Source organism: Pleurodeles waltl, chromosome 3_1 (genome assembly GCF_031143425.1).
Source record: "Pleurodeles waltl isolate 20211129_DDA chromosome 3_1, aPleWal1.hap1.20221129, whole genome shotgun sequence".
Classification (NCBI taxonomy): Eukaryota; Metazoa; Chordata; class Amphibia; order Caudata; family Salamandridae; genus Pleurodeles; species Pleurodeles waltl.
Genome location: NC_090440.1, coordinates 1,950,945,785 through 1,951,926,835, shown reverse-complemented (window position 1 = coordinate 1,951,926,835; position 981,051 = coordinate 1,950,945,785). Strand labels below are relative to the sequence as shown.

Here is a 981,051-nt window from a genome sequence, read left to right as displayed (position 1 = left end):
TGCCATGACCCACACTTTTTGTCCAGGCTGAAACTCAACCAGAGTGGCATTCTGGTCGTACCACCGTTTCATGTCCTCCTGGCTTGCTTCCAGGTTCTCCTGAGCGAGACTCCTGAAGCGGGCAGTCTGGTTTCTTAGTGCCAGCATGTAGCTAAATACATCCTGGGGTGGTTTACTAGGAGCTTTCTCCAAAGCCTCCTTCACCAGACTGAGCGGTCCCCTCACAGGGTGGCCATAGATGAGCTCAAAGGGGCTAAAGCCAAGTCCCTTTTGAGGCACCTCCCTGTAAGCGAACAGAAGGCATGGCAAGAGGACGTCCCACTTACGCCTCAAGGGCTCTGACAGGCCCTGAATCATGCCTTTCAAGGTGCGGTTGAATCTCTCAACCAGACCATTACTTTGGGGGTGGTAAGGGGTGGTGAACTTGTAGGTTACCCTACACACCTTCCACAGAGACTTCATATAAGTGGATATGAAGTTTGTACCCCTATCAGATACTACCTCCTTGGGGAACCCCATGCGGGTAAAAACCCCCATCAAGGCACGTCCCACCACGGGGGCGGTGACCGTCCTTAGAGGAATAGCTTCTGGGTACCGTGTGGCATGGTCCACCAAGACCAGGATGAACCTGTTGCCCATGGCTGTCTTGGGATCCAGAGGCCCCACAATGTCAATTCCTACCCTTTCAAAGGGAGTACTGACTACCGGTAAAGGTTGGAGGGGAGCTTTGCATTTCCCCCCACTCTTGCCACTTGCCTGACAAGTCTGACAAGATCTACAATAAGCAGCTGACTGCTTGTTCATCAAGGGCCAGTAAAAGTGGGAGACAAGCCTCTTATAGGTCTTGTCCTGCCCTAGATGTCCTGCCAAAGGCACATCATGAGCCAAACCCAGTAGGAAGGTCCTGAAGCCCTGGGGTACCACCAGCATACGAGCTGACCCCGGCTCAGGAACCTTAGGCTCACTATACAGGAGGCCATCCTCCCAATAAATCAGGTGAGTACCTGGCGCCCCGCCAGCCGCCTGGGCTGCAGCCTGCTGCCGCAGTCCCTCAAGAGTAGGGCACTCCTTCTGCGCTGTGCAGAATACTTCCCTGGTGGGTCCCCCTTCCTGCTGCCACTGCGACAGCTCAGGGACCTCCCCCAGTTCAGCCACCTGTTCCCCTGTAGGTTCCGGGGCATCACCCTCAGGCTCTGCCTCCTCCCGGACCGTGGGAACTTCTGGGGCGGGTTTCCCGCGCCTCCTGCCTTTCCTCTTCTTGGCGGTCCCCTGGGCCACTGTTTCAGGCTCCAGGGGCTCTTGACTACCCTGATTGGCTGCCATAGACCGGGTGGATACGCATACCCACCCAGGCAGACCCAACATCTCCAAGTGAGACCTGTGTTCCACCTCCTTCCAAGGGGAATCTTCCAGGTCGTTGCCTAGCAAACAATCAACAGGCATGGTTGGACTCACAGCTACTTTCCAGGAACCTGAGACCCCCCCCCATTCAAAGGGAACCTGCGCCACTCTGCAGAGGCGCTCAGAGTTATCTACTGCAACTACTTGGTGAAGTACCCGGGGATCAATCTGCTCTTCAGACACCAGGTGACTCCTCACTGTAGTCACACTGGCTCCTGTGTCTCTTAGAGCCTCCACCCTCTGTCCATTGATGGTCACCCATTGCCTGTACTTCTTAGTGTTATCAGGCACTAGGTTTCTCTGGACCATCTCACTGTCCCCTAGTGAGACAAGGGTCATTTCGGCTGGTTCCCACCCACCTGAAACCAACTCCTCCCCAAGCGCTACACTGGCCAAACCCTGGGACGGTGCACCAGTGGGTGCCGGTGTACTTTTGGGGCATTTGGGGTCCCCCCTCACATGACCCACCTGGTCACATGAATAGCACTTACGTAGGGGACCACCTGCCATTGGCTTCCCTTTGGAGAACCATGGCTTCTTTTCACTGGGGGGTTGGGAATCCTTACCCTGGGAATCAGTTTGGGGCCCTTTAGAGAACTCATCCTGTTTGCCCTTACCCCCCCCTTTCTTCTGAGAGGGACCCTGCCCACCCTTGGCGTGGTCTCCCCCATACCTCTTTTGGACCCTGGTGCTCTCCCAGCGGTCCGCTTCCTGTGCAAGCTTCCTGGGGTCAGTCAGCTTGCTGTCAATGAGGTGCTGGCGCAGCTCTGGAAAACATAAACTGTACAAGTGCTCCCAAGCAATTAAATTGTAAAGCCCCTCATACGTGTTTACCTTACTGCCCTTCACCCAACCATCCAGTGACCTGCAACAAGAATCAACACATTCCAACCATGTTTGGGATTCCTTTCTCTTGTAGGATCTAAACTTCTCCTTGTACTGCTCAGGGGTGAGACCATACCTGGTAAGTAAGGCCTCCTTCATGGCAGGGTAGGTGAGACTCTGAGCATCCCCTAAGGCCGTCAGTGTGTCCCTCCCCTCTGCCTCAAAATGCTTCCACAGGGCTGCCCCCCAATGAGCTTCAGGGACCAGGTTCATGTGGAGAGCTGACTCATAACCCTTGAACCACAAGTAGATATCATCCTCCCTCTTATAATCCCTCACAAGGTCTTTTGGGATGTGTACCCTTCTCTCAGGCTGCACTGTAGAATTGCTGCCACCATCCCTACTGGACTGACTCCTCTGATCAATCTCTTTTAAACTGAGCTCATGAGCCATGTTTATCTTCCTTTCCTCAAGGGCCAGCTTTCTCTGTTCCACCTCAAGGGTCAGCTTTCTCTGTTCCCCCTCAAGGGTCAGTTTTCTCTGTTCCACCTCTAGACTGAGCCTTTTCAACTCCAACTGGTACTCCCTCTCTGCCTGTCTGTCCTGTAACTCTCCAGGTGTCAGACTCTTGGAGGACACACTGCTACCTGCCCTGGAGATTCTCCCCTGAGACATAGCAGGCCCACCCACTACATCAGTGTGAGTGACTTGCAACTCCTCTTCCCCCTCTGGCTCCTCATCTGTGTGCCCCTCAGCTGCTTTGGCTGTCACCCAGGCCCTCAGCGCCTTTTGCAGCTCATCCTTCTTGGATGAGCTCTTAATGGGACAGCCAACATTACTACAAAACTGCTTCAACTGAGCCACTTTGTAGCTCTCCAATTTCTCCAAGTCAAAAGCAGCTTCAGCTAGGGCATCTCCAGACTGAGACATGATGAGAGGTTAAAAAAAATATGCACAGTTCCAAAAACAGAAAAGCAAGTTCTCAAATGAAGTTTCAGAAAAGTCAATCACGGGATCAGCGAAAAAAAAGAAACTGAATGCAGAGAAAAACAGTCCAAGTAAAAAACAAAAATCACAAGACTAGTAGTATGTGGTCACGTAGTGGTCTGAGATCACAACAGTAGTGTACACTTAATTACTGTATGTCAAGTACAAATACAAGTCCAAATCCCGACCGCTGGTCACCAATGTTAGAAATGGGGTCTTTGGTTGACAGTCAGGTTACCCCCTGTTCAAGCAAGGACCCTCACTCTAGTTAGGATAAAAGAGAATCACCCTCAGCTAACCCCTGCTTACCCCCTTGGTAGCTTGGCAGAGCAGTAGGCTTAACCTCAGAGTGCTGGGCGTAAAGTATTTGTACCAACACACACAGTAACTTAATGAAAACACTACAAAATGACACAACACCAGTTTAGAAAAATAGGAAATATTTATCTAGACAAAACAAGACCAAAACGACAAAAATCCAACATACACAAGTCAAGTTATGATTTTTTTAAAGGTTTAAAATAAAAAGAGTCTTTAGGTAGTTGTAACAACACACTAGCGCTGCTAGCGTGTAAATGTACCTGGTTTGCGTCAAAAATAACCCCGCACGGGCGATGTGCGTCGAAAGTAACCCTGCACGGTTATATGCGTCGAAAACAGCTCGGCACGGCGAGGCGCGTCGAAAAAGCCAGCCACGCGACGGTCCGAAAGTCCCGCGGCGCTGGTTGCGATCTCTCAGCCTTCGTCAGCGATGCTGCGCGTCGTTTCTCCTGCTCCGGGCGTCGATTCTCCGGTCGCGTTTCCTGCGGCGTCGTTTCTCAGCTGCGGAGCCGGCGTCGCGTCGTTTTCTCAGCCGCGATCGGATTCGCGTCGATCTTTTCTCCGCACGGCACTCGGTGCGTGTATTTTTGTCCTTAGGCTGCCAGCCTCTCCTTTCAGGGTCCCAGGAACTGGAAGGGCACCACAGAGCAGAGTAGGGGTCTCTCCAGAGACTCCAGGTGCTGGCAGGAAGAAGTCTTTGCTATCCCTGAGACTTCAACAACAGGAGGCAAGCTCTACATCAAGCCCTTGGAGATTTCTTCTTCAAGATGGAAGGCACACAAAGTCCAGTCTTTGCCCTCTTACTCAGGCAGAAGCAGCACTGCAGGAAAGCTCCACAAAGCACAGTCACAGGCAGGGCAGCACTTGTTCCTCAGCGATCAGCTCTTCTCCAGGCAGAGGTTCCTCTTGATTCCAGAAGTGTTTCTAAAGTTTGTAAGTTTGGGTGCCCTTCTTATACCCATTTTAGTCTTTGAAGTCACCTTTCTTCAAAGGGGACTCACACCTTCTTGTGAAATCCTGCCTTGCCCAGGCAAGGCCTCAGACACACACCAGGGGGCTGGAGACAGCATTGTCAGAGGCAAGCACAGTCCTTTCAGATGAGAGTGACCACTCCACCCCTCCCTCCTAGCAGAGATGGCTAATCAGGAAATGCAGATCACACCCCAGCTCCCTTTGTGTCACTGTCTGGTGTGAGGTGAAAAACAACCCAACTGTCAAACTGACCCAGACAGGGAATCCACAAACAAGGCAGAGTCACAGAATGGTTTAAGCAAGAAAATGCTCACTTTCTAAAAGTGGCATTTCCAAACTCACAATCTCAAAATCAACTTTCCTAAAAGATGTATTTTTAAATTGTGAGTTCAGGGATCCCAAACTCCACATGTCCATCTACTCTCTAGGGGAATCTACACTTTAATCATATTTAAAGGTAGCCCCCATATTATCCTATGAGAGAGAGACAGACCTTGCAACAGTGAAAACGAAATTGGCAGTATTTCACTGTCAGGACATATAAACCACATTACTATATGTCCTACCTTATCCATACACTGCACCCTGCCCTTGGGGCTACCTAGGGCCTACCTTAGGGGTGCCTTACATGTAAGGAAAGGGAAGGTTTAGGCCTGTCAAGTGGGTACACTTGCCAAGTCGAATTTACAGTGTAAAAATACACATACAGACACTGCAGGGGCAGGTCTGAGACATGATTACAGAGCTACTTATGTGGGGGGCACAACCAGTGCTGCAGGCCCACTAGTAGCATTTGATTTACAGGCCCTGGCACCTCTAGTGCACATTACTAGGGACTTACTAGTAATTCAAATATGCCAATCATGGATGAACCACTTACATACAATTTCAACAGGAGCACTTGCACTTTAGCACTGGTTAGCAGTGGTAAAGTGCCCAGAGTAACAAAAACAGCAAAATCAGAGTCCAGCACACATCAACAACCTGGGGAACAGAGGCAAAAAGTTAAGGGAGACCACGCCAAGGATGAAAAGTCTAACAGTGCTGCATAGTCAGTAAAGTGTTTATCCCAATCTAAAGGTTGGAGGAGGCCATTGTGGTTGAATTGAAGTTTGGAGTCCAGTATGTGTTCTAATATTTTGACTTAGAGGGATGGCTGGAAAGCCAATATTGCCAAACTTTACCTCCAAATATGATCTGAACACTCAAACCACCATCCTGGACCTAATGTCCAGAAGTCATTCTGTAATCTTGAGGGGTATCCTCTCTTGAGTGTGGAGTGAAGTGATCAGTTGCTACCAACTTAGTTTACAGTTTAGAGTCAAACAATTGTGGTTTACATTTAGAAGTAATTAAAGTATTTATATTTTTAAAATATGTTGATGATTAAGGCACATATGTGCATGTAAATAGAAATGTGGCCACAGAGTGATGTTTTTGTGTAATATTGTTGTGACTTATACTGTTTAAATATATGACTGAAATGACAAATTGATGGATTTCTTCTTTGTGACGACTAATGTAAAAATATTGAGTAGACAGATAAAAGATTAGATTCTAAACGTTGCTAGGAATACAGGGTACTATGGAGACTCCCTTAGAATACATGCAAAAGTATTGTAAGGAATGGTATAAGGCCACTCAGAATCATGCGTATCCCTGGTCAAAAGAAGGGAAATTTAGTGATAAACTATGAGAAAACATTATTACACATCTCAAGAGTAAATATGCAGGAGTTAAATTTCAGAAGCGAGAAGCCATCTTAGCCTTATGATGAGTCTTTTTTTGAAAAGTCTAAGGACTCCTTAAATGCTGACACATCTAGCACCCGGTCTGCTCTCTCACCTCCTTATGACTCTACAAATATTTCCCCCAAGGTACTGGGTATTTATCCAGTGGCGCAGCTACAGGATGACACAGTGGGATTTGAGAATCCTGAGGTTGAGACCCCTTCACAATCCGTAAAGGGATCCCCTACGGTTGCCACGCAGATGTCAAAACCAAAATGCACGAGTACTCCCAGACAACAAGTAAGGGTGAGTGACTCTAAGTTTTCAGGACAATTAGAACCACAGTTTGCACTAGATTTAGCCCCAGCCTCTCCCCAAGAGAATAGAGGTGAAGAACAGGGTCCAGGAGACAGTAAGGATCAGTTGCTTATTTCATCAGCAACATTGCATTTGTTACAGAAAAGAGATGTAACAGGAATGGTAATTAAGGAATGGATGTCTGCTCCACAATGGAGAGATGTAGATGTTAGATGGAATGACTATGTAGACAGGACTGTTAGTATAGCTCGACAGCCAATATCCCAAGAAAGAGGTGAGGAGTTTAGAAGGACAGAGGATAATCTACCACCCTGGCAGAAGGCCAGAGTTATAGTTTTACCAGAGGGCACTCAGGAATGGTTTTCACAAAGTGAGGATAGAAGAAATGCGAGGGGAGCAAGGAGAGAAGGATATTGTGATAATTTGTCAGGACAGACAATGGTGAAATACTCCGATTTCCAGAGACTGGGCACCCTATTTATGACATTAGCACTCGAGAAAGACCCCTTATTAATCTTGACAATACAAAGGTAATGATGGGATTGTCTAATCGCACCAACATGAGAGAAGGAGAGCAGGATGTGTTCTCTAAAACTAGGAAACCCGACCAACAGCACTTTAGTGGTTGCAATTTCAGGGAACACATGGTCAACCAGTTCCCAGTATGGGATCTTATGAAGCTAGGAGGATTGACACTACATGATAAACCAATGCAGCAGATCAGTGTTCAATCAGTTCTATGCAGCACTGATCTCACCCCTAGTGAGGTAGTTGCCAAAGGGGAAAATAGTTGGTACAGTGTTGTATCCTGTGTGGATAATTTATTAGAGTGGACTGAAGGTTTAGCCTGCAGATGGGTCCATGGCCATGGGGCAGGTCTGTTGATCCATGTGACATGGCAAATGCTGAGGGTTGCATACTTTATGGTGAGGGAGATCCAGATTGTGATTATCCCTATATGCAGAAATGTTTGCTTGTGTGGAAAAAGTATGCTAGGCAGCACATCCCCTAACATGCTGTTACTCCTGTATAACAGATATTCCTGATGCTTAAAGACCTGGGGTACCTCATTATCTTCCCTGGCCATAAATGGACAAGAAGAATCTTAAAAAGTCGTTACAGCCATTTTCAGAGAGAGCAGGGAAATGGATTAGATCCTTTGAGAAACAAACTGCAGGTATCACCCTGGCAGTAGGGGACGTAAAGAGTCTACTTAGCTCTCTTATAGAGGATGAGACAGACATTGTTTTCCATAAGGCTGGAGTGAGAAATATTACCCCCATTGAGACTAGGTATGATGGTTCCCCATTCAATTTAGTTCAGGCAGCAGACTGGGATCAGCTGAGGAAGATGTATCCTGATAGCCAGACATCGGGTCCTGCATGGCTCAATCACTGGAGCGGAATGAGGACCCCACTTAGTTTCTCATTATGATGAAAGAAAAATGGGTTCATGAAGTAGGTTAGGGTTGAGAAGTAACAGGGGGAAATGTTGTATTGTTTTATAATGTGGTGAAGAAGGGGGTACCCTCTGATGTGTAGGATAATCTTGATAATATAGTGGCACTGGAAGCCAAATCTGGACAGAGATACAGGCACATATAATACCTTTCTGTAAGAAGAAATAAGAACAAGAGAGAAATAAGCAAGAGGTGACAGTGAAGGCAGCAAAAGTTGGCAAATAAGGGAGCAATAGAAGGGGCTGTAGTATCAGCCACCATCCAGATGTCTCCAGTGTCTTTGGGAACACTGCCAGGGACTCCCCAACAAGAGTACCCACAATAGCAGGATAGTGTAAAGACACAAGGAAGTAGAAGAGCAGGAGGAGGCAGAATAGGTCCCCAGAGGATGGATCAAGCATGTCATTATTGTCATATATATGGACATTTTATTAAAAATTGCAGGACTAAGGGATGGGGTGAACAAAGTGGAAGGAAAGGGGTTTACAGTCAGCCACGGAATACAGTAGTGCAGCCGCTGTCAAACCTGCAAATAATATATGTACTTCAAACTCCACCACAAAATGTGCAGCTAGTAGTATTGCCTTAAGTACAACAAATGGCGCCACAGCAAAATTGCCAAGTACTCCCAATGTCAGGTCCACCTCAAAGTGGACAGGGAGGTGTGATTGTAACAGGAGAAAAACCCTTCCAAACAAATTACATGGGAGGATATGCGCAATGAAGGTGCCCACCGAGTAGTCCCATGTGTCCATTATTGTCAGTGACACACAGGCCAGATGGGGAACCCATTGTGACAGTAAATTAAACATGACAATTCGTTTTGAGCCTGATGGTACTATGATTTGTTCTTATCCTAGAAGTCCTCCTTCCAGGATCATGGCTGTAACAGTAGATTCTTCTAGGGGTGATCAAATTAGAGTTCAACTCACTGATGTAGAAGCATTTCCACAGCAGTACACACAACAATAGCAGAAATGCCAGAGTTATTGGGAATGGAGGCTCGGATACCCTAAAGAGTTCCTTTTCCGATGTCAAAGGCAAGATTCTTGGATATTTGACAATGAGTTGATATTGCAAATAGAGACCTTAGAGATAATGCTAACCTTTGGTGCTCTGGTAGCCTGTGCTCACAACCATGTCTTATGGGCATGTATTATATACATTGATCCAGGTAAAATGGTTAGGGAAATACTGGATGACCAACTGTTTGATGATGACTCTAAGAAAATGGCTATTGTCTTTCAGGATGACATACCATTAAGGACAATATTGGGAGTAAGGACTCCCACACCTTTGATTCTGGTAGGGGTGCAGATTTTTCCCAAGTACCAGACACCTTATGGACTAAGGGTCCCCATGATGTAGGCCTTATTCATACTACTACTCCATTCAGAATTACATTAAAGGAAGGTGCTATCCTAACTAGGGTGACACAGAAACCCACTTCTAAAGAAGCAGATGAAGGCAATGCCCCTACGATACAGGTCTTGTTAGAGCAAGGAGTAATTTACCCTGGAGTATCTCCTTGTAATACCCCGATTTATCTGGTCAAGTAATCTAAGGTTAGTACTTGGTGTATGGTTCAAGACCTGTGCCCCCTGAACAATGTAGTAGTACCAGAATATCCAAATGTTCCCAATTCTTCGATTATTTTGACAAATATTCCTCAGGATGCTAACTTTTTCTGTGTCATAGATCTCAAGAATGCTTTCTTTAGCATCCCTCTCCATCCAGACAGTCATTATTTGACAGCGATCTTCTATCGTGGGACTCAGTATTTGTATTCTTGTTTGCCACAAGGGTATTGTGACTCCCCTAGCATTTTCAACAGGGTGGTGAAAAATGATCTGTCGACCTTTCAATGTGACAGTACATTTTTGCAGTATGTTGATTACATTTTCATTTGCACTCCTACAGTGCAACAGTGTAGGAAAGATACTACATCTCTTTTGGTTACTCTTGCATAGAGAGGGTACAAGGCAGACAAAGAAAAAGTTCAGTATTGCCAGAAGGAGGTCAATTATGTAGGACAGTTATTGTCAGCTTCTGGTCGACAAGTAACTCCTGAGAGAGCAGCCTCTTAATGTCAAATGACTGCGCCAGAAACTGTTAAGGGAATGAAGACGTTTCTCAGCCTCTGTGTTTATGTGAGACAATGGGTCTTTGATTACAGCCTTTTAATAGCACCCTTGCTGACTTCTACTAAACAGGCAAAAGACAGAAATGATAAGATAACATGGACACCAGAAATGAGGGAGACTTTTGAAAAATTTAAAACTGAGATAACAAATGCCACAGTTTTGGGGACTCCTGATGACACTAAGGAGTTTTATCTCTTTTGGTATTGCAATGGTCAAGTGATGACAGCTGTTCTTACGCAAAAATATCTCCTAGGACATAGACCCATTGCATACTTTAGCAGACAGTTGGATTCAGTGATGAGAGGTCATTATCCCCGTGAGCAAGCTCTCGCCACTGCAGCGTTTGCAGTACAGAAGAGTATCCCAATTGTCATGGGGGCACCTTTGACGCTTTATGCTGAACATGCAGTGTTTGCTATTATTCAGAAGGCTGAGGCTACTTATACTACACAGAGATTATCACGATAAGGAGTGATACTGTCACAACGATCTTTGAAGGTTGTGAGGTGTCATACAGTGAATCATGCAACATTTTTGCTCATCCTATATTAGATTATGATGAAGATGCACATGACTGTAAACGCATCTTCCTAATTAATCTAGTCACGCAACAGAGGACCCTATTCCCAGTAGTAATGTCTAAATTGTGGATGGTTTCTCTACTATTGATCAGGATCCAGGAGTCAGTCACACAGGCACAGCAGTAGACAGGGCACAACGTCATGATTTTTCAGACACACTACATATAGTAGAGCAGTTAACACCACAAGCACATTATTTTGCACAAGCAGCAGAACTGATAGCTTTGATAGCATCTCCCAAGCAAGGAATGGGAAAAGTAATTACAATCTATTCAGATTTGGCTTATGTAACCACCACTGTACATTCCAGCATTATGAGATGGCGTAGGAGAGGCTTCCTGAAGTTAGATGGGAGTCTTGTTATACATAGGAATCTCTTAGAGGCTTTAATAGATCACTCCCTCTGCTCTCAAGGTTAATTGCCGGAAACCTTGGATCTGTCTTATCAGATGTTCGGATGAACCCTGCATCATGCCAAGCATTGCTAGACGGGAGTCTTGTTTTACAGGAGAGTCTTGTTATACATAGGAATCTCTTAGAGGCTTTAATAGAGGAAGTTGCATTACCAATGGCAATGGCAGTTGATAAATGTACGGCATATACAAATGGACAGCATTTTATGTCACACGGAAATACGTTAGGAGATTGGGCAACTAAAGATGCAGCTAGGCGCTCACCCCTGTCTGTGCCATCAGGTTTACAACATGTCTCTGTTTAAGTGGCCATGACTGCCTCGCCGTTCGAGTCTTAATCAAACGCTATAACAGATAATGTTCCACCTCACTATGCTGAGACAGTATGTTTAAATCTTCGAGAGTTATCCATCGCACGAGAAATAGTTATGGGAGACTAGAGGATGCTCTCAGTCAGGGGACGATCTAACCTATAGGCAAATATCTGCAGGTAAACCAGTGATGCCTCAGGCTTTAATTATGATAGCTCTTGATCAATTGTAATTACCAGCTCGTATCTCAAGAGATTATTTGTCAATGCAAATACAGCAAGGTAGGTTAGTTCCCATCTTGTATGATATGCTTACCATGTCCATTCATAACGTTCAACAATTCTCTCCAAATCCCAGATTAAAGGTGATAAATTCACCCATAACACGACCACAAGGTCCTTTTAAGGCTCTCCATCTTGGCTTTGTGGACATGATAGACAGTTGCAACAACTAAGAGTCTTATAGTTGTGGTTTGTCCTTTTTCTCAGTATATTGAAGGAGGACCATGTGTTCACTGTGATGTTAAATCAGCTGCTACGTTTCTGATTCGTGAAGTGATCCCCTGCTGGGGAATTCCAGAAGGTATTAGATCTGATAACGTACGCACTTTGTTATTGCAATTTTCACACATCTCAAAGCTATGTTAGGGGTAAAGCATAAACATCTTCTGTTTATCATCCCCAGAGCAATGGCATAGTTTAGTGCCTAAACAGCTTACTGAAGAATAAGATCAGCAAGCTTTGTGCCACATTGCATCAAAAATGGCTGTATTGCCTACAATTAGCACTATTCTCCTTTAGAAACACACCTAGTTCTGATCATCACCTGACACTCCATCAGATAGTAACAGGGAGACGTACAAGTACACAAATACCTGCCACTAGAGGTAAGATACAGGGAGAAAGTACAGCTGAAATTTTGGATAATGAAATGCATATTAATCTCACCGAGCTAATGAAAGCTGTAAAGTTAATTTCTTAACAGGTAACCAAAGGAAAGAAAAAGCGCACCACCGCTGAGGTCGTCCTCCCAATTGTACACATATGCAACAGAAATGGAAAGATCTGGAATTCAACTGTCCTTTTACAGTAACGATGATCACTCCCTCTGCTCTCAAGGTTAATTGCCGGAAACCTTGGATCTGTCTTATCAGATGTTCGGATGAACCCTGCATCATGCCAAGCATTGCTAGCAATGTAAATGGAACATGGGGGGAAGTTGTGACTGTAAAAACACCCCCCTCTACCTCTGCCTATGGACAATTTTTTAAACCAGCAAAACAAAAGTTATTTATTTTGTTTTCTTTTTTTTATTTTTCCTTCTTTTGTCTTTTGACTCTATCATTTCTACTAATGCTTCCTTATAGTAATGAATATGTTATTTCTAATACCACACACCTGCAAAGAGAACTGTCTAATGTGTCTCACAGAGTACGTACTAGGGTGTTAGATAACATGGTATGAACACATGTCAGAAATTGGATTAGAAAGTACCAATGAATCGTGTTTTGTGTGCTCATTAATTCCTTTTGTCACAGGATCAGATAGGTCACACTTAACTAATGAAGTACCCTCAGACACAGCTTTATGCCTTTTACATCTCTACCTGCGTGGCATTAAGGGCCAAATGTAGCCAACACATGTTAGGGTAGTAAAACTTCTAATTAATGCCACAAAATATGACTCCTTAGCAAAAATGTTATATATCCTTATAGACATGCAAGACATTAAGGATGAAATAGAACGAATGAAGAAAACAAGTCGTCTTAACACTGCAGAATGGATACAAATTGTTTTAGGTTTAGTTTTTAGGAGTAACACGCTCGCCCACTGAGTGTAGTAGTTATTTAGCAAATCCTTTACCCCTAGATTGTCTTCATAGGTCAGGATTTAGATTTACTGAATCAGTTTATGCCCATGACATTCTGATATAGAATTTTCCTGTAGGTTTATGTTTTTGTAAAGTGGTACTGATATTAGTCAGGATGCAGTAAAAAAAAAAGTGTGCATGCACATGGGATGTTTATGTTGTACGATACACTTGGATGGATAGTACAGTAAGTCCTCAGGCAGTCAAGAGATTAACGTCTGTTTCCTTATGTTTCACAGCAAATGACACCGCTAATGTAGGACAGAATATCAACTGCAGTGCCACAATAGATAATGCTGAAATGCAGGGGAGCACCTCCAGCCTCATGAACTATGAATGTCAGTGCGGAGAACTACTGTAAACTCAGTTACTGCCGAACTGAAGAGGCCTCTGTTGACTAGTGACTTAGCACACCCTTGTCTTGGTAATTTCGGGAGTCAGCCTTTTAATGCTACATGAACACCCCATGAACCTTCCAACGATTTTGTTACCTCATCACCGATGGAGAAGAATTGCAGAATCTACCACTTGGGAGGACTACCTCTTGGGAGGATGTTTCCTCAAGAGTACAGATTGTTTAATGATGCTCAGTTATTTTTTAAAGTATTTTGCCATTTGTTCAAGCAAAATCAAGTGCTCAGTGGTTACAAATAACTAGATGAGAACTTCTGAAGACAATCAGTACTACAAAAGATGGATTTAATACTATAAACAAAGAGCTGCGTGCCATGAGCATGATGGTTATGCAGTATTGTTATGTAATTCATGTTATGGTGGCCATGGAAGGAGGGGTATGTGCCAAGATAGGAACTGCTTGTTGTACCCCTGCCCCAGCAAATGACACAGACAATGGAACTTTGTCAGTGACTATATAAACTTTGCATAATGGACAGAAGAAAATGGTAGATCAAGGGGGTGCCCCAGATCATTGGTTCAGCAGGTGATTTGCTTTACTACCATCCTGGATGTTAGGCCTGTTAAAAGCTTTATTACCAGCCTTTGGGACACTGTTGCTGATATGTTGTGGTATTCAATGAATTATAGTAGGTTGTAGAAGGATCAGTACAAAGGTGGAATGTATGTTTACAGTTAGGACACCTACACAAGTAGTAGATGCTCCAGGGGGTGCAGGATATAGATATTTTTTTAATATATGTGGGGAGCGACCCCTTAGGCTTCTGCCCCACGCCCCCCCACCAGTAGACACCAGCGATTTGTTTTTTATGCTTACGCATAAGGGGAGCAGCTCCTTGGGCAAGGGCCACTCCCCAGGGGGGACAAAATATTTTTAGGCCTTTTCTGACCCCCCCCAAGGCAGATCGCCCCCCCAGGGGGGTAGAAACCTCTAGACACCAGGGATATATAGTTGTTTTTAATTTACTTTATGTTTTTATGTATGGGGAGCAACCCCTTAGGCAAGGGTTGCTCCCCTGGGGGGCAAATTGCATTTAAGCCATTTCTGCCCCCCCTGGGGGAAGATCGGCCTATTTTTGTTAGGCCAATCTGCCCCCAAGGGGGCAGAAACCACTAGACACCAGGGATTGGTGTTTGTGTGTATGTGTGTGTTTTGTTTTGGGGGGGGAGGGAGCAGCCCATTGGGCAAGGGTCGCTCCCCATGGGGGCACATTACTGTTGGCCATATCTGCCCCCCTTGGGGGCAGATCAGCCTATTTTTGGAAGGCCCATCTGCCCCCAAGGGGGGCAGAAAGCCCACCAGAGACCAGGGAAGATTTTTTTTCAAAATAAGAGGGTGGGGGTATGGCCATACCCACACCCCAAATAAATGGGGCCAAAGTTGTTCTGCCCACCAGTGGGCAGATTGGGTAATTACCCCCAATCCACACCCCGGGGGGGCAGAAAGTCTACTAGATGCCAGGGAATGAAAAAAACACAAAAATTGTGGGGTGGTGGCTACCAACCAGTATGGGCCTGTTTATGCCCCCACCCCAACTGAAGGGGGTAATAGTCTTTTAGCTCTTCCCCGCACACCAAAACATCTTATCCCATGGCAAGCTAGAGGACATTTGATTATTTGGGGTTTTGGTTTTACATCTGGGCCACGAGAGCTTGGTAACTCTCAAAATCGTCCCACTTGGAATGGTGAGGGCTTCACTTTTTTTACTTTGGGACGCTGCCATGGAGAAAAATCCACAAGACCTAGACACATCTGAAAACTAAACATCTGGTTGATTCCAGGGTGGTGTGCTTCACATGCACCCGCACCATTTTCTTACCTACAATGCCCTGCAAACCTTCAACTTTGCTGGAAATCACACATTTTTCCCACATTTTTGTGATGGAACCTTCCAGAATCTGCAGGAATCCACAAAATTCCTACCACCCAACATTGTCTCATCTATACCGATAAAAATTCTGCTGCACTTGTCAGCCTAAAAATGTTTTTTTTTTTCAAACTGCCATTTTGTACCTGCTTTGGTTCCCCATCAATTTTGACATGTTTTTGTCTCTTCCCTGTCACAGGCACTTGGCCCACCTACACAAGTGAGGTATCATTTTTACCGGGAGACTGAGGGGAACGTTGGGTGGTAGGAAATGTGTCCCGGTGTGGGGATCCCACACAGAAAAGTGGAAAAAATTTAATTTATTTAGCTAAATTTGAGTTTTGCTCAGGATTCCAAGTAAGAAAACATTGGGGGATCTACTCAAGTCACACCTCCCTGGACTCCCTTGGGTGTCTAGTTTTCAGAAATGTCTGGGTTTGTTAGGTTTCCCTAGATGGCTGCTGAGCCCAGGACCAAAAACGCAGGTGCCCCTACCCCCCCTCCGCCCCTCAAAAACAAGTAGTTTTGTATTTGATCATTTTGATGTGTCCAGATAGTGTTTTGGGACATTTCCTGTCACGAGCAATAGGCCTACCCACACAAGTGAGGTACCATTTTTATCTGGAAACTTGGGGGAACGCTGGGTGGAAGGAAATTTGTGGCTCCTGTCAGATTCCAGAACTTTCTGTCACCGAAATGTGAGGAAAAAGTGTTTTTTTTTGCGCAAATGTTGAGGTTTGCAAAAGCTCCTGGGTAACAGAACCTGGTGAGAGCCCCACAAGTCACCCCATCTTGGATTCCCCCAGATGTCTAGTGTTCAAAAATGCACAGGTTTTCTACGTTTCCCTAGGTGCCGGCTGAGCTAGAGGCCAAAATCCACAGCTAGGCACTTTGCAAAAAAACAGGTCTGTTTTCTTTGGGAAAATGTGTCCACGTTGTGTTTTGGGGCATTTCCTGTCATGGGCGATAGGCCTACCCACACAAGTGAGGCACCATTTTTACTGGGAGACTTGGGGGAATGCTGGGTGGAAGGAAATTTGTGGCTCCTCTCAGATTCCAGAACTTTCTGTCACCGAAATGTGAGGGAAAAGTGTTTTTGTGGCCAAATTTTGAGGTTTGCAAAGGATTCTGGGTAACAGAACCTGGTGAGAGCCCCACAAGTCACCCCATCTTGGATTCCCCTAGGTGTCTAGTTCTCAAAAATGCGCAGGTTTGCTAGGTTTCCCTAGGTGCCGGTTGAGCTAGAGGCCAAAATCCACAGCTAGGCACTTTGCATAAAACAGCTCTGTTTTTTCTGGGAAAATGTGATGTGTCCATGTTGTGTTTTGGGGCATTTCCTGTTGCAGGTGCTAGGCCTACCCACACAAGTGAGGTACCATTTTTATCGGGAGACTTGGGGGAAAGCTGGGTAAAAGGAAATTTGTGGCTCCTCTCAGATTCCAGAACTTTCTGTCACCTAAATGTGAGGAAAAAGTGTTTTTTGGCCAAGGTTTGAGGTTTGCAAAGGATTCTGGGTAACAGAACCTGGTGAGAGCCCCACAAGTCACCCCATCTTGGATTCCCCTAGGTGTCTAGTTTTAAAAAATGTGCAGGTTTGGTAGGTTTGCCTAGGTGCCAGCTGAACTAGAGGCAAAAATCTACAGCTAGGCACTTTGCAAAAAACACAATAGATTTCAATGTAAAAATGTGATGTGTCCATGTTGCATTTCCTGTCGCGAGCATTAGGCCTACCCACGCAAGTGAGGTACCATTTTTATCGGGAGTCTTGGGGGAACACAGAATAGCAAAACAAGTGTTATTGCCCCTTGTCTTTCTCTACATTTTTTCCTTCCAAATGTAAGACAGTGTGTAAAAAAGACGTCTATTTGAGAAAGGCCCTGTAATTCACATGCTAGTATGGGCACCCCGGAATTCAGAGATGTGCAAATAACCATTGCTTCTCAACACCTTATTGGAAATACAACGGTTTTCTTGATACCTATTTTTCACTCCTTATATTTCAGCAAATGAATTGCTGTATACCCGGTATAGAATGAAAACCCATTGCAAGGTGAAGCTCATTTATTGGCCCTGGGTACCTAGGGTTCTTGATGAACCTACAAGCCTTATATGTCCCCGCAGCCAGAAGAGGCCAGTAGACGTAACGGTATATTGCTTTCAAAAATCTGACATTGCATGAAAAAGTTACAGAGTAAAACGTGGAGAAAAATGGCTGTTTTTTTTTTTACCTCAATTTCAGTATTTTTTTTATTTCAGCTATTCTTTTCTGTAGGAAACCCTTGTAGGATCTACACAAATTATCCCTTGCCGAATTCATAATTTTGTCTACTTTTCAGAAATGTTTAGCTTTCTGGCATCCACCATTGGTTTCACATCCATTTCTGTCACTAACTGGTAGGAGGCTGAGCACAAAAAATTGTAAAAATGGGGAATGTCCCGGTAAAATGCCAAAATTGTGTTGAAAAATTGGGTTTTCTGATTCAAGTCTGCCTGTTCCTGAAAGCTGGAAAGATGGTGATTTTAGCAGCGCAAACCCTTTGTTAATGCCATTTTCAGGGGAAAAAACAGAAGCCTTCTTCTGCAGCCCTTTTTCCCCATTTGTTTTTTAAAAAAACAAAATTTCGCTGTATTTTGGCTAATTTCTTGGTCTCCTTCAGGGGAACCCACAAAGTCTGGGTACCTCTAGAATCCCTTGGATATTGGAAAAAAAGGACACAAATGTGGCGTGGGTAACATATGTGGACAAAAAGTTATGAGGGCCTAAGCGCAAACTGCCCCAAATAGCCAAAAAAAGGCCTGCCACCTGAGGGGGAACAGGTTTGGCAACGAAGGGGTTAATAGTCAACAAGCCCTGCATTTGTTTGGACCACTGTAGGCCACAGCACAGTGTTGGCTCCTGTAAGTACATCCTAGTAGCAGTGGATTAATGTTCTTGATTCCTGTAAGCTGATGCTCAAACTGTTTTAAAAGACTTGGAAGTCTTCATCGGGACATATGCAGTAGCTGCTTCCATTCAGAGCAGGGCCCAGTGTTTACTTCCAAGGCTTACCGGGATATCATGATTACCCGGGGTGTGGCTGTGCACTACTCCTCCCATATCATCCTGAGGGAAATTCGATAGTGGAAAGGAAAAACCATGACTTAAACCAGTCTTTAAACGCTAAAGTAATAGGTTCAGGTTGTAGTAAGGTCCACCACCTATATAGGGTCCAGAGACCTTTAAATAATCTGCCACGAATATCCTTGGGTTGTCGGGCTCCCTATGAGGTTCTGTTTGAGGTCCTGAAGTCTGTTCCCAACCCAGACAATTCTAGTCCACTGGTGGCAGAAAAACCTTTTGATATCAATGAAAGTTTGGATGTCTTAAAGGAAATGAAAACCTTCTGGGACGATCAAACCAACAAGCTTGAGAAACGTTGCACCACTTCTGAAGTGAAGGTACAACCACAAACTTTTGGAAGGATTCTGAAAATCAGGGCTCAGGTCTGAGAGAAGGTAGTGGACAAGAAGAAATTTGGCCATTCTTATAGAACACCAGTACCTGTCCTAGAAGTTGATGGCCAGAACTGTACTTTACCGTCCCTTGCTGGTTGCAAAAACAAAAGATTTGCGCCAATTAACCTGATCAAACCACTCCATGTGGTCAGTCCTACACAGTAGTTACCTGCCTCCTCTCACTACCCTACAGGAAATACCCTTACAAGCGTCAAGCCACACTGAGATTAATTTCCCCGGCTAGGGATATCGGACACTGAAGTTTTGCTACTTGCAGTTACATCTACAAATACCATACAAACACTTAGGGCCAGATTTAAGAAAAGTGGCGCTACATTGCACCATATTTAAACTACGGCGCACCAAGGTGCAGGGTAGGGGGCAATAGCGTCAGAATTTCTGACACTATTTATGTACTGTTCAGGGTTAGCGCCAATATTTTACAGCTTCTTGACATAATTGCCCAACGTTCTCTTCAGTATTCAAATTTTATGATTTTTGGAGACTTTAATTTGTTGGTCACCTTCCCAACGCACAAAGCAGGCCATATTAAGACTTGATTTTTTCTAAACTTCCTGATTTACAGGTACGTCCACCTCACACACTTATGTGATCGGAACACTCTCTAGTGACTTTAATTTTTAGCTGTGGGATGTGTCAGACGAAAGAGGGCAAACTGGCAACTCTTTCTAGAGCTTGGCATAAGATCTCTGAGCTATCTTTTTGTCATAACTTGCATTCTTCTATTCCTCTGCTAAATGGCATCTTAGATACTGATGTTTTGAATTTCAATGAGTGACTTACAGATGCCCTCAATCCTATGACAACTTAAAGAGTCATGCCACCAAAAGATCTCAATCAACTGCCCCTTGGTTCTTTTCCTCCCTAAGGGAATAAAAGAAACATTGTAAAGTTTTAGAATGTCAGTGGTGTATGTCTTTTAATCCTGAGGCAAAAGCTAAATAAAATTAGTATTAAAACAGTTTTGTTGGGGGGGGGGATCTGCCGGTCTGGCAACCCATGGAGATAAGGACACAAACGAGACTCAAGGGGCAGTAATGGAACTATCGGCGGGGGTAAGGGAGGTTTCCCCCCAGGCCTGGGGGACCCCTCCAGTGACTCTGATCTGTCCCGGAGCCCAAAGCTTTGAATGACCAGGAGGAACGGGGAAGGGCGAGCCAAGATCAACGCTTGTTTATTTTTTGTTATGTAACTGTTTACTGAATTTGATCAATACATCCGGCTTAATGGAGCCGTCAGCACAACTGCTTTTCTCTTACTTCTGACACACAGGGTTTTAGACCTACACCTGGTTGCTGGGACACCCTGTTGGACATGGAGACGACAGTCCCACTTGCCCACTTCACAAAACGTGTGGTATGGCCCGACTGTAATGTTACATTGACTTATGCACACATAAATGGTAGGACCAATACAGGTTCTCTCTTGGAACGTCAACGGACTTTTGGATAAGATTAGGCACACAACCGTCCTCACATATACCCACCGCCACCAACCTGATTTGCTCCTGCTTCAGGAGACCCACCTACTCGGGGATCACTGTTCTTTTCTAGCGTAGAGGCTTTGACAGGGTTTACCATGCCGGGTTTGTTTGTGGGTCAAGAGGGGTGGTAGTAATGCTGGGCCATTCCTTTCCCATGATGGTCACAAAAATAAAGCGGGATCCCCAAGGGCAATTCCTGGTCCTGTCTGGGTGCACCAAGGGGCTCACACTTAACGTTATATGCGTATACTCCCCACCGGTGTCCCTGTGCATTGCTTTAAACAACCTTACCAAAATACTCCTGGACCTGCCTCCGGGGACCACCCTGATAGGTGGAGACTTTAATGCGGTCCCGGACCCCTTGCAGGACGTTTTGGGACCTCCACTACACCACAGGCAGGCGGCGGCCTCCAGCCTGACGAACTGGATGGCATCCTTGGGGCTATGTGATGCATGAATAATCTGGCATCCACGACAAGCTCGGTTTACACACACCTTGGCAGCACACCGAAAGCAATCTAGAATAGACCTCATTCTATTGCCGGCTACAGACTACAGCCAACTCACGCACATTGAGATCCTTTCTCGGGGTATTTCCAATTATGCTTTGCTGCAACTCGTGCTAGGGTCGGCTTCCGCGGTTCACCGCCAGATGTGGCAGCTGAACGCATGGTATTTGCAACACAAACCTTTTGCTCAACAATTGCAGGCAGTTATTCACGAATACTTTTCCCTAAACACAAACTCATTCCCCTCGGCGGGTACCCTGTGGGGAGCGTGTAAAGTCGTGGTAAGGGGCTGTGAAAGGACTGGTCCGCACCCGGGAACGAGCCTAGGGGCTTCACATCTCTAGTTTGGAAGCCTGAGCCCTCCGTCTGGAAGCTAAACAATCCACACAGTCCACTGAGGAAGTGAATCGACTTCTCATGCTCATACAGGAGGAGATACGCAACCTCTCTCTGGAAGCAGCAAGACACTTATGCCGTGCTTCCACCACCTGTGTATATGGGTGGGGAGGCAAAAATGGGAAACAGCTTTATTGGTTGGTATCACACCATCACTCATCTAGAATTATCCCCGAAATCAGCAACACGGGGGGAGGTGATCACCAAGCTACAAGAAGTAGCAGACACTTTCGCCTCTTATTACAGCAAAATTTTACAAAGCTTTCTCGACAATTATCCCAGAACATGCCTGACAATTCCTGAACGATGTCCCCCTCCCGGAGTTGTCACAAACAGTCATAGACATCCTTGATGAGTCTATAACTGGGGAGGAAATAAGGCAAATATGGCACTGGGGGCAGGGAAAACTCCTGGATTCGATGGGTTTCCACTGGAATTCTACAAAATGTTTAAAGAAGGGTTAACGCCGCAACTTCAGGCCCTCTATGACGAAATGGCCCAGGTTGGTTCCTTTGCGGATGGAATGGACCCAGCCCCCATAGTGGTGCTCCCCAAGACACAACTGCTGACCAGGTCTTGCACATAATACAGACCAATTTTACTTATTAATAACGAAATAAAAATCTATGCCAAATTTCTCGCAACTCACCTCAAGAGGGTCCTGCCACTTCTGATTCACCCTCACCAATGCGGCTTTGTGACCAACCGGGTACGCGTCATTGTATACGTTGTCTCCATGTAGCATTGGCTCGACGTCACCGCCTTCCCTCTGATTTAACACTCCTTTTTATTTATTTTGAAAAAGCCTTTGACATGGCTCTATACATCAGTCCAGTAGCCCGGGTTCGGGTGAACAACACGCTATCCTTCGCCTTTTCCAGTTGACGAGGGACGCGTCAGGGCTCTCCATTATCGCCACTGCTATTTGCTCTGGCAGTCGAGCCCTTAGCTCGCCTGGTTAAGATGGACCCAATATACCGCGTGTGGAGTTGGGATCACTCTTACGAGGATCGCGTGGCATTGTACGCCAATGACGTTCTATTATACATGGCAAACCCTAGTGAAACTGGCCCGAGGAGACTTCGGGGGTCATTCTGACTCCCGCCGGCCGTGGTAACCGCAGGGCCGGCAGGAGCCGCCAGAATACCGCTGCGCGGTCAGAAGACCGCAGCGGTTATTCTGAGTTTCCCGCTGGGCGGGCGGGCGACCGCCAGAAGGCCGCCCGCCCACCCAGCGGGAAACCCCCTTCCACGAGGATGCCGGCTCCGAATGGAGCCGGCGGAGTGGAAAGGGTGCGACGGGTGCAGTTGCACCTGTCGCGATTTTCAGTGTCTGCATGGCAGACACTGAAAATCTTGGTGGGGCCCTGTTACGGGGGCCCCTGCAGTGCCCATGCCATTGGCATGGGCACTGCAGGGGCCCCACAACACCCCTTACCGCCATCCTGTTCCTGGCGGCCAAAACCGCCAGGAACAGGATGGCGGTAAGGGGGTCGGAATCCCCATGGCGGCGCAGCAAGCTGCGCCACCGTGGAGGATTCCCCAGGGCAGCGGGAAACCAGCGGTACACCGCCGGTTTCCCGTTTCTGACCGCGGCTGTACCGCCACGGTCAGAATGCCCAGGGATGCACCGCCAGCCTGTTGGCGGTGCATCCGCGGTCCCCGGCCCTGTCGGATTTTACCGCCAGGGTCGGAATGACCCCCTTCATTTGTTGCGTTGCTTTGAGGAGGCATCAGGCTTGCGAATGAACCCGGCTAAGTTGGTGCTGGTGCCACTGGCCCCCTTTGTGACTGCCATGATTGGCAAGAATAGGTTCCTATCCATTGACTGAGCTTTAAATATTTGGGTGTCTGGGTGACTCTCCTTCCTTATCTGACATGGGCCCTGAACATGACCCCACTGGCATCTCGGGTGAAAGCAGACTTGACGAGGTGGCAATCCCTGCCATTAAATGCTTTGGGTTATGTGGCCTCATATAAAATGATGATTTTGCCACGGTTCTTGTATGCGCTTCAGAACTTTCCACTTCCAATCCCTTCCTCATTGTTCTGGGCCCTAGTCTGAGCGGAAGCCTCCTTTCTTTGGCGTGGCACGAGACACTGCATTGCGCTACAGTACTGTCAGAAGGGTACTTACGAAGGTGAGATGGGCATGGCCAACCTACAACTGTACTACTTGGCAACACAATTGCTGGTCATTCACGACTGGTTTAATGGGGGCTGGGCAGACCCGGCTTATCAGCTTGAACTGACGGCTCTGAGCTTTCCTCAGATATTAGCTCTTCTTTACGGATCTCCACTCCCTCGCGACCTAGAACCAGTGACCAGGGTGGTCTTTCTTGCCTGGCGGGCAACTTTGCGGCATACACATTGGGAGAATGTAGTTACCTAGCAGACCCCCCTATGGCATGGTACCTGGCTGAAGGAATCAATGGCTTTGCACAGGTTTGGGAGGTGGAATCTGCTGGGCCTATCGCTGCTGGGGTATGTGTGGAGGGGGGAACCATGCGATCCTTTTCAGGCTACCCATCAACTTGCCCACACACAGTTTTATAAATACCTCCAGCCCTGACATGCCCTTCACATACACTTACAGCGCATCGACACGATACCAGAACATAGCTCACTAGAGGCCAAGGTGCTGATGGGATCTCTAGGGAAAGGGGGTGTTTTCCTGCTCTATAGAATCCTAATTAATAATACTCCGGGTAACTTGGACCATCTTCGGGCCCGCTGGGAGGGTTGGCTGGGTCCCATGGAGGAAGCCGACTGGCAGAATGCATTGATGGCACCCAGGTTCATAACCATATCGTCCAGATTGAGATTGATACAACTGTACTTCCTGTATGAGGCATACCTCTCTCCGGCGCGACTGCATCGGGCTAGGCTCCGATCTTCCCCCCACTGCCTCCGGTGCATGGGGGGACCTGCAGACTTTTTTCACATGGTATGGGGGTGCCCCCAAATTGTGTTATATTGGCAAAAGCTTTTTTGAAAACTGCATAGAATGGTGGGATGGGGGCAGCAGCTGTCTTCGGCACTGGTTTTGTTGGGTGTGATAGGGGGAGTGGGGGGCTCGAGGGCGGAGAGAACTTTTGTGGGTACTGTGCTGATGGTAGCAAAACTAGACATTGTAGTTAATTGGAACTCCCCCACTGCACCATCCCTTCTGAAGTGGAGGCACGGGGTTGACTGGTGCGCTAGCCAAGAAAGGTCAGTTTATGAGGCAAAAGGATGTCCACACAAACATATAAAGGTGTGGCGGAAATGGCTGGGTCTCCTACCATGAAATTCCAGGGACATAAGAGACTTGGGGTTGGCGGGTGTGGACGGATTCTGTTTTGTTGGGTTATTTCTCAAGTTGTACGACTATCTGCATGCAACGAATCTTATTATCTTTGTCGATCCATGTCTCCTACCCTGTGGTGTCCTTTTCTATATCTTCAAAAATCAATAAAATTGTTTATAAAAAAAAAAACAGTTTTGTAAGTCATTTCGTAAAGATCAGAGAGATCATTAATCTCAACGGATGCTAACACTCTTCGTACTTTGTCAAACATTGTCCAATCATTCCCATCTCCTGAGGACACCAAATGAAGAAATTCTCCTTCTCAAGAACTCCGCAATGATCTATCTCAATGTTTCCATGAGAAAATTAAAAGCTCAGTAACCCCCAGTGAATCCCAAGTTGAGTATGGGCCCAGTGAAGGCCCTTTGTTATCAAAATTCAATGTCATTTCACAGGCAAACTCTCTTAAAGAACTTGACAAATGTAAATCGGTTCACCTTGGGATCCATGTCCTCCTCATATTCTCCGACTGGCCTCTTCAACCATTAACCCTGTGTTAAATAACATTTTGAACAATTCACTTGAATTAGGTTCCTTTCCTTCAGTCTTCAAACAAGCTTTTCTTTTGCTGCTATTGAAGAAACCTAAAGCAGATTCATATATATTAGATAATTTCAGACCTATCTCTCTTTTGCTGGGTCCTGCCAAGATTTTAGAAAAATGGGTCAGTAGACAATTAATTTTCTATCTGAAATCTAATAATCTGCTGCATGATTCATCATCCAGCTTTCATCTGCCGTTCAGTACTGAATCCTCCTGCTGTAGGTCACTGAATTTGTTAAAGACACTTTGGACTGGGGATGTTCTGCCATGGTAGCACTGCTTGACCTTTCAGCTGCTTTTGATATGGTCTTGCACTCTACTTTGCTAAATAGAATCAAATTGACAGGCATAGAGGATCAGGCTTTTGTATGGTTAAAATTGTTCCTGGAGGACAGGTTGTAGAAAAGTACCCTCTTTTTGGCATGGTTATCCACACTTTGTGCCTGCTATCAGTGTGGTTAGACTGTCTCACTGGGATCCTGCTTACCAGGACTCCAGTGATTGTTCTCTGGTGTCCCCTTATAAGTCCTTAGTATATGGTACTTGGGTACCAGGGCATTGGGACACCAGGAGTCAGTCATGGGCTGCAGCATGTATTGTGCCACCCGTGGGAACCCCTGTAAAATGTGTCTGCAGGCCTGGCCATTGCAGCCTGCCTGAAAAGGTGCATGCCCTCCTTCACCACAGGTCACTGCACCAGCTCACTGTAAGTCACCCCTAAAGTAGGCCCTCCTGGCCCAGAGGGCAGGGTGCAGGTCTCTGTGTGTGAGGGGACCCCTGCATGAGCAGAGGTGCCCTTATGAACTCCAGTTCCATTGCACTGGACTTCGTAAGTGCAGGGAAGCCATTTTACCCATGTACTGGACACGACGACCTGTGTCCAGCTACATAATGGTAACTCCGAACCTGGTCATGTTTGGTATCAAACATGTCTGAATCATACTCCAATACTAATGCCAGTATTGGTGGCATGATTCCATGCACCCTGGGGACTCTATAGAGGACGCCCCAGTATTGCTCCTACAGTCTTCTAGGGCTTTCCAGGCAGCCTGCGCTGCTGCCACCCCTCAGACAGGTTCCTGCCCTCCTGCTGCTTGACCAGCTCAAGCAGAGGAAGGCAGAATAAAGGATTTCCTGTGGAAGAGGGAGGCAACACCCTCTCCCTTGGAATAGGTGTTACAAGACTTGGAAGGGTAACCTCCCACCTTTGCTTTGAAGGGCACATTTGGGGCCCTCCTTGCATAAATTGGTTTGCACCAGTCCAGGGACCCTCGGTCCATCCTCTGGCGTGAAACTGAACAAAGGAAAGGGGAGTGACCATTCCCCTGTCCATCACCACCCCAGGGATGGGCCCAGGGCTCCTTCAGGTGGCCACTTGATTCTGCTATCTTGAAACAAAGATGTGCAGAGGCCCCTGGGAGCATCTGGGTGGCCAGGTCAGGCAGGTGACATCAGAGACCCCTCCTGATAGGTGGAAATGAAAAGAACCGGGTGCAATATGAGGAGATGTGGCGCTCAGGGTGCCCAATCTACCCAGGTATATAACGGGGAACCCCACTAGGGAAACACCCAACCCTTAGAGGTCAAACAACCTCACGACTCAGAAAAAACACACCGAGGTGCCCCTAAAGTATACAGAAAACAACAAGGTACAGAATTCACACATATATTGTTGCAAAAATCAGTCCATAATGCCACCAGTAGGTCTTGGGCTAAATCAGTACAGAAAAGAAATCAGTCCAGAGTTTATTGAGAATATGTTTTCATATTGAACAGTCAGCAATCCAAAGCAATATGTACTTCCAGCTTTCTAGCCAACACGTGTTTCGTCTTTGGGAATAATTATCATCCCTTACGACTTCTTCAGGGCTAGAAATCATAAACAACACACACACGAGTTAAGACCAATATGCTCAACCGTCAAATTCATAACAGATATGTATCAAAACCCAAAGGGAGGTGAAATTGAAAGTTAAAATACACCCGAATTTGGTGAAAAGAAAGTTGATCACACATTCAGGAAACCTCAAGGACCATTACATAAATACCCACAATCACTGAACAAGCAAAAGCAAACTGTATACTATGCATAAGTGAAAAATCCTTAAGAAACTCAGTAACAACCCAATTCATGCCACCCATAGTGCTATAAAACCACCAAAATAAAAATATTCTTAAAAACAATACCTTCAAAATCCAATAACAACATTAGCAATAGTCAATGATGTCAGATGATCCGAAATTGAAATGTTGCAATATGAATATTCAACGAATATAAGTTCAAATAAACTGTCAATAGAAGAACAGATAAATCTCAGAAAAATGTGGTTCACACACATGTACCCACCACTTAGCAACCCATGGTAGTAACTGTCCTATAGAGAACAATAGCAAACCATCAAAAATCGGTGTCTGGTAATGTAGCTGCGACAATATTCATGATTCTACAATCACTTAAAATATTTATAATAGTATCACCAACAACAATCATTAGAGAAAGGTTAATTATAGGACAAAGTTATAGACCTAACCGACCCGATCAAGCCGGCCAATCCACTTACCCCAATATTCCCGAGTTAATATCTCCAATACATGAGTGCCGGCGCCACCGTGTCAGGACGCCCAGCGAGTGCGCTGGCTCCGCGCACACGAACTCGGAAGTTTAAATATACTTCCGGGTTCTTCCCTATTCCTTCATGGAGGCAGGGAAATGAAGAACGGACTACAGATCAGCCCCTTAAACACATCTAGTACGTCAATCCTCACGGTGAAATAATACCTCATACAATACAATAAACGCTGACTATGCCACTCGCCGGCGGCAGTATCGACAGAAACACGCGTGCTATACTGCATCCAGTGACTTAACCAGAAAACCACCGAAATAAAATACTTACAACTAAAATTCACATGTTCTCCATATCTCAGTATATTGGGGAGAAAAACTACAACTCAAACTGTCAACTTATTTATTAAGTGAACCCGATTATGCCACTTGTCAATACATTCATAACTTGATTACGCTGGAGTCACACCCCCTACAGCCAAGCTATCAGTCACCACATGGAAAGAGATAAGAGACAATATAGGAATGGAAAGTCAATTTGAAAAGACACCCCCAAATTACTTGAATTTATGACGTATTTGAGAATCTTGGTACAAAACTCATAAATACAGAAAAGTCATATGGTAATTACATAGTGATGCCTCCACACTCAACATTTAAACACATGTGCAAGATTAACACAATCAACATGATTAATAAAAACATACTAACAACCATTACATCTGAAATTAATCACCCAGGAAAAATTCCAATTCCCTATCGGAATTCAGACCTGATTCCACAGCTCTTAATCTCATAATCCATAGGGCTTCTTGTCTACGTAAGCGTAATTCTCTGTTACCACCCCTGGGGTCACGAGGGATGTGTTCAAGTCCCAAGAATTCAAAACTTTTCTGATTTGGTTGTGCATTACAGGACATTATGGGCCTGATTCTAACTTTGGAGGACGGTGTTAAACCGTCCCAAAAGTGGCGGATATACCACCTACCGTATTACGAGTTCCTTAGGATATAATGGACTCGTAATACGGTAGGTGGTATATCCGCCTCTTTTGGGACGGTTTAACACCGTCCTCCAAAGTTAGAATCAGGCCCTATATGTGCCACCAAGGGGTATCTCACATCCACATTCTTAAGTGCCCTCATATGTTCACCTATTCTAATTTTAAGTGGTTGTATAGTACTTCCAACATAAATTCTAGAGCATTTGCAGCGTATTATATATATAACAAAATTGGAATTACAGTCCATAGTCGAACAGATTGCATATGATGTACCTTCATGAGAGATTTCCTTTATCTTATGACAAGCCCACCGACACACTCCACAAGAACCACATTTAGAAAAGCCAACACCTCTTTGAGATAGCCAGGTTTTATTTGGGGAGATTGTGGTAAAGCTAGGACTTAATAAAGTTTTGAGGGTTTTACCTCTACGAAATGATGTAACTACTGTTCCAGACACCACATCCTTGAGTGATACATCCTGCAATAGTATATTCCAATGTTTAATGATAAAGTTTTTCAAAATCAAGGATGCATCATTATGATCAGTTATGAGCCTTACCAAATTGGATTCCACCTTAGTCTCCTTCCTTTCTTTGAGTTTCAAAGTTACATTTCTATCCAAATACCTTGCTCTGTGTCGAGCTTTCTTTAGAATCTTTTTTGAGTAACCACGGGTTGTAAATCTCCTCTCCATGTCATCCATTTGGGCAGCAAATTCATCATCTATACTGCAATTACGTCGTGCCCTCAAGAACTCACCAAAAGGAATTGCTGCCATCTGATATCTGGGATGAGCACTTTTGGCATGTAAAATAGAATTACATGCAGTTGTTTTCCGAAAAAGTCTGTTATGAATTTTGTCATCAATGGGAAAAAGTTCAACATCTAAAAATTCAATCTTAACGGCACTAAATTGATATGTAAATCTCACATTCATATGGTTAGAGTTTAAGAAATTACAAAATTCAACACGTTTTTCTTCACCACCTGTCCAAATCATTAAGCAATCGTCTATGTAGCGACCCCAGAATAAAATATATGTTTGCCAGGCAACAGTACCAGGGCCCCAAACCCATATGTGCTCAAACCACCCCATGAATAAGTTAGCATAGGATGGAGAGAACTTGGAGCCCATAGCTACACCTTGTTTTTGTCGAAACCCCATATTGTTGAACAGAAAGAAATTATTCTTAGTAATCATGTTGATCATATCTAATATCATTTTAGTATGATCCCACAAGTTTGCTGATCTTTTGTTTAAGAAATATTTTAAGGCTTCTAAGCCTAGATCATGTTCAATACAAGTGTAGAGTGACACAACGTCTAGAGTCACTAATAACATATTACTGTCCCAATCAATATCACTTAAAATACTCAGAATGTGTGTGGTATCTCGAATAAAAGAAGGAAGGTTATGCACCAGTGGTTGCAGGAAACAGTCTACAAATTCTGAAAGTCTTTCCGTGGGACTGATAGGTGGTCACAGTGCAAGGTGACCAAACGCCCTCTTAGAGCTATTTAGGGACTCCCTTGCGGGTGGGTCCCCAGATTCGACATGCAAGACTCCACCAGGACTTCTCTGCATTACTTACTTCTGCTCCTGGCCACTGCAACTGTTCAGGGTTAGCGCCAATATTTTACAGCTTCTTGACATAATTGCCCAACGTTCTCTTCAGTATTAAAATTTTATGATTTTTGGAGACTTTAATTTGTTGGTCACCTTCCCAACGCACAAAGCAGGCCATATTAAGACTTGATTTTTTCTAAACTTCCTGATTTACAGGTACTTCCACCTCACACACTTATGTGATCGGAACACTCTCTAGTGACTTTAATTTTTAGCTGTGGGATGTGTCAGACGAAAGAGGGCAAACTGGCAACTCTTTCTAGAGCTTGGCATAAGATCTCTGAGCTATCTTTTTGTCATAACTTGCATTCTTCTATTCCTCTGCTAAATGGCATCTTAGATACTGATGTTTTGAATTTCAATGAGTGACTTACAGATGCCCTCAATCCTATGACAACTTAAAGAGTCATGCCCCCAAAAGATCTCAACCAACTGCCCCTTGGTTCTTTTCCTCCCTAAGGGAATAAAAGAAACATTGTAAAGTTTTAGAATGTCAGTGGTGTATGTCTTTTAATCCTGAGGCAAAAGCTAAATAAAATTAGTATTAAAACAGCTTTGTTGGGGGGGGGGGATCTGCCGGTCTGGCAACCCATGGAGATAAGGACACAAACGAGACTCAAGGGGCAGTAATGGAACTATCGGCGGGGGAAGGGAGGTTGCCCCCAGGCCTGGGGGACCCCTCCAGTGACTCTGATCTGTCCCGGAGTCCAAAGCTTTGAATGACCGGGAGGAACGGGGAAGGGCGAGCCAAGATCAACACTTGTTTATTTTTTGTTATGTAACTGTTTACTGAATTTGATCAATACATCCGGCTTAATGGAGCCGTCAGCACAACTGCTTTTCTCTTACTTCTGACACACAGGGTTTTAGACCTACACCTTGGTTGCTGGGACACCCTGTTGGACATGGAGACGACAGTCCCACTTGCCCACTTCACAAAACGTGTGGTATGGCCCGACTGTAATGTTACATTGACTTATGCACACATAAATGGTAGGACCAATACAGGTTCTCTCTTGGAACGTCAACGGACTTTTGGATAAGATTAGGCACACAACCGTCCTCACATATACCCACCGCCACCAACCTGATTTGCTCCTGCTTCAGGAGACCCACCTACTCGGGGATCACTGTTCTTTTCTAGCGTAGAGGCTTTGACAGGGTTTACCATGCCGGGTTTGTTTGTGGGTCAAGAGGGGTGGCAGTAATGCTGGGCCATTCCTTTCCCATGATGGTCACAAAAGTAAAGCGGGATCCCCAAGGGCAATTCCTGGTCCTGTCTGGGTGCATCAAGGGGCTCACACTTAACGTTATCTGCGTATACTCCCCACCGGTGTCCCTGTGCATTGCTTTAAACAACCTTACCAAAATACTCCTGGACCTGCCTCCGGGGACCACCCTGATAGGTGGAGACTTTAACGCGGTCCCGGACCCCTTGCAGGACGTTTTGGGACCTCCACTACACCACAGGCAGGCGGCGGCCTCCAGCCTGACGAACTGGATGGCATCCTTGGGGCTATGTGATGCATGAATAATCTGGCATCCACGACAAGCTCGGTTTACACACACCTTGGCAGCACACCGAAAGCAATCTAGAATAGACCTCATTCTATTGCCGGCTACAGACTACAGCCAACTCACGCACATTGAGATCCTTTCTCGGGGTATTTCCAATTATGCTTTGCTGCAACTCGTGCTAGGGTCGGCTTCCGCGGCACCGCCAGAAGTGGCAGCTGAACGCATGGTATTTGCAACACAAACCTTTTGCTCAACAATTGCAGGCAGTTATTCACGAATACTTTTCCCTAAACACAAACTCATTCCCCTCGGCGGGTACCCTGTGGGGAGCGTGTAAAGTCGTGGTAAGGGGCTGTGAAAGGACTGGTCCGCACCCGGGAACGAGCCTAGGGGCTTCACATCTCTAGTTTGGAAGCCTGAGCCCTCCGTCTGGAAGCTAAACAATCCACACAGTCCACTGAGGAAGTGAATCGACTTCTCATGCTCATACAGGAGGAGATACGCAACCTCTCTCTGGAAGCAGCAAGACACTTATGCCGTGCTTCCACCACCTGTGTATATGGGTGGGGAGGCAAAAATGGGAAACAGCTTTATTGGTTGGTATCACACCATCACTCATCTAGAATTATCCCCGAAATCAGCAACACGGGGGGAGGTGATCACCAAGCTACAAGAAGTAGCAGACACTTTCGCCTCTTATTACAGCAAAATTTTACAAAGCTTTCTCGACAATTATCCCAGAACATGCCTGACAATTCCTGAACGATGTCCCCCTCCCGGAGTTGTCACAAACAGTCATAGACATCCTTGATGAGTCTATAACTGGGGAGGAAATAAGGCAAATATGGCACTGGGGGCAGGGAAAACTCCTGGATCCGATGGGTTTCCACTGGAATTCTACAAAATGTTTAAAGAAGGGTTAACGCCGCAACTTCAGGCCCTCTATGACGAAATGGCCCAGGTTGGTTCCTTTGCGGATGGAATGGACCCAGCCACCATAGTGGTGCTCCCCAAGACACAACTGCTGACCAGGTCTTGCACATAATACAGACCAATTTCACTTATTAATAACGAAATAAAAATCTATGCCAAATTTCTCGCAACTCACCTCAAGAGGGTCGTGCCACTTCTGATTCACCCTGACCAATGCGGCTTTGTGACCAACCGGGTACGCGTCATTGTATACGTTGTCTCCATGTAGCATTGGCTCGACGTCACCGCCTTCCCTCTGATTTAACACTCCTTTTTATTTATTTTGAAAAAGCCTTTGACATGGCTCTATACATCAGTCCAGTAGCCCGGGTTCGGGTGAACAACACGCTATCCTTCGCCTTTTCCAGTTGACGAGGGACGCGTCAGGGCTCTCCATTATCGCCACTGCTATTTGCTCTGGCAGTCGAGCCCTTAGCTCGCCTGGTTAAGATGGACCCAATATACCGCGTGTGGAGTTGGGATCACTCTTACGAGGATCGCGTGGCATTGTACGCCAATGACGTTCTATTATACATGGCAAACCCTAGTGAAACTGGCCCGAGGAGACTTCGGGGGTCATTCTGACTCCCGCCGGACGCGGTAACCGCAGGGCCGGCGGAAGCCGCCAGAATACCGCTGCGCGGTCAGAAGACCGCAGCGGTTATTCTGAGTTTCCCGCTGGGCGGGCGGGCGACCGCCAGAAGAAAGTGGGAAACCCCCTTCAACGAGGATGCCGGCTCCGAATGGAGCCGGCGGAGTGGAAAGGGTGCGACGGGTGCAGTTGCACCCGTCGCGATTTTCAGTGTCTGCATGGCAGACACTGAAAATCTTGGTGGGGCCCTGTTACGGGGGCCCCTGCAGTGCCCATGCCATTGGCATGGGCACTGCAGGGGCCCCCAGGGTCCCCACAACACCCCTTACCGCCATCCTGTTCCTGGCGGCCAAAACCGCCAGGAACAGGATGGCGGTAAGGGGGTCGGAATCCCCATGGCGGCGCAGCAAGCTGCGCCGCCGTGGAGGATTCCCCAGGGCAGCGGGAAACCGGCGGTACACCGCCGGTTTCCCGTTTCTGACCGTGGCTGTACCGCCGCGGTCAGAATGCCCAGGGATGCACCGCCAGCCTGTTGGCGGTGCATCCGCGGTCCCCGGCCCTGGCGGATTTTACCGCCAGGGTCGGAATGACCCCCTTCATTTGTTGCATTGCTTTGAGGAGGCATCAGGCTTGCGAATGAACCCGGCTAAGTTGGTGCTGGTGCCACTGGCCCCCTTTGTGACTGCCATGATTGGCAAGAATAGGTTCCTATCCATTGACTGAGCTTTAAATATTTGGGTGTCTGGGTGACTCTCCTTCCTTATCTGACATGGGCCCTGAACATGACCCCACTGGCATCTCGGGTGAAAGCAGACTTGACGAGGTGGCAATCCCTGCCATTAAATGCTTTGGGTTATGTGGCCTCATATAAAATGATGATTTTGCCACGGTTCTTGTATGCGCTTCAGAACTTTCCACTTCCAATCCCTTCCTCATTGTTCTGGGCCCTAGACTGAGCGGAAGCCTCCTTTCTTTGGCGTGGCACGAGACACTGCATTGCGCTACAGTACTGTCAGAAGGGTACTTACGAAGGTGAGATGGGCATGGCCAACCTACAACTGTACTACTTGGCAACACAATTGCTGGTCATTCACGACTGGTTTAATGGGGGCTGGGCAGACCCGGCTTATCAGCTTGAACTGACGGCTCTGAGCTTTCCTCAGATATTAGCTCTTCTTTACGGATCTCCACTCCCTCGCGACCTAGAACCAGTGAACAGGGTGGTCTTTCTTGCCTGGCGGGCAACTTTGCGGCATACACATTGGGAGAATGTAGTTACCTAGCAGACCCCCTTATGGCATGGTACCTGGCTGAAGGAATCAATGGCTTTGCACAGGTTTGGGAGGTGGAATCTGCTGGGCCTATCGCTGCTGGGGTATGTGTGGAGGGGGGAACCATGCGATCCTTTTCAGGCTACCCATCAACTTGCCCACACACAGTTTTATAAATACCTCCAGCCCTGACATGCCCTTCACATACACTTACAGCGCATCGACACGATACCAGAACATAGCCCACTAGAGGCCAAGGTGCTGATGTGATCTCTAGGGAAAGGGGGTGTTTTCCTGCTCTATAGAATCCTAATTAATAATACTCCGGGTAACTTGGACCATCTTCGGGGCCGCTGGGAGGGTTGGCTGGGTCCCCTGGAGGAAGCCGACTGGCAGAATGCATTGATGGCACCCAGGTTCATAACCATATCGTCCAGATTGAGATTGATACAACTGTACTTCCTGTATGAGGCATACCTCTCTCCAGCGCGACTGCATCGGGCTAGGCTCCGATCTTCCCCCCACTGTCTCCGGTGCATGGGGGGACCTGCAGACTTTTTTCACATGGTATGGGGGTGCCCCCAAATTGTGTTATATTGGCAAAAGCTTTTTTGAAAACTGCATAGAATGGTGGGATGGGGGCAGCAGCTGTCTTCGGCACTGGTTTTGTTGGGTGTGATAGGGGGAGTGGGGGGCTCGAGGGCGGAGAGAACTTTTGTGGGTACTGTGCTGATGGTAGCAAAACTAGACATTGTAGTTAATTGGAACTCCCCCACTGCACCATCCCTTCTGAAGTGGAGGCACGGGGTTGACTGGTGCGCTAGCCAAGAAAGGTCAGTTTATGAGGCAAAAGGATGTCCACACAAACATATAAAGGTGTGGCGGAAATGGCTGGGTCTCCTACCATGAAATTCCAGGGACATAAGAGACTTGGGGTTGGCGGGTGTGGACGGATTCTGTTTTGTTGGGTTATTTCTCAAGTTGTACGACTATCTGCATGCAACGAATCTTATTATCTTTGTCGATCCATGTCTCCTACCCTGTGGTGTCCTTTTCTATATCTTCAAAAATCAATAAAATTGTTTATAAAAAAAAAAACAGTTTTGTAAGTCATTTCGTAAAGATCAGAGAGATCATTAATCTCAACGGATGCTAACACTCTTCGTACTTTGTCAAACATTGTCCAATCATTCCCATCTCCTGAGGACACCAAATGAAGAAATTCTCCTTCTCAAGAACTCCGCAATGATCTATCTCAATGTTTCCATGAGAAAATTAAAAGCTCAGTAACTCCCAGTGAATCCCAAGTTGAGTATGGGCCCAGTGAAGGCCCTTCGTTATCAAAATTCAATGTCATTTCACAGGCAAACTCTCTTAAAGAACTTGACAAATGTAAATCGGTTCACCTTGGGATCCATGTCCTCCTCATATTCTCCGACTGGCCTCTTCAACCATTAACCCTGTGTTAAATAACATTTTGAACAATTCACTTGAATCCTTTCCCTCAGTCTTCAAACAAGCTTTTCTTTTGCTGCTATTGAAGAAACCTAAAGCAGATTCATATATGTTAGATAATTTCAGACCTATCTCTCTTTTGCTGGTTCCTGCCAAGATTTTAGAAAAATGGGTCAGTAGACAATTAATTTTCTATCTGAAATCTAATAATCTGCTGCATGATTCATCATCCAGCTTTCATCTGCCGTTCAGTACTGAATCCTCCTGCTGTAGGTCACTGAATTTGTTAAAGACACTTTGGACTGGGGATGTTCTGCCATGGTAGTACTGCTTGACCTTTCAGCTGCTTTTGATATGGTCTTGCACTCTACTTTGCTAAATAGAATCAAATTGACAGGCATAGAGGATCAGGCTTTTGTATGGTTAAAATTGTTCCTGGAGGACAGGTTGTAGAAAAGTACCCTCTTTTTGGCATGGTTATCCCCACTTTGTGCCTGCTATCAGTGTGGTTAGACTGTCTCACTGGGATCCTGCTTACCAGGACTCCAGTGATTGTTCTCTGGTGTCCCCTTATAAGTCCTTAGTATATGGTACTTGGGTACCAGGGCATTGGGACACCAGGAGTCAGTCATGGGCTGCAGCATGTATTGTGCCACCCATGGGAACCCCTGTAAAATGTGTCTGCAGGCCTGGCCATTGCAGCCTGCCTGAAAAGGTGCATGCCCTCCTTCACCACAGGTCACTGCACCAGCTCACTGTAAGTCACCCCTAAAGAAGGCCCTCCTGGCCCAGAGGGCAGGGTGCAGGTCTCTGTGTGTGAGGGGACCCCTGCATGAGCAGAGGTGCCCTTATGAACTCCAGTTCCATTGCACTGGACTTCGTAAGTGCAGGGAAGCCATTTTACCCGTGTACTGGACACGACGACCTGTGTCCAGCTACATAATGGTAACTCCGAACCTGGTCATGTTTGGTATCAAACATGTCGGAATCATACTCCAATACTAATGCCAGTATTGGTGGCATGATTCCATGCACCCTGGGGACTCTATAGAGGACGCCCCAGTATTGCTCCTACAAGTCTTCTAGGGCTTTCCAGGCAGCCTGCGCTGCTGCCACCCCTCAGACAGGTTCCTGCCCTCCTGCTGCTTAACCAGCTCAAGCAGAGGAAGGCAGAATAAAGGATTTCCTGTGGAAGAGGGAGGCAACACCCTCTCCCTTGGAATAGGTGTTACAAGACTTGGAAGGGTAACCTCCCACCTTTGCTTTGAAGGGCACATTTGGGGCCCTCCTTGCATAAATTGGTTTGCACCAGTCCAGGGACCCTCGGTCCATCCTCTGGCATGAAACTGAACAAAGGAAAGGGGAGTGACCATTCCCCTGTCCATCACCACCCCAGGGATGGGCCCAGGGCTCCTTCAGGTGGCCACTTGATTCTGCTATCTTGAAACAAAGATGTGCAGAGGCCCCTGGGAGCATCTGGGTGGCCAGGTCAGGCAGGTGACATCAGAGACCCCTCCTGATAGGTGGAAATGAAAAGAACCGGGTGCAATATGAGGAGATGTGGCGCTCAGGGTGCCCAATCTACCCAAGTATATAACGGGGAACCCCACTAGGGAAACACCCAACCCTTAGAGGTCAAACAACCTCACGACTCAGAAAATACACACCGAGGTGCCCCTAAAGTATACAGAAAACAACAAGGTACAGAATTCACACATATATTGTTGCAAAAATCAGTCCATAATGCCACCAGTAGGTCTTGGGGTAAATCAGTACAGAAAAGAAATCAGTCCAGAGTTTATTGAGAATATGTTTTCATATTGAACAGTCAGCAATCCAAAGCAATATGTACTTCCAGCTTTCCAGCCAACACGTGTTTCGTCTTTGGGAATAATTATCATCCCTTACGACTTCTTCAGGGCTAGAAATCATAAACAACACACACACGAGTTAAGACCAATATGCTCAACCGTCAAATTCATAACAGATATGTATCAAAACCCAAAGGGAGGTGAAATTGAAAGTTAAAATACACCCGAATTTGGTGAAAAGATAGTTGATCACACATTCAAGAAACCTCAAGGACCATTACATAAATACCCACAATCACTGAACAAGTAGAAGCAAACTGTATACTATGCATAAGTGAAAAATCCTTAAGAAACTCAGTAACAACCCAATTCATGCCACCCATAGTGCTATAAAACCACCAAAATAAAAATATTCTTAAAAACAATACCTTCAAAATCCAATAACAACATTAGCAATAGTCAATGATGTCAGATGATCCGAAATTGAAATGTTGCAATATGAATATTCAACGAATATAAGTTCAAATAAACTGTCAATAGAAGAACAGATAAATCTCAGAAAACTGTGGTTTACACACATGTACCCACCACTTAGCAACCCATGGTAGTAACTGTCCTATAGAGAACAATAGCAAACCATCAAAAATCGGTGTCTGGTAATGTAGCTGCGACAATATTCATGATTCTACAATCACTTAAAATATTTATAATAGTATCACCAACAACAATCATTAGAGAAAGGTTAATTATAGGACAAAGTTATAGACCTAACCGACCCGATCAAGCCGGCCAATCCACTTACCCCAATATTCCCGAGTTAATATCTCCAATACATGAGTGCCGGCGCCACCGTGTCAGGACGCCCAGCGAGTGCGCTGGCTCCGCGCACACGAACTCGGAAGTTTAAATATGCTTCCGGGTTCTTCCCTATTCCTTCATGGAGGCAGGGAAATGAAGAACGGACTACAGATCAGCCCCTTAAACACATCTAGTACGTCAATCCTCACGGTGAAATAATACCTCATACAATACAATAAACGCTGACTATGCCACTCGCCGGCGGCAGTATCGACAGAAACACGCGTGCTATACTGCATCCAGTGAGTTAACCAGAAAACCACCGAAATAAAATACTTACAACTAAAATTCACATGTTCTCCATATCTCAGTACATTGGGGAGAAAAACTACAACTCAAACTGTCAACTTATTTATTAAGTGAACCCGATTATGCCACTTGTCAATACATTCATAACTTGATTACGCTGGAGTCACACCCCCTACAGCCAAGCTATCAGTCACCACATGGAAAGAGATAAGAGACAATATAGGAATGGAAAGTCAATTTGAAAAGAGACCCCCAAATTACTTGAATTTATGACGTATTTGAGAATCTTGGTACAAAACTCATAAATACAGAAAAGTCATATGGTAATTACATAGTGATGCCTCCACACTCAACATTTAAACACATGTGCAAGATTAACACAATCAATATGATTAATAAAAACATACTAACAACCATTACATCTGAAATTAATCACCCAGGAAAAATTCCAATTCCCTATCGGAATTCAGACCTGATTCCACAGCTCTTAATCTCATAATCCATAGGGCTTCTTGTCTACGTAAGCGTAATTCTCTGTTACCACCCCTGGGGTCACGAGGGATGTGTTCAAGTCCCAAGAATTCAAAACTTTTCTGATTTGGTTGTGCATTACAGGACATTATATGTGCCACCAAGGGGTATCTCACATCCACATTCTTAAGTGCCCTCATATGTTCACCTATTCTAATTTTAAGTGGTCGTATAGTACTTCCATCATAAATTCTAGAGCATTTGCAGCGTATTATATATATAACAAAATTGGAATTACAGTCCATAGTCGAACAGATTGCATATGATGTACCTTCATGAGAGATTTCCTTTATCTTATGACAAGCCCACCGACACACTCCACAAGAACCACATTTAGAAAAACCAACACCTCTTTGAGATAGCCAGGTTTTATTTGGGGAGATTGTGGTAAAGCTAGGACTTAATAAAGTTTTGAGGGTTTTACCTCTACAAAATGATGTAACTACTGTTCCAGACACCACATCCTTGAGTGATACATCCTGCAATAGTATATTCCAATGTTTAATGATAAAGTTTTTCAAAATCAAGGATGCATCATTATGATCAGTTATGAGCCTTACCAAATTGGATTCCACCTTAGTCTCCTTCCTTTCTTTGAGTTTCAAAGTTACATTTCTATCCAAATACCTTGCTCTGTGTCGAGCTTTCTTTAGAATCTTTTTTGAGTAACCACAGGTTGTAAATCTCCTCTCCATGTCATCCATTTGGGCAGCAAATTCATCATCTATACTGCAATTACGTCGTGCCCTCAAGAACTCACCAAAAGGAATCGCTGCCATCTGATATCTGGGATGAGCACTTTTGGCATGTAAAATAGAATTACATGCAGTTGTTTTCCGAAAAAGTCTGCTATGAATTTTGTCATCAATGGGAAAAAGTTCAACATCTAAAAATTCAATCTTAACGGCACTAAATTGATATGTAAATCTCACATTCATATGGTTAGAGTTTAAGAAATTACAAAATTCAACACGTTTTTCTTCACCACCTGTCCAAATCATTAAGCAATCGTCTATGTAGCGACCCCAGAATAAAATATATGTTTGCCAGGCAACAGTACCAGGGCCCCAAACCCATATGTGCTCAAACCACCCCATGAATAAGTTAGCATAGGACGGAGAGAACTTGGAGCCCATAGCTACACCTTGTTTTTGTCGAAACCACATATTGTTGAACAGAAAGAAATTATTCTTAGTAATCATGTTGATCATATCTAATATCATTTTAGTATGATCCCACAAGTTTGCTGATCTTTTGTTTAAGAAATATTTTAAGGCTTCTAAGCCTAGATCATGTTCAATACAAGTGTAGAGTGACACAACGTCTAGAGTCACTAATAACATATTACTGTCCCAATCAATATCACTCAAAATACTCAGAATGTGTGTGGTATCTCGAATAAAAGAAGGAAGGTTATGCACCAGTGGTTGCAGGAAACAGTCTACAAATTCTGAAAGTCTTTCCGTGGGACTGATAGGTGGTCACAGTGCAAGGTGACCAAACCCCCTCTTAGAGCTATTTAGGGACTCCCTTGCGGGTGGGTCCCCAGATTCGACATGCAAGACTCCACCAGGACTTCTCTGCATTACTTACTTCTGCTCCTGGCCACTGCAACTGCAACTGAAGTCTTCAGGAACCAACAAGACTGCAACTCCAGAGATTACCTCGCCTTGCAACATTGTTTCTCCGGCTCCTTCCAGCAACTGCAACATTTCCCTGGCTATGCATCCTCTGGGGTTTGCAAGACTTCAGCTGCACTAAGAAACCAGAAGGAATCTCCCTTGGAGTGAAGAAGTCACTCCCCTGCATCTGCAGGCACCTACAGCAATGACGTCCAGCTGCGTGGGTCTGCTCTGCTTTGGAACTGCATGGATCCTGCATCACAGGTAGTGGTCTGGAGTGGTCCCCTTGGTCCTCTCTGCCCGTTGACCAACTTGGGAGACGGTGAGCCCTTGCCTGTCTTTGCAGGACAGTACCCCTGTGCACCGCGACTCTTGCAGCATCCAAGGCTTGTTGACTCCTGCTCCAAGGGATCTTCAGGCTCCAAGTAGCTCCAGCCTCCAGCACTTCATCCCTCCAAGGACAGTATCTTCTCTGCTGCTCCAGCGACGTGGGACTCCTCTCTAGGTGTGCTGTTGGGCCTCACTGCAACTTACTGTGCCTGCTGCCAGTGTGTTGCCTATGGGGGCTGTGATTGCTTCTGCTGACACTCTCAACTGCTGAGAGTCAGCCCGTACTCCCCTCCAAGGGTCAAGTCCCCTTGGCCTTGCTGGTCCTCTTCAGCCTTGCAACTCCTCCTTTGCTCCTCTTGTATTTGCCAAGGCATGTTGGTGGTTCTTCCAAGCCACTGACCATCTGCGACCCGACGACCAAAGTGGGACACCATCTGCACTGCTCCAAGGACACTTCTGCAGCTCTTGGACTCCACAGCTGGTCTTCTTCTTCCCCCGTCGACCCGGATCTTCAGGGTGGGTAGTGGCTCCTGCCCTGACTAGACACTCCATCGTGGACTGGACTCTGTCCCCTTCTTTTGTAGGTTTGCTTCTTCCAGAATCCAACTTTGTTTTCCTCTGGTCTGGTTCTGTTCTTGCACAATCCGTTTTCTAAGTCCTCTTTTTAGTCCTTGGCAAAACCAGGTAATTACCTCTGCTCTCCTGGTCACTGGGAGTCACTAAGGTACTCAGCTCTTGGGGTCCCAAATTATCCCAGCTCCCCTATTACTACCCCATAGCTTTGGGTGGGGGACTTCACTTCACATTCCACTATTTTAGTATATGGTTTGGTCCTCCCCTAGGGCCCTAACAATTTTTCACTAATTCTTGCCAAAGTTTGATGTTTCTTATGCCAAATCCTAATTATTACTGTGTATATATATATATATATATATAGTGTGTTCGTACCTCCAGTTGGGGGACTGCCTATAGGTAATCTAGTGTGGTGTTGCTGTAATAAAGTACCTTTATTTTTGTAACACTGTGTGGTTCCTTTCATGTGTGATAAGTTACTGTGTGACTTGTGTGGTATTGCATACGCTTTGCAAGCCTCATAGATAAGTCTTAGCTCATCCACAGCTATCTCTAGAGAGCCCTGGCTTCCTAGACACTGCCTACATTCACTAATATGGGTCACCTAGACATGGCATAAGGTGCCAACACCATAGGTGTCCACCACACACCAGGCTAGCTTCCTGCACAGATCACAGATTGTACACCTTCCTCCTTTTACATCCTCACCCAGGCTGCTAGAGTATGGAGTTCCCCACAGCTCATCCATGAGTCCCACTCTTTTTAATCTATATTTAGAACCACAGGCTAAGTTGATTGAGGTGTGCAGGTGGTGTCTTACAGTGATGATACCCAACTTCTTCTGTCTTTTCAGGAACAGAATGATAATGCCCTCACTACTTTTAAACAGTGTTTGCAAGGAAGGGTAAGGTGGATGAATGTTAACATTCTCAAATTTAATTCTGATAAAAACAAAATATTTTTCTTTTGGTGCTAAGTGCCCACCTGATTCTTGTAAATGGTGGCCCAAGGAACTCAATCCTTCTCCCACCCCTGATTCCGCTTACAGAAATTTAGTACTCTTATAAAATTCATAGTTGTCCTTTTCTTTGCAAATCCAACAGGAGTCTGCAGTCTGTTTTGCAAAACTTAAATCCTGGTTCTAGAGAATACTCGGAAAACAATTGTTCAGATGGTGGTAACATCGACTGGATTATACAAACAGTCCTTATTTGGGTCGCCTTGCTTATCTTACCCACATACTCCAGATGGTCCAAAATGCAGCACCAAGACGGATTTTAAGAATTCCATATTGTCAGTTTATCTCTCCTAATTTGAAATGCCTACACTGGTTGTCGATTGTCAAGTGTGTTAACTTTAAAGCATCTACCTTGGCTTTTAGAGGAGTATCAGGATTTGGTCCATTTTATTTAGGAAAAAGACCATGTTCTTACCAACAAGTTACAACATTAAGATCAAACAGCCTTAGACTGTTGCAGGTCCCTAAAATGTCTAAGGCTACAAAAGGAGGCAGATCTTTTGCTTTTGTGACTGTCAAACTCTGGAATGCACTGCTTTCTAGTCTTCGGCTGTCTCCCTCTAAATCCATGTTTTAAAAGGAAGCTTAAAACTCTTCTTTTTAATGAGGCTTAAATTATCCCATGTTTCCTTAACAGCAGGCTCGTGTCTCTTGCTATTTAGGACCGGCATGCTTCTTCTAAAGCAACCGTGCACTGTACAAGTACAATTTGATTGATTGATTGAGGGAAGGGAGGGAGTAAGGAGGATAAAAGAGACTGATGCAGCTGAATTAGGCGTGGGAAACACTGTAAAGTTGCATAAGCAATGAATCAGTCCAATCAGGAAGGTCTCAGCAGGAGAATAAGGAACCAAGGTGAGAGTAGGACCAGGCAAGGCAGTGACTGTAATAAAACTTATTTTGGGGCGGAAAAGTCTTCTACATGGTAATGGATGTGCACCCCTGCCCTGAGTGCTGCAACTTTTCGAATGTCTGGATCTGGATCCCTATTGCTTATCTTGTAGTCAGAGGTAAACATGTATCATGCTTGTGGGCTATGACCAATCATAGAATGTGGCCTTGTTGAACCAGGAGGTGCCCAAAGCGCTACCCTCATAGTGGTGGAAGACTAGTGGCTTCACCAGACGTTACAGTGACACTTCAATGGGGGTAACCCTGTATTCCTCAGTATCTGGGTATCAAATAGCACATACACTGGTTCTGTAGGATAAAACAATCGTCATAATTTATCAAAAAGTTTGGTTACAGCTATGCTCAAAAAGGTATTCTATCTTGTGAAAAACACGTCACAAAACATCTAGGCCCAAACAACACGGTTATTGAATGAATGACATATATTTACTACTTATTGAGTAACAATACATTATGAGATCAAACACAGGGTCGGCCCTAAATCATATTGACCAGGACAGCGCCCTGGGTGGGAAGAAAATATGTTTTTTGTTGTGGGATGGGAGGGTCGCTGTGGGATGACGGCAGGAGGTGTGAGGAAGATGGGAAGTGGGCAAGGGGTTGACAGGGCGCTAACAATTAACCTGAGGTACATTAAAGGCTGATAACAAATTCTTTAACGGGACCCTATTGAGACCAAGTAGGATGGGCGAGCTGCCGTTTGCATGACATTAAGTCAGGCAGCTCCCAGCTGTGCCCCTCAGAATATTGGCGCCCCGGGCCTGGGCCCAGCTCGCCCATGCCCAAGGCTGGCCCTGATCAAACAATAAAGTGCTGCATATGTGATAAGTGAAGAAGTGCTTGTGCAGTGTGTCAAATCAGAAGTGACTGTACACATAAAAACAAAACAATCCAGATTCTTCAATGGGCCTGCCCACTATATCGAAATTCTCAGTCTCTCTCAGATGGGCTAATAAAGTATTAGCTTACCACATTATCACTTATCACATATAGAGCACCTTATTGTTTGATCATAATATGTATTGTTACTCAATGACAAGGAAATATATGTAATTCATCAAATAACTGTGTTGTTTTTGCCTTCATGTTTTGTGATGTCTTTTTTACACGTAATAGATTAACTTCATGAGCATTACTGCAACCAACAATTTTGATAATTGGTGATGATTTTTATCCCACAGAACCATCTTCGTCTATGTACTTCACCAATAGTTAAGCAGCACAAGCGCAGTGGTGACAGAATATAGTTTAGTGATCAGTAGGAGTGAGCAGGTCCTCTTTAAATTGTGTCACTGGAGCGAGGCCTACAGGTTCACACATTCAAAGTTCTGCTGCAGTTTACTTAAGTCACCCTTTGGCCTACATCAGGTTGTTGTGAAGTGCTGAGCAGCGCATGAGTGGTGTACCTGCGCTGGGTGTATGTGTATCTGGGAAAGGTACAATACAGGTATAAGGCAGTACTGGGCTGCAGATACATGGTAACTATACATGTTGGATGTATATGTGCCTGTGAATGGTACAGTACATTAATTATGTAGTGCTGTGCAGTGCATGCATGTTGAATGCATGTATTGCATGTATGTGTGCCTGAGAGTGATACAATACATGAAGGATGTAGCACTGTGCAGTGCATGCATGGTAAATGTATGTGATGAGTATATGTATGCCTGTGTGTGATACAGTACATGAAGGATACAGTGCTGTGCAGAGTGTGCATGTCAAATGCATGTGCTGGGTGTACGTGTGCCTGTAAATGGTACAATAACATAACAGACTCTGGGTTTCATTTTGGGGGACCCTGGGCTGCATGGTGAAACATGGAGAAGAGGTAGAGGAATCCCTCCTCATAGGTTTGTGTACTACCGCATTCCTGTTAGCTGGGTTGGCCCAAACTGAACTTTCTCTTGACAATTTCATCCAAGACTTATTTTATTAACCTGTTAGACCTTCAATCTTTTGACATGCTTCCCCTGTCTTTTTGCCTTCTGACCTCCTGTTTTTATGGTATGCTGGACTCTGTTTTTGCTGGTTAATTGTCTCTGCACACTTTACCACTGCTGATCAGTGCTAAAGTGTAAGTGCTCCCTATGGAAATTGTATTGGTGATTGGTTTATCCATGATTGGCATATTTGATTTACTAATACGTCCCAGGGCCTGTAGATCAAATGCTACTAGTGGGCCTGCAGCACTGATTGTGCCACCCACATGAGTAGCCCTGTAAACATCTCAGACCTGCCACTGCAGTGCCTGTGTGTGCAGTCTTGTACCCAGTTGCCAGGCCCAAACCTTCCCTTTTACTACATGTAAGGCACCCCTAAGGTACGCCCTAGGAAGCCCCATGGCCAGAGTGCACTGTATGTTAAAGGTAGGACATGTATTGATGTGTTTTACATGCCCTAACAGTGAAATACTGCCAAATTAGTTTTTCACTGTTGCAAGGCCTATCTCCCTCACAGGTTAACATGGGGAGTACTGTTAAATATCTGCATTTCCCCATTGGGAGCAGATGGAGATATGGAGTTTGTGGTCTCTGAACTCACAATTTAAAAATACATCTTTTGGTAAAGTTGGTTTTTGGGTTGTTAATTTAAAAATGCCACTGTTAGAAAGTGGGCATTTTCTTGCTTAACCATTCTGTGCCTCTGCCTGCTGGTGTATTCCACGTCTGCGTCAGACTGACAGTTGGACTGCTGTGAATTCCCTCTAGACAGTGACACAAAGGGAGCTGAGATGTAGCCTGCATATCCTGACGAGTCTCCTGGGCTAGAGTGGGGAGGGAGGAGCTGACACTTATAACTGAAAGGGCTGTGCCTGTCCTCACACAATGCAGACTCCGGCCCCCTTGAGTGTATCTGAGGCCAGGCAAGAGCAAGGCAGGATCTTGCCAACAACAGAGAGTTTCCTTTGACGTTTGCCTAGTTCAGAGGCAGAAAGGGGTATAAGTAGTGGACCCAAAACCCCAGACTTGCAGAACACCTCTGGATCAAGAAGAACCTCTGCCAAGGAGAAGAGCTAAAGAGCTGGAGGAGGATTACTGCCCCTTTGCTGTGTGTAGTTTGCTGGGTTGGCCTGCAGTTGCTGCTTCTGCCTTAAAGAGGACAAAGACTGGACCTTGCTGTGTATCCTGCTTATGATGTTTCTCCAAGGGCTTGAAGTAGGGCTTGCCTCCTGTTGGAAGTCTCAGGGATATCAAAGACTTCAATTTCATCTGCCTGCAGCACTGGGAACTGAGTGTTTTGTGCAGCAACAGAAGAAAATCCACCACAACGCCACTGCCTTCACCGTGACCAAACGCTGCTGCATGGAGCCATGCCCCATGTCGCACAGCAACCCTGGTCTCACGATGCCACCACCTGACGCCGTCACCGCTCCGTTGCTTGCACCGTGACCTGTGGGCCCGCACTCCGCATTGCCTTGCTCACACTGCAGCCTTGGTATCCTTGATGACGACACTCTACATTCGCACCGACGTCGCTGCCTGCTCCGTGGCCTGTGGACACAGCTCGTGAGGTACACGAAGCACCGTACTGTCCCACACCGCAGCCCCGGTCCACCGACACCAGTGCCATCGACTCCAGTGTCACCAACAGACGCCTCTGTCTGCACCGGGATCCGTGAATGCCACACTGAGTCCCCCCCGCATCACACTGCCGCCTTGTGCCTACCGATGACAGCACTTCAGCAACAACGACGCTGTTGCCTGCACCATGACCTGGAGACACCGCACATCTCACCGCCCGCTTCACACCGCAGCCCTGGTCTCACCACAGGACTCTGTCACCAAGCCGCTGCATGCACTGTGACCTGTGGGCACCGCACATTGCATCGTCCTGCTTTGCACTGCAGCTCAGACGCCATCCACAACAGCGCTCCTGTCTTTGTCATCAGCCCAGAGTTCGATCTGCAACGTGTGTGGCTTCAAGGACCCGACAACCCCCGCACCAACCTCTGGAACCGACGTCTGCGACGCCACACTGTGGATCTCATCGCAAGGAACACAACACCCTGCATTTTCAAGGTACTGTTTATGCGGCTCTTCCCAACACCGTAGCTGGCCTGCGACCGGCCTGAACTGTTGGATTTGTTGTTCATGGCGCCGTGATAGCCCCAGAGGGAGCTATCGACTTCCAGGAACCGTAGTGTTAAGTAATCCTTGGTAAATTCATATCTTTATTATTGTTTGTTGGATTTTTCTCGTTTTGGTCTGGTTTTACACATATAAATATTGGCTATTTTTCTAAAACTGGGGTAGTGTCCTTTTGTAGTGCTTTCACTGTATTGCTGTGTGTTATGTGCAAAGGCTTTACACATTGCTTCTGAGATAAGCCTGACTGCTAGTGCCAAGCTACCAAGGGGGCAAGCAAGGGTTATCTGAGCTTATCTCCCTTATCCTGACTAGAGTGAGGTCCATACTTGGACAGGGTGCAAACCAACTGCCAACTAGTGACCCCATTTCTAACATAACCCAACTGAATGCTACTTGTTTATCAATCATGTAAGATGAAAGGCTGAGCTAGCCTGTAGGATTTGAACCTATTACCTGCAATAAAATACAATGCAGGCCACAGAAATATTTTTGCATTACCTGCGTTGGCCTTCTTAGTTATTCATTTGGATATAAACATGTAGGTCACACAAGGTCACTCGTGGTTTCCTTATCACTAAAAGAAACTGGCAGTGAGTTTGCAGCGGTGCACCACCCCTTCTTGCAGAGCTTTTACCTTCCCTCTGGCTACTTAGAAAACTAGTCAAGGGCTGGTGGCGCTGCTGACTGCACACATTATTACTGACTTAAAACAATGCTTGGATGCCGTGCTTTACGATGTAGTTACAAATGAGGATGCACTGTGGGCTGTCTGGGAAGTGCTGTGACTGCATAAAGCTGCACAATGAGCAAGTTTATCACTCTAACCCCCACTCCTACTTTTTTGTCCCTCTCACAGGGGCAGCTCGAAGAAAAGCAAAGGCTTCTGCAAAGTCACTAAAGAAGAAAGTCAGAAAGGAAAATATCTTGAGCTATACTTCCATAGTGCGAGTGTGATACAGGGTTAATCACACCATGACACTGAACATCAGTCACAACTAGCCAACCGAAGCATAGTGGAATCTCACTGGCACCATGCATACCTCCCAAATATACTGCACTTCAAGACCAAAACTTCATTTGGTTACGACTTTGAGGGCCTCATTTAAAAGCCCCCTTGCGCCACTACAGCGTCATTTTTTTTTTAAAGCAGCAGTGGCACTAGCAGTGCACTATACTGCTCCATATTGAGCCCAATGCGTAAGTTTATAAAGCCCTGCGTCACATTATACATGCACCAGGTATAATGTATGCAGGGTAAGTGTTCCCACGGAAAAAGTCATATAGAACAGATGCAGAGAAATGTACAACAATTGACTGCATCACCCTACAACTGCGTCAAAATGTTACCGCCTGCTCAGAACAGGCGTAAAATTGATGCAGGGCCTTTTCCAATGGGACTCTCTTCGCATTGCTGGAGTTGCGTCAGTTTAAAGATGCAACTCCAGTAATGCGTCACTTTAGCACCAACATATGCAACGCATCCATGCGTCGTTAGTGGATGTGTGGCAGGTGCAAGAAATCTGGCGCATCAATAACAATGCGTCAGTTTCTTGTAAATGAGGCCCTAGTGCCTTGTCCTACTCTAAAATCATCTAGCAGATTTGGACTGAGAGTTAAGACCTTACTAACTAATGAGGCCATCACTTTTTACAAAAACAAAACATGAAAGAGTACAAGGTAGAACAACTAGCAAAATAAGTCCATTGAAAAGTATACCTTCTTTCTGCTGACTCATTCTTCTTCTCACTAGTCAGGCTGCTCTCTGTGAAAGTCTGGGAGGGCGGTTGCTGAGTCAAAGTCCGACGTGCAGCTCTGTTGTTCACCCAGCCATACCAGACTCAGAAATGAAATGTCCTGGAAATCTACAGACTTTCCTTGTGGCCAGTCTACTCTAACACTGAATTCTTTCATCTGGTCTCATATTTTTATTGTTTTTTTTCTGCTGCATCCTTCACCTGCTCTCATCTCAACCAAAAAGAAAAAAAATTAACACAACTCCATAAAGTATAAAATTATGCACCTTTTTTAATGAAGTCTCTTTCCGCGCAGCTGAACACTGTTGATGTTGCAGTGGGAATGCACCCCATCAGCACAGTGCTGTGACGTAGTCCTTCTATTTGCCCCCCTTTATTCAATACTATGTGCCTTAAAATGGCACCGCCGTCAGCAGACGTCTACGAATAGATAGTACTTCGCACTTTTCTTTACACAGGGTCATTTATCAGCATGTTCCTTGCTGTCATACACTATATTATCCCATCTCTGCAGCGTCAGGCGTGCTCCATCCATCCTGAAATTGATTAAAGTAGGGACTAGAACTCAAAACAAGCAAACATTGGCAAAGCCAATAGGTCTCGCCTATACAGGACCTATTGGCAATGTGTTTTGCCATGTTGTACACCAGTGTGGCTGCTGTTCAGCATGGCTAAAAGTTAATGGCATGGAGTGTCAGAGTAGAGTGGGGGAGTAGAATGTCGTAGACTGAATTTGTTGGATTGTCATAGAGTGGAGTAGGGGGAGTAGAGCTGAGTAGAGGGGAGTAGAGTTGAAAGGTTCAGTAGCAGAGAGTGTCAGATAGTGGAGAGGGGTGAAATAGGGTGAAGTGGGTTGGAGTGGACTGAGGTAGTGGGGTGGACTGGATTTGAGTAGAGTGGGGTGGATTGGATTGGGGTAGAGTGGGGTGGATTGGTGTGTTGTTGAATGGATTCGAGTGGGGTAGATGGAAATGGGGTGGATTTGAGTGAGGTTGATTGGATTGGGGTGGGTGGTTTGGATTGGAGTGATAGGGGTAGGGTGGATTAGATTTGGGTGGAGTGGATTGGAGTGGGGTGGATTTGACTGGACTGGAGTGGGGTGGATTGGATGGAAGTGAGGACGATTAGATTCACTGGATTAGAGTGGGGTGGATTGGATTGGGGTGGGGTGGATTGGATTGGAGTGGGATGTAGTGGATTGGAGTGGATTGGATTGGAGTGGGGTTAAGTGGAGTGAAGTGGGGTAGATTGAAGTATGATGGGCTGGGTGGATTGGAGTGGGATGGACTGAACTGGGATGGGGTGGATTGAATTGTAATAGAGTGGGGTGGATTGAAGTAGAGTGTGGTAGACTGCAGTGAATGGGGTGGATTGGAATGGTGTAGGGTAGAGGAGTGGATTGGATTGGATTGGATGGATTGAAATTGGGTGGGGTGGGATCGATTTGATTCAGGTTTGTTGTGGTGGGCTGCAGTGGGATGCATTGGATTGGAGTGGAGTGGGTGGATTGGATTGGATTGAGGTGGTTTGGGTAGCAGTGTACTTAATTGGAGTGGGTGGATTGGGTTAGACTGGATTGGAGTGGGGTGGGTTCGATTGGACTAGGAATGGTTGAATTGGAGTGGGATGGGGTTGGGTGGTTTGGAGTGGTGTGGAATGAAATGGTGTGAGGTGAACAAGATTGAGGTGTGGTGGGTGGGGTGGGGTGGGATGGATTGGATTGGAGTGGGGTGGATTGGAGTGGGTGGATTTGGTTATACTGTATTGGAGTGGGGTGGGTTGGTTTGGCCACGGGTGGGATGAATTGGAGTGGGGTGGGATGGATTGGAGTGGGTTGGATTGGAGTGGGGTGGATTGGAGTGGGGTGGGTGGATTGGAGTGGGGTAGGCTGGATGGATTGGGGTAGGGTAGGGTGGATTGGAGTGGGTTAGGACTGGAAAGGGTGGATTGGGTTGGAGTTGGGTGGGATGGGTGGGTTGAAATGGGGTGGGGTGGAATGGAGTAATGTGGATTGTGTTGAGGTGAGGTGGATTGGATTGATGTGGGGTGAATTAAATTGGGGTGGTGAATTTGATTGCCATGGGGTGAATTGGACTGGCGGGTGAACTGGATTGGAGTGGGGTAGACAGGAGTGGAGTGGGCTAGCGTGGGGTGGACTGGATTAGAGTGGGGTGGACTGGAGTAGAGTGGGGTGAACTGGAGTGGGGTGGACCGGAGTAGGGTGGATTGGATTCATTGGAGTGGATTAGGGTGGGGTGGATTGACTGAATGTGGGGGATTGGCTTGGGGTGGGGTGCACTGAAGTGGGGTGGGATGGACTGGAGTGGGGTGGGGTGGGGTGGATAGGAGTGGGTGGTTGGATTGGAGTAGGTGGTTGGATTGGAGTAGGTCTGATTGAAGTGGGGTGGATTCGAAGGGGGTGGATTGGAGCTGGGTGGATTGGAGTAGGGTGTATTGTATTGGGGCGGACTGGAGTGGGTGGGGTGGATGGATTGGATTGGAGTGGGGTGGACTGAACTGGGATGGGGTGGATCTGATTGGGGCGGGGTGGATTGGAGTGGATTGGATTGTCCTGGGGTGGGGTGGATTCGATTGGAGCGGGGTAGGCTGGATGTATTGGACTGGAGTATGGTGGACTGAACTGGGATGGGTAGAGTGGGGTGGATTTAATGCTATCTATCTGTATTTGACCACTGACTCCATTTTGACCACTGACTCCATTTTGTGCTTAGCTTCAGGTGTCATCACATCGGTGGAGCAGGGTTTTTCCACACTGAGCTTGTTTTCCACATAGAGTGTGTGTAGAACATGGGGGATGTGGGAGATAGGCGTGATAAGAGAGTCTCAGCCTGGGAAGGTTTTCTTCAAGAAAAAGTACTACTCCTCTGTCTCTGAAATGCGCATTGAGGCAGGGCCCGTTCTTTTGCGGGTTTTCGATACAGACCAAGTACAGCCAGCACTTGAATTTCACAATCGAAGGGAGGGGGAGATTACCGGAATCTTCCTCTTGAGTTTTTTTAAGGTATATAAGGTGTAGAAACTTAGCACTGAGGTAGAAGGAGCTCACCTGAATGTGGACACACAGTTCAGGGTCCCATGTTGGGAAGTCCTCCTGCCTCAGACGTCCAGGGTTCCTCGGCTTGATGTTGGCAAGGATGAAGAATTCAACCTCCATGGTGATACATTTTAATTCCTACTTATCTAGCTTGGCTGTGCACAGACATATATACATATAAAAATTAGATTACCTCCATTGAAGCAGATGCACAATGTCACTTTTAATAAGGAAAGGAAAACAAATATATTTCACATATATCAAACTACTGAGGTAGGTATATTACTTACATAGTTCACTGATAAAAAATAATTGGATGTGATCTATTATATTTTATTTATACTAGTGAGGTATATTGATATGTATTATCATCCATATTGCAATATAAACATGAGATCATCTTCGTTAAATGAAAGGCACAAGGTCACTTTAAATCCATACTATACATATTAAAACATTGAGATCGATATATCACCTGAGGACAGAATGCCATAGGTTATGCAATTGATTGGTTAGTACATCTTCAATTCTCAGGCTAAGACTATGCACTCGTCACTTTATCTTGATTATTTATGGTATTTAAATATACATGTAAAATGGAGATTTAACATTTATGCATGTATTTTAATTAATAGATTAAAGATTAAAGAGACTGCAAATGCAATTTGTAATACAAAAATATCTATTTATATATTTAGGCATTTATTTATTTTACATCATGATTTATTTGATAATAGTAATGTGTATGATATAGTTGATATATTTATTATAATGTGACCATTGGGAAGTAGGAGTAAATATGACATAGGAAGACTATCAATAAGACGACATATATGTTATAAAATGGCTGCCCCAGTGGTCTGCACCCTGTAGCAGTAAAACTAGACGAGGGACTATCATGATATTTGAGGGGGTTTTGTCTGTGGTGGGAGTGTCCAGTAGAAGGCGTCAGCCGAAATGCGTTGACATTCCAGTTTTGTTTGGAAGCAGCACTGTATTCGCACCTTATTTGGAATAAATAGATGAGCATCAACAAATGGGAAGATTGTTCTTTCTATGTGGTGGCAGCTGCAAAATTACTTTATGGTGCAGACGTATGATGAGCGAAATCTCACCTTTTGGAAAGATATATATATATATTTATATATATATATATATATATATATATATATATATATATATATATACCATCACCTATTATTCAAACGCTGGCACTCCAAGCAGTTACTGTTCTTTATTCACATTCAGGAATCCATTTCATATCAAAGAATTCATCATGACACAAAAACAAGAATGGGGCGACACACTTCATCCATCACGGTCTTCTTCCTTGGCCCACAAAGAATAAAACAAAAGTGCAGAAATCATGTGGCCCCTCCTATTTCCAATATAACAGCTTCCCCACATCATGGACATAGAAGAAATATTTTTTTTTTTTATATATTGTATTTTATTTATATTATGTCTCTTAACTTCTCTTTTCCACTGCCTTGATTACTACTTATTATCTTCTCTTATTCCGTACTTCTAATCTCATATATCCCATATACATAATACCAACATGCCCACAACATTGCTTACTTAGCTGATTGGATGGCCACATGCACTGTAGTATCAAATAAGACTGGAATACAAATTAATCTAAAACTCTACACAAATCAACTCTCTCATACCTCCAAAACCTGACTAGCCAATATGAACAGAAAGTTCCTCATCCTTGTTCAATCCCCAATGTATTCCGATTCCAGCTTTCTTAGTTTAGGGTTTTAGATTAATTTGTATTCCAATCTTATTTGATAGTACAGTCCATGTGGCCATCCAATCCAATATGGGAAAAGAGAAGTTAAGAGACATAATATAAATAAAATACAATGTATAAAAAAAACAAAAACATTTCTTCTATGTCCACCCTCCTCTGTTACTACGGCGATCCATGTGGCCCACAGCTCTAGACCCTTCCAGCCACTCCCAGGCCTACTCCGGCACGATGAAGTGCCATGTTTTGCCCTCTGCGATTACCCTCGGTCGCGCCGGGAAAAGTATCATATACTTGAGTTCAAGGTCCTATAGAGCTTTCTTGACCTCTTGAAAGCTTTGTCGCTGTCACATGACCTTCAATGTAAAATCTGGAAAAAAGCAGAGGGTAGCTTTTTCGTATTGGAGGTCTTCCTGGGATCTAGCGTTCCGTAGGATCGCGTCTCTGTCCTGAAAATTAAATATGCGTGTGATCATTGTCCTTGGAGGGGCTCCCAGTCGAGGAGAGGGGACCAGAGCCCTGTGTGAGCGGGACCCCGGTCCTTCTCCTCCTCCCAGGGGGCCATGCCATTCTCCAAATAATAGTCACTTCTGTAGAGGCTCTATTGATGGATGTGGGGGGGGCCTGGGCAAAGTCCAAAGCTGGCGGCAGAACCAGGCCCCAAGGCTGCGTCTCACTCCCTGTCTGTCTAGTTCCCAGCCCTGCGGTCCTCCAGACCAGGCCGTGGGCAGGACGCTGGCCAATGCCCATCCGCCCGCTGCTTGACTCATCTCACCACACTCTGCTGCTCACCTCCGTCTTTGGGGCCACACAATTCCAGTCATCAAACCGGGGTGAGGGAGAAGCCCCCCAGCTCCCAAGCCCAGCCCCGTCTGCTGCAGTGGTTCCCGGTCCCCGACCCAGCCCGTCTCTCTCGGGTCCCCCGACCGGGCACCCCGCCTCACCCATCACCTCCGATCTGTAACTTGGCACATTGAGGGAAGGTGGAAAAGATGACATTTTTTGGCATTGATAGGGTGCTGAGTACCCCGATGGGTGGTGACAGAGAAAGGCAACTAAGAAAGTTGGAATCGGAATACATCATTCGATTAAACAGTCGACATCCTTGGGGATTGAACAAGGATGAGGAACTTTCTGTTCATATTGACTAGTCAGGTTTTGGAGGTATGAGAGAGTTGATTTGTGTAGAGTTTTAGATTAATTTGTATTCTAATCTTATTTGATAGTACAGTGCATGTGGCCATCCAATCAGCTAAGTAAGCAATGTTGTGGGCATGTTGGTATTATGTATATGGGATAGATGAGATTAGAAGTACGGAATAAGAGAAGATAATAAGTAGTAATCAAGGCAGTGGAAAAGAGAAGTTAAGAGACATAATATAAATGAAATACAATATATATTTAAAAAAAAAGAAATTTCTACTATGTCCATGATGTGGGGAAGCTGTTATATTGGATATAGGAGGGGCCACATGGTTTGTGTACTTTTGTTTCATTCTTTGTGGGCCAAGGAAGAAGACCGTGATGGTTGAAACGCGTCGCCCCATTTTTGTTTTTGTGTCATGATGAATTCTTTGATATGAAATGGATTCCTGGATGTGAATAAAGAACAGTATCTGCTTGGAGTGCCAGCGTTTGAATAATATGTGATGGTTTATATCAAATGGGTCCTGCGCCCATTTTTTGAGCACCAACCTCGATAGGCGAGCGCAGGAAGAACAGCAGGACTTCTTCTCAGTGATATATATATTTTTTCACTGTACATATTCATTGTTGATGTATTCCACTTTTCTGTCTGTCATTGCTTAACTGCTGTGAGTATTTTGGCATCCACACATGTTTTACTGCATTCAAGTTAAATGCTCATGTTCATATTTGTGTGTGCTTTTATTTGATATCTGGGAAGTGCCTTAATACATTCATTACTTGAACTAGAAGTGCTGCATTCTTCGGCATCATTTCTTCTTGGGTCAAGGCAGAGCAACACAGTGCAGTGGAGTGGAGTGGACTGTTATGGGGTGGATTGGACTTGAGTGGGGTGGATTGTGGTGGGTGGGTTGGATTGGATGGGATGGGATGGACTGGAATGGGATGGATTGCATTGAGGTGAGGTGGATTGGACTGGTAGAGGGTGAATTGGATTGGCGTGGGGTGAGTTGGACTGGCGGGGTGAATTGGATTGGAGTGGGGTGGACTGGAGTGGGGTGGGGTGGAGTGGGGTGGAGTGGCATTCACTGGATTGAGGTGGATCGGATTGGAGTGGGGTGGATTGGATTGAGTTGGGTGGATTGGATTGAGTGGGGAGGATTGGATTGTTTGGAGTGGATTAGGGTGAGGTGGATTGGACTGAATGTAGTGGATTGGATTGGGATGGGATACACTTTAGTATGGTGGAATGGAATGGAATGGAGTGGGATGGGTGGTGTGGATTGGGGTGGACTGGAGTGGAGTGGATTGGATTGGAGTGGGGTAGATTGAATTGGTGTGGGGTGGGGTGGGGTAGACTGGATTTTAGAGCAGTTGATTGTGGTGGATTAGAGTGGGGTGAATTGTGATGGAGTGGGGCGGATTGGATTGTGGTGAGGTGGATTGAATTGAAGTGGGTCAGATTGTTTTGGATTGGAGTGGGGCAGGGTGGGGCAGTTTAATTTGGATTAAAGTGGGGCAGATTGGAGTGGGGCAGATTGGCGTGGGACAGATTGTTTTGGATTCAAGTGGGCCAGATTGGGGTGGGCTGGAATGGAGTGAGGTGGATCGGAGTGTGGGAGATTGTTCTGGATTGGAATGGGGAAGCTTGTTTTGGATTGGAGTGGGGTAGCTTGTGTTGGGTTGGAGTGGGGCAAATTGTTGTGGATTGGAATAAGGCAGACTGGAGTGGGGCAGATTGATTTGGATTAGGGTGGGGCAGATTGAAGCAGGGTAGATTAGAGTTGGGCAGATTGACTTGGATTAGAGTGGGGCAGATTGTTTTGGATTGAAGCAGATTAGAGCGGGGTAGATGGGAGTTGTGCATATTATTTTGGATTAGAGTGGGGCATATTGTTTTGGATTGGAGTGGGGCAGATTGGGGTGGGGCAGATTGTTTTGCATTGGAGTAGGGCAGATGATGCAAATTGTTTTGGATTGGAGTGGGGAAAGCTGGAGTGGAGCAGATTGGATTGGGGTTGGTTTTGAGGATTGGAGTGGGGTGAGTGGTTTGGATTGGAGTGTGGTGCATTGGTGTGGGGTGAGGTGGGGCGGATTGGTGTGAGGTGGATTGGACTGGGGTGTACTGCACAATTATGTGTTAAAGCATCATTTCAGTAATTACACATAATAAACAAACAATGTTGGGAGGGCGTGGCTAAGCGCCAGACAAGATGACCTCCATTTAGAAGTACTCATCATGGTCCCTCAACCCCAACGTGTGGAACGACTCCTGGTGGCCACCCACCCTCGGAAACCCACCCACCCCCACCAGCCACGCCCGCAACCTCGGAATCATCTTGGACTCCAACCTCAGCATGAACCAGCAAATCAACTCAGTCACCTCTATCTGCTTCCGCACCCCCCGCAAGTCCTTCAAATGGATACCCCTCAAATATAGAAAGACTGTCACACACGCCCTAATCACTAGCAGACTGGACTACGGCAATGCACTGTATGCCAGAATCAACAAGAAACTCACCCGCAAGCTACAAAACATCCAGAATGCCACCGCCAGACTGATCCTTGGTCTACCACGACACTGCCACATCTCGCAACACCTGCGTACACTGCACTGGCTTCCCATAGAAAAAAGAAGAACCTTCAAGATCCTCACCCACAACCTGCCTAAACCAGCGACTCAACCGTCACATACCCAACAGGGCCCTATGCTCAGCCCAGCTCTCTCTCTCTCGCAGAAGTAACCCGCATCAGGAAAACCAGAACAGGAGGACGCTCCTTTTCCTACATCGCAGCCACTGCCTGGAACACCCTTCCTCTCCACATCAGGCAAACCACCTCCCTCCTCAGCTTCACGAATTCACAAAGGAACTGAAGACATGGCTTTTCTTATAACCACCTCGCCAGTATACGCTACTCCCTGCCCCCCCACTACCTTGAGACCCTAACGGGTGAGTAGTTGCACTTTACAAGCACTGATTGATTAATTGATTGATTTAGCGGAGCTCCGCAACTAGCTTTTTAATCCCCCAAATATCAGACTAATCATGCATGTCGCCCGCCGAGAGCAGTGGTCTGGGTGCATTCAGAGCAGTGGGGCGAATGTGTTGAGGGGCTGCTGGTAGCCGTGACTGGTGCTCCCCGTGAGCAGCGCATGAGCGACCTCCGGCTGGGTAACGGCGGCGTGGTCGCGAGGAGTCTGATGCCCGGACATGGAGCACTGGGCCGGCGGGGCTAGATCGCTGACTGGTGATGGAGATCGGAGGTGATGGGTGAGGCGGGGTGCCCGGTCGGGGGACACGTGAGAGCCGGGCTGGGTCGAGGACCGGGAACCACTGCAGCAGATGGGGCTGTGGCCTGGGAGCTGGGGGGCCTCTCCCTCCCCCCGTCTTGATGACTGGAATCGTGTGGCCCCGAAGACGGAGGTGAGCAGCAGAGTGTGGTGAGATGAGTCAAGCAGCGGGCGGACGGGTAGTGGCCAGCGTCTTGCCCACGGCCTGGTCTGGAGGACCGCAGGGCTGGGAACGAAACAGACAGGGAGTGAGACGCAGCCTTGGGGCCTGGATCTGCCGCCCGCTTTGGACTTTGCCCAGGCCCCCCCCACATCCATCAATAGAGCCTCTACAGAAGTGACTATTATTCGGAGAATGGCATTGGCCCCCTGAGAGGAGGAGAAGGACCGGGGTCCCGCTCACACAGGGCTCTGGTCCCCCCTCCTCGACTGGGAGCCCCTCCAAGAACAATGATCGCACGCATATTTAATTTTCAGGACAGAGACGCCATCCTACAGGACGCTAGATCCCAGGGGGACCTCCAATACGAAAAAGCTACCCTCTGCTTTTTTCCCGATTTTACATTGAAGGTCCTGTGACAGCGACAAAGCTTTCAAGAGGTCAAGAAAGCTCTATAGGACCTTGAACTCAAGTATATGATGCTTTTCCCGGCGCGACCGAGGGTAATCGCAGAGGGCAAAACATGGCACTTCGTCACGCCGGAGGAGGCCTGGGAGTGGCTGGAAGGGTCTAGAGCTGTGGGCCACATGGATCGCCGTAGTAACAGAGGAGGGTGGCTCTGCCAACACAGCGACAGGAGCAAGGACCGGGGCCAGCAAGATCTCTGGCACCATAGTTGGTCGAATTTGTCATGATCTACCGCGTAGACTACAGAGTCTGAACACTGACGGGTCCTGGCACCAGCTGGGGGTGGGCTGGGTGGCATGCAGCCCCCCCCCTTTTTTCCCATCTGGGTCAAGATGAGACTTTGACTGGGATTGCCTGCTGGGTCCAGGCAGTGGCCCTTGACGATTCAGACTGGGGTACTGGTAGCAAGTTCAGTGCCTAATTAGAACTAGCGGGCGATATAAGGCACAGAAATGTACATTGGGGGATTGAGTTGAATTAACATTTTGTATAGCAAATGGTGAAGGTCAGAAATGGTGGCGCTAGCCCACCCACACAAGAGTTTGAGATGTTATAGGTGACAGGTGCTCCGCTGATTGGGGGTGGTGGGCAGTTGAAAGCCTGCTTTGCGGGGTTGCAGGCTGGGGGGTGTTCCTAGTCGCGGATTGCTGATTAACAGTTTATGGTTATACTTTGTTGATACACTATTGCACAGCCATACAACGCCATGTGTCCTCACTCAGGGTGGGAAGACCTGTGTGGGACTACAGGACTGGGGGACTGGTGCAGAAACCCGGTTGGGTGGAAAATAAATTTCTAATGGCAGAACCGATAGCTCGCACCCTTAGGGTTATGACATGGAATGTGAATGGTCTGGGCAGTCACATCAAACGGACCATAGTCCTTCAGTACCTGCGCAGACATGGCCCTGATCTTGTCTTGTTGCAGGAAATGCACCTAAAGGGGAACTACTACAAGGCCCTGGACAGGTTTGGGTACCAATTGGTTGCGTATTTTTCTTAAAAAATCAATACCATTCATTCTGACAGGCACTTGGTGGGACACACTGGGACGATATGTGACAGTCTTGGGGATCTTGGAGGGGCACACTCTCAACATGTGTTCAGTTTATGCTCCGCTGCGACTACAGGGGTCTGCCATGGCGGACCTGGGCGCCCTGCTGCCGGATCTCCCAATGGGTCTCCTGGTTCTGGGAGGTGAAATGAATTTCACATGCAAGGGCACCAGACGCTTCTATGACACTGAGATCCTTCTTGGACTCTTTTGGCCTGGCGAACCTATGGAGGGAGCAGAATCCGGGTAAGAGGCAGTATACCTATTCCTCAGCCCCCCCATGGTAGCTAGTCGAGGCTAGACTATCTATTCACGACCTGGACTCATGTGGGTAGGTTCCTTGAGGCTGCCGAGTATCAGAGAGAGATCCCAGGCCATTCCCCTGTAGGAGTCACTGTGCTGGGTCCCTCACAGTTCTACTCTCTGCTCTCGATTAGACCCCTGGCATTTGAGGGATAAATACTTTGTTGATAAAATAAGGGAGAGGGCGACTCAATACTTTGAGGACAATCTGGGATCAGTAGATTCCGCATGTATCCTGTGAGAAGCCTTTAAAACTGTAATTAGGGGCCATGCTCAAGACATAATCAGGGGCAAGAGAAAGGAACAAAATCTGCAGGAAGCGGAACTTGGGCTAGAACTTGTAGTCTTTGAGGCCCGCGGTCAAGCAGAGGGAGGGGTGGAGGAAGGTCTGCGCATCAAGCGGTATGAGCTACGTGCTCTGGCTGAACAACATGCTCGGGCTTCTGTGATGGCATCTCAGCGTCAACTGTATGATGTGGGTGACAAAGCCAATAAATGAATGGCCTGGTTGGACAAGGGAGACCGGGAGCGCTCATGGGTCAGGGAGGTACAGAATAAGGAGGGGGCTGTATGCCAGTCCATACGAGTCCATAGCGCAAGCCTTTGCCACATACTACGAGGAGGTCTATACCTCAGTGACTCGACTGACTGAAGAGGACTGTACGGACCTCCTGCGAGATATCCCGCTGCCAGGGCTCTCGGAGGTGGAGAGAGGAGAATTAGATGCTGAACTGATGGAAGAGGAAGTTGCCTCTGTGTTGTGGGGGCTCCAGTCGGGCAAAGCAGCGGGAGCGAATGGACTCCCGGCGGAGTTATTTAAATGTCTGAGGACTAAGGTGGCTTAACACATATTGGCTGTGTTTCAGGAGGTGAGGAAGGTGGGACTGTTGCCGCTGGATCAGAGAACCACAGCTATCGTGCTGATCCTGAAGAAAGATAGACCCCCAGAGAGATGCGCAGCTTATAGGCCCATCTCCCTTCCTAATACGGAGGTCAAGGTCCTGGCGAAGGTCCTGGCGACCAGACTGCGAGCGATTGTTACTAAGCTGGTCCACTCGGATCAATCTGGCTTCATGCCGTCCAGATCCACACGTCTGAACTTGCAGAGACTTTACGGGTTCTTTCACATGACGGAAGACCAGAATAAGGGACAGGCGGCGCTCCTATCTCTCGATGGCAGGATGGCCTTCGATAGTGTAGAATGGCCATATATTTTTGCGGCTCTCAAGAGGTTCGGTGTAGGTCTGCAATTCCTGGCCTGGGTTAGACTGTTATACCAGGAACCAGTAGCCCGGCTGTGGGTCACTGCTACGCTGTCACAGTCCTTTACTCTATACAGGGGTACCCGACAGGGGTGCCCGCTTTCCCCCAACTTGTTCGTGTTGGCACTCGAGCCCTTGGCAGAATGGATCTGACAAGACCTCCTGATTTGGGGTATAGACTCGGGTGCAACATGGGAGGAACATATCTCCCTGTGCACAGATGATGTTCTGCTGTATGTCACTCAGCCCCGATAGTCCATCGAAATATTCGGGGATCATTCTGGTTACCAAATTAACTGGGACAAGTTGCTGGTCTTTCCCCTGGTTTGGGCCCTACCGACCCTGCCCCCAGGCTGTGATGTACCGATCTCTATGGACGGTTTTAAATATTTGGGGATCTATGTAACTAGGAACCAGTAGTGCTTCCTACAGAAAAACCTCCAGCCTCAGCTTGATAGATTCCACAGGGATGTGGCCCACTGGAGGACGTTACCTCTTTCTCTCACGGGTAGAGCAGCCCTTTACAAGAGGACACCGGTCCGTCTTCTATATGTCTTTCAGAATACTCCCTACAGGATACCGGCAGATGTGTTCTGACGCTTGGACTGGGACATCCGACTGCTGCTGTGGGGCAGTGGCTGTTCCCGTGTAGTGTTGCGGAAATTGAAGCTTGGGGTGTATAAGGATGGACTGGCTATCCCGAACCCCCTTTGCTACTACTGGGCGACACAATTGGTTACCATTAATGACTGGACCTTTGCTGACCAGGAGGACCCGGTGTTCTGGGTGGACAGACAGATATTGGCCAGGTGGGATATGAGTCCGCCTTTTATCCCCGTACGAATTTGCAATCGCTGCTGATGCACACTGCAACCATGGTGAAGGCGTGGCATGACGCCATCCGTTTTCTGGACTGGGGATCAACTTTGACAACCCAGACCCCACAGTGGTGTAGTGACTTATTGGAGGACTGTAAGACCCTGGGCCGGTTCCGCAAGTGGTCTCTTCTGGGGATCAAACACCTGGGGGATGTCTGGAGAGGTCAGGCACTTGTGACATTCGAAGTCCTTCAACCAGAGTATGCTATGGCGGGAATGGAACAGTTCAGGTACCTACAGCTGCGGCATGCATTGAGTCTGTACATTCCGAAGCACAAGCTACCAGAGGCAGCCCCTTTGGAGGACTGCCTTTTGACGGAACCTCTGGAGAGGAAGGCCATATCTCTAATATACAAGAAATTGCTGAATAGCTCCCCAGATCCGATGACAACCTTACATGCCAAATAGGAGGTGGACCTGGGTGCATTGAATGACCCATGGGTGACAGTACAACCGTGAACACCACCAAGGTAGAATCTACCACTACACACCTCCCCCTTTCAATACATATAAAACACTTTCCACCTTATATATATACATAACTATATTTCTTGAATTACTATATAAACTTGTCTGAAGAAAAAACCTCTAAATAACTATCTTAAATAAGAACATGAAGCACACATTACCATTTCTAATCTCACATAGGCCACATTCCTTATTTACTATGGCATGAAGATGGCACTAGGGAAGTGCAGTAAAGATTGTACTAAATTAACTACTCACAAATGTAAACCTGCAACCCTAGTTGTTTTATCACTCATAGTAGTTCTCTCATCCTGTGAGACTCTACCCCTACTCAGGGAATCTCCCAAATCCTCTCATCCTCACCAGTACACAGATTTGACTGGTTATCATCATTATCAGGCAACTTTTGCCTCAGGGGTCTGGGGGCTTCTCTTTATACATCAGACTGTTGGTGCAAACCATTGTCATCACCCCTTTCCTTACACAAAGAAAAATAAGAAAAATGCCACACTTTGCCATCATTGAACAATGATGAATTGCAAAAAACAATTTCCACAATATAGGGTCGTGAAAAACGATTCTGGCCCTTACCCAACATTCTACCTTTTTTTCATTCTCACTCACTTTTACGTGCACAGGCTTAGTCTTGTGCTTCTTGTAAACAACCTGCATTTGTGGCAATCTCTCTCTTACTATTTCTATTAAGCAGTTTACCCTTTTTGCTGCTTCCATCCAGCCCACAGTATCCTTTGGCATGGGTGTTATTCCTCTCATCAGTTCAAATGGACTGGACCCAGTACTCTCATTAGGAGTGATTCTACATGTCCACACTGCCCTAAGTAATTCTCTTCTCCACTCCAGATTGTTATTGCTAACCCACTGAAAAATCCCTTTTTATCACTCGGTTGAATCTTTCCACAGCACCATTCCCTACGAGATGATACACAAAAGTGATTTTATGTTCAATTCCATTTCTAAAAAAATAAGTACCAAAACATTCTGAAGTAAATTGGGGTCCATTGTCACTTAGGATACACTTAGGCAAACCCTCTTTCATAAACACCTTATTCAAGAATTCGACTACATTGGTAGCATCAACGTTTGGTATCACTTCTATCTCAGGCCACTTAGTAAAATAGTTGATCATCACAATCACGTACACTTGTTCCCCATGTTCTCATGGGTCCAGTGACATCTATTACCACCCTTTACCACGGGCATCTTTTGTAGGAAAATAAGTACCTTCTTTCTTGCCATTGTTACCCCTATTTTCTGCCTGATGTCATTGTGTTTGACTGTGTTCACTGGGATCCTGCTAACCAGGACCACAGTGATTATGCTCTCTCTCCCAAAAGTCTCTATTTCACTCACAATTGGCATACTGGTGCCCCTTGTAAGTCCCTAGTATATGGTACCTAGGGCACTGGGGTTCCAGAGGATCTCTATGGGCTGCAGCATATATTTTGCCACCCATAGGGAGCCCATGCAAAGGCTTCTACAGGACTGCCATTGCAGCCTGAGTGAAAAGGTGCAAACACCCTTTCGCTGCCATTTACACTGCACCAGGTCACTTATAAGTCACCCCTATAGCAGGCCCTCCAGCCCTGAGGGCAGGGTGCAAAGTACTTGTGTGTGTGGGCACCTCTGAACTAGCAGAGGTGCCCCCTTGACCTCCAGGACCATTTTCCCGGACTTTGTGAGTGCAGGGACACCATTTCACACATATACTGGACATAGGTCACTACCTATGTCCAGCTACATAATGGTAACTCCGAACATAGGCATGTTTGGTATCAAACATGTTGAAATCATACCACAAAGCATTTGCAAGCATTGGTTGTATGATTCCATGCACTCTGGGGGGGCTCCTTAGAGGACCCCTTGCATTGCCATTTCAGCCATCTGACGTTTGCCAGGCAGCCCCAGCTGCTGCCACCTCACAGAAAGGTTTCTGCCCTCCTGTTGCTTGAAAAGCTTGAGCCCAGGAAGGAAGAACGAAGAGTTTCCTTTGGGAGAGGGGTTACACCCTCTTCTTTTGGAAATATGTGTTACAGGCTTGGGAGGGGTAGTCTCTCCAAGCCACTGGAATGCTGTGAAGGGCACATTTGGTGCCCTCCTTGCATAAACCAGTCTACATCGGTACAGGGATCCACCAGTCCCTGCTCTGTCACAAAACTGGACAAAGGAAAGAGGAGTGACAACTCCCCTGTCTATCACCACCCCTGGGGTGGTGCTCAGAGCTCATCCAGAGGGTCCCTGGGTTTTGCCATCTTGGATTCAAGGTTGGCAGGGAACTCTGGGAGCATCTGCGTGGCCAGTGCCAGCAGGTGAAACAGAGCCCTCCCTGATAGGTGCTTACCTGGTTAGGTGAACAATCCCCCTTTTAGGGCTATTTAGGGTCTTTCCTTTGGGTGGTTCCTCAGATTCCGATTGCAAGACTCCAGCAGGAATCCTCTGCATCCTCCACTTCAACTTCTCACTGAAGAAACTGCATCTGGACCCTCCAGGAACTCTACATGGTGCAACAAAGAAGCAAGATGCCTTCTGCAACATTGTATCTCCGGCTCCTGCCTGCAACTGCAACTGTTTCCCTGTCGTGCATCCCCTGAAGACAGCCCGTCTTCAGCCTGCATCAGAAAAGTGAAGGAATCTCCCTCAGGGTGAAGGAGTCACTCTCCTCCTTCTGCAGGCTCCAACTGCAACAACAACCGGCTGCGTGGATCCCCTCTCCTGCTGAGCTGCATGGATCCTGCATCCGGGGTGGTGGATGAAGTGGTCCCGACGGTCCTTTCTATCAACTGTCCAACTTTGGTGGAGGTAAGAGCTTGCCTCCCATGTAAGACAGTACCCCCTTGCACTGCATGTTTTGCAGCTGCCAAGGCTTATGGGCATCCTTCCTCCAACTCCTTCATGCATCTTGTAGCTCCCGGCCCCAGCTCTCTATTCTGCGACGCACAGCTTCCTGACTGGTTTTCCGGCGATGTGGGAGCCTTTGTCGTAGTGCTGCATGGGTCCCTTCTGCAACTGTTGTGTCCCCGTGCTGTGGAACTCCTGTGTGCGCTGCCTGGTCTTCTGTGAGCTCTCTGAGTTGCTGAGGGCCCCCTCTGACTCCCTCTCCTGTGTAGTGTCCACCTGGTCCTTCCTGGTCCCGGACAGCGCCATTTTCTGGTAACCGCGAGCTTTGCGTGTGCCAAGGCTTGTTGGCGTACTTCGACGATGCAAACCCAACTGCAATCCTCCATCCAGCGTGGGAAATCACTTGCATCCTCCAGGAACCTAGCTTCATCTTCTTGGTTGCAGTGCTGACTTTTCTTTTTCACCTGTGGTTCTCCTTTTGCACCTTCATCTGGGTTAGCAGGGGCTCCTGGTCTTCCTGGACTCTTCTGTTCTTCTTGGACTTGGTCCCCTTCTTCCACAGGTCTTCTTGTCCAGGAATCCACTATTGGTGTCTTACAGTCTCTTCTTGGTTTTGTGTAATTCTTCTCCTCGTTTCTGTGTGTGTTCTGGGAAAGATACTGTGATTTACTCCTGCTTTCCTGGTCACTGGGGTGGGTTCTAGTACTTGCCATTGGAGTTTTCTGGTACTCCTAGCTCCCCTCTACACACTACACTTGCCTAGGTGGGAGATCGACTTACGCATTCCACTTTATTAGCATATGGTTTGTGCTCTCCCTAGGCCCATTTCTAACTATTGTGATTTTCACTAATTGCACTGTTTTCTATCTGTTTTTATGCCTATTTCTGCATACTAGTGTATATAATTTGTTTATTACTTACCTCCTAAGGGAGTATAGTCTCTATGGTATTTTTGGTATTTGTGTAACCTTTATTTTTGTAACACTGAGTAGTTTCTTTCGCATGTGAGTACTGTGTGACTACAGTGATATTTCATGAGCTTTGCATGTCTGCTAGATATGCCTTGGCTGCTCATCCACAGCTAGCTCTAGAGAGCCTGGCTTCTAGACACTGCCTACATTTCACTAATAAGGGATAACTGGACCTGGTATAAGGTGTAAGTACCACAGGTACCCACTACAAACCAGGCCAGCCTCTACATCTTTAGGCTGGAAATTAGATGTAAAGAAGGTCTAAGAGTTGTATGGATCTTGTCCCAGTTCTCACATTGTACACAATTTCTTATTTTCCTTTCAATTTCAAAATTGAATCCTGGCCACCAATACCAATTTTTTTACTCTGCTCTTAGTCTTACCAATGCTTAGATGTCCTTCATGACAGATCTCTAAAAGTTTTATTCTCAGAATTCCTGGAGGAATAATCCTACCATTTCTCATCACCAATTCTCCTTCCAATGACAATTCATGTCTCACCTCCCAGTAAGTTAAAACTTTCGCAACTCTTTTCTTTTCTGGCAAGCCTTCTCTAATCATTTTACATGCCTCCATTAGATCTTTGTCTTGTTCCTGTGCACTCACCCATTCTTCGTTAGATAGACCAGGGAATTCCTTATGAATATTCGCAACATCAAACTTTCCTACCTCATCCTCACTAATGTCCTTCACAGGTAATGGCATACAACTCAGAAAGTCTGCTACCACATTTTTCGCACCAGAGACATATTGTATACCACAGTTGAAGTCAAGCAGTCTGATAGACATATGAACATGCGAGCTAGTCGCGGTGAGGCATTATATTAACCCTTGGTCGTTAATACCTTCGTGAGGGGTTTATGCTCACAACATAATGTGATTCTTTTACCACAAACATACTGGTGGAAATGGTCAAGCCCCGACAAGCAGGCCAACACTTCCTGCTCAATAACCGAGGGTTTCTCCTCTGTGGGACTTAAAGAACAAGAAGCAAATGCAATAGTATCTTCTTTTCATTATACTTTCCTTTATGTGAGAATGGCCCCAATTCTTGTACCACTGGCATCTGTGGTAATTGTACTATGCAAAGTAGGATCAAATCCTTGCAGTGGTCGAGCATTACAAATGCCCTATTTTAAGGAGACAAATGCACTGTGGCACTGACTGGACCATTCAAACTTGTTCTTTACCTCAAGTAACTGCATGATTTCATATGTTTGTGATGAGAAATCCTTCATAAATTTCGAATAGAAGTCCACTAAACCTAGAAATGCCCTCACCTCATCTTTACTTTTGGGTATGGGTGCCTCACAAATGCTTCCGGTAATCAATCTTCGGTTTTGGAGCCATCTGCTGTGACTTCATTACCCAGGTAGTAACCTGCCTCTTAGCAAATTTACATTTACTATATTCTGCTGTTAATCCCTTCTGCTCTAGAATGCTCAGTACTTGTACTAATTTCTTGTTATACTTTTCCCTGTTTTTTCCCATCACAAGTATGTCATCTTGAAAAACCAACAAATTACTCACTTCCTTAAAAAACACATGTATAAGCCTTTGGAACATGGTGGCAGCAGAAGCCAAACCAAACAGTACTCTTTTAAATCTATAACATATAAATGGAGTCACAAAGGTGGTGAGGCCTCTACTGTCAGAGTATAATGTAACCCGGTGGTAAACAGCAGTTAGGTCAGTTGTGGTATACCATTCTACATCCTTGGTAAGAGCTGACCTTTCATTTATCCTTGGTAGAGGAAACTAATATACAAGGATATTCTTGTTAATATCATGGATGTGTATGCATAGTCTCAATTTACCATTAGCTTTTTTAGCCACTACCAAGGGTGCTACCCATTCCGATGACTCCACTTGCTCAATAATCCCTGCTCTCTGTAATTTCTCTAATTCTTTATGTACATCATCCTTCAATGAAAATGCTATGTTCCTGACCTTATGTAAGCATGGTTCAGCTCCTTGTTTTAATTGTATCTTATGTTGGAAACCCTTGAGCTTTCCCATGCCTCTCGTGAAGACACTGAGACATTTTTTCAAAATGTACTGACCAAATCCCTCCTCTGGCTGGACTAGTAGTACAGGTTCAGGACTATTAGGATTCAATGTTATTCCTTATTTGCCTTGATCAATCCAACCCAGCACCGACGGCCTCTTCACAGAAATATACAATTTACCAACAGCTTCCCTGTCCTTGAATTTAAATAGTAATTTCCCTTACCCCGCCATGTCAATCGGTTCCCCTGTAAATGTTCTGACTGAAATATCTGGTTTTACCAACCCTTCCCCCAGAGCAGGCACACATTTTTCATGCCACAACTCCTTATTCACTATGGTGAATGGCAAACTTGAATCCGCCATAATTAATATGCCCACTCCACCAATGGACATTTCACACATTGGTTTCTTTCTTCCATTCACCCCCTCATCTACATTCAGTCCACAGATATCAAGCAGATTCACCACACTCATGTTCAACTCCGCATCCTCTGATGAGCTTGACAAATTCTCATTCCCTTGGTCAATCACCTTCATCATTTCTCCAGTTTTTTTCTGGCATACTTTGTAAAAAAAACCACATTGAGAGCATTCCTGCTTGCATGCAGGGCACTTCTTATCATTCACAATATGCTTGTCACTCCCACACTTAAAGCATCTTTTGACCATAAATGTTTTGAGGGGCTTCTTCACAGGTACCATGTTATCCATATATTTTTACAAAGGACCCTTGAGATTGTGGTTTGGATTTACTTATTTTGACCACTACAAAATTGTCTTTCTGACACCTTTCTGACAGCACCGCCTTGGAGCTACGTCCTGTCAGTTCCACTCTTGTGACAATGTCAATCACTTCCTGAAGAGGTGATTCGCCCTTTGCACACAAGTTATCTTGAATGCTAGGATTTGCCACAATCATCACAATTTGGTCCCTGATAAGTTCATTAGGTAGTCCTCCAAAATAGCATGTAAGGGCCAAATGTTTTTAAGCTGACACATAATCCTCTATGTGTTACTCTTTACCTTGTTTCCTATGTAAATACTTGTAGCGATCCACTGCCACACATACTGTTGGTTTGAAATAATTGTCCAAATCCTCCAATGCATTGAAAAATACATCACTGTGCCTCTTTTTTATTGATGCAACTTTTTTACCTTCAGGCCTACTGGGCCCAAACAATGCAATAATATATTATTTTTATTCGCAGTAAATTGGACATCATCTTCAAACTTGGAGATGTAATCCACATTCCACCCATTTCAATGTGGGCTCCCCAGAAGCAGGCAAGAACGAATGTGGTGGGGTTAAATTCAAATATTCCCTGTTGCCATTATGTTGCCGAAACTCCAGACAAAATGTACCGAAGAAATGCAACTTTCAATGTACCCCCAAGAAACCAAAATAATCTCCAACTCAAAAAAGTTAAGTCAAAAAATATGTGCATATGCGTAGGAACATGTTGAAATAATTCAGCTCTTACACATAAAATGCAACGTAGAAAAATGCAGCTGAAGGAATAGGAGCTTAGGCAAACGTCCGTCTAAAAATTTAGGCCCATATTTATACTTTTTGACGCTAAACTGCGCTAACGCAGTTTAGCGTCAAAAAATTTAGCGCCGTCTAACGCCATTCTGAAGCGCCATGCGGGCGCCGTATTTATGGAATGGCGTTAGCCGGCGCAAGCAGACCGGCGCTGCCTGGTGTGCGTGGAAAAAAACCACGTAGACCAGGCAGCGCCGGCGTAGGGGGAAAATGGCGTTAGGGCGTCTTAAAATGGGGCAAGTCAGGTTGAGGCAAAAAAATCGCCTCAACCCGATTTGCGCCATTATTTTCGACGCCCAGACGCCATTTAAATGACTCCTGTCTTAGTAAAGACAGGAGTCATGCCCCCTTGCCCAATGGCCATGCCCAGGGTACTTATGTCCCCTGGGCATGGTCATTGGGCATAGTGGCAGGTAGGGGGGCACAAATAAGGCCCCCCTATGCCACCCAAAAAAAATTAAAAAATATAAAAAATTATACTTACCTGAACTTACCTGAATGTCCCTGGGGTGGGTCCCTCCATCCTTGGGTGTCCTCCTGGGGTGGGCAGGGGTGGCAGGGGGGGTCCCTGGGGGCAGGGGAGGGCACCTGTGGGCTCATTTTGAGCCCACAGGCCCCTTAACGCCTACCCTGACCCAGGCGTTAAATAGTGGCGCAAATGCGGGGTTTTTTGACCCGCCACCTACCGGGCGTGATTTTTGCCCGGGAGTATAAATACGACGCATTTGCGTCGCCGTCATTTTTTTAGACGGGAACGCCTTCCTTGCATCTCATTAACGCAAGGAAGGCGTTCACGCAAAAAAATGACGCTCTTTACTCATACTTTGGCGCTAGACGCGTCTAACGCCAAAGTATAAATATGGCGTTAGTTTTGCGCCGAATTTGCGTCGAAAAAAACGACGCTAATTCGGCGCAAACGGAGTATAAATATGCCCCTTAGCTCTCACAAATGAAAGCTGCAGATAGAACCAGAAGCTTAGATTTGAAAGTTCGGCGCAAACTCTTCGTTTCCCTCACTACACGTGCACACTGCACATGCCGATACGCAGTACCTCTTCAATCTTCCGGTTAATGCTACACAAACCAGCACACCGATGAGCAGCTCCTCTTCAATCTGCCGGTTAATGCTACACAAACCAGCACACCGATGAGCAGCTCCGCTTCAATCTGCCGGTTAATGGGGCGCAGTGCAGCAATCATAAGGGTTTGTAACATCCTGTACATATGGCGTTGCATATGTGCCAAGCTCAGGGTTAGGTGACCTTAAGGTGCTCACCAGAGACACGGGAGATGCATTGTATACACCGCACTACCTTGCGCTCCAGTGACGCTGAAAAGTGCCGTTGGAAGAAGACAGTTTAGAACGTTGCTCTTCCGTGACTAATCTACTGCCGAATTTACTATTATTAGTCACCGAAGTTGAAAAAACCATCAAGTACTTGCCGTTGTACTCCACCTCTTTGGTGGTTGTATTTCACGTAGAATGTGAGGTAATTTCCACAGCGATCTTCAAGGCCGGCGGTGAACAGTTGCACACATGAGGTTGTGTGTGCCGTCGCCACCTCTGTAAAGAAGTTCCACACGTGATTTATGCGAGTCTTCTTTATTTACCTAAGAACAGGTCTCCCAACACTCTGGAGGGGAAATGCAAATACAAACGACCTCCTCGTACTCCAGCTCTCCTTCACCCCCCACATTCTGGAATCCCCTGCTCGCCTAACACACACTCACACGCTCAACCCATTGCAGTGTCCCAAGAGTAACAATACAAGCGTGAACACCACCCAGGTAGAATCCGCCACTACAGATCTCTATATAGCAAGGATAGGGCAGAAAGAACCCCTAGTGGGGCTGTTGGTGAACTACGCTTCTGATGCCCAGGCAACGTTCTGCTGGACAGAGGCTGGGTACCAGGGATGCTGCAGGGTGGTCTAAACAGTCACAAGATAAAACTTGTTGCCACATCTGGGGTAGCTTTCCTACATTTAGGATGTTATTGTTATGCCTGCCCCTTGTCTCTTGGTGAGCTTTGTGGTTTTGGTCTTCTCTGAATAGCTTTGGGTATTCTTGGCTGGCTTCCTCTGATTTCCTTGAGCTGGTTGGAGAAAGGTTGCCTCCATATACTTAAAATGTCCCATTACAGGCAGGAGACTAGATAGTACAGCAGGCCCTTCAGCAGAGTTCAGGAATGGTCCTAAGGTTGGAGGACTGGGCAGTGCGCAGTTCCAAATGTCCGGGATGCACCAGCGGTCCACATAGCAGTTCAGTGGCTTTTCCAAAGGCGAAAGGAAGCGTCAGTTTATATTCTCAGGTAATGGCTATCTAGTCCTTCAACAGAAGTCCCTCTGGCCTGGAACAGAAATAATTTAACAAGTGAACAACAAAACCCTATACTGCAAATAAAGTGATTATCAGAGTGCACACATCGATCTAGCACAGTTGAGTCAAGATGCAACAAATCTAAGCTGAGCAGTGCTGAAATTACAACACAGCCTGTTGCCCCCGGTGTAAATAGAATAGGTGTAGCACACACCTAGAATCTCCACACAAATAATAACCTGAAGCTACTTCTACACCTAAGATATTATAAGGTCCTGCTATCAAAGAAGGGTCCAATACACATATGTAATTGCCTTTTGATCGCAATGACATAATTCATTATTAATGCCAACACATCTCACGCCCTTAGATTTGACAAGCACTTTGAAGGTTTGGTGAAAAATAGAAATAACATATAGTCATTGATAAGGGAGCATATATCAACCACTGGAGCACTGTAAAACCATAACCCAAAGTTCCATGTATAGGGATGGGTAGTCGCAAGGGCCTTGCACATGTCTCAAGCCTTCACCTGTTTTTCATCCAAAAACCTGTATTGGCAGATAGGTCTCCTGGTAGTAGCTGACGAAGTAGTGAGGTGTACCTTATTCATGTGATATAAGGAATTAGAATGCCATTGCATGCTTAATGGTGTCATGATCAAAAGGTCAATATGTGTGAGTATGGGGCACTTTATTGATTGGAGGACAGTATAATACTTTGCACTTTAGAGTCGTGAAGCCCCCTCTCTAGTAGCAAAAGCTGAGGTCTGAGCTTCCCTTAATACCATGACAGATCTTTTAAAAGAAAGGATACTTGAGTAAATTGATGGATAGATGGATGAGTGACAGGATGGATGGAAGAGTGAAAAGATTAATTGGACAGGTGAAAGGATGGATGGAAGAGGCGACAGCTGGAAGGAAGGTTAAAAGGATAACTGGGTGAACAGATGGAAGGTGGGATGAAGGATGGAAGAGTCAAAGGATGGATTAATTAATAGATGTGAACAGGTTGACGGACAAGTGGATGAATAAAGGAAAGATGTAAATGTGGGGTGGGTGGTTGAAATGATGATAGGATGGACGCGTGGATGGATGGATAGAAAGATGAAAGTATGAATAGACTGGTGGTGGATAGAATGGCGAAAATAGATTGAAGGAAGGTTGTAGAGAAGGATGAAGTAGTGAAGGAAAGGGGATGAATGTGTGGATTGCTCGAAGTTGGATGGATATATGGATGGGGATGAATGGAAAGAAGGGTAGTTAGGAAGATGGAACAGTAAAAGGAACTTTTCTAGGGAGTGTTGGGCGTTGCTCATGTGGCTCCATTAGCAGTATGGTTCAAAATGTGGGGTATTTTAATATGATGGTTACTCTCTTATTGTATTGTATTGCAACTGCATTCATATAGCGCTTACTACTCCCTAACGAGTGACTGAAGAGCTTTGTGGCAAGTAGCATGCTACTCCAAAACCCAAGATTAGTGGCTAGTCCACTGGTTATTGGTGTTTTTTCTTGTGCGCTCAAATACATTATTCAATGGATTTGCTCCAGTTTTCTGTGGTAAATTAAATTGAAAAGAATTGTGTGATCATTACTGGGGCACATGTGAGTTCATGCAGATGGTTCGTAGGGCAGAGCGATAGGTTAGAGGTTGCAAAAGTATGGTTTCAAAGGAGACATTGCCATATAAGAAATGAAGTTTGGGCAATTTGCAGAAATACAAAAATAGAGTAAATCATATATAATGCAACAAAGCAGGCTATTCTTAGTGAGTGAAGTCGTGCAAAGGATGTAAGGAGCATTGCAGCTGTGACCCCTTGTTGGCTCTTTGCTACACCTAGCACTGCGTTTGAGACCCCTGGCCTCAGAGGTGGCAAATTCAGGTGCCAGAAGCACTATGGACACTATCTTTGTTTTCTATCATTTTTTATTACACTATTAGTGAATAATAACATTATTCACTATTAGTTCAATAAAAATGGAGTACAATTAGCTGGAAAATGCCATGGTAGCTGAGGTAAGTAACAACTGCATTTAAATGTTTGTTGTGTGCGTGCTTGTGGTTGAGATTGTGTTTATGTGAAAGAGTGTATGTAAGTGTGAATATGGGCGTTATGTGTAAGTATGTGTGAGTGAAAGTGGAGGTCGAAAGGGCGCGTGATGTCACTTCTGCTACCCCTGGCATTTCAGTTTTATTGACGTGGATGGTAAAGAGAGGGCCGTTCGATAGAAGGGCAATTTTTCATGCAGGGTTTTATGATTAAAATGGGAGGAGGCATTTTCAGATAGAATGGAATTTGAGGATGTCAAATTGTAGAATCAAATTTCAGTCTTTGCCTGTGAGATAGTGCATGTTATTGTAACTTTTGTATAGCGCTTATTACTAGTATGTGGGGCACTGAAGCGCCTATTCGTAAGGGGGGAGCTTTTAGCGTCAGATTATGATTAAACATGGGTTTGCGCTTATCAATATCAGAATTGTAAAGTAACGTGCCTGCAGTCAGCTGTGAACAATTTGTCATTAATGTCAACAAGCCTTCATCACTTGACTTCACTTAACTGGTTACTCCACTGGTAGCTTGCAACCCAGTTATGGGGAAATATTCTTTACAAATATGGAGCAATGCCTGAAATGTTCGCAAAGGTTCACCCAGCAGTGTGTCACTTGTGAGTACTCAAGCCCCTTAAACCATCTGCTGGCCTGAAGAGCACCAGGATAGCCAAGAGGAGCGCAGCCTGCAGTATGAAAGTCTAGCATCCAATTTTATGGCCCAGTGTACTTTCCACAAACACAATATTGTAATTTCTGTGGTTGCTGCAAAATCTGTGACTACAGTGTGTTTCTGCCAATTAGGAAGAAAATCCATTGGCTGCCTATGACATTCCTGGATAGAATTTTCAGCCAATGACCAGTCATTTTATTACAAGACCGAAGGCTCATATTAAGGTTTCTTAACTTCCTGTTTTTAGTATGCAAACCACAATTCACAAACAAAACACTTCTCAGCAAACCCCGGGGAATGAACTACAGGTTGAGGGAAAGGGAAATCATCAATCAGTCATGAGTTTAGTCTTTATAAGGTAGCCATCAGGAAATAACAGCCTGTTTCCTTGCTGCTCAGACACAAGTTAAGTGCCCCACTCCTTTCTGCATGCTATTGTTAGAAATTCATTTTACATGCGTTTGTTTTTCTACAACTGATAGTGTGTTGGGCTTAATTGCCTGTGTTTCACACAGATGTGCTTCTCATTTGCTTTGCTTTTTGGATATTGTTTTCCCTTTTCTGCAACTTGTGCTCCCACTACAGTTATGCTATATTTCATGCACTGACATTTTGTTTAAATATATGCCATGGCCACTACAGTAACCAGCATGAATTGAGATTGGAGGATAGAGTCAGCACTAGAACAGCTTAGTAATAATAGGCTCCATGACTGACCATATGCAATTATGATTTGCAAAGAGGAGACTTGTGAGACTTGTGAGACTTGTTCATGTCTTTCTGAGTAAGCATTCGTAAATACATTTGATTGGGGAATGGCTGATGTTATTGTGCATATAAAAGTAATTTATTTCGTGCATTGCATAAACAGTGAAAATGAGAGCTTGCATGAGTGTGGCCGTTCTGATATCTAAACCTTGGATTTCAATATATACATTGGAGTACATACTCTTAAAGTTAGGTTTCATGTAAATTGGAAATTATGATAACAATAATTATGAAGAGTCTGGTAGTTTTTCATATGAATTTTAATTCAAAGAGGAAGAATTGATAAAACATAACTGATATTATTCCCTGATATTTCTACTTTAAAGTTCATGGCTTAAGATATAGGCTCCTGGGCTTGTGCAATGTGAAAACCTGAGTCTCTCTTGCTGTTAGTAGCAGAGTGTGCTCATTCATATCTGAAGCTGCACACTTTTTTTGTTTAGCCTGTCTCTGTAGCAGGAGAAATTCAGACTTCAATCAAAATAGGTAAATGTTCTTTAAATCTAATCACGAGTATTTGCATAAGATTACGGACCCTTTTATACAAGGGATTTCCAACACTTTTAATTTTGTAGTTAGCAGTTGTAAACCCAACAAAGATATTGACACTCAGGCAATCCTTTGACTCTCACGTCTGGATGATGCAAGAAGAAGAAATGACCTCATGTTATTTTGGAGAATGCAAGAAGGATGATAAATATGATACCACTGATTCAGAGACTGATACCTGGGATGATTTCAATACTTTCGGTATTCTGATTAGCTGGTCGTAACCCCACATAGATAACAACACAGTCAATCCTTTGACCATCATATCTGGAGGTAGAATGCAAGACAGAGAAATAAGCTAGTGTTATTCTGAAGAATGCACAAACGGATGATTATGATAATAAATAAACCATTGATGCAAATATTGACAATGCATAATTCCATTACTTTTTGTTTTGATCCTGACCCATCAAAAAGACAAAAGATATCAATTGCCCCTCTCCCCAAAGACAGCAGTCTGAAGGTTAAGGGTTTGAGTCCCAGCATCCCCATTGTCACTTGCCTATTTGATTACAAAGAGCTTACAGGATCAATTGAACGAGTAAATTGTGACTTGTTTGTGTGAGCCAAATAATGGGATTGAGGGGCCTAGGTCTCCTGGCAGGACAAGCTTTTTTTTAAAAAAAACTTTATCATTTTATAATAAACATTCCAAAAAAAACAGATTATCATCATGACCGCCTGTGATACCACAGGAAACTATCATTGCCTACCTCAATGAGCGTCTCCAACTTCCACGTCCCGACACGCCAGCTCCGCTTCACCAACCTCGCCACCGTCCCCTCCATCCACCTTACCATGACCAGCGGCAGATCCTTCTCCCACCTCGCCTCCAAGACCTGGAACTCCCTTCCCGTCAACCTACATCTGACCCAGGACCTTCTGACCTTGAGAAAGCGTCTCAAGACCTAGCTTTTTGAGCAGTAGCACCCCTCCTCACCTCCCCACACCCCGCCTTGAGACCATACCGGGTGAGTAGTGTGCTTAACAAATGATTGATTGATTGATTGATCAGATCAGCGCACCCATGACAATCAATAATCAAGTATATGGAGTGGTATAATAGCATTGAGGGTAAGAAGCAATAAGTATTGTATTGCGAATCAGAGGCATCCGAGGTTAGATACTTAGCAATGTATTGCAAACATTCTGGTTTGAAAAGAACCAGGTGAATGTATAGGCATGGCTGTGAAGTTAGGTACTGACCTAGTCATCATCGGAGCTATCCTGTAGTGTCAAGTAATTTCTAAGAGGTTGCCATATGTCTCGTGGCCTAGAAGTGGGAGGTAAAAGTGACGCGTAAACCTCACTGGTTGTGTCGCAGTATATAAAACTGCTTATCCAGTCGGTCGTGGATGGGCAGCATTTGCTACCCCAGTACCTGGCAATCTCCCTCTTAGCCAGTAGTGGGAATACCACAAAATGGCAGCCTTCCTGTGGTATCTCAGCTACATTGCCCAGTAGGGCCATTAAAAGAGTCCGTACTATTGTGATGTCGACCATCGTGGACAATTGCATGAACACCACCCTCCAATATGTGCCAATATGTACACAATTCCATGTCATATGTTAAAAATAGGTATCTGGGGCTCTACATTTCAGGCAGTGAGAGGAGCCGGAAGGATCCCATTTGGCTAAAGTGCTGGGCGAGAGGTAAGTGTGTCTCAGGAATTTGTAATGTATCAATTTGTGCTTATGACTAGGGGAGATCAGCTTGATTTGAGTCCAGCAAAAGTTCCATATGTTATCAGACAGCTGGAGTCCTGAATCTCGCTCTTAGCCTGGAGTCGCGAGTTGGCAACAGCCCTATTGAAATACGATATAATGTAGATAATAGCCTTCTTACCTCATGATTATCGATTTATAAAGTCAAAGGAGAAAAATCACCTGGGGCGAGGGGATATGTGGGGACCTGGGCGCGCAAAGTGATCAAGCAATGTAGCATTAGCAAATCTGATGTCATCGACATGAGACAGGGCATGACCCTCTGGAAATAATTCACCAAATGTATGTAGGTCATGATGCAAGAGTGTTTATTGTACTAACTTATCCTGAGGGGGGTAGCCACTGATTGTTCACCAGAGGAATTGATGCAGAGTAGAGGAGTTCTCCTCTAAGTAAACGGAGTAGTCGCCCAGCAGTTAGTGGAAAGGGGTTGTATAATCCACAGGGTCCATCGGGACACCCTTCAGGAGTATGGAAGCTAATGGCACAGGGTACACCTGATCCTGCTCAGGGATGGCGTAGGGTAGGCGAGTGTCTCGGTGGAACCAGTTATATGAATAATGGCACTGAGTAGCAAAACAATAAAGCTGAAAATGAGGGACCCCTAATCCACCCCAGTCATAAGGCAGCACCAATGTCTCCTAACGCACCCTAGGTCCACGGCTCGCCCATATCAAATGGAGCACTAAAGTTTTAATGGTCACATAAAACGCATTAGTAAGAGGAAACAGGATATTCTGAAATAGGTACAAAAAATGTGGGAGCACTACCATTTTAATAATTGTGATGTGTCCCGCCATAGAGAGTGGGAGACAACACCATCTCTCAATCTTAAGAGATCAATCTCAAGGCCATAGCCTAATCAGACTATTTGTTCCTTGCTCTTATGTATCCAAATACTCAAATAGCAAATGGGACCAGCGTTCCACTGCAGTGGATAAGGGGATGGGAATGGATGTGTTAAATCGGTGAGGGTAAACAACTCGGTCTTCCCCCAATTATTACAAAGTCCAGAGAATACACCAAATCTGGTGGCCTCCTGTATGAGAGGGGTCATATCTTCTGCAGGATGTCAGACAAAGAGTAAAATATCGTCTGCGGAGAAGGGGACCAGTGCGGAACTGCAGTCCACATTGGAGATGTTTTTCACTGAGGTGGCAGACCAAAGGATCTATGGCCAAGATAAAAAGAATAGGTGATGGGTCACCCCGTCTCATCCCTCTTGTAATATCAAATGGGGCGGTAATAGAGCCATTGGCTCGAATGCGAGCCTGCTGCCATGTATACAATAGTTGTATCATAGATACAACACTGCGAGGGACACCCAACTTATGCAGGAATGACAACTGGAGGGAATCAAACGCATTCTCGGCATCAAGAAGGGTGACCACTGCAGGCACCTCAGGTGATACTCTGTGGAGTACTGCGAAAAGGGTACTCAGGTTGTGAGAGGTGGAACGCCCTGGTACAAAACCGGACTGCAATGGAGATATAATCGTATCAAACAGTAGGGACAAGCATGTGGCCAATATTTTTGCTAATATTTTTTAATCAAGATTGATCAGAGAAAGCGGGTGGTAAGGTGTGCATTGTATGGGGACTTTACCGGTCTTCAGGAGCAACATTATTACTGCTTTGCATAAGGGTGGGGGAGAAGGCCAGCCTCTAAAAATTCTGCGTACATCTCCAGGAGTTGAGGAGCAATTAATTGTTTATTCCCTTTTTTTTATAAAAATTGCCCATAAGACTGTCCAGACCAGGGGCCTTGGAGGCTGCCAGGGCATCAATCGCTTGGATGATTTCTTCACAAGCGATGGGTTCGCTAAGTAATTGTTCTTGAGGGTGAGATAGCCAGACCATTGCAATCTCAGAGAGAGATTCAGCTGGAGCCGATTCCTCACATGCTCTCTCCGTATTCTATAGTGCAGTATAGAAACAAAGCAGTTCTTGTAAAATCTCGATATTGTCGGTAAGCCTAGTACCAGTACCGTCTATCAAATCTAGGATGTAAGGACTTCATTGGTGGGTACGGAGGAGTCTGGCCAGGGTGCGACCATATCTTTATCCCTCACCATATTGCAGTGCCTTGGCGTATTTTCCCAGGAACAGCAATTTGTGCTCCGCAGTTTTCCTGAACTCCTCGAGTAGCAGTTGTTTTTTGGCTAACTGAGGGCTGTTATGAGAAATGAATGCAGAGTCATCGATAGCTTGGAGATCATTTACAATCCGGGTAAGCGAATTAGGTTTAGATTTTACAATGCCCCTTATGTAAACTTCAAAGGCTTTCCAGAGGACTGCTTGTGTCAACGCTGAGCCCTTGTTCAGGTCAAAGAATTCTGTGATGAAGGCATGGAGCTCATCGCAAAAAGTCTCATCTGTCAAGGCTGAGCAAGGAAAATGCCAGTAGCGCTCCGACCCCTGCTGTAAGGGATCAGGACCACCAAGCGCACCAGGGAATGGTCAGACAGTGTACGTGGTAGGTTGCTGATCTCTCCTAACCAGGGCGCAGCAGTGGTGGATAGTATTCAATGATTGATCCGTGACCAAGTATCGTGGGGCACTGAGTAAAAAGTGTATCCAGGGCAGGCACCTCGCAGAAGGCGCCAGGCATCTCAAAGGGCATGCACCTCAAGCAGGGAATGAAATGCCTACCTTGATTGTGGTTTAGAGTTGGGGGCCTGAGATGTGGAATCAACACGAGGATCAATAAGTAAATTAAGATCACCACCCATAATGATGTGTGAAGTGTCTACACGATCTAGCAGAGCCCCCTACAGAATGAAAAAAACCTGGATTGTCCATGTTAGGGGCATATATGTTCAGGAATAGTATTTTTTGACACGTCAGTGAGCCCAAAACCACAACATACTTCCCATTGATATCAGTGTATTGTGCAGTGAGGTGAAATGGTATATATTTGTGGCTTAATATACATACATACACCCCTGGAATATGTGCTGTACTTTGAGAAACATCTGTGCGGGCCCCAGTGAGAGGCCAAATTTTGAGGTCCACTGGGGGCAGATGTGTCTCCTGAAGGAAAGTGACGTTGATACCCTGCCTAGTGAGATATTGGAGAACCAGCTTGTCCTTATGCGGGTTGTTGATGCCTCTTATATTCCAGATCAGAAATTTAAGTTCCAGCATGGCGTTGTGGTTCTTGTGTGACTGCATGTATAATAGTCAGAAAGTGTGCGTGCCATGTGAACCCCGATGTGTTACTGAGTCTTTATAGACCAGATCTCTGAATCTGCGATGACCATACACAACAAACAATACATAAACATATAACACACACCCAACCATCCACACCTGACCCAAGTGTGCCCAGTGAATCCCAAAAATAACAACAAACAACATGCATATAAACAAAGGCATAACAACACAATAAGGAAAGCAGCGTAGGGGCGATACACTCCTGGGGGAATGGCAACACTTTAGCCCCATCGCCCTATGTACAGACTGTGAGAGAACAGGGCTGATTGCAGAGGCCCTCTAACGTTTTGCCCCTATTTTCCAATTTTTGCTGGTGTTTTCCTGACTCTGATGGTGCCCTGGGTACTGCTAACCCATCCCAGGGCCTGTGCTCTGTGTAAACTCAGTATGCAAATTAGACTAATTATAATTGGCTAAGTCAACATACCTATACGTCCCTAGTATATGGTAGGGCATGTAGGTTTAGGGACCCCAGCATAGGTAGTGCACCCATAGGTGCACTGCTGAGGTGCCCAGTGTCATTTTAAAGGCAGGCCTGCCTTGCTGGCTGCTTTTAAATTAAAGTTATATGCAAATTCGACTTTCAAATTAAAAGTAGTTCCAAAGTCTTAAGCTACCTTATTTTTACATATAAATCACCCCTAAGGTGTGCCCTATGTGCCCCTAGGGCTGGGTGCCATGGAACTATAAGCAGGGACTTTATACAAATAGTTTTATAAGCCCTGGTGAGGTAAAACAGGCAAATTCGTTTTTCCCTCATTGTAGTGAATGGCCTCCGTAGGCTAGAATCTGGAGACTTTATTTTAATTTTTAAAGTCCCCTTAAGTAACAGATACCAGAAGTTTGGTATCAAATTAATTATTATAAGAAATCCCACAACTTCCAGTTGTTGGATTTAATATAACTTGTTCAGGTAAAGAGTTTTAAGCTTTACCTGAAAATTTGCCAACTTCAGCCTTGCAGTGTTTTTGCTGCTGTGCTCTGATTGGCCAGCCTCTGGCAGCCTGGCTAGGCAGCCTTGATGAGGTGTGAAGTGGCCTGGCTCCACACAAAGAGATGTGCCTGAGGGAGGAGGTCTCCCCTCAGCAGATGGTGAAGCAGGAAGGGGGAGGGCTGCCAAACTGGTCTTCAAAGGCAGAGAAGGACATTTGGAGCAACCCAGCAACACCCTCACATCCTGCAAACCCAGACAATTAGGTGCCCCCTTGATTAGATTAGGAGAGGGGAGGAGACAGGTGTGTTTAGGATTTTTAGCCACACCAGTGGGTGGGCTCAGTCAGATGTAACCTCCAAATATCACTTTTAGCAAGATGGATTTTTGAGGAATGTTGCTCCCTGGGATTGATTTTTGCCACACTTCCCAGGAAGTGGTCATCACAGGGGGAAGGACCCTGCCCCTGATTGGAGAACCTGGACCCCCCTGTGTTTCACCCAGGAGCAGGGATAAAACTGGCAGACCTGCACCCACACCTCAGATCTCTATCAGATTCCAACAAGGAAGAACTACAGGAGAAGAAGGACTGCCCTGCTGGACCCCTGACCTGCACCTGGATACTGCACTCTGGAGGACTGCACCAGCTGCACACTTGGGCTTCACCACTAAAAGGACTTTACCTGTTTTCTACTGCTTCAAGAAGGGACTCCCTGTTTGCTACAGGTATAAAGGAGCTGCCCAGAGTCCCCTTCATCAAGTCCTGCAAGCAGAGCCCAGCTGACCAGCGTCCAGGGGCCATTTGAGGATTCTGACCAGGTGCATTCTGGGAATTGTAGTCCCAACTCCCAAGGAGCAACTCAGAGCTTCTGGAACCTTGGATCAAGTTGTGGACACTTAAAGGACACAAAAAGGACCTCTGGAAGAAGATCAATAAGTTTGGAGACATTTGGAGCAACTCCATAAGTTGAAGAGGTGCATTGTGGGAGTTGTAGTCCCAGACCCCAAGAGGCACACCAGAGCCTCTGAACCCTTCACTGGTGCTGTGGACCACTTTCCTGAATCAAACACTTCTAATTGTGACAGTGTTACCTCGTGGGTGGCCTGAACTCTGGACTTCGTTCCTTTCCAGTGTGACCTTTTGTAACCTTTTGAGCGCTACTTGCTTCTATGCGTTAGAAAGCATTAATACTTTAAAAATGCATATCTCCGGTTCCCCTTATCCGATTTTATTTGTTCTGGTGTCATTTTAAAGATGAAAATATAATCTATTTTTATAAATTGATTTTGGATTTTTAAACTGTTTCCTGTGTTTTATTTGATTACTGTTTTGTGATATTTGAATGCTTTACACTCTGTCTCCTAAGTTAAGCCTTGTCGCTCGTTGCCAAGCTACCAAGGGTTGAGCTGGGTTTAATTTACTGAGACCTGACTGGACCTAAGTGGAGGTTAGTGGCCTATTGCTAAGTGTAGGTACTTACCTGCCCTTACCAATAACCCATTTTCCAACACAGACCAATCTGAAGTATTTGTGGTGTTGCGTAACTCCAGCATGGAGGTAGTTAGTCGAAGTTCTTGCAATTTAGAATACTTTGCAGCAATACCAGGGCTGACCCACTGGATAAATGGCACTGTCACTGCCAGTAGAATCCGTACGACGTAACCTGGTCAGACTCCTGGGACAGCTATTGTGGCATGTTAGGGGACATCAGAGCCCTGTCACAGAAACTTATTATTCCTTTATTGTTTACAGAATGCCATCACGTCCTCCGAGTTTTCGAAAAATCAAGCTTTGCCATCGACCTGCACTCACAGTCGAGCCCGATATAACATAGCAAACGTAAGTCCCAGTTTGTGGAGTGCGGCCTTGGCATAGTTGAGTTTGCGATGGGCATCTTGTACGGCCATGGAATAATTGGGGAAGGACGAAATATGCTGTTCCAGCCTCACACGCAAACCTCAGGGCAGTGCTACGAGCACGATAATTAAGCAAACATGCTATGACAGGCTGTGGTGGGGTGCCTGGAGGTGGCCGATAAAGGGATCCATGCGTCCAGTGTCCGTGGTCTCCACCAGGCCAATAATGGGTAGATTGTTCCGTCGAGATCATGCCTCAGGATCTTCGTTTTTATTGCCACTATTTTTAAGATCTGTTCCACTTTTTCTAGCCGTTTCCATACGCCACCATGTAGTGTCTTGTTGTTCTGTGCACACGTTGTTCTGTGCGCGTTTTGTTTCTCTTGGAATGAGGTTGCATCAGGAAATCTTTCTCTGATGCAATCTCGTTCCAATTCCTTTTGGAATGTGTGCTTTTGATTTACCGGGTGAGAGGCAGTTATCCTGAACCTCTCACCTGGACAGGTGACTGGCCGTGGCTCTCCGTGTTTTACGCTTCTTTTTTTTTTTTTAATAAACCAAACTTTATTTTTGAAAACAACTCCGAGGACTCTGCTTCTTCTTACCCCACCACTACATTTTGGTACCAGGAGTGAGGTAACTTTTGTTTTGGCTCCGAGGCTCCTATAGGAAGACAACGCTACTGCTGAGGGTCACTGGCTCAGCCCCTTTTCCTCGTCATGTCAACGGTCAGCAGAAGTGCTACTTTCTGCTGCGATTGCGCTCCTGTTGCTGCCCTCTGCTGGTTCCACCGCCGCTGCTGCTGTCAGGTTCGTGCTCGAGCTGCCTCTCGCGCCTCGTCACTTTCACGTGCTACTCACCGCACGCATATCAGGCTCTCAAGACGTTCTTTTCTACAAGCCCTATTTCCTTCAGAAAACGGGCAAACCGTTCACGTCGTTTCACGCAGGGGCAGCCATTTTGGAGGTTTGGGATGTTTTGACCTCCTTTAATCCGAATGCGACTTTGACTCTTCCAGGATTTCGTGTAAAAGGAAATTTGAAACAGAAATAACTTACAGAGAACTGAGGATTCTTCTACTTACATTTTTATATGGCGGGGTTACATAATCCACCACCATTTTTGCCAAATCCTGGTAAACCTGAGGTTCCATGGAAACATTGGGTACGCATTTTTGAAAATTATTTGGCAGCCATAGATGGTCTTTTATATGACCTGCCCAGGAAGTTTGCATTGTTATTCAATCATTTAGGCGTGGCAGGTCAAAATGTTTTTGATAATCTTCCTCAAGTACTCGCTCCCAGTGGGGATTATGTCGATACTGAAGACATTGGTAGACTCAAAAAACATTTTGCTGAGGAGTCTAGTGTTTTGTTAGAAAGACACAGTTTCTTCAAGCGTAAACAGTCCAGTGATAAGTCTGTGGAGGAGTGTATGGCTGCTTTGCGTATGTTGGCAGCTTCATGCGAGTTTGAGAATTCTGTTGACACATATATCAGGGATCAATTTGTCTTCAACTGTTTCTCAAAAAAGATGCAAGAAAGGCTACTTACCTGCAGGAATCCTTCTCTTATTGAGGTTATGGACATTGCAAAAAGTATTGAAAGGTCCATTATTTCCACGTAAGCTGTTAACAATCGAGTTGGTTCTTCATCGATTTCCTACATTTCAAATGATCATGCAGGCGCCAATATTAGAGGTGTCAAAGAGAGGAAGAAAACTGTTTGCTATAGATGCGGTTCACGTAACTATTTGGGGAATTTTTCTTCATGTCCGGCAATAGGCAAGAAATGCATGAAGTGCAGGAAGATTGGACACTTTCAGGCAGTTTGTAGGTTTATACCTGCAAATACAAATGTTGGGATAAATAACATTGATGTTAGCGCTCCTCAAAGCACCATGGATAATTTAACTGTTCATGTTCATGATTGTTCAGACAGATTGGCTAATGTTGTGCTCACTGTTGATAGTGATCTACCTCCTTGCGGTATTAAGGGGCCTACGTGTGCAGCCCTCATTGACGGCAAACGTCTGTCAGTCATGGCTGACTCTGGTGCCCCATTACCATTTTGGCTGACAGTACTTTTCACTCTCTTTGGCCAACCACCTTTCAGTTAGAAAGCCCAGACATTAGTCCTAAGGCTTTCGCTGACAAAGAGATTGAATTGTTTGGTTATTTTCATGCACATTCACAAATTCTTGGTAGAAGCATCTGGACTAAAATCTATGTTGCAGTCAAGGGAAGAAATATTGTGGGTTGGTTGGACTTGGACAGGTTGGGTATTCATCTGAAGCCTGGTCAGGTTGATCCAATTGTTCTGGGTGATTTACCAGTGTTATCCATTGAAGCTAACTCTGATGTTTTATCCTCAATGGTCTCCAAATTTCCAGGTGTTTTCAAGTCTGAAATTGGAACTGTTTTGGGTTTCCAACACAAAATCAAACCGAAGCCAAATGCTGGGCCAATTTCTCACAAGGTGAGACCAGTACCCATTAGTGTTCGTGAAGATTTAAAGAAGCTACTGGTAAATTTAGAACGAGAAGGTGTCATAACTCCTACCGAATCATCTGAATGGGTCTCTCCCATTGTTCTAGCTAAAAAAAAATCTGGAGAGCTCTGTTTATGTGTGGACCTTAGATCACTTAACAACAGTATTGTTGTGAATTGTCATCCTTTGCCTCGCATACATGAAATGTTGACCAATATAGGGAACTCTAAATACTTTTCTGTGATTGATCTACATGCTGCCTACCATCAGATAACCTTGAGCACTGAATCGTAAGATCTCACCACATTTATTACACCTTTTGGAGCATACAGTATAAGTACCTAAGGTTACCTTTTGGGCATGCATCGGCAGCTAGTGTTTTTCAGAGACTAATGGACATGTTGTTCAGGGATTTGCGTAATGTGCAGGCATTTCAAGATGACATCTTGATTTTCACGGAAACCAAAGATGAGCATCTCATTGTTCTGGAGAAAGTACTTAAAATATTGAATGATAGGGGTATTACCATCAGACCTGAAAAATGCAAATTTTTGACATAACATATTGATTATCTGGGCCATTCTATTTCCCCGGAGGGCATCAAGCTAAAATTCTGAAATGTGGAGGCCATACTTAAAGCCCCTGCTCCCACTGACAAAGACGCTCTTAAATCCTTTTTAGGCTTGTGTGAGTACTACGCTCGTTTTGTTCCCAGTTATGCTTCCATTGTTCAGCCTTTGAGAGATTTACTCAAAAAGGGTGCTAAATTTACTTGGTCAACTGATGTGGATCATACCTTCACCAACGCCAAGAATTTAGTTCTCAAGGCTCCCGCCTTGAGTCCTTTCCTTCATGGCAAAAAGTGTTACATCAATGTTGACGCCAGTTTAAAAGGTCTAGGAGCTGTTTTCGGTCAAGTGGCGAATGGCAAACAAACCACCACTGCCTTTGCCACAAGAAGTCTTTCGTGCTCTGAAAGGAACTACAGTACGATTGAACGGGAGGCACTGGCCTGTGTCTGGGATGTCCAGAAGTTCAAGACCTACTTATGGGGTAATTCCTTTGAGCTGTATACTGATCACAAACCCCTAGTCTATTTACTTCAAGGAGACGGATTGGGCAAAGTATCTGCTCGTCTTGTACGCTTGCTTTCTAAGCTGCAGGAGTACAACTTTTCTATTCATTACATTCAAGGTGGGAAGAACTTCAGTGCTGATTGTTTGTCCCGTTTGTCACTTCCGATTGTTGGTGAAACATGTGAAGATAATGAGTGCGTTGTGGCAACGATCGATGCTGTATCTATGTCTCATGGTGCCATATCTGAAAGAGAGTGGTAGGAAGCTACTTCACAGGATGACATATTACTGAAAGTTTTAGCATTCACTAAGAAGGGGTGGCCACCCATTCGTAATCTTGCAGTTGCTTTAAAACCCTTTGTCCAAATCTCCTCTGAACTATCGTGTGAAAATGGCATTTGCACTAGGGATGGATGCTTCATTCCTCCTACTGGATTGAGAAAGAAACTTATTGCTTTGGCGCATGAAGGCCATTTGGGAATCACTGCCACCTGCAGGAAAATAAGGGAGCACTATTGGTGGCCTGGTATCATTTCCCAGGTCGCCTCTTTTGTCAATTTGTGCCCCCAATGCATTGTCTCTGACAAACATTGGAGGACAGTTGAAAAGCCTCTTCATCCTGTTCCATTCCCTGATCGACCATGGGAGAAACTAGCTTTGGACTTCATGGGTCCTTTCACTATGCTTACTCCGAGCAACAAGTTCTTGATAGTTCTTGTTGACTACTTCTCCAAGTGGGTTTATTACTCTTTTGTGAGTTCAGCTAATACCAAGTCTGTCATTTTGTTACTTGAGAATGATTTTCCATCAAAGGGATTCCTAAGAAAATTGTGACAGATAACAGCACACATTTTGTTTCCAACTAAATGAATCAGTTCCTCACTCAGTATGACATAGAACACCTGCAAGTAGCTCTGTATAGTCCTTCGGCTAATGATTTGGTGGAGAGAGTGAATCGTTTTCTTAAGGAAAAAATCGGGTGCAGATGTGTCCAATTTCTTGAGACACAAACTTAATGTCTATCACTCCACCCCTCATTCTACAACTGGGGTTTCCCCCTTTGAATTGTTAAGGGGAAGGAGATGTGCGTCAAAAGTGCTTCCTAATTGGTTGGAATACAAACGCAAAAACTCTGACTTTGTCCTACCGTATGTTCAGGAAAGGGTGAGGTATAAACAGGCTCAACAAAAACAATATTTCGATTCTCATAATCGTGTCACTGAGAAAGAGTTTGAGGTGGGGCAATGGGTCCTTATCAAAAAAAAAACACAAGGTTTCCAAAGGATTGTCTCAGTACTCGTCCCCATTGAGGATTGAACGCGTCTCTAACAGTGCTATTCTTTTAACAGGTAAAGGCTGGTGGAATAAAAACAGGGTGGTACACATCACTGAGGCACAAAAAAACATTTATTATGATATGCGTGTTTTGCCAAGTGAGGATTCCATAATGTTCGAAGAAGAGAGGCAAGGGAGTTTGGCTCAAAGTATGTTTTCCATTGCTGATAGTTCTTCCGGCGAAGTGGGTCCAGATACATATACCGGTCCTAAAACAAGTTCTAGCACTACTGAAGGGTGTCCTGACAACTCTTCGGTGTTAGCTTCACAGGATTGTGTTGCCAACAAGAGAGTTTCTAAATTACCGAAGAAGTTGTTGGACTATGACCTTAGTCAATTTTGTGAAAAGAGGGAGATGATGTAGTGTGCATGTTGTTCTGTGCGCGCGTTCTGTGCGCGTTTTGTTCCTCTTTGAATGAGGTTGCATCAAGAGATCTTTCTCTGATGCAATCTCGTTCCAATTCCTTTTGGAATGTGTGCTTTTGATTTACCGGGTGAGAGGCAGTTATCCTGAACCTCTCACCTGGACAGGCGACTGGCCGTGGCTCTCCACGTTTTACGCTTCTTTTCTTTTTTGAATAAACCAACCTTTATTTTTTAAAACAACTCCGAGGACTCTGCCTCTTCTGTTACCCCACCACTACACACCAGCATCGTCCTTCAGGGTCAAGATGCTGTCTTCATCCCTGTCTAGCCACTGCTTTTGTCGATCTACTCTTTCCCCCATGCAATCTATGTGAGTTGTTAGGGTCTCTAGGTGAGCATCAACGGCCCTAAAGCCAGCACGCAACCCGATTACGATGGTGGTCGTGTCCATAGGGGGCCCACCACCAAGTGACTCAGCAGCACCTCCTCCCGCACACTCATTGCTGTCCTTGCGTTCTGAATCTCGGGTGCGCTCAAACGTCAGCTTTTGCTGCTTTGGCTCCCCAACCCATGATGAGCCATCGAGGCTGACCAAGTGCGGTACCAGGCGGGGCACTGCTAGCGCCTCAGGAGGCAAAAATTGCTGCAACACTTAAAATGGTATGAAATCCTGTACTTGAAGGTCAGAGCCGACTGCAAGAAACAAGCAATATGGGCGCTTTCATGCCCCGGGGGGATTGCCCTGGGTGGGACGGATCTGTGCTCACTCCACTTTAGAGGGATAAGCGGGGTTAGGCCGATAGTTAACAAACTGCAGGGGAAAGCCACTGGAGTTCAACACAAAGCAATTGTTTATGCTTGTGATCGGTGAGATTGTGCAGGATGGATATTCCAGACCACCCACCTGCCCGCCCACCGTCAGGGGGCACTTCTACGTCTCAATGTGGGCCCAAACAACGACCCAATGGCCACCTCAAGAATGTGTTTATGCGCCCCCAGCCGAGCACCCTCCAGCCAAGCGTTTTGTGTCAAATCCGCACCAAGCCTCAACAATCCCTCTCCGCCCTTGAAGCAGCAGAGGGTGTTGCCATCTCCACCAATATCTTTGGGTGCACTCTTTTCCCCACAGCCTCACTATCAACCTTGATGGATGTCGTTCCGCAGGTCCCTGTCACTCAGCAACACTGGCCGCATCCCTGGAATAGTGGGGGCCCACAAGGGCGGCTGCCCTGACAGCGCTGAACCAGCGCATGGCCTCCCCCAGCCAGGACGCGCGCTCCGCTCAGTGGCTCACCGCCGCCTCCATGGCATCACCCTCTCCTCTGGGCCCATCCGGATGGAACTTGTGGTCCACGGGTCCCGGCAGCCTGGCAGGAGGCTCGGTAGGCTCATGGCCTCAGACTCACCCGCGGTGCCTGTCACCCCTGTGTCTCTGAGGCAGGCCGGGCAAGAGGCCACGCACAATCGTGGTGGGACACAACCGCCAGCTGCCACGCCGTCAAGCTCACCCAGCGGCGACCCAGGAACCAGGGGCTCATTGTGCCAAGAATTAAACTGGCAATGCCGCGCTGTGGTTGGGTTTGCAGCAGCAATTTAGGACGATCAGTGGTGGAGTTTCACAGCCACGTGGCCATCTTGGTCGCCGACGTGGTCACACCACGGACAAGCTTTTATATGTGGATGATCCACTTACTAAGATTTTAGAACTCGAAGAACAAGCCAAGGAGATTAGGGATTCAGGAGACTGCCTTGTCTAACTTTGCTCAGTGAGCTTTGTTAACTGCTGATAATGCCAATGTAGCTATTTTGAAAATGGGGATATAGATTAAGGCTTTTCCTCACTGTATAAAGTACAGTACTCTCTGAATAGGGTGTTTGTGAAAGTTGTTCACAAAGCCGGTAGATCTGGGAACTGTTATGCCAACCATTTCCACTTCTGTAACTGGTTGCAACAATACCCATGTGGTGGCTAGTTTCAGCAATACCAATGATCCTCCTTCTTTCTCCAAAGAAGAATAGGCTGATATTTCCCCTTTAAAAGGGGACATGGAGAGCTTTTTCTCAATGTCAGCATACCATTTTCTCACCCTTTCTTAATTAGTTACCAAACATGTGTTTCTTTAAATTTAGAAGGCAATTTCAGAGAATCAATAGGTTCTTCTAACCATACAGGGTTTTTTAAATACAGTCTTCCTCTCATTTGTTCCAAGGTTTTCTCTAAGGCCAATTAATTTATGTGTAGAAAAATCAAAGCTCATATAGAATATAGCAAAGGCTCTTTTTAAGGAAGCCATACAAAAGCGTCACTCCATCCTAAGGTTTATTGCGACCACATGACCAAAAAATGTAAACAAAACAAAATGAACAAAACCAGTTACTTCAAAATGGATGCCCTTGTCAATCTCAGGAATGTTTTTTACAGGATTGGATGGTGAGGCTAGACAGTCAGGATTTTACATCTCTGTTCCAAAATGTCTTGAACACAGATGATTCCTTGAATTACATTGGCACACCAGAGTTAACCAATTTATATCTTATTTCTTTGACTGTTTCTTCTGCAACATATTTCTCCAAGTTTCAAAGTTTCTCAGTAGAATACAAATAAGAAATTTACAACTTCCAGAGTCCAAGACAACTCTCATCAAAAATATAACTACAAAGTCACACTCTTTCTTGCAAGTTTCTCAGGCAACTGGTCAGAACTGTAAGGTTTATGACATTGTCTATTTAGGCCATATTTCCATAACCCCTTCATCACCAAGCATGCTGATATCGCAAGATCAAAAGTTTATTGGTCTCCATATGAATCCTTTGATGAAGAGACTCGAGAACAGATGATAAGATGGCAAGACTATTTAGTTGCTTGGAATGGTCATACTATCTTTGCCAGATAAACAGATCTAATCGTAATCACATGCCAGTCTGTGGAGATGAGGTCTTTGGAAGGTTCCGTACTGAACCGGGGGGACATGCTATGTGAAGGAATTGTGGTAAATTAGTGTCAATTGTTCAGATTTTTTGCCATTCAATTTCCCCAAAGACAAGACACATTTCATCATACTTTTGCAGATGCACAACATCTCCACGGTCCAATGCATAAACGGTGTGGGACGTGCCAAGTCCTGGTTATGGCTTTTCTTCACTCTACATCACTTCAACAGCTTTTACCTAGCCACGCTACTGCATCTTTTGCTTATCACAATTAACACTTCAGCACTCCGTAAGATAACACTAATTTTGCTTATTAATTTATTTGCTTATTTTGCTGATATCTGTAGTCCACACCAGGCGTGTTGGGCAACAGAATTTTACATATCAAGGTACAAAGGGTTCAATTGTGGTGGAGGAACGTATAAAACTATATGATTTAGTTATCCACAGTGGAATATACAACATCAATACCTAATAGGATAAGAAGGTAGTTAGCAGAAGTCAAACAAAGAAATATTTGCAGAGAACCCATTGTATCAACAGAAAGCTTAGCTCAAGAAACACTGTAAAGACTAGGGAAGAACCTCTAAACATCCAGACACATAGTGCAAGTAGTAATAGGTGAGAGTTGGTCATGCAGTTTGTTTTTACAAAAACTCAACACAAATGTATCTGTTGTAGCTGTTGAAGCTTAAGTCCTCCCCACTTGATGAGCTACATGGCTTCAACGTCTCTGTCACGTTTACTTTAATACTCATCGCCTGGTTTGTCCGCTCTGTTTGTCAATGCTTTAGCTGACACCATTCTACATTGCTTGTAATCGTCTTTGCATTTTCTGCTTCATGAAGAATAGCTGGGTGGATTAGCCCGTGCGTCCCGGTCATAATTTCTCCTGGATTCCTGTGAAGCCTTCAGGTTCACACAGATTGCAAAGGGTGCACCCATGTAGCTGGCCACATTCTTTACCTATCTTACTTTTACTAACTGCAATTATGCCACTACGTCCGACCCACTCCCCTTAATCTGGTCTGAGCATTCCTGTCTCTCTTTACCAGTAAAAACAGTTTCCTCTTCTGTCCTCCCCCCACCCCCGCTGATATTCAGAAGTAGTCATGGAGCAAACCCCCTTAAAATACTTTCTCTCAAGCACTGGCGGGTTCCACTCCTATTCTAATTCTCTGTACGATGCTAACTCTGAAATTAATTCTTAGCTCTCTTACAACCTAAATTTATTGGTAGCATTAACTACATTATTTGGCCCTCGGTATGCCCAGCAGTTGAAACCACAAACTAATTTATAAAAAAAGGGAGAATCACACCCTATTCCCAGGCCTTCTGAACCCTGTCAAACATCTCTTCACACTCCCAAAAGTACGAGCTGAAACACTCAGACCATTTCTCAAAAACAAAAAAACAAATCCTCAAACTCTGCCAAGAAAAGTTTCAAAGTGTTAATTCCCTGGCTAACCGTGACTGTTTCTTCAATTCTACAACACCCTCACAATATTTATACAATTCAATACATGCGCATTTTTAATTCAAAAAAAGTTGCCGAAATCCTAGGTTTCCTGACCCACCTCTACTGACTCAGTAGGGTGCTTCTGGTCCTGCCTATGCCCCGTTTCAATGGGCTTTTCCACCTGACTCTTGCCCTTTTTATCTCCTCTTACAAAGGACAACACATTAAGGCCCATATTCATACTTTTTGACGCAAAACTGCGCCAACGCAGTTTTGCGTCAAAAAAATTAGCGCCGGCTAACGCCATTCTGAAGCGCCATGCGGGCGCCGTATTTATTGAATGACATTAGCCGGCGTTAGCCGCCGGCGCTGTCTGGTGTGCGTTAAAAAAAACGACGTACACCAGGCAGCGCCGGCGTAGGGGGAAAATGGCGTATGGGCGTCCAGAAATGGTGCAAGTCAGGCTGAGGCAAAAAATTCGCCACAACCCGATTTGCGCCATTTTTTAACGACGCACATCCCCCATTGAAATGACTCCTGTCTTAGCAAAGACAGGAGTCATGCCCCCTTGCCCAATGGCCATGCCCAGGGGACTTCTGTCCCCTGGGCATGGTCATTGGGCATAGTGGCATGTAGGGGGGCACAAATCAGGCCCCCCTATGCCACAAACAAAAAAAAAAATAATACTTACCTGGACTTACCTTAATGTCCCTGGGGTGGGTCCCTCCGTCCTTGGGTGTCCTCCTGGGGTGGGCAAGGGTGGCAGGGGGTGTCCCTGGGGGCTTGGGAGGGCACCTCTGGGCTCATTCTGAGCCCACAGGTCCCTTAACGCCTGCCCTGAACCAGGCGCTAAAATCCGGCGCAAATGCGGGTTTTTTAGTCCCGCCCACTCCCGGGCGTCATTTTTGCCCGGGAGTATAAATACGACGCATATGCATCGGAGTCATTTTTTAAGACGGGAACGCCTACCTTGCATATCATTAACGCAAGGAACGTGTTCACGCAAAAAAATGACGCTAACTCCATGAACTTTGGCGCTAGACGCGTCTAACGCCAAAGTATAAATATGGAGTTAGTTTTGCGTCGAATTTGCGTCGAAAAAAACGATGCAAATTCGGTGCAAACGGAGTATAAATATGCCCCTAAACCTCTCACATCTATTAAGTCCAGCTCTCTGTTAGATCCTTGTGGAGCCCATATTATGCACCAGGCCCCTTTGGCTCTAGTTACCCTCCTGAAGGTTGTCTGCAAACCTTCTCTCAATTAACGCCTTGTTCTCTCTTGCTCGAAACACGCGGGTGACAGACCCTCTCTTAAAAAAGGTGCCAGTCGATCCAGATGTGTTCTGTAACTATTATCGATTCTCTCTACTTCCTCTCTCTGTTAAAAGTTTGGAAAAAGAAGTTGACTTTCAACTGCCCCACTGTTTGGATTCTCAAATCACGTTTGAACCGTGTTCTTTGCACAGCAGAGTCAGCCCTTCTATTCATTTTTGACAGCCTTTGACTGTGGGCAGATCAGGAGGAGTCTACCTCCCTGGCGCTCTTTGATCTGCCAGCAGCACTTAACACAATCTCTCATTTCATTCCCATGGATCCTTTTTACGAAATCGCATGTGAGGCACCACTCTCATTTGGATTTCAGGCGATTTGAAAGGACGATCTCAAGCACTTTCGTTCCTCCTTTCGCCTCTGATTTCCTCCACGTACCATCAGGTGTCCCACAAGGGTCTTCTCTCAGTCCCACCCTTTTAAGGGTCTGTTTCCCCTTTAGCCCCACTAACTCATTAGTTTGGCCTCACATTCATCTCCTATGTGAATAACACACTGATCTCCCACATTGACAACTTCTCCAGTTACAGTATCTCCAGTTCCTGTTACTGTCTCATTGCAGTGGTCACATGAATGACCCATAACTCACTTAACATTAATACAGATTAGACTGATCTTGATCTTTGGTAAATATGCCTCTACAAAACCTGCCACCTGTTGATCAAAACAATTTTATCTGCCTCCTAAACCTGTTTTAAGATGTATGCAACATAGGTTTCCGGTAGGAGAAATCATTCTCAATGTCCTCCTAAATCAACAATATTTCTTCCTCTTGCCTTTTCATCTTTGTGCATGTTATTTTTAGCGCTGTACAATACAGAACAGTACACCAACTTTCATTACTTATTCCTCCATTAGGAATATGATGCCATTCCCTGACACAGGGGGCTAAAACAAACAGAAAATTATACAATCTCGCCCTCTGTTTTTCCCGCACAAGAAGGATGTGAAGTCTGTAGCTTCCCACAGAACTGTATATCAGCCCAAAGCTGCAGGCACGCCATCCAGTAGGCATCACTTGAGCAACCGAGACTCCTTCTCATTAGTATCCCCTCTTCAGGCCAGCTCGCTGCCCCTCCTGGCCAGCCAGTCCCATCAGTCCCGCTTACACCTCCCACCCGACACCAAGAGCAAATAGTTCTTCAGGGGATCCCGCATGTCCTTTGGGCGGGCTGTTGGTATTTTGAGTTTAGCATAAAGTTCTATTTGTTTGTTGCAATACAACAAGACATCAATTGTTTATATTTCAGAGAGCGTTCTCTGCCCCAGCAACAGGCGGCCTGTCGCTTCGTCAGCAGCAGCGACAAGGCTGTGTAGCACCTGTAGGCATGCAGAATCTCCTGCATCCATCCAAAAAGGGTCACTCGCAGGTCGAAGGGCAGCTTGTGGCCGGTCATCCCCTATGGGGCCCTAAGGATTTCTCACCAGTAAATCTGTATATTGTTGCATACCCATGTCAAGTGTAGGAAGACGGCATTCTCCTATGCGGATCTGTCACAAACGGAGTTCTCCCATATGCCATATTTATGTAGAGTCCTCAGTGTGTAATGTACTCTATGTAGGCATTTACAATGGATAATTCGTAGAAGACTACTGGGAGATATCATGCCCATTTGTTTGCACCAAAAGTTCCACGTCGTAGATGATAGTGGTGCCCAGTTCTTTCCAACCAGAACGTGGCAGTGTGTGCCATGTATGTGCACTTCTGAAGCGCAGTCATATGTAGTATGGAGATTAACTGTTTAGTGGAGCTTGACATGAGGAGCTTATCCAGGGAAAGAGTCTCTGGCTCACGTGGAAGTCAGGAGCAGCCAATCCCACCTCCACCTCAGTTGGTAATACAGAAATAAATCCAAGGGCGTTTGTGAGGTACTGCCCGTGAATGTAGTGAGGGAGAGAAACAGCGCATTGTCATAGACATTCCCCCAGGTGGTGAGGTCTTGAGCAGTCAGCTGGGAAACCGCCTTAGGGCAAACATTACAGGGATGAGCGGATGGTCGGATAGGGACAGTAAGGGCGGGTATAGGACTCCCCTACCCACTTGTTTACTGATTACACTTTAGGCTCTAGTGGTACATGCCACCATTTATATTCCTAGTGAGAAAGGAGGCTCCGTGGCCCCAACTAGTGACTTGAGTGGGGCTGGGGAGGACGCATCTGTCTCCACAGCCAGGTGCGGCAGGTATTGAACCTGATGAAACCAGTAATAGGCAAAGTGCGCCTGGGCGCAAAGGTAATATAGGTCTGGGGCCTCAACTCCTCCTCTATGAAAGAGCAGTATGAGGATATCCCATTCCTTTTTCAACTTTGGGTTCTCTGAAAAATCATTACATTTTTGAGAATGCCTTTGCGACAGCTGGTCATTCAGTCAGTCATTTTATTTTGCTTAGATTACTGCAACTCCGTCACTGTCAGCCTCCCTTATGACTCCCTTCAGCAGTTGCTGTGTATCCAGTATGCAGCTGTCAAACTTATCTTCAACCACTCAAAAAGGCCCACATCTCTCCACTCTTCACTGGATGCCAACCCATGCCTGAATTTTATATAAATCTCTATGCTTCATGCGCCATGCCTCTCACAAGTTAGGCTCCCTTTTTCTTCAAAATAAATTTAATTGTTATCTTCTCCATTGTAACCTATGATCAGTATCACTCAAATTACTCACCTTGCCCAAAATCTCCGGTACTGGTGACTGCTCTTTTTCTTACCTGGCAGCTAAACACTTTCCTTACTCCTCAATGATGATAATTTTTAATCAATTAATCATTCAGGATTTATAGAGTGCTGCAAATCACCTTGGAGGGTCTCAAGGAGCTGGTGTTGCTTGCTGCTTCATGGTGCTCTGTTCGTTCGGAACGCCAGGTCTTGAGTCCTTTCCTGAAATCCCGGAGTGAGAAGGTAGTCCTGAGGTGCAGGGTAAGGTAGTTTCAAGCTTTGGCTGCCAGGTGTGAGAATGAGTGTCCTCCCCTGTTGCCTTGGCGAATCCAGCGGGTGTCTGCGAGGAAGAGGAAGGTGTAACAGAGGTGTTTGGTTGGTTGTGGAAAGTCATGCATTTGTTAATGTATGCTGGTCCTTCGTTGTGCATGGCTTTGTATGCGTGGGTCAACATCTTGGACTGGCAGCACCTTTGGATCAGGAGCCAGTGTAGCTTCTTGAGATGGAATGTGATGTGGGTTCATCTGGGGAGTTCGAGGATGAGTTTAGCTCTCCACATACATTCTTTTCCTTTGTGTACTAGTGATGCTTCTCTTTTTGGCTCCCACAGTTTTTTCCTGAAGCGCTAGGATACCCTTCTGGGTAACAGTTGTGCTATACAAATATTCCACCATCATCAACAGAGTAAAAGTCGCAGTAAGCAGTTTAGGGGGTTAAAGACGAGAAATTATGGATAAAAAGATTGTTTTTCAGTTCACCTTTAAACCTAGAGAGAAAGGAGATTGTTTGGATAGAGGGAGGAATCGAGTTTCAAATTCTGTTAACACAACCAGACAAAGATTTGTTGAGAAAGCAATCTTCTGTTAAAGAGAGATTTATAACAGAAGCCTACCTGTGCTGTGAAGGCTGCGGCATTCTCCAAAAATGTTGATTTCCAACCCTGATAGTGCAGTGTTTATGAGTGGAAACCTTTGTGGGCTATACAAGCCATTTTGTAAATGCCTCATCCCTCTATGGGAAGCTGTTACAGAGCACCGAACACCGGTATGAGATAGCCAAATCTGCTTCCTGAAATGAAGCAGGCAGTGGCAGTGGGAGTGTTTTTCAAGGGAGGTAACTGCTCTCTGGGGATCCCTGAAAAAAGTTAATTATTTTAGTCAAGCTTGAAGAGGACCATAGATTCTACCACTTTTTTGCAGCCATGTTCAGATAAAACATGTTTAATCCCTTTGATAGGTGTGAGTTGATATTGTGCATGTCGTGTTTGTGTGTATTTAAAGTTGATCAGAGGCAAGACATCTGCCAAAAAGTAGCAGATATCCCGTCCGACATATTAGGACATTACGGGGGTCATTAAGATCCTGGCGGTAAAAACCGCCTACTGCCGCGGCAATGGCCACCAAAAGACCGTTGCTGTGGCTACCAGCCATCCCCCGGATTATGACCACAGCCGGATTTCCACCAGAAGGATGGCAGAAATCCGGCTGTGGCCATGCCGGTGGATGGCGGTAATGTGGCGCTGCTGCAATGAGAATAATACGGCCTAGCGGTGTTCTGCTGGTGGACCGTCCTGTCTTCTGCCGGAGGGCCCCCTGGACACAGGTAAGTGGGTGCTCCAACAGGGGAGGTGTGTGGGAGGTGTTGTGTGTGTGGGAGTGTGTGTGTATGTCTGTGCGTGCATGTATGCGGGTGTGTGTTGTGTGTGTGTGTGCATGTGTGGATGTGTGAGTGCGTGTATGTTGAGTTGTGTGAATGCGTGTGTGCATGAATGTATGTAAGTGTGTGTGGTTGTGTGTGAATGGATGTATGCATGCGTGGATGAATGTTGGAATGGTTGTGTGTATGCGTGTGTGAAATGAGGGGCGTGTATGGGGGGTCTGGAGAGGAAGAGGGTGGGTGAGGGGAAACCTGGGGAGGGGCTGGGGTGCAGGGAATATCCCTATCAGTGACACGGAAGGGATTCCCTATCACTGATAGTGCCTACCGCAATGGTTTTCGTGGCGGTAAGAATGCCACCAAAACCATGGCGGTAGGCGTGGTCATAATCCCGCAGTCAGGCAAGTGACGGCCGCTAGGCTGGAGAGTGAAGTCTCCAGCCCGGCGGTCGTTACCGCCGTGGCGGTCAGTGTGATACATTGGCGGTTTGGCCTTAGCCAAACCGCCAATATCATGATATGGAGAAAAATACCGCCAGCATGTTGGCAGTACTTTCCTCCATATTAACACCAACCGCCGGGGTTATAATGATCCACTATGACATTCCTGTCAATGGCACTCTAAATTTGGCAGATGGGACATCTGATTCTGACATTTCCATCAGATATCTTGCGCCATCAAATTCTAATTATCGCCCATTGTCTTCAAAACATAAATCTTTCAAGATTTTCAGTAGCATTTTGTGTATGATGGTGTGATAAGGTACTGAAAGACCAAGCATTTATGTTATGTTTATTTGTAAAGCCCACTATCACCCGCGAGGCAGTGTAATGAGGTAGGACTCATCCTTATTAAGGAAGCATGTGTTATCACTGATTTGCAAAACTGCAGTTCCAGTAATATATCCTGCTTTAAAAACAGTTAAAATCATCAAGACGTTTATGAGCAGTTTGATTTGATTATTGATACAGCTCTTGATTACCTTTTTCTAGGAAGCAGGAATCTCTTACCAGTCCATACATGTTGGGCTCATACATATGTGACATTAGTTTGTTAAGGGATAGAGCATATTAGGTCATCATTGAGGCTGTCAGCAAAGATTCCTTGTGCAAGAGAGGGATATATTAGACCAATAGCAAGCAAGGCAGTTGTGCAGTTATTTGGCTTAGGAGGCTGAGATGGAATCAGAGAAATGACTAAAATGTGTGATGTTGTCAATCGTGTTTATAAGTTGTTTGGAAATAAATTCAATTGAATTGTGACCACTGATTTTGGTCCACTATTCATTTGTACTGCATGCATGGTCGCACACCCGGATTGACACTTACAGACTTCTGCTGTGCCTCAAAGCGAAAGGTGTGATGATTACAGTCAGCAGAGTGTTGAATAATAACTGTTATGCAAGGTGCATAACCCCTTGCTTAGTAGAGGGGACAAGACAACACAGTATCCTGCACACGTGGGGAGGAGTGCTCTGCTAATCCAAAAAGAGTATGACGTTCCTATCAATAGCATATGAAGTGCTCTGTGAATAGGTGAATTTACAGCTCCTCTATGAAACACAGTCGAAGTGGTGTGCCTAAGCTGTGATTGCATTTGGTTCCCATGCCCTGGTCGCTAAAGTGCTAGGACGTGTTTCCTGCTCTTTCCATGTTCGCACTTCTTGTTACTGAGCCTTGCAATGTCAGGTCTTTGTGTATTGTGTTGGTGTGCTGAGATAATGGGGGTCATTCTGACCCTGGCGGCCGGTGGCCGCCAGGGCCACCGACCACGGGAGCACCGCCAACAGGCTGGCGGTGCTCCCACGAGCATTCTGACCGCGGCGGTTCAGCCGCGGTCAGAAGCGGCAAGTCGGCGGGCTCCCGCCGACTTACCGCTGCTCGGGGGAATCCTTCATGGCGGCGGAGCGCGCTCCGCCGCCATGAGGATTCTGACCCCCCCTACCGCCATCCTGTTCATGGCGGGAAAGCCGCCATGAACAGGATGGCGGTAGGGGGGGTCGCGGGGCCCCTGGGGGCCCCTGCCGTGCCCATGCCAATGGCATGGGCACGGCAGGGGCCCCCGTAAGAGGGCCCCGCAAAGTATTTCAGTGTCTGCCTTGCAGACACTGAAATACGCGACGGGTGCCACTGCACCCGTCGCACCTTCCCACTCCGCCGGCTCGATTACGAGCCGGCATCCTCGTGGGAAGGGAGTTTTTCCCTGGGCTGGCGGGCGGTCTTTTGGTATAATGGGGGCGGAATTCTGGCGGGCGGCCTCCGCCGCCCGCCAGAATCAGAATCACCCCCAATGAGTCTTTCATCCCGGTGCTAAGGAGCGTTGATTGTTATAACACTGTAGACTATGCAGCAGGTTGTGATAATGATGCACGCTTCTACTGCTAGCCAGTGAATTCCCTTGATTGTGGTACTAATGTGGTTGCATTTCTTTCTACCTTTATGTAGCGCGGAAGCATCATACAGGCACTCATCATTGTAGGTGTATCTATCGGATGCCAGACAGTATGGTAGTCCCACATGGAGGAAGTTCTGGGTTTGGATGGTGGGTCTGAACTCGGCCTAGAGTAGGCATGGATTGATTTATGGCTGGAGTGAGATTTGGTAGAAGGTAGTTGATGACAATCCAACTTCATCGGAGAGAGATAGTCCTTTGTGTGAGTTGGTTCGAAGCTGTTAGTTATGAGAATTAATTCAGACTTGGAATGGGTGGCTCAATGTTTGGTAGACACTGGATAGTCAGAAGTGTATTAGTGTGAAACAAGACCTGAGATAGTGGATGACTTCCCTTACTTGTATACAAAGTAGAGCATTGTCGGTATTCTAATGGACCTTAATTCCATGGTTGGTCTCAAGTGACCCAAGGGGTTCCATGTACAGTTTGAAGATGACTGGTTCGAGAGTTGATTCTCGGGCGTTCTGCAGGCCACTTGTCTTTTCTCAGATCTTGACTGTTCTTTCTGAATCCATTTATTCTGATCAGAGAGGAACAAAAAGAGCCGCTGAAATATGGAAACTGAGAATCTCATTCATGTGGACAAGATGTTCAGTGGGATCATAAGGCTGATGGTAACACAAGTTACAGAGAGGTCAATTAGAGCCTAGGGGAGGGGCCACCATTAGTTGTCGTTAGAATGGTTCTTTCAACAACTTGCAAGTTCCTGTCTTGGTGCTGCAGTTTAGTCAGAAGCCTGACTCGTGGGCGTGGAGGGTGGAGCAGTCATTGGTTTGTTTTTGTGCCCTCTTCTTAGTGCCCTCTTTGAGGAAGGAGAGGTTGTTAGGACTATCAGCCAGTATTTAGTGAGGTCGAGTTTGGCTTTTTCCAGCAGGTGGAAGAGTTATCCAGTTTGGAGTAAATCCTTTGCCAGAGAGGTATTGTTTGTTTCATGATTGTATTGCTTAAAGCAAGGGGTCATTTCACAAAAGAAAAGAGAACTCATAGTTACCAGATCAGTGAGCACAAAATCCTCTGGGAGCATGCAACGCCCGGGACAGAACTTTAAAAGCACATAGGCGGTGATTCTAACCGCGGCGGGCGGCAGTCGCCGCCCGCCATGCGGTTACCACCAAATGACCGCACCGCGGTCACAAGACCGCAGCGGCCATTCTGGCTTTCCCGCTGTGCTGGCGGGCGACTGCCAAAAGGCCGCCCGCCAGCACAGCGGGAAAGACCCAGCAACGATGAAGCCGGCTCCGAATGGAGCCGGCGGAGTTGCTGGAGTGCGACGGGTGCAGTAGCACCCGTCGCGAATTTCAGTGTCTGCTAGGCAGACACTGAAATTCTTTTTGGGGCCCTCTTACGGGGGCCCCTGCAGTGTCCATGCCATTGGCATGGGCACTGCAGGGGCCCCCAGGGGCCCCGCGGCACCCCCTACCGCCATCCTGTTCCTGGCGGGAGACCCGCCAGGAACAGGATGGCGGTAGGGGGTGTGAGAATCCCCATGGCGGCGGAGCGCGCTCCGCCGCCATGGAGGATTCTCACGGGCAGCGGAAAGTCGCGGTACACCGCCGACTTTCCGTTTCTGGCCACGGCTGAACCGCCGCGGTCAGAATGCCCAGCGGTGCACCGCCAGCCTGTTGGCGGTGCTACCGCGGTCATTCGCCCTGGCGGTTTTTACCGCCAGGGTTAGAATGACCCCCATAGTTACAGCAAACATAACCATGACACAACAGCGACAAATACTTGCACATACAATCAGGGAAAGAGTCTTTCAAGACCCACTTTTTCACTTTCAAGGGACTGTGGAAGTTGACATGTATAAATGGCCCCGAATAGTAGCATCTAATATCGACAAGAGCAATGGCGTTGCGAGGGCTCCATGGGCAGCAAAGGGGAGCTGTGGGGGGTGAAAAGGCATATAATCCTTTCGAAGGGTGTGTGCTGGCACTTCTGCCACCCTGGCATGGTGGCGAATCGACTTTTATGCTGTCCCGACCGGAGAGCACAGGAAAGCCGCAGTCGTCTCCAAGCATAGGATTTCCGGAAGCACTCTAAACCAGGCCTCCAAACTGTCCTCTTTCTAGCTCAACATTTCGATTTGCACTTTCAGAAAAAAAGTTGACTTTGACTTTCCACAGTAAGATAATCGATGATGCCCCACAGAAAATCAAACATCCGTTGTATAGTGATGAGACGTCACAAACAGAACTGTGTACCGGATTTTTTCCGCTGCATGGCCACAAAATCCGAAAGTGATTAATTGTGCGCAACAAGGGGAATTAATGGCTTTCAAGGCACTGGTCAATGGCTCCAATTTATAATTTCTCAAATAATGAATTCTCATCAGGGCATTGATTAGCCGTGTGGAAAAAGGCATTTCTTATGCGGGACGGCCAGGCGACTTGTAAGGAATTTAACAGGGAGTAATGGCACAGATTTCTTGCGTAGTACCACAGGTCGTGTGAGATATTAAATATGTGACATTAGTTCTCATTAGCCCGTAATCTGTGGTGATAAACAGATTTACTCTGAAAATGGTGGCAAAGAGCAAATACTTAACTGCCAGCACAGCGGTATGTGCTCAATCCCGAGGTGCTTCTCCCACCGGCCTTAATTTGTCAACCCTGGTTCTGGAATATTCGTCTGATGAAACAGTCTTTCTTTCTTCTTGTAAGGTACGTGCTGTGGTGTGTTTAGGACAATACTTTACCCAGGGGCGTAGCTTGGTCAGTTAGATTGAGGGGTTGTGAGTTTCAAATTTCCCAACAATCATGCTGGCATATCATGGTAAAATACATTATTTGGGAGGCAGAGCGTGACGGGGCTTAAGAGACAGAGGGAAGGGGTAGCAGTGTGAATGTTAGGGTTACTTAAAAGACAATGGGGGTCATTATGATCTTGGCGGGTTACCCTGCCGACAGCAGTGTTTCCGCCCGCTGGCCCAGCGGGAAACAGGGCCTTTACATTGACGCCGGCTCCCAAAGGAGCCGGCACCAATGTGGCAGTGTGGCGGGTGCAGCAGCAGCAGCACCCGTTGCGCATTTCACTGCCCATAATTCGGCCAGTGAAATGCACGACGGGGCTGTGCATGGGGGCCCCGGCACTGCCCATGCCGAAGTGTAAACCGGCAGGAAAAGGCTTGTGGAATGGGACTCATAATCCACAGGGCAACGCTGCGTGCAGTGCTGCCCTGTCGGATCTGAAACACCGCCACCGCCAGGCTGCCTGGTGGTGGCAGCCTGGCGGTGGCAGTGTTTCCACTATGGTGTTTCCTCCACGGTCATAATAGGGTGGGTTGACCGCCACTACAGCAGTGGTCCGCCCGCCACCATGAGTCTGGCGGTCCATGGACCGCCATGTTCATAATGAGGGCCTATACGTTGTAAATTAATCAATAGTTTTGAGAAGTTCAAAACAGAGGTAAGAAAGAGTGTGTATATATGTTTTGTCTGTGTGTGCATGTAGAACTCCTAGGTGAAATCTGACAGCCACCTTACCATTTCCAACTGAAAGCACCTGTATCTAACTATTTACTAGATAATACATTTATTAGAGGGCGTAACACCCCAAATGCCCCCCCATGAAGCTACGTCCCTGACTTTTCTCTACCGCAAAGCCACACAAAACCGTGTAAAGTGTTGATAAGGTATTTACTTGCTTTGCGCTGGAAAGTAGCCCTGAATGTACTGCAAGTAGCACTTTGCGTCCAGGTGGCATCCCATGAGTGATACAATGCTCATCACATAGATCAAATTCTAATAATGTACACAAATAGGGAATTTTTCCTGTCCATGTGTTACAACATCCTTAGTAATGAAAGCTGTACCGGCTGGTGGCCAGGAGTGGGGGACAGAGGGATGGGGTCGTGATTGGACTCCCTTTCTTCTCTTATGTCTCTTCTCTCTTACTTTCTGGATTTCTCCTCCACTCCCCCATGCCACTGACTGTGTGGTTTTCTTCTATTTTGGTTTAGGGCCATGGTGGATGTGCAATAACAGAATTATCAGTGAACAACAGTAGTAACCATATCAAGGTGCTCACATGGAATGTGAGAGGTCTCAATTCCCCAAGTAAGAAGTACAATGTACAGGCCTATACTAAAGGATTGAGCTCAGATCACATTTCTCCAGGAAAAACAACTCACAAAGGCAATGAGTCAAGCAATGTTGAAAAGCTGGCGGGGTACAGTGCATTGTACAATATACTTAGCGTTTGGTTCGTGACATGCTGATCTAGATCCACCCAGGCATGTCCTTTCAACTTAAGTTAGTAATTATATATGCTGAAGGAAGATACATAATAGTGGGGGTACACTAGAGGGGAAAGATAATGCTCTTATAGAAGTGTATGCCCCAAGGCGGATCAACAGGCTTTCTTGGACAGCACAGTCCCACACATTACAACAATATTACACTACTCGGATGTGGTTGGTGGAGATTTCAGTTGTACAGAGAATGTAACTATGGGTAGGTCACACCCTCATAGAACAGCTAAGGGTTTTTGAAGCTGGATGATACAATGGGGTGTAGTTGACTCCTGGAGAACGTGGAATCCAAGCAGCAGTGAATATTCCTATTATTTTGGGTTGCATGACCTATATGTCAGATTAGATACAATTCTGTGCAGGAGTCCAGTGCCTGTAAGGCTCACACAAGCTGCATATTTTCCTAAAACACATTCATACCATAACCCATTATTATTGTCTTTCAACTGGGATAACCCCCACCCCCGAATTGGAAACTTAATACAGAGGAGCTTGAGGACCCTGTTTTCAACATTACATTTGCAGATCACCCTTTACGTTTGCAGATTAACTAGCTGCGCACATTCACATTTCTTTCAGGAAGGTTTGTTTAGCTGTCTGCCCAGTTTCGGTTTCACATCATAGGAGACTCACTGAATGACCGTCCAGCTAAAGCACTTAAACTGTCAACCGTCCCAAGACGGTTGTCTTTTTACAAAAAGTAGGGGAGTGGTTTTTCATAAATCAAAAAAGTGTGGGCACATCGTGCCCCTCCAAACCCACCCACTTTGATCTCTGAGATATCCTATCCCTACCAGTTATGAAGCAGTCCTATTCTCTTTCCAGCATCATAACAGGGTGGGGAATTGAGGGAATGGAGGGGGTAGTTGAGCGTATAAAAGAAGGGAAGGAAAGACTACCAAGAGAAGTTTCCTGTGACTAAAAAGAATGTTGGGGAAGGCAAAAGCGGGCTGAACCCAGGATGTGGTAGAACAGCTCATCCTCAGTTGGGGCGACTAGTATCTGACAATTATCAATGTTTTCTTAATGGGATGCCCTTTCTCTGGACCTATCAGATGTAGCAAGGAATGGGGACTGTGATGGTGTTTACATTGTTGTGTTTCTTCATTTATTATTGTAATGGAACTGTTTATAGGTGATCTGATGGCCCAAACTTGTGCACCTGTACATTTTAATGCATGCTGTAGAATTGATGTGCTTTGATTTACGGCCCGTATTTGCTCACCCACTCTAACTTGTGGATGGAAGCTACAGGATGTGGAGGCAATCCCAGTCACTCCTGCTTTTTACAATAAACTAATCTTCAAAAAGAAAACTTACTTATTTGGAGAATTCTGTTCTCTTTACTGGGATCAAACACATGTGTAAGAAGGTCTTTGAGGCGACATGAACTTTGTAGATAACTTTCTCAGAAGACACTACCTTGTACAGCTTAGTAAGCCACTCTTCGTGGTTGGGTGTCTGCGAGATCGCCAATGCTTCAAGGTACAGATCTTGGCTATGGTCATTATTAGCAAGCGTCTTTCATGCTTTCATGGTTCAAGAGTGTAAGGGTATCAGTCGTGTCATGGAGCAGTGTCAGTCTCTTGGCCACTATCATTACATGCAATATGGCACTCAGATTGTTTCCGATTTTGGATCAGGAATGAGTTAGGAACAGTCAGTCAAATAGGATATGGGGAGTGTCCCATCCCGGGCTACCACACCTCCAGCAATTCAAAGGGAGTACAAAACCCAACTGTGAACGGCGGCCCAGATCCGGTATTACCTGTTTTTGCCTAGAAGACAATATTTCCTTTAAGTATATTGATGTCCATGTTTAGAAGAGATATTGAACGGTAGCTCTCACACAGCAACAAGTCTTTCCCGGGTTTTGGGAGAACAGCAATTAAAGCTTTATTAGAGAGCACCGCTAAACTGCCAGCACCCTAAAGATTTCCTAAAGGGTGTCTACAGTATGGTCTTTAGTCCATTCATAAAATTGTAAAGGGTAACCATCCTCCCCAGAGACCTTGCTGTAGAGAAGATTCAAGATGGCAAGCGCTATTTATTTTTTGTTATTCACCCTTCCAGTAGAAGACGGCCATCATCATTAAAACAGGGTCATTTTATGGTGTCTATGAATCTGTTCTCTCGGGCCTCATCTCTTGTTGTTTCTACATAATTCAGCTCACTATAGTAGGTGGTAAAGATTTGTGCAATGTCCTGAGGGGCCCTGACTAAGTGCCCATTTTGCTGTCTTTGATGGCAGGAATTAATTTTGCTTTTTGTTGCCTCGATTGTGCTGTCAATAGACCAATAGGTGTCCTGCTTTTTCACCTTGCTCGTAATTTGAGGTATAAAGGTCATTAAGTTTCATTTTTGCTCTCTCAAGGGTGGTCTGTTGCTCCTCTCTCTTCCTGTTGGCTATTGCAGAGTCCTGCATAACTTGGCCTTTTATGATGGCTTTCGCGGCTGCCCACAGTATGTGAGCCGACACAATGGACCATGCATTTTCCTTAAGTTAGGTGGACAAATGGGATTTCAAGAGTATTTTTCCTTGGGCATCTCATAAGAGGAAACATTAAACCACCATGGTTGTTGGGTTGGTGTGCGCAGATGCCAATCAATACGCATGCAGACTGGCGCATGTCTGAGATGGACCCCCTAAAATATCACTATCCAGTGTTAGCAGTACTTTTGGGTGTGAGGAAAATAAATCACCCAGTCTGGACTGTGAACATTGTGCTGCTGAGCCGTGTATAATCTTTGTCAAATGGGGTGTAGGAGTCTTCATGTGTGTAATAAACCATGTTCCTTTAAAATGCCACCAAGGATTACTCTGTCTTCATTGCTAGACCTGTATAAGGGGACTGTCATATCTAGGACCGCATCTAGTGAAAGGTTCTAGTCACCTCCCTTGACCACGTGGGTCGTATCTACTTCATTCAGTATTCTGTTGAGGCAAATGAAGGATTGTTTTTCACATTTGGCTGCATATATTGAGCCAATAAAAAGCACCCTGGGGCCAATCCTCAGTTTGGTCAGGACTCGCTCCCATCCTCATCTGTCCACGTCTTCAGTACTGTACAGGGGAGTGATTTCCTCACTAGGATTGTCACTCCTCATTTGTTTGGGTTGGTCTCAGGGTTAATGTGGCCTGAGGGAGGGCACCAGCAACTGTATATAACTTTCACCACCTAATCTCTTTTCAGCTTTTCAGTCTCAGGTCTGGTGAGGTATGTTTCCTGAAGTAACACAATGTCAGTATGTTTTTAGGCTAAGTATGAGAGAGCCTTTTTCCTTTTACTATAGTGAGTTATACTATTGACATTCTATGAGATTATAGATTGGTTGGGTCACCATTTTTTTCCATGGGTGAGGTAACGACAGACAGCGTCTGCTAGTGGTGTCGGTTATAGATAAGGGGGAATCTCCCTAAAAAATAAGAAATTTGATGGTGAAGCCCTGGGAGGCTGTATAGGGATTGAGGGGATGGTGTGAAATGTAATTCAGAAGACTCCAGGTACTGTTGTATGTATGGGTAGGGGTCAGTAACAGGACCTTTTCAAGGTGATGTATAGGGCTGTATCTTTTCAAACTACGAAACCTTCCTACAGCAGAACTTTTCTTTCGGTCTCTGCCCATGGCTCTAATGGAACAATACATCTGTCCAGAAAAGAGAAAACACATCCTGGTGTTCCCTAATTCAGAGGAATCATGCAGACCCTCCCTCAAATTTAAGGCATGTATCGATAGATGAGTAGTAGTAGTAACAGACCTGTTGTCTTCTTCTACATGTTCCAAGTGGTCTATCGCCCACCCGAGCAATAGAGACAGACATCAACAAAAACAACAACAAGAGCTGCCACGGAGAAGGAGGAAGAAACAGGTAGGTACAACAAGGGATGGGGAAGGTAGGGAGTAAAGCAGCACCTGCTGGTTGTCACACTAAGAAAATTAAGACATGTAAATAGAACTCATCTGGCCTTCAAGCTATTGTTCATCTGTGATTGTCCGTCCCTGTCAGATGATGGTGGTGGTTTCTGAGGGGACCTAGATTTGTCCCTCTCCATATCGTTTGTAAGCTCCTCCACTGTTCGTAGTACTGTGATGATTACTGTGAAGATGTAATACATTCTGGTGCTTGCTGTGAGTAGTAACATTCTTAGGATGTTGATATTGGTAGTGTTGGACAGTTATTGTATGAACTGAAGATGCTCTGGATGTTCGCTGGCTGTGCTGCTTCATAACCATGTAGCTTCTACTAATAAACCAGTACTTATCTTCATCCCATGGACAGAGTACTTACTACAATCACCTTGTCCCTTTCTTGCTGTTTCTTGAAAGAGAGCTTGAGTCGTTGACCATAACAGTTAATTTGTTTGTCCGGCGGGCAGTGCAACCTAGCATCAGATGAGAATGGCAGCACAGTGCCCATATAGGTGTCCCCCAGGCTCACCAGAAATTGTGCTAGCTACTACGGATTCGTACATCCTCTAGATTTGCATTCCATCGCTAGCCGCATTGTCACTGAGTCAAAGAGCCTATATTTAATGTTTATTTTAAGGAGCTAAGTAGAAGGGAAAGAAATGTCTTCCTCTCAGTGTTAGTATCTGTGGAGTAATTGCCGTTACATGAATGAACTGGCCATCTAGGTCATATGTGCCATGTTTGCAGGCCGCCATCAAAATTTGTCGTACCTGATCATGGAGGAAGAGGAGGCATGAGACAAAGGGGCATAGTCTGCCAGTGTCTTCAGGGGCTAGCTTCCTATTCATGATCCAGTGTGCCCTCTGCCACTCTGCCATGGAGTAAAGGTTTTACCTGTGAGTCGAGGTAAGAGGCCTACTAGAAATCCTTTTTAATGTTGTGCCGTCTAGCGCAGTCTTCAAGATCTGTCACTTTTCATTGCAAATACCAGAGATCTGGCCCCCACTGTGCAGTCTGTTCCATACGTTATGCGAACAGTTCAATTCTTCCCTCCAGCCATTGAATGAGGCTGTTGAAGGCTCCCAGATCCATTTGCATTGCTTATTTCTGTTGTTAGGACGGACATAGATGTTTCCACGGAGCTTAAGCTGAACCTCACCATGGAGCTTCCAATGAGACCTCAGGGTGTGGGGGTGTAACCAATGTTTTACAGTCTCTGTGAAAAGAAATTTATGGAAGGTCTTGGTTGATCATTACACATGGAGAAAGGAAGAGGGAGGAGGGGGGATAAATATGGAGGAACACTTCGTACTTAGCTCCCTATAATTCAAAATACACACGAAAGTACGGGGTTCTCTAAAAGAGGACGTCACGGATATTAGCGTAGCCCTGGGTTGTATGTATTCCTATTTGGAAGGGTAAAGTCAGTGGAATGTCAGTTGGAAATTGCCGAGTGCATATTCGGAGAGGAACAACGGGGGTGGGAAAAAAGGGGATTTCCTTTTACGGACTAGGTGGTCTCACACACTATATAGTGCCATGCTTCATCATTTGACCACCTAGACCCACCCAGGTAGGACAGTGCCACCTGGGCGGACTCAACCTCACTGTTAAAGGAACAGGAGGGAGTGCGTAAATAAACTTGTTTCTGGAAAGATCGGGATCCAGCTAATCTACTGAAAAGACTAAAAACACCTAAGCAGACACCTATGAAGAGCAACAAATTTAATGGTGGTGTCTGACTGGTGTAGTTAAAAAGGGGGGTTGGGACACCTCTGTGAGGACAAGGACTCACAGGGTCACCTAACTAATTACTAGCCAACATGTTTCTGCCCTCAGGAGTGAGCCAATGAAGGTCTCGGGGCATTCGTCAGGGCCTAGGATCCCTACGTCTCACGTTGGAGGAAAATACTCTATGGGGAAATCAAAGAGTGAAAAAATGGAAAATGAATGATCTACCTTACCCAAGGAGTTACCTTGAGGCGGCCTATGGGGGAAAAAACCCAATAATTAGCACACTGGTGGCACACAGCACTGCAAAACCAACCAATTTCACACGTGTCAAGGGGATGCATTCATGCACGAAACACATATGTTCAAAAAGGTAAAATACATGCGTGGAGTGACTGAGTGGGTATATCTACACAAGTGGACAGTCCTATCACTGCAGGGAATTATAGTTCTTACCCTTTTCTTAGAGGCTGTTAGCCTCTGGTATCCAGGAGGGGGAGTGTCCCCTTATAGTCACACACTAAGGGAAAGAGATGAACATACAGACGAAGTGAGGAGAGGAACAGAAGTAGGCAGAATAGATACAGAGGGAGCATTAGGGGGGGAGCAAGTTCCCACTATTGCTGGTAGGAAAATTACTGGTTAAGAGAAACCGAAGTGGCTATAGACAATAAACATGAAAAGTAAGGTTAAAAGCAATAAGGGCTTATCTGTGCTGCCTGTGATCCGGTATGCCACTCACTACATCAAAGGGGACGCTCGCCGTGCGCCTATTTCGTCCTCTCCTTGGACCGCTTGAGACAAGTGGCTGAGGGAGAACGGTCTATTTATGGCTGTAAGATATTCCAGGTGCGCCCTGTTAGCGCGTTAATTGGAGTTCAATTGAAGTTAATCACCGCCGCGGGCCACGTTGCGTTGCTAGCCTCGATATGATTGCCGTAATGGCGGGCGCACCGGCAAAGCCGGGGCGCCGGCATGAATGTGATCGAGTGCTGGGGCGGGCCTCTTAACGTTGATGGCCTCGATGTGCTTAACCGCACCCGCGGGCGCCCCAGCTAAGCCGGGGCGCCGGCATGAATGCGAGCGAGTGCAAGGGTGGAGCCCGAGCCGGAAGATTCCTGCCCGAGCGCCACCAGCGGAAGCCTCGCGTTTCCAGTGGTCGCTGGGAAATGTAGTTCCCAGCGGTCCCGTGGCCAAAAGGGCCACGAAAGAAAAAAAGAAAAAAGAAGAAGGAAAGAATGAAGAAAAGGAAGGAGGGGGGGGGGAAAGGAAAAAAAGGGGGGGACGGAAGAAAGGGAGGAGGGAGAAGAGGAAACAAAACGGACAGGGGGGGGGGAAAGGTAGTGAGGGGGATAGAAACAAAGTAGGGGGTAAGAGAATAGAGTGGTCCCGGGGCAAAGTCCCGTAAAGAATCAGGGTAGGGGGTGGGGACAGTACAAAGGGGAGGGGGGGGGAAAAGAAAAAGATAGAGCAGAAGCGGACGGAAGGGAGGACTCATAAATTAGTAAGAGAAATCATTTATTGAGTGTGAACCAGGGGATCTCATCATTAAGACCATTGGTGTCCGTGTGTAATCTCCAGACCCAACGCTGTTCGGTCTGGAGCAATCTCTGTGTCATATTGGAGGACGATAGAGGTAGTTGCTCAATTACCGTCCAGTTTAAGTCATCTGCCGAATGTTTTCCCAGAAGGAAGTGGTTAGTCAATTTAGTAGCCTCTCGTTTACAACGGATCGTACTCCTATGTTCGCAGATTCTTGTGGCGACCTTTCTAGATGTCATTCCCACGTATTTAAGGTTACAGGGGCATCTAATCAAATATATCACGTTTTTGCTGTTACAGTTGGTTAGGGATCTTTGAGCCCATGGAGTCTTAAGGTCTAGGTCTATTGTGGTTGATTTTTTAGTGAAACAGCAGACACTGCAGTTACCACATGGGTAGTGTCCTCTTGGTGGTGGGAGGCCCCATAGTGTGGTTTGTGTCGTTAGGGAATTTATTTTTTCTTTGGGTCTTGTGTGGACAACCATGTCCCGTATGTTTGTGGCTCTTTTAAACGCATGTAGTGGCTGCTGAAAAGGTAAACCCCCAGATATAAGGATTTTCCACTCATCTTTGATGATTTTCTGAATCTTATTGGATAGTGGGTTAAAGGTAGTCACACACACAATTTGTTCAGTGTCAGACGTCCTAGTGCATGGTTGTAGTAGTTGATCCCTATTATTATTCCCCGCTCTTTTGTATGCTCTCTTCACAAGATGTGTGGGATAATCCTTGGTTTGCAACTTACTAACCAATTTCTCAGCGTGTTTGCGGTAGTCTGTGAGGGTGGAACAATTCCGTTGCAGACGTAAAAATTGACCAACAGGGAGATTCTCCCTCAGGGACCTTGGGTGGAAGCTTTGGAATTGGAGCAGGTTATTTCGATCTGTGGGTTTATAATACACCTCTGTGGCTAGAGCCCCATTGCTTTCATAGATTGATAGATCAAGAAATGCTAGTTGATTTTCACCTATGGTCATGGTGAAGTTCAGGAAAGGGTTAGCTGTATTTAACCAATTTACAAAATTCATCGCCTCATCTCTAGTTCCTGTCCAGACCAATAGAATGTCATCTATATATCGTTTCCAGAGTTTTATCTGCTGGAAAAACGGGTTGTCATCGTGGTTGACTACCTGTCTCTCAAAGTGATCAACATAGAGACATGCCAAGCTAGGTGCGAAAGTGCTGCCCATAGATGTACCCTGTATTTGCAAGAAAAAGTTATCCTCAAACTTGAAATAGTTCCTTGTGAGAGCCAAATGTGCCAAGTCAAGTATGAAGTCAGGGGGTGTACGTGACTCTCCTCTATTGGCTTCCAAAAGGTCGCTAATGACCTGCAGAGTGGCCTCCTGGGGAATGTTGGTGTACAGGGATTCTACATCCAGGGTGATCAACAGTTCTCTAGTTGTGTCAAAAGCCACAGAGTCTAATAAGACTAACACATCCGTCGTGTCTTTTAGGTACGTAGGAATTCTTCTGACCAATGGCTGAAGGAAGAAATCCACAAATTGAGACAGGGGTTCTAGAACCGATCCGATCCCGGATACAATAGGTCTCCCTGGTGGGGGAATTTTCCCTTTATGCATTTTTGGGAGAATATAAAAATAGGGAATCCTAGGGTTAGCCTGTATCAGGAAGTCTGCCTCATGTCGAGTAATCCAGTCGTTCTCCATGCCTTTCATCACGAAAAAGGAAATTTCGTCTTGAATATCAGGTGTGGGGTCTCGAGATAAGCGTTTATAATGGTGGGTATTACCCAACAGACGTTCGCACTCATCTCTATACATTTTAAGTGGAGAAATTACCGTTGCTCCCCCTTTGTCTGCTGGTTTAATGATTATCATAGGGTCAGATGTTAGGCCTTTCAGAGCTGAAAGCTCGGCCGAACTCATATTATGGTATGTTTTTGTGGTGGTCCCAGTAAGTGCGTTGACCTTTAGGGATACTGATTTCTCAAAAGCCAGGACCTCGGGGGGCATCTGTCCCGTGGTTGGGCAGAAAGTGGACTTGGGGCGTAGGCCAGTGTCTTTTTCTGAAGCCTCGTAATGTTTACCCAAAAAGAACGTTTTCAAGCGTATTTTTCGGAACAAACCCGCTAGTTCTGTTCGGGTTTTAAATAAGTCAATTTTGGGCGTGGGCACAAAGTTTAAGCCCTTGTTTAGTGCCTTAGTTTCAATTTCACTCAGAACCCGGTTACTCAGATTGATAATATTATCTGTTTGATTATCCGTCAGGCTCGTTATAGTGTTTTGCTTGTCCCTGGGAGGGGTTCCCTTTGTGCAATATTCTCTGGGGTGTCCTCTCTTGGCCTCCAATGTACCTCTTTCCTTTTTCCTTTTCCCCTCCCGTTGCCTCTGTCTAAAAAAGGCTGCGGTGGCTCAGGAAAAGACCATTGTGCAGGGTGTTGGAAAAAGGGCGCCTGGTATTGAGGTGGGAGTCCATATTGGGAAGGCCAACCCCATTGTTGATTATGGTATGGTGGGCAGGGGGGTAACATAGGTGGGTGATTCCACCTTCCCCGGCGTTGCCCACGTCGTCCACGACGTTGCCGCATATTATCTGATGATGAACTATCATTATCTGAACTGGTGTTACCACCAGATGAAGTGTCGGATATGTTGTTAGTTTTCGCTACATAATCCGATTTGGTGTAAGGGTATATCTTCTCGTGGGAGAACCGATCGAGATCTTTTTGGAATTTAGAAATCTTTCGCTGAGTGAGATATTCCTTATGCTCGTTCATATTTTTGTTTACCTCCTCTAGTTTCTTTTTAAAGGAGAGAATGCTCATCCCTGATTTTAGGTTATTCTCACTCGTTTTTATCTGAATTAGAAGTGCCTCGGATAACCTTGTCGCTGTTTTTATGATCAGGATGAGCCAATCTCTGGTACACTTCCATGCTATCAAAGCCCAATCCTTTCTGAATTCTAGATCTTCAAGGAATATACGTGGGGCATTGGTGACCAACAATCCGTTTGGTGCTGTATTGCTCCGGAGGTATTCAGTCAGAACGGCCCCGTGGAGAATAGTTTTGACATGAGATCGTTTTAGTTCTACTAGTGTGTCCCAGTCGCCCAACTGGGATAGCCTCTTGGAGAGGGTAGTATCACCAAGAAGTGAGGGGGCCGACAGAATGGCTGTCAGATCCTCATCACTGAAGGAGAGTCCTTCTGCCATACTGGGGAAGAAAGAACACCAGTATGAGGCAGTAGGGAGAGAGGGGAAAAAAAGCGAAGAAAACAAACAAACAACCTTAGTGTTGGTGTGTGGTCCTGGACAAAGGAGCAATAATTACTCACTAGAGGGGGGACTCTCGCAGCTAGCCGCTGCTCAACTATCATTACACATGGAGAGAGGAAGAGGGAGGAGGGGGGATAAATATGGAGGAACACTTCGTACTTAGCTCCCTATAATTCAAAATACACACGAAAGTACGGGGTTCTCTAAAAGAGGACGTCACGGATATTAGCGTAGCCCTGGGTTGTATGTATTCCTATTTGGAAGGGTAAAGTCAGTGGAATGTCAGTTGGAAATTGCCGAGTGCATATTCGGAGAGGAACAACGGGGGGTGGGAAAAAAGGGGATTTCCTTTTACGGACTAGGTGGTCTCACACACTATATAGTGTCATGCTTCATCATTTGACCACCTAGACCCACCCAGGTAGGACAGTGCCACCTGGGCGGACTCAACCTCACTGTTAAAGGAACAGGAGGGAGTGCGTAAATAAACTTGTTTCTGGAAAGATCGGGATCCAGCTAATCTACTGAAAAGACTAAAAACACCTAAGCAGACACCTATGAAGAGCAACAAATTTAATGGTGGTGTCTGACTGGTGTAGTTAAAAAGGGGGGTTGGGACACCTCTGTGAGGACAAGGACTCACAGGGTCACCTAACTAATTACTAGCCAACATGTTTCTGCCCTCAGGAGTGAGCCAATGAAGGTCTCGGGGCATTCGTCAGGGCCTAGGATCCCTACGTCTCACGTTGGAGGAAAATACTCTATGGGGAAATCAAAGAGTGAAAAAATGGAAAATGAATGATCTACCTTACCCAAGGAGTTACCTTGAGGCGGCCTATGGGGGAAAAAACCCAATAATTAGCACACTGGTGGCACACAGCACTGCAAAACCAACCAATTTCACACGTGTCAAGGGGATGCATTCATGCACGAAACACATATGTTCAAAAAGGTAAAATACATGCGTGGAGTGACTGAGTGGGTATATCTACACAAGTGGACAGTCCTATCACTGCAGGGAATTATAGTTCTTACCCTTTTCTTAGAGGCTGTTAGCCTCTGGTATCCAGGAGGGGGAGTGTCCCCTTATAGTCACACACTAAGGGAAAGAGATGAACATACAGACGAAGTGAGGAGAGGAACAGAAGTAGGCAGAATAGATACAGAGGGAGCATTAGGGGGGGAGCAAGTTCCCACTATTGCTGGTAGGAAAATTACTGGTTAAGAGAAACCGAAGTGGCTATAGACAATAAACATGAAAAGTAAGGTTAAAAGCAATAAGGGCTTATCTGTGCTGCCTGTGATCCGGTATGCCACTCACTACATCAAAGGGGACGCTCGCCGTGCGCCTATTTCGTCCTCTCCTTGGACCGCTTGAGACAAGTGGCTGAGGGAGAACGGTTTATTTATGGCTGTAAGATATTCCAGGTGCGCCCTGTTAGCGCGTTAATTGGAGTTCAATTGAAGTTAATCACCGCCGCGGGCCACGTTGCGTTGCTAGCCTCGATATGATTGCCGTAATGGCGGGCGCACCGGCAAAGCCGGGGCGCCGGCATGAATGTGATCGAGTGCTGGGGCGGGCCTCTTAACGTTGATGGCCTCGATGTGCTTAACCGCACCCGCGGGCGCCCCAGCTAAGCCGGGGCGCCGGCATGAATGCGAGCGAGTGCAAGGGTGGAGCCCGAGCCGGAAGATTCCTGCCCGAGCGCCACCAGCGGAAGCCTCGCGTTTCCAGTGGTCGCTGGGAAATGTAGTTCCCAGCGGTCCCGTGGCCAAAAGGGCCACGAAAGAAAAAAAGAAAAAAGAAGAAGGAAAGAATTAAGAAAAGGAAGGAGGGGGGGGGGGAAAGGAAAAAAAGGGGGGGACGGAAGAAAGGGAGGAGGGAGAAGAGGAAACAAAACGGACAGGGGGGGGGGAAAGGTAGTGAGGGGGATAGAAACAAAGTAGGGGGTAAGAGAATAGAGTGGTCCCGGGGCAAAGTCCCGTAAAGAATCAGGGTAGGGGGTGGGGACAGTACAAAGGGGAGGGGGGGGAAAAGAAAAAGATAGAGCAGAAGCGGACGGAAGGGAGGACTCATAAATTAGTAAGAGAAATCATTTATTGAGTGTGAACCAGGGGATCTCATCATTAAGACCATTGGTGTCCGTGTGTAATCTCCAGACCCAACACTGTTCGGTCTGGAGCAATCTCTGTGTCATATTGGAGGACGATGGAGGTAGTTGCTCAATTACCGTCCAGTTTAAGTCATCTGCCGAATGTTTTCCCAGAAGGAAGTGGTTAGTCAATTTAGTAGCCTCTCGTTTACAACGGATCGTACTCCTATGTTCGCAGATTCTTGTGGCGACCTTTCTAGATGTCATTCCCACGTATTTAAGGTTACTGGGGCATCTAATCAAATATATCACGTTTTTGCTGTTACAGTTGGTTAGGGATCTTTGAGCCCATGGAGTCTTAAGGTCTAGGTCTATTGTGGTTGATTTTTTAGTGAAACAGCAGACACTGCAGTTACCACATGGGTAGTGTCCTCTTGGTGGTGGGAGGCCCCATAGTGTGGTTTGTGTCGTTAGGGAATTGTTTTTTTCTTTGAGTCTTGTGTGGACAACCATGTCCCGTATGTTTGTGGCTCTTTTAAACGCATGTAGTGGCTGCTGAAAAGGTAAACCCCCAGATATAAGGATTTTCCACTCATCTTTGATGATTTTCTGAATCTTATTGGATAGTGGGTTAAAGGTAGTCACACACACAATTTGTTCAGTGTCAGACGTCCTAGTGCGTGGTTGTAGTAGTTGATCCCTATTATTATTCCCCGCTCTTTTGTATGCTCTCTTCACAAGATGTGTGGGATAATCCTTGGTTTGCAACTTACTAACCAATTTCTCAGCGTGTTTGCGGTAGTCTGTGAGGGTGGAACAATTCCGTCGCAGACGTAAAAATTGACCAACAGGGAGATTCTCCCTCAGGGACCTTGGGTGGAAGCTTTGGAATTGGAGCAGGTTATTTCGATCTGTGGGTTTATAATAGACCTCTGTGGCTAGAGCCCCATTGCTTTCATAGATTGATAGATCAAGAAATGCTAGTTGATTTTCACCTATGGTCATGGTGAAGTTCAGGAAAGGGTTAGCTGTATTTAACCAATTTACAAAATTCATCGCCTCATCTCTAGTTCCTGTCCAGACCAATAGAATGTCATCTATATATCGTTTCCAGAGTTTTATCTGCTGGAAAAACGGGTTGTCATCGTGGTTGACTACCTGTCTCTCAAAGTGATCAACATAGAGACATGCCAAGCTAGGTGCGAAAGTGCTGCCCATAGATGTACCCTGTATTTGCAAGAAAAAGTTATCCTCAAACTTGAAATAGTTCCTTGTGAGAGCCAAATGTGCCAAGTCAAGTATGAAGTCAGGGGGTGTACGTGACTCTCCTCTATTGGCTTCCAAAAGGTCGCTAATGACCTGCAGAGTGGCCTCCTGGGGAATGTTGGTGTACAGGGATTCTACATCCAGGGTGATCAACAGTTCTCTAGTTGTGTCAAAAGCCACAGAGTCTAATAAGACTAACACATCCGTCGTGTCTTTTAGGTATGTAGAAATTCTTCTGACCAATGGCTGAAGGAAGAAATCCACAAATTGAGACAGGGGTTCTAGAACCGATCCGATCCCGGATACAATAGGTCTCCCTGGTGGGGGAATTTTCCCTTTATGCATTTTTGGGAGAATATAAAAATAGGGAATCCTAGGGTTAGCCTGTATCAGGAAGTCTGCCTCATGTCGAGTAATCCAGTCGTTCTCCATGCCTTTCATCACGAAAAAGGAAATTTCGTCTTGAATATCAGGTGTGGGGTCTCGAGATAAGCGTTTATAATGGTGGGTATTACCCAACAGACGTTCGCACTCATCTCTATACATTTTAAGTGGAGAAATTACCATTGCTCCCCCTTTGTCTGCTGGTTTAATGATTATCATAGGGTCAGATGTTAGGCCTTTCAGAGCTGAAAGCTCGGCCGTACTCATATTATGGTATGTTTTTGTGGTGGTCCCAGTAAGTGCGTTGACCTTTAGGGATACTGATTTCTCAAAAGCCAGGACCTCGGGGGGCATCTGTCCCGTGGTTGGGCAGAAAGTGGACTTGGGGCGTAGGCCAGTGTTTTTTTCTGAAGCCTCGTAATGTTTACCCAAAAAGAACGTTTTTAAGCGTATTTTTCGGAACAAACCCGCTAGTTCTGTTCGGGTTTTAAATAAGTCAATTTTGGGCGTGGGCACAAAGTTTAAGCCCTTGTTTAGTGCCTTAGTTTCAATTTCACTAAGAACCCGGTTACTCAGATTGATAATATTATCTGTTTGATTATCCGTCAGGCTCGTTATAGTGTTTTGCTTGTCCCTGGGAGGGGTTCCCTTTGTGCAATATTCTCTGGGGTGTCCTCTCTTGGCCTCCAATGTACCTCTTTCCTTTTTCCTTTTCCCCTCCCGTTGCCTCTGTCTAAAAAAGGCTGCGGTGGCTCAGGAAAAGACCATTGTGCAGGGTGTTGGAAAAAGGGCGCCTGGTATTGAGGTGGGAGTCCATATTGGGAAGGCCAACCCCATTGTTGATTATGGTATGGTGGGCAGGGGGGTAACATAGGTGGGTGATTCCACCTTCCCCGGCGTTGCCCACGTCGTCCACGACGTTGCCGCATATTATCTGATGATGAACTATCATTATCTGAACTGGTGTTACCACCAGATGAAGTGTCGGATATGTTGTTAGTTTTCGCTACATAATCCGATTTGGTGTAAGGGTATATCTTCTCGTGGGAGAACCGATCGAGATCTTTTTGGAATTTAGAAATCTTTCGCTGAGTGAGATATTCCTTATGCTCGTTCATATTTTTGTTTACCTCCTCTAGTTTCTTTTTAAAGGAGAGAATGCTCATCCCTGATTTTAGGTTATTCTCACTCGTTTTTATCTGAATTAGAAGTGCCTCGGATAACCTTGTCGCTGTTTTTATGATCAGGATGAGCCAATCTCTGGTACACTTCCATGCTATCAAAGCCCAATCCTTTCTGAATTCTAGATCTTCAAGGAATATACGTGGGGCATTGGTGACCAACAATCCGTTTGGTGCTGTATTGCTCCGGAGGTATTCAGTCAGAACGGCCCCGTGGAGAATAGTTTTGACATGAGATCGTTTTAGTTCTACTAGTGTGTCCCAGTCGCCCAACTGGGATAGACTCTTGGAGAGGGTAGTATCACCAAGAAGTGAGGGGGCCGACAGAATGGCTGTCAGATCCTCATCACTGAAGGAGAGTCCTTCTGCCATACTGGGGAAGAAAGAACACCAGTATGAGGCAGTAGGGAGAGAGGGGAAAAAAAGGGAAGAAAACAAACAAACAACCTTAGTGTTGGTGTGTGGTCCTGGACAAAGGAGCAATAATTACTCACTAGAGGGGGGACTCTCGCAGCTAGCCGCTGCTCAACTATCATTACACATGGAGAGAGGAAGAGGGAGGAGGGGGGATAAATATGGAGGAACACTTCGTACTTAGCTCCCTATAATTCAAAATACACACGAAAGTACGGGGTTCTCTAAAAGAGGACGTCATGGATATTAGCGTAGCCCTGGGTTGTATGTATTCCTATTTGGAAGGGTAAAGTCAGTGGAATGTCAGTTGGAAATTGCCGAGTGCATATTCGGAGAGGAACAACGGGGGGTGGGAAAAAAGGGGATTTCCTTTTACGGACTAGGTGGTCTCACACACTATATAGTGTCATGCTTCATCATTTGACCACCTAGACCCACCCAGGTAGGACAGTGCCACCTGGGCGGACTCAACCTCACTGTTAAAGGAACAGGAGGGAGTGCGTAAATAAGCTTGTTTCTGGAAAGATCGGGATCCAGCTAATCTACTGAAAAGACTAAAAACACCTAAGCAGACACCTATGAAGAGCAACAAATTTAATGGTGGTGTCTGACTGGTGTAGTTAAAAAGGGGGGTTGGGACACCTCTGTGAGGACAAGGACTCACAGGGTCACCTAACTAATTACTAGCCAACATGTTTCTGCCCTCAGGAGTGAGCCAATGAAGGTCTCGGGGCATTCGTCAGGGCCTAGGATCCCTACGTCTCACGTTGGAGGAAAATACTCTATGGGGAAATCAAAGAGTGAAAAAATGGAAAATGAATGATCTACCTTACCCAAGGAGTTACCTTGAGGCGGCCTATGGGGGAAAAAAAACAATAATTAGCACACTGGTGGCACACAGCACTGCAAAACCAACCAATTTCACACGTGTCAAGGGGATGCATTCATGCACGAAACACATATGTTCAAAAAGGTAAAATACATGCGTGGAGTGACTGAGTGGGTATATCTACACAAGTGGACAGTCCTATCACTGCAGGGAATTATAGTTCTTACCCTTTTCTTAGAGGCTGTTAGCCTCTGGTATCCAGGAGGGGGAGTGTCCCCTTATAGTCACACACTAAGGGAAAGAGATGAACATACAGACGAAGTGAGGAGAGGAACAGAAGTAGGCAGAATAGATACAGAGGGAGCATTAGGGGGGGAGCAAGTTCCCACTATTGCTGGTAGGAAAATTACTGGTTAAGAGAAAACGAAGTGGCTATAGACAATAAACATGAAAAATAAGGTTAAAAGCAATAAGGGCTTATCTGTGCTGCCTGTGATCCGGTATGCCACTCACTACATCAAAGGGGACGCTCGCCGTGCGCCTATTTCGTCCTCTCCTTGGACCGCTTGAGACAAGTGGCTGAGGGAGAACGGTCTATTTATGGCTGTAAGATATTCCAGGTGCGCCCTGTTAGCGCGTTAATTGGAGTTCAATTGAAGTTAATCACCGCCGCGGGCCACGTTGCGTTGCTAGCCTCGATATGATTGCCGTAATGGCGGGCGCACCGGCATGAATGTGATCGAGTGCTGGGGCGGGCCTCTTAACGTTGATGGCCTCGATGTGCTTAACCGCACCCGCGGGCGCCCCAGCTAAGCCGGGGCGCCGGCATGAATGCGAGCGAGTGCAAGGGTGGAGCCCGAGCCGGAAGATTCCTGCCCGAGCGCCACCAGCGGAAGCCTCGCGTTTCCAGTGGTCGCTGGGAAATGTAGTTCCCAGCGGTCCCGTGGCCAAAAGGGCCACGAAAGAAAAAAAGAAAAAAGAAGAAGGAAAGAATGAAGAAAAGGAAGGAGGGGGGAGGAAAGGAAAAAAAGGGGGGGACGGAAGAAAGGGAGGAGGGAGAAGAGGAAACAAAACGGACAGGGGGGGGGGAAAGGTAGTGAGGGGGATAGAAACAAAGTAGGGGGTAAGAGAATAGAGTGGTCCCGGGGCAAAGTCCCGTAAAGAATCAGGGTAGGGGGTGGGGACAGTACAAAGGGGAGGGGGGGGGAAAGAAAAAGATAGAGCAGAAGCGGACGGAAGGGAGGACTCATAAATTAGTAAGAGAAATCATTTATTGAGTGTGAACCAGGGGATCTCATCATTAAGACCATTGGTGTCCGTGTGTAATCTCCAGACCCAACGCTGTTCGGTCTGGAGCAATCTCTGTGTCATATTGGAGGACGATGGAGGTAGTTGCTCAATTACCGTCCAGTTTAAGTCATCTGCCGAATGTTTTCCCAGAAGGAAGTGGTTAGTCAATTTAGTAGCCTCTCGTTTACAACGGATCGTACTCCTATGTTCGCAGATTCTTGTGGCGACCTTTCTAGATGTCATTCCCACGTATTTAAGGTTACAGGGGCATCTAATCAAATATATCACGTTTTTGCTGTTACAGTTGGTTAGGGATCTTTGAGCCCATGGAGTCTTAAGGTCTAGGTCTATTGTGGTTGATTTTTTTGTGAAACAGCAGACACTGCAGTTACCACATGGGTAGTGTCCTCTTGGTGGTGGGAGGCCCCATAGTGTGGTTTGTGTCGTTAGGGAATTGTTTTTTTCTTTGGGTCTTGTGTGGACAACCATGTCCCGTATGTTTGTGGCTCTTTTAAACGCATGTAGTGGCTGCTGAAAAGGTAAACCCCCAGATATAAGGATTTTCCACTCATCTTTGATGATTTTCTGAATCTTATTGGATAGTGGGTTAAAGGTAGTCACACACACAATTTGTTCAGTGTCAGACGTCCTAGTGCGTGGTTGTAGTAGTTGATCCCTATTATTATTCCCCGCTCTTTTGTATGCTCTCTTCACAAGATGTGTGGGATAATCCTTGGTTTGCAACTTACTAACCAATTTCTCAGCGTGTTTGCGGTAGTCTGTGAGGGTGGAACAATTCCGTCGCAGACGTAAAAATTGACCAACAGGGAGATTCTCCCTCAGGGACCTTGGGTGGAAGCTTTGGAATTGGAGCAGGTTATTTCGATCTGTGGGTTTATAATAGACCTCTGTGGCTAGAGCCCCATTGCTTTCATAGATTGATAGATCAAGAAATGCTAGTTGATTTTCACCTATGGTCATGGTGAAGTTCAGGAAAGGGTTAGCTGTATTTAACCAATTTACAAAATTCATCGCCTCATCTCTAGTTCCTGTCCAGACCAATAGAATGTCATCTATATATCGTTTCCAGAGTTTTATCTGCTGGAAAAACGGGTTGTCATCGTGGTTGACTACATGTCTCTCAAAGTGATCAACATAGAGACATGCCAAGCTAGGTGCGAAAGTGCTGCCCATAGATGTACCCTGTATTTGCAAGAAAAAGTTATCCTCAAACTTGAAATAGTTCCTTGTGAGAGCCAAATGTGCCAAGTCAAGTATGAAGTCAGGGGGTGTACGTGACTCTCCTCTATTGGCTTCCAAAAGGTCGCTAATGACCTGCAGAGTGGCCTCCTGGGGAATGTTGGTGTACAGGGATTCTACATCCAGGGTGATCAACAGTTCTCTAGTTGTGTCAAAAGCCACAGAGTCTAATAAGACTAACACATCCGTCGTGTCTTTTAGGTACGTAGGAATTCTTCTGACCAATGGCTGAAGGAAGAAATCCACAAATTGAGACAGGGGTTCTAGAACCGATCCGATCCCGGATACAATAGGTCTCCCTGGTGGGGGAATTTTCCCTTTATGCATTTTTGGGAGAATATAAAAATAGGGAATCCTAGGGTTAGCCTGTATCAGGAAGTCTGCCTCATGTCGAGTAATCCAGTCGTTCTCCATGCCTTTCATCACGAAAAAGGAAATTTCGTCTTGAATATCAGGTGTGGGGTCTCGAGATAAGCGTTTATAATGGTGGGTATTACCCAACAGACGTTCGCACTCATCTCTATACATTTTAAGTGGAGAAATTACCGTTGCTCCCCCTTTGTCTGCTGGTTTAATGATTATCATAGGGTCAGATGTTAGGCCTTTCAGAGCTGAAAGCTCGGCCGTACTCATATTATGGTATGTTTTTGTGGTGGTCCCAGTAAGTGCGTTGACCTTTAGGGATACTGATTTCTCAAAAGCCAGGACCTCGGGGGGCATCTGTCCCGTGGTTGGGCAGAAAGTGGACTTGGGGCGTAGGCCAGTGTTTTTTTCTGAAGCCTCGTAATGTTTACCCAAAAAGAACGTTTTCAAGCGTATTTTTCGGAACAAACCCGCTAGTTCTGTTCGGGTTTTAAATAAGTCAATTTTGGGCGTGGGCACAAAGTTTAAGCCCTTGTTTAGTGCCTAGTTTCAATTTCACTCAGAACCCGGTTACTCAGATTGATAATATTATCTGTTTGATTATCCGTCAGGCTCGTTATAGTGTTTTGCTTGTCCCTGGGAGGGGTTCCCTTTGTGCAATATTCTCTGGGGTGTCCTCTCTTGGCCTCCAATGTACCTCTTTCCTTTTTCCTTTTCCCCTCCCGTTGCCTCTGTCTAAAAAAGGCTGCGGTGGCTCAGGAAAAGACCATTGTGCAGGGTGTTGGAAAAAGGGCGCCTGGTATTGAGGTGGGAGTCCATATTGGGAAGGCCAACCCCATTGTTGATTATGGTATGGTGGGCAGGGGGGTAACATAGGTGGGTGATTCCACCTTCCCCGGCATTGCCCACGTCGTCCACGACGTTGCCGCATATTATCTGATGATGAACTATCATTATCTGAACTGGTGTTACCACCAGATGAAGTGTCGGATATGTTGTTAGTTTTCGCTACATAATCCGATTTGGTGTAAGGGTATATCTTCTCGTGGGAGAACCGATCGAGATCTTTTTGGAATTTAGAAATCTTTCGCTGAGTGAGATATTCCTTATGCTCGTTCATATTTTTGTTTACCTCCTCTAGTTTCTTTTTAAAGGAGAGAATGCTCATCCCTGATTTTAGGTTATTCTCACTCGTTTTTATCTGAATTAGAAGTGCCTCGGATAACCTTGTCGCTGTTTTTATGATCAGGATGAGCCAATCTCTGGTACACTTCCATGCTATCAAAGCCCAATCCTTTCTGAATTCTAGATCTTCAAGGAATATACGTGGGGCATTGGTGACCAACAATCCGTTTGGTGCTGTATTGCTCCGGAGGTATTCAGTCAGAACGGCCCCGTGGAGAATAGTTTTGACATGAGATCGTTTTAGTTCTACTAGTGTGTCCCAGTCGCCCAACTGGGATAGCCTCTTGGAGAGGGTAGTATCACCAAGAAGTGAGGGGGCCGACAGAATGGCTGTCAGATCCTCATCACTGAAGGAGAGTCCTTCTGCCATACTGGGGAAGAAAGAACACCAGTATGAGGCAGTAGGGAGAGAGGGGAAAAAAAGCGAAGAAAACAAACAAACAACCTTAGTGTTGGTGTGTGGTCCTGGACAAAGGAGCAATAATTACTCACTAGAGGGGGGACTCTCGCAGCTAGCCGCTGCTCAACTATCATTACACATGGAGAGAGGAAGAGGGAGGAGGGGGGATAAATATGGAGGAACACTTCGTACTTAGCTCCCTATAATTCAAAATACACACGAAAGTACGGGGTTCTCTAAAAGAGGACGTCACGGATATTAGCGTAGCCCTGGGTTGTATGTATTCCTATTTGGAAGGGTAAAGTCAGTGGAATGTCAGTTGGAAATTGCCGAGTGCATATTCGGAGAGGAACAACGGGGGGTGGGAAAAAAGGGGATTTCCTTTTACGGACTAGGTGGTCTCACACACTATATAGTGTCATGCTTCATCATTTGACCACCTAGACCCACCCAGGTAGGACAGTGCCACCTGGGCGGACTCAACCTCACTGTTAAAGGAACAGGAGGGAGTGCGTAAATAAACTTGTTTCTGGAAAGATCGGGATCCAGCTAATCTACTGAAAAGACTAAAAACACCTAAGCAGACACCTATGAAGAGCAACAAATTTAATGGTGGTGTCTGACTGGTGTAGTTAAAAAGGGGGGTTGGGACACCTCTGTGAGGACAAGGACTCACAGGGTCACCTAACTAATTACTAGCCAACATGTTTCTGCCCTCAGGAGTGAGCCAATGAAGGTCTCGGGGCATTCGTCAGGGCCTAGGATCCCTACGTCTCACGTTGGAGGAAAATACTCTATGGGGAAATCAAAGAGTGAAAAAATGGAAAATGAATGATCTACCTTACCCAAGGAGTTACCTTGAGGCGGCCTATGGGGGAAAAAACCCAATAATTAGCACACTGGTGGCACACAGCACTGCAAAACCAACCAATTTCACACGTGTCAAGGGGATGCATTCATGCACGAAACACATATGTTCAAAAAGGTAAAATACATGCGTGGAGTGACTGAGTGGGTATATCTACACAAGTGGACAGTCCTATCACTGCAGGGAATTATAGTTCTTACCCTTTTCTTAGAGGCTGTTAGCCTCTGGTATCCAGGAGGGGGAGTGTCCCCTTATAGTCACACACTAAGGGAAAGAGATGAACATACAGACGAAGTGAGGAGAGGAACAGAAGTAGGCAGAATAGATACAGAGGGAGCATTAGGGGGGGAGCAAGTTCCCACTATTGCTGGTAGGAAAATTACTGGTTAAGAGAAACCGAAGTGGCTATAGACAATAAACATGAAAAGTAAGGTTAAAAGCAATAAGGGCTTATCTGTGCTGCCTGTGATCCGGTATGCCACTCACTACATCAAAGGGGACGCTCGCCGTGCGCCTATTTCGTCCTCTCCTTGGACCGCTTGAGACAAGTGGCTGAGGGAGAACGGTCTATTTATGGCTGTAAGATATTCCAGGTGCGCCCTGTTAGCGCGTTAATTGGAGTTCAATTGAAGTTAATCACCGCCGCGGGCCACGTTGCGTTGCTAGCCTCGATATGATTGCCGTAATGGCGGGCGCACCGGCAAAGCCGGGGCGCCGGCATGAATGTGATCGAGTGCTGGGGCGGGCCTCTTAACGTTGATGGCCTCGATGTGCTTAACCGCACCCGCGGGCGCCCCAGCTAAGCCGGGGCGCCGGCATGAATGCGAGCGAGTGCAAGGGTGGAGCCCGAGCCGGAAGATTCCTGCACTAGCGCCACCAGCGGAAGCCTCGCGTTTCCAGTGGTCGCTGGGAAATGTAGTTCCCAGCGGTCCCGTGGCCAAAAGGGCCACGAAAGAAAAAAAGAAAAAAGAAGAAGGAAAGAATTAAGAAAAGGAAGGAGGGGGGGGGGGAAAGGAAAAAAAGGGGGGGACGGAAGAAAGGGAGGAGGGAGAAGAGGAAACAAAACGGACAGGGGGGGGGAAAGGTAGTGAGGGGGATAGAAACAAAGTAGGGGGTAAGAGAATAGAGTGGTCCCGGGGCAAAGTCCCGTAAAGAATCAGGGTAGGGGGTGGGGACAGTACAAAGGGGAGGGGGGGGAAAAGAAAAAGATAGAGCAGAAGCGGACGGAAGGGAGGACTCATAAATTAGTAAGAGAAATCATTTATTGAGTGTGAACCAGGGGATCTCATCATTAAGACCATTGGTGTCCGTGTGTAATCTCCAGACCCAACGCTGTTCGGTCTGGAGCAATCTCTGTGTCATATTGGAGGACGATGGAGGTAGTTGCTCAATTACCGTCCAGTTTAAGTCATCTGCCGAATGTTTTCCCAGAAGGAAGTGGTTAGTCAATTTAGTAGCCTCTCGTTTACAACGGATCGTACTCCTATGTTCGCAGATTCTTGTGGCGACCTTTCTAGATGTCATTCCCACGTATTTAAGGTTACAGGGGCATCTAATCAAATATATCACGTTTTTGCTGTTACAGTTGGTTAGGGATCTTTGAGCCCATGGAGTCTTAAGGTCTAGGTCTATTGTGGTTGATTTTTTAGTGAAACAGCAGACACTGCAGTTACCACATGGGTAGTGTCCTCTTGGTGGTGGGAGGCCCCATAGTGTGGTTTGTGTCGTTAGGGAATTGTTTTTTTCTTTGGGTCTTGTGTGGACAACCATGTCCCGTATGTTTGTGGCTCTTTTAAACGCATGTAGTGGCTGCTGAAAAGGTAAACCCCCAGATATAAGGATTTTCCACTCATCTTTGATGATTTTCTGAATCTTATTGGATAGTGGGTTAAAGGTAGTCACACACACAATTTGTTCAGTGTCAGACGTCCTAGTGCGTGGTTGTAGTAGTTGATCCCTATTATTATTCCCCGCTCTTTTGTATGCTCTCTTCACAAGATGTGTGGGATAATCCTTGGTTTGCAACTTACTAACCAATTTCTCAGCGTGTTTGCGGTAGTCTGTGAGGGTGGAACAATTCCGTCGCAGACGTAAAAATTGACCAACAGGGAGATTCTCCCTCAGGGACCTTGGGTGGAAGCTTTGGAATTGGAGCAGGTTATTTCGATCTGTGGGTTTATAATAGACCTCTGTGGCTAGAGCCCCATTGCTTTCATAGATTGATAGATCAAGAAATGCTAGTTGATTTTCACCTATGGTCATGGTGAAGTTCAGGAAAGGGTTAGCTGTATTTAACCAATTTACAAAATTCATCGCCTCATCTCTAGTTCCTGTCCAGACCAATAGAATGTCATCTATATATCGTTTCCAGAGTTTTATCTGCTGGAAAAACGGGTTGTCATCGTGGTTGACTACCTGTCTCTCAAAGTGATCAACATAGAGACATGCCAAGCTAGGTGCGAAAGTGCTGCCCATAGATGTACCCTGTATTTGCAAGAAAAAGTTATCCTCAAACTTGAAATAGTTCCTTGTGAGAGCCAAATGTGCCAAGTCAAGTATGAAGTCAGGGGGTGTACGTGACTCTCCTCTATTGGCTTCCAAAAGGTCGCTAATGACCTGCAGAGTGGCCTCCTGGGGAATGTTGGTGTACAGGGATTCTACATCCAGGGTGATCAACAGTTCTCTAGTTGTGTCAAAAGCCACAGAGTCTAATAAGACTAACACATCCGTCGTGTCTTTTAGGTATGTAGAAATTCTTCTGACCAATGGCTGAAGGAAGAAATCCACAAATTGAGACAGGGGTTCTAGAACCGATCCGATCCCGGATACAATAGGTCTCCCTGGTGGGGGAATTTTCCCTTTATGCATTTTTGGGAGAATATAAAAATAGGGAATCCTAGGGTTAGCCTGTATCAGGAAGTCTGCCTCATGTCGAGTAATCCAGTCGTTCTCCATGCCTTTCATCACGAAAAAGGAAATTTCGTCTTGAATATCAGGTGTGGGGTCTCGAGATAAGCGTTTATAATGGTGGGTATTACCCAACAGACGTTCGCACTCATCTCTATACATTTTAAGTGGAGAAATTACCGTTGCTCCCCCTTTGTCTGCTGGTTTAATGATTATCATAGGGTCAGATGTTAGGCCTTTCAGAGCTGAAAGCTCGGCCGTACTCATATTATGGTATGTTTTTGTGGTGGTCCCAGTAAGTGCGTTGACCTTTAGGGATACTGATTTCTCAAAAGCCAGGACCTCGGGGGGCATCTGTCCCGTGGTTGGGCAGAAAGTGGACTTGGGGCGTCGGCCAGTGTTTTTTTCTGAAGCCTCGTAATGTTTACCCAAAAAGAACGTTTTTAAGCGTATTTTTCGGAACAAACCCGCTAGTTCTGTTCGGGTTTTAAATAAGTCAATTTTGGGCGTGGGCACAAAGTTTAAGCCCTTGTTTAGTGCCTTAGTTTCAATTTCACTCAGAACCCGGTTACTCAGATTGATAATATTATCTGTTTGATTATCCGTCAGGCTCGTTATAGTGTTTTGCTTGTCCCTGGGAGGGGTTCCCTTTGTGCAATATTCTCTGGGGTGTCCTCTCTTGGCCTCCAATGTACCTCTTTCCTTTTTCCTTTTCCCCTCCCGTTGCCTCTGTCTAAAAAAGGCTGCGGTGGCTCAGGAAAAGACCATTGTGCAGGGTGTTGGAAAAAGGGCGCCTGGTATTGAGGTGGGAGTCCATATTGGGAAGGCCAACCCCATTGTTGATTATGGTATGGTGGGCAGGGGGGTAACATAGGTGGGTGATTCCACCTTCTCCGGCGTTGCCCACGTCGTCCACGACGTTGCCGCATATTATCTGATGATGAACTATCATTATCTGAACTGGTGTTACCACCAGATGAAGTGTCGGATATGTTGTTAGTTTTCGCTACATAATCCGATTTGGTGTAAGGGTATATCTTCTCGTGGGAGAACCGATCGAGATCTTTTTGGAATTTAGAAATCTTTCGCTGAGTGAGATATTCCTTATGCTCGTTCATATTTTTGTTTACCTCCTCTAGTTTCTTTTTAAAGGAGAGAATGCTCATCCCTGATTTTAGGTTATTCTCACTCGTTTTTATCTGAATTAGAAGTGCCTCGGATAACCTTGTCGCTGTTTTTATGATCAGGATGAGCCAATCTCTGGTACACTTCCATGCTATCAAAGCCCAATCCTTTCTGAATTCTAGATCTTCAAGGAATATACGTGGGGCATTGGTGACCAACAATCCGTTTGGTGCTGTATTGCTCCGGAGGTATTCAGTCAGAACGGCCCCGTGGAGAATAGTTTTGACATGAGATCGTTTTAGTTCTACTAGTGTGTCCCAGTCGCCCAACTGGGATAGACTCTTGGAGAGGGTAGTATCACCAAGAAGTGAGGGGGCCGACAGAATGGCTGTCAGATCCTCATCACTGAAGGAGAGTCCTTCTGCCATACTGGGGAAGAAAGAACACCAGTATGAGGCAGTAGGGAGAGAGGGGAAAAAAAGCGAAGAAAACAAACAAACAACCTTAGTGTTGGTGTGTGGTCCTGGACAAAGGAGCAATAATTACTCACTAGAGGGGGGACTCTCGAAGCTAGCCGCTGCTCAACTATCATTACACATGGAGAGAGGAAGAGGGAGGAGGGGGGATAAATATGGAGGAACACTTTGTACTTAGCTCCCTATAATTCAAAATACACACGAAAGTACGGGGTTCTCTAAAAGAGGACGTCATGGATATTAGCGTAGCCCTGGGTTGTATGTATTCCTATTTGGAAGGGTAAAGTCAGTGGAATGTCAGTTGGAAATTGCCGAGTGCATATTCGGAGAGGAACAACGGGGGGTGGGAAAAAAGGGGATTTCCTTTTACGGACTAGGTGGTCTCACACACTATATAGTGTCATGCTTCATCATTTGACCACCTAGACCCACCCAGGTAGGACAGTGCCACCTGGGCGGACTCAACCTCACTATTAAAGGAACAGGAGGGAGTGCGTAAATAAACTTGTTTCTGGAAAGATCGGGATCCAGCTAATCTACTGAAAAGACTAAAAACACCTAAGCAGACACCTATGAAGAGCAACAAATTTAATGGTGGTGTCTGACTGGTGTAGTTAAAAAGGGGGGTTGGGACACCTCTGTGAGGACAAGGACTCACAGGGTCACCTAACTAATTACTAGCCAACATGTTTCTGCCCTCAGGAGTGAGCCAATGAAGGTCTCGGGGCATTCGTCAGGGCCTAGGATCCCTACGTCTCACGTTGGAGGAAAATACTCTATGGGGAAATCAAAGAGTGAAAAAATGGAAAATGAATGATCTACCTTACCCAAGGAGTTACCTTGAGGCGGCCTATGGGGGAAAAAAAACAATAATTAGCACACTGGTGGCACACAGCACTGCAAAACCAACCAATTTCACACGTGTCAAGGGGATGCATTCATGCACGAAACACATATGTTCAAAAAGGTAAAATACATGCGTGGAGTGACTGAGTGGGTATATCTACACAAGTGGACAGTCCTATCACTGCAGGGAATTATAGTTCTTACCCTTTTCTTAGAGGCTGTTAGCCTCTGGTATCCAGGAGGGGGAGTGTCCCCTTATAGTCACACACTAAGGGAAAGAGATGAACATACAGACGAAGTGAGGAGAGGAACAGAAGTAGGCAGAATAGATACAGAGGGAGCATTAGGGGGGGAGCAAGTTCCCACTATTGCTGGTAGGAAAATTACTGGTTAAGAGAAACCGAAGTGGCTATAGACAATAAACATGAAAAATAAGGTTAAAAGCAATAAGGGCTTATCTGTGCTGCCTGTGATCCGGTATGCCACTCACTACATCAAAGGGGACGCTCGCCGTGCGCCTATTTCGTCCTCTCCTTGGACCGCTTGAGACAAGTGGCTGAGGGAGAACGGTCTATTTATGGCTGTAAGATATTCCAGGTGCGCCCTGTTAGCGCGTTAATTGGAGTTCAATTGAAGTTAATCACCGCCGCGGGCCACGTTGCGTTGCTAGCCTCGATATGATTGCCGTAATGGCGGGCGCACCGGCATGAATGTGATCGAGTGCTGGGGCGGGCCTCTTAACGTTGATGGCCTCGATGTGCTTAACCGCACCCGCGGGCGCCCCAGCTAAGCCGGGGCGCCGGCATGAATGCGAGCGAGTGCAAGGGTGGAGCCCGAGCCGGAAGATTCCTGCCCGAGCGCCACCAGCGGAAGCCTCGCGTTTCCAGTGGTCGCTGGGAAATGTAGTTCCCAGCGGTCCCGTGGCCAAAAGGGCCACGAAAGAAAAAAAGAAAAAAGAAGAAGGAAAGAATGAAGAAAAGGAAGGAGGGGGGAGGAAAGGAAAAAAAGGGGGGGACGGAAGAAAGGGAGGAGGGAGAAGAGGAAACAAAACGGACAGGGGGGGGGAAAGGTAGTGAGGGGGATAGAAACAAAGTAGGGGGTAAGAGAATAGAGTGGTCCCGGGGCAAAGTCCCGTAAAGAATCAGGGTAGGGGGTGGGGACAGTACAAAGGGGAGGGGGGGGGAAAGAAAAAGATAGAGCAGAAGCGGACGGAAGGGAGGACTCATAAATTAGTAAGAGAAATCATTTATTGAGTGTGAACCAGGGGATCTCATCATTAAGACCATTGGTGTCCGTGTGTAATCTCCAGACCCAACGCTGTTCGGTCTGGAGCAATCTCTGTGTCATATTGGAGGACGATGGAGGTAGTTGCTCAATTACCGTCCAGTTTAAGTCATCTGCCGAATGTTTTCCCAGAAGGAAGTGGTTAGTCAATTTAGTAGCCTCTCGTTTACAACGGATCGTACTCCTATGTTCGCAGATTCTTGTGGCGACCTTTCTAGATGTCATTCCCACGTATTTAAGGTTACAGGGGCATCTAATCAAATATATCACGTTTTTGCTGTTACAGTTGGTTAGGGATCTTTGAGCCCATGGAGTCTTAAGGTCTAGGTCTATTGTGGTTGATTTTTTAGTGAAACAGCAGACACTGCAGTTACCACATGGGTAGTGTCCTCTTGGTGGTGGGAGGCCCCATAGTGTGGTTTGTGTCGTTAGGGAATTGTTTTTTTCTTTGGGTCTTGTGTGGACAACCATGTCCCGTATGTTTGTGGCTCTTTTAAACGCATGTAGTGGCTGCTGAAAAGGTAAACCCCCAGATATAAGGATTTTCCACTCATCTTTGATGATTTTCTGAATCTTATTGGATAGTGGGTTAAAGGTAGTCACACACACAATTTGTTCAGTGTCAGACGTCCTAGTGCGTGGTTGTAGTAGTTGATCCCTATTATTATTCCCCGCTCTTTTGTATGCTCTCTTCACAAGATGTGTGGGATAATCCTTGGTTTGCAACTTACTAACCAATTTCTCAGCGTGTTTGCGGTAGTCTGTGAGGGTGGAACAATTCCGTCGCAGACGTAAAAATTGACCAACAGGGAGATTCTCCCTCAGGGACCTTGGGTGGAAGCTTTGGAATTGGAGCAGGTTATTTCGATCTGTGGGTTTATAATAGACCTCTGTGGCTAGAGCCCCATTGCTTTCATAGATTGATAGATCAAGAAATGCTAGTTGATTTTCACCTATGGTCATGGTGAAGTTCAGGAAAGGGTTAGCTGTATTTAACCAATTTACAAAATTCATCGCCTCATCTCTAGTTCCTGTCCAGACCAATAGAATGTCATCTATATATCGTTTCCAGAGTTTTATCTGCTGGAAAAACGGGTTGTCATCGTGGTTGACTACATGTCTCTCAAAGTGATCAACATAGAGACATGCCAAGCTAGGTGCGAAAGTGCTGCCCATAGATGTACCCTGTATTTGCAAGAAAAAGTTATCCTCAAACTTGAAATAGTTCCTTGTGAGAGCCAAATGTGCCAAGTCAAGTATGAAGTCAGGGGGTGTACGTGACTCTCCTCTATTGGCTTCCAAAAGGTCGCTAATGACCTGCAGAGTGGCCTCCTGGGGAATGTTGGTGTACAGGGATTCTACATCCAGGGTGATCAACAGTTCTCTAGTTGTGTCAAAAGCCACAGAGTCTAATAAGACTAACACATCCGTCGTGTCTTTTAGGTACGTAGGAATTCTTCTGACCAATGGCTGAAGGAAGAAATCCACAAATTGAGACAGGGGTTCTAGAACCGATCCGATCCCGGATACAATAGGTCTCCCTGGTGGGGGAATTTTCCCTTTATGCATTTTTGGGAGAATATAAAAATAGGGAATCCTAGGGTTAGCCTGTATCAGGAAGTCTGCCTCATGTCGAGTAATCCAGTCGTTCTCCATGCCTTTCATCACGAAAAAGGAAATTTCGTCTTGAATATCAGGTGTGGGGTCTCGAGATAAGCGTTTATAATGGTGGGTATTACCCAACAGACGTTCGCACTCATCTCTATACATTTTAAGTGGAGAAATTACCGTTGCTCCCCCTTTGTCTGCTGGTTTAATGATTATCATAGGGTCAGATGTTAGGCCTTTCAGAGCTGAAAGCTCGGCCGTACTCATATTATGGTATGTTTTTGTGGTGGTCCCAGTAAGTGCGTTGACCTTTAGGGATACTGATTTCTCAAAAGCCAGGACCTCGGGGGGCATCTGTCCCGTGGTTGGGCAGAAAGTGGACTTGGGGCGTAGGCCAGTGTTTTTTTCTGAAGCCTCGTAATGTTTACCCAAAAAGAACGTTTTCAAGCGTATTTTTCGGAACAAACCCGCTAGTTCTGTTCGGGTTTTAAATAAGTCAATTTTGGGCGTGGGCACAAAGTTTAAGCCCTTGTTTAGTGCCTTAGTTTCAATTTCACTCAGAACCCGGTTACTCAGATTGATAATATTATCTGTTTGATTATCCGTCAGGCTCGTTATAGTGTTTTGCTTGTCCCTGGGAAGGGTTCCCTTTGTGCAATATTCTCTGGGGTGTCCTCTCTTGGCCTCCAATGTACCTCTTTCCTTTTTCCTTTTCCCCTCCCGTTGCCTCTGTCTAAAAAAGGCTGCGGTGGCTCAGGAAAAGACCATTGTGCAGGGTGTTGGAAAAAGGGCGCCTGGTATTGAGGTGGGAGTCCATATTGGGAAGGCCAACCCCATTGTTGATTATGGTATGGTGGGCAGGGGGGTAACATAGGTGGGTGATTCCACCTTCCCCGGCGTTGCCCACGTCGTCCACGACGTTGCCGCATATTATCTGATGATGAACTATCATTATCTGAACTGGTGTTACCACCAGATGAAGTGTCGGATATGTTGTTAGTTTTCGCTACATAATCCGATTTGGTGTAAGGGTATATCTTCTCGTGGGAGAACCGATCGAGATCTTTTTGGAATTTAGAAATCTTTCGCTGAGTGAGATATTCCTTATGCTCGTTCATATTTTTGTTTACCTCCTCTAGTTTCTTTTTAAAGGAGAGAATGCTCATCCCTGATTTTAGGTTATTCTCACTCGTTTTTATCTGAATTAGAAGTGCCTCGGATAACCTTGTCGCTGTTTTTATGATCAGGATGAGCCAATCTCTGGTACACTTCCATGCTATCAAAGCCCAATCCTTTCTGAATTCTAGATCTTCAAGGAATATACGTGGGGCATTGGTGACCAACAATCCGTTTGGTGCTGTATTGCTCCGGAGGTATTCAGTCAGAACGGCCCCGTGGAGAATAGTTTTGACATGAGATCGTTTTAGTTCTACTAGTGTGTCCCAGTCGCCCAACTGGGATAGCCTCTTGGAGAGGGTAGTATCACCAAGAAGTGAGGGGGCCGACAGAATGGCTGTCAGATCCTCATCACTGAAGGAGAGTCCTTCTGCCATACTGGGGAAGAAAGAACACCAGTATGAGGCAGTAGGGAGAGAGGGGAAAAAAAGCGAAGAAAACAAACAAACAACCTTAGTGTTGGTGTGTGGTCCTGGACAAAGGAGCAATAATTACTCACTAGAGGGGGGACTCTCGCAGCTAGCCGCTGCTCAACTATCATTACACATGGAGAGAGGAAGAGGGAGGAGGGGGGATAAATATGGAGGAACACTTCGTACTTAGCTCCCTATAATTCAAAATACACACGAAAGTACGGGGTTCTCTAAAAGAGGACGTCACGGATATTAGCGTAGCCCTGGGTTGTATGTATTCCTATTTGGAAGGGTAAAGTCAGTGGAATGTCAGTTGGAAATTGCCGAGTGCATATTCGGAGAGGAACAACGGGGGGTGGGAAAAAAGGGGATTTCCTTTTACGGACTAGGTGGTCTCACACACTATATAGTGTCATGCTTCATCATTTGACCACCTAGACCCACCCAGGTAGGACAGTGCCACCTGGGCGGACTCAACCTCACTGTTAAAGGAACAGGAGGGAGTGCGTAAATAAACTTGTTTCTGGAAAGATCGGGATCCAGCTAATCTACTGAAAAGACTAAAAACACCTAAGCAGACACCTATGAAGAGCAACAAATTTAATGGTGGTGTCTGACTGGTGTAGTTAAAAAGGGGGGTTGGGACACCTCTGTGAGGACAAGGACTCACAGGGTCACCTAACTAATTACTAGCCAACATGTTTCTGCCCTCAGGAGTGAGCCAATGAAGGTCTCGGGGCATTCGTCAGGGCCTAGGATCCCTACGTCTCACGTTGGAGGAAAATACTCTATGGGGAAATCAAAGAGTGAAAAAATGGAAAATGAATGATCTACCTTACCCAAGGAGTTACCTTGAGGCGGCCTATGGGGGAAAAAACCCAATAATTAGCACACTGGTGGCACACAGCACTGCAAAACCAACCAATTTCACACGTGTCAAGGGGATGCATTCATGCACGAAACACATATGTTCAAAAAGGTAAAATACATGCGTGGAGTGACTGAGTGGGTATATCTACACAAGTGGACAGTCCTATCACTGCAGGGAATTATAGTTCTTACCCTTTTCTTAGAGGCTGTTAGCCTCTGGTATCCAGGAGGGGGAGTGTCCCCTTATAGTCACACACTAAGGGAAAGAGATGAACATACAGACGAAGTGAGGAGAGGAACAGAAGTAGGCAGAATAGATACAGAGGGAGCATTAGGGGGGGAGCAAGTTCCCACTATTGCTGGTAGGAAAATTACTGGTTAAGAGAAACCGAAGTGGCTATAGACAATAAACATGAAAAGTAAGGTTAAAAGCAATAAGGGCTTATCTGTGCTGCCTGTGATCCGGTATGCCACTCACTACATCAAAGGGGACGCTCGCCGTGCGCCTATTTCGTCCTCTCCTTGGACCGCTTGAGACAAGTGGCTGAGGGAGAACGGTCTATTTATGGCTGTAAGATATTCCAGGTGCGCCCTGTTAGCGCGTTAATTGGAGTTCAATTGAAGTTAATCACCGCCGCGGGCCACGTTGCGTTGCTAGCCTCGATATGATTGCCGTAATGGCGGGCGCACCGGCAAAGCCGGGGCGCCGGCATGAATGTGATCGAGTGCTGGGGCGGGCCTCTTAACGTTGATGGCCTCGATGTGCTTAACCGCACCCGCGGGCGCCCCAGCTAAGCCGGGGCGCCGGCATGAATGCGAGCGAGTGCAAGGGTGGAGCCCGAGCCGGAAGATTCCTGCACTAGCGCCACCAGCGGAAGCCTCGCGTTTCCAGTGGTCGCTGGGAAATGTAGTTCCCAGCGGTCCCGTGGCCAAAAGGGCCACGAAAGAAAAAAAGAAAAAAGAAGAAGGAAAGAATTAAGAAAAGGAAGGAGGGGGGGGGGGGAAAGGAAAAAAAGGGGGGGACGGAAGAAAGGGAGGAGGGAGAAGAGGAAACAAAACGGACAGGGGGGGGGGAAAGGTAGTGAGGGGGATAGAAACAAAGTAGGGGGTAAGAGAATAGAGTGGTCCCGGGGCAAAGTCCCGTAAAGAATCAGGGTAGGGGGTGGGGACAGTACAAAGGGGAGGGGGGGGAAAAGAAAAAGATAGAGCAGAAGCGGACGGAAGGGAGGACTCATAAATTAGTAAGAGAAATCATTTATTGAGTGTGAACCAGGGGATCTCATCATTAAGACCATTGGTGTCCGTGTGTAATCTCCAGACCCAACGCTGTTCGGTCTGGAGCAATCTCTGTGTCATATTGGAGGACGATGGAGGTAGTTGCTCAATTACCGTCCAGTTTAAGTCATCTGCCGAATGTTTTCCCAGAAGGAAGTGGTTAGTCAATTTAGTAGCCTCTCGTTTACAACGGATCGTACTCCTATGTTCGCAGATTCTTGTGGCGACCTTTCTAGATGTCATTCCCACGTATTTAAGGTTACAGGGGCATCTAATCAAATATATCACGTTTTTGCTGTTACAGTTGGTTAGGGATCTTTGAGCCCATGGAGTCTTAAGGTCTAGGTCTATTGTGGTTGATTTTTTAGTGAAACAGCAGACACTGCAGTTACCACATGGGTAGTGTCCTCTTGGTGGTGGGAGGCCCCATAGTGTGGTTTGTGTCGTTAGGGAATTGTTTTTTTCTTTGGGTCTTGTGTGGACAACCATGTCCCGTATGTTTGTGGCTCTTTTAAACGCATGTAGTGGCTGCTGAAAAGGTAAACCCCCAGATATAAGGATTTTCCACTCATCTTTGATGATTTTCTGAATCTTATTGGATAGTGGGTTAAAGGTAGTCACACACACAATTTGTTCAGTGTCAGACGTCCTAGTGCGTGGTTGTAGTAGTTGATCCCTATTATTATTCCCCGCTCTTTTGTATGCTCTCTTCACAAGATGTGTGGGATAATCCTTGGTTTGCAACTTACTAACCAATTTCTCAGCGTGTTTGCGGTAGTCTGTGAGGGTGGAACAATTCCGTCGCAGACGTAAAAATTGACCAACAGGGAGATTCTCCCTCAGGGACCTTGGGTGGAAGCTTTGGAATTGGAGCAGGTTATTTCGATCTGTGGGTTTATAATAGACCTCTGTGGCTAGAGCCCCATTGCTTTCATAGATTGATAGATCAAGAAATGCTAGTTGATTTTCACCTATGGTCATGGTGAAGTTCAGGAAAGGGTTAGCTGTATTTAACCAATTTACAAAATTCATCGCCTCATCTCTAGTTCCTGTCCAGACCAATAGAATGTCATCTATATATCGTTTCCAGAGTTTTATCTGCTGGAAAAACGGGTTGTCATCGTGGTTGACTACCTGTCTCTCAAAGTGATCAACATAGAGACATGCCAAGCTAGGTGCGAAAGTGCTGCCCATAGATGTACCCTGTATTTGCAAGAAAAAGTTATCCTCAAACTTGAAATAGTTCCTTGTGAGAGCCAAATGTGCCAAGTCAAGTATGAAGTCAGGGGGTGTACGTGACTCTCCTCTATTGGCTTCCAAAAGGTCGCTAATGACCTGCAGAGTGGCCTCCTGGGGAATGTTGGTGTACAGGGATTCTACATCCAGGGTGATCAACAGTTCTCTAGTTGTGTCAAAAGCCACAGAGTCTAATAAGACTAACACATCCGTCGTGTCTTTTAGGTATGTAGAAATTCTTCTGACCAATGGCTGAAGGAAGAAATCCACAAATTGAGACAGGGGTTCTAGAACCGATCCGATCCCGGATACAATAGGTCTCCCTGGTGGGGGAATTTTCCCTTTATGCATTTTTGGGAGAATATAAAAATAGGGAATCCTAGGGTTAGCCTGTATCAGGAAGTCTGCCTCATGTCGAGTAATCCAGTCGTTCTCCATGCCTTTCATCACGAAAAAGGAAATTTCGTCTTGAATATCAGGTGTGGGGTCTCGAGATAAGCGTTTATAATGGTGGGTATTACCCAACAGACGTTCGCACTCATCTCTATACATTTTAAGTGGAGAAATTACCGTTGCTCCCCCTTTGTCTGCTGGTTTAATGATTATCATAGGGTCAGATGTTAGGCCTTTCAGAGCTGAAAGCTCGGCCGTACTCATATTATGGTATGTTTTTGTGGTGGTCCCAGTAAGTGCGTTGACCTTTAGGGATACTGATTTCTCAAAAGCCAGGACCTCGGGGGGCATCTGTCCCGTGGTTGGGCAGAAAGTGGACTTGGGGCGTAGGCCAGTGTTTTTTTCTGAAGCCTCGTAATGTTTACCCAAAAAGAACGTTTTTAAGCGTATTTTTCGGAACAAACCCGCTAGTTCTGTTCGGGTTTTAAATAAGTCAATTTTGGGCGTGGGCACAAAGTTTAAGCCCTTGTTTAGTGCCTTAGTTTCAATTTCACTCAGAACCCGGTTACTCAGATTGATAATATTATCTGTTTGATTATCCGTCAGGCTCGTTATAGTGTTTTGCTTGTCCCTGGGAGGGGTTCCCTTTGTGCAATATTCTCTGGGGTGTCCTCTCTTGGCCTCCAATGTACCTCTTTCCTTTTTCCTTTTCCCCTCCCGTTGCCTCTGTCTAAAAAAGGCTGCGGTGGCTCAGGAAAAGACCATTGTGCAGGGTGTTGGAAAAAGGGCGCCTGGTATTGAGGTGGGAGTCCATATTGGGAAGGCCAACCCCATTGTTGATTATGGTATGGTGGGCAGGGGGGTAACATAGGTGGGTGATTCCACCTTCCCCGGCGTTGCCCACGTCGTCCACGACGTTGCCGCATATTATCTGATGATGAACTATCATTATCTGAACTGGTGTTACCACCAGATGAAGTGTCGGATATGTTGTTAGTTTTCGCTACATAATCCGATTTGGTGTAAGGGTATATCTTCTCGTGGGAGAACCGATCGAGATCTTTTTGGAATTTAGAAATCTTTCGCTGAGTGAGATATTCCTTATGCTCGTTCATATTTTTGTTTACCTCCTCTAGTTTCTTTTTAAAGGAGAGAATGCTCATCCCTGATTTTAGGTTATTCTCACTCGTTTTTATCTGAATTAGAAGTGCCTCGGATAACCTTGTCGCTGTTTTTATGATCAGGATGAGCCAATCTCTGGTACACTTCCATGCTATCAAAGCCCAATCCTTTCTGAATTCTAGATCTTCAAGGAATATACGTGGGGCATTGGTGACCAACAATCCGTTTGGTGCTGTATTGCTCCGGAGGTATTCAGTCAGAACGGCCCCGTGGAGAATAGTTTTGACATGAGATCGTTTTAGTTCTACTAGTGTGTCCCAGTCGCCCAACTGGGATAGACTCTTGGAGAGGGTAGTATCACCAAGAAGTGAGGGGGCCGACAGAATGGCTGTCAGATCCTCATCACTGAAGGAGAGTCCTTCTGCCATACTGGGGAAGAAAGAACACCAGTATGAGGCAGTAGGGAGAGAGGGGAAAAAAAGGGAAGAAAACAAACAAACAACCTTAGTGTTGGTGTGTGGTCCTGGACAAAGGAGCAATAATTACTCACTAGAGGGGGGACTCTCGCAGCTAGCCGCTGCTCAACTATCATTACACATGGAGAGAGGAAGAGGGAGGAGGGGGGATAAATATGGAGGAACACTTCGTACTTAGCTCCCTATAATTCAAAATACACACGAAAGTACGGGGTTCTCTAAAAGAGGACGTCATGGATATTAGCGTAGCCCTGGGTTGTATGTATTCCTATTTGGAAGGGTAAAGTCAGTGGAATGTCAGTTGGAAATTGCCGAGTGCATATTCGGAGAGGAACAACGGGGGGTGGGAAAAAAGGGGATTTCCTTTTACGGACTAGGTGGTCTCACACACTATATAGTGTCATGCTTCATCATTTGACCACCTAGACCCACCCAGGTAGGACAGTGCCACCTGGGCGGACTCAACCTCACTGTTAAAGGAACAGGAGGGAGTGCGTAAATAAACTTGTTTCTGGAAAGATCGGGATCCAGCTAATCTACTGAAAAGACTAAAAACACCTAAGCAGACACCTATGAAGAGCAACAAATTTAATGGTGGTGTCTGACTGGTGTAGTTAAAAAGGGGGGTTGGGACACCTCTGTGAGGACAAGGACTCACAGGGTCACCTAACTAATTACTAGCCAACATGTTTCTGCCCTCAGGAGTGAGCCAATGAAGGTCTCGGGGCATTCGTCAGGGCCTAGGATCCCTACGTCTCACGTTGGAGGAAAATACTCTATGGGGAAATCAAAGAGTGAAAAAATGGAAAATGAATGATCTACCTTACCCAAGGAGTTACCTTGAGGCGGCCTATGGGGGAAAAAAAACAATAATTAGCACACTGGTGGCACACAGCACTGCAAAACCAACCAATTTCACACGTGTCAAGGGGATGCATTCATGCACGAAACACATATGTTCAAAAAGGTAAAATACATGCGTGGAGTGACTGAGTGGGTATATCTACACAAGTGGACAGTCCTATCACTGCAGGGAATTATAGTTCTTACCCTTTTCTTAGAGGCTGTTAGCCTCTGGTATCCAGGAGGGGGAGTGTCCCCTTATAGTCAAACACTAAGGGAAAGAGATGAACATACAGACGAAGTGAGGAGAGGAACAGAAGTAGGCAGAATAGATACAGAGGGAGCATTAGGGGGGGAGCAAGTTCCCACTATTGCTGGTAGGAAAATTACTGGTTAAGAGAAAACGAAGTGGCTATAGACAATAAACATGAAAAATAAGGTTAAAAGCAATAAGGGCTTATCTGTGCTGCCTGTGATCCGGTATGCCACTCACTACATCAAAGGGGACGCTCGCCGTGCGCCTATTTCGTCCTCTCCTTGGACCGCTTGAGACAAGTGGCTGAGGGAGAACGGTCTATTTATGGCTGTAAGATATTCCAGGTGCGCCCTGTTAGCGCGTTAATTTGAGTTCAATTGAAGTTAATCACCGCCGCGGGCCACGTTGCGTTGCTAGCCTCGATATGATTGCCGTAATGGCGGGCGCACCGGCATGAATGTGATCGAGTGCTGGGGCGGGCCTCTTAACGTTGATGGCCTCGATGTGCTTAACCGCACCCGCGGGCGCCCCAGCTAAGCCGGGGCGCCGGCATGAATGCGAGCGAGTGCAAGGGTGGAGCCCGAGCCGGAAGATTCCTGCCCGAGCGCCACCAGCGGAAGCCTCGCGTTTCCAGTGGTCGCTGGGAAATGTAGTTCCCAGCGGTCCCGTGGCCAAAAGGGCCACGAAAGAAAAAAAAGAAAAAAGAAGAAGGAAAGAATGAAGAAAAGGAAGGAGGGGGGGGGGGGAAAGGAAAAAAAGGGGGGGACGGAAGAAAGGGAGGAGGGAGAAGAGGAAACAAAACGGACAGGGGGGGGGGAAAGGTAGTGAGGGGGATAGAAACAAAGTAGGGGGTAAGAGAATAGAGTGGTCCCGGGGCAAAGTCCCGTAAAGAATCAGGGTAGGGGGTGGGGACAGTACAAAGGGGAGGGGGGGGGAAAGAAAAAGATAGAGCAGAAGCGGACGGAAGGGAGGACTCATAAATTAGTAAGAGAAATCATTTATTGAGTGTGAACCAGGGGATCTCATCATTAAGACCATTGGTGTCCGTGTGTAATCTCCAGACCCAACGCTGTTCGGTCTGGAGCAATCTCTGTGTCATATTGGAGGACGATGGAGGTAGTTGCTCAATTACCGTCCAGTTTAAGTCATCTGCCGAATGTTTTCCCAGAAGGAAGTGGTTAGTCAATTTAGTAGCCTCTCGTTTACAACGGATCGTACTCCTATGTTCGCAGATTCTTGTGGCGACCTTTCTAGATGTCATTCCCACGTATTTAAGGTTACAGGGGCATCTAATCAAATATATCACGTTTTTGCTGTTACAGTTGGTTAGGGATCTTTGAGCCCATGGAGTCTTAAGGTCTAGGTCTATTGTGGTTGATTTTTTTGTGAAACAGCAGACACTGCAGTTACCACATGGGTAGTGTCCTCTTGGTGGTGGGAGGCCCCATAGTGTGGTTTGTGTCGTTAGGGAATTGTTTTTTTCTTTGGGTCTTGTGTGGACAACCATGTCCCGTATGTTTGTGGCTCTTTTAAACGCATGTAGTGGCTGCTGAAAAGGTAAACCCCCAGATATAAGGATTTTCCACTCATCTTTGATGATTTTCTGAATCTTATTGGATAGTGGGTTAAAGGTAGTCACACACACAATTTGTTCAGTGTCAGACGTCCTAGTGCGTGGTTGTAGTAGTTGATCCCTATTATTATTCCCCGCTCTTTTGTATGCTCTCTTCACAAGATGTGTGGGATAATCCTTGGTTTGCAACTTACTAACCAATTTCTCAGCGTGTTTGCGGTAGTCTGTGAGGGTGGAACAATTCCGTCGCAGACGTAAAAATTGACCAACAGGGAGATTCTCCCTCAGGGACCTTGGGTGGAAGCTTTGGAATTGGAGCAGGTTATTTCGATCTGTGGGTTTATAATAGACCTCTGTGGCTAGAGCCCCATTGCTTTCATAGATTGATAGATCAAGAAATGCTAGTTGATTTTCACCTATGGTCATGGTGAAGTTCAGGAAAGGGTTAGCTGTATTTAACCAATTTACAAAATTCATCGCCTCATCTCTAGTTCCTGTCCAGACCAATAGAATGTCATCTATATATCGTTTCCAGAGTTTTATCTGCTGGAAAAACGGGTTGTCATCGTGGTTGACTACATGTCTCTCAAAGTGATCAACATAGAGACATGCCAAGCTAGGTGCGAAAGTGCTGCCCATAGATGTACCCTGTATTTGCAAGAAAAAGTTATCCTCAAACTTGAAATAGTTCCTTGTGAGAGCCAAATGTGCCAAGTCAAGTATGAAGTCAGGGGGTGTACGTGACTCTCCTCTATTGGCTTCCAAAAGGTCGCTAATGACCTGCAGAGTGGCCTCCTGGGGAATGTTGGTGTACAGGGATTCTACATCCAGGGTGATCAACAGTTCTCTAGTTGTGTCAAAAGCCACAGAGTCTAATAAGACTAACACATCCGTCGTGTCTTTTAGGTACGTAGGAATTCTTCTGACCAATGGCTGAAGGAAGAAATCCACAAATTGAGACAGGGGTTCTAGAACCGATCCGATCCCGGATACAATAGGTCTCCCTGGTGGGGGAATTTTCCCTTTATGCATTTTTGGGAGAATATAAAAATAGGGAATCCTAGGGTTAGCCTGTATCAGGAAGTCTGCCTCATGTCGAGTAATCCAGTCGTTCTCCATGCCTTTCATCACGAAAAAGGAAATTTCGTCTTGAATATCAGGTGTGGGGTCTCGAGATAAGCGTTTATAATGGTGGGTATTACCCAACAGACGTTCGCACTCATCTCTATACATTTTAAGTGGAGAAATTACCGTTGCTCCCCCTTTGTCTGCTGGTTTAATGATTATCATAGGGTCAGATGTTAGGCCTTTCAGAGCTGAAAGCTCGGCCGTACTCATATTATGGTATGTTTTTGTGGTGGTCCCAGTAAGTGCGTTGACCTTTAGGGATACTGATTTCTCAAAAGCCAGGACCTCGGGGGGCATCTGTCCCGTGGTTGGGCAGAAAGTGGACTTGGGGCGTAGGCCAGTGTTTTTTTCTGAAGCCTCGTAATGTTTACCCAAAAAGAACGTTTTCAAGCGTATTTTTCGGAACAAACCCGCTAGTTCTGTTCGGGTTTTAAATAAGTCAATTTTGGGCGTGGGCACAAAGTTTAAGCCCTTGTTTAGTGCCTTAGTTTCAATTTCACTCAGAACCCGGTTACTCAGATTGATAATATTATCTGTTTGATTATCCGTCAGGCTCGTTATAGTGTTTTGCTTGTCCCTGGGAGGGGTTCCCTTTGTGCAATATTCTCTGGGGTGTCCTCTCTTGGCCTCCAATGTACCTCTTTCCTTTTTCCTTTTCCCCTCCCGTTGCCTCTGTCTAAAAAAGGCTGCGGTGGCTCAGGAAAAGACCATTGTGCAGGGTGTTGGAAAAAGGGCGCCTGGTATTGAGGTGGGAGTCCATATTGGGAAGGCCAACCCCATTGTTGATTATGGTATGGTGGGCAGGGGGGTAACATAGGTGGGTGATTCCACCTTCCCCGGCGTTGCCCACGTCGTCCACGACGTTGCCGCATATTATCTGATGATGAACTATCATTATCCGAACTGGTGTTACCACCAGATGAAGTGTCGGATATGTTGTTAGTTTTCGCTACATAATCCGATTTGGTGTAAGGGTATATCTTCTCGTGGGAGAACCGATCGAGATCTTTTTGGAATTTAGAAATCTTTCGCTGAGTGAGATATTCCTTATGCTCGTTCATATTTTTGTTTACCTCCTCTAGTTTCTTTTTAAAGGAGAGAATGCTCATCCCTGATTTTAGGTTATTCTCACTCGTTTTTATCTGAATTAGAAGTGCCTCGGATAACCTTGTCGCTGTTTTTATGATCAGGATGAGCCAATCTCTGGTACACTTCCATGCTATCAAAGCCCAATCCTTTCTGAATTCTAGATCTTCAAGGAATATACGTGGGGCATTGGTGACCAACAATCCGTTTGGTGCTGTATTGCTCAGGAGGTATTCAGTCAGAACGGCCCCGTGGAGAATAGTTTTGACATGAGATCGTTTTAGTTCTACTAGTGTGTCCCAGTCGCCCAACTGGGATAGACTCTTGGAGAGGGTAGTATCACCAAGAAGTGAGGGGGCCGACAGAATGGCTGTCAGATCCTCATCACTGAAGGAGAGTCCTTCTGCCATACTGGGGAAGAAAGAACACCAGTATGAGGCAGTAGGGAGAGAGGGGAAAAAAAGGGAAGAAAACAAACAAACAACCTTAGTGTTGGTGTGTGGTCCTGGACAAAGGAGCAATAATTACTCACTAGAGGGGGGACTCTCGCAGCTAGCCGCTGCTCAACTATCATTACACATGGAGAGAGGAAGAGGGAGGAGGGGGGATAAATATGGAGGAACACTTCGTACTTAGCTCCCTATAATTCAAAATGATGCCAATACCCTGGGTGCCAAAAATGTTAGCGTAGGAAAAAGAGAAGAAACACCAGCGACTGAAACCTGATGTTGTCACTCTATCATTACATAAGTGTGTCTCACTCTCAGCTTGTGCTTTGATACTGAAGCCTATGGGTCCAATACAAGACTAGTTAGTTAGCGAGTTAGGCCCTCCATTCCACACAGGCCCAGCATCAGCCGCTCTATGTCCTTGGGCGTTGGGTGGGTGTGCATGTGCAGCCTGGGGAGGATAAATCAATTGGGGTCAGTAAAAGGAAGGACAGCAAACCTCACCACAAGATCCCATGGCGGTATGAGCATATAGGGCGGTTTCAGGTCTCATGCTACGGCCCCATCAAAGAGGAGAGCAGCTGTGTGTTACTACACTGCACTCGTTAATCCACCAGAACCCGGTATGTGTGAGGAACAATATCAATGGTAGCAACAATGGAAAAGGTTCCCCGTTTGGGAGGGATTCTAGTACTCCGTAGCCGGGCAGGGGCTCCCTTACCTTGACTGATATGGTGGGCATTGGTGCTGCTATGTCTGTGGTACAGCACCTCCTTGTGCGAGGGCAGAGGGCTGTGCCCATGGTCTCCCATCCAGGTGGGCTCAGGAATATTTTAGTGGACACAGGGTGCGGCATGTGGTCAACTTTGTCCCAGGGTGGGCTGGCCTCATTTACTTTAGGAGTGGTGCTGATCGTCAGAATCACAGGGCCCTCGGGAGAGTGACGCAGATCAATCTCACTGATATGACATCATCTGTGGTGCCTCATGGACCATTGCAGTTGGGGAAGTCGAATCGGGACACAGAGGTAGCAGTGGCGGCTGCCACTGAACAGGGTTGGAGGGGAGATTAAAATAAATAAATAAATAATACACTTACCTCCTGGAGACACGTTTGTCTCTCCAACGCCCCTTGTTCTCTTCCGAGAAGCACACTGGCTCCTAGCCAATCACGAGGCTGCTCTCACCAGCATGACAATAGTGTCGTGATTGGTATGAGTGGCCTGCTTCACCACTCACAGAGGGAGTAAAGGCCTGTGCACTTTCTCCTCCTGGCTGTGCAGTACAGCCAGGTTGAGAAATGCAAAGTGCGCATGTCTGTTTGGCTGGCGCAACATGGCCGGCCAAACAGACATGCGCACTTACTGTGCACATAAAACTCCCCTTCCAGCCCTCCTATGGTCCCCTCCTGCCTAGCTCTGCCCCACCCAGGAAAAATAAAATTATAATAACATAGGATTATTATAATTTTATTTGTCCTTTTGCTGCATGCAGTGGGGCATTGCTCCTCCGCCTTAGCGGAGGAGCCACTGCTGAGCGGTAGTGTGGCTGGATTATTGGCTGCACAGAGTCAGTGTGGTAGGGTTGGACTGTCCATCAACCTCCATTGTCTCCAAGGGCTTTACTGCTTATCGATGCTGGACGGAGGGGAGGCACTCCCAGATCTTGGTCCCACTCACCTGCAGAACATGGACAGTGTTCCTGAAAGGTTCCGGGAAGCCAGGGTGGGCACCCTCACTTATCAAATGGCAATTTCAGGGATGACTGTCTTCGTTGACAGGTCAGGCTGCGTCCTTCCCAGCAATGTGCCATGTGCCGGAGCTCGACACAGAGGCAGCCATCTTGCTCCGTGGTTTGATTCAACCCTAGGATTTGAATATTAATCCGTGCCCTTTCAGCAGCTATGCATTGTAGTAAATTTATGTGAAAATTATATTTTAAAGTGCACTATTTCAACCCATTCTTTTCATATTTTTTTTCATAGGAAGAAACCCACTAGAATGGATCTAGCTTACTCACTTCACTCGCGTAATACCATTCTGAGCAAGTATAATGCCCCAAACATTCAAACATGAAGTCAGCAACATAAAAGGGTGGTATCTAAAATAGACATTTGTCTTATGTTGTTATACTAATGAGGCAGTTTTCATGAAACTTCAGTTATATCAATTGTTGTGGTGTTGGGGTCATGGCATGTGGCATGCCTTCCTGGAAAAACAATCAGGGTCACATTTCATATGATGTCACTCCATGTGGTATCATTAAGGTCAAGGGGTATGTGATGTCACTTCTGCTACCCCTGGCATTTTGATGAATCGATGGCCATGATTCTAAGGTGCTGAGGGTTTGGGCTTGGAGAATCCCCATTAGGCACCTGCTACCCATATCAAAAGTACATCACTGTGGAGGTGGGAGACACATATTCAAAACAAATGACATTTAAACTGCATGAAGCTTGCACCCTTTATCAGCAATTGCATGTTAAGTTCCTTCATACAATTTAGCTTGCAGGGACGGTGCCTAGGAATTAAATATATTTCAGCCTAAAGGGGTCTTTCAAGATCTGCATGCTGCCAAAGAGATCTTTTGGGTGAATTAACATTCTTTGCAGAGCAATTTATCTTTTAGCCCTCTGACAAAACATATATATGGAGTGTACAGTATGGTGTTTAGGACTCACAATCAGTACTTTCCTTCTTTTTGACTGAAGCCTACCTACCACTGGGTCCATATGTAAAATTCGACCAGGAACTGGGGTAATCAGAATAACAAGAAACAGTAGTTCCTGGATGGTTTAACTCTCACAATGTCATAATGCACTAAATGCACCCACATGCTTAACACAAAGAAAATCCTCGGTTATGTGCGGTAAGATGTTCAAAATAATAAGAGGCCAGTACCAAAGAAATTAGGTCCAGAGGGGTGCTGCAACCTCTTATATCTTATATCAAACCATTTGCACCAGTTTGTTCTGCCTCCATGGTCAGGTGAGTAAAGAGGGTTATGTACATACCAGGTATTAATAGTGAACGATTTGGTGCACATTCAGTGAGAGGTACAATAGCAACGAAGCGGTGCATAGTAGGTGCGCACTCAGAAGACATTGTGCTTTCTACTGACTGCTCAAATGATTGTACTTTTAAACAGTTGTACTTCAAACCCATTTCAGGCATGGCACCTTAGGTATTAATCAAGCTTTGAACTAGCATAATTCTTGCACCTGTTCCTGCCACAGAATACATTCTCTAAATGTTGTCTCTGACATAGGGGTGAACATTCATCCCAACAAAGTACCCAAGCTCATATTGCCAACAATGTAATATTCATGTTTATTAGTAATTGTGTTTTATTATGCATTATTCGACCAAAGATATGTCTGTGGTTTATAATTTAAGGTACCAACCAATAAACAAGAGGAAAGAAAGACGATGGATACGGGAGGGAATATTTCTGGCAAAGAAAGAGGATAAGATGGCCGTGTTGTGGACTCTTATGAATGTGAGTTTGACTTGATTGCATTATGTCACATGCATGTAATTATAACACTGTGACTGTTGGGATTTGCAATATTTTACCTGTTACCTTTAAGCTGCTGTTTTGAAAGTAAAGAAAGACTGAGCATAATACTCGCCCCCTATCCTGCCATAGAAATTATTTTTTTTTGTTTTTAAATGCCCTATGTAAAATCAAAGATTATAAGTGAAGTACGTTTTGAATGATAGTTTGTTACAGGCATAAAATCTTCAAAAGAAAGCTCATGAGATGCATCACATTTTTGATTTGGTGAAGTACAGTCTTCCTAGGTTTCATTTGGCTGTTCCGCACCATTCACAGGTCATGCTCAAATAGTATAGCGTCCTTACGATGATAAGTGATGTTCTTGCGTTATGTACTATGGCATCGTCAGTTGGCAAAGCTACGCTAAGCTGGCTTCACCTATTGTTTTACATTGCAGTCTGTAAGGTAAAACAGAATAGTGCACAAAAATGCAGAGTGTTAGCAGCACGTTGTGTCCTTTGTTGGAAGGACTGATGGTGGTGTCAGTCAGCACTACTTACCGACCCCCCTTGCTCTCGCCACAAACGTTTTCACTTTAGAATGTTGTGAGCTTTATGCTCTTAGTACAGCTCGGTAAACATACAAATAGTATGGTCATTCTAAACGTAAGAGCAAATACTAGTGAGAAATACAAAGAAAACATAGCGTGGTTGTATTTCCTGCCGTGCACAGTCTGTCATTCATTATTGTGTGTCTGATTACCAGTTTGTGGCCAGAGCAGTGCTGCAGTCATATTATAGGTACTGTGCCCTCCACATTGTGAAGTAAACCTCATGAGCAGAGACCTCTCCAGTGGTGTATCGTGAGGCGAGGAGTGGCTGCTATGTTCAGTGAGGACGTTTATTCAAAAGGACCTTTTCCAAGTCTGTGAAGTGCCTGTGTAAGTAAAAAAGAATCATGCACATTTGCAAGTAAATTAGGGAATCGTATTTAAAACACCCTTGTCCTTCTCTGCAAAAGCAAGTGACATTAGTCATAAAGGACAAATTAAATTGTGTCAATCCTATATAGTCAGTTAGGTGAGATTCTGCCTTGAGGGATAGCCAAAGTAAATTCAGTTACTTGAGTGTAGGTTCCTTACTGCATACAATTTACAATTGTAAATCCATGTCAAAAGATGTAGGACATGTGGTACATTGGCACTAAAAAAAAGGAAGAAAAGGCTTTGGATATAATTTTATAAGTACATAATTGCCATCCAATAGATATCTACTCACAATAGAGTATACATTCGTCACAATATGTTTTGTTTATCACACATTACACCACTTTATGCAAGACGTCCAAATTCAAATAGTTACAAATGCTGATGCATTAATATTTGTACCAGTGAGTTCGTATTACACAAGTAGGCGAAAAGGTAAAGAAGGAACACGTAATTCTGGACCCTTATTCAACACATATTCTATTGTTTCAAGGTCCAGGATGTTTCACATTTGCAAGCTGTCATGAGCATTACTGAGCTGTCACACTTGTTCAATTGCGTAAACTTTTGAAGGTGCAAATTTTATGTCATGCAATTACTGGTGTTCTGTTCATGGTTGCTTTGCATCACAGTTCTCAATTGCTCTTTGGTATTTCAGTATCCATATTTTTAGTAGCCTTGTTGCTTTGATGCTTTATCCTCCTGTCCTAAAATGATGCTGAACAGAACTTGAGTCTTTAATGGTTGTAGTTTTTCTGAAAGTTAGAAGGGCATTTTTCAGTGGAAGCTGATTGAGTCCAGTGCCTGACTTGAGAATGTGCCAGTTTATACTGAGAATTCAACAAAATGTAGGTGTGCCCCTGAGAACGTCATCATGAATCGTACGGTATTTTGCTTGGTGTTTTTTTATCTTTTTGTTGCAACAATGTTGCTCTAGCTGCAATGTAACTACTATCCAGGGCATTTGTTTTACAATACTTCTCAAGCTAGTCTCTTTTTTCTACACCTATAGATTGCTTTGTGAGCTTTAGTCTTGATAAACTGAACCTCAAAACAGTTACTCCAGATGCTTAATAATTCACCTTCTAGAGTACAGTACATATGCTTTTTGGAATGTTACTTTGTGCTTGGAGGCTAGAATTGTTTATAATAGAATTTGTATTGTAAGATGCGTTCATTGTTTTAAAGGGCACGTGTTATATTTTAGTGCTCATAGGAGATGACCCTTTCTCTCAGACTAACTAAAGACGCTGTTCTGCACCTCTGGCACAATATGATAATTATGATTATTATTTAAACAGCATCCACACTGAATTCAGTGAGAGGCACTTAAGTTATTATGGAAAGTGCTGTCAGTTGTGACTAAGATGCATCCCTGCTGGCCCCAACCTTCATCCTGAGAAGGAGGCTAGTCATGCAAGAGAAGTGTGCAGGCTTGCACATTTAGACAGGTGCATTTCTTAATGCACTGAGGCCAGCTTCCTGACACCTACTGCCAAGGTATGGGGGTTAGATCTTTCCAACAGGTACTCCTGCTATATTTTCTCTAATGTAGAATTACTGGTGGCAGATAGGAGTAACATTAGGAGCAATTAACATGATTGAATTGTGTTTTTCACCGTTCTAACAATGCTTATTCTAATGATGTGTCTCATCTGCTTAATAATTGTGCCTCATGTTTTATTTACAAGGACAAGATCTTTCAATAAATATTTGAAAATGTATTTTCATATATTTTCTTTGTGACACCTTGGGCATGCAAAAGTGATGAACAAAAGGGTTAGATCTGTTGCCACAAATTCTTTGGGAATCAGAGTGGTCATGTTCAAGGTTAATGATAACATCTATAACTCTGAAAGGCTAGAGGTTTAGATGTCATACTTTGAGCTGGCCAAAAATACCATTTACTGATAATATAAGTGGACTCAGGGTCTATGCCGCCTGCCAAACTCTTTGGGCTGGAAGACCACCACTCTGGTTTTCCATTCGCTGGCCCAGTGGGAAACTCACCACAACATTGACGCCGGCTCGTAATCGAGCCAGCAGCAATGTTGCAGTGTGTCGAGAGCGATAGTACCCGTCACGCCTTTCACTGCCTGTAATTCAGGCAGTGGAAAGCGTGACAGGGCTGTCCATGGGTGGCCCTTGCACTGCCCATGCCAATTGCATGGGCAGTGCAGGGGCCCCTTAGGGCCCCTGGCAACCTGTCTCCACCAGCCTTTGCATGGCGGTATAACCGCCATGCAAAATCTGAAGGACACAGGGGTTGTAATCCCCAGGGCATCGCTGCTAGCAGCGCTGCCCTGGCAGATTAAGACCACCGGCACCGCCAGGCTGTCAGCTGCCCTAAAAGTGGTGATGCCAGCGGTCCAACCATGGCGCTTTCACCTCGGTCGTAATGTAGTGGTCGAACCGCCACTTTGGGAGCGGCCCGACTGCCACACTCGTAATGAGGGCCTCAGTCTCTATATTGTGAGGTTTTGTTGACCTATTACACAGTCCTACTAAATTTGTAGGCACCAGATAACATGCCAGATTAATATAATTTCACCAGTGTTCTGTCAGTAAAAATATATGCAGAGGTGCAGATAACTCTTTATCCCAGTGCCTTGATTGCTCTACATAATGCCTTAGGTTTGCCTACATAGTTTGAATGTGGCTAAAAACAAACAAGTTATTGTAAAGACATATGTTTGCCATTTCTATAATCATTTGGTTAGATGTAATGCAAGGTGCAGAACCGTTTTAATACAGTACATCAGGTTTATGTTTGATAGAGGTATACATGTATACTACCAAACAAAGCCAAAACAAAGTTATCTTTCCAAAAAAGATGAATCTTTGATATAAGACTGGAGTACATGTACAAATGACTGTGCTTATTTACGTACTTACAGATCAGGGAAGTTGCAGAATCAGTACCTAATTTTATCAGTCTCCCTGGGGCAAATGTCAGGTTGTACCTACTCTGACGATCAGGCTAAATTAGATGTCACAAGATGTGTGACTGAGATGTGATGTATCTTCTTCTTTCAATAGTCCATTGTCTTCTTTTTGTGTATTAATGTTGTGGGTGATAGCTGTGCAGCAATTATGATTTTTCAGCTGGCAATATGCTTCTGTGAGATCTCTATTAAGAGTGACAAATGTCAAACAACTAATAATTGTGATCAAGATATCAAAATGTAATTTTTTAACTTACGAGCGTAGTGTATTTTCTTGAATAACCAATGTAAATGTAGATATGCATTAATAACGTATTGCAACACATTGCCTATTATCATCGCTCCCTGAAAAATGATCGCTGTTGACTTAGGTGAATGCACAGTTTTGGCCTCTATCTAGCAAATCATTTTCAGGCTTGACTAAAGCATTTTTTGTTATTAAACCCCCCCCCCCCCAAAAAAAAAGTCACCAGGGCCATTTTTTTCCTTATAATGGCATGGGTTTGCTACTTTATTCAGTGCTTATGACTATCGATGAGGAACCCTTGGAAGAGAAGGGAAAGTTACTTACCTGCAATCCTACTGAATCCTCATCAAAGCCATGAGCAACCCTTCCACCCCAACGACAAGAAAGAGTATATTGATTCATCCATACACTTCAGATCCTCTTGAGTCCATAAAATAATTAACTGACCTAACTGTCACCTCTGGGGCATGATGGTGCATGCGATGAAGGCCCATATTTATACTTATTGACGCAAAACTGCGCTAACGCAGTTTTGCATCAAAAAAATTTGCGCCGGCTAACGCCATTCTGAAGCGCCATGCGGGCGCCGTATTTATTGAATGACGTTAGCCGGCGTTAGCCGCCGGCGCCGTCTGGTGTGCGTTAAAAAAAACGACGTACACCAGGCAGCGCCGGCATAGGGGGATATGGGGCTTGGGCGTCAAGAAATGGGGCAAGTCAGGTTGAGGCAATTTTTTCGCCTCAACCCGATTTGCGCCATTTTTTTTCACTCCCAACCCCCATAGAAATGACTCCTGTCTTAGCAAAGACAGGAGTCATGCCCCCTTGCCCAATGGCCATGCCCAGGGGACTTCTGTCCCCTGGGCATGGTCATTGGGCATAGTGGCATGTAGGGAGGCACAAATCAAGCCCCCCTATGCCACAATTTATTTTTACAAAAAACACTTACCTGAACTTACCTTAATGTCCCTGGGATGGGTCCCTCCAGCCTTGGGTGTCCTCCTGGGGTGGGCAAGGGTGGCAGGGGGTGTCCCTGGGGGCATGGGAGGGCACCTCTGGGCTCCTTCAGAGCCCACAGGTCCCTTAACGCCTGCCTTTTGCAGGCGCTAAAAAACAGCGCAAAAGCGGCCGTACGTCATTTTTTTTGACCCGCCCACTCCCGGGCGTGAATTTTTGCCCGGGAGAATAAATCCGACGCACATGCCTCGGAGTCGATTTTTTAGACGGGAACGCCTACCTTGCATATAATTAACGCAAAGTAGGTGTCCAAGCTAAAAAATGGCGCTAACTCCATGGATTTTGGCGCTAGACGCGTCTAACGCCAAAGTATAAATATGGAGTTAGTTTTGCGTCGAAATTGCGCAAACGGAGTATAAATATGCCCCGAAGTGCGAAGCCCTTAAAGGATTGCTTATTTCTGCTTCCATACATAGTGCAGCCTATCTGCTAACATTGCCCTTCATTCCTTTTATTTCCCTTTTAAAAAGATTTCTGATATTTTCTAGTCACTTATGATAATGTAGTTTAATTGGATACTTTTTTCTAAAATAACACATTTATTGTGGTCACTTTTAGCCTTTAATAGGCGGCAAAGTAAAGCTTCTGGCACACCTCACTTTTCTACTAAAAAGCCTTGCACAGGTGTACATATGTACATTTTAGTGTACATTTTTAGGAAGATGCTTTGGAAACCGCACATGGGTGTTCCGATTTGTTGCTTATGACTATTAATGAGGATTCCCTGGAAGAAAAAGGATAGATACTTTGTAATACCACCTTACACCTGTGAAATACTGTATCCGAGGATTCCTGTATGCAGAAGTGCTAGCTGTCAGAAATGTTTTTTTTTCCAGCAACAGTGCTACAGTGTGGGTTTGTACATGGGTCGAATGTTGTATCCATGAGCTTTGGTAATGCAGTATTCAGACCTCAAGTGGAATCCGTTCTTCTGATTGGGGTGAGGGAGAACAGAATCCTACTTCACCTTTACCCTACAGAGAATTCAAATAGTATAAAAAAAATACAGTTCTCCTAACAACCAACAGATTCTGTGACAGAGTCTCAAAGGAAAGAAAAGCTTCAGTTCCACCAACAGCCAACAGATGTCCTCACAGAGAATACAGAAAGATGAAAATCTGCACCACCATTGACCCCCAACAGATGCACTAACAGACTATGTGGGATAGAGATACGTAAGTAGAACGTTTAGAAAGGGATAGAATGTGAAATGCAGAATGATGTGACCATGTTCTAGGAAGATCGGTTAAGCTGGACTGTTGGAGCGGTTGATGAAATTGATGCCACACGCTAGCACCGCTCCTTGTGTGTCTTATTATAAATTAAGACTGATTACATCTGCACCTGTGTCGAAGACTCCTTTTCCAATAGACTACATGGGGAAAATAAATTGTGCTTCCACAACGGTTTGCAGTTCCAGCGACAATTTGCACATGTCCTATGTCGAATCAAAAGTTGGCCAGTCCACGGACTACAAATCAGTGCCTGGAGAAGCAACATGCTGTGAGTAAGAAACCAGTAAACTACATTTTAAGATTAAGGCTAGTTTAGTGCACGAGAAATGTTCCAATGAGTAATTTAAAACTTAGCGTCTGCCACCTGAATGTACTGTACACCATTGTTATTAAAATATTTTACATTCCACTACTTTTTAGATAATATAGTTGTATGTTGTCGTTTCGAACGTCACTGTTTAGTAGATTCCTTATCAATGTTAATACTCTATGCACGCTTCGGGTATTAAATAGAAAGGCATTCAAATTTTATACCATTGCTATCACGCCATATCCCAGATTTCAGTTCACTTACTAATACTGCCCTTTTTAACATCACTACATCACCATACAGCATCAGTCTTCTCTCTCAGAACCCAGCTGCCCTTCCAATGTCTCATATGTTACCCTGTCCCGCTCTCAACTGCCTTTTGGCTAGATCGTGTGTACTCACAAACATTTTCTCAGGGGCCCAAAAGTACAGTAAGGGGTGTGCCGAGGTCCACACGTGTTGGTGAAAGGCCAGGAAGGTCGGGGTTTGTGGGGACAGAAAGGAAACATGCACTGTTTCAAAAGACTTGTAGAAAACTTTTTCTTTGAAGTCTTTTTGCACATTTTACCGCAACCTATCTCATAATATGTGTATCAAATACTTTTGTATTATTAAAGAAATTACTTGTATATTCACAGTACTTACTATTATAGGATGGGACCCAATGACACTGAAATACACAATTGATTTTCCCAAGTACATCAACCACGATTCAAGTCAATGACACTCCATTTACACTGAACTCTAGGGATCAAACTGCCCTTCCCTACCAAAACAATGGGGCATATTTATACTCCGTCTGCGCCGAATGTGCGTCAAAATTTTTGACGCACATTAGGCGCAAACCGTGCACCATATTTAAACTTTGACGCCCGAGCCCGCTAACGACAAAATCCCCTGTGTGCGTAATTTTCTGGATGCGGGAAACCGCCTTGCGTTAATGATATGCAAGGTAGGCGTTCCTGTCCAAAAAATGACACAAACACCCGTGCGGCTTATTTATGCTACTGCGCAAAAATGACGCACGGCCGGGAGGCAGAGTTGGAAAATGACGCACAGCCCGATTTGCGTCAAAAATTAATGCCTGGGTCAGGGCAGGTGTTAAAATGGGGCAAACACACCTGTATTTAATCAGAACACACAGAAGCAACAGCAGAGCTCCAAAAGGAAGACATGGAGGTGCTTTTCATCCAGCGTGCTCGCAGACGCAGAGCACAGGACCAGCAACAGCAGCATCCACAACACCAGCAGGGACCGCAAAGGCAACGCAGAAAGCAGGCGAGGATATTCCGCATCAGGACAACCCTTCATGCCTCAGGGAACATGACCTCATCCAGAGGTATCGGTTGAACTGGCAAGCCATTCAGCAGCTGCGCAACATTGAGCCGCAGTGGGCACCCAGCTTGCAGACACCCCGCACCATCCCACCAGAAACCAAGCTGCTAGCTGTACTACATATGTTGGCAAGTGGCTCCTTTCAAACCACTGGCGCCCTGGTTGCTGGGATCTCACAGCCATCATTCTTCGCCTTCCTGCCCAAGGTACTGGATGCCATCATCACACTCACACCCCGCCACATCTGCTTCCCCAAAACACAGCAGAAGCAGCAGGAGACCAAACAGGGGTTTTACCTCATTAATGGATTTCCACACATCCTTGGTGCCATTGACTGCACACATGTACGCCTTGTACCACCTGCTGCAACTGAACATCTATACCGCAACAGGAAGCACACACACTCCATCAATGTGCAGGCCATTGTCGATCACCAGGGATTGATCACCAACATCGTGGCAAAGTATCCTGGGAGTGTTCATGATTCATTCATCTTCCGTCACTGAACCATCAATCAACACTTCCAGGATGGACGATATGGAAATGGACTACTTGTTGGTAAGTACAGAAACCTACTTATATACACACTGCACAGCAACCCTCTAGGACAAACAACACACACACCACGACAGTGACATGTGGACAGGAACACACTGAGGTTGTGACACTGCTAGGCATGTTTCATATCCTCACCCAACGGGAGACACACCTAGGGACAAATGACCATTCAAAATAACAACTGATGCCACTCCACAGACACAAGGGGAAAATGTAAAACAACACAATGACAAACACATGGTGTCAACTGGCATTACATCTGCAAAGATAAAACTCCAATAACACATCCATAACACCCAATCAAACACCCTTCCAGCCAATACGTACTGTGTAAGGGGTGTGGAATGTAATTTGTTGCAGGTCAAACACCGTGACTCACATAGCATGATGATGACTACAATCAAGGTCACATGCAATCATTGAGGCCATTCCAATATCTCACATCACTCCTGCTCTCACATTGCCCACTACCAAGAGGCAAGTGGACTGTGCGAAGAACACATCTTGATGAGACAATATGGAAATTGCACATTCCTACACATACGCATACTGACAAATTAACACACACACTGCAGATGTACTGCCATACGGACCTTCTGAAACTCAAAATGACAACTTCACAACCAAGGTAGCCAGCTGAACTAGACCATGTGCTTTAGTCTAGGTAGACGTTACAACCTGTGTCAGCTTGCCAAGGGCAGAAAAATAGGTCTGCAGTGAACTTGTCACACATGTGAAATTAGTGTACAGTCAAATGTTAAGACGTCAATGATCATAACGTACGGATAAGTTTGGCTAATTGTCACCTTGCAAAATGTAAGCGTCTCACTGATGGTTAACTTAATCTATTGCATATGTCAAAATATATGGGATGTTCAGGGTACATAGATGCAAACGTATTACCACCACTGTTGATTTGATTCTGTGTATGGAACTATCATCTCACCCCCAGTGAAGACACAGGGACACCTGCATCACAAGTCACAATGCAAGGGAGTACACACTGTACGGCAACTCTCAAAATATACTGCTGACAACCGGTCAGCAGCCAAACACTCGTTCAGCCAAGGAAACAACCCAATGCTGATGGTACATCCTAGAAGCCTAGGAATCGACACAATAACACAAACACAAATGAGTCACAGACAACACAAGAGAAGTACTGCCATGCAAGGTGATATTAATATGGCAAGTAACATCAACATGATCTCAAACATTTTCTCTTTCAGCTGATCAGGGGTATGGGATCCAGCCATGGATTATGACCCCATTTGGCAACCCATGCACTGCAGCAAAGCGTGCCTACAATGAGGCACATAGGAGGACACGCACCATAGTCGAGCGGACCTTTGGCATCCTGAAGTCGAGATTCAGGTGCCTCGACATCACTGGAGGAAGCCTCCTATACTCACCAGAAATGGTCAGCAAGATGATTTTAACCTGTGCCATCCTGCACAACATTTGTGTAAGGAGGAACATTCCCCTATTAGAACCAGAGCCACAAATGCCGGAAGAGGAGGATGCTGTCCATCAACATGAGGGGGACCATCCAAACACAGCTGCAGGATTGCGTAGGCGCCAACATATTGTCATCAATTTTTTTTTAATCAACTCACCATCACCACTGTATTAACATATGTAAATAAACACCTATAATAATCACCATATCATGGTCTGGGTAATCATTTTTGCTCACCTTTATCACTAACTATCAGAATAAGAGTGTAGCCTCATGGAGCATTGCTGATATACCGATCAGGACACAGAAATCTCCAAAGCAATTGTGATGCATAATAATCAACAGTCACATTCACACACACACTGTAAATGACATATATCCTGTACATTTCACATTTGAAGGGCAATAGCAGAGGACCACACCTATTTCACACATACATGTTGGCAACATGATTCTTTGCAGCATATGGCACACAACTAAGACACCATCAGTCAATAATGGAACAAAAAGCATCATACATGAGGCAGTGGATGTGCTATTGCATTAGTAACATTAATGTATGGCCACACCCTTGACAGCAGTAACTGTTACATCACCTATCTTTGCAAGGACAATGTGTGACTACAATTCCATATAAGCAGAACCTAGATAGCACAAGTGCCACACCTTTGACAAGCATTGCGCACATGAAATTCCATATACATGTCAGCCCATGTCAGTTCATGTTCCCGGTCTCACTCCACCCGTCTTAAGAGGTCCCTGGAATGGTAATTTGTGTACCTAGATATTCCCTCCTCTACACACACACAGACTAACAATTTTAATCCAGTGTGCTTCACCCTTTAGTATGGTATGCCATAGTCATTGTACATCTGTCTTCATGGACGTCAGGTTAAATAATGCACTGGCTTGTAGTCTCTAAGCCCTGTTATCACCTGTAGATTGCTTCCCATGTGAAAGGTACTGTTGGCCATGAACTAGAACCTCACCTACAGGACTTGTGAGAGACTGGTGCAGCACACATCTGTGAGCACCTCCATGCAGACCAGCCATTTGAACATGCACTGCCCTTGCAGATGCTTGGAACAGCATAGAAGCTGCCATTAAATCGATTACACTGTTATGCATTGCCATAAAAATCAGCTGTGTAACACAGCCCTTGAGTTAATGTATCACCTTCCAAAACACAGGACAAATACAGTTTTCCATGCCAACTGTCTTGTTCCTCCTCCGACCAGTCTCAGTCAGACCACTGAGTATGTACCTTGTGAAATTGCTGGATCTTGACTGACCCTGCATCCTGTTAGCCTGACTGGCACCTAAAGGTTCCTTGTGGCTAAATATGTATCACAGCTGCTTTCCCAACCCTCACATACCTCCTGGGGTATTTTGACAGGTGGTTCTTCAATACATACTCAAATACATTGTATAGCATAATCTGCCTATTTACCGTACCATTGTTGGGAACTTGTCTCCAAATACCCAAATCATGGCCTATCCCTTGTCTGGGTCTCATGTATGCATGAGCGAGAAATTGTGATAGTGTACCATGGCCGTATGCAGGGATTGGGTATGGTGCCTCCAGCAGAACTAGCAACGTCAGATAATGTGCCAGAAAAGTCCACACATGTTAGGACCCTGACAGTTCACACGCTGATTCACATTGCTCACAACATATTGCTGGGCCATGTGTGGTGAATAGCTGTGAGAATAAGCAGCACAGAGGCTCTGATGTTCCCAGATGCAGTGGGAATTTCAGAGGCCAACCTGTGTACAAATGTTGTAATGACACCTGTCGGTAGAAGAATCCTGAGATATGATCTTACTCAGCAAACCAAGGTTGCCCTGTTGACAGTCTCATAACATGTCTGCAGTGACAGGGTAGGACCATCCCCATGTGGGTTCTCAAATCCTCATTGGATTTACTTCCATTGATCGCCGAAGGATACTCAGTAGATACAGGAATAGCCGCCACAGACTCATGACTAGACCTGGTCATAACTGTGACAACATAGACCCCTAAAAATATACAGGATTAACATTGGCCCACACACATATGAACCAGACACCTCTGTGCAATTGATCACTGGAAATATGTGGGCAGGTGCTGCTTGGTCTGCTGGCCCTCCACTGCCACAGAAGAGTTGTGGCTCTCTCATATGACCTCAACTGTGGCGTGACATTACAAATGTGGTTTATCTTTGGCTCTCCGTGTCAAAAACACGGTACCCGCTTAGTATGTACATGTGCCTGACTCATGGTGGGTTCACCAACAAGTGCCTAGGAAGCAGTATCCAAAATTCCAGGACATGTGATGGCCAAGTTTTGGACTATTGACATGAACAACCGTCTGCTATCTATCCGGTGCATGCTTTGTCATTTGTGGTGTTTATGTTACCCAAAAACTAGAAAGTGCACACAGCAATTGTTGCTACATGTATGACTAACACATGTCCTCCCTCATTTCCACACTGACTTGCATCTGAGGGTTGGACACATTGACTACACATGCATACAAGCATATTTGCTATAATGCATCTTGTGATGGTCACACAGTGGGTCAACAACAATATTAGTAGCCAATGCACACACATTGAGCCATAGGCATTGAGGTATTGTACTTATGTGCGTCACCTTGCTATCCTCTCCTGACGCAAAACATGCCCAATTTGTGCAATACATATATGTAGGCCACACATTTGGCCAGCTATTGCGTCGGTCAAGAGTGAAAGTCCTGTACATGAAGTAGCGGATAATGGTCCGCAGTAGTATGATGTGTCACATGTGCCCATACACCGTCATGCCCAAAGTGGGTGCAATCAGCCTATCTCAGTATTGTCACAACTGTAATTTTACATTCAAATGGTAAAATAACCCAAACCCAGTTAATGGCTGAAATTTTGCCGCATACGCATCAAAAAATGACGCACATGCATCTAAAAATGACGCTCATGGCTGAAAACAATGCATAATGCCCTGAAAGAACCATTGGCCCTGAGCGGTGTCTTCTACACTGTACCTCCAAAAATTGGTTAAGTTAAAACTATTTAGAAACATATGGATGCGGGCTCAATCTACTCCTGTGCGTCAATAAAAATGTTTTGACGCATGACAATAAAAACGCCCGCCATTTTGGGCAGGAAGCGATGTAATAGGATATCCTGTTTACAGAATAGTTACAGTGGGTGTACTTTCACTTTGCAGTCTGTGATATTTCCTGACTGTGTCTCAATTTGTCTCTGTGTATTTAGTGAATTTGTCTCCTCTGTGTTCTTTTTATTGTCTTTTTGTGATTAAAAATTAGTATCCTGTCTGAGTGTTTTTGTGGTCATTTGTGTTGTAAACTATTGTCTTTGTTTGGTTGGGAGTCTGTTGTGGGTAGTGTTAGTTTGGGTATAGTTGGGCTGTGTTAGTAGTTTATTTGAATTTTTCCTGTCCTACTTTCCCCCTATTCTCTTTTGTTCCCCTTTATCCTCTATTTCTTTTTTGTACAAATATGTTGGGTAGGCCTCATCTTGGCAGGATGGGAGGAGGAGCTGGGTGGGTTAATTTGGCTGGTGTGCCATTTCCTACCCCTAATGATTGAGGAAGGTGGGCGTGTGATACAGGGGTATCACACTGAGGCACAGAGGCTCCGGTGGGCAAAAGTGTTGCATCATCTGCAAAGGATTTATAAGACACCCAGAAACGAGCACCAGCTGAAGCACCACTGGGCTGACCTTGTCTCCAGGGAGCAAGATCTGCTGGACCACCTAGGGTTTGTGATTGGTGGCCCTGTTGGTGAGTACAAATCCTGTTAATGTGCACGTTTAAATGCTCTGTAGTGACATCAGCTGATTTTTACAATATCTGCCGGCAATGTTGTTGAGTGTGTGAAATGCTACTGAAACATACAGGGTCATATTTCTACTTTCTTAAGGACCACAATTGCTAGCTGTTAGGAAGCAAGAGCTCCGCAAACTTACTGAATACATTTGCATTATGTAAGTTAGTGCCGCCTTCGTGTCAAACAGCAACAGAAATCAGGAGCCAATTATGTATAGATATAGGCCACAGTTGCCTGTGAGGTATAGAATTTTCCAACTTATTACCGTCATTTGTTGACGCAACAGCTAGACTGACTTTCTAAACACAACATGAGGCTGTAAATTAGTGCAGGCTTCACGTCAATTGATGATAGCAATGTGGCGCTAACATATGTCTCATGTGTGTTTGGTGAGTGTGTAAGGAAACCGATCATGGAAATTCCAAAAATGTTAGGGATTATTGTGCCCCTCCTTCATTTCAGATACAAATCTGATCTGGATTTGGACACATAGGTAACAAGTTCTAGTTGCGCTCAGCTAACATCTTAGACTGGTATTTGGAGTTTGTAGTTCCACATTTCGATTAGGGATGGCTGGCCAAAGGTATGCACATGGGTTCATAGCTCAATGGTTGGTGCAACTCATCATAGTTGTGCCACATCAAATTAAGAAACTGTAACAAAATGAGGGCTATCAACTGTCCCTGGCCCTCTGTACATTGTACCTGTGTGTCATAAATTTGTCATAGTCACAATGGCTTGTTGACTGGTAATGCAGTCCTCACGGAAAGTGGCTTTGGATGTCTCTCATGGATACACATTATGAGACGAATACACTCCCTGATTATGTCTGCTCACTAATGAATGAGCATGTTTGCCACCACATGATAGTTAGGGCCACTGCATGTGTGCAGATATGTGTGTATCACTCACTGGAGACCCTGGGTCTGTAAATGTTAGCCGTGCTATGTAGGATGCAGTATCATCATGTCTGAGAGGCTTTACTTTCTGATGTAATCTTATACATAGTATTTGTCTTTGGAATTGTTGTACAGTGCACAGACATTGAGCACATTTCTCCCTTTCATGCCTTACAGGTGGACCGGCACCCTACACTGTTGGCGAGGTTGCTCGATTCAAGGACCCAGACAACTCCAGTAAGTGTTGATATGTCTGTAATGTGTTGTGTTTGCTGGTGATGTGTGATGGACTCTTGTGTGTTGGACACATAGCAAGGCGTGATGCGCTGGCCAATCATTTTTTTTGTTCCATGAGTGGAATATCATTTTATCACCATCTTTGAGCTGGCCAATCCTTATTGTATTGTCATATTTTGGTATTCTAGGTCAGTCCTGTAGGCACGGCAATGTGAATAGGGATGAGTCATGTGGATAAAACTTGATTCAGAAAAAGTCGCACTGGACCATAATAGTGAATTAGTCAGCCAGTCAGACCCGAATTCTCCCAGAATAGGGATGCCAAATGCTTACCCACAGACTTCTGCTTCCCTATTCACCAATGTACTTATTGAACTGTAGGTTAAACTTCCTAGCAGCATGTAGCTCCACATGTAGTGCTACGAGTATGTGGCACTTGAGTGCAATGGCCTAGGTGTACATGCAACTCATGGCCAGAGGTGTTCTTGCATTTCTGTGTTTGTTGTAAGTCATGGCTTACTAGTAGTAAATGATGTGGACAAGGGTCTGCATTTCCAAACATGAGTGTCGATGGGATTGGCCAAGGGGTAGCTGTCTCCTATTTGGCGATCCTCCTTACCTGTGGTGTGTGTGTGCTGGGCCAAACACATGTCCAGCTTTCCTAAGCTTCCTGGGTGTCCTTGTTGTTAGAAATTATTCGTTGATAGTCCACCCCCCCTCAGCCCCCTCAGACACAGGCATAGGGTTGTGAAAAGTGTACCTAGGATTGATGATACAAGTTTGGTACACAGACATGTAAATCAGTGAATCACTTGTCTGATCCTAGTATACACACTCATGTTTAGCACATGCTTACTATACTGGCAAGTCCATTTACAACTCGCAGATCATGTGGCCCTAGATTTTCATCACGTACAATGACATTTGTAGCCCTGGCAGTGGTGGAGGATGTGCAGCATGATTGTTAGCTGAGAAAACTATGATGCCAAAATCATGCCAGTTGTTACCCATCTTGTAGGGTTTGGATGTGCTGTGTGAGATAGGACCTTTGTTGGCTGGCTTGCCATGTACTTCCTCAGGGACAATCAATGATCTGTATGATGATATGAGCTGTTACAAGTACAATAGATGTATTGTCTGATTTACTTCTTCGTGCCATTTCACACAACGAAGTACCTAATGATAGATTTTCTATTTGTCTTAACAGCTGCAAATATGACTCCCATCCAGGTCAGGGAGTTTCAACGGCGGGCAATGAGATACCGCCACATCCTTGATGTCGAGTCTGGTTACCGAAAAATGGCCCGCAGATATCGCCATGAACGAGCCTCAGGAGCCTGGAGGGCATTTGCACAAGGCGGCCCTTCTTTGCCTACCCCTACCACCACCAGCACTACCACCCAGGTGGCACCACCAGCAGCTGGGACCGTTGCCGGACCATCCACAGCAACTGCTCCTTGACCAAGCACAGCACCACCTGCAGGGCAGCCTACAGCCATTGACACACCACGGGCCCATACTTCCTCTGCTGGCACCCAGACCACCCCTGCTACAGCCATTGACCCTGTTGCTTTTGCACAAATGCAACGGAAATTGGACTGTGTCCTTAGAAAGATGAGCAGGCTGCAGCAGGAGGTGCGACAGGTCAACCGGCGGGTGCGTTCCATCAAGACGACCCCTCAGGAGGGCCAACCTGTAGACAATGAGACGGACATGATTCCCTCCCTCATTTTTCCTGGTTCTAATACTTTGTGGGTTTAGGGGGCTTAGTGTTAGGTTAGTATAGGCTGTTAGTTTAGTTAGTGTTAGTGGGTGGGGGTTCCTGAACATTTTTACTGTTTATTTTTGGGTGTGTAGGGCAATGTTGGGGTTCTTGTGTTTTTACAAAAAAACAAAAAAAAATGAAAATTAAAAAAAAACTTTTAAAAAAACACAAAAATATATTTGTTTTTAGGATAGTATGTGTTTAGGTTAGTATCTGTTGTCCTCCATGTGTCCTGTCTCATAAGGGGGTGTGGGGGGTTGATGTTTTGAACGTTTCGTTAAATGTGATAAGTAAGTTTAGCTTAGGTTAGTTAGGGACAGTTGAGGGTAATGAGTAGTTAGAGTAGATTAAGGTAGGTAAGGTCTTTCCCCGAGTTTTCACTTCTGTTTTTACTGTTTAATAAATATGTAGGTAACCCTTTACAGCAGTGGTCCCCAATCTTTTTCGAGCCGTGGCTCCCTTGACCTATTGGCAGTTGGCTGCGGCTCACCACTGTGTTATTTTTCTTTTGGCGAGAGGGGCGGGGGGCTTGTAAGCCCGGCCTCTGGAGTTCTTCTATTTTGTTCCCTCAAAAATACTTGGTAGGAACTATGAAGGTATTATAATCATAGATGTAGCAAAATAAAATAAAAATATAACAGTTGTTTAATAAATAAATAAAAAAAACTTTCATTGATTAAGACAGAAACAATGCTCTTCAGCATAGTGGTCTGCATAATGATTTTCTTTAAAACTATGTTTTGTTCCTTAATAATTGCCTCCAGCACAGGGAGCTCTCTTTCAAGTCATTCTAGTTGTCAAGGAGCTACTTTTGATATAAAAGAATGCAGCTCCACTAATCAGCCCTACTATATTTCACTTTCAAGTACTCTACTAAAGTACTTTACTAAATGTTCCAGCAGCCACCATTATCTTAACTCTGCTTCTGTCTCTTCTAGCTTCCGATGGAGTCATTGCACTCTCCTGTCTCAGACCTCAGTATTTGTCTGCAGTCTCTGATTCCTTCTCACTATAGTCATGTATCACAGTTTGTGTCAATTCAGTTTTTATTATGGTACAAAAATCCGATGGAGGTCCACATAACACCATATCAAAAAAGTAAAAACACATTTATGCTTTAAACATGTTGCATACTATCATAGTTATAAGAACTTATTCATACACTACAAGAGATGTTAAAACGCCTTCCCACCAACTAACATTAACAAGACTAAAAACAGTGCCCTTCAGGATTAAATAAAATATATTATTAAAACAATACCATAATTTCCTTAAAAGTGACATCGTACATACTAAAGTCCAAAACGTGCCTCTGTTTTTATTTCTGCATTGCTCGAAATTTGTGTTAACTGTTCTGACAGATAGGAGCAATTCCTGTGCTATTTTACATGTCGCACTGCCATCTAGTGGTACCAGAGGGAGTTTCATCTTAGCAAAACATGTTTGAAAGCGAGCTTGAAAAACGAAATAAATTGCACTCGGAATATTGAGGATTCACGTTGTGGCGCCGCTGGGTAGTTTTGGAGGCGCACCAGGGTGCCACGGCGCACAGATTGGGAACCTCTGCTTTACAGTATGTGTCACATGCTTGTAGATCAGGGCCTTGGCATGAGTGTACAGTGTCTCTTTTGTATTACATTTTGTGTCCTATGCTGCAAACAAATCCCAACAGAGCTGTAACATTGGCAGCTACCCCAAAGCTACTTAGCTAAGATTTGGCCATTCATTGCAACCAACAATCACAGTTACTATGGATCCCAAAGTGTTTTTTTTTTCATGATGTATGTTTTCAATGTCACAAACTGTGCTTCTAGATTTAGTATTGGGGACACTGTGTTATGTCTGACTGCAGTCTGATGTCCAAGGAAATCCTTATAAGGTGAGTGGTAGTAAGCTCCCTTGTAGTATAGTGTACATAACTCACATAGATCATTTGTTACACTGTTCAGCATGATTACTTATTTGGATGTAAACTCATACACCTCCATTCATGCAGTTTGGTGTGTGTTAGCTTATATTTGTGGGCAATGTTACATACGTTAGTTTTGCTTTGAACCAACATTTTGAAGGCACTATTTTCTGGTTTTGACATCCCTTGAGGAAGCGTTAATCTGTCCAACACAGCATTATGGTGTATAGTTTCTCTTTTCCTCAGGAAGGGCAGAGTATGGTAGAATCCAGGCCACTGTGCATAGTTATGAGCCCACATTATTTCAGGACAGTTGTATTGACAATCTATGATAATTGACAGGAGGCCAAATTCACTGATCTACTGCACGGTTGATGTATCACATTATACAGAGACAAAGTGCTGGTGTAAGTGCTATTTATTTAAAAGTGCTGTAGTGATATATGTACATTGTCCATGATTGTGAGTCCATTATAGTGACATCTTCCATTGTGATCCTACACAAGTGCAAAAGGACATGTCATTGGACATGCTGGGGTGAAGTGTCAGACAGCGCAGAGGGACAGGACTTGCCAATGAGTTAGTGAGAGACAATCACTTGGCAGGCTGACAAGATAAACAGGGGTTTGCAGAACAGTGCTTGAGTAAAGTTGTTGCAAGACTGGCATGTTACAAAGCGCAGGACCTTGGTAATAGGTGGCCATGTGGCAGGGACTAGTGCTACCGGGTACTTTTACGTGTGAAGGTGATCTGTTCATGGTCTTCATCTTCTGATGTGTGTGTTGCCTCCTCTGCCCTTGTTGATGGTGGTTGTGAAGAGGCAACACACACCTCATTGTGTGTAGATGTGGAGTCAGACATCCCGGTAGCTGCTACCTGTGGGGGTCGTAAGGGCAGTACTGCTGCAAGGAGGATCTGCTGGTTCTTCAGAATAGCAGCCACATCACAATGGTAGGCAGCCAGGTCGGCCCTGAGGGGTTCAATGTTGCATTCGTGCACGCGTTGACAGGTTTGCTGTTGTAGGTATTGGGTCAACGGCATTACAGCTGTGCTGATTTCCTTCAGCCTTTTTTCTACTTCCTGCAAGATAGATGTTCGCCCTTGCATAGCTGCTGCCTGTTCTTCAGTTGACATCATGAACGAACGCACCCCCTCTAGGCTGGCTGCCATAGTTTGCATCCCCACCCGCAACTCCTTGGCCAGCTCCCGCTGTACCCAGACTACAGTTCTCTCAAAGCTGGTGCCAGTGTCGTCAGAGTCCTCAGTTGTATTGGAGCTGGCAGGTCGTACAATTGGGGTGGTAGGTGGGTCCTCTGCGATGGCTGCTGTATCTGTGCTCCTCCTTGTGACTGAAGGTGGGGTCTGGAGGGTTCCAAGGACCTCTTGGAGGGTCTGGTGGCTGATGTTTGTCAGCTCGTCATCCATGTCATCAGGGTAGTCCGGGACAGGAACATCCGCAGGAGATCCATCGTCCTCTGCAATGAAATACGGTACAATTAGTGTGTCAGTGTTGTGGGCTTGGTAATGTGACATGCCTGCCTTGTGAATATTTTCACATTGTGATCTTGGTTCCTGTTCATTGCTCCAGTCTTTCAGATGGGCATTCTCCCAGGCCTATGCCCCACCTGCATGTCACATGCATTGTGGTCAGTTTGTGGACTTGTCAGCATCATCTCCTCTAGGTGTTGTTTCTGGCCAAATAGTGATTTGCCACCATCTTGTCCTACTCAACCCTCCGTCTACTTCCATTCTCATGGTGAGGCCTTTCACTGGCTGTGGGTGCTCTGATGGCACTAGCACCACACTTAACAATCTGGACCTGTCCCAGTCTCTGAGCTTTCACATCCACCTATATGTAGTTGAAATGTAGCGTATACTATGTATAGCATTGCTATGGCACAATATGGATGTCAACATTGGTAATGTGTACTGCTGATGTTGGGGAATGTGTGGTACATTGGATTGCCCTGATAGTCGTAGCAGTGTCCTATTTCCTCCTCTGACAGTGCAGGTGTATTTCTGTGACCAGTTACATGTGTCCTCCCCCTCACAATGCTGTTGTCTGAGCAGTATGACATTTGGGATGTTGCATTGTAACCCAGGCACAGGATGGGCCCTGACATATGCAGCATGGGTGTGACATTACTGCTGTGTACCTCCTAATGTGGATGACATTGGCTGATGTTTGCGGCAACTATGGACATTCACATTTGACAGAACTGGAACATTTGTCTTGTTTCAGGGGATTGTTACCGTTGGCATCCTAAACCCTCTAATTTGGGTGTGTATGATCCATGGGGACGTTACTGCCATTGGCTACTTGACCAGCACACAGAGCGGAGGTGGTAGTGGCAACTGTTGTCAATGTTACATTCCAGTTGTCGGTATGGCTAGAGGTTGTTAATTGGGCCCTAGTTAATGTAGGGAGTATAGTGGCTGACGTGTGACGGGATGCCAGTTTGATGTTGTGCCCTTCCCTCCTGGCGTGGCTTTACCTTTGCAACATCGTTGGCATGGCAGCATACCCCCATGGAAAGGTTGTTGGTGTTGTGTAGTGGTGTGCCCCAGGTTTCCTCTGAACGGGCCATGCCCCTTTACCCATGCCACTCCATGTATATGACGACTTACATGCATTGTGTAGTAGGTATTCCCCCCACCCTTGCTGGCAGTTAACATTAGTGCATTTTAATTCCCCATGCGACTTACCCTGCATGTGTGTTGTCTCCTGGTAGTCTGCGCTGTCCTGTCCTTGAATCCCTGTGACGATGTCCTCAGGGATGACAGCTGCGACCATCTCCTCCATGTGGTCAAGGGGCACCTGGTGTGCTGGACTCCCACCTCCAGTCTGCAGTGCTGCCTTCCTGTTCCTGGCCATCTTTTCCTTGGTCCTGCGCTTGCAGTCATGCCAGCATTTCTTGCACTCGATGACTGTTTTGCGTACTTCTGCCACACTGTTAATCTTGTCAACAATTTGTTGCCATATGGCCTCTCTCCTACTGATTGGCAACTTTGAGGTGACAAACAGTTGGTGCTGGTGTTCCGTCACCTCTTTCACCAGAATTTCCTGCTCCTCTGCACTGAAGCGACACTTTCTTTTCTTCTTCTCCCTGTTCTGGGTCTTGTGTGGGTCCTCCTGGCTGGTTCCTGGTCTGTTGTCATCTTCCCGAGGTCTGTACAGGCATCCGGGATCTATTTTGGCTCTCCTCTGCACAAATGGCTGTGTTTGCTACCCGCTGGCCACCTCCTCACACTCACTAACCCTGCCCTATTCTAATCATGTTTGTAGTTTCCATACCTTTCCTATGCACTTCAAGTCTGCTCAGCTAAGCTATCACATATGAGCAGGGTTGCCCTGCTGACAGTACAAGCTGAACTAGGTGTAGAAACAAAGCCCATATCCTGAAGATCCCAACAATTTACCCTTGTTACATTGCTTTGTTTGGTTTCTGATTATAGGCTTTGTTTCTTTAGTCATTTCAGCTTGTTCTATGAGCAGGGAAGCCCAGCTGATGAAAGTAAACTAAATATGTTTAAAAAAAGCCCAGAATCACAAAACGATGGTGCTTGATTAGCAGCAAGAGAGTAAAAATTGAATTTGAGCGGATTTATTTCTCTGCTGCAGTTTACCATGTTCCCAGAGGAAGGTCTGCAGGCCACAAAGAAAGGTCTGCCAGGCCGCCAGCAGCCCTCAGGCCATAATTTGAGTACCACTGTGCTAGATCTTTGTTATATAAATACCACATATATATCAGTCCTTTAAAAACAATTGTTTACTGGGACTGTAAAGAAGGGTGGGTTGCTATCAATATTAATAAGGAAAGAAGAGTATACTTACCTTCAAACTCTCAGGTGGTGAGAGAAGACTGAGGTTTTTGGCAGAGTTAGGCCCTGTCCAGTTTGTAATACTAGACAAGAGAAATACTTTAATGCCACAAATGGCATATGGAAAGCCAAACTGATACTATGGCCCATATTTATACTTTTTTTAGCGCCGCATTTGTGTCATTTTCTGACACAAAAGTGGCACAAACTGACAAAATACAATGATATTTTGTAAGTTTGCGCCGCTTTTGCGTCAAAAAATTACGCAAATGCGGCGCTAAAAAAGTATAAATATGGGCCTATATGCCTTAGGAACGGCAACTGCCCTGGGGGATGTAGCACAGGAATGGGTGCACTCTACAATACCAGCATCCCCAAAAAGATTGAGAAAATATGATTGTTTGGCTACTGTAAGCCAAGCATAGGAGAGATTTAGAGATCAGGATTGTCACTAAAGACTTACTCATGAAAGATAAAATGTTGCTGCTATTTTCAGTTATCACTGAATGTCTAGTAGGTTGACCTTTAATGCTTGCCATTGTACTGTAGCAGGACCCACATGCCAAATGTTCCTACATGATTTGCAATTGGCTATAAGGGAACCTTAAATAAAACTATTTCTTTGAAAATTAAGTCTAAGAAAACCCTTTCCTGAATGCAGGAATAGCTGCAAAAGAACTTTTATGGATGAGAGTTGTAGGCTATACTTTTTTTGATCATAGGAAATAAGTGCCTCGTATTGGTACATCATTGAGTAATTTACTCTTGCCAGGTACTAGAAGCATAAAAGTGATAAAACAACATGGTCTTCATATGCAATTTCAAAGTTTTAAGTTAAAATGGTGCTTAAACCTACAAAGTGCCAACCGTGGTTATCTGGTTGCATCAGACCAGTACAAAGCCACAAGTTCAGGCTGACAGCGGGCCGGACACAGGGACCAATTTAGGGCCACGGAGCAAAGTACAACTCAAATCTGATTTGCAGAGCATTTCGAGGTCCTACATGGCGAATGTGTTGCACAGTGGAAGGTCGGAGGAAGCTGTGGAGCTGTGATTGTCAAGGATGCCATCAACAAGGGGCTTATGATGAGAAGTCCTGCGTCAAAGATATATGTTGTGCACTGGTGGTTCCGAAGAAGATGCGAAGTCCTGTGTCGTCATCAAGGATGCCGTTGACGTGGGGCTTGCAGTGTGAAGGCCTGTGTTGAGGATGTGTCACGCAGCAGTAGTTCTGGGGAGCCTGCATACTGTTATGCAAGGTCCAGCATCGGGGTTGTGTTGCACTGCAGCAGTTCTGAAGTAGAGATGAGTCCTGCTGCATTGCTTCTGGCCCCAAAACCACAGCAAGACTGCTAGAGTTCCTTCAGTACTCCTTCCAAGGGTCAAGGACTGGGGTGGCATCACCTGGGGGTAGGACTCACGTCCAAGTGCTGGGTTCAAGGGAGTTTGAGGTTTTTCTGTGCCTGAGGCTTTGATTAGAAGGCCAGCCAACTAGCACTTAGAGTCACTCTGGTGGTCCTGGGTTCAAGATGCATGTCTAGTCCTTCTCACTCAGATAGCAGGGCAACAGAGTAGCAGTCTTTCTTGCAGAGCAGCACAGCAGTCCTTCTGAGTTTTGCAAAAGTCCAGAGTGTACTGAAGAGTAGGGTCTGAGGGTCTATTATTTTTACCTTTTGCCCACTTTGAAGTAGGAGAAGTTTCTAGAGACTTCCACCCCCAGAGGTGCTTGGAATTTCCTGTCTCCTTGCCCTGGCCCCAGCTTGTCTGGTTTGGGGGGGGAGCGGGTGTTTCATAAAAGGCTAGTTTCAAACCTTTTGTGAGTGTGCCCAGGTAGCCTTTGTGATGTGCCAGTATGGTAGGTGATATCGCTTCCCCCTCTTCAAGTCAGAGATGGCCAACACCTATTCTCCTCTGGCTCTCTATCTCTGAGCAATACAGAAAGACCAGCTGCCAGCTACACCTAGCCATGTAACCCAGGATACAGGCTGCAGGCACCAAATGGTTAGGACAAGAAAATACCTACCTTCTAAAAGTCGCATTTTCAGAATTGTGACTTAACATCTGACTTTACCATTATAGAGAGCTTTAAATTACTATTACTATTGGTGTCTAGAAAAATTACTATTCTCCAGACACCAAACTCAACATTCCCACTTGCTCCCAACTGAAAGTTAGCACTTATTAAACATACAGTAACCCTGGTGTTATCCTATGGGAGAGGTAGACCTTGCAGCAGTGAAAAACAAATTTTAGAACTTTTCACATAAATGATAAACATACATATTTACCTTTTTAAATACAATGCACCCTGCCTTATGGCCGTTCAGGGCCTACCCTAGGGGTTACTTAAACATATTTAAAAGGAGGTTTAGGGGTGGCAAAAGGTTTATTCTATTATGTCGCAATGGCTCTTTAAACTGCACACTCTGGCTGCAATGGCGGGCTGGGAACATGTTCAACGGGCTACTTAAGTAGGTGGTACATAACACCAAAATACCTATTAGGTGAAGAATATGTTTTAATAAATGCTTGTTACTTACTCAGTGCTGCAGGCCCACTAGTAGTATTTAATTTACAGAACCTTGGGTACCTGTGGTACCACTTTACTAGGGACTTATAAGTAAATTAAATGTGCCATTTGGGTGTGAGCCTTTAGCACTGGTTAGTAGTGGTAAAGTGTGCAGAGTCCTAAAGCCAGCAAAAACGAAGTCAGCAAAAACAGGAGGATGGAAGGCAAAAAGCTGGGGGGGAAACCATGCCAAGGATTTCAGGTCTGTAACTCTGCTGATTGTTAATTTGCCTTCCCAGTTTCTTGGGCATTGACTCCACTGGTCCTCTAAACACTCCTCCAGAGTTTTTATGTGTAGTTATGAGCTAATATGAGGATCATGGAAGCAGATTCACATCCTATACCACATATACACTTAGGCATATAGGGATTATTTAGAGTACGGCAAATGCAGGTCATCCACCAAAAACTGGCCACACACTCTAAGTGTGTAAACTATTTCTGCTGTCCCAAAGCAGCCAAACTTCAAATAATCCCCAGGGACATGCACGATGTGTATCATCATATGTACCAGCATTGACAGGGGGCAAATTGGCAATTATGGCAAACTTGTAGTTGGCAACTGCATTGGTCATTCAGACCTGGAAGATTCAAATGTGCATAGGGAAATCTGCTGTAGTACTTCCAGGGAACCTTGAAAACATACAGGAGGTACACAACAGAAGCAATAGAATAGGCATATATTGCTCGGTAGTGCATTGCCTGGAAATAAGTTTGAGTTGCTTCAGCTATGCCCTTTCATATCACCCTGTACTATGGTTGTCCTCTAGCCGGTTTTCTACCAGCACCACAGGTACTTTATTGTCCCTACTAGTACAAAAATAAGCAAAATCATTTAGAGGCAGTATTTTTTAGCTCTTATCTGTGCATACTTTTAAATATGTTCTAGAGCTCAGTTAGCGATCCCTGGCTCATAAAAAAAAAGAAAAAAACAAAGGCAAAAAAAGTAATGTTCCAAATGAATACATTAGATTTTGTTTGCCTTTGCAGACTCTTAAGACAACAAATAGCCAGTATTTTTCTCTTGGAAAAGTGTCAACCCTACTCTGCACCTGGCACACCACCCTGTCACCTTTCTTCTCTCTATGTTCCCTCTGGATTCCATTTAGCCAGGGGTAGTTTCTCCGTTAGGACTCTGAGGCTTCACACCACAGAAATTTTTATGCATTTACCTAGGCTAGGCTGTTTGTCCCAGGCTGACTGCCCTGCCTTGCTCTGAAGCAGGAGACGGAAGCCAGGCAGTAAATTAACTTTCTGCACTGTGATGCAGGACGCAGGGCTTACTTTTGTCATTACAGTCTATGGTGATATCCATTGGAGGCCAGTGATGCTATCAGGTCACGGTTTCAGACGTCGAAGTCTTAATTCCTGTGTGAGGCCCAACGACCTTTATTCACAGGTACAGATCCCACCCTTTCTCATTCGTCACATGGTAGGACTGGATGCAATTATTATTTGGAACCTTATACTCTGTGATGGTAGTGTTATGCTAATTTTGTGTATTGTATATTGTGCTGAGATTCCGGATCATGCCAACCTCCTCCACTGTGACATCCCAGACCGTGGCTGCAGATCGCTGGCCCCTTTATAAGTGGAGCTACAGTATTTGTTCTCCATGAAATTGATCCAAAAGACTAGCAGGGTTTTTGTTCCCTTGAGAAGTTAATCAGAGGCATGTGCAAATGGAGAAATCTTTGCTTATAATGAAGACCGGTACATGCGGTATGGTGTTAAAACGGACCCTATCTTCATGCCCTTAACATTAATACCTAAAATGTGGATTGATTTACGAACAATGAATGTTAAAAATGTGAAGGTAATGTATGTCAGCAATTTAGTTCCTCTTTTGTTTCACGTTTTACTTAATCTAGTATCCCCCCAAAAACTGTTTGCTATTTCATAATTTTGTGCTTCTGTATTTTTTGTGCATCTTATTACTATTGTATAGTGCTACTTTGAGTCCTGCCAGTTGTTTATGAGGGGCTTTGATTGAGAGCTCTGTCACTGAGGCTGAAGCCAGCAAAGCAATGTGCCTGTCAGTGGGCTGGCCACTCTGTAGAGCACACAGAAGAATGGTCATATATTCCAGTTTAAATGGAAATTCTGTGTAAATGTGTGTGTGAAGGGGGTACACAGATTTCACAATATTCACAAGGCAAAATTAAAAGAAAATAAAGCGCCTAAATGTGAGTAAGTGTATGTTTTGGTGTGATGAAGTGAGGGAGGTGCAAGGAAGTGCTTTTGGGGGAGAGTGAAAAAGAGGGTGCTGAAAGGGGAAAATATGGTGTTGAAGATGTGCAGATAGACGAGAAGCCTCAATAATTTTTCATTCACATTGTTTTCAATGTTAATTATTAATAACAAATCACTGCTGTTTCTCATTTATCTTAAACAGCTAACAGCCATTGACAAAACCAATAGTACTGGCAGGCTTTAAGTGTATGTCAGGTGTGTTATGTATCTGGATGCAATAACATCTGAGAGAGAAACCAAAATTCCAGTCGGTGGCACATTATGGGGAAAAAGCCCCCACTTTTTTTCATCCCATTTAAAGACCTGTCTGCACAAATTTCTATATGACTAATTTGTGCCAGCAGCCGTGGCTGCTTCCCTGAAACCTGGTTAGAGCATTTTCTTTCAAAGTTGATGCCGCTAACAGTGCAAAACAGAGAGGCCAAGCACACACCTTAAACGGCCTGAAATTGGCGCTGTACAATTTGCACCTTACAGAAACCATTGAACATATTAATGTAGTAAGATATGGGACAGTTTTTAAAGTGTTTAACATTTCAAGAGTATACGATCCCACTGCTTTATTAACCTTGCTTTCTCAGTAAATTAATTTGCTTTAAGACGCACCATTTGCCAATCTTTTTTTCTGGAGAAGACCAAATCCTCGCCCCTCCACCACCCCCCACATTCGTCTATTAATCTTGCTCTCTTTGCTTGCTACATAAAAATCATACCTAACATTTACGCCCCACCATTTTCAAATGTCACCAGCTGCCACTGCGTTTCGCACTAGCTTTTCATATATCACATGCTCCTTGATCTCTGAGCTCAGGGTTGCTATCCATGTTTTCCCCGGAGTGCTGGTAACAAAGGAAGCAGGTGAAATTTGGATGACCTTTTTATGTTCACTCTTCTCAATTTATGTTAAAACTGTTATACTGTACCTGGGCAACTAGAAGAGAAATGCAAAGCCTTCGCTTGAGACTGTGAAACTGAATAAGTGGAGACCACACTGCAGAGTCCAGTGTCTCCATCCACCTTTCTATATCTTGCTGAGACTTGGAGTCTGAGTGTCATTTTTACGACCAGTCAGGAGGTGGAAACCAAAAGCAGCCCTGGCACTATTGTTCACACCAGACCCATTCTGTAAAAGGATGGTACTAGAACGAGGCCAGGAGCATTGTTTGGGCCATGGCAGCCCATCCCGCTCTGAAACAGTCCCCCTACCAGGGAAATGCCAGCGAGAAGGTATGTCCTCTCTCGCTCTATGGTGATATCCATTGGAGGCCAGTGACGCTATCAGCATCACGGTTTCAGACCTCTGAGTCTTATTCCTATGTGAGGCCCAAAGGCCTTCATTCACAGGTACAGATTCTGCAGTTAGGTGTGAAAGGAAAGCAGAGGCTCAGGTCTGGTCCCTAGCCCCAGAGCACCCACAAGTCTGTGACAGTAGAATGGCACTGAGGGACTATTAAGGGGTAAGAAACAATTGTACTTTGGAGAGATGAGATCTGCCAATCTTATGATGGACAAACATTGCCTTTTTAAATAAATAAAAAAATTGCATTTCTTCTGAATGATAAAGTCTCCCTCCAGAGAATACACTTTTGTTAAGTTAGAAAAATTGCATGATGTTTTGAGTCTCTTGCTTGGTTTGTGTCTGGGCGGCTTTCTCAAGTACTGGTCTTTTTTGTGCTGGGTAGGTTGTTGCATTGCTATTGCTGCTGGCTGAAAATGACGACGTACTATCTGTTGCGAATTGTCATTGAAGAGGTAATAGTCCAGTTAAGAGCAAAAAATAACAATTGGAGAAGACCATTAATGTGGATTTCAGACGGTATTGTAGACCTGTGAAATGGATGTGCTCCTTCTGCACAGTAAATCTTATGAATGTAGGGGCCTTTTCACAAACTGCATCTGGTAGTTTGTGAAGTAGTACTATTGGTGCACTAACTCACATACAAGAGAATGCTACATTTTCTGCTGAAGCTAGCACATGCTACCTTCAGTGGCCCACATACCAACTTTGGAACATTCTACAAAACTATTCCCTTATCTATGGGTAGTGACCTCCACCTTCCCTATCTTTTCTATGTAGAAATTTCCGCACATATACAACTATATTTTAGTAGTAAATGCTAACAGAAAGGGTGGTGGGGTAGAGAATACTACTCACTTAAAATGGGAGGTTTAGGGAAATCTAAGGAGGGATTTAAAGAGACAGGCTTCTACAAACCTGCACCCATGAAAGAGTAAGCCCATTGTTACTCACAAGCTATACTCGTATGTTTACCATAGTCTTGAAACCTTAGTAAATATACTTCAAAACAGTCAGTAAGTTGCACCAGATATGGCCACATGTACTGCAACACTCATCCATTGCATATAATGGAGACAGGGACTTAAAATACCATTCCATATCTGAGAGATCCTGGACCACTTTGCCCAAAGGAAGTGCAAAGTTACTGACTTTGTGGCGATGTTTACTGATTACTACTAATCCCTTTACTCTCAACAACCAGATTTCCTGAGAGCAGACTAGGTCAGTCCTTACTGATATTCTCCTTCCATTGCTCATCTTTTCCCAAATGAAAGAGGGGAGAAGGACTATGCTGCACTAGTTGGGGTTATCTAGTGTTGAGTATGGCACTTGTCATTGAACGAGTGCACGGTAGTTGACTAATGTGCAGTACAGTGACCCTTGTGTGCGTGCAGGGAGGGGCAGTGTAGTAGCTTCTAGGTTAGTACAGTGGCCCCAGCCATGCAGAACAGTTGCTAGAAAGTGCTGCGGTTGCGCCATGTGAGGCGAGGCAGCAATCTGGAGCAGACCATGTCTTCAGGCACTAAGAAACCTGGGGGAGGAGGCCAAGGCTTGTTTGAAAGTGTTGGCGTTGTTTGGTGACACCCATAAACACAACAGTTATGGAAATGATGGTGGGGGTGGTGAGTGGTCTCTGCAGGAGGGGCGTGCCTGACAGCTGCCATGGTGCAAGGGTTACTGAAATAAATACATGTACATCATGGATCATTAATTCCTGCTCCCACAAGGTTTGACAAATGCCATTAGGAAAAGTAGAACGTCGAGGCTCAAAAACAGAAAAGAGAAATGAAGACGTGTCAGTCATTAAGTGCTCTGCATGTCTTCAGTCATGGCCTCAGAAAACACACAATGGGAACTGTCAAAGTCCTTATGGTGGGAAAAACAAAATATCCTGAATATTCTCCTCGCCCTCACAGACTAGCAGTCACTCTACCAGAGGTACGCCCACATAAGTACCAATCACACACTGTCAGAAGCATCCTTAACACCCCTCACATAATAGCAGGCACAAACTACCAACAGCACGTGCCACTCAGACTAGTAGTCACTCGAACATAATACAGGAGCATTCTCAGAGCCCTCAGATTCACACCAGAGTGCACTCTCACACCTGTCTTAGATTGCAATTCCAAAATACGAAAAGCACTTTCACACCTCTCACAAACTAACAGCAAATAGGTGAAAGCCTATTCACGCATTGGTGAGTTTGTGTGTGGTATTACAGATAACACAGAAGGGCAAGCCCAACAAGGTAGGACGTGGAGTAGAGGCACACGCGTGAGAGGAGAGTGGTGGAGGAGCTCACAGAAGCATACAAGAGACAACTGCAAAACGTGTGCTCTCATGGAGTGCTTAACCAAAGCGACAAGAGGAGTACCTGAAACGTAAGCAGTTATATGACAAAAGTGATGAGGCCATGCTCAACGGGAGGGACAAACACACGAAGAGGAAGCAACGCCCATGCAAAGCGTCTTTGAAGCAGGATTTACTACGTTTGTAGGTTGCTTTATTAAAAATATGCAACATAAGGCGATGAACACTACGTTTTCATACTCCCACTCCAAAGCAATTAAAATGTGTAAAGCAATCAAATATGAAGTTTATGCAAATATGAATCTGCCCTGTGAGCACTTGCCGTAGGCTTTACTGCAACATCAAGCGTTCCTTCTCAACGTTCACATATTGAGTTCCATAAATACGGCCAAAAGGTCGATAGATTGCTTTAGACAACAGATAAATGTTTCTTAATCTACGATATGATTTAACTTTACAGTATACCTATATGCATAGTTTCAGGTGAGAACAAGGAACTTAAGAGTAAAGAAACTCAAACGTAGGCCACAACTTTCCTTAAAAACCGTAATCATGTAATGAATTGAAAATGGTTGCTAAAAATCATGAGCTTCTAAAGGAATTGAGAGCCATCTTTAGTGAAAGGCTGGTGGTGGGTAGGGAGGTTACAGAGGTGGTGAAGGTGGTGATGGTTGTGAGGGTGGTCGTAGTAGTGAGAGTGGTAGAGAGGATAGTGAGGGTGAGTGGCAGTGAGTGGTGGTGAGAGTTATGGTCAGGGTAGCGGTAGTTAGGCCAATGTTGGTTAGGGTAAGCTTGTGGTTAGGGTTGGGTGTTGGTTACGACAGGGTGGTGATTAGGGTATAGTGGTGGGGGTGGTTAGGAGAGGGTGGTGGTGGTTACAGCGAGGTGGTGGTGATTAGAGTGGTGGTGGTGGTAGGGGAAGGGTGGTTGGTTACAGTGGCTGTGATTAGGTTCAATACATGGAAGTCGGAGTGGGGTGGTGAAGCTGGGGTGGTTAGGATGGTGGGGAGTAGTGGTGGTTATGGTATTTGTACTTAAGGTGATGGTTAGGTTTGGGTGGTTAGGGTAGTGGTGGATAGGGTATTGAGTGATGGTAGAGTGAGGGTGAAGGTGGTTTGGATGGTAGTTAAGGTAGGGTAATGATGCTTGGGGTAGGATGGTGAGTAGAGCAGTTGTGGGATAGTGGTGGTATGGTGATATATGCTGGTGGTGTTAGGGATAGGATGGTGGTGGGCTGAACGTGGTTAGGTTGGTAGTTAAGGTGGCGGTGGTGGTTAGAGGGAGGTGGTGGTCGCTGTGGGCAGGGTGATGTAGTTAGGATGGTGATGTTTGGAGCGGTGGTGGGAAGGGTGATAGTAGAGAGGTGGTGGTGGTAGAGTGATGGATATAGTGACGGTAGTAGCAGGGTGGTGGTGGTGGTTAGGGTACAGTGGTGGGGGTAGGGTGATGGTCGTTATGTTAGGTATGTATTGTATTGTAATAGTATTTATATAGCGCTTACTACCCCTGAAGAGGCGTCGAAGCGCTTTTCGGTGAGTAGCACGCTACTCTGGAACCCAACAAGAATTAGTGATGGATTATATATATATATATATATATATATATATATATATATATATATATGTGGTGGGGATTAGGGTGGTAGCATTGTGGTGTTGCAGGATGGTGGTTGGGGGTAGGGTTGATGTAGGGTGAGGGCAGTGAAGGTGGTGTCGGTTAGCGTAAGGTGTTGGTCAGGGTAAGGTGGTGGTGGTTAGTGTGGTATTTTCTATAGTGCCTAGACAATGAAAAATTGTGGTATGAAGCGTTATGGAAAGCAAGAGCAAGCAGAGATCAAAGTGTTCGCTTCCTCACCCAGAGATGGCTGCCTCTGTCTCAGACAGTGATGCCTAAAGGGCTTTCATCCTTTAGAAACTGCAACCACACGTGTTTTGTTATTTAATAGTTGTATTTCCTACCCAGCTGAGAAGCCAGGACCTCTGCTTTGTGGTAATCTAATCAACTGTGTTCTGGGGAGATCAGGTTACTGTTTGATGCAGGCCTCTGAAGGCTGATGCCCACAATCAGCTGACTAGAAGCAACATGGTGGATTTAAAGAATCAGTGCATGCACCAAGTTGTACTTTTGTTGCAGGCTGACAAAAGCTGCCATGTGAGGCAGGGAGTCACAGCTGGCAGCTTACTGATTAGGATCATTCTGTTTGCCTATGAAACAGCTGATTAACTCCAAAGGCTCCATGGGTAAGGATAGCCCAGCTTTACTGTTCGCAACAATAAACACAGAAGCAGCAAAGAAGCACATGGTAAACGGGAGACCAGTATGAGTGCTGGTGGTAGGTGAGGGGGAACAAAGGCACATGGGCGAGACAGTAATGTGCTCGCGAGTTTGCACAGAAGCACACAGAGCTCAAGAGGAAAGAAGCATACAATGGAGACAACTGCAATACACATGAATTCTAATGGAGTGCTTTACAAAAATAATTTTAAAAAAGGTTCCTGAAAAGCGAGCACTTGTGGAAGAATAGAATGATCCAATCAGAGACATAGTAAAAAGGCTATGCTTTATGGAAAAAACAAAGACATGCTCAGGTGGCTAAAATAAATGAAGCCATGCAACAGAGAAAACTGCAATACACATACACTCTCATGGCGTCCTTTACAAAAATAAAAAGAAGTTACAGAAAAGAGAGCAAATGTGGAAGAATAGAAGGAGCCACTCAGATGTAGTAAAAAGGCTGTGCTCTATAGGAAAACTAAAGACATGCTCAAGGGCTAATATAAAAAATCCAGGGAATAGAAAGGAAACAAATATTAGTAACAAAAGACAAAGCCAAGTGTAAGTAATGGGCAGAATGTATTCCTAGATCAGTTTTCATCTTGCCCCTAATGTAGGAAAGTATCCTCTTTTTGGCATGGTTACTACCACTTTTTTGCCTGCTGTCAGTGTTTTGACTGTTCACTGGGATCCTGCTAACCAGGACCCCAGGGACTGTGCTCTCTCCCTCTGGATTTGGTTGTCCCTACCTTTTTACACCCCACAATTGGCATACTGGTGCCCCCATATAAGTCTCTGAGGTGCTCCCACAAACTCCAGCTCCATTTTCTTGGCCTTTGAGAGTGCAGGGAAGCCATTTTATCCATGTACTGGACTTAGGACACTGCCTATGCCCAGATACATAATGGTAACTCCGAACCTAGGCATGTTTGGTATCAAACATGTTGGAATCATACCCCAATACCGCTGCCAGTATTGATTGTATGATTCCATGCACTCTGGGGGCTCCTTAGAGGACCCCTAGCTTTGCTCCTACCAGTTTGTAGGGTTTTCCCAGGCAGCCTGAGCTGCTGCTATTCTACAGATGGGTTTCTGCCCTCGTGCTACTTGAACAGCCCATGCACAGGAAGGCAGAACAAAGGATTTCCTTTGGGAGAGGTAGGTAACACCCTTCTCCCTTTGGAAATGGGTGCTACATGGCTTGGGAGGGTAGCCTTCCCAAGCCACTTACGTAAACCAGTCTGCACTGGTTCAGGGACCTCCAGTCTCTGCTCTGGCACAAAAACTAGACAATGGAAAAAGGAGTAACCACTCCCCTATCCATCACCACCCCACGGGTGGTGCCCAGAGCTCCTAAAGGTAACCAATTAATTCTGTCATCTTGAATCCAAGGTGGACAGAGGCCTCTGGGAGCATCTGAGTGGCCAGGCCAGACAGGTGATGTCACAGGTACCCTACTGATAGGTGGTAATCCTGCTAAGTGACCAATCCCCCTTTTAGGGCCATATAGGGTCTCGCTCTTGGGTGGGTCCTTTGAATCGATGTGCAAGATTCCAGAAGGACTCGTCTGCAATGTTTACTTCAACTAATGGCCACTGGAACCGCAACTGGACTTCACAGGAACCTACAATTTGCAGCTTCAGTGACAACTTTGCTCTGCAACATTGTTTCTCTGGCTCCTTCCAACAACTGCAATGTTTCCCCGGCTGTACATCCTCTAAGGGCAGCAAGTCTTCAGTCTGCACCAAGAAGCAAGAAGGAATCTCCCTTGGAGTGAAGGAGGCACTCCGCTGCATCTGCAGGAACCAACTGCAACAACGACCGGCTCAGTGGGTCCTCTCTTGTACAACTCTGCATGGATCCTGCAACACAGGTAGTGGCTTGAGTGGTCCCCTCTGTCCCCTCTACCAGCTGTCCAACGTTGGATGTGGCGAGTCTGCCTCTTCTCGCAGGATGGTACCTCTGTGCACTGCAACTCTTGCAGCTACCAAGGCTTGTTGGTTTGTCTTCCAAGGGATCTTCAGGCTCCGTGTAGCCCCAGCCTCCGTGCACTCTTCCCTGCAAAGCGTGGTCTCCTGCCTGCTGCTCCAGCGACGTGGGACTCCTCTCCAGGTGTGCTGAGTGGGCCTCACTGCGAATCCTGTGACTGATGCCTGTGAGTTGCCTGTGGGGGCTGCATTAACAGACTTCTTGCTCTCCTGACTGCTGGGGTCGCCTGGGACTCCCCTCCTTGGGTTGAGTCCCCTTGGACCTTCCTGGTCCCCAGCAGTTCTACAACTTCTCTTCTGCAACTCTTGCTTTTGCCAAGGCTTTTTGTTTGTTTTTCCATCCACAGACTGACTGCAACTCTTCTTTCAATGTAGGACATCAACTGCATTCTGGAACTCTTCCTCTGCTCCTGTGCTGCATTGCCGACTCCTGGGGTTCACCATCGAACTGGTCCTTCATCTCCAGAAGGGTGGGTAGTGGGTCTTGTCCCAACCAGGCACTCCAACTAGAACTGGACTTGGTCCCATTCATTTGCAGGCCCTCTTCTGTCTGGATCCTTCTGATTCTTGCAATCTTGCTTGGTTCTTGCACAGTCCTTTCACAAAGTTTCCCTCAGGATTTGGGAAAAAACAGGCACATACCTCTTCCCTCCTGGTTGCTTGGGGGCACTCTGGTACTTACCTTTTGGGGTCCCTAGTTCCTCCAGCTACCCTCTACAGATTCCACTTACCTGGGTGGGGATCTGACTTTCACATTCTATTTCTTAAGTATATGGTTTGGTCTCCCCTTAGAGTCTCTATTGTTTACTGTTATTTCACTGTTTTCTATTGCTTTCTATGCCCATTCCTGATTTCTAAAGCGTATTTAATAGTGAGTTTACTCACCTGCTAGTAGAGTATTGCCTATATAGTCTGTCACTAAAATAAAGTACCTTTATTTTTTAACACTGTGTGGTTCTTTCATGTGTGTAAGTGCTGTGTGACTAAAGTGGAATTGCATGAGCTTTGCATGTCTCCTAGATAAGCCTTGGCTGCTCATCCACAGCTACCTCTAGAGAGCCTGGTTTCAGCTTCCTACACCCAATATGTCTATGCAACCGTACAGCTATGATGCTTGGTAGGCTTTGACCTAAAAAAACGTGGGGAACGAGACCCTGGAAAATGGTGTGGCTACCTTTGACCCTCCTCCCCTCTCACCCTCGCACGAACAGACACAATCCACATTCCAGCTCCCCAAAGAAGCAGATCGAGAAGCTACTTCCTCTTCTTGATCTGCCACATTTACGAGGAAGGAAACGCCCCCTAAAAGCTTTGATGAAAGTTACCTCAACCTACAAAAATGCAAAACACATGCCAATCACATAAGGATTTATAGAGCACAATTACTCACCTAATAGTCTCAAGGTGCTTCAGTTGAAGAGCCAGGTTTTAAGGACCTTCCTGAATTGAGGCAACAATGGTGACTGCCTAATGTGCTGGGGCAGGGTGTTCCAGCTCTTTACCGCAAGGTAGGTGAAGGATCTTCCTCCAGCTGAGGTCTTCCATATGCAAGGTATGGTAACTAGTGCCTGTTGAGCAGAGCGGAGAGGTCTGGTGGGGGAGTGGAAGGTGATGCGGTAGGTGGGTCCTAGGACGTGGAGGGTCTTGTATGCGTGGACGAGGAGTTGGAAGTTGATTCTTTTCTTGACAGGAAGCCCTTCTAAGAAAGTCCAAACCACCACTATCCCATCATCCTTCGTGACTAGCTATTTTTTCAGCGCATTTTTCACATTCCAAATACTCATGCATCAGATGCATCTGCAGAAGTACATTAGACACTAACTAGATGCAAGAAAATCATGGTCAGGAGCTACACCTACATTCTTAGTGTTCCAGATTGTGAAATCTGTAAAACTGAAATTTGTCTTTGAAATGTCTGTATTCTTTCCCTTGTTGGGAAAGCTTGCACCAGCACAGTAATGTATGAAGCAGTTGCAGGCATGAATTCTTGACATTGATGGTGAACCCTTGCTGGTGAAATAGGGAAGCAGTCTTGTATGCGGGATGGGCACTGACAAACGATGTTCCCCATTACCAGTCAATTGCCTGCATAAAGGTAAACATGTACTCCTTGAAAGCAGAGGTGAGCTGCTACAACATACTTAATGGACGCTTTGGAATATAGAAAGAGACGTGTTCCATGTTGAATGTTGCAAGAAAGAAATCTTCCTGTAGAAGTGTAATCATCTTTTGCAGTCTCATCATGCCAATATAGATTGTCTTCAGAAAAGTATTTTAGGAGCCACATCTCCAATATTGGATGCAGTGATCTGATCTTGCAGGATACATGGACTAGACTTCTTGACCTCTCTGATGTAGTGGTACTTCCTCTGGTGCTTGGGGTGGGTCCTGTTCCTTATGTTGCAGCATGTACCTTGAGGACATAAAGGAGCATGAAGCAAAGCTCTTTATGTCCTGAGCCAGAGAGAACAGACCAAGTAGTAAGCGTTCCAGGCATTGCTGCAGGTCACGATCTCCTTCATCTGGATGCAAAAGGAAGAAGCATAAGACCACCAAGAAAAGTTCCAGGGGTAAGCCACCCTGCTGCTTTCCCACAGGACATTCTTCCTCTGAGCTGGAGTTGATCACCTTGCCACCGGTAGCTCCCTCTCAGAGCAGCCCTACTCCAGTATCCCCACTGGATCCAGCCTTGGATCGGCCTCACACTCCCGGAGATCCCTTGGCCCTCGACTGGCACCACAACCAGCACCACTCGACCCAATGCCAATGTCAGCTTTCCCAGAAATTTACCATGCCAGGGTCAGATCTGGTGACATTCTTAAATACCATGTACTCTCTTTTTATAATGTCATCTATGCCATCAAGCGTTCCTATGCGCCCATCAGCTACATAAGGACATCAAATGTTCCTCCTTATGGTCCTGACATGGACTGGTGTCGCATCATCATCCTTAATGCCGGCTCTGCATTGCTTTGATTGGATCCTCTGATACATGACGCCTTTGATAGTGCCACTGCCTCTGGCACCAGATACAGTGCCACCAGTGCTGCTAGACAATGCTATTCTGCAGAGAAACTCAACCCCTCATTGAGGAAGAGGAATATCAAAACAGACTTTGTGACCCTCTAGATCTCTGCCCTGTTAGGAACACTGGTGAGGGTCTTCCAAGTAGACTTCCAGGGTCTATACTACGTTAGTGGACTGGACCCTTCCAGGAACTGGCCATGGAATTCCCCTCTGTCCCCACCCCATTTCTGAATTGGTCTTCCTGCATGAAACTATGCTGGAAGCACTGCAGGGGTGTAGGACCTACAGCTTCCAACCACAGACACCACAACAAATGTTCTTATTGGAGTCATTTTGCATTAGGCTCCAACATGGGAGCCCTTGGTCCTTTTTAATGAGTGCATCCTAGAACCAGTCATGGCAGCGCAGGAGAGGCCATCTTTGGTCCAAGGAGTCAACAGACTAGTGGCCTGTCGTTACTGTCCTGTCCCAGGTGAGCCACCATTTCTCTCTGTCCATCCTGCACCAAAGAGTCTGGCCATACAAGCTTCCTATTCTGGTCAATCAGGAGATGCCTCCCAACAACTCTTTCTGACAGGGAATCAAAGCTGATGGAGGCCTGGGGTGAAAAAAGCTTTTTACGTGGGCAGAGTGTCCCTGAAATCTACTAATACAAACAGCCTGATAGCACATTTCAACCATGCTTTTTTGGGATATGGCCCCCAATGGTGGTCCCTCATGCACCGGAAGACATGTGGCAGCATTTCAATGTGGTTAAACAAGATGGTCAAAATGACTCTTGGCCTGTCATAATCTGGGTGGATACAGCCACCTCGGCGGCCTCTGCCATGGGCACCTCCATCACGGTCTGCAGATATGCCTAGCCCAGGACACCCAACTTTTCACCGTACGTCCAGGCACACCTAATAAACCTGCCATCCAATAGAGGACGTTTGTTTACTGATAGGGCTGATACATCACTGGAGCATTTTAAGACCAGCAAGGCCACTGCTCACTCCCTGGGCCTACAATTGCCTCCTTAATCGAAAGGCTATTGCCAGTTTCAACATTTTTGAGGTTTCTATAAAGGTTTTTCTTTTTGCCAACGCCAGCCATACCACCCACAAACTCAACAGCAGCCAAAATTGGTGGTCACACAGTACAGAGGCAAAGCCAGAGGAAGGGGTCATGGATCCACACAGCTGGCCTCCTCCTTCTCCTACACCACCAGGAATGCAGATTGTTTGCTCCCCCAAAAACGACTTGGAGTCTCGGAAGGGCAGGCCATTACTTTGGACCAGTGGGTGCCCCAAATTGTGGGAAGGGGTTACTTTCGAACTTACTTAGAGCTCCACACATAACCCCCTTGGCCCTCTTTCCCACCTCCCCGGAACACCTTACCATACTGCCATAGGAAATGGCAGCACTCCTACAGAAAGGAGCAGTGGGGTTAGTGTCAGAATGGGAAAATGGCCAAGAATGTTAGGCTTATTACTTCTGGTGCCCGAGAAAGACGGCAAATTGCATCCGTTTCTGGACCACGGCGAACTGATTTTTTTTTCCTCGAAAAGGAAAAGTTCAAGATGTTAACCCTAACTCCAGTACTTCTGGCGCTGGAATTTGGAGACATGATGGTGTCACTTGATCTGCACAAGGGGTACTTTCACATCTCTATCATGAGGTCACAATGGAAGTACTTGGAATTTGTGGTGGGTTCTACTCAATAACAATGTGAGGTATTACCCCTTGACTTATTATTGACACATCAAGTCTTCACAAAGGTAAGAGCTCAGGCATCTCAATATTCCTATATCTGGAGAACCGGCTGATCAAAGCTGGTTTGCCAGAGGTGATGCTGCACCTTCTGCAGTCAACAGCATCCCTGCTATTCAATATGGGCTTTTCAATCAACAAGCCCAAATCTCACCTGCGGCACTCCCAACGACTCCAGTTCAAAGAGTTGGTACTGGACATGACCCTTCTCCACACCTTTTCTTCACCACAAAGGATCAGAGACATCCAGGAAATGGTCCCATCTTCCAGCAAAACTTGAGAGCTCCAGTCCTGAAAGTCATAAGTTTCCTAGGTCTACTGGCTTCCTGCATTATCCTGGTCACACATGCATACTGGCACATGACAGTTGTACTGTTGTGCCTTCAAAGATCGTGATTGAAGGACGGGGAAGACCAGTCTGACGCCAGCAATCATCTCCCCCCAGGGCTGCAGCAGAAGTGTTTTGGTGGGGAGCATGACAATCTGTGGTATGGACTTTACACCTCCAGCCGTGACTATGATAGTGACAGATGCCTCCACCTTAGGACGAGAAGTCCATCTGGGGGATTTGGCGACTAGAGGCCTCAGATTTCTGGAAAACAGTTTCTTCACATCAACCTGTTGGAACTGAACACGATTCTGCTGGTGCTCAAGACCTTCCTCCCATCCATCCAAGGTTATTCTGTCCAGACCTTTACAGACAACACAACAGCAATGTGGTACATCAACAAGCAAGAGAGGGGATAGGGTATCACCTCTTTGCCTGAAAGCATGAAGACTGTGGTCTTGGGCACAACACCAAGGGAGGTGGTCCAGGACATCTTCACCCAGGAGGGCACAACTCTGGTGGACTTAGTTGTCACTTCAGAAAATGCTCAGTGCCAGCAGTTCTGTGCCATTTGATATCTGTTGAGGGAAGGCTCTGGGGACATATATTTCAGCGGAGGTGGAACTTTCAGCTGCATTACGTTTTTCGACCCATACCCCCTGATTGCTCAAGTGCTCAGGAAGATTCACCAAGGCCAAACCCCAGTTATTCTCATTGCCTCGGATTGGTATGCAGACCTCCTGCGCTTCTCTATATGTCCCCGATTAAGACTTCAATTCAGGCCAAACCTTCCCTCCCAGTCGGGGGTTAGTGGAATGGTTCTTCCACCACAATCTATGAGGCCTCAACATTCATACTTGGAGTTTAAGCTGGAACAGAGTTCCTTTTATTTGCCACTGAAGGTGACAGTTGTGATCTTGTCAGTGCATTGCCCCTCCACCAAATCGGTTTGTTGGGGCAGATGGAGCAACTTTGTTACATGGTGTGTGGACTAAAATGTTAACCTCTTGCAGGCCAGGTTGTCTCAGGTCCTCTAATATGCTCTTTTTCTTACTCAGAGGGGTTGTGTAATAGACATGGTTAAGGGGTATTTAGCTGCTTTGTCTACATTCCTTATATGTCATCTCTTTTCAAGTCCCCCATTGTTATGAGTTTTTAATTTTAAAGGGTTTGGCAAATATGTATTCACTAACCCCCTTTGTTGTACCCCACTAGGATTTAATTTAGCATTGACTTTTCTAATGGGGACTACAAAGTTTTCGCTTAAGGATATTGTTGTTCAAAACTGTATTTTTTGGCTATCGCCTCAGCCAGACCGGTGAACGAGCCTTGTCAAAAGTGGAGATTCCTTTCCACTTGGGGTCAATCCATCACCTTCCTAATCTTCTATACCCCTCCCATCCCATAAAAGAGGAGGAGCAGCTGCATCAGTCGGATCCCAGGTGGGTGGTCAACTATCTGGAGCACACTAATGACATACAAATGGATGAAGGCTCTTTGATGGTTACTGAGGACCTAAGAAGGTAAAAGCATTACAAAAGTAACTTGTGATGGCTCATCCTATGCACCAAAAGCTGGTATGCCTTGGCCAAAAAACCCATTCCCATTCCACCTGGGACAATATGGCAGAGAATGGGGTGACATTTTTAGGGCTGCTTCGTTCATTTTGGGGGCTCCTATTTTGTACGGAAATTTGCCACATACACATCAGCTGTCTTTGGCCCATTAGCCACTTCACCAATGGAAACCTGATATTACCAGCATTTCTGTAATCCAGAGGCAACACGTCAGTGAATTGAACCAGATTTCCTGCCCATACTACCCACAAACAACAGATCCTATTAAACAGCATTTCCTCAGATTTACATGAAGGAAAACACCAGAATGTTTCTGCAGTTTCAAAAGTCGTACTATTTTGCTTTCCCACAGTCTTCTGAAAAAACGATAAATCATATATTTAGGCATGTCATACCGCAGAACAAAAAGACCAAGCATGTGACTATTTTAGCTTCCCTTTGAGTATTTTTTTTTTTTTTTTTAACAGCATTTTGCCATGAGGGGTCTGCAACTTTTGGAGACGGGCACGTCTGCCGCTAGAGATGTGCTAATTTTGGACCGCAGGATGGTCGAACATTTGCCGCTGGTAGTACATTTTGATGATATAATCAATCAATCAGGAATTTGTAAAGTGCACTGCTCACCCGTGAGGGTCTCAAGGCACTGAGGAGGAGGTGGGGGGATGGAATGGGGGGGGGAGAGAGGTGATGTTACTGCTCGAACAGCCAGGTCTTGAGAAGGTTCCTGAAGGTAAGGAGGTCTTTGGTACAGCTTTTACAGCTAGTAAATGTCACTGGTTTCTAAGCAACAGTTTGAAGTATGTACGGCACAGTGGATAAGAAAAGCGGGTGTGAGCCACACAAATCATCCACTAAATGCACGCTGAATTCTACAGTTATCTTAAGTGTCTGGTGTTAGTAGGCTATTGGTAACACAAGGTAAATAACTGTATATATCTCCTCCGTGTCACACCTCCAAAATGCACTCAAAATGTCCTTAGTTTGGTCGGCAGTCTCCAGCGTGATGTGGTTGTCCACACACAAAGGGTACACCACGCGCAGGAGTGTACATTTTCAGGTGCACCTTAATTTTCACAAAAACTATACACTTCACTGTGCGCAAATCAGCCAACAAACTATTCTTGCTTAAAACCCATCAGAGTTGGTTGACATTGTGGGTGTTCAATGTTTTAAGGCGGTTGGAATGACCCTAATCTCGGAATTTTAATTTGTGCGTAGAATTCCAAAATGCATATTTTCCTTTCTATCAATTTTAGTTATTTTTATTTATCATCGTTTAGTGAACACTGCCACGAAAAATCATTAACACAGCTCAGTTGCAGGCACTGCATGCATTTTTTAGCCTATGGACGATGCAGGTATTTTTACAACCGGAGCGCTCTGGGAAATGCAGCGTCAGATGCATAGTTATGCTTCAACAGAAAAAGCTACAGAAATTATTTTTTTTCAACCTATTTGCACAACTATGTTTTGAATTCGAGAGGATTTTTTGGGGTGCGGCTTTAACAATCTAATCAAATGAACCTTTTGCTGAATTCAGAACTTTGACTAGTTTATAAAATCTTTACCGTTGTCTTCACCTATAATGTTCTGCATAAATTGCAAAAACTAATAATAAAATAACTCTAAAAATGTATCGTTTTCGTTGCATCGATTTAAGAAAATTCCAAAGAAGGCATTTCTATGATAGTGAAACCTTAAGGCACTTTTCTGAAAAAAACACATCCAAACATTCTTGCACATACATTTTTGACATCAAGTTCTAAAAATACAATTGCCATAGTTTGGTTATTTTTCAATAGCACATTAATCAAATTCACAAATCCTGGGGATCATAATCTATCATATTAGAACAAAGGATACATATATGGAGTGCATATGTTTTGGACAAACAAAATCCAGAGACAAGAACACATACTATTAGAAAATTAGGCATGCGAAAAAATGCTTAAGATTCTGAGATCCTGTTTTGAGGCACAGCTACTTATTGTTCATTGTAATCATTTATGTGTAAACAGCCTACATTTCAGGAAAAGTCGTGCAATAACTAGTAATTTAGGACCCACCAGTTTTCATGGAATGTTTTCCTCAAAGCATTTGCTTCTGATTTTGTACATGCAAAAGAGAATGAACAGATGTAATCGAGAAGTCTTACGTTATCAGGCAAGGCTAGATTTGGACTTTTACCGAGCAGTCGACCACGTCTGAACAAAACACTGTTGTAGAGTTTTTGATATGGGCATGAATGAAATTGGTCGGATGCAACTGATATGATATTACTCCAACATTTTGATGTGCTAAAAGGGAATTACTTCTCAAAACATATTTCCTGGAATTAGAGCTGACCAATGATATCTCCCTATCCAGTTGGCAAAACATCAATGTGTTTGCACAGGTAATTTCTGTTGGAAAGGAACTTGTTTCATTAAGGACTTCAGGCCACACCACAATGCAAACAAGTGAAAAGCTGCAGAAGATGAACTCAGCTTGTCATCCCAGTGTGAAAAATATTTGATCTCCCGGATACTGATGCAATGGTCACAGACAAAACGTTGGGGCAATGAAAATGCAGACTAGTTTTCAACGCTAATACTGGTGATATCTAACACATATAGGGTGATATTTCAGAAACATTAATTTACTGCATATCCACAATGGCTGCCAGGTAATAGATGTTTCAGTGAACTGAAGAGTACTTGAAGAGAATAATCTGAAACCTCAAGCCCAACAGTTGGATGACTAGCTAGATTGTGCTGCTCTTTATGGGGGGGGGAAAGCAAAACAACCTTATTAGCAGGACCATCTATGGCGCTGGTGGCGATTGGGAAATAAAAGCTAAGTGTTCTCCAGATCAGTTGCATACATTCAGTCCCCTCTGATGGATCTAGGAGTACTGGAAGTGTGTAATCAAAGATCTGGACATTGGCTTGCTTTCATTTTTCATCTATTTGCTTGCTATTTCTCGGATCTCTCTTTAAGGGTCTTGAGGCTAGACAAATCCTCCGATATGAGGAGGTGTAACTACAAGCCTTATTGAAAGGTCATGACCCTCAACCACCTTCTGAAACACTATACCTTCTGGGGCCTTTTAGTTTGTGTCAATGTTTGATACCCTCATGCAGTTATCCTGAATAATTTATGACAACTGTAACAAAGGAAACTAGACAAACTATTTTAACTACTAATAAAAAAATGTTCTACTGCAAAAATGTGTTTCGCGATGCCAAGCACAGAAAAAGATGTTCAGTATTCACAAGTGTTACTTACAATTTCACGGTGGGGAAACCTCCTTTGACAAACAATCAAACGCAGATAATGCACATACAAAAATAAAACCCAACAAAAAATGAGAAAGCGCAACAGAGAAGGCAGTTGTCCACCCTGATCAAAACAACTGGCTGGAAATGTTTGGTGACAAATGTGAGGAAGGGGCAACGACGTGACCCTTTTCACTTGTACAATGACATCTTTTGGTGAGCTTTTTCACATATCTGTGGCTGAAGAATTTTCCAAACGGAGATGAAAAATGGAGCCATAAGACTGAAGCTAACATCTTTGGTCTACACACCGGACGATTATAAAATGACGGATGGCATTGAATAAAGACAAAACACATTGCGATTTTTTTTGTTTTTATATATACAGAATATTTGATCTCTGAATACAAAAAAGAACCCTGAAATCATGTCATATCACTCACTTGTCAACAGCATATAAATTACAATTCATGACCAAGTTTCCATCAACTGCTTACGTTTTTTTCTAAATCCATTGTAATGTTCCACAAAAGGCACAATGCATGGAAGCAAACGGCTTCAGCAATGTGTAGGTAACAGAAATTCGTGCGTCCTTTTTGGACAATGGACGAAAGGGAGGCATGCCCCCAAAAACGTAACTTTCTAAGCAAACACCTTAGATTTGTGTATTTCTACAAGCATTTTTAACTATTTTTACTTGTGTTAAAGGTAACTTTTTAAAGAGGAAAGACAAGCACATCTAACCCGTGGGGTACAGTCTCATAAAAAAGTGAAGTGACTGGACACTTGTAGGCTGGCGACAATGGACGGTGCGCCTTGGTTCATACTGTTCCTGAGCCATCAAATGCAGAATTATGGTATTCATGTAAAAACACGTGCATAATTGTGTTGGAAAAGTTATGTAGATTAAAGTGAAATCCCAACAGGTACACAAACATTTGTGGGTCAGCAGTCAAAACTAATGCAGTTTCAGTTCAGCTGAGGAGACCTCAATTTATATGTGAGAAAACAATGGCTATGTAAGATTAGATGGCTCTCTAAACTCCTAAGTTTATTTTTGTAGATTAATAGCAGACAATATGTCTTCCAAATAACGCACCGTCAGTTAGGTAAAGGCCAGCAAATATCCGATCGTCCAAAATCAAGGCTTTTCTGAAAATACAAAAATATCAAAAATATCATCCTCAACCCACAAACCCTTCCTGTGAAGTATAAATCTGTCAACCACATCAAAAACAGACTGGTTGAAAACCTTTAAGCAATCACTGCACGCACCCTATGCGAGTTCCAGTCGCACAACAATTTTGAAGAGTCTTATAACATCAGATGAACAGCTCCATTACTGCCAAAACAATACTCCATTTCTTCGCACAGCACACACTTGTCCCACGACGTAAAAGGCGATGGAGAAATAGTAGATACTTATTGCAGGTAGAGGAGACAGGATATGGGCTCTGACCTACTGGCAGTTTACAGGCTAGAATTGCATTACACAACTCAACTGACCCAAACGTTAAGCCTGTAACGTCCAGGCTCATTAGCCGGAGTAAAACTTCTTTCACATAGATACATTTTTGGCGATGAAAACATTCAAAATGCAAAGAAGCATTAATTTAAAAAAAATAAAATAACAAAAAAATGGTCAAAATGACCATATACAATCACCTTAATTTACAAAAGGAGAATATTCATTGAAGAATAAACCACATAACATGGTAATCTAAATGACAATAGTTGTCTAGAGTACTAATATCACTTCAACCATTTGTCATTTGAGGGTATCGTAAAAAGTGCAAAAATGAATGCTTCGAATGGACAGTCCTCCCTCAATCACAATGGGGGAAACTATGCAAGGATCCCCTAGTCCAAGACACACAGCTTCACCAGTCTGGGATGCGACCTCAAAAAGTGTACGCTGCAATACTCAGCACACAAAAACCAGCTTCATGTCGGTCATAAATGGGAGTACAGAGCCATTGTTGTCATGCATAACACTTCATCAAAGCATGGAAATGAACAAAATGCTAAATATTTGTGCCTCACGCTATATAATATCAGCAGGTGACAATTTGATTGCCCCCATTTATGAATCAGGCTGCTCTACCAGATGGATACAATTTGAGAGGGAGAGCCATATTCAGTGGATCCAAGGTGGATACAATTCATTTATATCGAACGACATTCTGCTTATTTCCAAGATATGTTTCCACAGCTCTCACAAACCACAAAAAAGTTTAGGTCTCAACCTGTCAGCATTGAGCACATTAAGGATCGTTTTCCACTTCAAACATGTCTTCTCCAAAAGCACTTCGATATTCACTTCACGATTAATCTAAAGAACACTCTTCCAGTAAAGGATTTCCTTTACTGCTCCAAGGCATTAGTGTGTATAAGAATGACTAGTGGTTGCATGTTAGTTTTTCTTCTGTCAAACCAACACACCCACTCTGTCACAAAACATTCTGTAGCAATGTAGGACAATAGGCCACATTCTTGACACCCAACTCAAGTACAAAATGTGTATGGAGATTAACTTGAACAGTTGATCAATTCAACCCACGATGTATTAAGAGATTACACACCACTTATTTATGGGATTCTGACACCACTTTCTATTAAGTTTATTTTTCTATTCCTACACATCTCAACAAGTAGACATGGATTTGTAAAGTGTTATATCAAATGGCGTGGTGATGGACTGGAGTATATAAACTGGATTAATTACAGAGCCTCCTCAACATTCTCCTGGATGGATAATTAAAAACTGTTATGAATCAAGAAAATATATCTTCTAAATTCGACAGAACTCAGCCCAAATGTTTACAAAACGCATTGTTTTAAAGTCTGGAGAAACTTCGTAGTCAAAGGAATATAAATATTACATATGAAAGTACGATAATATACTGGCAGGCACATGTGCAAAAACAAAATAGGGCAGAGAAAATAAACGCACTTTCCATTACGACAGGAAAAGATTCTTCTGAAAACCGAGGTGAGTGAACGTTTTTTTCTTTCTCCAGCTAGGCAATGTGGGATACATATATTGTATCAGGGTCACACATGATCTTGGGCAAGGTCAGTTTGTTCTAGACTTCCTTCTAAAGAGCAATTCAAATTTAAATCTATTATTTTGCACCTTATTTACAATCCTAAATAAGGCGGAAGTGCAGTTTGCTGAATAACTCATGGCTCAATTTCTCATAACATTTTTCATGTTTCCTCCCAAAAGGCAATTACATTCATAAATAACAATTACATCACGAAACAGAATTTTGAAACAACTGATGGAAATACAAGTAATAAAGGCTCTGCAAAGTCTGACTGACCGCTTAGCACTAGAATGTGAAGCATTATACAGAGCAGGCTGGCAAATGCTTGATTCTGAACATTTCAACCCCAATGGTTTTCATGATAGAAACAGAGTTCCATTCTGAACACAAAAGGCCTCATCTGGTCACAACTCAACGATGCTGACTTTCAGTCTGCAGTGGTTTGATTACTTGCATCAAATTGCTGTCTCCATTAGTCAAAACACTGGACACATTATTGCTCGAGCATCTGTGTGTGCATACTATTTTCAATGAATTGTAATGAACCCTGCAAAAAGTTTCTACATGGCTTGACAATGACCCTCAAAAGCACGTGCCTTTTCTGGACATTCCTCCAGCAATCTGACTTTTTTTTAAACACTATAAAGAATTTAGTTTTACTGTTAATACAGTGAACCGATGCACTATCGCTAAAATCCAGGCCATTTTGCACAAGAGACATCTTTCTAGCAAAGGTACCAAGCCAGGGGACAAATAAAATCATGACGTAGTAAAGCAGGGGGCGTAATTCTGAAGACAAAACAAAAAAGCAATGGATCTTCTGATTTTCAACATCCCCTTGGATCAGCAACTCCCAGAATCTGTTCAACAGGAACAGCATTCTCCACAATTACGACGCTATGGATTAGGGTCAACTGAGTTGGGAAGATTTAAGTCATGTTAGTACTTCTAAAGCATGTATACTGCCAAAACTTTTTCATAAAAAGGCTAGCCAAATATACATCAAAACCTGCTTAGACTTTGCCACTCTTCTAAAAAGTATCTGCGGACAGAGTGACATTGTTACTTTGTGAGCAAACAAATATCTCCCTTGCCTTATATTTTGAGGTAGGCATCCCTCCAGTAACAATAACTCTACCACTTAATGGTCAACTTTCCCCGCACAGACTACGAGAATGCAAACTTTGAAAACCAGCATAATCAAAGCAAGAGAGGCACACCGACGTTTTTGGCAAGATTTTCTTCAAAAGCTTTGCAAGACTGTCCACTCGCTAACTCCAACATTCCACCAAGAACAGTATTCCAGACACCGGATATCCGAACAGATGTGGTTTTAAATACATCAACAATACTTGCAAACTACAGATTCAATTGTGCAAAGCCAGTACCCACTACAACAAAATTCTATATACTATGCAGTATACCCAAAAAAAGGCTTTCAGAAACTTACCAACTAATTTGACATCCCATCACGATACCCAATTGTTGCCTTGTATTACTTTATATAAAAAGATAGATATTAGCCTACTAAACATGTAAATATCATTAAAAAGTGTTAGAACACTGTAGCACCTAATCTACGAATACATCAGATTTGCCAAGAAATGTGATCCTTCACAATCAAATATACGAATGTAATTTATCGGCTCAGATGAACTCTGAATGTATAAAAACAATCTCTTTTTGACTTAAGAAAAAAGGTGGCAGCTTTTGCTGGGGAGGCATGCCTGCTGCTCCAGTGCACAGGCATCAACATAAGCTATTGAGAGAGGCAACCGGGAGGCTTAAGGTGAGAGGTCCAGAGCCTCGGATCCAGCAGAGCCTGCTTCATGTCTGGATGCTGCCAGTCCATGCATCCCTCTTGACTTTTAGTTTCTGTGGCGCAGAGTCCTGCTTAGGGAAAGGGTCAATGTTTGCTTGTGTAAAGAGTCTCTTCCTCCGTGTCAGTCTCATCCTGAAACTCATTGCCAAGGAGAGATTTCTTGGAGCCAGAAGACATCATGCGAATCTCATCCTCATAGTCGTCATGATGTTGCCGCAGTCTGTGAAAGCCATCCTTGTGCCTGCCAGACTTGATGGAGCAGACGAACCAAATAATGCACGCTGTCAATACCAAGGCAGACATGGTGGCCCCTAAAAGCAAGAAAAGAAAACGAGTAACAGGTGAACGACAGAATGAACAAATAGAGAACATATGAACTAAGCACATGCTACACAAAGATGTCTGCCATGAGGAAATAAGCCACTTCAGATCAAGATTGATTCTAAATCCAGGTCAATATAAAGCGGCAGAAAAAAAGCAAACCATGTGCATACTACAATATGTTACAACGTTGTAGTGGAGGCTAGCTAGAAGGATATCAGCAGAATTTTTTTTAAAAAAAATCATTAAAATGACCCGGGACAGAAGAAGATAGAAAAGGATTTAAAAAAATGGTTGTGTCATTTCACTGAAGACTGATGTATGAGCAATCGGGTTTAGCAGAGTCTCTGCAAACCTACTTCTAAAACATCAATGAATTTAACGGACCAAAAGCTAAAACCCGTACTAGTCAAGAGCATACCACTTTAAATTAGGCAAAGATGATTAGGGAAGCATGAAGAAATGGGACTAGGGAGAATTAGAGAAAATGGACAAAGAAACAACTTTGAGAAGGTGGAGAGTGGCTTTCAGATCCTCGTTAGATCTGATTCAAATATACGATTTTCAAACCTATTTACTATTAACTCGCCACCTTACCTGCCACAGTCACAACCAGCTCCCGAGGAAGTCCAAAGATCCGGTTATCCAGGTCAAAGGTAATGGCCACAGAGCTAGCAGCATCATGCCGAACCAGAACCTGGAACAGACAGAACAGCAGGCTCAGGTCACAGAGGATTCATTTACCATGAAGCAATACAAAGGTGGAGAGAAAACAAGGGCTAGATATGAAGAAACAGACTTAATGGCATGGCAGCAAACTGACATTTTATAAAAATAGAAATATGTGAAATTAAACGGAGATACAGGTAGTTATTACGGAAGATCACGTCAATCTGTGATATAATGTAAATCCGAGACCAGATAAGCAAAACACCGAGTACCGCTTTACACCTTTCAATACAGATTAGTGTCAAGTACACACAATTAAGCAGACACAGAAAACGAATGTCTCAAGGAGGTGGGTCTGGGCACAGGACATTTGTGCTGCTGATCAGGTTATGGCAACAGTCTAAGTATACCCAGCAGCATGCAATCCAGGGAACACCCAGTCTCTTGGAGGTCCAAATACTGTACTGAGATGTATTTTCAAGTGGGTTTTCTTCATGCTGATACATTCTCACTCGTGAGTTCTATGCACCCCAGCCAACTGGAGTACTTCCGCCAACACCACCATAATCTTTTGTTCAGTTACCTACTACCCACAGAAATGCCTAGCTATGCTATATGGGTCAGTGGCTTGACAGCGGGTACAGAGATGAGATGTATGCTTTTCACCTTGTCTATTCAAGAGGGCATAGAATACAGTTTTAAGTACATTTTAAAATATTTCAGGCCAGTACTTCAATTGAAAAAGCATACATTGGAAAAGTGGTACTTCATTAATTGACAACATAAAAATGCTACACAAAATAAAATAATTATGTCTTGCTATGTACGGTATTAAGAAGGTACAGAACATTAACATTTGCATGTGGTCCTCTGAGGGAAACCAGCTACTGTGAGTTCTTTACCAAACAAGTTGTAAAGCTAAAGCCCCCCTCCACTGATTTCAAAACAGTTCTGCAGGACTCACTACGAAGGGCCAAATTTAATATAGCCTAATAGCCTGCCGTAGCAGGCTAGGCCGCCCATAAAAGGCATTAAAGGCCCGAGTCGAAGGCTGAAGTCAGCCAGCCCCTGGTTCTCCCTAGCTTGACTAAACTGATTTTTTTCGTTCAGCTGAGCCAGGGAGACCCAGGAGCTGAGCGGCATTACCCCTCCATCCCTCCGAGGCTCCAGTGACTGAGCTAGGGAGGAGGGGGGGGGGGAGGCTCTGGTGAGTCCTGCAGCACAGCCTTAATTTAATTGACGTCAGCCCCCTTTCACAGTTCTTGCTGAGGATGTTCAACAGCCAACAGCCTGTGGCTCAAAGATGTCGTCAGGGATTTCAACCACCTTGATTTTTATAATTAGGATATTAGGCCCTTTAGGGGCGAAATGTTGTAATAACCTTATAGCTATTCGCCTTGGGCCTTTAATGCCCCGAGCCTTTAATGTCCGGTATAGCCCGCTATGAGGTGGGGGTGAGGCGAGGGGGTGCTTACGGCTAAAATGAAGAAAACATGTTTTATTTTCAATATTTCACTATTTGTCATTTTTTTTAAATGTAGCAAAGAAAACTGAAGCCTGACGGTGGAGGGAGTTCGTTCTCCATTATTAATCAAATGATTAAGCTTAATTACTTCCAGACGCGTTTCGGCTGAACAACAGCCTTAAGCATTGGTAAGAGTCAGCACAGAAATCACTTGAATTAACTGCTTAATCATACTGTAGTCCACAGATCCTCCATATACCATAATGCACCAGGGAAATAAAGTCGATATTTCAGTTCTTCCATTTCTCGCATTGGCACAGATATTTATAATTCATGGTTATATATATATGCATAATAATGAGGAATAGAACTACACGAAGCATGAACTATAAACATCTGTGCCAATGCGAGAAATGGAAGAGCTGAAATACCGACTGCAGTTTAAACATGTTCAGTAGTTAGTGGACGCAGATCAAAAAACCTTGAAAGAACGAGGGGACAAAATGGCCCTCCTGCTGGACCTCGCTGTCAAGGCAACAGTGTTTTGTCAACAGGTGCACCAACACCCACAGCCTGGTAGAATGAGACGGAGAGTCTTAAGGTGGCTGCTTCTTGGCAGCGCACAACAACCTTAATGGAGAGCTTGACAGGGCCCTTTTAATCCACCTTCCTTTCCCTTGTTCCAGAAAATAGAGAGCACACAAAAAAAGGAAAACTGTATTGAATGTCAGTAATCACAGTGAACACTACATCACATGTGAATCAGGCCACTGATAAAAAAACACATTACGATAGGCGACTTAAATAGAGATGGTTGATCGGATAAATACAGAAAGACTCCCCCTGTTAAGGCAGGACGTGCTAATACAGTCGTAGTTGGATCAGAGGGCAAATGTTCATACTCAGGAACTCTGGTACTACAGTCTCCTGGCCTGGTCTCTTATGATAATCCTTAGAACTTGAAGCAGTGGCAGAACACATACTGTGTCCCACTGCAGTTGAAATACATCTCTAAGTGGCTGAGCTGAAGAAATCCCCTGTGTATAGTATAGTTGACACTTTATGTTCACTCTGTCAGTGGCAAAGAGATCTAACCAGGGCACGCACCACTGGTTAAAGAAGCCCCTTGCGGCAGAGATGCCATTTGCGACCTGGAAGCAAACATCTGCTCAGCTCATCTGCCTTGGCATTCAGAGACCCCGCAACGTAGTTCACTATCAGAAAGATGATCTGGTGGTACAGTCACTTCCATAGGAATTAGGCATCCTAGCAATGTGTCTATGACCCCATAATAATATCCCAACTAGGGCACACCATAATAGTCCACGATATTCTCAGTCATTGGAGACAACAGTTCAAAGTAAGTATCAAAAGGTAATCCTTTATTTTTCCTTCTAATAGTTCATGAAGAGGACAAACACCATAGGTCCAAAGAGGCAACAGCCGTGATTCTTTATTATTCCTTATAATAGTTCATGAAGAGGGCGGATATCATCAGTCCAGAGATGCAACAGCCAACACGTGTTTCATCTACAAGACTTTTTCAAGGCTCAAAATTAGACATAAACCGAATATACTACGAAAACATTTAACCCACAATGCTACTGTCAGAACAAAGCATGAAATATCCCTCTTTGAAGAGTATTGTGTATAATCTGTTTATAAATATCTCTCTTGCGGCGTACAAAAGTACCAAACGACCATGATAAGCTGGACAGCATGGGGAGTGCTGCTTCAATGTCAGAATGTTGTTTCCATGCTTATCATGGTCGAGGGTGTAAGGAATCTGCAGCTAGATAGAGTCTCTACCAGATAAGCATTACCAAAGGTAAGTAACTTGTTCATCTGATAGAGACTTCTAGCTGCAGATTCCTTACCTTTGAATAGATACCCAAGTCATAACCTCCTGGCGGTGGGCTGTGGATAGTACTCCTTACACTAAAAGTCCTGTAGGACTGAACAGGCAAAGTGCCCATCTCTTCGTATCAGACTGTCCAGGCAGTAATGTTTTGCAAACGTGTGCAAAGACGCCCATGTTGCCGCCTGACAGATCTCCAGGACTGGTACGCCTTGAGCTAGGGCAGTGGTGGCAGCTTTGCCCCTGGTAGAATGAGCCCTCAAGCCCCTCGGAGGCTGCTTCCTGGCCAATGCGTAGCATATCTTGATGCAGATAATGACCCAGCGTGAAATGGTTTGTTTCTGCACTGCCCAATTCTTCTTTGCTCCAGTGTACCCCACAAAGAGTTGGTCATCCACCTGGAACTCTTTTGTGTGGTCAAGGTAGAACATCAACGCTCTTTTTGGGCCCAGTCGATTGAGTTGCTCCTCTTCTTTAGAGGGATGCAGAGGTGGGCAGGGTGAAGTTCTGACCCAGATGGAATGGGGTTACCACCTTAGGGAGGAAAGAGTTCTGAGAACCACTTAGTCTGGGTGGATAGTGAGATACAGTGGCTTTGATGACAGAGCTTGCATCTCACTCACCCCCCTGGCAGATGTTATTGCCACTAAGAAGACCGTCTTGATGGTGAGCAGCTGGAGGGGACAGTTATGCACAGGCTTGAAAAGGAGCACACATAAGAAATGCCCCACTGAGGCATAATAAAGGGCGTAGGGGGAAACATATGTACAAGCCCTTTTGAGGAAACTATGTACAATAGGAGATTTGAACAGAGAAAGCTGATCAGGCAGCAGAAGAAATGCCGATAAGCTAAGCAGAAAGATAGCCCTTGAGAGTCCCGAAGGCAGAACCCTGCTGGGCTAGAGAAAGAATGAAGAAAAGAATATCGAAAAAAGAAGAAGAAAGAGGGTCAAATAGACCTTTCTGCACAATGATATACAAAGCATTTCCAATGGCAGGAGTATACCGTTTTAGTGGAGGGAAGCCTGGCTGGCAAAATAAATTTACAGAGTTCAGGAGGAAGGTCAAAAGCCATCAACTGCCGCTGCTCAATCTCCATGCATGAAGGCGCAGAGTTGACTGATTCAGGTGGAGAACCCTCCCCCTGCTGCTGTGATGGAAGATCCTCCCAAAGGGGCAGCCTGATCGGAGGACTGATGCTCATTTTCAGTTGCTCGGGATACCAGACTCTCCGTGCCCAATCCGGAGCCACTAGGATTACTTGGGCCCAGTCGTTCTTGATCTTCTTGAGAACTCTGGGCAGAAGTGGTATGGGTGGAAAAGCATACAGAAGGCCTGAACTCCAATCGCAACGAAAAGCTTTGCCAATACTGCTGACATTGCACGTTCTCTGTGGAGGTGAACAGATCTAAACAAGGCTCTCCCCACTTCTGAACTAGTCCTTGTGCCACCTCTGGATGGAGATACACCTCTTGATCCGCTAGGCATTGACAGCTGAGCTTGTCCACCCTGGCGTTCAGAGAACCTGCCAGGTGTTGAACCACCAGGGTTATGCCCTGCTGTTCCAACCATGTCCAGAGACGCAGAGTCTCTTGACAAAGGGTCCACAACCCCACACACCCTATTTGTTGCAGTAACACATTGCGGTGGTGTTGTCCGTGAACACCTGCACTACCTTCCCTTTCACAACAGGAAGAAATGCTTTTGATGCTAGCTGGATCGCCAAAAGCGCCAATATTTTGATATGGAGCCCTGATTCCACTGGAGACCAGAAGCACCTGATCTCTGCCTCTCAGAGGTGCCCCCTCCCAGAAGTGACGCATCTGTCACTACTGTGAGATCTGGTTGGGGAAGGGAGAGGAGAGTGCCTTTGACCCAAGTTCACTAACCACCACTGCAGGTCTTTTGCAGTTCCCTCCAAGATCTGAACCGTATTGGTAAGCTTTCCCTGATGCTGCGCCCACTGGAACTTCAGGTCCCACTGCAGAGCCCTCATATGCCATCTGGCATGCTTGACTAACAGGATGCAGGAAGCCATGAGTCCCAACAGCCTCAGCGTCTGTCTCACCAAAATCTAGGATAGAGGCCAAAACACTGGTATTATAACCTGATTATCTTGGACTTGCTGCTCGGGAGGATAAACCCGAAACTGCACTGTGTCCAGAATAGTTCAGATGAAAGGGAGCTTCTGAGAGGGAGTCAGGTGTGACTTTGGCACGTTTATAGTGAACCCCAGTGAATGCAGGAGGTCCGTCGTAGTCTGAAGGTGGGTGACGAGAGCCTGGGGCATAGGAGCCTTCAACAGCCAGTCGTCGAGGTAGGGGAAAACTGAAATCCTTAAACTGCGCAAATGAGCTGCTACCACCGCCAGAACCATACTAGGAGGCTTGGGTATTTCAGAAGAGGGGGGCTGGGTGGTGGCCGACCTCTGGCTAGACCCTCTGGGGCTGAAGGTGCTACAACCTCGTCCTTGCACTGGATGCTGTGAAGCTGGAGGATGGTGGCTAACATGGGGTTGGCGTGGTACTGCGTCCCTCCCGAAGCCTCGAAAGGGGAGATAGGCAGACTGCTGGCAAACGGGCGCTGAGAGACCCAAGGATCTGACTGGCTCGAAAGTCCTTTAACCGCTCAAGAGCAGAGTCTGCCTTCTTACCAAAAAGGCGTGAACAATCGAAAGGCATTGTAGGAGGCTGTCCTGGTTTGCAGTGAGTACCAAAGGTACTTACACCTTTTACCAGGTCCAGTTATCCCTTATTAGTGAAATGTAGTCAGTGTCTAGCAGCTAGGCTGTCTAGGGGAAGCTATAGATGAGCAGCCAAGGCTGAACTAGGAGACATGCAAAGCTCTTGCAATACCACTGTAGTCACACACATTACAAAAATAAAGGTACTTTATTTTGGTGACACAAATGCCAAAATACCCTAGAGACTATACTCCCATGTCCCAGGTAAGTAATATACACGGTATATACACTAGAATCCAAAAACATGCAAGTAAACTGTTAGAAAACATTTCAAATAGTGAAAATCACAATAGGTTGCAATGGGCCTAGGGGGAACACAAACCATATACTAAAATAGTGGAATGCGAAAGTCTGTCTCCCAGCTAGGCAAGTTTAGAATGTAGAGGGGCACTGGGAGTGCAAGAAAACACCAAAAGTAAGTAATAGAGCCCACACTAGAGCCAGGAAAACAGGAGTAAATCACATTAAGTTTCCTGAAACACACAAGAATTCATGATTGAAGATTATGCAAGAACCAGAAGAGACTGCAAGACACCAACAATGGATTCCTGGACCTGAAGACCTGTGGAAGAAGGTGACCAAGTCCAAGAAACACTGAAGAGTCCAGGGAGAACAGGAGCAAAAGAAGAACCACCAGTGAGAAGACAAAGTCAGTTATGCACCCAAGAAGACTGATGCGGGTTCCTGGTTGGTGCAGAAGATGTCCAACACCGGATGGATGATTGCAGTCTGGTTTGCGTTGCTGGATTCCTCCAACAAGCCTTGACACACGCAAAACTCACTGTTGGCAGAAAATGGCGCTGCCTGTGACTTGGTGGCCTCTACCTAGGAGGGGGAGTAAGAGGGGGCTCTCAGCAACTCGGAGCCCTCAGAAGACCAGGCAGCACGCACAGGAGTCCCACAGCTCGGGACAAAGAAGGTGCAAATGGAGATCCACGCAACACGACACAAAGGGATCCCACGCCGCCGGAGAAATACTCAGGAAGCTGTGCGTCGCAAAATGGAGTGCTGGGGGCCTAAGCGGTGTGTGGACGAAGAACTTCTTGGAAGGTCGCAGACAAGCCTTGGCAACTGCAAATCACGTGGTGCACGGGGGTTCTGTCTTGCGGGGGAAGGCAAGCTCTTGCCTCCACCAAAGTTGGACAGCTGAACCTTGGGATTGTCGGGGGTCACTTTAGTCCACCAGCTGTATTGCTGGATCCACGCTCGTCGTCTGGAGAGGGGACCCACGCCACCGGTCATCGCTGCAGAGAGGTGCCTGCTGAAGCAGTGAAGTGACTCCGTCACTCCACGGGAGATTTCTTCGGTTCTTCTGGTGCAGGCCGAAGACAGGAAGTCCTCTGAGGATGCACAACCTGGAAACTGTTGCAGTTGCTGGCAGGAGCTGAAGTTACAATGTTGCAGAAGTCGCCTTTGCTTCTTTGTTGCAGTTTGTAGAGTTCCTGGAGGGTTCAGCTGCGGTTCCGTAGGTAGCAGATGAAGTAAAAGATGCAGAGGATTCCTGTTGGAGTCTTGCAATCAGAATCTGAAGAAACACAGAGAGAGATTCTAAATAGCCCTGAAAGAGGGATTGGTCACCTAACCAGGTAAGCACCTATGAGGGTTCTCTGACGTAACATGCATTGCACTGGCCACTCAGATGCTCCTAGAGTGCCCCACCACCTTGGAATCCAAGACGGCAAACCCAGGGACATTCTGGAGGAGTTCTAGGCACCACCCCTGGTGTGGTGATGGACAGGGGAGTGGTCACTCCCCTTTCGTTTGTCCAGTTTTGCACAAGAGCAGGGACTGGGGGGGGGGGTCTCTGAACCGGTGTAGACTGGATTATGCAAGGAGGGCACCACCTGTGCCCTTCAAAGCATTTCCAGAGGCTCTGGGAGTCTACCCCTCCCATGCCTGTAACACCTATTTCCAAAGGGAGAGGGTGTAACACCCCTCTCACAAAGGAAATACCTTGATCTGCCTTCCTGGGCTTGAGCTGCTTAAGCAACAGAAGGACAGAAACCTGTCTGTAAGGAGCGAGCAGCTGGGGCAGCCTGGAAAACCACAGAAGGCTGGTATGGCTGAACCGGGGTCCACTGTGGAGCCCCCAGAATGCATGGGATTGTACGACCAATGCTAGAATCGGTATTGGGGTACAATTCCCAGCTGTTAGATACCTTACATGTCCATATTCAGTGTCACCATTGTGAAACTGGACATAGGTATTTACCTATGTCCAGTGCAAGCATAAAATGGTGCCCTGCACTCATGAAGTCTGGTAAAATGGACCTGGACGACGTGGGGGCACCTCTGCTAGGGCAGGGGTGCCCTCACACACAGCTACTTTGCACCCAGCCTTCAGGGTTGGAAGGCCTGACATAGGTGACTTATAAGTGACCTGGTGCAGTGAAAATGGCTGTGAAAGGGTGCATGCACCATTTCACACAGGCTGCAATGGCAGTCCTGTAGAACTTTGCATGGGCTCCCTAAGGGTGGCAAAAGTAATGCAACGACATCAGGACCCTACTTGACAACAGCAAAACCGCAGCCCTCATCTTCCTGGACCTCTCGGCCGCCTTCGACACCGTCTCATACGCTGATGACATTCAGCTGATCTTCTCCCTCACCAAGGACCCCGCCACCGCCAAACCCAACCTCCACGAAGGAATGAAGGCCATCGCCGAATGGATGAAGAACAGCTGCCTGAAATTGAACTCTGACAAGACTGAGGTCCTCATCCTCGCCTCCACCCCTTCCCCTGGGACGATTACTGGTGGCCTGCCACACTGGGAACCATACTGACACCCACCGACCACGCACACAACCTGGGGTTCATCCTGGACTTATCGATATCAATGACCCAGCAAGTCAACGCCGTTTCTTCCTCCTGCTTCAACACCCTCTGCATGCTTCGGAAGATCTACAGATGGATCCCCACCAGACCCAGAAGGACGGTCACCCAAGCCCTCGTAAGCAGCAGACTGGACTATGGCAACGCCCTCTACACAGGAACTAAGGTCAAACTCAAGAAAAGAACGCAACGCATAGAGAACACCGCCGCACACCTCATCCTGGACATCCCCCAACACAGCCACATCACAGCCCACCTGTGAGACCTGCACTGGCTCCCCGTCAACAAGAGAATCACGTTCAAGCTCCTCATCCACACTCACAAAGCACTGCACAACGCTGGACCAGAATACCTCAAACAGACTCACTTTCTACACCCGACCCGCCAGCTTCGCTCCGCTGACCTTGCCCTCGCCACCGTTCCACGCATCAAGAACGACCGCCAGTGGCAGATCATTCGCCCACCTCGTCGCCAAGACGTGGAACACACTTGAGACAGACGCAGGACCTTCTAACCTTCAGGCAACATCTCAAGACCTGGCTGTTTGAGCAGTAGCAGCATTGCCCCCCCCCACTCCTCCCCAAGGACCTCGAGACCCTCACACGAGTAGTGTGCTTTACAAATGCTATGATTGATTGACTGATTGAATGCTGTAGCCCATAGGGATACCCTGGAACCTCAATGCCCTGGGTACCTAGTACCATATACTAAGGACTTAAGGGGGCACCAGTATGCCAATTTGGAGTGAAATACTGGGTTACCAGTATGAAGTGACAAATTTGGGAACAGAGCATAAGCACTGGGGTCCTGGCCAGAAGGATCGCAGTGACAGTCAAACACACTGACAAACAGGCCAAAAATGGGGGTAACCATGCTAGAAAGAGCCTACTTTCTCACAGAAGAGCCTACTTTCTTACAGGCATGTCCATCAAATTCTCCTGGACATCCCCTGAAAAGCCAGTGGTACGCAGCCAGGCGTGGCACCAAAGGGCCACTGTCAAAGAAATCTCCCTGCCTAGCGAGTCGGTCTTGTCCAAGCCACACCGGATGGTAAACTTGACTGCATCTCTCCCATCCTTGACAGCTTGGCTGACTGTGTCCTGTACACCCTCCAGGACCTGGGGCAGTACTTGAGCCACAGTATCCCATAAAGTATGGGAAAAACGGCCCAATAGGCAAGAGGTGTTTACCGACCTCAATGTCAGGCTGGTGAAAGAAAACATCTTCCCAAGTTAGTCCAGCCTCTTGGGGGAGCGGAAGGGAAGGCACCATGGGAAGTGGAGGCTTGGACCACAAAGCTCTCCGGGGTGGGGTGTCTGGTGAGGAAACTAGGGTCATTTGGAGATGGTCGATGGCGGCAGCCAATTGTCCTATTCACAGGAGCCCCTCTGCTGGGTTTGGACCATGTCCCCAGTAGGGTATCTGTAAGGACTTCATTGAAGCAACACCCGGCTGAAGCAACTCTGTCAGGAGATTAGTCCCGACTGGCACCGTAGGCAAATGTAGGTCCAAGACCTCAGCTGCCCTACGCACCACCATAGCATAAGTTGCTCCCTCCTCCGTAGCCACAGTATGAGGTGAGAGCATACCAGCATCTGGGGAAGTATCCAGTCCACTGGCTTCCCCTAGATCCTCATACCAGTCCAACTGCTCCAAACCGTACTCTTAAGGGTCCTCAGACCCATCCTACTCCTTACCTGTGCCTGGCTGTTCATAATAAGCCTCAGGCACTGAACTGGGCCTAATCAGCGCCGAAGTTGGAATCTGCATAGTTTGACGTTGTTCCGGCTCCGGATCATCAGGAATGAGGATGGGGTTTCCACCACCAGTGGGCGCCAGTGATGAAGGGAGCATAGACATCAGGCCCAGTGCCAGAGGAGGCAGACTGTGAGAAACTGGTGCCGGTCTGGATCCAGTATCGGATCATCGGGTCCCCACCGGCACAGAGGCCAAAGCCACCGGAGTCGAACCCGATGAGGCCCCTGCAGACCCAGCAGGTCATCAGCTGAAGCGGCCCTCCGCATCCTCAACACGCCGCTCAATTTCCATCGTCTTGGCGGTTAGGATAGGCACCTTCTTAAATTAACGACTTCCCCCTGTAAGTCAGTTACATGCTGTTCGGTTGCCAGGGACCTCTGCCACCTTGTGGTGGTCTGTCCTCAGGAGGCTAACATCCAGCGAGATGGTGTCCATCTTGGCCTGGATCGTGGCACTGGACTCCTCAACTGCTGCCAGGATTTGTGCCCCAATAGGTATCTTTGGCTCCCCTTGGGTTTCTACCGTATCTCCATCCGGGAACCTGCTCCGAGTCGTCGTCCCAGGGGCCATGAATTGGTTCACCTTCGTCTCTTGGGCCCCTCTCTGCAGCATGTCCTTTCCCAATGTAGTTGTAGGTACTTACCCAGTAGGGGTGGAGGCAGAGGCAGCAACAAGAAGCAAAGCTGCAGCTGCAAGGTCCTGGGTGTAGGAGGCTGGACTGGCTTGTAGTGAGTACCAAGGGGTACTTACACCTTGCACCAGGCCCAGGTATCCCTTATTAGTGTAGAGGGGTGTCTAGCAGCTTAGGCTGATAGAAAAGGTAGCTTAGCAGAGCAGCTTAGGCTCAACTAGGAGACGAGTGAAGCTCCTACAGTACCACTAGTGTCATATGCACAATATCATAAGAAAACACAATACACAGATATACTAAAAATAAAGGTACTTTATTTTTATGACAATATGCCAAAGTATCTCAGTGAGTACCCTCTGTATGAGGATAGCAAATATACACAAGATATATGTACACAATACCAAAATATGCAGTATTAGCAATAGAAAACAGTGCAAACAATGTATAGTCACAATAGAATGCAATGGGGGCACACAGGGATAGGGGCAACACAAACCATATACTCCAAAAGTGGAATGCAAACCACGAATGGACCCCAAACCTGTGAGACCTTGTAGAGGGTCGCTGGGACTGTAAGAAAACAGTGACGGTTAGAAAAATAGCCCACCCCAAGATCCTGAAAAGTGGGTGCAAAGTGCACCTAAGTTCCCCAAAGAGCACAGAAGTCGTGATAGGGGAATTCTGCCAGAAACAACAACACCAGCAATGCAACAACGATGGATTTCCTGACGAGAGTACCTGTGGAACAAGGGGACCAAGTCCAAGAGTCACGATCAAGTCGGGCGTGGGCAGATGCCCAGGAAATGCCAGCTGTGGGTGCAAAGAAGCTGCCACCGGATGGTAGAAGCTCTGGATTCTGCAAGAACGACAAGGGCTAGAAACTTCCCCTTTGGAGGATGGATGTCCCACGTCGTGAAGAGTCGTGCAGAAGTGTTTTCGTGCAGAAAGACCGCAAACAAGCCTTGCTAGCTGCAAGGGTCACGGTTACGGTTTTTGGATGCTGCTGTGGCCCAGGAGGGACCAGGATGTCGCCAATTGCGTGAGGAGACAGAGGGGGCGTCCAGCAAGACAAAGAGCCCACTCAGAAGCAAGCAGCACCCGCAGAAGTGCCGGAACAGGCACTACGAAGTGGAGTGAACCGGAGCTCACCCGAAGTTGCACAAGAGGGTCCCACGAAGTCGGAGGACAACTCAGGAGGTCGTGCAATGCAGGTTAGAGTGCCGGGGACCCAGGCTTGGCTGTGCACAAAGGAAATCCTCGAAGAGTGCACAGGAGCCGGAGTAGCTGCAAAACACGCAGTTCTCAGCAATGCAGTCTAGCGTGGGGAGGCAAGTACTTACCTCCACCAAACTTGGACTGAAGAGTCACTGGACTGTGGGAGCCACTTGGAAAGAGTTGCTGGGTTCAAGGGACCTCGCTCGTCGTGCTGAGAGGAGACCCAGAGGACCGGTGATGCAGTTCTTTGGTGCCTGCGGTTGCAGGGGGAAGATTCCGTCGACCCACGGGAGATTTCTTCGGAGCTTCTAGTGCAGAGAGGAGGCAGACTACCCCCACAGCATGCACCACCAGGAAAACAGTCGAGAAGGCGGCAGGATCAGCGTTACAAGGTCGCAGTAGTCGTCTTTGCTACTTTGTTGCAGTTTTGCAGGCTTCCAGCGCGGTCAGCAGTCGATTCCTTGGCAGAAGGTGAAGAGAGAGATGCAGAGGAACTCTGATGAGCTCTTGCATTCGTTATCTAAGGAATTCCCCAAAGCAGAGACCCTAAATAGCCAGAAAAGGAGGTTTGGCTACCTAGGAGAGAGGATAGGCTAGCAACACCTGAAGGAGCCTCTCAGAAGGAGTCTCTGACGTCACCTGCTGGCACTGGCCACTCAGAGCAGTCCAGTGTGCCAGCAGCACCTCTGTTTCCAAGATGGCAGAGGTCTGGAGCACACTGGAGGAGCTCTGGGCACCTCCCAGGGGAGGTGCAGGTCAGGGGAGTAGTCACTCCCCTTTCCTTTGTCCAGTTTCGCGCCAGAGCAGGGCTGAGGGATCCCTGAACCGGTGCAGACTGGCTTATGCAGAGATGGGCACCATCTGTGCCCATCAAAGCATTTCCAGAGGCTGGGGGAGGCTACTCCTCCCCAGCCCTGACACCTTTTTCCAAAGGGAGAGGGTGTAACACCCTCTCTCTGAGGAAGTCCTTTGTTCTGCCTTCCTGGGCCAGGCCTGGCTGGACCCCAGGAGGGCAGAAACCTGTCTGAGGGGTTGGCAGCAGCAGCAGCTGCAGTGAAACCCCGGGAAAGGTAGTTTGGCAGTACCTGGGTCTGAGCTAGAGACTCAGGGGATCATGGAATTGTCTCCCCAATGCCAGAATGGCATTGGGATGACAATTCCATGATCCTAGACATGTTACATGGCCATGTTCGGAGTTACCATTGTGACGCTATACATATGTCGTGACATATGTATAGTGCACGCGTGTAATGGTGTCCCCGCACTCACAAAGTCCGGGGAATTTGCCCTGAACAATGTGGGAGCACCTTGGCTAGTGCCAGGGTGCCCACACACTAAGTAACTTAGCACCCAACCTTTACCAGGTAAAGGTTAGACATATAGGTGACTTATAAGTTACTTAAGTGCAGTGGTAAATGGCTGTGAAAAAACGTGGACGTTATTTCACTCAGGCTGCACTGGCAGTCCTGTGTAAGAGTTGTCAGATCTCCCTATGGGTGGCACAAGAAATGCTGCAGCCCATAGGGATCTCCTGGAACCCCAATACCCTGGGTACCTCAGTACCATATACTAGGGAATTATAAGGGTGTTCCAGTATGCCAATGTAAATTGGTGAAATTGGTCACTAGCCTGTTAGTGACAATTTGGAAAGAAATGAGAGAGCATAACCACTGAGGTTCTGGATAGCAGAGCCTCAGTGAGCCAGTTAGTCATAACACAGGTAACACATACAGGGCACACTTATGAGCACTGGGGCCCTGGCTGTCAGGGTCCCAGTGACACATACAACTAAAACAACATATATACAGTGAAATATGGGGGTAACATGCCAGGCAAGATGGTACTTTCCTACACTGGGGTCCATCAAAAATTGAGGGGTGAGGGATGTTAGAAGTAGGGGATGCATAATCAGCCCCCAGCATGGTCAGTTCAGGAGAAGGTAAGGGGCAGTTTGCCAGCGTGAGACCCCCTGACGGGGAAAGACGTATCCGGCGACAGGGGAGACTACAAGTGAAGTATTACGCAGCAAGGACCATTAGTCCCCAGGCATCGCCAAGGGTGAGCCCAGCACCAGACCTCGTGGGGTGTTGGGGGGGCAACAAGTAGTGTGTGGTGTTCTGGGAGCCTGTCCAGCCTCCCTTGCAACGTCGTAGTCAGCCAGGTCCCCAATCAATTGGGGGGTGGGGGGAGGGGGAGGAAGAGGTGGGTCCCAGCCTGGGGCAGATCAGATCACCCGCACAGACTCTCCCTACATCACAGGCAGTGGGAGCACATCTTTGACCATCCAGGGCAGCATCCCCCCCACCATAGCAGTCAAGAGTGGCCTCAGGCAGCAGGAGGTGCCATAGTTCAAGAGTATATGCCGAAATAAGGGGTCAGGGAGTGCCACTCAGCTGCAGCAGCAGGGTGCCACCAGTACTCTGGTATGGTAGGGAAGTTTGCCCCCAGTGCAGTGCTATCCTCGTCAGCTCAGGTTGGCCCGCAACATATGAAAGCTTAGCCTGGAAGAGGGTCTGTGTTTCAAGGAACCACACAAGCCAACAAATTTCACAGCGTACCCAGCATAGAAAAAATTGTGGCATGGCGTGGGTGGTATGACTGACTTCTACCTCGTCAGATGGCAAATCAAGTACCATCAATTGCTACCACTATCTCCAGGCATAGAGGTGTATGCTGTAGTGGTGCAGATGAAGGACCTTGTCCTATTGACAGGAGTTCTCCCGCAGTAGTAGCCTGACTGGAGGACAGATGGTCACACTCCGGGCAGTTGGGATTACTTGGGCCTGGTCATTCTTGATCTACTGCAGAGCTTGGGGCAGGAAAGGTAATGATAGCGAAGTGTATAAGTTCCTTGTTCCATTTCAACTAGAATGCATCTAACATGTTCACTTATGGAAACTCGACTGCGCAAAAACGAAGACACTGTGCCTTCAACAACGGCACAAAGTTCAGGGTTGTCTCCGTTGAGCAAGTACAACCTGGGCTAACTTTGCCTGCAGATGTCAAAGTCAGCTGCCAGACGTCTGCTCAGTTTATACGCTCTGGCATTTAGGGACACTGCGAGGTGGTTGGCTACTAGAAAAAACAGTTCTCCTGCTCCAACTACCTCCAAAAATATCAAGCATCTTAGCACAGGACCCACAAACCCACTCTCACCTGCTTGTTGTATTATCAAATTGTGATTATCTCAACCATGAGAATCTGTACCAGTGTTAGAAATGGGGTCACCATTTGGCAGTCAGTTTGCACTCTGTCCAAGCAGGGACCCTCTCTCTAGTCAGGGCAATGGAGATACACATTTTAGATAACCCCTACCCACCCCTTTGGTAGCTTGGCACAAGCAGTCAGGTTTATCTCAAAGGCAATGTGTAAAGTATTTGTACTAACACACACAGTAATGCACTGAATGGATACCACAAGAGTTTAGAAAAATAGGTAATATTTATCTAAATCAAACAAGACAAAAATGACAAAAATCCAACATACACAAGTCCGGATATGAATTTTCAAAAGAATAAGAGTCTTACTCCATAGAAAACAATTGAAACGTTAATTTTACACAAAGTACCTGGTTTGCGTTAAAAATAATGCTGCACCATCGAGCGTGCAGCAGGAAGTCAGCGATGAGTCAATTCCTTACTCGCAAGTGAGGCAGTGTGTCATTTTTTTCTCCATGTCGGGTCTGCGATGCATTGTTTTTCTCTCCCATAAGAGAGAAAAGTGTTGATTTCTGGATGGGCACCTCGGATCCGCGCAGGCTTGCATTGATTATTTTTTTTACACCCAGCGATGATGCGTGAGAAATCCGGCCGCACGGTGTTGGAAAACTGCGCTGCATGGGGTTTGTGAAGCTATCAGCAGCTGCAAGGGGGTGTTGCACCGTTTCCCCAGCCAGGTGGTGCATCAATTTTAGCCGCGAAGCGGGTGGCGCATCATTTTTCAGCCACGTTGCAGGTGAGGGCACCACTTGGCAGGGCAGGAGTCTCAGCAGAGAGGCCAGATGTTGGCAGAGGAAGTCTTTGATGGCCCTGAGACTTCAAAAACAGGAAGCAAACTCAGTCCAAGTCCTTGGATATTCTTCACAAGCAGGAATATACCACAAAGTCCAGTCTTTGTCCTCTCAGGCTGAAGCAGCAACTACAGGCCAACCCAGCAAAGCACAGTCACAGGAAAAGGGGCAGTACTCCTCCTCCAGCTCTTCTCCTTGGCATAGGTTCCTCTTGGTTCCAGAAGTAATCTAAAAATCTGGGGTTTTGGGTCCACTACTTATACCCCTTGCTGCCTTTGAAGTAGGTAAACTTCAAAGAAAAATATTTTTCTCCCGCTTGGCTCCTGTGCGTGGATTTCAGTCTTGGGTCTACCAGCTTCTCCTTTCAAGAGCTCTGCGACTGGGTTGGGCACCACTTGGCAGTGTAGGAGTCTCAGCAAGAGAGTCCAGGTGCTGGCAGAGGAAGTCTTTGATGGACCTGAGACTTCAGAACAGGGGGCAAGCTCAGTCCAAGCCCTTGGAGACAATTCACAACCAGGAAAACACAGCAAAGTCCAGTATTTGTCCCCTTTCAGGCAGAAGCACCACATGCAGGTTAATCCAGCAAAGGACACTCACAGGCAAAGGGGCAGGACTCCTCCTCCAGATCTTCAGCTCTTCTTCTTGGCTGAGGTTCCTCTTGATCCAGAAGTAATCTAAAAAGCTTGGGTTTTGGGTCCACTTCTTATACTCCGTTCTGTCTTTGAAGTAGGCAACCTTCAATGGAAAGTTTCTATTGTTCACAAGATCCTGCCTTGCCCAGGCCTAGCTCCAGACTCACACCAGGGGGTTGGAGGCTACACTGTGTGAGGGCAGGCACAGTCCATCCAGGTGTAAGTGACCACTCCTCCCTTCACTCTAGCTCAGTTGGGCCATCAGGATATGCAGGTTACACACCAGCTCCCTTCGTGCCATTGTCTAGAGGGGATTCACAAACAGCCCAATGGTCAGTCTGACCCAGACAGGGAATACACAAGCAGGCGGTCACAGAATGTTTTAAACAAGAAAATGACCACTTTTTAAAAATGGCATTTTCAAACTGACAATTTAAAAACAAACTTTAACAAAAGATGTATTTTTAAATTGTTAGTGCAGAGGCACCAAACTCCACATTTCTATCTGCTCCCAAACCGAATATACACTTTAATATTTAAAGGCAGCCTCCACGTTAACCTATTGTAGAGATAGGCCTTGCAACAGTGAAAACTGAATTTGGCAGTATTTCACTGTTAAGACACGTAAAACACACAACACTTAACATATACTGCACTCAGCCCACAGGGCTACGTAGGGCCTACCTTAGGGGTGCCTTACAGGTATAAAAAGGTAAGGTTTCGGCCTAGCAAGTCGAATTGGCAGGTTAAAACTGCACACACAGACACTCCAGTGGCAGGTCTAAGACATGTTTAGAGGGCTACTCATGTGGGTAGCACAACCAGGGCTGCAGGCCCACTAGTGCCATTTGATTTACAGGCCCTGGGCACCTCTAGTGCACTTTTCTAGGGACCTACTAGTAAATCAAATGTGCCAACCATGGAAAAGCCAATTAGACATACAATTTACACAGGGAAGACTTGCACTTTAGCACTGGTCAGAAGTGGTAAAGTGCCCAGAGTATCAAAAACAGCAAAAACAGAGTCCAGCCCATAGTCAAGTCATGGGAACCAGAGGCCAAGAAAATAGGGGAGAACACGCCAAGGATGCCAGGTCTAACAAGCAGGCTACCCTTGATGGACGACAAGACGACTTTCAGGGCCAGACATATAGCTCCGTAGTGCCAGTAGGTTGATCTGGAGCCTCTGATCCCCATCGCCCCAGGAGGCCCCACATAACCCAGCAACGATGTGTCTGCCACCATGCTGAACTCTGGGTGTGGAAGAGTGTGCAGCCTGCCACAAGACAAATTGGCATTTGTTGGCCACCACTGCAGATCTTGGCCAGTCTTTCTTGAGAAAACTCAAAAGGCACTTTTTCTCATTAGTGGTCCATGTGGTGAGTCAGGTACTGTCTATGAGGAGGCATCAAGGTATAGGACATCATTCAGTGGAATGAAACATGAACAAGCAATCCTCTCCATCATTAACATCCTGGGATGTACCTTATTCTGACACAGATTCCAAATCCGAGCCAAAAACATACTGGAGCCTCTTCTGATAGCTGTGACATGGTAGAGGTACATGGATAGAGGCAGGGGGCATGACAACATACTGCGCTTTTAAAATCTCATAGTGCAACATTGGTTGAACTTGAGACTACATCTGTTCAGGTTTGGACATCAGTGTCAGGAGGCCAACGATCTAGAGGCTGGGATGGAAATGTGTATCAGAGATGGCACAGGCCCAGTAATGAGTAGGAAGCAAGAAGCCTGTCGTGGAGGGACCCACCTATAACGTGACTGGTGGCTCCTGTGGTTCCACTGGGCCCAAAGACATGCTAGAAAGAGCCAGAGGTACACTGAAAATATGATGAATGGCCTATTTGAATGCCTACATTTGCTGCAGAGTTTACAACAGCCCAGGAAACACAGGGCACTTTGGGATCAATTGAGGGACCCGCTCTGTGGCGGTATCTTAACTGAGTCCGGCTGACAACTTAATGTATCTTAAAGGCACAATTCATGGCAGACATTGACTGCAGGTGCACAAATCCTTGAATCATGATGTTTTTGGTGTAGTCACTGTTCCCTAGCATACAATGAAAATGTCTGGAGTTATCAGAAAACAGAGTCTGGAGCACCGCTCAAGATCCACATTGGAAGGTTTGAAAAGAAAAAACAACATCAGTATGAAAGGGTAGCGATTATATGCGGCACCACTGTCTTACTTCTAGGGCCATACTGAATCAGTGTGGAGTTCTGCGATGCCACCTACCAGAATGTGTAAACATTGCTACAAAAAAATCTCCAAATGCAGACTAATGCCTGGAGGATATTCTAAGGTGAGACATCTGTGGTTGAAAGTGTCCCTCTGAAGGCCTGTTATTTTTGGAGGGGACATACTTCCTAGTATACTGTTTAAACACAATTTGGAAGAGTCCAAGATGGACAAAGATTGGGGCGGAAAAAGAAAGAAATTGGCATCATGATCAAGTGTGCTCTGTCATTTCTGCGGTGGTATGAAGACAGTGTGGAGGAAATGATGCTACCTGCCAGCAAACAGAAGCACTGATGAAAGTTTTGTGGATTCAGACACCTGGGGATGTTCAAAGGGTGAGGAATCTACATTTAGAAGTATCAATCAGAAATATCCAATTCCCATCCAACATTTAACATTCTTAAATAGGCAAAATTAAGTTGTGCCTAGAAAGGGGATTTACTGTAAGAATCTCGTGAGGAATTCCGGGTTTGTGCTGTAATTATGCATTTCTCCTGGGACTTTTGGGGCAATGTTGGAACCCTAAAATATTTCAGCATCATAAAAATACATACAATTACGTATAATTTCAGAAGAGGGAATATCGATGAGCTATTCCAGGGGGATTCGTGTTAGGTCCTTAAAATGTTGCTTTCCATGACAAGTGCTGAAGTGTGCTTGCTGCTTGCCTTTGCCTCCTTCTCACTGCTTTCTTCTTGCTCTCAGCCCCACTTTATGTGTGCCTGCTGCTTGCTTAAAGCGGAGTCCCAAAATGGCTGCCAACTCTTTCAGGTTGAAGTGTTGGCAGCCAATCAGATCTCAGCACGAGATCTCTTTGATCTGTGGCTCTAGATATCTATACATCTTTTCCCTTCAATATCTCAAAAACTACTGAACAGATGTACACTAAATAACAAAAAGCATGCTTTCTGGACCAAAAGCTACCTTTCAGTCAAATTTGGTTTAATTCTGTCCAGTGATTCGGGCTGTAGTGATGCTCAAAATCCCTATGGGAATTAAAATGGGAGAAACTTTTTGAATCCCCTTTTTCTCGGCCCCCACTTGACGGATCACCCCTACAAATTTCATAAAGATTCATGAAGGAGCCCCAACGATATAGCCAAGTCAAAAAATGCTTTTTCAATGGAAAGTAGGTCCTAACTACCTACCTACTGGCAGTGGATAATATATCTCACCTACTATATATTAAAAAAAAAAAAAAAAAAAAAAAAAAAAAAAGGGCGTGGCCTCCAGCACTTGTATTTATGAAGTCCCCAGGTGGGCCAGGTCCCTGGGGCATGTTGACATCTGATAGAGACTTCTAGCTGCAGCTTCCTTACCTTAGAATTCCCTGGCGTGCGCTTCGAATCCGGAGTTTATTCTGAGCAGTACCCTGCGCGCGAGCCTTCGGACAACGTCGTTTGGATCCACGTGCGTCGACCAGCGTCGTTGGAGCAGTCTATGACGTCACGGTTGTCTATATAGACGCCGTCTCGGCGCGCATATGTCAGTTCTTTTCCTTCCACGCCAGTTAAGCGCAGTTTTGGAAAGAGCTACCCTGCTTCGACAGTTTGTCGATGCTTTTTTGGCTGTTTGGAGTCATGTCTTCGAGAAAGACAGGATTCAAGCTGTGTGGTGCGTGTCATCGCACCATGTCGGTGACGGATCCGCACCGAGTTTGTCTTTGGTGCCTGGACAAGGACCACGATTCCACCTCGTGCTCAGATTGTCGGGCCATGGTGCCGAAGGCCTCGAGGTAGAGATCCCTTAAGCTTCTTGCGGCCCGACATTCGTCTTCGGTCGGCGCTACTCCGCGGAGGTCACAGTCTCGCAGTAGGAGGAGGTTGCGGCACCGCTCCCGGAGCACCACGTCCTCTTCCTCGCATTCTAGGTCATCGGAAGGCAAGAGGCACAAGAAGAAGAAGAAGTCCAAGCAGACTTCGTCTTCGCCACGCCGGTCGACCGACAAGGCGTCTAGGGAACGTCGACGTTCCAAGCGCGGTTCTGCAGAGCCGTCGCCAGGGTCGACTCTGCGTCTTCCCCCCTTTCCGGGGCCCGGATTGACCACCGCTCAAATAAAAGAATTCTACGAGGCCATGCGTCTCGTTTTTTGAGCGGGCTGTACCCTGGGGGGGGGGGGGGGGGTTGGAGGGTGCTTCGGGCCCCACGGGGTCAGCAGGGGCCCCTTCGGATTCAACGCCGGAGGCTTCAGCCTCACAGTCGACCTCCTTCGGCACCGGGTCCAACATCGACGATTCCGCCACCGGCGCCCACCGGTGGCAGCCCCATCCTTATTCCGGATGATCCGGAGCCGGAGCGACATTGTACGACGATTCGGCCCAGATCATTGTCTGAGAATTATTTGGAACAACCAGACGCAGGAGAGGAATGGGAGGGGTCTGAGGACCCTTTAGAATCAGGATTGCAGCAGGACTGGTATGAGAATCTAGGGGAGGCCAGTCGACTGGATACATCTCCAGATACTGGTATGCTCTCTCCTCCTAATGTGGCTACGGAGGGGGGGGGGGGGCTTCTTTCGCTATGGTGGTGCATAGGGCAGCTGAGGTCTTGGACCTAGATTTGTCTACGGTGCCAGTCAGGACGAATATCCTGACAGAAGTGCTTCAGCCGGGGGTGTCAACATCAGAGCCGTTGTTGCCCTTCAATGGGGCTCTTACAGACGTCCTTCTGGGTACGTGGTCCAAACCCAGCACAGGGGCTTCTGTGAATAGGATGGTCGGCCGCCACCATAGACCCGCTCACAGCGACCCTAGGTTCCTGACAACACCCCACTCCTGAGAGCTTGGTTGTCCAAGCCTTTACTTCCCGTGCTGCCTTCCCTTCCGCTCCCCCTGATAGGGAATCCAAGAGGCTGGATCAGCTTGGGAAGACCATGTTTTCTTCCTCCAGCCTGGCATTGAGGTCTGTAAACACCTCTTGCCTATTGGGCCGTTATTCCCATGCTTTAGGGGATACAGTGGCGCAAGTGCTGCCCCAGATCCCGGAGGGCGTACGGGACACACTCACCCAGGCTGTAAAGGATGGGAGAGATACAGCCAAGTTTACAATCCGGTGTGGCTTGGACACAACTGACTCGCTGGGCAGAGCAATTTCATCGTCAGTGGCCCTACGTTGCCACGCCTGGCTACGTTCTACTGGTTTTTGAGGGGATGTCCAGTCCAGTCCAGCTTGATGGACATGCCCTTTGATGGCTCTCGCCTTTTTGCCGAAAAGGCAGACTCCGCGCTTGAGAGGTTCAAGGATTCTTGAGCCACGGCCAGATCATTGGGCCTTTCAGTGCCGGCACGACAGTAGTCTGTCTTTCGCCCCTTCCGAGGCTTCGGGAGGGGCGTGGTACCACGCCAGCCACAGTTTAGCCACCGTCCTCAGGCTTTACAGCATCCCGGAAGAGGACGTGGTACCATCAGACCAAGAGGGTCTGGCCAGAGGTCGGCCGCCACACAGCCCCCCTCCACTGCGCCCAAGCCCTCCTAGTGTGGTTCTGCGGGATCATGTCCGTCCAGTTGGAGGGAGGATTCGTTTTCATCTCCTTCACTGGCTTTCTATCACCACGGACAAGTGGGTCCTGCAGATCATACAGAAGGGCTACTCCCTTCCCTTCCAGTCTTTTCCTCCTTCTATCCCTCCGACAAAGGAATGGCTGATGGAGGACCATCTGGCTTTGCTCCGCGAGGAAGTTACAGCTCTCTTGGCCAAGGGAGCCATAGAAAGAGTCCCAATATCAGAAGTAGGCAGTGGTTGTTATTCCCGCTACTTTCTGATTTCCAAAAACAACAAAGGCCTTCGACCTATTTTGGATTTAAGGGACGTCAAGAAGGAGAAATTCAAGATGCTCACTCTTGCTCAGGTTTTGTCTGCCCTAGACCAAGGAGACTGGATGGTAGCGTTGGATTTGCAGGATGCATATTTCCATATTCCTATCCTGCCAAGCCACAGGCGTTACCTGCGGTTCAAGGTGGGCCACAAGCACTTTGTTTACCGTGCTTCCTTTCGGTCTCACCAGTGCCCCTCAGGTGTTCACAAAAGGTGATGGCAGTGGTGGCAGCTCATTTGCACAGGTCAGGGATTTCAGTCTTTCCCTACCTGGACGATTGGCTGTTGAAGGCTCCTACGCCCCAGGCTCTCGTCACCCACCTCCAGACGACGGCAGACCTCTTGCATTCGCTGGGGTTCACTATAAATGTGCCGAAGTCACACCGGATTCCCTCTCAGAAGCTCTCTTTCATCGGAGCTGTTCTGGACACAGTGCAGTATTGGGCTTATCCGCCCAATCAGCGGGTTCAGGATATTCAGGTTATGATTTCGATGTTTCGGCCTCTATCCTGGATTTCGGTGAGACAGACTCTGAGGCTGCTGGGACTCATGGCTTCCTGCATCCTGTTGGTCAAGCATGCCAGATGGCGCATGAGGGCTCTGCAGTGGGACCTAAAGTTCCAATGGGCACAGCATCAGGGAAATCTTATCGATGTGGTTCAGATCTCAGAGAGGACTGCAGAAGATCTGCAGTGGTGGTTAGTGAACTGTCAAGGGCAGACCCCTCTCCCTCCCCCAACCAGATCTAACAGTAGTGACAGATGCGCCACTTCTGGGATGGGGTGGCCATCTGGGGGAGGTGGAGATCAGAGGTCACTGGTCTCCAGCAGAATCCGGGCTCCACATCAACTTGTTGGAGCTTCGGGCGATCCGGCTAGCATTAAAAGCATTTCTTCCTGTTGTGAAAGGGAAGGTGGTGCAGGTGTTCACGGACAACACTACCGCAATGTGGTACTGCAACAAGCAGGGCAGTGTGGGGTCGTGGACCCTTTGTCAAGAGGCTTTACGCCTCTGGACATGGCTGGAACTGCAGGGCATGTCCTTGGTGGTTCAACACCTGGCAGGTTCTCTGAAAGCCAGAGCAGACGAACTCAGCCGAAAATGCATAGAGGATCACGAATGGTGTCTCCATCCGGAGGTGGCTCAAGGACTCTTTCAGCAGTGGGGAGAGCCTTGGTTAGATCTGTTCGCCTCCGCAGAGAACGCGCAATGTCAGCAGTTTTGCACGTTGGAGTTTCCAAGGCGGCTATCGCTAGGCGACGCTTTTCTTCGCGAGTGGAGTTCAGGCCTCCTATACGCTTTTCCACCTATACCACTTCTGCCCAGAGTTCTCAAGAAAATCAAGAACAACCGGGCCCAAGTAATCCTTGTGGTTCCGGATTGGGCACGGAGAGTTTGTTATCCAAAGCTTCCCAAAATGAGCATCAGTCTTCCAATCAGGCTGCCTCTTCGGGAGGATCTTCTGTCGCAGCAGCAGGGGAAGGTTCTCCACCCGAACCTGTCAACTCTGCGCCTTCATGCGTGGAGATTAAGCGGCGACAGTTGATGGTTTATGACCTCCCTCCCGAGGTCTGTGATGTCATTCTGGCAGCCATGCGTCCCTCTACTAAGTCGATCAACGCCTGCCGTTGGAAACGTTTTGTTTCATATTGTTCAGAGAGGTCGATTGATCCTCTTTCTTCTTCTCTAACATCCTTTTGTTTATTTTGTCTCTCGCCCAGCAGGGTCCCTCCTTGGGGACTCTTAAGGGCTATCTTGCAGCCTTATCAGCTTTTCTTCAGTTGCCTGATCAACCATCTCTGTTTAAATCACCTATAGTACAGAGGTTTTTGAAAGGGCTTGTACATCTGTTCCCGCCTGTGCCTTCCGTTATGCCCCAGTGGGATCTTAATTTGGTTCTTACCTTCCTTATGTGTGCTCCTTTCGATCCCTTGCATAACTGTCCTCTCCGGCTGCTCACTATTAAGGTAGGAGCAGCAAGTTAAGCACAGGGGCTATGTAGGAGGGCAATGGTGGGGCATAGGCTTGGGCAACAAAGGGCAAGAGGAGCAGGCAGGGACATCAAGCTACATGGAGGGCAGTAGCTGCACATCCAACCAGGCAGGGCAGGAGGGAGGGGGCTGGTGCCTGGACTCCGACAACAGAGGGCAGGGAGGAGGTGAATGGGGAGCAAGCTAACAGTTCAGGGCAGGGGGGAGGGCAGTGGCAGAACAATAGCCACACAGGGCTATAATGAGGGAGCAAGGGCATGAACTTGGACAATGGATGGCAAGGATGAACGGGGACAGGAGCAGCAAAGCTTGGATGGGGGCACCAGAACATCAGGCCAAGCGCCCTGTGTCCAACCCCACTGTGCATTGAGATGGGCATCTTACTTAACGTTAAAAAAAACCTAGACATTCAGTGAAAAAAAGATTGCAAGGACGTTGTAGTTAGGAAATAGAATAAGAAAAACTTTAAAATTCATTAAAAAACACAAAGGTTACAGGGACGTTATAGTCTGGTTCAGATTTTACATACACAAAACCATAGAAATCCAGCTGTTACAGTTAGAGTTATTTCAAGTAACTATAACTCATGCCCTAAGGTAACTGTAACTCGCACCTTCGCCATGCATTGCTATTTATCCCAGATATTACATTACTCATGACATGTTCGATGACATCATTGATAATATCACTAACATTTGCAGTAAAAGTATTGATGACAATACTGTGCATGATGTGAGCATGCAGTATAGTTACCTTAGGGCACAGGTTATAGTTACTTGAAATAACTAACTGCTGAGTTTCTATGGTTTTGCAAGTTTAAAATATAAGCCTAACTATAATGTCCCAGTAACCTCTGATTTTTTCAGGCCGAAGATGAAGGACGTGCGTGGCAGAGGTTGGCTGCCCCCTAAAACCATGCAACCCTTCACAACGCGCAGCCTTCAGCCATGCGCAGCGGGGGTTTGGTTGCAGGATCTGGCCTGCAGCCAACCCCCTACAACCACCGAACCTCGTGCCACTAAGAATGAGAAATGTTCTGACAAATTGAACAAAAAAATGCATTTGACAAGTACAAAGAGTGAGACCACATTTCTGTACGTACCTTAAATATCTTTAGGTCAAAAGAATTGCTGAGAAATGACAAACTGGGGTTTGTGAGGGCCCCCCACAGCATATTTTACAGACACAGTGGCGGTCCCCTGGGGCTCCTGAAACACCTAGGAGGGGGAATCCATGTACCCACTCCGATTTGTTTTCCCCCAAAATGCCCCCGGGACCTGGCCCACCAAAGGGGCAACAGAACAGAGAAACACAAGAGCCTGTGGTTTTTTTTTTTTTTAAATCATGAGGAAATTCGCGAAAGCAGCGATTTTCGCTGTGATTTAAAAAAATATACTTTTAAGCCTTGTTGCACCAAGGCTAGGGGATTTGGGTAAACGTACCCTGCCTACTTTTTTTTTTTTTCTTCCTTCATTTCTTTGAGACTCGGCTGAAGCAGTGTCTCAAAATGGCCACCACCACTTCCTGGTTGAAGAGTTGGCAGCCAATCATATTTCTACATGAGATCAGGAGTATTCACATCTCCACGTATACCAACTTGATTTGCTTTTAATGAAACAGACTTACACCAAATAACAAAAAGCACACTTTCTGGACCAAGAGCTACGTTCCTGCCAAATTTGGAGTAATTTGTCCAGCAGTTAGGGCTGTAGTCATGCCCTTTTTTTTTTTTTTTTTAACCCCCCCAACCTCCTTTTTGTCAGCCCCTGCTTGACAGATCACCCCGAAACTTAGAAAGCACAACAAGATTCTTGGGTACACTTTTGTTTGGAACATTTTGTGGAGTGCTATAGATTCACATGCTCTGCGTGCTCCTGCCATCTAGTGTTGTTTTTGGAGTGTTTTAAGTTGTTTTTCTTTGCAGGAGCATTTTCGAGTTACGGGATTGAGTGACTTCTTCTCGGGGATACTGCGCATGAGCATCAGCTCCTTTCTTAGATTGTTTTCCCGCAGGCAGGTGAGAAAAGGAGTGTAGAGGAACTATAGAGGTAGATGTCCATGGAAATATAGGTACAACTATATACCAATATAAAGCAACTGAAATGGTCATAGGTGTCCAGGGAAGAGGGAGGGTGCATGTGAATCTACAGCACTACACATCACAAACAGATACTTACTGGGTAAGTAACATTTTCCGTTCGATGGCATGTCTGGCTGTAGATACACATGTTCTGCTTAGACTGTAAATCAGTCCCTCCATGAAAGCGGCAGCTAACCTGTGGGAGTTGCAGTTGATGGGAAAAGTGTTCTCAGTACTGCTGGCCTACACTGGCTTGCTGACGTGCAAATACATCGACACAATGTTTTGTAAATGTATGTTGTGTAGACCATGTAGCTGGTTTACAAACGTCAGCTATGGATATGTTTCCAAGGAAAGATCGGGAGTATCTTCTTCCTTCTTCGTGGTAGAGTGTGCTCTGGGAGAGACAGGAAGTTATTGTTTTGCTTTAGCATAACAAATCTGAATACATTTGACTATCCACCTAGCTATGCTGCTTTTGGATACTGGATTGCCTTTTTGAGGTAATGAGAAAGCTAAAAAAGTTGGTTTAGTCTTTCTGATATCTTTTGTTCTTTCAATGTAGAACATTAATGCATGTTTAATGTCCAAAGTGTGAAGAGCTCTTACAGCAACTGAGTCAGGCTGCAAAAGATGACTGGCAACTCAATGGGTTGATTAATATGTGATTGGGAGACCACCTTAGGAAAGAAGTTCGGATTGGTGCAAAGAAACACCTTGTCTTTATGAATCTGAAAGAATGGTCCTTCCGGGGGTTAGTGTCTGGAGCTCACTAACATGCCTGAGAGATGCGATAGCAACTAAAAAGGCCACTTTCCATGAGAGGTACTGATGAGGACATGAGTAAAGTGGCTCAAAAGGAAGACCCATAAGCCTAGTAAAGACTCTATTGAGGTTCCATGATGATATAGGGGGCATTCTTGGTGGAATGACCAATTTAAGACCTTCCATCAATGCTTTAATTCCTGGAGTCTCAGAGAGGGATTTGTGTTTGTAAGTATGCAGCTATAGCCGCAAGATGTAAGCAAATGGAAGTGTAAGCTAAATTAGCCTTTTGTAATGTCTTGGACGGTAGCTTTTTGTAATGTCTTGGGCAGTAGCTATGATGGGATTTATATTTTGGAGTGGACAGTAGCAAACAAAGCATTTCCGCTTTGCAGCATAACATGCTTTGGTAGTGGGTTTACAAGCTTCTCTAAGGATGTCCATGCCCTCTGTAGGCAGTTCTAGATAACCAAACTCTACGACCTCAGGAGCCATTTCACAAGGTTGAAAGATTTGGGGTCTGGGTGTCTGACCCGACCTTGGTTTTTAGTGAGAAGGTCTGGCCTGTTTGGATGCTTCTCGGGGGGGGGGACTAGTGAGAAATCCAGTAGTGTGATGAACCAGGGCTAGCGTGCCCATGTTGAAGCTACAAGGATCATTTTGAGAGATGTTTGCCTGATCTGTCGAATTAGAAATGGAATGAGAGGGAGAGGAGGTAAAGCGCAGGCAAATATCCCTGACCACTTCATCCACAGAGAATTGCCTTTGGATTGAGACTGTGGGTACCTGGATGCGAACATTAGGCATTTTCTGTTTCCTGCTGTGGCGAAAAGGCCTTACTGAGGTTTTCCCCACTTTCAGAAGTAACTTTAAAGGACTTGTGGGTGGAGTTTCCATTTGTGGACTTGCTGCTTCATCCTGTTGAGCAGGTCTGCAAAGTTGTTTTGTTTCTGGGAGATACTCTGCCACTATGTGAATGCGATGGTGGAGAGCCCATTTCTATAAAGTCTGAGAGAGTTGTGACAAATGGAGTGACTTTGTCCCCAATGTCTCAGAAGGCAATATATTGCTGTCATATTGTCTGTGCAGACTAGGACAACCTTCTGAGAGAGGTGATGAATAAATGCTTTCAGGGCTAGAAATACTGTGTGAAGCTCTATGAAGCTTATGTGTAGCGACTGATGATGAGAATCCCAATGGCTCTACACTGAAAGGTCCTGAAGGTCAGCGCACCAGCCTGTGTGAAGCATCTGTAGTAAGACTGATCTGAGGCAGAGGTTCCAGAAAAGGTCACCCCTATAAGAGATTGAGAGTTCCACCATTGCAGAGAGTGGCGAGTATGGATCTAGATCTTTGCACTAACCATGTGATTGAGCCCACCGACGAGACAGATATTGCTGTAGAGGATGCATGTAGAGTCTGGTATGGGAAATCAGGAGGCCATCATCCCTAACAGGCACATTATGGTTCTGAATGTGTATGAACAATTCTCTTGAAACTGGGGGAGGAGAGACTGAAAGCTGTGAACATATTCCTGATTGAGGTATGCAATCCCTAATTCTGCACTGAGTATAGCTCCTAGATATGGCTGTATCTGGAGAGGTTGAAGGTGGGATTTGATGAAGCGGAGAGTGAAACCCAGGGTGTGCAGTTGTCTAGATAAGGGAATATGTGTACATTCTGTCTTCTGTGGTACTGCTAAGCACTTTCTAAAGACCTTGGGAGCTGTGGTGACTCTTAAAGGTAGAATCTTGAATTGATAGTGTTTTCTTGCAATCACGAATCTGAACTATTTATGGTGTTCAGGGTGAATGGGGAAATGGAAGGAGGCGTCTGAGATCTAGGGCGGTCATACAGTTGCCTTTTTGTAGAAGAAGGAGAACGTCTGGAAGAGTTACCATCTGAAAGTGTTCAGATAGAATATAATGGTTTAAGGGCCTTAGATCCGGAATGGGCCCAAGAGAGTACTCCTGTTTCTTGATATTGTATTGGAACTGGCTCGATGGTTCCTTTGAGAAGAAGGATTTGTATCTCTTGTTTGAGAAGAAGGTGCTCATGCGAGAGCTTGGGAGACCAAGAGGGAATGTTGAGTAGTAATGAGCTCCAGGCAGTAGCGCCATGTTGGATAATGGATAGGAACCATTGATCTGAAGTGATGTTAGCCCATTGTGTAGAGAAATCTTGAAGTTTTCCTTCAACAGGTGTGGACTTGGGGGTGGGTAGGTGTAGACAGTCACTATTTAGCTTTTGAGGTACCTCTTGTTTTGTTACCTCTACAGGTGCCTCTAAAGAATCCTCATGAGTAGGAGCTGGAAGGCTGTTTGGCCTGAGATGAAGAGGCCTTTGAGGTTGTTGGTTTGTAACCTCCTCAAAATGTGGGGAGACAAAAAGTACCTCTTTGTGAGGAAGATAATAAAATGCCCATGGCCTTTGCAGTATCTGTCTTTCTTTGGCTTTTAAAGTGTGGAGTGGAGGAGGAGGAGGAAAAGGAAAGTGAATGGAGATAAACGTTTCCTTGATGTTCTTTGGAGGTGGTGACTTATCCAGAGCCTCCTGACAAGATAATTTTTGATTGAAGGTAACCTGCGGGGATGCAATGATGCACCATGTCCCCTCTTGGATGAGGAGGCGGTGCTGATGAGCGTCCATAATCTCCAAAATGGGTTCCACTGGAGATGGAGTGGCTAAAGATTGACTAGAGTCTTTTGGTTCCAAAGAAGTTGAATTCCTTGTTTTCGGCCAAGTTTTCGATCAGTGCCCTTTAGTCTGTACCGAATTTGAGGTGGTGGTTGTTCGGCTCAGTGCAGAGGTTTGAGGTGGAGTGGGACCGTTGTCTCGGACCGAAGATGTTGAGGTTGACGCTAAACATGGTGACTTAGCCTTAGCGATTTTCGTTGCTGAGCCAGAAGGGGGGCATCCAAGCCAGTTTTTCAGAGCTGGGCATGGTCCGAAGGTAGTGGCGGTTGGGCAACGTCGGTAAAGGGTCTTTTGGAAGTCTTAGAGGGGGCAGGAGGGGCAACAGTACTCAGAGGTTGTGACTGCCCGACTATCTATGTTTGACTGGATGTCGGAGCTGTAGTTCTGGATGGAGAAGGACTCCTGTTCTGGCTACTACTGGGTGTGCTCATCCCCTGAAAATGGCCACAGTGTCCTTCCCGGAGTCCTGTGCGCCATATCTTTAGTCATTGAGCCCTCCCGTCCTGAAGCGTATTTTTCAACCAGAAGGATCTGCAGGCGGCTTCTTGATGGTCAGAGGAGAGGCACAAGTTACACACCAGATGTTTGTCAGTGTGGGGGAATTTGGAGTAGCACCGAGGGCAGAACCGAAATGGTGTTCGTTCCATCAGCACGGCATGCTGTTCGGTGGCAAGTGGTGAGGTAGGCCTGATGGGGCGAAGATGCCCAAACCGATGGAGTGAGACGAGCGAAACAGAAAAGCACGATTGAAGACAATACCATCTATTTAAGGAAAGACAGAAGAAAGATTTCGAAACAGGAGTGAAGGGAGAACATTGCGAAGAGACGCGTCCGAACTAGACGGCGGAGAGAAAATCTAACAAAGGAGTCAATGCCCATGCGCAGTATCACGAGAAAGAGGAGTCACTTGATCCTGTGACTCGAAAATGCTTCTTCGAAGAAAAAATAACTTGCAACACTTCGAACCCAACACTAGATGGCAGGAGCATGCAGAGCACAGGTATCTACAAGCCACGCATGCCATCACATATAATAAAGATCTATATAGATATAGACATATATAGATCACTTATCTTATCGATCCTTTGGGATTGGGTTAAGTATATATATTATATATATGATCAAATTGGGCTTTTTTGCAGGTGCCCCCCACCCACTTTTTTGCTCCCATTTAGATCTACTAGATCCTGGTTTTCAACTGACAGTGCACTGAGGCCTACTAATCAGACCTCAGTGCCAGTGTTCTGTCCTTAAAAGAAAGTATGTCTGACTGTTTCACAACTGGAACAGGACTTTAGCACCCCTGTAAGTCCCTACTAAATGGTACAAACCCTGAGGGAAAACACAACATGAGACACTTACTGGATGCTATGCCAAAATCACTGCAAGCATTATATGCAAGTCATCCCTATAGCAACCCTTAAGTGCCATAAGGCAGGGTGCATTATAATACATGTGAGGACATATCGGAATGAGCAGATATGCCCCTGTGATGTCTAGTTCTATTCCTAGACATTAGAAGTGACCGGGCATCTATCTTCTGTACTGGGCACTGATCAGCATGAGTGACCCAGCTACAAGATGGCTGCATGGAAAATAGTGGTATTTGGTATCTAACACCTCATCTTAATAAATCCATACTGATGCCAGTATTGGATTACAACATGCACCCAGAGGGCACCTTAGAGGTGCCCCCTAAAACCTACTAGTCCTCTAGTTTGTTGGATGACCAGTATCACCAGCCTTCTGCCACAGACGAGTTTATGACCCCCCCTGGAGGTCAAAGCCTCTGCTCACTGATGTTAGAAACAATGCCTGGCAGCAGGTATTATCTCCTCAGCCAACAGGATGGCCTGTAAATTTGCATACCAAGGCCAGGAACTTCAAAGTACCTGCCACCTTTGGTATGCGACCCCAGACTCTCCCAGAACTGGGAGAGGCAACCCCCTGCCCTGAGGCCCATTTGGCACAGGAGAGGTGGGAAAATTAGCTATGCAGGAGGCATGTTGCACCATGAGACTGGACACGAAGTTAGGAATTCCACCATCTTGCGGGTGGTGGAATTTGGAATTCTGGGACAGTGTGACACCCACTACCCAAAGGAAGCAGCTGCCCAGGAAGAGGTCCCTGTGCTCTAACAGGTCAGATCAGTCCTCAAAGTGTGGGGATGCCAGAATCATGCGGAGCCGCACAGCAACAACACCTGGGATACCAGACCTCTTGCAGCATTCTAAGCTTGTTTTGTCAAGTGGGGGCACTAACGTTGAGGAAAACCAACCTGCAAGTTGAGGGAATTCAGGGGCAGTGAGATCCACATCAAGAGTGGCCCAGCTGACCTGCCTGCTTCTCTTTTGCAGAGCCTAAGACAGAGTAAGTCCATGACTGCTGCCACCCAACACCTCAAACTGCCTCTGCACCCGTGCCCCACAGCCAGAGGGAGGTGACAGTGCCCACGGGGTGCTGAGACCCACAAGCACCGAGCCCATCCTTGGGTCTGACCAGGCTGGACTTACAGTCACTGCCTGCAGCCACCTTTTGCAGGACCCCCTAACCCCCTCAACCACGAGTGACTCCAGCACACAAACTTGTTGCCAAAAGACCACTGCACCTGAGCCCCCCTACCCGAGGAGAAGTGGACCAATGGTGTCCCGACATGCCTGAGCATTTGAAGGGTCGATCTCCCCTGTGGGTTCTCCCAGACTGGCAACCCGTCCCTACTTGCAGCCTCTTTCCAACCGCACTTATCTTAATTGAAGTGAATGGGACACCCAATGCCATAACACACCACTGCACTTGGACGACCAAAAGCACCCCCAAGGTGGTTTAGGACCTTGCTCCGTACTTACCATAAGTCCTAAAGAACAGTCCTGTAAGTCACTGACAAATGCTCAAATGCAGTACGTTTTTCCTCCATAAGATAACATTAACAGCTCCAGAAACTGCACTCTCAACTTTTGAAACCAAAAAATTCCTATCTCAAAAAGTACTTACTCAAGTCTTATGACCTTGGTATTGAAATTCATATAAAGTGTTATTTTTATAAATTTGTGTTTGATTTCTTTGAGTATGCATCCTGCTTACTGGATCTCTGTGCAATAAATGCTTAAAACTGTTCACTATTAAGAATAACTGCTCGCCCACAATGCAAGAAAAGAAAGCTGTTAGGTTTACTATTTTAACCCTTGTCAGCCAATAAGGGTCGCCCCGGACTATTTGCATAGTGTCCCCTTACATTGGTACACTACACAGATAGCCAAATTCGCCATCGTATGCCATGAGTTTTTAACAGGCCTGTATTTCTTTCTGGTTCACTTCACAGTCCAGGTTGCCTCACCAAATCTGAAGGACTAAGGATTTCGGTAACCATTACGCAGGCAATTCCTTGCACAAGAACTCCACTAACCGCTGAGACATTTTCTCAAAATTTAATTCTCTAATGATGACAAATCCATGTCAGCCTTGCCACTTTCTCGCCCATGCCTCTAATGTCTTTAATTTTCTATTTATGGGCAATCAATTGCTTTGCAGCATTTACAATCTATCTGTAATTACGTTTTGAGAGACCTCGCAATTTAAGTGACTTCAAACCTGAAATCACACCAACTGGGTCTGAGGGGACTGGAAACCCTACCATTCGTTTTATGTCTTAGAACCTCCTTTCAGAACATTTCCATCACTGGGTGAGACCACCATGTATGCAGTTTGTCTCCCTCCTGTAAGTATTCACTCCAGCATTTCCCATCTAAACTTGTATGTAGCTTGTGCACTATAGGTAGGGTTATATATCACTGTATCGAGATCTTATATAATATTTCTCGATTATGGAAGAGACTCCCATAATTTTATCCACTTTTTTCTGAGAATCATCATTCTCCAAAGATCCTATTTCATATTTTCATGTACGGCCAGTTTGCATTCTGCCCTGATACCAACAAGACCGTATCATCAATAGAGGAGACATTTTTGTTGTCATACGGAAGCTCAAAGGTGCTTCAAGTGAAGCAAGATGTCAAATGCCTGAATGTTATATAGTGCCATATGCATTTGTACAGCACAACTCACCCTGGAAGGTATCCTGGCACAGAAGTAGAAGCTGAATGGGCTGGGCTAGGTGACGAGCTAGGTCTTCTGTTCACGGCAGATTTCAAGACCTCAGGGTGCAGCTATGATGTGCAGGGCAGGTTGTTCCATACTTTAAGAGCGAGGTAGGAGAAGGCACGACCGTCAGTTCTGTTTTTGGATTAGCAGGGGGCATTTCCAACTAGGAGACCGGCTTAGGAGAGGTGTCTAGTAGGTTTGTGGAAGTTTATGTGGTTCCTGAGGTAGCTGAGGCCAATGTTGAGTAAAAGTTGTATGTGTAAGAGAGGAGTTTGAAGAGTGCTCATTAGTGGATTTGAGGTGCTGGGAGTGTGGAATGGGTGGTTGAAGGTGGGTTTGACTGCTGAGATTTTACATGGTCTAGAGTCTTCTGCCCAGCTAAGCATTGAGTATGGTATAGTGAATGTTGTTGTAGTCCAAATTGCTGGTGATGAGGGCTTGGGGGACAGTTCTGCGAGGGTTGGTGGGGAGCATTTGAAGATCATCTTGAGTGTGTGGAAGCAGGAGATTGAGGCTGTGTTCATTTTGCTCATCACGATGAGCTGGTGGGCAATTACTATTCTGAGGTCCTTTGCGTGGGTTACTGGGAGGGGTGTGGGTCCGAGTTCAGCAGACCACCAAGTGGAGTCCCCAAGCAAGGTTTCTTCGCCGAAGTTTACTAACTTCCATCTTGTCTGTCTTGAGCATCAGGCAATTGGTTTTAATTTATCTGGAGACTTTGGTCATGCAGGAGGAGAAATTGGTCTGGGTGTTTGGCATCCTATCGATGAGGGAGAGTATGACGTGAGTGTTGTCAGAGTGGAATATGATGTTGATTTAGTGGGCACGGATGATGCTGGTGACCCAGGTCATATAAGCATTGAACAGGGTGAGGCTGAGTGAGGATCCTTATGGAATTCTGCAAATACAGTTGATGTGTCCAAAGTGAAGGGGACAAGGCTGACAGACTGGCTGCAACCTGTCAGGAAGGAGGAAATCCATTTAAAGGGGGGCTCTTTGATGCCAGCTTCATGCAGTCATTGGGTATGGATGGGGTGGGAGATTGTACTGAAGGCTAAGGACAGGTCCTTGTTTAAGCAATGGTAGCTGCCCACCTTCAATTCTGCATGATGGTGCTTATCAACATTTTAGGGGAAAATTACCATGCTCCAAACAATACAAAACATGACTTATCTTCTAAGGAAATTCAACCATACCACTCAATTGTGTGGAAAAAGTGCCCAAAGCGTTGTCAAAATTATCTAATTCCGAGCTCTGCTGCTGACATGGATATGTTGAGATAACTGACTGAAGCAATTTCGGCTTACCACTGATGAGGCAGCTCTGCTCTAATTCAGATCCCAATGTACATGCAGCACACGAATAACGGAAGAGGCAAGAGTGTACCCACAACATAGTGGGTGTTAAACTCTGGAACAACTTGCCTCCACTACCATCCTATGTTCAAATTCTTTATTAAACTGCGTATTCAAAGTTTAATGCTGAACCTTAAGTTACCCCTTCTTTGTTCGGCTAAATGTTTTCTTCTTGTTTTTTGTGCTATACTGTTATCGTAAGTCACACTTGTGGCAAGTTGAAGAAGTCTATGGATAGTCATTTGTATGTGTATTATAAACAACTGATCGGGTAATATTTCTGGGTGTTTAAAACTTAAGGCTGTTCGCAGATTACAAACTCATCCTGTAAGGCATAAAAGAAGAAGTACAATAATCCACATTTGGAAGGGTCTTTGGAAATCCCTACCAATTTCAGTAATTGGAGGCTGTTAGCAAAGCTATTCTAAAACTTACTATGTTATAGTTTTAAGTAACTGTAATTAATATGAATTAAAACGGGTAAAAATAGATTAGTACAGTATCATTATAAACACAAATATACTTAAGTAAAATAGAAGTAAAGTTCTCAGAAGTTGAAACTGATGTCTCTAAAAGACTTTTCATTGACATTGATGAGGGGCAGAACTAAAATAAACAGTGGATAGGAATTCTAAACACAACCGTAAATGCCTTTAGCCAAACTTTGCAGGCCACTTAAAAGTAAAGAGAAAAGAAGAACATTTTCAAAATAAACGAATTTCAAAATATTATAAAACATAAAATTGCTAATTAAATCTGGTTTTGTCTGGAAAGGTCCAGATTAAATTACCATAGCTGAAGAAAAATCTGTAGGAACCTTTGAAACATAACAGCGGCTGAGTCATAATGGTAAGGGTGGTATGGGGGTTAGCAGGTAGCTAGTGAAAAGGTGAGTGCACTGTATTCACTTCCTATTGGGCTCTTACGGTCTATCCTGTTACAGTAAATGTTAACACTTGGGACTTTATATTAACATCTACCTAGCTCCTTTACATTTTTTGTATGGTTTGTCTCTCACCTGGGTGCGTTGTTGCTGATACCCATCTGCCATTGCGTTGATGTTATGGAATCCAGGTGCAAGCAGGACATGAAAGTAGCCCCCCTCGTTGGTATAGACTTTCACTCCCTGGTTCAGCACAATGACTGCTTTTGGGACTGGGTTACCTCTTGTGTCTTTGACAACGCCATGCACACCTTTGTGCACCTGCAAAAATAAAGGTTAAGACTGAGAACTCAGCACAATACAGTAAGCAGTGCATCTAGAATCACATCAGCCTATGACTTTAGTCTGTGAGGTTATCCTCTAGAACGAATTAACATGTTGTTCCAGGTGAATAGAGAACATTACTTACCTTTAACAATTGCTTTGCAGCCTACAGTGCTGCAGATTCACATACTTTGCATTGCCCAGTCATCTAGTTTTGGGTGCAGATGTTAAATGTTTTTCTTTGAAATAAAGGTGTTGGTTTTAAACAGATTCACAATCCTTCCCGAACCCCAAAATGCACCAGGACAAAGACTCCACCTTAGATTGTGTTGTTGACATGCTAGCGAGAGAAAGTATTTGAAATGTAGCAAAAGAGGACAGTTTATGTAAACTGGTGCATTATAAATATGCTTGATGAAATATTATGCCAAACATATTACAAGCTCACACCTGAGAAGGCAGGAGAGCGCATGTGAATCTAGAGCAGTACAAGCCACAAACCGTTTTTCACAAGTATCATTCTGTTAGTCACAGGTGCTGCTGTAGATAACATACTTTGCACAGACTGTAAAGCACTGTTTCCTTCTCTAAATCATTGGCTTGAAAGCAGCAGTAGACATTTGGAACAGTTTTGACGTCAATTTGCCCCACTTGTGCTTCTTGGCACAAGTGGGGCAAACTGGATTTTTCCCAAATGTTTGTGAAAGTGCGAATTGCTGCTCATGTTGTAGCTTTACAATAGTGGCTCTTTTAACGAGCAGAATGTGCCCTTGATACCATTTGCACTTTGCATAACACACCTACATTTATTGAGTTCACTCAACTCTTAAGATATCAGGTCACTATAGAGTACAATACAATGCACAGCATCATCCCACATATTCAGAGTAAAGAACCATGTAACCTGTGTGCACATAACTATCCCTCTTACACTGATAGACTTGAACATTGGACTCCCTATGTGGGGCCTGGGAAAAGCTATGAAAAGAAACTGCTTTACGGTCTTTATTATTTCATATGGTCGATGTGACTGGAGCGCCCTCTTTACATCTAAATTAAGTAAGACTATGTGGTTGTGGAAAGAAAATGCATGCAAGTCAATAGACTGGTTAACAGTGAACATGGGACAACCTTAGGCAGAAAAACAAGGGTTTGTCCCAAGACGGACATGATCTTTGTGAACCTGGATCAAACGTTCCAGCACAGTTCAGGATTGTAACTCACTTTCAGTAAAGAAAAGTTCCTTTCCATGAAACTAATTGGAATGCCATGAATGCATTGTCTCAACAGGATGCCAATTAACTGGGTGAGTAAAACATGAAGAACCAATGAGGGAACTAGTACTGTTCTCAAAGAGATCAGTACTTTAAAGCATTCCATAAATCGATTGGTAAATGGAATCTTAAAAGACGTGTTGTCGATTCTGCATGTGAGCTGCTGCTTCTGACTAATGAACCATAATCGATGTGCAGGCTAAGCTAGCCTTTTGCAAATACAGCATGAAGGAAATGACGTATTTTACTGAAGCCTGTAATGGCAACTACAATAGCGAACAGACTATTTCCATTTTGCCACATACAAGCTCATGTAGCAGACCTACAAGCCACCCTAAGAATCAGCATGCACTCTTGTTGAAGTTGAAAGCACCTGTATTCTAAGACTTCAGTTGCCAAATAGCAAGGTTCAAGGCGTCAAGACTGGGGTGACCCCGATGTGGAGTAGGCACACACAGAAATATAGTTTTTCATGTGGCTGTATCCACATATCTAGTAGTTCTGAGTACCGGGGTTGTCTTGATCAAGCTGGTATTTATAAGAATAAGCCTCATTGGGATCAGTTTTACTTTCCTTTTACGTATAGGATCAGTGGAAGTGGACTGTAGCAAGCTAAAGGAATTATATGGTATGACTAAGTAGTCTTACCATGGAATACCAACACAATACCCAGTAGGGGACCTCAGATTCACTCTCCGCAACCCCTAGCTCAGTACTGGTAGTGGCAAAGAGCAGTCAGGCTACTTAGAAGAACATGTATAAAAGCATTACACATTACCAACATGGTCGATAAGCAAATGACATCTGGACAGAAATCCAACACCAATTCAGAAAAATAGATTCGATTTTATTCTTCATTTAGACACCAAAACAAACTTCGTAGCTTTAGTACAACTGGAGTTGTGAATTTGTAAATCTTTAGAAAATGCAGTACTTTGTAGGTTTAAAGTCTTCCCTTGAAGTCAATGGGGAAAACAGTGGGCACTTGGCCACTTGTAGGGTGGGTTCCGACGAACCCACAGGAACTTAAGGTTCTGCAGGGACCTAGACCAAGATTCAACAGTTAAACGTTTGTTACCTTGTCCAGGGGGTCCGGTTGAAGAGATGACTTGGCTGTCCTTGGTGCTGAACGGTCCACAGTGGCAAATGGACTTGGGGGTGGGCCCATACTCTACCCTTTGGATGTAGAGGTCTTTGGGGGGCCAGGACCAGGAATCGATGCTTGGATCTTCACCATCTTGTGCAGTGGCTTGAGGTGCAAAGGCAGGTATTAGCTGTCAATCACCAGGCTGGTTGTGCCAAAGCTGCTTTGCTGCTCCAGTCGATGTCACTTCATTCAGGCTGCAAACCCACAGGAGAGGGATTGTTGGCGCCTTCAGTCCCTATGCTGGGGGATGCTCTGGAGTCGGCAAACGTTCTGTGGCTGTCGGTTTGTGTGCAGGCGACAAACAAACCTTGGTAGCTGCAAGGATGGGACACAGGCCTTCTGGCAGCTGGAGGTCGTTTGGTGGGGAGCAGAGGCTTGAAACTTGGCATGGGCCTCTCTCACTCCTCTGATGCTGGACACAGTTTCTTTAGGCTCAGGCACTCAGAGCCCGTCATATTACAGTTCTTCTATCACAGCCCTTCTTTACTCCTGCAATTTACAGGGGACCGGTGCCACCTTGTCCAGGGAGTCCAGTTGCAGAGGTGACTTGGCTGTCCTTGGTTCTGAGCCGTCTGCAGTGGCTGGTGCGTTTTGCATTCTGTTGCAAAACTGGGCTTGGGGGGTGGACTCAGACTCTACCCTTCGGTCGTTGGGAGGCCAGGAACAGGACTCGATGCTTGGATCTTCACCGCCTCATCTGGTGGCTCCAGGTGCAGAGGTAGTTCCTAGCTGTCAATCACCAGCTGATCATGCCAGACAAGCCTTGGTAGCTACAAGGATGGCCCACTGGCTTTCTGGTGGCTGGAGGTCGTTTGGCAGGAAGTAGAGGCTTGAAACTTGGCCTGGGCCTCACTCTCACTCCTTTGATGCTGGACACAGTTTTTTTTTTTAGGCTCAGGCACTCGGAGTTCCTCATGTCGCAGTTCTTCTGTCACAGCCCTTCTTTACTCCTGCAATTTACAGGGGACTAGTGCCACCAGTCAGGGGAGCCTTCCATGGAGTTTCGGTGTCCATGGGGGTCCCTCTGGTCGAGACCAACAAGTTTTTACCTCCAGCACAGGTCGGGCACTCTGTTCCAGTACTGGTCCCCTTAGGTCACTCTGTGTCCTCTTCTTTGTGCTGGGGCTGGGGCTGGGGTCTAGGTCCTGTTGTGGATGCAGACGTCTCTTTGTGGTGCTTTCTTCTTGTCCAGGTAAGATCTAAGTTCTGGTGCCAGGGGAGCCCCTTAAATCCTGGTGTAGAGGGCATTTAAGGGTGTGAGGTAAAGTGGCCAATGGGCTACTGTATCTGGGGCTAGTCTGCCACTGTAGTGACAACTTCCTGTGGTGAGTATGTCACTTTCTACAGAGAACACACTATTCTTGGGGTCTGTCAAGATGACAGAACCCTTGCTCAGCTGTGCAGACCTCCTAGCCCACACCTCAGAGATGTGGCTGGTTTGAGGGAGGTGCACGCCCCCTGCATAGCTAATGGCAGCAGCTCAGGACAGCCCATCAAAACTGTACAGGACTTGATAGACACCCTCGAAGGGTGCCACCTGGGCATCTGCTTTTTAATCCTAAACATGCACATCATGTTCAAGGTTAAAAAAGCACAGTGTGATACCAAAACAATGGGATTCGGCTGGACCTTGCAGAGCTGGATATCTGAGAAGGGGTCAGATGCCAGCCCATGTTATCCAATGGACTGCCAGCTACTCGGGCCAGCATTGCGTTACAGATGCCAGCACAGGAGCATATGTGCTCCTGCACATATGCCCTTATTCATGGAACAGTGCATCCTGCCCCCTGGGATAGAGGGGGTCTGCCTTAAGGGTGACTGACCTGTTCATGGGCAGTAACAGGGACTCTGCCTACACCTGGTGTGGGCAGAGTCTCACTAGAGCAGGAGGCTGCTCATGCAGGCTGACATCACAACTCTGAAGTCCCTCCTTTACTTGGGGTACTCACGGTGGCACAATCAGTGCTGCAACCCTGGTACCCCTTTACCGCCCTTGGTATCTTGGGTACCATTTACAGGGGACTTAAAGAGGTGGTAAGGTGCTTGCCAATTGGCTTATACATATTTGACAAAACATTTTAAAAGAAATACTGGGGCCTGGTTAGCGGCCATCAGCACACTAACAGAGTCCCAAAATCAGCATCTTCGAGTGCATATGGGAGCATCTGCAAAGAAGCTCAGTTTGCTACATGGAGGAAAAGCAAAGGCAAATATTCTTGACAAGTTCAGCCACAGAGTATTGCCTACAGACTGTGGGAACCTAGAGGGTATGTTTGTATCTTTGCCACTGCAGAGAATATAAAATGGCCAGACTGAAGCCAAGCACAAGCACTGAAAATACTGCTTAAGTCCAATGTGAATACATTTGCGCTTGTTGATGCATCTTGCGTAGAAAGTCTGCAAAACTGTCGTCCTGTCATGGGAGATGTTCTGCAAGGGAAAAAGCGTGATGTCAAATGGCCCAGTGTCATACTACCTGTGCCAGAGTTGACAGATAGGGAGAATGGATGCCACCACCTTTGTTTTTTTAAATAGATGATGGTCATGTTGTATGTTTGCATGAGCACTGTCTTCCTATGAATGTTTGTTTAAAATGTACAAAGTACAAGCTGTACTGCTGTAAGCTCCAGCTTACTGATGAGCAGTATCTGATGTTGTGAAGACCATTGGCCTTGAATTATTAGCTGTTCCAAATATGCTTCCCCATCCAGGAGTGACAGATGTGTCTGTGCTAGGATTACTTGCAACAGAGGGTCACTTGCAACTGAGAAGGGACTGGGCCCTGTAAGATGTTCCCAAGATCTTCTTTATTGACTGGTTGCTTGTGCACTTTATTGTTCCACATACCCTTGTAGTAGACACGTGTAAAAGCAAATGTGAAAATACTGCAATGCAAGATGCAGTAATTCCCAGTTATTTCATGTTCTTAGTCAGAGGATGAGAAGCCTGGCAATGGGGAAGCACTCTCAAAAACCAACACACTATATGTCGAGGGTAGGTCTTCCCCGTCATCGTGTTCAGTGTGGCTCCAAAGAAAGGTTGTTTGCTGGAGAGATAGGTGCAGCCTTTTCACATTTACTGTGAAGCCTAATTTGTGGAGTACGGGGGAAAAGGCATTGCTGTTGACTCTTGTTCTTTAGCAGGCAGTCGTCAAGATGTGGAAAGAAAAATCAATAAAGTTGCTTCAGATGAACCAACAATGCTGCCAAACATTTGGTAAACACTTTTGGGGCTGTTGTGACTCAAGATAGTAAAACACTGAATTGGTAATGCTTGCCATTTACTACCAGGGCAAGTACAATTATGTCATACTGCAGACCTGTTGCATTTTCTCAATTATGGACTTGCCGCACTTGCCACATATTCCATCATCTTCAGCATAATTTGTAGATTTTAAACAAAAAAAAAAAAACAATCTCACTTTAACTGATCAGAAGTTACTAAAAATGCTGCATACAGGTTGCCACGCAGTGAAAGGCCCTTTGCTGCGCAGTGGCAGGTCACCTTTCAGTTTCAAATTCCTGTATATTTATGTTTTAAACTGAAAATAATGAAGTGAATCCTATGCTCACGGTGTAAACATATGTAACAAACAAGTGACGCAATACAGTGGCAAAATGTGGAAAATTATACCACATAATTTGCCTTTTCTTGCCCAATAATTTAGCCAACCATGCAGCACACTTCAAGCGGCCCTGCCTACCACAAACCTTAACTACTGGTGGCATAACTGATAAACAGGAATGTGGGAGTAGGTGTCCTTGAGATTGAGGGTCACCATGTAATCACTAACACATAGCAGTGGAATGACGTCCTGTAGAGTGGACATTCTGTAGTGCTGTGAGACGATTTACTGGTAAAAGGGGCATCGGTATACTATCAGCCTTTGAGTCCTGTCTTTCTTTAGAAAGAATGTAGAGAGTAAATTCCTTTCCTCCCCTGATCTGGTGGAACACGTTGTAACTCTCCCTTCTGTAGTAATAACTGCACTTCCTTTTGGAATGGCCTTTGGTGTTCTTTCGGTGGTGGTCTGTGTGGTAGGGTGTGAAACTGCAGTCAATACCTGTGGGCTACTATGGGTAGACCCATTTGTCTGAGGCAATTTCTTCATTTCATCCCATAGAGGAATTTCTATTCATCCCCTGACTGGTTTAGTGAGAAGGGGGCAATATGAGGTATGCTACTGTTTTGTGGCTCAGCAGCTCTTTATTTGGACACCTCTGCCTTTTCCCCAGCTGCCACCACGGAACCCACCTCTGGTGCAGCCTCAACAAACAATCTAAGGTCTACAGTTCACAACTTAACCACCTACTTATCATTTGTGACTAACTTAAAGCATTTTTTTTTGCTTAGGGATGGAGGAAGATTTCTGGTGTCTGACTGAATGTGTTAAGGTTGGATGATGGATACCATGTCCTGGTTCGAAATATCCGGAAGAAACTTTGAAACTTTCAGTACTGCTGGCATGTTAACCCTAACAACTTTGATCTTGACCTGTTCTGAAGACTTGAGGCACTCCAATAGGAGTGCACTTGTTCACCAGTTTTGCCACTGAATGGCATCTCAAGTAAGTTGGCTAGTAGGTCATTGGAAACTTCTCACGACTTGGCTGTTCGAGCAGTAGCAGCGCCCCACCCCCCCACCTCCTTAGCACCTTGAGACCCTCACAGGTGAGTACTGCACTTTACAAATTCCTGATTGATTAATTGGAAACCATGGCTAGTAGGTCACAGGAAACCCAGTGTCTGGTCTTTAAAATACAAATATATGACTCTTCACAATCTTTGATCAGTTATGATTAACAGACCTTCACGTGGTATGGCAGTTTTGCTCCTGAGGATTCTAGAAAAAGAACTAACATCAGGGCCTTTTGGTGGTGCCTTTATAGCCCTACATCATTACATCCGCAGAGGGGGAGCGGTTCTGTGGCCACAGCACTGCTGATACCAATTAAAGCAATAAGGGAGCTGTTCCTTATAAATTTTATTCAAAGGCCCAGTCTGAAGTCTACATGAACAGTATGGAATGCTATTGCTAGGCTGTGGCGAAGAATGGGAAGCAAATAAGTTTGCATTGTCCCAACTAAAATCTGGGGTAGTTTACTGTCCCCCTAACAGGACCTGAATGTCACGGCAAGGCGAGAAATCTGCTGCCTACAGTCTAGGTATTATCTTTTGCTTCTGCAGAAAGGACACCAAGGGGGTTTGGATCTCGTTAAAGATCCAAAGGGCACTAGTAAGATGGCAGTGTCAAGTATTAGTGGTGTTGGTTCCTATAAGAAGGGCACATGGAAACAGATCCTGAAGGCTCACTAAGCAGAGCCTTGGGAAATCAAATAGGGAGAAAGTGATCTGAATGAAGAAGGAAGTGGAAGTTGTGAATAGTGGTTCCTCACCACTTCACCATGTGCAGGCGGTAATCTTTTTCAGAAAGGTGTGGATGACTTCTTCATACATATGTAAACCTCCAGAAGATGGAGGCCAGGTAGTAACACTGCACTTACCCCTCCTTCAATCTCCCCTTCTGTTGTTCTTTGCTTGACTACCACCATCTAGAGTAGCATGCTGCTTTATAGCTCTAAATTATCATACGCATTAATATAAACAAAATAGCAAGCAAAAGAGATTATGAGTATCCGGACAAGGTCCCAAATTAGAAATTCCCCAAGCGCAAGACAACTAGGCTCCCATTCTCACTTCTCAGTGAAAAGAAGGAAAAAAAACACAAAAAAAAACCTTGCAATCCGTGCTTATGTGCAGGGATGGAGGACATGCATACAGCACAAGCATGCATGGCTTGTGCTGGTGTGCAAAGTTGGTTTTCCAACTAGAGGCAGTCTGTTCTCACCAATAGGTGGCACATTAGCAAAAGGGTATTTTTTTCTCTTCTTCAGCACTGACCTGTTCACAGATTCAAATGTTTGAATTAAGACTAGCAGGTAGCAAACAGTGGAAGAGTAATGGAAGTGGGGGGCGTGAGGCTCATCTTATTTAAAGAGGTTCCTGAGCACCTTTGTCTGGGCAACAATCCTTTGCAAAAGTAAGGTACACCCTCCATAGTGGTGCCTTGGATGAGAGGTACTATCAAATCATTACTGTACCAGAATAGAACTTTGAAAGGGGGCACTAGCTGTCTTTTGGCAGTGTTAAAAATGCTGTGTTCCACTGTGATGTACCTTGCATGGAGATCACCTATCTGTTGCTAAAGCAGGCAAAGGATAGAAAAGCTGTGTGGAATTCCGAAAAGCACTGGTTCCAGATACAATTTTAAGCATCTCTAAAATCCAACAAAGATTTCTCTGCCAGAGTTTGATTCTAGAACAACAGAAGCAGCAACACTGTTGGTTTAGGTAAATGTCACTTTAGGAATAAACTATAAGGTAGTTTATGCCACTAAAGATATTGTTGCTTTATCAGGAATACTTATGCCTCACTCATATGCTTCTTTAATGTGAAGTGCAACTGCAGCACCCTCTGCCAAAAAAGCTAACTTTATTTCATGTTTGTGGATCTTTTATAAGGGAGGCCTAAGCTTTGCTAGTATTGTACTATGTTTCCACAAATGTGTGGGAATGGAACCTGGCAAAAACCTGTTTTTTCTTAAACCTATTGGTGCACGCATCGGCCAATGCACAACACACGCATACCCTCCCAAGTGCCAAGTGCATTGGCCGACACCAGGGAGGGGTTTTAAAAATCCTCTGGTACTTGGGGGGAGGGTGTTGGTGTTTCAGCCCTCATAGGATAAGAGCCCGTGAGCAGGGCTAACCCCGTGTGTGTGTGTGTGTATCTACACATATCTATATATATATATATATATATATATATATATAATAATAAAGAGTGAGACTATAGAGGGAGAGAATTCATATTTTTTATTTTTTTTATTTTTTTATAAATAGATGTGTGGTTTCCCTGGGGGCCACAATCTCCCCAAGTAAACCACACAGAATATATATATCAACAAGTCTGGCATGGTCGCTCCGCACCTAAGCACTGCGTTATTAAACGTATTTGGGTGCCATGTTTGTTTACTTTTTGTACTAATCACATGATCGTATCATTCAAAATTGTATAAACTAAGCTTGATTTCTCTATCAACTCCATTGTTAGATTGTTGAAGGAAGGAGTGATAGACTATAGAAATACAAAGAGATGTCCATGCAAATGTATAAACGTATGTACAAGTGTTAAAAACTTAAACTACAGGCTTCCAGGGAGGAGGGAGAGTGCATGTGAATCTGCAGCACTGCATGCCACGAACAGATGTACACTGGGTAAGTGACATTTTCCATTCAATGGCATGTGTAGGTGCAGATACACATGCTATGCATAGACTACAAAGCAGTTCGTCCTCTCAAAAAGAAGGCTTGCCTTTAGGTGTTGAAGTTGTTTGAAATAATGTCTTAAAGACAGCCTGGCCTACAGTGGCTTGTTGCTGTGAAAAAACATCAACACAGTAGTGTTTTGTAAATGTATGGAGAGGTGATCATGTAGCTACTTTACATATATAAACCATTGGTATGTTTCCTAAAATGCCATTGACGCACCTTTCTTTCTTGTAGAATGTGCTTTAGGAGTGATCAAAAGTTGTCTTTTTGCTTTGATATAACATGTTTGTATGCATCTAACAATTCATCTTATTAAACCTTGTTTTGATATAAGATTGTCTGTGTGTGGTTGTTGGAAAGTAACAGAAAGTTGCTTTGTTTTCCTAAAATGTTTAGTTCGGTCTATATAGTACATAAGAGTGATTTTGAGATGTAGAGTATGAAGAGCTCTTTCTGCCACAGAGTCTGGCTGTGGAAAGAAGACTGACAATTCCACTGTTTGGTTGATGTGAAATGGAGATACTACTTTTGGTAGAAATTTTGGATTTGTTTTAAGTACCTTATGTTTGTGCACTTGGAAAAAGGTTCTTCAAGAGCGAATGCTTGTATTTCACTAACTCTTCTTAAAGAAGTAATAGCTACAAGGAAGGCAACCTTCCATGTTAAAAAGTGAATTTGACAAGAGTGCATGGGTTCAAAAGGTGGTCCCATGAGTCTGGTAAGTACGATATTTAAATTCCACGATGGAACAGGTGGTGTTCTAGGTCGAATAATGCGTTTTAATCCTTCCATGAACTCTTTAATAACAGGAACTCTAAATAGAGAAGTATTTTGAATAGTCTTTAAGTATGCAGATATTGCAGTAAGGTGTATCTTGATGGATAAGAAAGCCAAATTTGATTTCTGCAAATTAAGTAAATAGCATACAAATATCTTGTATAGATGCTGTAAGTGGATCTGTGTTTTTAGACTGACAGTAGTAGACCAATCTTTTCCACTTGTTTGCGTAGCATTGTCTAGTAGTAGGTTTACGTGCTTGTTTAATTACTTCCACACATTCTGGTGTAAGGTTTAGGTAACCAAATTCTATGACTTCAGGATCCAAATTGCTAGATTGAGAGCATTGGGGTTTGGATGCCCGATTTGACCTTTGTTTTGTGTTAATAAATCTGGCCTGTTTGGGAGTTTGGAATGAGGTACTACAGACAGATCTAGTAGTGTTGTGTACCAATGCTGACGTGCTTGGTGCTATGAGTATCCTGGTGAGTGTTGTTTGACGTAGTTTGCAGACTAGAAAGGATAGGAGTGGGAGAGGGGGAAAAGCGTAAGCAAATATCTCTGACCAATTGATCCACAGAGCATTGCCCTTGGATAGGGGATGTGGGTGTCTGGATACAAAGTTTTGTCATTTTGCATTTTCGCTTGTTGCAAATAGATCTGTCTAGTGTGCCCCACTTTAGAAAGTACTTTTGAAGTACTTGGTAGTGAATCTCCCATTTGTGTGTTTGCTGGTGATTTCTGCTAAGGAGATCTGCCAACTGATTATCTATCCCTGGAATATATTGTGTTAGTAAATTAATTCGATTGTGAATTGCCCATTTCCAATTTGTTTGGGCTAGAAGGGACAGCTGAGATGAATGTATCCCTCCCTGTTTGTTGAGGTAATACATGGTTGTGATATTGTCTATTTTTTTTTTTTTACAACATTCTTCTGTTTGAGAAGAGGTTGAAATGCTTTTAGGGCAAGAAACACAGCTAATAATTCTAAATGGTTTATGTGTAGCTGTTTGTTTGACATCCCATTGCCCTTGAATGGTCTGATTGTTTAGGTGATGCATCTGTTGTAATTATGGTCTGAGACACAGGGTCTTGAAACGACCGCCCCTTATTAGATTGCAGTGATTCCAACATTGAATGGACATGTGTTTGGCGGTCCATCAACACTAGATCTTGAAGTTGACCGTGTGCTTGTGACCATTGTTGTGCAAGGCACTGCTGAAAGGGCCTCATGTTTAGTCTTGCATGTGGGACTATTGCTATGCAAGATGCCATCATTCCTAGAATCTTCATGATGAATCTCACAGTGTATTGTTGATTTGGTTGTATGAGTGGTATTGGATTTTGGAAAGCTTGTATCCTTTGTATATCTGGATAAGCTAGGGCAAGTTGAGTATTTAGTATAGCACCTAGGTACAGTTGTACTTGTGCTGGTTGAAGGTGTGACTTTTGGTAATTTAGAGAGAAACCCAGGGTGTGCAGTGTTTCTAGGACACAACAAGTGTGTTTTTGGCATTGTGTAAGATTGCTGGATTTTATTAGCCAATCGTCTAGATATGGAAAGACATGTGTGTGTTGTCTTCTTAAGTAGGCCGCTACTACTGCTAGACACTTTGTGAAAACACACTCTAGGAGCTGTTGTTATGCCAAATGGCAACATCTTGAACTGGTAGTGTTTTCCTGCTATGACAAACCTGAGGTATTTTCTGTGAGTTAGATGGATGGTTATGTGGAAATACACATCTTTGAGATCTAGAGCAGTCATGTAATCTTGTTTTTGCAGTAGTGGAAAAACATCTTGCAGAGTTACCATGTGAAAATGCTGTGACAGGATGTATAGATTGAGATGCCTGAGGTCTAATATGGGCCTGAGGGTGCCGTATTTTTTGGGAATTAGGAAGTATAGTGAATATACCCCAGTTCCTTTTTGAGATTGTGGAACTAGTATTATTGCTTGTTGTTAGAAATGGGGTCTTTGGCTGACAGTCAGGTTACCCCCTGTTCAAGCAAGGACCCTCACTCTAGTCAGGGTAAAAGAGAATCGTCCTCAGCTAACCCCTGCTTAGCCCCTTGGTCGCTTGGCAGAGCAGTAGGCTTAACTTAAGGGTGCTAGGTGTAAAGTATTTGTACCAACACACAAAGTAACTCAATGAAAACACTACAAAATGACAACACCAGTTTAGAAAAATAGGAAATATTTATCTAAACAAAACCAGACCAAAAACGACAAAAATCCACAATACACAAGTCAAGTTATCAATTAAAAATCAAGAAGTCTTTAAGTAGTTTTAAACACACGCTAATGCTGTCAGCTGGAAAAAGTACCTTGGGCGCGTCAAAAATAACCCCGCAGGGGCGAGTGTGCTTTAAAAAGGACTTGCGAGGCATTGATTCCACTCACGAGCAGGACCGCGCATCGTTTCTCCTTACGTCGGGTCATTTCTTCTCAATGCAGGACAGCGATGCATCCAGCTGGTCAGCACTCCGAGCCGGGCAGGTCTTGCATTGTTTTTCCACGCACAGGGGTACTTGAGTGGGACATCCCGCTGCACAATGACCCGAAAACCCAGCATCGCGGGTTGTGATCTCTAGCCTCCGTCAGCGATGCTATGCGTTGTTTCTCCTGCTCCGTGCATCGATTCTTCGGCCGTGTTTCTGGCTAGCGTCAGATTCGGCGGTGCATTGTTTCTTCAGCCGCAGATTGGAGTCGCGACTATCTTTTCCCAGCACATCGCTCTGTGCGTGGATTTCCTTTTCTTTAGGCTGCCAGCTTCTCCTTTCAGGGTCCCAGGAACTGGATGGGCACCACAGGGCAGAGTAGGAATCTCTCCAGAGACTCCAGGTGCTGGCAGAGAGAAGTCTTTGCTGTCCCTGAGACTTCAAACAACAGGAGGCAGGCTCTAAATCAAGCCCTTGGAGATTCCTTCTCAAGATGGAAGGCACACAAAGTCCAGTCTTTGCCCTCTTACTCTGGCAGAAGCAGCAACTGCAGGATAGCTCCACAAAGCAGTCACAGACAGGACAGCTCTTCTTCCTCAGCTCTTCAGCTCTTCTCCAGGCAGAGGTTCCTCTTGTTTCCAGAAGGGTATCTGAAGTCTGTGGTTTTGGGTGCCCTTCTTATACCCAATTTCTCCTTTGAAGTAGGCCTACTTCAAAGTAAAGTCTCTTTTGAATGTGAAATCCTGCCTTGCCCAGGCGAGGCCTCAGACACTCACCGTGGGGGGGGGGGGGGGGGGGGGGGGGGGGGGTTGTGGAGACTGCATTGTGTGATGGCAGGCACAACCCTTTCAGGTGTGAGTGACCACTCCTCCCCTTCCTCCTAGCACAGATGACTCATCAGGATATGCAGGCTACACCCCAGCTCCCTTTGTGTCACTGTCTAGTGTGAGGTGCAACCAGCCCAACTGTCAAACTGACCCAGACAGGGAATCTACAAACAGGCAGAGTCACAGAAATGGTATAAGCAAGAAAATGCTCACTTTCTAAAAGTGGCATTTTCAAACACACCCCACATGTCCATCCACTCCCAAAGGGATTCTACACTTTAATCAGATTTAAAGGTGGCCTCCTTGTTAACCTATGAGAGGGACAGTCCTTGCAACAGAGAAAAAAAGAATTTAGCAATATTTCACTTTCAGGACATATAAAACACATTACTATATGTCCTACCTTAACGATACACTGCACCCTGTCCTTGGGGCTACCTATGGCCTACCTTAGGGGTGTCTGACATGTAAGAAAAGGGAAGGTTTAGGCCTGGCAAGTGGTTACACTCGCCAAGTCGAATTTACAGTTAAAACTGCACACACAGACACAGCAGTGACAGGTCTGAGACATGATTACAGAGCTACTTATGTGGGTGGCACAACCAGTGCTGCAGGCCCACTAGTAGCATTTCATTTACAGGCCCTGGGCACCTCTAGTGCACTGTACTAGGGAATTACTAATAAATCAAATATGCCAATCATGGATAAGACAATTACATACACATTTTGTAAAGGGGCACTTGCACTTTAGCACTGGTTAGCAGTGGTAATGTGCCCACGGTAACAAAAACAGCAAAATCAGAGTCCAGGACACATCAACAACCTGGGGAACAGAGGCAAAAGTTTAAGGGAGTCCATGCCAAGGATGAAAAGTCTAACACTTATTTTAATAGTAGAGATTGTACCTCTTGTTGTAACAGAACTGTATGTTCAGGGGACAATTTGTGAGATGTTTGGAGGGGTGGAGATTAATTCTAGGCAATAGCCATTGCAGACAATTGATGGAATATGAAAGATTTTGTCACTGGTCTCTTCTAGGTTAGCAAACGTGTACCCACCTCTCTAGGCTGGAGACCTAGTATGAAGGCATTTCTTCATCATGGCAAAAGCATGACACTTAAGCAAAGAAAATTGACACTGGATTCAAACCAACCTCAAACTCAACACCCTGCTATTATTGTGTGCCAGCACAAGTCTGAGTTTGCTCTCAAGGCAAATAGGCCAAGAAGCTCACCAGAATTGAAGACTAGGACATCTACTGGACATCTACCTCCTACACCCTTGACAAGCAGTCTTGTCCCCTTTGAGGACTCGGACTGAATGTTGGCAAGCCCCACAAACCCCTGATAGTGACACATGTGTTTTGCACTTCCCATTCCTCTTGCCCCTCTTCAAAAGTAGTTAGAATTGATCACCCTGGTTTTGTCACCTAAGGCAAGGATGTAATAGACAATGCAGTTCATGTACTGGTTTGTGTGCCTATAATATCAAAAAGTGCATTTCTCCAGGTTTTACAGTTTTTCTGAGCTATATTTGGGTGGATCTACTTCTGCCTTGAGCAATGACCCCTGCTCATGTGCCGCAAAGGTATAAGAAATGTTTCTTCCTGCATTCAAGGATGGTCCTAAAATATGTACGATAGTGACAAGGGCTGCAGTAGCATTAATTCCAGCAGATACAGTTTCTGGCTTAATTCAGTTGTCAAGATAAAGGGAAACGTGAACAGCTGAACCCCTGAGGTGGCATATACTTAGTGAGAGTTGATGGAGCATTCATCAGGTGTAAGTGTCGTAGCTCGAACTGGTAATACCAAGTATTTACTATGAATCTGAGGAAGTGTCAATGGTTTAGGTGGATATCATTCTGCAAATAAGATGAGGTGACTGTTTTCTCAATGCTTTAGAAAGGGAACTCTTTCCTGAAACACCTTGTTAATTTGAGTAGATTCAAAATGGGCTACACCGGCCTTATTTTTTGCAGATTAAGAAAAACACAGAGAAGAAGGCCCTGTTCCTATTTTGTTTGGACATCTTTGAAATGGCTCCCTTGACTAGCTTCAAAGTCTCTTCCATCAGAACAATGAGATGCATGTGGTTCTGTCTTTGGTGTTTACGGACAAGCTTTATGTTAACTCTTAAGAGTAATCAAAACATATGATATCCAACTCCCACTTGTCTGAAGTGATGCTGTGCTGACAAATGAAGTGAAAATAGGATACCTTAAGGGAAAGGAAGAGCTGTCATTTACATGCTGCTCTGTTCCACTGTTTGAGAGGTAGGCTGCTCTACATTATTTATTTTACAGCAGAATTGGTAGACCAAAGTTGTTGCTAGAATTTCTTTAAAGTAAAAAACCGCAGTAGAAAATGTGTTCGGAATAACCTTTCCTCTTGTACGATGATCTGGCACTGGAAGTCCAACATAGATATCTTCTCACTTGCAGCAACATTGGATTTGATTGATATGGAGCATCATCCACATGCTTCCTGAATAGGGAGTGGTCATCAAAAGGCCGGACTCGTACATATGGCAGGAAGTGCATTTGGACTGATCTACTGTGTAGCCATCTGTGACTTCAGGATAGGCTACAATGATAGCTGCATCTATTATAAATGAATAACTTCACTTTGTCGTCAAATCAGAGAGAAGTGATACTTCTTTAGAAATGGTTGAGGTATTGCAATGCCTGAGCTCTTACAGGCATATCACTTAAACTAAAGAGAACACTTTTTCTTGGGCAATGTGAGAAATAAATAATTTCTTGATTATTTTCTTTTTGTTAGGTAATGTAACTATATTCTTGCTATGAGAGGATAGGGATTTGGTGCTCCCTCATGTGGGAGGTCAAAAGAACCCAATTATCATGACTAGATGAGCACATTTCAACTTCTTGATCGTCCTTGTTGCCGGGCCTACACTTAAGTCTCCATTTTAGATTTACATTTTAGCTTCTAATGTTGATTTTTTACATATCTTCCGCTAACATGAGAACGTGCTGCATACACATTACTTCTTTGTAGGCATGGTTGCCCTGTAGTCTGCGTATTTAGTTCACGGTCATAAAATCAGAACGTAATTCCCTTGTTTTCTTTTTTGTTAGGAGACAACCCGTTTATGCTAGACAAACATAGAAGCTGTTATGCACCTCTGTCACAGTGTAATAAAGCCAGTGTTTTATTATATAAACAGCATCCATGCCAGGCTTGGGAAAAGGAGCACTTCATGCTGGGATTATCATGGAACCACTGTGAACTGTGACTGAGATGCAGCCCCACTGACTCCGACCTTCATCCTGCGAAGGAAGATGGCCTGTGCACTAAGATCGGCTTCTTGACACCTAAGACAAAGGTATGGGGGTTAGATTATGCCAATTGATCTGGCAAAGGGTACTTCCACTATTCTCTCTTTAGTATATGTGCTAGAGATAGACAGAAGTACAGTAACACTTAACATGGGAGGATTGTATTTTTCACCACTAACAATGCGGATTACAGTAACTTGCCTCAACTGTCTAATAATCGCAGCGCATGCTTTCTTTGAAACACAAGAATTTCAATAAATGTTTTGTAAAAGCATTTTCCTATCTTTCATGTGTATACCTTGTAAATGCAAAAGGAAAAAATGAAAGTTGGATCTGTTTCCATTAACTGCTTGGGAATCGGAATGGTCATGTTCATGTGGGAACCAGAGGCAGAGGACCGGATAGCATTAACGGTTTGGAGACCAGGTAGGGCTAAATTGCACAGCAGAGCTAGGCTACGCACCTTATCTTGTATCCAAAGAAAATTCAGGCCACTGCAGTAACACATCATCTCTAATCTCCACTGAAGACCAAGTACCCAGGAACATCCATCACTGCACAATTAACCACCAACACACAGAAAAGGCAGTTATTATCCTAGCTCTGGCAGAATGGGGGTCTGAAAAGGCACATATCAACAGACGGCAGATCCACTGAGGACTTGTGCTGAAGGCCAGAAGACCTAACCTCTCTCTCCCAACCGCACTGCATTAGTTCAACACAGACAATTTAGATATACCTTACACTTTCAATATAAACTACTGAGGCCACTTCATCTCAATGGGCATCCTCCCAGGACAAATAACTGGTGAACATGTACTATACAAAAACTGTTAGATCATGCAGACAGACCTACAACTAGACTACGTATAGGGGACATCAAGGGAACCACTGCTGCAGATACACCTACAATAACCACCAATCACAATACAGTCAAAAATAGAAGCCTTAAAACCATGATTTGAATATACCAGACAGAGCTATAAGGCCATAAGGCCATAAAAATCTGTAATAAAAATCAGAAACATAACATAGCAAATGTGGAGTATCCACAAATATTTGCTTTGCTCCACATGCCTGGTAAACTTAAAAAGGATTTTGTCCGCTTTGGTGGGTGTCTCAGTCATGGAGAAAAAGTAGTGAACATAAACCTGGGCCAACTGCCGAGGTACACAGCCTAAGCAGCTGCCCACAAACTTGTAATTAATAGTAGGGGTATATAAAATACATTCTATGGAGAAAGAAAAACGACAAAATAACTGATAAGGTTCTTTACCTGGTGTGCATCTGTAGGTAGCAGAATTGATGCCAATAATCAGAAAATGCAGCATAAGAGCTGAGCTCTGAAGGAATGATCCCATTATGCTTGATATGCACTAGAATCTGAGCCATACTGGGATAAGAATGTAAGACCTCTCTCTCATTACCTTTGTAGCCTATTGGTGAATAGGCTACTTACAATAATGATTAAATATATGCATTGAAAAACCACTCATAACATTTGTACTGGGTTGCCCAGACCAATTACTGGGAATAATTCAAACAGGTCAATTTATGAAATATTCAATGGAGTAATCAGAAAACATCCACTCTCGCTATAGTGGAGGACTTCAATGTCCAATGCAGTAAGTTTTGTATCTTTTACAAGCAGAGAGCACACCTTAAAATCCTCACAAGTAAATAGCTTATCAAGATGAACTGGACTTAAGGGTACATTTAGAAAACCTGCATCTGTGTCACAATAGGTCAAGCACCCATAAAACATAAGAGAACGGCTCTTCTAGTACAAACTTTCTGACCTCCACCAGCATGCTCAGCAGGGATTTTTTGTTGTCAGACCAAAGTGAGGGGAGCTGTCCAGCACTCGGAAAGTAGCAGCAGCTTGTGTAAACAGTGATTTCCGGACAATGACCAAATGTAACACTGTAATCCTAAAAAGAAGAAGCAAGATGAGACAAGAGAGGTAAGAGTAGTATTAATGGCAGTAAATGCACAAATATTGCAAAGTAACAGAATTATACATAACAAATTCTGCACCTGTACTACCCAATGGTTTAGTCTAGGCGGATAGGTGCTGCAAGGCGCAACAAGCAATGGGCCTTGGTGGGCACTGATGACCAGGACATGCATACTCTCTGGTCATCATTAACAGTAAAATCATTAAACTCACAACTATTTCAATATGATGCAGTCTGCATCATACTGATAAGTCCTAAATAGGGTAATGCATACAGGTTACTGCTGTCAATCTGGCAGAGGTCTACCTTTGGGTGGAAGTCACTATTATTTGAATTTATTTTTCAATCATGGTCAAAATTTCTACATGAAGGCAGTTTAACAGGGACTACACAAATGTGGTGTGGAAAGGTGGTTGGCACAGGCGTGTAAATGCAGGAATAAAATTTATGTATCGTTATGAGGTTTTGGTGGGCATCCATGCCCTTGCTCATCATTGGGGGAGGGGGGTTTATGAGTGGCATGTTAAGTCTTCAATTAGGTCCTGGTCATGCAATAACGTAGGCCTTGAGGGCTAGCTTCAATGTTTGTAAAGAGGAGAATGTCTATGAGAGAAGAGACTTGCAGTTAAGAGTGGTGAGGAAAGGAACAGAAATTAAATGCAGATTATGGGGAGTGAGTAGGAGCTGAATAGATAATTATGCTCAGAGAGAAGGGGCAATGTAGAGTGAGTTGTTTGTGGATAGACAGGGTTGACAAGAGTTGGATACCTGTGAGTACCAAGGTGAGAATCGTAGTGCATGCTTGGTTCTGTTTCAAGCTAATCTGGGTTCTTGGCAGTAGTCACTGGTGGGAGTGATCTGTCAAGGTGGAATGGAGTGTGTGACATGAAGCTGAGTACAAGGGGGATAAGGAAGGACCGAGAAGGTCAGTGAGTCTAGATTGCTCAGGACCAGTCTGCTGATAAAGATTTTGGTATCGGGAAAGATATGCTGCTGGTGCCTGTGGACATTGGGGGATGTAAAAGAAAGACGTCAGTTGTTGCTATGGTGGTGATTTAGGGTGAATTACATACTACTGCTGATGCATGTGCTAAGATTCTTAGGTGCGTAAATAAGCTAGAGATGCCAAACATATAGGGAAAGCAGATTTCCATTTTCACTTAATTGAGCATGAGGGATCAAAGGCACGTCCACTGGTGGTTGACTAAGGCAGTTGTGATGGTGACTGAACCACAATGACAAGGAGACCTTAATTACCTGGGCATGATTGATTAAAAAGGATACCAAAACCTAAACAAATATATTATGTCCTTAAGGGATGTTTTGTAAACTAACAGTGGGGAGGACCAAGAACTGACCTTCAAGCAATTGCTGTAACGGTAGAATGTCAGTGAATGTGGATCAGGGTGTCCTAGGACATCAGTTGTGTATGGAATGGTGTAATGCATGTCAAGAGTTCTACTCTGGCAGCTGCAGATCCTGCTTGGCACTGCTCCTTTATGTTCCTGTGTAGAGCTCCAAGAAATAAACATATCAGGAAATTGGCCTCATGAGCTAAAAGGTTTATGGAAAGATAGAGGATAACAAAGAAACACAGAAGTGGTTGTCAACAAGGTAGGAGCTCTGCCAGTGATGTCCAAGAATACAATGGATAGCAGTGGGGGCATCTGTATCCAAGGACACAAAAAGGTTTAAGCAGTAAGAAGACTGGTGACAATTATGGGGTGCTAAAGTATTGGTGATGAAAACCTCAGTGGGGTGGTCTTGGCTCAATGGCCCAAATTAAGAGTGTTGGCAAATTCCATGCAGAAATTCCCAGTAGCCAAAACTATTGTACAACCAGAATCATCACATGACATTCCTGCAATTATTAGTTAAACCACTAGAACTGGAGAAAACTGTGCAGACCTGAAGAACAAGTTACTTACCTTCGATAAGGAAAATGTCACTTACCCAGTGTACATCTGTTCGTGGCATTAGTCGCTGCAGATTCACATGCTGTGCATAGCCCGCCGTCTGGTGTTGGGCTCGGAGTGTTACAAGTTGTTTTTCTTCGAAGAAGTCTTTTCGAGTCACGAGACCGAGGGACTCCTCCCACTTTGGTTCCATTGCACATGGGCGTCGACTCCATCTTAGATTGTTTTCCCCGCAGAGGGTGAGGTAGGAGTTGTGTATGCTAATAATAGTGCCCATGCAATGGAATAAATACGTATGTACAAAATGAAGGTTTAATGTAATATATTTACAAATGTTCAAGATCTACTTCCAAACGGCTACAGGCTCCCGGGGAGGAGGGTGGGCGCATGTGAATCTGCAGCGACTAATTCCACGAACAGATGTACACTGGGTAAGTGACATTTTCCGTTCGGTGGCATGTGTAGCTGCAGATACACATGCTGTGCATAGACTAGTAAGCAGTTATCTCCCCAAAAGCGGTGGTTCAGCCTGCAGGAGTGGAAGTAGTTTGAAATAAAGTTCTTAGTACGGCTTGACCTACTGTGGCCTGTTGTGCAGATAACACATCTACACAGTAGTGTTTAGTAAATGTATGAGGCGTAGACCATGTTGCTGCCTTACATATTTCGTTCATTGGAATATTTCCTAGAAAGGCCATAGTAGCACCTTTCTTTCTGGTTGAGTGTGCCTTTGGTGTAATAGGCAGTTCTCTCTTTGCTTTAAGATAGCAGGTTTGGATGCATCTTACTATCCATCTGGCAATACCTTGTTTTGAAATTGGATTTCCTGTATGAGGTTTTTGGAAGGCAATAAATAGTTGTTTTGTCTTCCTAATTTCTTTTGTCCTGTCAATGTAGTACATTAGCGCTCTCTTGATGTCTAATGTATGTAGTGCTCTTTCAGCTATTGAATCTGGCTGTGGGAAGAACACTGTAATTCCACTGTTTGGTTTAAGTGGAACGGTGAGATAACCTTTGGTAAGAATTTTGGATTTGTTCTTAGAACGACCTTATTTTTGTGTATTTGAATAAATGGTTCTTGTATGGTAAACGCCTGTATTTCACTTACTCTTCTTAGAGATGTAATGGCAATGAGAAATGCAACTTTCCACGTTCAGTATTGCATTTCACAAGAATGCATGGGTTCGAAAGGTGGACCCATGAGCCTTGTTAAGACAATGTTGAGGTTCCATGAAGGAACAGGTGGTGTCCTTGGTGGTATAATTCTCTTTAGGCCCTCCATAAACGCTTTAATGACAGGTATTCTAAATAGGGAAGTTGAATGAGTAATCTGCAGGTAAGCAAATATTGCTGCGAGATGTATTTTTATGGAAGAGAAAGCTAGATTTGATTTTTGTAAATGTAGTAAATATCCTACTACATCTTTCGGAGATGCATGCAATGGTTGAATTTGATTATTATGACAGTAACAAACAAATCTTTTCCATTTACTTGCATAGCAGTGTCTAGTGGAAGGTTTTCTAGCTTGTTTTATGACCTCCATACACTCTTGAGTGAGGCCTAAGTGTCCAAATTCTAGGATTTCAGGAGCCAAATTGCTAGATTCAGCGATGCAGGGTTTGGATGCCTGATCTGTTGTTTGTGTTGTGTTAACAGATCTGGCCTGTTGGGTAGTTTGACATGAGGTACTACTGACAGGTCTAGTAGTGTCGTATACCAAGGTTGTCTTGCCCATGTTGGTGCTATTAGTATGAGTTTGAGTTTGTTTTGACTCAATCTGTTTACTAGATATGGAAGGAGAGGGAGAGGGGGAAAAAGCGTACGCAAATATCCCTGACCAATTCATCCATAGAGCATTGCCTTGGGATTGCCGGTGTGGGTACCTGGATGCGAAGTTTTGGCATTTTGCGTTTTCTTTTGTTGCAAATAGATCTATTTGAGGTGTTCCCCAAATTTGGAAGTAAGTGTTTAGGATTTGGGGGTGAATTTCCCATTCGTGGACCTGTTGGTGATCCCGAGAGAGATTGTCTGCTAGCTGGTTCTGGATCCCTGGAATAAACTGTGCTATTAGGCGAATGTGGTTGTGAATTGCCCAATGCCATATTTTTTGTGTTAGGAGACACAACTGTGTCGAATGTGTCCCCCCCTGTTTGTTTAAATAATACATTGTCGTCATGTTGTCTGTCTTGACAAGAATGTATTTGTGGGTTATCATGGGTTGGAATGCTTTTAACGCTAGAAATACTGCTAACAGTTCTAGGTGATTTATATGAAACTTTCTTTGATGTACGTCCCATTGTCCTTGGATGCTGTGTTGATTGAGGTGTGCTCCCCAGCCTGTCATGGAAGCATCTGTTGTTATCACGTATTTTGGCACTGGGTCTTGGAAACGCCGCCCTTTGTTTAAATTTGTACTGTTCCACCATAGAAGCGAGATGTATGTTTGGCGGTCTATCAACACCAGATCTAGAAGTTGACCCTGTGCATGTGACCATTGTGATGCTAGGCACTGTTGTAAGGGCCGCATGTGCAATCTTGCGTTTGGGACAATGGCTATGCATGAGGACATCATGCCTAGGAGTTTTAATACCATTTTTGCATGTATCTTGTGTTGGATACATGGCTTGTATCACCTTGTGAAAATTTTGAACCCTTTGTGGACTTGGAGTGGCTATCCCTTCTGTTGTGTTGATTGTCGCTCCTAAGTATTGCTATGTTTGACACGGCAAAAGGTGTGACTTTGCATAGTTGATGGAGAAACCCAGCTTGTAAAGGGTTTGTATAACATAATCTGTGTGGTGTGAACACTTTGTTAGCGAGTTGGTCTTGATTAACCAATCGTCTAGGTACGGGAACACGTGTATTTGCTGCCTCCTGATATGTGCAGCTACTACTGCTAGACATTTTGTAAAGGCTCTTGGCGCTGTTGTTATTCCGAATGGCAACACTTTGAATTGGTAATGTATTCCTTTGAATACGAACCTTAGGTATTTCCTGTGCGAGGGATGTATCGGTATATGGAAATACGCGTCTTTTAGATCTAACGTTGTCATGTAGTCTTGCTGTTTCAGCAGTGGTATTACGTCTTGTAACGTGACCATGTGAAAGTGGTCTGATTTGATGTAGGTGTTTAGTGTTCTGAGATCTAATATTGGTCTCAGACTTTTGTCCTTTTTTGGTATTAGAAAGTACAGTGAGTAAACTCCTGTGTTCTTTTGTGGACTTGGTACTAATTCTATTGCGTCTTTTTGCAGTAATGCTTGAACTTCTAGTCCTAGAAGGTCTATATGCTGTTTTGACATATTGTGTGTTTTCGGTGGGACGTTTGGAGGGAGTTGGAGAAATTCTATGCAATAACCATGTTGGATAATTGCTAAGACCCAAGTGTCTGTTGTTATTTCCTCCCAAGATTTGTAGAACTGGCTTAGTCTTCCCCCCCACTGGTGTTGTGTGAAGGGGTTGTGTGACTTTTGAGTCACTGTTTATTTTGAGGGGTTTTGGGACCTTGAAATTTTCCCCTGTTTCTTGGGAATTGGCCCCCTCTGTATTGGCCCCGAAAGCCTCCCCTTTGATATTGTCCCTGGTAGGTAAGTGGTTTGGTTTGTGAGGTGCTGGTTTCTGTGGCTTGACCTCGAAACCCTCCTCTGAAAGTTGTTTTGCAAAATGTGCCAAATGTGCCTCTGCCCTGCGGGGTATAGAGTGCGCCCATGGCTTTGGCTGTGTCGGTGTCCTTCTTTAATTTTTCAATTGCAGTGTCCACTTCTGGCCCAAACAATTGCTGTTCATTAAACGGCATATTGAGCACTGCCTGTTGTATCTCAGGTTTGAAGCCAGATGTGCGCAGCCATGCGTGCCTCCTTATCGTCACAGCAGTATTTATTGTTCTTGCAGCTGTATCTGCTGCATCCATAGAAGAACGTATCTGGTTGTTGGAGATATTTTGTCCCTCTTCAACCACTTGTTGTGCTCGTTTCTGGAATTCTTTGGGGAGGTGCTCGATGAGATGCTGCATCTCGTCCCAATGGGCCCTGTCGTATCGCGCTAGGAGTGCTTGCGAGTTGGCGATGCGCCACTGATTTGCAGCTTGTGCTGCAACCCTTTTCCCAGCTGCATCAAACTTGCGGCTCTCCTTGTCCGGAGGTGGTGCGTCGCCTGATGTATGCGAGTTGGCTCTTTTACGAGCTGCTCCTACGACTACTGAATCTGGTGTCAGTTGTGATGTAATAAAAGCAGGGTCTGTGGGCGGTGCCTTGTATTTTTTCTCCACCCTTGGAGTTATTGCTCTGCTTTTAACTGGCTCCTTAAAAATCTGTTTAGTGTGCCTTAGCATTCCCGGGAGCATAGGAAGGCTTTGATAATGGCTATGGGTGGAGGACAGGGTGTTAAAGAGGAAGTCATCCTCGATAGGCTCCGAATGTAGCGATACATTATGAAATTGGGCTGCCCTAGCTACCATCTGTGCATATGCTGTATTGTCCTCAGGTGGTGAGGGTTTAGTTGGGTACGCCTCTGGGCTATTGTCCGATACCGGAGCGTCATAGAGGTCCCATGCATCCTGATCATCTTGGCTCATGGTGGTATGAGCTGGTGATTGTGGTGGAGTCTGTGCCGGTGATACATGAGTTGACGGTGGTGGAGAGGGTGGTGGAGTTACCTTCTTTACCACCTTTGCTTGTGGTGGCTTGGCTTGTTGCTGGAAGTCAAGTTTCCTTTTCCTTCTGATTGGGGGAAGAGTGCTGATCTTCCCTGTACCACTTTGGATAAAGATCCGCTTTTGCGTGTGATCTACTTCTGTTGTTTGTAATTCCTCCTCAAATCTGTGTCTTTTTAGTTGGGAGGACAGTGATTGTTCCTGTGAGTAGGAACTGGTTTTTGGTTCGGTTGCCGGGTGTTTTGGCACCGAAACCGTGTCTTTAGTTTTTTTCGGCTCCGACGAGATCTTTCTTTTTTTCGGTGTCGTGCCCTCTCGGTGCCGACCATCTTCGGTGCCGCTGTCTCTGTGCCGAGCAGTTTCGGTGCCGCTGTCTCTGTGCTGAGCAGCTTCGGTGCCGCTATCTCGGTGTCGACCCTTTTCTGCACCACTCTCTCGGTCCCGAGATTGCTGCGTGCCTGTGTCACGACCTGAGTCGGACGACTTCGGCACCAGCTTGCCCTTTTTCGGTGCCGATGGACGTCACCAACTTTATGGGTTAAGCCATGGCCTGTTGGCAGTGGCGTCCCCTGGGCTTTCTCTGTTTTTTCGTGTGATCTGTTTCGACGTCTTACTCACGGTTGGTTGCTCTTCGACGTCGAACTCTTCGGAGTCTGAATCGGGGATGGAGAATGTTTCTTCTTCCTCCTCCTTGAACCTTTGTTGTCCTGTCGGCGTGGACGCCATTTGCAACCTCCTGGCTCTTCGGTCTCTGAGCGTTTTTCTCGACCGAAACGCGCGACAGGCCTCACGCGTCTCCTCCTTGTGCTCGGGGGACAGGCACAAGTTACAGACCAAATGTTGGTCTGTATAAGGATATTTACTGTGGCATTTAGGACAGAATCGGAACGGGGTCCGTTCCATCAGTCTCGATGTTGCACGCGGTCGGGCCGACCAGGCCCCGACAGGGGATCGAAAATACCCCAAAGGGCTACCGGAGCTCTTTAAGGTTCGGTGTCGATTTGCCCTAACTATCCCGATACCGAACGAAACAATACCGACGAATTTTCCCGAGATTCTGACTAACTTTCCGACCCGAAACACGGAGCGAAAAGGAACACGTCCGAACCCGATGGCGGAAAAAAACCAATCTAAGATGGAGTCGACGCCCATGCGCAATGGAACCGAAGTGGGAGGAGTCCCTCGGTCTTGTGACTCGAAAAGACTTCTTCGAAGAAAAACAACTTGTAACACTCCGAGCCCAACACCAGACGGCGGACTATGCACAGCATGTGTATCTGCAGCTACACATGCCACCGAACCTATATATCTGCTAGAGACATTCTAGTTGCAGATTCCTTACTTTGAAATTTCCTCCAGGTGTCAGACTGGACGCCGATTTTTCTACGAGCAGTACCCCTGCGTGCCATCAGGTGGTGTCGGTCAACTCTGAGGGCAGCATTGGCATTGTGGTCGCTGGGATCACGTCGCAGTTGGATATAGGTGCCACCCTGGTGTGCATACGTCAGTTTCTTTTCACAAGTTTCCACGCCAGTAGCACGGAGCCATAAAAAATGCTGAGAATTGTGTGCCAAGGGCCCTTAAAGGGAAGTTCCTGTCCCTAGAAATCAGTTTGCAGAGCAGGAAGGATAGCAGGTCGTTAAGGAATCTGCAACTATAATATGCCTCTACCAGATACATCATTACCAAAGGTAAGTAACTTTTTCATCTGATAGAGTCTTCAAGTTGCAGATTCTTTACCTTAAAATAGATACCCGAGCAATATCATCTCTGTGGCGGGCTGCGAACTAAGATCGCACTGAAAAGTCCTGCAGGTCTGAACAGCTGAAGAAGCCCTGACTAGCCAGGCAGTAATGTGTAGTGAAAGTGTGCAGGGATGTCCACATCGCTGCCTGGCAGATATCCAGGACTGGAACTCTGCATTCTAACACTGTGGTAGCAGCATTTGCTCTGGTGGAATGGGAACGCAAACCCTCAGGGGGTTGCTTTTTCACCAAAGCAGAGGACTACCCATTGCAAGATTGTCCTCTTCTGCACTGCCCTTCCTTTCTTCGCACCCACATTACCCATGAAGAGTTGATCATCCACCCGGAAATCTTTGGTATGATTGAGGTAGAATGCCAATGCTCTTTTTGGATTTAGACGGTGGAGTCTCTTCTCCTTATGAGAGGGATGTGGGGATGCGTTAAATGTAGGCAAGGTGATTGATTGGCCTACATGAAAAGGTGTCCCTAGTACAAAGCACCACTTTGTCAGGATGGACAGCTAGAAAAGCTGTCTGCGAAGGGAGAGAGCCTAAAACTCACTTACTCTGTGAGCAGAGTTGATGGCAATCAAGAAGGCAGTTTTAAGACTCAAGAGCCGCAGGGGACAGTTGTGGAGTGGCTCGAAAGGAGCACACATGATATATGTGAGGACCCTGTTCAAATCCCACTGGGGCATTATGAATGGGATAGGAGGGAACATGTCGGGCAGTCCTTTAATGGGAGATTTGAACAGAGAAGGTTGGTCTGGCAGCCTTAAAAAGGCAGCGATGGCAGACAAATAAACCTTGGGGGTGCCCAGAGTAGAGCACTGCTGGGCAAGAGAGAATGAAGAGGAGAACCTCAGAGAGGTACAGAAAGGGGGATCAACAGATTTGTTGATGCACCATGCCACAAATTTGTTCCAACAGGTGTATATCGTTTTGGTGCGAGGGATGCCTGGCTGACAAGATAACATCAGACTTCAGGCGGAAGCTGTCAACTGCTGGTGCTCAATCTCCACACATGGAGGCGGAGACAAGACAGATGTGGGTGAAGGACCGTCCCTACTGCTGCGACAGAAAATCCTGCCGAAGGGGCAGTCTGATCGGAGAATCGATGGCCATGCTCAATAGCTAAGCATACCAGACTCTTCGTGCCCAGTCTGGAGCCACCATGATTACTTGGGCCTGGTCCTGCTGGATCTTCAGAACTCTGGGCAGAAGTGGTATTGGCAAGAAGGTATAAAGGAGGCCTGAGCGCCACTCTTGACGAGAAGCAGTGCAGAGAGAGTGTCGCCTTGGTAACGCCAATTTACAAAACAGTTTACATTGTGTGTTCTCTGCAGAGGCTAACAGATCTAACCAAGGCTCTCCCCACTGCCATGTACAAAGGCCAAGAGCCTCTTGACAGAGGGTCCATGACCCCACTCCGCTCGGCTTCTTGCAGTACCACATGGCAGTGGTGGTGTCAGTGAATACCTGCACCACTTTCCATTTGGGAGAGGGAAGGAATGCTTTCAATGCAAGTCTGATCACCCAGAGCTCCAAAAGGTTGATGGGGAGCCCGGACTCCGCCTCAGACCAGAGGGCTTTGATCTCCACCACTCCCATGTGGCCGCCCCATCCCAGGAGTGACACATCTGTCTCTACTGTGAGATCTGGTTGGGGAAGGGAGAGAGATCTGCCACTGACCCAATCTGAATTTGACAGCCACCACAGCAGATCTAGTGCACTCCCCTTTGAGATCTGGATCATGTCCGAGAGATTCCCCTGATGCTGCGCACACAGGAACTTCTGATGGATACAAACTACCTGTGGATTCCTCACCTTATGAATTCACCCTTGCGCCAGCATCCGATGAAAAATCTTCCCAGCTCTCCACGTTGACGAGGACATCACAATTGCATGGCTCCACGCGACTCCGTCTGACGTCATTGTGCCAATAAGAGGTCCTCATTGACGTGCTGACGTCCGTTCCCTTTTTTCCATGACTTCGATGTGAACGGTCTTCTCCTAGCTCTCGCTTCTGTTGGAGGTTTCATCTTGTTGCTTTGTAGTTCCAATGTCTCCCCCGAGGAAGTCCGGTTCATGCCTTGCAGAGAGTGTGGCGGTCGCATGTCAGTCACTGACCCTCATGACGATTGTCTTTGGTGCCTTAGCTCTGAGCATGACGTCGAGGAGTGTGCGTCTTGCCAGAGCATGAATCCTAAGGCTTTAAAGGAAAGGGAGGCCAAACTCTTTTTGGCCAAGGCGAAAAAGGGTCATAGGTGCCATGGAAGATCCTCTTCCCACGCTTCTTCGAAAAAGCATAAGAAACGGCCTGTCATGACTCTCGGCGCCGTTTGGCTTGGAGCCGATCAAGATTGAGGTCTCCATCTTGATCTGTACTGTGCGACGTGGGAGGTGAGTCCGGCAGTGACTCCGCAACCCCAGAGTCCGGAGGCTTCTTCGGCACCGTCCGTCTTTCAGGTTGTGGCACCTCAGGACAGTCCTCAATTTTCACCTGCTGCTCAGGAGTCAGATGGTCAGCAAGCACAGGTGCAACAGGGAGATCAGCAGTACCCTGCCTCCGGGAGCAGATCCGGCGGCATTTTTGAATGCCATGTTTACTATGTTCAACACCATGGCCCCTGCTGGTGCACCGGCTGGTCCCACAGGTCCATTGGCATTTTCATTGGGCTACCCGGTTCCGTACAAGGCGGCGCCCATTTATGCCATTCTATCCGGCGCCTCGTTAGGTGTTGAAGCCGGTGTCTTCGACGTCGGCAAATTCCATGTCGATGCCGAGGTTGGAGGCTCGATTGAGGCCACGCAGGAAGACCTTGCGTCTCTTGGAAGAGGAAGAATATCAAAGGCAGTTGGAGGAAGGAGAGACTGTCGAGCCCTTGGGAGAGTATCATGGCTTGGAGTCGGCCAGTGGGCTGGATACTTCCCCTGAATGGGACTGGTCTTCATCGGTGGAATTTACAGAGGAGGCAGCTTCGTTATACACGGTAATCAGGAAGGCAGCGGACTTTTTAGAACTTCCATTGCCTGCTGCGGAAGTTAAAACTAACATATTAACGGAAGTGCTGCATCCTTCTTCGGCTGCTGCAGACCCTTTGCTTCCTTTCAATGAGGCTCTTACGGAACCTATTTTAGAACTTTGGAGGAAGCTGGTTTCGTCGCCTGCGGTGAATAGAGCTGTGGCAAGATATAGAGTGGCACCCGGTGATCCGGGGTTTTTATCGCGACATCCTACCCCGCAGAGTTTGGTGGTCCAGGCCTCTTGCTCTACAAGGTCTGCTCCTGGCTCTTTCCCTGTGATTCCATCAGACAGGGAATACAAGCGGATGGAGCAATCCACAAAGACTTTCTTCTTGTAGCATGGGTCTCAAGGCCGCAAACGCTACCTGTGTGCTGGGTAGGTATGTCCACGCCCTCATGGACTCTGCGAAAGCCATGGTTCCTGATCTGCCGCAAGATATACAGAGGCCATTTGGGGAACTCCTGTCTAATGTGCAGGCTGCAGCAAAACAAATAATCCTGTCTGGCCTGAACTCTACGGACTCGGTGGCCAGAGCAATTGGTACATCTATTGCTACTAGGAGGTATGCTTGGTTAAGGTCCTCTGGGTTTTCATCAGATGTACAGACCACCTTGTTGGATTTGCCATTTGATGGGGAAAAACTGTTTGGAGATAAAGCAGACTCTGCCCTAGAGAGCTTTAAAGATAGCCGGGCCACGGCAAAGTCTTTAGGATTGCAAACCTCCTCTGCTATCCCTTTGAGGTCCTTCCAAAGGTTCAGGGGGTTTGGGCGTGGGGCAGTTTATCGAGGGAGACCCCAGTCCTCAGTCCAGCAGCCTACCAGCCTCCCATATCGGTCCTTGAGGGCGGGGGAGGGTTAGAACGAGAGGGGCCACCCAGCAGCACCCTACGTCATCCTCTTCCTCTGGAGGACAACAGCAAGGGACGCAGCCCTAGTTTTCTCCCCTTTGTCGCCCATACTTCTCCTGTAGGGGGAAGATTATGTCTTTTTCTCCACGAGTGGGGGTTAGTTACATCAGACTCCTGGGAGCTAAACATTGAGAAAAGGATATGCTCTCCCTTTTCAGGAGTTTCCTCCTTCCATCCATCCCCGTCCCTGGTTTTGTTCAGACCATCTCCTGTTGTTGCAACAGGAAGTTCAGACCCTATTGTCAAAATGTGTGGTGGAGCTGGTTCCAGAGCAGGAAAGGGGTCAGGGTTGTTATTCAAGATACTTCCTGATCCCCAAGAAGGACGGCGTTTGAGACCAATCCTAGACCTGAGAATTTTGAATTGGTTCCTCAAACAGGAGAAATTCAAGATGCTGACTCTAGCCCAGGTACTTCTGGCATTGAACAAAGAGGATTGGATAGTGTCTGTCGTCTTGCAGGATGCGTACTTTCATATCACTATATTCAAGTCGCACAGGAGGTATCTCTGGTTTGTGGTGGGGTCGCAACACTACCAGTTTGCGGTCCTCCCGTTTGGTCTTACTTCAGCACCTCGAGTCTCCACAAAGGTGATGGCAGTGGTGGCAGCAAGTCTCAGAAGGGAAGGGATATCGGTATTCCCTTACTTGGACGACTGGTTGATCAAAGCCAAGTCTCCAGAGCTTGTGTTGCATTCACTTGCGGATGACAACTCAGTTGTTGTTCAGGCTGGGTTTTACGATCAATGTCCCTAAATCTCACCTGGAGCCCTCTCAACGCATCCTGTTCATAGGGGTAGTGCTGGACACAACATTGAATCAGGCCTATCCTCCACCTCAGAGCCTCCAGGATACTCAGGCGTTGATTCCAATGTTTCAAAATGGAGCGGTTGTTCCAGTCCTCAAGGTCTTACGCCTGCTCGGTCTGTTTGCTTCTTGCATTGGTGGTCACTCATGCACGTTGGCACATGAGGGCTCTCCAATGGTGCCTTCGCAGGCAGTGGTTTCAACACAAAGGGGATCTTCGCGGTCAGTCAGTTCAGGTCCTGACAGACAACACTACCGCAATGTGGTATATAAACAAGCAGGGAGGAGTAGGGTCGTATCTTCTCTGCAGAGAAGATCTGCATATCTGGTCCTGGCTTCAGGATCATCGGATTTGCTTGATAGCAAATCATCTGGCCGGGGTGCTCAACGTGCGTGCGGACTCTGTCGGCTCCTTTCGGCCGATCACGAGTGGAGTCTCCATCTGGATCTGGTCCTGCACATTTTTCGGATGTGGGGTACTCCGGTGATAGATCTGTTTGCCACTCGGGAGAACTCACACTGCCCGTCATTCTGCAGCCTTCAGAATCCGGTGCAAGGAGGTTTGGGGGACGTGTTTCAGATCTCTTGGTGCAAGCAGTTTCTTTATGCGTTTCCCCCATACCCTTGATTCCTCGAGTTCTGAGGAAGATTCGCCAAGATCAGGCTCAGGTCATTTTAATAGCTCCGGATTGGCCAAGAAGGGTGTGGTACACGGACCTTCTCCAACTCTCGCTGTGCCCTCCGCTCAGTCCCCCTCTCAGGGCAGACCTCCTCTCGCAGTCGCAGGGGCAGGTTCTACACCCCCACCTCCAGAGCCTGCACCTTCATGCCTGGAGATTGAACGGGGCAACCTGAGTTCCTTTTCTCTCCCACCAGATGTAGTGGATGTTATTTTAATCGGCCAGGAGACCCTCCACTAAGACCATTTATGCCGGTAAGTGGGCAAAATTTGTGGCTTGGTGTGAAGAAAAGCAAATTGACCCTTTGAAGGCCCACCTTTCTGATAATTTATTATTTGCTTTGGACTTGCGCAGTGGCTATGGTTAAGGGTTATTTAGCTGCTCTGTCAGCCTTTCTTTGCCTCCCGGATCAGCCCTCATTGTTTAAATCACCTACTGTAATTAGGTCTCTTAAGGGTTTACTTAATAGGTTTCCTCCCACTCCTTTTCATGTGCCTCAGTGGGACCTAAATCTTGTTTTGACCTTTTTAATGGGGTCACCTTTTGAGCCCATGCACTCTTGTCAGTTAAGGTTTTAGTGCTTAAGACAGTTTTTCTTGTTGCCATAACCTCGGCTAGGCGGGTTAGTGAGCTCCAAGCTCTTTCTGCAAAACCCCCCTTTACCTTGTTTTTCCCAGATAAAGTGGTGTTGAAAACCAGGGCGGCTTTCCTGCCAAAAGTTGTCACTCCTTTTCATATAGGGCAGACCATTACCCTTCCATCTTTCTACCCTCCTCCTCACCCCTCGAAGGAGGAAGAAAGGCTTCACCGGTTGGACCCTAAAAGAGCACTTAGTTTTTACATTGAAAGGATGAAGGACTTTCGCCTGGAAGGTCAGCTGTTCGTGGGGTACGTTGGACAGAGGAAGGGCAGAGCAGTCCATAAAAGAACTATCTCCAGGTGGGTTATCCTTTGTATCAGGATCTGCTACTCGTTGGCAGAAAAGGTTCCCCCTGAAGGTATCAGAGCCCACTCCACCAGGGCTAAGTCTGCTACTTCGGCCCTGGCAAGGGGGGGTTCCGGTGGTCGATATCTGCAAGGCGGCAACTTGGGCGTCCCTCCATATCTTTGCAAAGCATTACTGCTTGGACTCTGAGGTTCAGAGGGACAACCATTTTGCACGATCTATTTTGCAGGATTTCTTGGTGTAATCAGACAGGCACCCTCCGAGTGCGGTACTGCTTTGGGACTCTATTCATAAGGTGAGGAATCTACAGGTAGTTTGTATCCATCAGAAGAACAAGTTACTTACCTTCGGTAGCGCTTTTGCTGGTGGATACAATAGCTACCTGTGGATTTCCTCACAGTCCCACCCGCCTCCCCGTTGCCTGTCTGATTGCACTTCGATTTATGGTTGTATAAATGTATGTATATATTGAAACTTTTCATATATATATATATATATATATATATATATATATATATATATATATATATATTGAAAATGTCACTTACCCAGTGTACATCTGTTCGTGGCATCAGTCGCTGAGATTCACATGGTCTGCATAGCTCGCCATCTGGTGTTGGGTCGGAGTGTTACAAGTTGTTTTTCTTCGAAGAAGTGTTTTCGAGTCATTGGACCGAGTGACTCCTCCTTCTGTGCTCATTGCGCATGGGCGTCGACTCCATCTTCGATTGTTTTCCCCGCAGAGGGTGAGGTAGGAGTTGTACTATAGTAATAGTGCCCGCGCAATGAAATGTGTAAGTATGTACCTATTAAAGGTTTAAATAATATATATACAAATGTACAAAATTGAAGGTAACTTCTGAACTGCTACAGGCTTCCGGGGAGGTGGGTGGGCCCATGTGAATCTCAGCGACTGATGCCACGAACAGATGTACACTGGGTAAGTGACATTTTCAGTTCGATGGCATCTGTCGCTGTAGATACACATGGTCTGCATAGACTAGTAAGCAGTTATTTCCCCATAAGCGGTGGATTAGCCTGTAGGAGTAGAAGTTGTCTGAAATAGAGTTCTTAATACAGCTTGACCTACTGCGGCTTGTTGTGCGGATAGCACATCTATACAGTAGTGTTTGGTGAATGTGTGAGGCGTAGACCATGTGGCTGCCTTACATATTTCATGCATTGGGATGTTTCCTAAAAAGGCCATTGAAGCACCTTTTTTCCTTGTTGAATGTGCCCTGGGAGTAATGGGCAGTTGTCTTTTTGCTTTAAGGTAGCAGATTTGGATGCATTTAACAATCCATCTGGCTATACCTTGTTTTGATATTGGGTTACCTGCATGAGGTTTTTGGAATGCAATAAATATCTGTTTAGTCTTTCTGATGTTCTTTGTTCTGTCAATGTAGTACATTAATGCTCTTTTGACATCTAATGTATGTAGTGCTCTTTCAGCCACAGAATCTGGCTGTGGGAAAAAAACAGGTAGTTCTACCGTTTGATTTAGATGGAACGGTGAAATAACTTTTGGTAAAAATTTTGGATTAGGTCGTAGGACGACCTTATTTTTATGTATTTGTATAAAAGGTTCCTGTGTTGTGAACGCTTGAATTTCACTTACTCTTCTCAGAGATGTAATGGCGATGAGAAAGGCAACTTTCCAGGTTGGGAATTGTATTCCGCAAGAGTGCATGGGTTCGAAAGGTGGGCCCATGAGTCTTGTTAGGACCACGTTTAGGTTCCATGAAGGAACAGGTGGTGTTCTTGGTGGTATAATTCTTTTAAGACCTTCTATGAATGCTTTGATGACTGGTATCCTATACAAGGAAGTTGAATAGGTAGTCTGCAGGTATGCAGATATTGCTGCAAGGTGTATTTTAATAGAAGAGAAGGCTAGCTTTGCTTTTTGTAAATGGAGCAAGTAATTTACTATATGTTTTGGAGTTGCGTCTAGTGGTTGTATCTGATTATGATGGCAGTAACAAACAAATCTTTTCCACTTACTTGCGTAGCAGTGTCTAGTGGATGGCCTTCTGGCCTGCTTTATGACCTCCATACACTCTTGGCTAAGTTGTAAGTGTCCGAATTCTAGGATTTCAGGAGCCAGATTGCTAGATTCAGCGATGCTGGATCTGGGTGTCTGATCTGTTGGTTGTGTTGCGTTAACAGATCTGGTTTGTTCGGCAGTTTGATGTGGGGTACTACAGAAAGATCTAGCAGTGTTGTGTACCAGGGTTGTCTTGCCCACGTTGGTGCTATTAAAATGAGTTTGAGTTTGTTTTGACTCAATTTGTTCACTAGATAAGGGAGGAGAGGGAGAGGAGGAAAAGCGTAAGCAAATATTCCTGACCAGTTCATCCATAGGGCATTGCCTTGGGATTGCTTGTGTGGGTATCTGGACGCGAAGTTTTGGCATTTTGCGTTCTCTTTTGTTGCAAATAAGTCTATTTGAGGTGTTCCCCAGAGTGTGAAGTAGGTGTTCAGAATTTGTGGGTGGATTTCCCATTCGTGGACTTGTTGGTGATCTCGAGAGAGATTGTCTGCCAGTTGATTCTGGATCCCTGGAATAAACTGTGCTATGAGGCGAATTTGATGGTGGATTGCCCACTTCCATATGTTTTGAGCTAATAAGCTGAACTGCGTTGAATGTGTTCCTCCTTGTTTGTTTAGATAATACATCGTTGTCATGTTGTCTGTTTTGACAAGGATGTATTTGTGGGTTATGATTGGTTGGAAAGCTTTTAGTGCTTGAAAAACTGCTAATAATTCTAGATGATTTATATGCAGTTTTGTTTGATGTATGTTCCATTGTCCTCTTATGTTGTGTTGATTGAGATGTGCTCCCCACCCTGTCATGGAAGCATCTGTTGTAATTACGTACTGTGGCACTGGGTCTTGGAAAGGCCGCCCTTTGTTTAAATTTATACTGTTCCACCATAGGGTAGGTCGCTCCCCCTGCCGCTGCAGCTCCTCCAAGTTCCCGAGTTCCTGTGTTCCTGAGACCCACCTAACTGTAAGTACCCCCCTCCTCCCAGCCCCTCGCCCTGCCCCGCGCCACTCACCTTCTCTCCTGCTCCTGCTTCTTTTCCTCCTCTCTGTCTCTTCCTCCTCGCCCCCCCTCTGCAATCTTCTTCTGTGTCCTTCTCTTCTGTTCTTCTGTTCTTCTGTTCTTCTGTCCTTCTCTTCTGTTCTTCTGTCCTTCTCTTCTGTTCTTCTGTTCTTCTGTCCTTCTCTTCTGTTCTTCTGTGTTCTTCCCTTCTGCTCTTCTGTTCTTCTGTGTTCTTCCCTTCTGCTCTTCTCGGTGCTTCTGTGTTCTTCTTCTCTGTTCTTCTCGGTGCTTCTGTGTTCTTCTTCTCTGTTCTTCTCGGTGCTTCTGTGTTCTTCTTCTCTGTTCTTCTCGGTGCTTCTGTGTTCTTCTTCTCTGTTCTTCTCGGTGCTTCTGTGTTCTTCTTCTCTGTTCTTCTCGGTGCTTCTGTGTTCTTCTTCTCTGTTCTTCTCGGTGCTTCTGTGTTCTTCTTCTCTGTTCTTCTCGGTGCTTCTCTGCTCTGCTCTGCTCTGCTCTGCTCCGCTCTTCCGTTCTTCCGCTCTTCCGCTCTTCCGCTCTTCCGCTCTTCTGTCTTCTGCTCTCCTGTCTTCGGCTCTTCTACCTCCTCCGTCTTCTTCCCCCGAGCCTGCCCTCCTGCTCCTTCCTCATCCCCCTCCCTCACTCGCCTCCCCCTCTCTCACCCCTAGCTAACCCGTTCGCTATCTACCTCCCTCACTCCTCCTATCTTCCTATCTCTCTAGCTCCCTATCTCACTATCTAACTCCCCCACTCTCCACCTCCTCCTACCTACCTATCTGTCTATCTATCTATTTCCCTATCTATCGACTTCTCTATCTATTTTCTCTATCTATTTCTCTATCTATTTCTCTATCTCTCCCCCCCTCCCGCCACCCCCTCTACCTATCTCCCTATCCTCTCACTCTACCTCTCTCCCTCACCCACCTCTACAACCCCCCCTCCCCTATCTTCACAACCCTACTCCTATCTCTCTCCCTAATCTCCAAACCTCCTAACACTCACCCTCCTCCACCCTAAACCCCCTCCCCCAGCTCCTCTCACTCTACCTGTCCCCCCCCCTCCCTCGCGCTTTCCCGCCGCGACCTCCTGCATGCCCCCGCCCCCCAGCTCCCATTCGCCCCCAGCTGACCCCTCCCCCCCCCTCCTACCTCTTATGGCGGCCGCTGCGCGACAGTGGTAGCGACCCTTGACCCAAGGGTAGGTCGCTCCCCCTGCCGCTGCAGCTCCTCCAAGTTCCCGAGTTCCTGTGTTCCTGAGACCCACCTAACTGTAAGTACCCCCCTCCTCCCAGCCCCTCGCCCTGCCCCGCGCCACTCACCTTCTCTCCTGCTCCTGCTTCTTTTCCTCCTCTGTCTCTTCCTCCTCGCCCCCCCTCTGCAATCTTCTTCTGTGTCCTTCTGTCCTTCTCCGCTCCTCTGCTTCGCTCCTCTCCTCTGCTTCGCTCCTCTCCTCTGCTTCGCTCCTCTCCTCTGCTTCGCTCCTCTCCTCTGCTTCGCTCCTCTCCTCTGCTTCGCTCCTCTCCTCTCCTCTCCTCCGCTCCTCTCCTCTCCTCCGCTCCTCTCCTCCGCTCCTCTCCTCTGCTCCTCTCCTCTCCTCTCCTCTGCTCCTCTCCTCTCCTCTCCTCTCCTCCTCTCCTCTCCTCTCCTCTGCTCCTCTCCTCTCCTCTGCTCCTCTCCTCTCCTCTCCTCTGCTCCTCTCCTCTCCTCTCCTCTCCTCTGCTCCTCTCCTCTCCTCTCCTCCGCTCCGCTCCTCTCCTCCTCTCCTCCGCTCCGCTCCTCTCCTCCGCTCCTCTCCGCTCCTCTCCGCTCCTCTCTGGTCTTCCCGTCTTCCCGTCTTCCCGTCTTCCCGTCTTCCTGTCTTCCTGTCTTCCTGTCTTCCTGTCTTCCTGTCTTCCTGTCTTCCTGTCTTCCTGTCTTCCTGTCTTCCTGTCTTCCTGTCTTTCTGTTCTTCTGTTCTTCTGTTCTTCTGTTCTTCTGTTCTTCTGTTCTTCTGTTCTTCTGTTCTTCTGTTCTTCTGTTCTTCTGTTCTTCTGTCTTCTGTTCTTCTGTTCTTCTGTTCTTCGGCTCTCCTGTCTTCGGCTCTCCTGTCTTCGGCTCTTCTACCTCCTCCGTCTTCTTCCCCCGAGCCTGCCCTCCTGCTCCTTCCTCATCCCCCTCCCTCACTCGCCTCCCCCTCTCTCACCCCTAGCTAACCCGTTCGCTATCTACCTCCCTCACTCCTCCTATCTTCCTATCTCTCTAGCTCCCTACCTCACTATCTAACTCCCCCACTCTCCACCTCCTCCTACCTACCTGTCTATCTATCTATTTCCCTATCTATCGACTTCTCTATCTATTTTCTCTATCTATTTCTCTATCTCTCCCCCCCTCCCGCCACCCCCTCTACTACCTATCTCCCTATCCTCTCACTCTACCTCTCCCCCTCACCCACCTCTACAACCCCCCCTCCCCTATCTTCACAACCCTACTCCTATCTCTCTCCCTAATCTCCAAACCTCCTAACACTCACCCTCCTCCACCCTAAACCCCCTCCCCCAGCTCCTCTCACTCTACCTGTCCCCCCCCTCCCTCGCGCTTTCCCGCCGCGACCTCCTGCACGCCCCCGCCCCCCAGCTCCCATTCGCCCCCAGCTGACCCCTCCCCCCCCCTCCTACCTCTTATGGCGGCCGCTGCGCGACTGCGCAGCGGGCGCCCCGCTGGCGCGCCAGAGGCAAGCCCGTCTGCGCCCGTCCGCGCCTGGCCCGCGCCCAGCGCCACGACCCCTGGTCCCCAGCTCCCCCAAGCCCCGCTGATCCGCTACGACCCCACCACCCTCCACGCCCTCAACCCAGGGCGCTCCAAAACCTGCTTCCTAGCTCACCCCAAACGCACCCATGGACCCTTCGCCTGCAACTCCTGCAAACGCATCTTCCACCACGCAACTACCACGACCACAAGCCCACGCGCCATCAACCACCTCAAGTGCATCCTGATCAACGCTCGTTCCGTCCACAAGCACGCCGTTGAACTTTGGGACCTCCTGGACTCCACAGCCCCGGACGTCGCCTTCATCACGGAGACATGGATGAACGCCTCCTCTGCTCCAGACATCGCTACCCGCCATCCCCGAAGGCTACAAGATCTCCAGAAAAGACCGCACCAACCAAGTAGGAGGAGGTGTCGCCATCATCTTCAAAGACTCCATCAGCGTCACCACCTCCACCAAAGACCCCCCCCTCGCCGCTGAACACTTGCATTTTCAGATTCGCACCGACCCAAGGACCACCCTCAGAGGATCCCTCGTCTACCGTCCTCCCGGACCTCGCGCCTCTTTCAGCGACGCCATCGCCGACTTCATCTCCCCGCACGCCCTCGCCTCACCGGACTACATCCTCCTAGGCGACCTCAACTTCCATCTGGAACAAAACAACGACCCCAACACCACCACCCTGCTCGACAACCTCGCCAACCTCGGCCTCAAACAACTGGTGAACACCGCCACCCACATCGCCGGACACACGCTCGACCCTATCTTCTCCGCCAGCAAACACGTCTTCTTCAGCCACACCTCTGCCCTACACTGGACCGACCACAGCTGCGTCCACTTCACATTCCGACGCGAGACCTCCCACCTCCGCACTCAACCCATCCCTCATCGACAGTGGAACAAGATCCCTGAAGAGCAACTCTTCTCCGCTCTCGCCGCCAACCAACCCACCCTCACCACCGACCCCAACGACGCAGCTCTCAACCTCACAAACTGGATCTCCAACTGCGCTGACAACCTTGCTCCCCTCAAACGCACGCATCGACAGACCAACACCAAAAAACCTCTCTGGTTCTCCGACACCCTCAAAGAATCAAAGAAAACTTGTCGTGCCCTTGAGAAGGCCTGGCGCAAGGACCACACCGCTGACAACATGACCGCCCTCAAGAACGCTACACGAGAACACCACCACCTGATCCGCACTGCCAAAAGGAACTTTTTCACCGACAGACTAGACAAAAACAGCCACAACAGCAGAGAACTCTTCAGCATCGTCAAAGAGTTCTCCAACCCCAGCGCCAACGCCGTCACGCCCTCACAGGATTTGTGCGAATCCCTCGCCACTTTCTTCCATCGCAAGATCAGCGACCTCCACGACAGCTTCGGACACCAGACCCAACCATACACCACTGAACCCGCTTCCCCGGACATCACCCTCAACAACTGGACCCACATCAACACGGAAGAAACCAAATCCATCATGAACTCTATCCACTCCGGCGCCCCTTCGGACCCCTGCCCGCACTTCATCTTTAACAAAGCCGACGACATCATCGCCCCGCACCTCCAGACCGTCATCAACTCTTCTTTTTCTTCTGCTACCTTCCCCGAATGCTGGAAGCACGCTGAAGTCAACGCCCTACTAAAGAAACCTACGGCTGACCCAAGCGACCTGAAAAACTTCCGCCCCATCTCTCTTCTACCTTTCCCAGCCAAGGTAATAGAAAAGACCGTCAACAAACAGCTGACCACCTTCCTGGAAGACAACAACCTGCTCGACCCTTCACAAACCGGATTCCGAACCAACCACAGCACGGAAACCGCCCTCATCTCAGTCACAGACGACATCAGAACCCTGATGGACAACGGTGAAACAGTCGCCCTCATTCTCCTCGACCTCTCGGCTGCCTTTGACACCGTCTGTCACCGCACCCTAATCACCCGCCTACGCTCCACCGGGATCCAAGGCCAGGCCCTGGACTGGATCGCCTCCTTCCTCGCTAACCGCTCCCAAAGAGTTTACCTCCCTCCGTTTCGCTCAGAACCCACCAAGATCATCTGCGGCGTACCTCAAGGCTCATCGCTCAGCCCGACACTCTTCAATGTCTACATGAGCCCCCTCGCCGACATCGTACGCAAGCACGACATCATCATCACCTCCTACGCCGACGACACCCAACTTGTACTCTCCCTCACCAAGGACCCCGCCAGCGCCAAGACCAACCTACAAGAGGGTATGAAGGACGTCGCAGATTGGATGAGGCTCAGCCGCCTAAAGCTGAACTCTGAAAAAACTGAAGTCCTCATCCTCGGCAACACCCCGTCCGCCTGGGACGACTCCTGGTGGCCCACGGCCCTCGGCACCGCACCGACCCCCGCAGACCACGCCCGCAACCTCGGCTTCATCTTGGACCCTCTTCTCACCGTGACCAAGCAAGTCAACGCCGTGTCCTCCGCCTGCTTCCTCACTCTCCGCATGCTCCGTAAGATCTTCCGCTGGATCCCCGCCGACACCAGAAAAACCGTGACCCACGCCCTTGTCACGAGCCGCCTGGACTACGGCAACACCCTCTACGCCGGGACCACAGCCAAACTCCAAAACCGCCTGCAACGCATCCAAAACGCCTCGGCCCGCCTCATCCTCGACGTACCCCGCAACAGCCACATCTCCGCACACCTGAGACACCTGCATTGGCTCCCAGTCAGCAAAAGGATCACCTTCCGTCTTCTCACCCACGCACACAAAGCCCTCCACAACAAGGGACCGGAATACCTCAACAGACGCCTCAGCTTCTACGTCCCCACCCGCCCCCTCCGCTCCGCTGGCCTCGCACTTGCTGCTGTCCCTCGCACCCGCCGCTCCACGGCGGGTGGGAGATCTTTCTCCTTCCTGGCGGCCAAGACCTGGAACTCCCTCCCCACCAGCCTCAGGACCACCCAGGACCACTCCGCTTTCCGGAGACTCCTAAAGACTTGGCTGTTCGAGCAGCGATAACCCCCCCTTTCCCCCCTAGCGCCTTGAGACCCGCACGGGTGAGTAGCGCGCTTTATAAATGTTAATGATTTGATTTGATTTGATTTGATTTGATAGAAGCGAGAGGTAAGTTTGGCGGTCTATTAACACCAGATCTAGAAGGTGACCCTGTGCTTGAGACCACTGTGAGGCTAGGCACTGTTGTAAGGGCCTCATGTGCAGTCTTGCGTTTGGGACAATGGCTATGCATGAGGACATCATGCCTAGGAGCTGTAGTATTGTTCTTGCTTGTATTGTTTGATTTGGAGACATGTGTTGAATGACTCTGTTGAAATTGTGAATTCTTTGTGGAGTTGGCGTTGCTACTCCTTTTGTCGTGTCTATTATGGCTCCTAGATATTGCTGTACTTTGCTTGGCTGAATGTTGGATTTTGCAAAGTTGACGGTGAACCCTAGTTTGTAGAGGGTTTGTATGACTTGATTTGTGTGGTTTGAGCATTGTGTGAGCGAACTGGTTTTGATTAGCCAGTCGTCTAGATACGGGAATACATGTATTTGCTGCCTTCTGATGTGTGCAGCGACTACTGCTAGGCATTTTGTGAATACCCTTGGAGCGGTTGTTAAACCGAAAGGCAATACTTTGAATTGGTAATGTATTCCTTTGAATACAAACCTTAGATATTTTCTGTGTGATTGATGTATTGGTATATGGAAATATGCGTCTTTGAGGTCTAGGGTTGTCATGTAGTTGTGTTTTTTGAGCAATGGTAACACTTCTTGTAGGGTGACCATATGAAAGTGGTCTGATTTGATGAATGTGTTTACTACTCTGAGGTCCAGAATTGGTCTCAGTGTTTTGTCCTTTTTTGGTATCAAGAAGTACAGTGAATAAACTCCTGTGCTTATTTGTGTGCTTGGTACTAATTCTATTGCATTTTTTTGCAGTAGTGCTTGAACTTCTATCTCTAGAAGCTGTGAATGGTGTTTTGATAAATTTTGTGATTTTGGTGGTATGTCTGGAGGGAATTGCAGGAATTCTATGCAATAACCATGTTGGATAATTGCTAGGACCCATGTGTCTGTAGTTATTTCCTCCCATGCTTCGTAATATTGACCTATCCTTCCCCCCACTGGTGTTGTGTGGGGGGGGTGAGTGACGTGTGAGTCACTGCTTGTTGGTAGTGGTTTTGGGGCTTTGAAATCTTCCTCTATTCCTAGGGAATTGCCCTCCTCTATACTGGCCCCGAAAGCCTCCCCTGTACTGTCCCTGGTAGGTGGACGGTGCGGACTGTGAGGTACTGGCTTGTGTGGCCTGACCCCGAAACCCTCCTCTAAAAGGTGTTTTGCGGAAGGTGGTATAAGATCCTCTGCTCTGCGGGGAGTAGAGTGCACCCATGGCCTTGGCAGTGTCAGTGTCCTTTTTGAGCTTTTCTATGGCTGTGTCGACCTCCGGACCGAACAGCATTTTTTCGTTTATTGGCATGTTAAGTACTGCCTGCTGAATTTCTGGCTTGAATCCAGACGTTCTGAGCCATGCGTGCCTACGGATGGTAACCGACGTATTAATGGTCCTTGCGGCTGTGTCTGCTGCATCCATAGAGGAGCGTATTTGATTGTTGGAAATGTTTTGACCCTCTTCAACAACCTGTTTTGCTCTTTTTTGTAGATCTTTTGGGAGATGTTCAATGAGATGCTGCATCTCATCCCAGTGGGCTCTGTCGTATCGCGCTAGCAGCGCTTGTGAGTTTGCGATGCGCCACTGGTTTGCTGCCTGGACAGCGACCCTCTTCCCGGCTGCATCGAACTTTCTGCTTTCTTCATCTGGGGGAGGTGCATCCCCAGAAGTGTGTGAATTTGCCCGTTTTCTGGCAGCCCCTACCACCACAGAATCTGGTGGCAGCTGAGAGGTGATGAATACAGGGTCCGTAGGAGGCGCCTTATACTTTTTGTCCACTCTAGGCGTTACTGCCCTGCTTTTGACTGGCTCCTTGAAGATCTCCTTTGCATGGCGAAGCATGCCTGGGAGCATAGGCAGGCTTTGGTAGGAGCTGTGGGTGGAGGAGAGGGTGTTAAATAAAAAGTCATCCTCTACTTGTTCAGAGTGTAGTTCCACATCATGGAACTGAGCTGCTCTAGCCACCACTTGTGAATAGGCTGTGCTGTCCTCAGGTGGTGATGGCCTAGTTGGGTATGTGTCTGGGCTGTTATCAGACACTGGTGCATCGTACAAGTCCCACGCGTCTTGATCTTGGTCGTCGTGGCTCATGGCGGTGTGAGCTGGCGAATGTGACGGGGTGTAAGTTGGTGAAGCCGGAGTTACAGGTGGAGGCGAGGGAGGAGGTGTTACCGTCTTTGCTGTTTGTTGCTGAGGAGCCTCTCGTGCTACAAACTGAAGTGTTCTCTTTCTTTTGACAGGTGGAAGGGTACTGATCTTCCCTGTCCCCTGCTGAATAAAGATACGCTTTTGCGTGTGATCCACTTCAGTGGATTGCAGTTCCTGTTCGAATCTGTGTCTTTTCATTTGTGAAGACATAGAAAGTTCTTCAGTATAGGAGCCTGAAACTGGGTCTGTTGGTGCTTTTTTCGGCTCCGAAAACCCTGTTGTTTGTTTTTTCGGCTCCGAGGTAACCTTCCTCTTCTTTTGTGCCGAAAAATCTTGGCCTCTATGATCTTCGGCGCCACTGTCTCGGCGTCGATCCGTGTCGACACCGAACTCTCGGTGTCGATGCTTCTCTTTAGCACTCTCTCGGTCCCGAGGAGGCTGCGTGCCGGTGTCTCGACCGGAGTCGGACGATCTCGACACTGAATGGGCCTTTTTCGGTGCCGATTGTTGGTCACCGTGAATTTGGGTTGAGCCATGGCCGGTTGGCAGTGGCGTCCCCTGGGCCTTTTTGCCTTTTTAAATTTCTGATCTCGACGTCTTACTCACAGTTTTTGTATTGTCGAGTTTGTCGGAGTCTGAATCCTGGATGGAAAAGGATTCCTCCTGTTCCTCTTCTGTCTCGAACTGTCGATGCTCCTTTGGCGTGGACGCCATCTGCAGTCTTCTCGCTCGACGGTCGCGCAGAGTTTTTCGGGACCGGAACGCCCGACAGGCCTCACAGGATTCTTCGCTGTGCTCGGGTGACAGGCACAGGTTACAGACCGAGTGTTGGTCCGTATAAGGATATTTGTTGTGGCATTCAGGGCAGAATCGAAACGGGGTCCGTTCCATCGGCGTTGTTCTCCACGCGGTCGGGCCGACTAGGCCCCGACGGTGTGCCGAAATCTACCCCGAAGGGCACCGAAGCGCTTCGATGTTCAATGCGTTGTCGTATGTGTTTATCTCGAACCGGATCGCAACGATACCGTCGAAAATCTTCCGTTTTCAGCTATCTTTCCGTTCCGAAACTCGGAGCGACAGGAACACGTCCGAACCCGATGGCGGAAAGAAAACAATCGAAGATGGAGTCGACGCCCATGCGCAATGAGCACAGAAGGAGGAGTCACTCGGTCCAATGACTCGAAAACACTTCTTCGAAGAAAAACAACTTGTAACACTCCGACCCAACACCAGATGGCGAGCTATGCAGACCATGTGTATCTACAGCGACAGATGCCATCGAACATATGATGTTTTGATTGTTGAATCATGAAGGCTTTATGTATATATGTATTTATTGGAGTCATTGTGGAGTCTGTTCTCACCTGTTCACCTAAAAGGCACGTAAAAAATGGGTGAAACGGACGTCAGCACGCCGACGAGGACCTCTTATTGGCACGGTGACGTCAGACGGAGTCGCGTGGAGCCGTGCAATTGACGTGGAGAGCTGGGAAGAAGATTTTCCGTTGGATGCTTGCGGAAGGGTGAATTCATAGGGTGAGGAATCCACAGGTAGCTATTGTATCCACCAGAAAAAGTATTACCGAAGGTAAGTAACTTGTTCTTCAGGTCCCACAGCAGAGCCCGCATATGCCACCTGGCATGTTGGACTAGCAGGATGCAGGAGGCCATGAGGGCCAGCAGCTTCAGTCATTTTCACTGAAATCCAGGATAGAGGCTGAAACATGAGAATCATAGCCCAAATATACTGGGCTCGCTTTTCAGGAGGATAAGCCTGAAATTGCACTGTGTCCAGAACAGCACCAATGAAAGGGAGCGTCTGAGAGTGAGTCAGGTGTGACTTCGGCACGGTTATAGTGAACCCCTACAAATGTAGGAGGCTCGCCATAGTCTGGAGGTGGGAGACGACAGCCTGGGGCAAGTTTGCCTTCAACAGCCAATCGTCGAGGTAGGGCAAGACTGAAATCCCTAACCTGCACAAATGAGCTGCAACCACTCCCATCACTTTTGTGAACACCCGAAGGGCGCTGGTAAGGCCGAGGGTTAGCAAGGTGAACTAAAAGTGCTCGTGACCTACCACGAATTGCGAGTAATGTCTGTGTGCCGGCAGGATGGGAATGGGGAAATAGGCGCCCTGAAAGTCCAACGCTACCATCAGTCTCCAGGGCACACAGGACCTGAGCTAGAGTTAGCATTTTAAACTTCTTCTTGAGGAAGAGATTCAGGGACCGGAGATCTAAGATAGGGTGAAGGCCTTTGGCCTTTTTGGGCACCAGAAAGTAGCTGGAATCACAACCACAACCTAGTTCTGGCACATCAACCCTCTCTAAAGCTCCCTTGGCCATGAGAACCTTGACTTCCTCACGGGGAAGTGCCAAACGATCCTCCAACAGATGATCGTATGATGGCAGTGGAGACGTCGGGGTTGGGCCACTGGCTCCCTGGTCCACAAGCATGTGGGATCCTGCATCTGCACAGAGGCTGTGAAGCTAACACGAGTTGGTGGCCGGACTGCAGCAGACTGTGGGGGGTGGAGGGGTGGGGGGGGGGGTAAGGAGGAGCTACGAGGCCAAGGGACAGAGCCATAGCCCAGGAATCTTTAAACCGCTCGAGCGATGAGTCCGCTTTATCTCTGAAGAGACGGGTGCCATCAAAGTGCATGTCCATTACAGATTGATGGACATCTCCTGAAAAGCCAGATCCTCAACGAGGTGTAGTGCATCAAAGCCACTGTCGATGCAACCAATCTACCTAGCGAGTCGGTCTTATCCAGTCCACAACAAATCATGAACTTTGCTGCATGTTTTGTGTCAGTAACAGCTTGGGAGTGAACCGCCCAGGACTCGAGGTAGAACCTGCGCGACTGTATCCCAGAGAGTATGGGAGTATCGACCCAAAAGACACGGGGTGTTCACGGACCTCAGTGCTAGACTGGTAGAAGAAAACATTTTCTTCCCAAAGTTATCCAGTCTTTTTGATTCCCTATCCAGAGAAGCAGAAGAGAATTCGTCAGACGAGGAAGCCTTGATCACAAGGCTCTCAGGTGTAGGATGTTGGGTCAGAAATTCTAGGTCGCCTGGCTCAGGCCAATGGTGGCGGAAAACTGTCCTATTCACAGGAGTCCCTGTGCTGGGTTTGTACCAGGTACCAGGTACCCAAGTAAGCCGACCGTAAGGGGTACATTAAAGGGTAGGAGGGGTTCCAAACTGGAAGCCCCAGGCTTAACCACTTCGGTCAGGAGGTTAGTCCTTGTAGGAAAGTACCCTCTTTTTGACATGTTAACTCCACTTTTTGCAAGCTGTCAGTGTGTTTTTGAAGGTGTTCACTGGGATCATGCTAACCAGAACCCCAGTGACTGTGCTCTCTCCCTCTAAATTTGGTTGCTTAGGACTTAGAACACCCCACAATTGGCAAACTGGTGCCCCCATATAAGTTCCTAGTATATGGTACTTAGGTACCCAGGGCATTGGGGCACCAGGGGTTCCCCATGGACTGCAGCATGTATTGTACCATCTGTGGAAGCCCATGCAAAATGTGTCTGCAGGCCTGCCATTGCAGCCTGTGTGAAAAGGTGCATGCACCCCTTCACTACAGGTCACTGCACCAGGTCACTGAAGTCACCCCTATGGTAGACCCTCCTAGCCCAGAGGGCAGGGTGCAGGTACCCGGGTTTGAGGGAACCCCTGCATGAGCAGAGGTGTCCCTATGAACTCCAGCTCCATATCCCTGGCGTGGAAGCCATTTTATCCATGTACTGGACACAGGTGTGTCCAGCTACATAATGGTAATTCCGAACCTGGGCATGTTTTATATCAAACATGTCAGAATCATACCCCAGTACCGTTGCCAGTATTTGGTTGTATTAATCCATGCACTCTGGGGGGTCCTTAGAGGACCCACAGCTTTGCACCTACCAGTCTTCTGGAGTTTTCCAGGCAGCCAGCGCTGCTGCCATCCCTCAGACAGGTTTCTGCCCTCCTGCTGCTTGACCAGCTCAAGCAGAGGAAGGCCGAACAAAGGATTTCCTTTGGGAGAGGGAGACAACAGCATCTCCCTTTATAAAAAGGTGTTACATGACTTGGGGGAGGTAGCCTCCCAAAGCCACTGGTATGCTTTGAAGGGCACATTTGGTGCCGCCTTGCAAACCGGTTTGCACCGGTCCAGGGACTCCCAGTCCCTACTCCGGTGTGAAAATAGACAATGGAAAGGGGAGCTACCACTCCCCTGTCCCATCACCACCCCAGGAGTGATGCCCAGAGCTCCTCCAGGTGGCCACTTGATTCTGCCATCTTGAATCCAAGGTGGGCAGAGGCCACTGGGAGCATCTGAGTGGCCAGGTCAGGCAGGTGACGTCAGAGCCCCTCCTGATAGGTGGTCACCCTGCTAGGTGACCAATTCCCCTTCCTGGGCTATTAAGGGTCTCGCTCCAGGGTGGGTCTTCAGATTCGATGTGCAAGATTCCAGCAGGACTCCTCTGCATCGTTTACTTCATCTTCTGGTCACTGCAACTGGATCCTCGCTGAACCGACAATTTGCAACTACAGCAACGACTCCACTTTGCAACACTTTCTCCAGCTCCTTTTAGCAACTAAAACATTTCCCCGGCTGTGCATCCTCTGAGGGCAACAAGTCTTCAACCTGCACAAGAAGTAAGAAGGAATATCCCTTGGAGTGAAGGAATCCCTCCCCTACATCCGTAGGCACCAACTGCAATGATGACCAACTGTGTGGATCTTCTCTCTTCCGGAGCTGCGTGGATCCTGCATCACAGGTGGTGGCCTGGAGTAGTCCCCTTGGTCCTCTCTACCAGCTGTCCAACTTGGGAGACTGTAAGCCCTTGCCTCTCCTTGTAGGAAAGTACCCATGGGAACTGCAACTCTTGCAGTTACCAGGGCTTGTTTGTTCCTCCTCCAAGGGATCTTCAGGCTCCGTGTAGCCCAGGTCTCCGCACTCTTCCCTGCAAAGCAGTCTCCTGCCTGCTGCTCCAGCAAAGTGGGATGCCTCTTCAGGTGTGCTGAGTGGGCCTCAGTGCGACTCCTGTGCCTGCTGGTCATCTGTTGGGGCTGCCTCCTCTTCTTGTGACTCTCCAAGCTGCCAACGGTCACCTCGGACTCCGCCTCCTTGGGTAGAGTCCTCTGGGCCTTGCTGGTCCTCCTCAGCCTTGCAAAACCACCTTCCCCGGCATTTGTCAAGGCTTGTGGGTGGTTTTCCAGCACCACTGACTGACTGCCTCACGACCATCAATGTGGGACATCACTTGCATCACTTCTTGAACTCCTCTTCTGCTCCTGTGCTGCACTGCTGGCTTTCTTCATCCACCGTCGACCTGGTTCTGCATCCACAGAAGGGTGGGTAGTGGCTCCTGCCACAGCCGGACACTCTCTCAAACTGGACTTGGTACCCTTCTTTTGCATGTCACCTTCTGTCAGGATCCACCTTTGGTTTATTCCAAGTCTGCGTCTTGCACAGTCCTTTTCCAAAGTTCTCCTATGGGGTTGGGGGAAAAAACAGGTACTTGCCTCTTCCCTCCTGGCCCCGGAGGGCACCTTTTGGGGCTCCTAGGTCCTCCAGCTCCACTCTACTGATTCCACTTCCTTGGGTGGGGGACTGCCTTTCACATTCCACTTTTTTAGTATTTGGTTTTGCCCTTTCCGAGGGCCCTCACTATTTGCTATTGCTTTTACCAATAACTGTTGCTTTCTATGCTATTTACTGATTGCTAATGTGTATATAATAGTTTGTTTACTGGGGGGAGGAGCCAAGATGGTGACCAGGAAGGACGCTTAACTAAGTGCTCCGTCTCGGGCTCGCCACAAAACATCTGCGGGCGCTCCTGGGGCGCTGACATCTTGATGCGGAGGAGGGATCTGCTCTGGGAGCCTCTCTCCCCTCGCTGGCAGCTCCAGAGGAGGTCGGGCGGCCGAGAAGCGAGGCCGTTGAGGAATCACTCTGCACAGGGAGCCGCAGCCGCCATCTTCCCCGCCGTGAGGATTGGGACTCCGGCCTGGGGCCCAGACGGTGAGGTGGGTGTGCGGCGGTGGGAGGGGCCCACTCTGGGAGGGCAGTAAGCCCACATCCGGGCCCTGCACTACCCTGGGCTTCCCCCCTTTCTCCCTTCCCCCCCCCCCTCTCGCTGGAGATTTCCCCCCCCCACTGCGTGGGGGGTCAGTGGGCAGCAAAGGACCGGCAGCCGGGGACCACTGAGGGTGTCCCCCCTTACTTGCACCAGCGGAGAGGCGTGCCCCCCCTCAGAGGGGTCCTGAGGGGCCGCAAGAGGAAACCCGCGGGCGCTCTCGGGGCGCCAACAACTCGGGGCGGAGGAAGGACCCGCTCCCTGTGCCTCCCGCCTGCTGCTGGCAGCCCCAGAAACTGCCGGGCGGCTGAGGGCCCGGCCACGGCAGACGCGCCCTCTCCAAGAAGCCACGGCCGCCATCTTCCCCTGACACGGGGATCTGAAATCCGCCCGGTGATCCGGACAGCGAGGCGGTGTACGGCGGCTGGGGGGGCTGATATCGGGGGGGGGGGGCAGGGAGCCCTCACCTGGGTCCTGGGCTGCCCTCCCCCCTTTCATTAAGGATTCCCACCCCCCCCCCATGTAGGGGGGTGGAGGACAGTGGACGATTAGCTGCCAGGGACCCCTGAGGGTGCCCCCACCTCTCATGCTCAGTGGAGTGGCGTGCCACCCCCCCCCCCCCGAGAAGACCCTGGGATCACAGGAAGATGTCGTTGCCACAACATACGGGGCACGTGCACGGCCGGACTGGATCAGGCCAAGACCTGTCTCACAACAAGTGGCGCCGACCCGCTGTATAAGCGCTGGACTGCTCTAAAGAATTGGAGCACGCCTGGAACTCACTTGGCGCGCGCGCGCACACACACAGGAACAACACTCTTCCCCCCATATCGACAGAGGAACCAGGGCTTGGAATTAGTCACCAGCCGGAGAGCTAGTGGGGGAGCGTGGGCCTTGCCCCCGCCCTCCGCCCCCCTCCCACCCACGCTGGCTGAGGGGCCTAGTGATGGGAAGTCCCTGCCTGCCTGAGCAAGAATCCATCTCGAAGATCACTAGGAGGGCCGAAATCCCCAAAATTTAAGCACACACCGGCGGAGACACGTGAGGACATACAGCCCCCCCTGCTTGAACAGCCCAGGGAACGTGGGTGATCGCGTGGGTGCAGGAGGAACAAGGACACACCAGACAAGACAAAATGGCCGGGAGGTCCAAATCAGCGAAAAGCCAGGACCGGAACATGCATGGACCGGCACCTGCCGATCAACAACTTATGCCCACCCTGCAGTCGCTGGAATCCACACTCCTGGCCCACTCCTCACAATTTGAGAAAGTACTACAGGCAATCATGGATACTAAAACCTCACGGGAGAGCAGGATAGATACAGTGTCGCAAGATCTGAACATTGTTAGAGTAGACCACCGCAAACTATCCAAAAAAGTGAAGTCAACGGAAGAGGCGCTAAGCGAACTGGCCCCCACAGTAGCGGATAACCGAAAACAAATTCTCCGCATTGATACAGAAGTAAAGACACTGCTGAGAAAAGCAGAGGAGGCGGAGGGCAGGTCCCGCCGTAACATACGGTTTCTCGGATTCCCTGAAAAATCACTGAATCAAAATTCAGAGCTTCTGCTGGAACACTGGTTAATTAAAGAGGTCCTGAATGGAGCCCCATCGAAATTCTTTTCAGTGGAAAGAGCACACAGGATTCCCGGACGTCCCCCAGCGCCAGGCCAACCCCCAAGACCGTTGATAGCCAGGTTCCTGAATTTTAGAGACCGTGATGCGATACTGCAACAGTTTCGCAACAAAGGCCCATTCAAGTACGAGGACTCAACTGTTCACGCTTATCCAGACTTCACTCAAGAAGTGCAAAGACAACGCAACTCCTTTGCCCAAATAAAGCAACGCCTCCGTGAACATGATATAAAGTACGCACTATTATTCCCCGCCAAATTATGAGTATTAACAGATGAACGCACCCACGTGTTCACCTCACCGGGACGACGCTTGGACGTGGATGCATGCCAAGGGGATCGCCCACCCCCGTGAAGCAACCGGCACCGATGAGAACTGGTCAACGACATCGTCACGGAAACGCTCCAAGAGGCACCCCAGGGGTCAACCCACGGAGAAACAGGCTGCAGAAGAGAGAGCTAGGGCCCTGAAAGAAACTCCCCTGCTGACACAGAACTCCTTCGAGACTCTCAGGACCCACCCGGAGGAAGGCTCGGAGTCGGACTCGATCAGCTCGGATTCCACATTAACGGAGGTACTGAGGGGCCCGGAGCTCACCCCCAGGACCGCAGATACACTTTGAACAAGTGTCACCGACCCACCCCCCCAGCGGGACCGGCCGCCACAGTTGGAGAGTAGAACTGAACTTTGCGTGCCCCACTGGAAGTGGGTGGTCATATCACCTGAACTTATGTATCCTTATTTCTTTACTCTTGGAGATAACTCCTTTATTCATACTGCGCGTAATTGGCGGCGGTGCGGGGAGGGGGATGGATCGCCGCGCCCAAGGAGCGTCCCAAACCACCCGCAGACCATGTCTGCAGAAGGATGCGAGCCCCTACAATGAGCCGCACCCGGATAGTATTATTGCTCCCCGCAGATATCCACATGGACACAGTCCAGTTCGCACCCCGAAAGGGTGTGTAGTTTGTTGCAAGTTCACAGTTCGGGACGGGATCCAGTTGGGGAGGGAAAGAGGGTAACTACTAGTTTGTACACTACAGGTCTGCTTACAACACAGGATACGTGGCCGGGGGCCCGGCCGCAGAAGCAACGAGGGCAGGGGAAACTGACCGGGTCCTACCGGGGAGCAGAGTGCCAGATATACCCTTACAAAATGATCATGGCTCAACCTACAGCCTATAATACACACAAATACGACAGTCACCTGGAATGTCAGGGGACTCGGGACCCCAAGCAAAAGGTCCAAGGTGCATGCACGACTCAATCGCCAGGGCACACATCGCAATCCTACAAGAAACCCACATGCGGGACCCAGATCTGCAAGAACTGCGGAGTAAATGGGGAGGACAGATTGTAGGCACATCTTACTCAACTTTCGCGAGGGGGGTCCTTATATGGATAGCAGGGAGTGTCCCCTTTCTCCAAACATCATATAGGATAGACCAGGAAGGCAGGTATGTGGTAGTGGAGGGTAAATTAGACGGCAAGCAACTATCACATATAGGGGTATATGCCCCCAATAACGCGCTGCCCGAGTTTGAGCACGCTCACCTCAGCATTATTAGGGAACCCTGAAACACCCGCCATATGGGGTGGAGACTTCAACTGTACGCCGGACCCGGCACTGGACAGGTCTAACTCCCCCACACACCCAACAGATATCCCAGATGCCCATTGCCAACATGGGCCAGCGACATGGGCCTCCATGTTATGTGGCGCATGAAGCACCCACAACACAGGGAATACTCATTCTACTCAATACCACATAAGGTGCACACCAGGATAGATTTATTGTGGGGTACTCAGGAAATCTGCACAACAACCAGCGGGATTGAATACCTAGCCAAGACACTATCGGACCACTCACCGCTTAAAATAACTCTGGACTGGGGCAGGAAGCGCCAAGTGATCCCAACATGGAGGCTACAAGTGGAAGCCTTACATGACCCAGCATTCACAGACACTGAGAACAGCGCTGAAACAGTATTGGGAATTAAATACCAGCACTACAAATTTAAGAGCAGTGGAGTGGGACACACACAAAGTAGTGATTCGTGGGCACTGTATCTCTACTACATGGGGGGTGAGACGAACACTCCATGCAGAGGTCAGCAAGCTGGAGAAGAAACTAAGAGCACTAGAAAATGCAGTAGCCCGCAATGAAACGCCATACACGTCATTAAAAGATGCGCGTACAGAACACGCAACCGCCGACGCCACATTACGCCTTCATGATTACAAATACCACCTGACTAGACTACAAGCGGAAGGCGACAGATCGGGTAGGCTACTCGCATGGCTCCTGCGGGAGGACCGGCAGCACCCTCCAATCAGGGCAATAGGGATAGGCGCAGGCGCACTGGCAACCACGCAGGAAAAAATAAACTATGCGTTCAGGGAATATTATACACAACTATAAGCTAAACGTACATCATGCACTCCCCAACAGCTCGGGCCCTTTTTAGCGGACTCCTCCCTGCCCCAACTTACACACACTGACAGAGAGACATTAGAGGCCCCCATCACATTAGGAGAACTCAACAAAGCCCTTGAACAATTACCTAGGAATAAAGCTCCAGGGGCAGACAGCCTGCCATCAGAATACTATTCTACCTTTACGACACACCTTAACGCACACCTCCTAAAAGTGATTGAAGAAGCAGGGATCAATGGGATTCTACCCCCCACAATGAGGGAGGCAATGATAGTGGTCCTCCCGAAGCAGGGGCGCGACCCCACTGACATTAAGTCCTACAGACCCCTATCTCTGCTAAACCTAGACTGCAAAATACTTGGTAAAATCCTGGCCAACAGGTTAGCTCCTTACATGCACACTCTGGTACACGAGGATCAGAATGGATTTATCCCAAAACGCAACACCTTCCTCAACATTCGGACTCTGCTAAATGTAATGGGCGACACTCCCCGAGTGCATTTGAGGACGCGGTGATCTCACTCGATATCGAAAAAGCGTTCGATACATTAGAATGGGACTTTCTGTTTGCCACCATGCAGCTAATGGGTATTGGCCCAAAATGTACACGCTGGGTACGCATTCTGTACACTGACCCACAGGCCAGGGTGAAAACAGGTGGAGTCATATCAGAGAGCTTCTCGATCAGCAGGGGAACAAGACAGGGATGCCCCTTATCCCCCCTCTTATTCGCCCTAGCGATGGAACCACTGGCTGCACGCGTCCGTGCAAAAAAAGAAGAATGGGGGGTGGTACGGAGCGCCACCTTCCACGCCATATCACTATATGCAGACGATGCTTTGATATACATACGCAGAGCGGAAGAGGTGCTGCCCTCTGTGATGTCACTGCTGTGTGAGTTTGGAGGGATCTCCGGCCTAATAGTTAATTGGGGGAAATCCTGCATATTCCCACTAGTCAGCTGGCCCCCAGCGAAACAAGGGAATGCTCCGTCAGGCCACCTAAAATGGTGCTTTGACACATTTAAATACCTAGGGGTAAACGTCTACCACAGAGCAGAAGACCTTAGGGATGGTAATCTGGGGAGAGTGGTGACCTCTGTAAAGGGTTCAATGCGTTTCTGGAATAAACTACCACTCTCACCATTGGGCAAGGTCGCCATAGCAAACATGCTGATATTACCTAGACTGTTGTATTACTTCGCGGCCCTGCCAATCACTATTCCCAAAAGCTTTTTCAACAGTTTGAATTCTGCCCTACTACAACTGGTGTGGGGAGAGGGCAGAAGGCGGGTCGCACTCACCACGCTACATTATCCGGTGGCTGCAGGCAGGCTGGGCGCCCCAAACTTTGAGCTCTACTCCGCGGCCGCACAGCTGCAGTGGATCTTAAATTGGATCCATAGACCCAGCTTAGCGGAAACTATTTGGCTGAAATCCTGACTTCAGGGAGTCCCCCTGCTTGTATAGCTTATGGATAAGCAAACCAAAAGCACACGCGAAAACCCACTGATGGCAGCGGCACACGCATGTTGGAAGAAGTATATTCAAAAAGACGCCAAAAAACTTCCCTACTCACCGCTTCTCCCACTAGAACGGCTCCCCGGGTGGGTGGAAGCCGGATCACATTCTCCCACAATCTGGATAGATGCGGGCATAAATACAGTGGGAGATTGCTTCAAGGAAGGAAAATTAATGTACTTCGACGCCATACAGGCCCTCATAGAGATCAGCCCGGGGCAATTCCTGGCATACCACGCTATATGCCACGCAATTAGAAAAATATGGGCGTCTGGAGATCTAGAGCCATATACCTCAGCTACCCTGCACCATATGCTGAGCTGTGATACCCAAGAAAAAGCAGTCTCAAATTCATATAAACTTCTGAACAAACCCCCGGAATCCAATCCGCAAAAAGCTTGGGAGAGGTGGAACGCCGTATTGCCTACCCCGATCTCAGGGGCAGAATGGCCAAAAGCCCTGAGTCACTCACGTGAGGTCTCAAGAAACCCCAGATTCCGATACACACAGTTTAATTACTTACATCAGACATATTTGGCGCCAGCAAGGATTAAACGTATGTTCCCCGGGACGGACCCAGCTTGCCCCAGATGCAAAACACCAGCAGCACAGTTTTACCACATGGTCTGGGAGTGCCCGCGGATACAAGGGGAATGGGCTGGGGTGGTTATAGCATTATCAGAAATGATGGGTCTCCACCTGGACGCAAATCCCAAGTCCTGCCTACTTGGCCTCAGGACAAGGACGAAAAGAAACAAACATTTGCACAGGTTCGTAGATCTAGCTTATGCAATGTACAAAAGACTGATAGCTATGAACTGGAAGGCCTCCAATGCACCCGACCTGAAAGCCTGGCTCATCCTCACGCTTCGTTGGACCCATGCTGAGCACCAGGCACTAATGAACCTGGCACGAAGGGGACTGCGACAAGCGGGCTGTGAAACTTGGGGCACTTTAGTCTCCAGACTAGAGGCAAAAAACGATGAAAGACCCCCTTGAACCGCAGACAGCTACGATTACCTAGACGGCCGCGGGCTTGGACTTGGCTGTAACGCAACACTATACCAGGGGATGCATATACACCTGTCAACAACGCTTCGTCCCTACTTACAGCAAACCAAACCCCCAAGCGCACACATGTCAAGCAGCACACACAGGCCACCACGTCCATTTAGTAGACACTAGCGCCATGGTGTACCGCGCCACCCCCCCCACTCCTCTTCCCTCACACACCGCCTCCCCTTTCCCCTCCCCCTCCACTCCCGGCGCGGCGGTTGGAGCCTTTCCACAATAGAACGCCCTAAACATCTGCGTCGACAAAACCCGAAGATATCAATCAGACGGTGCGGACCTGGAAGTGTACGAAAATTATTAGCTGTTTGTTAACTTTAATCTGTGAGAGCCTAGCGAGTTACTGTAATCAACAACATCCTGCTATTGATGACACTTGTATGCAATGCAATGTATGGCTCTCTTGAAAACTCAATAAAAACATGTTAACAAAAAAAAAAATAGTGAGTTTACTAACCTCCAGTTTGGGTATTGCCTACAGAGTATTTTAGTATTTGTGTTACTATAATAAAGTATCTTTATTTTTGTAAGACTGTGTGGTTCTTTCATGTGTGTAAGTGCAGTGTGTTTGTAGTGGTATTGCATAAGCTTTGCATGTCTCCCTGATAAGTTTTGGCTGCTCACCCACAGCTACCTCTAGAGAGCCATGGCTTCCCAGACACTGTCTACACCTCACTAACAGGTGATACCAGGACCTGGTATAAGGTGATAACAACACAGGTGTTCACCACACACTGCTTCCTACAGACCTGACCTCCAAAGAAGGAAGCTCAAGGTCCAAAACCTCAGCAGCCCTTCTTACCACCATGGAGTAGGACGCTCCCTCCTCCATAGCCATGGTAGGGGAAGAAAGCATGGCAGCGTCAGGAGAGGTATCTAGTCCCCTAGCGACAGCCAAGTCCTGAACCCAGTACATGTCTCGGTCAAGCTGGCATACTAAAGGGTCCAACGACCCCTCTACACTATCCTCATATCCATACCCGTAGAAAGAAGGGTCAGGATCCGCCATGTGCCCAGGCGAGCCCATGGATAACGGAAACAGTGTTGAGCGACACTAGTCCGGCTCCAGGTCGTCAGGAATAAGTATAGGATAAACATTGATTGCGGGCCCAACAGACGTCGGGAGCGTCAACGACTGTCCTAACGCCGGGGAAGGTTGCGTTGGCACAACTTGCATTGGTACATATACAAGAGAGGATCCGGAGGTGCCCCCGGGAGCAGAGGCTGAAGCTGCCGGCGTGGAACCAGAGGGGGCCCTCACCGACTCTCCTGGGCCCAAAGGTGTAGAGGACAGGTCAGTCTGCCCAAAGATGAGGTGCATGGCCTCACAGAACTCTTTCAACTGGGCAGGGGTGGCACTGGCATGCTGTTCTGTGGAGAAGGGGCGGGGGCTAGCCAACTGACCCTTGGACTCACAGTTTTGGTATGGGGCTGGGATTGACTTTCCCTGAGCCAGGAGCCACAGGCACAGTGGAGACCTTGCTGGACTGCACTTTCTGCACCTCCTAGGGCTTCCACAATGTGCAGCCTCTATGTGCGGTCCATAGGGCCGCAGGACAGTCCTTTGGACCTCTTTTCAATTCCAATGTGATCTGCAATTAAGGGAGCAGGAGGTGCGATATTTATCCCAGGAAAGTGCCCTGAGAGGACAATGTGGTCACTAGTCAATGGGCTACCAGGTCCCCTTCTTGGTGATGAATTTCTGGCAATGCATGGCATCTGGCAATCCCAGTGTGCACTATTCAAGCCCCCCCTTCAAGATATCTGAGCCTTTGCTCGACTGAGGAGCGCTGCAGTCCAACCAGAGGTGTGGTCACCTGGGGGCTACACACCCACAGACAAAATGGTTTGTGCACTGGTCTTCCACTCTGGCTTTGTCTCTAGCCTGTCTACCTGACCAAAGGGCAGCCCCTCAGGAGTGTTACCGCCATCTGTCCACCAAAGGCAGCTTTCCCTTTAAAGCTCACATTTTGGGCTAACAACCTGAGAAGCATCATGTGAAGGGGCGGCAAAACCTCGCCCAGCAGGTTGCTATTGTTCCTAAGCCTGGGGGTTATTCACACTAGTCCCTGGGAGGGCAGAAATCTGTCTGTTGGCCAGTGCCCATTAGAGGCTACTGAAACAACTGGGTCACAGAGTGGCAACTTTTTAAAAGTTGCATTACTTTAATAGTGACATTAAATTTGACCTGGGCCTCAAGTCCGGTTTAATGGTATGATTAATTTGACACCTTAGAGTACCTAGTAAGGTAGATCCATTCAGAGGTTAGCCAGGCTAGGGTGCCAGTCGGTAACCCTGGGTTATCCAATGGGGCTACTAACCTTTCCACAACAAAACAATGAAGGGGTGTAGCTTTTAAGACATATATAAAATATATTTCCGACTTAATAATATACAGCTCCCTGCCATAGGGCTCTATAGGACTTTGTTAGGGTGACTTACATCTATTGTTAAGCACACTGGGAGCAAAATTTTAATAAACATTTTTGTTTATTTAAAAAAAAACAAAAAAAAATTGAAAAGTAGTCAATAAAGTGAGCAAGGCAACTCCCAATCCGTTCTGGGTGGGGTTTATATGGATACAGCAATGTCACTTCTGAGGCAGACACTGCCTAGGTGCCGGCTGAGCTAGAGGCCAAAACCTACAGTTAGGCAGTTTGCAAAAAACACGTCAGATTTCAATGTAAAAAATGTGATGTGTCCATGTTATGTTTCCTGTTGTGAGCATTAGGCCTACCCACGCAAGTGAGGTACCATTTTTTATCGGGAGACTTGGGGGAACACAGAATAGCAAAATACGTTTTATTGCACCTTGTCTTTCTCTACATTATTTTTTTCCAAATGTAAGACAGTGTAAAAAAAGACGTCTATTTGAGAAATGCCCTGTAATTCACATGCCAGTATGGGCACCCCAGAATTAAGAGATGTGCAAATAACCACTGCTTCTCAACACCTTATCTTGTGCCCATTTTGGAAATACAAAGGTTTTCTTGATACCTATTTCTCACTCTTTATATTTCAGCAAATGAACTGCTGTATACCCGGTATAGAATGAAAACTCATTGCAAGGTGCAGCTCATTTATTGGCTCTTGGTACCTAGGGATCTTGATGAACCTCGAAGCCCTATATATCCCCGCAACCAAAAGCAGCCGCAGACGTAACTGTATATTGCTTTTAAAAAACCTAGCATCGCAGGAAAAAGTTAGAGTAAAACGTGGAGAAAAAAGGCTGTTTTTTTCACCTCGATTTCAATATTTTTTCATTTCAGCTGTTATTTTCTGTAGGAAACCTATGTAGGATCTACACAAATTACCTCTTGCTGAATTCAGAATTTTGTCTACTTTTCAGAAATGTTTAGCTGTCCGGGATCCAGCATTGGTTTCACACCCATATCTGTCACTAACTGGAAGGAGGCTGAAAGCACAAACAATGGTAAAAATGGGGTATGTCCCAGAAAAATGCCAAAATTGTGTTGAAAAATTTGGTTTTCTGATTCAAGTCTGCCTGTTCCTGAAAGCTCGTAAGATGGTGATTTTAGCACAGCAAACCCTTTGTTGGGGGGAGGGGAAACACAAGCCTTCTGCAGCCCTTTTTTCCCTTAAAAAAAAAAAAAAACCACAACATTTTCTCTGTATTTTGGCAAATTTCTTGATCTCCTACAAACTCTGGGTATCTCTAGAATCAATAGGATGTTGGAAAAAAAGGACGCAAATTTGGCGTGGGTAGCTTATGTGGACAAAAAGTTATGAGTGCCTAAGCTCAAACTGCCCCTAATAGTAAAAAAAAAAAGTCCTGCCACCTGAGGGGGAAAAGGCCGGGCACCTGAGGGGGAAACGCCTGGCAGCGAAGGGGTTAAACTGGGCAGCTGTATTTTATGTTCAGTGTGATTAGGAGGGAGACCACTGCCAAGTTTCTTACTCCTAGGGTCTAGAAAACCTAAAAACTGTTTGCCTTTACTCCCAAGCATCATTGGCTCTAGGGCGATTACCAGCAGGGTGATGTGTCCAGGACACAAATTAAGTTCTCGTCCTTCCTGGGTCTATCCCTCCTACGGAGGATACATGCACATGAGAGCTGGCAAGCTGTTAATGGGGAGAAGAGGAAAACTCCTCCAGTAAAAACAAAAACGGATGTCCTGCTACCAAAATAGTTGCCTCAGATGGGCATTGATTAACAAGCATTTTTTTAAAACAGATTTTTATATTAAAAGAGAACGTCCCCGCTTTTTTAAAACAGATTTTTATATTAAAAGAACAGTCCCAGGAATAGATGGAGACAGTGATTTTATTACTAATTGCCATTTGAGAGCAAAGTTTCTTGCCTATGACAAACACTTCATGTTTTTCAGTTACCATATTTAAGATTCGCTAGAAATAAAGAGATTAATAGTTTGTATTATACCTTCATGCTTCCTAGGTGACTCTGCCACTCTGCTCCACGGATCACACCTCCTGGGATGTTCTCATCTTTAAAAAAATATATATAAATATATATATATTATGAACAGTGTATGTGGCAACTGGATGGAAATTTTAAAGGAGTATGGATCCACACTGCATATACATACCAGACTTGTTGGCACATCCTGGATGGCCCATATGCATTGTTGGATGATTATTTGCATACACAGAGGCCAAATGTTTTAGGGTTTCTTTATTCTCCTCTGCAAAAAAACAAAAACAAAAATAAATAATGCGCTTCAAAGATGAAGGCAAAAATGGAACTAAGGTCACTGAAATGAGCAGGCTCCTTCAAAAGTCAACTCTGACTAGACCTTTAGTAGTGGAATGGGATTTCTATAGTGCGAACCTAGCCATCATGCAGTGGAGCAATGTACATGGTCAAAGGCATGCTTAAAGTGAGTAACAGGACATGATTCTGCATTGAGGATGGTTAAAACAGTGTCACCTTAAAATAAAGTACAAAAATAAAGAAAGCTGGAGTACCACTGAATTGTACTTGGTGATGTCAACTGCCAATGTAGCACACATTGTATCTGACACAAACCTCTAAATGCTAAAGAAAACCAATGAGTAATACCTTGCACAAAAAGGATTACAACCAGTGAGAAAATGAGAATCAGAGCACGAGTGTCAAACAATCTGAACAGGTATTGTGCAAAAGTGTATGTTTTAAGGCTGCAGCAGAAAAGGGAGGGTCTTAGGGGAATGCAAAGTAACTTCTACTGTGAACTTAAAAGTATGGTAGATTATTTTGTGAGCCTCCTACTAGAGATGCTAATTCAACCGCTGGGAAGTAAAGGTCAATGACATCCTGTGTGTGACAGAAGTGTTGCAACGTGGAAGTCAACCACTGCAGATCTAACCTACAAGGTCCTTTCAGTCGTGGTGGTGAGTTCCTTTACAGAGGGTAGGTGCAATGTGACTGTGGAAAGAAGTTGTTCAAAGAATTAATTTTCGCTGGCCCTGGTTGATACCACGACAAATGTACAGATAACATAATGCTGGACTTGATAAACGAGTCTCAGTGAACTCTTCATTAGACTTCTTCCTTCAAACTTCTGATACTGCAGCGATACAAATACCAGTGAAAATATTCAGCGATTTGTACCTTTTAGATAAAAAACATAGTTGCTAAATACTTACAGCATAAATTTTAAATGCCACACACCTGTCTGAACGGGTTTGTCGTATGGATAAGTGACTAGTAAGGATCCACCATCTAGAACAACAGAGAGGCTGAAGTCCTGCTTCTTAATCAAGTTGTCAATGATGGCTTTTGTCTCTGGTTCACTCTCGCCAACGTACCCGGAGGAATTACCTAAAATGCGTCACAAAATATATGCTTTGTTAAACATACATAGGTGTACTCACGGTCCAATACGAGCACTAGGTGTTGTCATACAATTGTGTCTCTATTCTTGCATATAAACCAACATGTGGAAGCGCTACGGAATTTTAAAAAAATCTAGTATCACCCTTCCTGGCGGGGTGGGGGTGGGAGTTGGGGGGATGGACCATCATGGAGCCGCTGAGATGAATGAAAGACCAGGAGGAGACAAATTGCCACTCATCATCCTCGAGAAGACTCTTCACTATGTGCGCAGCAAAGAAAGGTGAGGGACGAGAGCATGGTAAGAGCATCAGAAATCTGGATAAAGTGACAATTCACTCTACTGATTATCACAATAGGCAAGTGAGTCAGTCACACAACACTCTCACATATACACCCAATTATATTAATGCTAATGAAGTAATAGACTGTTTAGCAGCTCAATAACAAATAGAAATTAAGTGTTATTTTTCTAGTAAATAGCAAACTGTGCTGAACCTTACGCAAGAGCCAACATAAAATCTTTTCTGCACTATTGTGCAGGCCATGTCTAAAATGTTTGCACCAGACTGTTGTACAGTAAACTAAACTCCCTTTACAAAGTTTCATGTTCTCCTAATAAGGATCCAGCAATGCGCTACTGAAACTAGATAATAAATAGTCAAATAACCATGGGATGATGTGAGCACTTAGTCCAATTTTAAAATATTCCCTTTTTAGTTATAAGCTTGCTTAGTACAATGTAACAAATTACTAAGGTAAGCATAAACCAGGTGGAAGGAGTTACAAGTGACACCACCAATACCGAGGCACTTTGATTATGCATGACTCCACCAAGTAGTAAAGAACAAGTTACTTGCCTTTGGTAATGCTCTTCCTAGTAGAGACCATCTAGCCACAGATTCCTCATCTTTTGAATATTCCCCAACCATCAGACTGGATCTGAAAACGTTTCTGCAGTATTGCTACACGCCGACGTCAGTTGCTTCTGAAAATGTCGGTCTCCAGGAGCAGAACCCCTTGGTGTGACCAGTGTGCAGATTCCTAGACTTGAGATCTTATTAATGGATACAGTCTAATCAGAAAACAGGGTGGAAGGAAGTATCTGTGAGGAATCTGCAGCTAGATAGAGTCTCTACTAGAAAGAGCAATACCAAAGGTAAATAAACTGTTCTTGTGATAAAGACTACTAGCCACAGATTACTCATCTTCTGAAATGACACCAAAGTAGTAGCTATTCGGAGGTGGGTCTTTGAATCAACAAAAAACAAACTCCTGCAGGACCTAGCAGACAAAATGGCCCTATTAACAAACTGGACTTTCTAAACAATAGTGCTTTGTGAACATATAATGTCCCACTGTGGCATGACAAAGAGAGAGGCAGGAAACATGTTCTAACCCTTTTAAACAAAAGCGCAAAACAGATTGAGACTTAAACAATGAAGCCTGATCTGGCAACTGCAAAAAAGCTGAAAGAACCTAAAGATACCCTTTAACTTCACCCGGAGCAAAGCCTTGCCTGAATAGAGCCTAAGCAAGTAAAACATCAGATAACCTCACATGAAGGGGGTGTTTATATTGAGTGCTGCACCCAGCTACAGGTTGGTCCCAACGACAGACGCCTACAGTTTGTTGAGAGATGCCTGGCTGCTAAGATTACATGATCTTAGCGGAAGGTCGAATGTGACTAGCGGTTGACGCTCAATCTTCAAGCATGAAGGTGGAGACTGAAGACCCAGATGTAGAACCCTGACCTGCTGCTGCGCCAGCAGATCCGACAGACAGGTCAGCCTGAGCCAGGTGTTTTGGATACCATACTCTCCGTGCCCAATCCAGAGCGACTAGGATGACTTAGGCCCAGTGAATCCTGATCTTGAGGCGTGGCATCCTGAGAAAGGCATACAGGAATCCAGGGTTCTACTCAAGGCAGAACACATCTCTGGGCGAGAGACTCCTTGGAATTTCCAATGCTCAGAAGTGCTGACATGATGATTCTCAGCAGTGGTGAAAAGCCTGGGCCAAGGTTCTCTACATTCACCGGAGAGACCTTGCGCCACCTCCAGGAGTAACTGCTACTCCTGATCAGGTAGGCGTCAATGTCAGAGTTTGTCCACCATAGCATTCAAAGAGCCTGGCAGGTGCTTCCTCACCAGGAAAATTGCTTGGTGGTTCAGCCATTTGCAGAGGCTCAGGGCCTCCTAGTAGAGGGTCAGCAGTCACACCCACCAAGATTGTTGCAGTATCACATGGCAGTGGTATCGTCCTTGAGCACCTGAACGAGCCTTGCATTGATGGATGGAAACAAGGCTTTCAACGCCAAGTGGATGACACTCAGTGCCAGAAGAATGATATGAGGCTGGGAATGTGCCAGAGACATCGGATTGCCACCTCTCCCAACAGTCACATCAACCCAGAAGTGATGCAACAGTCAGCACAGTCAGAGTTGGGTAAGGAAGAAAGAGGAGTCTGCTGGAGACCCACTCACAGTCAAGTAACCACCACTGGAGATCTTTTGCAGTCTTCTCTGAAATCTGAACATAGCTGGAGAGGTCCCCTTGATGCTGGGCCCACTGAGAATTCAAATCCCACTGCAGAGCCCACATATGCTACCAGGATGCAGAAGCCCATAAAGTCCCAGCAGCCTCAGAGTCGACCTCACCAAAATCCAGGACTGAGGCTGCAATATTGGAATCATAGTCCGAATGCCTTGGACTCTCCTTTCAGGGAAAAGGCACGAAACTGAACTGTGTTCAGAATGGCTCAGTGTCCAGAATAGTAGTGTATGAGAAGAACTCAGTTGTGTGACTGGCACATTGATAGTGAACCACAAAGCGGACAGCTTTGCTGTATTCTGGAGGTGGTTGAGGGCTGACTGGGGCAAGTCTGTCTTCAGCAGCAAGTGGTCAAGGTAGGAGAAGACTGCCACTCATGACATCCAAAGGTGTACTACTACCACTGCTACTTTCATGAACTCTGAGGGATGCTGAGGAGACTAAAGGGGAACACAGCAAACTGAAAATGCTCCTGTCTCAACAGAAATGCTGGTTGCACCAATGGACCTCAGGACATTTAGAAACAGACGTCCTGCAGGTGCAACACCACCATCCAGTCTCCAGGGTTGAGGGCAGACAAGATGGGGGACAGGGCAAGCATGACCATTTTGAATTTGTTCTGTAGGAAGTCGTTGAGGAGCAGGTTTAAAGAAGGACGACAGACTCTGTCCTTCTTGGACACCAAACAGTGGGGGGTTGGTAATACCAACCACATCCTACTCCTGGTGCTGGCACACTCTCAATAACCCTTTCGGTCAAAAGGGCTTGCACTTAACCCGCAAAATGGGGAGATGGTCCTCAGTCAGTCTCTGGTGGGATGGTGGAAGGTGCGGCGGTGTGAGAGAATGAAAGGTAGAGCACATCCTCTAAAAAAAATCTGCAGACCCACATGTCTATTTTTTTTATGGCCTGCCAACCTGCAAGAATTGTTGTATCCTGTGTCCCATTGGGTGGCTGCGTGCCACTAAGGGCACACTGAAAGGGTTCAGGGCTGCTGTAGGAGGGGGGATGGAAGAAGGAGTGGTGGTAGACCAATGCACAGTCCACTGACCTTAACTGTGGGGTGGTAGGCACCACAGCCTCGACAGTGACAACTGCTGGGAGCCTTGTGCAGGGTAGGCTGACTTAGGGTATGGAGTACCTCTATCGAAGCTGAAAAAGGAAAAACAACACGGTGATGAACAGAATGCCTGAATTAATCTCAATCACTGGCAATCGCTCAAGGCAGCATCCCAATCCATTGTTTTCTGGCCACCACGCCACTTCAGTTTGGACTCAGCCATATGCAAATCAGTCTTGACCCTGCTTCTCATGGGAATAGTTCAGCCCGGACCGCAATACCAGGTCGTTCCTCAACTGAAACACAAGCAACCTAGGATCAGTTGTGCCCTAGTTGGAGCTCTTCAGCCAGGTATAGCTTGGTTTCAGTGGCACAGTGAGCCTGGGACCTACGTCTGGGCACACCCTATGCACTTAGGGTGACAAATGCAAAAACACCAAGGTGATGAATGGAATGCTTGAATTAATCTCAGCCACTGCAATTGCTCAGGGCCTGGACATCACTTGAAAAAACAGTGAACCGCAGCTAAGTGTGGCAGCGAATGATGACTTTGGGGCCAATGGTTTGCCCAATTAAGTCTGTGCAGTCCAAGCCAAAAGAAATTGTAAAGTTGGCCGTGTCACAACAGTCTTGTATAGGCTGGGCAAGAAAAAAATTGGAGATCATCAGGGATACCTACGAAGACTTGAGGCACAGAATCCCAAAGGAGGTGGGAATAGCTTCCCAGCAAGCAGGTGGCATTTACAGATTATGCGACAACCTGGTGGACAAGAAGACCCTTTTGCCACATGTCTCCACAAGTTTAGGCTTCCTAGCGTGGGGAGTAGTCAGGAACATACTGGGGTTACTTTTGCTAGCCGATGCCTACACCACCAAGCTTTTAGGGAAAGGGTGCTGAGTTCAGAATGCCACCTTGCCCAGAGTCAGACAGTGGCATTGTGCAATCTGGAGATTGTCCAGAGGGACTGAGCAAGGTTTGCCTCTTGCTCCTAACAAAGTATCAGTGTGAGCCTCCTTAAAGGGTAAGAGGGACTATGTGGATGTTTTCCCAGGCTGAAGGACCTCTGTAAGCACATCAGTCTTTACCTCCAAGGTGGGGTGGGGTGGGTAGTTGGGGTGTGGGACAGAAGGTCTAGGACTTCAGCTAGTCTGCACATCACTATAGTGTATGATGTTCTTTCCTCAGTGGCCTGCCAACAAAATGAAAGGAGCCCTGTCTCAGGGTAAGTATCAGGATTAGCTCCTAAATCGAACAACTTCAGGAGCCAGATCGATAAGTATGGCGTTGCCCTTTGCCTACTTAGGGGAGTAGGAAAGGTGGGAATGAGCAGAGCCCCACTTAAATTTCTTATGTGTTTGATTCAGCTTACCAGACGACTATGATCAAGAGGAAGACACACTTTGGAACGACTCCTGTGATTTCTAGGACCTCGAATGGAAACAACCTTTCAACTTGGCCCTGTCTTGTTGCAGTCTCTTCAGGTACTTGGAGACGTAGAGTTTGACCTCACGATCTAATATGACTTTCAGGTTCATTAACACAGTCACAGCAGGCCTTTGAATTGTGGCTCGACCATGGGTAAATATGGTTAAGATCAGTCAGACATGTGTGCGCCAGTCTCTACAGGGCTTAAAATGTGTTGTTTTTGGAGGTGACGTCCGTTGCACATCTGTGTCTGACGTTTCGGGAACAAAGGAACTGAGGTCAATGCGCAGGAGTGGTGTCTGTAAAGGCTTCATACATAATTTCCAGAGTGTACTGGTGGAGCCGCATGGTGCCACCTACCGACGCGCAGAGATGCTGCTGAAAATAATTTGTATCCAGTCTGACACCTGGAGCATAGTTAAAAGGTAAGGAATCTGCACGCTAGAAGTCACTATCAGAAGGACTATTAATTCTTGCATTGCTTTAGATTGATGATACTCCCTTTAGCACTCCATCACATATAGGGATTATTACGCACTGTCATCATGGGCTTGATTTCTTACTTGTAAAATCTGTGTCCAGATCCTTTCCGTGAGCATTGGTTTGTCCAATCTTTGATGTACAGTCTTTCTCCTGTGCACGCTCTCTTCCATCTGGGTTCACTGACGGTACAATCACAATTCTCGTCTGATCGATTAGCTAGAGAGTGAAAGAAAAAGGTTAGCAAGACGTGCCAAAACTCATCTAAAATGGTTTACTTCAGTCCTTGCAAGAAGGTGGAAGCAACTCCTGAGAGGAAGAGCATGGTGGCAGTACAGAAAATTGTCTTGTGCCCAGATTACACCCTACATGTATCAGTTGTGAGCACAAACAGAATGCAGAGTAGTGCCTTGTCTTGAAAGAAATAATTAATGTAATAGCTGCATGTGAACAATTTCTGCAAGTGCTACTTTTCTGGGTACAAATGGGTGTCGACTGGATTCACCTTAGAAGGGGATGTTTATCGCTGAAATATTTATATTGTTTGCTTCTACTGGCTTGACCAATAGCCAGAAGGACCAATTCATGCAGTGACCACAACTTTTGAGAACCATGGGAAGTGCCCTATATTGCTGCGGTTCACAAGCGAGCTGACACATGGCCAGATTTATCAGGTACATTTACCATGGAGGTTATTGGATTAAGCTTGATTTTCAATTAAAGGCGAGTACAGCTGCCCTTTGATGACTTATTTTAATAAGTGATTTGTTCGTGCAAATATAGCATGACTAATTACAGCAACTTATAGCAATTGAAAACTATTCAGGATAAAAAGGGTAAAAGAAATACCACTCCCCTGTAATCTTTAGCAGAAATGTGTACAGGTTATAACCTATTTTTATTTTTTATTTTATATTAGCATTTATAACAAAGCAGTGAAAATACTACAGAGAGTAAACTTTGACAATGGTTGACTCAGTGGATTAAAGTATCTTCTGATAAGTACAAATCTATTGGCACTGAGCAAATGAAGGAAAATACATGAAATGGCAACTATATTAAAGACAAAACATTCTCAACCAGTAACTCTGATTCCCTAAACAGCTACAGACAAGGGTGGTCAAGACAACCTCCACACAAAATAATACCCATCACAAACACCAGACAATACTCAAAGATAACATAGACCACATCTGACACTTCCCTAAATTCTTCTTCTTTTGATCTAATTTTACACAATCTATTTTACTATTGCCAACATGTTGCTTCTCCTTTGACTTCAAGAGCATTACATAGTCCTGCAATTACCATTATTCGATAGATAATTATGTAATTAGGTACTTTGTACAGTGTTCGTTCTGTGGTCAGTTTTTGCAGGTATGTAAGACTTTTGTTTTAGTATGCCTTGTCTATGATACTGAGCATCGTCTCTTGCTCCAAAGTCAAGAGATTAACTATCTTTCCAAATCGGATCAGAGGTGAGCGTTTCATTTTTTTAAAAGCAGCTGAAGAATTTGCTTTTCTCACAGTCTTACATTTTCTTTTTTACGTTTGTCATTCTAAGGTTATTGCGTGTCAGTGTTGCCCTAGCGCTATTACACCCTTGTAGTGAGTATTAGTATGCTTTACAATTTCTCATACATATATACAGGGTCAAGTGTTCTCAGAGCTGATTTGGTCATATCTTATCTTTGCAGGTTAAGATCCTAGCATTTTGAAGACCTTCGAGTCTAAGCTTTTTGGAAGCCCTGAATGAATCAAAACACCACAGTCTGATACTCCTGACCACAGACCTGATGTTAAGGATGAATTAAATATGTAAAAACAACATGAGCTCCAGGTTTTAAATATTTATTTTTTTTATTATTATTTTTTAAGCACATTTTCCATACTGTATAGACAGATTACTGTTGATTGTCAAAAGCATTTTATATAAATTACATCAGCCCTATTCACGCTGCTCAGTTAGGGGATCGGTTTTGTGTTTTAGTGCATGTCTGGACCCTCTATAGCAGCAAGGACCTGAGAACCCATAGGTTCTGCCAGCTCCGACCCATTGCCTCCTCAGTCCATCTTTCCCCCATCCTCCTATTACCTCCCCCGCACTTCCCAAGAAGTCACAAACCAACTGTGCTTGATTTGCTTATCAATGACTAAAGCAGTTAGCAAATTGCCTTAAATCAAATCATTTAAAGTTGGGGAACCTTCAGTACCATCAACCGAAGCACTAAAAATCCGATGGTCTCATCTACATATCTATATCTATATACCTCCTTCTCTGAATGGTCGCTGGTAGACAAGGTCACTACGTATGTGGCCAGCTCCTTTCGTAAGCCCCAAGAGAAAGTGAGAGCCTACCTATGAGCAGAGTGTCTGCACCCACTCTTGGTGGGCAAAGTGGCCCTGACCCCGGAGGATAAACACTGGAATGGTTACCTTTTAGGGAAGTACATCAGAGATCCAAAGAAGGGCATTGACCTCTCCTGGCAGTCATGCCAAGATAAGCTGTTCGATGTCACAGGACCATTCGCAAAAAACCTACTTGTGGCCAAGGAGGCCAAACAGCCAGCTCTTATTTCACAAGATGCCCTGACAGAGTGGGGCCAGATAGCTAACATATTCTTGGGGAATGTGAATTATACCTCATCTACCGAACGTCCGCTTTTTCTCATCTCGGAGGCTGGGTGCCTCCGAGATGGGTGTAATACTGCAAGGAGGACTATTTGGTGACCCGTACCATCAAAGAGCTTTGTACATTTGTGCCCACATTCACTGCCCTGGATAAGCAACAGGCCTCCACAAAGAGAATATTCAACCACAGGGTTTCTGCCGTGGCCCATTGTGGTAGGGGGTGCTTGACTGGCCACATCCTCTCCCAGGGCCCTTCAAGAGGCCAAAGCTTCTGAATAACCAAACCTGGGTCAGGGAATTCTTTCCCCTTCAGTGGAACCCAGATGTCACGTAGAATCAGAGGCAGCCCACAAGAAACAATTCCAAGAAATTAATTCAGTGAGAGTTCTCCCTTCTTCCAAACTAGGGGTGGGGGACTGTCACGGTATCTTCACATTTGGAAGGCTCTGACCTCAGATGCCTGGGTCCTAGAGACAGTACAGGGATTCCACATCATATTCTATGGCACACTGGTCGATTCCTGATGCCCATTTCCTCTTTTTCAGCAAGAAAAGCCACCCTCATAGATCAGGAGGTCTCAGAACAGTTAGTGAAAGGAACTCTCTCTCATACAGATATTCACCTTTCTGGGTTCCTGAGCAACATCATCCTAGTAGAGAAGCAAAAGAAACCTCAGAGAGATGTTATAAACTTCCAAGAATTTAACGAGTGGCCATCCACCACCTGAGAGACCTTCTGAGGCATGACGATTGGATGACTCAACTGGACCTCAAGGAAGCATTCCTCAAAGTTCTCATTTATGGGCCCCAATGCAGATTCCTACGAAATCTGTTGAGGATTCCAATTCAAGTCTCTACCATTCGGCCAGTCCTCGGCTTCATGGTGTTTCACAAAGGTTCTTTCTGAAACCTGTAGTGGAATTTCACTGCGCTGTACCTAATCGTGTATGTTGAAAATATCTTGCTGCTAGACCAGTGTTCCAGGAGACTACTGGAACATCTTCAAAGGACAGTACATCTTGCTTGATAGGTTGGGGTTTGTCATCAACGAGCGGTCTCTTCTGACTCTGGCCTACTAGACTATGTTACTTGTGCCTGTTATCAACTGCAAAGAAAAAGACATTGAGCCTCCCCGTGCAGAAGTTACTGAAGATTTTATAAGAGCTACGCAAAACAATATCAACCAGTCCACATACAGACAGATCACCTGCATAGACAAGCCTCTGTCCTCTAAGATACAGGCGATTTTCCCAAGCCCGCTTCACTACAGAGATTCAAGACTTATCACCTATGAAGAGGTCTGAAATACTCTGAAGTGATTAGCTTGGCAGACGAATTAAAGGATGAAATGGAGTGGTGGCTCCCTCATATGGAGGTGGGCGTGGAACAGGAGAGCAATCTTCAGTTCTGATCCTGACTTCACAATAGAGTCCAGTGCCAGCAAGGAAGGCTAGGGAACATGATCCTGGGAATCCTATGCAGGGGGAAAATGGTTGCTCAAGAACAGCAATTGCATATAAACTGCCTGGAACGTATGGCTGGCTATTTCGTCATACAATGCTGGATCAAGGAAAAGGTGCAATGTTGCATCCTACTTAAGATGGATAACACCTCAGCAGTGTGTTTTTTCAATCAACTAAGGGACTTGAGATCGAAAATCCTAGTGGATCTGGCCAAAGACCTTTGGACGTTCTGTTTGGGCAAAAAGGTATGGTCACAACAGACTATTTTCCAGGCAAACCCAACATAGTGGAATGGTGGTCCAGGGAATGGCAATACAGGAACCTCTGAAAACTAGGCCAAGCTGTTGTCTCTGCAATAGAGAACAGATGGGGACCGATCACAATGAACGTATTTGCACTGAGACTGGATCGCCATGTAAACAAGTATGTCAGTTGGAAGCCGGGCCCACAAACACCGTCAACGGACACCTTCCTACATACTGGACTCAAGAACAGGGTGATGATTTCCCCATTAGCAAAGATCATGAGATTGTCCCCAAGGCAGAGACAACAAGGCTAACCTAGTGTTGATCATGCTTATATGAAAATTGCAAGTTTGGTTTTTATTTATACTTGAACTTTCCTGGGATTTTCCAATCCGTCTACCCTGATCACAATTTTTTGTCCTCCCTGGAATCCAGCTGGTGCTACAAGGGAAAATTCCCTAAATGGTGTGGAGGATTACGAGGAAAGCTGGTGAGTCCCAAGACTTTCGCAAGTGGCTGAACAACTACCGGCTAAGGCATTGACAGAAGGCATAGTTACACACTATAGGTCTGCATGGATGAGAAGGATTCATTCCAGTCTGCAAAAAGGTGGTGATCCGCTAGGGTCTGACGCTGTCCACATCATAGATATTTTTTATCGTCTTTAGCAGCAGATGGTCTGGTGTATAGGTCAAGCAACACTTTCAGCAGGACATCTCCAGATTGATGGATTTTTCAGTCAATTGACATCCTCTGGGAAGTAAATTGATGAGGGGCATTCCACTGTCCCTACCTCTGGAGCAGAAAAACTACTGTAAGGAAATGCCTCCTTGGCATGGTTACCCCCTGACTTTTTGCATTTGCTGATGCTAAGTTATGATTTGAAAGTGTGCTGAGGCCTGCTAACGAGGCCTGCTAACCAGGCCCCAGCCCCAGTTTTCTTTCCCTAACCTGTACTTTTGTTTTCACAATTGGCACACCCTGGCATCCAGGTAAGTCCCTTGTAACTGGTACCTCTGGTACCAAGGGCCCTGATGCCAGGGAAGGTCTCTAAGGGCTGCAGCATGTCTTATGCCACCCTGGGGACCCCTCCCTCAGCACAGACACACTGCTTGCCAGCTTGTGTGTGCTAGTGGGGATAAAAAGACTAAGTCGACATGGCACTCCCCTCAGGGTGCCATGCCAACCTCACACTGCCTATAGGTATAGATAAGTCACCCCTCTAGCAGGCCTTACAGCCTTAAGGCAGGGTGCACTATACCATATGTGAGGGCACAAGTGCATGAGCACTATGCCCCTACAGTGTCTAAGCAAAACCTTAGATATTGTAAGTGCAGGGTAGCCATAAGAGTATATGGTCTGGGAGTCTGTCATGCATGAACTCCACAGCACCATAATGGCTACTCTGAAAACTGTGAAGTTTGGTATCAAACTTCTCAGCACAATAAATACACACTGATGCCAGTGTACATTTTATTGTAACATACACCCCCGAGGGCACCTTAGAGGTGCCCCCTGAAACCTTAACCGACTATCCGTGTAGGCTGACTGGTTTTAGCAACCTGCCACACACCAGACATTTTGCTGGCCACATGGGGAGAGTGCCTTTGTCACTCTGTGGCTAGTAACAAAGCCTGTACTGGGTGGAGGTGCTTCACACCTCCCTCTGCAGGAACTGTAACACCTGGCAGTGAGCCTCAAAGGCTCACCCCCTTTGTTACAGCACCCCAGGGCACTCCAGCTAGTGGAGTTGCCCGCCCCCTCCGGCCACTGGCCCACTTTTGGCGGCAAGGCCGGAGGAGATAATGAGAAAAACAAGGAGGAGTCACTGGCCAGTCAGGACAGCCCCTAAGGTGTCCTGAACTGAGGTGACTCTGACTTTTAGAAATCCTCCATCTTGCAGATGGAGGATTCCCCCAATAGGGATAGGAATGGGCCCCCCTCCCCTCAGGGAGGAAGCACAAAGAGGGTGTAGCCACCCTCAGGGCTAGTAGCCATTGGCTACTAACCCCCCAGACCTAAACACACCCCTAAATTCAGTATTTAGGGGCTCCCCAGAACCTAGGAACTCAGATTCCTGCAACCTAAGAAGAAGAGGACTGCTGAACTGAAAAACCTGCAGAGAAGAGGGAGACACCAACTGCTTTGGCCCCAGCTCTACCGGCCTGTCTCCCCACTTCTAAAGACACTGCTCCAGCGATGCATTCCCAGGGTCCAGCAACCTCTGAAGCCTCAGAGGACTACCCTGCATCTAGAAGGACCAAGAACTCCAGAGGACAGCGGCTCTGTTCACCAAAGACTGCAACTTTGCAACAAAGAAGCAACTTTGAAACAACACACGTTTCCCGCCGGAAGCGTGAGACTTTGCACTCTGCACCAGACGCCCCCGGCTCGACTTGTGGAGAACAAACACCACAGGGAGGACTCCCCGGCGACTACGAGACCGTGAGTAGCCAGAGTTGACCCCCCTGAGCCCCCACAGAGATGCCTGCAGAGGGAATCCCGAGGCTCCCCCTGACCGCGACTGTCTGCTTCAAAGACCCGACGCCTGGTAAAGACTCTGTACCTGCAGCCCCCAGGACCTGAAGGATCCGACCTCCAGTGCAGGAGCGACCCCCAGGTGGCCCTCTCCCTTGACCAGGTGGTGGCTACCCCGAGGAGCCCCCCCCCTTGCCTGCATCGCTGAGGAGACCCCTTGGTCTCCCATTGATTTCTATTGCAAACCCGACGCCTGTTTGCACACTGCACCCGGCCGCCCCCGTGCTGCTGAGGGTGTACTTTTTGTGTGGACTTGTGTCCCCCCCGGTGCCCTACAAAACCCCACTGGTCTACCCTCCAAAGACGCAGGTACTTACCTGCTGGCAGACTGGAACCGGGGCACCCCCTTCTCCATTGAAGCCTATACGTTTTGAGCACCACTTTGACCTCTGCACCTGACCGGCCCTGAGCTGCTGGTGTGCTAACTTTGGGGTTGCTCTGAACCCCCAACAGTGGGCTACCTTGGACTCAAACTTGAACCCCGTAGGTGGTTTACTTACCTGCAAAAACTAACAAACACTTACCTCCCCCAGGAACTGTTGAAAATTGCACTGTCTAGTTTTAAAATAGCTATGTGTCATTTATGTGAAAACTGTATATGCTATTTTGCTAATTCAAAGTTCCTAAAGTTTCTACATGAAATACCTTTAATTTGAAGTATTACTTGTAAATCTTGAACCTGTGGTTCTTAAAATAAACTAAGAAAAGATATTTTTCTATACAAAAACCTATTGGCCTGGAATTGTCTTGGAGTGTGTGTTCCTCATTTATTGCCTGTGTGTGTAGAACAAATGCTTAACACTACTCCTCTGATAAGCCTACTGCTCGACCACACTACCACAAAATAGAGCATTAGAATTATCTCTTTTTGCCACTATCTTACCTCTAAGGGGAACCCTTGGACTCTGTGCATACTATTCCTTACTTTGAAATAGTGCATACAGAGCCAACCTCCTACAACTACGCCTTGCAAGATGTTAACAGGGATCTGAATCTATTGAACTTGTGGCATAATAAGAAATATCTTTACAGAAAGGAATAATAAGGTAAGATAACCATGTTACTTTGTTTGATTTCATGGTGAAAAGTCTCTGATGTCTGAGTATTAGCCATTTCAGGTAAAGTATTTACCCCAGACAGTGTTGCATTTTGTTCTCCTGGAAATGAGAAGAACAAGTTAGTTACCTTTGGTAACTAGGTATCTGGTAGAGACTATCTAGCTGCAGATTCCTTACCTTAGAATTCCCTGGCTTCAGCTTCGAATCCGGAGTTTTTTTGTGAGCAGTACCCTGCGCGCGTGCCGTCGGATGCGGTCGTTCGGATCCGCGTGCGTCGACCAGCTCTGCGTGCGTCGGAGTCGTCTATGACGTCACCGTTGTCTATATAGACGCCGTCTCGGCGCGCGTACGTCAGTTCTTTTCCACAACTTCCCACGCCAGAAGCACAGAGTCATGGAAGAACCAACCAATACACTTTTAACCTCTGACTGTTTGGAGAAAAACACTTCCCCAGAGCGGGGAGGCTTGGGCGGGTGTAAGGAATCTGCAGCTAGATAAGAGTCTCTACCAGATACCTCGTTACCAAAGGTAAGTAACTTGTTCATCTGAGAGAGACTTCTAGCTGCAACTTCCTTACCTTAGAATAGATACCCAAGCTATAACCCATGGTGGTGGGTCTGAAGGAGATTTTTTTTTATTTAAGGAAGTCCTGCAAGACAGAACAGGCAAAATGCCCCTCTCTTCTCACCTGGCTATCCAGGCAGTAGTGCTTCGCAAACGTGTGTAAAGCAGCCCACGTTGCGGCCTGACATATGTCCACCACCGGTACGCCACGTGCTAACGCAGTGGTAGCAGCTTTCCCCCTAGTGGAATGAGCTCTCAAGTCCTCAGGAGGCTGCTTCTTCGCCAAAGCGTAGCAAATCTTTATACAGAGAACGACCCAGCGCGAAATGGATCATTTCTGTACTGCCCGACCCCTCTTTGCACCAACGTACCCCACAAAGAGTTGGTCGTCCACCTGGAACTCTTTAGTGCGGTCAAGGTACAACGATAACGCTCTTTTTGGGTCCAGCCGATGGACCTCTTCTTTAGAGGGATGCAGTGGTGCAAAGAAGGTGGGAAGGGTGATATTTTGACCCAGATGGAAAGGGGTCACCACCTTGGGGAGAAAAGAGGCACGAGTTCTTAGCACCACCTTGTCAGGATATATTATTAGATAAGGAGGTTTAGAAGATAAAGCCTGCAGCTCACTCACTCTCCTGGCAGATGTAATTGCCACCAAAAAGGCTGTCTTAATAGTGAGCAGCCGGAGAGGACAGTTATGCAAGGGCTCGAAAGGAGCACACATAAGGAAGGTAAGAACCAGATTAAAATCCCACTGGGGCATTACGAAAGGCACAGGCGGGAACAGATGTACAAGCCCTTTCAAAAACCTCTGTACTATAGGTGATTTAAACAGAGATGGTTGATCAGGCAACTGAAGAAAAGCCGATAAGGCTGCAAGATAGCCCTTAAGAGTCCCCAAGGAGGAACCCTGCTGGGAGAGAGACAAAATAAACAAAAGGATGTTAGACAGAGAAGAAGAAAGAGGATCAATAGACCTCTCTGAACAATAAGAAACAAAACGTTTCCAACGGCAGGCGTAGATCGACTTAGCTGAGGGACGCCTGGCTGCCAGAATGACATCACAGACCTCGGGAGGGAGGTCATAAACCATCAACTGTCACCGCTCAATCTCCACGCATGAAGGCGCAGATTTGACAGGTTCAGGTGGAGAACCTTCCCCTGCTGCTGCGACAGAAGTTCCTCCCGAAGAGGCAGCCTGATTGGAGGACCCATGCTCATTTTGAGAAGCTCTGGATACCAAACTCTCCGTGCCCAATCCGGAGCCACAAGGATTACTTGGGCCCGGTCGTTCTTGATTTTCCAGAGAACTCTGGGCAGAAGTGGTATAGGCGGAAAAGCGTACAGGAGGCCTGAACTCGATTCGCGACGGAGGCGAAAAGATCTAACCAAGGCTCTCCCCACTGCTGAAAGAGTCCTTGCGCCACCTCCGGATGGAGACACCATTCGTGATCCTCTAAGCATTTTCGGCTGAGTTTGTCTGCTCTGGCGTTCAGAGAACCTGCCAGGTGTTGAACCACCAGGGTCATGCCCTGCTGTTCCAGCCATGTCCAGAGGCATAAAGCCTCTTGACAAAGGGTCCACGACCCCACACCGCCCTGCTAGTTGCAGTACCACATTGCGGTAGTGTTGTCCATGAACACCTGCACCACCTTCCCTTTCACAACAGGAAGAAATGCTTTTAATGCTAGCCAGATTGTCCGAAGCTCCAACAAGTTGATGTGGAGCCCAGATTCCGCCGGAGACCAGTGACCTCTGATCTCCACCTCCCCCAGATGGCCCCCCCATCCCAGAAGTGACACATCTGTCACTACCGTTAGATCTGGTTGGGGAAGGGAGAGGGGTCTGCCCTTGACCCACTCGCAGTTCACTAACCACCACTGCAGATCTTCAGCAGTCCTCTCCGAGATCTGAACCACGTTGGTAAGATTTCCCTAATGCTGTGCCCATTGGAACTTCAGGTCCCCCTGCAGAGCCCTCACGTGCCATCTGGCATGCTTGACCAACAGGATGCAGGAAGCCATGAGTCCCAGCAGCCTCAGAGTCTGTCTCACCGTGATCCAGGATAGAGGCCGAAACATCGGAATCATAACCTGAATATCCTGAACCCGCTGATCGGGAGGATAAGCCCGATACTGCACTGTGTCCAGAACAGCTCTGATGAAAGAGAGCTGTGAGGGAGTCAGGTGTGACTTTGGCACATTTATAGTGAACCCCAGGGAATGCAAGAGGTCCGCCGTCATCTGAAGGTGGGTGACGAGAGACTGGGGCGTAGGAGCCTTCAACAGCCAATCGTCCAGGTAGGGGAAGACTGAAATCCCTGACCTGCGCAAATGAGCTGCCACCACCGCCATCACCTTTGTGAACACCCGAGGGGCACTGGTGAGACCAAAAGGAAGCACGGTAGACTGAAAGTGCTTGTGGCCCACCTTGAACCGCAGGTAACGCCTGTGGCTTGGCAGGATAGGAATATGGAAATACGCATCCTGCAAATCCAACGCTACCATCCAGTCTCCTTGGTCTACGACAGACAAAACCTGAGCAAGAGTGAGCATCTTGAATTTCTCCTTCTTGAGGAAGAGATTGACATCCCTTAAATCCAAAATAGGGCGAAGGCTTTTTCCTTTTTGGGAATCAGAAAGAAGCGGGAATAACAACCACTGTCTACTTCTGATATCGGGACTCTTTCTATGGCTCCCTTGGCCAAAAGAGCCGTAACTTCCTCGCGGAGCAAAGCTAGATGGTCCTCCATCAGCCATTCCTTTGTCGGAGGGATAGAAGGAGGGAAAGACTGGAAGGGAAGGGAGTAGCCCTTCCGTATGATCTGCAGGACCCACTTGTCCGTGGTGATGGAAAGCCAGTGAGGGAGATGAAAACGAATCCTCCCTCCAACTGGACGGACGTGATCCCGCAGAACCACACTAGGAGGGCTTGGGCGCAGTGGAGGGGGGCTGTGTGGCGGTCGACCTCTGGCCAGACCCTCTGGGTCCGATGGTACCACGACCACGTCCTCTTCCGGGATGCTGTGAAGCCTGAGGACGGTGGCTAAACTGCGGGTGGCATGGCACCACGCCCCTCCTGAAGCCTTGGAAGGGGCAAAAGACAGACTGCTGTCGTGCCGGCGTTGAAAGGCCCAAGGATCTGGCCGTGGCTCGAGAATCCTTGAACCTCTCAAGCGCGGAGTCTGCCTTTTCGCCAAAAAGGCGAGAGCCATCAAAGGGCATATCCATCAAGCTGGACTGGACATCCCCTGAAAAACCAGTAGAACGTAGCCAGGCGTGGCGACGAAGGGCCACTGACGATGAAATCGCTCTGCCCAGCGAGTCGGTTATGTCCAAGCCACACCGGATTGTAAACTTGGTTGCATCTCTCCCATCCTTTACAGCCTGGGTGAGTGTCCCGTACGCCCTCCGGGACCTAGGGCAGCACTTGTGCCACCGTATCCCATAAAGTATGGTAATAACGGCCCAATAGGCAAGAGGTATTTACAGACCTCAATGCCAGGCTGGAGGAAGAAAACATCTTCTTCCCAAGCTGATCCAGCCTCTTGGATTCCCTATCCGGGGGAGCGGAAGGGAAGGCACCACGTGAAGTAGAGGCTTGGACAACCAAGCTCTCAGGAGTGGGGTGTTGTGTCAGGAAACTAGGGTCGCTGGGAGCGTGTCTATGGCCGCGGCCGACCGTCCTATTCACAGGAGCCCCTGTGGTGGGTTTGGACCACGTACCCAGAAGGATGTCTGTAAGAGCCTCATTGAAGGGCAACAACGGTTCCGATGTTGAAACCCCCGGCTGAAGCACTTGTCAGGATATTTGTCCTGACTGGCACCGTAGGCAAATCTAGGTCCAAGACCTCAGCTGCCTTACGCACCACCAGAGCTAAAGAAGTCCCCTCCCCTGTAGCCACATTAGGAGGAGAGATCATACCAGTATCTGGAGATGTGTCCAGTCCACTGGCCTCCCCTAGATCCACATACCAGTCCTGCTGCAATCCTGATTCTAAAGGGTCCTCAGACCCCTCTCCTGCGTCAGGCTGTTCCAAATAATGCTCAGACAAGGATCTGGGCCGAATCGGCTCCGTCGAAGTCGACGCCGTACGACGTCGCTCCGGATCATCCGGAATAAGGATGGGGCTGCCACCGGTGGGCGTTGGTGGCTGAACAGTCGACGTCGGACGCGGTGCCGAAGGAGGTCGACTGTGAGAGACCGGCACCTGTCCAGATCCGTTATCAGAGCCTGAGGTCCCCAACGGCGCCGAGGCCGAAGCCGCCGGCGTCGAATCCGAAGGGGCCCCTGCTGACCCTGCAGGGCCCGAAGACCCACCTGAGGGGGGTCGATCCGGTCCCCAGAAAGGGGGGGAAGACGCGGAGTCGACCCTGGCGACGGCTCCGCAGAACCGCGCTCGGAACATAGACGTTCCCCAGACTCCTCGCCGGTCGACAGGCGTGGCAAAGACGAAGTCCGCTTGGACGACTTCTTCTTCTTGTGCCTCTTACCTGCCGATGACCTCAAATGCGAGGAAGACAACTTGGGGCTCCGGGAGCGGTGCCGCGACCTCTTCCTACTGCGAGACCTTGACCTCCACGGAGTCGCGCCGACTGAAGCTGAATGTCGGGCTGCAAGAAGCTTAAGGGATCTCTCCCTCAAGGCCTTCGGCGCCATGGCCCGACAATCGGAGCAAGAGGTGGAATCGTGGTCCTTGTCCAAGCACCAAAGAAACTCAGTGCGGATCCGTCACCGACATGGTGCGATGACACGCACCACACGGCTTGAATCCTGTCTTTTTCGAAGACATGACTCCAAACAGTCAAAAAAGCGTCAACAAACCGTCGAAGCAGGGTAGCTCTTTCCAAAACTGCGCTTAACCGGCGCGGAAGGAAAAGAACTGACGTACGTGCGCTGAGTCGGCGTCTATATAGACAACCGTGACGTCAGACGACTCCAACGACGCCGACTACGCACGCGGAGCTGGTCTACGCACGTGGATCCGAACGACGCTGTCCGACGGCATGCGCGCAGGGTACTGCTCACAAAAAACTCCGGATTCGAAGCTATCGCCTGGGAATTCTAAGGTAAGGAAGCTGCAGCTAGAAGTCTCTTACCCAGCTTTTGACAAAATGTCTAAATTGTATGGGGTATGCGGCCTTTAAGCTTACAAAACCATGACTCCTGAGTTGAGGCCACCAAGAGAGTGACAGCTCCTAATCACTTAGGAAGCCCTTCAAGGCAGTATCCTCTCCAACCATTGCCAGGTAGGTGCGCTGAACAATGCAGAAAGCAGGCACTCAAGTTTCAGTTTGGTGCCCACTCTGTACGTGGAGGTATGGCTTCCTCTGATATTGTTTCAGAGTTTACTTTAAGCCAGTCCTGGATATGGCATTAGTAGTGGTGGACAAGCTTTGAACTAGCACAATCTTTGACTCCAGACACTGAATAAAGTTGCACAGCTTTCATATTGTAAAGTTTCAATTCTATTAAGGACGCGGAGTGGATTATTCCCACCCAAAGATCCGAGATGACATATGATTTTCTATTCTAGGAATGGAGAATTCCAAGCAGGAGTAAAGATGGCAGAATCTTGGGTCACTGTCACATGCGAAAAGAGGGAGCTTAGAGCAAGAGACAGACTCATATAGGACAATGTGCACTTCAGATTGGTTTATGTTTTTCTGTTTCCTTTCCTGGTGGTTCATGGGAAGGTTTTTGTTTTTTATTGTTTTTTTTAATGCTAAAGTTGTTGGAGAAAGTTTGAGGATAATGCTCATCTCCACGCCCATAACAGAACTGAAACTGTTACAAAAGCTAGGAAAATTTACATTTGAATGCCTACTAAGATCATAGTTTTGAAAAAATTAACATGTTGGGAACTCAGATGGGTATAATTAGGTCTCTTTCAATTGCCCCTGAGGAAAATCCTCTGTAGATATTGTTGACAGCCATTCTCAACAAATGTAGTATCATTAAAAAAAGATTAGAGACTTTGTCTGCATTTTAAGTGCATTTACTATCTCCAACAACGAAAGCTACACAGTTTAGGTACCCCTCACCACGCTTTCACTCATACAAACACAACAAAAGCCTCTAACATAGTTTATAGTTATCATAAACTTTAGTAACTCTCAGATTTGGCTGACATTCATAATATAATTTTCACTTTATTCCGTTCTTAAGTTTAGAGACCTTTCTGAGAGTGGAGTGGGCACCATGAATAGTCCCTTTCCAGACCTTTTAGTTCCTCCTCTAGGCTAGTCAGTCTTTGCTATCTGTTCCCTATTGCCCCAGTAACAATGGCACCAAGTGTTGTTGCCTTCTAGACCTCCCACACCATCATTGGACTATCTACTTAGTGCTGATTTTCTGCAAAATAGTGTTTGGTTTCTGTACTGAGGCGTTTGACGTCCTGTTTATTAGCGAGGCACCAAGTTTCCATTCGCCATTACCTTTGGGTTTTGGAGTAAGCAGCAAACAACCTTACTTATCAGCAGCAACTGACAGAGCAGATTAAAAAAAGTAAAGAAATGTCTGCCAAGCTGGAAGACATGGAAAATCGCATACAACGAAACAATCACCATGTACCAAAGATTACCAAAGGTGCAGAGGAGGATTTATTGAACAGCTGTTTCAGAGAGCTTTGCTGAACTACGGAGACTGGAACAGAATGTCAGATACAGTAAGCATATTCTATTCCTTCTTACAAGCTTGAATGGCCAAGCAATCTAGAAGAATGTTTTTACTGAGACCCAACTAGGGAGATTACATTTTTTTTTTTACCATAGCGGGTAGGGAGCCAGCCCCAGTAAGTCTTCCAAGTCAGGCCTACTTCAGAGTGCCAGAAAAAAGTAGCAGTCCCACGAAGGACTATTAATAATAGGCAAAAAAGCTTATTGTGTAACTTTTGGAGACTGTCGCAATGGCAGTACCCCCAAACTCAAGTCACATAGGAGGCAACGAAACACATTAAGATTGATAGTTACCATCTTCTTCACAGGCCTGTAGCCCAGTTTTGGTGCAAAGAGGAAAAGTGCCTCAATTGCTCTCGAATATTGGAGTGCTCTCAGTCAAAGGGTCCCAACTTAGGTTGGGAATCAAAAAGGGATGCCTAGACATTTAAAACTATCTATTCTTGTAACAGGCGATCCCTCAATATAATGAGCTTTTGTTTTTGTACCTTTATGTCCGCAGATTATTGTGAAGGACTTTGAGTGGTTAACCTTTAGGTCTAATAAAGTCAAACTCATAAAAGGCATCCATCAGCTGGTGAAGGCCATTTGCAGTCCTTGCTTTGAGACTGCATCACCAGGGGAAAGCATTGTAGAAATGTAGCAGTTGTCTACCTTTGGAATATCTCCCAATTCATTTTTATAATTTTCAAAGATTAAAACACAATACAAGACTCTAACATATCCGTACAAATAAAGGTTAGCTGGTAATATGGAATAACCAAAATGCAGTTATCCCACCCCCTCATTCTCCCTCACTAGCGAATAACTGACACCCCTACAACCAACCCCCTTATCCTGTGTTCCAGTCCTTCCTGGGTCTCAGTCCACCCCGGTATGTATATTTCCCCCAGGCCTGCAGCAAGCATCAGGTCCCCCCCCCCCCCCCTCATCTCATATTTGCAAATCCTGCCTCATACCTTCGAACATACAGGAGTGCGATGCCGTCCTCATGAACCGGTCTTCAGAAGGTGGACATCCCTTTTCGTGCAGGGCCGTCCAACTAAAGAATGGACCTCAAAAGTGCATCAGTGGCACAGACTAATGCATCCGGAAGAGCAAAGGGACGACTATTCTGCAATACATAGGTGAACCGTGGCAGTGTGATCAATGCCACCCTGTCCAGAAGCAAGAGCAGCAGTACCTCTTGTATAGGCAGCAAAGGAGCCATGTGTATCACCCATGCAAAATCTATATACCCATGGACTTGAAATACAGCAGTCTAGAAGCAATGGCAAGGGGAGAACACTCCCTCCACCCTAATGGGAATATCAGGGATTTCTCCCAAATAATTTGCATTAAGTACTGTAAAATCGCAAAGATATCCCGCAAGCACCTTAACAAGGCCTACGGGTTCAAGATGTACAACAGAATGCCATCTGCAAACAATGAGAACCTATTTTCTCAGAATTTGCTCCAGCGCCATCTCCACACCTGGACATCCACCCTGATCCATTCTACCAGCGCCTCTATAGTGAACAGCATCAGTGAGAGGGTGCAGGCCTGATGTGTGCCCCTCCTAACCGGAAACTCACAAGAAAGGATCCAGTTTACCTTCATTCTAGCTTTGGGGCTGGTGTATAGGAAGTGGATCCACCTTAAAACCAAGGCCCGTTCCATGTAATGTGGCTCTGCTATCAATCACCCTCACTCAGTCACAACAGTAGTTCCCCCCCCTTATCCTCTAGCTCAGTTTTTGCTTAGCGATATACCGTTTAACCTTCTCAGTGACCAGGGATCAGAGCTCCTCCTTTATGGTCATAATGCCCATTCACTTGATAGCCAATGGCGCTATATGATATTCCGCCTCCCTGTCCAGGATTTCTTGCTCCAGGTCTACCTGGTGACACGCCTGCTTCCTTTCTCCCCCCACATCATCTACAAAAATGCCTCAAACACCCCTACCCCCCTTTCCCAGGGGGAAGCCTTCTATGCCTCCCATGGAATCAACAAATTTGACTCCTTCTCACTGTTGTCCTTTAAACAGTGTTCTGTTGCTTTATCAAGACGGGCCACCACTTCCTCATTTAACAGGCACCAGAACGCCATACTCAGTTATGTCCCTCCCCTTTGTCTGGACGTCAAAGTAACACTCAGTGGGAAGTGATCTGAAATCCCCTGTGCCTAAAATTCCACCACTGTAAACCTTTGAAGGGTTGGTAAGAAAGTCAAACAATAATATAGGTGTGAGTGAGTCAGATGAGCTACAGAACAATAAAAGTAGCCCCTGTTCCCCTCGTCCATAAAACTCCATATGCCCCCAGCCCCATTGGCCTTTACAAATTTACCCAGTCTTCCTACATGGGAAATGCGGGATGGTGAGGGATAAAACCTATGCAACTGGGGATGCATCATCTTATTGAAGACTCCCCCCCCCCCCCCCCCCCCCCCCCTATAATAGTCAACCCCTGTTGGAGATCCCAGAGTAGCTGGCCCAGGAGCTGCAAGGATTTCACCTGGAGCCCTGCAGGGACATGAATGTTAATCAACACAAAATATTCTCTCCCCCTAATGACTGTGTAGCAGCTGACATCCTCTGAGCGTATCCCAGTGACCTAGAAAGGGAGGGCTTCCTGACCAAGGTCATAACCCTTCTAGATCCCGACATGTGGCACAAATGTCCCACAACTACATATCGTCCCCTGCCTAGCGGGGCAAAACTGGTCCCCTTTATGTGTGTTTCCTGTAGAAACAGAACATCTGCTGCATATTGTGCAAATGCCTTGATTACCAGTCCCCTCTTGATAGTACTACCCAACCCATTAATGTTCCATGTAAGCAAATGAAAGGAGTGTGCTAGACTTGAGGTTCATCTGTGTATCGCATATAGGCGAGTTGGTCTCTCCGAAGGAGAGGACACTGAGATCCAGATTCTGGTTCCCACCCTGAATGCATACATAAAGAAAACAACCACACACCAACTCCCCACCCACCCTACCTTACCATGCTGCGGTCTTAAATCTGGCAGCCACCCCAAGGCATGATATGTCTATTGCCCACACAAAAATACAGACCCACATGAAATTCAGTCCTCAGACCCGCACTACTGTGCGGTAGTGGAATCGGCACATCACTGGCCTACGCAATACTCAATCTTATCTGTCCTGTTTTTCAGCACCCCCCCCCCATGATAATACCATCAACGGGGTCCGAATCTCACAGGTCCCAATCTAGATTCAGCATGCAAGGCAGAACAGTCCTCTGTGGGGCAGATCAGTATACCCAGCACCCCTGCACCAGCACTCCCCCAACAACGATGTACGGCTATCCAGTCAATCATCTCTAGTGCCTCCAAGCATTAAATCCGAGGTGGGTGGGGGGCCCTGAGGTGAAGGGGGAAAGGGGGGGGGGGGCTCCTATCTGGTAGAGACTATATCCAGCTGCAGATTACATATCTTTGAATTTTCCCCCAGGCGTCAGATTGGATTCAGAGGTTTTTGCGAACAGTACCTCTGCGTGCTGGTAGGTGGTGTTGATCAGCTCTGTGTTGGTCTGCCGTCCGCGTCAGAAATGATGTTGCAGTTCCTATATAGGCACCACCCAGGCTTGCCGACGTTAATTTCTTTTCAGGACTTTTCACGCCAGAAGCGCAGAGCCATGAAGAACACTGACCACTGGTGTGCCAAAACTAGGGCCCTGAAAGGGAAGTTCCTGTCCCTAGAAATCAGTTCACAGAGCAGGGAGAATGGGTTAGTCGATAAGACATCTGCAGCTTGATACAGTCTCTCCCACATAAGGCGTTACCGAAGTTAAGCAACTTGTCCACCTGATAGGGACTTCTAGATGCTGATGCCTTACCTGTGAATAGATACCCAAGCAATGCCACCCCCACAGGTGGGTCTGCAAACCAATTTCAAACAGGAAAGTCCTGCAGGACCGATCTGACAAAGTGCCGATTCCTACGGACCAGGCAGTGTTTGATAATCGTTTGCAGAGATGCCCATGCTGCTGCCTGGCAGATGTCCAGGACTGAAACTCCATGTTCTTGCGTAGTGGTCGAAGCCACAAGCCTGCAGGAGCTTGCTTTTTGACCAGTGCATAGCAGATCTTGATGCAGAGCATGACACAACTAGAGATGGTCCGCTTCTTCACCGCCAGACCTTTCTTTGCATCCCTATACCACATGAAGAGTTGGTCATCCACCTGGAACTCACAGGTACAATCAAGGAAGAATGCCAATGCTCTTATTGGATCAGGACAGTAGAGTCTCTTCTCTTCCCTAGAAGGATGTGGGGTTGCATAAAAAGCAGGCAGGAGGATTGGCCTACATGAAAAGGCATGACCACTTTTGGCAGAAAAGAGGCCCTAGTGTGAAGCACCACTTTGTCAGGATAAACAGAGCGGTATGGAGGCTTAGAAAAGGCCTGCAGCTCACTCACTCTCCAGGCATATGTAACTGCCACAAGGAAGGCTGTTTTCAATATGAGAAGCCTTAGAGGACAGTTGTGGAGAGACTCGAAAGGAGCACACATATAAAAGGCCAGAACCAAATTAATATCCCACTGGAGCACAATGAATGGGGAAGGTGGAAAAAGATGAGCAAGACCCTTGAGGAACCTATGGCAAAATGTAAAACTTAAAGAGGGTTGATTCGACAACCACAAGAAGGCAGATATGGCTGATATATAGCACTTAAGAGTGCCCAAGGCAGAGACCTGCTGGGGAGATGAAAGAATGAACAGTAGAACCTCAGACAGAGGGACAGAAAGGGGATCAACAGACTGGTCTGTGCACTTTACCACACATTTCTTCCAACAATAGGCATATACCGTTTTGGTGGAGGGACGCATGGCTGCCAAGAAGATGCTACAAACTTCGGGAGAAAGGTTAAAAGTTGTCAACTGCTGCCGCTCAATCTGCATGCAAGAAGGCAGAGAGTGGGAAGGCTTGGGTGAAGAACCCTCCCCTGCTGCTGCGGCAGAAGATCTTCCCAAAGGGGCAGTCTGATCAGAGGATTGATGAACAAGCTCAACAGCCCGGGATACCACACTCTCTGTGCCCAGTCAGGAGACGAAGGGATGACTTGGGCCTGGTCATTCCTGATCTTCTTGAGAATTCCGGGCAAGAGTAGTATGGGCAGAAAGGAATACAGGAGGCCCAAGTTCTTCTCGAGATAAAAAGTGTCTCTGAGCAAGAGACACCTTGGAAAAAACTCCAGCATGCAAACAGCAGACATTGTACAATCTCAGCAGAGGGGAACAGATTACAGCCAAGGCTCCCCCCACTGCTGAAAGACCTTGCAACATCTCTAGGTAGAAATGCCATTTGTGATCCGCTAGGCATTTTCCAGCCATGTTCAGAGGCTTAGAGCCTCTTGACAAAGGATCCACGACCCCACCCTGCCCTGTTCCTTGCAGTACCACATGGTGGTGGTGGTGGTGTTGTCCGTGAACACCTGCAGTAGCGTTCCCTTGATTGAGGGTAGAAAAGCTTTCAATGCCAGTCAGATCGCTCTGAACTCAAGCATGTTGTTGTGGAGCCCCGCATCCAATGGAGATCAGATTCCTTTGATCTCCAGCTCTCCCAGATGGCCGCCCCATCCCAGGAGTGACCGCTATCACTACTGTCAAATCTGGTTGGGGAAGGAAGAGCGATCTATCTCTGACCCAATCGCAGTTCGTTAACCACCACTGCAGGTCTTTCACAGTTCCCTCCGAGATCTGGACCATGTCAGAAAGATTCCCCTGATGTTGCGTCCACTGGGCCTTAGGGCTCCACTGCAGAGTGCACATATGCCATCTGGCTTGCGTCACCAGGAGGATGCAAGAGGCCAGGAGTTCCAACAGCCTCAGAGTCAACCTCACCAAAATCTAGAATAGAGGTTGAAACACCACTATCATAGCCTCAATATCCTGGATTTGCCACTTGGGAGGATTTGCCAGAAACTGCACTGTGTCCAGAACAGCTCCGATGAAAGAGCATCTGAGAGGGAGTAATGTATGACTGACACTTTTAAAATGCACTCAGCAAATGCAGTTGGTTCGCTGAAGTCTGGTGTTGGGAGACGAGAGCCTGGGGTGAGCTCGTCATCAACAGCCAGTCAGAGATAGGGGAAGACTGACACCCATGATCTCCACACATGAGCTACAACCACTGCCATAAACTTGGTGAACACCCGAGGGGTGCTGGACGTGCTTGTAACCTACCATGAAACGCAAGTAATGTCTGTGGGCAAGCAGGATGGGGATGTGAAAAAAAATGGCCTTAAAGTCCAACGCTACCATCCAGTCTCCTGGGTCCAAGGCAGACAAGACCACAACCAATGTGAGCATTTTTAATTTCTCCTTCTTGAGGAAGAGATTGAGGGCACATCGGTCTAGAATAGGGTGAAAATCCTTGTCCTTTTCGGGAACCAGAAAGTATCAGGAATAACAACCACAGCCTACTTCTTGCACCGGAACCCTCTCTATGGCTTCCTTGGCCAAGAGAGTTGCAAATTCCTTGTGGAAAATGGACAAATGATTTATTTTAGGGCATTTCAGCTCCCTTTGGGGGCAGAAACCACTAGGCACCGGGGATTTTTTTGCACCTATTTCACGCAAGGGTTGCTCCCCTGGGAGGGGGAGGAGTGCGGAGGAATTAACTTTAGGCCATTTTTTCTCCCTTTGGGGCAGAAACCACTTGGGCTCCAGGGATAGGAGGGTAAGGGAGGGGGGGGGGACGGGGGGGGGAGAGGGGGAGAGGTGTGTGTGTGTGTTTTCTTTACGGGGGCAGCCCCTTGGGTAAGGGTCGCTCCCCATGGGGGCACATTACTGTTGGCCATATCTGCCCCCCTTGGGGGCAGAAAGCCCACCAGAGAAGATTTTTTTTTCTCCAAAAATCCATAAACCCCAAATAAATGGGGCCACCAGTTCTGGGAAGATGGGGCAATTGCCCCTGATCTACACCCCAGGTGGGGGTGGGAGGAAACAAAGTCTACTAGATGCCAGGGAATTAAAAACAATTGTGTGGTGGTGGCTACCAACCAGAATGGGGATGGTTATGCCCCTACCCCAACTGGAGAGGTTGTCTTTCAGCTCTCTCCGTACACACTAAAACATCTTATCCCATGGCAAGCAAGAGGACATTTGATTATTTTGGGTTTTGGTTTTACATTTGGGCAATGAGAGCTTGGCTAACTCTCAAGATCGTCCCACTTGGAATGGTGAGGGCTGCCCTTTGGGATGCTGCCGTGTAGAAAAATCCACAAGACCTAGACACATCTGAAAACTGAACATCTGGGTGAGTCTAGGGTGGTGTGCTTCACATGCACACGCACCATTTTGTTACCCACAATGCCCTGCAAACCTCCAACTTTGCTGGAAATCACACATTTTTCCCACATTTTTGTGATGGGACCTTCCGGAATCTGCAGGAATCCACAAAATTCCTACCACCCAGCATTGTCTCATCTATACTGATAAAACTCCTGCCCCACTTGTCAGCCTAAAAATGTTTTATTTCCAAACTGCCTTTTGGACCCGCTTTGGTTCCCCCTCAATATCGACATGTTTTTGGCTCTTCCCTGTCACAGGCACTTGGCCCACCTACATAAGTGAGATATAATTTTTACCGGGAGACTGAGGGGAACATTGGGTGGTAAGACATTTGTCCCAGTGGGGTGATCCCACACAGCAATGTGGGAAAAATGGGATGGGTGGAAACAATAATCAAAACAAGCATTCACAAAGCCTATATGTCTTGCCTAGGCAAGAGCTATTGGCTTTGCCAATGTGTTATAGCCATTTTGTACTCCAGTATGGCTGCTGCGCAGCATAGGTAAAAATTAGCAACATAGAAGAGTGGGGTGTCAGAGTGGAGTGGCGTGGCATACAGTGGAGTGGGACGGAGAGGCATGGAGTGGTGTAGAGTGGAGTAGAGGGCTGTGGAGTAGCAAAGCGGAGAGGAGTGTTGTGGAGTGGCATACTGTGGGCTGTCATGGAGTAGAGTGGAGTGCCATTGAGGTAGCAGAGTTGAGTGGAGAGGTGTGGAGTGCCATGGAGGTAGTAGAGTAGAGTGGAGGATTGTGGAGGGGCAGAAACTGGAGAGTGGTGCTGTGGAGTGTCCTGGAGTATGGTGGAGTGGTGTAGAGTGGTGGGGCATAGAGTGGAGAAAAGGCTTCTGGAGTGCATAGAGTGGAGAGGAGTTTTGTGAAGTGTATTAGAATGGAGTGTCTTGGAGTGTTGGGGAGCAGAGGGGAGTTGAGTAATGTAGAGTAGAGTGATGTAAAGTGGAGTGGTGTAGAGTAAAATAGTGGAGTAGTGTGTCACAGTGTGGAGTGGCGTAGAGTAAAGTGGTACGGAGGACAGAGGGATTTGCATAGAGTGGTGTAGAGTGGAAAAGAGTATCGTACAGTGTTGAGGAGGGGCCTAGATGGAAGGTTGTAGAGTGGAGGGATAAAGAGTGAAGGGGTGTGGAGTGTTTTGGCATAGGGTGGGGTAGAGTGTCGTAGAGTGGAGAGTCATGGAGTTGAATGGAGTATCGGTGAATCAATTCTCAGAGTAGGATAGAGTGGAGTTTTTTAGATGGAGTGTTGTATAGTGAACTATCAGAGTGGAGGAGAGCAGAATAAAGTGATGTAAAGTGGAGTAGAGTGGCATGCAGTGGAGTGGCACAGAGTGGACTGGTGTAGAGTGGAGGTATGTACAGAAGAGTGGAGCAAAAGTTGTAGAGTGCAGGGGCATGGAGTACAGTGAGGTGGTGTAGAGTAGTGTTGTAGAGTGTAGTGCAGTATCAGAGTGGAGTGTCAGAGTTGGGAAAAGTGGAGCGGCGTGGAGTGGTGTAGCACAGAGAAGAGTAAAGTATAGAGTGGAATAGGGTAGAAAGGTGTAGAGTGACATAGGGTGGTGTAGAGGTTTGCAGAGAGCAGGGGTGTAGAGTGGAGGGGCAAAGAGTGTCATTGAGTGGAGTGGTGAGTCAGAGTGGAGTGGGATGGAGTGGTGTGTCAGAGTGGAGTGGGATAGAGTGGAGTGTAATAGGGTAGAGTGTCGTAGAGTATACGGTCATACAGTATACCGTCATTGAGTGGAGTAAAGTGTCCGACTGGAGAAAGGTAGAGTGGTGAACAGTTGAGTAGAGTGACACACCCCTGAATAGATTGACCAACAGTTGAGTAGAGCAGCATAAAGTAGTATGGTGTAGCATGGAGTGGGGGTGGAGTGGAGTGTCCATCGAGGGGAGTGGCATAGCATAGAGTATAGTAAAGTGTTAGAGAGTGGAGTAGTGTAGAGTGGGATGGAGTACAGGGTCAGAGTGGAGGGGCATAGAGTGGAGGGGCATAGAGTGGAGGGGCATAGAGTGGAGGGGCATAGAGTGCCAGAGTGGAATGTTAGAGGAGCATAGAGTGGAATGGCTTAGAGTGGAGTGCCGTAGAGTGAATGGGTGTAAAGTGGAGCGAAGTAGAGTGGCAGGGAGTGTCAGAGCAGAGGGTCATAGAGTGGGGGGTTATAGATTGTGAGGTCAGTGTGGAGAGTCGTAGAGTGTAGAGTCATGGAGTGGATGGACAGAGTGTAGGGTCATAGAGTGAAGGGGTGTAGAGTAGAAGGGTGTAGGGTGAAAGAGCATAGAGTGGAGCAAAGCAACTTACAGCATAATAGGAGTGGCGTGCATTGGCGTAGAGTGGAGTTGTGTAGACTGGCATAGAGTGTCGTAGAGTGAAGTGACAGAGTGGCATAGAGTGGAGTAAAGTCCTACAGTGGAGTCGTGCAGAGTGGAGTTGAGTGTCCTAGAGTTAAGTGGCATAGATTGGCACAGAGTGGTGTTGAGTGTACTAGAGTGGAGTGGCACAGAGTGGCAAAGAGTGAAGTAGAATGTTGTAGAGTAGAGTGGTGTAGAGTGCTATAAAGTGGAGCGATGTAGATTTCAGGGGGCGTAGAATGGAAGGGCATAGATTGTCAGAGTTTTGTTGCATAGAGTGGAGTTGCATCGACTGTCCTAGAGAGGAGTGTCAGAGTGGAGTATCTTAGATGGAGTTTTGTGGAGTGGGATAGAGTAAAGTGAATAGAGTGAAGTTAGTAGAGTGGAGTGTCAAGGAGTGGAGTGGCATAGCATTAAGTGAATTACCATGTCATAGTAATAAAAGTGTTGTAGAGTTGTCTGTCATGGAGTGGTGTAGAGTGGGCAGAGTGGAGGGTTATAGAGCTGAGGGGTGTAGAGTGGAGGGTTATAGAGCTGAGGGGTGTAGAGTGGAGGGTTATAGAGCTGAGGGGTGTAGAGTGGAGGAACGTAGAGCTGAGGGGTGTAGAGTGGAGGAACGTAGAGCTGAGGGGTGTAGAGTGGAGGAACGTAGAGTGGAGGAACGTAGAGTGGAGGAACGTAGAGTGGAGGAACGTAGAGTGGAGGAACGTAGAGTGGAGGAACGTAGAGTGGAGGAACGTAGAGTGGAAGGGCACAGAGTGGAAGGGCACAGAGTGGAAGGGCACAGAGTGGAAGGGCACAGAGTGGAGTGGTGTGGAGTGGATGTCACAGAGAGCTATAGTGTGTCTTAGGATGGAGTGTTGTACAGTGTCGTAGAGTATCATGAAGGGTAGTTAAAGGATATTGAATGGAGGGTCATAGAGTGGTGGGTTGTAGAGCGGAAGAGCATAGAGTGGAGGGGCACAGAGTGGGGTAGGGTGTTGGTGAGTGGTGTGGAGAGGCAGAGTGGAGTGTTCTAGAGCAGCGGGACATAGACAGTAAGGGCACAGAAAGGAGGGGCGTAGAGTAGAGTAAAGTAGAGTTGTGAAGAGTCGAGTAAAGAGGCATAGAGTGTTGTAGAGTGGAGTGTTGTAAAGTGGAGTGTTGTAGAGGAGTACCAGAGAGTAAAGTAGAGTCAAAGTGGGTAAGAGTAGAATGGCGTAGCATGGAGTACAGTGGCCTAAGAGTTGAATGGTATAGAGAGCTTTAGCATAGGGTTGCGGGGAGTGTTGTGGAGTGGAGCGGAGTGGTGTGGTGTAGGGTGGCATATAGTGGAGAGGAATGGAGTGTCAGGGCAGTGTGATGTATGGTGGAGGTGTGTAGAGGAGTGTCATACAGCGGCGTAGTGTAGAGTGGTGTAAAGTGTTGTAGTGCGGAATAAAATGTTGGAGAGTAGAGTAGTGTGTAGTAGAGTGGAGTACCATAGAGTGGCATGGCATATCAGAGAAGAATAAAGTGTCATGTTAATTCCCATAGAGATTTCAGACACAACTACATAAATTACACCAAATTTGGAAGAAAGGTAGCTCTTGGCCCTGAAAGCACGCTTTTTGTTATTTGGTGTAAATTTGTTCAGTAGTTTGTGATTTTAAAGATCTGTATATACATTCCATGCAAAGCTTTCACTCAACCTTATAGTTACACTGGCAAATCTCATGTCTCCACAGAGGGAAAAGATGCAAGATGCATAACTTCCAAGGTGGTATTTCCAAATTCTTTATAATTGTTTATAACTGAAAACTGCAAACGTGATCAAACTGACCAACATGATTCAGCTGCAGCCTTCTACTCGGTCAACGAGTTCAAAGCATACAAGTTAAAGGGATAAACAGCCAATTATTAGCATCCATTAAAACTCCATTTAAAAACAACTAGATTGTTCACACAAATGTATTTTCTCCCATCACAATTGCCACTTGCAGGTTGAGTGTGCAAGGGCTTTGGCTTGTTGCATTATGGGCTTTTAGCCACACCCACCTCCGACCATCACTTTCACTCGTTCGTGGTCTTACCTTTCAAAAATTCTTTGTTATCATTGGTAAATGCTTTACATTTGTCCCTCCTTGGGGCAGTTTTGTTACTGCCCTGGGGACGACCCTGTTACACGGATAATTGCATGATTGGTGATCTGTTTGACTGTGAGTGAACTTTTTTCTTTTTGTGTATCTCCTTTACGCTCAAGCTCATGACGGCCATGGTGCTTTGAATCGGCTCGCTTATGTCGACTAATGTTTTACTTTACATTTTCAATTTGGGTGGCAAGAAAATAATTTACAACGCTAATAGCTCTAACTTATGCAAACGCGGGACACATTGCATTGCAAATGCTTGTTTTCATTGTTAACTGTATCACCTCTACCTTACTTCAGGTAAAGTACCTAACAGTGATAAGGAGCATTGTTAATTCATTATTTCGGGTAGACTCTGGCATGATCAAACCCACCGCTACATATTTTAAACATGATGGATAGTCTTAATTTAGTCACCTGCATTATTTCAATGTCTGCAGCACAATTACCCGAGATGAGGCACAATCACAATGTTGCTGTCATTACACAGTGTAAAGCTGGATCCGATTCTGGGGCACCTTTCTAGTACATTATGCATTAAGCCCCAATGCTTTTCAGCAGTTAAAGGATTGCAGTGATTGAAGCGAAATACAGAGGACTCAATGGGGACATTTCATGAATATGTCTCTTGAATTTCCCAATTCACTGCAGGTTTAGAAGCCAAAACGTACGGATGCATAACCAAGATGCAAAGTTCACTACAAGGAAGGATATTAGCACCTCTTAAGTGTTTCACTCAATCTGATCTGATATATGATAATCGTGTGTACAGTGAAACACATTGCAGCTTGGAAAATCCAACCGGGCATCCATCCCGTATTCGTAAAGTAAATGGTACTGCCCAATCACAGTATATGTCCGTAGTTAATCTTAAATTTATGATATTTACACCCTAAAGTGAAGTGCCTCAGTTAAACTTTCTGCATTCTGCCTATAAACATATATTGATGCATCAGCGCCACTTATGATGCACAATGCTATAACAGCAAACGGCAGTACTGATCAACTTTTGGCAGTCCCTTGATGATACTTTACTTCAACTACAATCTTAAGAAATTATATAACGTTAGTCATTGATTTCAGGGGTGGAAGAGAAAAATGGTTCGAGGAAATGTAGACAAAAATGTCCTGTAGGAAAAAGATAGCACCCAGCTTTACTTTCTTTTGGGACAGAAGTTTTTTGCAACTTTCTATACGTTTATAAACAACATGATGTTGCACCTATCCTTAAAATTTTAACATGGCAAAAACAAAATCTGTTTTCTCCATATTTGCCCTAATAAAAAAGTATTTGTACTTTAAGCTGGAGCTAGTAAAAAAAGGAGCTGCCCTTTACTGATCTGTGTTTTGCAATCATTTCTACGTAAGCATCTTCTAATCCACCATAAAAAAATGCATTATTTGTTTGTAACCATTGGAGGCATTGCAGTTCTATGCCAACAGAGATGTAACTTCGTTTAAATCAAATGCAGTGTCTCATCTGGTCGTTTTATCATGACATGACAAAGACATCCAGAGTGTCTCCCCCACCTCCCTTCAATCACCTCAGCAAAGCAATGCCTTTGGAAATGCAAATGAGTCTAATCACCGTTAGTAAGAGCTGAGATCAACTGTGAATATTTAGTGAAACTCTAGAATATTTTTCAAGGCAGGAACAGTCATCTCTCTCTGGCCAGTTACTCTGTATCACAAATTTTTAAGCTCATTTTCAGCAATTAATATACAGAAAAATATTCCTTTTTAAGGAGACAGGTGTGCATGTCTTGTAATAAATGGGTAAAGTAATCTAAGGAAATCTGGGAACGCTGTTTGCCGTTTAGTAGAAGAGGCAAAAAGCTTAAGAGCTCGCTTCTTAAATATCTGCACACGGGAGAAATAGAAACTGGGAGAAGGAGGAAGACCTGCGCGCGCACATACACATGTTTTTAACATGCTATTTCCAAATTCACTATACATGTTTTACTTAAGTGTATTGCTCTAGTCGGAAATGCATTTAAGGCACGCTTAGAGCCAAATGGCACAGGTTATTACTTAATCTTCAACCCAGGAGATAGCTTTCAGGACTCTTCTAATGCTTCTAAATACTGAAAGCGAAGGAATGGCGTTTTAGCTTGCATCGGTTGCCCATAATTTCATAAACCAATCCTGGTTTCGCAGGTTGTGGTGGTAAATTCCACCTCTTTGGTCAGGCTGTCGGCCTAGAAGTGGGTAATGTTCATAGCCTTTTCTAAACCACTGTAATTTTATCTTCAGTTTCCTCTACTTTGAATTTACAGACTGCAGCTCTTTTCACTGTCTTCACCTAAAGTAAGGTAAGTACTGCAGACTTCACCCGGACTGACTGAATATTTTTACAAAACCACCCCATTCTGCATGTTTCTTCATATCTATTCGGAAGGCACACCGTGATGACCTGAGCCCAGAGCAGCAGGTGATGTTTTCAGGAAATCGCCACCAGCTCTGAAAAAAACTTTCATCCTGGGCCAGCCTTGAATGAATTTGGAAGAGGGGTTGGGGCACAGATTTCTATCAAAGATCTGTTTAAGCTATTTTTACAATACATTTTCACCATCAGAATTGTTCACATCAATCAGGACTACACAGTACATATGCTTTTGTTTCTGCTCTTTCTTGCAAAAAACATTGCTTGCCTTAGCTTTGTATTTCTATAAACGTATGTTTGGAAGTATTCTATTCGGGACAACTTTCTTTTATATATATTATATATATATATATATATATATATATATATATATAAAAAAATAACATTCTCACATTTCTGTTCATGGACGTGTCCGATATTTTTGTCATGACAGTTTATCAATGACCAGTTTAAACCACAAATGCACATTCCTAGAACTATTTAAGGCACTCTTGCACCTCATTGAAGAGAGAATGGTGAGCACATCCATATGCGGGCAATTTAAGGATGCCCCCCCCACACACTTAGGCTATTTTTAAACAGACCGGATGCAGACATGGTAGGTATAAAGCGCTATGGTGTGTCAATACTTAACTATGCCTAAGCCGTGAATGACAATACATGTCCTTGGTCCCTTAAAGGCAACATAATTTGTAACTGGTGTAAATTAAAGGCAGACATTCATGTGCTAGCCTAACAAAGGAACTACACATGTGAGACATTACCTGCAAAAATCTGATTTGAAACTTATTTTACTCCCTGCGCTAAAATTGTTTTTAAAATGAATACAGAAAGCAACATTCATTGTACGCATTAACTATCAAGCTTTCCTTAGAGATATGTACAGTTCAGAGTTTGTGGCCTTCTAATGTCACTGGCTTTTAAATTATTTGTGTTTGTTTGTTTGTTTCTCTTAGGGACACCGCAATACTTCGCAGAGTTTCATTTGTTAACTCAGAGGAAGCCTGTGATATTTATTGTAGAGTGCTCTGCTTTCATAGCCATTCATTTTGTACTACAAACAGCAACACACTTGCATTTTATTCCATGTAGTTGGTTGCTCTGCTTTCCGCTATGCTTTCCACTACCTATTCAAATAATATTTATCTTTTACGTTCTTAGACATGTTGTGACTGAGTTTTACTTAAGTCAATATTTTTTTGTTGGCTGTGTGATTGTGTACTTTTCATGTTAGCTGTTTAAATGCAGTGTACCGATTTAGTACTCAAGAGATAAGTGATCAATCAGACCATTTACGAGGGTGGGATGTCTAATGCCCATTTCTGTGGGTTGCTCCCTAGCTCACTTGGGTAAGTTCTTCAGGCATATTCTATAGCTGACCTTGCAATGATTGTTCCTGGCCAGTAGATTAATCAGAAGTTATACTGTACCTTATATTGTTCCTGCTAACAAAATGACCATTCTGATGGTTTGCTCCTCTAATGCTCATGTGTGGATTCAAGAGCATATAGTATGGTTCATGCAGCGATTGACCCCCTTACCTCCATTTTAACTTCCTTCACATCTGGGTACCTCCAATGTCCATATTCAGTGTTCTTTAAACTGTATGATAGAGATGGTAGGTGTCCACTAAGCCTGGGAGAAAGTTAAATCCTACTGGCATATTTTGTGTAATTTTAGGAATTTTGTGTTACACTTATGTGAAAATCCTGAAATTATACCATTATGCCTTATCACCTAATTATGCTGCATTTGCTACAAAACTTTAAAGCAAACACGTACGAAGAATGTGAATGGCCCGAACATGAGCAGGCGTTTGTCTTGCCAATTGTCTTTTTGGAGGTATCATTTTATTGTGAAATGTCTTATTGTGTCTAAAATTGACATGTGGATGCATTTGGTGCTACTATATACTAAATGCCAAATTCACATTACACGTAATTGCATGCAATTTCACTTACTTTTCTCTATAATTTGCTGTATGCAAAAGCAAATTGCACAAAGGTCTCACACTCCTACTGTCTACATGCATGCACAGCGACATCTTGCCCAACACTATTGCCATCAACCTATGCATATACACAGCTATACTCTTTCTGAGACACATTTTGGAAAGGCTCTGTCATACACAAATGAAGCCAAAACACCTCCCACATAAGTCAGAGCGCACTGACTCACTTTTCTACCACCCATAGACTTGCTACTAATGTTTAAGAACCCTAGCTCACACTCCTGTTGTGAGAAAGTAGCCTCTTTCTAGCCTTGTTACCCCCACTTTTGGCCTGTTTGTGAGTGTATGTCAGGGTGTTTTCACTGTCTCACTGGTATCCTGCTAGCCAGGGCCAGTGCTCATAGTGAAAACCCTATGCTTTCAGTTTGTTTGTTATGTGTCACTGGGACCCTGCTAGTCAGGACCCCAGTGCTCATAAGTTTGTGACCTATAGGTATGTGTTCCCTGTGTGATGCCTAACTGTCTCACTGAGGCTCTGCTAACCAGAACCTCAGTGGTTATGCTCTCTCTTTACAAATTGTCACTAACAGGCTAGTGACCAATTTTACCAATTTACATTGGCTTACTGGAACACCCTTATAATTCCCTAGTATATGGTACTGAGGTACCCAGGGTATTGGGGTTCCAGGAGATCCCTATGGGCTGCAGCATTTCTTTTGCCACCCATAGGGAGCTCTGACAATTCTTACACAGGCCTGCCACTGCAGCCTGAGTGAAATAACGTCCACGTTATTTCACAGCCATTTTACACTGCACTTAAGTAACTTATAAGTCACCTATATGTCTAACCTTTACCTGGTAAAGGTTAGGTGCAAAGTTACTTAGTGTGAGGGCACCCTGGCACTAGCCAAGGTGCCCCCACATTGTTCAGGGCCAATTCCCCGGACTTTGTGAGTGCGGGGACACCATTACACGCGTGCACTACATATAGGTCACTACCTATATGTAGCTTCACAATGGTAACTCCGAATATGGCCATGTAACATGTCTATGATCATGGAATTGCCCCCTCTATGCCATCCTGGCATAGTTGGCACAATCCCATGATCCCAGTGGTCTGTAGCACAGACCCTGGTACTGCCAAACTGCCCATCCAGGGGTTTCACTGCAGCTGCTGCTGCTGCCAACCCCTCAGACAGGCATCTGCCCTCCTGGGGTCCAGCCAGGCCTGGCCCAGGATGGCAGAACAAAGAACTTCCTCGGAGAGAGGGTGTGACACCCTCTCCCTTTGGAAAATGGTGTGAAGGCAGGGGAGGAGTAGCCTCCCCCAGCCTCTGGAAATGCTTTGTTGGGCACAGATGTGCCCAATTCTGCATAAGCCAGTCTACACCGGTTCAGGGGACACCTTAGCCCTGCTCTGGCGCGAAACTGGACAAAGAAAAGGGGAGTGACCACTCCCCTGACCTGCACCTCCCCTGGGAGGTGTCCAGAGCTCCTCCAGTGTGCTCCAGACCTCTGCCATCTTGGAAACAGAGGTGCTGCTGGCACACTGGACTGCTCTGAGTGGCCAGTGCCACCAGGTGACGTCAGAGACTCCTTGTGATAGGCTCCTTCAGGTGTTGCCAGCCTATCCTCTCTCCTAGGTAGCCAAACCCTCTTTTCTGGCTATTTAGGGTCTCTGTCTCTGGGGAAACTTTAGATAACGAATGCAAGAGCTCAGCCGAGTTCCTCTGCATCTCTCTCTTCACCTTCTGATAAGGAATCGACTGCTGACCGCGCCGGAAGCCTGCAAAAAAGTAGCTAAGACGACTACTGCAACTCTGTAACGCAGATCCTGCCGCCTTCTCGACTGTTTTCCTGTTTGTGCATGCTGTGGGGGTAGTCTGCCTCCTCTCTGCACCAGAAGCTCCGAAGAAATCTCCCGTGGGTCGACGGAATCTTCCCCCTGCAACCGCAGGCACCAAAAAGCTGCATTAACGGTCCCTTGGGTCTCCTCTCAGCACGACGAGCGAGGTCCCTCGAATCCAGCAACTCTGTCCAAGTGGCCCCCACAGTCCAGTGACTCCTCAGTCCAAGTTTGGTGGAGGTAAGTCCTTGCCTCACCTCGCTAGACTTCATTGCTGGGAACCGAGACTTTTGCAGCTACTCCGGCCTCCGTGCACTTCCGGCGGAAATCCTTTGTGCACAGTCCAGCCTGGGTCCACGGCACTCTAACCTGCATTGCACGACCTCCTAAGTTGTTCTCCGGCGACGTGGGACTTCTTTGTGCGACTTCGGGTGAGCACCGTTTCACGCATCCTTGTAGTGCCTGTTTCTGGCACTTCTCCGGGTGCTACCTGCTGCTGAGAGGGCTCCTTGTCTTGCTCGACGTCCCCTCTCTCTCCTGGTCCAATTTGCGACCTCCTGGTCCCTCCAGGGCCACAGCAGCGTCCAAAAACGCTAACCGCACGACTTGCAGCTAGCAAGGCTTGTTGGCGTTCTTTCGGCGGGAAAACACTTCTGCACGACTCTCCACGGCGAGAGGGATCCGTCCACCAAAGGGGAAGTCTCTAGCCCTTTTCGTTCCTGCAGAAACCTCAGCTTCTTCTGTCCAGTAGAAGCTTCTTTGCACCCGCAGCTGGCATTTCCTGGGCATCTGCCCATCTCCGACTTGCTTGTGACTTTTGGACTTGGTCCCCTTGTTCCACAGGTACCCTAGATTGGAAATCCACAGTTGTTGCATTGTTGGTTTGTGTCTTTCCTGCATTATTCCTCTAACACGACTTCTTTGTCCTTAGGGGAACTTTAGTGCACTTTGCACTCACTTTTCAGGGTCTTGGGGAGGGTTATTTTTCTAACTCTCACTATTTTCTAATAGTCCCAGCGACCCTCTACAAGGTCACATAGGTTTGGGGTCCATTCGTGGTTCGCATTCCACTTTTGGAGTATATGGTTTGTGTTGCCCCTAGCCCTATGTTTCCCCATTGCATCCTATTGTAACTATACATTGTTTGCACTGTTTTCTAAGACTATACTGCATATTTTTGCTATTGTGTATATATATCTTGTGTATATTTCCTATCCTCTCACTGAGGGTACACTCTAAGATACTTTGGCATATTGTCATAAAAATAAAGTACCTTTATTTTTAGTATAACTGTGTATTGTGTTTTCTTATGATATTGTGCATATGACACTAAGTGGTACTGTAGTAGCTTCACACGTCTCCTAGTTCAGCCTAAGCTGCTCTGCTAAGCTACCATTATCTATCAGCCTAAGCTGCTAGACACCCTATACACTAATAAGGGATAACTGGGCCTGGTGCAAGGACCCCTTGGTACTCACTACAAGCCAGTCCAGCCTCCTACACCTGTTAGCTTCATGTTCACACACTATTCCATCCTCGTCACTGCCACAGAATAGCACAATACCCATTCACAAATGCACTTTAGCCCTTCACCAGCTATAGAAACAATAAATGCAGTGTTCTTTCACGCAAATTCCAGTACAGGAGGAAAATAATTGATTATTGAATTCAACCGTTTGTGACAGAAGTCTAGACCATGGATTAGCTTACCTACATCATCAAATTGTGTGAGCATGAGGAAGACCGTTTAATCCAGTGTGTCTCATTTTATTCAGTGTGTTATGTAGGCAACCACATTTATATATTGTTTCTAGAGTATAATTATGTGCCAAATAAAATCTTGTCATGTGTACCTATAGAGCTCACTCTCAACAGCGAGGGTATTCTGCCACTAATCAGGTGTATGTGTTTAACCCAGCCTAGGTAGGATGCATGTTAATTGGAGGGTCAGGTCTTGAGCTTCTTTTGGAATTCAAGAAGAGAGGAGGTGGCTCTGATGTGAAATGGGTGATCATTCCATGCTTTAAAGAATGTATGCAAGTAGTCCTACAGAGTGCATGTGACTGGACGCTTGGAGAAAGGATATGGAGTTGTTCAGGTAGGTGGGACTAAGCTGTATAGTGCCTTGAACATATGTGAGGAGTTGGAAATGTGTATGTTTGGGTATCGGGAGCCAGTGGTGCTCCTCGAGGTCTGTTGTGATGTGGGTTTGTAGTGTGGTTAGTTTTACGTATTCATTGCGCTTTAGCTTCAGGCTTTAGGCCTTTGTGCACTTTGCCCTGAATATGTTTTATTCATTTGCTGACAGCTTAGAGCCTTTGCTCTACATGCTTTTTATTAGGCTTCGTACTGTTATTTTTCAAATAGCCAGATCTACGGTGTTGTTTTTTATTCATATCACACTGTTTTGCCTACTTCAGCACTGGAGTTCAGACTCGGCATTCCTGCGTAGGGACATTTTGTGATCACGATGACATGTTAGTTATAAAATCACTTCCTTGTCCCAATACACGCAAGAGGGAGATTCCGACCAGGGAACCACAACTTGATGCTGACTGCCTCGTTGCAGATGCTGAACCAAGATCACAGGTCTTTGCTCAGGTATGAGGGCTGATATCTCCACAGTGATTCTAATAGGCAAGCTAGAAGCTTAACATGCTGTGCTCTAGATCGAACAAGCAGAGGGAGAGTAGAAACTGTCTGACAATATGATAGCTTTGTTTTTATGTTTTACTCTCCTGGTAACTATTACAATCCTACTGTGTTGTATCGTTCTGGTTATTGCGGCTCACGCCTTAATATCTAAAATACAGTCGTTTTATTAAAACATTATATAAAACTTATACTGTCTTTGTCATTTGTATATGAGATCATATTGGAAATAAGAGAGTTGGTTTGGATCTGAGTAACCACGACTTCCCTGAGAAGTTCCAAAGATGTCATGCGCTCGGCTGCCAAATCATTCCTTCCACATGGGAGAAATGAGGCACTGCTAGTTAGCCGGAGCAAAAAACTGATTTAGGGTGACAGAGTTCTTTACACGTGGGTCAGACTCAGTCCCCCACACCGTTATCGATCCTGCTAACTAGAAATCCAGTAGTCTCATTTAGAATAATGAGAGCCCACGCGACATGGCGCCGCCAACGTTTGGTCTGGCTCTAATGATTAGGTCCGACTGACTCTCTTGGTCTCATATATATTTTGACTCCTCGGTTCCGTATACGGAGACGTCCGTGGGGCTGAGGGTTTCCGCCGCCACGGCATAGGTGCTTCCTATTGCTTAGTGGTTGATTGTTCAAGCTTGAACTTTGAAAGGGAAAAACCCCGATATTGGTGTGCCTTCTCTGACATGAAGCCGTTTTTATAAAATGGCGAATCCTAATGTAGTGAACATAGCAATTAATATGCGACATCCGCTCACGGGACATCTATTGACACATGGACTGACAGTCCAGGGGGGTCCAGTCACTTTTGTGGTGGACGCCCATGCAGCCTATAGAACGGAACTTTTTTATTCTTGGGTCGCATTTCCAGCGGTGGATGGGGGAACAAATACTTTTCACGAATACACAGTTGCGAATGTCCCTGGACAATACAGGGCTTACGCTTATTTAGAAATACCTCTATCTTATCAAGAACACCATAATTGGCTTGATGGCGCCCTCCCACACTCAATAGCACAAGTTAGGTTAGGTCCACTGAGTAATGATGGTCCTACCTGGCCTTTATTGGCTACATATACACCACATCCTGCGGTTGCTCAATTGGCAGTGGTTGAAGTTCGTCGTTTATATACAGAATTAACGGCTACATATAGACGATTAGTTCAGTTTGTGATGCAGACATTAAATACGAACGCAGCGCGTGCTGCTCCAGCGCACCCACAGGCTGTGGTTCCGGGTCTTAATCCGGCCACTGTACACTCAGTTGTGGGTAAAGTACCGGCTAAACGAGAGGAGACTCCGGTTTGGCTGGCGCAAAAAATTAATACGCTGGAAGCAGTATTTCCCCATACGGGACCTCAGGATAAACATAGAATTTTGACGATGTGTTTGCCGTATGGGATGGTTCCTCCGGTGGACCTTTGTAATACCTGGGGCACGGTGTTTGCCGCGCTCTACACTACGGCACACGGTACACCGACATTAGCTAATTTACCGGACGTACTTAAACAGATTCAGGATGAATATGGGGCTGCCCCTGCCTTGGATTTGGGCATGCAGTTGCTGGGCAATTTTGCCACAGTTTCTTCTATTATTTTGAGTAATCTCAAAGGAGAGGCAGTAGCACTAGCAGTGCGTATGCGTCTTCGGGATGTACCGCTGCTTAATCAGGAGCGGGAGCTTCCGAGAATAATAGCGGAAACATATTCTAGTATTGGTCGTGATAGCCTAGGGGCTAGACCACAAAAACCCCAGTTACAGGGTAAAAATAATAATGAAAATGCTAAACAGCAACAACCTGAGGGTTCGAAAAAGCGCTGGGAAAAGAAACAGCAAACACCGAAGAAAGATGGTGGGCAGTCTCCGCAACCGGAGACCCCGCAGAATAAGTATAATCTCAGGAATAGGGATACTTTGAAGACGCCTGATAGATATCAATATACTGATACACGTCAATCTCGTTCCTTTCAGGACTCCTCGGAAAAGAGAAGTGAGAGAGGTGGGCGGTCAGAGCGGAGGACGGAGTACGTGAAACCGAGACAGGATTCACAACGCTCAGTGGAGGTTTCTATTAAACAAGAAGAGAAACCGCTGCAACAGAAACAGCAATTTAAAAAGAAGAAAGTGGCAGCTGTCTCAGTTAGACATGCCGCTCAAGAAGAGAGTTCTCTTGACGAACAAGACATGGGCGTTAGCACTGTTAGACAGCGCGGCAGAGGTCACAATAGTTCGCCGGAGTCTTCAAGAGCATCTGGAGGTGAAAGCAACTGATGACTTCATACAAGTCGAGACGGCGGATATGCGTGTCTCTGATCCTGACAGAGTATATGAAGTGACTCTGCGATTGGAAGGGGACATTGACCGTATTATAAACGCCATTTTTTGGGACCATGTGGTAAAATCATATGATGTTCTGTTGGCCGAACAAGATTGGCCACCTGACTTTGTTCGCGACTGTCCAGTTGGGGAGGAGGTTATTACACCTTCCTTCTCACCACTTGTTCCGAGAGAACTCGCGGAGTCCTATAGTAAATCATGGGCTCTAGTACAGGCTCCCGCCTTGTATAGAAATAACATGGGGTGGGACAGGCAATCACCTTATCATGTAATTCCGATAAAGGGCGAACCTCAGCCACAACCGCAATATCCTATCAAATTTGAAGCTAGGGCATCGGTTAGAAAAATTCTTACACAATTGGAGTATCAGGGTGTAATTGAGCCCTGTGTCTCACCGATGAATAATCCCTTGTTTCCAGTTGCTAAACCGGACCATTCCTATAGGATAGTGGTGGATTACCGACATTTGAATAGTCATACACGCACATATGCAATACAGAATTCACACAGCGCAGCGCTTATGAATAATATAGTGCGTAAAAAATATAAGACGACATTAGATATCTCGAATGGATTTTTCTGCCAGAATATAGCGCCCGAGAGTCGGGACTATACCTGTTTCAGTGCGTTTGGCTCTCAGAAAAAATGTTGTCGTTTGCCTCAGGGGTATAAGAATAGCCCAGGACTGTTTTCGGCTCGTGTAACTGAAATGCTGCATGAGTTCGACCCTGAAGCATTATCATATGTTGATGACATATATCTGACAGATGATGAGATTCTACAACATTTAAGGCGCGTATCGCGCATTGTTGTGGGGTTTGCTGATATTGGCTATAAGTTTAATTTAAAAAAATCAAAGATTGCCTTCCTCAGCGTCATTTTCCTGGGATATGAGTTATCGAGTGAGGGCAAGAGCCTAGCGCCACATTTTTTGGAGAAATGTGCTTTATTGCAGCCTCCTAATACGGTTCGGAAGCTCCAGTCATTGTTGGGGTTTCTGAATTTTGGCAGAACTTACATTCCTGATTATGCAACGCGTATAAAACCCTTATACGAGTTGATTCGCCTGAATTTTTCGAGTAAATTTTGGACGATTGAACATACACACATACTGCGAGAATTACAGAGTGATCTCTTAGCAGTTAAACACTTACACACACGGGACAATAAGACACATTTAGTGATCAGGGTGATACCTGGGGCTGTTGGGTTTACTTATGTCACCTTTAATGAAGGGGAGACTGTCCCGATTGCATACAAGTCTCACTTGTATTCTGCTGCAGAGCAACGTTTTGCACAAACTGAGAAAATTCTCACTGCAGTACAGATGGCTGTTATTAAAGAAAGACCGCTGGCCCAGGGTCAACGCATAGTTGTCGTTTCCCCGGTTCCGGCCTTAGAGGCTGTTACAAAAGCGAGTGTTCCTAATTCGAAAGCTTTACACCCGCGATGGATACAATGGGCTACGTCTTTGACAGCCACTGATGTAGATTATGTATTTGACCCTAAACTACAGACTCAAGAGTTTCTTCAATACGAAATAGAATACCCTGTTCCTGCTGGTACATTGCCTATTGACCAATATGAAGTGGTCATGTATACTGATGGCTCTGCGCAACCAGCGGTTGGGACTAAACAACAGTATTCTGCTGCATGTGCGGTGGTGAGCGGCACGATGGAGGGGGAAGTGTTCTGCCCCCGACATACTTATACTAAAACCTTGGGAGATTGCACGGCACAGCTGGCTGAGCTCAAAGCTCTATTGTTAGCGTTGGAGCACGCGGATCCGGCACTTTTAACCTTGCTGGTCTGTGACTCCTACTACTGTGTGCAGTCTTTCAACGAATATTTACACTATTGGAAGATGAATGGGTTCAGAGATTCTAAAGGCAACACCATTAAGCATAAAATGTTGTGGGGTAAGGTTGCGGATCTGAAGGAAACGCTTCCTAAAGTCCATGTTGTGCATCCACTTGGACACCAGCGCGTTGGAATACATGTTGCTGGGAATACTTTGGCTGATGAAGCCGCGAAATCGGCAGTGGCTGTCGCCACTGTGGCCGCAGTGACTCGTTCGAGTTTCAAACCAGACACAGAAATTTCAGCTGCCATAAAGGCTACGGCTGATGGCACGCCTTTTCCTAAAGGATTTCCTTCAAAATATAGTTACTGCTTGAATAGTGCGCTAAATGCTACTGTTACAATTCCAGGCATTGGTGTACGTGAAATTCCCAATAAAATTGAGAGACCTCGATTGATTTCTGCAGCACATGCTGGGGTGGCTGCCACAATTTCACTTTTACAGGCTCGTTACTGGTGGCCTGGTCTCTATAAAGAGACGAAGCAGTATGTCCTTTGTTGTGACGTTTGTCAACAAATTAAGGCATCGTCGGCTAGACGCCCGCAGCAGACGCCCCTTCTGATTTCAAACAAACCATTACAGTGTGTGTACTTGGATCATTGTGGTCCGCTGACACCAGATAGTGCATACAAATATATATTGGTTGCTGTAGATTTGTGCTCCAGATTTGTATGGGTATGGCCACAACGCTCGGCTGACGCTCGAACTGTTATTAAAGATTTGCGCATCTTTGTTGATATATTTGCAGTTGCGGCTTTTCATTCGGACCAGGGCCCTGCTTTTGCCTCTAAGGCATTCAGGGACACCATGGCTTCGTTGGGGGTCCAGCTCCAATTCTCGTCTCCATTTCATCCCGAGGGAAATTCTGTTGTGGAGCGTTTAAATCGTGATTTAAAGCAGTCCTTAACGGCCAGAGTTATAGGTACGGGTCGTGGTTGGCTAGCCCACCTATATGGAGTACAGAGAGCACTTAATAACTTGCCTAGAAGGTCACTGGGAGGTCGTACTTCATATGAGTGCCTGTTTGGAACACGAATGTATGTTCCTGATCTAGATGGTCCTGGTGTGGAGGCGGCAGATACGCCTTTTGACATAAATGATCGTGTCACTGTTTTGCAGGATTTACAACAATTCCGTGAAGATAACTCTTCTGCCAGTGCTGCCTCCTCAGGAATTAAGGATGAGCCAGTAACACCTACTGGTTGGATACCCAGGATTGGGGATCTAGTGCGTGAAAAGGTCGCAGTTAAAAAAGAATTTGGTCCTTCTTATCGAGAACCTGTCCCTGTGTTAGGGGTGAGCGGCACGAGAACTGTGATTTTACCGCCGCTGCGAGGGGCCACAGGAAATCGCTTTGTTTCCCTTGATAATGTCAAGTTACAACATGTGGCCGATTCTGCACAGCAGACCAAGAGGGACACCCAGTAGTTCCGGAATCCCTCTCACTACTGGGGAAGAAGTCCAGCTGCAGGTGATTTTCACCGACACTGTTTCCTCTCCGAGCTTGGGGAGGGTGGATGATGATCTTGCGATTGTTCCACCGACGACGATTAATATGGAATCTTGTGATCAAATTGCTGTACGTTCTACAGACGTTTCTGAACGTGTGGTTTATAGCGTGCCACGGCGAGAGCCTCCATCTGCTTCTTCGTTCACAGTTGCACCTTTTGCTAGAACTGCTTCTGGCTGCTTCAACGACGCTGATAATGATGGGTCCGGCTCCTCGTCCTCGATGTCTTCTGTCCACGGTCCACGACGGCTGCTGGGATGGCTTAAACGAACATATTTTGTTTTTCCTTGGAACTATTTTTGGCTGTTTTTGGCCGTGATGACTATTTTATTGTGGTTGGGATTTGTGGTTACCTTTTTTCTGATAATACATGGTCATTTTCTTCCTGATCGATCTGACATTGAACATGTGGAGACTGTGTTAAAACCACATTTTTCGTCTCATATGGTTCAAAGAGACTTGTCCACAGTGAACATTTCTGCTATACCAGTTCCGGATGGAATTGTGTGGGATAAAGTAATGCTTGATATATATGGTCCCACTGAATTGATTCAAATACCGTATGTCCTCAAATTATCAATGAATGATATTGTTATACCTGGCATTGTTTCTGATGATTGGGATGTGAAGACAGTAGATTCTATGCTAACGGATTTGCAAAATTATACTGTCTATGACGATGAAGATGCTTACCAGTTTAGAGATAATCATGGTGACATGTTTTGTTACAACTATTATGGACACCACTTTATTCATAAAGCTAGTAGCCCTAAGCCCATGTTTAATTATGTGCAATGGGAACATTGCTCGACTCCTCCACAAGGGAGTTCAAAAACGTATTATGAAATATTTGCATATTTTGCTGGGCATGATCCACGTAATGCTAGGTCCTAATATTTTAAAGTTACACCATATTCTAATAAGCAAATGTTATTGACCGATACTAAATTACTGTATTCCAATTTGTTTGTATCTAAACTGTCGGTCGAGGGATATGAATACTGGTTCAAAACTGTTGACTTGAAAAGTGTTTGGGGTACGAAAAATTGGCAGATGCAAGGCAGGGACACGTTATTTAGAGCATGTATTATCCCTGTGCAGATGATTTTCCTCAATGACACAGTACAACAGACTAGCTGTTTGGGCTTAGCGACGATTAGGGAGTTGACTTTGCCTAGTATACCTGTCCCTTCTAAATTAAAAAATTGGCAGCACTATGTAAATGCTACTTTCAGTGACTTTACACATTGGGTCCAGAATGGTACGCTTAACACTTCATCGTTACATTCAGGCGGGTGGTTATTGTGGCCTGTAGACACTAATATGTGTCATCAACGTTTTGTCACCTCTTCAGGGGGGTTCAGGACTAGTAGGGCAGACCCTCGTTACGTTTCACCAGAACATGCTGATATTATAACTACATACAGTGTGGGGAAGCTTTGTCAGCAATGGTTGAAGTCATCCACGCTGGATGCAGTTAAGTCACATCTCATGTTGCTGTCCAATAATACTGATTTACAAGATTTTTTGTCAGGTCCCAAAGTACCACGGAAGAAAAGGTTTTTATACGAGGTTTATAATGAGATTTGGAAGCTTTCACAACAAGAGGCTGCAGCCCGGTTGCGGCAGATTGATCAAGAAAATCTGATGCAGACTGTGTCTGTTGTTGATAATGGCATGCATACCCTTTCTGAACGTGTTTACACGATTGACAGTATTGTTTCCTCTGCCATTGACATTATTAAATCGGACATGTCTTCTTTATATCATGGGCAGAGTCAGACGCGGTCCATCATGTAGCTGGGTTGGACTCTTCAGACCTTGAAGGCGGGTCGCGTTCCATGGCAGCACGTTCGTGCCAGAGAGATCTTTATATGAACTATTGGGAGACAGTTACATACACGAGGTGTGGGACCTTCCCTTTCAGTACAGATGTGTTAATGGTTTGAAGGTGGTTTTTCTTAGCGGCAGCGAATGCGAAGCTTCTGTCAGCCATTCAATGGTTTGTAAACAGCTGTCCTTGCACGGGGCGTGTAACGCTTCGATTGATAACTTAGCTTGTTATCTGAAGGGAATTCCAGTCCCGGTTATTAAAAACACTTTCCAGGTGCTTTCTAACGGCAGTTACATTGTTCTTAACAGCGAACGCTGCTGTGGCATGCGTGCCGGAATAGTTTACATCGTCGTTGTCAACAAGGCCGTTACGTGCTGCGGGAATGTGTTGTTTCCCCCCACTCAATTTAGGGAGGTAGCGGACATCTGGCCTCATATTGCTACTTCCAAGGTTGATTTCGACAAGTTGAGTCGGCTAAAAGCTTTGTTTCAGAAGCATGTGGCCCTTACATCTGCTAGCGAAACCTACGCACTTCAGGTGGCGAGGTCATCGGCGGAGATACAGTCCCTTTTGACTACAAACTTTCCAAATCACTTCGGTGAACTTGTGGGACGTATATTTAATGCATCCAGCACTGCTGGTATTGCACATTTTTTCAAAGTCGTTGGTATTGGTTTTGCTCATACCTTCTCTTCCATATTCGGTTTGATACCTTCGGCTATACATTCTATTTTCGGAAGCATTTTTGGGGGTTTCCCGATTACTTTGGCTTTATTGGCTGGAGTCTTGCTGTTGTTGCTATTTTTTCGCAATGGCTGTCCCGTCACGACGAGATCCTGTATCGCTGCTCCCATCAGCGCAGCTGTGTCGTGAACGCATGATGCAGCATTTTGGAGCGACACTCCTGGGACATTTGGAGTGCGACTGGTCTCTGTCATTCAGACCGGTTTTGGATTGTGTGCAACCCGTGTTTCGATGCCTTTGGTGCTCGTTTGAACATGCACTGGCTCTCTGTCTCTCATTGCAGCGCCCTCCAATGGTCGATACTGATCTGTTGATGTTCCAGATTAGGGCTCATTCCCAGACTTGTGCACTACGGATGCGTTTGCTTCGTGAGGCAGTTTATGAGATTCCCTTCCTGGAGGAAGATGGTATTGTCTCTTTCATAGGCCCTGCACGGGGTGCCGCCCTGAATGGTTTTGGGGCTTTGGATCACACCTGCTCCATGGTACTTTGTGGCGTGGATCTTCCGATATTGACATATATCGAAGTGGAGGAACTCCTGCGTTCTATTGCTTCTATCTAACGATTGGATTTTTTACGAAATTGACACTATATTGAATTTGGCTTTATGGTCGCATGTTACCTAAATTTATGACTTTGTTGTCTTCTTACCTTGTCGAAATAAGTTTTTTAGGTACTGTTTATATTTAGGGCATCCTTTTATATTATTGGAACCACATGCTACCGACAAGGGGAGGGTGTAGTGTGGTTAGTTTTACGTATTCATTGCGCTTTAGCTTCAGGCTTTAGGCCTTTGTGCACTTTGCCCGGAATATGTTTTATTCATTTGCTGACAGCTTAGAGCCTTTGCTCTACATGCTTTTTATTAGGCTTCGTACTGTTATTTTTCAAATAGCCAGTTCTACGGTGTTGTTTTTTATTCATATCACACTATTTTGCCTACTTCAGCACTGGAGTTCTCTATAACATATTTACTCTGTGCTTCAGTCAAGGATACAGTCTGGTACATTGCCGATAGACGTGGTAAGAGTTTAGACTCGGCATTCCTGCGTAGGGACATTTTGTGATCACGATGACATGTTAGTTATAAAATCACTTCCTTGTCCCAATACACGCAAGAGGGAGATTCCGAACAGGGAACCACAACTTGATGCTGACTGCCTCGTTGCAGATGCTGAACCAAGATCACAGGTCTTTGCTCAGGTATGAGGGCTGATATCTCCACAGTGATTCTAATAGGCAAGCTAGAAGCTTAACATGCTGTGCTCTAGATCGAACAAGCAGAGGGAGAGTAGAAACTGTTTGACAATATGATAGCTTTGTTTTTATGTTTTACTCTCCTGGTAACTATTACAATCCTACTGTGTTGTATCGTTCTGGTTATTGCGGCTCACGCCTTAATATCTAAAATACAGTAGTTTTATTAAAACATTATATAAAACTTATACTGTCTTTGTCATTTGTATATGAGATCATATTGGAAATAAGAGAGTTGGTTTGGATCTGAGTAACCACGACTTCCCTGAGAAGTTCCAAAGATGTCATGCGCTCGGCTGCCAAATCATTCCTTCCACATGGGAGAAATGAGGCACTGCTAGTTAGCCGGAGCAAAAAACGGATTTAGGGTGACAGAGTTCTTTACACGTGGGTCAGACTCAGTCCCCCACACCGTTATCGATCCTGCTACCTAGAAAGCCAGTAGTCTCATTTAGAATAATGAGAGCCCACACGACAGGTTCTATGTGGGAGGATGAGGCTGGCTGCCATATTCAGGACAGTTTGAAGTCTTCTTGTGAGTTGCTTGGCGATACACCATAAAGGGTACTTCCATAGCATAGTTTGCTTGTAGCGGAGTGTGGGTGACATTTCCCCTCCCCCCCCCCCCCCCCCCCCCCCCAGAGTTACTTGGGATCTTTGACTCTTACTCAGCATTTTCAGGGTGTGGAAATGGGATGACAGGTTTGACCTGTGAGGTCATATCCAGTTTGCTGTCAATGATTATCATGGGGCTTCGGGCATGGGTTCTAGGTGCGTTTGTGGGTCCTAGTTTGGCCAGCCACCAGGTGGAGTCCTATGGTAAACGTTATTGTAGAAGATCACTACTTCTGTCTTGTTGGTGTTGAGTTTGAGAAAGTTGGCTCATATGCACTTAGCGACTTCGGTCAAGCAAGTGATGAACCTGTTTCTAGTGTTGGCGGTCATGTCTGAGAGAAAGAGTATGAATTGTGTATTGTGGGAGAGGATGTAGATGTATGCGCTGATGACGTTGGCCACAGGCATCGTGTTTGTTGAAAGGGCCTTGCTGGGGGGCGGACCTTGAGGCACCCCACCAATGACTTTACAGGCTTTTGAGTGAAGAGGTGTCAAGAGGATAGCTTTTGTTCTGTATAAGATCACAGTACTTAACAACTCCAAATATGTAATAGCCACTTATGCAGTATTGGATCTTTCAGAGATTCACATGCTTGAACTTGAATTTGCTAGTCTATATACTTTTTTATTTATTATTTTATTTTTTAAAAGAACCAAACCTGAACCATGACAATCAGGCGACACCACCCTCTAAAACACTCCAAAGAGAGGCTCTCTCCCTCAGATTTTCAATGCACGTTGTGTGTAGGGAGTCTCCCTGAGCTCTGCTTAGTTTTCTCCTCTTATTTCAAAAAGGTATTGGATTTCATCTATTTCCATGAAGTCTGATATGAAAGGCCTCTTTCATCCCTGCAAGACCTGTGCGAAAAAGTTCATGTGGATGATCCACAGAAAAACTGTATTTATTGTCTTTACCCTACTCATAAGGCTAAAGAATGCAAAATCTGTTGTACTTTTCCACCTAAGACTTTAAGAGACAGAAGGCAGATTGTTGCTGTGGCTACAGAAAACTAAAGCCCAAAAAACATCTTCAGATGAAGATAGTGACTCTTCACCCAAGTCACATAAGAGGGCTAGATCTCTGGATGACACTTCTGAGGAGAGCAGAAAATCCCTCAAAACTCACCACCAGTCAAGGGAATCTAAGAAACAAATAAAACAAAAACACTCCTCTACTGAAGCAACTTCATCTGCTCCTGCTACTCCTTGTAAGCCTCATAAAGAAAAAAAACTAAGGCTACCTCAGACACATCGACGACAGGAGCAAAACCTCCTTTCAAAACCCTGTCGACGACGAATTCACAGTCGACGCGGCATCGTCAATGACGACCGTCACCACCATATCATCGACCAGACTATTTACAGCCCTGTTGAAGACGACGACCTCTTCAGTTCAGGTTTCTATATTGTAGAGGATTTCCACAGAGACGAGGGCCGATTCTGTTTCCCTACCAGTTTCAACTCCAGCGACAACAGTTTCCCCATCGACGACTGTCTCTATTACACCGTTGACATCGTCGTTGGCTAAAGCCTCGTCGACGGCACCATTGACAAAACCACCACCGTTGATGATTCCAACATTGACTTACCAGCCACCCTATCATCAACAACATTAAATTAAGACATTTACTAAACCTAGTATGTCATACACTCCCAACATTTCACCCCTTATGCCAGGTCACCTTCTGGATATGCATGAGTCAGATGAGGAGGGCCCTTTCGGACCGGCACATAGCCATTCAGAACTCTATGTCAAATACCAGGAAGAGTATTATGGGGGTGACCAGAGTCAAGACTTTGAGGGCTACTATCGTCAACCCTCTACTCATAAGCACACAGAGCGTTTTCAATACTATTCAGAACCTCATCGCACTCAGGAGGATGTCATTATGCCTTGCTCTCTGATAGACGATCTGGAAGACATGTTGTCAGATTATAGATGGCGTTTTCCTCAAGACAGTGGTACCACCATCAACCACTCCACAAACAGCTCCTATTCCACCATCAACTATACCGCCTCAGACTACTCATAGGATGACACCACCGCTGCATGCTGTCTCCCTTCCCAGTGAGGATCCTTCCACCTCAGAATATGAGAACAGGGAAGAAGGTGAACTACCAGTTCAGCCAGTCGACTGAGATCACTACATTATTCCTACTCCATCTCCACCACATCACCCTCCTGCTGATTCCCCTCCGGAGGACACTGGTATTTCACAGTATTATAGAAAGGGCAGCAGAAAGATTTCACCTACCCATTACAGTGAAGCACTCCGACTGCTTCTTATTTGATTTTAAGGACCAAGAGCGGAAATCAGTCAGGTCACTATCCATCACTGATCCCATCGGCAGGAGTGTTTTAAGGTCATGAAGAACCCCGCTACTGTGCTGGCGGTCCTACCCAGGATGACAAAAAATACAGGGCCTCTGATGATTCCCCTGCATGCATGACTGGGCACCCCGGGCCAGATTCCGTAATTTCCCAAGGTGCGCAGAGAAGATCTAAGAATCCAACAGCCCCCATCTCAGTACCTCCAGATAGACGGATGCCACCTTGATACTATAGGCAAAAGATTTTCTCTCATGTCAGCCATTACAGTAAGAGCTCCTAACATCTTGGCTATTCTGTCGCCTACGATAGACAAATGTGGTCGGACATCAAATCTATGTTAGATCTGATTCCAGACGACCAACAACAGGAGGCAAAAATTATATTACAGGAAAGTGAACATGCCTCTTTTGAGATTATTGATAAAGCTATGGATATCAACTCCACATGGTTCAGAGAGCTTGCAGGCGCCGGCGTTCTGAAGCATCAAGAGTGGCTGAAAGCGACTTCATTTTGACCTGAGATGCAAAAAAAAAAAAAAAGAAATCCTGGACATGGCTTATGACTGAGATATGCTTTCTAAGCAAGCACATAGATGAGGCTCTTCTTGCCATTAAAACTGACACGGACACTGCTAGGTCCCCGGGTGCCTTACACTATAAAAGATTGCCCTTTAGAGGTGCTAGAGGGAGAGGTTTTTCCACCTACAGAGGTTTCATCACCGCTCCTAGCTATTTCAGCCTTACCAACCTCAATATAGACCTGCACAAGAGTATTGTCAACTAACAAATGCTGGTTTCTCTAAACAGGGAACTCGCTGGAGATCCTCACATCAGGTCAGAGACACAGGACGCAAACAATCATCCAACTCAAGTACCAGCTAATCAATCCCTACGTCACCAAGTAGGGGGTGAACATCTCCAAATATCTCCACAACTGGAAAACTATCACCTTGGACCAATGGGTGTTGGACATAGTAACTTATGGGCACACCTTGGAATTCACAGAGAATCCACCAAAGAATCCCCCAAAGGGGGCGCAACCCTCTCATCTTCACTTATTGAAAAAAAAAGAAACCAAGATGATACTTTCCAAGGGAGCAATAGAGAAAGTTCCAGTGGGTCACAGAGGAAAAGGATTTTATTCCTGTTTTTTCCTTGAGCACAAGAAAACAGAAGAATTGAGACCTATCCTGGACCTCCGGCATCTAAACAAATACTTCTGCAAGCAAACTTTCAGAATGACCGCTCCCCCAGACATATTAGATTTAAACAGAGGAGACTATATGACATCTCTAGACTTCAAAGATGCATACTTTCATGTCCCCATTCACCCCAAGCATCGCAGGTATCTTCAATTCACAGTAGCTGGAACTCACTATCAGTTTCGAGTCCTTCCTTTCGGACTCAAGCCAGCCCCACACATTTTCATCAAGTGCTTAGCTCCAGTAGAGGCCGCTCTCCTAAAACAAGGTCATCAGGTGTTCCCATATCTAGAAGACTGGCTGCTAAAAGGTTTGACTCCACAAAGATCGCTCAAAGCAACAAAAGACTGCCTCATACTTTTTCCAGAAGTTAGGTCTCAGTCAAAGAAAATCCTCCAAGATCCCCACTCAGAGGATTACGTTTCTTGGAGCTGTTCTGGACACGCAGCAGAACAAGCTTTCCTTACAAACGCTGGGTTGATTAATATAAATACATATGAGGAAAAACAAATTAAAAAAAAAAAAAAACAACATGAACACAATTCCTGATTTCTATTTTCTGAGTGAAAATATTTGATATGAAGTATTTCAACAATAGTTATAATGGAGTTTTTAGGTTTGTAATTTATATTTAGATTGTTAGTATATAACGTTTGTTCTGTCCGTAGCTTTCACTACTTATATATTTAAAAAAAAAATATCTTTCACTTAAAAAGTCTCCTTAGGGTGAGATTTACAATTTGTATATTGGTGTATATGAATGCTGGAGTGAGTGACTGCTTCTCTTTGTGATTTTCAGTAGTTAGTGTTAACATTTCAGTTGTCAGAACCTTTTCTGATATAAGCGCAATACATTTATATATCTTAATTCATATTCAAATGCTTTAAGAGTTATATGTGGTTCCCAGAATATCTTATAAGATCTTACATGAACTCAGACACGAGATGAACCTCCACACATGCCCAAGGTTTTCATTCATTGTTCCTGGGCGGCTCTGGAACACATCCTATCCAGAAAAACGGCTGCGCTAGTGGCGACTTTGTTGTGAGTTCTCACTCTTTATAGTATTCTCAATTGGCTCCAAGCCAAGTACAGATATTATTTAAGCGCAAAGTGAAAATTCAGCTTGTGGCGTGAACTGTATTTATGGTAAAATCAAATCAGCCTAACTAATGGTGAACCGCCTTGTGGTTTCAGTGAACCACCAGGATTTGTTATATTGCTTTGCGTATGCAGTTGGTGCGACTGTGTAGTTCCTCCAGTGACACTTTCATACTATAAGTCCCAGTATGGAGTTTATCCATAAGTGCAGTGTCAGACTGTACAGGAGATTGAACTAAAACAGTGCGTGAAGGGCACAGTGAGGGCTACAGGTATTTAGCAGCAATAAAGGACAAACTATATAGAAGGTTTGACTACATAATGTTTCAAGAAAAGGCAATCGATCTGACGTGGAACAAAATTGTATAGCACCCTTTGCATCAACAGTGTATATTGGGCATATTTTGTAGCATGTTTATGCAAATAAATAAATATTTTAACACACGGACACAAAACATACTCCAATGCTATACAGTACATTGGTTTATTATGAAAGCAAACTGCACACGCTCAGCAAACCCATTTAAAATAGTAACTTTTTTTTTTTTACATTGCACTTCATACCACACTTCTGTCATTTATACTGTCTTGCATTGAATATTATTATCATATTTTTTCTTAATGCTATTTTTTCTACCTTCCAAAGTAAAATTGGTTTGTTGGAATATATCCCATGTTACACTCAGCAGAAAATACACACTTGCAGTCAAAGCTATATGCATCGGTTACTCTACAAGCTGTAGAATATTTAGCCTATAATCAAGCTTAGGGCCCCTGGCCACACCTGTGTTTTATGAAACAGCTTTCTAGGAAGAATACTGAAGAGTGTATAGTTATCCTGTTCTCACTTAAGTGCCCTTTAAAACTCAAGGCCTATTTTTTTTTTTTTAAAGCTGTGTGCTGGCGAAAGCCAAATAGAACCATGTTTGGGGTTCATCTAAACTGAATGGGCCACTGAAATACCTGGTGCCGTGAGAATAGCTCCCATGAAATAATTATATGTTTTGAAAATAATGGATATGAAATCTCTTTAGTTTTTGGACTAGTTCATGAACAAATATTCCATCAAAGGAAAGAAAACAAATTCATTACAAAAAATACATATATTTTCGTGGTTTTAATTGCATTTAAGGCTAGAATGACATTTATTTGTTTAATGTTTTTGCTGCATCCTGTAAAATAAAGCCCTTCTCCTGGTCTTTCAATCGGCGAGGTTAACCCTATCTATGTTGCTAAGAAGCTTGTAGACGGACTTAAGGATGTTCTGCCACAGATCTGAAAATGCAGGTCCATGCTTAACAAAAGCGTCATTAGCATTACAAGTGACCGGTGCGCCTAAACTCCTAAAGCTGGTCGCTCTCCCAGACTGGGAGATGGGCTCTGCTGCAAAAAAATACACCTTTTGACAAAGAAGCAATGCGAGGTGCGACTGAGCTAGGACCCTGGTGGAGTTAGTGTCAGACAGACAAGTTCAGAGGCAATTACTGATACAACCTCTAGCATGGAGCGGAAGCGAATTAATCACTTGCACCATTAGAGCAAACTGTGTAATTTAGGGGTGCATAGCAAAATAATTTGAGCACATAAATATACTACGAGAATACATTTTGCATCAGTAAACAAAGTATTGCATGTGTCTGAACGGCAGAAGTACAATGAAAGGGCGCTCACTCTATCAAAGGCTATGTTGTCGAATGAGGCACACAAAATTCACCTTTTGCAGAGCACAGGGTGAGGGGCGGACCACCCTGTTTTATGCTATGGCCCCACTAAATTAAGTTAAAAGCTTTTCATTTTTTAAGCTTTGAAAGTTGTATTGGTAATACAGCCTCTCTCTTTCATTGCGAAATATGGGAAAAGGCTTGTTAAAATACCGGTTTATTAAAACAAAGAAGAGCAATGGATATTTCATTTTCCTACCCCGGAGCGTATACTATGACTTGAAGCCTGTATCTGCGGCTATACAAACGCAAGAGGTTTTCTTTTTACTTAACAGTTTCTTTATAAATTGGTGACAGGTGCAACTGATACTATAGATAATATAAATAAAACGCTGTGCACTATGAAACGATTGGAACCAGAAACATAAAATAACATTTCAAACAGTGTAAGTGTTCTAAATTCAAACAGCTCACATATAAACTCAGAAACAGGATACAGAAAAGAAATCAAGCACAAGTGTTTGAATTTGAACTGCTGCACAAAATTCAAAAGTGTCACTTAATGGGAAAAATATACCTGGTGCCCGAAATGAGGAAAGTGAGCAAACAGTGCAGCTGTAGGCTCTAGTTATGGTAAAAGGGTTAGGCCTAGAGCTTTAACCTGACTTGAGCTCATGGGTTCTGAGTACCAACACTTCTACATAGTCCTGCCTTGAGTACCAAAGTTTCTCTTGGCTAGAGAGTACTGGTACTCTGAGAAGCAGTAGAGCATTGCCTGGGGACTAGCTCAAGAAGGGCATGTTTGGCTTTGCAGGACAGGAGCTGCTCTACTGCCAACAAGCCTATCTTATTCTAGCCTGTACGTGCTCCGAGCATGAGTGCAACCCGGTGCTGAGCTAAAACTTACTTTTCCTTAATATTTATAAAAATCTGACTTCACCATTGAATGGGATTTTTATTAACTGTTAAATTAGTTATAATATTTTTCTAGCCTGCCCATTCCTGAGATACAGTATTAGGATTTTAATCTGTACTCTGGATTTCTACATAGGACAGCTAGGCCTGCCACAGTGAAAAATTGCTTTTGGGTGCTACTCACATTAACGCCCATATTCATCAGTTTTTCAAGCAATGCAACTCAGCAAGCCACCTTGCTGCCCTGCCCAAAAGGGTAAGGGCTGAAATACGCTGTATTTATCATTATATGGCACATCTCTATCCTTTCCTAGCATTGGAACACTTTTGGCTGCCTTGCGACAACACAGGCACCCTTGCGACACGTTGCAAGGGTGCCTGCAATGCAGAAGGGTTGTTTTTGTACAGGAAGGGACACCTTCCTACACAAAAACTATCTTGAAGGGTATTTTTTCCTCTTTCGACGTGCAGCAGAATCCATCACATCAAAAGAAATAAATGAGAAGTAAAGATATTTCTCCTCGTTACGCCTCACCTGCAAAAGCATAGCATTTTGACACATTTCTAGGTCTACCACTAATACTAAATCTGGGAATGCACCAAAATCCATGGGTGGATGCATGGGAACACCCATGGAAAGCCTCTCTGCCGGAGGCCTTGAGTTGCTCTAGATTTATCAAGCCATGCAGGGCCCGCACGGTGGACTTGCGTAGCTTGATAAATCTCACTTAGGTATTGTGTCGCCTTGCACCCCCTTTGAATGGTGCAAGGATAATGGAAAATCTTACAATATATGGGCCTAAATGTCTACATTTCCAGCTTTTAAGTACCATGCACTCTGCCTTGTGTTCTAAAAGGCGTACATAGTGGTGACATTCATATTTAAAAAGGAAGTTTTGGTTAGTCTAGTCAGCTTATTTTGATAGGTCGAAGTGCAATTTTGAAAAAAGCCACAGTCAGGCTACACAGAGCAGGCCTGAATCTATGTTTGCACTATCAATGTAGTGGACGCACCATAAGTGTTGCAGTTCACTGGTGGAATTTTACTTCCAGTCTATGGCTACATTTGGTACCATATACTAGGTATTTATACGTAATTAAATATAACAATTAGGAATATGCCAATTCAACTAAGTTAGCAGGGGTAAAGCTCTCAAAAGAGTTCTAAGGGCAGCAAAAATATAGGGTTCAGCAGAAGGCAAAACATATGGGGTGCCGGGCACAGAAGGTGGATTTCCTACTTGGACTCCAGTAGTATTTCACTGGGTCACCCTGATGGTGTAAATACTATCCTCTAAAATCTAAATCACTCCGTGTGTGGTAAAACGAGTGCACAGATAATCTTTGTCAATTGAACAATATTTCTGTTGTAAGAGATTTGACCCTGCTTGATGTGTTTTCTGAGAAATACTGTGCTTGTGGCCTGAGAATGTAAAATCATTTGTATAACAAAACGACCAGCTAAACTGGTCTAAGATAAACCTAATGTCATAATCAAATTTCTGTCTTTACTCATATCTATATGCAAGTGTTTTAACCAATTCCAAAGCTATATCAACATACCTGTGTCATAGGCTGTTTTGGGTTTGGCTTCATGAATGCTGCCAAGTAGCATTTTTTATGACAATACCAATGGATCTACTTACGGATGTCAGCACTGTTTGTAATCACTGATATTGTGATACGGTTTCTATTTTGGGTATAAGACTGCGTAGTTTAGGGTGGCAGCACCACCAACTGTAGGCGACTGAGTCAGTCCCACACCATATGGAAGCTATCAGTCTGTCTTTGGGCTAGCTTGCAGTGCCTCACACACCGTGAAGGTAAACTATGTCAAAATAGACATGACACTCAGACTTATCAGGAAAGTCATGGTGAACAGATCATACCCTTTTCTCTCACTTGCAGACTCACACATGCCAAGGCAAACAAGGCGATGCAAGATGACTTTCAATATATTTATTGAAGCAATTGCATCCACTTATAAAAAGCATGGGCTGTGATAACTAGGCAGATGAAACAAAATATAGTGACCACGTTACCATCCGAGTAAAGAAGATGAAACCCCCCACCATCTTGGTATGATACTAAAGCCTAGAGATTTCTACCTACACTCTAATGTCAAACATGAGAGCATAGAGGTGGTAACCCTTATGCCTATCCTGGTCTATGGGAAGGACCCTGCCTCATACCTGAAAGGCAGGCAGGGGTTTGCCATTTGTCTGCTGGCAATCCTCCAAAATGGCTGAAGCCAGAGACTGGATCAGAAAATGGATTGTTGAATAATATTAAGTGCAAAGTGATCTTTATCAGTACTTATAAAAAGATTCATTGGATGCCACGGTCATCTACTGTGAGCTTTTGCTTACCTGCACTAACACTGCAGATCCGACAGTTTCAAGCTCTGCCTTTCCTCCAACACTGTGATTACTCCCCATTCTTTCCCAAGTCATTTAGAATTTCACGCATTTGGTTGCCTGTGTGTGGTTTCTTCAAAATGTGCACTATTTCCGTTTTTCAGATGCATTTTACAGATTAGAAGCTGTGCATGTTGGGTGGCTAAAGAGGTCATGAAGTCCCACCACCTTTTGGAGTCCCTAGCTTTTGCTTGTGAGTACTAACCAGTGAATTCTGGACATAGCTGGCAGTAGTGGTATTGAAACTCACAACACAAGAGGGACAGAAGAAATGTTTTGACCAAGACCTACATTAATTCTCCAGGAATTCTAAATACAACACACAAAGAGCTGCAATCTGTCATGTGCCCGCTTGAGGTCAAAATCTAGTGACTCACACGAAAATCCTATGACTCTAGAAAATGTTTCTTTTTAGGATGAAAGCCCTTACCCACCCTAAGGTGGCATGCTTCATCATCTGCCCCTTCTCACACTAATAGAAATTCAATGGTGTGGGCTACAACTTCCGGATGACACCCAAGGGAGGCAACAGAAGGAACTCTTTGAAATGTTTTATATGTGGTCAGGTGGTATCCCTTTGAGAGTTAAGTATGGTGTGGTAAAATAAGCACAGAGTGCAAAGTGAATGTGAAACAAAATTAACTTCAAACTGCCTTCTGGTGAACAAATAGCTTTATTCACGGTCTCCAGGTGGCAGGTTAAAACTGAAGGGGAGTGAGACCTTCAACTCAATCTAAACTAGGTTGACATGTTTTTGCCCTTCTCAGGACCCTATCAGGGGGCTCATGGCATTCATCAGTACAATTAGGTAGTCAAAAGTACCAATAAGTGAAAAATAAGTGAAAGATAGTGGTGTTATACTTATGATGTTAAATGTTTATTTTGGATAAATCAATCCATATAATAAAATCAAGATAAAAACAACAGTATAGCATAATACAAATAGCACACGTTGTCAACAGTCACATGCACATCTCCAGCATCCTCGTTTCATGACAAGTAGCAGATACAATAATTTAGGATGAATTAATAATATAAGCGTCTTCTCACTCCTTAAATACACTGCCAATATTAAGTTCAGCAAAATACATAGTCATAAGATCACGGTCAAACTGGAAACATAATGGCAGCGGTCAAATAAAAAATGAGATTAAGTGCAGAAAGTGTACTGTGAAAAAAGATCACGCCAATAAACCACTGCTGTTAGACACCTATCATTCATTTAACTGCAGAAGATGCAACTGCGAATAAGCCACGCAGCGTATAAAAATGTAGTCACCGCAGTAACAATCAATTCTCTGTTGTCAGCGCATAGCATACGTAGTGCAGGGAGGACCTGGGTGAATCCCACGAGCTTGCATAAGGGTGTGAGCTATTTGTTATGAGGGCATGCATAAGCAGGCCAGTAGAAATCAAAGTGATGCAAAGTTTCATCAACTGAAGTGCCGAAAGGGCACTTGCTGGTTCTAAAATATTTCCCATCCCATTTGCAACAAAAGCTGTTCACAGAAAAGTCCAGATATCTCCATTTTGATTGAAGATGTAGTGGGATATGTTCCACACCAATATCAAATAGCGATTCATATGTGGGGATAGTCTTGATATCTAGAAACAAGCCAGTTAAGCTACATGTCGTACACCCTTCAATTCTTGCAATTTCAATTCAATTTGTTTGTTTGGGAACTCAACAGAGGTCCACATAAAGTATTCAAACTTTACACCCTTAAAACATCATCAATAAAACAACATAAAAAAATACCCAGTGGAAATTATTTCTGAAAAATGCATATAGCTACAATAATGAAATACACTGGCCCAGATTTATAATTTTTGCCACAAAACTGCCCAAATGCAGTTTTGCAGCAAAAAGTATAGCACCGGCTTGCGCCATTCCACAGCGCCAGCTGGGCGCCGTATTAAAGGAATGGCGCAAGCCGGCACTAAATTTGGGCTAGCGTCTCATAAGGAGACACAAGCCAGGTAGGGGTGGCGGTAGGGAAGGAGGGGGTTGTGCGTCAGAAAATGACGCTAGCCTAGTTAGATGCAAAAAAAAAATGCCTCTAACCAGCCTAGTGCCATTTCCTGGTACACAACCACCAAAAACATGACTCCTGTCTTAGGAAAGACAGGAGTCATGTCCACCAACCCAATGGCCAGCACAGGGGACAAATGTCCCATGGGCATGGCCATTGCACCCTGTGCCATGCAGAGGGCCCCAAGTTAAGGCCCCCAATGGCAAAAAATAAATTAAAACATACTTACCATCCATAGGTCCCCTAACGCCTGGTCTGATCCAGGTGTTAAAGGTGCAAAGCTAGATTTGCACCATTAATTAGCCCCTACTCCCACCCGTGCGTCATTTTAGCACAGGGGGATAAATATGGGTTATGGGGATAGCACAGTTTTTTGGATGGGAACGCCTGCCTTGCATCTCATTGACGCAAGGTAGGTTCACACATACACAAAATAGTGCAAACTCCAATATTTTGACCCTAGACGTGTCTAGCATCAAAATATAAATCTGGAGCAAAGTTTGCACCAAATTTTTATAAAGAATGGCGCAAATTCGGCGCAAACAGAGTACAAATATGGGCCATTGTTTTATCCATTCACGTTAGGATTAGAAAAATCCACAGGGATAATCATCAAAAGGCCTAAACCTGGATGAATGGCAAGTATAAGGAAAATGTCACTTACCCAGTGTACATCTGTTCGTGGCATGTTCGGCTGCAGATTCACATGCTGTGCACTGTTCCTGCCACCTAGTGTTAGGCTCGGAGTGTTACAAGTTGTTTTTCTTCGAAGAAGTCTTTGAGTCACGGGACCGAGTGACTCCTCCCTTTCGGCTCCATTGCGCATCGACTCCATCTTGGATTGTTTTCCCCGCAGAGGGTGAGGTAGGAGTGGTAGAGTGAGAATAGTAAAGATGTCCATGCAATGGAATAGATATGTATGTACATAGTTTGAGGTAAAGGAATGTTTATTTACATATATCCAATTTCTAATTGCAACTTAAACGGCTACAGGCTCCCGGGGAGGTGGGAGGGCGCATGTGAATCTGCAGCAGAACATGCCACGAACAGATGTACACTGGGTAAGTGAAATTTTCCGTTCGGTGGCATGTGTAGCTGCAGATACACATGCTGTGCATAGACTACAAAGCAGTAATCCTCCCGAAAGCAGTGGTCAGCCTGTAGGAGTTGAAGTTGTTTGAAATAATGTTCTTAGTACAGCCTGTCCTACTGTGGCTTGTTGTGTTGCTAACACATCTACACAGTAGTGTTTGGTAAAAGTATGAGGTGTGGACCAAGTGGCTGCCTTACAAATCTCTGTCATTGGTATGTTACGTAGAAAGGCCATTGTTGCTCCTTTCGTTCTAGTGGAGTGGGCCTTTGGTGTAATGAGTGGTTCTCTTTTAGCTTTTAGGTAACAAGTTTGTATGCATTTAACTATCCATCTGGCTATGCCTTGTTTGGATATAGGGTTACCAGCATGGGGTTTCTGGAATGCGACAAACAATTGTTTAGTTTTATGAAATGGTTTTATTCTGTCTACATAGTACATTAGAGCTCTTTTTATATCTAACGTATGCAGTGCTCTTTCTGGCACTGAGTCTGGCTGTGGGAAGAAGACTGGGAGTTCCACTGTTTGGTTTAAATGGAACGGTGAAATGACTTCTGGTAGAAATTTGATTTGTGCGGAGAACAACTTTATGTTTGTGTACTTGTATAAAGGGTTCCTCAGTAGTGAAAGCCTGTATTTCACTAACTCTTCATAATGAAATGATAGCTACTAGAAGTGCCACTTTCCAAGTTATGAATTGGATTTGACAAGAACGCATGGGTTCAAAAGGTGGACCCATGAGTCGTGTAAGTACAATATTAAGATTCCACAAGGGTACTGGTGGAGTTCTTGGAGGTATGATCCACTTTTGTCCCTCCATGAAGGTTTTAATGACTGGTATTCCAAATAGTGAGTTTGTGTGTTTAATTTGCAAGTAAGCCGAAATTGCAGTGAGGTGCATTTTGATGGATGAAAAGGCAAGATTTGCTTTTTGTAGGTGAAGTAAATAGCCTACGATGTCCTGTATGGATTCATCCAACGGTGTGATGTGTTTTGCTTGGCAGTAGAAAACAAATCTTTTCCATTTATTAGCATAAAATGCCTGGTGGTAGGTTTTCTTGCCTGTTTAATGACTTCCATACAATCGTTTGGAAGATTTAGATAGCCAAACTCCAAGACTCCAGGAGCCAGATTGCTAGATTGAGCATTGCTGGATTGGGGTGTCTGATCTGTTGTTTGTGTTGAGTTAACAGGTCTGGTCTGTTTGGGAGTTTGATGTGAGGTACTACTGAGAGGTCTAACAGTGTCGTGTACCACGGTTGGCGTGCCCACGTTGGTGCTATGAGTATTAGTTTGAGTTTGTTTTGACGCAGTTTGTTGACTAGAAAAGGAATGAGCGGGAGAGGGGGAAAAGTGTAAGCAAATATCCCTGACCAATTGCTCCATAGAGCATTGCCCTTGGACTGAGGGTGTGGGTACCTGGACGTGAAGTTTTGGCATTTTGCATTTTGGTTTGTGGCAAACAGATCTATGTCTGGGGATGTATTTCCCACTCATGAGTTTGCTGGTGAGCTAGACTGAGATTGTCTGCTAATTGATTGTGAATGCCTGGGATGTATTTCACTATTAGGCGAATATTGTTGGGAATTGCCCAATGCCAAATGTTTTGTGCTAGGAGGCAAAGTTGTGAGGAGTGCGTTCCCCTTGTTTGTTTAAGTAGTACATTGTTATCATATTGTCTGTTTTGACAAGAATGTGTTTGTGAGCTAGAAGAGGTTGAAAAGCTTTTAGAGCTAGAAAAACTGCTAGTAGCCCTAAGTGGTTTATGTGTAGCTGTTGTTGCAGGTTGTCCCACTGTCCTTGTATACTGTGATTGTTGAGTTGTGCTCCCCACCCAATCATTGATGCATCTGTTGTGAGAATGGCGTGAGGTACAGGGTCTTGAAAAGGCCACCCTTTGTTTAAATTTATGGGGTTCCACCACTGAAGCGAATAGTGTGTTTGGCGGTCTATCAACACTAGATCTTGGAGGTGACCCTGTGCCTGCGACCACTGTTGTAAGGGCCGCATGTGTAACCGTGCGTTTGGGACAATTGCGATGCACGATGCCATCATGCCTAGGAGTCTCATTACAAATCTGACTGTGTACTGTTGATTTGGTTGTATTTTTGGTACCATGGTGTGGAATGACTGTACCCTATGTGAGCTTGGACTTGCAATCACTTTTTGAGCGTTGAGTGTAGCTCCCAAGTATTGCTGAGTTTGGGATGGTTGCAAGTGTGATTTTTGGTAATTTATAGAAAACCCTAGTGTATGTAGGATATCTATTACGTAACGTGTGATTTTGACACTGCTGTTGAGTGTTGGCCTTTATTAGCCAATCATCGAGATATGGGAATACATGCATGTGTTGTCTCCTTATGTATGGTGCTACCACAGCAAGGCATTTTGTAAATACTCTGGGGGCTGTTATCCCAAAGGGTAATACCTTGAATTGGTAATGCTTTCCTTGTATAACAAACCTGAGGTATTTTCTGTGAGATGGATGGGTATATGAAAATATGAATCTTTTAAGTCCAGTGTTGCCATGTATTCTCCCTATTTTAGTAATGGGACTACATCTTGTGGTGTCACCATGTGAAAGTGTTCTGATTTGATGTGTAGGTTGAGGGTCCTGAGATCTAATATTGGTCTTAGTGTTTTGTCCTTTTTGGGAATAAGGAAGTACAGGGACTAGACGCCTGTTCCTTTTTGTAGACGAGGTACTAGCTCTATGGCCTGTTTTGTTAAAAGTGCTTGCACCTCTGTTTGTAACAAAGTTAGATGTTGCGACTATAGTTTGTGTGATTTTGGGGGAATATCTGGAAGAAGATGTGTGAATTCTATGCAGTAACCATGTTGGATAATTGATAGTACCCATGTGTCTGTTGTTATGTTTGACCATTGATTGTGGAACATTTCCGGTCTTCCTCCCACAGGGGAGGAGTGTTGGGGGAAGGTGATGGAAAAGTCACTGCTTGGTGTTAGTGGCCTGCTTTATGGTTTGGAATTTGCCCCTTGGCCTTGGGAATTGTCCTGTGAAGGACCTGTGAAACCCCCCTCTCTGATACTGTGATTGGTATGAGGGTGTTGTTTGAGAGGTGGATGGTTCTGATGACTGTGGTCTAAAACCTCCCCTATACTGCGGTTTTCTGAATGTCCCTCTGTATTGGGATGAGTAAAGCACTCCCATCGCTTTGGCTGTATCGGTGTCCTTTTTCATCTTTTCAATGGCTGTGTCCACTTGTGTTGTGTTCCAAATAGCTGTTGCTGGTTGAATCATTGTTGAGGACAGCCGGTTGAATCTCTGGTTTGAAACCTGAGGATCTAAGCCATGCATGGCGTCTAATTGTCACTGCAGTGTTCACTGTTCTTGCGGCAGTATCAGCGGAATCCAATTCAGATCTTATTTGATTATTAGTTATCGCCTGTCCCTCCTCTACCACTTGCTGAGATCTTTTCCGGTATTCCTTGTGGAGATGTTGGATAATGTCGCTCATCTCGTTCCAATGAGCTCGGTCATATCTTGCGAGGAGGGCCTGAGAGTTCGCTATGTGCCACTGATTGGCAGCTACCCTTTTTCCTGCCACGTCAAACTTCTTACTCTCCTTATCTGGAGGTAGTGCATCTCCAGATGACTGCGAGTTGGCTCTCTTCCTCGCTGCGCTGACCACAACCGAGTCTGGGGGCAGCTGCTGGGTGATGAATACTGGGTCTGACGGTGGTGGTTTGTATTTCTTTTCCACTCTTGGTGTTCTGGGTCTTCCCTTCACGGGCTCCTGAAAAATCTGTTGGCCATGTTTAAGCATGCCTGGGAGCATGGGCAGACTTTGGTAAGAAGCATGCGTTGAGGACAAGGTATTAAAGAGAAAGTCGTCTTCTAATGGTTCTGTGTGCATGCTCACATTGTGGAATGCAGCCGCCCTAGCCAAGACCTGTGTGTAGGAGGTACTATCTTCGGGTGGATAGGGTTTAGAAGGCTAGCACTCCGGGCTATTGTCGGACACAGGGTCATCACAAAGGTCCCATGGGTCTGTATCTTGTTGCGACTGCACAGTGTGTGTGGGTGACTGTGCAGTGGGTGCGGCAAGAGGAGAAACCGTTCTTTATGGAGAATGCGGAGGAGAATGTGCTGGGGAAAACTGGTGTGAATGGTTTGTTCTCTGTGCACTTTAGCCTTTGGCTGCTCAGTGTCTGAACGTCCTTGGAAAGCCAGTTTCCTTTTAAATTTGAGAGGAGGTGCTGTTTGGATTTTTCAGTATCCTTATGGATCTGTATCCTTGCCTGTGTCTCATCAAACTCCTCCATTTGGTGAAGTTTCTCCTCAAATCTGTGTCTCATTTGTTTTGAAAGTCCATGCTCCTCAGTATATGAGGCTTTTTCGGCTCCAAAGCCGTTTTTTTCAGCACAGAAATGCCCATGCTGATAGTAGGCCTCGATTCCGAAAGACTCATTCGAGGTTTAGACTCAACATCGAGTTTTCTCGGACACTGTGTCTCGACTCGAGTCCAAAGACTTCAGCGTGGATGTGGCCTTTTTCGGTGCCGAAGGTGTTGCTTGGTCACCGATTGATCTCTTGCGGGTTGAGCCATGGCCTTCTGGCAGTGGCGCCCCCGAGGCCTTTTGTTTTGTCTTGGACTGACTCTGGGCTTGGGTCGGGTCAGGGGTACTCACATGCTGGCCTGCTGTGGGTGGTCGGTCTGCGTCGGAGTCATCCGAATCGGAACCTTGGATGGAGATGGCCATCTCCTCTTCCTCGACGTCAAGGTGCTCGGAACTCTTTGACACCATTTGCAGTCGTCTCGCCCTTTGATCCCTCAAGGTCTTCTTCGAACGGAAGGACCTGCAGGCCTCACAAGTATCCTCTCGGTGGTCCGGTGACAAACACAGATTACAGACCCAGTGTTGATTAGGGATACTTGGCGTGGCACAGAGGGCAGAATCGGAACGGGGTCCGGTCCATGAGGCTTCGACGCTTCTTGCGGTGGGGCCGACCAGGCCCAGATGGGAGCGGGTGCCCCGAAGGGCAACCAAAAGTGTATTTTGCCAGTGCAGAGGTGTTGATGGAAGCTAGTTTGCGATCGAAACAATACCGATGCTTTTTCAGTGATTAATGAATATTTCCGAATCGAATAACCAGAGCGAAGATGAACACGCCCGATGGCGGAAAGAAAACAATCTAAGATGGAGTCGATGCCCATGCGCAATGGAGCCGATAGGGAGGAGTCACTCGGTCCCGTGACTCCAAAAGACTTCTTCGAAGAAAAAACTTGTAACACTCCGAGCCCAACACTAGATGGCAGGAACAGTGCACAGCATGTGTATCTGCAGCTACACATGCCACCAAACATGACAAGTACAGTGCAATACTTCATTAAAAAAATTGAAAAACCATTACTATGTACAAGTGCGCAATATCAAATACAGAATACAGTGCTCTATTATAAAGTACAAAGGGCCACATGTAGCAAACTCAGAGATTGCGACTCGGAAATTGCGACTCAAAACAATACAAAACAGTACACCTATATTAGAGTAGAAGAAACCTAAAAGAGTGAAAATACACAGATAAGGTACTAAAGAGCCTACACGAAGTAAGCAGTCCACCCCAGTAATAAAGTGCACTTATACCAATAAATGCACCAGACATCCAATTTAGCTCAAAGCATATAAAGTGCCATTGGAACATATATGTACATAATATGATTTGCAATTCTCTTCCATTCAAGTAGAATCCACCTCAGGACTCTTTAATCCACTACCAGACACTGCTTTCCCATTTCACTCTTGCAGTTCAGTGCTTTTATTCCCCCATGGTGAGGGATTTTAATTCATTCTTGTCCTCCTTTTCCATTTGTGTGCTTTTCTCTCTCTTGCTCTCAGGTCAAATCTGATGAGGAAAAATAAGTGCTGGTGGCCCAGACACCAAAATTGGCTCAAATGAAGCACTGGATCTTTCCAGCTTCACTTATACCATTGGAAGCTATTTATTCTTGGCCTTTAAGAAGGCAAACTTTGCCGGGATTATGCCCACCATTACTTAGATGGCAGAGATTTGCTTTCTTGAACTGGACTGGACTGTCACGAGACCCCCAGTTTGATGCAGTGCATTTGACGAATGTAATTATGTGCTCATTGAGGTGATCAGTTTTCAAATGTACTGTAGGTTGGATACAGTAGTGCTTTACACTGCTACCTTGCTGAAACTCATTAGGCTGGAACAGTTTTACAGGAGTTGCAGGATGAAGATTAAAAACTTGTAAGAATTCAAATTTATTTAGCAGTTTCACAGGAGGTTTTGTTGTTGTGAAACCCTTACCAAAGCAAAGGTTTTTTTTCTGCAATGCATTCAACTGTTTGCTAGAAAATGGGCTTGGTGCATTTGCAGGAAAGATGCTCCTGGGTGATGCACGCCAATATAGGATATCCCCTTGGTGTATAGTTGTGCAGAGCAGACGGAAGTGTTATGATGTTACTTTAGGGACTACATTTCCACATAAAAAAAAGTTCGAGTTGTAAAGTACATACGTTATCAAATATTTCAGTGACTTTGTGGCAGAACAAAGTGTTGCTAAGTTGGTCCAATAAAGTCACACCACATTGTTGACATGTACCACCTGACCGAATGAAAGACCCTCATCAGTGAAGAAATAACTGCCACAATTAAAATTGTCCACTCTGGGGCCCCAACTGACACCTGTCCCCTCCAGATGTATAGCCTCGGCGCATCACCCATCAGCAGAACACTCACCCACATCCCCAACACCTCCATCAGCATTGCCACCTTCCCATAAGCATGCAACGGCCATCACTCTTCTCAAGAAACTGTCGGCGGACCCCAGCCAGCTGGCAAATGTCTGTCGTATCTCCCTACTTCCCAACCAAGCAAAAGTGATCGAAAAGGCCATCAAATAAACAATTCACAAGCCACCTCGAGCTCTACTAACTAGTAGACAGCACCAAATCAGGCTTCAGAAAGAACTACAGCACAGAAACACATTCATCGCAGTCAGAGAAATCTGGAGCATCCTACACCAAGGAGAAACAGCAGCCCTCATCCTGCTCAACCTCTCTGTGGCTTCTCAAACGCACTCTCCCACCACACACTCATCAGAAGGCTACACAAGAATTGTATCCAAGGACCAGCAATCACCTGGATCTGCTTCTTCCTCATGGGACAAACTCAAAGAGTCAGACTTCCTCCTTTTAATTCGGATGCCAAGAACCTAATATGTGGAGTCCCCCTGGGATCACCTCTCAGCCCTACCTTGTACAACGCCTACATGGCACCATTCGCCAACATCATCAGATCTCAAGGCCTCACCATCATCTCCTTTGCAGGTGACACTCAACTACTCCTCTCCCGGCCACACCAGACATCCACCACCAATGAACTAACCTATTAGGGTGGCCTTTGTCTTGACCTATTGTTTTCCCTTAAACTGCAGCGCCATCTCCTTCACGAGCAACTTTCTTGGACTGCCCTCTATTTAAATCACATTATCCATCAGTTCTCAATTTAATAGCAAATCTAAAAGATCCATTGCCAAAGAGCAATTCTTTCCATGGCACAATTTATGAAATATGCAGCATGAAGCCTTCAGCTAATGCTCCTTGAAGTGATGGAACCCTGTAGATGTATTCTTGATGACATTGTAGCTCATTTTGAATAAAAAAAAATATCCTTTCACTGGACACTTTGTTTCCAGCTTCTGTTCAAACAGTGGGGCTCTCTAAATACTAACAACTGGTACACTGAAGTTTGGAAACCACAAGGCAAGGCATTTGACAAATGCTGTATCAAACTTTTTTTTTTTTTTTTTTAAATATGTTTTTATTATTAGATCACTCAACAAATAAACATAAAAGAAAAATACAGGTGATTATAATACGATGCGAAGGGTGATACACTCTGCTCAACCCCTGTCAGCCACATTTACCATTCTCGGGCAGATGCACCCACCAGCGCCCGTGCACGCAAGCGCAGGAGCACCATCGTGGGTGCGCGCCAGGCCGAAGGGACAGAGCCCGGGCAAAGCATTAGTCTAAACAACCTTGTGAAATTAAGAATCTACTAACAGGGGGGTGTAAGAAGAGCCCAACGCGAGGGTCGGGGGGCCCAGCGAGCTTGCGCAAGGGAAGGGAGAGGGACAGGCGAGGGGGAGCATAGAGACAGTAGGCCATAGACCCCCATCCCATCTCCGACGACCGACCCCCAGGGCGTCAACCGACCCGGGGCAAGCAGAGAACCCCAGGGGGAGCCAGTCCACAGGCGAACAGGGGTGGGTGGGGGATGGGGAGGTTATGGGATCCTCGGGCAGGCAAGTGCGGGCAAGGTCGCAGTTCCCTCTGGAGGGCGGGCAAACCCGGCACCAGCACTCACGTCAAGCTGGTACGTTACCAGTGCTATCTCTGCGTGTCCCTTTCCTTTGTTTTTTTGTTGTTGTTGATCTGTGTTGTTATATGTTTATTTGCCGGTAGTGTGACTGGGCATCCGCATGTGTCAGGGTGATCTTGTGTGCGTTGGAGTGCGTCCTTGTAGTGGTATTTGGTTATGTTGACGTATTTGTTATCACTTACGCTCTGAAGTTGTCGTTTAGTAAAATATTCATGGCGGTCGCTCGTCGTCTTTGCTTTCTATGGCTGTTACAAAGGAGTTCCAGGTGTTTAAGCCCTTAACCGGGGTCCCCTTGGCCAATAGAAGCTGCAGCGTCTGCGCCTCGGCCTTGGCCCAGCGCAGCAGCTCAGCTCGCCACAGATCAATCCCCGGAGCGACTGGGGCTTTCCAGTGCATGGCTATGAGGCGCCTGTACATCACCAGCGCCAAAGCTATGCATCTTATTGATTGCTTCCGGTTTTTAGGACAGGGGCCTATACCCAATAAGCATAATTCAGGTGTAGGGGGGAGTGTAATGGCCGTCCATTCTGTCAGCAGTGTTATTATGTCATTCCATACAGTTCGAATTGGGGGGCAGTCCCAGGTCATGTGGAAAAAGTTGGCATCGGAGTAGAGCATCTGGGGCATGCCTGTGTCGATTGAGGGAACATGCGTGTGATGCGGTGAGGTGAAAGGTATGTTTGGTGCAAGTAATTAAACTGGGTATAGCGGAAACGCGGGTTGCGAGACACTTTTTATCATTTTCATAGCCTGACTCCATACAGGCTGTGATAGGGGTTCTGTCAGCACGCTATCCCATCTGTTTTATGGTTGTTCTTGTCTGTGTTCTAGGTGGGAGGTAAGGATTGTGTATGTTCTGGATACATTTAGTGGGGCAGCTATGCTACCTAGCAAGTCATGAAGCGTGGGAGAGACGTTGGGTTCTAAGTTGGCGCAATTCCAGCAAGAGCGTTATACCTGACGCACTGCTCCGAATGCTATGAAACTACCTTGCCCCAAATTATATCTGTCGGAAAGAGCGTTGAATGTTAGGAGGTGCCCTTCATTGTATATGTCGCCGATTGTGCGTATGCCCTTATCGTACCACCCACCTAGGCCCACCTTGCAAGCTATATTGGCGAGTTTCGAGTTGGCTAGAAGTGGAATCTTGGGAGAATACGGTGGCTTTTGGTCACCGGCTAGGTCGTAGCAGCCCCATATCCAGTGCGCGGTTTTCAGTAATCTATTTCGTGGATGTTTGGGGTACTCGCGATTCATGAGGTAATGTAGTACTCCCAAGTTTCCCCAAAGTTGAAAGTTTCAATTGTGATTCTGCACTATCGGGGCATCCAAGCCAGGTAGATATCCATTGCAGGTGGGTGGCTGCATAATATAGTTCGAGTCTGGGTGCTCCTAGTCCACCCATAGCTAGTGGTTGGTATATTTTAGTTAGTGCCACGCGCCGCCGGCCATTGCCCCATATTAGAGCGCTTAAAAGGCTATTTAGGGGTTTAAAGAAGGAGGCTGGTAAAGCCAGTGGGAGGGCCATAAAAAAAAATATAGCAGACGGGGAAGAATTATCATTTTTGCTATGGCCACTCTACCCAGAGGCGAGAGTGGGAGCGAGCACCAGAAGGGCTGAGAGCCTCTAAAGGATTTGGGGCCAGATGTAGCAAAATAACATTTTGCGACTTGCAAATAGCGAGTCATTGCGACTCGCTGTTTGCAAGTCGCAAAATGTTATGCAGAACGGTGTCTCAGACACCGTCTGCAAGTCGGTATGGGGTCGCAATGACCCACCTCATGAATATTCATGAGGGGGGGTCGCAAATTGCGGCCCCATACCGACTATGGGCACTCGCAAACATGGAGGCCTGCTGTAGTCAGCAGACCTCCGTGTTCGTGACTGCTTTAAATAAAGCAGTTTTTTTTTTTTTTTTTTTTTAAGTGTAGCCCGTTTTCCTTAAAGGAAAACGAGCTGCACTTAAAAAGAAAACCGAAACCTTTAGTTTCGGTATTTTTTCAGGGCAGGGAGTGGTCCTTTGGACCACTCCCTGCCCTGAAAAAATGTTTTTGGGTCCAGTCACAAACTGGAAGGGGTCCCATGGGGACCCCTTCCAATTTGCGAGTGGGTTACCATCCACTTGAAGTGGATGGTAACGGCAACACCATTTGCGACCGCATATGCGGTCGCAAATGGTATTGCATACCACTAGGAATCGTAAATAGGAAGGGAACACCCCTTCCTATTTGCGATTCTGAAATGCATTTTGCGAGTCGGTCCGACTCGCAGAATGCATTTCTGCATAGGAAAATGTGATTTGCAACTCGCAAACGGCAGTTTTTGCCGTTTGCGAGTTGCAATTCCTTTCCTACATCTGGCCCCTAATCGCTTGCCCGAGGTTGCCATCCCTGAGATCGCGTGTGTCGTGGTATATGTTTATGCCCAAATACTTAAAAGTGGTGTGGCACCACTTCAGATCGCCCGGGTTGGAAAGCATCCTATGTGCCTCAGGGACTGGGCGCATGGGAAATATACACGATTTTGCCCAGTTCACCTTCAATCCGGCTAGTGAGACAAATTTACGCAGTAGTTTCAATAAGTCGGGCAGAGAATCATTGTGATTACGGAGAACAATTACAGCATCGTCTGCGTATAAGGACACTATACGATATGTATGATCATCGCAAACGCCCCATGACGGGGCGACCGCCCGCAGACGGGCTGCCAGTGGTTCGATGGCAAGAGCGGACAAAAGATGGGATAATGGACATCCTTGTCTGGTACCTCTTTTTATATTGAATGATTGAGAAATCGTGTCACCAGTTTTAACCCTCGCAGATGGGTTAGTGTAAAGCACCTTTACCCAATCAATGTATGCTCGTCCGAAGCCCATGCAACGGAGTGTTTCCATCAGAAAGGGCCACCCTAGCGTGTCAAACGCTTTTTCAATGTCTAAGGACACTGCTACACGGTGGTGGTCGCCCTCTGGAGAGTTTGCCATTAGGCGCAATAAGTTCCGGATGTTGCTGAAGGTGCTACGACCCGGTATAAAGCCGGACTGGTCTTGGTGAACCAAGTGTGTCAAACATGGGAGTAACCGATTGGCTAATAGTTTACCGAGTAATTTACAGTCTGTATTCAATAACGAAAGCGGCCTGTATAAGCGTACGTCTAATGGGTCTCGACCTGTTTTAGGCAGTACCGCTATCAAGTGTCAGGCAGTTGACCACGTTTCGAGGCTTCAGATAGCATCGCAAGATATGGGGTTAATATTTGAGTCGAGAACGTGCTATAATATTCCAAGGGTAGACCATCGCTGCCGGGTGCCTTGCCTTGTGATAATTGTTGTAGAGCCCGTTGTATTTCCGTAATATTTATCGGCCTATCTAGGTCCGCGCTTGCGTGGCAGTCAGGCAGTTTAAAGTAATATAATTGAAAAACTAATTCACTAGAACAGTGGGGGGTGAGCTTTGTATAGTGTGCTATAATACTCCCTAAAGGCACTGTTGATATCTGCTTGGGTGTTTACTATTAATCCTGTGTCAAGGCGGATGGCCCCTATAGGAGAGTTCCGGTGCTCGGAGCGTGCGAGCCATGACAGTAGTTTGCCTGATCTATCCCCTTCCGCATGCGCACGGGGCATGTAGTCACAATAATCAAAAAGCCTTAGCCGCTTATCTATTTTGTACCACTGCGCACGCGTTCCAGTGAGCTCAGCCTGGGTGATTGTGCCACAAGCCAATTTACTTTCGGAGGAATGGACTTCCTTCTCTGGTTTGCGAAGCTCACGTACTAGTGTTTGACGTACTCCAACCGTCGTTGAGATGCATGCTCCTCTTATGACTGCCTTGTGAGCGCCCCATTCATTTGCTCTGGAGCTTGTTGACCCGTCATTTTGAGTGAAATAAGAGGAGATGTGTGTGGCTAATTCTTTTCTAAATGGCGGGTCCTGTAGTAACTGAGTTTGCAGGCGCCAAGTTGGGATACAGGCATGTGGCCTGCCCCATCTGATGTGGGCAATAAGTGGGGAATGATCAGAGATTACCCTGGCAGTATATTCGGCACCCATAATTCTATGTGTCAGGTCCTGTGTAGTGAGAATGAGATCTAAGCGGGTGTGAAGAAGATGTACCTGGGAATAATAGGAGTATTCCCGGTCTTGTGGGTGTAGATGTCTCCAAGAGTCTATCAGGCGGCGATCCAACATCCACAGCGTCTGAGTTTTTAGTTACTGGGGTGGCTGCTATTGGGGGGGTGATCTGTCCATGTCTATTTGTGGAACGCAGTTCATGTCCCCGCCCCAGATGCATGTTGAGAGTAGGTTATTTGATATGTGAGAGATCGTTCTTTGTAAAAAGTCGCCCTGTCCAACATTCGGGACATATAGTCCATTAATCACTAACATCTCCCCGTCCAAGTGGCCTACTAGTTGTATGTACCTGCCATCCCTGTCAGTTTCGCTGCGTTGTACCACATAGGGGACCCCTGGGCCTATCCAAATCAAGACCACCCTGGCAAAAGATGAGATTCCAGAACCATAGACTTGTCCCGCCCAGCGCTTTGCTAGCCGTGGGAAATCTTCAGAGGGGATATGTGTTTCTTGAAGAATGGCTATGTGGATATGGTGTCTTTTTTTAAGTGTGCGTGTATCCTATTGCGCTTTTTTATTCCCTCCATGCCCGTTACGTTCCAAGTCATTATATTATATATTGGTTCCTTATTCATTATGCTGAATTAAATTCTAACGCACCAGTGTTGTGATGCCGGGATCCAATCTCCAGTGTCATCTGCTAATCACCGTCAGCCGGACACACGCGCCCCCGCCCATAACCCCCCGCCCACCCCACCCACCAGCCATCACGGCTCCGAAAAGGGAGGCTAGTGAAAAGATGGGATAAAAAAGAGGGGGAAGAAAAGATAACGCAAAAAAGGATATTTTGGGAAAGGGCCGATTTTAAACAAAGTGGCACAACCGGTGCCTAAACAGCAGTCCGAAAGGTTAAGTTCCATACGGGTATAGTTAGGTTGGTGGGGAGCGTGGGTTGGTTGAGGTCGGACATCCAGTGGCCCACTTCCAGGATAGTTCTTTCCCTGTGTGCACCAAGTTGTGGTCGCGTCCTCCAACGGTAGCCCGAGGAACTGATGGGGCGGCAGTCAGTCTGGCCTCGTCACGGGGCAGTCGCGTATCTCCATGCGCCGTTACGGGGAAAGAGGGGCCTCCCCTCGCATAGCATCTAGAGAGAGCGTGGCGCAGATGCGCCCCAAGACCCTAAAGTTCGTCCGCTGAGCGCGGGGTGAGGTCGGGCCAACCAGAAGAGGGGAGAGGGATGAGCTGGATTCCCCTCAAGGAGAGCCGCTGTCGGTGATGTCCACTTCATTCCTGGTGTCGGTTTGGGATCGGGTGAATGTGCTAGTTTCCCTTAAGCTTTGCGCTTGATCAGCTTCCATTTGTGATTTTGTTGGGCGCGATGTTGTTTTGGCTTTCTTTTTCCTTCTGGCAATGGGGGTGATCCATTCTTCGGTTGCTTCTTTTCCTTTAGGCGAGCTGACCAGACCCTTTGCGTGGATCCATGTCCATGCGTCCTCCGGGGTGGGGAACATGAGTGTTTTCTCGACGATGATTATACGCAGGCAGGCTGGAAACATAAGAGAGTAGATGATATTATGTTCCCGCAGAAGTTGTTTTATCTTGACATATGCTGCTCTTTTACATTGCACTTCCATCGTGTAGTCCGGATAAGCAGATACAGTGCTGTTTTCCAAGCTGATTGGGTTAGAGGTTCTGAAATGCTGGAGGACTGAGTCTCTCTCTCTCTGTGATTAAGAAACCGGGCTATCATAGGGCGTGATGGTGCTCCGGGCCGTGGGGGCCTGCGCGGGATTCTATGGGCTCTTTCTATTACTGGAGCTTTAGTGGCGCCTTGTATGTTCATTACATCTTTCAGCCAGTTCTCTATGAAAACTTCAGCATTAGGTCATTCCAAGCGTTCCGGGATGCCAATAAATCTGATGTTGTTGCGTCTTGAGCAACCTTCCGCTTCCTCGGTCCTTCGTTGCAACTGCGCTAGTTCCGTTTCCATTCGTTGGATTTTGTTTTTCATGTCTGCTACCTCTGGTTGGACAGTTTTTAGCGATAATTCTGTGTTTTGCACTCTATCTGTTAATTTGCGGTGGTCAGCGCGAAGCAACGAGACTTCCAACGCCGCAGCGTCGACTTTCCCTTCCAGCGGGGTCTTGGTCTCCATTATTGCTTGCATGATTTTGTCGGACTGTAGAGAGTGTGTACGTAGAGTTTCGCTCAGTTGGAGCAGCGTTGCAGATTGCGTATCAGAGTGCCCAGCAGCGGGGGGAATCCCCATCCGTGTGGGCCCCCAGTTTGGAGTGTTTCGGTTTGACCATAGCATCCTCCGCGCAGCGGGGGAGGTACGGGCTGGTCGAGGTCCCCAGAGGACCCAGGCGGGTCAGGACAGGCAACTCACCTGCGGCGAGCGGATGGTTCAGAGGTGGGCCAGATGGTCATACTGTGGTAAGGCTCACTGAATGGCAGCACGGAGTTTGGGTTTTGAGCGACGCCACAAGCTGTTTGAATCTTTATTGTTGGTGTGGGCCCAACTTTGACATCACCTACTCAATCCCTGGTGTCCTCGCTGGTACTGCCCTGGAAGCCGTGGTTTCCTCTTATTGTGGATTGAAAGTTTTTATCTTGCGCCAATGGTGCTTTGTTAATATAACAGTCTTTCTTCTTGAAATTTTTTTTTTTTACTTTTCCTTAAGTTACTCCAGAATGTTGTGTGCTTCACGCAAGGCTGCACTCACGGTCACCGCTGAAGTGCCAGAACGTCGTTTCTTGTTAATCTTCCACAACAGGGCCGTGGACAGGCCTGTATGTTTTTCTGGCGTGGGGGGAGGGGCGGCCACTGCCAGCAGGCCGCCGCTTCTGGCCCAGGTCCCGGCGTGTGTCGCGCCTCGCTTTGCAGCGGGCCCAGGGAGAGAGTTCAGGCCGTCTTGAGTCGGATGGTGCGCTCCGGCGGGCCACCCGGAGTCCGGGCCCCCTCAGGTAAGCGCACGGCCCCAGCCCCAGGAGGAGGGCGGGCGACCCCGGCCGGCCAGAGCACCCGGTCCAGGTCCTCACGCGGCTGGAGCCCGCCACCCCACAGGGGCCCGGGACCTGCGCGGGGAGAGACAACCCGGCGGGCCGCCCAGGGCACAGCCTCCCGACCAGGGGCATCCCCCGCCCGCCACGCTCCGGTCCGTGGGCCGCCCAGGCCAGGGGACGCGGCACGCGTGAGTCGCGTATAGGGAGGCGGCTCACTGCTCCTCCAGGAGTTAATGGGCATCGGAGCCCCAGTGTCTTCAGTGGAATCGCGGGGAGGGCCGAGGGGGGCCTCCCCGTTGTTTTCGGCCAGCACCCACCTCAGCCAGGGCAGCCGGTCCTCAGAGCCGGGGCCTCGCCCACGCCCCACTCCGCGCTCCACGGCCGGGCCGCCGCAGGACCAGTACACACGTATTTGGTAGGTGCTGGGCTTCCCTCAGGTACTGGGGAGAAGCCTCCTTGTTGTAGCGCACGTCAGGGGCCAGGATAATTGTATAAAAGGTGGGCCGTGAGCAGAGCTCTTTGTTCAAGCGTCCGCTCCGGCCACCATCTTGGCCACGCCCCCCTGTTGTATCAAACTAGATAGCTATAAGGTTACACAACCTGCCTTGTTTGCTCTAAATCACAAATTAGAATTATTCACAATTTTCAATTTCTATTTTGAAAAAATAGTACATCAAGCTCATAGTAAAAAAAATAATCTAAAAGTTATTTAGAGGTGCTTTTGGCTCTGCCTCTTTACTGCTTTTATTCACAGACACTTAATAGGGCAGCAGTTCTGTTTATCCACCTATGAATGGCATCCGATTATAACCTTGATACATATTGCTAAAATTACTCTCACTTAATAGAGAAAGACAGCAAGTAACTCTTGATTATTTATATTCTAATAAGACTAGTTACTATTTCTAAGGAGAATGTGTTAGCAACATTTAAGATCAGGGTCAATGATGGCCTGCCTAATTCACCTCACTTTTGAACTAGAGTTTTAAAAAATTTTAACCAAAAAGGCAGTAAAAAGCTGCAAGTCTAACACAGCCCCATAAAGGACCTTAATATATAAACAAATAATATAATCAGTTCAGGCTGGATTGACACTAAGAGTCTGATCCTAAGAAGGTCAATTGATGTTATTCATCAGCTTCTGTCCACAGAGAGTTCTATTTTGGACTGCAGTAAACTTTTAAAAGCCAGACGCAGATATCAGGCTCTTATCACAAAGAAAAATAAAAAGTACTTGCAGTCTTATTGATGTAAGATGCTTGAGGCAATTAGGCTAGGCACCTCTAGACACTTGTGCAGTTACTTAACAGGCAAATATCCAACTCCTGCTTTCTAGAATATACTGTCTTAGAGGATAAATGGTTTTATTTTATGGTGAAAAAAAAAAAAAAAGAAAAAAAAAAAGAATTAAAAAAAAAGAAAATGAACTTTGGAAGCAGGTTGTAATTTACAAATAACTTATCTACGGTTTTATTTTTATTAACACTACAGAACACAGGACCATTAGACGATCATGTGCTGGAGGTGCAGATAACTTACTAGCAGCAGTTTTGGTAAAATACCCTTTGATAGGTTTCTACTTTTTTTTCCTATTTACCACTGAGTAGTTTTAATTGCTGACATAGCAGACTTGTGGAGAGGGGTCATCATTAAACCTATTCATAAAAAAGGAGAACGTAATGACCTTGCCAATTACAGAGGGACTTGGACATAGCACTAGCCATTCCCTACTCTGTGGCAATTTGAACACAATTACCTTCACAAACCATCTCAGTGGGGACTTGATCATTCCTATAATTCTACACTAACCCTCGGTGAGGATTTGTCCATCATTATCTTCACACTTTATCTTTGTATTAGTTGCATGTCCCTATAAGTAAAAAATTTCTTTGTAGAAGGTCCAATATGCCTAAAATCATCAACTGTTTCTGTTCTCTATCTTCACGCAGAACTCAGGCATTCAAACATTAACTTTAGGCGCGATCACTTAGGGGCTTGAGCACGAGTACATTCACACACTATTGTGTACAGATGTACAATCATCCCATGAATCCAACTATAATCACACATTATCTGTGTGTAGACATGAACATATATTATAAACACATTGGGCCCAAATAAACAAAGGTAAACAGACTAAAAGTCTAAGTGTACAACTGTCTGTATTCACAAAGGTAAGTTACGAGTAGTATCTTTATTTCGAGTGCGGAGATTCCACTCCACACCTGCAGTGGAATTTCCATACTTGGTGCGGAATCTCTGCACTCGGGGAGGATCTCCACCCTGAGTGCAGATATTACACACAGAGTTCGGAAGTAAAGACTTGCAACTTGCCTTTGTGAATACCAAAAAGGATTGTTAGACTTTTGGTCTACATTAAGACCAAATGTCTAACTTTGCCTTTATGAATCAGGCCCTGTATATCTGGACATGAACTTCATTATCCTCACATATTATCTGTGAGAAGACTTTACACACTGTCATAATAGGTTTTGAACCCAATTATCTTCACACAGGGTCTCTATGGGGACTTGAGCATCCCTATCACCACACACTATCTTTGTGAGGACTTCGACATCACTAGAGTTGCACACTACCTTTGTGGGGACTGGAACATGACTACCTTCAAACACCATCTCTGTGGGGGCTTGCATGTTCCTATAATTATACACTGTCGCTATTTCAACTTGAACATGCTGGTCAACTATCTCTGTCTGTCTAGTGATTTGAACATTGTCTTTACACAGTATTTCACTAGGGATTTAAACATGATTGTCTTCGCGCATTATAGTTAGAGATCCCAATACCCATGTAACAATAACAAGCTACCTGTGTGAGGACTTAAACAATGTTATAATAAAACACTATCTATGTGGGGACTTGAACAAGATTAACTTCCCACACCATCTCTGCGAGGGCTAGAACAATTCTATAATCTCACACTAGCTATGTGGAGGCATTAAAATGCCTATAACCACATACTATCACTATTTCTACTTCAACATGATTATCTTCACACACTGTCTGAAGGCATGAATATTATCTTTGCGCACTTGCTCATTGGTCTTAAACACAATTATCTTCACATACTTTCTTCTCTGGAAAGACATAACACACTATACAGAGGGGACTTCAGAATGAGTACCTTCACACACACCTTTTGGGATTTGAACATCCTTATGTTCACACTCTACATGTGTGTCGTTTCACACGATTATAGTGGGCATTTTTACAAGATTACCTTAAACATTTTCTCTGTGGAGACATGAACAGGTTTACCTTCGGACTCCTCCTCTGCGAAACTAGATCATTCTTATAATAACACACTATCTCTGTGGGGGCTTGAACACCCTATATATGTGGAAAATATAACCTTTCTATAACCATACCTGGTTTCTGTTTTGACTTGAGCATCATCTTCACACATTGCCTGTGTGGAGGCTTGACATGGTCTTTACACCCCCATTTCAGCGGGACTTGAACAGAATTATCTTTTTACACAATCTCTGTGGGGACTTGAAAATCACAATAACCACACACTACTTCTATGGAAAATTGATCACCACCATAATCACAGAGAATCTTTGTGGGGAATAGAAAATAATCCTATAATCACACAACCTCTGGCTGGATTTAAACATCATCTTCACACACAATCCGTATGGAGAGTTACACACTGTCTTTACAGGCTATTTTAACAGAGACTTGAAAAAGGATGATCATCTTACACTATCTATCATGTGGGAACTTGAGCATTGGTATAAAAACACTATATGGGACTTGAACATGATTAACTCTACCCACCAGCTCTCTGAAGGCCATAATAAGCATATAATCCAACACTCTCTCTGTAGGGCCTTAAACATCACTATAATCACACACTCTCTCTATGGGGACTTGAGCACCACTGTAATCCCACACTATTGTGTAGGGCACTGGTTCCCAAACTGTGCGCCACGGCGCCCAGGTGCCCCATCAAAACAAGACAGGGGCGCCATGAGCTGCATCATTACCGATAGCAGTGACCTAATTCTGCAGCTGCATATTAGAAGTTAGATAATCCCCTCCATTAGAAAAAGTCAGAAGCCGTTTTCCTTGTTTAGAGTGCAGATTTCTAAGCATAGTTTATATTGTTTCTGACTTAACCAATTATATATTTTTTTAATTGAACAACTGTTATATTTTTATGTTGTTACATCTATGATTATAATACCTTCATTGGCTTTATCCCAATTATTTTCAGCGTGAAAAATGTAAGTACTCCTGAGGCCCGGCTCACATCCCCTCACCCGCCCAAAAAAGAAAATAGCATAATGGGGAGCCGCGGCCAATAGGTCAAGGGAGGCGCGGGTCAAAAAAGTTTGGGAACCACTGGTGTAGGGTCAAACATCACTATAAACACACACTATCAAAGTAGAGGTTTGAACATACCTATAATCACTCACTGACTCTTTTTGGACTTGAACATCATTACCTTCACACTTTCTGTGTGTGTGGAATTGAACATTGTCTTTACACGCTATTTCAATTGGAACTTGAACATGATTATCTTCACACACTATCTCTGTGGGGACTTGACCCCAGGGTAGGTCGCTCCCCTGCCCTCGCGGCGCCACCAGATCCTCTGTGCCTGCCCTCTGCTCTGTTGCTGTGCTGACTGTCCCCCAGAGTGTCTGCCTTTTTCCCCTGTGTGTGATCGCGTCCCCTTTTGCTTTTTTGTATCCCAGAGTGCCTGCTTTCCCCGTTGTGATCGCGCTCCCCTTGCTTTTTGTATCCCTGTCTGCCTGCTGCCCCTCGTGTCCCCGCCGTCCCCCCCGTCCTTCCCCAGTTTTTTGTCGTTCTTCTCTCGCTTCTCCGGCTTTTTGTACCCCTTCTAGGTACTTTTCCGCTTTTTTGGGCATCCCCGAGGCCCTTCGCCGCTTTTCCCGCTCTTTTTTCCCCCCTACCCGCCCGCCTCCCAGCTGTCCCCGCCTCCCCGGCTATCCCTTATATGGCGGCCGCTGCGAGGCAGTGGTAGCGACCCTTGACCCCAGGGTAGGTCGCTCCCCTGCCCTCGCGGCGCCACCAGATCCCTCTGTGCCTGCCCCTCTGCTCTGTTGTTGTGCTGACTGTCCCCCAGAGTGTCTGCCTTTTTCCCCTGTGTGTGATCGCGTCCCCTTTTGCTTTTTTGTATCCCAGAGTGCCTGCTTTCCCCGTGTGACCGGGCTCCCCTTGCCTTCTGTATCCCTGAGTGCCTGCTTTCCCCGTTGTGATCGCGCTCCCCTTGCTTTTTGCATCCCTGTCTGCCTGCTGCCCCTCGTACCCCCGCCGTCCCCCCCGTCCTTCCGCCACTTTTTGTCGTTCTTCTCTCGCTTCTCCGGCTTTTTGTACCCCTTCTAGGTACTTTTCCGCTTTTTTGGGCATCCCCGAGGCCCTTCGCCGCTTTTCCCGCTCTTTTTTACCCCCCTACCCGCCCTCCTCCCGCCTCCCAGCTGTCCCCGCCTCCCCGGCTATCCCTTATATGGCGGCCGCTGCGAGGCAGTGGTAGCGACCCTTGACCCCAGGGTAGGTCGCTCCCCTGCCCTTGTGGCGCCACCAGATCCTCTGTGCCTGCCCTCTGCTCTGTTGTTGTGCTGACTGTCCCCCAGAGTGTCTGCCTTTTTCCCCTGTGTGTGATCGCGTCCCCTTTTGCTTTTTTGTATCCCAGAGTGCCTGCTTTCCCCGTGTGACCGCGCTCCCCTTGCCTTCTGTATCCCGGAGTGCCTGCTTTCCCCGTTGTGATCACGCTCCCCTTGCTTTTTGTATCCCTGTCTGCCTGCTGCCCCTCGTGCCCCCGCCGTCCCCCCCCCGTCCTTCCGCCGCTTTTTGTCGTTCTTCTCTCGCTTTTCCGGCTTTTTGTACCCCTTCTAGGTACTTTTCCGCTATTTTGGGCCTCCTCGCCTCCCCGAGGCCCTTCGCCGCTTTTCCCGCTTTTTTTTCCCCCCTACCCGCCCTCCTCCCGCCTCCCAGCTGTCCCCGCCTCCCCGGCTACCCCTTATATGGTGGCCGCTGCGAGGCCGCGCAGCGGGCGCGCCGAAGGCGCGCCTAAGGCAAGCCCGTCTGCGCACGTCCGCGCCTGGACCGCGCCCAGCGCCCGAACTCCTGGCCCCCGCCTGACCTACGACTCCGCCTTCCTCGCCAACCTCATCCCCGGCCGCACACCGGGCTGCTACCGCGCCACCCCAAAACGTACCCTCGGACCCTTCACCTGCAGCAACTGCCACCTCACCTGCCTCCGGACCCACTCCGCTCCCGCCAAGAACTACTCCCCCGGAAATAACCTCCACTGCATCCTGGTCAACACCCGATCCATCCACAGGCACGCCATCGAACTGTGGAACCTCATCAACTCTACGAACCCGGACATCGCCTTCCTCACCGAGACCTGGATGAACCCCACCTTGGCACCCGACATCGCCATAGCCATCCCCGACGGCTACAAAATCATCCAGAAAGACCGCACCAACCGCATCGGAGGAGGCATCGCCATCGCACACAAAAACTCCATCCGCATCTCGACCGACACCGACAACTCACTCCCCGACGCCGAACACCTCCACTTCACGATCCACAGCGACCCCAAAACCACCCCCACTCTCTTCAACGTCATGACCCCCCTGGCGAACATCGCACGCAAACACGGACTCAACCTTATTTCATACGCCGACGACACTCAGCTCATCTTATCCCTCACTAACAACCCCACATCAGCCAGGACCAAACTACATAAAGGAATGAAGGAAGTGGCGAACTGGATGACAGACAGCCATCTGAAACTGAACACAGACAAGACGGAGGTCCTCATCCTCGGCCCCACTCCCACCGCATGGGACGACTCCTGGTGGCCCCCCCGCCCTAGGCAGCACTCCCCAACCCACCGACCACGCGCGCAACCTCGGCTTCATCCTGGACTCCTCCCTCACCATGACCAGACAGGTGAACTCGGTGACCTCGGCATGCTCCAACACCCTCCGCAAGATCTTCCGCTGGATCCCCACCGACACCAGGAAGACCGTCACCCACGCCCTCGTCACCAGCCGCTTGGACTACGGGAACACCCTGTACGCCGGCATCGCCACCAAGCTGCAGAGGAAACTCCAACGGATCCAGAACGCTGCCGCAAGACTCATCCTGGACATCCCTCGCCACCACCACATTTCCGGACACCTGAAAAAACTCCATTGGCTACCCGTCAACAAGCGGATCACCTTCCGACTACTCACCCACGCACACAAAGCCCTTCACAACCTTGGACCCAAACTCATCAACAACCGCGTCTCCTTCTACACCCCTCCGCGCACTCTGCGCTCCACCGGACAGGCCCTGGCAGCCGTACCCCGCATCCGCAAAGCCACCGCCGGAGGAAGATCCTTCTCTTTCCTGGCAGCGAAGACCTGGAACTCTCTGCCCAGCCACCTTCGCGCCATACCTGACCACCTCTCCTTCAGAAGGCAGCTCAAGACCTGGCTCTTCGAGCACTGACCCCCCCCCAGCGCCTTGAGACCCTTGATGGGTGAGTAGCGCGCTTTATAAATGCGATTGATTGATTGAACATCCCAATAACCACACAACTAGCTCTGTGGGGACATCAACATCATTATGATCACACAATATCTTTGTGGGGACTTGGACATGATTACGTTCAAACACTATTTCAGTGAAGTGGATAATCCACCCTGTGAGGGTTTGAATATAATTATTATATCACTTTACCTCTCTGGGCACTTTCATCATAGCTGTAGGCACCATCTCTGTAGAGACTATTGTGCTACTGTAAGCACATGCCATCTCTGTGGCTATCAAACACCACTCCTAAACAGTGATCACATACTACCTTTGCAGGTATCATCACACAGGACCCCTATGCTGACATTATCTCAACATGACATTCCTTGGAAGATGTGGACCAATAGCTACTTTGGCAAAACTAAGTTACAACGCAAACTCTGTGCTCCACTTGCCCACACTGCTGGATTACATCTCTTAATTTTTCCATGTGTTAGTTTGCTTAGCTCCTAAGATTTTAAGCACTAAACAACGGGCTGAATACCGTTTTACATGACTTTCTGTAATCATGCTATATGAAATATTCTGTTAGATTATTAGCATCATTCGTCTTTTTTACCTCTAGGATATGTAATTATGGAGTAGGTCTCTCAAGGAGGGAAGCACATGCTCACGTCCCTGCAAAAATTGTACTGTGCACATGACTATATAACTATAAATTTGCAAATCTGAAGTAGGATCCTTAATCACAAATATTTTTCTTACAATTTTTCTGTTATTAATACATTTTAAAAACATTGGGAAAGGTTAGTCCCCACTAAGCAGGTATCCACACATAGTTCCCATGAGGTTGGCAACAAGAGGTAACATTATGCAGTTTAAAGACCGCAGGATAAACACTGTATACCTCACACACTGTTTTTGGAGGATTTGAACATCCCTTACTCCATCTGTGGTGAACTGAAAAACAGCATTATAATCACACACTAACTGTGGAGACAGGAATATTCCTGCAATCAAACATTATCTCTGGACCTGAACATTGTTATCTTCACACACTATCTCTGTGTGTGGACTTGAATGTCCCTATAACCCCACATTAGGAACTTGAACATCCCCATACCACAGACTATGGCCCACATTTATCAAGGTTTTGGGTCGCCACTGCAAAGACGAAGGAAACCCGAATGAGATTTACACAGCCACACAAGGCCAGCTTGCGAAGCACTGCATGGCTTATTACCTCTAGAGTAATGCAAGGCATCCTAAATCGCTCTCACATTACTCTGCTACAGGTTCTAATCCCATGAGTGCAGTGTGGGTATTCCCATGCATCCACCCATGCATTCTGAGATTCCCAGATTTACGAACACTGGTAGAGTTAGGACTGTGTCAGAACTGTATGCCTCCCCACCAGAGGCACAAAAAGGAGAAATATCTGAATTTGTTCTTCTTGTATCCTCTTTCTAAAGAGCACAGCTAAAAAAAAGAAAATTCCTCTAAAGATTCTTCCTGCCTACAATGCAGGCACCCTTGCAAGATGGTTTAAGGGTGCTTGCTTCGGCACTAGGCAGCAGTTTGTGCAGCAGCGCAGGAATAGAGCAGAAATGCGCCCTTTAATGTTAAATTTGGCACATTCCTGACCTCTTCCTTTCAGAAAGTGCATCACAGCAAGGTGGTTTGCAGCATTGCATGAAATATTGATAAATATCGGCCTATGCCACTTAAGACTTAAATATCCATATTACCATACACTATCTCTGTGGAAACGTGAACGTATTTTCACACACTATCTGTTTGGAGACTTGAACATTGTCTATAAACACAATTTCAGTGGGGCTTGACATAAATTATCTTTACACACAATCTCAGTGGGGAATTGAACACATTCGTTTTCACACACTATCATTCTGGGGACTTGACTATCCTTCTAACCATACACTATCTCTGTGGGGACTTCAACGTCCCTATAACCACACTCGATCTCTGTGAGAACTTTAACATCATACTAGTCACACACTATCACTGTAGGTACAACAACATGATTACCTTCACACACCATCTCCATAGACTCTTAAACGTTCCAGTAATCGAAAACTATCTGTTTGGACATGAGCATCCTTATCTTCACACTTTGTGGACTTGAACATGGTCTTTACACACTATTTCAATGTGGACTTGAATAAGATTATCTTTACACACGATCTTTGTGGGAACCAGATCACCGCAATAAGTACATACTATCTATGTGGAAACTAAAACATCTTTATGATCAAAGCTTTATATTTACTGGGCATTGGATATCACTATAAAACACTATGTCTGTGGATCATCAACATAATTACCTTCACATCTTATCTCTGTGAGGGCCATAACATTCCTTTAATCATAGATGTATGTGCAGGCTTGAATATACAGATAATCACATTCTTTATCTCTTTGAACATCATTATTTCCACACACTCAATTTGTGAGGAATTGAATATTATCTTTACACACTTTCAAATGGGTCTTGATCATGATCACCTTTACACACCAGCTTTGTGGAGACCTGAACATACCTGTAAAAACAGTCTACCTTTGAGGGGACTTTAACCTCATTATCTTCATACACTGTGTGGAACTTGAACATTGTCTTTCAAACTATTTCAGTGGGAACTTAAAAGAATTATCTTCACACAACACGTCTCTCTGCAGACCTGAACATCCCAATAACCTAACCTAACACTCTCTGTAGGGACATGGAGATCACTATAATTAGACACTATCTTTGTAGGAACTAGAACATCACACTATCTTTGCTCATTTGAACATTACTACCTTCACACACCATCTCTGTGGGTACTTAAACATTACTCCTATTCCATACAATATCTGGTTGGACTTGAACAACATTATCTTTCCACTCTCTAGGTGGAAACTCGAGAATTGTGTTTACACACTATTACAGTGGGGAGTTTGAAAAAATCCTCTTTACACACTATCTCTGTAGGGGCTTTAACATCCCAGTAATCACACACTATCCTTGAGGGAACTTGAACACTTCCATAATCATACACTATCTCTGTGGTGACTGGAATATAATTATTTCCCCACTTTCCCTCTGTGGGTACTTTTCTCTTAGTTGTTTGCTACTGAGATCACATGCCACCTCTGTTCACATCATTGCACATCATCCCTTTACAGATATTAACCTTACATCCTTTCCTCAAGAGATGTGGTCTAATAGATACTTTGACAAAATGTAAGCAAATAATCAAACTTGGCTATATTGCTTGATTCCAACTGTTAATTTTGTTAATGTGTTAGTTCCATTATCTCCTAAGATTATGAGGACTAAGCAATGGGTTAAATTGAGTTTGAAGTGCATTTCTGTAATCATGAAATGCCATTTTCTGACCTGTTATTACCACATTCCAACTTTCATATACATTAGTATGTGTAGCAATGCATATATGACTAGTATATGATGCTATTTGTGTATATTGTTGATAATATTAACAGTTAGCCATGCATGTTTGACTGTACTCAAACAGTAATTATGGAGTAGGTCCTCACAAGCATGGTAGCACGTGTTCAAGTCCCCACAGAGAGAGAGATGGAGGGAGAAAAAAAAAAAAAACAGACAGGGCGAGACAGATTGAGAGAGAGTGACAGAGAAAAAAAAGAGACAGAGAGAGAGAACCAGACAGCTGGCCACCCTAACCCACAAGGTCTGTGGGTACTGTACCCTCATCCACTAAGAGACTGGGCAAAAGGTGCAGATTGTGTGTGTTGTTTGGGGGGTTGGAGGTGGGGGGGGCCGGGAGGTCGGAGGACCTGGTCATAGCCCAAGAATCTTTGAAGCAATCGAGGGCCGCATCTGACTGGTCTCCAAAGAGACCAGCGCCATCAAAGGGCATGTCTATAAGAGAAGCTTGGACATCCCCAAAAAGCCAGATGTCTTCAGCCAGGCGCCATGGTTGCTGAAACCAGTCTTCCTACCGAGTTGGTTGGGTCCAGTCTGCAACAAATTGTGAACTTTGCTGCATCCCTCCCATCAGCAACAGCCTGAGAGAGTACAGCCTTGCCTCCTCCAGGACCTGTGGCAGAACTTGCCCAACAGTGTGGGAAATAAAGGGTCAAAAGGTATTTGATGTTCACAGACCACAATGCCAAGCTGACGGAAGAAAACATCTTCCAAAATGAGTCCAGCCTCTTGGATTCCCTATCAGGGGTTAGATAACGCGCCACAGGAAGTGAAGGCCTGGACCACCAAGCTCTCAAGGGTGGGGTGTTGTGTGAGAAAGGTTGGGTCCCGAGGTGCGGGGCAATCGTTCTATTCACAGTATCCCCTTTGATGGGTTTGGACCAGATACCCAAAAGGACGTCCTTAAAAGCATTACTGAAAGGGAGCAGGCATTCATAGGTGGAAGTTCTCAGTTGCAGGACCTCTATCAAGAAATTAGTCTTGACTGCCACTGAGGGTAGATGAAGGTCCAGGACCTCAGCAGTCCTCCTCACTACCATTGTGTAAGAGGTTTCCTCCTCTGTAGCCAAGGTAGGGGAGAAAGCATACAAGCATCTGGAGATGTGTACAGTCCACTGGCTTCACCCAATCCTCATGCCAGTCAATTTCCTTCTCATAAGGCTGATATTCTAGATGTTCCAGGCACTCCTCCAGTCTTTCCCAATGCCTAGCCCAAAAGAATAGGGCTCAGGATCTATGTGGCAAAGTTCCTTCCGGCATCTGGCGACACCCATCTGGCTCCATGTCAGAGCCAGGATGATGAGGATGGTGCTGGGAGTGTCTGGACTGGCACCGGGGAAGGTCAAGGGTGTACGACCAGCGCCGGTCTGGATTCTGGGGCCCACAGGCACCAAAGCCACAGCCACAGAAGAGGAACTCGAAGGGGCCCCTTCTGACACCGCAAGACCTGAAGGTGTGCCGACAGGGTCAGTCTGCCCAATACGGAGGCGCATAGCATCATAAAATTCTTTTAACTGGGCAAGGTTCGCTCCATCTCCTGGATGTTGGGGAGGTGCGGAGTCGGCCCAAGCGCAGGCTCTGAAGAACGAGGCCTAGAATGTCAATGTTTCTTCGTTGCATCGGTCTACAGACAAGAAGTCAAAGATCACTTCGATTTTTTGCTCTTCTCCTAGTGCCTCAACTTACCCTATCACTCCAAAGACCGAGTGGGATGATGACTTCAAACTCTGCAACCAGTCCCGGGACCTCAACCTGCTTGGAGTTGCGTGCCATGTCACCATCAGCTTTAGAGAGCCTTCGGATGAACGGCCGGTAATCTGAGCATGACTTTGGGTTGTTGTCGCGCTCCAAACACCACAAGCAGATGGGGTGCGATCCGTCAGACATTAGTTAGTGACAGACTCAGCAGGGCTTAAAAACCCTAACTGGACGACACCAGCAGGAAATACCTCAAAAAAGTTCGACAAAAAGGCCAATCAAAAAACAACTGAGAGGTAGCTCTTCCCTTGGATCAGCAGGTGTGCGGTGTGTTTAAAGCAGTCTTATCCGCTAGCATAGGCCTGATCGCCCCCTCTCTCATCTCATTCCGGGTGGAGCAATTCTAGGTTAACATGCGGTCTCTCCCACGAACCTCCCTCATCCATTCCCCTTCTGTCACTCCCCTCTCACTCCCGTACACCAATTCCATCCACACTACCATGGTTGCAAATCAGACTATTTTCAGGTATCCATCCCGTGAGAAGCCGAGCCACATCTCCTGGATTGTGCATGAGATTTTTGCATGCTGCAGAAATTGATCTAGGGCAAGATTAAAGTAGTCCTGGTTAGGGCTGTCTTAAGGGCTTTATGCACTTTAGAGCAGACTGTGTTAAAGTAGCGATGCGGGGAAGTAGTCAGTCTGCGTTTTGTTGTTAGTGCTGGGGAAGCTGAGTGACATATGGAAACAAAGCTATTAATTACAGAACGAGATGAAATGATGGTGGATAAACACTTATTTACTACATCTATGTTTTCAGACACAACGATCACTAAAAACTTTGTTGGGTCAAAGTCACATTTAGTACGAAGGCCGCTATTTATGAAAAAAGCAATAGGGACCACATCTGAATTTCCTCTCTCCTTGTACTGATCGCTTTTCAAAAAAGGGTGAAGGGATTGTGATTGCTCATGCAACTGTGGGAGATTCTGAATTCAAATATTAAGTAATTATATTCTTTTGAAATCAGTATGAAATCAATAGTACTATATGTACCGCCTCCTGTGAAAGTTGAGTGAGCCTTTGAAGGGGCGAAATCACAATTACTCGCAAAAATATCATTTTTTTTAAATCATCTTGCTGAAGCTTCCCCATACTTTGTGTGCTTAAACTGGACTATCCTCTGGCCATTTGAAACTTCTAAGTCACAAATTGGGGACCCACTAAACACACAAAATACAATTTAAATTCCCAGCCCATAACTTAAGACGTGTGATTCTTAAAGTTCAATTTTGCAACAAAGTCATGTAACATGCCCACAAATTCTGTGGAGTGGTGATCAAACAATATAGTAAAAGTTAATGACCAAGAGGTCAACAGGGCCTACTCTGGGCAACATCAATACTTGGAACCAAGGTTAACCTCTTCTGTGCCTTGGACGAGATGATCTCGTCCAAGGCTACAGTTCCCCTGTGCCTTGGACGAGATCATCTCGTCCATGGCACAGGGGAACTTGGGGGCGCGCTAGCGCGCCCCCCGTGCACCCCCCTTCCCCCCCCAAGTCGGGGATGGAAGGGGAAGACCTTCCCCTTCCACCCCCGACCCCCCCCCCCCTGTGACGTCAGCGCGCGCGCGCTGATGTGTCACAGGGGCCTCCCTCGTCGCGCTGGAAGCTCTGCTTCCAGCGCGATTGAAAAAGAAATGCAAAAGCATTTCTTTTTCAACCACTTGGGAGGCCCGGAGGGGCTTCAAAGGGAAGGAAAAGTATTTCCTTCCCTTTGAAGTCCCTCCGAGGGTTTCAAAAGCCGGATTTGCTTGCAATCCGGCTTTTGAAACCCCACTAGACACCAGGGATTTTTTTTTTCTTAGAAATTGACAAAAGGGAGCGACCCCTTGGGCAAGGGTCGCTCCCAGGGGGGGCATTTTTTTTTAAAAGGCCTTTTCTGCCCCCAGGGGGGGCAGAAACCTCTAGGCACCAGGGACCATTTTTTAATTTTTTTTATTTTTTTGTTTCATTTTTTTTTATTGAGGTGGGGAGCGACCCCTTAGGCAAGGGTCGTTCCCCTTGGGGGAAAATTATATTTTGGCCATTTCTGCCCCCCTTGGGGGCAGATTGGCCTATTTTGATGAGGCCAATCTGCCCCCAAGGGGAGTAGAAACCACTAGACACCAGGGATTTTTTTTTTTTTTATTGTTATTGACAAAAGGGAGCGACCCCTTGGGCAAGGGTCGCTCCCAGGGGGGCATATTTTCGGGAAGGCCTTTTCTGCCCCCCCTGGGGGCAGATCGGCCTACTATTAGGCCGATCTGCCCCCAGGGGGGGCAGAAACCTCTAGGCACCAGGGACCATTTTTTTTTTTTTGTTTCATTTTTTTTTTTTTTTGGTGGGGAGCGACCCCTTAGGCAAGGGTCGCTCCCAATGGGGGAAAATTATATTTTGCCCATTTCTGCCCCCCTTGGGGGCAGATTGGCCTATTTTGATGAGGCCAATCTGCCCCCAAGGGGGATAGAAACCACTAGACACCAGGGAGTTTTTTCTTTGCGTGAATTTCACGCAAAGGGAGCGACCACTTAGGCAAGGGTCGCTCCCTGGGGGGGGGCAAATTTATTTTAGGCCATTTCTGCCCCCCCCAGGGGACAGATGGGCCTATTAGGCCGAACTGCCCCCGGGGGTGGGGGGGGGGGGGTGGCAGAACACTCTAGGCGCCAGGGCAATTTTTTTTTGTGTTTTTTTTTTTTTTTGTTGTTTCTTTTTTTAGAGATGGGGAGCGACCCATCAGGCAAGGGTTGCTCCCCTGGGGGGGCAAATTGTATTTAGACCATTTCTGCCCCCCTGGGGGCAGATTGGCCAATTTTAGGTCAATCTGCCCCCAAGGGGGGAGAAACCACTAGGCACCGGGGATTTGTTTTTTGGCGCCAATGTCACGCAGGGGGAGCGACCCCGTAGGCAAGGGTCGCTCCCGGGGGGGGGTGGGTGTTGGGGGGGCAAATTTATTTTAGGCCATTTCTGCCCCCCCGGGGGGGCAGATCGGCTTATTATTAGGCCGATCTGCCCCCGGGGGGTGGGGAGGGGCAGAAACCTCTAGGCGCCAGGGGAATTTTTCTTTTTTTTCTTTTTTTTTTTTTTCTTTTTTTTTTTTTTTTAGAGATGGGGAGCGACCCATCAGGCAAAAGTCGCTCCCCTGGGGGACAAATTGTATTTAGGCCATTTCTGCCCCCCTTGGGGGCAGATTGGCTGAGTTTAGGTCAACCTGCCCCCAAGGGGGCAGAAACCACTAGGCACTGGGGATTTGTTTTTTGGTGCCAATGTCACGCAGGGGGAGCGACCCCGTAGGCAAGGGTCGCTCCCGGCGGGGGAGGGTGGGGGTTGGGGGGGCAAATTTATTTTAGGGCATTTCTGCCCCCCCCACCCTGGGGCCGGCTGAGCTACAGGCCAAACACCACAGGTAGGCACCTTGCAAAAAACACCTCTGTTTTCTGTGAAAAAATATGTTGTGTCCACGTTGTGTTTTGGGCCATTTCCTTTTGTGGGCGCTAGGCCTACCCACAGAAGTGATGTACCATTTTTATCGAGAGACTTAGGGGAACGCTGGGTGGAAGGAAATTTGTGGCTCCTCTCAGATTCCAGAACTTTCTGTCACCGAAATGAGAGGAAAAAGTGTTTTTTGGGCCAAATTTTGATGTTTGCAAAGGATTCTGGGTAACATAACCTGGTCAGAGCCCCGCAAGTCACCCCATCTTGGATTCCCCTGGGTTTCTAGTTTTCAAAAATGCACTGGTTTGCTAGGTTTCCTCAGGTGTCGGCTGAGCTACAGGCCAAAATCCACAGGTAGGCACTGCTTTTTATAAAAAAATGTGATGTGTCCACGTTGTGTTTTGGGCCCTTTCCTTTCGTGGGCGCTAGTCCTACCCACACAAGTGAGGTATCATTTTTATCGGGAGACTTGGGGGAACGCTGGGTAGAAGGAAATTTGTGGCTCCTCTCAGATTCCAGAACTTTCTGCCACAGAAATGTGAGTAACATGTGTATTTTTAGCCAAATTTTGAGGTTTGCAAAGGATTCTGGGTAACAGAACCTGATCCGAGCCCCGCAAGTCACCCCTCCTTGGATTCCCCTAGGTCTCTAGTTTTCAGAAATGCACAGGTTTGGTAGGTTTCCCTAAGTGCCGGCTGAGCTAGAGGCCAAAATCTACAGGTAGGCACTTCGCAAAAAACACCTCTGTTTTTTTCCAAAATTTAGGATGTGTCCACGTTGCGCTTTGGGGTGTTTCCTGTCGCCGGCGCTAGGCCTACCCACGCAAGTGAGGTATCATTTTTATCGGGAGACTTGGGGGAACGCTGGGTGGAAGGAAATTTGTAGCTCCTCTCAGATTCCAGAACTTTCTGCCACAGAAATGTGAGGGACATGTGTTTTTTTAGCCAAATTTTGAGGTTTGCAAAGGATTCTGGGTAACAGAACCTGGTCCGAGCCACACAAGTCACCCCTCCTTGGATTCCCCTAGGTCTCTAGTTTTCAGAAATGTACAGGTTTGGTAGGTTTCCCTAGGTGGCGGCTGAGCTAGAGGCCAAAATCTCCAGGTAGTCACTTTGCTAAAAACAGCTCTGTTTTCTGTGATGTGTCCACGTTGTGTTTTGGGGCATATCCTGTCGCGGGCGCTAGGCCTACCCACACAAGTGAGGTATCATTTTTATCGGGAGACGTGGGGGAACGCTGGGTGGAAGGAAATTTGTGGCTCCTCTCAGATTCCAGAACTTTCTGCCACAGAAATGTGAGGAACATGTGTTTTTTTAGCCAAATTTTGAGGTTTGCAAAGGATTCTGGGTAACAGAACCTGGTCCGAGCCACACAAGTCACCCCTCCTTGGATTCCCCTAGGTCTCTAGTTTTCAGAAATGCACAGGTTTGGTAGGTTTCCCTAGGTGCCGGCTGAGCTAGAGGCCAAAATCTACAGGTAGTCACTTTGCTAAAAACAGCTCTGTTTTCTGTGATATGTCCACGTTGTGTTTTGGGGCATATCCTGTCGCGGGCGCTAGGCCTACCCACACAAGTGAGGTATCATTTTTATCGGGAGACGTGGGGGAACGCTGGGTGGAAGGAAATTTGTGGCTCCTCTCAGATTCCAGAACTTTCTGCCACAGAAATGTGAGGAACATGTGTTTTTTTAGCCAAATTTTGAGGTTTGCAAAGGATTCTGGGTAACAGAACCTGGTCCGAGCCCCGCAAGTCACCCCTCCTTGGATTCCCCTAGGTCTCTAGTTTTCAGAAATGCACAGGTTTGATAGGTTTCCCTAGGTGGCGGCTGAGCTAGAGGTCAAAATCTACAGGTAGTCACTTTGCTAAAAACAGCTCTGTTTTCTGTGATATGTCCACGTTGTGTTTTGGGGCATATCCTGTCGCGGGCGCTAGGCCTACCCACACAAGTGAGGTATCATTTTTATCGGGAGACGTGGGGGAACGCTGGGTGGAAGGAAATTTGTGGCTCCTCTCAGATTCCAGAACTTTCTGCCACAGAAATGTGAGGAACATGTGTTTTTTTAGCCAAATTTTGAGGTTTGCAAAGGATTCTGGGTAACAGAACCTGGTCCGAGCCACACAAGTCACCCCTCCTTGGATTCCCCTAGGTCTGTAGTTTTCAGAAATGTACAGGTTTGGTAGGTTTCCCTAGGTGGCGGCTGAGCTAGAGGCCAAAATCTCCAGGTAGTCATTTTGCTAAAAACAGCTCTGTTTTCTGTGATGTGTCCACGTTGTGTTTTGGGGCATATCCTGTCGCGGGCGCTAGGCCTACCCACACAAGTGAGGTATCATTTTTATCGGGAGACGTGGGGGAACGCTGGGTGGAAGGAAATTTGTGGCTCCTCTCAGATTCCAGAACTTTCTGCCACAGAAATGTGAGGAACATGTGTTTTTTTAGCCAAATTTTGAGGTTTGCAAAGGATTCTGGGTAACAGAACCTGGTCCGAGCCACACAAGTCACCCCTCCTTGGATTCCCCTAGGTCTCTAGTTTTCAGAAATGCACAGGTTTGGTAGGTTTCCCTAGGTGCCGGCTGAGCTAGAGGCCAAAATCTACAGGTAGTCACTTTGCTAAAAACAGCTCTGTTTTCTGTGATATGTCCACGTTGTGTTTTGGGGCATATCCTGTCGCGGGCGCTAGGCCTACCCACACAAGTGAGGTATCATTTTTATCGGGAGACGTGGGGGAACGCTGGGTGGAAGGAAATTTGTGGCTCCTCTCAGATTCCAGAACTTTCTGCCACAGAAATGTGAGGAACATGTGTTTTTTTAGCCAAATTTTGAGATTTGCAAAGGATTCTGGGTAACGGAACCTGGTCCGAGCCCCGCAAGTCACCCCTCCTTGGATTCCCCTGGGTCTCTAGTTTTCAGAAATGCACAGGTTTGGTAGGTTTCCCTAGGTGGCGGCTGAGCTAGAGGTCAAAATCTACAGGTAGTCACTTTGCTAAAAACAGCTCTGTTTTCTGTGATATGTCCACGTTGTGTTTTGGGGCATATCCTGTCGCGGGCGCTAGGCCTACCCACACAAGTGAGGTATCATTTTTATCGGGAGACGTGGGGGAACGCTGGGTGGAAGGAAATTTGTGGCTCCTCTCAGATTCCAGAACATTCTGCAACAGAAATGTGAGGAGCATGTGTTATTTTAGCCAAATTTTGAGGTTTGCAAAGGATTCTGGGTAACAGAACCTGGTCCGAGCCACACAAGTCACCCCTCCTTGGATTCCCCTAGGTCTCTAGTTTTCAGAAATGTACAGGTTTGGTAGGTTTCCCTAGGTGGCGGCTGAGCTAGAGGCCAAAATCTCCAGGTAGTCATTTTGCTAAAAACAGCTCTGTTTTCTGTGATGTGTCCACGTTGTGTTTTGGGGCATATCCGGTCGCGGGTGCTAGGCCTACCCACACAAGTGAGGTATCATTTTTATCGGGAGACGTGGGGGAACATAGATTAGCAAAACAAGTACTATTGCCCCTTGTCTTTCTCTACATTTTTTCCTTCCAAATATAGGAGTGTGTGTAAAAAAGACATCTATTTGAGAAATTCCCTGTAATTCACGTGCTACTATGGTCACCCCGGAATTCAGAGATGTGCAAATAACCACTGCTCCTCAACACCTTATCTTGTGCCCTTTTTGGAAATGCAAAGGTTTTCTTGATAGCAATTTTTTACTCCTTATATTTCAGCAAATGAATTGCTGTATACCCGGTATAGAATGAAAACGCACTGCAGGGTGCAGCTCATTTATTGGCTCTGGGTTCCTCGGGTTCTTGATGAACCTACAAACCCTATATATCCCCGCAACCAGAGGAGTCCAGCAGACGTAACGGTATATTGCTTTCGATAATCTGACATTGCAGGGAAAAGTTACAGAGTAAAACGTAGAGAAAAATTTATGGTTTTTTCACCTCAATTTCAATATTTTTCTTTTTCAGCTGTTATTTTCTGTAGGAAACCCTTGTAGGATCTACACAAATGACCCCTTGCTGAATTCAGAATTTTGTCTACTTTTCAGAAATGTTTAGGTTTCTGGGATCCAGCATTGGTTTCATGACCATTCCTGTCACTGACTGGAAGGAGGCTGAAAGCAGAAAAAATTGCACAAATGGGGTATGCCCCAGTAAAATGCCAAAATTGTGTTGAAAAATTGGGTTTTCTGATTCAAGTCTGCCTGTTCCTGAAAGCTGGGAATCTGCTGAGTTTAGCACCGCAAACCCTTTGTTGATGCCATTTTCAGGGGAAAAACCACAAGCCTTCTTCTGCAGCCACTTTTTCCAATTTTTTGGAAAAAAACGAAATTTTCACTGTATTTTGGCCAATTTCTTGGCCTCCTTCAGGGGAACCCACAAAGTCTGGGTACCTCTAGAATCCCTAGGATGTTGGAAAAAAAGGACGCAAATTTGGCTTGGTTAGCTTATGTGGACAAAAAGTTATGAGGGCCTAAGCGCGAACTGCCCCAAATAGGCAAAAAAAGGCCTGGCACAGGAGGGGGAAAAGGCCTGGCAGCGAAGGGGTTAAGAGCACAGGGGCTTTCCTTTGAGACAAGAAAGCTTAACCAAGATCGAATTAGCCAAGATCTTATTTGCCCTCCCAGAAGAAGATGGAATTGCTAGGGCACACAATGATTGGAAGCCCTCTAAATAGAAGTCACTCACAGACCAAGTCTGGGAAACAGATTATTTCAAAATCTTATATATGAAACCCAGTCTTCATTGGACAGTTTGAGGTAAATTCTTGCAAAGTTCCAAGATAACAAATTAGAGGCCATGAAGTACACAGGGGCCCTTGATTTAATTTGTACTTTTTGAGGCACACCCTGCACAGGTCTGGAATGGTAGTCTGCAGCAATGGAGTAGTGCATAAAGATTGAGGACATGGACATCAAAGGTGGCAGAGTGAGAACTGGGGACTTGGACAACATGGGACTTCACTCAATATCCTGGAGATTTCCCAAAAGGGAGGCAGGGAAGTAGGGTGGGTTCAGGGAGAAGAGGGAAATAAGCTGCTTAAAGGGATGATGGGGGCCCTGCTTAAACCCAGACTTGGTACCCTGTCCAAGGTGATCCTATTTTCCTTTTGGGCAAATGCTACAGTCAGGCCAATAAACTAACCCCAAAGGTAGGGCTCTTAGTATTCCTGGAGCACCAGCTGAATGATTCAAGGCAAAAAGTAATTTTCCACCAATGCAGGTCTTCTAAAATGAATGACAACAGTCGCCAATTAAAAATTTTGGTATGCAGCCCACCTGGGACATTCTCCTCACTGTTAGGACCTCATTGGAGAGATCACCTGTCCTCCCTGAATTTGGCTGGATCCAATGAATTGTCTTTTGTTTCAAATCCAACCATGTCTCCCTCTTATTTGGATTCAAAGGTGGGACTTGGTGGACTCTGGGGGTAGATGTAATTGTAATTGTATTTATATAGCGCTTACTACCCCTGACAAGGCGTCGAAGCGCTTTTCGATCAGTAGCACGCTACTTCGGTACCCAACAAGAATTAGTGATGGATTAGTATAATTTAATAAGGAGTACAGTTTTAGTATTATTATGAGTTAATTTGAGTTGCGGATATGAGAGTTTGTTAGTTAGGTTGACTGGAGTAATCGAGGGGTGGAGGAGGAAAGAAATCCATAAGTGTTAATTGGGAGTTTATCCTTCATTTACTCAATCCAAAGGCTTGAGATGAATAAAAGGGGAGCGGAGGGGAAAGAGGATGTGGAAGGGTTAGGGAGAGCATAGTAGCAGGGTGAGATGAATGCAGGAGAATTTAGTAGGGTTGTGTGGGAGGTCACAGAGGTAGAGTGAGGTTTGGTGAGTTAGATGTGGAGGTGGAGGGAAGAGCTTAGGCAGAGATATTCAGGAGATGAAAGTGGTCGAGGGGATTTGGGATGAGTCCGAGTGAGAATGGAGGATAGTTTGATAGAGACATGACATAAGAGTGATGAGTAGGAGCCATGCAATGATCCACAAACATGCCAGGCACAGAAACAACATATACACATACATACACATATATATATATATTTATACACACACACACATGAATACACACATATGCACATACAATACATAATTAGAATCATGGGTAAAAAATACCTAGTCATCCATCCATCATCCTGGTAAAAGGCGGGAATTCCTTTACCTACTTCGAGGGTGGACGGGGTGTGGCTCAGCGGGCGGAGCTTACAGGTGCTTTATAAAGGGAGAACCTTCCTCTCTGCGTCTCCAGCAGAGGAAGACAGAACCTGCGCGTCTCAGTCAGACACAGACTACGCTCCAGTACATCACCAGCCCACCTCCAGGAAGGATTCCAGATCCCCTCTGCCATGGGATCTCTGTGCGCACAGCCCCGCCCCATCTTTGCCAAGCCCAAGAGTCAGGGTGGCCTGCCCCCTCCAGAAAGGTGAGCCTCAACTGCGGCATCTGCTGCGTTTATATTGTACACTAGGGGTACGTGATGGGCCATGGGGTAAACGTCTCCAGCAACCTTGTGTGCCTTTGGCAATGTTATTGTTACTAGTGCGTCTTTGTGGAGATGTCCTCGTGCTTCTGCGCATCAACAACGCACCACGTGAATCGGCGGTAAACGCAGTGGGGTCGTTTTGGAAAGCTGTCCATCATCCTGGTAAGAGGCGGGAATTTCTTTACCTACTTCGAGGGTGGACGGGGCGTGGCTCAGCGGGCGGAGCTTACAGGTGCTTTATGAAGGGAGAACCTTCTACTCTGTGTCTCCTGGAGAGGAAGATAGAACCCCGCGCGTCACAGTCAGATACAGATTACGCTTCAGTACATCATCAGTTCACCTCCAGAAGCTGAGCTTCAAACTGCGGCACCTGCTACGATTATAATTGTAAGTGCTTCCTTTGAGGTCTAGTTTCTGCAAAATGAGCACCGTGGCCCCTCCCAACCGGAGCATCCTCCACGAGTATGTCAGCAAGCGCCACCTAGCATGTTCCACACGCCCGTTTATATTGTACACCAAGGGTACGTGATGGGCCACGGGGTAAACGTCTCCAGAAACCCTGTTTTTCCCCCGGCAATGCGATTGCTACCAGTGCGCCCCCGTGGAGATGTCCCCGCGCCTCCGAGCATCAACAATGCACCACCTGAATCGGCGGCAAACGCATTGGGGCCGCCCTGGAAAGCTGTCCATCATCCTGGCAAGAGGCGGGAACTCCATTACCCACCCCGAGGGCGGACGGGCGCGGCCCAGCGGGCGGAGCCCACAGGTGCTTCACAAAGGGAGAACCCTCCACTCTGTGTCTCCAGGAGAGGAAGACAGAAATCGTGCGTCATAGTCAGACCCCGACCACGCTCCAGCACATCACCAGCTCACCTCCAGGAAGGATCCCAGATCCCCCTCTGCCATGGGATCTCTGAGCACACAGTCCTGCCCCATCTTTGCCAAGCCCAAGAGCTACGGTGGCCCGTCCTTTCCAGAAGCCGAGCCCCAACTGCGGCACCCGCCACGTCCACATTTGGAAGTGTTTCCCCTGAGGTTCAGCCTCTGCAAAATGAGCATCGTGGCCCACCCAACCGGGCACCCTCCACAAGTATGTCAGTAAGCGCCACCCAGCATGTTCCATACGCCCCGTTTATATTGTACATGAAGGCTACGCGATGGGCCACGGGGTAAACGTCTCCAGCAACCTTGTGTGCCTTCGGCAACGCGACCGCCACCAGCACGTCCCTGTGCAGACGTCCCCGCGCCCCCGAGCATCAACAACGCACCACCGGAATCGGCGGTAAACGCAGTGGGGTCGTTTTGGAAAGCTGTCCATCATCCTGGTAAGAGGCGGTAATTCCTTTACCTACTTCGAGGGTGGACGGGGCGTGGCTCAGCGGGCGGAGTTTACAGGTGCTTTATGAAGGGAGAAACCTTCTACTCTGTGTTTCCCGGAGAGGAAAGAAGAAAATGAGGCTCAAGTGGATATACGGTTAGAGGGTACAGCTGCACCCATGTGGCTCTCTTTAGAGGGCAAACCACCTACTAACAAGACTGAACAACTGAGAAATGTTTCTTTAGGGTGAGGATCAGCATGCCTTTAATGGTCAGAATAGGCCTAGAGGCCTCATCTGAAGGTGGCCGAAACTGGGAATAACTGGGCAAGGTCAGTATTTTCCCCACATTTTACTCAATGAAATTCCAGGTCAAAAATACTTCAGCATAGACAGCAGCTTTATAATCAAGACTATCACAATGTTCCTTGATAATGGAATTTAGGCAGGAAAATAATTTATACCTTCAGCCAACTGAACAACGGAAGTGGAGGAGCAGCCTGATTTAAATGTTTTTTTGGGCAGGGATTTCCATTCTGACTGCACCTTCCCTCCCCCCCCACCCCCAATTCTTTTTGAGGGAGGTGAATTCAGCTGAGGGGGGAAGGAGTCTGCGATAACCTCAAAAGTCTCCAAACTACTAGGAGCCACACAAAGGTTGCCAATTAGGTCACTGCCATGGACAGCAACTCTTTGTGAGTTACAGTTGTGAGGGGACCCACAACACCCGTCAGCAAAGACACAGGGACCACCCTGAGATTAGTAAGCCAGGACTTCCTAAAATACTGGCTGGGTAATGTACAGAAAGGTGCCTAGCAGTGTCAATTCTTTCCTCCACAAAACTAATCTCAGTCAAATGCTCTCATAATGATGGGCAAATGGTAACAGATGGAGCAAGCATGTTTGAGGGTTCTCTCCACTCCCCCTTTTTTGGATAAGGTAGCTTTTTTTCCCCATGGCCCACGTGGTGAGAGACAGATGAAACTTCACTAATATCTATGCAAACCTGCACAGAGAGTCCTACCTTAACTGTGTGAAGCACTACTCTCCAACAAGGGGGTTGCCCTGCAATCTTCCTGGTGATGATAGGCAAAGATGGGCCAGCCCCTTGGCCTGGTCACAGTATGCATGCGTCCCACGCAGTGGATGGCTGGTCGGCGTTTTATAGCACTACCCGGATGCTGGCCCCTCCTCCACCAAGGCCTCCTAGGACTTTTAGTTCTTGCAATGCAGATTTCGTGGCGGGCTCAGCGGGTGACTAGTTGGTGCTTTATAGCACTATCTGTATGCTGGCTCCACCTCCACCAAGGTATCATGGGGCTTGCAGTTCCCTTGCACAGCAGAGCTTGTGGCCTCAAGGACCCCCTGCTGATGGTAGGAGGCAAGGCAGGCCCCAAGTCCACTCCTGCCTAAGAACCGGGCCCAAGTTGTAATAGTTCAGGTGTTACCCCGCCAAGTGCCAGAGGAACGAACCCACCCCTCCCCAGCACCCAGTCAGCAGTGACCTCTCCTAGCCAGGGGAGGGGGGGGGGGGTGCTTCTTGGGGTGTGGAGAGATTGGGCAGCAAATCTTGCCAGCAGTGGGGAGGCCCAATAGTGGAATTGGGGCTCCGGCAGGTTGGGCGACCAAGCCCCCCCTTTCCACTCCACAAACCCTTCTTGCAGTTCTACCTCCAGAAGTGGGAGAAGTGACAGGAGGCCCACAAGGTCAAAACAATCCTTTCAATCGCACCCGGTGAACATGAACGTCATTCAACAATGAAGGGAGGCCCGCTGGGACACCCAGCAGAAGCAAAGCCCTTAAACAGTATCATAACAGGGCATCCAAAAGGCTTGGTCAGTCTTCTTGTACATCTGAGCACCCAGGATCAAATGTGGGAGGGGGGGGGGCCTGCCTCTCCACTCACCAAGGGCTGCCAGCCGACCTAAAGGCAGCCTCTCCTGGTCACAGCAGATGGTGGGCCTTGGTGAACTCACCGCCACAGTCGGCTCTGCACCACGGCATCTCCGGGCTGATGCTGACTCACCACTTGCATGCGGCTACCATGTATCTTCAATTGTTTTCTTCCATGGACTGTTTAGCAGGTGATCTCTCTCTTCTGGTTCCTCTTTTAGCCGTCTTGGGGACCTGCTTGCCAAAGTCTCATACTCAAGCTCAAAAAATTACAAGGCATGTGAGAAATAACTGCATAGGACAATGTATGATTATTTCTGCTCGAAGATCTAACTAAGAGCGCTCGTAATGAATACCCTAGAGCACTGATTAGCTGGAAACCCCAACAAAGAACTGCTTAAAGTGCTACAGCATAGGCACAGGCCAAGTATCATGGCCTGTATGGATATTATAGAATTTATTAAACACAGCTCACATAATAACCTCCCTTTAAAGAATTAAGAATTTCCAGTTTATATGGGGAACAGTTTCACGTGTACAAGTTAGTGTGAGAGAAATATTTATTTTGAAGCTCAGATGTTTAATATGTTGGCTTCCAACTGCGTTATAAAAGGATCCCAAGACCTTTCAGTGCGCTTGTCCCTCCCTCCCATTTAGGGCTATTATTGAGAAATGTACAGAAGGTTCTCCTTAAATACAGGAAGGACTACACAGTTTCAAGACAAGTTTTTTGGAGCCCAAAGTCTACAATCAATTGGCAAACATTTTATGTCCAGTCATTCTAAAAATCAAGGCTCTACTTTTTTTAAACATTTATCCATAGGCAATGCTTCACGGCATATAGTTGTGACATATACACTTTTTTTTTTTCTTTTAAGACCTTTGGGGTCAGATCAAAAATAATTACATTGCCTGCACATAATAAGAGTATAGATTTGACCATTACCTAATTTAGGGAGAATACCTGAAGAAAAATGGAAAATCGTAAAAATGCAGGGAAAATGCATTGGGACTATTAGACAACCTTGCTTCATAACCATTATTTTTATTTTTTAAGTGAGCCTCAGGGCCACTCTAATAGTATTTGTCACAATGCAACAAATGTATCATCATGAAGTCTAATAATTTTAACAGTTTTGGAGGAGTCTCAGCAATTTACTTTTTCCAACTGAATTTCCCTTTATGCACGCTCAAATGCAGTTGAAAAAACAATAAATTTAGAGTATATAGGTTGCCCACTCTGACGTACATATTAATCTAATATTACTTGTACTCTACCAATTTTAACTACGGTACTGCATTAAGCAATAAAGTCTCATCGCTCTACTGGGATTATAAATATTCAATAAAACTTTACAACATTTTTCCCACAAGAGTAAAGCTATTAGTCAAAAATTAGAAGGTAGTCTGTGCGATCTCCTGAAGACAGAACATTCACTGTTGCCTGCGTGGTATTTTATTTACAGGTGGTTTACAGCCTGCCCACTGCCTACCATTGGGCTAGCTTCTTCATCAGTCATTTACTTGCTGCTCTTTGGTTGGGGCACGCCTACTTTACTTCCCCTTCATGTGTTTGCCCCTTCCCTGGAGCACAGCTGAAGTACTGCTTACTTACCCAGTGTCCTTCCAAAGCTTGCGCTTTTGGAGCCACTTTTTTCAATCTGTTGCAGCACTGCAGAAGAATGAACTCCAGAAGAATGCATGTGTTTGCAGGCCATCTCCTGAACCCCCACTTCCTCCCCAGTTTTGCTGAATTGTTGGTGAGGTGACCATAAATTAATGCTGAACCCAGTCTAACATGATATAAATATTTTTCCTTTGGTAGAATGGCCCAGACATGCAAAGCACAGACTCTATTTTGAGGTGTTATTGCTTACAGGAACAGCTGCTTTTTATATTGCTTGGGTTGTTTCTGAAGCCTTGGTAATGCACAATATTGGGGATGCTTGCACTGCCTTTGCTTTGAGTTGTATATTTTGCAAAGGGAGAGGGTGGCACCATGTGTTTTTATCTGATTGCATGTGTACACTTGAGCGCCATTCACTTCCCATCAAGGTGAAACTGGTCTTGGGTTGCTTTTGGTCCAGTTCAGGGAGGACCTGTCCTAGCAGTTTGAGTTGGACTCTTCCTATTGGAGTATCATCAACACTGATTTGCATTTGTCTGGGTCATGCACTGCATTAACAATGGGATTGTACATGTGGAAAGACAAAGGGGTGTTAGTCCATACATTACACAAAATTATGATTATACAAATTACTTCAGATATTATTTGAGAACTGCCTTACTGCTGTTATAGATTAAAAAAACAAAGCAATAAAAAAAAATTAAAAAAAATGTTGTTGAACCACCTCTGTAGGTTATTCCAAACCCAACGTAAGTGGTTCACACATTAATTGTACTATAGCTTTTCTTTCATAAAGCCAGCTACGTCACTAACAGTGAGAATAGCTTTTAGAGGTGGGGTAATGTAGGGACATGCTTTTATTAAATTCTAATATGCGTCACTTTTAAATACCACTAACCCTACCTTGTGGGCTACAAGGCCTATTTAAGGGTGACTTACTTAATATCTACACGTAGGGTTTTCCTCCTGTCAAAAGGTTTATTTTGACAGGTATGCCTGCAACTTTAATAGCTGCAGGAGTCAAGGTAGACGTGTAGGCCTAAAGCAATGCTTTCCTTGACAGCCTAGTGAATGCCACAATAGGAGCTCCAGTCCAGACGTAACTTTCTATGTCTTTAGTGTAATTTCATACACCATACTCTGTGGCCTTATTGGAAAATTAATGTGTTAACTGGGGTTCAGCCAATTTTATAGTTTTATAAACCACCAGCTTTTAGCTGCCTGTTTTATGTAAAAATGTACAGAGTGAAAGAATAATGTTAAGTGGTTTTGTATAATGGGAAGATTATCTGTAACATTTTTACTGAAGCAAATGAGTGCAAACAAGAGTGGCTTTTACCTGCTAGCATTGACAGTCTGTGAAATTAAAGACTACCACTGACAGAAGCACCAAACACAATGTATTGTAAAAAAAATAAAATACAGTTGACTGGACCTCAAACTCATAACCTACAATAAACATCTTTCAGCAGTACCCACCATCCACCCGTGCCAGGTACAGTGTATAAACCAGTTCTATCTTCTTTCTCTTCAAAATAGAAAAAAGAATCATTTGCCATTATTGAGGCAAACAAGCTTCTTGTAGATGCTCTTTTGACTTCTGTTACTAACTGCATCAGTGAAGTCCCTATAAGTCTTGAACTACAGTTTCGGTATACAGACACCGAACCTACAGTCCCAGCTCTGATAATGGATTTGCACGGGTGAGCAGCAACCTGGCCATGAATAACAATTCAATAGGTAGAAATCCAGGCGTACAATGGCCTGGAGTGTGTTTTTACAAGTACACAAACTGCGTGACATAAGTGTGTAAACATTATATATAACCTATTTCTTCCTGAAGAAAGGCTTTCATGGGATCTAACCCAAACTGTAAACATGGCATTGCTTCAATGGTACTGCAGGCCCTGCAACCCTAAGCAGGCAGGTAAAAGCTTCTGATCTTTTGAGTATTTTTTTTTTTTTTTTTTACACTTCAGTAACAACCACTCAACTATTAAACAACCCAGTTAATAAGGAGTACTACACCAAGCTCACGGATCTAGGTGGGAGTAGGGCAAACAGAGGCCCAAAGAAAATCTGTTTTTCAATAATAAAATTGATAAGCACACAAATGTGCACTACTTCAGAGTAGCATCCCTCATACCTTAGGAACGTGATCGGCAAGATTCATCAAATTTTATACAGCATAGAAGTGCAGCTCTCCTGCCTGCTCTGAAGAAAGTGCGGATTGTGGTGAACACTTGCATAAAAGCAGTGTAAGCTGATCCTTCAAACCCACATGAAAACTCCTTGAGTTTCTATTAATAAGGCACACACTCATTTAGACTGGTAAACACCCGAAGACATCTGAAGGAGACCGAATAAATACAGGTGCAAGTTTCATTTATGTTCTTTTTTTTATGTTATGTATAATTTAACAAGTGAATATAAAGAAGAGACCAGCAAAAGCTGGATTGAATAGGGGAAAACAGGAAGTTAATATCAGCATATGCTGAAAGATGCTAATAAACAAGACATTCTAATTAACTGAAAACAAACGGCTAGAAGCTATACGACAATTAAGAGGTACGAGGATCAATTTTTTTTTTTTAAGAAAAAGATGAAGTACATAAGCATGAATCTCGATCCATTCATTTAGAAAGGGAGCAGTTAAATATAGCTGTAAGATGAGGAAACTGAAGTAGAAAAAATGTGAAATAAAATAACCTAGGAGAGTATCCGAAAGAGCTGGATTGTGCATTGTACACCAAATAAAGCTGGATATCTGAGATGGGAGGAAAAACACAAGAAAAAAGTAGTCAAAGCAATATGGTTTTCAAATCTTTGGGGGTAAACGTGAGTGACATATGCAGCCTTTTTTATATATGTCAATAGACTGGCTTGCGATGCTTATTATTAAAAGCTGAAATTGTTAGGGCTTGAGCATTCCAAGTATCCAGAGTTCAAATCTCAAAGCTGTTGTCTCAGGCCTCCACCCACATTAAATAGATGACATGTTTAACAAATGCAAACACAAACACAGTTAAGCTTATAGAAAATATTGGGATCTCAGAATTATGAAGGAGGAAACAACCAAAAAAAAAAAGATTCCGAGGCCTCTTGAACTTGCCCTTGAGCAAACAAAGTCCTAGATTTCTTGAACTTACTCATCCACACCCATTTCACAATCTTTTATTTTACCTTTTGCTTACCTTGGTTATAGCAGTGCTCTTCCTATAATTCATACAAAGAAATTCAGCAAATGTTAGAAGAAGCTCAGTTCCAACAGGTGCATTTCCATGGACACCAGCAACAAATCGGATCTTGGGCTCCTCAGGCTCAGACTTATTTGGTTTATTGGATATTTCCAAAGACCAGATCTGGCGGAATTCAACACTTTGGCCCAAGCTATATTAAAAAAATAAAATAAAAAAAATATATATATATATATTTACACACGACAGTGAAGAAATACTATGAAAAAAATATTAAGAAATGAACACAATGTTGTGAAATTGGAAGACAGTGACAAGGCTGAGAAGAGTCCTGCAAGCACAGGCACTCAGTCTTTAATGACCTATATTTTCTTTTTTTTTTCCTGCCACCGTGGAATCAATCATTGCCCCATTTTCAGACAAAATCCCAATCTGCTATGTGTGCTTTGAATCACTTGCTGAGGGACGGGAGCAAAAATAAAAGATTGCAAACATGAACTAATAAGTTGCCACAATAACTTGGATAATGTGGGTACAGATCTACAACTATTTAAATATCTGCTAACATATTGAAAAGACATGGAAAAATACATCTGGTTACTCCTCCCTCCCCCCAACCACAAGACAAAACCAGTGGTGCTCCTTGGTAAAAACCGCTTCCTAAAGATGCATGGCATACACAAATATTCCAGAATCAATTAAAAGATAACCGTTTCTTTTTCATGCTTTGACAATCAGCATGTTTATTAAGGAGAGAGAGAAAGGACTTGTGTCCATCTTTCCATACCCATAAATAACTATAAAACCGATAATATTTCATTTTACTTTGTTTAAGCATGAGTCAGACTCTTAAAAATGCATCTCAACAGTTAACTTGAATAGAGAAGGTTGGTGAACTAAACACAAAAAAGACCAAATGGGCTAAAATCTTTTACTGTGTCTGCATCAAGACCCAATTGGGTCAACACAAGAACAAAAATTAACACATCTGAAAATATGGTCTGTAGATAGTCTGAGTTGACCACCAAACCAGTCAGCAAATTTACAAATTTCTCCAAGTGCCCAGCATAGAGGAATTAGCAGAAGGGCACCTAGCTGCAAGGATTACATTTACTACCTCAGACAGCAGATTAAATACATTCAACTGCTGCCAGCCAATCTCCAGGAATTGATGTGTAGACTGTAAAGGCTCAGGTACAGAACCCTGCTCTGATGCAGACAGGAGGGTCTGGGTCATAGAATTACTGCCTAGTGTATGGGAGGACAAGATGATTTAGGTCTGGTCCATCCTGACTTTCTCAGAACTTGAAGGAATAGCAGTGGAACTGTGTACAAAAGCCCTAGCTTCCATCTCAGACAAAATGCGTAACCTAGAACCCACTAAGTTAGCTCGTGGGGTATCCTTCTCCTCACCTGTGGACCCAGTATGTGAAGCACCTAACTGTAACCTCTTCACATATGCATCCCAGTAGGCAGACAGTACCACCATGGCCAACAAAGTCATGTGGCCCACTGCACCCCTTTGGTCTGACCTCTGTCCCCCAACCCAATGACAACTCTGTCCATAAGGAAGGCAACCACTTGAGGCCACGGACAGCTGTCTGCACCCAGAGCCATGCCCAAGACCATCTAGGGGTCTCTGTCCTCTGTGGCTTCTCAGAGTAGGGGGCAGTAGCCCCAGGTGCATTGCATCCTTTCTCCACTTCACCTCCCACCATGTCATGGGTGCAATCCTGAGACTGGTCCCCCAGCCCAGGGTCTGTATCATCATGCTGGATAGGAGCCAGGGGCGAGGCTTCCCCCCCCCCCCCGCCCCTCCTTTTGGGGTTCCGTGCCCCCCATCTGGGAGTGATACGCCCAGAACTGTCAGGGCGCTTGTGCCAACCGTCCTGCTTAGTTCCCCACAAGTTCAGGGGTGCTCCTTGTCTGAACTGGGGTCAGGGGCGAGTCCTTCCTCCCCTTTCCAGAGTTCAGCATCCTCCCACCAGGAGTGGTACCCCAAGAAGACAAAGTGGTGGGGACACTTGGGATAGCCGCCACTCCTGCCAGTTCAGGGTTGATAACCTGAATCTGGCTTTCCAAACCAGGGTCTGTACCCTGAGGCTGGACAAGGGTTAGGGGCAAGGACTTCCTGCCCCTACACCCTCCATATGAAATTCTGCACCCTTCTTTGAGGAGTGGTAGTGCCAGACATCAGAACTGGTGGGATGCCTGTGTGAGCCCCCCCCACGCTCTCCTGACACTATGGGGTTACACTCAATGAAGGGTTTCTCAGGACAAACTAGACTCCCTCTTGGTACTCTCTAGGCTCTGGAGCTGGGCACCCTGGGATGTCTCCCACCCCCACCTCTCCTCCTCCTCCCAAGGGGACCTGTCTGGGCAACTCAACCTCCCCCACCCTCAGTGGGGGGGGGGAACCTGAGCAACTCCGTTTAGGGTCTCTCCCAAGTGCCTTTCGAGACCTTCTGGTATACACCCAGAGGTGTGTCTCCTTTGGAAGTTGCCTAGGGTCAGAGGACTTACACTCCAGCAGGTGTGGAGTAGTCCTGGGAAACAACAGAATGTGGTTTCTGATGAGCAGATTGTACAGCCGTTCAAAACTGTTTGCTGCTCTGCTACCCAGTGCCCATCCATGTAGTGGATGCGACAATTCTCTACAAACTCTCCTCAAGACTAGTGAGATCGTTTCCTACTGCTCGTGAACCTCAACCTATACTTTTCCAGGGGGACTTCCTTGAAGCTAGGCACCAAGTCTATGGGTATGTGCATGGTATTTCTCACACTAGATGCAAATGTGCTGTCACCACTGGACTCCCCCTGCAATACAGAGTCCAGAACTCACATCATGCTCAAGGATGAGTTTCCTTACCTCAAAAGCAAGCTTTTCCCTGGCAAATACCCTTTCAGCCTCTGCCATCCTCTCCTGCGCTTAGGCCTTCTCAGTCTCTAGCCTTCTCTCCTCTACAGCAAGCTATACCAGCTGCAACCTCAGGTCCCTCTCAGCCTCCCTAGCCTCAAGTATCTCAGGGGACAGGGCATGGGAGGTGACACTGCACCTGGCACTAGACCCAAAGGGACTCCCTATCTATGAGGTTCTCCCTCTCTACTGGCATCCGTGCCCAGTCGTTTTCTCCCTCTTGTTCAAAATCTTCGGGATCACTGTCCCCCTGGGGTGTGGACTGGGAACTCTCCCACTCAGAGTCCTCCTGAGGGTCTTCCTCAAAACCACCACCCTCCTAGTTCTCTGTTGCTGTTGCCTCCCAGTGTTTAAAGGCAAGGAGGGCTTTCCAAAGGTCCAGCTGTGTGGTTTCCCCTACTCACCACTATCCCTCTCTCCCTGCAGAAACCCTTTAACTTTTCCACTGTGTAATACACCAGTTCATCAAAACTAAAAGGCTGACTTCATTTTGGCCAGGGGAGTGCAACAAAACACAAGTGTGAAACAGGCCCAAGTGCAAGAATATGAAGTAGTAGTAATGAATAAAAATTACCAATGTGAGAGAAGCAAGAGAACCGCAAAACAAGTAGTGGTCTAAGTGCAGAGTTTGTAGTGCAACAAGGAGTCACTGTGGTATCACACAAACACAAGTCCTATCCACACCGCTGCTCACAAATGTTAGAATTGGTGTTTCTGGTCTGCTACGGTATGTACCTAAGCCAGGTAGACCCCACCACTCTAGTCAGAACAAGTAAGTTACACACCAAAAATAATCAGTGATCACCCTTGGGTAAGAGCCACTGTACTTATACTTCAAAATGCCTTTGTTCAGGGGGTAACTTCAAAAGGAACTCTTTCAAGTGTAAGGCAACCGCCTTTCAACCTAGCTCTGGCTCCAGACATCAATAAGGGGTAAATCAGCCCATTGTGTGAGAGCAGGCTATGGGCCTATTGACATAAGGAGTGAACGACCCTCCCTCCCCCAAACCCAGGATGACTATCAGTATGGAGATGGATGCAAATGCCTCTTTTGTCACATCTAGCCCCTCCTGTGTTGTGACTGTCTGGAAAGTATGCACAGAGTGTAGCTGTCACTCTGCCCTACACGTGGATTGGAGTCAGGCTGCAAAACACTACAGTTACAAGCACAGATAAATGGCCACTTTGTAAAAGTGGCATTGCTAAAATAGTAATGCAAAATCCAAATACACCAGTAATCAGGATTTCCCACTACCATTCCAAACATACCGTCGCTACTCCTCTCAGATCAGAAATTACCACTTAAATATATATATAAGGGAAATTCCAATGCTAGCCTATGAGAGGGGCAGCCCTCTCAGTAGTGAAAAACTAAACAGGCTGTTTGTCACTACTACATGTAAAACAAAAGTACATGTCCTCCCTTTTACCTGGACCGCATCCTGTCCATAGGGCTACCTAGGGCCTACCTTAGGGGTGATTTAGGTGTACCAAAAGGGGATTTTAAGCCTTGGCAAGCAGTTTGAAATGCCAAGTCAATGTGGCAGTAAACTGCACACACAGGCGCACTGCAGTGGCAGGCCCGAGACAAGTTTGAAAGGCTACTTTTGTGGGTGGTGCAATCTACACTTAAAGCCCTCTAGTACCATGTAATTTACAGGCCCTGGTTATATGGTATACCACTTTACAAGTAGATTAAAGATGCTAAACAGGTGTAAGCCAATTTGACCAAGTTTTAGGGTAGAGGGCACATGCACTTTAGCACTGATTAGCAGTGGTTAGCAGTGGTAAAGTGCCCCGAGTCCTAAAGTCAATGAAAAGAGGGTCAGAAAAATAGGAGGAGGAAGCCAAAAAGTTTGGGGATAACCCTGCAGAAAGGACCACTGCCAACAGTGCCTAATTAGCTTGTCTGCTCTACAATTCACCACCCACTCACAAAATTGCTCTGCTGGTTCAGCCACCTCCAGAGACAAGGGGGCCTCCCGACATAGAAACCAGGAACAGACTCTGTCCTACTTGTTGCATTCCCACATTTGAATTTTGTTGTCCATAAGAACCTGCACCAACCTTCCTTTGAAGGAGGGTGGCCAGTTTTTCAGCACAAGAGGGATTGCCAGGAGCTCCAGAAAATGTATGTGGAGCTGGTTCTCTACTGGAGACAAAAGACCTCTGAGCTGCACTTCTAGGTGAAACCCAGCAATTACACATTTTTCACAACAGTGACATCTGGGTGAGGAAGAGAGACGTTTTCATAAAGAATTCTGTTCATCTAAACTGGGTTATTGTGGCACTGAAAATGAAAGCAGGAAAAATTAATTTCTGGTAGGAAGGGGGTGTTGCCATCAGATAAAAGCTCTTTGCGTCATTTGGAACATAGTAAGGTTTTTAGAACTTTCCTAAATGTTCTTCTAAGTGAAGATGGAAAGGCAGGGAATTTTAGTTCACTGCTGCTGCCACTAAAAAAGCTCACCAGCCAAAGATCTAAGACAGACCTAACAACTGCCAAAAGTTGGCCTTCGCTCTTAAGAGATTCATGTTGATACAGGCTACGACTAAGGCTGACTCGGAAGCACACAGAGTGAATGATTGCATTCTGCACCCGGCACATTAATTTAAATATAATGCGATCATTCACAAGGAGCCAGTGTAAAGACACCAGGACTGTGGATGAGTTATCTCTTTGCTTAAGTCTTAATGCTAACCTGACTGCGAATTGTGGATCAGATGGGTAGGTAGGCAGTAATCTAAGCAAGAAGAAATGGCTATAGTTAAAATGTGCACATTGTAAGGCAAGGTAAATAGCTGCAAGAAGGGCTTTAAAATACACAACTGAAACAAATAACATTTAATCAGAGCACTGATCTCATCAACAAGCAGATGTGGTTTGTATCCTCCATTTCTTTACAAAGAAGGAACAAGCTTAGTTTCAGCCTAAGCACTGGAGGTCAAAAAAGGAAGTCCCAGAGTGTATCAGGACAGATCTATCTTGTCACTGCTCAATTTTGAGTGATTAATGTACATCCGGCACTCAACTTTAGTGAGACAGTTTTACAACAGAGCAGCAGTCACATCCCCTGTGATCTTTAGTGCAACCTGGGTATTGTCAGTAAGCAGAAACAGATCGAAACTACAGAATTGACTCGGGCGAACCATATAGATAGTATGCAGATTGTACAAGAGAGGAGACAAACTAGATCCCTGGGGGACACCGCAGTTAAAGTTTGACTGACTATGTAAAAGGGGATTTTGAGAAAGAGCAACATCTTTGACATCAAGTTCATGGAGCCTGTATTTTAAGATTTGATGGCTGACTGTATCAAATCAAAGGTTAAGGAGAGGGCTAAAAGGATTAGTGTAGCCAGCACATTACAACCAGTACATCTGCGCAACTCATCCAAAGTCGATTCAACAGTCAGCTCTGTACAGGCAACCTAGTCGAAAACTCAGTAGATAAAGGTGTAAAAGAGAAATAGCTGCGACAAACTCGTGAAGCTGCTTAAAGACCGCTTTCTCTAACAGTTGTAAGAGATATGGTAATTAAGATTCTTTGAAAAATCTTCAAGACCTGTACTGACAAGGAAAGGGTGTGTTTGGATGAGAAGAAGGAAATTTATATAGTGTGCATGCATATAGATGAGAAGAATGTGTTCTTCTCTTCAGTATTCCATTGTAACCTGTGTTGACAAGAGTAGAGTTGTACCTATGACTCAAATTGAATATCAAAGAGAATGAATATATATGTTTGTATTAAACAGTAACGGGTAATGTATAGTTGTCTGGCTTTGCGAATGGACGGTTGGTCCAAGTATATGCATGAACCCCTGGTCATTGTTAATGTGTACGTTAACCTCAAGAGGAAGACTAATTGCAGAAAAGCTTGCAGCATATATGTCTGGTCTAAAGAAAAGTATCACCCTTCATATTGGATGGTTTCAGGTGATTTTAAACTTAATCACCTGTGTAAACAGGAGGTGGTAATGATTTTGCAAGGACTGAAAATTGTAAACGCTTAAAGTGGACCTCAAGAACAATCAAGGATCAGGCAGAGAAAGCTGTGGCCATCCTTGATAATAAGGTCACAGAAGGTAGTGACCTGATATCAGCATGGGAGATATTCGCAAGGGGAACTGACAATTACCCTTCTGGTGGAGCGAAAAGGGGAGTATTCCTTGAGCGTGGAAAAAAAGCTGTCCTGTCACGATCTATACGTTTGAGAAGAGCTCATGTAGGCAGACTGCTCAAACAATTACAACAGGCTCTAGATGATAAGAATGTATTAAAGAGTCTGCTTAGCGAGAGGAGTTTTCTAAAAGGAGAAATATGGGCATATTAAAAAAAGTAAACAGGAAGTGCTGTGGGTTCAGCTGCTACATGCGTCACAGTCAAATGAGTCAAAGAGAGTTCTGGAAACTTATTAACATCGCAAAAGGTCATAGGATAGCCCACAGCGCGAATATATGAAAGAGTGACTGGGTAGAACATCTGAAGTCCCACTTTTAAAAAAGCACCTACGATGCAACTGGTACAGAAATATCTGAAGGGATAGCGGGATAAATGACCTGTTGCCACAGTTAGAATATACACCTGAGGAAGTATCAGAGATCATTAAAAAGGCTTGGCCCAACTGTGCTCCAGGCCCCAATGGGATACCACAAGCACTGTTTAAGCACTAAACCCAGAGATGGGCAACCTTTTTGGCAGCAATGTTTAAATCGGTTTTAGGAAAAAAGGTATTATTCCTGGAAGCTAGAAAGGCTCAATCATTCATCCCATCTTTAAAGGTGGTGTGGCATCATGACCAAGCAACTATCTCTTAATAGCGCGTATAGATGCGGATCTTAAATATTTTTCCACGTTAGTACTTAATGATCTGGAAGTGTGGGTTTCAGATACTAGTAGACTCCCATTTATTCAAAATGGTTTCACAAGCAGCTAAGGTACGTTCACATATCTTCTGGCAGTAGGACTGACCCTTGGCAGGGCGAAAGCGACAGGCACTCCCCTTTATATGTGCTTTGTTGATTTCAAGACAGCGTTTGACTGGGTACCACGCACTAGGCTATGGGAAAAACTCCAGCAGTGGGAAATTCCAACTAACATCTTAAATGCCATTATTCTGTCATACTCGGACATGTGTGTTAAGTCCAAAATTGGGGACGGAATCCAAATGTCAAGAGAAGTGACTTTTTTTCGTCAAAAATTTTACTGCAAATATTACATTGATATGAACAATTATGTTATCAAAGATGTCATGAGTGCCGTAATTTGTGGGGTAATTAGCAGTGCATGAATAGGACGTGCGTAACAGTTACCTTAGGTCCCTAGTTAGTCACTTAAAGTAACTAACTATAACTGGTGAATGTTTATGGTTTTGTATGTTTAAAATGTGAGCCTAACTATAACGTCCCTGTAACCTTTGGTTTTTAAGTGATTTTTTTAATTCTATTTCCTAACTATAACTTTCCTGTAATCTTAGGTTTTTTTCAGTGAATATCTATGCTTTTTTAATTTACAGTGATTTTCATTAATATACGTTAATCTAACCATTGCCACCCACGGCCTTTGGCCATGCGCAGCTGTCCATAGGGCGTGCCCTGAGGCCAATCCCCTATAAGCACCCAACCTTACACCATGCGCAATTTGAAAAAAAAAACAACAAAAAAAAACATGTATTTGGTATTTAAAATAGGATCAGATACAGTATGAGCCTTAAATATTTTTACTTAAAAATGTTTTCAAAACAAATTGGGACACGAGTCTGGCAGGACTCGAACCCTGAATGCTCAATGTGAAGTCTGTGACCTACACACTGCTACTGAACTAGTTTAAAAAAAAAAAAAAAAAAAAAGGCCTTTATGGGCTTGCAGGAGAACCTTCGAAAGGCTCCCCTGCAGTCCCTGCATTTTGTAATTTCATTTTATAAAAAGCCCTTTACAGCTTACTGGGACCGTGGGGGGGAAACCTCAAGGCCTCCCCTGCAGTCCCATTGCTCGAGCAACAGCAGCTGCCTGCTTGCTGGATCAAACCTTTCATCTCTGTTCTCTGCACACCTATCAGCACAGAGATGCATGCAGGTGTGGCTTAACTACAGCTTCAAAGCTTACAGGTTATCAATCAATCAGTTTTTGTAAAGCGCAACTACTCACCTGTGAGGATCTCAAGGCGCTAGTAGTGGGCCTCGGCCTCATTCGAAGAGCCATGTTTTGAGGTTCTTCCTGAAGATGGTGAGAGATGGGCTTTGTCTGAGGTGCGTGGGCAGGTTGTTCCAGCTCTTGGCTGCGAGGTATGCAAAAGATCTTCCTCCGGCGGTGGTTTTCCAGATGCAGGGGATGGTAGCTAGAGCTTGCTGGGCGGAGCGGAGGGGTCTGGTGGGGTTATGGAAGAATATGCAATGGTTCAGGTAGGCCGGCCCGATGTTGTGCAGAGCCTTGTGTAGGTGTGGGTAAGTAGTTTGAAGTTGATTCGCTTCCTCAGTCCTCAGGTTTTGGTAGATGTGTTCTTGGGGAGGAAGGCTCAGGATGAGTCTTGTGCATGCATTTTGGATGAGTTGTAGTTTCATGATGTTCTTTGTTGTGGTGCCGGTGTAGTCTGTAGGTTACATTCCTGGTGAGGTGGTGGTCCCGGGGGCAGGGGTGGGGGGGGGAAGATGGGCACGTGGCTCTGCCGCATAATATTTATTTATGGCCCGAGGTGGTGCAAAGTGGGGCATTGGGGGGGTGCAAACCAACACCGACCACCTATTTATTTACAGACCCGGGGAGGTGGAGGTCCCCAGGGCCCTGGGGGGGGTGGAGGGAGTGGTTTGGCACAGCCCCACGCATATTAAATAAAAGCCTTGAGGAGGTGGCAGTCCCCAGACCCCCCCATTATCATAAGAATGCCGCTGGGGGCTTGGCACACCCCCGGGGGCTTACAAAAGAAAAACAACCCACGCTTCGTTTTTTGGGGCGGTGGATTTTATGGCAGATCGGCGGATCAACTACGACTCCAAACGTAAAGTAAAAAACTAAAATAAAATTTTTAGACCTGGGGGTGTCCGTACCCTGGCCTATGGTCTATTTTTTTTTAATACATTTTTCTCAAGCCGAGTCCCAACATGGCTGACAACACTTCCTTGTTGAAGTGTTGTCAGCCAATCAGATCTCAGCACGAGATCAGGACTGGCCGTGAATATTTCACGTCCCTATATATACACATTTGGATTTCCTTTAATTTCTCTAAAACTACTGAAACAATTTACACCAAATAACAAAAAGGGCTCTTTCTGGACCAAGAGTTGCCTTTCTAAAACATTTGGTGTAATTCCATCCAGTGGTATTGGCGTTATCACTGTTCAAAATCTCTACTGAAAAATTAATACAAAAAATGTGTTTTGGGACCCCCACCTTTTCTCGGCCACCGCTTAACGAATCACCCAGAAACTTTCCAGACAGCAGCTGAAGTGAGCGTGAAAGATTTTTGCAAAATTTTACACAGTCGTCAAGCGGCGCCAAAGTTATTAGAAAAATAAAAAACACTTTCTATAGGAACTAGGTCCTAACTATGAATACCTAGTGGCTACTGCCACTAGGTAATAAACGCTGCATTTGACTCTCCGAGAGAAGAAATTAGGAATAAAGCTCAGGTGCCCAATCATGCCTTTTTCTACGTTAGTAAAATCTATTCGGCGGCATAATCTCCAGCCACTGGTTGCAGTGACGAAGGCCAAACTGTTACCAGCCCTCTCATATGGAACAGAAATAATGATGGGTGCAGAGGCTGGCCTTCTAGATAAAAATATGGTGAGATCTTATAAGCAAGCTTTCAGATTACCATCATAAGCATTGCCTGCCCAAGTTAGGTTGGAGTTTTCAGTGATTCAACAGACATTTGCCAGGCTCGCAGCTTTTGTGAAGTGTTATCACAAACTACAGTCAGCTGCTGAGTGCACACTGGGCAAATTAGTTTGGTCTGAAATTAAACGCCAAAAAGGGAATGGCGAATTCAAAAAGTACCTCGAAAAGAGTATCAAAAAGTTGGAGCTGGGCACATTTTAGAATTCAGATATGCCGGATTGTGTTTTTAGAAGAGCAGTAAATAAATCAATTAAATTGCACAGCTGGCTGAATGATAAAAGTAGAGTGGCCAAGCCTTTGCATGGGTAGCTGGTCTTAAAGCGCTATGGTGTTGAAGGAGACTCCCCTCTTCTGGGAGCTGCTTATCCTTTGAAGATTATGCAGAAATTATTGGCTTTAAGACTTGGTGACATTCCAACTCTGAAATTTCTGCCAAAGTGGAGAAAGGCAAAACCAAGAGACGACTGGAAATGTTTTTGTTATCAAGTGGATGTCATTGCAGCACGTAATTTGTATCTGCCCTGCTCTTGATCAGCAATGAAGAAGTCTGTTGAAAAAGGAATTTGAAGCATTGGGGGGCCACGTCATTTAGATCAGCTATAATTGAGTCAGTAGACCTTAGAAATATAATACTTAATATTTGATTGACGCAGATTCTGAATATTTTTAAACCACCAAAGTGAAATCGCAAACCTAGGTTAGATCAGGTTGAGCAGTGAGGAGGGCTCCAGATAAGAGTATGACTTTTTTAAAATGTTTACTAGATCATGGCGGGCTGCTAGGGGCATTGTAGTTTGGTAGGCACCCTATCCCGCCAGTCTTTATGTAATTAACCTGCCTATCTTAAAACATTAGTATGATGAAATATCAGCATCATTTGACTGGCATATGTCTTCTTGAACAACTCACAAGTTTAGCGAGTTGTTGTATGCTAAGGATATGAACACTGGCATTTTTGTGAATTTTTGCCTGTCTTAAAGGCCTTTTAATAAAGGTGGGTTGCTAGGGTCCCGGGAATGGGTTAGTTCCGTATCCCGCCTTTGCAAACATTATATTGATCATGGTTTGTGGCTTTTAATCTTACATAGGATTTTATGCAAGTATTTACTGCATGATTTGCATATTACAGTGGTAGGCGGCACCCTTGTATATATAAATATGAAGACACCTGCACTTTAGCGCGATAGCACGTTGTATAGATCTGGCAATTGTTTTTCAGATGATTATTTGTATCTTAAGTTTGTAGCAATGCTTATGGTTTTAATTGACCAAAATAATTCTTTATTCATTCATTCGAGCAAGGAAAAATTACATCCTCTGAGCTGCGGAAGTTTGTTTATCAGAGAAATTTCCAGAACATTGACTGAAGAAGGTAGACTGGCATTCTTAGTCACGTTTGTAATAAAGATATTGGTCAGTAGCTTGTGATGTCTGTGCTTAAAGAAGATATTATTTTTTTTAATTATTTTTTTAAACAAGAGCAAGTATAAATTGAGACAGAACAATTCCAGAAGAGTGAGAAATATTTAAGTAGTGCTAATTGAGGACATTGCACAATTTTTAACAAATTCTTATGAATCTCTGCAGCCCCAATGGTTTGCTATTATGAATAATAGATTGGAAAATCTCAACATCAGAAAGAGGTGACTTAGTGTAAGAGCTTAAGAGTTTGTGGTTGAATGTGAGGAGAGTATACAGCAAATGCAACACCAAGCTAAGTCAAAGAAATTGCGGTCATTTTATTGGAAAAAACTCTGCCGTCGAATTACATTTGTATGCTGAAGGAGCTCACTGAGGTGCGCTTATGTCACTGATGATACAAAAAATGGATTTTAGACATTTGAGGAAACAGAAGATTTTTTGGGAAAAAGAACACCACTGTAGCTTTATTTATGGCAGATTTGAAAATGTGATTCAGTTTTATTCTTTCAGTTTCTAGGGTTGAAGTCCTCCCCTCGCCACCATCTAATGTGTGGCAGAAGGTGCCTTTGAGGATCAGGTCCTCTGAAAACTGCTCGGCTAGTGTGAACCCCTTTGCCTTTGATTATCTTTTGGTGGCAATAAAATGGAGTATGATATCCAATTAAGCCCTAATTTTTAGGGGTCAGCGTCTGCAGAAGCCGACTCTGTAGGGAGATGATGCGCCAGGTCATCAGCTGTCACATTCTTCCATTCTAATGGCGGCACAAGTTGGAAAGTGTCCTGATATGCTTTCTAAGAAGCGCAAGAGAAGGGTAAATGGGAGAATAAAAGGAAGATAAGCTTGAAAAAGTGGATAAATGGGGACACAAAGAATGTTTAAATCTGTGACTCGGAAAGGAGATATTCCATAGGAAAACTGAAATAAGGAGAAATATCTTAACTGTGGAAATTCTAAATCTTAAAAATGGGTAGTGGTATTACCCACAACAACGATACGAGCAACATCGGACAAGACGTGGCAGAGCCAAAGTTGGAGGCCTTCTGCCCTCCATTAGGAAGCCAGTAAGCTGGAACAAAGGACCAGCGCTTCTTAGAAAGGTCACTAACATTGACCAGAAAAGTCTCCAACACCAGAGAACAACTAGAATATAACTTTGTACACTTCAAATTACTCTTAAAAAGACTGTAAGACTGTCCCTTCTTTGTAAAATAGTGCTCTACTTGCAGGATGTAATCAGCCACAGTAATGTAATTAAAAAATAAGGCATATCGTTGGAGAACCACGTTTCCTTAAAACAATATCAACACTGATGTCCATCATCAAATTAACCGGCTGGTACGAGTCAGCTACCACTGCAGAACCACTTGGTTGTCTCTTACAAGATCTAAATAAGTTGGAGAGTCGACCCTAATGTTTGGGTATAAGGTTCCACTACAGGGCCAGCATACGCAAATCCAATGTTTGATAACAGGAAGATACATGAGGCCAGGAGTCCATGCAGCTTCAAAGCCATCCTCACTGAAACCCTTGATGGAGCCCAAAACATCAGGATAATATCCAGAATGATGTCCAAGACTCATTATGGTGGAAGAAAGGGTCTGATGGTCCAGGATAGCCCCTACTGAAGGAAAAGATGCCTGTGGGGCTCAGGTGAGACTTTGGCTTGTTGGTGGTAACGCTCAAGGATGTCAGGAGTCCAAATGTGCCAGACAGTCTATGATTGCCTTCAATGAGCCCCCCACTGAGCAGCTTATCATCTAAGTATGGGAACACCTGTATCCTCACCCTCTAAAGGTGGGCAGTGACCACTGCCATAACTTACGTGAACACCTGAGGTGCTGTGGTAAGGTGGAAAGGGAGCACTGCAAATTAGAAGTGTTCTAATTCGACTGTGAACTATAGGAAGCACTTGTGGAACTAGAAGATAGATATATGAAAATATGTGATCTGAAGTGCAGGGACAGCATCCGGTCTCCTGGATCCAGAGAACTTGAGAGAGAGCGCATTTTGAACTTCTTTATTCAGTAAGTCCTTCAATGGCTCGGGAACCAATATAGGCCTGTGTCCTTTGCTCTATGAGGAATTAGCGAAGTAGTATGTGACACACGAGAGAGAGAGTGAGAAAAAAAACCAAAACAAACAAAAAAACACTGTCAGTTCAAGACAAACACCATCACTATGAGGTGCGTTATGAGGACAGGTCCCCGTTGTGTGTTTAAGCAGTTTTGAGTATCAAAAAAATAAAAAGTGCAGCTATATTTGCCTTGGTCCGCTTTATAACCTTCCCTACTATCAAAGTGCGGTTGTGTGAGAATAGTAAATACACACTTCATTACGGTCAATGGCTAGACCTCAATTATAAGTATGTCATGTTGGGGGGTGGGTGGGGCTCCTACCAGCTGTGAATGTGCCTGTGATGGCAAAATAAAGTAGGATGGAAACCACTGCTACAGGAGATGAGAAGATGGAAACCTGCTGATGTGAAAAGCCACAATGTCCTCTGCCACAAAAAGGTTAGGGACTGCTCCTGTAACACAAGCTGGGAGGGCTAGGTTATATAAATGCTAATCTCCTGGGGGGAAAAAAACTCCTGAATTTTCTATGCTGATGATGAAACTGTAAGGCTGGAAACAGTTGCCCAAAGATTGTGCCATTATGCAACTTGCCTTGAATTGGTTCAGTGCCCTGTCATCTTTCTGGCTAAATAACCTTCGACCATTACGGACACTTGAATGTGTCATGAAAATATGACCGATCTTATCCAGACGTGCCTACTTAGCACATCACTGGCTCCAGTAGTTCTTCCAATGCAGTCTGTAGAGTTTAAGCTAGAAAGCTGTACATACTTAGCCATCTTACGCTTTTTGGGCCAAAGAGGTTCCACGGTCTTCTGAGGCAGCCAGCAAGTCTAGTAACTTGAATAATCTACTCAACCATAACTGTAATGTACTTGACCCGTAAATGGGTCTCAATTGTGTGATCCTAGGCTAATATTTTACTTTTACAGAGTCACCTTTTTCTTCATTTCCACATTTGAGTGTACCTTCAAATATGGGAGCTCAGCATTTCTGCTGTACAAAAACAGCTGTTTGATTAAATGGACTAATGTTTGCTCCATGTATGAAAAAGTTCCAGCCCACATATGGAGTACACATGATCCATTACTTGCCTCTTAGTTTACCAATAACATTGCCATCAGGGCAGGAGTGTTTCTAGGTTTATGTTTAAACACTCATTTTTAATCAATATATTACTAAAGTATGATGTGGTCGCACACTGTCATTTAGAGAGATAACATTTCCATGAAATGTCCAAAAACCCATTAACTTGCAGCTTTATTGATAAAACCATATAATGTATTAATACATTTGTGAACATCAAGTTTCAGAAAACATTTATTTATATGCACATCATTAAGAAAAGTGTTCTTATTTGTTTTCCTATTCAAATATTTTTTTCATTACACAGAAGTACAAACAAAGGGCTCTCAAAACTACTGAAATATATTTTGAATGTTTGTACAGTTGACTTAGCTATTTAAATGTGTTAGGAAAAAAACTGACAAAATCCTGGAACTCTGCAGTCAGAAGGAAAATTAATTGTAAGACAAATGACTTTCGACCTGCACCTCTGAACGCAGAGCAAAAGTGACATGAAAAAGATCTAAACGCCTCCTTCATTTTCTGACTGAGCAGGACCTCTGTTCTTTGTCAACTTGCCCGAGAACTGTCGAATAGGTCCTAAAAACAGCTCAACCTGATACAATCTGACTCATAATTGCGAGTGGGCGAGTAAAATTGGAGGCTTGATGGGTGTACCTACCCAAAAGCATAGCACATTAAGAGATAAGGGTCAAGCTGGGTGTGGAGAACATTTTCTTTCAGAAAACATTGATTTGTTTCAACTTTTTTTCTGACAAAGCCAGCCCTGATTGGAGAATTTTAGTTGGCAAATAATGAAAATGTCACTTACCCAGTGTACATCTGTTCGTGGCATCAGTCGCAGTAGATTCGCATGTTCTGCAATAGCTCGCCATCTGGTGTTGGGCCGGAGTGTTACAAGTTGTTTTTCTTCGAAGAAGTCTTTCGAGTCACGGGACCGAGTGACTCCTCCTTTTGTCTCCATTGCGCATGGGCGTCGACTCCATCTTCGATTGTTTTTCCCCGCAGAGGGTGAGGTAGGAGTTGAATTGTAGTAATAGTGCCCATGCAATGGAGTGACTAAGTATGCACTTATTTAAGGTTGAGATGATACATATATAAATAATTGAAGGTAACTTCCAAACTGCTACAGGCTCCCGGGGAGGCGGGTGGGCACATGCGAATCTACTGCGACTGATGCCACGAACAGATGTACACTGGGTAAGTGACATTTTCAGTTCGATGGCATCTGTCGCTGTAGATACGCATGTTCTGCAATAGACTAGTAAGCAGTTATTTCCCCAAAAGCGGTGGATCAGCCTGTAGGAGTGGAAGTAGTCTGAAATAATGTCCTTAATACAGCTTGACCTACTGTGGCTTGTTGTGCGGATAACACGTCTACACAGTAGTGCTTGGTGAATGTGTGAGGCGTAGACCATGTGGCTGCCTTACATATTTCTTGCATTGGGATGTTTCCTAGAAAGGCCATGGTAGCACCTTTCTTTCTGGTTGAGTGTGCCCTTGGTGTAATGGGCAGCTGTCGTTTAGCTTTAAGGTAGCAGATTTGGATGCATTTAACTATCCATCTGGCTATACCTTGTTTTGAAATTGGGTTTCCTGCATGAGGTTTTTGAAATGCAATAAAGAGTTGTTTAGTCTTTCTGATGTTCTTTGTTCTGTCAATGTAATACATTAATGCTCTTTTGACATCTAATGTATGTAGTGCCCTTTCAACTACGGTATCTGGCTGTGGAAAGAACACCGGAAGTTCCACTGTTTGATTTAGATGGAACGGTGAAATAACTTTTGGCAAAAATTTAGGATTGGTCCTTAGGACGACTTTATTTTTGTGTAGTTGTATAAAAGGTTCCTGTATAGTAAACGCCTGAATCTCGCTTACTCTTCTCAGGGAAGTAATGGCGATGAGAAATGCCACCTTCCAGGTTAGGAACTGTATGTCGCAGGAGTGCATGGGTTCAAAAGGTGGACCCATAAGTCTAGTTAGGACAACATTTAGGTTCCATGAAGGAACAGGTAGTGTTCTTGGTGGTATAATTCTCCTAAGGCCCTCCATGAATGCTTTAATGACTGGTATTTTATATAGGGAAGTTGAATAGGTAGTCTGCAGGTATGCAGATATTGCTGCAAGGTGAATCTTAATGGAAGAGAAAGCTAGGTTAGATTTTTGTAAGTGAAGCAAGTAACCCACTACATGTTCTGGAGTTGTGTGTAATGGTTGTATTTGATTAATATGGCAGTAGCAAACAAACCTCTTCCATTTACTTGCATAGCAGTGCCTGGTGGATGGCCTTCTTGCTTGTTTTATGACTTCCATACATTCTTGGGTAAGTTGTAAGTGCCCGAATTCTAGGATTTCAGGAGCCAGATTGCTAGATTCAGCGATGCTGGATCTGGGTGTCTGATCTTCTGGTTGTGCTGTGTCAACAGATCTGGCCTGTTGGGCAATTTGATGCAGGGTACCACTGATAGGTCTAGCAGCGTTGTGTACCAGGGTTGCCTTGCCCAAGTTGGTGCTATCAATATGAGTTTGAGTTTGCTTTGACTGAGTTTGTTTACCAGGTAAGGAAGGAGAGGGAGAGGAGGAAAAGCGTAAGCAAATATCCCTGACCAGTTCATCCATAGGGCATTGCCTTGGGATTGTTTGTGTGGGTATCTGGATGCGAAGTTTTGGCATTTTGCGTTTTCCCTTGTCGCAAACAAGTCTATCTGAGGTGTTCCCCAGAGTTTGAAATAAGTGTTCAGTATTTGGGGGTGAATTTCCCATTCGTGGACCTGTTGGTGATCTCGAGAGAGATTGTCTGCGAGTTGATTTTGTATCCCTGGTATAAACTGTGCAATTAGGCGAATTTGGTTGTGAATTGCCCAATGCCAAATTTTTTGTGCTAACAGGCTTAACTGCGTGGAGTGCGTCCCTCCCTGCTTGTTTAGATAATACATTGTTGTCATGTTGTCTGTTCTGACGAGAATGTATTTGTGAACTATTATTGGTTGGAAAGCTTTTAGTGCTTGAAAAACTGCAAGAAGTTCTAGGTGATTGATATGCAGTTTTGTTTGATGTACGTTCCATTGTCCTTGTATGCTGTGTTGATCGAGGTGTGCTCCCCACCCTGTCATGGAAGCATCTGTTGTTATTACGTATTGTGGCACTGGGTCTTGGAAAGGCCGCCCCTTGTTTAAATTTATGTTGTTCCACCACAGAAGCGAGAGGTAAGTTTGGCGGTCTATTAACACCAGATCTAGAAGGTGACCCTGTGCTTGAGACCACTGTGATGCTAGGCATTGTTGTAAGGGCCTCATGTGCAGTCTTGCGTTTGGGACAATGGCTATGCATGATGACATCATGCCTAGGAGTTGTAATACCATCTTTGCTTGTATCTTTTGTGTTGGATACATGCGTTGTATGATGGTGTTGAAATTTTGAATTCTTTGTGGACTTGGAGTGGCTACTCCTTTTGATGTGTCTATTATGGCTCCCAGGTATTGTTGTACCTTGCGTGGCAGAATTTTGGATTTTGTGAAATTGACGGTGAACCCTAGTTTGAAGAGGGTTTGTATGATATGATTTGTGTGATTTGAGCACTCTATTAACGAATGGGCCTTGATTAGCCAGTCGTCTAGATATGGGAACACATGTATTTGCTGCCTTCTGATGTGTGCAGCGACTACCGCTAGACATTTGGTAAAGACTCTTGGTGCGGTTGTTAATCCGAAAGGCAGTACCTTGAATTGGTAATGTATTCCTTTGAATACAAACCTTAGGTATTTCCTGTGCGATGGGTGTATTGGTATATGGAAATAAGCATCCTTGAGGTCTAAAGTTGCCATGTAGTCGTGCAGCTTTAGCAATGGCAATACTTCTTGTAGTGTGACCATGTGGAAGTGGTCTGATTTGATGAAAGTGTTGACTACTCTGAGGTCTAGGATTGGTCTCAGTGTTTTGTCCTTCTTTGGTATCAGAAAGTACAGTGAGTAAACTCCTGTGTTTATTTGTGTGTTTGGCACTAATTCGATTGCATTCTTTTGCAATAGTGCCTGCACTTCTATCTCTAGGAGATTGGAATGGTGTGTTGTTAAATTTTGTGCTTTTGGTGGTATGTTTGGAGGGAACTGTAGAAATTCTATGCAGTAACCATGTTGGATAATTGCTAGAACCCAAGTGTCTGTAGTGATTTTCTCCCATGCTCTGTAATAATGACCTATTCGTCCCCCCACTGGTGTTGTGTGGAGGGGGTGAGTGACATGTGAGTCACTGTTTAGTAGTAGGGGTTTTGGGGCTTTGGAATCTTCCTCTATTTCTAGGGAATTGCCCTCCTCTATATTGTCCCCGAAAACCTCCTCTATACTGTCCTTGGTAACTGGACGGTGTGGCTTGTGAGGTGCTGGCTTGTGTGCTTTGACCCCGAAACCCCCCTCGAAAGGGCGTTTTACGGAATGAGCTGTAATTCCCTCTGCTCTGCGGGGAGTAGAGTGCGCCCATGGCTTTGGCAGTGTCCGTATCTTTTTTGAGTTTCTCAATCGCTGTGTCCACTTCTGGACCGAACAGTTCTTTTTCATTAAAAGGCATATTGAGAACTGCTTGTTGAATCTCTGGTTTAAATCCAGACGTTCGGAGCCATGCATGCCTTCTGATAGTTACAGATGTATTAATTGTCCGTGCAGCTGTATCTGCAGAGTCCATGGAGGAGCGGATCTGGTTGTTGGAGATGGCCTGTCCCTCCTCAACCACTTGTTTTGCCCTATTTTGGAAGTCTTTGGGCAGATGTTCAATGAGATGTTGCATCTCGTCCCAGTGGGCTCTGTCATAGCGCGCAAGTAGTGCCTGGGAGTTCGCGATGCGCCACTGGTTTGCAGCTTGTGCTGCGACTCTCTTACCAGCTGCATCAAACTTGCGGCTTTCTTTATCTGGGGGTGGTGCATCTCCAGATGTGTGAGAGTTGGCCCTTTTCCTAGCTGCTCCTACAACAACAGAGTCTGGTGGCAGCTGTGTTGTGATGAAAGCCGGGTCCGTAAGAGGCGGCTTATACTTTTTTTCCACCCTTGGTGTGATTGCCCTACTTTTGACCGGGTCCTTAAATATGTCTTTTGCGTGCCGGAGCATACCAGGGAGCATAGGCAGGCTTTGGTAGGAGCTGTGGGTGGAGGAGAGTGTGTTGAACAAGAAATCATCCTCGACCTGTTCTGAGTGGAGGCTTACGTTGTGAAATTGTGCTGCTCTAGCCACCACCTGAGAGTACGCGGTGCTGTCTTCTGGTGGAGATGGTTTTGTAGGGTATGCCTCTGGGCTGTTATCTGACACTGGGGCGTCGTATAGGTCCCATGCGTCCTGGTCTTGGTCACCCTGGCTCATGGTGGTGTGAGCTGGGGAGTGTGATGGCGTTTGTGCTGGTGAAACGTTAATCACGGGCGGAGGAGAGGGTGGTGGTGTAACTCTTTTCACCACTTTTGGATGTGGTGCTTGTTCCGTCTGGAACTCCAACCTTCTCTTTCTCCTAATGGGGGGAAGGGTGCTTATTTTTCCTGTCCCCTGCTGAATGAAGATACGCTTTTGCGTATGGTCCGCATCAGTTGCTTGTAGCTCTTCCTCAAACCTATGCTTCTGAATTTGGGAGGTTAGCGAGTGCTCTTCTGTATAAGAGCCTGAAGCTGGGTCGCTTGCAGTTTGTTTCGGCATCGAAACTTTGTCTGCGTGTTTTTTCGGCTCCGAGGTGACTTTTTTCCTTTTCGGGGCCGAAACCTCTCGGCGTCGATCTGTTTCGGTGCCGCTGTCTCGGCGTCGAGCCGTGTCCACACCGGCATCTCGGTGTCGAGGCTTGTCTCCAGCACTTTCTCGGTCCCGAGAAGGCTGCGTGCCGGTGTCTCGACCGGAGTCGGACGATCTCGGCACTGTTTGGGCCTTTTTCGGTGCCGACGGTCGGTCACCGATTTTATGGGTTGAGCCATGGCCTGGTGGCAGTGGCGTCCCCTGGGCCTTGTAAATGTTTCTTTGTGTGGTTTTCGACGTCTTACTCACGGTTTGTGTATCGTCGAATCCTTCGGAGTCTGAGTCTTGGATCGAGAAGGTACCTTCCTCTTCCTGTTCCTCGAACTCCCGTCGGGCTGTCGGTGCGGACGCCATTTGAAGTCTTCTGGCTCGACGGTCTCGGAGTGTTTTTCGGGACCGGAACGCACGACAGGCCTCGCAGGTGTCTTCGCTGTGCTCAGGTGACAGGCACAGGTTGCAGACCAAGTGTTGGTCTGTGTAGGGGTATTTATTGTGGCATTTGGGGCAGAAACGGAACGGGGTCCGTTCCATCGGCGTTCCTCAGCACGCGGTCGGGCCGACCAGGCCCCGACGGAGGATCGAAAAACTACCCCGAAGGGCACCGGAGCTCTTCGATCTTCGATGCGGTGTTGAATCTAAGTACGCCGATCCCGAACGCAACAATACCGACGAAAATCTTCCGAAATTAACTATTTTTTCTGTTCCGAAACTCGGAGCGACAGGAACACGTCCGAACCCGATGGCGGAAAAAAAACAATCGAAGATGGAGTCGACGCCCATGCGCAATGGAGACAAAAGGAGGAGTCACTCGGTCCCGTGACTCGAAAGACTTCTTCGAAGAAAAACAACTTGTAACACTCCGGCCCAACACCAGATGGCGAGCTATTGCAGAACATGCGTATCTACAGCGACAGATGCCATCGAACTTATTATTATTTTTTTGTGGGCAATTACAAGTCCAAAACTGCAGCTGCCCTACGCACCAGTATTACAAATGTGACAAATTCCTCCACGGGTGGTCCAGTTGAGAAGTCAACCCCAAGCTCAGGGGACATGTCTCGCTCACTGTCATTTTTCAAGCCGCATTCGGAGGAGGAAGGAGTAAATCATCTGCCTCCTTGTCATATTCAATATCATGAGGAACATTAGGTATGTTCTCAAACGCATTGTATGCAGAGCCATTGGTAGTGCTGGCAGAGGTCTCAGACTAGTGAGTGGCTGTAAAATACCTGCTGCGCCTTTTAAGCATGACATAGGCCTGGGCCACAGTCTGCTGTGTGAATTGGCATGGAAAGAGATGGCATGGACAATGGTGACGGGGTTTGCAAGTCTAAACCGGCACTGGTAAGGATCAAGAAAAAAGGTTCAGAGTGGTCAGTCTGCATCAGGGAAGAGAAAGTGGGCTAGAGAGGACCAGAAGCACCTAACACAGAGGCAGCATGGTTTCTTTGAAAACATTCACTGAGGACTGAACAACCTAAGTAGTTCAGGGAGTGCCAATACCTGCTGAGGGCAATTTCAGATTCAGACGACACCAGAAATGTAAGATCCTTAGCTTGATTCCCTTGCGCCTTCTCCCAGCACTTTGAGTAGCGCAATGGGGTTGAACCTCTTTCGGTTATCTTACACGTATTCTGTGTCTGAGTTGGACTTACTGGAAGACACTGATCAGGAACTGGACTTTTCGCTAGAATGTCATCACGACAATGACTGAGCAACCCCCTCCTAATTACAGCAGGATTTATGCTTCAACTGCGATCTCTTCTTATGTCCAGCAACATTTTCTGCCTTTTGTTCCTGGCTGACTCATGGGGGCATAAGGGTGCACTTATTGCACAACTTACTGCCATAACCAGGTCCCAAACAAACGTATGCAGGTCTGACAGACATCTGCTTCCTGCAGTTCTGACACAGTTTGATTCCTATCATCTTTGGATGGGGCATTTTCCCTAGCACACTGCTGTACTAAGAATCTGCAGTCTATGGAAGACCAAAAAAGTTAGTAGTGGAGCTCTAGCTCTGCGTGGAAACAAAAGAAGCAATGTCATCATGGAGGAACGGTGCTTGTATGCAGCACCACAGATCACTTTTGGAATGGTATAGCCTCATGGTGGAGCCGGATTGTGCCACCTTACTAGTGCTTAGAAACGTTAATGGAAAAAGTATCCAGATGCAACCTCCAGCCTCGAAGGACTCTATCCATCAGAACCTCTGTTAATCAGTGTCAATTTCCTCAGAATAAGGGCATGTAAAATTATGTACAGAAGAAAATGTGGCAGCCCAGTAGCACCGATGCAAATAGCTTTCCAATTAAAACAACTAAAGCTGTGCTTTACCCATGACCCCTGAGCCCATTAAGAATGAGTTATTTAAGCTAGCATAGTTTTGAGCCAATGGACAATGAAGCAGTTGAAGAAAACAACTGGAGTAAGCCAATATAGATGACAGCTTAACAACAGAATATAGACAGTCGCAAAGAGCACTTTTACTGGTGACAAATTATATAGTAAATAATAATCTCACTCACAGATTTGACAACCAACTCCCCAAAGACCATAGTTCTGAATATCAAGAATGGATGCTACACAGACCAAGATCCTGGATAAGGGTGAGATGGAGGGAGAAGCTGCTGCAGACCATTCATTAGTAAATTGCATTCCATTATTTCAGAAAAAGGAGTCTAACAGAACCAAACTCTGAATCACCAGCTCTTGCAGTGGTAAATATATAGACTAGGGGCCTCATTAAGAGTCTGGCGGTCTTAATACCACCCTACTCAAGGTGGCGGTCAGACCCCCACACTCCTGGCGGTCTTACTGCCGGATTAAGACCCTACCGGTTGGACTGCCGCCACCGCCAGGAACATGGTTTCCAATGGGGTGGCAGTCAGAGTCATGGTCAGCCACAGCAGCCTCCGTGCTGATCACAAGTCCCCTTTCCGCCACCCTTTTTTGTGTCTGGGTCCCCACCATGAAAAGGCTGGCAGAAAGGCAGTGCTAGGGGCCATGGGGGGCCCTGTACAACACCTTCAGAATGTGCAGTATCTGCTATTGCAGACAGAGCGCATTCAGATGGTGCTCGGTCCCCCTCTGTGTGACGGCATTGGCCTCAGCTCCATGAGGAGCAGAGGCCAATGCCCCTGCACTGTTTCTACTGGGCTGATCGGCGGAAACCTCCTTCCTGTGTGGCTGGGGGTCTTACCCGCCAATCTCATAATGGGGCCCTAGGAAAAGCCTACCCATGGCAACTGCTGAAAATAATAAACACCAAATAGATTCTGCATGAATTTCATTTCCTCTTCCATTTATGTTGTTAGTGATGTTTTTATGTAGTACCTACTACTGTATCTGATGACAGACTACCAAGTAAAATCTAAGGTGATGTGCTGTACTCTCCTAAAAACTACAAACATAAAAAAAATAGTTCCTGTGGGTAGAAGATCTTGAATGGACTTTAAGTAAGATATCTGCTGTATATAGAAGCTTTTTGACTTTCTACTGAACATCTGAATAGGGACTCAATCAACAAACTATATTCGAGCTCAACAACCCACAGCAAATCCTAAACATTTGGTCATATCTGCTAACCTATAAATCACAAAGTTAGAGAAACATACATAGGGGAATCAGACTCCTGGTCTGAAACAGGCATGACAATTTAACCCCCCACACCGCCTCACAAAATCGAACTTATTTTCATTCTTGAACAGAACACGGGGACATGAAATACATCCTAGTTGCCTTGGAACTCCCAAATGACCATGAGACAACCAGTAACAACTTTTTGGTTCACATATATGAGAAATGGTTCATGGTTCCTCAGTGTTCTTCTGTTAGTTGACATGCTGGTGGGAATAGGAGTTTGTAGTGTTCCACAAACCTATAGTGATATACTGTGTTGATGTCATGACCAAATTCGTCCCATATTGGTTCACCAATACACTGATGCACACCTGGGATCTGGAATAACATCCTGGATCCAATTAGGATGCACAAAACCTTATCCAATTTAGAAAAGAGTTGAAGACCTACCACTTTAAAAAACAGCACATTATGATGACCCAGCATAAGTCCACAAACCATCTATTGCGCTAATCACCCGATGTCTGTATCCTTGTCTTTGACTAGGTACAGCAGACAGCTGTTTGTTAGCGCTATACACATGCCACACACATACTCAGATACATACTGATGTAATCTGTCCAGAATAACCAGCCGTCCAAAATGGGATTCAAGCGTCAGCTTTGGGACCGGGTACTGATGTTGTACAAAGTCCTTAAATATGCCTCCAGAAAAACTCTGGAATGGTTTCCTATATTGAAGCTGAAAAGGATATTAACTACCACTATGAAGCATTGTGGAATAGTAGGACTACTGCTTAGCTTAAAGTTTACATTTTCACTGTGGAAAAGCCCATTCCTATTAGGCTTTGTTTGATTATATTTTTCCTTCATTTGGTAAAAAGAGCATACGAGGTATTAGCTGGTTGCATCAGTGGATGCAGTTCGCTGCAGAATGTGTAAGTTCTAATTAGTATAAACAGAACTTCAATAGATAAAGAACTGATTTTAGGTTGCTTTCCATCCATTTGACATCCACGTTCTGGCCCTCTTCTATGGACACTGGTGACTTCAGTTTCCAAATTGCGCCTTGTTGAGCAACATGTAGAACTTACAACTTCTTTCTTTTCCCTTGTGCATTGGAAAAAATAATCTTTTGCTACTTCCATGAGGGACTCAAAAATCGGTGAGCATTGCCATAATTTTATCTAATTGGAACTACATCAAGGCACATGTTCTAAGGTCTCTTTTCCGGTCTTATTCAGTGCTTTCAGTTGTCAATTCTTGGAGACAGAGGGCACAGTACCATAGCTGATGCCTTGCAAATCTCTGGAAGCAGCCGTGAATTATCATACAGCATGGCCACTACAGTTTTGGTAATGAATGACTGGCATCCTCCAGAAAGTTCATACGTCCTTGTGGCAACAGTAAGTAACCAATTGTGAAAGTCAAACTGTCAAACTGAGTATCTGTGATTTGGGATGTAACACTGACCTCTGGGAATGTTAAAACCACTTAGAAAAGATAAGGGTTTGCAATACACTTGCATCTCCAGCAGTTGAGATTACCAGGTGTCTCGTGCCCTGTGGGAGCAGTTAGAATGTGTTACCTGATACCCACACAGGGGCCATAGACTCAAATTGGGGTAATCAGCCCCATCATCTTCCCAGGAGGTGGAAGAAAGACTGACAGTATATGGGGTGATGGTGAGGGGGAAATAGGGATAGAGAAAAGGCCCTTATCCCTGGGGCTGCTTCCTCAACAAAAATCCCTGGTGTTGGGATAGTCGGGGGGGTTCGTGTCAGGAGATCATATTCTACTGTGTTTGCTGGTGCTTTCAGATGAGAAAGCAATGTCATTTGCAAGCTAATTTTCTCAGCTTTCAAACAGCACCTCCCTTTCAGCACAATTCCCAGACAGCACATAGAATGCGGCTCATGTTTAGCCCCCTTTACTCTCCAAGTGTTTTCCTCGGTGCTAGCCTACCAATGACATTGTGTGACTTGCCTTCGCCAAATATGGATCAGTTGTAGAGGTGGAATAGAGTATGCAAATGCTCAAGTGGTGGGAGATGTAAAATTGGAGATTCTTGTTTTCATTGGTGGAAAACATGGATGGTGAATCATACAATTAAGGGAATGCTCAAAAACGCCCAAAGAATTTACAAAAAATTAATTAGATCAAATACTCATCACAGTCCCATAAGCAAACAAATTCTTTCAGTCTATCACGAGACGGAAGCTACAATACTTTATCCAACTAATTTTATTATTGTTCTTCAAACATCGCAAACCAGCCCGGCCAACATGGTTTGTCCTGAAACAGACTTCTCACAGCGTAGTAGAACGGGGTAATAACTCTATCGATAAATATATCACTCCCAAGTGGGTCCTGCAGAATATAGCATTATAGCCGTCGCAGCACCAACACAGAACTTCCTCAAAGTCGGGCCTTTCACCGACTTCTCTATTTGAGGAAACACAGATGTCCCACCTGTGAATAAATTATTTTAGCAGCTCTCTACTGACCTCATACTCATGTGTTTGATTATCTCTGCTAAAGAAATCTTCAAAATTGTTGTCTAGCCCTGGTAGTACTCTACTATGAGTGATGGCACTGTGCCCAAATTCCTAATTTCGTACGCCACCTTCGATGAGTAATGCTCCACTAGTTCTGTATGTAACACATTTGCATATTGTCCATTTGTATCAGTATAAGCTTGTAGTGTGCCCTTGTTAGGAATGCATAGGTAGCTATAAGTACCAATTCGAGCTTCATTATATTGGTGCAGACCTGTACTTCGCTGAACTGAGCCAACAGAACTGACTTGTGAGACCCCTAAAATAGTATTTAAGATGCTTATCAGGACTGTCCTCTTTGGCGGAGTGTCTGAAGGTTGACCACAGAGATTTTCCCAACAATGACTCATTAAACATTATTACAACAGAAATCTGGAGCCAAGAGGCACTGTGCAATGTACGAACCCCATCATCACTTAAAACCTTCCTTATCTTCCTCATTGTCGGAGACTGTGACATCTGGTAAAGGACAACTACTGTTTGGAATGCTATTAGTTCCGCTGTGGGAGAGACTTACCATTATAATTTTTTTTTTAGTTAAACATGGAATTTCTTGTGATGGCGGGTTAACTTTTTCATACTGACTGACATATCTAGTATATCACTATCACTGTTTCTTGTGTGCATGTTTGCCATTGCTGATTTATCTTTTCCTGGGACGTACCAAGAACCTTCAACACTGCCAATAAGCATAATGCACTAGAATCTGAGAGTATGCATCTTTCAGTTCTAGTGTGGTCATAAAGAGCAAGTCACTACCCTTCGGTAATATTGTTTCAGTAACACTCTGATTCCTCAACTTGTGCATAGATACCAAGCAGTACCTCCCACGGGTAGTGGGTCTGTGGAATGTCTCAGAATAAGAGTGCGGCAGGACCAAACAGACGAAATACCCATCCCAACAGACTATTGTCAAGGCAATAGTGCTTTGTGAGAATGTGTACACTAAAACCTGCGTAGCAGCCTGACAGATATCCAGGACAGGCAGTCCTCATGCTAGTGCAGTAGTAGCAGCCTTGGCTGAAGTGGAAAGTGCGCTCTAGTCCTCAGGCAGCTGCTTCTTGGCTAAAGCGTAGCAGATTTTAATGCAAGGTTTTTTATTCTCACAGTAGTTCTATTTGGACTGCTTTGAGTTTCATTGCTCCCGCCAAACCCATAAAGAGCTAATCATCTACCAATGGTTCGTGGTGTGCTCAATGTAGAAACGGAGGGTTGTCTTGGGGTTCAGATGGTGAGTCTCTCCTCCTCTTTCAAGAGGTGAGGTGGGGCAAAAAAGTAGGGAGCAGTAGCCTGCTTGATGAGGCAAAAACTGGTGTTCAACACCAGCTTGTCTTAGAAAAACGTTGAGTGCAGGTGCACTGAAGGTTTCTGCAGTTTACTCATGTGACAAGCAAAATTGATTGCAGCCAGAAACAACATTTTTAGGTTCAAGAGACATAGCACTGGCTTAAACGGCGTACACATTAGAAAAGTGAGAACCAAATTCAAGTCCCATTGAGGCATTACACAGGGCGATGGAGAAACCATCTATAAACATCGAAAGTAATTTGAACAAAGAAGGCCGATCCAGTAACTTCAAAAAATCCTGAAAGAGCTGAAAAATAGCATTAAACGGGCCCACAAGCAAGAACTTGCTGGGCCAACAACAAAACAAATACAATTTCAGACAGCTTGGCTTGTAGCTGGTCGATCAGATGGCTGCTGCATTTAGTCACAAACCCGTCTCCGCTCCCAACCTACACTGATTTTGCAGATGGACGCCTGGCAGCCAGAATCACAAGTACTTCAGGAGGAAGATCAAGAAGGCTGACTGCCACTGCTCAATCTCCACACAAAGAGGTGCTGAGTGCAAAGGCCCTGGTGCACGACCTTACCCCGTTACGGAGACAATAGATGCTTCTGAAGCAGCAGCTTGACCAGAGGACAGATTAATTCTTGGCAGTGGCAACAAGATCAAGCCAGGGTACTCCCTATTGTTGGAAAATACCCTATGCCACCGAGTGTAGCTAAACATTCATGAGCCGCTAGGCATCTGCTATGGCATTTAGGGATCCTGCAACCTGGGTCACTAATAGAAATGCCATGGTGAGTCTGCCACATAACAGCGGTGCAGTCTCCTGCCGCAGGACCCAAAATCCCAACACATCCTACTTGTTGCAGTACCATATGGCAGTACGGTTGTCAGTGAGAAACTGAACTAGTTTCCTCTTGATGAAAGTTAAGAAGGCCTTCAACCCCAAGTGGACTGCCAGCAACTCCAACACACTGATGGAGGCATGTTTCCGCTTCCGAACAGAACTCTAATCTCCACCTCCCCAAATGGCCTCCCAAGCCCAGTAGTGATACATACATGACTACAGTCAGCTCTGGGTGTTTTAAGGAGAGGGGTCTGCCAGTGGCCTAATGGCAGTCTATCAGCAACTGTACATTTTTTGCAGGTTCCTCTGAAACCTGAATATAATCTAAAAAGGTTCACAGCGACTTGAGAGCCATCTGCAGGGCCTGGATGTGTTCTTTCGCATGGGGAACAAGCAGGATACAGGATGCCAAAAGACCCTGGAGACTCAATACCGTTGTCATTAAGATTCAGGAGAGAAGCTGGAATGTCCTGGACACTCTGCTCCAGGGAGAAGGCAAGACACTGCACCATATTTAGCACAGCTCAGATAAGCAGGAACGCCTGTCAAGGAATAATGTGTGTCGGCACATTGATAAACCCAAACAATGTTCGGAGGTTCGTCATCATCTGGAGGTGATCCACAACTGCCTGAGGTAAACCCACTTTCAACAACCAAACAGTACGATAAGGGTAGACTGGTACGTCTGACATCCGAAGGTGTTTTGCAACCGCTACCATCACTTTTGTGATCACTCATTGGCCACTAGAAAGGTCAAAGTGGAGCAGCACAACTGAAAATGCTCCTGGTCCACTGTGACCTGCAGGTACTACTTCTGGGAATGCAGGAAAGGAATACGAAAGTATGCATCCCACAGGTCCAATGCTACCATCAGGTCTCCAGGATCTAGTGCAAACAAGATCTTGGCCAGCATGAGCAACTTGAGTTTGCCATTCCACAGGAAGGAGCTGAGAGGACCGAGATCTAAAATGGGACAAAGGTCTCTGTCCTTCGTCGCACACGGAAGTAGCACAAGTAACACCCAATTCCAGGTTTCTTAAAATTGATGGGCAATGCCCTGTACCACCATTTGATTCAATGGCTATTTGTGATCCGCTAGATGTTGCAGATTGGGTTTCTCTGCTCTGGTGTTTAAAGATCCCACAAGGTAGTTCACCACCAGGGAAATGCACTATTGAGTCAGCCAAATCTAGAGGGTCTATTGACAAAGGACCCCACTCCATCCTGCTCGTTCCAAAATATGGGTTGTGGTCTTGACCATAAAAACCAGAATCAGCTGTCCTTTCAGGAACAGTAGAAAGACTTCCAACATCAGGTGAATGGCATGCAACTCCCACAGGTTCAAACAGGGGTGGGTCTCTGCTGGAAGTCAGTCCTCTGATCTTCACCACTCTCATATGACTGCCTAAACCCACCAGTGAAGCATTTGTCACCACTATCTGCTCAGGGTGGGGTCCAGATTGTTCAACTGCTGCTGAGCAGCAACTACTGCAGACCTTTTGCTGTCTCCTCTGACCACTCGATGGAATACAATAGGTTCCCTTTGCCTTAGGCCCACTGAGACTTCAGGTCACCAGAGCCCACACATGCCATTCGGCATGATCAACAAGCAGGAAGTCAATAGGCCAAGAAGCCTAGAAGCCACCCCCCCTGAGACCCAGGGCTAAAGCAGAAACATTGCAATCATAGCCAAAAAGTCTTGGACTCGATCCTGTGGGAAGGCCTGACAACACCATATATCCAGGAAGGCACTGAAGAAATTGAGTTTCTGAGAAGGAGTCAGCTACAACTTCGGCACCTTGGTATTAAGCCTCAATGATGTCAGGACATTCACTGTTATCTTGAGGTAGTCCAGAACTGACTGTAGTGAGCCCGCCTTCAACATCCAGTCGTTGAAGTAAGAAAAGACTAAAATGCAAGATAAACTAAAAATGCTTCTAGCATACCTTGGGGGGCGGGGTGAGTGTCAGTGTGTAGTGTGAGTGTGTGCATGAGAATGTGTCAGTCTGCTTTTTAGTCAAACACAAGAGCCTCTTCAGTTAGCATGTCCATCAAAGATGCTTGTACATCCCCAGAGAAGTCTGTAGATCTGTTCCAGGTGTGGCACTGACGTACCACACTGGTGCCCATTCCAGACTCTGGCCAAAATAAGCATTATACAGATCACAGGCCTTTGTTTTACACAGAGGCATGTTATAGCATTTTAAAAAAGGTAACAGTACTTAACTGCAATGTTTAAATAGGTCTAGACATATTTAAACATTGCCATCTTTATAAAATAATAGTGAAAAATTCTGAGGGGGGCCTAATAATTTTTATTTTTCAATGGGGTAGGCGGGGGGGCACAGCATTAAAAAGTTTGGAGACCACTTCCTTAGACTTGGATGGATCATGGTGCACAGTTCTGGCGAGTTTCACCTGGTGGCCGCATATAGCCTTCATTTCAGCACAGTTATTACAGGCCCTTGTACTCCAACCCCAGATGCCACAAACTATTGCTCATGGGGATCAGTCACAGACATTTGTCTGCAACAGTCCTGAAAGGTTTAAATACTGTTGTTTTGGGAGCTGCCATTTTCCCTTGCACAATGGAATTGTTTTTCCCTCTGGAATAAGTATACTCAAAGATGAGAGGAGTAACTGCTGAAGGCACGGAAAGAAAGGAACTAATGTAAGCTCACTTGGGTGCTTAAATGCAGCTCTACTCATCAGTTCAGGAGTGGAACAGCATTAGCACAGAGCAGAACAATGCCACCTACTGACAGCAAGAGTATAGCTTTTGAGTTTATGGATTCAGTCTGAAGCCAGGGGAGAGTATTCACAAGGTTAGGAATCTGCAGTTAGAAGTATCCATGAGAAATCTCATTACTCTAGCTGTACAATCACCTACTGAAGGGTTTTCATTTTAACGGCCAAAGAGTCTAAAGTCCAGAATCACTATTAGTGATTCAGCCTTTTTTAGGATTAGGAAGTATACACAGTATACCCTATTGCCCTTCTGCATCAATGGTACCACTTGTAGAGCCCCTTTTGATACCAGTACGGATACTTCTTCCAGCAGCTGTGGTAAAAGGCTGGTGTTTGTTTGCTGGACGTTTTTCATGGCAGATGATGTAGAAGAATACACTAGAGTTTTATGCAATAGCTATTTTATATCACTGAAAGTATCTATTTATTTGTCACGAATTCCCTCCACTGTTGAGGAAAATCAAGAATCCTTCTCCCACAGGTGCTGATGTTCAGGGAAGGTGAATGGACTCACTACTGTTAATGAAGTGGAGGAACGTCTAGCTTAAGGCCTTCTCACCCTGTATCTCGTACTGTCATGAAAACTGCCCTTTAGACACTGCTGGGAAGGTGAAAACTGATGTTATGTTCCCGTAGCTATTGTACAGTGTCAAGCCTTCCTGTTGCCAAATGCTTGTCATATGCATTGGAGTATAGCAGTATGGTCCGTTCTTTATTTTTTCCAACATGCTATCCAAATACCTTTGCACTACTGAGTGCTATGTTCAGCAACTGTAGCGGAGCTTCAAACCCACACCATGAAACACCAAGCCATGCACACCATCTTAGGAAGTTGTTGGTATTGACCAGGAGACATTTAGTGTTGGCTGCATACAAGGCACATATAATGGTATCATTAGAAAATATTTGTATTTCATTGACAATTTGGGGCCCTCGTATGCGGTCTGGTCAAATACTGCAGTCAAGCATCCATTGCCTCTGTTGATCTCTAACGTAATTACTTAATAGGGCCTGGGAATTTGCACAACATCAATTCATAGCTGTTCCATCGTCACTCTCTACCCCCCAGCATCACTATGTCAGCATTCCATATAAGGTGGAAGGCCTTCACTTGAACCCGTATGCACGTCCTTTTCCTTACAGTATGAACTACCACAGAATTTGGAAGTACATACACTTATGTAAATGGGGTCCTGTGGAGCAGTCTTGTATTTTCTTTCCATGTTTGTGGTTAAAATCCTTGGTTTAAAAGATGCATTATAATTTTCAGTACTAGACTCAAACAATTAGACCACAGCCAAATACAGGCTTATTTTTTCCATTTTAATTAGTGTTTCTGTTCAAAATGCCAGTTACACCAATAAAAGCTGTGTATTGCATGAATGAGTGTAAACTGATGCCTCCTTTGGAATGTAGATGATTTAACAAGATACTGCTTTGTTACATCACATCAGAATCCATTCTGAAGGAATTTCACACATTATCAACTTCCTCTTTCCGATACTTACCATAGTCCCAGCAAGGGTCACCATGTCTGTGGAAAAAGTCTAGCTGTGATGGGGCATATGGTGTAATGTCTGACGTTCGTGTGATCTCCTGAAACTTTTTAGGTAAACTGCAGACTTAGCTTGGCTTATTGGGACATACCCTCTTCAAACGTAATGCTTTTCTTCAGACGGTGACTGGTAGGTGTAGCTGCGTTATATGTCTACTCTGAATCAGCATTTACGTGGCCAATCTGGGGATCTATATGTACCCTTTTCCGATGACTGTCTGGTGCCTCCAGCACGGAGGTCCCTCTTTTTGTGTAATCATTTAGAGGCCAAGCTTGTGACCTTGAGTCCATCTATATTCCAAGGCCGCTCAGTGCCTTAGAGTAGATACTTGTTTTGAAGCAAGTCCTTTTTTCAAGTTTGCGCTTTTGGCTCATGTGATTCTCTGAGTCATGCTCTGTTGTTTTTCCTTTGGTTTCCAATGGAATCTCTGCTCGTCAGCCTGCTGGCTTCAAGGGAGAATGCCGAGGTGAAAAAAGTTCAGAATCAGAGACCTCAGACTTAATCCATAACTGGCATTGATCCTCTTCCTTCAGGTCGATTATCGAAATGGGCTATATTCTTCTAGTAATACAACATCCTCCTCAAAGTCATCAGAAACCTATTGGGACTCAATGGACTCCCTTTTGCTCCAATGTGGCATACTAAGCCCAATGCATATCTTTTCAATGGATAATTGTTTTCTTTCATTAAAAATAAAATAATGTAATGCTTTGAATCCCTCATATGCCTGCGTAGGCACAAGCTGCAGATGTTATGATGGCAGAACATTTAATCTGCACATCCCCACCACTGTGGCGCGATTCTCATATACTTCAAAAACAAAGAAGAGAGAGGGCCCCACTCAACCTATTTCCCCAAGGAAACAGAGCACCGTAGCACAGTAATGAAAAAAGTAACCCCTAGGGGGAACAAGAACTATCCACCACTCAATCCTACCACAAACACTCAAACATTCCAATGGTCACTCTTAATAAAGGAATATCTAAAAAGAAAAAAATATATATATATATTTAATTTAATAAACAATCCCATGCAATTGCAAAAACCACATAAAAAGACCCATTGGCCCAGTACTAAAAACCAAAAAAACTAATGCAAAACACATAAAGTGAGAGACAACACCTAAGACATCAGTCCTAAACCATCACCTTTTGCTTTTCCAGGTACAGTATCTACTGGCTAATTGATTATACATCCAGTCTCCAATCTATATTAGCCAATTCGAATAGGTCCAGCAATCCAACTTGCGTCAACGCGTTTCAGTGGTTTTTCAGAGTCCTTCCACCACCTTCTTAAGGACAATTCAATATGCTCCCAACATATTTCTCTTTGCATCTGCATCGAACATATGACAAACACACACTGAAACACAAATGATCACCAAATTCCTGTCCTCATCCAGAGAGTATTTTTTACTTCTCTTTGGTCTAAGGAAAGAATCACTTTGTTTTTATTATCAAATCCTCAAATTCATTTAAATATTAAAGGGGAGCCCTGGTGTCATCAAGTTAGCTCTCACGCTATAACCTTTTTTTACCCCAGAACAGCGTTCTCGTCCTCCCTTCAATGATAAATAAATGAAGGGAGGACGAGGACGCTGTTCTGGGGAGAAAAAAAAAAATAGGTTATAGGGTGAGAGCCAACTTAATGTCGGAAGGACTTTGCATGGGATTATTTATTAAATAAAAATTAGAACATATATATATATATTTTTTTTTTTAGATATTCCTTTATTAAGACTGACCACTGGAATGTTTGAGTGTTTGTGGTAGGATTGAGTGGTGGATAGTTCTTGTTCCCCCTAGGGGTTACCTTTTTCATTACTGTGATACTCAATCTGAAAGCTCCAGGACCGCATCAGCCAACTTTTCATTGAGGAAAAATCTTTACCTCCTCTGATGGTATTCTAACAGCGCCTACGTTTTAGGACCCCACTTGACTCCAGGCATCACATTTTTCACCAATCAATGAAGCACAGAAAAGCAACTCCAAACGCTGTCAGAAAAGTGGAAAGTGGAGACGGTTCTGTGGCATTTATGGGTTACAGGGAAGCCTGACAGAGGGTCATTCCATCCATGCTTGAAAACAAAACAAATACTTAAAGGGAAAACATTTTGCACTATTCTGAACCCAAGAAGATTTCAGGACTGGGTACATCATGCTTTGTACAACACATGCTAAAAAAAAAGTTATCATTATCCAAGAAAAGAAAAATGTTTATACAGATATAGAATAAGCTGCTATGACTGCAAAAACATTTTTTGTGGGTATACGCACCAGAGCAAAAGCTAGTCTGAACTCCCTTCCTTGAAATGTTATAGAAGAATCCAAAATGGCCTCAAGACGGAGTTTAAACCTCATCCACTCCTAGGTTAAAGCTGAAAAGGAGGCTTGTGAAGCTGTTATTTGTATACAGGAATATTTGAAATTGTATGACTATAACACACCCAATGCTGATAAACTGCCTGGCGTAGTTGAGGAGCCAGATAAATCTAAACTTTACTACTTTTACAGAACTGCTGGACATGAATCATTAACATTTCTGTTTTACTTCCCCATTAGACAGTGACCAGTGATTTATCACAGCAAAGATTTCAGGTGACATGAAGAGACTTACTTGGTAAGAGCAGTGATTTGTGGGTAGTTCAAGTTCAGACCTCGCAGGGACTCTGAGAGATCCTTGTATGAGCGGTACCGGTGTGGAGTTGGATCACCTAGAGAGCTCATAAGGAGTTTATCCAAGCCTTTTTCTGCTGAGAGGTCTTTGATCAATGTTTCAAATTCCCTTGTTCTGGGGTCATTGTCATCTGAGCTAGCTGTCCCAGCTTTTCCTTTTTCATCGTTGCTGTTAAATTCTGGCACTGACCGGGCAAGAGTGAAATTTACCTGGACTGCAGTGCCATTCACCACAGTCACTGTTTTAGTGAGAGGAACATACCTGTTGGGAAAAAAGGGGATAAATCAGTAGACCTACCACAGTGCAACATTCATCACGAGGAGGGGTATTTAAAGGTTGATGATTGTTTATATGCATCACCCTAAAAACGTTTGAAGGGATGTTATGCATATATTCTAAAACCACTCATATTAAACATTACATGGTATGCAGGCATCCTAAACTCCGCCCTCAAGCCACTGCTCATGGTTTTACACAAAGTAACCGATGACAACAGCGACATCATTGGTGACATTACTTATCACATGACCAGTGACTGACTTATCACAATCTACAAAGTAAGGACATTTTACACATTTGGTATCTGGCAGTACCAACGTCTGTGCCTCCCATGATTTATGTACTGAGGCACTGAGTGGGCAACTGAGTCATAGGTCAAGCTCTACGCCCATAATCTTTTAGGCTCAGAAAATGTTTGGGGCCAGTAAGCTATGGTGGTAGGGGTAATGAAGAGCATGGTGTTGCACATGGGCCTTGCTAGTGCATGCTAGGTGTGGAGGTGTTCAACAGAGATTCAGATGAAGGTCACACTTTGCAGCCAAAGTGTACTAAGCACAACTAAATTCCATAAAGCTGTGCGGGGCTAGGACGAAGACTAGGGTCTGCAAACACAGCTGTGAGAAGCAGGGGTGCTAATCAGCTTCAATGATATTATTGATGCAAATAAGTATATAATATCAGCAGCACTGTAATCAATGCCATTTGAGGGGTTATCTGGGACATATAAGTACCTGGGCAGTGCATTAACATAATTCCCTCTAGGCACACTGCTCGTGATCTCACATACATCATATAAAAAATGACAACACAATTGACAACTATTGTACCACTGGCGACAACAAAACCCTACACTCAGAGGCCAATGGGCTCCATCTTTGGCAACCTTTGTGTGCCAGGCCAGGCAAGTGGCTAGGTCCTGCCCTCTAAACAAAGACCATGCCTCATTAGCTCAGAGAACAGAACTCTGTTATTGGACAGAGCACAGGGTTTAGTGTCCCTAAGCTCCACAACCATTGGGGGATCCTTGCACAGGACCTGGAAACAAAATACATTATTATGGTTGGAATATGACCAAGTTTCTGGGTGTTCTTTCCAAGAATAAAGAAGAAAGACTACTGTTGTTGAATTCCTGATAGCCATTACTAGTAGAGTGATGGCAGCACTCCAGTATCAATGTGAAGATATCATTAAAATTCAAAGTATTAACTATAGCTGGGCAATCAACAAACAGATAAGGAAAAGACCAACAGGTTGCACAGTCCATAATGTCAATGATGTGTCATGAGGTTAGGTTCAAATATGGTGGCTGTTGAAATGGCATGTAGAGGGGTGGCAGCAAAGGAGATGATTTTAGCACAATGCAGGAGGGTGCAGAATTTCTCGATGAAGGTTGATGGACACAAAATGGCTCTAAATGTCCACTGCTGGAGTTCAACCGAAGAAATAACTTTGCCTGTCATGAGATGAAGGCATGAATGTGGGTTAAGGAGTTTTGCAGATGAGGATCATCTGTAAATCAAATACAAATAGGATAGTAGAACCCTTGGAGATGCAGTAAGATAAATGAGCCAAGGAACTACTGCCTTCTTATTGAGTGTGCGCGTTTATTACAACGGCTTCTATTGGGTTACATGAAGATCTGTTTGGATGCTAGTGTGAACTGGTTTACACTGTAGTAGGAAAAAATTTATGTGAGAAGATACCCACCTTACATCCTCTGTTCAAGAGTAAATTTAATCGCTACCACAGATTTGCACCTACAAAAATTAATGATCTACTATGGAAAATAGCGTGTGGAAATATTTCAGGTTTGGTATATTGATTGTAGAAAAGATTTTAACAGCTCCGGGTAGCATAGTGGGGCGCCATCCAGCTCCACACTGACTCTATAATGCCCTGGAAGTTATGCCACTGCAAATACATACCAGTTCACATCAGTTTCTTGACTTCTTTTCCTGTGCCCTCAGACGTGGAGCATGAACAATTGCTGGTAATAATGTGTGGCATACTAACTTGGGACAGTTGTAGATTTTAAGAAGAGGCCACTCAAAAAAATGGTGAGGTAGAAGGGCAGGGAGGAATCTGTGGTTAGAAAAAGTAACCACCAGAAAGAGTATTACCAATAAGTAACTTGTTCTCCTGATTTCTCATCTGAGATTAGACACCCAAGCAGCAGTCCCTCAAGGTGGAAGGTCTGGAGTGGCATCAGAATGAAATGTTTTGCAGAACCAAGCAAGCAAAGTATTGTTCTTGTTGGACCTGGCTGTCACGACTGTAGTGCTCTATGAACATACATACCAACGCACACATGGCAGCCTGGCAGACATGCACAGTGCCAAGGCAGTGGTAGTGGCCTTGGACCTTACAGGGGCTACTTCTCAGCCAGTTTGTAGGATTTTTTTTATTGCAGGCCACTCAACAGAGTCCTGTTATGCACAATTGTCATTTTCTTTGTTCTGGAAAAGTTGATTGTCCTTTCAATGGTTCATGTACAATCAGTTTAAAACGTAGACCTTTCAGGGTCCAAACTACAGCGCCTCTCCTCCTCTTTTGAGGGGTGAACGGTGGTAAAGTGACTGACTGCCCAACATGGAAAGTAGTCATTACTTTTCGTAAAGAAGGCCCTAGCATCAATTTGTCTGGAAAAGAGGTGGTGTATTACACCACTGAGGGGTCAGTGTCATGAGCACAACACCAGGCTATAAATTTGGCCCATAAAATGGAACAGGTGGATTTCATGGATGGGCAATTGGTGGCAAAGAGAACATCTATCACTTCAGGTGAAAAATTAAAAACCATCAACTGCTGCTCATTATTCGTGCATGGATTGGAAAGTTGTATAGTTTTGGGTATTAGACAGCGGCATGCTGCTGAGACAGGAAGTCCTCCTGAAGTGGCAGCGTAATCAAAGTACAAATGCTCACAAGCTCATGAGTTCCAGGTCCCACACTACTCTGGCCATATCAAGGGCCACTTGAATAGCTTTGATCTGGATATTTTTGATTTTCTTCAGACCTCGAGACAGGAGAGAGTGCTAATCTATCCAGAACATGTCTCCTAAAAGATGTTCTTGCAGATTTTTCAACATGCAAAGTTTGAAACACTGTGCTTTCTTGATGATATCAAAGATCTAGCCAGGCCTCTTTCCACTGGTCAAAGACGCCATGTGCCACCTCTGAATGTAGGTGCAATTCATGATCTGCCAGGTGAAATATGCTCAGGTAGTCCGCTCTGGCATTCAGGGGTCATACCAGATGGATGATAACCAGGAAGATATTCTGAAGCCCCAAACATCTCCAGAGACGCAAGGTTCTTGGCATAGGGCTCAGGAACCAACAATGCCCTTCTTGTTGCAGTACTAACTGGCAGAGATGTCTGTGAGAACATACACCACAAGACTGTGAGGCTTCCCTCTTCACACATGAACTAGATGCAGTAAACACGTACACAGGGGTGCTTATGTATATACCATCAGACTCAAGGTCTAGTTTTATACAGGGCCGGGACCTCTACTAGAACCAATTTTTCAGAAATCCAACCTGACCATCTTTAGGGTGATTTAAATTTGTTTATGGAAATGTAATAAAATTCAGATACCATTACCTTATTGAACAATTCTGGCTTTCCACAATTTGTGGATTTCTTACATACAAAGTGGTACTTACTTTGGATATTATTCATAGCAACAATAATTTAATAAAAATAAATTCCCCACTTCCATTTATGTGGTCAGACCACAATGCTAGCTCCTAAATTTGTATAGAATAAATCAAGATACACTGCCGGGAACACAAATTAACTCACTGTTACAGCAATACGGACATACAAAGCAAGAGAATCTGACTACAGCCTTAGAAATTCAGCGTTTTACCATGGAGTAGAACATTAAAAAGGGTACTACAAGTTTTTATAGCTTGGTTTTCTTGGCCCAGGAAGAGACTGCTTTGATTTGTCCTGTTAAATAAAGATGAATATCCCAATGCTCCTTGATACTCCAATGGTTTGAGAACCTTGAAAGAAAAATGCAGAAGGCTACAATATTTAATGTAGAAACAGTATGCAGAATTGGATAAATTAGACTACAGAACTACCATACTGGAACGTAAAGCAACAATTTTGAAAGCAAAATCAGACTATTTCACAAATAAATTGAAGATTCTAAGAATCTAGTTAAGGACTTGTTCCACAGTCTTTCAGCCCCTATATCCAAATATGCTACTACAACACCATTGCAAGATATGTATAATCAACTAGCCAGTTTCTTCCAAAATACAATGAAAGTTCTCTACCAATACTTTAGATTGGACAGCCTAATGGATCTTAAATTAACACTAGCTGAAAGTGCACTACTTTGCAAAAATACGTTTATCCATACATTCTCTCTTTGATCAGAACTACAAGATGAAGATCTTCTTTTGACAGCAAAATCAGGATCCCACTCCAATCCCCGACGTCCCCAATCTTTACCTGGATTCTGACTAACTAAAAATCTTTTGCCCCTTCTCAACCTTGCTATAGAGTTGGCGGTCTTTCCTCGAATATGGAAGGAAGCCACTATAATCCTCCAGTTAAAATAAACAGAGTGCAGACCCTAAGGTATGGGAAAATTACAGGCCGATCTCCCTTCTCTCCCGCCAGCTAAAACTCTGGAGAAAGCACTTAATAAGGAACTTTCATCAGGTATAGCAAGTCTTAATCTTTTAGCTAGCTCCCAGGATAGTTTCAGGAATAAACAGTACAAAATGAGTACTGTACTAGATAATATAAGAGCCATTCTGCATCAGTGAGGCTTGGTGGCTCCGATACTATAGGACTTCTCTTCAACGTCAAATTGTATTAGTGGCCCCTGTGTCTCAGATGGGCATTAAAGATAAAACCCCTAGGTGTCTTTCCTCCTTTGGCTCAAGAAGATCGCAATCAGTAACATGAAAACCCATTTAGATCAAAACCATTTTCTCTTCCCTATGGGGATTCCATAGAACATGTCGCTCAGTCTAACATTATTCAATTTGTGTACAGTACTACTAGCTGAACTGGTACAATCATAACTTCATGGTATTTTCTTATATGGACCATACACAGGTTGATTCAGTAGTGGTAGTATTCAACTTTCAGGACTGCATGAAAGAGGTCAACACTTCGATGAGAACAAACTGTCAAAGACTGAAAATGGAGCGAAAATAGAAGTCCTGATATTCAACAGTTTGCCAAATATTTGGTCACATATCTGGTGGCCCACTACATTGGGTTTGGAGCCTCAACCGGTCAACTTAGCACGTAATCTGCGTGTGATTGACAATAAAGATTTGTCATTCAAAGAACACATCAATCAGGTGACAGCTATAATGTGATATTATTGGGACGTTAAAGAATACCTTTCCTTTATTCCACAATCTGCATGAAAAATGATCTTTCGAGCATTAGTAGCCTTGCGCCTGGACTACTGCAACTCCTTATATTTGGGTTGAGTTACTCAGGAATTCGTGGAGAAACTGCAAGTTGTGCAGAATGTAGCAGCACAATTGAGCCTGGAAATTCCTAAACATCAACCTATTTTGGAAGCACTGAAGGTTTGCATTGGCTACCAGTCAGTAAGAATTCTATGTTTAAGGCCCTGTGCATAGAGCAGAGGGTTTGAAATGAGACTGTCTGGCATCATTCAAATCCAAGTTCAGCTGGTATGCTACAAGGAGACATCTTGGGTCAGCAGAGACTAGGGATGTAGTGAACTAAACTTTGCACGTGGGGTGGCAGGTCTTTCTCCCTGCGGTCAGCCAAGCTCTGGAACTCTCTTCCAACAACATTATTGATGTGGAGAATCTCAAACATTTCAGGAAGCTCATTAAAACCTAGCTCTTTCTACATCAGGATACATCTATTTAGGCTTCAGACTGCCTAGGATATTCAGTGCCAAGATACCTTTGGGTTAACAAGCAGCTATAGAAGCTGCTTTCATTTGATTTCATTTCATCAGCCTCCCTCTGATGTATCGCAGGAAAGTTTTCAGGGCCAGACAAATGGCTTGCATCTCTTATGGGTTCATGTGGAGCCAGACATCCACTGGAAACCAGAAGCTTGTGATCTCCAACCCCTTCAAGTTAACCTCTCATACCATCTCCCCCCTCCACCCCCAGCCCAGTAGCACAGTGCCTGCCACAACTGTCAGCTCTGGCTGGGGAAAGGGAGAGCAGCCTGCCACAGGACAGACCATGACCGGTCAGTTACCACTACAGATCGCGGGCTCCCTCCTCCCAAACATTCAGCCTTGATGTCAGGCCCAATGGACCTTCAAGCTCAATACTAGAGCTCACATGTGCCACTTGGCATAGCAGACAAGGAAGATGCATGAGGCTTAGAAGTCGGAAAGCCACCCTCTTCAGCATCCAAGTTCAGACCTGAAACAAAGGGACCTTAGCTTGAATGTCCCAGACTATGTGGCAGAGGAGCAGGCTTGAAATCAGTATCAAGTATTGTTCCACTAAATGGAAGCCTCTGTGTTGGAATGAGGTGGTACTCTGACCTGTTTATTGTAAGCCCCCCCAACGTTAGGAGTTCAGCTCTTGACTAGAGTCGCCCATGTCTGACTCCAGTGAGCCCGCCTTCAACAGCCAGTTGTCAAAGTATGGTACTACAGGAGCCAAATACAGAAAGGGTGCCCTGAATGAACAATAAGGAGTGGGACCGGGACAAAATAGACTATAACAGAAAAAAAACTCACCTCCTAAATCAGTTGAAAAAAACTTGAAAAAGTGTGTAGCACCATTGAGCATATCATAGATTGGCATATAAGCAAACTATACTAAATAATACACCATAAATATGTGATTATATGGAATTGAAAACTATATAAACATAGAAATGTATTACTTTAAAGATAACATGGAGAAATCTCATTCAACCATCTCATACATACCCAATTAAACCACATGCATACCACATTAACAGATAAAAACTATACGAAACTTAGTGCTCATATCATCGAATTATAGCACCAGGAAATGTTTTTGGAGGTCGTCAAAGTCATTTGTGGTTACATCACCAAACACATTTAACTAGATATACTGCAAGGACTAAAAAGTTCATCCATCACAATCAATCCTTGATATTGTCTTTATATTCTTCCCTTATAGTGAAATCCTTCATTATGTTGCTTGTAGACCTCTCTATATTATAAGTTCTAGCCTCTCATAGTGCTCTGCCATGCAGACGTACGTTTCAGTGAAATAGTGACCACCTGGTCACACAACTTCCTCAGAGCACCAATATATAATTTAGATCTTGTTAAAATATACAACGAGGGAGATCTCCTCCATGTAACCAAATCTAGATAAATTTAAAACAAAGAAAAGCTCAATCTTAAACTTACTTTGAGAAGTTGCATCACAACCTCAAAATTCAGATCTCCACCATAAGTGAGAGGCATTATAAATCCTCTTTATCATTACAAAAAATATGTTTATTAAAGTGCATGCAACACCCTATTGTGTATGGCCCTATGAACACATGCACACCCAAAACCACAACCATAAGTGCTTGAAGATCCATGCAAATCTATATACTCCTAGAGGCCAGGCCTATCTCCCTCATAGGTTAACATGGGGGCTGCCTTTAAATATTCTTAAAGTGCAGCTTCCCTTTGAGAGCAGATCGAACTATGGAGTTTAGGGTCTCTGGACTCAGTTTAAAAAAACATCTTTTAGTGATTAAAAAAAAAAAATTGTTAGTTTGAAAATGCCACTTTTATTAGAAAGTAGACATTTTCTTGCTTTAACAATAATGTCACTCTGCCTGTTTGTAGATTCACTGTCTAGATCAGTTTGACAGTTGGGCTGTTGTGAATTCCCTCTATACAGTGACACAAAGGGAGCTGGGGTATAGCCTTCATATCCTGATAAGTCATCTGAGCTAGAATGAAAGGAGTGGTCACTCACACCTGAAAGGGGCGTGCTTGTCCTCACACACTGCAGTCTCCAAACCCCTGATGTGCCTGGATCTTGCAAACAACTGAGACTTTCAAGTTTATCAACTTCAAAAGGTGGAAAGGGGTATAAGTATTAGACCCAAAACCCATGATTTTTAGAATCTGGAATCAAGAGGAACCTCTGCCAAGGAGAAGAGCTGAAGGAGGAGTACTACCCCTTTGCTGTGTTGCTTTGCTGGGTGGGCTTGGAGTTGCTGTTTCTGCCTTAAGAGAGAGCAAAGGGTGAACTTTGCAGTGTATCAGCTTGAGAAAGTTCTCCAAGGGCTTGGGTTAGAGCTTGCCTCCTGTTGGAAGTCTCAGGGATGTCAAAGACTTCAGTTTCATCGGCCTACAGCACTGGGAACTTTGTGTTTTGTGCTGTTCAAGAAGAAAAACCATTGTGACGCAGTCAACGACACCGCTGGCCTGTACTGAGACCTGCAGACGCAACATGGAGTCGCACTGACCAGCTCCACACTGCAATCCTGGTCTCAGTGACAGCGCCATCTGACGCCGCCATTGAGCCGCTGCCTGCACCGTGACCTGTGGGCCCACACTCCGGCAGCGCCTTGCTCACACCGCTGCCTGGGCATCCCCGACAACGCTGATCCTGCTGACCCCACCGCCCCTGCCTGCACCATAGCCTGAGGACACCACTTATGAGGTACACGAAGCACCATCCAGTCCTGCACTGCAGCCCCGGTCCACAGACGCCAGCACCATAGACTCCAGTGTTGTCAACAGACGTCCCCTGTCTGCACCGTGACCCATGGATGATGCACAAAGCCTGTCCCGCACCGCACCGCCGACTTGGGCCTACCGACAACAGCACTTCAGCAATGACAACAACACTGCCTGGACCATGACCTGGTGACACCGCACGTCGCACAGCTTCACACCGCAGCCCCGGTCTCACCACGCCGCTGGAGGCTATCACAGAGCCGCTGCCTGCACCTTCACCTGTGGGAACTGCACGTCGCATCGTCCCGCATTGCACTGCAGCCCCAATGCCATCCACTCCCACGCTCCTGATATCAGCTCGGAGTCCGATCCGCAACACGCGTGACCTCAAAGGCCTGACGACCCCCACACTGACTCTGGAACTAACACCATGACACCAGCGACGCCGCTCTCCCAATCTCATCACGAGGATCACAACGTCCTGCAATTCCAAGGTACTGTTTGCAGGTCTTCCTGACCCCACAGCTGGCCCGCGATGCCGGGGCTGACCAGAACTGTTAAACCAACAGTGATACCCCCAGGTGGAGCTATCTACTTCAAGGAACTGTATTTTTAAGTTAATTCTTGCTAAATTCATATTTTTATTACTGTATGTTGGATTTCTCTCGTTTTGGTCTTGTTTTACAAATATAAATATTGGCTATTTTTCTAAAACTGGTGTGGTGTCCTTTTGTGCTTTACACATTACTTCGGAGATAAGCCTGACTGCTCGTGCCAAGCTACGGGGGGGGGGGGTTAATATCCTGATTAGAGTGAGGGTCCCTACTTGGACAGGGTGCAAACCGACTGCCAACTAGAGACCCCATTTGTAACAGGGAGCTTGAGGAGCATCTGACCCAAATAAGGAATAGTTTCAGTGGCCAATGGCCTCGAGGGTTTGTGACAAATCTTGATATCATTGCGCCTTCTCTTTGGAGTCAATGTAGTGGGATAGCAATGTGTAGCGCTTCGCCTTCTTATGCTTGCGCCCAGAACTGGACTTACCTGAAGCTTTCAAGAGGGAGGTGAAGCAATCACAGGAACAGTCCAGTGAGAGCTGGCATTATGGACAGAGTGGGGCCTGTATAAGACCATGACTTCTTGCATACGCCTCTAGAAGCATTAGGGCACATTTATCACATGACTTAGGAGTCATTTCCAGAGCCTAGGCACCAGAGGCACAGCTTGTGCTGGTCCTTAACTGACATCTACTTCCTACACTTGTGGCACGGCTTGAATCCGGTCACTTTTGGCGGGAACATTATTCCCTGGCACACTGTTAAAGAGTCGTTTTTAGGAGTCACAGGAAATCAAACAAGGTGGAAACGATCTCCAGATCATGGAAAGAAAGACTGATGTCGGCGCACAAGGGTGGTGCTTATATGCAGATCTGCTGTGTCACTTTTGGGTCATTATGGAGTCACAGAAAATCCGCACCACAACACCTATCAAGTAAACAGGAGCTTTGCTACAAAAATACCCAGATCCAGTCTGTCACGTGGAGATATTCCACAGTGAGAATTCTGGGGAAAGAAGTAGTCATTCTAAACAGTGAAAATAGACAGCAGCACAGAGGGAAATTCAAGTTCTGACAACAGTACAAAGTTTAGCTTTGGTTTAATTAGAGATGCTGAGTCTAAGCCGGCAATCTTATCTTAGGTTTATGGATCACACACATTCAAAGCTTAGAGAGTCAATGGTCCCATGAGGACCTTCTGGGACACTGAAAACCTGGGCAAGACTGGACCTTCCATACCTTTCTCTAGTAAAAGAATTTGGCCAGTTAAAGGGTTACGTTTGATCATCTACATAGTGGGCGAATTTAAAGGGCTAATTTGTGACAGGTCTGTAGAAGGTGTGAATAAAAAAGTTAGTATACTACACTTTATTAACAGATAAAGACATTAAACAGAGCCAACAACATTAATGTCATTCACTTTGGGGGTTTAAGCAGTAAATTAAGTACCTCACATCTAATACAGGTAATTTAGAATGATATTTGGAAACAGCAGAGTATGTGTTAGCCAAAACATTGCCCAACAGAAACAGACCGGAAGGCAAGCCATTTCCTGGAGTAGCTGAAATAGGAGCTTCATCAACCGACCATGAACAGCACTAGTGCAGATCTCCTAAGTGTGCCGCATATGATTTTATTTATACAGCGCACATCTGGCTACAAGTACAGCCTGAGAAGACTTGCAATCTCATGATTTCCAATCTGGTGATATTTCTGCTTGTTGAACCTGGGATGCCACCAGCAATTATTATATTGCAGGGCAGGTAAGGAAAGGATATTTTGTGTTTTCCCTTGTAAATTATTAAAACACAGTGAAAATAATGAGGACTAAAAGAGAGCCAGCAGAGTTTACATTCAGCAGGTATCATTCTTGTAAACTTTCTGAGAGCCACAATAGGATGAGCTGCTACATGGAAAATGCTCTTCAGAGGTGCGAGATGGGTGTAGGACACCTCTGTCAGAAGTGATTTACCTTCATATAGATGTGAAAATGCAACAACTAGCATGACATTTCAGAAGTACTCTTCCAGAAAAGAACCGCTTTACATTCAAAAGCAGCAATGTTTTAAGTAATGTGTTTTTGTCTTTTTGTCTAGGAGATGTGCATATTGAATTGTGGTAACAAAGCAAATTTGTTTTGTAGTTCAGTTGGGGTGTGAAACCATTCAGATTTATTACTGGGAATCTTAACTGTGTTTATTTTTGAGTTTGATCATTTTGTTTTGCTGGCTTGAGTTTGCGGAATCTTTACATATACCCTGGTAGGTAAGCTTTTATCTATCCAGGCTTTGATGGGGGCAAGGTAATTTTTGGATGACCAAAAACATGAAGGGATACTTGCAATGAATCTAACCACTGGCAATCGCATGGGGTAGCATTCAAACCTATTGTTGTTTTGTCCACCATGCCACCTCAGTTTGAACCAAACAATGGGTTAGTAAGTGATTGACAGTGGTAAGACTTACTGCAAGCTTTCTTCCATCACCGTTTGTGTGTTTGATATAACGAACCCTAAGTGGCAAGGGAATGCGCAGATAGGGGTCCTGTGCTCACTGTGCCACAGAAACCAAGCTACACCCAAATGGTGATAATGAAGTTGGAAGATTGGTCTAGGATGCAGGCTGTTTGTAAGCAGGTTAGTTATGTCATTGTGTTTTGGTCTAGGTTGCAAGTGGATGAGAGAGTACGACGGTCTGAGATGCTGAGGGATGAAAGTGGCAGAAGAAGAGTTAAAACGAGGTAAAGACTGGCTGTAAGATCACTGCAAGATCTCTTGCTGTTATGCTCAGTTTGACATGGTGCAGGATGCATAATGTCTGTGGGACCATGGTGTCAAGCACGTGTGTGCTGTAGAGAAAAGTAATGACAATGGCATCTAGCTTAAGTGTTGTGGTCTACGATGGGCACTGCTTGCAGGCCTAAAGAGTTTCCATGCATGAGATGTATGGTTTGTTGCAATTGAATATTGATAGTGAATTCTGAAAATGCTTGTGTTGCACACATGGGCTTGGGTCAGTGGGATGTTGAGATGCGGGTCGTAGACACAATGAACTTGGTATGGATCGTTGGGTGAGTGATGTGTGTGTGTGGTGAGCTACAGGGATTTAGGGGCCAGATATATCAAAGGATTTTGCATTCGCAAATGGTGCAAATTGGTAAATTCCTCCGTTTGCGAATACAAAATAGCGTTTCACAATGTATGAAAGGCATTGCAGTCCCATTCTAGGGAATCAATTTTTTTGCGATTCCCTGAAATTGCAACTCCAAATAGGGATTCGCACACAGGAAATACCTATTTGCGATTCCCTTTACACATGTATCAAGCATTTCCTAAATGCGAACTGGGCATTTAGGAAATTATATTGCTGCCAACTCCAAGTTGGTAGTGACCATGCAGAATTTTCAAAAATACTTTTTTCAAAGTGGCATGTAGCGCACACATGCCCTTGAATGTACATGTGAACATTTTTATTTTTGGGAGGGGGGGGCAGGGGGCTTAGGCACTCAGCACCCCTTGGTTTTTCATTTCCTACAATTAGGAAATGCAAATTAGGAAATGCAAAACCATTTGCAAACCACCTTCAGGCCCATAGTAACAAATGGAGTCACAAACCCTAATAGCGATTCCCTAATAGCAACTGCAAATTTTAAGAAAACACTATTAGGGAATCGCGGTTTTGTTACATAGCATTTTGCATTCTCTAAATAGCAATTTCTTAAAATTCGCTATCTAGGGAATGCAAAATGTGAGTTTAATACATCTGGCCCTTACGGCCTTACCAGGCACAAAAGAGATTTAGTGGCACTCATACACCCCGAGCTAATGATGATCTGGTTATGATACCTAGGAGTAAGAGAAGCAGGAGTGGATAGGTTCTGACTGGTTGAGACCTGAGGACTTCTAGAAGCTTCCTGCTTGACTGCAATCTACTTACCCTCTTGCAGAGGCAGTGATTTTGTAAATGCCAGGAACCAAGAGGCGCCAGTAATCCCCAGCCTTGTCAGAGGTGACTGGGTGGTTAATGTCTGCAACGCTGATAGTGGCATTTAGGATGCCTCGCCCATCAGTATCATCCAATACAAATCCTTTGACGCCTCTATGAACCTAGAAAGAAAAAAAAAATTCAAACACCATACACATAGTAAAGTCAAGGATGCAGGCATATGGATAGGATGAGAGCATATTTACATGGCTACGATGAAAAAGCAATGCATATTAAAAGTGATTATTGCAAAGATTTTCAATAAATCAGCTATATTAATTAACAATAACAGGTATCCTGAATGGAAGGAGAAAAGTTCAGATGTTATTCTCGGAGCCTATGATGTTTTTATAAAAAAACTACTGAAATAATTCAATTATTGAAAAATAAAGGTGGTAGGAATATTCTCTTGATGAATAAAGTAGTGGACTGCTGTATGAAATTAAAAATAAACCTAAATAAGAGATGCTTTTAAGTTAAGTCAAACTAAAACTTGCTACAAATAAATACGGTAAAGAATACTGAAAAGACGTGAAGAAAGTAAATGACAAAAATGATGTTATGGGAAAAAAAAAACAACACTGCTAAAAGGAAAAGATAATAAAGCATTTTGAAAACTAGAGGAGCAAATTTATAAACATGACTACAGACCGAACCGCTGAATGGAATTACACGAAATTTGGCAGAAAACTATATCCTGGTCCCGAAAGCACGCACTGAAAATGCTCTGGCCAACTAGGAAACTCAATCCTGCAAGTCCAAAGCCAACATGCAGTTTCCAGGGTCAAGGGACAAAAAGACCACAGCTAGTGTGAGCATCTTAAATTTGTCCTCCTGCAGGAAGACACTGGGAGAGCAAAGATATTTAACAAGACAACAGCTTCAGTCCTCCTGTGGCACAGTAAAGTAGCAGGAGTAACACCCAATTCCTATTTCCGAGGCTGGAAGAATCTATGGTCCCTATGGCCGAAAAGACCTACCCTTCCTGCGACAAAAAGAACCAATGGCCCTCCCTCAGCTGCCCTGAGGGCGGTGGAAGGGACAGCAGGATAGAAATAAGTGGTAGGGCGTATCTCTGATGTACAACCTGGAGGACCTGTTTGCCTGAAGTAATGGCTACCCATCCCTGGAGAAAATAGTGCATCCAGGCTCCGAAATGGTGACTGTGTGCCAGCAAGGCATGCTAAAGCAGTTTTGTGGCTGTTGATGCAAGAGAGACAAACTTAGCTCCACATTGTCCCCGCTTCCTAGGCATGTTCTATGAGAACCACAACCTCAGCTACAAACAGGATGAAAGGCCTGCTGGAGTGGACGAGGAGTCTTTGGTGCAATGGAAAATGTCTATTGCAGCCCCTGAGAGGGCTGAAAGGCTGGTGGAATTATCTTGTGGTAATAGAAAGTTCCAAGGAACATGGTGTGGCTCTGCTATCCTTGAACCTATCTAAGGCAGAGTCCACTTTCTGACCAAAAAAAAGCTCAGCCACAAATGGGATTAAAGGCCTGCTGGGGTGGAAGAGGAGTCTGGTGGTGCAATGGAAAATGTCTACTGTAGCCACGGAGAGGGTTGACTGGCTGGTGGAATTATATTGTTGGGAGTAGAAAGTCCCAAGGGACATGCTGTAGATCTGCATGAACCTCTCCAAGGCAGAGTCCACTTTCTGACCAAAAAGGTGAGAGCCGTCAAACGATGTCTATTACGGATGCCTGCACATCCCAGGAAAAGCCTGTAGACCTTTTCCAGGCATGGCGCTGAATAGCTACACTAGTACTCACTGCTCGACCTAAGCAGTCAGTTGTGACCAATTCAGAAAGTATGACAAACTCTGCTGCATCAAAAGCCATCTAAAATAGCCTGGGTAAGGGGAGCCCAAAGGCCGTTCAGAAAGTAAAACTTGTACATTCCAAGTAGCGTGAGAGAAGCAGCCTACAAGCCAGCTGACATTCACAAGCCTCAGAACCAGGCTGAGGAGAAAAAACATTTGCCAAACATCTCTATTACTTCTGATTCATGACTAGGCAGCATGGTAGGAAAAGCACGGGGATGACTTTGCTATAGGACACCTGTGCCAGAAGGCTCTCTGGCATCGAGCGTGGAGTAATAAACAGGAGGTTCTGGTCATGGTTTTAACCAAGTGACCAAAAGGGTTCCTGTAAGGGCCTCATTAACAGGGGAAATGTGGGAGCCTGACCAGGTTGAAATACTTCACTCAACACATTAGTCTTCACTTCCATAGTGGGAAGCAGTAAATCTAGAACTAGTCTTGCCCTTCGCATAACAGGGACAGAGGTACATTCCTTCAGGACAGGGCTAGGAGGGAAACACAAGGCAAGTACATATGTAGGGAAGCATTCAGCCCACTGGCATTTAAGTTCTTCATACCAGTTTTCATATTGGGGAACATAGTTGCCTTCTTCATAGGCTATATCACTGACCAAGTCTGTGCCAAAAGGACTGCGTAGAATTTGGGCCCTACAATGTGGTAAGGGCAAGGTATCAGAGTCTGAAGGATTGAACCGTGGCTGTGTTCCACTTGAAGCCAGGCGGGATCTTAGTTGAGGTAGTGGAGGATTCTGCTCGGAGTCAGATAGCACGATGTGCTGTCCATCCTCCCCCAGTAGTATTGGCATCAGTTGATGAGAAAAGAACCAGTGCATATGATGGTTTGGGGACTGAAGTCGGCCTCGGAGTCAGTGCTGGACCAGATACAGGTTCAAGGGGTGCACACAGTACTATGTGCGGATCTGCCAGCAGAAGTTTGACTGGGGGCCCCTGCAGATCCTTGAGGCATGAAAGTGTACTAGAGAGATGTTAAAGTGCCCAATATGCACAGCATTACCTCTTTGAAGACCTCTACTTGCTGCAGTGTTGCCGAAGGACCTAGCAATTCAAGGTGTGCCAAGACCAAATTTTGAATCTGCCATGGGAGTGATTCTGGAAGCAGGAACAAGACCTTCCGTTTGACTCAGACTGTTTATGGTGTTGAGTCTTCTTGTGGCTGGCAACAAAGTTTGGCATCGGGTCCCGAATAACATTCGTGTTCATCTGGCCATAGTCATTGTGCTATAAACCCAGGCACCATAACTAGACTTTGTGAGGCTCTTTTACAGACAACCGTTTGTGACAGGCTCGGCACAGTTTAAACCCTGTCATCTTAGGGGGGACATTTTCCCTTGCACACTGGACAATTCGGAGAAAAGTAATGGTCAGAAAGACCAAGGAGAAGCCTCGGATCCATGTCTGAAGGAGCAGAAAGAAAGTAAATGACATCAATGCACTTGTACGCAGCTTCCCTCGTTGGTCTTCAGTGGAAACATAAGTGTTGAGCCGCAAGGCACCCTCTACAGGTGACCAGGAGTACTGCTGTAAGACTCTGGACCCAGTCTGATGCCTGGGGAATATTCACAAGGTGAGGAATCTGCGGTTAGAAGTATTCATCAGACAATACAGATTTTATGTGAAATACATTTAAGAATCCACAATGAGATACTTCAGTAACTCCGAATACGAAGAGATGGCAGTTAATACCCTAATATAACTCAAAGCAAAATCTGCCCACACAAACTCATTCATATAGCAATCTTCCAGAGCACACAATGTACTTTGACAATGTCAGGAGAGGAATGCTGTTCATTTAAATAATACACATTAACATTTGGCATTAAAATTGATCTCCCAAGTAAAATTTCAAACAAGGATTACTAATTAACCTGTTAACTATCTGTGATACCAGATTCCTGCTCTCACCTGCAAAATGAACTGCAGTAAAGATTTGTAGTTTCGCTCCCAGTATGAATGTAGCTCCTTTGCCTCAGGGTACTTCACACAGCCCAGCTCAATGGTGACTTCAAAGCAGTTTGTGTTCAAGTAATTCCAGTCCTGCATACCACCTGAGAATTAAACAAAAAAAGTTAAGTATGTCAAATAAAGCAAAATGCATACATTTTGGGTTGGATGGTGGGGAGGGGGTTATGCTGCACAGAATGCTACCTAAACTGCTTTATTAAGAGGGCATCCTAATTAAAACTGCACCTATTTACCATACAAGTGATAGAAGGAAAAAGCACAATATCATGAATAGATAGCAGTGTGCTCCTCCAGTGAGGGAGACAGCATGAAAAAACACTTGTGCTTTTAAGTTCTGAAACAAGCCTAAGTAGTGTCTGAAAAAAGGAGCAGTGGAAAGACATAGTAATGCATCCATGCTCTAGGGCATACACAAGCGGAAGGAAAGCCCACAGAGGTAACATAAGAAGCAAGCAAATGAGAATGACAATGAAACCAACCAATGATAGGTAATGGACAAGCTCGAAGACCACTGTGAGATAATGTCTCACAACAGATAGTGCACACCTTCAAAGCAGCACAGCTTTATGGTTAAGTTCTTTTTTTTTTTTTTTAAATGACAATTTGTATGAGGTTTTATAGTAACAAATAGGCCAAAATAGCAGATAGTTGTACAGAGAGGATAAAAGTTCTCAGTTGTAATCCTAGAAACACAAAAATTGCATAGAAAATCCACCCGCCATCCAACAATGCATGTAGATATATAAAATGTACATCCTCATGCACTCTCGAATCTTGTCTCCCAACCACCAGCCCATACTCTCTAATCTCATCATATAGCATGGAGCATTGAGCATTCTGAGCGATCACATTGCACAGTAATTCACAGATAGTCTCCCCAGCACTGCCAATCCTTACTATGCTTCTGAGGGCAACCCCTGGCCTGATAAACTACTACCACAAAGCCCATGCAGTGGTCTAGGCCTCACTTCCACATCGCCAAAGATGGATGTGCCTCCGCCTTCCATTCTCTGGCTATGTCCCTTTTTGTCAAGGCCAGCCCTAGGAACAAGAGTGCTTTTTGGACCTATTTTCCCTTATGTCATCTGTAAGGTGCAGGAGGGCCAGCTTTAGATTTGCAAGGATCACCCAGGTGAGCATCTTACTCAGACAGGAGATCACTCCATCCCCAAAAAATCGACGCAAAACTGAGCATCCCCATACTGGATGAATGAAGGAGCCTTGCTCAGTTCGAGAACATAGTTATAATGAAAGGGCTATCACCCTGTGCACCATAGACAAAATCTGATGTAGTATATCCTATGCAGGCATTTAAGCTGTATGAGCAGCATGTGTGGCAAAACAGCAGCCTCGCGAGGCGATCTCAGAACGTCAGCCAATTCGTCATTATCAAGGGTGCCAAGGTCAGTCTCTCAGGCTACACGGAGGGACAACAGTGTGTGAGGGCTGTACATGAGAAGGGTGTAATATAGTTTTGCTAGATCTGCAAGAAGCTGATCATCCAGAGGGTTGTATTCCGGGAGGGAGTTAGAGCTGCCTATGTATGGGGAAGTGCATGATGAATTTGCAGATAACTATGAAATTGACTATGATGGAGGCTGAATTCCTGTTGAGGCTTTCAGGACCGTGTCCGACATCACATCCCCCAGTGTAGAGATAGTGATCATGTCCCACCTCCCAAAGCATGCCGATATGTCACTTGCTTCAATGTAGTACCATCCAACAACTGTGTCCGTGCCGGGAGCGACTACATCCATGTCCATGTCCATGTCTCCTCTGTCTCCTGCACCACAGCTGACTCCAAATTGCACATGCAGGAGAGGGTAGCCCTGGGGGCGATAAATACCCCTAATTACTTGATACCGTTGGTCTCCAGGCATATGCCTGGAGCCCAATTTATCAGCCCTGTATATACATTGACAGGGAACACTACATATTTGTAGGTGTTAATGCAGAGCCCTGCTTCTCACCAAATACACACAATTATTGGAGAAGTCTTAATACCGTCTCCTCTGGGTCGATAAGAAAGAATAGCAGGTTATCTATCTAGGCTCCATTCAAATCCCCATACCTGCACGTCCATTCGGACCCTGACCGCCAGGGCCTCCATGACCAGGGCAAATAATGGTGGTGAGAGGGGGGGGGCCCCCTTGACATGTACTCAGTTGGACTGGGAATGGATTCCATACGTGGCTAGCCAACTGGACTGCAGCCATCAGACCAGTGTACAGTAAGCGTACATATCAGAGAAATCTGTGGCCAAAGTTCATCCAAGTTAGCAGTATGAACAGGCAGTCCCAATTAACAGTATCAAATGCATTATCAATGTCGGCCAATAATATCCCGGCCTGATTGCCCTGGTCTGGGTGGACTATATCAGAGATATGACACCAATCTATTCGCTAGAGTCTGCAAGGAGTTTGGCCTCTATAATGAGGCGGGATGTATGGCGATATAAGGAATGGTCGTTCGTCGGACGGCCAGGCTTGGGAAAGATCACGATTTCATCATAGTGCCAATCGGAGGGAAGAGAACCCTCCATACCCACAGAATGTATAACCCCCAAAAGATGCTTCCAAAGTGTGGGCGTGTACAATGTGAAAAAACTCACATGGCAGCCCATTGTGCCCTGGGGCTTTTTCAGACTGGAGCTCCAAGAGGGCTGCTGAAAGTTCAGCCTCGGAGTTCTCCTCATCCAATTGGGCCCTCTCAGAGTCTGATAGAGTTGAGTGGCAAGCAGTCTACAAATTTGCGCATCTGCTCCCGAGGCACGATGTCTTGTTGAGTATATACCCCTGCAAAGTATGCAGCAAAGCTGCCTGCGTTCGCGCAGGAGTCTAGGATCGTTGCGCCATCAGGATCCTATAGGAGGGGAAGAACAGCGGGCCAGCAAACAATCTGGCAGAGTTTATGTAGTAAGCTACTGGACTTATTACCCCTTTGGTATATGTGGCTTTGTGTCACTCGCCATGTCAGTTTAGCTTCATCCATTAACAGTTAGTGGAGTTGCTGCTGGGTTAGTCCCAGCTACTCTTGTGCAATAGGACCACTGGTACAAAGCCCGTATTTGGGACTCTGTCTGCAAGGTTCGGTTTCCTGCAACTGCATTCTCCGGTGCAATAACTCAGGTATTCCCCACATCATTCAGGGTCATCATTCTGCCTGGCAAGTCGCCAGTAGGATGGGGAAAGGTTTCGCTGCTGCCAGGCTGGCTTCAGGGTGCAACCTTTCCTTCGCTGTGCGATGAGTCCATCTATTTGAGGGGGCATATGAGGTCTCAGTGTAATTTGTTCATCAGTCCAGAGAAATACTTCTTTGGAGATTTCAAAGAAGAGTGTTTCCCCACTGAAGATCATCTTGAGGCATGCCAGGTATAGGAGCATATAACTGTAGTTTCAGATCACAGAGGCGTTACTTGGCTGCAGTGAAGGATTATCGCTGCTGTTGCTGCTACAGTTTAGTATAGTTTAGGAAAATCATGATGTGGCTAGATTGATACAGTATTTTATCTGGTCTGTTTGTATGGTGAAATATACCGATCCATATAATTCAAGATCTGGGCAATCACAGACCTCGGGTTGGGCCCCAGGAGGAGGTTTCTGTAAAAGCCCTGTGTGTCAGCTCCACAAAATAGCATGATGAGAGGGATTCTGCAGGAATGACCAACCTGAGCCTTTGTGTCAAGAAGGCATCCATGAACTGGCCCTCGTATCCCTCCGTGGAGCCTACAAATCGCAGATTGTTTTGCTGGGCTCTACCTTCTGCATCTTTAGCAGTCAGGACCAATTCCTTGGTAGCCCCCTCGTGTTTGGTTACTTTCTTCTGGAGGGTAGTTACTGAGTTGTCCACTCCCAAGACTTGTGCCTTAGCCTAGAGGAGCATCACATCCGAGCCTACTGCTCATATTTTAGCGTCAAGGGCATCCCACAACTACATTATGCCCTTCAATAGGGATGCATTGTCAGTTATCCAGAAGCAGGAGTAGCGACCCCAGATTTGGTGGTGGAGATCGGTTTGTCCTTGGTCATGGTTTGTCTTTGTGGCGGCGCGGTCTCTGTAAAGGTGAGTTCAGCCCGATGCAAGCAGGCAAGCCCCCGGGACCAATGGGAGTGGCACGAGCAGTTGATCAGCAAGGAACCAGTGAGGGATTTGTGAGCTAACGAGTTTCCAGGATGGACAGCTGCCAGCAAACCGATATACAAGCAGCCCCCCTATCAGTCTGTTGGGGACAGGAGCTGCTGTCCCCTCACATTCAGGCCCACTGGGATCTAACTGAAGAGGCGAGCCACTGTCCAGGCCAATGCTCGCCCCCACCGGCCAGGGTTTGCCAGTATCGAAGTCTCTAAGAGCACAGCATCAGGGCCCGGATACCGGGCAGGCAGCATGACCCCATAAAATGCTTTACTGCATTGCCGCCTGCCCGGCCCGCCAGGCCTGCAATCAAGGCTGCAATGTGGTCCACCACACGGTGGTTCACACTGAGCACAGGACTGGACCCCAATCCTTGATCAGCTGCTCTGTTACAGGGTTTATTAGGATTATTTAGGATTCATTATTATTTAACTCTGGAATAGGAAGAGTAACATCTAATAAAAACTCCTAGAATAAGGAGATAAGGTATAAACGGCGGGCTCCACGTAATTTCGAGTTTCCTGAGATAAAGTGAGGTTAGTGTGAGCCCTTACAAAGCCTCTGTGTTCTCTGCAAGAGTTTATGAATGGAAAAGCAAGAACATGGAGCAGGACCATTGTAGAAGCATAAGAAGGCGAAGACCTCCAAATACATGCACTCTTATGGAGGGTTTAACTAAAAGGAAAAAGTAGCGCCAAAAGTGTGAGTAGTGTAAAGACACCGATACTTTGCCATGCTACAAGAGAAGGACAAACACACACAGGAAGTGAAGCCACCATGCAATGACCAAAGATAGGGAAGGAAATGAGTGAGGATGAAGACAACCAATGGTAAGCAACAGGCGGGCACCAAGCCTCTTGCAAACTAACAAAAAAGCAACAGCGCATACGTGGTTTCAGGAGATATGTAAAAATGAAGGGAAAAGTAAAGGTGCACATTACAAAAAAGAGCTTTAGTGTAATGTTATGTAATTTCCATGAGGATACAGTGCAATGCATACATTTGTGACTTGCTAGGTCACAGAATATTAAAAGTACACATCTGTAAAACACTGCCTTACAAAAGGTCTTCAAGACAGCGTCCTACCTATTTATGGAAAGAATCACTAGAATACAAGCCTTAAAAAAAAAAGCTGCATGTTTGCAGGGGAACTGAATACAGACTTAATTTTATCCAAACAGAACAAAGTTGCAAAATCATTTACTTTACTATTCAGTTAACAAGTACGTTTTATAAATGACTGAAATGGAGCTTCTAAGCTGGACCGTGATGGAAGTAAAGTCCACAAAATAAACTGCAGAATCATGGACTGTGTAGTACCGTTTTGTTGCCCCAGATGTAATTTACTGTAGAAGTCACTGCTTCAGAAAGCATCTCAGGCAAAGGATCCCAAAAGCATTCATTTATCAGTTTTGCCCCCATTTTACGCAAAAAACAGTACCATTTACGTGGATGACAAGTGTGTGTTTATTACAGTGGAACCAAAAAATGGTTGTAGGCAGAAAATAAAAGAAGTAATCAACTTAAGTGAGATGTGGCTGCAAGTTTTACCTGGAACATTGTACCACTTGGCTCCGTTAGTGATGCCCTCGGGGAAGTACTCGTTGGGGTACACTTCCTTACAGGGTCTACCTTTGAACATTTCTGCATTCTCCTACAGACAATAGAAAGAAAGGAACTCAGAAGAGAACAGGATTCACCAATATCTGCCACAAAGGCAGTTATCTGGAGGATAACTGGCTTACAGGAAACTAGAAGAAGCAAAAGATGCCATTTGAGAAGGAAAGGAATGAATGCAACAGGGATGTGGAATTCCTATAGTCCTATGGCCGGGACATATTGTTTGAGGTCAAGGGCAACACGTTTTTATGTTTATTTTGTCCTTGGGACAAGTAGGCCCAACTCCCTGAAGCACAAGCCCTTTGGCTGCCAGTTTACAAAGAAGGGAACTGTCTTCAGTTGAGATAATGTGTGTCTTTATGTAAATGCTGTTGGAACTTGTATTTATGGTTCATTAATGAAAAGCCTTTATTATTAGGGTAAGCGCTGTAAACAAACATTTTAAGGTCACACGTTTGAAAAGTTTAACAATATGAGGATAAGTATAATGCTCTCTGGTTAAATGCAAATGCTTGCAGAAGCTCGTAAGCAAGGGGGATGATTCTTTGCTTTCAAAATAAAATGTTCAGAAAAAAATGCAAGTAGGGAAAAAAAAAACGTTTCGCTGCTATGAAATTTTAGGTGCTATTTCTATGAAACACCATTTAGTAAGAGGTGATGATGCATGCTTGTATTTCCCAAAAGTATTCCCAATGGAAAATCATTGTAACCATTTTCAACACGATTATGGGAAGAATGAAAATAAACTAGCACTGGCAAAGCCAACCGATCAGGCATTTGTTGCGAGTCTGTTGGTTTCATCAATGCGCGTCTTGTTTTGACATGGCTTTTATAACACTATTGTTCTGGGACTTGCCAGGCTCTCACCACTGGAAAAACACTGGAAAAAGCAAAAAATGTTTTTTTGTCTCAAAAAGCACACATAGCCACCAGTAGCGTAACAAAGGACCTGCAGCCCTTGAGGTGTGTGGGGGGGGAGGGGGAAGGGGGGCACCCTCCAGTTTCGTTACACCACTGATTGCCACAGTAGTTCCTTGGACTGAACAAAACTACTTTGTGTGCCAATATGCTCCTTGTGGAAGCGCAAAATGCAAATCACTCGCAGTAAAGCCAGCCTATACATAGAGAAATAGTTTACTAAAAACAAAATGTATTTAACACCAGACGTACTTAGGGGCCCAATTCTTAAAGAAAGTCACAAAAGTGCACCCATCGTATACGTCTTTGAATTGGTGGCTTTCATGAATTCACAAGAACTTACTTATGTAGAGCAGGAACTCCTAGAAAATATTTGTGAACGGATTTTTTGGCACAAGCAAATATGCAGATTTGCTCATGTGAAAATCTATAGAGGGTTTACAAGTTCACTTTCCCTCCAACCACTTTTTTGCCAACTCTGGAAGAAGAAAACAACTTACTTACCTGTGACTACAGTTATTCAGTATTGGTATCTTTCATAAATTCACATGCTTGAATCATCCCTGAAGTGGGAGTCCCACGGTACATGAAAAGCAATAAGCACCAAAATATTTTTCCATAGGCTATAATGCTAATTCAATGACTCATATAGCCTATCTTTGTCCTTTTGTGAAAGGACCCGAACTTGGCTCCTGGTCAATCAGGCACCAGCACCCACTAGAATACTCTCCAGAGAGGCTTTTTCCCTCAGATATTCTAGCACAAGAGTGAGGGACTTTGACCTGAGAAGGAAATGCGAGGGTCGCATGTAAATTTATGAAAGATACCAATACTGGATAACTGTAGTTACAGGTAAGTAACATGTTTTCTTATCCAGGATTGGATCTTTCATAAATTCACATGCTTGAATCTGAATAGCCAGCAGTACTCCTAATAAACGTTATGCCCGCAGTGGATGGTGGGTGCGAGCATTGCAATCCTCTAAAACATAGTACCAAATAACATATCTATAAATCTGGTTCTATGCGCATAAAACAAACATATCCAACAAAATTGCATAGCAATTATAGACTATTGCATATAGAATTAGGTCTACACATTAAAGGGAAGATCTCACCTTAATGAAATAGATGGCGTAGGACCGCCTGTCCAACGAGGGAATTAGTTCTTTGTGATGATTCCAAACAATAGTTCTGCACAAAAGTGTGTAGTCTTCCACGTTGCAGCCTGACATATCTTATCCAAAGTAATACCTTGAAACAAAGCAGCCGCTGTGGAGACTGCTCTTGTGGAGTGCGCTCTCGGGCGCTTAGTCAATGGTTTTCCCGCTTTTGTGTGGCAAAACTGAATGGTGGATGCAATCCACCCGGCGATGGCAGCCTTAGTGACTCCTGTCCCTTGCCGTCCTTGAGCATATGAGACTAGCACCTGATCTGTCTTCCGGTAACATTTCAAGCATCTCTTGATGTCTAATGAGTGCAGAGTCTTTTCTGCGATTGTTGACAGATTCGGGAAAAGAGTTCTTAATATTACTGGCTCGTTCAAGTGAAAGGATGAGGGCATCTTAGGAATGTACCTCGGGGTTAGTCCTAAGAAGAACAAAGTCGCCTGAAAAGATAAGGTAGGGTTCCTTAAAGATAAAGGCCTGTATATCGCTGACTCTTCTCGTGGATGTCAGAGCAAGTAGAGTTGCCACCTTCCATGTGATGTATTTCAGCTCCGCTCTGTGAATAGGTTCGAACGGGGCCTTCATTAGCTGATACAGAACTATATTTAGATGCCACTCTGGCGGACGTGGACGCAACGGAGGAAAAGTGCAAAACAGGCCCTTCATTAACTGTTTGATAATTCTGGATGAGCCAAGTCAGGGCATATCCGCCAAGCATCTACAAGAAGCTATAGCTGCCAAATGGATCTTAACAGATGCGTGACATAGCCCAGCCTTTGAAAGGGTAAGAAGGTATGAGAGAATTTGCTCCGGCTCAATCTTTAATGGATGGAAATTGTTCAGCAGGCAGCAGACACAAAATCTCTTCCATTTGAGTCAGTACATCCTATTTGTACTGTCCACTTGTGCCCTGGACAAGATCAGTTTGTATTCCTCATCAATGTTCATACCCTGGAACTCATGGAACTTAGGAGCCATGAGTGCAATTGCAAAGATGCTGGATCCGGATGAAGAATCTGACCTTGACTTTCGTGAGAAGGTCGTGCTTGCAGGGAAGACGTATGGGATTAGTCACCGACAGGAGCAGGAGCTCTGTGTACCAATACTGTCTGGGCCAATTGGGCGCTATGAGTATGATCTTGCAACCCTCTGACTTCATCTTCCTCAGAAGCCTGGGAATTAATGGGATGGGGTGAAAAGCATATGCAAAGATCCCGGACCATCTCATCGCAAGAGCATTCCCCCACGACCCCGGGAGTGGGTATCGATTGGCGTAGAATTGGCATTTGGCGTTCTGATCGGTGGCAAATAAATCCAGGGTAGGCCATCCCCAGCATGGAAAGATGCTGTCCAGTACCTTATGGTCTAGTTCCCATTTGTGGCAATTGTTGTCCGTCCTGCTGAGAGAGTCCACCAGGATGTTGTTGACATCTGGCAGGTGTTCCACTCTCAGGCAAATGCTGTGCAGCGTGAGCCAGTCCCAGAGAGATTGAACTTCTGAGAGGGAAAGAGATCTTGTTCCTTCCTGCTTGTTGGTATAGAACATGCTTGTTGTGTTGTCTGCACGGACCAACACAGACGAACCTGCAATTCATGTAAGGAAAGCCTGGAGCATGAGAAAAATTTATTTGAATTCCAACAGATTTATGTGCATTCGTCTTTGCGAGTCCGACCATCTCCCTTGAATGCGCATGTCCTGTAGATGACCTTCACAACCCTCTAATGAAGCGTCCGTTGTGATAATGAAGTCTGTCATTGGAGTGAGAAAGGTCAATCCTTGAGAAAGATGGTTGGTTTGAGACCACCATTGCAATGTGTCTACTATCCTCGGTGTAACATTTATTAAATCCTCGAAGGATCATTGGTATTGGGTCCACTGCAGCTGTAACTCCTCTTGCAAAAGTCTCATCTTTAACCTTGCCAGGTGGACTAGGACCATGGATGAGGAGATCATGCCTAGGAGCGACTTGAACACTCATACTGAAACGGACCTTCTTCTTGAGATTCTGACAGCCATGTCGGTTAGTTTCTGCTGCTGTGCCTGTGTGAGGTAAGCTTTGCTCTCAATGGTGTCGAGTTCTGCACCCAAAAAGACTATCCTGCGTGTGGGAAGAGTGACTGATTTCTGAAAATTTACCGTTAGACCCAAACTGTGAAATAGTTCTAGGCAGACGTTGGTAGCGTTGGACCCCAGCTGCGATGTAGGAGCTTTTATCAGCTCGTCGTCAAGGTATGGGAAGACCTGAAAATCCCTGTTGCGGAGAAAGCCTGCTATTGGGGCAAGACATTTCGTGAAAATTCGTGGCACTGACTTCAAGCTGAATGGGAGGACCTTGAATTGATAATGGGCACCGGCCACAGTGAAGCGGAGATATTTGCGATGCTTTACATGTATCGGTATGTGGAAATAAGCATCCTGGAGATCCATCGGTGTCATGTAATCTCCAGGGTTCAAAAGGTGCAGGAGATCAGACAGTGTGATCATACGAAAGGATTGCTTCCTTAGAAACTTGTTCAACTTCCTGAGGTCTAGGATTGGCCTCCATTCCCCTACCCTCTTCCTCATTAGAAAAAAACGGGAATAGAACACGAGCCCTCTGTGCTGCACCGGAGCCTCCTCTATTGCTCCTTTGGCGAGTATCAGGAAAACCTCCTGCTGAAGCAAGTGAAGATGAAGTGGTTTAGATTTTCCTGGCGGATGGTGTGGTGTTTTTTGTATAAATTCCAGCATATGCCCTGGAGCCACTATATCCAGCACCCATCTGTCCGATGTTATGCTTTTCCAATTCTGAAGGCAATTGGAGATGTTCGCTCCCACCTGATGGCCCTGTGAATACTATGAAAGCGTAGCAGGTGCAAGCAGAGAATCACGGCTTGCGAGGCTGATCCCAGGTTTGGGAACTCTGTTTTCTCCTTCCTCCCTGTCTAACGTAGGAGGCGGTGGTTGGTTGCCTATATTGCTGTTGATCGGTTGGTCTATATTGAGGCTGTTGATACTGCCTATGATAGGATCCTCAAAATGTTGAAAAACCCCTACCTCTTGCTCCCCGAAAGGGCTGTTTTCGGTACTGCAAAGTACCCAGGGACCGAGCAGCGTCTGTGTCAGCCTTGAGGGCCTGTAATGTGTTGTCTACATGTTTGCCGAAGAGACACTCTCCGTAGTACGACATGTCTAGAATTCTGGACTGTACCTCTGGTCTGAAAGAGGTCGCTTTTAACCAACCTTGGCGGCGTAATACAGCCGCTCCCGCCAGCTGGCGAAAACCCATGGAAGCTATATCCAGGGCGCAGTCAATTATTTCCTCAGTAAGCTCTCCTTCCTGAAGGATCTTTTGTGCCTCCAACTGCTTGCTCTCAGGAATGAGATCCATGAAGCCATTCATATTCGACCACATCTGGGATCATAGTGACCCAAAATCGCCAGGGAATGGGCTGCACAAACAGTTATGGCCGACACGGATGAGAATTTCTTGCCCACATTATCCAGTCTTCTTCCTTCTCTATCAGGAGGAGTAGATATAGGCGTTGACAGGTTCTTATAACGCTTTTGGGCAGCCTGTGAGATGACGGAGCCTGGTCTTGGATGCCCTGTCAAACCCGCCGGAGAGTCCTGTGTAGCTTTATACTTTTTATCAAGCTTTTGTGGAACTGGTGGAAAAGTCACAGGGTTCTGCATGATCTTGATACCCTCACTCCAAATGAAGTCTATGATAGGAATGGCCCTCACAGACTTTCTTGCTTGTTCTTTGAAGTCATGGAGGAAGCATTCAGACTGTGAAACCGACATTGGCTTGTGAAAACGTGTGGCCGCCCTATCCATCAAGTTGTGAAACCGCCTATATCCTCCGGTGGAGAATCTGAAGGACGAGGAGGTGGTACGGAAGGAGTAGGGGCTAGATAGTCGTCCCATTCCTCACTAGGATGCTGTGGTGTTGAAATTTCACCTTCTTCATCCCCAGATGTCGAAACCTCATCTATAGGGGGAGTGGCTAATGTAGACTGTGGAGTGAGCCTAGGAGTTGCTGGAGATGGAGGTACACTCCTTGGTGTAACAGGAGAGGTTGGAAGAGGCAGTTTCTCCTCTGCTGCAGCTGGTAACCTCCTCTTGTAATCCTGCAACATTGACTGGAAGTCCTGGATCAAGGAGGCAGGCATCTGTACAGTGTCTCTTGGCTGGTGCAGAGGTTCGTAATGGCGTCCCTGATGAGAGTAATAAGGCTGTTATTGATCGTACTCATCATCCTCCTGATACTTAACATGCAACTGGGATGGGCTGTGTGCATCACCAAAAGAGCCCTCATCTGACTCTTCCCAGCCCAGCAGATGACTAGGAAGTAAGGTTGTTACTTTACTTAGTGAAGTATCCTGAGGATATAATGTAGACCTAGACATTGCTGTAATCTTAACTGTTGCGCGAAGATCAGGAGACCCAGAAGAAATAGGAATAACACCCTGGCTCACAGCTACCATTGGCATCATCGATGGTGTCGACGACGATGGTCCCGTCGATGGAACTGATGCCGTGGACGATTTCTCCATCAACAACGGTCTCGTCGATCGTGGTGTCATCGATGGTGGCCTCGTCGACGGTGGTCTCGTCGACGGTGGTGCAGTTGTTGGTATTTTCGTCGACGATGTCGTCAACGACGATGGTCTCGTCGATGATGGTGTCAATGTTACCTTCAGAGACTGTCTTTTCTGGATGAGCCTTCGTCGATGGTGGTCTAACTGAAGGAATAGGAGCTTTTACCACAGACGACGACGTAGTCTATGACAGACTTGTCGACGAGGCGGTGGAGACGGTAGATGTGAAAACAGTCGTCACTGTTGTCGACTGTGGTGTTGTCTACTTTTTTGATAGATCCCTTTCTAGAGGTGGAAGGCTCAGATGAAGGAGAACGGTGTGAGGACTCCTTTCGACGAGGAGAGGATGGCTCAGATGAAATTGAGCCTTGTACGCCCTTAGCACCTTTTTTTATGATGCATTTTTTTACGCTTCCTGGTTCTTTCAGCCTGTCCCAGGTCCTCAGATCTGGACCTTTTATGCAGCCTTTCTGACTCACTCTCCTCACCTGAAGTACAGGATTTTGCCTGTAACCAGGTCAACAGCCTACCCTCTGTCTGGGGGTTTTGGCAGAGAAAGTGCGGCATATCTTGCAATCTTTCACCTGGTGTTCCGGATATAAGCAGTATAAGCAGTTTATATGTGGATCATCCACATGCAGCCTTTTCTTGCCAAAGGTCTTACAAGGGCGAAAAAGGCCTTTCCTGGAAGAATCCAACATTTTCTGAGAAAAAATCTTTCTGTCAGAAGAAGAAAACTGAGCAGAGATCAGGGAGACTCCCTTCACACGACGTGCAGTAGAAAATCTGAGGGAAAGAGCCTCTCAGGAGAGTATTCTAGGGGGTGCTGGTGCCTGATTGGCCAGGAGCCAAGTTTGGGTCCTTTCACAGAAGGACAGAGATAGGCTATATGATTCATTGGATTAGCATTATAGCCTATGGAAACATTTGTTGGTGCTTATTGCTTTTCATGTACCGTGGGACTCCCACTTCGACGACTGGGATGATTCAAGCATGTGAATTTTATGAAAGATCCAATTATAGATAACTTCTACTTCTGCCATTGTCAGGAGTAAATTTCCAACCTTTCTCATTATGGGAAAAAAATAAGAGAAGAGCTACTGAAAAATCCTTAAAACATACAAGTTTGTAGGTCTGCAGACTCAAAGGCATTCCAACCCTGGAACTATTGCTTACTGCTTCCTCCAGCCCCAGCATGTAGATCTGCAGAAACGTGGCAAATTAAGTAAATGGCTATAATAGGGATTGAAATTGCAAGTATTCAAGCCCTACTATAGTAGTAGCCCTGGCATAATCAGAGAGGCTATTATCATAGCTCTTACACAGTGACATTGCTGCCATAATTTGTCGCTGCACTACATGGGACCAAAGGGACAAGTTGATTTTTTTACAGAACAAGTAGATTTAAGAAGCAACATGTCCCATGGACAAATAGATATTTTATTAAACTCCACATCCCTGATGAAACCATCAGTAGTACATACAGTACTCTTAAGAAAATAATACATTCACTTTTGTGGCCTTCTTTCTAATGGGTAGATAATCTTCATGCTGATTCCTCATTAAGAATCTTCCTCCCAGGCATCAGACTGAATCTCGAAAGCAATATAATTTCAACAGCGCCATAAGGTGCTGCAAAAATCTGCATGATATTACTTACTATGACAAAATTGGTATGTAAAAGGTACCAAAGGAAGCTGGTGTCCTTACTTTTGCCACGTTTTTCCACAAAAGCCAATACACTAAGATGATGAAGTTAAACAAAAAAAGTAATTGGACAGAAGATTACTGTAAAAGTACCTACATCTACAAATGCTCCCATGGCCGCTGTTCCCACAATTAGAAGAGTCACAAATGGAGGAAGGTCCATAAGCCTAGATGTGGCCAAACTTTGGAATTCCCTCCCCCAAGCCATGCGATCAACGGACAATAAGCTGTCATTTCAAAAACTCCTCAAGAGCTGGCTTTTTAAGAACTGAGATAGGGCTGACCCCTGAGGTGTTACCAAAGTCCTCAGTGAAACAGTGTCAACTAGCACTGGGATGCCTATGGGTGGCCATGTGTCTGCACCCTAAGGTAACGTCAATAAAAATAGCAAAGAACGTTAGCAGTCAAATTGACAACAACAAAAAAACTGTGCATGTCAGGGCACTAGTAATGATTACATTAGGACATGAGTTATAGTGACTTGAAATAACTAAATGCTGAATTTCTATGGTTTTGTGTGAGTAAATTCAGAACCTAACTAGAACGCCCCTGTAAACCTTTGCTTTTTTAAATTACAATATAGATAAATAAACACACATACATATTTAAATAACCCAGAGGACGTCTCTACTGGGCAATTATAGTTAGGACCACGGAGCCATAGGAAAAGCATTTCTTGTTTTCCTAATAACTTTGGCATTTTTTTTTTTTTAAATTGTACATACAATAGATTAACCTACCTCCAGCCCCTTCTTGGAAAGTTTGGAGGTAATTCGTCAAACAGGGGCTGAGAAACAGGTGGGGCCCTACACATGTTTTTCCAATACAATTTACCATAGGAAAGTTGAAAAAACAATACCACAAAACCAGATGAGCAGAATTACACCAAGTCTGGCAGAACAGTAGATCTCAGTCCAGAAAGTGTGCTTTTTGTGATTCGGTATGAATCCATTCAGTAATTTTTGGGAAATTAAGCTTCAAAATCTATGTCTAATTTACTGCATGAAGGGATCCACGGATCCTGCCGGGCTGTGACTGGGACTAGTAGCGGTGGATCCACCACCCTGATCATGGGATCTTACTGGATGGATGCAACCTGAAGAACACGTTGCCCCTGCCATTCTAGGGCACTGGGACTCTGCCCCAAAGTCCTAATTTTTTTTTTGAAAATCATCTGTGAGAAGGCATTATAGGTGGTTCGGTGGACACATGGATCCATTACAGCGCTCAGCATGGCTCCCTGGTGAATTAAGCTGGATCTGCAGATCCGTTGTGTAGACAAAAAATAAGAAGCTAAAGGGGGATGGGCCTGCGGCCAGACCCTGCACCAAATCCTATGCTGCACACAGATGGATTCTTGCTTTACATTTAAAAAAAATATATAAGAATTCTATGTAAAAAACAAAGGTTAAAGTGACTATTTATGAAGTGCAAACAAATTATTTTTAAATATTCAGAGACAGATACACAGATTTCACATTAGGGGTTTTATGACATTAATTCGTGCTGAATTGTGTGTTTTGAAGTATGTTTTTAAAAACTGTTTGCACTTAATGACTGTGCAAATTGTCTTATGGGCACATTATCTAAAAAAATTTGACTTGAAATTGCAGAGTCTGAATAGCAAAGTATTATAAGCCTTTGTCAGCAAACAAACCTCATAACTATCCCCCCAGGTGTAGCGTCTTTATGTTGCGCATGTGTGATTCATGATGCTACGATGGGCCCAGTCACCATTCATGCATTACTAATCATGTGCTTGCCTATGAATCTTGACCCAGATGCCTTTCTTTCAATTAACGTTCAAGACGGCAAATTAAAAAGTAGAATAAACATCTCTCAAAGTGATTATCTTAAATAGAAAAAAACAAGCTTGTCGTAAATTGCGGCTGCCAGACTCTTCAACAACAACAACAACAAAAAATGGGATGAGGAGGAACAGTGAAGCAGGAAGGTAGGGTGGTGAATAAGTGAGCAGTGGGGAGGTGAATGGCAACTAAGTGAGCTGGATGAGGGGGGAGTCATAAAATAAAACTAAAGTGTGAAGAATGGGCTGGTGAAGCAACATGCAAGCTTGGTGGGTGCTGGGGGTGGGGAGGAGCAACATGGAGAGTAACCAGGGAAATTTGTGCAGGGAAGCAGCACACAATGGAGACTGCAAGAAAGCATGTATTCCATAGGAGTGCTGCATGAAAAGGAGTGGTTCCCTAAATCTAAGCAGTGGAAGTCAACATTCAAAAGATGGCAAATAAGCTACACAACAGGAGAGCAAAATGCACAATAAAAAAAGAAAAGCCACTGATTAAGCAAATGAGAATGGCAACAAAGTCAACCAATGACAATCAATGGGCTGACACAAAGCCCACTGTAAGTGCTGGTATTGCCCTCCATAGGTCTTCTACAACAAACAGCTAAAGTGGTTTGTAGGCCAGACCAAAAAACAGAGGGGGATAAAGAATACAAAATGTATAACAGACCCGATTTAGGTTGGAGACTTCCAATGTTTGAAGCTAAAAATGACTTTTTTGGCTGTCTCCTGCCTGATGTTGTCTCCACTTCAATGGAAGTCAATGGGAGACTTTTAATAAAAGTGCCCATTTTCTTTTTCTAAAATGTTGGCAGGTATGATCAATCAATCAAGGAGTTATAAAGCGCAGCAAATCATCCGTGAGGTTCTCAAGGCGCCGGAGTTGCTAACTGCTTTGTGGTGATCTGTTAATTCGAACAGTCAAGTTCAAGTCCTCTCTTGAATTGCTAGAGTGAGGCGGTCCGGAGATGCAGGGGGAAGGTTGTTCCATGCTTTGGCCCCCAGGTATGAGAAGGAGAGGCCTCCGCTGTTGCCTCAGCAGATCCGGGGTGGGGGTGTCTGCGAGGAAGAGGGAGGCAAATCATAGGTGTCTGGTCCGTTGGTGAAAGGTCATGTGTTTGCTGATGTATGCTGGTTCGTCATTGTGCAGGGCTTTCGTATGGTAGGTGTACATCATGCTGATCACAATTCCAGCTGCAAACGGACAGCAAGATGCATGAATGTCGTCTCTAAGAAGGTTATTCTGAACTTCTTGCTCACTGTAAAACCACTTCACAAAAGAATCAGGAACCCACAGCAGGTTTTTCTTTAAGACACTGCCTCCCAGTCGTAAGAGATCGTTTTCCTGTTCTCAGAGCTCAGTGCATTCCAACAGTGATCCCATCAGCCAATGACATTTAAATATCTGGCATGCAGCTCACTCTGGTGCTTGTAAAGAGGTCACATTAGTAAAAAGTAAAATCTGAACACTTTGGGGCTGGTGATTTAATTCTGGCATACACAAAACTCTCTCTCTCTCTCTCTCTCTCTCTCTCTCTCTCTCTCTCTCTCTCTCTTCTCTACTGGTAACTGTGAAAACAAAGCATGCATGTGTCGCAGCTGTGTTTTTAATTCGGGCTTTCCTTGCCAGAGGACACACTCAGTTCTAGAATGAAACAATAAGATGCAGTGTGACAATACAAATTATGTCAACTTCAAGGTGCAAAAATATGTTGATAAGTCCTTAAAACGTACCTTCAGCAAATTAGCAAAGGACTAAGCCCAATCAGGGACATACATTCGGCCCCTGTAAATACTGCACACTGCAGCAGAACTAGAGCAAGCATGAAGAACTTTAATAAAAAAATATGTCTACACAAACCATAAAAAAACTGGAGAAGGCAAGTCTTTTTTTTTTTTTTTTGTTGGTAAATTAAAGTTTATACCCCATGCAGAAGTGCATCACAACGCACTTAGAACTACTTTGTCATTATACCTTATTAACGGAGGGAATCTTTGACCAAAAGGTCACCAACCCACAAATAAGCAGATTGCCAGGAAATAATACAGAAGCACAATCTGGTAAAAGCTTTGATCACATACAGTGGGATTTACAAATCGGGACATAAATGCAGGCAGAGCTCAGGACAATACAGAACACGCACTGGCTAAGCCAATAGGTCAAGTATTGGCCACCATCATTTTGGCTATAATTATGGCTTTGTTAATGCTGTCACTCATAGTGAAGTTCGACAATGGCTAAACTCAGCTGACTCATTGTCCCATGCTGTAATGAGCCTAAGAAAAATGTCAGTGACAACACCAATGGAAGGAGGGAGATAGCAGAAAGCCCCTAGTAGAAAGTATGAGAATATATACTGCAGCAGTTGCAGGTTTGCAGCAGCGCACAGCACACCCTCGCTTGGTGCTTCCTCTTATGAAACTACAGCTGCAATCAATTCTTGATACAGGGAAGTAGGACACACTCAAGGATGAACAAAAAGTGCTTTAATTTAAATCCATCAAATTTCTAGTTCTCAATTACACGTTTGGACAGAAAGTCTTGATCACATACAAAAGTAACCATGATGTTTGACCGTTATATATTGTCCTACTACTCTTTCACTCATGCAAACAAGGTATTCTGGTTGATGAGGTCCATCATTATTGTTACATGTTTTGGCAATTCTATAAAAAAAATTTTTTTTACTTCTTATTCCTTTTTTTTGAATTTTTACACTGTTTCAACGGTTCATCTCACTTTCTACCAACTTGAGGAACCATGTAACCTTTATCAATTAAGCCCTCTAGTGGGAACTCAAAAATAAATGCTTGCATGTAATAACCCAATCATAAACGAAAAAAGATGATAAATAATAAAAGTTGATGAAGATTGTGTACTAATAAGAACTGGTGATGCCATAGGAAATTAAGTAATATGGTTACTCAGCACAAGTTTATGCAGTTTGTTTTTGCCAAATATTCATCACTGTTTGTTCTCATTCATACTACATAATAAAACTCTTTCGGATATATGTACATCAATAGTGTCCAGCAGGACATCCTCTACAGATAATCTTATGTTGGGCACGACTTGGAAATGACTGAGAACCAACAGAGGACATAAAAGGAGGTTATAAGCAGGCTTAAAATAAGGATATACATAGATGATCCGAGAAAGGTATAACAAATCTATTAAAGAATTGAGTATCAAAGGAAAGAGACTACCAAGATATACGCTTAAATATTTATGAGCATTATGAAAATTTGATGCTTTTTTGAAAAGTAAATTGTAGTTTTTTTCCTGTTGAATACTGTTGATGTATATATGGCTGAAAAGGAGTTACGTGATTTAAATGGACTTGTACTGGAATAATTTAAAAAAATGTATACAGTGACTATATGCTGACTTTTGCTTCGGTGAGTCTTATTGAGACCTACATAACACATGGGGAAGCCTTCCTTAATCGAGATACTGCTAAATAATATTAGGGAAAGAGAAAGCAGACAGGTTATTGCCTTACAAAATCAGAAAGGCCAAGTCCCACAACTTTATATTCTCCATCAAAGACAACCTCTGGGGACCAGTGCAAGGTTTTCAGCTATCCCCACTGGCCTTCTCTCCAACAATGCAACAATGAAACTTGATAAAGAAAAAAAAAAAAACACTGCTGACCGTTCTCCGGGGATAAGCCACAAGAAGCGCACAGGTAATATTGCCTTTTTGCTTGTTTTAGATATTTCATGTTTAACTGAAGTTGCAGTTCCAGCCCCCAGGTTACTGCCGTAAGAGCAAAACGTTTGAGAGATCACGGGTGTTATTACGGTCCACTGGCAGAAGTCATAGGGCACTGGAATAGCTTCAAATCAAAGGGACAGTGTAGAGATACAATATACAGCTTCAACTGTAACCAAAGAGGGAGTAAATATTTCTGAAAAGGAGCTTACACCCCTGCCAGGTTATTTACAGGAGCTACATCTTACCACTGACATTTTTTGTTTTAAACCAAAGGCCTACGTAGAAATGTTGTGCTTAAACAGGATTGTTTACAAATTAATTTTATGCCATTGTTGCTCGCTCTATATATCCAGAGAACTCCCAATTCCGATTAAAAAAGTAGGAAAGCTATTCAAAAGGAGTTGAGGAATTTTGGGCCTGATTTAGATCTAGGAAGAGGGGTTACTCTGTCGCAAGAGTGATGGATATCCTGTCCGCCGAAATCTAAATACCAGATAAAACAGTGGTATTTCGATTTTGGTGGATGGGATATCTGTTACCGTTGTGAGGGAGAAACCCCTCCACCAAGATGTAAATCAGGCCCTTTATTTGGAATAATGAAATTCTGACAACTGTGAAATCTATTGTATTTTAGAGGACATTTGAAGGTGGTTAAGGAGTGCTCTAAATTAGCTGGAAAGTTTTGAGGACTCAACTGTTGCTGGACTGTTCATGGCTTTCCACAGCCAAACTGTGGCATACGCTAGAACTGGAGATGTTTTAGGTAGTCCTTAACCATCTTTTAAGGATGCTCCCAGAACCTATAAACATTAAGAGACCCTGCTGCCATCGGCTAAAATACCTAATCCAGTGGGGGAGAGTGGTAAAGGTCAGCCAGGACACAAATTATCTGTCCCATCTGACACTTATAATAGGCAATATGAAATATACCAGGCACACAAGATCGAATGTACTTTGGATGGGGGGCTGGATCCCATCTAACATTAGGCAACCTTTTTAAATAAAGGCATCCTGAAGAATAGACAGCCATGTACAAATTATTTTTACTTGGAATTGTGGGATACAGATCGGCTGACTCAACTCCTTCACTGGGTACAAGGTACAACATGGGCAGGTAGAAAAACAATGGAAGACTTGTTCACTGAGGGTAATGAGAGAAGAGCCCTTTTCAGCTTATATAGAGTTTTGAAGGTGGGTCAGCCTTTTCAATCCTTCACATGCGTTCAGAAATGGGCAGGACTTCCTGTTAGACATTTCTGAGATTCCTTGGTTGTTCGTTTGGCAGAGGCCAGCCAAGTCCTCAGTTCCTGATCAATACAGAGAAAAAGCATGTAAAAATAATTTTTAGTGGCCCGGGTGTGTCCTGCCAATGGTGTGGCAAACTGGGCTCATATATACATGTGTGGTGGAAGACTGAGTACATTGTAAGCTTTTAGAGGGAAACCGTCCCCTCATTATTAAAGAGTCAATTAGCACACAAGTGCCAACAGATTGGAGGCTCGCTATTACTGACCAGAGTTTCTATGCACTGACTTCTATCAGCATACTAATTTTTTTGTTTCTATTGGCAGCTAGACTGCAAGTCATCCAGAAAAGGAAAGCCTTAGATCTGCCAACCATAGGTTTACGGTGGCTAAACGTTTGGCACTACATGCAACAGAAAAGTAAAACGCAGTGGTCAGAGAAAGAATTATAGGATTTGAAAGGATTTGGACTCTGTTTCACACTTAAATGAAAGTATTCTCCTGCTAAGCACTCGCACCATCCAACACAGCTGGTCCACACAGGTCTGTCATCTCTTTAGTATGCACTGCTGTTTATGCTATTTCTTGTCTGTGCATCGGTTTGGATCTAAGGTGCATCCTGTTTGAAGGTACTCTGAGTCTGCTCTTGATGCATACAGTTAGTCCTAATGCTCAAGAATATGCAAATGATTAACCTTGAGGAATGTTGCTAGTAGAGGAGTGTTTCAACTTTGGGAAGCTCAACAGTTTTTGCGTTATGATGGCTTTCTCCTGTGTTATAAGGCACTTACCTAGTGCATAGGTAAAGCATAAGGGACGTTAAGCTGGAGTTACTATTCTTGCAGTCTGCGTGATGTGACTTCTATGTTTTCCTGCAACTGGTGACTGCATAATCGTATCTAGTGGCTACAAATATGGAAGAGTAATGATATGGTGTTCAGCAGTTAGCCTCTGCATTAAAGACCTTGGACACTGAACTCCTACTAGACTGGAAAGACGTCAACAACAAACTCGACACTAAAGATCCCAGCATTAAAGTCAAACTTGAATCAAGCAAAGGCTTCTCATGAAACTGAGGGCTACTACTATATGGTGAAGATGTGATACGAGTCTATTCACATTTCATTTTCTATAAACAAACCAAGCAACTCAAAACTGGTTTTGGGATGTGAAGCAGTGGGCCCATCTGAATCAGAAGCAGTCAAAAACGAGACACATCCCTCATTTACTTAGATGCAGGATTGTCAGCATGCCAATGCCTAACTCTTATCTTCTGTTTAACAGATACAGAGCTGGAAAAGGATGAAGGTGTTGGGATAAAAAGGTTAAAAAAAAGCCTGAAATCTCATAGCTATCATTCCTGGGCCATCAGAAAACATACTCGTACAACGCTTACTACTAAACACGTAAACGTCTAGACAGAAAAAAGATGCACCCACAATGGCTGCTAATCCTCCCTTCCCTGCTTCATTAGGAACCACTTTAAACACAAAAAGCATTGGCAAAGCCAATAGGTCTTGCCTACGCAGGAGCTATTGGCTTTGCCAATGTTTTAGCTATATTGTTCACAAGATTGGCTGCTGTTCACCCTGGCTAAAAGTTAGAGGCATAGAGGAGAGTGGTGTGGAGTGTCTTAAAGTGGAATGGCGAACAGTGGAGTAGAGTGTTGTAGATTGGAGTGGAAGATAGTGTTATGTATTGATGCTGCAAAGTGTAAAGTCGCATACAGAGGGGTGGCATAAAGTAGAGTGGGCTTGTGTAGTGTGGACTAGTGTAAAGTGCATTGGCTTAGAATGGTGCATAGTATAGTGCCATAGAGTGCAGTGGCACTGAATTCAGTGGCGTACAATGCTGCATCATACAATGCAGTGGCACAGAGTGCAGCTGAGTGGCATAGAGTGCAGTGGTGGAGAGTGGTGCAGAGTAGAGAATAGTGTCACAGAGTGCAGTTGAATAGAGTGGAGTAGTGCAGAGTAGTGTGCCAAAGAGTTCAGTGGAGGAGAGTGCAGCATTGCACAGTCTAATAAGAGTGCAGTGGTGTAGAGTGGCATAGACAGCTGTGGTGTAGAGTACAGTGATGCAGAGTAAAGTGCAATGACAGTACAGAGTTGCAGAGTAGATTAGAGTGGCGTATAGTGGACTGGCTTACAGTGCAGGGGCATAGAGCTGAGTGTTCCAGAGTAATGTGCAATGGCGTAGAGTTCAGTGGAATAGAGTTCAGTGGCATAGAGTAGATTGGCGTGGCCTAGACTGGAGTAGTGTAGAGTGCGGTGGTTAGGCGTGCAGGGGAGTAGAGTGGTGAAGAATGCATTGGCATGGAGTAAAGTAGAGTACACAGGAGTAGCATGAAGTGGTGTGGAGTGCTGTAATGTGGAGTGGTGCAGACTAGAATGCAGTGATGTGGTGGGGAGTAAAGTAGAGTGGCATAGAGTGGAGTATTCATAGTGTGGTGGCGCACTGCCATTATAGACAACACACTTTCAATTGAAATGACCATTACATTTGCACAAACATACAGTTTTACAAAAAAAAAAAAAAAAGAACTATATAGTGAACAGACGAAAATTTGTGGAAATTGCACCACATAGTTTAATGATTTGTTTCGATCATATTAAATTATTTGTTTGCAACACTTCAGAAATGTGTATTTCATTTGGCCATTCATAATTCTGATATATTCTGAAACACTTACCCAAGTACATTTACATGTGTGCTAGAACCATCTCCCCCAGGATCGAGCAAGATTCTCATATAAATACTCTCACTTTGAAGTTAGTGAACGAAAAGTAAACAAGCATCCTTGGAAGATTGTACTGACATTTGACCTCTGTCTTTGAACTGACCGCAAATAACAAAGGTTTAAAGGCCTGTTACCAGAAAGCAAGTTCATGGAAGGATACAGAAAACACAGTTTAGGCAAGGGGAGGAACTAACTGAACTTGGAGAGCCTAAAGCAAATAAAGTCAGCAAATGGAAAGCCAGAAGGTATGAACTACAAAGCCAGTGGTAATCAATGAGCAGAATACATTTCTAGGTTAACTTTCTGAAAGTTCCCAATATGTCTTAGGCTGCGATCTAAAAAGGACAGACTGCAGAAAGATAAACACAAACAACTAAAAACATTTGCAAAGTGAAAAAAGAGCTTTCATTAAAAAGAGGACACAAAAACTCTTAAGTATCTTCTTTGAGCTGACAAACAGAACTTGGGATGGTTAAATAAAATGGAGTGATTAATTTTTGAGCTGCATCACTTGGAGCCTCAAAGGTGACTACGTCTATTTGCGTGCAATTAATTAAAGTCTTAATTTTTCTGACTGATCAGTTTATTGTTCTTTAAAACACATTTTGTATTATTTTAAAAAGTGCGCCATGATCCCTCTGAAACTGCACAGATTATTATAAAAGCTATCTTATAAAGGGCATGCCGAAACAGACCACTTCAAGATCGGTTTAAAGCCTCATCAACTTTCCAACTAATGATGCATGCAAAAAGAAGCAAAAATAGGCAGAGAGATTATCACAGGTACTGACCCATACTTTGTATTCTGGCTCACTTTAATTACATTAGTATGGCCAAGCTTTGAGTGTCTCCTTGTGAATTGTAACTAAGCAATTGTAGGAAAGAAAGCATTAATCTTTCCATGCTCAGCAACCTATCCGTAAACGTTTCCATCCCAACTGTGATTGAACATATGGCAAACATTTTCCCAGTATGCCAATAAAAACTCAGTTCTGCACACAAAAAAACTGTTCAATCTATTTTTGTGAAAAGTAAGATCACAAGTATCATCATCACTGCTAATGGTCATACTAATTATGAAAATTGTTCATTCCACACTTTTTGTACATGCTGCACTTTCCTTGCATGTGAATGGCTGCTGATTCAGGTAGTCCAAAGTCAAGTCATCATTTCAATGCTGCACAATTCATTAGTAAACTACTCAATCACAAGACAAAAACACTATATTTGATGAAAGAGATGGGGAGGGCTTCAGCATCCAAAACAGTTAACATGTTTTAGCTCAACAAATGGAATTTTAACACTTAATCTCGGGAGTCAATAGATACCAAAAGGCTGAGTACCATTGGGAGTAAAGTATATTCAACCATCAAGCTACCATAAGCACTAAATGGACAGAAAGAGGATTCAGGGGGTGCCAGGGTGCGTAAATGTAGCTACCAGTAGAAAATAGCTTAAATGAAGTTTGTAAATGTAAAATATGTAATAAGTCAAACAACGTGCTCAATGTAAATAACTGCTCAACTGATGAGTCTGGTATGAGATCTGGTAGATGTTGCTTTTGCGGAGACAGGTGAGGCCAAGAAGTAGGTTCAGGTAGTGACCTGGGTCTTACATGCACAGTGTACCATTAAAACACCAAATTCTTCACCATTTAAAGTACCAAGTACTTTTGTGCAACATTTTTGACCAAAATGTTTTATCTTCTATAAATACCATTTTGTATATTTTTTACGTATTAATATTTCTACTAAGCAAATCATAACCCTTTTCACTGCATGGTTTTCAGTGAACAATGTTCCACATACATATTACACTATCTCACCTATCTTTCGTGAGTTGTATGGTTTTGAAAATCCACTGCTGTATAGCTATCTTAGCCATGTTTTAGACACATTATTTTAGCAAACTAGGCCTGTAGTGGTGCACTTTGGGCCAGTTACATTTTATTAAGCATTGCTTTATTTTTCTAGCATTAGCCACATTTGCGGTGTTGTTTTATTTTCTCCATCTATTCGTTCCATCGCCTAGGAAAGCATGACGCCCTTAGCACTGCACTTTGTGCTTTCCTCAAGGCTGCAGTCAGATAGGGTTGCCAGCAAAAGTGGTGCGCCTGTGTGAGACTAATGTAACTGAGAGAAAAGAATGAAATCTGATCGACCATGATTCCTCTGAGGAGCCTTTCTGGTCATCCCTCCGCTTGCCACAGTCATCCCTGTTCTTGGACAGAGATGAGGGGCTGCTAGGTAGCCGGAAACCCCGATTAGGCCAACAGGCGTCACATGGTGATGAACTGTACTATTTTTTTAAAGTATATGTATTGAGCATATATGAGCAGGTAAGGCTTTAGTATATCAAATTTACAAATCAAAAGTACGAAATATTCATAAACATCAGTGCAGAACTTTGTGCTTGATTACAGTTTCATATCACTTTAAACAGTATCAAAAGGGCTAATATTTACTTATGTCATCATTGGTTCGCTATACTTTTGAATTACCACTCAATTTTTGAGTCTGGACCCAGTTTAAAGTTCACGTTATAAATTATGTATCAGGCTGAGGATGGCGAGGTCCTCTCCCATATGGAATGATACTTCCAAGTGGTCCCAATTCTTTGGGCATAGAGAAGTTCTATAAATTGAATTACTCTCATTTTCTTTTTCCAGAGATCAAATGATGGAGGCTGGGAAGTTCTCCATTGCTGTAGGATCAAAGATTTTGCCATCAGTGTAGCAATGAAGTAATATTGCCTTGAATGTTTTGCCAAGGCAGGACGGTTACATAAGCCGAAAATTGTCCCCGTTGGCTCCATTAATAATAATACCTGAAGACTCGCACTGATCCACTGGAAGATTTTAGCCCAGAAATTGGTGATAACAGGGCAAAGGAAGCAGATATGAAGCCAATTTCCAACCTCACAATGGCATTGAAAACAGTTACTCTGAATCGATGGAAACATCGTAAGTTGCAAGGGTATATAATAAAGCAACCACTTAGTGAAATATTACCTTCTCTTAAAATTGGCGCCTCTTAAATCTTAAAGAGTAGATATTATAATATTTCCACGACTGAAGGTCAATGACACAAACTGTAGCAGCTGTTATCCTGCTTAACGCAGTAGAAAGAATTTTAGCTGACAGCTCTTCTTGCAGAATACAATACCAATTGCCACCCCTTTTTCTTTTCTGCACCCACATTGCTTGTGTAATTTTGAAAGCTAATGAATCAGACAAATAGTGGGCTACAGGTCCCATTGACGGAATAAAGTAAAATATCTGAAAATAACAAAAGCTTAAGTGAGCTGAAATAGTAGGGCTATTGTCTATGACTTGCGCCCATGTTACGTCATCTCCTACAATAAAATCCTGGAGCTTAGCGAACCCCAATTCTTCCCAATCGTTTATACTTTTACTAGTGAGAGGGAACCCAAATACTCCAGCTTCTCTTCAGGAAATAGTTGGATGAAAACGATTGAGCTGATAACTTTGTTGAAGCTCAGTACCTCTAGACCAAAGTAAGTTTTGAATCTTATTTCTAGTGCATTTCGGGAGCCATGGCATTTTGAGAAAATGAGATAGATGGATATTATTTTCAAGAATCATCTGTTTCAAATAAAACTCCACATGATGCATAGCAGCAGCATTTGCAATCCAGTCGATATAGGTTGCATCATAATATTTTTTTTAAATGGGGTAGAGCTAGACCTCCATCATCAGTTGGATTGTCTCCAGCTGTATACAAAGTTTCTTCTTTGCCCACATAAATTCGCATAGCATTTTATTAAGATCCTTAAAGAATTTTTGGGGAATTTTAATGATAATGTTGGAAAATATGAAGAATAGAGGTAGTATCATCATCTTTACCAGGGCGATACGACCAATTATTGTTAATGGTGAGTTCTGCCATTTGCACACAAGAGCCTGTGCTTTCTTGAGAGCAAGGAGATAGTTTAACAAATATAAACCAGACATATTATGAGAAAGATAAACCTCAAGGTATCTAATAGGGTGGGAAGCCTGATAATTACTTTGCATCTCGGCTGGCAAAATTGTATCTTGGGCGTTAAAGAGTAGTGTCTCAGATTTTGATTTGTTAATCTGATAGCCTCCTAACTTGGAGAACATCTGAATTTTATTAAAGCAATTCTGAATATTCTGAGGTTCAGCTGCAAGATACAATATTGTGTCACCTGCGAAAAGTTTCAGTTAGGGTGCGCCTGGTATCGGGGGTCATATTGAGTTGTCTTGCCTCAAAGCTGAAGCTAGTGGTTCGATAGAGAGAGCAAAGAGGACCGAAGACAGAGGGCACCCCTGACGGGTCCCACAACATATCAAAACCTTGCCAGCTACTTGTGAGTTGACTAAGATATTGGCCTCCACCCCTTGATACAGGTTTGAGAGAAGTCGGACAATTTTATTGGGAAACTTGAATCTCAAGAGGATAGGAAAAAGGAGTTCCCATTGCACTAGATCAAATGCTTTTTCCGCATAAAGCATTATTATTGCTGCCTTAATTTTATTCTTGGAATAATAGTCAACCGCCTGGAGGAGGAAGTTCGAGTTGGTAAAAATAGAGCTTCCCAGGAGAAAACCACATTGATCATGATGAATAACGTCCTGGGCTAGGTGCATAGTACGAGCTGCCCAGATTTTCATGAGGATCATATAGTCCTTATTAAGAAGGCTCACCTTTCTTGAGAAGTCGGACTATGACCACCCAAGTGAACGAGCTTGTTACTTTTTGGCCACTGAGTATGGCATGAAATAATACGGCTAAGATCACTGTAATCTGCTCAGACAGGGCCTTATAAAATTCTGCAGAAAGCCCATCTTCACCAGAAGCTTTGCCATTTGGAAAGTTCTTGATGGCCTCAGCTACTTCCGATTTAGTAATTGGCTGCAATAGTGCAGCCTGTAACTCTTCATTGAGACTTGGTATAGAAACCAACTCAAAGTATTTATTAATAATGTTGTCATGTACTAATGTCCTAGAAGTATAGAGATTTGCATAGTGTGATACGAATATATTTCCTATCTCCTTGGTCTGGTCAAAAATTCGCCCCTGGGACTCATCAAAAATAGTTTTGATCAACTGGGCATTCTGACTTTTTTTTGACACAGTGTGCCAGAAATTTCCCTACATGCTCACTCTCTTTATAATACTGTTGAATGCATGTTTTATGGTTGACTATCTCCTGTGGTAAGAAAAAATCCTTCAAGTGGGTTTTAGCATCCAGCAGACGAGTCCATGAGTTATAATCACGGTGCAACTGATGAAGGTGCACAGCTTGGTTAAATACCTGCTGAAGGTTTTCTATTTTTTCCCTCCTTGATGTTCTAAGTAAGGCCTTAAAAGCAATGGCTTCCCTTTTGATATGTACCTTGCATGACTCCTAGATTGCAAAGGTAAATGCAATTGCTTCATTTTTTATTAGGAACTTGGCGACTGATACTCTTAAAGCAGAGATACAACCCACATTGATTAATAAAGATTTGTCTAAGGACCATCTGGATCTTTCTATATGCCGACAAGGAAGAGATAACTGGGCCAATGGGACCTCATGATCTGGAAAAGGTTTGGTAATTATATCTGAGCCAACTTCATCCCAAGAATGAGAGACAAGGAAAAAGTCAATCCTTGAGACTGAATTGAACCTTTTTGAAAAACAGTTATAACATTGGTCTTGTGTACGGCCCAGCCACCAAGGATCCTGCAGTGCCAGATCGCAAATAAATTTAGCAACGGAGGCTTGAGGCTTATTCTGTGAATTATTTTTTCGAGAGGCATTGGGTTTCATGTCTTGGATTATGTTAGTCACCTCCCACTATCAATACCAGAAATCGTGCTCAAAAGCTCATAAAGGCTCTGGAGAGAGACTAATTAGTCTTCTATGGGACTATAAAAGCTTGAGATATGCATTAATTGGCTTCCTGACTTGATACTAACTCCGACCCATCTAGCTTAGGGATTGTGGTAAACCTGAAGAACTTCTCCTTGAAAGTTCTGGGTTAGAAGAACTTGAACCCCACAGACAGCTGTACTGGCACAGGCAAAAAAGGAATGAGAAATAAAGTTAGGAGTACTAGGACAATTTGCCAGTTTAAAATGGGTTTCCTACAATAAAATCACCTGGGCCTGAAAGGATCTTAACCAGTGGAGTATAGCTCTAAATGTATGAGAGTTATAAATCCCATTCACATTACATGAGACAATCTTAAAAGAGCTGGAGGGACATACATTGGTTTGGCTATCAATCATTTAGCAGGAAGATAGACCCACCATCCTGTGGGCCTCTACACCCCACCCCTCCCACCCGACAGCCCCTCCTCGGAGTTTGCGTGCATTGGCATGCCACTCTGGAGCCTACATTCCGGAGGAGCAAGCACGATGGACCCTGCAAGCTCGCAGTCAAAACGCATATCACAGCTCATATACATGACATATCACACATATATCATATTTAAAATAGAATTCTTCCCTTCCTTTTACCCTTTCTTTGTTATTTTTTGAGCCATGCATGTAAGCCCCAGAGCAGTAATGTATATGAATCTGTGAAAGGGATACAAAGAAAAATCATTCACATATTCCTACACATTTCTACTTTGAGTGAACCCAAAAAAAACCTAGCCTGCTGAACATTTTGAAAAATATGAGCCCGGCCATTATGGAGCACCTTGAGTTTGACAAATTGGACAGTGCCGACGGGGCCCTAATTTCTTAAAATCATCGATAAGACTAACAAATTCACGATGCTGTTGTGCTGCTGTAACAGACATATCGGAGGACACACGGAAGCTAAAGTTATCCGTAGTGTTGAACGTCTTGGCTCTAATAGCTTGAGTTAAAACCTGTTCTTTGATCCTGAAATCCCCAAAATTGACAAGAATAGTCTGTGGATAATTGGCAGTCGCGACTCATTGTGGGAACCCTGTGTGCCCAAATAATAGATAAAACATTAGCTGCAGCTTTCACATATAAGATCAGATATCACTTTTGTCACAGAGTATGTTGCTTCTAATTCTTTGGGGACCACAGTAAATCTCAAACTTGAAAGTCGCAACCTGTTTTCAATATCATCAAGTTTTAGTTGTAGCTCTTCAAGTTCACCTGCATCCGAGTGGTTGTTGATCCATAGCAGGTTTGTGCATCTTCTAGATCGGAGACATTCTGTTCAGCTTGGGAAACCCGTGTAGAAAGAAGGATTAGGTTGGAGTTAAGCTGTCCCAGTTGCTCATTAATTCCGCTATAGGCATCCTCCTGTGATATTTTCATTGCAAGTAGCACCCCCAGGGTCTGACGGAGCATCTTTTCCACTGATGACTGACTGGATAGAAGCCCGGTGGTCCATGGAGTCGGTATTAAATGGATGACTGGATAGTGCCTGGTTGCTGCAAGCTCCACTGCTGGTCATGGTGTCTAAGGCCTCACTAAGCACGCTTCCCATAACTGGTTTAAATAAAGTTGATGTTGATTGGTTATTTGAGGTTTCATTAGGTAGTGTCTTACTTTTCTCTTTTTCACCACCCTTCATATTGCTCAGCGAGAACAGGGGATAAGCGGGCTTCTCTTTAGAGTGATCCATGGAGTTAATGGCAATAGGATGCTCAATGGCAGGGGGAGGTGCAGGAGGCTGAGAAGTCAGTGCTGATAGTGGAGGTGGTCAATTGTTCATCGAGACTAGAGTTTTCTGTCCAGAGATAGAAGATAACTATGGGATTTCCCCAGTGCTTGCGGAGTGGTTGCGAGATAGCATGGTTCCTGGCATGTTGGCGACCTTGTCGCAGTGCTGGTAGGCATGTCTGGAGCAGTTATCGATGAATGAGCAGATTTATTTGGTACGTTTATAGACTTTTGGGCCCCCAAAGAACCACATAGAGAGAGATCTCAAAGTGGTCCTGTTTATTGGAGCCAGTTTTTCGCCTTTGTCTCCCTATCACGAAGTCACGTTTTGCTAGCTTTTGGGGCTTTGTTACTCACCTGTGATTTGAAGACCGCATTGTGGGTAATATGCTTCATAACAGTTGCAACCAGCTGTAAAAGAGGTGGGGGAACTATAGCGCAGCAAGCCGCAATTGTGGTTTACAGACCATTTCCGCTACGACATCTATTCTGTACTCCGCATGCAGTACTGTCTAGTGCTGCCACAGCCGGTTTCCAAGTTTTTTGCTCCCTCCTCACTGTATCTCTCCCACCCTTCCTTTCCTCTTCTTCCTCGCCTTTGCGCATTGCTCCCTTCTCCTCACTTTATTTTTCATAGTCGGCCAACTAATACTACACACGATAATGCACGTACACGCCTCTGAAAATCCCTAGACATAATTCAGAGTTATTCAGTACTCCTTGATAGAGAGGTCAGCACCCTAGTAGTTGCCACTTCTGACTTGTAACTGGAGCACGCAGTATACATTGCTGCATAAGTGAGTGAGTCAGAAAGTCAGCAAAACAAAGAAAGGGATAAAAAAAATATCGATATCGATATATAGATATATAGCTATATAGATATGGAAAATGTCACTTACCCAGTGTACATCTGTTCGTGGCATTAGTCGCTGCAGATTCACATGCTGTGCACATCCAGCCATCTGGTGTTGGGCTCGGAGTGTTACAAGTTGTTTTTCTTCGAAGAAGTCTTTTCGAGTCACGAGACCGAGGAACTCCTCCCATTTCGACTCCATTGCGCATGGGCGTCGACTCCATCTTAGATTGTTTTCCCCGCAGAGGGTGAGGTAGGAGTTGTGTATGCTAGTAATAGTGCCCATGCAATGGAGTGAATGCGTATGTACATAATGAAGTTTCAAGTAATATATTTACAAATGTACAAATGTTTAAGATCTACTTCTGAACGGCTACAGGCTCCCGGGGAGGCGGGTGGGCGCATGTGAATCTGCAGCGACTAATGCCACGAACAGATGTACACTGGGTAAGTGACATTTTCCGTTCGATGGCATGTGTAGCTGCAGATACACATGCTGTGCATAGACTAATAAGCAGTTATCTCCCCAAAAGCGGTGGTTCAGCCTGTAGGAGTTGAAGTAGTTTGAAATAATGTTCTTAGTACAGCTTGACCTACTGTTGCTTGTTGTGCAGTTAACACATCTACACAGTAGTGCTTGGTAAATGTATGAGGCGTAGACCATGTTGCTGCCTTACATATTTCGTTCATTGGAATATTTCCTAGAAAGGCCATGGTAGCACCTTTCTTTCTGGTTGAGTGTGCCTTTGGTGTAATAGGCAGTTCTCTTTTAGCTTTAAGATAGCATGTTTGAATGCACTTAATTATCCATCTAGCAATGCCTTGTTTTGAAATTGGATTTCCTGTATGAGGTTTTTGAAAGGCGATAAATAGTTGTTTTGTCTTTCGAATTAGTTTTGTTCTGTCAATGTAGTACATTAGTGCTCTTTTGATGTCTAATGTATGTAGTGCTCTTTCAGCTACAGAATCTGGCTGTGGGAAGAACACTGGTAATTCTACCGTTTGATTTAAGTGGAACGGTGAGATTACTTTTGGTAAAAATTTAGGATTGGTCCGTAGAACAACTTTATTTTTGTGTATTTGAATAAATGGTTCTTGAATGGTAAATGCTTGAATTTCACTCACTCTTCTTAGAGATGTGATGGCAATTAAAAATGCAACTTTCCACGTTAAGTATTGCATTTCACAAGAGTGCATGGGCTCAAAAGGTGGACCCATGAGTCGTGTTAAGACAATGTTGAGGTTCCATGAAGGAACCGGTGGTGTTCTTGGTGGTATAATTCTCTTTAGGCCTTCCATAAACGCTTTTATGACTGGTATCCTAAATAATGAAGTTGAGTGCGTAATTTGCAGGTAAGCTGAAATTGCCGTAAGGTGTATTTTAATGGAAGAGAAAGCTAGTTTAGATTTATGCAAGTATAGTAAGTATCCTACTATCTCTTTTGCAGATGCGTGTAAAGGTTGGATTTGATTATTCTGGCAGTAATAAACAAATCTTTTCCACTTATTTGCATAACAGTGTCTAGTGGTAGGTTTTCTAGCCTGTTTTATGACCTCCATACATTCTTGTGTGAGGTCTAAGTGCCCGAATTCTAGGATTTCAGGAGCCAAATTGCTAGATTCGATTGCGATGCTGGATTTGGATGTCTGATCTGTTGTTTGTGTTGTGTTAACAGATCTGGTCTGTTTGGCAGTTTGATATGAGGTACTACTGAAAGGTCTAGTAGTGTTGTGTACCAAGGTTGCCTTGCCCATGTTGGTGCTATTAGTATGAGTTTGAGTTTGTTTTGACTCAACTTGTTTACTAGATATGGAAGAAGTGGGAGAGGGGGAAAAGCGTACGCAAATATCCCTGACCAGTTCATCCATAGTGCATTGCCCTGAGACTGATGTTGTGGGTACCTGGATGCGAAGTTTTGGCATTTTGAGTTTTCTTTTGTTGCAAATAGATCTATTCCCCACATTTTGTAATAAGTGTTCAGTATTTGGGGGTGAATTTCCCATTCGTGGATCTGTTGGTGAACCCGAGAGAGATTGTCTGCTAACTGATTCTGAATCCCTGGAATAAATTGTGCTATTAGGCGAATGTGGTTGTGAATCGCCCAATGCCATATTTTTTGTGTTAGGAGACACAACTGTGTCGAGTGTGTTCCTCCCTGTTTGTTTAGGTAATACATTGTTGTCATGTTGTCTGTTTTGACCAGAGTGTATTTGTGGGTTATTATGGGTTGAAATGCTTTCAGAGCTAGAAATACCGTCAACAGTTCTAAGTGGTTTATATGAAACTGTCTTTGCTGAATGTCCCATTGTCCTTGGATGCTGTGCTGATTGAGGTGTGCTCCCCACCCTGTCATGGATGCATCTGTCGTTATTACGTATTGTGGCACTGGGTCTTGAAAAGGCCGCCCTTGGTTTAAATTTATACTGTTCCACCATTGAAGCGAGATGTATGTTTGGCGGTCTATCAACACCAGATCTAGAAGTTGACCCTGTGCCTGTGACCACTGTGATGCTAGGCACTGTTGTAAGGGCCGCATGTGCAATCTTGCGTTTGGGACAATGGCTATGCATGAGGACATCATGCCTAGGAGTTTCATTACTAATTTGACTTGTATCTTTTGGTTTGGATACATGGCTTGTATGACATTTTGGAATGTTTGGACTCTTTGTGGACTTGGAGTGGCAATTCCTTTTACTGTGTTGATTGTTGCTCCTAGGTATTGCTGTGTTTGACACGGCAGAAGGTGTGACTTTGAGTAACTGATTGAGAAACCTAGTTTGTGTAGGGTTTCTATGACGTAATTTGTGTGTTGTGAACACTGTTTTTGCGTGTTGGTTTTGATTAACCAATCGTCTAGGTACGGGAACACATGTATTTGCTGCCTTCTGATATGTGCAGCTACTACTGCTAGACATTTTGTAAAAACTCTTGGCGCAGTTGTTATTCCAAATGGCAACACTTTGAATTGGTAATGTATCCCTTGGAATACAAACCTTAGGTACTTCCTGTGTGAAGGATGTATTGGTATATGGAAATATGCATCCTTTAGACCCAGTGTTGTCATGTAGTCTTGTTGTTTGAGCAGTGGGATTACTTCTTGTAATGTAACCATGTGAAAATGGTCTGATTTGATATCTAGTATAGGTCTTAGTGTTTTGTCTGTTTTATCTTGCCAAAAGCGCTTGTGAATTGGCAATGCGCCATTGGTTTGCTGCTTGTGCTGCAACCCTTTTGCCCGCAGCATCAAATTTGCGACTCTCTTTGTCTGGAGGTGGTGCGTCTCCCGAAGTATGAGAGTTTGCGCTCTTACGAGCTGCCCCGACAACTACTGAGTCTGGAGTTAACTGCGTTGTAATATAAACAGGATCTGTTGGCAGTGGCTTGTACTTTTTCTCCACCCTTGGAGTTATGGCTCGGCCTTTAACAGGATCCTGAAAGATTTGTTTTGAATGTTTTAGCATTCCTGGGAGCATAGGTAGTCTTTGGTACTGGCTATGAGTGGAGGTTAGCGTATTAAACAAGAAGTCATCCTCAATTGGTTCTGAATGCAAGGTGACGTTATGGAAAGCAGCTGCCCTTGCGATCACCTGTGTGTAAGATGTACTGTCCTCAGGAGGGGACGGCCTGGTAGGGTACGAGTCTGGGCTGTTGTCCGATACTGGAGCATCGTAAAGGTCCCATGCATCGGGATCATCTTGACTCATGGCAGTATGAGTCGGTGAGTGCATCAGTGGAGGAGTTGCTACTGGTGATGTGTGCACTGATGGTGGCGGAGAAGATGGTGGAGTTGTTTTCTTTGCCACCTTTGCCTGTGGCTCCTTGTCCTTTTCGTGAAAGGCAAGTTTTCTTTTTGTTTTAATTGGAGGAAGAGTGGTTATCTTCCCTGTGTCTTGATGAATGTGGAGCCTCCTTTGAGTATAGTCTGGCTCTACAGCTTGAAGTTCCTCTCCAAATCTATGTTTTTTCATTTGTGAGGCTAATCCTTGTTACTCTGTATAGGAACCTGTTCTCGGCTCCGAGGCAAGATGTTTCGGAACCGAAACTTTTTCGGAGGTCTTTTTAGGCTCCGAAGAAACCTTTGTAATTTTCGGCGTGGTGGTGTCTCGGTGCCGAATTTGTTCGGTGCCGCTGTCACGGTGCCGAAATTTCTCAGAGCTGATGTCTCGGGTCCGAGATTGCTGTGTGGCGGTATCTCGACCGGAGTCGGATGACTTCGACACCAGCGTGCCCTTTTTCGGTGCCTTGGCTCGGTCACCGCTTTTTTGGGTTAAGCCATGGCCTGTTGGCGGTGGCGTCCCCTGGGCTTTTGTTGACTTCTCATGAGTCTTATGTTTCGACGTCTTACTCACGGTTTTCGGCGTTTCTTCGGCCTCGAGCTCTTCCGAGTCTGATTCGTGGATAGAGAAAACTTCCTCTTCTTCCTCGAAACGCTTTTGTTCTGTCGGCGTCGACGCCATCTGCAGTCTTCTGGCTCTTCGGTCTCTTAACGTCTTTCTGGACCGAAACGCTCGACAGGCCTCACAAGTATCTTCCTTGTGCTCTGGGGACAAGCACAAGTTACAGACCAGATGTTGATCCGTATACGAATACTTGTTATGGCATTTTGGACAGAAGCGGAATGGGGTCCGTTCCATCAGCCTTGAATTCACACGTGGCCGGGCCGACCAGGCCCCGACGGGGGATCGAAAAAACCCCAAAGGGCCACCGGAACTCTTCTAAATTCGGTGTCGATCTGTTGTAACTAACCCGATACCGAACGCAAACAATACCGATGTTTTTTCCGAGATTCTAACTAACTTTCCGACCCGAAACACGGAGCGAAAAGGAACACGTCCGAACCCGATAGCGGAAAAAAACCAATCTAAGATGGAGTCGACGCCCATGCGCAATGGAGTCGAAATGGGAGGAGTACCTCGGTCTCGTGACTCGAAAAGACTTCTTCGAAGAAAAACAACTTGTAACACTCCGAGCCCAACACCAGATGGCGGGATGTGCACAGCATGTGTATCTGCAGCTACACATGCCATCGAACATATAGATATATAGATCTATATATCTATATATCAAAATAGTTACACAGATTTAGGGAGAAAAATCCAAACCCTGCTTTCCAGCGGACTCCGATGTTCAGAGGAGTGTGTTTCCTCCAACACTCCCCGCGCTTCACAGCGCTTTACCACATCTCTACGTGCCTCCTCAACTAATATAAAGTGTTTCGGCATTATGGTATGATGGCACGCTGCTATAAACCGCAGCTAGCAACCAGTCTTCGGTTGCCGTTAATTACGCCCCAACATAGGCAGGTCTGCTACTGGTTGAGGGAAAGCCCCCCTGTCAGGTCAGGCTATTCGACCAGGACCACACTTCTGCACTGCAAACATCCGCAGGGAAACTTCAGAAAAATCCAAACGCGCACAGTTCGCGCTAGCTGGCCATCTTGCTATCCTCCCGGCAGGGCTCAGTCCCGGAACACGACGTGAGCTCCATGGGACGTAACCGTGTACTGCCTGGAACTGTAATCAGTACCCCACAATTAAAGTGATTCAGCTGCCCAAATCCAGTAGCCTCATTAGGATAATGAGAACCTAAGCAACATGGCGCCGCCAACGTTTGGACAGGCACTTATTTTTTGGATCCTCCTAAGAATCTCAGTCTCACTAAAGGCTAAAGACACCTTGATACTATATAAGGAGACATCCCTGGTATTGAGGATTTCCTCCTCACCTATCTAACACTGTAGGTTGTTCACGCTTGAACCTTAAAAGGGCTAACCCCCATTTGGTGTCCTTATCTCTAAACTAACACATTTACCATTACAATGGCGAACCTTCAATGGGTGGTAATCTCAACAAACATGCAACCACCTCTTACTGCACACTTATTGGCAAATGGCCTAATAGACCAGGGATCAAGTTACATTTGTTGTTGAGACTCATCCTGTGTAATCCACAGGTAGCTAGTGTATCCACCAGAAAAGTCGTAACCGAAGGTAAGTAACTTATTCGCTCTGTCAACATAGAAGCTTAAAGCTCTTTTAGGGTCAAGCCAATGAAGTCTCTCCTCCTCTTTCGATGGATGGGGAGGAGGATAAAAGGATGAGAGCGTAATGGACTCCCCTAAATGGAAGGGTGTAACAACCTTCGGAAGGAAAGCCACCCTGGACCTCAGCACCACTTTGTCCAAATGGAAGGAAGTGAAAAGGGGTTTTACACTAAGCGCTTGCAGTTCACTTACTCGCCTAGCTGATGTGATGGCTACAAGAAAAACAGGTTTTTAATATTAAAAACCTTAAGGGGCATGAATGTAGAGGCTCAAACGATGAACCCATCAAGAATGTGAGTACCAAATTCAGATCCCATTGAGGCATAATAAAAGGAGAGGGAGGGAACTTATTAGTAAGACCTTTCAAGAATCTTACAACTATAGGGGATTTAAACAAGGAGGGTTGATCAGGAGGGCACAGAAATGCAGACAGCGCCAACAAATAGCCCTTAACAGTCGCAACTGAACACCCCCTCTGCGCCAAGGACAACGCAAATATTAAAATGTCCGACAAATGGACACGTAAGGGATCAATTTGGTTCTCTCCACACCAAGCCACAAATTTTGTCCATCTGCCAGCATAGATTGATTTGGTGGAGTGTCGCCAGGCGGGAGAGAAAAGGAACTCAGATTGCCCCGTTCAATCTCCAGGCATGCAGGTGCAGACTCTGGAGGTGGGGTTGTAGAAACTGCCCCTGCGACTGCGAGAGGAGGTCTGCCCTGTGAGAGAGACGGAGCAGAGGGCACAGTGAAAGTTGGAGAAGGTCCAAGTACCACACCCTTTGTGGCCAATCTGGAGCTATCAAAATGACTTGCGCCGGGACTTGGCGAATCTTCCTCAGAACCCGAGGAATCAAGGGTATGGGGGAAACGCGTAAAGCAATTGGTCGTGCCAGGGCATGTGAAACGCGTCCCCAATGCCCCTTGCACCGGATACTGGGGGCTGCAGAACGACAGTCAGTGCACATTCTCCCGAGTGGCAAAGAGGTCTACCTGAGGAAATCCCCACATCCGGAAGATGTAAAGAATAAGGTCCGGATGGGGACGCCACTCATGATCGGCTGAGAAGTGCCGACTGAGACTGTCTGCACGTACGTTTTGAACTCCGGCCAGATGGTTTGCTACTACGCAAATCTGATGGTCCTGTGCCCAGGACTAAAGCCGTAGAGCTTCTCTGCAGAGAAGGTACGACCCTACTCCTCCCTGCTTGCTGATGTACCACATCGCAGTTGTGTTGTCCGTCAGAACCTGGACCGACGGACAGCGAAGGGAGGGTAGGAAGGCCTTGAGAGGTAAATGTATCGCCGCAATTCTAAAAGATTGATGTGAAACATCTGTTCCACTGGAGACCAACGACCTTTGATCTCCAGGTCTCCCAGATGAGCTCCCCATCCTAGAGTGGAAGCATCCGTCATCACTGTGGTCACCAGAGGTGGCAGTGAAAATGGCCTTCCTTTGGAAAGTTTGCCGTCCACTGCCCACCATCGTAGATCCGCTGCAGTGTCTCTGGAGATCTTTATCGACTCCTCAAGATCCCCTTTGTGTTGAAACCACTGCCTGCGGAGGCACCACTGAAGAGCCCTCATGTGCCAGTGTGCATGAGGGACCAACAGAATGCATGAGGCGAACAGACCGAGCAGGCGAAGGACCTTGAGGACTGGAAGAACCGCTCCACTTCGAAACATTGGAATCAATGATTGAATGTCCTGAATCCGCTGAGGCGGAGGAAAGGACCGATTCAACGTTGTTTCCAGTACAGCCCCTATGAATAGGAGGCGTTGAGAGGGCTCCAGGTGAGATTTGTGCATGTTTACAGAAAAACACAGATCGAACAACAACTGGGTTGTCATCTGCAGGAGAGGCAACACAAGCTCTAGAGTCTTGGCTTTGATCAACCAATCATCCAGGTAAGGGAATACCGCTATACCCTTTCTCCTGAGATGCACTGCAACCACCGTCATCACCTTCGTGAAGACTCGAGGCGCTGAAGTAAGACAAAAAGGAAGGACCGCAAACTGATAATGTTGCGACCCCACCACAAACAGGAGATACTTCCTGTGCGACTTGAGAATAGGGATGTGAAAGTAAGCATCCAGCAAGTCGACAGACACCATCCAATCTTCTTCGTTCAACGCCAAAAGCACCTGCGCTAGGGTCAGCATTTTGAACTTCTCCTGCTTGAGGAACCAGTTCAAAACCCTCAGGTCCAGGATAGGCCTCAACCGACCATCCGTCAGGAAATATCTTGAGTAACAACCCTGACCCCTTTCTTGCTCTGGAACCAACTCCACTGCAACTTTTGATAATAGGGTCTGAACTTCCTGTTGCAATAACAGGAGATGGTCTTCTGTGCAAAAGGAGGGACGGGGAGGGATGGCAGGAGGAAACTCCAGAAAGGGAAGTGCATAACCTTTCTCCACAATATTGATGACCCAGGAATCCGATGTGATCAGCTTCCACATGCGGAGAAAATGAAACAACCTTCCCCCTACAGGAGAAGTATGGGAAGGAATGGACGGAGGACTAAGGCTGCTTTCCCTTTTGCACTGCCCCGTCCCTAGAGGAGGAAGAGACAGGGTGCTGTTGGGTGGCTCCTCTGGTTCGAACTCTACCCCTCCCTCTAAATGACCTATAGGGAAGCGAAGATGGTTGCTGGCCTGCAGGCTGGATTCTCCCCCGAAAGGAAGAGCCTCGTCCAAACCCCCTGAACCTTCTAAATGACCTGGTTGAAGCCTGCAAACCTAGGGATTTAGCCGTAGCCCTGCTCTCTTTGAAGAGCTCTAAAGGTAGTCAGCTTTCGAACCAAATAGCCTATCTCCACCAAATGGCAAGTCTAAAAGAGTTGTTTGCACATACGATGAAAAACCAGACGACCTCAGCCAACCATGTCTCCTGGTTGCAATGGATGTCCCCATCCCCCTGGCCACTGAATCCACAGTATCTAACCCTGACTGAATGACCTGAGTCACTGCTGCTTGTGCATCAGCCAAAAGACCCCGCATGTCCTGGGGCAAATCTGGCATCTCAGCCTTAGCCGCACCCATCAAGGCATGGATATATCTTCTTAACACACAAGTGGCGTTAGCAGACTTCAGGGCCACACTGCAAGACGAAAAGATCTTCTTGGCCGAATGTTGTATCCCTTTTGACTCCGTGTCTGATGGAGCCCCAGGGAACGAACCGGGAGCGGAGCGTGAGGAGCAGGATGCTTGAACCACCAGACTCTCCGGAGTCGGATGCTTAGAGAGGAAGCCCGGGTCCCCAGGGGCCACTCTGTATCTGCTTGCCACTTGTTCTGCTAACCGCAGTTGAAGACACTGGTTTCTTCCACACCTCAAGAATTAGTTCAGTGAGAGCCTCATTAAAAGGCAGGAGCGGCTCTGCAGCAGCTGAAGCCGAATGTCGAAGGTCTCCTTGACGTCAAAGGCACCGGACCAGCCCCTTCTACCGGGGAGAAGGGCATAAAAGGCGTCTGCTTGTATGGAGCCGGAAACACCCAGACCAAAAGCCAATGGACCTGAGGGACCAGCCGGTGCACCGCCAGAAGCCATGGAACTGAGGATGCTGTACATCGCGTTTAAGAAAGCCGCCGGATCCGCACCCAGAGCTGAGAAAGCAGGATAACCCTGCGGCGTCGCCGCTGACTGCGATGTCAGCACTGGATCCAGCACCTCAGATTGTGCAGACGAGAAGGCAGGACTCTGGCGAGGCTCGTCCACCTCAAAAACCGACAGCGCCGGAGAAGCCTGAGGACTTTGAGGCTGTGGCGTCACTGTCTGACGGACATCCCACGTCATACGACGTCGAGCAGATGGAGACCTCAAAAGAGATCGATCTTTCCCCAAACGACGTTGGGAATCATGCTGACGCAGAGAGTCATGACAACGCCGTTTCTTATGTGAAGATTTTAAAGAAGACCTCCGATGTTGGTGCTTTTCCTTCTTCTTCTTCGATTGGGCCAAAAACAGCTTGTCTTCACGCTCTTTCAATGCCTTTGGGTTCATTTGCTGACAGGAACCACACTCTTCCACGTCGTGCTCTGAGCTCAAGCACCATAAACAGTCATTATGCGGGTCAGTCACCGACATATGGCCCCCGCATTCCCTACAAGGCTTGAAGCCGGCCTTCCAAGGTGGAGACATTTTAACAAGTATCTCTTCCGTAAAACAGTAGCTCCCCAAGAGCCAGGAGGAAAAACCGTTACACGAAGGCACAGAAAAAAGGGAACGGACGTCAGCACGCTGGCGAGGACCTCTTAATGCCTCGATGACGTCGTCGCGTGGGAGTCAGGCAACTGTGACGTCCTCGTCGATGTGCAGAGCTGGGAAGAAAATTTCCATTGAATGCTGGCACATTGGGAGAATTCCTTAGGTGAGGAATCCACAGGTAGTTGTACCCATCAGAATACAGACTTATGTAAAGAATGTGTATCTGCAGCTGCATATGCCATCAAACCCAAAGATATGTATCCATAACTGCACTTCAACTGTAGTTTTTAGTATACGTTTGTATTTTCAATAAAAAATAAAAAAACTGATGTTATGGGCCAATTGCACAACAAATAAGTAAATTTTAACTCACACCCCTTTTATTACTTGAGAGCTTGAAATTAGATATGGTACGGAGAGTCGTTAATTGTTTCCAAGTATGTAAAAGGATGTATGATGGAGTGACCTACTTCTTGTAGTGACACTATAGAGCATTAGTAAATGATGGTTATTTCTGTGGATGATGATTGTTGTTTTGTCATATGATTGTAGGTGTGTTGATGCATATCAGTGGTGGAGAGCATGGAATATAACCAGTCTGGAAGTATGAATGTAAGTATATTGATGATGCCTGTGTAAGTGTATGCTGAGAACTGTGTTGCTATTTGGTTGTGGGTGTATAGTCATATGTTGTTGGGTGGGGCACATGAACATGGTAGTGAGGTTCTGTGACACAGTGGGTGTTAGGTCATATGATGTTGATTGGATGGCCATATGATGGATGGATGGATGGATGTAAGAGGTAAGTGTGTTTGCATTTTGTAGAGTTTGGCGTGGGACACAGATTGTGTGGGCATATATTAAGGTAGGGAATTTTTTATGTGATGTAACTAATGATGTTTTATATTATGCATTGGGTTACCTTTTGATTGAACATGTGTGTGACATTGTGAAGTGTGTATGATGGGGAGGTGTGGTGGAGTTATGGTTGACTTAAAACAGTAGTGTTGGGACACAAGGTGATGAGAGAACCTTTACTCATGAATTTCATTAATACCGTAATGGCAAATTTGCATAACAATTGCGATTCCCTCTTTCGCAATGCTTATCTTAAACTGTTTACACAGACAAAGCCAATGAGCTGAAACATGTAATACTTAAAGTATTAAGAGACTTCTCATGATCTTATCTTACATATTCAAAAGTAAGCACTAGGGGTGTGGAGAAGAAAGTCAATCCAGTGAAGCACAATAAGTAAATGTACCTCATTAGGTAAAATTTATTTTACAGCCTGTAGTTAAAAACATTCTCAATTTTTCTTCTTTACTACAGTGACTGAAAACTTGAGGGGCTTACAAAGTTATTCCCTTCTTTTAGAGGAGTGAGCCCATCTGTGACAAAGCCATACCATAGCACCTCTCCTTGAAGGTAACTTTCCTGGTAGCCCGCACATCTGCCTACATAATGAATGGGATATATCCTCTGCACTGTAACAACCTTTCCACTTGCAAAAATTTCAGATTTCCATATAAATAAGACGTGAAAGCTCTCTACCTCTTAACATCCACTCATACCAGGAGGAACTCCTCTGCTCCCCCCCCACCCCTAGTGTAAAAAGAGTGCTTATAACAATTAACAAAACAAAGTAACACAGGAAATACATTCAAAATCTTAATTAGAATAGCATCTGTAAAGAGATAGAAACATCTAAGGAGTCTGTAGCTTGTAGCTTTGCATCTTCAAAATTGGATAGCTAAAAGATAAACAAAAGCCTCTCCATGGCACATTCCACTAGAATAAAGTAACTACTAGAGCCCTTCTAAGACATAACACTACAGTAGTGAACTGGAGAGCAGCTACACACCCACCAGTCTGCCCTCTTCATGAACGCCTCCCCCTTTACCTATAGTGTTTCTTGCTTGAGGATGAAAATGAAAATTACCTTAATATAGATGAATACCCACGAAGAACCCATGTGCAAAGAAAAGTATCTTTGGAGTACATTTTTGCATTATGAGAATTTTTACTGAATTGGAAACAATCCAACCTTTTCCAAGACACCCAGGAAAGGAACTTGGTGGGCAGCCGTAAATCAGACCCTACAGACTTCTCATGAGCTTCAAAAACAAGTTGCAATGCTGTGCGCTCTTGGATAGCCTTGTTGGTGCATATCCGACGGTGGGGATAGAACAGTGATTTACCTGCAACACTAGGTTCTCAGCATTTAAATCCCTTTTGGATTCACAAGCTTACAATATCTTCAAATGAGGAATGCAGGGGTGTGAAATGTTATAAAATATCTACTTGTCCATTGGACAGGTTGCTTCTTAAATCTATCTGTCCTGTAAAAAAAAAAAAAAAAAAAAAATCTACTTGTCCCTTTGGTGCCATGTAGTGCAGCGACAAATTATGGCAGCAGTCTCATTATGTAAGACCTCCGATAATAGCCTCTTTGATTATGCCATGGCTACTACTATAATAGGGCCTGAATACTTGCAATTTCAATCCCTACTACAGCAATTTCCTTATTTTCCCACCTTTCCACAGGTCTAAATACTGGGTTTGGGGGAAGCAGTAAGCAATAGTTCCAAGGCTGGAATGCCTTTGGTCTGCAAATCTACTAACTCGCATGTTTTAAGGATTTTCACCGGCTCTTCTTTAATCTTTTACCATAATGAGAAAAGTAGAAAAGTTGGAAATTTACTCATGACAACGGCAGAAGTAGAAGTTCATCCAGGGTTGGGGAAAAAAGTGGTTGGAGGGTAAGTGAACTTGTAAACGCTCAATATATTTCCCATGAGCAAATGTACACATGCATATTTGCTCGTACTAAAATACTTCACAAATATTTCCTAGGAGTACAATTTCCTGGTCTACTTCTGTAAGTTCTTGTGAAATCACGAAAGCTACTAATTCAAAGACACATACCATGGGTGCACTTTTGTGACTTTCTTTAAGAATTGGGTCCATAATTAGGTTTGGTGTTAAGAAAGACATTTTGTTTTTATTAAACTTCTATTTCTCTCTCTATCGTCTGGCTTTACCGTGAGGGATTGCATTCTGCTCTTCCGCAAGGAGCATATTGACACACAAAGTAGTTTTATTCAGTGCCAGGAACTACTGTGGCAATCAGTGGCGTAAGAAAACTGGAGGGGGGCCCCCTGCAATGAACATGGAGACTTACTCAGGGTAGGTACTGTGCTGAGGGGGGCCCCCTTCAGGGGGAATGCAGGACCTTTTCTTACGCCACTGGTGGCAATGTGTGCTTTTTGAGACTAAAATCCTTTTTGTCAGTGTTTGTTACAATAGTGCTGGCCTGGCAGCTCCAAAACAATAAGGTGGTACAAAAACCATGTCAAAACAAGACACTCATTGACGAAACCAAAAGACTCACAAGAAAATGTCGGATCGGTTGGCTTTCCCAGTGCTTCTTTATTTTCATGCTTCCCATAATGTTGTTGAAAATGGCTACTCTGATTTTCCTTTAGAAATGTTTGTGGGAAATACTAGCATGAATTAATACATTTTACAAAATGACGCTTCAAAGAAATAGCATCTAAACTTTCATAGTAGTGAAACATTTTTCCCTACTTGCATTTTTTTAATTTATTTTTTAAGCAAAGAATCATCACTCTTGCGTACAAGCTTCTGCAAACATTTGCATCTAATCAGAAGGCATTCTGGGAGTATTATACTTCGCCTCACATTGTTAAACTTTTCAAAGCATGTGTACACTTTTTTTTTTTTTTTTTACTGGAACCATTATCAGTAGTGCAGTGTGACCTTAAAATGTTTTTCAGTGCTCACCCTAATAATGAAGGCTTTTTATTAATGAAGCATAAATAGAAGCTCAAACTACCTTACCTCAACTGTAGACAGTCCCCTTCTCTGTAAACTGGCAGTGAAAGGGTTTGTGCTGCCGGGGGTTGGGCCTACTTATTCCAAGGACAAAATAAACATGAAAACTTGTTGCCCTTGACCCTAAACAATATGTCCCAGGCGTTGGGTGATCGGAATTCCACATCCCTGGGTATGTACTCAGAACAATGCAATGGGAAATATACTTTACAGTTCAATACCTCTGCATTTTTATCAGATTGCTTTTGTGTCAGTACCATTAGCACACAAATCTGAGAGGCTTTTGTTATTCAAGAGCTGTTTGCAAAGATAGGTGTTGCAGTACTTAAAAGTACCAGCAGGTGATGCTCACCATACCGTGACCCAATTTCATTTTTTCCCAGATACACAGAATTGTAATGCAGGATTTCTACTGAGCGCTATTGTCCTCACATTCACGTGCTATTAGTTTATTGTGTGGTAAAAGTTCTGACAAAGCAATTGAGCTATTGCAAAAAAATAGTATTTCAACAAGAAATGCTGTATACAGCAACAGTATATCAACAGACAGAGTGGTAAAGACTGATAGCGACATGCTCGGAAAGATGCATGGGGACTAATCAAATCAAATGTTATCAGTCCAACTAGTTAATGAAAACATTGCACTTGTACACAATAAAAACACATAACAGACCATTACACTTCTATCAAATAAAACCCATAAAGTAAAGTCATTACACTTGTGTCATATTCAATAGACAAGTATAATTAGATACTGAGGCGTTGTTATTGCTCCCTGGCAGAAGGCATTTGCCTATGTCTTGTAGTCTTGCCATGGTTGCATCAACCAGGGTGTGTGCCACACCCTCCAGGGATCACTCGGTGGGCGATTAGTTTTTGGTTGGCAGAACTAAGGCAGCTGACGGTTGCATGTCTACATGTGTGGACCCCCAGATGAACCCACAACAGGCACAGGAGCCTGCGGCGGTCTTTCAGGGTGCTGGAGCAAAGGAAGAACATGTGGGCACAGTTCTGGCTATTGAACTGCACAGCCGACAGTTTGTCTTTTGCTGGTCGTCGCCATGGACTCTCGTGTCTGCCTACTGGGAGGACCCCACGCGATAAAACAAGTACTTCCTCTTGATGCTATAGGTTACAACTTCTCCCACATATCGCTGGGGGGCTAGGGCTTATAATTATTTAAAACTAACCAGGCATGATGCCTTTTCTCAAAGGTTGCCTTGTCTTCAGTAAGGGACAAAAGCTTTGTTGCTTTTTTGGTTAAGGTTTTAAATAGTTTGTGATTAATCTCCGGTGACCATAAGCTCTCGATGTTAAGCTGCTTTACTAAGGTGTCAAGGTATTTTCATGCTGGTGAGCAGGGCTTCATCATAATTTCTTCCCATATGTTGTAGTTTGTGGTTTTCATGGCTGCAACTCTTTGTTTTATGAAAAAATTTGATGAAAGCTGTGTGCCTTGCCTTGCTAGAGACTGTTTGAGTAAGCCGAACTCCAGCCTCATCTGTGCTGGTGATGTATAACTCAGGAGCGTGAACATTTACCTGTAAATACTCACTACAGTATCATCCAAGACATTTGCGTCTCTACCACGAAGTGCAATACTTCCGTAAGCTAGCATGGGGACCACCTTAGCTCTTGCTACTTGTAACAGCGTGCTTATGTTGTACTTGTTCAGTTTGGTTGCCAATGACCGAAGCCCCATAGAGAGCAGCCCTTTCTGTCTTAATTTTTCTTTGTGTTTAAGAAAGGATCCATGACAGTTGAACCGGCGGATGGAGATATTTATAAGTTGCTGTTTCTTCAAGCGTGCTCCCAATTAGTCCCCCAGTTGTGACCCCTCTCAGGGATCTCTTGCCTAGAATTATGATTTTGTTTTTTTATGGTTGATTTGCAGACCATTCTCAAGGGAGTAATATTCGATGGCTTTCAAGAGATGTTGCATGCCTACCCTTGTTCTACTGTGTAGCACAACGTCATCTGCATATAGGAGGTTCAACAGCTGCTTCTTACCCAGTCGTGGTGCATGGGAGTTGATTGAAGAAAGCACTATTAAAAAGTCAGCCATGAAGATATTAAATAAAGTGGGGGCCAAAACACAGCCCTGCGGAGTGCTCGATTGACTTTCCTCTCTGCTGTTTTAATCTGGGCGAGATGTAGGACTTCAAGGCATGTAGGACTGGGCTCCTGATAGATGCAACATTTCTGGCAAATTGCTGGGTGTTTGAGTGAATGAATGTCTCCAATTTATCCTTGGCTGTCCCTTCTGTTCTTTTGGAGGCTTTTAAATGCCTGTCCGCTTCCTCAGCCAAGGAAGCTAGAGAAGTAGCGCAGAGCCGGCAAGTGTTGATCTTATCTACTGCTGGGGTCGGATTGAAGACCACTTCCTGTGGTAGGTGATCGCTTTTGGACCTTAGACCCAGTTTAAAGGAAGAGACCCTATGTGTCAGTGATAAGGAGATCCAGGTGAAATCAAATAGTGAGATTCCATTTACAGCATGGAAAGGTAGAGAGGGGCCGGGGGAGTGTCTTCACTAAATTGGCCATTTAGCGCTCTAAGACCTAAGTGCTCAAAAGAGCCCAGTAAGGCTGTTCCTATATTACTTCTTTTTGCTGTTTTAATCAGTGATTGTTCTGGAATAGGGCACTCATGTTCCTGGGCTTCAGTGACCTCGTTAGTTAGACCCTCCTAATAAGTTCATGTTACTAGTAGTGGAAGGAGCGGGTAAGAGCCAGCCACCTGAATGATGTGGTCCACAAGTAATTTTGACATTTCCTCCTGGTTTTTCCATCTCGGAGGAATATAGATGTTGACTAGGATTAGTCCTTGCTCCTTTCTTCTGTGCTGGCTTTTAAAGCAGATGACGAGTACACCCACAGGCCTTCTTTCCTGCTTCCAAATTTGCCTTCGTTGATAGCAGGTAGAAAGGCATGGGAGTAGCCAGGGATGGGGATTCATTCCAAGGCCCAAGTTTCTTGTAGAGCAATGACCGAGAAGCCCTACAGATAGCTGAGTTTATCGGGGTCTTGCAGTTTATCATTTAGACTGTGGATATTCCAAGAGCAGAGCCTTAAGCGGTGGCAATCACAGGCCTCCTTGCCCCCTGGGGCAGAGATTCAATGTGTTGCTTGAGGCTGGTTGAGGATTCGAGCTACTAGCAGATTTCAAAATAAATGAGCTAGATTTTTTATTATAGAAATTGTCTGCCTTACATTGATGGTTTATTCATAAGGACACACCATTCTACAGAACCTCAAATGCAGAAGAATACAAAGCATTTAGCAATCTCTTTGGTTATCAAATTCACATTGGACACTGTAGCCGTATTAAATGTATTATGCAAAAATCAAGTTACCCTGGAGTAGGATAGAGCAATTTGGCGGAATACAGCATCATCCGGGGAGGGACTGTAAATGGACAATCCCTGTTCATCATCATCAAACGGGTAGTTGACCACCAAAGAACCTACAAGCGTAATGAAAAGAGCTTGTTAAAATGCAATGAACACAATTGCTATATGAATTACAAAAATATATAGGAATTTTTGGACGGAAGCTAGTTGATGAACACAAACTAATAAAATCACACATTTCAATTTTTTTTTATTTTTGCCATTCTTGAATGTTTTCTTAAGCAGGCTTTGCACTGTAGCCTGGGTGAGGATTCTCTCTGGGTATTGATGTTTGTCCGCCTTGAGATATAGTTTGTTTTGATGCACTTAGGTATCTTATTTACCACCTTACTAAGCGAAATGGTCGCTTCCTAAAGTTTTTCACATCCCACATCACAATTAGACTATTTTACCCATTAGCCAGTTGTCAGTTTCTGTTCTACCTCTCCATTCATTAGATATAGGCAACCATATTGGTGGTGCTTTATATACATATACTTACTAGTTAGTGCTTGAAGCTACTTCTGTTTTTTTTCCTTAAGCCCCAAAAAGGAAAACATTACTTACCAATAACATTCGTTCTGCAGCTTTTACTGCTTTAAATACACATGCTGGTCAAATTCTTCTTATTTAGTGTTGGACTACAAGCTGTTTCTAAGGAACTACACGTTTTGAGGTGACCTGAAGACTCTCTCCTGAAACTTACATTGCACAAGGACACACTCTTTCTCCCCCCCCCCACCCCTTAGATTGTGTTTCTTCCCCCGTCATCAAATGCCAGGTGTGTATGGCAAAGCAAAGTGAAATTAATGCCTTTGTGTTGTAAGAGTATTTAAAATCCCACATAAAGGAAAATGTTACTTACTCAGTAGACATCTGTTTGTGCCATGTAGTGCTGTAGATCCACGTGCTTTGCATAAGCCCGGCATCTAGTGTTGGGCACAAAGTGTTGCAAGTTGTTTTTGTCCGAAGAATCTTTTTGAGTCACGAGATCAAGTGACTCCTCTCGATGATACTGAACTGCTATTGGAAAGTTCCCTAACAAAGCCATAGGAGCACATTTTTCCCTGACAGAATGAGCTCTGGGAGATATAGGTAATTGTCTTTTGGCTTTTAGATAGCAAGTTTGAATACTTTTTACTATCCATCTGGCTAAACCAGTTTTTGAAATTGGATTGCCTTTATGAAGCTTTGATAAATGCTACAAAAAGCTATTTAGATTTTCTAAAACTTTTAGTCCTATCAATGTAATACATAAGAGCACTTTCAACATCTAATGTGCGAAGAACTCTTTCAGCTACCGAGCCTGGCAGCGGGGAAAAAACAGGTAACTCAATTGATTAGTTAATGTGAAATGGTAAAACTACTTTTGGAAGTAATTTAGGGTTTGTCCTAAGAACTACCCTATCTTTGCAAAGCATGAGTATCTACAGCCACACATGCCATCGACATAGCTTTTCAAAATGTGTTAACCATGTTCCACCATGCTTGCACTACAATTAGCAAATAGATCAGTACAGTAAGTAATGTTTGCAGTATGTGTAGCTATGCACAGTTTGAAAAGCAGTACCCAAATCCCTAATGTGGTGGCTTGCAAGTAGAAGATGTTGTGAATGAAGTTTTATGTACGATTTGTTCAACAACCCCTTTTGTCTGGTGTTAATGTCAACACAGTAATGCTCAAAGTGTGGATGGAAGACCATGTGGCACATACAAATAACTGCTAATGGAATGTACCTAGGAAAGCCACAGTGGCTTCTTTTTTGCACATTGAATGTGCCCTGTGTGTGACACTAAGGGAACGTTGGTCTTTGGCACAGCATATTAGAATACATCTAACAATCCAGCTTTAGATACAGGACTGTCAAAATGAGGTTGTGTAAAAACCACAAAAAGTTGCTGTGTTTTCCTAGTATCATTCATAGATGCATTCAAATACAAAACCGAAGACTAGGGTTTGTTGCGCTCATTGTTGCAGTAGACAGTGACGGTTAAGGGTAGCGTACTGTATTATCAGCAGTGGGGATCTCCTATACCTGTACTGATTGCTGTCCATCTTCAGGGCAATTGGAAAAATGGAGTAAACTTTAATAAATATAACTTCAAAAGGACAGCAATCCGGAAGTGGAACTGGGGATGTAAATTTTTACAGTTTTAAGAAGAAATAGTGACAAGAAGCACAGAGGCAATGATAGTCAATGTTGACACTAAACTGGGACCTAGCCTTAATTTGACCACCAACCAGATTCGTCCTGGTCAAAGATTTTACATAGGAATCAATAGGAGAGAGACATATTTTAATAAGGACACATCTTCCCAAAAATCACAACTAGTCAAAATGAGATGCTTACCACAAAGGGGCTATTATTTATCTATTTCAAACACTTGTAAAGAAAAAACAAATCTTTTTAAAGGACTCTTTCCCCCCAAACATTTCTGTGCGGCATGCTTCGTCATAGATTCCTCCCAAATCCCAATCACTTGTGACTATTGTCTGGCTTGACTTTCTTGTAAGAACTGAATGTTTATTGTTTCATTGGGTACTAACAATGTATAACACCACAAATGCTAATGGTTGCATTATCATTCTCACTGTCAGAGGATGCAACATCTAGTAAAGCAAAGGTTAAAAAGTTTCCTCAGGGAAGTTTGCCATACTTGGGTATCGGCCCTTGAATCTGAATGCAGACAATATTGTCTTGTGAATATGTGTATGGCTCTCCGTATATATACTTTGAAACAGATATTCTCCAAATGGGACTCTGTTGCAGCTTTTCGTCTTGTGGAATGTGCTCTAGGTTTACAAGGAAGAAGCTTGTCAGCAAGCTGGTAAGTCACCACCCATCTAGAAATTGATTTTTATTGTGGGTAAACCTGTTCTTAGAAGGCCATAATTTACAAATCGATCATCTTATTGCTTTTTTGTTTTTTAACCGAGACAAAATTTCAAAGCCCTCTTTCTGCTGGAGTTGAAGAATCTGGGAAAAAATATCAGTAAAGAACCTGTTTCATTGGCACAAAAGTCTAAGGCCACTATAGGAAGGAAACTAGGAGAGGTTCTCACGAGTACTCTATTTTGGTGGAACACTGTACTGGGGCCATGGAAGCAAAAGGCCTGTATTGCTACCAAGAATGCAGTCTTAAAAATATGTTGTAACAAAGCATTAATCAAAAAAGGGGACTGGGGGGGGTTAATGGTCCCGTGTATAGCCTCCCCAGATAAGTACTATAAAACAAAAGTAATGATACACTGTTCCAGAGAAAAATGACAAAAAGAGTAGACACAGGGAAGTCCTAATTTTAGGAGCAAGAATCCTCACACACCCAACTGGGTGTCATGCTTCATCATCGGCTATGCTCCTCGTCAGACCAGCGCTGCAATGTCTGATGGGCACCCCCGAGGGGGGGCTCTTTGACGGAGATCTTTTATCGATGACGCCAAGACCCCAAGAGTGAGTTTGGAAGAAAGAGACAATGAGAGAAAAGAAACTAAAATTGGCTCAAGACCCAAAACCTCAGGGTAACACTTTTATTAGTCCACGGTGGGTGATGGCCAAGATTAAAAACTAGAATGGAGAGTGAAAATGAAGTAATGATCAATCACTCTCTATCACACTTGTAGGAAAAAGGGAAGTCAGGAACTGCCAGACCTTCCCTTGGAAAGGGTCAACATGATTCGCGTCTCTGTGGTCCAACAGGATCCAATGACGCTTCTTCAGGACCAAGTGGATAAATACTTCTCCTTTGATATACTGAATAGACTCCTAGTTTTAATGTCTCCAGTCACTTACACTAGTCCGGTATATGTCGAACTTGTCATTCCTAAAAGTCACCCTGTAACGGAATGAACACAGATTACACAATGGTATTCCAGGCTGAATATACTCATACTGGGGTAGAAGGAAAAAAGGGGTGTTAAACTGTGAGGCACACGGTGCTCGTGTCATCAGTGACAAACCACAACATGCAAAGCGAATAAGAGCTTACCTCCCTATTGCGGAATGGGCTTCATTGGACAGCGTAGACCTAAGGCCCGGCGCAAAAATTCTAATAGTCAAACAAACAGAAGACAAACATGCCTATTATTGTATATTACAACATAGTCATGACATCCCCACAAAGGATGGATTTAGTTCACCTTGACAATGATCACCATTCATATATAGTGTGACTTGGTCTAATGCAGTGATAAATGGGTCGGAGAATGAATACAATGATCTTGAACATCTATATTATAACCTGACCGATCCATCTGTCCATAAAACAATAATAGTAGATAGCAACACATGACAATATATTAGACTGACTGTGTTATTGTATGATTCATGGACTAGTCTGTCACTTATATCAAAAGTATAATCTCATGGGGCATACAAGGCCCCAGGGACAAGGCGGGATAGATAATGATCTCGCTATAAACATTCCTCAAACAGTGTAACCCTCGCTGTTCAAATAATCTAAGTCACCCGTTTAGTATCATATAAGGAGTCTCATTCATACTCCTCTCGTAATAACTAAACACGTGGTTTAGTCGATCACCGTACATCAAGGGAGAGGAAATGCCCAGTCTGTTCGGTCAATTCTGTATATATAAGGCAGCAACGTATTCCTTGAAGTATATTAACGATTCGACACCCAATAAAAAAGACTAAGGCAGCAAAAAGTCAAATTATGGTGTCATCTGTCAGTAAATGAAAACCAGTTTTGTTCGCATTACTCGCATGCTCCTGGTCTTGTGCAGGTAACCTACCCCTGGCCGCGCTCCCATAGCAATGAGAAAACCGCGGAACAGAGGGTAGAAGAGCCTGTCAACCGAAAGATCGCGTAACGCTTACGCTCGTGTTGCCAGGTAACTGGGGCCAGCGTATAAGGAAATGCTCCGATCTCGCTGAAGACCACAGTCATAAAAAGAGGACTATGACTCCGTACCGGCTGGAAGGGGAGAAAACAAAAAACTGGTTATTTTATTGAAGTCTAAGTTAGATAGGTATTTCAATGAAGCCCTAATGAGGGCTGTCAAAAAAAGTTGTTAAAAATCGTCAATAAATTATAACAAACCACCCTTTGGACATTACCACTAGAAACAAAGTGGGGAGGATGAAGAGCACCAATTCTGATGATATAGAATTCTAGTCACAGTGCTATTGTCATGGATAATGGGGGGTTCGATAAACCCTACAGAGTGTGTGAATTATTGTTGTGAAAAACTAGTCCAAGGGATATCATCATTCAACCCCATGAGGTGTGTGTTTAATTTGTAACAAAGCATTGTCAAGGGGTTCAAAGGGAGGGCTCCTTAACATGGAAAAAACGATATTTGGTCTCTAAGGAGGAGAAGGAGATCTAGTTAAAGTGTACACTTTTCTAACACCCTCAAGAAATCTTTCATCACTGGCATTCTAATTAAAGAGGTTTGTGAAGGAGATTTGCTTTAGGCAGTAATTGCCACAAGGTGTACCTTATGTGATTACAATTGTAGACCAGGCCTTGCCAGATGAAGTAAATAATGAATTATCACCTCTTTCTAACACAGAGGGGGATTGTGGCTGTTGTGAATGAACCAAATGCAGAATCTTTTCCACTTTATGTTGAAAGTTGTTATGGTGGAAAGATGTGTGGCCTCTCACTAAATGGCCGCACAACCCTGCAGCAAATTCAGAAGTCAATATTGTAAGAATTCAGAAGCCAGGCAGCTAAGTCCAAGACGGAAGACTGGAATACAGGACTTGGCCCCCAAACTTGTACAGAAGATCCTGTCTGCGTCCTGTGTGCTGTGCTAATAGGTATAGCAGATCTATTAATCACCACTGTCTGAGCCATTCTGGCACTTTCATAATGATCCTGGTCCTAGAAAGGTAAAGCTTGATCAGAAGATGGGATATCAGCTGAATAAGCCCAAATTAAGACAGAAATTTCTCTGATCAATCTATCAAAAGGGCTTTCAGTTTCGACCCTGTATGGTAGAACATTGAGGTGTAATCAGAATTTTTTTTGTTTTTTGTAACTGAGAAAACTATTTGTGGATAACCTCAGTCCTGACAGATATTTTGCAGGACGCTTTTAATGAGAACCCAGTTGTGATTTTTTAGAAACGTACGACACAGTCCGCTTCTGCATTCTGAATGCCTGGAGGGTTAAAAGCAAAAATGTAAAGGCTTCCTGCAATGAAACATTTTCAGATGGCTTACAATATGAGACCAAGGTCAGGAATGAGTCCCTCTCCCATTACTTCATGTAATACATTGTTGTTATATTGTCCGTCTGAACAAGAAGGGAGTTTGTCATGAAGAGGAAGAAAATATATGAAAGCCAGGTGGACTGCTCTTGTCTCCAGCAGGTTGATATGACAGGTCTTTCTCTGACCAAGTGCCATGAGCCTTTGTATGACCTATGTGAGCTCCCCATTCTTGTAGAGACAAATTTGTAACTATCATTTTGAATAGGAAGGTCCTGATGGAATGGAATTCCTTTCAGTACATGTGACTGACTCCATCATGGAAATTATTGAATTGCTGACTGCGACAGAGTCAACTTCTTGTCCCAGCTGCCTGAGAACCAATTCCACTGGTCCTCTAGGCATTGTTGTAGAGGACTTGTATGAAGCTAGGTATGCAGAATCAGATAAATACAGGATGCCAATGATCCTAGGATGGATGATGTGTTGTGCCATTGGATGAGCTGCTTGTAACCGATTGTGACACTTCAAACGGACAGATAACAGTCATCTCGGTTGGGTATAATTTTACAACCTGAGTATGCAATATTGTACCCAGATGGTGTAGCCTCTGTATCAAAGAGGCCATCAACTTTTTGAGATTTATTTGAAGTCTCCTTATGTTGCTACCTGTGTAAAACAGCCATATAAATGACGGCAGATGAAGATGGGCAACAGGGACAACCTCTGCCTCCATAAGGAGACCATATTCACAGACTTCAACAGTGGCCCCGACCTCCCCAGGATAGAATCTTCATATTGTAAGGGTTAATATCTTGTATTCTCTGGCTCTCCTGGACAGGACGCTCACCTACGCTGCTAACCTTCCTCTGTCCTACACTCACTTCTAATAGCATTGCAGTTGTTGCTATACTTTGCCACGTCTGCCCCCTCCGTCCCACCAGCTTACCTACTGTTCACCCCAGGTGCAGTGGTAATGTTTACAATTTCACACTGCAGATAGGCTGCATAAGCCAGATCACAGGGCACCACACCATGACTTGGAATAATGTTATTACAATTTGACCGAGGACTATCTCAATATGCTGAATTTCTTCCTATTTCTGCCACTGTATTGCATATGTCGCTGTAATGCTATGTGCATTTGACCACCGACTCCACCTTGACCTGGCTCCCATTTTGTGCTTAGCTTCAGTCACAGCGGCAGCGCAGGGTTTTTCCAACCCAAGCTTGTTTCCCACACAGAACGTGTTTGTGCTTTTCTCACAGGTACAGGGTTACACAGTGTTGGAACACAAGATGGGGGATGTGGAAGGTAGATGTGATAAGAGTCTCAGTCTGGAAATGTTTTCATCAAGGAAAAGTACAGCTCCTATGTCTCTAGAATGCGCTTTGGGCCAAGGCCGGTACCTTTGCGCGTTTTCGACGCAGACCTAGTACAGCCAGCACTTGAATTTCATAAGGTATATAAGGTGAGAAAACTTAGCACAGAGGTAGAATGAGTTCTCCTTAATGTGGACGCATGGTTAAGTTGAAGGGGGGGGGGGGGGGGGGGGGGGGAAATCACATGTTGGCAAGGATGAAGAACTCGACCCCCATGCATTTTAATTCTTAATTATCTAGCTTGAATATATATATATATATATATATATTTTTTTTTTTTCACTGCATATATTCATTCTTAACTGTCGAGAGTATTTTGGCATCTAGCAGTGTTTTACTGTATCAAGTTAAATGCTCATGTTCATATTTTTGGGTGCTTTTATTTGATATCTGGGAAGTGCATTAATAAATTAATTATTAAGACTAAGAGTGCTGCATTCTTTGGCATCGTTTTCTCTTACTTCAAAGTAGAGCAACATATCTTGGCGTCACTCTGCATGATTTCGGAAAATGTTTGGCAAAAAAAAAAACAGAGGCAGTTTCCCAGGTGCCAAATGACCTGCAAGGTTGAGAAAAAGCACCCTATAATGCTCTTGCAAACGAATGGGCGTGTGGTGCGGGGTTATGTGCAAACTGGGGCGAATGTCTTGTAGACACTAAACCAACTCAGGCACTGAATTGCTTGCAAAAAGTGTCTATACATAATGGGCAGAAATTATCTCTTTTAGGCAGACGCGGCTGGATCCTGTGTCTGCTTACAGAAAAATGCATGAAAAATGTGTTCAGTTACAACAAGAAAATCAGCAATTGGAAAGGCAATTAGTTGAAGCCAAGAATAACTCGACCATGCTGTCCTGTCAGAATATATTACTGCAAGATAAAGCGGATACTTAGCAGTCTGTGGCAGAAAAAGCTGCTGTGCGTGTTGCTCAGTATAAATACAAAAAGCGCACGGGGAGAGTCACTAACAAGAAAGTTCATTTAGCCATTGCTAAAGCAAGGCAAGACTGAAATCCGGACACTTGGGATGCAAATATTTGGGATTTTACTTATTTTTCTGATTCTAGCTAAGAGCTTTGTAAAAATTGTGGTGCTGAAAACAAGGCATATAAACAGAAAATGACTGGTGCGCAGCCCATACACAGACTAAAGTTGTAACATGGACCTCAATTCCAGGGGGTGGTGGGTTATGCAAGGACAGCCATGGACTCTATAGGGGATTATACACAACAGGAGATAAATGACATAATAGACAGATTTAGGCAGAGATCTGGGGCAACATTGCTTACATGGATGGTGCAAATATTTGACACAGGGGCAACTGGATTAATGCTAGATGTAGGAGACGCTCCGAAGTTTTGCATACTTAGCACTGATCCCACTGTACAGGAGCAGTTTAGGGGCTATCAGGGTAACCAACAGATCACCCTACTGCAGCTAGCAGTTATGGGGTATAATCAAAAGTATCCAACAGAGTCAGACTGGCCACAAAATGATAAGCCCTGGTATACTTTAAGAGATGCAATGCAGAGAATTAAAGAAGAGGGAATGAAAACTGTTTTTTTCCTGGGTGATACTCACTGTTTCTTAGATGTCCCACTCTGTGTCCGTTGGAAACAAAATAATTCACTTTGCTCCTCCAGCTTACAAACATGAGATAATGACCCTATTAATCAATCAGACAGGTAATCTTAGAGGATGTGCTGGAGGCAGTTCATGAGTTAGGAGAGCTTGGAGACTGGATGAAACCAGAGAGACCCTCAAGGTCTGAAGGTCGTACAGATAACAGCGTATCCAGGAGAGATGTTTATGGCATTACTGAAGGAAGATATCAACAAAGAAGTGATAAATACCAAGAGTCTGTGGGAGATATATTGCAAGCGAGGGCTGGACAGAAAGGCGGGGAGCAGAAGGGTGAATAAGCAGGATAACAAACAAGTGAATCAGGGCAAGTCACAGACGCAGAAGGAAGGAAAAGAAAGAAAAAAATGTTTCTCCAATGGTGAAGGAGGAGGAAGATTTTAATACTGACTTGTTGACTGAGGAAAACAGAGAAGGAGAGGAATCTCCTTGCAGATGAGAGCATATATCCGGACTGGACTTAGGCAAAAGTCGACAGGTTTAAATCAGATTAGGAAATGGGCCAAACTCTGGTACATGGATGGGCTTGCAAAGATACTAGATCCCATGTTGATTTAGAAATTCATTGGAAAATATGTTCAAAAGGTTCCGGCCTTGGGGGACATTCAGAGGCCTCTTTAATATATGGAAATCTGAAAAAGTTCACAGGTCAGCACTACACCATCACAGGGTTGGGTGGAAAGCAGACCCTGCAGTGCAGACTAATGCTCACATGAAAATAGGGAGAACATCAAAAAGAGAATACACTTTTGATTGTGCCCCTCTAGAGTATATACTGGGAATTGACATTTTGAAGGGGATGACTTTAAAAGTGGGTAATGGTTGTCATCAATTTGGATCAAAGCAATACATTTCAGAGGCAGTAGTGAGGGTGTATCGTCTAAAGATACCCTCAGTAAAGGTGCCTCCAGCAACGAGGTGGTTCATTTGAAACCGTACCGAATTCTGGGAGAGCATTAGGAGATAAGTAAGACTATACAGGAGTTGACAGAGGCAGGTGTGGTGGCCCTAGACACCACTGAATGAAAAAATCCTTTGTGGCCTATACGCAACGAGGATGGGTGCTATAGAATGCTGCAGTCCCCGGAACGGAGAGCAAGATGGCGGCCGCGTAACGCAGCCGCGAAGCGTCTGCTCCGACCAAGGAAACCTCCCAGTGTTGCGGCAGCTCTCCCGCGGGTCGGAGCTTCCTTCGGCAGTCGCGCTTAGAGGAAAACAATGTAGCGGCATTTTAGCAACATTGTGCTGACTCGCGTTGCTTCACCTGCTCCCTCTTTTTTTGGGGATGACTGTCCCAGGACTCTCAGGAGGGGCGGCACAGGGGAAATATTGCGGGTGACATTGCTTTTTGAAGGACTGCTTTTCATGTGAGGATTGTTCTAGGCTACTTGGCTCTTGGTTTCTGCAGGGCCTTTTTTTTCCCCTGGGAGAAGTAAAACTACGTGGATTTGCTGACGGAGGCTAAAAGGATTGCAAAGTGCTTTCCCGGGATGCGGTCTGGACTGCTCCTGCTCCTACCTGAAGACAACTACAGGTCTGTGCTCACGGGTCCCAATTGGGGGCAATTTTCGACGTGGACTCAAAAAACGGTCAGAGTTTCTTTATTTTATTACAAGTATTTGACACTGGGCGTATATTATAATAACGCATTTTGCATTAAAAAGCAAAAAATAAAAGGTAAAAATGCCACCTAAAGGAGTGAAAAATGTGACTCTGTCTGGACGAGGCAAGCCGGTAAGAGTAAGCCTTTCAGCACGGCAGGGGGGGGGGGGGGGGGGGGGGTATGGATATAAAACAAGGCTTAGGTGAGAAGGTTGTCTCCAAAAACAAGAGTGCTTCACTGGACAGGTATTTTGAGAAAGGGAAGGACATACTGGTGGGGGGCATAGATACCCCCCCCCCGCCGCCGTGGAGGAGGCTGATCCTCTAGTAAACGAAGAGATGACCGCTATAGATGTGCCCCCCCCGCATGAAGGTGGCCAGAGTGATGCTGAAGATGTGGCAACTTTACAAAAACAAGCTACCGGGAGTCAGATGGAGCAGAGGGAGGGAGCACAAGGCGCTAGGTCATTATTACAGGTGGAGCGGAGGCCAGTGGAATTACGCGATAATGTGAGAATACAAGGAGACAAGTTTTTCTCACTATCAGATCATTCAAGTTGGTCAAGCAACGAGCAGCTGGATTTGGAGGCGGATAAAACTTCTTCTGAATTCGAATCTGAGGTGTCCTCTTTGGCACTGGGAAAGGAATTACAGGAGAGTGGCAGGAGTGCCACTGTTAGGAAAAAACAGAGGAAGAGAAGTGAGCAAGTAGGACCTAATAAGCACTCCACTAACCCATTGGACACTAAGGGTCTTCAGGGGCTTCAGTGGGAGTATTCCAAGGATGATTTAACTCTATATGATAATGGTGAAAAACAGCCTAATCCTGTGTCACTGGAAACCATATATCAAAGCATTATGGAACATCGAGAGGAATCTAAATTAGAGAGCCGTAGGACTCAAATGGCTTGCCGCAAGATGCAAATCCAAATTCGTCGAGTAGCTAAGACATGTTCAGAGTTTACTACACGGATGGAAGAAGCAGAGACCCGGATCTCGCGTCTGGAGGATGAGGCTGGAGCTCGCCAGTCATCTCGAGAAATGATGGAGAAACAACTTGAGGACACTCAGTGGAAATTGACAGATTTAGAGGACAGAATGAGGAGGAATAATCTGCGCGTCCTGGGTGTACCAGAAGGACTTGAAGGATCAGATATACATAGCTTTATGGTCGCACTTTTTAAGGAAGCTTTTCCGGACTTACACCAGTGGGACTGGGACAAAGAGGTTCAAAGAGCCCATCGATTTCCTTTTAGCAAAATAGGACCAAACTCAGAAGGAGGAAGCGGTAGACCTAGAGCAATATTAATCTCTTTGCTTAATTATCAGGCAAGGCAGGCTTTATACGACCGAGCTCGACCCAATGCTAGAAGTAAGGCTAAGGGATGTGAGTTTTTTGTGAGACCAGACTATTGCCATATTACTGTTGAAAAAAGGTGGAGGCTCCGGCAGTTAATTCAGCCACTTCAAAGTAAGGGGGCACAGGTTTTTTTATTAAATCCGGCTAAACTGAAAGTAGTAATGGATAATAGGACTTACTTCTTCACGACAGAGGAGAAAGCAAGGGCTTTTTTGGGTGGACTTAACGGTCCGGGTCCCTAAAATAGATTTTCTGGATTGGGACATAGGGGTGGGGGTAAAGTAGAGAGGGTTAGGAGTTAAGCCCTGAGAAGTCGAGCCGGGGGTATGAGAGAAGCCTCTTAGGATTAATCCCCCCTTAAGGAAAAAATATATTTTTTTTTTGGCTGAAACAGGGTTAGATAGAGAGAGATAAAGACAAAGAAAGGGAGAAAAGGTAAAAGAAAAAAAGAAAAAGAAAATCATGCACTGGGTAGGGACGGTCGGAGCGGAAGCTTTACCATCATTAGGGACAGTGAGATCCCATACTCTCCATAAATTGGGTGTAAGGGTAGGGGTAAGGGGTGTAGGGGGGTGGGGGGGGTGGTTGGTAGCAGGGTTGGGGTACAAGGGGTGGGAGGATGGGAGAGGGGGGAGAGGGGTGGCGGGGAGTGGGGGGGCACTAATATAGGCAGAAATGTTCAGAACAATTTAATGAAGACATATCAAAAGAAGAGGATGTATAGGATTCAATATCAACAAGTTGGTTTCTTTAAGGGAGAAAGTATTGACGTGAGTTTGGTACATCAAACTGAGTGATATGGCAAATAGATTAAGGATTTGTACACTGAATATTTGCGGTCTAAATAGCCCCCAGAAAAGGAAAAGAGTGGCAGCTGGTCTTAAACTAATTAAATCAGATTTATATTGCTTGCAGGAAACACACATTGCATGGAGTAAGCGAGAGCTCATACGAGAGCTTGGGTTGACGCCTCTTGTTTGTACCAGACAGGAGGTTTCGACACGTGGGGTGACGATACTTGCCAGAAATAACAATGTACAAGTTTGTAGATCTCGAGCAAGTAACGATGGGCGGTGGGCTCTCTTAGAATTATCCGTGAATACATTTAAATTTACCCTCTGCACTATATATGGATCAGTTTTGGACGAGGCTGAGCCTCTGGATACGTTGAATATGGAACTAGTTGGATGGCCCTTACCAATAATTATTTGTGGCGACTTAAATATTCATTTAGAGGTAGGTAGCAGGAGCATGGGCACCCAGAGTTTATATCAGGGACGAAAGCCTAAAGTATGGAAAGCTCTAAGGAGGTTAGTAAGGGAACATGGGTTGAGAGATGTCTGGGAAAATATTAAAACTGTAGATCCAGGGTATACCTATTACTCGTTCCCACATGCTAAATTGGTAAGGTTGGATTATTTTTTCGTATCACAAAACTTAATCCATGGGGCTGAAATAGAATGCAAACCCAGATTCTTATCAGATCATAATCCATTAATATTGTCCATAACAATTAAGGGACCATCTAATCTGCGTCGTGTATGGACATTTGATAGGAAATTGTTGGTTGACCCAGGATATATATCCCATATGAAAGAGTGGATTCACCACTTTTTTGATATCAATAGGAATACGGCAGATCCGGGGATGGTATGGGATTCATTTAAAGCTGCAGTGAGAGGTGAAACTCTTAGCTATAGTTTGGGAATACAGAAAATTAGGGGGAAGGAAATTGTAGAACTTCAAGAAAGATTAATAACAAAAGAGAGGGAATTAGCTAGTAAAATTACTAGTAGAGAAGACATTACTCTCACTCAGACCCAAATGGCGATTCTTAAGGCTAAAATAAATGCTTACTTGAATAAAACAGTGGCAGCCGTCTATCAAAGTCACCGATTGGAGTGTTATGAATATGGTGAATCCACAGGAAAAGTCTTAGCTAGACGGGTCAGACAAAAGGCAGTTAAACAGAATGTTTTGAATATAATTGATGGTAATGGGCGGAAACATACAGAGTTAGAAGGAATTCTAGAGGTTTTTAAGGGTTACTATCAGGAGCTGTATAGTGAAGATATAGTGTATTCTGAACAGCTACAAAAAAAGGTTAGTGAATTTCTGGGGGGATTAAAGAGTACAAGGCTCTCTTCTGAGGAACAAATTACATTAGATGCACCAATTCGTATTGATGAGATAATTGAGGCAGTAAGCTCCCTGGCAACAGGGAAAGCTGCTGGACCGGATGCAATACCACTTGAATTTTACAAGACCTTCCTGATAGACATTAAAAAGGATATGCATAGCATTTTTTGTATAGCGCAGGCAGGTCAGGCACCCTTATCGTGGGAATGTGCAAGTATTATAGTGCTAAAAAAAAAGGATAAATCAACAGAGTTCCCCAGTTCATATAGACCCATATCTTTGTTAAACGTAGATGGAAAGATTTATGCAAAGATTTTGGCCAGTAGATTGGCAAATGTGATAGTCAGGCTGGTTAGAAAACAACAACATGGGTTTATTCCGGGTAGAGATACAATAGATCATATAAGAAGAATAATAGCCATGTTTGATCTTGCAGAACTATATCAAACAAATTTAGGATTATTACTTTTGGATGCCGAGAAGGCATTTGATCGTGTATCGTGGAAGTTTCTATGGGAAGTCATGCGCTGGAAAGGTATAGGGAGTGGATATATCACAGCTATAAAAACTTTATATGTAGCCCCAAAAGCTAGAATTTGCATTGCTGGTTTGGAATCAGATACTATCTTAATCTCTAGGGGGACTAGACAAGGGTGTCCATGTTCCCCCTTGCTCTTTGCTCTATATATTGATTCTTTCTTGCTGAGATTAGAAGAATGCAAAAATATTCAACCTCTATTATATTATGGAGAAACATATAAGGTGTTTGCATATGCTGATGATGTAGCTATAGTGACAAGCAACACGGAGGAAGCTATTAAGGCAATAGAAATAGAGGCAAGAGAGTTCGGAAAATACTCCGAATATAAGCTGAACTCAGATAAAACACAAATAGAATGTTCTGGACACGTTTCACTAGTAGATAGACGATTGGTATCTGAAGCAGTGTATTTGAGGGTGAAGATTACATCAGTGGTTAATCGGTTGGTGGAAATTAATTTTATCCCATTATTAAATAGAATAAAGAGGGATTTAGACCGAATGCATAATTTGCACTTATCGCTAGAGGGTCGCTGCAATGTATTGAAAATGATGGTTCTGCCAAAAATCCTATATTTATTTCGGGCTATTCCCCTTGAGGTTGATAAAAAATGGCTTAAAAGATTGGAAAAGATGGGGAATAATTTTTTATGGGGATATGCTAAAACGAGAAGGGCAATGAAGTATATGACACTTCCCAAAGATCAAGGCGGGTGGTCAGTCCCTAATTTTACACTGTATTACTACGCCTGTTGCCTTCAACATATGGATGAACTTATAAGGGGAAGTTTTAAGGGTAATGAAGAAGTAAAATCAACCCCTATTTATACTATGATGGCGGGTGGGGAGGCAAGTGGTTGGTTATCAAAATTTGAGAAACCAAGTTACTTTAAAAAAGTAAGATTTAAGCCTTTTTTGTCCGTCTTCAAGGTTTGGGCTCAGATAAAACGGAGTATGGGACTGGGAAAGATTACGGCTTATACACCAGTGAAATTTTCAGCTATCCCAAATCATATCTTTAGGGATCCCATACTAGATTTTTGGCGTTCTAGGGGAATAAATAAAGTCGGAGACTTGTATTGTAAATCCGGTTATAAATCATTTACGGATCTGCAGTCTCAATTTGGCTTACCTAAGACCCATTTTTTAAAATTTTTGCAAATATGAAATTTTTTACAGTCTCAGAAGTGCGTTACAGTACAGTTGTCGGAGATCCCGGTAGTTGAGGCTGTTAAAAATGGGGCAAAGATTGGCAAGTTATATAAGTTACTAACAGAGTTACAAGTAGATGATATGGCACAACAGAATGAGCGATGGATTGCACGATTTGGGGTGGCTGGAGAGTGGGTGGACCAATCCTTAGCCATGGCTGAGACAACATTTCTATCAGCTAATTTGAAAACCCAGCATTACAAAACACTGATGGACTTATATTATACTCCAGCAAAACTGAAAAAGTGGGGGATATCCTCTGGAAGCTGCAATCGATGTGGGGAAGTTGAAGCTGAGATAATGCATATGTTTTTTGTATGCCCAATGTTGCAGGGAATATTAAATGAGATAGAGGTATTCCTTAAGAAGATCACGCATTGCAATATTCAGGTTACTGTTATGCTGGTAGTATTGGGAGTCGTGGACTCACCTGAAAGTACGGAACCTGCACTGTATAAAATAAGGCGATTTTTATTTTTGTCCATGGCAATATACCGCTTATGTATTGCTACAGATTGGCTCAAAAAAGAACCCCCCACGTTTGAGAATTGGCGCTCTAGATTACTTACCATCTATAATACTGAATTAAGTCTTTATAAGTTAAAGGGTCATAAGAAGAGACAGAGGAGAACGAATGTGGGCACCACTGACTAGATGGTTGGAATATCAAGACAGTTTAAAAAAAAAAAAAAAAATGCTAATTGTTTCGATATGTGATATATAACTGATGTTTTTTTAAAGGTCTTCTTTCTCCCGTTGTTTTGTTTACTTTACTTTCTTCGCACGGATATATTATGTCTTCTTTTTTTTTTTCTCATGTAACCCCCTCCCTCCGACATATTAAAATAAAAAAAATAAAAATAAAAAAAAAAAAAGAATGCTGCAGTCCCCAACACCATCACTTTGACTGAGAGGATACAGAAACATAAAGGGACATGGTATGCAACTATTGATATTGCTAATGCTTTCTTCTCCATACCATTGGCCCCTGAGAGTCAGAAACAATTTGCTTTCTCGTGGAACACAAGGCAATTTAAGATGTTATCTGCCAATGGGGTATGTACACAGCCCCACCATCTGTCACTGGCTAGTGGCAGAACACCTGGATGAAGTACCTGTCATTCAAAGGGAGCAGTTGTCTCATTATATCAATGATGTGATGATTCACAAAGCAAACTGTGGGAGATCAATCCACATAAGATGCAAGGACCCTCTCAAAATGTGAAGTTTTTAGGAATTCAGTGAAATCAGGGAGGTGTTGCCGCAGGCAAGACAAAAGATATTAGAATTTGCCGCACCCAGGAATAAGCACGAGACTCAGCGATTCACTGGGCTGTTTGGTTTTTGAGGCCGCATGTACCTCACTTGAGTCGGATTTTGGCCCCTTCGTACAAAGTGACTCGAAAGAAGCATGAGTTTAAATTGGTAGAGCAGCAGCAGTGTGCATTTGTATTGGCAAAGGAGATAATTCAACAGGCTTTCAACATATTGCCAATACAGGAAGGAGACATCAAGTTACAGGTGACTGTTCTGGGGCAATATACAAATTGGAGTAAGGGGCAAAAACTGGGAAAGAAGAGCATGCCCCTGGGTTTCTGGACCAAAAAGCTACCACATGCTGGAGAGTGATACTCCTTTTGAGAAAGGGTTACTAGCATGCTACTGGGCTCTAGTGGATACTGAGCAAATGACCATAGGGCAGGATGTAATTCTGAGATTTGAGATCCCGATCATGCAGTGGGTGATGAGTTCATCTAAAACTCACCGGCTAGGCAATGCACAGGAAGCAAGTGTCATTGAGTGGAAATAGTAAATACAGGACAGGGACTGAGTGGGACCAGCAGGAACAGCAGCCCTTCATGAACAAGTGGCACAGGCCCCTCGCATGATGATGAGATGGTACAGGAGGTGCCCGTAAGGTGGTGTGAGCCATTTAAATCCTTGTATGGTTCTCAATGCTTCAGCCAAATAAGCGGGGCCAAGAGACATTATTGTATAACCCAGTAACCAAGAAGCTGTTTTCCACTACAGGAGAAGGGAAAAGGAGTCAATACGCAGAATCGTATGCTGCATATCAAGTGTTTAAGGAGGAACGTCCTAGGACATGTCACATCTATATTTATTCTCGTTCCACTGCCAATGGGCCAGCTACCTGGCTTCCCAAATGGCATGCACATAACTGGCAAATACATTCCAAGGAGCTGTGGGGAAAATAATTGTGGCAGGAAATTTGGGAAGTGCTAGAGCAAAGTACTGTTAATGTATATCATGTAGATGCCCACTGTCCCACAGATTCACTAGAATGATGGTTCAATTCCTTTGCAGAAGACAGTCAAAATCTCAGAGGCAGAATTGGCAATGCAAGATTCTGACTTGGTTGGGATGTCTGAATGGGCGCACCAAAAATGTGGACACCTGGGAGAAAAGGCCACTAACTGGTGGGCAGAGATTAGAAGGATGCACATGCCCCTAGATCAGTTGGGGAGAGGGAAGCTGCTAGGGCAGATATGGCAAATTGATTACATTGGCTACTACCTGATAGTCGCAGGTGCCAATACGCCTGCACAATGGTGGATACTTATTCAGGATATCTGACCGCATCTCCATGTAAATGTGCTACTCAATTCAAAACCATCAAAACGCTGGACTTAATAATGTTGTATTACGGAGTCCCACTTCAAGTCCAGAGTGGCAACGTTTGTCATTTCAAATGTAAATTGGTGTAAGATTATTGTTCACAACACAATATTGAGTGGATTTATCACATTCCATATTATCCACAAGCTGTGGGATTGATTGAGAGAATGAACAGCTTATTAAAAGCCCAACTATGAAAACTAGCAGACGGTACCCTGAGAAATTGGAGCAATCATTTGAATGAGGCCTTGTTGATACTTAATAGACCCTTGACAAATGCAGAAACACCATGAATGCGAATGTTAACCCCAGACTTACAGATACAACCCCATATTGCAACAAATACTATCATGAATTGGGAGACAAAAACAGGAGCCTTAGCTCCCTTCTGAGCCACACCAGAATCTGCAGGTCTTGATTTGCATGCTTTGAACATGTACGGATTGAAACCAAGAGACATGACGTTTATTGAGACAGGTGCTGGAATACAAATTCCCCCTGAGCATTTCAGACTGAATGCTCCTCGATCTGGGTTGGAACTTCAGGGTATCCAGGGGGGGAGGGGGGGGCTAGGGAGGTAAGAGTGATAGATGCAGACTACCAAGGTGAAATTAAGGTAATTTTATTGAACAGTGGAAACGCTGATCTGAGTACAACCTGGAGACAGAATTGCTCTGACAGTCATCATTCCAGAGTAATGAGGAATAGTTAAAAAGGGGACTGCCCCAGCCCTTCTTAAAGTATGTGGGGAGGGAGGTTTTGGTTCAACTGACAAGAATCCTGGTTCTAAGGTGTGGGTAGAGTCCCCACATCGTCGTCCTGAACACACAGAAATCATAGCATGAGGCAAGAACAATCTGTTGATAGTCATGAAACCAGGACATCAGAGATGGAAATATGTACCAGCTGGTAAATATTAATTGTGAGAATGATCATGCTTGTCTCTTATGAATCATATGATGAGGTGTCTGTGTGCTAGCTCTTCTACATGGTCCCCAGTCGGGCGAGTGGGGTCGGGAGGGACCGAAAGCCCCCAGCCTAACGTGATTGACCAACAGCGGCGATCAGCATCTCTACTGTACCAATCTTCCAATGTCTGCACCTATCTGCCACAAACTGTGCTTAACTGATCGGATTTCGGCATGACAAATATGAAAAGTAGCGTTGATGTCAAAACTACTTGTTTAGTCGCCATACCGACTCCTACCAGCGTTTTGCTGCAAATCTTCAATGCCACCAAAAAGGATAAAGCCATGAAAGAAAGTGATGCGTTGACACTTCACATTCTATGAATACTGCCATTTTTTTCCAAGAGACAACGGATGAAAAATGGGATAATCTAACATGTGATTACTTACAATATTAATGCTGGTGATGTCTGCTGCAACTTAACTTGCAACACTTACAAAATCGGAAAATGTGCTCGAATGCTCATTGAAGCAACAACAGAGTCTCCTCAAGAGATCCTGTGGGAACAACGAGTACTAAGTCAGCAAAGAATTGATAAAACATGTAGAATTGTCAACAATGACATGTCTTGTCAACATATAGTGACTGCCGCTAGTCACATCAAGCATGTCAAATTACCAGTGGGGTGGTTGTTTTTCTGTGGCAATACCACCTATATGTACATTCCTGCCAATATAACTGGAGGACCATATGCTTTTATGAGGTTAGGACTTATGATATTTCCATTTCACTCCGTATTACATACTCTACACACAAGGGAATCAGTTCAATTAAGCAAAAACTGACTCTGAAATTCAGTTACCTAAATCAGAATACGTAAGCTTGAGTCTTTCTATAGTATGAGTTACAAGATTAGCTGTTCATAATACTATTTACTAACCAATTAGCATGTTTGATGGTAAAGAACATTAACCACTCCTCTATCGCTTTAGCAGAGTTATTATTAGATCTACGAGGCACTATAAAATCTGCATTGCAAAACAGAGCAGCCATTGACTATTTACTGTTGAAGCATGATCATGGCTAATCAGGATTTGCGGGCATGTGTTGCTTAAACCTTTCAGATCATCCTAAATTTGCTCAGTCTAACACTGAAGCCTTGCATGAATTGGTGAAGAGAGTGAAGCAAGATGTAGACAAAGGGTGTGGGATTGGTTATTTAGTTGGCTTCCTGATTTAGGTCCATCTTAGGTGGAATACTTGTAGTAATTTGTATTATAATAATGCTATGTTGCTGTATACAATGCATACCTAACTTAATTACTATGTTTAGATCAAAAAAAGGTTACTTTCAGACCAGTCTACAATGAGAGTAAGTGGTCAAAGGGTAGAGTGTAATGCTACGTGTATTTGAACACAGACTCCATCTTGACCACTGACTATTTTGTGCTTAGCTTCAGTCACAGCGGCGACGCAGGGTTTTTCCACACCGAGCTTGTTTTCCACACAGAATGTATTTGCGCTTTTTTCACCAGCAAAGGGTTACACCGTGTTGGAAGACAACATGAGGGATTTGGAAGGTAGACATGATAAGAGTCTCAGCCTAGGAATATTTTCTTCAAGGAAAAGAACAGCTCCTCTTGTCTCTGAAATGCGCATTGGGGCAGTGCCCGTTCCCTTGCGTGTTTTTTTACACAGAGTACAGCAGCGATTTAATTAATAAGATATCCAAGGTGGGGAAACCTGTCCATGAGGTAGAAGGAGCATGCCTGAACGTGAACGCATGGTTCAGGAAAAAAATAAATAATCCCATTTTGGGAAGACAATCTGCCTCAGCCAGCCAGAGTTCCTCGGCTTGCTGCTGGCAAGGATGAAGAATTCAGCCCCCATGGTGATGCATTTTAATTCTTAATTACAGAGCTTGACTATGCGCGCGCGCACACACACATATATATATATATATATATATATATATACACACACACACACACACACACACACACACACACACACACACATATATACACATACACATATATGGAAAATGTCACTTACCCAGTGTACATCTGTTCGTGGCATGAGGCGGCGCAGATTCACATGCTGTGCATTATCCTGCCATCTAGTGTTGGGCTAGGAGTGTTACAATTTGTTTTTCTTCGAAGAAGTCTTTTCGAGTCACGAGACTGAGGGACTCCTCCCCTTTCGGCTCCATTGCGCATGGGCGTCGACTCCATCTTAGATTGTTTTTTTCCCGCAGAGGGTGAGGTAGGAGTTGTGTATATAGTAAAGGTGCCCATGCAATGGAGTAAGTATGTATGTACATAATGTGTCTAAAAGTGATATATATTTACAAATTTACAAATGTACAAGTTTTATCAACATATAATATACAATTTTAATCAACTTATAACGGCTACAGGCTCCCGGGGAGGCGGGAGGGCGCATGTGAATCTGCAGCATCTCATGCCACGAACAGATGTACACTGGGTAAGTGACATTTTCCGTTCAATGGCATGTGTAGCTGCAGATACACATGCTGTGCAAAGACTAGTAAGCAGTTATCTCCCCAAAAGCTGTGGTTTAGCCTGTAGGAGTTGAAGTTGTTTGAAATAATGTTCGTAATACTGCCTGTCCTACTGTGGCTTGTTGTGTTGTTAACACATCTACACAGTAATGTTTTGTGAATGTATGAGGCGTAGACCATGTGGCTGCCTTACAGATTTCTGTCATAGGTATATTTCCTAGAAAGGCCATTGTGGCACCTTTCTTTCTAGTGGAGTGTGCCTTTGGCGTAATAGGCAGGTCTCTCTTTGCTTTAACATAGCAAGTTTGAATACATTTCACTATCCATTTGGCAATGCCTTGTTTGGGTATTGGATTTCCTGCATGAGGTTTTTGGAAGGCTACCAACAATTTTTTTGTCTTGCAAAATTGTTTTGTCCTATCAATGTAACACATTAGCGCCCTTTTGATGTCTAATGTATGTAAGGCTCTTTCGGCTACCGAGTCTGGTTGTGGAAAAAAGACTGGGAGTTCCACTGTTTGGTTTAGGTGGAACGGTGATATAACTTTTGGTAAAAATTTGGGATTTGTGCGTAGAACCACTTTATGTTTGTGTATTTGTATAAAGGGTTCTTGTATAGTAAATGCTTGTATTTCACTTACTCTTCTAAGAGATGTGATAGCTATTAGGAAGGCTACTTTCCAGGTTAAGTATTGCATCTCACAAGAGTGCATGGGTTCAAATGGTGGACCCATGAGTCGTGTTAATACAATATTGAGGTTCCATGAGGGAACTGGTGGTGTTCTCGGGGGTATGATTCTCTTTAGACCCTCCATAAATGCTTTGATGACTGGGATTCTAAAGAGTGATGTTGAATGTGTTATCTGCAGATAGGCAGATATTGCTGTGAGATTTATTTTAATGGAGGAAAAAGCTAGCTATGATTTTTGTAAGTGTAATAAGTAGCTTACAATATTTTATTGCGGACGCATGTAGTGGTTGAATTTGATTATTATGGCAGTAATAAACAAATCTTTTCCATTTATTTGCGTAACAATGTCTTGTAGTAGGTTTCCTAGCTTGTTTAATGACCTCCATACATTCTTGTGTAAGGTCTAAATGTCCAAATTCTAAGACTTCAGGAACCAGATTGCTAGATTGAGCGATGCTGGATTCGGGTGTCTGATCTGTTGTTTGCGTTGAGTTAACAGATCTTGTCTGTTTGGTAGTTTGATATGAGGTACTACTGACAGATCTAGTAGTGTTGTGTACCATGGTTGGCGAGCCCAAGTTGGTGCTACTAGTATTAGTTTGAGTTTGTTTTGACTCAAATTGTTTACTAGATACGGAAGGAGTGGGAGAGGGGGGAAAAGCATAAGCAAATATCCCTGACCAACTCATCCATACCGCATTGCCCTTGGAGTGAGGGTGTGGATACTTGGACGCAAAGTTTTGGCATTTTGCATTTTCTTTTGTTGCGCATAGGTCTATTTGTGGTGTTCCCCAGCTTTGAAAGTAAGTTTGTAGTATCTGGGGATGAATTTCCCATTCGTGGCTTTGTTGATGATCTCGACTGAGATTGTCGGCTAACTGGTTTTAAATTCCTGGGATGTACTGTGCTATTAGGCGAATGTGATTGTGAATCGCCCAATGCCAAATCTTTTGTGCTAAGAGACACAGCTGTGATGAGTGTGTCCCTCCCTGTTTGTTTAGGTAATACATTGTTGTCATGTTGTCTGTTTTGACAAGAATGTGTTTGTGGAAGCATCTGTTGTGATCACGGATTGAGGCACAGGGTCTTGGAATGGCCGCCCTTGGCTTAAATTTATAGGATTCCACCATTGAAGCGAGGAGTGTGTTTGGCGGTCTATCAACACTAGATCTTGAAGTTGACCCTGTGCTTGTGTCCATTGTGTTGCTAGGCACTATTGTAAGGGCCGCATGTGTAGTCTTGCGTTTGGGACAATGGCTATGCATGAAGACATCATGCCTAGGAGTTTCATCACAAACCTCACTTGATAGTGTTGGTTTGGGTGCATGTTTTGTATTACATTTTGGAATGCTTGTACCCTTTGTGGACTTGGAGTGGCAATCCCTTTCTGTGTGTTGATTGTTGCTCCTAAGTATTGTTGTATTTGACACGGTTGTAGATGTGATTTTTGGTAATTTATTGAGAACCCTAGCTTGTGAAGGGTTTCTATGACGTATTTTGTGTGTAGAAGACACGGTTGTTGAGTGCTGGTTTTTATTAGCCAATCGTCTAAGTAAGGGAATACGTGCATGTGCTGCCTCCTGATATGAGCAGCTACTACCGCATGGCATTTTGTGAATACTCTTGGTGCTGTTGTTATCCCGAACGGTAACACTTTGAATAGGTAATGCACGCCTTGGATTACAAACCTTAAGTATTTCCTGTGGGAAGGATGTATGGGTATGTGGAAGTAATGTTGACATGTAGTCCTGTTTGAGCAAGGGAATCACGTCTTGAAGTGTCACCATGTGCAAGTGATTTGATGTAAAGATTTAGTGTTCTGAGGTCTAATATGGGTCTCAGTGTTTAGTCCTTTTTTGGAATTAGGAAATACTTGGAGTAAACACCTGTTCCTTTTTGATGGTTGGGTACTAGTTCTATTGCTTCTTTTTGTAACAATGCTTGGACTTCTATTTGTAACAGATCCAAGTGTTTGGACATGTGTGCTCTTGGAGGCACATTTGGTGGTAATTGTCGGAATTCTATGCAATAACCATGTTGGATAATGGCTAGGACCCACGAGTCCGTAGTTATGTCTTGCCAATTTTGGTAATAATCTGTGAGTCTCCCCCTCCACAGGTGTTTTGTGTTGGGGGTTTGTGACGTTGGAGTCACTGTTTAGTTTGTGGGGTTTTTGAGCTTTGGAATTTCCCTCTTGGTTTAGGGAACTGTCCACCCCTATATTGTCCCCGAAAACCTCTTTGGTATTGGCTCTGGTATGTGGGTCTGGCCTGTGAGGTGGAAGGTTCTGTGGCTTGGGCCCGAAACCCCCCTCTTAAAGTGTGGCTTCCTAAAAGTGCCTCTGCTCTGTGGGGAGTAGAGTGCGCCCATGGCTTTGGCCGTGTCAGTGTCTTTCTTTAGTTTGTCTATAGCTGTATCCACCTCCGGCCCAAACACTTGTTGTCCGTTAAAAGGCATTTTCACCACAGCCTGCTGGATCTCTGGCTTAAATCCGGAGGTGCATAGCCATGCGTGTCTCAGAATGGTGACAATAGCCGATCTTATTTGGTTGTTGGAGATACTTTGTCCCTCCTCTACAACCTGTTGGGCATGCTTCTGAAACTCTTTGGGAAGGTGTTCAATGAAATGTTGCATTTCGTCCCAATGTGCCCTGTCATATCTTGCCAGTAGAGCTTGCGAATTGGCAATTCGCCATTGATTGGCTGCCTGTGCTGCCACCCTTTTGCCTGCTGCATCGAATTTCCGACTTTTTTTGTCGGGTGGTGGTGCGTCCCCAGAAGTTTGTGAGTTTGCCCTTTTCCGGGCTGCTCCTACTACTACTGAATCAGGAGTTAGTTGTTGCGTAATGTAAACAGGGTCCGTAGGGGGAGGTTTATATTTCTTCTCCACCCTAGGTGTGATGGCTTTGCTCTTCACTGGGTCTTAAAACACCTGTTTGGCGTGTTTTAACAGGCCTGGTAACATTGGCAAGCTTTGGTATTGGCTATGTGTTGATGACAGGGTATTGAATAAAGAATCATCTTCTATAGGTTCAGAATGTAATGCTACGTTATGGAAAGTAGCTGCCCTGGAAACCACCTGCATATAAGCAGTACTGTCCTCTGGTGTTGATGGCCTTGCCGGGTAACAGTCTGGACTATTGTCAGAGACTGGTGCATCGTATAGATCCCATGCATCTGGGTCATCTTGGCTCATCCCTGTGTGCGTTGGTGACTGCATCATTGGGGGTGTTGCTATTGGGGACAGATGTGGTGAGGGCGGTGGCGATGGCTGTGGAGAAAAATGTGGTGGTGTTTTTTCTTTAGCCACCTTTGCTTTTGGCTGCATTTCCGTTTCATGGAATGCGAGCTTCCGCTTCATTTTAATTGGGGGAAGAGTTCTTATTTTCCCCGTGTCTTTTTGTATATGGAGCCTCCTCTGTGTATGGTCTGGCTCTCCCATCTCCAGTTCTTGTCCAAACTTGTGGCCTTGTAGTTGTGAGGAAAGGCCCTGTTCGTCCGTATAGGAGCTTTGTTTCGGCTCCGAGGCTGGGTGTTTCGGCACCGAATCCTTCTCAGCAGTCTTTTTAGGCTCCGAAGAAACCTTTTTTGATTTTGGGGTGCCGATCTCTCAGTGCCGAGTTTGGTCGGAGACGGTATCTCGGTGCCGAGTATATTCTGAGCCGGTATCTCGACCAGAGTCGGATGTCTTCGGCTGCTGTGTGCCCTTTTTCGGTGCCGATGCTTGGTCACCGTGCTTTCTGGTAAAGCCATGGCCTGTCGGCAGTGGCGTCCCCTGGGCTTTCATGATTTTCGAGTGAGTTTTGGCCGGGGCTGGTTTACTCCCGGTTTGTTGCCTTGTCGGCTGCTAAACTCTCGCGCTCGTCCGAATCTGGAATGGAGAAGGTCTCCTCCTCTTCGACGTCGGGGTGTCTGGCCGGTGTCGACACCATTTGAAGCCTTCGAGCTCTCCAGTCGCGCAGCGTCTTCTTGGACCGAAATGCCAGACAGGCCTCGCACGTATCCTCTTTGTGTTCGGGGGACAAACACAGATTACAGACCAAATGTTGGTCTGTATATGGATACTTAGCGTGGCATTTGGGGCAGAAGCGGAATGGGGTCCGTTCCATGAGCCTTGAAGATGCACACAGTCGAGCCGACCAGGCCCCGTCGAGGAGTGGAAGCCCCGAAGGGCTGCCGGAGCTCTTCTTTTCTTCGGTGTCGATGTGCTATGTCTAACCCAATACCGATCGCAAACAATACCGTCAAATTTTCCGTTTGTTAACTAACTTTTCCGAACTGAAATACGGAGCGAAGAGGAACACGTACGAACCCGATGGCGGAAAAAAAACAATGTAAGATGTAGTCGACGCCCATGCGCAATGGAGCCGAAAGGGGAGGAGTCCCTCGGTCTCGTGACTTGAAAAGACTTCTTCGAAGAAAAACAACTTGTAACACTCCGAGCCCAACACTAGATGGCAGGATAATGCACAGCATGTGTATCTGCAGCTACACATGCCATTGAACACAAACATATATATAAATAAATGGGCGTCGACTCCATCTTAGATTGTTTTCCCCGCAGAGGGTGAGGTAGGAGTTGTGAATATACTAGATGTGCCCATGCAATAAAGTAGGTATGCATGTACATAATGTGTAGTAAAATAATATTTATTTACAAATTTCATTCAACTAATAACAGCTACAGGCTCCCGGAGAGGTGGGAGGGCGCATGTGAATCTGCAGCGTCTCATGCCACGAACAGATGTACACTGGGTAAGTCACATTTTCCGTTCGGTGCCATGTGTAGCTGCAGATACACATGCTGTGCATAGATTGATAAGCAGTAATCTCCCCAAAACGTGGTGGCTTAGCCTGTAGGAGTTGAAGTTGTCTGAAATAATGTTTTTAATACAGCCTGTCCTACTGTGGCTTGTTGCGTTGCTAACACATCCACACAGTAATGCTTAGTGAATGTATGAGGCGTAGACCAGGTGGCTGCCTTACAAATTTCCGTCATAGGTATATTCCCAAGAAAAGCCATTGTGGCGCCTTTCTTCCTAGTGGAATGTGCTCTTGGTGTAATGGGTAGATCTCTTTTTGCTTTAATATAGCAAGTTTGAATACATTTAACTATCCATCTGCCGATGCCTTGTTTGGATATAGGATTACCTGCATGAGGTTTTTGGAAGGCTACAAACAATTGTTTTATTTTACTAAATTGTTTTGTTCTGTCAATATAATACATTAGTGCTCTCTTTATGTCTAATGTATGTAAGGCTCTTTCGGCTACTGAGTCTGGTTGCGGAAAGAAGACTGGGAGTTCCACTGTTTGGTTTAGGTGGAATGGTGATATGACCTTTGGTAGGAATTTGGGACTTGTACGGAGAACCACTTTATGTTTATGTATTTGTATAAAGGGTTCTTGAATAGTAAATGCTTGTATTTCACTTACTCTTCTAAGTGATGTGATAGCTATTAGGAAGGCTACTTTCCAAGTTAAGTATTGTATCTCACAAGAGTGCATGGGTTCGAATGGTGGTCCCATGAGTCGTGTTAATACAATATTAAGGTTCCACGAAGGTACAGGTGGTGTCCTTGGGGGTATGATTCTTTTTAGTCCCTCCATAAATGCTTTGATGACTGGGATTCTAAAAAGCAATGTTGTATGTGTAATCTGCAGATATTGCAGTGAGATGTATTTTAATGGAAGAGAATGCTAGATTAGACTTTTGTAAGTGTAATTAGTAGCTTACAACGTCCTTTGTGGAGGCATGTAGTGGTTGAATCTGATTAGTGTGGCAGTAGTAAACAAATCTTTTCCATTTCTGTGCATAACAATGTCTTGTTGTAGGTTTTCTAGCTTGTTTAATTACCTTCATACATTCTTGTGTAAGGTTTAAATGTCCGAATTCTAAGACTTCAGGAGCCAGATTGCTAGATTGAGCGATGCTGGATTCGGGTGTCTGATCTGTTTGTGTTGGCTTAACAGATCTGGTATGTTTGGTAGTTTGATGTGCGTACTACCGAGAAGTCCAACAGTGTTGTGTACCACGGTTGGCGAGCCCCAGTTGGTGCTATGAGTATTAGTTTGAGTTTGTTTTGACTTAGTTTGTTGACCAGATAAGGAATGAGTGGGAGAGGGGGAAAGCGTAAGCAAATATCCCTGACCAACTGATCCATAGAGCTATTGCCCTTGGATTGAGGGTGTGGGTACCTGGACGCGAAGTTTTGGCATTTTGCGTTTTCTTTTGTTGCGAATAGGTCTATGTTTGGTGTTCCCCAGTGGAGGAAGTGATCCTGTAGGATCTGGGGATGAATTTCCCATTCGTGAGTTTGCTGGTGATCTCGACTGAGATTGTCGGCTAACTGGTTCTGAATGCCTGGGATGTATTGTGCTATCAGGCGAATGGGATTGTGAATTGCCCAATGCCAATTTGTTTGTGCTAAGAGACACAGTTGTGACGAGTGTGTCCCCCCCCTTGTTTGTTGAGATAATACATTGTTGTCATGTTTGTCGGTTTTGACAAGAATGTGTTTGTGGGCTACCAGTGGTTGAAATGCTTTTAATGCTAGAAACACTGCTAGCAGTTCCAAATGATTTATGTGAAGTTGTTTTTGTTGATTGTCCCCATTGACCCTATATGCTGTGCTTGTTGAGGTGTGCTCCCCACCCCATCAATGAAGCATCTGTTGTGATCACAGATTGAGGCACTGGGTCTTGGAATGGCCGCCCTTGGTTTAAATTTATAGGGTTCCACCATTGAAGCGAGAAGTGTGTTTGGCGGTCTATCAACACTAGATCTTGAAGTTGACCCTGTGCTTGTGTCCATTGTTTTGCTAGGCACTGTTGTAAAGGCTGCATGTGTAATCTTGCGTTTGGGACAATGACTATGCATGAAGACATAATGCCTAGAAGTTTCATTGCAAACCTTACTGGGTAGTGTTGGTTTGATTGTATGCTTGATGTTATATTTTGGAATGCTTGGACCCTTTGTGGGCTTGGAGTGGCAAATGCTTTTTGTGTGTTGAGTGTTGCTCCCAAGTATTGTTGTATTTGGGATGGTTGCAGATGTGATTTCTGATAATTTATAGAGAACCCTAGTTTGTGTAGAGTTTCTATAACGTATTGCGTGTGAAGAAGACACTGTTGTTGAGTGTTGGTTTTTATTAGCCAGTCGTCTAAGTATGGGAATACATGCATGTGCTGTCTCCTTATGTGAGCGGCTACTACTGCTAGGCATTTTGTGAATACCCTTGGAGCTGTTGTTATCCCGAACGGTAACACTTTGAATTGATAGTGTACGCTGTGTATTACAAACCTTAAGTATTTTCTGTGGGAAGGATGGATGGGTATTTGAAAGTACGCATCCTTGAGATCCAATGTTGACATGTAGTCCTCCTTTTTTAGTAAGGGAACCACGCCTTGAAGTGTTACCATGCGGAAGTGGTCTGACTTGATGAAGAGATTCAGTGTTCTGAGATCTAAGATAGGTCTTAACGTTTTGTTCTTCTTTGGAATTAGGAAATATAGTGAGTAGACACCTGTTCCTTTCTGATGGTTGGGTACCAGCTCTATTGCTTGTTTTTGTAATAGTGCTTGGACCTCTGTTTGTAATAGGTCTAAGTGTTGTTTGGACAGATTGTGTGCCCTTGGGGGCACATCTGGCAGGAAATTTCTGAATTCTATGCAATAACCATGTTGGATAATGGCTAGGACCCATGCGTCTGTGGTAATGTGTGTCCAGTTGTGATAGTATGTGGTAAGTCTCCCCCCCACTGGTGATAAGTGTTGGGGTTTTGTGACATTGGAGTCACTGTTTGGTTTGGCTTGTTTCAGGTGTATGGAACTTTCCCCTTCCTCTTGGTAATTGTCCTCCTCTGTATGAGCCACAAAACCCTCCCCTCTGGTATTGTGCCTGATAGGTGGGTCTGGTTTGAGAGGTGGAAGGCTCTGGTGTTTGTATTCGAAAACCCCTCTGAATTGTGGCTTTCTAAATGTGCCTCTGCCTTGTGGGGAGTAGAGCGCGCCCATGGCTTTGGCCGTGTCCGTGTCTTTCTTTAACTTTTCAATTGCTGTGTCCACTTCCGGCCCAAACAATTGTTCTTGGTTAAAAGGCATGTTCAACACCGCTTGTTGGATTTCTGGCTTGAATCCAGAGCTTCTTAACCATGCAAGCCTGCGAATGGTTACCGCAGTGTTGACAGTTCGTGCTGCCGTGTCTGCAGAGTCTAGTGCGGACCTTATTTGGTTGTTGGATATTGCCTGTCCTTCTTCCACAACCTGCTGGGCATGTTTCTGGTGTTCTTGGGGCAAGTGTTGTATAATGTGTTGCATCTCGTCCCAGTGTGCCCTATTGTAGCGAGCAAGTAGGGCTTGCGAATTAGCGATCCGCCAATGATTGGCTGCCTGTGCTGCCACTCGTTTGCCCGCTGCGTCAAACTTTGTACTCTTTGTCAGGCGGTGGAGCGTCTCCTGACGATTGAGAGTTTGCCCTCTTTCTTGCTGCTCCTACAACCACAGAGTCTGGTGTAAGTTGTTGTGTTATAAACACAGGATCCGTTGGGGGAGGCTTGTACTTCTTCTCCACCCTAGGCGTGATAGCCCTTCCTTTAACTGGCTCCTGGAATACTTGTTTTGCATGTTTGAGCATACCCAGGAGCATTGGCAGACTCTGGTAGGAAGCGTGGGTGGATGCCAAGGTGTTGAACAGGAAATCATCCTCTATTGGCTCGGAATGCATTGCTACGTTGTGGAACGTAGCTGCCCTGGATAATACCTGCGTATATGCAGTACTGTCTTCTGGGGGTGACGGCTTTGTTGGGTAACAATCCAGACTGTTATCTGATACTGGTGCATCATATAAGTCCCATGCATCCGGATCATCCTGTGTCATCCCTGTATGTGTAGGTGACTGCATTGGTTGTGTTCCCACTGGAGACAGTTGTGGTGAGTGTAGTGGGGAAGGTTGTGGTGAAAACCTTGGTGGTGGGGATTTGTCTCTGGCCATCTTCGCCTTCGGCTGCATTTCTGTCTCCTGAAATGCCAGTTTTCTTTTGGTCTTAATTGGAGGAAGAGTTTGTATTTTCCCAGTCTCTTTCTGGATATGTAACCTCCTTTGCGTATGGTCTGGTTCATCCATACTTATTTCCTGCTTAAACCTGTGTCTTTCATGCATTTGGCTGGAAAGTCCTTGCTCTTCTATGTAAGAGCTTCTTTTCGGCTCCGAAGCCGCTTTTTTCGGTACCGATGTTTCAGAAAATGTCTTTTTCGGTTTCGACGATATTTTTCGCACTTTGGGTGAGTCGAACTCTTGGTGTCAAGATCGTTCGGTGCCGGAATCTCGACTGGAGTCGGAAGTCTTCCGCAAATCTCTGGCCTTTTTCGGTGCCGATGTTTGGTCACCTTCTTTTCGATTGATTAAGCCATGGCCTGCTGGCGGTGGCGTCCCCTTGGCCTTAACGATCTTTGTGTGAGTTTTGGACGGGACAGTTTTACTCACTGTTCGCTGCACCGTTGATGGTCGCTCACTTTCGGATTCGTCTGAGTCTGTCCCCTGGATGGAAATTATTTTCTCCTCTCCGACGTCGAGCTGTTCTCTCGGTGTCGACGCCATTTGCAGTCTTCTCGCTCACGTAGGGTCTTTTTAGATCGAAACGCTCGACAAGCCTCACAAGTATCCTCCCTGTGTTCTGGTGACAAACACAGATTGCAGACCAGGTGTTGGTCTGTGTAGGAATACTGTAATATCGAAATAGGTGCACTGTTCCACAAGAGAGAGGGAAAAAAAGAAAACTGATCAAATTAGAAAATGGCGAATCTATACTGAGTATTCTTAGGATGGCCCTCAAGCACCCACTAGGGTGACAGGTATCATCATCGGGCTTACTCCTCGCCAGACTGGTGCTGCAATGCCTGGCGGGCCTCCCAGCATTCTGGGTGGCACTCAACCATTGTTAATTCGCTAGCAACGAGGGTCTGGGAAAGAGACTGAGTAAGGAAAGGAGAGTATAGAATGAAAAAGAAGACTCTTAAAATTAGCTCTGAACCTGAGTCATTGTTTTAATGTGATAGAGATTGGGTTCAGGCCAAGATTAAAAACAAAAATATAAGAGTGCTACTGGAGACAATGTACCGTTACACTCTATGCTCAGGGAAGGTAGTTCACCTAATCCTGCATGGTCAACATGTTTCGCGTCTATGGTTGGTCACAAAGTGATCCAGTGACGCTTCTTCAGGACCCACAAAAAAAGCCTTTGATTATTAAACTACTTCTCCTATGTGTCAGTAATGATTTGAGTGCACAAAAAGTCACTTACAGTGTGGAAGACAGAATATGTCTAAGTCAGTTGGTCAGTACAGTCGCCCTGCATATAATCAAAAAGACACGGTACAATTAGTGCCAGTGGTCAACACAGAAAAAGACACAATTAAAAACAATTATAGTGACAACCACCCTTAATCAGTGTGTAATAAATACAGATATAAAGGTTTTGCGATGCTTACCATCCCATATTAGAGATTGGGCTCCCTAGGTCTGCGCTAGCATCAACCAAGGAGAACGAACTAGATAAAGATAATAATGATATGTAATAATGTAAAACCGCATAGTAATACATAGTGCCGAACAAGTCTGAGTAAACCTGTCTGACATATTATAGAGTTTGATGTTAGACACACTTGTGCGCAGAGATGTATGTGTTCACATTTCTAGTGTCTGTTAAAAAGCTGTTTACATGGAAAGAGAAAGTATTCTAATGCACTAGGTGGCAATGTCTCTAACCTAGAAGGTGTTACTGCTATTGACTGAACAGTCATCTTAAGAATAGGTTGCCCTGTCAGTATATAAGGGTCATATTGCCAAAAAACATACATAGCAAACACACACCTATTTTATCTTGGCCACTTAATGACCTGTTTATATAAGTAGTGTATGCTAAAAATGTCCCAGGAGGGCCTCATGCACATTGCCACACGTCCGTTCTTGCATCTGAATGAGGAAACGTAGTGTCTAACAAAGTGTAACAGGATCTAAATGATTCATGGTGGTCGCCCGGTAAAAATAAAACAAATTTAAAGGCACCATGCAAGTAATGAAGCAAATAGCGTGAGAGATAAATGTTCCCTTATGATCGGAAAATACAACAAATATCGCCGTGGTCCCTTGCTTACTTCATTTGGTCCTTGGTTCGTCAGGAAACCTACCCCCTGCCGCGCGCCTGTAGGCGGCGTGTTGATGCGGTAGGGGGTTATTTAAGCTTGCGCTGTATAACGTGAGCAACCCGGAACAAACCAGCTGGTTGTTCCGGGTACTAAAGATAGAAAAAGGACTCCCGTCTCAGCGGCCATCTTGAGGAGTCACAAAGGTATCGAGTGATTGTCACATATTGCTATTCCTGTCCAGGCATAAAAAATGGGTTACTATGGCGGCCATACTGTGTAGGAATACTTCAAGTGGCACTTCGGACAGAAGCGGAAGGGGGTCCGGTCCATTAGTCTTCGACGATGGATGTGGTCAGGCAGACCAGGCCACGCTGAAGAACGGAAGCCCCGAAGGACCGCCGGAGCACTCCTGCTGTCAGTGCTGATACAATAACACTAACCTGGTACCGAACTAGAACAATACCGTCGATTTTTCAATATTTAGCTAACTTTCCCGATTCGAAATACGGAGTGAAGAGGAACACGTCCGAACGCGATGGCTGAAAGAAAACAATCTAAGATGGAGTCGACGCCCATGCGCAATGGAGCCGAAAGGGAGGAGTCCCTCGAAAAGACTTCTTCGAAGAAAAACAACTTGTAACACTCCGAGCCCAACACCAGATGGCGGGATGTGCACAGCATGTGTATCTGCAGCTACACATGCCATTGAACATATATATATATATATATATATATATATATATATACACACACACACACACACACACACACACATACACACATATGGAAAATGTCACTTACCCAGTGTACATCTGTTCGTGGCATGAGACGCTGCAGATTCACATGCTTTGCACATCCCACCATCTAGTGTTAGGCTCGGAGTGTTACAAGTTGTTTTTCTTCGAAGAAGTATTTTCGAGTCACGAGATCGAGGGACTCCTCCCCTTTCGGCTCCATTGCGCATGGGCGTCGACTCCATCTTAGATTGTTTTCCCCGCAGAGGGTGAAGTAGGAGTTGTGTATTATAGTAATAGTGCCCATGCAATGGAGTAAATATGTATGTAGATAATGTGGTTTAAAGTGATATATTTACAACATTTTATAGAACATTTGCCCAAGGAGTTCCAAAAAAAGAGCGCAACAAGTGGTAGAGGAAGGACAGAGTATTTGCTGTGAGTATTTTGGCATCTACTCGTGTTTTACTGCATTCAAGTTAAATGTCCAAGTTCATATTTTTGGGTCCTTCATTTGATATTTGGGAAGTGAATAAATTCATTACTAAGACTAAGAGTGCTGCAGTCTTTGCCATCGTTTCCTCGTGGCTCAAAGTAGAGCAACAAAGTTGTGTACTGTTGCGCTGTTGGACATTGAAAACTCAAACACAAATTTTCAGAAACTAGGGCAGATGAAGATTTTTGCCTACTGAGATATGCTGTGATGACAGCCATACATTTAGCAAATGTTTGAGATGTAGACTTTAGTCCGAATGGTAGGACTTTGAATTGGAAGTGATTGGTGACCAACAAAGCTTAGGAATTTGATACTTCTTTTTATAGGGATGTGGAAATAGGTATCCTAAAGGTGTATTGTACACACCCAAGTTCCCTTTGATGTAACTGGGTGTAAAATATGGTGTAATGAAGAATCCTGAAATTTCTTTCCTTATCTATTTGTTCAAGACTACGTCTGAATTCTTCTTCTGGACACTTTTTGAACCAACGGGATACAGGAATAGGTTTCTATTCCTTTTTTGGTGACTGGGAACCTCCTCCACTGCATTTTCCTAACAAAATAAGTTTACCTCCCTTCGAAGCATGTCCCAATGAAAAGAAGATTTCTTTGGCTTTATGGTGGGAGGAGTGGGCCTTGATTCAAAGAGAATATCCATTCTGAGCAATAGTCAATACCTATCTGTCTGTCTGCCACTCCTGCTGGACTGTACTTACTTTCCACCGGTTTGACAAGCAAAGAGGAGGGAAAGAGGAAGTCATGGTTTGTCAAGGGGATTCCATGTTGTTGCCCTCCTCTTCTTTTGGAAGGCTTATGAGGTTAAGAATTCCCCTGATGATGTTGTGTGGTTATCGAGAGCATCTAGCAAATTATCTGTATCTCTTTATACGTTTATCTTTTTGAGCCAAACTGCTTTTAATGTCTTAATTTCTGCTTTCATGAGAATCATCTCATCATCTGCATGTGATCTGAAGAGGCAATTTCCTCCATTAACTAATGCCGCCGAGCTTCAGTTTTCAGACCTGTTGGTCTCAACCACTAACTCCTTCTGAGAGATGCACTAAGGGTATGCATGAGCATTCAGATCTAATGTGTCCACAACTGCACCAATTGTTTGACTGGAGACAAATATACTCTCTAAGGATGTCTTTAAAATCATGCCTGTCTGCCTTCAGTAATCTTTTACTGAATTTCTGAAGCGAGTCCTAGAGAGATCTTTCACCTTTCCTCGAAAGTGCAGTGGGGTTAGGAGACTTCATGGCCATCGCTAACACACTGGATATCTTTCTTTATTTAGAATACATTTTCTTCTTTCTTCATCTGGTGGAACAGAAGGAGAGACTGCATGTGATGTCTTTGTAACAGATTCAATATGAGAATCTGAAAGACTGTTCTGATGAAGAGGGGGTCCCGATGAGGAGGCTTATACTTCTGTAAAAGTCTAGACAACGTAGAATTTATCAAAGCAGGTGATAAAAATACCTGCATGAAAGGTTCAGGCAATCCAGGAACCAGCAGAAGAAGACGCTTGACTATTATTTTCTGATGTAGAGTTTCGAATATCACTGAAATCAATAGAGCTGGCATTGTGATATCCAGCTTTAGAGCTCCTATAACCAATATATCTCATAGAAGATAAGATGGTTGTCTACTGGTGAATCTCTTGCTGGAGATAAATCAGAGTGGGAAAATTGTCTCTGGTTGAAAAATCCCAAGGAAGAGATCAAAGATGAAGATAGTGTCCTTCGTCGACCACAAGATCTTCCACTTGAACATTTGATCTCTCCTCAGAAGACCATCAGGACCTCCCTATAAATTATCAAGACTGATCTCCTTCTTCTCCACCGACTATTGTCTCTTGGATATCTTACCTGAGCTTTGGAATATAAACTGTATGTGAGATCATTAATTTCTATTGCAAGTCTTTCAGGGCCAGAGGCAGGAAAGAAAACATTACTTACATGTTACTCTATTTCTCCTGTATTGGTATCTTTCATAGATTCACGTTTCAATCATCCCATTTGTTGAGCTGGGAGTCCCATGGTACACAGAGTAAGGCAATGTTAAACATAGGCAGAAAATCTTTGACAATCACAGAAGTAGCCTATTCACATAATTTTAAAAGATCAGAAGTTCAGCCAGTCAGCAAACAGCACAGTCTTAATTCTTCCGTACCCTGGTCAGCATGCTCAGATTTCAAAGCACAAGTGCTGAAGAAAAGCATAACATAACATGGGTGGGCCTGAGACAGAAAGGAGGATGGGTCACAGGTGAATCTATGAAAGATACCAACACTGAAAAACTTCAGATAAAGGTAAGTAACTATTAAGGGGACTCACCTTATTGATAGAGATGGTGCAGCAATGCTTGACTCACAGTTGTACACATGTTAAATGCAGAATCAAAAGAGTTATGTAGTTTAAAGGTGTCTGTTCTTCCAGCCCTGCAAATGTTCATTATTTGCACTCCTGAGAACAAGCCTGCAGACATAGGCACACCTCTTGTGAAATGTACTATAACACTTCCTTGGAGAGGACAGCCTGATTTATTAGAACAAAAGATTATTGCAGGAGACAGCCAGAGAGCTATTCCTTGCTCTGACAGAAATGATCTTTTTAGAGGAGGACTATAAGACACCAATAACTGTTCAGCTTGTCAAAACACTTTGTTCTGTCAATATAAAACTTTAAAGAACTCTTGACATTGAAGGGCTCTTTCTGCTCTGTTAGTTGGATTGTTAAAGTATGTTTTTAGTAATACTGGTTTGTACAAATAAAACTCGGCTGGTACTTTGTAAATGAAACATGGATTAGTTTGCAGTAGGGCTGTCCTCTTTGAAATTAAGAAAAAGGTTCTTCTGTTGTAAAGGCTTGAATTTTGCTAGCCCTCCGATAAAGTTAAAGCCAATGAGTGGCACCTTCCAAGAAAGTAATTTTAATTCTGCTTTGTGAACTGTTTCAAAAGACTTCTGATCAATTGGTATAAAACAGTACAGAAGAGGACCCAGCACACAATTATATTCGACAGTGTCCAAAAGATTTATCTTCCCATATTTGCAATAGATCACATAATTCCATAATCAGGTCTCATCAAAATAATTGTTCTCCTCAAGACCCGAGCACCAATAGCATCAGTAATTATATATGTAATCAAACACAAAAGTGCAGCAATAATCGCCTTGACCCCCATCCTGCATTTAAAGAATTGGTATAAAACAGTGTTTAACTGCCACAGAATCGGATGAATTCTTAATGGGGGTGGGGGAGAGATAATCTAAAGATTATTAAGGAATTCTTTAAACAGTCTATCAGATCATAGTGATTTCTGGGTCAATGTTTTTTTGTAATGTATATTGGCATCTAAATGGAGTTTGACTGATTTGGTATTAGGCCGGATCTAGATAAAACTCAGTAATTATGGTAGTACTTGTGGTGGAGCTTAGGCCTTGAGAGTAAACTGTTCTTCCTGCACAGGAACACAATTGTTTCCATTTTGCTAAACAATGCATCTATTGAAATTGCTTCGGCTTTAGCCATTATATCTCTGAAGTCCTCTCAGATGTCAAAGAGGTGGAATTAATTGAATTCAGGAGCCAAGCCAACAAGCCCCTCAGTGTGTAAATGGACAAATAATCTGCCTGCTGTACGGTCTCAACAGTTTCGGTATTGGCTTCAATGGAATTTGAGGGTAGTCTGAAAGAAGAAGTAGCTCTGTGAACCAATGTTTTCTGAACCACCATGGAGCTATTAGAAGGAGGTGACACCACTCCCTCCTTATCTTTGTCAAGACCCTGAGATTCATGGGAAGGAATGGTAAAAAGTACGCATGAGGTCCTGACCAATTCATTGAAACGCATTCCCGGATGATGCAGTAAGCGCATGCTGTCTGGCATTATGCCAGCATTTGCAATAAATTCATAACTGGTTTAACCCAGAGGAAGATGTTGTTCAGTTACATTTGATTCAAATCCCATTCATGACACTTGGTTTTATGCAGAGGTTGTTGGCCCACAAATTAGTTATGCCTGGTATAGGTTCAGCCTTTATTTAAATATGGTTTCTTAGGGCCCAGTCACAAATAGGCTGCGCTTTCTTGGACAAGACAGGAACGTGTTCATCCCCGCTTGCAGACCTAGTACATGCCTGTGTTGCCTGTCCAAACCAATACCAAGGAGTTTTTTTCTTTAATTCTTGGGACAAAAGAATGCAGGCCAGTGCTATGGCTCTCAACTCCAGGATACGGATATGTATTTGCCCGTATTGGGGTGACCATATACTGCTAATTCCTGCAAAAGTGCACCCCAAACCTCTAGGGAGGACAGTCTGTTAAGGATTTAAGTGCACTCCTGGAGAAAAGACAATCGGATGGTGTGGTTGTGTTGCGACTGCCAAGTGAAGGCTTTTCTCATTTGGCTTGTGACTTATGACAAACTGTTCTTCTATTTGTAGCCATTTTTTGTCACACTGTTCTTGAAAGGACCTCATATGAAGGCAGAAATGTGGGATCAAAGAGGTGTAGGAGGACACCACTCCTAAAAAGGACTCAGAGCCACACAGACTGTTTTTTTCTTTTTGTAACTTCTTGGCCTAGGTGATTAGGCGCCCAACTCTCTTCTTGGATGGAAAAGACTTGTGCACAATAATGTCTAGTATCACTCACAAAAACGGGCTCTTTTTACACAAGATTAAAGTCTATATGTCCTTGTTTCGAAAAGGACCAATCTGTTGAAGAGCAGCAGCAGTCTCTGGTTGATGCTTCTGTGGCTGTGGTGGAATCTGCTTTGTCTAGATACAGGAAATTGTGATCACCACGCTTTCTCAGATGTGCTCCTATTGGAGCCATACAGTTTGTGAATATCTTCGGAGCTGATTTGAGGTTAAATAGGAGGACTTTAAACTGATAGTGGCAATGGGTCACTGCGAATCTACTGTACCTTCGATGAACCAGTATATCAAAATATGCATCAATTAGATCCAGAGGTGTCATGTAAACCGTATAACAGTTTGAGAACTTCTTTCCAAGTTACCATTTGAAATATTTCTTGAGAAACTATTTTAGATTCTATAGATCCAGAATCACTTCTCCATATTTTTTTTTTGTGAGGACAAATTTAAGAATAAAAGCCTAAATTACACTAGAACTTGAGGTCTTCAATAGCTCCCTTTTGTAACATGGTGCTAATCTCTGCTTGTAACAAATAAGGATATCTATGGGGCTCACTGGTTGGTGGTGTAGCTGGTGGTTTTTGAATGAATTCCAATGTGTGGCCTAACTATGAAGTCCAATACCCAGCTATCAAAATGTTATATCAGCCTATTGCTTGTAACAAAAATATTTTTCCTCCACACAGGTGGTTCTGAATTATTTGTGATCACCACCTACATATAGTCACTAATATCTTGAATCTCACTGCCTCATGACATTCTCAGATGTCCTTTGCAGGGCCTGCTTATGACAGGACTGTGATAGCACCCCAGCGATAGGTCCTCAAAAAGAATATTAGTGCCTTCCAAGGACTCCAGGAAGGATCTGAGGTTGCCTCTGCTGAAGGACACCTAAAGATGTTGTGTCCATGAAGATACTGAAGATATGGCTCAATGTCCAACAACAACGGATGGTCATAATCTCATAAAATTGCTAGGGTGCGCTGACTAATGTTGCCACCATTGCCGAATATTGTCTGCTGAGCCTTCTGCCCACTCTATTGGGGGTCTCAGTGCATGGAGAGGTTTATTTCTGTAACAGTTGTTGGGCTGACTACTGAGTCTGCATGGGGTGGTCAGCGAAACAAGACTAAGCATTTTCAGAGGCCTTGCTTTTTTTTTTTTTTTTTAATTAAATCAAGCCTCGGAAATAACTGCAGCCACTGTGGCAGGATTTTTCTTGACCTTCAGGCATTCTGGTCAGATACAGTCAATAATTAGTATTGCTTTTATTGATTTCCTTGTAGGCTCCTTAAAATAAAATCATAAGCAAAGCAGTCAATTGTTTTTGCTGGTATGTCGAATCTTTTAGAAGCCTTTCCGAAGAGATTGTGAAAACTGCAAATGTAATCCTGAGGTGAAAATGGTGTAGGAGTGACATCCCCTGAAATGGATGTTAGCAACATCCCATTCTGGGCCTGTAGACTGAGGAGAGACAGACTGCAGTAGACCATCATAGTTCGTGTGGCAGGAGGATTAGACTGAGTTAGCAATGGAGAATGATGCATTGAAAATGTTGAAGGTTTTTGCGTGAGGAACGCGCACATGGAGTGGTAGCCTGATGTGAGGCCTTGAATAAAGCAGCGATGGAGGTTGTTTTGCATATTTTGATTAATGAAAGTATTTATAATATTGTGAAAACCTAAGTTTCAGATCGGACTGTATCCTCCTCATTATCCTCCTCCTCGATATCATCCTCCTCACAATCCTCCTCAATCTTCCTCCTCCCCCCACTATCATCACTATATCGCCCTCTCTCATCGCCATATCGCCCTCTCTCATCGCCATATCGCCCTCTCTCATCGCCATATCGCCCTCTCTCATCGCCATATCGCCCTCTCTCATCGCCATATCGCCCTCTCTCATCGCCATATCGCCCTCTCTCATCGCCATATCGCCCTCTCTCATCGCCATATCGCCCTCTCTTATCGCCATATCGCCCTCTCTCATCGCCATATCGCCCTCTCTCATCGCCATATCGCCCTCTCTCATCGCCATATCACCCTCATCGCTATATCACCCTCATCACTATATCACCCTCATCACTATATCACCCTCATCACTATATCACCCTCATCACTATATCACCCTCATCACTATCTTGCAACGCTTCCTTATCCAGAAGCTGTAGAGATGGCTATGATGAAATCTTGAAAAGTGACATGTTTTATGGCATAAGCAGCATTAGCATGGCAGTTTCTGAAATGGGAGTAATCATAAAAGTTCTTGATGTTTTTCGTAGGATTAACTCAGAAGACTAAGCAGTCGTCGGCAGTGTGGACTGAAACACCTTGGATGGTGTTGGTGTAGCGATGCTCGTCTGTGGTAGCCTCAATTACATTTTACTCATCTAATCAGATATTCCTATAGTCAACGATGAATGGAGATCAGTTTTCTGCGTCGACAGAAGTGCCAATGCTGGTTTTGAGGATGATGCTGTTGACTCCAATTTTAAAACTGGCTTCTCAGGGTCCTTTCCTGCAATGGATGGTTCAGAGGGCTGTTTGCTGAGTTGAAGCAATTTTTCCAGTCAGCATAACTATCTCAGGAGTGTCTTTCGTATCTTTCAGATATTTTGTGTGACTTTCTCGGAGGTTCCTCAGAGATGGGGGCTGAGAGGAGGACTCGGAGTGGGAGTGAACTCTATCTGAGCTTCACCCAAGGCTTTTGAAGTACCCCCATATTTCTCTTCAGAGTACTGAGTCTCTCCTGATCTTGATGTTTGTAGCCATAATAAAAAGTATAATGTCTCAGTATTTTAGAGTTTTGTGGAAAACGTTTGACATATTTTGCAGTCTTTACTTGTGTAGTCAGAACATAAACAATATATTCAGTCCTTGAGAAAATCTTCAGAATGGAGTCTCTTCCAATCACAGGCTCCACATGGTAAGTTGCCACCGGGTGGTTATAGTTAGGTCAGCGTTTCCATAGGAAATTAGTTTTTGTTTTGCTAATAACTTTAGCACCGTTTGACATATATTCACAAAACGTTCCCAAAAAAAAAAAAAAAAGTGCTACTTTGTCTAGTTTGTGCATGGAAAGCTCTGGAGTGATCGGTCAAGTGGCGGCTGAGTAAAAGGAGAGGTCCCAAAATACAAAATCCCCTTGGATTTTACATTGATTTTTCTAAACCACGCTACTGCTGAACGGAACTACACCAAATTTGGCAGGAAGCTAGATCTTGATCCAGAAAGTGCTTTTAGGATGTGGTGTAAATCCATTCAGTAGTTTGATATACTGAGTCTCAAAAATATCTGTATATCAAGAAGGTTGAGTTAGAGGGACTCTCGCAAGAGTCCCTCAAACCCACTTATGAAAAAGACAGCGTCAGTTTGCATATAAATATATACATACACATATACACACACACACACGCACACACACACACACACACACACACACACACACACACACACACTTGTTTTCAAGTTTAAAAAAAGCATGCAGGGATCCCACCTATAGGCAAGACTTTTCAGTGCTTGTGACTGAGGATTCCCCCTCACTATGAGAATGTTCTAAAGTAAACAACAATCCCAAAATAAGGAAACTACTGAAATGAAGTTATTCTTGCAAGATCTTGGTGTTTTAAGCACGTTCACCATGATAAAATGAGCAGTTTCTGGTGCAATGCAAAACCAAACCACACCACACTCTCAATTTATTTGGCCTAAGCTACTGGGGGGGGCCCAAAACCAAAGAGAAAATAAAGAATCTGGTCTTCCTGATCAACTGACAGCTACTTTAAATCCTGAAGATTTATGTAGTGGTCAATGGGGCAAACTACCATTTTAACAGGCTGAGAAATCTTCTGTCGCCATTTGACTGAAACGGTTCTGTGGACCAGGCAGGTACTTGATTAGACTCAAGTCAGGGCTTTAAGTGGGATGAAAAAAACGGGGAGGTCTTTAAGAGTGGCATGGCCTGTGCAATTATAGGCATGGCTTAAACAAGTAAACCAAACGTCTGATTTTAATAGTGTTCCACTCACCAGTATTTTGGTCTCTCTCTGAGCTTTGGTATTGCATCGAGGAGATAACTGGCAAACACCTAAAGCCACCCTGGATCGTTCGATTTTTCAACGGTTGCCTCTGTGCACTCTGAATAGAGGCCAAGGATTGGATGACCATGTATTCTGAAGAAATGTTTGATCCACTGAGTTGCACTGCCAAAAACTTGCACTGCCTTGAGCCTGAACATCAGAGGTCTCAGTCGTTTCTGTATGCATTATGCAAGAATAATGTGCTGAGAAAAAAAACAACAAAAAAAAAACACAACATCCTGGGAATAGCTAACACTCTAATGGAGAGCAAGATTCAGTAAAACATGTGAAATATAAATGGGATCTAAATCACTGATATGGATCACTTGAACAGGTATTACTTTCATTGTTCAGAAATCGTCAGTTTTTTTCCTGGTAAAGTTAAGGACATGAATACAGGGTCCAACAGGGGGCCAGTTTCAAAGTCTGTTCTAAAATACTACTAGGTCAGAGACGCGGACGGAACCAGCCCACTCAAAGCCCTCACTAAATTAATATCCTATAAACAGCTCTCACCAAAATTCAGCTGTAGAAACTGCTGAACACAAACCAATGTAACACTCAGCATTACAATTAAACACTTTTGTCTGTGTGGCGCAAATTATTACATATAGAGTTCTGTGCGCGAACTCCTTATATATGTGATGATTCAGCTGCTTCTGACCGGTACTCTCACTGCTTGAAGTACAAGTCTCCAACAGTTTCTCCTAATAATGAAGCCAAAATGCAAAATGATATTGTACAGCTTGGAGCTGAGCACAAGACTGCACACGGGATGGAGTGGCAACACCCACAAAGAGAGAAAGAGGGGCAGCCTTCTTTTGATCACCCACCCCTACTGATTGTAAGACATCCATCCCCTAAATAATTAACACTAACAATTTCCAACAGCGTAAGAAGGAGTCAACTTCCCATGCATAGTGCTCACAAGCACATCAATTCATTTTCATTTCTTTTACTAAAATATGAAAAACATTCACTGTGCGTGCACTGTTTTTTGGCAGGTAAAGTGGTTTGCTAGCAATTACATTTCTGATGGTTAGTGAGGGGCCACTTGACTCAGAGCTGGGTCACTCCACCTCATAATCAGATACTCGCACCGCAATTCTTCAAAGTTAGGAAGCAATGAATACTCAGTTTGACTTTTAATGCAAATTTAAAGTTTGGAAGCAAAAATTGGAAGCATACCTCCATGCAAATTCGCTGACAAAACAAAAGGAAATGTCTTCAGCCAGTTCATGACAGCAGATGTTTCTGGCTGAGGAGGGTCTGTGATCTGAACAAACTGGTCCGGGAAGTTTCGGTTCAGGTCGTAGTTGTTGCTGTTATTCCTGCCAACTACGCCAAAGTGGTCTCCTTTTAGATAAAAAAAAAATTGTAACAGTACAAATGATTTAGAGTATATTTATCAAAGAATCAGACGATTTAATTTGAAACCCACTAATGGGGACATTTTGTAAGTGTAACAACTATTAGCCTTTTACACAGCTGCTCTGAATTGACATTTAAACCTCACTTTCTAATGATAGGCCAACTAAGGGAACATAGTTTATCAGTTCAAATTCAAATATCAAGCTTTTAGATTAGTTTGTTTTTAAAGACCAAGTTACTTACCTTCGGTAATGCTTTTTCTGGTGAATACTCTAACCACAGATTCGCCACTTTAGAATATTCCCCAAGCACCAGACTGGATCCAGAAATGTTTCTAGCAGTGTTTTGGCGTGGCGCTAGGTGGTGCCATGCAGTACTTCACTGAATTAATTCTGCCCCAGAAAGTCTCCCTTGCGCGGCGATGTCACTTTCTTACTTAACTCTTTCCACTTCCTCGGACACAGAGCACAAAAGAATCCGAAGTGCTAGAGTGATTTTCTTGAAATCGGAACCTTCTTTAGATGTTAAAGAGGCCACTCCATAGCAACAACGTGGGAGAGCAGTGGGGAATCTGTGGGCAGACGGTGTACCCAGCAGAAAGAGCTTATTACTGAAGGTAATTACCTTGTTATTCTGATGGATCCTTCTAACTGCAGGTTCCCCATCTTTAGAATGGATATCAAAACAATAACTACCAAGCTGAAGGGTATGTTGAGAGGACTCGGACCAGAAACTCCTGCAGTACACAACGGGCAAAATGCCCTTCCCGCAGGAGCAGGGTTGGTGAACATGTACACTGACGTTCATGTAGCAGCCTGACAAATTTCCAGAACAGGCACGCTGGTGTCAACAGTTCCAGCAGCTTTGGCTCTGGTGGATATAGCCCCTAGTCATTCCAGAGGGTGTATCTTGGCCAGTGCATAGCAGGTCCTAAAGAAAAGGACTATCACCATCATAGAGAATTTGTCTGCAAGATCTTACCATCTTTGCTCCTGAGAACTGCACAAAGAGCTGACTGTGCACCCAATGGTCCTTGGTACGACAAGTAGAAGCTAAGGGCTTTTTAAGGGTCCATCCAATTGAGTCTTTCCTCCTTGAGATGCGAGTCGGTGCAAAGAAAATTGTGAGGGTGATGAAATGCCCAACGTGAAATGATAACACAACTGTCAGCACGAAGACCTCCATGGTCCTCAACACCATCTTGTTTGCGAAGAAGTTGGTGCAAGGTTGCTGCACAGAGTCTGAAGCTCATTCATGTGTCAAGCTGAAGTGATCACAATGGGAAAAGCAGTTATGAGAGTAGGAAGATGCAATGAATAGCTGTGCATGGGCTCGAATGAAGTGCATGAGGAATGTGAGAACCAGATTAAGATCCCACTTCAGCATCACAGTTTGGGAGGGAAGAATGTGTCAAATGCATCACAACAGGCTATTTAAACAAGTATGATAGGCCTGGTAAAGTCTACAAGGCCAACAAATAACTTTTTTAGTGGCAACTGCAAGATCTTGCTAAGCTAGAGAAAAAACAAACATCCGACAGTTTGACTTGTAAGGGGTCTTTGATGCAGACCAGGCTACAAATCTGTCCAAGCACTCGGTGAAGATGGGCTTTGTACAGGAACGCCTGGGTGTAGAAATGGCATCCACAATTTTCCATGGAAAATCAAATACAGTAAACTGTCTCCAATCAGTCTCCATGCATGGAGGTGTAAACTGTGCAAAACCCTGCTGTGCTGCGACAGAAGACCTTTCGACGGTGGGAGCCTGACGAGAGAACAAATGCTCATGCCCAGATGTTCAGGGCACCTCACGCTCCTAGCCCAATATGGAACCACTATGATGAAGTGTGCATAGCCATTCCAGATTGCCTCCAGAACTTGGGAAAGGAAAGGCAGTGGTGGAAAGGCATGCAGGAGTCCTGTGCTCCACTTTAGGTGAAATGAATGTCCTAGACCAGAGTATTCTTTGGAACTGCTATTTACTGACAGTTGAGCTTCTCTGCCTTGGCATTTAAAGATCCCGTCACCTGGTTCATGACAAACCGAGTCCCATGAGATGCCAGCCAAATCCAGAGTCTGTTGTGGTACGACCGGGAAGTCTTGTTGTCCATGACAAGCTGCACCAGGCTTCCCTTAATAGAAGTCAGGAAGGGCTTTCATGCCAAGCAGATGGCTCCGTAGCTCCAACAGATTTATCAAGAGCCAGGATTCTGCCAGAGAACTTTGATCTTCTCCATCAGTTGACCTCCCTCTGCCCTCTCACCCTATCTAGCAGGGACATATTTGTTGTCACTATCAACTCAGGGTGGAGAAGGAAGAGGGGGCAGACCAGTGGTCAAATATCCACCACTGCAGATTTTGAGCAGTCTCCACTGCAACCCGGATGACATTTGACAGTTTTACTTAGTGCTGGGCCCACTGAGAGTTGAGGTCTCACTACAGATATGGCATCAAAAACCTGGCAAAGGGGACAAGCAAGATGTGGGAAGCCAACAGTTCAAGAAGGTCTGAAGTAATTCTGACTGAGAATCACACATAAGGCCGAAACATCAGGTTCATAGCCCGGAGGTCTTGGGCTCACTGCAATGGAGGAAGGGCCCTGAACAGCTCCATGTCCAGAACAGGTCAAATAAAAGCCTCTACAAAGGAGTCCGGTACAAATTAAGCTTGCTGACTGGGAACCTCAGTGATGTTAGGAGGTTTACATCATCTGGAGAACACCATCAGGATCATGAACTCAAGGTAGGAGAAAACAGATATCCTCAACCTCCACTGACATGCGGTGACCACTGCCATAATTTTCATGAACATCGGAGGGGTGCTAGTAAGGACAAAGGACAAATGCTCCTGGCCACCCTCAAACCGCAGGTAGCATCTGCAAGACTGCAGGACGGGCACATGAAAGCATGCATCCTGCAGTTCCAAAGCAATCATCCAGTTGCCTTGATCCAGGGTAGACAGAGCTTGGGCCAAAGAAAGCATTCTGAATACATTCTACTAGAGGAAGGCTCTGATAGGGCAAAAATCTAAAACAAGACGGAGGCCTCCAGCCATCTTCGGGACAAGGAATTAGGAGGCGTGGTAGCAAGCCCCAAATCCAGGACCATCTTGATGGCTCTTTTGGCCAATACTATTTTGCTGCAAGAGATGCAGGCTGTAAGGTGGGGCTGCAAAGGAAGGACCCATCTGCCTGATGCGACTGTCTCCCACTCTGGAAGAAAAAGATCTTATCTTGCTTCCTACAGGGTGACTGTGAGCCACTAAAGGTAAGCTAATGTGGCTTGGAGGCTGATGGGGTGAAGTACAAAATAGGGAGTGTCCCTGATGACCTGTGCAACGTCTGCTGGATCCCCAGCCACGAAAGGGGGTGACTATTGTGGTGGTGGCAGGGCTTAGCACTGCACATACACTAGCCTTCTGGAATATAGTCAAAAGGGGAGAAACTGCTGTGGAATGTGTCAGGCAGGAGTTGAAAGGCCCAAAGAACAAATGGTAGCTCTGCTTTCCTTAAAGCACAGAAGGGCAGAATCAGCCTTTTCTCCAAAAAGGTGGGAGCCATCAAAAGGCAAATTAATCAGGGATGTCTGCAAGTTCCCAGAAAAGCAAGTGGATCTCATCCATGTGTGACAGAAGAACACCACATTAGTGCCCCTAGCATGCCACAAGCAGTCAGTAGTGTCCACACCAGCCCGAATGACATATGGTTGTGTGCTGGCCGACCTGAATGGTTTGGGCCAAAGTAGTCTGAAATTCATCTGGAACCGCTGGCAAGACCTTGCTGGTCACATCCCAAAGGGTGTGTGTATATATAATAGTCTAACAAGCAGACCACACTGACTGAAAGCAATGCCAAGCAGAGGCGGTGAATATCCCTATGTTGAAGAACGCCTCAACACGTTGACACCCTGTCCAGAGGGTTGTATGCAACACTCAGGAGTTGGGAGTTGAGAAAGGAAGTCCTGGTCACCTGGTGCAGGCCTATGGCGCATGGCCATTTGTCTATTTACTGGGGAGCAAGAGCAGGGCTTTGCCCAGGTACCCTTAAGGATGTGTCAGTCAAGGGTCGATTAAATAGGATAAATGGTTCAGATAAAGGTGGCCCTGGGTACAAAACTTCAGTCAGTACATTGGTTTTTACTTTAACTGTGTAGCTGCAGGTCCATGACCTCAGCAGCATGTTTAATTACCACAGCAAAAGATGTGCATGTTTCCATTGGGCGTCCCATGGGTGATACCTCGTGTGTCCGGGAGGTATCAAGCCCTTGGACTCTTGTAAGTCTGTATATGTCAACATAGTGTGGAAGTAAATCACACCGGTCATTATCCAGCTGATCAGAATGTCAACCAAAAAGATGATAAAGCCTCTGAGGAAGGCTTTACGGAAGAGTTTTGTTTGAATCTGAGCATGCTGAGACCAGGTGTGATGGAGTAGAGTCACAGCATGACCCGCAGTCTGGGTCCGAAGCAAATTCAGTTTGAGGCAGCAGGGACTCTTCCTCTGGTGCAATTGGGACCTCTCTGTGAAGAGAAAACCAGTGTGGATCTTAGTGCTGAGGTTGACAATGGCACCCGTGTCAAGACAGACCTGAGGCAGGTTTTAAGGATCAAAGCGTGATGAAGGCGGACCCACAGCTGGTAATCCAACTGGAGGCCCCTGCAAATCAGTTGTGCCACAAGGCTTGCCGGAGAGAGCCGAAGAGTGCCAAAATTATGGAGCGTGGTCACCTTAAAGGCCTCAACTTGCTCTGGTGACACCAATGGCCTGGAGAAGCTTGGAACAATGTGTTCGTAGTAGAATTGGAGGATCAGGTGCAAGAGTTGACATCTAGACGCACTTCTGACTTCTCTTTGGACAAACAGTGGTGCAATGGAGGTTGAGTCCCACTTCTTGAGTTTCTTATTTGACTTACCAGACAACCACCTCAACAAAGAAGAAGAACTGTTGGGGGAGTGGTCTTGAGAATGAGTCCATGCTCTCATCTTAGACCAGGAGTGGGACTTGCGTCAAATATTTTTTTTGGTGTTCAGTGCCATGTAATTTCACTTTACGGTCCTGTATCACCTTTGGTTGCATTAGGGCACATTCCTTTGTGCCCCAAAACAGCAGAGGCAGACCTTATGCCGGTCTGTCAGACATCTTTCCTGAACCCTTCAGTTTTCAGCAAACACTGTTCCCTTGAACACTGAAAAACATTTCCAAAAGAACATGTCAACTGTCAAAAGAGCAGAGCTCTGAATCACATACAAAGGCTTGAAGGAAAGGAAGCCATCCTGCAGGGGTGGCACTTTTCTGGCTCCCTTCAGTCACTTTCGGGGTGGAACAAAGTCAGTGAATAGTTACATGGCACCAGCCAGCGGCGTGTATAAGCACTGCTGTGAAAATATCACTGTCTTCAGACTGAAACCCTATAGCCATTTAGGGTCTAATTACGAATGCCCCGATAATTGTGATGGGGCCACTAGCAGGAGTTACCAACCCCATCAAGATCACAAGGTGCCAGCTTTGTCAGCTTCTGCCAATGTCAAGGTATAACACAGGCTGGGTGGGGGTATGGAGAAAGTATGGGTCTCAGTAATGAATACCTATGGCCACATAATTCCCTAAGAAACTACAAAAGTGAGTATTTCAGAGTTGGGAATTGGTGACTATTGGCTAAGATGTCACCCAAATCTTAACCCTTCTCTTACAAACAACACTTACAGATATCAGAGCCACAAACCAAGCTGACTTCTTTTTGAACTGGTGATATCAAGCCAAAAGTGCTCCCCCTCGTTTTATCAACTAAACTGTGTGCTTTGTCTGTGGGTGAATTTCCTTCTTCGACCAGTAATTGCACCCTATTTTACAAACCCAATATCAAAAATGGTGGTACTAGTGAAGCTGATTCTTCACCCTGGCAGTCAACCTGTTTACAGAGGCCACACAAAATAATTTTTATTATTTCACCACTACAATGCTAGGCTGATACTGGAATCATGACTGGCATGCCTGAATAAACAAAGTTGAAAAACTGATAAAAAAGAAATGATGATTTGGTGAACTCTGTTCAGTTTTACTCTTAGATTCCACATTTCATCACATTGCGGTGTCCTGTGTAAAGCCCTTTATGCCTGTGCCTCAGGTTTATCTATCAAAATATACGTTTTTAGATATAGTACTGCAGGGGCACAAAGAATTCATCTGTAGAACGCTCTAATGGATGCCATAGAACCTTCACTACATTTAATTATATTGCTATCTCAAGCAGTAAGTAGTCTTACTTTTCAGTTTTGTGAGGTATTTAAATAATTAAGAATTTAATGAGCAAATAACACACAACCACAGTTTGCCCAGTATGAAAAACAAATTGACACCACATTGAACATTGAGAGTTACCTTCTTGAGCTTTTTCATATCCATCTGGATTCATGGAGGGCATGATGTGTATCCTAGTGTCCTGGATCATTTTGGTGACTTCTGGGTCACTTCCAACATTTTTGCATAGATATTCGATGAGGTTGAGCAGCAGCTCCCGCCCCACCACCTCATTGCCATGCATGTTCCCAATGTATTTGAATTCTGGCTCACCTAAAAGCAGAAAACACACCAATTGAAAGTAAACTGCACAGAACTCCTGCAGCACTCATGGAGGTACTTTATTAGAGTTGATGAAGCAGTTTTTAGCTTTGTGATCGTTTGTTAACATTAGCCATTATTGAAAAATATTCAACTAGTACTGCAGCAGTGGGGTATACGAAAAATAAGTTTTTTTTGTTTTGTTTGGGTAGGTATGGGCTGCAAAAAGCAACAGTTATTGTTACAGGCTTAGGAGAAAAGGGGATGTAGTTACAACTTGTCCTCTCATGGGTAATATGGTTCAACATCCTAACAAGGAGAATGTTCTTTCTAAAAGCCTTACAGAAAGAAAGCTCACAGAAAGGAGAAATGCCTTTATTAAACGTTCCAAAGACACTTAGTCACGCTATTTTTTAAAGAAGCAAGGACATTCACATTTTCATGCACTTCAAAAGTTACAACCTGTACTTTCTGATGCAGGCTGTAGTATTTAAGCTGTTACTAGAGGGCCTTCAAGTTAGTTGCAGGTGCTTTCTGTAGCAGAATGCAACACATTAAACTGTTGCTTGAAATACTATAAGGATAATTGGTCATTTTTCATAAATCCTCTTGCAAGTATAAGATATATATGCCGCAGAGGTGGGGCTATATTAAGTATCCTTGGTAGGTTAACTGTGGTAGTTAAGTATGGTAGGTAGGTATGGTATGTTAGAGATAGGATAGGTAAGGTAGGTAACTTATGCAAGTAGGTATGGTGTGTAGGTTTGTCAAGATTGTTAAGTATGATAAGTATGTAAGATATACATGTATGATGAGTACCTAAGGTAGGCAAGATATTGTAGGTATTTTAAGTTGGGTAAAATACATCTAATATGGTACAGGTATTAAAGGTCAAATATGGTTGGAATGTAAGTAGGTTTTGTAGCTATGTTATGTGTATATGACTGATTACACATGTAAGATTATGTACAGTAATTAGATTAGAAAGGTACATATTGTAGATACAGAAGATATATTAAGTCAGTTAAGGCAGGTAAGGTAAATTAGGTTAAATATGGTAGGCAAGAATAGTAGTTAGATATGCAGGTTGAGTAGGCATGAAAGATAAGGTTGATGGGTATGACTGAGTAGGTTAGATTTGATTAGACAATATTTTTTGGATGTTTAACAGCTTGTTATATTTAATCATTCTGTAGATTTCTTACTTACAAATCACATTTTGTGAGAGAACAAACATGCTGTTTTTAAAATGGTACACTTTTTTTGAATTGCAGATGAGTGGTTTATATGAATTTAGGAGATTCCCTTCATGATAATCATAATGATCAAATTAAAGTGTGCACCTCTGAAGAATAGATGGCATTAGCACAATTATGCGTACCCTTTTAGAAGATGGTTAAAAAAGCAAGACAATAGAGGAAGTTTGCCTTAGTTTATTTGGTATCCTTAAAAGACATACAAAGCAAAATATTCCATTATAACTACTTTTGATAAAGGGCAAATATTCTTGTTGCTCTCTAATAAAGTTATTTGCCTGCAGATCTTCAGTTTCTGAACCAAAAAAACTGTAAATTCAATTTCTCGTAACAGCAAACTAATACAAAAGAACAAGCAAAGGCAAATAGGTGAATAACACTGACTATTTTTTGACAGGCTTAGGCATTCAAACAAAGCAGTTAAGCTATAAATCGACAATTAAAATGTCACTGACCTAGCTAAATAAATACATCATAGAAGTCAGACTTGGTAAAGCAACACATCTTGCATCTGCAGGTTAATGATAAAAAAAATTAAAAAAAGACTGCTTGATGCAACCATCCTAAAAATGCTACAGCGCATCTTTTCTTGACATGAGTCTGGCCAATCATTTCTGCAAAAAGCAGGAAGAGAGCCCATTTTTATGCCCTACAAATGTTTAGAATATGTGCATATCTTTGGAAGGGAACCAACGCAGTATTTGCCCTTGTAGAACAAGCATGTTCTCCAAGGAACTTGCCCTATTCCAACATCATAATAAAGAAATATTATATGCCCAGCAATAGTTGCTTTAGCTGCATTATTTCCTGCAGTAAGATCGCTGTAAGCAAACATCAGAATGCTCAGAGCCTAAACATTTTTTTTTCTATTGAGATAAAATGTGAGAGCTCTGGAGACATCCAGTTTATGAAACCAGAGTAAGGGTAGAAAAAACTAGGACAATTACTTGATTTACATGAAATTCAGTTAGAATCATAAGGATGAAAGAGACTGGCCGAAGAAGATAAGCACAAAGCTCCTTCTTGCAACGAAGAAATCTTTCAAGTCAGCAGTCTATGCCAACAGAGGATACAGACTCAAATGGTTCATGCAAAAGCAATGCCATCTCACTACAGACTCCTCACATTGTGAATTTCCCCAGGCAGCAAACTGGATCTGGAACCTTTGAAGCAATTCAAAAGCTTCTGATGTGACATCGGGTCCCTATATTTGTGGCTCCTCTGTGTGCCAACGTCCCTTTTATTTCTGATCACCAGCTGCATGTTGAAAGGAAGCTTACAGAAATCAGAATAGCGGTGTGCATAACGGAGACTTTGAATCTTATTACCAGACCATAAGATTCCAATCCACAGAATTTGGAGGTGGGTGAGGCAGCTAGATATTTTCTACCAGAAAAAGCGTTACCAAAAGTAAGTAATTTTTTCTTCTGAAAGACAGGGTAGACAGCTGTGCATTGGTTCAAAGGGAATGCACATCAGGTATGTAAGGATCAGGATGAAGGTTCCACTGCGGCACAAGTGGAGCCCTCGGGAACATGTGGATCAGTCCTCTCAACAAATCGATCGCAACAAGCGATTTAAAAAAGGAAGGCTTAAAGCACTGAAAGGTAACCCTTTACTGTTACCACAAGGCCTTGCTGGGCTACAGAGACAAAACAAGAGCAGAAAGCTGTGCGTTCAAGGGGTGGATGTTACTTGTGGAATACCAAACAACTAATTTCTCCTAGCGTTCTGCACAAACAGTTTTAGTGGATTGACAATTGGCTGCCAAAAGAACACCTATCACTTTGGGAGGAAGGTCAAAGGTCATCAACTGTCACTGCTCAGTCTCTGCGCATGGAGGTATAGGTTGGGAAATCCCAGGTGCAGGATCCAGCCCTGCATTTAGGACAGGGGGTCCTCCCAAAGGAGCAGCGTGATTCGAGGACAAATTATCATGGCCAGAAGTTCAGGGTGCCACACTTTCCTGGTCTGGGGCCATTAGCAAGGTTTGAGAAGTCTCTGTCTTGGTCTTTTTCAGCACTCTGGGAAGGAGAGGTAGGAGTAGAAATACATACTGGAGCCCCAGAGACACAACTGAGAAGGAAGGCTGTCCAAGTGAGTAATGCCTTGGGAATTCCAACACACAAAATTCTCTGTACTGACCTAGCCAGATTTTTTCCCCATAGCTTTTACTTCCAACTAACTGCCATTCACAATCCACAGGGCACCAGCGGGTAAGTGAGGTTGCCAAACCATTTAAAGATCTTGCCAGGTGGTAGACAAACTGGGAAATGCCCTGAGTGTTCAGCCACTCACAGAGCCTCCTTGCACACGATCCACGCCCCTATTGCGCCCCGTTTGTTGCAATATCAGATGGCGACTCATTTTGCTGGCTTTGGGGGACTCCAAGCCCCCTAGATCCTTGCACCACGGAAGGCGCCGCCACACCTGTATGAAAGGGGGGGTGAAACCCCCCTTGCGCTATAAAGCGCTGACATATCCCCTGCTGCACAGGACACAGTTTGCTGGCTTCAGGGGACTCCAAGCCCTATAGTTCCAAGTGCCAGGGAAGGTGCTGGTGTACTTGTGAAGGGGCGGATAAGAGTAAACCCCCATGCACTCTAATGTACACAGATATCAACCCGGCTACGGACACATGTGTACAAAGCCCAGCCAAGGGTAAGCCGCCCTCACCAGTCATAGCCCAGAAGAGACTGGGCTCAGTCACCCCTCTTGATTTTAATCTCAGGATTGCCTGGTATTTATTCTTCTTCTTTTATAATAATTATTATTATTTTTTAACTAACACCAGGGGTTAACTGGTTCCGATTTGACTGAAATTCCTCTGTTCCCCCACCATGTCTATTTTGCAAAGTAGCATATAATAAAACAGTCATCTACAACTCCCCAGAGTCAAGCAGCTTTATACCAAAAATATACTGTTTATACTTGTCTCTAACTGCTGATTTCACATATTGTACACTGATTAGACTGACTAATTTATATTGATTTTTAAATTTGTATTACAAGTTGGGTTCGGTTGGGGAGCAGTTGGGGTAGCTGGTGTCCTCAGACCAATAATCTCTAATAAGGTGAAGCAGAAGGCTTTAGAGTTACGATCTCGGAGAGGAAAACCCTTACAATTGGAAAAAGTGTAGGGGACAATTGCACTTTGCCTGAAACTGAAGACTTAAATGAAGAAGTAGAGAAAATGTTGGGTGATAATAGAAAAGAGGGCAGCCTGTGCAATTTCAAAACACTTTTTTTAAATAAAAAAAACGTAATGTTGATCAACTACCTACTATCAGTAGGTAAGTTCTTTCAAACACCTCTAGTGAGGACCAGGGAGATGAACTCCACTCAACTGATGCTCCTAATGTAACACCAGCTGATGCAACTCAGGGCTGTGGCCCACTAAGTAGAAATTGCACACCCTCTAAGCAGCTCAGTTGTTATTGGAGAGGTGGAAGCATCTCCAGCAATTACCTGCACAAATAGATTTCTGCCCCTGGCCTCACTCCAATTACCATAGGCAACTGAAGCATGTCCCCAGGTCTGCAACACCACCCACCCAGCTACTACCCGTGCCCCTCCACCATCTAAGAACGCCACAAATGTTGCTGTATCCCTCAATGAGCTATTCAATACCCAGAGCAAGACAGGAATGAAGGGACTAAGGGGGTCATTTTGACCTTGGCGGACGGCGGAGGCCGTCCGCCAAGGTACCGCCGCTGAATGACCACACCGCGGTCAAAAGACCGCGGCGGCCATTCAGACATTTCCTCTGGGCAGGTGGGCGCTCTCCAAAAGAGCGCCCGCCGGCCCAGAGGAAATGCCCCTGCAACGAGGACGCCGGCTCAGAATTGAGCCGGCGTAGTTGCATGGGTGCGACGGGTGCAGTTGCACCCGTCGCGTATTTCAGTGTCTGCTTAGCAGACACTGAAATACTTTGCGGGGCCCTCTTACGGGGGCCCCGCGGCACCCCCTACCGCCATCCTGTTCCTGGCGGGAGACCCGCCAGGAACAGGATGGCGGTAGGGGGTGTCAGAATCCCCATGGCTGCGGAGCACGCTCCGCAGCCATGGAGGATTCACAAGGGCAGTGGTAAACCGGCGGGAGACCGCCGGTTTACCCTTTCTGGCCGCGGCTGAACCGCCGCGGTCAGAATGCCCTCGGGAGCACCGCCAGCCTGTTGGCGGTGCTCCCGTGGTCGGTGACCCTGGCGGTCACCGGCCGCCAGGGTCAGAATGACCCCCTAAGTTTGAAAATAGACTCCCTTATGAAAGAGGGTGTGAATCTAAAAGGGCTAGTTAAAACATTGGTGGCACACACTGAAGCTCAAAGGGCGGGTTCGAGTAGTTGCTTGCAGGGGATTTGCATCTTGTCTGACTAATCATAATAGCGCTAAGCCACAGCGCCAGGACATATAGGACACCCTGCAGACCACCTAGACCATCATATACCCTAAATACTCCACTGAATAGCTAGATTACACAGGCACATTGGCCAAAAAAGGAGTGCTTCGATGAGTGTTGATCGGAAATTTAAAGGGCAAATATCGCAAATGGATCCTAAGGTGGCTCTTGATCTCAGATGCACTGAAGTGCCCCTACAATACAAACCACCACAATGTTATTCTTATGATGCACATAGTGAGAGACTACCCCGTAGAACATACCTCAGTGACAGGATAGCTCATCCTAGATTTGGTCATCATTCCAATGAACAACACAAAGGCCTACAAAGGAATGTCGGCCACAGAGAGTACCTGACAAATGTCCCCAAACTGAGGCACACCACCAGAGAGGATGGGGATTCATTAAAAAACAAAGTATCTATTGGATCAGGCATGAACAACAATGCACATTGGTTGCAAGATCAGCTAGATTTAAAATGGAATACATCTCCGGTAATGGAGGGGACCTTGATAATATTTGCCACGCTTTTAGATTCAAAGACATAGTGGATGGTTTACTTTCTATCAAAATTAGATCCCCTCTATCTAAAAGTCTACCAGCATTAAATTAACTAACCTCTTACATGCAGCCTCGTTTAGGACTACCCCATCCAGTACATCAACCATAAGATACACTTTGGAAAACCTGGAGGCAGCTGACTCAGTCACAGGGGATGGGATTTCATCCTTTCGTTTTGATGCACCTCCAACTAAGGATTTTTTTATTTATTTTTTATTATTTGGCAAAAAGTCTAATCTCTGATAACACAGCAGATCAAAATTTGGTAGTGCAGCAACAGGAAAATAAGATACTTTCAGGGTTCGAACACAAAGACAGCAGCAGATTTCACCTGCTCCTAGGCCTAGTGGAAATAAAGTGAGTCTGTACATCTGGAGTTATGGAATATAGCTTGTTCGAGAGATGAACTGATAGACCCAGATTGGAAAGAGTATATTGAGCAGTTTTGTTTTTTTTGTTTCAGGAAACCTGGCTATTACAGCCTCCTTACAAGCCAGGATACAAAAAATTATTTGTTAATGCTAACCCCTTCTCCAGTGGTCGACAGTCAGGGATGGCTTGTCCTCTGGGTTAAAATTTCGCTCAATGTTTGCACTGATACTCTGAGAATGGATTTTCGTGATATTTTAGGATTACGAATAAACTCACAGAATGACCTTCAGCTGTACCTACTCAACATTTAGCTTCGACAAAGGAAAAGCAATACAGAGTCCCCATTAATAGAGTCACTAGATGCCTTTCTTAAACCCTAGTGGTTTGGTCACCTTAGGAGGGGATGTCAATATCAAAATCTGCTTGAACTCTGTCATAAAGGAGGAGGCTGTGATCTGAGGAATTCCTAGTCTTGATAGTGATACCTCAGTCCCATGTACTGTGGCCGCCATGCAAATGGCCCATTTTACAATCAGACATAGGTTGCAAGCTTGCGATGGTAGGCTCAAACATCTCGTAAGCCTAGCTCTTTTACATTTGAAAGATGCAGTTCCCATTCAAACATTGATTACATACTTATGAGTGTGTCTCTGTGGGCCAGAATGCTGGACTTCAAGGTAGATACGAAAGAGGATATTGATCATTCACACCTGCATTAGTGATGTCAATTTCTTGCAGAGATACCATCTCAATTTGAAGATTCACTTTTGATCTCACCACATATTGGGAACAATCGCAGAATGATAAAGTGGCCATTAGTATCGGCAAAACATGGCACTATGACTAAGATTTATAATGCCTTTACAAATACTTTAGCCCCATTTCTTGATTACCCAACCTTAGACATATGCATTGACATACATCATACTTTGTGGAGAATCTGTAGAACAAGGAACCAGCAAGGAAGCCTTGTACAATCCCTGGTACATGAAAGATTGCCACTAGCCAAACCTATATAAATTGAGGGCATAAAGTCCAAATGCATTCTCTCTATCCAAGAGGCAAGGGCCAACTTCAAGAAAATAGTCACCCTTGCAAAAAGGAGCTGGGATGATGCCAACTGAAGTGATCTGACCAGTGCATATAAAGCCAGTACAGCTTTCTGGAAAATAATAGCTTATGTGAATAAGGATCAACAAACTCAAACTGATCACTTCTTAGATTGGGAAACCTGTGTTCATCAATTCTCAAATTTGTACTCTCAGGGCAAAGAGCTTGAAGATTAATTTCCCTTGCCCTCACAAAAATCACTGCCAGATTAAAATATTGGTAGGACCTACAAACTTTATTTTGCTTTAGATGAGACAGTGTTGGCTAGTAACACTAAGTGTAGGAAAGGCCCAAGCCCAGATAAGTTCCCCAGTGATTTATTGACAGACAACAAATCCGTTTGGGCACCCTATTGTCTTATGCATCTTGGTTGCTTCAGGTGCTTTGGTCCCCGAAACATGGAAAGGAGCAGAAATAGTGCTGAGCTATAAAAAAAGGAAACTGGTATGATTCAGCTAACTATAGGCCTATGAGCGTCAGACAACTCACAAAAGATATGCCAGATAGATCTTGAACAGGCTAAATGACTGGATTGAGGAAAGTAAGATCAGTTTACCCTACCAAGTAGGATTCAGGCCCCGGGTTAGTACATTAGACCAGGTGTTCAGAAGTTTATGTATTGTATGAAAGTACATTAAGCTGAAGGGCGGTCATTTATATATAGCATTTGTCGATCTAAAGGCAGCTTTTGAACTTGTCCCAAGGGGCCCACTGCGGTTGTCTCTTAAGAATGAAGGTGTCGAGTAAGATCTTCTAGCGCAAATAATCAGGCTGCTTCAGGATAATTTTTCCAAAGTTCGTTGGGGTCCCATGGGCGAGCTCACTGATCCTATCCTAATAAACAGGGGAGTGAGACAGGATTATGTGCTAGCGCCCACCCTCTTCTCGCTTAGTGTAAATGACGTTATAGAAGCCCTACAGGAGTGTAACCATGACTCCCTAAAGCTCAATAGGGTTCCAGTTTCTGCATTACTTTTTGCAGATGACAATTTTGCTGTCACAGACCCAGAGGGGCCTAAGGAGATTATGCAATAAATGTAATGCCTATTGTGATACAAAGGATCTAGAAATTAGTCTTAATGAAACCAAATATATAGTTATTCGACCTCACGAGACACTCAAATTAAATATTGGGCTGAAAGAGCAGGCATTACAATGGATATCTAATTTTGACTACTTGGGTATCACACTTGATTCAAAGCTTTTTTGGTCCTCCCACAGACAGAAGCAAAGCTGTGCTAGCCCATATTTGCTTGGCAGTATTGAAGAAAATCGAGAGATAACATCTAAAGCAATCTCGCAGACCACTGAAGTATATAAGTATGAAGCCGAAGCAGCTGCATTATAAGAAGCAGCACTGCAGGTGGCTGTGTACGGCTAATAATGCCAAACTATGCCTTGGATCCTTCTGGAATGTCCCCTTATCTCCGACGGTTCACTCGAAAAATCATCTATAACTGGTCTATAGGTAATGTGTGTGATGCAAAACACTAAAATCCTAGATTGGAAATGCTGACTGCTCAATTTTTACCTGTTACGCCTATTCCATATTTTGAACCTTGTTTGGATGATGTGCAGACTCAATTAGCTAAAACTCTATATGAAATTCTGTTTTGATATCCTCCAAATTAAATCATGTATAGAGAGTTGGAATTCTGAAAGACAAGGTTCTAGTGATCGTAACTCTACATTATGCGCCATTCAAGCAGAGGAAAACATTGTGTTTGTTTTAATTTTCTATACTGTATATGCTAACTCTAGAAGGAAATCGATTTACCCAACCTGGGTTTTAGGAAGTATTTTGATGCACTAAGGATTTTGAAAACTGATACATCGCCATATATAGTGTTTAGCCTAAGCAGATTCTTAATTGCAATTAGGTTTACGAGAAGGAAGAGGGGTCAATATGTTTTTTATTTTTTATTTTTTTATTTTAAACAATTTCTAAAGGAAAGGTAAAGATGAACTTCCCTACATATTTATGGGGTACTTTGTGTCGACTTGAATGATTAGGTATTGCTTTTAATATTACAAGTATATCATTATTCAAGGTCTGATTTTTAAAAATATTTATAGCTGGTTAATACTTGCTTAAACCCCTTCCCTGAGATTTACAGTAGGTTAATAACATTTTGTAAGGGTGGTTTAGCACCAGGACATGCATTGCCTCTTTAGTAGTACCATTGGGCTCAGAAAAGATAAGGATTACGATTTCCAGCTCTTATGAAGGAAAATGATAATTAGGAAAGCTCTAAACTAGTTATTTGCATTTTATATTTGGACACAGATTCTACACAAACGTTTAACCCCTTCACTGCGAGGCCTTTTCCCCCTCCTGTGCCGAGCCTTTGTTTTGGCTTTTTGGGGCAGTTCGCGCTTAGGCCCTCATAATTTTTTGTCCACATAAGCTATCCATGCCAAATTTGCGTCCTTTTTTCCTCAACATCCTAGGGATTCTAGAGGTACCCAGAGTTTGTGGGTTCCCCTGAAGGAGACCAAGAAATTAGCCAAAATTCGGCAAAAATGTAATTTGTTTAAAAAAAAGAAAAATGGGAAAAAAGGGCTGCAGAAGAAGACTTGTAATTATTTCCCTGAAAATGGCACCAACAAAGGGTTTGCAGTGCTAAAATAATCTTCCCAGCTTTCAGGAACAGGCAGACTTGAATCAGACAACCACGTTTTTCAACACAATTTTGGCATTTTACTGGGACACACCCCTTTTTTACTATCTTTTGTGGTTTCAGCCTCCTTCCAGTTAGTGACAGAAATGGGCATAAAACCAATGCTGGATCCCTGACAGCTAAACATTTCTGAAAAGTAGACAGAATTCTGAATTCAGCAAGGGGTAATGTGTAGATCCTACAACGTTTTCCTGCAGAAAGTAACAAATGAAATAAAACAAAATATTGAAATTGAGGTGACAAAACAGCCATTTTTCTCCACGTTTTACCATAACTTTTTCCTGCAATGTCAGATTTTTTCAAAGCAATACTCTGTTAAATCTGCTGGACTCTTCTGGTTGAGGGGATATATAGGGCTCGTAGGTTCATCAAGAACCCTAGGCACCCAGAGCCAATAAATGAGCTGCACCTTGCAATGGGTTAACGTTCTATACCAGGTATACAGCAATGCATTTGCTGAAATATAGTGTGTGAAAAATAGGTATCAAGAAAACCTGTGTATTTCCAAAATGGGCACAAGATAAGGTGTTTACAGAGCATTTCTCAAATAGACTTCTTTTTTACACAATCTTACATTTGGAAGGATAAAATGTAGAGAAAGACAAGGGGAAATAACACTTATTTTCCTATTCTGTGTTCCCCCAAGTCCCCCGATAAAAATGGTACCTCACTTGCGTGGGTAGGCCTAATGCTCACAACAGGAAACACAATATGGACACATAACATTTTTACATTGAAATCTGCCCAGCTGTAGATTTTGGCCCCTAGCTCAGCCTGCACCTAGGGAAACCTACCAAACTTGTGCATTTTTCAGAACTAGACACCTAGGGGAATCCAGGATGGGTTGACATGTGGGGCTCTCACCAGGTTCTGTTACCCAGAATCCTTTGCAAACCTCAAAATTTGGATTAAAATTTAAAAAAAAAAAAAAAACACACGTTCTCACATTTTGGTGACAGTTCAGGAATCGGAGAGAAGCCACAAATTTCCTTCTACCCAGCGTTCACCCAAGTGTCACGATAAAAATGGTACCTCACTTGTGCGGGTAGGCCTAGCGCCCGACAGGAAATGCCACGCAGAAAACAGCTGTTTTTCAGAAATTGCCTAGCTGTGGATTTTGGCCTCTAGCTCAGCCAGCACCTATGGAAACCTACCAAACCTGTGCATTTTTTTAAAACTAGACACCTAGGGCAATCCAAGATGGGGTGACTTGTAGGGCTCTCACCAGGTTCTGTTACCCAGAATCCTTTGCAAACCTCAAAATTTGGCCCAAAAAAATAAAAAAAACATTTTCCTCACATTTGGGTGACCGAAAGTTCTGGAATCTGAGAGGAGCTACACATTTCCTTCAACCCAGCGTTCCCAAGTCTCCCGATAAAAATGGTACCTCAATTGTGTGGGTAGGCCTAGTGCCCGAGAAAGGGAATGCCCCAAAACACTATCTGGACACATCAAAATTATCAAATACAAAACTACCTGTTCTTGGGCCTGGGCTCAGCAGCCATATAAGGAAACCTACCAAACCCAGAGATTTCTGAAAGCTAGACACACCCAAGGGAATCCAGGGAGGTGTGACTTGCGTGGATCCCCCAGTGTTTTCTTACCCAGAATCCTCAGCAAACCTCAAATTTAGCTAAAAAAAGAAGAAAGAAAAAAAAAATACATTTTTCACACATTTTTGTGTGGGATCACCACACCGGGACAAATTTCCTACCACCAAACGTCCCCCTTTGTCTCCAGGTAAAAATGATACCCAACTTGTGTAGGTGGGCCAAGTGCCTGTGACAGGGAAGAGCCAAAAACATGTTGAAAATGAGGGGAAACCAAAGTGGGTCCAAAAAGGCAGTTTGGAAGAAAAAAATATTTTTAGGCTGACAAGTGGGGCAGAATTTTTATCTGTATAGATCAGACAATGCTGGGTGGTAGGAATTTTGTTGATTCCTGTAGATTCCAGAAGGTTCCATCACAATAATGTGGAAAGAATGGGTGATTTTCAGCAAAGTTAGAGGTTTGCAGGGCATTGTGGGTAAGAAAGTATGAACAAGTGGTCCTTTCGAAGGCAGCATGTCCAGCGAATATTACGCAGAGGATAGGGAGCAACTGTGTTGCATGATCTGGAGAACCTTTTGACTGGATGTGATGCTTTTCCATCCTCACGGTCATACATCCTCCTACCAGGTGATCATGAGCTCTGGAGAGTGAAATAAAGCAGTTATGTGGCAGCAGCAGTGGACTGGGAGGTGGGCGGTTCTGGGGTTTGAGTAATTGTTGTCCCTGTGGATCTGAATGCTCTTGGTTTGTTTCTTGGCATCTACCCCAAAATGACATGGAAGTATGTTGCTGGGGAGTTCCGCATTGGTGCAGCCTCTGCTGGTATCGTGTGCTGACAACTCAAGAGGCAAAGTTGCTGGAGGCTTTTTGAACTGGCTGAGCGAGGTATAAAAAGCAAGCAGTGCCCTTCCTCTCTTTGAACCATTGAAAGATTGAGTCAATTTTCACTCCAAACAGCTTAGAGCAGTCAAGGGGCTTATCCATCAAGAATTACAGGACGAGCAGCTGGTGGAGCAAATCCAATGTGTGGTGCCGAAGTACTAAGCTGGTCTCACACTGCCCTACCCAGACAGTCGGTGGTGTTGGAAGTCCAAAATAACTGACTAATTTGTTGCGTCCTCTCGCTATATGTGACAAGGAGCTGTAGGATTGATCTAATATCTTTGCGGCTGCCCCAGATGAAGTCTGTTACCCTGTCCCAAAATGCATAAGAGCACGTGAGCAGGAGATAGGACATGTTAACATATCTAAGGGCAAAGATTGTGGAAGAAAACATTCACATGGCGAATTTCTTGAATTCTGAAGACTGTCATTAGGGGTTGTACGGGAAGGCATTAGGGTTGTGGCAACTCGTGGATGCTTGTACCACCATCCTCTCCGGAGTGGAGCATCTTACTAGAAAATCTGGATCTTTGGGAGCAGGCCTATGACGCCTGCCACTTACCTATTAACTGGGAGGCAAGACCCTGGCTTCACCCAGGTGCCCACTAGTACAACAGTGAAGGTCTCATTAAATGAAAATAGAGGTACTTATTTGATATGTTGAAGGTTGAGGACATCTGTTTTAACCTCTGCTGTGGGCAGAGTAACGTCCTAAATCACTGCCGCCCTCCTGATCACTGTGGCAAAGGAGGCAAATTTGTCTGCTGCCACTGCCAGGTCTGGAGATGATAAACTAATGTCTGGAGAGGTGTCCAGACCACTGGCATCCTGTAAGTCAACAAATGTGTTGCCTTCCTCGTAAGATGCATTATCATCTCCTGCATCATCATATGTCACTGGATCAGACTAGTTCTAATGGAATGGTGTTTGAGCTCTTGGTATTGGCAGAGGATGGGTCTCAGAGTCAGATAACAATATTGGCTCAGTTTCAAGCATCAGTACTGGTGTTGAGACTCATGCTGGCACCATTAACCACGGCGCTAAAGGCAGGTGTCAGTAGAAAAGAACTCAAAGGAGATGCTGGCCTCAGGTCAAGGTAGAGTGGCAAAGTCCAGAACGGATCCACTGGCATGAATTCAAATGGAGGCCACATTGGATTCTTAGGGCCCGGAGGCACTCCAGAGGGATCCGCAGGGATCACAGGAAGATTTTGTCCATGGCTTCTACCATCTCACAGAGCTGCTGTGGCATCGTATAACCTCCCCCTCCCACACAGTTGGGACTGATCAGGACCAGAATTGTAATCTGTTCTGATGGGAGGGAAATGACCCAGCGGTCTGGTGATTCCCGGGGCATCGCAAAACTCAGAATGATTTTATGTTTTTCAGTTTCTTTCACTTACCTGACCCACAAGACTGCGATGACGACCAGTCACAAAATCAGTCTAGGGAGCAAGAGAGCATTAGAGTCCTCAACTTCCACTGGGACTGTTTGCTGGTCTATTTGGGGAGTTCAACGATGGCAAGTTTTGCTTTCCAGTCATGGATGGTTCTGCAATTCATCTTCCTGTAGTAGTCACACAATGCATAGTCCTGTTTGGAGTTGAGGTGCAAGGGGCAGACGTTGTGGGTGTCTGTCACTGACATCTAGATAGCAACTGATGTTCAGTTTGCGGAGGAGGTACAGATATAGGGTCTGCAAGGTCACGCCTGGGGCCAAACTCATCCAATGTGCAGACATGTGACACCACTTATCGGTGCACAGAACAAATGATTCAAAAGTTTATGGATCCAGTCCAGCGTGTGGGGAAATTCACAAGGTGAGGAATTTCCAGTTAGAAGTCTCTATCAGAAAGGGGCAATTAGATTTAGCCAGGGGTTGGGAGTTCCTGGATTTCATAAGAGTGATGAACCAGGAAGAAAAAGGAGGAATGCGTGAAGGAATTTTTCTGATCGCACATTATCCAAGGACTTTTTCCACACTCCCAGAAAGGAAGAAAACTCCCAGCTTTGAGCATTGTTTTCCATGACAAAAGGCCTCCTTACAGAAAGCTCCACATCTTGAAAACAGACAGTAGAATATTCTGAGAAAACCGATTTTGAGGTCCCGTGCCAATTCTGGTTGATTAAGTTGCAATGAGGAGACAGAGGTTCCACCCTGCTTGATTAAATGACACTATAAAAGTGTTGCGGGTGGGGACCTGTCAACTTTCCCCTCACAGCAGTCAAAGGAAATATTAGAGTTCAAGAAAAATGGGATTGAGATCCATGTGAATGAGGGGTAATTCGTTTTCTTTAAGTCAAGAGAGACTGCGAGCCATACATCCTCTTGCAACGAGCTCACACACAAAATCACTGAAAGGAATCTGTGGTCAAAATGATGATGCCCTCTATGTCCCAAAAGGGGGATTCCACGTCAGGATGGACCTTCACGAGTTGTTTGAATACCACAATGCACAACTGAGATATTTTAAATCATATCTGGAAAGAATGATATTTCTGGGCTACTAATATGCAGTTTAAGTCTAATAATGAAACAGAATACACCCAGACCAAACCTAATCCAATGGCGTGAATGTGTAATGTGTTTATATCAAGAATGGGAGAAACACCTATAGAATCCTTGAAAACTGAGTGAATAAGTAAAACAAACGTGTACAAATGTGCAGATCTAGTCATGGAGAGCTGAATCTTGCCCTCCATTTGCAGACTATCATAAACATGCAGAATATAGGCACTGGTCTCAAGTAATTTTTTGGTTTCCTGTATCCTTTACCAAACGATACAATGAAACTTACCAAGCATCTGTTAAAATTTAGAAGGAAAATGTTACTTACCCAGTAAACATGTTCGTGGCAGGTAGTGCTGTAGATTCACATGCTTAGTGAAATCCTGCCATCTTGTGTTGGGATCGGATGTATGGAAGTTGTTTTGAAGAAAGCCTTTCAAATCACAAAGTATAGCGACTCCTCCTCTTGCTGGTAATACGCATGGTCATCAATTCCATTGTTGGATTGTTTTCCTGCAAGGCTGGTGAGCATGGAATGTGAAGCATGGTATAGCATAGTGAGATGTCCATGCTAAATTAATTTGTGATAACTTAAAAAAGTAACTGCAACAAACAGGTGTCCGAGGAGGAGATTGGGTGCATGCGAACCCACAGCACTGCATGCCACGAACAGATGCTTACTGGTTAAGTAACATTCTCTGTTTAAGGCATGTGAGGCTATTGATACATATGCTTAGCACAGACTGAAAACCAGTCCTTCTAAATGTACGCTGTGTTGACCACGTAGCTGCTTTACATATGTCAGGTATAGGTATATTTTTTTTTAGAAAGGCCATTGAAGCTTTTTTTTTTTTTCCTTTTCTTACAAGTGGAGTGAGCTCTAGGATAGATAAAGTTCTTTTAGATTTAGCATAGCATGTCCCAACCCATTTGACAAACCAACGTGCAAAGCTCAATTTAGAAATGGCCCTTCCTTTGTGTGGTTTTGAAAAGGCAACAGAGTTGTTGTGTGTTGCTAAGTCAGGTTGGGGAAACAATACGGGCAATTTGATAGACTGATTAAGGTGTAATTGAGACACCAACTTTGGAAGAAATGTAGTATTGGTATGCAGAACCACCTTATCTCTATGCAGTTGGAAGAAGGGTTTTTCTAAAGTTAATGCCTGAAGCTCACTGACACGTCTAAGTGAAGTGAGAGTGACTAGAAATTATACCTTCCAGGATAAAAACTGGAGGGACAGGAGTGTAGGGGCCTTATTGGAGGGCTCAATCTTGTTAATAGAATGTTGAGACTCCAGGTGGTGGCTGGTGGCTACCTGGGAGGAATGAAGTAACACTTTCTAGGTAGGCTTCCTGAATAGAGAAGTGTGTTGTCTGTTGTGTAGATACAAGGTTATTGCCGCTAGGTGTAGTCTTATAGATGCAAAAGCTAGACCAGTAGTATGCAAATTAATGAAGTAGCAGACAATGTCTTGCACTTTAACTGCTAAAGGGTCAATAGGTTTGGAATGACAATAGTGAACAAATATTTTCCACTTCAATGCTTAACAGGCACAACTAGTGGGCCTGCATGCATTTTTAAGAATGCCCATACAAGGTTGTGCTAGATTTAAATAACTTTAGGACTTCAGAAGCCAGATCACAAGGGTGTGGGACCTGGGGTCTGGGTGCCCGATTTCTCCTTGGCTCTGTGTGAGAAGGCCCTGCCTGTTCAACAGTACCTGATGAGGAACTACTGAGAGTTCTAGGAGTGTTGAACCATGGTTGCCACACCCATGTAGGAGCCACAAGGATGAGGGTGAGGGTGAAAGATGTCTGCCAAAGTTTGCAGACCACAAACTGAAGCAGAGGGAGAGGCAGAAAAACGTAAGCAAATATCCAGACCAACTCATCCATAATGCCTTGCCCCTGGACTGTGGGAACCTGGAGGTGAAGTTTGGGAATTTGTTGTTTTTTGGTGTGGCAAAAAAGGTCTATGTCTGGGTGCCCCCATGCCAGAAGTATGGGAGGAGGACTTGTGGGTGGAGTTACCACTCACTGACTTGTTTGCGCCTTGTACTGAGGAGATCTGCAAAGCTGTTGTCCGCTCCCGGAAGGTACGCCGCTGGCAGGTGAATGTAGTACCAGAGAGCCCACCCCCAAATGGTCTGGACTAGATGAGACTGATGAGGGACCTGGTGCCCACTGCTTCTGAAGATTATACGTGGGAGTCAAGCAGTCTGTTTTGATCAGGACTACCTTGCCAACCAGGTAAGAAAGGAAAGCTTTGAGTGCTAGGTGAACAGCTAGCAACTCCAGGTGATATGTAGATGTGTCTGGCTGGGTGTCTAGCATTCATGGACGGTCCGCTCTTGTGAATGTGCTCCCCAACCCATGAGGGAGGCATCTGTGATGGGCCTCTGCGGAACTGGGTCTAGGAAAGGTTGTCCTGTTAGGAGATTGTTGGTGTTCCACCACTGAGTGGCAAGCTCGATGGCCTATCAACATTAGATCTTCCCACTGACTCTCTGCTTTATTCCATTGGTGCACTAAGCACTCTTGCAACAGCCATGTCGAGTCTGGCATGGGTTACTATGGCTGTTCATGAAGCCATCATATCATAAGACGCACAACTGTCCTTACTGAAAGCCTGCTAATGACTCTGGAACACGGGATGAGGTCCTAGAAGGATTAAATCTGAGCAACACTGGGGGTAAGCTATCCCCTGCTGTGAGTCGAGGATTGCTCCCAGGTAGGATTGTATTTAAAGGGGTAGGGGTGGAATTTAACTGCACTGACGGTAAAGCCTAATTGATGAAACAGGTTTACTGTAGCTTGAGTGTGTTGGAAGCACTTTTGACAAGCCAGAAGTGCTGGTGTGTGTGAGCGGTGGACCTTATCTATAAGGTGACATAGGTGTTTGGTATTGTCACTAAAGCTACGTTCAGGTATGAAGCTTGGCTTGTTCTGGGTCTATGAGCCCCTGTATGTAGGGAGCCAGTCGGGCAGCCAGGACACTGGTAAAGATTTTGGCGTCTACAGTCAACAATGAGATAGGCTGATAAGAGGTACACTGTTCCGGGTTTTTATCAGGTTTAGGATTCACTGGTAGATGGAGTCTAGATATTTGGGCGTGTTGGGAGTCGTCAAGAGCCTTTGCTGTGTAAAGGCGGGCATAGAAGCATTCAAATGTCTGGGAAACATCACAGTTCAGATAAAGTTTTGCACCCTGGTCTTCCTCAAGTACTGTTATCCTATGACTGACTACTTGCACATGTAAACGGTGTGCAAGCAATCTACCTGCTTTATTGCCCCCAAGTAGAATTTTTGTTTCAAGTGCAAGCTGTTTTATTATTTCTAGTGCCCTGAGCTCCACGCATACAGCCATAATTTGGCAGGGTATTTTATGTGAACCGGAATGTTATGCATTGCCTCAAGTACTTGCACTCTGCCCTCTAAAAGCAGACTTTTGTCTTCACGCTCCCTGTTATATCGGGCTGAAATTGCTATAAATGTGCCTCGAAACACTGCCTTCAAGGGCAATTGGGGTATCTGGTGTGTCATTAGTGGCAAGGTATGTGCGAATGGAATCAGTGATTTCAGTGATCACAGATTCATACTGCAAGAGTTTAACATTAAGGTGGCAAGCATTCATGAAGGGTGAAATGTGTGGGAGGTGCAGTGTTATGGATATTGCAGGGGGGAGGGGGGCGAGTGGTCAGAAAGGAAAGCTGGCATTAAATCAACATCAGCAACTGCAGCAGTAAGTCGTGGTGAAGTAAAAAAAAATAAGTCCAGCCCATATGTTTGATGGTCTACTGAGTAAAACGTATAAATTCTGTCAGTAGGGTGGCGTGCGCAGCATATATCGATAAGGCCTAGATCCGTACACTACTGGAGGCCAGCAGGTGTAAATGCCCTAGTTTGTCCTATCCTTTGGGCTGACCGGTCCATAACAGTGTCTGGTACCAGGTTAAAGTGTGTTTCTCCCCCTCTGCCCCATCCCCCCCTGCCCAATAGAATGTCTTTACCCATGGACGTCATCACACAGCCCACTGTGTGAAAGAGAAAGTCTTTTTGATGGTTGTTAGGGCTGGAGATGATAGCTATCATAGAGGTAAAAGTGTGGAGAGCGATGCAGAGTGTTAGCATCCTACCCTGAATTTCTGCCTGGGTTTGAAGTACTCATCCTGGGACATGCATAGACAAGAGAATGGCTATTGCAGCTCGCTTCTGTGGGCCTGACAAAAGGAACTGGCGGTCAAACCTACTTGATCGCAGGCGGAGCCGGACCTTTTTGAGTAAATGCGTCTCCTAAAGGAGACATACATAACAGTTGGATTCTTTGAGGATGGAAATCAAGGCCAGGCTTTTAAACGGGGAGTTAAAGCCTTGAACATTGAGGCTAAGTATTTTAACCATATGTCCGGAAGAGCAACTGGTGTTCCTATCAATGAATATCTTCAACCTCTGAAGCAAGGGTAGTAGTACGCCCTTCCTCGATAATGCATAGCTATCGCATGCCTTGAATATGCAAGGGAGGGAGCACTGTTGACCAATCAAGGGAAAGCAAATAAGAACAACATTGAACCAACCAAGTATACTCCACTGGAAACTAACATTACCACTTGGTAGGGGTCCATGTCGCCAGGGACCAGGCAAGTCCATAGTCTAGATACTGAGGAAGAGTGGAGCTCCCCAATTCCACATGTGAACAGCATCAATCTCGCAGAGCCTCCCACGTAGGATGTAGAGAAGTACAAAACTAATTAATGGAGCCACCACGGTGAGCACTGTCAAGCTCATTTAGTTGCACGTTTGGGAAGGGTCAGTCATTCTCGGTCTCTGAGCCCTGGTGCCGGAGCTGTCTCAGCAGCACCATCCGCTCTTTGATGCTGTCGCTTGCAGAGGATTTCATGAGGTGTTTTTTTCTTTTCATGACAAAGCCGCCTCTAGTTTGGGACATCGACGGCTGAGGCCTGCGTCCCAAGCAGGTGTGTGATCTTCGGGTGAGGCGTCGAAGCCCAGATGGAGTAAAGTATGGAAAGGAATGAGTGGCAATAGTGTTGAACCGGAGCACAGATTCAAACCAGAAGGAGGAAAACACAATAACAATGGCATCAATGACCATGCATTTTACCAGCAAGAAGGAGTAAGTTTACCTCGTGACTCGAAAGACTTTCCTAGAAGAAAAACAACTTGCACACATCCAAGCCCAACACTAGATGGCATGGTTATGTTAAACATGCAATGCCAAAAAAGAGGTAAAGTCCCACTCAGAGATTCTTGAAATTATCAAATTCGAAGTTTATTACATTGCTTATTCCAACATTTTACTTCCAAACGTTCCAAAAGAGTCACTTCATTTCCTTTAACGAAAGCAACATCCAGTGTAATGGCACAAGAGGAAAGAAAAGAAACAGCCAACACGTTCCTTCGTCTTACCTTTAAGTTACATGAAAATCCTGAACGCCAAATATCAAGGGCAAGGAGCCATAGCAACAAGAAACGACGCTTGGAACCTGATATAAGCTTGCTCATTGCAAGCGCGACGCTTAATGCGTCTGTTTCTTGTTGCTATGGCTCCTCGCCCTTGATATTTGGCGTTCGGGATTTTCATGTAACTTAAAGGTAAGACGAAGGAACGCTCCTTGCTATATATTGACACTCTGCTTATTTGACTCAGTGCATTCCTTCAGCCTTACAAATATAATCCATTAGCAAGATGGTCTCCTCGAGTAATGGGATTTGTAATACATCGAAGGCATGCTTACTATAACTTGAGGGTTTTAGGTATAACTATACTACAACATGTTTTGCATTACTCCTTCTCTTTATATTGGAAATGCTTTAATAACTGTTTAATTTAGTTAATAACAGAAAGTGATTGATTCATACCATAAATGCATGCTTATCCTTATGGTATGTTTAGCTTAAATTTAATTGTTCCTTATTTGTCTATTTAATTAGTTTTATTGTATTCCTTTACATAACCTTTTGAGCATGGCTGAATATTTTACTTTCTTGGGATATCTACATTTTTGTCTAGACTTGAGCACTAGATGCTTTACTACTATTTTATTACTTTCTTGTACACTTCTCTGCAATCTATGTTTTAGTGTGAAACTACTCACCAATGATTGCGCTCCCTTATCTTTGATATCTTTGCAAAATATCAGTGACATCTTTTGCACAGTATCCTGTTCTTTTGTACACACTTCGGTGGTTCCTGAAGGCTTTTTGATATTTTCTTTCTCCTTTCTCTTTTACATACATTACTGTTTTCAATACTATCAACGAGCGTTGATTTCTTTTTTCTTTTCCAGCCTTGAGAAATTTCCGGCTTATAATGCCAGAGGGGGCGAAACACGTGTTGGCTGTTTCTTTTCTTTCCTCTTGTGCCATTACACTGGATGTTGCTTTCGTTAAAGGAAATTAAGTGACTCTTTTGGAACGTTTGGAAGTAAAATGTTGGAATAAGCAATGTAATAAACTTCGAATTTGATAATTTCAAGAATCTCTGAGTGGGACTTTACCTCTTTTTTGGCATTGCATTCTCTTTGTTTGAGGACGTTTGGGTCCCTGTCCTCTGGCTAAGTCCCCCATCTCATAAATAAGGCACTTACACAGGAGAATCGCAATTTGGACCCTCTCCAACTTTGGAGCTTTGCCGTTATGTTAAACATGTGCATCTACAACCACACATACCTTTAACATAAATTTCTATGTTATGCCAATTAACAGATTATTACACCCGTCTTGCATGCATGCATGGGTCCCTTGCATTCTACTTCTGTTTCACATCCGTTCACCATCTCTTGGCATGATATTTACCCTCATCATGGTGATGGTGTCCTTTATTGTGAAACCCTTAACTGTCTTCGCTCAAAATCATCCTGCATTTTCTGCACTTCATTTGGAGATGTCTTTCACTTTTACAGCCTTGCACCTAGTTATCACTGGAGAAAGATATTTACTCTGCAAAGGCTCACACACATTTCAAGGCTCTTTCAACCTAAGAGAAAGGTTACCTGGTTCATGAATGCCTGGATTGTCAGATATTTCCATCACATAAAGCTCCCTGGACTCCACTGACTTGCCCACAGAGTAGAGTCTGGTGATGTTTGGGTAGTCGTTGGCATACCTCCTCAGGAAGATCTCCATGTCGGAGAAATGGTGGTGCCTTAAATCCTGAGGTGGAACAGGATCATGGTGGGGGGGTGGATTTTCTGCCTTCACTGTAACTGGGACATCTGTGGGAGCCACATGCTCATCAACCACTTCACGTGGAATGTCAGAGACTGCTTCAAATACAGTGGGCTGCAGTGTAAAGTTCACAGAGATGGCTGGTCCTTCTAGAACGGCAACATTTGCAGTCACTGGCATGTACCTAGAGAGCAAAATAATTTAGAAGTGTAACAGAAATGACAAAAGATGCACTTTCATTCATTATATTGTCATATAAAGAAAACACATATGAACTAGTAAAACAAAATAACAGTGGCTACATAAATACACAATAAATCAGCAGAAAATGCCACAACCAGCAATACATCATGTACAAGCATTGCTATAATCAGCGTTACGCCTATATAATTAGATTGAAATTAACAAGGAAGTGACATTTTGAAATTACTATCCTTGATTCGCTGCTGGATAGTGAAGGGAAAACCACAATGGAGAACTTACGGATATCTGCTTTCTTTTGAAAACAAATGAGCATATTTCTTTTGAGATGCATATTCTTAAGTGCCCTTTTTGTCACACGCAACCAGTAGTACACCACTAGTAGACAACACAAACATCATGATTTGCATGTTTTAGATCTAAAGAAGAACCATAGTTTATGAGAACCTGTACAAGAGCACATTCTTCCAGATGTGTCTGTAGAGTCTATGCAAGAACAAGTAAAATCAGTTAAACAGTCACAAATTATGAAGTACTGTACCCAACTCACTGGGTCGATTGCATTTTGGGGACTTATCTTTAACCAAGGGAACTTTGATGGACTAATATAACAAGTGTTTGGGGCTTGTGTTAATTAGCAAGTTGGGCAATGTCGAAAAATATCTGAAATTAAAGTTACTTCCCTAACCCACTGAGCGAATGTAACTCAACCAAATGAAATCAAGATTTCTTCGTGAATGATGCAAATAAAGTGTGCAACCTCCTGTCTCAAGGCATCTGATTATAGATATGGTTCTGTAGTGCTGTGTCATAGAAAATAAAAGGTAAAACTCAGATAATCATGAATAAAAATGTTGCATACATGCACTTACATTCTTATACCTATAGCATCCCAACTGTGGCTGTAAAGTAGAACACTCTTTAAAATAAGGGGTATTATAGGGGTATGGAGTCACTTCCGGTGATGTCACTACATAAGTTAATTTTTTAAAGACTTGTGATTTGACCACTAGGGGATGCTAGGTCTATAATGAGAAGCATGATACACGGATGAACCCTGTGCAATGTGGATACTGGTGAGGATTTATTTTTTTTTTTTAACATACAATTGTGACTCACTGATTTTCTGCCACCATCCGCTCTACTAATGAAATCTTCACCCACATCCAGTTCTCTCTTTTGCCCGCTTAGTGCATGCTCTTCCTCAATTATTTGGAGGCCTTTCTTGAGTCGATTTTTCTCTCTCGATTTGTCTGAACATCTAGGTTGAAGGGGGTCCTTCTGAATCAGCTTGTCCACGGCAGTTCATGTTAGACATCAGGTGGCTTGCTTTCCCTCTTTTTTTCCTTTCTTGCTTCTCCACTCCAACAGAGTCTTTCTAGTGTTAATTTCACTGTTCGTGGCATCCTTGTCAATTCTGACTCTTGTTGCTCTCCCCCTTCTGGATCTATTATATTAGTCAAATGAATTACAAGTGCTTTTTACAGGCAGCCAGGTTTAGTTGAAGATATCACACAAGACCTTCAGGACTAAGCAGATCTGCAAACCACCCTCGCTAGCACTTCAGGTGAGTTGTAGCCACTCTTACTTTGGTGGTTAAGGTCACTCTGCCATCTCGCCCTTTTTCCCCCAGACTCTTACGCTGGGTGTCTAGTAATCAACTCCTTGATCTCTTCTTTGCAGGCTACATCCATCTTCTACCTAGTTCTTGGCCCTCTAGGTGATGACATGTTCAGTCCTCGGTCTGGGTTGATTGTACCATTCAGGCCCACCTGCTTCGCCCTTCAACAAGTGCCCTTCGGTCAGCCTTGTGATTCTCATGGAAATGCACTCCTCATCTTTGATGGTGCCATTTGCACAGCTCTTGTCTTTAAGGGCTTTGCTTACAGAAGACCCTCGGTCCTCTCCATGGACAACTTGCCACAAGTTGGCTATGTATTTAGCTGTGTGCCTACGCTCTATAGGAGGGACTTGGATGACCAATGCCTTCACAATTTGAACCTCTATTATTACAATTCCTTAAGTGAACAAGATTTCCTAGATGGTTCCCAAAGAATGCTTTTAAAAACTTTCCAAATCAGTCTGGTCATGCAAACCTAAATTCAGTACCCTCTGGTCCACTGACTGATACAAGTCATGGTGGGCTTTGTCTTGGACTATTGCATAAGCCTGCAGCCCAGCCTTAAAATTAGGATTTCCCTAGCGTTAACACAGAGGAAATCCAAGATTAAATAAACACAAGGAGTAACATATGAATTCCAACCCAGTGGGCTGTTTAGGTTACAGAGGTAGTCACTCTTGGGGTGCACCTGTTTAGTTTAATTTTGCTTTTCAACAGCTATACTGCCCTTTGATCCAGCACAGAGATGTTTCTTTATGTCTCTTTGGTGGCACTGTGTTACCCACTCTCCTTAACATCTTTTTTATCTACTGACCATCATTCTAATGCCAGGTGACTTGTGTTGGTCATCAAAGCAAGTTTTTTCCTGCTTTCCACTGACTTGACACTTAAGTCTCCATTGAGTTGCCATCCAAATTCCTTCAATGGCATACCTTTCTAAAGTGCCCATGTCACTCCATAATAGACGGTCATTTGCTAGTATCCTGCCATCCTTCTCTCCAGTAACCACCTGCCCTAGCCTTCCATGATAAAGCTTACAAGAATGGTATTCATAATCCTGGCAATTCTAGATCCCAAGACTTGGTATTTGATTTTCCAACATTAAGAGACCTTTTCTCTAACTAAGAAGTTAATCACCTTTGGTGACACTTTCTGGTGAATACTCTGACCTCGGATTCATCACCTTTAGAGAATTCTCCTCAGTCTGCATCTGAGCATTTTCACTGCAGTTTTTCCACACCACATGGCTCAGCGCAGTCTTCATTTTACTGCGGAATTCTCTTACCGCGCACTCACAAGGAAAGCGTGAACTAATCGTCAGTACCACTGTGTAGATTCCTAACTTGGGACTTTTTTAAATGTTAAAATAGGCAACTCCACAGAACGAGGTGGTAGGAATGCAGTGAGTAATCTGTGGATACAGTTTCCAGCAGAAAGAGTTACAGCAGGCAAGTAACTTGATCTTCTGAGGGATACTTCTAACTGCAGATTTTTCCCCTAAGAATAGTTACCAAAGCAGCACCTCTCCAGGTGTAGGGTATGTGGTGTGTACTTAAACCGAAACATCTTGCAGGACCAACTGGGCGCAATGTTCTTCCTGCTGTCTGGCTATCAAGGTAGCAGTGCTTCATGAACGTATGCAGAGACGCCCACATTGCAGCCTTGCAGATGTCGAGGACAAGCACTCCGCTTGCCAGAGCAGTGGTAGCAGCCTTGCCCTGGAAGAATGGAGTCAGATCTTCCGGTAGCAGCTGCCTCTTAGCAAGTGAAAGGCACAACTTAATGCAGAGAACTATCCACTTGACCAGGGTCCTCTCCTGTACAGCCTTCCCGTTCTTTTCACTGGTGGACCCCACAAAAAGCTCATTGTCCACATGCTGTTCCTTGGTTCGATCAATAAAAAAAAGCTTAAAGCCCACTTTGGAGGGGTGAGGAACAGCAAAGAACACAGAAAGGGTGATAGACTAGTCAATGTGGAACTTTAGACCAGGCCACCTGCTTTCTGAACACCAGTTTGCCAGGAAAAAAGGTGGTGTAGGAAGGTTGCACAGACAGTATTTAAAGCTAACTCACACTGAGCTAAAAGCCATCGCAATAAGACAGAATGTCTTCAAAGTCAAGAGATGCTGCAAGCAGGTATACATCGGCTCCTAGGGCGTGCATATGGGAAACATTAAAACCAAATAATGGTCTCCCTTTGGCATTACAAACAGTTTGGGAGAAAACAGGTCAAATCATTAATGCCCCTCATCACAGCAAGTGATTTAAATAAGGGCAGTTAGTCCAGTAAAAGTAAAAAGGCTGAAAGGATTGACAAATAACCTTTTATAGTGCCCATGGCAAAACCTTTGTTGATCAAAGACGAAATAAACGAAAGAATATCAGACACCCTGACTTGCAAAGAAGAAAAACAGAGACTATCACACCAGGACACAAACCTGTCCCAGTATCCACCATAAACCGACATCATGGAAGGGGGACTAGCAGAGCAGCTAGTATGACATCAACCACAACAGGCAGCAGATGAAATGCAGTCTGCTGTAGATTGCATACGTTAAGGTGGAGGAACCCGCAATCTAGCGGAGACAGGAGGTCCTTGCAAAGTTGCAGCCTGATGAGTGGAAAGTTGCTCATGTTCAGAGTTTCAAGACACAACACTCTCCTGGTTCATTCCAGAGCCACCAGGATGATGTGGGCCCAGTTGTTTTCAGAACCTTTGAATGAGACAGAAAGGTGTCTAGAAGTCACACGTTCCATTCCAGCTGGAGAGCACATTCTAACGTGTATTCTAACAGAAACTCCAACATGTAACCCTCTGACACTGTGTGCTTTAAAAGGTGGCAAAAAGATCTAGCCAGAGTTCTCCTTAGTGTCGGAAGATGCCATTCACTACCTCAGGATGTACATGCTGTCGTAGCTGGACTCTTTTGCCAGGCAAGACTGCTGGTTTAAGGATGACAGTACTCATGTTTGTTGGGGACTATGCCAATCCTACAGCAAAATGTAATTGTCGTACCAATCCTTCCGGCTCACAAGCAGTACCTCACCAAAAACCCCAAACAGTTAAAGATGATATGTGGCAGCCTTTACGCATGGACTCAAAAGCGCGACATCTCAGGGAGCGTTGTGGTTAAACGGAGATTACCCCTGTCTCACACACAGGCAATGAAGAAGATGCAGGTAAGTTTCAACACGGTTTATTTTAGTAAAACTGCAATCTGCGATAAGTTGCATGGGCTGCAATGATTAAGATAATGAACAATGCAAGAAACAGAATAGGAAAGACAAGAGTCATTAATACAAAGACCCCACCCATCTTGCAATTTCACAAAATAACATGGAGTGTGCGATATGTCCTAATAACCTAGCATGTAGGCCTAACCACTAACCTAGAAGAGAGCTAGGTATGTTAAAACTCAATCTGCTAATGCTATGTCCATGAGAAGAGCCCCCAAACCCTCGTTACCTTGGAATGTGGTCTCTAGCTCAGACTCCGCAGGAACACGAAGACTGGGTCAGAGTCAAGGCGACGTGTCGCATCGATAGCAGCAATGGCATCTGATCGGAATCCCTCTAACTATCTGATAAAGTGAGGAGTATATATACAGATCTGGTTGGACCCCTGACACAGGTTTGTTTACAAATAATAGATAACAAGGCGTGCTTGGGACGGTAATTAGTATAAACAATTACCTTGAAAGCATGAAGAGAGAAAGTACCTAAACACGAACACCTCCAGTTTGTATTTGTCGCCTGATCTTGACGCCTTGGCACTGATCAGGTAAATCAAAACATGGGCCTAAGTCAAAACAAGGCTGCCATCTTAACAGAATTAATTAAATAAATGCGCTAAAACAGAGCAAGCTAAGTAGGGTAAAAGTCACTGGATGACAGGGGCACAAGTCTGCATGCCACCGGCTAAGCTAACTCCTATATCCCATTAAAACAAACTAGGATTCACTACATTCATGATCGGGGAGACGTTGTCTGCTTAGCTCACCTGGTCTAGCATTTAAGAATTTTACTAGGTGGTTTGTGATCAGGGAAATGCCCGACACTCCAACCAACTCCAGAGGAGGAGAGGCTCCTGTCACATGACCTAAGCTCCCCCCAACACCCCCCTTTTCTGCCTTGTTACAATACCAAGAAGGTGGTAGTGTTGTCCATGACAACTTGCATCAGTCTTCCCTTGATGGATGGCAGTAGGCCTTCAGATCCACAAACTGGCCCACAGCCTCAACAGATTAACATGGAGCAAGACTTCATTAAGACACAAAAGAGCTCCGATCTCCATCTCTGCTGATAGCCTCCGCAACCCAGTAGTGGCACATCCACCACCAATGTCAGCGCACAAAAGTAAAGGGGGCCTGCCTTTGGACCATCTGCATTTGAGTAGCCTTCATTGCAAATCATCAGCCATCGCTTCTGCAATTGTGATTACATCAGACAGATTTCTATGTGCTAGGCCCACTGGAAATTCAGATTTCATTTCAGAGTATGGTTACATCACCTGGCATAGTCAACAGAAAAAGGCAGGTTACTAGGAGGTCAAGATGCCTCAATGCTGCTCTCACTGAGATATAGGACCCACGTTCAAACATTGGGATAATAGCCTGAGTGTCCTGGACTTGCAGCTATAGAGGGAAAGCACAGAAATGCATTAGGTCCAGGATGACTCCAATGAATGGCAGCCTCTTGGAAGGAATCCATTTCAACTTTGGCCTGTTCATCATGAACCCAGACAATGTGAGGATGATCGCCATCATCTACAGGTGATCTACAACTTGACTGTGGTGAGTTTGCCTTCAACAGCCAGTTGTCAAGGTGGAGAAAGTTGGTGTGAATGTTCATAATGGATCCTTTACGAGTATGTCCACACTGGTATAGGCATCGGTAGAAAGTTAGGCTGAATAACAAACGGTTGTCCTTTAGTAATTTTGTAGCGCAACATTGGTCATGATCGGGCTGAAGTCGGTTCATGGTCAGATATCAGAATAGGCACTGGATTCACCTTCAGTGCCAAAGGTGTTGGTACCGGTGTCAAGGAAGCACACCCTGGCACATGTCCGGAAACCATAGCAGATGCATGTACCATAGTCAGAGGGACCTGGAACAGGTCATAAGGTGTCAGTCAGATGGTGCTGGGGAAAGATCTCCTGGTTAGAGCGTGACTGGAGTATCCTGCAGCCCTCGGGGCCCAAAGGCATACCAGAGTAAGTTGGAGGTGTGTCAAAAATCTGCAAAATGGTCGCTTTGAAGGCCTCACTCAATCTGCTGCAGTGTGGCTGATTGGCTAAGAAACTCAGGAGGCACTGGGATCAGCTGAGGAATTAGCTCTGTGACCGGGGACATGGAGGGGGTGCGCTTTATTGGGAGGTAGAGGGGCAGGAAAGGGTAGATTTCACCTTCAATTTATGTTTTCGCTTGGACTTTGATTTAGGCTTACCGTAGGACTTAAAACAAGAGGTAGATCGCTTGCAAGAAACATCCTGTGAGCAAGAACAAATCTGCACCAGTGACTTGATAGATTGTATGCGAGGATCTCAACTTCTTACATTCTGTGTCAAAAGTTTTGGAAAGAGTTACTGACATAAGTGTGTAGAGGTGGTGCTTACATGCAACTCCATTCCATCACTTCCAGGGTGACAGAGTTAGTTAGCGCAGAGCAGCATGGCACCAGATAGTGGTGCATCTGAACATTAATAGAAAAGCTCCAGTCTGGTGTCTGTGGAGTATGTGAAGGTGAGGATTCGCTCCATGAGAAACTGACTTTGTGGTCACTAACAATGCATTCGATCCCTGCAGTGTCTACTGCTAAGTCATATTTGATCACTCTTGAAGAGTAGTCTTCCTATTATACATATCATTTTGCTGCTGGGCTGCTCAATATACTCTTCCTGGAATGTAGCCTATCCCCTTCTAAACATTCTCCTTGTGTTTACGAGTTTCATGCACCTTACGGTAACTGCTTCTTCACAGAAGCATTTTTTCCATATTTTGCCTCACGGAATATCTGTCCTTCACCATCATGACCACTGTTATTATGCTCCTTTTTGGTCTCCTCCTTGAACTAATATAGAATTTGTTTACTTAATCCTCAATCACAGTTGTCGGTTATGGCTATCCTTCACACATGCCGTATCTATTGCCTTTTGTTTTGTGCTTGCCGGCGACCGTTACTCCTTGGTTACTGTCACACCTTCTCTTACAGGTTTCTCAAAATCTCCTTTGTCTCTTGCAGCCCAGTTCGGGTTGACTGATGTTTCTGGTTTGGCAGATTAGATGCCTTGCCTGGAATCAAAGAGTAAAGAGCCCTTCTCTAAAGAGCGGTTGTTTCTATGTGATTGAGTGTTGTATTTAAAAAAAAAAAATAATTCAAACAGAAAGAAAGAAAGAAACATAATATCAGAATGACACATTTGTAATTTTGTGGGTAAAGTTGCCCAAATATGACATCACAGGCAAACAACTCACCCTATTGCAGTTGCTGTAATGTTATAGTTTCCTGGTGCCAGCAATCTGTGGAAGTGTCCATGAAGGTCAGTCATGATGTTGTGGTCAATGCCTGCTATCGAGATGGTGGCATTTTCAAGTCCAGATGCGGTGACAGAGTCTGTGACGAAACCTTGTGCTCCAATATGGACCTGAAGAGAATATATGTTAGAAAAAAATTATTTCCCCAAAGCGTCCTCTCTCAACAGTTTTGTCACTTCCTTATTTGACTTCAAGGATTGCATTAGTGGACTCTCCCACATTCCACCAACTTCCTCAGAACACCATAGTTTGGAAAATGTAGGCTAGCGGGACAGTTCAGTTTAATTACCAGAAGTACAGGCGGGGTGTTGACTCCATCTTTCAGCATGACCTCTAGATAGTCACAATGAAAAGACTGACTGAAGGACTACACACACATTAAAAAATGAACTGTTATTTGATTTTTACTAAGCAGGTGCATTCTTCTCAGGTATACGTTACAGGGGGAAACAGCATTTACAAGAAATAACTGGGAAAAGGAAAAGAGGTTACAATCTTAAGATACTGTTTACCATTTACAGCTTTGACAACTAAGTGTGCTAGTAAAATCCCCGCCATTTACAGCTAGGCCACCTACTAATCACGCAAATAATATTTTTCCCTGCTTGTCACAGTTAACTGGCACACTAATCATTTGATATGGATAAAATCGGATAACTCACACTGAACGAGCACGCAATTTACATATTATGGTCCAAAACTACCTTACACTAAGCATGTTTGTCTTCAGAATCTGAAATGAAGAACTGAAAGAAAACTATAGCACTAACTGCAGATTGTTTGGCAGCCAACAAACTATCAGGAAATTTCTTGCAACTTCTGAGTATCGCCAATTATAATTAAGTAAAGTAGCAGCAGTGCTGTGAATAGAAACTTTCCAAGCACGAGTCAAGTGATAAAAAAAAAAACAACAACAACAAAAAATACTGGTTTTGGCTGGGTTGAACTCAACGTTTCTATGCCTTTTAACCTCAGCCGCCTGACATACCGCCATAAAAAAATCATTGTCCAGAGATGTTCATATTTGATTTGTGTTTTTGGATCATTAGAGAAGTAATTTAGCTTGGGTAGACATTGCTGATCTGAATCACATTTTCCTGGACGACATTTTCAAAAATTGCAGCTGTGTTGCAGTGATGAAGTAATATTTCAGGAATCATGAGATCTATATACTTCGTTTTGGTACCAAAACATAGGTTTTGGGGGTCAAGTTTCTTAGAGACCGAAAATCACTCCTCATAGCAACCCTTCTGCCATTTTCCAGAACGGCGACTATGACAGAGGAAACAGAGAAATATATAGAAATGAAAAAATAATTTTTAATCTGTTTATGTATACACCAAACAATGTTCACAATCTGAATATGAAAAAAATAATGTTTATCACTCCTGCTTTAGACACATTTTCATGGTATACCGTTTCAGAAATCGCTTGTGGCACATTTGCAGAATGTTGAACATTTGCGCAGAACATATTGACAGGGACATCTTTTTTGAAGCACAGGTTTTTAAAGTATATGTACGTGTAGGTTCTGTGGGTAGAGGCTTTAGAAATTTTGTAGGTTTTCGCACCCCATCATTATCTTCACAACTAAAGTCACATGGATCTTTCTCTACATATGCATGATCCAAAACTTTTACACTGCTTCTGATCCAGTAGAACGCTCTCTTATTGTGACCATGCACAGAATATGACATCAGTGAAAGGCCACTTAGGGACTGATCTCTTGAACTCAATGTAACAAAGATAGTCAAATGTGTGACAGTCAGAATTCGCTTTACACACACTCAAAGGGTATTTTTCGAAGTCTTTAAAGTCACATTCTTCTTCCGTTTCAGCAAATCCTTTTAGAAACTTCACAGGGTCAGCAGTTAAAGGCCAAACTTTGCTCCAATTTTGCTCATGAGATCATCACCAGTAAGAATACATGTCCTGATAAGAACACTGGGCATCTCTGGGTGAAGTTTCATGTACAGAATATGAAGAGAGATGAAGTGTTTTTTTCTTGTCTGTTCCATAACTCTTGACAATCCTTGAACACTGCATCAAATCTAAGCAGCATAATAATAACATCTGTGTCATTTGACAGGACAATTACTTTATTGGAACCATTTCAAACAGCCCACGCAACATGTGGCACAACACGAAGGTTAGCTTCCGCCAATTTGCTGTTAAGTTCTTGAACAATATGGCCCATACCTTTTGAACATATCTCTGAAGGCACCAACTCCTCATTGTCAATCATTCCACTTGCAATAATTGGAAATTCAGTGTTCAGTGAAGCATCAGCAATGTGTTGGCGAGTTAACATCTCCAAGTTCATCTTGTTCAATGTTGATGACCAAAATGTATCAAGTTGCACACGTATAGGTGTTGAATGTTTGAAGAAGGAATGGTCAATTGTTCCACTAATAGTTGTCTGATTCTCTCACGTTATTTGATAGATAGTTCAAGATAACTGTCAAAGGCAATGTGTAGCTCTTGCAACATGCACACTGACTTTGATATAAGTAAAACAGTCTGAACAACCTCTCCGAAGTTTTCCATGGATGAAATCTTGACCATTCGCAATTGTGCCATATAGTCAACAGCAGCTTCCAATGAGGACACCTTTTCGAGCTGAAATTCATCAAGTGAAAGTGTTTTTCGAGCTTTCGTAAAAGTTTGCGCTTCACTGGTTTGGTTGCAGCATCTCATTCAAATAATGCGTTTGCTGGAAGATCATGCGACAATGTCCTTGATAAATTCACCCCTTTCTTTTGCTACATCCATCTCTCTAAGTGCTAGCAAACGTTTTTTGTAACCTGTTTTGTAGTAGCTGGTTGGACGAAACTCTTACTATGGCAACTAAAGCTTGGCTGTTTAGCTTTAGTGATTAGGTCAAACACCTTTTCCTCTTTCAAGACAAATCTCTCCTGCTTCAGTTCTGCACATAGTTTCGATTGATGTCCCAGAACATCTAGTAGACGTGTCTTTATATTGTTACCCACATATTGTTGGGGCACAAAGTTGTGTAGTCACACAGGCTCAGTCATTTCAAAGGGATTTCTTTGCAGCTGCATGAAATGAAGACTCAACATGTTTATCGAAAGGTTTCCCTCTCTTTCCCACAAGTTGATGGTGGGGAACAGTTTCATGATGGTTCATTAATTTTGAATTTGTCATCTCTCTAAAAATATTGCAAATAACAAGCACTTCGTGGTAGACTAACTGCCATTGAGCAACATATTCACTCATGTGTCTGACCAGCAATTCCTTTGGAGCCTTTCTGTGATCTCTGGATCGTCTTTTCCAGTTTCGTATCTGTAGCCACAGCATTGAACCATCCCTCTGTCTTTCACCACAAAGTCTGAAAGTGGTTTTTACCTCTAGCGTCTTCACTCTTTCCAAATACAAGGACCCATATCTCAGCTGGTTTATGCAATCCAATTCGCGAAACACAGTAATCAATGACTCCAGAGTCTTCATGTGCAGCTCCCAATCAAATTGCCGATCAACATATACCAGGTTTTTCACTAGAGTTATCATGGGTAAAACATTTCCCCAGAACTTGAAAAGTTCAAATTTTTCTTCACATTCTTAGACAAACTCTACAAACTTGTTTTTCTGATTTTGAGCGGAGTGTATTGAACATTGCCTGGCTTTGCACTGTCTTTTGAATGACGTGCACCCCGTGCCTTGTTCACTTCTGAGATAAGCTATGCACCTAATTTGTCATTGTTGTTCCAGAAAGCATTCCAACACAACGTTTCTACAGCCTCAGTTATCATGAGCATACCTTGTAATAAGCTAACATAATGGGTTCCGCTCAATACTGACTGGGCTTTTTTTTTCTTCAAAAGATTTCAGTCTCAATAAGAGCATCGTCTATGCCACATTCACGGAGATAACATCCTTCACAACGCATGCAACTTTTGTCATGTGGAAAACGCCAATCACTGGATAAAGCTCATCAAATTCTACTGGATTGCTCATAAAAATGTCAGCTATGGTACGGAAACCACCTTAATCGCAGAAAAATTGGCAGGATAGTATACTCTTCAAGCTGAGCACACACATTTTGGACAGTTTTAAAGCTGTGTATACTGTTGCATAGTTTGTGATTTGAGATTGTGTTACTGGTAAAAACCCAACCTTCTTCAACAGGATGGTATTCTGGGAGATCAGAGCATAAATTCCAGCCCACAGAGGATCAGGCTTTTCTTCATTCTTCAGTCTGCACTGACTAAGCAACATGATAAATTCAGTTAAATAAGCTTTGCGAACCACAGCATCAGATAGAAGATCCATGTCCACAGCCACTTAGACACTTTCTGGTAGACTGGGACGTGTTGGATTGTAGTGATTTAGCACACATTGGCAAGGGAGCTTGGTAATAAGTTTGCAGCTTTGTTTGTTTATGCCTACAGCAGTCACAGCTTGTTTTCCAGCTGCTACTTCATTGGTACATTCTTGAAAAAGAACCACGGCAGATGTGTGCTGGATGTTCCAGACAAAGAGGAGGGGTCTTCAAAATCAAAACTACCAGGGAATGATTTACAATTGCTGCTGCTGATAAAGTGACTTAGAAGTGGTGTGCTTTCGGATTCACAAAATTTCACAGCATAAGCTGCTAACAAGTTGCTGCTCTGTACTAGGTCATTATAACTTGTTGATACAGCAATCCTATTCATTGAAGTGATTATCTCTCTACTTTTGCATTTGTCATAGATTGCATGGGCAGTCTTCATGCATAGCAGGGTTTTCTTTTTGCCATGATGTAATTCATAAAACATGATTTAGAAAAGACAGCACATTTGCCAGTCTAAGCCAGTCAGTTCATGGCATTGTCTTCCACTTCTTCGCTTATATCTTTAAAGCCATCATCAATGTTGTTGGCTTCTGTTCCGAACTCAAAAAGTTTAGATGGTAACAGTTTTGCTATGCTGATATTAACCACTTTAGTGCACCCACCCTACCTCCCTGGTGCGGGTCATGACCTGTGGCTGACACCAGGGAGGGGGTTAAAAAAAAAAAAAAAAGTCCTCTGGTGCTACCCCGTAAGACGCGGAAGAACTTTTGAGTCTTCCCCCCGCCCCCGCCATGAGGCACGCTGACGTCACATTTTTCCCCACTGTCGGAGCAGGTAAGCGTCCTCTCCCTACTCCGCTGGGGGGAGAAAAAAAAAGGCCAAAACAGGCACCCCAGATGCCAGGGAGGCATCAATGGAAAGGGGAAATTCTCCCCTTTCCATCAAAACCTTCATGGAACAGTTTCCTGGTAATGGATTGCAGCACAGTTGCAATCAATGGCCAGGAAACGCCCCTAGGCACCAGGGATCTTGTTTTTTTTTTGGGGGGGGGGGGGGGAGGGGGGGAGTTTCGACCCTGTGTAAATGCCCAACCGCCCCCCATGGAGGCATAAATAAAAAATACATACATACATGCATAGTCCTGACATCTAGTGTTGGGCTCTGAGTGTTACAAGTTGCTCATCTTCGAAGAAGTCTTTTCGAGTCACTGGATCGAGTGACTCCTCCTATTCGGCTCCATTGCGCATGGGCATCGACTCCATTGTTAGATTGTTTTCCCGCAGAAGGTAAGGTAGGAGTGAGAGTGTAAAGAAAAGAGATGTCCATGCAAATGGAATAGAGATATATATACATATGTACAAATGAATGTTTTAACTTAAGCGGCTACAGGCTCCGGGGTAGGCGGGAGGGCGCTTGTGAATCTGCAGCGGAACATGCCAGCAGCATCGAATTTCCTGCTCTCCTTGTCTGGTGGTGGTGCATCACCAGATGATTGGGAGTTGGCCCTTTTCCTTGCCGCACTCACAACTACAGAATCAGGAGGCAGTTGTTGAGTAATGAATACCGGGTCAGAGGGAGGTGGTTTATATGTTTTCTCCACTTTGGGAGTGATGATCCTGGCCTTGACTGGCTCTTGAAAAATTTGATGTGCATGTTTTAACATGCTTGGAAGCATGGGAAAGGACTGATAAGTAGTGTGAGTGAAGGATAATGTATTAAAGAGAAAATCATCCTCAAAAGGCTCGGTGTGCATGGCGACATTGTGGTACGATGCCGCCCTAGCCAGAACTTGAGTGTTTCCAGTGCTATCTTCTGGTGGCGATGGTTTGGAAAGATAGCACTCTGGCTGTTATCGGAAATGGGATCTGGATCATAGAGATCCCATGGGTCGACATTGTCGTGTTGTGAATCTGCAGAGTGTACAGGAGGCTGTGCAGGTGTAGGAGCAGTAGGTGGAGAGACAATCAGGTGAGGAGAATGAGGAGGAGACTGATGAGGTGAAAATTGTGGAGGTGGAGATTTTTGCTTAGGCCTTGGCACTTTAGCTGGTGGCTGATCAGTGTCCAATTGTCCTTGAAAGGCTAGCTTCCTCTTAGTCTTCAGAGGAGGTGCAGTTATAATCTTGCCAGTGTCTTTATGAATATGAATTCTGGCCTGCCTTTCATCAGAGTCCTCCATTTGTGTGAGTTCCTCCAAAAATCTATGGCTTTCTTTAAGTTGTTTTGAAAGTCCATGCTCCTCCGTGTAGATCGGTCTTTTCGGCTCCGAAGCCGGTTTTCTCGGGATCGAAAGGCCGGGAGTGGACGTTGGCCTCGGCTCCGAAATGGATTTTGAGGCTTCGACTCGATGGGTCGGTGTTTGGCTGTTTAGGAGCCTGTGCTACAGCTCAAGTCCAAAGGCTTCGGTGGCATGGCCTTTCTTGGTGCCGAAGTTGAAGCTTGGTCACCGGGGGTCTTTTTGCGGGTGGAGCCATGGCCTTCTGGCAGTGGCGTTCCAGAGGCCTTGTGTTTGGGCTTGGTTTGGACAGGGGCAGGTGTACTCACGTGCTGTCCTGCTGTGACCAGTCTGTCCTCAGACTCCTGCTCGGAATAGGACCCTCGGACGGAGACCGCGGTGTGCATAATCTCCTCTTCCTCCAAGTCGAGACGTTTGGTGCTTCTCAACGCCACTTCCAACCTTTGCGCTCTTCTGTCTTGTAGTCTTCTTCGAGCGGAAGGATCTGCAGGCCTCACAAGTATCCTCTCAATGGTCTGGAGATAGACAAAGATTACAGACGAGATGTTGGTCTCTATGTGGGAACTTGGCGTGGCACCGAGGACAGAAGAGAAATGGGGTCCGGTCCATGAGGCTTCCACGCGGTCGGCCCGAGTTGGCCGCGGGTGCCCCCAAGGGCGAGTAAAGAAGTTGGATCCGCCAGTACCGAAGTGTGGATGAGAGATGATCTGCGATCGAAACAATATAGACAAATTAGAGAGTTTTTAGAACTTTTCTGACTCAAACTATTGGAGCGAAAAGAAACACGTCCAAACCCGATGGCGGAAATAAAACAATCTAAGGGAGTCGATGCCCATGCGCAATGGAGCCGAAGAGGAGGAGTCACTCAATCCTGTGACTCGAAAAGACTTCTTCAAAGAAAACAACTTGTAACACTCCGAGCCCAACACTAGATGGCAGGACTATGCATAGCATGTGTAACTGCAGCTACACATGGCATTATATATTTTTTTTTGCATATGTTGGTTTCCGGGAGCCACAATCGCCCCCCCCAGGGAAACCACACATAAATAAAAGTGATATATATGGAAAATGTCACTTACCCAGTGTACATCTGTTCGTGGCATGAGACTCTGCAGATTCACATGCTGTGCATTATCCTGCCGTCTTTTCGAGTGACGGGACCGAGTAACTCCTCCCTTTCGGCTCCATTGCGCATGGGCGTCGACTCCATCTTAGATTGTTTTCCCCGCAGAGGGTGAGGTAGGAGTTGTGAGTATAATAGAGGTGCCCATGCAATGGAGTAGTAATGTATGTATCTAATATCTATTAAAATAATATCTATTTACATATTTACAATTCTCATGCAACTAAAAATGGCTACAGGCTACCGGGGAGGTGGGAGGGCGCATGTGAATCTGTAGCGTCTCATGCCACAAACAGATGTAGCTGCAGATACACATGCTGTGCATAGACTTCTAAGCAGTTATCTCCCCAAAAAGTGGTGGTTTAGCCTGTAGGAGTTGAAGTTGTCTGAAATAATGTTCTTAACACAGCCTGTCCTACTGTGGCTTGTTGTGTTGCTAACACGTCTACACAGTAATGCTTAGTAAATGTATGAGGCGTAGACCAGGTGGCTGCCTTACAAATTTCTGTCATTGGTATATTCCCAAGAAAAGCCATAGTGACGCCTTTCTTTCTAGTGGAATGTGCTCTTGGTGTAATAGGTAATTCTCTTTTTGCTTTAATGTAGCAAGTTTGAATACATTTAACAATCCATCTGGCAATGCCTTGTTTGGATATAGGGTTACCTGCATGAGGTTTTTGGAAAGCTACAAAAAATTGTTTTGTTTTACAAAATTGTTTCGTTCTGTCAATGTAATGCATTAGTGCTCTTTTTATGTCTAATGTATGCAAGGCCCTTTCAGCTACTGAGTCTGGTTGTGGAAAGAAGACTGGGAGTTCCACAGTTTGGTTTAGATGGAATGGTGATATGACCTTTGGTAAGAATTTTGGATTTGTACGGAGAACCACTTTATGTTTATGTATTTGTATAGAGGGTTCTTGAATAGTAAATGCTTGTATTTCACTCACTCTTCTAAGTGATGTGATAGCTATTAGAAAGGCTACTTTCCAAGTCAGATATTGAATTTGACAAGAATGCATGGGTTCGAATGGTGGGCCCATGAGTCGTGTTAATACAATATTAAGGTTCCACGAAGGTCCTGGTGGTGTCCTTGGGGGTATGATTCTTTTTAGTCCCTCCATAAATGCTTTAATGACTGGGATTCTAAAAAGTGATGTTGTATGTGTAATCTGCAGATATTGCAGTGAGATGTATTTTAATGGAAGAGAATGCTAGATTAGACTTTTGTAAGTGTAATTAGTAGCTTACAATGTCCTTTGTGGAGGCATGTAGTGGTTGAATTTGATTAGTGTGGCAGTAGCAAACGAATCTCTTCCATTTGTTTGCGTAACAATGTCTTGTTGTAGGTGTTCTCGCTTGTTTAATGACCTCCATACACACTGCTGTAAGATTTAAATGTCCGAATTCTAAGACTTCAGGAGCCAGATTGCTAGATTGAGCGATGCTGGATTCGGGTGTCTGATATGTTGTTTGTGTTGTGTTAACAGATCTGGTCTGTTTGGTAGTTTGATGTGGGGTACTACTGATAAGTCTAACAGTGTTGTGTACCACGGTTGGCGAGCCCAGGTTAGTGCTATGAGTATTAGTTTGAGTTTTTTTGACTTAGTTTGTTGACCAGATAAGGAATGAGTGGGAGAGGGGGAAAAGCGTAAGCAAATATCCCTGACCAGCTGATCCATAGAGCATTGCCCTTGGACTGAGGGTGTGGGTACCTGGAGGCGAAGTTTTGGCATTTTGCGTTTTCTTTTGTTGCGAATAGGTCTATGTTTGGTGTTCCCCAGCGGTGGAAGTGATCCTGTAGGATCTGGGGATGTATTTCCCATTCGTGAGTTTGCTGGTGATCTCGACTGAGATTGTAGGCTAACTGATTCTGAATGCCTGGTATGTATTGTGCTATCAGGCAAATGTGGTTGTGAATTGCCCAATGCCAAATCCTTTGTGCTAAGAGACACAGTTGCGACGAGTGTCCCCCCTTGTTTGTTGAGATAGACAACAATGTACTGTCTTGACAAGAATGTGTTTGCGGGCCACTAGTGGTTGAAATGCTTTTAATGCTAGAAATACCGCTAGCAGTTCCAAGTGATTTATGTGAAGTAGTTTTTGTTGACTGTCCCATTGACACTGTATGCTGTGATTGTTGAGGTGTTCTCCCCACCCCAACCATGGAAGCATCTGTTATGATAATAGCTTGAGGCACCGGATCTTGGAATGGCAGCCCTTTGTTTAAATTTATAGGGTTCCACCATTGAAGTGAGAAGTATGTTTGGCGGTCTATCAACACTAGATCTTGAAGTTGACCCTGTGCTTGTGTCCATTGTTTTGCTAGGCACTGTTGTAAGGGCCGCATGTGTAATCTTGCATTCGGGACAATGGCTATGCATGAGGACATCATGCCTAGTAGTTTCATTACAAACTTTACCATGTAGTGTTTGTTTGGTTGTATGCTTGATCTTACATTTTGGAAAGATTGGACTCTTTGTGGACTTGGCGTGGCAATTGCTTTTTGTGTGTTGAGTGTTGCTCTCAAGTATTGTTGTATTTGGGATGGTTGCAGATGTGATTTTTGGTAATTTATAGAGAACCCTAGTTTGTGTAGAGTTTCTATGACATTGTGTGTGAAAATGACATTGTTGTTGAGTATTTGTTTTTATTAGCCAGTCGTCCAAATATGCTAATACGTGCATGTGCTGTCTCCTTATGTGATCGGCTACTACTGCTAGGCATTTCGTGAATACTCTGGGCGCTGTTGTTATTCTGAACGGTAGCACTTTGAATTGATAGTGTATGCCTTGCATTACAAACCTTAGGTATTTTCTGTGAGATGGATGGATGGGTATGTGGAAATACGCATCCTTGAGATCCAATGTTGTCATGTATTCCTCCTTTTTTAGTAAGGGAACTACGTCCTGAAGTGTTACCATGTGGAAATGATCGGATATGATGAAGAGATTCAGTGTTCTGAGATCTAAGATAGGTCTTAACGTTTTGTCCTTTTTTGGAATCAGGAAATATAGTGAGTAGACGCCTGTTCCTTTTTGGTGATTGGGTACGAGCTCTATTGCTTGTTTTTGTAGAAGTCCTTGGACCTCTATTTGTAATAGGTCTAAGTGTTGTTGAGACAGTCTGTGCGTTTTGGGTGGCACATCTGGAGGGAATGTTGTGAATTCTATGCAATAACCATGTTGGATAACTGATAGACCCATGCGTCTGTGGTAATATGTGTCCAGTTTTGGTAGTATGTGGTTAGCCTCCCCCCCACTGGTGACAAGTGCTGGGGTGTTGTGACATTGAAGTCACTGCTTGGTCTGGCTTGGTTGGTTGGAATTTTCCTCTTCCTTTTGGGAATTGTCCTCTATAGGAACCACAAAACCCTCCCATTTGGTATTGTGATTGATAGGTGGGTCTGGTTTGAGAGGTGGAAGGCTCAGATGTTTGTTGCCGAAACCCCCCTCTAAATTGTGGTTTCCTAAAGGTGCCTCTGACTTGTGGGGAAGAGAGTGCGCCCATGGCTTTGGCCGTGTCCTTTTTCATTTTTTCAATGGCTGTATCGACTTCCGGCCCAAACAACTGTTGTTGATTAAAAGGCATATTTAACACCACTTGTTGAATCTCTGGCTTGAATCCAGAACTTCTCAGCCATGCATGTCTGCGATTGAGAGTTTGCTCTTTTCCTTGCTGCCCCTACACAACCACTGAGTCCGGTGTGAGCTGCTGTGTTATGAACACTGGATCTGTTGGTGGTGGTTTGTACTTTTTCTCAACTCTAGGCGTGAGAGCTCTTCCCTTTACAGGCTCCTGGAAGACCTGTTGCGCGTGCTTGAGCATGCCCGGGAGCATTGACAGACTCAGATAGGATGCGTGGGTGGATGCTAGAGTGTTAAAAAGAAAGTCATCTTCCACTGGCTCTGTGTGCATTGCTACGTTGTGGAACGTAGCTGCCCTGGATAGTACCTGCGTACATGCAGTACTGTCTTCTGGTGGTGACGGCTTAGTTGGATAACATTCTGGGCTGTTATCAGATACTGGTGGATCATATAAATCCCATGCATCAACATCATCCTGGCTCAACCCAGTATGTGTGGGTGACTGCATTATAGGTGTTCCCACTGGTGACAATTGTGGTGAGTGCAGAGGGGATTGTTGTGGTGAGACCACTGGTGGTGGTGATTTGTCTCTAACCACCTTTGCCTTTGGTTGCATTTCTGTTTCCCGAAATGCAAGCTTCCTTTTGGATTTGAGTGGATGTAAAGTCTGAATCTTGCCAGTCTCTTTTTGAATGTGTAACCTCCGTTGTGTATGGTCAGTTTCTTCCATACCTAACTCTTGCTCAAATCGATGTCTTTCCTTGAGTTGGCTGAAAAGTCCTTGCTCTTCTGTAAAAGACCTTTTCGGCTCCGAGGCCGCTTTTTTCGGTTCAGAGGAGATTTTTCGTGGTTTGGTCGATTCGAACTCTCGGTGTCGAAATCGTTCGGTGCCGGAATCTCGACCAGAGTCGGAAGTCTTCGGCAACTCTTTGGCCTTTTTCGGTGCCAATGTTTGGTCACCTTCCTTTCGGTGGGTTGAGTCATGGCCTGCTGGCGGTGGCGTCCCCATGGCCTTAAATGGTTTGGTGTGACCCTGAGTTTTGGATGGGCAGGTTTACTCACGGTTCGTTGCACCGTCGAGGGTCGTTCACCTTTGGATTCATCAGAGTCCGTCTCTTGGATGGACATGCTTTCCTCCTCTTCGACGTCGAGCTGTTCTTTCGGTTTCAACGCCATTTGCAGTCTTCTTGCACGTCAATCCCTCAAGGTCTTTTTCGATCGAAGCGCTCGGCAACCTTCCTAAGTATCCTCTCTGTGTTCGGGTGACAAACACAGATTACAGACCCGGTGCTGGTCTGTATAGGGATACTTTGTGTGACACTTAGGACAGAAACGGAAGGGGGTCCGGTCCATTAGTCTGGGACGACGGTGTGGTCAGGTCGACCAGGCCTCGGTGAAGAGTGGAAGCCCCGAAGGGCCGCCGAAGCGGTCTTGATGTCGGTGCCGATACACTAACCCGGTACCGAGCGATAACAAAACCATCGAATTTTCGATATTTTAGCTAACTTTCCCGATTCGAAATACGGAGCGAAGAGGAACACGTCCAAACCCGATGGCGGAAAGAAAACAATCTAAGATGGAGTCGACGCCCATGCGCAATGGAGCCGAAAGGGAGGAGTCACTCAGTCCCGTGACTCGAAAAAGACTTCTTCGAAGAAAAACAACTTGTAACACTCCGAGCCCAACACTAGATGGCAGGATAACGCACAGCATGTGTGCCACCGAACATATATATATATATATATATATATATGTATGTATATATATATATATATATATATATATATATATATATATATATATATACATACATATGTATATATACACACACATATATATATATATATATATATATATATATACATACATATACACACACACACACATACGGATAAGTTACTTACCTGTAAATCCTAGTTCTCTTCCAGGGGTATCCTCATCAAAGTCATAAACATTGAATATTCCCGCCCTTGTGCGGGGACCCCGGAGCATATATAAAATATACACATATTATATATGTGTAACAAACAGTCATGCAGGCTATCATGTTAAAAACAGGCTAAAATGCTTTATTTCTATGAAGTTTTTTTTTATTTTTATTTTTTTTATATTAAATACTACAATAGAGCATAAATATGTACCCAAGCTCCTAAAACTAGGCTTAGGGAAGTAAGCAGTAGCAAACTCTAGAGAAAAAATAGAAAAAACTGCATTGAAAAACAATGAAGCATTCTTAGCCAATAGGCTGCATGCAGGTTAACACAGGAGAACCATAAAAACTTTGGCACCGGGCCTTTAAGACCCTGAGCACCTCCAGTATCCCACCATGCCTCAGGGGTGAAGGAAAGGTGACAGTTGGTTCACAGTTAGGTCAGTTCTTTTTAAGGTGACAATTTGTATAACAGATTCCAGACACAGTCTGTCCTGCACTTCTAGGAGACAAGCGTCCGCGAGGAGGGTGGGTTGTTTATGACTTTGATGAGGATACCCCTGGAAGAGAACTAGGATTTACAGGTAAGTAACTTATCCTTCTCTTCCAGGGGATCCTCATCAATAGTCATAAACATTGAATAGATTAGCAAGCCCATCCCTAAACCCAGCGGACTGTCCGATAGAAGTGCAGGAATAGAGATGTCTTACGCAAATAGATTTCTTAGAGAGGCCTGCCCCACTTGGGCATCCGCTCTTGCATCGGAGTCTAAACAATAATGTCTTGTAAACGTATGGACAGACTTCCATGTAGCAGCCTTACAAATCTCAGATATCGGAACATTGTTAAGGAGAGCAGCAGTAGCCGCTTTACCCCTTGTGGAATGCGCTCTAGGCCGCGCTAGTAATTGTTTATTAGCCAGCAGGTAAGTATTAACAATACAAGAAACTATCCATCTTGATATTGTTCGCTTAGATGCTGCCTCTCCTGTCCTTAAATGACCATAGTTTACAAACAAGCGGTTAGAGTGTCTAATCGATTTTGTCTTGTCCAGATAACATTTTAGCACTATTTTCAAGTCTAATGAGTGCAATGCTTTCTCTGCCGGAGTCTCCGGATTGGGAAAGAACGTCGGTAAAGATATGGTCTGATTAATATGGAATTCTGACACCACCTTCGGAAGGAAAGATGGGTGAGTTCGAAGAACCACTCTATTGTCATGAAAAACCGTGTACGGTTCTTTTGAAGACAAGGCCTGGATTTCACTGACCCTCCTCGCTGAAGTAATGGCCACTAGAAAAGCCGTCTTCCACGTAAGGTGTTGTAAAGAGGCCTTACGTATAGGCTCGAAAGGAGGGCCCATAAGTTTTGCCAGGACTATGTTCAGTTCCCATGGAGGAGAAGGCCTCCGAATTGGCGGAAAAACTTTCTTCAAACCCTCTAAGAAATCCTTGACTACAGGTTTTGTAAAGAAGGATTCCTGAGAAGGTGACTTGCGATAGGCTGTAATAGCAGACAAATGTACCTTAATAGATGATACCTGCAGACCGGACTTCGCTAGATGAAGCAAATAGGACAGTATGACATCCTCCTGCGCCGGTATGGGATTATGACCTTTCTGACAGCACCATATGTAGAATCTCTTCCACTTAAAAGCGTAAGAACGCCGCGTGTAAGGCCGTTTGGACTCTTTCAAGATGTTCATGCACTCCTGCGAGAGCCCTAGGTGCCCATACTGCAGGAATTCAGGAGCCATGCTGTTAAGCTCAGAGAGGGTAGGTTGGGATGTAGAATCCTGCCCTCCATTCTGCTCAGAAGATCCGGTCTGCACGGCAGCCTCCTGTGAGGTTTTTCCGACAGGTTGAGGAGATCCGTGTACCAGAACTGTCGGGGCCATTGTGGCGCTATAAGAATCATTCTGGTCCTGGATCTGTAAAGTTTGCTGATCACTGCCGGAATGAGGGGAATCGGCGGAAAAGCATAAAGAAATATCCCTGACCAGTCGATCAACAGGGCATTCCCTCGAGATCCCGGACGGTAGAACCTGGATGCGAAGTCTGGGCATTTCTTGTTTACTTCGTCTGTGAAGAGATCTAGTTGAGGCCGACCCCATTGCGCGAAGATGTATTCTGCGACTTCGCCGTGTAGGACCCAATCGTGAACGTCCTCCAGGTGTCTGCTTAGAAAGTCTGCTTCCACGTTCTGCTGACCTGGCAGGTGAACTGCTGTAATTGACATTCCTCTGGCCAGGAGCCAATGCCATATCGCTTGGGACTCTCGCGATAGGGGTAGGGACCTCGTTCCCCCATGTTTGTTCAAGTAATACATCGTGGTTGTATTGTCCGTTTGTATCAAGAGAGTTTTCCCCTGAATTAGCGGCATGAAAGACTTGAGAGCCAGATGGACCGCTCTGAGTTCTAGCAGATTGATGTGGAACTGCTTTTCCTTGTCTGACCACAGACCCTGCGCTTGAAAAGGACCCAAATGAGCCCCCAATCCCTGAAGAGATGCATCCGTTACTAGGGTGTCGGATGGAAGCACCTGGTGAAACGGAGCACCCACTGACAGGTGAGGTCTGTGCATCCACCATCTCAATGACTGAAGTGCTACCGCCGGTAGCCGCACCGTGTCCTCCCAGCGACCTGTTCTTTGGCTCCAGTTGGTCTCCAATGCCTCTTGGAGGGGTCTCATGTGGAGTCTGGCATTTGGGACAATAAAAATGCACGATGCCATGGAGCCCAGCAGTGATGTCACCTGACGTGCCGTAGGTGCGCTGGCTCTCAACAGGTCCTGGCACTTCCTGTCTATTGAGGATAGTCGTTCCTCCGAAGGATACACTTTTTGGAGTTCTGTGTTTATGATAGCTCCTAGGTAGTGAAGATTCTGCGTTGGAATCAAGGTTGACTTCTGGTAATTGACCTGAAGACCTAGAGCTTCGCAAACTCCTAGTACAATGTCCCGATGGCTTCTCGCCTGCTCCGGAGAAGAAGCCTTTAGTAGCCAGTCGTCTAGGTATGGATATATGTATATCCTTTGTCTTCGGAGATGTGCCGCCACCACTGCCATACATTTCGAGAAAACTCTTGGGGCAGATTTCAGGCCAAAGGGTAGAACTCTGAACTGGTAATGCTGTAACGCTACTCGGAAGCGCAGGAATTTTCGATGTTTGGGAGCTATCGGGATGTGAAAGTACGCATCCTGTAGGTCGATGGAGCACATCCAGTCTCCCTGATGCAGTTGAGGGAAAATCTGGTGAAGCGCTAGCATTCTGAACTTCTGCTTCCTTATGTATTTGTTCAGCAGCCGTAGGTCCAGAATTGGCCTGAAAACGCCCTCTCGACCCTTCTTTGCCACTAGAAAGTAACAGGAGTAGACCCCCTGTCCTCTGTGTGCAGGTGGAACCTTTTCTATGGCATTCTTTTTTAGGAGGGCGAGAGCCTCCTTGCGTAGCAAGCTGAGATGAGATGGATTGTCTTTGGTTGGTGGCAAGCGTGGTGGAGGCTGTTTGAAAAGAAGAGAATAGCCATGTTCGACAATATTGAGCACCCATTTGTCTCTTGTGATAGAGTGCCACTCGTGAAGATAAGCCGTAATACTTCCCCCCCACCGGAGTGGTGTACAGTGTTGAGGGAAGCGAGATTTCATTGCTTGGTGGGTGCTTTCGGAGTGGACTGTTGAGGTCTACTTGACCCTCGCTCCCTTGTGTTTCTCCTTTGAAAAAGAGGGCGTCCCTGTCGTTGCTGTGACCTTTGCGACCAATGAGGGGTTTGAACCCTCTGCTGGAAAGGGCGCCTGTCATACGGCCTGTACCTCCGCCTGAAATCTTTCTTTCTTTCGAGGCCCACTGCCTTCATGGTATCCACCTCGGTCTTCATGCGGGCCATCTCTTCATCTGCATGGGCACCGAATAGAGTTCCCGGCAAATGGGAGATTCACGATGCGTTGTTGTGCTTCCTGTTTCAAGCCAGTGAGCCTCAGCCAGGAAGATCTCCTCGCACAGATACCATGTGCGTATCCATGAGCAGCCAAATCCGCCCCATCTGCTGCCGCGCTGATAACCTGGTTGGATACCAGGCATCCTTCTTGTAGTATCTCCTGGAAATCTTGTCTGTCTTCTCTGGGCAATTTTTCTGTAAATCTACTGAGGGAGTCCCACAGAGAACGATCATACCTGCCCAGGAGCGCAGACGCACTGGAGACCTTCATTGCTGAAGCCGCTGTCCCGCATATCTTTCTCCCTAGAGAGTCTAGATGCCTGCTCTCTTTATCGGCGGGCACCGTGGATGAAGATGCCATCGAGTGGGTCTTTCGGGCGGCAGCTATGATAACCGAGTCCGGTGGCGGATCCTTTCTAAGGAATAAAGGGTCTTGTTCTGGAGCCTTGTATTTTTTGAGAATTCTAGCCGGGGCAGACTTAAGCGAGGCTGGGGCCAGAAAAGTGTCCATGGTTGGCTCCAACAAGCCAGGCACTAGAGGCAGCAACTTTTTTTAACGCTGATCTCTGTTGTAGAGTCTCAAAGATGACCGATGAGGAGGAAGATGGTTCTGGAACCTCTATGTTGAGTTTCTGCGCTCCTCTTAGCAACACCTCGTTGAATGTGGTAATGTCATCCACCGGTGAGACTCTAGCAGGTGGTGAATCTGTTAGGGTGGGCGAGTAACGCCCGACAGATGAACCTGATGAAGACCAAGAGGGTGATCTTCTTCTTGACCGCGACCTGGATCTTCGTTGAGAGCGAGACCTGCTGCGAGACGCTGTAGCCGAGCGTCTATGCCTCGCGGTCACAGTTGGCGAGGAGCTGAACGAGCCCGTTCTGCCCTGGCTGTCGATGATGGCGTTCTTGGCAGGGGAGGCAGTAGGTGAATACATTTGCGAATATTGCGAATCTGGGGAGGCCGCTGGTCTGTTGAGGCTCTCCAGCCATCTCGGAGATAGGTTGATGGGCGAGACATGCCCAGATGATGCCGCTCTTGACCGAGAAGAGTCGCTCGGTATGGAGACCACTGGAGATGGCACCTTGTCTGGCGTGGGGCGATGTTCTGCTCCCTGTGGGACAGGTAAAACCTGTGTCGACGTCGATGGCTGTTTCGACGTCGAAGGGCGCCCAGCCGGTTGCTCATGCCTCGACGTTGAGTGCCTCGACGTCGAACGGCGATCCTTGGACCTCGACCTGCTCGCCGTCGTGTGCCTCGACGTGGAGCGATGGGAGGTCGACGGCGGATGTCTCTCGTGCCGTCGTGGCGATTTCGACATCGTGTGTCCTGATGTCGGGGGGCGCACAGCCTTTGGCGGCGACCGGGCACGCCGGCGATGGCTCGACGTCGATCGGCGGGCTGCCGTCGACGGAGACCTGCCCCTGCTCTGATGTCCCTCCGACGCCGTTCCCTTCGACGTCGGGCGTGTCGTGGTAGCGACGACGTCGACGGTGAACAAACAGGTACTTTCCTACCTGTCGACGTCGACCGGGCCATTCTCTCCTGAGAATGGCCTTCTGGCTGTCTGGGAAGTGAGGAGGACGATGTTCTTTGCCTCTCCTGAAGCCCATGTAGCCGGATCTTCTCTCTGTCTTTCAGAGTCCTCACAAGTGTCAGGGCAGTGACTCTGAGGCAGGCACACTATGCACAGAGAGTGGGGATCTGACTGGGCCTTCTTCCCACAAGCAGGGCATTTGACAAAAAGTGAAGGCATTTTTCTGTCAGAAAAAACCTGCCTAGCTCAGACAAAGGTGTTATTTGTCGAGTGAAAAGTGAAAAAACGCTTTTTTAAAGAATTTTTCTGAGAAAAACTCAGAAAAACTGAGAGCTCAATGCTCCAGGATCCTCTCAGGTGACAGTTGGTTCACAGTTAGGTCAGTTCTTTTTTCCGGCTTCTTCTTTCCTTCACCCCTGAGGCCTGGTGGGATACTGGAGGTGCTCAGGGTCTTAAAGGCACGGTGCCAAAGTTTTTATGGTTCTCCTGTGTTAACCTGCATGCAGCCTATTGGCTAAGAATGCTTCATTGCTTTTCAATGCAGTTTTTTCTATTTTTTCTCTAGAGTTTGCTACTGCTTACTTCCCTAAGCCTAGTTTTAGGAGCTTGGGTATATTTATGCTCTATTGTAGTATTTAATATAAAAAAATAAAAATAAAAAATAAAAAAAACTTCATAGAAATAAAGCATTTTAGCCTGTTTTTAACATGATAGCCTGCATGACTGTTTGTTGCACATGTATAATGTGTATATTTTATATATGCTCCGGGGTCCCCGCACAAGGGCGGGAATATTCAATGTTTATGACTATTGATGAGGATCCCCTGGAAGAGAAATATACACACACACACACACACACACACACACACACACACACACACAGCAATAGAAATAGATCTGTCTTGTCTAAAGGCAGTTTTGATGCCATAAAGTAGCGCAGATGGTTTATTTTCCTGCTACAAAGGATATACATTTATGTGTGTTTAGCTGAGAGGATTAGTAAAGCCAAGCGTCACCTGCGCTTTAAAACAAATGAAATGTATGTGCGGGGGGGACTATAGAGATATGAGGGGCACTTTTGCTGGGTGGTACGGAGGGAATTAGAAGAGGTCGTCATGGGAGGCAGAGCACCAAAAATTACTAGCACTGGATGCCACCAGCGCTAAAGGCTGTGATAATGGGTATGTGGTAAGGTGAAGTAATACGGTGTATTGTTTTGTTTTGAACACATCACAAACACCCACAAGCAGTTTTGTGGCTCTATCTGCCTTTCACGTAGGCTAGTACTTTAGAGGGACAGTTTAGCCAGTAGCAGAGATGGCGACTCGCTGGATGACTGCTGTTCAAGCCCTAACTCAGGTTATAGAGGACAGCTCTGATGTAGGATCAGAGACTGAGACAGCAGATACTGACACAGCATCTGAGGGAGAGGACAATGGGGAAGAATCTGGGAGTGATTATTCAGTTGGCGGAGTCCCATCCGATGACACCTCCTCCATTGATTCTGAGGGAGACGATGACGACAGCTGTGCTGTCCCTTCGCAAGCACAGTCTGTGCGGCAGGACAACATCAGGTTAGCCAAACCCAGAGAGCAGGTGCATGCGGCCAGAAGCACAGAGTGCTCTCTTGGCAGCCCCCCTGTTTAGTTCAGCCCCAAATTCCACCTTTTACTGGCGACGCTGGATGTAAAGTCGATACGGCCAACTTTTTGCCAGTCAGCTACGTCCATCTATTTTTGGATGTTGACTTCCTTCAGGAAATTTTGCAGCAAACAAATTTGTGTGCAGACCAATTTCTGAGGGAGCGTGGAGGCAGACTAGGGCTCCATTCTAGGGCATGCCAGTGGGCTCCCACTTCGCTGGGAGTTGAAGATATTTTTGGGCCTTATGCTCAAAATGGGGTTAGTGCAGGAACCCCTTTTGCAGTCCTACTGGACGACTCACACGGTTTGGGTAACCCCCATCTTCGCACAATACATGAGCAGAGATCGTTTTTTGCTAATGTAGCACATGCTGCATTTCAATGACAGTTCTGCTGCGTTGCCCCGGGACCATCCAGACCATGACAGGTTGTTTAAAATTCGGCCTGTCGTGGAACATTTGTCTGTTGGTTTCCAGAGATCTATACTCCTGAAAAGAATCTAGCAGTCGATGAATCCTTGATCCTGTACAAAGGACGGCTGCTGTTCAGACAGTACATTGCGAGCAAAAGAGCATGCTGTGAGAGCTCTTCTGGCTATGTGTACAGCTTGAGAATGTATGCAGGGAAGGACTCTACCCTAAACCCTATAGGTTGCCCTCCTGAGTTAGGGGTCACAGATAGGATTGTATGGGAACTTGTCCAGCCACTCCTTCACAAAGGTTATAGCCTTAATGTGGACAATTTCTATACAGGAGTAGAGCTGTTCAGTGAGCTCTACAGAGCTGGCACTGTGTCCTACGGTAGTTTGTTGTAACCACAAAGGATTCCCACAGGAGCTTGTCTGCAAGAAGCTCCAGAAATCCCAGAGTACTGCATTGCGTTCCAGCGAACTGCTCGCAGTCAAGTTCTTGGATAGCCGTGAGACATGTGCTCACTACAATTAACGGTGAGAGCACTTCCCCCATCATGGTTTGGGGTCAGATGGCCTAAGTCCACAAGCCCATCTGTATACTTGATTACAATAAGTACATGGGCGGAGTGGACAAGAACGACCAGGTTCTGCAACCATACAATGCGTGTCGTAAAACTAGCACTTGATACAAGAAACTGTTTACCCACCTGATCCAGATGGCAACATACAATGTGTTTACAGTCACACAACCACAGGAAGACTCATTACTTTCCTTGATTTCCAGTTGTCTGTAATTGAAAGCCTCACTGCTGTTACAGAAGCAGCAGCAGCCTCCACCTCATGTGTTCTGGAGGATGTGGCGAGGCTGCAGGAGCAACACTTTGCTGATCGCATTCCTAAAAAACCCAAAAAGATTTGTCCATGTCGTCGCTGTAAAGTGTGCTCAAAGCACAGAAAGCGGCAGGAGAGTCGGTAGTACTGTCCCCAATGCCCATCTCAACCAGGCCTCTGTGTACTTACTTGCTTGCTTTACATTGTATCATACTAAAGCAAAGTTCTGGGTAATCCTTTCAGTGGCTGTGCATGGATACCAAACGTACATGGGCCACTGCTTCATTAGGCAAGGAGCCACAGAATTTTACTTCATCAACTTCAGGAAGTCATGGACTTCCTTATGGCCTCCTTGAGACTTATATCCACAGTCAGAATGTGGTAGGTGTTCTGTTCATTTAACATGCATTATAGTCCCCATACTACACATACTAGTGGACAGAACATATGCCACATTGTCAAGGAGTACCCTGTGTGGCAGAAAGTTAAAAGCATGACTAACTTTTGAAGTGCTTGTTAGGGAACTTATGTATACTACACAAGGAACACCATGATTGCCAACAAGAACCAGAGTAAGTGTAATAAGTCAAACAAATGTCCTGTCGGACATTAACCAACATTTCGACTTGTTTGAAATTGTGCAAACTCAATTTGTAGCTTCACTTTCAAAGCAAAAGTAGAAGAATTGGTGAATAAGTCCCACAGAATATTTGTTTGACTTTTTACTTTAGAGACCTTAGGATTTCTTCACCAGCATGTCTGTTAGTTTCAACGATAGATATGCTCGCTCATTTCGAGGAATAAGCCTTCCAAGGCATACTCTGACACCCCCAACCTGCATCCACAAACTAGTATAGGTTCACTTAGCAATTATACAGAATTAGTCAGGACTCTGATGAGAACAGAGACATGAATGGGTAAGGAAAGCTTATGGTACGTGTGCCTTCACAGGGATATTGCACAGGTAGAAGGCAGATAGTAAAGGTAGTATAGATGTACATCATCTACACCTAGGGGTTCAAACCCACAGGTGCCATCCCACCACTGAAGGACAATGACACGTATGGGTCAGTGTTTGACCTGCTTTTCATGTTCATCCTCAATCAGAACGTAGTAGATGTTCAGTATGTTGTATGATAAGTGCATTACAGTCACAGCACAGCACATAATGTTGGCTGGGACATATGCTACATTCTCACGGACTCCCCTGTGTGCCAAACACTACCCTTTTTCATAGCCTATGACCTTCTCTTTAGGGAACATCACGAGAATTCCCCAGCATGTCTCTCTTAGTTTCAAAGGTAGATATGTTCACTCAGTTCGAGGAATCGCTTTGTACGGCATACTCAGACACCCCCAATTTGCATCCACAAACTGGAAGGCATTGGATTTAGCACAGTGAGTGTGTTAAAGGCGCATTAAAAACATGTCTTCCTGAGCCATGGGTGACTGTCATGGGAGTCATTAGTAAAAGTTTGTTATGCATGCCTTCTGTGATGTTCACGAAGAAGGAGGCGGTTACTTGAAAGGTGGTAAAATGTAGTCACTGAAACAAAAATACACTGATGGCACCACACCATTGCGAAAAGATCTCCGGCAGAGAGCCCCCCTAGTGGGGTGCCCGTCAGACTTTGCAGCGCCGGTCTGACGAGGAGCAGACCCGATGATGAAGTATGACATCAATGGGATGTGTGAGGGCTCTTGCTTCGATCAATAGGACTTCCCCATGTCCTTTCCTCTTTTCTTCTAACAGAGTATTTTTGTTTAAGAGTGGCATTTTTGGGAGGTTATACACTGGACCATTAAATCTCCCCGTCCCTCATTTGAAGTGTGGTAAAATGTAGTCAAAAATATTCCGTTCTGTGGCGAATGAATCTGATGGGCCCATGGGTAAGTTAATTCGAGTGCAGTGATTGGTTGGATTGGGCCCGTGGCCGGCGGTATGAAAGGGTTGTTTATTGTGCGTGAATGGACCATAAAGAGGTTGGTGCCTGGATGCGGCTTTATGGCACACTTTCAGAAAGCTTGGTTTCAATATTCAGATACTTTGATAAGTATTCATGCTTTTAAACCATACTTTCTGGAGGTGCTAACACCAACCAGTGTGAGTGGTGGGTTAACTTTAACATACTTTTACCAGGGGAACCCACGGGTGCAGGACTTGCGTGGCTCTCACCAGTTTTCCTTCACCCAGAATCCCCTTGAAATCACAAAATGTGCTTAAAAAACACTTTTGCCTTGCATTTCAGTGAGCGGAAGTCCTGGGATCTGCACGCAGCCACTGCCTCACTTTAGTGAGTGGGCAAGTGACCACAACAGGGAAGTACCCAAAACGGATTGTGGAGACATCAAAGTTACCTACCACAAAACAGCCTCGTTTTGTAAGACAGTCACCTGAGTATTTGGTCCTGGGCTCTGCGGCCATATAGGGAAACCTACCAAACCCAGACATTTCTGAAAACTAGACAACGGAGGCAGTCCACGGAAGTGTGGCGTGTTTGGATTTCACAAAGTTTCTTACCCAGAATACCCTGCAAAAGTGAAACGTTGATTAAAAACACTATTTTTCCTTGCTTTTTTTAATCACAGAAACTACAGGAATGTGCAGAGATCCACAAAATTCCTACCACACAGTGTTTCTCCACTTGTCCTGGTAAAAACACAACCCCACTTGTGTGCCAGTGCCTGCGTCAGGAATGAATCACTCCAGGGTTAACAATAGCCCTCATGCAAGGACTACCATTGATCCTTGTGTGATCCATTCCTGTTGCGGGCATTAGCCTACCCACACGAGTGAGGTACCATTTTTATCGGGAGACCTGGGGGAACGCTGGGTGGACTGCAATGTCAGATTTTCGAAAGTAATATACCGTTACGTCTGCTGGACTCCTCTGGTTGCGGGGATATATAGGGCTTGTAGGTTCATCAAGAACCCTAGGTACCCAGAGCCAATAAATGAGCTGCACCCTGCTGTGCGTTTTCATTTTATACTGGGTATACAGCAATTCATTTGCTGAAATATAAAGAGTGAAAAATAGCTATCAAGAAAACCTTTGTATTTCCAAAATGGGCACAAAATAAGGTGTTGAGGAGCAGTGGTTATTTGCACATCTCTGAATTCCGGGGTGACCATACTAGCATGTGAATTACAGGGCATTTCTCAAATAGATGTCTTTTTTACACACACTCTTATATTTGGAAGGAAAAAACATAGAAAAAGACAAGGGGCAATAACACTTGTTTTGCTAATCTATGTTCCCCCAAGTCTCCCGATAAAAATGATACCTCACTTGTGTAGGTAGGCCTAGCGCCCGCGACAGGAAATGCCCCAAAACGCAACGTGGACACATCACATTTTTTTAAAGAAAACAGAGGTGTTTTTTGCAAAGTGCCTACCTGTAGATTTTGGCCTCTAGCTCAGCCGGCACCTAGGGAAACCTACCAAACCTGTGTATTTTTGAAAACTAGAGACCTAGGGGAATCCAAGATGGGGTGACTTATGGGGCTCTGACCAGGTTCTGTTACCCAGAATCCTTTGCAAACATCAAAATGTGGCCCAAAAAACACTTTCCTCTCGTTTCGATGACAGAAAGTTCTGGAATCTGAGAGGAGCCACAAATTTCCTTCCACCCAGCGTTCCCCCAAGTCTACCGGTAAATATGATTCCTCACTTGTGTGGGTAGGCCTAGCGCCCGCGACAGGAAATGGCCCAAAACACAACGTGGACACATCACAATTTTTCATAGAAAACAGTGCCTACCTGTGGATTTTGGCCTCTAGCTCAGCCGGCACCTGGGGAAACCTAGCAAACCAGCGCATTTTTGAAAACTAGAAACCCAGGGGAATCCAAGATGGGGTGACTTGTGGGGCTCTGACCAGGTTCTGTTACCAAGAGTCCTTTGCAAACATCAAAATTTGGCCCCAAAACACTTTTTCCTCTCATTTCGGTGACAAAGTTCTGGAATCTGAGAGGAGCCACAAATTTCCTTTCACCCAGCGTTCCCCCAAGTCACTCGATAAAAATGGTACCTCACTTGTGTGGATAGGCCTAGCGCCCACGAAAGGAAGTGGCCCAAAACACAACGTGGACACATCACATTTTTTCACAGAAAACAGAGATTTTTTTTGCAAAGTGCCTACCTGTGGATTTTGGCCTCTAGGTCAGCCGGCCCCAGGGGGGGGGGGGGGGCAGAAATGGCCTAAAATAAATTTGTCCCCCCCCCCAAACCCCTGCCCGGGAGCGACCCTTGCATATGGGGTCGCTCCCCCTGCGTGACATTGGCACCAAAAATAAAATCCCCGGTGCCTAGTGGTTTCTGCCCCCTTGGGGGCAGATTGACCTAAAATCGGCCAATCTGCCACCAAGGGGGGCAGAAATGGTCTAAATACAAAGCATTTCTCTTTCGATCACGCTTCCAGCGCGATAGGGGAGGCTCTGTGATTGTCAGCGCGCTGACGTCACGGGGGGGTGGAAGGGGAAGGGCTTCCCCTGCCTTGGGGAGGGGGGGGTGCTAGCGCTCCCCCTTAGTTCTCGTGCCTTGGACAAGGTCACCTCGTCCAAGGCACTCAAGAGGTTAAAATGGTTCCTGCTGATTTTACTGCATTCTGTGATCTTATTTTGGCAGCAAGAACTTCAGGAGTCAAGTCAGCTGAGAACACCATAAGTAGCTCATTCTTTCTGTGAGACCGACAAGAACGAATTCGGTCATTGTACAGTCTCAAAAGAAATATCTTAATTTTATTATTATGGCTCAATACAGTTTCATCAATGTTATTATTTCTCTGATTTCACCGCATGTGAACCCGTAGCCAGCATTAAAGAGTTGCTTTAAAATCTCATTTGCTTTTTCAAAGAGAGCAAACTTAACTGAAGGCTGGCAGTCACATAGACGCTGGGAGCTTATTGTGCATTCATATTTTCAAATGCATGCACATATGCAGTTCGGGTGGGCATACAAATCCGCTGCAAATACATTCACCTTGATGTTTAGATCAGCTACTCTGCTGAAAACTTAATCTTGGAACAAACTAGCTGCAGATAAAAACATGTTTGCTCTTTGAGGCTTACATACTCTGTACTTTGTTCTTTTATCATTCCCTTTGGCCCTTGTTCTGGCCGACCCACAGATAACACACTGAAGATCCTCTGCTTTCTGATCAGATGTGGGAGGTGGACGAGGGGTAGTCCTCAATCTTCTAAGTGGATGAGCATTGGGTTTGGTTGTCGTCACTTTCTCAAAAGACTCGGATCCTTGTGATTCACTGGTTTCTGCTATTGTTTAACACATTTTTTTCTAGTTTTTTTTTCCCCCATGTATACGATTTGTAGTACTTGTTGATACAATGGTAAAATATTTTATCTTCTTCACCCATTAGTTTCAATCTTTTGCAAACTTCGTCTTGATTTATTTCTGCAGCTTCTCAAACTCCTCTGTCCGGCAGCAGTTGATGTTTGCGTTCTTTTGGATTAGTTTGGCATATGACATTTTTCTTTGTTGGAGTCCTCAGATTTTGTAGTTAGCAACAAACACCCTGTCAAAAAAAAAAAAAAAAAAAGAACCTCTGCTACCACATGCTTCGCTCATCTTTATGAATTTAAAACAACGGAAAACCTGAAACAAAAACAATATTAAAATAAATTACCAATATAATGGCTAAAACACATCACTGTAGAACCACCATTTTGGAAAATGGCTGAAGGGTTGCTTTGAGGAGTTATTTTCTGTCTCTATAAGACTACTTGACCCCCAAAACCTATGATTTGACATTAAAATGATATAGATAGGACTCATGCTTCCTGAAATATTACATCATCACTGCAACATATCCGCCATTTTTTTTAAATGTTGGCTTGAAAACCATCGGCCTGGGTTAGCAATGTCTACCCAAGCTAAATTACCTCTCTAATGATACAAAAACACAATTAAAAATGAAAATCTCTGGACAACAATTTTTTATGGAGGTATATCAAGGGCCAAGGACTATTATGAACACAAAAAGTAATCACTTGTTGAGAGATAAAAAAAAAAATAATAAGGATGCTCGGATCAATCAGACGCCACAGGTTAATTCACACCCCAGAATAAACAGGAATATTGTGTACCCTAGTGCACGTGAACTGCATAGAAAATGCCCCCCACCCCCCTCCTTTCCTGCAACAATTTGGTGTCATCTTTCACTCCTTTACCTGTAACTGAGATAAACGAGAAATATATGCTGTGTTTAATTCTGCGTGACCTACTTAAAGTAATCTGATATGGTCAGATTCTGTGTTCTCTTGACGCGGAAACAGAAGCAAAACTAGAGCTGTAGAGGCAGAAGGGAGGAGGATGAGGATAGAGAAAAAGGCAGTCGCAGTGGATAATTCCTTGCATACCCAGGATAGTTTTAGAACTGGTATGACCACTGGAAAATTGCATTAAAACACAATGCTATAGGGATACAAAATGCTTTTAGGGTCACTCGTATATCTGCAACTGGAAGAAGCAGAGAGACATGTTCATCCACAAATTCTGTATATCAAAAGGGGTTCTAAAGTATTTTTGCAACTAGTGTGGTGCCAGGTACAAGTGCATTCTGTGAGGGTTTAGCACTGTACAGAGCTCCATGTACCCACATCTAGAGTCACTCTCCATAAATACCCATCTCCGAGGGCAGTTGTGGCCCTAGCATTGCACCAACATCAGGCTGGCCTCAAGTTAAGCTGTCATCGTCCATCTGCAACCCTGACCTTGGACCACTGTCTGCATAAGAGCAGACAAATTGCTCAAGAAGCTCCACTGGATCCATCCATCTGGCATGTGCCTCTGGAATGTAGTTTGGTCCTATGGGCAGGACTGCACTCTAGGTCTGTGGGTCACCAAGTAGTGGAGAACTTACCACATGTGCTCAGCAGCAGTAGAAGCCTCTGGGTGGACAACATGCAACACAGAGGCGCTGGAAGACTGCAACACTTGGACAAAGACACTTGCACAGTGAACAGCACAACATCACTAAAGAATGATGATATTTACATACTTTTCAAATCAGGTCAACTGTGCGTGGCAGGCATGTACAGATCAGGAAGAACAGTAACACTGGGACAAGATACACTGAACAAAGAGGTGCAGTGTGGCAAGTAGTAGCACTGGAACCCAGATAGGTGGATATCTACAGAGGCTAGGCATGGACAATGGGATAAAGGGGCTCATTGCCTGCAGTGGACAAAAGTGACTGCATGCCTTCAAAGATAGACTGAAACATGAACAAAATTAAGGAAAGAGTGGAACATGGATAAGTACACTGACACCGTAATAAATAAACAGAACTTAAATATATCAGAGAGATGGGCTCTCAACAACCCTCTGAAGCAGAAAATAAACACAAAGTAACTCAGCCATGCACATTGAGAGAGGGAGACTGAAGCACCACCTGGAACAAAGACCCAGTCTTGTACAGGCAAATAATCTATGAATCACAATCAGACATAAAAAAGGACCACATTAACTCAACCTTGGAGACAGAGCACAAGCTTCAAATGAAGGCAATGCACCAGTCATAAAATATGCTCAGTTTCTTAATTTATAGAGAAATTCGTATGAATCCAACTCAGACCTTCTCAATATAGGAACTAAATAGGAAACTGCAATAGCTAGACGAATTGATTTGGTGGCAAACACTGACTGAATCACATCTGGTAAGTATACACTACTACACCAAAGGAAAAAAATAAACAGGACAACAAACACTCCAAAACCAAAATCATAAAAGACACACTCACAAGGACAGTTCACATTATTAGAGGGAAACACCTACCCAACTTGCTAGCTAGAACAGGGAAACTCACAGGGACATGAAGACGCTAGAAAAGGGCAAACTGTGGCAGGGAAATACTAGAAGGGCAAATGGTTAGTGACAGGACAATTCACACTGGACCAGACATTTGGACAAGTGGGCCACAAATAGGAAATTACAAGGGCATGGTTCTCAGCATGCACACCAGTGGAGAAGAGGATGCAGAACTACTTTTGGGATAGCTATGTGTGTCCTCTACCTGCTATCAGGGTTTAGGAACTGGCAATGCATTCCATCCATAATACCACCTACATTTAGCACTATCTCCACATTACCAACTATATGCACCAACCCAAAAGCATCAGCAAATCCCAGACCCTAGAAGACCCATTGTCAACTGACTATGACAAGAGCACCACAAAGCACTCACATCCAAAAAGAGAAGCAGTTTGGTAGAAATGGAAATATCCATGACAGAACAGAAACCTGCAGATAGGAATGATGGAAAATAGGAATGAGAAAGGTGTAGCTTGTTTAAAACAGTCATGAATAGAAAGAACCAATATGAGACTATGAATGTATTTGTATGTGAATATACACCACAGACCTAGCTAAGAGCAGCACAGTACTGTAAAAGGTGAAGGAGGGCTGCTTTCAATATTCAGGAGTGTTAGGAGGTAAAGTCATATGTATTGAGATGGAATACTCATTGAAAAGGTGAGGCTTTAGGTCTGTCCTGAATTGGAGGATGCTTAAGGAGGTTCTGATGTTTACTGGTATGTTAAAATACTGAGAGCATAGACCGAAGCCATGTTTTCTATTATTTTTTCTTTTTAGTGGTCTTTGACTCCAATCTGGTTATGTCTTGGCGGCAAATGAGCCTTAAGAGAAGGATATCTTTTCAGCAACGTAGGGTGACATGCCTGTTCTGGGGGCCTTCTAGGAGAAACAGGTATAAAGATAATGTATGCATCGAAACCAAGATTAAGAACATGCAGACACTGTTTGTGGTCGGAAGTCATGACTTGCCCAACAATCGCAGCACTGCACAAAGGAACATCTTTATGACCGGGCTTACTAAATAGCAAACGTGCAAACTACATGTAAAGCATTACATACCAGAAATGTAGGCCGTGCTTTGCAAGCAGTATGCACATTTGCTATTTAGTAAGCCTGGTCATAAAGATGTCCCTCTGTGCAGTGCTACGATTGTGAGGCATAACTTATAGTTTGACAAGTATCTCCCTGCAAGGGTCAACAGCCAATACATTTTTCTTTACAAGGTTTCAAAGACTGATTACCTCGTCAATTGGACCACTGTCCCATCATTAATGTGCTCTTTAGTTATAAATGTACAATCTTGTGTTGTCGCTTCATGCTTCATCACTACATTTAATGGACAGCAACTATTCATAGCCTGGGATTTTTTTTAATGTACATTTCAAACTGTTTCTATCAGTACGTCATTAATTCCCTAGTTATTTTTCTGACATTTCTGCAGGTTTAGAGTGATTTGAAGTGCAGATAAGCAACGTGAAGGTACTCTGTGTGTGGCTGTGCGAAACACCCAAGTAAAATTAAACAGACTACAAGGTTTCGGTCAAAATTTACATTTTCTGCCAGAAGACCCATTACTTACCATTAGAAGAGTATCTGGGAATTAAATATTTGAATGATTTAAGTGACATGGGAGAGGTGTGGGGGAACTGAACGGAATTCTATTTACAAGGTGCAGATATTACAGATTTAATCATTATCATGGTGTTTATGTATTTCTAGAGCACAAGGTCACTAGAGGCATCATTGCACTAAGCAAACTATGTCACTCTACATGTCAGGCTAGAACACTAAATAGAAGAGGACAAAACACAGAAAGAAAAAACAACACAAGAGGAGAGTTTTAGTCAATGTGTAAAAGTGCAGGAGGAGAACATCCCAGAGTAGAATACCCATTTCTCTGGATTCCTGCCCCCAAAAGAGAGCCTTTCCTGAACTGAGGAATCTTCACAATGAACAAGTTACTTACCTTCAGCAACGCTTTTTCTGGTGGATACAGTTTCTACCTGTGGACTCCTCACCTGTTGAATACTCTCACTGCACCAGAATTAGACTGATTTTTTTTATCTTTCTAGCTCTCCACGTCAAAGAAGACGTCACAATGGAATGGCTCTGCACGCAACTCCGTCTGATGTCAGAGCCACAGGAAGTCCTCGCTGTGAGAAAGCAGCCTCTTTCTAGCATGGTTAACCCCCCCCCCACACACACACACTTTTGACCTGCATGTGTGTGTCAGTGTGTTTTTACTGTGTCACTGGGATCCTGCTAGCCAGGGCCCAGTGCTCATAGCTTGTGGCCTAATGTGTGTGTTGTCAGTAGTGCTCACCTGTGTCACTGAGGGTCTGCTAACCAGAACCTCAGTGCTTTTGCTCTCTCTGCTTCCAAATTAGTCACTATGGTTTAGTGACTTCATTTACCAATTCCAAATGGCACACTGGACACCCCCCCCCCCCCCTTTATAAATCCCTAATATATGGTACCTACGTACCCAGAACACTGGGGTTCCAGGAAATCCTTATGGGCTGCAGCATATCTTTAGCCACCCATAAGGAGCTCAAACAAACCCTTTCACAGGACTGCCACTGCAGCCTGCATGGAATAGTGCACACACTATTTCACAGCCATGTTCACTGCACTTAAGTAACTTATAAGTCACCTATATGTCTAACCTCATTTACTGAAGGCTAGGTGCATGGTTACTAAGTGTGAAGGCACCCTTGCACTACCAAAGGTGCCCCCACGCAGTCCAGGGCCAATTCCACAGACTGAGTGCAGGGACGCCATTACACGTGTGCACTACATATAGGTAAACACCTATATGTAGTTTCACAATGGTAACTCCTAATATGGCCATGTAAGGTGTCTAAGATCATGGAACTGTCCCCCAATTCCAAATCTGGAATTAGGGAGCCAATTCCATGCATCCTGGGGGCTACACCATGGACCAGGCTTGCCCTGCAGCTGCAGCTGGTGCCACCTGACAGACCGGGTTCTGCCCTCCTGGGGTCCGAGCAGCTCATACTGCAGAACAAAGCACTTCCTTTGAGAGGATGGTGTTACACCCTCTCCCTTTGGAAATAGGTGTTACACCCTTGGCAGGGGTAGCCTCCCCCAGCCTCTGGAAATGCTTTGAAGGGCACAGATGGTGCCCTCCTTGCATTAGCCAGGCTACACCGGTTCAGGGACCCCCAGTCCCTGCGCTGGGGCGAAACTAGACAAAGGGAAGGGGAGTGACCACTTCCCTGTCCATCACCAGCCCAGGGGTGGTGCCCAGAGCTCCTCCAGTGTGTCCCAGACTTCAGCCATCTTGTTTTCCAAGGTGTGGGGACACTTTGTGGGCCTGAGTGGCCAGTGCCAGCAGGTGACGTCAGAGACCCCTCCTGATAGGTCCATACCTGATAAGGTAGCCAATCCCCCTCGTAGGGCTATTTAGGGTCTCTCCTCTGGGTTTCTCTTCAGATTCTGCATGCAGGTTTCCATCAGGAATCCTCTGCAACAACTACTTCATCCTCTGGCCTCAGATCGACTGCAGACTGCTCCAGGAACCGCTGTAACTGCAACAAAGTATTCAGAAGGGCTACTTTTCCCAGCAACTTCAGCTCCAGCCAGCAACTGCAACAGTATCCACGGTGTGCACGCTCTGGGGACTCCCGGTCTTCACCCTGCACCAGAAGGACAGGAGTGACGGAGTCACTTCCCTGCTCCAGCAGACACCTAAGACAACGACCGGTTTTCTTGGACTTCTCTCCTGGCAACGAGCGTGCACCTTGGAACACAGGTGGTGGACCCCTTCAACACAGATTGTCCTAAGGTCCTGCTGTCCAAATTTGGAGGAGTTAAGAGCTTGCCTTCCCAATTTGCAACAGTACCCCTGTGCACTGCATCATCTTCACCTCCTGAGGCCTCTGTGCACTATTTGAAAGAATCCTTCGTGCACAGCCTGGCCCAGGTCCCTAGCACTCTATCCTGCTCAGCTCGCAGAGTTGTTCACCGGCGGCATGGGGCCTTCTTTTGCAGTGCTGCAACGACCGCAATTTGTATCTTCTTTGTCTCCGTGTCCTGGGACCTCCGTGGGTGCTGCCAGGTCATCTGTGGGTTCCCGCCAGTGTTGGGAGTCCCCTCTGCCTCCTCAGACCGTGTTGAGGCCCCCAGGTCCCTCCTAGGTCCAGGCAGCGCCACTTTGACACAATCCGCGACATTGCTTGAACCAAGGCTTGTTAGACGAATCCAGTGCCGAACCTCGCCTGCATCCAACATCTCCACGTGGGACAGCCATTGCATCACGCAGGAACCGCAGCCATCTTCCTTGGTGCTCTTCTGCAGTCTTCTTCCAACCGGAGACTCCTCTTTTGCACCATTTTCTAGGTTGGCAGGAGCTCCTGTCCTTCCTGGAATCTTCTGTGACTTCTGGACTTTGTCTCCTCTCTTTATAGGTCTTCAGGTCCAGGAATCCACCATTTGTTGCTTGCTGTCTTGCTTGGTTCGTGCAATAACTAATCACAACTTGTAGTACTTTACTCCTACTTTCCTGGGCTCTGGGGTGGGGGTATTTTACTCACCTTTGTGGTATTCTTACTCCCCCAGCAATTCTCTACACTACACTAGTCTAGGGGGGAATTTGTGATTTGCATTCCACTTTTAGTATATGGTTTGTGTTGCCCCTAAACCTATTTCTTCCTATTCCATTCTATGGCATTTTCTGTTTGCACTATCCTATGTCTAATTACTTATCTTATTTTGGTGTCTAGTGTATAAATTGTGTATAATACTTACCTCCAGCAGGAGTATTGCCTCTAAGATATTTTTGGCCTTTTATTACTAAATTAACAACCTTTATTTTTGGTAACACTGAGTATTGTCTTGTGTAGAAGTACTGTGGAACTATAGTAGTATTGCAGGAGCTTTGCATGTCTCCTAGTTCAGCCTAAGCTGCTCTGCTACACAGCTACCTCTATCAGCCTAAGCTGCTAGAACACTACTACATTTCACTAATAAGGGATAAATGGACCTGGTATATGGTGTAAGTACCCAAGGCACCCACTACAAACCAGGCCAGCCTCCTACACTCGCCGACATGTGGACATCACAGTTTCACTCTTTTTTTGTGCCTTCGAGGCGAACAGGTAAACACCAACTTGGCAAACACAGAATGCGAACTCAACTTAAGAATTTATATATAAATGTACATTCTTTATCTACAATTTGCAACATATACAAAATATACACACAGTTTCCTTGTTGGTATATTCAGACAGGCAACGGGGAGGCAGGTGGGTTGGTGAGGATTTCACAGGTAGGTACTGTATCCACCAGAAAAAGCGTTACCTAAGATAAGTAACTTGTTCATCTGATGGATACATCTACCTGTGGATTCCTCACTTTTTTAATAGAGTCCTAAAGCAGTCCTGCACTCAGAGGAGCGGCTGTCTGCCTATATCTAGAAATCCCGTACCATTGAAAGGGCAAAATGGCCGTCCCTCCTCACTTCTGAGTCCAAGCAGTAACATTTTGCGAAAGTGTTGAGGGAAGCACAAAATGCTGCCTTGCAGATGTCAACAACTGGCACACCGCTAGCCAAAGCCGGAGTAGTAGCCTTAGCTCTGGTCGAATGACCCTAATGCCCTCAGGAGGATGTTACTTTTCCAGCGCATAACATATTAATACAAAGAATGACACATCTTGACAACGTTCTCTTGTGGACAACTTCTCCCTTCATTTTGCCCACATAGCCAATGAAATGCTCATAGTCCATGCTAAATTCTCTTGTCCTATCCATGTAGAAGCTCAATGCTCTCTTTGGATCCAGACGATGAAGCCTTGCCTCCTCCTTAGAGGGTATGGAGGAGGGTAAAAGGACAGAAGGGTGATGGACTGCCCTAAATGTAAAGGAGTCATTACCTTCGGCAGGAAAGCGACACAGGTTCTCAAAACCATCTTGTTTAATGGAAAGTGGTAAAAAAGGGTTTTACACTCAGAGCTTGCAGCTCACTAACCCGTCTAGCCAACGGGATCGCCATAAGAAAAACAGTTTTAAATATAAGGAGCCTCGACTGGCAACTTTGTAACAGTTAAAACGCACGGTGTACCCATCAGGTACATTAAAACTAAATTTAAATTCCACTGAGGCATTATAAACAGAGTGGGAGGAAACATATTAGTGAAACCCTTAAGAAATCCTAAAACTATAGGGGACTTAAAGAGGGTTGGTCAGGTAAAGAAATAAATGCAGACAATGCACAGAGATAGTCCTTCACGTCCACAAATGCACGACCTTGCTGTGCCAAGAAAACAGCAAATTGCAAAACATTGGATAAGTGGGCCTTTAAAGCGTCCACATGTCTGTCCACGCATCATTTGACAATCTTGGCCCTTCTACCAGCACAGACAGTTTTGGTGAAGTGTCGCCTGGCTGATAAAATAACATCCACTACGGGGGGGGGAAGAAGGTGAGAGAAAAGGATTTCAGGTTGCCCCAATCAATCTCCAAGCATATAGGTGCAGGTTCTGGAGGTGGGTTGTAGAACCTGCAACAGCAAGAGGAGGTCTGCCATGCGAGTGAGACAGAGCGGAGGGCACAGTGAGAGCTGAAGGAGGTCCGTTTACCACACCCTTCTTGGCTAATATGGAGCTATCAATCTGACTTGGGCCTGGTCTTGGCGAACCTTCCTCCGAACTCGAGGAATCAATGGTATAAGGGGAAAGGCGTAAAACAGCCAGTTGATCCAGTTCAACTGAAATGCATCCCCCAGCGCCCCCTGCATCAGATACTGGAGGCTGCAGAACAACAGGCAGTGCGCATTCTTGTGAGTGGCAAACAGGTCTAGCTGAGGCATCCCCCATAACTGGAAGACATGAAGAACCACCTCCTGATGGGGTTGCCACTTGTGGTAGGCGGAAACTATCTGCATGTACGTTGAACAACCCGGCCAAATGGTTTGCTACTATGCAAATCTGATGGTCCTGAGCTCAGGACCAGAGCTGTAGAGTCTCTCTGCAGAGAAGATACAACCCTACTCCTCCCGGTTTGTTGATGTACCACATCTTGGAAATGTTGTCTGTCAAGACCTGTACCAACTGACTGCGAATGGGAGGTAGGAAGGCCTTGAGAGCCAGACGTATCTCCCATAATTCTAACAGATTAGTCTCCAGAGAAACAGATGCTTCACATCAAAGCCCCTTGATCTCCAGAACCCACAGATGAGCTCCCTATGCTAAAGTGGAGGTATCCGTTATCACTGCGGTCACCGGAGGGGGTAGGCAAAATGGTCATCCTTGAGTAAGGCTGCCATCCACAGACCACTATTGAAGATCCATTGCAGTGCTTCTGGAGATCCTTATAGACTCCTTGAGATCTCCACTGTGTTGAAACCACTGCTTCCGGAGGTACCATTGGAGGACCCTCATGTGCCAGCATGCAAGAGTGACCAACAGGTGGAGGAAATGAACAGACCAAGCAGACGTAAGACCTTTAGGACTGGAACGAGTGCTCCATTCTGAAACACTAAAATCATAGCCCAAATGTCTTGAACCCTTTGTGGAGGAGGAAAGGCACAATTTGTTGTGGTGTCCCCTACTGCCCCTATGAAAAGGATGCGCTGGGAGGGCTCCGGGTGAGATTTGGGACATTGATGGAAAACCTCAGGTTGAACAACTGGTGAGTTCTCAACAGCGATTGATGCTGCACCAACTCTGGTTGCTCGAAGCTAGATCTACAATCGTCCAGGTAAGGGAATAGTGGTATTCCCCACTGCCTGAGATGTGCAGCTACCACTGTCATAACTTTTGTGAGGACTAGAGGTGCGACCCTACTGTAATCCGGAGATTGTTTCTGTGGGACTGGTGGATGGGAATATGAAAATATGCATCCTGCAAGTCTATGGAAACCATCCAGTCTTCTTTGTCCAGCACAAGAAGCACCAGTGCTAGGGTCAGCATTTTGACTTTTCCTGTTTGAGGAACCAATTCAAAGTCCTCAGGACTAGGATCGTCCGTAAACAACCAGTAAATACCTTGAATAACAATGCTGACCCCTTTCCCTCTCTGGAACCAACTCCATTGCACCCTTCAAAAGCAGAATTTGTACCTCCTACTGAAGCAGCAGCAGCAGATGCTCTTCTGAACAAAATCTTTGCTGTAGAGGGAAGGGAGGTGGAAACTCCCAGAAGGGAGTGCCCTTTTCCTAAAATGCCCAACACCCAACTGTCCGTTGTTATGGCCTCCCACACTTGAAAGAAATTAATTACCCTACCCCCTTACAGGTAACTTGCTCGTGAACGGTAGGAGAACTAGGGTTGCTTCCCTGAAAGGTTAGCAGGAGAATGAAGTGGGTGAGGAGGAAGGCTGGTGGAGTGCACCACGTTGCTTAGGTCTCCGTAGGATCTATAGAGGGGGTTGGTAGACTGCTTTTGTTGGAAGTGCTGCCTCCCACGAAAGAAGGAGCTGAGTCCAAACCCCCGAAGGCTACGCAAAGGTCTGTAGATCGTGGAGAGTGTCTAAAGACCTAAGGACTGGGTGGTGGCCTTGCTCTCCTTAAACATCTCGAAGGCTGAATCTGCCTTGGCTCCAAACAACCTGGATCAATCACCTGGAAAATCCATTAAGACACACTGCACATCAGGAGAGAATCCCCAATCCTCTCAGCCATGCATGCCTTCTGTTGGCGACTGAAGTCCCCACGGCCCTGGTAACAGAGACTGCCATATTCAGGCCTCATTGTATAACCTGCTTTCCTGCCACCGATTGTCCTGCAAAAGTTCTAGAAAAAAAAATGGACTTGTACATCCTGCGTACGTTTGGGAATGACCTCTTTGGCCAAATCCATCAGCACATGGATGTACCTACCCAATAGGCAAGTGGCACTGACTCACTTCAATGTCATACTTCCATACAAAAAGGTCTTTTTTTCCACAGACTGCTCCATCCACTTTGACACCCTGTCAGCAGGAGTCATGGGAAAGGAACCAGGTGCAGACCTAAAAGAGCATGAAGCTTGTGCCACCATGCTTTCATGATGCTGGCTCAAACTGAGGATCCCCTGGTGCTACCCTATACCCCCTAGCAATGGAGTTAGAAACTGCAGGAGTAGAAACAGGTTTCTGCCACTGAGCTAGAACTGTCTCGGACAAAGCCTTGTTGAATGGCAGGAGGGGTTCTCATGCCGCAGAGGAAGAATAGATAACCTCTGTTAAAATGTTTGATTTTAATTCTGTAGTGGGCAGTGGTAAGGCCAGAAGTTCTGCTGCCTTCCTAGTTACCCATTGATACAAGGTAACCTCTGGAGCAAGTATGCCCTCATGGGATAATAATTCCCATTCAGGGCCTGTGTCCAGCTCACTCACCACCTTAATGCCTTCAAACACCAGGGAAGAGTTCGGAATTTCCCCTTTTTGAGGTCCTGATACTGCTGGTTCTCCAAATACTGTTGCTCCTCCAAGAGCCTCAAAGGCTTCCCTTCTGGATCTCAGCCTGGATTCCAACTGCAGTATTGAAAGAATGTGCTGGCATCGATAAATCCTGTTGCAGTGCCAGGGCCTTACTCCTGGCAGAGGTAGAATGACAACGCGGGACAAGATCTATCCGATGTCAGAATCAGCTCCATTGGTGCCGACAACTCCTCTGATGGTGTTTTTCTCTGCACCGTTACAGACCAAGAAAACGTGGCCATAGACATAAAAAAGGCAGGAAAGGAGCCTGCCTATACGGTGACAGGAAACCTCCCAGGGAGAAGGCCAATAGACCCATGGGGTCCAGAGGCACACCCAAAGGGGGGCTATAGCTCTATTTAAAAAGGCTAAACATAGCATTTAAGAAGTTTGTAGGATCCATTCCTGGGACCGGAAAGGACAGATATTCTACCTCCTGCTGCGGAGGCTGAACCTATCCTGTCGCCTGCTCTTCAACCGCCTGATGCAGTGGAGTCACAGGAGAGAACTGTGCCACAGGACTCTTGGGTGACGCTGGGATCGCCACCCAAGACTGCGCCCGTGATGCCTCACACAATTTCGGTTGTGGAGGAAATAGAGTGGGACTCACTTCCCAAGTCAAGCAGCGCTGGGACTTTGAAGCCAGAGACGAAGAACAAGGGGTGGTATCTCGGGATGAACTACGCTGTGAAATATGATGACGCTGCTTCTTTTGTGACTTCGAAGACGACTCCTTTCGAGGCCTAAATCCACAACAGCCTTGCTTCTACTTTTTAGCTTTCACCAGGAACAACTTTGCCTCCCTTTCTTTTAGTGCCTTAGGGTGCATGCTCCGACACTAAGAGCATCCCCTGACATAATAATCCAAACTTAGGCATCAGAGGCAGTTTTCGTGCGTGTTAGTGACTGACATGTGACCTTCACACTCTTGACAGAGTTTGAAGCCCGACTTCTTCGGTGGAGATATTGTCGCACAAACAAGACTTCGACAATGAAGCTCCCTCGAAACAGTGTACCCACATGGAGAAGTAGGAAACCCATTAGCATCAATGGAACGGGAAAAAAAGGGAACTGAAGTTAGGATGCCAGCGAGGACTTCTTATTTCGCCAATGACAAACGAAGTCGCATGCAGAGACGTTACATTGCGACATCCTCGTGGAGAGCTAGAAAGAACAAAATTCAGTTGAATGCTGGCGCAATGGGTGTATGCAAACCTACAGGTTTATGTATCCATCAGAAAAAGTGAGTTCTGCATCTTTGCATGCAGGCTGTGGAAGAATGAGATCAGAAAGCAAATTAGGACCAGTCCGTAAGACTGCCTGTAGCTTGAGAGAGCACTTTGTGCTGACTCTCAACAGAAAGCAAGTTGGAGACTAATGCAAAGGGAATGAAACAGTCAGGAGGATATATGATACAGACAGACCTGTCTGTGTGTGGTGTAAAATCCAAATGTACTAATGACAAACATGTGACTCCTATTCACACCTTTTTACCCATGTGCTTTTGCTATAGGTGAAAGAATTGTACATGGTAGTAGATATTCTTGCAATGTTCTGGAATGCCTGGGGTCAAATTATGTGCAGAAAGGAAGCAAGCAAACACACAAGACAAGATGAATGCACAAATGCAACAGTGATCAGAGCCTGCTTTTTGCAGGGTGAGATTTTTAGGCTACAGAATTGTTTGGGAAAGAAGACTTATTACCACAATAGATATCAAGAAAGAGATTTAGTATTAGTTGTTGTAAACTGTCAAAAGGTACTATTGAAAACCCACCAATAGAAATACTAGAGTACATAACATATGAAGAACAATCTATTGATTGGAGTGCTTGGAGGTAGGAGACATACTGTGAATGTCTGGAAGATTTCAGACCATGTCCATAAGCTGCAGCCTAACAGTGTCAAGGAACTACAGGCAGTCAAGATGTGATGATATACAGGCACTGTCTGAAATTCGTGTGTGCTACAACACTATAAAGTATGTAAACATTTCTAGCAGAATCTGGTTACTTCTAAAGCAGTCATTGCAGAAAGAGAACTAAAGCATCTGATTGCACTAGCAGACAGGTGTACAGTCAAGGAGTCAAAAGGTGAGATCCATCAGTGGCTAATTAAGGGATGAGCGAATGGCAATAGCCTGTGTTGGAAGGGTTGTGAATTGCATTTCATATGGAATGCTCCACCATACTTTTTCCGCATATGCTCAAAATGAATGAGAAGTCATTAGAGAATAGCAATCTCTCACAAGAGTCAAACAAGCCCCAGATCCTGCAATACTGCTGAAGTACCGCAGAATACCACACAATTGAATCACACCTAGACACATTCAGTTGGGGAAGAGAAAAATGCAACTTGGCCTGCTTGAGACAGATCCACAATTGGATAAAGGAAAGCTTTCTATGTATTAATGACACGACAACACAGATGTTACAACCGGGAAATTAAAAAGCTAACAAGCTAGTTCCTCATGCTCTCACATATATGAAGGAACACCACAAAGTTGAAAACCATCAGATGATAACCAGGTGACAATGTTCGATAATCCTCAATAGTGACCTAGTTCAGTTCCTCCCCACCAGTTGACTCTTTCCTTGATCTGAGAAGTGTAAAGTGGTCAGAAGATTATATACTGCCAGTTTATAAAACACAAACAAATTAATTCAAATGTTCCAGCCAATGTGAAAGTGTAAAGAAGGTGATTAAGCTCATAAGTTCCCAACTAGACCCAACATACACGTCTATGCTTAAAAGGGCACTGTTGCATTTGCAATCAGACATCGGCACCATCATTTACCTCCCCTTATTTCCTACAAAAGCAGAAGTTATTGCCTCTGAAATTCCTGGAGAAGGTGAAAATGGTGTCTGCTGTGTGGTACTGTTTCACTATAAGAAGCAACAGTTCAAGGGGAGGGGGAGGCACTTCACTGATTTCTGCCTTTTGTTCACTTTTATAAGGAGAGGGGCGTTTAAGTTTGCAAGAAGCCCTAAAGTTACAAACTAGACTCAGATAAATAAATGGCAGTTTGGGCTCACTTCCCCATAATGAACGGAGGTAAGGCTGAACCTTTAACCATACACATAGTCAAACTACATCACACTTAAATGTAAATTTACTCGGATTTTAAATTAAGGGAAACTGAACGGCAAGTATTATGTAATGGAATTGATCACAATAGGTAGGTTAATTGGTAACCGTGTCAATAGCCCTGCTAGTAGCACAGCTCATGATGTCCTGCTAAGGACAAAGAAATCTAGCTCTTCCTGGAAAAACTACTTTCCAAACCATCATGCCAACTCAAACAACGAAACAGCGCTATATTTAAGAAGTACCTTAATTTTATATAACACTAACTCAAATGTGTCATTAGAATTAGATGACTTGAGCATGCACAGTGCTGATTACCTTTTCCATGAATGTGATGAGTGACTCATAGTTATTCCTCCACTCCTGGGGAAGGTCAGAAGCTGGAGGGAACTTACAGCACGATAGTTCAAATGTGACTTCGAAGCAGTTGCCCCACAAGTAGTTGTAGTCTTGCATTCCACCTATCGGGAAGAAAATGAGAAAGATTGTGAAACCACGATCAGCTACACGATTCACTCATTTAATAACTACAGCAGAAAACTCCAAAGGGGTAATGAGGAGTGAAAGTGTGAAGCAAAAGGTAAGAAAATATCATTACATGAACCAAATATGAAACATTGATCCTCTTACTCAAACTGGCACAGCAGATTGTGCAACCCACATTTTATACAAAAGAGAATTGGTGATTGCCATTAAAGTTTAACAGAAAATTATTCCAGAAAGCAACAGGTCCTTACTCCTATTCCTAAGTTCTCTATCAAAAGCATTCTCTGAATCGATAAACAGAGTGAGACCTCTGCATGCATTCCGAATCTCTGGACCACTATTTTTCAAATAATTCACAAGCACAACAAAAATACCTATAAAAAGTACCATTTTCTATATTTTTGTTTTAAAAGAATTCAAATTAGCCAATTCAAAAGTGTACTGTATTTACCTGAAAACATCACAGAAATCATCCCTTTTTTAAAAACCCATACGCAAAGGGAACACTTATTGTCTAAAGGTGCTAAGTGGACACTGACTTTAAGAATGCTGCATTTTTTAGACTTATGCAGACTGAAAACCTTCTTTTTTTGCTTCATTAGAGGTTTTCTAACTTCTACATTTCCCTGAAGTATGTATTTAATTCGGCCATGTATTTTTTTTTTTACAGGGGTTAGTGCCCTTCGAATTGGTCTCTTTGATAAATGCTACTTGTTTGGAGAACAATCCTAAAAGTACACTCAGTGGTGGCCGCTCTGAAGTAAAATTTGGGGGCAGCACAGGGGGCAGTGCTGGGGAGAAATAGAAGAAACAATAATAAAATAGCACTTATTGGGCGGCCTCCACTTCAGTGCTCTTCTGTTCCTCTACTCCGGTCAACTACCGCCACGCCATGCACAAGTTCCCAGACTCCCTACACCAACCCAGAAGCTTCTCTCTGAATACCCATCATGAGATAAGCACCGGGATTGGTCTGAGCAGTGTGGTTTGATCCTCAGTCAGACCCTGGGAGCCTGTGTCTGTTCTCCATCCGATGTGCAGCACAGCTCGGGTGGAGAAATATAAGTGTGCATGTTGGTTTGGCTTTCCTAAGACAGCGGGCCCCAATCGACATGCACACTTGCAGCAGTTCCCATCACTCTTCCCCCGCTGCTGCCTAGTAAGATGACCCAGCCAGGCCCCACCCCACTCTAGATTCTGCTCAGAGAGGAAAATAAAATAAGCTGTTTTATTATCATTTTTTTCTCTCCATGTTTTCACTAAGAAAGCAGTGGGGAGACGCTCCTCCGCCTTACAGAGGAGACACCCCTGCAAACACTGTTAAAGAGTGGTAATCCACAAGGCAGAAGACAAGATGTGCTTGGAGATGCCATATAGTCACCTCCGAGACAAGAATGGAGTTCATCCTTCCAGGCGAAGTAGGCAGAAATAAGTTGCTGAGCCTTGCAGTACACCACCTCCATAGAGACAAGAGAGCTGTCACTCTCTGCTTCTGCCCCCGACATGACCAAATTGGACACCAACATCTGGGCCCACAAGCCATTACTAGAGTTGCTGCCGAGTTCCTGGACATTGAGGCGTTAATGTTTGAGGGTGTCAATAACCTTCTTTTCTGATATTTCTTTGGTGTCCAGGTCCCTGTTGACAGAAATAGCACCAGTGAATTAGTCAGCATTTGTATAGCGCAGCACTGTCACCCCTAGCAGTATCTGGTTGTTGTTGGTGGTGCGACGTCTGTTGAAAAGCCAGGTCTTGAGTTTCTTTATGAAGCCTGCCAGGGAGGGTGCCATTCGAAGATGGAGGGACAGGTCGTTCCAGATATTGGCGGTGATGTAGGAGAAGGAACGGCCTCTACTGCGGTTGTACCTGATGAAAAAGGGGGGGGGGGGGGGGGGGAGAGGAGGGTACGAACCGGCTAGTGAGGAGGAACGCAGGTGTCTTGTGAGTAGATGGAAGTTCAGTCGGTGGTTTATGTAGGCGGTCCTAGATCGCGTAAGGCTTTGTAGGTGTGGGTGAAAATCTTGAACTGGCATCGCTACTGGATAGAAAGCCAGTGGAGGTTTCTGAATGGGGAAAGATGTGGGTCCTTTTGAGGCGGTCAAGAATAAGTCTGGCTGCAGCATTCTGTTTGGTCTGGAGTCTTCTGAAGCTGGCGGAGGGTGAGATAGATGCCGGCATAGAGGGTGCACAGGGTGTTGCCGTAGCCAAGAGGACTGGTGATGAGGGCCTGGGTGATGGTCTTTCTGTTGTTCACTGGGATCTATTTGAAGACACTGCAGAGCGTGCAAAGGGTGTGGAAGCAGGAGGTGGCAACTCAGTTGGCTTCTTTCATGGTCAGTTCGCTGTCAAGGATGATGCCTAGATTATGTGTGTGGGTTTGTGTTCTGCTGGCCACCAGCTGTGGTCCCATATGGAGGTGTTCATCCCAAAGATCAGTACTTCTGTCTTGTCAGAGTTGAGTTTAAGGCAGTTGGCTCTAATACAGTTGGCTACATTGGTCATAGCATTGCAGAAGTTAGTTCTGCTGGTGGAGGGGTCGTCTGTGTAGGAAATTATGTTGAGGCCATGTGATCTTACGATGTCTGCGAGGGGTCGGGTGGGGGTCATGAAGGTGATGAACAAAACCGGGTCTGATAAAAGAGTCTTTGAATACGCAACATGTGTTGTCTTTGGCTTTGGAGGTGAAGGTTTGGCAGTCCGATAACTTGAGTGCATCCTGTACAGAAAGAGGCGATCCATTTGAGGGCAAATGGCTGTATTCCATTGTTATAATGTCTCATGATGAGTGTGTGGTGGGATACGGTGTCAAACGCAGCAGAGAGGTCAAGGAGGATCAGGCTCACAGCCTCTCCCCAGTTGAAAAGTATTCCGATATCATCTGTGGCAGCGATCAGCACTGTCTCAGTGCTGTTGTTGGCAGAGTCCAGATTGGGAGGTGTCAAGTAGGAGGCTGTGTTCCAGGTATTTGGTGAGCTGTAGGTTGATGGCCTCCTCAAGTACTTTGGCAGGGTAGGGGAGCAAGGAGATCAGTTCATCATTTTTTTTTAGTTCACTGGTGTCGGTGGAGGGTTTCTTTAGGAGCAGTCTGACCTCTGCCCGTTTCCATTTGTCCGGGAAGGCTCCCGTGATGATGGAGGTGTTGATGATTCGGGCGAGTTCCGTGCGGATGTGGTTGTATCAGAGGTTGAAAAAACACTGGGGGCAGGGGACGGTGGATGCCCCAGAGTGGAAGAATGACATATTGGCCTTGGTGATCTGAGTGGTGAGCTGAGCCCAGGTGGGGATCATTTGGTTGGTGTGCACTGGTTGGTCGAGGTATTAGAGGTTGGGAGTGGTTTTGGGTGTCGAAGTAAGTGGTGGTACATCGTAATGTATAAGAGCTTATCTTGGTAGTTCTGACCCCCAAGAGACCTCTCACTGACCTCTACTGGCGACCCATTCTTTATGTACCTCATTCTCCAGAGCATTAACTCTCTACAGAAGAGCTCCGCCCCACCGTAGTGGCAGAGAACTAAATCCTACTGGAGGCCTTGAGAGTTCACCTCTTACGACCATGCCACCCATAGTTTCGCAGATTCCTGTTGGACCTCATTTTATCAACTATTTTCTCTTCCCCTTGGAGATAGGGCTGGAGTACAACATACCTTTCCCACAAAAGCAAACATTCTTCAGATGATTAGCTGGTGAGAAAAAAGACAAGGGATCATCACTTTTTTTTTTTAGGCTGATGGAATTTTTGGTCGCCATCAAGATCATCTTCTGCACACATGATGCACTGTCAGTATATATAAGAATACCACAGCACTTAAAAACAAGTCCATAATTATTGTAGGTCTTCAAAAATAAGTGTTTGTGGGAAGCAGGTCAAATTCATTTCTTTCACTGACATGCAAAAGCATCTGTTCTTCACAAGGCATATATTATGGCATCAACAGCAAACATTCCATCACCCTTGTGAATTTTTCGAGGCTGTAAAGTACAGTCGTACTGTGTGGATGTGGATGAGGTATTTTCTTTTACACTGCTGATATGTTTACTTTTTCAGGCAATACAGGAAGAATGATTTGGCATACCAAAGAGTTTGTGGTTACTAATCTTATCATCCGTGCCAATGCTTTTGAAACGCATTGTATTCCATGTACTTTACAGCCTTGATAAAGTCTCGAGAGTGATGAAACACCTGTCAGCTGCTGATGTCATGACATATGACTGGTGAAGAACGGATGCAGCACGTCAATAAAATAACTGAATTTAACTTGCTTTCTACGAACCCTTACTTTTGAGGATCTACAATAATTTTGGACTTATTTTGAGTGTTGTGTGTCCATATAAGGTGTGTACAGTGAAGATGTTTCAGCAATTACTGTTTATGTATTTTGGTAGTAGGGCATACCAAGTAGCACCACCCAAATGCATTAGTTTAGAACCAATTCACCCACGTATTCTAGGTTCACTTAGAGGTGCGATCAACAATACCACTACTACCTCTCATAAATCAGTGCACTGTTTGACAGATCCACCAGAATCTCTTCATCAAATTTCACCAGTGGATATTGTTGCCTTCTATGAGGCACCAGGAGTGATATGTACACTTAATGAAGAGGTGTATTTAAACTTGCATCACCTGAGACTTTGCTTCCTAAAACACAGGATAGAGCTATTGTTGCCTCGATGTAACAAAACTATTCAATCTTGCCATTGTCCTTTGGAATCACCAATGCACACCTTTTTAAATCTGGCCTCCATCAAACTAGTGACCAGATGAAAGAACAAAATATGAAGCTTCTGATTCAGTCCACTTTCCTTTATTAAAAAAAAAAAAAAAAAAACACTCCTCGCTCTCTGGTGGAGTCTACATCTAATTACAATACTTTCGACTATCTCTACCACTCCTCCGGAAAAGGAAAGCAAACCGAAGGAGGCATTGGGGAGGAAAATCTTCAACACATAAGCCTCTGCCTTTAAGGCTCCTTGTTCTACAGCCTTAATGGACTGTTACAATAGAGAGCAAAAGGGCTCACTGGTTCGCTTCTGACCGATTTTCCAGGAAAGACGAAAAGATTCACTGCCATCCTAATGGAGGGAATGTTGGTTTCAGATCAAACCATCAGCAAAGCAAAAGATTCTGCTGGTCTGGCTACCTGCGACACTTGACCTGGACTTACTGTGACAGTCTTAATAGTTAATGTGAAGATCTTTCATTCAGCAGAGCCTAACATTTTCAGATTCCATCCTTTTTGGTGCACATACAGATGAGGAACTACAGCATACAGTAACAGAGGCAGAGACACTGAAATCTTTGGGTCTTGAAAATAGGAATGGTTTCCCGGAGTACAGTTCAGGGAGTAAAGTAAAGGTTAGGGAAAAAAACGGCATTCCTTTTTGGAAAAAGAAATGGCAGCGTCAGGAACAGTAGCAACCGCAGCAGAAGCAGTTTTTTTAATATGTAAAAGAGCAAGGTTTTTCCACAGCTTTCTGCAGCGGACGAGAAGGCTGCACTGGTGAGACTGATTCTTTCTCTGCCAAAACCAAACAGTACTCCAGTTGGAGAGGAAAACACTTCCAAATATTTTCCCACATGACAGACCATCACAAAAGACATGTGGGTGCTGATCAGTGGACGTTTAGTCACAAAATCAGGTTCCATTTTTCCCACCCTCCATAGCTCTACAAACTAAGAGAATATTCATCTATCCATACCTGCATGTCTGGTAAATGCAAATACTGCATTAAAACTCCAGCAACACTAGGGTACATTTCGGTCTCTACTCTCAGAGTTGGGTCTCTAGATCAACTTTGCAAAAATCTAACCTGCAGTTGGTGCAAACAATTCAATACTTAGTATCAACAACAGACTCAGTTCTATAAAGAGGAACTACTTTGAAGGAAAGTTTGTCATCTTTATCTTTCTAGATTAACTCACCAATGACCACAGCCGCCCCAGCAGCAAAACAAATATCATCTCACTTAGGCAGCATGACTACCTGCATTTTTCTAAACCTCAATAGCAGATTACATAAGGGTTTGCTACACAAATATTTGTAAGACCAGTAGAGTCAGAACAACAACAATTGGGAAGAGGTAACAAAAACTATCCAATCTTGCCATTCAGCCTCTTGCGTAGACCCGTTTCAGAAACCACCAAGCTCCCATCTCAATCCAGGACATGTCATTGCAAGACTGGGGAACCTGCATAGAAACTCTCTCTGCTCAAGGCATGGGGTCTAAATGGAGAAACTATCATTAAAATGCTGAAATTGAGTGCTGCTCACCGAACTTCCTATCGACCATTTCAACATCAACAACTCTAACAGATAACACTACCACTATGCACCGCGCAGCTGCCCTGGAAATTGAAGTGTGCAGAATAAACATTTTTGAAGAATCCACATCATGGTTCCTGTATGTTAATGGACTGAAACAAGGATCTTACACCTTAACTGACTGAGTTGCAACATCCTGGTAATCATGATAATGAACCACTAATATTTTGTGGGATACTTTGAAACACTCCCTATGTTGTTTTGATTTACGTGGAAGTTTGCAGGGTCCATGAGCAGTAGGACCTTATAAGATGAAGCACCACTCTCTCAGACTCAAGATTTTTACTTGTGGGGACCTAGTAGGTTAATACTGCTCTTGGTTGTGTTTAGCACAGTTAGATGGATAGTGTTCTCCATATGTACTTGCTATCAGAAGGCTACCAAACAGACTGCTCTCCTGGGTAAGTCTAAACCATATTCCAAACCAGGAGGAAAGCGGTCCCCTTTACTGTTTTGAGAAACCTACGAATTTTAGAGATCTACAAAGCACCAACCTGACGGGCTGCTCAGACTTATGCCAAATATGACTGCATTGACAGCAACTTCAGGACTGATAGTCTGGTACATCAGGCCTCCTTAAGCAATTTGCCTAGAAGATACTTCAGTCTTTTAATCTTCACATTTACAACTCTCCATCAGGGCTGTGTCTATGGCAATTACTATTCTGTTGTACTATGTACGGATATTTTAGGGAATCCCAATGAAAGAGAAGGGAAAGTTACCTAAAATCTTAGTTTTCCGACATGTAGATTACCTCGGAATTCATACTCAACCCACCTGCACCCTGTGTTTTCCAAATGTGTTGGTGGATGATTTGTAAAGTAGGTTTCTTCCACTGCATTTCCTCCAAAACGAACAACCCGGCTGGCCCTGGCCTGCATGATGGGAAGGATGGCTTCCTTAGACTCTCTTTAAGGTGACTGCCAATTTAACACCCTTTTTTCCTCCTATTAGAGTCTACATTTTCTTTTACTTGGTGTTCAAAATAATTAATATTTCAGTGGTGTTTTTCAGCCAAATACACTATGCTTCTAACCTGGCTAACTGGAATCGTTCTTTAAATTTAAAAAAGATATGTAGAAAGTGTTGCCTTTTAGGCATTTTTTGTACTTGTAAATGATTTTTAAAAATCCGATGATCCCGTGATTGCAAGTAGATACTCCAATCTTTTTTAATGGGTTTTAAAAAGAATCCAGCAACAGACACCGCCAATGTAACTTGAACTGTCTTATTTCAAGAACAAAAATTAACATTTTAACAATACAATATAGGAAACGAAGGGAAAAGGTCAAACATTCTTAAGAGCTTGAGAGACAGATTATGCATTTAATAAACTCATGGATGGCGCGCAAAAATTGGAATTCAAGTTGTAAGTGTACAGCATTGTGTTAAAGTGGTGCTTAAAAAGAAACCTTTCCAGGGCGCTTCTATTACAATCCTTTCTACTGAATCGGGGAAATGCCAAATGAAATGTTTGCTGTTATCTGGGAATGTAAACAATGTCTCTCACTGCCAGTATCCGTTTGCTGCACGGAAGGCACATTTAAACTTTGTCTCCATCACCCTCTTCGTCGTCATGACATCCCGAAAGCACACAGAAACGGATCCTGTGCAATCTGATTTTTTCTGAGGATAGAGCTGAGGGCCACCGTGAGAAGTTGGGGTCTACACAGCACGCACATTAACCCTTGGCTGTCAAGCTCAACTATATAACGCAGTCGTTCAATAGTTGGCAAAAGTACCTCTAATTAAGCAGATATGCCTGATTTTCTATCATTACTTATGGCGTTAAGCAGTGCAGAGCCCTGAAACACTGTCTGAGAAAGTGAGACATCTCAAGTCTAAGAGAAATGCTTGCAATACTTTGTTGCTTTGGGTCAACTGCGTCCTACATGGGCCCAGCAAGGCTGGATTCATACCACCTTTTCCAAATATCGGCATCAATTACACGTAATAAAACGTTCACTTACCCTGTCAGTAGCAAGCCTGAAATCACAGCATGGATACGTTTTTTTGACCTACGTTGGATACCGGTTTTAGCATAATAAAGCATACATGTTTTAGATGAGAAAGCGGGAGTTAAAAAAAAAAAAAAAAAAAAAATAGGGTCTCAAGGCGCTGTAACCCACTCCTGGGCAACCTCCAAGGTGAAGCCAAGCATCCCAGCCCAGAGTACAGTGGGACCCATGAATTAGATTAGGCACCGATGTGAGAATTATCAGGTCCGAGGAAATTGAGCCCAAGACCCGCCGAGGCGGGAATTGAACCCTGGTCCCGGGCCGGATTTCTGCATCAGGGTCTGACACTCTAACCATTGAGCCACACACTCTGGAGAACGTCTCTACTGACTATTTATTATAGCAGAGGCAATTTCAGGCGGAAGACCGCCCAAATAAAGCCATTTTTGGCTTCCAAAATCGGCAGCCTCAACCTGACTCGGGTCTTCTCGCATGTACTATGTAGGAGCCATACATATTAGGGAGCCATATAGTGTCACTGCAATTCAGACAACCTGCTGCAACCCGTTCTGTCTGGTGAGCACAAAAACATAGGTCTATCAATGGACCAGCAACACAGCTCGGTGAGTAAAGATCCCGTTAGGCAGATCTGTAAAACAGGAAGACTGGGGAAGTCCATGGGAAGCTCGGCCTATCATCCAGTCAGTCACTTCTTGATAAAATATGTACACTTTTAAAAGGTAACCAAACAGCCATTACTCACAATGGTACAAAACGACAAAAGCAGCGATGGGAAGCAGATCTTGTTCCTGCTGTCAACTCCTGTTGCCCTCCTCACCACTGTGCAAAAAACGGAAAGTCTGCACCCCGTTAAAAAGCGCTGATATGTGACAATAGAAACAAAATGAGTGGGGAACGTTACTTTTGTTTTCACAGATAGGCGGTAAGGTAGGTGTTGTAGCGAGGTAATGCCCCACTCCATGTCCGTGCCTGCAACCAACAACTTCTAGTACTGGGAGGCAGAGAGTACAAGTCAATAGGCCCCTAAAGCCAAACATGTTTATGTCTGGCATTAGAGCTGTAGCATCAGAAGACTGAAAACACTACATTGATATAACAGTGGGTCTTAATTCAGGAAGTGACCACATACTTCACATTTGCAGTCAGCTTGCAGTGAGCGCCTCGAATAATGTGGTTCATCTAACATGTTTCCTGCAACAGGAAGCCCAGCCACTGAAGCTCGAGCAGCGGTCCGGGGCAGAGTTTTATTTGTAAATAATAACGCGCCGTTGCCCAAACTCTCCTCTGAAACACTCGGCTGCTTCATTTAGACGTGCGAGCACAGAATACTGAGGCGGCGTAATCCTGAAACCATATCGGGCCCCTTTAATCTATTAACAGCCACTCCCTGCCCCTTCAGCTCACTCTTGCAGCTGTTTTCTCCCTCTGACACGCTTTTTCGTTTTTCTCTTCCTCCGTCTTTTCTGTTAGTGTCTTTTGCTCGCTGTAAATGCCAGATACCAAAAATTAGGCGCTGTCCCTCAAAAATAAGTGCCAGTGCCCCGCACCGGAAACCACCGGCTCAAATTAAACACTTGTCAGCGGGTACCCAGGGACTTGTTCTTTTTATTTGCACTTGCTTTATCAACAGGTGCACTGCACTCCGCAGTCAGTTTACACTGCGGATCCTGCTGAATGCAATTATTACTTAACAAGAAATGAAAGCCTTGCACGGGCAGTCTAGAAGTACAAAAACTCGTTCAGCAACAGAAGTAGTTTACATACCAGATTAATCTCACCGATCATACATGAGTATAGAGTCAAGCTGGGCTTCTCGATGTAAAGTGAGAAGCAAACTTTTTTTTTTTTTTTTTTAAAGCAGACCAGCAGAGCGGTCTGTTGTGCCCATTAATCGGCACATACGAAACAAAAGATGCGACTGAAAGCTGGAGTGAATCCATTGCTGCATGTGTCAAAACACCCACAGAAAAAAACAAGCACTGACTAAGCCAACAAGTCCCGCCCTTGGAGTCCAACGAAAGGCCAATGGTTTTAACCATGTTGCAAAGCATCCGTGATGTTGTGCAAGACGGGCAATAAACAAGGGGGTGGGGGTACTTTGCGGCTAGCTGCGTCATTTTGGAGGCATGCGGGCCAACTGTGTGTACGCCTACAAAATCTACAAAATTACGTAAGCGTTTCCTTCTCGTTTACCCATCCGAGTTGAAAAGAAGAGAAAAATAAATAAATAACTCGAGTGGGAAAAGGGCGTGGGAGAGAAGCAACGTGGAGGGTGTAATCACTTAGGTCAGAAATCCAACATCAGGAGGTTGGTGAAGCAACAGCGACGGCAGGTGAAGCAACACATGGGTGAGGGGGAAGCAACAGAGGGAGCAGGTGGGGAAAAGCATCACTGAGGCAGAAAAATGGATTGATGGTGAAAGCGAACAAACGAGAGCGTAACGGAGTTTAAATGCACACCGGAGAGCGGTCTGAAGGGCGAAGCTGTAAAACAGTGAAAGTGTACACAGGACAGGTTGGAGAAGTGGGAAAACAGAACGGGGAATGCGTATTCACTGAGGCTTCTAGAAAATAAAGTTCCTGAAAAACAGACTTGTGGCAGGATAAAAGGAGCCAATCCGAGATGGTAAACAGGATATGCTCCACGAGAGGGTCAAAGACTAGATGGACTTGCTAAAATAAATAAAACTACTGACTAGAAGGCAATACATTAGGAGTGATAAAACAAGCATTTTCAGTGCAACGGGGCTCGCATTTGCTCGAGTTAGAGCTATTACCGTTGTAAAGAAAAAGTTCGGACCCCATGCTGAAAACATCGAGCCTCGTACATTTTTAGTAGTTTTCCGGTGCTGTGTAGGTGGGCTAAACACCGGAAAAGGCATGACGTATCTGTGCCTTTCACAAATGAAAGCAAGTGGATTTTGGATTTTAAAAGGCAAGCCCACAAACCAATGTAAGTGACTGACGTGACATGGGCGTGGGTTGAAGCCCAAAGAGAGATTATAGGATGGACGGAGCGCTTTGCGCTTGCCCATAAAAACGTTTGGAAAAACAATAGGCGAATTTGCTTTCCAGGTCAGCTCCTGGCATGTTCCAAAAGCCTTTGTAATCTCCCTTTCTCACTTGATGTTAGACATAATCTTTGAACTATATGTAACAGTGTGTAGTCCTTTTTTTTGGGGGGGGGGGGAATATGGCATGGCCAGATTCACACGCTGTGATGAAGGGAGGGGAATTAGAATAACAAACAAGGTCAGGTCATGGTTACAAACATTCACTAGACCGTTTGTCACAAGCAGAAGTTAACTGGCACACTGAGTAAAGAGAATTCCAACATGTAAGTATGTATCAAAGACTGACAAGTCAGAGGCATGGCTAATCATGTGTGCCAAGCTTACCTAAAAAGTGGTTATCCGACCTTCAATGGCTTTTAATATGGTTCTCTGACTGTGATCGAATGAATGGCAATGGAGCGCTTAAGTGGACATGTGCTACTTGGGTTTCTGTAAGCAGGTTACCTAAGTTTCAGATGCAGCAGGCAGCAACATGCTTGTTGATATAAATATTGCCGGAGGAACATGGGCACCCCAAGTAAGCAGGAGGCCATTCGGCTTTTAACATGAGGAAGTTCTGGTTCTATTGTAAACACTACTCCTATACCTGCTTGTAGCCTCTTTACAGTGCTCTCAAGTTTGTCAGCTAAGGAAACAGGAGCATAGAATGGTAAATTAACGTACCCAGATCACCCAACGTGTTTACATGTGGAAGCCAGGAATACAGACAAATCACCAACCTTAAGTTGATCATTAAGTTCTTAGCCTGGTAAGGATTCAAGCTCAAACACGAAGAGCACTCCAAAAGAAAAAGTAGTAAACCAGTCTTCAACTCATTGAAAAAGTGCCATTTTGGAGTCCAAGACAGATTGTATGATGGCCAAACGTATCGAATACAGCTGAAAGCTCCAACAGGATAACTCTTGCCACATCACCCTTGTTAAAGTAGCCAAGGAGCTCGCCCACTGAGAGGGTCAGTACAATTTAGGTAGCGTCAAGGACAAGGGCAGCATCATCAAGGATCTAAAAGGCCTTCGTTTTAAGTAGGTGGACAGTTGATTAGCCACTAATGTCACACTGATTTTACTTAAGGCCGGGGATAGTGTGATTGGGTGGTAGTTCTCCAAAACAGCAGAGTACAGTTTGCACGTCTTTTACAAATCATTTGTTAACCTCTTTCCAGACAGCTGCGGTTCTACACCGGAGGCAAGGGAGAGTTTGATGAAGTTCATAATTCTGTGAAAAATGCTTGAGCCTGTGTACAGGTGATCTGGCGAGTCACATTTTAGGGTTGATAACATACTTCCTCAAGGCGGATAGGAATAAGTACTCACCAGCTGCCTACATCTGGTGGAGATAAAGCAGGAGCAACCCTAATAGACAGGTTAGACTTAAGATTGTTTTATTTTTTTGGTTAACTGCGATTTTGGTAGAGTCATAAATCCAGTGGAATTCAGACTGAAAGAACACTGCCAAGACGTCACGAAGAGCTATTCACAGTTGAAGAGGGAGGGGTGGTGGAGTCCTTTATTGCTCTCAACACAATATTGTTTGCATGGAGAATCAGTGTGTCCAAAAATAGACTTTTGGTAATGTTTAGGTGGGTCCTTGATAGTTCCCTACTCACCACTACTAGAGTGGCGCCATTTGTGCTCCACTTGGCATGACTTGAGCTACAGCTTTTTCAGAGCCCATATGAAATAGGAATTAGATGGCCTGCAAGGAGCTTGCTGGGCGGGTCTTGAAAGAACCGATGCATAGCGGAGGTGTGCCATTAGTCGCACCACGGGCAGGACGAGGCCAGTGTCCGTTCTTGCAGAGACGTCATCTGAATGCGCCCGCCCGGAAGACCTTTTAAAAAAAAAAAACAGCGGCAGGCGAGGACCTGCCTCTTCATTCCCTGACCACGCAAAGGGCGGCTACTCTGCTCCTCCCCCTCCTTTTGGATGGTGTACCAGTGGCTGTGGCTGCATTCTATCGGCACAAAACAAAGACCCACCTACCTGCTCGTAAGCAAGAGCAGGAATGGAAGAATTAGTAAGCAGAAAAGAACGGGAGCACACCAAAATTGGACTAGTTTGCCAATTCTTCTATCCCCTTGGTGCTGTGTTTAATCTTTTGGGGCACCGGGATAGCAGGAGGAGTTGACTGACCTGCTAGTGGTCCTGGACCTTTCCGCCCTATCCCGAGTGACCTGGATCGGATGACAACGCCTGGTTGCAGGTGCCCCGGCAGGGACATTGCGTTATGCGGTTCCCTGGTAGTGTGCTTGGACTGTATTTTCACATCCCTGTCTTGCTGCTGTGGGCAGAGGCAAGGCTTGCATTCTACAGATGTTATGATCTGTGTTTTCAGGTACCCTTTTGGGGAATGTGTACTGTTGACACCACATCCTTGCCCCTGTGGGGATGTGTATATTTCAAAAGTTTTACTATATGGCATGATGTGATGGCATTTTATTTTGAGACAAACATGCCTTTTGTACAATGTGTGTTGCAAGAGTCAACTGTCTTAACTTCTTTCTGGATCCTCTTATATAAGCTGTACATAATATAACTGTTTTTTATTCTCTTCTCCTGTGAGTCTGTGAAATTAAAAGAGCTACGTTTTGATAAACCACACAACGGTGTATGCCTTTCTTGGTGACTGTAATGATGCCGTGTTCAAGTTTGGGGGGTGGGGGGGGCGACTTGCACATTATTAGCGCACTATGAGCTCACACAAGACTAGGCCAAGCCCAGAAATCAGGGTGTCTCATGTGCTCAACAAGGCACCTGGCCAGTGGATTCTGCCCCATGATCTAAATGGATGAAAAGCAAAATAAAGGGATGGAGTTTCTTTTGCAAGGCATGTTAGGGAACAAGGCCAAGTAATCTGTTCAAGTGACAGGTAGACATTTTAAATAAAAAATATATATTTTTTTTTAAAAAAGGTGGCACGCCTACTGGGGGCGAGAATTAAGTTAGGAAAGGGATCATTTTGAGGAGCGGGGACAGTAACTAGTTGGATGTGACTGAAGACATTAAACAGATGAGCAGCTGCAATGCACGTGGGTTGGACAAGTCATATATACGAGCTTTAAAATTACCCATGCTTGTTACGTGTTTGAAAGAAAGAGATTTTTGCCCTATGAGACCCATCAATTGAGTCAACTGAGTTGAACTGGCGTCTGGAGGTCGGAAAACCACAAAGGAGGCGAGATTAGACCTAGGGGTGGAACCACAGTAAAGGGAATGACTTTGTGATAGTGTTCTCCAATATGGCTTAAGGTGAATAATTGAAGCAATTTTTCAGGATTATCTCAATCCCACGACGATCTCAAAGACTGTTTTTTAGACAGGATAACAGCCTTCAGATGTGGCAACAGCTGGGAATAGATTGGTGCAATCGAGCAACCCAAGTCTCACTAGGCAACAGTAAGTCCCACATATGACTGGTAATGCTGAAAATCAATAGAGAGGGAAAGAACACACGCTAATCAGCCCACAGGATTAAGCCCCAGCAGAGCAAGTAGCGTGTCAGAACTGCGCAGAAAGAGGTGGAACGGCAGGGATCAGTAAGTCAGAGCCACCCTACTCAGTATCCAAGGCCTTCAAGTGGGACATCAATACACAGGAAGCACTGTGGCCCTGGGATGTAATTTAAGTAGGCCTTAAGAGCAAAGGCTGCCCCCGGGTGTTCGAAAGGGCCGGCGCCATAACTGCCGCCTAAGACCAAGTGAAAAACAAGAGCCAGACAGCAATTATGGAGTAATAGCTCAAAAAGGATGTAAAATTAGTATAATCAGTTACGTACATTCTGCAGATATGCAGACAAAATAAGAATGGTACAAGGATGATAAGTCAACCAGGTACACAAGGAAAACCACGTACACAAGGAGATACTTTCACCACGCTCTTTTAAGACCATTCTGAAACAGATTTTCAATCAGCTGCGAAAGGAGGACAAGACTTACAAAGAGATAACTCAATATCCCCTGGTCTTCAGACATTGCGTGTTCACTCATTTTAAGAAGGTATTAAGAATTTGATCGCCATAGTATATTGCTTTGAAAGAGTAGTATATATTACAGCTATCCAAGGAAAGTGTAATATTTCCATCCCCTTCCGTATTTAGCAAAATTTTTCCAAAATCTGCTTTATCACTCACATGGTCACAGAGTAAACCTTTTATTGATTTCCTTCCTTACATAGTGCATGCATTTAGTAAGACATGGCAATGTAAATAAAATTAAGAAATAGTTTTAGAACAAGCTACGACTACAGTTGTTTCACTTTGTAGTCATGTTAGAAGCACAACAAAGTGGAGTCCTTCAGGTGTCCACAGAAGAATACCATGGTAAGCAATGTCCGCTTCCCGCAGCATGTTTCTCCAAAAGCGCTTAATCCGGACTATGTCGGACCTCCCTGCAGACCAATATACTAGAAAGATTTCGCAATAAAAGTGTAACAAAATCGGGTCCGTGTCAGAACTAGGATTTTGTTATTGTTGCATAGTAGGTCAGAAAACTGCTCCTCCCAAGTGTAGTTTACTGCATGCCCGATATAGGATAAAAGAGTAAACTAGCTACGAAAATAAAGTGAAAGCCGAGAAATGCTATGCCCTAGCACAATTTAATCTTTTTCTGAAAGTTGGATTACCCACATAGTGCATCCTAAAGGGACAGAGGAGGCACTAACAGAGACTAGAATTCATACCCATTGCAACTGGCAGTGCAGAGGAACAAGAGGTGGATTAGCAAGAGCACTGAACTACAAAGAGAATTTCAAAGATGCTTATTCTTTGCGCTTAACAAAGTACCACTGTTTCTTGAGATGATGAGTCTGCAGAATTAGAGGCTCGAATAACATATAGTCTACAAAGCCTTTGTCTGCTTTGGTACAATGCTGCTTTGAAGCAGCTTTTTTCATACACAACATTTTCAGTACGGATGAGATCTTACAAAGGCAATGTTGCTTTGAAACAATATGCCATTTAAGAAGAGAAACGCAGGACAGCAGTACAGGGAGTGCAGAATTATTAGGCAAGTTGTATTTTTGAGGATTAATTTTATTATTGAACAACAACCATGTTCTCAATGAACCCAAAAAACTCATTAATATCAAAGCTGAATATTTTTGGAAGTAGTTTTTAGTTTGTTTTTAGTCTTAGCTATGTTAGGGGGATATCTGTGTGTGCAGGTGACTATTACTGTGCATAATTATTAGGCAACTCAACAAAAAAAAAATATATACCCATTTCAATTATTTATTATTACCAGTGAAACCAATATAACATCTCAACATTCACAAATATACATTTCTGACATTCAAAAACAAAACAAAAACAAATCAGTGACCAATATAGCCACCTTTCTTTGCAAGGACACTCAAAAGCCTGCCATCCATGGATTCTGTCAGTGTTTTGATCTGTTCACCATCAACATTGCGTGCAGCAGCAACCACAGCCTCCCAGACACTGTTCAGAGAGGTGTACTGTTTTCCCTCCTTGTAAATCTCACATTTGATGATGGACCACAGGTTCTCAATGGGGTTCAGATCAGGTGAACAAGGAGGCCATGTCATTAGATTTCCTTCTTTTATACCCTTTCTTGCCAGCCACGCTGTGGAGTACTTGGACGCGTGTGATGGAGCATTGTCCTGCATGAAAATCATGTTTTTCTTGAAGGATGCAGACTTCTTCCTGTACCACTGCTTGAAGAAGGTGTCTTCCAGGAACTGGCAGTAGGACTGGGAGTTGAGCTTGACTCCATCCTCAACCCGAAAAGGCCCCACAAGCTCATCTTTGATGATACCAGCCCAAACCAGTACTCCACCTCCACCTTGCTGGCGTCTGAGTCGGACTGGAGCTCTCTGCCCTTTACCAATCCAGCCACGGGCCCATCCATCTGGCCCATCAAGACTCACTCTCATTTCATCAGTCCATAAAACCTTAGAAAAATCAGTCTTGAGATATTTCTGGCCCAGTCTTGACATTTCAGCTTGTGTGTCTTGTTCAGTGGTGGTCGTCTTTCAGCCTTTCTTACCTTGGCCATGTCTCTGAGTATTGCACACCTTGTGCTTTTGGGCACTCCAGTGATGTTGCAGCTCTGAAATATGGCCAAACTGGTGGCAAGTGGCATCGTGGCAGCTGCACGCTTGACTTTTCTCAGTTCATGGGCAGTTATTTTGCGCCTTGGTTTTTCCACACGCTTCTTGCGACCCTGTTGACTATTTTGAATGAAACGCTTGATTGTTCGATGATCACGCTTCAGAAGCTTTGCAATTTTAAGAGTGCTGCATCCCTCTGCAAGATATCTCACTATTTTTTACTTTTCTGAGCCTGTCAAGTCCTTCTTTTGACCCATTTTGCCAAAGGAAAGGAAGTTGCCTAATAATTATGCACACCTGATATAGGGTGTTGATGTCATTAGACCACACCCCTTCTCATTACAGAGATGCACATCACCTAATATGCTTAATTGGTAGTAGGCTTTCGAGCCTATACAGCTTGGAGTAAGACAACATGCATAAAGAGGATGATGTGGTCAAAATACTAATTTGCCTAATAATTCTGCACTCCCTGTACACTGGTACTGACGACACGAGTTGGTGTGGCAAAATGATCGTGCCTCCTCCGTTTAGAAGTAAACATGCGTGTGTTACTTTTACGGGCCAACACTGGTGCTGAGGCACTAAACTCCCAAGTACGCAGATGGACCTGGAAAAGCTACAAAAAGTTTCTACAATAGATCTTTATCAGACCATTTCAAAACGGATTTAGGTTGGTTTCGTCCAAGCTACATATAACACATTTGAGGTCAATGGATATTTTTTTACTCTATTTATTGGCAGGTGTAGTATCACGTTTCTATCAGAAATGATGAACAAATTGAAACAAGCATTTGCAATGCAATAGGTCTCGCATTTGCGGAGTTCGAGCTATTTGCATTGTAAATTCATAACTGGACTTTACTTGCCACATATATTGGTCAACTCAGCCTCACAATTTCGTCTTTTCCTGCCACATAGTTCCAGTGGCCCTGCATATAACTAAAGTTCTTCCATTTACCTTCTTCCTCTAGCTGCAGAAAAAATGAAAACATTGCCATTTAGCATCCTAATTTAAATCTGCCATGCTAAATCCAATAGAATACCACTTTTACCACCCCACCATCAGAGTTGCTGGCTGGCTAACAGTTCCCCTAAAAAAAAGACACAAGACACCCACGGAAGAGAAATAAACTAGAACGGTCACCCAAACATATCAAGAGTGTTCAAACAGCCATAGTGTAGTAAGGATGTAAAGCTGCCCCAAAACATAAGCATAATTATAATAAGGAGAGATTATTAAAACATACAATCCTTTATCAAAAATAAACTTTTGACATTAAGCTATAATGCTCAAAACAGCCCCAATAAGGTACTGTAACAAAAATATCATTTGTAAGAAACATGGTCAAGTAACAATATTGTTAGCACCTAGAGGGCACAACCCCATGAAACAAACAGGAGAAAGTAATGCAGTGTAACCATTTACTTAGCCCCTAAAGGGCGTTTTAGGGCTAGCAGACATCCTGCAATGATGTTACAAACAAGGCCTTTAAAACAAAACCTATCACAGCTATAAAACAAAAGTTCTAGCCATGAGAAAGCTTAAAAGACACTGAATGGTGGGAGAGGTAATTATTTTGGGGTCCCCACTAACCTAGTGTGGGGATCCAGAGATTATGTAGACACATTTTTGAAGGTGGTCCCATTGTCCTAGGACCACCACAGGCTGAGTTATGAGCAAAAATGTTTTGTAAAAGTAATGCCCTGCAAAGCATTATGGGACCCATTTTCGTGCCACAAATATAGTGCGTTGACTTCAATGCTTAGATCATCCCCTAGAGGACACCACAATAAAAATAGCATTTGGAAGAAACATGCTCATGTAACCGTACAGTCAGCCCTTAGACAGCATAACCACATTAAAAAACAGAATGGAGAAAGTAATGCAGTGCAACCATATATGTAGCCCCTAGATGGCGAAGTGCATTACACACTGTCAAGGATAGCAGGCCCATTGCAATGATATTACAAACAAGGCCCATAAGACATAAAACTTCTCTCAGCTGTAAGACAAAAGTTTCAGCAATGAGAGAGCTTAAAAAGATAATGAATGGTGGCATGGGTTATTATTTTGGAATCCCCACTAACAGTGTGGGGACCCAGAGATGGTACAGACAGAAAGAGCACACTGTGGTCAAAATTTTGAAGGTGGTCCAATTGTCCTAGGACCACCACAGCACCATGAGCAAAAATGTTTTTTTTTTTTTTTTTAAAGTAATGCCCTGCAACCCATTATTGGGCAAGTTTCAGTGCCACAAATATTTAAGTATGTTGATATGACTGCAATGCTTAGAACAGCCCCTAGAGGACATCACAATGAAAATAGTATTTGTAAGCAATATGGCCATGTAACTATATAGTTAGCCCCTAGAGGGCATAACCACACAAAAAGAAAATGGCAATAAACAATGCAGTGTAATTTAGCTCCTAGAGGGCACAGAGCATTATACATTTTCAGGGGTAGCAGGCCTATAGCAATGATAATACAAACATGGCCCTTACAGCACACGTAATTCCCAGCTATATAACAAAAGTTTCAGCCATGAGAGCACATAAAAATACACTGAATATTGAGAGGGGTTATTTTTGGGTCCCCACTAACCTAGTGTGGAACCCAGAGATGACCTAAACAGAAAGTCCGTCATGCTGAACGTTTTGGCGGTGGTCCCATTGTCCTAGGACAACCACAGGCTGAGTTATGAGCAAAAGTGGTTTGTAAAAGTAATGGCCTACAAAGCATTATGGGGGCGAGCTTCCCAGAGTGCAGTGAATATTATAGTATTGGCTCTCCCACTGTGCCGGGAGAGACGCTTTTGGTTTAAAGATTTGTTTTACGTAAAGCATTTATCAATTTCAAGTGTTTTAAGGGGCGAGCCACGAGAAATGACTGATTAGGTAACTGGGAACAATGTGACCATCACTCCAGTACAGCAGATTGAGTTCACGCTGTTGTGCCTGTTCGCGCTGTGAGCGCCGTGGCGGCCATGCAGCACAAAAGGGAGGGATAAGAAAAAAAGAAAAAAAATAGTTCACCCCCACTGAAGTATATTGGCAATCGTACAACAAACCATGTAACAGGTGCAGTCTGCAAGGCATGAGAAAACAGCCTCAAGGCGGGACAAACGTAAAGCATTTACCAATGACATCAAGTGATTTTTGAAAGGCAAGCTCTGGAACGAATTAAAGTGATGCGCATGAGTGGTTAAAAGCCCACAATCCTTACAAAAGGTCAACGCGTTTGCGTGCTCAACCTAAGTAGTAGTACATTCCACAGAAGGCAGGTTTGGGTGAGTAACATAACCCAGAGTGACTGAGTGAGGTATTTCACAATACTGTTGTTTTAGGTAGACGCTCTGACAAGTTGTATTTTATAGTTTCATGATGAACCCATATACCATTTTCAAATAATGTGTGCCCTTAAATAGGCAAAATCTGCTGTAGCATTTTAGCATCTTGGATCATTGGCAGTCTGATAGAGGATTTTCAAATGTGGGTCAGGGTGCAACACTAAAATATTTCTATACATAGAGAAAATTAGGGTACAGAATTGGGCATGGGATGATCACAGTTTAACACATTAGGATCTTGGAGGCTAAAGCAAGGCAATATTGTTTGATCAAAGGGGTCGTGAAGGAAAGTGGTACTTTCTGACATGGTCACCCCTACTTTTTGATCACTGCAACTGATGTTGATTGGAAGTGCACTGGGGCTCTGCTAACCAGGTGCCAGTGCTCTTTACCTAAAAGCTACACAAATGCCATATTGTAACCCAGCTGGCAAGGATTTCAGCACCACTAAGTCCCTGATAAATGGTGCTTCTGGCACCCAGGGCATGGGTACTAAAGAGAATCCCCAAGGGCTGCAGCATGTATTGTGGCACCCATAGGGGCCCACAGTCAAATTGCATGCAGACTGCCCATGCAGGACACATGAAATGGTGCAAACCATTTCAAAACACGCATTGCACAACCTCTGTGTCCAATGCCTATTCACATTGCATGTACTATATTTAAGTTACCCCAACAGCAGGCCTTAAAGCCTTATGGTAGGGTGCATTATATTATAAGTGAGGGCACCTCTGCAAGAGCAGATGCGTCCCTGTAATGCTTAGTTGCATTGCTAGACACTGCAAGTGGTCAGAAAGTCATTCTGAAAACACATACAGGGCACTGGTCATTAAGAGTTACCAAGCTACATGATGGTTTCACTGAAAATACTGGTGTTTGGTATCAAACACTTTGTCTTAATAATACCATACTGATGCCAGTATCAGATTTATTATGACATGTACCCAGAAGACACCTCAGAGGTGCCCCCTGCGGCCCTACCCATCTTTTAGTGGGTTGGCTGACTGGTGTAGTCCAGCCTGCCACCACCGATGAGTTTCTGACCCCCTGTATTGGAAAGCCTGCTGTCGGAGGTCAGGAGCAATGCCTACTCGGCAGAAGGTGTTCTCACCTCCAGCAGGATGGCTATCAATTTAGCATATTAGGGCCAGAGGCTTCAAAGCCTCTGCTGCTTTTGATATGTGACCCTGGCTTCCCCAGACCTGAGGAATACCACCCCCTGCCCTCAGGCCCATTTGGCTAGAAAGTAGGCGTGAAATTAGTTATTCAGAAGATGTGTCACATTCACAGGCTAGTGACCCTTCTTTTATGTTTTCTTCCCCTTTGCAGTCAAAACTGAGAACTGCAAAAGCCTCCAAAGCAAGTGGCTAACCAACCAAACCCCATTGCAACCGAGCCCCAGAGCCTGAGTCCACAACAACAGACTGTGCCTCCATGCCCTAAAGATTCTCCAGAGCGGAGTCCTTCCCCCCTACCCCTCTGGGGTTCTGCTAGACTTGACCCCAAGTTCCCCCTTGCGGCCTGTGTTCACAAGGGCCCTTTGCTTTTGACCTGTGTAGCGTTCACAGCTACCAAGCTGTCCAGCAGCTCTGCACCCAGACATGCTAGGACAGGTAAACTGCTGGTGGTTCTTTGGACCTTGGCCCCCTAGCCCCTTAAGTTCCAAAGGGCACTCTAAAACTCCGACTGCAAGTACCTACTTGCAGTATATGTTTTCCCTCCCATAGAATAACATTACCAAGTTTGAGACGTTCTTCTAAAAACGATAACTACAAAAGTTCTTCTCAGATTCTGAGGATCTTGGTGTCTAAAAGTATTAAAAAAACAAATCTGTGCTTTTTTTTTTTTTTTTTTTTTTTTAGAAATTGGCCTCAGATTTCTTTTTGAGTGTGTGCACCATTTACTGGTTGTGTGCAACAAATGCTTAACATTCTCCTTGATATGCCTAACCCGCTAGTAAACACTACTACAAATGGAGTACTTGGGATTATTAAAGTAAGCCCTGTAAACCAAATAGGGATCGTCTGGACTTTTTTGCATGATGTGCCCATACACACTGGCCTACTACATAAAAAGTCAGCTTCCTACAGGTCGCTATGGAAAAACACTGAAAATAACTTTTTGGCCAACAGTCTCCATTTTCAGTTAGCTGCTGGCTGTCTTTGATGGAAAGCTACAATAGCCTGACTTAGACTATCATGGAGTTCATGTTTTGGTTAGCACAAACTTAAAGAATAACTGGCACTTACTTAGAAATGACAGAAGTAGCAGCAAAAAGATGTTGCACGGATCTGACAGTAAATATGGAGAAACGTCAGACAAATTGTTTTAGGTTAATAGATTCCACAGCAAGAATCTCAACATGTGGCTTTCAAAAGCACGCTTGTTTATTTTAAATTATAGAAATCTTTTGGAAGTCTTTAATCAAACAGGATAAATCATAGTCATTAGCACCGAATATTATCCTTCCTAAATTCAAATATTATGGACTAAAGAGTATGAACTGTGGAGTACTATACACTATTACTATCTGTGTACATCAAGTATCTTGCAATAGGATTCAAACAGATTAGTGAACACAGACATCTGTAGGCGGTCTTGCATATTTCTCCCTGGTGAAGGTTTTTATGTATTTTTTATTATTTCTTTGTTTTAAAAAGTGTTTTCAATGTGTGCCGTATTTGATGTAGGTGTCTGAATAGGTTGAAAGGAAGTTGAAAGACACTTGAAGAATAATGTGTTTTTCATCTGTTCCTGAAATAACTGGATGTACTTTAATTTATATGAGATTAAAGCTCTTCTCATTCTGACATTTTTGTGGTACCAAATTGTGTTGGCCTTATGCAATAAAGGGGCATGGAATTTTTGTGACAGAGGGGAGTATTCGGTGTTGGCTGCCGTTTGAATGTCAAGTAGTGTATTCCCCAAGAAGAAATTTTATTTGATAGCCTCTATAGGTTCTCTGTCCTCTTGGCTGTGGGTCCACTCTCATTATTGTGATGAAGTTTTACCATCTCAAGTTGTGTGCCAAGAGTCCCGTTCACGTAGGAGGTGGTGGTGGTGGTGGTGGTGGTTGGCCTGGCGCAAAGAGCAGGCTGGGTGTCTTGGACAAGTGGGCTGGAGATTCACATTGGCAGTCCTCCGGGGCATTCGATGCTTGCTGTGGGAGGAGACAGGCTGACAGGCGGCTTGCACTTAATTTCTGTGTGAGCAGCGCGGTTCCTGTGCAAACTGGCCTGATCGCGTTCGCTAAGAGCCAAAAAGCTTGATTTGAGAGCCTGCTGAGTCACACCAAGGGTCCAGGACCAAAAGGGGTTAGGAACTCGCTGAAGCCAGGTCCAGAAGCTGTAATGTCACTGAGGCCGTAAGTGATGTAGGGTGTAAGTGAGGCTGGGCCCAGCTCCTCCCTCCCATCCTGCCAGTGGTTGCACATCCGGTCACACCTAAGGGCCCATTGTCTGCGTGCAGTACTGCATAAATACTTTACACATTGCCCTAAATTAAGCCTGTCTGCTCTGTCTCATAGTTACCACCGGGGTGAGCTCAGGTTAATTTAGTGACTGAGGATTCACCCTGACAAGTGTTGTGACTGTTCCTTGATGTGAAGTGGGTAGTCATTCCCCCACCCTCATACTAATCCAATTCCTTACAAGTATTAACAGAGGAGGCCATAGGTTTGAAAGCTCTAACAAGTAGCAAACAACACATAAAACAAATGTCAATCAATCATCAAGACTGTACAGGCTTCTAGGTAGAGATACGAAGTTCATGGCTGCTATTCATACCGCACACTGTTTATTTTTTTTATTTTTTTTATTGAAACTTTATTTATCCAGATTCAAGTACACCACATCTAATGGCATGGGACAAACTGAAAAAAAGTAGATTTTCAGAGAAGTCAATAATGCATAATTTCAATTGACAGGTGGGGTAATTGTAACATGTATGTACTGACACAATCCGGAATCCTTTAGACGTCACAAGCAGCCAGTTTCACAAAACTGCATTACATGTAAAATCACAATTTCGACATTAGTTTATTCAAACGTGTTAACCTGAATGAAATGTCAGTGATTTTTCAATACAGGTTATATTCCTGGGCTAATTAAATCGAACTGCACAATAAGAGTAGAGTGTCATATGTTACAATGCAAGGCCAACCACTCAGGCAAGAGGTCTTAGAACGAGGTAATTATGAGGTGAGGTGAGGTGTGGGGGGGGGGGGATGCCTTCTTCGAGTAATAAATCTGGCTAACAACAAAAACACTTCTATAAGAAACAGTCAATGGCAACAACGTCTTAAAACCCTTCACCACAAAGGCATATTATGATTTTTTTTTGGTCACCAAACAGCTGGATAATAAAGCACGCATTAATACAGGTGCTGTGAAGGATTTGTGCTGTATTATTCCAAACCATTAATAACTCTGGAAGTTTTACATTTAGGATCCTCTGAATCAAGAAAGTTATCGGTAGTTCCGGCCCAAGGACAGCCATTTACATTTACTAAATGTTTTGAGACGAGAGAAACAAAACAACTCACCGCAGGCTTGCAATCGCAAGTCAGGTCTTCATTTCTCAATAATGTCCAAGAGGAGGTATCAAATGCACTAAAGGTGGGCTTAGATACCAGAAACGTGTATTAAAGTGTGTTATGCTACCGATTAAAGCATAACATGGACAGATTCCATTTATAAATTACTGCACTTTCTGAATCGGAAGAGAATGTCCAATATATAACCTTTACATTTCGGCACCAACCTTTGCTTTGAAATGACATGATGGCGTTTACAAATGTTTCCAATCAAGATACTGGCCTGTGATTGAAAAGAACGATAAAATAAATGATGAAATAAAATGTGTAATCCGAAACTCGGAAGTAAGGTGACCAGGATGGAAATAGACATTGAAAAAGAAATCCTTGCAGAAGTGTGCGTGGTCTATAATAAAATTAATTCATCTGATAAAATGTTCGAGTATGACTAATAATACGATGTGGACACGGCTATAAAAATGCTAGAACATTTTGGATAACTAATAAAAGAATAAACAAAGAAGCAGTGAATCTGTATCAAGCCAAGTCTCCCCTTCCTCCAATGTTGATTTAAAGTAAGCGGATTGTATAGGATAGTTCCAATTGCATCATTGCATGGTTCCTTTTCGGACTAACAGCAAAGAACAAGGGAGAATATCCAAATCCTGACCGTACAGTCCTGAAGACAGATGTCAACTCAGCTTATACCACTTCTACCCAAGGCCTAGGGTTAACGGACTAGCCTTCACAAGATCATTAAACCGATCTGAGTGGGAGCAAGAGCAGTTCCATACTTACAATGTAGGCAACGTTTACTAAGCAAACTGCCACCACACTGCGAATAGTCCTGGTCAAAACTCCTTTATCTTGTCTACTCAGGACCCAGTTTTCTATCAAGAGAAGGGCAATCCATGACAGAAGAGGAAGCAGAAAGCCCTAAAGAATACTGGGTGACCCGATAAAACAAATAATACCAAGGATGGTTTGAAGTTCTATCCCACTGGGCAGCTTTCAAAATATTGGATAACAACAATTTTGACCGTGGTATTTAGCCACTACTTTGTAAACAGCAGGTCAAAAAGATTAAGTTCTACAGCCTGTTTCAAATGCAGATAAAAATATAGACATAGTAATGTGATCAATATGTTTTGAGTAAGCAAAATGAAAAGTGTTAGTGTATGTGAGATCCAGAGAATGTGCAAGACAAAAAGTGAGAAACCCCAAATTGGAAAACAAAAGGCTGAAAAGAAAAAAAAAAAAAAGTGTGACACAGCTACTGATATATTTAAAACAACCCTATACAATACATCTAGTTTTTTTCACAAAGAAAAATTATCCAGCAGGCATAAGTCGGTTATCAAATAGCAATCAACATATAGCTTATTAATCCTATCTTCATGAGCCTTCATAAGAATAATATGAAGCATAAAAACGTGCGTGTGGTCCCCACAGCTTCAGGCATACAGAATGCTAAGAGCACGCTGCATCAAAATCACAACAGGGCCAAAATTGGATATGGAATTAAACAATACAACTAAGCCATAAGTGCAGAGAAAAGGACACGTGCAATCTTCCTGCTCTGGTTGTCCTGAATAAAGCATGAACCCGAAACTGGTTGAGTTAAAGGTGTTCCTACTTATCACTTTTGGGAATCTCTGCCTATGGATAGTACTCGTAATTATTGCATAGGGCCCTTACAGCTATACCTCATTTTATGCTGTGGGCGTGAATGGAAAGCATAAACAACCAGATTGTCTTATACACCATTTCTGCAGCAGTTTTCACCTCGTGGCAGTAGTAAGTCACAAAGTCTAAGAAATACTGAAATCAAGGGATTGATTACTAGGCTCACCATGGTATCCATACAAATAAAAAAAACTAAAAAAAAAAAAAATCAAAACCCACCCCAATGTGTTGTCACGGTGTGTAGCAAATTCACATACAACAATGAAACACAAAAAAAGAGGAACGGGTGAAGGGGGGCCTATGTTCCCTTTTCAACACTACCAGGACTTTCAGCGGGATTGGGGGAAAAAAAAAAAAAAAAAAGAGGGCGCGAAAGGGGCGGAGCCTATGTACTTAAGGACGAGCTTGAACAAACTTTAAAATTCCCATAGAATGCCACCTTACCTACACAATTGTACAGAATTACAAGTGCAAAGGCACATTTGCTCTGTACACTTTACAGAGAGGCCTAGCTAGGACTGGATGACCACATATTCCGAGCACCTTTTTGCCCCTTTAATAAGCACTAGAGGAAACCCACACTGCCTTCAGCCACAACTCAATTGTGCTCCGTTATAAACGCTTGGATGTGACTCAATTCAAATTATGCACTAGACCAGAGTAATATGCTACCTGGTAAAAAATAAATAAAAAAAACATTATGAAAAAAGCAAATACTCATAGGGTATGCAAGATTAAGTAAAGCATGTGGAATATAAGCAGGCACCACATTGATTACCTTGACGTTTTTTTGCAGTCGCTGTTCAGAAATCGATCAGTGTTTTTTGTATGAAAAAATAAGGACATGAATACAGGACACGAAAGGAACCAGTTTCAATGTCCGTTTTAAATGACTACCGAGTCTGAGACCCGTAGGAACACGGACCCACTTAAAGCCCTAAATACAACCTTCATTCATTAATGTGTAGCGGAAGGCACACAATCAAGATGTATAATAAAAAGCACTTCGTACCGTCGTGAGTTGTCGTTGCCAGAAATTGCTTTATGCATGGTTTTCAAAATAGTAAACAAATGGTAAAAAAATGATTTTTTTAATGAAATGGATGTGTTCATTTTATGATCATGTTGCTGACCTGCTGCTTGCAGACAAAAATAAAACGAGTAACTCAAAATTAGGGGAACCCTCGCTATGCAAGAGATTTTTGAAGTCCCAATTAGGTGTTTGTGCATGATCAATTTAGAAGCATATCAGATGACATACTCGACCGATTAGGATTTAAAGTGATGACAGTCTGGCTGTCAGAGGCAAGTTTAACGTGTTCCTGCTGCTAGATATCTTCTTTTTAAATTATTCCCCATACTCAATTAGCCCAATAGGCTTTCTCAAGTCTCATATGAAAAGAGCAACTGATCGCAAAAGCCGCGGTTCTTTGAAACGTCCTAACATTTCATCAGGCGGGGCAGTTAACAGGAATATTAACACAGTTGTATGGAACACCTAAGTCTCTGGTCTGAAGACTGTTCATTAGGGGCGAGTGAAAGTCTCATAATTTCCTTTCACGTAAATATGCAAAATTGCGGCAAAATTATGCATAGTACAAGACTGGTATCTGGTGATGTATTTTAACACCAAAAAAATGTAGCTTTGTCAACTTGACAAGAGGATTCGTTTTCCGGAAAAAAAAAAAAACCACAAAAAAACCCACAAAGGCACCGCGATCAGCCGTTCGTACCCAGGCACCCACGTTGTTCGTATGCCTTAGTGATCGTTTTTTCCCCTCTTAATCAACATAGTTGTGGTTAACTATTGCTGCAAATGGCCTGAAATTTCCTACAACAAAAGTGACGCGAAAATAAGCCATTCGCGCCAGTGTAACACGAACTTTACTTGGGCTTAGTCAGACGTACAGTCATTGGTGCATGTTAATCTCTTATTTCATGGAGAGCTACATGCTAACCCACAAATCACGTGCTGGCTTTCTATGCATTTTCAATAAAAAATAATATTCACTACACTCCAGAAAAGTAAAATCGATCATCTCTCAGTTTAAATCAAGCTCTGATTGTAGCACAGTGAATGATGCTTATTAATTTGAAATAACTATTTTCGTATTAGGAAAGAGCCTTATTGATTCCAAAGGATTACTTACATCAGTAGCCTTGTGAACCTCAGCATAGTAACAAGCACTTGCAATGCAATAGGTCTCGCATTTGTGATAGTTAGAGCTATTGGAGTGGAAATGACACAGCCTGTGCGTTTTGGTTTGGAGTGTAGAGGATGTATGAACAGACACAGCTGCAACACTGTCTTGAAGACTAAGAATGGGGAATTATCACTGGGGACAGAGACACAGCTGCAGCAATGCCTAGAGCAGTTAGAATGGAGGAGTTACCAACAGGACCAAAGAAGCAACTAGCAGCACTGCCTAGAGGGCTTACAATGATGAATTACTAACGGGACCAGAGAGGCAGCTAGCAGCACTGTTTAGAGGGTTTACAATGAGGAATTACCAATGGGACCAGCGAAGCAGCTAGCAGCACTGTTTAGAGGACTTAGAATGAGGAATTACGACTGGGACCACAGAAGCAGCTAGAAGCACTGCCTAGGTCTTAGAATGAGGAATTACCACTGGGACCAGAGAAGCTGCTTTCAGCATTGTCTAGAGGGTTTAGAATAAGGCATTACCACTGGGACCAGAGAAGCAGCTAATCAGCACTGCCTGGAGGACATAGAATGAGGAATTACCGAAAGGTACAAGATAAACAGCTTGCAGCATTGTCCAGAGAACATAGAATGAGGAATTACCAACGGGACCACAGAAGCTGCTAGCAGCACTGTTTAGAGGACTTAGAATGAGAAATTACCGACAGGACCAGAGAAGAAGCACCATTTAGAGTACTTTAGAATGCAGAATTACCACTGGAACAAAAGAAGTAGCATTGTCTACAGGGCTAAGAATGAGTAATTACCACTGGGACCAGAGAAGAAGCTAGCAGCACTGTCTACAGAACTTAGAATGAGGAAATACCGACGGACTAGAAAAGCTGCTTGCAGCATTTTCTAGAAGACTTAGAATGAGGAATTACCACTGGCACCAGAGAGCAGCTGCAGTATTGCCTACAGCACTAAGAATAATTATCACTGGGACTAGAGAAGCAGCTAGCAGCACTATCTGGAAGACTGAGAATGAGGAATTATCAGTGGGAGCAGAGAAGCAGCTGCAGTACTGTCTACAGAACTAAGAATGAGGAATTACCACTGGGACCAGACAAGCAGATAGCAGCACTGTCTAGAAGACTTATAATGAGGAATTACAGATGGGACCAGAGAAGCAGCACTGTTTAGAGGACTTTCAAATGAGGATCACCACTAGAGCCAAAGAAACAGTTGTAGCATTGTCAAAAAGAGTAAGAAGGAGTAATTGATTTGAAAAATCTTTGCCTCATTTCTTTACTCTCAACCATGGCCAAATTCTTGGAGAAACATTTAAATATTGAACTGGCTGGCTTTCAACAGGCCAGTGGCGGCCTCAACCCTTTCAAACATGGGTTCCGTAAAGCACATAGCACATAATCTGCTCGTCTCGACAGTTGACATTATTCGGAGAAGAGTGGATCAGAGGGAGGGTGCCATTCTTGTTCTGCTGCATCTTTCAGTGGCATTTGATACCATCTCCCCACAATTGATGATCCAATGCCTCTACCAAGCAGGAGTTAGAGAGAAGGCCCTAGACATCCTAGAATTTTTTTTTGGATAGATCCATCACAGTAAGCTGTTGCGACTACAAGGCTACCCAGTTTCAACTTCTCTGCAGGGTCCCACAAGGGTCTTCTCTCAGCCCTACTCTGTTTAATCGCTATGTTGCCCCACTGGCCAGACTGGTCCGCTCCTTCGGTTTTCAAGTGGTCTCCTAAGCTGATGATACTCAGCTGATCATCCCTGTCAACAGGAATTGGGAGGAGCTGGCAGACAGATTCCACAATTGCATGAGCAAGATCAACAAGTGGATGAGCCACAATTGGCTTAAAATGAACGGAGAAAAGACATTCTATTCTTTGGCTTAGACAGTGACTTATGGGGCCCCCGCTGGTAGCTGCAGTCCTGCAGTGAGCATCCAGTTCAGAGTTCAACGGCCAGAAACCTCAGAATCTTATTTGATAATATTCTATCTTTTGAGAAACAAGTGAACCCCACCGTTAAAATGTTTTACTGGACTCTGAAAATGCTCAAGAAAATCTCTCCTTTTTTTCAGAAGGTACTCAGAATTACGGTGATTTTAGCCTTAGTCATCTCTAAACTAGACTACTGCAATGCATTGATGTTAAATATCAGCTAGGGTTCCCTTTATAGATTACAGCTGTTTCAGAATGCCGCGGCTCGCCTTGTTTTGGATCTCTCTCGCTCAGCATCTGCCAGTAGCAGCTTGAGGCAGCTGCACTGGTTACCGGTGGAAAAGCGCATTATTTTTAAGACACTGCCTCACACACAAGGCTGTTCACTAGGAAGGCTGTAAATACCTTTGTTCTTCCTTGAAGCAATATGCACCTTGCCGTCCTCTCAGATCTTCTGCTCTCAATTTAATTTCTGTGCCCCATTGTTGAAAGGCCAGATTGGAGGAGGGAGGGGGGGGGGGGGGGGGGGGGGGGATAGAAAGAGCCTTTTCAGTGGTGGCTGTGAAACTTTGGGACACTCCTCTGCTGTCCATTAGGAAGGAAGACTCGCACCTCCCTTTTCGGAAGCAGCTAAAAACTTGGCTTTTTTCTAAATAGGGAGGGTTTATTTGGCCTGTCCCATTGATCTTTGGGTTGCTCTAGAGAACCTCCTGCTTCACTCACTCCTCAGCGATTGATGCTACGGTCTGAATGTGCTCTATAAAAACAAATACAAAATACAAATTACCACTGGGACCAGAGATGCAGCTAGAAGCACTATCTGGAAGACGAAGTATGATGAATTATCACTGGGACCAGAGAAGCAGCTAGCAGCACTGCCTAGAGGTCTTAGAATGAGGAATTGCCGATAGGATCAGAAAAGCAGCTTGCAGCATGGTCTAGAGGACTTTAGAATTAGGAATTACCACTGGGACCAGAGAGGCAGTTTGCAGCATTATTTGCAGGACTAGGAATGAAGAATTACCACTGGTACAAGAGAAGCCACTAGCAGCATTACCTAGAGGATGTAGAATGAGGAATTACTGGCTGGACCAGAGAAGCGGCTTGCAGTATTGTCCAGAGGACTTAGAATGAGGAATTACCAATGAGACCAGAGAAGCAGCTAGCACCACATCATAGAGGACTAAGAATGAAGAATTACCACTGGGACCAGGACTTAGAATGAGGAAGACAAAGTGGATGAGTGTGTGTGCTGAGGGTCCAATATACACACACACACACACACACACACAGCCAATTATTTCTAAAACAGCAGTTGAGGGAAAAGTGGCGAGGAAAACATCAATTAAGTATACCGGAGCAGAGGCACAAAAACAAATAAACCCTGAAACCTTTGGTGCCTTTCTAAACACAATGTTTTCACTGGTGTGGTGTGAACACATTGCTATGGACAACCAAAAGAACACTAAGGCTTCAATGCCCAGACGGGAGGAGAGGCCATCACACGCTGGAAAAGGAGGAAGTGTGAATGTAGTTACATGGCCAAAAAAAATGTTCACTTAGTGATATCACCGAGAGGAAAGTAAGCACACAAAGGAGGGACATTTAGAAAAATGCACCAATAAAAAAGAAGCAGTTAAGACAAGCACAACAAAGAACAAATGACAATAGTGGGTGTGGTTAAATCCCATAGACTGAATACAGCATGTCTTGCAGACAGCGAATGAGCGCTGCCTAGGCTAGACCTAAAAAAAGAAAAGGGGAAGAAGTAGAAATAATAGCACTGTAAGATTTTGCAAACAAAACTGCATATTTACATCAAGGCAACTCCACACCCGGCGGTAAGCAAGAGGTTTGTAGGTGATTTCATTTAACAAAAACACACACACACACACACACACACACACACACACACACACACACACACACACCCACCCGCTCACCCTACAATGTCATGGACTACCACTTCTGAGAAACCACTTCACCTAAATTGCAAAATGGACATTCACAAGACAAATAGCACTTACCATTTAATAGAAACCAATTTATTTAAGGACTTTTTTCTTAAATTAGCTTTTCCGGCCTATTTTTTATTTGTAAATATGTTTAATGGGTTTTATGAATATAGGAACACTGGCATGAGATCAATTCTAGCCTTGTATTAGCAGCCAGTGGGAGGGTAATCCCAACAGGGGTTACAACAACTAAGGGGTTTGGGGAGGGGGAAAAACATATGGAAAGGGTGGGGGAAAGGGGTACAGACTGTGTTCATATTGTTGTGTTAAGTAATTGTGCATCTGGCCGCCATAACGATTAGTGCTTTTGTTTGTGACTGCTGACAGGGAGAGAAGGGAAACATGGTCTGGTGTTGTGTTCTGAAGCAGAGGATATCTGGTGGCCTAGGGTAGCACAGGGTGTCAACCCCTCTGTCCCCCCTGCCCCCATAAAGCTGGATTCTAATGACTGCAGAGAGATGGGACGGGGGTGTTAGAGTGCTGGTCCCTTGTGGGCTCAATCGAACAGCTGCAGCGTGTGAAAATGTTGAGGTAGAAAGCAACAGAATCCTAGCCTGGCTATGTGATCTAGGAGTGGCTGTTTTAAATGTGTGAACTTCCAGTCCATTAGAGTGTGGGTTATCATTTCCATGGCAAGCACTTGCCACATCTTGTAGAATCAGAGAGTCACAGGAGTGACCTCTTTTCTCTCCCTTCCCCCCCCCAAAAAAAAAGGGAGTACAATGAATTATGAGCTGCTTACACCCCCTTCAGTCATGTATCATATGAGTCTTGTCAGCACTGATTATTCCTCTCATACTGCATGCCTATGTTTTTAAGGTGTAATTCAATGTCTGCACGCCCTACTTTCAAAAAATAAAATGGCTGAGGTATTTATGTTGGTGCTTTACTTCAGGGAATATTTTGGATTTCTCTTTTTTACATTGTGAAACAATAACTTCAGATGTTTTCAGTTTGCTGAACCCTCACCACTCCCTAAACTCTAGCAATATCTGATCCATAAAAATAAAAAAAATCCTCCCCACGTCTAAACTTCACCCATTCCTGAACCCTAAAAACCCTTCACCAAACTAAACTCTACCTACCACAGAACCTTAAAAACCCTCACAAGCCCAAAACTCCACCCACCCATGAAGCATAAAACCCCTTTTTGTCCCTAACCCCCACCATCCCTAAACCCACCCATCATTGAACCCTAAAAATCCCTCATTGTCCCTGAACCACATCCATTCTTGAAACCTACAAATCTTTCCTCTTCTACACCTAACCCCCCCCACCCCTGTAAAAACCATCACAAGCTCTAAACTCTACCCATTCCTGATCCCTAAAACCCAACACCACTAAAGCCTTACCAATCACTCAACCTCAAAAACCCTCACAAGCCTTACAATTAAAACATCCCTGAACCATAAAACCCTTCACTACTTGTAAATTCCACTCATTTGGGAACCCTAACCCCCCACTCACCACCACCACCACTCCTAAACTTAAACCAATCCCTGACCCACCATAAAAAAAAACCGTCATCAGCCCTAAACTGCACCCATTTCCAAACCGAAACGTTAGTCATTTCCCCTAAACTCCACTCAAGTTCAATGTAATTTTGGACATGTAAGCTTAACTTGACCAGGCTCACCAAGAACTATTATTGCACAAGCATAAGCCAGAGAAGAGTTTCATTTAATTCCTTCTATGCATAGCTTTCGCATAACAGTACAATTGTTTGCATGCCAAAACAACCCAGTAATCCGAAAGACTTGCTTACACCAATTACCAGACTCCGGACTACCAAAATATACTGATTCGGGATGAGCTATCCTTTTTCCGTTACCCACTGCAGCAGAAAAAGCAGATTGGGGTGGCCCACGCTTCCCTATAACAAGAAATATATAATCTTTAGGAGTTTTGTCATTTTTGGCAAGTATCTCGGAAATGAACATTTCCGAAAGGTGTCTGCAAAGCTTCAAAAGCATATGCTGAAACTCAAGATCCCAGACAAAGCAAAGACAAATCTTTGAAAATAAACAAACTAGACTGGTATTTTTCTTGATTTCAAAGGCTTAGCCAAAAGTATATTAAAAACAGTATATTTAGAAGAATAGAATTCTACTGAGGATCACAAGGAATTTCAAAATCATTGCAGTGCATTTTGGTTAGATGTTAGGAGACGTGTCAGAGGAAGGAACTAATGGGCACTCACATGCTATACTGAGAAGGGCTGAAATAACTTGTAGGCTTATATCTTTAGACAAATCTGATCAAGGTTAAACTTGGGACGTGTGCTGTGAGCTCCTCCTTACCATCACACTCTAAAAAGGAGCAGAAGGACAAAGCATTCAAGAGTTTATTAGATAATGAATGTGTCATACTTGATGACTTCGTACCCATGTTTCTGTAAAACAAGCTCTGGTTTAAAAAATTAAATAAAAAATACTTTCAGCAGGCTCTTTTTCCGGCCTCTGATTTTGACCCAAAAAATGGGATGGTATAAGAATACGGCAGGATATAAAAAAAAAAAAAAAAAAAAAAAAAAAATACACTCTAATGTAACATTTTAAAGAAAGCTAAAGTGGTGGACTGTGGAGGCTACTTTCCTGAGACACGAGACTAGCCATGAGTCACCCTTGTTGACGTTGGCCCTTGAACTTGCAGCATGCCTTGCAAAGCCTATGCCAAGCTAATTAATATACATTAGCCAGACAGCTGCCCTGCAGCACAGCTGGTCGCGTTGCCGATCCTTGGATTTGTGCATATTGTACAAATAAACTCAGTGTTCAGAAATTACGTCTCATCTGAATTCTTTTAATGCTTTACGTCACAAAATACTTCGCTAAACTACAATCTGCTAGACAGCACCGGATATCTTTTTAAACCTACGTGAATCATAGGGCTGACATACCACAAAAATGTACTATTTTACAGTATTACTGCTGCCCAAGCGTAGTTGGGAAAAGGTGTTCAGAAACGTCAACCACAAACAAGAGGCTAAAATGGCAATAGAAACCTTATACGTAAAACAATTAAATCGTGAATTAACACTTTTTTGCAGTTTCCGTAGCGGAAACAGACAGCAGTATTCTTTCCCAAACTCTTCATGGACTTAACTCTACCTAAGAAAGCTAAACAACAGGGATTTAGTACATTTGCAGCAGAACAGCATTACTGTTGAGTAAGGGAACGAAAACAACTAGAATCAATTAAGAAAACTCGGTTTGTTCTCGTGTAAGTAATCATGTGTAAACAGTTGCCAGTCGAGGCACGAGGTCATAAATTAGTTCTAATGCAGTACCGCCGAACTAGAGAAACAATTTGTTCTTACTCCATTAAAGTCTTGCATTTTGTATTTATGTGCATTCATAAGAGATGCGTGGAAAAACTATGCTTAGGAAAACCACGAGGCAAACACAAAGGTGGGATGAAAATAAACCAAACTCTTCCATACTACACGCGATTTTAAGGCAGGAGGTTTCTGGGTCCATTAGTACAGTGGTTCCCAACCTGTGGTCCGGGGTCCCAGAAGACTCCTCAGGGGGTCCGGGACTGCTTAGAAAATTAAACCATGTTAACAGTTGGGTCCCCAGATTTCAGTAAAGACTTAGTGGGGGGTCCCCAGACTCCAAAAATGATTCAGTTGAGGACCCCGAGTTCAAGTGGGCCTAAAATGGGGGTCTACAGAAGTCAAAAGGTTGGGAACCAATGGATTAGTATATCAGTACGGAGTGCTTGAGCTGCATAAGCTGCTTCCTTTGTGCAGGAGGTGGTTCTTGGGTGCAATCTGCACAGCATTTACAGATGTGGTGACTGGACAGGGTGTTCTAGTGAAGTATGGCAACTAGGGTGGTGGGCAGGAGTATTCGAAGGATTGCAGGGCAGGGGAGCATACTGAGTAGCTGGGTACAGGCAAGCAAGGAAGATTATGGGGTTGCCCATCAAAACACTAAAATATTGTAAAAACAGACATGTTAAAAATCCTAGAAGATATTCACTGCACTCTTGGTAAAGGCAAAGCTTGTCAACTGTTTTTTTTCCTGATCGCGCAGCAGACCTGACCCAATCAATCATCAGAAGTTAAATTGCATGTACTTGGAACATCACGTGCTTCAAAGGAAAGGTGCTTAGCTGAGTCATATCCTTCTAAACTAACTTTAAGTAACTTGTGAAACTATGAAACATTGCTTTTTCTCCAGGCCCTATCACATGCCAAGTTCCCCAAGGATCCATTCTGGCACAAACTATCTTTACATGGACTTCATGGAGAAATCTGGTATTTCAATTCATCAGTGCACCGACAATGCCTAAATTAACCTAAAAATCTCCAATGTCACGGAGGTTTCTTTCTGCCTTTCCGGCCTCTGTAAATGAACAATCGTTTTAGATTAAACCCGACTATACTGAAGAATTACTTACCTTCAGTACCAATATTTCTGTTGGGTACGCTATTTTCCTGTAGATTCCTCACCTTTGTGACTATCTTCAGGTGGTAGATAGGAACTGGAAACTTGAAAACAGTGTTAAAAAACAGCATTATAAACAGCACTGCCTGACAGTGGCATCAGTTACTTTTTTTCCTTTCTTTTAAGCACAACCAAATCTGCAGACAAAACTAGAACATAAACAGACTTTGCATATCTTGTAATCTTCTTACCAATTCAAATGGGGATGAGAGGAAGCGGTAGGGAATCTGCAGGAGAATATAGATTTTACCAGAAATACTATTAAGGAAGGGAATTAACTTTCTTCTAATGCATGGGTACTCACAAACATTTCCTCGGGGGCCACAAAGAACTCTCTGTGGCATGCCCGAGGGCCGCACCTAAATCAGCAGGGAAGGGTTCGGGTGATGAAAGGTGGGAGTAGGGGGACGCAAAACAGATGCGGACAACAAACCAAGCCTTTGCGTGACTTCTGTCTGCCACCACTGCCCTCTTCTCATGCACCAAGAATTAAAGTCAAAACAAACTTCTCATGTGAAACACAAGAGGAAAAGAGATACTCATCTGATGGCTGAATTGCAAAATGTGAAACCAGAAAACCTGGTATCTGTCCTGGCTTCCCACTTGACCAAATTGTCCCTAGGCAATTGATTGATTGATTGATTTCACTTTGCCTCATTTCTCTTCATCACATGAGTCCTTGAAATACACGAGTTCCAGATATGCACTGTACAATACATTTTCTTGAGGTTTACTTAATAAACTATAATGTTGTTCCAGTTATATAACAACGAGGACTGTGCACAAGGTGCACCTGACAAATGACTCTTCTTTTAATAATGCCATTGATTTCGGAGTGTGGGCAGCATGATTGTTTCAAAGATCACATTTGAAAAATATCACTGCTAATAAATGTCTCAATGCAGTGACAAAACCTGATGTACTAAGGAAAAACGCTCATGCATGTTAATAACGCACACTTACTTTTTAAAAGTTTGCAGAGACATTTATAATGTCTCTACATGTTTAGTGTAAGAGGTCTTTAAAACTAAAGGTGTTCCCTAAGATAAGTTGGCTAGGACACCATCTTTGCTTCTTTCCCATTACTTTAGTTAACGAGTAAATAAATGATGTGTATTTCACGGTTTTCTGAATGTACTTTGAGTATCCATGTTCTAATGGATACTTCTTCCCAAAGACTTACTTTTTGCCCCGGGGGTTGCGGGGGGGGGGGTGTGGGGGGGGCAGCGGTAGAAGCCACCTCGGTGAGGGTGCACAAATGGCAGTTAAGATTTTTTTTTTCTTTGCTTAGCTAAGTCATAACAGATCTTAATGCAAAGAGCGATCCAACCCGAGATATTGAGTTTGGTCACTGCTTTGCTATTCCTGGATACAGCGAAACATCCAAAATACTCATCACCCACACTTACTGACCTCGATCAAATAGTAAGAAACAGCTTGTCTTGTGACCCGTTTGTGTAACCACTCCTCTTGCTCAGAAGGATGAGACAGAGGAAAGAAAGATTGCAGAGCGATAAATTGGCCCATGTGCAAGCTAGGCATCACCTTCAGTATAAAAGATGGACAAGTGCAAAGAACGAGTTTGTTTAGATAAAGACCATAAGCAATGGCCAGGCCGACAGGGCCTGTAACTTGCAGACAACTGAAGGCCACCACAAAGACAGTCTTTAGTGTCAGAAGGCAAACAGAACAACTGTGCAATGGTTCAAACAGAGATGCCATTCAGAAAGTCAGCACTAGGTTTAAGTTCCACAGTGTAACAAAAGGTGTGAAAGGAAACAAATGAAGCAACCTTTCAGGAAACATGCCACTAAGATGTGAACAAAGAGGTGTGATCAGGAAGAAATAAAAATGCAGACAGATCAGTCAAATAAACTTAGACAGTGGAAATTGCTAAGGTTTGTTGTGCACCAAAAAAACTAATTTGCTCCAGTGACTTGTACAGACAGACTTGTTAGCTGGATTTCAGGTAACTTAGATTATTACAGACAATATCTGCCAATGAGCAGAAAACGTCTATTTCAAGTTACTCAAATTCCACACATGGAAAGTACTTGAGGACTGGGGTGGAGGATATGGCTACCCTTCTGCAAAAGTATATGAATTCTGCTGCGTAGGGGAAAAAGGAGGCAGATTGCTTAGTTCCAATAGATAGGTCCAAGCCCAAACTAGGGTGAGGAAGATATGCTGCAAGTGATCCTCGTATAGCAGGAATGTGGAATTCCTATCTAACGCCCAGGATATAGCATTTGGGGTCAAGGACAACAAGCTTTAATGTTATCCATGGGATAAGTAGGCCCAACCTGCAGCACAAACCCTTTGGCTGCCAGTTTACAGTGCATTATGGGTCAGGGAAAGGCATTGTCCGCAGTTAAGGTATAATTTGTGTTCATATGTTAACGCGGTTTGAACTTGAATTTATGGTTCATTAATGCAAAACCTTTATTAGAGTGAGCGCTGTAAGGGCATTTTGTAAACCTTGGACTGCACTACTGACAGTGGTTCCAGTAGAAACATTTATACACAGGTTTGCACAATTTAACAATATGAGGCTACATACAATGCTCCCATAAGGCTCTGTGATTAGATGTAAATATTTGCAGAATCGTGAAAGCAAGATGAATGATTCTTTGCTTTTTCAAACTAAAATTTTCGCAAAAAATTGCAACATGAAAAACAACATTTTGCTAAACTACTATGAAATTTTAGCCACCATCTCCTTAAAGCATCTTATAGTAAAATGTGTTCATGCAGGCTAGTATTAACAAAAAATATCCATAGTGGAAAATCAGGGTAATAGGATTATGGAAAACATGAAAATAAACAAGCATTGGCAAAGCCAAAAGGTCTGGACATTGGTGGTCTGCCTTTTGGTTTCGCCATTGCAGTTCATGTTTTGACATGGTTTTGTACAACTTTATAGCTATTAGAGCTATCGAGCCCTCACCATTATAATAAACATTGGCAAAAAAAAAAAAAAAAAAAATTCTCAAAATTGCCACAAAGTTCTTGGCACTGAATAAAACTACTTTGTGTGCTGATATGCTGTTTGTGAAAGAGAAAAATGCAGTGACTCACAGTGAAGCCTGTCAATAGATAGAGAACTTTATTAAAAACAAAAGGCCTTGGTTAACGTCAGACTTAAATTAGGAGCCCAATTCCTAAAGAAAGCAAAAAACACACAATTGTGCAGATTTACAGCTTTTGTTAATTCACAAGAATTTACACAAGTAGGCCAGGAAATCGCACTCCTACAAAATACTTGTGAACTGCATTTTAGCAGAAGCAAATATGCATGTGTAGATTTGCTCATGTGAAAATCTGTTGAGTGTTTAGGAGTTCACTTTCTCTCCAACCACTCCTCCTCCCCTCCCCCCCCAATCGTGGAAGATGTCTTACTTTTGCCTTTGTCAGGAATACATTTCCATCCTTTCTCAGTTTTGGAAAAGATCAGGAAAGAGCAGACGAAGACCCCTAAAACATGCAAGTGAGCAGGTTTGCACAGACTCAAAAGAACATATCAACCCTGGAACTATTAGTTATAGCTACCTTCAGCCCCAGTATGTAGATCTGGGAAAAGGTGACAATGTAAGGGAATTGCTAGAATTCAAACCCTACTATTGTATGAGCCCAGGCATAATCAGAGGCTATAATGAAAGCTCTCATACAGTGAAATTGCTGCCATAACAATGTGGGACCAATGAAACAAGTGGATTTTTTTTTTTTTTTTTTTTAACTGGGCAAGTAGATTTATGAAGCAACATGTCCGATAGACAAGTAGATATTTTATTAAATTCCACATTCCTATTTGCACTTTCTGCAGAACTGATGAGCAGTGGGAAAGGTGGGAACACAAAAGTAGACTCTCCAACAGCCAGCAAAACCTAAAGGCATACCACAGGAAACGAAATGGAGGGAACTTCAGGGTGCGGAAAAGAGGAAAATTACGCTTAGAGCTGTGTGCATAGAATTCCCAGTTGAGGGAAAATCATGCCTGTCAGTTCAGAGTGGAGCTTTCAATCATGATCCTCCAGACATAGGCAACTCAAGGCATCGGACATCAAATTCACAGGGCCCACCAGATGTGCTGCCACTGAGAAAATACCCTCTTACAGAGCTCACTGCCACAAGTGCAAAGCCTCCCAGCACATGGTCCAGAACCCACTCTGCACTTAAGGTTCAGGTAATGGTTGCAGGTAACTCTGTCCCAAAGAATCCATGTAACAGTTCTCAAGATGGAAAGTAGAAATGCCTCCAGGCCTAGGTAAGCAGCGTCAACAATAGCACACTAATAACAGCGTAAACTCTAGCACAGAAATGTGCTTATGTTCTTCTAATGGAGACCAAAGGGCTTGCATTGTGCTCTAGATTACTACTACAATCCCATGAGGAGGCGTTCGGACCAACACTGGCTTGAAGCTGCTGAGGACTGAGGGGAAGACCCACTGTTAGGTTGAAAAGGAAAAGCTCCCAACTGAGATCTAGAAGAACGGTGCAGGAGATCTCCATATGAGCAGCGATACACTCTCCTGATGGAGAAGCCATCAACACACCACTGGTGGGATTTCACCTGCTGCTTGGCATGTGGCACCAACAAGATGCATAAGGATATCCATTCCAATAGGGGAAGAACTTGCAGATGCAGAACCTGAAACTTAGTACTAAAACTGCTAATGTCATAGATCCTTTAATGGAAGAGTAAAAGGGCTCAAGAACGCTGTGTCAAAAAATTGCACTATGAAGGCCCACCTCAAAGTCGGAGTACAGAAGAAACTAGAACTTCTTCTAGTTAATGGAGAAGCTCAAATAGTGAAGAAGGGTCAGCACGCACTTGAGATAGTCCAAGTCTAGCATGGAAGGGAGGGGAGACAACTTCTCAGCAGCCAACCCTCCATTATGAAAATACATGGATATTCTGAGCAAGGTCACCACCAGAGCTGAAGTTTAGTGAAGACATCTGAAGCACCCCCAAGTCCTAAAGCTAACATCACATTTTAGTCAGGCTGGGACTACACTTTAAAGTGAAGACGCCTAAGCTTTAACCCCTCACTGTGACCCTACTTTTGAGCAAAGCCTGTGCCTTTTTGTTATAAGTTGCAAAGAGGCATTCTGGAGACCCACAGATATAATTTAATCATGCACATTCAAGGTCAAGAGGAGCAGATTCAGGGACAGCATCTTCAGTCTTTCCTGTCAAAGATATTCAAGAGTCTCCTGTCCGGAATGGACCCAAGGCCCCCGGTCCTTCTTGGAAATCAAAAAGTAAAAGAAATAGATTCTCATTACTCATCTTCTCCATGGGCAAAACTTTTATGGCCCTCTTTTGAAACAAGGTGGATGTCCTTCCCCCCCCCAAGATCTAGTTCAGGCCTGGAATGCACTTCCTTGTAGAAGGTGAGAAGAAATGGTTAGAAAGGGGAGGGTACAGCCACTGCGGATAAGGTGGAGCATCCTGTCATCCTTTGTGACAGACTCCCAGCTGCAAGAAAATGGGAGAACAAACCCCTGAATGGAAGTGAGTGGTGGAAGGACAAATCAAAATGGTTTTGATGTGACAGAACCAGCAGAACTTGAGGGGGACTGGAGCTGCTGACACTGGTCTCTTACATTCACTTCCCCTCATGAAATAAGATGTGGAACTGCTGCAGGGTTTGAGTGAGCTGTAAGAGGTGATACTGTTAAGAAGTCTGTCCCCTGGATAAGTAGTGAAAGAAATTGCAATGCTGTTTGTGGAACTGCTCAGGGCTGAAAGCTAGCCCATACAAGCGTCCTGCAGCACAAGGATTTTTTTTTTTAAAGTGTTCTAGAAGAGCTTGCTTTCTCAAACAGACTGTCTACTTAGGCATGCTGGATTTCTGCAGAGGGAATCTGTCAGAGCCAGAGAACGGACCTGCGCCAGCCGAGATTAAGCCACATTTAAGAATTGTTTTTACAGACATTCGGACCATCATTCAATAAATTAGAAATTGGCCTCTTCGGGTAATCACAAAGGCCACTCACAGCCAGCCTAACCATTTTCCACAAGGGCTTGAGTATAAAGACTGAGGAGGCACATGGGGTTAACAATGGGTGCAGCCAGACTGCCTGAACCAAATACTTTACATTGCGTAGAGCTGAGACATTTGGAATCATGTTGAGTTGTTCTGTATGGTGAGAGTTGGGATTTAGTTTAGCTTAAAATGCTTGAACCACCAATCAGCTTGAAAAAGCGAAGTACCCTAATCTGCCCAAAAGAGTTCTTCCCTACACAGAAACCTTAGGCTAAAAAAAAAAAAAGAGGATCACCATGAAGCTAGCCCTCCAAAGAAGCTTCTACTTATCTCTCGCCACCAGAGTAGTTTGTAGTACGTCCAGTATTGAGACAGTGCCAAAAACAACTTAAAGAGCAGTGCAGAGGCTTAAGTCAGAGTCAAAGATATCAGAAAAGCACCTTTGTGGTCTGAAGAAGCACCATCAAAGGACTCTGTGGAGGCACAAATCCAAGTGGCATCAGGGTTGCAATTGCCAAAATGGCTAATCTCCCAGGCACTGGCAGACCTTTGGATGAAAGAAGACACTCAAATTGAAGGAGGCCAGTCCTGAAGATACCCAGCACAGCTTGTCAAATGTCTTCAACCTGAGAAAAAGCAAGCAATCGGAGTCTATAAGATCGGCTCAGAAGAGGACACGAGGCTGGCATCTGGTAACTACACCACTGATGTTACTAATGGCATCCAGAGCAGGGCCATTTCCTATGAGAACAAGATACCTCCTTCCTATGGCAGTTATTTTACATGTGGAAGAGTTAATTAGACCATTGCTTCCTGCCAGAAGACTTACTTTAAAGGAGGATGAAAGGGAACACTTGGGGCCAGGGTCCTTACAGGCACAAGGCAGAAATACTTTGCCTTCCTGCTTTGTGATGACTTTCAGGTGCCTGGAGTAGTCACAAACCGAAGGCTTGTGGTGAGGCAAGAAACACCACGTGCAGATGCAGTGGGGATCATACAGTGATTATTTCCCCCAAAAATCGCAGATAGGGTTTGGATCCAGATCACTTTGGAGGTGATATTGGACCTAAACTCCTGTTAAATCATCATTGGAGAATTCAGTAAACACTGAGGCACTCCAGACTCACAGCAATAGGGTGAGGAAAAATAGGAGCAGAGCCTCGGGGCCCCAAGCGATGCAGTGCATATGACGCACTGCACTGCCTGGAGCTCTGGCAGGAGCAATGTGGCATCACTTAGTGGTGCTGGATTGCTATTGTTTGGGGTGGGGCAGGGGGGCGATTTCTAGAACCAATGTGGATCTTGAAGATATTCATAAGGTGAGGAATTTATGGGAAGGAGTATCCATCAATATTTTCACTACCCAGCAAGAATCTATATTTGACCACTAGCAGATAACCGAATTCCAGTGTCGACTTTTTAACCTATACTTGCCTCTGAAAACTAATCTCAGGATCTGGCTAGATCCTCACCTCTCCAAGTCCAGGCAAAGCAAGAACACAATAAGGACTGAGAGCAATACCCCATATCCTTATAAAAATGTAAAACCTCCACTTCAAGCTAAATACTTTCATTTCGTGATCCAAACTTTTGTCATATGCCAATGAACTCATGGCAATTCCAGTCTCAAAGGTATGCACAGGTCCGCCTTAGCACACCTCAACTTCCGGATAAACTTTACCACCAAACTAATTTGCTGCACTAAGATACCATAGCAATCTAATCTACTGTGCATTACACGGTCTCCCTGATGAAGTCAGAATTAAGTTAAATCTATCTTCTGCACAAAAAATCTCTTTAAGAAGTAAAACACTCAGCAGCACAGAGTTTTCAGACTCAAAATAAATAACTCATCCTACCACTAAATAATTTTCAGGTGCTGCTCTCTGTGGAACTCTACCTGCAGACATCTGCTGACAAGAAGACCTACTATTCTGCAAACGAAAAAAATAAAAACCTATTTCGTTGGAATCTGTATATTTGAAACCCTCCTTCCTTTCTCTTCCTCTGCTAGCTCTCCAAATATTCCCCTCTTTGCCCACTAATTTTCCACTCTATTACAATCCTCTAGACTTATCCCCTTCTGATGTAAACTCCTTATGCCTTGCTTTGGTCTTCTCTTGATCTGAGAACTAGCACCTTTCGAGAGGCCCATTTACAAACTAAAGTCATGTTATCTTTCGCGACTTTGCCTTCATTCTTCTTTTTTTCCATCCTCAGATTTCTCAATCGTGCTCAAAGTCACACTGAGTTAACTGCAGTTGTTCGTGCACTGTTAAATTGTATGTAAGGAGCTGCAATCCTCACATATAATTCCTTCTGTAAAGTGCACAGGCGCCTGATTTAGGTAGTCCAGCCCAAAAAAAAAAAAAAAAGTATTGCTTTCCCGAGCATGCACATGTAGAACAAAGCAGTTTCACGGAACAGAATATAGTACTGCAAGTTATTTTTCTGTTCAAACTATTGCTTCCAAAAGCCACTGGTCAACACTGAATCATTTTAGGAGAGACAGGCATTTGAGGTTTAGACAGTTATGGCAATGCCATTAACAGATTTAACACAAAAGCACATGCCAGAAGAATCTTCTCCTTTAATCCACGTATGTCCTCATGCAGGAATTGCTGTAACCTACTCTGCCCACATCAAAGCTCCCCTTCCCCCCAAACCAACTTCAGCAACTACAACGGGGGGTGTTTTATTATTATTATTTTTTAATCGGCCTTTTCTGTCTGCAACTCGACAGATAAAAACTCAAAAAAAATAAAGAGGGGTTGATAGAAAAGGAAAAGAAGGACAGAAGGTTGGAGGGAAGAATGAGTGAAAGGATGCAAAGGTGGGTGAAAAGGTGGGTAAAATGATGGGTGGAAGGATGGGCAAAACAATGCACGGGGGGCCGAAGGGATGGGTGAAAGGACGCATATGTGAGGGAAAACGTGGATGAGTGAAGGGAAGCGTGGACAAATGAAAGGATGGGTGAAAGGATGCATGGATGGGTGAAAGGATGCATGGATGGGTGAAAGGATGCATGGATGGGTGAAAGGATGCATGGATGGGTGAACGGTGAAAGGATGCATGGATGGTGAAAACGTTGGTGAAAGGGTGGGTGGATGAAAGGATAAATGGTTGGATGAAAGGATGGGCAACAGGGTGGATGAGTGAAAGGATTTGCGAGTGGGAGAAAGGATCGGGGAAAGAATGTGTGTGAAAGAATGGATGAGTGAAAATGATGGATGGGTGAACAAATGGGTGAAAGGGTGGACTGGTGAGGTGATGCATGTGAGTGAAAGGAAGGGTGGATAGGTAAAAGGGTGTGGGTGAAATGATGGGTGAGATTGTGGATGGGTGAAAGGATGCATGGTCGGATGAAAGGACGCGTGGATGGGTGAAATGATGAGCGGGCAGGTAAAAGGATGGATGGGTAAAAGGATGGGCGATTGGATGGACAGATGGAATGGAAAAGAATGTTAGATGGGAGAATGAATGGATGACAGAATGAAAAGGTAAAATGGTGGCTATCAGAGGGTAGATGAAGGGGTGAAGTAAATGTTTGGATTGAAGAGACAAGGGTTCCATCAGAGCTTTGGTTCAAATGGGGGGTATTTTAATTTTCTGGCTGCTCCCTTGGCCCACGTTGTCCGAAGCTGGAAACATTTCTGCCCGCCCAGCACTGTTTACTTTTGACGAAACAGATGAAGCATAACATCACATCACTGATCTCCACCAGGATATCCTGCTTCCACAAAGACCATCACGTGTTAAGCAAACATTTAAGCAAACATCGGCCCTTCTGCTTCCTGTAAAATCAGCAAAGCCTAAACGTGAATTTTGTAGAAGGGCGTGTAAGTAAAGAGTGTTTTCACTAGAAGGAGGGCGAGGAAGAGAAAGATTAACAAAGGTTACATTTTAATTTAAATAATGCCCAGGAACCCACGTAATACAGTATCTTTTTTTTTTTTTTTTTTTTAAATGCAGCACAAGGCCAACAATCCTGAAGGTCACACCATTTGGTAAACATGAAAGCGCGGCCAACGTGATTAACAAAAGCTAGAAATGTAACATTTTAAAATCTGATAGTAGCTTAGCTTTAAGATATGGTGAAAGCAAACAGTGTTTTAAAACAACGGCAGCACCCACCCTACTTTTAAATCGCGGTTATAACAATTCTGAAATGAACAGCAGAAGCTTTCTTCAATTTCAGCACACTAGCTACGGAAGCGGAAAATATAATTTACATGACAGCAACAGTGATTCCCATGGATGTTTTATTCATCCAAGAGCTTCAGTCTGCAACTGTGGGTGTGCAAAGCTGTATCTTTACCAAGGATGCAAACTTGTTCTCTCTACACCAAAGAAGCTAAGAACCTGTGAGTGTTTTGACGCCTGCCATACGTATTTACTTACTTTTTCCAGCAGAGGAAATTTCGCAGCAAACTCTGCTCATCCGCTGCGCAGTCCACTGTGCGTAGATCAGCTACTCAAAAGGTAAACTTGCAAAAAGAAAAATATCTGAAAACGCAATATGGAGAAAAAACACACTTCTGCAAGGGAAAAGGCAGCTCCTCGAACTCGGCACTGGGAAACATTGGGATGTTCGTTGTAAAACTTCACGGATGAAAAACGTCTATGTTAGTATCTTAACCTAATTTTAACACACGACGCTTTTAATAGTTAAAAACTAGAGCACACCAGTTATAACTCAAAATAAGTGAAACGAACAGCATTTTAGGTTAGGCGAGCGAATTGCTAATCATGATAATTACCACTGTGCAAGGTTTCCTAAGGCTTCTTGTTTGAATCTAATGCCTAACTATAAAGCAGTAAAGGGCGAATGGTTTTAAAGTTACACTGAGGCATAAAAACTATCAAATAGGTTCAAAATCAGTGAGGGATTAACAGTGGGGACTGCTCAGCAGGTGATAAACCGCAATAAGTGACCTTGCCAAGATGGGCGCTCAAAGGCTACAGCATACTTGATTGAAATGTAAAGAAATAATGGGGATAGGTGTGGGGTGCAACTAAAGGTGTCAGATTCTAATACTGATGACATGGTGCAGTAGTTCAACCACACTGGCTGCCCAAGGCCGGCAGTCGGTCAAGCGAGGACTTTAGAATCAACTGGTTCATTCAACTCCTGCAGGTTCATCAACTGATTTTTTATTTTTTGAGTTAGTTAACCCCATTTTCCCCGTGCACTACGAAAGGATCGACTCTATTGAGTCTATACAGCGCTGCATTTGCCTTGAAGGCAATACAAATTTAAATCCCCATAGTAACACCTGCAGCTGGGTTATTATTCCCAATACCCGCCAAAGGATATTATCTATGAGGACCTAGTCTAGGAGCTCGTAGCTGTCATCAGGCAGCATACACCGATTAAAAAAAAAAAAAAAAAGAAAAAAAAAAAAAAAATTTTTACAATTAAAAAGCAAGGAACAACTGCGGGAATTCTAAAAAAAGAGGCCGTTTTATGCGTCCCATTTAAAAGGAGAGGTGACAATGTCTCAGTCCTTGGATAGGTACACCTGCAACCACACCAAGAAATCCTGGTGAAGGTGTAAAGAACCATGTATGGTAGGTAGGACAGTTAAGTTAAATTCTTGGAATGTTAAGTAGTTGAATAGACCGATCAGAAGGAGAACAGTTAACTAGAATTAGTCAGAAGGACGATATTCTTCTGGAAGAGACACTAGCAAAAGGAATGACTATATTTTATCAGAAAGTTACAAAGCAAATAGCCAGTTGGCGTATCACTTCAACACAGAAGGGATTGTCATCGCATTTGTAAAAAATACCACAAACAGACGACTACAGAAACAGTCATATGAGACACCAATGGTTTTTGGTCATGTATAGCAAAATCAGCAAACTGTCTACTAGGGGTCTCTTCAACATTTGTTTTCCTACTTCAGCAGTAATGATTGTGACTGTAGGCAACATCAGCCTGTTTCTGAATTCTCATTTGAAACATTCCTCAGCAACTTACCAATACCACAATAGATTAGTCAGGAAGCTAAACACTTGCATGTCAATTCTAGACAAGGATATATGGCAGCTTAAACCTCATTCAGAAAGATCACACTTTCTCCTGTGTTGGAACCCACTCATGGACAGATATTTTCATAGTTTCAGAGCAGCTACAATTAACGCCAATGATAGTAAAATGGTGGTTAGTTACCATGGACATTGTGATCTCACCTTGACCTTATTAGACCCATATTCTATATCAAACAAACGACTTGACTCTTAATTCTTTCAAGATGTTTTCTTCCAAAAGAAGGCAAAGGAGGAGCTTTGGAATCTCGTTTGCTAATAATGGTTTAGCAGTAGTAGTCCTTGGCACATTAGGGAACTTGTGGATGTGTTCCTTTTGAAAGTGGAGAATGCTGAAATTCAGTGAAGTTATCCAATGGTGAAAATGGGATGGCACACTGCCCTATGCAATATGTTGTAGTGGGACATAGAAAAGTGTTAATGACGCAATAATATACCAATGGACGAAGATGAAAGATCCTAGAGGTAAGTATATTATAGATACACATTTAGTAAAAATCAAAAGATCTTGGCTAACAGACATAAAACTTACTCCTCTCAGAAGATTCATTATACATTAAAAGATGATGACAATGTGATAAATACTCATGAAAACATAATGGAGGATTGCTCCAAGTACAAAAAAAAAAAAAACTGCACACGATTGCAAATGTTTCTGAGGTGGATCCAAATCTGATGTTTCAGAAGTCTTTTTTCCTACAAGAACCTCAGCGTAAACTACGCTGATTGATCTCCTGCAGTTATCAGAGCATCTAACATTTGGTTTGTTGTTTCACAGGCGGTAAATCAAGAGAATTCAAAGACGATAAAGTAGAATCTCACCAGAAATGTCATGATTTTTTTGTCACAAATGTACTCTACTTAATGAAGGAGGAGCTTCCTAAACATACACTAGTGAGGCACAGTTTCAAAAAGTTAGGTATAACAACAGGTCTATTTCATTATTTAACATGGATTTGAAGATCATTAAAAAAATATTTGCAGTCAGATGTGGGCTAGTGGTGCCAAGGGTTATTTCAGGTCTGATAATAGAAAAATCAGTGCTTGATCTAACCTTTAAGATAAAAGTAGATTTATGGCTGCGGAGGAGAGTCTGCTTTTTTTGCATGGGGACTCTGCTTTTTCACATAGTCTCCCTCATTTGCTCACCGAGATTCTGCTGGTATTTTGTACAATCGAGATAGTGGTGACAGGTTTCTTACTGTATAGGTTTCCTTTGAAACACAAAGAAAGACTGACTAACCCTGTTGATGTATTTAAATATAAAGTAAGGGCAATGGGCCTGTGTATGGTTAAAAAAAAAAAAGTGCTTGTGAACTGCAGTGCAAGGTGCAACACTCACAGGTACCGAAATTATTACATCTCAAATTAGTTCCTGGTGCTTAAATACAAGAGCATTGTATTTAATTTCTCAGATACACAACCTATCTCTTCCTTTTTTAAATAGAAACTTAATAGAGGAATCAGGCCTCGTCTTTGAATGACCTCACTAGTGCCTATAGTGAGGAGACTGAAAAGGGGATGTCTTCAGTGGGCTCTGAAGGAGCTGGCCTTTAAAATGCAAATTGCCAGGTACCTCAGCAAAAATTAAAAATGGCACCTACATCATCAGGGCAGTAGAGCAGGCTTATACTTCAAACCAGTTTTCTAAAGGGCCTATGACTTGTCACCAACCCAGCTTGGATGGGACCAGTGTTGGTTTACAAGGTGAGATATTCAATGCAAAGTAGCCTTTGTAGTGCCTAGCCTTTACCTATTTGGTTGGGCAAAACGTGAGGTGTAGAAACGCTTACAAATGTTTACTCACTTTGAAGGGTTTGGGCTGTAGGAGAGCAAACTGTTGTATCGTTGGGGCAAGAGTGAGATGAAAAGGGAATGTAGGGACAACCCACTCACCTCTGCTTAGATTACATTAATACCTGCAATCTACACATGGTGTGGACTATCCACCTTCCCATGTGCAGGAGGAGAAATGGACACAGAACAGCCAGAACGCTGTTGGAGTTAGTGTGGCCTGTTGCCAATTGAGCAAAAACCTGTGCTCCAAACATGCGGAGAAAAGCCTGAACAACTCTGGAAGACAGCAAGATCATGAATGTACAGTTTGCTGAATTTCAAAGCAGAAAAGTGACTACTAGTACAATGGGATCTGGACAGCTGCCCTCATGGTTCGAGTCAGAGGACCGAAAAGGTAGAAGAAAACTTTCTTCAAGTGAACAAATTAATAAACAGAAGAACTGCAGAGGTACTAGTCTTTGTGATGATTCTGTGCTGGAACTTGGAAGTGAGTCACTTGGCCACTTCCACCCACTTGGAACCTGTATTCTGAAGGAAAACTCTCCAGAGGAAACATTGGACTGGTTGAGGTGAAAGGGATGAATGATCTATTGCTGTATGTTTCTGAACAGTCTTGAGAACCATTGTTTTACCCGTTTGCTGAATTAGATAGCGTAACAGGGCAAAAATAAGTTTAAATAAGACAGAAGACTTGCGGATGTATCCTGCTGTTCCAATGAACATTTGACTAAAAGGAAATTGAAATAGGAAAAAAAGACCATTAGCTTCAATACTCATATAGAAATATTGTGAATGTCACATTCTAATATTAATCTTAGACAAACCTAATACTGACAGAAATATATCTTATAAAAGTAAAATTACTATCTGAAAACTATATTACTAAAGTTTTTTTTAATTTTTTTGTCAATAATATTAGAATAGCATATGAAGTTAGAGGTTTTAAAGAATTCTAAAGGGCAGAACAGGACCAACTTTAAGATTTTTTTTTTTTTGTACTTTTGATGAAAACACAAGCAGCCCCGAACCCCCCATTCTGGTTCCCTACGGGTTTCTCTAAATGTATACAAAATAAAAAAGTTTTTTAAATTTAGCTATGTGCATACGCATAACCAATCTAGATGGTATAAGCTGGAACAAAAAGCCACTGGATTTTCAAAGACTGATGGCAATTATGGTCTAACAAAAAACTCGGATTTTTGTAAGAAATGGTGAGTGTGAAAGAACATGTTATTGTGATGGAATGATGGCACCTAGGGAAAAGGAGCTCGAGTCTCACTCATCCTTGAATTTGAAGTAATAGTTGTTAGAAATGTCGTGTTGATGGTGTGATTTATACATGTATTGGAATGGTGACCCAGTGGTCTAGACAACACTGTATTCCACTTCTAATTGGAAGAGGATCTACTGGCCTATTTGGCACCAAGGCATTTAAGTAATTTTTTTAGCACTGCGATTGTGAAAAGGTACTCAAAATCATGTTTAGACTACATAGCAATGTTAGTCAAATGCACTTTTATAGAAGTGGAGGAAAGGTCAATGCAGTCTTTTAATCACTTGATTTTGGATTGGTCTGCTTCTCAATACACCATGTGCAAAATATCTTCCAAGTGAGGGTGTACGATGTTCTTAAAGTTCAACATTTAACTTCTTTTCAGATGTGCAATAGGGCAAGATGGACTGACGAAAGGCATGGTTTACGTTCCTGTCGGACATCCTGGTTAAGGTAATAGAGCTGGCCTCAACAGAACACATTGCCTGGCCCTTGAGACAGGAGAAGATGATTTAAATATAGACACTGCTTTCGCCCATCCAAAACAATGAGTGTCATTTTTGCTTTGGTGTGTTACAACCTTGTCAGTACACTCTTTAAAAATACTGGAAGACAGGCACAAAGAAACATGTCCCGGCTCTTGATATCTGGAGGAGAAGCCTCTACATTTTTAGTGAGGTGCACCAAAAAAACAAAAAAAAAACTGATGTGGTGCTCCCCCCATTGTCAATCTTCTACCATTGTTGAATGCAATAGCTTCAAACAGTGACAGAGTGAGTCTTTTGCCCAGTGGGAGTTGTGGGATTTAATATTGCAAAGAACTAAATGCAATTATAGGTTCTTTAAAACTGTTTTGAAGACTGAGGGCCTCATTAAGAGTTTGGCGGATGGTTTGCACAGTCTGCCGAACATCCGACGGAAAGGTTGCCGCCACGCTGGCTACCTTCCTGCCGGACCCATTAAGAATTTCCTGCTAGGTCGGAGGGTGTAAACAGGCTACAGCATTGTCTCCAGGTCGTAATCAAGCCAACGGCAATGCTGTAGCCGGCAGGGTGCACCAGCACCCTTGCAATGTTCACATTTCGAGTGTGCCGGTCGGGGTGGGTGGCTTGGGGGAGACTGCACTGCCCATCCCAAGTATATAGGCAGTGCAGGGGCCCCCCTGCTTTTTCATGGCAGTGTTACCGCAATGAAAAGGCTGGCGAATAACAAGGTTGTAATCCGCAGGGCAGCACTGCATACAGGGCTGCCCAGGAGGATTGGGATCTCCATAACTGCCAGACCACCAGGATCCAATATTCTGGTGGAAATGGCAGTCATACAACCAGGGTTGTTATGTGGCAGTTGGACCGCTACACTTGTAATGAGGCCCCAAATGTTTTGTGGAGTGCACTGCTTGAAAGAACAGGCTTCTATAGATCTGCAGCCGAAGCCAAAAACTGTAAGTTCCACTTCTCAGTTCCTCCAGGTAAACTTTAGCCTTGATAACCTTCCCCACTTTGACTAGGTTAGTCATGTATGTATCAGACATCAATGACTTTACACCTTTGGGGCACAGACTAGGACTATGGTTTCTAAGACCCTCCACGAAGGAGCCTATTCTTGAAGATATGTTGGCAGACTGGTTGGGGGTTCAGTTTTCAAGATGTTCTGTGTGTATGCATGTATATGGTATTTCTGTAGCACAAACCTAGCAAAAAGAGAAGAGCGAGGTACATGGTCAAAGACCAGCATAAAGTCAAGGAAGAGAGGAAGCTCTGTTGTGGACTGTTAAAGTATTGTGGAAGTTCTGGGCGAAGTTTTAAAACATCTCCAGCAGAACGAGGGTGGCTGTATCACAAAGGACAGACAGAAATGAAACAGGACTTGTTGCTACAGCTGGAGATGGACTGGTCAGCAGCTAGTTACTGACAGGTTCTGAGGCCATGATGTTTGTTGATTCAAGTTGCACTGCTGACTTTCTGTCTGGACTATGCCATCTCATATGTGCACATGCTGGTAACGGATGTGGTTGGTGGAAATAAAGGAGTTAAAGGGATATTTCTTTTCAACAATTTTTTTGCCAAGGGATATGCAATGGCCCACAATACAGAATCTCAGAATTATGTATTTTATTATTTCCCCCCTTCCGCCCCCCCCAAGGTAACTTCCAGAACTATACTCCAACTTTTAACAGCAGAAAGTTATGACTTGGCTGCTGTCACCCTTTTGCTAGTCTCTGGCAGATTTTAAGTGGACTAGACGTATGATACTTGCATGTTATTCAGCCCCTAAACTCAAAGGGCAATGACCCAAAGATTCATTAATAAAGACTGAATAATCAAAACAGATGAAGGAGCAATACACATGGCATACATAAGGCTCAATATTACACATCAGTTCTTTAGTAACAGAGTCCACAACAATGATAACTAATCAAGTTCAAATGAAATAAAGAGGCTGTTTTGTGTTCGATAACCATGCTTAACATACACCTGGAGTCAACAAGTGTTAAATGGATCTGTACCAGACACCCATACTTTGTCTCAAAAGGTGAAAACTAAACTTATGTACACTATTCAGCCACCTCAATGGTAAACCAATAAAAGATCAATGCCTCCAAAAGCCCACCACCCCAATCCAACTTGAAACATGTTAGACATCAAGCTGTAACTCTCAAAAAAGAAGTTCAAATACCCAGTTACACATACCTGGGACATCATACCACTGCGCTCCATTGGTGATGCCATCTTTAAAGGATTCCTGCGGGTCTAGAGGGCAGTTTGGATGGCCGGTTTTCATTACTGGGTGTTTCTCAGCATATGCTCTTGCTAGGTATCTAAAGACTTTGTCATCTGGAGACCTGCTGTAAGCTCCAGAAGCCTGGTGCATGGAAGTGTCATCAAATGGGTAGCTGGCGACCACAGAACCTCCGTGCAGATTACCAGACAAAAGAAACCTAAAACAAATGAACAACAGTTTGTAGCGAACATGCTTTGCAAACTATTTCACAAACAATTGCCCAAACAAAAATCAGAAATAGAAATGCAAAAACGTAGTGATGGAGACAGGTTGCTTTAATTTATCTCGGCAAAAGGACTCACTCCAAGGTCACTAAAGGAACGCTCAAATAACAGCTGAGAGGCATCATAAGAATGTCAAAAATAACAGAAACGAAAGAGCACTCTTAATACCATCACCAAAATATAGATGTTACACACACACCAACAAAACAATTATTGAGAATGGCAAAAGGTCTGGCTTAAAAGTAAAGTAAGGCATTATAACGTGTTACAATTGCATAGTAAGAGGGGGTAAAGGTATATTTGGTTTGGGTAGTGTGGCTGAGCCAGTACAGGATAGTCTGCCTCACTCCGATGCACAGGGAGTTTGTGCTGCAATACCAAACACGGCCATGATTAGCTCAGGGAACGTACAAGACAAACTAAAGCAGACAACAAACTAAAGCAGACAACAAACTAAAGCAGACAACAAACTAAAGCAGACAACAAACTAAAGCAGACAACAAACTAAAGCAGACAACAAACTAAAGCAGACAAACTTCTTACTATGAACTAGGAGAGATTAATTTCAACAATGTATTTTGCAGCCAGTGTCTCTCCATTTCGTAGCAGTGCATCTATAGTTAATGTTACCTAATTTGATGCCCGTGATTGCACCCTTGAAGGATGACTGAGATGGCCATGCTAGTATTTGGCAGGTCGAAATGTAGATTACAACGGATGTCGGAAACAATACTGGTTTCACTGAACCGTTCAACATCCGGGACACAGAAATGCTAAAGAACAAGAGGTTTTGCTAAGTAATGGCATGCCATTTTTCAGAAATGCTTAAAGACGAATGAAGATGGCCAACCACCCCCAGGAAACGAGTGGAGTAGAAGCAGAAGCTGGTGTTGCAGGAAGAGGGGAAACCAGGCCTTGGTCAGCCTTTTTTGATGGGAGCAGGCCTGTTGTCTGAACACAATTAGCATGTCATGGGACAGAGTACACAGGCTAAGGGGTCCTTCTTTAATTAAGATTTGTAGAGCTTCCTGGGAGCTGGGTTTCTGGTGTACGGTTGGTAAAATCCTCAAAACTGCCTCACAACACTTTGAAAGAGTTAAGTGTACTGACAATGGTGCTTGCTCTTTAAGTCCAATAGTTATATTGCATTCTGGAACTTGTAGCCCTGTTTGCATATTCGGATTATTATTTAAAAAAAAAAAAAAAAAAAAAAAAAAAACTCAGCCCGCAGTGCAAAGGAGAATTCTCGACTGGATGAGGACTTGATAAACTCGTAAGTAATTTTGATTTGTAAATATTAAGCTCAATTATTTTGTCATTCCAATGAGTTTGGAGCATTGAGGCACACTTCAGTTGTTGGACACAGCTGTAGCTACAAATAAAAACACATTATTGATGGATTCTACATTACTAACCACAAAAATAGTGTGTGGGAAATCTGAGGCACTAACTTGTATTACACCGACTTCCATGCAATTTTTTTTGTTTTGTTTTAAATCTCTTAACTAGGGTTGTCTCTCTAGCTTGGGCCTTTTAACAGATTTGCTTTACAGTCACGTACACATTCCAGGCTGTGCTATGTCCTACACCAAAGAAAAATTCCTGGTTTATCAGACAGCTGTGATAAGATGTCTCCGATCTATGTGGGTGTGTGTTTGTGGCGTCTGTATATGTGAATAAAACATTTATGCAGTGTGTTAATATTTATGTACTCCCATAGGCTTTCAGGAAACCCAGTCAAAAGTCAAGGGTTATGTCCTCCTGCACAAAGCATTCAAGACTTCTACTACTTGTTACTCACCATGAGCAATAGTATTTACCAAGACTGTGTTACAGATTCAGTGTAAGGATTTTAGTTCCCAGACATGGGGTTCCATCACACAGGGTGGTCTTAAAGACGCTCAAACCACTGGGCTTGGCGGCAGGCCAGAATTTCATCCTTTCAATGCGGGTAAAACGAGCGTCATTCAGTTTGATTAAAATGCTAAGGTTGCTTGATGATTTAAGTTCTGGTGGTAGACATTTGTGCGTGGTCTATGGGTCATGCACTCAAATTCGTGCATAGCAAGTGCAGTCTTTCGTCCTTTGATAACAGTCACACCCATTAGTCTTAACACGTAGTCAGACCTAAATCATACCCTATGTAAAAAGTTATACAAATATATGTGTGTGTATATATTTATACATATATATATATATACATACATACATATATGTATATATATGTATATATGTATATATATATATATATATATATATATATATATATATATATATATATATATATATATATATAGAGAGAGAGAGAAATATAAAATTAAAAAAATATCTTTCACTTGCTAACAATGTAGGATGAGGCAACTCACTGTGTCGCACGAGCTTTCCAAGTATCGCATGGGTTTTGACTTTTTGTTGTAACCCTTTGCGGTGCTCAAGTTCACCCTCACTAAGTTGTTTTGGAATAAAGGGTGCGCACCTTTCATCTGCACCGCGTCCCTTCGTTTTCCAGTCTATACGTATGACCTGTTTTCAGCGACAATGTAAACAGCACGCAGGTACTAAGAGATGACTAATGACAAAACAGCACAACTGCACGGTTCCTTGCTAATATCAATATAGGAAAAGAGTAAAAGGAGGAACGCCTTTCTTGCTTAAATGTTTCACACAATCCAATGGGGCATCTGCCTCTTGACAGTCCATGATCCGAGACATTGTGTGACGCTGCAACGTCACAGCATTTAAATGGAGCAGCTAGCATTGATGCAAAGATTCTTCACTAAGTCATGTCTTACTGTTGCTGGCCCACGCAGCGTGAGACACTGTTTTCATTAAGAGGCCAACAACCACAAGTCCAAGGAGAATATAGTACATCATTTCAACCCCACTGTAGTACTGGGCAGGTCGACGTCCACTGTAGTGGAACTGCGTCAGGAGTGTGAAATAGCTGCCAACCAATAAAAAGTCTACAAGGAAAAAGATCAATACAGAAATGTATTGCAAGTATCATCTCTCGATTCTGCTTTTAAAATGTCTTTTTGGTGATTACATGACCACAATAGAATACCTAAAACTGTATGTTGCCGACCTAAAACAGTATTTTAATTCACACACTAATAAATACTAAATATACACTTACAAGTGTAGACAATGAAAATCAGACCCGTTTGCCCATTGCTGTTTTTTTGCACAAATCTATAATTCTGCAGTGTTTTTGTCTTGCAATTCATGATGTGAAGCACCTCCTATATTAGTCGGAGTTCACAATGCAAAACCATTCACTACCGTATTTTTCAGGGGGTTACACTATGCAAAGCCCATTCCAACTGTTTTTGACATGGGATTACATTACGAATGCTTCAGTCAGTGTTGAACACAGAACGTAATTATTCAGAGGTGGCATAACACAACTGCTGACCAATTAAACTTCAGTAAAGAAAAATAATAAACATGGGGTAGAGCCACAGCTCCTTTGATACCTCTGTTAAAACTTTTTTTAAATGGTCCGTTGTCTGACAAAGCCTAAACAATCTCGAGCCAAACCAATATAAATGAGACTATAAGCACCGTTTCTCAATCAGCCATTTCAACTGAAATAGTTTCTATACGTACCAGCATGATAAGTGTATTTAAAGCAACTAAATTACCTAAGCACTAACAGCTGAGAGTTGTCTTCAAAGAACAAGGTAAAATTCTGCTGCCCGATTCAGCTTTCCATTCTGAGAAACGAACTGCTGTAAAGTAAGCGAGTGGAATATCTACTATTCAGCAACAAAAGGTCAAGCCAGGTCTAACAGGAGCTGTACACATCCAAGCCGTTGTTAGCTAATTACTGCCCCTTAAATCCTACACAGCAGCAGTCTACTTGTCCCAGAGAACCTGCTTTGTCATAGTCTGATGAAATCAATTACAATCATAGCCCAGTGCCTTCTGTAAGTATTCACTCAAGCTTACTGCTATTTTGTAATTACACTTTTAGAACAAGTACTGGCAAAGCCAATAGGTCTCGCCTTTGCAAGAGCTACTGGATTTGCCAATTTGTTTTAGCCATGCTGTACACCAGCATAGCTGGTGTTCCGCATGACTTGAAGATAGTGGTGTAGAGCAGCGTGGCGTGGAGTGTCGCATAGTGGAATGGAAAAGGTTGGAGTAGAGAGTGTTATGAAGTGGTGGGTCAGAGAGTGTCATATACTGGAGTAGCCTAGTGTAGAGTGGCATACACTGGAGTGGTGTAGAGTGGACTGGTGTTGAGTGCTTTGGGGTAGTGTTGCAGAGTAGAGTTGCGTTGAGTGCAGTGGCATTGGATTCAGTGATGTAGAATGCAGTAGCGTAGATTTGAGTGCAGTGGCACAGAGCAGAGTTGAGTGGCATACATTGCAGAGGAAGGATTGAATGGCTTAGAGTGCAGTGGCATGTAGTGGAGTAGTGCAGAGGAGGATGGCAGAGTTCACTGGTGGAGAGTGCAATGTTGCATAGGAGTGTGTCTGTGCAGTAGTGTAGGGTGGAGTAGTGGCGTAGAGAGCCGTGGCATAGAGTACAGTGATGCAGAGTAGAGTGTCAGAGCAGTGGTGTAGAGTAGTGGCATAGAGTAGTGGTGTAGAGGGCAGCGATGCAATGGCAGAGTGCAATGGCAGAGAGTAGTGTTGTGGCACAGAGCAGAGTTGAATGTCAAAGTGCAGTAGAGTGGAGTACTGCAGAATAGAATAACGTAGAGTTAGAGTGCAGTGTTGCAGAGTAGAGTGGCAGCGATGAGTGGCGTAGAGAGTAGTGATGTAGGGATCAGTGATGCAGTGGCAGAGTGTCGTGGTTAAGAGTAGTGTCAAAGGGTGCAGTTTCAAAGCGGAGAGGCATAGAGCGGAGTAGAGTGGCATAAAGTACAGTGGTATAGAGTAGATTGTTTCAGAGTAGAGTGAAGAGGAGTGGAGTGCTGCAGTTAAGTAAGGATGCATTGAGTGTAATAGCATAGAATAAAGTGGTGTAGAGTGCAGTGGAAGAGTGCAGTTGTGCAGAGTAGATTAGGGTGGCATACAGTGGAGCGGCATAAAGAGCAGAGTTGCATAGTGGGGTAGAGTACAGTGGCCTAGATTGGAGTGGTTTTGAGTGCAGTGGTGAACAGTGGAGAGGTGTACAGTAGAGTGCCGAACAGTGCATTGGCATGGAGTACAGTATTACAGAGTAGATTAGAGAGGCGTAGAGTGCAGTGGCGTGGAATAGTGTAAAGTGGAGTGGTGCAGTGTTGTGGAGTGGCGTGGCGTAGAGTGGAGTATTCATGGTGTGGTAGCACACTGCCATTACAGACAACACATTTCCAATTGAAATGACTTTTACATTTCCACAGACACACAGGTTTACTAATACTATACAGTGCACAGACAAACATGTGTGGCTATTGCATCAGCTAGTGTAATGATTTCTTTTAATCATATTAAAGTATTTGTTTTCAACACTTCAGAAATAACAAAATATGTGTTTAATTTCGGTTCCTAGTTCAGATCTATTCTGAAAAACGTACAGTTTATTTAAATGTTGCGTGCCAGGAAAACATTATTTTCTACACCCAGTAATCAGCAAGACTGTCGCATAAATCCTCGCAATTTGAAGAGAATGAAAATAAGCAAGCACACCTGGAAGACCGCGCCTGACATTTGACCTCAGTCTTTGAATCCACAGCAAATATGGCAATATAAAACAAGATTTACAGGCCTGTTTACAGAAATGGGGCACTCGAAAGGATACTGTAAATAAGGTTTGGGCAAAAGAAGGTACAAACTCAAGCAGGACTGCATAAAACAAATAAAGCCAGCAAATGGAAATCAAGAAAATAAGAGTTACAGACCACACAACCAATGGCAAGCATCGGGCCAAATGCATCCCTAGGTCAACTTTCCTAGGTCCCGAAGATGTCCTTAGCAAACCAGGCAGCTGAACAATCTGGTAGGTGGCTACCTAAAAATAAGGATATGGAACAATAGAAATTCCAAAAATCAACATTACTCGGTGCTGATCTGTTTAAAAGGTTCTCTCTTGCTGTGCCACATGACCGCTAAAAGCCTAAACGGTTGACCACTCTAATTAAAATGACAGATAATTCAGAAAAAGGTCACCCGAAGCAATTGTTGAATGGCTGAAAGAGCTTATTAAGTTCTTAGAAATATTATGTCAGGTCTGGAAGCAAGGATTAGGCATAATCTCTCTTCACTTTATTAAACAGCAGCCTTTCAAAACTGTTTATTACTTCTTCAAAACAACTCTATTCTCCATAATGCCAAGGGAATGACACCAACATTTCGAATATCATCCAATCCCTGCTGGGAGCGCCCGTTGAGATCCTTCAACAATGTTCCTTCCCCCTCTTTCTTCGCTGCTCCAGCAGCCAGGTAAGTGCTTTCACTGTTCCTTATTGTTCTGCTTCTTGATACTGATTGCTTCATGTCTAACTTTTTTCCCCTTGAGTATGGCTGGGGGGGAAGTTTTCTGCTCTTCGGCAGCCGCTACTATGTTTCTGGGCTCAGCGCGGTGCAGTCTTCTGACCGCTACAAGACCCGGGCTCTCTTTGTGTGCAGCCTGCCTCCTAGCTGCCAGCGTGTCAGTTTCACCATTAGTTTGTGAAGCAGGATCCGCTGCCGCAGAGTCTGAAGAGGGAGCGGACATATTATGGTGGGAGCTGTCACGGTCTTCCATCCACTCAACATTCAATAGAGCCCCCCCTCCAACCTGGAGGCTGAACACCCATTTCAAGTAGGACTCTGCACTTCGTGCTACTGATTAAGGGTAAACAACTCAAGTGACCCGGATCAAGCAGTACATCACTTTATTCCCCCATTTAATAACAGGGAGAGTGTGTCCCCAGCTTCCAGCTCTACTAGGTATTGAGTTACTCACTACTACCAGGTAGTGCAATAAAGTTCATGGGTGCCCCCAGGGTATCATTGCCCTCTCAATTACTGGTCTACCCAGTTCTCAATTGCTACCATGCAGGGTGCCAATGAATACATGGAGGAGGAACAGATTAACTACCTCCCAATCGATGACCATTTCGGTCACATCATGGAAACGTCCATTTATGAAGTAGTCTTCCAACTTATGGAGCCCTTGGAGAAGAAAGTTCTACAACTGGCCTGTCGGGGCCAACAACCCTTCAAGTTGAGGGAAGACGCCTCTGGGCAGGTGGCTCCCCCTCCCCCCACCTCCAGGGAAGCCTTCCCCCACCAGGGACACAACGCGCAAGTGTGCAGATGATCTGGGAGTTTATTTTGGTGCATTTGTACACCTGAAGATGGCCTTTATGAAATCCCAGGAATCACACTCTACTTCCCCTCTGCCTGGTACTTCTGGGGAGTCTTCCCTCTACCCCCGCATGACCCTGTAGAGGGCTATGGTTCCCCAAACACCATCGCCTTTCCCTGTTAACGAAAATAGACCTCAAACTAGAGGAACTGGCAACGTCAGAGGCTGGACCCAGTTGCCCAAGGAGGCCTCTTCAGTGACTCCTTTAGCAGGGAACTAGGCTAATTCGTAAATACCTTCACCTTCCTGGATAAGGCCCAAACTTCCATCGAAAGTATTTTTACACCTAGTGTTTTTACCACAGCCAGCCACGGGAGAGGCGCAGGGCTGGCAGGGCCAGATACCAACCCTCCAGTGGGACAGGCCTTCGCTTGAACCATCTACCCCACCAGGAGTTACCTGCGTCATAGAGGCTCAAGGAGCCGTCCAGTGGCAGCAACTCCTTTATGTAGCATGGCAATAAAGGAGTGCTATAGACAGGGTGAATGGCAACCCAGCCAAGAAGTCTAGAGGGAAGGAGTTAGTGCTGGAGAAAGGGCAGTAAACAAGCATTGATAAAGCCAACAGCCTTGCCTACCAGAGCTACCGATGTTCTCTATGCTTTTTAGCCATGTTGTACAGTACCATGTCAGCTGTGCAACATGGCTGAAAATGTAAAAAAATAAAAAATGAAAAAAGCAGTGATGCAGCCAGAGCTCATCGCGTCATATCACTTTTTTTTTTAATGGAGGGTGGGGTAGGAGGCAACAGTCGGGATTAGGTTCAGGAAGCAACACAGAAGGAGGAAGATAAGTAGATGAGGGAGACCGTGACAACCAGGCACTTTCAGAGTGCTTAAAAACGAAGAAAAAGTAGCGCAAAAAAAAAATATATATATAAAGCACTGGAAGGACACAAGTAATGGGTCCATGTTTCAGAGGTAGGAACAAATACACAAAGAGAAAGGAAGCCTACAGCAGGCCAAAAATTAGACGTAAATGAGAGAGTAAATGAAGCCAGCCACTTGTAGGTAATGGTCGGCCTCTGCACCCACTGCTAGAAAACAAAAGATCTTGCAAGCAAGACCTATCAAGCAACAGCACATGCTTAGTCTTAGGCAAGAAGATCCAACAAGCAACAGCGTATGAGCTGTACTGAGTGAGACCTAAAAAGGAGTGTAATTTCAGCTCTCTCCGGGAGATATGAAGTGTGGAAATGGGTTTGAGTGCTGAGACATATTTCCCTAGTCTCAGTTGTAGAACAGGAAAGTATGTTTGCACATTTTTTCCCTTTTATTCTTTCTGCATCGCTGGCCTGGCAAGAAAGTAGCTGTGGCTTCACTAGGGTCTCTTGAGACTAGTTTACTCTGCAAGACAGTCCAGGTCCTGGTGGTTACTCACTTTATAAAACTACCTTTAATAGAATGGCTCCAAGCTGCAAGCGGATGTGATACTTTAAGAGTGTGAGGGGCTGAAGACCTGCAGGACTTTGCCATCTAAATGCTCTGGTGCAGTAGTGTGTGTGGGCACACATTGGTTTCAGGGGACCCGTCAGGTGAATTCTGTTTGAGATAGGTGAATTAGAAGTGTAATTCGAAAAGTACTGTGTAGTGAGATACGTTGAGGAAGAAGTAAGGAGTGCTACATAACTGGTCTAGGAAATAAGGGCCATATGTACAAAAGCATTTTCCCATAGACACAGAATGGGTAAAATCCTTTGGTACATCTGGCCCTAAATCCTTTCCAGTATGTTCTGACTGATGTTAATGCATGGATTGCAAAGGCAGTATGCACAGTGAATACAGTCAATTATGTCAAACCTATGCCTTGCTGGATGGATCCAAGGTGGTCTACCAAATACCTTCTGTTGGAGGTTTATGTGTTTGTAGGGATTTGTGCTGTGGTACTTCGTAATGCTAGCAGCAGATTTTCTAACATGCTCATAAGCATTTACATGGTACCACTCTAGCCAGAGAGGCAGAGAAGCACTGTGTGTTTACATCAAAACAGCCTAATCCCATGGCACAGTAATCCAAACTAACACACACAATGACTGAGACCTTCATAAGGCAGAAACCCTGCCAATTTAGTAATTATAAAACAAATAAGTGACATCAGAAAGAGCAATGCAATGCTTTAATGGCAGGTATATTGCCAACTGAAGTATATTTATAAGAAGAGAGCTTGGTAAAAACGAACAACTTGAGAAAAACCCATATAACCTTTCAATGGTTCAAATTTCACATATTTCTCCTTGGCCTAAAGATGTCAAATTTCACCTACTTCTCCTTGGCCTAAAGAGGTCAAATTTTGAAGAGTGTTTGCCACCACAAGCTCTTCTAAAGCTCCCAAATATAGACAATTTCCACTAAGGTGAGCCCTATTCTGGTTACTGTCCAAACCTTAACAAGGCCGGCAACATAATAGTCAAGCTGAACTGCCACAAACATGATGTTCTAGTGAAGAGTCTCAACTGGACAAATATTGGTCTGGGCACTTCAACAAAGCAACAGCTATAGGAATGTGCTCTGTTACAGCCGAACAAAATTACTAGGAAAGATTTTTTAAAGAAATATTGCAGAAGTTTAAAAAAATACTGCAACAAAGGGAAACAGTGTAACAAATGCAAGGCTTCACATATATATTTATTCACTGAAAAAGGGTTAAAAAAACAATTTGTCTGTGGCTAAAAGGTTTAGAACAAATTAAACTTGCCAGTGAGGATAATTAATACACCCAACATGACATCTCACGCTCGTCTGCCATGTTTTCCTGTTAACTGTCTTTGTATATATATAGACATTGGCAAATAGCTGTTTTGTGCATGGTGGACAACTGAGTTATGTACTTTGTGTGTTTTTGTTCATAAAAATAGCTAGTGAACTACTGTGCTTTAACACGTCTGAGTAATAAAAACTTTTTTAAACTGCATTTTTTAGGCTGTAGTCAACGTTCAACTCCTGCTAAGAATGGCCTGTGCCTGTGTAGAGTGGTGGTCGAGCTCAGGGCCTGGCATAGGCCACGGCCTGTGCCTAACCTGCTGTGGCCACACAAAACTCACTCTGTGCAGCCATCAGCCCACAGATGTCGTCTCTGGACAAAGACCCAGAACCCATCTTGCAGCGGACACTGGGCAGCAGGGCACACCCTACCTGCCGATTTTCGTTAAACTTGACACAGCTTTTTCAAAGTTTAACCTCTTAAATGCGGGCGTCGGCCACTGGCCGACGCCCACACACCCTCCCTGGTGCGGGTCACGACCAGTGGCCGACACCAGGAAGGGCATTAATAAATCCTCGGGTGCGTCGCACCCGAGGATTTATTTTTTATTTTTTTCCCCCCCCCCGGGAGACACGGAAGCTACCGTGTCTCCCCCCGCCCCCCACCCGCCCCTTTGTGACGTCAGCGCGCCGCGAGGCGCACTGACGTTGCAAAGGTGTTTTCCCCATGAAAGCAGGAAGCAGCCTTGCGGCCGCTTCCTGCTTTCATGGGGAAAACGGCCTTTTTCACGTTCGGGAAGGCCTCGTAAGAAAGGAGAGAGTCTCCCCTTTCTTACGAGGCCTTCCTGAAAGTGTTTCCTGGCCCCCGATCGCAGCACAGCTGCGACCGGGGGCCAGGAAACACTTTCAGGAAGGCCTCGTAAGAAAGGGGAGACACTCCCCTTTCTTACGAGGCCTTCCTGAAAGTGTTTCCTGGCCCCCGGTCGCAGCTGTCCTGCGATCGGGGGCCAGGAAACATTTTCAGGTTTCCTGGCTCCCCCGATCGCAGCACAGCTGCGATCGGGGGGGTCAGGAAACATTTTGAAAAGGCCTCGTAAGAAAGGGGAGACTCTCCCCTTTCTTATGAGGCCTTCTGAAACTGTTTCTGGCCCCCGATCGCAGCTGTGCTGCGATCGGGGGCCAGAAACCGTTTCAGAAGGCCTCGTAAGAAAGGGGAGAGTCTCCCCTTTCTTATGAGGCCTTCTGAAACGGTTTCCTGGCCCCCGATCGCAGCACAGCTGCGATCGGGGGCCAGGAAACCCCACTAGACACCAGGGATTTCACTTTTGGGGGGCAGCCCCCCCCCGGAAAACGGGCCGCCCCCCCCCCCCCCCCGGCATAATTTTCCTAAAAAAATAAAAAGGTAGGTGCCCCCTGGGGAGGGGGGGGGGGGGCGCGATCGCGCCCCCCCCCCCCCCCAGGGGATTTTTTTTTCTTTAAAAAAAAATAATAAATAATGAAATGACAGGGGGTCGCCCGTGGGCAGGGTGACCCCCTGTGGGGGCAATTTTTTTTTAGATGTTGTAGGGTTTCCCTGGGGGCCATTTTGGCCCCCAAGGAAACCATACAACAACTAAAAAAAAATATATGTATATATCTATATATATATATATCTATGTAGATAGATATATCTAGGTACATGGATATATCTATAGATATATCTATGTAGATATATATTTATATATATATATATATATATATAAATATATATATAGGTAGATCTGTATCAAAGAGATTTATAAAGCGCGCTACTCACCTGTGAGGGTCTCAAGGCGCTGGGGGGGGGGGGGGGGCGGGGGGGAGGGAAAGGGGCTAGGAGGTTCACTGTTCAAAAAGCCAGGTTTTGAGGCCCTTCCTGAAAAGAAGTAGGTTTTGGGTCTTGCGAATGTGAGTTGTGAGTGCGTTCCATGTTTTGGGTGCAATGTAGGAGAAGGATCTGCCCCCGGTGGTGGTGTGTTTGATGCGGGGGTCAGAGGCGAGAGAGAGGTCAGCTGAACGGACGTTTCGTGTGGGGGTGTGGAAGGTGACTCTCGTTGAGGTAGGCAGGGCCTGTGTTGTGGAGTGATTTGTGTGTGAGGATGAGGATCTTGAAGGTGATCCTTTTGTCAATGGGGAGCCAGTGGAGGGATTTGAGGTGTGGAGAGATGTGTTCGTGTCGGTGGAGATCGAGGATGAGTCGTGCTGCTGAGTTCTGGATGCGTGTAGTTTGCACTTGAGTTTTAGAGTGGTGCCGGCGTAGAGGGCGTTTCTGTAATCAAGCCTGCTGCTGATGAGTGCGTGAGTGACAGTTTTTCTGGTCTCTGTGGGGATCCATTTTAATGTTTTTCAGTATACGGAGTTTGTTGAAGCATGAGGAGGTAAGAGCGTTCATTTGTTGGGTCAGAGAGGGAGGAGTCTAGGATGATGCTGAGGTTGCGTGCGTAGTTGGCGGGGGTGGGTGCAGGGCCTAGCGTGGTGGGCCACCATGGGGGGTCCCAGGTTTTTTTGGTGAGGGCCAAAGAGGATTATTTCGGTTTTGCTTGAGTTGAGTTTCAGGTGGTTGGCTGTCATATATACATCACTTTTGTCAATATGTGTGTGGTTTCCCTGGGGGGAAAAGGGCCCGACTTGTCTAGTGGCAGTTTTAGTGCCATAAAGAAGCGCAGAAGGTTTATATGCCTACTGCAAAGAGCACATCTGTATTTTATGTAAATAGCTGAGTACATTAGTAAAGTCTATGGAGAGATGAAGGGCACTTTTGCTGGGTGGTAATGAGGGAATCCGAGGAGGAGGGAGTGGGAGCACCAATAATGATTGTTGGACTGGGCGCAGGAGGTGCTAAAGACTGTGACGAATGGTATGTGACAAGGTGTTTTTTGAGTGTCTTGAAAGTACGTGCTGATTGAGGGAAGAAGCGCAGGTAAGGTGGCCTCTACTGTTGCACGTATCTCACACACACCATCGATTTTGTGACTGTCTACGTAGGCTAGTGTTTTAGAGCAACAGTTTAGCCAATAGCAGAGATGGCATCTTGATGGATGACTGCTGCCTGCACTCGGGTTATAGAGGACCGCTCTGACATAGGATCAGAGACTGAGACATCAGATACTGAGACAGCATCTGAGGGATAGGACAATGGCGCAGACTCTGGGAGTGATTTTTCAGTCAGAGGAGTCCCATTCGAAAACTCCTCTTCCAGTACATTATGAGGGAGGTGATGAGGACAGTCCTGCTGTCCCTTCGCAAGCTGTTCGTGCAACTGGGTAATAGTGGGTTAGGCCAACCCAGAGAGCAGGTGAATGCGGCGGCAAGCAGAGAGAGAGTGCTCTCTTGGGAGCTCACCAATTTAGTTCAGCCCCAAATTCCACCACCCAAATCATATTGTGGAGACATCAAAATTGTCTATGGCAAAACAAACTGGTTTTGTAAGGCAGGCACCTGTGTTTTTGGTCCTGGATTCGGCGGCCATATAGAGAAACACACTAAACCCAAACATTTCTGGAAACTAGACATTCGGGGGGAGTCCACAGAGGTGTGACTTGTGTGGATTCCCCAAAGTTTTCTTACCCAGAATACCCTGCAAAGCTGAAATGTTGAGAAAAAACTCTATTTTTCTCGCATTTCTGTCACACAAACTACAGGAATATGCTGGGATCCACAACATTCCTACCACCCAGTGACTCCTCACCTGTCCTGATAAAAACACTACCCCACTTGAGTGCCTACACCTAGTGCCTGTGTCAGGAATGGATCACCCCAGGGTCAACAGCTGCCTCACGTAAGGACCAACATTGACCGTTGTGTGATCTATTCCTGTCGCAGGCACCAGGCCTAACCACACAAGTGAGGTATCATATTTATCGGGAGACTTGGGGGAACGCTGGGTGGAAGGAAATTTGTGGCTCCCCTCAGATTCCAGAACTTTCTGTCACCGAAATGTGTGGAAAACGTGGTATTTTAGCCACATTTTGAGGTTTGCAAAGGATTCTGGGTAACAGAACCTGGTCCGAGCCCCACAAGTCACCTCATCTTGGATTCCCCTGGGTTTCTAGTTTGCAAAAATGTGCTGGTTTGCTAGGTTTCCCCAGGTGCCGGCTGAGCTAGAGGCCAAAATCCACAGGTAGGCACTGTTTTCTATGAAAAAATGTGATGTGTCCACGTTCTGTTTTGGGGCATTTCCTGTCGCGGGCGCTAGGCCTACCCACACAAGTGAGGTATCATTTTTATCGGGAGACTTGGGGGAACGCCGGGTGGAAGAAAATTTGTGGCTCCTCTCAGATTCCAGAACTTTCTGTCACCGAAATCTGAGGAAAACTTGTTTTTTTAGCCACTTTTTGAGGTTTGCAAAGGATTCTGGGTAACAGAACCTGGTCCGAGCCCCGCGAGTCACCCCTCCTTGGATTGCCCTAGGTCTCTAGTTTTCAGAAATGCACAGGTTTGGTAGGTTTCCCTAGGTGCCGGCTGAGCTAGAGGCCAAAATCTACAGGTAGGCACTTCTCAAAAAACACCTCTGTTTTCTTCCAAAAATTTTGATGTGTCCACGTTGCGCTTTGGGGCGTTTCCTGTCGCGGGCGCTAGGCCTACCCACACAAGTGAGGTATCATTTTTATCGGGAGACTTGGGGGAACGCCGGGTGGAAGGAAATTTGTGGCTCCTCTCAGATTCCAGAACTTTCTGTCACCGAAATCTGAGGAAAACTTGTTTTTTTAGCCACTTTTTGAGGTTTGCAAAGGATTCTGGGTAACAGAACCTGGTCCGAGCCCCGCAAGTCACCCCTCCTTGGATTCCCCTAGGTCTCTAGTTTTCAGAAATGCACAGGTTTGGTAGGTTTCCCTATGTGCCGGCTGAGCTAGAGGCCCGAATCTACAGGTAGGCACTTTGGAAAAAACAGCTGTGTTTTCTATAAAAAAAATAGGATGTGTCCATGTTGTGTTTTGGGGCATTTCCTGTCGCGGGCACTAGGCCTACCCACACAAGTGAGGTATCATTTTTATCGGGAGACTTGGGGGAACACAGAATAGCAAAACAAGTGTTATTGCCCCTTATCTTTCTCTACATTTTTTCCTTCCAAATATAAGAGTGTGTGTAAAAAAGACGTCTATTTGAGAAATGCCCTGCAATTCACATGCTAGTATGGGCACCTCGGAATTCAGCGATGTGCAAATAACCACTGCTCCTCAAAACCTTATCTTGATCCCATTTTGGAAATGCAAAGGTTTTCTTGATACCTCTTTTTCACTCTTCATATTTCAGCAAATGAATTGCTGTATACCCAGTATAGAATGAAAACCAACTGCAGGGTGCAGCTTATTTATTGGCTCTGGGTACCTAGGGTTCTTGATGAACCTACAAGCCCTTTATATCCCCGCAACCAGAAGAGTCCAGCAGACAAAACGGTATATTGCTTTCAGAAATCTGACATCGCAGGAAAAAGTTACAGAGTAAAACATAAAGAAAAATGGCTGTTGTTTTCAGCTCAATTTCAATATTTTTTTATTTCAGCTGTTATTTTCAGTAGGAAAACCTTGTAGGATCTACACAAATGACCCCTTGCTGAATTCAGAATTTTGTCTAGTTTTCAGAAATGTTTAGCATTCCGGGATCCAGCATTGGTTTCACACCCATTCCTGTCACTAACTGGAAGGAGGCTGAAAGCACCAAATATAGTAGAAATGGGGTATGTCCCAGTAAAATGCCAAATTTGTGTTGAAAAATTCGGTTTTCTGATTCAAGTCTGCCCGTTCCTGAAAGGTGGGAAGATAGTGATTTCAGCACCAGAAACCCTTGGTTGATGGCATTTTCAGGGAAAAAACCACAAGCCTTCTTCGGCAGCCCTTTTTTCCCATTTTTTTTGAAAAAACAAAATTTTCACTGTATTTTGGCTATTTTCTTGGTCTCCTCCAGGGGAAACCACCAACTCTGGGTACCATTAGAATCCCTAGGATGTTGGAAAAAAAGGACGCAAATTTGGCGTGGTTAGCTTATGTGGACAAAAAGTTATGAAGCCCTAAGCGCGAACTACCCCAAATAGCCAAAAAAGGGCTCAGCACTGGGGGGGGAAAGGCCCAGCAGCTAAGGGGTTAATGTAAATCTGTCCACAGCATCAAAAGTTAAAGGAAAGGAAAACAAAACCCTTTCAATGGAAACTAACTCAATCGTAGATACACAGTGACTATCACCACTGTCCAATAGGTCTAGACTTTAAGAAAAATATAATTTAAGATTAATCTGGATCCACAAAAGAACATTTAAGACAGAGAACGTTTAGACGCACAACTGTGTTAAAGATATTGTGTCATGAAATTAAATACGCTTAATATTATATGTAAAGTGAATGCCTGAAGGCACTCTGACAACAAAACAAACATTTTAGAAAAATCGAGATGGGCTTTATTACCACGACAGTAAAGACTTCTGGTTCAAAAGCACTTTAAAAGACACAAAGTGAATGCGTTATACACAAATACACTTAACATAACAGTCTTGCAGTTGTCAGGTGGTTTATAGCCCAGATCGGAAAGATTTCTCTTCTTCAAGCAAAGCTTGTCTTGTTTGAAATCTTTATTTTTCACTACTTCCTAGATCTCAAAGATACACAACAATATCCATTTAGGGTGCGGCCTCAGGACTGGAAATAACAAATCTAACAAACTTTGAAGAAGAAACCACAAAAAAAAACTATGATGGAAGAGCCCTAGATAATTAAAGATGCTTAAAGAATACTTAGGACCAGGCAGCAAGGGATTGCAGGCAGGTGGTGACTGATTCAACCCATTTGAAGCAAAATGGGCCAATAACTCGATCGAGGTTGAGGGAGAAAAATAAATTATATATATATATATATATATATAGGTTGAGGGAGAAAAATAAATTATATATATATATATATATATATATATATATATATATATATATATATATATATATATATATATATATATATATATATAGTGGAAGATGAGTTAACTGAAGCCAAAATGGTGCCTGAGAGGTTGCCATATCAAAAAGGATCCCCCTAATCTAGTTCAACTATTTACACAAGTTATAACACAAACCTCAACAATGTATTTTAACACGCATGGGGAAAGTCTACTTGAACTGTTTAAGATGCTCTCCAGTACCACAGTATGGACATGCCAAGTGGTATATAAACAGAAATTACATATAACAAAAATGTCAATAGTAGTGGGCAGCCAAATAGAACAGGTCCCCAAAATGGTCTTGCTGGGACTAGTGAAGGACTTTGATCTCTCCAGAAAATACCCCACCCTTGATTTACCTGGGCTTCATACGGGCCAAGAGACCTTACTAAACACTGGAAAATCCATGTCTGCCCCACAGATCAAAGGGTGAGAAAAGGCTTCAAAAACGGCAGTTAAAGATTATGCCACTGAAACAATCTGCGCCCAAAAGGGCTTCCTGACAATTCGAAAACTACTTGAACTAGGTGCACTAATTCGCAGGACCCTCATGATTCATAGTAGTGCATAAAGGAAATACATGTTTTGCAAATCGCAACATGTTGGATTGTTTCTGAACAACATTTCAGAATATATCATGAACATTTACCCATTACCCGGCATATCAGAGCCTTGGCTCTACTGCTAGATCTGATATGTTAGTCACAATCCTACTGTCATAATTGTTTATCCATCAGTTTGCCTGTTGACATTGTTTGACTTTCAGGGACCTTACTTAAAGCCTGCATTTGTTCTAGATCAGGGTTGTTCAAATAATATTTTATCTTAAATCTTAAGATAAGAGGCAAATTACAAAGTCACTCTTGCAATTCTTCAATTCTAGTTAAAGAGGTTTGCTATAGTTGATATATTTATTCAATTTGGATAATCTGAATTTGGAGTAAATCTTGTATCCGTTTCAGTCCTGTTCAAGTTAATATGGTACGAGTTATTAATAGGTACGTGGGAAGGTTGTTTGTGGGGCATGAAAAGGGGATATTTGGGTTAGGCTGTGTTTTATTATTTTCACTATTTGATATAACAATAATTTCAAGTTATCTAGACAAGACTCCTAATCTACAAATTCATACCAAACCACATTATGCAAGTCTAAAAGGGATAGACAGCCTAAGACTATGGTTTCTCTCCTCCCAGTCGGACATTACACCAGTAAAGCTCACAGGATTAGCAATTAGTCGAAACCACATGAAAAAGAGGTCACCTACATAGAAGTAAAGAACCTTTAAACAAGTTGTTGACAAAGTCAACGAAAATGCCCCATTCTAAATTTTAACCTAGAGGAAGAATAAATAATATTGAAGTTCTATAACTAAACACTAACGACTTGAATCACCCAAGTAAATGAAAGAGGATTTTAGATTACTGTAATGAAACAAAGGGTGATCTAATTTTTCTAGAATAGATTGAAAAAAAGCTCCTTTCTACGAGAACAAACAGAATAGATTAAATGACAATTCAGCAATGCGCAAAAAGAATGGGGCTGTAACACACAACGCTAAGAAATGTAAATGATCAATTATGTCTTCAGAAATGGGTGATAATGGAAGGTGTACTATCGTATGATAAATAAAAATGAGGCTGACAGCTACACCATCAACATTTATGGCCAAATTGCAGAGCGCTGGTGGGGGGTAGGGGGCACGGACTACAGCGTTCCTATGGATGGAATTAAGAAAGACAGGCATAAGCAAGTTCAGACCACAGAATCACAATTAGTGACATGCCACTATTTTTTATTTTTTTTATTCTGACCTTGCAGAAACGCAGTAAATGGACCACCCGGGCACAACAGATTTTACAATCTTTTCAAACCGGTTTGACAATTACTCAAGAACAGATATAATTTTAATAGATGGGGAACATCGGCATCTCTTCAAAGATGCTAGAGTCAATACTGGATTACATGACATACCATAGAAGGTTCCAAAACCAAGACTTACAGAATTAAGCATCGTGCATGATCCTGACTCCCTAAAACTGTTCATCACTCCACATTCAATGAGACTCATTTAATGCTAAATTGAGAAGAATAGTGATTTATAGGATGAGAAAGAGAAAAAACAAACAACAAAAGACACTCTGAGGATGTTGTAAAACAAAATGATAAAATAAAAATATATTCAATTAAGAGTTGCCACAGTTTTTAAGGAATCCTAAATATGAACATAATCCTGTTTGGAGAGGGCAAGCTTCTGGGCCAACAACCAAATACATAAAAATCTCTGCACCCTTGAAGGGGTAGAGGAACTAGGGGCACACATGAAATTCAAGTAAAATAAGGCAAATATCATGGTAATTGAATACGTAACTAGCACTGTTCATACAAACACAGAGGATTTAGTCAAGGTACTTTGAGAATGTTCCTCACCTCTCCACCACGTAATTTCAAACCTGAAAGCCTGCAAATAATAGGGGGATGCCATAAATGTACTTGGGATCTTTTAAAAAGACAGTTATACCTAACAATCTGCTTAAAATTCATGAGTTCATAAAGTCATTAAATCTAGATCAGAGGTCTCCATCAGTTGGATTACCAGTAGCTCTCAGGCTACTTCTGAGTACCTCTTGCATGAAAGTTACCCATCAGCTTATATGATAATATGCAGCTGTCCAAAAAGAAATAAGGTAGCACTTCGAAACACAGAGCACCACGTTCTGTGGGGCCTGGGAAGCTGAAAATATAGGTAGGACTATATATACATACATATATATACACACATACACACACACACATTACCTACTGGCAGAAGGTAGTTATAGTTAGGACCATGTTGCCATAGAATATGAGTTTGTTGACTTGCCTATATCTTTGCCATCCTTTGACAAATCTTCACAAGATTTTCCAAAGAAAGTGGCCCTGTGATATTCCTTGCACACTGGAAGTTTCGGGGTGATCCGTCAAGTAGGGGCTGAGAAAAAGGGGTCTAAAAAAGTGTTACATTTCCCAAGTTAATTCCCGTAGGACCTGTCAACACGTCTACAGCCCGAACCACTGGACAGAATTACACCAAATTTGGCAGAAAGCTAGCTGCTGGTACACAGATTATGTCTGTTATTTGGTCTAAATCTGTTCAGTAGTTTAGGAGATATTTAAGGTCAAATACATTTGCAAATCTCTGGTCGCTAATAATCATGAAATTAACAAATATTCATGAATACTTGTGCGAAAAGAAGCGTTGCAATTGGCTGACAGCAACCTGACTAGAAAGTTGCCCATTTTATTACCTGGGACACGGTCCCTCGGGGTGAATATTGAAAGTGGCATAAGGGGTCAGGCTAAAGGTACCCTGAATTCAGGGGTGTATTTTAGGGGGAAATTATTGATTTAATATATTTTGTGTCACGGTGCACAATATTAGTGAAAATTCACAAATTTCCATGAATTGTTTTGCAAAATATTTAGGATTATGAAAACATTTTAAAGAAAAACCACAGACTCATTCATACACAAATTCAATCACTCATAAAGGCACTCTGAGGCTCATGCGACCACTCAGACTCTCACGCACCCACTGACAGACAGGCCGTAGGGGTCAACCTGCGCTGCGCATGTCCAAAGGCCATGCGTGGCACGGGGTTGGGTGGTTATAAGGGCTTGGCTGCAAGGACTGGCTGCAAGCCGTGCACGGCAGAGGTTAGAATAAGGTATGGTAATTAGAATTACCGTATGTAAAAAATAAAATTAAAAAAAAACACAGAAATTCACTGAAGAAAAAGAAAAAAAAAAAAAGTTTACAGGGACGTTACAGCTAGGTTCTAAATTTACTTTTATAAAACCATAGAAATTCATCAGTTACAGTTCTCTCAAGTAACTATAACTCACGCCCTAAGGTAACTATAGCTCACGTCTTCGCCTTGCACAGCTAGTTACTCCACATATTAGGTCATTGATGAGTTATCGTATGCCATCTTTGGTATCACTGCAACATTTGCAATAACATTATTGATAAGAAAACTGTGCATTGCAAGGGTGCCAGTTATAGTTACCTTAGGGCACGAGTTATAGTTACCAGAAAGAACTAAGTATAACTGCTGAATTTCTATGGTTTTGTACGAGTAAATTCAGAACACAACTACAACGTCCCTGTAAGGAAATGGCTCCCTGTTGCAATTACCCCCCACTTTTTGCCTGATACTGATGCTGACTTGACTGAGAAGTGTGCTGGGACCCTGCTAACCCCAGCACCAGTGTTATTTCACCTAAAATGTACCATTGTCTCCACAATTGGCACAACCCTGGCACCCAGGTAAGTCCCTTGTAAGTGGTACCCCTGGTACCAAGGGCCCTGATGCCAGGGAAGGTCTCTAAGGGCTGCAGCATGTCTTATGCCACCCTAGGGACCCCTCACTCAGCACAGACACTGCTTGCCAGCTTGTGTGTGCTGGTGGGAGAAAAAGACTAAATCGACATGGCTCTCCCCTCAGGGTGCCATGCCTACAACCCACTGCCTGTGGCATAGGTAAGTCACCCCTCTAGCAGGCCTTACAGCCCTAAGGCAGGGTGCACTATACCACAGGTGAGGGCATAGGTGCATGAGCACTATGTCCCTACAGTGTCTAAGCAAAACCTTAGACATTGTAAGTGCAGGGTAGCCATAAGAGTATATGGTCTGGGAGTCTGTCAAAAACGAACTCCACAGCTCCATAATGGCTACACTGAATACTGGGAAGTTTGGTATCAAACTTCTCAGAATAATAAACCCACACTGATTCCAGTGTTGGATTTATTAAAACATGCACACAGAGAGCATCTTAGAGATGCCCCCTGTATTTTACCCAATTGTTCAGTGCAGGACTGACTGGTCTGTGCCAGCCTGCTGCTGAGAGACGAGTTTCTGACCCCCATGTGGTGAGAGCCTTTGTGCTCTCGGAGGACAGAAACAAAGCCTGCTCTGGGTGGAGGTGCTTCACACCTCCCCCTGCAGGAACTGTAACACCTAGCAGTGAGCCTCAAAGGCTCAGGCTTCGTGTTGCAATGCCCCAGGGCACTCCAGCTAGTGGAGATGCCTGCCCCCTGGACACAGCCCCCACTTTTGGCAGCAAGTCCAGGAGAGATAATGAGAAAAACAAGGAGGAGTCACCCACCAGTCAGGACAGCCCCTAAGGTGTCCTGAGCTGAGGTGACCCCGGCCTTTAGAAATCCTCCATCTTGATTTTGGAGGATTCCCCCAATAGGAATAGTGATGTGTCCCCCCTCCCCTCAGGGAGGAGGCACAAAAAGGGTGTAGCCACCCTCAAGGACAGTAGCCATTGGCTACTGCCCTCCCAGACCTAAACACACCCCTAAATTCAGTATTTAAGGGCTCCCCAGAACCTAGGAAACTAGATTATTGCAACCTGAAGACGAAGAAGGACTGCTGACCTGAAAGCCCTGCAGAGAAGACGGAGACACCAACTGCTTTGGCCCCAGCCCTCAGAGGACTACCCTGCATCTAAAAGGACCAAGAACTCCTGAGGACAGCGGCTCTGCTTCAAAGAAGAAACAACTTTGCAACAAAGAAACAAACTTTAAAGGACTGCACGTTTCCCGCCGGAAGCGTGAGACTTTCCACTCTGCACCCAACGCCCCCGGCTCGACCTGTGGAGAAAACGCTACAGGGAGGACTCCCTGGCGACTACGACCCTGTGAATAGCCAGAGTTTACCCCCCCCCCTGAGCCCCCCCCAGCAACGCCTGCAGAGGGAATCCAGAGGCTCCCCCTGACCGCGACTGCCTGCTTTTAAGAACCAGACGCCTGGTAAAGACACTGCACCCGCAGCCCCCAGGACCTGAAGGATCCGACCTCCAGTGCAGAAGCGACCCCCAGGTGGCCCTCTTCCTTGCCTAGGTGGTGGCTACCCAGAGGAGCCCCCCCCCCCCCTTGCCTGCCTGCTTCACTGAAGAGACCCCCGGGTCTCCCATTGAACTCCATTGCAAACCCGAAGCCTGTTTGCACTCTGCACCCGGCCGCCCCGTGCCGCTGAGGGTGTACTTTTTGTGCTGACTTGTGTCCCCCCCGGTGCCCTACAAAACCCCCATGGTCTGCCCTCCGAAATCGCGGGTACCTACCTGCTGGCAGACTGGAACCGGGGCACCCCCTTCTCCATTGAAGTCTATGCGTTTTGGGCACCACTTTAACCTCTGCATCTGACCAGCCCTGAGCTGCTGGTGTGGTAACTTTGGGGTTGCCCTGAACCACCAATGGTGGGCTACTTTGGACCCAACTTTGAAACCTGTAGGTGGTTTACTTACCTGCAAAACTAACCAATACTTACCTCCCCTAGGAACTGTTGAAATTTGCACTGTCTAGTTTTAAAATAGCTTATTGCCATTTTTGCCAAAACTGTACATGCTATTTTGCTGATTCAAAGTTCCTATGATACCTGAGTGAAGTACCTTTCATTTAAAGTATTGATAGTTTATTTTAAGAACCACAGGTTCAAGATTTACAAAGAAAAGATATTTTTCTATACAAAAACCTATTGGCCTGGAATTTATTGCCTGTGTGTGTGCCTGTGTGTGTACAACAAATGCTTAACACTACCCTCTGATAAGCCTACTGCTCGACCACACTACCACAAAATAGAGCATTAGAATTATCTTTTTGCCACTATCTTACCTCTAAGGGGAACCCTAGGACTCTGTGCCTGCTATTTCTTACTTCGAAATAGTACATACAGAGCCAACTTCCTACAGTCCCTGTAACCTTTGTTTTTTTAAATATATATATATATATATATCAGTATCTAACCACACAAAACAACTTTTCAAAATTGTCAAAAAACACTCCAACCCAGCAGCTACAGAGAACATGATCCCCCCTCCCAAGAGCTCTGCAATACCCTCTCAGACTACTTCCACAGCAAGATCGTCACCATCTACAACAACTAAGACCCCCCAACCCACGATCTTCAACCTCAGCTCTCTTGAACCCCCCTCAGCGCATACCACAAAAGCACCATCTCCACGTGGGCCCCGCTCACCATCCATTCCACCTCAGCCACATAACACCCATGGACCCATGTCCCCATCACTTGTTCAACCTCAGAACCAATCTCATCAGCACAGAACTCCCTAGCATCCTCAACATATCCATCACATCAGCAGTTTTTCCTGACAAATAGAAACATACAGAAATCAAAACCCTCCTGAAAAAACCCCAACAAACTCAAGAATTACCAAACCATCTCGCTACTCCCCTACCCGGCCAAAGTACTTGAGAAGGCCATCAATCAGCAGCTCACCAGCTACCTGGCAGATAACCTACTGGACACCTCCCAATCAGGTTTTTGTTCCAACCACAGCACTGAGACCACACTCATAGCCGCCACTGACGACATCCGAGCACTCCTCAACCGCAGGGAAATGACCATCTTGATCCTCCTCTACCTATCAGCCGCGTTCAACACCTTTTCCCACCACACCTTCATCAGTGGATTCAACAGCAATGGAACACAAAATTAGGCCCTCAAATGGATCACCTCCTTTCTCACAGGACGCACTCAGAGTGTCCTACTACCCCCCCACCCTTTCACCTCAGCACCCAAGAGCATCATTTGCAGTGTACCCTATGGTTTATCGCTCAGCCACACTTTTTCCAGTACTTACATGAGCACCCTGGCCAACATAATTCGATCCCACGGACTCATCTCCTACACCGACTATAATCAACTGATTCTCTCACTTAACCGAAGATCCCACCACCCCCCAAACCAACTTCTGCAATGCCATGACCACCACAGCCGACTAGATGAAAGCTAACTGCCTGCAGCTCAACTCCGACAAGACGGAAGTCCTGATCTTTGGTAAAAACACCTCCATATAGGATCATAGCTGATGGCCAGGCTGACTCAGATCTGTTCCCAAGCATACAGACCATGCAAGCAATTTTGGCATCATTCTCAACAGTGAGCTGAAGCGGCAGATCAACACAGTCACCTCCTCCTGCTTCTACACACTCCGCATGCTCCGCTGAATCTTCAGATGGATCCAGCCAATACCAGGAAAACGGTCACCCAGGCCCGTATCACCAGCCGTCTCAACTACGGTAATGCGCTCTGCGCTGGCACGTCCTCCCAGCTCCTAAAGAGACTCCAGACAATTGAACACAGCATCCAGACTTATCCTGGTCCTTCCGGAGTGCATCCACATCATCCCCCCACCTCAGAAACCTCCACTGGTTCCCTGCCCAGAAGAGATGTAATTTCAAGCTACTTACACACGACTACACGATCAAGGACCAGACTACATCAACCACCATCTACACTTCCACTAACCTACCAGACACCTGCACTCTTCCTCTCTGGCCCTTGCATACACACCGAGAATGTGATGCAGCGGTGGCCGTATTTTGTCCTACATTGCCGCTGAGGACTGGAACGACCTATCCCTCCCCCTCTGAAATGCACCCTCGAGAAGAGACTTAAGACCTTCGCACCCAGACACCCACATCCCCTATCCAGGGGCAATGCTCTATGGATCAACTGGTCGGGATATTTGCTTACGCTTTTCCCCCTCTCCCACTCCTTCCATTTCTGGTCAACAAGTTGCATCAAGTGTCACTCAACATGATACTCATAGCACCAACATGGGCACGTCAGCCTTGGTACACAACACTACTAGACCTATCTGTAGTACCTCACTCCAAACTCCCAGACCAGATTTGTTAACGCAAAACAAAGGTCAAATCAGCCATCCAAAGCCCAATGCTCTCAATTTAGCGATTTGGCTCCTGAAGTCATAGAATTTGGATACTTAAATCTTCCATCTGAATTTATGGAAGGCATTAAACAAGCACGTTAACCCACTACTAGACAGTGCTACGCAAACAAGTGGAAAAGATTTGTCTACTATTGTCAATCTAAAACCATAGATCCACTTACAGCATCTATACAAAATATTGTATATTACTTCATTTACAAAAATCTAATTTGGCTTTTTCCTCCATAAAAATACACCTTACTGTAATATCTGCATACTTACAAACTATTCATCATACTTCTTTATTCACAGTTCCTGGTATCAAAGCCTTCATGGAAGGATGGAAGGATTAAGATGCATCATTCCACCCAGAACACCATCAGTTCCATCATGGAATTTAAATATTGTACTTACAAGACTTATGGGACCACCTTTTGAACCCATACACTCTTGCCAAATTCAATTTCTAACATGGAAGGTTGCCTTCCTTGTGGCTATTACTTCTTTAAGAAGAGTTAGTGAAATACAAGCATTCACTCTTGAGGAACCTTTTTTCCAAGTACACAAACATAAGGTTGTACTAAAAACAAATCCAACATTTCTACCAAACGTAGTTTCTCCTTTTCACATCAAACAGTGGAATTGCCAGTCTTCTTTCCACAGCCAGATTCATACCCTAGATCTCAAAAGAGCTTTTATGCACTATATAGACAGAACTAAAGATTTTAGGAAAACAAAGCAACTTTTTGTTGCTTTCCAACAACCACATACAGCAATCTTATTTCAAAACAAGGTTTAGCTAGATGGATTGTTAGATGCATACAAACATGTTCTGTCAAAGCAAAAAGACAACTTTTAATTACTCCTAAAGCACATTCTACAAGAAAGAAAAGGTGCAACAATGGCTTTTTTGGGAAACATACCAATGGTTGATATATGTAAAGCAGCAACATGGTCAACCTGCTCATACATTTACTAAACACTACTGTGTTGATGTTTTCTCACAACAACAAGCCACGGTAGGACAAGCTGTCTTAAAAACATTATTTCAAACAACTTCAACTCCTACAGGCTAGCCACCGCTTTTTGGGAGGACTAACTGCTTTATAGTCTATGCATAGCAGGTGTATCTGCAGCTACACATGCCATCGAACGGAAAATGTCACTTACCCAGTGTACATCTGTTCGTGGCATGTAGTGCTACAGATTCACATGCACATTCCTCCTCCCCGGAAGCCTGTAGTCGTTTAAGTTACTAAAATTTGCACATACGTATATATATTTACATGGACATCTCTTTTCTCTTATATACTCTATCACTCCTTTCTTCACCCTCTGCGGGAAAACAATCAAGTTGATGCCCATGGACAATGGAACCGAGAGGAGGAGTCATTCGATCCTGTGACTCGAAAAAAAAGACTTCTTCGAAGAAAAACAACTTGTAACACTCCGAGCCCAACACTAGATGTCAGAATGGATATGCATAGTATGTGTTTTTTGCAGCTACACATGCCATCAAATATATATATATATATTCATATTAAAAAACAAAACAGTTGAGACATTTGAAGCAACTGTAAAACTGCACTCCAAGAGAATACTTTGCTCTTTTCTTTATTTGCAGTCAAGGGTCACCAACCACCACCACCGACGCGTTTCGACCCACTGGTCTTGATCACAGTATCTCAGTCTTTCTTCGATATCTATTATTTATAGTCTTCTTCACTACTACCCATAGTAATGCATTTTGGGAGTTGTAGTGTACTTAAAAACAAAAATTTTAAAATTTCTCAAAATTTCCAAACTAAAACTTCCAACTGCCTATATTAACAAGTCATAATAATATATCAGTCTTAAAGAGTTCATCCCTGTGCACAAGGCCAAACCACCCAAAATGTGAAGTATTTTTATTTCTGAAATTTTATTTTCTTCCTTTGTCTAAAGTGCACCTAGCTTCCTAAAGCAATTTCTTCATACATCAATTTGTGTGTCATTATTTTCTAGCTGTTGTAAGATAGTGCTCCTGTCAAAGCGGAGATGGGTTTACTTGTAAATAGCTATGAAGTCTGCATGGGTCTCGCAAAATGTATTATTCCTAGTGGTTCTTAGTGCCCTAACTCACAAAATGTCATGCAATACTTTGGAGGACACCACCCTCAAGGAAAACACAAGCCTAAAATAGACCTTCACCTCACAGAACTGATGTTTGGGGACCCCTCATGTTAACGTTTGCAACAGATCTTATGCAGCATTAATGTTCTATGCTCACTGAAGCAGAATCAGGGTATTCAAGGGACGTTTTTTTAAAGTTACTTGAATTTTATGCACCCAGGTATCATGCTGTAGCTCAATATGCTTTTCCATGACCAGAAACACCTCACCGTACAGAAAAGGTTGAAGACATCAGATCTAGACAATAACTATAACTTGGGAAATTTACTGGCCTGACAGTCTAAGCTATATTCTATAAAGTGTAACGTTATGCAATTGTTACCACACTGCATTATCTATTTTTAGATTTCCAGAGCTCCGCCTTGTTTGAAGGCAATACAACAGAAACCACTATAATAGTGATCCCTAAGGAAGATAACACTATGCAATAAAAAAATAAAAAACAGCCCTGTATGCTTAATCTTTGTGTACCTCAAGGTCTTGGTGAATCTGATTTTGCTCTTTCTGCCAGATCTCATCCTTCCAAATCAGACAGGATTTATCACTGACAGATCCATCTCCCACAACTTCAGCACCATGATTGCCATAATGCATCAGCTAAACCTGCAATTAAATGCTGCAGCAGTCTTGCTTGATGCCACAAAGGTGTTTGACTTCTTGGAGTGGCAGTTCCTTTTTCCCATCCTCACTAGCACAGGCTTCCCTGCCAGCTATGTATTCTGGGAAAAGCCGTTCTATAACTTCCAGACTGCTAGGATTCAATTAAATGGCCTATCTGATTCTCTCACTAGGTAAGGGTACTCAACAGCACTGCCCTCTGTCACCATTATTTTATACTACTGCCACAGAACCCCCAGGCATGTGTGGTGCAAATGCTACATGCACAACATGGCCCAAACCTCACTCACTGCAATCTCCACAAATCACTATAGGTGGACCTCATCACATTATATCTTTACATCCCCAATCGCGACCTTATCCAAGTTAGGGAGTTCATGTAGTTCAGAGCACTGTACGGCAGTACCATGAATTGGAATAAATCAATTATGTTTCCCCTAAAACCAACATTCTTGCAGTTGAAGTTAAGTTTTCAATATTCTGGCGCACCTCATCTAGTAAGTACTAGGGTATTTGGGTAAACCAAGATAAAAATGCTGAACTAACCGAAAACTATGTAATGGCAATGGCTAAAATAAAAGACCAGGCGAACAGGTGGTTTAATTTACCCCTTTTGCTGCAAGGGTACTTTACCTGGATGAAAATGATCACACTAACTTGGCTGTTATACCTATTTTACAATGTCACTCTTTATCTGAACTAGCAAGTATTCAAAAAGCTACGCACACATGATTTCTTTGGCGTGGGTGGGCAAGCAACTATGGCTTCGCTAGTAAATACATTGCCCCATGAAAGGGATAGCCTTGCGGAGCTTTATTTCGAACTCTACAATAATTGCACACAGGCGTACTTTGCCCATTACTGGTCGCACCCCAGGCCCACAAGGCGCATGTAGCAAAAGAACACAATTCTGCTTTACCCCATCCTCTGGGCTGATGACTGGCTAAAGATCTGCGTGCGGGATGCACTGAAATTAGCAGGGTGGCATGTGCCCAAGGAGCCTTGCACAATATTCATAGCAGGCCGTGACTGGGGTTTAAAGTGCAGTTAGTTTCAACCACTCAATCATTATCCATTGACTCTGCTTGCTCAGGAATCGCAGGTCCTCTGAAAGCTTAGTGACTGGGGAATATACAGGATGGGAGATGTCTATCAAGACTAGCACTTTGGGGACTATAACACCATTGCACTTACAGGGGAGTGCACTGCACTAGAATGGTTCATGTATCTCTGGTTGAGAGCAGTAAGAAAAAAATCACAATCCCAAGTTCCCACAGGCACTGCCGGTGTGTAGGACTATGGAAGCGATCAATGCCTGTACATCCACCCGGCACAGAGTGGCTGTCTTGTATACTATCAAGCCGGCTGACACACCTAAGACGGCCAACCGAGCCAAACTCTAATGGGAGGCAGATATTGAGGGGGTATGGGACTATTCCTGACAAGGAGTGGACGTAGTGCTATAGGCAGATTGGGGAAACTATACCCTAAAGGTAGACTACACCTCATATATTTTACATTTCTACACTGCTCGCCTCTTGGCCTCGCTATACTGTTACTGCACCCAGACTCCTGCTACTTGAAATGTGGGGCAATGGATGTGAATGCGGGAATCTGGCAGAATGCGTCCTCTATTTAATAGTTAAACAACCTTCTTAAAAGCACTCCATTTGGCAGTAGATGCTTTCCGCAAAGAATCCTGAGAAAGAGGAGACAGTGGCACTTTACTGTTATCCCAGGAATGTGAAGGAGAAAAAGGGAATTCACTAAACTTATGAAGATGCAAGAAAGATAACCATAAACCAAACAGCATCACACCTCAGCCTTTACCCTGCAACCTTATAGCACAAGGGGGCTACTGAGGAACAGTAAACAGACAACGGACTCAAAAATAAAAAGGAAGGCTTACAGTGAGCTTGGGTTTTAGTACCTATACCACTGTGAAGATAAAGAATTGATAGTTTCCTTGGTAAGCATGTTGGATATACATTTTTCCAAGGAATCTATACTAGGTGCATACTAAGTTTCTTAGTAGCACATGCTCCTGCAAGAATATTACAGAGAATAGAAACTAATGTTTATAAGGGGGAGATTAAACCTTGATATGCCGACAATTTGAGAAATAAAAATCTATAGATTGACATCTTTGTTCAATCAATATTTACTGAGAGGCAGGATAAAGGGAGAAAGAGGGAAAACAATCTTCCTAGAAATGAATGACATTTACATTTAAACAAAATCCGAAAAAATCCCAGTTAAAGGATAATATAACAAGCAGGCCTATTAGCTTGGTCACTGCTGTTTGCAGATATTGTGCAGCACTGGCAATTGTTTTTTTTTTATTTTTTATTTTTTTTAATATATACTGATCCAAGTTAGTTCAAAATATGGAATGTCATGTGGAAGTTTGGGACTAGTAGGCATTCGCTGCCTGGTCCTACAAAAAAAATGTATATATGTAAAACACAAATGTAAAAAGAGAGCCTATTCTGAGTGGGCGGAACAAACACAAAAATAAGGCAAGCCATTAAATAAGAAGCAACGAGAGTGGCAAAGCTAACCAATGCGAAGCAGTGGGTGGTCAGTAAGCCTAGTGTAAGTTTTCCATAAATCCACTAAAGATCTTTCACCATCAGACAGCATGCTCTGTCTGGCAGGCACGACCTAAAAATAGGAAACAGTTTAGATAGGAGAGAAGCAAAACCAACATTTCACTTTGAAACCAATACCTCACTGGGGAGCTGATGTTTGGCAATGCCCAACATGCATCAAAACTTTTACGGGTGCAGAGTGAGAGTGGCCAAATCATGACCCAATGTCGGTGTGAAAAACAAACAGAGTGCAAGGAACAATCCTAAAACTGCACTCTGTAGTTGAATTAGTTATTTCAGCAAACACAGCTTACTGTTCTAGTCCAAACGGGTACAGACCAAAGCTGTAGTGGCCTGCATTTAATGGGTGAACAAGCATTGCATTAACAAATGGCACAAAGACTTCAATTACAAGAACCCTTCTTAACTAAGCAGACTGAGGTTTCATGAGCAGGGTGAATGATTTAGCAAAACAATATAAAAATGCACCTGTTTAAGCCTTACTTGAAGTAATCCTGGTCTCTAATTTACCACCCTACTCTCCGTTAGATGTTGGTGCAGCATTTGAATCTCCTGAACTACATATTTCTACAGATGTCCCCCATTTTATTCCTGCATGACTCTACCTGATTCAAGTCAACCTTCCCCCCCTACCTTGCCTATTACATTCACCTTTAACTCTTTCGCACTTCACTCTTACTTTCATGCTATTTCACTACCATAGGTGTACTTCCAACCTAAACAGATGTTCACAGCTTTGTCTACCTTTCGCTTCCACAGGGAACTAATATCAATTATTTTTGCTCTTGGTAATTCTTGACTCGTGAACTAATTCGTTTTAAATTGATGTTGTTATTGAACTGGTATCTGGTTACAGATATAAGTAATTTCTCAAGCCACCCTCTGCAAGAGAAGCTATGCAAGCTTAATGTTGTTTTCTGAATGGTGTGCCAAACCTAGATGTGTCTATCTTGCATATTCTCAGTGCGGGGGACAAAAGGACAGCCGGCCATGTTCTGAGTGGAGAAAGAGGGAGTGGGACACATCAAATCCATATAATTTTAGTTTCAACAGGCTTTATCTCTACATTGTTCATCCTCATATGCCCATCAACGGATAATGAATGCTCCCAAAAATTGTGCAGTTTGAAGTGTGAGACGATATTGTTACTATGAACAATAGCTGTGTATCACGAGAATAATTTAGATGCACTTAAAGGAGATTCTGAATAAGATGGGTGAATGAAAATCCTTTCATACACAAAGATAAGTGGGGTATGAGGAGCACGGTTGATCAGAAATCAGAACTTTGGAAAGTTGTGCTGACTGCAAAATCTGTCATTGCAGGCTGAAAAACATTCAGGACCGATACATTAAACTAATGGTTTGGAAAACACTCAATATACCGCTTTAAAGATTGTAAAAATAAAAAATAAATTAAAAAAAACAAAAACACAAGTCCATTGTGTGCCTGCAAAGCAACTGCAGACGGAGTGAAAACAGTTAAATTGACAGAACACGAGCAGATGAGATGATAGATGCTGTAGCCTGCCTCCTCCTATGCCCTTGACTGCAGCATCTCATGGCTCTGCCTTAACACAATGTTTTGTCCTTGTTATCTACTCTTTAGTTTTTTTTTTTTTTTGTTACTTTTAAAACACAAGTTTGAAGGAAATAAATTGCAGAGAATAGTATGTCAATATATACACATATATCCTCCAGCCATGCGGTCCCACCATTAAACCAAACTATCATAACTCGCTGCCAGACCATTCAAATGCACTCTGAATGGCACTTGAAACCCATTTTTGTTTACTAGCCAGGTGTAGGGGAACATGGACTTTCGAGGGGCAGGTTTAGGTAATGGAGCTAGCAACATCTGATCTAGTGTGTCACAGGATGGTTTCATAGAAATAATACCAAGTACCAAGGGCTGATGGATCAAGTTAACAAAAGACTGCCTTCTGATGGATACAACTACCTGTGGATTCCTCACCTATTGAATACCCCCATTGCGCCAGCACTCGACAGAAATCTTCTTCCTAGCTTCTGCACGTCGACGAGGACGTCACAGTTGCCCGCGCGACGCCGTCTGACGTCATACATGCAATAAGAGGTCCTCGCCGACGTCAGTTCCCTTTTTTCCGTGCCATTCGAAACGGTTATCTTCGAGGGAGCTACTGTTACTGTTCGACAGTTAGTATGTTTTTTGGATATATTTTTTCTTTGAGATTACAATGTCGCAAAGGAAGTCAGGATTCAAGCCCTGCCGTGAGTGTGGGGGCAAAATGTCAGTAACAGACCCACATTCTGACTGCTTGTGGTGTCTTAGTTCCGATCATGATGTTGACAAGTGCGATTCTTGCCAGCATATGAATCGTAATGCCCTGAAAGAGCGCAAGGCCAAGCTTTTTTGGCAAAGTCGAAAAAGAAGGAAAAAAAGAGGAGTCATCGAAAATCCTCGTCACCGAAGTCTCATCGGCGTCATCATGACTCCCGGCGTCGTCGAGAATCACGGCGCCGGTCGAGTAGGGAGAGGTCTCGGTGGAGGTCACCATCAACTCGACGTCGGAAGACTTGGGAAGTCAGTCCCACTGTCACTCCCCAGCCGTCGACGCCGTTGCCTTCTCCAGCTTCACCGACTTCGCCCGTGTCATCAGGCCAACCACCTTCAGTGTTTGAGGTTCCGCAGCCTCAGATGTTTTCTCCGCCTTTGCAGACGTCGAGACCGGCGTCGGTGTCGAACCAGGCACCCCAGTACCCGGCTTTCCCGGCCCCTGGAGCGGATAGTACCGCATTTTTAAATGCAATGTTTTCCATCTTCCAACAGATGGCTCCAGGTGGTGGACCGGCTGGTCCTTCGGGCCCTTTGGCCTTCAACATGGGTGCTCCGGCTCCGCTTCGACCAGCACCTTTTAAGCCCTTTCTCCCCCTGGGGAACGTGGGCTCGGCATCGGCTCCGGTGGCTCCTGAGACTTCGGCTCTGACAGCTTCGATGTTTCAGCCAGTGACGCCGTCTAGACCTACGACTCCGAGGCAGTCTTCACTCCATCCGGTTCCTCGTTCGGCGCCGAAGAGGCCTATGGCGCCTGTAGACCCGGCGTCGGACGGATCCGAGGATCGGCGTCGTTCTTCGATGTCCGCTGACGCCCTGTCGACGCCGAGAATAGAGGAGAGGCTACACTCGAGGAGGCTTGCTCTCCGCCTCCTTGAAGAGCAGGAGTACCAGAGACAAAACCTGGAGGAAGGAGAGATTGAGGACTCTCGTGAGGATCTCCATGGACTGGACACTGCTAGTGGCCTAGATACCTCTCCAGAGTGGGACTTGTCATCTCCTGGGGAGTACACAGAAGAGGCGGCAACTTTTCATTCTGTTATCAGGAAGGCAGCTGGTTTCCTGGATCTCCCCTTGCCGGTGACTGAAGCCAAGCAGAATTTGTTGACAGAGGTGTTGCACCCTGCCTCTACATCGGCAGAACCACTTTTGCCATTCAATGAAGCGCTACTGGACCCTATAATGGAAGTCTGGAAGAAGCTGGTGTCTTCTTCAGCTGTCAATAGATCTGTGGCTAGGAGGTATCAGGTTGCACCGGCTGACCCAGGTTTTCTTACCAGGCATCCAACACCTGAAAGCTTGGTGGTCCAGGCTTCCTGCTCGGCAAGGTCTGCTCCTGGGTCTTTTCCAGCTGTGCCCTCGGATAGAGACTCCAAGAAGATGGACATGGCATCCAAAAAGGTGTTCTCTTCATGTAGCATGGCATTGAAGTCCACCAATGCTACATGTATTTTAGGAAGGTACATTTATGCCCTGATGGACGAGATTGCATCAACGCATACAGAGGTTCCTCAGGGACTATTAAGCCTGGTATCGGACGCTCAGGCAGCTGCAACTCAGGTTATCCAATCTGGGTTGGATACAACTGACTCGGTTGCTAGGGCAATGGGCACTGCTGTAGTTACGAGGAGGCAGGCTTGGCTTCGTAACTCAGGATTTTCCTCGGATGTGCAGTCGACCCTAATGGACCTTCCTTTTGATGGGGACAAGCTCTTTGGTGCCAAGGCGGATTCGGCCTTAGAAAGGTTCAAAGAGAGCAGGGCCACGGCCAAGTCGCTGGGCTTGCAAGCCACTTCTTCTGCTTCCTCCAGATTTTTTAGGAGGTTTTGAGGATTTGGTCGTGGTTCCTCCTCCTCTCGAGGGAAATTCCAGCAGCCTACCTCTGCTCTCTCCTATAGATCTTTCAGAGGGAGGTGTAGGGTCCGTACCAGGGGAGCCACTCAGCAGCACTCTGTCTCTTCCTCTGGAGGGGTGCAGCAGGGGAAGCAGCCTTAGGCTTCCACCAATTCCCACTCACTCCACTCCTGTAGGGGGGAGGTTACTGAGTTTTCTCCACAAGTGGGAGGTCATAACTTCAGACTCCTGGGTTACCAGCATTGTGAGAAACGGCTATACCCTTGCCTTTCGGGAGTTTCCGCCCCCCATCCCACCCCGCCCATCTTATTGTTCAAAAGAGCACCTCCTGTTGTTAAAACAGGAGGTTCAAGTCCTCCTTTCAAAGGGCGTGGTGGAGTTGGTCCCAGAGCAGGAAAGGGGTCAAGGTTGTTATTCCTGATTCCCAAGAAGGATGGTCGGTTGAGACCAATCCTGGACCTAAGGATCTTGAATTGGTTCCTCAAACAGGAAAAGCTCAAGATGCTGACCCTAGCTCAGGTGCTTTTGGCGCTGAACAATGGAGATTGGATGGTGTCTGTCGACTTGCAGGATGCTTACTTTCATATCCCGATACTCAAGTCGCACAGAAAGCATCTCCGTTTTGTGGTGGGGTCGCAGCACTATCAGTTTGCGGTCCTCCCGTTTGGTCTTACTTCAGCACCTCGAGTCTTCACGAAGGTGATGTCGGTGGTTGCGGCAGAGCTCAGAAGGAAGGGGATAGCAGTATTTCCTTATCTAGACAACTGGTTAATCAAAGCCAGGTCTCCGGAGCTCGTGTTGCATCACCTGCAGTCGACAACCCAGTTGTTGTTCGACCTGGGCTTTTCGGTGAATGTGCCCAAATCTCACCTAGAGTCCTCTCAGCGCCTCCTGTTCATAGGTGCAGTCCTGGATACAACATTGAATAGAGCCTTTCCTCCGCCTCAGCGGGTTCAGGACATTCAGGCGTTGGTTCCAATGTTTCAAAGTGGAGCGGTCATTCCAGTCCTCAAGGTCCTACGTCTGCTCGGTCGGTTTGCTTCTTGCATACTGTTGGTCACGCATGCTCGCTGGCACATGAGGGCTCTTCAGTGGTGCCTCCGAAGGCAGTGGTCTCAACACAAAGGGGATCTCGAAGGCTCGGTTAGAATCTCCAGAGATGCTGCCATGGATTTGAAATGGTGGATTGCGGACGGCAATCTTTCCCGAGGAAGGCAGTTTTCGCAAGCTCCGCCTGTGGCCACAGTAATAACGGATGCTTCCACTCTAGGGTGGGGAGCTCATCTGGGGGACCTGGAGATCAAGGGGCTTTGGTCTCCAGAGGAACAGGTGTTTCATATCAATCTGTTGGAGTTACGGGCTGTACGTCTGGCTCTCAAGGCCTTCCTCCCATCCCTTCGCGGTCAGTCAGTTCAGGTCCTGACTGACAACACTGCAGCGATGTGGTATGTAAACAAACAGGGAGGGGTAGGGTCATACCTTCTCTGCAGAGAAGCTCTTCGGCTATGGTCCTGGGCAAAGGACCATCAGATTTGCTTGGTAGCAAATCATCTGGCCGGAGTCTTGAACGTACATGCGGACAGTCTCAGTCGCCATTTCTCAACCGATCAAGAGTGGCTAATCTTCCAGATGTGGGGGTTTCCTCGGATAGATCGGTTTGCCACCCTGGAGAACTCGCATTGACCGTTATTCTGCAGCCTCCAGTATCCGGTACAAGGAGCTTTGGGGGACGCGTTTCAGATAACCTGGTGCGACCAGTTGCTTTACACGTTTCCTCCCATACCCTTGATTCCTCGAGTGTTGAAGAAAATTCGCCAAGACCGGGCCCAAGTCATCTTAATAGCTCCGGATTGGCCAAGGAGGGTGTGGTACTCGGACCTTCTCCAACTCTCACTGTGCCCTCCGCTCCGTCTCCCTCTCAGGGCAGATCTCCTCTCGCAGTCGCAGGGGCAGGTTTTACACCCCCCACCTCCAGAGCCTGCACCTTCATGCCTGGAGATTGAACGGGGCAACCCGAGTTCCTTTTCTCTCCCGCCTGATGTAGTGGATGTTATCTTAGCAGCCAGGCGACACTCCACTAAATCGATCTACGCTAATAGGTGGTCAAAATTTGTGGTTTGGTGTGGCGAGAGGCAGATTGATCACTTACGTGCTCATTTGTCAGATGTCTTATCTTTTGCTTTGTCTTTAGCACAGAGGGGGATGTGCAGTAGCTACTGTTAAGGGTTACTTGTCTGCCTTGTCAGCCTTTATTTGTCTTCCAGACCAGCCTTCTTTGTTTAAATCTCCAATAGTGCTTAGATTCTTGAAGGGCCTTATCAATAAATTCCCTCCATCTCCTTTTGTTATGCCGCAATGGGATTTGACCTTGGTTTTAACTTTCCTAATGGGGTCCCCTTTTGAGCCTATGCATTCTTGCCCCATAAGATTATTGGTTCTTAAAACGGTTTTCCTGGTTGCAATTACCTCTGCAAGGAGAGTGAGTGAGTTGCAGGCTCTATCTGTAAAACCCCCTTATACATCTTTTTATGGGGATAAGGTGGTGTTGAGGACCAAGGCTGCTTTCCTTCCGAAGGTTGTTTCACCCTTTCATTTGGCCCAGACAATTACTCTATCCACGTTTTATCCTCCGCCTCATCCTTCAAAGGAAGAAGAGACTCCACCGCTTGGACCCAAAGAGGGCGCTAAGCTTTTATATAGACAGAACAAAGGATTTCAGGCTGGAGGATCAGCTTTTCATCGGATACGTGGGAAAGAGGAGAGGAAAGGTAGTCCACAAGAGAACACTCTCCAGGTGGGTTGTTCTTTGCATTAAAATGTGTTACTCTTTAGCAAAGAAGGAACCCCCTGATGGTATAAGAGCTCATTCCACCAGAGCTAAGTCGGCCTCTTCGGCCTTGGCTAGGGGTGTTCCTGTGGTCGACATCTGCAAGGCCGCAACTTGGTCATCCCTTCATACTTTTGCGAAGCATTACTGCTTGGACTCTGAGGTCAGAAGGGATGGCTATTTTGCACGGTCGGTGCTGCAGGATTTCTTGGTTTGACCATTCAGGCACCCTCCACCGAGTGTGGTACTGCTTTGGGACTCTATTCAATAGGTGAGGAATCCACAGGTAGTTGTATCCATCACCTTCGGTAACGAGTTTTCTGGTGGATACATTAGCTACCTGTGGATTCCTCACGGTCCCACCCGCCTCCCCGTTGCCTGTCTGGTCTAACCAAGTAGTTCTTGAGTGTGCTGCTCTTGGTTTTGAGGACTTGTATATATTCTGTACATATGTTCATTCATTCATTCATATATATATATATATATATATATATATATATATATATATATATATATATATATCTTTTATTCTCAGGCACATAAAAAAAAATGGTACGGACGTCGGCGAGGACCTCTTATTGCCTGTATGACGTCAGACTGCGTCGCGTGGGCAACTGGGACGTCCTCGTCGACGTGCAGACGCTAGGAAGAAGATTTCCGCCGAGTGCAGGCGCAATGGGGGTATTCAATAGGTGAGGAATCCAAAAGGTAGCTAATGTATCCACCAGAAAAGTCGTTACCGAAGGTAAGTAACTCGTTCTTTAGGGACGAACACTCCTGTGAGTGAACATGCTTTTTTTTTTTTTTTACTTGACTGAAAATGTTAGCATACATTATAGGCCTTATTGCATGCTCACGCACTCTACTTTTGTGGACTGAATGTATATGAGTGAGCGGCTCAGTTTGCTTAACTGTGAGGCCTGGAATTTCAGCCTCAATGACATATTCTGCTTCATTGTGTTGAAGCCAACAGATCAATTGCATGTGCAAAATTGTCACATTTTTTCTACTCGCATTGCTTCAGGTAGAAAGGCATTACTCCAATACCTAATGAATATTCAAAGTAGTTTTAAGGATTTCGAAAGAATGACCTTGTATTATTTAGTGCCAGTGGAACAAAACAAAAAAAAAAAAAAAAAAGTAATACAGTTGTCGCTTCTGCCCTTCATAATATGTCTAAAAGAAGCTGCGTTTTCAGCCCCATGTTGCAAATAGAAGTTCCAAGCACATTTGTCCACACCTGCTGCATAGACTTCCTATGGGGCAAAAAATATAAATGTCCCATGCAAATGAGGTTGGATAAAGAGAAGGGCTGGTTTCTGGGAAATGTGCTGTCAAACAGAGAAGCACTGATCCGACTAACAGGTATGTGATTTTACACATACCACAAATAAATTGATTATTAATATATATACTCTAATATAAATCTATACATTAAGCTGCAAAGCAACTACAGATTCATGGGTTAGAAATATGTGATGATCAATGTGTGGTTTGTATCTTTTTTTCAGTCTATTCAATTAAATTTTTTATTAGCAATGTATTCCTTATTACGAGGATAATTCTTACTTACAATTTTCAGAACAATAGCATGTAATGAATTATAACCATTATAAAGTATCAACAAGGTCTCCAAAGCTCTCTAAATAGAACTGAATGATGGGAGTAAAATAAATAAGTAAATAAATAAAACTCCCATGGAACAAAATCAAGAAAGTATAATCTGGGAGCAAAATCACATTGTGAGATTCTGTTAAGCATAGTCTGCAGCGAGGGTTTAGAGGAAAAAAAGAAAGAAAAAATAAAAATAAAAAGGAGGACCACTTATGTCGGAATTTACACATGTCAACTGATATGTGGTGGATCATTAAAGGTCAGAAAGGGAACCCACCATTCACTTGAACAAATGGCAATTAACAACGAACTATAGTGCTCCGGACAATTTTCTTTCCTTTGTACTAACTTAGTTTTTTTAATACCTGATCGCTGATGTGAACTCTTATCTGCTTCTTCTACAGTCTGGCATATGCCGTTCACTTAGATCTTTTACATTTATTTTTATTTTTTAAAGCCATCAACTTCATTGTTATTAACATACAATTTGCCTCTTTCTTTTCTCCGTCAGCTGCTCAATTCCATTTACTATACTGTGGTATGCCACACGATGCAGTCATTGTCAGTTATAACTTTACAACATGCTGCCTAAAGCTACTTCCCCACCAAAAGCCCTTATTACGAGCCTTCTCTTTAGCAAATAATGGTTAGATGAGGGAAGAATTTTAGCATTTGCGAACCCTCAAACAGTGAATCAGAGAGTTTGCTAACTAAGCTCCTTTTTCTTACGTACAATTTTTATATTGATAGATGTGCAGTTAAAAACCATCGCTCATTGTAAGAGGCCATTTCTGACAATTAATAAAAATCAAATCACTAAGTTTTTAGAAAAAAGTTCAACAGGGAGATGAAACAGAACGAGCTGTAGATCGAGGTGGATGTCAGTTGGCCGGATTGAAATGGCTGTCATCTTTACGCGAGTTCTAAGACATTGTTGATTGAGCATTAAGTTTCTTTACTACGAGTCAAAAATTTGACAAAGCAAGCCATTAGTGTGTAATCAGTGGCTTGCAGGGATTTAATCACACCTCTTCTCCACATTTGGATCCCTCTTATTACAAAACCTAGTTTGAACAAGTGTCTGAGTTCCATCTGTAGAACGGGGCAGGTGCAAGTTATGCCTTTATTGTTCCCCCAAGGGTGATTACGTAACCTGTTTTTCTTTCTGCACCAACTCTGAGCCAGATCGAAAGTCGGCAACTTCCCAAGTTGATACATAAGCTGCTGCTTAACTGTGGAAGAAAGGCCATCTGCCAACTAGGGTTGGGATTGAGCCTTGTAGCCGTTGATGATCATGTACGTATGGGATTGCCTTACCAGCATGGAATGATGGAGGACAGTCACTGCATGGCTTCGTTGGCTGTAGCTTTAATGAGGTAAGTTCCAAAGGACCTCTAATTGAAGGTTTAGAATTGCATGGTCAAGGTAAACCCGGGCCGCTTGAGTTGGTGCATAGGTCAGTATTTTGAACATAGGAGCTGATTTATGGTGAAGAAGTCTGCGGCAAAGTTTTACCTATCATCCCCAGCGCACTACTTTTTGACTGGAGAGTCCAAACTCCAGCCGTATTTGGAACAGGGATGTTGTCCCAGGTGGTAATCTGAAGACCTTCCTGTATGTTCTTATGACCAGGCTGTCAAAGAGCTGCACGTCACTGTTGTGCAGGTCTTCAGAGCTATACAAAATGGTCAGGATAATTTTTGTCCCAATTACCTCTAGATGAGGCCTCAGAGGATCTAAACAAACGCTTTGCCACTTTTCCAAAGCCCTACTGAAAAGAGCCTGCCCTATTCCAAATGCATTTCTTGTAGGGCAGGAAGGATCCTTGGCTGTCAATTAAGACACCCAGTTACATGTAGGCATTGTCTTTGGAGATCTTGCTGTCGTTTAGAAACCACTCATCCACCTTTTTGTTTCTTATCATTGAGTTGGTCTTTTTGAGGTTCCCCACAAGATGGTTCTTAAAGTAAGTTTGAAGGAGGTTTAACAGTTGCTGAAGGACTATTTTTTGCCAGATTCATGAGGAGTGAATCGTCTGCATGGAACAGCTCAAATGCTTTCTGCCTATTTTGAGTGGGTGGGCTGACGGGTTGTTTAATGAAGTTGCCAGGTCAGCCAGAAAAAGGTTGAAGAAAGGAGGGGCGAGTACACATCCTTGCTTCAGACCAGTAGTGGATGACTTTTTCTGGGGACGATGCTCCTGTTCCCTACCTACATGTGCACCCACATGTTTGTGTGAAACTCCATATTCCCCTTAAGTGCTGTGGGATCTCTAGTGCAGCCAGTTGTGCCCAAATGAGAGTTCTTGGGACAGAGTCAAAGGCTGCCTTAAAGTTTACAAAACTCCTGCTGTCTTGCATGACATGACATGATCACACCATTATATAAAACCCATGAGGGTTGAAGCAGTAGAAGACAACCGTGGGCTTGTGCAGCCTGGGAGGCCGACTTAGGAACTCCTCTGGATAATGGGGAGTGGGTGTGCATCTGCGAACTCAATCCAACAGTCTCCTGCAACGCCAGCTTCACACTGGTACATAATATCTTCCTGTACAGAGCTTACTAGACTCCCAGGGAGCTTCATCGCATGATACTGGCTCGACCGGATAACTGCCCACTCTGTGGTGCTGGGAGGGTGGGTTTTCTACATTTGGTCTGGGACTGCTGGGTGGTGTGGAGATAAAGGACTCAAGTGGTGGATGAACTGGAACAGGTTACACACATAAAAATAGTGGTCTGAAGATGCTCTAAGAGGAGGCCCCCCATAATATTTTGCACTGTTGTCCAACAAGAGATTTGCCAGTAGTTTGCCGGAGTTGAAGGGTCTCCAACTTTGATTATCGGGTGTATGAAGGCTCCTCACCCAGAATCTGGGATATGGCCTTTCATGACCGCTTGGTTGTAGAGCGGAGGTAGCATTTTGACTCATGTAGAAGAGTTTGCTTTGACTAGTACCTGGGGAAGGCCACTGGGGCCAGAGGCGCTATCAGCTCTGCTTTTGCTGATGATGTGCTCTATTCTTCATTCAGGGCATAAGGTGGTCAAAGGGGTGTGGCTATGCTGGTGGTCTGCCACAGCTGTGATCGCTCGGTCCCTCGGCTGACCTAGACGTCTTCAGAAGTGTTGCGTTATAGGCAGCTAACTTATGTTTCTCAAGTACTAAGCATATACAGTAATTCTGAAACCTTTTTCTGAATCCTACATGTATTTAGGAATGGGTCCAAATATGTATTTGGAAGGGACTTGATGTATTAATATTTTGAGACAGTAATCCAGTCATAAAATACTGAAAAGTTACCAACTCACAAGTTGAGTTGCCAATCCATTTTTCAAAGGGAAGGGATCTCCGTGGGTGATTCCTGTCTCTTTAATAACAAAAAGGTTGTTTGGGTGTAGGACTTTTAATAAAAATAAAAAATAAAAAAGCCCATTTCATTAATGGAAATGGGGGTGTAAAAAATAAAAAATATATTATTTTTTTTACATCAGGCTCTAAATGTGTACTGACACCCTTTTTTGCTTTGATTTAGATAGGTTTTTCAAAAACTGGCAGCTAATGCCTGCTTGCTAAGCAACTGTTGTAGCGAAACAAAGATAAAAAAAAAAATACATGGACGCCAGAATAAGAATAATCATATGAGTTCATTACAATTCAGTACGAATATAATAACCATCATAGTTCTGAAAGAAAATCATTATTTGAATAAGTGTTGTTCTGCAAACTGTGAGGAGTGGTTTAAAGGTAGTGGAGGGGTTCAGTTCATTTTCAGCAAACATGGGACTACAGTGGTCTTATGCGTACCACAATTTATACAACCTTTAAATTGAAACATTTTGGTATCAGTTTATATGTAACTAAAACAAATCGAAATTTCATCATTATCAGAACCATGAAAGATGCCAACCTTGCAGAAATCCGTACCTTCAGCCTCCAGAACATGGTAAGAGGGGCTTAAATTGCTAAGGTAAATGGCCAACTTTCCATTTGCTAAATGAGAAAAGTGCCACTGTTCTCTATGTAAGCAGTTCCTAAAAATGAATCTCGCCCCAACTACCACTGACTGAGAAAGTTGCTTAAGCATTGAGGTAATGTTGCCTGTTTTTAGGTCAAGCCTTCCAACTTTCTGGTGCTACAGCCCTATTGTCAGCTTAACACGAACTTACAGGAGCTCGTAGCTCACCAGCTTGCTTACCATTTGCTGGCCTGATCACTTTGCGTATCCAAGCTTGCCTGTCTTGGGCTTGTCCCTCGCCTGACGCATAGTCCCACCACTTCTCACATTTAGGGAACTGCTTTTTCATTTCTGCTTGAACACTGCACTACAACCTCAGCGTTTTCTAACCATCTCTCTTCAGTGCTTTTCTCCTCGAATGCACCTTCTGTTCCCTTCCACAAAGATCATGCTGTTTTGATGCCTTATAACATCTTGCTATGTCTCTTCATTCACCTTTTCTTTAGTTCAGATTTTTTGCATTGCTTGGCCTCCCCCCAGTAGAGGAATACAGGAGGAGGAGGAGGCTTTTGTTCAGCCACTACATAGCTGCCCTTTCGCGTTGACCTTTAAAAGCTTGCAGTTCAGCTGTGCAGCAAAGCTTTCCACTACACAGAGGACAGTAATGCCGCTATTTTGAGGAGGTTAGCAGCCACTTGTTTTTTCTTCTGGGCATCTGAGCCTTCAACTGAATTTCACTCGAGTTTGTGGGTCCTTGTATACACTGCGTTGGCCCAGACTGCAACATTTAAATTTGAAGAAAGTGACAAATGTTTTGGAAGAGTGGTTCTGTACGTGGCTGTTTACTTTTTTGTAGCATTTGATGTATTCCTTTCATCATCAAATGCCTTAATTTAATTTTTTAAGTGTTCTAAATTAAGAAGTACTTTAGTTGGACTTTCTGCTTTTCTAGAGCTTTGACAATAAAAAAAAGTAACTGCTTTCCTGAACTGGATTTGTGTATGGTGTTCTTTGCCTTAAAAAGTTCCTAAAGCACAAATACCCTTCACAGTAGGTTTAAAAAAAATAAAATAAAAAAAACACACACAAACATGTGTTGCAGGAATCTGGGTGTGGTGTTCTACGCAAGTTAGCTGACTAGGTCTTTCAGCATTTATTTTGAAAGATACTTACATCCTGCGCTTTCCAAGCATGTAGCTCCTGCACTGCAGTTATGCTGTGACGTACCTTTACCTTCTCCCCCCTCTCCAATGTACTGTCCAATTGAACATTCCCCTGAAGTTCATTTAGAACGCTGAGTGGTCTGTCAGGTTACCCTGCATTGTGAGTATGGAGACACTTGTGAGAGGTTCTATTATGACATTAATAAAAGCACTTACCTCTCTGCTGTATTTCGTTACTTCAAATTGGTGACCAGGATGGGATGCTCTGCAGGGGGCAGCAAAGTGTTCCCACCCCTGTAGATATTTTCTCACCATCTCAATCACTCCCTGGAGATTCAAAGCTCTTCACCTCCACTTAAAGTGCCATTGCTTGGTCTCTATTCTGCTCATCTGTTAACTGGTGGTGGCAGCAGTAGGGAGTAGCAGTGGTACTCAGACTAATTGATGCAAGGAGAGTCACACTGTGCTGAACAGAGGTAATGTGTTAAGCGTCTAGGAGAACATTGGAGAGGAAACGTGATCCAGGATATCCACGTCTGAGAAACAGAAAAGCATTGCGCTTCCATCCCTTGAGTTGTGCATGAAGTGGGCAGGCACCCTAGCTACACCTCCTCACTGTTGTGAACTTGTTCTGCATTCCATCCACACCATAGAGAGGCAAAGGTGCATAAAAAGTAGGCATTTCATATCTGTTTCAGATAGTATCTCAACTCCAGCAAGGTCACACCTACCACCAGATGGATCAATCAGTAGCTGTGGTGGGTGTTGCTACACTGCTTCTACTGTCAGTCACACCAGCTTCTTGTGTAAAGCAAGAGAAGCAGTGCCTGAAGTGGGTGTGGTGTTCCTTCCTGGCCGAATCTCAGGATTGAGAGTTGCTGTGTCTAAGGTGGGTGTTGCCACACTGTCTTACCTTTGCTTTGTGCATCTTTCCATTTGACCCACAGTGAGTAGGAGGCCCGTCTTCTTATAAGTGGGTGCTGCGCCTCATTGCTGCACTGACGTTCATACTACTTGATGAGGAAAACTTTAAACTGTTCCTACTTCTGCTCCTCACACTGGAGCACCCTCCTACCCATCACTAACGGCTCTCTCAGCAGTTCCCCCTTAGAAATTAACACTCTCCCTAGGGCACCTGGTGTGCACTGAGAGAGGTGACAAACTGTGTGTGAGACAGTACCCGTTCTAGTAATCAGCACAAATTGATTATATTATTACTGAAATATGAAGCATTTTGGTGTAATTTCCGAAATAATTTGTTGCTTGAATAACTGAATAGTATTTAGTTTGATTGGTTACATTTGTTCACTGTATTACAGCTCAGCACCTTAAATATTGTTCTACCAGGAATACATTCAATAGTTATTTTTTAAGTGAATCCTGCTAAACGTATTCTTAGAGGTCAGGTGCCTCTCTTCCTATTACTATTATTATGGCAGCAGCTGGCATGAACCAGCCTCCACCTTTCCTAAGCAACGTGAGAGAACCAGATCTGCCTTGGGACAGACTGATATAAATATTTGAATCCTACCCAATTGCCATAGGTGGGGGAAAATGCAGTCCTATAAAAACAAAAACAACATGCATTATTGCATAACACGCATATATATGCTAGGAAGATATATGAAGATATCCCAGACCACACTGTAGGAGGGGAGGTGAAGGAGAAAGTACAGAACAAGATATATATGAGATTATATTGAGAAGATGAGAGTTATTTTAAGGAGCAAATGAACCTGGTCTTGGTGAGACATAGGTTTCTTAGCATGGGACAAGTTAAAGAAGAGAAAAGAAAGTTGCCTATTACACCGCAGTATTTAGAGGGCTGTCATTAACCTCTGATTTTAGTCAGGTTACAGACTCAATTGTAAGAGATCATCAACTGGTAAGATGCACTAATAACCCTAAAGTTCAAGAAAAACTAGTGACCTTAAACCCCAACCTACAAGCAGCCATGGATATAGCTAGGGGGGAACAGAGCGCACATTGCAATGTCAGGCCTAAAAAAAAAGAAATCTACCAGCTCATTCGTTATAGTGAGTCAGATGATTTTATCAGCTCAAGTTATTTTTAGAGTGAACTTAAGCTGGAAGGAACAGGTGTTCTGTTCATTCAGAAAGCGAATGAGCAATAAAGACCTCTTTAAATCTTGTTTTTATCTTGACACATTTGCAGTCTGTCAAGGACAGAGGTCAAATGTAAATTTATTTTTACTAATTGTTTCTTACCTTATCCTTGAAAATTGTGTTTATGTTTCTTCGTCTTATTACAGTTAGAGGTGTTTTGTCAAGTAAGCTGTCTGACAATCATTGTGAAACAAAAGGCTTTAAGATATCAGATTTTTCTTCCTAAGATAACACTGAAACAGCTTGTGAACGAACAATACAAGTATTTCAAAATATAGCAGGAATTACGAAAGAACATTTTTTTTGTAATTCAGAAGTGTGATGCAAACAAAGATGTCAATAGGAGCAAAATATACCATAACACTTTACTTGGTGATGTTCAATTGAGAAATATTTGCAGAAACTCGATTTCCAAACTATATAGCTTTATCAGTAAAGCCAAATGCCGGAAGGAAATGCTGGGGTAATTTCAATCTGCTGATTGCATATAAGTGTGCTGCCACTTCATGCTTCAGTTATGTATTTATTAAAAGTGATAGATTTTAAACATGAATTGATAAACATTCCTGCCCCGATGACAATGTGGTTAATTAACTAAGAGGCAAGTCAGAGGCCATGTGTGTCCTGTATGTGGCTAGATTTATACACACAGCAGACATGCTGAACTTGAGTATTTGAAGGTGCTCTCATATGTGATAAAGAAGAAAATGGCAGCTCAGTGAAATAAGATATATTTGCTAAGGATAACAATTTGAAACCAGTTTATTAGTCAAGAGCATTATAATAAGATCAAGTGGGTTATTTAAGGCGCTAGACCTGCAGGTCTAATAGCATTTTAATGATTTGTTTGAGGCCGGTAAGTATAAAAGAAAAGAAGGTTCATATGAAAGAATAACTGAGTAAGGATTCCATAGATGTTAACATAAGTGAGACATAAGAAATATAAAAAGTAAAATATTTACAGTTCCAGAAATCAAGGTATTAAAATATTAAACAAAAGTGACAGACTGAAATGCTTCAGATGTGGTAACACCAGCCAGTTAGCCAACCACCCTAAATGTCCAGTGAGAACTGTACTGTGTAAAAAATCTAACAAGAGAACCATTTTGCTAAGATGTGTAAGGACAATAAAACTAAGGAAGTCAAAATAGTAAAAGTCTTTAGATTATGAGTGGGCGAAGAAGAACAAGTAAACATTTTCTTGTTGTTCAATGAAGTTTACCTGAAAAACATTTAATTATCCTACTTGTGACATTGCCCTAGACAATGTGATTTGCAATGTCTTTGCTGGCTCGTGTTCTCCTTATACTCTTATTGACAGTAACACCTTTAAAGAAAACTTAAAGGGTAAAATTTACAACAAAGAACCAACAGATATTAAACAAGTGGAGTTATGACAAAGAACCCATTCCATTCGTAGGGATGGCCAGAATACGTACATCATTCCAAGACAGGAGTAGAGGGAAAGTGTACTATACAAGGGTCTAATCTACTAGGATGGAAATACCAGAAGGAACTAGGCATTAAGTTGGACCCTAACAACGAAGAGCAAGTACTCATGGTTGAAAGATCAGTGGTGGACACAAATGTATATGAAGAATTCCCAGAAGTAAAACTAGTCCTATACCACTACTAATGGAAGATCATGAAAAAAAAAAAAAAATGGACAGATTAGAGGTGGAGGAGGGAGTACTAGAAGAAAAATAGAAAGCTCTGAATATCTTGTGAAATTAGTCATTGCTTCCAAAAACAATTTGAGAAACAGTAGATTATGCATGGGCCTTCGTGAGCTAAATGCAAACTTTTGGCAGACAGACATCCACCCCTATAATAAATGAAATGTTGAGTTTAATTCACAATGCCAAATGTTTCAGTGTGCTCGATTTATCTGCTGTGTACCATCAAGTACCTCTAACAAAGATTCCAAACCCCTAACATCATTTATTACTCCTTTTAGGGCATACCAATACTGCAGAATGCCTTTCGGGCTACCATCAGCAGCGGCCATTTTTCAAAGAGTGATGCAACACATTTTAAAAGACTCACGGTATTCTATGCTTCACTTTTAAAAAAAAATAACTCAATGGAAAATTTAGACAAGTCCCCAGTAGACTTAAATTAGTAGCTCCAACTGTAAATTGAGAGAAATGCAATATAGACAAAACGCAAATGCTGTTGATTACTTAGGTCTCACCAGTGAAGGTATCAAACCTAAGATCAATCTTATTGATTCTGTAAGAAATGCCCCTTCTCCATCCCCCACCACCCAAAAAAAATATGTAAATAATAATAATAATAATAATAATAAAATATATTTATTATTATTATTATTATTACTATTATTATTCTACACCCTTTGCATCCCCTTTTAAAGAAGGGCACCACGTTTGAGTAGAATTAACAGCACACTGAAGCTTTCACGAAGGTTAAGGAATCAATTGTGAAGGCACCTAACATAGGAAAGTTTAACATGAATCACTGATGCCAGTAACAAAGGCCTTGGAGCTACCCTATCCCAAATAAGTAAATGGGCCAGAAAATATAACTGTGTTCACTCCAGACAGTTGAAGGGGTCAGAAATCAATTATTCCACAGTAAACAAGCATTTGCTATGCAATAGGTGTCGCGTTTGTTCGAGTTAGAGCAATTAGCATTGTAAATTTCTAACTGGAACTTTGTCACACAAACTGAAAATAAAAAGTAAAACAGTTGGCATAAGCGAGACGATTCAAAGCGCTGCTGTGTGTGCGAAGGATAGAGACAAAAGAAAAGAGAAGTTAGCTTGCAGTCAAAGTTAATCGGCAATAGTGCAATTATCCATTTAACAGGGGTCGATGGCCAAGGCAGTAACAAAACCGCCCTAAGAAGGCACAAACGTAAAGCAGTTACCAAAGAAAACAAAGGATTTTTTAAAAACAAGCTAATTAACAGGTGATAGTGATGGGCGTGCGGTGGGCGTGGTTAAAAGCCCAGATACATACCAACATGTCGGAAAAGAAGCACTTGTGCGCTGCTATGCTCGATCTAAAAATAAAGCACTGGCCTGTTTTTGGAGAACAAATCATTTCGAATTTTACCTGTGGGGTGTGCCATTTCTACCCAAGATGGACCATAAACCATTACTTACAGTGTTGTCCACTAACCGTATGGAAAACATCACTCCTCGCATTTCTAAATGGGTTCTTGATTTACAGGGTTATAATTTTAAAACAGAACATGTACAAGGAGTGAGAAATCTAGCAGCGGACTGCTTGTGTAGACTACTCCTAACAGATCACCAGATTCTATGACTCTTGATGAAACAGTTATTTATAGTAGTGTCTGCAGTTTAAAAAAGAAAAAACGAATAGGAAGAAAGCAGCAAAAAAAAAAAAAAAAAAAAAATGCCACCTTGTTAGCTGTGTACATAGGTGGCCAGGAAAAGGCAAATCCTAACATGACAATCTGCAACCTTATTAGAAAGCAATAAACGAGTTGTCCATTCAAGGAAAGTACATATTGAAAACTGACAGAATCATACCACCAGAAAGCTTAAGGGGACACCATATTGACATTGCCCACAAGGAACATATTTGAAGACATTTTACGAAAAACAAAATTAGGACTGAATACTGGTTCCCCAATATGAATTAAATGGTGGAAAGCAAAGTGAGAGACTATTAACCATATAGTAGAAGTGATAAAACCATGGTAACACGTAAAGCTCCACCATCTCCCATCGTGGTTTCAGCCAAACTACGGGACAAATTGGGGCTTGACACAGGTCCCATCAATTTTTCTGGAGTTATAAGTACACGTTTATCATCACTCACACTGGGTCACAATTAGATTCACTAATACTGAATCATTGTTGGAATTTGTAACTGGTACATCTGCGCAAGAAGGCATTCCCAAAGCTATAGTAACTGCCAAAGGGGTACAACATGTTTCTGAAGCTATGCGACCCTTCCTTACCAGATTGTCCATTACCCACATAGAAACACCTCTATACTAGCCTAAGGCAAATGCATTGGATGAAAGAATAAATACAATGATTAAATAACCCATCCAAATAACCCACACTGCTGGCAAATCCACCTACAAGAACCTGAGAGACATGTTATGGTCATATCAAATTTCTCCTAATTTTGTAACCAGGATCACCACCTTCACAGCCCTAAAAGGCAGAAAGCCAGGATCCAAGCTCACTCCAAACTGGTTGAATGGTGGTCGTCCAGCGTGGGTTGATAGAAAGACTACAGCTGAATCTGACCATGTCCACCAAAATATATACAAATTCTGGTATGACGGAACATGGGGAATCAAAGAACAAAAATGGAAACTTGGCCAATGGGTCATGGTGAAAGTTCCCTGAAGGAATAGGAATTCATTCACAAGGTTTTCCCAACCTTGTAGTATCTGTAAAATTAAACATAATACTGTAGTATTGGAGAATGGGAAATATGGAGAATAGATAATAGCTTCCTGCCCTGAAATCTCTTTCGAAGTGTCTACCACACAACAAAATCAAGAGTTGAGTAACCTTAGCACAGGTGTCTCCAACGAGTAGCTCTCCTGCGAGCAGCCCAGTCCACAAAATCTGAGGAGTGTATATTTAAAACAAACATCTGTTGGGCTACCCTGTGTGGTGAGGCTGGAGACACTTGCAAGAGGTTCTCTTCTGACTTTTTTGCTGAAATAAAGTTCTTGCCTTTCGACTAGACTTTGTTACTTCAAGTTACCCTACAGGCAGACAGATCTTATCAGTCATGTCTTATTCACCACCTTTGTAAATCAATATCGACTACCTTCTTTTCTGTGTGGAGAGGAATCACAGACATATTCCACTCATACACCCCCAAACAATTCACAGGTCCTAACAGGCTAACAACTTGCATGCTCATCTTTGGCAACACAAAGAGAGAAATTCAGGGGGGGGGGGGGGGGGGGGGGGAAGAATTTCTCATTTAGCACTCACATATGTGAGGTAAGGAGGGAGAAAGCTAATATAGAACCCTCAAGCTTAAAATTAATTAATCCACTGCTGACTCTGAACCGAATTTTTTTTAATTTTATTTGTTTACATTTAAAGTGCTTTAACAAACTTTCAACAGCTGGGAAGACGATATTAACCGCTTGAGTGCGGGCGTCGGGCACTGGCCGACGCCCACACACCCTCCCTGGTGCGGGTCACGACCAGTGGCCGACACCAGGAAGGGCATTAATAAATCCTCGGGTGCGTCGCGGCCGAGGATTTATTATTTTTTTTTTTTACTACCCCCGGGAGACACGGAAGCTACTGTGTCTCCCCCCGCCCCCCACCCGCCCCTTTGTGACGTCAGCGCGCTGCGAGGCGCGCTGACGTTGCAAAGGTGTTTTCCCCATGAAAGCAGGAAGCAGCCTTGCGGCCGCTTCCTGCTTTCATGGGGAAAACGGCCTTTTACACGTTCGGGGAGGCCTTGTAAGAAAGGGGAGAGTCTCCCCTTTCTTACGAGGCCTTCCTGAAAGTGTTTCCTGGCCCCCGGTCGCAGCTGTGCTGCGATCGGGGGCCAGGAAACACTTTCAGGTTTCCTGGCTCCCCCGATCGCAGCACAGCTGCGATCGGGGGGGCCAGGAAACATTTTGAAAAGGCCTTGTAAGAAAGGGGAGACTCTCCCCTTTCTTACGAGGCCTTCTGAAACTGTTTCTGGCCCCCGATCGCAGCTGTGCTGCGATCGGGGGCCAGAAACAGTTTCAGAAGGCCTCGTAAGAAAGGGGAGTCTCCCCTTTCTTACGAGGCCTTCTGAAATGGTTTCCTGGCCCCCATCGCAGCACAGCTGCGATCGGGGGCCAGGAAACCCCACTAGACACCAGGGATTTCACTTTTGGGGGGCGGCCCCCCCGGAAAACAGGCCACCCCCCCCCCCCCCGGCATAATTTTTTTTATTAAAAAAAAGGTAGGTGCCCCCTGGGGGGGGGGGGGGGCGCGATCGCGCCCCCCCCCCCCCCAGGGGATTTTTAAAAAAAAACAAAAAAAAAAATGAAATGACAGGGGGTCGCCCGTGGGCAGGGTGACCCCCTGTGGGGGCAATTTTTTTTTTTTAGATGTTGTAGGGTTTCCCTTGGGGCCATTTTGGCCCCCAAGGAAACCATACAGCAACTAAAAAAAATATATATCTATATATATATATATATATCTATGTAGATAGATATATCTAGGTACATGGATATATCTATAGATATATCTATGTAGAGATATATATATATATATATATATATATATATATATATAGGTAGATCTGTATCAAAGAGATTTATAAAGCGCGCTACTCACCTGTGAGGGTCTCAAGGCGCTGCGGGGGGGGGGGGACAGGGGGAGGGAAAGGGGCTAGGAGGTTCACTGTTCAAAAAGCCAGGTTTTGAGGCCCTTCCTGAAAAGAAGTAGGTTTTGGGTCTTGCGAATGTGGGTTGTGAGTGCGTTCCAGGTTTTGGGTGCAATGTAGGAGAAGGATCTGCCCCCGGTGGTGGTGTGTTTGATGCGGGGTACAGAGGCGAGAGAGAGGTCAGCTGAGCGGACGTTTCGTGTGGGGGTGTGGAAGGTGACTCTCGTTGAGGTAGGCAGGGCCTGTGTTGTGGAGTGATTTGTGTGCGAGGATGAGGATCTTGAAGGTGATCCTTTTGTCAATGGGGAGCCAGTGGAGGGATTTGAGGTGTGGAGAGATGTGTTCGTGTCGGCGGAGGTCGAGGATGAGTCGTGCTGCGGAGTTCTGGATGCGTGTAGTTTGCACTTGAGTTTTAGAGTGGTGCCGGCGTAGAGGGCATTTCCGTAATCAAGCCTGCTGCTGATGAGTGCGTGAGTGACAGTTTTTCTGGTCTCTGTGAGGATCCATTTGAATGTTTTTCAGTATACGGAGTTTGTTGAAGCATGAGGAGGTAAGAGCGTTGATTTGTTGGGTCATAGAGAGGGAGGAGTCTAGGATGATGCTGAGGTTGCGTGCGTAGTTGGCGGGGGTGGGTGCAGGGCCTAGCGTGGTGGGCCACCATGGGGGGTCCCAGGTGTTTTTGTGTGGGCCAAAAAGGATTATTTCGGTTTTGCTTGAGTTGAGTTTCAGGTGGTTGGCTGTCATATATACACCACTTTTGTCAATATGTGTGTGGTTTCCCTGGGGGGAAAAGGGTCAGACTTGTCTAGTGGCAGTTTTAGTGCCATAAAGAAGCGCAGAAGGTTTATATGCCTACTGCAAAGAGCACATCTGTATTTTATGTAAATAGCTGAGTACATTAGTAAAGTCTATGGAGAGATGAAGGGCACTTTTGCTGGGTGGTAATGAGGGAATCCGAGGAGGAGGGAGTGGGAGCACCAATAATGATTGTTGGACTGGGCGCAGGAGGTGCTAAAGACTGTGACGAATGGTATGTGACAAGGTGTTTTTTGAGTGTCTTGAAAGTACGTGCTGATTGAGGGAAGAAGCGCAGGTAAGGTGGCCTCTACTGTTGCACGTATCTCACACACACCATCGATTTTGTGACTGTCTACGTAGGCTAGTGTTTTAGAGCAACAGTTTAGCCAATAGCAGAGATGGCATCTTGATGGATGACTGCTGCCTGCACTTGGGTTATAGAGGACCGCTCTGACATAGGATCAGAGACTGAGACATCAGATACTGAGACAGCATCTGAGGGATAGGACAATGGCGCAGACTCTGGGAGTGATTTTTCAGTCAGAGGAGTCCCATTCGAAAACTCCTCTTCCAGTACATTATGAGGGAGGTGATGAGGACAGTCCTGCTGTCCCTTCGCAAGCTGTTCGTGCAACTGGGTAATAGTGGGTTAGGCCAACCCAGAGAGCAGGTGAATGCGGCGGCAAGCAGAGAGAGAGTGCTCTCTTGGGAGCTCACCAATTTAGTTCAGCCCCAAATTCCACCACCCAAATCATATTGTGGAGACATCAAAATTGTCTATGGCAAAACAAACTGGTTTTGTAAGGCAGGCACCTGTGTTTTTGGTCCTGGATTCGGCGGCCATATAGAGAAACACACTAAACCCAAACATTTCTGGAAACTAGACATTCGGGGGAGTCCACAGAGGTGTGACTTGTGTGGATTACCCAAAGTTTTCTTACCCAGAATACCCTGCAAAGCTGAAATGTTGAAAAAAAACTCTATTTTTCTCGCATTTCTGTTACACAAACTACAGGAATATGCTGGGATCCACAACATTCCTACCACCCAGTGACTCCTCACCTGTCCTGATAAAAACACTACCCCACTTGAGTGCCTACACCTAGTGCCTGTGTCAGGAATGGATCACCCCAGGGTCAACAGCTGCCTCACGTAAGGACCAACATTGACCGTTGTGTGATCTATTCCTGTCGCAGGCACCAGGCCTAACCACACAAGTGAGGTATCATATTTATCGGGAGACTTGGGGGAACGCTGGGTGGAAGGAAATTTGTGGCTCCTCTCAGATTCCAGAACTTTCTGTCACCGAAATGTGAGGAAAACGTGGTATTTTAGCCACTTTGAGGTTTGCAAAGGATTCTGGGTAACAGAACCTGGTCCGAGCCCCGCAAGTCACCCCTCCTTGGATTCCCCTAGGTCCCTAGTTTTCAGAAATGCACAGGTTTGGTAGGTTTCCCTAGGTGCCGGCTGAGCTAGAGGCCAAAATCTACAGGTAGGCACTTCTCAAAAAACACCTCTGTTTTCTTCCAAAAATTTGGATGTGTCCACGTTGCGCTTTGGGGCGTTTCCTGTCGCGGGCGCTAGGCCTACCCACACAAGTGAGGTATCATTTTTATCGGGAGACTTGGGGGAACGCCGGGTGGAAGGAAATTTGTGGCTCCTCTCAGATTCCAGAACTTTCTGTCACCGAAATGTGAGGAAAACTTGTTTTTTTAGCCACTTTTTGAGGTTTGCAAAGGATTCTGGGTAACAGAACCTGGACCGAGCCCCGCAAGTCACCCCTCCTTGGATTCCCCTAGGTCTCTAGTTTTCAGAAATGCACAGGTTTGGTAGGTTTCCCTATGTGCCGGCTGAGCTAGAGGCCAAAATCTACAGGTAGGCACTTTGGAAAAAACTGCTGTGTTTTCTATAAAAAAAATAGGATGTGTCCATGTTGTGTTTTGGGGCATTTCCTGTCGCGGGCACTAGGCCTACCCACACAAGTGAGGTATCATTTTTATCGGGAGACTTGGGGGAACACAGAATAGCAAAACAAGTGTTATTGCCCCTTATCTTTCTCTACATTTTTTCCTTCCAAATATAAGAGAGTGTGTAAAAAAGACGTCTATTTGAGAAATGCCCTGCAATTCACATGCTAGTATGGGCACCTCGGAATTCAGCGATGTGCAAATAACCACTGCTCCTCAAAACCTTATCTTGATCCCATTTTGGAAATGCAAAGGTTTTCTTGATACCTCTTTTTCACTCTTCATATTTCAGCAAATGAATTGCTGTATACCCAGTATAGAATGAAAACCAACTGCAGGGTGCAGCTCATTTATTGGCTCTGGGTACCTAGGGTTCTTGATGAACCTACAAGCCCTTTATATCCCCACAACCAGAAGAGTCCAGCAGACAAAACGGTATATTGCTTTCAGAAACCTGACATCGCAGGAAAAAGTTACAGAGTAAAACATAAAGAAAAATGGCTGTTTTCAGCTCAATTTCAATATTTTTTTATTTCAGCTGTTATTTTCTGTAGGAAAACCTTGTAGGATCTACACAAATGACCCCTTGCTGAATTCAGAATTTTGTCTAGTTTTCATAAATGTTTAACATTCCGGGATCCAGCATTGGTTTCACACCCATTCCTGTCACTAACTGGAAGGAGGCTGAAAGCACCAAATATAGTAGAAATGGGGTATGTCCCAGTAAAATGCCAAATTTGTGTTGAAAAATTTGGTTTTCTGATTCAAGTCTGCCCGTTCCTGAAAGGTGGGAAGATAGTGATTTCAGCACCAGAAACCCTTTGTTGATGGCGTTTTCAGGGAAAAAACCACAAGCCTTCTTCGGCAGCCCTTTTTTCCCATTTGTTTGGAAAAAACTAAATTTTCACTGTATTTTGGCTATTTTCTTGGTCTCCTCCAGGGGAAACCACCAACTCTGAGTACCATTAGAATCCCTAGGATGTTGGAAAAAAAGGACGCAAATTTGGCGTGGTTAGCTTATGTGGACAAAAAGTTATGAAGCCCTAAGCGCGAACTACCCCAAATAGCCAAAAAAGGGCTCAGCACTGGGGGGGAAAAGGCCCAGCAGCTAAGGGGTTAAGAAACAAATAAACTAAAAACATAGGAGGACATCGGTTAACACCAATAATGTAATTATTTCAGACATCAGTATTTGGAGAGTGCAGGGTACCTTGAAGCATGTGAGAGTATCAGACTGGTCTGAAATTACATACATATAGAAACCTATGAGTGATTGAACAGCACATCTTAAACAACAACAATGTGGGTGATGTGCCCTTTGAGAATGGTAAAGGCATATGGGTGGTGTGATGAGCAGCCATGTGATAGGGAAGTCTGACAAGTACTCAATATATTATATTAATGACAATCAACATCCAAGCAGACTTACTGTTTCAGTTAGTTTTGTTGGCGATAAAGGAGGCAGAGAGTAAAATGTAACTACACTTTAAATATAGTCAATTTAAACTATTTTAAGACAGGGCTTTTGTCTGTCCTTTACTGGTGGACTTGTATTTGTTATGCCTTTATAGGTCACAGGTACAGACAGTTGTAGTTATCCATTAAATAACTGATGTTATCAACAACATGGCCATACAGAGAATATACAATAGAGAGGCCTTTAAAAAAAAAAAAAAAAAAAAAAAAAAAAAAGGGGGGGCATAGCAATTCTTGGAGAGTTACACAAGTAACATCTCCCCCTGTTCTGCTGCCCCTTCATGGTCAACGTGTTCCAGCTACAACCAGAGTGTAGGCCCCAACTACACCCTTGAGTGTAGGATTTGGCCTTGCCACCATCCACTGTTACCTGCTCGGTCGCTGGCACGCTTGTACTTTTGGTTTTACCACTGCTTGCTGGATTGCTTCACAAGCATGACTCATCCTGGACAGTCCACACCGTGAACACATCCCCAATCATCTAAGAGACCTCCACTGGCTTCCTATCGAGAAAAGGATTAACTTAAAACTCCTCGTACACGCATACAAGGCCCTCCACGACATAAGACCTGCCTATCTCAACCACCTCATCACCTTCCACTCCCCCACCAGCCCTCTCCGTCAACAAGCACTAGCCACTCTACCCCACTCTATGAAGGCCTCAGCTGGCGGTAGATCCTTTGCCTTCCTCGCGGCAAAGAGCTGGAACACCCTGCCCCTCAGGCAGTCACCATTGCTGCATCAATTCAGGAAGGACCTTAAAACCTGGCTCTTCAACTGAAGCTCAAAGGACAACACACCCTCAGCGACTTGAGACCCTTATGGGTGAGTAGCTGCATTTTATAAACATTGATTTGATTTAATTTAATTTGAAACCATTCTAAAATGGCTGCTGTGCAAGCATGCATACAACCACAGTCTTGTAATGGAGTTTGATTCTTTTTGTATTTTTAACTTTCATTACACGATGAGCACCATGCATGAAGGCAGAATCTGGGGGAAAATAAAACAATTGGTAAAGCTAATAGATATGTGGTAGGTAAAAGAGACGAGATCTGCTGACTTTGCCAATGCTAGTTTTTCCCACTAGTATGCAGTTATTTCGTTACTGCATCAGGTCTCATTAAAATGAATGGGCTTTTGTTTTGTGCACTTATAAGCTATCTAAGAAAACAAATAAATGCCAAAGTTAAGGTCAGGTCACACTCTTGAAACCAACTTTAAAAATGAAACTCTCAAATCATGTTTCTGGTATTTTGAGTCTCCTGCGCTATTCTTGCATTCTGCCATAGCATCTACTAAGAAGCTTAAAGGGCATTGCTGACTTCCACTGAAAAGGAATTAAGACACCAATTTTGCAAATGTCTTTCAGAGATACTCTTGATCCACAAAATAAGTGGTCAAGAGACCAAATTGTTCTATGGCTGATGAGAAATATTGAGCGCGATGGCTATTTAGCCAACATCGCTTTGCACACTTGTGGATTTATCTTTTCTACGTCTTAATAATGGCTACTGAAATTATGCGATTCTGTGGCTATGGCATTTTCCACATAACTATGTATCTAAAACAAACGCCACCTAATCAGCTATCTGCTACACAATATGCCGATTTCAACAAAATAAATGTTTCTAGCACAAACTGGTCAAAGACTACTTTATAAAGTTCAATACTTGGTGTTGTACTGCATTAATGTGTACATTGTTCACAAAACAGTGAAATATTGTCTAGATTTTGACTTTTGACGCACAGTTTAGTCAACCTGCTCACTTAATTTGGTCCTCCCGTGTCCCGCAACTCAAATGACCTTGATCCCCAGCGCAGGATCCCTATGACGTGAATACAGTGATGAGAGGTATAAAATGCCGGACCACCTCAACTTCTTGCACTTTCTTGCCTCCATTTTTTGATTTCTGCTAAGGTCTTGTTGCTATTATCTGTAGACTTATCAAACAGATTCGACAGAAACAAACTCTATAAAAAAGCATGTTACTTCGTAATACGAAACAGGGCCCTGGGAATACAGTGACCTCATAACATTGTACATGCTGCCTGGGTTTCATGGATAATTGCGGAAAGGCACAGATGCGGTGGAAGCAGTATCCCAGGTGGCGTGGGCTTGCAGAATGCGTCCTTTTCTAAATGAATGAACAATCTCCAAAAACCTCATAATGAACATTCGAATGAATACGGCACTTCCCAACTGCCACCATGAGAGTGCACATTCAAATATCCAACAGTTCACGAGACTAAACATCCAACAGGCACCCCAACACAGCAGATATTTCTTTTAGACGGCCAATCACCTTCCTCCCACTAGCACTCGTCACAGAGACAGCCAGCTCCATCCACAAATCAAGAAAAAAAAAGTCCTAGATTATCTCGGATCGCTAGGTAAAGGGGCGGCGTGTTATCTTCCTAATGATGCACAGGTGACTGCTAAATGCCCTCCACCAGACATCTGTAACACCAACAAAACAAACACACACATACCCACCTCTCACAGACCAGGACAACGCCAACCAACCGGAGGGGGGCCACAACACACAAAAACTTGAACATATGATCAAAGGATGACATGAATTGGTTTGTAATGGAAGCTACAGAATCATGAGCTATGGGGCTACGACACAACCAACCACGCCAAGAGGCCCTGTTAACGCAGACTGTGCAACAACACAACATATTTATTTTGTCGGGTCTTTCAGGTCTAAGGAACCTCACATAATGGAAACGAGCAGCCTGGTAAGGTGAGGAGAGAATTTCAACGGTGGTGAGATATGTCACATGAAAAATGAGTATCTGCCAGGCACTTAGTGCTACGAAAACAGATCACAATACGCAGAGGAACCCACTGCCCCGTTAGTGTGCTCGGCTGAAAGCAACAGTATTAAAAAATATATATATAATAATAATAATAATAATAATAATAATAATAAGTATGTGAACGACTCCTACAACAATTTTCAAACATTTCGCAACATAGCTTGCATGTCCCTGAAAAGACCCAAGTACTAAACATGGGGACATGCCCGAGCCGTAGCTAGACAAAACGGGATAACATCAGTCTCTCGCATTTGCTCACATTGAAAGAAAGAACGTCTGGCAGCACTGAGGCGTTTAATTGTGTGGTTTCTGAGGTTAAGCGAGCTTCATTATTTCATAATGGCACTTTCGCTGAACTCCCCACCCACATTCCAAATGACTTACCAAGATAAACTGTAAATAGATGCCCCCGGGCCTATAATTAGGTGATCAAATCTTGGGACATCGCCTTCAATGCATTGGCAGCTTACATTCAACGTGATATTTGTGGCTTGTTTTAAGCGATCGGCCTAGCCTTGCAGCCACTCGAGCAGCTCACAGTCTACTCAGCACCACCCAGGTTACTTATCTGCAAAACCACATCAGCCAACATTGCCATTGGTCCCTCTAAAATGCATTTTGGTGCTCTACTGGGCCTCTCCAAGTCCGGATTTAACGTCATCAGACGGGGCAAAAAATTGAGGGTGCACACCAACAAGGAACTAAATAAACATTTCTAAGGCAGGCACGAGAATACCTGTCATTTAAACGATAACGCCGAACACAGACCACAATTGAGCTGGCAGTTGTGAACAAGACCTTGTTTTATCTAAAAAGAAATAACCAGGTCAAGTTCACAACTTCCAGGCACATGCCTCAGATCCCTTGATGACAGCTCTTTAAACAAGCATTTTCAATGCAACGGGTCTCGCATTTGTTCAAGTTTGAACTATCAGCGTTGTAAAGGGAAAAAAAAAAAAACGCAGCACGATCGCGCTATGTAAAATGCGTGGAAAATAAACCGATGAAGTAGTCCGGACTCCAGGCTCTAAACATCGAACCTCGTATGTTTTTGGAACGTTACCGGTGCTGTGTAGGTGGGCTAAACACCGAAAAAGGCATGACGTATGCATGCCTTTCACAAATGAAAGCAAGCGGATTTTAAAAGGGAAGCCCACCAACCAATGTAAGTGACTGACGTGGCATGGGCGTGGTTTCAAACCCAAAGAGAGATTACAGAATGGACGGAGCACTTTGTGCTCGCCCATAAAAACAATCTTTGAAATCCTGGTGTCTCACCGGTAAGTACTGATTTGGAAGGTGGCCGTCACCACAATTCCAAAACACGGCCAACACGGACACTTTCTAATTAGCCCGACAGGGCAAGTCAGGCCAACCAACAGTAAGGCACGTGGGCTTTAGGAAGCCAAAACAGCTCTAGGGTCCAACATAAGATAACTAAGTAGCATGCAAGAAAGCCAGACCTGCAGTTTAAACTTCTAAAAGGAACACCATCCATTTACATCTTGGGCAGTATCACTACATTGTCATCAACACACCCCCTATGGTTCTGATATGCAGAAAAGTCACATCAGCAAAGCAACTTTACAACGATATGGGACGCTGGCAAAAAGCTATAAGGGTAAATCATAGGCATTAAAAAAAAAAAATTAAAAGAAAATTTATTAGTGAATCTCAGTGATCATGGCTGAAATATGCACCACCATACAGCAGAAAAGATACACTGCTGAGGGACTTCCACCAAGAATCAAAGCACAGTGACAGATGTCGGTATGTAAATTTATACAAAACCCACCTTTCACACAAAAAATACTCTGAACACGGACGAAATCTACAGGGAAAACAACTGTCAGCCAAACACAGATGTCTCTAGTTCAACAATCACAGACACAACTCAACTTATTTGGAGCTTATCAGAGATATGGCTTAAGTGGCAAAAGCCTCTTCATTTGCTTCTTGGGCAGTCAGAGGTCAATGGGCAGTGTAAGTGGGGTTTCACAACCACAGGCACCATTACACTCCAACTTTCTTGAGTACCCTTCAGTCATCAATTGTAGCTAGATTATTAGGTCGATACTAAAGTGGGTCTAGATTAGGAAGTCAGAGCAAGTATGATAATAATTATACATAATAAACCCAATATTTGTGAAAAGGATGAGGTCTTAATTGTATAGGGCAGTGGTTCCTAACCTTTAGCCTTCTGTGGACCCCCATGTTATCATTACTGGATCCCGGGGACAACACCCCCCTCCCCCCAAACCATTTTTGGAATCAGAGGGCCCCCACTAATCTGTTAATCTTATTTAATTTTCTAGGTAGTCGTGGACCCCCTGAGGAGGCTTCGTGTGGTCCCCGGACCACAGATTGGGCACCACAGGCATGGGGAAAGGCAAGGTAGTTAAAATGATCAACACAAAGGGATCAGAAGGTTCCAGCATCTTATGGGAATGGAGATACAACTCAAAACAGTTTTATAACACTTGCCATTAGGTGTTGCATTTCAAATGCTATAGGTGGATTAAGTAATGCTAGTCTATGGGGGAAGATTTATGAATCAATCAGGAATTTGTAAAGAGCACTACTCACCCGTGAGGGTCTCAAGGGGGGTTGGTGCTACTGCTCGAACAGCCAAGTCTTGAGAGGTTTCCTGAAGGTAAGGAGGTCGGTGGTCTGGCGCAGGTGGGTGGGAAGAGTGTTACACGTTTTGGCGGCGAGGTGCGAGAATGATCTACCGCCGGTTGTAGTTCTACAGATGCGTGGGACAGTTGTGAGGACGAGGTCATCGGAGCTGAGATGTCGGGTCAGGGTGTAGAAAGAGCCGTCTGTTGAGGTATTCTGGTCCGGTGTTGTGCAGTGCTTTGCGAGCGTGTGTGAGGAGTCTGAATGTGATTCTCTTGTTGACTGGGAGCCAGTGCAGGTTTCTCAGGTGGTCTGTGATGTGGCAGTGGTGGGGGAAGTTCAGGATGAGGCGTGCAGAGACGTTCTGGATGCGTTGCAGCCTCTTCTGGAGTTTGGCTGTGGTTCCTGCGTAGAGGGCATTGCCGTAGTCCAGTTTGCTGCTTACGAGGGCTTGGGTGACTGTTCTTCTGGTTTCAGTGGGTATCCATTTGCAGATCTTTCGGTGCATGCGAAGGGTGTTGAGGCAGGAGGAGGAGATGGCGTTGACATGCTGGGTCATAATGAGAAGTCCAAGATGAATCCTAGGTTGCATGCGTGGTTGGTGGGAGCCGGAGCTGCTCCGAAAGTGGCAGGCCACCAGGAGTCATCCCATGCGGAGGGGGTGGAGCCAAAGATGAGGACTTCAGTCTTGTCGGAATGGAGTTTGAGGCAGTGCTCTTCAGCCATTCAGCGATGGCCTTCATAACTTTGTGGAGGTTGGTCTTGGCGGAGTACTTGGCGAGAGAGAGGATCAGCTGGGTGTTGTCGGCTTGTGAGCTTGTGCAATCCTCACAAACCTTCAGGTCTCACAGTTCTTACTAAAAACATGTTCACTGGCTCCTTTCCTTGAAGGAAAAATGTGACAGACAACATTTTTCAATGTATTTAAGTATGATAAGCTATGTCTGCTCTTACTCCTAAATTCTCAGCAGCTCTAGGAGCAGAGGGACTGTGTGTTCATTTCTATGGGGTGGGGTACGAAGATAAGAAAATTGCCAAAACTGGTACCAAGACCACAAATGTTTTGAAGACCCAATCCGACCACCCTAAAGAGAACTGGCAATCATATTCACAGATAAATCATGGTCCTGGGGTGCTAAAATGGACTAGTCTCAAAGTTCCACTGCTCAGTTAACAGGGCTGCTGTGGGGCTTCAGTTGGCAGTGGCACTGGATATATTTTAAAAGGAGACTAGAAAGTGCGCCAAAGGATCTCAAGCATTAGTGATCCACTGGTCTAGAACAAAAGTCGCTAAAATAAAAATATTAAAAAGTGTTATCCAAGGAGAAATGCTTACGATTAACCTGACAGCAGTGCAGGAATGCAGCACTACATCTTCTACCTAAGTGAGAATAAATAAGTGGACCAAAAGTTTGAACAAGTAGTACAATTAAACGTTTTTTCTTTGAATAAAACTCTAGAAACACAAGCATCTTGGAAAATTATATTAAAATAATCAGTTTACAGTGATGGTTTTAACATTCATTAGAAATAAGTAAATCACCTCGAATTACATGATACCAAGGGAGTAATCTAGCACTCAAAGTCAGCCTCGGAGGACAAACTTTAGGAGCCGTAGCTCATGAAAGTTTGTGTCTTTCAACTGTAATATCTGTGGGAGCATGAGCGGTAACGGTGGTGGTTCAAGCTGCTATGGAAAAAAGAGCAAACATGATAAGCAAAAAGGACACTTATAAAACCTAGGCTAAAAGGAGGAGACTGTGCCCACTCTGGACTATACAAAACAGGTTATAAGGGCTCCGACAGTATCTGGGATAGTGAAGGGTGGGTCAGCGTGGCACAATCAGTTGGATAGCATGGTAAGGTCTGCCCGTGCCCTAGCTGATATTGAAAAAACTCCACAATTGTGCGTCAATGAGCCCTAAACACCCCTTGGCTCTGGTGCCACTGTTGAGAATTATGTTCCTACTCACAAAATTGCAACGTTTCCTGTAGGCCTTCAACAACACTGCAGAGCTGATGTGGTCGGATCTGACCAGCTCAGCTGAAAGCCCCTCAAGCTACTGAAACTTTCCTTCCTGGAGAGGGCCTCCACACAGGTTTATATAGGGTGGGCCTTGCACTTTGTCCACCTGGTCTGGGACACACTTCTCTAAACACACCAGGTAGTCCAGCCTCCTCTTCTTCCAGGGAAGGTCACATGACGTGCATCTTTTGAGTTCCATGCCTGTTTCTGGCTGGGGATAAACCATCAATTTCAGAAAACAGTTTCTGATAAACATCACTCTATGATGGTGCACCAGAGCTTCACTTCCATGGTCTTTTACTTTTTGGGACTTTCCAATGCATGAATCTGCAAGCATCCTTCATACTAACCTGTAAAACATGTTGTACATCATGAGTGGTTGGTTACTGATGCAACTGCATTGGCATTTCAAGTCTGTTTAATAGAGGTTATTTTACCTTCAGATCACTGGAGTATCTTGTTCTGGTTGACGAGAATTTAAGATTATTAGTTTTTGGTGTCCAGCTTTAAATGAATACTTTCTGTGAAAACATGCCTTGGTCACCAGAGAATATAATCTAAAGATATGTTATTAAGCAAATTATTTACTATTCTCTATTTAAGAATCACTACTTTAGAGACTGCAAAGAACTCCAAAGAGCTGTGTAGCCTTCAACAGTCACAAATTGCCAAGCTAGTTATTCTTTACAATCTTTCAGTGTCCCTCTCCATTATACCAAAATATCTGCATGTCAGTTTTCCATGTCTCATTCTGTCCCCTGATCTAGAATCTTTCCTTGTCTTGCAGAGTAAGGCAGTCAAGTCAGAGAGTGATATCTGGAATGGTAGAGCATGGATGGTCTTGTTTAGCAAGAAGTGTCAAGGTGTGTTGAAGCACTGAGATGCATTATGCTGTGAACCACTACAATGTAATGCTGAAGTGAGGATGCAGTTGTGTGCAATGCAGAGCTGACACTTGCTGTTTTACAGCACAGTGCTGAAGGAGTGATGTGTTGTTGTGAAGGTCTGTGGTGTAGGAAGATGGTGTGAAGTGGACTTCTGGGGTCTGAGTAATGGAGTTGGGAGAAGAAGGAAGGCCTAGTGATGTAAAGTGTGAACAATGTGATTTGAGATGGTGTGGCAACGTTTAAGGAGATGAGGTGATGTGTTGGAAAGCACTATAATGTATCTTGCGTTATCTGCTATGCTCATGATCTCACTGTCATTGTGGCTAGTCTCAAAAAGCTGATAGTATTGTTATACATCGAAATTGATGGGCATATATAGTTTTGTGATGCGTCTTATGTGGTATGTAGTGTGGTGTATGGGACTAGACAAAAGGTGCTGTGGTGTTTGTAGTGAGCTTGTAATGGGTATGTAGGGTGGATGTGAGCCATACGGTGGAGTTTGTTTTATTAGGCTTCATATGTAAGATGCAGTGAGCCTCCTGTGTCTACTGATTGCTGCACATAGTAGTAAAATCCCATGCAGCTGAGTGATGCATTTAGTTAGGGAGTAATCAAGAGCCAGGTTTTGAGGCCCTTCCTGAGAGTTGTACAATTTCTGTACCACGGAGGTGTGTTGGCCGATTGTTCCACAAACATGCCACAAGGACTGCTAAGCTTTCCCTTCAATTTTTTTTCTCTTGAAAACGGTGTGTGACTTTAACAGCCTAGTTGAGTAATGTTTGACATATTTATTCTGCAGAAGCAGGTCCCTTTCTAAAGTGTGTGCCTGGCTTAAGTGGCAGACAATTTTAAACTTGGGGGGCAGGATAGATGTTAGGCTCAACTACGCTGAGATGCCAGGATAAATATAAAAAAATACCCCCACAAACATAAATGTTTGAAACCCTAAAACAAATGTAAGAGACCCAGGGTACCAACAACTTACTTAGTTGTATTAAAAGCCAAGGCCATCTGGATTTACCAGATTTTAAAGTCTACTATCAAGCATCCCAAATAAAAATAGCTAGTGAATGGTCTAAGCTGAAGACAGAGTTGGCCGTAAGTGGGGAGGGCTATGATGAGGAGACCTCTGTGGGATGCGAGTTGGCTAGAGGGAAGATGGAGACCACTCTAATGCTCATCTTAACACAGTGTAAACAACCCTAGTTGAACAAGACCAAAGCAATTAAGCAAAGCCCCACCTACCATCTTCCACTCCATTACCTTATGCCCAGCTTCATTTATATCCCAAATTCACTACAGGACTTCACACAGCAGTGTCTGATAGACAGATGGTGGTTGCAGATTCATTTTCAATTGTTTCCACAGGGAAACTATCTACTAACTGCAAAAACTATTTAGGTCTGAGGAAACAGTATAGTTCTGTTATACTCAGCTACTCCACTAAGCTGTGCATCTGAAGTTAGCAGTCACAAGCAAAAAATACATACATAAATAAATAAATAAATAAAAGTCTATGAGAAATGATTTGCAATCCTCAATTCTTCCAGAGATTACATATTCAAGCTCTGTAAAACCCAGATACAAATGAAACGCTTCCCACTGGCTGCCAACTGTGGGAAGTGGAAACTAGCTTTAAATAAAGATATCTGTACTACAAAGTGGAAGACCCTATTGAGCAAGATACTTAAAAGCACTCTATCAGGAACACAAAAGTTAACTACAAAGTGATGAGTAGCTGGTATTGTTGTTACGTTATAAGTGTTTTTAAAGTGCCATTCACTCATAAGGGTATCCAGGTGCTCTATTGTGGGTGTGTGAAGCCTGCCCTGAGGGCTTACTCAAAAAGCTAGGTCTTCGGCTTCTTGCGAAACTCAGAAGGGAGGAGGAGGTGGTTCTGCTGTTTTGTGGAAGGTTTTTCCTGGCTTTAGGGGCCAGGTGCAAGAAAGGTGCGGCCTCCTGCTCTGCTTTTGTGTATGTTTACGTGTGTGCTAGAGAGAGACCGGCAGAGCGGAGGTGTCTGGAAGGTTGGTGGAAGTGAATGCAGATGTTCAGGCAGAGCCAGTGTTGTGGAGAGCTTTGTAGGCATGGGTGAGGAGTTTAAAGGGTGCGAACTCGCATATTCAGTGCAAGTGGTGATCCCTTATGTGTGGTGTGAATTATCCATGTAGGAGGTTCAGTACTGGCCTGGCTGCTGAATTTTGGATGGTCTGCAGCCTTTTTGTGAAATGGTTGGTAATCCCTGCATAGAGGGTTTTTCCATAGTGTAGCCTGCTGGTGATGAAGGTTTGAGTGACTGTTTTCCTGGTGTTGTTTGGTAGCTATTTGATGATCTTTAGCATTTTAAGTAGGCTAAAGCAGGCTGAGACCACTATGTTGACTTGGGCGGTCATATCCAGTTTAATGTCTACCAGGATTTCAAGGTTTCTCGCTTGCAATCAGTGCATAGTTGTGGGTCTAAAGTGTGTGGGCCACTAGGTGGAGTCCTAGGGTCAGGCATTCATCAGGAAGAATATAACCTTGGGCTTGATCAAATTAAATTTAAGGCAACCGGATTTCATCTAGGTGGCTACTTCTGTCATGCATGTGATGAACTCGTTCCCGGGGTAGAGTGTTTTGTCCAAGAGAGGCAGTATCAACTGTGTGCCATCAGCGTGAGGATGTTTATGTTGTGAGTCTGAATGACGTCAGCCAGTGGGGTCATGCAGATGTTGAAGAGCATTGGGCTGAGCAAGGAACCCTGCAGGATTCCGCAAATACAATCTCATGCTTCAGGGGCGTAGTGAAGCATGGTGATGGTTATTTCCAGTGAGGAAGGAGTAGATCCATTTGTGAAGGAGGCCCTGGGTGCCTGCTTTGTGGGGTCATTGTATTAGGAGAGGGTGAAGCATGGTACTGAAGGCTGCTGAAAGGTCTAGAAGTAGGAGAGCGGAGGTTTCCCCCTGCCGAGAATTATCCGGATGTCATCCTTTGAAGCTACAAGGACGGTTTCCGTGCTATTGTTGGTTCTGAATCCTGATTGTGTGGTGTCGAGAAGCTAATGTTTGGCGAGGTGGTCGGAGAGGTGCTTGTTGGAGGCTTTTTCCAGGACTTTGGGTGAGTAAGGAAGGAGGGATATTGGTAGGTAATTGGCGAGTATGGTCAGGTCCACCGACTGTTTCTTTAGGGAGGTGTGGACTGCTGCCCGTTACCATGGTTCCTTGAAGGTGGCTGTAACAATGGTGCGGAGGATAGGGGTATGGGTCTCACTGATAGGGATTGCTCTTTTATTTAAGGCATGGTGGGTGCAAAGGTCCACTGTCTCGTGTGGCGATTGTGTTGAATTCTTTCATCAGTGGGAGACTTCTGAAGAGGGCCAAATGGGTCTGGTTGCAGGGAAAGAAAGGGTGTTACCGTATACAGTTAGGTTTTGCTACAGAATAAACTTGAGGTTGTTGCATAGATTTTGTGATTGATATTTCTGGTGACAGCTGTGGTGAAGCCTTTGACAGCTGCTAAGACTTCTATGCTGCTATTGGAGCTGGTGTTTATTTGTCCGACTAGGTCCTTTCCTCTTGACTTCTCGGATGAGCTGGTGGTGGTACCTCCTCTCAGCAGCTTTGAAGGCATCTTTTCCTCTTTCACTTTGCTAGTTCATTTCAGCTCAAGTTGATTGCAGTGCTGCATGGTCATTTTGAGGTATTCTGTGTACCAACTGACTTGTGTTTTTTGCTGTGTTTGTTTTGTTTCATTTGGGGGGGTGGGGGGGCAGAGTGTCAGAGCAGTTAGTGATCAACTTGCTGAAGTTATTGATGCTGCGTGCCAGGATGCCTGGGGGTTCTAGTTTGTTCTCATGTAGGGCAGACACCCAGCCCCCCTCTGTTGAGTTATTCCAGTGACGAAATGCTTTGCCCACTGTGGAGTCTCTTTGGGTTGATGGACATAGACTATACAAATGACAATGCTGTGCTTTGTCCAGGTGACTGGCCTTGGGGTGTTGATTGTAAAGTTGTCAAAAGATATGATGTGTCTAACATATGTACAACAGTGCGGATGGGTTCCGTGACACATTGGGTTAGTCCCAGGGTAGAAAGGTTGTCAAGAAGGGCATCAGAGTTGGGGGTCAGTCCAGTCTTAGAGATGGAAACTGAGGTTTCCTAAAAGAATGAAAGTGCTGGTGTTGGAAACAACAACAAAGTCCATGATTCCTTGGGGAAGATGACTCAGGGGACGGGGGCAGAGGATCATTTGGCTAGGGTCCCACCCAGAAGAAGAGAAGGTGCTCCATGTTGTTTATTTCTGGCTTGGGAGGAGGCTTTGCAGGTGAAGATGTTGTTTGTAGACAATGGTGATTCTTCCTCTGGGCCTTTTTTGTCAGTCTTGCCTGATGATCTTGTATCCGTCAGGGATGGCAGTGGAGATGTCTGGTGTTGAAGTTGTGTAGAGCCATACTCCATGAGGAAGAGGAGGGACCAGGGCGGAGTTTTCCAGCTGGTCCAAGATCTCTGTAGCGAAACTTGTTGAGTAAGCGGGTGTTGAAGAGCATGCATGCTATTAGTGGGGGGGGGGGGGGGTGTTTGTTGGTAGGTGTTTGTGTATGTGTGTGGAGGTGGGTGTAGTGGATATGTTCTTGGTTGTTGTTGCGGGCATATACAGGGGCAGATTAAGTAGCAAAAGAAGCAAGTGAAGGATCCTTCCACGCCATCAGAATGTGATGGGGTATTCAGAGCTCAAGGCACAAAGCAGAGCAGACTTTTACTACCTTTGGAACGAACAAGACATTTATTAACCATGCAACTGCCCATAATGGCAACCGTGTGCCAAGTAGCATAGAAGAAAGATATTGTGGGATGAAATTAGGTAGAGCTGAACCACCGCATTTCAGCTGTTTTTTTTAAGCACTGTTCTGTCACACACAACAAAGAGTAACAACGTTAGGATGAAAACACCTCAGAGGATCCCTGACAATGTTTAGACCCTCGTGTTCGGGCCCCAAACGTATTCTCCTACCCATGTAGAACGAGACCAGAATCAGTCAGTGGATGTGGATGTGGAGGGTGAAGGTACGAACTCAGGTGAAGTCTGCTGTAGTCTGGCTATCCGACATGCAGACTGGGAGTGAACGAGAATTCTCCAGTCTTGTAGTACAGAAATAACGATCCTCCTCTTGGGGGGGGGGGGGGGCATATGTATGGAGAACTAATGGTGTTGAGGGCTCTCCAAAACAAGAAATAATTAGATTGTCATTATGTGCCATTAATATACATAATCTTTGCATTTACCGATGATGTGAAAAACTCAATAAAAACAGTGACCTCCTACCAAACCAATAACGTAAGGTACCAAAAGAATGTGATCTGGGTTTCAAGGTATAGTGCACTACTGTGGCTAAAGTGTGTAAATTTCAATCAAACAACTAACTCTTTTCATTAGATGCGATGCCCAGTCAAAAGAATACCTTCCACAGAAGTTAAAACCATCAAAAGTCCTTCGTGCCTCAGTTCACTGGTAGAAAAGTAACCTGACCCCTTCCATTACTGATTGTGGTCCCTGACGGACAGTCCTTTATTCACAAAGCTCTGCAGTCTAATTTCCGGATGACATGCAACACCTCTTTAGAGATTAATTACATTATCTATGAAAATAAGATAATACTTAAGGAATAAGGTTCTCGGAGGTTTAGTCAGAAAGAGAATAAAGGAAAAAAGTTGAAACGGGCCACAGAAACAGTAAATACGCTTTCGGTAAGGGTTGGGCCACTTAAGACTTCAGAAAGAAATACATTATTTTAAGTCTGAGGTTGCGGATGTAGTCCTGGCAATTAACCAACAGGCATCGTTGGCATGTGGCAGACTATACTTTACTTCTATTATCCTCCAGTGATTAGTACAGTGGCTGGTGCGGATGGAGAAAATGAGGAGAAAGAGGATGTTGCCATGCATAATACTCTACCTACTGTGCAGTTAACAGCATTTGATGTGGATTGTGTCCATTTGTTAAGTGATGAAAGAAGAGATGTATTGTGTTTGAGAGGCTAGCTGTGGAAGATAAAGGTGTGGTGAGGGTGGGTTGATATAAGGGTTTATTATGTTTTACTGCCAAGGGCTTGTTTGCTTGCTGAACAGTGGGAAGGATGGTTGTGTTATACTACGTTGGCAACAGGCTGCGACTGTTCACGAATACCTGTGTGACTGAACCCAGCTCATCAAGATAGGCACTGCTCCACACCTTTGATGGCCTGACGGCCGAGCGAATGGGCGATGGACGGGGACGTCTCTTAAATAAGGTTGTGAAAAAACATTTATGAGATTTTCATCAAAATGACGCTTACTTCGAGACTCCATAAATATAAACGTGTTTTACTTGTTTAGCCTTACTTAAGAACGAAATGAATGCGTGTTAAATAAAGAAGGTAGGGATCCTGGGTGTATATCCAGATCCAGGAATGCGACAAGCTTCCAAAACGTTCACACTGCTTGCTAAATATACTAAAAACGCGTGTCCATTAGCTTCTCCTATCAGTAGGATACGTGGGGTGTTGCAAACACCTTATATCAGTTGGAAAAGGCACGTGTGCCAACTAAGAGGCCACTTGGGCCGCAAGAACCTGTCCCACTTACCTGGAATCAAATCAGGGCACCAAATATAGACTTCTGTAGCACAACACATTGACGACAGGTATTTGGGTTGATCCATTTGCTTTGTTTGCTCCAATGCGGAGGGTGAATAAGAGAAGAAAACAGCTGTGGCTGCTCAGTGCCACGTTGAGCAGTCATGTTGGTCACGGGAGCATAATGGAGACAACTCACATGGGAGAAAAAACTATTTTATGACAACGGTTGCTGGCACTTGATGTACTGCTGCAAAAGTATCAGGCCTGGTAGAATTAATGCCAAAGTAAAGAAAGGGTGCAGAAAAGGATGTACGTTTGTCCCTCCAATGGGAGATGTTTCCAACCTAGAGTTGAAGCCTTCAAGTTTCGGATTCTTATCAGAAGGAGGTAACAGTGTGCAGCAAGAGTGCACTGAAGCCAAGCCACGCTGACCCAAAACAAACAGGCCCTCAACCCGTGTACCCCTCCTTAAACAAAGTACTCCTGTAACAACTGGCATAGCCACCAGTGGTTCAAGGCTGGTCCGGACCCTCAGGGGGCTCTCTTAAAAAGTGGGGGTTAGAGCTTGCCATTACTTTTGGAAAATGGTTAATTTATACTTTCAACGTGTATGTTAAGTAAGCATATCTACTTAGGGCCTCAGAGAATTTATATTCCTTTGGGCATAGTAGCTGATCACGTTTAATGGAAGAGTGACAACTAGCATTGCTTCAGTATTTGTAAGCTATAACTTGGTGTGGTGCTTTTTTACCAGACCTTAAAAATTTAACTTAAAATAATTAAAAGTGTATTCACATAAGTAGTTAACAAATAGTAATAATATCTTGTTGTACAAAACACCCAAAGAAAACATTAACGAATACTTACTAATGTAACGCGGAGCTATCCTGCGCAAGATTTTTGGAGGGCGTTATGCGTATGGCTAGATATGAGAACAGTACTGTTGTATTTGGGTAGTTTAGAGTGTAAGTTTTCTTTAAGGAACTATAGTGGGTGGAATCTAGAATGCCGGGGGGAGATAATGGGGGTGTGAGCGGGCATTCTGATGATGGTTTGACTGGAGTAAGCCGCGTCATGTTTATCGGAAATAAACTCATCTTTATATTGTACTGAGTCCAGTGTGAATATCCCTACAATTACTTTTACCATCATGCAATGATCTGTTAAGTTAAATAGGTCGGAAGCGGTTTTTAAACAATAAAACAAATCCACGTCCGCTCTGACGCAAAGCTTAAAACTTTCACAAAATGTTATACATCTATTACATACGTACATTCACAATAATACGTACGTATATTCACAATGAATTAATTGTTGTTTCGGCAGCTTCAAATTTCAATATATTATGTAACAAAAGCATTATTAGATGACATTACCAATGTGTATCAACCACTCAAATATCTACCCAGGGCTCCAAATTGATGCCAGTGCTTCAAAGTGCACTCACACTTTTATCAAACTAAGGTGTGACACATTCAACTACAATTAGCTACAACCGACATAGGTGATTTTGAACCTCGTGTCCCTCCAGGCATCAATGTATTTCCTTAAGTCTCACCTGTTGGTACGTATCCACTCCATGATCGCAAGCACCTCCGGCTCCCGAGGGGCATCCACTTCCTGGGAATTATACTGGTCGGGGAAGGCCCGATTGAGGTCCTGGTAGTGCCCGTTCTCACGCCCACCCTGTGCGCCGCTGCAGTCGCCTTCGTGAGCACGACGGTAGCCGTCGGGGTTCAGGGACGGTAGTAGGTGAACGTCTGTGGTGTTCAGGAGCCTGCCGATGCGAGGGTCGGAATGGTAATTGCGAACTAGCACCCCGGCCAGCCGAATCAGCAATTCCCTAGACAGGGCCTCGTCTCCGTGCATGTTGCCCACTAGCTTCACCTGTGGTGCACCGGGCTGCGCTGCTGACACACGTAGTACCCAAAGCGGGCTGCCCTCTGCCGAGTGACCAATGGAATAGAGCCGCACCTGGAGCGGGGGTTCAGCGGAGTCCTCCAGCTCCCGCAGGCGCGGCTCCAGCTCCTCCGGGGTGGTGTAGCGGGCCTCTTCCTCTTCCAAAGGACCCTTCTTCACGTGCGCTGCAATTGCATAGCGGAAGAGCAATAGAACAATAAGTGGCGAGAGCCAGAGAGCGCACACCGACACCACCGACCGGCCCGCCATCTTGTCCCAGCTCTGACAGCAGGCCGCTTCCGGTAGTCACCAGGCAACGCTGAGGCGTCAGAGAGGGCGAGACTAGACAAGGGGGCGTTGCCTGAAGTAGGGAACCAATCACCGGCTGCGGATTTAAAGTTCGCGAATGTACCTGTGGAACTGCGGTGCCAATAAACATAACTCTATAGTGATTTAGAGACCGGAGCACAAAAAGTAGTCTTTGGCTAATATGGTGCGGAGAGCGAAAAATCCGTCGTTGCGAGCTCGAACCCAAGAAAGGAGTTATTTTTACAAAAGGGCAAAACGGCTAGAGCGATAACATAGTAAGCATGATATGCACTCAGTGGTCGCCATGCTGGGCAAACCAGTGCGGGGATTCTTCGCGATTTATATTTATGTATCGTATCAGATAAGGCGGAAAAGCCCATGAGCGGACGGAATCACGCCAGGCCGCGCGGCAGTACTTTGTTGTAAAAGAGTAAATGCAGGGTGGCCTCTCTGGGAAGAGTTGTGTGGAAGTGACCGGAGTGGCGCCCTTATCTTTTCCAAGGTCGCTGGGAAGACACAAAAGCGCAAGAGATGATGTATTATACGGCTATTCATATACCACGTTTCAAACACTTTTGGGATGCCTTTCAGTCTTTTAGATTGTAAGACAGGAGAATACGCCTACCACTTTATTTAGGCAAATATACCAAGGGCAACACCAATAATTTACATTTCAGTAGTTTACATTGAAATCATAGGAAAAGCCAAAGGGGAGGAAAAATAAGAATGGTTACAGGTCGGCATCCTTGAGAATCAGACAAACCATAAAGACTCCTTTTAAAAGAGATACAAGCCCCCCCCCCCCCCCCCCCCCCCCCCACGATACTGAAACGCCTGTAGCGGAGCCATTCACTGAATTCCTTGCAAATGGCACGCATGGTAATAGATCTGATTCGGCGGGAGGCTCCTGATTTTTTAAGCCAGAAATTAATTGCTTTATGTTGACTGTCTCCCATCTGAAATTGTCTCTGGTTTAATAGAAGACAACATGGGAAGCACACTTTCCTAATTCTTTTTTTTTAAATTCCTCCACTTTCCTGTTCTAAAACGTTGGCATGTATGGATTGATCACCATCGGAAAGTAGGGTTGCCACCTGTCTGAGACAAAAATATCTCTTTTACAAAGGAATCCACACACTGTAGGCCCCTGCAAATGCATACAAAGCACTGATCTGCGACATTCTGAAGATAATGCACAGTTAGCATGACAAAGGAGAAAAATAGCTGTTTGGGCCCATCCCACTAGAACGTCTCGATTAACAGGTTTGCCCTGATCCATGGTAGTGAAGGACAAATTCAGGATCCTGGAAAGGGGGGTCTGGCAATTCAAGAAGTTTGACTTGGCAGGATTTCCAAGACCTGTTAATGCCTTCTTCGGGTCTTAATAAATTTGCCTAAAAAGTGGGAAATGCAATCCTTGTCTCCTTATTCTTAATAGAACTGAAAATTCTTGTTCACTTTCACTTTAACATTTTCGATTGTTGAGTATATACTCTGTGTGTATTAAATACTTGTCAACTCCAAGACCAAATAAAGATGATATATATGCAGTTGCACAATATGTGCTGTGGTAACAGAGAAGAGTGGTTGGTCAAATATTTTTTTGTAACTTATGGGAAAAGGTACATTTCAAAGCTTCGGAGTTAGTAACACTTGTCAAAACCGAGATGGTATAAAGATCAATGTGCAGGCAAATTTATAGGAAAATATATGCGAAAAGGGCACCCTTTAATGCACATTCGTCCAGAAGCATTAGTCAGGGTTTGGGCTATGTCCCCCAGAAAGGTTTTGTAAAATATATGGAAAATTGACAATTTTAAGTTGCACAGTACCAATGACTCCGTTGAGAACTTGAGAGAGTTTAAAGACACAACCCTAATTGGGTGCTGTTGGACTCTCCTAAGGACCGAGCCTCTCAAGGTTCTAAAGTTCAAATGATTAGATCATCCAGGCTAAGTTTTTTTGTTTTCTTTGCCTTCGGGTTCTTCTAGTCCTGTTTATTCCATTACAAATGTAGCACCAGCATTCAAATAAAAAAAAACACTGGCCTGAATTATTAATAATCCAAGGACTTGGGAAACTTGAAAGTTACAAATAATTATTTTAGAAAAGCGCATGTAACACAAACTGGGCAAAACAATAGGCAGATTCTGATATGAATATGATTTAAAGACACTTTCACACAAAGGCTGATAATTTGGATTTACATCCTGAGGAATATTTGGGGAATTAACATGCAAAACAGTTTTCTAAAGGACTTTGAATCTGCATGCATACCTACAAAGGCATACTCTTTTATTCCTTCCCCAGTATGTACCTCTTTCCTCTTTACCCACATGTGAAAATGCTGTTAAAAACTAGATGTTATGGTATACAGAAATACTACAACCATACAGTACATTGTTCCTCTCACATAGTGACTTTTGTTTAGAACTGGGTGTTCCCATGGGGTTACTCTGTCTTCAAGAATTCTGGCTGGATATTTAAGGGATTTAGAACTGTTTTTAGGAGTTCCAAACAAGGACATGTACAACAAATTCTGTAAAAGACAACAAACCAGGCTTGGAGCAGTACAGTGCAATACCTCTTCGAAGCATTGAGTAAGACCAGAGCCCGGTTACACCCTTACGAAGCCAAAGACCGCCAGTGGACAAGTTCTTTAACCTTTCCCAGGTCTATGCACGAGCAGCTCATTCAGTTGTATTCTTGAACTTGTAGTCATATTTATTGTATTATACATTTAGGAGTATGAAGTCCCCGGTTTAAAAAAACGGAATGTATAAGATACTCATAGATGGAGCTAGGACACCTAAAAGCCCTATGGACAAACAAGTGACAGTAATACAAGTGGTCTGATTTAAATTGCCTACCAAGCAAAGTGTGACAGAGGGCGTGACGTGGGTATGTGTGTTAGCTCACTGTTCTAATGTATTCACTACAGTGATCGGTGTTAAACCGTAGGGCTTCAGGTTATAATCCAGGGAGATCCACTCAGCCTTTCATCTACCTAGGGTTTATTAAGCTGTGCAATAACACACATGCTATCAGCGCAACAAACACCCCTTGGTATGAAGAATAGCATTATACATCGACTTGCTATTTTAGGGCTTCTACTTGAGGCACGTGTTGTGAGCTCAGTTCCACTTTCTCTTCTGTCAGCACAAGACCTTTCCCTTCTTCTGTCCCAGCTGAGTTGCCAAAGGTTCATTCTCGTGCTTTCATTCCAGCATTCGCCCACCACTTCACTGTAGCCTTTCGTTGCTGGCGTCTGGCTCACCTCTTGTCTCTCTCCTTCACCCCAGCTCTTTCCCTCTTGTTACCACAACTGAGCAGCTGCTACACTCTCTCTTCTTCCCTCCAGGTGCATTCTTTCTCCCCAGCCCTCCTTTCACACCTTCCACCTCATTTCCCTTCTCCACCTCATTCCTTCTCATTTCTCCCTCTCTCACACAAATTCTGACAGTGCGCTTTATGAGGGTGCTGGTCAGGGGACACCTGAACTGCCCATGCCTCAGGCATGGACAGTGCAGGTGCCCCCCCCCATGCCCTTCTGCCCCTGTTCTCTGCCAGCCTGGGTGAAACCACCATGAAAAGGCTGGCGGTGAACTAGGTTGTAATCAGCAGGGAGGCACTGTGTGCAGCGCCGCCCTTTCTGATTGCAACCTGCACCCGCCGTCAGCCTGTCGGGATCACCGATCCCGGCGGAGATGGCGGTACCCTTGCGCTTGAACCACCAGGGTCGTAATGTGGCAGTCGGACCGCCACAGCAGCGGTAGTACAGATCACCACCATGAGTCTGGCGGTCTAGTGACCACCAGACTCATATTTAGGCCCTAAATGTCTTTTTAATCTAGATAAATTTAGGATGAAAATCTAAATGTACAGGTGTGCAGGTGTCCACTTCCAAATGCAGATGACCCCCACAATTTGTAGGTGAGTTGACGGCTCTCTTGTATAATACTTAATGCTAGGGTGCCACACATGCAGTTCCTAGCCTTTTTATTGTAGTATGAATGGTGCTGTTTTTGGTCATTGTTATTTCATGGATTGAACCCTTGATTAGGTTGTACATGATTGTTTAAGTGGCTAATTCTCGAAATGTTTTGGCCCATCAACTGGAATCTGTGACAAAACCCTCTACTACATTAAGGTCTATATTAGTATGATTTTGATCCATGTTGTCTGTGGTCACACTACCAGATTCCTCTTACTGTACTGGTGTTACATACAGAGCATTATAATTTAACCAATATCATTTGTTTCAAGAGGTTGAATCTTATTTTGGGAAAAGGCATGAATTTGAGATGGCTTTTGATTGTTCTGATATTCTTAAGTAAGGTGTTCCATAGTTTGCAGGTATGGACTGAGAACAGGTTACCATGTATCACAGTTCTTCAGAAAGTCAGGAGTTAGTAGTGAGGCAGCTCTTGTTTGAGACTTCACTGTTGTCAGTAGACTATGGGCATCATTACGAGTTTCGCGCTCCTCAGACTGCCAGACTCATTGTGTGGTCCAACTTCCGCACTCCTAGCAGTCTGACCGCCAGAATACGATCCTGCCGGTGTGTCGCCAGGAGATAGCCTTCTCCACCAGGATCAGGGATCCCGACGGGTTGGCGGCGGTTAAAGCTGTGGTCAGCCACAGTGGTGCCAAGTTTGCCACCGCCATGCTGATCATGACTTTGCTTTCCACCAGCCTTTCCATGGCGCTGTAGGCTACAGTGGGGCCCCTTCACTGCCCACGTCCAGTGCCGGCCCCCCACCTTGTTAGCACCCTCAGAATGCGCAGTGTCTGCTCTGGCAGACAGTGCACATTCCGAGGGTGCTGTGTGTGATAGCACTGGCCTTGGCTCCCTGAGGGAGCCGAGGCCAATGTGGCCACACTGTTTCCACCGGGCTGACTGGCAGAAACGTCATAATACAATGTTTCCGCCAGTCAGCCCAGTGGAAACATCTTAACATGACAGGAGTGAGGCCGCCACCTTGACGGCAGCCTCATCACCACCGTATTGGAGTTGTGGTGGTTCAACTGCCCTACTCATACTCAGGCCCTAAGACTTTGGATTGTAGAAAAAAATGATGCAGTGCCAAGGATTGGCTTGTGGGCAAAGCAGAGGTCTTTGAAGGATATTCTTTTGCATCCAGTTGTTCATGCAGGGCCTTGAAGACAGGTGCAAGTGTTATATCTGTTCAGTCTAAGAACTTTTCTGCCAGCAACTTTCCAAACTCACTAAAATTTGTTGATTAGCCTTTTTTTACCCAGTCGAGCACCCGTTTCCATTGTTAGCATTAAAATAGCAGAGGCTTCTACTCATGGAATCACTGAGGGATAAGATTTACTATACCTACTCCAGTCACTGCAACAGTAGGGAAAGCATTGTACTTCAGAGGTGTTCAATTTACTACTTCCAATCCAGTCTCAGCAACAGTAGGGAAAGTGTTGGACTTCGGAGGGGTGAAATTTACTATAACTCTCCAATCCATGCAATAGTACAGAAAGTGTTGGACTTCGAAGGGATTACATTTACTTTTCCCACTCCAAACAGCTCAACAATAGATAAAGTGTTGGACTTCTGAGTGTAAAATGTACTATTCCCACTACAGTCTGTGTAACAGTAGGTAAAGCTTTGGATTTGGGAGGGGTCTAATTTAGTATTCCCACTCCAAACAGTGCAATGATAGAGAAAGTGTTGGATTGCGAAGAGGTTAATTTTACTATTCCTACTGCACTCTAAGCCAGAGTAGGGAAAGTACTTCACTTCAGGCACATTATTACATATATGAGTAATCCAGTGAATGTAGACATTTTTTTGAACTCAATGTAAAATTATTAATTAGCATGAAATATATGTATATACATATATATTCACAAAAAGTAAAAACTATTAATCAATGTACATGATTACTATTCAATAAAATTATCAAGTAATACATAATAAATATTCAGTTATTGATTAACTTCCCACCCTACACACCTAGCACCTTGCACCTAAAATATAACTACAAAATAAGTATTCCATCATTTACTTATTTAAAATAAATAATTGTTTAAAATATAAGTAAAATAAATAAGTATTCCATAATTTACATAGTTAAAATTCAAAGAAATAATGAATTTACAAATAATAATTAATACTTAATTATTCTTAGTTATGTTCCCACCCTATAGTCCTTCTAATTTAGCAGCCCTTAAGTAAAATCAGTAGTCCATAATTTACATAATTGTCAATCAAATGATTAATTTACAATTAATCATCAATTGTTAATTTATTATTACTTAACTTCCCACCCTATTCGCCTACAAATACAACAACTTGCTACAACACTATACATTATTACTATTAATAATTAAATGGAAAATTCATCATTACTTAAAATTACAAGCTACATTTAAAAAAATAACATTTATGTAAACAATGGTAACATATAAAATTAATGTATCAATAAGACACATAAAGTAATTAAAAAACAACATTTCATCAACTATATTACTGAAAACAATAATAAAAACATAAATTTACTTTAAAACAACATTACTTACCTCAAAAATGATGTTATTGTCAATGACATTTGTGCATCACAATATTTGTGTGCCACAATATTTAATTTCCAATATTTATGTCTTCCGATATTTTTCTGTATTTTGTCTAAACACCTAATAAAGGGGGTAGCGCTGTTAGGGAAATATCCGTCGTAGAGTTCTCATGATGTTGAGTGGGTCTTTTTAACATTGTTGACCTGCCTTTTAAGTTACACTTTGAAATCCATTGTCACACCCAGGGTTGTGTTTTTTGATTGGAGGAGATCCAATTTCCATAGGGAGACTATTGTTGATTCATTGTTTTGTTTCATAATCCACAGCTTAGAATTCTGATGGTTTTCTATCATCTAGTTATCAACTGTCTGCAGGCATTCTGTGAGTTAAGCTGTCCTAAGGTCTTTTGGTTTTTCAAGTTAGTGTGTATGCATTTTACATAGAGCTTCCAGCTTTTGGTTTCAACTGTTATAATTAGGCAAAACCAATGGTCAGAAATCAGGAATTTCTTTTGGAAGCAGCAAGCATCGACATTTCCCTCTAGAGGGCAGCAGAGGCAGAGATTGAGCAAATGAAAAGCATGAGGATGCAGATGCCCCTTGCAATCACAACTACTGCCACATGAGGCAGCATCCTTGAGAGCCATGTAAATGCGGTATGACCTCAAGGAGGTATTAGATCCCCAAATTCTCTCTTCTGAAGGTCCTTCTTCACCTCTGCACATTCCAAGAATTGGGTACCGTGTCTCCAAAAGAACAATTGTCAGTACATGGAGAGAGCCCTCCTCCAAAGCTATGCTTTTCACAGCTTATCTAAAGCAGAAGATAATGTTGCCATGCAGGTGCCTACAATGTTGACATCTCATTGTGAATCCTCAGTACACACACCTGGCAAGCAGGGATCTCCCAATGTGAGCCAATTCACAATTTGCAAATGAGTCAGCAATCAGGGTAAGCTCTGCACCCTTTACATGCCTGTGCAGCTTCACTCAATCGTCACCTTTGCAGCCTGGCCACCTCCCCGGAATGCATGCCTCAAGCCACCTGCGTCAAGTTGAATGAATCACACAAAGCAGCACATGGGGGATGTTTCTTCCCTAGAGCAGAATCTAGGTCTGCTGGTAGAATCCATGAACAACCTCTATGTACACCAAACGTTGGAAGGATCTATTTCCATTAAAAACTCTAGCCCATAGACTGCTATCTGACGTCCTGATTATCAGCTATGCATAAAACCCATCATGAAACCCAGAAAGCACCACGCACAGACATGTTTTACATTTGACAATCTCACAAATCTAGGAAACCAGTGTGTGAGGGTAGCATATACGACAATTTATAATTCTGGATAAAGCGTATATTATATAATTACGTTTCACAAAAACCTCATTACTTCACAATACTTCTTCGGGATTAAAGGCACAATGATTCTTGCCTGGGTCTGTTCTAGTTTCCTGGCACATTTTCTTTAGTCAACCCTGTCTTTCCGCCACCTGTTTCTGCCTGCCTGTTGAGAATTCTCACTTGTAGGAAGCTGGCTCTCTATATGGCACACTAAAAAGAAGTACACCATGCAGAGAGTCCAGTGGATCCTCAATTGGTTTACAGAGGCAAAAGTAGATAGGACTAATGCTCTATTTGTGGTAGTGTGGGCGAGCAGTTAGGCTTATCAGATTTAGTGCTAAGCATCTGTTGTACTAACAGAGGCAATAAATGAGACACACACTCAAAGAATAATTCCAAGACAAATTTAGAAAAATAACTCTTCTTTTTATACATACTTTAAACCAAGAACTTCGCTATATGATAAGTAAGTTTTTAAGCATACATTCTTTTCACTTGCAAAAATCGACAGAGTGCAATTTCAGTGTTTTTCAATGTGACGGATGCAGGGCTGTTCATTGGGGTTAGGTTTCCTTGTCCAGGAGCACTCGGGGTTAGGTGGGTCCAGTGGCCTGAGGCTGCAGTCACTGTCGGGGAGTCCAGGAGGGCTGGAACCACAGAAGGCTCAAGCCCAGAAGAGCTGGGGGTTGACGTTGACACCAGGGGTCCTCTTCAACTCGGGACAGCGGCCATGGGTGCAGTGGTTGCTTGTGGCATCGGGTGTCTCCCACCACAGAAGTTGTGGGAGAGGTGGCCTTCGTGCAGAGGCTGCAGGTGACGTCAGGGAGTCCAGGAGGGGTGAAACCACAATGGACTCGGACTCTGGGGAGCTGGGGAACCTTGTTGGCACCGGAGCTCCACCCCCATTTGAGTCAGTTATGACGGGTGCAGTGGTGACTTCAGGTGTTAGGTCATTGCGGTTCCGGAGGCTGCGGGGTCCTTTCTTTAGAAATGGTTGGGGAAGAGGTTCGCTGCTCATGGGAGACTTGAGTCTTTGTCAAAGGCAGAAAGTCCTCTTGGGTTTCTGGAGGCTCAGCTGCAGGAAGGTCCGTCTTCTGTTGCAGAGTCTATTGAGGAGTGCAGACCAGGTCAGCTGCTTCTTCTTCTCCTCTTCTGCAGGTGCATCTTTTCCTTGTCCTTTGTCTTCTTAGGTTGTCAGGATCTGAGTTCTGGGGTTCAGGGGTGCCACCTAAATTGTCAACTTAGGAGACTTAGAGAGAATGCCGGGGGCAGCAAATGTGTTGCCCACCTTTAGGGTGGCTACACCATTTCTATGACCACTTCTGTTGGGAAGTGGACATAACCCTGACCCTAGTGGCCTAATTCCTTCCAAACCAAGAAGGAGGAATTTAAAAGGGTTGTCCACTTCAGCTTGTCCACCTTAGGGATGGGACTGGCATGAAATGGACATACCTCCTTATTTGCCTAATTTTCCCGCCTGTCTTGCCACCAAAAGTGGGGTCAGGACTGGGGGATTGGTCTTTTGGAGAGGCCTGGGTCGCATTACAAATATGGCTAGGCCTTGGAAGCATCCTGCCCTGAAATGTCCATCCTGCCTGGAGGAAGTGTCAACATCCCCACCAGTGCAGGCTTTTGTCTATGGACCCCGAGAGCGCTGGCTCTCATCGTAGGGGGTCAGAAATGTGGCTAGGGTGGCTGATATGATCAGTACTAGTCAGTTATAACACTTGTAGCTGGTAGGTGTTAAGGGGACATCTCTAAGGTGCCCTCTAAATCCAACACTGGCATTAGTATGGGTTCAGCAATACAAGATGTTTGATACCAAACATCCCTATTTTCAGTGAAGCCATCATGTAGTTGGGGAACTCGTAATGACCAGTGTCCAGCATATACATTTAAAATGGTTTCCCTGGTCACTTACTATGTCTGAGAATCAACAATGACATAGCAGGGGCAAATCTGCTCATGCAGATATGCCCTCACATGTAATGTAATGCACCCTGCCTTAGGGCTGTAAGGCCTGCTAGATGGGTGACTTAGATATATTGTATGCAGTGTTAGGGGACATTGCACAAAGGCTGCATGCCATGTTGTGTTTTCACTTTTATCTGCACCAAGACACGCAGGCCTTCATTACAACCCTGGTGGTCGGTGATAAAGCGGCAGTAATACCGCCAACAGACTGGCGGTAAATACTGCCAAATTATGACCATGGCGGAAAGAGCTCAGACAGACAGCCACTTTACCTCACCGACCGCCAGGGCTGAATCAACAGGCACCATGACGGTAGCCGCCAACAGCCAGACGGAAGCCAATGTTCCACCCACTGTATTAAGACACACCAATCCGCCACCTTTTCCGGGTGGTACCAACGACATCAAAAGCCTGGCAGAAACACTGCACAGAAGGGAAATGACTCACCTGTGGAGACTCAGGGAAGAACCACGCCGCCATGGAGCCCGAACTGCATATATTTCCAATGCTGTTCTACATCCTGTTCCACCACGAACACCAACGACGGCAAAGACAACCACAGTGAGTAGAGCCGCCAAGCACACAGGGGAGGGAGGGAGGAAAAAGAGAGTGACACACACACGCAACACCCCCAACCCCAACACCATACACACAAGCAGATGCAGTAACATAACATATATACCCCATACCCCTCAGGAATAATGCAAGGACAACACAAATAGATTAAAGTGAGTGTAATAAGATAAATAAAGTATTAATATGTGCATCCAATCTAAAAGTATATAAATATTTACAAATCAAGGGACACTGCCCAGTCCTCATTGTTCGTGGGACACAGGCCACATTACAAAGCCCAAGGCCCCACTTGACTCCTGCAACAACACAAAGAGAACACTGCAGGGGCATCAGCTCAAAAATAGGCAGGCACCTCAGGGGGACAGGGAACAGGGGGTACCTCAGCCGGCAGATAGAACAACACCACTGGTCCTGGAGGGGGCAACATGCCCTATGCGCTGTCCTGGGGAGTGCAAGGCCACAGTCTCTCAAGTGGGTGATTTGCCCACTGCTTGGTCCTGGGGAGTGCAAGGCCACAGTCTCTCAAGTGGGTGACTTGTCCACTGCTTGGTCCTGGGGAGTGCAAGGCCACAGTCTCTCAAGTGGGTGACTTGCCCACTGACTCTGGAGGGGGCAACATGCCCTGTGCTTAGTCCTGGGGAGTGCAAGGCCACAGTCTCTCAAGTGGGTGACTTGCCCACATCCTCTGGAGGGGGTATCATGCCCTGAGGGGCAGGCCGCACAACAGCCCATGGACGCAGGATTACACACTGTTCACCGGCGGTGACGGCTGCTCAGTGGTGGTGATGCTGATGTTGCCGCTGGTGGTGGGGGGAAGCTCCTGCCTATCCCCTGCAGCCTCGGACAGCTGCCCACTGGTGCTGCTGCTACTGGTGGTGGTGCTGGTAGAGCTGGTGGTGCTGCTGCTGGTGGTGGGGGAAGCTCCTGCCTATCCCCTGCAGCCTCAGACGGCTTCCCACTGGTGCTGCTGGTGCTGGTCATGGTGCTGGTGGAGCTGGTGGTGCTGCTGCTGGTGGTGGGGGGAATCTCCTGCCCATCCCCTGCAGTCTTGGACGGCTGCCCACTGGTGCTGCTGGTGCTGGTCATGGTGCTGGTGGAGCTGGTGGTGCTGCTGCTGGTGGTGGGGGGGAATCTCCTGCCCATCCCCTGCAGTCTCGGATGGCTGCCCACTGGTGCTGCTGCTGGTGGTGGTGGGGGGAAGCTCCTGCCCATCCCCTGCAGCCTCGGACGGCTGCCCACTGGTGCTGCTGGTGGTGGTGCTGGTGGTGCTGCTGCTGGTGGTGGGGTGAAGTTCCTGCCCATCCCCTGCAGTCTCGGACAGCTGCCCACTGGTGCTGCTGCTGGTGCTGCTGGTGGTGGTGGGGGGAAGCTCTTGCCCATCCCCTCAGCCACAGACGTCTGCACCACCATGGTTGGTGGTGGGGGCTCCGACTGAGTCCCAGCACCAGGCCCCTTGTCCTTTCTGTCTGCTTCCTGGCAGCAGCTGTGGATGGCTCCTTGCTCCTCTTGGCAGCAGCTGGGGGTGGCACCTTGACCTTCCTGGCAGCACTTGGGGTAGGCACCCTTTCAGTGTGGCTGCCTGGTGCCCGGGATCCTTTCCCCCCAGGAGTTGTTGTGGACACTACTGGGCTCGTGGACTGGGTGGCTGAGGTGCTTGCCTGGGTTTAAGTCACCCTGGCCAGACGTGAAGGACTGGAGGGGAGCGGGGTAGGGAAGAGGTCAATGGTGGAGAGGAAAAGCTGCTTAGGGACATTGGGGCGGGAAGAGGGAGAAGGTTTGGGAGTGGAGGAAGAGAGAGTGGTTGTAGGAGGTGTCTGTCTACTGTGTTTGGGTGCAGGTGCATGGGCTGGATGCTTTTGTGAGGTGGATGGCTGTTAGGTGTCTGAGTGCTTGCGTTTGTGTACTTTGGGAGGAGGGAGCACAGACACAGTAAGAGAGGACACAGGGGACGTGTGCATGGCTGTTGGGGTGGTGACTGCCAGTGAGGTGTGTGCTCTGATGGGTGTGCTGGTGATGGAGGTAGTGGATGAGGATGTAGTGCATGCAAGTGTGAGTGTAGACGCAACTGGGAGGGAGGTGGAGGACGAGGAGGAGGGGGACACAGTGGAGGCAGTGGATGTTGGTATGTCTGCATCTGGATGGTGTTTGTGGGAGTGCCTGTGGGAAGATATGTGGTGCGCCTGTGTTTGCCTTTGCCACTCTTTTGTGTTGTCCCGTGTGCATGCTCGTCTGCCTGTGTGCTTGGGATAGGTTGGGGTTGAGGGGAATGGGATTGGGTAGAGGGAGTTGGAGGGGGGAGGGTGGAAACAGGGACAATGGCTGCCATCAGAGAGGAGGCCAGAACCTGGATTGATCTCTGTTGGGCTGCCAAGCCAGTGTGAATGCCCTCCAGAAATGCATTGGACTGTTGCATTTGGGCTGCCAGCCCCTGGATGGTATTCACCATGGTTGACTGCCCAACAGAGATGGATCTCAGGAGGTCAATAGCCTCCTCACTCAGGGCAGCAGGGCTAACTGGGGCAGGGCCTGAGGTGCCTGGGGAGAAGGAGATGCCCACCTTCCTGGTTGAGCGGGCACGGGCAACTCGCTGAGGGGCTGCTGGGAGGGCGGTGCTGGTATGGAGGTGGCTGCTGTACCTGTAGCTGGGGTGGGCACAGAGGTGTCCGCCACCACCAGGGAGCTTTCATCAGTGGAGGTATCCATGTCCAAACTGTCCCCTCCAGTTTCTGCCGAGGTGCTCCCCTCGCCGTCCGACCCACTGGTGCCCTCACTGTCGGTCCTGTGGGATGCAGCTCCATCCGTCGCTGGTGCCTCTGCTCCTCCGCCAGATTATGCTAATGCACATAAGGAAAGGATGACAAAATAAAAAGGGGGGGAGCGAGACAAAGGATACACTTGGTCAATTGCTGCACCAACACCACCGTTAGCGTACACAACACACTCACACACAGGGAACAGCTCAACGCACTGGGCAATGCACTACCAATAACAATGCTAGTCACCAGGGCATGGGGAGGGACACATACCGCCAACTGCAGCATACCTGGGACCCACACACCCCTGCCCAGAAGTGGATGCCTACTAGCTAGGTTGGAGGAATTTCACATCAGAACCATGCCCAACATGGGACCTACTCTGCAATGTCAGGCCTGGCCTAGGGGCACCCACAGCACACATCCCCCACCCGGATTCCACCCAACCATTCCTATGTTATAATGATGGGCACTGAACTCACCTCTTGTTGCTGCTGTGATGCCCCTAAGCGCCCATCCAGCTCCGGATAGGCCGCCGCCAGTATGCGGGCCATCGGGGGGGGGTCAGGGTTCGATGGGCACCCCTTACTCGTTGGGTGGCCATCCCCAGCTGGGCCTCTGCCTGTCATAGATTTGACTCTTGCTCCAGGCAAGACTGCTGGTTAAATGATGACAGTACTTTTGTTTGTAGGTGACTATGCCTATCCTACAACAAGTTGCAACTGTTGTCCCAACCTTACCGGCTCACTAGCAGCACCTCACCAGAAACACAATAGTAAAAGGTGATTTGTGGCAGCCTTTACGCATGGACTCAAGAATAAGAAATCTTAGGGAGTGTCGTGGTTAAACAGAAATTACCCCCTTCTCACAGATATATCATGTCTCATACAAACACAGGTAATGACAAAGATACAGTAAAGTTTCAATAGTTTTTATTTAACATAACTGCAATTTGCGGTAAGTTGCATGGGCTCCAATGATTAGGATAATGAATAATGCAAGAAACAGAATTGTGAAGACGAGAGTCATTATTACAAAGACCCCCACCATCTTGCAATGCATAAGAAAGATATACTGGATGTAATATGCCCTAGTACCCTAATGTGAGATGCCTAACCTCCTACCTAAAGGAGAGCTGGGTTTGCTAAACCTAATCTGCCAATGCCATGTCCATGAGAGGAGCCCCCAACCCCCGTTACCTTGGAATGAGGTCTCTATCTCAAACTCCGCAGGGACACGAAGACTGGGTCAGCGTCAAGACAACGTGCAGCATTGATATTAGCGATGGTGGCGATGCCCTCTGGTCAGAATCCCTCTGATTATCTGTCTAAAGTGCGATGTATTTATACAGATCTACAAGGACCCCTGACGTAGGTGTGTTCCCAAACAATAGATAACAGACATGCTTGGGACGGCAATTAATATAAACAATCCCTCAAAAGTATAGAGAGGGAAAATCCCTAAGTGTGAACACCTACTGTTTGTTTGTCTTTGTTGCTTGATCTTGACGCCGTAGCACAGTGACACTGATAATGCAAGGCATAACAAGTGGCCTAACTATAAACAAGGCAGCCATCTTAGAAGAATTAAATAATTAAATGGGCTAAGACAGAGCAAGCTAAGTAGGTTAAAAGTCACTATGTGACGGGGGCACGGGTCTGCAAGCCAGAGACTCAGCTAACTCCTGTTATCCCATTAAAACAAACTAGGATTCACTACACCCTCCCCATTGCCGTAACAGGTATGATGAAGGTACAGGAACCCAAATGCTAAAATTGCTCTGAACTAAAAAGCTAAAAGCATAAAAAACAAGCTAAAAAATCTTTAAAGTGTGCTAAAAAGGTAATAAAAACAATTCCGCTAAAAAACATACAGAGATGTTAATGTCAACCATGACAAGCACAGCGTGCCAAAGCAATTTAATTTAAATGCATAATTTTGAATCAGGAATGGCAAGTCAATTCATCAAATTATTTGCTGTATGCATGATCTTGAAGAGTGTCTTCGAAGTCACCAACCAATGACCTAAAAAATGAGTCAACATCATCTGATGTTAAATCGAGTGCAGGGTGGACAAACGGATCCACAGAGCAGTAGTGAGCAGTACTTTCTGGTGTAACGTCATTCATTGCAGTGCCCTCGTCCATGGTAGATCTCAAAACGGAAGGCTCATAGGTGGCCTCACGGAGCAACCTCAGTCTCAAGGGGCATGACCGTGTATGAACCCTCATCTGGGACATCAGCAGTTTGTGGTCCACAGGAGATGTCGGTGCAACAGCAAGACAGACCATAGGCAGATGTTCAAAGAGGCACCATATGCAGCGGAAGACTGGTTGTACGCACCAGAGAAGGGGCCGAAATCACAACGACCAGTCATGCTCCAATTCCACCAGCAAGGGTGCACCGAAGATCCGAACCATGCGTTCACGGCACAGTGGAGTTGGTGGGAGCGGCTCCATTGCTCTGCGGAGCTGGAAAGAAACAACCACTGCGAATCAGAAGAAATAGCAGTAGCAGTCCGCCAATCAAAGCCAAAATAATTGGAAAGCCACCAAACACACTTGAAAAGAGAGAATGGATGGCTGACGGGATGACTCCGAAGACAGTCTGGAAGATGGACGCAAAACCAGACCCGACAGCCTTAAAGAAATGAACAATCCCAGTTGTGCTTGAAGCATTGAATATTCTGGATACCAGTTCTCCAAAGTGCTTGGGGAAGTTGGTATTCAATAGGGATTGTATCTCGGCTGATGATCTCACAATCTGGAGATCATACGTCCCTTTTGGGGATGTCAAGGTGACCTGTTTTTGAAACAATAGCACCTTTAGCCTGCTCAGCTTGTCATAGTTCACATTAATAGTATCTATGTGGGGCCGCATGTCAGATACTTTTATCTCTCGTGTGGGGGGAACAAAACATGTCCACAACACGTAACGACCTTCGAGATCGAGATTGCGTATGCAATTCCTGGTCGCATGCCGCAACAGCTTTGATCGTTTAGTACCACATAACTCCCATTGGAAAGTACATGAAATACCAGGCGAATCAAAGGAATGGGAGTACCCTTCAGCAAACAGGCCAAATTCACAACCCCCGCATTGCAAAGACGGTGAAGGGACACCTGCTTGCATATCATGAAATGACTAACAGCAGTCTCACATTCGCTTCCGCTAAGAAAGACCTCTGTTTCGCCGTTCAGACATTTGTAATCAAAGGGCAACTCCCATCCTTCCTTAATATAGCTATCTTCTAGTTGCTTGTACCTTCCCACTGCAAGATGTTTCAGGCAGCTCGAGAAACGAAATGTCGAAATGGGTTAATTAATTATGCTGTGTAAGAGCCAGATAGTTGAAGGACTCTCTGCTACCGTGAAGGGCAACTTATCTAACTTTTCTACATGAAGCATGGTGAAACTAGCCTCCCTGTTAGCCATTGTCTGTTGTTCTCTGGGAAAATTTAAAGCAGTGAAGAATTCACTCCCGTTAATATACTTCCATGGAATGCGGCCATTTTTCAGTGTCTGTAAAGTCCAACCCAGCTGCATGATGGAACGTAGCTGCATTTGCCCATGATATAACTGGGACAAGTCTGTCTGAGTGATATCAATAGTAGACAACACTATATTAGATAGTGAATAAATCCAGTTGGATAGAGTATTCATGCCATTATCGACAACCGCTAAAGCTTTTTCTAAATTTTCCTTATCCAATTGCCTTAAACGCGCAGCAGCCTCAATCTGTGAAAGTTTCCAAATCTCATTGTACATAGCATATAAAAACCTTTTCGAACGCTTTTTCCTAGGACCCAGGAGAAAATCCTGCAAGTCTATATCTTCAGAAAGGGTGTTCAGGTGTTGCTTAACTGCGGCTAACGTGTTGGTCTGTATCCATTGCTGGCACAGCTTCCCCACACTGTGGGGGTCATTCTGACCCTGGCGGTAATTACCGCCATGGCGGAGGTCGGCGGTAGCACCGCCAACAGGCTGGCGGTGCTCCGCCGGGCATTCTGACCGCGGCGGTACAGCCGCGGCCAGAAGCGGAAAGCTGGCGGTGTACCGCCGACTTTCCGCTGCCCATGGGAATCCGCCATGGGGATTCTGTCAGCCCATACCGCCATCCTGTTCACCCGCCATGAACAGGATGGCGGTATGGGGTGTCGTGGGGCCCCTGGGGGCCCCTGCAGTGCCCATGCCAATGGCATGGGCACTGCAGGGGCCCCCGTAACAGGGCCCCACAAAGAATTTCAGTGTCTGCTTTGCAGACACTGAAATTCGCGACGGGTGCAACTGCACCCGTCGCACCTTCCCACTCCGCCGGCTCCATTCTGAGCCGGCTTCCTCGTGGGAAGGGTATTTCCCGCTGGGCTGGCGGGCGGACTTTCGGCGGTCGCCCGACAGCCCAGTGGGAAAGCCAGAATGACCGCTGCGGTCTTTCGGCGGGAACCGCTTGGCGGGCGGCGACCGCCGTCCGCCGCGGTCAGAATCACCCCCTGTATGTTGTAACTATACCTGTATGCTGACCTGATACAAAGCGAGGGTCTGGCCTGTTAATTGAAAAAAACCCTGAAGATTTCAAAAAACGCGCTTGACACTCATTTATGTCAGTGGGCCATATTAACTACCCGCCGGGACTGGAAAGTGAAGAATTATAGGTACCAGCCTTAACCATTGCATGTAGCCTGTCCTCGGTGATATTAAGGAAATATTGCCAATCTTTAAATCTTGCCGGAGTGGGGATATTGGGCGTATTCAAGTCCTTAATTTTTGCTAACTCCAGACAGGATGTCTGCTGAATAGTGTCATTTAAAAAAATCATTTGTACAGGAATCAGGTATGCTCGAAATAAAGCTTCCCTACCCTGTATCTGCCAATCTTGTGTTCCCCATACACTTTTCAAGTCAACAGTGCTCTTCCAGTATTCATAACCTTCAACTGCGAGCCGGGAAACAAAGGGATCTGAATAAATCAGTTTTGTATCAGTTAGCAAAATCTTCCTAATTTGTGCTAAAGGTATTTTAAAATAATACGACTCTGTTTTTTTTTGTGTCATGCCCAGGAAAGTATGTAAATTTATCACTATAGTACTTTGGGCTCCCCACTGGTGGGGTAGAACAGTGTTCCCACTGTGTGTAGTTTAATACTGGCCTGTATCTAGTGGCACGGTGTAGGTAGTAATGTCCCCAATTGTTATAGCAGAACATTTCCCCATAATTCATTGTATGTTCATAAACATCATCACTCTCAAAAGCGGAATAGTCCTTCATTTCAGTTAGCATGAAATCAACTGTTTGGACATCCTAATCATCAGAGACAACATCAGGTGTAATTTCATCTGTCATAGAAATTTTGAACACGTACGGTATTTGAATAATTTCTGTAGGCCCCTATATATCAAATGGAACTTTGTCCCACACAATCCCATAAGAAATCGGTATTGCTGTAACATTTACAGGGGACAAGTCTCTTCGGACCTTATGTGAGGAATGATATGGAGTTAAAACTTCATCAACAGGCTCCACAGAGGAGCGATCAGGAATATAGTGACCATTTATAAGCAAAAAGAAAACAGTCACAAAACCAATCCATAAAAATAATGCAAAAAATGTCAAACAGAACCATAAATAGTTCCATGGGTACATCAAATAGTTATTTTTAAGCCATTGATACAGCTTACTCCTTCTTGAAACATTGTCAATCACAGTAGTGGATGAGTCTGAAGAAAAGTCATCAATGTCAATGAAATAGCCAGAGGCAGTCTCTGCAAACACGGGAGCTGGTGCACTATCCGTACTTTGGTCCACTTCACGTGGAGGCTCTTGGTAGATGGTGTCATTAGTCTGTGATGTGTTTGTGTAAAAAACAGCCAAATCTTGGACAGGAGTGGTCACTGAAGTGGTGACAGGAACTAGCAAGAGTTCATTTTCTGCCCTCCCCATGGTCGAGGAGGTATCTGGAACAGCGTTGGACATTGTTGCATAGTCCATAGTAGTGTTGTTCATCCTACTATCTGGATGTATGTCCTGTTGGGTAGTGAGAGGGGATCCGGAACCACCCAAAGGACCTCTTGGTCTACTGTGAAGGATCGGCCACATGGTGTAATTTAGGGCCAGATGTATCAAATTCTGAGTTTGCGACTCGCAATTTTTGAGTCGCAAACCCGGATGCAGGATGGTGTCCCTGGCACCATCTGCGAATCGCAAGGGGGTCGCAAAGACCCACCTCATTTATATTAATGAGGTGGGTCGCAATTTGCGACCCCCTTGCAATTCAGAGTACTCACAGGGATGGTGGCCTGCTGGAGACAGCAGACCACCATGTTTGTGACTGCTTTTAAATAAAGCAGTTTTTTTTTTTTGTATTGCAGCCCTTTTTCCTTAAAGGAAAACAAGTTGCAATACAAACGAAAAAATGAAACGTTTTTGTTTAATTTTTTCAGAGCAGGGAGTGGTCCATAGGACCACTCCCTGCTCTGAAAAAATGTTTTCAGGGCCATTCACAAAGGGGAAGGGGTCCCATGGGGACCCCTTCCCTTTTGCGAATGGGTTACCACCAGTGTGACACTGGTGGTAACTGCGAATTGCTTTGCGACCGCGTTCGGGGTCACAAAGCAATTCTGCATCACGATGCGAATCCCAAATAGGAAGGGGAACACCCCTTCCTATTTGCGACTTGCATTCCCATTTTGCGAGTCGGTAACCAGGTTACCGACTCGCAAAATGGGAATGAGCATCGCAATGTGCTTTTTGCATGTCGCAAACAGCGAAATTCGCTGTTTGCGCCATGCAAAAAGCTTCGTACATCTGGCCCTTGATGTCATCGATGGAGATGAATCTGTTTGTTCTAGAGCCAGACAGCGGTAGTAAGATGACAGTCCTGGGGCCTTGAATTCCCAAGACCGGTACAAGTGCTCTGTATGATGGACCGAACTCCTTCTTCACTGCGATCTTCTCACAAACCAGATCCCCAACTTTAGGAATCCAGCCAGTCGAAGTTTTCGCTAAATCCCTTATTCCTAAGGTGGCAGCACTTGCAGATGATTTATCATCACAAAATTGCTGAAGCTCCTGTAAAACAGTGAGACGTTCATTTATGTCAAATGGTGTTTCTGCTGCCACCATACCAGGGGCATCAAGATCTGGGACATACATAGGTATCCCAAAGAGAACCTCATATGGAGTGCGTCCCCCCAAGGACCGTCTTGGCAGATTGTTCAGTGCTCTCTGGACCCCATATAGGTAATGTAACCAGCTGCGGCCTGAACCTAATTCTCGAGCTGTTAAGGACTGCTTTAGATCACGATTTCGCCTCTACATGACCGAATTTCCCTCGGGATGGTATGGTGAGGAGTAATGGAGTTCAACACCCATCGTCCCCATGGTGTCCCCTGTGTCCCTGAATGCCGTAGAGGCAAATACAGGGCCCTGGTCCTAATGGAATGCTGCAACCGCATATGTACCGATAAAGATCAGCAAGTGTTTAATATAACAGTCCAGGCGTCAGCCGACCGCTGTGGCCATACCCACAGGAATCTAGAACAAGAATCTACAGCGACTAAAATGTATTTGTATGCACCATCAGGCTGTAAGGGACCACAATGGTCCAGGTACACACACTGTAGTGGCCTGTTGGACACTAAGAGGGATGTCTGCCGTGGGCGTTTGATATTAGAGCCCTTTATCTGCTGGCAAATGTCACAGCAAAGGACATACTGTTTTGTTCGTCTGCATAGACCAGACCACCAGAAGCGTTTCTGTGGGAGTGTTATCGTGGCCGATATACCAGCATGTGCAGATGCGACACCCTCATGCGCTGCTTTAATTAGATCTAATCTCTGGTCTTCGTTGGGGATCACTCGATCTCCAACCCCAGGAATTGTTGTGTAAGCAACATTCTGCGCACTGATATGGTAAGTATAGTTTGTAGGGTATCCTTTCGGAAGGGGCTTGCCTGCAGCCGAAGCTTTAACGGCAGTCAATATTTCATTTTCCAATCTCGTCTGTGAATGAGTCACTGCTGCCACAGAAGCCGTAGCTGCTGCTGCTTTGGCCGCTTCATCAGCCAATGTATTACAGGTAACGTGTACTCCTACACATTGGTGTCCCAATGTATGTACTACATGGACACACAGCAGCTTATCCTTAAGATCAGCCATCCTCCCCCACAATATTTTGTGTTTAATGGTGTTCCCTTTAGAATCTCTAAACCCATTCAGTTTCCAATGATTGAGATAGTCGTATGACTGAACGCAGTAGTGTGAGTCACAGACTATTAAAGTCAGGCTTCCTGGCTCAGTATATTCGAGCGCTAGTATAAGAGCTTTAAGTTCAGACAACTGGGCTGTGCAGTCCCCTAAGGTCTGCGTGTAGGTATTGTGAGGGTGGAAGACTCCATCTTCCATCACTCCGCTCACGGCTGCGCAGGCTGCTGAGTATTGATGTTTAGTACCTACAGCCGGTTGTGATGAACCAGTGTATATGACAGTATGGTACCTGTCTACTGGCAAGATATTTAGAGGAGCGGGGTACTCCTGTTCGTATTGGAGAAACTCTTGTGTCTGAAGTTTTGGATCAAAAATGTAATCAACATCAGTGGCGGTCAGAGACGTTGCCCATTGAATCCAACTTGGATGTAATGTTTTAGCGTTGGGAGCACTTGCTTTGGTGACAGCCTCTAGGGCTGGCACCGGGGAGACAACAATAATACGTTTCCCCTGGGCAAGTGGCCGCTCTTTTATGACGCCCATCTGAACTGCCATCAGAATTTTTTCTGTAGGTGCAAAACGTTGTTCTGCATTGGAGTATAAATGTGATTTATATGCTATGGGTACTGTGTCACGCTTGTTGAAGGAGACATAAGTAAATCCAATGGCACCAGCAATTACTTCGATGACCAAGTTTGTTTTATTGTTACGTGTGTGCAAGTGTTTAGCTTCTAGCAGGTCCTGTTGCATTTCCCTAAGGATGCGGGTGTGTTCAACCGTTCAGTGTCTGCCAGAAAACTTGGGCTGGATCAAGTCATAAAGTGGCTTCATACGTTGTGCATAATCTGGAATGTATGTTTTGCCAAAATTAAAGAAACCTAATAATGACTGTAGTTCCTTAAGTGTGTTAGGAGGGTGCAGTTGAGCACATTTTTCTAGAAAGTGCGGGGCCAGGCTCTTTCCCTCATTTGATAGCTCATATCCCAGGAATAATACGCTGAGAAAGGCGATCTTGCTTTTCTTAAAATTGAATTTGTAGCCGAGGTCTGCAAATCCCAAAATGATCCGATCGACCCTTGCAAGATGAATGTTGAGGACGTCGTCTGTGAGATATATGTCATCCACATAGGATAACGCCTCGGAATCGATATCATGTAATATTGATGTTACACGGGCTGAAAATAGCCCCAGGCTATTTTTATAGCCTTGAGGTAAACGACAAAAGCGTTTCTAAGAGCCAAATGAGAATGCACTCAGGTCCCGACTTTCTTGTGCTAAATTCTGGCAGAAAAAGCCATTAGATATGTCTAATGTTGTTTTATATTTTTTACACACTATATTGTTTATTAGTGCTGAGCTGTGTGACTTTTGTATAGCATATGTGCGTGTATGACTATTTAAATATCAATAATCAATGACTATTCTATATGAATGGTCCGGCTTTGCAATGGGGAATAACGGATTATTCATTGCAGATGCACAGGGCTCAATCACTCCCTGGTACTCAAGCTGGGTGAGGATTTCCCTCACTGGAGCTTTCGCTTCATGTTTGACAGGATATTGTGGTTGGGGTGTAGACCTAACTGGAATAACATGACAAGGAGACTCCTTGTACCAACCTACATGATTGCGATATAACACAGGTGCCTACGCTAAAGCCCATTCAGCAGCATAGGCTTCTTTTTCTGCCTCCAGAACAAGATCGGAGAAAGAAGGCAAAATTACATCTTCCCTTGTGGGAGCTTGCGGACGTGTTCAGGTGGCCAGTCTCTTTCGGCAATAGGATATCACTAGTAAGTTCATCCCAAAATATCACACTAATAGTACGCTCCACGTCTCCCTCTATCTGAATTTTTAAATCATAAACCCTATCGGTGGGAGAACGTGGCCATCCGCTGTTTCAATTGTGATGAAATCGCTAGTTGCTGTCGCATCCAGAAGATCTTTCAGACTCTGGCGACATCTGGCGACCTCTGCTGCGCTGTCTAACAGAGTCACTGCCCACGTCTTGTTCCTCAACAGTGTTCCCAAGTATACTGGCATTTTTAGCTGTCAGTACTGCCACCTTCTTCTTTTTAAACTGTGGCTTTTGCTGAGGAGTCTTTTCTTCTTTTTTAATGGTAGACTGCTGCAAGTCTTTCTTTTCTTTCACGTATTCAGGACGTTGATCTGGACGGCCCCCTCTCTCGCTACGTCTATCCGGTGCGTCCTGAAAGGAACGAGAGGGACGTGAATCCGTATATCTGTCTGGAGTTTAAATGTTCTCCCTATTTCTGAGATTGTATCTCCTTTCGGAGTTCTCCGGGTGTGGAGAATCAGCTCTCTTACTTCTCCTATCTTTGAAATCATTTTGTTTGTCCCAGCGCTTCTTAGGGCTCTCTTGTGCCTGCTTTGTACCCTCCTTATGGGTGGGACCTTGTAACTCCAATTTCTTTGGTTTGGCTCCCAAACTATCCCACCCTATACTAGTATAGGTAGCGGGAATAATTTTCGGTAGCTGTCTCTCTTGTTCCTGGTGTGGAGTTTCCCGCAGACGCTGGCGTATTGCCAGTGCTACCGCTTCCCCTTTAATGTTACTGAGTATTACTGAGGAAACCGTGTCAAAGTTATGCATTAATTTCATCCCCAAATCCGAGGCTGGTGCAGCCCCGTGCTCATTTTGTATTTGTTTTAACACTTCCGGTAAATAAGCTAGTGTCGGGGTACCATGTGTGGTAGTGTATATGGCAGCGAAGACTGTACCCCATGTGGCACAGTCATCCACCGAGGGAACCATTCCAAAGGGCAAGCACATAGTGAGCAGTCTATGTTTTTCCTGTGGTCCCGTATGGGGAAACACAGCTTCTAGCTGATTAGTTTTCTGGGCAATCCAGAACGGTATTTTTTCCCATTCCGCGGGCACTTTACCCATAATAGTATGCACTGTTTGTGGATTAATCCCAGTAGCCAATTGATAACCACCAGGTGCTGGCGGTGCTGGCGGTGCTGGACGCGCTGGTGTTGTGTTCAATGTTCGCATTACGAACTGAACTAATCGTCTACATAATGTCACCAATCCATTATATAAATTACGCAGATCTGCTATTGGCATATTCTGTATGCCTGGGTGAGGTGTATATGTGGCAAACATAGGCCATGTAGGTCCGTCATTACTGAAGGGACCTAACTTCACTCTTTGTAGTATATGTGGTAGGGCGCCTTCAAACCAGTTCTGATGCTCTTGGTATGTGAGCGATATTTCATGATACTGGTATGCTCGGTACCGTAAAGGTACGTTTGCAATTTCATATGTGTGGAATGTATGTGTTCTTTGGTCTACCTCAGGAAAGGTGACCCAACAGTAAAATGTTTCTGTTTGGTATGCCTCGTTAGCTTCTATTATAAGAGTAACATCCCGCCCTCACCTGTAAGGCCATGCATTAATAAATGTTGTGTTAGTGCTTGTCTAGCATTTTCAGGAATGCCTATGGCAGCAGCCATTTTTGTTTAGAAAAACGGAACACCAAAATGGGGAGTATAAGTCCTTTTATGAGTTCGAGCTCGAACAACCTACAGCTTAATCAGGTGTTACCTATTCAGCTGAGGAGGATTTTCCCAAAGGCCACGGACGTCTCTGTATAATGGTACTTAGGGTACCTGTTGTCTTGTGAGACAGTGATAGTCGGGGTATCCGTAAAATAGTGCCTAAACACCATCGTTGGGGGTGCCATGTCGTAGTTTTGACTCTTGCTCCAGGCAAGACTACTGGTTAAAGGATGAGAGTACTTTTGTTTGTAGGCGACTATGCCTACCCTACAACAAGTCGCAACTGTTGTCCCAACCTTACCGGCTCACTTGCAGCACCTCACCAGTAACATAATAGTAAAAGGTGATTTGTGGCAGCCTTTACGCACGGACTCAAGAATAAGACATCTCAGGGAGTGTCGTGGTTAAACGGAAATTATCCCTTTCTCACAGATATATCATGTCTCATACAAACACAGGTAATGACAAAGATGCAGTAAAGTTTCAATAGTTTTTATTTAACATAACAGCAATTTGTGGTAAGTTGCATGGGCTGCAATGTTTAGGATACTGAATAATGCAAGAAACAGAATTGTGAAGACGAGAGTCATTATTACAAAGACCCCCACCATCTTGCAATGCATAAGAAAGACATACGAGATGTAATATGCCCTAATACCCTAATGTGAGAGGCCTAACCTCCTACCTAAAGGAGAGCTGGGTTTGCTAAACCTAATCTGCCAATGCCATGAGAGGAGCCCCCAACCCTCATTACCTTGGAAGGAGGTCTCTATCTCAGACTCCGCAGGGACACGAAGACTGGGTCAGCGTCAAGCTGACGTGCAGCATCGATATCAGTGATGGTGGCGATGCCCTCTGGTTGGAATCCCTCTGATTATCTTTCTAAAGTGCGATGTATTTATACAGATCTACAAGGACCCCTGACGTAGGTGTGTTCCCAAACAATAGATAACAGACATGCTTGGGACGGCAATTAATATAAACAATCCCTCGAAAGTATAGAGAGGGAAAATCCCTAAGTGTGAACACCTACTGTTTGTTTGTCTTTGTTGCTTGATCTTGACGCCTTAGCACGGTGACACTGATAATGCAAAGCATAACAAGTGGCCTAACTATAAACAAGGCAGCCATCTTAGAAGAATTAAATAATTAAATGGGCTAAGACAGAGCAAGCTAAGTAGGTTAAAAGTCACTAGGTGACGGGGGCACAAGTCTGCAAGCCAGAGGCTAAGCTAACTCCTGTTATCCCTTTAAAACGAACTAGAATTCACTACACGCCGTCTTCCGTGCCCAGCGTCTCAGGTCCTCCCACCCTTTCCGACAGTGGGTGCTCCGCCTGCCGTAGACCCCTAGTGTCCCCACGTCCTTGGCAATGGCACTCCAGATACCATTCTTTTGATGGGCGCTGACCTGCAGAGGAAATATACACATGGAAATGCATTAGTTAGACTGTCCTGCCTGTTACACTCATGGCCCCCCATAGACCTTCCCATCCCCTTACGCACAGACATGGCCCAGCATACATGCTGCATGCTGCCCAGGGCCCATCTACCAACCAGCCCCTACACAAGGCCTTCACACACACCACTCCATGCATTCATGCCCCATGCATCTTGCTCATAGTGTACTCACCTGTTGGACTGGAGGCCCATACAGCAGTCCATACTGGGGTAGGACCCCATCCACCATTCTCTCTAACTCCGCCGAGGTGAAGGCAGGGGCCTTTTCCCCAGAAACACGGGCCATGGTAGGTTCCAGACACAGGTCACAGCAGCACATGCAGTGTAGGTCCTCTCCTGTTGAAGGTCAGGTAGCAAGTGAGTGAACAGAAAGCGGTGATGTCCGCGGCGGTGCATACCATCACCGCCGGCGTACATCACCATTGGCCACTGTACCCCATAGGGCCCCATGATAACTAAGAGGAGTTGCAAGCGGTTCCCGACCGCCTCCCGCAACAGCACACAATGTCAGCGGAATGACCTCACTTCCACCTGTCCCTCCACACAGGACAGGCGGACACCATTTCGGGGGGGCAGGTCATGGATCCTAACCGCATCACAGTTCACAATTTTACATTCAGGATATATGCCACTAATAAATCAAAAAAATCACATCATGCTTTGAACAGTAGTGGTTACAATGTACAGATTATGACCAACTCCTCACTCTTTTTCCCCATAGATTGCAACCGCTGCGGATGAATATGAGATGGAGACTCCCCCCCGTGTACAGACCCCTGGTGGACTTGGCAACAATGGAGGACATGTACATCATCCTCACCTACAGACTTGACAGGGCCACAATCACAGAGCTGTGTGCCCAATTGGAGCCTGACCTGATATCTGCTATCCGTCACCCCACTGGGATCCCCCCTCTTGTGAAAGTGCTATCTGTGCTCCATTTCTTGGCAACTGGTTCTTTCCAAGTGACGGTGGGCTTGGCAGCAGGAATGTCACAGCCAATGTTCTCAATAGTGCTGACAAAAGTGTTGTCTGCCCTGATTAAACACATGTGCAGCTACATCGTTTTCCCCCAGGTGGAGGATTTGGCCACAGTGAAGGCTGACTTCTATGCAATGGGACATATCCCCAACATTTTTGGGGCTATTGATGGAACACATATTGCATTTGCCCCCGCCTCCCAGCAAAATGAACAGGAGTTCAGAAATTGAAAACGTTTTCACTCGATGAATGTGCAGATCATGTGTTTGGCGGACCAGTCCATCTCACATGTCAATGCTAAGTATCCAGGCTTGGTGCATGATGCTTTATCCTGAGGAATAGCAGCATCCCAAATGTGATGGCCCAACTCCAGAGGCACAGGGTGTGGCTAATAGGTGAGCCCTGGTTCCCACCCAGTGGATGTTGGTGTATGGGTATGGTGTGGGCCATAAGGGTTAGTGTGTGGCTAACAGTTATCCCTCGATATTTGCAGGGGTTCTGGTTGCCCCAACCTCTCATGGCTACTGACTCCTGTGAGGAATCCCAGGACAAGGGCTGAGGAACATTACAATGAGGCACATGGGCGAACAGGAAGGATAATTGAACGTAGGTTTGGCCTCCTGAAGGCCAGGTTTCGGTGCCTCCATCTAACAGGATGATCCCTGTGCTACTCACTCAAGAAGCTCTGCCAGATCATCGTGGCATTCTGTATGTTGCACAACCGTGCCTTGAGACGCCATGTGCCTTTTCTGCAGGAGGAGGAGGCTGGAGATGGCCGTGTGGCAGCAGTGGACCCTGTGGACAGTGAAGATGAGGAGACAGAGGATGAGGACAACAGAACTGCAGTGATTAGACAATACTTCCAATGACACACAGGTAAGACAGTGTAACTTCACATTTCATTGACAGTTTTATGTTTGACATTGTCACTGGCAGGCTGTGAATTCCCACTTCTATGCCCACTCACTGTACCCTTTTTGCAGATGTTGGTGCCCCACTATCGCTCCTGGTGTGTTCACTTCAGCCAACTATAGGTCTTTCCTATGTAAACATTACTGTAAGGGTGAATTGCAATTTTAAAACCTTGTTACACGAAAACATACTTAAATCATTTGACATACTCCATACTTTTTTTTTTTTTTCAAATTGTGTTTATTGCAGTGCTCTGATGAAAAGGGGGAAGTGCAGTGGGCTGGTATGATGATGGGCGAAAGTCCTGGTTGGAGTCCAGTCTATTTGTAGCACAGGTGCATTGTCCAAGGGGGCATAGGAAGGGGAGCAATGGCAGTTCAAGGTGGTCAGGGTGACAGAGTGGGACACAAGGGTCTCATTTCCTGGCGGGGGTCTTGGCAATAGTCTCTGGCTTCTGCCTGGATCACAGGAACGTTTGCGGGGTGGTTCTCCTTCTGCAGGGGGAGGGGTGCTGGTGGACTGTTGGTCCTGTGGCAGGGCCTCTTGTCCACTAGCGGCAGCGGAGGTGGAGGGCTGTTCAGTAGTCTGGCTAGTGGCAGGGGCCCGCTGGTGTGACACTGCCTCCCTCATTATGTTGGCCATGTCTGCCAGCACCCCTGCAATGGAGACCAGGGTGGTGTTAATGGACTTCAAGTCCTCCCTGATCCCCAGGTACTGTCCCTCCTACAGCCACATGTTCTCCTGCAACTTGTCCAGGATCTGGCCCAGCGTATACTGGGAATGTTGGTATGCTCCCAGGATCGTAGTGAGTGCCTCCTGGAGAGTTGGTTCCCTGGGCCTGTCCTCCCCCTGGCGCACAGCAGTCCTACCAGCTTCCCAGTTGTCCTGTGCCTATGTCCCCTGAACTGGGTGCCTACTGCCACTGACCCCAGGTCCATGAATGTCCTGGGTTTGCGGGGTGGCCTGGGGTCCCTGTAGTGGTGGAAACACTGCTGATTGACATGTCCTGAGGACAGAGGTATGGGCACGCTGGGTGGGTGCTGTGGTGGTGTTTCCTGAGGGGGGAGGCTCTGTGGTGGTGTGGGACTGTGCCTGGGTAACCGACTGTCCGGAGGTCCCTGATGGGCCAGGTTGGACATCCAGACCCAGGCGAGCAGAGTCGCTGTCATCACTGTGGGCCTCTTCTGTGGGGGGACTGGATGTTGCTGGCACCTTTTCTCCGGTGACATTGGCTGGGATACCTGTGGGGATGTAAACACAGTGTTATTGTTTCTGTGTGTGACATATTGTGCATGGGTGGGTTGGCCTATATGGTTGTTATTGCCCTGGCAGCTTTTCCTTGTGTGAGTTGTTATTTGGTGGGCTAGCTGATTGTCTCTACTGTGTATGCTTTAGTGATAGGTGTCCATGCAGGTCTGTGAGTGGTGTCCATGCATTGGTGGTGCATGCAGGGCTTGGCATTGGGATGAGTGGGTTGTGATGGTGGGGTGTGTGGGAGGTGGTGGAGTGATTGGGGTGAGGGTGGGGTAGGGTTATTTGATGGCATGCAGGTAGGGGGGTGATAGTTGTAAAAAGTTGACTTACCAGAGTCCAGTCCTCCTCCTACTCCTGCCAGGCCCTCAGGATGCATGATTGCCAAGACTTGCTCCTCCCATGTTGTTAGTTGTGGGGAGGAGGTGGGGGTCCACCGCCAGACCTCTGTACAGCGAGTTGGTGTCTTGCTGCTATGGAATGCACCTTCCTCCGTAGGTCGTTCCACCTCTTCCTGATGTCATCCCTTGTTCATGGGTGCTGTCCCACGGCGTTGACCTTGCCCACGATCCTCTGCCATAGCTCCATCTTCCTTGCAATGGATATCTGCTGCACCTGTGATCCAAATAGCTGTGGCTCTACCTGGATGATTTCATCCACCATGACCCTTAGCTTCCCCTCGGAGAATCTAGGGTGTCGTTGTGGTGCCATGGGTGTAGTGTGAGTGGTGTGGGTGAGGGTGTGAAGGTTGATGTTTTGGGGTGTGTGATGTAAGGTGCGTGGGTGGTGTATAGGTGATAGTGGTATGTGGCTCTGGTTGTGTGAGTGCTCTTGTTGTCTCTCTCTGTTAGCAATTGTTTGTAGTCGTGAAGGATTGTAGGTAATGTGGGGTGTGTGTTTTATAGTGGTGTGGGTGTGTGGGTGTGGTGTGTGTATGGGTGTCAGGTGTGTGTTATTTAAATTGACCAATGTAGTGTTGTTTTTTTTGAGTGTGTGTATTTTGAGCGCAGCGGTATGTACCGCCAAAGGTTTACCGCCATTGAATGTCCACTGTGGTGATTCGAGGGTCATAATGTTGTGGGTGTTGTTCTGTTGGCGTAACGGTGTGGGTTTTGCTACCGCCAGTTTATCACTGACCTTTGGGCTGGCGGACTTGTGTGTGTGGCTGTATAATGGCGGATTGGTATGTGTGTGTCATAATATGGTGAACGGATATCCGCCGCAGTATTGGTATGTTGGCGGCAGTCAGCATGGTGGTAAGTGGGATTTACCGCCAATGTCATAATGAGGACCGCAGCCTGTCATGTACTTGGTGAGGGGCCCCCTAGGGTGGGACAATTCATGCTGCAGAAACTAGGTGCCCTTTTTAGTACCCCATGTCCTAGGTACTCTGGGTGCCATTTACCAGGGACTCACAGAAGGTGCTAAAGGTTTTGTCAATTGGGGGAACAGCTGTGCAGTTTTGGGAAAAGAGTTCTGGCACTGGGGAACTGGTTAGCAGGAACCCAGTGGACTTTCTGTCAAAATTACATTAGATACCAGGCAAAAAGTGGGGGCTAATCATGCCAAAAAGGGTGCTTTCCTACATCACTTAAGTTTTGGCTGACTTAATTGAAAATCATGGGAATGGAGAGTACGAAACAGGCTGGATCACAAATGTGAGGTTCATAGATTTTACAATTTTCAACCATGGTTTAGTGTGTTGGCATTTGTCACTGTAGATATTTGGTACACCTTTCCCCAGCATTACTGCTTGTCTCTGTCATCTTCCTGATGCTCTGAACCCTCATTAATCAGGAAGATATGCAGCAGTGTAACAAAACATTAGGGGGCCCACTGCAAGGTGCGGAGATGGGATCCCTTGACACCCACGTACTATCTCCACCCTTCAGGCTCTGAATTAAGGCTTCAAGTATACATAGCATGGGGAACTAAGGAGACCATTGTGGCAGCCCACACACATGCTTGACCATACTTGGCCATGTCTGTTGAAACTCTACCTGGTCAGCCCTATTGACAAGAAAAAACTAAAACCGAACAGCAGAAAAGATGATAGCAAGATGCTGAATGTAGTTAATCAAGATATGAGACTCAAATTCAGCACATAGATCTACAGAAGGAGTGAAAAAATGACTGCTTAGAATATATTATCCTCAAGGTGACTTGCTAAGTGGTTTGTGACAACCTTCTGAAAGTTTCCTTGTTCGGAAAGAGTCCCACCATCTAGGTGAAAAGGTTGCAGGGTCCCAAAATTTAGTGGGTTTCTTAAGCAGGGGAGATTCCCACGTATACTTAAAACATGATGGTAACTTTTCTTCTTTCAGAGAACTGCTAAGAATGTTAGTGATTACCTGACAGGATTGATGTAAAGATGAGGGACAGAGTTTCCCTTGGACAATATGTCATATCAATATTATAACACCTCTTCCAAAGACTTTTTTGAAAAACAAAACAAGTTGAATTGGCAACTTTGGTCCTTCATGCCATCTATATCAGTCCCAGCACCTGGAATCCCTTGACCCATACACTCAACTGCGATTTTCTCTCTGATCGCCAGATTTTGGCAAAAATCCCTGCAGCTCTTGAGCGGTAGTCCTAATATGCACTTTAATCGATTTGACAGTAGTAACTTCTCTAATGTTTTTGGACAACTCTTTGTGCTATTGTATTACTTTTTAGCTATTTAGCATACATCAGCCTTGTTTTACTTCATTTTCGGGGATGGTGTCCTTCTGAGTTAACTGGAGTACAACTGTTGTGAGAGTCTGGCTTTTTCTCTGGTATGTATTTCTCACAGATCCCTTGCAATTGACCACAGCATCCACACTAAACAGGAACAAGCATTTGCAATACAATAGGTCTCACATTTTCTTGAGTTAGAGCTATTGGCATTGTAAATTCAGAACAGGACTTTTCTTTCATCATATATTGGTGAACCCGGTCTCTAATTTAGTCTATTCTTGCCATGCTTTGGTGGTCACTGGCGGCTACTGACATCAGAAATCACAAGCCCTTGAGGAGAGACGAGAAGATGACTAAAATACCTCTGTAAATGTCTGAACAGAAATTGGAAAATAAGGCTGGAATAGTATTTTCTTTTTATTTTAACCGAATGAAAAGTCTTGCAAGCATTCTTGCCACCAATATCAACAAGCAGAGCAGCCTGAGAAGAGTTATGGCCCCAATAAAGGAGATAAGCAATGCCCTGTGTACGATGTCATGAGTGCTGGCAGGGAGGGGCTCTGGAGAGAGAGACTCTGATGCGATGTGAGGCTAAGCAAGTTTCACATCATCGCTTCTAGATTTAGCTACATTTTACCAGAAAGGGGATATTGTGGCTTTTGTGAGCAGTGAGCTAATTGACCCATAGTTTTTTTTGTAAAATAAGCTTTTTTTAGGAGCCAGAGATAAACAGAGACAGTACTGGAATAAAGCCAAAACAAATGTCAGCGGCATGGGAGGAGATGGTAGGAACGGAATGATGGAATAAAATTCAGGCAGCTACCAGCCTAAAACACCCACAGTGAAAGGGGAGCACCAAAGAAATAATAAAAATAGGGCGTCACAGCAACAGATAAAGAAACCACAGTGGAATATTACAGTAGTTGGTCACTGCTTTGAAACAGAAAAAGGAGGGAGAAAAAGGCACAACTGACCACTAGCGAGCAAGACGTTTTAAAGGACACTGCAACCAAAAAATGAAATTGTTTTAAGCCGTAAGAAGTATACTAAAAGTATACATGAGGTCGAACACTTACGCTCAACCTAAAAAGAACCTGAAGAGTTCCAACTTCCAGCGCACAGTTGGCTGCTTAGTTAGCTCCTTCCGTCCCTCTTCAAAGCCTCTTTTAACAGTTCGTCCCTGAGTCCAGACAGACATGATAAAAAAAGTGTGATCAGATCACATAGAAAATTATGTGGTTGTGTTCTAGAGAAAGGCTATTCAGTTGTCAGGATCCAATCCAGTGTATGACTCTTGTCATGTGTTGTGCTTTACTTCACACTGAGAGGGAATTAAGTGAAAGGAATGCAAAGAATGCAGCAGTCTTAGTCTGAGTAATGAATTTATTAAACCACTTCCCAAGTTACACCAAGATTATTACATGAGCAACACATGTGCAACTCTTAATATAATCACAGCAGTAAAATAATAATGATCAAAGAAAATGCAATACATCAACAATTAATATAATGTATGTATAGTGACTACGTATTTATGCATGCACACCGCAAAGCTAGAAATAAGAATTAAAAATGCGACTCCAACATCATCCCTTGTCTGCCAACTTCAAATTGTGGAATCTTGACAACCGAGAGACAAAAGAGAACCACCCTGATCGGATTATGCTATGGGCAATGCATCCGTTCCCAGAGATGAGTTCCTTCTCCTCCCAGTAGTCAAGCTTCCCCACCTTATATACTTTAAACAAACTTAAGAGGAAGGTTCTAGAAACCCTTCTCCCTTTGAGTAAGTTGGGAAATTCAAGCACTGGCCGTACCAGGTCAGTGTTGAAAAAACACAATCGAGACTGGCCGGATCTCACAGTGTATTTCCAAGACCGAGCTCTACCCTGCTCTACCATAAACATTCTCAGCCTGGTACATCATTATCTATATCCCTCCCCCATGTTATGTTCCCTTCCCTAGTGAGAAAAGACGAAAACACGTTAACAAGCTGTGCGCTGAAAAATACCTGCGCCATCAATGTGACAGCGTTTGAAGATAAGCTAAGCACAAAATGGAGTCAGTGGTCAAGATGGAGCCGATGGTTAACTACAGATAGCATTACATCATGTGAGGGCACTTCCACCCAGTATTTGAATCTGAAGAGCTCAATATGATTGAAAAAGATAGCACTTTTAAGTACTCCTTTTGCTCTGACCAGGGATTAAAATGTTTTACCATGTGTACAGGTTACTCAAGTCTTAATACGTAGCTCAGCACATCAGATAATGCTTCTCCTGTCTTCTTATTGCTCCTGGTGATGCTTTACCCTGAATTATTGGTTAGCAGTCTTGCTCAACTATCACGTTCTGCTGCTGCTAGCGTTGGCAGCCTAAATGTTGTTTTCCTCTTCTGATGTACAGAAATGGCATCTCTGTGAGCCTTACACTGTGTCTGTTCTGCTGTTTCACTAATATTACAATTGAAGATAATTAATTGTGTTCCTCAGCTATTGCACTTGGGTTACATTTGGATCTGCCTTACATTGTTAGCACTAGTATTGCAGTCATCGTGTTACCATCAGACAAATGTCTTCAAATTTTTTGCTCTGAGCCCACTAAATAAAACTTCCAAAACTTTATGGCAAGGCTTAGGGGAGTGGAAGGGGCAGGGCTGAACACAGGGAGTGTGGCTTAGGAGATCATTCCAAGAGTACATTTTCTGTAGCTCATAAGCCATACAAAGGACCTCATTTTGAGTTTGGCAGACGGGAAAGTCTGTCCGCCAAACTCCCGACAGGATGGCCGCCACCGTAGTGGCAACCACCTCGCCGGACCTATTAGGTGTTTCCTGCTAGGCTGACGGGCGGAAATCTCGGTTTCCACCAAACAGCATAGCGGGAAACAGGCAGCAGAATCGTCTCGAGCTCGTAATCGAGCCGGCGGCAATGCTGCCACCGCAGGGTGCACCAGCACTTTGTAATGTTCATTGTGTACACAGCAGACAGTGAACATTGCGATGGTGCTGGGCAGAAGCATGTCAAGTGAATGGGCAATGCAGGGGTCCCCCTGTGGCCCCCTGCACCTTTTCTCCGCCAGCCTTTTCTTGGTGGCATAACTGCATAATGAGGCCCTAAATGTGAGACTTTTAAAAGACCAAATGCATCAAACAAAAACAGGAACTGACCTAAAACACTGCTACCCATAATTGGAAATATATGAGCTCCCCACCCTCCTGGGTCCCAATGCAATGGCACTTGATATACTAATGATAGCTGCAGCTCTGAGTAGCAGGCTGTTTCCTAAGCCTCTTTCACCCTTTTCTCACCATGCTTAGCCATCTCTCCAGTCTTGAAACAGGCTCCTTGTCCCTTTCAGAAAACATATTTGGTCCCACATGTTGCCCACCTCTGTGCAGCAAAGGTGCCTTTGACCCTACTGCTAACAAGGAAAATTAAATCCTATCCCTCTTTTGCAAAGTAAGACAGTCATAACTCATATATACTGGGCCCTTCCCCTCCCTGATTCCTAGTGCCACTGCACCTGCTTTATAAATCATAGTTAATGCTGCTCATTGTTAAAAACACGGGCCCCCATCTTGCTTTATATTCTCCTTACCATATCTCTGAGCCAAAGCTAAGGTGTTTCCTCTGCTTCAATTTTTCTTCCTTTTCTTGGACTATTGCTCCAAGGCCCAAAACAACACTGGAAACAGTATGGTGTAACTGGGCCCTAAAGTAGACAAGAAAGGACAGCAACGTAGCTATTACTGGGGTTTATTTGGTCCCTCACACCACATGTCCCAAATGTGCCACTGCACCTGCAGTCCCAGTAATACTTACAGCCTTTTTCCTCTTCCCACTCCAATGGGCCATCCCTCCTATGCCTGAGAATCAAAGCAGGCTGTCTGCCCCTTTGTTTGAAAAAAGGAAAAAACACTCCACATATCGTCCCCTGTTGCCTGGGCCCTGTTGCCTGCACAGCAAGAGTAAACTGGACCCTAATGCTAGGTCTCTGCCCATTTGTAAATTAAACAAGCATTGGAAAAGGCAATAGGTCTCACCTATGAGAGCTATTGATGTTGGCAGGGATTTGTAGACATGCTATATAATAGTGTATCTTAGGTAAAAATATATTTTGAAAAAGGGCTATGATGTGCCCAGCTCTAATGTGGTTCTTTTTGAAGGGAAAAATCTCATTAGCGTTGGCCGTATCATAGTGCTTTTTTTTATTTAAAATTATATTTAGCCATGTGCTCCCCATACCCTCTCACCTGTCATCTCCCCACCCGCAACCCTCTCTCCTAGTCTCACTTCCTCCATGTTGCCTTGTCACTCTACACACTTCCCTTCCATTAAACAGGGAAATCGATAGCGGGGATGAGGCAACACTAAGAAAGGGAGGGCTGGAGAGAAGGACATGGTTTGAGGGAGGGGATGGTTGAAAGGGGATGAGGGGTCATACGGACAATGGAGGGTGAGCGGGAAGGCCTGGGACAAGCACATGGACAATGGAGTTTGTGCGGGAGGTGTTTGGGCAAGTACACAGACAATGTATGTTGTGCAGGAGTGGCTGGGATAAGCACACGGACAACAGAAGTAGAGCAGTTGGGGCTGGGGGAAGCACACTGACAACTAAGGGTGGCCAGGAGGGCTCTGGGTAGCACACGGACAATGGAGGGTGGGTGGGAGGTGCGAGGGAAGCACATAGAAAAACATACAGACAATGGAGGGTGGGTTGCTGTGCTGGGAAAACCCACGGACAACAGAGGGTGGGTGGGGCAGGCTGGGGTCATGCACAGACAATATGAGGGTGGGTGGAGAGGCTGTAACAGCACATGTACGACAGAGGGTGAGCAGGAGGTGATTCTGAGAGGGGGACACGGAAGGTCAAAAAGTTCACAAGGGAGATCGTGGGAAAACACACTCTCAGTGCTTAACAAAAAGAAAAAATAGCATTTGAAAAAGCAAGCAGAGTATGGACACGTGCTCCATGGGAGGGACAAACACAAGAAGTGGAAGGAAAGCCTATAGAAGCTGATGAAAATAAGGTAAGCAAACAATAGTGATAATGTAGCCAACCGATGGTAAGGAATGGGTGGCCTCTAAGCCCACTGTAATATAACAAAACTTCTTGCAAGAGACAATACGTAGGCCCTCATTCCAACCCTGGCGGTCATAGACCGCCAGGGTGGCGAATGACGGAAGCACCGCCAACAGGCTGGCGGTGCTTCACACGTCATTCCGACCGCGGCGGTACAGCCGCGGTAGCCCAGCCGGGTCCGGCGGTTTCCCGCCGGATTAGCCCCGGCTGGGAGAATCCTCCATGGCGGCGCTGCAAGCAGCGCCGCCATGGGGATTCCGACCCCCTTCCCGCCAGCCTGTTTCTGGCGGTTTTCACCGCCAGAAACAGGATTGCGGGAACGGGTGTCCTGGGGCCCCTGGGGGCCCCTGCACTGCCCATGCCACTGGCATGGGCAGTGCAGGGGCCCCCTAACAGGGCCCCAGTATGCTTTTCACTATCTGCTTAGCAGACAGTGAAAAGCGCGACGGGTGCAACTGCACCCGTCGCACACCTGCAACACCGCCGGCTCCATTCGGAGCCGGCTTCTGTGTTGCAGGCCCTTTCCCGCTGGGCCGGCGGGCGCTCCCTTGGCGGGCGCCTGCCGGCCCAGCGGGAAAGTCAGAATGGCCCCCGCGGTCTTTTGACCGCGGAGCGGGCAATTGGCGGTTCAAGTTTGGCGGGCGGCAACCGCCGCCCGCCAAACTTGGAATGACCCCCGTAGTGTCTTAGACGAGACCTAAGAATTAGCTCCTAAATATTGCCCTTTTCTCTGTGCCATCTCTTGGACAGTATCCATGAACTTCACCCCTTTCCTTTTTCTCCTGGGCCATTACTTTGAGGTTCCATCAGGCACAGCCCGTCCTTAAGGGTAGAGGGAGCAATCCCCCTCACCCCCAACACACACACACCATTTTTCAAGACTTGAAGCGTGCCTGTCAGGCTGAGCAAGGGTCAGGCAGACAACTGCGGTATATGCATTAAATTCACAGGCGCCTGGCTGCCTGAGCCAAAGTTTGCCAGGTTGAAGATTTTGCAGCCCTGATGATGTGACCTCAGCTCAGCAAGGCACTAAGAGGTCCTCCCCCTCATGATGGGGGCGAGTCATCAATAGACTCAGACCTGGGCACATCAGCTCTAACCCCTAAATTGCCCAGGGCTGACTTTCCATCAGCAACACCTTGTAACAGAGTGGGGTGAGGTCAGCAAGTCTAACTGACCCCATCCCGCTCTCGACCAAGTATGGGAGGGTCCTCCTCTCATTAGCTGGCACATTACGAGGTCAGCTGCTGACAAGAGGCTTTGAGATCTTCTGCAGACCCTTCCCTGAAGACTCCAGAAACAACGAGGCTTCCCTCCTGTCACCCAATATCACTGCTGCGTATGTTATTTTTTAATGTTGGGTGCATGTGTATATGTATGAATGTTTGTGTATTGGTGAATGTGTGCTTTGAATGGGTGTGTGAGAGTGTATGTGCTTTTGTATGGTGGGTATATGTGTGCACACTTATGAATGGATGGATGTGAGTGAGAGTGCATATGGAAGGGTGAGTGTGATTATTTGTGTGAGTACACATGTGGCCTGCCCCAATGCTCAGACATATTACCCGCTGCGACTGGGTTCCATGGGTCCCAACTATTAGGGCTCTGTATCTGAATGCTACCCTGCTGGTCTCCTTCCTGCCTCATTCTCAATTCATGTGAAAGAACATCTGTATGTAAAGAGATGTGAAAGTGGGAGGATGTATGGTGATCAATGTAGGTGAATCTATGTTAAAAGAAGTAGCCATGCTTTTTTAATTTTACAAAAACAGTCCTCATCCTTTTTGCTAAAAACAACTGCCCTAGACAGTTACGGCAGAACTTGAAGTTTCTCTGGCTGAAAGTAAAGGGGGTGTTGGGTCTGATGTGCTGTGAAGCTGAGAGAGGGACAGAGAGCTAGAGAAGCAGGCCTTCTTGGGGTGCGTCCTACCTGAAAGAAATATACATGTTTGCAGTTGGTTAATTACCAAATGTAAAGGCAGCTTGGGAGCCTGTTTAGACTTTAATTAACAAAGTCACTTAAAACTTCATGGTGACAAAGATTTCTTCTTTTTGAGAGGTAATGTAAGGGGATTATTACCTTAGTTCTGCAATGCATCATTTTGATCCACACTCCCAATAATGTTTGCACTAGGCATAGTTTGATTACATAATAATAAAACATATACTTTGCACTAAATCGTTTTGTGACAGCCACCTTATACTGTGCAATACAGTTGTACAATAATTATTTACATATTCACAGTGCTTTCTATCAGAGGTTGGGAACTCATAGCACTGTGTCACATGGGCAGGCAAATGGCTACGAAGATGGTTAAATTAAGTACTTTACGCCTTGTTTGGTTACCTTTTGGGTCTCTTTATTTTCTCTGTGTAAGCCTCATGCTTTGCTCCTCTGTGATTTGGTTCACAATGGTCGTCTCTGTTCTTCCTCTCCCTTCTAGTCTTGACTGGACTGGACCACCGTGGTTGTCGTGCCCATCAGACAGAAGAGGAAAGAATCACAGGTCAGTGTATACTCTTTAATTTTATCTTGTTTTTATGGGGGTGGGTGTGAGGGAGATAATCACCATTTTCCCTATCCTGTCACCGTGTTGTCATGCTTGTTTCTTTTACATGAGACTGTGATATGCAAGGCTCATTCCTATCTTCTAAATAAGAAGGGGGCCCTGTCTCTCAGATGGGTGCGCCCTCCTTGCAACTACCTGTTTTCCACTCGTCCTGGCATATGCCTAGGTACCTGGGTTAGCCACGCTCCTCCAGGAGTGTTGGAGGGCAACACGAGGGGACGGTGGCCTCCCGGCTCACTCCACCAGCTCTCATCCAGTTCCCTGGAAATCTCTGACGGGGTACTGGAGCTTCCTGGGTCATCCTGTGCCAGTTTGTCTGGTCCTTTGTCGGTCTCCCACTGTGTCTTCGTATAGTGCTCCTCTCTGTCTCTGGTCCACATTCCTTCCTTCCAGGTTTGTCGTCCTTCCCATTTCCGGCCACCATTTATCAGGGGGCTGATCAGCGTCACACTACAGGCCATGCCCCTCCTCATTTCTCTCTGTAGGGGGGTCATTACAACCCTGGTGGCAAAAGCCGCTTCCCGCCGTGCAGAAGACCGCCAATACACCGCCGCGGAATTCCGCCACAGCTATTATGACCCACATCTCGGAATCCGCCGAAATTCAGACACCCACACAAGTCCGCCCCACCAAAGGTCAGTGATAAACTGGCGGAAAAAAAACCTCCACCGTCACGCCAACAGAAACACGCCCATGCTATCACGACCCACGAATCCACGCGGCGTCTTTCAACCACGGTATTCCATTGGCGGTACACACCGCCGCGCTCAAAATACACACACATCTCCAAAACACCGCCACATTGGACAATTCCAAATACACACACCTGATACACATACACACACCACTCCCACACACCCAACACAATATAAAACACACACCCACATCACCCACAAACCCCTACGACCAAAAATCAGAAACGAAGGCGACAGACAGAGAGCACAGCAATAGACATCCCCACCACACAGAGGCACACAACACCATCACCCACACAACATCCACGCAGAAAACACCACACACCACTACACATCACCACACTCATCACCACATACACCACCCCATGGCACGCCAAAGACACCCCAGGTTTTCGGAGGAGGAGCTCAGGGTTATGGTGGAGGAAATCGTACGGGTAGAGCCAGCTATTTGGATCACAGGAGCAGCACACCTCTATAGCTAGGAAGATGGAGCTATGGTGAAGAATCGTGGACAGGGTCAACGCAGTGGGACAGCACCCAAGAAATCGGGAGGACATCAGGAAGAGGTGGAACGACCTACGGGGGAAGGTGCGTTCCGTGGTCTCCAGGCACAACATCGCGGTTCAGCGGACTGGCGGCGGACCCCCACCTCACCCCCCACAACTAACAACATGGGAGGAGCAGGTCTTGACCATTATGCATCCTGAGGGCCTCGGAGGAGTCGGTGGAGGAATGGACACTGGTAAGTCAAATCTTAACTATCATATCCCCCACCCTACCTGCATGCTATCACACACCCCCACCCTCACCCCCTCCCCTATCACGCCAAATCCTCACTAATGTACTAATAACACAAACCACACATCCCAACACCAAGCCCTGCATGACACAACAAAGCATGGACACCCATCACTAAAGCATGCCCACTGCACATACTCATAACACCCACTAACCATCATCACACAAGCCCCCACACAGGAATGCTAGCACTGTGGTACACGCTCACCCACCCATTGCACACCATGACACACACAGATGCAATAATCATGCTTTTATACCCCTGCAGGACCACTACCTAACGTCACCAGACAGGAGGGTCCAGACATCTCTACCCCACCCACAGAAGAGGCCCACAGTGACGACAGCAGCTCTGGCCAACTGGATGCAGATGACCAGTCTGGACCATCGTGGGCCTCGGGACAGTCGGTTCCCCTCGCACAGGCACAGCCCAACACTGACCTTCCACCCTCTGGTAACACCAGCACAGCACCCACCCAGCGGGCCCATACCTCCGTCCCTAGGACACGTCAATCAGCTGTGTGTCCAGCACTACAGGGAACCCAGGATAACCCACCACCCCAACAACAACAGGGACCTGGGGGCAGTGGTAGTGGGCACACGGTCCAGGGGACGAAGGCACAGGAACACAGGGGAAGTGGGAGGGCTGCTGTGCGACAGGGGGTGGACAGGCCAAGGGAACTCACTCTCCACGAGGCCCTCTCCTCCATCATGGGAGCATACCACCACTCCCAGGAGACGATGGCTACGGTCCTGGCCAAGTTTCAGGAGACCCAGCGCATGCAGGAGGAACAGTATTTGGGCTTCAAGGAGGAGCTCAGAACCATCAGCTCCGCCCTGGGCACCATCGTAGGGGTGCTGAAGGACATACAGAACACCATGAGGGACACCGTGGCACTCCAAGGGGCCCCTGACACTAGTATGGACGATGAACTGCCCACCACCTTTGCCGGCGCTAGTGGACAGGACGCCCCGCCACAAGACCACCACACCAGCACCCCACCCCCTGCAGACGGAGAACCACCCTGCAAGCGGTCCCTGAGATCCAGGAACAGGACAGAGCACGATGGCAAGACCCCTGCCAAGAAATAAGACCACCCTGATTGTCATCCCACTGTCCCACATTGTTACCCTGTCCATATTCGAACTGCCCCAGCTCCACTTCCTATGCCCATATGGGCAGTGCACCTGTGAGACTAATAGACTGGGCTCTGCCATGGACATTCCTCCACCATCCCCCCTCACCATTTTGCCACCCCCTCCAATAATTAGCACGTCAATAAACACCCTTGAACCACAAAACAATCTGGAGTCAGTCTGTGATTTCTAAAATTTGTATTATCTATGACAATGACAAAATCCTTTCGAAGATTGTAATGTAAGCATACCTATGTCACACATCACAAGTCCATGAAGGATGCAAGCAGATGACACACGTTGGTAACCACACCTGTGAAACCGTAATGGAAATGTACAACTCAGTTACCAAATACTGCTTCAAATTGACAGACAGGATAGAGGTAGAAGTGTGAAAGTAAATGTACTAGTAAAGAAATTGTTCTCACCTGTGTGTCACTGGAAATATTGCTGTATGACAGAGTCCCTGTTGTCAATGTCTTCTTCCTCAGCTTCCTCCTCATCACTGTCCACATGCTCCACAGCTGCCACAACACTGTCATCTGGACCATCCTCCTGCAGAAAAGGCACCTGGCGTCGCAAAGCAAGATTGTGAAGCATAGAGCAGGCGATGATGATCTGGCACACCTTCCTTGGTGAGTAGAATAGGGAACCACCTGTCATATGCAGGCACCTGAACCTGGCCTTCAGGAGGCCGGTGGTGCGTTCGATCACCCTCCTAGACCGCCCATGGGCATCATTGTAGCGTTCCTCTGCCCTGGTCCTGGGATTCCTCACTGGGGTCAGTGGCCATGACAGGTTGGAGTAACCAGAGTCCCCTAATAGCCACACCCGGTGCCTCTGGAGTTGACCCATCACATAAGGGATGCTGCTATTCCGCAGGATGTAGGCGTCATGCACTGAGCCAGGGAACATAGCATTTACCAGCGAGATGTACTGGTCTGCCAAACATACCATCTGTACATTCATGGAATGATAACTCTTCCGGTTCCTGTACACCTGTTCACTCCTGCGGGGGGACCAGAGCTACATGTGTCCCATCAATGGCACCTATGATGTTAGGGATATGTCCAAGGGCATAGAAGTCACCTTTAACTGTAGCCAAATCCTCCACCTGAGGGAAAACGATGTAGCTCCTCATGTGTTTCAGCAGGGCAGACAACACTCTGGACAACACGTTGGAAAACATAGGCTGGGACATCCCTGATGCCATGGCCACTGTTGTTTGAAATGACCCACTTGCTAGGAAATGGAGCACTGATAGCACCTGCACTTGAGGGGGGATTCCTGTGGGATGGCGGATTGGTGACATAAGGTCTGGCTCCAACTGGGTACACAGTTCCTGGATTGTGGCACGGTCAAACCTGTAGGTGATGATCAAATGCCGCTCCTCCATTGTCAACAGGTCCACCAGCGGTCAGTACACCGGAGGATTCCGCCATCTCCTCACATGTCCCAACTGACGGTGCCTAGGAAGGACAACAGCGACCACAGAGTCAACCAATTCAGAGGTATGTACCGACAGCTACACAGAACACGACACAAAATACAAAAAAATGTCTGCATGTGTGTTGACTCCAGGCCTAGGTATGTGTGACGCAGTTGAAAATGAAGCCATGTGGGCCCCTGAAATGTCGGATGCCTGACCTCTAAAGTGGGACAATGGGATGTGAGGTAACTGCGCTGGCGTTGTACACCGTCGCGGTAGGCGGTCGTAGACCGCGGCGCAATGCTGCATTGGTTAACATAGGACCCTATGGGTCCCAGGATCCAATGACGAAGTGCGCCGGCAGTGATGATACGCACCGCCGCGGACGTCACCGCCGCGGACGTGACCGCCATTTTCTATCTGTTCAATCACTCGATACCTGATCTTCGACAGGAGAGGACCTACACTGCAAGTGCTGCTGTGACCTCTGTCTGGAAGAGACAATGGCACGTGCGTCTGGGGAAAGGGCCCCTGCCTTCACTGCACAGGAGTTGGAGAAGCTCATGGACGGGGTCCTCCCCCAGTACACGCTACTCTAAGGTCCTCCAGACCAACAGGTGAGTTCATAGGGTGCAAGTTGTATGGGCTATGCCTGGGTGGAGAGGGCTGGATGTAAGTAGGAAGGGGGCAGAGTTCTGCGAGCATGAAGGAGTGTGAATGTATGTGCCACATGGCAAGGGTAGGGATGTGGGCCACTCACTTCGACGGTGCAGTTGGTAATGACTTCTCTTCTTCCCCTGTACATGTCATGTAGGTGAGCGCCCACCAGAAGAAGGATATTTGGCGTGCCATCGCCAAGGACGTCCGGACCCTGGGGGTCCACCAGAGACGGAGCACCCACTGCCGTAAAAGATGGGAGGACATTCGCCGCTGGAGCAAGAAGACGGCGGAGGCTCAGCTGGGGATGGCCTCCCAACGTGGGAGGGGTGCCTGTCGCACCATGACACCCGTGATGTTCCGGATCCTGGCGGTGGCCTACCCTGAGTTGGATTGGCGCATGAGGGCATCACAGCAGACACAAGGGGGTGAGTACACTCACATTCTCATGACTTTGCGCGCAGTGGAGGGGTCTTGGTGGGGGAGGAGGGCTGTGGGTTTCCCTAGGCCAGGGCGAGTTCCGTAGGCTAGGCCCCTCGATAATGCAGGCCATGTGGCACTCCACCCCACCTCTGCAGAGTGCCAAGTACAGGTATACATGCCCCGGTGTCATCTATGTGTGCAGATGTCTATCATAGCCATGTAGGCCATATCCCAGGAACTGCATCTGTAGAGCCCAAGAGCGCGGCGTAGTGCAGGGGGCTGCTGTGCCTGTATTGTCCGCCAACTGTAGCGGTAAGCCATGCGCTCAACCTGTCTTTCTTCTGTTTCCCCACCCCTTTTTGTGCTCTCCCTGTTCTCTTGTGCATCAGCATCATCAGGCGGAGGTACAGGGGCACCGGAGCACGAGGGGGCTGCATCCCACATGGCCATGGAGGGCCACACCACGGACTCTGAATACACCAGTGGGACGGAGGGCGAGGGGAGCTTCACGGCGGTCACCGGATCAGCAACCAGTGACACGGACTCGTCCTCCGATGGGAGCTCCCTTGTGGTGGCGGCAAAATCTGTGCCCCCCACTCCTACAGGTACAGCCGCCACCCCCCTACCAGCACCGCCCTCCCAGCAGCCCCTCAGCGTTCGCCCCATGCCCGCTCACCCAGAAGGGTGGGCATCACCTTCGCCCCAGGCACCTCAGCCCCTACCCCTGTCACCCCTGCTGCCCTCAGTGAGGAGGCCATTGACCTCCTCAGGTCACTCACTGTTGGGCAGTCTACCATTGTGAATGCAATCCAGGGTGTAGAAAGGGAGTTGCAACACACTAATGCATTCCTGGAGGGCATTCATTCTGGTCAGGCTGCCCATCATCGAACCCTGCAATCTCTGGCCTCAGCACTGATGGCAGCCATTGTCCCTGTGTCTAGCCTCCCCCTCCAACTTCCTCCACCCAGACCCAATCCCCTGTACCTCAGCCTATCCCAAGCACACCATCAGACCAGCCTGCACACACGTCAACACACAAGGGCAGCTCAGGCAAACATAGGCACCACACATCCCACAGGCACTCACACAAGCATCACCCACATACAGACACAGCAACATCCACTGCCTCCACTGTGTCCCCCTCCTCGTCGTCTCCCTCCTCCCTCCCAGTTTCATCTACACTCTCACCTGCATGCACTACCACTACAGCCACTAGGACTCGCACCAGAACACCCAGCACCACACCCCGCTCACCTGCACTCACCACCCCCACTACCATTTACACGTCCCCTGTGTCCTCTCCCAGTGTGTCTGTGATGCCCCCTCCCAAAGTACACAAACGCGGGCACACACACACCCAACATCCATCCACCTCACGACAGCCTCCAGAACATGCACCTGCACCCAAAGCATCAAAAGTTACACCTCCTACAACCACCTCCTCTTCTTCCACTCCCAGACCCCCTCCAGCTACCCGTCCCAGTGTTCGTCAGAAACTTTTCCTGAGCAACCTTGACCTCTGTCCCACCACCACTCCCCCTCCAATTCATAGATCCCGTAGTAGCACCTCAGCCAAAAAAAGTCCGGTACCAGTGGTGGCTGTTAGAGGTATGTGGAGTGCACCGGGCACCAGGACAGCCAGTGTGACACGGAGCCAAAGCACTGCCAGTCCACCCCCTGTGAAGCACCAGAAGTTAGACAGTGCCAGACGGGAGAGGGTGAAGACTCCGGCAGGCAAAGCCGCTCACAAGGGTCCCGGGGGGAGTGTCGAGTCAGCTGTGACTCCTCCCAAGGTGGGGAAGGGGCAGAAGAAGTCGCCAAAGTCTGGGAAGAGCAGCACGGCGGAGAAGGCCGCCATCCTCCCCGCTGCCCAGGACGCCACTGCCAGCCCCATCGTCACTGGTCCAGAGACCACCGCCAGAGTCAGTGCCCAGGAGGGCAGCACAATCGTCACTGGTCAGGAGACCACCGCCAGAGTCAGTGCCCAGGAGGGCAGCACAATCGTCACTGGTCAGGAGACCACCGCCAGAGTCAGTGCCCAGGAGGGCCCCGGCAGCCACAGCCTCGCTGGGCAATGAGGGACCGACAAGGCACACACCGCTGCACAGGTCAGAGACAGCAAAGTCAAGCACCGCTGAACAGGCCAAGCACCGCTGAACAGGGCAAAGACCGCCATGGCAAGCACCGCTGAACAGGGCAAACACTGCTGAACAGGCCAAGAACCGCTGAACAGGCCAAGAACCGCTGAACAGGGCAAAGACTGCCATGGCAAGCACCGCTGAACATGGCAAGCACCGCTGAACAGGGCAAGCACCGCTGAACAGGGCAAAGACCGCCATGGCAAGCACCGCTGAACAGGGCAAACACCGCTGAACAGGCCAAGCACCGCTGAACAGGGCAAAGACCGCCACGGCAAGCACCGCTGAACATGGCAAGCACCGCTGAACAGGGCAAGCACCGCTGAACAGGGCAAAGACCGCCACGGCAAGCACCGCTGAACAGGGCAAACACCGCTGAACAGGGCAAGCACCGCTGAACAGGGCAATGACTGCCATGGCAAGCACCGCTGAACATGGCAAGCACCGCTGAACAGGGCAAGCACCGCCAACTCAAGCATCGTTAGCCCATGTGCGGCAGGGGCAGTGACAGAACTGGGACCGTCACGGGGAGCGTGATGCACTGTGGACACCAGTCCCCCTCCAGAACCAGTGGAGAACAGCATCCACTCTGTCTGTCCTTAACAGGATGAAGCACTGTGGGCACCAGTCCCCCTCCAGAACCAGTGGAGAACAGTATCCACTCCGTCTGTCCTTAACAGGATGAAGCACTGTGGGCACCAGTCCCCCTCCAAAACCAATGTACTGTAGACTGTTATCCACTTGTGAGACTGTGGCTTTGCACTCCCCAGGATGGTACAGTGGCCAACCCACCCACTGCAAAGACTTGTGAGACTGTGGCTTTGCACTCCCCAGTATGGTACAGTGGGCAACCCACCCACTGCAAAGACTTGTGAGACTGTGGCTTTGCACTCCCCATGATAAAACAGTGGGCAACCCACCCACTGCAAAGACTTGTGAGACTGTGGCTTTGCACTCCCCAGGATAAAACAGTGGGCAACCCACCCACTGCAAAGACTTGTGAGACTGTGGCTTTGCACTCCCCAGGATAAAGCAGTGGGCAACCCACCCACTGCAAAGACTTGTGAGACTGTGGCTTTGCACTCCCCAGGATGGTACAGTGGGCAACCCACCCACTGCAAAGACTTGTGAAACTGTGGCTTTGCACTCCCCAGGATAAAACAGTGGGCAACCCACCCACTGCAAAGACTTGTAAGACAGTGGCTTTGCACTCCCCAGGATAAAACAGTGGGCAAACCACCCACTGCAAAGACTTGTGAGACTGTGGCTTTGCACTCCCCAGGATGGTACAGTGGGCAACCCACCCACTGCAAAGACTTGTGAGACTGTGGCTTTGCACTCCCCAGGATAAAACAGTGGGCAACCCACCCACTGCAAAGACTTGTGAGACTGTGGCTTTGCACTCCCCAGGATAAAACAGTGGGCAACCCACCCACTGCAAAGACTTGTGAGACTGTGGCTTTGCACTCCCCAGGATGGTACAGTGGGCAACCCACCCACTGCAAAGACTTGTGAGACTGTGGCTTTGCACTCCCCAGGATAAAACAGTGGGCAACCCACCCACTGCAAAGACTTGTAAGACTGTGGCTTTGCACTCCCCAGGATAAAACAGTGGGCAACCCACCCACTGCAAAGATTTGTGAGACTGTGGCTTTGCACTCCCCAGGATACATCAATGGGCATGGAGCCCCGTCGTGGATCTAGCGTGGTGCTGTCATCCGGCTGAGGTGCCCCCCCTTCCCTTCCCCCTGAGGTGCCTGTTGTATTTCTATCTGATGCCCCTGCAGTGTTCTCTCCGTTTCTGGACAGGTATCGTGTGAGGGCCTCGCCCATGCATTTTGGGCCCAGTGGTCCACGGACATTGAAATGTGCATACCTGCACTACTAATCGTGATGTATATATTTGGAATGTGTATATTTTTATGTATATATGTGCTTACTGTATTTTGATACATTACAATGGTTGTACTTCATTTCCTTTTGTCTTTGCATTCTTCCGGAGGGGTTGGGGGTTGTTCCTGTGATGTTTGGTTATGCATTGGTGTGTGTGTTGTAGTGTGCGAGGGTCGGGTGGGGGTGGGGGTGTTGCGTGTGTGTGTCCCTGACTTTTGCCTACCCCCTCCCCTATGTCGTAGGTGCAGTACTCACCGTTGTCTTCGGCGCCGCCGTTGCTGATGTTCATAGAGGAGCAGGAACACAATCGCAGGGAGTATTTGAAGTTCCGGCTCCATGGTATCCTCCTTCCTCGTGGAGTGTGTTCAGGTGAGCGTTTTCCCATTGCCAAAGCTGTTTCCGCCGTGTTTTTATCCACGGAGAATCCGCCCCGGAAAAGGTGGCGGATTGGCCTGTTGTAATACTGTGGGCGGTACTTTGTCTCCCGCCTGTCTGTTGGCGGTGACCGCCGTGCTGCTTGTCTGTACCGCCGTGGCGGTCGGAGTGTTAAAGTGGCTGTCTATGTTGGCGGTTTCCGCCACGGTCATAATTCCCTTTTTTGTTCCACCGGCCTGTTTGCGGTATTACCGCCGCTTTAACACCGTCCGCCAGGGTTGTAATGACCCCCTAGATGTCATAATGGGACAGACATCCCATGTAGTCTGTAAGAAAAAGACAGGCACATCTCTTGTTGCGGAAGGAGAAGGGAAGGGCCAGGGTAAAACCTAATCTAAGCTGACATTATCCCCGTCACACACTGCAAATACAAAAGTCACTATTCCCCACTATACCAATTAGGATCCAATTCTGTCACTGTCTGGTCTCATACACACAAACCAAAACACAAGGAATCTAATAGGAGCTAATGACTCAAACAACTACATACCACTCCCTACATAAATTCAAATCACAAAAGGGTATGTCTGCTTCCGGAAAAGGGGTGTATGTATCTATGTGCTAAAAAATATTCATTATTTAGGGCGAGAACCCTCACTCACCCCAAAGTGGCATGCTTCATCACAGGGTCTCTGTTCAAACCTGGACCAATGTTACCTGGTGTGGGCTACAACTCTGTGAGCGAGGGTAGCTCTTGAGGTAATTATTGTAGTGTTCCTTAAGCTAGATGAGAGCAGATGTGAGTGAGAGATACAGAGTGCTAACTAAATGAAAACAAGGTGAGTTAAAACTACAGCTTAATAGGTTAATACTAACTGGTGCCTTCGAAGGATAGACTAAAAACAGTGAGAGGGAGTCAACAAGGGATCTACCCTACACAAAGTTCAGCATGTTTCTGCACTGTCTTGGACAAAAATGTAGGTTCTGGAGCATTCTTTTGGACCAATAACAAAGTCACTCTTTCATGAGAAAAATGTATCCTATGTACAAACTTGTATACTGGATGGTGATGGTTCATCTGATACAGAGAATGGCCCACAACTTGCTGGTGGATTTATTTTTGCATTTATTTGTTATGGTGTTTTATACGCAGTAACCTGAAGATGAAAGAACACCAAAATATTTAGCCAATATTTTGTTCTTTTTAGCTTTGTCTTTGACTGTTTCATCACACTCACTGAGCCCTGCCACCATCTAGCTCAAGATCGCAGTTCACATCGTTTTTATGAACTTCATCTGCTGTAAATTAAGAGAATCTGGCAATGCCATAAGGAAACAAGGCCGAGCTATAAGGCCATTTGATTTTACAAGTACTTTTTACAAGTACTTGCAAAGGCCCTTATTCTTCCCCTAGGTATACAGCTACACACACTAGGTGGGTGCACTCCACCGTTTGAAGACCTTTGCAGTAGGGAGACCTACATAGTATTTCTCTTAATGTAGCGGTCACATTACTTCAGGCCTAGCCTGACACTGAGTTTGTTCTGTGGTGGCTCTCAGTTGCATCTGGATGCGCCTTCACTGCATTTGTTCTACAGTTACACCCATGTTACAAGTGGGCATGCCATATACAGTGAACTGAGTCTTGTGCTTTCCTGCTAAACTGTTGTCAGATATGGGTAACTGTTGCACTGCAATAGTTCTGCTGAGCTGTGTCACATCAGTATTGGATTTATGCATACCTGGATGACCACATGGCTTTCAGCCAGCAGTTGCACTCACATGGTGACTTGGTACCTTTATTGCTATTACACTGATCGTAGGATGTCTTGTTACACTTATTGCATCTCTGGGTGGCCAGTCGAGTGTGGTTGGACCTTTTATTATTACCTGTGTTGCCACTGCACCTGTACCTCTTATGTATGGGCCTCACGCAGTCAAAGTATAACAGCACAGCTAGAATTACTGCACTCTGTAATCTCTGTGTTATTGCTGTCTTCTAGGTGGGTCTTACATGGCACATGTTCTACCATTGTGCTCCTGTTGCAGTAAGATAAGTATTACATTAGTAATTAGTTATTCTATTCTGTCATCATGCTTTCATTTCATTTGAGTGGGTCTGTGGTTGTGCCATTATGAATATACTATGCACAGGTTGCATCTGTGTGGCACCACACGGTGTTGTACTAATTCAAGTCCAGGAACCATCTTAATGCTAAGAATATGCTTGGGTGTGAGAGAACCAAGGGCCATATGTACTAACACATTTTCCCATAAACATCCAATGGGTAAAAACCCTTTGATACACCTGGCCTCTAATTCATATTGTTTATACATGTCAACTTAATGATGATTTACCCTTGGTACACACACAATTGACAAGGTGCATGTTGTTTTTCTCTTTTAGACATTATTTTTAAGGTGGCACAGTTAAAGATGTACATATTAGTCTTAGCAACGTCTGCAAACAAGATTGGCTCATCACTGTTGTCTCTTCTGAACCTTGAGGGCTCCTCCTTCCAGAATTCCCCATACAGTGAATGCATGTCCGTATCGTCTCATGCCTAGACTCTTGAAATGTTGTTTTGGCAGGGGTCCCCATGCCCATTTGCCACTCTCAAAGCTGTTTACTATTCTGTGGCCAGACAAATAAATATGATCATGTCACACCCATCCTACAATATCTCCACTGGATTCCTAGCCTGGCCAGCAAAATGTCCACATTTTGTACCATGCCCTTCAAGGTTATATATACCTAGCAGAACTCCTGACCATCTCAGGAGGATCTAGAGATCTGAGAGGCAAGGACTCACTATTACTTGAATCTCCCTTGCTCAAATCTGCCACTGTCAGCAAACAAGCCTTTTCAAGTGCAGCAGTATGAGCTTGAAACTACTAGTCAGCCTCAGACCATTAGCTCCACTCCTGACTTTCAGAAAAAACCTAAAGACCCATTCAGTCATACAATTTCTGACGCAGTGATTTTATTCCTTTCTTCCTGATGGTGATTTGCTGACTATACAATGGATGTTTGTTACATCTGACAAATCATTTTTCCCCTCCTACCCTAATCTTGTTTCTATCATTGTTTTATAAGCTCTGGTAGAGAATCGTCACTGCGGAAGGGTTCAAGCTTACTATTAGACAAGCAGTGTGATAATGGCCTCACCAATGAAGAACAAGCAACACTGTCTGAGGTAGGTTTTCATGCTTGTTTATTTCATACAGAACTGCCAAACCAGAAACGTTGCACAGCCATCAACGTCTATTCCTCCAACTCACTTAGAATACTCACCCAGCACTCTAAGTCTTACATCTAAAGATTCCAGTACATTATATCATACTGTGGCAGTGCCCAGTATGTGCCCTAAATACTACATGTTATGGTTTCATGCACTGTAATGCACTGTGTATTTACATGGGGTTCTAGAGATGGAGAGGTAACAGGTGGAATTCTCAGATTAGAGATTCCATGAGGGACGGTTGGTGGAGAGTGAAGGTGGAAGAAGCCAACGAGATGTACTGGCTACCTATGGGTGGATGTTGATGTACTTAGAAGTTATCTGTCTATAATAAAAGCATTGGAAAATACATCTTGTCATTGGCGACGAGGATCTGTGTTATGGTTTCATGCACTGTAATGCACTGTGTATTTACATGGGGTTCTAGAGATGGTGAGGTAACAGGTGGAATTCTCAGATGAGAGATTCCATGAGGGACGGTTGGTGGAGAGCGAAGGTGGAAGAAGCCAAGGAGATGTACTGGCTACCTATGGGTGGATGTTGATGTACTTAGAAGTTATCTGTCTATAATAAAAGCATTGGAAAATACATCTTGTCATTGGCGACGAGCTACTCATCGCAAAACCCACCTTTTCCAAGAGTCCACGCGTCGTGTACACATTGTGCTTATCAGGAGTGTCAAGCGCTGTGTCGAAGAAAAAAACAAAACAACAACAGAGATTGCAAGTATGAACTTTTGTGTTTTTCGTGAGCTGAAATGCTGTTCTGGCATTTTGGAAGACGTATTTCGTTTCTAGAACTAACGCTGTTTTCAAATTTTCACACACGCGTTTAAAAATCATCGCGTGTGTGTGAATACAAGCGGCAAGCACCATTCAATGGGAGTTTTGTATAGTGCTTATTCTTCATAAGGGAAGTGTCTTCAGAGACTACAAGTTTAAGTTGTACCGTTGGTGTACACGCATCTGACGCTCGTGTTCGCAACGTGCCTGGCATCGTGTGCGCGTGAGCTTCTACCTTGAAATAACAATTTCTTTAAACATCGTCTACCATGCTACGGGCATTGTTTATATAGATAAGTGTTACCTTGTGCAATCTATCTCATTTTCTTCAGATGAACAGGTTTCAGCACCGCCTATCCGGATATTACCCATAGGAAGTAGGAAAAAAAACATAGAAGGACGTAAAGGAACTAAACAACTAGAGTGCTGACCTATTTTGAACTGTGGAACCCAAACAAGGTTATTAGACAATGTATATAGTATCTACGGCTTGAAACAACAATTAACTTATTACATATTTATTACTTTCACCTCAACATACATTATGTCGCATCATTCTCCTCTCAGCATGTCCCAACCACCTCAATTTCTGTCAGAACGCGGTGACCCTGTCTTGCCATGGAAGAAATGGATAAACTTATTTGATTCTTACTTGATTGGTATTGGTGGAGAGAAATTCTCACCGGCAAGGAAACGGGGAATTTTATTGCACAAACAGGGAATTTTATTGCACAATCTGGGGATTGAGGGACGTAATATTTATGATAGCCTTGATTTCATAAACATTGGCTCTGCCGAAGGTGAACCAAGAGATGTTTACGAAATGTCTCTCATGATGCTTAAGAAGCATTTTGATGGTCGCATCAATGTTGTTATGGAAAGACACACATTTTTTATGAGGTCTCAAGCGAAAGATGAGAGAGTTGGTAATTATATTGGGTCACTTAAAACACTGGCTCAGACATGTGACTTTGCAAATTTAACTGAATCTTTAATACATGATCAATTGGTTCGTTGCACAACCAATCCCAGAGTTCAAGAAAAGTTGTTGGCTAAGAACCCTTCGTTAAAGGAAGCAATTATAATTGCCTAGAGTATTGAACATGCCATCCTCTGGGTTAAGGAAATAAAATATGTGGGTCCTATTACTGGTACTCATATGGACTCTGGACAAACAGCTATGTCAGCTACGATTTCAACTTCAGATGGCATTTGTGAGAATGAGTTAGTACATAAAATTGCGGAAAGAATGAGAGTCAGTAACGATGTACAGAGAGATTCTAAGATCAGATGTTTTAAGTGTGGAAATGTTGGTCATCTGGCAAACAATCCCAAGTATTTTGCAAGGAATGTTAATTGCAGGAAATGTGGGAAGAAAGGACATTTAGCGAAGGTTTGCAGAAGTTCTAAGATACATATGGTTGGTGAGCTGCTGAAAGTCATCAAATTGTATTGTGTATTAACAACACGAACACTGGAGATTTGCAATTTAAGGGAAATGCAGATGATAAACTGGTCATGCCGAAATGTGATATTGATATTGGGGAGAGAACTGTTCCAGTACTTGCTGATTCTGGATCCCCTTTTATATTGATAAGTGACAGGAATTGGAAAATAATTTTTGGAGATGATAACATCAAGTTGATCCTACCTGATATTGCTCCTGTGGGGTATGGTGGACAGAAAATTGATTTATTTGGTTACTCCATAATGTCAATTAAATTTAAAGGGCGAGAGACCGTAGGAAAGGTTTTTGTAGCTAAGCGTGGTAATAATCTTTTGGGGTGGCGTCATCAAAGAGATTTGGGAATAATCTTGAACCCAAATGCTCCTGACCAGGTCCTTTCTGTTTCCAATATGAGGGATGATGAGGGGTTTGCCACTGAGTTTCCTGAAGTCTTTAGTGACAAATTGGGCTTACTAAGGAATTTTAAACATAAGATCATTTTGAAATCAAGTGCTAAGCCAATTGTATACAAAGTAAGGAAGGTTCCCCATTTGATGTTACAACCATTACAAGAAGAACTTAATAGATTGTTGGATTTAGGAGTCATAGAGGAAATTGAGGCTTCTGAATGGTTGGCCCCCATAGTTTTGGTCCCCAAAGACAATGGAAAAAAAATAAGACTATGTGTTGACCTTAGAGGTCTTAATCAGTCTATACGGGTAGACCGTCAACCATTACCAAATATTAGTGAAACCTTTGCTATGCTGACTGGTGCTAAAGTGTTCAGTGTCATGGATCTATCAGCAGCATATCACCAGGTCATGCTTCATGAGGAGTCAAGACATCTTACCTCTTTCGTTACTCCTTTGGGGGCGTTCAGATTTCTGAGGATGCCTTTTGGGCTGGCTTCAGCTGCTGCTTGTTTTCAGAGAGTGACGAGAGAGGTACTCAAGGGTCTTGATTCAGTCTTGTTCTTTCAAGATGATATACTAGTTTATGGAGAAGACACAGTTAAGTATGATGTTGTTCTAAGAACTGTTCTTGGAAGACTAAAAAGTAATGGTTTGACTTTGAAGAGAGAAAAATGTCTGTTTAGAGTTAGCACAGTTTCATTCCTTGGTCACACTATATCTGGAGATGGCATCAAACCCAAATTAGAATTGGCCAGATCAATTTTGTCTGCACCAACCCCTACTGATAAAGATCAAGTAAGGTCCTTTCTTGGCCTTGCAGAGTACTACTCGAAGTTTGTTAGGAACTTTGCATGTGTTTTTCAACCTTTGAGATTTGTTTTAAAGAATGGAGTACAATTTGAATGGTCCCAAGAATGTGATGAAGCATTTAAGGCAGTAAAGGAAGACATTGGCAAAATGCCTACATTAGGTCATTTTGATGTTAAACGCAAGACCATCTTATCCACTGATGCCAGCCTAAAGGGTCTGGGTGCTGTACTCTCTCAAATGGTTGATGGAGAGGAGAGAATGGTTGCTTTTGCCTCACGTTCCCCTAGGGGAGCGGAGGAACGCTGCTCTGTAATAGATCGTGAGGCACTGGCTTGCACTTGGACTATAAACCATTTTAAGTTTTACCTGTAGGGTTTACCATTTACTCTCAGAAGTGACCATAGACCTTTGGTACAATTGTTTGCATGCAGGATAATGAGAACACCACACCTAGGATTAGGCGTTGGGTTGAAAGTTTACTGGATTTCAATTTTTCACTGGAGTATTATCCGGGGAAGAAAAAGATTTTCTTTCTAGAATGTCGGTGATGGATTGTGGTATAGATGAGCCCACTCCAATATCATGGATTAAAGAGACTGCTCTTGATGCAGAGGAATGGAATGAGGAATGTGGTAAGGATATTGTCCGTAGAACGGTGATGAACTATGTGGTGCAAGGGTGGCCGTGTTTGAATGAATGCTTGGTAGATGTTGGAGCGTTCTGGGGTGTTAAGGATGAACTTAGCATCATAGAAGGGAATTTGTACAGGGGATATAGATTGGTTCCACCTATTGGTTTGCATGGAAAATTAATCAATTTGGCCCATGATGGACACTTGGGTAAGAACCTTACCAAAGCCAGCCTTAGGGAACGCTATTGGTGGCCGGGATTGGACAAGCAAGTTGAAGCAGTCGTTAGGGATTGTATGCAGTGTGCTAGTAATGATAAATCTAAAGTGGTACGAACTGCTCCTTTGTCTCCTCTACCTGTTCCGGATGAGCCATGGGTCAAATTAGGCTTAGACTTAGTTGGACCTTTTGAGTTGTTACCGCCTGGTGAGAGGTTTGTAATTGTTCTTGTCGATTACACCTCTAAATGGGTTACTGCTAGTTGTGTAAGTTCCATCACAACAAAAAATGTGATTGATTTTTTGACTGAAGTTTTTGCGTGTGAGGGTATCCCTAAGATTGTTGTTACTGATAATGGGGTGCAATTTACTTCATTGGAGATGAGAAATTTTCTTAAAGATTTGGCAATTTCTCATCATCGTACTGCATGATATGCTCCTCAAGCCAATGGATTGGTGGAGAAGATGAATCAGTTGGTGAGAGCGAGTGCTCAAGTGGCACTTGAGCATAGATTGCCTTTGAAGGGTGTAATGAGAGAAAAGTTATGTGCTGATATGAATGTACCTAATGTTATCACGGGAATGTCTCCTTTCTGCTTTTTGAAGGGCAGATTGGCGGGTTCCAAATTGAATCCTTCATGGTTGATTCTGGATCCCAGAATCTATAAGATGTACCTATTTTTAAATCTGTTCGGGCCAGAATAGTTGAGAACCAAAATAAGTACAAGAAGAGATTTGATGAAAGGATGTGTGTAAAACAAAGGAGTTGGTCTAAAGGAGATTTGGTGTTTATTAAAAAGCCTTTTTGGTGTCATAAAGGTGTTTTTAAATTTTCTGGACCTAAGAAGATTTTGGAAATAAAAAAAAATGTGGTTGTACTTGAGGATGGAGAAGTTTGGAGTATGTCTCGCCTTGCCAAGTGTCCTAATGGAAAGGAATTGAAGGATTAATTTCCCGATCCAGGTGTGTGTGAGAAAACCAATCCAGGTGAGAGTGGGGAGTTGAGGCGGAGTGTGAGGAACAGAGTTTATCCAAAGCATCTCTCAGATTTTGTGAAATATTAGGAAAGTTGTATTTTGTTTGCTTAAATGATTTGGATCCTGAGAATATGTTTCTGTTAGATGTTTTTGTAATGCTTACATTGTTGTATTTAATTTTCCAATTCATTTTTTCTTATATGTATATATGTTGTATCATAGTTATTTTCTTTTACAATGTTATTCTGTTATATTTGATGGGTTATAAAGGGGGAAGATATGTTATGGTTTCATGCACTGTAATGCACTGTGTATTTACATGGGGTTCTAGAGATGGTGAGGTAACAGGTGGAATTCTCAGATTAGAGATTCCATGAGGGACGGTTGGTGGAGAGCGAAGGTGGAAGAAGCCAAGGAGATGTACTGGCTACCTATGGGTGGATGTTGATGTACTTAGAAGTTTTCTGTCTATTATAAAAGCATTGGAAAATACATCTTGTCACTACATTTAGGGCCAGATGTATCATCTAACCCTTTTGCGATTCGGTAATAGCGATTTTTAAGAAATCGCTATTTCTGAGTCGCAAAATGGTATGTATCATATTTGCGAATCAGTAATAGCGATTTCTTAAAAATCGCAAATGCTATTATTGAATCGCAAATTGCGATACAGACCCCATTCGCACCTATGAGCCTGTAGGCCCATATTTGCAAATTTTTTGCATTTCCTAAATTGTGAATTCACAATTTGGGAAATGCAAACCCCAGGGTGCTAGGGGCCTAAGGCCCCCTCTGCTGCACCCCAAATGTTTTTTTAAAGACATATAAGGCGCACACGCGTTACATGTCAATTTTAAAAATGCATTTTTAATGCATTTTTTAAATCCGCACATGATTGCCACCAAATTGCATTTGGTGGTAATAGCGATTCCTTAATGCCCAATTCTCATCAAGGAAAAGCTTCATAAATGTGCTTAAGAAATCGCAAATAAGGATTCCTTATTTGCGATTTCTTATTTAGAGAATTGCAATTTGCGATTCTCTAAACAGGCTCGCAATTTTAAGGAATCGCTATTTTAGCGATTCCTTAAAATTGCATTGCCAATGCCTTTCATACATACTGAAATGCACTTTTGCATTCGCAAATGGGCATTCGCACCGTTTGCGAATGCAAAAAGGCTTGATACATCTGGCCTTTACATTCCTCTTGGAAAAAACTACAAATAAAACTTAACAAAATAAAAATATAAAATATAATAAAATAAACTACTCAAAGTAAAACCAAAAAATAATAATAATAATATCTAACTAAATAACCAACAGCATACAACAGTATGATATACAAAATACACAAGCTAAGATATTTCAAATGAACCCTGAATCAATCAAACTGATTATAAACCTCAAGCTACTTTCTGAACCTATGAGGAACATGTCTAACTCAACTCCTTCTGCAAACCTCCGGAATGCTATTTTCCGGCTGTAACGGGCGAGGTGCCGATCCCGGGTCCGAAGCTCCCGTCGGGGAAGAAACCCGATACCCCCGGGGCACGGAGGAGGATTCCCCTAGAATGACGTATGACGCGGAGGGCGTCATAAAGAGGAAAAGAGAAGACGGACGAAGAGAGAGGTCGGAGGAAAAGGAGGAGCCGAGAACGCGGAGAAGCCGAGGAGAGGAAACCACCATCATCCAGGAGCGGGAGGAAGAGCAAGAAAACACCATGGCAGGAGAGCAGAGCACGAAAAGAGAACCCACCTTCACCCAGGAGCTAAAGGGAGAGGAAGACACCGCCAGCAAAGTGATCGAGACGGAGGGAGAGACCCGGAAGGCGGGACGCCTCGAGGACAGGAAGAACCAGTGGGCGACCCCCAACCCGACCGAAGAGAAATCGGGGGACCACCTACGTGCCGGCCGCGCCCCTGGAGGGACGTGGCCCTCCCAGGTACGACTATACCCTGCCTGGCAGACTCTGTCAGGTTGGCTCACAGGGAAAAGAGGGAGGTGGGGGGAGAAAAGGGAGGACGGGGAGGTTTCTTTAAAAGAAGGGCATAGACCTGCAGAGAGAGGGGAAACCCGTTTACTTAACCCACGGACTGGGACACCTCCGGAGAAACCCTAGAAAGAAGAGAAGGGGTTGTCCGGGACACAGGGGAGAGAAGGCACAATAAATAAATAGAGAAACCCACCACAACCAGCACCGCCGCCCCTACCTGTTTCACCACCCCTACTAACCCCTATCTGATCCCTTACCTTAGCCCTACTTCATTTTCACTTACCTGATTATTTTTATTTTCCTTTCTTTTGGGGAATACGGGCGACCGGAGGACGGGAAACCAGACCGCCTCAAGACGGAGCCAAGACACCACCAGAGCCTGGAAAGAGAAAAGAAAAGGGGCTTTGAGGAAATAGAAATTAGGGCTGATCTTGTGAAGAGGAACAAGAGAGGACTGGCCAAGATATAAATAAAACAGTATTATTCCCTCAAATAGCAGTGCCTGTCGTATTCTTCCAATATCTTGCATACGTCAGATAACAAACCCATTTACAGTGGTGTCAGAAGTGGGATATTGGAACAAGCGACAGGAGAATTCTAGAAAATGGAGGGTGCACCCACAATGGCCGACATGATGCAGCAACTGGCTGAGGGCCAACGCCATCTGCAAATTGTATGGGAGGAACAACAGAAGGCTGCCAAGGTGGAAACGGAGGCTCTGCAAAATGCACTTAAAAGTCAGGCCACTATCATGGCCAACAATCAGTTGGTACATGACAACGCCATAAAATACTGATACCATTGCCGCAACTAGGGTACATCCAAATGTACCGAGTTCCGTTTTGAAGAGATATCAGGAAGGCGAAGATCCCGACGCCTTCTTTACTAACTTTGAACGCGTTGCCCTTTCAGCCACCTGGCCGCAGGACAGATGGGGTCAATATATCGCTCCCTTGCTAACCGGGACACTTCAAGCAGCATATCAAGCGGTTAACCCAGGAGGAACAACGCCCTATCCGGACATCAAGAAGAGTATCCTAGAAAGGGTCGGTTTTGATACAGAACATTATCGGGTTCGCTTCCGGAAGGCCAAGTGGGGCCCCGCTGAGAACCCTCGAGCCTTATATTTCCGGGTCAAAGACCTAGGGCTCAAATGGCTTGGACCCATAGGGACGAATAGGGAAGACGTTATCGAGGCCGTCCTCCTAGAACAATATTTAGATGCCCTACCCACCAATACTCGCCATTGGATCAAGCAACACCCAAACCCCGACACGAAGACTACTATTGAGCTGGCCTGCGCTTTCCACCGCTCCCTCGAATTCAAAACACCACTCCCGCGGTTGTTACCTCAACCCGTTAGGCAAAACCCGGGACAATCCGCAGCCACAGGGAAAAGGCTAATAGAGGAACCGGGAAGATTACGAGGGATGGAAAAGCCATATGGGCAGCAGCCCCAATGTTTTAGTTGTGGGGAATGGGGACACATTGGCCGCTTTTGTCCTTTGAAGGCCGGGAAACCCGAACCCATGGAAATAGGGATTACGAGAGGCCGGGTATTCTACACCGGGGGGAAAGAAACCCAATACAAAAAGATAGTGTCCATTAATGGAAGGGATACGTTAGCGCTCATCGACTCCGGATGTAGCCAGTCCGTAATTAGAGCGGACCTAATTACTGAGCATAACCTTGACCCGGATTTCACGGTATCCATATGCTGCATTCATGGGGAAACAAGGGAATACCCCCTAATATGGACTACACTTTTTTGGGAAGGAAAAGAGACCCCCATACGGCTGGGGGTAGTTGAAGGTTTGGTGGAAGAAACCATCATAGGAACAGACTTTAAAGACTTTCCGATCCTCTTAGACAGCACACAGAGTAAGAATGACCTGGATGCCTGGTTGGGAAGCGCCCCTTTTTCTGAATTACCCATACCAACCCCGGTGATCCGCTATAAACCCACTAAAAGAGAGAAACGAGAAGCCAGGAAGTCCTATGGAAGAGGAGATATGAACCACGATAGTCTTAATGCACAGGTACTCGCCCTCGTTGGTCTTCCACCCTTCCGATGTAGTCAAAGAGACGATCCCAGTCTGATCCATGCCTGGAAAAGCGCCAAACCTCGAACCATAGAGGATAAGGGTCCCTCCTTTATAATAAATAGAAATCTGCTATATCGGATCACCAGTAACGAGAGAGGGGAAAAGAAACAATTATTGGTTCCCGAACCCTATAGGCAGCAGGTGTTGCACCTAGCCCATAGTCAGCCGGGGGGTGGTCATTATGGGAGAGAGAAAACCGAGGAGTACCTATTAAGGAAGTTCTATTGGCCTGGGGTTTTTTCTCATATCAGAAAGTTCTGTCAACAATGCCCTAGATGTCAGTTAATCGATCCCGGACCCCAGAAAAAAGCCCCCCTACATCCTCTGCCCATTATTGACGTACCTTTCTCTAGAATAGGAATGGATTTAGTCGGGCCACTTCTACCGTCTTCCAAGGGATACCGATATATCCTAGTATTGGTCGACTACGCCTCTAGATATCCGGAAGCTATCCCCCTGAGCAGTATTAGCACCAAAAGTGTCGCCAACGCCATGATAAGTTTCTTCTCACGAATAGGGTTTCCCCGAGAAATATTGACGGACCAAGGGACCCAGTTTATGTCCAACCTAATGGCTTAGATCTGTCAAATATTAGGGATACGACAGCTAAGGACAGCGGTTTATCATCCCCAGACAGACGGATTAGTAGAGAGGTATAATCGCACCCTGAAGACCCTCCTGAGAAAGACGATTTCCGAGTCAGGTAAAGATTGGGACAAGAAACTTCCTCTAGTGTTATATGCGGTCAGAACCCATGAACAAGCCTCTACAGGGCATAGTCCATTCGAACTGCTGTTTGGGCGACAGCCTAGAACCCTATTGGACATGGCAGCTGAACAATGGGAGGAAGACGAAAATGGGGAAAAGCCTCTCCTAGAGTACACTAGCGAGTTAAAGTCTCGACTACAAACAATATGGGAAGATGTGAGAGGGCATATGGAAAAAGCCCAGGAGAAACAGAAACGATACTATGATAGGAACACGCAAGTGCGATCTTTTGTAGAGGGAGACCGAGTATTAGTGCTTTTACCCAGTTCAGACAATAAACTCTTGGCAAAATGGCAAGGACCCTATAAAGTAATAGCAGCAGTAACTCCCGTTACCTATAAGCTACAACTAACAACTAATCCCAACCGATTTCAGATCTTTCATGTTAACTTCCTAAAATAATGGGAGGAATCACAGGTGGATCAAAATATGAACTGTTTAATTAATACAGTAAAAGAGCTAGAAATAGGGTGGTGCCCCACGGACCCCCCCCCAAGGGGCGAGGTGCCCCTCCGAAATGCAGAGTTAACAGTGCAACAGAACCAACAACTAAACCAACTCCTTAATAAGCAGCCCCACATATTTTCCCCGATGCCAGGTAAAACAGATCTAATCCACCACCAGATTATAACCCAACCGGGAAAAATAATCCGGTTACGCCCCTATCGCATTCCCGAAGCAAGGAAGGTCATAGTTGAAGAGGAGGTAAAAAGGATGTTAGACATGGGTATTATAGAGCCGTCCCAAAGTCCCTGGTGCTCCCCGGTTGTATTAGTGCCAAAACCGGACGGATCTATACGGTTCTGTATCGACTTTAGACAAGTCAATGCCGTGTCCCAATTTGACACGTATCCTCTTCCCAGGGTAGACGAACTTCTAGAACGGCTGGGTAAAGCTAAATACATGTCTACCCTGGACCTAACCAAGGGGTACTGGCAGATTCCTTTAGCTAAAGCAGATAAAGAAAAAACGGCGTTCTCCACCTCTTCCGGTTTATATCACTTTAACGTACTTCCCTTTGGACTACATGGGGCCCCCGCCACTTTTCAGAGACTGATCGATACTATATTGCGACCACATACCAGATACGCAGCCGCCTATCTGGATGACATCGTTATTCATAGCGAAACCTGGGAAGACCATTTATCCCATTTAGAACTGATCATTAAAGCACTGGCGGCGGCCAGATTGACCGCCAATCCTTCCAAGAGCCGGCTGGCCTTCAATGAAATTCCCTATCTGGGGTATCATATTGGAAACTGGAATATCAGACCAGAAATGAGTAAAATTGAAGCCATTTTACGCATAAGAGCACCCAGTACAAAAAAGGAGATCCGTTCCTTCCTCGGACTAGTGGGATATTATCGTAGATTCATACCCCACTACTCTACAGTGGCCTCCCCTCTCACTGACCTGTTGAGGAAAGGTCAACCTAAGAACATCACAAGTTTAACTATTCTACAGTCCCATAGCTATCGTACCTTACAACGATGTCTAACCACGCAACCGGTATTAAAATGTCCTGAGTTCAGCCGTCCCTTCCACCTCCAAACGGACGCATCGGACGTAGGCCTGGGTGCAGTACTTTTTCAAAAAGATGAAAATGAGATAAGCCATCCAGTGGTCTTCATTAGTCGCAAGCTATTTCCACGGGAACAGAACTATCCCATAATAGAGCGTGAGTGCCTGGCCATTAAATGGGCTGTGGAAAGTCTTCAGTATTATCTCCTAGGGAGGTCCTTCCTTTTATACACCGACCACGCACCTCTTACCTGGCTCTCGAGGTATAAAGATACCAACGTTCGCATTTTAAGGTGGTTTATGGAGCTTCAACCTTTCTCCTTTCAGGTTTGTCATCTCCCTGGGGACCTTATGGGGCAAGCGGACTATCTGTCTCGATTTCCGGGACCTGGGGGGCTCGAACAGCCCCATCCAAGGGAGGGGATGTGTAACGGGCGAGGTGCCGATCCCGGGTCCGAAGCTCCCGTCGGGGAAGAAACCCGATACCCCCGGGGCACGGAGGAGGATTCCCCTAGAATGACGTATGACGCGGAGGGCGTCATAAAGAGGAAAAGAGAAGACGGACGAAGAGAGAGGTCGGAGGAAAAGGAGGAGCCGAGAACGCGGAGAAGCCGAGGAGAGGAAACCACCATCATCCAGGAGCGGGAGGAAGAGCGAGAAAACACCGTGGCAGGAGAGCAGAGCACGAAAAGAGAACCCACCTTCACCCAGGAGCTAAAGGGAGAGGAAGACACCGCCAGCAAAGTGATCGAGACGGAGGGAGAGACCCGGAAGGCGGGACGCCTCGAGGACAGGAAGAACCAGTGGGCGACCCCCAACCCGACCGAAGAGAAATCGGGGGACCACCTACGTGCCGGCCGCGCCCCTGGAGGGACGTGGCCCTCCCAGGTACGACTATACCCTGCCTGGCAGACTCTGTCAGGTTGGCTCACAGGGAAAAGAGGGAGGTGGGGGGAGAAAAGGGAGGACGGGGAGGTTTCTTTAAAAGAAGGGCATAGACCTGCAGAGAGAGGGGAAACCCGTTTACTTAACCCACGGACTGGGACACCTCCGGAGAAACCCTAGAAAGAAGAGAAGGGGTTGTCCGGGACACAGGGGAGAGAAGGCACAATAAATAAATAGAGAAACCCACCACAACCAGCACCGCCGCCCCTACCTGTTTCACCACCCCTACTAACCCCTATCTGATCCCTTACCTTAGCCCTACTTCATTTTCACTTACCTGATTATTTTTATTTTCCTTTCTTTTGGGGAATACGGGCGACCGGAGGACGGGAAACCAGACCGCCTCAAGACGGAGCCAAGACACCACCAGAGCCTGGAAAGAGAAAAGAAAAGGGGCTTTGAGGAAATAGAAATTAGGGCTGATCTTGTGAAGAGGAACAAGAGAGGACTGGCCAAGATATAAATAAAACAGTATTATTCCCTCAAATAGCAGTGCCTGTCGTATTCTTCCAATATCTTGCATACGTCAGATAACGAACCCATTTACACCGGCCCTATTGTTTCACACAGATCACCACCCTTGCTTCCAACACTAGAATCATAAATAGTGGAATCTTCAGATACCTCACTGTTCCTTATTCTCCTGCTACTGTTCTCACCAGACACCATGTCAGGGTCGCCAGGTGGAGAAGGCTGACTGCAACACTTTATGCCTTGGGTCTTGTCCTTTGTCACTCCAACATTGAGGAACCAAGAGTGCCCTTTGATTTTTCAGGACTTCCAGGGTAGCACCGATAGTGAAGACAGCCAGGGCCAGGTAAGCAGTACTGGGACACCCAGAAATTGTTTTCTCATTGGTCAACCAGGCAGGATTGAGGAAGAGCCATTTTTATCAGAAGCAATGCCAGACTTGACAATAAAAGTGGGACACGAAGAAGACGCGAGGAACACCACCATTGTGCACCATTGTGCTGAGAGAAGGGAGACTAGGCATCGAGAAGCCTGAAGTGACCCATGCCCGAGGCAGAGACACGAGGATTGCTGAACCAGAGAGGAGCAGCGGGCAGGACACTGCGCCCAGCCGGACTCTAGGAGGAGTGTGGCTTTCTCAGGTATGAGACCGTTTATGATTCCACCATGCCAAGAAAGCTAAGGGGAGTCGAGGTCGGTCTGGGATCTGAAATAAAGGGATTTTGTAGCAGGAAGGTTTATATTGTGTGGGTGATATACTCAGTGGGTTTTAGGACCGTAAGACCCTATCTTCCTGAATTCAGGGACCTTCCCACGGACAGCACATACCCGAGAAGGAGATGTGTTTTACTGTACCTAAGGCTTACAACACTACATTCTCACACTTACTATCCTCCCCAACATATTACAGACGCGGTTCAATCTCCCCTTCTCTTCTTGGTTCAAATAATAATGGAGAGACATTTATGACAATTATTAGGTGAGAGGAATGCCTGAAGCAGTATGATAATTCTCACTCGATTCAGCACCCAGATAAGCAAGCTGCTGGTTCCTTTTCAGTTTTCTTTGATTCTTTTGGTATTATATTCCTTTTGTTTGTTTGGTTCTATTTTTTTTTCTTTCTTCTTCGTGTCACCGGTGATTCCCACTCACAGGACTAATGACACCGTTCTCCTTCCCCTTGAAACCCTAGCGAAAACAAGGGCACTTTATTATTAACCCTTAATCTGGAAACTCTACCTGAGAAACACGTACCTGAGACCTTCTCTTTTCTCAAGGGCTCTGGCAGAGACTAAAATCCTCCTGGAAGAAAAGGAGAGAAGAGAAGTTGTAAGAATAACTGTAAAAATAAATCCATAATGCAAAAAACTCTCATCTCTTGTATCATATACAGTATTGTATCCCAAGCTACAAGTGGTGGATAATGCGAGCAACTTGCCTTTGATAATAAATGGATACTGTGATACAAACATTGGTTCCAGGACAAAGGAAGCTGGAATGAGCTATGGAAAGACAGATGTCTTAAGCAAACGTTGACCGAGAAATATTGCGAGGCGCCATCACATCTCAATTGGCACACTCAAAAAAAGTATCCGGAGATCAGTTACAACTGATGTCAGGGTTGACCATGGGCAGATGTCTACACCTCTAGTGCCCACAATAGTGCTAAGAAATATGTTGCAGGGGAAGACCTTGACTCATTTCTGTTCAATTTTGAACAAGCCGCTAGAACCTGTGACTGGCCTATGGACAAGTGGCCCTTCTTCCTAGCTTCTCTCTATACAGAAGAGGCTCAGGCAGCATACCAAACCGTGAATCTCTGTGGCAATATGTCCTATGATGAACTAAAGAAGATTATATTTGATAGATTGGGCATCTATGTTAAAACTTACCAAATCAGGTTTAGAAAAGGAAGAGGGGCCTATGGAGAACCCCAAAGACCCTCTTGTGTATAAGTGTCTTCTGCCTTAGGATAGTGGCAAAGGGGAGATAATGGATTGCATCTATCTAGAGCCATATCTGGAAGCCCTCCCCATGCATACACAGAAATGGTTGAGAAAGCACTCAGAGCTCACTATCCAGCAGGTGGTTGTAATGGCCATTTCCTCCTATCGGGCTCAACCCAGATTTTATCAAAATGGAACCAGTAGCTCTCTCATCTTGGAGACGAATTCAGTGAGTTATTTTACTGCTTCAGGCATTCCTCTTGCCTACTAATAGTCATAAACCTTCTCCAGATAAAGCATCACAGTCAGCCTCCTCAACCTGGTGACACAGACACACCACCAAACTGTCTGACCTGTTCCCTGTCTGGGATTGACCACTCTTGCCACATTCCACTAATTTGCACCACTGTCTCTAACCACACTTACACACACGTTTTCCACAACAAACAGTCTACAGAACATTTCATAACCCTTCCTTATGTATGCACCTTTCTTGTAATACACCACATCACCAACCCACAATTTGACGTCTATTTCTATTGTAGAAATCTTGTTTTTGTTTACTTATAGCTTCAGCCACATTCCTTTTTACTCTTACATCACAATCAGTCAATTCCACACCGTACTTCACCCACCTACTTAACCAGTTAGAGTATAACTTTGTGGCTGGTTTCCTACCCCTCAACAGTTCAAATGGAGAAACCTGGGTAGAAGACTGCATACTGGTCCGATAAAACCATAACACAGACCGCACCACATTGATCACAACACATTTGTTGGTGTTGGCCCACTGAACACAATGCACTAACACTTGGTTCATGTGCTCCACTTGACCACTATTTTGGGGATGATACAGAGACATTTTTTAATGTTTAACATCACCAGATTAAAGAAAACTGTCCACATCCTCATTGACAAATTCAACCCCATTATCAGAAATGAGAAATTGAGAATATCCCATACGAATTAGAATTTCCTTAAGAAACTCAAGTACCTTTTGTGTTCTGCTACAAACTTTACTTCTGGACATTTGGAATACTAATCCATTGACACCAACGAAAAACAAAACTGACTTAGTAACCTATTGAAAGGACCGACCAGGTTAATAGCCACCTTCTCCCAAGCTCTAGACGAACAATCGAAAGGGTGCAACAGGGGTTTCCTAACTACCAAACTCTTCTCTCAACTAGCACATAGTGCACGTTCTCCCACAAAATAATTGACTTCTTTGTCCATTGAACGCCACCACAATGTTTGTATTAATCTTCTTTTGATGAAGATGGATCCCAGATGTCCTTCATGAGCCACCGTTATGAACTTGAACTTCAAACCAACCTGAGGTGCCAACTTTTCTCACCTTAGGAAAAGACCATCATCCACAGACATCTGATCAGACAGCTTCCAAAATAGTTGACTAGGAAGTGATTTCTGTGTGTGCCAAGCCTTGGAGATATAAGACATTGGGGGTCATTACAACATTGGCGGGTGGCAACTGCCCACCAGCCCAGCGGGGATGTGGGCCACAACATGGGAGCCGGCTCCAAATGGAGCCGGCGGTGTTGCGGCCGTGCGACGGGTGCCGTTGCACCCGTCGTGCTTTTCACTGTCTGCGAAAAGCCGCATGGGGCCCTGTCAGGGGGCCCCTGCACTGACCATGCCAGTGGCATGGGCAGTGCAGGGGCCCCCAGGGGCCCCGCGTCTCCCCGTACTGCCAGCCTTTTCCTGGTGGTTCAAACCGCCAGGAAAAGGCTGGCGGTAGGGGGACTCGTAATCCCATGGGCAGCGCTGCTAGCAGCGCTGCCTTGGCTGATTACTACCGCCGGGGCCATTGTGGTGGGAAACCGCCGGCCTCGGCTGTGCGACACGTCGGTCGTAATGACCAGGGGAGCACCGCCAGCCTGTTGGCGGTGCTTCCGTCATTTCAGCCCTGGCGGTCCTGTACCGCCAGGGTTGTAATGACCCCCATTATTTCCTTAATAACCTCATCTGACTCCATTTCATTCTTCCATCCATGCTCTGAACCTGCACACATTTCCTCTAGGTTCAACTTGGCTATAAAACAATTTTCATCCATAGTGTCCTCACAATATTATCAGCTGTACAAAAAACCTAGACAAAAAAGCCTGCACACACATTTTCTTTCACTTGGATGTCCACAATGATGAAAGTGTACTGCAACAAATTTGTTGTCAGTCTGGAAATTCTGGGAGTCTGTTCTTTGATCTTCTCACCAGTTAGGATAGCCACCAGAGGTTTATGATCCATTTTCACATTGAACCTTCGATCCCAAATATTTGGTTTAAATTTTTGTATGGGCCACCAACATGCCATCAACTCTTTATATATAGTAGAAAAATGGATTTCAGCAACCCTCAAAACCCTAGAGGCATAACTAATGGTGTTTTCTCTCCCAACATTTTCATGGGTCAAGACAACCCCCCAGACCATGGTTACAAACATCAACTGTGATGCAACAAGGAAAATTGGGGTCAAATGGTTGAGGGATTCTTGAACTGACCATTTGTTTTTTTACCCAGTTAAAAGAATTCCGGCATCCCATTTGAAAATAACATCTTGCTTTAATGTAACATCTTGGTTTAATGTGTGAAACATAGGCCCTCATTCTGACCTTGGCGGGCGGCGGAGGCCGCCCGCCAAAGTCCCGCCGTCAGGTTACCGTTCCGCGGTCGAAAGACCGCGGCGGTAATTCTGACTTTCCCGCTGGGCTGGCGGGCGGTCGCCTTCAGACCGCCAGCCAGCCCAGCGGGAAAGAGGCTTCCACGATGAAGCCGGCTCGGAATCGAGCCGGCGGAGTGGAAGCTGTGCGACGGGTGCAGTTGCACCCGTCGCGTATTTCACTGTCTGCGCAGCAGACAGTGAAATACATGTAGGGGCCCTCTTACGGGGGCCCCTGCAATGCCCATGCCAGTGGCATGGGCACTGCAGGGGCCCCCAGGGGCCCCGCGACCCCCCCTACCGCCATCCGGATCTCGGCGGTCCGACCGCCGGGATCTGGATGGCGGTAGGGGGGGTCGGAATCCCCGCGGCGGTGCAGCAAGCTGCGCCGCCGCGGAGGATTCAATGGGGCCGCGGTACACTGGCGGGACCCCGCCAGTGGTGCCGGTCCGACCGCGGCTTTACCGCCGCGGTCGGAATCCCCATTGGAGCACCGCCGGCCTGTCGGCGGTGCTCCCGCGGTCCTCCGCCCTGGCGGTCAAAGACCGCCAGGGTCAGAATGACCACCATAGTCTGGGATAACACGAGCATAGAACTTGCACATCCCCATAAATGATTTGAGTTTTATCAGTAGGAGCCTGACCATCAATTACTGCGCTAACCAAACCTGGCTTTGGTTCTACGCAAATTCGAGGCCCAATGTGTCCCACATATTCAACTAAGTTTTTGCAAATTTCACACTTCTCATCTTAAGAACCAACCTTTTTTCTCACAGAATGGTTAAGACTTGATCAAGAATAGCTATGTGTTCCCTCTTAGTTTCTGCATATCTATACATCATCCTGAAATGCAACAACTCCTTTTATATCTCTGAACACCTGGTATATTATTCTCTAAAACATGGATGCTGCAGAGGCCAACCCATAGGGCATCCTGCAATATTGAAAAGGTCCAGTGGGAGGCACAGAAGCAGTGAAATGCCTGGACTGTGGTTCTTATACAAAGCTGGTGGTAGGCTGATGCTAGGTCTAACTTAGTGAACCACTTTGCACCAGCCACATTGACCAGATCAGATATTTAAGGAAGGGGATGAGAGTCGATCCAAATAGCCTTATTAAGACCAAGTAAATCCACACAAACTCTCAGTTCGCCATTCTTTTTACAAGCTATCATGAGGGGTGACAGCCAGAGTGACAATTCATTTGGTTCAATAATTCTGTTGTCACACAACTTCATCAATTCTTTCTCAAGATCCTCCCTAATGGAGAATGACACACTATGTAGTTTGCATTTCACTGGTATGAATTCCTCTTTGATTTTTATTTTGTGTTGGAGCCCATAATGGTTCCTGGTCTATCCAGAAAAACAGAAGGAAATTTTGCACACACTTCTTCTACTAGGTTCTATCCAACTATGGAAACTTGGTCTTTGTTGCCAGGCCTCATGACCATTTTGAACAGACCTAGGTGCCCACCCCAAAATACACAGTCCTTTGACCGCCACATTTATGTTTCCAAAAATGTTCCTTTTCCTAACAATCAAAACATTTTCAAAAAAATCCTGAAAGAGCGATACATCTCCCTTCATAGGACACTGGTGCATGATCTGGGTGTTCTAAAATTCTCTGTCATCTATCTCGATTTCCGCACATGGGTCCTCAGAGGTTGAAGGATCAGCTATACTCACTGCACCTTCGCTACCCACTAAAACCATATCCTGGAGTTCTCCCTCTATTTTGTGTAAGTGGCCATCACAACCTTTTTCCTCAAGGATTGCTACTACACCACTAACCCTACATGTATGTTTCATCTGGCTTTGACATACTTTGGCAAAATGACCCATTTTATTGCAATTTCTGCAAATGACATTTCTTGACGGACATTGTTTTCCACTTCTGAAATGTGTTACATTTCCGCACCTAAAACACATATTTGTTTGCTAAAAGAAATTATTTTCTAATTTTGCAACATCTTTGGAATAAACAGAGTCCTTATCATTGTTTTTTCTCTTCCTGCTGTACAATGTTTACCACTTCCGTTTTTTTCTCTTCCATTTCTTTCATAGAGATCTGTAAGGTTTCTCTACTTTTAGCTAGAGGCAATGTTTTGTCTTGAGTTGGATCAGCTAAAGACAGTACCTTTCTGCTGCATTGCCTTGTTTGTACAGTGGCATATAAACTGGTCACGAACCAACTGATCTGTAAAATTTGCAAAATGGGAATCTGCCACCAGTCTTCTGAGTGCGGACACAGACATATCCACATTTTCCCCAACCTGTTGTTTCCTCATAAGGAATTTGTGTTGCAAAACCACTATGCTGGGTTGGATATCGAAATGCAGTTCTAGATTCTTTACACAGTCCGTATGTACAGCCATTTGCTCTTCATCCGCTCCTTCCACTTCGGGTAAATGTTTAAAAATTATTCACCCTTCAAATCTTAAAGGATGTAACAGTAAAAATGTTTTTGGTCTAGGCAAAATCTTAAGGCACCTGCTACCCCCAAGTAAGTTTTGAAAGCATTGATCCAGTTCCTCCACACCACTGGGGGCTCCCCAGGTGATTCTAGAAATGGTGGTGGTGGATTAATTGATTGCATAATAGAACTCAGAACTTGATGCTCAAATACCAAGTGTGCGTATCACAGTATGTTGGGTGAGGAGTTATTTTGAGCAGAAAATGTATGTCTGTGCATCACTGAGAAATCAGGAGCTGACACACAATACATAAGTGGGTTCATCACTGTAAAGTTGATATTGACTATAAAGTTGTAATAGTGTGTGTATCACAGTAATTTTGGACGAGGAGATAGTTGGAACAGAGCATGTAAGTGTGCCCATTACTGGAAAGTCAGAAGTTGGCACGCCATATAATAGTGTACCTTTTAAAGTAAATATGACTGCTATATATATATATATATATATATATATATATATATATAGTGCTAGTAAAGGCCTTGCAGTTGTTTGTCATTGAAAAGTAAATATGCATATATGCACTACTACTGCTGTGCATGTCACTGCTCCCAATGTATCCAGACTGCTTATAATTTGAACACAGTAACCAAATGTACACTTGCTGCTGGCCATAGAAGATAATGATGGCTGTGATGCTACTTCAAAATGTCACTCTATTTTAAAAAAATATTAGTTTCACAGCGTTATGTCTGACAGAGCCCAACTCAAAATGGCAGCACTGATCACTGTGTAAAGCTCCAAATATATAATGGCTGCCAACAACCACATTGAGCATCCCAATCTAAAATGGTGTGTTAAATTGTGAAAACGTTCCCAATTAAAAATGGCAGCCACTTTGGGGCCCCGACGTTTCTACTGGTCACAGGACCTTACACTGAAACACCAATGGTTATGCTGCTGAAATGCCCTGTTAACAAAGTTAAAATGGTGGCTTAAACACCTATGTTGTGACATAAGGAGCTCTCTCTCTGTGCACGCATTTAAGTCGCCCCGGTAACTGCTCCCAAAACCAATTTTGTCCACCCGACATGGCAGCAAATATCTCCAACATAGTTAACCCAACATTGCAGCGCTAACAGTCAAGGGCTGTAAAAATAGTTTAACTTACAGTTTGTAACTTTCTGGATCACAGTTGCTTTTTGTGGCTCTGAATCATATGTGGGTCCGGTGGTAGCTTCAGCTCGCCACCAACAAAAGTGTGGTAATCGCCTCACCAATGAAGAACAAGCGACACCATCTGAGGTAATTTTTCACGCTTGTTGCCACACAAGAAACATTGTGCAGCCTTCAACAGCTATTCCTCCAGCTGACTTAGAACACTCACCCAGTCTTACATTTAGAGATTCCAGTGCATGACAGCATATTGCTGCAGTGCCCAGTATATGCCCTGCATACTACATGCTCTTCTAGATGGAGTCCTGAACATCAACAATGAAATCCTGATCTTTCCCACTAGTGCCACAAAACATCAGCAAAGGTTAAGAACAACACTGCAAGAAACATCATACAGTGGCCTCACACTACATCGCAGTAAATATGATTTCCTGAAAAACAACATCACATTTTGTGGTATGTTTTCTTTAGCCCTGGAATAAACACTGTCTCCCAAATAGTGAGTGACCTCAAGAAGGCCAAAGCTCCTTAAACTGCCATGCTCCAGAAGCTCCTGACTTCTGAGGTAAACAACTGTAGAAGGTTCGTCCCTAGCCTAGCAATGAAATCAGAACCACTGAGACTGTGGACAGAGAAAAAAAAATCCCACTGTCAGCGGGGAGAAGCGCAACATTTCCAACTCAGTCTCTCCTCTACAGCATCATTGTGATTTATTTTGATCAGAATTGGAACTTGGAGCCGCTTGTGGATTCTAGTCCTGCGAGACTAAAGGCAGTGCTCCTGGTGTGAAGATACGTGGCACCCCATCACACATGCAATTAGAGCTCTGTCAGACAGTGAGCAGCGATACTCCTACATAATAAGGTTCTCACCATCAAATGGAGGTGCATCTATTTTCACTTATATCTGTATGGTGAACAGTTTCGAATCATCACTGATCACAAACTTCTAATACCTTTCTGTGCAGAACAGTGCCTCACCCACACCCCAGAATTGAAAATTGACTCTCCTGCAGCAGACATGTCACTTTCATCTGGTATATCGTTCAGGGTGCCACAACCACACAGGCTGTCTGTTAAGCTTTAGAGTTGATGGCACTGGTGCGACAGTCTTTGTTGGCGCCCGCCCACTTACCTCCCTCTGCATGGATTCCCTCACTACCACCCTGCAAAAGTGCCCCTTTTTCTCCGTAGCTCTTCTCTCACATGTATTTCATGTTTTATAACACTACTCATTGCTGTAGGGCGTCAGGGCACTTTACATAACACACACATTATACAGAGGCAATGAATCATATAAGTGTGTAAATCAATGTATAGGAAATGTTACATAAAACAATGAGGATTACAAGGTGTAGGAATCACATGTCATTCATACTGGTAGGCAGTAAATTTTAAGAGCGCTTGGTCCGATGAAGCACAAACTCAGGCTTTAAAACATACCACGGTTGTTGTGGTTGGCTTTACTTATAATTTATTTCTACCCAAATTAACCCTTTTTTGCAATATTAGGATAGTAAAAGATAACATTCTAACCTATACCTTGCAGTTTTTATGCACCTCTTTGATGACTGCACATAGCTCAATGTGTTATCTTAGGATTGTAGCTCATGAACTGCAAATATTAAAAAGATCTATGTGAGAAAAGTAGTAACCTACTGAGCTATCTAAATAAAATTCAGTTCTGTGATCTGCATGGTACACGTTCTTTGCAGCAGGCATAGTAACCCTAGGCACTATTTTATGATGAGTTAAAACTGCCATGGGACAAAAATGTGGTCTCTCGCCAGTAGGCACTTTACTCACCAGAATTATATTGACATTTTTGTTTTGCCTAAAAAATGTAGGACACACAAGGAACTCTGCAGCAGGTGTTTTAACCATAAGATATTTCAAAATGCAGCTGCCCCCACTCCCACACCCTTCCACTCCGAAATCAGCACCCGATGCGGTGGTACCAGTCATACCACCTTAAAACCGGCACTCTGGACACCTCTTGGTAAGTGCTCGAGGGCACAATTTGCATGAAGAAGATGCAGAAGAAGATTAAAAATAGGTTATTCAAAAGTCCTGTGGCACAAGCAAATTGTGGAGAAGAGAGTTGAGGACATGTGTCTGTAAAAGACAATGGAAACAGATATGTCTGACTTGTGAAAACTTTCCTATCAGACATACACAAAGACAGTACCCATACACAGGTGAATGGACCTACAAAGGGATTTGACTTCCTGTATCATAAGCACTGGGGGCATGAGCAGGGGAAAGGGACTTTCATCTGTCACTTCAAGGACAAAGGAGAGCTGCAATAGTAAAATAAATAGGAGACGGGAGAAATAGAGTGAGAAAGTGGGATTTGGTGGAGGAGACATTTTAGATGGAGAGATGGCTGGGACAGGGAGAGCGGCAAGAAGAGAGAGGTATAACCTACTGATGGAGAAGGAAGCAGAGTGAGAAAGGAGATCTGTAGGCAGAACTGTGACAGCAAGAATATAAGGGAGCAGGAGGAAAGGTGGGAAGGAACAAAGTAAGAGGAACGCTGCAGGAGGAGAGGCGCATTGAGCAGGAATGTAGCTTCAAGAGGGGTGCATGTGGTAGGACCCCCACCTAATAATTATTTTGTCTTGGTCTGGCAGTGTCAGTCAGATCTGTTGTCCACAGCAACAGTGACTTCAAGTCAAGGAGGAACTGGACTAGAGTGGAGAACATAGTCCAGACTACCCATGGAGGCCATACACTGGCAGGCCTGATGTTTCCAAATAATTTAAAACTAAAACTCCTATCCCTGTTCATTTCCACCATCCAGTGTGCCAGCTCACCCTATCATTTTTAGCTGGGTACACCCCGCTTGTTGAAAAATGTCCGACTCACACCCCCCTCACACATTATTGACTAGGCTACGCCCCCGGCACTGAGACATCAGCGTTGTAATAGGAGATGCTAATGAAACGAAGAACGTTGTAGATGGGGAGGCCTAGGGAAGCAGGAGATACGATAGAGTCATGAAATGTCTTAAGTTTTGCATGAAGTCTGAGGTGACTGATTCTGAGTAAATGGATTGGAGGCACAGTAGAAATGACATTGGAATGTATCACTAAGAGTTATTAGGCGTATTGCTGAGGGAGGTATTAAATGAAGTTTTATGGGGGAAAGAACTGAGAAAGTTGTTGCTATGACTGGTGACTTAAGACTTCTAGAGAGACCCACGTCTGGGTTGCAAGCAGAATGCTGCATGAAATGTTGCATTCCCTTGATCCCTGAAGTTCACGTGCTGGTCAGACTCCTTCTAAAAGAGGATAGTTTTCAAAGTCTCCTTGAAAGCAAGGGGGAAGGGCAGAGTGTCAGACCATTATGAACCTTACCTCGAGCCCATGGAGTGGCCTTGCAGATACAATGTGAATCCACTCCACTGTCCCTTTCCTCTTACTTGTGTGTGTGTGTGTGTGTGTGTGTATGTGTGTGTGTGTCAAGAGGACAAGGAAGAAGGCTGGGACACCTGCGAAAAGATCCTGGATGTTTGAAAATGATATTCCCTCTATGTGTACTGCTGCTGCACCTTAAATAAGGAGGGACAAAGTCAGTAACCACAGGAGCATATCTGTCATCAAGTCTATTACCACCCTCCCATAGTTCTTTATATCTACCTGAAAATATCTACCTGAGCATGCGTCTGTTGGTGTGTTGGGTGCTGACTGAACTGACAAAGGCAGCGGGGTTCCGAAAGCAACCAGGGTGAAGGACTCTACAACACAGATACTATAGGTTAGCAACATGCACTTGTTCACACACACCTTCAAATGTCCAAGAGAAACATCAATCAATCAATCAATCAGTAATTTGTTAAGCGCGCTACTCACCCGGTTGGGTCTCAAGGCGCTGGAGGGGGGAGGGGGTGCTACTGCTCGAAGAGCCAGGTCTTGAGGTGCTTCCTGAAGGTCAGGAGGTCCTGGGTCAGATGTAGGTTGACGGGGAGGGAGTTCCAGGTTTTGGCGGCAAGGTGGGAGAAGGATCTGCCGCCGGCTGTGGTACGGTGGACGTGGGGAACGGTGGCGAGGGCGAGGTTGACGGAGCGGAGCTTGCGTGTCGGGGTGTAGAAGTTGAGGCGCTCATTGAGGTAGGCAGGTCCGGCGTCGTGGAGAGCCTTGTGGGCCTGGATCAGGAGTTTGAAGGTGATCCTTTTGTTGATGGGGAGCCACTGGAGGTCTCTGAGGTGGGCTGAGATGTGTTTGTGGCGAGGGAGGTTGAGGATGAGTCGTGCTGAGGTGTTCTGGATACGCTGAAGTTTTCTCTGGAGCTTGGTAGTTGTTCCCGCGTAGAGTGCGTTACCGTAGTCCAGTCTGCTGCTGATGAGTGCGTGGGTGACGGTTCTTCTGGTTTAAATGGGAATCCATCTGAAGGTCTTGCGAAGCATGCAAAGGGTGTTAAAGCATGAGGATGAGATGGCATTGACTTGCTGGGTCATAGTGAGTGATGAGTCCAGTATGAAGCCGAGGTTGCGTACGTGGGTGGTGGGTGTTGGGGCAGTTCCCAACGTGGCAGGCCACCAGGAGTCGTCCCATGCTGCTTTGTTGGAGCCGAAGATGATGATCTCGTCTTCTCCGAGTTTAGTTTGAGGCGGCTTGCCTCGATCCAGTTGGCGATGGCGTGGAGTCTGGTGTGGAGGTTAGTCTTGGCGGTTGCGGGATTCTTCGTGAGAGAGAGGATCAGCTGAGTGTCGTCCGCGTAGGAGACGATGTTAAGGCCGTGGGATCAGACGATATTGGCGAGCGGAGCCATGTAGACATTGAAGAGGGTGGGGCTGGGTGAGGATCCCTGGGGGACTCCGCAGATGGTCTTGGTGGCTTTTGACAGGAACGGTGGGAGGCGGACTCTTTGGGTTCTGCTCAAGAAGAAGGATGTGAGCCAGTTCAGGGCTTTGTGGCAGATTCCAGCGTCGTGGAGGCGTGTGCGACGTGTGTGGTGACAGACGGTGTTGAAGGCTGCGGAAAGGTCAAGGAGGATGAGGGCAACGGTTTCACCTTTGTCGAGCCTGCTCCTGATGTTGTCGGTGGCAGCGATAAGGGCTGACTCAGTTCTGTGGTTCTTGTGGAAGCCGGACTGAGAGTTGTCGAGTAGGTTGTTGTCCTCCAGGAAGCGAGATAGCTGGCTGTTGACTATCTTCTCGATGACCTTTGCAGGGAAGGGGAGAAGGGAGATGGGCTGGTAGTTTTTGAGGTCTTCGGGTCGGCTTTGGGCTTTTTGAGCAGGGCCTTGACTTCGGCGTGTTTCCAGCTCTCCAGGAGAATGGCAGTTTCGAAGGAGCTGTTGATGATGGTCCGTAGCTGGGGGGTGATGATTTGGCTGGTTTTATTTAAGACGTGGTGAGGGCAGAGGTCGGCGGGTGACCGGGAGTAGATGGTGCTCATAGTCTTGTTAGTTTCTTCGTCGGTGGTGGGGGTCCAGGCATTCAAAGTGTAGGTGCGGATGGGTGCGTTGGGGTCGGCGTTGGCAGTGGTGGTGGTCGGAGGCGGCATTGTGAAGCTTTCATGGATGTCTGTGATCTTGCGGTGAAAACAGGTGGCGAGGGAGATGCAGAGGTCTTGCGAGTGAGGGGGGTCGGCAGAGCAGGATTTGGGGTTGGTGAGTTCCTTGATGATGTTGAAGAGCTCCTTGCTGTTGTGTGCATTGTTGTCAATTCGTTCTTTGTAAAAAGCTCTTTTGGTGGTCTGGATGAGCTGGTGATGTTTGCGTATGGCTGATTTGAGGGCGGCGTGGTTGCTTTCTGTTTGCCCTTGGTGCCAGATCTTCTCGGCTTTCCGGCATTCCCTCTTGGAGGCTTGAAGGTCTGTGGTGAACCAAGGATCTTTCTTGCTGGTGCGGGTGTTGGCAGTTTTTGTGAGTTGAGCGAGCGTGTGTGCGCAGTCGTTGAACCATTGCCTGAGGTTGAGGGCGGTGGTGTTGGGGTTGCTGGTATAGGGTGGGGAGCATGGGCAAGGGTGGAGATCAGTTGGTCCTTGGAGATCTTGTTCCACTAGTGGTGAGGGGTCTGGTGCTGTTGGTGGTGGACGGGGGGTTTCCAAAAGGAGAAATGGACACTGCGGTGGTCGGTCCAGTGGAGTTCGGTGGTGTGGGTGAAGGTGATGTGGCTGCTGGTAGAGAATATGGCGTTGAGTGCGTGGCCGGCTGAGTGGGTGGGTGTAGTAACGAGTTGCTTGAGGCTGAGATTGGCGAGGTTGTCCAGTAGAGCTGAGGTGTTGCTGTTGTCGGTGTTCTCCAGGTGGAAATTCAGGTTCGATGAGGAGTATGTAGTCTGTGGAGATGAGGGCGTGGGTGATTTTGTAGCCCTCAGGGATGGCTATAGCGATGTCGGGTTCCAAGGAGGGGTTCATCCAGGTTTCGTTGAGGAAGGCGATGTCTGGGAAGGTAGATGTGAGCAAGTCCCATAGTTCAACGGTGTGCTTGTGGACGGAGCGGGTGTTGAGGAGGATGCAGCTGAGGTGGTTGATGTGGGTGGTGATGTTGTGGTGCTTGGTGAGTTGAGTGCAGGTGAAGTTGCAGGTTCGGCACGAGAAGGGTCCATGGGTGTGCCTAGGGGAGGTCTGGACGCAGGCGGTGGGGCGGCCAGGGTTGAGCGCAAGGAGTTCTTCTGCGGTGTAGTGGTGTCTGGCGGAGTGAGGGGTGCCTGGGCCAGGGGGACTGGGGCTAGGCACGGTACAGGCACAGATGTGCGCATACAGGCATGCCTCTGGCGTGCCTTCGGCGCGCCAGCGGCCTCCATTAAGAAGGGGAGGTGGGAGGGAGGAGCAGCTGGGAGGTGGGAGGCGGGGAGTGGTGGGCAAATGGGGGCGTGAGGGGGGTGGGGCCATAGGGGATGCAGCGGCGGGAACGGAAAGAGGCAAAAAACGGCAAAGACGGACCGAAAAACAAAAAGGCAATGAGCAGAGTGAGACACAGGAAAGGCAACAAGAAAGAGTCAGAAAAACAGAAAAAGGCACAGAATGTGAAAAAGCGGCACAAATAACACGAGGACAAATAACAGGACACACACACAATACTTACGGCAACCACTAGACACCAGGGACGAGGTGCAGGCGGGTGCCTGCGTGTGGTGGAGGGCCTTGAACTTGCAGCAGTAGCGAGGGCGGGGTCGGGGGCATGGTGGCAGACAGGGGGAGCTGCACAGAGTGTAGAGAGTGAAACCTGGCCTTAAAACAGGTCAGGGTTCACTCTGTGCACCGCGCAGCGGGCGCCATTAAGATGGGGAGGTGGAAGGGAGGAGCAGCGGGGAGGCGGGAGGTGGGGAGCGGTGGGCAAATGGGGGCAGGCCGCAGGGGACACAGGGGCGGGAACGGGAAGAGGCAAAAAACGGCAAAGACGAATGGAAAACCAAAAAGGCAATAAGCAGAGTGAGACACAGGAAAGGCAACATGACAGAGTCAGAAAAACCGTAAATGGCACAGAATGTGAAAAAGCGGCACAAATAACACAAGGACAAACAACAGGACACACACACAATACTTACGGCAACCACTAGACACCAGGGATGAGGTGCAGGCGAGTGCCTGCGGGTGGTGGAGGGCCTTGAACTCGCGGCAGTAGCAGACAGGGGGAGCTGCACAGCGTGTGGAGAGTGAAACCTGGCCTTAGAACAACTCTGTGGTCACTCTGCACCGTGCAGCGGCCGCCATTAAGAAGGGGAGCTGGGAGGGAGGAGCAGCTGGGAGGCGGGAGGTGGGGAGCGGTGGGCAAATAGGGGCATGAGGGGGGCGGGACGCAGGGGTCGCAGTGGCGGGAACAGGAAGAGGCAAAAAACTGCAAAGACGGACGGAAAAACAAAAAGGCAATAAGCAGAGTGAGACACAGGAAAGGCAACGTGACAGAGTCAGAAAAACAGAAAAAGGCACAGAACGTGAAAAATCGGCACAAATAACACGAGGACAAATAACAGGATACACACACAATACTTACAGCAACCACTAGACACCAGGGATGAGGCGCAGGTGGGTGCCTGCGGGTGGTGGAGGGCCTTGAACTTGTGGCAATAGCGAGGGTGGGGTCTGGGGCACGGTGGCAGACGGGAAGCTGCGCAGTGTGTAGAGAGTGAAACCTGGCCTTAAAACAGGTCAGGGGTCACCCTGTATAATAATCTTGGTATGGTAGGCTTTCTCCCAAGTCCAAGAACCCCAGGGTATGACTCAGTTAAGACTTCACTGAGTGTTGATTTCCCAGTGTCGTGCACTTTGAGTGCGTTTGTAGTCAAAAACAATGAGCAAGTGCTGTGAAGCAAATATAAATACTCTGATCTGTGCAAAGACCTTGAACATCAGTTATGTCCTTACTGATGTGTGTCTTGCCCAGCATAGCACAATTCCTGTGCCTGTACAAATAACTTAATCATGCATCTTATAACAATTGCTTGGCAAGGTATCCAACCATAACACGATCCTATGCGCTTAATAACAACTGGCTTGAGCAAGTACTAAACAGAATTGCACTCCGTGAGCTTTGTAACCACGGTATTGACAGTGTACCGGATAATGCGCTCTCTGTGTTTTGTAACAACTGTGTTGCCAATGTATCAAACGTGATCTGGGTGCTTACTGCAAATTGTGTTAAAAATATTCCAAACAGAAAATACGCTCCATTTGCATACCAACTACAGCATTGTTAATTGCACCAAACAGAAAACACGCTCCGTGCACATAAACCAATTGTAACAGAACCAGGGGGCCCTGTAGACGGCTCCAGAGAGACCGGCGAAGACTGAACTCCTCACAGTGAGCAGAAGCGATCTATCACCGAACAAGGAAACTCCTAGGTTTCCCAAGATTACATCAAGAAAAGCTTCTATGAATCGTGTCAGAGGCGAAGCAGCTTCGGGTCAGTGGACGCGGTTTACATGTTCCAACACGCCACGTCCCAGAAGTCCACCGCAACCTGCCGTGACCTCGCAGGATCTTGGCCAAACCAGCGTGCATACTGCTAACCTGGTAGCGGTTCAGTCTTTAAGTGCTTCATACACGCAGGCCACAGAACAGGCTAATGAAACATCAAGATGTGGCAATGCAAATGAAACAAGCATTTGCACTACAATAGGTCTCACATTTGCTTGAGTTAGAGCTATTGGCATAGTAAATTAATAACTTGACATTTCTTGCCACATAAATTGATCAAGCCTGCCTCATAATTTTGTCTTTTCCTGTCAGATAATTCCAGTGGCCCTGCATATAACTAAAGCACCTCCATTTACCTTCTTCCTCTATCTGCAGCAAAAAAATTCAATGTTGCTATTTAGCATCCTAGTTTAAATCTGCCATGCTAATCAGAGTAATTCCACCCCACTATCAGAGTTGCTGGCTGGGTAACACAATTCCCCCAAAAAAGACACAAGACAGCCACAGAGGAGAAATAAACTAGAAGGGTAACCTAAACAGATCAATAGTGTTCAAACAGTCATAGTGGAATAAGGATCTTAATTTGGCCTGAACCTGAATTATGGTCATAATTGCGATAAGGAGAGATTATTAAAACATACAATTATCACATAAACCTTTGTCAGAAATAAAGTCTTGGCATTAGACTGTAATGTTCAAAACAGCCCCTAGAGGGCACCATAATAAAAATATAATTTGTAGTAAACATGGTCATGTAACCATATTGTTAGCCCCTAGAGGGGATAACCCCATGAAAAAGCAGTAGAAAGTAATGCAGTGTAACCATATACTTAGCCCCTAGAGAACGTTTTTAGGGCTAGCAGGCCTACTACAATAATATTATTAACAAGGCCTTTAAACAAAACTTCTCCCAGCTGTCAAACAAAAGTTGTAGGCATGAGAAAGCTTAAAAGACTCTGAATGGTGGAGGAGGTTATTATTTTGGGGCCCCCACTAACCTAGTGTAGGGACCCAGAGATGATGTAGACGGAAAGAGTGTTTTGAAGGTGGGCCCATTGTCCTAGGACCACCACAGGCTGAGTTATGAACAAAAATGTTTTGTAGAAGTAATGCCCTGCAAAGCATTATGTGGCGAATTTAAGTGCCGTGAATATTATAGTATGTTGACTGCAATGCTAAGAACAGCCCCTAGAGTACACTACAATAAAAATAGCATTTGGAAGAAACATGGTCATATAACCATACAGCCAGCCCTTAGAGAGCATAACCACATGAAAAAAAAATGGGAGAAAGTAATCGAGTGTAACCATACGTTTAGCCACTAGAGAACATATGGCATTACAGGTTTTCAAGACTTACATGCAATGATATTACAAACAAAGCCCATAAATCATAACTTCTCTCAGTTGTACAACAGCCACGAAAAAGCTTAAAAAGATAGTGAATGGTGCTGTGGGTTTCATTTTGGGATCCCCACTAACCTATTGTGTAGACCCAAATATGATATAAACAGAAAGAGCACATTGTTGGGAACGTTTTGGTGGTGGTCCCATTGTCCTAGGACCACCACAGATGGAGTTATGAGCAAAAATGTTTTGGAAAAGTAATGCCCTGCAAAGCATTATGGGACAAGTTTCCATGCAACAAATATTTTAATATGACTAATGCATAGAAAAGTCCCTAGAGGACACCACAAGGAAAATAACATTTGTAAGAAACATGGTCATGTACCTATATAGAAAGCATAACCGCACAAAGAGAAAATGGCAATAAATAATGCAGTGTATCCATATATTTAGCCCTTAGAGAGCATAGTGCATTTCATATATTCAGGGGTAGCAGATATATAGTAAAGCTATTATAAACAAGTCCCTTAAAACACACGCTTTTCCCAGCTGTAAAACAAAAGCTCCAGCCATGAAAAAGATTAAATAGACACTGAATGGTGCAAGGTGTTGTTATTATTTTTAAGGAGCTATAAACAAGTCCTTTAAAACACAAGCTTTTCCCAACTGTAAAACGAAAGTTCCAGCCCTGAGAGAACTTAAATAGACACTGAATGGTGTGAGGGTTTTTTACTTTATGGTCCCCACTAACCTAGTGTGGACAGAAAGAGCACGTTGTTGTAAATGTTTTGGTGGTGGTCCCATTGTCCTAGGACCACCACAGGCTGAGTTATGAGCAAAAATGTTTTGTAAAAGTAATGCCCTGCAAAGCATTATGGGTCGAGTTTTCCCAAGTGCAGTGAATATTGTAGTATGGGCTCTCCCACTGTGCTGGGAGAGCCACTTTCGCTTTGAGTGTTTCTGTTTTACATAAAGCATTTACCAATTTCAAGTGTTTTAAGGGGAGAGCCACAAGAAATGACTCTGATTAGGTAACTGTAAACAATGTGACCAGTGCTCCAATACCACTGATCAGATTCACACCGTTATGTCTGTTCACGCTGAGTGCCATGGCCGCCATGCAGCACAAAGGGGAGAGACAAAAGAAATAGTTTGCCCACTCTTAAGTATATCGGCAATCGTGCAACAATCCATGTAACGGGCAGTCTGGAAGGTGTGACAGAAACAGCCTCAAGGCGGTACAAACATAAAGCATTTACCAACAACATCAAGTGTTTTTTGAAAGGCAAGCCCTCGAATGAGTGATGGGTGTGACCTGGGTGTGGTTAAAAGCCCACAATACTTACAACGGGTCAAAGAGCTTGCATGCTCGACCTAAAAACAGTTTTAGAGGAAAGCAACTGCTGCTTACATGCACACCATTCAATACACCTATATTTAAGGGGCCGGATTAGGTAGGTCTATGGAGATGAAACTGGACCCATGACGCAGAGACTTTAGCTGAGGGTCTGTATTTGCCGAGTGGCCCCAGTTCTGGATTCTGAAGATCGTACTACACATTCAGGTAGTTTTCAGCAGCTGCACAGCAGGTTACAGCTTCATGCACTGCTCAGCCACCCTGGAAACATGAGACTAAGGTGACCACGCGGTCCCATTTTAAGTGCGCACAGGAGTTCACTTTTGCCTCGTTGGATGGCCAGGCGTCAGCCACATGACAGCCCCACGCTAGCTTCCCTTGGTGACGCTCTGTTTCTGGGGTCTGCTGTGAAGCGAAACTCTGCCTATACAGAATTCCTGTGAGGGGTGGTGCCGGGGCCAGCAGCAGGGCCGCCTCGGCCCGTCTTTGTTACTGCAGAGGGGATAGCCGGTCCAGGTGGTGCTGCTTAGAGGCACGACCGACCACCTTTATAAACTAATCACCTCATCTTGGACGGCACTGCCCAGTGCCCATGTGAAGTCTCGGGCCCGTGTGTAGGGCGCGGGAGGGACGCAGTGCACATACACGCACACCCGGGATGACGGTAGTGCTGCGTGAGCTCGAGCGCTTGCTCAGCCTCTATGTAAACCCTCGGGCGGAGTCCGGCCCTCTGGTGCTGGGATTACAATGTAAAGTAGGGACTGGGTGGCACTCTACATCCCTACCAGCTTTTATTAAAGAGAAAACAACAGCACTGCAGTAACAGTGATGACTCACGGCACGGATGTGCAGCAGACGCAGTTTCTGAGTCTCGCTGGGTACCGGGTTGGGCCGGATTCGTTTCTTATTGCAGCAGTTGCTTGAGCTTTGGCTCATTGAATGTTCATTTCTGTTGCTCATTTGAGTGGTCACAGGTTGACTCGGAGTGATCAGTGAGCTAGCTGGCAATGTGCCTTGGCTGGCCACTGGACCTGGGTCTCCGGCAGTGGTATCATCACTCATTAGGTCGTGGTTTTTCTTGTTCGGGATCCCCGACCTGACCTTTTAAAACCCTGAAGCCTTTCTGGACACTTCAAGTTCTACTCTTCTGACAGTTGTCGTCCCCCGCACTCTGGTAATAACTTCCCACACTTCTTTCTCAAAGGGGGTGCGGAATGTCTATCCGGGGTGGCAATCCTTCATGATTACTTTGTCGCCCCCGCACAGATTTCAGATGCTGCGGCTCCCCGCTCTTTTTTCTGGCTCTCTCGTGTGTGGCACAGCGCTTCTCATGGACGGCTTCTATGTCGATGACTGCCAGCTTCCAATTCAGCCCACTGAAATGATGCCCCGGGCACATCTTCTCATCAGCAGCTCACTTGGAGCGCACCCTGTCATGCTGTGAGGTGTTTGACAATATGCACGTGGAAATAGATGCAGGCAACACTCCACGTCTTCTCTCTCAACTCCAATCCTGAGTGTTTGATTGAGTGTCCGCATAAGCTTTTTCCCTTCTCCATTGGCTTGGGGTCATTGTGGTGTTATTTTTCGGTGCTTGATTTTGAAACTGCGGAGATATTCTTGGAACTCCTACCCGTGAAACGGCGGGCCGTTATCAGTTTGACTTTGTCTCAGAGTCCCAACAGTGTGAATACCTTTTCCATCACCAGTTTGACACATTCAGAAGCTGTAGCCCTCACTAATTGCATGGCGGGAAACTTGGTATGATTGTTGATGACTGCGTGAGTTGGCCATCCGGAAAATTTCCAAAGTCTATGCTGATGGAGGACCATGGGTGTGTACTTTCCTCCTCAGTTATCACAAGGGGAATGTGTAGGTCTCTGCTCATGATGTGAGAGTCCCTTACTTTCTCTTCGATCCACTTGTCCATGCTAGGGAACCATACTTTGTCTCTCAGGCAGCCTTTGGTCTTGGCAATGCCTTGGTGTCCCTGGTGGGCTAGTTCAACAACTAGGGCCCAAAGACCAAGTGAGAGGACAATTTGGTAGCCTTGCAGCAACAAACCTCAATCACTCATGCAGAGCTTGTCTTGGACCCGCCAGGTCGGGGTCATTGCAGTGTGCTCTTCGTTTGACAGTGTTCGCATTCCATTCAAGAAACTGCACTACTGTTGACGTCGGACAGCTTCTTTGGCTTTTGAGATGCACATATTAGTTGCTGTTTCCTCCTGGATTTCTGCCAAGGACAGCGTTCTTCGACAGGCATCATCATGAATCCTTCTGCACCTTCATCTTCTTCCTTGGGTTGGGCTGTTTCAGATGTGATGGGTGCCGGCAGGGGTAGTCTGCGTCGTTGGTCACCCCGGTCGATATATTATCTCAAATGAGTATTGTTGCAGTTGGACTGCTCACCTTTCAATTTGTGGATGCTCGTTTCTGGTGGTTCCGGTAAACAAGTGGACCAACAGTTTATGATCGGTCATGACTTGGAACTTCAGACCGTTGAGATTAAGATGAAAATGCTGGCACGTCCATCTGCTTATCAGGGCCTCACACTCAATCTGGGTGTACCAGGTCTCAATGTCTGTGAGTGTTCTGCTTGCATATGCGATAGGGACCCAGGATCCTTTGCGCCTTTCTTGGAGTAGGACTGCGCCCAATCCCACAGGACTTGCGTTGACAACCAGTTCCATTAGGCATTTCGAACTGATGTACGCCATTGTGGCATTGTGCAGAAGTGCATTTTTGATCCTCTTTGAACGCCTATGTGGTCTTGATGTTCCAATCCCACGGGCAGTGGTGCTTGGTCAGATCCTGCAGTGGTTCGGACATGTTGGCTAGTTTGGGGATGAAGTGTCCACAGTAGTTAGCCATCCCTAGAAGGCTGCATACATCTGAGGGGTTCTGTGGGACCGTTGCCAATTTAATGGCTTCTTCTTTTTTGGGGTCTACTTATAGGCCTTCGTTTGAAAAACTAATTACAATTATACTGTGTTGGTATAGAAGATTGCATCTTGAAACATTTCAACAGCCAAAGATATCCCAAAGTTAAGTCTTTTATATCGTCGGAGGCCTATATAAGTTACAAATGATGTGATATACCTGCTCTCTTTCTCAAGTAGCAGCTAGTGGTATCCTGAATTTAGGTCAGTCTTGGAGAACCATTTGGCTCCGTTTAAGTCTGCCACAATCTCTTCAACTGTTGGTGTGATGTACTGCTTGCGGCAAATGGCTTTATTGGGCAGCCTCATGTCTATACAGAGTTCCATGGCCCCTGGATGTCTGGGTTATGGGGCTATCACAAGGAACAACACCCACGGTGTTTGTCCTGTTACCTTTTTGATTAACCCTAATTTCTCGAGCTGCTCCAATTCTTTCTCCCTTAGCGGGCTTAGGTGAAATGGCACCCTCCAATGCTGCAGGTCTACTGGCTGTATTGTTTCATCTATGTGAGTTTGATTGTTATGCCTTTGAGGCAGCCAAAGCCTTTGAACAGCTCTGGGAAGTCAGCTAGGATGTTGCCTGCATGCAGGTGGTGTACTTGCTGTGTGAAGAAGACTAGTCCTAAGTCCTCAGCTGTGTGGCACCCCAGTAAGGTGCCTGTTTCACGTGATGAAAGGAGACACTTGGTTTGTGTCTTTGTGGCTCCTTTTTCAACCATTACCTTGATTACCCCTTCCAGGGGTATGGGGCCTCTGCCTTCATAGGTATATATCTCGGCTTTTGTCAGAGTGATTTTTGGTTGTGGATTCAGCTGCCAAAATTGAGTTGTGTATGTCACAATCACCGATGCACCAGTGACTTTGACTTCACCAATTTCCACGTTGCACATGGGTGGAGGTCGTTTGCAGTGATTTTCTCGGACTGTGAACGATATTGTGAGTACCTCTTCATCATTGTCATCCTTGGGTCGTCTCGCTGCTGGGCAGTCTGTCCGATTTGCCTCTTTGCTGTCTTGGGTGGCTACTGCTGCAGCAAACTTTGGCGAAGTGGTTTGCGCAGCCACATTTCAGGCAAGGCTTGCCTTGTGCTGGGCACATGTTGGGCATGCAGTATACCATACTGCAGTTACTACAAACCTTCATGTTTTGCTTGGGAGTGCTGGATGCATGTGGCTTCCTGGGATGGTGCTATATTGTGTTGACTTGTTCTTTCTTGATTTTCATGGGTTTTGCTGATGCCGGTGATGCATGCGTGCAAGGGCTGCTTCCATGTCATCAGTGCTGCTGTCTGCTAACTTGTAGGATCGAGCTAGGGTTAGTATGTTGTCTAGCATGATGTCTGGTTGGTGCAGGATAAGTTTTCTTAGGTTGGACGACCAACATCATTAGATGAGCTGGGCTCTGATTTTGTCGTGTCAGTCAGTGTTTATGCACGTGCTCGCCAACTTGCGCAAAGAATGTGTCTACTGATTCTCTTTCCGACTGTCAAACTTGCAGCAGCTTGAACCTTTCATAATCCAGATTCAACTGAGGGTCAAAATGCTGGTTCAGTGCAGCTACCACAGAGTCGAAGTCACCCTCATCCCCTGTTTTTGGCAGGGTTTCAAACAAGTCGTATAACTCTGCACCGCCCATGTGAAGCGCCATGGACCACATGACTGCTCCATCGATCTCACGCATAGAGCAAATGTAACGTTCAAGGTGTCCAATCTACTGGCACCACTGCGGGCTGCGGTTGGCAGGTCCACTAACTGGCTGAATGGCGGTAGCGCCGCAACTGACAGGTGTGCGCAATGTTGAGGCATTGGGGGTGCAGCTCCTTGTGGTGGTATAGACATGTTGTAGTGCACCTGCTGCTTGGGCGTGACACTATTTGGATTTTGTTTCTAACAACCTGGCTGTACTGTAGAATAAGGTGGCGCTTTCTCGCTTGTGTCTTGCTGCACCGGGCCACTGGATGCACGAGCAGGAGAGGGGCACTAAGTAACACTTTTTTGACACTCTTTTTAGTGTCTTTGTGTGGCTCTGCCTGTCTGGTGTGTGTCTGGGGCTTTGCTTGACAGGGTGTGGTGGCAGAGCCATCTCTTTTTTTGTTTGTCTTCTTCTTTTCCTTTCCCCCTTTCTATTATTATTATTAAATCTTTTTTTGTCTGAGTTCTTCTTTACTACCCTTATCTTGAGTGCTTGAGCCTTGAATGCAGCGGTATTGTTGCTGTCAACCTCACACTCCAGTAGGGTGATTAACCTTGTTGTATGGCAGCTGGGGTTGTGTTGCGCCCGCTTTGGGCCTCGGGCTTGTTCCAGCCGCAAGTTGTAGCAGCCACATTGACTTATATTACCAACAAACTCATACATGCAGCGCTGTTACCTGGAGCTTGCAGCGGGTGTGCTAGATATCAGAATGTGGCGGTCCCTTCGCAGCTGCGTGTCTCGACAGGGGGCTTGGGCGGCGATGCTGCAGGCAGCTAGTAGAGGAAGCAGCAGGAACACTTGTTGGCCACGTGCGTTGCAGTGTGAGGCGACATGCTTCTTTGCTCTCCAGAGCGCTGGGGTATATTGCCACAGAGCAGCGCAGTGGCTGGCAGGACTCTATGGTGGGTGCTCTGTGGGCTCCCTGGCAGGCACACAATGGTGTCAGGCACCTCATGTTTGAATACGGCCTCAGAGATGGTGGTGATGCGCAGTTGCCATCCTACTCAGCTGGAGGGGTAGGCATTCTCGCAAACGTTGAGCGGGGGTAACAGGCCTCGTTGCCACTGTAAAGTCTAGGGCCCATGTGTCTAGGCCGCTCTGTAGGGACACTTAATGCACTTGAACGTGCACACTGGATGAGGTTAATGCTAAGTTACCTCGAGCGATTGCTCAGCCTTTATTAAGGGGCATATCTACAAGAAAGTGGTGCATTGGTCCTGATGCTTCACTTTTCTTGCTACACTCCTACCCCACCTAACGACCCCATGGTCACACTGTATTTACAATACGCTGCACCATGGTGGTCGTTTTTACGCTATTGTGGCGCTTTAGTGCACTAGTGTCAAAAATGTTGACACTAGTGGAGCAAAGCACAGGGAGGCCCATTGATTTAAATGAGTGCATCATTTTAACCCCTTCTCTGAGCAAGCTTTAAAAATGACAGAAGAAATGGTGCAGTGAAATGTAAATTTCACTGTGCCATTTTCTCAGGCCTCCTTGCTTCCGAATGCCCCCGTTGCATATATTATGCCTGACTCAGGCAGACTGTGGCAAAAAGGGTTGCAAAGTGGTGCAAGGCAAGCATTGCGCCACTTTGTAAATAGGGCGCGGGGTAAAAGCCATCTTAACATCAAAAAAATGACACTATACCTACGCAAGGTGGCTCTAGAGGCCTGTAAATATGCCTATAAATACTTAGTCTACTAATACTTGTTTATTACTCTTTCTCGTCAAAGTTTTCATGTTGATTTGTTGAGAGGGTGTTTTAACATCGTTGTAAAGCCGTGAGACTGCTGGATGGATGCATCCTATAAAAATACGTTATAATTATTGCGTGCTGTGACAGTCACTCTAGTTTTGCGTTCACTGGCAAAGAAACATGACAGACTAGTGTGTGGGAGCATGATGGGTACAGTAAAACAGTTTATCTAATCTTTGTGCTCCCTCTAGTGGGTAAAATGAGGAAGGCACGCGTTCCATTCATCATAACTGCCTATTAATTGTGCTGGTTCAGGGCCGTCTGACAGCCTTATTTTTTGCGTTTGCGCTGCAGTTTCTTAATCGCACATATTTCTGAGTTAACGCAAGCGCTGCAGACAGCACAGCTCGGACACAAAGAGACGCTGTTTTGAGTGTGTACATGCGGTTATACTATAAATAGGGTGACCAGGTCATTCGCCTACTTTCATTGAATTCTTACTTCTGCCAAACGTCAAGTAACCCTTATAAATTCTAACCCCCACTCTTATAGGTTAAAGCGCACTTATGACTTTTTGTTCTATTTCATACTTTTTCCCCAGGGAGCATGCCCCATGCATTAAACTCATAACGCAGGGTGTTCACAGCTCCCAGAACAGGTGTCAATGTAGGCATCTTTCCATTGCATTTATCTTGGGTGCTGCACAGATTCATGGAGGCCTGCTCGGCGTTTCGGAGGACAAAGATGATCTGCTGTTGATGCTTTCACTTGATATTTGTCCCTTTGTGCTTCACACCCTTCAAGCAGGTCGGACGTGGAGCAGCTCTGCGTGCCTAAGCCCTATGCGGCACTATGTGTAGTGTCTGAGGTGAGACTTGACAGTTTGGTGGTGCATTTGCCCCCACTATTTCCTCTAAAGCCATGGAGACAGGTTGGGAAGTTTGTCTATAATATAAAATAAGTCATTCAGAGCACTTCTGGAGGCGCAAAGCAGATTTCATTCATTCTTATCTGCTGTTTGCCACTTCCATCTACTCCGCTTCAGAAACTATTGATTGAATTTTGCAGAAAACGTAAAATCTTCTTTAGTGGAAAAGAAATGATGATCTCTAACATCCAAACAAGACTCAGAAGGAAGCTCACTTTCAGCGATTCTCACCAAATTTTGCCATCAGGGATTACTTTGTTTGAAAAGACTTAAAGGGATAGATCACACAAAAAAGTAAAAAAGAAACCATGCATGAAATGGAACAAGTAATGATGCTCACATCTCTAAATAAATTGAGAAAATACTCCTTTGTATTTATAACACAAACAGACAAAGGAGGTGACTTAGGGCCATATGTACGAACACTTTTTCCCATAGACACAGAATGGGTAAAAACCTTTGCTACATCTGGCCCTTAGTTCTTCAAATAAGAGAAAACTGTTTCCCTACAAAAGACTTGAGGAATGCTTTGGAGGACCCCTGCAATTTGCACTGCTGCCTAAGAGCCTCTCACTAACATCCATCGTAGGTACTACTAAAGTGAAGGAAATCAAAATCAATCAATTGGCTGCCACAATCATGCACAGCACATGTAGAAGAAACTGAAAAACAATTGGGGAATACTCTACATTACATTAGTCTTAAAGCTGACTAAATATCTACAAAATAACCTACAAATAATTCTGGAAGAAGCAAGAGAACAAGGTTGGATCAGTACCGCACATATACTCCACGTGCATCCTTCCTCACATAGTAATAATTCATGAGCCATCCATGTCTCACAGGGATGGAGCCAAAGACCAAGTTACAGGGAACTGACAGACCAACGTGAATCAGGAGGGGCCAGTAGGCAGCCCTCCTTGGTGGGCCTATTCTTCCAAATAGGACCTTCTGCTGTCACCGCTCTACAGCCTGGTAACCTGACAATATTTACACTCAGTGAAGGAGGATATACATGGTGTGCCCTTCCAAACCAAAGTGCATAGCTCTGCGTCACATTCAGTGTCACATGATTGCCATGAGTGCTAAGTCCAAAAATGCATTCAGAGGTGCACACTCTCCTCAGTCATTGATGGGACCTATTCTATGCCAACAGCAGCTTTTTTTAATGGGGCATTTTCATACATAAATCACAGGTAATCAGTAATAATAGACAGTTTACATCCCTCATTTTCATAATGCCTCACCAGCAACATGCATCTCAGACTGAGTTCTAAGCTCAGTGTATTAATTTTATTACAAGACTGTAGGCTCATATTATGCAGTTTCTTTTCTTACTGCTTATTTTTCACAGCACTTAAACACAATGCAATGCTCACAGTCCTGCAGGCCCAGCAGGAAATGACCCAAAGACATAATCAATCTAACACAGTACAAACAGCCCCAGTCCCCACATGGCCTCTTCTTTTCTTGCTGCTGATATACGTTTCTGGTGTGGTGCTGTGAGGTATTGTTTATGAGAAAGAGTGAGTTCGCTGTTGTTTGTTGGGCCGATTTATTACTGAGAACCTTGTTGCACGTGGTGCTAAGGAAAGAGCTTTTCCCTGAGGGAGGACAGACTGCTGCTCCTAATTTGTAGCAAAAAGGGGAAGCACATGCAAGAGCTTGTGTTTTATGGTTACTCTAGGGCAGATTTGTCATTCTTTCACACAGCACAATGCAGCAAGCCACCTTTATCCACCGCACTTCATGAAAGGGTAGGAATACATCATATTTACCATTATATGGTGCATTCTTGTCCTTTCCTAGCGCTGGCATACTTTTGGCTGCCTAGCACCAACACAGGCAGCCTTGCTTCATGGTGCAAGGCTGTCTGTGTTGTAGGCAGGATTGTTTTTGTGCAAAAAGGGACACTTTCCTGCACAAAACAATCTCAAGAGGCGTTGTCCTTTTTCTATGTGTGCTGAAGAATGTAGCACACTTAGAAAGAGAGAAAAATGTGGAGAAATTAAGATATTTTTCCTTGTTACACCTCACTTCCCACTCATTCCCCCTCATTTAAAATCCATGGGTGGATGCATGGGAACACCCATGCTCTACACATGAAACGCCTCCCTACCTCACAGTAACACAAGGTAGCGATTTGAGCTACCTTGTGTTACTCTATATTTATCATGCCATGAAGGGCCACACAAGGTGGCCTTGCATTGCTTGAGAAATCTCACTTAGGATTTGTGTCACCCTTGCGTGGCACAAGATCAACACAAAACCTTGATAAATCTGACCCTTAGTGATTAATATGCAGCCAGCGTGACGCGTGATAAGCTCAAGGTAACCCTGCAGCCTTGTATTTAGATCACAGTGTATACAATGTATCCATTCTGTTTCCTTTTTAGAGTTAGGAGACTACGAACATGCAGGGAGAGTTTGTGCGGGCTCGGTGCAGATGTTCAAGGTGCAAATTTTACTGTTGATTGAAAAGTTTATTTGAAATGTTTAACAAACATTTCTTCAATTTGTTATAAAATGATTATTGCTTGTTCATGTTGATTTAGATGGGCAGTTGTTCATGTGCATGTACATTTGAAAATTATTTGACTATAGGTAGAGGTTTCAGTCTAACTGGCCGCATTTCAAGGAAGAAGTTCTAGCAAAACACTTGGGAAGAAAATATAAATATATTTTGGGGGGGGTTCAATTTCCTGGAGATTTTCGACCAGTAGATCATTATGGAAAATTGTACTAGCAAAGACCATGCAGACAATGTTGGAGAAACTGAGAAGTAAATATTTTTTATAAATTTGTGTGAGTTCTTTGATAACTCAGTTGCAAGCTCTATGACAAAGGCAGTATCCTCCTCTTTTAAAAATGTGGCTTCTGATATGGGCAGTTCAGTAGCAACCTCCCTAAATAATTAATTAACCAAACCCCTGGGTGACAAGAAAATGTCAAAAAGTGAAAACCTGGAGGTGTGCGATGGTCAGGAGCATGAAACAATTGTAGAGGTATAGTTCTGAGGGGTAAATTGAACCCTGGGGCAGTTTGTATGACCCTTTCATGGATAAAGATGGAGGTCAAAGTAAAAGGGTGTATGATGATATAAAAAATGTGTGGATTGATGACTTGGTCTATGATGGTACAGGCTATGATTAGTATGATGTTTATAGTACAAATAAGAAGGTAAAAATTGATAAACCTCACAAGGCAATTCTGGATTCCAAAGGAAACCCCATGTTCGATCCCACTTTGTTGCAACATCCAAACTCTGTGGAGTGGTTCCTGCCATCATTTGCGGATGGCTACATTAGGTCCAGAATTATAAGTCTGATGGATCGGGCTACAAGATCCAAAAAGAGGGCTGAGCGCACCAGACTTTTACTTTCTTATAAGGTGGCAATAACCCTTTCAGTTGTTACCTTTTTAAGTGTGGGTGGCAAGGATCTCCTGTTTTCTACTAAAATTGCAGATTCTTCTAGACAATCTTGAAGGAGAGTCCTGATTTTTCTTTTAAAGACAATGGGGACAAATACTCTCCCACCTCTGTAATTCTCCCACCAAAGATATGATTAATAATGGCAATGTTTTGTTTAGCTCTCTTTAGTTTCAGGGACAGCTAATCAGGTGACACTCTTATGGAATGAGCTACTGAACTTTAAACTTTTGTCATAAGAAAAAATGTGGCACGGCCATAGACACATGGACTTCATGGACTTTAAAACTATTTCATGGATGCAACAGAAAAGAGCAAGCCATGTGGGAATTGGTGTTATTTATACTGTGTTTGCTTAGTTATGACGGTATGTCACTTCCTGACAAGCCTGCAGGATAGTGGGTACTGCAGTGTGTTGGAGTGCTGTGCAAAAAAAAGTAATACAAGAGACTGCATAATAGTCGCCTGCATTGTTTATAGGAAAATCAGGACTCTACTTTACAACTGGCTAGGAGAATCTGCTATTGTCTTTGGTATTTCTCATTTTCTACCTCAGGTCATTGGCCATGCAAAATCTCATTCTCAGACCTAATGCTATGCACCTCAGACAATTCACTCTTTATCTCCAAGTAGTATCTTCATATCCCAGGGTCCAGCAGTCGAGCAAAACATCATCAAACAGATCAAATGTTCCACTAGCCACAACTTTACCTGAAAAGAGAGGACATTGTTTGTCAATGAGTGAATAGTATAAATTGTGGGAATGTTTTGGCTGCAGCTGGGGTGCGCAAGATTACCTGCATGAGGTGGACACTGGCAATGGGGTAAATGGGGATGAGGGTCATCTCTAGGTCCCAGTTTCTAAGGAAGGCATCGGGTATGCACAAGACACTGGCACCATTACACATCTGTAGACAGTACTGTACCAGGGGACAAAGTGCGCAGGTGGATGACCCATTAGAAGACAGAATGACAGTGGGTAAACATGCATGAGGAAAATGTGGGTGGTGTCAGATAGAGGTCAACTTTGAAAATCCAGCAAGTGAGGGCTAAGGGTTATTTGATACCAGGAACTTGTCCTACATGTATATTATAACTGGAGATAAATTGATGCAGGGTTGTGGGAGTCTCAGTGTGTGAGGAAACTCACTATGACACACAAATGGAGTAATGGACAGTATGCAGTAACTGAAGGGTAATATGCGTGTGACTGACATGTTGTTGCCAGTTCATTGTGAAAGCCTGATGGTATCGAAGGAAATGAATGAAGCTGTGCATCAGCAGCACGCACAGCGAGCTGGAGCGTCCCCGCCATGTGCAGTTTTTCCTCAATAGTTTTACTGCAAATATTACATTATTACCAATCATGTTATCAAAGATGTCATGAGTGTTGAAATATTTGGGTATGTGGGGTAACTAGCAGTGCAAGGCGAGGGAGCGAGTTATGGTTACTTGAAAAAGCTAACTATAACAGCTGAATTTCTATGATTTTGTACGTTTAAAATGTGAGCTTAACAATAACGTCCATGTCACCCTTGGTTTTTTAACTGAATATATATATATTTATATATTGTAATCCAAAAAATTAGGAGCACTCCCAAGCTTCAGGAAAATGATTTATTCACCAGGTAAACGTGTTTCAGCATATCGCCTTTCTCAAAGCTAGTTATATCTAAACAAAAAAAATTGTCGTTTTTTTAAAGTTCTCATGCTGCACTCCCATTGGATAATTTAAACTAAGAAACGTCGGAGAAGGACTTTTCCATTTCCATAGCCTGCCAGTTTTTCATCTCGCCGTCTTATAACGATGTTTAGACTCTCGTGGTCCCACAAACGGTGCTTTCCCTGTTGATCATTCTTTACTACAAAGTTCTTAATATTCATACACACCGTGTGATGCTGACAGGATTACAACTTGCTTCGTTTCCCAAGGAACCACTTTTCTCCAAAATAAATATTTATCTGTGCCCACGTTCAGCCTCACAGTGCCCTATCTTAGTGACATCTCCGCTTGTGAGCAGTTTTGTAACTCTCACAAAACATTCTGTAATGTTTGACATCCTGCCAGCAGAAAAGGCACATTACTCCAGGCGGCTCAGGCAGGGCAATTAATTTATGTCTCACCAAACACCACTACTGGCTGCCGAGCTTTGCGAAAGGGTCTCCTTCATGATAGTGGTTTCACAAATAAATTGTAATCCAAAAAATTAGGAGCACCCCGGGGCTTCAGGAAAATGATTTATTCACCAGGCAAACGTGTTTCTCAATGCCAGTTACATCTAAACAGAAAAAAACATGTTTTTTCAGAGTTCTCATGCTGCACTCCCACTGGATAATTTTAACTAAGAAACATCCAAGAAGGACCTTTTCATTTCCCTAGCCTGCACGTTTTTCATCTCGCCATCTTATAACGATGTTCAGACTCTCGTGGTCCCAAAAACGGGGCTTTCCCTGTTGCTACATCTTTACTACAAAGTCGTTAATATTGATACACACTGTGTGATGCTGGCAGGATTGCAACATGCTTCGTTTCCCAAGGGAGCACAGGGAGCACTTTTCTCCGAAATAAATCTTTATCTGTGCCCAGGTTCAGCCTCACAGTGCCTCATCTTTAGTGCCATCTCTGGCAGTGCTGGATACTGTGCAGCAGCATGAGGAATTTGGTGGTGGTTCAAATCCGCAATGGGAAGTGGACATAAGGTCTTTTTGCAAGATTTATATAATATTGGTAATCAAAGCAAAAGACCGTTTAAAGATGTGTATGATGTATGTTTGAATGCTATATATGACAAAGATGTATATTATGATCAAGATGACAATCCTATTGTATCTAAAAAGGTGAAGGCTCATAAGCTGTAAATGGTGATTCTAGAAGTAAGGGCAATCCAGTGTTTGACCCAGGGTTGCTAAAGGGATGGGAGTTCCTGTTTTTATGGCAGACAAGCTAGGGGAGGGAGAATCCATCCAATGTATGAATCCTTTCATCCTTCTTTGTAAAGGTAGGGAGCAGGTTAGCCTTTTTGACAGGAATGGGGATCAATCTCAAACAACCCTTGGGTTATTCAGATGGCTCAGAGATTTCAAATAGATTTCTATGCTCCATCAGTTCAAGTCGGAATCCTGGCTCCAATGCAACTCTCGAAGGAGGGTGTAGCGCTATCATCTGTAGAAGTACAGGATTTATAAGCAAAGTTAAAAACAGAACTGTGTTGCAGGCATCCAGAGGTTTTGACAGCAAAATGTTTATAGGCCAGAAGAAAAACAGAAAGTTCAGAGCAGTAATACATTTGAAGCATTTCAATCATTTTGTGCTGCACCTCCATTTCAAAATATAGATAGTCATCAGCCTTCAGAATATTATGCTCCCTGGGGACTGAACGATGGGTTTAGACTTAAAGAAGCAAACCTGACAGTACCAGTGTGTCAGGCATACAGGAAATGTCTCCTCTTCCTTTGGCAATACCAAACATAGAGGTTCAGGTACCTATCATTTGGTCTTTCCGCCGCTCTATGGTGTTTCATCAAGCTACTGAAACCAGGGGTGGTGGATCTCAGGTCTCCAGGACTGAGTGTGGTAGTCTATTTGGATGATATCATTTTCCTGGGTCATCAAAAGGATATGCTGCTGAGACATGTAGAAAGCAATAGATACAATCCAGAGACTAAGGTTTATAAAAAATGTACAGAAGTCAAACTTACTAACCTCAAAGAGAATGGATTTTCTAGGGTTCCTCGTGAACTCAGAAAGTGGTATTTTTGCTCCCAGATTCAAAATTAAAGATGACCAAAAAGGAACTGAGAATAACGTTAACATAGTCACAAATCTCCCTCAGGCAACTGTCCAGATTGATCGATCTTCTCTCAATCTATTCAGGCGGTGGTCCCAGGATCCCTTTGCTCCAGGGCAGAAGAGAGGCTAAAAATAAGATACTTATAGGGCAGCTTGGGAGTTCAACCAGAAGTAAGAGCAGAAGTGAATTTATGGTTAAGCCAAATAGACACCTGGAACAGGCAGGCAATCTTCCCTACGTTCCCAGATCTTGCATTAAAATCAGAAGGAAGTTTGTGGGTACAAGGGGTAGTTGTGGCATCGTACTGACTGAAGGAAGATGGCCTAGGAAGGATTGTGAAATGCACATAAATTGTTTAGAGCTTCTTGCAGGCTCCTTAACGGTCCACTGTTTGTAAACAGCATAACAACAGTTGTGCGGTGCTGCTTTATACGGACAATCTGATTGCAGTCAGATATGTCAACAGGTTGGGGGGAACATGATAACAAATCCAAGGCAGAATTGAGCAAGGCTCTGAGGGAGTTCCCTCTCCACCAGAAAGTATAATTGAAGGCAAATTATATCCTGGGATCATCCAAGATGGTGGTGGATGGATACTCCAGAACCCTACATGACAGCAGCAAACAGAGTTTAGACTGGCATACTTTCAGAACTCTGAACAGAATCTGGTGTCCGCTAAATATAGTCCATTTGCTTCCAGGCTCAATCAATCAGTAAATTTGAAGAGGACTACTTGTCACTTGTGGGAGTATCCAGGTGCTGGCAGGGTCCAGTTGATTAGCCGAATAACCAGGTCCTCAGGGATTTTCAGGATTCTGGAAAAGAATGGGATGGCCGTACGTGAAAGGGTAGCTTGTTCCCTGTCTTTGCTGCTAAGTAGGAGGAGTGGCCTTCACATTTGCTGGATTGGATGCAGGGGTTGAGGGTTAGAGAAAGGGACGTAGAGCAGAAGTGTCTGGTGGGCTGATTGAAGTTCAGATGGTGGTTCAAGTAGGCGGGTTCATAGTTGTTTGGGGCCTTGCATGCATGGGTGAGGAGTTTGAACTGGCACCTTCTCTGTACAGGGAGCCAGTGAAGTTCTCATCGATAGGGGGTGATGTGGCTTTGTCTAGGGAGATCCAGGACGAGTCTGGCTGCAGCATTGGGTATGGTCAGGGAGCTGAGTTGCCATAGTCCGGGCGGCTGGAGATGAGGGCATGGGTGATGGTGCGTGTGGAGGTTTGGGTAGCCATTTTAATATCTTACGAAGTTTGTGAGGATGAAGAAGCAGGAGTAGGAGACTGAGTAGATCTGAGCCACCATGGTTATCTTGTTGTCGAGAATGATGCCTAGGTTCTAGCATGGTTAGGGGGTAGGAGTAATAACTAATAGATGTCCATGCCATCCCTAGGTTAGCATCAAATTGCTTCCTAGGTTATTAGTTACAGAGCTTTGCATGCAAGTATACGATTCATGCCTGCATGCATGCCCATGCCAGTTCCTGTTATTAGATATGTCTAGGCAAAGCCAGCAGGTCTGGCATTAGCTGGCAAACTTTTGTCTTTGTCAATGCTTGCTTTCTTTTGTGATGGTTTTACAAAAATGGCCACACATGAATTCATAGGCAAGTGCATGCATGGCAGGCCATCTGGAAATAGGTTTGTAATAAAGTTATACAGAAACTATTTAGAGAATGCTCCTTATACGTGCACATGCACATTTGTAGGCGGGCTCCTCTGAATGGTTTTAATTACATTAAATAATATTTAAAGATGGGTGTGCATGTGTAAGGAAGCATCCATCATCCGCACAGGCCTTCTAGATTTAAAAACAAATTATGCATTATGCATGCAGTGTGCGCATGTCACTAGATGCAAGCGTCCTGGTAGCAGTGCTGGGGTAGCTGCTGAGCCAACGCCAATGTAAGTAAACTGGATAAATGCAGAATTTGTTTTTGGTCTCATAAAGCACACATTGGCACTGAAGGGAACTTGCCTTCTGTGTGGAGGTGCCCCTTGTGAAACAGCAGAATAATTACACTCACAGTGAAGTTAAGGAATGGCTGAAATGGCAGACCTGTTGCCCCATAGTCTATGCTGTAGTGAGCAGAAAAAAAATATGAATAACACAACAACAGACCAATGGAAGAAGAGGGTTGACTGGAAGCCTGTATAAGTGGGTATGCTACACGTAATGTTTGTAACCTAGAAAGGTTGGCTAACACCAGACAGAAAAAGCAACCAGTCAGTGTGCATTCCTTTACTGGTAGATGTGGGGCAGGTGAAAGAGTTTTGATAATGGACCGGAGCCTATGGACCAAGACTGACAGTCACCATGAAGGTACCTTTCATCCTACTTTTACGATCTGACTCTTTCCCGTTCACTAATTCTAGATAGATTCCACAGAAATAGAAACTGAGAACGGGAGGAAGACAAAGACAGCATTGGGCAGCTTAGATAAACGGGTTGGCAAACTACCTGTCTGAAAACACTTACCTAGTAGTCCAGATCTAATGGGAGCAACCTGTATTTCCAAACTTCACCTTGTCTGCAGTCGACCACACATAGTTGCAAAATGTAGGCTAAGCTTAGAGACTGGAAAAGGGGAATCTAAAAAGAAAGGAAACAGAGATACTGGATACTGCCATTTTAACTAGTCACTCTGGTGAGTACTAGTGCCTAAGGGCCTTAATCGATGTTTAAAGGCAAGACAACCATTGTGTGCCTGACCGTTACAAGACATTACTTATCCTTCAATATAGAACTGACTTACCTTTAGGATTCTCCAGTTCTCAAACTATCTGTGTTGAAGTGAGATACAAGTATTTAAAAATGTATACAAATGTTTAAAAACATTTTAAAATGCAACAGTGCACATATAATTATAGCTAAAAACAGATCATTTATACATAATTTCCTACAGCAATGTGAGTCTAAATGTGACTGACCATATAAAGTGTGTAACACAGAACGTTAGTCGAAAATTGCTTGCAAAGACGGAACTCAATCTCCATGTCGCTCGGGCACAAAGAAATGCCACATTGAAGTGACTAGAGATAGGCACTCCCTCAGCCTCAATCTAGAGCAAAGACCTTAAAACAGACCCGCCATACTCCATGGCTGACATCGGAGACCGCCTAGGCGGATCTATATAATTAAACTTTGGTTAGAACTCTGAGTGCCTATAAGCAATCTGCGTAAACATATGTACTCCTTCACAGCATTTAGGGCCAGATGTAGCAAAGGGTTTTACCCATTCTTTGTCTTTGGGAAATGTGTTCGTACATATGGCCCTTAGTGTATGAATATTATGCATCTGGTTCAGAAACATAATGAGCCAGTAACACACATTTAAATAAATACAGTGACCCGCTTAAAGAGGGGAGATTTTAATATATTTACGTCAATTGAGGATCCCCTTGGACAAACTTGTCCTCAATTTTATCACCTGAATTAAAAGGTTGGCCATAGAAATGCATATAAAATGTGAGTGCAATTATTGCAAATACAGCATGGGAGGTCTGCACTGTAGAAAGTTTCAATGTTTGAATAGGAGAACTATAAAATGTCTTCTATGGATTCGCTAAAAACTAAAGAAAAACAGCAGGTGCACAGCACACACTGCTCAAAATAATCATCACACAGGCAGGCTGTAGATGTAACATCTCAGGTCAAGGGCCTTAAAGGCCGCCAACAAATGAACTGTGTTTAATCGAAATCTGGTAAAGAGAAAGCAATGGTTAGTGTTGGTTACCTGGCTTAATTTGGGCCGTAAACCTTGACGGGTCAAAATACAATTGTACTCTAACACACTGGCCCATATTTACACTTTTTTAGCGCTGCTTGAATGTTGTAAATTTGCACCACTTTTGCGTCAAAATATGATGTAAATGCGGCACTAAAAAAAGTATAAATCAGGCCCGTATATTTTGTACGTTTGCTCTCTTTTTGCATCAATAAATTACGCAAATACGTCACTAAAAAAGTATAAATATGGGCCTCTGTTTCTTAGATTCAGCAGTGGTGCTTTCAGCTACCCAGGGCTCCTACAATAACTTTTTTTAATCCTTCCTGCCTATACTAGACAGTGTTGGTGGGTCCTCAAAGAATTGTCCCTGGTCCCAGTTGATACAAATATTCTTGATGTGGGTTAACCACGGAATATCCTTTTCCCCATCCAGCTTTAAACATTCCCTAATTAATTCCCAGTTTAACTTGCTGTTGGCTTAGTCCACTGGTTCTCAACCAGTGGTCCGGGGACCCCAGGGGGTCCGCGAAGCCTCCTCAGGTGGTCCGCAACGGCTTAGAAAACTAAATAACATCAACAGATTAGGCCCTCACCTTTCAGTAATGATTCAGTAGGGGGTCCCCAGAGTCCTATAAAGATTCAGTGGGGGTCCCCAGGCTCCAGTAATGGCAAAGTGGGGGTCCACAGAAGTAAAAATGTTGGGAACCACTGGCTTAGTCCATAACGTGTGCCAAAGAAGCAATGGAGCAATAGACATCAGATCCTCGACAACCCCAATTGTTTGCCATATATAATTAGCACAACTCTTCGGGACCGCTAGCGATTTTTTCAGAGACATATTTTCGACTCTCTGAAGGGGGCCTCTGAACTCCCCACACGCCCACCCCAACAAGGGGCTGCCACACACTTGCTCCGGTAGATATCAAGCATTTATTTGACAGGCTTGCTACCTAATCAGGTTGCAAATCTAAACAATGCTCCCAAAGATTTTTCGAAATATAGAGCCTTGTTAGTGATCTGGCTGGTCCAGTTAAATAAAACGCCTTGGTAGGTTAAAGTATTTGTCCTGTTGATTTTCTCATTCTCTAAAAAAATGATTGTGTCTTTAGTATGGCTGGGCCCACAACCATTGTAACAGTTTTTCCTTTATTGACTTTTAGCCCCATTTTTTTTCCATAAGTGAAATAAAATGATCAATAAGAGATTTGAACGTGGTTTCTGTCTGGGCCATTAGCACCGCGCCATCCGTGTACAGCCAGATAGGTACAGGTCGGGTCCCTGAAGGGGACAAATCGATGGTCTTGTTAATCAAGAAATGGTCTATGCCATTCACATCAAGTGTAACAAAAAAAAGAATGTAAATATACAGCTCTGCCTCACACCGCTATCTACATTAACATACTCAGGACATTCTCCAGTCATCCATAACGTTCTGAGGCCACAGTATCAGTGTAAAATTGTCTTAAAAACTTTACAATACACATATCAACCCATAGATCAGTTAGGAGGCCCCACAGGGTAGAGAGACTGACACAGTCGAACGAGCCAGAGAGGACCATGAATGACATGTAAAGGGACCCCTTCTTTACCTGGGTATACTTACTAATAAGTATGGCTAGTTGTAAGGACTGTTCAACTGTGACACTCTCTTTTTAAACTATATTGGGCATCACTTACAAGCTAACTGTCTTCTGCCCCCTCTTCCACCCATGCTAAATGACTCCTACCAGCCACCTTGAAAGTAGAATCCAATAAAGAGATTGGCCTATAACAAGAGAAGGCAGATTTGTTGCCCTTTTTAACAAGCATTTGCAATGCATTTGTGAGAATTAGAGCTATTTTATTTTTTACCTACGAGTTTTGTTTTGTAGTGTAGTGGATGTATGTGGTGTGGAGTGGAATTATGTGAGTTGTACTGGGATTGTTAGTTGTGGAATTGTGTGGTGTGGAATTGTGTGTTGAGGAGTGTATTTGTGCAGGGGAATTGCGTGGCATGGTGAATAGATTGCGGCGAGAGCTCAGAGAATAGATATAAAGGAAGAATGAGAGGGATAGGTAGTCTGTGTAGGAAGTGGTTATTGAACTTGAGACAGAGTAGCAGAAATAGTGTGTGAGAAACATAGAAAGGAGGGGAGAGCAGGCCATAGACCCATAAAGAGGGAGGCTTTTTGTACGCAGGAGACACCATGAGGAGAGCATGGGTTTGAGGGACAGAGACTTTGAAAAGTCACAGGATAGAAACTGCACTTGAAGCCCTGAAGTTAACCACATTAGAGAGGCAGGACCAGTGCGTGACAGAGTGAGAGAGACGAGTGAGAGAGTACGAGAGCGAGATAGAGGGACAAGTGGAAGGGGCACCTAGAGGGGGTGAGGCAAGAGGCGGACTAGTGCACAGCGTGAGGAGGTACAGGAAGGTAGCACGTGTGAGTAGGCAGTGTAGAGGGTAGACAGGTAGTGTGAGGGAGGGATGAAAGGGGACAGTGGTATTGCAAGATGAGAGTGGGTAGAGGGAGTGTGAGAGAGAAAGATGAGAGGGGCAGTGGGTGTGTAGGGGAGAGATGACAGTGTTGGTAGAAGTATGTAAAACAAGTAAGTAAAAGAAATCCCACATAACAAATTAAATAAAAAGCCATGTTAAAGCAACAAATACCCCGATGACAGACGAACCAAAAGGAATTGCAGAACGCAAATCAACTAATGAAGGAAAGCTGTCTATTATCCTGCACAAAAGCACTAGGAACGAGATTCCCTTCCCTGCCATGGACGTAACGGTTACGTCCTTGGCTGCGGCGCTGAGGCGCGCTCCGCCCCCATGAGCCTCCCACCCCCTCCCATGGACAGGGATGGAAGGGGAATGCTTCCCCTTCCACCCCCAAACTCCCCCAAGTGACGTCTGATGACGTCAGTGCGCGATCGCACGCTGACCTCATCAGAGACTACCCCACCTTCCAGTACGATCGGAAGAGAAATTCTTACATTTTTCTTCCGATACTGGGGCTGAGGGCGGCACAGAGACATGAAAGGAAAGGTCTTTCCTTTACTTTCATGTCTCTGTCAGCATTTCTGCAGCCCGATCGTGAAGCAATCGGGCTGCAGAAATGCCCACTAGACATCATGGTTTATGTGTTTGTTTTTTAAAAAATTATTTATGCATAAGGGGAGCAGCCCCTTTAGCAAGGGTTGCTCCCGAGGGAGGCAATATATTATAAGGCTTTCTCTACCCCCCGGGGCAGATCGGCCTATTTTAATTAGGCCGATGGGCAGAAGCCCCCAGATGTCTGGAAGTTTTTTGGTATGTTAAGAATGAAGTGGAGGGATCCCTTGAGCAAGGGTCGCTCCCCTGGGGGTCAATTGTTTATTAGGCAATTTCTACCCCCCCGGGGGGTAGATCAGCCTATTGTAATTAGGCCGATCTGCCCCCAGGGGGTCAGAAGTCACTAGACACCAGGGATTTTTTTTTACGTCAGTTTCATGCAAGGTGAGCGATCCCTTAGGCAAGGGTCGCTCCCCTGGGGGGCAAATTTATTTTAGGCCACTTCTGATTGGCCTATTTTAATTACGCCGATGGGGCAGAAACCACTACGCATCAGGGATTTTTTTTTTTTTTTTTTACAGATGGGGAGCGATCCCTTAGGCAAAGGTTGCTCCCCTCGGGGGGCAAATTTATTTAAGGCCATTTCAGCCCCCTTGGGGGCAGATCGGCCTATTTCTATTAGGCTAATCAAACCACTTAGGCACCAGGGATTGGTGCATGTGTGTGTGTTTTGTTTGGGGGAGGCAGCCCTTTGGGCAAAGGTCGCTGCCCATGGGGGCACATTACTGTTGGCCATTTCTGCCCTCCCTTCGGGGCAGATCGGCCTATTTTTGTAAGGCCCATCTGCCCCAAGAGGGGGCAGAAAGCCCACCAGAGACCAGGGAAGACTATTTTTCGAAATAAGAGGGTGGGGGTATGGCCATAGTGGGGTGGTGGCAGGGTTATGCCCCCACCCCAACTGAAGGGGGTAACGGTCTTTCAGCCCTCCCCCTCACACTAAAAGATCTTATCCCACGGCAAGCAAGAGGACCTTTGATTATTTCGAATTTTGGTTTTACATTTAGGCCATGAGAGCTCGTCTAACTCTCAAAATCGTCCCACTTGCAATGGTGAGGGCTGCACTTTTTGGACTTTGGGATGCTGCCATGTAGAAAAATCCACGAGATCTAGACACATCTGAAAACTAAATATCTGGGTGAGTCCAGAGTGTGTGCTTCACATGCACCCAGCACAATTTTCCTACCCATAATGCCCTGCAAACCTCCAACTTTACTTGAAATCACACATTTTCCCTATATTTTTGTGATGGAACCTCCCGGAATCTGCAGGAATCCACAAAATTCCTACCACCCAGCATTGTCACATATGTACTGATAGAAATTCTGCCCCACTTGTCAGCCTAAAAACGTTTTTTTTCAAACTGGCCTTTTGAACCCGCTTTAATTACCCCTCAATTTCGACCTGTTTTTGGCTCTTCCCTGTTACAGGCACAAGTGAGATATAATTTTTATCGGAGGACTGAGGGGAACGTTGGGTGGTAGGAAATTTGTGCCGGTGCAGTGATCCCACACAGAAATGTGGGAATTTTTTTATTTTTTTTAGCTAAATTTGAGGTTTGCTGAGGATTGGGGGTAAGAAAACACTGGGGGATCCAGGCAAGTCACACCTCATGGACTCCCTCTTGGTGTCTAGTTTTCAGAAATATCTGGGTTTTGTTGGTTTCCCTAGATGGATGCTGAGCCCAGGACCAAACACGCAGGTGTCCCCCGCAAAAACAGGTAGTTTTGTATTTGATAATTTTGATGTGTCCAAGTAATGTTTTGGGGTATTTCCTGTTGCAGGCACTAGACCCACCCACACAAGTGAGGTACCATTTTTATCGGGACACCTGAGGGAATTCTGGGTGGAAGGAAATTTGTGGCTCCTCTCAAATTCCAGAACTTTCTATCACCAAAATTTAAGGAAAATGTGTTTTTTTTGCCAAATTTTGAGGTTTGCAAGGGATTCTGGGTAACAGTACCTGGTTAGAGCAAAACAAGTTACCCCATCCTGGGTTCCTCCAGGTGTCTATTTTTCCGAAATTTCCAGGTTTGCTATGATTTCCTAGGTGCTGGCTGAGCTAGAGGCCAAAATCCACAGCTAGGCACTATACAAAAATAGATCGGTTTTCTTTGGGAAAATCTGATTTGTCCACGTTGTGTTTTTGGGCATTTCCTGTTGCGGGCACTAGGCCTCCCACACAAGTGAGGTACAATTTTTATCGGGGGACTTGGGGGAATGCTGGGTGGAAGGAAATCTGTGGCTCCTCTCAGATTCCAGAACTTTCTGTCACCGAAATGTGAGGAAAAAGGAGTTTTTTTGCCAAATTTTGAGGTTTGCAAAGGATTCTGGGTAAAAGAACCCATTTGCCAAGGGGGCCGCCCCCACCCAAGTCAAATCCCTGGTGTCTAGTGGGGTTTGCTGCCCCTCAATCGCAGCTGTGCTGCGATCAAGGGCCAGGAAACCAGTTCAGGAAGGCCTTGTTTGAAAGGGAAGAGTCTCCCCTTTCAAACGAGGCCTTTCCAAACGTCAGGAAGGCCATTTGGGGCTGTTTTCCCCACCAGAGCAGGAAGCGGCCACAAGGCCGCTTCCTGCTCCGATGGAGAAAACAAAACAGTGAAGTCGACGTCACAAAGGGGCGGGTGGGAGGTCGGGGGGGACACAGAAGATCTTCCGTGTCTCCTGGGGTATTTTCAGAAAAAAAAGGATTTTTTACCCCCTCCATGGTGTCAGCCACTGGTCATGACCTGCACCAGGGAGGCACTGTAGGGGTTAAAGGACTAGGTGGCTGCAAACATCCACTCCCAGCACCGTCCGAACTCTGGGGTTGGAACAGACTTGGAAAACTTTGGGAAATAGTATGTTTTGCACAAAATAAAGGGACACACACCAAATCAAATATCTAGAATCCCTCCCCTCCAAAATATCTGCAGTACAAGTGGAAGAGAAAAGCACACAAACGAGAACGTGCAGTATGTCCTTGGTAGTCCTCAATTCCTACAGACAGCACAATCCCCACCTACTTTGCAGGCAGAAGGACACATTTATTTTTTAAAGCATGGGAAAGTAAGTGATTTGCCCAGAATCTCAGGATGTCGGGCCAACTGCCGAGACTTGAACCTTGTTCCCCAGCTCCATGTTGGCAGCTGTAGTATCCATTATGCCACATCCTCTCCTCTGGTGACATGTGAATAGAAAGTAGTTTTCAAATGTTCACAAATTATTGCCCAAACACATCATAAAATAAATATGAGGCAACTACTTTAAATTGTATCCAAACAGACTCCATTTTATAAGTAAAACAAATCCCAATTAACAAATTAAATAAAAAGCCATGTTACTAAAGCAGCAAACACCCTGATGACAGATGAAGAAAAAAGGGATTGCAGAACGCAAATACACTAATAAAACAAGAGCCTCTTTTGTTATTATTTACCGGTCTGAAAAGGTTAGGTAAATTAAACACATAGGCCCTCATTATGACATTGGGGGTAAATCCCACTTACCCCCACGCTGACTGCCGCCAACATACCGCGGTAGATATCCGTTCACCATATTATGACACACACCAATCCGTCAGTATTCAGCCACAGACACAAATCCGCCACACCAAAGGTCAGTGATAAACTGGCGGTATCCAAACCCTCACTGTTAAGCCAACAGAACAACGCCCATCACATTATGACCCACGAATCACCATCGCGGGAGACTGGGAGCCTGTGCAGGCTCTCTCCAGCCCGGCAACTGTGTTGCTGGGCTGGACAGAGCATACTGCGCATGTATGTTTGGCCAACCCGAGAAGGCCGGCCAAACATACATCCGCAGTGTGCTTGTAACAGCCTGTGGCCCCGCCCCTTGTACTAAAAACAATAATAAACATAGTTTATTATTGTTTTTAGCAAGAAGGTTTTGCAGCAGCTACTGCTGGCGGGGGGAGGGGCGACGCTCCACCAGCCTAGTGGAGGAGCCGCACCTGGACACAGTGCCCTTGGAGTTCTCACATAGTCTGAAGTAAAGAGAAAATCATATTTAATTACTAGTTTGTTAAGGGCCTCACCATATCCTGTGTGAGAAAAGTGTGACAAATCTTCACCTGATGTACTAAAAATTCCACACACTAAATTAGGCTTCAAGTTACAACTTTGGATATTGAAATTGCCAATCCAAACTAATTAAGCGTCCTTTCTGCAGTAATTTAAATAGGTTAGCCAGTCTCCCCTACACCCTCCCCTTCTTAGATGCCTTAGCCGGGGTTAAAAAACACTATAGACTTCTAAGTGAAAAGGGGTGGTACCCATGCCTCCTGCAAACTGACAAACGAGAAGAGTTGAATGAAATTATACCACTCAGTGTTCCCCAACTTACTTCTCACCCCTGCAAACTTCCAGCATACCAATCTCGTACCCTTGCTCATTATTATTTAATATTTTCCTGTCCTCTAAAAGTGTAATATTAACCCCTTCAGTTTGTGTGCCGGCAGACTACAAACCAGGGTCACCCAAGCAGGGTGAACCCCTGGACTGGAGTGGTCAATCCCAGGGGTGTAACAAAGGTCTCCGCAGCACACGCGGTGCAGGGGGGCCCTCAGCTCAGCACCTGGCCTGAGTGAGTCCGGAGGGGGCCCATCCAGTTTCGTTATGCCACTGGTCAATCCTGGTCATTTAATGTATTCAGGGGAGAAAAACATTTTGTGGCATTACAATTTATACCCTGTGTTTGAGCAAAGGCAGGGCTGAGAAAGGAAACGATTCATTGTGCAAAAAAAATATTCTTCTCTTTATGTTAGCCAGGGAAAAGATGGGGCTAACAAGGGCAGTGGCTCGTGATGCAACAAATTACTCTTCTCTTTGTGGTCGCGCAGGCCGTGGATTATAAAAGAGCCCCAGTGGAACGACAGAGCATGTACCCCCTTGCTCATGTGAAGATGTGAGATGGTTAAGCACCGTCCCTACGAGGAAGGCTGAGCGAAAGTTGAACTATGCAATCATTCACAACAGTTTTTGGATCCTTCCCTACCCGCTGGAAGCTCCTGTCTGGATTGTGCGATTTATTATATACTGGCACCTTCCAAACCTGGGGCTCAGCCAGTGTCTCTCCATGTTTAATTACTTGACCCATCCTTCAGCCTGACTTTTCTTTAAAGGGGGCACCCCTTTCAAAATAATCAAATAAGGTCTTAAGTGGGGGAGTAATTGTAAATTTTGTGAGGTCGAATGCCTACTATAGGCATCCTCCAACCAACCCCTGCCCCGGTGGGAGTCTGACCTGTAACTTGTGTGTGGTTGCCTATGTGCCGCCCCACTTGGGTCTCTGAAAGTAATGCTTGCCTGTCTCTTGTGATTTCCGTCACTATTATGTAAGTGGATAATAAGGGGGGCTTACTCATCGATCTCACTATCCCTCCTGGTTGTTTGTTCAAGGCCAGATTTACCAAGACTTCTAGCTAGTCCATTCTGGCCATTAGTGTTTAAACATGTCTTTAACAAGCCCTTCCGGTGAGTGTAAGGTATGGTCCATCATAGTTTTAAAGGAAACTTTAAAAGTGTCCTTGTTGACTACCTCTGATATCTTACCCCGTAGACAATGGGAAAGTTTCAATCATCTGGGAGGTTTCCTAGATTTATTGGGTAAGAACAATAGGCTCACAGTACTTGACAGCTTCAGGTTAACATCTGACTTTTGAGTAGGGATTTTGGCTTCTTTGCCAGAAGAAGACCTTCGTTATCTGGGGACAGACACTCCTCCGTTACAAGGGAGTCGCCCAGAATGCACGGCTTAGTCCTCGTGACCATGGGTGCAGTTGGAGTACAAAAACTCAAAATAAGGCCCTCATTAGCCTCGCCCATGACCACCTCCTCCCTTGGCATCGTCTTTCTGGTGCCCCATTTTAGCCTTCTCCAGCCTTACGTCACATTACTGATTTCTTCGTTTATGGCTCCCACAGCGTCTGTTAGAAATGACACAATACTTGAAAACCCAGTGGCTTCTTTACTCAATCTGTTCAATGTGGCTTTTCTCTTCCCCTAGATAGCCTTTGAGCAAAAACGATATAAATTATCCAAATGTCCAGGTGTAGATGAAAGGGGGTGTAGTTGGGGCTCTCTCTTCCAGTCCATGACGGGCTAAGACGGGCCTAATGTGGTGTTAGAATGCCAAATCGCTGTGCCATATTGACATTGCGCCACTGTGTAACCCTTTGCACTACTTTATGCCTGCACCTGGCATGATGTATGCAAAGGAGGTGTTCTCCCATTGGGGGACCGGAAAAATGGCGCAAGCAAATCTAACAGATTTCCTTGCGTCATTTTTGTCAGCACTTTTGACGCCTGCTCAGAGCAGGTGTTAAAAGGGGGCATGCCATTGCATACAATGGGCCACCAAATGTACTCTGCAGGAGTAGCGCCAATATTTAGCGCTACTCCTGCAGAGTACATCAATAGCGTAGAAAAAAATTACGCTATTGCCCCCTACCCTGTGTCATGGTGCGCCGTATTTTAAATACAACGCACACATGGTGGCAGTAAGGGGGTGCTAAAGGATGCAAGAAAAGTGGCACTGCACTGTGTGCAGCAGCACTTTTCTTAAATATGCCCCTTAGTTTGCTGGCATATTTAGGGCTCAGGGTACCTCTCAGTACATGTAGGCTGACACCCTAACATATGGCAAGTTATTGAGCCCAATTGACATGCTTGTCTTTTAGGTAAGGTGACAGTTAAAGGGGGTCATTACAACATAGGCGGTAAAAGCCGCTTACCGCCGTGCAGAAGACTGCCAACACACCGCCGCGGAATTCCGCCACAGCTATTATGACCCACATCTCGGGAATCCGACAAAATCCAGACACCCACACAAGTCCACCAAAGGTCTGTGATAAACTGGCGAAAACAAAACCTCCACCATCACGCCAACAGAAATACGCCCACACTATCACAACACACGAATCCATGCGGCGGTCTTTCAACCGCGGAATTCCATTGGCGGTACACACCGCCGCGCTCAAAATACACACACTCTTACAAAACACTACCACATTGGACCATTCGAAATACACACACCTGATACACATACACACACCACTCCCACACACCCAATACACTATAAAACACGCACCCACATCACCCACAAACCCCTACGACCACTATTACAGAGAGAAGGCCAGAGAGAGACACCACCATCCACAAACTAGCATCCACAGGCACACAACACCATCACCCACACAACTTCCACGCACAAAACACCACACACCACTACATATCACCACACTTATCACCACACACACCACCCCACACATCACCTACACCACCCCATGGCACGGCAAAGACACCCCAGGTTCTCGGAGGAGGAGCTCAGGGTCATGGTGGAGGAAATCGTCCGGGTAAAGCCACAGCTATTTGGAGCACAGGTGCAGCACACCTCAATTGCAAGGAAGATGGAGCTATGGCGAAGAATAGTCGACAGGGTCAACGCAGTGGGACAACACCCAAGAAATCGGGAGGACATCAGGAAGAGGTGGAACGACCTACGGGGGAAGGTGCGTTCCGTGGTCTCAAGACACCACCAGGCGGTTCAGCGGACTGGCAGCGGACCCCCACCTCCTCCCCCACAACTAACAACATGGGAGGAGCTTGTCTTGGCGATTCTGCATCCTGAGGGCCTCGCAGGAGTCGGTGGAGGAATGGACTCTGGTAAGTCAAACCTTTAACTACCATATCCCCCACCCTACCTGCATGCTATCACATACCCCCACCCTCGCCCCCACCCCTATCACTCCAACTCCTCACAAATGTACCAATATCACAAACCATCCATCCCAACACCAAGCCCTGCATGCAACACCAATGCATGGACACCCATCACTAAAGCATGCCCACTGCACATACCCATACAACCCCCTAAACCATCATCACACAAGCCCCCACACAGGAATGCCAACACTGGGGTCACCTAATAGCCACACACGGTGCCTCTGGAGTTGACCCATCACATAAGGGATGCTGCTATTCCGCAGGATGTAGGCGTCATGCACTGAGCCAGGGAACATGGCATTCACATGGGAGATGTACTGGTCTGCCAAACATACCATCTGTACATTCATGGAATGATAACTCTTCCGGTCCCTGTACACCTGTTCACTCCTGTGGGGGGGGACCAAAGCCACATGGGTCCCATCAATGGCACCTATGATGTTGGGGATATGCCCAAGGGCATAGAAGTCACCTTTCACTGTAGGCAAATCCTCCACCTGAGGGAAAACGATGTAGCTCTGCATGTGTTTCAGCAGGGCAGACAACACTCTGGACAATACGTTGGAAAACATAGGCTGGGACATCCCTGATGCCATGGCCACAGTTGTTTGAAAAGACCCATTTGCAAGGAAATGGAGCACTGATAGCACCTGCACTTGAGGGGGGATTCCTGTGGGATGGCGGATTGCTGACATCAGGTCAGGCTCTAACTGTGTACACAGTTCCTGGATTGTGGCACGGTCAAACCTGTAGGTGATAATCAAATTTCTTTCCTCCATTGTCGACAGGTCCACCAGTGGTCGGTACACCGGAGGATTCCGCCATCTCCTCACATGTCCCAGCGGACGGTGCCTATGAAGGACAACAGCGAGCACAGAGTCAAACAACTCAGAGGTATGTACCCACAGTCTACACAGAACACCATTCATACACAAAATGTGGCCTGTATGTGTGTTAAGAGTAGGCCTAGGTATGTGTGACACAGTTGGTAATTAGGCCATGTGGGCCCCTGAAATGGCAGCTGCCTGACCTCTAAAGTGGGACAATGGGATGTGAGGTAACTTCGCTGGCGTTGTACACCGTCGCGGTAGGCGGTCGAAGACCGCGCGCAATGCTGCATTGGTTAACATTGGACCCTATGGGTCCCAGGAGCCAATGACGATGTACGCCGGCGGTGATGGTACGCACCGCCGCAGACGTGACCGCCATTTTCTATCTGTTGAATCACTCGATACCTGATCTTCGACAGGAGAGGACCTACACTGCAAGTGCTGCTGTGACCTCGGTCTGGAAGAGACAATGGCTCGTGCGTCTGGGGAAAGGGCCCCTGCCTTCACATCGGAGGAGTTGGAGAAGCTCGTCGATGGGGTCCTCCCCCAGTACACGCTACTCTACGGTCCTCCAGACCAACAGGTAAGTACACAGGGAGCATGTTGAATGGGCTATGCCTGTGTGGAGAGGGCTGGTTGTAAGAAGGAAGGGGGCTGAGTTCTGCATGTATGAAAGACGGTGGGTGCATGTGCCACCTGGCAAGGGTAGGGATGGGGGCCACTCACTTTGACGGCGCAGTTGGTAATGACTTCTCTTCTTCCCCTGTACATTTCATGTAGGTCAGCTCCCACCAGAAGAAGGGTATTTGGCGTGCCATCGCCAAGGACGTCCAGACCCTGGTGGTCCACCACAGACGGAGCACCCACTGCCGTAAAAGATGGGAGGACATTCGCCGCTGGAGCAAGAAGACGGCGGAGGCTCAGGCTGGGAGGGATGCCTGTTGAACCATGACCCCCCTGATGTTCAGGATCCTGGCGGTGGCCTACCCGGATTTGGATGGGCACTTGAGGGCATCACAGCAGACACAAGGGGGTGAGTACACTCTCATTCAGCTGACTTAGCGCGCAGTGGAGGGGTCTGGGTGGGGAAGGAGGGCTGTGGGTTTCCCTAGACCAGGGCGAGTTCTGTAGGCTAGGCCCCTTCGTAAGGCATGGCCCTGTGGCCCCCCACATCACTTCTGTAGAGTGCCAAGTACAGCTATTCATGCCCCTGTGTCATCTAAATCAAATCAAATCATTAACAGTTATAAAGCGCGCTACTCACCCGTGCGGGTCTCAAGGCGCTAGGGGAAAAAGAGGGGGGGGGTTACTGCTGCTCGAAAAGCCAGGTTTTTAGGAGTCTCCGGAATGCGGAGTGGTCCTGGGTGGTCCTCAGGCTGGTGGGGAGGGAGTTCCAGGTCTTGGCTGCGAGGGACGGCAGCGAGCGCGAGGACAGAGGAACGGAGGAGGCGGGTGGGGACGTAGAAGCAGAGGCGTCGGTTGAGGTATTCCGGTCCCTTGTTGTGGAGGGCTTTGTGTGCGTAGGTGAGAAGTCGAAAGGTGATCCTTTTGCTGACTGGGAGCCAATGCAGGTGTCTCAGGTGTGCGGAGATGTGGCTGTTGCGGGGTACGTCGAGGATGAGGCGAACCGAGGCGTTTTGAATGCGTTGCAGGCGATTTTGGAGTTTGGCGGTGGTCCCAGCGTAGAGGGTGTTGCCGTAGTCTAGGCGGCTCGTGACGAGGGCGTGGGTCACGGTTTTTCTAGTGTCGGCAGGGATCCAGCGGAAGATCTTGCGGAGCATGCGGAGGGTGAGGAAGCAGGCGGAGGACACGGCGTTGACTTGCTTGGTCATGGTGAGAAGAGGGTCCAAGATGAAGCCGAGGTTGCGGGCGTGGTCTGCGGGGGTCGGTGCGGTGCCGAGGGCCGTGGGCCACCAGGAGTCGTCCCAAGCGGATGGGGTGTTGCTGAGGATGAGGACTTCCGTTTTCTCAGAGTTCAGCTTTAGGCAGCTGAGCCTCATCCAATCTGCGACGTCCTTCATACCCTCTTGTAGGCTGGTCTTGGCGCTGGCGGGGTCCTTTGTGAGGGAGAGTATAAGTTGGGTGTCGTCGGCGTAGGAGGTGATGATGATGTCGTGCTTGCGTACGATGTCGGCGAGGGGGCTCATGTAGACATTGAAGAGTGTCGGGCTGAGCGATGAGCCTTGAGGTACGCAGCAGATGATCTCGGTGGGGTCTGAGCGAAACGGTGGGAGGTAAACCCTTTGGAAACGGTTTGAGAGGAAGGAGGCGATCCAGTCCAGGGCCTGGCCTTGGATCCCGGTGGAGCGGAGGCGGGTGATTAGTGTGCGGTGACAGACGGTGTCGAAGGCAGCCGAGAGGTCGAGGAGGATGAGGGCGACTGTTTCACCGTTGTCCATCAGGGTTCTGATGTCGTCTGTGACTGAGATGAGGGCGGTTTCCGTGCTGTGGTTGGTTCGGAATCCGGTTTGTGAAGGGTCGAGCAGGTTGTTGTTTTCCAGGAAGGTGGTCAGCTATTTGTTGACGGTCTTCTCTATTACCTTGGCTGGGAAGGGCAGGAGAGAGATGGGGTGGAAGTTTTTCAGGTCGCTCGGGTCAGCCGTAGGTTTCTTTAGTAGGGCGTTGACTTCGGCGTGTTTCCAGCATTCGGGGAAGGTAGCAGAAGAAAAAGAAGAGTTGATGATGGCCTGGAGGTGCGGGGCGATGATGTCGTCGGCTTTATTAAAGATGAAGTGAGGGCAGGGGACCGAAGGGGCGCCGGAGTGGATAGAGTTCATGATGGATTTGGTTTCTTCAGTGTTGATGTGGGTCCAGTCGTTGAGGGTGATGGCCGGGGGTGCGGGTTCGGTGATGCTTGGTTGGGTCTGGTGTCCGAAGCTGTCGTGGAGGTCGTTGCTCTTGCGATGGAAGAAGGTGGCGAGGGAATCGCACAGATCCTGCGAGGGCGTGACGGCGTTGGCGTTGGGGTTGGAGAACTCCTTGACGATGCTAAAAAGTTCTCTACTGTTGTGGCTGTTTTTGTCCAGTCTGTCGGTGAAAAAGTTCCTTTTGGCAGCGCGGATCAGGTGGTGGTGTTCGCGGGTAGCGTTCTTGAGGGCGGCCATGTTGTCAGCGGTGTGGTCCTTGCGCCAGGCCTTCTCGAGGGTGCGACAAGTTTTCTTTGATTCTTTGAGGGTGTCAGAGAACCAGAGAGGTTTTTTGGTGTTGGCCTGTCGATGCGTGCGTTTGAGGGGAGCAAGGTTGTCTGCGCAGTTGGAGATCCAGTTCGTGAGGCTGAGGGCTGCGTCGTTGGGGTCGGTGGTGAGGGTGGGTTGGTTGGCGGCGAGTGCAGAGAAGAGTTGCTCTTCGGGGATCTTGTTCCACTGTCAACGAGGGGTGGGTTGAGTGCGGAGGTGGCGGGTCTCGCGACGGAATGTGAAGTGGACACAGCTGTGGTCGGTCCAGTGTAGAGCGCAGGTGTGGCTGAAGAAGATGTGTTTGCTGGCGGAGAAGATAGGGTCAAGCGTGTGTCCGGCGATGTGGGTGGCGGTGTTCACCAGTTGCTTGAGGCCGAGGTTGGCGAGGTTGTCGAGCAGAGCGGTGGTGTTGGGGTCGTTGTTCTGTTCCAGATGGAAGTTGAGGTCGCCTGGGAGGATGTAGTCCGGCGAGGCGAGGGCGTGCGGGGAGATGAAGTCGGCGATGGCGTCGCTGAGAGGGGCGCGCGGTCTGAGGGGACGGTAGACGAGGGATCCTCTGAGGGTGGTCCTGGGGTCGGTGCGAATCTGAAAATGCAGATGTTCAGCGGCGATAGGGGTGTCTTCGGTGGAGGTGGTGACGCTGATGGAGTCTTTGAAGACGATGGCGATACCTCCTCCTACTTGGTTGGTGCGGTCTTTTCTGGAGATCTTGTAGCCTTCGGGGATGGCAGTGGCGATGTCTGGAGCTGATGAGGCGTTCATCCAGGTTTCCGTGATGAAGGCGACGTCCGGAGCTGTGGAGTCCAGGAGGTCCCAGAGTTCAACGGCGTGCTTGTGGACAGAGCGAGCGTTGACCAGGATGCACTTGAGGTGGTTGATGGCGCGTGGGCTGGTGGTCGTGGTAGTTGTGTGGGGGAAGATGCGTTTGCAGGAGTTACAGGCGAAGAGTCCATGGGTGCGTTTGGGGTGGGCTTGGAAGCAGGTGTTGGAGCGCCTGGGGTTGAGGGCGTGGAGGGTGGTGGGGTCGTAGCGGGTAAGCGGGGTACGGGAGAGCTGGGGACCAGGGGTCGTGGCGCTGGGCGCGGGCCAGGCGCGGACGGACGCAGACGGGCTTGCCTCTGGCGCGCCTCCGGTGCGCCAGCGGCGCACCCGCTGCGCGCTCGCGCAGCGGCCGCCATAAGAGGGAGGAGGGGGGGGAGGGGTCAGCTGGGGGCGAATGGGAGCTGGGGGGCGGGGGCGTGCAGGAGGTCGCGGCGGGAAAGCGCGAGGGAGGGGGGGGACAGGTAGAGTGAGAAGAGCTGGGAGGGGGTTTAAGGGTGGAGGGGGTTGAGTGTTAGAGTTTTAGGAGAATAGGGAGATAGATAGGAGTAGGGTTGAGAAGATAGGGGAGGGGGGTGGTAGAGGTGGGTGAGGGTGAGAGGTAGAGTGAGAGGATAGGAAGATAGGTAACAGAGGGGGTGTCGGGACGGGGGGAGAGATAGGGAAATAGATAGATGGAGAAATAGGTGGAGAGATAGAAAAATAGGTAGATAGGAGGAGGGGGTGAGTGAGGGAGTTAGATGGAGAGATAGGTAGAGGAGTGAGGGAGGCAGGTAGCGAAAGGGTAGATAGGGGTGATAGTGAGGGGGAGGCGAGTGAGGGAGGGGGTTGAGGCAGGAGCAGGAGGGCAGAGACAGGGGCGGGAAGAGACAGAAGTCGGGGAAAACCGAAGAACGGAAGAACAGAAGAACACCGAAGAACAGAAGAGAAGAACACAGAAGAACAGAAGAACACCGAAGAACAGAAGAGAAGAACACAGAAGAACAGAAGAACACCGAAGAACAGAATAGAAGAACACAGAAGAACAGAAGAACACCGAAGAACAGAAGAGAAGAACACAGAAGAACAGAAGAACACGAAGAACAGAAGAGAAGAACACAGAAGAACAGAAGAACACCGAAGGACAGAAGAGAAGAACACAGAAGAGCAGAAGAACACCGAAGAACAGAAGAGAAGAACACAGAAGAGCAGAAGAACACCGAAGAACAGAAGAGAAGAACACAGAAGAACAGAAGAACACAGAGGAAGATGCAGGGGACGAGGAAGCAGAAGAGCAGACGAACAGAAGATCACCAAAGAAGATAAAGAAGACGAAGAGCAGAAGGCAGAAGACCACAGAACAAGATGAGGAAGAAGAGAGGCGACAGGAGAGGCTGAGGAGCACACAGAAGAAGAGAGAAGATGGGGAAAAGAAGAGTACAGAAGAAGATTACAGAGGAGGAGCGAGGAGGAAGAGACAGAGAGGAGGAAAAGAAGCAGGAGCAGGAGAGAGGGTGAGTAGCGCGGGGCAGGGTGAGGGGCTGGGAGGTGGGGGGTACTTACTGCGAGGTGGGTCTCAGGAACTCAGGAACCTGGAGGAGCTGGAGGAGCTGCAGCGGCAGGGGGAGCGACCTACCCTTGGGTCAAGGGTCGCTACCACTGTCGCGCAGCGGCCGCCATAAGAGGGAAGAGGGGGGGGAGGAGGGGTCAGCTGGGGGCGAATGGGAGCTGGGGGGCAGGGGCGGGGCGTGCAGGAGGTCACGGCGGGAAAGCGCGAGGGAGGGGGGACAGGTAGAGTGAGAAGAGCTGGGGGAGGGGAGTTTAAGGGTGGAGGGGGTTGAGTGTTAGAGTTTTAGGAGAATAGGGAGATAGATAGGAGTAGGGTTGAGAAGATGGGGGGGTGGTAGAGGTGGGTGAGGGTGAGAGGTAGAGTGAGAGGATAGGAAGACAGGTAACAGAGGGGGTGTCGGGACGGGGGGACATCTATGTGTGCATATGTCGTCCATAGCCTTGTAGGCCATTTCCCAGGAATTGCACTGTAGAGCCCAACAGCGCGACGTAGTGCAGGGGGCTTCTGTGTCTGTCTTGTCCGCCAACTGTAGCGGTAAGCCATGCACTCAACATGTCTTTCTTCTGTTCCCTCCCCCTTTTTTGTGGTCTCCCTGTTGTTGTGTGCATTAGCATCATCAGGCGGAGGAGCAGTGGCACCGGAGCACGAGGGAGCTGCATCCCACATGGCCATGGAGGGCCACACTACGGACTCTGAATACACCAGTGGGACGGAGGGCGAGGGGAGCAACTCGGCGCTAGCGACACGGACTCGTCCTCTGATGGGAGCTCCCTTGTGGTGGTGGCAACATCTGTGCCCCCCACTTCTACAGGTACTGCCGCCACCCCCCCCCCCACCAGCACCGCCCTCCCAGCAGCCCCTCAGCCTTCGCCCCGTGCCCGCTCACCCAGGAGGGTAGGCATCACCTTCGCCCCAGGCACCTCAGCCCCTGCCCCTGTCACCTCTGCTGCCCTCAGTGAGGAGGCCATTGACCTCCTTAGGTCCCTCACTGTTGGGCAGTCTACCATTTTGAATGCCATCCAGGGTGTAGAAAGGGAGTTGCAACAAACCAATGCATTCCTGGAGGCATTCATTCTGGTCAGGCTGCCCTTCACCGAACCTTTCAAACTCTGGCCTCAGCACTGATGGCAGCCATTGTCCCTGTGTCTAGCCTCCCCCCTCCAACTTCCTCCACCCAGACCCAATCCCCTGTACCTCTGCCTATCCCAAGCACACCATCAGACCAGCCTACACACACCTCACCACACAAGGGAAGCTCAGGCAAACATAAGCACCACACATCCCACAGGCACTCACGCAAGCATCACACACATACAGACACACCAACATCCACTGCCTCCACTGTGTCCCCCTCCTCCTCGTCTCCCTCCTCCCTCCCAGTCTCATCTACACTCACACCTGCATGCACTACCTCTACAGCCACTACGTACCGCACCAGCACACCCCGCTCACGTGCAGTCACCACCCCCACTACCATTCACACGTCCTCTGTGTCCTCTCCCAGTGTGTCTGTGACGCCCCCTCCGAAGATACACAAACGCAGGCACACACCCACCCAACATACATCCACCTCACAACAGCCTCCAGCGCATGCACCTGCACCCAAAGCCACAAAACTTACACCTCCTGCAACCACCACCTCTTCCTCCACTCCCAGACCCCCTCCAGCTACCCGTCCCAGTGTCTCCAAACAACTTTCCCTGCCCACCCTTAACCTATTTCCCACCACCCCCGTCACTCATAGGTCCCGAACTAGCACCTCAGCCACAAAATCTCCGGGACCAGTGGTGCCTGTTGTCACAGGTATGTGGAGTGCACCGGCCACCAGGACAGCCAGTGTGTCATGGAGCCACAGCACAGCCAGTCCCCCCCCTGTGAAGCACCAGAAGTTGGCCAGTGCCCGGCGGGAGAGGGGGAAGACTCCAGCCACCCAAGCCGCTCCCAGGGGTCCCGGTGGGAGTGTGGACTCAGCTGTGACTCCTCCCAAGGTGGGGAAGGCCCAGAAGAAAGCCGGCAAGTCTGGGAGGAGCAGCACGGCGGAGAAGACCGCCATCATCCCCGCTGGCCAAGAGGGTCCCGCCAGCCCCATCGTCGCTGCCCAGGAGGCCACCGCCAGCCCCATCGTTGCTACCCAGGAGGCCACCGCCAGCCCCATCGTCGCTGCCCAGGAGGCCCTGCCAGCCCATTGTCGCTGCCCAGGAGGGCCCCGCCAGCCACAGCCCAGCTGCCCAGGAGGGCCCCGCCAGCCACAGCCCAGCTGACCAATGAAGGACCACCAGCCCCAGCCAAGCTGGGCAGTGAAGGACCGCCAAGTCAAGCACCGCTGAACAGGGCAAGCACCGCTGAACAGGGCAAGGACCGCCAAGTCAAGCACCACTGAACAGGGCAAGCACCGCTGAACAGGGCAAGGACCGCCAAGTCAAGCACCGCTGAACAGGGCAAGGACCGCCAAGTCACGCACCGCTGAACAGGGCAAGGACCGCCAAGTCACGCACCGCTGAACAGGGCAAGGACCGCCAAGTCAAGCACTGCTGAACAGGGCAAGCACTGCTGAACAGGGCAAGGACCGCCAAGTCAAGCACCGCTGAACAGGGCAAGGACCGCCAAGTCAAGCACTGCTGAACAGGGCAAGGACCGCCAAGTCAAGCACCACTGAACAGGGCAAGGACCGCCAAGTCAAGCACCGCTGAACAGGGCAAGGACCGCCAAGTCAAGCACCGCTGAACAGGGCAAGGACCGCCAAATCAAGCACCGCTGAACAGGGCAAGGACCGCCAAGTCAAGCACCACTGAACAGGGCAAGCATCGCTGAACAGGGCATGGACCGCCAAGTCAAGCACCGCTGAACAGGGCAAGCACCACTGAACAGGGCAAGGACCGCCAAGTGAAGCACCGCTGAACAGGGCAAGGACTGCCAAGTCAAGCACTGCTGAACAGGGCAAGCACCACTGAACAGGGCAAGGACCGCAAAGTCAAGCACCGCTAGCCCATGAGCAGCAGGGGCACTGACGCAACAGGGACCGTCACAGGGTGAGTGATGCACTCTGGGCACCAGTCCCCCTCCAGAACCAGCAGAGACATGCATCCACTACGTCTGTCCTTGGCAGGATGAAGCACTCTGGGCACCAGTCCCCCTCCAGAACCAGTGGAGACATGCATCCACTACGTCTGTCCTTGGCAGGATGAAGCACTCTGGGCACCAAGCCCCCTCCAGAACCAGTGGAGACTGTCATCCACTTGAGAGACTGTGGCTTTGCACTCCCCAGGATTGAACAGTGGGCAAACCACCCACTGTAGAGACTTGAGAGACTGTGGCTTTGCTCTCCCCAGGATTGAACAGTGGGCAACCCACCCACTGTAGAGACTTGAGAGACTGTGGCTTTGCACTCCCCAGGATTGAACAGTGGGCAAACCACCCACTGTAGAGACATGAGAGACTGTGGCTTTGCACTCCCCAGGATTGAACAGTGGGCAAACCACCCACTGTAGAGACATGAGAGATTGTGGCTTTGCACTCCCCAGGATTGAACAGTGGGCAAACCACCCACTGTAGAGACTTGAGAGACTGTGGCTTTGCACTCCCAGGATATGGCAGTGGGCAACCCATACACTGTAGAGACTTGTGAGACTGTGGTTTGCACTCCCCAGGATTGAACAGTGGGCAACCCACCCACTGTAGAGACTTGTGAGACTGTGGCTTTGCACTCCCCAGGATTGAACAGTGGGCAAACCACCCACTGTAGAGACTGTGGCTTTGCACTCCCCAGGATTGAACAGTGGGCAAACCACCCACTGTAGAGACATGAGAGACTGTGGCTTTGCACTCCCCAGGATTGAACAGTGGGCAAACCACCCACTGTAGAGACTTGTGAGACTGTGGCTTTGCACTCCCCAGGATACATCAATGGGCATGGAGGCCCCTTGTGGATCTGGCGTCGTGCACTCATCCAGCTGAGGTGCCCCTCCTTCCCTTCCCCCTGAGGTGCCTGTTGTATTTCTATCTGATGCCCCTGCTGTGCTATCTCTGTTTTGATCTGGTATCGTGTGTGGGCCTCGCCCATGCATTTTGGGCCCAGTGGTCCACGGACTATAAATGGTGCAATACCTGGACTACTAATCTTGGTGTATATTTTGTTAATAGTGTATATATGTATATTTTTGCTCACTGAATTTTGATATATTACAATGGTTACACTCATTTCCTTTTGTCATTGCATTCTTCCGAGGGGAAATGGGGGGTGTAACTGTAATGTATAGATATGCATTAGTGTGTGTGTTGTAGTGGGTGAGGGTGGGGGTGGGGGTGTTGCGTGTGTGTGTCCCTGTTTTTTGCCTCCCCCCTCCCCTGTGTCATAGGTGCAGTACTCCCCGTGGTCTTCGCCGCCGGCATTGGTGCTCCTGGTACAGGAGCAGGAAGACTATCGCAGGGAGAATATGGAGTTCCGGCTCCATGGTGTCCTCGTTCCTCGTGGAGTGTGTAGAGGTGAGCGTTTTCCCTTCAAAATTCCTGTTTCTGCCGTGTTTTTATTCGCGGTGAATCCGCCCCAGAAAAGGTGGCGGATTGGCCTGTCATAATAGTGTGGGCGGTACATTGTCCTCTGCCTGTCTGTTGGCGGTGACCGCCGAGCTATTTGTTTGTACCGCCGTGGCGGTTGGAGTGTTAAAGTGTCTGTCTTTGTTGGCGGTTTCCGCCACGGTCGTAATTCCCCCAAAATTTCCGCTGGCCTGTTGGCGGTCTTACTGCTGCTTTAACACCGTCCGCCAGGGTTGTAATGACCACCAAAATGTCTAAAAATTACAAAAGTGGCATTAGGGTCAAATGTTGTATGTAGGCCACAGTGAGACTTCACATCACCTAAATGAGAGACGTTGTTAAAATGACATCAGTAGGCCAAGCTGCATCAGTCGCAAGTAAGAATAAACCTTTTTGACATATTCAAAGCCTATTTTAATTAATAAATAAGACACCTGTAAATGTAACTTGGCTTCCACTATGTGCATAATATGTAGAAATGAGATATACTAAGTATGTAACTTGCATGTCTCTGCAGTGACAGAATTCAAAAGAGACATTTGCTTCTTCATAGCCTAAAGCATATTTTCCATTTGCAAAAACCTGCTTTATGGATCCCAATGCAGATTGTCCTTTGTTCAGTCCGCAAGCACGAAGGACAAGGGCAAAACAAATTAAAATGCCCCCCTTGCCAGAGAGAAAAGTCTCTACATGTAAGGGCAGGTTTTTTTTTCCGAAACCACTCCCGGCTGCAAGAGTTTGTTACTGAAAAGCTTAACAAATGCCATGACGTGGTGACCAGTTCAGTTCTCCTTTCTCGTGAAACTGCTCCTGCTGTGTCGCTGAGAGCACCTACAGAAATTAAACTCAGAAGCTGCGGGTTTCCCCATACAATGTGCTTGGTCTGCTGGAGGATGGGCTCAGTGGACAGCCTGCTGGAGTTAAAAAGACCCCATAATGTGAGCCTGCACTTAAAGCCGGCTTTCCCATCCACCCACTGGGATCTTTCACAGAATGATAGGACCGGTTTGAGCAAGTATTCCACAGTGATTTTAACAGACAGGCCTACTGGATGGATGTAAGGGAACCGGAAACTGAGACAACCTTCCACATCTCAGAAAATATAAAGAATCGTAACTTCTGCAAGAGTAAACCATATGTCAGGAAACATGATACAAAGTTGGGAAGGGCTGTCTCTGCCTGTTATTCTATTCCGAAAGCTGTCCCTCGCAGTTTGAGAGCTTTAAAAGTGATCAGGAGAAAGATATTTAGCATCTTTTTAAGTAGTGACTGGGCTATTGGTTGTAGTCCCGAATAGGAGGGTAGTCTGTCTTTTCCTTGGGCCTGGGGTAAGGGTCTTCAAGAAGTGTTTCTGAAAGTTGTGGAGTTTCTAGAGTATCAGGAATGAAGAAAATACTGTTTTGCTACAAGTTTTGAAAGTGTCAGATGCTTTTGCAGCATTTGGATATAGATTGTGTTCTTGGGGAGAAGGCATGTTTTTAAAAACTGGTGTTTTACATATGATTCCCTGGGTGGCTCTAGTTTGTTCCATTGCAATTCGGGGATCATTCCTACCCCATATCTTCAACCTCCAGAGAAGCAAATGACTCTGAAAGAAGGAATTCAATCGCTGATAAAAAAAAAGAAAGCAATTGGTTCAGTCCTCGATCTCAGAGAAAAGAGTGAGTTTATTTGACTGTCCCCAAATTGAGCGGAAGTTTCACGATCGTCAGAGACTTATGATCATTGAACAAATACATGACGAAAATACCTTTCAAACTTTACAAAGATTAATACCTTTGATTTAAAGGGATCATTACATGGAGACTTTAGATCTGGTGGATGTATACCTGCATGTGCTAATGGCGGAATGCCATCAGAAATATCTAAGTTTTTGTATCCAGAAAAGTCACTGACAGTTCAGAGTCTTGCCATTTGGGTTGCGTTCAGCCCTGGTAGAGTTCACCAAAGCTGTGACTCTTTTGATTGCTTTTCTACCTGTCCAGGGAATTCCAATTTAACCGTACCTGGATGATTGGTTAATTCACGTGGCATCAGAATTACTCCAGTTCTTGCAAAATAGCATAACTACGTGGGCCTTACATTGTGGGACATTGGCCCTCCTCCTGATGCTGTGCTCGTGCCCCCCCACCCCCGCGCCACACGCAGAGAGGGAGCCATGAGGAAGGGTACAGCCCCCGACCACTGCTCATGACATGGGAAAGTGAATTGATGGCTGCCGCCGAGCTCTGCGGTAGTTCCAACCACATTCTGCCCCCATGCTGCTGTACTGAACTACTATGCATCCCCCCCGACCTTGTTCTTCGACCTCGGGATAAGTGCCTCTGAGTCTCTCCAGCCACCAGCACTGTTGTTGCACCGTTGTTGCTGCTGCTCCCGATCGTCAACAGTGTACCTGGCCCTCTCGTGGAGGAGGGGGAGTTCGGGTGTACGGTTGGGCGGTGTGCCGCGTGGAAGGTATGGTTATGTTGGTGCATGGGAATGGATTTGGATCCCATGGAGGCAGATGATGTTCAAATAGCAAATTTCCTACCAGGGTTATTTGATAAGAGTATGTCGTATAGGACGGTGACTTGTTACAGATCAGCAGCAGTACCTGGTTATTCACTTCAACAGGGTATATCAACCAGTAAAAGTCCTTTGGTATGTAGAGTGTTGAAAGGGATTTGGTTGAGGAGGCCACCAAATTCCAAATACCAGACATCATGGAATGTAGATTTGGTACTTAAATTATTTGAGAGCTGGCCAGCCAATATTTAGAGGTGAGAGAACTCTCTTGGAAGTTGGCTACTTTACTAAGTCTCATTTCCTTCCGTAGAGTATCAGATGTGAGGGCTCTGGAAATTTCACATAGGTTTTTTCAGTCAAATGATGTGGTTTTTGAGGTATGAAGACAGACTAAATCCATGTCTGGGAGTATATTTTATCCAATTTTCAAAGACTCACCTAAGTTGTGTGTGGCGCGATGTTTAAAAGAGTCTGAGTATATGATGTTAGAAAAGAGAGCTGCAGGAGCTGAACAACTGTTAATTTTATATGTGAAACCTTTTAAAGATGTATCAAATGCTACAATTGCAAGATGGGTGAAAGCTGTTATGAAAGAGGCATGTGTGGATGGGTCAAAGTTTACAGCTCATTCAGTTAGAGAAGGTACGGCTAGTAAGGTCTGTATGTTGGGTGGACATTTGGAAGATATTTTGAAAGTAGCCGATTGGTCTTCTGCTGAGACATTTAGAAGGTTCTATTTTAAAACTGTATATCATGTTTCAAAATGTGTTTTGAAAGACTTTGAACATGCATAATGCTAGCCTCCTGTCTTGACATAAAATGACGATCTTATAGGTTTACTGAATAAAGAATCAAGATTTTATTAAAGACAAGGAGGCTAGCATTATCCCACCCGCTCTTACCTTGTGAAGTGGTTGGGATTGATGATGGACAATTTTATGTAAATTGTTATTTTAAGATTATTACTATATTGTTGTTATTAAACATTTATTTGAAAAGTTTAATTATATGTTGATGATGAGAGATTAAAAATAGGTTACATAATTTGGTTTATTTTCACAGAGAATTAGAAGAGGATAGATTTGAGAAAATGATTTGTAGAACACACAAGAAGAACAAACAAAATAGGAGGAAAATGGAGGTCACACTGTTTATATGGGACCGAACATTCTTATTGCCATTATGGTATCGTTAAGATTCCATTTAGATGTAGGGATGAATTAATTGAGCTTGGCGTCTACTGTCACCCCGAAACTGAGCCAAATTAGCAGGCCATGTGAGTGTGTGGGTCCGGCCCGAGGGCAATGGATAAAGTAATGTCAATCATCTCGCAACCTGCCTGCAGCGGCTCCGTCCCACCAGATTGACTGGGTCCTGGTCCTGTTTCTGTGAGTGAAGTCACTGTGGCAACTGATTGATTACACCAGTGAAAGCGCCGGGGCTTGATAAGGTGCCTGGGGATTTGTTTAAAGCCGAGAAGGAAATTTTGTGCCCTTATTTTACTCTTCTCTTCAATAACATCATGAATGGGGTCACCATGCCACGGACTTGGGTAGGGGCTGAAATTGTTCCCATCTATAACAAAGGCCTTACGTCTGTCCCATCGAATTACCTCCCTATTAGTCTTATCAACAGCTCACAGAAGCTCTTTAGTCGAATACAGTTGAGCAGGCTTCCTGCTTGGATCAAGGATGTAGGGGTGTTGACTCCTCTGCAAGCTGGATTTAGGGCAAGGACAAGCACCCTTAATCAAGTGCTCCAGTTACAACTAATCTACTGAAAGTATGTCACACTGGGGGGTGGGCGCCTCTAGGTCATCTTTACTGACCTTTGATCGGCTCTTGATCTAGTTGCCATGGAGGGCTTGTGGGCAGTTTTAGCTAACATGGGGGTTCTGAAACATTTGATTGATGTGTTAAATTATGCGCAGGTTAGGTAGGGCCCTGCTGGGAATTGACCGACCCCACCCTACTGTCTCCAGAGGTGTGTTTTATCCCTCACTTTGTTTTTGTCATACATGAATGATCTGGTAACCCTTCTAGCGCAGTGCAAGCATGATGCCCCGTGTCTGGATAATAGGAAGGTCCTTGCGCTCCTGTTAGCGGATGACACCTTCCTGGTCTCGGAATCCCCAGTGGGTAGCCAAAACTTGCTGGACCAGTTCACTATCTTCTGCAAGCAGAGGGGGTTGGAGATCAACCCTAACAAAACAAAATATATGGTACTGAACCCCTACCAGATGGCTCCTTCGAACCCAGTTCTTAATGGCTCTTCATTGGAGAGGGTCTGTACCTTTGAATATCCAGTGCTCACCGTCAAAGAGAACTTTGGTTTGTCATCCCAGATCCAAAAGTGTAAACTTAGATTAGAACATTATATGGGTGGTATTCTGACAGCCTTGAAGGGGTCTAGCTTTCGCCTGATAACACCTTTATTGCAAATTTACAACTTGCAAGCTCTGGGGGGGGGGTCTCTATATGGTAGGGATCTCTTGGGGTATGGCTTTGTCAATGATATGGAACTGACGGAAAATCGTTTTCTCTGACCCCTCACCAATCTTACTGCCAACACTCCATTAATGCCACTACGGCTATATCTAGGCATCCAATCTCTTGCTCTCAGAGTAAAGCTCAGACCCATATTGTATTGGAGGAGGATCTGCTCCTCAGTTGACTTTTTGCCTTTTCGGCTGGGCCTGGAAGAAATCTTAAAACTTCCTTGGGCTAGCAGGATCCCATGGTTGGGGCATATTAGGCGCAGTCGTGAAGAGATTGGGTGCAGAAATATGTGGGTCCATCCGGAAATGTTGTGTGGCATTTCCAAGTCCATGCTTAAGGAGCTGTATTGGAGACATGCAGATGGTAGAGTCCATAGGACTGGGAGGGCAGGTACCCTGACCCTGTTTTTTCTGGAATTTAAAGACACCTATCATCTGGAAGAGTACATGGATGCAATTGAGCCCCCACCTGCAAGATCTCTTTACATCAAGTTCTGCTTTGAGACATTGTCTCTTTGATCATTTACTGCAAAGCAGCAACGTCCCCACGATGTTGCTGAACTTGTCCTGAGCTGTCCTTTTTGTCTTAAGTAAACTGTAGACCATGTTCTATATTTTTGTCAGCAATATCATGCACATAGGAGGGAAAGGATTTTGCTGTTGTGTCGCAATTTAGGCATTAAATGCAACTAGGATACTTAGGGCAGACACCACCCACCCAATTGTATTCTCTATCTCTCACTTTCTCACATATATGTGGAGGCACAGGCAGAAAAAGGTCTTCCTGTTGCTGCTTAATGCCTAGCATCCAGAACAGGCAAGCACTTACGTTGTACTTTGCGGTTTCCTGTGATTTTGTAAATTGTATGCTGCTTTTGAACATGGTCCTCCAGTGCATGTTATAGTGCAAATTATGTCTAGGTGCTATGAAATTAACTTTGTCCCATGTTGTGACATCACCCTCATATGCTGCTAGTTTTTTATTTTTATGTCTCCCTTTTAACTATTTTATATTTTGTGATTTTACGGTATTTAATGATCTAATGACTTATTGTTTTAACTTGTTGTCATACCTGCTTTTATGGCAACTGCCTAAATAAAGCTAAAAAAAGTAACGAAGGCATAACTATGCTAAACCAGCAGGGACTCTTGCTGAATTTCCCAAAGTGTCAACTTTCCCCAAAGAGGAACCTTACACTCATAGAGGCCATGTTCAGCACAGATTTGTAGAGACTGTCTGCCAATAAAGAGGATGCTTAGTTACACGGATTGTAGGCCACTCTTTTCCAACTGGAGAAAGCATGAGCAAGCATGTGAATGAAATTCAGGCAATCTTGTATTGTTGAAGTCCAGTGGGGGAGGTTATATCTGTGAGCTTTATTATGGCACTGGAAACAATTATCTGCTCCAAGTATGCTCCAAGTATCGCATACCAGGAGACGATGATCCCAGTAACATCAGCGATCCAGGTACTGCTGCAGTGGTGGATGAATCCAAAGAATTTACTCTGTGGAGTTCAATATATCCAGAGGAGCTGAAGATACTGACAATGGATGAAAGCACAATTGAATGGTGAGCTACCTTAGAAGATCATTCTGCTCAAGCAAGATGGACCCTGAAGGAAACAGCAAAATGTTCACATTGGAAAAAAATGGACGGCAGGTATTTGGTACTGCTCAAGTTTTAGCAATTCCTTCGAGAGACCAATGTGCCGGTAAGAACTGACAATACTGTGACTGTGGCCTGTATAAATCATCAAGGCAACACTCATTCAAGGTCTCTCAGTGAAGTAGCTTGCACTCTGAGAACATGGGGGCAGAAGCACTTACTCTCCATTTCAGTTGTACATATAAAGGGTGAGGACAATCTGGAATCAGATCATGTGTGCAGGGTGTTTTCCTACTCAAAACATCTGGGTTTTTTAAAGCTAGGGTTTTACCAGTTTTTCACGGGCTATGGCACCCCATTTGTGGGCCTATGTGTGTCGAACACAAGCTGCTTACTCCTGAGGTTCTGCTCCAGATTTCTAAGGAGGAAGGAGCATGGGGAATGGATGCTCTCTCACTTCAGTGGCCAAAGAAACTCATATGTGCATGTCCTCCCTTCCCATTGATTCTAAGGCTACTATTGAAAATCTTGAAGAAGAAAGGGGATATCATCCTAGTGGTACCTTTTAGCCCCACGGAACATTGTTTCCACTCCTAAAGAGGATAGCTCTTCAACCTCCTTCTGTCCTTCTTCCCTGCAGTCTATCAGCTCATTGGGTCACCTTAAAATAACCCTTCAGGTTTGGAGGTTGAAAGGTTAAGGCCCATATTTATACTTTTTTAGCGCCGCATTTGCGTACTTTTTTGACGCAAAAGCGGCGCAAACTTACAAAATACAATTGTATTTAGTAAGTTTGCGCTGCTTTTGCGTCAAAAAAAGACGCACATGCGGTGCTAAAAAGGTATAAATGCGGGCCTGAATCTTTTACAAAAAAAGGCTTCCCTATAATGTTGTTGTGGCCGTTCAAAGCTTAAGAAGACGTTTAAATCTAAAGTCATATACTAGTCATTGGGTGAATTTTGACTCATGGTATTTATCTCACGAGATCTCTTTCACTTCTTTTCTTTAACTCATGCTAGAAGGATTTCATGAAAATCCACCTTTTGCAGCCCTTAATTTGCAATGGTTCGCAATAAAAGCTTTTCGTGGTGATGACCCTTCTTAAGAAGGAGCTGAGGCACTTGTATCAAGGCTATTTAAGAGCTTTTCCATAGCTAGACCTTTTTCTCGTATTATGACTCTAACTTGTGATCTCCTTTTGGTCTTGAAGTGCCTATAATTTCAACCCTTTGATCTCTTAGACACAGTAGACTTAAAATTCCTTTCTTCAAAAGTGTTTTTTTCTTTTAGATCACTTCTGCACGGCATTTGGGTGAACTTTCGGATCTTCTATGTAGCTGTCCTTTCTTAAAGTTAAAGGATGGTGCAATATTACTTAAACTAGACCCATATTTTCTTCGTGGAGTAAATTTTAAGTTTCATTCTTCTCAAGAAATTATCCTTGCTTCTTTCTTTCCCTCTCCTGCCTCTTAGAATGAGAGACTATTGCATTTGCAAGATGGTAAGCAAACTGTGTCTGTTTACATTGGCAGACCCTATAAGTACAGATAGTTTGACAATCTGTTTTTCATTTTTGGTTATCTGCGCAAGGTAAGAAGGCATCTAAAATGACCTCGAACTGCTAGATTGAAGAAACAATTATGTTTGCTTCTGCAAAATGAAGATTAAAATGTCCAGGAAAGGGTCGACGTCCCTCCACCAGAGAAATGGCAGCCTCATGGGCAGAGTTGCAGGGTGTGCCACTTGAAGCGATTTGCAGATCCTTGGTCTTCCAGCATACCTTTGTTAAACACTATTGATTGCAGAATGTTCTTTCTGAGAGCAAGGGTTATGGTGTAAGACTTTTGCAATCAGTAAAGCAATGATATAATTGAATTTCGTTTTACTAACTCGCATATAAGCACTATATTTGCATAAAATCACAAGGGTTTACAGTCTTTTGTTTCTGTTTATTCAAATGATTTTACTATGTATGTATGGTTATATGGCATATCAAAAGTATTAAGGTCAAAGGCCTTGTTGGCTTGGGTATACCTCAATAATAATGACTAGGACAGGATTGTAGAGGTAATATGCAGATTACTTATCAGTAATCTTCATTACTCCTATTCCTACTCGTCCTCGTCTCCGTCATCACACAGGATCAGGCCTTTGACTTGGATTGGTATTACAGGGAGTACTGGGGGAACGCTGGCCTATTACAGCTCCCAGCTGAGGGTGGGTGGAGTTAGGATAGCATTCTTATTTTTTTCCTGTGCTGAGGTGGATCAAGCCTCAAACATGATGGCTGGGACAAAGACAACTGGGTCTAAGAATAATGAAGACTAGTGGTAAGTAATCCAACCATTAAGGTGAAAGCACGTAGAGTGTTAAAAAAAATTGGACGAGAGATGCCTTTAAATAAAATAATGAGACTACTAACAGCAAAAAATCACTTTCCTTATGAGTGTGATATAGATCAGATGATACAATGTAAACCATAAATATTCTTAAACAAGGCTGTTAATTGTTCACATAAAGCAAAGGCATTAGCATGAAAGAAGCTATTACAGTGGATTGATGTTTAAGGAGGTCTGTGCCTCCCTAGCTATGTAACAGCTTTCCTCTCCTTTGGTGCATGCATTCATGAGGCTTCTCTCAACTCTCATGGGCTGGAAGCCCCCTTCTTGTACTGTTGGATGAGGAGTTTGAACTGAGGGCAATTGTGTATTGGGAACCAGTGAAGCTCCCTGAGGTGTGATGTGGTGTGAGTTGTGTGAAAGATTTAGGATGAGTCTGACTTCTGGAAGGTTTGTAGTTGTCTGGTGAGTTGTTTGGTTATACTGGGTAGAGGGTGTTCCCGTAGTCCAGCCTGCTGGTGATAAGGGTTTGGGTGATGGTTTTTCTGGAGTAGATGGGGAGCTATTTGAAGATTTTCCCCAGCATCACCAGAGTGTTGAAGCGGGATGCTGTGACACTATTTACTTGTGCAGACAAGTCTAGCGTGCTGTCAATGACGATCATACTGCTCCTGGCTTGGGCTCTAGGCGTGGGCTACAGGTTGGCTGGTCACCTAGTGGAGTCCCAGGGTAAAGGGATTTTTCCAGAGATCACTATTTCTGTCTTGTTGGTGTTGAGTTTAGGACAATTGCACGTCATCCAGGTGGCGACCTTCGTCATAGAAGCAGTGAATTTGTACGTTGTGTCAGAGGTTTTATCGAAGAAGGACTGTATGAGTTCTGTGTCATCAGCATATGAGAGCATGCTAAGGTGGGGGCGTATGACGTTCGCTAGTGGAGTCATAAGTGTTGGAGAGGGTGTGGCTGAGGGATGAGCCTTGAGGCACTCCTCAGATCTGTTTCCTGGCTTCCAAGATGTACAGTGTTAGGGTGACCGTTTTGGTTCTCTCTGTAAAAAAGGATCAGATCCAGTGGAGATCAGGTCCCTAAATGTTGATTTCCTGTAAGCCTCTGATGAGACAATGTCGAAGGGTGGCAGGAGGCCCTAAAGGATGAGGCCCCCAGTCTTTCCTCTATATATTGCGGAAATTAGTGAAGTTTCTATGTTGTGGTTCGGTCTGAATCCAAACTGACGTTGAGCAGCAAGTGGTTGCAAATGGTCAATGAGGTGTCTGTTGGTGAGTTTTTCTAAAACCTTTGCTGGGTATGGTAGGAGGGAAATTGATCTGTAATTGGTGAGCTTTGTTGAGACTGCCATTGCTTTCTTGTGCAGAGCAGTGACTGTAGAATGTTTACAAGCTTTTGGGAAGGTGGCTCAGACAATGGAGTTGTTGAGGATCAGGATTTTGTCTTCGCTGATAGAGTTGAATCCGTTGTTGTAGGCGTGATGGGGTCAGGGGTCTGATAGTGCTCCGAACTGGATGGACTTCAGGTTGGCAGCAGTTTTGTTTCTGGTGATGATGGCCCACAAGTTTAAGGTCCATCCTTCTTCTAGTATGGGGATACCTGCCATGAGCTCAAAGGGATCTGGTTGCGGGTCGAAGTTGCCCTATATGGAGGTGATCTTATTACAGAAGTCATGATCCACTCATTGAAGTTCTTTTATCATTCGTCAGATTGCTGGTGGGTGCGGGCAGGTCTGTGGAGAGAGCAGAAATCCAGTTAATCTCTGGGGTATTGTTCCTACAGCAGGGAGGAGGTCCAGGGGTGGTGGGTCTCCTGTGGCTCAGGACAGTAATGCTGACGCTAAAGAAGGTGTGGTCTGTCCTGGTGACAGGTGATGGTTTGTTGGCCTTGATGTTGTTGAAGAAGGAGAAAATTAGGTCCAGGAGGTGCCCAGCAGCGTGGGTGGGTCCGGTAATGTGCTGGGTGAGACTGAGATTCCTGAGATTTTCCACGAGGGTGATCGAGTTGGGGTCAGAGCAGTCTTCCAGGTCATAGTTCAGGTTTCCTAGGAGGACGAAGGTGCTGGAGTCAATAATGAGGAGCGCAATGAAGTTTGTAATGTCACTAATGAAGTTGGCTGTGAGGTGAGGTGCTCAAAGTAGCTGTGGTTTCTAGCCCTCTCCTTCATGTGCTTCTCGCCCCCTGCCAGATGCTCACCCCTGCACTCTGTGCTGATTTCTCCATTGTGAACTGCTTTTCCTCACCTTCATTCCTTCTCCCTATATATAGCCTTAATTTCTCCTTGCCCACTCCATGTTGCATTCCCTCCTTGCAGTCTTTTAATTAGTGCCATTCAAAATTATTATTTTTCTGTATTTACCACGCCAAGTGGTGACGGCAGTCTTGGATTGATAAATAAATAAATAAATAAAATCATGCATTCACCATTTAGTAGGTATGCATATGTAATGTGGCACATATGGGAACATATGTCATAATCCATGTGTGTGCATAATGAATGATGCAGGCACATGTAGTGCCATGATGCAATTTACTACATGCATGTCGCATCACAACATATTTTTTCTTTTTTCTTTTTACCCCCAGTGCAGCACAGCATTGACATAAAGCATTGTGCTTTTTACTGATGCTGTACAGCACTGTCGGAAAGCATTGACAAATCAGTAGGCCCCAGAGGAGGGATCTATCAGCTTTGCCAATATTGGTTTAGATATTGTCACATCAGGCATTTTTTATACTGAATTAGATACAGAAGGAATCAATTTCAAATTCTCGTACCTGTTGACAAGCCACTTCTGTCCAACTGTGCAAGCACTAGATGAACTGCGACCATCAACAGTGCTGCTCCTGTATTTCTGCCAACATAATTACAAAAGCAGCGATACCCATTCCCCTGGCTGTAACCACCTTAGCTGCCATGTGATTGGTAAATCGTGTTGGCATGTCAGCCTGTATTTGGTACTATTTTTTGTAGTATGGGGTTTCACTAGTCCACAGTTCACAGTCTGCTGCCCACCACAATCTGGCACACTTCATGTACTGAAATGTCTATCACAAAATAGTCTACCCTAGCAATACAGAGAGGGTGGACAGGAATTAAAGAAGCAATCTACCAACCTTCAGAAACCAGTTCTCAAAGACTCCCGACCTATCAGCCTTCAGAATACACATGAAACCTCCTCTGTTCATGCAACAACTCAACCAACCGGTATTCACAAGAATCCAAAACTGATTAGTTCTTCCAACACTGTGACCCCACTACACCTCAGAAAGCAAATGAAATCCCATCTGATTATGCAATAATCCAACCTCCCAGACTCCACAAAAAAATCCAAGACTCACCAGTTTTTCCATAAACCCCAGCTTACCAGTCTTCACAAAACAACTCACAGCCCCATGTTTATCCAACAACCTAACCAAACAACCTTCACAAAACAACGAAAGACTCGACAGTGTGCTACCCTTCACAGAAGAGCTTAAACCCCACGAAACAACAGAAAAACCTCCAGAAAACAATGAAAGACTCACCAGTTCTCCTAACACTCATGTGCTACTTACCAGCCTTCACAGAAGAAATCAAACCCCATGCAACAACCCAACTGACAAATCTCCACAAAACAACTAAAGGCTCATTGGCAATGGCGGGGGCTAGCGGGGCCCTGCCGGCCCATATTCTTCTCTGCCCCCACTAAATTAACAGCCTGAAGTTTGGTAATATTTTATTTCTTAGCAATTTATTTTAGTGCCTGTACCCGACTCTGTTTCTTTTTCTGACGCAGGCCTCTCTTTGAGGCTGGGTAGTGTGATGTTTGTAGAGTGAGGGTCACCAGTGGGTCAAGACCCATTTGGGGAGTCGGGGAGGCAGCATGTCCAGGCCCTCTTTCCTGTTGGTGGGTGAAACAAAAGTGAGAGAAGCAGTGTGAGGTGATGGTAGGGACCAGGTCAAGGGAGGTGGCGCAGGCCTCATTGCTTCACTCCATGATGACAGGAAAGGCATCACTCACCAGAGCCACTGACAACCACCTAAATCTGCCCCAGTAAATGAACAACCACCAAGCAGAGGTTGTGGCTCCTGTGCAAGGTATGGTGCTAGTACATTGAGTGCATCCCGGGCAGTTAGAGCACTGCAGGTGAGTTTGTCTACCTTGGGTCTTTAGGAGATGAAGTTTCTAGTTTTTCTGGTCATTCTACTTTTGCACTATGACTTTGGACGATGTTTGCCTGCCTAATGCATGACACTTTCAGTTGCTCCTGTCAGAAATTGTAACGTTTTGCATTTAGAGAGCTCCATTCTAGTTTTAGTTTATATTTAGGGACACGTAGTGTGTGTGTATACACTGACAATGTTGAAACTACAAGTACCAGAATGCAATACAAACATGATTAAATTATATACTCAAATAAGATGAGACAACTAGGCAACTAGAGTTGGGGTCTTGGCCGTTATACTGTGTCAGTCTGAGCTTGTTTTTGTAGCTGAGGCTGACACTCATTTTTGTAAAATCCTCAGACCTAGGTTTAAGCAAAAACATATTCAAATGTGTCTTACAAAATATAAATATATCAGATATTGAGACTTCGCCTTTTTCTGTTCCAAGTTTGAGAAGCTCATTCAGTCCTTTGGTAAATAAAGGGAAGTTACATGGAAGCCTAAACTCTGAGAGAACAGAGCACTGTTTGCAGCCTTTCTGTTGAGCTCCAAAATAAAAGCAGCGGCCAGTCCCCTACGATGGAAAACTGACATCATTGTCCAACTTCACTTAACCCTTGGCCTCTCCTCTCCTCCAGTGGGCCCATTCAGTCTTTGCACTTTTAACTTGTTCTCATCCAGTAGCGTAGCTTGGATGTCATGGGCCCTGGTGAAGTAATGTCAGTGGCCCCTTTGACTGCTCTTTGAGTTCTAATATTACAGCAATTATCAGGGTATTTTATATTTTCCAGTTTTATATAGCATAAACCTGACCACATGTATTGGAACACTTTAAATGATCACCAGTTATAGTAAACACGTTCAGCCAGCTTCAGTACCAACTCCTCCAACTCATTATCTCCTGTTGAGTGTATGTGTGGAAAAGGGTATACTGCCTGTAATCCAGCAAGCAGGAGATTGTATGTTGATGCATCTGGAGTGTGAGTCATGTGTGCTTATAGGTTGTGTAAATTACATTATGCATTGTCATTGAATTTGTTGTTGCACCTGTGAAGCAATTGTGGGTGAACATCAGCGTTGTTATGTGCCGGAGCATCACAAACCTCCACTTTACCTATTTGAGCGGGCGTCAGTCTCACAGAGCAGTTCTATCATAAAACATTTATATTTTATTGACGGCTCCTTTTCTATTTATGAGAGACTGCTGGTCTCCAACCAGAAGCTCGTAATTACAATTGTAAGTTGGTAGTGTGATAGAGCTGTAGTTTGGGGGAGCAAAAGAAACAAGAGAGCATGCAAAGCAGGAAGGTAAGTAGAGATGACAGAGTTTTACCCACTCCATGTTTCACGTGGTGCGCGGAGTTCAGGCAAAACTCCTCCAACTGACACAAGGTGGAGTATTTTCCTGTGCACGCTTCGCCAGAATTAAGTTGCCGAACACAATGAAGAATTTGCGTCCCCTATTGTGATTTTCAGGTCCTAGAATGCCTCCTGACAACATTTCTCAATGCGGCAGGTCGCGACCGGTGGTGTTGAGAAGCTACTTCCTCGGTACAAGATTTTACTGGCACATCGAGTGGCTCTGTTAGCACTGAGTCTACATCAGTGCCAGCAGTGCAACATGCCCGGATTATGCCCACTTGCGGAACTCTGCGAAAGAGTTTTTATGTAACTCTGTGGAATTTTGCAGAGTGAAACACCGCGAGTTTCACCTGCCCTTAGTAGAGATTTGCTGTTTACTCTCAAGTGAATTCTAATTTAAAATCCTCTTTAATGGTGAAGTCTGATTTATTTTTTAAAAAGGTTATTGAGGTTTTTTTAATAAAACATATAAACAATGTGATTGCAACCATCTCTCTGGGTACAAGACATCACAATTATGCTGTTCAGTGAAATTGCACATTTCTGTGTTACTTGTTGCTCACCGGTGCATTATCTTTTCAACTTACTATTTATTGCCCACACTTCCATCTGTAGTCTCAAGGGGAGTTCGGTCATCAGGTAAAATCAAATTTAAAGTCACAATTCAGAAAATGACACTTTCTAGAACGTTGGCATTTTCTTGTCCCACTTATTTTTGCGTTCTGCCAGTATCCTGGGTCATATGACTGTGAATAGCTCTGCTGTTGGGCTTTGTGTATTGCTTCCAGGCAGTAACACAAAGAGAGCTTAGGTGTGTCATAATGGGCCATCACAGCAAGATGACTGTGTACCCAGCCTTATTTACTCTTTAAAGGGATTTTCCTCCTGCAGACACAAAGGAACCTGACACCAGGCCAGCCCTGGATTTTTGTCACCCCCAGACATGTTAGAGCTTTGACAGGGGAGCCGGCACCAGGTTTACATATTGGACCTCCAGAGCCATTCATAAGAATAGTCCTGGAAGTTAAAGTAGAAGGTCTGCCCAGCTGCCAGATGACTGCCCTGCTCCTTGAAGGACAGCCTTGCTGTCTCAGAAGGAAGACTGGACCTCCTTCCCTTCCTACCATGTTAACCAGTGTGAGTCCAAGGGTCAGTTGGGTGACCTCCTGTGTGAGCGACAGGGACACAATAAGTTTCAGATGCCTTCCTGTGATAGCCCAGCTGACCTCCTGCAACTGGATCCGCTGGCCTCTGCTGGAGTGAGTCTCTGATCCTCAAGAGGCATCTCCCCAGGTCTTGGGCCCTTGGCTGGCATTGCAGTGTATGTCTCATAAAGAAAAGGTGTTTCTGACCTGTCTTTTTTGGCTTTAGCACTCTGGGCACTTTATCGCTGCTAACCAGTGCTAAAGTGCATATACTCTCTATCTAAGATGTATTGGTGATTGGTTTATTCCATGAATGGCATATTTGATTTACTAGTGAGTCCCTAGTAAGGTGGACTATGTGTGCCCAGGGCCTGTAAATCAAATGCTACTAGTGGGCCTGCCGCTCTGATTGTGCCACCACATGAGTAGCCCTGTAAACATGTCTCAGACCTGCCACTGCAGTGCCTGTGTGTGCAGTTGTACACTGCCATGTCGACCTGGTAGGTGTACCCACTTGCCAGGCCCAAATCTTCCCTTTTACTACATGTAAGTCACCCCTAAGTAGGCCCAAGGCAGCCCCATGGGCAGGGTGCAGTGTATTTAAAAGGTAGGATATGTAATGGTGTGTTTTACATGTGCTGAAATAATTCTAAATCCGTTTTTCACTATTGCAGGGTCTATCTCTCCCATAGGGTAACATGGGGATTGCCTTGAAATATCTTTTTAGTGTGATTTGGGGGCAGATAGAGATATGGAGTTAGGGGTATCTGAACTCACAATTCAAAAGAACATCTTTTGGTGAAGTTGGTTTTTGAATTGTAAGTTTGAAAATGTCACTTTCAGAAAGTGAGCATTTTCTTGCTTAACCATTCTGTGCCTCTGTCTGCTGAATAAAGGTCTCGCATAGGATGACATTTGGACTGTTTCTGTATTCACTCTAGACAGTGACACAAAGGGAGCTGAGGTGTGCCCTGCATATACTGATGGCCCATCATCAAGATGATGGGTCTTCCTGAGCTGGAGTGGTGGGAGGAGCTGACACTTGCATGGAAATAGGGCTGTTCCTGTCCACACACAAAGCACTCTCCAATTCCCTGGAGTGTGTATTGGACCAGGGCAGGGAAAAGCAGGGGAGGGTGCACTGCAAAGACTTCTCTTTGAAGTTTGCTCACTTCAAAGACAGAAATGTTTATTAGTATTGGACCTCTGACACCACATAGTTGGAACACTTCTGGACTGAGGACATTCTGCCAGGAAGAAGAGCTGGATGCTGGAGGAGGGACTGCCACTCTGCATGTGGCTTTGTTGTGATGGCCTGCTGCTTGCTGCCTCTGTCCTGGGAATGAAAGGACTGGACTCTTCTTTCTTCATTCTGCTTTCCAAGGTTCTCCAAAGACTTGAATCAAGCTTGCCTCCTTCCTGTTAAGAAGTCTCAGAGCCATCAAAGACTTCACCTGCCAACACCTGGGCTCTCTTGCTGAGAGTCCTATCTTGCCAAGTGGTGCCAAATCCAGTTTATGGGCCTTAGGAAGGGAGCTTTGGTGTAATGAAAAATAAACTAAGTACATCGACTGCAGAGTGACTTTGGAACGAGTGCCGATCTCTGACTACGTGCCGCTGCCTTCACTGGAGCCATGGCCCCGGGTGAGTGCAATGACTGCAACCTGCAATGCAACCCCAATGCCGCTGCAGCTCCTCCAAAGTCCCACCAAGGCGTGAGTCCAGAGTGCACTGTCACTGACATCCGTGGCACCCAACTCCAACTCCTCCGGAGCACCTGTAGCCCCGTGGTGTGATTGCAACACCATGAAGTCGACGCCTCACGTTTTGACCTGCTGGATTCATCGACCCCGACTTGTTGTAAGGATCCGACGCCTCGCCACCTGTGTCGCATCACCTCCCCTCCTACCCTAAGGAACCGACGCCTTACCTCCCCTACCTAGCAGTAAGGAATCAACGCCTCACCTTCCCAGTGGCAGTAAGGAACCAACACCGCACCGACTCCAACAAGACATTGTGATAGCCCCAGTTGGAGCTATTGTGTTTCTAAGCTCTTTACTAAGATTTCATCTTTGAAAATTCGTATCTTTGCTTGTATATTTTGGATGTGTGTTGTTTTGGTCTTGTTTTACTCAGATAAATATTGGCTATTTTTCTAAATATTGGCTATTTTTCTTACTTGTGTGGTGTTTTCAGTGTGTTACTGTGTGAGTGTACAAATATTTTATACATTGCCTCTGAGATAAGCCTGACTGCTTGAACCAAGCTACCAAGGAGTTATCTTAGTTTTGTGACTCCCTTACCCTGACAAGGGTGAGGATTCCTACTTGGACATGGTGCAAACCCATGCGAACTACAGACCGCGTTTCTAACAGTGTATTTTTACAGAACTGTGAAACATGCAACACAAATGTTTGCAAGTGGCACATAAAAAACAAGTTATTGTTCAATTACAGAGACTTTTAAAAGTGTAAATGAGGTTCATGAGGTTGTAGGAAGATGTGCAAGTTAATTACAAGAATATAACCTGCTATTTTTTTCTTAATTGTTATAAGCACAAAGTGCTTTAAAATGTTTCTTTTTTGTAAGAATGACAAAGCCCTGCTCCAAAGCTGTATTTTAATATTCCAGTTTTCATAAACTTTATAAGCCAAAGGTATTTGAAAATGTAAAATCACTCACTGCTCCTCCATATTTGGAGGAGAACTATAACCCTTGAAAATGTCTATTTAACTACAGTCTGTTTTTCACCAGTGTTACAGGCCTGATGTTCTTTCGAATATACAGTTGGTCACAAATTTACCAAAAGTCGCCTGTGAGAGAAAAACCCTGAAATATTTTCAATCCATCCTACTTGTAATCAATGTTATAGATTCAATGGACTTCAAAATGCACCATTTGGCACATGTTGTCTAAGAATTTCTTTGGGATAAAACCACATATAAAATGTTTTAGATCAACTGATAATGAGTGTGACAACCTTTATCAGCGACAGACTCTAGCGATACCAGTGGAACTAGAGGTGATCAAAACGTATGTAATTTCCTCTTGTGTACTTACACATTATTATGGCAAAATACACGTAATTACACGAAATGCAAATTTATCATTTCGCTCTATAAGTTAGCATGAAATGGGTCCTTGTGTAAATTTTTCACACATGGATATATTTAAACACCACTGTAAACAACAGGCGCTTGTGTTCTATTTTTGAAATGCAATTTATCAGAAATTTCAACATTCACAGTAAATTTTTACTGCATATTGCGCCTTCCACATTAAATTTTTATCATAATTGGTGCATAATTACATGAAGTGGCGTAATTTACAATGGCATAATTTAAATTTCTCCATGCTTGTAGGGAACCAGAATTTTCTGGATAAGGAAACATCTCCAGCTTTATTGTGGCATGCTTCATCATAGGTAACTTTACTTCTTCCTGTAAAGATAGAACTGCCAGGACGACCTCAATCTCCTTATTGACAGAATTCTTAATAAAGTAACACTGGAAAGCAGCGGGGTCAAGAGCTATAAAATTAGCTCAGAGTGAACACAAAGATATTTATTTTATTAGTGTGGGAGCATCAAGTAAAATAAAAAAGAAAATAAGAGGAATGCCTAATGAGTACGATGACTCAGACATCCTCACTGCTTGCACGTTTCAGCCCATAGAACTGCCCATAGGGATCAGAGGCCTTCATTAGGACTAAGATAGATCCCTACCTAGCAGCTACATGTACTCATACAGATAGGTCCTGATTAGGGAACCCCTTTTTTTTATCATACCTCTTTTATTCGTAAGATGGCAAAGGATGCAACCTAAAGAGGTAAATAAATATAGTGAAATAAGAACCTATAAACGACACATACTCCACTTGCATGCACAAAAATACAATGACTTTGGTGTTTTCAAAGTGATTAAACATGTAGACACTGCAGAGCAACATCGTACCAATGGAGAAAGGGGAAAACATGGACTCTCTGTCATACAACTTACCCTAAAGTAAGGGGCACCATGTTGTCAAGGTCTTAACTGGAGAGACATCCCCTGTAGGCAAACCCTTGTATGGCTAAATAATGTTGTTAGTCTGTTCTCAATAACCTTCAGGCTTTACTGAGTGTGAAAATGATAGCAGTAATCCTTCTAGTCATGGTTACTACCACATATTCTCTTCATCCATAGTCCATGGTAATTAGGTAGTTATCATTATTCATACAGTCAAATGGAATTGTATTAATGGCAAACAGCAATGACTCTTATTCTTTGTGCTATGTATTTAGCCATGTAACACCCTCCATTGTGTGGTTTGTATCTTTTCTAAACTGCTGTCACATTAACCAGGCAACTGCGGAAATGTATGACGCACACTCATCGAACATTCAGACCACTTACTTCATCAAGAGGCTATGCCCATCTTTTGTGCCTACTACTTGTCAGCCGTCTGCCGCAATGGTGGCTGATAGTCGGACGGATTGAGCATTTTATATGATTGGCATACTGGAATCTCCAGTGAGTTGCACTTTTGTGCGTCACACGTCAAGTATTGGCATGCAGTCTCTGACATCACTGCAGCGTAACTGACGCAGTAGAAATAGGAAAAAGTAGCTCCCCAAGTTTACATTTAGCCAATGCCTCTCTGTTAGCCAATGGACTAGGAGGTTCAAGGCATGTATTCTGAGACCAGTAGGCAAGACAAGAAGTGTTATGCCTTTCTAACGTCTATGCATACATATTTTTTTGCATCCATCCTGCCTGTCTGCCTTTCCATGATGGGATAAGGTTACTTATGATGAGGCATACCACAATAAAGTGGCTGAGGTTTGTTTATCTATAAATATGTGGTTCCAGTCGGACTCCACAAGTCTGTAGCTAATACAGGTTGTTGCACTCGTTGTGAGATATTGCATTGATAAGAAAGTCGTGATAATTAGCAGTGGGTGTAACTCACATAATTGTCTGTAGTGTAATTATGCAGGTTTAGAGCAACATTACACAAGATTATGCAGGATTATGCCAGGAGTGCACCCTGCATTTAGGTCTAATTTCTTACCACAAAATGAATCCTTGCATCCAAAAGGGCCATAGGATTCATTGTGCCATAAGAAAATACTGCTAAATGCAATGGAACATGAATAGCAGCAGCTACTCACACTCTATTCATTTGCTTTTGCAGTAGGTATTTTTGCCCCAAACCACTCTAAATAACAAGAACAGGTGTAAGCATCATTATGTAATTATGCATCAATGGTAACACAAGATTACAGAAATGTCTCTGATTACTTTAGTATAATTAAAATTTGGCCAGGCCTAGCAACAATTTATCTTTTCCTCTCTCTCTCTTCAACAAATTTACAACATATTTACATTCATACTAATATCGTCAGCAATTCTTTGGAACAAAACCCTGATTCACCCCCAAAAAATGCCTTAAAATTCTATTTGGTTTCACAACATGATTTAAATCTTTATTTGCACACACACATTCTCCAGTATTACTCAGGGAAGAATAATACCATTCTCAAATTTGAATGCCGTAGAATGCCTCTAATTTTCTCCCTTGCATCCTGAATCTACCCTTCTTGTTGTCATCACTGGGGGCCATGCCCCCCTAAGCCACTGCTCCTGGCTTTGGCACTGCTTGCCAGTTCTATTAAAACCCAGGTACTACAAATTCACAGAACTCAAACCCCATGCAAAAACCCAACAGAACAATCTCCACAAAACAATGAAAGAGTCGCCAGTTCTCTCAAAACCCATGTGCTACCAGCATTCACAGAAGAAATCAACCCCTAAGCAATAACCCAACTGAACAACCTCCACAAAACAACTTACGACTCACCGGTTCTCCCAAAACCCATGTGCTACCAGCATTCACAGAAGAAATCAACCCCTATGCAATAACCCAACTGAACAACCTCCACAAAACAACTTACGACTCACCGGTTCTCCCAAAACCTATGTGCTACCAGCATTCACAGAAGAAATCAACCCCTATGCAATAACCCAACTGAACAACCTCCCCAAAAAAACTAACGACTCGCCAGTTCTCCCAAAACCCATGTGCTACCAGCATTCACAGAAGAAATCAACCCCTATGTAATAACCCAACTGAACAACCTTCACAAAACAAGTAGCAACTCGCCAGTTCTCCCAAAACCCACGTAATACCAGCATTGATAGAATAAATCAAACCCCACACACGGGACAACCCAACCTGCTAGCTTTCAGCAAATTTAAGTCTTGGCTCAAACAACCTGCCCTCAAAAGACAGCACAAGAACATACTCGGCTTTAGAAAACATCTCAGGGCCCACTGCTGTCTCCATCGTCCTGTTCAAAATACTATCCACTTGACTGGTTTTATTATTAATTCCATGTTGTAATGTTTAATCGGACAGCATACAGAAACTGCCCTGTCCTTATACAATGCCACGAACTCTACCTTATGCGGACATCTCCAGATTAAAATGCACGGGGCTGTGCGTGGCATCAAAATGTGATTGGCAAGCTGTGCCCTACCCTGCCCAGCCCAGCCGATGGAAGATGCCCCTGCTGCCATTCACCTGGCGGAGGAATGCACCGAGGTCCTCGCCACTCCTGTTTACAAGGAGCCCATAAAGCGGCGCGGCCTTGAGCGCGCGCATCATCTCCCTCATTTAACAATTCAGCTCCAATAAAAGCCAAGGCCACGAGGAAGGGAAAGGTTTGCAAGGACGAGTCTGAGCAGAGCTGCCGGGAGAAGGGCCACAGAGAGAACGGACCCTGGTAAGTGAGGTGGGGGCGTTGGGGTTCATGTGGGACGAGGCACCCAGGGTGTTTCGAGTTTGTACATGGGCTTGGAGACCCTCTGCGGCTTGTGAGCTTGGCTGCTATTTCCTATAGGTTGGGAGGTCGGCACGGTGGTACTGGCCTGAAGGGCAGTATGGGAGTGCCAGAAGGTGCGTCCTATGGGTCAGACTGTGGGCCCTTTTGGTGGCTGTTTGTGGGACTGTTTTATTATCCCATGGGCCGGTTTTTACTTTTAATTTCCCTGCTATTACCACAGACATTGCTTACAGCAAGATCATTCATGCAGTCAAATACCTTGCACAGCACCAATACCGCTGTCTTTACAAGTTCTAAACTGCCCCGATTTGCAAATGTAAGCCACCTTTTTTAGTTACCTAACACAGTAATGGGGACCACTTTTTATTTTGGTGCCCGGGCCTATTTTGTGCCCTATTCCGACCCCCGATGTCTGTCAAATGCGCGAATTTCACAATTTTCTGGACAATAAATATCCCGTAGGAAGTGGTAGACCGGCGGCTCCGTCTTGTGTGTGGGGGGCGAGGAGAGGAGGAGCAGATGTTGTTGGTGCATGAGCTGCAGTTTGTGTTAAATTATGATTCTGATTTGAAAATTCCACTAAAACTGGGCTCCGCCACTGAGCCGGGGAGCAGCACCGATCACGATCAAATGTAAACCTAGAATCCAGCATTGAGCGTGACCCCCACCTCACGAACCGTGCACTGCCAGGGAAGGAGTCTCCTGACCAGCCAAAGGGCCCGGACTTCTCCCAGGAGAGGTGCGGGACCCTGTGTCTTCCAGGTCCCTAGCTCAGGCCCCCAGTGTCTGGGCTGAAGGAGCCGCTCCTCTGACACCCCATCCTGCTGCCCTGGAGTAACTCTCCTTTCTGTAACCCTAAACCACCCACCCTGGAGCTGATCCACAGCGTGCAAGAAATGATGCCCTGGAAGAAGCTCAGGTTCCTCCCAGGAGCTCTGCCGCTGAGCTAAAGGAACAGCTCTTTACTGCCAGACTGAAGAACGTCTCCTCTTCCTGTCTCTCAGACTCCTAACCAGGAGCTCAGTCTCATCGATACAGGAGCCGCTCCTCTTCCTATCCCTCAGACTGCTAACCAGGAGCTCAGTCTCATCGATACAGGAGCCACTCCTCTTCCTATCCTTCAGACTCCTAAGAAGGAGCTCTGTCTCACTGATACAGGCACTGCCGCTCTTTTTAGACCTCATACTCCTAACCAGGAGTGCAAGGCTCAAAATATATGAGGTGCTCCTCTTCCTATCCCTCAGGATCCTAACCAGGAGCTCCATCTCATCGATACAGGAGCCGCTCCTCTTCCTATCCCTCAGGATCCTAACCAGGAACTCCATCTCATCGATACAGGAGCCGCTCCTCTTCTAGCCCTCAGACTCCTAACCAGGAGCTCCATCTCATCTATACAGGAGCCGCTCCTCTTCCGATCTCTCAGACTCCTAACCAGGAGCTCCATCTCATCGATGCAGGAGCCGCTCCTCTTCTCACCCTCAGACCCTGAAGCAGGAGCTCCATCTCATCGATACAGGAGCCGCTCCTCTTTTCACCCTCAGACCCTGAAGCAGGAGCTACATCTCATCGATACAGGAGCCGCTCCTCTTCCGATCTCTCAGACTTCTAACCAGGAGCTCCATCTCATCGATACAGGAGCCGCTCCTCTTCTAGCCCTCAGACTCCTAACCAGGAGCTCCATCTCATCGATACAGGAGCCGCTCCTCTTCTAGCCCTCAGACTCCTAACCAGGAGCTCCGTCTCAGACAGACAGAAGCCGCTCCCCTTCCTTCCTAAACCTCAGGTTCCTAACAAGGAGTAGCTCCTGTTTCCAACTCTCAGACTCCTAACTGGGAGCTCTCTGTTTGCAATATTTAATCAGGTGTGTTGTGGTCCTTTTTCCGTCTGTCTTCCTTTTTTTTAAAAAGTTTTTTTTATTGGTACATATCAAATCAGACAATGACATAGCACAAGACACGTACAGTAAATGTCCAGGCCCCATATAACTGGGCAGTATACGGTCATATAATCAGGATGTACACTTCAGGTAGTTCTCTGGTTGCATCTCATAAGCAGACTGCACAATACACTTTCTCCGTGTGACATTGTTCACAGCAAGAAAGGGCAGCACATGACAGCTGTACTTTTTTCATACACCTGATGACACCTCCATGGACTCCATATCTTTTCAAATTTGTGGGGACAGCCAAAACTTTCATATATAGATTTTGTATCACCCATACACCAAGGGTGCCTGCATTACAAGGGTGCCTGCATTACAAGGGTGCCTGCATTACGGGCAGGATTGTTTTTGTGCAAGAAGGAGTACCTTCACACACAACAACAATCCTTAGAGGCAGAATGCAGCACACATGGAAAGAGAAAATAACAAGCAGAAACAAAGATGTTTCTCCTTGTTACGCCTTACATTGGAAGGCGTAGCATTTTGGTGCATTCCCTGGTTTACTATCTTTAGTAAATCTGGAAATGTGCCCAAATCACAGGTGTATGCATTGGAACGCCTCTGCCCCACCCATGGAATACCTCCTACCTCAAAATGTAACGCAGGGCAGCACAAGCAGATGCGTTGTGCTACATTTCTTGACTAAGCCACCCAAGGCCACACAAATCAGGCCTTGCATGACTTTGTAAATTCCAAATAAGCCTTTGTTTTGCCATATGTAGCCTGGCACCACACAAGCATGATGCAAAGGCTTACTAAATCTAGGTCATAGTGTTTTGATTAGGGGTGCATTTTAGCCACCTTCGAAGTACATCTGGTCACTTTATCCCAAATTCTCCCAACCTCGGGGCACTCCCTCATAGTATGTAAAAACGTTCCAGTTAACCCAGACACTCGAAGGCCCTAAGTCTTGCTTTTTTTTTTACAGTGCTTAATTTGTAAATAAAGAGGTGCCAGTGCGCAAAGCCCTTCTCTTAAACACGAGACTGCTGTAATTCAATCTGCCAGCACGGAATACTGAGGCTGCGTAATCCTGAAGCCATCTCGGGCCTCTTCAATCCATTTACGGCCACCCCTGCCCCTTCAGCTCTTCCTACAACTTTCTACTTTCTCCCTTTATTACGCTTTTTAGTTTTTTCTTCTTCCGTATTTCCCATATGTATCTTTTGCTTGCAGCAAATGCTTGAGGCATAAGAATAAGCCCCGGCCCTCACAAATAAGTGCCGGTGCTCAGCACCGGAAACAACAAGCACAAATTAAGCACTGCTTTTTGACCAATATAAGTTATGAAGGTCTTAAAATCTTGGCTCTAGTTTGATAAAAGTCTAGAAAATATGATTTAGAGTTTGAATGGAGACTTTCATTCGGCCAATGTGGTGGAATTGGTACCAGGGTGGCAGGGAAAGATCTGCCATTTTAAGAGTTTTCTGACATGGTGGATATAGTCTTTCTACCAATGTGGCACCAGTATGCTGCGAAATCCTCTTGAGGAAAATCCACCAATGTCCATCAGTAAAGGCAGAATTTCTGCTGCTAAATGTAGAGACTGGAAATGTAATGACAAGATGGGTGATTTCTTTACAGCCCTTTTCTAAATCATGCTTTTTTTAAAACCATGCTTTGTGCATGCGAAAGCACAGACGCCAAAACAGGGCTTGCATGTTGGGTTACAGTTTGCAGTGAGCTGAGTTTCAATTTAGTGCAGCTATTTATCAAACTTTGTGATAACATCTGCTTTGCTTAACATATTAATTCTGACTTTCTCAAAAGAGCCTAAAATCTCTAGCTTGCCAGGAAATGTATAATTAAAGTTAATATGCATGCCAAAGCAAAAACATATTTTTTATTCCCCTTAGGCTAGTCACCTGGTAAGTGTTGTACTGCTTTGGCCAGTATTTCTATGTGAAGGCCAGTAAAAAAAAAAAAGGAAAAACCTGGAAAACCCAGTATTTTTCTAGAAGCAAAAATAGCAAGTACAGGGTAAATGACTTCAAACGTATTTCAAGGCTGTCTAAAGTATTCTTTTACAATTATTATAGCAAACAGAGAAATAAATATCATGTTAATGAGAACTTTACATGGACTAATTAAAGGGCACGAGCCAGAATCTCAAAAAATGAGAAAATGGCTGGTATGTTTCTCTGAGAAAGGTGGCAACCCTTTTCCATATGTTTAAAGTGTTTCAAGCCTGTCTGTAATATTGTTTTCATCTGCACAATCCATTACAGTGTTCACTGTGTTTATATAGGTGCCTCACTGTTTAAACAAGCATATAAGAAAAGAGGTTGTGGACTCACGAAAATGATTAAGTAATGTTTATTTTTATCAAGCAGTATTTTTCTGTGCAGATCTTAACATGCTACAGGTTGGGAAAGTGTTAGTATGAAAACTGAATTCCACGTGTTTGCAATCTTACCAAGCTAATCATGCCTAGAATTTAACAACAATAGAAAGCAGCACATGAACTGTTTAAATGTACATAGCGTGCCATGTCAGGGTCGCCCCAGGAGAGGGGAAGAGGGCGCTACTCACTCAAGTGCCACTTACTTGCAGTGCCCCCGCTTAGCCTGAAAATCCATTGAGATTTCTAGAGAAAATCACATTTTCGATTTATTAATGATGAGGCAGCAACCATCGATACACCAGTAGATGGCGCCAGACGCTTGGGTTTCTGTTTCCCTCACGCCAGCGGGCACCGGCATGGGATCCGCACTGTATCGTGAAGTGCACAATTCTTTTGGAAGGTCTGACCGCCCATTGATTACTATTCATTATTTGATGAAGAATCCAAACAGAGAAAGTCCTAGGAGGGGATCGACATTTCTGATGTGGAATAACAATTCCAATATTAGTGCGACCCTTGTACTGTTTCTGTAACACTGGCACTCGGGCGAAGGTAACAGCAATCAGCTTTGTTAAACTACCATTTGTTCAGCTCCGGGTCTGCTCAGGCAAAGGGGAAGGCCTCCTCCTGCTTCCGCTCCATGTTCACTGAATGTGGGCACCGGAAGTGTTGTCACCAGTGATAAATCAAGAACTAATTGCAGTGACGAAACTTCATTTACTCCTCACTTAACCAGCAACTTGCTTTATTGGGTTCATGACGGCAATGATTCTTCCAGGAGGCCCCGGGTAGAAGGCAGCGGTGATGCTGGTTGCCGCAGCCTAACTGGACAGTCAGGTGGAGAAACCATCAACATCAGTGGTTCATGGTCTTTTGACTTCTGTGGACCCCCACTTAATCATTACTGCAACCCGGGACCCCTACTGAATCTCCATTGTAACCCGGGGACCTCAAATGAGTCATTACTGGAAGCTGATGATGCTGGCCTCAGCATTTTCGATGATTTGAACAGCAAAACAACACACAGAAACACAGAAACAAGCATTCATGCACAAACGGTACACTTTTTATTTAATTCATAAACAAATATGAACAAAATAACATTTTAATAGGGAGGTTGTAGCTTTTCTAAATTCAATTGAGGCCACTCATCGTCCATGCTATATTCTGTTTGATGCCCTTGCACTGCTCCCAGAATCCATTTTTGAATATTAGCGTAATTTTTAGGCTCCACTTTCAAGTTCCTACACATTTAACCAGATGTTTTAATATTTTCATTTATACATTTTTCTTCTTTATGTGTATGCACTCTAGCAATCTGTTAATATTGTTCAATTTTCTGAGCAGCTGTGGACCCCCAGGGGTCCCCGGACCAAACAGCAAGAACAACTGATCTATGTCAGAGAGGACTGCCTTCCAATCTTCATCCTCAATTGGTAGTTTTCCAGTCTGTATACTCTTCATCGGATGACAGTATGGATGGCTCACCCATCCCTTGGGATACAGTGTGGCCATCTGCCCACTCAGTGAACATTGATCTCTTGACATTTGTGATGAGATATGGATATGATTCAAAGGTAAGTTCACCCCTGTGAGATCCTTTCGGGAAAACCATAGCCGTGTCACCCTGACAGAAGGGAGACTGCCTGACTGCCCTCTTTCTGTTTGCATAGTCCTTCAGGCAGTGTTTTTTCTAGAAGTTTACTTGCTGCATTATCAAGTGACTTTGAAGGGATAGTGAATGCTGAAGAATCCACCCACTTAGCTTTCTCCCAAACAGCAGTTCAGCTGGAGATGTTTCAATGGTTCTGTGAAGGGTATCTGGAAAATCTTCCGGTTCCGGAAACAGCAAAGTAGAGATGGAAATCTTCGTGGGCTTGGTGATCTACAGCATTCTTCAATGTTGGCATGAAGCACTCCACCATGTCATTCGCTTTTACCCATAGTGGAATTATTTTCTGGCATCGGAAAACCATGCAGCCAACAACTTCCCATTCAACATAGGTCCGTTGGCTTACTCTATCACTATTGGAATGTAGAGTTTCCAGAAAATGCAAATTAGAGATGAATTAAGAGCTTAAACGGCACTGATTATGGGTGGCAGAACTTCAGGGAATCTGCAGTACCCATACATGACCATCAGTAAGTTCTAGCCCAAGGGAATAGGACCGAACAATTTGGTGAGGGCTACCACCTTTCAGTCTTTCAGACTTCAGTAGACCGTGAGGCACCTGGAAAGATTTAGGTGCACTGTCTTTGCTCAGTCTCTGACATGCATGACACTTACCAGGCATTTCTTCCACCGTCAATAAAGTAAAGGGTACCACTCGTTTTGGAGACTTAGAGGCATATTTATACTTGTTTTGTGCCAAATTTGCGTCATTTTTTAATGCAAATTTGGTGCAAAACTAACTCCATATTTATACTTCGGCGGTAGACCCGTCTAGAGCCAAATCTATGGAGTTAAAGTCATTTTTTGGACATGGAAACCTTCTTTGCGTCAAGCAGATGCAAAGTAGCCGTTCCCGTGCCAAAAATGACTCTATGGCCTTAGCGCTATATTTATCCCCCTATGCGAAAATCACGCACAGGGTAGGGTCAAATAATGGTGCAAAGCTTGCTTTGCACCATTATTTAACGCCTGTGTAAGGGCAGGCTTTAGGGGACCTGTGTAGGGGACCTGTGTAAGCCCACAGGTTCCCTTCCCAGGCCCCAGGGACACCCCTACCCACACCAGAGGGACAGCGGAGGATGGGGGACCCCATCCCAGGTAAGTATAAGTAAGTACAGGTAAGTATTTTTTTAAGTGCCATTGGGGGCCCTGAAGTGGGCCCCCCTACATGGCAATGGGTGCAATTGCCATGCCCAGGGGACCCTGGTCCCCTGTGCTGGCCACTGGCATGGTGGGCATGACCCCTGTCTTTTCTAAGGGTTGCTGTGTGACATGGGGTACGGCTCGGTGTGGCATTGTCAGGTCACGGTGCGGGCAGCGGCGTTGTTGATGGTGTTGTTGTTTTTTTTTCTGTTGCAGAACAAAACAAACAGTTACCAGTGCTGTAGGTAGATGAATCTGAAGTCTTTGATATCCCTGGGACTTCCAACAGGAGGCAAGCTCTATTTCGAGCCCTTGGAGAAACTTCACAAGCAGGATACACAGCAAAGTCCAGTCATTGTCCTCTTTAAGGTAGAAGTAGCAACTGCAGGCCAACCCAGCAAAGCACACACAACAAAGGAGCAGTACTCCCCCCCCAGCTCTTCTCCTTGGCAGAGGTTACTCTTGATCCAGAAGTGTTCTAAAAGTCTGGGGTTTTGGGCCCATTACTTCTACCCATTTCTGCCTTTGAAGTAGGCAAACTTCAAAGGAAAGCCTCTGTTCTTTGTCTATATGAAGCAAACTGTGTCTCCAATTAAAGAAACCTTCTTCAACGAACTTGGGATATCTACGCATTTCTCTTCTTCCACATCTTACTTACCAGTGACACTAGTCCATGTTATTTGATCGTGTTGTACCTTTGTGTGCTGTGGTCTCACATTGCTCACAGTAAATCAAATATGACTGTATAAAATTGCATGCCAGCAACATCATTTCAATTGAGTCTTAGGATTCAAATTCACATCCAAGGGGAATTTGTGTATGTGTATGAACTTGTAGTTGAATCCACACTCCTTCCACATGGCCTTTATGTACATGGGCATAAAGTTGGCACCCCGGTCAGATACCACCTACTTGGGAAACCCACTCAGGTAAAGATCCTCATCAGTGCTCGGGCCACAATGGGTGCTGTCACTGTCCTCAGAGGGATAGCTTCAGGGTACCAGGTGGCATGGCCCACCAAGACCAGGATGATCTGTTGTCCAGGGCAGTCTTGGGCTCCAGAGGCCCTACTATGTCAATGCCCACCCGCTTGAAAGGGATGCTCATGACAGGAAAGGGTTGGAGGGGAGGTTTACATTTCCCTCCACTTTTGCCGCTCACTTGGCAAGTCTGGCAGGTCCTGCAGAAAGCATCAGTACTTTTTCTCATTTGGGGCCAGTAGGAGTGGGGGACAAGTCTGTGAAAGGTCTTGCCCTGCCCCAAATGTCCTGCCAGAGACACATTGTGAGCCAAACCCGGTAGGAAGGCTCTGAAGCATCGGGGTACCACCAGCACATGGGCTGCCCCAGGCTCAGTAGGTTTAGGCTCGCTATACAGGAAACCATTCTCTCAATAGATCAGGTGATTCTTGGGCTCAGCGCCTGCTGCCTAAGGCCCATGAGAGTACTGCATACCTTCTGCTCTGCACAGAACTCCTCCCCAGTGGGACCCCCTTCTTGCTACCAATAGGTCAGCTCAGGTAGATACCCCAGTTTGGCCACTTGTTCCACTGTAGATGCCAGGTCGTCCCCCTCGAGGTCAGCCTCTTCCCGGACCTTGGGAACTTCAGTGGTCGGTTTCCTGCGCCCCTTGCCCTTTCTCTTGGCAGGCACCTGGGCCACGGTTACAGGCTCCCGGTCCTTCTGATCACCCTGACTGGTTGCCATTGACCGAGTGGTCACACACACCCACTCTGGTAACCCCAATCATCCCCAGTGTGACATGAGCTCCACCTCCTTCCAGACGGAAGTCTCCAGGTCGTTGCCCAGCAGATAGTCAGCAGGCATGGTGGGACTTACAGCTACCCTCAAGGAACCTGAGACCCCCCCACCCCCACTCAAAGGGAACCTGGGCCACCCTACACTGGCAGTCTGAGCTGTCCACTGCAACTACTTGGTGGGATACACCAGTGACTATCTGCTCTTCAGACACCCGGTGTCACCGGACCGTGGTCACACTGGCTCCAGTATCTCAGAGCCTCTACCCTCTGTCCATTGATGGTCACCCACTGCCTGTATTGTTTAGTGTTATCAGGCATTAGCTTTCTCTGGACCATCTCACCGTCCCCTAGTGAGACAAGGGTCATCTTGGTTGTTTCCCCACACCCACCTGGGACCAAATCAACCCCAGGTGCTACACTGGCCCACCCCTTGGTCTGCCCACCGGTGGCTGGCTGTGTCCACTTGGGACATTTGGGATCACCCTTTCATGTGACCCACCTGGGTCCCGTCTCTGCAGGCTTTCCTGAAGAGACCCATGGTTTCTTATCTCCTGGGGGATGGGAATTTTTTACCCTGGGTACTAGATTGGGCCCCTCTGGAGAACTCCTTTTGTCTACCCTTGTCCCCCACTCTGTTGCTGGGGACCCTGCCCACCTTTGACAGAGTCTCCTCATACACCTTTTTGTGTACCCTGATACTCACCCAGCAGTCTGCCTCCATAGCAAGCTTTCTTGCGTAAGTCAGCTTACTATCAGTAAAGTGCTGGTGCAGCTCTGCAAAACACAGACTAGACAAGTGCTCCCATTCAATAAAGTTGTACAGCCCCTCAAAATCTGTGACATTACTGCCCTTCACCCAACCATCCATTACCCTGCAAAAATAATCCACAGATTCCAACCAGGTCTGTGAAGCAGTTTTCTTACTTCCCCTAAACTGATCCCTATACTTGTCAGGAGTGAGACCGTACCTGGTGAGAAGGGCCTCCTTCATGTCAGAATAGGTGAGGTTGTACCCCTCACCCAGAGTTACCAAGGTGTCCCTCTCCTCCTCTGTCATGTGGTTTCACAATGCTGCTCCCCAGTTCTTCTCAAGAACCCCATTCATGTGGATAGATGCCTAATATCCCAGAACCCCCCTCTGAATATCATCTCCCTTCTTGTACTCCCTTCTTACATTCTTGGGATTGTGAACTATCCTATCTGAGTGCACTGAGGTATTGCTGCCACCATCGCTGCTAGATCTACTCCTCTGATCCAGATCCTTTACTCTGAGCTCAAGATCTAAGAGCATATTCTTCTCCTCCATTGTTAGCCTCTCCAACTCTATCTGATGTCTCCTGGCTTCTTTCCTGTTCTCCAGGTCTTCTGGGGGTCAGATCCTTGAAAACACTACTACTGCCTGACCCAAAGGGTACCTCACCCCCTCCCCCTCCCCCGGCAGCTCCTGCACCTTCAGCACATCTTCCCTTGGATTTCACTCCATGGTCTCCCGAATTGGATCCTCAGAATGCCCACTGGCATTTCTGGCTGCTACCCAGGCCCTCAGGACCTTTTGTAGCTCCTCCTTCTTGGTGAGGCCTCTAACTTGGACTTTGAGGCTTTTGCAAACTGACTTCAGTTCCTTCACGGTGTAGGTTTCCAACCTATCCACATCAGAAAACTAATCCAGGGAGGTAACTGATGATGCTGTTGAGTGCGACATAATGTAGTAGGAAGTTTAACTTGAACTCAAGATCAAATATAGATCAAAGAAAAATTCCCCCAAAAAACCTATATGTGGTACATAGTGGTCTGTGATATGGTAGTAGTGTAACCAATTACTGTAGGTCAAGTGCAAATGCAAGTCCTACCCTCACCGCTGACAACCAGAGTTAGAAATGGTGTCTCTAGCTGGCAGCTAGTTTACACCCTGCCCAAGTCTGGACCCTCACTCCAGTCAGGGTAAGGGAAATACCCAGCTCAGATAACCCTTGCTCACTCCCTTGGTAGCTTGGCACGAGCAGTCAGGCTTATCTCAGAAGCAATGTGTAAAGTATTTGGACATAACACACAGTAATACAGTGAAAACACTACAAAAGAACACCACAACAGTTTCAGAAAAATAGCCAATATTTATCTGAGTAAAACAAGACCAAAATGAAAAAATTCAACATACAGTGATAAAGATATGAATTTTGCAAGAATTAACTTAAAAATACAGTTCCTTGAAGTAGATAGCTCTGCCTGCAGCTATCACAGCACTGTGGACAATAAATCCAACACTTCAGGCCTGCTGCAGCGTTGTGGGCCAGCTACAGTGTCAGGAAGACCTGCAAACATTACCTTGGAAATGCACAGTGTTGTGATCCTCGTGATGAGATCCGGAGTGCGGTATCGCTGGCGTCAATTCCAGAGGTCCATGCAGGGGTCGTCAGGCCCTTGAAGTAACACACATTGCAGATCGAACTCCGGGCTGATGACGAAGTCAAGAGCGCTGGCATTGATGGCGTGGGCTGCAGTGCGGAGCAGGACAGTGCGACGTGTGGAGCCCACAGGTCACAGTGCAGGCAGCGTATTGGTGACGGTGTCCTGCGGCATCGGTGAGACCAGGGCTGTGGTGTGAAGCGGGGCAGTACTACTTGCGGTATCTCCAGGTCACGGTGCAGGGAAATCATCGTCGTTGCTGAAGCTCTGTCAGCGGTAGGCCCAAGACAGCAGTGCTGACGATGCTGGAGTCGGTGGCGCGGGTGTCAGTGGAACGGGGCTGCAATGCAAGACAGAACGGTGCATCATGTACCTCACGAGCGGTGTCCTCAGTCTGCAGTGCAGGCAGCGGCGTCAGCATCAGCGTAAGGCAGCGGCGTTGGGGATACCAGGGCAGTGGTGTGAGCAAGGCGATGTGGAGTGTGGGGCCAACGGGTCACAGTGCAAGCAGCGGCTTGGTGACGGCGTCAGGAGGTGGCGTTGATGAGATCAGGGTATTGGTGCGACGTAGGACACGGCTCCGTGTGGCATCGTCAGGTCACTATGTAGGCAGTGGCGTCTTTGACACCATTGTGGTGGTTTTTCTTCTGTTGCAGAACAAAACATGCAGTTCCCAGTGCTATAGGCAGATTAATCTGAAGTCTTTGATATCCCTGAGACTTCCAACAGGAGGCAAGATCTACTTCAAGCCCTTGGAGAAACTTCACAAGCAGGATACACAGCAAAGTCTGACATGCAGGACACACAGCAAAGTCCAGTCTTTGTCCTCTTAAAGGTAAAAGCAGCAACTGCAGGCCAACCTAGTTAAGGACACACAGCAAATGGGCAGTACTCCCCCTCCAGCTCTTCAGCTCTTCTCCTTGGCAGAGGTTCCTCTTGATCTAGAAGTGTTCTAAAAGTCTAGGGTTTTGGGTCAACTATTTATACCCATTTCTGCCTTTGAAGTACTTCAAAGAAAAGTCTCTGTTGTTGACAAAATCCTGCCTTGCCCCGGCTTGGCCCCAGACACACTCCAGGGGGCCAGAGACTGCATTGTGTGAGGATAGGTATAGCCCTTTCAGGTGCAGGTGTCAGCTCCTCACTCCCCACTCTAGCCCAGGACAGCCATCAGGATATGCAGGCTACACCCCAGCTCCCTTTGTGTCACTGTCTAGAGGGAATTCACAAACAGGCCAACTGTCAGGCTGACCCAGACGTGGATTCCACAGGCAGGCAGAGGCACAGAATGGCTAAGCAAGAAAATGCCCACTTTCTAAAAGTGGCATTCTTAAACAGACAATCTAAAAAAAAAAAACTCCACCAAAAGATGCATTTTTAAATTGTGAGTTCAAAGACGCCAAATTCCAGATCTCTATCTGCTCCCAATAGGAAACTGCACTTAGAACATATTTAAAGGCAAATCCATTGTTAACCTATGGGAGAGATCGGCCTTGCAATTGTGAAAACGGAATTTGGCAGTACTTCACTATCAGGACATGTAAAACACACCAGTAGATGTCCTACCTTTTAAATACCAAGGGCCTACCTCAGGGGTGACTTACATGTAGTAAAAGGGAAAGTTTGGACCTGGCACGTGGATACATTTGCCAGGTCGAATTGGCAGTGCAAAACTGCGCACACAGACAGTGTAGTGGCAGGTCTGAAATATGTTAAGAGGGCTACTCATGTGGATGGCATAATCAGTGCTACAGGCCCACTAGTAGCATTTGATTTACAGACCTGGGCACACATAGTGCACTTTACTAGGGACTTACCACTAAATCAAATGTGCCAATCATGGAAACCCAATTACTAATACCTTTTAGACAGAGAGCACTTGCACTTTAGTGCCGGTTAATCAGTGGTAAAGTGCCCAGAGTGTCAAAATCAGCAAAAGCGAATTACAGCACAGGATCCAAAAACAGGGGTCAGAAGCAAAAAAGTGCAGGGAAACCACGCCAAGAGCTGCCAGGTCTAACATATGTCCTCTCCAGCTGAAAGTTGAAAGAACTACCCAATCCCTTTTGAGTTCTCATCACTAAGGCGGAAAGACCATCAGCGTTGGTGTGATCTGTTCCATGGTGGTGTTCCACTATAAAGTCCATTCCCTGTAGAGAGATGGACCACCTCAACAGTTTAGGATTCTCACCCCTCATCTACATTAGCAATCTGAGGGGCCTGTTGTCTGTCTAAACCCAGAAGTGAGTTCCAAACAAGTAGGGTCTTAGCTTCTTCATTGCCCAGACCACAGCAAAAGCTTCCCTTTCTATTGCACTCCACTTCTGTTCCCTAGGAAGTAACCTCCTACTGATGAAGGCTACAGGTTGATATAGGCCCTCTTCATTCAGCTGTGAGAGCCCAGCTCCCACACCATGCTCGGAAGCATCTGTCTGTACCACAAACTCTTTGAAAAAGTCAGGAGCCTTGAGCCCGGTTGGTGTGCACATGGCCTTCTTCAGGGTGTCAAAAGCAGTCTGGCACACTTCGATCCTGAATACTTGACATGGCTGTTTCTTGTTAGTCAGCTCTGTCAAGGGACAACAATGATGCCATACCCCTTGACAAATCTCCTGTAATATCCGGTGTGTCCTAAGAAGGCCCTCACCTCAGTCTGGGTCTTGGGGGGTGCCCGAGCCAGAATGGTGTCAATTTTTGCCTGTAGAAGCACCACCTCGCTGCTCCCTACCTGGTGTCCCAAGTACACCACAGACCCCTGCCCTAGTTGGCACTTACTGGCTTTAATATTGAGGCCTGCACTCTGCAGGACCTTCAACACTTCTTGGAGGTAGTACAAGTGGTCCTCCCAGCTGTAGCTGAAGACGGCAATGTCATCTAGGTAGGCGGCACTGTAGTTCTCCAACCCAGCCAGAACCTGTTTGACCAGCCTCTGGAACATGGAAGAGGTGTTTTTCAACCCAAAGGACATGACACAAAACTGGTAGTGCCCCTCTGGTATTGAGAACACAGACCTCTGTTTTTCCCCCTCGGTTAAGGCAATCTGCCAGTACACAGATGTCAGATCAAACGTGCTGAGGAACTTGGTAGCTCCCAACCGGTCAATGAGCTCATCAGCTCTGGGGATGGTGTGTGCATCAGTCCAGGTGGCTGCATTGAGCCCCCGGTAATCAACACAGAACAAAAGTTCAGGTGTGACACCAGGTGGATCAGCTTTGTGGTCCAGAACTGTAGGAAAATGGCCCTTGTTGCAGTTACCTCCCCCCCACACACTTTTTGCCTGATATTGATGCTGACTTGACTGAGAGTGTTCTGGGACTGTGCTAACCAGGCCCCAGCACCAGTGTTCTTTCACTAAAAATGTACCATTGTTTTTCCACAATTGGCACACCCCTGGCACACAGATAAGTCCCTTGTAAATGGTACCAGTGGTACCAAGGGCCCTGTGACCAGGAAAGGTCCCTAAGGGCTGCAGAATGTGTTGTGCCACCCTAAGGGACCCCTCACCTAACACATGCACACTGCCATTACAGATTGTGTGTGTTGGTGGGGAGAAAAAGGCAAAGTCGACATGGCACCCCCCTCAGGGTGCCATGCACACAAAACACTGCCTGTGGCATAGGTAAATCACCCATCTAGTAGGCCTTAAAGCAGTAACCACAGGTGAGGGCATAGCTGCATGAGCAATATGCCCCTACAGTGTCTAAGTCAATTCTTAGACATTGTAAGTACAGTGTGGCCATATTAAGTATATGGTCTGGGAGTTTGTCAAAACGAACTCCACAGTTCCATAATGGCTACAATGAATACTGGGAAGTTTGGTATCAAACTTCTTAGAATAATAAACCCACACTGATGCCATTGTTGGATTTATAAAACAAATGCACACAGAGGGCATCTTAGAGATGCCCCCTGTTATACCCAATCCTACAGTGCAGGACTGACTGTTCTGTGCCAGCCTGCCACTGAGAGACGAGTTTCTGACCCCCTGGGGTGAGAGTATTTGTGCTCTCTGGGGACAGAAACAAAGCCTGCACTGGGTGGAGGTGCTTCACACCTCCCCCTGTAGGAACTGTAACACCTAGTAATGAGCCACAAAGGCTCAGGCTTCGTGTTACAATGCCCCAGGGCACCCCAGCTAGTGGAGATGCCCAGCCCCCAGACAAAGCCCAACTTTTGGTGGCAAGTCCAGAGGGGTGATTAGGAAAAACAAGGAGGAGTTACCACCTCAGTCAGGACCACCCCTAAGGTGTCCAGAGCTGAAGTGACCCCCTCCTTGCAGAATCCTCCATCTTGGTTTGGAGGATCAGGGCCAGTAGGGATAGGAATGTGCTCCCCTTCCCAAAGGGAGTGAGCACAAGGAGGGTGTAGCCACTCTGCGGGACATTAGCCATTGGCTATTGCCCTCTAACCCTAAAAACGCCCCTAAATCTTGTATTTAAGGGCTCCCTGAACCAAGCTAGTCAGATTCCTGACGACCACACAAGAAGAAGAAGGACTGCGTAGCTGAAACCCCAGCAGAGAAGGAAAGGAGACAACAACTGACTTGGCGACCAAGTACCCACACTTGGTTGACCTCTCCACCCTTCCACGACAACACCTGCAGAGAGAATCCCGAGGACACTGCGGCTGCCCTGGACGAAGATAACCGACGCCAGAGAACCCATTGCACCGCAGCCCCCAGGCCTTTGAGGAATCGACACCCAGTGCAGCGATGATCAACAGGTGTCCCTCTTCCCTGTCCGACTGGTGGTGTGCCCGAGACACCCCCCGCTGGATCTCGCCTGCAGCACCTGAGTGACCCCCGGGGTCCCCTCATAGAGTTTCATTGGAAACCCGACGCCCTGTTTGCACCCTGCATCACTGAGGGTGTGGGATTGGTGCCTGCTTGGGGCCCCTCCAGTGCTCCTCTAATCCCCGTGGTCTGCCCTCCGAGCTGCGGGTACTTACCTGCTGGTAGACCGAATTCCGAGTACACCCTGTCTCGATAGGGGCCCACGTTAATTTGGCTCCTCTTTGACCTCTGCACCGACCGGCCCGTGTTGCTGGTGGTGGGTGTTTGGGGTCAACTGGAACCCCCAACGGTGGACTACCTATACCCAAGAGACTGGAACTATAAGTCATGTACTTACCTTTAAAACTGTACTTTATTTTCTCCCCCCAGGAACTGTTCTGAAAATGCACTGGTTCCACTTTATAAATAGATATTCTCTGTTTTCTTAAAAACTGTTTACTTGACTAAAGTGAAACAGTTACATTGATGTCTATGCTAAGTACTTACCTGCAAAAGTATTTACTTCTGAACTGAGTCTTGTGGTTCTAGTAATAAAGTAACAAAAATATATTTTTCCATATAAAAACCTATTGGTCTGGAGTTAAGTCATTGAGTGTATGTTTCTTCTATTGCTTGTGTGTGTATAACAAATGCTTAACACTACCCTCTGATAAGCCTAACTGCTCGACCACACTTCCACAAATAGAGCATTAGTATTATCTATTATTGCCTCTGTCAAGCCTCTTGGGGAACCCTTGGACTCTGTGCACACTATATCTCATTTTAATATAGTATATATAGAGAAGCTTCCTTCATGAACCACAAGGCCTGACCAAGGGCTGTTGGAGTGGCCATCACCCCTAACTCCAGCATCATAGAGACGTCATCCTTGATGCTGTTTCTCTCTCTGTCAGTTTACCTGTAAGACTTGTGCTTAACAGGCAGGCTGTCCCCAATATCAATGTCATGGGTGCACCAGTGAGTGACTCCAGGGGTAAGTGATAATAGGAAGGCAAACTGTTTTAGCAACTGTAGACAGTCCCTCTGCTGATCTAGGGTCAGAATAGGGGAGAGGTTCACACCCTCCACTGACCCATCTTGCCCTTTGGCAGACAGGAGGTCAGGGAGAGGTTCACTCTCCTCTTCCACCCCATCATCTGTAACCAAGAGCATGGTCAACTCAAACCTCTCAAAGTGTGGTTTGAGGCAGTTCACATGTAACAATCTAAAAGGGTTTCTATGAGTCTGCATGTCCACCAAGTAGATGACATTACTTTTGTGCTCCTTCACCTCAAATGTCTTAGACCAACAGTCTTGGAGAGCATGGGGCTCTACTGGGACCATCACCCACACTTTCTGGCCAGACTGAAACTCAACCAGAGTGGTAGTCTGGTCATACTGGCATTTCATGTCTTCCTGGCTAGCTTCCAGATTGTCTTGGGTGAGTTTCCTGAAGCACGCGGTCTGGTTCCTGAAGGCCAGCATTTAACTGAATACATCCTGGGGGAGCTTCTTGGGATCTTGCTCCCAGCCCTCCTTCACCAAACTGAGAGGCCCTCTCACAGGGTGCTCATACATAAGCTCAAAGGGGCTGAAGCCAACCCCCTCCTGTGGTACCTCCCTGTAAGCAAGCAACAGGCATTGTAACAAGACATCCCACTTACGATTCATGGGTTCAGAGAGGCCCATAATCATGCCCTTCAGTATACGGTTGAATCTCTCAACCAATCCATTGCTTTGGGGGTGGTGAGGCATGGTGAACTTGAATGTTGCACCACACACCTTCCACATGGCCTTCATGTACGGCAACATGAAACTGGTACCATGGTTAGATGCCACCTTCTTGGGGAAACCCACACGGGTAACTATCCCCGTAAGTCCCATGGCCACTGTGGGCGCAGTCACTGTCCTCAGGGGGATAACTTCTGGTTACCGGGTGGCATGGTCCACCAATACCAGGATAAATCTGTTCCCAATGGCTATCTTGGGAACCAGAGGCCCCACAATGTCAACGTCCACCTGCTCAAAAGGGGTGCTCACGACAGGAAAGGGTTGAAGAGGAGCCTTGCACCTCTTCCCAGATTTGCCACTCACCTGGCAGGTCTGACAAGTCCTGCAGAGTGCATCTGAGTTCTTCCTCATTAGAGGCAAACAAAAGTGGGTGACAAGCCTGTCGAAGGTCAAGCTGTGCCCCAAATGACCTGACAGTGGCACATCATGAGCCAGACCCAGTAGGACGGCTGTAAAACACTGGGGTACCACCAGCACACACGCTGGCCCAGGCTTAGAAACCTTAGGCTCACTATACAGGCAATCATTCTCCCAGTAAATCAGGTGAGGTCCAGAGGTGTCACCAGCTGCCTAGGTCTTGGCCTGTTTCTGAAGGCCCTCAAGGATGGGACATGCTTTCTGCGCTGTGCAGATTCCTCCCAGGTGGGGCCTCCTTCCTGCTGCCATTAGGGCACCTCAGGCAGGTCCCACAGTTCAGCCACTTCTTCCCCTGTAGGCTCCGGGCATCCCTCTTCAGGTTCAGCCTTCTCCCGACCGTGGGATTCTCAGGAGTGGGCTTCCCATGCCACTGGCCCCTTCCTCTCCTTGCAGCCACCTGGGCCACTGTTTCAGGATCCAGGTCCTCCTGACCACCTTCTCTGGTGGCCATGGAACATGTGGTTATGCAATCCCACTCTGGCAATCCTAACATTTCCAAATGGGTCCTGAGCTCCACCTCCTTCCAGGCAGCATGCTCAAGGTCATTCCCTAGCAGACAGTCAACAGGCATGGATGGACTCACAGCTACCCTCAAGGAACCTGAATCTCCCCTTACCCCCCAAATACAGGGAACCTGAGCTACCAAGCGTTGGCGCTTACTGTTGTCTACTGCTACAACTTGGTGGACCACATTAGGGATTACCTGCTGTTGAGACACCAGATGACAGTGAACTGTTGTCATACTGGCTCCTGTGTCTCTAAGAGCCTCCAAAGGCCTCCCATTGATGGTCACCCACTGCCTGCACTTCTTGGTATTATCAGGCATCAGGGTTCTCTTGACCATCTCACCCTCACCCAGGAGACTAGGGTTAACTCAACTGGCTCCCCACCACTAACTGGTGCCAACTCCTGCCCAAGCACTAAACTGGCCACCACAAGTGACTGCCAACCGGTGGGGGGCTTTGCCCACTTAGGACACTTGGGACTCCCTCTGATGTGCCCTTCCTGACCACAGGCAAAGCACTTGATGGGTCCCTTCCCTGCAGACTTTCCTGAAGGGAACCAACTTTTCTTCTCAACAGGAGGCTGGGAATCTTTACCCTGGGAACTAGTTTGGTGCCCTTTAGAGAACTTACTTTTATCCTTGCTCCCACCCTTCCTCCTTCTGTTGGTGACCCTGCCCACCCTTGTTGGAGACTCCCCCATATAACTTCTTGTGGGCCCTGGTACTCACCCAATGGTCTGCCTCCTGGGCAAGCTTCCTGGGTTCAGTAAGCCTGCTGTCAATCAAGTGCTGGCATGGCTCTGGAAAACACAGATTAGACAAGTGCTCGCACAAAAACAAATTGTACAGCCTCTGGTAATCTGTTACCTCACTGCCCTTCACCCACCCATCCAGTGCTCTGTACAATGAATCTTCACATTCAAGCCAGGTCCAGAATCAAGTTTCCTACTCTCCCTGAACTTTTTCCTGTACATTTCTGGTGTCAGGCCATACCTAGTAATGAGGGAACCCTTCATGTAAGAGTAGGTGAGCTCTCTAGCTGTTCCTAGATCTAACAGGGTGTCCCTCCCCTCTGCTGTGAAGTAGTTTCACAGGCCCACCCCCCAATCTCTCTCAGGGATCTCATGCATGTGAAGAGCTGCCTCATAGCCCTGAAACCACCTGTGGTTGTCATCCTCCATAGTGTACTCTTTCCCTACACTCTTGGGAAGGTGCACTCTCCTCTCAGACTGCACTGAAGAAATACTGTCAACATCTGTTCTGGACCTGCTCCTGCAATCCAGCTCGTTCAACTCAGTTCCTGAGCTAAATGCATTTTCCCCTTCTCCATAGCAATTCTCTCTTTTTCCAAAACAATTTTGTCTTTCTTCTACCCTATTCTCATTCTAGCCAGCTCCAGCTGAAGCTCCCTTTCATGCTGCAGCTACAGCTTCTCCATTTCCAATTGATGCTTCCCGGTTTCTTTCCTGTCCTCCAGTTCCTTCTGGGTCAGACCTTTGAAGAAACAATTCTACCCTCCCTGGAGTCCCTCCCGCCATGAAGGCCGTGCTTATCCAATAAGACAACATTTTCCTCCTCTGTGGGCCCATCAGTCACCTTTGCTGCCTGCCAGGCCCTCAGCACCTTTTGCAGCTCCTCCTTATTAGTGAGATTTTTAATAGGGCATTTGAACTCTCTGCAGAACATTTTGAGCTGAGGCACTACATAGGTCTCCAACCTCTCCTGCTCAAACACTACTTCTGCAGCTCCAACTGATGGCTCGCCAGACTGAGACATGATTGAGAGTAAGGCTCAACAAAGGTGCAGAGTGTCAGAAGGCAAGGGAAATCCAAAAAGGAAAGAGCAAATATCCAAGAGAAAAAACAGTATGTGGTTATATAATGGTTTGCAATAAAACAGTAGTGTACATCAATCACTGTATCTCAAGTACAAATACAAGTCCTATCCTCACAGCTGACCAGAAATGTTAGAAATGGGGTCTCTAGTTGGCAGCCAGTTTACACCCTGTCCACATAGGGACCCTCACTCTAGTTAGGGTAGGAAAGATATGCAGCTCAGATAACCCCTGCTCACCACCTTGGCACAAGCAGTCAGGCTTATCTCAGAGGCGATGTGTAAAGTATTTGTACAAACACACACAGTAACACAGTGAAAACACCACAGACAGACTTCACACCAGTTTTAAGAAATAGCCTATATTAATCTAAATCATACAAAAATCCAACATACACAAGCAAAGATATGAATTTTTAAAGTAAAAAGAGTCTTAATCCATAGAAATCAATGGATGTGTTGTTTTAGCACAAAGTACCTGGCATGCGTCAAAAATAAACTTCATATCTCTATCTGCTCCCAGTGGGAAACTTCACTTAAAAGATATTTAAAGGCACTGCCCAGGTTAACCTATAGGAGAGATAGGCCTTGCAATAGTGAAAACCAAATTTGGCATTACATCACTATCACAGCATGTAAAACACACCAGTACATGTCCTACCTTTTAAATACACTGCACCCTGCCCATGGGACTACCAAGGGCCTACCTTAGGGGTGACGTACATGTATTAAAAGGGAAGGTTTGGGCCTGGTAAGTGGGTACACTTGCCAGGTCGAAGTGACAGTGCAAAACTGCACACACAGACAGTGCAGTGGCAGGTCCGAGACATGTTTACAGGGCTACCCATGTCGGTGGTACAATCAGTGCTGCAGGCCTACTAGTATCATTTGATTTACAGGCCCTAGGCGCACACAGTGCACTTTACTAGGGACTTACCAGTAAATCAAATGTGTCAATCATGGAAACCCAATTACCAATACCTTTTAGACAGAGAGCACTTGCACTTTAGCACTGGTTAGCAGTGGTAAGGTGCCCAGAGTATCAAAACCAGCAAAAGCGAATTACAGCACAGGATCGAAAAACAGGGGGTCAGAAGCAAAAAAGTACAGGGAAACCACACCAAGAGCTGCCAGGTCTAACAGTAGGGAAAAGGAAAACAAAGAGATTAGATCTAAGTTTATAATTTATAAGTAATAACAGTGAGCTATGAAACCCTCTCTGTTCACCTGAATTGGAAAATCAGTAAAGAGATTCCACATACTTAAATCTGCACAGATAGGTGCCTCTCAGTTAGCCACTTGAAACCCCCTGCTGACAAACTGTCGTAGTGCGTTGGATCCTTTTTTAAGATCTTTCTGTATTGTTTTGGGGTATTACCAGTGTCACTGTGTTAAACGTGACCATACTGATGGCTTCTGGAAACCTCATTCTCTGTAATTAATTATATGAATAGGCACCTGAAGGGATGTCAAGATCGATTAAAGACACTTTAACACTTTTAAAATGGGAACATTTATGTATCTTTATAAAAATGTGACATATAACTTCATATCTCATAGTGTAGTGGAAATTAGCCCAGGCACCCAAGAAGCTAAAATATAATTTGCATTGTATTTTGTCAGACCATGTAGTGTACTATTATAATAATAATACTCATGGAAGTTAAAACAGAGACCCTAGATGATGGAAGATGTTTGTTTTTGTGACGAAAAACTTATGAAATCTTTTTGATTGCTAGACAGGAAGGGGACAGATTGTGTGCCATACCATACCATCACCCTGATGTTGTGTGATTCAGTATCAGTTTTGTGAGACTGCAAACGGGGAACACCCAGGAGTGGAACTGAAGTTGGCCCCCATACACCTCTGAAGGGAAATTATGCACCAATGAAGGGCAGTGTTCACCAGATTGAGCCATGTTGTGGTATGAAAACAGTGAGTTGTAACTCAAGGCTAATGTAAGAAGAGAAGAAAATTGTGGTTTAATAGGGTTGCCTTGCATAAGATATTACCTAAGAACCACCCTCCCAGTTTTTCTAAATATACCTTTGATGTGTAACTGATCAAATGTCTGAAGCTGCTTATTATCTGACATCCCTGATAGCACCTTGTTGTATGATGTTGGCTATAAATATAGGTAACAGAGGTAAAGCCTTGATAGAAGGAGCTCCAGGAGATGAGAAGACTCAATTCCCTGGAATTAGGCGGGACTTGCCCGTAGTGCAGGTAACAAGAAGGAGATTCTCCCAATAATCAGAATCAGAGTAGATACATTGTTGAAAAAAAGAAACACTTGGGGCCATATTTATGACCTGGTTTACGTCGCTCTCGCACCACAATGTGTGAGCAACGCAAACCTTAAGTCAGATTTTGTGAAGCCATGCAAAGCCTCTTAGGCCCCTATTCATACTTTTTTTAGCGCCGCATTTGTGTAATTTTTTGACGCAAAAGCTGTGCAAACTTACAAAATGCAATTTTGTAAGTTTGCGCCGCTTTTGCTTCAAAAAGCGGCACAAATACGTCGCTTAAAATGATAAATATGGGCCTTAGTGTGGCTTTCAATGGCTAAAAAAATCGGGAGCAATGCAATGTAGCACAAATCGCTGCATTACATTACTCTGCCCCAGGGAGGCGTTTCATAGGTGATGCATGGGTGTTCCCACACAACTCCCATAGTTTTTGGCGCAATTTCCAGATTTACCAAACCTGGTAAACCTGGGAATGTGCCAAAAAGAGAGGCGTAACAAGGATAAATGTCTTTATTTCTCCTTGTTTTGTACTATTTCTATGTGTCCTGCATTTTGCAGCACACATAGAAAGAGGAAAAGCCTCTCAGGATTGTATTTGTGCAGGGAGGTAACCTTCCTGCACAGAAACAATCCTGCCTACAACATAGGCACCCTTGCATGCACCAGGGTGCAGTGGTGCCTGCGTTGGCACTAGCCTGCCAAAACCGCACTAGTGCAAGGGAAAAAGAAAGGATAAATACCACGCATTCCTGCCCTTTTCTCTGTGATGCAGGGCAGCGCAGCATGGTGACTTGCTGCCTTATCCTGCGCCACAAAAGTTATAAATATGCCCCTAAATATTTAACAGATCAGGACCCAGAAGGCTTTCAGGAACAAATTATGAGGCAAAGGTCTGCACAACACACCCAAACATCTAGGAAGTTACTAAGACAATGATTCCTCTGCGCATCAGACCTTTAGAAAGTGCTTGGAATCAATGAGGGCCTTCAGGTGTGTAGAACAGGCCTTTGCCTGACTGCAGGCAGCTATAGGAGAGGCCCGGCAATTCTCTCCTATATGCAGTTGTCAACCATGATGCTGTTTCCTGAGGTGGGGCTTAATCATGCCTTCTCTGTCATGGCAGTCTCCTCTGCCCTCGAACACCACGTCAGTGGCTGTTTTCTAGTGAGGCCATCCACAAGCATTGCACTCAGACTTCACAGGTATGGGTGAGTGTGCAGTTCAGGGATGAGGAGGTTGGGATGTGTTATAGCTTGCACAGCACAGTCCTAATACTCAAGGTATTGTATACCAGTTTGGGCAAATTTTGTGCAGATTAATCAAATGGATATAAAGTTATCAACAATAAAAATGTAATCCTATGGACTAATCACCTTAACCATAAGCACTGCTATTGGGTGATTTGAGGAGGTAGGTGGCTGGGGGGAAAAGGTGTGTGTGTGTGTGTGTACATATATTAGAGTGGATCTAAACTTAGATAAAGAACACAGATCAAGTAGATTGTTTTGTGATATGCCCCAGGAGATACCACTATTGACAATCCCTCTGGCCTGGAAAACGGGACATGGGAAAGCAACTGGAAAGGGTAAGAGCCACAATGAGCTGAGCAGTCACAAATCAAGAAACAGAAACCGCCAGAGTAAATGCTTGAGAGGTACTGACTACTCCCCTCTTCTTTTTCTCCAACAGCCACCATGGACTCTCAGACTTTCAGGGCAATGTTTCGGTTTGCTTATGCCCTGGCCATTTTGCTTTCAACGTGTGAGGCCTCAGGTAAGGAGGATGTGTAAGACTCCCAGGCTTAAAGGCTTCCTTCTATGGTCATAACTTATTTGTTGGGAGTTATCTATTGGCCTAGAAACAAACAATAACAGCCTCAGACACACATTAGAAGCTTTCGGTTCAGTGATCATCAGCTTTGTGCCAACATCTGCCGGCTCCCTGCTTTGATATCTCTGTCCATAAAGTGCACAGTACAGGAGGGCTAGATCCATGCCAGATTGTGAGGTAAATGTTTTATAAATAGATATCCACAAAAACTGGCACAGATCAGGCTTTCCTAGACCGAAGTTGAACACCACTAATCTAATTCCTTCCTTTCTACCTAACACTTTCTACATTTGTCTTTCATTCCCAAAACAGAACCAACCCTTGGCACCTTCACTTAATTCTATTCTGCTAATTCATACTTATTCACCTATCTCCTAATCGACTGTCACAGATTTTCCATCAGTCAGCAAAGTAATCGTTCAATCTATTCTATCCAAATTATTTATCAACTAAGGGTCCTCAGCTATTACCTACTCCCTTCAGCAGCCAATGGGAGCTCCATAAGAGCTTTCCCTCGATGGCGACTTGTCTGCCTCTGTTTCAACCCTACCACATGTCAGCTGGAGCTTCCTGTAAGATACTCATACCACCATTTAACAAAGGCATCACCAATTTTCTTGACTCCCACTGAACTCAACAAAGTCTTTCCCACCACAATCCCACAGCGATTTACCAGATACGGTGCTCTTGATTTGTCCCATTTCTGCCACTTGTTAATGTCGAACCTAGTGACCACATCCCACCTTTCCATTAGCTTACATGTGCTCACGTATGATTGGTTTATCCCTTGAGTTATGTGGTGGAGAACAAGTTCCATATGTAGGGGAGAACAGTTAAATATGTCTAACTAATGACACCCTCATACATATTGAGCACCCCTCAGGATTCTGCAGACAATGTAAGTTGCTCTACTTTTGGTCCAGGTGTTATCAAATGCCACCAGGATTATAGTGGCTTCAAAGTTAAGTGTGGGTCATCAAGAGTTCACCATTTATATGGGCAGCAGATGCACAGAAAATCCTTTCCAGTCTTCACCTGTATAAAGAAACAGAGCTCATATATGTTTCATCTTTTAACAGTGTGTTCCTGTTGTATTCTGTCTGCAGGAGCTGGGGTCTCAATAAATGGCCACAACGTAGATGCTACACTGCCTCTGACCACTGGCACAAGTCTTTCCCTTCGGTGTTCTGCTGAAGGCAATACCATAGATGAGGAACTTGTCTGGTACCGCAACGATGGCCTCCTGGACCTGAAACCAGAAAACAAAATCAACCACAGTGAGGTCTGTATTCCCAATGTGAGCACAAGTGACAACGAGGTGTCCTTCACCTGCCTACTGAAGAGCAACTCATCTGCCAAGGTCACTGTTGTCCTGGACGTTCTGTGTGAGTACGATGCACTTCTCCCATCTACTGCTTACAGTGTGTAGACACAACTAGAGGATTACTGCATGCTTACAAGAAATATGGGGAGTCAGCAATATGGCTACTGTTTGAGGCACCAGCCACACAATGACTTGAGTAGATATCTGTGCTGATCTGTGAAATACGACAACTCAGGGAGTGAATGCAGCTGCTGTATGGAGCAACAGTTGAGGTACAAGGGTATCCTGCTAGGCTACTGTGCTCTGAGCTGTGAGAGATATGTATCCTCAGAAGTTTACACTGCGGTTAGAGATTTGTGTGTGAATGCCCATACGATGTCTCTGCTGATGTCTGAGACATTAGCTTTGAGATTTGGAAACAGTGCAGTATTGTTCTGTGGAAAGCTGCAAGACTTGTGTACCATGAGGTTGCACTGTGCAAGTCTTAAGTGATGGCTATAATTTGTCAGGTAACTCTATTACTTGGTGCAAAGTTTGTGCTCTGAGCATCCTACTCCATATTTAATGGATGGCAACTGGCTATGTTGCCATCCATTAAATATTGACAACTGATGGCACTGACAAAAGAAAGAGATCACTGTCTGCCCTTTTGTTGAACACGACACTCGTTTCCCAATACTTTGGTATGCATCATAAATATGAGGAGATAGATAGACACAGAGAGCAGGGTGGTTATGAAGATGCATTGATGCCAGTTTATAGAACTCTTTCATTCTTTGACAGTCCCACCAATTCTAAGCGGTGAAACCAGCCTTACTGTGGAGGAAGGCAGCGATGTGGACCTCAACTGCAACGTTCAGGCCAACCCCCAGCCTGAGATGACCTGGCGCCAGGCAAATGGAACGCTGGTACTGAAGAAACATCGATTCACCCAACGCCGCACCAGCGATTTCTTCCAGCTTTCGATCAACAAAGCAGAAAAGTCTGACAGTGGGACATACATTTGTGAGGCCTATGTCAGCCACAATATCACGACGAGGGACTTTTACTTGGTGGTAGAAGGTAATGTAACACAGGCAACATGTAGACACCATTGTACACAGGATCACTTTAATGGAATGGGGAGGAGGACCTCTCACTAAAGGGGTTCCCATATAAAAGGTAGACATGCAAAATGTTATAAGTCATATGAGCTTGCAAACACATTTGGCCGTCTACTCTACACTTTTCCAATACTAACCTCGAAACAGATGTGAAATGACACTGTTCAACACATAAAGGCGTGGGAGGTGGGGTTGTCCGTACCAGAAGCAAGAAGCAAGAGAAAATAAACTCTGTATTGTGCTTATTTACCCTCTAGTCTTCTATCAAAAGGGATCTAAGTGCCCACTCAAGAAATGCGAAGAAGCTGCAGTGCTGGCTCATATTAATACGAGTATTTAATATTTAGGGCAGTGGTTTCCAACCTTTTGACTTCTGTGGACCCCCACTTTATCATTACTGGAGCCTTGGGACCCCCACTGAATATTCTTGGAATCCAGGGACCCCCCACTGAGTCATTATTGAAAGCTGGGGACCTAATCTGTTAATATTATTGAATTTTCTAAGCAGTCACGGGCCCCCTGAGGAGGCTTCGCGGACCCCCAGGGGTCCCCGGACCAAAGGTTGGGAACCACTGATTTAGGGTGTTTTGTGTAGCAAACATGCTGCTATGGAAGGATGATTCATAAGACTTAACTGCTGAATTTGATGGAGATGTGAGAACAGTAGCGTAGAAGAAACATACTGAAACAGAGAACAACCTGATAGAGATCTAAATTAGAATGAAAAAAGCCTCTATAAACACATACCTTCAAAGAATCCTAAATAAACAAAATTTGAATAAACGTTAGACAATAAGAAATTCCTTTATGAATTCTGCATTCAAACCACTATCCCCATCGTAAACTAAATTCTAACCATGTTTTATAAACCATTACAGCTTAATTTTTCTGTTGCATTGCCTTTTACTGACAATGACCAAAAAATATTTTTCCATTTAAATGTTATTTTTGTATAGCGAACTAAAAGAAAATTAATTCGAACTACTTTTCTTCAAAGTGGCTTCTTCATAATGGTGTTTCTAAACAACATTTACTTCATAGTGACCTGTGGTCAGGGGTACTGTTATTCCATTAGCAAAAACTGGTCAAAAACTGCACGATAATTTTTGTGAGGGGCATCGGATTTTGCAGACCTACCTATGCACTAATAGTTTTGTCAACAAAATAACGAGTTGCAGGAGTCGCAGACTGCTTCATTAATATTCATTAAGCAGGATAGAACTTGTGACCCCTGTGGTTGCCTACAATCACAAGGATGGTGGCCTACAAGGGACATCTTATCGCCATTCCTGAGATTGCATTTGAGCCCGGGTTCTTTAAAAGAGCCAGTGCTGCTTGAAAAAAAAGTTTTCTGTTTTGGAATACTTCTGGAGGAGCAGGCAACAGTCTCCTTGAGCACTGCCTACCCCCTTCCTCTTTTAAGAGTCGGTAATTGGTCAATGGGTTGTGACTGAAATTGCAGTTGCAAACAGCTGATACATTCAATGCAGAATTGCAGTTTGGAAGGAATGGTTCTTTCACACACCCTCCAACTCGCAGTTTGGTATGGGTGCCAGAGCTCGTTTTATAAGCTGAAAACCCGTTTCTGACTCGTAAAATGGGTTTTGTAGGTCTGGCTTTTTTGCTGCTGCAAACCCTCTGGTTTTAAGAATTTCAGTGTTTACGACTGCAAAAAGGTTTAGTACACCTGGCCCTTGCCCCCTTTAATATAGATCCTAGCCAAAGTTCTTCTCATTCTCTTTCTTAAACTGTGAGAATTAAAATGTTTTGATTGGCAACGTGATATGTAAGCAGCACTTTAAAATGGTCAGGCTGTTTCTAAGCACAACAAATGTTCAAGCCTATAGATGAAATGATTTATCCGTGATTACACAGCTTTGTGAAGTGGGGGGAATAAGAATTAGAACGCAGGTGTCCTGACCCTGCGTGGGACAGTGTAGTCCCTAAATTAGCCAGAAAAGACATTGTCTGCACTTAAATAAAACCAATTTTTCCGTAAACACATCTGATTCTCAAATGACTAATTATTTCTTAAACCCTCGTTCACTTGTAAACAGCACCGTGCAGAGACAAGTGAACACAACACCTGCAGCTGTGCATAAAATAGTGTAATTTTCTGTATTTGTAGAAGAATTGTATATTTATCTCGTGTGTAAATCTTTAAAGTCTAAACTGTTTCTTACGGATTGGTAGGGAATGAATGGACACAAAACCTTATATCGTTATTCTTAGATGTTTTGTTTTAATCACCAAAGTTCAACAGTGGATCTTAAGTCTCACGAATTGTCAAAATGACTGACTTCAGTGTCTGCATATTCTTGATCTTGGAGTAAAAGAATAAAATTAGCAGCGGTACATACATACCACAGGAAATCTTCTTCTTTATTGCCTTTTGCAGTGGATGGTATTTTGCACATCTGTTTTAAAACATATTTTAATTTAAATGTATTAGATACATTATAATATCAAGGATGCTACATGATAATCTTTAAAACAATATAAGATCAATTCAGCAGAGACTAAAATGTCCTCATAGTGCATGTGTTTTTGAATCTATTGTCACCTGTTACTCCAAGATGTGGGATTATCCCTTTAAATATTTCTATAACTTACCTTGGAATGACATGGTTCACTTTTAGGATATTAGAGGTTTGGGTCCACCGGGTCCAAATAGAAGGCTTCTATAGGTAATTCCATATAAGTAAATATTGACATGATCAGGAGGTATTGGCGTGCTAAAGGAGGACTCAACGCATAAGTGTTATTTTCATCATGTCTTGCACTAAACTGACAAATTGATCCAATGGAAGTTGGGAATTTGTGAAGTCCTAAGTTGGGTTTATGATTTCTACTGAGAATACCTGTGCCTTATTAAATATCTGCCATTTATGATGCATGTCAGTGGACAGAATGAAATCCAGCATACAGCAGAGGTCCCTATGGAAATAGCAACCATCCTCGGGGGGGGGTGCCATCAAAAACATAGGTAATAAGCAGTCTCTAAGTGTCAGGGGCAGTTTTTCTGGACACATTTGGGCGTAATTTCTTCTGACAAAGACAATGCCTGCCACATCTTTCTCCTAGTCCTGACAGCAGATTGTTAAGGAGATAGGGCGAGAGTCGGAGGAAGATTAGGAAAACTCAGAACCTTAGGTGGACAGACAACTGGAGCCCAGAAAAATCTCCAAATAGGAGTATACCAGCCAATAATTCAGAAGCAGGATATCAACTGTAGAATAAGAGTAGGTACAGGAACAGCCTTCTAATTCCAATCACCAAGCGGAACCTGCTTGACACAAATAAAGCTGGGACTCCAACAGCTAGCACCCAGCTAGCAAGCAGAGTTGTGGCACTCCCATAAACAGGTCCTAGGGTTATGACCAAGAAGAAGAGATACGGAAAGAGCTAAGTAGCTTGTAGAAATCTTATATGACAGAATATTTTAGCCTCTCGCCCAACGGCAAAAACTTGGATTAGTTGTAGAAGTCTCTACAGGTTAAATCAGACTATCATCTTAATTTCTTAATTTTTTAACAAAGGACACAAGGGGTGGAAAATGCCAAAAAGGCAGAGAGAAATGCACAGAGGTTTTGCACCTTTGCCATGTGTGAGGCACAGGCTACGGAGACCGGCTTGCGGATTAACCGCTGAAGCAGTTTTCTGAGATTCCAAGTGGATGCCCACCAATGTAGAAAAATTGTAAATTTAACTTTCAGCTGGAGTACAACTGGATACTCTCACACCCCTCACACCATGCACTGTCTATCTTAGGTCACAAGTTGAGTGAGATATGAAAATAGATATGAAAGCAGTATCCTTTTCAATGTGTCTGAAAGGAGAAACGATTCCTCACATTAAAGCTAACAAAACGTGCATAATACAAACAGAAACTGCAGAAATGGTTGAAAGATGTGCCGCATCCTGTCTTTGGGGTAGGCAAGGCACACGACGTCTTCTGAATGCATATTATATCGTAGATATAGGTCTATAATTATATATTATCATATTGTTACGCTCATGTGTACTCATTTGATCTATTTATAAAATGGGTGAGATCAAAGTTCAACTGTTCCAAAACATTCTCAAAACCATATCCTTAAAGGTTCAGTTCCAGCTATCGTGAGTAATCATTATATCCTATAAAGTGTCTTGAATTTTCATTTTATAATCCTAAAGAGAATAAAAGCTTGAGTTAGCCATGCAGAGATGTGAAAATATGTCCCGAGCTTGCATTCTCTATTATAGTGATTACTTAATAATATGTTCCTTTCAGGCCTCAGCCCACTTTAGGCTACACCCCAATACATACATAATAGTCACACATTTGACTTACAGTTCTGCTCCAGGCTGCACGAGGCCTGGAGAGAGCATTGCCACCAACACCAGACAGAGACCTTTTAAGGCGTCATGTGCAAAGTGGACAGTTGACCAGGACCCCCACCTTTCAGGGGCGCCACTGATAAAGTGATTGGGACAGTGCAGAACAAATATGTGCATGCATTTTTTATTATTTGGTTGCAGGGCGTCCACCTTTACAGAAGCCTGGTCAGTGTTAAACCTTGCGCTCTCCTTTAGACAGCAAGTGGCATCTGATTTTTTTTTTTTAAAGAGAATGTTTCTTTCAAATGTCTCTCTCCTTCCTGCACCTCACTCTTCTCGCCCCACCCCGTTACGTAGTTATAGACCAGCAAGTCCATCTCCATCATTTTCTGCGGTAACTCTCTCTGCCTCACCTAGGCCCATATTTATACTTTTTTGCGCCGCATTTGCACCTTTTTTTCACCCAAATGCGGCGCAAAAAAGTATAAATATGGGCCCTAGTCTGTCTCGCCTTTCCTCGGACGACCTCACTGCTTTCTCTCTCATCCTCTGTGGCTAGGCCTCATGCCCTTCAGCAGTAATGTACACGATAGGTGGCATCAGCCGTCTCAGCGGTACCTTTGCCAATCTCAGAAGGGTCATCAAAGGCCGAGTTAGACACAACCAGATTGGCGCACGTGACCTGTTAGATGTTTGTAGGTTACAGCAATGGCAGTATGAAGTCGCTCAGCTGTTTTACTGTCTATAGCTGGGATAGGTTGCTCATGTGGTTAAAGTGTCTGCTGCTGTGATCCAGAAATCTCCAAGTCTGCATCCTAGTAAAATAGTTCATATGGTTAATGCACTTACGGACACTCGTCTGAAATCTCTCACCTTTGCTCTCTAGCTCCCCCAGTCCCGCACATCCCTTCTCTCTTTCCAGCTGTGTTCCATCTAGCTCACTTCTCGCACTAACATACTCCTTCCTTGCTACTGGTTTACCTCTACCCCTTTTTCTCTTATTACCACCTTTGTTTCTCTCTCATATCTCTCTGCACTTCCTTCTGTTATTTAACTCGCCCTCTTTGCCAGACATCGCTGCCTCTTTGTACATCTTTCTACAAGATCTCTCTGCTCTTTCCACAGTCACCACCTCTCCCTGCCTCTCTCTTTGCCTCGCTGCTCTCTTTAGCTGACTGTCTTTTTACACCTTTACGCCTCACCACTCACTTTTGTTGCTTCTCCCTCTACTGCTCTCCTCAGCTGACCCCTCTAGCTGTCTACTGCCACCTCCCTGACTCACCTCTCTCTACCTTATCCCTCTCTACATTTCACCCCCGTGGATCCTCCGCCTCGCCCTCTGTGTACATTTCCTCCTCCCTGCCTCCTGCTTTCTCTAACACTTACCGCTCTGCCTCCCTTTCTATACCTACTTCATTGTTCTTTATTTTTCTCTCAGTCTGTGGAACCATCCTTTCTGTGCTTTGCGGGTCAGACTCTCGCCTATGGCCACAAGAGCTGGAGAGATCTATCGTCACCTCCTACGTTGTTCCCAGTTCTCCTGTCTCCCTCCCGGCCACCCCATTTCTCACACTCAGCAGCTCTGGAGGCTACTGTCGAGTCAGGAAATGGAAATGATACAAATAGGAAGAAGTGCGGCCGGACAAGGCAGTGGGAGGGTAGTAAGAAGAAAAGGATCAGCTTTTACCCGGGGGATTGGTGGACATCCTCTGAGCAGTGCTTTCCTTTTCACTGTTACAGCAAGAAAGGCAACAATGAAAGCGGCTTTACTTAGGAATGTAAACATACAACAGTCAGAGCTACAATTTCCAGCTCTGTGTGCACGTCTTATTTTCATAATATGAACTAGTCCCCCCACATCCACAAAGCCCCCCTTTATAGGTCTGTCCTACAGTGCAAAGAGAGGCTGGCCAGACATGGTAAACCATGTACAATTGTGGGGCCCCCGCTGCAGGGAGGTCCCCAGGGAACATACATTGAAATTGTTTGGACACCAGGTACTGCATCTGACCGAGGGTCCCCCAGTAAATCCACCCCCTCAGAGTAAGCCTCTTCTGCAGTGATATTCACCCTTGCCTGCCTCCCTCTTTCTCCACAGATAAGAAGCCGGTCTTCCCCCTAGAAGCGATCATTGCTGCTGTGGTTGTGGTGGTGCTAACCATTGTCTTTGGCATATTCGCACGGAGAGAGAAAATATTTAAAGTAAGTTAAAAAAAGGCAATGATTTTGGTTTGCAATGTAGTACGTTGTGTCAGTGATCAACATTATTCCATCCTGGCCTGGGAGAGGGGAGAGGAGGACGAGGAGAAGCCTCACGTGGGCAGAAAGAGTAGAGGACATTCAGAGCCAGGGTGTGGAACAAACCCCCACAGGGAAACAGTGGCGAGAGGTTCGAAAAAAATGGAGAGGCCTGAGCAGGGAGAAAGAGTTATACGAAATGTCTAAATGTTTTACAAAGAGGGCACACAACAGTGTTGCTGCCATCAGCTTGTCCAATGGTTTAGATTGGGGCCAGATTTGACCCCAACCCAGTACCTTTACCCTTTACAGCTACTCTCCCCCCCCCCCCACCTCCCCCCCACTCCACCTTTCACTCCACAGGGGCAGCATTCTTGCGGAGTCGCGCATAGTGTATACGTCTTTCTAAGCTTCGCTCTTTTCCACAGCGCCTCAATGACTCGGAGGCAAACATCCCCCTGCCCTCTTACATAATGCCCTGAAATTTGCCACTGATTAGTGCTAACGTGTGCCAGCCTGCCCGTCGTAGCAGGGAATAGGTGCAGATACGTTTCTGGTTTCAAAAACACCCAAGTACAGCAGAATATATATTATGTACTATTTCTCCCACAAGGTCTGCCACTGAGCGGCACACAGCTTCTGAGATGTCGTCCACCTATGCTCTAGTGTGGCCAATACCAAGGGCCCTTAAGTCCCAGTGCGTGTGTGCACTGAAGGGGGCCACACCGTACAGCACTATCAGGTGATTTACCAAGAAATATAGATCATTTTTCTACCATTAAGTAACTTTGTCCTGGCTGAGATTAAAGCATCAGTCCACACATCACCTTTTTGTTTCCCTCAGTGAGATGCCATAAGAGCAACAAGTATGCATGTGTGACTCCTGCGTTCTCTGCTCTCGAAGATCCACGCTTCATCTAATTGAAAAGGCCCAATGTTATGTTATCTGTGTTTTTCTAGCACACTAATCGCCCTTGAGGGTATCCAGGTGCTCAGTAGCAGGTGTGCGAGGCCAGTCCAGGAGGCTTACTTGAAAAGCAGGACTGAAACCAGTCTACGGTTGCTTGTGCTCCTGTTCAGGGTGGGTGTTGTTAGCAGTTCTGGCTGGACTGCTACAGTAGGAGAAGGGCCGAGGCTGATTTGCATGCATTTGGCCCCTGTCTGAAATAGCACAGTGAGCAAAAAAACAATGAATTGGAATGTAACCCAGAGTAATACCTGTGGCTCAGATTAATGCAAGCATTCCATTCTTCACCTTTTGTTGTGCATGGCTATAAACTGACGATTGGCTGGCATAGAATTTCCTGGACCTCCTTCTGCTTTAATCAGACTGCTCTTTGGAATGGAGAATGAGTGAATGAATGGATGGTTGAACAGATGTGCAGGGTATGGCTCTGTGAACTGAATCATCTCAAGACACTTTCTGGTTGAGGAATGGGTGCATGGAGATGTAAAATGAGATGTATCAATGTATGACGAGGCCTATTAAAGGTGTTTTTACTCAGGGCTGTGGCCTCCCATGCCTACTAGATGGGCTGATAGTTTTCAGTGTAGAATCAAGTTCACTCTTTCCTAGGAATTCAATAGACTACCATTTAGGAGTGTCCCGCATCGGTCCACAAGGCCAAAGCCATGAGAGATTTTTGAGATGTCCAGTCACAGAGTAAATCATTCCAATCTAGTGTCAGGGATTAATGGTATCTACATCTAAGTCATGTAGAAAACGTGAAATTGTGTCAAGATATAAGGCCTGATATTGAGTCCTGACCTATCAGTAAATACTGAGTAATGTTAGTTGCCAGTACTCATGTCTGAAATTCACAAGAATCTATAATGTACATTTTCATAGGGGCTTCCAGCCAGCCCTCTTCATCAAATGATCTGTTATTGTGCCATTCATGTTTTTCTTCATACAACATGGGGCAATGGGTCTGCCCACTTCAGTCATTGGCTAACTTTACTGTGGGTGATGCATGGCATTCTTCCCTTTCAAAAACAGCGCATCTACACACAAAGTAGTTCCCTTCATTACTGGGGACTCCTATGGCTATTTGTGTTTTTTGAGACCAAAACATATTTTGGCATTTAGCCATTTCTTTTTTCAGATTGATGAAGCAACAGCAGCTTCTCCAACAATAATGTTTTACAAAAACCATGACAAAACAAAATAAGCACTGATAAAGCCAAAAGGCAGGCAGCCACTACCAGACCTATTGGCTTTGGCAATGCTTATTAGCCTATTGTAGCCAGAATTTGTGAAGGTTTATAATGTGATTTGCATCTGCATGCTGAAAACGTGTGTTTTTATGTCCACGCCATACGTGAGGCTTAGTCACTGAAACGCATGTCTATTCATCAAAGCTACAAGTTGCAGTTAATGTGTTAATGTAATTTCGCTCTTTAACTTTGATTCTTTTTTTTTTACAGTGCTTCAAAAAGCCAGTTTCAACAGCACTGTAAGTATTTCCTCTTTCAAAAAACAATACTACAGTAACAAAAATCCAGTTTCAGAGCAAATGCAACAAGCATGTCTTTCCCATTAGCAAAGTGCAATCACATGGGTGAGTCACTACCGAAAGCACAGGTTTGAAAGGCTTTGCTTATGGATTCATCAAACTTAAAGGAATAAGAGAACCATTAGTTTTATCTAAAATATTTTCCCCCCATTTTTGCCAGTGAAGCATTAAATGGATGCTACTGTCCTGTCTGTTGGAGAAACAGTGGTCTTCAAACTGTGGGGCGCTCCCCCTTGGGAAAGGGGGGTGAAGTCATCGGAAGGGAAGGGGCACAGATCCTGTCATGGGAGGGCATGAAGTAATCGGGGGGCACAGTCCACGTTCCCCATGTGGCATGCAAGAGCCTTAGAATGCACACATGCAGTGTCCTTTACTGTATTTTTTATAGCCTGTTCCTGTCATTGTGTGTTTTCGGTACTATTTTTAAAGGAAGTTGGCTTGTGTGACAAATGGTTTGGTCTTGAGGTAAAGAATAGCCCCTCATCTCCCCTTTGCAGGAACAGCACTGGAATTTTGGTAAGAGAGCGAGGGTGAGCAGGGAGACTGAGCATTGTGCTGAAAAGCACTATTCAATTCACTTTTCAACAGTATGCAGAATTTTAGTCTGCTTGAAAGTAAAAACAATTACTCCAGTATTCCCAATATTGAGTTATACACTGTAGTGACGCACCAGTGATGTAACTGGTTGCGAAGCACTCACATTAATAGTAACATGCAAGTCGGGGGGAGACGCTCTGACTCCGTATCCATGTAAGATGCGCCTGACCTACCGGTCACGTGAGAAAGTTTATATTAATAAAGTGTGGCCAGTGGGTGGGGTCAGAATGGGCTGAGGTCGAAGAGTGAAAGCCGCTGCCGCCACCAAAAGTATATATTCTGTGTTGACCTATTATTGCAGCGCTCTCGACTGCGCATATCCAAATTATAGTGCCACAACACTACATTTTGGCGATGAGAATGGGATCGCACCCTTACCTGTTTTCATCACACAGTGACAGCCACAGCTCAACCGCGGTGCTAGTGCCATGTGCGTTTCCACGGCGACACCTCTCACAGAGTCGGACCATCGGCAGAGGCCGTAAACTCACAAGTCGGCCTGTCACAGCTCTCCCTGCGTGTTATGAAGAGCAGAGCGCATTGTCTTAACACGTGCTGGCGCACACCTGCTCAACTCCAAGGCCCTGACCTCCCCCGAGCTGGCTCCAGGACCGGAGACACTCGCATCCTGCTCCTTGGCGAGGCAGGAGTGCTGGGACTAAAAGAAGTGCAGGTGGCAGCTGCAAACCCATCATCCAGCCGCTCACAAGGTACTGTGATCGTCCCCAGCACACAATAATAACAAAAAAAAGGTGAAGGAAAGAATAAATTAAAGAATTAAGCCTTGGCTAATGCAAGTCAGGAAACAAAGAGCTACATATCATTAAGGAAGCAAATAGTAAAAAAAAAAGAAATGAATAATAAAGACAGTAAATGTAATCTCTTACACAGCTAGATATCACCTAGGAGTCAAAGAACACACCACACTTCCATCCCCAGGAGGGTGCAGTGCAACAAAACAAGAGGTGCTTGTTATAAACTACTAAGTTAAACAAAGGCCTCTACACCTTGCCCACTGCAAATCAGAAAGAGCCACGTCGTATAATACCTGCTCTGACTCAACATGTCTGCCATCCCTCCAGTTGAGCCTTTTGTCGTTGAAGTGGCCCCATCCGCACAAGCCCCACGATGGAAAGACTGGGTCAACAGGGTTTTACTACTTTTCAAAGCTACCAAAGTCGAAAATGCACAGAAGAGAGCTATGATCTTGCACCTTGGGAGAAAATGCATCTACAAAATATCAAATAATCTCACAGAGTCCATCCCCAAAACACATTTAACCCTGATAGCTGCTCTAAACATGCATTTCAAACCCATGGCAAACACGGACTACGCACTCTTTGTATTCAGGCAAGCCAGACAACAAGCAGAAGAATTGATCGATTCATTCTATATGCGGCTTAAAGACCTAGCCTGCACTTGTGGGTTCGAAGATGAGACCGAAGAAATCAGAGGCCAAGTGATTCAGGGGTACGCATCAACTAAACTGCGAGAGAGAATCCTTGAGGAGTCTGGGAGGTCCCTACCTGACATTCTCATGATGGGACGTACTAAGGAGTTATTCAAGGCCCGAGCCACACAAATGGAGGCGGCAGTCCAAAGACCAATCAATGAAGAACCAGTCAACACAGTGGCAATGCCCCGTAACAGAGCTAGACCCAGGAGCAGCCGACCACCATCAAGGCCATGTGGGTACTGTGGTGGACCATCACACCGACCAAGTGATTGCCCGCCTGAGGAAAGAAATGTGCAGGCTGCAGGAAGCTCAATCACTTTATGAAAGTGTGCAGGTCAAGCAAAACACGACCAGGTAACGCCTCTGTCAATGCCGCAGCAAGCAAGTCCGATAGATGAAGTTACATGGATGATGACGACACTGAGGAGCATGTCATCCACTCCCTCTTCACCGTAGGCAATCGTTGAAGAAACTGCCACGATGCCAGATCAAGGTAGGTGCACATCCAACCCTTGCTGTTGTTGACACCCGTGCATCCATAAACATCCTGGCTACAGATGTGTACCACCAGATGGTTCCTGCACCTACCTTAGAAACAGCAAAAGTGAAGGTGTCTGGATTCCAGACACCTATTGCATATGGATCACGGTCAGTTTGCACACAAGTATATGTGAATGAAGAAGGGCATGGAATGCTATTAGGGTGCCAAACAGCAGAGGATTTGGGCGTCGCCACCTTTGTTTTTGGCATACACCAAGGCAAGTGACGGAACTCCTTCACCAGTTCAGTGACGTGTTTGAAGGCATAGGCTGGTTGCGTCAAAGGGAGGTAAGGTTACACATTTATGAGACCATACAGCCAGTGCCGCTCCGGCACCGACGCATTGCATGCCACCTCAGACCACAGGTGGAGAAAGAGTTAGACAAACATGAAGCAGCCTGGATCATCGAATGGGTCACCGGACACACACCATGGGTGTCCCCGATAGTGGTTGCATGGAAGCCGAAACAGCCTGGGGACGTTTGCATTTGTTTAGACATGTGTCTCCCCAATGCAGCCATCAAGAGTGAAAGACATTTGACCCCCATGATAGATGACTTGATAGGAGAGCTAAGCGGATCCTGTTGGTTCGCCAAGCTGGACTTACGATCAGGGTACCACCAGTTAGTTCTAGCAAAGGAGTCACGCTATATAACAAAGTTTTCGACACATGTAGGATTAAGGTGTTACAAAAGGCTTAACTTCGGCATCTCTAGCACTGCCGAGGTTTTCCAGAATGTCATTCACAAACTTCTAGTAGATCTGCCTGCCACTATCAATGTCAGTGACAACATTTTAATCCATGCAGCGACCGTCCCAGAGCATAACGCCAGCCTCAAGAGAGTGTTGCAACGCATCAAAGAATCTGGCCTGACCCAGCAGATGGTGTGGCACCTGATCCTGAGAAGGTGAGGACATTAAGAACGCACCCCCACCAACCAATGTGACTGAAGTCCAAAGTTTTCTCGGAATGGTCAACTACTGTGGCCGTTTCATTAAGGACCCTTCCACATTGACACAGCCACTCAGAAACCTGACAAAGTCTTCCGAATCGTGGGTGTGGGAATCAACCCAACAAACTGCGTTTGAAGCCTCCAAAGATGCCCTATCCAGTGACACCATTCTGTGATATTTTGATCCCCACAAAGACACACAAATTGCGGTTGATGCTGGTCCAGAAGGCCTAGGGGCCGTACTGCTCCAAAAACATGACAATGATGAGTGGTCACCAGTGGCATTTGGGAGCCAATCATTGACTGACACCGAGCAATGGTATTCGCAAATTGAGAAAGAGGCCATTGCTGTGCACTGGGGTTGCAAGCATTTTCATCTTTGTCATGACTGACCATAAACCCCTCATTCCTCTATTCAACAGGACTGCGTCAAAACCGCCACAGCAGATAGAAAAGTGGATGCTCCAATTGCAAGATTAAAGGTGTTGTTTGGAGTACCGGCCAGGGTCAGATAACCCGGCTGACTACCTGTCTCGCCATCCACAAGCTGCCACAGCAAGCTAGATCCATGAAGCCTGTGAAATCGAAGAGTATATGAGGTATGTGTCTGACTGGTCTCGACCATTACCTGTTTCAACAAACACGATAATTCAGGCCACGGCACAAGATGACTGCTTTCAGAAAACTTTGCAAGCTATTCGTTCCAACCAGTGGCATGCTGTGAGGAAACAGTTACCCTCACTTACACCTGCATCCAAACGAATAATGGAAGGTTTGTACCATGCTCGCAATGAAGTATCAGTGGATCCCGATGGGTGCTTGCTGTGAGGCTACCAGCTAGTCATCCTGTCCTCATTCAATGACAGGGAAGTGCAGTTGGCACACAATGGGCACCAGGGCATGGTGAAAATGAAAAGTCGATTGCGGACAAAGGTGTGGTTTCCCTTGATGGAACAACAAGTCAAGAACCTGGTGCGATCATGTGAATGGTGTCAAGCCTCCGAGGGCCCAAGCCGGCCTGTTCCTGTTGAAACAGAGCCAGGTCCATGACAACCATGGGTTTCCCCCAGTTTCGATTTTGGGAGTCTCCCCGATGGCCAATATACCACGGTGATGATTGACGACTTTTCCAAATACCCGGAGGTTGAAATCATCCCCTCTCTCACTCCTGAGGTTGTGATTCCCAGAATCGAGAAGATCCTAGCCACTCAAGGCCTTATCTCTGAAATAAAAACTGACAACAGGCCTCCGTTTCAGTGAAGAGAGCTTGCCTCTTACTTTGGGACCACTGGCATCCAACAATGACAGATCACACCGCAATGGCCCCAAGCTAACGGGGAGGTTGAGAGATTCATGAGGACCTTAAACAAGGTTGTATGAATTGCTGCAGCCAGTGGGCAATCAAGTGAATATGCTGTATATTCCTTTTTACGGAACTATTGACGAACTCCCCATTCAACTACTTGAGGCTCTTGGGCATGTCTCCCTAGGGAGAGCAGTAGTGGATTCCATTTCTCTTCACCGGCAGTGGATGCCTGGAGCCATTAATGATCTTCAGGTTCACCAGCGACGGATCTGGGTGAATCACAATGCCAGCCGCCGGCGTCGTGCAAGAGCATCAGACTTACACGTAGGAGATGCTGTACTGCTGAAAGAGCACTCTCCTGGAAGCAAGTTTTGCCTGCCATTTGATAAAAATCCTTGGATCATTATACGCCGGCATGGATCCATGGTTGTGGCCCAGCGAGGGACTTCCTCTGTCACATGAAACATTTTCATGTTCAAAAGATTTCATCCCCCACAGCCCTGCAGTAGAGAAGAAGATGACCAGCCATTACCTGATGTCAATCAGATGTCCATGCCTGACTCCGACGATGGTATCCCAACCTCTCCACATTGTCCTGTCCTAGTCTCGAGTCAGCTGCGACTGGTTCAACACCTGTTGGTGTTCCTGAGCGTGATCCTAGCATAGACAGATCCACCCGTACCAAGTACAGTTTACGTGCCAATCCTGCTCCATCTCAAAGATTGCACGATCATATGGTGTGAGCCGATGCCCCACGTAGTTTGTGATTCTCCGTTACAGTATTGTATTTGTTTATGGGAGGAATGTAGTGTTGCACCAGTGATGTAACTGGTTGCGGAGCATTACAATTAATAATAACATGTACGCTGGAGGGAGCCGCTCTCACTCCCCTTCGTATCCATGTAAGATGCACCTGACCTGCCGGTCACTTTGGAAAGTTTATAATAATAAAGTGTGGCCAGTGGGTGGGGTCAGAACGGGCTGAGGTCGAAGAGTGAAAGCCACTGCCGCTGCCAAAAGTATATATCCTGTGTCGGCCTATTATTGCAGCGCTAGCGACTGCGTATATCCAAAACACAGTGCCACAACACTACATACACAGCAGTTGCGAAGCACAAACATTTTATGCACCAAAACATTCGATTTTTATCTGGTGCTGTTTTCATATACTGCTTACTGCCCCGCTGTGTGCTTGGATTCTGTTTGTGTCCAGCTGCTAATGTATTTTTTTTAAAAATCAGAATAAGCTTTAAAAGGGGACACATGAAGTTAATATGCAAAGTTGAAGTCAGTCTTCCAAAACTGCTACTTTACCACTCACGTTAGCTCAATTTATACCTTCTGTGCCATTTTCTTCGTGCACTCACTAATGTGCTAGGCAATACTAATTACTCAAGGAGCTCTTATAAGAGTACCAAATAGCAACTGGTCAAACTTAATCCCATTATATTGCAGTTGTTATGTTTAACATTCGTTTCAGAAGTCTGGCCTTTGTCTTCTCGGTAGCCTGTCCAAAACCTTAACCCTTTATTAAAAAAAAAAAAAGCTTGCTTCCATTTTCAATTCTCCGCTATCACCATCTCATCGGTTTGCTGTGGTAGTGATATCTCTTTTTACGAAATAATTATAGTGTATCTTTCTGGATTTTAACTTCAGCAGTGCCTGGCGTTTTTTTGTGCAGCCTTGAATATTTCCAATATTTTTGTCTGTGGTTTGGGTATAGCTCTCTGGCAGCTTTTCCTCTGCTTCAGAGCAGCGAGAGGGTATAATTGAAAGTAGGGGTAAGTTAGCTAAAGCATGGATTTGGCACTGCCTATGACTTGCAATGAGAGGAATGAATATTAATTTTTGAGCAGGAGTTCGTTGGATTTCAAGAGGGCATACAAAATGGGGTTTTATGACTGAATGGAAATTTTTAAACAACAGGAGATACATTAAACTTTCTAAGTGGAACTTGGTGAGACTTTCCAGAAGGGCTTATGGATTGAGATTTCAGGGATAGAGACTGGAGCTGCCCTTTCAGAGGAGGGAGTGATTACGATTTGAAAGGTAATCTGGCTTTCCAAAAGGGTACACAATCTGTTTTGGAGGTTACCTGGATGAGTTTTAACAAAGATTATATCAGATTTTAGAGAGGATGCCTGCAATTAGGTTGTGCTGAGGGGAAACAGGACTTACAATGCGGTAATTAGCATGCAGTTCCTTTACAACAGATTTTTCACCACGCATATGTCTTCACCACACATGCCTTTACCACGCATGGAGAGTCTATTTAAGGTAAGTATAAGTGTGTGTGGGTGTGTGTATACAGTATATATATATATACAAATATATATATATTGAACGCACACATTTATGTTTGTTTATATAAATGGAAAATGTCACTTACCCAGTGTACATCTGTTCGTAGCATGTTCCGCTGCAGATTCACATGCTGTGCATACGTCTGCCATCTAGTGTTGGGCTCGGAGTGTTACAAGTTTGTTTTCTTCGAAGAAGTGTTTTCGAGTCACAGGATCGAGTGACTCCTCCTCTTCGGCTCCATTGCGCATGGGCATCAACTCCATGTTAGATTGTTTTCCCGCAGAGGGTAAGGTAGGAGTGGTAGAGTATAAAGAAAAGAGATGTCCATGCTAATGGAATGGTAAATATAAATATATACATATGTACAAATGTGGTTAACTTAAACGACTACAGGCTTCCGGGGAGGTGGGAGGGTGCATGTGAATCTGCAGCGGAACATGCCACGAACAGATGTACACTGGGTAAGTGATATTTTCCGTCCGATGGCATGTGTAGCTGCAGATACACATGCTGTGCATAGACTACAAAGCAGTTCATCCTGCCATAAAAGCGGTGGTTAGCCTGTAGGAGTTGAAGTTGTTTGAAATAATGTTCTGAGTACAGCTTGCCCTACTGTGGCTTACTGTGTTGCTAAAACATCTACACAATAGTGTTTAGTAAATGTATGTGGTGTTGACAAAGTAGCTGCTTTACATATTTCAGCCACTGGTATATTTCCTAAGAAGGCCTCTGTATCACCTTTCTTCCTTGTGGAATGTGCTTTAGGAACAACTAGGAGTTGTCTTTTAGCTTTAAGGTAACATGTTTGGATGCATTTTACTATCCATCTTGCTAAACCTTGTTTTGAAATGGGGTTACCAGTATGAGGTTTTTGAAAAGTTACAAATAGCTGTTTAGTTTTCCTGAATGATTTTGTTCTATCTATGTAGTACATTAGAGCTCTTTTAATGTCTAATGTATGCAGAGCTCTTTCTGCTACAGAATCTGGTTGTGGGAAGAAGACTGGTAGTTCCACTGTTTGATTGATATGAAAAGGTGATACTAGTTTAGGAAGAAATTTAGGGTTAGTTCGTAGTACAACTTTATGTTTGTGTACCTGTATGAATGGTTCTTCAATAGTGAAAGTTTGAATTTCACTAACTCTTTGCAATGATGTAATTGTGGCTAGGAAGGCAACTTTCCATGTTAAAAATTGCCTTTGACATGACTGCATAGGTTCAAATGGTGGGCCCATAAGTCGCGTAAACACTATGTTTAAATTCCAAGAAGAAACTGGAGGTGTTCTGGGTGGAATGATGTATTTTAAGCCTTCCATGAAGGCTTTGATAACAGGTACTCTAAATAAAGATGTGTACTGTATATTTTGCAAATATGCAGAAATTGCAGTGAGATGTATTTTTATGGAAGAGAATGCCAGATTTGTATTTTGCAAATGAAGCAAATAACATACAATATCTTGTATTGATGCTGAAAGAGGGGCAATTTGTTGAGACTGACAATAATATACAAATCTTTTCCATTTGTTGGCATAGCACTGTCTGGTAGTGGGTTTTCTTGCTTGCTTAATTACTTCCATACATTCAGTTGGTAATTGTAAATACCCAAATTCTATGATTTCAGGAGCCAAATAGCTAGATAGAGTGTGTTGGGATTTGGGTGCCTGATCTGCCCTTTGTTTTGTGTCAACAGATCTGGTCTGTTTGGGTGTTTGGAGTGTGGTACTACTGACAGGTCTAGAAGTGTTGTATACCACAGTTGACGTGCCCACGTTGGCGCTATGAGTATCAGACTGAGCGTGTTTTGACGCAATTTGTTGACTAGAAATGGAATGAGCGGGAGAGGGGGAAAAGCATAAGCAAATATCCCTGACCAATTTATCCATAGAGCATTGCCCTTGGATAGGGGATGTGGGTATCTGGATGCAAAGTTTTGGCATTTTGCGTTTTTGCTGGTGGCGAACAGATCTATGTCTGCTGTGCCCCATTTGTTGAAAATATTTTTGAAGTACTTGAGGGTTAATCTCCCACTCATGTGTCTGTTGATGATTTCTGCTGAGAACATCCTCTAGCTGGTTGTGTATCCCTGGAATGTATTGTGCTACCAGGTGAATTTGATTGTGTATTGCCCATTTCCAATGTTTTTGAGTTAGGAGGGAGAGTTGGGACGAATGTGTCCCTCCTTGTTTGTTTTGGTAATACATAGTGGTCATGTTGTCTGTTTTGATCAGGACATTCTTGTGAATAAGGAGAAGCTGAAAAGCTTTGAGTGCTAGGAAGACAGCTAACAGCTCTAAGTGATTTATGTATAGCTGTTTGTGTTGTGAATCCCATTGTCCTTGAATGTTGTGATTGTTGAGGTGAGCTCCCCAGCCAATCATTGATGCATCTGTTGTAACTATGGTTTGAGGCACAGAGTCTTGAAACGGCCGCCCTTTGTTTAGATTTGTGGAATTCCACCACTGAAGGGACATGTATGTTTGGCGGTCTATCAACACTAGATCTTGAAGTTGACCCTGTGCTTGTGACCATTGTTGTGCAAGGCACTGTTGCAAGGGCCTCATGTTTAGTCTTGCATAAGAAACAATTGCAATACATGATGCATCATACCTAATAGTCTCATGACAAAGTTGACAGTGTATTGTTGACCTGTCTGTATTTGTGCTAATATATTGTGGAATGCTTGTATTCTCTGCGTATTTGGACTTGCAAGCGCTTTTTGAGTATTTGGTATTGCCCCTAAATACTGTTGTATTTGCGCAGGCTGTAGTTGTGATTTTTGGTAGTTTATTGAGAACCCTAGCGTGTGCAGGGTTTGTATTACATAATGCGCATGGTTTTGACACTGTGTATGACTGTTTGATTTTATTAGCCAATTGTCTAGATATGGAAAGACATGTATGTGTTGTCTTCTTAGGTAGGCTGCGACTACCACTAGGCACTTCGTGAATACCCTTGGAGCTGTTGTTATTCCAAAGGGTAACACTTTGAACTGATAGTGCTTTCCTCGAATGACAAACCTGAGATATTTTCTGTGCGCAGGAGGGATGGGTATGTGAAAATATGCATCTTTGAGGTCTAATGTTGCCATGAAATCGTGTTGCTGAAGTAGTAGGATAACATCCTGTAGTGTTACCATATGAAAGTGTTCTGACAGAATGTAAAGATTGAGGGTTCTGAGATCCAATATTGGCCTTAAGGTGCCATCCTTTTTGGGAATGAGGAAATACAGTGAGTGAACTCCCATTCCTATTTGACTTTGTGGCACGGGTTCTATTGCTTGTTTGAGTAATAGAGATTTGGCCTTGTCCTGTAACAGAGCGATATGGTTTGCGGATAGCCTGTGTGGTTTTGGTGGAATGTTTGGTGGAGTTTGTATCAATTCTAGGCAATAGCCATTGGGGATAATTGATAATACCCAGTTGTCTGTGGTAATGTTTAGCCAATTGTTGTGGAACATTTGCAGTCTTCCCCCCACAGGGAAGGTGTGAATTGGAAAGGAATGGTACAAGTCACTGTTTACCTTGTGAGGCTTGTTTTGATGTCTGATATTTTCCCCTGCCTCTGTGGTACTGGCCTCTATAACCTATGAAACGACCTCTTTGATATTGAGGTTGGTAGGGTGATTTTGGCTGTGATGTGGATGGCTCTGTACTCTGGGGCCTAAATCCACCTCTATACTGTGGTTTCCAAAAGGATCCTCTGTATTGTGTGGTGTATAGCGCACCCATGGCCTTTGCGGTGTCTGAGTCTTTATGCAATTTTTCAATTGCAGTGTCCACCTCTGGGCCAAAAAGTTGTTTTGTATTGAACGGCATATTCAACACCACTTGTTGAATTTCAGGTTTGAACCCGGAGGACCTGAGCCATGCGTGCCTCCTGATTGTTACAGCAGTGTTGACGCTCCTGGCAGCTGTGTCTTCTGAGTCCAGGGCAGACCTAATTTGGTTATTGGAGATGGCTTGTCCTTCCTCTACTATCTGCTGTGCCCTCTTCTGATGTTCCTTTGGGAGATGCTGAATTATATCTTTAATCTCATCCCAATGTGCCCTATCGTATCTAGCCAACAACACCTGAGAGCTGGCTATTCTCCATTGGTTGGCTGCCTGGTATGCCATTCTCTTCCCTGCAGCATCAAATTTTCTGCTCTCTTTGTCTGGTGGGGGTGCATCACCTGACGACTGTGAGTTTGCCCTCTTCCTAGCAGAGCTTACTACTACTGAGTCTGGAGGGAGTTGCTGAGTTATATACACAGTATCAGAGGGAGGTGGTTTGTAATTCTTCTCTACCCTGGGAGTTATTATTCTCGCTTTGACAGGCTCGCTAAAAATTTGATCAGCATGTTTTCGCATGCCTGGGAGCATAGGGAGTGACTGGTATGTTGTGTGCGTGGAGGAGAGTGTATTAAATAAAAAATCGTCCTCCAACTGTTCAGTGTGCATGGTGACACTATGGTGTGCTGCAGCCCTGGCTAGTACTTGATTGTACCCTGTACTTTGTTCAGGTGGTGAAGGCTTTGAGGGATAGCAGTCTGGGTCATTATTGGGAATGGGATCTGGATCATAAAGATCCCATGGATCTATATTGTCGTGCTGTGAATCAAATGAATGTGATGGTGACTGCATAGGTGTAGGGCTAGTAGGAGGAGAGATGTGTGGAGAGTGAGGGGGAGACTGAGAAGGAGAAAATTGAGAAGGTGGAGGTCTCTCCTTTGTTCTTGCCACTTTAGCTGGAGGCTGTGCAGTGTCCAATTCCTCCTGAAAGGCTAATTTCCTCTTTGGTTTTGGAGGAGGTGCAGTCAAAATTCTGCCAGTTTCTTTGTAGTTATGAATACCGGCTTGCCTTTCATCCATTTGTTCTATGATAGGCTGCATTTGTGAGTCCTCCTCAGTAGATTTTTGGCTTTCTCTAAGTACTTTTGAAAGTCCATGCTCCTCAGTGTAAGCCAGTTTTTTCGGTTCCGAAACTGGCTTTTTCGGGATCGAAAAAGATGGAGTCGAAGATGGTCTTGGTTCCGAAAAAGATTTTCGAGATTTCGACTTGGAAGAGCGGTGTTTGCTCCGTTCGGAAACAGAGCTTCGACTCGAGTCTGATGGCTTCGGAGGAATGGCCTTTTTCGGTGCCAAACTTGTGGGTTGGTCGCCAAAGGTCTTTTTTCGGGTCGAGCCATGGCCTTTAGGCAGTGGCGTCCCCAAGGCCTAATGTTTTGGCGTGGATGGGACAGGGGCAGGCGTACTCACGTGCTGTCCTGCCGTGACCGGTCTGTCCTCCCCGGATTCCTGCTCAGAGTCGGATCCTCGAACGGAGACAGCGGTCTGCATGATCTCCTCCTCTTCAACGTTAAGATGTTCGGTGCTTTTGGATGCCATCTCGCGCCTCCGTGCTCTTCTGTCTTGGAGCGTCTTCTTGGATCGGAAGGATCTGCAGGCCTCGCAATTTTCTTCCCGATGGAAAGGCAGAGATTACAGACGAGATGTTGGTCTGTATAAGGGAATTTAGCGTGGCACCGAGGACAGAATCGGAATGGAGTCCAGTCCATGAGGCTTCTACGCGGTCGGCCCGACGATGCCCGAGTTGGGCACAGGCGCCCTGAAGGGTGAGTAAAGATGTTTGATCCGACAGTATCGAAGTATCAATAGAAGGTGTAACGCGATCGAAACAATACCGACGAGAAATAAAGCGTTTTTAAGCTTTTCCGAATTGATCTATCGGAGCAAAAGGAAACACACTCGAACCCGATGGTGGAAAGAAAACAATCTAACATTGAGTCGATGCCCATGCGCAATGGAGCCGAAGAGGAGGAGTCACTCGATCCCGTGACTCGAAAACACTTCTTCGAAGAAAAACAACTTGTAACACTCCGAGACCAACACTAGATGGCACACGTATGCACAGCATGTGTATCTGCAGCTACACATGCCATTGAACATATATATATACATACATTTAAGGGGTTAGGGTTGATTGGGGTAGGTAGGGGCATCGGATGGTAAAGGTATTTTAGGGTTTAAGGACAAGTAGGGGTACAGGGTTGTTGGGGTTAGGGGTGGGTAACGGAATTCCGTGGTAAGGGTATTTTTAGGGTGTAGGAGTGTGTAAACGAATTGGGTGGTAAGAGTGTTTCTATGGTTTAGGGGTTGGTAGGGGTATTGCTGGTAACTGCGTTTTTTAGGCTTTAGGGGTGGGTAGGGGTACTAGGTGGTAAATGTATTTTTACGGTTTAGGGGTGAGTAGGGGTATTGGGTGGTAAGGGTAGTATAGGATTTAGGGGTGGGCAAGGGTATTGGGTGGTATGAGTATTTTTAGGATTTAGGGGTGGGTAAGGCTATTGGGTGTTAAGAGTATTTTTTTTTGTTTAGGGTTGGGTAAAGAAACTAGGTGGTAAGGGTGTTTTTAGGGTGTGGGGTGGGTAAGGGTATTGGGTGGTAAGGGTGTTTTTAGGGATTAAGGTGGGTAGGTGTATTGGCATGGGCATCATTTAGGGGTCGCCAGGGGTTGCAGTTGCGGCCTCTGGCTTTCCCTTTGCAACCCCTGGGACACCCTTTGCGATCCCTGGCTTTAGAGATGGCAAAGGAAATGCCAGGAACACTGGGGCAGCTAGTCCTTGCAGACGTGAGTAGGGTCTCCGCTCTCCTTGTTTTCTGTCAATTTGTTATCACACTAAAAGTAAATAGTAAAATAGTATAATAGTAAAATAGCATATTCATGTTCTATTAGTACAATAAAAACATGAATATGCCCTTCCATGGCAGTGGGGTAAGTAACAATGCTTTTATTTGTATGGTGTGTGCTGCTCGCGTGTGAGAGTCTGTTTATGTGAGAGTTTGCGTGTGTAAGTGTGAATTTGTGTGTATATGTAAGTATGTGTCTGTGAGAGAAAGTGGAGGTCAAAGCTGGACATGTGCAGTCACTTCCGCTACCCCTTGGCATTTGGGTGAATTGACGCCCATGTGTATTGGGTGTTAAAGGTATTTTTAGGGTATGGGTGGGTAAGGGTATGGGGGTAGTACTTAGGCCTGTGCTCATCACATGATGCAACAAACATTGATAGGACTTGTGCTATATCTGGTCTATCTCATCACATGGTGTAAAGGACACAGAAGGAATCCTGGCTATCAAGTTTGTCTCCTTCATGTAGCATAAAAGAGAATGGTTTTCCACTTTCCAGTCCATCCAGCATATCCCATCACATGGTGTATAAGTCACTTGTCTATGAAATCTGCCCTACCCTGTGGTGTAACAAATACAGAGAAACTATCAAGTCTGTTCCTCATCACATCGTTTACCAGATACGGAAAGGAATCCTGGTTTGTACAATGAGTTTCCAATTGCACAGAGTTTAATACCCACGATTCATCTATGGTCCAGGATTCATAACATCTGGTCTCAAACATCCCAACCTAGCGATGAGGGAAACTAGGAAATGTGTTGCCAATAACCTGACTTTTTAATCCCACATCCTACGACCACCATTACCACTATCACCTCTTTAGAAAAGATGAAGACATATTTTACTTGGTTTTCACTTGTGTGTTATGTTTTTTTTTTTCAGGTGATACCAGGATGGACTCCTGTTGCGAAACTGTTATCACCCTGGTCAACCGATACATGTGGCGGTGCCTTTACAGAGCCTAAGGCCCTGATAACTTTACTGAACAATCCATACTCCTGCTATAAAACATTGTAGTTCTACTTATGAATTGTGATCTACTTATTACAAATATTATTAATTTTGCCCAAGAATTCAGAACAAATTAGATTGTAGCCTTTTTAACTTCTACTCCAAACTTCAAGGAAAGGAAAACCTAATTGTTAAAACAAATATCAGAATCCAAATGATCCCCTTGATTTTGTTAATGTTAATGTCACAACCAAATTTCTAAGAAGGTTTACTCCATGTTAGTGCAGTTGTCTGATTTTCTGTCCATCGCGCATGCACACTCTCATGCACAAGCAGCTTTTGCGAGGCGGAAGCTTCTGTACCCACTGATAGAGAATCCTTCATTGCCAAGATGGATTTATTTGCTGTAAAGCTAATTTCCAAGACAAGTAATCTATAAAAACAACTTAGTATCATTTGAGATGCTTACTGTTGCACTGTGTGTCATCTGGGATTTCGTAGCTTTAGACGTTCTGAGTCCGGTGATGTTAGATACTTTGCTAGGAGTGTCTGAAGAGCAGGACCTCCCGCCTCACCCAGTAGATCGTGCATGCTTCTGTTGCATCTCACATAAAATCTAACCTCAAAAGTTGTGCAATTATTTTAGCTTTTCAAACCAGGAAGAAGACACCATTCCATGTGTGCTGTCTTAAGTAGTGCTGGAAATGGCGACATCAGACACCCTCCGTTGTCATTGCAAGGAACTGGAGAGGAACAGTCCCTTTGAAAAACAACTCTAACGACAGTAGTTCTCCTTTACACTGCACTATTTAGGCTCTCGGGTGACCATCATCTGCAGTATTTAGAGGGGCAATAAACCGATTTAAAACTACACTGGTATTGAACCTGGAAGAGGTGTGTCTGAATTAATCATCAACAGGGGTTTAACAATTCAGATGAAACCAGAACTGACCTTGATTTACCCACTCGGTCCTTGTTTACTGATAACTCACCAGTCTTCCTGTACTTGTGGTGGGACCATAATCTCTAATCTCAACCATTGAGATTCTTCCTCTTGCCACGAATTTCTGAACAAATTTGTTGAAGAAAGGAACTCAGTTTAAAGGAAAGAACATAAAGAACATTAATATTGTAAGTATGCACACACACATATATATACATATGCATATATATTATGTACGTATCTCCATTGGAAAAAACAAAGTTTAAAGAGATGTTACTTTACTTTAAAAAAAAAAAAAACTTAGAAATTCCCGGAAAAAAACTAAAGGGACGTTATAGTAAGGTGGAAATGTAATTTAAAACATAACGTTTTAAACAAAAAAAACACTGAAATTCAACAGTTATGTAGCTATTTCAAGTAACTGTACCTTGTGCCCTAAATTAAATATAATTTGCACCCCAGCCATGCAGTCTTGTCATCAATAATGCCATTTCAGGTGTGGCAGTGATGTTATCAATGATGTCATAGAACATGTTATGAGTGATGTAATAGGTAAAGTAATTGGCAGTGCATCAGGAGGGTTTGCGTTATAGTTACTTTTTCCTTTCTTATGTCTTCTGAGTTTTATAGTCTGTCCGTCTTCAAGTCCCATTGCACCATACCCTCCGATGGTGTGGCTTTGATTCCTTACACCTGCTAGTTACTCACACATGGGTTTTTCCCAGCAACTGTGCAGTTCCCAAGCTGCTAGCTATTTCTTCCCTATAGGCTCAGTGCTTGAGGTTCTTTTCTGAGTCTCTGCACCCCCCCTTGGCTGCTGTGTTGCTGTGCTTGAAGTCTTGCTCCTATTTTCTCTGCGATTTGCACATTCCTTGTTGCCTGATTTCTCAGTATATGCCTTCCTTGTTCATTTCGTCTGTCCATGTTGTCATTTATCCATGATTCTGTCGTTCCTTGTTCACTTTACATGCTTTCAATCCTGTCCTGATTTGTATTCCAGATTCATTGTCCTTTATTCTAGTGATCCTTTTCGTATTTGCATTCTACTATTCTTTTCTCCGCCCATCTGCTTGTTTCCGGTCCAGGGAGGTCCTAGTTTGGCAGTTCAGGCTGGACTGTTCCCATTGGGAGGAGGGTCAAGAATGATTTGCATATGGCAGGGTCCAAACGGGGGTGAGGTGGTGAGCAAAATAACAGTGGATTAAACCCAGATCTGTGACTGGGGGAGAGTGGTTGAAAAGTTTCAACCCTCTGCCCATCATTTTATTGTATTTGCATTTATTTTATTTTGGTTTCACTATAGGTCTTCAACAACAATTAAAAACTATGTGTTGGTGAACGAACAAACTGGTCAATTTAGAATTATTTAGTCAGCTAAATCACTCCCACCACTGGGGCTCCCTGGAATGCATTCCCCAGTCCACCACCCGAGTCGATGCATAAAGAGATCTGGCGCGCGCATCTGTTCTCTCCTGCTTATTTATTTATTTTAATGCTTTCGCGTGAATAAGAGAAATAGGACATATTTGGGGGTTAGAGTATTGTAAAGAAAGGTAAATCAGGAAAAAACAAAGAAAAAATTCTATTTATTTTTATTTACTTATTCATAGTTATTTTTAAAAGCCCGGATCAGACCTTAAGAGCGTCAGACCTCTGTACAGTAAAAGCAATTACAATACATTGTAAGTAGTTGTGGTAAAAAAACATTTTTACCGACAAGTATGAACGTATATAATGTTGCACACAAAGCGGTAAAATATGATCAGGCAAGTAAAGGATCAGTGACATTTTAGCAACCTTGATAAGGTGGCCGGTCCTTATATGCACAGATGATTCCAATATATTACTATAGAAGACATGTCACAATTATTCATTCAAAAACAAATACGCCAGAATTAGCCAAAAGGAAATGGCGTCTGGGTATTCTCAGAACACGGATCATAAATGCAAGGTCATTGCCAGTTTCACAGGGTCAACACCTGGAAGTGGTAAAACTACTTTCATAGTGATTACATATTTAACTTCGCGGTTTAAGGTTTTTAGAGAGTGGGCATTTCTGAGGGAGAGGGGGGAGGAGTTCCATAGTTTCGGGGATACTCCTGAAGAGGTTTGTTTCAGAGGTTTATGTTGCAGGATTTTGTGGGGCTTCGGAATGTAAAGCGCATTTGCTTCTAAAAAGCAAGCTTCCTTGGACATTGTAGACTCTTGAGGGAGGTATTTTGCCATGAGTACAGACAGCCTAATGGGGAATGCAGACAGTTCTTTGGGGTGCTAGCACTGGGTCGGTGTGATATTTCCGGTACATGCCAGCACAAGGCGTGTAGCTGTCTTCAGCGTTGCTGCTACGGGTGACAGACTGGCCTTGACAAGGCCGATGTGCGGGGCATCAGCGCAGTCACTTCTGTTAGGACTCAACAGCTGAACAAGGTGTCTGAGGGCTCTATTGGGAATGGAGGGTTTTACTTTTTTTTTTAATGTTCACGTGGACTTGTGCACCTTTGACCACATGCTTAATATGTTTTCTAAGGGGGAGGCTTGTACCGAGAACAAATCCCAGAAATGTGTCTTTCTTCACTAGCAATAGTGTAATCAAATATTTTTTTTTTAAAAAGAACTCTGATTTAGAAGGGTTTAGGCTCAGTTAAAATGAGGCATCCATGCTTCGATTTTGTCTAGGCATGTTCAAAGAAATGCGGCATTGCAAATAATCTCACTCATGTAAGGCCAGAGATGTTTTAAGGCATGGACAAAGTAATTTTTTAAGCTTTTATTGGCGGAGCCCCCCCACTTCAAACATTCAGACTTGTTTGCTCCCTCTTTGAACTTTGGGACATGTTTTTGCTCCTCATAATATTTAAATTTCACCATTCCCCAGTGCATATCTCTCAGGGGCATCTCCAATGGACCAGAAAGAAAAGAAGAGTTGGAAACTAAGTGGGTCCATGAGGACCATTTCTCTATATGTAATGTTAGATATGGCTTAATTACAAGGCTAGCGGTCTCGACTGCCACATTCCAACCCTAGCGGTCGGACCACTAGGGAATTGCCATCCTTGCCAGGAACATTGTTCCCAATGGGCTGACGGCGGCCGGACTCGTGGTCAGCCACGGCAGCGCTGAGTCAGCGGTGCCCTGCTGATCATGAGTCCCCTTTTCACCAACGTTTTCCTAGTGGTTTAACTGCCACGAAAAGGCTGGCAGAAAGGAAGTGCTGGGGGCCGCAGTGGGGCTCCTGCACTGCCCATGACCATGTCGCGGGCGGGTCAGGGCCCCCCTACCCAGCACCCTTGGAATGCAACCTGTCTACAATGTAGACAGTGTGCATTCCGAGGGTGCTGTTGTACTACAGTATTGGCCTCGAGGCCAATACCTTATCACTGTTAAGTTATAATACGATGCTCTTGCTGTAGTACGATGTTCCTGCCGGTCACCTTTGACCACATGTTTAATATGTTCTCTGAGGTGGAATCTTGTACCGAGAACAAATCCCAGAGATTTGTCTTTCTTTACTAGCAATGGTGTGATCAAATGTGGGGGGGCAAGCACGTTTTGTATTGTGATATTGTGATATCATCATATGAGGAGAACCGAGGCCAATACCGTAGCATTATTAAGTCGTAATTCGATGTTCCCGCCGGTCATCCTGGTGGGAACATCATAATACGACTGGGGATGAGGCCCGCTGGGTTGACGGCGGTCTCATCCCTGTGAGTTTGAGCGGTCGGCTCGTCCGACCGCCAAACTTGTAATGAGGGCCATAATGTTTAATTTGTAAAAGAAAAATTGCCAGGGCCCAAGGTATTTCACAACAGGCCACTGCAGTTTGCACTACCAACTGCCCCAGCAAGCATAGCCAAATGGCACCACAACTGTTACCTATTAACCATCACACTTTTAGAAACATGACCATTTGGACAATTTAATCTTGAAGTGCTTTATGCTGGGCAGCATACTGCTCTGGAACCCAAGGTTAGTGTTGAATACACTGCCTATTGGTTACTGGGATTAGTTGTTTGCTCCCAAGGAAACCATTCCAATGCATTTACTCCAGTTTACTTGTGGTCGATTAAATATATAGGCTGCGTTCAGAAAGAAAAGGCATGCAAAGGATAGAGGAGATCACTAAAAAGGAGGGCAACAATCCGAAATTTTAAGTCAAGCTTAACTTTCCATGCAGGGTTTCAGGAACATGGAGGAGGCTTTTTGAGGTATCATGCAATATGAGGATGCAAAACTGTACATAGGAATGACAATTTGCATGTATGATAGTGCAAGGTTAAGTATAGGAAATTCACCTTTTCTGTGTTCCCACTTTTGCTGGACCCTATATTGTTGCTGATGTTAGGCCTCTGCACACTTTAACTCTGTTAATTGGTGGGAAAGTGCCTGGACTCCACTTTAAACATGGTTGAATTGACATATTCTTAATTGGCATATTTAACTTACATATAGGTCTCTAGTAGATCCAATTCAATGGTGAAGTCCGATCTTTAATGAATATTAAAGAAAAGTAACTTTTAGAAAGTTATCCTTTCCCTGCATGAAGGTTTAGGGAAAAGTAATTTTTAGAAAGTTACCTTTGCCCTGCATTAAATTCCTGGAGGCTAAATTTGCATTTGCTCTCCCACTTCTGCCAGCCAGTAATTAGGGTTTGGATGGGTATGAAAACATTGTGAACTCCTTCCCAGGAACAAACAAAAGGCTGACCTCAATGGGCAGAGATGACTGCTCTGAACCTCCTAGAACAGGCAAGGTGGAGGCTGTGTGCTTCCCTTTGACATTACAGTATCAAATTCTGCTTGAATTTCAAATCTCACATTACAGATCTGCTGGGTTTACATATAATGTTTTGGGGCACACTTGAAAGGCAAAAAACCAGATGCCAAGATAATTCTTGTGTATGTACTGTCTGGTTGCTGATGGACCTGCTTTGTACCAGTAGACGTCTGCCTCTGGGTTTTACATATGACACGTTAGGGCACATTTGAAAGGCAAAGAATAAGATGCCATAATAATTATTGTTTATTCACTGTCTAGGGGCAAGAAAACCCTGCTTTGTTCTACCATACATCTGTTTCTAGGTTTATTAGAGCTTACTTGGCTGCTTCAAACTGTATTTTGGTGTGAGATGTTGGGGACACTAGGGTTACCATAGTATGCTCCCCCACACACCCTCACCCCTCAGATCGGAGGTGTAATGTGACCAAATACTATTGACATCTTCAAAATGCCCATCATGGGTAGAGTTTGCCCTGGAACTTTTTACTCAATTGATTACGGCATGCACAGGACTAATTCCCCTGCTGGCTCGTGCCAGGCATAAATATGACATTTTCACGAACCCACTTCAGAACATTCCTAGACCTGAGGAAGATTAGAAGTGTACTGAACCTGCGATCTGTGACCTGAGAAGAGCACTGAAGGACTGGGTCTGTTCACTCTTGTACCCAGAACAAAGTGGTGGACTCCACTGGTCATAAGGCTGACCTTCTGTTAAAGCTACAAGGACACAACAAGCTACAAGAGGCTTTTTTCCTACAGCTGCCTAGCTGGCTTGTAGCAACTGGACCTGGACTGGACTCTGCTGTTGGCTTCTGCCTGACACCTTGCAAATCTCTAGGGTACATCCCCTGAGAACCTGTGGGCTTTAGAAGTGTACTCCTGAGGTTGACTGGGACTAAAGACAGAAGGTAAAATCTTTGACCAGGATGAACCTGATTGGTTTATCCACCCTCTCTTCATCACAGCCAGCATTAAATTGCACCAAGTTCCCAGTCTACCATGGCCACTGACTATCATTAGCACTTCATTCTTCTTGGCGCTATTCCTACTTAACACTTTCCCCTTATTGGACTTTTGTGACTTTTGTGTTATTGTTTTTATTACGTTTTACTCTACTTTCCTAATTCAGCTTGGGACTTTTATTGTTTTGAGTTTGAGCTTCATTATTGTTTTGGTACTGCACAAATACTTCATACATTGCCCTAAGTTAAGCCGGTGTGCTTTGTGCTGTAGTTGCCAGGTGATTGAGGTCAGATTTACGTTGGGTTTAGTTTGTGACTTTAATGTTTCAAACTCGGACAATTCCTTGTGGCAGGTAGCCACTCTCTCCAATTTATAGCCCAATTTCTTACAGGCATTAGGCTACCACTAGACCTCTGCTTTGACAGGGGCAGTTGACCCACTCAGGTTAGAAGCGCACTGTAATGGCTGGATGCATATATAGGGGAAATATTGTAAGCTTTAGGCTGTGCTCAAAGGAAGCAGTACTCTCATAAGCATAGCAAAAGGAGAGAATATATTGGTAAATAAAGCAAACAATGAAAAGGAGATTCTGCAAATGTATTTATCTACATCTATCTGCTGCAGATATGCAGTTGCCCATCATGTGTAGTTCCAAGACTGCTAGCTGCAGCCCCATGTGTTACCCAGTTAAAAATAATTTCTAGATACACCACTGCCCTCATTCATGTGTTCTCCAAAATATGCTTAAGCACAGTAACCCTTGTCAGGAAAAGAGCAATAGTTTGTTTAAAATGTTTCCCACGTAGGGCAAACTTCATTTCAACACTTTCAAACCACACACTCCTCTGCAATGCACTGTGCTACCTGTCCTCTAACTCACTTCAGTGCCTCGTCTGTCATACCAAGCACTATAGAAATGCAATTATGATAAAATACCATACTTCTATGCACAAAACACATGTGAAAGAGCTGCAGGTGTATGTGCCTTCTGCTCACATATGCATAGCCTGCATAGAAGGTGCATTAAAGCAGATGGCCTGAGTTCTATTCAGGTCATAAGCTGTGTCTGTTCACAAGCCCACTTGTCTCCAATGAGCCATCGATTAGTGGGCTCTATATACAAAGCCATTCCCTATTAGCAATTGATACCAGTTTTTAGTTCATATATTAAATCGATGCAATTAGTGTATTTTCATTATATATTTTGGGGTTATTCATTTTCACATACAAATTATGTTTTAAGTAATTTTTCAGTATATTTTATTCAATATGAATG

General features: G+C 45.2%; 2 protein-coding genes across 2 annotated transcripts; one reads left to right on the top strand and one right to left on the bottom strand.

The window, feature by feature from the left end:
* Positions 1–199,014: 199,014 nt before the first annotated feature.
* On the bottom strand, positions 199,015–774,304 carry CPD (carboxypeptidase D). The gene is made up of 21 exons (XM_069226269.1): positions 773,641–774,304; positions 699,325–699,572; positions 643,760–643,902; positions 601,521–601,690; positions 593,050–593,408; positions 570,542–570,733; positions 563,984–564,151; positions 518,833–518,942; positions 474,941–475,043; positions 469,199–469,341; positions 465,406–465,575; positions 451,935–452,255; positions 415,638–415,833; positions 310,890–311,025; positions 305,127–305,276; positions 304,063–304,158; positions 303,897–303,961; positions 260,817–260,948; positions 241,735–241,920; positions 204,443–204,542; positions 199,015–203,835 (listed from the first exon to the last, which is right to left on the bottom strand). The coding sequence occupies exons 1-21, from the start codon at positions 774,249–774,251 to the stop codon at positions 203,609–203,611; spliced, it is 4,026 nt and encodes a 1,341-aa protein (XP_069082370.1). The 5' UTR covers positions 774,252–774,304; the 3' UTR covers positions 199,015–203,608.
* Positions 774,305–921,978: 147,674 nt separating this feature from the next.
* On the top strand, positions 921,979–974,491 carry TMIGD1 (transmembrane and immunoglobulin domain containing 1). The gene is made up of 7 exons (XM_069226268.1): positions 921,979–922,096; positions 946,673–946,756; positions 947,920–948,198; positions 948,921–949,199; positions 955,659–955,762; positions 958,226–958,254; positions 973,019–974,491. The coding sequence occupies exons 2-7, from the start codon at positions 946,678–946,680 to the stop codon at positions 973,020–973,022; spliced, it is 774 nt and encodes a 257-aa protein (XP_069082369.1). The 5' UTR covers positions 921,979–922,096; positions 946,673–946,677; the 3' UTR covers positions 973,023–974,491.
* The last annotated feature ends 6,560 nt before the right edge of the window (positions 974,492–981,051 follow it).

What these genes read in the sequence shown, in the direction of transcription:
- CPD (XM_069226269.1), bottom strand. Translation starts at nt 774,251, where the DNA reads ATGGCGGGCCGGTCGGTGGTGTCGGTGTGCGCTCTCTGGCTCTCGCCA. An exon ending in GCAGTGGTATGATGTCCCAG is followed by an intron (nt 643,903 to 699,324) that starts GTATGTGTAACT and finishes TCTTCCCGATAG; the next exon opens with GTGGAATGCAAGACTACAAC. An exon ending in TTGCTCTATCCTACTCCAGG is followed by an intron (nt 475,044 to 518,832) that starts GTAACTTGATTT and finishes TATTGTCTGTAG; the next exon opens with GAGAATGCAGAAATGTTCAA.
- TMIGD1 (XM_069226268.1), top strand. Translation starts at nt 946,678, where the DNA reads ATGGACTCTCAGACTTTCAGGGCAATGTTTCGGTTTGCTTATGCCCTG. An exon ending in TTCAACGTGTGAGGCCTCAG is followed by an intron (nt 946,757 to 947,919) that starts GTAAGGAGGATG and finishes TTCTGTCTGCAG; the next exon opens with GAGCTGGGGTCTCAATAAAT. An exon ending in TGTTGTCCTGGACGTTCTGT is followed by an intron (nt 948,199 to 948,920) that starts GTGAGTACGATG and finishes ATTCTTTGACAG; the next exon opens with TCCCACCAATTCTAAGCGGT.